The 1,153,433-nt window shown below is 43.5% G+C and overlaps 3 protein-coding genes, 2 long non-coding RNA genes and 2 pseudogenes across 13 annotated transcripts; 3 read left to right on the top strand and 4 right to left on the bottom strand.

Moving 5' to 3' along the window:
* Positions 1 to 201,111: 201,111 nt before the first annotated feature.
* SRBD1 (S1 RNA binding domain 1) lies at positions 201,112 to 437,154 on the bottom strand. 2 transcript variants are annotated; one of them, XM_082427667.1, is made up of 21 exons: positions 429,303 to 437,154; positions 424,082 to 424,161; positions 423,116 to 423,293; positions 416,402 to 416,788; positions 407,737 to 407,903; positions 404,904 to 405,021; positions 401,170 to 401,308; positions 397,962 to 398,058; positions 396,523 to 396,658; positions 382,687 to 382,790; positions 378,602 to 378,709; positions 374,968 to 375,125; positions 371,057 to 371,147; positions 370,214 to 370,321; positions 311,769 to 311,860; positions 302,494 to 302,576; positions 235,618 to 235,724; positions 234,359 to 234,535; positions 231,092 to 231,274; positions 205,324 to 205,508; positions 201,112 to 202,007 (listed from the first exon to the last, which is right to left on the bottom strand). In XM_082427667.1, the coding sequence occupies exons 1-21, from the start codon at positions 429,351 to 429,353 to the stop codon at positions 201,718 to 201,720; spliced, it is 3,039 nt and encodes a 1,012-aa protein (XP_082283793.1). In that variant the 5' UTR covers positions 429,354 to 437,154; the 3' UTR covers positions 201,112 to 201,717. The 2 variants fall into 2 exon arrangements, with proteins under 2 accessions (XP_082283793.1, XP_082283794.1); XM_082427668.1 differs by having other exon boundaries at positions 429,175 to 429,306.
* On the top strand, positions 311,871 to 331,856 carry LOC309644255 (peptidyl-prolyl cis-trans isomerase FKBP1A pseudogene; annotated as a pseudogene). The gene has a single exon. The product of its transcript is annotated as a peptidyl-prolyl cis-trans isomerase FKBP1A pseudogene (transcript).
* Positions 437,155 to 458,847: 21,693 nt separating the features above from the next.
* Positions 458,848 to 1,062,042, top strand: PRKCE (protein kinase C epsilon). 4 transcript variants are annotated; one of them, XM_082427721.1, is made up of 16 exons: positions 458,848 to 459,016; positions 460,101 to 460,641; positions 645,201 to 645,264; positions 775,683 to 775,842; positions 777,916 to 777,950; positions 779,296 to 779,381; positions 782,368 to 782,497; positions 801,467 to 801,609; positions 804,007 to 804,103; positions 806,904 to 807,103; positions 809,641 to 809,814; positions 883,097 to 883,251; positions 932,663 to 932,801; positions 938,128 to 938,316; positions 942,146 to 942,292; positions 1,061,884 to 1,062,042. In XM_082427721.1, the coding sequence occupies exons 2-16, from the start codon at positions 460,294 to 460,296 to the stop codon at positions 1,062,034 to 1,062,036; spliced, it is 2,220 nt and encodes a 739-aa protein (XP_082283847.1). In that variant the 5' UTR covers positions 458,848 to 459,016; positions 460,101 to 460,293; the 3' UTR covers positions 1,062,037 to 1,062,042. The 4 variants fall into 4 exon arrangements, with proteins under 4 accessions (XP_082283847.1, XP_082283846.1, XP_082283849.1 ...); XM_082427720.1 differs by lacking the exon at positions 458,848 to 459,016 and adding an exon at positions 459,378 to 459,899; XM_082427723.1 differs by lacking the exons at positions 458,848 to 459,016; positions 1,061,884 to 1,062,042 and adding exons at positions 947,978 to 948,007; positions 965,092 to 965,153 and having other exon boundaries at positions 459,381 to 460,641.
* On the bottom strand, positions 464,305 to 545,590 carry LOC309644296. Its single transcript, XR_014254359.1, has 2 exons — positions 543,508 to 545,590; positions 464,305 to 477,158 (listed from the first exon to the last, which is right to left on the bottom strand). It is a non-coding gene; the product is annotated as an uncharacterized lncRNA (long non-coding RNA).
* LOC309644224 (pleckstrin homology domain-containing family F member 2 pseudogene) lies at positions 793,489 to 801,447 on the bottom strand (annotated as a pseudogene). The gene has a single exon. The product of its transcript is annotated as a pleckstrin homology domain-containing family F member 2 pseudogene (transcript).
* LOC309644269 lies at positions 1,040,073 to 1,056,727 on the bottom strand. Of its 2 annotated transcripts, XR_014254333.1 has the most exons (3): positions 1,044,828 to 1,056,727; positions 1,041,374 to 1,041,493; positions 1,040,073 to 1,040,205 (listed from the first exon to the last, which is right to left on the bottom strand). It is a non-coding gene; the product is annotated as an uncharacterized lncRNA (long non-coding RNA). The 2 variants fall into 2 exon arrangements; XR_014254332.1 differs by having other exon boundaries at positions 1,041,374 to 1,056,727.
* Positions 1,062,043 to 1,064,452: 2,410 nt separating the features above from the next.
* EPAS1 (endothelial PAS domain protein 1) lies at positions 1,064,453 to 1,153,187 on the top strand. Of its 2 annotated transcripts, XM_082427706.1 has the most exons (16): positions 1,064,454 to 1,065,008; positions 1,112,986 to 1,113,176; positions 1,121,707 to 1,121,858; positions 1,122,245 to 1,122,329; positions 1,125,737 to 1,125,855; positions 1,125,955 to 1,126,160; positions 1,136,228 to 1,136,334; positions 1,142,427 to 1,142,574; positions 1,143,206 to 1,143,420; positions 1,144,527 to 1,144,726; positions 1,145,271 to 1,145,381; positions 1,146,816 to 1,147,297; positions 1,148,228 to 1,148,354; positions 1,148,569 to 1,148,686; positions 1,148,928 to 1,149,101; positions 1,150,895 to 1,153,187. In XM_082427706.1, the coding sequence occupies exons 1-16, from the start codon at positions 1,064,983 to 1,064,985 to the stop codon at positions 1,151,044 to 1,151,046; spliced, it is 2,613 nt and encodes an 870-aa protein (XP_082283832.1). In that variant the 5' UTR covers positions 1,064,454 to 1,064,982; the 3' UTR covers positions 1,151,047 to 1,153,187. The 2 variants fall into 2 exon arrangements, with proteins under 2 accessions (XP_082283833.1, XP_082283832.1); XM_082427707.1 differs by lacking the exons at positions 1,148,228 to 1,148,354; positions 1,148,569 to 1,148,686; positions 1,148,928 to 1,149,101; positions 1,150,895 to 1,153,187 and adding an exon at positions 1,147,592 to 1,148,172 and having other exon boundaries at positions 1,064,453 to 1,065,008.
* Positions 1,153,188 to 1,153,433: the final 246 nt, after the last annotated feature.

The raw sequence follows: 1,153,433 nt of genomic DNA, 5'->3' as shown, positions 1-1,153,433 counted from the left end.
TTCCTTAACGCACCCAGGGCAGCATGGCGTAGGAAGTAAGAGTTCCGTAGACCTGGACTGTATCCTCAACCTTGATGTCACTAGGTTTCTGACTTGGGGTAAGTTATTTTACCTCATGGTGGCTTGGTTTTATCAGCTGCAAGGTGAGCGATATTTACCTCACTGGCTGGTGTGAGGCTTGAGTGAAATGATATGTGTAATGCAACTAGTACAGCGCCTGACGTGTAGGCAGCGTGTGATAAACAGTATTTACTGTTGTTATTTTTGAATTGCCATTTGATGAGACCACTTCCACTTGCTGTTAATCAGCAAGGCTTCCCCTCCCCATTGTCCAGCTTCTACGAAGAGAAGGGGACCCCCCTCCATGTCTCCTGTCATCACACCACCCACTTCTCCAACTTGCCTGCCCTAGTCCCCCAGTGGAAAGGAGGGCAGGCAGGTGTCCAGTTGGGTGTGGCTCAAAGTGGCCCTTCACCTTTGTGAAATTTCTTTCACATCTCAGCTTTAATTTAAACATTTTGGCCAATTTTGTGTTTTACTCCATGAAATGTGTTAATAGATTGTCTTATACATTTGTTCCCCCATCGTCTACGAGTAACACCGAGGCTTCGAGAAGACAAGCGTTCACCCTGAACACATGAAGACTCTCAAACCAACATGATTTCTGCCTCTGGGCACATCAGCAGATCGGGGGCGGTGGGGGAGGCCCAGGTTAGACCATCACGGATAACTTCACGAAGAGGCCTTCACAGAGGCCTGAGCTGGCCGAACAGGGCTTGGACATGAGGAAAGAGGGAAGAAGGTAACGAGCAAAGGTCTGGAGGTAGAGAATACAAATGAAACTCTCAAAGAACCACAAAGAAACTTTGTTCCAGAAACCAGGAACCAGGGTTCTTTCTTAAATGAAAGTCACTAATCTTTGTGTCTCGTTCCAGTAAAACCTGACCCCACAGGAGCCAGATCTGCCGTCCCAAGGCCATCAGTCACCTTCAGCAGCCACGAGGTCTCTTCTCACTCTCCTCCCTCACTCCCTACACATTTGCCATCTGGACAGGAGGCCCCATGCAAGCATGGCTGGCGCCAGGCCTTGCTCACATGCCTCCCTCAGGACTTACAGTCATTAAGAAAGTTCTCATAATGAGCACTTTCATTAAGAAAGTTCTCATAATGAGCACTTTGGCCTCAAAGCACCAGCCTTCCCTGCCCCTCTCACAGCCAGCCTTCAGGTTCCGCCCTCCCCTGTCCCAGGCCTGGCACCTTCTCATGGTGGGAATGGTCCTGGATTCCCTCCCTCTCCCCTTCTTTCTCTGTGCAGCTTCCTTCCTGGAAGTGTTAACAAGGGCTGAAGGCCAGTGGGGTGTGAATCATGGTGCTCAGTCAGTTCTGCTACACAAAGCACGAGCTGCCTCAGCACGCGGAGCTAACTTGCTTTTTATCACCAGAACACTCCCATTTTTCTCTCCAGTGTTAGCCAGCTTCCTCCAGCTTCAAGGGGAGACATCACAGAAGCAGAGCAAGGTACATTCAATTGGGGGATTGAACAGTGGCCCCCTCCCACTGGCACATTCGCCACCAAGGAAGAAGGTCCAAAAAAAGCTGCCTTGGGACTCCCTGGTACAGGATGGTGCCCCTTGGAGCTCACCGGGTCCTAAGAGTTATTTCATGAGGTTTATTCGGCATCTTGAAATGACAATCCGTGCCTCTGGGGCCTGGCTGCAAGGAAGATGAGGCAAGTGGACTTCTTTTTCTGTATCCAAATCAGGCAGGTGTGTCCCTGCAGATGGGTTCTGTCTCTTCACTTGTTGAGCATATTATAGGTATCAGTGACTACTTGGATGAAAGATTTATTGGTTTCCAGCCAACATGTTTTTAGATGTTTAGTCCTTTTCCACACAGAAACCAACATGGGGAACATCAGCATAGGAAGACTCTTTAATTTGAAGAGACAGAAGCTGTTAAAGGGCAGCACACCATGGCATGATGGCCTTGGCAGGAGGAGGAAATCTCGAAAACAAGCTTAGGCTTTTTAATCCAAATTCGAACCCAGCTCCTCAGCTGTAAAAAGGGGATGATGCTGCCTAAATAACTGGTACACTGTGAAACAATTTAGCCAGAACAGACACTCGGCAAAGGGTTTAATACATCGTAAATCCCAACCGTGATCATTTACTTCTTCCTCTCTTTGGTCATCACATTCAAGCTGGTACGGTGGATCCTTTGGAAGAGAAAGACGTGTACATTTTAGACAGTGGAAGTCAACTTCTGAAATCCATTCTTTCTAGATGTGGCTCTGATGGCAAATACAAAGAGTTCACTGGAGAATCGGGACGTATCGTGAACACTGGATGCTCTGCCTCTCGAGGCTGTGGAAGAGGCTCCTCGTGGTCCCCGCACCAACCCGTGCCCGGGTGTCTCAGCAGTCATGAGATTCCCGGCTGGACAGAACCTGAGTGCTGATACCATGGAGGCCTTTCTTGGGCTTTGACTTTCTTTGTCTCACTCTGGCCTGCTAAGCTCTGGCACAGTGCCTGAGCTTAAAGTCAACAGGTGGCCAAGAGTGGCTTCAAAAGTCTCCTTAGGGCTTTGGGAAGGGACTTGGAGATGCTTGAAAGAGGTACAGCAGAGCAGACCCCACGGAATCACTGCCTTTTGTCAGTTAGGTGAGTCATGGTGGATGGCACCAAGGTGCCTTGTGTCCCCTCCTCTGGGCTTGTCCCCTGCTTGAGGCCTTCTGACCCTGGACAGCAAGTCTCAGCTCTTCCGATCCTTTCTCCACGCTGGTCAAGGCTAGATGCTGCCCTGACAGAGTCAGGAGCCTCCAACCACATGGGTGTGATGACCTGACCACAGCTCCGACACGGTGTACTTTCCCAGGCTAAACTGGATAGCATTTGTTCAGTACCTGTTTAGCTTAGACAACCCCACTGAACTTCAAGAACAAGTCAAAAGACCAATGAAGTTTTTGCAAAACGTGTTTTGCTTGTTTGTTTTTGTTTTGTTTTACTGCTGCAATGAGAGGGCAAGAACCAAACCTCAAACCTTTCTGTGTGAGGTTACCTTTATTTAAATCACACCTGTTTTCCAGGAAGCTAGTAAATAAACAGAATGCGTCCCAGAGGTAGGCGCGGAGGAATAATGATGTGAAAAGTCAAAGTGATCTGCCCGATCACACGGCACGGGCACACCAAGGGGAAGGAGAGGCTACTCTGGGACTTTTAGTTTTCTAAACCTCTAGTTTACAATTCTCTCTGGCAGTGGTCTGTATTTTTTGTTTAAAACTTTTCCAAATTTGCTCTCCAAATTTCAGCTCAAGACAAGGCTGTACTGGTCTTGGAGGTGAAGCTCAGCCATGTCAACTGAAAGGCTTCCCGCTGTCAGGTTCTCCCTGGCTGGCCCCTAAGGCCCTTGCTTCTGGCTTCCCACTGCAGCTGTGGTGCCACCATCAGCCGGAGTGTCCCCAGCCACATGTTCTCTGCTTCTGCTCCTGTTCCCAGATGGCCAGGATGGCGGGAGCACATGTTACGGCCACACATGTTGGACGGAGCCAGGTTTCCATCTTCAGTTTGCTTCTTAATGCTGCTCATGCCCTATTATTCATTACTGTTTGACTTTCTACCCCATTTCCTGCCTGCCTCCAATTTCCAAGCCTTCCCACTCTTACATCACCTCCATCTCCAGCCCCACTCTCAGCACATGATCTCATCGGTTCCTTCCTCAAGAGGCTGCCAGTACTCTCACCCCCACCCTTGCCTTTATCTCTGGCTCATCACCCCTCCTTCTTGCTGCTTTCTAAAGTCAATCCCTCCACCCCTTTCTGCTCCCGCCTGCCCCGATCGTGCTCCATCAGAGAGACCCCTCTCTGATATCTTTTCAATCTCTCCCTTCTTACTAATTCCTCATTAAATATTGTTCAAGGGCCCATCGCCACCCCCCCCCCCAAATCTTTCCTTTCACATTATCACTGTGAAATTTCTTTAAATTCACTCTTGCTGCCTCTACTTCCCACCCCCTTTTTACTTAGACTGTCGTCCCAGAGGTAACCACTGTCCTCTTTATTGCTTTATTGAACCCAAACAGCCCAGAATCTCCCCTGCTGGGGCCTCCTTGAAGCATCAGAAATGTGTTCCAGCTCTTCTCAAAACTCTCCTCCCTTTTCCTCTTGGCTCTTCTCCTACTCCCCTTCTGTCCCCTCTTGTCCGTTGCATTGGCACCTCTCAATGTGGATGTTCCTATCCTATTTTGGTCCATTTCTCCCTCTACTGTCCCTTGGATATTGCCTCATGAAAGTCACTGCCAAGAATTCCAGCTCCGCATATCCAACTGGAACGGATGTTTTTTTCTCTCCCTCCCCCCAAACCACTTCTCTCAGAGTTCTGTCTCTGTCATGGCCGTGGGCATCCTCCCAGGCACCCCGAAAATAGCAAACGACTCGCTGGTGCTTCCCTTGCTCCCATCACATCTCGTGGTTGACCTCTGCAGGGTCCCCAGCACCCGTTCCCCCTCTCCAGGAACACCGCCAGTGTCTTGCAGCCCTCCTCCTCTCTGACCTGGGCTACTGAAATAGCCTTTGGTCCCCCTGCCTCCACCGTCTTCCCTCCTCAGCCTGCTCTTTTTTATGGCTCACAGGGTCTATCAAGAACACACAGATGGGGTCACATCACCACTCGCTCACCCACGCACCCCCTTCTCAAGGCTCCAACATCTTTAAGAGGCGACTGTGGTTTGCAAAATAAAGCATGGCTTCTGTAGCCTGCTGACCACAGCTCTCAATATGGCCCCAGACCAACTTCAATTCCATTTCCCACCACCCTTTTCACCCCCTACCGACACCCCCCCCACAGCCCACAGACACTTGTCTTATTCTCCTTTCATTTGAGACCACTTACCATTCTCTAGATACAACTTTTACTTTCATACCTCCATGTTATGCCGTGTCTTTCATGCTTATGCTGGTTCCTTACCCTGGAACATCATTCCTTTTGAAATCCTCCCCATCTTTTCAGTCTCATCTCCTCCATGAAGCTTTCTCTTCTTCCTCCTGGCACAGCTCACTGCTTCCTCCCCTGAAGTCACATAGCTTTTTTTTTGTTTGTATCTCCATTACAGCACTTGACAGACCTAGCAACATGGTTTGCACACAGTGAGAATTTACCCTCTGCCGAATGCACGAGGGAACGAATGAGTAAAGCGTTCCAGTGCTGTACGGGGTAGGAAGTATAATCACTCGAGTGGTAGAGGACAATGCTCTCACAGTATCTACACCTTAGTTTCATCAGGATCCCAGCTCAGACTCAGCCAAGGCCCACGGGAACAGCCCTCCAGCTTCACTTCCTCACTACCTTTCCATTCTTCCTTCTGGGCCATGGGCCTCTCCTCTGCACCTTTACCCTGGATTATATTAAGTCTCTACCTCTTCCATAAGTCTGCTGGCAGTCGTTTTATCAAGGGACTTTCTACTTCTTCACAGGGCCACCGTGAAGGTGTCTGCTGGCTATGACACCAGTCACCCCACTGCTTTGCCCTCACTCCTTCCAAGAGTTCCCCTCCTGCTGTTCAGATGCTGGTAAACTTGGATGCTTTTTCTTTCACCCTCTCATCTCAATGATGCCCATCACTGACATCGTAGTGAAGATCTGAGTCCCTATGTTTCCCTGCCAAAGGCTTCTGCAGTGAAGCCTCTTAGGAAGTGCAAGTTTTGTACCCTATTGGAGGCAATTCGCACCTTTGGAAAGGGGCAGGGGAGCTCTGAGATGTTGAGATCCCTCCTCATGCTCCTGAAATCTGCAAGCAGCCATCTCCTCTATCTTCCACTGCAGTAAATTCAGGGAGGCCAGGACCACACAGAAGCCCTTCCCCTGAACAGTGTCCTAGCACGCGGCAAGGTGAAGCCATGCTGGGGTGGGACAGCTTGTAATTCTGGCCTGCCCCGAGGGTGAGTCAGCATTCCTACAGTCGGGCCCTGCCTGGCTCCTCTCCCCCCCCCCCCCCCCCCCCATCTGGAGGGAAGATGCCAGCAGCACACCTTGTGGGCAGCCCCTGAGCCAAAGACCCCGTGGCTCTCCATCTGCGCATGCCCCACACGGCAGCGGGCCTGGTACCTCCTTCCCGGCGTTTGACGAGGGGGCCTAGGAGGGTCCAGAGCAGCAGCCGCCGCCCTGGGAAGCCGTCCCTCTAGTGGTCAGATGAAACACCGACCTTCCAGGGAAGGGACAGGGCCTCGGGTCGTGAGTCCATCGCCTGTACCTGCACGGGCCTGAGCGCGCTGAAGGCTCCCATCCCCAGGCGGTGGGTGTAAACGGAGCCAGCCCAGGCCACCGCCGCCATCCAGGTTTCCCTGCACGAACCCTCCTACAAGCACAAGGCTGGAGGGCCGCCTCCTCTGCCATGGCTTGAAATGGTTTGCACCGACGGAGTCCAGAGATGTAATAACCGGTCTCTATTTTCTATGAGAAGATTTATTCAAAAATAAATTTAGCTAAGGGGAAAAAGTTAAAAAAAAAAAAGGAAAACAGAGGGACAGATTTTCTTGTTGACCGGCTGCCAGGGATTGAAACGTTGAGGCAGCGAGGAGACAGCTGTAACATTTCACGGTGTAAAGTCAGCGAATTTCCACCGGCCCGCCTGCCAGAGACCACAAAATGGTTTCAAACAACGGCTCGCTTCATGCTATTTGTGTGTGTGTGTGTGTGTGTGTGTGCGCGTGCGTGTGTGTGCGAGTCCGCGTGTGTTTGAGAAAAAGGCGAGGGTGGGAGCGGGGGTGGGGTGGGCAGAGAGGGAGCTAAAAAGTGTCCTCCCGCGGCCGGCCGAGTGGACAGGGGCGCGGGAGCCGATTAATGAAAATGTTTCGCTGGCACGAGGGGTTAGGTTGCCCCACTGCAAAATTGCTTGCAGATTTGAAAACAGCATGTTTCATTTCAAACTCATTCTCTTGCCATACATTAGCACTTGTCAATGTAACCATTAAGCACAGGCAGTGCAGAAATTTAATTACAAAACCATTTATTTTATTGAAAGAAAAATAAACCCAAGCTACCTCAAATGCATTAGGTAGGTTCAAAACATGTTCAGCTGATAACACCCAAGGGTAGGGAGGCTGCTGCAGGAATAAATGCGTCTTTCATGTGCGGTGGGGACTCGATATTAGAAACAGCTGCCTATAGGTCGCTCTTTATTTAAGTTCAATTATGAATTAAAAAACACTGATTTAATGAAGGGACTTTTTATATCTGAAGTTACTCAGCTGTGGTATGCATTCTTCTCGTCCCATTTTTGCCTCCCCTTTTGGGCGTTTGAATTAAAAATGTTAATTAGGCGAATGGAACTTTTTATTGAATGGGTCTCCCTCCTCCCCACCCCCATCTCAGGCTTGTCTTTTGTTCTCCTAATCGTGGAAGAACGCAAGGTCTGTGGTATTAAAGGAAGTCACAAAAATGTGCTAAACACATCAAAAAGTCTCCAATCTGTGTCTTATTTATGTCTTCTTCCCGTCTCCCCCATGTGTGTCTTCTGTACTGTTGGAAAGCCGGCAGCGTACGGCTCTCTGGTGAAATAATAGATTTGGGTCAAGCCGTGGGCTGATGTCATGCTGGAGACGGCCTCTCTTAGCACTAATGAGCTGCCAATAACGCGTCTGTTTTACTATTCTGCTGGAAAGGGGAAAAAAGAGTTATAACCTTAGCGGTTTGGACTGATTTGTCAATTTAAAGTGCTGCTTTTTTTTTTTTTTTCTTTCCTGTCTGAGATATCTACCCACAATTTCTTACAGACATCTCCCGCAGTCCACTCAGAGGAGGAATCTGGAAAGGGAAGATTTTTTTTTTTTTCTTTCCCTAGTGAGAATACGAATCTCTAAAATTTCAAGGAGGCATCATTTGTCTGGCAGGAAGTGGGGAGCAGGATGTAGATCCCACAGAGGGGGCTCTGGGACTGAAAGTTCAGTTTTAGCTCTTGGAACTAAACTTTTGCACGGTAGCGGACCTGTGACACTGAGACAGCGATGGGTTTACATGTGTCATTGTTTCCCAGGGTGAGACCTAAGGAGGACGTCCTGGCCTGTTTCAGAAGGGCCTCCAGACCTCCCTTGCCTCTTGCAGGACCACTGTTGATGCTCTTTGGGGGGGATGGGCATCTTTGTCCAAACTGCGCTGAAACCTGCCAGGAGCAAAGCCTGAGCAGGCATGCTGTCCTGGCGTCTTGGAAATTATACCCGCTCCCTCACCCGGATGGGCACCTCTCCTCAGACCCAAATGCTCTGCTCTGTTCTTAACACGTGCTCTCCATGCCAAATACCTAGGGAGCCTCAGGCAAGAAAAACATTCAGAAATAGAGAAACTCACCACTCCAGGTAGCAAAACTTTTACCAGTAGATTTAGATAATCACTTGTTTGGGAAGGAGGAAAGGGGGCAGAAGAAAACAGGATGAGGAAGTTGGAGGTGGGTGGGGGCAGGTGTTTGTGTCCTACTTTAATATTCTGAGAGAATTGGAATCTAAATTGAGGCCTGTAAATCAAGGAAGCCCCAGAGTAGAGTGGACCTCCATCCTGTTATCACATGTGCACCCAGCAGAGAAAATAGCAAAACACTACAAACATTCGCTGACGGGGTCAAGAAGGTGATGCCCCATTCTGACCCAGCCAAGGAGAGATGCTCATATTCCATGGCTGTGTGTGAGAAAGAACAAGGAGGAAAAGGGAGATGATGGGGAGGGAGGGCTGATTGGCTAATGCACTGTTACTGAAAGAATTTCCACTGGGAATATGTGCTGCAGACTTTCTGAACATCACATCACACTCAATAAAAGCACATGCCAACACCACGTGCTCCTGCTTATGTCTCTCCCTGTCCAGTGCTTAGGATGGATGAAGTTGCTTCCGTTGGCTTCCAACTCTTGTTAAGTGTGCAATGTCTAATTAAGTGATGTTTCCTGGCCTGGGTTGTAGGCAGGAGAGTTCCAAAAATGTATCCTAGTTTTAGAAACAGCAATGGTTTTTAAAATGAAGCAACTCAATGGATTCTTCAAGAATGATTTCTTTTCTCTTATTCCTGCTGTCTTTGGGAATAAGAAGCAAACTCCTAGGAAACAGAAGAGGTTTCCTCTCCTAGGAGTTGAGCTGGCAAAGCAGATGGAGCAAGCAAGCTCTTCAAAACCATCCTGTGGCTTAGAAGCAAGAACTGGGGAAAGTGAAATGAGCTTCCATCCACAGTAGCCTTCTGGGCAGTGTGAATGGATAAAGAAAATACGGTGTATATATACACAATGGAATATTATTCAGCCATAAAAAGGAAGGAAGTTCTGCCATTTGCTACACATGGATGAATCTGGAGGGTTTTATGCTAAGTGAAAGAGAAAGACAAATACTGTATGGTATCACTTATATGTGGAATCTAAAAAACAAAAACAAAAAAAACAAACTGATTTCACAGAAACAGAGAATAGAATCATGGTTTCCAGGAGCCGGGGGAGGAGGGAGAAATGCGATAATACAGGTCAAAGGGTACACATCTTCAGTTATAAGAAGAATAAGTTCTCAGGAGCTAATGTACAGCATGGTGACTATAGTTAATAATATGATATTAAATACCTGAAAGTTGCTGAGAGTAGGTCTTAAGCATTCTCACCACAAAAAAAGAGTCAACTGTGTTAACTATGTGAGATGATAGGTATGTTAATTGTCTTGATCTTGATAATCATTCTATAATGTATATGTATATCAAATCATCATTGTATACTTTAAATATATACAATTAAAATTGTCAATTTTTCCTCAAACTAGTTTAAAAATAAATTTTAATAAGGGATAAACTTAAAGTATAATGGTCAATAATAATCATAAATGTGCACTGTGTAAGAACAGAGGCTCAAGACACATGAAGCAAAATATGACAGAATAAAAGAAATAGAAAAATTTACAATTATAACAGGATATTTCAACACTTCTTTCTGCAACTGATAGACCCACCAGACAAAAAATTCAGTAAAGACATAGAGGTTCAGAACAACTTACTGATATTTATATAACCCTACACCCAACAAATGAAGGACATTATTTTCAGCTGTACAAGTTCACCAACAGAGACCACATTTAGGCTAAAAAAAAAAGTCCTAATAAAATGAAAAGATTGAAATAATAGTAGTGTGTATCCTCTAATCACAATGTAATTAAATTAGGAATCAATAAAAATAAGATACCTTGGAAAAACCCAAATATTAGGAAATTAAACACACACTTCTAAACAACCCATGGGCGAAAGAAGAAATCAGAGAGATATAAGAAAATATCTAAAATGTAATGATGGTAACAATACAACAAAACTTGTGAGATGTAGCTAAAGGAGTGCTTAGAGGGAATTTTATGGATTTAAATGCTTATATTCAAAAAGGTCTAAAATCAGTGACTGAAGATTCCACTTGAACCTAAAGTGAACCAAAGTATAGCCTACTGTCCAAATCCATGGATATGGAACCCAAGGAGATGGTGGGCCAACTGTACTAGACCATTTTATATAAGGGACTTGAGCATCCATGAATTTTGGTATCTGAGGGGGTCCTGCAATCGATCCCCTGCAGATATACTGAGGGATGACTGTAGAAGAAACAATAAATATGAGAGTGGAAATGAATGTAATAAGAAGCAGACAAGCAATAAAAATAATCAGCAAACCCCAAAGTAGTCTCTTTGTAAAGAACAAAAAAAGTTTGATAAGTTTTATTAGACTGCTCGAGAAAGAGAGCACAAATTATCAATATCAGAAATGAAAAGGGATTATCACAACAGATCTTAACAGACATTAAAATAATAAAAAGAGAATATCAGAATGTTTTAAAGGAATGTTTAAAGAATGTTTTAAAGAAATTATAGCAATAATTTCTACAAAATAGAGGAAATAAAAAAATTCTTTAAAACTCTAAATCCCTAGCATTTACACAGATGAAACAGAAAAGCTGAATTCTGGGCACAGGTGATTTCACTGGTAAATTCTACCAAACATTCAAAGAAGAAAACAGCTCAAACTTACATAAACTCTTTCAGAAAATAGAGGAGGATGGGGTACAATTCTCAACTTGTTTTATGATGCCATGAAAACTTTAATACTAAAACCTGTCAAATACATATATAAAAGAGGTTAATATCCCTTATGAACATAAATGTAAAAATTCTTAACAAAATATTAGCAGATTAAACCCAACAATATCTAAAAAAGAATAATATGTTATGACCAACTAAGGTTCATCCCAGGAAGGCAAAGTTGATTTAATATTCAAAAATTAATCAATATAATTCACCACATTAACAGGTTAGAGGAGAAAAATAATATGACCACTTTGATAGATGCACAGAAAGCAGACATGAAAAAATGTAGCATGTATTTATGATAAAAACTCTCAGCAATCTAAGGAATAGAGAGGAACTTTTTCAGTATGAGCAAGGGTATAAAGATGAAATATTGAACACTTTCCCAGTAAGTCTGAGAACAGGCAAGGATGTCTACTTTCATAACTTCTGTTCAACATCATACTGGTGATGCCAGCCATTGTAACAAGGCAATAAAAAGAAATAAATGGTTTAAAGATCAAAAAGGAAGAAAAACTCTCTATTTGCAGATGGCATGATTTCTTAGGTAGAAAATTCTAAAGAATCTACAAAACTATTATGGAAACTATAAATGGATTTAACAAGGTTGCATGTTGTAAAGTTAATATACAAATTAATTTTGTTTTTATACACTAACAGCAAACAATTAGCAAATGAAATTGAAAAAAGTTAATTTACAAGAGTGACAAATATACTTAGAAATAAATTTAACAAAAGATATGCGAGACCTATACACTGAAAACTACAGAATATTTCTGAGAGAAATTAAAACATAAATATATGGAGAAATGTACTATGTTCATGAATTAGAAGAATCCATTCCTTGTTGTAAAGATGTTAATTCTTCCCAAATTTATCTATAGATTCAATGCAAAATTCCAGCAACCTTTCTTGTAGCAATTAACAAAGTCAATTATAAAATTTATGTGGAACTAGAACCCACCTAGGATTGCCAAGGTATTTTTTTTTTTTAATTATGCCTTTTTTTTTTAAAAAATCTATATATAGAATTTCATAGTCACTTGAATCTACTGATTTTTTTTTTTTAATTTTATAGCTACTTTATTTATTTATTTTTGGCTGTGTTGGGTCTTCGGTTCGTGCGAGGGCTTTCTCTAGTTGCGGCAAGCGGGGGCCACTCTTCATCGCAGTGCGCGGGCCTTTCACTATCGCAGCCCCTCCCGTTGCGGGGCACAGGCTCCAGACGCGCAAGCTCAGTAGTTGTGGCTCACGGGCCCAGCTGCTCCGTGGCATGTGGGATCTTCCCAGACCAGGGCTCGAACCCGTGTTCCCTGCATTAGCAGGCAGATTCTCAACCACTGCGCCACCAGGGAAGCCCGCCAAGGTATTTTTTATAAAGAAGAACAAAGTCTGTAGTCCTCTACTACCTGGTTTCAAGGTTTGCCATAAAGCTACTGAAATCAAAACAGTGTGGTATTGGCCAAAGGACAGACATGGAGATCAATCGAACAGAATAGAGAGTTCAAAAATAGACCCACAGATATATTGTCAGTGATTTTTCACAAAAGTGCAAAGGCAATTCAAAGGAGAAAGGATAGTCTTTTTGATAAATGGTACTGGAACCATTACACGTCCATAGGTCAAAAAGAAAAAAAAAAGGTAAGAACAGAAAGAAAAAGAAAAGAAAGAACCTCTCTGTACCCTCCACACCTTGTAGCATATTCAAAGCTAAAAATGGATCATAGATCTAAATATAAAACCTTAGATTATATAACGTCTAGAAGGAAAAAAATTTTATGACCTTGGCAAAGATTTCTTAGATACCTCAAAAAAAAATCATAAAAAAGAGAAATTTGATTTTATCCAAATTAAGCAGGAAATAAAGTATTATTTTATTAATAGTTGGAAAATTGAGGCTTGCACCAGGTCCCAAAGGCTAGCAAATGGCAGAGCCTAGAAATGAACTCAGGGCAGTCTGACTCCAGAATCTACATTTTTGTGTTCAGAAACAACTCCATTCACAAGATACAATGCAGAGAGCATAGACTTCAACAGCACAGCTGCGCCTCTGGGCTAATAGGCCAGGACTACATCCCCAGTCCCCACCCTGAACCTGGGGAGGCCTGAGTGCTTGAGCTTTATCAACACTGAACGAGCTTTCAGCAAACCTGGCAATGCTTCATCGCAAAAGAAAAATGTTATGACGGAGGTTAGAACTAGGCTGTCCTCCCTGAAGATTTGGTAGCTCAATCTTACTGACTTGTTATTGCTTAAAACAAGGGCCATCCATGTGACTGGTGTCACCCCAGAGGCTGTGTTGCAGAGAATTCCACCCCTCAGTCAGGGCTTGTACAGGGAGGGGAGGGGAGGGTTTGGGGCTGAAATCCCATTGTGGGCCCTCACTCACTGGACCTGCCCCTGCCTCTTTCTTTCCTGCAGTGCCTAACTCAGGACTAGGCACATGGTAGATTTCAATAAAGATATTGCTTGACAGTGGTCTGGAGATGCCATTATTCACATTAGGGATTTATTTGTAGTTCCAAACTCCAGACTTAGACCATTAGATTATTTTCTCTGTGTTCTATAGAGCGGCACATATAAACCTCTTTAAAGTTCAGACTCAAATCTAGTAGGTCTGGGGTGGGGCCCGAGATGCTGCATTTCTAACAAGCTTCCAAGTACTGATACTGATGCTGCCCATGGACCACACTGAGACTATCAAGGATAGAGAACACAAATGCCAGAAATAGTTTCTCTCTTCCCTTTCAACCAAGAGAGAGTTCAACATGAGTAATCATTTTCCTCCGGGGAGGAAAGGCTCGATTAGTTCATTTCAATTCATTTTGTGCATTCATTTATTTTTAAAGGATGGATTAAGAATATACTATGTTTGTGTCACAGCTACCAGACCAGATGGAGAGCTGTGAGTGCCAGGGCAGGCTCATAGGATGGTGCCCTTCAAACACATTTGGGCATATGTATTTAGAGGCCATACCAGCTTTCCCTGGTGATGGGGGAAATGTAACCCAGCCTCCCTACTGTCTTTCCAACCAGTTGGACTCTGGTTCACACTTGCAAACTCCTTAGAAAAGAAGTGTAGCAACTATCTGCTGAATGCCTCCAAGTGTCTCTTCCAGCCACACTTTCCTTCTTTCCATGAGACAGATCAAAGTGTGTGCTACTTGCCCTCCACTCTCTCTGAGAAGAACCCTGCTAATGTAAGTTTTCCATCTTATTATTTATAATAGCTTGGCATCCTCAGGAAAGGCCTTGACTAAGCCATCTTTTAATTGGTACAATTATATTTCATTCACTTATACTTTCTACTCAGCCCACTGCTGAGAAAACATAGTCTTTGCCTTCATCAAGCTTTCCATCTTCTTAAGGAAAGCAGGCTCACAGCTAAGCAATAAGAGCATGTAGCTGAATCCTGGATCAGGTTGTACCCAATCTGACTGCTGTGTAAGCAGGGACAGGTCACTGTGGCCTGGCGGGGCTTGTGGAAGGCTTCATGGAAAGGGCTGGGCCGGGCCTGAGGGACAGGAACATAATGTGAATCCAGAGAGCATAAACCAAGGCCAGGAAGGAAAATTTGCAGTCTGGACAAATGCACACAGGACCACGCCTGCAGGTCGTTGGAACCCAGCTCCTCTGGGTTTTCAGAGCTTCTCCAGCCCTACGCTCCTCTTACTGGCACCTGGCCAAAAGATCCGCAAACATTTCCATCCTGAATTCAGCCAGGTTGGGATATTTCATTCTACCAAAGAGAGAAGCCAGAGGTTTTGACCTGAATGCAAAGAATGAAAGTGGAAAAACAATGTTTGAATTTTTCTTCAGAAAAAGGAAGCAACCACCAATAATCTGGAAATTCTTAATAGAGTAGCAATTTAGGACAGCAGCTGAAACTGTTTGACAGAGTAGAAAACTGTGTGAGGCACCTTCCCTGAACTGCAATTATGATCCCACTGTTACTAGGAGAAAGAGAGCCGGTGACACAACATTGCCGTCTTAGGTCTTTAAAAATCCACATCTGCCTCCGTTATCTGATGCTACAGCCAAGCCCTGGGCCTTTTCTTCAAAAGCACCACAGTAAAAGCATCCCCATGCATTCTTGCCATTCTTCTGCCTTGCGGCAGGCTTCAGGTCAGAGCAGTTGCAAGATTGGCTTTGTCTGTGGTGTGTTTGTAGAATAAAGTGTTTTAACCGTTTGTCGGAAGGAGGGAGAGATGAAACCAAGATGGCTGGAGCGCTTACACCTGATGGGTCACTCTTGGCAAGAGAAGGGAACTACTGGGTAGCAGGGCAGAGGGAGGCCTAGGGCCCCTTCCTGTCAGCCCCCAGCTCTGTGCAGCTGCCCAGAACCTTGAGCTGGTAAGGTCCCTTCGGAGGGGCAGCTGGGCAATGAGGAAGGCCCAGGTGGTAACGGCGACTGCAGAGAGTCAGAGCACAGCATAGGCAAGTGCCACTGGGGTCACCAGGGATCCTAGGTACCCACTACATGGGACTTCTGCTCAAGGGGGTTTTGAGTACCTTGGCTTCCTGGCCATTCAGATTTAGGGGAGGAAAAACAATGACAGGAACAAAACTGCATCAACCTCCCACAGAGTCCCATAGCATATGGGTATATTACATACCCCCTGACCAGGAATTCAAGGTCTTTAAAATACAGACCCAAACTATCTGCCCAACCTAGCTGCTCCCCTGCACACGCCATGTGCTCCAGCGAGGCCAGGGTTCCCAGTTCTTCACTGCCCCTCCAGCCAGGCACAGCCTTTCCTCCTCTCTCTCCTTTCTTAATCCTACCCATCCTTCAAGATCCATGAAGCTTGCTGATTCTACAGGCCCACAATAAGCTCTTCTTTCTCTAAAACTGGATTGCCCAAACTGCAGACCACGCCAAATTTAGCAACAGCAAAGCACGGACAACTAAAAGCATTGTTTGATTCCAAAGAATTTGTTACCAGAAAATTTCTTTTAAAAGTACTGAAATAATCATCATGGGAAAAATATAAATTTTCTTGTATTTCTTTACTCTTATTTTGTTGTTTATAGTAATGCTTATTTTTTAATTACCTGGAGGGGGACACCCTGTAATCTTTCCCCTAGACCTGAACCATGTCTGTCCCTCTCTGACCACTTCACCCACTGACAGCCTGTCCTGCATATCAGGGTCCCTAATCATTCACGTCTTACATGTGGTTATGTAACTATTTTCTGCCTCACTTTCTAACTAATCAGAATCTCCTTCTGGGCAGGCACTAAGTTTTCAGCATGGTTAAAGGATGTGATGCATGGAAAGCTGTTAGGACAGTGCTTGGCACATTGTAAAAATTCACTACATGTTAGCTATTACTATAGTTGTTATTATTATTATTTTACTTCTTTGTATCACCCTAGAGAAGAGGTTTTTATTTTCTTCAAAGATTAGACATGGGCAACCAACAGGAGCTCAATAAATACTTGTTAAATTACTTTGCAGGGATATAGTGTCTACTAAATTAAAGGGTAGTTAATTAAATTAAACTAAATTAAAGGGTGGATTCAAGAGCCAGCATATCATAATGGTTACAAGCACAGCCTCTGGAGATATAATACTTTGATCCAAATCATGGCACCACAGCTTGAGTTCGATTACTTAATCTTAGGGTCTCTGTTTCCTTGTCTGTAGCGCCTACTTCATAGATTTGTTATAAGAATTAAATGGGTTAACATTTCAACAGTACATCACACTGTGCCTAGAACATTAGTAAGCCCTGTGTCAGTATCTGAAATACAAACATTACCACATAGACATTTACCTTAGAGAAAAAGCTTTCTAAGAAGTACCAAGAAGATTAGTGGTTTTTTTTTTAATCAATTTGAAAGAATAAGTTCCTCTGTTTGCAGATGAGCCACTGGTATGCTAATTACATTAAGTCCCAACTCTTCTTCAAAGCTGATGCAATAGGATCTTTCCTTGGCAGGATCTGACTAATGATTGAAGTATATATCTTTGTAATATTTGTACTCAAACTCTTCTCTCCCTTTGGGGGGGGAGATGCTGTGCTATGCCACCCTGACCCCTCCTCAGGACTGCTGGGAATGCTGCCAGCTGTCAGACCTCCTCCAGAAATCTACCCTCAGCTGGGGAGAGCCCTCAGGGAGGGCCATATCCAATGACTGGTGGGTGTGGAGAATAGAGGCCAGTCCCCCTCACACCAGCTTGCAAAAACTGTGAAGGTCATCCCAGCCCCAGAGTCAGCTGAGGTCTTTGATAAGACTGCCTTTCCTTCTTGCCTTCCACAGGTACTAATCCCAGGAGCTCTCCCTAATAAATGTCCTGCCCACTAATCTCCATCTCAAAGTCCACTTCCAGGGAACCCAGCCTGTATGTAGCACCAGGTAGGACAAATTCATTTATTTTCACTAATTCTGATAAGACCTCTAATTTACAAAGACCTGGATTCCATCTGTAACACAGGTGAGGACACGGTGTAGTTTGTCTGGGACAATCTGTTTGTGCCTTTAATTATGAAAAGATTTAATTATTAATAGCAATCACTTGTACTTTAAAAATATTCCCAGTTTGAACAATAAAGTATACCGCCACTCTATCTGTACACAACCTCAGTGTCCCCAGGCCTCACTGCTAGTGTGGAAAATGAGCTCTTATTAACATAGCCTCAATTCCCCTGGTGTGGAGCTCCTCTTAAATATAACTTTGGAACCTCAGCACCCTTGCGAAGCTCTTTCCACTAATCCTCCCCTGCTGCCCAGAACATCTGAGCAACTCTCTGGAGCTCACGCACTCTCAACAGATCAAACTGCCGTTCAGCTCCTACTCTCAACCCTCTTCTGAGGCTGCTACTTGCATCCAGTGCCGACAGCAGCCCTCTCCACTCTCCCCGGGAGTGGTGGCACCCACTGGCACTGCGGCTCCTGGGCATCAGACAGCCTCTGGGTGTTCCAGCATTGCCACAAGGCCCAGATGGCCTGAGGAGGCCCGTGGATGCTCAGCCCTGACCAGGGTTTAAGTATCTATTTCAGTTGTATTTCATATATCTACCCTCCCATGAAATAAGTAACAAAACACATTTCTTTTGTCTGGATCCCACAGCAGGATGGCATGGGCCCCAAATGGGGGCAGTTCATCTCATATTGCCCACAAAGCTCTTTCCCACTCAGAGTCACACAGAGGCCATCAGGGTGGCTGGATCAGGTTGGGGTTGAATAACAGCCTCCGAAATATACCTGGAACCCCTATACCTACCTAACTCTAGTGGCTCAAGTTCTTTTTCCAGAATTTTCCTTACACTCCACATAATTCAGTTGGCACAAGCAGATGTGGAGGAATTGTAATCTAACTCCGCACAAACCAGGTATATATACAGGCAGTCCTCGCTTTGCAGGATAGTGCAGGACCATAAAAATGACTGTGTAAGTTGAAACCCTGCAAAGTGATCTTGATAATCAATGGGGAAAATTACAATTGCTCTGTGACCTTTAGAAAATTTTGTCAAAACGTGAAAAATCTCTTACTGTAAGTTCCAAATGCATTGGGAAATGAAAAATTAGTAAAACTAATATTTACATATTACACTGTAATTTAAAACATTAGAAACATTGAAAATTACAGTGTTTTGTTTTTTTATAAAAAAAACTTATCAAAAGTAGTTTGAACAGTTCTTGCCTTCTTCTTCTCATTATATAACTGGTGTTGTAGAGCAAGCATCTTGTCTATGCCTTGGTGCTTTTTCACACTTCTTTCTAAATTGGTTTGGCTTGCAATATTTCTTGCAATGACATGAAATGTCTATGAGCATTCCTTTAAGGTGAAGTTTTTTCGCTGGCGTCACTTCCTCTGGGACATGTTCATTTTCTTGGAATTTGGGTGCAAAATACACTATATTCACTATATTTTCTTGGAATTTGGGTGCAAATTTCACAAATTTCATCCTTACCTGAGCTAGCATCTTCACCAGTAGCTCAACATCAGTCATCTCATGCTCAATTATGAAATAGTGAAACAAGCCTTTATTGGCAGCAAAAGTTCTTCTTCAGTCTTCTTGTAATTACCTTTTTCTTTTGCTGCGGCAACTTACTTCAATGCTTCGGCCTGAATACTAGCCAGACTAATTAGGATTTTAAAATATTACAGTCTTCAATCCAAAATAGAAAAAAATACTCCGTTTCAACCATAAGTGGCTTTCTGTTTCTAGTGCAATATAAACTAAAAGATGATGAAGTGACTTTATCTTGTTTTTTATACTCATTGGACTTTCCAATATGGTTTGAGACATCACTTCTAGGGCCCCATGTCTCATCCTATCTTTGTTTTGCGGTTGCCATTTCCATATCTTCTATTCACATCCAATTTCACTTCCAGCATTAACACTTTTTGTTTCTTTGTTGTACTTGTATTTTTGTTATCTAACCCTCTATAGATTATCTGTTTTTGTAAGATATCATGTTAGTTTATCACAGGGAGATAAAGAGGCAACATAGCTACATGCACTGCTGTCTGTGCATGAACTGAGTAGCAGATGCATGGCGACCAATCACAGACAGACTTTGAAAGAACTGATGCTATTGCTCACATCATGATGCACATCTGTTGTTTACAAAGTGGTCTGTGACCTGAAGAGTGGGCAGTGAAATTTGTACTCTATGCAATTACAGTCATGTACTATGGTGATGAAAATTTGAACCATTTTGTTGGGGACTGGTATTATTTAACTAAATCACGGTAACTGAAACTTGTGCATATCAGAACCATGAAAAGGAAGGACTATTTTATGAATGTTGTTTATCAAATATTTCTGAGCATATTTCTAGCATGCCATTTCACCCACCTTGTGGTTGGGTGGTTGCATGTGTTTACTTCTGGCTAGTGAATTGTGAGTGGAAGTTACATGTATCACTTTCATGCCAAAGCATTTGATTGCCAGTCAGCACCGGCACAGCCTCTGAGGATATCTGAGAAGGTGGCTGCTCTGTTAGCCTGAGGCCCCTGCTAAGATGTCACAGACACATAGCATAAGCAAGATGTAAGCCTTTGTTTTAAGCCATGGAGATCTTAGGGTTGTTCATTTCTGCAGCATAATAGCCCATCCTGATTGATACAGTATATAATTAGGAGAGAATCTAGGAAAAGGAGGATAGGGAACTGGGCAGAATTCAGAACCCAGAAATTGGCAGCTCATAGTTAAAAAGGCTCCAAACTGGGGAGAGGTTGGGGGATAGAAAAAGAATCAGGGGCATGTACTAAAAACAAATTTAAAATCTTTATATGGTAAAAAATGCACAAATACAGAAAATAGATGTTTAGTTTAATAAATTACTGAAAGGTGAACATTCTTACAACCTTTACTCAAATCAAGAAACAGAACTCTGGCAACCACCCCAGAAGCTCCTGTCTGGGGTGCCCCATCCCACCACAGACCCCACCTTGTCCCCTATCATTACCAATTAACTGCTTTTTATGATAATGACCTCCTTCCATTCTTCATAGCATCGTCACCCATATGTGCCTCCCTCAACACTGTAGTTTAGTTTTACTTTTAAAATATTCTTCTCTCTCTTAATGTACAAATTTCCTGTCTACCTCATTCCCCTTGTGAATTTATCTGCTGATGAATTTATTTGTTATCTACAGTATCTGTGATACTCATGATGTAGCAGCTATCATCACCAAGAAGGGGGAATTTAATCCTCACCAATTTATGCTGCCTCACCCAGAGGATGCACGCAGGTTCAGCTTCATTCCATTTGGAGGAGATCTTAGGAGCTATGAAGGGAAAGAGTTTGGAAAAATCCTTCTTAAAATATTTAGTGGAGCTGGCCAGGCATAGTGACTGGTGACTTCTAAATCGACAGCCTATAATGAAAGTATAGTCCCATTGTGTCCCCTGTGGACGATCTCCTGGCAAGGTTCACTGTTTCCAGGAGGAAATAAATCTGATGGGTGTGAATGTCCAAACCTCAGACTCATTTGAAGTGTGCACATGAGTTTCTACATAACGTTTTGTTGATTTTATTATACTTAACTTCTAAATGTATATTTATGTCTCTACTATAGTACCACACTATTTAAATATTAAAATAAGGAATTTGTATTGTTTCCAAATAAAGTAAAATGTGAAGGTGAAAAAAAGGGATCATTTGCGGATTTTCCCACAGTGCAGATTTTTCGACTTGTGTCCCCTTGGTCTTATCTACGTGTTCCTCTGACCCTTGTAGTTCCTCTAATTGCTAGTTGGAGCTATAGATCGGTCAAATTTGGGTTTGATTATTTTTGGCAAGACGATTTCATAGGTGGTGGTGCATTTGTTTACCAAAATATACATAATTATCTACAAAATAATTTTTTTTTTGTATTATGAACAGCCACTGATGTTCAATTCCAAGATTCGGCCTAGATCCATTCATTTATCTGTGGTTTCAGAATGGTAAAATTCCAATCCAGAAATTCCCTTCTCCTACTATGTGGTTATTTGTGGTACAGTTCAAACCGGGAAAACCAGGGTAAATGCTTGATTTTTTTTTCCCCAGAGATCAAAGCTCTGTCATATCCAGATAAGTTGCTAAGATCTAAATTTCACAAAACTGTCACAAAGGCCAAGATGGCTTCCATTGGCCCAGGCTTCTCTCAGTAAGCTTTTGATCCCCTAAGAAATCTCCCCAGGCTCTGCACATCCATAGTCTCTCTCCCCATCTCTCCACCCCATCAGAGCCCACCTGCGGGGAGAGAAAGTCCTCATTTTCTCCGCCTTAGAAGATAAACTGTGACAATCACCCTTCCTAGAGGTATATGGATTTTAAGCCACATCTTTCAAATATTCTGTCATAATCCTTGTGGAAGTGAAAACAGGTAGCCCTAAGCCCAAACCCAGTTTAGGACTATGTTTTGTTTTGGCTTGCAAGAGTGTTTTTGCTTGTTGAGCTTTTTGGTTTGTTTGTTTTAAGCTGAAAGAGACCATTTGGGTAACGGGCATTTTCTCTCTAGTTAGAGCAGAGCCTACCACCCCGTCTGTTTTATACTTTCCCTGTTTTCTGAGTCCCAAAGGTACTTGTGTTTGCCACCTCTATCTTACAGCAATCTTGTAGACAGGTGTTAGTAACCCATTTTACAGGTGAATGAACAAGAACTGGAGAGGAGATGGGCCTGAGTGAGGCCTAATGGAAATGGGATGGGTAGTGAGTGCTCTGGGAAGCAGACCACATGGGGGAGAATGGGTGGGGGGCCCTCTCCAGCCCTGCTCAAACTAAAACCCACATTCTCTTTTCTTCCCTTTTACAGAGACAGCTCAAGTAAGCATGATAAAATGAGGCCTAAGATAATATTTGGGAGGAGAGTTTATTTTTCTATGGTCTGTTTGCATTAGACCGTCAGGCGAAGAGAGGCAGTTAAAGACTTGTCCCAAATGGCTGGGCTGGAGAAGCACAAATCCAATGTCAATAGATGGAAATACAAGTGTTTGGTTTCATTAAACTTCTTTTTAAAAAACATTTCTTCTTTCCTTTTCCTGAGGCAATCCAAGGGAAAGAGATACATAGCCGGAAAAAGACAGGGAGGAGGAGGGAGCAAGCCGGGGCCAGTGGCGAGCTGGTCCAGAAGACTTGCTCCCCTCTCGGTGTCTCCGCCAGCCCAAGAGGTTGTCAGAACTGACTAGGAGCAGTCACCTGGAGTCATCTGCTGGTCCCAAGGACCGCTGCTGATTGAGGGCAGAGCCAGAGTTCTAGCATTTGCCCAGCCACAAACTTTTTAAAAAATGAGTGAATATGAACAAATTGTCAAATCAGGACCAGCTCTGGGAAAAAACGATTTGAATTCTGTATTCTCCTGTGGCCCCTTTTGGCAACAGCTGTGTCCTTTTTCTCCCTCACCACCTTGCTGGCCCACGGCTACCCCAAGGCAGAGGCCACATCTGTAGAAGCAGAAGAAGGCAGGTAAAGTAGGCAGGATCTAGTCAGCTTGGGTTTTCAGGTTAAAATCCCAGCTCTGACACTTGTTCACTGGGTCATTTTGGGCAAATTCTTTGTGCCTCAGTTTTCCCATCTGTAAAACTGATAAATAATAATACCATGGCTGTTGAAAGAATTAAATGAGGAAACAAATGCTTAGCATGGTGCCTAGCATATAGTAAAGTGTTCAGTGAACATTTATTGTTGTAATTTCATTATTTTTAGAGCTCCCTCTCTCTCTACCTCTGTCCTTGCATTACATTCCACCCCCCAGTAATCCCACTGGATTTGTCAACATAGATAAATGTACCCAGAAGAGTGAAAACACATATTCTCTTGCAGGGTATTTTGCACATTGCCCACCAAGACCCTCTCTCCAGTACATTTCTATACAGCTCCATGAATACCACTTCCTTATCCATATGGCAACACCTGCTTGGGTTGCCCTCTTCATTCACCTCCATCCACTCAAATCTAGTTCAAGGGCCACATTGTAACAATATACTTTCTGTTCCAAGAAAACCAACCCCAAGTTCATATAAGAAGAAAGAAAATGTATTGACTACACAGTTGAAAAGTCCAGGGGATAGGTATGTCTTCAGGCATGGCTTGATTCAGGGTCTTGTATGAAGTCACTAGTACCTGGTGTCATCTCTTGGTCTTGCTTGCTCCAGATTGGCACAACTCTCAGACAGACTCTACATTTGTGGTGGCAAGAGGTTTGCATTGCAAAGTGAACTCCAGGTTCAAGCCCAGTGAGAAAGAGAACTTTCCACTCTCCTAATAGCCCCAGCAGATGTTGCATGTGTTCCTTGGCTGTGATCGGGTCATAAGTCCATCCCTGGACCAATCTTATAATTGGGAGATGGAGGGAGGAATTTGGTGTTCCCACCTGTAACCTAACCTACAGTTCCTGGGCTGATGGGGGTGGGGAGGGGTGCTTCTCAGAAAGAAATCAGGATAGTTTCCAAAATAAGGGAGAATGGACACAGGAGCCAAACCCCTGCAAATGTCCACTACACACACATCTTTTCTAAAACCCATCTCCAACAGTTCTAGCCAATTCTCTTCTCTGAATTCCTGACCTAATTCTTCATAATGTCACTCATGTTGGCAATGTATTTTGCTGTGATCCCTTTGTTGAGAATAAATCTTGCTATATCAGCTACTCTATGAACTGCTTGATGAGAAAACTGTTCCCATGTCCTTCATTTGCCAATGCATCATGTACTGCCTTCTTGTACTGCACTGTTACATTTCTATTACTGATATTGAACTTCCCATATATGTATGTATTACCTTCCTTACAGACTGTAAACTTCCCCATGGAAGGAAATAAGGATACTTCTTTCTATATAATAATTGCTTGATAGATGTTGTTGATTGATCAATAATTGAATGATATTTCTTCTCTTATACCTTCCATTGGTTAAATGTCTAGCAGGTGCTAAATAATAGTCTTAGAATCATAGATTTAGAAGGAATGTTGAATTAGGGCAGGACCTTATAATCTAATGCAGGTCCCTCATTTTATTGTATATGGAGTTAGAACAGGACCCACGGTAACACAGTGATTATACAAGCAAGCGTAGAAAAAAATTTAAATCAAGATCCTTTGAACCACAGTTGGCACTTGTATTTGTTGATTATCTGACTGATTGAAAATTCAATGGTTTTTCCACTGAACTTTTATGTAAGACCAGGAGCAAGCCAAGGATGCCCACTCTCACCACTTCTATTCAACCTAGTATTTGAAGTTCCAGCCAGAGAAACTAGACAAGAAAAAAGAAATAAAAGGCATCCTAATAAGAAAAGAAGAAGTAAAATTATGTTTGCAGATGACATAATCTTATATGTAGAAACTCCTGAAGATTCTACAAAGAAACTCTTAGAGCTGATAAATTTAGTAAAGTTGCAAGGTACAAAGTCAACCTACAAAAATTAGTTGCATTTAAAAAAATCGTTTTATTGTGGAAATAACACTTAACATGAGATCTACCCTCTTAACAAATTGTTAAGTGTACAATACAGTATTGTTGGCCTTAGGTACAACTTTGTACAATAAATCTCTGGAATTATTCATCTTGCTTAACTGAAACTTCATGCCCATTGATTAGTAATTTTCCATTTCACTCTCCCCCTAGCCCCTGGAAACTACCATTCCACTCTTCTGTGAATTTCACTATTTCAGATACTGCATATAAGTGAAATGATGCACTTACCGACTTATCACTTCTGTGACTGACTTATTTCACTTAGCATAATGTCCTTAAGGTTCATCCATGTTGTCACATATTGCATAATTTCCTTCTTTTTAAAGGCTGAATAATATTCCATTGTATGTACAGACCACATTCTCTTTATCCATGCATCGACTTTGATCAAAGCATATTTAGGTTGTTTCCATATCTGGGCTATTGTGAATAGTGCTGCAATGAACACGGGAGTGCAGATATCAACTTGAGATCCTGATTCCATTTCTTTTGGATAAATATCCAGAAGTAGGATTGCTGGATCACATGACCGTTCTATTTTCATTTTTGTGAGAAACCTTCATTCTTTTTTTATAGTGGTTGTACCATTTTGCATTCTCACCAACAGAGTGCAGAAGTTCCAATTTCTCCACATCCTCAACATGTGTTTTTTCACTTTTTTTGATAATAGCCATCCTGACAGGTATGAGGTAATATCTCATTGTGGTTTTTATTTTCTTTTCCCTGATGATTAGTGATGTTAGATACCTTTTCATATACCTGTTGGCCATTTATATGTCTTTTTTGGAGAAATATCTATTCAAGTCTTTTGCCTATTTTTTAAATTGGGTTATTAGGTTTTTTGCTTTTAAGTTGTAGGGGTTCCTTACACATTTTGGATATTAACCCTTAACAGATATATGGTTTGCAAATATTTTCTTCCATTCCATAGGTTACCTTTCACTCTGTTGATTGTTTCACTTGTTATGCATAAGCTTTTTAGCTTGATGAATTCACACTTGTCTATTTTTGTTTTTAATGCCTGTGCTTTTTATGTCATATCCAAGAGACAACTGCCAAGACCAATGTCATGAAGGTTTTCCCTTATGTTTTCTTCTAGGAGTTTCATAGTTTCAGGTCTTACATTTATGTCTTTAATCCACTTTGAGTTGATTTTTGTATATGGTGTAAGATAAGGGTCCAATTTCATTCTTTTGCATGTGGATATCCAGTTTTCCCAACACCATTTGTTGAAGAGACTATCCTTTCCCCACTGCATATTCTTGGCACCTTTGTTGAAGATCAATTGACTGTATATGCATGGATTTATTTCTGAGCTCTCTATTCTCTTCCATTGGTCCATGTATCTATCTTTAGGCCAGTACCATACTGTTTTGATTACTGTAGCTTTGTAATATATTTTGAAATCAGGAAGTAATTGCATCTTGATCCCTAACATCACCAGAAGCTCCAGTCTGCCTACCTGGGCCTGTTGGCTGGAGGCCCAGTGGGAAGACCAGCTAAGTCCAGCACAGGAGACAGGAGTACAGCCCTTAAACAGACAAAACAAACAAACAAAAAACTTATCTGGCTTTTCATTCCTCAGGGACCAGAGATTAAGGCAGAGTATATCCTTAACACGTAAAGGAAATAAATCTATAAAATAAGAGAAATACCAAAGGAGTGTTAAGCCAGTTTAGACACTTCATCCAAAGCCTTTGCCATTACCCGCAATGTAAGCTCCTGTACCTCCGGCAGTAACTCTGTCCCAGGCCCAAGATATCTCTCTGGGCCTTGGCCAGGGGCTTGATCCCAATGCAATTCAAGCTGAGCACTGGGCAAGGCCCATGGTGAGCACTGCTTAACCTGATTCCCAGGTCAAAGGATCCCCAGGGACACCAACTAGCACTCAGCAAGGGGGAGGAGGGCTGGGGAGCCATAGAACTGAAACGGCTCTCCAGTTCTCCTCAATCCTCTTTACCAGACAGTGGGGGCTCCCTAGTTGCCAGACCCAGGGCAAGAACCGGTGATCAGGCCCACATGGTTCTCTGTCCCACAGGAAATCTCCAGATAACTCCAGATAACTACCACCCTGCTCTAAGTTAGGTGACAGTCAATTCTGATGGCACGCTATCACCTGCACCAGCTATACACCCACAGGCCACATCTCTAAGACATTCGATTTCTCAGTGGACAATCAAGGCCAAATCTCTACTCTGGCTTGTGCTATGGAGCCATGGAGCAGTGCCGCCCAGCAGTGAAGGGCACTGCTCTGGAGCCGAACTGTTGGGTTTGTATCCCAGCTCTGTCCCGCTCTCCATGCCTCAGCCTCCCCATCTCTAAGTTGGAGATAATTCCTATCTTGTAGGGTGGTTATGAAGATTCAACGAGGTAATTTAGACAAAGTCTCTCAGAACGGTGCCCGGCACTTGTACTATAAGGTTGGCTGTTATTACCATGCGTCAGGAGCCCACAGAGCTCTCAAAACCACCATTTGAGCTAAAAAATGTCCAGGGTGCAGCTCCCCAGGACTTTGGGGGAAAGCTGAGCCTCTTGCACACGAGGGCCAGAAAGAGATGGCCCTGGATGTTCTCCTTCTCACTCTGTGGCCTGCAGATTAGAGGCCCTCCCAGCCTCCAGCTCCAGGGGGCCATTGGGACCATGCTATTGACTTGGAAGGTCACACCCCATGTTTGCACAATGCGGCCTGGCAGGCCGGATGTGGCCTCCTTTCCCAGCAGGCTCGTGCCAGATGGCTCCATTTCTATGGGGTGCATTTCAGGCCTCCTCACTATTATCAGCGTCTCACTTTCAGCTGCTGGATCAGGGGCAGGATTCTTCCCTTCCTCCCTCTGCCCCATCATTGGGTGTTTGTTTTCACTGGCAGCCTGGATTCCAGAGGTGAGCCACCTCCTGTCCTGGTGAAGGCTTCTCCCAGCCTGATGCTCAGACTCACCCCACATCGCCTCAGTTAGAACCCAACTCTTGCCTCCCAGTCTCAACCCCAAATGAATCTGTCTTGAGTGAGGGGTGGGAGGTGAGGAAGGGGCTAGGTAATAACTATCCAGTCCATGCCACCCACAATTGAAGAAAAAATCTTTCCTGCAGTGATGACTAGCACACCAGGAAAGACAGAAGGGAAGGAGAAGAAAATGGTAGAGAGGGAAGAAGCAAAGATTTACCCTGGAATCATGAACACCGGATTTACAAAATCTGCCATGCTCCCACCCCCCGCTACTCCTTCACTTGTGCAGTGGCCCCTCCTGCTGTGCCCTTTCCCCTCTCCTTCCTGAAGCTGCCCTAGGACATCAGCTGTCACAGTCCTTCCTTCCTGACCATTCCTTCCCAAATGGACGGGGGGCAGGGGCTGTGAGCACTCCCCACCATATCCAGGTCAGCACAACTTCCTTATGTTAGATGAACTCCTCACAACGGGGATGGGGGGCATTTCATCTTTGAATAAACAAACAAACAGAGAATTCTTTCATCAAAGAGCTCCAAAAGAAGCCTGTCAGGGGGAAGGGCCGTTTAGCAGCTGGTCCCTTTCCCTCCCCTCCCAGGTTTTTGTCCTCACTGGCAATGCTCTTTTGTTCTCAGTGCCACCAAGTCACCTGGTCCGCCTTGTTCTGCCCAGGTGTGGGCTGCACCTCCACTGTCCCCCTTTGCAGGACTCAGGCTGGAATTCTCTAAAAATAATCCCAAAGAAAATCAACAAAATGAACAAAGAGAACACAAACAGCTGCAGGACAGATGCACTGACTGAGTGCCGGTACCTAATCCGAAAATGACCAAAGTCTCACCACCCCTGGGCCAGCCAGGCCTGGGTTCCTCCCTGCCCATTCCGTCCCCCACTAGAAAAGACATTCTCAAGTAAAGCTCTTTTGATGCTCTCCTGCCCTTCTCTTCTCTCCACCCTCTAGCCAGGCACAGGGGGTAAGAGAAAGGGCAGGAGGTGTTCAGAGTGCAGCAAACAGCTGGCCTTGTGTCTGAGCTAGGGTCAAAGGGGAGGCGGGCCCCTAAGTCTCTTGGTCACTCAGTGTGGCCTTTGGAGAAGGGAGGTATCCATAGAGGGGGACCTAGGGTGTGGAGGGGAGCTGGTGAAACTAGGCTTGGAGCCAAGGCCAAGGTCTAGATGTTGGGAGCAGGAGCCTGGTTCCACCTCTGCCTTTGTCACTCCGGCCACGTCCCCATCTTTTCTGGGCCTCAGCTTCCCCATTGGTAAAAGCAGTGAGTTTAAGTAGGTGATCTCCAAAGTCACCTACTCACTTCTAGCACTTGGAAATTTTTCAATTTTCCAATTTCAACCACCAGTTCCCCGAGGTAAGAAAACACCAGTCCACTTAGATGGGTCTCATATATGGTACCTTGGTGTAAAGGCATCAACTCCCAACAGCTAACTTCCTGAATGTTGACCAGGTGCCAGAAACAACTGCAGCTACTTTACATGTGTTGACTCATTTCTTCCTCACAAGATCCCTGAGCAGAAAGGCCTAGTCTCCCCATCTCACAAAAGAGAAAACTCATGCACAAAGAGGTTAAGACCATCCCAGGGTGGTAAGTAAAAAGATCGGCTTCAGGCAGTGTGGCTCCAGGGTCTGTGCTCTGATCCCCTAAACTACTTCTTCATAATGTGTGACTATAATATCTATCAGAGGCACAACAGCCAAAAGGTGGAAACAACCCACATGTCCATCAACAGATGAATGGATAAACAAAATGTGGTATATCCACACAATGGAATACTATTATTCCTTAAAGAGGAATGAAATTCTGATATGTGCTACAACATGGATGAACCTTGGAAACATTATGCTAAGTAAAATAAGCCAGACACAACAGGACAAATATTGTATGATCCCACTTACATGAAATATCTGGACTAGACAAATTCACAGAGACAGAGAACAGACTAAAGATTACCAGGGGCTGAGGGGAGGGGAGAATAGGGAGTTATTGCTTAATTGGCACAGAATTTCTGTTTGGGATGATGAAAAGTTCTAGAAATGGATAGTGAAGATTGCTGCACATTATATATGTATTTAATGCCACTGAATTGTACACTTAAAAATGGTTACGATGGTGAATGTTCTATGTTAAAAATTTTTTAAAAATATCTGTAACAGAATAGACACTGCTTATTGAGCACCTGCTATGCCCCTACTGCAGTAGGTGCTTTATGTATCACCTCGTTCAGCCTTTACAACAACCCTGTGCACTAGGCTATGGTGACATTCCACCTAATTTATAGGCAAGGACACCAAGGTTCAGAGAATAAATTCCCCAAGGACTCACAAGCAGTAAGTGGTAGAGCTGATATATAAACCCAGGTAATGCTGACAGCAAACTCAGAGAAGAGGGTAGAGAGAAACTTGAGCAGGCTAGGAACAAGCTGAGACGAACCAGGGTGTGGGGCTTCTCACATCCCTCCTGTGCTGGCCAGGTTCCACAAAACCCACGTTCGTCTTTCTCACATCCCTTTCTGCATTTGTTATGCTTTTTTCCCCCCTGTATTTTAGCCAACTAACGCCTTCCTGCCTCACCCCTCCACATCACCACCTCTGCCTATGTCTGCCCAGGACACCTCCTCAGCACAGCAGGACAACCTGTCAGGATTTGCGGCAGGGAGAGGGCTCAGAGCCCATCAGTGTTTATTCTGTGCTGAGCAAGACAGGGGCCCAGATCTCCACTAAAGGTGACCCCTGAGCAAGCAAATCCCCCCCTCTGGGAGTTCTGCTGGGGCCAGGGGTCCTGGTGGGGCCAGGGGCAGCTGGCTGTTGACTGACTGTCTGCAGAAGAACCTTAGGGAGGCTGTGCAGGTGACTCCATGGGGTGCCAGGCCTTGGTAGGCACCAGTTTATCCCAGTCAGGGCTGCAGGTTTCCTCTGCCTCGTAAATAACAATAACAACAACAAAATATGCACATGCAACTTTGCATTCAGGTCACCCAGGAAAGCCAAGCACACCTAGATCCAGGCCACCACACTCCTGTCCATTTATAGCCTCCTGAGGCATTAGCCTAGCCATGAAGTTCACGTGGAGGCACAAAGCATCCTTCCTCATATGGGAAGGTTCAGGCAAAAGTGCCAGACGCCAAAGGTTGTGACTGTCAGGGTTGGAGGGGATTTTGTGTGCACCCCACGACTTGGTTTCTCTAGCCCGAATCCCCCTAGACATTTCCCTGGCATCCTGCTCCTCCAGGCCCTGCGCCCAGCCAATGACTGTAAATCCCTAGAAGATGTTCACTGATGATCTGGAATCCCTCTCAGGGGACCCTGAACAAATAACACTGACCCAAGAAGTGAAATCCATGGGATTCCAGACCTCAGGCACAGTATGGAGGAAAGATTTTTAAGCAGACGAGTCTTCCCAAATACCCCTTTAATCATGTTCAGTAAGACTGACCCCTACCAGTGGGCAGATTTAAAGAATAGGCTCCCCGCGATAGTGAGAGGCCCGCGCACCGCGATGAAGAGTGCCCCCCACTTGCCACTTGCCGCAACTAGAGAAAGCCCTCGCACAGAAACGAAGACCCAACACAGCCATAAATAAATAAATAAATTAAAAAAAAAAAAAAAAAAAAAGAATAGGCTCCCATGCTCTCGGGAGAGTCAATGTGGCATAACAGAGTGGACTCTGGTGTCAAACTTCCAGAGTCTAACTCCCGATCTGCCACTAACCAGATGGGTGATCTTGAGACAGTTGTGGCTAAATATTCCTTCTTTATAAACTAGAAACAATAATAATGCTTACCTCAGAATATTGAAGAGAACCAAATGGGATGAAGCACATAAACTATTGAGGACAGTGCCTGGCACAAAGGTCCTATTCAATAAATATTAGCTAACATTATTATGCAAACAGATATTGGTAGTCAATTGTGGCATCTTTGCCCCTGAAACCCTGGGAGTCAAAAGACTCCTTCTCAATGCAGCATAGCAGTTAGCTACTACCAACTGGCCAGGGCATTGCATCTAAGACAAGATCTATTTGCAACCATTGCCCGATTTTTTCTCCACTGGGTTTATTGCCCTTCCCCTCTCTGTGAGCTGGGACTCCTCTACTTCTCCACCCTGTCTCCTATTATGCCAATTCTAGGACCACCCTCCTCATAACACGTACATGCACTTTAGATGCAAAACTGATCCCTGATTTCCCCATGCACAATTTTATTTATTTATTTATTTATTTATTTATTTATTTATTTATGCCGCGTCAGGTCTTAGTTGCAGTGGGCAGGTTCTCTAGCTGTGGGGTGTGGGCTCTCTAGTTGTGGCGTGTGGGCTCCAGAGTGCGTGGGCTCTGTAGTTGTGGTGCCCAGGCTTAGTTGCCCTACAGAATGTGGGATCTTAGTTCCCTGACCAGGGATCAAGCCCGCATTCTCTGCTTTGGAAGGCGGATTCTTAATCACTGGACCACCAGGGAAGTCCCTTTCCCATGCACAATTTTAAACAGCTTTATTGAAATATAATTCATAACTATATGATTCACCCATTTAAAGTGTACAATTCAATGGCTTTTAGTATGTACAGAGCTGTACATATATCACCACAGTCAATTTGAGCATATTTTCATTACCCCCCCAAAAAACTCTTACACCTCTTACCCATCACCTCCAAAAATTTCCTTCCCCCATCCTACCAGTCCTAGGCAACCACTAATTACCTTTTGTCTTTATAGATTTGCTTATTGTAGGCACTTCATATAAATAGAATCATATAATATGTGGTCCTTTGTGACTGGCTTCTTTCACTTAGCATAATGTTTTCAAGGTCCATCCACATGGTAGCATGTATCAATACTTTATTTTTATTGCTGAAAAATATTCCATTGTATGAATATAATACATTTTATTTATTTATTATAAATTTGTTTATTTTATTTATTTACTTTTGGCTGCGTTGGGTCTTTGTTGCTGCACGCGGGCTTTCTCTAGTTGAGGTGCGTGGGCTTCTCATTGCAGTGGCTTCTCTTCTTGCGGAGCACGGGCACTAGGCACACGGGCTTCAGTAGTTGTGGCACGCAGGCTCAGTAGTTGTGGCTCGAGGGCTCTAGAGTGCAGGCTCAGTAGCTGTGGTGCATGGGCTTAGCTGCTCCGCAGCATGTGGGATCTTCCCAGACCAGGGCTCGAACCTGTGTCCCCTGCATTGGCAGGCGGATTCTTAACCACTGCACCACCAGGGAAGCCCCATACATTTTATTTATTGACTCATCCATTGGTGGACATTTGGTTTGTTTCCACTACTATGAATAATGCTGCTATGAACATTTACGTTGAAGTTTTTGTGAGGACATATGTTTTCACTTCTTGGATAGATATCTAGGAGTGGAATTGTTGGGTAATATGATAACTCTATGTTTAACCATTTCAGAAACTGCCAGAATGTTTTCCAAACAAGCTGTACCATTTTAAATTTCCACCAGCAGTGTATGAGGGTTTTATTTCTCCACTTCCCCACCAACACTTGTTATCATCTGTATTTTCGATTAAACCTGTCCTAGAGGGTGTAAAATGCTAACTCATTGTGGTTTTGATTTGCATTTCCTGATGGCTAATGATGCTGAACATCTTCTCTCAGGCTTATTGGTCATTTGTATATATTCATTGGAGAAATATCTATTCAGACCCTTTGCCCATTTTTAAATTAGCTTATTTGTCTTTTTTATTATTGAGTTGTAAGAGTTCTTTATATATTCTAAATACAAGTCCCTTATCAGATGTATGATTTGCAAAAATATTCTCCCACTCTGTGGGTCGTTTTTTCATTTTTTTGATGGTATCTTTTGAAGCACAAAAGTTTTAAATTTTGAAGCCATTTTAAGTAAGGTAGGAGTTCAACTTCATTCTTATACATGTGGCTCTCCAGGTGTCCCAGCACCATTTGAAAGACTTTTCTTTCCCCAATTTAATTGTCTTGGCACCCTTGTCAAAGATCAGTTGACCGTAAAGTTGAGGGTTTATTTCTGGACTCTCAATTCCATTCCATTGATCTATTATATTTATCCATATGCCAGTACCACACTGTCTTGATGACTAAGCTTTGTAGTAAGTTTTGAAATCTGGCAGTGTGAATTCTCCAACTCTGTTCCTCATTTTCAAGATTATTTTGACTAATCTGAGTCCCTTGCATTTTCATATGAATTTTAGGATCAGCTTGTCAATTTCTGCAATGAAATCAGCTGGAATTTTGATAGAAATTATGTTGAATCTGTGGATCAATCTGGGGAGTATTGCCATCTTAAAATGTCTTCCAGTCCATAAACATGAGATGAATTTCCATTTATTTAGGTCTTCTTTAATTTCTTCCAACAACGTTTTGTAGTTTTCAGAGTATAAATTTTGTATTTCTTTTGTCAAATTTATTTCTAAGTACTTTATTATTTTGACACTATTGTAAGTGGAATTGTTTTTAATTTCAGTTTCAGTTTACTCATTTTTACTGTAAAGAAATAAATTGATTTTTGTATATTGATCATGTATCCTGCAACTTTGCTGAACTCACTTATTAGAGATAATAGTTTTTTTTGTGAATTGTTTAGGGTGTTCTCTATATAAATCATGTCATCTGAGAATAGAGATAGTTTTACTTCTTCCTTTCTAATTTTTATGTCTTTTACTTCTTTTCTTGCCTTATTTCCCTGCATAGAACTTCCAGTACAATGTTGTATAGAAGTGACAAGAGTAGACAACCTTGTCTTGTTTTGAATCTTAGGAGAAGAGCTTTAAGTCTTTTACCACTAAGTAGAATGTTAGCTGTGGGGATTTGTAGATGCTCTTAGTCAGATTGAGGAAGTTCCCTTCTATTCCTAGTTTGTTAAATTTTTTTATCATTAAGCAGTGTTGAATTTTGTCTAATGCTTTTTCTCTGTCTATTGAGATGATCATGGAGTTTTTGTCCTTTAATCCATTGATGTGGTGTATTACAATTCATTTTCAGATGTTACACCAACCTTGTGTTCCTGGGGTAAAGCCTACTTGGTCATGGTGTATAATCCTTTTTATACATTGCTAGATTTGATTTGCTAGTATTTTGTTGAGGGTCTTTGTATCTGTACTCGTAATAAGTATTGGTCTGTAGTTTTCTCATGAAATCTTTGTCTGGTTTTGGTATCGTGGTAATACTGGCTTCACAGAATGAGTTGGGAAGTGTTTCCTCCTCTTTTATTTTTGGAAGAGTCTGTGAAGAATTGGTATTATTTAAATGTGTAGTAGAATTCACCAATGAAGTCAGTTTTGGTAGTTTTTGCCTCTCTAGGAATTTATCAATTTCACTAAATTAATATACTGTCATATATTTGTTCATAGTACTACATTTGTTTTATTTCTGGAAAGTCTGTGATGATATCCCTTCTTTAACTTCTGATTTTAGTAAGTTGATTCCTTTCTCTTTTTTTCTTCATCAGTCTAGTTAAAGTCTTGTCAATTTTTTTATCTTTCCAAAGAACCAACTTTTACTTTTGTTGATTTTCTCTATTGTCTTTTTAGCCTCTATTTCATTAGTTTATCCTCTAATATTTACATTTTCTTCTTTCTGTTTTCTTTGTGTTTAGTTTTCTCTTCTTTTCCTAATGCCTTAAGGTGGAGCATCCAGTTATTTGAGATCTTTCTTCTTTTTTAGTGGAAGCATCTACAGCTATAAAACTTCCTCTAAGCATTGCTTTAATACGCTATGTTTCATTTACACTCAAATATCTTCTAGTTTCCCTACGATTTCTTCTTTGATCCATTGGTTTTTCAATAGTATGTTGTTTAATTTCTGCATATTTGTGAATTTCCTAATTTTTTCTATTATTAACTTCCAAGTTCATGCTATTATGATTAGAGAACATACTTTGTATAATTTCAATCCTTTTCAATTTATTGAGCTTTATTTTACAGCCTAGCATATGGTCTATCCTGGAGAATGTTCCATGTGTGCTTAAGAAGAATGTTTATTCTGTTTCCTTTCAGCAAGGTAGTCTATAGATGTCTGTTACCTATACATGGTTTATCTAAGTTCTCATTAGTTCCCATTCTTAGAGTGTCTTTCCCTTTATCTCCATGGTACTAAAGTGTATCCTTTACTCAAAGCATAGAGTAAATCTTACTTCAAATGCTGTGTAAGCTGCTATGGACAATTAAAAATAAGGAAAAACTTATGCATTCATTATTAATGCTGAATAACAAATTACCCCAAAACTTAGTAGCTTTAAACAACAAACATTTGTTATCTCAGATTCTATGGCTCAGGAATCCAGGAGCAGCTTAGCTGGATGGCTCTGAATCAGCATCTCTCATAAGGTAGCAGCCAGACTCTCAGCCAGGGCTACAGTCATCTCAAAGCTTGACTGGGGGAGGATCTGCTTCTGAGATCATTTATGTGGCTATTGGCAGTCCTCAGTTTCTTGCTGGCTGTTGGCTGGAGATTTCAGTTTCTTGCCACATGAGCCACTTGCTTGCTTCTCCCAGAGCAAGTGATCCAAGAGTGGGCCAGAAGGCAAGGAAACACCCAAGATGGAAGCCATAGTCTTTTATAACCTAATCTCAGAAGTGAGATTCTGCCATATGCTATCAGTCACACAGACAAACTCTGTACCAGAGTCTACACAGGATGTAAATACTAGGAGGAAGGGATTATTGGGGGCCATTCTGAAGGTTGGCTGCCAGAGTTTACAAATAATTTGTTTGAAGCAGCATAACACTGATCCCTAAATCTAATAAATGGCACAAAAAAGAAAACTACAGGTCAATCTCACTAATGAATTATTGAGGCAAAATTCATAAATTATTATTATTATTATTTTTTAAACATCTTTATTGGAGTATAATTGCTTTACAATGGTGTGTTAGTTTCTGCTTTATAACGAAGTGAATCAGTTATACATATACATATGTTCCCATATCTCTTCCCTCTCATAAATAAATTATTAACAAACAGATTCATGTGGCACCTTTTAAGAATACCCATATGTAAGTGGGGGTTTATCTTGGGAATGCAAGGATGGTTCAATATTCATAAATCTGTTAATATGATTCACCATATTAAAAGATCCAAGGAGAAAAATTAATCATTTCCATAGATGCTTAAAAGGCATTTGAATAAAATTCAACATTCGTTTCAATTCAACATTCATTTCAATGAATTCAGATTCGTTTCATAAATTCTTAATACAAGAGGGTGTTGGGCTGCACCCCACAGGCCTGCAAGCCCTGTGCTTGCCCAGCCTCAAGACCAAAGAAAGAGCCTGGAGTCAGCGACAGAGACATCAATGGTTTAATGGATGGGGGAGTTTACACGTCAGAAACAAGGTCTTGGAGTGACACCCTACCATGTGGCAGACAGAGGGTAGGACATGGCAGCAGTCTTCTCTCCTGGGGGGAGCAGAAGGTTACCAGTTATAGGCGGAACTGACATCAGGTTGGCTCACAGTTTACCAGGGAAACTAGCAGAGGAGCACGCCCCTCAACGCCCCTTTGATAAGCTATCATGGTGGAGATATTCTGATTTAAAGATTAGAACAATCACTAGCTAGGATGGGGTCAATTATGTAGGAAGGTCAGTCATGTGAGTAGGGTGTAGGTGAAGCAGTCACGGGTCAAGCAGGGGATGTACAGAGAGCAAGAGAACAGCCATCTTGGGTGGCCTGATCATACAGAGGAATAGATGGATTCTTCCTTGGTGTGATAAAATATCTTTCCCAAAAGTTAGCATCTTGCCTAAAGGGAAAACAATAAAAGCAGTTCCATTATAGTTAGGTAAAAAGAAAAGGGTGCCCATTATCATTATTATTTTAAAAGCTCTGGAGAATTATGGCTTTCTCAGGGTATATGCCCAGTAGTGGGATTGCTGGGTCATATGATAGTTTTCTATTTTTAGTTTTTTAAGGAACCTTCATACTGTTCTTCATAGTGGCTGTATCAATTTACATTCCCACCCACAGTGCAAAAGGGTTCCCTTTTCTCCACACCCTCTCCAGCATTTATTGTTTGCAGATTTTTTTGATGATGGCCATTCTGACTGGTGTGAGGTGATACCTCATTGAAGTTTTGATTTGCAGTTCTCTAATGATTAGTGATGTTGAGCGTTCTTTCATGTGATTGTTGGCAATCTGTATATCTTCTTTGGAGAAATGTCTATTTAGGTCTTCTGCCCATTTTTGGATTGGGTTGCTTGTTTTTTGATATTGAGCTGCATGAGCTGCTTGTAAATTTTGGAGATTAATCCTTTGTCAGTTGCTTTGTTTAAAAATATTTTTTCCCATTCTGAGGGTTGTCTTTTTGTCTTGTTTATGGTTTCCTTTGCTGTGCAAAAGCTTTGAAGTTTCATTAGGTCCCATTTGTTTATTTTTGTTTTTATTTCCATTTCTCTAGGAGGTGGGTCAAAAAGGATCTTGCTGTGATTTATGTCATAGAGTGTTCTGCCTATGTTTTCCTCTAGAGTTTTATAGTGTCTGCCCTTGCATTTAGGTCTTTAATCTGTATTGAGGTTATTTTTGTGTATGGTGTTAGGAAGTGTTCTAATTTCATTCTTTTCCATGTAGCTGTCCAGTTTTCCCAGCACCACTTATTTAAGAGGCTGTCTTTTCTCCATTGTATATTCTTGCCTCCTTTGTCTAAGATAAGGTGACCATATGTGCATGGGTGTATCTCTGGGCTTTCTATCCTGTTCCATTGATCTATATTTCTGTTTTTGTGCCAGTTCCATACTGTCTTGATTACTGTAGCTTTGTAGTGTAGTCTGAGGTCAGGGAGCCTGATTCCTCCAGCTCTGTTTTTCTTTCTCAAGATTGGTTTGGCTATTCGGGGTCTTTTGTGTTTCCATACAAATTGTGAAATTTTTTGTCTTAGTTCTGTGAAAAATGCCATTGGTAGTTTGATAGAGATTGCACTGAATCTGTAGATTGCTTTCGGTAATATAGTCATTTTCACAATGTTGATTATTCTAATCCAAGAACATGGTATATCTCTCCCTCTGTTTGTATCATCTTTAATTTCTCTCATCAGCGTTTTATAGTTTTCTGCATACAGTCTTTTGTCTCCTTAGGGAGGCTTATTCCTAGGTATTTTATTCTTTTTGTTGCAATGGTAAATGGGAGTGTTTCCTTAACTTCTCTTTTGGATTTTTCATCATTACTGTATAGGAATGCATATACCCTGAGAAAACCATAATTCAAAAAGAGACATGTACCACAATGTTCATTGCAGCACTATTTACAATAGCCAGGACATGGAACCAAGCTAAATGTCCATCGACAGATGAATGGATAAAGAAGATGTGGCACATATATACAATGGAATATTACTCAGCCATAAAAAGAAATGAATTGACTTATTTGTAGTGAGGTGGATGGGCCTAGAGTCTGTCATACAGAGTGAAGTCAGAAAGAGAAAAACAAATACCGTATGCTAACACATATATATGGAATCTAAAAAAAAATACGGTTCTGACGAACCTAGGGTCAGGACAGGAATAAAGATGCAGACGTAGAGAATGAACTTGAGGACACGGGGAGGGGGAAGGGTAAACTGGGACGAAGTGAGAGAGTAGCATTGACATATATATACACTACCAAATGCAAAATAGATAGCTAGTGGGAAGCAGCTGCACTGCACAGGGAGATCAGTTCGGTGCTTTGTGACCACCTAGAGGGGTGGGATAGGGAGGGTGGGAGGGAGGCGCCAGAGGGAGGGGATATGGAGATATATGTATACGTATAGCTGATTCACTTTGTTATACAGCAGAAACTAACACAAGATTGTAAAGCAATTATACTCCAATAAAGATGTTAAAAAACATAAAAATAAAAATTAAGTCATGGGGAAAAAAAAGAGAAAGCTCTGGAGATAGTAGCCAATAAAATTATGCAACAGAAAGAAGTTGGAGGTGTAAAATTTGAAAATAAGAGGCAAAGTTATCAAGATTTGTAAATGACATGATTGTATATCTTGAAGACCTAAGAGAACCAACTGAGAAACTGCTGCAAACAAGAGAATTTGGTAATGAAGCAGCAATATTTTGTTTATAATAAGAAATATATATTTGGTCTTCATCTCATTTCTGGTATAGAGCTCCTAAAACCTTTAGAATTTTCTAAGTGATTACAGCCATAAAAGTGTCTTTTGTTATGTTACTGAGGTGACTTAGGGCCTCACCTAAGGATGGGGGCTTGTTGCTAGGAGAACCAACCATGTGGATAAGGCACTGAAAATTTCAGTCCCGTACCTGACCTCCAGGGAGAGGAGAGGGGCTGGAGGCTGAATGGATTGCCAATAGCCAACAGTCTAATCAATCATAATTATGTAGTGAAGCTTTGATAAAAACCCAAAAGCACAGAGCCTCCAGGTTGGTGAACACATGGAGATTTGGGGAGACTAGCATGCTCAGAGAGAGCATGGAAGCCCTGCACCCTTGCCCTACACCTTACCCTATGCTCTTCCCTCTGGCTGTTCCTGAGTTATATCCTTTTATAATACACCTGTGAGTTATTAAGTAAAATCTGAGTCTGTGAACCGCTCTAGTAAGCTAATCAAACCTGCGAAGGAGGTTGTGGAAACCTCCCATCTATAACCAGTCAGTTGGAAGTACAGGTGGCAACCTAAACTTGAAACTGGTGTCTGAAGTCCAAGGAAAAGTTCATGGAAACCTCTAATATGTACCCATTAAGATAGAAGCACAGGTAACAAACTGGGCTTGCACTGGCATTTGAAGTTGGGGGGTGGGGGACAGTCTTATAAGACTGAACCCTCAACCTGTGGAATCTGATGCTATCTCCAGGTAGACAGTGTCAGAATTGGGTTGAATTCTCTGACACCCTGCTGGTGTCTGAGAACTGCTTGGTGGTGTGTGGGGAACCCCCCCCACACACACACATAAACACGCACATTGGAATTGGGTCCAAGAATCCAAAAGAGAAGCCAATTACAAAATTAATGTATGGTAAACAATAGCTTTTATACATAAAAGTATCAACCAGTTAGAAGATATAGTGGAAGAAAAGAGTGTATTTTCAGTATCGATTAAAGTATAAAATAGCTGGGAATAACCTTTAAAATGTGCAAGAAATGTATGAAGAAAACTTTAACATACAAAAGGGACTTGAAAAAATGAAAAGGTATACCATAATCTTAGATTGGAAGATTCATCACTGTAAAAATATCAATTCTCCACTCAGTTATTTTCTAAATCTAACACTATCTCAATAAAGATAACCACAGGACTCGTGTGAAACTAGAAAAGCTGATTGTAGAAGTAAACAATCAAGCATAGTTATGAAAATTGGGGACAGGAGAATAAGGAGCAAACTTTGGAGTGAGAATCCAGAAATCAGGGCTCTAGTCCAGCTCTGCCCTCATAAATTGAAGGACCATTCATCACTTCTGTTGGGGTTTCAGTTTCCTCATCAGCAAAGTGAAGCACCCAGGCTCTAGAATGTTCTTTTTTTTTTTTTTTTTAAACACATGAACTTTTTTTTTTTTTATTTTTATTTATTTATTTATTTATTTATGGCTGTGCTGGGTCTTCGTTTCTGTGCGAGGGCTTTCTCCAGTTGCGGCAAGTGGGGGCCACTCTTCATCGCGGTGCACGGGCCTCTCACTATCACGGCTTCTCTTGTTGCGGAGCACAGGCTCCAGACGCACAGGCTCAGTAATTGTGGCTCACGGGCCTAGCTGCTCTGCAGCATGTGGGATCTTCCCAGACCAGGGCTCGAATCCGTGTCCCCTGCATTGGCAGGCAGATTCTCAACCACTGCGCCACCAGGGAAGCCCCAGGCTCTAGAATGTTCTGATTGATTCTGTTATAAGAATACTCAAATACCCCAGACTTGGTTGGAGCTATGTCTATTCTAAACAGGTCCAGGACAACTTGGCTCAGCAAAGCACCTAAGTATGGTAGTTTCTGGGGTACCAGCTTCACCCTATGCTAAAAAGTGTTCCTACTCTTACCTTTACCCACATCCTTTCTCTGGTATGGCTCCCTGGGATTTAGTCAGTTGATTTGACCTGGCCTGTCCCTCCATTACCTTCCCACTGAGGAAGTAAGCAGTGTATTTGGATCTTGGTGTAGCTCCTATTAGATCCTTTCTTAGGAGCCAATTTGAAAAGTAAAAGTAAGAAGATGGGGTGCACAGAGACCCCTCAGAGGGAGGATGAACTACCCAGCGGAAAGAAAAGAGAACACAGAGACACAGAGAACAAACACCGGGCATTTTAGCCCCAGAGAGTCCATTCTGAGAGGATCATTGCCATTGGGCCTGGTAGAGAGAAATGGATGCTCAAACAGAGAGCCCAGAGGAAGGCACAAGACCTATACCCAGACTCAGGTGGAATTAATTGATCAACATCTTCATCTATGAAACAACAAGTGCATAATGGACTGAACTCAGTATTTATTGCCTTGAATAGAGAAGAATAATTTGCACAAGAAGAAAAGAAAAACTTCTCCTCTACCCAGTCAGGAAGGGGAAGAAGAGGCTTGGTTAGGATGTGCTTTCTCCAAAATCCAGAGAAGTCACAGGAGAGGGAGATGGGGGAGGATGGCCAGAGAGCAGTGAGGAAGACTTCACATGAAGAGAGAGAAGGGTAGAGGAATTGGGGAAGAAAGATACTAGCCCAGGATGGCCAAGCCCCATGAAGGTTCTGTGAGTGGGCTGACATAAAGTACATTGAACAACAGGGGGTGGGACGATGCCCCAGTACCAGGTCCAAGCATGGGAGTTTTTGAAGCAACTCTCTGGGAACTAGTATAATTCCCTATGATATAATTGCAGGGCTTCAAAGGAGCTCAGAGTTTGACCACTTCCAAGCATTCTCCATCCACCCTCAGAAATGTAAATCATGCTGTATTATTGCCTGTGGCCAGGCAATGGTTTGAGTTCAGGTCAACTCAAGTAATTGCTAAACTATTACCACGAGTCCAGCCCCACACTAAGGGCATGGTGACCAAAAGGAAGTCAGAGCAGGGTCCTTGCTATTAAGGAGTTTATAGCTGGAAAAACACAAATTCCATATTGGAAAATCATATGATTCATATTACTCACCCAAGTCCCCAGTGAAATGTAAATGGGTGAAAAAGTGAGTGAGGTAAGAGTTCAGAGGGAACAGAGAAAGACAGTGGGCTGGTGGCCAGGGAGAACTTCACAGAAAAGGTGGAACTTGACACCAATATGCATCTGTGAGAATTTAAGATCCCTCTTCCTTCCTCCCTGCCCCAAGCTACAAGGGGTCCAAGCTGGAGCCCAGGAGTGGAAGAAGCAGCTTCTCTTCTGGAAGCTTAGAGGTGACACTCTAAGTGAGAACTTTTTCCTATCCTATCTTTTTCAGTGCTGTTTATTTGAAAAGGGAATAGATTTTCCTGTTCCAACAGCCAAAAACCCAAAAATAAATCAAGAAAGGAATGGCAAGGATGGACCTGGAAATGAAGTTAAAATATCTAGGCTTGGTGAAGACACCATGAAATGGTTTTCTCCTCATAGTGGCTGCTCAACTTATAGGGACGGCGGACCAGATTGCTCTAATGGATCTGGGGACATATTCTTCTCCCTGACAACCCTGCCCACCCCTCTTCCCACACCATTTCCTCCAAAAGCCTTTTGCAGATGGTACCTCTCAGTTCCCAAAACCAGTCTGGAGCAGTGATTAAAAGATCAAAATTCCAGGAATCATTTTTTTCTTCTTGTACACCTTGGCAAATGCTTAAGCTACACTGAGACACAGTGAATCATTTAAGAATGACAATCAAGATGCTGGAGAAAAATTAAGAATTCCACTAGGCATGGGGCCAGTCCTCAAAAAAGTGGTTGTTTGGGAAAAGGTAGGATTCTGTGAAGACACTGGGAACCCTTCCTCCCCATAGGTGCTCAGACCTCCCTCTTGCCTTTCCCCATTTTACAAGGACAGGAATCATTTACATTACTACCAGTTTTCTTCATATTACAGGGTTGTAACATAGCCTGGAAAAAAGAAATAACGAAAGACTCAGGACGTTATTAGATCCACTAACCCTGAAGAGTCCTTTATACAATACCCCACATTCCACTGAAAGGATTCCCAGTGTCCTTTTGCCCATTTTGGTCTTTCAAAATTTTTCCTAACACTCAAGAAGCTCTCCCAGAATGAGGGGAAAAAGACAAAGAGATTAAATCTCTTTGATTAAATCTCTTTGTCTTTAAAAAGACAAAGAGATTTAAACATACAATCGAGTTTAAATAATTATTGTAAATATCATTTCAAAGCATGTAAGGTAAACATCAATTAATTTTTGAAAGAGAGTATAATGTAAAATGTTAATAATAGTAATACATTGTTTCCCCATATCCCAGATCACACAACACACACACACAGAAGATGTGCATAAGAAAGGATAGAAGGAAGTCAAAGAATGAAAATGTCTTCGTGTTACACATGGCTATTTAGCATTTTTTTATTCTTAGCACTGGTATTTAGAAGAAATATGGATTCAAGCACATTTACTGATAGTTTTTATAATTGATAAAACAATCTGTGGTGTGTGTGTATGTGTGTGTGTGTGTGTGTGTGTGTTTATGTGAGAGAGAGAAAGAGAGGGAGAGAGAAAGCACACACAAGAGAGAGCAGCTAGTTCCCTTCCCTTTAATTTGATAGGAGGTCATTTTTCCCCTTAGCTTTACTGAGGTATAACTGACAGATAAAAAGTATATATATTTAAGGTGTACAACTGATGATTTGATATATGTATACATTGTGAAATAATTACTACGTTAAAGCTAATTAACATATCCATCACCTCACGTACTTACCATTTTCTTTTCTTTTTCTGTGTGTGTGTGTGTGTGTGTGTGTGTGTGTGTGTGTGTGTGTGGTGAGAACACTTAGGATCTTCCCTCTTAGCAAATTTCAAGTATAGAGTACGTACAGTCTTATTAACTATCGTCACCATGCTGTACATTAGATCCCCAGAAGTTATGTTGCATAACTGAAACAGTGCCACGTGACCACCATCTTCCCATTTCCCCCATGAGGTCACTTCTAAAGAATCTGTCCTGTGTCCCCACAGTTATCTCAGTTCTTTCACATTTCCCTAGCCCTGCAGGCCTCCATTTCTGGTTTCACGTGCCTTCATATCCAGCTTTGTACATTCTCGAGGGCAAAGGGGAAGGGAGGAGGTATAGGAGGAGAGAAGTGGACAGTGGATGATGCGGCTCTGCTCTGGATACTTTGCCCTCTCCGACATCACAGCCTAAATTGAGCTGAGCTGGGGTTGGGGGCGGGGAGAGGTACACACTATGAAGATACTTCCCAGCCCTTTGTGCTGGGCTGTTTCCAATTTTTTGTTATTATCAGTAACACAGTAGTGAACATCTTTATACATGTTTTAGCTTCAAAACTTGTATTATTTCTGTCCAAGGATATGGAGTGAGACTTCCCCTCTTACCCCCAGAAAGCAACCAGGACTCAACACTAAGACCGAGGAAGTATGAAGTGCCATGCTATGGCAGGCAGCCATGCTATGGTTGGTTCCCAGTGATCGTTGCTTCCTGGTATTCACACCCTTATCTAAAGTGAAGGATATAATTAATAATCATTCTGTAAGTCTAAGTAGAGCCTTTTTGATATAATTTCTAGAAACCCAAGAAAATGAATAAGTGCAATGACATTTATTCAAAGTAAGTTTTCCCAGTTAGTTGATTCTCCATTCTTTGCATTCAGCTAAATAGATGGAGGACCTAATTGAACTGTCAGCTCATAGATCATTAAAAATAATTTTTGATGATAGGTCACCATGTGATTTTGGTATACAACTGGGAAAGAGTTCAAAAATTGCTATAATAAAACTCTTTCTATTCCCACCATATTTCTGTGAACACATTTTCTCAGCATGTATATCTACAAGAAAGGAAAATGGGAATAGAACTGAAGCTAAACACTGTCTTAGTCTAACAATAAATAACACTTATCCATGGATATAGGAGCAAACAAAAAAGAAAGCCTTCCCATGTCATGAAGAGATACATTTACAATAACAATGTATTTTTGTTATTTATTAAAATTTGTATTACATTTATGGTATTTTGATCAATTGTATAATAAAATTATTTTAATGCATAATCTAGAAAAGTTTTTTTAACATTTAGAGGTTATAGTCACAGGAGTTTTTTTAATGTTAACTTTAATATATACACACATTTTAATTTTTTTATACACACATTTTTATTGCAGAGAGTATGATAAGCATAAAAAGATATTAGAAAAAAATTCTATGGGAGAAATGGAATAAAACTGCAGATTCAAAAAGAAATAGAAACAATATAAGATTTCTGATGGTAAAAAAAAGCTTGTTCATGTACTTTTAAAACAAGTGATGGTGAATATCAAACTGCTATGGTATTTATATTTCTTTGGATACACATAAAAAGAGTAATGTTTCAGTTTTATAACTGTCACATTTCCAGTATGCCAGAAATTGCACCCTTTTGAGATTACTTTTTAAATTTGTGATGAAAATATTTAGCTGTCAATGCGCTCATGCTGCCGCTCAGACGTGGCTTAGCTCTTCCCCTTATCTGGAACATTCTTTCCTTCCTAGCCAGGACTGCATGGGTACGGAGGGCCTAGGACAGGCGCACACAGTGCGGGTGGGGTGCCTCAGGCTGCACTGTCTGCATTGCAGCTTTCCAGGGCTGTCCTGAACCCACCATTCTCCAAGAGCCAAGCAGAGGCACATCACACAGCTTACCTTAGGGATTATGCCCTCTGAGCTGAGGATAGCAACAGGCCCTGCTCACACAAATAAAGGGTCCCCAGGATTTTCAGGGCACAAACCCCTCCATTGTCCTCTGCCCTAATTAGTGATGCTTGGCTTCCTATGGGGAAGTGGGCTGAGGGGCCTGGGCTCCATACCAGCCATCCACCATCCACTGTACAGCTTATGCCTCCTCCCAGCAAGCCCTGGGTAAGCACTCTGGAGACAGAAAGGGAGGACTGAGCACCCAGGCTGATGGAGGAGACAGTCTCTACACAGAGGTGGAGAGGGGACATCAGAATCCCTGCCCCCTTGTCCTCAGCCTAAAAGAGGGACTTTATGCTCTTAATTTTTTTCTTTATGCTCATAATTCAATATAATTGATGATTTAAAGGGTCCAGGGCCTGAAATAGTCACAATGTACCTTTAGGACCAGCAACAACAGAAGATAACTACCTATATAATAGCAAGGGCATCAAACTCTTTGGGAAAGGCAATCTGGGAAGGCTGCCTGGAGGAAGTGAGATATTTGAACTAGTTTTTAAAGGAGATTTGAGTCTAAGCAACAATTCCATTATTAATTGCCTCCTGGAATGCTCTCTCTGTGGTGAGGAGTTATAACATTGAAAATGCCAGAGATCAGCTAAAGACAGATTAGGCGAATTTTGGAGGAAAGGGGTGAGGGAGGGTGGAGTGGGAGGAGAGAAAAACAAAAGGAAACAATCCTATTTCAAATCCAATAACATTGCCCTACTTCATTTCATTACCAGAGATGAACGAAGATTACAGATGACATTATAAGTTGAAATGTGATCCCCTGGGAAAGAGTATCAGCTACCTCAGTAACTATAGATCTGCTCCCTGCCTGCAGAGAGCTCCAAGAACTAACGGGCAGTATCCCCTTCCACTGAGGTCCATGAGGTTTTAGTTGTAAAGAGCATAGCCCAGCACAGCTCTGAGACTTGTTGGGTTGCCCTGGCCTGGGGCCTTGGTCAATAAACCCATAGGAGCTGTGCCCCGCTGCAGCTCAGGGGAATGGCCAAGGGGGATAGTCTTGGGAGAGGAGGACACAGAGCAGTGGGTACCTACCAACTTTCCAACCCAATATGGCCACTCTCTTCCAGGCACTCTTGGCTCCAGGATAACAAAGCTGTTTGCTCTTGCCCCACACCTCCCTGCCCTGTGTTCTCCTGCCTAAGCCACTTCCCTCCTTTATATGTCCTTTATTCTTGTATCCCCATGTCAACCTCCTGCCGTTCCTAAGGCTCCTCCTCTGGAAAGGTTTCTCTGTGTTCCCATCAACCCACCCAGCCCTTTAGCTGAAGACTGCCTGTCATCCTCTGCACTGCAGCCCCTGATCCCCCATCTTGCAATTCTCTCATGAAATGGATCCCTTTCTACCTTGCACTATGGTAATTTAAATGGTCTGGTTTCCCCTTCCAGCCCGGGGCTAGAATTATCAGTCCCTGTTCACTTCAAATCCACAGACATGAGCTGAGCACTTCCTGGGTGCCAGGCACTGAGCAGGGTGCACTAATGAGGGTGGGAGATACGGTTCTGCAGCCAGGCATTTCCATCCCAATAGGAGAGCAGAGGCCAAGCACAGCCCGGGCACCGCCCTTCCTGGCCAGGGTCAACGCTTGTTCTATAACTTCGGCCCAGAGTGTGGCTTAGTTCCAGGTCGTTGGAAGATGGTTTATCTTTAGCCGAATGCAGAACAGCCTGTGACTGGGTTAGGGTCCAGGGAGCAGCGGTTGGAAGGAGGTCCAGCAAATATTGCTCAGCATTCAGGGCATGGGCTTCCGGGAAATGGTGAGAATACCCTTGGTCATCATATTTTCTCTATGTGGAGGCCCAGGAGGGAGTCTGAAGCCAAGATTCCTATGCACCCCAGCTGAGTACAGGGAGAACATTCAGTTCACATCCAACAGGTGGTTTTTTAATGTTCTGAGAAGCTAATGAAAGTTCTGGATGTTCTTTCCAGAAGTGCACAGACTTATGCACCCACTATTTGGCACATAATTTCAGGGGATTCACCTACTCTCAGAAATCTATCCACGAATCCCTGGATCAGTATCTTGGTGAAAACAATGAGTCCTTTAGCGTGGTTGCTGTGGAACAATGGGCAAAACCTATACTCCCTGGGGGAAAATTTGCTCAGTAAACGTTTGTTGAATTAATGATGACCTTGAATTTAAGCAGGCCAAGATCCCCACTTGTGTTCACTGATCACTAATTATTTCTTGTACTGTCTGGTAGAGCCAGCATGAAGTCTTAGCCAGAGCCCACCCGGTGTTCAGGTAGAACAGGCGGCCTCTGCACGGTGGCATGTGGATTCAGGGAATGCCTCACCTCTCAAACGTATCTTCCCCCAACAATCTTCCTTTGGCCGCATCGTGTCTGAAACTCCACCACTGACACAACCATTAACACAACATCCCTTTGAAGCAAGAGGTCGGAGTCAAGAGGTTACTGAAGTCCTTTCGTCCTTCCAGAAGAGCCCAGGGGTTAAGAACAGATGTGTAGAGCTTCTCTTCCTCTTAGCCGTGGGCTCGGCACATGGACTACAGTGCATCATACACACAGACTTCCCGACCTGGGCTCTGCCTCCCTCAGTGGTGATGTTCAGACTGTGAGGAACTGCAGAGACCTTAAGGGCCGTTTCAAAATCAAAACGCCACCTGTATGATCTGACAACACTGAAACACAGAAATATCCTGCAAAATCTTGAGAGTCAGTGAATGAAAACTGCCAAGCACCTTCAGCCTCCAGAAAGTCTACATTTATCCAAGCGGGAAAGGGGTTGGGAAGGATGAGGATGAACATTTACTGGGTATCTGCTATGTGCCGGGTGATTTCCATATATTATCTCATTTAATCTTCACAATATGGGGAAAAGAAAGTATGATTTTCCCCAATGACAAGTGAGGAAACTGAGGCAAACGTGCCCAAAGGTACACAGCTGGTAAAATAAAGAACCCAGATTCAAACTGAGGCTGTCAGTTTTCGGAGCACATGAGCTTCCCACTGTACAATAAATTCGTTTTGTTTCAGGACAGAACACAGATCAGACCTGTGATCACTTCAGCTAAGAAATAATGGAAAATCAGGGGAGATCAGGGCTGCCCTGAAAGACATCAACTTTAAAGTTGGGGGGGGATGAGTCCAAGCCCCACTATTTCCCATGGAACCAGTGCTGGGTTTGTTTCATGATCATGAGAATGAATCACTCTTCTTTATCAATGTACATGCTTTGCAGACCTTAAGATCCTTGTAAAATCTGAAAATATGAAAGATTTTCCATGACAGCCCAAGTCCAAATCTTCCAGAGGCTGGGGAGATGCTATACACACACTTCCACAAGATGCCAGGTTCTGAGAGCCCGAGAGCCCAGCCCAGCAGAGCCCGAGAAGGCTGACCCCTGTGACTCCAGATGACTGTGACCAAGGACTCATTTGCCCATACACTTCACGGTGCAAGGAAATTAGCAACCTGGGAAAATATTCAGTTTTCAACCACATTTATTATTCCAATTATTTTTTAGTTCAAAATATCTTTGTTTTACTTTTATCTCTTTGGCATTTTCTATTGTTTACGTGACCAAGTGTATTTCCCATAAATGTGATAATTATCCTCAAGACAGTCAACATCCAGGAATTCATTTGCAGTCTAAAAAGCACTTTCCTACAAATGCAAATCACAATCATGGGCCATAACCAAGACTTCCTAAGACAGACAGTGCTGAGATAATTTTTTTCTTTGGGAATAAGCAACTTTTGGTGTGTTTATTAACTTTTGTGCCTGGATTTTTCCTCTTCTATTTCTCATGATTTTTTTTTAACTAGGTGATTTTGAATAAATCATTCTCCTACTGATCCCATTAGATAGGGAAATAGGAACCAACCAGGGTATCTACACACAAATAAATATCTTTGCACAGTAATATTAGCAAACTGATGACTTTCGAGGTCTAGTTATCGTGGTTTCTCAGATAAAAACCATTTGGATAACATTAAAGAAAAAAACTCCAAAACTGTTTTTCACTTCATAGAGGGCTCTGCAGAAAATATTTTTGGCACCTCAGGTTGTCTTGTTGTTAATCAGCTCTTATTACAGGGGTTCACACCAGAATAATGTTCCAAAAGCTCTTTATCTCGTGACACGAGCAGAATGACATTTCAAAATCTCATTTTAAAAAGCCATTAGTCACCAGTATAACAAAACACATGCTCTGTACCAATAAAATTTAATGTTCAAATAAAAAATGCTTATTTACATGCATTTTTGTATGGCTCCCGATATAAAAGAAACCATGTTTTCATGAGCTATTTTCCTTAGATGAGTGGACCCTCCCTCCTATTTCTCTGTCTAATGGGAAGCCAGCCCATCTCGTTGTCATCACCCCTGGAGATGAGGCAGAGATCCAAGAGGGGAGGAGCACATTCGGTAGTTATGACTTTGTGATTTGAAGATAAACAATAGCTCTGCCTCCCCACTCCCCGACTCAGTCTGGTAAAAGAACTATTTCTACAGGTGGGTCGTTGTTGCAATGAGCTTCATCACTTCTCTGCCACTAAACCCACCTGTGGTGGACCCTGCAAGAGGTCCCTTCTTTCTGCACCAGCAATAGTCAGTTGCATGTATTATAACAAGAACAGTGACAAAAGGTAGAGTTTCTTTTTTTTTTAAACAGTCCTTTTTTATACCCAATTCCAGAGGATCCATCCATCAACAAAACAACTTGTTAAATTTATTAACTTATACTTCATCCAAGATAACGAAATCTTATGAGATAGGGCAATAGTTCGTTTTACACCACTGTAACTCTATTTGATATCATCTGTGGGTTAAAATTTCCCCTTCAATCTAACTTAAATTTCCTCACTGAAGTTTATGCACTAGCAGTATCTGATTTTTACCTGTGTTACTTGGTTTGATGTATTTCTTACACGCGTTTAGAATTCACGTGGCTTAACATTGTAAACATAATACTAGGTCATTCATAGACTTGTCTTATATGCTTAGCATCCTGGGAAAGGATATCAGAGTTAAGGATGGAGTTTCTTGTAGGTAATATCTTCCTTTTTGGTTCTACAAACAAAAGTAAGTGTTGTGTTAAGGAATATTTTATTTTACTAAGAGGTTAGAATTTTATTCAGTAGCAGGTTAATGATTTATTAGTCTTATTAATGAGATGCCAAAGCCCTAACATTTTAAATTAAGCTTAATAGTAACAGAGAGGGACCAGGAGGACAGAGAAACATGTCCTGGAAACTATTTATTTGTGTGTGTGGAATAAGTACAACCACCATTAATTCTTCCTTCTGCTTACCTGAAAGCCTTGCAAATTCTAGACAATCTACCTCTCTGTCAGAGTTCAGGAAGAGAAAGAAAAAACAAAATGAAGCTGACACAATTTTTTGCCCATGATGTCATTTGCTGTCTTCCAAAGCCTGTGGGTCTGATTTTGATGTCAGGGTGTGTAACTCCACAGTGACAGGCCCAAATGTATTTGAAGAGGGAAATAACCTCTCAGCTCTGCGGCAGTCATTTTCCCCACGAAGAAAAATATAGCCCAGGCTGAAATCACTTAGTGTCAATCAAGGTAACCAGATCACTTCAGCGTTAATAATGAATTTGATCACATGCCTCCACAGAGAGAAAAGTGTGAGATAGCTGAACTCTCCTTGCATGGGATACCCACTGGCTTCTATGTCAGGCCACAGTTCTCCTAGCCCAACTGGGAAGCAAAAGGGTAATTTTATCTGCCATCCACTCTAATTGTAAACTGAGAGAATTATCAGGGTTGCCAGAAAGCGATTTCAGGGCCCTAAGTCCAGGCTGGGTGACTGGTATGCAGAGCAATGCCTGGGATTGTCATTAGGGATGGACTCAGGTTTTTTGTGGGGTCTAAGGCTTATACAAGTTAGGATCTCTCCTTAAGGAAAAGAATACAAAATTACAAAAGCAAAATTAGGAGCAGGGCCTTGGAAGGGGCCCTCTTAAGTTAGAGGTCCTGAAGCTTAAATTCCATTAACATCATGGTAAATCTGCCTCTGGTTGTCATGGAAACCAAAAGAACATTAGCCTCCCGTCTGGGTCCTGGATTTTGGATTGACTGTCTCCAAGGAGGTATATTCTCTCTACTCTTATGTAATCATTTGTACCTTTCTGTGTTTTGTTACATGAAGATGAAGTATATACAATGCTATCATGGGTCCTGGGTCATCCCTTTACCAACCCCTCAGCACACCTCAGATGTAACGCTGTGTTTCTGACTGACACCAATCATCAGTTGGTATGCCCTGGCTGTCCTCTATGATGCCAACTTTTAAAGGTTAAGCACATGTCCCAAATATCCTTAGTTTCTAAGGATATTAGAAATAATATCCTAAATAATCTGCAGTAAAACTTTTAAAATAATCTGCAGTAAATAATCTGCAGTAAAACTAAATAATCTGCAGTAAAACTTTTTAAAAAGAGGATAACGACAAACTCAATCACTAGAGACAAAAATATTGGAACAATGTAATCGAGGAGAACTTTGAAGCAGTCAGTTTTCAGGCAAACCAAAGATTGCCTGTCCTATTTAAGTTCTTACAAGCAAACTAAAGGCATTATTACCACAAATGGGAAAAATCAAATAGTGTTTAATCCCTCAAGTGCAATGTTGGTCCAACATTTCAAAATATTGTTCAATTAATAGACGAGAAGAGAAAAATTATATGATTATCTCAACAGAAGCAGAAAAATTATTTCATGAGATTTAGCACTCATTCCCAAGAAACTCTTAGCAACTTGGAAATAGAAGAAAATTTTCTTTTCTTGAAAAAGAATGTCAACCAGAAGCCTAGAGCAAATATCATTCTAATGATAAAACAGAATTATTTCTATTAATATTAGAGATAAGGATGCTCATAAGTATTTCACGTTGACTTAGAAGTCCCAGCCAATTAACTGACAAGGAAAAGAAATAAGACATAAGGATTTGAAAAGAAGAAACCATCAGTATTTGCAGACAGCATGAAAGTCTAAGAGAGTATGAAGCAAGCTATCACAATTCACAGAGTTCAGTTAGGAGGCCAAGTACCATATTAACATATGCAAGCAATAGATTGCCTCTGTTTCACAATAACTATGACAAAATGTCATGAAAAAAGATCTTATTCACAAAAGCCACAAAACCACAAAACTGCAAAATACCTAAGAATAAACTAAAAATATTCAAGATCTAAATGATAAAATTTTACTAAAGGACATAAAAGAAAAACCACATAAATGGAGAAAATGTTCATGTATCTGGTTGGAAAGACTTGGCATCGTAAAGATGGTCGTTCCCCTCAAATTAATCTATACACTCAGCGAAATCACAATCAAATTCCCAGTGGGATTTTTCAAAGAACTCACAAACTGATTCTAAAATTCTTCTAGAAGAGAAAATGTGAAAGAATATCCAAGGCAAATTTGAAAAAGAAGTTCTAAAAGAGAGAGCATGCTGTTCTAAATTTCTGAAGTAGCCCAACAGAGGCTGGGCTTGAAGATAAGTAAGAAGGAACACTTAGGGCTTCCCTGGTGGCGCAGTGGTTAAGAATCCGCCTGCCAGTGCAGGGGACACGGGTTCGAGCCCTGGTCTGGGAAGATCCCACATGCCGCGGAGCAACTAGGCCCGTGAGCCACAGCTACTGAGCCTGCACGTTTGGAGCCTGTGCTCCGCAACAAGAGAGGCCGCGATAGTGAGAGGCCCGCGCATCGCGATGAAGAGTGGCCCCCGCTCGCCGCAACTGGAGAAAGCCCTCGCACAGAAATGAAGACCCAAAACAGCCAAAAATAAAAATAATAATAAATAAATAATAAATAAATTTTAAAAAAAAGAATGAACTATTGATATAGCCAACAATGTGAATAAATCTCAATATAATAAAGCTACAGTAATCAAGATAATACAAAAAAAAAAAAAAAAAGAAGGAACACTTAGGCGCATAGAGAGTACACGACTTGCATGTCATTGCAACTGACCTTAAAGGATAAGAGATCATATCAAGCAACAGAGCTTAGGGAGGACAGTTTCTTGGATTTACCTTAATTCCACCATAAGATACAGGCTTGAGTGCTTCCCATGGTCAGCCTGCCAGGGGGAAACTGCCAGGTACTGAGAAGTCCCAACCTGTGTTTTCTGGAGCCCATAGATTCCCAGCCACAAATCTCAAAACTCTAGAATGGTTTTACAAAACCACTGGATAAGGTTGGGAAGGCACATTATCCAGACCTATTATCAGGTTCAATTTCTTGCTTTATTGCTATAATGCCATATTGCTGCACCAAGCACAGATTAAATGATAATAACTAGGCATCACAGATGTCTGGTTGACCTAAGACAATACGACAGGCCATGTGTGATGTCTGGTTATTATCACTACTCATCCTAAAGCCCATTTTTTGGTGAACTGCTTCAAAAATGTAGAAGAGCATGGGCTCCCTTCTAGAACTCCTTTCTCAGAATTTCAGGCAGGCATGTGATTTATCTACTAGGAGGAGCTGGGCAGGTCAAGCCTGGCCATTGCCTGTCACAATATCAAAACATAATGTAAAGCTATGGGAAATAAAACATTGTGACATTGGTTTAAAATAGCTCAATAGGACATAAAGGGAAAACTGAGCCGTGAATATATGGTTTTATATATATATCTTATATGATACATGTATTACGTGATAAATGTGACATTTTAAATCAATAGGGAAAGGATAGATTGGCTATTCAAAGAATGATATTGGAGCAACTTTCTGACCATTAGGAGAAATTCATTTACATCACTACTTTTCACTATTCAAAAATATAAATTCCAGAAGGATTAAAGACCTAAACACTATACAAAACTATAAAACCTTAGAAGAAAATCTTAGAGAATGTGACATAGGGAAAGCCTATGCAAAAATATGGAGGAAAAAGTGATTAAATTTAATTTTGTCAAATTTTAAAGTTCTGTCCACAGAAGTCACCATAAACATACTAAAAGGAAAGTAACAGATTACAAAAAGATATTAGCTACACATATAACATAGGATTGGTATTCAAACTATAAGGAATTCACACAAAGACAAATAGCCCAAGAGAAAATGGGTGAAAGATACTAATCAGCAATTCATATAAGACAAACTACAAGTCAATATTAACATAACAAAAAAAAAGTAAAACGATCAGTTTCTCTGCTCACTAGGAATAGATTAAACAGTAGTGCGATACCACTTCCATTTTTTACTTGTGGTTGACAATGCTTTCTGTTTGTATACAGAGAAAGTCTTTATTTTTCCTTCATTTTTGCAAGATACTTTCACTGGGTATAAAATTCTGATTGACAGAGGCTTTTTCCCACCTATAGCACTTTATTTTGGCTGCATTGGGTCTTTGTTGCTGTGCGTGGGCTTTCTCTAGTTGCCGTGAGCAGGGGCTACTCTTCGGTGCAGTGCGCGGGCTTCTCATTGTGGTGGCTTCTCTTGTTGCGGAGCTCGGGCTCTAGGCGCGCAGGCTTCAGTAGTTGTGGCACGCAGGCTTCAGTAGTTGTGGCACGCAGGCTCAGTAGTTGTGGAGCGTGGGCTTAGTTGCTCCATGGCATGTGGGATCTTCCCAGACCAGGGATCGAACCCGTGTCCCCTGCACTGTCAGGTGGATTCTTAACCACTGTGCCACCAGGGAAGCACCCCCACCCATAGCACTTTAAAGATGTCACTCCATCATCTTCTCATAGTTTCTGACAAGAAGTTTGCTGTAATAGTTTATCTTTGTTCCTCAGCATATAATGTCTTTTTTTTTTTCATTGCTTTCAAGCTTTTCTCTTTATCCTTGGCATTCAACAATTTGTATATGACATGCCTAGGTTATTTTGTTTTGTTTTGTATTTATTCTGTTTAGTGTTCTCTGAGCTTTTTAGATCCATGAGTAGTGTTTATAATTAACTTTGGAAAATTCTCAGCCATTATTTCTTTAAGTATTTCTTCTGCCTTTTACCTCTCTTCTCTTTCTGGAATTGTAATTTACATGTATGTTAGACTATTTGATATTTTCCCACAGATTTTGCATTCTCTGTTCTGTTGTGCTTTCTTTTTTCACTCATGTGCATGTGCTTCAGTTTGGGCAATTTCATGAAGATAGATCTTCATGTTCAATGATTCTTTCTTTGGCTGTAACAAGTTTACTAATGAGCCTATTGAAAGCATTCTTCATCTGTTACTGTGTCTTTCATGTGTAGCATTTCCATTTGATTCTTTCTTATCATTTCCATCTCTCTACTGAAATTACCCAAACTATCTGCTATTATGCATTGTCCATCTTTTCCATTAGAACCTTCAACATATAAACCATAGCTATTTTATTTATTTATTTATTTATTTATTTATTTATTTATTTAACCATAGCTATTTTAAATTCTGCTGATGGCTTTGTCTCTCGACAGTGTGTTTTTTCCTTGCTGTTTTGTATGTTTTATAATTTTTTGTTGAAAGCCAGACATCTTGCATGTGACAGTAAAAATTGATGCAAATATTTTTTATGCCTGGAAATGAGCATACCTTTCCCTCTGCTAGGCCTTTGGTATAGGGGTTTGAGTCAGTATATTCAGAAGATGCTCTATGGCAGACACTGTTGGTTGTCTCCCCAACAGTAATCACTTCTTCTTCCTTGCTAAAAAACTCCAACATCGGTCAAGTATTATGTGACAATGCCTTTAGGGAAGATAGGACCTTCCTCCAGTTTCAGAAGATGAATTATGTTTGGTTTAAACTAATCATGGAAATCTGATTTCTCTTTGCCAGTGATTGGTTTAATAGTATGCCTGTGATCCAGTCCACACTAATATTAGTGTGAAGACTTCAGGGAGGAGTCTGGGAAAGATTTTCCCACATGATATAAAAAAGGGATGTGGAAGAGACCTTAACAATTTTCCACCCTCTCTATCTTTCTGCCATGCTGTTTGAAGCTTTGGATGTCATCTTGTGACCATGAAGGGAGAACCAAAGGAATCTTAGAGACATGACTCAAAGCCCTAACATGATTGAACTGTTGAATGAATCAACCCTGGAATCACCTATCTCTGGATTTCATATTGTATGAGAAAATGAAAAGTCTCTATTGCTGGTCTTGTTTCTTACAGGGAAAGCTATCCCAGAGAATCTAATACTTAAAAAGTATTCATTGACAAAATGAACACAAGGCTCAGGGCTAGGCCATTGCTTACCTCCAATAAAGTTCTCGATACTCCTCCACACCTCCTCTCTGCCCCAGCCATCCTGATCTTTGACTGCTTCCGTGACTGTGTTAGATGGTTTACACATGCTGTTCTCTCTGCTGAAACCATCTTCCCCAACATCTTTGCCTAGCTAATTCCTATTCATCCTTTAAGTCTCACTTAGGGCATTGCTTTTTATGAAGGACTCTCTGCCCCCTGAGTATGTTTAAGTGGCCCTCCTATGTTCTTCCATGGTGCTCAGTACCATCCCCTAAATAGTACTTGTCACACTAAATGGTTATTGTTCCTCACTAGACTATAAGCTCTGTAGGGCAGCAACCATGTCTGTCTTATTCACTGCAGCACTCCTGCATGGAGCTCAGGGCCTCACAGGTGGTTAGTCCACAATAAATATTTTTTGAATAAATGAATGAAATCTTACCACCTGGAAAGGAAAATAAGGCACACATATGAAAAAGAAATAAAAATATAAGTCAGGGTATGCTAAGTATCAAATAATCCCCACTAAATTTCAAGGGAGTTGGAGAGAGTATCTGGGAAAAGTTTCCCAGTGGAGGTCGAAGTGAGCTGGACCTTGCAGGAATTGTACCAGAGGGAGGAAGACATTTCTGGCAGAAGTCGAGGTGCCTGAAGTGGGGAGAGAAGCAAGTAAAGCAGCAAGGCTGGATCCAAGGTGTCAAGTGAGGTGAGTGCCAGAGATAACACTGGACCAGATTATAGAGGGTCTTAAAGGGGTTTGAGCTTTATTCTGTAGGCAAAAGGAATGTCTTAAATATTCTGAGTGGAGCAGTGGCATATGCAGAGCCAAGCTTTTGACTATTAAATCTTGAGAGAGTAAGAGGTGGCTTGGAGCAGGTGGGGTGGAGTCAGGAGGACCAATGAGTCAGTCATTGTGATACTCCGAGTGTGAGCAGATGGGGGTATTTGCTTGAGTAATGATTCTGCTCCCATTTTTAACCCATGATTGGGTTAAAAAAAAAGCTGTGATTATACAGCAGATACATATACAGCAGATACAAAAAGTGATTTAAAAAAGACCTGTAGAAAGAACAAGTCAGGCAAAGATTATTCCTCACCATGACCCTACAGACAGGACATCAAGAAGCAGACCCAGGAAAAGAAGGAAAGAAGGTTTCCAGGCTACTTCTTTACCAACAAAAATGAGCTCTTTTTAAGTCATCTGTTTTGGCTGAGGCTAAGAGAAGAAACTTGGTTCATTTTTGCAAATTCCAATGTCATTCATGGTTTGTAGTGTTTTCAACTGCAAGACAATTTTCCTGCTGTCACTAAGAGCTATAACTTTTCTTCAAACTACAAAGTTATGGTCAAAACAATACCGAAGTAGGTGAGTGTGCTTTTCTCTAGAAATGTCTCTTAAGAAGGGGCGTGAGGAGAGATATTCAAGTAAGATTTTTTTTTCCCATAGCACTTTAATTATATAACAGCTTGAAAATTCTTAACACCTTTCATGTGAGGTGATCAAAAGCAATTTTATCGCACTCGTGGTTTTATTTATATGCAGAAAATCTCTTCAGATTTCAGAAGAGAGTTGATATATATTTGCATCAGAGCTACCAACTCATATACCTGACAGCAAGTCATATTTTACCAAAAAATGAAGCCTTAAAATTTTACTGTCATAAGGTTTCCAGTCCCCACGTTGTATCTTAGCCTTCCTGCCAAACTTGCCAAGAGAGAAGGCGCCTTGAACTTTTCTGACCCTATTGTGTCAAACACATCTCTCATGCTTCATACTTTGTCTCAGTTCTTTTCGACAATCAGGTCTGAGATTTAAGAAATTCTCCACAGGAAAAACCTCAAAACAAGGACCGTACCTTCTACACACATCTGGAGCTATATATCAAAACCTGTCCTCACAGGTTAGTTGCCAGCTTCTCCGGACAGAAAGGAAGGGATGTCCATCTTTTGACTAGGAACTGGCTCTCCTAGGTGCCTGCCCTTCCCTCCTTTTCCCTCATGTGAACCCCTTGTCTCCCCTTTAGGAAACTGCTCTCCTTCTAGTGCCCGGAGTCCTTGGACTGTCTGCCTCTGATATCGCAAGCACCCTCATGATAATTCCCCAACAGGGCTCGGCCATCTGTGATCCACCCCTTCAGACCTCAATTTGTGAAGTCAAATTTCTTCACTTCCAAGGAATATGCATATTTTAAAATACTAAGGCCCCACTGAATCTGAATCTGGGGGTGAGGCCCAGACATCAGTTTAAGTTTTAAAGCAGCCCAGGTAACCTGCAGCCCACCTTCAGAACCACTAGGTTAGATGGTCTCCGAAGTTCTATCATCTTTAACATTCCATGATTCTAGGAGGTGCTAATGGTTTACTAGGATATACCACTTCCCTTTTCCTTTCATCAACAGAGACCCTGGAAACATAATGACAAATCCTAGAAAGGCAAATTGTTTCAGTTCAAAGCCCTACATCAATGGCTTTGTAATTGTTGTCTAGAGCTCTGGGGTGAGGTTTAAGGCAAGATGTGGGTGAATGGGAAAAAAGTTGTATCAGCCAGCAGTGTCTGTCAAGAGCAAGAGGAACAGAGCGGCACTCAAGATTTCTCCCAGGCGGTCCTAATCCAAAGAGGAGATTACACAGGAAGAGATCTCAGACATGGATCCAGATCAGTGCTACCCCTTGTTTCAGGTATGTATTGCTGTGTAACAAAACATTTCAAATTGAAGTGGCTCAAAACAACAAGCACGTGCTCGTGATGGTATAACTTGGACTGGGTTTTAGGGAGACATCTTATTGCTTTTCCAAGTGGTGTTAAGGGGCAGGACTTGACTGGGGCTGGAGGAGCCAAGATGACTTCCCATTACATGTCTAGCACCTTGGCTGGGGAGGCTGGAATGGTGGGAGGTTGGCTAGGCCCCCCTCTCCAGCAGGGTAGTCAGATGTCCTTACACGGTGGCTCAAGGCTCTAAGAGAGTGAAAGTAGAAGCTATTGGGCCTCTTCAGAGCCTTTTACAAGGCTCAGAATGGGCACAGCATTGTTTCTGCAGAATTCTGTTGACCAAAGCAAGTCACAAGGCCAGGGGAGGAGAACTACACTCAATCCCTTGATAGGAGGCACAACAGGTGTGTCCAGGGAGGGGAGGAATTGTTGGTGGCATCTTTGCACACAATTTACCATACCCCTTACTCAGCTCATCGAATGGGTCCTATTGTGTGTCTACTGGCCTGAAAACTATATTATAAAGTAGGTAACGAGAGTATGTTGATATTCCTAAGTATCCACCTGTAATTTAAATTGTTTAAATAGTAATATAACCACAGACACATGCATATTATATTCATAAACACATATATTTTCATCACTGCCTTAGCTAATATCTAAATATTGTCAAATATGGTCATCTATTAGATTATTATCTTCACCAGTGACCATCAGGAAGAGATAATGTGGTTGAATTTTAACCTGACAATCCCTTGGAAGGATTGTATTTTGTTGTATTTAAGAATACAAGGGGAAATGGGAAATTAAGACTACAATAGGAAGATAGCTGTTTCCCCCCACAGCACTCTGACCTAAACCCAAACTGGCAGATACACAGTCTCTTGGGTGTCAGTTTCAGGATATGGCACATAGCAACAAGATTAAGAACAGGAAGTGAAACCAGGGGCTTAAAATCTGCTTCTTCTGGGAAATTACAACCCCAGCCCCACTCTGGCCTTCCCCTCTCGCTGCATATCCTTACCTCATCTGTCTCTTTTGGGAGACTGTGTTCACTTACTGAAATCCTTTGTATCCCTTCATACCATATGATCCCAAAGACTTTGGGGGGGATCTCCTTTTATTTTAACTACTCTTCAAATAGACCCTAGCCCTGGGACCACAACTCCAAGCAGAAAGATTTATTACTAGTTGAGTTTCACTTGTTTCCACATTGTAGTTCTATTGGTTAAAATTCCAAGACAACTTTTCGTTATTTAAACAAAAATAAGACTTGGGATATTTTGTAAACCACAAGACAATTCATAAGAAGGCCACAGAGGCATGGTTGACAGACTGCTTGTCCCATGAAGTTTGCTGGAAAAAATACATAAATGATGTCAGACAGAACCACACAGGCTATGCCCAATCATTTACTCAACAAGTATTCACTGAGCACTTAATATGTTCTTGACATGCTGTTAAACACTGAGAAAACAGAGAAAAATAGGACTCTGTTCTGGCTCTAATAGCTGGAGTAGAAGAGAGAGACATATAATCCATTACATCGCACACAATATATTAAGTATCCTAATAATAACAACAACAGAAAATATGTAGCATTTACCATGAATCAGGCATTGTTCTAAATGCTGTAACTTACACTGATCCATTTACTCCTCAGAATAACCCTACAATCTACATTCTCTTATTATCTCCATTTTACAAATGAGGAAGCTGAGACACAGACAGCCTAAAGAATGTGTTCAAGGCAAGCCCCTAGCAGGTGGTAGAGCTGGAACTTAAACCTATATGGTCTGGCTCTAGAGTTTGTTCCTTTCACCAGCACACAGAGAAGACAGCAACTAATTTGTCTGGGGGAGTTGGGAATGGTCCTATGGAGGTAGTGATGCTACCATTTTAAAGGATAGGGGCAGTTCCACAGGGGAAGAAGAGACATTTACAAACTTGAAGACAACCTTGAGGACTGAGGAGAAAGCTGGTGAGGCTGTGGAGATGGGGTGTGATAGGGAGGTGACGGCAGGGCAGGCGGGGGGCGGAGGGGGGGGCGTTGATGGTGACGAGCCCTGTGTACTGTGACCGTGAAGGCAAAGGGTCCATTCGGGGACGGCCGACTTCCCCCCCATCCCCTGTTCAGAGCCTCGCCTTAATTCAGAACCATGTCCTCACAAACAACATGTTGCAATCCGAAAAAGAGAGATGGAAAATAATGGTCAAAGAAATCTCCACGCACAGTTTCATTTTCAGAGTCAACACACATTCTCTTAGCTACACTTCATGTTTTGCAGGTGAGAAAACAGTCGAAGAAACAAGTGTCACCCAGTAAATTCGTCCAAAGCCAGGCCTCAGACCAGGTCTTTGGATTCCTTATTCAGTGCCCTTTCTGTTGTGACCAACACAGTCCGTCCCCATCACTGGACCCCAAAACCTCCAAGGGTCCATTCAGCTAGACCTGGGTCCAGAGGACCACTGTCACACAAAAAGGAGAGCCAATGACATTTAGAATGCTGAGACTCCAGAGGAGGCAGATGCACCCACAGTAAAAATGACATTAGAGTCTCGTCATTATCACAGTCACAGTGTGACCTGCAGGTCTTGGTGTCCTCACCTGTAAAGTAAAGGAAGAGTGTTCGAGATGATTTCCAAAGGGCCCGTCCAGACTTATCTTTCTCTGCCTCCATCACTGTCTACACGTAGCTTCATTATTTTAGTCAACTGCTGTTTTTGGCCATCACTGAGTGTCCAGTTCCACTCAAAACAGAGCTGAGTTGACAGACTGTGCCATTAGAGCTGGAAGTGCAGCGTCTGGGACACAGCCTCAGGCGTGTCTGTATTCCAGCCAAGTTCCTCTCTTCAGTTTAAGCTAACCTTGAAGCGCCCAGCATTTCCATGTCCCACTGTGGGATCTGCTTTGTAGGCTGAAATGAGATACGTGTCTCCCTATTAATATCCTCACACTGTCTGAATGCATTTTAAAAAGCTCACCGTGTTCGGCAACTTGTGGGCCTGTTTTTGTTATTGTTGGTTGGAGTCGTGCATACTTGACTTAAAAGTTAGCACCAAACGCAGCTTTATCTGATCAGGGAAGCATGAAATAGAGAAGGAATGGGTAAATTTCCTTTGCAAAGCAGACACCCCTGGATGCATTTTTCATGCTAGAGATTTGCATCAACTTGAATGAATGGCAGTGGTGGTTCTCACCAGGTGAAGGGAGTGCCAGCGAGGTCAGAGAGAGAACAGTATAGAGTATTGCAAAGATTACAACACAGACTGAGTCTACTGGGCCCAAGGAAAGGGACATGGGGCAATGACCATGTTAACTTGATTCCCTAATCTCCTCCTCTGTTTATGCAGGGCTCTTCGGTTTTCAAAGAGTCTTTATATTCCTTTATTCATTTGATTGCCATAGTACCTAGGAGGTGACCAGGGCATAGGTCATTATCTCCAGTGACAGGAAGCTGAGGTTTGGCAAATGGCCAAGGTTAAATGGAAAGGTTAAATGGAAAGACTAGAACCCAGGTCTCCCAACTCCCTAGTCCAGGGCTCTTTCCTCTGCACCATGATGCCACAACCACTGGGATTCAAACTTGAACTTTTTGAAGGTAGAAACTGCCTTACTCATCAATGTATGCCTCAGGACTTGGCATATACAATCAAGAAATTTTTGTTGAATTTCTTGAACTCTAGTTTGACTAATGAGAGAGACTGGCCTTTATGAACTTACTTAGGTACAGACAGAAAAAGTCAAAGTCATTACAGTACCTGCAGGCTCCTATGTGATCTGATCCCTTTATATTTCTGACCTCATCTCCTTTTACTTCCCCCATTGGTCACTTCACTCTGGCCACTCTGGCCTTCTTGCTGGTCTTTACACATGCCAGACATTAGTCCTGCCTCGGGGCCTTTGCAATGGCTGTTCCCTCGGCCTGGAACACACTTCCCCAGATACCTTCATGGCTAACTTCCTTGCCTCCCTCAAGTCTATGTTCAAACATCACCTTCTCTATAGGCTTGCCCCAAACCGCCTATTTGCACATGTAACTCACCCCCACTCTAGTACTTTCCAATCTCTCTTACCTTGTTCTGTTTTATTCGTTGGCATTTTTTGCCTTCTATCACATTGTACACATTTCTTATTGTTTATGATTATTATTTATCATCTGCTTACACCTACTAGAATATGAACTCCAGGAGGGCAAGGATTCACTGATGTGTATCCCAAGGGCGTAGAACAGTGTCTGACACACAGTAGACTCAATAAATGTTGCTGAATGAATGGGTTTGCAAAGTTACAAACACACTTTTATTTCATAGAGAGGTTTTCTTTCTGGTCTATCCAAGTGTATAAGCATAACTGTGGTATAACCGACCGTTTTTGGTACCGCAGGTTGGTCGGGGAGTAGGGAATCTGTCCCGTTACTTTTGTTGCGGGGGGAGGAGCAGCTGTGGCCTGAATCACCGATCTAGAATCTTCTCCCACTGGGCATGGGCCTTTTGCCTCGAGGTGGGGTCCTTGCAAAGAGGAATAGAGGGGCAGATGGAAAAAACAGGAAGACACATTCCTCATGGTAGATTTTCAGAGGGGCTCTCACATCTCAGAGTCAGTAAGGCATAGCACTGAGAGGGTTGCAGAGAGCACTTCTAGATGTTGAGGAACAGACAGAATGCGGCACCAGATCCACTGACACTGCAGCACAGGAGCCAGGACAGGGATTCAAAGCACACGGGCGGGCACTGAGTTCAATGGGCACACGGCTTCTTCCAGCCCTGGGCCCAGGCCCGCACTGACTAGTGGGGCAGGGGCTGAGGGGCGAGGGCATTTCCAAGCATGCCAAGCCCGGGTACAGGCGAGCTGGAGAGCTGGCTTCAAGCGCCCAGACATCTGTATGGAGCAAGCTGGAGCCTTTGCTGTTGCGGGGCTGCTTGGTCCTGGGCTGGGCACCTGGGCAGGACCCAGGAGAGACTGCAGCTCGGGAAGGAGGCTCATGCTGTGCTCAGGCAGGACGAGCAGCCGCTCGTCTGGAGACCTCAGGACCTCCTACAGCACCGCAGGCCTGGGTCCGGGAACTGGGGTCAAGTGGAGCCAAAGGGGGAGAACTGGGGAGGGGTGTGGAGCAGCCCCAGCTGTGAGAGAGGGAGGGGAGCAGGGCAGGGCCAAGCGGGGCTGACCCAGGTGCGAAAGGCTTCTTCTCAGAGACGACCGCCTCTTTATTCACCAAGGCCTCGTGGAGAGAGACTGCATGGGCTTTCAGAGTCAGGGTCAACGCCAGTGTCACCGTTTTTTAAAGCTGGGCAAGTTGTTACCATGTCAAAGCTTCACTTTCCTCACTCTCTTTCCTCACAGGAGTGCTGAAATAACCAACAGAGAGCGAGCGCTCAGACAGCCTGTGTACTTCACGGGCACACTGAGGGGCCCCCCTCGGGAAGCAGCAGCGGCCTCTGATCTTTCTACCACGGCCCCAGCCCAGGCAGGTTGCAGGAGCGGAGCCTGCTGCGGCCTCCACCCCACTTCCCATCCCCCACCCCCTGCCCAGCCAAGAGATGGTTTATTTGAACTAAGAATTTAAATGTAAATATGCAACATCCCTTCTCCTCTCCCTCCACGCAGTGGGAGAGAGCGTGCGTCCACCTCTGTCAGCTGCAGCAAGAGTGCCCTGTGTGCAGAGATCCTATCTACACCAAAAAGAGCAGAAATATTAGACACGGCTAAATAAGAAAACACAGATTATTGCTGGAGACCCCTAAGGCCTACTTTGTCTGTGCAATAGTTTGTTTTACTTTTCACAGAATTTATTTTGGCTGCAGCCAGATTGATGGTGATTATATCTGAAATCCCTCCCACATATCTGTCACATAAACACTTCGTTTAATTCAGGTCTGTAAAAGCTACAGGCCAACAGGGAGCCGGGTTTTCCAATTAATTAGCAGATGCTAACACTGGGCATCTTGTCACATGGTCCGACGGCTCAGAGGCTGAGGGTCCAAGAGGGGATGGCACGCGGCCCTGGCCCCTTTCTCAGGGGTTTGATCCCTTGGGCCAATAAAGGAAAACCGAGGAAAAGATGGAGGAGGAGGAAGGTCGCTCGCTGTCTGGCCTGGCTGAGGAGCAGGATTCCAGGCTACAGAGTGGGCCAAAGTCGTCCATCTGGGCACAGCCAGAGGAGGAGGGGGATTCGTAGGCGTTTTGAAGTGGATACAAAATAAACCCCAGGCTTCCTCGGACTTTCTGTCGACAGAATCGCCGGATCCGACACCTTCTGAGAAGGAGAAGGGCCTTAGGGGCCCGCGGCTGGGGAGGGAGGCCCTGCTCAGGCAGCCGGGGAGGGACATGGAGCCTGGAGCCTTGGCAGCAACGGCTCTGACTCCCCGAGACCCCCAAACCGCCTGCTCCCCAGTGGCTGCTCAGGCCCTGCGGTACCCGGCAGGATTTCCTTCTGTCTGATGGGAGCGTGCCCCTAACAGGCCGCATATGCCCGCCAGCTGTTGCGCTCCTTCTGCCCACAGCTGAGACAAGAAAAGCGTTATTTCCTCCTGGCCTTCTCATCTCCGGGCCTCTCTAACTTCACAGGCCTGCTTCGGGCATCGTTAACTCGGTGCTGCTTCTCAGGGTGAGTCCCTCTTTGCTCAGAAAAGCCCCTTTTTTTTCTCTCCATCCCATTTGCCTTTCCGGTTGACGTGGGGTTCCTCCACTAAGGGGCTGGGAGTATGCAGAACTTCAACAAGGATATTTGGTTTTCAGAGGCTTTATCTGCATCCTTACTGATTTGGAAGAGGCTGTCCCAAGCCTGGGAGAATTCCTGGTAGCCCAAGAACAAACATTTTTTGAGCCTCTGGTCTTTATACAGACCATCTCATTTAATACCAAAAACCCAGCCAAAGACCTATTTTGAACCCCATTTGGCAAATGACGGACCTGAATGGAGAGGGGAAAAGATGAACCGGAGGTAACCCAGCCAAGAAGAGGCTGAAACAGCCCTCAATCCGCGTCTGCCTGAATCCACGTGCTAAAATAATCCAGGGCTTTCCAGAAAGGACACTGGGACGGGAAGCAAGACTTTCCCACTCTTGTCTTTGCCGTGCCACTGTAAGGATGGCCTGAGTCAAGTTCCCAGCCTTCCCTGGGTTTTGTTTCCCTCTGTGTAAAGGAGGGGTGGGTAGCACCTCCCAGGCCCTGCCCTCCAGAGCTGCCTGCCTCGATTCTACCTCCAAATAACCGCAAGAACTGGGCCAACCTCAACTCTCAACCTGCAGAGGGACGGGAGGCCAGAAACCCAGCTCAAGCCATATCCAGTTACTAACCAAACACTCGTCTTTCTTCCCGACTGAAACTGGACAGGCCTGGTGCTTAGGGCTCTTGAATTTTTAACCCTTTCACAGCACCTGGTTTTTTCCCCCCAAAGCACATAAAGTACAAGTCTCAGATTGGTCAGACATTACTCAGCTCAGACCTCACCTGGGGAAAAGATCTGCGGGAGCCTAAGCAGGACACACCATTTTTGACTTAACCAGTCCTAACTGTTCACTTCTGTCCCTTTTTGTAAATGTTACTGTGGAAGTGTGATTCCTATTTCACCCTCCTTCTTAAAACAAAGGGTGCCATTGTTTAGAGGGCCGGAGGAGAGAGGGAGGGGACAGGAGTTGGGGTCAGGGGTCATGTCTTGGTACAGACATGCTGTTCCCTAAGGTGGAGCTGGGGTACGCAGGCTCCTGGGAAATGCCTATCCAATCAGGGCACCCCAAGTCTGCGAGGAACTCCCCATCTAATTACTTCAAAGGGTCATTTAACTCCTTATTCGTCTGAGGTCTCCTCTCGGGACAAGCCTGGGGTTAGAGTTTTGTTCTCCTGCACTGAAATTGACTGGATTCCAAGATTTTTAAATCTCCACTCCCAGGGCCAAAAACAGACAAACAAACAAAACTGAAACAGAACAAAAAGCAACCTCGGGGGACAGTACTGTAGAAACCATGAGGATCCAAATTCCAAAACTCTTGCATTCACCCCAGCATTAAGGATGTGATAGTCACAGCCAGGAAACAAATGCAGAGCCTGAGTGCTGGCCTCCGGGCTCAGAGGCCTAATTGTCAGACTGTGTTTCCAGATGCAAGGTTCCTGCCTTTGGCACGAACGTTTTCTATAACAAACCCACTTTGGGGTCATTTATCAGTGCATAAATACACACCTGGGAGGTGGGGGACAAGCCCCCATTTTTCTGGCTTTATAAATACGGAACTCACATTTCTCCCATTGACATCTGCAAAGGAATGATCGATTAGAGGGCCTTGCACCATGGAGCAATTTCAAATAAACGAGAGTCGGCTGTGCATGCTCCAGCTCTCCACGCCCTACAGAGGAAACAAGCTTTCCCTTCCAGCCTCTTCCTTGTTAGGTGAGCAAAAGTAAAGACCCCAGCTGAGAGGGAGTCCCGCTTCAGGATTCTGACTCAACAAGGTATGGGGAGAAGGGTGCGAACTCTCAGTTCCACGTGCTGCTCAGCAAACCGGGTGGGAACGGGAGGTCCAGAGCTCAGAGCACTCAGGCCTCCAGGACTACCTGGGACCAAAGAGATGGAAGTGGGTGAGACTCACCGCTGGGTGACTTCCCAGCGTCACTAGTTATAGGGACTTAGGACCACCTCTGATTGTGGGCCAAGTTGGTAGTTATTCAAATGGAAAGATTTGAGAAAACCCCTAGCATTGTTGGCTAACCCAAAATATTGTCTGCATCTGATGCCTGCAGTGACACCATTGGAAACCCATTTGTTTGGGTTGACCATGTTACCAGCTTGTAACATGGTGAAGGTGCCCTGGGAGGAGGTGGGAATATACCGGGAGGAGATGGGGGTGGACCTGGAGGAGGTGGAGGTGGGCTGGGAGGAGACAGAAGGGAACTGGAAATTGGTAACAGGAAAAAATGCACCAGAGCCAGTGAGGACTCAGAAGGGGCCCTGGGGTTAGACCTGGACATTAATGGTCACCTTAAAGAAGGCAGCTCCAGTCAGTGTGCGAGGAGGGTTGTAAGGCATGAAGTAGAGGCAGTGTGTATGAAGCTTCTTTTTTCCACGAGTCTGGGACTGAAGGAAAGATGAGAGAGCTTCAACTACTGCTAGATAAGACAACTGAATTAGGGATTTGGGGGCACCTTCTAGACTTTTGGGGTAGTTCACATAATACACTATAAGTGAAAATACCTTCAAAACAGTAGGGGGCCATATGGGTGAGAATTTGGGGTCCTGATTGTTAACTGGTAGGCGTGTTGAATCAGCAGACAGGGGAGACTTGAGCCTCGGCCGGCCAGCCGTGCTGTGCCCTCCACCTCTCTGACCCTCCACAGACTCTCGGGGTTTCTGTCCAGAACTTCAGTGACTGTGGCTTCTCCACTTCCGCCATTATACCCGCCCCAGGAGATGAAGCCTGAGCCTTGAGTGCCTGGGAGGGAAGGGTGTGAGGGAGGATTACTCCAGCCACCCCCTCCTCCTATTAGACCCTCTTTCAACACCAAGCAGGCGTCTGGCACTTGCTGAACCTTTAGAGGGAAAGACCAGCTTGGTGAGGGGAGGGCTAAGTGGAGCCAGTGAATGTCTTGGGAGGAGAATTAAATTACTCCAAAGAGGGCTCTCTTCTTGGAATCCCTGAAAGCTTGTGTGACAATATAATTAAGTAGGAGGCCACAACAGCCTGTCAAATTGGAAGTGTGCCTCCGGCTTGCCTAAGGGGATGGGTGGGTGAGCAGGGCTGGGGGCGTCAGGCCTGCCATCAGCGCAGTAATTCCAGGTATGCACTTCTCTCTGTCAGTTCCTGAGAATCACAGACGAAGTAAACGGAGGCTCTGAGCCTTCAGCAGGTGAGGATGCCAGCTACTCACCGGCTCACTTCAGCCGACAGAGCCACCCACGGGAATTTCTGACACCCCAGCCCCACTTGACCTCTTCTTTCTCCAAGCTCAGCCTCATGGTCACCAACGCTAGTTAGCACTTTAGCTTGTTTTATTTTTTTTGGTGCGTATGCAGGAGCATTGCCCTTGTATCACCACCACGTTTGCTCCTTTGATATGGAGACTGGTGCAGCCAGGAGCGGCTTTGCATCCAGGGCGGAGATGCAGAGAGAAAGAGAAAGAGAAAGAGAAGGAAGGGAGGGCGGGCCCTCAACGGAATAACAAGAGACCTTACTGCTAACTCAATGGCTCAGTTTCCCCACTTGTAACCCCCCACCCCACCCCACCTCGACCTCTTCCCGGTCCACCGGGCCTCATCATGCTGGTCCTCCACCACCATCGCCACACAGCTGTTTCAACCTAACTCAGGGCTCCAAACGGAACAAATCTTTGATTGGAAACCACTGCTGAATAACCAACGGTGGCCTCCGAAGCAAATGTCCTTATCCACTGACCACAGACACTAACACACATACGTAGAGATAAACATATATGTGTTCTGTCTCCCAAGCATTTTAAATAAATGTTACCACAACACCTCAGCTATGTAGACTTTTTTAAAAAATCAATATTGCCTCAAGCTAGCAAATAAGGAAGGAAATCACTGGGAAATGCATTATTCATGAGCTTGCCAGAGTGCTGATGACTGGCAGTGATAAAAGTCCCAGTGTGAGCGAGCTGCAGCCTGATAGCTCCCTATCAAGTCAATCTATCCAGCCTGCTTCCTGTTTTTGGGAGCAGGGATATCAGGCTCTCATCACTTTTCTCGTCTCTCTCATTTAGGAGAGTGGGATCTGTGCACCTGTGGGAAATGAACCTGGCTTTTGCTCCGGTCATGACATGCAGGGAGCAGGATGGAACCAGGCGGAGGAGAGGACCGAACCCCGGCAGGGGGAAACCCTGTTGAGAACTACTTAGAATTCCGTCCTCTGTAGCTCTTCCGCTCACACCTTCCTGTGAGTGATAAAAAATCACTCTCAGCTTTTGAGAATTCTAATCGGCATGAGGAAACAATGAGTGGACATCAGTCAATACAGAGCCCTTGCCCAATGAAATTATGGGAAAGGCTCTCAGAAGCCTGAGCACAGGGCTGGTTAGGAATGGCTTGGCTGCCTCATCAGTTAGCTTTCCTAGCAGAGACAGGCCACCAAGCCTGGAGAATGGAGGATGAGGAGACAGGAAGGGCTCGTGGGGCAGGGAATCCTTGGGACTTATTCACAGATCCTCTGCTGGCCCATCGAGTTGCCTTGGGCAAGACACTCCACTCCACCTGGGCTTCTGAGCACCTCCCCACCATTAAAGTAAAAAGTCAGGAACGCCACAGTGTCAGGAAAAGCAAATCAATTCCTTCTGAAGTGTTGCATGAGCTTGAGTGGAGAGAGAGGGAAAATTGAGGAGTAAGAAAAAATTTGTTGTATTCAAATGAAATTTCAAACGATTAACACAGACTCATGCATAACTTATGTGCACCTGAGAAATGCGTTATGTAAATGAACACAGTTCCAAAGAGCACTAGTTCACACATGATCACACATGCAGTGGGCGTGAATCCCAGAACAATAAGCACTGTGCCCGTAGAAGACACAGAGAGCACTGGAAGAGGGAGATGATGGGTCATTTCCAGCCCTGCTGAATCAGCTACAATCATTTTCGTTAAGCCTCTGGAGGAAAGTAAGAGTCAGCTGTCTGAAGCAGTTTGTTACAGGCCCCCACTCCACTCCTTGCCAGAACTCCTGGCAGGCAGGGCGACTGGTACTTCTAGACAGCAGGGTCCAAGTCAGAGATCAACGGATGCAGGTGCAAAGGACGGGGTGGAGGGCAGGGGCAGGGTCCAAGGACCCAGTCCTCCAGCTGCCCAGGTGCCAAGCAGAGGGGAACAGAAGCAGTGTCATCCCCTTTCAGTCCTGGCCGAACCGGTCTCCTGGGCAGGCAGGCAGGGTGAGCCAGAACCGGTGCCAGGCGGAGCCCAGGCAGCAATGCGCAGCTGAAGGCAATGAGGGCATTACTCAGCACAAGCAATGAAACCCCCGTTAGAAAAATCACACCATTTTTCACAGGAAGAAGTCTGAGTTACAGATTTTTTTCTTCTTTATGTTACATTGGTATTTGCGTGTGCATACAGGGCTTTGAAGGAGGTTAACAAAGATAGACGAGTAGCAATTTCGTTGGTCCCACTTTACCAAATAGAGAAGAATCATCATTTATACTCACATGGTCGACTGTATTCAAGCACATGTTCCTAAATTGTGTGACAGCTGTGCTTTTAATTGAGCTACCTTTCCTCCTGCAACTTTATTTGTGCCACAGCAGTTACCTGAAGGAAATGCTTGCAGGAATCTCTGGACAGAACTATCATGATACCCACCAGGAAGTGGAAAGAATAGCTGAGGAGCAGAGAGCTTTCGCCAAGCTCGCGCACTGTACTCTCAGAAGACACATGTCCTTCAGCCTCTTGCCCAGATGTGGCACCTAAGTGCCAGAGCCCAGGAGCAAAAAGCGCCAACAGCAGAACCACATTACCACTGACAGCCAAGGAAGGGCTGTGGAAACAGTTCTGTGTGTTTGCTTTCTGGGTCATGAATCTGGGTTCATTTAGTGTAGGGACTGGGAGAAAAATACACAACAACAACACAAAACCCCTCTCCTTTTCTTCATAGTCCCAGAGTGTATCCTCGTGTTACAAAATAACATAGAATAATAGGACTTGGTATTAAAAGTCACCCTAAGAATCATTAGTCCGGTGTTTTCAAAACCGGGGTTTCCCAGAACATTTTTTCTAAGAGATGTTAACAGGTAGGCTGTATAAAAAGTATCCCACAGTCAATTAGTTTGGGAAATATTTAATACTCTCCCCATATATTCACAATGCACATTGAAATATTGAAGGCACTGAGAAGTACCGTAGTAGGTAAATCTTCGTTTTAATTTACTGAGCATCTGCAAATTTATCTAAGGATGGGACAATTTTCCCTTCAGTATAGCTAATAATATACTATGGGATAATATTATTTTGGTTAAACATATATCTGTCTTCCCTCTCTCCACCCCCCAGATGAAGCCCTCAGAATACCTGCTTGAATAAGGCAGCTTGTCATATATGATTGATTCCTTTAATGGCCCCAGTTTTTCACCCTTCCCTGTATCCATATCTTTCGCCACATAATTTTGCAGTTCCTTCCATAAAAGAGGAGGAGTATATTCCCCACTCCTGACGCTGAGTTGGATCATATGACTTGGTTTGGCCAATAGAAATGACTGTGTGACAGTTCCCAGCCTGTAGGATTCAAGGGGTTGTATGATTCCTCTTGCTTTCTTTCACCTGTGCCATTGCCACTAGAACATGCCTGGGCTAGCCTGCTGAGGTTGAAAGACATGTGGAGCAGAGCTGAGTCACCTCATTTGCCCCAGACAAGGCCAGCCTAGATCAGCCAATAGCCAGTCAACCACAAGACAGGTGGCTGAGCCCAGCCAAGAACAGCAGAAGTGCCTGGCCGACTCCCAGCTGACCCCAGAGGGATGAGCAATATGCACTTACTGTTGCATGCCACTGAGGTTTTGTGGTTGCCTGTCATTCATCATGCAGCATTATTGAAACAATAGATAATTGGTGCAGTATAGAAGAAAGTACATGGGCTTTGGAGTCAGTTATATTTATATCCAAATCCTAGCCCCACTCTCTTTCAGCTGTGTGAACCTGAGCAAGCCACACAACATCTCTTAGCTTTAGCTTCCTTGTCTATGAAACAAAGATAACATCAGAGCACCATTATCAGGACCAACAGAGATAACATATGAAAGCAACTAAAATAGTGTCTGGCACATGATAGGTGATCAGTAAATGGTGCTTCCTTTGCCTGGAATTCTTTAACTGGACCCACAGAACTTTCACCTAAGGCTGAGTACTTTGGTGTCTTCATGCATAGATTTGAACAGTCTGGAATCAGAACGCATCAGGATTCCCAGGCATAGAGGCCACCCTGATGTACCTACTGTTTAGCAGCCACTGCATCACTTAGTGATACAGCAAAAACTTCTTTCCAGTATTTCAATTTCTATATCAATAGTCTTCTACATCCTTTTCAAAGGTCACAGAGTAACCCATAGAGTGAGTACATCATCATTTATTTTGCCATTTGGGATGTTTCCATCATTTTTCACCACTAAATAAGGAGTAAATGTGTATTAAATACCAAGATAGATGAAGTCATGTAATTATAAAATAGCACATAATGAACAAAAGAAGAGCAAAAAGAAGACAAAGTCTTTAAAACTGACATTCAGAATAATGGCCCTGTGTCGTCAATGAACACTTAACATCTCTGCAACATTTCTGTTGAAGAAGAGGCACAGGTAATATATTCTTGAAAACTGTCTGTCCTGAATGGATAAAATAAAAGCTTTGCTGTCTGCAGGAAAAAGCCACAGTTGTCTGAGAAATGTCACTTCTGAGGTGCACCAAAACCAGATAACTCAAATTTGCCTGCAGATTCTTAGACAGAAAAAAGATGAAGCCCAACCTTTTCAAATGTCAAGGGTTCCAACTGGTGAGATTTGGCTGTTAAAACCATCATGCTCTCCACCCTTGTGAACCTATATTTATTCCTGGTCCTCTCAGTACGTAAGACAAACAAGAGCAGCAGCATCTGCCTTTCTCCGAAGCCCTTTGTGAGCTCACAGGCCCCTGAAAATGCCATTCTCCCCCTCCCTAAGCCTTCCAGGGGAAACAGCAGGTACCTCTGAAAACAGCCATGGCCAACTGGTCACCATTAGCTGATCGCTCGCTCCTGGAGGAAGTCATCCCGGCCTACAGCGGAAGTCCATTTCCAGTGATTACCACTAGACAAACGGCTTTTAAATTACACCCTAAAAGGCTAACAGGCCATTTGTCTTTTTCAGTAATGGCACAGAAATACTGTACTACTGCCTCCCCAGCCCTGCAAAGGGGCTCTGACTTGCAAGGGGGAGTGTGGGTGGGTGGATAGGAAAGGGGTCCAGGAGACAGAAACACCTGACGTGGGGGGCGTGGGGTGGGATTTGATTCAGAAAACCTGGCGGCTTTTCTAGAGCCAAATGGGGGCGCACGCACTGGCTAGACCTCGGAGAAGGCAAAGCTGAGGTGGTTTTCCCTGGCAGGTGTCTAAGGTTAACAAAGAGAACTGGAGCTGAGCTTCTGGAATGGGAAAGGTGGGTGAGTACGAGGAGAACTGGAGCAGGGAGAGAGAAACCAGACAACGCCTGTGACCGCGGCTCGACCAGCAGGCTAGAGCTGGGACTTTATCCTCAAACACGCAACCCCAGGAGCATGGACTTCCCAAGGAAGCGGCCAGATGCTCGGACTCTGAGCTCAGCCTCTGGGCTTCCGGCCTTGCCCCTTACTACCCTTGGGACATCTTAAAAGCCGGGAACTGCTACCTCCACCAGGCCAGGCGTTAACTCTGTGACATGTTATGAATAGGGAAACATTAAAGAAAGAATTCCGGCATTCCTCCTCCATGCTCTAAAGCCTTTGTTTACCTTATTAGCCCAGGCCTGTCAGTTCCCCCGCAAGCTGACAGGTCTGGAGGGTGAAGGAAGCTGTCACCGCATGGTTTCCACGCTGACAGTCTGTCTCGCCTTCGTTTCAGCACATAGCCTGCCTCGAGGCACCAAGTCACGCTACATCTTTCAGATCGTGGCCTCCCGGGGGCATGGCGAGACCAGAGCCCCCCGTCTGGAGCCCAGAGAATCACACAGAGGGGCCTCTGGGCCAAGAACAAAAAGCTGCCAGCTTTCAGGGATGGAGTTATCATCATCTCACATGCCTGGCTCCCCCCCTTCCCAGGGAGGAGATGCCACTTCTGTGGGACTTTCTCCCTCCCGCTTTCTGCAAGACACCTGAAACGCCCCCTTCGTGGAAGCAATCACTGCCTGTTTAAGATACTCCACATACTAACCTCATGTCCCTCAAACTGGAGTTTCACACTCTTAGATATGCTCACCATACAAAGAGTAAGCATCACTTATGTTTAGGAGAGTTGATTTTATAACGATAAAGAGTTTGTGGGGGAACCACTATTTCTAGATTGGAACAAACACAAACATTAAGAAATAAAATGCATATTTTATGTGCATTTTTAAAGATAACACGAAAGTCCAAGATATTTCGTTCTTATGGAATGGAGTTAAGCCCCTAGATTACTTGGATTTACATTTCCACTCTTCTCTGATATTAGGGATGCTTTGGTGAAAAGTTTAAGAACCACTTAACTAGCATGACAAATTACAAAATAGTTCCCAGTATCCAGTTTCCAGCAAGTCTACAGAATATGTCTGTCTCAAGTTCTTCATTTATAGCAATAATAAAAAAAATAGTATTCATATGCCAAGCGCTATTCTAAGCACTTTATATGAATTATCTTCTTTAAATATGGCCACCAACCAATGAAACAAGGACTATTATAACTGTTCAAAGAGGTTAAGTGATATGTCCAAGGTCATGAAGCTTCAAAGTGGTGGGACCAGGATTTAAACCCAGTCAATATGACACCAGACCTTCCTTTCTTAGCCATTCACCCACACAGACTATAAAATGAAGGGCCTGGATCGAGTGATCTCAAATGTCTCTTTCAGCTTTGCATTCCCAGGGCTAAAGTACAAGAAATACGATCAAATAAAAAGAAACCCTTTCTTATAAAGACAAATCCAAGACAGTCAGGGCATCCTTAGTTTGGTCTCCTCCACTTTTGGTAGGTGGGAATTTCGAGGTGGCTTCACTACTAGAATCAATTCAGGCAAAATGGAATCTGAGAAAGCTTCTTGGAGGAAGCCCTCGGAGTGGGCTCGGAGAGCAAGGACCCTAGGGGCTTTCCAAAGCATACACAGTGCCAACATGTGTAGAATGGGGGTGGTTGCTTAGTAGCTGCACTTGCCTAGAAAGCAAATGGAGAAGACGACAGTCAAGTGACAAACGTGTGATGTGAAAGGAGCTGCACGGCTGAAGAGTGGGCTCAAGAGGAAAGCCTATCTGTCTGTGGGCTCCTAAGGGCTCTGAGCAAAATGGCTCTGAAGGACAGGGACACCTGGTGCCCAAACCCCACCTTCCTTCCCCTTCCAAATGGCCTTCTGGTCCTGTTCTTATAAAAAGCACAGTAAAGGCAGGTTTATTCCACCGAGTCAAGGAAAGAAGCAGACAGCCATGAAAGAGGTCCAGGGGAAGAGGACACAAAGGGAGGGGAGCCTCAGTGAGAAGGTGTGTGTGGGGGAGGGGAGGCCCCACCAGTCTCATGGCCCATCAAATGCTGGGGAACGGCAGTGGGGCCATGGGCTCAATACTGGAGAACATGGAGCTTTTATTAGATTTTATTGACCTGAAGGCTCTCTTTACCCATCTGTCTCTAAACGCCGCCCCCCCTCCTCCCCCAAACAGTCCAGAGCTTCAATGCCTCCCCCCTCCTCCCCCAAAATACTTGGCTCAAGATAACGCTTCCAAAGAACCTGGCACCATGTGGCCAAGGATGCAACGCAGGGGAGATTTCAAAATGTTGAACTCTTGGTACAGCTTGGGTATCAACCGACCAGAACAGGGTTCTCACCAGATAACTTCGTGTTAAGTCCCTTCTGCCATTCAGCTTTCTAACCTTCAGTGACGTCTCCCCACGTGGGGCAGGCAGTCATCCTTATAATTAGCTGCTGTGGATTTCCCCCAGTGGCAGCACCTGCCTCTCCGCCCCAAATCCCTCTTCATACCCACATACTTCCCTCAAGTCCTGGGCTCTCTCCGGCAAAGACCATTAAAGCACACGACCCGCACATCATTCATTCTAACCTCCAGGTTGTCACCCACCCTCTCCCCCTGGAAAGTGCGCTCTCCTCCCCTTCACTGGCCACACGCCCCCGGCCCGAGCTCTGCCGATGGCCTCCTGACTCCAAGAACGCTTCCCTCCAATCCACCCGTGTGGTTAGCCTCTCTTCCAGGACACTTTAGTCTGACTTGGCATTTGACGTTAGGAAGCTCCGCTCTTGAGTGAACACTGCCCTACCATGTTCATTTGACTGCTTCATCCATGAGTTCTGCCGCCCCACCAAGGTTGTACGCTCCTTGAGGGCGGGGAGCAGGCTTCAGTCTCCTCTTGTAACCCCATGGTGCCCAGGGCAGGACTGAGCGCTCTGCAGGTGTGTAGCAACCACCAAGCAATCCAAACTGACTCATGCCTGGATCTGAGTCCTGGCCCTGACACTGGCAGTCACCTCCGTTTGGGGGCCTCTATAAACTCAAAGGTTGGACTGTGGTTCCCAATGCTGGCATCACGTTAGAGTCACCTGGGGACTTGGAAAAAGTCTCACTAGCCAGGACCTACCCCAGGTCTTCTGTTTGAATAGTGTTGGGTGGGAACAGACATTAGCTTTTGTACATTTTTAAAGCGTTCCAGGTGATTCCAAGGTGCAGCCAAAACTGAGAACCACTGGATGAGATCATCACAGTCCTGTGCACCCTGTGCTTCCACGAACTGAACTGAATTGGACGGTATTCCAGGTGAGGTCATCCCTGAGAGAGGGTTAGCTTGAAAGCTCTTCCTGACTGACAGGCAGGGAGAGGCCGCCGGTGAGGCTGTAGTAATAGCTGCTGTCAGAGCTCACGGGAGGCTCATCACCTACGCCCACGGCAGGTCCTCCCCTGGGGCTGTTCTTAGGTGATGCTTACTCCAAAGGACCCTTAGAGGCTAAATGAAAGGGTTAAGGCCTCCCCCACATCTGCCCTCCCTCCCCCTCCCTACGTGCTCTTTAGAGTGTCAGGAAAAGTTCAAGATTGCTGCTGGCAGGTGTGCCAGAACTCTTGCCTGAACATATTGGATTATAAAATATGTGGATGTGACAAGCATATCTGACAGGTCCGTTTGCTTCATACTAAGATGATGTTTAGAAGAAAGACATGTTTTTGCACCGCTGTGGTTTAGAGTTTTTTGGTTGTTTTGTGTGTTTCCCAAGTGTTTTCATTCTTTCCTCCTTCTTGAAATACGGTCCTGACTTTGAGTTGTGACATCTATTAAAAACTAAGATAATGAGAAAGCGAAACCCATGGGAGTACATTAAATGCCACTTAGGAAAGTTGATTCCAGATCCTTTTCAAAGCCAAATCTTGGACACCAAATCACGCTCAATCACAGACCTTCATTTTTTCCTTGGATAGAAAAGTCTTTTTGTAACTCTCCTTCATTGTGGGGCTGCATAAATGGGGCATATTCATATTCTCTCTGACCCTCCCTCCCTCCTTCCTTCACTCTCTCACTTGTTGAAACAAGCACAGTAATTGCATTACCAGATTTCCAGGATTAACTTTTCATTCAAGGAAAAGAGCTCAGTTTGAGCGTGTATCTGTAATTAGAGGTGGTAGGGTAATTAGCTGCACACAGCTAGATTGTGTCTACAAGGAACCTAGAAGACAGGTCTGTTTGTTCTGTTTCATCAAACAATTTAATCAAACAGTGAGTGCCTTGCTCACAGGCCTCACAGAACAAATATTTGCTGATTGATTAGTTCATCAAACAACTGGTCAATTCAGTTAAACCAGCTCTTTGCTGTCCAGTAAGCCAAGGAAAGAAAAATAATTGACCTAAGTCTTTCACTTTTTAAATGGCTGCTTTGCTGCCTTATAGAAACAACGGCAGAACAGCACATGGTAAAGGTGTTGAAATCCACTTCTTTCTTTCCTTTTAATGTCTTTCCAAAATAAATAGCATTTAAAAATTAATAGGCTACAAAATGAAAATCTACAAAAGACACTCATCACTTTGTCTACCCGAAGGCCCCTTCCCTGAGCAGCCTGTCTCCTTGGGGTCAAGGTGTGTCCCATCATTGAGAGGCTCTTAAGTCAGCGCATCCCTCCAGCAGAGCAGGACTGACCCGTGGAGACAGCCTCTCAAGTGCCAGGAGAAGGTGCAGCACATCACTGGGGATTTTGCTGCGGACATGATGCCAACATCTAGATGCACAAGGAACACCCAGACCGGGCCCTGGTGTCCTGCCCACCTCACAGAGAAACCTCTGCTTTCTGTGTTGCTATTAGCAGATGGTAATGACTGGCTAGAAGCCCTGCTTGGCCCTGCTCTGCTGGTAGAAATTCCTGGTGGGGAGTGAAGTGTTTCAACACACTTAATTTTCCATTCTGGACCAACTGACCAGAGGAGATTTGTCTCTGTTGGGCCCAGAAGAAAGAACTTTGCCCCACAGCAAGGCAAGGCTCCAGCTGTGCACAGAGTTGCCTGGCCAGAGAGGCTCTCTGCTGAGGCTGAGGAATGGCAGGGAGGCTGCTTTCCATGAAAAGCAATTTAAAGTGACATGATGTTAAAGGCCAAGCGTCCAAAAAAGGCAAACAGCCCCTCACTTGTGAGTGATCCCCTGAGTCCGGCCACATTTTTTAAAAATCCATCTCACAAATTGTTCAGTGTTTAACTTGAAGTCCATTTGTTAATTTGGTAAACACTGGCATGATATTGACAGTATGACTCTAATCCAGGCAGGAAGGAAGTATCAAGTGTCAGATGACTCCAGCCCCCTTTCCAGTCCCTCCTCACCTGAGGGTCAGGGAGGGGGTAGTGACAGTTCAGACAGCAGGTGGAAGAGCAGGGGAGACAGGGGCTCCTTAACCCTCCGTGTGCCAAAGCACTCTCACTTGGGGTGGAGGGTGGAACCTGCAGAGCTTCCCTCTCTTTTAGCAGTATAGAGCAGTTTACCATTCATAAAACACTTCTCACAGTTCCTGACTAATTCAATCTTCTGGCCTGTCCTATGAGACCAGCTGTGATCAGGGTTAATTTTTAAATTAACTTGGCTGGGCCACAGGGCCCAGCTATTTGGTCAAACATTATTCTGGATGTTTCTGTGAAGGTGTTTTTTTGGATGAGATTAACGTTTAAATCAGTGGACTTAGAGTGAGCAGATTACTCTCCATGATGTGGTGAGCCTCATCCAATCAGCTGAAGGCCTGAATGTAGAACAAAGTCTGACCATCCCTGAGCAAGAAGGAATTCTGCCAGTTGACTGCCTTTGGACTTGATCAGCAACTCTTCTCTGGGTCTCCAGCCTGCTGGCCTACCCTGCAGATTTTGGACTTGCCAAGCCTCTATAATCACATGAACCAATTCTGTAAAATCAGCCTCTCTCTCCTCTCTCAGAAATATATATATTTCTGTTGGTTCTGTTTCTCTGGAGGACCCTGTCTAATACACCAGAAGTGTTATCAACCCCATTTTATGGATGAGGAAACAGCTTCAGTGAGAACAGAAACCAAAATCAGGCCACTGCAATGTAAATTGGTCACAGAGACAGGTGTTGGGTCTACGTTCTAACATGATGACTTCGCCATTTAGTAACATAAAAACCCAGGGCTGGAAAAGAACCCAAGAGTCGGGCTTTAGGCCCTGCCATCAGACAGGCATATGTCTTGATCATATCACTTCTATTCTTGAAGATTTCCAGGCATGTAATCCCACTCCTCACCTCCATGACCCATTGCTTCTTCCTCCACTGCCAACTGGAATGACCTTCTCTCCTAATTTAAACTCATTTTCTTTGGTGATATCACCCACACAGGAGAAAAGTACTGCTTATAAAGTTTCTAGCAGGAGCCCTCCATGAACTAAAAGACAACTTTAAATAGCATGTGGCACAAAGCTAAGAACACAGCAGATGCACACAATAAACAAACAATTGTGTTTGTGGTATCCTACAAAGGTGATCTAGGCTTTGTAAACTATAAGGCAAACATACAAATGGAAAGTATTGTCATCATTAATGTTCCAGGTTGCAGGACCGGATGAAGTTGAGAGAACACTCAGTTTCTCAGGTATAAGAAGCAGATCATAAAAGCTTCTGGTTCAAGGCTGAGACTACTCCATGCTAAAAATTAGTTTAAGTGAGATGATATGAGATTTAACACTCTAAACTTAACTAAATAAATTCTGGACCCCTGGCTTAGACCCTCTCCAAACCCTCCAAATCCTCTCCTTTCTTTTTATTTATGTATTTATTTATTTATTTTTGGCTGCGTTGGGTCTTTGTTGCTATGCATGGACTTTCTCTAGTTGTGGCGAGCAGGGGCTACTCTTTGTTGCAGTACGCGGGCTTCTCATTGCGATGGCTTCTCTTGTTGCAGAGCACGGGCTCTAGGCGCGCGGGCTTTTAGTAGTTGTGTCACCTGGGCTTAGTAGTGGTGGCTCGCGGGCTCTAGAGCGCAGGCTCAGTAGTTGGGGCGCATGGGCTTAGTTGCTCCGTGCGGCCTATGGGATCTTCCCGGACCAGGGCTCGAACCCATGCCCCCTGCATTGGCAGGCGGATTCTTAACCACTGCGCCACCAGGGAAGTCCTCCTCTCCTTTCTTCATAGGAAAATAAATAGGTGCCCCTTCTTTTATTAAAGAGAACTGTTTTGGTCGCAAGAAATGGAAACCATCTTACATTAACTTAAATACACAAGTGTAGGTCTCACAGACCCTGAAGGCAAGAGCAACTAAACCTAAGGAGGGGATTGGAATCAGAAAATGGAAAGCCATGGAGAACCCGGGGGCTACTCCTTCTTCCTCTCACAGTGACTCCATTCTTGTCTCTCTGCTAACTCAGTCCACATAGTGGGGAAAAGCCTCCTTCCTGGTCCAAAATTTATAATGTCTTCTTTGTTCAAAAGTCTAGCCAAGAATGAAATCTCTTGGTCCTTATTCCAGATTCTTGGGTAAGGAATTTTGACTGTCCACGTTTAAGCCAGATGTTCACCCCTTATCCAGCTGACTGTGGCAGGGGTCTGGGGTCAGTTAGTACCTCCCATGTGGCTGGCAGAGGACCTATGACTATACACCCTTGTGATCCAGGACCATAGGATGGAGACAGGAAAGTCACCCCCTAAATTGTCAACCATACCAGTGTTTCTCAAAGTTGTTCTGCATCCAAACCACCTGGAAAGCTTAGAAAAAACACAGATTCTGCAAGCCTACTCTAGCTCAGAGACCTTGGACCAATAGCTTCCAGCTGCCAGCAGCATTGTCTACTTTCCCCAGAATGTTCTAGGAAGGGGAAAGGATAATCAGTACATTTAAAAATAGCCTCTTCCCCTTTTCCCACCCCACCCAAATGATTCTGTGCAACTGTCTGAAACCCCTTTCTGGGGAAAGCACTGTAAAATATCATCAGGCAATGCAGAGTAAGAGATGGGGAATAATAATCTAATAACCCTGTATCAGCCTTTCACCTTGTGTCAAGTGCTTCCCCACTTACTAAGTGCTTCCTGCCAGCTGGTCATTGAGCGAAGCTGTTTAATAAATATGGCCTCTTTCCATCTTCACAACAATCCCACAAGGTACATGCTTTTTATTCTCATTTGACAGACGAGAAAAGTGAAGCTCAGAGAGGTTAAGGGACTTGCCCAAGGCCACTTAGCTAGTCAGTGACAGAACCACTTGTATGCTTGTCTCCCTCAGTTCCATGAGGCCAGGGATGATATGTCATTGCTTTTGCCCCTCCCAGTATCCATCTGCAGCACCTGGTGCCTGACATAGGACAGTTGCTCAGTACTGTTTATGGGGCAAATGTAAAATAAATGAATGGCAGCCTGACGGTCTTCAGCGAGCCCATTCCATGTATTCCTACCAGAGCTCCCCACCCCTCTGGTTATTGCACCTTGGCAGGTCTTGGTGGGTTATAAGTCGACTGAGATACATAACCTCTCAGCTGCTGGGGCAGCCAGAGCCCTTGGACCAGTAGCTTCCTCTGGCTGGAAGCAGCCTTGTCTACTTTCCTTAGAATGTCCAACAATATTCTGTTCTACGGGTGGTATGATTTGAGAAAGTGTGGGAAGTACAGCACAGTCTCATTTAAAGAGTAAATATATGTCCTGCTAATTAAAAACTTGGAAGGTGGGCTGTGAACCCACCCCAACCCTTTCGAGTTATCCTGAGACATTTATTAGAGAATTGTTCTGGGACTTCCCTGGCAGTCCAGCAGTTGAGACTCCGTGCTCCCAATGCAGGGGGACCGGGTTTGATCCCTGGTCAGGGAACTAGATCCTGCATGCCGCAACTAAAGATCCTGCAAGTCATGATGAAGATCCCGCGCGCCGCAACTAAGACCCAGAGCAGCCAAATAAATAAATAAATATTTTAAAAAGAAAAAAAAACCCACGTTGGCTCATCTTTAAAAAAAGAAAATTGTTCTGCATCCTCTCTCTCGGGGAAGTCCTGGATGACAGCCCTCATGAGCCAGCAGCCTGCTCCCTTCCAGCAAGAGCACCCAAGGGCTCCAGAGTTAAACTCAGACCTTAATGAAAGGCCGGCAGCATCTGGCATTCTTCACGTGAAACCCAGAGGCCCCCAGCTGGATGCCAGGACTCCGAAACGCCTTTCCTGCCAGGGGATTATGTTCATTTGCACAGGATCTGAGACAGAAATTCCAAAGAGATGATACTGGAAACCAAAGGCCTATATCGTATTAATAATACAGACAGGAAGACTCCCTTGGCAGCTGGTAGCAAACATATTACATAAAGAAGGGGCCCTGGTCCCTACCCCAGCCCCAGCAAGCCAGCCAGGTCATTTCAGATTACGAATAGACACAATTAAAACTTACTATGTCTATTAGAGACGTCGTCTCTGTTTAGCTATTAGGTTTACGCACTTACATGCTAATTTCTGAGTCAGAGAATCAGAGATCTCTCCAGATGAGGTATCCACCACAGCTCAGCAGGCTGCAAAAATCAAGCTGTACTTACCTTTCATTGGATCCTCCGTGCCCGTGTCTGGGTGCAGCTGCAGCAAAGAGCAGAGGCCAGAGTCGGTGGAAGGCTGGGTTACAAGGCACAGCAAGGAGAGCATCAGCTCTGCATTCAGAGGCCTTGGGTCGGAGGCCTGTCTCGGCCACTCACCAGCTGGGTGACTGTGAAAGAGAGAGAACCCACATTTTTAATTGACGATTTTAAACTTCAGCCAGCCCAGGCACCCTCAGCTCTCACCTATCCCAAACCCTGATTCCAGTTCCCAAATTCCTATACCCACCACTTCTTCAGTCAGCAAGCAAGCTAGCTAAGCGGAGGTCAAAAGCAGACAATCACACCTTTAAATGGTATGGGTTCAAACATACACAGACAGCCGTTCAGCTTTCTCATCTATAAAATGAGAATGCTAATAATCCCTGCCTGGGTTCTGAACCCTTATGGGTTCATATTCTTGCTCGGGATCATTAGTTGTATAACTTTATTTAACCTCTCCTGGCCTCGGTTTCCTCATCCATAAAAGGGAGATTGGCCTGTGGAGAGGGGTCATGAGATTGGTATATTTCTGCTTTTGTAAACCACCACTTTTTCATTCGGAACACTTAGATTATATTGGTTTGTAAGAGCTCTTTATATATTATAAACTTTAGCCCTTCCTCATTAATACCATATTTTTTGCTTAGTTTATCTTTTATTTATGACATATAAAGTGCTTAGCATGGTGATTATGACATTGGCAGCAATTTTATTACTGAGAAATGGTTTCTAAGTGGAAAGTTCTAGAACAAGGTGAGCTATCATTACTTTTTTATTACCAACAAGGGCAAGGCTGGACCCAAAGAAAAGGAGCTCCACCTTCCTGGAGAACTGAAGCCAATTTGAGCCAGCTGGAAGCAAGCGGTGCTATGGAGACAAACGTGACTGCCTAGGGCTATGCTAGAGACCTGAGGTCCTCAGGTGAGAAAGACAAATGTTGAGAGGAACCAAGATCCCGAAAATGAAGGGCTTTCCTGGAATCAGATTACATCCCATCACCACCCACAACATATACACACACACACATCATATATCAGACATCACATGTATACACACACATCACCCACGTCACACACACATACACATAACCCCCCCTCACACACACATCACACACATTCATACTCATGACAAAAACATACATTTCACACCCGTATCTCACACACACACACACACACACACACACACACACACGAGAGCAGGAGAAAGGGTCATAAGAAAGACTGCCCTGCATCATACCTATGGAGAAAACCAAGAGAGCAGCTCGCCTGAGGAGCCGGCACTGGCCGGGACAGAAACCAGGCTGAGAAAGTGCCTTTGTGTGAACAAAGGTCACGGCTGCTTAGCAAGAGGAGCTTCTGGGAGCAAAAGGAAGACAGTCATCAGTGTGCCTGTGTGAAGACCTTGCAGGACCTACACTTTCTATGATCCTCAAAGCAGCCCTCGGAGGTGTCCGGGACAGGAATTTACAGGCCCTTTCACAGAAGGGGAAACTGAGGCTTAGAAGGTCCATGTTTTATTTTAAAACAGTTCACAAATATCAGAACCAGGGCCAGGATCTGGGTCTTTTGATTCCTATTCAAAGTCATTCATTCAACAAATATTTACTGAGACCCTACCTTGGGCCTGGCTTTAAGTTGTGGGTTTGTTTTAACACCTGGTTATAGAAGCTTTCTGAGTTCTTCAAGCCTTTCCATGTTGGCCTAATGCACCCTAGGATTCCCAGAATCAGAGTCTCAGGCTGCAAGGACCCTTGGAAAGGACTCTGGCCAGACTGGCATGTCTCAGGGTTTTGCAAATATTCCTATATCATATGCCTAAGAAAACAGAACATTGTTCTGTTTGCCAAACAGCTGGACTGTGGTAGCTCTAATAAAGACCAAGCTCAGGGGCCAAGCAGAATCCTCCAGTTTATTTAATAGCATAAGAGGTTTGCAAGTCTAGGAAATACCTCTGGTTTCACCGCCCTGGTTGAAAAGCCTTTTACATTCTAGTTCCTGCTGACTCAGCAAGATGAACATGGCTTGGGTTTGGGCTGGAGGGGAGGAAGATACCTTTGTCCCTAACCCCAGTTCATTGGCTTGCCAAAGCGGCCCCGTGGGCTCCGTCTCACTTCATTCTCCCAGCAGCAAGCTCCTCCACCACCACCTGCACTGTTCATGGGTCTGAGCAGTGATGAGACCACAGAGACCCAAAGCATGCCCAGGATGAGCTGCCACATGGAACTCACAGCTCTCTTGGCCCCTCCCTCCTCCCCGGTACCTCTCCCTCAAGAACCGCTCCCCTTTCAGGAAAGTCTAATCAGCCAGCGGCCAGATCCGTGGTAACTGAGCTCAGACACTGGATCGAATGTCCGGTGGGCCCCCACCATAAACTGCAGGTCACATAATTCAACTTGATCCCTCACTCCATCCTACACTTTATATGCTTCGGGGGACACGGCGGCTGATGGTGAGAGAGATAAGTCCCTGCGATGGGGCTGCAAGATGAGGGATTGCTCTCAAATGGAAAAGTTACTTCAGATCCAAAGAGGAGCAACTGGCTCAAGACCTTGCAGCGGGGGGGCGGGGGGGGGGGGGAGGGCCACCCTGGGGAAGCCCAACCCCAGTCCCTGTTTTCCACTCTGACCCCCCATCGGGAATACTCGACCCTCCTCCTTACTCATGCTCCAGGCAACCTCAGAACCCTGTTGGGAGGTTTTGGAAGCCCCATTTTCTCATCTGTAACATGGGAAGGAGAAAATCTGCTGAGAAAATGAGATAAAATAGCAATGCACATCAGTCCTAGGAGGAAGAAACTTTGAACTGGGCAAGAAGGTTATTTTCCATCCACATGACCTGGTAACCACAGAGCAAATGCTTCATTTTGTTCACCAGCAGTGACATGGTTGAGTGGGAATAATGGCGGCACTTGGTTTTTCACCAAAGGCCTATGCAGTTGATATGTAAGAAGACAAAGTCCTCCACAGGGCCTCAGAAAGGGGCTCGGACTCCCTCTTTCTGTTTTCACAGATCCAGTGCCCCCAGACCCCAGGAAACCAGAAACAAAGGAGCAAGTGGGCCAGGCCCTCCTTATCTCCATCTGCTCACACTCTCCCAGCTCGGGAATCAGGCAGGAGGCCCATCCTCCCAGCGGAGGCCTCGTACCTTTTGCTGCTGTGTACCCCGGGGTGCAATCACCCCTTTTGCTGCTGTATACCCCGGGGTGCCATCCCCCCAGCACACTTGAGTCTGGGCTTTTCATGTGCGCAAATCTCTCTCATAACAGTCATGGCCGGACAGGCCCAATGGTAGGGCCGCTGTGCAACAATGTTTAGACACATTGCTAAATATTTCCAGCTGCCCAGAGGGCCCCTGTACTATATGAGGTGAGACTGTGACGTTTCACCGCACAGGCGAGGACAGCCAAAGGGCATCCCCTCGACTTTTCTCTACTGTCCTCCATTTGATGAAAGACTTGTGGTTAAACCTTTATCTTCCATAAACATTTAAAATGCGGTTACCTTGATTTCCATGTCTCATTTTCGTTTTATTAAAAAAATGGGTTCCTTGCAGTAAAACATCTGATACTGTGGATGTTCTGCAGAAAACAGATGTTTCTCCATGTAATAGACGTTGGCGGGCCTCCGCATGCCCACCAGGCCTCACACTACCACTCAGATGCACGCACCCACACATGTGTCTCGTGAAAGGCCGGGCATGGCTGGGTCCCACAAGGGACCCTGAGGCCACAAGGCCGCAAGGCTTGAGTCCCCACAGCCATGGCACCCTGGAGCCAAGAGGCCAGAGAGGTAACATGACCTGGGGCTGTCACTGGAGGGCTCACTGCCTCTGAATTCCTGCTCCCTCTCTCTGCCTCTAAGGGGACAGGGGCAGAAGCGTCAAACCAAGCAGGCACAATCTTTCTCAAGGGCACACAAAGCACCCTTGCCAGCTCTATCCCTCAGGCGCTGGGGCGGACTGGCTCACTCATTTCCCCAGGAATTTTCTCCCCATCCCCTCTGGAGATTCGCCTGGAACTGGCTGAGACAGCTGAGGCTTGCTTCCTTCCCAGGGATAGTGGCACCTTCATGGACCCTGAAAAATTAAGGGTTATCAAGACCCAAAAGAATTAGCTTCCTGCTATGGAATGTCTCAGGTACTCAGAAAGCTGTTTCTGGGCAACAGGGGACTGTCACGCTGGAGGGGGGCTCCACCACCCACATGGCCCTACCCACAGGACAGTGTCCTAGAACTTGCCCAGCAGTGGGGTGGCTGGGTTCCCTTTCAACCTGCCTCTCCTTCTCCCATGACCCTAGCAGCATCACTTCCCCTCTCTGTACCTCAGGATCACTTAAGGAAGCTGGACTTTCCTCTCTCTGAGCTCCTGTAGTTCCTACAAGCTGAAACTCTGAGCCAATGATTCTGTGAAATTATTTCCCTAGAATTATATTTATAATTCCAAGTAAGATTTGTGGATGCTTACAGAAGTGTACACAAATTTAAAAAAGAGAGAGAGAGAGAGAGGATGATGATGATGATGATATTACAGCAAATGACTAAAAAACAAGGGTAGAAAAAATAAGATGAATCCTGGTTGCTACACAAAATCTTCGCTAAGGAGAACTGTAAAGTTGGGTCTGGGCTTCCCAGATGCAGAGCAGCGAGGATAATACTGTCAGTTACAAGAAGTACGGTGTCACTGAGGTGAAAAAAACAAACCATTACTCAGAAGAATCACAGATATTCTCGGGAGTGAGACCTCAAAGCAATTTCTCACAGGGAATTTTGAGGTGTGTAGTAAACCAGTGCTTTTCACCTTGAAAAACAAAAACAAATGGATAACTCTTTTTTTCAAACTAAAATTTATTTTCAAAATGCAAAGAAATAAAATAGACAAAAGAATTGCTCTCGCTGAAGGGAGGACAAGGGCTCCATGCTCTGTGCAGGATGCCAAAGTAACCCACAACCTCGCTCCCCAAACAGCTCAGTTGGACTGACCAGGCACTGCATGAGTCACTGTTTCCAAACCCTGCCAGAAGGTAGGAGTCCCCTGGAGGGCTTGCTAAGCACATAGAGCCCACAGCCCCACAGCAAACCGACTGCATCAGAATCTTGGAGGGAAGGGAGACAGGGTATGATCTGCGGCTCCTGGTGATCTATGTTCAGCAAGCTTTAGAAACACTGCCATAAACCAATACCACAACAGTCTGGCTCAACTAGACAGTAAAAGCTCCTTAGAATGGCGAGCCCCATCCCTGGGAATGTGGCATTCTTTGTAAGGCAAGGCCCCAGCGGGGTAAGAGTACATGGAGTAAGCTGCCAGGGCCACAGACTGTGCTGATCTGGGAGGAGGTAGAGAATTTCTCTGCTCCCTCTCTGGTAGCACCGCCCACACCTCCACAGCAGCTGCCCCTTCCATACTGCTCTTCCCTGCTCTCAAGGTGAAGCAATCTTGCTGTCCTCTCCTCAGAGACACGCAAATATCATGGCAACAATAACAGGCAGAGCAGGCGACAAGGCTTCCCTTCTGTGCAGCAGAAGTTGGAGAAGCACAAACCTCAGGTGACCTGATGGGCTGTGGACATGTGCTCCACCTTCCTACTCCAGCTCACCCTCCATAAGCCAGGTCGGGCTCCCACAGACTTTGCTGTCATCAGGGCACCCAGCTTCCATGGCCAATGGAAAGTCCTTCCATGACTTTCCATTGGCCATGACTTCTGCATATGGAATTATATCATGGCGGTTTAGAGCTTGGGCTCTGGAGCCGTATCAGGTTCAAACTCTGATGTTCTCACTTTTGACTGGTGTGTCCTGGGCGAGTTCCTGCCTACTCAGCGCCCAAGTTTCCTCATCTGTAAAATGAGGGTGTCCACTAGGCAGAATATGCTAGCTTGTTTTGCAGTAGCAAACAACCCCAAAATTTCAATGGATTAAAACAACAAAGGCTTATTTTTTATGCAAGCAAAGTTGGCGATGGCTCCAGAGACCTCCCAAGGCACTTGCCCCCCTATGTGGAAGCTCAACAATCCAGGCTATTTCAACCATGTGCCACTGCTGTCTACCACAGGCTTCCACGATTAGAATGGGACTCTGGAGGGCCTCGCAGAGACTTTTAAATGCTTCAACCCAGAAGTGATGCACGTCACTTCCCCTCACCAATCACTGGTCAAAACTAGTCACATGGCCCTGTCTCCAGCAAGGGTATGGGGAAGCATAGTCAAGCTGGTGCCTAGGAGAAGAGAAGCAGCCACGAGGGAGCACTAACCATGGTGGCAATGCATAATGGGGGGCTGGTAATTATGCGATCCACGTAAATCTTCAGCACAGTTTCTGGCACACAGAAACGTTTTAATAAATGTTCAACATCATTATTATCATCATAGCCTTCCAAAGCCTTGCCTTCTCCTCCGTTCTGGTCCTGACCAGTGTTCTAAGGAGCAGTGGCCCATTTCCTAGCTTGCAAATTCTTTTACCCTCCAGGCTTGGAATTTTGTAGCTTTTCCTTTCCATTAAGCCCAGTATTAATCATGAGATTTACATCAGCCATCATAAGAACTCTGGATGTTACTACAGCAAGAGGCCAAGGATGATTTATCATCCAATACATACACACAGCACACACATACTTGTTAACATGCGCATATTACAGAGGTCGTTGATTAATGTTTCATCAGCACTATCATCATCAGTGAATACAGCTGGTTCAAGATCAAGGCGCAGGCGGGGTCACCAGATGCAGAGGGAAGAGCATTCCTGGGAAATGAATCAGAAGCCTGGGTTCTGAAACCTACGTGTCCACATCTGTGAAATGGGGCTAATGTTCCTGCCAAGCTCACGAGGTTGTTGATAGGACCCAGCAAGAGCAAGAAGCCTAGTCCCCTGTGAAGTGTCATCCAAATGCAGGCCACAGTATTCCCTGACAGGTGCCAAGTACCGTGGTGCCTCAGAAAAAAACTCGTCAGCAGAGTCCTTTGAAGATCTCAAATGCTTCTTTTCTATCTCCCAGGGTTTCTCTCCCCAGAGATCTCTGTCCCCCACTAATTCTTATTCCCTTGATAACCAACTCACCATCAGATTGCATAGCCCAGTATCTTCCTCCCTCCAGACTTACGGGGGGTGGGGGGGAGGTCAGATTGTATTGGGGAGTGTGTGCAGGTTCCCAGGGCTTTTCCTACCAGAGCGCCGAGCTCTGGGGAACAGCTTACTGCTGCTCTAATCGTAACGAGGCTCACGCCACCATTACACAACTTTAGTACCAACTTTTATGCGGGCATCTGGGGATGTGTGTGCTTATGAGCAATCTGTAATGAAAAAAAGACCGACCTGCAGCAGGCTGGGAGAAGAGGGGCCCAGAGCACCAGGCAGGGCAGGCCCCATCACAGAGGCCGCCCCAGGCTCTGGGGACAGGGCTGCTGCCCTGGGACATTTAAGGCACTATTTGATCTCTTGTTAAGTCCCACATGGCTTCAATTTCCACGTGCTCTGAAAGAGAATGGAATTAGAGTCAACAGATCCATCGTGTCTTTCATAAAGATGTGTTCTTAATCAAGGAGATGGAGGAGGGAAGGAAACTCACATTCCTGGAAGGCCTACTATGTGCCAGGACCATGCCAAGAGCTTTGTTTCTATGCATTATCTCATATGAGCCTCACAGTAACCCACTGAGGTAGGATTTGTTATTAACCTTTGTGGTAGTTTGCAGAAAAACCCCGAAAAACCCACAGTATTTTGAGGCGGAGTCTGTTTCTCCATCCTTTGAATCTGGTACTGGCTATCTTCTTGCTTGGGCCAGTGTGTCTGCATTAGCAAACACAACGCAAGCAGGGGCTTGAAAAGGGCCTGTGTGTCAGACTTGCCTTCTCTCGCTGCTTCGAACCATTTCACTGCTATGTGAACAAGCACAAGCTAGCCTCCTGGAGGATGAGAGACCACATGGGGCATGACGCCAGCTGGGACCACAAACATAGGAGTGAGGCCATCCTAGCCCATCCAGCCACAGCTGAGGCAGCCCAGACCTGAAGAACACCCAGCCAGCCTAGAGAATCACAGGAAATACTAAATCCTTCTTATCATAACCCACCCTGTTTTCGGGGACTTTGTTGTTCAGTAAGAGTTGCCTGATACATCCTTTGTTACAGATGAGGAGTCTGAGGCTCAGAAAGCTCAAGTCCATTCTCCAAGATTCCTTAACTGGTTAAATGGCAGAGAGGGATTAGAACCCCAGGCTTATATTCAGTGCGCTGAATTGCCATGGTTCCCCTACAGCATGCTGGCATGTGGAGTGGGACTCCTGAGAGCAAGTTCTCCTGAGAGGTGCTAACTCCCCCCCACAGCCATTGCCACCATTCCCCTCGGAGGAAAGCTGGAAAACCTCCAGTGCTCTGGAGACTTTCCGCCTAGGTGGGCTTCACAGCTTACAAAAGGCACAGCACAGACCTGAAAACTTTTCTCTAGATGGCGTTTTCATAAATAGAGTCTAATTTTTCCATTGCTTCTTATTTAAGAATTGCTCCATCCTTCTGTCTAAAGAATCATCAAAAGACTGGGGTAGCCCTTGCAAGTTCTCTATTCCTCTGGCTCAGAAACCCTCGCCTCTGGTCACGTGTGAGTGGTTTGAAGACAAACCTTTTTGTGTGTGTTTTTTGTTATGATAAAATATACACAACATAAAATTTTACTATTGTAACCGTTTTTAAGTGTACAAGTCAGTGGTGGTAGATACCTTCATAATCTTGTGCACCATCACCACCATCCATCTCCACAGCTCTTTTCATCTTATAAAACTGAAACTCGGCACCCATTAAACAGCATTTCCCCCATTCCCTCCTCTCCCAGCCCCTGACACCATTCTACCTTCTCTATGATTTTGATGACTCTAGGTACCTCATGTAAGTGGAATCATGCAGTATTTGTCTTTGTGTGACTGGCTTATTTCACTTAGTACAACATCCTCAAGGTTCATCCATGTTGTAGCATATGTTAGAATTTCCTTCCTTTTTAAGGCTGAATAATATTCAATTGTACACTTATCCATCCATCTGTCAGTGGACACTTGGGTTGCTCTCACATCTTAGCTACTGTGAATAATGCTGTTATGAATATGGGTGTACAAACATCCAGAAGATAAACCATCGAGTGTATCTGGTAATCTCCTTGTTCAATAGTTATACTAAGGGGAGTCATTTTGGATGTTTGAATTTATGCCCTGAGGACACCACCTTCCTATCCCAACATCATGTTCCAAGGAGGGCTTGCTTCAATATGGACATACCAGGATCAGGGAGCCCCAGTTATAAGTCCTCTGTGCCCCCAAAGTCAGTTAACTGAGAATAAATCTCCCCAGCAAAATCCTACTGTGCTTGTTAGTCTGTTCTTGGGCTAACCTGTGTACCTCATAGCGCAGCTGAAGGATCACATACTAGTTCTGGGTCCTAGGGGCAGGGCAGCCCTCCTTCCTGATGCAGAATTGGTTTTAAGTAGAATTTTGAAATAGCCACTGTTATATTTTAGCACTTCTGGGGCTCCTTGTCAGGTCCCTGCCTTCCCTACTTTGGAATGAGCCCTCTACCACCTCCTACCTTCCCAGCATCAGTGTGCTCCGCACCCTAGAATAATCTCTCCTCTCCTCCTCTTCTCTCTCCCCCTATTCCTCTCCCCTCCATTCCCCTCTCCTCATCACGTAGATGGGCCAGAGCTGGTGGGCCTTCTTTGGCTGTCCCTATTTTGTTCATTTTAACTATGTCTCTTCCTCCATTTAGAATCCCACAGATCATCTAGAAGCACCAGTGCTGTTTCACCGGTCTCTCACCTGGAAACGGTAGTGGAGAATCTGCTGGTAGCTGCACCAACTAGTTCAGTAACAACATAAACTGGATTCTAATCAATCTGGAATTTCATATGTAAACTCTCACATCTGTGGTGAGGAAGGAGGTTGAGTTTGGGATCCTTCGCAACTTAAAAGCTAAAGTCTGAACCTGTTTAAAAATAAAATGCGTAGAAGACATCTTTTGATATGATTTATGGGATACTGTATGGAACCTGGAATTTATTCTTGAAAGCAATTGTGTGCAGAGAAATTAGCAGACACTAATTGTTTTCAAGAGAAAATTGCATCTCATTACAAACTATTGGATTTTTTTTTTTTTTTTAAATGACCTCCTTCCCTGCAGTGAAAACATCTGGATTCCCAGGGGCATGGGCAAAGCCAGAGCCTCTTCCAGCCCAAGATAGGTTTTGCCAGTTGCTGGAGCTCTGAGTGAGAAAGGTCACAGGACAGGGAAGCGTGGGATTTTGTTGTTGTTGGTGGTGGTGGTTTTTTTGCATGGCAAGTTAAATCTAGTATGGGGCCATCAGTAGCATGGAATTGTTTAAAATCTCAGCTTCAAACCCAAACTCCACGTGGCACTCAAGGCTCTCTAAAATCAATCCAGCTCCTCGGCAACCTGAAAAACCTGTCTTCTGTCTTGGGCTGGAAGAGGCTCTCCACAGAGCTGCTTCCTGAGTGCAGCGCTGACGACAGAAGGAAAAATGCCTTTCCAAGGTTGTGGCAATCGATGTGTTCCACGGCCAAGAAAGAAAATTTTAAGAATGGTCACTCATTAAGTAATCACCAAGAATGACTCAGGCACCCATGATTTGCTCACAGTACACTAGCAGCTAGTTATCAAGATACTGCCTATGTAAACATATCAGTTTGAGCACAGCAGCCAAATGTTTCCCAACAACTAGTAAGGAGCCAAAGCTTGATCATGTCACGTCTGAGTGAGCTGATACACATTTTTATTTTTCAGATGGTCCTTTTCCCAAAGGTAGAAGACGACTGCCTGGGAATGTTGTGTGGAACAATGTTTTTTCAGACCATTTTAGTCATAGAATCCTTTCTTCAAACTGAAATTTCACGTGGAAGCCCTGGATTTAAAACCCAAGGCCTACAGGACGGGCCCCTTCCTTTTTGGTTCCTTAGGGGCCCATTTTTGGCTCCTTCTTGGGAAGGGGGCTGGGGGGTTGGAAGGCTGTGCCCTGCTGTTTCTACAAGCAGATGCTCCACGTGACCTGGTAGTCCAAAGAGAGGGCCCTCCATGCCCGTCAAAACCATAGGAAAGTAGTTGCCCTCAACCTACTCTGGACCCCTCCTTCCCTGCCTTCTCCTGGCTGAATCTCCACTGACTTTTCTGAAGGTCCAAAGCTGTTCTTTTCTGATGAAATCAGTCCACTGATCCAAAGCTATAAAAAGCCAGGCAGTGCAGTGAAGGATGGGGTGGGCAATACAATCCTGAGCCTCGTGTTTCACACTTTCTTCTCTGCATCACACAAGGGACCACACCTCACTGCCTGGGCCTTCAGAAAGGGTGATGAGGATGCTTCCTCCTTCCCTGGCTCTCCTCTTCTCCCCTCACTTCCTTTAACCCTTTCTTCCCCAGAGGGTGGCAACCCTAACCATCTCCATCCTTTCCCCGCCAGCCCCACCCTTCCCCATTCATGTATCAGTTTCTAACCCCTAAAGTCCCTCCCCATATCTTGCAAATGTCACAGCCTTCAGCAGCATCCTCTGACTGTCCTGGGGCCTCTTCCCAGCCCAGTATCTGCTGCTCTATGGAGTGACTCTGGTCTTAAGGTTTTCCCACAACGTGGGGGCAGGATGGACAGTGGAGACGTCCTTTCCTGGATGCAACTGTCTTCTCAACAATAACTCACCATCATGAGGATCAATTCCCTAAAACAATAGCAGCAACAACAACAAAACACTTCGGCTGGTCTTCAAGAGAGAGTTATACTTCTCCTTTAATGCAACTTTGACTTATCTGGGGAGAGTTAATAACCCTGGCCATGAATAGCACTATGCCCAAATCTCTTCCTGTAACACCTAGGATTCTTCCTTTGTCACAGAACACAGAGAGGGGAGGAGTTGTTTTGTCTGTCTGTTTTAACTAGATAAAAGCAAGAGTTGGTCTTATTAAAATGGTGAATGGGTGGTAGAAATCCCTGCCCCTTGAACCCTCCATTTCTCTGCTGGCAGACCCCCTGAATACGGTTGCCAAATTTAGCAAATAAAAATATGGGATACCCAGTTAAATTTGAATTTTAGATAAACAATGAATAATTTTTAGTATAATTATGTTCCAAATACTGCATGGGACAACCCTAACCCTGAGACAGCCCCAAGGAGCACTGACTGAACCCACTGTGTGGGAAATGTTGGCTTCAGTTAGGGGATCACAACAGTTGACCTCCAAGAGTCCTTCATCCCAAGGACTCTGTGATTTCTTATATACCAACACACTAAGAGTGGGGGGTACACAGAACATGGGTCCTTGTTCTTGGCAGCAGAAGGGCCCCTCCTTCCTGAGTCTCAGCTCCCACCTAGGGCCCTGACTGTGGTAATGTCTCCTTCAGCTCAGGGGCCTCAAACTCTGCCCCTCGCTCTTTCCTCAGCCCCCAGACGGTCTCCATTTAGCATTTCCAAGTGACCACCAACATTTGGTAATGGGCTCTGGCTCTGCCTCCCGTGTCTGCCTGACCTGCCTTCAAGGCTGGGACCGCCTCACTCATTCTCTACAACTATCACCCGACACTTGTGATGAGTAGCATTTGGCCAAGAGCTTGGCTGGGATATCAAGTCTCCCTCCAGAGCAGCACAGACCAATCTTTCCTTACAGCAGGAGGGCCTGAGGTACCCAGAATGAGAATCCTTGTCAGGAAAGTAAATGAGGGTGTCCCTTCTTAAAAACAAGGAGCCAAGATCACCATATGAGAGACAGAACTGTGTTTAGTTTGGCTAAAGTCAGGTCTAATGGAGAATGTGTGTGATAACTACCTCCAGGCTTGGCTAGGGGATACAGATCGAAGAGGAAAGAGGAGCTGGGCAGGGGACTCACAGAATCAGAAGATAACGGAGGAGGGGAAACACAGTCCGAAATGCAGGAATGTACCCAGCCCTGGTTCACTGGATATGTTGAAGCAGGCTTACAGATAAAAAGATAAAGATGCTGTCAATAATGCTAGAGTCATCCTCCAACAACCTCAACTTTCTCTCAAACTGAAAAGAAAAAAAGAAAAAGAAAACAAAAAAAGAGAGAGAGAGAGAAACCACCTCCATTTCTGTCTCCTTTTAAAATGGAGGAGGATCAGAGGAATCATACTCCCTGACTTCAGACTATACTGCAAAGCTACAGTAATCAAGACAATATGGTACTGGCACAAAAACAGAAACATAGATCAACGGAACAAGATAGAAAGCCCAGAGATAAACCCACACACCTATGGTCAATTAATCTATGACAAAGGAGGCAAGGATATACAATGGAGAAAAGACAGTCTCTTCAATAAGCAGTGCTGGGAAAACTGGACAGCTACATGTAAAAGAATGGAATTACAACACTCCCTAACACTATACACAAAAATAAACTCCAAATGGATTCGAGACCTAAATGTAAGACCAGACACTATAAAACTCTTAGAGGAAAACATAGGAAGAACACTCTTTGACATAAATCACAGCAAGATCTTTTTTGATCCACCTCCTAGCGTAATGGAAATAAAAACAAAAATAAACAAATGGGACCTAATGAAACTTCAAAGCTTTTGCACAGCAAAGGAAATCATAAAGACGAAAAGACAACCCTCAGAATGGGAGAAAATATTTGCAAACGAATCAACAGACAAAGGATTAATCTCCAAAATATATAAACAGCTCATGCAGCTCAATATTAAAGAAACCAACAACCCAATCCAAAAATGGGCAGAAGACCTAAATAGACATTTCTCCAAAGAAGACATACAGATGGCCAAGAAGCACATGAAAAGATGCTCAACATCACTAATTATCAGAGAAATGCAAATCAAAACTACAATGAGGTATCACCTCACACCAGTTAGAATGGGCATCATCAGAAAATCTACAAACAACAAATGCTGGAAAGGGTGTGGAAAAAAGGGAACCCTCTTGCACTGTTGGTGGGAATGTAAATTGCTACAGCCACTATGGAGAACAGTACGGAGGTTCCTTAAAAAACTAAAAATAGAATTACCATATGACCCAGCAATCCCACTACTGGGCATATACCCTGAGAAAAACATAATTCAAAAAGAAACATGCACCCCAATGTTCACTGAAGCACTGTTTACAATAGCCAGGTCATGGAAGCAACCTAAATGCCCATCGACAGATGAATGGATAAAGAAGATGTGGTACATATATACAATGGAATATTACTCAGCCATAAAAAGGAATGAAATTGGGTCATTTGTTGAGACGTGGATGGATCTAGAGACTGTCATACAGAGTGAAGTAAGTCAGAAAGAGAAAAACAAACATCGTATATTAACACATGTATGTGGAACCTAGAAAAATGGTACAGATGAACCGGTTTGCAGGACAGAAGTTGAGACACAGATGTAGAGAACAAACGTATGGACACCAAGGGGGGAAAGCCGCAGGGGGGTAGGGATGGTGGTTTGATGAATTGGGCGATTGGGATTGACATGTATACATTGATGTGTATAAAATTGATGACTAATAACATGCTGTATAAAAAAATACATAAAATAAAATTCAAAAATTAAAAAAAAAAATGGAGGAGGATAATGCCTAGTGGAGGCACACAGCCTCCACCCAGAATAATCAACACATGAACTGACAAGTGAATGGACAAATACATGAAGGTAGCTGCTCAGTTAGAACTCCCTCTACATTCGGAACCAGAATATCTTGGTTCAGATCCCAGCTCTGCTACTACTTATTCCACGGCCTTGAGCAACCGCTTGATCGCTCCAAAGCCTCAGTTTTCTCATCTAAAAACTGGCATTAATAACTCTATCAACTTCACCAGACAACAGTAAGGATCAAAGGAGGTGACATATCAGAAAGGGCTTATAAACTCTAAAGCAATTTCCAAATTGATACCACAAAATGCAATCCCTACCTTTAAGCAGCTTACAATCTAGGCCTGTACTGTCCAATATGGTAGCCACTAGGCACGTGTGGCTACTGAGCACTTGAAATGTGACTGATGAAAATTTACACAGGCTGCAAGTATATAATACACACTAGGGAGTGTGTGTGTTTTAATACAAAAAAAGAATGTCAAAATATCTCATTACTATGTTTTATATTAAACGCATGATGAAATGGTACTATTTTTATACATTGAACTAAATTAAATGGCAGTAGCTTATTAGTACACAAATGGTGGCCAACCAATGTGTCTTGAAATGTAAACTAATGTGTCTCCTGGGCCTCTGCTGATCAGAAGAGCAAACATAAATATTTTGAACTCTAAGTGACCTTCAGGACTATCCAATACAACACCTTATTTTTTTCAAATGAAGAATCTGAGGTCCAGAGAGGGTTGAGACTTAACCAAGACCACACAGCCCATGAACGACCCAGTGTATTTTCCATTAGACCACAGTGCAGTTTTTAGAGCTTTTCAAACCTTTTTTTAATAAAGATTGCCTAAAATCAAGTCACATGATAATTCTGGGAAATAACAACATATCCACAGCTGGCAGATGAAAAAACTGAGGCCCTGAATGACTAAACACACACAATTAGTGGCATCTTTGAGGCCAGCACCCTTTCACCCCAGGCTCTCCCTCCCACCCCAGGCTCCCTCTCCAGGTCCAGAAGATGGTGCAATAATATGTAGCATCCTCTTCCCTGGTGCCTCCACCACCTCAGGTTCAGGACACGCCCATGAGCATTCTTCAGCCTAATTAAATAATGGAACCACACTGATCCTTTCTTCCAAGGTCCAGGGGCACTGTTTCCTCTCCACCCCAGTTCTGCTTGGGAATGTTGACTTTGGATAACGGCACCAAATACACTCTGACTGCAATTTCCAAATCAGAAACAGCCTCCAAATCTTTATTCAGCAGAGAGTAAAAGATCTCAGAAGGGCTGAGCCTGTTTAGGCCACGAGAGCCTAGAAGCTCTTCTGCCCACAGAGCCTCCGGGGACAAACAGGTCATTACAAGTCAGCTCAAATCCACAAATGGGTACCTGCTGCATGTCCTGGAATTCAGAGATGACTAAAACAAAGCTAGCACCTCTTAGTCATTCCTGGTCCAACAGAGGAGATTCATACAAATGGTCAGTTGGACTCTGAGGCAGAAAGCCATGGGTGCCGTACTTTGGGGGCCCAGAAATTAAGGAGCCTCAGGTTCAGGTAGGCTTCCTGGAGCAGGGGGGTCTGACCAAAGTCTTAGAGGATGAGAAGGACATCATAGGCCAAGAAGGGACAGATAAACCTTCCAGGTAGAGACAGCAGAGATTCAAGAAAACTTTAGTCTTTGAGGACACGTGACACTGGGCTGGCTGTTCCTTTCTGGCACTCTCCAAGGTGACCGTGAGCCAAGCTTCTGCAGCAGCAATATTAATAGTACCTCCTCGCCTCTCGGGGATGCTTCATGGACAATCTCATTGCATACTCACAAACACCCCAGAAAGCAGGCAGGGCAAATGTCACATATCCATTCTCCAGATCAGGGAAGACTCGGGGAGATTAGTGCCCTGACTGGCTTCACATAGCAATTAAGGGACAGAGCCCAGGCATCACCAAGCGTTTCTGGGTCCTCCACCTCTGATCTTGCTTCCATACAGTTCAGCAGCTGAGAATTGCATAGCTCCAAGGTTTCCCCCAACCTCCCTTGTCTTAAAGGCAACTTAGTTATTGCCAAGTACCACTTATGGGGCACTTTGCATAAATGGCCTTGCCCCTGCGCTGTTTTCTCAAGGTTTGTGTCTTATCTCCCAAGGTGCTTCTTTTATCTCTCACAACATCTAGAAGGCGCTCAGGAGACTCATAGATTCATGGATTGGTAGGCCTAGTGCAGAGATGATGTCAAAAAGGAAAGGGCATGTTAAAAGTATTTTAAATATTATTACTACCTAAATTCATAGACACTTTCTTTGGAGGTCTTTAAAACACAGGGCTAGCCTCTCTAATTATGCCCTATCTCCATGCCCGTCATGTACCTACAAACGTCTCCTTAATCACATTCAAGCTATCTACTTGCCTCCCTGATATTTTGACTTTCCAGACTGCTAGATAAACACCAATCCATTTAACATCTATATCTTGGGCACCAATGCACAGGTGCGTGTGTGTGTGTGACATAAGGGGAGGAAGGTGTGGTAGGGAGATGCATAGCCGTGCCCAGTCCACTAAGCCGCATGTGGCTATTGAGCACTTGGATTGTGGCCAGTCTAAATGAAGACATGCTGTGAGCGTAAGATCCACACTGGATTTCAATGATTTAGTGCAGAAAAACAAAGAATGTAAGATAGCTCATTAATATTGAATACACATCGAAAAGATAATATTTTAGATATAATGGATTAAATAAAATATACTATTAAAATTAACTTCACTCGTTTCTTTTTACTCTTGTTAATGTGGCTACTAGAAAGTGTTAAGATACACGTGTGGCTCACGTTATATTTCTATTGGACATTACCAACCTTTAGAGGGGGTCTAACCCGGGAAGGGAACAGACTTGTGAACAAGCCACGCAAGTAGGACCCGGAGTGTGGGGAGTGGCGTCTCCCTCAAAACCTTAGTCTTATGGGTCTTAATTTCTTTATCCATTTTCTCCATATTTGGTCCTTTAATTTGTCCAACCCAGTAACTATTTATATCTCCCATTCCTCCAACCGATTCAAACACATGCAGTTCAGAATGCAAGTCAAAGGCATCCTCCACCCACACCTGCCCACCACACATGCCTCTTGTCTGATTCCCTTTTCTTTTTATTGCTGATTTTGCCCAACTGCTGCCTTATCAGCCACAGCACAAAGAACCCGGCACAGGGTAGTCCCTCAACAAGGACGTGAATGTGGGGCTGAAAAATGGGTAAGTGAATGTACGAAGTGCATAATGCAGATACGTGTGCGTGCGTGTACACAAACACACACAGAGTCTTGTTTGTGTTTCTTGTTTCATACACACATCTTGTGTCTTTAGCTAGCTGTAAGACTTCTGCCTTAGGACTTTACTTAAGCTTTAGCCATATTGTTTTTATGCTACTCAATACATTCTTGTTGGCTAATTAATTCTTTTCTTTTCCTAAAGCCAAGGAGAAATCACTTTCTTCATAAAGTCTCTATCGTCTCCTTCCACATTGCTCTTCCTCCTGATTCCCACTGACAGCCTATTCTATACTGTGTGACAATTATGTCTTGTGTTTTCTTTTTGTTTCATGAATGAATCCTGCACTCCCTTTGGTCTTCCCTCTACCCACACTCCCAGTGAACTGTAAACTTCTTTGAAGCCTGAAACTATGTTCTCTTAAAGCTCTAGCACAGAGCTTAGCCCATGGTAATTGTTCAATAAAGACTTGCTGGTTGGTTGATTGGGGGGATATGCCTATAAGAGTCTTGTGATATTGTGATTTATAATAGGAAACATACAGGCATACCTCAGAGATATTGTGGGATCAGTTCCAGACCACCACAATAAGTTGAATATCACAATAAAGTGAGTCAAATGTTTTGATTTCCTAGTGCACATAAAAGTTATATTTACACTATACTGTAGTCTAAGTGTGCAATAGCATTATGTCTAAAAAAATGTACATACTTTAGTTAAAAAATACTTGATTGCCAAAAAATGCTAACCATCATCTGAGCCTTCATTGAGTTGTAATCTTTTCGCTGGTGGAGGTTTTGCCTCAACATTGACTGATCTGGGTGTGGTTGCTGAAGGCTGGGTGGCTGTAGCAACTTCTTAAAATAAGACAGCAACGAAGTTTGTCGCATCAATTGACTCTTCCTTTCCTGAATGATGTCTCTGTAGCAGGCAATACTGTTTGACAGCATTTTAGTCACAGTAGAACTTCTTTCAACTAAGTTTATCAACTAAGTTTACAACACAACCTAAATCCTTGTTGTCATTTCAACAATCTTCATAGCGTCTTCACCAGGAGTAGATGCCATCTCCAGAAACCGTTTTCTTTGCTCATCCGTAAGAAGCAATTCATCATTAAAGTCTTACCATGAGACTGCAGCAATTCAGTTACATCTTCAGGCCCCACTTCTAATTTTGCTGTTTCCACCACATCTGCAGTTACTTCCATCACTAAAGTCTTAAACCCCTCAAAGTCGTCCATGAGGGTTGGAATTAACTTCTTCCAAACTCCTGTTAATGTTGATATTTTGACCTCTTCCCATGAATCACAAATGTTCTTTATGGCATCAAAAATGGTGAATCCTTTCAGAAGGTTTTCAATTTACTTTGCCCAGATTCCTAAGAATAATTACTATCCATAGCCTTATGAAATGTATTTCTTAAATAATAAGACTTGAAAGTCAAAATTACTCCTCAATCCATGGGCTGCAGAATGGACGCTGTATTAGCAGGCATGAAAACGACATGAATCTCATTGTACATCTCCATCAGAGCTCTTGGGTGACCAGGTGCATTGTCAATGAGCAGTCATATTTTGAAAGGAATCTTTTTTTCTGAGAGTAGGTCTCAACGGTGGGCTTAAAATATTCAGTAAACCATGTTGTAAATAGACGTGCTGTCATCCAGGCTTTGCTCTTCCGTCCATAAAGCACAGGCAGAGTAGATTTAGCATACTTCTTAAGGGCTCCAGGCGTCTTTGAATGGTAAATGAGCATTGGTTTTAACTTAAAGTGACCAGTGGCATTGGCTCTTCACGACAGAGTTAGATTGTCTTTCGAAGATTTGAAGCCAGGCCTTGACTTCTCCTCTCTATGAAAGTCCTAGATGACATCTTCTTCCAGTATAAGGCTGATTCGTCTACATTGAATATCTCTTGTTTAGCGTAGCCACCTTCATTGATTATCTTATCTAGATCTTCTGGATAACTTGCTGCAGCTTCTCCATCAGCACTTGCTGCTTCACCTTGCACTTTTAGGTTATAGAGACGGCCTCTTTCCTGAAGCCTCATAAAGCAAACTCGGCTGGCTTCAAACTTTTCTTCTGCAGCTTCCTCGCCTCTCTCAGCCTTCAAAGAATTGAAGAGAGTTATGCCTCACACTGGATTAAGCTTTGGCTTAAAGGGGTGTTGTGGCTGGTTTAATCTTCTATCCAAACGACTAAAACTTTCTCCATATCAGCAGTAAGGCTGTTTTGCTTTCTTATCATTTATGTGTTTACTGGAGTAGCACTTTTCATTTCTTTCAAGAACTTCTCTTTTCATTCAGAACTTTGTTGTTTGGTGCAAGAGGCCTGGCTTTTGGCCTATCTTGGCTTTTGACATGCCTTTCTCACTAACCTGAATCACTTCTAGCTTTTGATTTAAAGTGAGAGACGTACAAACTCTTCCTTTCACTTGAACACTTACATGCCATTGTAAGGTTATCAATTGGCCTAATTTCAATATCATTGTGTCTCAGGGAATAGGGAGGTCCAAGGAGACGGAGAAACATGGGGGAGCAGTCAAAATACAACATTTATTAAGTTCAACATCTTATATGGGTGCAGTTCATGGCTTCCCAAAATAATTACAATAGTAACATCAAAGATCACTGATCACAGACCACCATGACAAATTAATAATAATGAAAAAGTTTGAAATATTGTGAGAATTACCAAAATGTGATACAGTGACACAAAGTGAGCAAAATCCTTTTGGAAAAATGGCACCAACAGACTTGCTCAATGCAGGTTTGACACAAACCTTCGATTTGTAAAAAGGGCAATATCTGTGAAGCACAATAAAGCGAAGTGCAATAAAACAAGGTATACCTGTATATTTGGTCTTGTCCCCTTTCCTGGTACAGAGGTTGGAAAACCCTTGGAATTTCCTAAGAGGTGAGAGCTAGGAAGGTGTCTTTTGTTCCATGAACGATGTGGCTTTTGGAAAGCCCTTAGGTCAACTAAGGATGGGGGTGCTGGTTGCCAGAAAAACCAACCATGTGATTAGAGGGTGGAACTTTCTATTTCACCCCTGACCTCCTGGGAAGGGGGAGGGGAAGAGCTGGAGATTGAGTTCAATCAGCAACAGTCAATGATTTAATCATTCACGCCTCTGTAACAGCAGCCTCCACAAAAACCTAAAAGGATGGGTTCGGATAGCTCCAGGTTGGAGAACATACAGAGGAAATTCGGGGAGAGTGGTCCACCCAGATAGAGCATGGAAGCGCTGTGCCCCTTCCCACATACCCTGCCCTATGCATCTCTTCCATCTGGCTGTTCCTGAGTTACATCCTTTTATAATCAACCAGCAATCCAATAAGTAAAATGTTCCTCTGAATTCTGTAAGCCTCCCTAGCAAATTAATCAACCCCGAGGAGGAGGTCATAGGCTCCAAACTCTAGCCAGTTGATCAGAGCACAGGTGACAACCTAGACTCGCAATCACCTCTGAAGTGTTTATGTGTTGAGGGGCATTGGAGACAGTCCTGTAGGACTGAGCCCTTAACCTGTGGGATCTAACTCTATTTCTAGGTAGTGTCAGAATTGAATTAATTGTCAATTTGAGTTAACAGACACACATCGGAGGACTTCAAAGGAGATGTATTTTGTAAGCTTGGTGCCTGGATTTCTTATCCCTTCTCTCTACCCCTAGCATTCACCTATGTCCATTAAAAGTAAAAATAAGCCAAATAGAAATTACTTCAAAGGGTGAGGCTCCCTCCCCCCAACACACACCCGGGGCTCCATGCACTGCCTGTCAATGGGTTTCTCCTTGCTAAGAATTCTCTTCACGAATGAATCAATTGGTCTGCTCAGAAACCAATCACAGTAAGGTCATTTAACCTGGGGCTCCAGAAAGAAGCCTCCAACCAGGAACTTCTGCAAAAACAGGTGCTGATTAAGAACTCCCTAATCTGTATCAGCTCTTGCACTGACAAGGATGGCTGTGAGTGGCCCCAGCAAGGGCAGGGACGGCAGGCGGGCCTCTGAGCAGTGGGGAGTTCCCGGCAGGGAGGACAGGAGACCTCAGAACGAACACGACACCATGCTCTTTACACACACAAAGCTCCTAGAAACAGCCCACACATGCCAAAGTTTGGTCCCTCATGTCCACCAAGCCAGCAGACCAGGGCACAATCTCAGAAGACCCCACCTCCTGTGGCCTAGAGGCTGTCCCTGGGTCCTGCCCTCTGGCTTCCCAAGGCTCCTCTTATAGTCGGAGACCTCAGGGCCGGTCAACAGCGAGACACTGGGTGAGGGCTGGTTGGAAGGGGAGGAGGGGGCCCTGCTTCTGCAGTTGTATCTGGCCTCTTGACCTTCTTTATCACAAGGCCATTCCTGTTATCCTAACTCTCTTGAATTTCCATGGGGCTATGGGTGCCTTGCCCACAGAGTGACAGCCCCATGGCATCAACCAAAGAACATGTTTGGAATAGGAGAGAGACTAGGCTTTGGCCCACAGGTGCTCCCTGGGCCACCAGTAGACCATTGCTGGGAACGCTCAGTGAAGCCGGCCATAGCCCTGAAATCAGGCCTAGGTTCTCCAACCTTCTTTAAGGGAGCATCAGATCCCTTACCCAGCATCTCAGATCCTACAGGGCCTAGACCCTACGGGCCCGAGACAACAGTGCTCCTCTAAGTTACACCCCACCTATCTCCGGGACCCCTCTCTCTTGGCCCCAGTAATGCCTTCTAGACTGAAATAACCAGGTTCATCAAATGTCACAGGGGATGAGCCTTAGAGCTGTCTTTTTCTAAGAGGTCTCTATACCCAGATCTGGAACCCCTGATGTAGTTTTGAGGGTTTTGAGGGCTCACCCCTGACTCACTTTTAATTTTACCCAGGCCCTTAGAAGACTTCACAGCATGGGTATTAACTCATTAGGAAACTTGAAGGCTATGATCAGCTCCAGACTTTGCTGGCATTTGTGGGGGTTGCTATGGCTGTCCCAGAAGATGGTGGAGCCACCACCAGGGACCCCAACAGAGGCATGCGTGACAGCTTATTCACCATCCACTCACCTCCCCTCTGTGCTGTGAGGGGGATGGGTCTTCAGGCTCTCCAGGAAGGCCAACCCCTAAAGCTGCTGTGATGTTTGGGATCCCCCAGAGCTGACCTTGGCGTTCTTAGGGGCCATCCTCCTTCACTATTGCAAGGGTCTCTTAAAGCCCTGGTGTATGAGAGAGGGCCCTGCACTCAGGAGAGAAGGGAGCCAGGAGCAAGGGGAGGAAAGGGAGAAAAAGGCCAAGCATCTCCCAAGCCCAGGCACCAGGCTTGGTAATTTGCGCCCACTATGCCCTCAGCAGCACTCAGGAGAGCACCTCTCCCCTCTCTGGAGACCCCACTGGCTCTGCGGGAATACTCCTGGTTGTGCTGTGTACACAGTGGGTAGGCTGCAGTGGCAAAGGCAGGTTTGAGCTCACAGCCTCGATTCAAAAGGGCCATCCACATTCCAAACTCGGCAAGACTCTGAACAAATTTCTGAACAGCTCTGGGGCAGCTGAGGTTGGGAAATTATAAGTGTACCCACACTGAAAACCTGCATGATATATGGAAACATTCTGATCACCAGAACTTACACAGGCCTTGGCTTGTTGTGCGGGTGCCATGATGCTTCAGAATTTCTTACCAAGGCTCTGTGCTTAGTTCTTCTTGGGGCTAAAGCGAGGCTCTTAGGCCCAGGGAATTGCACATAACCCGTGGGTATGGGTATCCCCCGTGGACATCACTGCCATGTAGAAAAGCTGAGAATCACTGGACTGGACTGCACGCAATGCTCTGAGAGCAGCAGAGCGTATCTTGTATCCAGCACCCTCCACAGGGCCAGCCACACGGTAAGTGCTCAACGAAGACCTGCTGATTATAATGCATCAGTCTCTAAATGGATTTGCTAGTGACCTCAGTATAGGGGATCCACAAACAGGCCTCTCCTGGCCACGAGAGGGACCACACTGCACCCCCATGCTCCCCTTCCCAGGGAACAGGCTGAGTCAACAGAGCAGGGCAGGCAATAATATGGGTGATGGGAGATCTAGAATTAGGGCAAGTTGGAGGTCTGGAGGTCGGCATCCAGCATGACCTGGAAAGCTGCTGAGCCCATGAAGAGACCCAGGCAACCACGGCGCCAGCATCACAGATGACTGGCAGGCAAAGCAGGCATGGGGACCTTTCTGGAAGCACCACTAGGATCCCAGGGAGGGCTCGGTAGGGAGCCCAGAGCAAGCTTCAACTCCAGATGAATTGGGCCCTGAGTGAGGGGGGGCAGGGCGGAGACTGAAGCTCCAGGGGCTGAGAGGAGCCTCAGAAAGGATGGCCTGCGGCCGAGCTGCTCGTCCAGAGCCCCTGAGTTGCAGCAGCGCGAGCCCCGGCATCCAGGTAAGCCTGAGCGGGAGGCTCTGCTCCTGGCCCCCGCAGGAAGGTGACAGGGACGCGGCATCAGGGCCTCTGCAAATCATTTCAATAGTCGAAGCCAAAGAACCACACTAACTGACCCCAAGAGAGGCCAGAAAGTAAACACACCACCTGTGACCTGCGCCTTCAAGGAGAACCCTGAGAAAGCCCCGGCCGGGCCAGCCTCACATGCACCGTCTCACCATCCCACAGCCCGACATCCCCCTCAAGCTCCTCATTTCCTTCAGGCGACCGCTTCAGCCCATGCTCTTTGAGTGTGTGTGCTCCTGGATGTGTGCACACACCTACCTCAGGCGTTACAGGAGCAAGGGTTTATGTTCTCCACTGTCCTCACAGGCATTTCTATCGAAGTTACATCTTCCTCAACCTTTACTGCAGGTGAAAGAAATGCATAAATGGGCAGATGGAATGACTGACATGCTCAGGATATATGAGGGACATTAAAGGCACTGCTAGGATCTGACGACAGCTGCCAAGAATCTGTTCCATAATCATAAATGAGATAAGCGCAAAGCCATGAAGGTGACAGAAAAATCCCAGTGCGGGCCAGGGCAGGTGTTTCCCTGCTGCAGTTAATGACCCTGGGGGAGTTTGCTGCAGACCCAGAACATGTGCAGGTGCCCCTGGCCCCGGGCTCGGAGGGCCGGGGAGCCTCAGGGTGGGTCACTCATTCTTGATGTCCGTTCTTACCTGCATTTTCCCGGCTGGGGCCCCTGCCTGGGAAGTATGGCCTCCTGGCATTCATCTGTGGGAACCTCTGCCAGCCTCCGAGACTCCCAGGCTCAGCCGGACCCTCTTCCTCCTGGGAGGGAATCAGCCTTAGCTCCTCCGCTCCAGGTCTCCGGGCCCCCCCACAGTGCTTTTGCATAGTAGGGCCTTTCCTGGTTTCGCTGCAGGGCACACGCTGCTCACGCAGGCAAATCTTTCACTGGGCTCTTATTAGCTACACCCGGAGATACCTCAACGAACAAGGTGTACCTACTGCCTCTACTGTTCTTTACTTTCAAACGCTTCCTCCCTTCCTTCCAAAAGTACTCTGTTCTGACACTGGCAAGCAACTTCATATGATGGATACACCGCACTCTGTCATCCCTACAGAGACCCTCAAGGAGCGAGTCAGCCTGAGAGAAGCTGTGAAGCCCACAGAGCTTAACTCAGGCTGCTCAGCATGTCTGTCCTTCTCTCCCTCCACTCCTCTCACCCCACCCACACCCAGGGCTCTCCAGCCTCTGGGGTCTCACACAATTGGAGAACTCAGAGGCATGGGGAAGGCACGAGGAGCAAGTGGGGAGGGCTGCGGTTTCAGCACTCAGCCTGAAGGCAGATTCCAAGCAGTGGAGGCTTCAGGGATGGGCCTTCTCTCCAGGCGCTCCACAGCTGAGGCCGGACAGGGAACCCACTGAGAGCTGTCAGGGAATTCAGCCCACCCCCTCTCCCCAGCATTATAGGCTAGTCAGACTGAGGCGATGCGGGTCCCTCAGCCTGCCAGGAGGCGATGGGGAATGGGGAGGCTCTGGGACCTAGGGCAGACCCGCCTAAATGTCCTCACCTTTTACCACCCCCCCTCCTCAGAGAGAACTCCAGTTCCTAGGCTCTCATGGCCATGTGGACCAAGCTAAGAGTCAGGGGAAATGACATCCCCATGTTCTAAGGCCCCTCATTGAACCGGGGTGTCATGGTTTGGTTTGGAGCTCTCCCCTAAGCTCCCAGATAAACATAGGTGGAGAGTCCACAGGCACCAGTTCACAGGAGGAAGGGGCTTTAATGGTGGGAAGCTCTGGGCCAAGGGTCTTCTGGGAAATCCAGGGGGAGGCAGGAAAGGCTCCCAAGGCTTTTGGCTTTTCTATCTCAAATGCTACCTGCACTCACCCCAGGATGGCCCTCCTGCTGCCATGATGCTAAGCCCACCCAGATGATTCTCACTTCACCCCAATTCAACACAACCCTGTCTACCCCACTCATTTGCTGCATAGCCTCCAAGATCTGTCTGCTTTCTAAGCCTGTTTCCTCATCAGTAAAATGGTGAAGATAGTAGCAGTGCTTCCTTCAGGGCTATGAGGATTACATTTCATGTGATGCACCTGGAGCAGTGGCTGACACACAGCAATTACTCACTTAACGTCAGCTGCTGTGTTTGGTGTTACAGCTGACCCTTGAACAACATGGGTTTGAACAGTACCGGCCCACTTATACGTAGATTTTTTTCAATTGTAAATAGTACAGTACTGCACCATCTGGGCTTGGCTGAATCTGAGGATGCAGAACTGAGGATATGAATACGGAGGGCCTACTATAAGTTATATGTGGATTTTCCTCTGTGTGGAGGGCCAGTACGCCTAACCCTCAAGTTCAAGGGTCAACTGTATTAGTATTATCATCGTTATTCTCCCTGGGTGAGCTCTGGGTTCTCCACTGACAGTTACCTTTCATGTGCAATCTTGGGCCTTATGGGCCTGGAGCCGGTGGGGAGAGGGAGCTGGGACCACGGAGCACTACTTATTGCTATTGTTCGCACCGCCGCCAACTCCTTTCCACTGAGCACCCACTCCATGCTGGCGATGGCATCTAGACAGGACTTCCCAGATGTTAGTGTGGAGATCTTGCTAAAGCACAAAACACTGGGCCACGCCCTCAGAGTTTTTGTTTAAACTTGCATTTCTCCCTGGTTCCCAGGTGATGCCAATGCTGCTGGTCCGGGGACCGCACTTTGAGAACCCCTGCTCTAGGATGCTGGAGGCATCCGCTTTGTCATTGCTGTGCCCCCGGCACAGTTCTCAGCACAAAGTAGGTGTTCAGTTACCACCCGATGCTTTGTTTGTGCCTTGCCTACTCTGTGATCAGCTAGCACACTGCCTCCTGGCTTGGGGCAGCCGGACCCTCGTTTGAGAAGCATGCGATCTGACTACTCAAGCAGCAGGGAGACCACTCAGTGCTGAACCTCCTCAGAGAGCCTCCAACAGAACTGGAGGCCAGCCCACACCCGCTGGCGAAGCTTCTCACCCTGCCACACCCAGCACAGGCTCCCCACAGCTGTCTGTCACAAGTAATCCGTGACATGTCCCGCATTATTAACTGTCCCCGAGACAGAACGGAGCTGAGGTGAAAGGCAGATAGTGAGAATGGGGAAGGCAGGCACCCTGATGCCAGCAACAGCAGTTCTCAGCCTTTCAATAACCCACCAAACTCTTCTAGGCTTTTTTTTTCTTCTCCTTACTTTTTTCTTTCCCTCCTTCTTCCTCCTTTTCCTCCTCTTCTTCCTGCTCCTCTGCCTCTTCTTCTTCTTTTTATATACAGTTAAATGACAGGGGTTAGGGGTGCCAACCCCAGCACAGTCAAAAATCCATGTGTAACTTATAAGTTAACCCTCTGGACCCACAGTTCTGCATCCATAGATTCAACCAACCACAGATCGTGTAGTACTGTAGCATTTACTGAAAAGAATTTGCATGTAGGTGGAACCGCACAGTTCAAACTTGTGTAGTTCAAGGTTAACTGTGCTTTTTATTGGTTCCCAGTTTTTCACTTTTATCTTCTAAAATGTCTCTGACCATGACAAGGCACCCCCATGACCAATGATGAGATTTAGGAGTTCCTCACTGAGAAACAGGTTTAACAGACCTTGGAGGATGTAACGCCTTCCAGTCTGCTGCCTCCATCACATCTGCCTAAATCTTCCTTTGTAACATGACTCCATCCTGCATCCCAAACATTAGGCTCCCATGAGCCTCCACCCACCACATTCCCCATGAACTCATCTCATTTTTGTGATCATGGTAGACTCTTGCTCTGTCTCCAGGGAGGTCTACATCATTCTCCTTGTTGGAGCAAGTCCTCAGGAGAAAATGCCAGTGCAGCAGAATAGAACCGTGTCACCTACTCTCTTCTTGGGAAACAAAGTGAGGAAAAGGAGGGCCAGATGAAGACAGGTGGATGAGGTGATGGAGAAGCAGTTTCTGCTGAGGGTCAGAAGGTTGACGGGGAAAGCCTGGGGTGGGGCCGAAGTGGAGTGGCTGCCAAGGGCACCTCAGATGAGCTTCTGCAGGGCCCCTGGGGATGAGTGTGAGAGCCTAGCAAGCAGGAACTACACAAAGTCTGCGTGGTCCCAAATCCCCCACCAGAATTAACCAAGAGAACAGGCCTGCACTGTGCTGTGAGCCCATGGCGGGTGGAGGTACACGGAGCAGGGCAGTCCCTCTTCCCCTGACTCCAGGGCTGGGCTCCTGGGACCCCGCAGGGAAAGTGCCCTCTCAGAGCAGTCAGTGATGGCCTTCTGGGCGTAAGCATAAGGCGGTCCAAGGGTCCGCTCTGAAGGACAATACACGAGATTATGTGAGTTCTAATGGGGTTTTGTTTTTTTCTTAGACACGGCACGTATGGTCCAATAACCTGGACATTTTTCTGCTTTTTTTTTACCCTAAATTAAAGGGTTTGGGGCTTTGTGGGCCACACTGCATTCCTATGGTTAATGAGAACCACAGATGTGTCGTTGTCAGTTTGGGTTGAATCCCCCGTGGACCAGTTCGTGCTTTGCGCCACCCCCCAGCACCTGTAGGGATTTCTGCCCACAGTGGGGCTGAGTGGTGCTCACCAGTCTACTCTTGTGGGTTCAGATAACAGCAGTGGGGAAGGAGATTGGCTATGGGGAAGGAGAGGCTGAAACTCAGAGCTGCTGAACAGCCCCGCAGGGCCGTGGGCACCTGTTATACAGGTAAGATTTGGCAGGCCATGCCGGGCTGCAGTAGGACATTAAAAACAGTGTGGCTCAACTCTCTTTTCAATCAAGAAAATGCATTTTTGTTTGTTGTTGTTGTTGTTTTGTTTTGTTTTTTTCTGATCCTTCTTTCAGGAAAATGGAAAAGAGAAGGGAAAACAAACGAAAACATAAAACAATGTTCTCTTAAGCTTGACAGTGGCCAGAGCTTTTGATAATTCAACTGCAAGTTTACAAATTGTTCCCATTTGGGTGGTTTCACTGAGCAGCAGATAATAAGCGGTGGCTTCTCTGCATCTACTTATGGTACCAGCAACAAGTAATAGCATTTCTGCGATTGTTCACCATCGTAGGACCCTTGACATTAATCAACTCCATGCTCTGGCTCCCAGCAGGGAGAGCTCAACTCGAAATCACTCCAGGTTACAGACAACACACTCCAAGGAGCTGCCACCTGCACAGCCTCAAACTTCGCAGCAAACATCTGAGAGACGGGTGAGAGACCCGTCATACAAGCCAGTGTGAGAGGCAGAGACTGAAAGACTGAAACCAGACGGAGTCCCGGTAGTCCCTGGCCAGGGCTGGGCTGGGCATCAGATTCACTGGGGGCTGTTTCCAAAAGGTGCAAGCCCAGGCCCCGCCCCCAGAGGTTCCTTTTATAGGTCTGACCCAAGGCATCTGTATTCTGCAAAAGCAGCTCAGTGATTCTGGTGTGTACCCAAGGTCACCATACACAGCTGAACAGTACATGACAGCCCTGTGGGCCCTCTAGCTCTAACCACTGGATTCGACCCAGCAAGGCAGCCAGCTTCCATGCAGAAACGTGCTGGGACAGGATGAAGAAGGTTGGCAGGGTGACCCTTTGCTAGCAGCAGAAAGCCCTTGTCATTCCGATCCTGAAGAGGCTGGGTGGAACAGTGTCAGGCCACACCGCCCAGAAACAGCTTAAACTACTGACTCATGGCCTATCAATCAGTCAGCAGGGTCCTGCCCAGGAATGACTGGCCCAGAGGATATGGGCTTTTGAACTCTTTAGAGGAAAACTAGAAAAGAATTTCTTGGTTTAAAACAAAATGCGAGGCTCAAAATGTAATGTGCCAAAACTTAGGGGAAAAGATCAAAAAACCCTGCTGCCTGTTCCCGATAACCAGCTAAAACTCTCCAGTGAAGTTGACTGCTTTGGTGGTTAAAAGCACGATGCTTGTGCCAGGCTGCTGGGTTCAAATCCCAGCACAATCACTTACTGTGTGACCTTGCACAAGTTTCTCTCTCTCTCTCTTTGAGCTTCAATTTCCCCATCGGGTTGTTATGAAGATTAAGTGAGATAATATTCATGAAGTGCTTAGGACGGGGCAGGCCCAGAGCGCTGCGTAAGCGTTAATTACTGTTGTCACCGGGTGCAACGTTCTCACGACCGCTTCCAGTCATTCTTAGGCACCAAGCCCCCAAAAATGAAGATCTGAGGAGACATCCCAGTGCTCCTGAGGGCAGCAGCAAGATGAAGCTCTCCCCTCTTCCAGCCTTTTGGAGAGACGGGTCTTGGAGAGAGACTGGGTTAGGAAGTATTTAGATGGACTGGTTGAGTAAACTGTGATACATTCAGATGATGGGATGTGATGTGACTGACACAAATAATGGCGAGTGCGTAGGAACACACAAGGAAGACCTGTGTGATCCAGTGCTGAGTGGAATAACCAGGTAACAGAACAGAATGGCCCGTTTCTGTTAAAAGCATATACATGCAACATGTATGAATCATACTTCACAAGCTCAGATATGCAAGAAGTATCACGTGTCATTACTTAAATCAACTCAAATCTGACTTCAGGTTTTACCCTGTGGGCTGGCAGGCAATTCACTCTTGGCATCGCTGAGGTTTCTTCCCCTACCCAGCACCACACGAGAATCCAACGTGCTAACGCGGTGCCCAGAAAACAGAGGCTGGCCTCTAGCCCCCCGTCCCTTGGCCACGGTCAAGCCCACGGGTTCCTTGCAGGTAGATGGCTGTCCATGAGATGGGGATGTGTGGAGGTGCACCTTTAGCAAGGCTGGGAGCTCAGGCGCCTTTAACCTGTCCCCTGGGGCAGTCATGTCCCTCAGGTGTCCTGTCCCCTCTTCAGGTGCTGCCAGGACAGCTCGGGTTCCCTGCAACTTGGGGCCCACCAGTCTACATCCCTGACCAGGGCCAGGTGCTGTCTTGTCCCTTCTCCCAACCCCCTGCACACACCTGCCATAATACGGGGCCGGAGGGAGCTTGGGCTTTCCTGAGAGACGGAAAGAGGGGCAACTCTTGCTTCTTCCTCTACCAGAGGCTCCCCAGGCTAGGAATGCATGGGCTTAGAATAGGGAGGCAAGGGGCCAGGGAGAACCCACGCCAATTAGGAGCCCAGGACATCACTTAACTACATGTTCGTATGTGCACACGTGGGTACGGACAAGTCTGTGTGTGGGAGCCCAAATGTAGTATCTCTAGGGGAGGGCAGATTATGGGTGATTGGAATTTTCTCCTTTTAATTTCTCTGTACTTTCTACAATTAATATGAATTATTTGTATCAAAAATTATGAAGTTTGACAGAAGCGTTTCGTAAGGAAGCTAGGACTTGTTTAGAAGCCTGAATGACAAGTTTCTGAAATAGGGGGAACTTAAAAGCTGGGGCAATGGAAGCAGCCTTCTGTGCAAAGTGAATATCGTCTGAGTGATTTTACCGCTAGGGCATGCTCTGAGCATTAAGTTCTTGTCCCATGTAAATAACTACATGGTGTTAAGAGGCACACTCAGAGCTCTGGGTGGACAAGTCAAGAGCTACTCCCTGCCCCACAATCCCCTCCACCAGGAGCCAGCTTTCCCGAGTGCGTGGACGGGGCTGTGCCTGCTGATGCCGAGCAGTGTGTGTGTGCGTGTGTGTGTGTGTGTGTGTGTGGTGTGTGTGTGGGGGTGTGTGTGTGGGGGGGTGGGTGTGAGTGTGTGTGGTGTGTGTGTGGGGGGGGGTGTGGTGTGTGGGGTGTGGGGGGTGTGTGTGTGGTGTGTGTGTGTGTGGGGTGTGTGTGGGGTGTGTGTGTGGGTGTGTGTGTGGTGTGTATGTGGGGGTGTGTGTGTGAGTGTGTGGGGGGTGTGGGTGTGTGTGTGTGGGGGTGTGTATGTGTATGTGTGTGTGTGAGTGTGTGTGTGTGTGTGGTGTGGTGTGTGTGGGGTGTGTGTGAGTGTGTGTGGTGTGTGTGTGTGGGTGGTGTGTGGGTGTGTGGTGTGTGTGTGTGTGTGAGTGTGTGGGGGGTGTGTGGGGGGTGTGGGTGTGTGTGTGTGTGAGTGTGTGTGTGTATGAGTGTGTGTGTGAGTGTGTGTGGGTGTGTGTGGGTGTGTGTGGGGGGTGTGTGTGGTGTGAGTGTGTGTGTATGAGTGTGTGTGTGTGAGTGTGTGTGGGTGTGTGTGTGGGGGTGTGGGTGTGGTGTGTGTGGGTGTGTGTGTGGTGGGGGTGTGTGTGTATGAGTGTGTGTGTGTGAGTGTGTGTGTGTGAGTGTGTGTGTGAGTGTGTGTGTGTGAGTGTGGGGGTGTGTATGTGTATGAGTGTGTGTGTGTGGTGTGTGTGGTGTGTGTGTGTGTGTGTGTGTATGAGTGTGTGGGGGTGTGTGTGAGTGTGTAGGTGTGGGTGTGAATTTTCCATGCTGCCTCCTTCCCTGAGTCCTCGGTCATTGCATCCTTCTCTGAGCTGCAGCAGCACCTCCAGATGTGTTTATGTGTTTCACCACCTCCCGTCCCACAAGCCTTCTCGGGGCCACAGAACAAAGGAGAGGAGCAAGAGGGGCTGGGTGTCACTCATTCCGGTTCTGCTGATCCGGGGAGCCTGGCTTATTTGTTTTGGTGAGCTGGCCAGCTGCAAGCTGTTTGGTTTGGGGCTACAGGATTAGGACTGTTTTCCTTTCTGAGTTTGGTGCAGTCAGGGGTGAGAAGAAGGATCCCAGGTTGAGGACAGCCAGGGTCTGGCCTCTCAGCTCTGGTTTCTCAGTGCTGCTGCTGGGGATCCGGCTCCCGCAACAAGTGTGAGGGCGCTGCCTTTCAGGGAGGGGCAGCTCCCTGGACAGGGCAGCTGGTTGTCACCCAGGCCACAGGGGCTAGCTCCCCTAGCTCCTGGAAGAAAGCCCCTGGTCGGGGGGGCGTCTAGGTAAAATACAGAGGAAACAGGCAGCGCCACAGCCCCTCTCTCAGCCTCGGGGCTCCCCCTCTCAGGCCTGTCAAAGGCTGTTTCCCCCTCCCCCTCCCAGCAGATTCTCAGCATCCCCAGGATAAGCGGTGTTTGGGGTCCTCAAAGACCCTTTGATCTTTAGACCCTCAAATCCATTAGAGTTCCAGGCCATAAATATTGTGCTACTACCCCTGTCACCAGCCCTCTAGAGTGACAATGCCTATGTTTTTAATTCTGGCTTAGATAACAATGCCTAGGTTGTATTTAATGATTCCCATGTCTGAGCTTTTTCCCCTAACTTGATTAGAACTTCTTTAAGGTAGACACCGTTTTCCCACAGGCCAAAGCATAGGGCAAAAAAGGACCGGGCACCTAAAACACACTCGTTGAATTACTAACCTGGATGGGCAGATGGATAGGTGTACAGACAGACAGATGGACAGATAGATGGATGGCAGACATCCTTCATGGAAATCTTCCCATAGCAGAAACAGTTTTTATGTGCATTTATCCAACAAATATTTATTGTGCACTAACTACATGCCAGCCATTGTTTTAGGCCATTGAGATTCATCAGTGAACACAAATACAAAAAAACCTCTGCCTTCCTGGAACTTATATTCTATCAGGAGGAGATCTATAAACAATAAACACTTAAAATCAAGTAATTTCATAGTATGTCAGAAAGTGATAACTACTATGGAAACTAAGTAGAACAGGATGAGGAGGGTTGGGATTTGAGTAGAGGCAGTTGTACTATAAACAGGAGTCAGAGTAGGTCTCACTGAGATGGTGACATCTGAGCAAAAATTTGAGGGACGTGAAGGAGTGAGTCATGTGGCTATTTGGGGAAGGAGCATTCCAGGAGAGTGAACAGACAGTTTGTAAAACGGAGCATCCTAGGTGTGTCTGAGGAACTGCCATGAGGTCAGTAGGCTGGAGTGGAGTAAATAAGAAGGATAGTAGGAGAGAGTTGAGAGAGGTAGAGTTGAGACAGTTGGCAGATTCTGCAGGACCACAGAGAAATGGGGAACCATTGAAAGGTTTTGAGAAGAGCAATGACATGACCTGATGACATGATTTGATTTAAATTTTGGAAGACTCCCTCTAGTTGCTGTTTTGAGAACAGATTGCAAGGAAACAAAGGTGGGAGCAATTAGGAGGCTATTATAGTAATCCAGGTGAGAAACGATAGTCTCCAACCAGGGTGGTAGCCATAAATGTGGCAAGACTAAGCAATTGAAGGATGGAGTTGGCATCAAGTGAGATGGAGATGGCTGTGGGTAGAGCAGGTTTATGAGGCAGGGGTGGGCATAGGGCAGACCAGGAGAGCATGCTGAACTTAAGATATCATCCAAGTAGACATCCAAATAGATATCTGAAGGCCGGAGGTATAAACTGAAATTTGGACATCAACAGTAATATATGATGTGCAAAGCCATGAGATCACCAACAATATTAATGTAGATAAAGGAGAGAAGAGTACCAAGGACTGAGCTCTGAGGTATATCAACATTAAAAGATCAAGGAGATGAGGAGGAACCAGCAAAGGAGACCAAGAGGGAGCAACCTGCAAGACAGGAGGAAAACAAAGAGAATGTACTGTTCTGCAAGTCAAGGGAAGAATATGTAACAAGGAGGAAAAGTGATCAACTTGTGTTAAATGCAGCTGATCAACTAAGTGGTAAAGACACACCTGACAACTGAACTCGGCAATAAGAAGGCTGTCAAGAGTAGCCTGTTGAGTACTGGGGGGCAAAGGCTGACTGGAGTGTGTTTAAGACAGAATGGGAGGAATCCACACATTTATGGTCAACTGACCTTCAACAAGCATGCCATGAACACACAATGGGGAAAAGATAGTCTCTTCAATAACTGAATATCCACAGGCAGAAGAATGAACTTGGATCCTTATCTCATACCATATACAAAAATTAACTCAAAATGGATTAAAGACTTACATGTAAGACCTGAAACTGTAAAACTACTAGAAGAAAACCTACGGGGAAGGCTTCTTGACATTGCTCTTGGCAATAATTTTTTGGTTATGACACCAAAATCACAGGCAACAAAGGCAAAAACAAACAAGTGGAACTATATCAAACTAAGCTTCTGTACAGAATGAAAAGGAAACCTATGGAATGGTAGAAAAAAACTGCAAACCACATATCTGATAAGGTGTTAATATCTAAAATATATAAGGAACTCCTACAACTCAATTTTTTTAAAAGGTGATTTTAAAATGGGCAAAGGACCTGAATAGACATTTTTCAAAAGAAGATATACAAATGACCAACAGGTACATGGAAAGATACTAAACATCATTAATCATCAGGGAAGTGTTATTCAAAACCACAATGACATATCACCTCATACCTGTTAGAACAGCTATTATCAAAAAGACAAATATAACACGTGTTGGTGAGGATGTAGAAAAAAAGGGAAACTTTGTGCACTGTTGGTGGGAATGTAAATTGGTACAGCCACTATGGAAAATAGTATTAAAGTTCCTCAAAAAATTAAAAATAGAACTACCAGGTGACCCAGCAACCCCACTTCTGGGTATATATCCAAAGGAAATGAAATCAGTATCTCAAAGAGATATCTCACGTTTATTACAGCATCATTCACAATAGTCAAGATATGGAAACACCCTAAATGTCCACCGAAGGACAAATGGATAAAGAAAATGTGATATATATATATCACAATGGTATATTATTCAGCCTTACAAAATGAAGGAAATCCTCTCATTTGTGAAAACATGGAGGACGTTATGCCAAGTGAAACAAAACAGAAACAGAAAGACAAAATACTACATGATCTCATTTATATGTGGAATGTAAAAGGGTCATACTCATATAAGCAGAAAGTAGAATGGTGGTTGCCAGGAGCAAGGAGGATGGGAGGGGGAAATGAGATGTTGGTCAAAGGGTACAAAATTTCAGTTATGCAACATGAATGAGTTGTGTATAGCATGGTGATGAGAGTTAACGGTACCATATTGTATACTTGAAAGCTACTAAGAGGATAGATCTTAAAGTTAGATCTTAAAGTTAAACCTTAAATTAAATCTTAAAGTTAAATCTTCTCAACACACACCCACATATACACAATGGTAACTATGTAGAGGTGATGGATAAGTTATAGAGCTTGATTGTGGTGATCTTTTCACAATATATCAAAATTATCAAAACATCAAATATATCAGAACAGCATATCAACTGTATCAAAACATCAAGATGTACTCCTTAAATATATACAATTTTTATATGTCCATGATATCTCAAAAAAGTTGTTTTCAAGAAACAACTAATTGGAGACGTGAGTACAGACAACTTTCTGGAGAAGTTCTGCTGTGAATGGGGAGCAAATCAAAAGTTGCAGAAGTGGGTTCAAAAGAAGGATTTTATAAAATGGGAGAAACAGTCACATGCCTGCATGCTGATGAAAATGATTCAGGAGAACATGAACAACTGAAGATGGAGGAGAGAAGTGGGCAATATGGCCAGAGCAATATCCTTGAGTAGGTGAGCAGGGACGGGATCTGGTGCCCAGGTGGAAAGACTGGCTCTAGAGAGGTGCATGGAGAGGTCATCAAGTTACAGCCAAGGAAACAGAGGATATGAGGGAAGACGGAGGCAGGCAGGGAGATGTGGTGGAGTCCGTGGAAGTTCTCTTCTGATGACTTCACCTTTGTCATAAAGAGGGAAACAAGGTCATATGGGAAGAGGGCGTTAGGGATCTGGAGAAAGAGGTGACAGTGTAAAGTCGTCATCCAGGATAATGGCAGAGTGAGTGGACCAGGAGAGTAGAGGGGGATGTCCTGGAAGCAGCTGAAGGCCACCTCGAAAATTGTGGGCATAAATTTAAAGTGACACCAAGTCAGCATGGTTGTATTATTTTTCCCTAAAGCAGCATGGAGTAAATGGGGAGTTGGATTTAACCTTGATTGTGGTTTACAGTACAATAAAATGAGAGGGGCAAGGGAGTGATTATAATGACTGACCAGGAATTAAAGTTGTATTCTAGAAAGAAGGGTTTCCATTTTAGTAACTGGGAACATGTGAGGTCTTTCACTTTGCCAAGAGTGAGCTGTGGATGGAAAAAGGCTGAGACTCACTGCCCTGGAGCCATCACTAACGCAGTGACTCCCTGAGGATTTAATGGAGGTGACCTGCCTTCCGAATTCGCCCTCATGATTGTCTTGCCAAGAGGTGTGATATAGCACAGGGGTTGGCAGTAGAACAAGGAAGTAAGGGGTTGTCATATTTGTACTAAACTTGCTCTTAGGCTGCCTGTGGGGCACCCCATTCACCCCAAGACACAGTCCTCTCTGGGCCATCAGCAAGCTTGGCCTTACCAGGAATGGGTTCAGCAGTCACCTCTGACCTCAGCCAGGTCTCTCAGCTCCTCCAACTGGGTCAAAGTACCTCTACCATGCAGCTGCCTTTCCCTATCCCTGCCATATTTGTTAGTCCCAAGATAGCAGCTCTATCTCAATTCATGTCCTCTGAATTTTCAGGGATTTCTGAATCTCTGCTCCCGGCTTATATGACCAAGTCCTTGGCTGTTCTGCCCTCCATTCTTCCCCACCCAACCGGCCCCATCAGACATGCAGACTAGACCTCTGCACACCCACCTCACCAGACAGGCTCATTCTTACCTACTCAGAGGAAAGTTTGTTGGCTCAGCCTCACCCACCCATTGGCAGACAATCAATGTCTAGGCCTATTTCCAGAATCATGACGACAATAATAATAACAACAGTAGTTAACTACCACAGTGTAACTACTGAGAAAACAAGAACCTGATCTACTTTGCTCACTGCTATGTTCATGTTCTCAGAATCCAGACAGAGCCTTACAATAGTAGGTACTCAGTAAATATCTGAGGAATAAAAGAATAAATGAGTAGCATCTACCCAGTGCACATAAAGCCCCAAGGATGGCACTACATCGTCTTCACACGCGATCTTATTTTAATCCTCCCAGCAACCTCCTTCAATGCAGGAGATGATACTGTACTAATTTTATGAAGGCGGAAAACTAAGATGCTAAGGGGTCATATAGCTAATAAATGCCAGAAACAGAATTAGGACCCAGTTCTATCTTCTAACCCACTACCTTATATGGATCCAACCCAATGAGTCCCCAAAGTCACCCTGGTCCTCCCCACCCCTCCCCTCAAAGGACAGAACAAAAGGCTGCAATTGAGAGCACCCAGGCCAGAACCCTCACCAGTCAAGCCACATCTCGTGATTCATGGCATAAGAATGGCGAACCCCTGGCTCTCAGAAATGTCCTTGTTTCCCCAACCCCAGCTCTGGGACGCCAGGCTCCAATGATGGCCCAGCACCTTCAGGAAGCTCTGCCCAGGGATACCAGATGACCGTCCAGAGCTCTGGCCAAGGACCCCAGAAATTCCTCCCACTGGTGACCACCCTTAGTCCTTTCCCTCCACAGCCAGCCCCATTGTGCATTCCAGGCCGGTATCTCAGATATGAGGTGGGACTTCAGTAATTTGGCAGTCCAGATGCCTGAAACAGATGCAAAGAATACAAGGTGTCCCCATTCTCTCTTCATTTATAGAGAACTTCCAAGTTTTAGATGGGTATATGGCTACCCAGCTTGTCATGACCATACAACTAACTTCTATACAATAGGATAACACCAGAAGTAATAGGTGCTTTCACTAGATCAGTGATTCCCAACCAGGAGTGATTTTCTCCCCCCTCCCCAGACATTTCTGGTTGTCAGTACTGGTAGGTGCTGCTGGTATCGAGGGGGTAGAGGCCAGGAATGCTGCTAAACATCCTACAATACACAAAACGGTACCCGCAAAAAATGATTATCTGGTCCAAAATGTCAGCAGAGTCAAGGTTGAGAAATTCTATTCTAGATCATGCCCTTAAAAGGAATGTACATGACCTTCTCCACTCCCTTCTTCCTTTCCTCCAGGCTATGAGTTGAGGAAAATTGGAGCAATGTCCTTGGACCTAGAAATAGAAACCAGAAGCTTGGAGATGGCAGAGCCACCATGGCAGCCTACCTCCATTACTACCACGAAAAAGAAATAGCCTCTTTTGTTTAAGCCATTGTATTTTGGGGGTCCTTTTGTTATAGCAGCTTAGCCCATACCCTAACTGATACAATGGATTTTAAGAGGGCAGTGACCCAGACCGTCTGAAATGACTTCCACAGTCATTTAGGGCCAGACTGTGTCCTTTGGCCCATACTCCCAGACCACTATCTGGTGCTTGCCTGAGATGGTTTCTAATCCCAGGATAAGCAGGATTTCAATTTAGTATAATTTCATGTAATTCCGTTTCTGCCATTCCCCACACCCCCCATCGCCTTTCTTGCTGTAATACCCTGTAGTAAGCAGAATAACACCTCCCTAAACATGTCTATGTCCTAATCTCCAAAACCTGTGAATGTTATGTTACAAAGCACAGGGAAATTAAGGTTGCTAATCAGCTAAGGAGGGTATCCTGGATTTTTCAGGTGAGTGCAATGTTATCACAAAGGTCCTTAAAGTAAAAAGGGGAGGCAGAGAGGCAAAGATGGAGTGATGCAGTGTGGGAAGGACTCCACTGCCCACCGCTGGCTTTGAAGATGAAGCGGGGGCCACAAGCCACGGAATGTGGCAGCCTCTAGAAGCTGGACTAGGCAAGGAAATGGATTCTCCCCTAGAGCCTCCAGAAGGAACACAGCCCTACTGATATTTGATTTTAGCCCAAAGAGACCCACGTAGGACATCTTACCTCCAGAACTGTAAGATAAGAAATTTATGTTGTTTTAAGCACCAAGTGTGTGAGAGTTTATTAAGCAGCCACTGGAAACAAATATTCACCTTTCTTCCTTTCTCCTTCTTCCCTCTCTTTCTTTCCAGTCTAGCTTCTACTTAATCTCTATGAGAGTCTGAGCCAGTGTGGCAAACAGACCAAGGCCCAAGCTGGTCAACTTCTGGGGCCTCCCAGAAAGCTCTTAAGAGCAGGATAGAATGAACACCTGGGAGAAGAGTCTGGTCATGCTAACCCAGGGCATGGTCTGGGTTCAGCAATTCATGGATTCAGGACTAATTCCCTTTATGACTTGCTTTCAGAAACATACATTTCATCTGCACCCAAGATCCTGCAGTAAGTAGCCCAGTTGTACTCTTTATGAAATCCAGGTTATCACTGGATTATCTGCAGTTCCAAAGGTGTCTCTGCCCAAAGCCAGGGACCACTAAGTGACAGTCATACTAACTGGAGGTGGAATTACCCAACCCTCTAATTCCAAAGTGTTTAGCTTTGGAGCACAAAAAGTTAAACACCTTCTTGCAACACATAGTAAACATGTCAGTGTGTTTAACATGTTAACCATCCTCTGTTCTCCTGCCCAAGTGTTTAGAAAAGAAACAGGTTATGATGTTTAACTAGTGAATGGATACATGTGCTCATAGCAGCTAACACTTTTTAAACACTTGTGGATGCTTAAAATTATGATGTGTTTAAGATTTGAACACATTTGCTTTTCTACACTCTTAATCCAATGAGTGTTGGCTACACTTTTTTTTTCCCGAACAGCAAGGGTTTGTCCACCTTGCAAAGGCCAGTGTGCAATAAGTTCCTAGAGCTGTAAATTGCATTGTTGTTGGTGTTTTTGTTTGGGGGAGTTTTGTGTTTTTGTTTGTTTTTTAACATTTTCTTTCATACATGGACCCCCTCACCAGGAGAGTGTAAATGATAGTCATTCTTTGGAGGATGTCTGGAGTCCTATTCTATTAGAGAATCTAAAGGAATTTAGTGGAATCAACGGGGAAGCTTGACCAATTTCACTATAATTTCAGAAAATAAAAACCAAAGAGGCTCCAGGTCCTGCCCAGGCCACAAAGAAGTGTGTGGAGGGCCTGGGGGTTAAGCCAGACCTCCAGGTGCCACCTGGGGCTCTACTTGTCTTCTCCACCGAGCCTGTCCAAACCAGCAGCTGGAAAAGGCATTAAATCCTCCGGCTCCCTTCCAAGTGTGGGCTCACAGTACGTAATCGTGGAGAGGGTTGTCTGGGGTGGTTGTCGGTCTGCTTTCCTCTGTTGCACTGTGACCTCTCCACCCGAGGCCTCCATCCTTTCTTGCTTGATGTCTCCGGTGATCTCCCCAGCCACTCGTGTCCACCCATTTCTCCATACCCCACTTCCCACCACAGCCCCTGCTGGACGTGGCCTTTAAATGGCCCCTCAGACACCCTGCCCTGACCAGCCTTGTTTCTTGCCAGTGTCTCTCTCCCTCTCTATGCTTCAGCCACTCTGGCCTTTTCATCCTCGCTACTTCCTGCCCCAGGGCCTTTAAATATTCCCTTCCATGATGAAAGCCATTCTTTTCTAGGTCCTCTTCAACTAGATAACTGTTTTAAACAGCAGTGTCTCAGGAAAGGTCTACCCCACTACCCACAGCCCCTCAAGTCTAGGCAGACACCCCTTCTCTATGCCATCCCAGCACTCTTTGTCCCTCTAGCATGTAATTACCATGTACTTAGTTTTGCCTTCCCCCATTGGTCTAAGCCTCCCATGAGGGCAGGGTCTGCCACTGTCTTTTCACCAGTGTATCACCAGCACCCAAGGCCAGACACAAAGTCAGCGCCTAATGAATATCTGTCGAATGGCCAATGGGACTTCTGGCTCTTCAGCCAATCTTGGGGTCAAGGAAAGAAAGATTGCATTGTGAGTCGGGGGATGTGAGCATAGTTTCTGACCTGGTGCAAGCTACTTAATTTCTTTGATTCTCAGCCTGTCTGCACGCTGGATGGGGTATCCGCTCAATTCAGCAAATGTTTTTGGACCTGGCACAATGTTTAAGGACCCTGCCAGGCTCTCTTGGTGCCTGCAGAGATGAAAACCACAAGGGGCTGGCCTTCCTTGCCCTCAAAGAGCTTGTAGTTTACTGTGCAAGATTAGACTTCTACATTAAATAACCACAATAAAAGGCAAATTTGATAAAGTTTCAAGATAATTTGAAAGGACTAGGGAAAGCATAGAAGAACCCACTTGTAAGTGACAGACTAAGAAGGCCTTGTGGAGTAAAGAACATTTGGGCAAACTTATGAACAAGTAGGACTCCAACAGGCCAAAAGGTGGGGGAAATAAGAGGGAGTCTTCTAATCACATCAGTGACATTAAAGGCCCAGAGATGGAGAAGCCTGGGACATGCTTCAGGAATGTCTAGGATCCAGCTTGGCTGCCATGTAAGACACAGAACAGGAAGTGAACCTGGAGAGGTAGATTGGAGTCATGCATAGTAAGAGATCTTGAAATGCCGCTCAGGGGTTTGGAATAAATTCATAAGGCAGTAGGGAGTGCTGGAGGGCTGTGAGCAGGGGAGTGACCAGTGAGAGCTACACTGAGGGTGGTTAATCCAGCTGCAAGAACTGGGCCGGGATGATCACTTGGGAGGCAACTACAATTGTTCAGGAGAGAAGGGAGAAGGCAGATGGCAGTGAGAAAGGCAGTGAGAGAAGGCAGCTGAAATCGGAGGCCAAAGATACCAAAGATAGAAGCAGAGGGGTTTAGGAGCTGATTGGATATGCAGTCAAGGGAGAGAGTGAAACCCAACAAGGATGTCAGGGTTTCAAGCCTGGACCATCAGGAACATGACGCTGCAATGAACAAAAACAAAACACAGGAGTAAGAGAGGTAGGTGGGGATCAGACAGCATGTTTCAGAAATGTTCACTGTGAGTCCCTGATGAAGCTGCCTGGTAAAAACACTGCAGGCAGTGAGAAATGCAGGGCTTGAAACTGGAATGTGGATTAATACCTTCCCAGCCTGGCCACAGGGCTACTGGGAAAATCAAAAGAGATGGTGGGACAGAAGGCACTTTGGGACGTACAAGTCACTCTGGATGTGTAAGGCATGATGGTTTGTATTTTTATTACCGGTACAAAATACATCTCTAAATATCTCATAAGTAAAGATGGGGAAACTACGTCTGGTCTCTCTCTCTCTCCCTGGAGATTAGAAACCTAAAATTGTTCCCTGAGTGTTAAAATCCACCCATAAAGAAGCAGCCTGGAGGTCCTTGAAAAAGACATAATGGGTTCAGGGCCAGCAGATAGCGGGAAAGGGGTTGAGTTATCCTTGGGGACATGGGAAGGGAGAGCACGAGGCACCACTGGCCTTACCCACCCAGGCACTATCTAGGGATGCAGGGGCAGGAGCATTTCTACTTCCTTGTAAGACTTATCCCAGGCAGCACATGGTTCTCAGACCTAAGTATTCAATCAATCCATCAATGTTACTGATACCCGGATTCTGTCACCAGCAAACCTCATTAACAATTCCCAGGAAATAGAATCTGGGGAATAAAAAAAAGTCTGACCTTCTTTTCCTTTCCGTTGTGCTTAGTCTAGTTTCACTTGTTCACAGGGTGCTGTGGACAGAGGCCTTGACCCCGGCGCTTCAGAATGGAGCTCCCGGTGCAACGTGGCTGCGCTGACACCTCAGCTGGGGGACCGCGTGCAGAAGCTGCGCGGGACACTCAATTCAAGATGGCGGCGGTGGGCCGTGAGCAGAGATCCCGTGACCGGCACTGGAGCGCGAGCGTGCGCAGCACAGCTCCGCCCACCCCGGAAGAACTCGGCCCCTCCCCTCCCTGCTGCCGAGATCCCTATAAAGCAGCCCCGCCCACAGCCTGATGGGAGAGCCTGTGCTTTAGAGGTCTGTGCTCTCGAGGTCCCCAGCCCCCGGCGGGGGGCCTGTTAGGATCGGGGACGCACAGCAGGAGGTGAGTGGCGGGCGAGCAAGCGAGCGAAGCTTCACCTGCTGCTCCCCACGCTCGCGTTACCGCCTGAACCCCTCCCCCACCCCACCTCCGGTCCGTGGAAAAATTGTCTTCCATGAAACCGGTCCCTGGTGCCAAAAAAGGTTGGGGACCGCTGCTCCAGAGCATGAGCTCGCACCTCTCCATCCTCTGATCAAAGAATAAAGTTTCCCTTTGCTTCTGAACTGAGCTTGGTCTCATTCTATTGGCTCAAATGACACCAGGCAGGAGGACCTTTGTCTGGGTCCGACTGGAAAGGGTCCGTAATAATTCTGTTCCTGGAGATTCAGATTTAATTTGGGGTATGGCCTGGATATTGAGGGTTTTTTTAAAGTTCTCTAAATAATTCCAACGTGTAGCCAAGTTTGAAATATATTGCTTAGTGCCTTAAGTGATCTCAAATTGTACAAACAACCTTCTCATTTCAACCTGACCTCTCCTGTGATTTGCCAACAGGGAAAGAATATGTGAGCCGAAGACCTGGGCAGCTTAAACCTCACACCCATCAGAAGGGCAATTATCAAAAAGACAGCAAATAATAAGTATTGGCAAGGATGTAGAGAAAAGGGAAGCTTTGAACACTATTGGTGGGACTGCAAATTGGTGCAGCCACTATGAAGATTCCTCAAAAAATGAAAAATAGAACTACCACACAATCCACTCCTCAATATTTGTCCAAAGAAAATTAAAACACTAATTTGAAAATATATGTGCACCTCTATGCTCACTGCAGCATTATTCACAATAGCTAAGATATGGAAGCAACCTAAGTGCCCACTGATAGATAAATGGATAAAGAAGATGTGGCACACTATATACAATGGAATATTACTCAGTCATAAAAAAGGATGAAATCTTGCCATTTGTGACAACATGGATGGACCTAGAGGGTATTATGCTAAGTGAAATAAGTCAGACAGAGAAAGAAAAACACCATATAATTTCACTTACATGTGGAATCTAAAAAACAAAACAAATGAACAAACATAAAACAGAAACAAAGTCATAGATACAGAGAACAAACAGGTGGTTGCCAGAGGGGTGAGGGGTGAGGGCAGGAAAGAAATAGGTGAGGGAGATTAAGAGGTACAAACTTCCAGTTGCAAAATAAATGAGTTGTGGGTATGAAATGTACAGTGTGGGGCATATAGTCAATAACTGTGTAATATCTTGGTGTGGTGACAGATGGTAACTAGACTTAATCATGGTGATTGTTTTGAAATGTATAGGAATACTGATTCACTATATTGCGTGCCAGGAGCTAACATAGTGTTGTAGGTTAATTATACTTTAAAAACCAACCAAACAAACAAACAAACTCATAGAAAAAGAGATCAGATTTGTGGTTACCAGAGGTAGGGGGTGGGGAGAGAGGGAATTAGATGAAGGCAGTCAAAGATACAAATTTCCAGTTATAAGATATTTAAGCACTAGGGATGTAATGTACAACATGATAAATATAATTAACACTGCTGTTCGTTATGTATGAAAGTTGTAAAGAGAGTAAATCCTGAAAGTTCTCATCATAAGGAAAAAATTTGTTTTTCTATTTCTTTAATGTTCTATCTGTATGAGATAATGGGTGTTCACTAAATTGACTGTGGTGATCATTTCACGATGTATGTAAGTCAAATCATTATGTTGTACCTTAAACTTATACAGTGCTATATACTAATCATATCTCAATAAAACTGTAAGAAAAATTTTAAGTAAGGTTCGGAAAATTTTTTAAAAATCAGTATAGAATTATTTCAGACCTTGAGTGAGCCATAACATTTTTTTTTCTGCTTGTCTCTTTTATTTATTTAATTTTTTTTAACACCTGTATTGGAGTATAATTGCTTTACATTGTTGTGTTAGTTGCTGCTGTATAACAAAGTGAATCAGCTATACGTATACATATATCCCCATCTTGATGGCTTTGGAGCAGTCTCTCATTTCCCAGTTTTCTCATCACTTGCAAATGGGTAGCGTTAGCCCCTCACACTCACTGAAGTCTGAGGCAACCTCCAGATAGAATTATAAACCTGTGTTCAAAATATGATTTAAATGTCTTTCTCCCTGGGCTTTCCATTTTTTTTCCCGTGATTCCTTTGGAGTCTGGGGGTGGAAGGCTGGTTCTCTGCAGGTGGTCTCCCAGAGAGGGAGACAGCCTTCTGTAGAGCCCTGTGGTTCCTCTGCAGTTTTCTGAGCCAGGGAACTTCTTGGGAGGTATATTAAAATGTTTAAATTTTAGATAATACAATAAATCACTCACCTCCTGAGGACAGTACTACTCGTTGCATGATTCAGTGTCAGAATTTCAGCTGATGATGCCTGCTGGCTTCAGGTAACTGTCTGCTGGCTGGTCCCCGGACTGGTCAGGAGGCCCAAATTCATGGCACCCAATTGCAAATGTGAGTCACAAAGCACTTGATAGACATGGAGTTAGAGCAGCAGAGACCGTTTCTCCTTGCCTCTGGCATGCACAACCTGGTAGACTTTACTAGTATCTACTAATCACCAGCTCTCATCCCCTTTCTGGCAGCAGGAAGGCTACACGCCTCAAGCCCCATAGATCAGGGCAGAGCTGTATGCTGTGAGAGGGACTCCCAGCCTGAGGCAGGGAACAGCCCATGCATGGTTTTCGCTCTCTTCCTCTGTCTCGTTGATTAAGGAGGCCGCGTTTCAGACACAGGGCCCTCATGGGTCCCTGAGCTGTCATCCGGAGGACATTTGCTTTCCAGAGTCATTGGGACTGGTGTGAGTGAGAAGTAAATTGTGTGTGTTAAAACACTGATACCAGAAGATTGCATATGGAAATGTGACCCATACCCCAGTTTTCATTTATTTCAGTGACATTTTAGCTCCTATAATAGATTGGTGACTATATTAATTTCCTATTGCTGTTAAAACAAATGCCACAAACTTGGTCGCTTAAAGCAATACAAATTTATTATTTTACAGTTTGAGAGGTCAGAAGCCCAGAATCAGTCTTACTGGGCTAAAATCAAGGTGTTGACAGGGTTGGTTCCTTCTGGAGGCTTTAGGGGAGAATCCTGTCCTTGCCTTTTCAAGCTTCTGGAAGCTACCTGCATTCTTTGGCTCATGGCCCCTTTCTCCATCCTCAAAGCCATCCTTTCTCTCTCTCTGATCTCTGCTTCTGTATTCACATCTCCTTCTATTACGCTGACCCTCCTGCCTCCCCCTTATAAGGGCCTTTGTGATTACACTGGGCCCCGCCAGATAATCCAGGATAATCTCCCATCTCAAAATTCTTAACCAAACCACATCTGCAAAATCCCTTTTACAATGTAAAGCAAACATGTTCACAGGTTCAGGGGAATACATCGTGGACATCTTTAGCGGGGAATTGTTCAGCCTTCCACAGCGACCCATGCATTTGCTAATCTGACTGATCCTCCCACTCTGGTGGGATTTGGCTGGGAGCCAGATGGCCTTCCCCAGGCAGTACTCTTCCATTATCACCAAAAGCCATACATCTCTTCTTTTGAGATTCATAAGGTTCCATGTAGCATTGATTATGGGGAAATATTCCAAATGAAGATAAACTGTATGCACCAAGGTGTTTGTGAAGCATTCTAGATTTTGTTATTAAAAAAATTAGAAACACCTACATGTGCAGCAATAGGGGAACGTGCAAGGAAATTCTAGAGCAACCCATGTTTAAATTCTGTGCAGCCATTATAAACGTTTAGGACAAATTTTAATAACTGAAATTCTTTATAATAATTTTTAAAGCAAGTTGCACATTTATATAATCTTAATTCTGAGAAAAACATATGTAGAAGAGAAATGTATACACCAAAATATCAACAATGCTTTTTATTTGTTTTCCTAGAGGTCATGCATGACTTTTATTTTCTTCTTTACACTTTCATTTTTTTTTTTTTTTTTCATGTCCACACAGGATTAGGATTACTTTTGTAATCAGAAAGCTCTGTTGGTGATAAGAGCAGATACCCAGACTGGACAAGAGTGACCTGGCAGTCGTGGAGAATCACTGTTTATGAGGAAAGGCGCTTCATCTTCTCTCTGTAAGCACTTGAGGATTTGTGGCAGGGTGATTCCTGCTTCCACGTGTGCTCAGACCCTTGAGTGTCCCTTCTTTTGGGGCATTTGCCCTGAGGGAGCAGCTAGGACTTCTGCAGAAGGCATAGGGACCCACTGGGCCATCCTGAACAATGAGGTCCAAGGTTAGAGATATCAGATTGCTGGTTACCTACAGGCTTCTGTTCAGCTCACCAAGGAGATGATCAGAAGAAGGTCTTCAGTGTGAGTATGAAAAAGTGCACCATCTTCCTAGGTGGCCAGAGCCAAGGAGAAACAAACAAACTCAAGCCACAGCTCCAGGGCATAGAAGCAGTGCGGGTCTGAGACCTCATCATCCCTAATGTCAAAATGGATGTCAGCCCATGTGGCATTGTCACCTCCCTGGTGGGGACATGTCCTTCCTAAAAGACCAAGGCGGGTGGAGTGGGTGAGGAACTGAGGCAGATAAGCAAGCCACCTGCATTGCAGATGTGATCTGAGTGCAAGGACACCAAAATGCTCTCTGCTTTTCAACTTTCTCTTGCTCCTGCAGACTCTACAGTCTCCCATTAAGGTTTCTGTTTCTTTGGAGTAATCAGTTTCCTCTTGTAAGTACCTATGCCCAAGCCAGGTGGCTGCTTTTGTTCCTCCGGCCTCCCTCCCTCCTCATCCCTTTGCCCATTCCCCATGTATCTTTGGTCTTTATTTCAGCTCCTCGTTAATGGCTCTCCCTACTCAGCCCAATCCCCGGGACCCCTTCCATACACCATCCTTGAGGGAAGTTAATCCACTCATCACCAAACACCTCAGGAGGACTGAATCCACAGCTGCTTCCCAAGAGGAAGGGGGCAAGGCACAAGAAAACTCTGGGCGTGGGTGAGGATGATTTCCGCTCTGTGCTCATGGATACGGGGGCCGCCATGGTGCTCGGCCAGCTTCCCCATCCTTTACCTTCTTCCTCCAGGTCCTGATCCAAAGTCCACTCTCAAGGACGCTGCCTGTCTCAGACTATGAGCTCCTTAAGAACAGAGAGATGGGGCCACTCCCAGCACAGGGCCAGACATAACTAGCCGATTAAAGGTGACCAAGAAAGGGGAGGGAGACAAGGGAGGAGGGAAGGCGGGGGGAGGGAGGAGCGTGCCCCTTTATCCTAGTCCCACGCCTTGGTTCATGCTGAAACCTAAGGAGGCTGTCCCTCCACCACTCCAGCCTGAGTCGCCCTCCCGCTCCCCCGGCCTCGCCATCACTTAGCAGAGACTTCGGTCAGCCTGACTCCGCCTGCCGGCGCTGCGGCTGTGCACTGCCTGTGCAACAGTCCTGAGTCCACACCTCCACTGTGAGCTGCTCCTCGCGGGGACTCACAGGCCCTCGCTGCAGCCTTGATTGATCGGGTGATGGGGTGCCCAAGGGCTGAGACGCCCTGGTGGTTCTTGCCGAGGAAAGGGGAGTCCAGGGCACATTCCAGCCCTGTCAGCGCTGACTCAGCCCGAGTGGTGTAAAATCTCACGCCCGGAGCCCCGGGAGCTCCCGGTGCCAGCTGCAATTTTATTGGTGGTCTGTGACTTCAAAGGCCTCTCCCCCTGCGTGGCTGAGCCGGGAGGGCTGTGGAGCAGGAGGCCTTGTGCCCAGGGCACTGGGGAACTCCTCTGGACCTGGACCCAGCCTCTCCCCAGCCTGCCTTGTCACTTCCTTCTGCCTTCATTAAAAACCACTTTCCCAGCTCACTCTGTGACCACAGAGCAGATGGAGAGGAGCGCCTTGTTTAGGAGACTGCTTTCATGGACCTGTGTGTCCCAGTTTGCAGGCAAAACACTTGTGACCAAACATCTATTCAATGCCCCAGCATTTGTTTTTTTTTAAAAGATATCTGCACAAGATTTTCTCTTTTTTTTTAAAAATTAATTAATTAATTAATTAATTTTTATATTTATTTTTGGCTGTGTTGGGTCTTCGTTTCTGTGCGAGGGCTTCCTCTAGTTGCGGCAAGTGGGGGCCACTCTTCATCGCGGTGCGTGGGCCTCTCACTATCACGGCCTCTCTTGTTGCGGAGCACAGGCTCCAGACACGCAGGCTCAGTAGTTGTGGCTCACGGGCCCAGTTGCTCCATGGCATGTGGGATCTTCCCGGACCAGGGCTCGAACCCGTGTCCCCTGCATTGGCAGGCAGATTCTCAACCACTGCACCACCAGGGAAGCCCACCCCAGCATTTTTTCCTATAGAAACCCCTGCAGTGGCAAGACAGCTGGCTGGGCTGTGGTCTGGGTGACATGGGCTCCGACTTGACATCTCTGTGCCTTACCTCATCTATAAAGGGAAGTGACGCCCAGATCCGGCTGCCTGCCTCACCATGCTCGGAGGCTTAGAAGAGGTCAAGTGTGGGAGAGGAGGATAAAATCTCTCAGTGAAAAGTAGTGCTCACTCCACACTGCCGGCGTCCTTCTCTGGCAGGCCCGAAACTCAATCAAGTGTTTAAGACACACTCTGAGTTTGAATCGCAACTCTGACATTTCCCAGCTGTGTTACCTTGGGAGAGTTACCCAACATCTCTGTGCTTCAGTTTCCTCATGGGGATTAGTTAACACTGGGGAAACACTTGACTAGTCCCTGGCACCCAGTAGGTGCTAGAACAGTGTTTGCTGTAATTATCATCACCACACATAAACCTCATCTTGCTTGTTTATTCCACATGAATAGGTGCATCTGCCAGCGAGATGACAAGTTTCCAGCATTCTTTCCTTCTCCCCACGACACACACGGACACACAGGCACACCCCCAGCCTGGTATGGTAGCAAGAGCAGCCCAGGGGTCAGATCCTGCTCTGCCATCTGCTTGCTAAACGAGCTTGGGTAAATCATTACAACCCTGCAAAACCAGCTTACTCATTGATAAAGACAAGCCAAGAATAACCTGCTTCACACAGTAGTGGAGAATTTACATGAAATTTAAGGAAAGCTACCGGTAAGTATCAGTGAAGCTCAGTGTCTAGCCTGTAGAAAACGTTTAGTGAACCTTCTAGTCTCAGGGCTGGACACACCATAGCTCAATAAACACTTGCTGGCCTGAGGTCAGTTCTGCACAAGATGTGTTAAATTGGAGGTGATGTGAAGTCACCAGCCTCACACCCCCATCACAGGCCACACCTTCCACGGCAGCCCCACACTCAGAAAGACTGAGAGGAGTGAACCCCTTAAGGGCAAGGACTGCATCTTCTCCTTCACACTTGCCGGCAGCTGGTCCAGCTCGGTACAAACAATGCGAGACACACCCCCGCAGAAGTGACCCTGGCTGTCTGAAATCCTGTCCAGAAGAAAATTATTGAGAGAAAGCTGAAGAAGGAAAAGCTGCCCTGAAACATACCCAGAATCTTGCTGGAGATGGAAACTAACAGGGATGGAAACATGACAGCAACAAAATACAGACAGTTTTGAAGTCTGCCCACCTGGGAGTCAAGCCACATTGAAAATCAATAAGGCATCAAGGCCGGGAGCACGGAGAGCTGACTGGATACCTGCTTATGCCTCCTTTAAAGCAAGGAAACCTTTGAAGTTGCAGACGACCAATAAAAATACAGCTGGCGTTTACAGCTTCAACTCCTCCTGCCTTTGCTTTTCACCAAGTACCTCAAGCTGCAGCCAGAGTTGCCTCGGGCTGGAATGTTGACCCAGGACCACAGGGCCCATGCCGTTGACAAGGACAATGTCTCCTGGCATGAACTGGCCAGGGATTGGTGATTAACTGTGGGCCTGCTGGCACCTTTCCAGGACAACTCTGGCTTGTGTTCTGGCCACCAGACGCAGTGGCTGAGATCCCCCAAAATACTTTAGTAAGGTGAGCTCTGTCGGGAGCAGTCTAAGTCAAGGCCAAGTTGAACCACAGGGAAGCTCTCGTTTGCATGGGATACCTCCACTTGATTTAGTGTGCTTTCCATCCACTGGCTCTTTCTGTACTCTCTTTGGAAGGCCTGTAACACCAGAAGGATACCTGCAGGAATGACGTCCCCCACCTCAGAAGATGGAGCAATCCAAACAGAACAGGTTTAAGCGAATAGTGAAAAAGGCAACAAAAGTTATAATGAAAGGGCCCTAGAACCCAGTTTCCAGCCCAATGCTGATCGCTTAGGATGCTGAAGTTGGAGGCTCTTCTCATTTCCCTCATTTTTCTGCTTAGCACCCATAGGAAGCTCCATGACCTCACTCTTCTTTCAATAAGCACGTAACAGGCTCAGGGCTCATGGTCCAGCCAAGGAGACAGAACTTAGAGACAGAAGACCTCCAACAAAAAAGCGATAAAGGAGTCTTTGAATGGAAGATATTGTACCATACGACGTACATGGGCAATGTCAGGCTTAATGACCAAGCTGAGCTAATGTCAATAAACAGAGAACTATTAGGAAATTCATTAATCAAGGCCTTGTTTATACTCCTATTTGTCAACCAAATTATTTGTTTGACTTGTGGCCTCCCTGGTTTATTACGGTCATTTCTGTCATCAGAAGAGCTGGGCTGCTGGAATTTCACACATAGGCAGGGCCTGCACTGTCTTCAGTATGCTGTCTTGGTCACCCTTTCCAAGAACCAGAGACCTCATCAGGGGCCAAGGTCTGTCTTCAGTTAACAAATAACCGCTCTTTGGAATCCAGTGGCTCACTGGACCTGAATTAATTGATTTGCTAATCACTGTTTCCTGTTTCCAGAAGCTGACCTCTGGAGCACACTCGTGCTCTTGGGGGAATGTCATCGGGAAGAAACTCGAGGCTGAAAAGCAACAGCAGGGTTGAGGGAGACTAGCAGCTCTCTGAGGACACCTGAAGTCCCGCCCGAGCTGGATTTGGTCTTTAAAAGGTCATCTCTCACTCCTCCCGTCGCCCCCGTACGTTTCCTTCCCGCTCACTTGGCTCATACCCGTCCCCACCCCGCTCCACAGCCCAGAGGTCAAGCTCCTCTATGAAAGCCTCCCCCTGACCACGGAAGCCAGAAAGGATTTGTCCCACCTCTGGCTTTCAAACTACTCAGTCCCAATGATTGCCTCTGCTCTGCTCTGTTGGCACTGTTTATACCCAGCTTTGCAACTAGTGGGTAAGTTCTTTGAGGGCAAGCCAACCTTAGGGGTCTCACAGCTTTGCATCCTTTCTCTTTGGCCCCTCTACTGACACACACACACACACACACACACACTCACACACACACAATGCTGGACCAACAGAGGATTCTCTGCTCAGTGCAAATGTAACTTTCATTAGGGGTTTTGCTTCTCCCGGGATCCTAAAGTACCCCTGTTTAAGGCCTTGCCCATAAGCAAATAAAGAATGATAATCACCTTGGCAACCACCTTCTCTGCTTTCATCTCCTAAGTTGAACTAATTTGGGGGGTTTCCACCTTCTTTGAGCCAGTGCTTCCTGTTTAGGAAATAAATGTCAAATGATTTCACCACTCAGAGTGATGATTGCAGTGGATTTCTGGGTAGCAAGCAGGCAGGGGGAGACCCCTTCCTAAAAAGTAGACATCCTTTATTACTTTGAAGGGAAAAGGGTGAAGGGCCTTGAGGGGAGTGGGATGAAGGGTCAGATTTCTCCATAATGACTCGGAGTAATATCTCCCCTCAGCAGCCACCCTATGAATTTTGACACATTTCAAAAAGCAGGAGTCTGGAAAAAGCAGTCAGAATCTCTTACCTTCTGCAAAAAGCTACTGTGCAGTCTGTTCCTTTGTAGTTTGGGTTTAAAAAAAAAAAAAATCAAACCATCTTGGAAAAATCAAAAAGCAGATGCACTCATAATTGAAGTTGGCAAGGGCAACAGAAACCTTGTTATAGGTGTTACAGGCCCTCGCACCCCAATTAACCTGGCGGGGGGGCGGCTCAGGGGCTGTGGGTTTCTCTGCACAGATGTCCGAGGGGAGAGGCCCTAGTGGGCAGGAGATTGAGGTGCTCTGAGACCCTTCTGGAAACTCAGGGTCCAGGACCCTCGTCCAGTCCTGATGTGGAATCACTCTCCGGCCTTCGGAGAGCCATGTCCAGGGGAGTCCTGGCCCAGGGCTGGCCCTGGAGAAGCGTGGGCCGCAGCAAGGCCGCAGCCCACCCGAGAGTGAGCCGGGGAGCGCCCACAGCCATGACCCGGGGCCGAATTTTACTACCCACCATTTACCATTCTGACGGGAAAACAAATTTAAAACACCTGGACATTTACGTCTCTGATGGGTCGAGTTGCACTGTTCCATTATATTAAATAATGCAGGCGGTGCGCTTCAAAGGCCGCCATCTCCGGGAGGCCGCTGGGCACAGCCTGGGTGAGAGCGCGGCCTGGGCCGCAGGTGGGAGGGCAGCCTTGGGAAGAGCCGTGCGTGGGTTCAGAGGTGGAGGCTCACGGTGAGCCCCGGGTTCTCACCTGTGACACGGCCCCTGCCGGCCACACCCTGCCCCCGACGCGCCACTGCCCCAGACTTCCCAGCAAAATGGGATTTACTCCATTTGCTCAGGTCACAGAGCTCTAAAGGGCAGGGTGGGCACTGAGTGGAGACGAGGTTTGGGTTGACAGGGAATATCAGAAAGCTAAGACTGGATGGCGAGAGCGGCTCAGAAGCAGCTGGGGAAGACGTCTAGGATGCGCTGGGGACTTGGGGCCCAACAGACCTCTTCAAGGCTGGGTCAGCCAAGAGCAGCAGTGCGGTGGGGGCGGGCATGGGGGCTTCAGCAGCCTGGGACCCTCCAGAAAGCAGGCCTCAGCACTGACGCTGCCGTGGGCAGGGGTCCAGGCCGGGGCCAGGGCTTCCCCCGGGCTCAGGAGGTGAGGACCAACTGCCCAGCAGCTGGGCAGGTGCTTGGAGACTGAAACCAACAGACTGGTTCAGGGGCTCACACGAGGTCCACCTTGGAAACTTCCAGAAAATACCAGAGGAGGGGTGAGGGTGAGCGTTGACATGTTCTGGCCCTGAGGTGAGGGCTGTGCAGTTTCTCAGCGTTTGTGCTCCTTCTGTGAAATGGCGGGAACACCTCCTGGTCCCTCTACCTCGCAGCCCGACTGGGAGGACCAGAAAGAAAGTTTTCTGAAGGCGCATTGGAAGCTTAAGATGATGCAAATGAGCTCATATTAATGCAGCTGGGAAATGGGAGCCTGGGGAATGTCTCATAGCCACGGCAGCAGGAGGAGAAAGGCTGGGAGAAGGGGCTCTTGCTCCAGCCTCTTTGCCGTCCAGGCCCCGTCCTTCAGGGCCCGCTCCCCTCCTCTCTATATCTCCTCCGAGCACCTCTGCCAAGTTGTGGCTCTTTCCCGGTCTCTGGTGCTCTCCCCAGCCACGGCACCAGGGTGTAGAGAAAACACCAAGACGTCTCTTCTTTGTGCAGCGAAAAGGTTTGCTAGAACAGGTTTGCTCTTTGGTTTCACAGCCGTTATGTGGATAATAAGTCACCAATCAGTCCATACACAAGTGAAGCAGAGCACTTAGGAAGGTGCCTGCCTCAGACCAGGGCTTCAGAGGCCTGAATCCCAGACCTGGATCTGCCTGCATCTAACCGTGGCCTCAGGTGAACACGTACTTCACCTCCTCGGTCTTGTCACTTTGCAAGTGAGGGCACGGGGCTGCAATCCTTGAAGCCATCCCATCCCCTTCTGTGGTTCTTGACCTCGGCGGCACATTTGAGTCATCCGAGGAACTTTGGAACAGAACCATTGCCTGGGCTCAACTCCCAGAAGTCCAGAAGTTTGGATGTAATTGGGCTGGGGTGGAACCCCAGGGAACTGCACTGTGTGGGCGCGGCTCGGAAAGCCTGTGCTAGTCGCTGTGAGGATTTTATTAAGCAACTGTCCAGTCTACATGGAGTGGCCTGGGGCCAGAACCTGGAAACGTTAAGAGGGAGGCCCTGGGAATTTCATTTCCCCTCCTGGAATAAAAAGCTTAAGAACTAAAAAGCTCTGAAGGTGCTACTGTGGTCTCTTTTCAAATGATGGCACTAAAGTCTAGGCCACCAGTTGTCCTATATAGGTCTGCTATATAAGAAGTGGGCCGAGTCATGGCCTCGGTGTTGGTTGAGTTCATTGGCCACAAACACTCCATTGAACTATCTTCAGGGGGTCTCCTGGGCAGGAGGGGTTTGTAGCTGGAGGGGTCTATAGCTGGAGAGGCCTCCCCTGCTGTATCCAAACCCCCAAGTTGGAGGGGGCCCTTTGAACCCCCATGTTCCCCCAGCATCCCTGATCTGTACGTGTGATCAGTCATCCCTCTAGGCCTCGGGGGAAGCAGAGAGCTTTGAGCTGGTTTGCCCCACCCACTGTGCAAAGTCTGTTGTGAGCAGACATATGAGAGAGAGACCGCAGAAAGTCACTCCTCTATGGACCAGAAGGGGAAGGGCTTGGGGAGCAGAGAAAAGTTCTCCATCAGAGGCTTTAAAAGAAATTCTCTAGTAACCCTTTCAAGGATACCAAATGGCAGATGTTGGAGCTCAAAGAGGCCTCCAAGGAGCACCTACCTGAGGCAGGAAAGGGGCTTATCCCCCTGTTAGCTCTGCCGTAAAAACCCAGAGGAAGGGCTGATGATGTGTCATCCATTGGCCTGCTCTAATGAAATAGGGTCATTTCTAATTAACCAGACTCCACATAAATGGGTGCAACTGACATGCTTGGAAAGATTTCCTTTCTTAAGTAATAAAATTAATACTTTCCCTTGATTGCATGCTTGATTCCAATGTGCTTGCACAGAACAACACTTCACTACCCCTTTAGATGAGTGAGGCAGGTATTAATGTCACTGTTTTACAGATTAGGCACCTAGTGTAAGTAATGACAGGGCAAAAACGTTCTGCAAACCAGGTCTCCTGAGTATCTGCCATGGTCTCATCTCTACCCCATGTCGCTGTTAAACAGTTCTCTCTCCAGCTACAATCAAGCTTATACCATTTGTTTGTTCAGGAATTTTATCTTTAATTTAAGGGCATATGTTGTGTCCCCAGTTATATCATAAAGATGTAAAGCATGATACGAAATTCTGTTTGATGTTCCCAACTTTGAAAAAAGTGCGTATGTGTATGTAGCTCACATAGGATAAAATAACCGAAATAAGATACATCAAAATATTAACCATGGTTATCTATGGACAATGAGAATGTGGTTGACTTTTTTCATTTTGCCTTTCTCTATATTTTAAGACCTTTAAAATAAGCATGTGTTAATTTTGAGATTTTTGAAACAAGGTATTTTAAAAATAGAGTTTTGCTTCAGCAAACTGTGCAAGAGTAAGCTTCAGCTCAGCCCCACCTGTGTCATTTTGAATTTAAAACTGGTACCTGTGCAGTTGGGAATGACAATCACCAAGGGAGGGCTTGTGGCTTAGCACCCCAAGCAAAGCCTCCCATTAATGGCTGTTAGCCATTGCAATGGCCAATTTCTCAGGCATCACTCCAATTAGGATCTTCTTCACGGCTTACAACACCAGCCCTCTGACTTCAGACAGGGAGCATCTGTGGCACAGCTGGAGCAGCAGGGTTGGAAAATCAATCACTGCCCAACAACTGTGCGACTGATGGCCCATCAATCAGAAACATAAGGCGGTCGCTCCATTTATAAAACGCATACATTCTCTTGCGAATCTGCAAATGCAATAAGCAGCCCCAGCACTTCAGCGCTGGAGAAACGGCAGCACCACTCACTTTTGACTGGATGATCACAGATCGGCATCACCAGTGAAGCACGACTGACACTCCAAGCCCCTGCTGTCCTCAGGGACCCTGAGTCTTCCTGATACCCACACTCAGGGCTGGCTTTGAGATTTTCATTGGCCCTGAAAGCAAGTCATGCTGTAACTCTGTGGGAATGCATCAGTACTTGAAGAATTTCTTTGAGACTTTCTAAAATGGTCATTTCCTCCTTCCTTCCTATTCTCTTTTCCTTCCCTTCCCCTTTCTTTCGTTCTTTCTAACCTCCATACGTTAAAGGAGAAATGTCTTTTCCCTAGATTATGGTCAGGTGATGACCAGATCTCTGGGACTTCAACACTCACCATGTGAACATATATATATATATATGTTCTGAATAAAAAAGAACTCATATACAAGTCTGTCCGCTTGTAGAAGCACCAAAGCTACCTCTCTTCCCCCCAGTGACATCCTGATGCTGTCAGGTGATATCTCCTTCACTAGCCTCTGGAGGAAGTCATTGCGCTTTGGTTAATGGAGTAGAAAGATAGCCCAGTCAATATCTCTGGTCCCTACCAGGATCACTTAAAGTGTTCCTCTTCGAATAATAATAATGACAACGAACATTGTATGCTGCTGTGTGATTTATAGATGATCTCATTTGACCCTGAAAGTCTTGTAAAATAGGCATTGTCATTACCAATACAGATGAAGATGCTGAAAGGCAACTAAGGGGAAGAATATTTAATGAGTGTCTGTCAGTGATGTGCCTGGCACCATGCTCAGCACTTTTCAAATGTGAGATCATGTATTCCTCAGGACAACCCTGAAGAATGTGGCATGTACGTATTATTAGCCCCATGTTACAGATAAGTTATTAAGGCTCGAAAAGGAAAAACAATCAGAGAGATTGTAAGACATACCAAGGTTACATGTCACATGACGAGGTGAACTAGGATTTCTGACTCCAAATCCTCAAAACGTTCCGACTACAGTTTTGTGAACTAAAGTATGGTAGGGATGTTGTTCTTTAAGTCATATGAGCTTTCCTGGTTGATTGACGGCCTGGAGCTCAGGAATTCTTTTTAGGAGCAGAGTGCTGGACCAGGGAAACCCCAGAATGGCCCAGCCTGAAGTCCAAACTCACCCTGAGAATAGTTCCCTGTGACCTACCCTAGTCCAACTCAGCCCTGAGGCTGGCACTTGGGGTTCTGGGGACATCCTGACTTGCATATGTTACGTCAGGCCATCTCCTCTCGGTCCCTGCCCAGACCCCAGAACTGCAGGCTCTCCTTGCTCCCAAGAGGATGCTTCCTGAAGCCCCAGGATCCTCCACCTGCACCGGTTTGGGGAAAGAAAGGTTGAGCTGCCTTTGCCCACAGCTGTGGGCGCCTTTCTTTCCCTCTGTGAGCCCGGAACACATGCCACGGGCAGGAGGCAGTGCTGCTGGGCCCCATTCCCCTTCTGAGAAACGTAATGGTATTACTACAGGGTCAGGAAACTGCAGGCAGCAGAACCAGACTGCCAAACCACGGCATGCCTCGGGGTGAGCTATGAAACAGCGACGCAGGCAGTGCACCGGGAACCTGGCTGGGTTAATGGCGTTCAGAAATAATAATTGTAGCGAGCAGTTATTGAGCATTGACATGTGCCAGGTGGAAGGGTGATTGAACTTTTCTGTACGGTTCCCAGGGAAGGCATGAGGCCCACTGGGAAGAAGGTAAAGGGAGACAGATTTCAGGTTGTAAAGGGGAGAACACAGCTACGCAGGGATTCAAAGGGCCGCCTTGCTGGGCTGTGGTTCCTCGTCACTCGAGTTGTTCAGATGCAGTGTGGACAATCCCTTGCTGTGATGTTGGAGACGGAATCACGGCATAGGGGAGCACAGGGTAAGGGCTGAGGATTTGTAACGTCCCTTCCAGTGATGAGGTTTCTATGATTCCGCTTCCATGTTTTAGCCATGTGCCTCCTCTTTACCATCCTTCAGCCCAAGCACTTGCTGATATTCTCCACCTCTTCTGGGCAAATGCCGTATCCCCGAGGCTCCTGGAGGGGTGGGGACATGAGACCTCCTTTCCCTATGTCTCCCCACAAAGGTTCAAGACCACGCCCCACAGCTTTGCACCAACGTGGCATTAATTAGTTCATACGTGGAGGCCTTCCTGTTCTCCAAATCATAGCAACGTTAGATAAAATAGGAGATGGGGAAGTTACAAAGACCTAGTCCCAATAGCTCAAAACCAGATAAACAGCTCTGAGGACCTGAGATCAAGTAGAAAGACAAGCGAGCAAGCAGGCGGCAGCTCAGCTCTTGCAGGATAATGAGGGCATAGGTGCTCTAAAGAGGCAAGAGACGGATCCAGACTCATGGTCTGAGACCAGGGGTTGGGATGCGGCTTCCCTGCCTGGGAAATGAAGCAGGAGATAGCTCTGAGCGCTGCTTGAGGCTCTGCTTTACCTGGAGGGGCAGGGGACATGGTGCGGCCTTGCATACGGACAGGGGCCCAGCTGCCCACTGGCTCAAGACAGGAGAGCTGAGCAACACCAGGCCTGGGTCGAGACAGGATTCCTGGGACACTGTGTGAGGACCCTGCAAAACTGCTAAGCAGAGGAGGAAGTGCGAAGAAGGAGATAAAGAGCAAAACTGGATTTCAAATGAGCTCACAAACAAAATCCCGCGAACCTCAGAAAAAGAGCCTGACAGATCAACAATCAGGAAATGACTTTAATCCAAATGACATGAAAATAAAAGAGAAGTCTGAGAACAAGTTTAGAATAAGTAGGTTTAGGGAAAGGCGGTAAAAGAAGTAAAGAAAGAAAAGGCGGGGCTTCCCTGGTGGCGCAGCGGTTGAGAGTCTGCCTGCCGATGCAGGGGACACGGGTTCGAGCCCTGGTCTGGGAGGATCCCACGTGCCGCGGAGCAACTGGGCCTGTGAGCCGCAACTGCTGAGCCTGCGCGTCTGGAGCCTGTGCTCCGCAGCGGGAGAGGCCGCGATGGTGAGAGGACCGCGCAATGCGATGAAGAGTGGCCCCCGCTCGCCGCCACTGGAGAAGGCCCTCGCACGGAAACGAAGACCCAACACAGCCAAAAATAAAAATAAATAAATTTATTAAAAAAAAAAAAAAAAAAGAAAGAAAAAGCAATTATATTTTTAAAATTGTGAAACAAAGAAGAAATAAATTAAGACAGAGAGAGAGAGGAAAATAAACAAAATGATAATCTTGGAAATAAAAATATAGTTGATGAAATAAAAAAATGTAAATTCCCCATGGGATACAGTTAAAGAGAGAACTAATAAATTAGAAGATAGTACCAAGGTATTTAGTCAGAATGCAGCATAGAGAGAAACAGAAATTCTACATATGTATTATATATAATGCATACATACATACATGCTGTTTAAGAGACATGGAGCATAGACTGAGAGGCTCAAACATATATTTAATAGAAGCACCAAAAAACAAGAATAGAAGGAATAAGAGAAGGAATAGTCAAAGACATGATGCTGGGTATTTCCCAAAATTGAAGAGATACAACTCCTCAGATTGAAAGTCATCACCAAGTACAGATCAGGATCAAGAAAAACACCTTGACCCATCATCATGAAACTGCAGATCCTCAAGGAGAAGAGGAAAATCATCAGAAGCTCCTGGAGCCTGCCCCGTTAGAGCTCAGAGAAGGCACACTCAGGGAAGCTGGGGCCTGGGAGTGGTAACTTCTCCTTCCCTGTCTCTAGAACAAGGAACCAGCTGGGCCCCCAACACCAGGAGGGAGACGCCACCCTCAGGATCGGTGGTCCAGCCTGGTATGCAGGGAAGCACCCACACACGCGCCGTGCCAGGGAAAGGGAGTCTGTTGGGTTCCTCCTGTGCTTCCCGACAAGTTCTTTATAAGAACTCTCAGAGTCACAGTTAGCCCTTTCTGGCATTTTCAATGAACATGGAATCCAGAACTTCTCTCTGTCGCTGAAATGATGTTTCTTTCCTGGTTCCCAAAGAAATGGGCCTTTTGGAAGGCATCGGATTCCTTCCCTTGTTTTTGCCAATTGCTATTTTTCTTTACTTTGTAACTTTCAGTTTTTCCCACAGTATGTCATGCTGGAAAAAAATGTGGAACTGGGGCTTTCACATGTCTGAGACAGAGAGCAAACTCCTGTTGGACAAAAATCTCCAACCTGGAGCCCCCAAGCCTGAGTCAAACTTTCCACCGACTCAAGATCTCTACTTGCAATTTGAGAGGCAAAATTAAGTTGTAATATTCCAGCAAATAGCTATAGCCACTCAGAATGCTACTCCTGGCTCTTTGGCTGCATCACAAACCAATGCAGAGGCAAACTGAATTACCTGTCAGGAACTAAATAAAAGGTTTGCTTCATCTAATACTCCCAGCGCGCAGGACAGCTATGAAAACAAGCCTGATGCTCAATCAATCTGCTGTTTACAGAGGCCCAAAGAGGAGCTGAGACACACAAGTGGGCTGCTTGAAGGTTCTGGAAGTTTAAATATTCTTTAATGCATTTGTCTACCATTCCCTCTTCCTCAGCTAGACTCAAAGAAACCACTGCTAACTCCCAAGAGCTCTTAAACCCTTCCTTAAAAATATCCCATAATAATCTTTCCTTTCAGATGTCCAAAATGGCTAGTAAGGAAGCCCCACCCCATTAGCTTATCCACACCAGAAAGCTCATCTCTCCCCGAGAAAAGCCTGTTTTCTGGGGTCCGCTGCCTATTCATCAAGACCTCCAGGCTGTCCGTTATCCCCGCCAGCATCGGCCATCAGTTGAGTCACAATAGAAAGAAACTTTTGGCACCCGGAGACTTTGGTGAGCTAGGCTAAGTTCACATCCGTTGTGCTAAACCTCAGTTTCCCCAACTGCAACATGGAGAAAACTGCCCCATCTACTCTACTCCCAGGGTTGTAGCAAGCCTACTATGTGTGATGATGCGTGAAAACCAGGGCCAAACTAAGGAGGTGTTACGATTGCTGATTCAAATGGATATTAATTACTGCCTGGAGTCGGAGGGCCAGAGGGCAGGGGAGGAGGAGTGTCCCTCTTCACAGAAGTCGGACATGGAGGCTGTGGGCAGCACGCTGAGAACAGAGGGAAGGGGCGGGGCTGGACCAGCACAGAGCAGGGCCCTGCGGTATGAACTGGGCGGAGACGGCCAGCTCTCAGCGCCACCAGGACTCTCCTCTAAGGCTTAGCAGAAAGCCGAGTCAGCCCACCCCCTGCTGTCTCAGGGGGGACTCTGAAAAGGTAGCCAAGTAGCAGCTGGTTGGAAATGAAGGGCAAAATCGGGACTGGGGAGCAAAGTTTCTATTTTTAAAAAGCTTTTCTCCCTTGGGCCAAAAGTCAGCAGCGTCAGTTGGTAGGGATGGACTCTACATTGTCGTGTCTCTAGGACATGTTACTTAATGTCTCTGAGCTTCGGCTTCCTTCTCTATAAAATAGATTCGCAACCAGTAAATAACTTTCTAAAGTGAAAATCATTATGGAAGCCATTATTGCACCTTTATGGTTTCTGCCCCTTTTCCCCTAGGATCCTGGAGGACTTTAAGGAATGAAATGGGTTCAAGTGTCCTCACTCTGGCCTTCGGAAGGATGTGAACGAAAGGGAAGCCTGGAACCGCACCAGAGGGCAGTACAGCCTGGGTCAGGCTCCTCAACGCCAGGTCACTGGGCCAAGTGGGCACATTTGTCAACGTAAATGTGAATGGTGTGATGCCCTGAGGCTTTGCCTGCTTGCTTTGTGCTTGGTGTGAATGTCCTAGACTTATAAGGGATGGATCAGAGTGGATTCTCCCCATCTGCCCCCAGATCCTGACACCCAGGCCCTACCCCTGCCTCTAGCAGGGCTCCCGGGACCAGAGGGGCTTCGTGCCCTTTCTCCAGACCCCTTCCCCATGCTTCACTCCCTGTCTTGTTGAGTTCCCAGACAAGTGCTGACACAGCTGGGCCAGGACCAAAGTCTGTGACTCACCACCTCTGCTGGCCCTTCTGTCACTGGAGGAGCCCCTGGGCTCTATCCGCAGTCCCCCCTCCCCGCCGCTGCCCTCTCTGCCTCTCACAGGTCAGGCTAGAGTGCATCTCCTCCAGGAACGGCTTCTCAACCTCTGTGACCTCCAGAGAGCCTTCCTTCACCCGTGCCCCTGCAGCCCTCACTGTGCTGGCTCCCAGTACAAAGCAAGCAGGCAAAGCCTCAGGGCAACTCTTCAGCTGTCACACGCTACTTGAAGTAACTCAGGAGAGAGGGAGGCTCGGGCCAGCCCCACAGGTCTGCAGCCAGGCCTCCCTCCCCATCCCCACCTCCTGACAGGGGATTGGGGTAGATGGACGGTACTGGAAGCCCCACGGGCCACCAAAGCAACGTCTTATCCCCAAAGGCCTAGAAGGGGCTGAGAGCAGTCTCACTCCTGACCTGGCCAAACTCAGGGAGGCCCAGGCTGCCCCAGCACAGCTGCCCTTTTGGTTAATGATGGAATAGATAATGGCTTTTAGAGATCCTCTGATTCCTTTTTCCAAGAGCAGGGAAAAGAAAGATGCTCCCTGCCACATCTTTAACGATCCATTATCAGAAGGCACTGCATTTTAAATTTCTCTCTGTGGTGTTTTCTTTTCTTTTTTTCTCCCCCCTAAGCAGTGCTAATAAAATCTCTAACCCACGTGGCAGCCCCACTGCTCATCAACTATTAGCTGCCCTCAGGCTGCACCAGTCTGTTTATATTATAAATACAGGCTGAAATATGCTGCTTGCTCAGTGCAGGCTCCTTGGGGGCCGGTGGCAGAGCAAGGCCAGCCCCTCCCTCCTCCCTCTCACCCCAGTTGGGGGAGGGATGGCCCAACAGAGGCCTTGCCTGAAGCTAGCTCCTTTGGACATTAACAAACCACTACAAGGATCTACGATCCATCCCTGGAATCCTGGTTTAATTATTTAGGAAGAGTGCTTTTGCTCCCCCCAAGCTGTGCCGCTCCCCAGAGCCTGAGGAATCATTGTTCAATGCTTATTACCGCCGCGGGCCCCCGCGCACAGTGTGCCAGAGACCTCATTTCAATATTTACCACTTAGATCACTTAAGGGCTGTCAGCTTTAATAACATTTTATCAATTGGATACTTATATTATTCACAGCTTCATAAAAATAACAAGACCTGCCTTGGCATTTCAATCATAGTCGGGCTAATTTCAGTGACTGCTCAGGGATTTCGTTTTTATTAACGTTTAGATCCAACATGACTGCTTCTCTTCCTGGATGCATAGTGCATGAGGTGGCTGAGTAGGCAGGCATTGGGGAGCGAGCTGCACGGACCTCTGTCCTGGGTGTGTGGTCAGCGAAGGGCGCCGACACATCCCCAGGCCAGGCTGAGATGGCGCCCTTCCCAGTTATGTGACTTGTACGTGGCGGGTGCGGTGGCTCAGGGCTCTGTCGGTGGGAAACCCTCTGCTCGCCCTTGACGATCGGGCCCCCAACTTCACCTCCTTCCTTCCTGTTCCTAGGCTGCGGCCGCTGGGAACTGTCCCCTGAGCTCCAGAGGCAGCATTCTCTTCCATGGGGCTCAGCCTGGAAAGCCTCTGCTCTGTCCTCCGCCTGCAGAACCCCTACGCAGCCTTCCAGGCTCACCTCCAAGGTCACCTCCGCCCGGAAGCCTGCCCTGCTTTCATGGTGGCTGCTCAGAGCGTGCCTGTGAGCGAATGGCGCCTCCTGGCCCTTCTGGTCACTTCCTGCAGATTCCCCCCTCTTCTGGTGCCTCAAGCACCGGAGTTCGGGCCTTTTCTAAAGTCACCATCACTCTCCCTTCTGGTATCCTGAAGGAGTGTGGCACTTTCCTTGACTTTTCCTGCATTTTGCTGAGAAAAAATTTTTTGCAAACCCCTTCTGGTCTCCAAGGCGTTTGCTATTGCTCGTAACTGCAGGGCAACACCAGGACTGCTGTTCATTGTTCAGACCCCAGAGATGTGACCCTTTCAGAGGAAATGCCACCTCATTCAGTGGCTGCCCCATCCTCAGTACTCTTGGCTCCAGCTCTAACTCCCTTTCTTGCTGCCCCCAGGGCCCCTGGCCCCTCTTCAGCCCTGGGCCTGCAGGTGTACTGCCTGCTGCAGCCTCCCAACTGGCCTCACCTGCTCCCCTTGACCCCTCCAGCCCATTCTCCTCACAGAGACCACAGTCCTTTCATGTCAATCTCCTGATTAAAGCCCCTTCATGGGTTTTTACTGCTCTCAGAACCAAATCCAATCTTCACTTTTGCACTGTCCCTACCTTGGCTCACGGGCCTCACCGCCCAGCCCCTCATCCAGCTCACAGTTCTCTGGCGGCTGCTCTTTCAGAGACGCGACCCACCAAGCCCTCCTCTCCCTCAGAGCCTTGCAATGTCGGCACCCCTGGAAGGCCCTTCCCACCGCTCCTCACATGGCCAACGGTTGTGTCCACTTCCTGTCATCTAAGAGAGACCAGCCCTGACGCCTGGCTTCTCCTTCCAGCCCGTCATCCTCTATCTTGGTCCCCTTTGCTGCCTCCGTGGGACTGATCACAACGTGCAATTATTATTATTTTTTTTTATAGTAATCTATTTATTTATTTATTTTTATATTTATTTTTGGCTGTATTGGGTCTTTGTTTCTGTGCGAGAGCTTTCTCTAGTTGTGGCAAGCGGGGGCCACTCTTCATCGCGGTGCACAGGCCTCTCACTATCGTGGCCTCTCTTGTTGCGGAGCACAGGCTCCAGACGCGCAGGCTCAGTAATTGTGGCTCATGGACCCAGTTGCTCCGTGGCATGTGGGATCTTCCCGGACCAGGGCTCGAACCCGTGTCCCCTGCATTGGCAGGCAGATTCTCAACCACTGCGCCACCAGGGAAGCCCCCCCGTGCAATTATTTTTAACTTCTTTGTTGATTTGTTTTGCTCCAGGAACTCGGAGACTGTAACTGGCTGTTCAGTAAAAATGCGGTGACTGGATGAATTTATCCATTCCGTTCTTCCCTCGCCTTGGTGAGAATCCCTCACACTCAGCAGCCTTCCCTCTCACATCACCTTGGGTACACAGATGAGTAGGTAAAGGGGATCATATGCATATGAGCCGTTCCTGTTGCTGGGAAATGCCCAGACCAACCCACAGATAGCGTGCACAGTTGGTAGGGGCACGGGCTCTGGAGGCAGCCTGTGTCCACTTGTCAGATGTGTGCCTTTGGGCAAGTTCCTTAATCTCTCTGTGCCTCAGTCTGTTCATTTGTAACTTAGGCTTAGTGATACGTCATAGGGTCACTATCAGGATTAATATATGTAAAGTCCTTAGAACTGTGCCTGGCACACAGTAAGCGCTCTGTACGTGCCAACCACTATTACTGTAGGTTTAGAGTGGCCTTCTGCATTTCCTACTGTGAAAAGTTGTCCCCTCTCCCTTGCATACACACACCACCACTGCTCTCTTGGCTGGCTGGATGTCATTCACTGTTGAGCCCAGGGAGGCCCTTTCAGTGAAGCCGTGACTCCCTCACTTTTCAGGATGGGGAAGGAGGAGGCGGGTGAATACTTGCTGCTGGCTGACCAAGCAGATCTCACACCTGGGGAGACAGGCTTTCTTGCAAGAAGATGCTTCTTGTTCTTGTCTACCGCACGAAGATAGACTCTCTGGATCCCCCAAGAAAAAGCCTGTTCTTTGTGACGGAGACTTACGGGAAGTCAGTTTCTTGCAAGTACTCCCAAGAAAGGGTTGTCACATCTGCAGGCCCCATGGGGCAACCAGTGTCCCTGGAGAGACAGGGAAGGGGAAGCCTGGGCCGGCTTCTCTGGTCCGCCCCCCAGGAAGAGCAAAGCTTGGCCTGCCACTCATCTCCAGGGCAGCCGGAGTTCTCCAGACACACACAGATGTTCCAGAGCTGCCAGGCTCCATTTGTGCCCCATAAACTATACTGATTCTACCGGTCAATTTCTCTATTGCTTGAAGCTTCTATTTCTGTTAGAAAGACATTAAGTGCCTCCCAGGTGGCAGGGCTGGAGGGCTTCCGGCCTCTCTGGGGCAGTGCGTGCGTGCGTGTGTGTGTGTGTGTGTGTGTGTGTGTGTGTGTGTGTGTGTGTGTGTGTGTGTGGAGCTACATGGAGTAAGACCTGTCCCTTTTGACACTCTGATTTGCCTGGGTTCTGTCCTCCCAAGTGTTCTAAATTGCAGGTGAAATCGCCCTGACAGAACTTCCCACTGACAGACAGTGTCTTTTGTTACAGACGGAGGTGTTGATCCTTCTCTAATCAACAGCTTAATTAGGTCTGCTGAGATGAAAGAGTTATTTTTACTTGGGGAGCAAATATTTATAGACAACCCTCTCCCCGGCCCCTGCACTGGAGGTGTTATCAACTTGAGGACTAAATCAAATAAAAATTATAAAACTCATTTCTCCACTCTACTAAAATACTGGCAAACTCAGACAGAACTCTCCAGACTTTGAGCTGCCTACAGAGCAGTTTCATTCGTGGCCGGACAGCCCAGCAGACATTGTGGCGCACGGTGGGCATGTGGGAAGCAATTGTTGAATTTTGAGAGTGGAGAGCCTGCTCGATGGCTTTCTTCTCTAGCAGGAATCAGCAGCGCACTGTGGTTGAGTCAGACAGACCTGGAATTGAATCCTAGCAGCCTGGTCACTCAGCTGTATGACCTTGGGCAAGTTGTTTACCATCTCTAGGTCTCTATGGCTGTTAATCGGGACAGTAATAATACCTAATTTATAGGGTTGTAACCCTGAAAGCCTGTAGCACGGTTTTTGGCACACAGAAGCAACGTTAGCGTTGGCTGCTAAGAGCAGAGATGGTGGCAGTAAAGGCAGAGGTGACAATTAAGCCTCAGAGCCTCTGATCCCATAGGAAGGTCTCCTGGGCAGCTTTTAAGCCATCTCGTTTCACAGACTTCTCAGTTCTGTTAAGAATGTATTAGGCTCCCTCATGAGGGAAGTGGAAATTAAAACCACAATGAGGGGCTTCCCTGGTGGCACAGTGGTTGAGAATCTGCCTGCCAATGCAGGGGACACGGGTTCGAGCCCTGGTCTGGGAGGATCCCACATGCCGCAGAGCGACTGGGCCCGTGAGCCACAATTACTGAGCCTGAGCGTCTGGAGCCTGTGCTCCACAACAAGAGAGGCCGCGATAGTGACAGGCCCACGCACCGCGATGAGGAGTGGCCCCCGCTTGCCGCAACTGGAGAAAGCCCTCGCACAGAAACGAAGACCCAACACAGCCATAAATATAAATAAATAAATAAAATTTAAAAAAAAATTCAAGTTAACTCATAAAAAAAAAAAACCACAATGAGATACCACTTCATACCCACTAGGGTGGCTATATTCAAAAAAACAGAAAATAACAAGTGTTGGCTACAATGTAGAAAAAATGGACCCCTCATACATGGCTGGTGAGTATGCTTGACGGTGCAGCCGCTGTGGAAAACAGCTCGGCGTTCCTCAAAAGGTTAGACATACTGTCACCAAATGATCCAGCAATTTCACTCCTGGATATATACCCCAAAGAACTGAAAACAGAGATTCACACAGATACTTGAATGCCAATGTTCACAGCATCATTATTCACAAGAGCCAAGAAGTGGAAACTACTCAAATATCTATCACCTGATGAACTGAAAAACAAAAGGAGATATGTCCATACAATGGAATATTATTCAGCCATAAAAAGAATGAAATTTAATACATGCTACAACATGAACCTTAAAAACATTATGCTAAGTGAAAGAAGCCAGACACAAAAGGCTGTGTATCGTATGATTGCATTTATAAGAAATATCCAGAATAGGGAACTCTATAGAGATAGAGAGTAGATTAGTGGTTGCTATGGCTACCCACCTCCACCTCCCCCCATATAGCTGAGGGGTATAGGGAGAGACTGCTAGGGGGTACAGTGTTTCTTTATGGGGTGATGGGAACATTCTGGAATTGGTGATGATGGTTGCACATCATAGTATATACTAAAGACCACTGAATTGTACAGTTTAAAGTAGTGAATTTCATACGATGTGAGCTATATCTCAACAAAAAAATAAGATTAAAAGAAAGAGACTGTATTGGGCCCCCAGTGGTCTCACTTCCAACACATCCACAATGACTGTTTTCAAAGTGAAGCCTCTACAGTAGAAAACCTTTACTAACACTTTACAATTTGCAAATCACCTTATGCCAGCCATGAAAATAGGCATTATTATCACTATTATACAGATGTGGAAACTGAAATTCAGAAACATGAAGCAACTTGGCACAGATGAATAGTATGTAGAAAAGATGGAACTGGAACTCAAGCCTTCAAACTCCAACACCCTCTATTCTCCCTACTGATGAAACACAGTGTGACCAACGGTGCTCTCAGATCTTCCCAACGGTGAGCTGCTTCCCAACAGTCTGGATTACCGAGGACTTCAGCCTTCCGCCTCATCTACAGGGGCAGCATTCCTGACTCTATCTGTGCCGGGCCCCCAGAGTACAAACTCCGCAGGTCTGAAAGCCTCGCAGAGGACCTGCGAAACAGGTCACCCAATTCCCATTCTACCCAGGCAAAGAGTCTGTCACTTATCCAGCTGCCAGGTGCTCCCCCAAATGTCCCGCTGCTTTTGACATTGACTGAGCACAAGCCAACAAGAGGCGGTAAGGAAGTCCCTGTTTACGGTTATTTCTGTCTCCTTCCTGCCCCATGTAAGCCCCACTCCATTTGGAAGAAGGCTTCTCTCGAAGTTCAGAGGCTTTTAGGTACAGAGGTGAATCAGGTGTTGGGAGCATCCAATCAGCAGGTCAAGAAGAAAAGGACAGATGTGAAGGAGCTGAGGAGAGTGAGGAGGGCTTTCCATTCCACACTACTGGGATGGGGAGTGAGCGAAAGGGAGGAAGGGGAAACCAAGGAATAAGAGTGGAGCAAAAAGGACAGAGATGAGGCTGGAATAGCAGAAGGAACCAGATGTAAAGGGCCGTGGCCACCAGGATAAGGAGGAGGCCACTCCAACAGGCAGTGGGGAGCCATTGGAACTTCTTGAGTAGCAGGCTGACATGAGAGTTTACAAGTCTCCACGGTATAAACTGTCCATATGGAAAAGCGATTAAAAAGAAAAACACCTGCTTGGGGGGCCTTAAATGGAGTTTCTGTGGGTGGCAAGAAAGGCTTTAATAACCAAGTTGAAGGTTGCTTCGGGAGCGGTAGGACTAATGGAGTATAAAACTTTTGAACAAAACCCCTAGCTATGAGATGCTGGAGAAAGGTCATGAAATCTCAATGCCCACTTCTTCATTTGATCCCCCAGTACCTCACTGGAATAGACAACGACTTCCTTCAGAACCGGTCAGATTCAATAGGTGCAAAGAGGCCTTATCACTTTTTTCTGTAGTCACAACAAATCATTTCTTCTTAAGGGTGAAAGTGACCTTGAAGTGACCTTGAAGTCACTGACACTTCCATGTGAGGCCGAAGTTCCAAAGTCACATCCTTGCTAAACCGTGGTCCAGCCTCTGGCTGCACACCCGCAGTGACAGGGCTGTCACTGTCTATTAGGTGACCCTCTCTAGCTTTAGAAATGTCTGGCTTTTAGAAACTATTTCTTCTGATAAAGTCAAAACCTGACTTCCTGTGGGCTCCTCTCATTGACCTCAATCCACCTCTTAGGGCCATTCAGAAACTCATTTGCTCATTGTTCCACACGACGGCCCTTCAATATTTTAAGCCATCTATTATACCCTCAGCATCTACTCGATGAGTCTTCTCTTTGTATTTCTTATATGACACTGATTTGAAGCTCTAAGCCTTAGTTAGTTCGCTCTTTTTTCTTTTCTTACAGTTTACTTTTTAGGGAAGGAAAAATTCATATTTTGCATTTCTTCTGAGAAACTTCTGAACTTCCTTTCCATGGGTCAGCATTGCATCAAAAACTTTAGAGTTTAGGCATGGCTTTATCTCCTCTTCATTCAGCAAGTGCTACATCTTGGGGCAAGGCCATGCATTGGTGACAGCAACCGTGGGACCTGCAACCAGACCTGTCAGCTGGGGTACAGCAGGTTCTGAGAGGAAGTAAAGTACAGCAGCAGAATGTGACATCTAAAGAGCATGGAAACAAACAGCAGCAGTCATCAAGGAGTCAGTCTGACAGTGAGGGTCTCAAGGAAGATGTCCCCATAGATCCAGGGATGGACATTCAGGAACAAGTGATACCCCAAGAGCCAGGCAGACAGTCTGCACTTGGGAAGTTTTGCAGCAAGTGGCCAAGCCTCAGGCCCAGGGCCCTAGTCTTAAGGAGACTGGTATTCCGTGAAGGCCATCAGGACACAGGTACAGAGAACTGAGCCCCAGACATGGGTCTGGGTGAGGGGCTTGGTCTTGGCCAGGTGGCATGCCAGCTCGGACTCACTGGTAGCGAGCCCTGGGGCACCATGTTGAACAAGATTCTGGTTCCCCTCCGCTTGTCCAGCCTCATCTCTGCCCTTTTTGCTCCAGGCCGGCTGGGCTCCTCAGGAGTCCCTCTACACGCTCACCATATTCTCCACTCTATTCCTTGTTTCCCCTTCCTCCCTTTCTCTCACTCCCCGTCCCAACAATCTGGAATGGAACGCCCTCCTCACTAGCTCTCCTCAGCTTCACATCCAGCTTTTCTTCTTGACCCAGATAACTGGATGCTGACACCTGATTCATCTAGATTCTAAGATTCTGAGACTGCTTCCAGAAAAGTTTCATGATTGTTTGCCAATGTCACTTCAGGCATAGGAGGGGAGGGTGGTGGCATTTCCAAACTAGCCACAAGGTCAGTTGCTAGACCTGGGGCCAGGGTAGAATGGGAAGAGCATCAAATGGTACTTGACGCTGTTGGACCAGAGCTGCTTCAATCCCTCCTGCCGAAGGATGGGAGCCAGAGAGCACGCTGCAACATGGCTGAGCCTGTACGGGTCTGGGGAGAGAGAGTCTGCCAAGGCTGGGAGGGCAGGCAGGCCTTCCGGCCACAATCTTCAGGCCCCCAACATGAGGCTCTCTGGCTGTATAAATCTCCCAAGTTGTGCTGATACTTTTCTCAGTTTATGTGGTAAAGTTGGGCAATCAGAAAAGCACTCTGCAGAAGCAACTTTCACAGTGAACAAAACAAGAATTCCATCTGTTTTAGGTAAAAAAATAAATAAATAAAATGGAGCATGGGGTGGAGAAGAGAGATAAAATGAGGGTCGAAATAGTAATATAGAGAAATAGACTTCTAGCATAGTAACTGGCAAAATATTTGTGACTTCTTTATGTATATTTAAAAGTTTCATATCACTACTTGGAAGGTAATCCTGTATGTGAAACCTGTAATAGAAACTGGCTGGGTTTTCTCTGAATGACTTTATTGTAAAACATCTACATTCTTAATGAGGCACAGGAAAGTCAGAGGAGGCCACCAGGATGGACCATGGCAAAGGAGGAAGGGTGGGGTATCCTGAGATGTTTGGAGCCTGTCAGGACATTTGAGTAGGATTTTATGCAAATCCAATCAGCTCCAAAATCAAATCACAATTATTTAACCCATTATCACTGGTCCAGAATAATGCCAGACACATTATTCTTACCAGTCCTCACCCTGTCAAGATGAGGAAAAAAATACGAGTGTTTACTTTGATTATTATGCATCCTGTTATGAGGCCCACCGTCGCTAAGTGTATGCAGCACCTTTAACTAAAGAAACTAATTGCAAGCCACTTTCAATATCTCTTGTTTTTTAATTTAATGCCCTCGGAGAGATATAATTGGGCTGGAGGGAAGAATTTTCACTGAAGTCATGAATCTGCTATATAAATACAAACAAGAAAGAAAGCTAATACAGTAAGGGAATATGGGATTAATTTTGAAATTGTCTGATTAGTGGATTGCTGCCCATCAATAATTGCCTTATATTTTCCCAAGGCCCTCTCTTTATTAGAGTCTGGCACCGCATCTGCCCACAGTCTGTCAATCAGCCTGTGCAGCTGGGAGGGTCTGCAGAGAGACCACAATTGGAAGCCTGCTGGGGCGCCTTGTTAGACAAAGCAATATATCCCAGACGTGAAAACGCTGCCATCTCGACTCGGCTGCTAACGTCCTTACACTCAATCCCCCCATGTTGGAGAAGGGGCTCATGTGACTAGGTCTGATTTTTTAAAAAGGAAAAGAAAAAAGTTGCAATCGTTTCTTTACATGTATTTTACAGGCCTGGGCTCTGCTAGAGTTTGAGGTCACAAACGCCTTCCCCCTCCCAGGGGCTGAGTCGCCGGTAATGTAGTTAAAAAGAGCTTTGCAACAGCTGGAATTTCTAAAGCAACATCGGCATCATGGGGGACAACCAAACATGCTTCATACATTTAAAAATTATGAAAGATTATCACAAGGGTTACGAGCAAGTGTGCAGATGGTGGGTTTCTAACTTAATTAATGCTTAAAATCTGGAATGTTCCCCAAGCTCTCAGAACCTTTCCCATCTATCCTCTCCAGGCCTGATGTTCCCAAGTCCTTAAAGACTCTTGATCAGAGAAAGCTGAGGAGGGTCTGTTGACTGAACTCGCCATAAACATCTTTTCAAACCACACAGACACACACACAAAGTTGCAGCCTGGCTAATGATATGTTTATGCCATGTCCATTTCCAGAAATATTTATGTCTCTCTATCTTGCCAGCAATCAGTCAAAATATACAAAAATGGATTTGCATGTAAAGATGCTTCATTTGAAAGACAGAATATGATGATAATAGGACAAAGATGGCTCAGAGCATGCTCTTTTTTTTTTGTTTTTTTCTTATCATCTACTGTTTTCCTTTTCTGTTTGGTAAACTGAGCATTTGTTTTAAATTGCGATTTTGTTCTTGTGAGGTAGGAAATAAAACGATCCTGGAGCCAAGACCCCTACAGCACCCAGAAGGGTTTATTAGCTATTGAAGTGCAATTTCCTCTCAATGTCCAGGTCCCCACTCTGCCCTGTGGCCAAGACTAGCCTTGTCGCCATCTTCCACTGGGCACCGTGGACATTTGTGTCTGCCCCTCGCCACGTCGACAGCCTGCTAGGCTCAGGGGCCGAGGTCTGGAGGACAGAGCTTGACTCCCTCCAGTCTTGTGTGACAGGAACATGGCCGGTACACTGAACGACTGGCTTCGTGCAGAAACCTTAGAAACACATCAATACCCCTTCCCGTTATGTTCCATTTGGGTCCCAGCCCTGGAGTTGCTCACACCTCCCTCCTTCATGGTTGTGTCTCCCACTCTGAAAGACTAATAAGGGTAGGGCTCACTGGTGTTGCTGCTTGGACGGCCAAAAATAACACCTCAGTGGTGCTTAGTGCCCCGGGCACACTGTCCTGTGGATTAGCAAGACCAGGGCCACTCTGAAAATGTCCATCTCCTTCTGTTAGGTGGGAATGCAAATACTTACAGCAGAGTTGTGAGAGTTAAGCCAATAGAATGGAAGCACTTTTTAAGCTGTAGTCTAGAGCTTTCTGCCAAAGTAAGGGCTATTTTGCTATTAACAATGCGAGCCTTTAATGACTGCTTGTACAGTGGCAGGGAGGCAGCCATCTTGGCGCTTTGCTTTGCTCTGGAGGAGCCGCCAGCTTAGGCCACGGGGACTCCGGGCTTGGTGCACACCGGCAAGCTTCCCCGGTACCGGATGTGGCCCTGGGGATGGCAGAGTGTCTTCCCCACCTCCGCTTCTCTTTTCCAGTCTGCTGCCCCTCTGATATTGGACCTCTTCTCACTCCACCTTGAAGGAAATCACAACTTCTTTCCCTTATGAATTACAACTCTCAGTAGAACAAAGCAGTGGCAGGCGAAGTCCTCCTTCCAGGTTTTCAATTGGCTTTAAGGACCACCATAGTGGTACCTGCTACTCCCCAAATGCACCCACCCCTCCTCCCAGGTTGATCTCGTTGCCCCTGAGGAAGACTCGGTCTTTCATTTGTTCACCTTCTTTCCTCGCCTGTGATACTTCCCTTCTGTCCTTCGCTGTCCCAAGCCCACCCCTCTTGAAAGCCCATCCTCACCTCACGGCTTCCAACTTCATCTCCCTCCACTTTTTCTGACCACACCAGCCCTTGCCATCTCCTCCTCCCTGACTCTTGCGGCATTTGTGATTGGTAGTTGCCACTGGACGATGATTGGTGGGTGTGTTCCTTTCACATGTGTTGAGACTCTCCTATGTGCTCAACACTGTGCCAGAGCAGATCCACACCAGAATATACACCTTGATGTCATGTCTCATGTGATGTTTGTGACTTTCAACTGCCTGGCTTGATTTTAAGCTCCTGGAGAGCAGGAACCATATCTTATTCTGTATTTTGCAAATGTTCATAGTTATCTGTCAATAAACATTAAGTAAGTGACTCAGGGGTAACCAGGTGCTGGAGAGGTTCAAAGGGTGAGGTTGAACCACAGAGAAAACAAGCTCTTGAAAATCAAAATGTTGGTGCCCCAGTCAAAACAGCAATGTCCCTTGCCTCATAGATGGCCTGCCCCATAGTCCTCAAACACATAGCATGACAGATAAAATTAAAAAGTCACAACATATTCATATCCTCTCTCTAAAACAAAAAAATTAACTCTGTGGTTCAAACGCAAAATGGAAAGACAGTACCATAAGTGGGCCGAAACCACTGGTTTGCTGATTCTCCATTCAGAGGCAGGCTCCCCGCTTGCAAAGGAGGCCAAACAGCTGCTTGAGACCTAGGGCTCCTGCCAGGAGGAGGCCACCAGAACCTGGGCCAGAGCTAAATGCATGAGATACCCAAGGTCACTGTGGGACAGGAGCCTTAGTCACCAATATATAAGGCTTAGTTCTGGACTAGGAGGCCCAGGAAACCAGATGGAGACTTCCACAAAACTGCTAGAACAGGGCAGTGAGCTCAGGGGTAGCTCTTCCCCCTCATCCAAATTTATGAGTGTTGGAGTACCCCATGCTCAGCCCTTGGACCTCTTCTCTTCTCCATCTACACTCACTCTCTGAGTAACTCTGTCCTCTCCCACAGCCCTAATATTATCAAGGTGCTGAGGATGCCTGTATATACAACTCGACTCAACCTCTTCCTGGGCTCCAGTTACTCGGATGTCTCATAAGTATCCCAAAGTTCCCATGTCCAGAACACACCTCTAGATTCCTGTCCCAACCAGCTCTGCCCCGACCTCTCCCCTTCTCAGTAGATAGCATGGCCATTTACCCAGCTGCTCAGGCCCAAAACCTAGGGGTCATTTTTTTTTTTTTAATTAATTAATTAATTTATTTATTTTTGGCTGTGTTGGGTCTTTCGTTTCTGTGCGAGGGCTTTCTCTAATTGCGGCAAGCAGGGGCCACTCTTCATCGCGGTGCACGGGCTTCTCACTATCGCGGCCTCTCTTGTTGCGGAGCACAGGCTCCAGACGCGCAGGCTCAGTAGTTGTGGCTCACGGGCCTAGTTGCTCCGTGGCATGTGGGATCTTCCCAGACCAGGGCTCGAACCCGTGTCCCCTGCATTGGCAGGCAGATTCTCAACCACTGAGCCACCAGGGAAGCCCTAGGGGTCATTTTTGAGTTCTTGTTTTCCTTCACACCTGACATGCAATCCCTCAGCAAGGTCTGTTGGCTTTATCTTCAAAAGAGATCCTGAGTTTGATGGCTTCTCACGACCGCGACCCCTTGAACAGTACACAAGGCCAGCCAGCACCTCTTGCCAGACTGCTGCAGCTGTCCAGCTGGTCTTCTCGCTGCCATCTTGTTCCCTACTCTCTGTGCTCCACGGAGCAGTCACAGTGACATTTTAAAATCATAAATCAAACCATGTCAGCCCACTACCCCAAACCCTCTCCTGGCTTTCCCTTATACTTAAAATAAGATCCAAAATCCCTGTCTGATGTGGCCTCATTTCCTACTCAGCCCTTCCTGCATACTGGGCTCCAGACACATGGGCTTCTTGCTCTTCCTTGAACCCATCATCCTGTTTCCTGCCCTAGGATCTTCCCACCTCCTTGGTGTTCTTCTTCAGGATCTTTGGATAGTTCCCTGCCCCGATGCACCCCAGCCTTCACCCAAATGTCACCTTCCAAAGAACGTCTATCCTGTCTACAATGCCTAGCTCCCACATCCTTGTCACTCTTTATCCCCCTTCCTGCTTCATTAGTCTTCACATTAACTGCCTGAAACTATGTATTTTTTTAAAAATGTCTTCTTTTTATTTGTGGCTGTGTTGGGTCTTCATTGCGTGGGCTTTCTCCAGTTGTGGCGAGTGGGGGCTACTCTTCGTTGCGGTGTGCGGGCTTCTCATTGCGGTGGCTTCTCTTGTTGGTGGAGCACGGGCTCTAGGTGTGCGGGCTTCAGCAGTTGTGGCACGCGGGCTCCGTAGTTGTGGCGCATGAGCTTAGCTGCTCCACAGCATGTGGGATCTTCCCGGACCAGGGCTCGAACCCGTGTCCCCTGCATTGGCAGGTGGATTCTTAACCACTGCGCCACCAGGGAAGTCCCTAAAACTATGTATTTTGTTGTTGTTGTTGACCTCTCCCCCATACAAGATCCATGATGACAGGGACTTTGCTGCTCTTGTTCACTGTTACCTTTCCCGTGCCTGAACTGTACTTGACACATTAAAGGCACTCAGTGAATACCTGTTACGCGAGTAAATTAGTGAATGGGTAAATAAGTAAGCAATAAGCTAAGACGACGTTAGTATCCTCATTATCATGTACACGTGACTCTCATGGAGCAATTTTTTAAAAACTGGGTTTGTTTGTGGGGGAAAAACGGTCCCCCAAAGAAAGAAAAACACTGGGGCTGATGATAGGACAGCATAGATCATAAAGAGAACCTCTAGCTCCCCTAATAAAGCAAAACCCAGACAGCACAAGTCTGGAAAAGGATGTCATGGGGAGGTGTGGCTGGACCCCGCCCCCCCCGCCCGCCCCAGGAGCTCTGAAGCATTACTGCTTTCATCCCAGCTTTCATTTCTCAAAGCAGAGCTAAGACCAGGCTGGAACATCTGAACAAGATGTCACCAAAGGTCCAGGGAGACTGAGGAAAGGCTTGGGTATAAAGTGAGGGGGGCACCAGGAGTTGTGAGGGCCACAGAAAGGGAAGAAAGAGCTCCAGATAGGACATTTCACTCAGGGCCAGGCTCACTTACAGGATGGGCCACTTTGGAAAAGATAACGTAAGCTTCGGGTGGCAGAAGAAGGTCTTAGAAATGGACGTGGGAATGTGCTTATACTTTTACTTGTTCACTTCAGTCTCCCTCACCACACACGCAAGATGGAAGATATAATCCCATTTTTTTTACAGGCAAACACTGTGCTTGGGGGCAGGAGTTGAAATTAGGTCTGCATGACCAGAAAGCTTTTTGAAACACCTTGGATCACCATTCCATTAGGACCCATTGAGCCAAGGTCCCTTCTCCAGCTGGCACCTAAAGAACATCGCACGAGTCTGCTCACATTCCACAGTCTTTAAGAGTCTACAAACATGTGTGCTGGCTTGTTTTAAAACAGATGCTATCGGGAGTTCCCTGGTGGCGCAGTGGTTAAGAATCTGCCTGCCAATGCAGGGGACACGGGTTTGAGCCCTGGTCAGGGAAGATCCCACATGCCGTGGACCAACTAAGCCCGCGAGCTGCAACTACTGAGCTTAAGTGCCACAACTGCTGAAGCCCTCGCACCTAGAGCCCGTGCTCTGCAACAAGAGAAGCCACCACAATGAGAAGCCCACGCACTGCAACGAAGAGTAGCCCCTGCTCACCGCAACTAGAGAAAGCCTGCGTGCAGAAACAAAGACCCAACACAGCCAAAAATAAATAAATAAAATAAATAAATTTAAAAATAAAACAAATGCTATCACGCTGATTCCCCAATGATTCTCACACCAAAACGGGCTGGGGGTGGCGGGAGGAAGGGTAGGGGTTGCACAGGGGAAGGAAAGCTCTGAAGCAAAGCTACTCCCTAACCACAGGCCAAAACCTTGCTAGAAACATGACCGATGATGTGATAAGAGGGTGCCCTACCATACTAAATGCAAAACAGGAATTGCAAGGTGCATGTAAAGGACTAGGTAACGGGTTGCATATTAAGAACACAGTTTCCATTTAGTCACTTGGAACAGAACAATCTGCAGCATTAAAGGAGAGGAAAATTTGGCAGGGCTCACTGTGAGGAGGCATGAGTGGGGAGAGAATTCCGAAAAGAGATCCTAACTTAATCAATCACTTGAAGCAGGAGACCAAAAGCTGCCTTCGGAAATAGATCAAAAGAGTTGTACCGGCCCAGGAGTGCACACACCATATCAATCTCTGGCCCAAGTGTGCGAGCCTCCAGGCATCACCTCGGAAGCGTGCCCAGAGCAGCCTGGTTTTATTTGTAAATGCACAGGAAGGGTCTGAAACAATCCCAGAGCAAGGCTGGTGGGGCAGCAGCCAGGTGGAGTAGGAGTCAGGACCAACTGGAAATTCCCTCAGGTTTACTTTCCTACTGATCTCATTCCCGTGGAACATACACTAAATCCATCCTTAACCTGACAAATTAGTGGGGCCCCATCTAAGACATGGGAAAGGGCCTGAGGCAAGAAAGACAGGCCAGGCCTGGCTTGCACCAAGGACAGAGGACCTGCCTCTTTGGCCTATACCTTCATGAGCTGTACTCCAGTAACTGAGGCCGTTGCTGTCGCCCATCTCAGAGCTCCAGACTGGGCCCAGAGGCCAGCCTTGGCTCACCTAACATTCTGCACAGATAAGCAACCAGACAGGTACCGTTTTGTTTACACAAAAGGGATTAACTATGCACTTTGTTGTCCATCTTGCTTTTCTTGAGGCCCGAAGGCTACAAGGTATGTCATGAATTGAGGACCCAGGTGAAGAAAGACTGATGGAGTGTTACACTGTAAGGTGAACTGTAGTTTATCTAGTCCCGTGCTGACGGACATTTAGGTTGTTCCCTCACCCCAGTTTTTTTTTTCCTATTACAAATAATGCTGCAGTGAACATCCTTGTAACACAACTCAGTGAACTCTTGCAGGTATATCTGTAGGGTAAATTCCTAGCTCAGCGACTGAACTTTAAGCTCCTTCAGAATAGGAAAATGGATTAATCATCTTTCTTGCTCCTTTGCCTAGCATAGTCACAAAATTCTGTGTATAGTACGGACTCAATAAATATTTGTTAACATGAGTTAATGAAAAAGATACAATCTATACCCTGAATTACAAAGCCCTAAGCATGAAACAGATAACAGAACAAAATGGTTTTGAACACAGTGATAAGTGGAATGATCTGGACCAGGTAAAACTGCTACAGGAATTCCAAATGGAAGGTGTAGAATCTCAGATTTTTACCCTTTCCTACACCTGAATTTTATATACCATTGCTAATTAATGTCTTGTTCTAACACGCCAGTTATGGATAGGCCAGCTCTGCCTTCTTCCTCTTAGAGATAACAGGAAGAAGAGAAAGATCCCGGTCAGAACTTGCTCCCTTTGCTGAGATTTTTGGGAGACATCTAGAACAGCATTTCCTCATTAGGCCTGATTTTGGAACACAATTTCCCAGTGACCTGAGTGGCTCCATATGTTTATCAAAGATGGAAAAAAACTGCTATAATTTGGAATTTTATATTTTCCCCTCAAAATTAATTTTTTTCAGAGCTACCTAAGGATATACTCAACCAATAACCAGAAGTTTCTAAATTCATACTGTATTACAGACATGAGGATCCCAGGGGTCTCAGTGGGATTTGGGACAGCTGTTTTTGACTTTGAAGCTAGCTGCTATTTCATTAAGATGATGTCATCATTATTTCATCAGCCTCTCGTTCAACACTGTGAGGATTTATTATCACCACTTTACAGGCTGGGAAACTGAGGCACAGAGAAGTTAAGTACTTGCCACCCCATACTTCCTAACAAGCAGAACTGATCTCGGATCTGGGTCTTCAAGTCTACTCTCTTGCCTTTGCTTCCAGGAGCAGTTCTATGACAAAGCTTCAGCTACCGGCCCACACTTGCACCTCTCCTTTCAGGACCCTGGGAGGGGCCCTCACATTGTGTTTATACGGTCACATATTTTCGTAACATTTGCAGAAGCAAGATCTTGAACTGTAGTTAAAAACCACTGTCTCTTTTCATTCTGACTTTCCTCTCTGACTCATTCACCTAGTGTTGGGTGGCCTCTGAGTAGTGGAGGGATCTGGCTAAAGGGAAGTTGAGTTGGGCTATGTTTAGTTTGAGTTTGGTCAGAGATGTGGTTCACAATCACTTTTATGTCGAGTTAAATTATTGCTGGCTGTCCTTGTGCAAAACAAAACCAACCAAACAAAACCCTTAATTTTACTAAAATAATATACGCACATGGTAACAGATCAAATAGTACAGGGGGCTTAGAGACAAGTTGGATGGTACCACAAGACTTACAACAAAATAAGTTCTCCCCACCTCTCTAACTACCTTCATTTATTTTAGCAATTTCTTTTGACAATATCACCATATTTTTAAACAATATCCTAATATTTCAATATTCTAAGTCAAAAAACTGGTGGACATGTAAATTTTCCTTACAAAAATTATTTTAAAGAAATTTTGTTTTTGTATAGGAAACTATCTAAATTTGGTTTTGTATATTATAAATGGTAAATATTGTAGTAAACCTTATAATATTTTTATAATACTTTCTTCATTTATCAATATTAGACATTATCTATTGATTTCCTGTCATTAGGTAAAGCTATAGCTCTCTCAAACCTATTCACTTCCTCTCTCCCATTTTCTTTTTATAGTTCTGCTTTAATTTTTGGTTATATCAATAGAGTTTACAGTTTATATGACAGGGATAATATTTTTACAAATATTAAATCAGTACATTGTATTTTTCCACTTAAATAATTATTTCCAACAGAAAAGCAGGCTTATGTTTACCAAAAAGACAAGTACAGGAATGTTCATAGGAAAATTATTCGTAATAGTCTCCTACTAAAACTTATCCAAATGCCTATCAACAGCAGAGAAGATAAAAAAATTGTGATACACTCATATGTGTACTGAACATATATGATAATAAATGAACTACTGTTGCATGCGACAACATGAATGAATCTTAAAAACATAATATTAAGCAAAAGAAATCAGACACGATAGTACTATATGAATCAATTACATAATATATCAACAACAGACAACACTAAAATAGTTAGAAATAAGTATAGTGGTTGCCCTGGAGTGACTGTAAGGAGGTGAGAAGAGGCTTCTGAGTGCTAGTAATGTCCTATTTCTTGATCTGGGTCCTTTTAATATGGGCATATTATATATTCATTTTGTGAAAATTCAACAGTATATATACTTAAAATTTCTGTATTTTTCTATACATGTTTTACTTCCATAAAAAAGTTTATTTTAAAATATCATAATAAAAAAGATATTTTATACCTCTATTATTAAATATCTATTGATTTCCCAGCTTTTAAAGATTTTGTTATACTTACCCTAACATCTGTGTCTTTATCCCTTCTCCTCCCAACTTTTGTTACTTTATTTTTTACAGTATCTTGGTTTAGAATATATTCTCTTCTGTAATCAAAAAAGCTCACATTTGTTTTCATTTTAGTTCTATAATTAAAATAGATTTAATGCTTACCACCAGGTTATTTTATTGTAGTTTTGTCAGTTTTCTCTTAGGTAACTGAAGTGCATGCTCTTATTCATCAAAAAGGACAATAAACAATACACCCTCTACCATGTTCTTGCATATTCAAAACAGTTTGCTGGTTGCTTTAGTATAGTAATGGGATAATAGTTTGGCTGGGAATAAAATTCTTTAGAAAAGTATATTCATACTGCCTTTTAGTCACTCTGAGGCTTGTCTGATTTCACTTCCATTAATTACTCTATTTTTTTTTCTTGCTTTCCCAAAGAATTCTTTGAGGTTCAATAATTTTACAACACTATATCTCTAGGTTGACCATTCTGGCTCAGTTTTTCCTGGATGCTCCATTTCCATATAAAGATTCATACCCTTATTTTAGTTCAGGAAAGTTTTCATAAAGTATATCTTTATACATTTGTCCTTTATACGTTTGTCCTGTCCATTATTTCTGTTGCCTTCTTTGAAGACCTTACATTGAACTCCTTGGCTTGTCTACCGTAACTATTATTTCTCCTTTAAGCCTCTACTCATTCATTTGCTTTCACTTCATTGTGCAATCTTTTCTCATTTCTACTCTCTCTGTTAGTCTTAAATGAAGAATGCATACCCCTGGGCAAAGACTTCCTAAGGAATATGCAAGTATATATATAGTTTTAACAGCATCAATTTCCATGTTCTCAATTTCCATATATACTCTTTCCAAAAAATTGATCTGCCAGAAAATATACCTGAGGAGGTGTTTTGTGAGTTCTTTTTTCCCATTAACCCTTTCACAATCTCCTTCAGTCAAGGCATCATAAACCCTCAATAGGGCTTCATGTCTTTCCTCCTCTTGTATACATTTATGTTAAGCTTGAAGCAAGGCATTAGAAACTGAGCACTTTGCCTCAATTGGCATGTTCTGAATTCATTGTAGCATTAAGCAGCAGGAGAAATGACAATTTTTGTTTACTAATTTCACCTCTTTTACCCCATAACTATTGTCAAGAATGCACTGCCTCAGGACTTCCCTGGTGGCGCAGTGGATAAGACTCTGCAGTCCCAATGCAGGGGGCCCGGGTTTGGTCCCTGGTCAGGGAACTAGATCCCACATGCATGCTGCACCTAAGAGTTCACATGCCACAACTAAGGAGCCCACCTGCTGCAACTAAGATCTGGCTCGACCAAATAAATAAATAAATATTAAAAAAAAAAAAAAGAATATTGCTTCTAAGGAAGAAGCTTGTGAGAGCACACAAGAGACAAATTTATGAAAAGCTCTGGCTCTTATCTATCTTATCTACACCCATTAATCTACGAATTTTAGTACTAACATTTCTTTAAAATTTTATTTATTTATTTTATTTTTTGGGTTGTGCCGTGTGTTAGTTGTGGCACGCAGGATCTTTCGTTGCACGCCTGGGCTCTTTGTTGTGGTGCGTGGGCTTCTCTCTAGCTGTGGTGTGCAGGTTTTTTCTCTCTAGTTGAGGCACGCGAGCTCAGTAGTTGTGGCACACGGGCTTAGCTGCCCCGTGGCATGTGGGATCTTAGTTCCCCGACCAGGGATCGAACCCACGTCCCCTGCATTGGAAGGTGGATTCTTTACCACTGGACCACCAGGGAAGTCCCAACGTTTATTTTTAAATGATGTATCAATCTGCCACAAATCACTCTTTCTGAATTTCCACCATTCTTGGTGATGGAATTGGGAGAGTATTCTCATTCAAGGCATGGATCGTGCCTTGGTCCATCTCAGATGCATTTCTGCATGATTTTTGGGAGGAGGAAGTGAAGCACTCCACACTAACTTCCAATGCTTCCAGCAGATTAGTGCAACATCTGGAAATGAAATATACATCTAAGTTGGGGTTTTATATTTTCTTGAACACTTATGCAGACTGGTAGGGGAAACATTTTCATTACTTTTGCCAAAAGATGGTGGGATGCTATGAACTAATATTTATTTTTTACTTGGGCATATGTCTCCTCTCACTGCAACTAGTCAACTACCTGCTGATAAATTATTCTTTTTCACCATGTAGTTATTAGATTTATATTATTATATATAATATATTTTATATTTACTTTAATTTTTATACTCCTATTACATTATAACAGGAATGGTATAGATTCTACTGTAAATAATACATATAGCAACAATGATTAATAAACTTTTCATAAGTCCCCCACTAACTGATGGTCTAACACTTTCCTTTTGCTATTACTGTCCACAAAGTAGTTTAAATTGCATTCTTAAAAACAGACAAGTAAGAGAATGAAATGACAAATCATACTGGGAGAAATATTTGTAAGACATGTCTGATAAAGGACAGCCATCCAAAATAAACAAAGAACTCTTAAAACTCTACAAGAAAACGACAATCCATTAAAAAATGGGCCAAAGACCTTAACAGACACCTCGCCAAAGACAATATACACATAGCAAATAAACGTATGAAGAGATGCTCCACATAATATGCCATTAGGGAAATGCAAATTAAAACAGTGAAATACCACACTACACACCTATTAGAATGGCCCAAATCCAGAACACTAACAACACAAAGTGCTGGCCAGGACACTAACAATACCAAATGCTGGCAACAGGAACTCATTTACTGCTGATGGAAATACAAAATGTCACAGCTCTTTCGAAGATATTTAGTTAGGTGGTTTCTTACAAAACTAAACATACTCTTGCCATGAAGTACAGCAATCTCACTCCTTAGTCTTTCCCTAAAAAAGCTGAAAACTTATGTCTACACAAAAACCTAAACATGGATATTTATAGCATATTTATTCACAATCGCCAAAATTTGGAAGCAACCAAGATGGTCCTTTAGTAGGTGAATGGATAAATAAACATCCAGTCAATGGTATATTATTCAGCACAAAAGAGATGGGTTATCAAGCCATGAAAAGACATGGGGTGGGACTTCCCTGGTGGTCCAGTAGTTAAGACTCTATGCTTCCACTGCAGGGGGCGCAGGTTTGATCCCTGGTTGGGGAACTAAGAACCCACATGATGCGCAGCACGGCCAAAAAAAAAAAAAAAAAACCAAACCAAAACAAAAAAACTTGCAGCCTGAGAGAAAAGACATGGGGTAAACTTAAACGCATATTAGTAACGGAAAGAAGCCAATCTAAAAAGACTACTTACTATGTGTTTCCAACTCTATCGCATTCTAGAAAAGGTAAAACTATGGAGACAATAAAATGATCAGTGGTTGCGAGGGATTAGAGGGGAGGGAGAGATGAACTGACATAGCGCAGAGGATTTTTAGGGCAGTGAAACTACTCTGTATGATACTATAATGGTGGATACATGTCATTACACATTTGTCCAAACCCACAGAATATACAAGCCAAGAGTGCACCCTAATGTAAACTACGGACTTTGGGTGATAATGATGTGTCAATGTAGGTTCAACAATTGTAACAAATGTACCACTTTGGTGGGGGATGTTGATAATGGGGGACCTTACGCATGTGTGAGAGCAGGGGATACATGGGAACTCTCCTTACCTTCTGCTCAATTTTGCTGAGAACTTCTTAAGTAATAAAGTCTATTAAAAAAAAATAGAACATCTACCGCTGTACAGGTGTAGGATAAAATGTTCCCAAAACATAAACTAGAACATAATATCTTGAACTTTATAAAACCAAGTTTATTTAATTAGGGATAATTCCTCCTCAGATTTTGATGTGCTTTTCTAATAATATCAAACACGTAATTATAAACATGCTCCTTTTCAATCATTAAATAAATTACTAACTTATCTCTAACAACTGTCAAGTATCCAACTCTGTCCATCTGTCTTCCCATTTTAAGACACTTTAGGATATTCTAGAAAACTGAAATTCAGCATGATTATACTTTGTTCACAAAGGATTTATAATTTCCAATTTAAAAAAATCTGTTTAACAAATTTAAGCTATAAAAATGAAATTTATCTAAAACTAACAAGAATAAGTAATAGAAATTTTAAGTCTTGGAAAGGCTTTTTTGGGCAAAATTATAAGAAATTGAGAAAAAGAATGACTTTAAAGATTTAGGAAAAAAAAGTTTTTGCAAATTGGGTGGTTTCTAATTCCTGGGTTTCAACAAAATTGCGGGAGGATCTAATCAAGTTGTCAGTGATGGATCATTAAAAATAATTTTTGAAGATGACTTAAAATTTTTGATTTTGGCATATCACTTGAAGGAATTTCCAAGCCCTGGATGATATTTTTAAAAATAAAACTCCTTTTACCTCCATCTAGTTATTTATGTAAACATGGGTTCTCGGCTCTGATATCTAAAAAAACTAAAAGGAGGAACAGAATTGACGCTAAGCCTGTCTCATTCTGAAAATGTCATACTTGAATATTTACCTATAGTTACATGAACTAACAGAGAAATGCCTCACCAATATCATTAAGTGATAACTTTCTAATAACTTTTATTAATATTTAGGAGACTTAAGGATATAGGAATTTACAACAAATTAAAAAATGTTTATTGAGGTATAATTGACATACTAGTTTCGGGTGTTACAACATAATGATTTGATATTTGTATATACTGCAAAATGATCACCACATAAGTCTTGTTAACATATATGATTTTTGTTGCAGAGAACTATGATAGGGTAATCAATAAAAATTTTTTTAAACAATGATATTGCACTGGGATATAATTATATGGAAGAAATGGAAAAAAATAGAAGTTCAAGGTAAAAAGAAATGGTAATATTTGACTACTAAAAAGAACTTATTCGTGTATTTTGGTGCACGTCAAGGCATTGTAATATTTAGATCTGAATGGATAATTTAAAAGAGTTATGTATGCAGCTCTTGGGTTGTAGTTTGCTGAATCTTGGTCTACACCTAAGAAAGTGATAGAGAAAATGTAAATAATGCAGATGAAACTTACAAATATGTCATGTCTGTAGCCATTACACGGTGAATAGCAAATAAAAAAACCCCAAAATAAAAAAAACCAAACTATTCTTCTAATATTCAAAAACTATTATCCAACTCAGCAAAGATGTCACACATGCCTACTGATGAATGAATGAAACGCCAACATATGTCTTCATTATTTCACTTTCATCTTACTTGTTAACATCAACAAAAATATTATTCAACATCCGTGTTGGAACTACACTTGTGGAGCTAGCTGTTAAACACTCAGCAGCAGCATGCACTATACTGGACTTAAACGTGTGATTCTTTATTTAGTTCATCTCCTTTTGTTTCTAAAAACCAAATTTTGTCTTGGGGAAATTTCTATCACCAGCCTACCCATTTTCCTCTTGTTATTGTGCACCAAGGATTTAGGTCTTACATTTCAGGATAAGTCCCTGAACTCTGAGAAACACACTTGGTAGTCTGTTCTGAAACCTGCAGGCACGAATCCTCTGCTTCTCTCTGCATGCTCCCCTGCTTGAGCACCACAGCTTTTGTTTTGTTTTTGTTTCATCCAGACTGAGTAATCTCTGCCCAGTTGTTAAGACTCTGTGCTTCCACTGCAGGGGGCACGGGTTCGATCCCTGGTCGAGGAACCAAGGTCCCACATGCCATGTGGCATGGCCAAAATAAATAAATAAATAAATAAATAAAGTAATTATTGATGTATTAGGGTTTACATCTACCATCTTACTATTTGTTTTATATTTGTCTCATCGGTTCTGTGCTCTTTCACTCTTCTTTCTTGCATTTTAAAAAGAGATTAATCAAATAATTATCACTCCATTTCCCTTTTGATTAGCTAACTACTTTTGCATTATTTCGCTATTCTTTTCATGGTTACCTTAGAGATTAGAACATGCATCTTGATTTACTAGAATCTAACATAAATTTTTATTTTCACCAATGCAAGGGCCATAGAACACTTTAATTTCCTTTTCTCTCCTCCTGCCTTTTGTACTTGGTACTATCATTGTCGTGAATTTTATTTCTACATACTTTAAGCACCTCAAGATAATATTATAAATGTTTTATATTGTCAGTATGTTAATATATTTATCCACATATTTTTATGGTTTCAATATCAGGGTAATGCTGTCCTCATAGAATGAGTTGGGATGTATCCCCCTCTTCAGTATTCTGGAAATGTAAGTGTAGAATAGGTATAATTTCTTTATTAAATGTTTGGTTACGTTCGCCAGTGAAGCAATCTAGGCCTGGAGTTTTCTTTGTAGGAAGGCTTTAAACCATAAATTCAATCTCTTTAATAGATAAAGCATAATTCAAGTTATCTATTTCTTCTTGAGTGAGCTTTGGTAGTTTGTGCTTTTCAAGGAATTTGTCTATTTCATCTAAGTTGTTGAACTGATTGGCATAAAGTTAATCTTTTACTCTTTTATCATTTTTAATATGAATAGACTCTATAGTTATATTACTGCTCTTATTCCTGATAATGGTAACTTGTATTTTATTGTTGTTTTTGTTTTTCTGATCAGTCTGGGTAGAAGTTTATCCTTTTTTCCCTCAAAGAGTCAGTTTCTGGTTTCACTGACTTTGTTTTTCTGTTTTCTAATTCATTGATTTTTGCTCTTGTGTACTACTTTCTTTCTTCTGCTTATTTTCATTTGCTCTTCTTTTTTTTAAATTTATTAAGGTGGAAGCTGACATCATTGACAAGACTTAAAGGGCAAGGATCCCAAAGAGAAGAGTGGTATATTCTGTAAAAATTTCCTTTCAATGAATTTGCTGATCTTAAGTGGCTCAGGTACAACAGGGAAAGGACCAAAGCAAAGAGCGTCAGCTAAGAACCTGGGAAGTCAATCAGAACTTTTGGCAATCTCTCAGGCTGGGTGACAGAAATTATAGAGATCAGAACCCACCAACGAGGAAGGACCCTCGTATACATCCCAGACTTCCAGTTAAGACTCTGGAAGAGTAACACTGTAGGTATATGGCTCAGTTGGAAATAGAACAGTATGCACAAAAGACTGAAACCCACGTTCAACTGAGCTCATCCCAGACTGGTTTAATGTGATCTGTCCCTACACTAACTGCCTGCTAAATGGCAGGTAAATCTTCTCTGGAAGAAAAAAACATTAGCCAGGGCCTCAATTTATATCTACAATTTTCATACATGATGTCTGTCATTCAATCAAAGAATTACCAGATATGCCATCTGTCAGTTCAAATGTGTTATACACGGTGTTTGTGGCCTTGGCTGACTATTAAAAAATTAAAAATAGAACTACTATATGATCCAGATATTTCAATTCGGGGTATTTATCTGAAGGAAATGAAAACAGTAACTCAAAAAGATATCTGTAACCCCATGTCTATTGCAGTGTTGTTTGAATAGAAATAACTGAAGTGTCCATTGATGAATGAATGGATAAAGAAAATGTGGTATGTTTATATGTATATGGAATATTATTGAGCCATAAAAAAAGAAACTCTTGCCATTTGCAACAATATGGATGAACTTTGAGGGCATAATGCCCTCAAAGTGAAATAAGACAGACAAAGAAAGACAAATACTGTATGATCTCACTTATATGTGGAATCTAAAAACAAAAACAAAAAAACCGAGCTCATAGATACAGAGAATAGATTGGTGATTACCAGAGGCAATGGGTGGGGAGTGGGCAAAATGGGTAAAGGTGGTCAAAAGGTACAAACTTCCAGTTAGAAAATAAATAAGTCTTGGGGATGTAATGTACAGCATGGTGACTATAGCTAATAATGTATTGTACATTTGAAGGTTGCTAAGGCAGTAGATCTTAAAAGTTCTCATCACAAGGAAAAAAAACTGTAACTATGTGTGGTGATATACGTTAACTAGACTTAGTGTGATGATCATTTTGCAATATATACAAATATCGAATCATTATGTTGTACAACTGAAACTTATATGTTATATGTCAATTATCTCTGAATTAAGAAAAAAAAGAAAGTAACTAGTCCCATTGGACCCCAGAAAGGTTATCTTCATGAAGAAAGTAGATTTTATTAAAAGGTAGTATGGTGAAGAAAATTAATGTTTTAAAGTTATGGTGAATGTACATATTGTATATATCATAAATAACCTTTATATAATGTATATATTGAAAAGAAAAAAGGAAGGTAATTAAAAGGCTGGGCGGGGTACTGTACAAGAAATGTGAAGCAACTAAAATACAGTATATTTTTTTTCCTCAGAGTATAAAAAAGAATTCATTTGACATGAGACTTGGAACATTCTCCTTCAAGAGTTAGTGATACAGGATTATGTTTCCTTCTCTGAGGCTCCAATAATACTATTTTACTCCACGGTTCACGATATTTACACAGTCCATAATAATTTAACCAATTTCTATTTTTTCCATTTTTAGAATAGGTTACAGACAAAAAAAAGTACACTTAATTATACTTACAAAGAAGAATATAAATGCCATAAATCTTAGTGTCGTAAAAATAATGGAATACTAGCAGATGTTGCAGGGCAACATAGAGAACAGAGAAAAGAAAAAAAGAGAAAGAAAGGAGAAGGAACTGCAGATATGTTTATTTTCTTAGTTACAAAGTGGTGAATCAAAATACATACAGTCTAAAGTTGATGGGCAAGAAATAGAAGTTTAAATATGTTTGAAAAATAACCAAAAATAGATCGAAAAATAACCAAAAGAACTAAATTAATAATAAAATGAGCAGTCTCTCATTTTAAGATGGAAAAATAAAGAAATCTCTGACTCTGTTATGGACTGAATGTGTGTTTCCCCCCAGAACTCATGTTGAAACCCTACCCTCCAATGTGATGGTATTAGGAGGTAGGGCTTTTGGGAGGTAAATTAGGGTTAGAAGAGGTCATGCAAGTGGAGCCCTCATGAATGCAATTACTCTTGTAAGTATCATGAGACAGCTTGCTTCCTATCTCAGCCTTTCACCATGTGAAGACACAACAAGAAGACAGCAGTCTGTAACCCAGAAAAGGGCCCTCACTAGAACCCAACCATGCTGGCACCCTGATCTCAAACTTCCAGCCTCCAGAACTGTGAGAAATAAATTTCTGTTGTTTATAAGCCATCCAATGTATGGCATTTGTTACAGCAGCTGGAGTTGACTAAGACTGAATCTGCTTGCTAAAACCAATCTGAAACAATAAGAATAAAAATGGAATAAAAACTCCATTTAGGAGGAAATCAGGTAACACTTATGACCTAAATTTTAATATTTATAAAGAAGGGCTGCTGCCAAGTGCAGTGAAAATTTGACCAGAGAAAGGACTCCAAAAGACGATACCTACGGTTGCAGAGCTCGAGTAGAGTATACAGTTTTGCAAGGTAGTAGTATAACTTGAGGAGAAAAATCCAGTTCCTTGTTTGAAAAAAAAAGCCTGAGGTTTGCAAACTGGCTCTAGAATTCTCTATAATCCCTTTTGAAACCACACAGACATGACATTCTGCAAAAAAATTTTTAAGATAATAGAGAAGCTAAGGTTAATGGGTGGCCCTGACGCTACCAATTCTAGTCAATTAAAATTTTGTAAAGTTTGAATATACACTCACACTCACAATATACTCCACTAGACCTTGCATATGCAGGGCGTTGTTTTAAGTTAGGACAAAGCCTTGTTGGTCCAGAGGTTGTTCAAAGCCTCTTACACCTCTCTCACATTTTCCATCCCCATGTAACTGGTCCAGAAAGGACTCTGTGTGCAAAAAAGAGAACAACCAATAAACGAACCAGGAATGGTTTCACGACCCTATGAATGTATTTAAAAATACTGAATGATACACTATAAGTGGTAAATTATATTGTATGTGAATTATATTTCAATAAAACTTTTAAAAGAAGGAACCAGGAGACAAAATCACTGCAGGAAAAAGGCAAAGGAGAAAACAAAACAAATTCAGCACTCATCAGAAAAAAATTTATTGTGGAATAGCTGAAAACTGTGACCAAAAAATTTCTTATGGATTCAAATAATTCACTGAAAAAGTGGACTCCATGAATCAAGAGTCCAAAGCACAGATAAAAGGACTGAAGTAAGAAATGATAAGACAACAAAGGATAAGATAAAATTGACTTGAATGAACCCAGGAAAGATGTAGAAAAGTAATGACATACAGAAATGGAAATTGCAGAAAGAAGAATACATGTTGTTGAAAACAAGCTAAAGAAATGGAGGACAGGCTCAACAAAACTGAGCAAAAGAAGAGAAAAAAGAAAAGAAAAGAATTTTAAAGAGTTATAGGGAAAAAATATACATGGAAGACAGATGGGATATTCAGTTATGCATTCAGAAGACAGAACAATCTCAAGCACACAAAAAATATTCAAAGTGTAATTCAAGAAAATTCTTCTGAAATATAAGACTTGAATCTGTACATTTAAACAGGTACACCATCTTCCAAAAAGAATCAACAAAGGTTAATCAGCACTAGAACATATCCTAATAAAGTTACTGGACTTCAAAGATATATCTTTCAGACAGAAAATCAAATCACCTCAAGGGGAAGAGGTAGAAATCAAGCTGCTTCATACTTCTCTGAAGCAACATTCAACATTGTAGCAATTTACTGCCTTCAAAATTCTCAGGGATCCTATGACCCAAGAATTTTAGTTTCAGTCAAAGTATAGTTTAAGCATAAAGGCAACGTGCAGATGATTTCAAACATATAAATCCTCAAAGAACATAGTTCCTACAAATCTTTCTTTAAAAAACTACCAAAAAATAGCTTCTGTCAATTGAAAGACAAATGGAAAAGGTAAATAATTAAGTATCCAATTCAGTAAGTTAGAAAAAAAACAACACAGTAATCTTAAGAACAAAAGAAAGGAGATACTAGTAAAGATAAAGCAACAATTAAAGAATAGAAAACTATACAACAGGGCTTCCCTGGTGGCACAGTGGTTGAGAGTCTGCCTGCTAATGCAGGGGACACGGGTTCGGGCCCTGCTCTGGGAGGATCCCACGTGCCACGGAGCGACTGGGCCCGTGGGCCATGGCTACTGGGCCTGCGTGTCTGGAGCCTGTGCTCCACAACAAGAGAGGCCGCGATGGTGAGAGGCCTGCGCACTGCGATGAGGAGTGGCCCCCACTTGCCGCAACTAAAGAAAGTCCTCGCACAGAAACGAAGACCCAACACAGCCATAAATAATAAATAAATAAATAAAGGGAAAAAGATGATTTAATTAAAAAAAAAACTACACAACAAATAAACATATCTCCAGAATGTTCTTAAACAAAAGCCAAAAAGGTAAAAATTTAGCAAAGCTGGATAAACAATATAAATAAAGAAGCACATATATAAATATGAAAAATGAGTATAGAAAAATAAGCATAGATACTTAAAAAATTTTTTAAATTATAAGAGAATATATTGTTCAGCTTTATGCAAATACATAGTTAGGGAAATATAAACTATTAAAACTGACCCCAGTGGGCTTCCCAGGTGGCACAGTGGTTAGGAATCCACCTGCCAATGCAGGGGACATGGGTTTGAGCCCTGGCCTGGGAAGATCCCACATGCCGTGGAGCAACTAGGCCCATGTGCCACAACTACTGAGCCTACGCTGTAGAGCTTGAGAGCCACAACTACTGAAGCCCGTGCACCTAGAGCCCGTGCTCCGCAACAAGAGAAGCCACCGCAATGAGAAGCCTGCGCACCACAACGAAGAGTAGCCCCCGCTTGCCACAACTAGAGAAAACCCGTGAGCAGCAACAAAGACCCAACACAGCCAAAAAAAACCCAAAAAACAAAAAACTGATCCCAGTAAAAGAAGAAAGTTACAAATAGGTCAATTTGTAGAAAATTTTATAAGTGAATTCTATCAAATCTTTACGGAACGTGTAACTTTAATATTATTTAATGGTTCCAGAGTACTAAAAGGAAAGTTTCCAAAATCTTTTCATCAATTCAACGTAATACTGACATGGTTTGATCCCTAAACATTGTAAATAAAACATTAGCCAATAGACTCTAGTAGCATATAAATCAAATATATATCATGATGAAGGAAGACTCAAATCAATGATGCAAAGATGGCACAATATTAAGGAATCTACTATATAATACAACTTAAATATATATCAAAAGAGAAATACTACATGAACATTTCTATAGATGCTGAAAAGGTATCTAATAGCATTCAATATCCCTTTTGATTAAAAAAATGCTATTAATAAAATAGTAATAGACAGTTTCTTAACATGAAAAAATACATATATCATTTCAAATGCCAAAAACTATACAGTGAAACACTGAGTTGCATTAAATCAGAAACAAAATAAGAATGCACATTATTACCAGTTTTATTTAACTTGGGCCAATACTAGTCAATGTCATTAGAGAAGAAAAGGGAAGATTACAAGGGAAAGGAAAGAAAAAGGAAGAAAACATTACTATTTGCAGGTGAGATAATATTATGACAGAAAATCAACTTTAAAAATCATCACTACAAGAATAAGATAATTTAGTAAGGTGGCTGATAGTAAAATTAAAACACAATCAATAGTTATCCAATATATGAACAATTACCTAGAAAATATTCAATTTATAAAAACAAGAACTATGATGGAATACCTAGGAATAAAAATACAAGATTCACATGAAGAAAACTTGGAAACACTTTGAAAGGTCATTAAAAAAGACCTGAATAAATAGTAAGACATTCTTAGATGATGGAAAATGACGGCAATCCTCTCTAAATAAATATATAAATCGAACTTCCTCAAGAAAAATACCAACATTATTATTTTGGGAATAAAGAGAGAAAGGACTAATGATGGAGGACTAGCCCTACCAGATACTGAAAAAAAGGATAAACATTATAGTAATGAAAACAGTTTGGTACCAGCACACGAACAGAAAGATCTGGGACAGAACAGATATCCCGGAAACCGATGTAGATAAATACTGGGATTAGTTTCTGATAGAGTTGGCATTTCAAATCAGTGGGGTAAAATGATATATTTAATAAACAGTATTAGGATAAGAGGGTAGCCATCTGGAAAATATGAAATTGGATTCTGTCTTTCACCTACACCAAACTAACTTCTAAATAGAGTATTAAAAAAAATAACATAAAGGTAACAGAAATGATATATCTGACTTCATAAAAATTTTGATTTTCTTTATGGCAAAAAATTCCAATTATATTTTTCATTTCCAAACATTCATTTAGTTCTTTTATCAGACCTACTTGATCAATTAAAAAAATTCTCTTTCTCCTTATTCAAATGGTTTATGTGTTCAACCTCTTCTTTCATTTAAATATTCTATTTATTTTATAATCTGTGTCTAATAATATCGATATGTGGAGGCTCTGTTTTTTACCTGCTGTCTCTTATCACACTGGTTTGTTTCTTATTTTTGTTTGGTTTGGTTTTAAATTTTTGACTGTGATATCATATTCCTTGAACTTTTCTCAGAGAATTCTCCTTCGGAGAAGACTTGCATTCACTTCTGCAGGGGCACAATGTTAAATGATTTTGAGACCACTCAGTAGTATGAAATCAGCAGTGCTAATCAGCATTTTTTCTAATTCTCACTTTGATTGCTTCTTTGATTGATGGGTTATTTTTAAACTTCCAAATATTTGCTATTATTATTTTTTGCTACCCTCGATTATCTCCATGAGCATTCAGCAAGTGAACCTTTATCACTATGACCTTATTCAGGTCTTGGTTACCTCTCCCTTGTACTGGAACAATCACTCTGTATGATCTATAGCACCAATGTTGTCTCTGCACTTAGGGGAGAATGCTCTTTATTGTGTGTGTGTGTGTGTGTGTGTGTTTCAACTGTATGTAGTGGCATGTCTAATCCAGATCTTACGAAATTATTCCAGAGGAAAATTCACAGACAAAACCTCCTAACGAGGATATCAGTGATGAATTAAATCACCTGGCTTCACCTGAAAAAATGGAGCCCATTGAATGGAGGCAATCAAACATGCCTCCTCTGAGGACACATAATTGATTTGTTTAATTTCTGAAAGGTCATCTGCCCTGGGAAAGGGAAGGGGAATTCAGCATTATCTTCCACGGTCTGTAACCTTATCCCTGACAGCTGCAGGGACACGTGCATGGGGAAGAATCTCTCCTTCTCCTCCTTCCCCCCTCCTGCCTTGCATTCATACATAGCTGTGTGGCAATTTTCTTTTATCACCATGGCCTGAATGGGTTTTATTTGCTAGGCATCATATTCTCCACAGAGGCTTCCCATGGGAAAGTCTCTCTTTCTGAGGCCCCTCAAATCACCAGACCAGGCATTTTTTCCCATCTTGGGTTCATTCTTGGATGGACCTCAGTACATCAACAAGTTTTGATGAGTGTACCTATCCATGCCCAACTCTGAGTCAGTGCCTATTCACACTGTCTTAGACATTCCCAGCTCCAGAAGGCAAAATACAAGGCAATAGAGCCCAAATCGAGCCAAAGCCAGGCTCCCATGAACTTGTACTTTGATGGCTGCAACCGCCTCCTAACTTATATCCCTGATTTCTATCCCTCGTACCACCCCAATGCGTTTATACGTGTCTGCCAGAACAACTGTCCTCAAATTTAACTGTACATATTTAAATGACCACCATCCCCTTTCCTCCAACAAAAATCTTCAGAGGATCCTCTTTGCTTAGAAAATAAGGTACAAATGAAGAGAACCAGGAATGATGGATAAAGAGGTTAATATAACAAGCTCTATAAATAGAGTTTCTTGCTTTCCTCTTGCTGTCCTTTCTTTTATCAGCTTCTTTAATAGACATAAAATTATATAAAGTAATAATTATACTTATGTATTGCTAGGTTTGTAACATATATAGGTGTAACAATAATATAATATGATATAACAAGTACAAAAAGGGGGAGAGAGAATAGAGTTATATAGGAGTAATGTTTCTGTCTCACGGGGAGTAAGTTTCTATAAATCCAAAGTAGATTCTGATCAGGTGTATCTGGTAAGCATAGAGAAACAATAAGAAAATAGCTCCAAAGACATCACAAGTAAAGAAAACTACAGACCAACATCTGTTATGAATACAGATGCAAAAATCCTCAACAAAACACAAGCAAACCAAATCCAAGAATATATAAAAAGGAGAATACACTGTGTAAGTTTGCTAGGGCTGCTATAACAAAGCACCACAAACTGGGGGGCTTAAGGAACAGTTCTGAAGGCTAAAAGTCTGAGATTAATGTGTTGGCAGGATTGGTTCCTTCTGAGGAATCTGCTCCAGGTCTCTCTCCTACCTTCTGATAGTTCCACGGTTTGTGGCAGTGTAACTCAAATTTTCAATTGACATTCTCCCTGTGTGCATGTCTGTGTCCAAATCTCTCCTTTTTATAAGGACATCAGTCACATTAGATTAGGGTCCACTGTAATTCAGTATGACCTCATCTTTAATTACATCTTTAGTGATCCTTTTTGCAAATATGGTCATATTCTGTGCTACTGGGAGTTAGGACTTCAACATATACATTTTTCCAGAGACACAATTCAACCTATAACATACACCATGACCAAGTGAAATTTATCCCAGGAATGTAAGATTGGTTTAACATTTGAAAATTAATTAATGTAATACACCACATTAATAGAATTCAACACCCTTCAGGATAAAAATATTAAAGAACTAGGAATACAAGGGAACTTCATCAATCTGATAAAAGGCAAATACAAAACCCTCACAACTAAATCATACTTAATGATAAAGCACTGAATACTTCCTTTCTCCTTAAGATCAGGAACAAGACAAGAATTCCACTGTCACTACTTTTATTCAACACTGTACTGGAGGTTCTAATCAGAATAATCAGGCAAGAAAATTAGATAAAAGGAATTCAGATTGAAAAGGAAGTAAACTATCTGCATTCACAGATGGCATGATCTTACAACAGACAATCCTAATGAATTCACTAAAAAAACGATTAAAAGTAATAAATGAGTTCAGCAAGTTTGCAAAATACAAATCAATATAAAAAATCAATTGTATTTCTATACACTTGCAGCAAACATTCAGAGAATGAATACGTACAAGAAAACAATTCCATTTATTATTGCATCAAAAAGAATAAAATACTTAGGAATAAATTTAACAAAAGAAGTACAAAACTTAAACTCTGAAAACAACAAAACATTGTTGAAAGAAATTAAAGAAGACCTAAATAAATGGAAAGACGTCTCTCCCACGTTTTATGGATTAGAAGACTCAATACTGCTAAAATGGCAATACTTCCCAAATTGATCTACAGATTTGATACAATCCCTATCAAAATCTCAGCTGATTTCTTTACAAAATTGACAGGCAGATCTTAAAATACTTATGCAAACACAACAGATCCAGAATAGCCAAAAAAATCTTTGAAAAAGAACAGAGTTGGAAGACTCACATAACACAATTTCAAAATTGCTACAAAGCTGAAGTACTCAAGACTGTATGGTACTGGCATAAGCAAAGACATAAAGATCAATGAAATAGAATTTACCTATACGTCTATAGAATAGAACCCATGTGTCTATGGTCAACTGATTACTGATAAGAGTGCCAAGATAATTAAATGGGGAAAGAACTGTCTTTACAACAAACAGTGCTAGGATAACTGGATATTCACATTCTAAAGAATCAGCTGGACCTCTACCTCAATCCATATACAAATTAAATCAAAATGGATCAAAGACCTAAATGTAAGAGCTAAAACTACTAAACTCTTAGAAGAAAACACAGGTATAAATCTTTATGACCTTTGGTTAGGCAGTGGTTTCTTAAATATGACACCAAAAGCACAAGCAATCAGAGGAAAAAAATAAATTGGACATCATAACAATTAAAAATTTTGTTCTTCAAAGGACATTATCAAGAAAAGTTTTTAAAAAGTCCAGAGAATAGGATAAAGTTTTTATAAATCATAAATCTGATAGAAGACTTATATTGAGAATACATAAGGAACTCCTACAATATAGAAAAAATAACCTAATTAAAAAGTGATCAAACAGTCTGAACAGACAATTCTTCAAAGAAGATATACAAATGGCTAATAAGCACATGAAGAGATGTTCAATATTATTATCCAGGAGGAAAATGCAAATTAAAACCACATTGTGAAACCACCTCACACCCACTAGGATAGCTATAATAAAAAATACTGATAAATAAGAAGTGTTGATGAGGATGAAGAAAAACTGTAACCCTTATACACTGCTGGTGAGGATGTAAAATGGTACAGCCACTTTGGAAAACATGCTGGCAGTTCCTCAAAAGGTTAAACACAGAGTTACCATTTGGCTCAGCAATTCCACTCTTAGGTATATACACAAGGGAAATAACAACATATGCCTACATGAAAACTTGTACATGAATATTCATGGCAGAATAATTCATAATAGCCAAAAAGTAGAAAATAATCCAAATGTCCTTCAACTAATGAATGGATAAAAAAAATGTCGTATATCCATACAGCAAAATATCATTCAGCAATAAAAAGAAATGAAGTGGGGGGGCCTTCAAGATGGCAGAGGAGTAAGACGTGGAGATCACCATCCTCACCAGAAATACATCAAAAATACATCTACATGTGGAACAACTCCTGCAGAACACCTACTGAATGCTGACAGAAGACCTCAGACTTCCCAAAAGGCAAGAAAATCCCCACGTACCTGGGTAGGGAGAAAGAAAAAAGAAAAAACACAAAAGAATAGGGACAGGACCTGCACCTCTGGGAGGGAGCTGTGAAGGAGGAAAAGTTTCCACACACTAGGAAGCCCCTTCACTGGTGGAGACGGGGGGTGGGCAGGGGGGAAACTTTGGAGCCACTGAGGAGAGTGCAGCAACAGGGGTGCAGAGGGCAAAGTGGAGAGATTCCCGCACAGAGGATCGGTGCCGACCAGCACTCACCAGCGTGAAAGGCTTGTCTGCAGGGCTGGGAGCTGAGGCTCTGGCTTGGAGGTCAGATCCCAGGGAGAGGACTGGGGTTGGCTGTGTGAAGACAGTCAGAAGGGGGCTAGTGCGCCACAGCTAGCTGGGAGGAAGTCCAGGAAACAGTCTGGACCTGCCAAAGAGGCAAGAGACCACAGTTTCAGGGTGCGCGAGAAGAGGGGATTCCTTTCCCGTGTGCCCACAGAACGCAGAGCACCACCTAAGCGAGCTCCAGAGACAGGTGCGAGCTGTGGCTATCAGCTTGGACTCCAGAGATGGGCATGAAATGCTAATGCTACTGCTGCTGTCACCAAGAATCCTATGTGCAACCACAGGTCACTACCCACAACACCGCACCCCCCACCACCGGGAGCCTGTGCAGCCCGCCACTGCCAGGATCCCATGATCCAGGGACAACTTCCCTGGAAGAACACACAGCATGCCTCAGGCTGTTGCAACGTCATGCTGGCCTCTGCCGCCACAGGCTCGCCCCACATTCCAATTATAACTACCGTACACCCTCCTTTCCCCTGGCCTGAGTGAGCAAGAGCGCCCTAATCAGCTGCTGCTTTAAGCCCCTCCTGTCTGGGCAGGGCACAGATGCCCGAGGGGGACCTACATGCAGAGATGGGGCCAAAATCAAAGCTGAACCCCAGAAGCTGTGCGAACAAAGAAGAGAAAAGGAAATCTCTCCGTGTGGCCTCAGGAGCGGCAGATTAAATCCCCACAATCAACTTCACGTACCCTGCATCTGTGGAATACCTGAATAGACAACGAATCGCCCCAAAATCGAGGTGGTGGACTATGGGAGCAACTGTAGACTTGCGGTTTGCTGTCTGCTACTGATTTGTTTATGATTTTTATGTTTATCTTAGTTTAGTTTTTAGCGCTTGTTATCATTGGTGGAATTGTTTATTGGTTTGGTTGCTCTCTTCTTTTTTTAAATTATTTTTAAAATTTTAATTATTTTATTTTAATTTATTTTTCTTTCTTTTTTTCTCCCTTTTCTCCTGAGCCGTGTGGCTGACAGAGTCTTGGTCTCTGGCCCTGGTGTCGGGCCTGAGCCTCTGAGGTGGGAGAGCTGAGTTCAGGACATTGGACCACCACAGACCTCCGAACCCCTCGTAACATCAATTGGCGAGAGCTCTCCCAGAGATCTCCATCTCGACGCTAAGACCCAGCTCCACCCAACGGCCAGCAAGCTCCAGTGCTGGATGCCCCATGCCAAACAACTAGCAAGACAGGTACACAATCCCATCCATTAGCAGAGAGGCTGCCTAAAATCATAATAAGGTCACAGACAGCCCATAACACACAACCAGATGTGGCCCTGCCCACCAGAAAGACAAGATCCAGCCCAACCCACCAGAACACAGGCATCAGTCCCCTCCACAAGGAAGCTTACACAAGCCACTGAACCAACCTCACCCACTGGGGGCAGATACCAAAAACAACGGGAACTACAACTCTGCAGCCTGCGAAAAGGGGACCCCAAACACAGTAAGTTAAACAAAATGAGAAGACAGAGAAATATGCAGCAGATGAAAGAGCAAGATAAAAACCCACCTGACCAAACAAATGAAGAGGAAATAGGCAGTCTACCTGATAAAGAATTCAGAGTAATGATAGTAAAGATGACCTAAAATCTTGGAAACAGAATGGAGAAAATACAAGAAACGTTTAACAACAACCTAGAAGAGCTAAACAGCAAACAAACAATGATGAACAACACAATAAATGAAATTAAAAATTCTCTAGAAGGAATCAACAGCAGAATAACTGAGGCAGAAGAACAGATACATGACCTGCAAGATAAAATAGTGGAAATAACTACCACAGAGCAGAATAAAGAAAAAAGAATGAAAATAATTGAGGACCTCTGGGACAACATTAAACGTGCCAATGTTCAAATTATAGGGGTCCCAGAAGAAGAAGAGAAAAAAAAGGGTCTGAGAAAATATTTGAAGAGATTATAGGTGAAAACTTCCCTAACATGGGAAAGGAAATAGTCAATCAAGTCCGGGAAGCACAGAGAGTCCCATACAGGATAAACCCAAGGAGAAACAAGCCAAGACACATACTAATCAAACTAACGAAAATTAGGTACAAAGAAAAAATATTAAAAGCAGCAAGGGAAAAACAACAAATAACATACAAGGGAATCTCCATAAGGTTAACAGCTGATCTTTCAGCAGAAACTCTACAAGCCAGAAGGGAGTGGCAGAATATACTTAAATTGATGAAAGGGAAAAACCTACAACCAAGATTACTCTACCCAGCAAGGATCCCATTCAGATTCGATGGAGAAATTAAAACCTTTACAGACAAGCAAAAGTTGAGAGAATTCAGCACAACCAAACCAGTTTTAAAACAAATGCTAAAGGAACTTCTCTAGGCAGGAAACACAAGAGAAGGAAAAGACCTACAATAACAAACCAAAAACAATTAAGAAAATGGTAATAGGAACATACATATCAATAATTACCTTCAATGTAAATGGATTAAATGCTCCAACCAAAAGACACAGACTGGCTGAATGGATACAATAACAAGACCCGTATATATGCTGTCTACAAGAGACCCACTTCAGACCTAGGGACACATACAGACTGAAAGTGAGGGGATGGAAAAAGATATTCCATGTAAATGGAAATGAAAAGAAAGCTGGAGTAGCAATTCTCATACCAGATAAAAATGACTTTAAAATAAAGACTATTACAAGAGACAAAGAAGGACACTACATAATGATCAAGGGATCAATCCAAGAAGAAGATATAAGAATTGTAAATATTTATGCACCCAACATAGAAGCACTTCAGTACATAAGGCAAATGCTAACAGCCACAAAAGGGGAAATCGACAGTAACACAATCATAGTAGGGGACTTTAACACCTCACTTTAACCAGTGGACAGATCATCCAAAATGAAAATAAATAAGGAAACACAAGCTTTAAATGACACATTAGACAAGATGGACTTAATTGATATTTATAGGACATTCCATCCAAAAACAACAGAATACACTTTCTTCTCAAGTGCTCATGGAACATTCTCCAGGATAGATCATATCTGGGGTCACAAATCAAGCCTTGGTAAATTTAAGAAAGTTGAAATGGTATCAAGTATCTTTTCTGACCACAATGCTATGAGACTACATATCAATTACAGGAAAAAAACTGTAAAAAATACATACACATGGAGGCTAAGTCATATGCTCCTAAATAACCAAGAAATCACTGAAGAAATCAAAGAGGAAATCAAAAAATACCTAGAAACAAATGACAATGAAAACACGACGACCCAAAAACTATGGGATGCAGCAAAAGCAGTTCTAAGAGGGAAGTTTATAGCAATACAATCCTACCTCAAGTAGCAAGAAAAACCTCAAATAAACAACCTAACCTTACACCGAGAGCATTAGAGAAAGAAGAACAAAAAATCCCCAAAGTTAGCAGAAGGAAAAATATCATAAAGATCAGATCAGAAATAAATGAAAAAGATATGAAGGAAACAATAGCAAGGATCAATAAAACTAAAAGCTGGTTCTTTGAGAGGATAAACAAAATTGATAAACCCTTAGCCAGACTCATCAAAAAAAAAAAAAAAGGGAGAAGACTCAAATCAACAGAATTAGAAATGAAAAAGAAGTTACAACTGACACTGCAGAAATACAAAGGATCATGAGAGATTACTATAAGCAACTATATGCCAATAAAATGGACAACCTGGAAGAAATGGACAAATTCTTAGAAAAGCACAACCTTCCAAGACTGAACCCGGAAGAAACTGAAAATATAAACAGACCAATCACAAGCAATGGTATTGAAACTGTGATGAAAAATCTTCCAACAAACAAAAGCCCAGGACCAGATGGCTTCACAGGCGAATTCTATCAAACATTTAGAGAAAAGCTAACACCTATCTTTCTCAAACTCTTCCACAATATGGAAGAGGGAGGAACACTCCCAAACTCATTCTATGAGGCCACCATCACCCTGATACCAAAACCAGACAAAGATGTCACAAAAGAAGAAAACTATAGGCCAAGATCACTGATGAACATAGATGCAAAAATCCTCAACAAAAAACTAGCAAACAGAATCCAACAGCACATTAAATGGATCACACACCATGATCAACTGGGGTTTATTCCAGGAATGCAAGGATTCTTCAATATACAAAAATCAATCAATGTGATACACGATATTAACAAATTGAAGGATAGAAACCATATGATCATCTCAATAGATGCAGAAAAAGCTTTTGACAAAATTCAACACCCATTTGTGATAAAAACTCTCCAAAAAGTAGGCATAGAGGGAACCTCCCTCAACATAATAAAGGCCATACATGACAAACCCACAGGCAACATCATTCTCAATGGTGAAAATCTGAAACCATTTCCTCTAAGATCAGGAACAAGACAAGGTTGCCCACTATTATTCAACATAGTTTTGGAAGTTTTAGCCATGGCAATCAGAGAAGAAAAAGAAATAAAAGGAATCCAAATCACAAAAGAAGTAAAGCTGTCACTATTTGCAGATGACATGATACCATACATAGAGAATCCTAAAGATGCTACCAGAAAACTACTAGAGCTAATCAACGAATTTGGTAAAGTAGCAGGATACAAAATTAATGCACAGAAAGCTCTTGCATTCCTATGCACTAATGACGAAAAGTCTGAAAGAGGAATTAAGGAAACACTCCCATTTACCACTGCAACAAAAAGAATAAAATATCTAGGAATAAACCTACCTAAGGAGACAAAAGACCTGTATGCACAAAACTATAAGGCACTGATGAAAGAAATTAAAGATGATACAAACAGATGGAGAGATATACCATGTTCTTGGATTGGAAGAATCAACATGGTGAAAATGACTATACTATCCAAAGCAATCTACAGATTCAAGGCAATCCATATCAAACTACCAATGGCATTTTTCACAGAACTAGAACAAAAAATTTCACAATTTGTATGGAAACATAAAAGACTCCGAATAGCCAAAGCAATCTTGAGAAAGAAAAACAGAGCTGGAGGAATCAGGCTCCTGGACTTCAGATTATACTACAAAGCTACAGTAATCAAGACAGTATGGTACTGGCATAAAAACAGAAATATAGGTCAATGGAACAGGATAGAAAGCCCAGAGATATACCCACGCACATATGGTCACCTTATCTTTGATAAAGGAGGCAAGAATATACAATGGAGAAAAGACAGCCTCTTCAATAAGTGGTGCTGGGAAAACTGGAGAGCTACATGGAAAAGAATGAAATTAGAACACTTCCTAACACCATACACAAAAATAAACTCCAAATGGATTAAAGACCTAAATGTAAGGTCAGACACTATAAAACTCTTAGAGGAAAACATAGGCAGAACACTCTATGACATAAATCACAGCAAGATCCTTTTGAACCACCTCCTAGAGAAATGGAAATAAAAACAAAAATAAACAAATGGGACCTAATGAAACCTAAAAGCTTTTGCACAGCAAAGGAAACCATAAACAAGACAAAAGACAACCCTCAGAATGGGAGAAAATATTTGCAAACGAAGCAACTGACAAAGGATTAATCTCCAAAATATGCAAACAGCTCATGCAGCTCAATATCAAAAAAACAAACAACCCAATCTAAAAATGGGCAGAAGACCTAAATAGACATTTCTCTAAAGATATACAGATTGCCAACAATGACGTGAAAGGATGCTCAACATCACTAATCATTAGAGAAATGCAAATCAAAACTACAATGAGTTATCACCTCACAACAGTCAGAATGGCCATCACAAAAATCTACAGACAATAAATGCTGGAGAGGGTGTGGAGAAAAGGGAACCGTCTTATACTGTTGGTGGGAATGTAAATTGATACAGCCACTATGGAGAACAGTATGAACGTTCCTTAAAAAATTAAAAATAGAACTACCATATGACCCAGCAATCCCAATACTGGGCATATACCCTGAGAAAACTATAATTAAAAAAGAGATATGTACCACAATGTTCACTGCAGCACTATTTACAATAGCCAGGACATGGAAGGAACCTAAGTGTCCACTGACAGATGAATGGATAAAGAAGATGTGGCACGTATATACAATGGAATATTACTCAGTCATAAAAAGAAACAAAATTGAGTTATTTGTAGTGAGATGGATGGACCTAGAGTCTGTCATACAGAGTGAAGTAAGTCAGAAAGAGAAAAACAAATACCGTATGCTAACACACATATATGGACTCTAAGAAAAAAAAAAATGGTTCTGAAGAACCTAGGGGTAGGACAGGAATAAAGACGCAGAAGTAGAGAATGGACTTGAGGACACGGGGAGGGGGAAGGGTAAGTTGGGACTAAGTGAGAGAGTAACATTGACATATATACACTACCAAGTGTAAAATAGATAGCTAGTGGGAAGCAGCCACACAGCACAGGGAGATCAGCTCCATGCTTTGTGACCACCTAGAGGGGTGGGATAGGGAGGGTGGGAGGGAGGCGCAAGAGGGAGGGGATATGGGGATATATGTAAACGTTTAGCTGATTCACTTTGTTATAAAGCAGAAACTAACACAACATTGTAAAGCAATTATACTCCAATAAAGATGTTAAAAAAAAAAAAAGAAATGAAGTACTGATACATGCTACAACATGGATGAACTTTGAAAACAGTATCCTAGGTGAAAGAAGCCAGTCACAAAAGACCACATATTATATTATCCCAATTACATGAAATGTCCAGAAGCGGCAAATCCATACAGACAGAAAGTAGATCAGTGGCTGCCTAGTGCTGAAGGTGTGGAGCAACTACTAATGGGTACAGGGTTTCTTCTTGGGGTAATGAAAATAAATTCTAAAATTTATTGTGGTGATGGTTGCAGAATTCTGTGAATATACTCAAAATCATTGATTTGTACCCTTTAAATGGTGAATTATATTTCAATTAAGCTGTTACCAAAACCAAAACCCAAAAAAGAGCAAGGTGAAGTTTCCCGAGACAAATTTTCGATTGCAGACTATTTTCCTTGGTCCTGGCTCTATTCACTGGGGCCAGCAGCTTTTATTAGTGAAGACTTGGCCAAAGCCCAAAGGAACTCTTCATCTGTGCTTTGCCTTGAGCAATTTATTTTTAAATAACCGTTGTCAAATTAGACATACACAGTCTGGTTTTGCATATCCTCTCCTATGGTTTTTGATGTTTTTATCTTGGGGATGGGGTGGGGCATCAAGGGTATGTTTTCCTCTTTAAAAGATGTGATGGGTTAAGGGCCAATTAATTGTCAGTTTTAGTTTTCTTGGTCCCTGACTCACATCCATTTTCAACTCCAACAGCTTCCAGTATCAATCACACAGGAGCCAAACTCTCCATGAGGCAGAGAGATCTCCCCACTGCTCTGAATTCCTAATTTTTTCTTGAATGGATCTGTGGCCTCTGCTCAGTGTTCTTAGAGATCTAGGTGGGAGGGAAGTAATCTAAGGGAAGCTTGTAAACAATGAAGAAACAGGTTTTTTTAGCACCTAGGTTACCTGGTGCTGCTATAAATTGTGAAGCCAGGGCTGGGGAGGTTCTGGGGCTGGCTTGCTTGAGAGCTGGTTGGGGAGCCTGGGTTAGAATTGAGTTCCACAAGTACCGGACAGGAGCAAGGGATAAGAGGGGGAAAAGAGGGAGACGGTGAGTTCATGAGGTAGTGAATCATGTAAGCTAAGTTAGTTTGGAGGAATCGCAGTCCTAGTGCTCCAGAGGCTGTACTGGACCTGTTTATGAGGCTCCCAGATTCACTCGCCTCCTCCTCAGCCAGAAACTCCATAGGAAGCACTGTTTGCAGTGGTTCATACACTTATCATGGAACACATTAAGGTAGATATGGGGGTACTGATATGGCAAGATGTGCATGCCATATTGTAAAAAACAAAATATATATATATATAATCTGACCCTGATTTTTAAAAAAGTCTTCATATATGAAGGAGTGTATATATAGAAAAAGGATGAGGATATACATAAATTATAAAAGGTGACTACTTCTCAAATGACAAGGGACTTTTCCAACTTTTATATTTCATTATTTATACTTTTTATAATATATGTATTTTCAATGAGGAAAAAAAATATATATATATTTATAATAAAATGACCAAAAATAACTTCAGATGTTTCTTGTGGGTGTTACTACAGGTAAAGTGACAGTATATCTTACTTAGTTGTTTTGGTTATTGAAGTAGCAAATTATACCAAATTAGACTCAATTGGCCTTTTGAGTTTTAGCTCCACGGAATCATTTTAACCCTGTGAAGCAAAGAATCTGAACAAGCGTTAGGTTTGACTTTCACTGGTGCCACATTCTCTTTCATTGCCAAGAGACTTAAACCTGGGAAGGAGACGGGCGGATGTCAAATGATCAAAGAACCAGCCACTGGGATGGGAGAAAGGCAACAACCAAAGTCTTGCTCCCTTGAGGAAATTTCCCAAGTTATTGTAGACCTGGTCATAGGAGGTGGAAAGTTTGTCAGAAGTGGGCCGCTTTCAGTAGCAGGCTGTCATTCTTCCATTACTTGACTGCTTTTGCAAAAAAAAATACTGCAACAAATCTGGAGACTTATACTTGGCCTAATTGCTTGGATAAAACAAGACTTGAAACTTGAGACAAAACAAAGCTGGGCTATTCCAATGCTTTTTTCTCCCCTCCCTCACCCCATCTCTCCCTTTACCACTGTATCTTTAACTTTAGATTTTTCTGTAGGATTGAGCTACATAACATTTCAGACCTGTCACATTAGATGAGCTATATATAGTTGTGACAAATTCTCTGCTACCTGAGAGGTTTCCCTGTAGTATTTAGATTAATAATTTATTTTCTTTCTTCAGGGTTAGACTTTTTTCTTTAAAAAATATTTAGTGGGGGGATACTGCAATCCTTATTTAGATTCTTGATATGAGGTAAGAGAATAGCAAATCTTTTCTGGGGGTGGTTTTTAAATTAATTTCTAAAAAGGTAATTTTTAGTACTGACAGGACAAGAGTCTGCTTATCCCACTCTCCCTCTAAATAATAAATGCAGCCATCATGCACAGAATCATCCTCACCATGTAAAATGAGTGAGTGGGAAGAAATCTGTATCTTTCTTCCTGTGGAACGGACTGCTTTGGCAATGAGCCCAGTCATTCAGGAGTTCTCCATGATCTGTTATTTAAATCCAAACTCATTATAACTGCTTTTAGGCAGGAAGCCAAAATAAAAAGATCAACTAAATATATTTTTGGTTTTTCCATCCTGTCCTTTCTTTCCATCTCCAATTTTAACACAAGTGCTAACTCTGAGGTCAGGGTTAGATGTACAGACACCCTCAACACAAGCACTCCATTAATCCAAAACCAAGCATTCCAAAAGGGTCTTGTGGCTTCAAATGAGATGGGATGACACTATATTCTGAAGTAGATAGCAGCCAGGTTTAACTCCAAAATGCCCATGATATTTAACTTAAGATATTCTTTGCTGCAGCTTAAATTCTAACTCCTCTAGGCTACAGACATCACCAAGATACCATATTCATCTTTCATCCCCAGCACCTGGCACAGGGTCTCATAGGAGGTGTCCAACAAATGTCTTCTGAATGGAACTTTTAGGTCTATAGGCCCATGTTCCCTCTATTTTTTCTTGTGTGCCAAAAACATGGCTATTTAGTCAGTTCTCAAAGCCCTTCTATGTTTGTTTGTAGTTCTTTTAAAATTTTATTTATGTTTAATTCATCTGGAACTAATTTTTGTGTTAGTGTGGCAATATGATTTTGCCCCAATCTGGAATACCACTTTTAACATATATTAAATTCCCATTGATTTAAAATTCTCTGCTTATTCCACTCTTCTGTTTATCTATTCCTGTGCTAGTACGACACTATTTAAATGATAGAAGCTTTTGTGTATACTTTAATATCTTACAGGACAAATTCCCCCATATCATCCACCTCAATTATTCCTTTAAGATATTGATGTGACCTTTTTCACACTCTTCCAAATAACTTTAATTTTTAATTTAAGTTTAAATAAACAAACAAACATACAAACAAAAAGCAAAGTTGATTGAAATGATGATTGAAATTTTGGCAAAAGTAGATACACCTACATCTATATCTGTATCTATCCATATCTATCTATCTATCTAGATATGATAATTTTTGGAGGACTGATTTTTCTACAATATCATGTCTTCCAGTCCAGGAACACAGTATACTTTAACATATTCTGCTTTTATTTCATATTCAATAGTAAAGTTTTATAATTTTTCTTCATATTAATCTTGCACATTGCTTATTAGATTATTTTTAGATTTTTAAATCAATCAATCAATTAATTTTTGGCTGCATTGGGTCTTCATTGCGGTGCGCGGGCATCTCATTGTGGTGGCTTCTCTTGTTGCGGAGCACGGGCTCTAGGCACGTGGGCTTCAGTAGTTGTGGCACACAGGCTCAGTAGTTGTGGCTCACAGGCTCTAGAGCGCAGGCTCAGTAGTTGTGGCGCACGGGCTTAGTTGCTCCGCGGCATGTGGGATCCTCCCGGACCAGGGCTCGAACCCGTGTCCCCTGCATTGGCAGGCGGATTCTTAACCACTGCGTCACCAGGGAAGCCCTATTTTACATATTTTATAGTGTGGTGTTGTAATATATAGGAACCATTTATTCCATCATATCGTCTAACATGATTAAGGAAAACTGGATTTTTCTGAACACTTATTTTATATTTAACCATTTTATTGAACTCCTTTATTAGCTATTTATTCATCCAATCAATCAACATTCGGTGAGTACCTATCACATGCCAGGCATTTTTATATGTAGAGGGGGTAGGGTACAGCACAAATGTATATCAGGGAATACATTTTTCTGTAAACCTCCATTCGCCCCCAGTAGCTGAAATGAATATATGAAGCTCTTGTTTTTCTCACATATTGTGAAGTCCAGAGTAGGCAGTTAGCACAAGGCTGCTTTAGTGCCTCCACAATGCCAAGATGGATTCAGAAACTTTCTGTCTTTCTGTTCAGCAGTTGCTATCTAGTGCTGGAGATGCACTGTTTGCCCTCCAGCACTTCCACATTCTACTTGCACTCCAAGCAGGAAGGAGGGCCAGGGCAAAGGATAAGAAAAGCATAATAGTTGAGCCTGACCCCCCAACTCTTTCTAGCCTTCCTAGAACCTCCCCATGGCTTTTGCCTACACTCTCTAGCCAGAGCTATATCACATGGCCACATCCACATCCACTAGTCACATTATTGCTCCCTTCAAGTGAGAATTCCCTTAGTAAGGAAGAAGGGGAGAATTCTGAATATACATCTAGGAGACTGTGCCACAACAAGACAAAATTCCTGCCCCTACAGAGACGGTCAAAGAATTTATAGCTGAGTGCCTTAGATTTCCAACAACCCAGCTCTTGGATCTCTCTCTGCTCCGTATTATTTCTGCTCATTCCATTGGTGATCTTAAACAGTCTCATGGCTGTAAGTACAGTTATATGCTGCTGACTACCAATTCACGTCTCCAGCCCAGCCTTCTCTCCTGAACTTCAGACTGAAATAGTCAACTGTCTACCTGTCATTTCCAATCAGACGTCTAATGAATATCTCAAATTTAACCTGTCCAAAATGAACTTCTTCACCAAAACTTCCCTCCTATCTTAGTAGATAACAATTTCATCCTTCTGGTTCCTTAGGTCAAAAACCATCCTAGACTCCTGTGTGTCTCACATCTTACATCCAATACACCAGGAAACCCTGTTTGACTATACCTTTACCTTTGAACTGTATCCAGAATCCCACCACTTCTCACCTTTTCTAACACTAACATTCTGGTCCAAGTCACCATTACTTTATATCTGCATTACTGTGACAGTCTCCAAAAATCCTTGCACATATAGATAATCCTGAATTCTCAGTTCTTTCACTTCCTCTTCTCTAATGAGCTTATCCTTGTGCCCCTACCATGCCCTACCCATTGTTACAAAACCACTCCCAAAACTGTAATTTCAGAGTTAATAAGCATCCAACTTTTGACAACCACTCTTTCCCATCCATTATACCCTCTATTAATTCCCACTATAACAATTGCTCCATCAGGACCTAAAATCCATCAATCCTATTCTTTCTCACTGCTCCTCACCCTCCCCTCATATTCTTACTTTTCTTCTTATTGGGCTTAAATTCCACGTTCAGTAATTTCATTGTTCACATGCCTTCAACTTCCTTGCCCTTCTTTCTATTGTATTCACTTGGCAAACTCCCAAACCTTATTAGATCTATCTCTCCATCTAATCTGGACCTGTACCACATAGTTGATGTGGATGAAGAAATATATAACCAAGCTGACTGATCTTACATTCAATTGATCACTAACCTGGTAGAACATTTAACACGGCCTGGAAATCATACTCTGTTTCCCTAGGTTTTTCACTTTTTTCTTACCTTTTCTTTTCTTCTCGAACTTTCAATTCCTTTTTGCTCTGATCTTCGGTCTCAGTCTTCTTTTATATTTCAATAAGAAAAACAGAGGCAATACAAAGAGACCTTCCATGACCACCCATCATCTATCTTCCTTCCTGCATCTGTGCCCACATATTCAATCTTCTTTCTTTTAATATGGATGAACTCTTTGTATCCCTCTCTTAGACCAATCACTTGTGCACTAGATTCTATCCAATCTCCTCCACTCAGTGATCTCATTCCGGTAATTCTCCTCTTTGTCTCCTGTATCAAATTTTCCTGAATCCTTTCCATTTGCATATATTATTATTTCTTCTGTCTTTAAAATAAATACAAAAACTCTCCCTGGACTCCATTTCCCCCTTCCAGCCACTCTTTTATTTCTCTTTTTCCTTTACAGCACAACTCCCTGAAAAAATTACCTATATTCAGTATTTCCAATCTAACTCCTCTTACTCTCTCTTAAACCCACTCCAATGAGGCTCTCACCTCCACCATTTATCAGAAAAAACTCTTGTTAAGGTCAATAAAACATGTGTTCCAGTTAAATTCCGGTCATTTTTTCATATCTCAGTTAAACCCCAATGAAACATTTTCTGACTTTTCTGAAAAAGTCAATCCATCTATTATATGCTGTCACCATTATATTGCTTATCATGCTTGTAATTTTATACTTTTATATGATTTTTTGATTAATGATTTTTTCTTCCTCAATAAACTTCAAGCTCCATAAGGGCAGGGATAATCTCTATTTCTCTATCATAATTGTATGGTCAGTGTTTAGCACAATGCCTGGCACAAAGGAGACCACTAACACAATCTGGAAAAATGAATGCTTTTTTATCATCATCCCCATTTTAAACTTGGGAAATGGAGGCCCAGAGAAGCAGAGGTACCAGCTCAAAGGCACACTGTAGATTATTGGTAGAACAGGGACTAGAACTAGTTGAACGTACTGACCACCAAGCACCATGCTGCGTTCTGGGGTTACAAGATAAGTGCCTCTCTTCACCCAGCCTACACCTTACAGAGCACCACCATGTTTGGGCTGAACAGGACAAATCATGCAACCCAGTGCAATATCAAGTCCTCTTTGTGTCCCCAAGGGTTTAGCTACCAGGTCAACAGAGCTGCTTCATACTGTCGACTGCTCTGTTCCTGTATTCAAAGTGCCCAGGAAGAAGGCCTTTTCCCCCAAAGCATTTGTCTGACTATGTATGGTGGTGGACGTTAACCAGACTCCTTGTGGTGATCATTTTGCAATATATACAAATATCAGATCATTATGTTGAATACCTGAAAATAATATAATGTCATATGCCAATTATACTTCAATTTTTAAAAAAAGCATTTGCTTGAAATTCCATTGCATGCTTCAGAATAAAACTCTTCAAGTGCATATCACTCGTCACTGATCTACAAACTAGGAACTGGGAGGAGTGAACGGGAAGGTCAACTTAAAGTTACAACATTAAGATCCGTTGTCAGTTGAAGACCAGTAGGAGAGAAAAAGCATTTCAGAAATGAAATCATCAGGCAAACAGGAGTTGAGTTATACAACTTTTAAGGAACCCACTTATTAAAAATATCTATGTATACTGGTTGGACGGCTGCATATTTCAAGAAAAATAAACCACCAGTCAGAACTGTCAATAAACACAGTCCGATTTACCACTTTGTAAGGGACTGTTACTATTAAGGTGATCATATGATTTATTATCCAAAATGGGGCACTTTGGACATAAAAAGTGGCACTATTAAAAATTATGCCAGGACAATGAGTGTTTTACCAGGACTGACTGTCCCAGGCAAACAAGCAGGATGGGTCGCCCTCTTTAGCAACCATCCACTCGTTACACATGAAGAAAACCAGGCACTCATTCAGTCATGCAAATGACTCCACCAGGGAAATGAACCACAGCAGCCAGAATGGACAAGATACCCGTCCAGTGTGGGCTCTGTTTAAATCATTTTTACCCTGTATGGTCATGCTAATATTTACCATCTCCACTGAATAAAAACAGAGTTAAGAGGACTGGCTTCATCTACTTGTTTTTCTTGCCCCTTCACACCTGATCTGTATTGAATCTTTAGGTGGGCCATTTCTATCCCCATCTGGAGTTTGATCTTAATGCTTAAGAAAGAATATGCCTTTCTGTGATAAGTCAAACAGAAAGTCATTCTTCAAATTAATAGAGGCTTCCCTTTTCCCCAAAGGCACAGTTAGTTGGCTTATATGAAAGTTGTATGAATATGTGCCACATCTTCTTTAATCAAGATTGACTCTTAGATCATTCACTGAATCAACATAGCAAAAACAAGATCACTAGCCACAAAATTTTATTGTAGGGAATAATACATATATCCTTCTGAGAAATAGTTCGAGCTATTCACTTGATGGTTATGAACACATCAGGATCTGTTTTATTGGGATATCTCTGGTTTGCCTGGCAAAGGAAAATCATGAGTCAAGTCCAAAAGGCCTGATTTTTTAAAAATATCTATAAAAAGAAAGGATTAAGTACTGCCAGCCCTACTGTCAAGAAACATTGTACAATTTAAATCAAGAAGATAGTTCCATACAAATCCAGCAAGGCATGTTGGCAAGTAGAAGTGAAACAATCTATTATACAAAATGCAAAAGGAGTCAAAGATGAGTTATAAAAAATAAAATTTTGGTCAGAAAATCATTACTACATAAAGCCAAATAAAGATGTCTATTAGTTGCTTTTTTTAAGGGGAAAAGAAATCAAACCGTTAGCTCTCTATTTATCCAGAAGGAATAATAAGGAAAGTGTTCGGAAAATACTTCTGATATTAAGTGAATTCTTTCTCATCTGCTATCTAGAGCTCACAAACATCTGACTTATTCTTGTCAAACTGTAGAAATGAGGGAATAAAAATCAGTGTTTGGCCACCAGTGGCACACTCACAACACCCGAATGAGGTCCAGAGTAATCCTAGATCGGGGAATGTCAATGTTGAGTACTTGGACTTCCACTCTTTCTCCAGGGCCCAGCCCAAGACTCCTTCTCTTCTTCGTCTTAGAAAGTTTTGCTTCTGTTACATTTCGTATGGGAATCAGCCCTGATCTCCCCACTCCTATATCCACAAAAATTCCAAACAGGGTGGCATTCTCGACTTTGCCTGTAAGAACTGTCCCAACCTGCAGGTCTTCCAAGCAGACTATGCTTCTCTTGAAATCAGGTTTATCGAAATCTACAAGGAAAGGGGAAAAAAGACAGTTTGTGTAAATAATAAAGCACTGTTAGACACAACATAGATTAGTGAGTAAGTATGGACTATGTATCGATTGTGTGCCCAGACCAGTATTAAGCCTTGAGGGGGGATGTAAAAGGAGCTGAAGATACAGGCCTGCCTTCAGAGAAAAGGCATCCTAGTTGGAGAAACAGCATGTGCCAAGTAGAAACAATTCAAGAAAATTTACTCAGACACCTCCTTCTCCTCAAATTCTATCTTGCTAGCACGTAAACATTAACACTATATATAAGGACTAAAATTTTAGATTAGAGAGTCTTATTTTCTTCTTTATGAGGAGGTGATGAGAAAGTATATTTGTTCAATGAATATGCAAGGCTAAGTCACAAACACTGAGAAAATAAGACCCTCGGAGATAGAAGATTGGGAGTTTTTCCCCCAGTACCTGAATTCTCAAACTTTTTAAAGGGGGTAGAACATACATAAATATTTAGTCAAACGTGGATGAAATTTAAATGGTCTTCTCACTTCTCTCCATAAATTTTGAGCTCAAGGATCAATTCCTATCCACTTTGAATATATTTATCCAATCAAAATTTATGGATTCTTGATTATGTATTGCTCAGAAACCCAGATCAGCTCCTCATCTCCTTTCTCCTCTTTCAATTCAATTCATACAACATTTCTTAACCCCTATTATTACCTCCTGGCCAGGCACTCTGCTGGGTGCTTGAGAGACAAAGATGAAGCATAGATCTCTGTTCTCAAGTCCCTTACAGCCCTCTTCCCTTGTTCGCTCCAGTACATTTCTCTGTTCATTAACACTGCACACCCAAAGGTAGGCACAAAGCCGGCCAAGGAATCATTATGGCTTTAGTTAAAACAAAACAAAAACAACAACAAATGTTTTATGGTGGAGAAGGTTACAACTCACAATTTAAAGGGGGCTTTTGGATTATCTGTGGATTCCATTTACCCATTTACCCATGCTCCTCTTGGCCCCCTTTCCTAGGATTACTGAATGTTGATTCTAATAACAAAGAACACATTCTATGCTCCAATCTCCATTTACTAAGACCTCATTTTCCCCTCCGCCCATTCCATTTCCTTTTCCTCCACAGCTGTTGCCTTTATCCTGATTACTTGTTGAAGCTATCCTTTACATTTGTATTAACAACTGGTCACCTCTTGGTTCCCCTCCCCCAGCCCAACCATACTGAAATCAAGGTTTTAAAAAAATTCACCTTTTGCCTTTAAAACAAAACAAAAACCCTCTTTAAACCTGAAATCTCATTTTCTTCATAAAAAAGCAATATGTTAACACTGGAATTGATTGTGTAGAATTCCATCTGATGCTGCAGCAGTGAATTCCAAAAACAAAAAACCCACTGAATGCGCCATTACACTGGGCAAGGACTGTGTCAAAGCAAAGTGAAACTAAGTTGTTGATCAGGGTCAGAGGTAGGGTGGTCTCTGAGGCCCCATAGGCATTGTTTTTATGCTTAGAAACTTTTTTTTCCCCTTCTTTCTTACAGAGGTCCAGCTGCTACAGATTCCCCAAGGGTTCCTGATCAGCTGCTTAGTTTAATTTTGCATGGAAAATCAGAGTCAAGAACTACTTAACATGTTTCTGAAGACAGCCTGGGCCACTGAGAAATCAGAAATCCTCCATGTACCAGGCAAACTTTAACACTTTGATTGCCAAGACTACATATTCACTCCTCTGTCATCTGGATGCCTCTGATGAACTCAATTATGGAAACTAGCAACCAGAGTGTTAATAAAATAGAATTGATTATGTCACTGGGAAAACAGAAGACAGGATGAGTATGAAGAAAGAATGAGGCAAGAAAGGAAATAATTTTGAGAAAATGGAGAAAAGAAAAGAGATGTAGCATAAATACTGTAATACAGAAACATCCAAAATACTATCTGCCTCTTCAAAAGTAAGACTGTCTGCCTTCCTTCCTGGGGATGTTTTTAGTATTAAAACGAAAGTTCTCAGACATCTAGGAAACTGTGACTTACTCTAGGGCAAAAGTTTGTTTCAGAGAGATTTATTTGAAATTTCACTTGTCACAGTGATAAACACTGCAGTAACTGGTAAGCTCAGTTGAGAGCCCAGGTGCATCTGTTTCTGCTCAACCAGGTAAGGACCAACTTAGCTGTTGGTTGTTTAACTGAACTATATAATTTGAGTATTGATCTTTGCTCTGAGTCTACAGTGTAACTGGGATAATGGAGCAATCAACACCAAGACCGAAAAATAAGATGGACAAGAAAAGCCAGTACAGAGAATATTTGCCAACCCTCTAATGTAGTGGTTCTAGGCATAGCACCCTCAAATCCCACCATGCTTGAAAACCACTGCTCACTTAGTATTCCTGCTAGATAACACCTAGGTGGAATTCACACATAAGAATACCTGCAAAGGGAGATGGATTTGTCTACTGAAATATTCACTTTGGATGGACCACACAGAGGCTTCTACTCCTGCATTTCTGGCATAGGTCTTACTGTATGTTTCATTTTATTTTTCTCCAACCTTAAAATTAATTTCAAACTTACACAAAAGTTGAGAGAATGGTACATTGAGCTTGCTGGGTAAGCACAAATTCCCTTAAACCTTTTCAAAGAAACCGCCTCAACACAGCCTAACCCAGAATGAAAAGAGCCAAGCCCTAACATGGTATCATAAAACTGGTGTGAGACAAGCACAGATTCATTTAAATCTAAGGGCTTCCTGTTCAAATTTCCTTGGGAAGTAGGTCATTTGATACCTTAATTCCTTCTCACTGGGTCATTGCTCTCAACAACTATGGCTGTTATACTTCCCTCACCATCTACCTGTGCTGAAAGCTGCGAGACTTTTAGTTAGAAGGAAAATCAACAGAGAGATAGTATCTTATTTGTTCAATGTGTTCATTGACATAGAATCCAGGAACTTGGAAGGCTGTAATTTAGGGAGAAGATTCACTTTAGTTTGTGAATCGAATGCTTTACCTTGGACTTCTGACTCTTACGAGGTAAAAACAGTTTACAAAAGGATCATGAAGAATGTGTGCCTCCATGCACATGCCAGCACATGCATGATGCACTTAGTCTAGTGTGATGGGAAATAAGCCTGGGACAAGGGTTCTGGAGACCTGGCTTTTAGCTTCGGCTTTGGATACTAACTAGCTGCAATGACTTTGAAGGAAGGTCACTACGCTTTAGTTTTCTCATGGATAGAATGGGAGAATGGAGAATCCAATGGCTTAGGATTATTGTGAGCTATGCAAGTGAAAGGTGCTGTTATTCAAGTTCAGTTGTTTACCTGTTCGAAAGTCAAAGCTCTCAGGCTGGCTGAGACCATCTATGATGACCTGTAAGGTGTGTACTGTTGTTTGCAATCTTTCTGCAGTTTTCTCTATTCCTTCTCTGTCAAGGAATGAATTTATTTTTTGTTGCATTTCAGGCTTGCCAATCTCACACAGTGTCCCTCCAACAAATGATAAAAACCTGCAGAGGAAAAAAAAAACCCAACACTTATTAATAATATTACTTATTTTCCAATCTCCTTACACAGGTCACTCCTTATTCATCTCAGATCCATATATCAATCAATCAATTGGTCTTTATTGAAAATCTACTATGTGTCCCATGCCATGATAGATGATGTGTCTTGGGGAAAAAAAGGGAGGGGATAACTTTAGGTTTTTGTGCCATTTTCCAATGAATCACCTGCTCAGAATCAGCACCAGAAACGTCTTACAGTGCAATGTTCATTAGAGTTTAGTGTCATATATATTTTCTAAATAAGGATACCTATATTTGCTTCATGTTTCCCAAAATTTCAGTTAGGAAAACTTACTTGAATTTAAATTATCTATTAGGCAAACAATAAATTGATGCTATCAAAATCTGGCAAAACATCCAACAAGCATTGCCAGCTTTTGACAAATAAATCACTCTACTCATATGCCAGATCATTGCTCTTTACTTCTGTGTACCCATGATGACAGCGTTACCTGTGCAAGCATACACTCAACCTAATAATTCTCAAATTCCATCAACAGTCAAGCCTCACATGGACTAAATAATATCAAGTACATTAAGCATTCAGAGTCAACAGAAAAAATATGAGGGGATTATCAAAAAGAAAAAGTAACTTTCTTCCAAAATGGAAGCATTGCAAGCAAGACCTCAATTGTATAATCTTAAGATGAATATTACTTTATATTCTTTACATATTATATAGCTGCAATATTTATAAAATAAAAACATTTGTCTTTCTCAATTTCCCTTTGCTATGTTTACCATTTCCCTTGCTTGTACAGCTGCCTCTCAATTACTTAGCTTTGGAGTTCAGTAATAAGTTAATTAAGAAAAAAACAATTATAGGGTTAAGCTGAATTTCCCTTCAATCTCATCTGAATATTAGGTTGTAGCTTACTTTCTTGATATTCCTTGGCTGGGTATTTTTCTACATCAAGTTCCATTTCCTATGATTAACGGCTCTTAAAAAATGTCAACACAGTAATCAGACAGATAGTGATACTAATGCCCTCAAATCCTTTCCTCTAAAGATGTCTCTGGAATACAAACAGGGGAAAAGGAAACGGAGGCTTGTCTATGATCAGAATTGAGAGGTATCCCATTTGTCAGGTTGCTGCATGATCACAAAAGGAATGCTTGTGATTTTCAGTCTTTTCTTACATTGTTGTGTTCAACTAGAAAAGGCCTCTTCAGTGATAATCTGGTAGTGATAATCTGTTATCTGTTGGAGAAAGCTCTCTCAACTCTCATTTAGCCAGGGGCATCTCTTTGGGTTCGAACGTGCAATCCTCCTACCTTTCCAAAGCCGTATTTTAAGTCAAAAACAGATTCACCAAAATCCAACTTATTTTCTTGAATATATTTTGGTTAAGGGTTTAATGAAAGACCAAGGAGTTGTTGCTTGGGCTCCCTTTTTTAAATGAGCTTCCATCCCAACTGGTGGCCAGTGAGATACACACTTTATCTCTGTGTGTCCACGGCTTCCCTGGCCCACGGAGAGGCAGCGGTATCTGTTAGTGCTGATGGATGAGCAGTAGCACATAAGGGCCCTAGTGATGGGGAACAGCTGCTAAAGTTCTGACTGATGGGGCAGATGACACATGACAACCTCTGCCCACAGCCAACTTCCTTGCACAACTTTTTAAATAAGACAGGCCCTGCTGAGCAGATTTCCCTGGTATTTACCCTCTTGGCTTGACTGGTCTGCAACTGGCTATTTAGCAGAACATCTTTCAAATCCCCAAGATTCTGGCTTACAATCAACTGATAAAATGCCAAAAAAGTATATTCATGAATTGAAAATCTATAATAACCTTGAATAGCATTTTATAACTAATAAAAGTAACTAAAAAGCAGAAACTTCCCAAAGCAATGTACAAGTCTTGGTCTCAATAACAAAAACACTGGCTCAAGAGGCTACTTGGAGTCATAAGGTTTTGTGTGTGTATGTGTGTGCGTGTGTGTGTGTGTGTGTAACTAACTGCTACTAAAGTCACTTCCATATAAAGAATTCTGTTTATAGTGGTTACAGATGTACAAAGAATATTGGTTTGTTTAACCTGGGTGCATATTTCATATATCATTTTCATCCTCACACACACAAGTCTGAGGGCAATGGTAACTGAAATCAATAAAAAAGCACCAAATTGTGTTCCTAGCTAATGCTTCAGTATTGATCAACCCTATTTTTAAATGACTATGGAACAAAGTCAGATGCTTTTTTATTTTGAAAACTTTCTTAAAGTTACAACAGGGTTGCAGAAAAAGGAAAACAGGAAACAAAAGGGGAGAGGGACTATAAAATGAACTGGGAATAGCTTGAGTTTGACCTCTCCATTATTGGATTTCAAATATATTCAACTGTAAATGATAGGAAACAATGTTTTTTGCTCAGTAGCCACTCAATAAACATGCGTTCTTTAAATAACGTAAGAATAATTTATTCTACATTATTCTGAATTTTTACTCTAGAATCGAGTGTGATAAGGAATGTCCAATACACAGTTTCATTTTAGAATTGAGTATAAGAAATACTCAATACAAAGTACTTTCTGGCTCAAAAGTACCATATAAAAACACACTGTATTTTATGTGAACGTAAGACATGTTCTGAAAAAACAGTGCTTGATAGATGTTCTCATTTAATCCTCACAATAATCCTGAAAGGTAGGTATCACATCATACAGAAAGGGAAAATTGATGTTTAGGGAGGTTAAATAACTTGCCCAAGGCCACACAGCTCTTTTCACTAACTGGAGTTTCATGCTATGCATATCAGTGTGTGTCTGTTTATAACCGCAGTTACATCAAAATTAAAGTGCTGTATTTGGTTAAGATATAAAACAATACTTTGGGTAACATTTCACCAACACAATTTAATGGCAGATTAGTTTTAAACATTAGACAGTTAACACTGATAAATCCCACAGAGAATTTATTATATATATGCGTTTAAGTAGACAATTCTCTCAAAAGTCCATACGTTATTAAAATCATAGTCTCATTTTCTCCACTGTCTCTGAAAGGCTTTTTCAGTTTGCTGAGGACTGCTGTCTGACCTGCTGTTTTTATTTAATATGTAATTTCATCCATCTTACTTAAAGTAAGAAAGTAGCATAAATGCAACAAATAAGCACATCATGTTCTTTCAGCACACATCTGCACAAAGTTAAAATACAGACCTTGCAGCAGAAAGACTGCTTGTTTTTCAAACAGAATGCTATATAACCTAAAATCGCTGATATTTTTAACAGAAACTTGTTACAAATTCAAGTTTTCCCCCTCAAAAAATAAGAAAAGTCTTTGTAATATTTTTCCTGAAGAATAAGAAATTCTCAAGATTCATAAGACTTCAGATATAGACATTCAGTTTTATGTAATCATTTCCAGCATGGAGAAAAAAATTTAGGAGCCCAGGACTCATTACACTAAAGCAACATGATACCCCACAGAGAACAGAAGAACCATGGTGATGCAACTCCATCACTTTAAAAACAACTTAATATTAACATGTGCTTTGTGGGCTAAACACACCAGATTTAAGACTCTGCAAAGAACCATGTTGCAAGGGCAAAGTACTTCTAGTTGTCTATCCACTCAGGACACTTTTAAAAGAGACTTTTATACTTTATTTTTATCCATTAGTTTTACTGTTTTAAAGTAATCACGTCAATAAACCAATAAATGCAAGAGCACAGTCATTTCAGAAAAAGTAGTTACAGATAAAGCAGGTCATTATTTGCAATACAGGCAGACATTCAATGATTTAAAAGAGAGCTTACACTCTAAGAGCTAAGCTGGCCTTCTTAACTGTGATTATAGAGGAAGAGGTGGGACACAAAAGTTCGGCAATAATTTGTTATACCAAAAACCACAGATTCTATATATATTTAAAAATTTACTGCTTTTAATAATAAAGACTAAATATAAATTCCAACGTGCCAAAGGAGGGAAACCTGCTACCCCTTTACACTATCTACCAGGAGCTGAAATTCACCCAGGTGAGCGTGTAGCAGCACACTTTAGTTTCGCTTAAAGGAGTGTGACTTTACCACATCTGCTGTTTCAGCAGTCAAATCAAAGGGGTGGCAGTGTGAACTGCACTTTAATCATCATCAAAGAATCTTTTCCAATTTCTAACCTCTTTGTTAAACCGAGAAACTGAACTGGGCCAGAATCCTTAAAAATCTTCGCTGGTGCAAAATCCACAATAGTAAATTCAAGTAGAGTGCATTTACAGAGAGGACCACAGAACAACCGACTGTGCTTAATTAGAAGCTAGTAGGTACCTAGTGAAGGTGATACTGAAATGGCTTTTGCTAGCATATCATCAGCCATGGAAAGTTATAGCAAGTAATTTTTCATAAGAACTTAACAGCTTTTGAAAACTTACATACTGCAGATAAACTTTTAAAAAATGTAACCCTTTCAGAAAGGGTTAACAAGGTTGTTCTGAAAGCCCTTACAGACTTTGACCTGAAAGTATAGTTTTAAATGGTATGCAGCTATCTGGGTGACAGGCGGGCACTTTCAGTGTCATTGCTTGGAAACATTCGGAGTGTCTTTGGAGCACCTCCTGCATCTAAACACACTCTTGGATCTATGAGCAGCAGAAAAAAACAAGAAGAACCAAAAAGGAGAAGCTGCCATAGATTAAGGAATGCAGTTTGTCTTCCAAAAGACTTGGTTTATAAGCATCAGACTTTACCTGCTTCTAACTTTGAAGAACTTAGTAAATGTTTCCTCCTTTTTCAAAAGTCTGTTACATTGATACGTGCACAGAAACTGGATACTCGATGCATGTTGCATTAATTGTATGTAGGAGAACAAACATATTCTTAGAAAGCTGTTTTATTTTATTTTAGCAATTTAGTACAGGGAATTGACTTCATAAAAAAAAAAAGCCAGTTAAAATGTGATATCCTCTAAAAGTGTGAGATTAAGGATGATCTTCTCTTGAGAAATAGTTGAAGAAGACGTTGCTTATATAGTTACATCAAACAAAATATGTAAGATCAGTGAAATAATAACCAATGCCACAAAGAATAAGCAGCATCGATTTGTATGTAGCTTTTCCTATTTCAGAACCACTTACTAGGTATGATATACTGTGTGATTATGATATAATTAAAGCTATAATTTAAAAAACCAAATGTGTGTGTGTATATATATATATATATACACACACACACTCCAAATGAGTGTGAGTATATAAAAATGGGAAAGCATCACGTATTGAAATGTTGTGATTATTGCTCTAAAGATTTCTAAAATCTTATCTTAGAAATTGCCTTAGAAATAAATTTACAAGTGACAAAGGAAAATCAGTTTTATTACACTTGTTAAAACAATAATCCCCGTTAAAAAAACACAGAAAAACCCCAAACAACCCAATTACTCAGTGTGATCATCCTCTTTCCATTGAGTCTGGGTTGTTTTAAACATGCTCATACTTATACACACAGACACACACAACATCCTCAAATGATAAAGATTTGCTAAAATCAAGGCTCTGCAAAGGAATGTGACAAAATGCTAAAATGAATTAAAAATAATTTAGAAAAGTGTTCAGCTTTCTTCAATAAGTATTTATTTACTGTGGAAGAAGACTCTATGAAAGATGGTAACAGAGCTTTTGCCTTGAATAAACTTATTCTAATTTAAGTACTGACAGTATATTGGAATAATCTTCCACTTATATCTGCTCTTTTAGAGGTAGGATTTTATATGCAGACAAATAGATATTTTGAAAGTGCTCAATAAAGATTTAATTCTCTCAACAATTTATTGTGGATATAAATTTGCAGATAAGGAAATCTAAACTCAGATAGATTAAGTGACCTGCCCAAAGTCACATAGCTGAGACCACAAGGTTGTAGCTAAGGTAAAAGTCATGTATCACATCTTCATTAGCATTGCTTACCTCTTAACTCTGGCAGATTTTCAATGTAGACAGAAGATTTAGATCCCAGATAAAATCTGGCACCCAGGACCACTGCCTGGGAGCAATTTATTATTATTTTTTAAACCAAATTCAAAAGGAAAAAGTTTGGCTCTTTTTGAGTTACCAAATAAGAGTTATACAAAATTAAGTTAGTGGTTTCAAAGGCTGCAGACTCTCTACAGCTCAAAAACACTGTGTTCAGAATTCATGTAATTTAATTTACTGTCTGTAAAGCCATAACGTGGATTAGTGCCTGTGCATATTTGAAAGAGGAGGGCAAATAAAAAAGTAGTATTCAAAAACATACCGGCTAGTGATAGCAGAGCTGAAATTAAACAGCTCTGGCACTACTAGGTGGTAAAGCCCATGTACTGGAATAAAGAACTTTCTTCCTCGGGAAATAGCCTTTTTACTATGAATTCCATCCTGTCAAGGAATCCTCCTTTTAAGAAATTGGAAAATGCATTTCCATAAATCTCCCCAGTTGTCCTCTGAATGCGCAGAGCCATTTTTATTCCATTTAAAGAGTGGGCAATTGAGGTCAAAGTGATTTGCTTATGGTCACACAGAGAGTCAGAAGACAGGCTAAGATTAAAATCCATAGCTAGAGTGGGGACAGGAAGGGGAGAAGGGAGATAATGGGAGACTAAATCAATACCCTACTGACTTTCAGGCTCCAGACTGAGTGATCTAAACCTGAAGAAGAGAAGAGAAGGAGAAGGGCAAATACTTTGGAGACTGGAAGAGACTGAAGCAAGCACAACTTAATGGCTGGTCGGCAACTCCCTCTCACTTCTGCTCCACTGGGTACTACAAGGCTACTCCAGATACTCAGGTGAGAAACCAGTGTTTTCTTCAATTCCAGGACCCAGTGTTAACATTAATTAACAATGTTAAATTATATTATAATTTAATTATATCTGGCTCACATGGTAAAACATTTTTTTTCCTCAGAAACTAACAGCTGTAAATCAATCCCCCCCACCCACCACCTTTTCTTTTACGTTAGCTTGACAGCCCCTTCTCAATCACAACAAAAATAATAGCAATGACTATAGCAATAACAATGGTTTACTCTCTCCCAGGTGCTAAGAATTCTATGTATATTAATTCATGCAATCCCATGAGATAGGTACTATTATTATCCTCATTTAACAGATACGGAAATGAGGTACAGGGAGGTTGAATAACTTTCCCAGATCAAATAGGCATGATCTGAACCCTCAGCAGTCTGGCACTGCACTGCCTCCACAGCAAGCTGTGGGAAGTTAGGTACCATCTCAGATTCTTAAACCTCCTATTTACCTCTACTAGCCTTGCCCAAAACTTCATGCAGCGTGTGTTAGAACAGTGTGTAAGACATCAGATATGACAATCAGTTCCTAAGTATCCCACATCCTGGTCATCTGATTCTCAAGTGGGTAGAATCTCTTTCATCATCTTTTTCTTTTGTGAAAGCACTTTCAAAAATATGATGAATGTTATTTCCTGGGAATTATAGTAAGCTGTTTGGGTTTTAAACTATAATATTAACAAGAAAAAAACAAACACCAAAAATCACTTTTAGTAATCTGTCCTTTTATCATCTTTAGGTTTGGTCTCTCTTTTATGATGCTATGTCTCTTTATGAAAAGGCAATCTAATATTGTCTAATCATAGTTCCATAGAAGAAGTTAATGTGCAGTAACTAACTGATACACATCCTAAGACATCACTTATCAAAAGCCAGAAAAGATTCTGCCTTAATTTTCATGTCCGAATGCTGCCAACTCTGGTGAGGCAAGTCCAGAAAAATTTAAGATCTTTCAAATTTGCAAATAACTTTTTAGGTCTCTTTATCAAATCTTCATTTATTTTATAGCATTTGTAGCTGGGTTTCTTTTCAGGAAAGTTTCCCACAGAGAAACATGTTTTTATCATTGTAGAAATTAGTTGGCACGTGAATGCAGAATAAAGCTGTGGTGAATTTTAGATGTGGGAGGTGTGCTAGACATACACATTAGACTGACTTACCCCTCAGAAAAATTACAAATCACCACAAGTCATGGGCCTTCTGAGTTGCTCACAGTCAAAACTATGAATACCAATGCTCTACTGCTGCCATTTTGTTTTGTTTTTTTTAAACAAAAACAACCTCAACTCCCTGTATTACAGCTGCTTATTAGCTAGAAGGCTTCTCTTCTTGCTGGGCAGAAAGCTAAAGCTGGGAAGAATGTGATAAAACCTCTGAAAGCAATGCTAAAAAAAAAAAGAGTTCAGAGGTGCTCAATCCTTGAACAGGAATGGGAAAGAAACAGAGATTGAGATCTGCTCAGTCATTAAAGGTCTTCAGTATGGGCCACCAGTCACTGTCTGGTTTGACTTATGTTAGCTCCATGGCAGAGAGCAAGGCAGGACCTCCGAAGGGACTCTCCACCCCCTTGGCTCCCAACTGCTTTTAGCCCAGAAGCACCAGTTGGGATCCATGTATTCATTTATCTAAACACAGAATCCTTGTTGGGTTAATTCTACTTTTGTGGGTTTTCTCCCCACCAGCTTCATTGAGATATAATTGACACATAACATTGTATAAGTTTAAGGTGTACAACCTGTTGATCTGATACACTTAACAACTGCAAAATGATTACCACCACAGCATTAGCTTAACACCCCCATCCGGTCACATAATTACCATTTCTTTTTTGGAGGTGAAACATTTAAGATCTACTCTCTTAGCAACTTTCAAGTATATAATAGAATATTATTAGCTATAATCACCATGCTGTACATTAGATCTCCAGAACTTATCCATCTTATAATTGGAAGTTTGTACTGTTTGAGCAACTTCTGGTCTTAAAAACCAGACACAAGTTTTTTCTGTAAATTAAGAATAAACAGGGCTTCCCTGGTGGCGCAGTGGTTGAGAGTCTGCCTGCCAATGCAGGGGACACGGGTTCGAGCCCTGGTCTGGGAAGATCCCACATGCCGCGAAGCAAATGGGCCCGTGAGCCACAATTGCTGAGACTGCGCGTCTGGAGCCTGTGCTCCGCAACGGGAGGGGCCGCGATGGTGGGAGGCCCGCGCACCGCGATGAGGGGTGGCCCCCGCTTGCCACAGCTAGAGAGAGTTCTCGCACGGAAACGAAGATCCAACACAGTCATAAATAAAAAAAAAAAAAAAAAAAAAAAAACAGAATAAACAGTGCTTGGCTTTTGTACAGAAGAGCTCCTGTCCCCAAGAAAATATTTTGTGAGGTTATATGACTACTCCTGTTCCAGACCTGAATTTTAAGTTAATGGTTATTTACTCTCTGAAAACATACTTTTCCACATTGATCTAAGGGTCAGAAATAGGTATATCCTCAGTAATAAAGGAAATATCACATTACTATTAGAATAGTGCAGATACTGATATAAATCATCCCTTGAAATACAACTTCCCTAGTCCATCATTTTGGTGCTGCATGTCATATTCCTGCTACACAGGCTGTTAACCACTTCTAGAAACTAACCTTTTAAAAATTTTCCCTGATGGCCAAAAATAGAAATAACAATTAAATACTAGCTAAAGCTTTATTAAAATGAGTGCCGAGTAACAATCTTAACATTAAATTTCCTGGCATTTCTCAAGTTAAATCAAGAACATAACAACTTTCAAGCTTAACTATCTGGAGTGAATCAAATTCTTAATGCAGCAGATTCTTTGGGAGAGTGCCAGGTCTCACTGTGACATGTACCAATCATCATAATCTGCAGCACAAAGCACTACCTCCTGGTACCTCGTTCAAGCAAAAGGGGAAATCGGACACTTGCCTTTGGCTCTCTTGATCTACCAGAATGGCAGGACAAAACCAGAGGAGGCGTTGGGGGTGGCAACCCCCGCACAGGCTGCTGGCGATTTCACTCAGGGCCCGCAGAGCCAGCACGATGAAATCACTCACACATGGAGACACTGTGGCAATTTCTGGAGGACGGCAGAAAATGGGAAATAATCCTCTGTCATGGTCTGTCTCTGTTTTCTAGTCTGTAAAATCTAGGAAAGCCCAGCCTCTGGACACGATACTCTGTGGAGGCTTGGGATTTAACTTGGGGAGGTCCTAAAATCCCTTCAATCCACAAAAGATTCTCAAAGAGGCACTTACTCAACACAATGGCAGAAAGGATGATCGAGAGGTTCTATCAACAGTTTTGCTTACACAACTGCATTGAACTCAGCCAGTTTAGACTACAGAAAAAAAAAATTTAAATTGGGATAAAGCTAGACACTTCATTTTGCTCTATTAAAATTGTCAATTCCTGGGCTTCCCTGGTGGCTCAGTGGTTAAGAATCCACCTGCCAACGCAGGGGACACGGGTCTGGAAAGATCCCACATGCCACAGAGCAACAAAGCCCATGTGCCACAACTACTGTCTGGGCTCTAGAGCCCGCGAACCACAACTAATGAGCCCGCATGCCACAACTACTGAAGCCCGTGCGCCTAGAGCCCATGCTCCGCAACAAGAGAAGCCACCGCAATGAGAAGCCCGTGCACCGCAACGAAGAGTAGTCCCACTCGCCGCAACTAGAGAAAGCCCGTGCACAGCAACAAAGACCCGACGCAGCCAAAAATAAATAAAATTTAAAAAATAAATAAATTTATAATAAACAAAAATAAAATTGTCAATCGCTAAGTAGTTCTGTTTTCTCAGTCTTCTCCTATGTAGTCATCTTTCATTCTTTATTTCTATCATTTATTCTTTCATTAAACAAATAATGCCATATCAGTCTGTGTCCTAAAGCCATGAGACTAGAAGACACCACTGGGGAGTGGTGATCAAAGTTTAGTTCTTAAACTTCTCTCTTCCCCCATTCCCCTCCTTTACAATGAGTTTCCACTTCATCCTCCAGTGTCTCTGGCATTCATATAATTTTTGTCATTCATATCCACAATTACTGTCTTTCATACCCTTCATTCAATCTGTCAGCAAATCATATTGACTCTTCTTTAAAAATATACCTAGAAAAAAAAATATACCTAGAATCTGATAACTTCTTACCAACTCTTTTATCATTTTAGTCTCAGTCATCAACATCTTTCACCTGGATTATTGCACTTAGTCTAACTTGTCTCCCTGTTTCTACCACTACTCCTTATAGTCCCCCTAATACAGCAAACAACAGGATCCTTTTAACATGTAAGTCAGAGCATGTCACTCTTCAGCATAAAACCTTGCGGTGGCTCCTGATTCTGGCTCAGAATTAAGGCCAAGTCCCTATAATAGCCTCCCAATGCCCTTTTCACCTGATCTCCTATTTTTCTCTCCTTGCTCACTCTGCATTAGCCTCACTGGCTTCCTTGCTATTCCTTGATCATGCCAGACCTGCTCCCACCTTAGGGCCTTTACACTGTCTGGTCCCTCTTCCTGGAACACTCTTCCCCCAGATATCTGCACAGCTAACTCATTTACTTCCATCAAGACTTTGCTCAAATGTCACCTTGTCAGTTAGGTCTACCCTGACCACCCTACTTAAATTTGCAAGCCCTTATCCATAACCCTGGTAATCCTGATCCCCATTACTCTGCTCTTTTTCCCACTGATCTTATCACCTTTATCAACTATACAATTTATTTATTATGCTGGTTGTATACCATCTGTCTCCTTGAGAGCTGGGATCTTTGAACGTACTCCAAGATTGTAGAACAGTACCTGGAATACAGCAGGTACTCACTCAGAAGGTATATGTTTAATGAATGAATGAACAATCTGTTAACTCCAGCCTTGATTAATGGAAAGACAGTAGTGCCATTAACTATTCATCATGGGATAAGAGAGGAAGACCAAGCCTTTTTGTTTGTCTGTCTTGTTTTTATATGGGGCCGGTGAGGAGGATTAGTGGGAGGAAAAGAGGGAGTTATAAAGGGAGGGAAAAAGGAGGATACAAGTTTTAGTTTTAGATATATTGAGTTGGAGTTGCTAAGATATTCATGAGAAAATCTCTCACAGGTAAATGGAAAAGGAGAGCTAGAGCTTAGGAGAAAGGCCTGGACTAGAGATATTGAAATGTAGGATTGGAATTAGCAGTGGAGGGGTGAGAGATAAAGATAGTCATGTGAGTGGATGCAGTCATTCAGGGGAAAATATAGAATAAAAGAAGAAGGTGACTAAGGTAAAAACTTGAAGAATATCTACATTTAGAGGGCCAGAGGAAGAAGTCAGAGAAGACAGAATGTGAAAACAGTCATGGAAGAAGATCAGTAAGTTGATGGTGTCAAATGTTGCAGAATGGGTAAGTGGTTTAAGGACAGAAAGAGGCCACTGATTTTGACAATCAGGAGGTCATTAGTTGAGAGAATAATTCCAGAAGAGTGGTAATGATAGAAGCCAATCTATAAAGGCTGGAAGAAAGCAAACAGTAAAAATTAGAGGCAGATAATTCTGAGAAGTCTGGCAATGAGAAAAAGGAGCACTGAGAGAGAAGTTCTAGGAGGAAGTAAGATAAAAAGTGGTTGCTGCTTTTAGCTTTTAGGAAGTGAAGAATGGGAGACCAGAGCAACAATATGTCTCTGGGGCAAAACAAAAGGGATAAATTATGGAGACATTAAAGATACAAGAGACAGTCATAACATTTTACAAAGTTAAAAGACCTTATTCACTTGGCTGTCACCCTAACACTACCCCACACCAACTTTTAGAGGTGAGGCAACTACGACTCAGAGAGACCAAGAGAATGCCAAGGTCAAGTGTCCTGAGCGACAACCAGTCAGAAGTGAGAATGGGAAGAGAAGCAGAATCAAGTGATGGAAGGGTAGCTTGGGGAAGTGTGGGACAGAATGAGTAAAGATATGGAGACAATTATAAGGAATTTTAATTTTCAATTTTTTCAGTGAAGTAGAATGTAAAGTAATCAGCTAAATGTGAGAAGATCCTGAAACAAGTAAGAGATTGAGAACAGAAAGGGTTCCTGAAACAAGTAAGAGATTGAGAACAGAAAGGGTTCAAAGGACTATTGAAATAAAACCTACCTGTAGCAATAGTAGGTTTCTTAATCCCATGTTCCCCTTATATCTTCTATAATATGGAGTTTCTTATTGTTTTTAAACTGACATTTACTAAAGACCTCAAATTATCCCTTTTACTCTTTCTCTCTTATGTAAAAACATCTCCTGGCAGACGTGAGTACAAGTCTAGGGTGAGTACGCTACTCCTGCTCTTCACCCTCCTTGTCTTTTAAAATGAGAAGATACCAAATGTGGTCACTATCAACCTGCTTATTTTGAAATGTACATGTCTCATTCTAAAAAAGCATAATGAAAGGAATTCTTTTCAGTGCAATACTCAGGAAACATCATACCTGCAGCAGAACAGCATAAAGTTCTACATACTCTATGTGAAGAATCCATTTCTTACAGATCCCTTAATAAAATAAATAGGCAAAGTTTCCTTTATTGGAGGAGGTAATGTTTTCTCCAGAAGAAAGAGAGAGTCTAATTTCAGCCATGTGATGATAGAGAATAACAGTCAAAGCTAGCATATTACAGATATTCTGGGGTTTTTTTCCTTTAGAAGCACACAAAACACAAGCCTTGTTACATTTCTGTGCTGAACACAGACTGTCTTTAAGGGTATGATTCCCTTAAATCTGAAAGACCATTATTATTACATTTAAATCTGGCTCCAAACTAGCTTTTTAATTGTGAGCTCAGGCTTTGGAGTGTCACAGATCTGGTTCAAATCTTGGTTCCACCAGCTGACTTATCTTAGGCAATCTACTTCACCCATCAGAGACTTTGTATACCTAAAGAACTGGGAATATTAATAGTACTAACCTCGTTAAGATTGTTGTGGGGTTTAAACAAAATGATGCTTCTAAAGTGCCTGGTAATGAGGAAATATTCAATGAATGTTTGTTTTTATTGGACTATTAACTAATCCTCAAATCTGACCTGAGCTATATTTTCTGGTCTCCAACCCTTTAAACATCTTTTTTCCTCTTTCTACTGGCTGAAAGACCTAGCCCAAATGTCACCTCCTGCAAGAAACCTTATAAGAAACTCCTACCTGGAAATGAGATCTTTCTCCTGTGAACAACTTTGTGCTTTGCAAAGGACCCTTATTAATTATTGACCTCTACTGTGGTTATTTGTGAATAAGTTTCATCCTCCCTATTTTGGTAGGCTCCTTAGGACCATAAATCACCTCTATTCATTTTTATATTCTTCAGGCCCCACCACAGTGCTTTGTACATTTGAAGTGATGAATGAAATCATCAGCAATAAAATTCACAGAGTAAAAAATGAAACCATAAAGAACATGAAAAAAATATGGGGAACACTGAATTGATCTTAGAAATCAGGTATCTTAAGAGAAGATCAATTTGCATAAAAGCAAGAAAAAGAATAGTAGGTTTACTTCATAAAAATTAAACATTCATATTTCAAAAACATAATAGCATTATAAGCAGATAGAAAATTAAATAAACTAGAAAAAATTCAGCCCATACAACACTTTAATATTTAATAGAGAATCCCTACATGTAAATAAAACTTTTAAGTAATATAAATAATAAAAGTAGTCAAAAAAAAAAGTAGACTTTTAAAAAACCACTAAATGACTAACTTAGGTTACAAAATACCATGATCTCAGTTTTCTAAAATATGAATGTGAGAGAGAATATCATAAACACAAAAGTAAAAAGACTTAACGGCTTCACATTTTGTTGTATTTCTGGGAGTGACATCATGGTAGGGTAGCATTAAAGCTATTTATGTTCCTACTGCTTTTCTAATACAACTAAAAATGAAATTTACTGCAATGGAACTTACTTTTACAGAACTGAAGTCAAACCAGTGATGACCTAATCACATCCATCGTGGGCTTTTCTTCCCCAGGAAGACACTTTTTTAACACTATATGAAAGTTTGAACTACCTATATGTCTCTACTAAGTATACTTGAAAGCCAGAAAAGACTATCACAGTTCCAAAGTGGATAATGGGGATGGTAAGCAAAATTAGATACATTACCAGTTTGTCTCCAGATTTTAAAGGTCAGGAGTTGAACTTCACGTAGAGAAATTTCCCATGAAAAAGTCCTCAAGTACCCTGCTTCTGAGAGACAAGCCTACTCCCAAAGGAAGCATAGCGAAGGGTGAAGTCACTGGTAGGGCTTTTATGCTCCACATGCAGAAACTAGCCCATGTGAAAACTGGTAGGGAAGTCGTGTCTGACAGGAGAAACTCAAGATTTCTCAGGCTTGAACACTGCTGGTGGCATTGCAAATCAGTATGTTACTTGGAAATGAATATTAAGAGCCACATAAACTTTCAAACCCTTTGGAAGAGTAATTCCACTTCTAGGAATCCATCATAAGGAACCCCTACTAGTACTACTATTACTAAACTACAGTTCAATCACTTGATGGAATATTATTTAGCCTTTTAAAAAGGGATATGCAGAAACCAAAAATTTGTGCTTATATTAGAAAGCAAATAGAAAAACTTATAAACCACATTAGAACTACATCATAGAAACAAACAAAAATTAAAAAAAGACACTGGCTTTGCACAAAGCAAAATGCTAATTTAGTGCCCATGGAGATGTCAATTGTTGCAAGAAGTCTATAAATCCATGTGTACATATGCCTCTTCTCAAACAACAAACACTAAAAATACAATTACTATAATATGAGACCACAATTTTATTTAATATTAAAAAAATGAGAACCACGTGCTAGGATTAAGAATGGAACAAGGATGCCCATTCTCACCACTCTTATTCAACATAGTACTGAAAGTCCTGGCCATTGTAATAGGCAAGAAAAAGATATAAAAAGCATGAAGGTTAAAAAAGAAGTAGAAAAGCTTTCATCTATTTGCTGATAACATAATTGTTTATATAGGGAAATTTAAAGAATCTACAAACACATACTAAGAACTAGTAAGTGAATTTAGCAAGGCCACAGGATACAAGGTTACTATAAAAAAACAACTGTGTTTTTACATATTAGCAGCAAACAATTAGCAACAAGTTAACAAAAATTCCATTTACAATAGTGCTGAAAAGAATAAAATACATTTAATAAAACATATGCAAGACCTCTACACTAGAAACTAAAAAACATTGTTGAGAGAAATGACAGAAGATCTAAATAAAAGGAAAGAAAATAAGTTCATGATGAAAAGACTAAATAAATATTATGAAGACATCAACTGTTCCTAAATTCACCTATAGACTCAATGTAATCCCAATCATAACCCCACCAGGTTTTGTTTTTTTTAATGTAAATTGACAAGTTCATTCTAAAATTTATAGGAAAAACAAATCATCTAGACTATTCAGAGCAATATTAAAAAAACAAAGTTGGAGGACTGACGCTCCCTGACTTAGAAACTTAGCATAAAACTACAGTAATAAAGATACTGTGGTATTGACAAACAGATCAATGAAACAGAATAGAGAGCCAGAAATAGACCCACACTTACACAGTCATTTGACTTTCAACAAAGGTACAAAACAATGGGTAAAGGAAAGTTGTGTTGTTGCTATTGTTTTTCAAACTGGTGCTGGAATAACTAAATGTTCATAATGAAGAAAGAAAATGAACCTTGACCCCTACTTCAAATCATATACAAAATGTAACTTCAGATATATCACTGACCTAAATGTGAAAGTTAAAACCATCAAGCTTGGGTTTCCCTGGTGGCACAGTAGTTAGGAATCCCCCTGCCAGTGCAGAGGACATGGGTTCGAGCCCTGGTCCAGGAAGATCCCACATGCCGCGGAGCAGCTGGGCCCGGGTGCCACAACTACTGAGCCTGCGCTCTAGAGCCCTTGAGCCACAACTACTGAAGACTGCATGACTGGGCCTGAGCTCCGCAGCAGGAGAAGCCACCGCAACGAGAAGCCTGTGCGCCACAACTGGAGAAGGCCTGTGCGCAGCAACGAAGACCCAATGCAGCCAAAAATAAATAAATAAAATAAATTTATATAAAAAAACCCCAAAATTAAAACCACCAAGCTTTAAGAAGAAAACACTGAGGAAAGATTCATGACTTGAGGTAGACAAAAGTTTCTTAGGACAAAGAAAGCAGTAACTTCATATAAAAGAAAAAAATGGATAAATTAGACATCATCAAAGTTAAAAACTTCTGCACATCAAAAGATGTTAATAAGAAAATAAAGATGTAAGCCACAAACTAGGACAAAATATTTGTGGAACATATATTTGACAAAGGACTAATATGCAGAATATGTTTTTAGGGGGCAGAGTCAAGATGGCGGTGTGAGAAGATGCCAAGTTAGCGTCTTCTCCCCACTAGGGCACCTGCCAGCCACTGGTGAGGGACCCTGACACCCAAGGAGATGGGAGGAGCCCCCAAGTGAACTGGTAGGACGTGGGGGACAGAGCGGGGAGGAGAAGTGGAGGCCAGACAGGATCAGCGCCCCTGAGGCCAGGGAGATCAGGAGAGGTAAGCAGTAGGGACCCTCCGGAGGAGCAGGAGAGGAGCTGAGGGTGACTGCCCATCCCACTCAGGCCCGGGGAGCCTGCTGAGCTCCCAGGCTGGTCCCCTGTCCTCCAAGGCACCCCCACCTCCCTGGCCGCATTGGTCTTGGGGGCATACGAAGGAGGCCAAGGGGAGTTCAGGACAGGCAGGCAGGAGGGACCCTCCAGGAGGAGTGGGAGAGGAGCAGAGGGTGTTTGCCCTGCCCACTAGGGCCCTGGGAGCCTGCTGAGCTCCCAGGCCGGTCCCCTGCCCTCCAAGGCCCCCCTAACCCCTGGCCACATTGGTCCTGGGGGCATAGGAAGGACGCCAACGGGAGGACAGGAGAGGCAGGTGGGAGGGGCCCTCCAGGACTGGAGGAGCAGGAGAGGAGAGGAGGAGCAGGAATGCCCCGCCCATTCGAGACCAGGAAGCCTGCTGGGCTCCCAGGTGAGGTCCCCCGCCCTCTGAGATGAGGGGTGGGGGGACACGCCTGGGCCCCTTCTGTTCCTTGAGCCTAAGCCCCACCCCCCACAGCCCCCAGGGCCTTTTCCAGCCCTGTGGGTCCTAAGCATAGGCCCCACCCACCACCCAAACCTTGCCCTTGCTTAGGCCCTGCCCTCCACAACCAAGGCCTTTCCCCTTGCCTTTTTTTTTTTCTCTTTTCCCTCCTTCTCTTTTTTACTATTGTGGTACTGTTGTACCTTCCGGTTGTTGATTCACCTATATTTTTATTTTTATATTCTTTCTAACATATCTGTTAGTTTCCTAGCCTAATTTTATTTTTTACTTTGTTATTGTTCTCTCTCTCTTTTTTTTTTTGCCACTGCATGCTGCTTGCAGGATCTTGCTTCATGAGGCGGGGGTCGGGCCAAAGCTCCTGTGGTGGGAGCTCCGTGTTGGAACCACTGGACTAACAGAGAACCTCAGATCCCAGGGAATATTCCCTGGAGTGAGGTCTCACGGAGGTCCTCATCTCAGCACCAAGACCCAGCTCTACCCAACAGCCACCAAATTCCAGTGTTGGAAGCCTCAGGCCAAATAACCACTAAGACAGGAATACAATTCCACTCATAAAAAAAAAAAAAAATGAGACAGCAAAAAAAATATGTCACAGATGAAGGAGCAAGGTAAAAACCTACAAGACCAAATAAATGAAGAGGAAATAGGCAATCTACCTGAAAAAGAATTCAGAGAAATGAGAGTAAAGATGATCCAGAATCCTGGAAACAGAATGGAAGCATGGATTGAGAAAATACAAAAAATGTTTAACAAAGATCTAAAGAACTAAAGAACAAACAAACAGAGATGAACAACACAATAACTGAAATGAAAAATACACTAGAAGGAATCAATAACAGAATAACTGAGGCAGAAGAATGAATAAGTGAGCTGGAAGACAAAATGGTGGAAATAACTGCCGAGGAGCAGAATAAAGAAAAAAGATGAAAAGAATTGAAGACAATCTCAGAGACCTCTGAGACAACGCTAAATGCACCACATTTGAATTACAGGGGTCCCAGAAGAAGAAGAGAAAAAGAAAGGGTCTGAGAAAATATTTGAAGAGATTACAGTCAAAAGCTTCCCTAACATGGGAAAGGAAATAGTCACTCAAGTCCAGGAAGCACAGAGAGTCCCATACAGGATAAACTCTAGGAAAAACAAACCAAGACACATATTAATCAAACTAACAAAAATTAAATTCAAGGGAAAAACAAACAAAAAAAACATACAAAGGAGTCCCCACAAGGTTATCAGCTGATATTTCAGCAGAAACTCTGCAGGCCAGAAGGGAGTTGCAGGACATACTTAAAGTGATGAAAGAGAAAAACATACAACCAAGATTACTCTATCCAGCAAGGATCTCATTCAGATGCAAGGGAGAAATCAAAAGCTTTTCAAACAAGGAAAAGCTAAGAGAATTCAGCACCACCAAACCAGCCTTACAACAAATGCTAAAGCAACTTCTCTAGGCGGGAAACGCAAGAGAAGAAAAAGACCCACAAAAACAAACCCGAAACAATTAAGAAAATGGTAATAGGAACATACATATCAATAATAACCTTGAATGTAAATGGATTAAATGCCCCAACCAAAAGACACAGACTGGCTGAACAGATACAAAAACAAGACGCATATATATGTTGTCTACAAAAGACCCACTTCAGACCTAGGGACACATACAGACTGAAAGTGAAAGGATGGAAAATGATATTCCATGCAAATGGAAATCAAAAGAAAGCTGGAGTAGCAATATTCATATCAGACAAAATAAACTTAAAAATAAAGACTATTACAAGAGATAAGGAGGGACACTACATAATGATCAAAGGATCAATCCAAGAAGAAGATATAACAATTAAAAATGTTTATGCACCCAACATAGGAGCACCTCAATACATAAGGCAAATGTTAACAACCATGAAAGGAGAAATTGACAGTAACACAGTAATAGTAGGGGACTTTTAACACGCCACTTACACCAATGGACAGATCATCCAAACAAAAAATAAATAAGGAAACACAAGCTTTAAATGACACAATAGACCAGGTAGATTTAATTGATACTTATAAAACATTCCACCGAAAAGTGGCAGAATACCCTTTCTTCTGAAGTGCACATGGAACATTCTCCAGGATAGATCACATCTTGGGTCACAAATCAAGCCTTGGAAAATTTAAGAAAACTGAATTCTTATCAAGCATCTTTTCTGACCACAACGCTATGAGACTGGAAATCAATTACAGGAAGAAGATTTGTATAAAACACAAATACATGGAGGCTAAACATGTGCTACTAAATAACCAAGAGATCCCTGAAGAAATCAAAGAAGAAATTAAAAAATGTCTAGAAACAAATGACAACAAAAACATGATGACCCAAAACCTATGGGATGCAGCAAAAGCAGTTCTAACAGGGAAGTTTATAGCAATTCAATCTCACCTCAAGAAACAAGAAAAATCGCAAATAAACAATCTAAGCCAACACTGAAAACAACGAGAGAAAGAAGAACAAAGAAAACCCAAAGTAAGTAGAAGGAAAGAAATCATAAAAATCAGAGCAGAAATAAATGAAATAGAAACTAAGAAAACAATAGCAAATAACAATAAAACTACAAGCTGGTTCTTTGAGAAGATAAACAAAATTGATAAACCCTTAGCCAGACCCATCAAAAAAAAAAGGGAGAGGATGCAAATCAATAAAATTAGAAATGAAAAAGGAGAGATCACAACTGACACCGCAGAAACACAAAGGATTATAAGAGACTACTACAAAAAACTATATACCAATAAAATGGACAACCAAGAAGAAATGGACAAATTCTTGGAAAGGTACAATTTTCCAAGACTGAACCAGGAAGCATTAGAAAATATAAACAGACCCGTCACAAGTAATGAAATTGAAACCATAATTAAAAATCTTCCAACAAACAGAAGTCCAGGACCAGATGGCTTCACAGGAGGTGAATTCTACCAAACATTTAGAGAAGAGCTAACACCCATCCTTCTCAAGCTCTTCCAAAAAATTGCAGAGGGAGAAACACTCCCAAATTCATTCTATGAAGCCACCATCACCCTGATACCAAAACCAGAAAAAGATATTACAAAAAAAGAAAATTATAGACCAATATCACTGATGAACATAGATGCAAAAATCCTCAACAAAATACTAACAAACAGAATCCAACAACACATTAAAAGAATCATACACCATGATCAAGTGGGATTTATCCCAGGTATGCAAGGATTCTTCAATATATGCAAATCAAACAATGTGATACACTACATTAACAAATTAAGGAATAAAAACCATATGATCATCTCAACAGATGCAGAAAAAGCTTTTTGACAAAATTCAACACTCATTTACGATAAAAACTCTCCAGAAAATGGGCATAGAGGGAACCTACCTCAACATAATAAAGGCCATATATGAGAAACTCACAGCAAGCATCATACTCAATGGTGAAAAACTGAAAGCATTTCCACTAAGATCAGGAACAAGACAAGGATGACCACTCTTGCCACTCTTATTCAACATAGTTTTGGAAGTCCTAGCCACGGCAATCAGAGAAGAAAAAGAAATACAAATTGGAAAAGAAGTAAAAGTGTCACCATTTGTGGATGACATGATACTATACATAGAAAATCCTAAAGATGCCACCAGAAAACTACTAGAATTAAACAATGAATTTGGTAAGGTTGTAGGACACAAAATTAATGCACAGAAATCTCTGGCTTTCCTATACACCAACAATGAAAAATCAGAAAAAGAAATTAAGGAAACAATCCCATTTACCATAGCAACAAAAATAATAAAGCATCTAGGAAAAAACTTGCCTGTGGAGGCGAAAGACTTGTACTCAGAAAACTATAAAACACTGATGAATGAAATCAAAGATGACATAAACAGATGGAGAAATATACTATGTTCTGGATTGGAAGAATCAATATTGTGAAAATGATTATACTACCCAAAGCAATCTACAGATTCAATGCAATCCCTATCAAACTACCAATGGCATTCTTCACAGAATTGGAACAAAAAATTTTGCAATTCATATGGAAACATAAAAGACCCCGAATAACCAAAGCAATCTTGAGAAAGAAAAACGGAGTTGGAAGAATCAGGCTCCCCAACTTCAAAATATACCACAAAGCTACAGTAATCAAGACAGTATGGTACTGGCAGAAAAACAGAAATATAGATCAATGGAACAGGATAGAAAGCCCAGAGATAAACCCATGCACATATGGTCACCTAATTTATGACAAAGGAGGCAAGAACATACAATGGAGAAAAGACATCTTCTTCAATACGTGGTGCTGGGAAAACTGGACAGCTACATGTAAAGAATGAAATTAGAACACTTCTTAACACCATACACAAAAATAAACTCCAAATGGATTAAAGACCTAAATGTAAGACCAGACACTGTAAAACTCTTAGAGGAAAAATAGGAAATACACTCTTTGACATAAACCACAGCAAGATCTTTTTTGACCCACCTCCTAGAGTTACAGAAATAAAAACAAAAATAAACAAATGGGACTTAATTAAACTTAAAAGCTTTTGCACAGCAAAGGAAACCATAAACAAGACAAAAAGACAACCCTCAGAATGGGAGAAAATATTTGCAAATGAAACAACAAACAAAGGATTAATCTCCAAAATATATAAACAGCTCATGAAGCTCGATATCAAAAAAAACAAACAGTCCAATTAAAAATGGGCAGAAGACCTAAACAGACATTTCACCAAGGAAGACATACAGATGGCCAAGAGGCACATGAAAAGATGGGTCAACATCACTAATTATTAGAGAAATGCAAATCAAAACTACAATGAGGTATCACCTCATGCCATTCAGAATGGCTATTATCAAGAAATCTAGAAACGATAAATGCTGGAAAGGGTGTGGTGAAAAGGAAACCCTCCTGCACTGTTAGTGGGAATGTAAATTGATACAACCACTATGGAAAACAGTACGGAGGTTCCTTAAAAAACTAAAAATAGAATTACCATATGATCCAGCAATCCCATTACTGGGCATATACCCTGAGAAAACCATAAATCAAAAAGAGACATGTACCACAATATTCATTGCAGCACTATTTACAATAGCCAGGACACGGAACCAAGCTAAATGTCCATCGACAGATGAATGGATAAAGAAGATGTGCACATATATACAATGGAATATTACTCAGCCATAAAAAGAAATGAAATTGAGTTACTTTTAGTGAGGTGGATGGACCTAGAGTCTGTCATACAGAGTGAACTAAGTCAGAAAGAGAAAAACAAATACCGTATTCTAACGCATATATATGGAATCTAAAAAAAAAAAAAATGGTACTGATGAACCTAGTTGCAGGGCAGGAATAAAGATGTAGACATACAGAATGGACTTGAGGACACAGGGTGGGAGGGGGAAGCTGGGGTGAAGTGTGAGTAGCATCGACATACACTACCGAATGTAAAATAGCTAGCAGGAAGCAGCAGCATAGCACAGGGAGATCAGCTCGGTGCTTTGAGATGACCTAGAGGGGTGGGATAGGGAGGATGGGAGGGAGCTCAAGAGGGAGGGGATATGGGGATATATGTATGCATATGGCTGATTCACTTTGGTGTACAACAGAAACTAACAGTATTGTGAAGCAATTATACTCCAATAAAGATCTATTAAAAAAGAAAAAGAATATGTTTTTAACATTCCCACAACTCAATAATAAAAAAGGTAAACAACTCAATTAGAAAATGGCTAAATGATATGAACAGATAGTTCACAAAAGAAGCTACACAAATGGCTAATAAGCACATGAAAAAGTGCTCACTGTCACCAGGGAAATGCAAATTAAAACCACAAAGAGATACTACCACATACACACATATACTAGAATGGCTAAAATTAAAAAGACTAACATCAAATGATGGCAAAGCAAACTCTTAGCATTGTTGGTGAAGTGTAAAATGGTACAACTACACTGGATTGTAGTCTGGAAGTTTCTAAGAAAACTAAACACTCACCTGATTTATGGCCCAGCAAATCCTCTCCTAAGTAATTTTCCAAGATAAATGAAAAAAAATGTCAACAACAACAAAAAATTATACAAGACTGTTCATAGCAGCTTTACTCATAATAACCTAAAACTGGAATAACCAAAAAACTGGAAATAGGCAAGCTTCCTTCAATAAGGAGAATAAACTATGGTATAGTTATACAACGGCATATTATTCAGCAATAAAAATATTTACCCATGTTACAACATGAATTAAAAATAAACATGTTGAAAGAAGCTTTATACAAAAGAGTACACTGTGTGATATCATTTACATGAAGTTCAAGAAGAGGCAAACTAATCTTTGGCTGAAGAAATGAGAACATATGGTTAGTGCTGAGAGGATAGGCAGGGATTTTCCAGGAAGAGGTACAAGGGAATGCTCTAGGATGATGGCAATGTTTTTTATCTTGATAGAGGTTTGGGTTACACAGATGTAGGTATTTATTTGCCAAAATTCAGCTCTTGAACACTTATAATTAAAATGTACATGAATTTTACTTCAAAAGAAAAAAAATTAGGAATTATTGAGTTCTAGTTAATGATATACATGCCAAAGTATTAGCTGACAGTGTGTTGATGTCTGCAATTTTCTTTAAAATATATATAAAAAAAGAGATGGACTCATTGACAAATAGATGGGTAGATAAGTGGAAAAACAGGCATAGTAAAATGTAAATGATAAAATCTGGATGTGGGTATACAGGAATTCACTGCAAAATTTTTTTTCAACTTTTCCCTATGTTAAATTTTTTCATAATAAAATGTTGGGAGAAAAACAGATACGACTGCTTTTGATGTTGACAGAATATTATTTTTTACTTCCTTTTTTATTTTCTAAGTTTTCTATAATGTGCAGTAGTCTTTACGATCTTAAACATTTTTAAAAGAAATTACAATTATATTTCTTAAAATAATCAAATATAAATTATTTTTAAAACAAGTTAAAAATCTTACTTTAGATTCAATGAAAATTAAAATACCACTATTTTTAAACTCACTGTCATTTAATTCACTAAAAGTCTTAAAATATTTAGTTATGTAGGAAGTCACGTTTTTGAACTAATTAATTTTGAACTAATCAAATGTGGTATCAAAGTTTTCTCTTTTAATGTCTAATATTAAACTTTCCCTTGTACTCAAACCTCCCCCTGTGTTAATTAATGCATGCTCATTAAAAGTACATCATTTCTTAAACTCTATAATAACTAAGCAGGGCAACATTTCTTAAGAAATCTGAGAGTAGGCTGTTTACTAAAGGGCTTTATCTTTAGATAAGCACAAGCTTCAAGCCAGGTGCTAGTCATTTGTGTCTTGTTAATTTCCAAAACAAACAGAGGAGAGTGCCATGCTATTTCCATTACACACACTTCACCATTAGGACCAGGGTTTATGAGCTTGACATTGTTCCAGGAATAATGGTTTCATTCCTCACTGAAATAAAATAATGTGCCACATAACTCAGCAATGTGGAACTTCTGAAAAATGTTGTCATGTTAAACATGGTCATATTTTTAAAGTCTCCATTATGCCAAAACAAAGGCCATTTGCTGTAGAGAACTCACTCTGGGCACAGAAAACTCTTACATGGGCCTCAGACTTACCTCATCGCTATGTCATATGATTCCGGGTGAATACAAGTTTGGTCCAAAGGATTTGGCTTTAGTACAGCATTCACTGCAGTTTTGCTCTTCTTCTTGCCTTGCTTCTCATTTGTGACTTCAACACCTGCTGAAGATGCCACAGCAACTCCCTGCATTTTGCCTGCAGATTCAGTTTGCTGACGACTGTAACCATTCAAAACAACATATGGGGTGGGGCGGGGGAGGGTTAGGGGGTGGGCAGAAAAGAGTCTTTAATTAAAAATGTGCTTATTTCTCTGCCATACAAATATACACAAACAGCAACCAGATTCTGACCATTCACTTCACAGAAATTACCACTTAGTTTAAACACTGTTAATAGGGTTTTCTGTTACTTAAAGCCAAAAACATTCTTAAGTGATTCTGTCTGTATAACTGGCATTCTAGGAGAGAACAGAGAGAAATGGAGGAAAATTAATTAAATAAGGAGGAGAAGGTGATTTCTCAGAGGTGAAGAAAAAGCTCCCCAAAGGAATCTACTGAGTATAAAATAGAATGAATGGGAAAAAAATGAAAAAGACATTTTGACATATTATGGGGAAACTTTAGAATATAATTTTTAAAATTAAGAGAGAAAAATAAAACAGATTATTGAAAGGAACTAGAATCAAACTGGCATCAGTTTTCTCACTGACAAACATCAGATGCCAGAACACAGTGGAATAATATTTTAAAAGTCTGAGACAAAATGATTTTGACTCTAGAATCATATACCTAGCCAAAGTAGCATTCAAATTAAAATCATTTTCAGACATGTAAGGACTGAAGTACAACCCATATAATACACCCTCTCTGAAAAGAGCTTAAGTATATACTCCAGCAAAAACAATGAATTCACGAAAAATGATACTGTGGGCTACAAGAAACAGTGATGAGCACAGAAACCATTAAAAAATTATTAGGTTAAATAACTGCTCATGAATAATGTAGAAAATATATTAAAAGGACACAGTCTGAAACTAAAATCCCAGATCATCTCACCATAGCACATAGTGTTGAAGGGAGGAAGACTGGTAAAGAGAACTAAGGTTCTAGTCTTCTCCAGGAGGAGGACAGAGAAACCTATTAACTCCAGAGACCAATCCAAATCAAATTTAAAGATAATCACCAGAAGAATAAAAGTAAGATATGCAAGCTGAAATCACTAAGAGGAGATAAAGATGAGTAAGGAAGACAAGAAGAGAAACAGGGAGAAAACGTGTTAACTGATAAATCCAACAAACTGCATGAAAGGAAAAGAATCAGAAGGCATGAAGAGAAAATATAAAATAAGAGGGAAGATCAAGTCCAAACACATCAATAAATATAATATATGTGAATGTATTAATAAGACTGAGCAAACCTAGAAAATCTATTTGTTTATAAGAGTCATAAAAAATTGAATGTCATAGAAAGTTTGAAAATAAAAAATACCAAGCATATTCTGAAAAGGCAGATATAGCAACAATGCCAGCAAACAAAACAGATTTCAAAGTAAAAAACATTCAATGAGATAGCAAGAGTCATTCTGAATAACAGTATGACCTATCAAGTAGATATAATAGTCATGAATCTTCAAGTCCTTCATTACCAGTTGAAAAAATTTAAGGCTTTAAAACAACCCAAATGTTCATCAACAGGGCACTGATTAGATTAAATTATAGTCCATCTATAAATTACTGTGCAGGTATTATATATAAATGATAATTTATATATAATGATATAAATATATAAATCAATATGTAATATTTGGAAAGAGAGCCAAGATATATTACTGAAACTAATAAAACAAGTTTCAAATAGTTGTATAGCATGACTCCTTCTGTATGCATTTAAAAATAACAAATACATTATTAATTTACATAAATTTATTTTCAGGAAGCAATATATAAGAAATTATTTTGAAGTGACAAGTTGAGGTGCCCTTTTCATTTTATTCTTTTTTATACTGTTTGAATTTTCTAACCAAGTGTTAGAAAAAAACAAAAAGTAAGAAATCCAATTTTTTTTGCTTCTGGGTTTGGTGGTCTACTTAGAAAGAACTTCCACTACTCCAGCGGTCTGCAAAATTTACCCATGTTTTTTTCTGGTACTTTTACAGTTTTACTTTTTCCATTTAAGTGTATGATCCATCTGGAATTTATTTGGGTATAAGGTATGGGTTAGGACTGTAGCTTCTCCTACACATACAAAATTCCAGTTGTCATAATGCTACTTACTGGATAATTAATCAATTTTTCCAACTATTTGAAATATCATCTTTATCATAAACTAAATTCCCTCTGGGTTTGATGTATTTCAGACTCTATTCTGTTCTACCTGTTTCTACATCAAAACCAAACTGCTTAATTACTATGGCTTTATAATAAATTCTACTATCCAGTGGGGCTGGTTTTTCCTTAGTCTTTTCCAGGAAAAAAAAAATATTACTATAACTTTGTCAAAAGAAAAAAATACACATGAATGAATCAGGTAGTCCCAAAGAAGCAAATACATAAAAGCCATTCTTTCATGATTACAAAATGCTAAGAAGCTTACCAAATTTCTTTGCATTTGTGCTACAGGATTAGAAAGCAAGGATTTAGCTCTTAATCGACACATCTGATAATCAATGCTTTGGCCAGTTTTCAGTGAGGAAGGAGCAGGGAAACCCAACTATGCTTAGGGTAAAAGCTGTCAGTATGAAGTGGTCTTTGCGAAGTCCTCTTTGTTATACCTCATCTTATACCAGTCCTTCCTACTTGTGGTGCTCCAATCACACTGGCCTTAGTTTCATTTCCTGAATACACCAAAGTTGGTCCTGCCTTAGGATGTTGCACATGTACTGTCTGCTCTGCCTGGAATGCCCTTCTTCTGATCCCTGTGTGACTGGCTCCTTCATTTCATTCAAAACTCGGCTCAAATATCTTTTCAATGAATAACTCATATAAAGCAGTTTATTGCTCCCCAAAGGCAGTGTCATATTGCTTTGTTTTAATTTTTATAACACTTATTACATCTGAAACTATTTATTTTTACTAGTTTATTTATTGTCTGTCTCATACATTAAAATTTAACTCCATGAGGCCAGGGAATTTGTTGATTTGCTCACTGCTGTATTCCCAGTACCTAGCAAAGATTAGACAGTTGACACATATTGAATGAAGGAATGAACAAATAGACAGCTAGGATTTATGCCAGTGAGAAGGATGGGTAACAGAAAGAGAGGAGGTTGATAATAGAACAGACAGTGTACACTTCAATAATGACCTGCAAAATGTTCGAATATAATCCTGGTTGACTCTGATGAAACCAGCACACTGTTGGAAAGATTTTGGACCTAGCCCTTTCACTTTCTTCAGCTGTTCTCGGTTGATGAATGGCCCATTTTTCTCGCGCCATTCAATAATATTTTTGGCTCGGTTGGCATTGAGTCCAGCAATATGCCTAAAAAAATAAACAAAATGAGTAATGTGGCCAATGTAATTGTTCTAAGAGTACTGAAAGAAAAGATCTCATCTGAAAAGACAATGATATAAAACATTTGCATCATAAAAGCAACTGCAATTACATCTTGTCATATGTCTCTACACTATTCACATTCCCTGTGTTTCTGAATCAAGTAATAATTCTGCCTATTCCTGGTTAGCTTACAAAGTGAGTTAGCAGTAGAAGTTACAATAGCTACAGCTGCATTGTACTATTCTATTTTTTTGATCAGCCCGTTCTCATTAGTAAAGCCTTGAACTACAGAAAGATACTTATTCATGATATAAAAACTCTATCATTACGTAGTCGGCTTGGTGTTAATTAGAGAATCTTAATTTTATTACAGAATTCCATACATGGCATTATGGAATGTTTGTCGCTCTGGTGGAAAAGCAACACCTTACAATGCAAGGGATATTTTCTGCTATTCCAATTTCAAAGCAGAAAGATCCAGATTTTTTCCAGAGGTCCAGAATTTCATGCTGCATCAGCAGAGTTGTATAATAAATGCAAGACTAGGAACAAAAAAGCAATTCTTCTATAGCCACAGGGGAAAAAAAAAGAACATATAAGACATGATTACAGTACAATGAAGATTTAGAGATGTGACTTGTGGAATCAAGGTAAAAATATGGTAACCATACCTTGAACCATCAGGATTTATCTTTTGGTGACTGCCAGCTTTGACAGATGTAAGCAAGAGACTGAACTAGTGAAAAATATCTACTCTCCTGTGGTGGGAAACAGCTCTTTTCCATGTTAACCTAATTTAAATTCTATTAGCGACATTAATGCACTCGATAGTTACCATATGTTCTTCACATTAGATTTCCAGTATTAAAAATAACATGAATTGTTATAATTCTTTTCTTAAATGATGCCTTCCCCTCTGACTGATTACCTAAAGCAATGTATGAACTCATAGATTTTCTATACTTGACAACTTTATACACGTGTCCCCTTGCTCTAGCTGAGTTTGAACTGGATAGCCAGTAAAACTCAAGATTCTGTGATGTTCAGCCACAGACTTCTTGTCTCACCTTAACAAAACTTCTGAACAGATGTTAATATCCACTCCCACAAAGCTGACACATTCTTCTACAACACTATCCAGTGTTGCCTTGAGTAGAGTCTGAGACACATCGTGCTGAAAAGACAAAGATCAAATATGAATCAAAAGTAAAGAACATGCAAAAAACCACATTCACAAAAAGACAGACAAGATGAAAAGGCAGAGGGCTATGTACCAGATGAAGGAATAAGATATAACCCCAGAAAAACAACTAAATGAAGTGGAGGTAGGCAACCTTCCAGAAAAAGAATTCAGAATAATGACAGTGAAGATGATCCAGACCTTGGAAAAAGAATGGAGGCAAAGATCGAGAAGATGCAAGAAATGTTTAACAAAGACCTAGAAGAATTAAAGAACAAACAAACAGAGATGAACAATATAATAACTGAAATGAAAACTACACTAGAAGGAATCAATAGCAGAATAACTGAGGCAGAACGGATAAGTGACCTGGAAGACAGAATGGTGGAATTCACTGCTGTGGAACAGAATAAACAAAAAAGAAGGAAAAGAAATGAAGACAGCCTAAGACACCTCTGGGACAACATTAAACGCAACAACATTCGCATTATAGGGGACCCAGAAGGAGAAGAGAGAAAGGACCAGAGAAAATATTTGAAGAGATTATAGTCGAAAAGTTCCCTAATGTGGGAAAGGAAATAGCCACCTAAGTCCAGGAAGCACAGAGAGTCCCATACAGGATAAACCCAAGGAGAAACACACCGAGACACATAGTAATCAAATTGGCAAAAATTAAAGACAAAGAAAAATTATTGAAAGCAGCAAGGGAAGAACGACAAGTAACATACAAGGGAACTCCCATAAGGTTAACAGCTGATTTCACAGCAGAAATTCTACAAGCCAGAAGGGAGTGGTATGATATACTTAAAGTGATGAAAGGGAAGAACCTACAACCAAGATTACTGTACCCAGCAAGGATCTCATTCAGATTCGATGGAGAAATCAAAAGCTTTACAGACAAGCAAAAGCTAAGAGAATTCAGCACCACCAAACCAGCTCTACAACAAATGCTAAAGGAACTTCTCTAAGTGGGAAACACAAGGGAAGAAAAGGACCTATGAAACCAAACCCAAAACAATTAAGAAAATGGTCATAGGAACATACATATCGATAATTACCTTAAACGTGAATGGATTAAATGCTCCAACCAAAAGACGTAGGCTTGCTGAATGGATACAAAAACAAGACCCATCTATATGCTGTCTACAAGAGACCCACTTCAGACCTAGGGACACATACAGACTGAAAGTGAGGGGATGGAAAAAGATATTCCATGTAAATGGAAATGAAGAGAAAGCTGGAGTAGCAATTCTCATACCAGACAAAATTGACTTTAAAATAAAGACTATTACAAGAGACAAAGAAGGACACTACATAATGATCAAGGGATCAATCCAAGAAGATATAAGAATTGTAAATACTTATGCACCCAACATAGAAGCACCTCAATACATAAGGCAAATGCTAACAGCCACAAAAGCGGAAATTGACAGTAACACAATAATAGTAGGGGACTTTAACACCTCACTTTAACCAGTGGACAGATCATCCAAAATGAAAACAAATAAAGAAACAGAAGCTGTAAATGACACCAAAGACCAGATAGATTTAATTGATATTTATAGGACATTCCATCCAAAAACAGCAGATTACACTTTCTTCTCAAGTGAGCACGGAACATTCTCCTGGACAGATCACATCTTGGGTCACAAATCAAGCCTCAGTAAATTTAAGAAAACTGAAATCATATCAAGCATCTTTTCTGACCACAATGCTATGAGATTAGAAATCAATTAAAGGGAAAAAAACGTAAAAAGCACAAACACATGGAGGCTAAACAATACGTTACTAAATAACCAAGACATCACTGAAGAAATCAAAGAGGAAATCAAAAAATATCTAGAGACAAATGACAATGAAAACATGATGATCCAAAACCTATGGGATGCAGCAAAAGCAGTTCTAAGAGGGAAGTTTATAGCTATACAAGCCTGCCTCAAGAAACAAGAAAAATCTCAAATAAACAATCTTACACTACACTAAGGTTAGTGTAATCTTACACTAACCTTACACCTAAAAGAACTAGAGAAAGAAGAACAAACAAAACCCAAAGTTAGCAGAAGGAAAGAAATCATAAAGATCAGATCAGAAATAAATGAAATAGAAACAAAGAAAACAATTGCAAAGATCAATAAAACTAAAAGCTGGTTCTTTGAGAAGATAAACAAAACTGATAAACCATTAGCCAGACTCATCAAGAAAAAGAGGGAGAGGAATCAAACCAATAAAATTAGAAATGAAAAAGGAGAAGTTACAGCAGACACCGCAGAAATACAAAGCATCCTAAAAGACTACTACAAGCAACTCTATGCCAATAAAATGGACAACCTGGAAGAAATGGACAAATTCTTAGAAAGGTATAACCTTCCAAGACTGAACCAGGAAGAAATAGAAAATATGAACAGATCAATCACAAGTAATGAAATTGAAACTGTGATTTAAAATCTTCCAACAAACAAAAGTCCAGGACCAGATGGCTTCACAGGTGAATTCTATGAAATATTTAGAGAAGAGCTAACACCCATCCTTCTCAAAATCTTCAAAAAATTGTGGAGGAAGGAACACTCCCAAACTCATTCTATGAGGCCACCATCACCCTGATACCAAAACCAGACAAAGATACTACAAGAAAAGAAAATTACAGACCAATATCACTGATGAATATAGATGCAAAAATCTTCAACAAAATACTTGCAAACAGAATCCAACAACACATTAAAAGGATCATACACCATGATCAAGTGGGATTTATCCCAGGGATGCAAGGATTCTTCAATATACGCAAATCAATCAATGTGATACACCATATTAACAAACTGAAGAATAAAAACCATATGATCATCTCAATAGATGCAGAAAAAGCTTTTGACAAAATTCAACACTCATTTATGATAAAAACTCTCCAGAAAGTGGGCATAGAGGGAACCTACCTCAACATAGTAAAGGCCATATACGACAAACCCACAGCAAACATCATTCTCAATGGTGAAAAACTGAAAGCATTTCCTCTAAGATCAGGAACAAGACAAGGATGTCCACCCTCACCAATATTATTCAACATAGTTTTGGAAGTCCTAGCCACAGCAATCAGAGAAGAAAAAGAAATAAAAGGAATACAAATCAGAAAAGAAGAAGTAAAACTCTCACTGTTTGCAGATGACATGATACTATACATAGAGAATGCTAAAGATGCCACCAGAAAACTACTAGAGCTAATCAATGAATTTGGCAAAGTTGCAGGATACAAAATTAATGCACAGAAATCTCTTGCATTCCTACACACTAATGATGAAAAATCTGAAAGAGAAATTAAGGAAACACTCCCATTTACCACTGCAACAAAAAGAATAAAATACCTAGGAATAAACCTACCTAGGGAGACAAAAGACCTGTATGCAGAAAACTGTAAGACACTGATGAAAGAAATTAAAGATGATACCAACAGATGGAGAGATATACCATGTTCTTGGATTGGAAGAATCAATATTGTGAAAATGACTGTAGTACCCAAAGCAATCTACAGATTCAATGCAATCCCTATCAAATTACCAATGGCATTTTTTACGGAACTAGAACACAAAATCTTAAAATTTGTATGGAGACACAAAAGATCCCAAATAGCCAAAGTGGTCTTGAGGGAAAAAAATGGAGCTGGAAGAATCAGACTCCCTGACTTCAGACTATACTACAAAGCTACAGTAATCAAGACAATGTGGTACTGGCACAAAAACAGAAACATAGATCAACGGAACAAGATAGAAAGCCCAGAGATAAACCCACACACCTATGGTCAACTAATCTATGACAAAGGAGGCAAGGATATACAATGGAGAAAAGACAGTCTCTTCAATAAGTGGTGCTGGGAAAACTGGATAGCTACATGTAAAAGAATGGAATTACTCCCTAACACTATACACAAAAATAAACTCCAAATGGACTGGAGACCTAAATGTAAGACCGGACACTATAAAACTCTTAGAGGAAAACACAGGAAGAACACTCTTTGACATAAATCACAGCAAGATCTTTTTTGATCCACCTCCTAGAGTAATGGAAATAAAAACAAAAATAAACAAATGGGACCTAATGAAACTTCAAAGCTTTTGCACAGCAAAGGAAACCATAAACAAGACGAAAGGACAACCCTCAGAATGGGAGAAAATATTTGCAAACAAATCAACGGATAAAGGATTAATCTCCAAAATATATAAACAGCTCATTCAGCTCAATATTAAAGAAACCAACAACCCAATCCAAAAATGGGCAGAAGACCTAAATAGACATTTCTCCAAAGAAGACATACAGATGGCCAAGAAGCACATGAAAAGATGCTCAACATCACTAGTTATTAGAGAAATGCAAATCAAAACTACAATGAGGTATCACCTCACACCAGTTAGAATGGGCATCATCAGAAAAATCTACAAACAACAAATGCTGCAGAGGGTGGAGAAAAGGGAACCCTCTTGCACTGTTGGTGGGAATGTAAATTGATACAGCCACTATGGAGAACAGTATGGAGGTTCCATAAAAAACTAAAAATAGAATTACCATATGATCCAGCAATCCCACTACTGGGCATATACCCAGAGAAGATCATAATCCAAAAAGACACATGCACCCCTATGCTCATTGCAGCACTATTTACAATAGCCAGGACATGGAAGCAACCTAAATGCCCATCGACAGATGAATGGATAAAGAAGATGTGGTACATGTATACAATGGAATATTACTCAGCCATAAAAAGGAACAAAATTGGGTCATTTGTTGAGACGTGGATGGATCTAGAGACTGTAATACAGAGTGAAGTAAGTCAGAAAGAGAAAAACAAATATCGTATATTAACGCATATATGTGGAACCTAGAAAAATGGTATAGATGAACCGGTTTGCAGGGCAGAAGTTGAGACACAGGTGTAGAGAACAAACGTATGGACACCAAGGGGGAAAAGCGGCGGAGGTGGGGTGGGGGTGGGGGTGGGGGTGGGGGTGTGACGAATTGGGAGATTGGGATTGACATGTATACACTGATGTGTATAAAACTGAAGACTAATAAGGACCTGCTGTATAAAAAAATAAATAAAATAAAAATCAAAAATTAAAAAAAAAACAACAAAGTTATGTTACACTGCCAAAAAGAAAAAAAGTAAAGAACATGCAGTTCTTGGACTAGTCCCTTTGCCTATACTACTGGTAGCAGGCTGAGACACAGCAAAGTAAATTTCTTCATTTCTTTTAGACACATTGTTAGCCAATGTAATTGAGCGGAACTTAAGGAATCTGTTCTTACTCTCTAAATTACTCATACACTTGACTCAAATATAACAGCACCAGTATTTTTCCCTTTTGTGAAATTCTGCCAGAGTAGGGGTTCTCAAACTATAGCTTGCCATCAAAATCACCTGCAGGGTTTGTTAAAATACAGCTTGCTGGGCCCCACATCCAGAGTCTTTGATTCAGTGGGTCTGAGGTGGGGCCTGAGAATTTGCATTCTAAGAAGCTCCCCGGTAGTGTTGTTGCTGTTGGTTCTGGGAGCACACTTTGAGCCATTCTGTTCACTATCATTCACGCACTGCTTTGTAGTCTTATCTTCACTTGCATATGTATTCTGACCCTTAGTTGTTCTTAAGAGGAGAGAGTGAATTATAATAGGAAGCAGAACACGAATACTCAGTAAATTTGACAGTAAACCAAACTCTCATATTTCATGAAACTGAAGATACTATTGCTTATAAGAAGCACCATTATTTTATATACCACTAAGAAAGAAGATATACTACCAATTAAACCATGACACAATGCTTTCTTGTTACTCAGAATTTTTGTTTTATAAAAATTAAAAGAACTCTTTTAGACTTATTTAGAAAGTTTTAAAATCATATATCATGCATAGACAAAAAGGAAAATATAAGCAATTTAATCTGATTAAGGTATTCCTAAAATTCTTCACATTAAACATCCAACTTTTCTGTATCACTTTTTAAAGTCAGAGTCATAGATGTCCAAATTCTTCCACCCATTTTATCTTTTATGCTACTGAGCACCTAGATAATGCAGCATTTCTTAAAAGAGTAATACTCTATAGTTTCTGAGATTTTCTTTCAAGCTGTCAGATGCTCATTCTGTAGTCCTACCTTAATCTCAACACAAGAGATTTTAGACAGAAACAAAACTCCTACTTTTTCTTAAAGGTCCTTAAATGTTTCATTGTGCAATAGTTTATTGACTAGAACAGTGAAGAGTCTGCAGTTCAGCCATGTCTCCAGGACTCACAATCAAATTCACGCAGACGCTACACCATGATTTGCCACAGGGCCAACAGCAACCAGAGGACATCATTAATTGGAAGATGCATCCTACTATCAGAGTGTTAAAATGTGAGAAAATATGCATATTAGAATTGATGAACTGCAGTATCTGAATGACTATTTGTTGGTTAATTGAAGCCAGATTACCACAGTGAATGGTTCAAAACACTTGATGTTACTCACAATTCTAAAATTAAAGATCCTCCGTTAATGTTCCCAGACATGAAACTGTAGTTCAGCTTTCTTCTCCTCTCCATATGTCTTAAGGAATCAAGGATAGGTTTGATAACCTTAAACTCTTAGGAAGACAATATAGTAAATAGACTCTCTAGGTATTGTGATTACACTATTATCATTTAATAACAGCTGAAGTTTTTGATCTGCCAGACTGTTTTTGTTTTTCAGATATAACCTAGTTGGTAACTACTCAGACCACAGCTTAAAAATATAGACACAATTATAAAAAGCTAATAAGCAAATATAATCATGAAAAATATCATAAAGTAAAACCCAAGACCTTGCTAAGAACCTGATTATTCATGAGCCACAGCTTTTAAGAAGCTGAATAGTCTTTTCTGTGTCTAAGTAGATGAGAATCAGCAAAATGAAAAGGGGACTTTACAAAATGAGAGGGTGGAAGATGGGTGACAATATAGAGGCAAGTACAATGAAAGTAACAAGAAAAAATATTTGAGGAAAGAGACATAACTTTAGCCAAATAGGAAAAACTAAGAGTAATAGTTAGGGGTCGCTAGAATAAATGCAAACAACTCCACATACTTCCAAACACACCAGATGCTTAGGATATCTAAATGAGTAGCAGTCCCTATAGCAGACAGTCTTCGTTGCCTATCCTACCTCTAGTCTCCAACCCCCTTTTCCTCCTTCCAAACAGAAGCCTGATTGTGTGTCATGCATCCACTCAACCTCTGTAAGGCCATATGCTTTAGGGAAGCTGGCCCTATTTCCAGCAGATGATAATGACCAGTTAAAACCAATGGTTTTCAAACTGAGGGTTGTGACCAATTAGTGGGTCATAAAGTTAATTTGGTGGCTTGCCATGCAGCACTAAAAAAAAATCAATAAAGAAATAGAATAGACCACATCAAGCCTGTTGCACATATCCTTAACATGGAATGAACAGTGTAATAAAAAAATGCAGCCAACTGAGACTATCATGTGAGAAGAATACATAAACTGGCCAGGAACATGTGTTTTGTTCACTGATGTCTCATTTGATCTTTTGATAAATGATGGTCCCTTTGACCACAGATTGATAGAGAGGTTAAAGAGTAACTTTACAGAGTTAAGAAGCAAAGTATTTTAAAAAGTAAGTCAGAAAGAGAAAAACAAATATTGTATGTATGAACGCATATATGTGGAATCTAGAAAAATGGTATAGATGATCTTATTTGCAAAGCAGAAAGAGAGAAACAGATGTAGAGAACAAATGTATGGATACCAATGGGGAAAGGGGGGTGGGTGGGAGGAACTGGGAGATTAGGATTGACACATACATACTACTGATACTATGTATAAAATAGATAACTAGGGAGGACCTTCAAGATGGCAGAGGAGTAAGACATGGAGATCACCTTCCTCCCCACATATACATCAAAAATACATCTACATGTGGAACAACTCCTACAGAACACCTACTGAATGCTGGCAGAAGACCTCAGACTTCCCAAAAGGCAAGAAACTCCCCACGTAGCTGGGTAGCGCAAAAATAAAAAGAAAAAACAGAGACAAAAGAACAGGGACGGGACCTGTACCTCTGGGAGGGAACTATGAAGGAGGAAAAGTTTCCACACACCAGGAAGCCCCTTCACTGGCGGAGACAGGGAGTGGCGAGGGGGAAGCTTCGGAGCCATGGAGGAGAGTGCAGCAACAGGGGTGCGGAGGGCAAAGCGGAGATATTCCCGCACAGAGGACTGGTGCCAACCAGCACTCACCAGCCTGAGAGGCTTGTCTGCTCACCTGCTGGATTGGGTGGGGGCTGGGAGCTGAGGCTCTGGCTTCGGAGGTCAGACCCCAGGGAGAGGACTGGGGTTGGCTGTGTGAACACAGCCCGAAGTGGGGGGCTAGTGCACCACAGCTAGCTGGGAGGGAGTCCAGGAAAAAGTCTGGAACTGCCTAAGAGGCAAGAGACCATTGTTTCAGGGTGCGCGAGGAGAGGAGATTCAGAGCATCGCCTAAACAAGCTTCGAAGATGGGCACAAGCTACGGCTATCAGCGCGGACACCAGAGAAGGGCATGAAACTCTAACTCTGCTGCTACAGCCACCAAGAATCCTGTGTGCAAGCACAGGTCACTATGCACAACTCCCCTCGTGGAAGGCCATTCATCCCGCCACTGCCAGGGTCCTGTGATCGAAAGACAACTTCCCCGGGAAAATACACGGCACACCCCAGGCTGTTTCAATGTCACACTGGCCTCCGCCGCCGCAGGCTCACCCAGCATTCCGTACCCCTCCTTCCCCCGGGCCTAAGTGAGCCAGAGCCCCCTAATCAGCTGCTCCTTTAACCCCCTCCTGTCTGTGCAAAGAACAGACACCAGATGGCAACCTACATGCAGAGGCGGGGCCGAATCCAAAGCTGAACCCCAGAAGCTGTGCCAACAAAGAAGAGAAAGGGAAATTTCTCCGTACAGCCTCAGGAGCAGCAGGTTAAATCTCCACAATCAATTTGATGTACCCTGCATCTGTGGAATACCTGAATAGAAAACGAATCATCCCAAAATTAAGGCAGTGGACTTTGGGAGCAACTATAGACTTGGGGTTTGCTGTATGCGACTGACTAGTTTCTGATTTTTATGTTTATCTTAGTTTAGTTTTTGGCGCTTGTTATCATTGGTGGATTTGTTTAACTGGTTTGGTTGCTCTCTTCTCCTTTTTTCTTTTATTACTATTTTTATTTTAATAATACATTAAAAATTCTTTAATTTAATAACTTTAATTAATTAATTTATTTATTCTTTCTTTTTTTCTCCCTTTTATTCTGAGCCGTGTGGCTGACAGGGTCTTGGTGCTCTGGCCGGGTGTCAGGCCTGAGCCTCTGAGGTATGAGAGCCAAGTTCAGGACACTGGTCCACCAGAGACCTCCAGGCCCCACATAATATCAATTGGCGAGAGGTCTCCCAGAGATCTCCATCTCAACACTAAGACTCAGGTGCACTCAACGATGAGAAAGCTCCACTGCTGGATGCCCCATGCCAAACAACTAGCAAGACAGGAACATAACCCCACCCATTAGCAGAGAGGCTGCATAAAATCATAATAAGTTCACAGACACCCCAAAACATACCACCGGATGTGATCCTGCCCACCAGAAAGACAAGATCCAGTCTCGTCCACCAGAACACAGGCACCAGTCCTCTCCACCAGGAAGGCTACATAACCCATTGAACCAACCTTACCCACTGGGGGCAGACACCAAAAACAACAGGAACTACGAACCTGGAGCCTGCAAAAAGGAGACCCCAAACACAGTAAGTTAAGCAAAATGAGAAGACAGAGAAATATGCAGCAGATGAAGGAGCAAGGTAGAAACGCACTAGACCAAAAAAATGAAGAGGAAATAGGCAGTCTACCTGAAAAAGAATTCAGAGTAGCTATAGTAAAGATGATCCAAAATCTTGGAAATAGAATGGAGAAAATACAAGAAATGTTTAACAAGGACCTAGAAGAGCTAAAGGGCAAACAAACAATGATGAATAACACAATAAATGAAATTTAAAATTCTCTAGAAGGAATGAATAGCAGAATAACAGGCAGAAGAATGGATAAGTGACCTGGAAGATAAAATAGCGGAAAAAGCTACCACAGAGCAAAATAAAGAAAAAAGAATGAAAAGAATTGAGGACAGTATCAGAGACCTCTGGGACAACATTAAACACACCAACATTCACATTATAGGACTCCCAGAAGAAGAAGAGAAAAAAAAAGGGAGTGAGAAAATATTTGAAGAGATTATAGTTGAAAACCTCCCTAACATGGGAAAGGAAATAGTAAATCAAGTCCAGGAAGCACAAAGAGTCCCATACAGTGACATATATACACTAATAGGTATAAAATGGATAACTAATAAGAACTTGCTGTGTAAAAAAATAAATAAAATTCTAAAATTAAAAAAAAAAGCAGCAAGGGAAAAGCAACAAATAACATACAAGGGGATCCCTATAAGGTTAACAGCTGATCTTTCAGCAGAAATTCTACAAGCCAGAAGGGAGTGGCAGAACATATTTAAATTGATGAAAGGGAAAAACCTATAACCAAGATTAGTCTAACCAGCAAGGATCTCATTCAGATTCAACGGAGAAATTAAAACCTTTACAGAGAAGCAAAAGCTGAGAGAATTCAGCACCACCAAAGCAGCTTTAAAACAAATTCTAAAGGAACTTCTCTAGGCAGGAAACACAAGAAAAGGAAAAGAACTACAAAAACAAACCCAAAACAATTCAGAAAATGGTAATAGGAACATACATATCAATAATTACCTTCAATGTAAATGGATTAACTGCCCCAACGAGAAGACACAGACTGGCTGAATGGATACAATAACAAGACCCATATATATGCTGTCTACAAGAGACCCACTTCAGATCTAGGGGCACATACAGACTGAAAGTGAGGGGATGGAAAAAGATACTCCATGCAAATGGAAATGAAAAGAAAGCTGGAATAGCAATTCTCCTATCAGACAAAATTGCTTTAAAATAAAGACTGTTATAAGAGACAAAGAAGGACACTACATAATGATCAAGGGATCAATCCAAGAAGATATAACAATTGTAAATATTTATGCACCCAACATAGGAGCACCTCAATACATAAGGCAAATGCTAACAGCCATAAAAGGGGAAATTGACAGTAACACAACCATAGTAGGCAACATTAACACCCCACTTTCACCAACGGACAGATCATCCAAAATGAAAATAAATAAGGAAACACAAGCTTTAAATGATACATTAAACAAGATGGACTTAATTGATATTTATAGGACATTCCATCCAAAAACAGATTACACTTTCTTCTCAAGTGCTTATGGAACATTCTCCAGGATAGATCATATCTTGGGTCACAAATCAGGCCTTGGTAAATTTAAGAAAGTTGAAATCATATCAAGTATCTTTTCCAACCACAACGCTATGAGACTAGATATCAATTACAGGAAAAAAACTGTATAAAATACAAACATATGGAGGCTAAACCATATGCTACTAAATAACCAAGAAATCACTGAAGAAATCAAAGAGGAAATCAAAAAATACCTAGAAATAAATGACAATGAAAACACGACGACCCAAAACCTATGGGATGCAGCAAAAGCAGTTCTAAGAGGGAAGTTTATAGCAATACAATCCTACCTCAAGTAACAAGAAAAACCTCAAATAAACAACCTAACCTTACACCGAAAGCAATTAGAGAAAGAAGAACCAAAAAACCCCAAAGTTAGCAGAAGGAAAGAAATCATAAAGATCAGATCAGAAATAAATGAAAATGAAATGAAGGAATCAATAGCAAAGATCAATAAAACTAAAAGCTGGTTCTTTGAGAGGATAAACAAAATCGATAAACCCTTAGCCAGACTCATCAAAAAAAAAAAGGGAGAAGACTCAAAACAACAGAATTAGAAATGAAAAAGAAGTTACAACTGACACTGCAGAAATACAAAGGATCATGAGAGATTACTACAAGCAACTATATGCCAATAAAATGGACAACCTGGAAGAAATGGACACATACTTAGAAAAGCACAACCTTCCAAGACTGAACCCGGAAGAAATAGAAAATATAAACAGACCAATCACAAGCAATGATATTGAAACTGTGATGAAAAATCTTCCAACAAACAAAAGCCCAGGACCAGATGGCTTCACAGGCGAATTCTATCAAACATTTAGAGAAAAGCTAACACCTATCTTTCTCAAACTCTTCCACAATATGGAAGAGGGAGGAACACTCCCAAACTCATTCTACGAGGCCACCATCACCCTGATACCAAAACCAGACAAAGATGTCACAAAAGAAGAAAACTATAGGCCAAGATCACTGATGAACATAGATGCAAAAATCCTCAACAAAATACTACAAACAGAATCCAACAGCACATTAAACGGATCATACACCATGATCAAGTGGGGTTTATCCCAGGAATGCAAGGATTCTTCAATATGTGCAAATCAATCAATGTGATACACCATATTAACAAATTGAAGGATAAAAACCATATGATCATCTCAATAGATGCAGAAAAAGCTTTCGACAAAATTCAACACCCATTTGTGATAAAAAACTCTCCAGAAAATAGGCATAGAGGGAACTTACCTCAACATAATAAAGGACATATATGACAAACCCACAGCCAACATCATTCTCATTGGTGAAAAAGTGAAACCATTTCCTCTAAGATCAGGAACAAGACAAGGTTGCCCACTCCTACCACCATTATTCAACATAGTTTTGGAAGTTTTAGCCATGGCAATCAGAGAAGAAAAAGAAAAGGAATCCAAATCGGAAAAGAAGAAGTAAAACTGTCACTGTTTGCAGATGACATGATACTATACATAGAGAATCCTAAAGATGCTACCAGATGACTACTAGAGCTAATCAGTGAATTTGGTAAAGTAGGATACAAAATTAATGCACAGAAACCTCTTGCATTCCTATACACTAATGATGAAAAATCTGAAAGAGAAATTAAGGAAACACTCCGATTTACCACTGCAAGAAAAAGAATAAAATACCTAGGAATAAACCTACCTAAGGAGACAAAAGACCTGTATGCAGAAAACTATAAGATACTGATGAAAGAAATTAAAGATGATACAAACAGATGCAGAAATATACCATGTTCTTGGATTAGAAGAATCAAGGATGTGAAAATGATTATACTACCCAAAGCAATTTGCAGATTCAAAGCAATCCTTATCAAACTACCATTTTTCACAGAACTAGAACCAAAAAAATTTCACAATTTGCACAGAAACACAAAAGACCCTGAATAGCCAAAGCAATCTTGAGAAAGAAAAACAGAACTGGAGGAATCAGGTTCCCTGACCTTAGACTATACTACAAAGCTACAGTAATCAAGACAGTATGGTACTGGCACAAAAACAGAAATATAGCTCAATGGAACAGGATAGAAAGCCCAGAGATAAACCCATGCACATATGGTCATATTATCTTTGATAAAGGAGGCAAGAGTATACAATGGAGAAAAGACAGACTCTTCAATAAGTGGTGCTGGGAAAACTGGACTGCCACATGTAAAAGAATGAAATTAGAACACTTCCTAACACCATACACAAAAATAAACTCAAAATGGATTAAAGACCTAAATGTAAGGCCAAACACTCTAAAACTCTTAGAGGAAAACATAGGCAGAACACTCTATGACATAAATCACAGCAAGATCCTTTTTGATCCACCTCCTAGAGAAATGGAAATAAAAACAAAAATAAACAAATGGGACCTAATGAAACTTAAAAGTTTTTGCACAGCAAAGGAAACCATAAACAAGACAAAAGACAACCCTCAGAATGGGAGAAAGTATTTGCAAACGAAGTAACTGACAAAGGATTAATCTCCAAAATATACAAACAGCTCATGCATCTCAATATCAAAAAAACAAACAACCCAATTCAAAAATGGGCAGAAGACCTAAATAAACATTTCTCCAAAGAAGATATACAGATTGCCACAAAACACATGAAAGGATGCTCAACATCACTAATCATTAGAGAAATGTAAATCAAAACTACAATGAGTTATCACCTCACATTGGTCAGAATGGCCATCATCAAAAAAATCTACAAAAAATAAATGCTGGAGAGGGTGTGGAGAAAAGGGAACCCTCCTACACTGCTGGTGGGAATGTAAATTGATACAGCCACTATGGAGAACAGTATGGAGGTTCCTTGAAAAACTAAAAATAGAACTACCATATGACCCAGCAATCCCACTACTGGGCATATACCCTGAGAAAACCATAATTCAAAAAGAGACATGTACCACAATGTTCACTGCAGCACTGTTTACAATAGCCAGGACATGGAAGCAACCTAAGTGTCCATCGACAGATGAATGGATAAGGAAGATGTGGCACATATATACGATGGAATATTACTCAGCCATAAAAGGAAAAGAAATTGAGTTATTTGTAGTGAGGTGGATAGACCTAGAGTCTGTCATACAGAGTGAAGTAAGTCAGAAAGAGAAAAACAAGTGCTGCATGCTAACACATATATATGGAATCTAAAAAAAAAAATGATTCTGAAGAACCTAGGGGCAGGACAAGAATATAGATGTAGAAGTAGAGAATGGACTTGAGGACACAGGGAGGGGGAAGGGTAAGTTGGGACGAAGTGAGAGAGTAGCATTGACAGGTATACACTACCAAATGTAAAACAGATAGCTAGTGGGAAGCAGCCGCACACCACAGGGAGACCAGCTCGGTGCTTTGTGACCACCTAGAGGGGTGGGATAGGGAGGGTAGGATGGAGACACAAGAGGGAGGGGATATGGGGATAAATGTATACGTATAGCTGATTCACTTTGTTATACAGTAGAAACTAACACACCATTGTAAAGCACTATACTCCAATAAAAATTAATTTAAAAAAATTTTTGAGAAGTTTATCATCTATTGGCAAAATGCTTTCTTTAAACCAGATTTAGTTAAAAACTTTCAGTGTATTTTTCAGAAAGGAAGCTATTGAGTATAACTTTTTTCAAATTATCAGCAATTGTAATATTTAAACTGAGTTAGTACAAGTTGTCTTTAGAGTGAATCTTTTAAACTTTGAAGAAAAAAATAATAAAGCAAGCTCAACCACTAGATTTAGAAGTATTAATAGCAACAAAATTGAGAGGAAATGTTGACTCCATCACCAATCTTTGATTTGATTTGAACCACATTTTAAATAGGAAAAAACAGACAAGCAAACGATTATTTTTTATATCTTTATTGGAGTATAATTGCTTTACAATGTTGTGTTAGTTTGTGCTGTACAATAAAATGAATCAGCTATATGTATACATACATCCCCACATCCTCTCCCTCTTGAGCCTCCCTCCTGCCCTCCCTGTCCCACCCCTCTAGGTTGTCACAAAGCACCGAGCTGATCTCCCTGTGCTATGCAGCAGCTTCCCACTTAGCCATCCATTTCACATTTGGTAGTGTATATATGTCAATGCTACTCTCTCACTTCGTCCCAGCTTCCCCTTTCCCCCCATGTCCTAAAGTCTCTTCTCTATGTCTGCGTTTTTATTCCTGCCCTGCCACTAGGTTCATAAGTACTGTTTTTTTATATTCCATATATATGCGTTAGCATAAGGTATTTGTTTTTCTCTTCCTGACTTACTTCACTCTGTATGACAGACTCTAGGTCCATCCACCTCTGTACAAATAACTCAGTTTCATTCCTTTTTATGGCTGAGTAATATTCCATTGTATAAATGTGCCACATCTTCTTTATCCATTCATCTGTCGATGGACACTTAGGTTGCTTCCATGTCCTGGCTATTGTAAATAGTGCTGCAGTGAACATTGTGGTACATGTCTCTTTTTGAATTATGGTTTTCTCAGGGTATATGCCCAGTAGTGGGATTGCTGGGTCATATGGTAGTTCTATTTTTAGTTTTTCAAGGAACCTCCATACTGTTCTCCATAGTGGCTGTATCAATTTACATTCCCACCAGCAGTGTAGGAGGGTTCCCTTTTCTCCACACCCTCTCCAGCATTTATTGTTTCTAGATTTTTTGATGATGGCCATTCTGACTGGTATGAGGTGATACCTCTTTGTGGTTTTGATTTACATTTCTCTAATGATTAGTGATGTTGAGCATCCTTTCATGTGTTTTGTGGCAATCTGTATATCTTCTTTGGAGAAATGTTTATTTAGGTCTTCTGCCCATTTTTGAATTGGGTTGTTTGTTTTTTTGATATTGAGCTGCATGAGCTGTTTGTATATTTTGGAGATTAATCCTTTGTCAGTTGCTTCGTTTGCAAATATTTTCTCCCATTCTGAGGGTTGTCTTTTTGTCTTGTTTATGGTTTCCTTTGCTGTGCAAAAGCTTTGAAGTTTCATTAGGTCCCATTTGTTTATTTTTGTTTTTATTTCCATTTCTCTAGGAGGTGGGTCAAAAAGGATCTTGCTGTGATTTATGGCATAGAGTGTTCTGCCTATGAAGAAAGTTGATTTTAAAAATGATTTTACAAACACACAAAACAATAAAAATAACAGACCCCAGATGTATTGTCATTTATGATGTTCTTATAGGTGACAGTTTAAAACCTTCAAAATTAAAAACCAAAGAAAAACATCCCCACAAGAATGGCTAAAATGAAAAATATGAAAAATACCAAGTATTGATAAGGGTGTGAAGCAGCTGGAATGCTCAAAATATCATCATGATAAATGCATGTTAGGTCAGATATGCAAGGCTAGGCAGTTGTATGGGGGATTTATTTTGTATGGTTTAAATATAACTTCACATAAAACTGAATTAAATATATGTACACAATGTAAAAATGCATTATTGTTCAATATAAATTAAACTAGGTAACTGCAAAGGAATAAAAAATGAAAATTCCTAGAAACAAAGAAATTGCCAAAACTAACTCAAGAAGAAATAAGAAAATCTTAACAGACCTATCAAAAGTCTCCCAGAAAAGAGAAGTCTAGGACTGGATAGCTTCATTAATGAAGTCTACCACATATTTAAAGAAGAATTAACACTAATCCTTCTCAAGCTCTTCCAGAAAAATAAATGAGGAGGGAACATCTCTTAACTCATTCTGTGAGGTCAGCATTACTCTGATATCAAAGCCAAACAAAGATACCACCAGAAAAGAAAGCTATAGACCAATATTCCTTATGAATATACGGGCAAAAATCTTCAACAAAATACTAGCAAACCAAATCCAACAATGTATTGAAAGAATTAAACACCATGACATAGAATACATATCATGCATTCAGTGGATATAAACTCAAGAACTAGATACATATTTTTTTCAGTTGAAAAACAATTTCTGTCGGCATTTTATAACTTAATTTTGAAATACCTTCAAATTTAGAAAAAACCTGCAATAGTAGTATAAAGCATTTCCTTATAGCCTTCCTTCAAATAAATACAACAGTGTGTATTTCCCAATAACAAGGACATTGTATTACATACCATTGTATGATAAATAAAATCAGGTAAGTTATCATGAATGTAATATTATATAATGCATAGGCCATACTTGAATTTCATCAATTGTCCCAATTCTACTTAACAGCAGTTTCTTCCCAGTCCAGAATTCAATCCAGGGTCACACATTGCATTTAGTTGTATCTCTTTATACTCTGTGCTAGGCAGCTTCCAAGATGCTTCCCAATGATCCCCAACTCCTGGTTTTCATGCATTTGTATATCCTGTCTCCTTGAGTGTAGAATTCACTGATGATTCTTGCATGTATCAATTATTATTAAGATTATTTTACTACTCACAATTAATTACCTATTTGTGTGAAAAAGTATTTATCTTGACTCAGTCAAAATTTAGAATAGGCTCAGTAGTGTACCATGCAGTCTTACTGTCCTCATGTGTTCTGGACTGGAACAAATTCATGAATAGCTTATACTATATATTAAGTCTTTCCAAATTTTTGTATTTGAGGGTTTAAAAACCTTATATTTAAATATAAATAAAATACTCTTTAAGTTTATCATAGGTAGTAAGGATAAGTATTATATTGAGAAGCTTTTACTGTGAATTATGTTTAACTGTATAGAGAGACATGTACATATACACAAATATATGTGTGATGAGTATCTTGATCATGGTATAAAATGTATTTCCTACTGTGTGTCATGATCAAAGGTATGAAAAATAATGGTATAAGCTAATCATAGTGGTCCCATTTCATTTATTCAATTAGGGCAAATGAAACGTGAGGGTAAATCTGATGGGGCCTTCAGAAAGAGACTTCACTCTCATAAATATAGACCCTTATGAAGAGCTGGTCTTTTCTTCTTTTCATTCAAGTACAACTCCTGCAGCCAAAGTAAGCATTATATTATGTGATTGGGACCAGCTTGAGGACAAAGCTGACTCAATGAGTATGACAGGTGGCACACATGGAAAGACTTTGGTTCCTCTTTCCTGAAATCCTGTATTGACAAGTTCTGGACTCACCCTTCCTCTGACCTTCTAGTAATGAAATTTCCTTATTGTTTAATAAAGAATAATAAATTTCCTTATCATTCAACCCACTCGCAGTTGGGATCTCTGATGTTTTTCTAACTGAAACAGTCATTTTATTTAGGGGCTTGAAGTCCAGTGGGAAGACTAAAGCAACAAAAACAACTAACAATAACCATACTACCAAAGCCCTTGAGATTTTACTGTCAGGCACTGTTATAAGTCTTCTATAATATTACCTAATTTAATCCTCAAAAGAATTATAAGATGTATGTGTATGATTTCATGCATCTTCATATATAAGAATTTATTCTAAGGAAATAGCAAGACAAATGTGCAAAGGTGTGTGTGTATGTGTGTGTGTACAATCTAAAAATTCACCCAGAAGGTACTGGTACAAATAAATTATGGAACAACCACAACATGAACTATTATGAAGTCATTAAAAAACAAAAGGCAGAACAGCTATTTTACCAAAATGCCCTGTAAGAAAAACGATCCAAGATAACAACATATTGAGTTGAAATACTTTTTAAGTCCTCTACCAGCTAGACTCATGTAAGAAAAATTTCTGCTGTCATGTATAATCCTGCATTTTGCCTACATTCTTCTCCAACTTTTTGCTTAGAAAAGCACTAAAGAGTTAATAGTATTTTCTAAAAGTAAAAATCATATATGTTTAGGGGAGGGAATACTGAACAAAGTTCCATATTGTCCTCATAATAATGTTTCTGACATTAAAGTAGCGGCATTGATTTTGTTATTCTAAAAACATTTTCTAAGCAACTATTATGTACCAGACACTGTGCTAGTTGTGCTCGGTGTTGAAAGTACAGGAAAAAGCATATGAATTTCATGTCTTCAAGAAGCTCAGTTTACATTTGCTGAAAGCTGGGCTGTGATACATCATTCTACTGGCAGTCATGAGTATAAGAGGCAAGAGGACCCCAGGACTGATTGTGCTAACTGTCAAAGACTTGATGCCAGGAAAGATGAATTGTTCCATTTTTTAAAAGTAACCTAACTCTGAATTTCAGGGCAAGTTATTTGAATTTTATAAACAGACTGTTCGAATTCAAGGAAACATTATTTGGGCCATTAGATTTTTACCTAAAATTTATGAGATTTTTAAAAAGGAATATAAGAAGTCATTTATGCTAGTCAGCTTTTTTGAGGTCAGAATCCACATTGTTATTATTGTTCTACCACAAACTTCTAAAGAATTGCTGATCCAAACTGCTCTTTTTTTTTGGTCCTGAGCACTAAAATTATCTCACAATTAGTTTTAAAAATCCTTCCAGATGAAACATTGTCTATGGACTATAGCAACAAAATTTCACTTTGCATATTCCATATAAATTTTAGGTTTATTCCCAAGTGGTTTTCTGATGCAATATTCTTGAGTATTTTCTTTAGCAATTATCACTCACTCATGTCCCTTCCTACCCCTTACTATTGCCAAAATATAAAACGCAGTTGGAAACTGAAGATGCAAAAAAGCTTTACAGGAAAAGTCTAGCCAATTTCAAATAAGACAAGTTTATTTCCTCATCTTACATCTACTTTTCTTTGATTGACATGTGACAGTTTAAAAGAGTCACCCAGAGGTGTGTGGGTTGAATGACCCATGAAAAACAGGACTGACAGAAGAATGGAAAACATTTGAGAAAACAGAATATGTATGCTTAAGAGTAGCTCCTCCTCCACATCTTCAAATCCAGCATACGAGGTCATTATATAGTCCCTTTAAAGATTAAGACAACATTCAGTACCATAGAAATACTGTATTTAACACAATTTTCTAAAAGTAAAAATCACATATGTTTAGGGGAGGGAATATTAAACAAAGTTCCATATTTTCCTCATAATAATATCTTTCTAAAAACATATGTGTCCTAACTCTACTGGATCATACATATTTACATGTAACAGACAAACATTCTTGAAAAAAGTCTGGAAAAAGAAAAAATATTTCTTCATAAGCACAGTGTTTTAAAAACAAATTCCTTTAACACTAGCAGAACATTTTTGTTTTTTATATGAATAAACTATAGGTACAATGAACAGCTCATTGTGCCTATGGGGCTCTGGGATTAAGATGGCAAAGGGCATTTCAGCACTCGAGGTACTTTTCTGAAAGATGTGGAAACATAGATTAAAGTACGGCCAGTGGTCATAACAGGTAAAAACAACATAGGAAGAGGTTCTCTTTGTAAATCCTCCTCCTCTGATAAAGCAGATGAAGGGTATGCTGAAGAATCCTTTATTGCTAACTCAGTATTCAGGCGCCCAGTTGGCATTAACTTATACCATTTAATGTAAATCAATTTATTCAGGCTAACTTGACAGAAAGATCCCTAGGACAATGATTGTCTTCTCTGTTCTGCAGAAGACAAATGGAAGCTATTCTTTAAAAAATGAACCTTCCACCCTGACTCTGGGGCTAGAGTAGCTCCACTCCTAAGGCACAGATCTTCTGGGTCTCAAAGGAGTCCCCACTGTTGTTCAGTGAGGTCTCCCCACTCTGGATGACCAGAATTTCTGTTTCCAGGACACTGTATAACCTCTGGAATCTCCATTCAGCACAAAACTTCAGCAGTTTTTATGCGCTGGCATTATGGAGTCTTGGCCTACAAATGTGCACCTTAATATCTTGTCAAAGACCTATTTGAAAAAAACAAACAAGTCTTCTACTTTTAGCTATGACGGAGTAATTGGTACCAGAGTACTTTTCCCACCATGAACAACTATGAAACTGGGTGAAATATATTTGGTGACTAATTTTAGATGTTAGACAACTGGCAGTGCAGGACTATGATTCTAGGGAGAGGGGAACCACATAAGTTGAGCCTCCACAATTGCCCACAATCTCTTTCTGAAGAGACTTTATAGACTGTGGCACAGGGAGGTGGCAGAAGCAGATCACAGCAGTTTTACTGAGCTGGGGAAGCAGAGACTAGAGTTCAAGATTGCTGAAGTGACTGGAATTTTAAGAGTAGTATACCAGAGGGAATGGAGCTCTGAAGAGCAGAACTCCAGAAATCTGTATGAGGCCCCTAATGTATTTAGCTAAATACTAAGCTACATATACCCAGGACACCAGGACAAGACTCTACAAACCAGGCAAAAAACAGCTGTCTGGAAGTTTGAGGCTATACAGAGATTCCTGTGATTACAGAGCTGGGAGACATAGGATGTTCTACCAGTCACAGTGGGGAGACCTCACTGATCACCCAGATACTCTGTTGATACCTCAGAAAGGCCAGGGCTTAGAAGTGGGGTTACTCTAGTCCTAGAGTAAGGGCTACTCTACACCCATCCTAACAAACTTTATAAAACAATCCTTTCCAGACTGGTTCACTGGTATACTTTACCAAACATTTAAGGGAAAAAAATCATACCAATTCTCTACAATCTTTTCCAGAAGATAAAAGCAGCTTTATTCATAATTGCCAAAACTTAGAAGCAACCAAGATGTTCTTCAGCAGGTGAATGAATGAATAACTGTGGTACAACCAGACAATGGAATGTTATTCAATACTAAAAAGAAATGTGCTTTTAAGCCATAGAAAGACATAGAGGAACCTTAAATAATATTATTACTATATGAAAAGAAGCCAATCTAAAAAGGCTGTGTATGTATGATTCCAACTCTGTCACATTCTGGAAAAGGCAAAACTATGCAGGCAATAAAAAGATCAGTGGTTGCCTGGGGTCAGAGAGGAGGGAGGAAGGGATTAGCATAGCTCAGAGTATCCTTAGGGTAGCAAAACTGTTCTGTAGGATACTATAATGGTGGATCCATATCATTATACATTTGTCAAAATCCATAGACTGTCCAACACCAAGAATAAACCTTAATATAACTATGAACTTTGGGTGATAATGATGTGTCAATATAGGTTCACTGAATGTAACAAATGTATCACTCCAGTGTGGGATGCTGATAGTGGGGGAGATTGTGCATACGTGGGGATGAGGGGTAATGGAAACTCTGTCTTTCCACTAAATTTTGTTGTAAACCTAAAAACTGTTCTTAAAAAAAGTTTACAGTTTATTTAAAATGACATAATAATCCTTACAAGATTCAATCTGATCTGATAATAAACTAACTGATTGCCAGAACAAAATTCAACACTCTAAAAGAAGACAAAACTTGCACTCCCAAGAACATAACATCCACAATGTCCACCATATAATAAAAAATAACTAGGCACAGAAAGAAGCAGACAAATATGACCCATAACAGAGTGAAAGTGAAGAACAGTCAGTGAATAGGAACCAATGTAGGATAACCCAGATATTGAAAATAGCAGACAAGAACTTTAAAGCACTTAAAGGAAAACAAGGTCATAAATGAATAGATGGGAAACAGCAGCAGAGAAATGGAAGCTATAATAAATAAACAAATGGAAATTCCAGATCTGATAATATAGTATCTGAAATGAAAAATTTACTGGAAGGGTTTAACAGCAGCTTAGAGATGAGTAGAAGAAAGGGTCAGTGAACATGAAGAGAGAGCCAACAGAAATTATCCTTTCTAAAGAACAGCGATAAAACAGAGAGGGGGGAAAAAAGCAGAGCCATAGTGACCTGTGAGACAATATCAAAATATCTAAATATGTGTAATCAGAGGAGAGAGAATAGGGTAGAAAAATATTTGAAGAAGTAGTGGCTAAAATTTCCTCAATATTTTGAAAAACATAATGTAGAGATCCAAGAAGCTCAGTGAATTCCAAAAAGGATAAATACAAAGAAAACCACACTTAGGAATATTAGAGTCAAACTGCTGGAAAACAAAGATAAGGAGAAAATCATGAAAGCAGGCAGAGAGAAAGAACACATTGCATATGGAGGAACAACAATATGAGAAATGGCTAACTTCTTATCTGAAACAACAGCGGTCAAGAGACAATGAAATGACATCTTTAAATGTTGCATTAAAAAACAAAAATAAAACAAACAACCTGTTAACCCCAAATCCTGCATCTTTCAAAGATGAAGGAAAAATAAAGACATTTTCAGGTAAATGAGAACTCCCAGCCAACAGACCAACACTACAAAAAATGTTAGAGAAAATTCTTCAGGCTAAAGAAAATTGATACCAGATGGTAAATGGTAAGTATGTGGATAAATATGTGACTATGCACATGTGTATGTGTGTGTATATGTATCCTAATTTTACTTAAAAGACATATGACCGTTTAAAGCAAAAATTATAGCACTATACTTTGGGATTTATATATATGAAAACAATCACACAAAGAATGGAGGGTAGTGAGGTGGTATAATATTAACTCAGACTGTGAAAAGGTAAGACTATAAATTGTAATCCCTAGAGTAACCACTAAAAAAAAAAAAAAAAAAAAAAAAGCATGAAAGTCTAGGTGAAAAGTCCATAGAAGAATTAAAATGGAAAGCTAAAAATTATTTAATTTTTTTTTTGCCAAAATAAGGCAGAAAAGAAAAAACACAGGCTAGAAAAGCAGATGGGGCAAATAAGAAAAGAAACAACAAAATTGTAGACCTTAATTCAACTATGTTAATACTTATATGAGATGTTAATGACATAAATGCTTCAATTAAAAGGCAAAGATTGTCAATCAAGATATAACTATATACTGTCCCAAAGAGACACAGTAAATACAAATAGGTTACAATTAAAAGAATGGAAAAAAATGTATCACGCAAACATTAAGACTACAAAGACTAAAGCAGCTATATTAGTATCAAACAAAACAGAAAATGTGTTTTACCTAATCACTTCAAGAGCTTCAAAACACTTGCAGCAATTCAACTGCTAAATGTTTACCTAAGGGAAAATTGTATAATATGGCCCTCCCAAATCTTATACAAGGATGTCTATAGCATTTTTATTCATTAATAGTCAAAAACTAGGAACAGCCTAGGTGGCCATCAATAGGAGAAAGGATTTTAAAATGTGTATTTTCATATAATGGAATACTATTCTACAACAAAAAAGAACAAATTGCTGATACATACAAAAACATGGATGAATTGAAAGAACTTGGGTGCAATGGGATACAAATTGTATACTGTCATTTATGCAAAATTCTAGAAAAGACAAAACTAATGTGTGCTGAAAAAAATCAGAACGGTGCTCTGTGTGTGGGAAGGGGCAGGAGTGAACTTTTCTGGGATGACAGAAATGCTCTACATCTTCACAGATGTGGGTTATGCATTTGTCAACACTCATTGCAGTGTATCACTCTGCTCTTTTCTGTATGTAAATGATAACTTAAAAAAAACTATAAATAAACAAAAATCCAACCTAAGTTTCTGAACTAGAAACTAATTAGACCAGATAATCATTTTAGGAGGGACTGGAGATACCTTAACTATAGATCTCTCTCAGGATTCGTAACTCTAGAGCAGGTACCTGGGGTTTTTGTTCTTTGGAATCTGATAGAAGAGGTCCTCCCCAGGTGGCTCACCTCCTGAACCCAAAAGGTAATGCTTTTCTATATACAGTAATTTTCAAAGCCAGAATCATTCTCAGCATAGCTTTAGTAGACCACATGGGAACTTAGTTAATGAAAAAAAGCATGCAGTTAAATGGCTCAAGCATGCTAGTTAGCTGCTTGTTTGGCTATCACGCCATAATTATTAACATAAGATACTGATCCTGCCTTAAGAAGTTTCCCATGATGACTAAAATTTAAACAAAATGTATACTTCTTTATGAATCACGAAGCTAAAAAATGAGTCTTTTCATATGCAATCATAATAGCCCAGTGTTTAAATTTTAATCTAGTCAGGCTTTCATTCCGTCTTCTAGTAGGTGCTCCTATGTCCCCTAGTGGATACAGGTCGACATGGTGGAAGAAAGATATGGGCAATACTGGCTAAGTAAAGGTCCATAAATCCTAAATGTCTGCCTTGCCCACAGACTTTTCCAAACCAGTGCCTCACACCATCTAATTTACTGTAAAGAAAAACATTAACACATCTAACTTAAGCCACACTTATCTGTCCCATGTGTGGTCATGTACAGGGCCTGGGCTAAAACAGAATCCTGGCTTATGACATATGCACGAACAAATGCATACCAATTAGCTAGACATTTTGACCTAACATAATACAAAGGAGTCAACATTTCCACTGTAAATCTCCATTTTTATAGATTTATAGCTTAGTCATAAACATGGGCTTGAGAAAAATTTAGGGTGCAAAGATTAGCCACAAGAGGGAAATTTCCCTTCTAATAAATTAAAACATGGTGTGTAGAAAGTCTGATCTGCAACTATTGTTTGTATGGTACATATGTGAGAGAGGGAGAGAAATCCTTCTGCACAGAAATTCTGACAGCCTGGTGTTTAAACTGTTTGGGGGTGAGGGACAGGGGTTAGCGTTAAAAGGAGGTACTAATGCAAAGTAATAAAAAAGGTTTTCTCCTGCCCAAATGGTAGAAACTAGGTTCCTTGTTAATATTTAATTAATAAGGTCTAAAGATACATTTTCTCTCCCCAAATACACATACATATACTCATTCGTGGCCACACATGCCGCCAGATATGAATTGGCTTCCGGTCCATTAATATTACAGACGGTAAATTTTCCCCAATCACACCTGAGGCTGACACCACCAGCACAGGATCCACATCAGTGTGTTTCCATGGGGGTAGAAGGTTAATATGGTAAGGTAAGGTTCCCTTTTGTTTGCAAGTCCCTTGCCTCTACACGACTATGACAACAGAGAGCCCAGGGCTCCATGGAACGTGAAATGATTACTCTACGCCTAGCCTCCTGCACTGGTGGGAGTGAAGACAGGGATCCAAAACTCTGCCCCCCACACCACTCTTAACCCCACTGCCTATTTTATTTTTTTATCCATAGTACTTATTATCATCTCCTTCACACAGGTTTGTTGTGTGTATAAGTTAATAAACATTTATGTGTTGTTCATTGCTGTATCTTAGCACATAGTAGGCACTCACTACTGTTTTAATGTGTACTTCCTTGAAAACTGGTTTAATTGAGGATCTCTCTGTGAGTTTTCTGGCCATTTAGACTTTTCTCTGCATTCCCACTTCTTAACACCATGCTTCTTAACACATGGTAGGTACTCAATAAATTACAACTTAATTGGATAAAGGGAGGAACACCAGGGGCAAATTTCTAGCAGTTTTGCTTTTGGATTCTTCTTGCTGAAGTTGGGAATTTGGTTTAAGAAAAAAGAGTTACCGTAAAATAAAAAGAGATATTAGTGACATGGAATTGCTTGAGGGCATTACAACAATACAATTTAAATTCATATTACAGAAAAACTTTTTTTAGCAGGAATCAATCAACAGCAAGCTTAGAAGGTGATATTTTAAAATGAACATCTAAGATGCTCAAACATAACATGTTAAGACTGACCATGGCCACAGGCTCTCTCACTCCAAGCCACCAAATCCTCTGGCAAATAGTTTCTGGTAGGTTTCTAGGTCAATAAAGAGTCCTATTAACTCAGACCTTACTCACAGACTAATCACTGATGCTCCTAATTAGAAAAGCTTAAGTATTTATTTTCCTGGGAATTGAATTAAACTTAAGCTTCTGTCATTTTGAACATGAGCTAAAGTAAAAGCATCCTGTCATATAATAAAAGAAGACCAAAGAAGCTGAAAGATTTGGACTCAGAATGCAAAGAAACCCTTAGGAAGAAAGTCCTGACTCACCAGCTCCCACGTCAAGACTTGTGAGACTCATTTATGGGAATCCATTTATTTACCATAGACAATCTCATAGTCAACATGATTAGAAACTGATTAGGCACCTCTAGCAGAAAGGTCAAAAAGCATACCTAGATACATACCTTGATACAACTAATGGGTTTGGGGAAGAAAATACTTTTTGATATGAAAATGTTGCATTAATACATAATCTTTTCTTTAAAGCTCAGTGTAGTATAATGACTCATTTCCCCAAAATATCTGTATGAGTCATGGCAGAATTGGGCAAAATCAAACCCATTTGACCCACAGAGTAACTAGGCCATGAACAAGGGTTAGGTCATAAAGTTAAAGAAAATACAAATTAGAGAATTCTAAAATTTGGAAGTGGGAGACAGATGTTCCTAACTCCTCTTTACCAAGGAAAGAATTCTAGGGCATAAGAATTAAACACTGATCCTTATAGGATCAGCTATGCAAGCAAGACCAGAGTGCAAATAATTCATCTTATTCATTCCTCAAACCACCAAGGGGAATATTCTGATGGAGTAAATCTCAGTTTAGAACTGACAGTTTATTTTAAATAAATTGGGTTTTAAAGTGAATTAGCAACTTATTTCCATTTTAGTATGAAAGGTTTTTTTTTTCTTTCTGATATTGAGAAGAAATGGGAGGGAAAGGTGGTCTAGCTGTCTTCTTTACGTGCCTCCCTTTTATAATGTTCTAACGAAACTTCTTTCCTTCTCTTTGAGGCAGGAGTGTCTTTTGTCCGTAAGAGTAGGTTTGTAATAAATACCTGCTGTGTGTTTTTTTTTTTTTTTTTTTTTTTTTTAAATTTATTTATTTATTTATTTTTGGCTGTGCTGGGTCTCAGTTTCTGTGCGAGGGCTTCCTCCAGCTGCGGCAAGTGGGGTCCACTCTTCATCGGGGTGCGCGGGCCTCTCACTGTCGCGGCCTCTCTTGTTGCGGAGCACAGGCTCCAGACGCGCAGGCTCAGCAATTGTGGCTCACGGGCCTAGTTGTTCCGCGGCATGTGGGATCCTCCCAGACCAGGGCTCGAACCCGTGTCCCCTGCATTGGCAGGCAGACTCTCAACCACTGCGCCACCAGGGAAGCCCAATACCTGCTGTTTTGAATGGAAAACTTCACAATCAACCAAAGTCCCCCATTCCAATGGGAAGAAGTAGTAAGCTTCACTCTCTTTAAAAGTCACTTTGACCCAGGTTACACTTAAGAAAACCAACACTTTATCATTAATTACTGTAGCAGACAGACCCTGAGGTGACCTCCGTGATATTCACCTCCTCTTGTTCACTCGTTGTGTAATCCCCTCACCTTGAGTGTGAGCAAGACCTGTGACATGCTTCTAAGCTGTGGAATATGGCAGCGGTGATAGGCTGTCACTCCAGTGATTAGGTTACATTATAGAGGAAAGGTGATTCTCCTAATGTCTTGATGAAATAAGCAGTCATGCTGAAGAAGCCCATGTGGAAAGGAACTGTGAGTGACCTCTAGAACCTGACAGCGGGCTACAGTCAGCAGCTAGTAAAAAGCTGGGGCTCTCAGTCACTCAGCCAGGCAATGAATTCTGCCAACACCGTGAATGAGCTTAGAAGTGCCCTGAATAGACTCAAAGCAAGCAAATAAAAAATAAACTTTCTATAAGAATTCATTCATTCATCCATTCATTCAATAAACATTACAAATGTTTACTGAGTGTCTACTTTGTACCTGGCCTTGTTCTAATTAATGAGAGTACAGCAGCAAACAGATAGCATATATCATTAAATAAACAAATAAAAATTATAACTTGTGATAAATGCTATACAGGAAATAAATAGAGTAACATGATAGTCCAAGGAGTTAAAGGTGGCTACCTGGGTGACTGGAAATTTACTCTTTAAAGAAATATATTAAAACTGACACTTGAGGAATGAGAAGAAGCCAGTCATGGAAAGAGCCAGAGAGATTATTCTAGGATGAAAAATAACAAGTGCAAAGGCCCTGAGGTGGGAACAAACTACAGTGTTCATGAAAGGAGGGCAGTGTGGCCAGAACACAATGAGGACGGCAAAACCGGTCAGAAATAAGGCTGGAGAAGCAGACAAGGATCGTATAGGTCCCATGGCAAGGAGTTAGAATTTTATTCTAACTACAATGAGAACAGAGACAGGATCTGACACACATTTTCAAAAAAGCATGCTACAGAACATGGATTGAAAAAAGGCAAAAGTGGAAACAGGGAGTCCTGGTAAGAGACTTTTCAGTGTATCCAGAGGGAGATGGCGGTTGTCTAGAGTCAGGTGGCTGGGGTGGAAAGAGGTAGATGAAGTTAATATTGGGGGTGAGAAAGCAAAAAAAGGGAGACTCAAGGATTTTAATAAAAGTGATTTTTAAAAAATGAGAACAGGTTTGTAGCTTTACTATTTGGGTGGATGACGATGCCATTATAGAAACAGGGTAAGATGAAAGAAAAACAGGTTAGTGGTTTTCGTTTCAAATTTGGAGGAGGCAGGGAGGTTCGTAGAGGGACGACAAGAGTTCTTTGCTAGACACATTAAGTTTGAGAGGTCTACTAGACCTCCAAATTGAGAGCTCCGGTTGGTGGGTGGATATATGAAGTTTGGAGTTCAGGGGAGAGATCTGTGGTGAAGCATTCTAAGTATAAACTGTCTAGCACGCAAATGGGAGGAACATAATAAACATAGAAAACCTTGAGAGGGAGGCAGAGTGTAGGGAGAGGATCTGGCAACATCAAGGAACAGAAGTGGAAATGTGCATGTTGTAAATAGCTAAATAAACAAAAACCTTTTGCAGTTCCTATATGCAAATAATTCTGAAATTCATCTTTAAAAAAGAAGAGGAGGTGGTACTAAACAACTACCTACTTGTTTTATAAGAAATGCTGCCTCCAGAATCCCTTTTTTTTTTTTTTTTTTTTTTTTAATTTATTTAGTTGGCTGTGCCAGGTCTTAGTTGCAGCATATGAACTCTTAGTCGTGGCACGTGGGATCTAGTTCCCTGACCAGGGATCGAACCCCGGTAGCCTGCATTGGGAAAGAGGAGTCCCAGCCACTGGACCACCAGGGAAGCCCCCAGAATCCTTTTTAATGTACATGTAGTAATTTTCATTGGGTGAGGTATGTAATCTTTAATGACAGGTACTTCATAAGTAAATGTCTGTGAAAGGGTTGAATTTTCATAATTTGGTACAGTTGTTATTACCACAAGGGAGCCAAATACAAAGTGTTACAGAGAAGCTATACTAAGCTGTCAAAGTTCTTCAAAATCCTTGTACAAGAAAACCCATTTTATAGTAATAACACCAGAAAATATTTATATTGGGTACTAATAATATGTATCGGGAATTTTACAATGCTAACTTAATTCATCCTCACAACCCTGTGGTTGTTATTATTGTTACATTATTATTTCCATTTTACAGAAGAGGAAACAGGCACAGAGAGGTTAAGTAAGTTGCCCAATGTCACATTGCTAGGGTATAGTTGAATGCAAAGGGTCTATCTCTTGAGCTGGAGCTCTAAACACCATGCCCCCCTGTTTCGCATAAGTATATCAGTTGATCTAGCAATGCAAATTCCAGCTCTCTTACTTGGGTTGCAAAAAAACCCCACTGACTTCAGCTATTTTATTTTTTAAGGGAAAGTTCTGTATCAATCAGGAATACATTTTTTTGCTAATAAGATATTTTCTCTTCATTCATAAGGCTTATCATGATGAAAAATGTTCTGACAAAATAGACATGTTTTAAAAATTCTGTATCACATTGTTCTTATTACAAATCTTATATAAATGGTAACAGTGTCTATGCATAACAGAAAAAAAAGGAGATTTCTGAAGAAACATGGCAACTTGCTTTGACAGGACACTAGTCTTTTCTATCATGAAACTATAATTTACTCCTTTTCACTTTCCCTCTAATTTTTCTATCCTTCTGTCACTAAGAAGGATCCACTGCAGCATTTTACTTGACAGACTGAAAATAATTATGATTTGCCACCTAACCAGCTCAGCTATGAATGACAGATGCAAATCTCTCTCAAAGAAAACTATGAGACATTTCCATTCTTGCTAGGTTCCTTCACAGTAGCAGCACAGTAAGTATAGAGGTTGGGACATAAGTATGCACAAGTCAGAGCCAGAGGAAAAGGAGTATGTTCCAGCCACTGGCAGTTTTCCTTCTTTCTCCTGGGTAACGATATTAGTCCTGATCAGGTTCCACTTTTGATTGTAAACAACTGCATTTTTAAAAATGGAAAAAGAAAAGATTTTATGATTACCCACCTCCCTTCTGTTGGCAAACAGTGCAGGAGAAAAGAATGACGTCCAAAGGTCTTCCATTGGAATCTCAAAATTTTAGAACTGGAAAGGTTTATAAGAGATCATATATAGTATAACCTATCAATTCACAGATGAGAAAATCTAAACCCAGATGAACTTTATCTGTTAATATCCCTTCTACCACGAAAAATAACTACAACCTGAGTTTCCTCAGTTTGGTGTTTCTATAGCCACGTTTCAAAAGACAACAAATTTTCCTTTATTCAGCAAACACCTGAGGACACACAAAAAAGCAAAGTTGAAAGCTACTAATAGAAACACAGTATGATAAAGTACCATGGTTCCCAAATATCAGTTCATGACAAAGTTTTCAGTGGTCAACAACAAAACGAGAAAAAGAACAATGTGAAAGTTTTTCAACAAGATCAATTTATTCAATCTAAGCAACTGTCCTTTACTATAGAATTATGACTTTCCTACTGTTTTGGTACTAAAATAGTCCGTTCCCTTTTCCTTGTTTGTGATAAGGAAAAAATTTGGAAACATGTCAGTTCTCCACAACTCTACTACATTAGTTATCTACTGCTGTGTAACAAATTACTCCCAAATCTAGCAGCTTAAAGCAACAAACTTTTATTATCTCACACAGTTTCTGAGGGTCAGGACCCCAGGAGCAGCTTAGCTAGGTAGTTCTGACTCTCAATGAGAGTTCGTGATGTGGTTACAGTCAAGATGTCAGCTGGGGCTGAAATCATCTGAAGACCTGAGTGGGTTGAAGGATCCGTTCCTAAGATGCTCATTCACGTCATTGTTGGCAGAAGGCCTGAGTTCCTCATATGCTGTTGGCCAGAGGCCTCAATTCCTCTCCATATGAGTATCTACCAGGGCTGCTCATGACATGGAAGTTGGCTTCCCCCACAGGAAGTGATCCAAGAGAATGAAAGCATCCAAGACAGAACTACAGTGTCTTTTATAACAGTCTCAGGAGTGATATACCATTCCTTCTGCCATATCCTACAGTCACAAAGACCAGTACAACGCAGGAAGAGACTACACCAGAGTGTCAGTACCAAGAGGCAGGGATTATAGAGGGCCATCTTGGAGACAGGCTACCAGAACCACAGATGTTTTAAAAAATTATTTTATCAGGCCCTGAAATCAAAAGTATAGCAACTGTCTGGAGTAGAAAGGACATGAAAGTTAAAAGATCAGGGACATCCCTGGTGGCGCAGTGGTTAAGAATCCACCTGCCAGTGCAGGGGACACGGGTTTGAGCCCAGGTCCGGGAGGATCCCACATGCCGCGGAGCAACTAAGCCCGTGTGCCACACCTACTGAGCCTACGCTCTAGAGCCCGTGAGCCACAACTACTGAATCCCACACGCCTAGAGCCCATGCTCCGCAGCAAGAGAAGCCACCGCAATGAGAAGCCCACGCACCTCAGTGAAGAGTAGCCCCCGCTCGCCATAACTAGAGAAAGCCCGTGTGCAGCAATGCAGACCCAACACAGCCAAAAATAAATAAAATAAATTTATATTAAAAAAAAGTTAAAAGATCATTGCTCTAGTTGTAAGTAAAACACTAGCTAGTGATGGATAAATCACCTAATTTTTCAGACTTCAGTTTCCTTAGACACTAGGGGGTTTGGGTTTGACAGTCCTTAGATAACTTTCAGCGCTAACAGACTACAATTCTACACTAGGAATGATGATGATGATGATGATGATGATGACGACGATGACGACGACAACGACAAAGACTATGACAAACTTGATAACTTGCCCAAAGTCAGTAGGCTAGTAAATGGTAAAGCCAAAATTTGAACTCAGGCAGCTGGACTGCAGAGCCTATGCTATCCTAACCTTAGGAAACAAATGAGAATGAAAGGTAAAGAGGAAGACCAAGCAAGTCACATAACATCTTGCTGCCTTACTCTCATCAACTGTAAAAAGGAGAGGGTAATATCATCCTATCCCTATTAAGTACTTCATAAACACTAATTAACTATTTTATTATTATTGACTTAGGATAATGTAATGTAACAGCCCACTCTAAAAAACCTGTCTTCAAATCAACTTGTAATAAAATAATGCTTCTTGTAATGTGAAATTTCCATTGTAAAACCATCATGCTTACTATATTGTATGGTATCACTTCCAGACGACTTTGGTAAAGAACACCGACAGTCAGGAAACCTTTTGTGCAGGCTTAGAATGGAGGTGGCGTGGTGGTAATTTTTAATCTTAGTATTTTTCTTTCCTGTACATTCCTTTCTTCTTTTTCCTAACCTAAGAACTACTTTTAATTTCACAGGGAAACTTTATAATAGCTTAGTTTTTAATTAATCCTTTTTTTCCAGTTAATATGTTTTTTGAGAAAAATATCAAATGTTATGCAAATAAGTGGACCAAACACCATACTATAATGGTTTAAAGTTCTTTATCTGTCTCTTTTGGTTAAAATAATAATAATAATATACATATGCTAACTGGAATCATATTGAGAATAATTTCAGTTATGTTTTTTCTGTATTTCCTTTGTCCTTCTCAGTTCCCCAAATACTAATGCTCTTCTACACCAGAAACAGAAACCACTGGGGGAACTCCTTTGGTACCAGTAAGAAACAAGGAAAATCTATGACTCTGTGATTGTTTCGTGTTCAGTAAAGGCAGCCTTCTGGCATGAAAGCGAGGCCAGAAGTCAGCTAGAAAAAACGAAGTGAAATTTCTCAGAAACCTTGCCAGGGGATGAACATGAAAAATGGGGGCAAAATAACACTGTCAAAGTTGCTCTCCATTTTAGGAACTCAAGGAAGACAAGAGGCATCTCAGGAATAGTAGACAATGTTTCCCTTGCTTTTAACTAAGATAGCAGGAAAAAGCATTTAAGGTTTCAGGCATTCAAGAGTGACAACTGTCTTTCAGTTAGTTGGAAAGAACTTGAAAAAAACAGTTGTTGGAATAAATGGAATGTGCCTTGGCTTCTGTGGTCAAAATTTCTGAGACTCAGCTGAAACAAGATTCTGGCTTAAGACTTATATGGTTTTCATCACCCTATAAACATTAACATTATTGATGCAGATCCGTCGCTTGAAATATTTTACCCATATCCTCTACTGCAAGGAATTTTCTTTTTACCCATTCATCTCTAGTGAACAAATTTGTGGCACTTACAAATTTAAAAGGCTGTCAGAATCTAATAATGAAATCTTGGGGGAAGCCATGTGGGGGGCACAGATCAGAAAGAACCAAAATTAATTTCAGAGGATTTACTACACAGGTTAGGGGTCACAATGAGGTGAGTTTCTCTGTACAATGTGAAATCTACAGAAGCAATACCTTCCTAGAAGTAAAGAAAAAGTAGAAAAGGAATTAGTGCTAGTCAAGCCAATGCATGAAGCTAGAAACACATTACAGAAACCAATGCATGGATGGCATAGAAAACCATATGTTGTCAGTGACTTAAATCCATGCCTGGGCCCATGCTTGTTTTAATAATGGCTATTACTAAAAGTCAGACATACTTTTCAATTATTGATAACTCACCTAGGAAACTTTTCCAATCTCAACAGGGATTGAATTTAAAGGCTTGAGTTCTACAACTTTTCCCCAGGAAAGTGTAACAAAAATGGAAAGGTAGTTCAAAAAGAAACAAGGCCAGGGCTTTCTTCCTTTCCTAAGCCTCTGTGATGTACCTGCTATTATAGAAAGTTCAACAGCTAAAAGAACGTTTTCCTCAAGGTGTCTTTCGGCAGAAGGAGGAAGTTGCAAGCTGATGCATTCATGCTGGGGACCCAGTTGAGGGGGACTTACGAGTTGTCCTAAGTCAGGCAGAACCTCTAGAGAAGCTCTGTCCTGGGATATGTCAGAGATCACATTGTATAAAACCTGGAGTGTTAATTCAAAGTTAGACTATAAAACAGTTGCCTTCTGAGAGAGGTAAGAGTTAACATGCCATAGACTGATTCCCAGCAGGCTGACTTCACACAAAAGGAGATGGCCTTCAGCACAGAGTGTCATGGAAGGAGTAGTCCAGTGCTTAAGACAAACCTGATAGAAGGTTGGGCTGGTGAATCAGGCCACTACTTCAAAATGTCCCCAGTGCTGGAAATGCAAGTCCTGAGCACCCAGTCCTCTTTATCATTCCAGGGATTTGTCCCCCAACCACAAATGCCAGCTAGCATAACAAGAGTGAAGACAAAAGCTCTGCTACACTATAACACGACTGAGTCTCCCCAGGCCCTATTTATACAAGAGGAGGAAATGATCCTTGCCTACTCCTTAAACCTAAAATCTCACAGCCTAGGGACTGGGAATCCTTTTCTTGAGTCTGAGTTTTCAAATGTGTGGTCTGGTCCTTTGAAATTCTTGTGTACAGTCCTCAAATGCAAGAGGCTAGGAGGCAATAGTTGCTTCAAAGCTCTGGTGAGTACGCTGGTCAGGTCATTAAGGCTTGTTTGCTGCACACCTGTTTTAGTTTGACAGGGCTACCGAAAAAAATTGTCAAAAACTGCGTGGCTTAAACAAACAGAAGTTTATTCTCTCACGGTTGTGGAGCATAGAGGTCCAAAATCAAGATGCTGGCAGCTGGTTCCCTCTGGAAACTCTGAGGGACAATCTATTCCATGCCTCTCTCCTAGCTTCCAGCGTTGCCGGCAACGTTTGGCATTCCTTGGCTTGCAGCTGCATCACTTCACATTCTATCTCCACCTCCACATGGTGTTCTCTCTGTGTGCCTGTTTTCTCTGTTTACAAGGACCCCAGTCGTTGGATTAGGGCCCACCCCAACCCAGTATGACCTCATCTTAACTAATTATACCTACAAGGACCCTATTTCCAAATAAGGCCACATTCTGAAGTCCTGGGTAGACATGAATTTTGAGACGCTACTCAACCCAGTACACCTCCAAATTCACCAAAAGCAGCATCCAAAATATTTATACCATCTTTCCAGCCAAATATTTACTTCTTCTTCTCTCACCAAAAAAGAAAAAATTGTAGGGTTCTTCACTAAAGAAACTAAAAAGTTTGCTCCAAGGAAAAAGTCTTCTGAAATGTGGCGTCTACACATTCCTCAGTTTAAGAATAGCTACCTCCCCTCAAGAGATCATGATAAAGCAAAACCTGCTAATAAAACAAACTCTACCTGCATATAGCAAAGTTCCATTCAGTTCTATCCTTACACAGGAAGAGATCACCAAGGTTCTCCCAAGAAACTGAAAAAGTCTCTGTCCTAAGAGATATCAAGGTAACAAACAGAAAAATAAATGACCAAAAAAAAAAGCAGGAGAAATGGGGATAGAGGGGAAAATCTCTTTGGTTTGTATTCTTAGGAAAATCAAAGAAAATATTATAGCTAAAAAAAAAAAAAAAAAGAGCAAAAAATAATATAATATTACATAAAAAGGGAATTAGAGATCAAGAAAACATTTTTTAGAAATTAAAAATGATTATCAAAATGAAATATTTAAAATAAAATGACTAGAAGATAAAATTGAGGGCTCCACCAGAGCAACGACAATGACAAAAATCAAGAGCTGAAAATTTTAGAAAAGAGAGACAGAGAGGTTCCATCTAAGAGGTCCCATTCCTACCTTAATAGAATTAGAGAAAACAAAGGACAAGAAATCAAATACAGAACACAAGATATTTTCCCAGAGTAGAAGGACATCTTCAGAATATAAAGGTACAAGAAGCATCCAGCCCAAAGAATGGAAAAAGACACGCACCCATGCTTAAAAAGGAAGATGCAAAAAACAGGTCACTCTCAAAGAAATCAGACTCAGATCACCACCAATACCACCAGATGATAGAAGACAAAGAATGGATGCAATATAATCTCTGAAGAAAAATAATCTCAACCACCTAAAATTATACACCCTGTGAAAATATTATTCAAGTGTAAGAATAAAACACCTTTTCGACATGCACAAACTCAGAACATTTACCTCTTACACACCTCTAAACAGTTACCCATCGGTGGTAGGATTTTACTTACTGCTTTGTCTTCTAACTTTCCACGTACTACTAGTATAATAAGTGTATTCATATCAAAGTATTTATAAGGTTATAAATTATGATAAAATTATCATCAAGATATTTATAAATGTATTTGTTATATTTATTATAAAAGTATTTGCCTAATGAACACCCTTTCCCTAAAGAGTTTAAAGCAGAGGTTACTTTTGCGATTTTCTTCCTTTTCCCATCACTCGTAAATAATTTTTAAATGGCACATCACGTTTCCTAAATGGGATTCAGATATGAAAGTTAAGTGACTTAACCCTCATGAGATTATTACACATTCTGGAGGGCATATATTTTTTGTTCCATATAGAAACCAATTTTCTACCTCTAATCAGAATCCCCCACGTTGGTTTCTTTTGTCAAAAGAAAACCAAAGGGTAAAACAAAACATATTTAAGATATTAGGCATTAGGCATATAGTACTATGAAAGGTGTATATCAAAGTATTTAACAGAGAGCTTTGTTTTTATAAACTTAGATGGTTATTGTAGGGGTTATGTTATGTTCCTGAATATGTTATGTAACAGAAACTGAGTATATCAGAATTAACATATTTGAAGTCAACATAATTTTATGAGAAATAGGTATACTATTCCTTAGTATAAAGAAGAACGTTTATACCAAGTTTCCATGGTATACACCAGTATTTCCTCCCTATATCTTAACACATAATGTACAATTACAAACTAAAAATAAATTAACATGGTTTATTGTTTAATAAAGTATCAAGAATAATACTAAAAACCCTTTCTCCTTTTGTTTGTGACACGCATCATCAAGAATGGCAATTGTTACTGTAGAGTCCTCTCCTCAATAATATAAGCAGGATGGTTAAAGATTTGCAGTGATGCTAAAGTATAATCATTATGCATACAACTTAACTATTAATGGCACTGACTTTGAATCCAAGTAGACTTAGCTTCAAATCTTGCCTCTATTACTAGCAGATTCTTAACCTCTTTGAGTTTCAGTTGTTTCATCAATAAGATTGGTGGGGGGGGGGGGGAATTCCCTGGTGGCGCAGTGGTTAAAAATCCGCCTGCCAATGCAGGGGACATGGGTTCGAGCCCTGGTCTTGGAAGATCCCACATGCTGCGGAGCAACTAAGCCTGTGCGCCACAACTACGGAGCCTGCACCCTAGAGCCTGCGAGCCACAACTACTGAGCCCGCGCCACAACTACCGAAGCCCGCGCACCCTAGAAACTGTGCTCTGCAACAAGGGAAGCCACCGCAATGAGAAGCCTGCGCACCACAACGAAGAGTAGCCCCCACTCGCCACAACTAGAGAAAACCCGTGTGCAGAAACGAAGAACCAACACAGCCAAAAATAAATACATAAATAAAAAAGATGGGGGAGAAATCGCACCCAGCCTTGTAGAACGGTGAAGATTAGATTACATGATTAAGTTTTATTATAAGACTGGCACATACTAAGGGCTCAACAAATGGTAACTTATGATCAACATCATCACCCCTACCACTATTATCACGTGCTGGGTGAGCAAAACCGAAAACAAAACCCAAGCACTGAAGTGGACCTTCTACTATTGACAGAAGAATTCAGCACTAGGCACAAAGCTGTACAAATAAAAACATCTGCATCTCCGAGGCCTGAGAGGTTACATAAATGTATGAATCAGGCCAGGAATGAGACAGAGATGGGTAGGGGCTGGTGGCACACTGGAGAGGATTGTGCCCTCTCCTAAAGGCATCCAAACTTAAATTATTTTAAAATTCCAGGGACTTCCCTGGTGGTCCAGTGACTAAGACTCCACGCTCCCAATGCAGTGGACCCAGGTTCGTTACCTGGTCGGGGAACTAGATCCCACATGCCGCGACTAAGAGTTTGCATGCCACAACGAAGATCCCGCGTGCTGCAACTAAGAACCAGTGAGGCCAAGTAAATAAATAAATAAATAAATATATATGTATATTTAAAGTTCTTTAAAAAAAGGTAAAATAAAATTCCAGTGCTAGCCAAGCAAAATCCTCTGCTGGTGGAATATGGCTCATAGGTGATTGTTTCTCACCTCGTGAACTACGACCATTATTCAACCCCTTAAGCTGCCCTGAAGGAAATTAGAAAACAGGATTCCTAGATTCCAATGTGTCACTACTATTTTTTTCTAAGTTTCTCATTTAATAAACCTGTTTTTCTTCCAGTGAATAAAAGTTACATGTTTTAATTATAGCAAATTAGGAAAGTGCACAGGTGCATAAAGGAGAAGAAAATAATATACGCAATCTTATCATTCAGAGCAACTCAACTTTTAGGGACTTTTCCTTCAACTTTTCCTAGGCATATTCTTCTTCCATAATACAAGTACAAATCCAGCTTTTTGACTATTTGAAAATTTTAGTTAAGATTCTTTGGAAACAACATTAAACGATTGTAGATGATTCAATTATATAGACACACTTTAGTTAATCCAGTCTTTTTTTTTTAATTGAACATTTTCTTTTTCTTTCTCAGTTCAGTTTTTATAGGTAATACTATAAGAATATGTTTATGCATAAAATTTTAAATTAACTTGCTTCCTTGGGATACAATCCCCAAAAAAGAATTGTTCAAAACAAAAAAGGGCAGTTTAAGGTCCTTTATACATAGTGTCAATCTGTACACTGAAATAGTTACAAAGGATGACATTCCCTCAAAAGGACAGAGGAATGCCTTTTTGGCTACCTGTTCACCAACTATGGGTCTATGGGTATTCTTAACACTTATGTCAAATTAAGATTCCAAAACTGTTCCTTTCACATCATCAAAACAGGGGAAAAGAATTTAAACTCTTATTTAAAAAGTGATTCTGAAATTAATGCCACTATGACTTCAAAGTTATATTATTTAACTAATAATGTGTTATAATGTATTGATCCTCTGAAATCCTCTATATTAATACAAATGGATATGGTATGATTTTATTTCAATTATCTAAGTTATTGGGGAGCAAAACCAGGGTGAGATATTGAAATTTAGGGATAATATCAAAATTATTATTTTAGCCAATAATTTCAACCAATATCAACCCTGAATTTCTCTCTGTTTCAGAGCTATAAGTTAAAACACTGAATCTTACAACAATATTCTCAGAGGGCATACTGTCCAGCGCTAGCTCACACTCTTGTGTATATGCTACAGAATGTAGTCTATCTACCTAAAGTAAAGCAGCAGCAACATGCCAGCTACAGTTAATACAAACTGCATAATCATCCTGAGTCAGCTATTTAAATTAAACGTGCAGGGGTGTGAGCTGAGATGGTGAAGATCAAAGCTTTATAAAAGTGATCAGGATCTATAGTGATTACCTGTCTCAGCTCCCTGTCCTAAGACAGGTGAAACCAGGTATCACGTATAGATATTCAGGGTTAATAGCTCCACATAGCACAACAAGTAGTGCCCCAAAATCTGGAAGTGAAACCAGAGTTTTCCATTTCCCAACAGATAGCATGAGACACAAAAAACCCACAGGCCAAGGATACTAAATTTTCTTATTTATCTCATAAGACTGTTATATGAAAATCAAATACAGTAACAGCTAGGCATTTGAAAAACTAAAAATCATTACTATTAGATGTTAATAAATTATTGCATTTTGAAGCACTAATTATCAGTTAACTATAGTAAGAAGATACTGAATTCAAAGTTCCTTAAAGGCGGGAATCATGTATTTTGTGACTCCTACGGTTTATAGTATATTGCCCTTGAAATTGAAGGTATAATTATTTTTTAGATAAATTAATAAATAATATTAATAAACTATGTTTGTATAGTATATGCAAAATGTTTTTCAAAATATTTTCACATAATGAATGAATCTATAGGTCCTTGTAGCAACATGTTTACAAACATGTTAGATCCTCTACACTGGGAGAAACAATAGCAATATTCCTAAATTTTTTGTGCTCTGTAACATTAATTGAAAAATAAGTTCTTCTCAATTAGCATCATAAAGTAAAGCACTGTCCTAGTCCATTAGATGTTCAAGGGAGGGAACAAGGGAATGACTGTATATGTCAATTAAAGCAATTACAGAACAGAAAGATGTTGGGATGAATATCCATCAAGTTAGTTTTAGAACACATAAGAAGCATCAGAGTTTTGGAGGGGGAAAAAAAGGCAAAAGTGCCCTATCTTGGCTGAGTAGCACTATTAAATTCAGATGCAGGGTTCTATTTAGCTTGGACAGGTCCCAGCCACAGAACAAAGTCAGTCTGTCTTAGTACCATAACTGAATTCTACAAGTTAACAGCTTTTCATGAAAAGCTGCCATTTCAAAATGTCAATCAAATCTGAGCATAAGTGGGAACTCCTGCAGAAATAACCAGCTGCAGGTTTGAAAAACATTTTTCACTGAAAGTGGAAACACAAAAGATGTTTGAATGGGATCTCTTTTCATTCCTGTAACAGTAGACGGCCATTTTCACAACATCAAGGACAGAAAACAGAGGACAAAATTGCAAATAATGTCTTGAAAGGGCTATTTGCAGGGGTGATGACTGATTCAAGTTACAAATGACAGAATTATTGGCAAATGGGAACTCATTAATATGAAATTGTTTGTTTCTCATTAACTGATCACAGTCTCAGACTATTCTTTTAATTGCCCTTGAATGATTATGCCATACAGAATGAAATGTAGCCTCAAGTTTTGACATTTATTTCAACTTCTTTATAGAAATTGATGAGGGTATCACCTGACTTTATGGGGGGAAAATCCACCAATTATAGTTTATGAACAAATAAAAAAGAAACATTATTTCACTTTTCAGAATGTCAAAGATAATAAACATACTATGCATTAATATTGCACCTTTCTTCCCAGAAAAATTCCCTTATAAGCATGATGTAATAAAGTGAAACTAAATAACAGAGTAGTAAATATGATATACTATGAGAGTTTATATAGAAAGGAGATAGGACTTACTCAGGGAGATGCACATTAGAAAATAACTCTACAGAAGGTCTGCCACCATGCTAGACCTCCAGAGGCATAAGACAGCGTGAAGATTAATCAGAAAATAACTTTAAAAAATTGTTCCACAACTTGAAGAAAGTGACACAACACAAATACCCTCCCATTTTCTTTTTCACATCACACATTTCAACAAATCGTTTTTTAAATTTGTTGGAAGCTAACAGGAGAATTCAAGTTCATAGAAAAGACGACTCCTCTCAATAGCAATGCAACGGTCTGCGCAGTAGAGATGATATCAATGTTGATTTTCTTTTACAGAAATGAAAGGTAAAATCAAAACTAGTTTAAAAGGCACTACCCATACCATAAGGTTCTATTCGAATTTTGGGGGCTCCCACAGTTGACCAATTTTTATCTATTCGTAAGATTTAGAGAACTTGTTTGAGTCTTGCTTATTTATTGTACCCCATATTATTGTCACTTAAATATGAAAACAAAAAAGCAGTATTTGGAAATTAGACTTCCCAACCCCAAATAAATGCTACACACTGTTCAAACCAAAAAGTGCTTTCATATGGTATGGGGTGATTCAGGGACACTAGAATCTGTCTTCCTTTACTTCATAAAAAAGTTCATTTCTCTCATTTTCAGAAATTTGGACTTTTCTGTGTTTTGTTGACACAAAAGTTAACACACATCTATCCCAAATGCAGATTTATTTAATTTTCGTAGGTATGGTCTCATTAACATACTTATCTCTAGCCCAAATTGTGATTCCTTGGTTTCACTCACCTTTGTATACCTGAGAATTTCTCTTGGGCTCAGACTCAACAACAGCAAAGCCTTCAAATAAACATCTAACAATATTTGTATATAAAATTAAGCAGAGATATTATAAATCTCACTAATCTCTCTTAATCTTTCCAAAAGAGCTACACTCATGTTCAGCTATATACTACACACATTCTCCATTATAAAGAGAAAATATGTCCTCTTTATCTGAATTTGAGTAAATGATTCCGTTTTAACATATGTTTCCAAATATGTGATAGTTAAGCCTTGGCACAATAGTACCTTTTGCTTTACTTTAAGAACTTTTTCACTTAGTACTACAGCATCCATAGGTCTTCCTAAGAGAACATCCAATATTTAGTTCCGAATGCTTTTAATTCTTGTGTTCAAACAGCTGTATGAGGTTGTACAGCTTGTTAAAAAAAAAAAAAAAATTGTTGGGCGGGGGGTGGGCATGAGTTGGTAACCAGTTGTCACCCAAAGACAACAGTTACTTTTATTGGGGTATTACAAATGCAAATGGTTAATGTGGTATAAACTGTACACTAGATTTTAGTTAGAATGTCTAAAGCTATTACACAAGGCATTCATCTGCGTTCCCTGTTTATGGGAATGAAATATGTAGTCATTTGAAGTCCACAATATGTATATTGTGTTTGTAATAACTGCAGATTTTACAAGCACATTATTCTTTCCATTAGGATTAAAACCTCACCGAATAGCAATTTGTGAAAGAATTCTAGCAGGGCCCCGAGCCCAGAACTCTGACCTCTGATGAGATGCTTGGCAGCAACAAACTCCGGGTCTAGGCAAAACATCTGGTTTGAGTTAGACTTCCTGAAAAAATAGCCCCTGTACTGGGTAAACTGGTATTCACTCAGCTTTGTATATATACTTTGACTGACTTCAACACTGCTATAGGAAAAAAGAGAGAAACAGAGAGAGAGAGAGAGACAGAGAGAAAGAGAGAGACAGAGAGACAGAGAGACAGAGAGACAGAGAGACAGAAAGACAGAGAAAGACAGAGAAAGACAGAGAGAGAAAAGAATGCTTGTCAATCGTGACAGATTCCTTGCTGGCCTCTCTAGAATGAAGTTCTCTTATTAGCTAGAACAGTCTTTCTTTCCATATTCCTTGAGTATTTTCCCCCACATTATAGCATAATAGAATGTAAGATAACTTCAAAGTAAGTCCAGACTTTTTATTAGCAAACACAACAATACATTACTTTTCTTTTAATCACTCCAGAGGAGGAATCACTGGTTAATTTTGATTTCATTCTGTTTACATATATGAGGGAAAAAGATAAAACAGTAATGTTTTGAGGGTTCCTAAGAATTTGGTACATACTAAAACTCCAAAAAATTAAATAGCTTCTAACTAGTGTACCTTTCTTTTAAATGATAAACTTACTGTAGTAAATGTTTATTGAGAAGAGGTTCTTTGAGTTTTTGCAAATTTAATAAAAACCTCAATTCAAAAATGATTCTTCTAATATATATACTAGAGAAAAAATGTTCTGGATTAATATGGAAACATGAAACAACAATTTGGAGACAGGTCATTATTTAAAGGTTCTCCTGCCCATTTTCACATTCTGATTAGCAGGTTTAGTAAGACAAATGTGGAAATCCACTCACCGCAATTAACAGTTCATTTAAACTCATCATAAAAGGGCCATTAAATTGTTTCACATTTTTTATACAGACACACCATCTTCTGAAGCACGGTTCTTAAACATCAGACTGAAAATGGCCCCAAACTATGAATGGTGCTAAAAAAGAAAAGGCCAGCATCTAGGTGAGCTGTTTTTTATAGCCAAAGGTTAACGTTTGGACCTAACAGAAACATAAAAGCAGGATATTCCAACGCAGTACCCCTTACCTTGACTGTGATTTGATTTGAGTTTCTAGTAAAAGCAAAAATATAACCCAATTTATCCCATTGTCAATGTGCAAGATTAAGGTCATATGGGATAATGATTCGGAACATGATTTCAACTTTGAAGGACCTGGGAGAGTTCTGTCATTCTCAGATGGTTGGTAAATTGCCATTTTACCTTTCTATATATCACCTTAGTTTAATTATTACCTTTGTGAATAGAAGTACAAACTAATTTAAATTTGGTCTTTTGAGAGAATAGTGCGGAACAGAATACGAATTAATAGCTGTACATTTCTTTAGGTACAAATTTACTTTTCTGCCCAGTGGCATTGCTAGGGACCCTACTGAATCTTTCTTCAACATGTATCAGCAGTCTGCAAACTCCACTTTTACCTGACTTCAGGGAGCTATTTGGGAATAACCAAGATTATTTACGCCCTGCTTAAAGATTAAAAATAAAATCTTATTGACCAAACTCAAACCAGAGTCTGCTCGAAGTTCCTCAGAACCTCATGAGACACATGCACTTGTGTCTACTTGCCACAAACAGCATGGTTTTTTAATGTATATCACAACTATTATTCAGCAAATTATAAACTTTGTACTATCTCCACATTATACAATTTTAAAAAATTCATATTTCCACCATCAAGTCTTATCGTTTCTATTATAATCAGAATCAACAAAATAATCATGGAAAATAAAAAATTTTGCTTCTCCAAATTCTGTTTCTTGAATCCATAATTTACATATATTTTAACATAAAATGTTCCTTTGCCAGCTTTGAGCAAAATACCATGTAGCCTAAGTTCAGCACTTCTTTTCTCCACACCCTTGCAGCCTTCTTTTGTACACATACCATACACGCAACCCCTCTACATTCCTTAGCTCACTATGAACTGAAATGTTTCTCTAAGATATTCATTTTGACACAAAATAAAAGGTAAAAAAGAACAATGTGACCAACTTCTCATTTAAATGTAATTTTTGAGAGAATATATTGTGAAATAAAATGCAGATTGATAATAGCAACTTTCTGTAAACACACATTTACTTTTCCACTCAAAACAAGGATAAACTAAAGCTGTAGTGTTCATTTCAGAAAGAAGGCAGAGGCATTTTTAAAAACTGTGTAAGAATGCATGCAGAATTATCATACATATTTATACATAATCACACTGCAGGTATATGGTAATAGACTTAGGGATAGTTTTTAAAAATAACCATTGCCTGGGATGCCTACATAAATTATATTTGAAAGCCTGCTTTCCCTTAAACCTGACTGTGAAACAATCCATATTTGAGTCAGAGCACAAACATAAATGTACATGACTTGACACCTGTAGTTTTTTCATTTTGTCTGATGATGATAAAAAAGAAAATTATTATCATAATTCTGAAGGCCACTCAGACAGAGAAACCCTCCAAAGTACAGGGAAGAGGACTCCTCTGTCATCCTCCTTATGACAGAAGTAGCAAGTAAAACACTTTCTGCCTGATACAGCTTTGGAATATATGTAGTTCAATCCTGAGAGTACAGATCCAAAAACTGAGTATGACAATGAATAGTAACAAAAAATAATGGTGGTGATTTTGTATTCTGGTAGTACTTTTATACTGGAATTAAACAGCAAATTTTCTTTCCAAAAGGCATAAAGAGCATTTCACTGCTAACTCCCCGCATTTTTTAAAGCTATGGCCACAAAGACACATTTATAAAATAAGCCCCCACTTGTTAAAACTGTAACACTGCCACCATCACTAGAGTTTCACCTTAGTGACTTAAATAAATATAAATAAAGTAATAAACACTATATGTTTTATACAGTTCTATGAACCAGCAAAAAAAAAAAAAAAAAAAATCACCTTACAAAATAACCTCCTGGCAAATGCAAAAGAAAAGCTAAATTTGGTTTGCCCATATTTTCTGAGTTCCCAGAATATAAGAAGCAGCTTAGGGGAAACCTAACTTATTTAACTGAAAGACTTTTACCTATTTCATTTTCCACATTTGCCTTTCTGGAAAGCAAGGGGAAAAAAGTATTAAACAGGAAAGGATGAAAGAAGTAGAGAAGAGCAATCAGTGTAATAAAAAATATCTGGGGGTTTAAAACTAGATATCTTTCATAGTCTAGGTTTTAAGATGACCTTGATGGAAATCTTTCTACTGACTGGGGTTAAATATTGAAAATAAGCTCTATAAGAATCAGACATGATGGCTTGCTATCCTAAGTGGTCAAAATGTTCAGCAAGTAAGTTACTCGCTTTGCTTCCTCATCAATTAAGTGATGGTAAAACTCTTCATGCTACTGCTGTCAGATGGCTGTCAAGTAAACTGTTTCATTCAGAATTGAGGAATAAAAATTTTAATGGCTACTGTCATATGAACAACTTTAAAAAATATATAATTTCATACTTGTTAATATACTAATGGAGATTTTGTAAAGTTTGAATATAATTTTCAAGTCATCACCTGTATAATAGCAATAACAACAACACTTATTTTAAATAACTCCAAATTATATACAGTTGAGTAAATTTTAATTTGTTTTCCTTTAAGGTCTTCTAAAGTTGAGGCCAGCATGCTAAAGAAAAATATTAAACTATCTATAACCCTGTGTCAACATATGATGCTACTGGGAATGGTAAGTGAATTAATTTTCCAAGGAAAATTAATTACTTATGACTTACAGTTGTAAAAGCAAACAACGTAACTCTGGATTAGGGCACATTTAATTTCTGTTTGCAGTAGCGATTAAATTAATTTCATATAATTCATGGTATGTAATGGAAAGCAGAACAAAAATGAAATTCTAGACAATGACTGACACAGAAAAATGTATATATTTATGAAGCTGATCCAAAAATAAAGGTCATGGGTATTAATCACTGGATACTAAAACAGTAATTTTAATAGTTCTATAATAATGGATTTTTAGCATAGTTTTTGAGAAAGCTTCACCGGAAAAAGTCTAACACAGAGAAACAAGATAAAAAACTGTAATAATAGCCTGTAACATCTCCTAAATTTCTCCCTTCCCTCCTTAAAAGGCAGCTGGAATAAGAATTTGCACATCTTTTATTTATAACAATAATTTTTGTCCACATAGATTTTGGGCAGCTAAAATTAAATATACCATTAAATAATTTGGGGATGAAGTTCTTAAAATTACAACTAAATTCTCTTCCCCTGACACCCAAATAGTAAGGTACTTCTAAAATGGATCATCTGTGATTCATTTGATCGAATTATGTACCTGAGTACTACTAAGACAACAGATTTTGGCTAATAGGGCCCTAAGAATATATGCACAGCTGCACATATAAAAATATTCATCTTTATACCCCACCACATCCTACCTGTTCCAGTTAAGCCGGACATAACCTTTTAATTTTGGACTCCAACTTCATGGTATAGTTCATGTGTTAAGATAAAGGAATTAAGTCTTGCCCTGATACTAATTGTAATTAAATAGTTTAAAGTAGCTATTGGAAAATGAAATGTCATTCTCATGGTATATTAAAACACACATGCAAATTCAGAACATTTCATATTCTGGTAATAATCTTAAGTACTGACCACTAGCCACCTGGTGAAATCATTGTTAGTCAAATTCCCACTGACATTTGGGATCATCTGGCTACGAGAGATCAAGCATTTTGACACATTCTTTTAAAGTAAACTATTTCTATGATTTATGCTTTTAGAAAAAAGTATATGTGGATTTCTAATGAAAAATAGAGCATAAACACATGCAAATAGAAATAAAAACTATACATATATACATATACTTTTCTCAAAATTTTACTTTTTACCAATTTTAAAGTATTCCCTTTCGTAGTCACACCGTCTATAACAAAAAAGCACTCTTCCCACACTACTTTATCTTTAAAAATACATATTTATATAGAGAAAGACTATCATTTATGTAATGCCTTTGAGATCAAAGAGAAAAAATTACTAAAAATATTCTAAATTCCATTTTAATCTTAAACCTATCAAAGGAAGAAGAAATTGTGACATTACTTTGGAGTTTATGAAAATAAAAATTCGTGGCACCGTAGTTTTTAAAGGGATTTTTTTTTGAAGTAACCGCACTGTGAAAAGATTCATTAAGAGAGAAACTTTTCCATTCCTAGAGAAGCTGCGATTTAATCATGATTAGAAACCCTTTTTGCTCTATTTTGAAGAATAAAACTAAATGAAGCAATAGAAACCTCACCTTTCTGGCTTGTTTTCTTAAAACCCAGGGTTACTCTTATTTCAAAATGGACCTCACTCAGCATAATCCAGATTGAAAGGGGTTTGTTTATAAAATGTCCTCGATAGGTTCTCTTTAGGGTAAGAGGCACATTCAGCTTTTTTTTTTTTTTCAGCTAGTAAAGCTACCCAGGAGGCTGAAACATCACCTTGGACTCTCAGAGAACTTAACTTTCCTTTCATTCTTGGCTTCGACACTGGAACAGGGTTGTAAGAAGACAGAAAAAGAAGGAACAAAAGAACAAAACCATGTCCTTCCACACCAAAAAAAAATCTATCCTGCTGCCCACATCAGTGCTGCCTAACTACACTCAGGAAAAGAGAACAAAGGAAAGAAAGGAAAGAAAAAGAAAAAGGAAAAGAATAAAGAAAAAAGAAGGAAAGGAAGGAAGGAAAAAAGGGGAAAGAAGGAAGGAAGGAAAGGAGGAAGGAAGGAAGAGAGACAATGAGAGAACACAGAACCCTTTTCTGATTGGCAATAGTCTAGAAGACAGGGAAATTACACTGAAACTCCCTCATTAGAAAACACACACAAGACACCCTCTACATTCCCTCAAGCCTGAAATGAATTTCAGAAACCTCTTCAGGCATCTTTCTTTTATTACAACCCACATTCATATTTCAGTAGAATCACTACAGGGGAATCACTAATTTTTTATCTAAACTATGACGTTTTGGCAAATGCTATATAACCAACTATAAATCTACAACAAGCCTCAAATACTAAAGACTTGGTAATTATATGATGAGAAACAGCTTGATTATGGGCGAGGCAAGGCAGGCTGTCAACAAACAAACAGCTGTTTCTTATTGACAATCCATAACCAGATCATGCATCCCAACCAAGTGAGGAGTTTGTTTCTGCTGTTGCTGTTGTGTTTGTTTTCGACTGTTCTACCCTCTTCCCCTCCCACCTCCAAAATACTGAGTCAATTTAAACATCAGATGTGAACCACAACAGAAGAATCAGATATGCAAGGATAACAAGTAAAGTACTACAGACTTACAAAACATTCTCTAGGTAATAACTAACAGAAGTTTAAAGTGTACTTTCTAATTCAACTTCAAATGCCTATCTTTCCCTGTGCAACACGTCCTGTCATTACTATTTATATGAGGCATCTCAGGCAATGGGCCTGTTTCCTCATTCCTGGATTATGAGCACAGCAATGCCGCCACTCTGATCCTTTGTTCTGGAAGTTTTCCTTGCAGATTCTTCCGTCCTCCCTTTTCGCAGAAGGCAATGAACATGCTTATACCTGCTAGTGTGAACTAAATGACCTCTAAGGTCCCTTGTGACTTGAAATTAAATGATTCTAGGAATACTTGAGAAGCTTAGCATATGAATAAATAATAGAAATAAATAGAACCTTAACACAAAGGTTTAAAAAAAACCCCACCAACATAAATGGAATCTGTTTATTTGATGGTTCCATCATATGAAATAAAATGCACCTTCGGGCATTTTCATATATATGTGAAATATATATATTCCTTTTAACATTCAGAAACCATACAGATAACCTTATTTTATTTTCCAACAAGGCATGAAGAAGTAAAATTAGTTTCCCAAGGTCACAAAGCAAATGCAGCTAAACCAAAACAAGACCACAGCTCCCTTTGGTGCACTGGGGCTTTGTGTTCCATTTCACTGAACCACACGGAAATGAGGAAAGGACCAGTGAGAACGTTTATACAATTTCAGTTTAAGGTAAGTTCCCTTTAAACACACCCTGAATTATAACTACCCAACTGCAAGGGGGGGCATATGTCAAAGAGCATAGTTATGCGCCCTAGGTATGACTAACCAAGTATTTTAATCTAGAATCCAAATTTCCTTTGCAAACTTAATGATAAATACAGAATTTCTCTACAAGAAGATATCTCCTGTCTCAGTCTCAACTACAGTGTTCCATTTTATTTAAAACCACGTCCTTACCATCTAGCAAATTGGGCTGGATGTCTTCTGTGTTCTGCTGCCATAGTGGGGTCTATGTTCAGTTAGGAGCATGCCCATAAATTTGTTTTTTGGAAAGCTCCTAAAGTTACTTAAATTTATCAACACACATCTGAGTAGGTTTCAAATCACAAACGAGGGCAGAATCACTTTTTAGAAAAGTCTGGTTGTATTTCACACCATATGAATAGAGGGGACCTGAGTAAGGGACTAAGGAACAGACTACCTCTGCAAAAAGCAGCTCATAGGAGGGTAGAAGGGAGACAAAGAAAGAGACACATAAGCAAGAGAACACAGCAGGAGAAAATGCTGAGGAAGGCAGAGAAGAATGGAGGGCATATTTGGAATCAGACTTCTCCATTATCCATGCTTCTAAAATAACTGTTATGTTCCACATTGGTTTGAGATGGACATTCAGGAGGTGAAGGAAGAGTCACAGACTTTTTAAAGCCAATCCCCAAGAATAATTTTTAAATTTCAATCTTTTAAAAAGTAACCAAACCATGATGAAGACAAATCCGCATGGTGTCAAACGTAACGTCTCTTGGAATGTCCAAAACATGGTTTCATTCTACTAGTAAGGATACCTGAAAGTTTGAGAAGCCCAACCGATGTCATTAAAATTAAGTCTTGCCTACAATCCAATTCCTTCTAAAGTTAAATTCTTACCATAGTCTGTGACCATGGATGGTCATAACTAATCACCGTGGCTGAATCATTCTCAAAGTGGACAAGTTCTCACCAGGACTGACAGCATGTGATGACTAAATAACAACATAACCAGGGGTGCCAGTGTCCCCTCCCAGTCCACCCTGTTTACATAAACCACAGGCCTGGACCTCCCTCCTCTACACTGTCTCTAAACTATACAAATAATGTTTCTCCTGGCCTTTGCCAACTCGCTGGGGAAGCGCTATGAGGGAATGACATAATTTTTAGAGCAAATTTAGGGCTCTGAAGAGATATGTGGTGTGTCGCTCCAAAGAAGCAGAGAGAAAATATAAAACTGATTGTCATCCTTACTTTCATAGAGCCTTGTAATATGCCAGGTATAAAATGCTTTAATGAATTCTTATCAGTTAAGACTGATAGATTTCTGAGTCCTTCTGTTTGTAAGTGGTTGATACTTGGCACATCTGGAAAACGAAGGGGTCTGTCAAAAATATTGCCAGGAAGATGATCTATTTTCCATCAGGTTCACATCACCAGATGACGCTGGATATGGCACAACTCCAGAGAAAACAACCTTATCTTGGTCTCTCAGTGGCTGTTGTTATGAGTATACAAGTGCTTTATAACCCTACAAGCTCATCAGGTGGATGCCTGTTCTGTTCATTTCCTTCTAGAGTGTGTGTACTTCTAGGTGGCATGACATCCTCACCTTCTCCCATAATCACCCCCCACTTCCAAACAAACATTTGTCAGAGACTATTTTACCTAAGATTGATTTTCTTTTCTACTACAGCATTTGTTTATAAATGCATCCAACAAAAGGGAAGAACAACAGGTGCCTCACTTTTTCTTAACTCATATCTGATACCAGATAGTTATCCTCATTGGTGGAGGGGTCAGCAGATTGATTTATTTATGGAGTCCTCCTCTGACGTATATGTGGGCTACCTGGAAACCATAAAGATGTTACCCACTTCCCTAATGCCCTAACACATGAGCCCCCTTCTTTTTTCCCCCCTACTTAACTTGCAGGACTATTTAGATCATTCACATTCATTAAATACCCAAAATAAAATAAAGGAAAAAATTTCAAGTTTAAAATTGGACAAAAACCTTACAGGGAAAAAAAGGAAGAAACCATTTTGTAGATAAACTTCATGCTCTGGTGTTGAAAGTTAAGGTCCACAAATCAAAAAGCAGTCATTTCTACAGAGCTAGGCTTTTCCACCGCTCTCTCAGTGAATCACGCTGTGGTTAGCTGAAAGTGCTGTTCACATAATAAATTAACCACCTCATTTCCTTCATCACCAAAATATACATAGCACCCCCATACAGATTTGTTTTAATAAAAGTAATAAAGCAAGCCCAGAGGTTATGGCTGTTATGACATAATCACACCTCTGAGATTTAAAAACACTCACTTGCACATCATGCCTCAAAAAGTCTTTGTAATCCCCCCTCCAACGAAATCTAACTGCACTCATACTCTCTGGCCCCATTTATTCCAAATAAATAATGAACAAAAGCCTTGTATATGGCAGGAGAAAATTCTCCCTTTCAATTAAACATTTGAAAAGAAAATACATCTTTTTTAATAATACTGTACAATAAACAGCTTGGGTAGCCTGATCTAGATTATTAAAGAAAATATATCACCAGAGGGAATTCCCTGGTGGCACAGTGGTTAAGAGTCCACCTGCCAATGCAGGGGACACAGATTCGAGCCCTGGTCCAGGAAGATCCCACATGCCATGGAGCAACTAAGCCCATGCACCACAACTACTGAGCCTGCGCTCTAGAGCCCACGAGCCACAACTACTGAAGCCCATGCGCCGAGAGCCTGTGCTCCGCAACAAGAGACGCCACCGCAATGAGAAGGCCGTGCACGGCAATGAAGAGTAGCCCCCGCTCACCACAACTAGATAAAGCCCGGGCGCAGCAATGAAAACCCAACGCAGCCAAAAATAAATAAATAAATACATTTATTTAAAAAAAAAAAAAAGAAAGAAAATACATCACCAGAGTTAACAGTGCAGAAAGAAGGCAGCCAACTAGCCTATCTCACCCAAAACCAAAGATATCTTCTAAAGTTAGTTGTTCAAAAAGAAAAACAACCCGTGTTTATTTCTGTGGAAGTGAGAAACAATCTTCATTCTATACAAATCCAGGCAAATTAGTTTTTCTTACCTGTAATGCGATTTAAAATTATTGAGAAAAACCCAGGGAAAAAGACCTCTCATCGATATAATTTTTCCTCAATACAGACTCTTCTCCTTAGAATTCCTTTCCATGATCACCAGAAGAAAGACATTGTAACACAATTGTCCACAGCATAAGAGATTTGCTGGACAAATGTGCCATGAGTGAACTCATACCATAATTGGACAAGGCCAGTTTTCCTGTCTCTGCACCACATTACAATCACTTTGCAGGCAGTTCATTTCTGACCTAAATCTATCAAACTCACAGTCCTTTCTATAGGATCATGCATTTAATGCATATTATTACTATGATAATGATGAAGCCTTCCCCTTGAATTTAAAATATAATATAATCTTACTAGTAATTAAATTTATCTGTGCTATTCTTAAAGCTCACGATCAACACCTACCTCCAACACACATATTTAGAGGAATGAGTTGATCAACATTCCTGAACAATATCAGATATACAGAACATAGTTTTTAAATTCTCGGAAGTGGCCTTCCTAATATTTACACATTTTATTTCTCTTCCCAATCGCTATAATTATCTAGCACAATCTTACATTTGAGTTTTCAATAATTCTTTCTAATATGAACATTATTATGTTATACAGATAGTAGTTTTTTGCACCGAGTAAAGAATTACATCTCAGGTTCTCTCTTTAGTATGCCAAACAATTATCCACACATAATTATATACAAATATTCAGCAAAATAAATAGTAATATCTATATGAATGCCAGAATTAAACATTTTTGCAATAATCGTATTTTTAGTCTATAGACTATCCATCCACGTGCAACCAGTATCAGACTTAACCAGTATACTAAAAACCTCCTTAGAGCTCTGTGGAGAACAAAGATGAAATTTTAAAGAATTTCCATAAGCTTACATTTTAATAGATAATTTCACTTTAAAGGAAAGAGTCTATTCTGATGAATTCCATGGCAACAAAGATTTTTCTTTGATAAGGATATTATACTGTATTAATCATAGACCCTTAGAAATACTGATTTACTAATTTAATCACAATCAAAGAACATTCCTATATAAGCGCTCCCTCTGATCTGTCCCGGTAAGAATTATTTCCATAGGGAAAAGCATGTGTGTTGTCGGGGAGAAAGAAATGAAGAGATACGTGCTATGAAGACTAGTTCTTTCATCCCCAGCAATCCTTTACTTTCCACAGCCATTTTCACTCCACATGGCTATTCTAATGTTCTCTGCTCTTAAGTTCTCACTTTTCCCGAAAAGAGATTCATTAAAAAAAATACTAGTAACCAACATTTCAAGTTTACCAAAATTTTTAAGTGAGAGGGTATAAAATTTTATGGTGCGTTCACAACAGAGTGAAAAATATAATAAATGAACAACTATACTGATTATCTACCATTCGTTCATTCATTCGGCAAATACAATACTTACTGAGTATCTATGTGTGCCAGGTCCTGGGAGCTGTGGATAGGGGTGGAAACACCTTGTCCTCATGTGAGAGTTTACATTCCATTAGAGGAGAGACAGTAAACAAAAGAATACTATGATTTCAGAAACTTTAAAACTAGCGGCTGTTTTTTTGGGGTGGGGGATGAGGCGTTTAAAACACTAGGCTCCCACTTCAAAGAGAAAATAAAACTCTCCAGGTAGAGGAGCAACCCCTCCCAATCCTGCTCTCTTCCACTTCTTCCCAGCCACCCACCACCCCAGGAGCTTCTCTCTTCTGAACTCTTGTCCATTTCCTTCCTTAGCCTATTTCTTAGGTAAGCTGTGGGTGTCATCTCCTCAGGCATCTAGCTTCCTCTCTCTCTAGCATCTTCAACTTCTCCCTCTCTGTTTCTACTTCCTTCCTATAAACATTTAAACACATTTAAATCCTGACCTCCTTTGAAAACTCTCTCCTTTAAAGATCTGTATATACCTGTCTCTAAGTGCTCACCTTTCATTCAGTCCTCCATCTACTTCTGACTTCTGCCTCCACTACTCCAATGAAATTATTCTTGTTAGGGTCACCATCAACATTAAAAAAAAAAACAACATGAAAGACACATTTTCAATTCTTATCCTACCTTTATTTTTTTCAGTGTTTTACAATATTGATTTTTGCTTCTCAAGCTCTCATCCCCCTTAGATACTGGCATGTCCTGATTTTCCTTCTACATTACAAATACTGTAATGTGAATTCAAAACACCTGGAAATCTTGTTAAAATCAGATTCTGATTCAACCGGTCTGGGGTACGGTCCAAGAGGCTTTCAGTAGGGTCTCTTGCTACTCAAAGTATAATCCTCAGACAAACAGCACTGGTATCACCTGGGAGTTTATTAGAAATGCAGAATCTCATGCCCCACCTTAGACCAACTGAATCAAAATCTTCATTTTAACAAGACCTCATGAAGGGTTTTTTTTACTGTACATTCAAGCTTGAGAAGCATTAGAGACCAGTGGTTCTCAAACCTTAGCCATTAAAACACAGATTCCAGTGCCCCACCCACAGAATTTGTGATCCTATATGTCTGGGAAGGGGGTGTAAGAATTTGCATTTCTAACAAGTTCTCAGATGATATTGATGCTGCTGGTCCAGGGACTGTACTTTAAGAAGCAATGGTTCTCAACTCTGCCCGTACATTAGAATCACCTGTGGAATTTTAAAAAGTTTGTTGATGTCTAGGGCCCACCCCAGACCAATTAAACTAAAATATCTGGGGAGGTGGTGTAGGCTAGGATTTTTAAAAGCTCCCTTGCCTAATCTTAAGGTTTCTAATTTAGGTAATTTAGGAGTGTGTTGGTTGGGGGGGGGGGTAGTGGTGAAAAGAAAATAGTATAGGATGAATGCTAGTCATATTATGGTAACATTATTATAACACATTATACTATAACCCCTTAAACATCTGTTCTACCCAACTCTGCCCTGTAAATAAACACTAGAAGTTATAACGGTCTACAGGTTTGTCCTAGGCCATGTCTCTGAAATAACCATTTCAGGTAATGGAGCAAAGCAAATAATATTTAATTATTAAAATTCACAGAGAAGAATCCAATATTTGTGAAATGAAAAAATATAAAGATAGTGTTAAAACTCTGCATTAAAGAGTATTTGACTTGCTGCAAAATTAGTCTTAAAGATGAAAATTTGAAAGAATATTATGAAGAGAAATGTAACCTAGTATTAAAAGTATTTTTTCATTTTTACTGGAAAATGAAAATAGCTTTATTATTTTTCTGGTTACATAAATCCTCACAGTAAAATACACACACACACACACACACACACACACACACACACACACAAACGTATAAGGCAGAAATTAAAACCAACTGAAAGCCAAAGTTCCTGAGATAAAACACATTTATCATTTGACCCAGCTTTCTTGCATCTTTTTATAAAATTTGACTTACTTAACAAAAAAGTTATAAAGTATAAAGGATACCATGTACCCACCAAACAGTCTAAGAAATACAATATAGAGTTGAAACTCCTGTTGTACCCCTCCCAGTTCCCGTTCCCCTCCCATCTCATGCCTCACTCAAGGTAACCACTACCTTAGATTCCAGTACTTATTTCTATATTCTTACTTTGTACATTGGTATTCATAAATAGTACATAGTATTATTTTTCATATTTTAAATTTTTATACCAATCATAAAATACTATACATATTCTGCAACTTGCTTTCTCTCTTAATATTGTATCTTATGAGGTTTATCCATATTAATATAGGTAGCTCTAATTGGGTCATCTTTGCTCCTATGTAATATTCTACCATCTGAGTATACTACAGTTTTATTTTCCTGTTTTCCAGATGAGGGACATACTGTTTCCAAATTTTTACTACTATAAACAGTGCTTCAGTGAATTTCTTGTACATGTCTTCTTGTGCACATGAGAGAGAGTTTTTCAAGGCTATGAATATCTAGCAACGAAATTAAGTTGAAGAGAATCCCAGTCTCTCACTTTACTAGTTTCCAGTTGCTCTCCAAAGAGGTTGTGCCAGTTTATACTTCTACAAATAATGTGTAAGATTCCCAATGCTCCACATTGTTGCTAACATCCAAATTCTCAGACTAACTTTTGACAACCTGAAAGATTTCCCATCGTGGCTTTAGTTTGCATTTCCCCAACTATTAATCAGAGTGATAATTTTTTTCACATTTTTATTTTGCGTGTGTGTCTCCTCTTCTGTCAATTGCCTGTTCACATCCCTTGCTATTTTTCTGTGGAATTGTTTTTTTCTCTTAATTTATAGCAGATCTTTATAAATTATGGATCCTTTGTAGGTTTTATGTGATGCAAATACCTTCTCCCTGTCTGTGGATTTTCTATGTACTGTTTTCTGATTCAGAGATGTTTTAGATTCTAATGCAGAACTTAAAAATCTTTTCCTTTATGGTAGGTAGTACCTTTAGTGTCATGTGTAATTTTTTTTCATTCATTCATGATAAACCTAGTTTAAAATACTGTGAAAATACTTTAAAGTTTTAGAAATCCTAAAAGTGATTTTTGTGCCGATGTATGAAACCAGAAGGTGAACTTAAGTAGAAACGGAAATTGATCTAGTTTCATTGTCCAAGGTCAATGACATACAAGGAGTAAGTAAACAAAAGACAAAGGAAATTAGCTATTTCATTGTTAATAATTTAAGGTATTATTGGTAAAAGGTTTTTCAAACCACACCAACATTTCACATTTCTTTTAAAGATAAGTAATGGTGTTATACTAGGGTGTGTGTATATGTACATGGCTTATTACATCGTCAGTGATTTCTAAGAACCTGAGAAAACTATAGTTAATACCTCAACATAGGAAGCATAATTCAACCAGAAGTGAAAAAACATACCCAGAAAAGACATTTTAAAACTTTAAATTTAGTAATAACCAGGAAATTCTAATATATGAGTTCATGCTCCCAGTCAAGGTTAATTACTTGTTTTTGTTCAATTATAGAAACAGCTCAGTTATGGTCAAAAATAAATGAAATGGGCTTCCCTGGTGGCGCAGTGGTTGAGAATCTGCCTGCCAATGCAGGGGACACGGGTTCGAGCCCTGGTCTGGGAAGATCCCACATGCCGCGGAGCGACTAGGCCCGTGAGCCACAATTACTGAGCCTGCGCGTCTGGAGCCTGTGCTCCGCAACAAGAGAGGCCGCGATAGTGAGAGGCCCGTGCACCGCGATGAAGAGTGGCCCCCACTTGCCGCAACTAGAGAAAGCCCTCGCACAGAAACGAAGACCCAACACAGCCATAAATAAATAAATAAATAAATAAAATAAAATAAAATAATAATAGCAGTTAACATTTATAGAGCACTTTAAAATAAATAAATAAATAAATAAGTAAGTAAATAAATAAATAAATGAAATACCTAAATTGCAAGGCTAAGTTTGAATTTCATGCATAAATACCTGGTAAATCAGGGATTCAAGTACAGCCCGTATCCTGGGATTTACAGTTAAGGGACAAGATTGTAAAAACGTTTGTCAAGGAACTCGTCTATGTGAATACTGCCCAATTTCTAGAACAACTTCCTCTATGTTTCTTTCACCTTTGCGTTTTATCGATTTCAAAATATTGCTTTAGTATAGGGGGCAAAATCCAGGTAAAGTCATCTAAGTGGATATACATGGGACAGACTCTTTTCTATATCCCACTCTACAATAACACATAATTAAAGGATTAAAATGTTTAAAAAGATTTGGACAAACAATACAGGACAGATGAGAATCCTTATTACCCTTTATATACCTAAACTAAAACATTTCATGATCCCTACAATATTAACTATAAAATAGGTTTTAACAGAGTAATGTCACCACTGAAGAGTTGGGTTATTTTGGTTTTGTTTAGTTTTTATCCAGAACTGATCCCACAGAGGGGGTGGGGAAGTAAAATACAAATTCCCACCTTTGAGGTTTTACGATGAAAAACTGCAGCTGGGAAGATGATTTTCCTTTTACAGTGACTCCTCATTATACATAATAATGAGGAATAAAGATGGCCTGGATATAGAAAATCCACTAAGGGTTCCAGAAACTCATTTTAGAAAACGATTTCACTCTCTAATATCATCAAATGATCTAACAGAGAGGCACAAAGGAGGAAAGGGGACTGCCCTGTCTTTCCTACTTTACCGTGCATGCTCATTAACAAATACAGGTGTAAATGAGCATGGAAGTATCTAAAACACAGTCCAAAGAAGAAATAAATAGCAAGTAAATCCAACTTACTCAAGTTGTACTCTCAGGATATGACAAGGCCAAGCTAAACCATCATTCCCCATGTCCCACAGAACTCAACAGAGCCAACCCTGCATCATCCTGCTCTCACCCTGGAGTGTTTTCTTGGGAGTAACACCAAGCCACTTTCCAGCAAAGTCTTTAGGGGTCAGTTAGGGATATGCTGTCATTCGACCACACTGGCTGCCTCTCACTCCAGAAATAATGACAGGCATGTGTTTTTGAAATCAGCCCTCCCCATTTTCTAAGACAAGGACTGGAGTGCTGCCTTGAGCATTTTAGCTGTTATTAAACCAAAAGTATTTTAGTTTCTATTGAAATAATATTATAGCTTCTATTATTTCATCTATTTAACATTCTTTGAACAGCTTTCATTTTTAAAATCAGCACTGTTTGGCTACTCATAATTTAAATCAGAATAAATATAAGTATTAAATTTATACTAAAAGCACTTAAAGGTCCCAACTAAAAAGAAATCCAGCCCCACTCTGGTTGTACCGGAAGTCTATTGTATCAAGGTTTAAAATTAAGTGGCCCATCGGCTGGGAAATGGAAACAGATATTTGTTTTACAGCACATTTTTCCTAATACATAATCACTATAAGAAATTTGAAAAAAAGTAAAAAAAAAAAAAAAAGGAAAGGAAAAGAAAAAAGATTCCCTAATCACACCAACAAAGATATAAATATGTCACCAGCCAGTTACCTTTTTCTTCAATGTAAATGCACATCTCTAGTTCTAAAACACAAATTGGTTTAATTCTGTATCAACAACTTTATTGCAATTTAAAAGTATGTCAAGAGCAATTTCTCATGTCATTAAATCGGCCTTGAAAGCCTAAATTTTTAATGGTTGTATAAATATTTCAACCGGTGGATATACCATAACTCATTTAACTATTTTCCTTTTGTAGCTGCTTCCAACATTTTGCTGTAACAGCAAACTTGTATGTGAATTTTAGAAATAGTTCTTATTACTGCCTGAGAAGAGACTCCTAAAGGAAGAACTACCAGGTCAAAGGGATGCCTTTTCTTAAAGTGCATCTTGATTGGTATTAACTATTTGCTAGAAATAACAATTTACACTTCCACCAGCAGTGTTTGTGAATGCTCATTTCACTGTACCCTTCTTACTTGCACAGATATTTATCATTTTATTACAACTTTACTCGATTGTTAGGTTGAAATAATAACCCCTTGTCTAATTTGGGTTTGTTTGATAAAGAGAGAAATTTATATTTCATCCATGGTGAATGGTATGTAGAGGCTCTTTGTAAATGTTTTGTAAATGTTTTATATAAACCAATATATAAATGTATACAAATCAACAAGAAAATACCAAACTCTAATAATAAAATGTGTACTAGTTACATGTACATGTACATTTGTGGCCAATAACTTCCCTACTTCATCATCTGGCTTTAAACTTACGTTACATAGCACAGCAAATCCACTCTTAGGTATATATTCAAGAGAAATGAAAACATACATCATAAAAACTTATACACAGTTTTACTATACATCCATATATCTCTAGATAAAAAGCCAATAGACTAGTTTTGGATGGATCCACTGAACAATGTTAGCTCACCTAAGAACTGAATATCTAATGGTAATTTCTTGTTGCTCATTAACCAATACCTATTTAAAAATAAAATGCTAAATCTACGCCCCCAAAATAAAATAAATAAAAATAAAATAAAAACTTGTACACAAATGTTCATAGTAGCATTATTCATAATAGCCCCAAAATGGAAATAACCCAAACTTCCATGAACTGATAAATGGATAAACAAAATGTGGTATATATATACAATGAGATACTATCACCCATAAAAAGGAATGAAGTTCTGATACATGCTACACTATGGATGAACCTTGAAAACATTATGCTAAAGGAAAGAAGCCAGTCACAAAAGGCCACATATTGTATAATTTCATTTATATGACAGATCCAGAATAGATAAATCAATAGAAACAGAAAATAAATTAGTAGTTGCCCTAGGGCTGGGGAAGAAGGGAGAGCTGGAGAGTGACTGCTAATGGTTTCTTTTTGGGGTGATGAAAATGTTCAAAAATTAAGGGTAACAGTTTCACAACCCTATGAATATACTAAAAACCTTTGACTTGTTCACTTTAAGTGGGTGGATTTATTCATGTATGTATGGTTTGTGATTATATCTCAATAAAGCTGTTTTTAAAATGTATGTGTTGCTATGTTGTGGTCTATAAAGCTCCTACCAAAAAAGTGGACTTGTCTCTTACTCTAATTTTTAGAAGTGTTTAATACTGCATATTTTTTGAAGCTATGTTGTTAGCATTCTATAATGCTCAGGGCAATTATACCTTCTTAGGATACTCTATCTGTAATTAATATAAAATATCCCTCTTTGACCTGTTTAATGCATTTTGCCTTAAATTCTATTTCATCTCATGTTAACATTGCTGATTTTTTCATTCGTGTGGAATATTTTTCTTCAAATTTCAAATATCAAGGTTGCTTTTTTCTTTAGAAGTACCTCTTGCACATATACATCTTAGTGCTATATTTTATTTTTAAAAGTCTGAGATTCTATTCATAGGGGAATTTACCTATTACTATACTTTCACCTTTACCTATTACTATACTTATTCCTCTCATCATATACTTTTTTAATTTACTATACTTTCTTATTTTCTTTTCTCTGCCTTTGGTTGGAATGATAAACTTTAGTTTTTACTCTCATGATTTATATTAAATGTCCTATTTGTGGTTATTATCCATATATTTCAGATTATGTTTTTCTAAAAAATTGTAGAGTTAATCTATATCTGAATCTTTTTCCTGAGAAAGAATCCTAATACTTCATCACTTCTTTTTCTTATACCCTCTCATGTTGAGTTGATCTGATCCAGACTAATATATTTAAAAATGAACATTATCGTTAAAAAACTATGAGACTCAACAATACAGATACACTTTACTGGATACGTGTGTATTGTAAAGCTCTCCACTGTTTCCTTACCTTGATCTTGTTTCCTCACAGCATGCCTTTCCCTTCTTCGGACCTCCATTCCCCCTCCCCACCCCATCCCCCACCCCCACCCCACCCCACCCCCACCCTCCGACACTTTAGGCAGGAGTAATTCCATAAATAATTCTTTCAAAGAAGGTCTGTAACAACCAGAGAAGGTGAATCATTATAGATCCAAAAATGCTTTTATTTTCCTCTCACATTGAATTGCTGGTTTGCCTGAATATAGAATTATAGGTTCAAAATAAAATTTTTCTCACAACTTCAAAACTACTGCATTTCTATCTTCTATTACTTGTTTTTTTTACCAATAATAGTACTGATGTCAACTTGATTCTTTCCTTTGTAGATAAACTATGTTTGCTCTCTGGAAGCTTTTAGTTAGTTCCTCCGTATTACTAGCATTCTGAAATTTCACAGGAAGGCATCTGAGTGTAGGTCTTTTGTTACTCTTTTATGCAGTATTCATTAGGCCTTTTCAAAAGACTTGTCCTGTCAACTGGAGAAATTTCATTCTATTATTTCTGTGATTATAACTCCCCTTCACTCATTGTTTATTTGAACCTTCTGTTAGATGAATGTTGAAGCTTTAGAAGGAGCTCTACATCATATGACTTTTTGTTCATGCTTCCCACCTTTTTCAGTTTAAGACTGCACTCTAAGGAATCTCTTAGCTCAATCTTCCAATTCATTAATTTGCTTTTAGCTGTGTTCACTCTATTTCACCCGTTTATGTGTTTTTTTTTTAATCTTAACAATCATATTTTAAAATTCTTAGATCGGTTTAATTTCATTCTATCCCATATTTGTTTCAGAAATGCAATAACCACTTATCTCTCTGTGAATGTTAATTTAACTTATTTCAGAGTCTGTTGCCTGTTCATTGTTTCTTTGGGTGTTATTTTTTTAAGTTTGGTGCCTCATTTTTCTATCATAGGTTTTCCTCAAACATTTAGTGATTCTTGGCATCAAGATCGTTTCAGAGTCCCTCTTTGTCTGTGTATGCTGTTTCTGTTCAGCACCATGTGCCTCGAGTGATAATGTGGGATATGATGCCAGGTGTCATGTACATGTCAGGAGTTTGTCCTGCCAGGAAGAGACTCCTTGAGCTTCCTGACAATCAAAAGCTACTTAAGGGATCACCCAGCCTCTCTGGCCTCTGTGTTATACTCAGTGCTTTAGCTAGGATTCACAGAATATTGAGGGAGGGGGGTCACCACAGGCTTAGCTGCTCTATACACATCTGCTTATCTAATCCTGCAGGTCCCCTCCCCACTACTTAAATATGACTCTGCTTTCAGAACCCTACTGATCTATATATTTTCGGGTGTGGCTCCACCATGTTTCATTTTTCTGTGGATGTGATTCTTCAGGCTTAATATCTTTCAAGAATTCCTGAAATTTCTACCCACTGATGGGACTCTTTCTTATTTTTCCCGGACTATTATCAATTGATTCATATAAGTGAGTGTTTACATAGGTACAGATATATATGCACAACTTTTCTGTCATCTTACGGAATTTGGAGTTGTGGATATGCCAGTGGTGGTGGTAATGTAGTTAGAATATCATGAGCTCTGCCTACCATTTTGATCATTTTCTTAGTGTCATTATTTGCTAAATAGTCTGTACTCCAATGTTAATATGGCCATATCTCTTAATCTCAGACTTGTATATCCAACTCCTAGTTTCCTGTATTTCTTACAGGCACCACAGATTTAACGTGTTCGAAACTGAATTGCTAACCTTATCCTCACCAAATCTGCTCCACTCAGGCATCCTCAGGACCTTTGGAGCAAATTCTTCACAACTCCTTTTCCCTCACTATCACCAAGTAGTCCCTAAAAATAGATTTAACTTCTTTCCATTTCTACTGCCATTAACTTTGTCCAAGCCACCATTATCTTTCACCTGGAGTAGTCCGAGTCAACATTTAAAAATACAAATCAGATCACGGCATTCCTCTGCTTAAAACTCTTCCTTTACTTCTCATTGCTGTTGGAATGAATTCCAAACTGTTTTCACGTTAAATGCTATCTCAGAATCCAAATCTGGAGACTAGGTCCCTGCTATTTACTTAAAGACCACTTTGATGCCAATAGGTTATTAGCCTCCTGGGTTCTATAAGTTTGACTTTCTCTTTCCTTTGTTCTACTAAGGAACTGAGGTATTCCATAACTTCCATAACTTCACCTTGAATTAATATAACTATAATTTCTCTTAACTATGATGCCTATATCATAAAACTGCTATAAGAGGTATACTCTTTAGTTACTAGGCATTTTATCTATCTGTAGCTAGATCAGTCCCTTTAGGAACCATCCTCGCCAGTGAACAAGTCCAGTTAAAGGTTTGGATGCCTCTTGGTCTAACTTGCTCTAAAATGGGAAAACTCCAGTTAAGTCCCAATATATGACCGGTTAGTCCAGGCTTTGACAGTGGGAGCCTGGGTAAAAATCCTAACTACTCTAGGACACAGCTTCTTTTCCTGTCAGATGAGCAGGGTAGGGTTGTATGATCTCAAAGGTCTCTTCCATTTCTAGTGGCCACAGATTCCGTGACCTCATATAATATTTCCTTAGAGAAAGTATAGTACCTATCACTCAAATCTCATGAAAATTATATAGAGGGTAATATTCTATTTCAGGCTTAAGAAGAACTTTCATCAAAGAGAAAATAATTCAACTTGAGGTTTCTGGAGACCACTTAAGCCAACATGGATTCATTTTGCCAAGATTTAGTGCTGCTCTCAATTGCCTAAGGAACACAATCTCAAGAACTGGAGATACAGCAGCAACACCAAGAAGCACTATTACTACTATTACTACTACACAGTAACAAAAATGAAAGGTTTTAGCTCATACTGGGAAATGACCAAAAACTAACTATAATAATCAAATAGGAATGAAAACAGGAAAAAAAATCACAGTAGGTACCAAAGGTTTCTTCCTGAAAGATCAATAAAGATCAATAGTTCATACTGGTTTACAAAAAGAGCCAACATACCCCCCTTTCTCCACACCCCTTCCATTTTTATAGCGACGTTAAAAGGAGAGGCTCTTCAGATTAAGTTACTAGTCGTATCTAGAGTTTTAATAGTCTTTAAAGTGATTATAGTCTATTATAAGCTTTGATCAAAATCATAAAGACCAGGAAAAAAAAAATTCTCTCCTTCCTGAATAATTTATAATACCTAACTACCTTCCCACGAACTGTATAAACCTTTGAAAATGGGAACTTATTCCCACTGACAATTACTATGCCAAGTTTGAGTACTGTCTCTGTATTGATGGATTTCACAAATTAAATGATCCACACTGCTTTACCTGATACATTCCAACTCCAATGTGCTTCGGCTCAATTTTCACTAGCTCAGCTAATGGATCTTGTACACGCCTTGCTATGGAAACTGAAAAAACAGAATCAGAAAACAAGTATGGCTTAATGTGAAAAGCAGTATGCAGATAATTACTATTTTAGTTCCTCATAATGCATAGTTATCCCTCGTTATTCCTCCCCCCAAGGAGGCCAACAATTTAACCAAGTTTCAGAGTTCCTTTTTTTTTCCACACAAAAAGTGAATGCAAAATTTCAGGATTAATTATGTCACCAGAACTCCTAGGTGTTCCTGAGCACGAACACATTGAAAGGGTTATACATTTGGAAAAACAAATAAAACACTTAGTTGCTATATTTATACAATTACCTGTTCGTTCTTTAAATATAGTATAGTAGGGCACCTCACACTTTAAAGAACAAGTAGATATTTGTTTTACTTTTAAATAATCCTGCATTGCTATAAACATGATACACATTTGTACATTAAATATGCTTATTAGGACTAGATCCTGATAAAGATGAGTAAATGATAGAATCATATCTTATTGCAATCAGAGATCAAGTTAGTTGACTAGTGAATACTCTTGAATCACCTTGAATATGATTGCAAGATCAGTCTGAGAAGTGATCTGAGTCCCAACTGCTTGTTCCTAACAGTCCTAATTACGTCCCTTTCTTGACCATCACTTTCCATTTTTAAGAGACTTGAGAGTTAACTTTAAACATCCTTTGTGTCATGATTTTTATTTAGTCATCATATATTATCATCTTTTTAAAAGCCGTATGTTATTAACAAAATCTTATAACTTATTTAGCTTATAAGATAGATTTAGTTAGAGAAAAGAAATTTAGTTGCATTGAGTGTTTACAAATGAACAGCTTTTATTTTCTAAACACATGAAAGCTAGTCAGTGTCACCTACTCATACAGAAGGTTGGATGAAATATAAATTCATTAAGTAAAAACATTAAGGCCATTAAAGGAAACCCCATGCCTGTTTTCGTGTTAAACTATTCAAGGTCTGGTAAAAGAAGCCACTTCTTAGAAGTAACTATCAGATTCTCCAGTCACTGATTTGTGCCACCTCTCATCAGAGATAAGATCTACTGTGAACATCAAGTTCACTGCACATTCAAGTCTTTTTCATATCTTTTATTATTACTGCCAACAGACAGTGACAATGGCAGCTTGCAAAGCAAGCTTAGAGAGCAATAAGCTGATGTTTTACAATCTGCCTATTTCTCCCACAGAAGAGATGGGGATTCCAAGGCCTTCACATACACCTTTCTCATCAAATCTCATAAAAAGTTAATTAGTGCAAGCATGCCAGGTTATAGGAGAAATGGTTTCCTTTAATAACCACATTTATAGTCATATGAAAACATATGCCACCAGAGAAATACCTGATATCCTCTAAAACCAAATACAGTCAGGCCTCCATATCTGTGGGCTTCACATTCACAGATTCAACCAACTATGGATCAAAAATATTTGAAAAAAAAATTCCATAAAGTTCCAAAAAGGAAAACTTGAATTTGATGCTCTCACCGACTATTTATATTGCACTTACAACTATTTACATAGCATTTACATTGTATTAGGTATTATAAGTAATCTAGAGATGATTCAAAGTATATTGGAGGATGTGCATAGGTTATATGCAAATACTATGCTATTTTATGTAAGGGACTTGAGCATCCTTGGATTTTGGTATCTGAGACGGGTCCTGAAACCAATCTCCTGTGGATACCAAGGGACAACTCAACTGTATTATTTCCTTATTCTAGCCTTTACATATATTATACAATAAGAGTGATTTTCAAACACATACATACATTGCCAAAATATTTTCGGATTAAAAAAACAACCCACAACAGTAGACCAAGTTAAGGTAATAGGCATCAGAACGTTTGCTGTGTAGGAAGGCAATATTAGAAATTCAATAACAATATATCAATAATAGGTAAATCTCTCAAATCTACACCTTCAGGAAAACCCACATTATGAAAACCTAAACTTAGAAATTGTGTGAGTAGATCCCATATTTTAACATTTCTGAAATACACAAAAGGATTTTAAACTATTTTCTACTGGATTCCCTCCTAACATTTCACTGCCAGTGTAGCCTTTGTTCATCCTAATATTGCTAAATATTAGCAACAATGGATTAAAAATGATGGCTTCTAGATGACATATTCTACAATAAGTCCCAATGGCTTCTGGAGTTACAGTGTACCCCGTAAACAACCCCCGACATAGATCTAATATTTCTAGAATTGGCATTTCACTTTCAGATGCTGTTCATTCTGTGTAGCATAGAAACCCAAGCACGGAAGAGATGGGAGGCAGGAGGAGGGAGAGAGATGAACATTGTTTAAAGTAGAATTCGAAAAGTAGTATGCTCAGGCTTTGGAGAAAAGATGGTGTTGTTTTCCTGCTGGCAGGATAATCAAGAGAAGGGTTATGCAATAAACAGTAATAATGATCAGGCTGACAACAGATTTCTGAAAGTAAGAGACAGATAAGTAGTTCAGGCAAAAGGAGTTTAATAGATTGCTGATAAAAAAAAAAGAAGAGGGAGTAAGAATCATGGCCCGAAACTTGGGGCACATTCATATTTTGAGACAGAAAAGAGAAGGAGGAAATGGTGAAAGAGGCAGAGAAGGAATGGTGAGGAAAGTATAGCAAAAGAAGTCAAAAAGACTTCTGGAACATGTTAAACATAGAGCTACCCTATGTCCCTATGTCCCCAAGTTTTTACTCCTAGGTACATACTCAAAAGAAATAAAAACATCGGTCTACATAAAATCTTGTACATGGATGTTCACAGCAGCATTATTCATAATAGCCACAAAGGTGAAAACAACCCAAATATCCAACAACTGATAAATGGATGAATACAATGTGGTATACCTGTACAATGGTAAATTATTTGGCAATACAAAGGAATGGAGTACTGATATATGCTACAGCACGAGTGAACTTTGAAAACACTATGCTAAGTGAAAGAAGCCAGCCAATCACAAAAGACCTCATATTGTCATGGTTCCATTTATATGAAATATCCAGAATAGGCAAATCCATATAGACAGAAGGTAGATTAGTGTTTTCCAGGGATTGGAAAGAAGAGGGGAAGGGGGACCGATTGCTAATGGGTATGGGGTTTCTAGGGGCAATGAAAATATTCTAAAATTGGATAGTGGCAACAGTTACACAACTCTGACTATACTAAAAAATGATGACATATACTTTAAAAGGGTAAACTGTATGCTATGTAAACTATATCTCAATGAAGTTGTTATGTATTTTTTAAATGCAGTATGTCCAAATGTATGGCAAATATTGACTATTTTGCCCACATGTAACATCAACATTTCTCTGTATCACTGCGACTATTTACCACTGTTTAGGAAGTTCTACTTAACGCAATTGGAAGAGAAAAGAAAGAAGGTATAATTACTCAAAAGACAGAAACTAGATTATTTATTATTACTTGCAGATGATGACTGTCTACTTAGAAAACCCAAGCAAGTCAACTGAAAAAATATCAGAACTAACAAGATTTCAATCAGTTGGTTGGTTTCAAGACACCCAGAAAAAAACTGATGCTCCACCATATGCCATCAACAACCAATAAGAAAATATCATGAAGGAGAATCTATTCACTGTCTCTGTGTGTGTGTGTGTTTGTGTGTGTGTGTGTGTGTGTGTGTGTATTGCGGGTGAGTAAGAAAAATACAATGTGCATAACCTGGATGAAGGTATAAATTTAATGGAATTTCACTGTATTTCTACAGAGTTTGAAAAATATTAGTTAAATGGCTCTAAAGTTTATACAGAAAGAAAGAAATGCATAGGACAAGTGCAATGAAAAAGATTAAGGCAAGTCATATTATAAGCCACAGTAATTGAAAGAGTCTTGCGTTGTAGCAGACTAGACAGACCAAGGAAAAAGGGAAAAAAGTACATATAGGAATTTCATTTTTTGTTTGTGTTTTTTTTTTACATGGAATTTCGTTTTTAATAAATGGTAATTTGTTAAACGGTAATGAAACATATTGTGTAAAGGAAGACAGTAAAAAGCAGGGAAAAGCAGGGAAAAGGAGCTTCGACTGAGTGAAGATTATCATCCTAAAAGGTAAGCAACCAGAGCTACAGCCATATGCAGTAGCACTGAAAACAACATTTCCCCCTCATTCATAAGGCATGTTATATCCAAAGGACAAAAGGGGTTCTACTGGTTTTGGTCTTCAGTTCCATGAAATACATAGAATCTTAAAGCTTCTAGAGCAAATAAATGTATTGCTTAAAAGACTGTACTAAACTGTGTTCTCTTTAAAATTTGCCTTACTCTGTTATCTGAGAATATCAAAGTGGAAATCTTTATTTTTAAAGTCCAATACTCACTTCTTTTTTATACTTCCTCTTGCCATCAGACAACAAAAAGAGGAATCCCCATGCTGTCTTATTTCATTCAACAACTCCTAATTAGAATTTTTTTCACTAAAAAGCTTATTAAAATATAGTTTTAATGCTCTTAATGCAAATTTATTATAATCTTGATCCTCTAATTAGTAAATACATTTTTCAATAAGGAGCTGACAAATCTGTTGACCTGATATAAATACTCTATATCTTGATTGCAGTGGTTGTGGTTACCTGACTAGCACAAGCTTTTCAAAATTCATAGATGGTGTACCTAAAAAAGGTGAATTTTACTTTATGCAAATAGACCCTTAAATTTGAAAGAAATATCTTTTCTCTAAGGATATCAAACTTTTTCTTTATTTTTTTTCTTTCTGTATAGTCTCTACTTCTTCCATGTAGTGTACCCCACCTCCCACCCCATATTTTGGCATCTGTCTTTAATAGCATAAGTTTTCCTTACATGTTAAGTGACCCTAGACTTTCCATCAGGGGTAGGGTACTAAAAAGCTGACTGTTAAGTGCTTTGCTCAAAGGTGAGGTTTGTCAACTGTGGGCTTCACTATAGGGTGATTTGGCCATTTCTTTGTGAAATCTCTGATCTCAGTTTCTTTAGGTGTGTTCTCTTGTGTTCTAGCCAGAATCCCCTAGTCTCCCACATGGAAGATTTAGTCCTCTCTAAGGTACCTACAACAGCATGTCAATAATTATTTAATCTTTCTTTTTTTTAGTAGGTATTCCCACTCTCACTTATAACCCATGTCCTCCAGTGTAGAAACCTTCGGTTTAACCCTCTCTAGAGAACAATTCTCCAGTCTTCTGCAAAAGTGGAAGAAGGACAGTTACTCAACTGTGTGGAATGGGAGGTCTAATTCATTTCTTCTTTTTTTACTGATGTGAAATTCACATAACATAAACTTAACCATTTTAAGGTGTACCGTTCAGTGGTATTTAGTATACTTAAAACACTGTGCAAACCACCACCTCTATCAAGTTCCAAAACAGTTTCATCACCCCCAAAGGAAACCCTGTACACATTAAGCAGTCCCTCTTCATTGTCCCCTCCTCCCAGCCCCTGGCAACCACCAATCAGCTCTCTGTGTCTGCAGATTTGCCTATTCTGGACATTTCACATATATATGCAATCATACAATATGTGACCTTTTGTGTTTAGCTTCTTTCACTTAGCATGTTTTCAAGGTTCATCCATGTTGTAGCACGTATCATTACTTCATTCTTTCTTATGGCTGAAAATACTCTTCCATCGTATGGATAGACCACATTTTGTTTATCTATTCACCTGCTGATAGACATTTGGGTTGTTTCCAGTTTTGGGCTATTGTGAATAGTGCTGCTATGAGCATCTGTGTACAAGTATTTGCTGAGTACCTGTTTTCAATTCTTTTGAGTATATACCAAGGAGTGGGATTGCTGGGTTATATGATATTCTATGTTTAACTTGATCTCACTGCTTTTTAAACAGACTTTCAATCAATCCTCCTATTTTAGACCCATTCTCAGCCCTCCCAAGATACTTCTAAAGGTGCTTAGTGCATTTCCTGAGTCTTTAGGGTTTCTACGATCTATTTCAGGTTAGCTCTGTTTTCTACAATGCTGTCTCGGTATTCCACTTTCTCAAGTTGGCTAGATCTCATCCGGTTTCCAGCTTCAAAACTATTGTTGCCGTTATCTCCTCTCCCATTCTCCTTGTCCTAGTAAGTTTATGCCTTCATTCTATCAAGTTACTGTCATTTTAATGAGATTTCAGAAGAGAGTGAAGGAGTAACAGGTATATTTAATCTTCATTTTAAATCAGAAATCCATAATAAACGTTTTAATACCAACTATCTACTATTCTATCCATCCAATTTAAACTGTCTCAGTACAATGAACTTATTATGAAGGGAATGTAAGCATATATAAGGATAACTTCTGTTTTCAATAAGCTGATAAACTGGTCAAGAAGATGTAGCAAGATAAAGGTCATTTTCTTACATATGTTTAACACTTGTATGAATGTTGAGGTTCCGTTATATTTGATACGGTAAACTTATGGAGGGTTGAAAGGTAAAACCCACACCCACAGATAGGTCAGGTCTCAGATGAAGTATGAAGTCATCCCAGGCATCAATCACTAGGAAAGAGAAAGATTCCTAGTGAGAAAACAGGAACTGAAATGGAAGTGGGGCCTAGAAAGCCAAGAGTGGAGACTCTCAGTTAATTTCAATATTTGCTTCCAGGACCAGACTTTGAAGACTCAGAATGTCTAGGTAGGTGTTTTGAGTTGATATGGGTCAAACATAGTCACTGCCAATGTGGAAACAAGCTAAGACAAAGAAAAATGGCACACCTGCAGTGAATCACAAACTGAAGACACAGCTAGGTTTTGAAATCAGAGTAATTAGGAGTATATACCAATTCCCCTTTTTATTATTTCCTATTTTCATAGCATCTTGTTAGAATGTTGTGATCTTGTTCCCTTATAATACTGTGGCAGTTATGCACCCACATGGGCCAGTGGTGAAGAGGAAATAGCAGCCCCCTTAGCAAAGGGAAGTCTGAGGGACTGCCACCTCCTATATAATATTTTTCTAATGCCCTGTTGGATGATTACCTTTCAGTGCCAACTTGGGAGGCTCTGAATTTTACTTTTTATAAAGAAAAGTATCCCTTTATTACAGAAGTTACGTACATAAATATTATGTTCACACTTACTTGGCTATGCGGCCTCTTTAAGCCTTGGTTTCCTCATCTGTAAAGTGCGAATAATAAATGACTAATAGGGCAATTGTGAGGATTAAATAAAATAATACTGGTAATGTATTTACCACAATGTTTCATATATATTAAGTGCTTAAAAAAGATTAGTGTTAGCAGCTCCCTACTCCTCCTATTATTATTATTACTACTGTTATTACAAGGCAAGTACCAAAAGAGAACATGGCAAGGAGGCAGAGACCACAATGAGTTGATGTGACAGGGAAAAGCTTCACTGAAGAAGCAAGATTTTGAGCTGGGATCTGAGTTTGAAAAGATGACCATTTTAGGGGACTTCCCTGGTAGTCCAGTGGTAAAGAATCTGCCTTCCAATGCAGGGGACGTGGGTTCGATCCCCGGTTGGGGAACTAAGATCCCACATGCCTTGGGGCAACTAAGCCCTCGCGCCTCAACTAGAGAGCCCGCGTGCCACAAACTACAGAGCCCAAGTGCCACAGCTAGAGAGAGAAAACCCACACACCACAACTAGAGAGAAGCCTGCGTGCCACAACGAAGACCCGAAGCAACCAAAGAAATTAAAAGAAAATAAATAAATAAAATAAATAAATATTTAAAAAAGAAAAAAGAAAAGATGATCATGTTAGTCAGGGGACTGTGTCATGGAATGAACAACTGAAGAGAAACTACAAGTTCTTTTGGATCAAAAAAGAAGTTTTTAACTTTAGATTAATGCAAAAATTTTCAAATACATATCACCAGGTGTAGATTTCAAGAACAGTCAATGAAATTTGATGAGAATATTTAAGGAAAAAAAATTAAACAAAAAGTCTATTTCCCCTAATTTGGAATTTCCCCAAACTGGGGGATTAAGAGATACAAACTACTATGTATAAAATAGATAAACAACAAGGATATATTGTATAGCAATGGGAATTATAGCCATTATCTTATAAGAAGTTATAATGGAGTATAATCTGTAAAAATACTGGATCACAATGCTGTGCACGTGAAACTAATATAATATTGTAAATCAACTATACATCCATTAAAAAAAATAATAATAAAGCAGTAAACACACATACACAAGACATTTCTAACAAAGTAGTCTAAATATCCACCTATTACACAGAAAAATGCTCTGACCAGATCTATATTTTGCTTGTGATACCAATTATTGTCATTAGATGTACCAAAATATCTTTTTTTAAAATAAATTTATTTATTTATTTATTTTTGGTTGCATTGGGTCTCTGTTGCTGTGCGCAGGCTTTCTTTTTAGATGCAGCAAGCGGGGGCTACTCTTCATTGCGGTACTCTTCGTTGCAGGCTTCTCATTGCAGTGGCTTCTCTTGTTGCGGAGCACGGGCTCTAGGCACGCGGGCTTCAGCAGTTGTGGCATGCAGGCTCTAGAGCGCAGGCTCAGTACTTGTGGAGCATGGGCTTAGCTACTCCGCAGCATGTGGGATCTTCCCGGACCAGGGCTCGAACCCGTGTCCCTTGCATTGGTAGGCGTATTCTCAACCACTGTGCCACCAGGAAGCCCTCAAAATATCTTTAATTTCTTCACACACAAGATTTAAACTATTCCACATCACAGAAATCAAAGCAATTTTATACAACTAATATCAAATCAGGCTGATTTAAACAATACAGTAATGACAATTCCTATTAGCAAGGCAAGAGAAACCGGTCATTTAACAAATATTTAGCTATAGCCTGAAAGTCTGTGCATGTTTATACATTTGCACTTTAAATATTTTATGTTAATATATTACTTTCCTCCAACAAAAAGCTGTAATAAGTAATATTTTGCAATAATAATAAGAGAACTGAATATTTTATTGTTTTTACTATTAACTCTCTAGCATTTAATTTTACTAAATATGTTTTGGGCTAATTTTTCACCATACTCTAGAATACTATGCAGTGTTCTTTAAAAGCAGTATTCTTCCACTTCTTTTCCATAATTCCCAGTACTATTCCAATCAAACACTTTCTTTCTAACATGACTGCAATATATCTTCTAAAATTTCTTGGATATTTAAATATTTTGCTTGCTACAAATACAAATCCAAAATATGAAAATCACACGCTTTAGTGATCATCCACAGTTTCTTACCTGCACTTCTCAAATTAGGGTCCAGTCCTGGCATCTCTTTATTAGCTTCAGGGCTGACACTGTAGACTGATGCTCCTGCTTCACTGACGATACTGAAAAGAAAGAAAAGGGGAATATCATTTTCCAAACTTTCTACCTACCCAAAGAAAATAAATGAATGAGACTAGGTATTATAAGAAAAGAAAACTGCAGGGCAAAGCACTCTCTTTATATTTCAATGGTACCTATACTATTTAATTTTACATTAACATAAAGTGATTAAGCAATGCTTGTTTTCTACACATAGGAAATACACAGGCTTAAATCCATAATGAATTCATTCAGTCATTTTCTGTTTAAATGAACACAATGGATACTCCTCCATGATGCCAACATCAAAATTTTCAGAATACTTAGCTCCTCTTGTGTTTATAATCCATTATTGACTGACATTTATGACTCCCTTCTGAATTAATCATTCTAAAGCATCTTGGGAAGCACAGACATGTGTGTGGATATGTGCATATGCGGATATACACAAAAAACCATTGCCATAAACACTGCCATTATTATTACTTGGTTATAATTAACAACCACAATGTGAAAAGGAAGGGGATCAGACAGGATCCCACTTCTTTTCAGGAGGGTCTGAAATCATCCTTTTGGTGAACTTGAAACATACCACTTCAGGCAGGTGTTAAACCACTTCATTTCATCATTTCTTTAATCAAAGCATCACACATATCATCCTGTTCCTTTCTTCTTTGGCTCCATATACTTTACAATCCACAATGGCAGCACTCTCTTACAGATGACGGTTGTATAGTGGTTGACATTTGTACAGTTTACCAAACATTTTAAAATTAGAGGCTTTCTTTATGACATTATACGTAAAGAAACATCATCTACTTTAAGTATTTACAATACCTTTGGTTCTCTACCATGTGACCATCTAGATGTCACAATTCAAAAGCAGAAACATGTTAGTGCTAATTTTTAATCCACTCTTAGAAACCTCTCCCATTCTCTGCTCTTCAGTAGTTACTTCAAGTGTGAGACAAGTTGAGCAGATAACTTTTAACATATTGCCCCACTGTAACAACTCAACACTGATAAGTAAAATGTGAAACGGTTAGTTTGCTACTCCAAAGAGTTCTTTGAAGAACTCTTGATTGAACTTTGACAACAATTATAAACCACAGAGACTTGAGAAGATTATTTGGGGGCAACGAGAAGATTTATATCTTTTGCAACCAAGATCTACTAACCCAAACTTCATAATAGGGAAAATGAACACTCTGCAATTGAAAAGCAAGGCTGCTCATCCTCTTCCTCATCAACAGCATCATCAGGATACAATAAGAGGTGCATATTATATACAAAGCACAAAACCAACCCCTTTATGAAACTTAGGATAAATAAGAATAGTCAGCCATCAGCCATGGAAAATTTGGTTTCAAACACAAATGAACAACACTCAGCCTAACAAATTTTTTTCTAAAAAACCAGAGTATCTGTGAAGTGCAGAGAAAAGAATATTTTAAAAAATCTTACCACAAATCTATTTTCTGTCATTGCCAGAAGCCTCCAAAATTATCTCTATTTGAGCAAAGGAACTTAAATGGTAAATAAAAATTCCCATTAACTGTGGGCTTCAGCAGTTGGGTACCTGAGAATTTGCTGGGTGATTCACTGTCTCTTGGATGTTATAATTCTCAAAAGACTGAGGGGAACTGTTGCAAAGAAAAACACTCAGATAATAAATATTCCTCCAAATACCATATTGCCACTTCTTTTAAACAGAGGAATACAAAACAGATGTGACACGCTGCACCCAAAGATTTTAGATTAACATTAATATTAAATCAATACAAAATGCAGTAAATTTCATATGCTTCAGTTACTAGACAGCATGGGTCCAATAAACTGTTCAGTACTATGCGCAGATCAGAATGCTTAAATAATCTAAATGAAGAGAAAAAGCTAAACACTGATTACTTCAATATAAAACATATAAGGATATAAGAAGTATAAGTGGCAAGAGTTAAATGAAAGAAATCAAGCTGGGAGTGGTGATGATTTTTTCCAGGAGAAGCTGCTAAGAACAAAAGTTATAACCTTCCCCCCCTTCCTTTTTTTCTTTCCTATTTAGAGTTCAAGGATAGGCATTAAGTAGAAAGTATGCTAGATTTTACAAGGCACTTTCTGTTTATTAGGAAGTTTCCCAATAAACTATTATAAGATTATTCCAATTATCTCTAGTATATTTTGAGGAAAGCAAAAGTAAACGTTGTACAAAATACAGATATCTAACATTTAATACGTATTATATGTCACAAAACAAATTTCACTCAGGTGTAAACTAATTTGGCTCATAATCTTAGCAATTTGAGTATTTTATTTACTTTGCCATAAAGCAGACAAGACTCAGTAAAATTTATAATTTTGGGGGAATTTAACTGACACAGTTCTAACTGAACTCAAAGGTTTTGAGATTATTACAGTACTTGAAGCCCTTTCAAACTGTTTGTTTAGACAAATGCCTAAATAGATACATATGGTATATCAAACTTTAAAAATATGAAAGTACACTTCAGAAGCTACCACTGGACTTAACGTTTTACCAGATCTATGTGTTAATGTGCTAATTCTCTAGAATTAAACTGATAATTTTTAAAGCACTTTATCTAATTCAGCACTTTTCTAGAGTCTTTCTAGGTTTTTTAATTTGAAAATATATACATATAAACCACACACTCATAACCTAAAAAACAAGTGAAATGCCCACAATATAGATGCATTTACTTTTAAATTCATTAAAAAAATTTTAACAAAAACTCTCCAAGTTAAAAATGCCAATTTTTGTTACCTCAAGTAAAATTCAATGCTGTTACATAAATCTGATCATTTATCAATATAACGTACTTTATTTTTTAAACAAATATATGTTTAAACCACAGAATTTATATCTCCACAGTTTATAAGTCTCTTCTACCAAGATAAATTGTATGTTGATGAATCTTTTAAAACCACGTTTGCAAGTACTTTTCTTACAGTGCCTATTCATTCTGACAGTAAAAGAATGGCAATTTCTTTTGCCAAACTGAGATGGGAGAATTTTTTTCATGAGAGAGGAAAACTAGTTGTTTGTTTTTTTTTAAGTTATTGGGCTAATAGTTTTCACATTCATTTACAAGATTGCTTGAATCCTCTGTATGAGTCCCCTCCCCCTTCTTATTTCCCAAATATGAAAATAGCTTTTTTGTTTTTCTTATTTTAAAATAAATTGCATGCTTCCTATGTTAACAAGAAAATTCAATTCAAAGTTAACCTACTTAAATGAAAACACAATTAATATTTAGTAAGCTATCAAAAATCAGCCAGGATATATTTGCTTAAACTAATAAAAACTGATGTTTTTCATTTTTTATAAAAGTATACTAGAATTGCTTAAGTGTTACCAATATCTAGAAGCTTCCTTTTCCTTCTGCCCACCAAAAAAAATAGGTACTAAAAAGCCGATACTAAATGCACAGCTCATTTCACTAAAGTTTTAAAAATAATTTATCTAAAAAGAGTTCTTCCAAATTTTCAGGCTGAGAAACATTCATATGAAGAGAGGGTAGGTAAATGACCTAAGTTTCTCAACAAGTAACAGAAAATGCTATAAAAAGTTAATCAACACAGATCTTAATTCTTTGCTTTGCATATGAGAACCTGTTTTGAAGTATGAAAGGATAGCTGTTTGTATTTTGGGGATAGGAGACAAGGCCAAAAACCAAACCACCATAAATAAAAGGGGCTCTAGGATTTAATGTTTAAAGGATACTTATTTCTAAAAAAAAATTCAAAGCAATTTTAAATTCCTTTATTTAGTGATGAATTGTCATTTCAGGGAGCCTCAAATGAGCAATACCTAGTCACTTTAAAAAATAACGTGGGAATTCCCTGGCAGTCTAGTGGTTAGGACTCCACGCTTCCAGTGCAGGGGGCACGAGTTCGATCCCTGGTTGGGGAACTAAGATCCCGCAAGCCATGTGCACAGCCAAAAAAAAATTTTTTTTAATTAAAAATAAATAAAAACTAAGGTAATCTGGTGATGATAAGGATGCAGGGAAACAAATAAAATTCTATACTATTAAAGATATTTAAACTGTAAAACTCTTTTGGATGGTAATTTGAAAATATAGATCAAAAGTCACAAGAATATGCATTCTTTCTGAACTGGCTATTATATTTTTAAGAATTTATATGAAGGAAATTTTAATTTACACAAAAAATTAAACAGCGTTATTCATCACAGCATAGCTCCGACCAAAAGAAACTGAAACCAAAATGCCTATCATTAAAGAGTTCTTTAATGAAAACCTATACTGTCATTAAAAATTACTGTTGTAATGTATTAAGTGGAAAGGCTGGTTATAAAACTAAGACATGAGACCAACTTTGATATTTTTAAAATATAGGTATATACAAAAGAAAAAAAGGTTTATGTTAATATTAATAGTACTTAACTATGAGTTATTCCTTTAAAAGAATTCTTATTTCTTTAAAATTTTCTGCAATAACTATAATATTTATTTGTAAAAAGAAAAAGTTTAAAACTTAAGTTTCAAATGACCATTATTTACCTGGCCAGGAGATCCAATATTGCATAATAGCCAACAATTTTTTTTTTTTTTACCAAACTTTCTTTTAAAGTTATCAAAGTTATTTTGAACTTAAATGTGGGTAAATATATCATTTGTTAGTAATAACTTCCAACATGACTCCTAGGAGACCTCAAATAATAATATTTTATGATATTGTTTTATAACATGAAAGAAAGGTCAAGAATAACTCTAGATTTGTACATACAGGTCATATAAGAAGCAAATGCACAATGAAAAATTTTATAAGAAAGTACATATAATATACATTTTTAAGTTGTACTTAGTCCTTGGCCTGTGAATCCAACTCCCATGTTATTCTTCATGAACACCACGGCACAATCAATTCACTACCCACAACAGAAAAGGTGTGAGGTGACACAGTTGTATACCAGGAAAGTAGTGTGTGTGGGAAAAAAAAAAAACACTAAAGGCAAAATATGGTGAAAAAGAAAAAGAGCAGAAATACACCACCTCAAGATTTCAATGGCACCAAATTTACATGTAGGTATGTAACACTAGCACCATCTGGTGGAAGACCAGTTAGAAGCCATTCTCCAGCTATCACAGTTTTTTAAAAAAAATTCTAAGCTATCTTTCAAAGAACGAGCATTTTCCAAAGAGAACGAGTCTAGCAATGGTACAGTAATTACACAGAGGACCCATAACAAGCCTGTGAGAACTTAAAATGTCTACCAAACAGAGGGTGAGTATATCCCGGGATCGACATCTTATCGCATCCACAGAGCAGTATTTCAACAATACAGAATTCCCTTGGCTACTTTTCCTTCAGTGTCTCATACCACATCAGATGAACACTTTCTAGCCACAAAAGAAACCTAAAAAGGACAAACCCAAATTGGCAACTACCAAACAGAACTGTAATTTGGAATTTGGGGTTCCTCAAAGTAACAGCTACCAACTCTTCTGGGCCATAAACATAACAATAGTATTCATTCCACATGAGAATCTGATTCTGGTTTATGTTCACAATGATGCTGAGCTGCTACGATGTACCACAATGTGTCAAAATATTGCACTTAAATCACTTTTACTGCTGTCAGTGGGCCACTCAATTTCACAACATCACTGGTACCTTCAAATGCCATCAAGGGGAAAGCCAATCAACAAACTGAAGGACAAAGATGGACAGCTTCTCTCTATTTGTAGGTTGAGTCCCTCTGCTGAGGTAGAAGCAGTTTCTGACAAAGAATGGAACCAGAATGGAATTGTCGGTCTCCACCACTCTCCAGGGTAAGCATTCCTTTTATTTTCTTTCTCCCTTCCCTTCACTGTCTTCTGTTTTCCTTTTAAAAACAAAAATCCCTCCTTTATTTTTTTCCCCCATCTATGTTTGAGTCCAACATGAAGTTGTTACAAGTACTGCACAATACCACTAAAGGGAGCTCAAGGAAAAAAGTCACAGGAGCAACCAACCACAAGGCCTGATGCCTAAGTGGTGTTAGACTAGGCACAAGGACAAGGGCCCCACTGAACCAAGACACGAAAAGCAGGCTTGAAGAGCAGAACACTGGGACTTCCCTGGTGGCACAGTGGTTGAGAGTCTGCCAGCCAATGCAGAGGACACGGGTTCGAGCCCTGGTCCGGGAGGATCTCACATGCCCCGGAGCAGCTGAGACCGTGTACCACGGCTGCTGAGTCTGCACTCTGGAGCCCGTGAGAAACAACTGCTGAAGCCCGTGCACCTGGAGCCTGTGCTACGCAATGGGAGAGGCCACCGCAATGTGAGGCGCGCACACCGCGGGGAGGAGTGGCCCCTGCTCGCTGCAGCTGGAGAGGACCCACGTGCAGCAGTGAAGACCCAACGCAGCCAAAAAAATAAAATTAATTTAAAAAATAAAGGAGCTGAACACTAACTGTGAAAGAGTCTGTTGTTTGCAGCAGTACTGTAAACATTCCACGTTCGCTACGAACAAGTTCCCAAAAACTAAGAGGGCAAGGAAGAAATACTGATCTAATTTTTGTGCTTTTGTCAACATTTTGAAATGTCTTGATTTAAAGAACATGATGTCAACCTACCTGCCATCCCTACTGCCCCAAACATACCACAAAGTATGCTTCTTCTGATTCTTGCAGTTAACTCCAAAACTCAAATTTTTAGGTACTCAGCTTGTATTTACTCATAGAATAACATATTATCTGTGTTTGTTTATTCTTGTTCAAATGCAACTCTACATTTAGATATAAATCTAAGAGTATGAATTGCAGAGTTTTCTAACTAAGGGAGAAGTTTATTTTTTTCTTTTCTATCCCTCCTATTTTTTTTTTTAAGCTTAAGTACATCTATAGGAATTTATCCACTAATAAATAAGTGGAATTCAGAGTGCTACGGCATAGACTTTTCAGAATGAAACTTATTGCAAGGTATTTTATTCCTTTATTATCCATCCAATAACAGAAGTCAGAATCAGAATTACTAATTTGAGGGTTATAATATTCTAATATTTTGCTAATAATAAGTGCTGAATAATAAAATGTGAATTATTAAAAGTTTTAAGAAAGAACAAAAAAGAAAGGAGAGAAGCAAAGGGAAAAAGACAATGAGAAATAAAATAATTAAAGAGAGAGGCAGAACCCAAGATACACTTTGCCAGCAACTAACAGCCCAGTTCTTTTTACCTACAGTTGAATAATTGAATAAAGTTTTGGAAATAACAATGGTTTGTGCTACATTCCCTAATATTCTTCCAAATGCTACTGCTAAAAATCTCAGTGAACTCCACTAATAAATCACGTACATTTTATCAGTTTTCACATCCTGTTACTCACTCCTCTTTTTCTCCCTTGTCTGATGTTTGTTTTTGCCTCCCACCCCCCATCCTGCCAACCTCTACTTTCCTCTGACGTGAACTTATACCTCTGCAGAAGTCATCACCGCCCGCTCCCCACCCCGACCCCACTTAAGGGACCCTATCTACAAACTTCACTTAACACATTCACCAACCAGCAGTCTCCAGTTTGAATCATCAGGCTCTTTTCTGGGGCAGCCTCAAACTTTAGAATTTCTTTTGGCCACCCAGATAATGCTAGGGGAAAAAAAAAAACCAAACAAACTCTGAAAGCACAGGCCAAATGTAAGATGACGACTCTAGATCAACCACTTTTTCTAATCGTGGTTTTCAAAAGTACACTGAACAGATGGAGGGAGAGAATGAGTTGTTCAGTTCAGCTGGCTGCTCCATTTACTTCTTTATCTATGGTCAGATCTTTACTTTCTTGGGATCACTGCACATTTCTGGCTCTGCTATATTACACTGTGTAAATATTTAGGAGAAATAATTCCTTTCTAGGATCTAAACTTCCACTGTCGTTATGGCAAATGAACCTGTTTATGCTATGTTCGTTAAGTAACAGCAAGCCTAAAAGAACACAGGAATTTACTAATATATGTGGTACACAAACATCACAATCATAAAGCTTCTCATAGGGGCATATCAAGAACATGAAAGGCCAGTTTATTTTTACTCCCATTGCCCTGTAATTTTCTTTAACTCTACTACAACAGTCCTTAATTCAAACCTTTCCTACAGTTACAGTAACAGGGTAGATTGAATGCACATAAGCTGTACCAAAACTACTCACATCTCCATTTAACCTTCCTTGATTCTCAAGTGGTTATCAAACTTAAGCCTACATCAGAATCTGCTGGAGGTTGTTAAAACACAGATTGCCAGGCTCCATCCCCAGAGCTTCTGCTTCACTGGCGCTGAGCATTTGCATTTCTAACCAGTTCACTGGTGATGCTGATGCTGCTGGGACCATATAGGTTTTAAAGTCTTATTAAGTTATAACTTACATTTCATAAAGTTCACCCATCTTAAGCATACAATTCAATGACTTTTAGCAAATGTTGTACAATCATCACCAAAATCCAGTTTCAGAACATTTCCATCCCAAAAAGATCCTTTGTGCCCATTTGCAGTCCTCATTCCCATCTCCAACCCTAGGTATCCACTAATTTACTTTTTGTCTCTATACGTTCACCTGCCTGGACATGTCATATAAATGGAATCATAAAATATGTGGTCTTTTCTGTCTGGCTTCTTCACTTAGCATAATGTTTTTGAGATTCATTCATGCTATAGTATCAGTACTTCTTTTTTATTGCTGAATAGTATTCCACTGTTCTAGAAATACCACATTTTGTTTATCCATTCACCAGTTGATAGAATTTGGGGTTGGTCCAAGTTTTCTGGTATTATGAATAATGCTGCTATAAACATTCATTTACAAATATTTGTGTAGACTTATGTTTCATTTCTCTTGGATAGATTCCCAGGAGTGGAAATGCTGGGTTGTAAATTCATGTCTAATTTTTTAAGAAACTGCCTAAGTACAACGAATAAGGGCTCCAGTTTGTTCATTTCCTTGACAATACTTGCTGTTGCCTTTTTGACAACTATTCTAGTGGTTATGAAGTGGTATGTACTTCTGGCTTATTTTACATTTTTAAATCATTGATGATGTGAACATTTATTCAATGCCTTTGTTGGCCTTTCCTAATCTTCTTTAGTAGAATATCTGTTCAAATCTTTGCCCATTTTTATTTGGCTTGTCTCCTTATTACTGACTTACAAGTGTTTTTATGTATCCTAAATACAAGTCCTGCATCAGATACATGATTTGCAAATATTTTCTCCAAATTTTTGGTTTGTCCTTTCATTTTCCTAATGGTCTTTTGAAACATAAAAGTTTTAAATACTGATGAAGTCTAGGACTACACTTTTGAGAGCCAGTGTTTTAAAGCCTCAGGTGGGGCATGCGGCGGCGCGCGAGTGCGGAGCCGTTGCGCAATGGGATAAAGTAGAGGGGCGGCGCCGCCGCCAGGCCCACTCTCTGTCCACTCCACACGTCGCGCCGCCCAGCGTCCGCCGCCTCCTCCACCATGGCAGTGGAGGGGGGAGACGATCTTCCCCAGAGACGGGCACACCTTCCCCAAGCACGGCCAGACCTGCGTGGTGCACTACACCTGGATGCTTCAAGATGGAAAGAAATTCGATTCCTCTAGGGACAGAAACAAGCCCTTTAAGTTTGTGCTGGGCAAGAAGGAGGTGATCTGAGGCTGGGAAGAAAGGGTTGCCCAGATGAGCGTGAGTCAGAGAGCCAAACTGACTGTCTCCCCAGACTATGCATACGGTGCCGCTGGGCACCCAGGCGTCATCCCACCAAATGCCACTCTCATCTTTGACGTGGAGCTTCTAAAACTGGAATGACAGGAACGGCCTCCTCCCTGAGCTTCCCGTTCTTGGATGTGCCATGGAAGGATCGGGCGCCTCCAGATGCGCACAGCGAGTCCATATGGAGCTTTTCCTGAAATTCCACTACACTCTTTGTATAAGCATCTTCCTTGGCTGAATGTGTTCTGTCACCAGCTTTGCTCTTCCCCTTTCTCCTGGTATGTATGTTGAGCTGAACTACATTACATAAACCTCGAGTTACTCATTTTAGTTTGTTTTCGTTTTGGGGTGAAGACTGAGTTTCAGTCCTTTGGATCTAGGTTTCCAGTTAAGTACTAGTCAAGTGTTAACAGCACAAGTAATGGGTTGACTTCAGAATAGGAACTGGTGTGTGGGGTGCAAGAATCTTTTTTATTTTATTTTGGATGAAAGTTTTATCTATTATATATATATATATTAAACATTCTTGCTGCTGCGCTGCAGAGCCATAGCTGATTTGAGGTGCTCTTGAGGGCCGAATTATTCTCCAAGTTGAGAGATGTCCTCAGGTTGAATGAAAAGCCTGACCCCAAACTAAAGTGGCCTCCACTGCCCCACCCCACCCTCCCCTTAACCCTCTGCCTTTTGAAAGCGGATCATTTTCACTGAGATGTTGGACACGACAGGGTCTGTCCCTGGGCTAGCAGGGACCTCTGAAGTCTTCTTCATGGCCTGGCTTTTCTTTTTCTTTCCATCCTGTGGTTTTTCTAATGGATATTCAGGACTTTCGTAATCTCATAGCTATCCAAGCTCCACTTCCTAAATTTTAAGAACTTTAATCAAAAGTTAAATTGAAGGCGCTGTTTGTAGACACTTAACACCCATGAAAGCCCAGCCATCATGACAAATCTTTGAGTGTTGTCTTAAGAAAATGATGCTGGTCATCATAGCTTCAGCATCTCCTGTTTTTTGATGCTCAGCTCCCCCTGCTGATCTCAGAGTTTCCTGGCTTCTCCCTCTCACCCCTCTGCTGTCCTGTGTAGTGATGTGGTGAGAGAAACTGCTGCCTACTCCCCTACCTCCACACTACACATGAGTTTCAAGTTTTATTATTGCAATAAAAGTGCTTTATGTGGGCTTTTCTCAACAACAACAAAAATGCCTCAAAAATTCAAAAGAAATAGTAAACCCTTGAAAAATGTGAAAGCTTAGTGGTTTCCATCTGCATAAGTAATATGTAAATGTCACGCATGGTATCTGCTTTTCTGTTTTGTTTTGTTTTAGCAAAGCCTATCATAACTACCATCCTAAACATATTTACTCTTTTTATGAGAGAGGGAAAAGAGAACTTGCAACTAACTGGCTTTAATACATTATGGAATGAATAAATTCAGCTGCAGGTGGGCCTACCTGGGAACACTGGGTGGCATGCTGGCATTAAAGAACATGGACCTCTGTGTCAGCATTTTCAGAAGCACGGGTCAGTCCATGGCTTTTGACACCGTTCTTAAGAATATAAGAAATATGTCCACCTTACAAACTAATGGGAATAAAGATAAATGGTGCACCATAGAAGATATTATAGAAAAAGAGCATATTACCTGAAAGATACATTTGATTTATTTTGATATTTTTGTCTATTTTTATTAGTCTTCACGTCAGGGCATTTTAAAACAATTCATATACCAGTACAGCCCTTTCTTTGTTGAAAATTTACTGTACCTTAAGTGAAGAGGAGCCAAAGATGGCAGCTAAAATTCAAATCTTGTCTAGGACCATAACTTGCAAATGTATAAAACATACTTCAGGAAAATATAGGATATGTTTGATTCAGGTATAAGCAATATTAAGATGATTCATTTCCAGGGTGAAACCCAAATTACTACACGTTTACCTCTTGATGATTATCCATGTCCACAAATCATAACAAAACAAATCATAAGAAAAAGAAGCTTATATGAACACTATTTCTATAACCATGAGCTAAGATACAGATTTTGTGATTTTTATGGAAAAACTGTAACAATAAGAAGGATCCAGTTAAAAGATAAAGAAAACCCATTTAAATTTGCAACAACAATCCTTCTTTATATAATTCAAGTCAACCTAGGACCCAAAGCAAGAAGTTTTGTATACTGAAGAATTCCCATGCTTCTGCTATGAAATGTTTTCAAATATTTATGTTTTAATTCATGGACCCTGCTCATAACATAAAAGCCGTTAGTCCTCATTGCCTTTCAGTTGCTGGAGATGGATTTTATTATTCTACTAGTCTTCATAAATTACAATGCAAGGAAGAAGCCTGTTGGCCAAAACTCATTCTCCTTTTTTCACTGAGCCACTCAAAGCCACTTAAGAAGTTGTCCAAAGAGATGTCAGAGAATACAGTTTCACAAGTGATCCACAGCCTCTCAACATGGTCTGGCTCCTAATAAAACTTACAGGGCATCTCATCCAACCTTTTTACATTTTTTGCAATTCAAAATAACTAAAGTTATTGGAACATCTTTCCCAAATTACACACAATTAAGCTATCATCATCTCTGTTATGTTACTGGCCCTGAGAGCCAAGATAAAGATCAAGATATAAGAAATAAAGGAAAGCGTTTACTCAAGAGCATACAGCCAATTATAATTTATCCATAAGATTGAAAGGTAAGAATAAGCAAAATAATGTTAATAGTTTTTTAAGCCTTCATTTTATAACAGTGTTCAAGTCCCTTCTTCAACCAGTTAGATACCAGTTACTAGGAGGAACAAACTCAGCAGGTTACACTACTTTTCCTGTCCTTATTTAGCAATCAGTCCTCTGGTCTTAGAACACTAAGGCTCAATGAAAAAAAAAAAAGGAAGAAGCAGCAGCAAGGACCTCAAGCAGGAGGTCTTACTCCTGGCCATTTAAAATTTAACAGTCATCAGTTTGTGTATCTGTATGACAATATGATCATAACAGAAGCCCATCCTCCAAAATCTGCAATTTCCTAGTGAGGTTCTTGATAACAATAAGGTGCAAGGAGAACTGCACCCCCTGCCCCCAACTCTTACCATTTATCCCATAAAATCCAAAAAAATAATCACTAAAACCTTTGCTTATACTAACAGCAAATTAGTATCATGCCAAATAGGTACAAAGGTGAATAAGAACACATAAACAAACACCTTTGACTCTTCTGTACAAAATCGGTGTGCCTCTCTCCAAACTAACAGAACTATACCACTTCAGCAATTCATCCATTTATGAACAAACGCCCTCAGCCTATTCCTGAGAAAGGGAAGAATGATCAGTTATATCTGTCTTCATCTTGTCTGAAAACCTTGACATTTTTCAGCAAGTAAAGGTTCCAAATGGCAGGTGTCAGAATGCCTTAGCCTCACATGTGGTGCTGGAAGGCAGGAAAAGCAGCAGCAGTATGTGGTCATGTCAGAGCCACAGAGAAGCTGCCTAGAGAGCACATTCTGAAAAGAGCAAACCTCAGACTTGGTTAAATCAATCTACTGCCAGATGCCACTCTCAGAAAAAGCTGCAGTGAGAAACATTCTCAAAGCTGCCCAGAGAAACATCCAACTCAGAGCTCTCACAAAAGGGAAAATAGCTGAGTGCAATGGCACCTGTCCATATCCTGTCTGATAATTTGGTCAAACTGGCTCAATGCAGAGATGAAAACTTGCCATAGAATTCTTTGCTTAGTCTACAAGTGAGTATTATTTCCTCAGGGTCATTTTCAGTTAATCTGAAGTAAATAATAAGAATCTCCTGCACTTCCATAATATCTATAGCTTTCTAAAAGTGCTTTAAGATCTACTAACTCCTATAAGGAAGTCAGGATCATAAGTACCCTGGTTCATTTTACCTGTGGGGTTAGAAAGAACCAAAGAGGTAAATAAAATTAAATCAAGATCATCTGAAACTAAGACTCAAAAAGGAAAAACTGGTCTCTGTACTGTTAGGCCAGGCTTCTTTCTACTTAGATGCCTACCCTCTGCCCACTTCTCGCCTCCCAATCATCTTTTCACAGGTTTTCCCAATTATTTAGAAAGCTTTGGAGCTTTTTGAAAGTTGTTTGTGAAGGTCAATCAATAAGCATTTTTGCTCCCAGAGGTTAACATAATTGGCATGATGGTCTACTTTATTTCTCCTCAGATTTGAGTCTATGAAAAAGTAATGATTTCTGAGGAAAACTCAAAGCAGGAGATGCCGAAGAAGCGTAAGAACAAGTTATTGTTTTAGGGAGGAGCATTCACTGTCAAGTCATCTGGTTAGATACATCAGAAACTAAACAAATCAGGATTCATTCAGATAAACAGTACATAGTTAATGATATAACCATCCATGGAAAAGAACATTCAGTATCATTTAGGTTTTTATACTCTATTGACAAAGGGATCCCTGGGCCAAGGATTGATACCTCAAAACACCTGATTTCCTCTCATACCTCAAAAGACAAAGCACAAACAAGAGCCAGGACTTCCTTGAAGTTAACAGTATTTTAAAATAAAATAGTGTCAAAATGAGGACATTTGGAAGCATCCAGAACTAGCATGATCTTCCAATTATTGCACAAAGAAATTGGATTCTTCCTTAACATTTTACTCCCTGTGGCTACACCACTGAAATGTATTAATTTGCCACACAATTGTGCATATTTTCAAACTAAAACAATTCACTGGAGTCTGCATTGTCTTGTCTTGCCTTCTAAGCACCTAGAAGGTACTGTTCTTCAACTCTGTGCAGTTGGCTCAAGTAATTTCTCATCTTTGTATTTTCAGATCTTATTCTAAGGCCAATTAACATATACAGCACAGAAAGGATCAAAGTAAATACTAATTAACACAGACCCACATTCAGATAAGGACTAAGAGTATTCTCACATACATATTCTACAGTTTGAAAATCAAATGTATTAAATAAAATTATTAAATAAACGGAAATTTCCTAAATTAGTTTCTTATTCACCATTTAGTCTGCAAGTTTCTATTTCTATAAAACAAGTCATTTTGATATGATCATTTTCCATGTCTGCTGTCTTTTTTCTACACACTTTGCTAACTTAATTGATTCCAGGCTTCCCAGCATCTCATGCTTTTCTGTTTTACTCACTGAAATAGAGGGATTTGTTTTTTTCATTAACATGGATAAAAACCAATTTGTGTTCATGTTTGGAGTAAAGATGAGTGTTGGTAAAAACAAAGTGTGATGCTGTTGTCAAGGAATGTTTATTGCTCAAAATCATGCAAATGATAAACAGACACATGAAATGGACAAGCTTTGTGCTGGCATCAGATTTAGTATACATTTCAACTGAAATAAAAGCAGAACTAGGACAAGCCAGAAACAGATAGCTCATAATTTTCAATGTCACTGTAAAGAGTCATACTAAGTCATCATTTTTTTTCATTCCACAAAAAAGCAAGAGTACAAGCTAGGGCACTTAAACGTTAGTTGGTTAATGACATTCACCGCAACCTCTTTAATTAAGCCCATGCTTATTAAAAGTCACTGAACATTCTCTAAAACTTAAAATCTTCTAATATCTCTTTTGGTATCCCTGGCAATTTTAAATCTTAATTGTTGGGCCTTATTTTGGGCAAACGTATTTTATCTCAACAATGCTAAGATGAAATCACAAGTGGGGGGAAAAAGATCCCAAAACTAACAAATGAAAAAACATCATCTCCTGGTCTAATCTTACCTAAAAGTAATGACATCTCCCCTATCCCTTCATAAAGTTTCCTGCCCCAAATTCTTAAAACCTGGCCAGTAGATATTTATACAATTTTTAAAACACAATATACTACAGAAAGTTAGAAGGTTGTTCGGATACTTAGTCATGCTGTAGCTTGAAGGTATAAACTCTTGAAAATTAAAAACAAATATAAAGATAACACAAATAAGAAGAAAGCTAAACCTGTGTTCTTGAGATTCCCAAAGGTAAGAAAGGAAAAGAAAGTTATAGCAGTCACTTAATATGTACTTAACACCATGTGTAAAGAAAATCTGCGATATAATCTGATCCTGAAGAATTTAAACTACAGACTTCCTGGTTCCCCAGTGCTAGCAATCACATCCAACAGTAACTGTGCACAATGGCTGAAAGAACTTTTTAAATTATTTCATTTCCCCTAAGTTTGTTTTAAGTATGAAGTCTCCATTCCAAAGTAAATTTTAAATGATTTGATGTTGTTCTGAAAATACATTTTATATCAAAGGGCTCTAGTGAATTTTTCCTGTTAATTTCTAGTGTAGTAACTCAAACTTAGGACAATTAGAAGTAAAATTACAATCTCTAAAGTAATATGTTTCACATCACACACCTGGTATCATATTCCAACATCATTTTCATCTGAAAGTTAAAAAAAACAAAAACAAAAAGATGTTAGAATACAAACTCCAGTGTACATGTGTTAATGTAACATTGACTTTTTATTCCTAGAGGAAAACTGAATAGTGGTGCTTCTTCTTTATGAGAAATTATAAACAGTGAATTGCTAGATGTCATAAGTGATTTTACTAAAAATAGATATAAAAGTGATTTAAATCATAAGTCTTTATGAAACAAAACAAATTATTTATAGTCATAGGCATTCTTAACAATGATATGAAAGATGTTTTCCTTCTTTTTCCCTTATTTAAATGGGAGGGAAAAAAAAAAAGAAGAGAGAAAGGGAGGGAGGGAAGGCAAGGGAAGGGAAGGGAAACAGATAAATGTTTTCAGGAAAGAGTGAGCAAGTGCACACATACACATATATGACTGGCAAATCTATTAAAACATTTTTTTCACTAAATTATGTAGGATACAAAGTAATAATGACTTGTAAAGAAGTAACAGAACATAACCAATCAACCCTAAGCAGTCTACTTCTCCAAATCATCTGCCCACCCCAATCTTAGGGGGATACACTGGTAGTGAAATGAATGCATTTTCCTCACCTGGAATAAATCACTACCATCATGAGCAAGTTTGAGAGTATCCATTTCTAACCTTATCTATTGGTTAAAAAACAAAACCTCACATATTAGAAACACACACACAAAGAAGAAACTAAAAAGCACTCTTTTCTGTTCTTTCACCTATTTCCCAGGCATAGAAACCAGGCTTCTGTCAGCAGATATTTTTCAAACACATGCTTCGGTTTCAATTTGGCCCTTAAATATTCTCCAAAATACTTGGAGAAACGCAGGTTTCTAAGATAATTTTTCAGAAATAAATTAGCATGCATGCTTATGTATTGTGTAAGCACTCTATATTTTCTTCAACCTTTAACTTCTCTATTTAAAAATGTAAATTTTCCATTATATAGAAAGAGATACACACCAAATAACTTGTACTGAAATTAGTCTCTTCCACCATTTTCAAATGCCATGGGGAAAATTTTTAAAGCAAATAATACTTCTGAGTTAGAAAGATGTAGATTATAACATAATTAAAGAAAAGAGGCCAAAAAATTTACACATTTTATACCTAAATTTATTGTCCTTATGGAACACTGTTTTTGTCACAAAGATTAGTATTTACTGCATTAGCCCCACATCCTAACATCTACAGAAAAAATTCTTTCAACCGTGTAGGAGTATTTTAGGTGAAGCTCCTATGAAAACACCTGCCAAGGAGCTTGAGCTATCGTATTAAATGGATCACAGGGTTTACAAAGTGCTGCAGACGTTCAAAGGCATTCCCTGCACTGAGTATCACAATCATAGCAAGAGGAGACTTTAGGCACATGCCTAAGTTGTTTCCCTGAATTGTTTCTTGTCAAATTAAAATGTCAAAAATTAGTCTATCAAATGCCGTCCCTGAGGAATCTAGCTCAACCCAAAGAGCAGCTACCAATTAGTAAAGTCGGGTGTTTTAATGGGGAAAATTTTTCTTTTTCTATTGATATCTGAAATTAGCAGGGCCCCCAAAGAAAAGTTTCATCTCAGCAGTTAGTTTAAGTGCTACTGATAGCTATAATCACATGCAGGCTGCAATTCCTTTTGAAAGGCTTTTCAAATGAACAAATACAAAGAAAAAAGAGAAACACGAGTGTTTTCACAGTGAATGACTGCCTAGGATTACAGAGTAATAAAAAGCCAAGGTTAGAGATCCAGATATACATGAGTATTGTGAACTAACAAAACAAAGTCAAATGAAATCCTTGCTCACTTTTTTGACAAGGTCAGTGCACCCATCCCTTAGCACAATATACGACTGAATTTTGGGTTGTAGAAGGTGCTTCAGGAAAATAAAATCCACCACAAATCATTTAATATTCTCTATTAAAATCCTCCAAGAAAAACATTTCCTGTTCACTTGGTTTTTTACCAAAAGCTGCCTATCTCTCAGAGGCTGCCTTGTTGAAGTGTTCATTTGTTAGCAGCATAAGTGTGCAGAGGTAATAGATGTTCTTTGGCAGCCAAATCATACTGCATTTTTTTTTACCTGATAGTCCAGATGAATTTATACAGTGCAACGTTTTTAATCTAACCCACAGAACTGTGAGCCATGTTCATGTACTAGAAAGAGCTATTGGTTGTCCATGAACTTCCCCACAAAGGTCCTAAAACTTGATTTCAAAGGACAGAAATACAAGCAACAAGACAAACTCACAGAATAAGACTGTTTACATGAGACGTGTACTTAAGTTGCCTAGGCTTACAGTTTGGCAAAAATCATTATATGACCTGTGGCTACTGAAGTAATCAAAAGTTTCAATTGCAACTGTGGCAAGGGACATTAAAAGCAAAAATTCAACGATATGTGTACACTCCCATGTATACAGTCCTTTTGCACTTTTCACAAAAAGCCTCTTTGATTTGAATTATCAAACATTTCCCAATATTGTTGCCTTTTAAAGTCTCCATTCCCAAACACTAAGTTTCTTGGCTTTGTGGCTCAAGCGATGGCAAACAGATCATTTCCTGTTCCCTCCACTTACTTCATCACCAACAAGACTTCTAGAATCCAGTTATGTTAAGAATTATTTTCAACAGCCACCTTCAATTTCAAATGTTTGACATGATCACAGATTTCCAATGCTAATCCCCTTTCAAGATGAAATACCCAGGCTAGGGCCCTTTAAGACACACAGCATGGCTATTTTCTTGGCTTTGCCCTATCCTGCAAAGCTGCTGAAATACATTTGAATCCCTTCTCTCCTCCCCCATCACTACCAACCATCTCTTAAGCAAAGTAATACGCAGACCCACATGCTTTTGTCAAGACCTAAGTCTTGAACAAAGCAGTTTTCATGGTTAAAACATTTTCCTAAGTATGCCTCTAAACCTGAAAGCTATTTAAAGAAAGGAAAAGAAACTTTTCATGTAATTGACTCTCATTTTCCCAAGTTCGCTGCCTATAGACTATACTTCCTTAGTTTACATATATTTGCATGACCTGAGTATATTTAATTTCCAGATCCTTATTGCTAACCACAATTCTGGACTTAGAAACTTTCAGTCTTGTCTATTCAGGAAGAATGCCCATCCCTTAACCCAATGTAAAGAAAACCTGAATCTATAAAGAATAATATTATCAACAAACTAAATTATACTTATCCGTTGAGGAGAGATTTTTAAATTTCAAAGAATAATACAATTTTCTGGCACACCAAATTCAGGCATTTATACCAAGAGCACATATCCAAGTCTTTACTATTTCCAAATGACAACCAATTGGGGCTTTGAACAAAAAAACCATGATTCTGCTTCACGTGTAGGTGGACTTATTAAAATCTTTTCTTAACCTGAATTTTCATAAGTCAAATTCCATTTTAACTGCATTTTAAATGCAACAAGAGAGCTCACGAGCTAAAGGAACTACAAAGCGAACTCCTTACAGTACAAAGAACACTGGTGAAGCAACTGATCATCCTTTCAATTACGAGCTTTTAACTTGTGATTTTGTGTTTAGAATTTGCATAGTGAATAATACTTTTCTTTAAGCCTGTACCGCACCTATGTTAATCATGGAAACATGGACCTCTATGTTCTACTGTTAGAGGAAAGATAGGTCTATCCCCTTAACGTACATCTAGTTTATGTTCCCAAGGGAACTGGGAAGAGTTAAAAACGTCATTCTGAGAAGGACCAAGCAAGAATACAATAACCACTCACAAATTACCCTTGGAGTACACTCCTCAGCTAACAGGAAGCAAAATCAGAAAGTAAAGGGAATCAGGATATGTCACCCCAAAATATGCCACTTTGACAGAATAATTATTTTAAGCTGAAGGAATCTGAGAAATGGCAAGTACAGGAAGGACTCGCTTCCCTTTCTACCCTGAGGCAGGTCGTGAGACTCGTGTGAGAGGTGTCCTTATACGTGCAGGGGAGGAGCACCCTTTCCTCCAAAGATGGGGGGCACTGAGAGGAATCTGAAAGCACACGCTTGCTGTTTCCCCCAGTTTACTGCCCTTAGCTCATATCCTTTATGTCTCCTATCATGATTTCCCACAACTTTCTACTCTTCATCAAACCTAGAATAAAAACACTCAGGCTTAACCGTTTCTCTGGATCTTCACTTCCTTATTAAAGGCTCCTGTGCCATGTAAAACATAAGTAAATAAATTTATATGCTTTTCTCTGTTAATTTGTCTTTGTTAGTTTAATTTTCAGGTCCAGCCAGGGACCTCAAGAGAGTCAAGGAAGAGTTTTTTCTCCCCTACAAACCCAAGAAATCAAGCTCCACCTTCAAACTCTTTCCTTCCTGGTCATGCCACTATTATTCTATATCATTTAACCCATTGCTCCAGCAAGGTCACACCCCCAGGATAGCATACTAGAAGTGGTGGAGAGATCTTCTCTTTCTTACTCCACTTTCTTCATCATATAAAACTACGTTAGGCCAAAGGGAATCCCTAAGTGATTATTTCCTGTCACCTGCTGAGATTTCAGGCTCATCTGGGTGCTGATGAGAACATGTGACCAGTCTGCAGTCTAGTTACATAACAAGGGCGGCTTACCCCCGGAGAGTTCTACTCCTCCAGAATGCTCCCTTTAAAAAAAACCTTACCAGTTAATAAAGTAGTTAATTAGTTTCAACTTAGCATTGAGACAAATTTAGTTCATGCTGAATTTGAAAACATTTAAAAGTTGAAGAAGGTGGAAAATTCAAAAGGGGTGTTGCGTTTCACTACCTTTACAAAAACTATCTAAAAGAGTTTTAGGGCCCACAAAGAACAAAATATGGCTCGCTTGATCACGCAGCCTCAAGTCCCTTCTGGAACACGGGTTGTGAGACTAGATCTTTGAGGGTATTCTACCTCCAATACTACATCATGTATGACTTAGGAAAATTCCTTAATGCTAAAAAACAGATGAAAATGGATTAATCTGAATATAAACTCAGTTTTGTTAAGACGTTTTTTGCTATTTTCTCCACCATCTCCAAATGAACAATCAAAAGTAAAAGGTAAAATTAAGAATGTTAAAAATAGGCAAGCTTATTTCCTTAAGCCAAACTTTCTGGAAACACCTACCATATTTAAACAATAGAGAGGTGCAAAGCACATGTGCTGGAAATAGCATGAGATTTAAGATCAGGTAACCTGGACTTGAGTCCCCATTCCACTGATTCTTTCATTCATATCAACCTGCAATTCAGGTTCCAAACCTGTAAAATGTGAATAATACAACCAGGGGTTTACTATGAGAGATAAATAAGAGGTGTAAAGGCACTTGATAAGCAGTAGTAAATACATGGGACATTATTACAAAGAATTCTGAATCAAAGAATTTATTAAAATCTACTTTGGGACCTCCCTGGCAGTCCCATGGTGGAGATTCCCCACTTCCACTGCAGGGGGCATGGGTTCGAACTCTGGTTGGGGAACTACGATCCCACATGCCGCGCAGCACACACACACAAAAAATCTACTTTTATTCAACTCTACAAAAAGTACATCATGATTTAAGTTAGAAATACGTAATATAACACAAAGTGATTTACTATAAAGTAAAAATAGGAGTTTTCCCAAGTAAAACTCCTAAAGTCAATATTTGAAGGCAAGGTTCCTGAGTTGTTTTTCTGGTTTGTTTGTTTTTTTTAATTTTATTTATTTATTTTTGGCTGCACTGGGTCTTCATTGCTGCGCGCGGGCTTTCTCTAGTTTGCGGCGCGTGGGCTTTCTCCAGCTGCGGCAAGTGGGGGCTACACTTCGTTGGCAGTGCGCGTGCCTCTCACTGCAGTGGCCTCTCTTGCTGCGGAGCATGGGCCCTAGGCGCATGTGCTTCAGCAGTTGTGGCACACGGGCTCAGTAGTTGTGGCACGTGGGCTCTAGAGCGCAGGCTCAGTACTTGTGGTGCATGGGCTTAATTGCTCCACCACACGTGGGATCTTCCCGGACCAGGGCTCAAACCCGTGTCCCCTGCATTGGCAGGCGGATTCTTAACCACTGCACCTCCAGGGAAGCCCGGTTCCTGAGTTTTGAGGGGAGTAACTCCCCCCCCGCCCCATTTTTTTTCTTTATGAAAAACAAACTATTTTAAATTCTTACTGAGAGTTTTAATTCCTGTAACTTAATTCTTCACAAATTCCCAGTTTATGAAATCACATTCTATGAGTCAGTGACCTACTGATAAAAGCACAGAAGCCAGGATAATTTATTGTGGAGAGGTAGCAGGCAGGATAACCAGCAGTACTAAATAATACAAATATAACTTCACAAGTTAATGGGTATGAATCTCAACAAAAATAAATATGAGAAATAAAATTTATCTGGCAACTCACCTATGAAAGAAAAGGAAAAACGATTACTTTACTGCCACACGTTATTTCCGAAAGTGCAAAAACACCATTCAAAAACACATCCCAACACAGACAATTTAATTATGACTTAGTTTAGCTAACTTTCAAGGTAAAATTAGGTAGCAAAATAATTTTCTCACATGCTTACACAATCCATGACTGAAATGAAAACATATACATGTCACACTTCTGGACCCTTCTCAGCAAGAATAAAATGGAATGGGGGAGGGAAGGTGTTGGGACTATCTGACACCTACAGGCTCCATCACTATCAAAATCAATGAAGAGTCTGACTCTGGTTTTCCAGAGAAAATATTTATTTTTATCATAGTCTCTCTGGAACAAATGCCTTTCGAAGTGTTCAAATTCTCATTTAAACTGCTTTAAAAATTATTAATCACTTACACCTTATATAAACAACTTTCTTATAACTTCAAATTTTATAGCACGAACAGTTTTCAAGGCATTTTCAACCAAAACTCTAAGTCTGTCTTAGATTATGAACAGCTACGACAAACCACATTTTTTATCAAATATCCTTATTCAGTCCTTTAATCACTGTATGTCACTCTTTAATTTTAAAAGGAATTTCTCAATCTCATGAGAAAACATATCACTAAACAATATGACACGTGGAAACAAACAGTGCTTCAAGCTCAAGAACAGTAAATTCAGTGAGAATCTGGGAACAAGAGAGTAGATGAAATTTTATCCTACTGGACATAAAGTGTAAAACCCCTTCAGGTTGAAAGAAGACATTATTAGCCATAATAATATAATAATATAATGAGTGTTAGAATTTACAGGGTCAGACACTGTTGTGCTACATACATATTAATGTCTTTCATCTTCATAACCACCCTGTTATCATCCCATATAACAACTGAGGAAACCTAGGTACAGAGAGTTTAGCTAATGTGCTGAAGGTTATGCAACTAGTAAGGGCAGAGTTACCATATGAGCACAGGTAGTCCTGACTCAAGAGCCCATATTCTTAACCACTATTTTGAGCTATTTATTATACTCAGCACAGTACAGACCTCATTAAACTTCATAATCCTGAGAGGCAGGTATTATTATTCTCATTTTACTAAGTAGAAAACTGAAGCTCAGAGAGATTAAGAAACTTGTCCAAAGTCAGACAGCTAGCAAGAGGCAGAGCTGAGGTTCAAACCCAGGACTGTAGGACTCTGAAGTCTATGCTCTCATACTTAGCACTGTACACACCACCTACTAAGGAGGCAGTGACTACATGACCACCACAACCCTTCACCAATCACTGTGATACTTCTACTCCTATAGCTCACCCAACTACTGCCATAAAAGGGTAAGTATAAAAACTAAAATAAATCATGTGAAGAAGGAAAATGAGCAGCCGAGAAAGACCTGAAACATCACTTAAGTACTGTGATATTTCTAAGTCAACTCTATATTCAGAAAAACCATCATCACCAATTTTTTTAAATATGTCATCAAGAGGCAGAACATAAAATCTCCTTTCCATAATCACTGTGCATGCTAGTTGATTTGCTCCATGATGAGTCCCAGAGACACACTACAGGGAATCCCTGGGTGTAACTGTGATGTTTTTTAGCAAACCCTGTCTTGTCCTTTTTGTTGCCTACCTTTTCCTCCATTCAAAAAACACTTTAATCAAGTACTCAGCCTTGACTCTAAACACAGGGAAAAGGAAAGGGAGAGATCTAATAAGTTCACTTGAAAGTGCCAGAACTTACTGTGTTCAATTAGAAAAAAAATGATTTGAGATATACTACTAAATATACAGATGGTACCAAGAGTTAAAATAAGAATCTTTTACACTTAGGAAGGGAGCAAATTAGACACTATACATATAAACAAAACTATAAGGCAGAACACTACTTTTCTTCAAAAATAAGTACTAGGGGTAACTAGTACTTGGAGTTGTTTTCACAGATGGAAGCCGTGTGCTTAATAATAACCCGGGAAAGAAAAATCCATATTCTATAAAAGAACCATAAAATATGCACATGCAATAAAATAGCATTCAGCAGTCCTTAAAAAATGATATTATCTATAACACATAAAAGAGTGGGGAAAAAGATAGGTATTCATTAATGTTAAATTATATAACATACACAACACAGATATATTTGGACTCATGTTCACCAAAATAATGATTGTGACCTTTGGGAGTACAGATAATTTTCTACACTGCTCTTTAGACTACTCTATACTGTTTGAACTGCTTATAGGAGTACATATTTACACAAAAACAATAAAAGTATTCTTAATTTGTCAGTACTTACTGTACACATAGAGAAGACACATTACAAATTCACAAAATATATAGTTAAAAACCAAACAAAAGCACTACAAGAAAGGAAAACAACAGACCAGTATCTCTCCTGTACATAGATACAAATGTCCTGAACAAAATATTAGCAAATCAAATCTAACAATGTATAAAAAGAATTATACAGCATGAGTAGGATTTATCCTAGGAATGCAAGACTGCTTAAACATTCAAAAATCAATTAATATAGTCCATCATATCAACAAGCTATATAAGTCACATCATCATAGCAATAGATGCAAAAAAGCATTTGACAAAATCCAATACTCATTCATGATAAAAAGTCTCAGTAAACTAGGAATAGAAGGAAACTTCCTCAACTTGATAAAGACTATCTACAAAAAAAACTACAGCTAATATTATACTTACTGGTGAGACACTAAAGCTTTCCCACTAAGATTAGGAACAAGACAGGGATGTTCCCTCTCACCACTCCTTTTCAACATCACACTGGAAATTCTATCTTACACAACATGACAAGAAAAGAAAATAAAAGGTATACAGGGTGGGAAGGAAGAAATAAAATTGACTTTGTTCACAGATGACATGATTTTCTATGTAGAAAATCTGAAAGAATCAGCAAAAAAATTCCTGGAACATATAAGCAATTATAGCAAGGTTGCAGGATACAAGGTTAATGTACAAAAGTCAATCACTTTCCTATAAACTAGCAATGAACAAGTTAAATTTGAAATTAAAAACACAATACCATGGCAGGGAGTTAGGATCAAGATGGCAGAGTAGCAAGACACTGAGCTCACCCCCCCATCCCACTCCCCACCCCACCCATGAACACTCAAAACTACAACTACAGGGAATTGCCTGGTGGTCCCATGGTTAGGACTCCATGCTTTCACTGCTGAGGGTGCGGATTCAATCCTTGGTTGGGAACTAAGATCCCCGCAAGACATGTGGCATGGCCAAAAACAAAAACAAAAAAACAAAACAAAACAAAACAAAAAACAAACCTACAACTACATATAAAGCAACTCGCACTTAAAATGACCTGGAGACTGGCAGAACAGCTCTTCTACAACCAAGGCTATAAAGAAAGAACCACACAGAGTCTGGTAAGAGGTGAGGAAAAACGATCTAGTCGGGACCCACACCCCTAGCAGGTGACCCAGAAGAGGGGGGAATATCACAGGCTCAAGGATCCTCCCTGAGGAGCGAGGTGTTCAAGCCACATATTAAGCACCCCAGCCCTGGGGTCCTACACCAGGAAAACAAACCCCCTTAGCTGGTTTGAAAACCAGTGGAGCTTCCTGAACAGCTGTAAGAAACCAAGACTCTACTCTTAAAGAGTGCTCACACTGACGTTCTTGTTCCCAGTCCTAGCACAGAGGCAGCAGATTGAAAACTGCCTGGTGCTCTGGTCAGCTTGCCAAGATGGCCCCAGAGTCCGTACTGGGCTCCTGTTCCTGACCCTCCTGTTCTGATGCTGCTCCCCCGTAAGGCAGAGGCTACCATTGCCAACAGTAGTGCACACACTTGGAGGGAATGGAGCTGGCTTGGGCCACAGACCTGCCTATGACCAGGGCAGAGGCAGTAACTGCTGGTGTGCCTTGCCATGTGCAAGCACATACTTGGGAAGGAGCAGAACCAGTTCAGTAGTGCAGCTCCAACCCTTCCAGCCCCAACCCAGCCTCTAACCAAGGTGCACACACTGGGGGAAAAAGTTGAAACAGCTCAGAAGTACAGGTCCAAGCCCTCGGGCCCTGGACACTCCCAACTGAGGCGGCATCACAGGCGGGAGAAATTCAAATCCCCTCAGGGCTCCAGGCCCAGCCCGCTGGGCCTGAATCCACCCCCATTTGGGCAGTGACGGTCACTGAGCACAGGGGAAGCCCTGACTTGCACCTAGCTCTGACTCTAGCTCCTCCAACTCTAGCCCTACCTCCCACCAAGGTGGTGGCTGCCAGCACATCGGAGGGGAAGATGCAGCTCGTGCTCACTTCAGATCTAGCTCTCACACCAAAGCCACAGGGCACATATATCCTGCAGAGGAAAACTCCCTCACAAGGACACACCTTCAAGACCTGGCTAGGTAACTGTTTCACCTAATTTCACAGAGTCAGAGAAAGATAAACAAAATGAGAAGAGAGAGGAATATGTTTCAAATAAAAGAAGAAAAAAATACCCTAATGAAACAGAGATAAATAATTCACATGATACAGAGTTCAAAGCAACAGTAATAAGAATGGTAACTGAACTGGGGAAAAGAATAGATGGACACAATGAGAATTTTAACAAAGAACTAGAAAACATAAAAAAGAAATAGACAGAGCTGAAGAATACAATAACTGAAATGAAAAATACACTAAAGGGAATTAACAGCAGATTAGGTGATACAGAAGAACACATAAGGTATCCGAAAGATAGAATAATGGAAATCACCCAATCAGAACAGCAAAAAAGAAAAACTTTAAAAAATGAGAATAGTTTAAGAAATCTCTAGGACAACATCAAGCATACTAACATTCGCATTATACGGTCCCAGGAGAAGAAAGAAAAAGGTAGAAAACGTATTTCGTAAAATTATGGCTGAAAATTTCACAAACCTGAAGAAGGGAACAGATATCCAGGTACAGGAAGCACAGAGTCTCAAACAAGATGAATCCAGAGACCCACACCAAGACAGATCATAATTAAAATGTCAAAAGTTAAAGAGAATTCTAAAAGCAGCAAGAAAAGAACGAGTTATATACAAGAGAATATTGCAGCTATCAGCTGATTTTCAGCAGAAACTTTGCAGGCCAGAAGGGAGTAGCATGATATATTCAAAGTGATGAAACGAAAAAACCTGACAATCTAGCATAGTCTATGCAGTTATCATTCAGTGGGATGTAAAGTCCCCCACTATTATTGTATTATTGTCAATTTCTCCCTTTCTGTTAACATATGCTTTATATATTTAGGTGCTCCTATGTTAGGTGCATATATGTTTATGAATGCTATATCTTCTTCTTGTATTGATCCCTTTATCTTTATATAATGCCCTTCTTTGTTTCTTATTATAGACTATGTTTTAAAGTCTACTTTGGGGACTTCCCCGGTGGTCCAGTGGTGAAGAATCCGCCTTCCAATGCAGGGGACACAGGTTCGATCCCTGGTCGGGGAGCTAAGATCCCATATGCTGCGGGGTGATTAGGCCCACGTGCCACAACTACTGAGCTTGTGCGCCTCAACTAGAGAGCCCGCGTGCTGCAAACTACAGAGCCCACACGCTCTGGAGCCCACCACAACTAGAGGGAGAAAACCTGCATGCCACAACTAGAGAGAAGCCCTCGCGCCACAACGAAGAGCCCGTGTGCCACAACTAAGACCCGACGCAGCCAAAAAAAAAATAAAGAAAAATTGTAAAAAATAAAGAAAATAAATTAAAAAAAAATAAAGTCACTTTGTCTGATATGAGTATTGCTACAACAGCTTTCTTTTTGTTTCCATTTGCATTGAATATCATTTTCCATCTTCTCACTTTCAATCTGTGTGTCTTTAGCTCTGAAAGGAGTCTCTTGTAGGCTACATATAGATGGGTCTTTTTTTAATCCAATCTGCCACCCTAGTCTTTTTTTTTTTAAAACATCTTTATTGGAGTATAATTGCTTTACAATGGTGTGTTAGTTTCTGCTTTATAACAAAGTGAATCAGCTATACATATACATATATCCCCACATCTCCTCTCTCTTGGGTCTCCCTCCCATCCTCCCTATCCCACCCCTCTAGGTGGTCACAAAGCACCGAGCTGATCTCCCTGTGCTATGTGGCTGCTTCCCACTAGCTATCTATTTTACATTTGGTAGTGTATATATGTCCATGCCACTCTCTCACTTCATCCCAGCTTACCCTTCCCCCTCACCCTAGTCTTTTGATTGGACAGATTCACAGACACAGAGAACATGCTAGTGGTTAGCAGGGGTGAGAGGGGGAGGGGGAAAAGGCAAAACAGGGGATGGGGATTAAGAGGTAAAAACTACTAGGTATAAAATGAACTTCAAGGAGGTAACGTACAAGAGAATATAGCCAATATTTTATAATTTTAAATGAAGTATAATCTATAAAAATATTGAATCATTATATTGTACACGTGAAAATATTGTAATTCAACTATACTTCAACAATATATAGATAGATAGATAGATTTTAAAAAAATACTATTTACATTATCATCCAAAAATGAAATACTTAGGTATAAATTTAACAATACATGCATAAAATCTATGTACTAGTGAGTAAAACTACAACACTCTGGGGACTTCCCTGGTGGCACAGTGGTTAAGAATCGCCTGCCAATGCAGGGGACACGGGTTCGAGCCCTGGTCCAGGAAGATCCCACATGCCATGGGGCAACTAAGCCTGTGCACCACAACTACTGAGCCTGTGCTCTAGAGCCCGTGAGCCACAACTTCTGAGCCCACATGCCACAACTACTAAAGCCCGCGCGCCTAGAGCCCGTGCTCCACAACAAGAGAAGCCACCTCAATAAGAAGCCCGCACACCGCAACGAAGAGTAGCTCCCGCTCGCTGCAACTAGAGAAAGCCCGCAGATAGCAAAGAAGACCCAATGCAGCCAAAAATAAATAAATAAAATTTATAAAAAAAAAGAAAACTATAACACTGATGAACTAAATAAAGGGGGAGATATTCCATGCTCATGGATAAGAAGACTCAATATTGTCAAGGTGTCAGTTCTTCCCAAAGATCTATAGATTCAATACAATCTCAATCAAAATCCCAGCAAGTTATTTTATGGATATGGACAATCTACAGTTTACAGTTGACCCTTGAACAACATGGGTTTGAATTGCACAGGTCCACTTATACACAGATTTTTTTCAATAAATATATTGGAAAATTTTTTGGAGATTTGCAACAATTAAAAAAACTCACAGTTGAACTGCATAGCCTAAAAATTAAGAAAAAGTTAGATATGTCATGAATGCATAAAATATATGTAGATACTAGTCTATTTTATCATTTATTATCATAAAATATATACAAATCTATCATGAAAAGTTAAAATTTATCAAAACTTACTCACACAAACACTTAGGACTGTATTCCTGGTGCTATCCTGGTCAAGAGAAATGTAAACAAATGTAAAGATGCAGCATTAAATCAGAACTGTATATAATTAATTGCAGTACATACTGTACTACTGTAATAATTCCATAGCCACCTCCTGTTGCTACTGCGCTAAGCTCAAGTGTTGCAAGTATCTGCTTAAAACACTGTGTGATGCTAACCATCTCTGTTTGAGCAGTTCATTTCTCTAGTAAATTGCATATCACAATAAAAAGTGATCTCTTGTGGTTCTCACATATTTTTCATTCTATTTAGTGCAATACTGTAAACCTTGAATAACACCATGGGACCCACATGAAGTACCACTAGTGATGACGGAAGTGCTCCCGAGAAGCAGAGAAGTCATGATGTTATAAGAAAAAGTTGAATTACTTGATATGTACCATAGATTGAGGTCTGCAACTATGGTTGCCCACCACTTCAAAACAAATGAGTCTAGCATAAGGACCAATGTAAAAAAAGAAAAGGAAATTTGTGAAGCCATCAATGCAGCCATGCCAGCAGGCACAAAAACCTTATGCTTTTTGCAGAATACCTTTCTTTCTCATATTGAAAATGTAGCTTTTATGTTGATGCAGGATTGCTATAAGAAAGGTATACCTATAGACTCTAAAATGATTTGAGAAAAAAATGAAGTCATTATATGACAACTTTACACAAAAGGAAGTTGAAAGACAGAATTTAATGCCAGCAAAGGATGGTTTAATAATTTTAGAAAGAGGTTTGACTTTAAAAATGTCAAGATAACAGGAGAAATAGCTTCTGCTGACCAAGAAGCAGCAGACAAGTTCCCAGAAGCCATTAAGAAAATTATTAAGGAGAAAGGATATCTGCCTGAACAGATTTTTAATACAGACCAAAATGCCCTATTCTGGGGAGAAAATGCCACAAAGGACATTTATTAGTAAGGAAGAGAGACAAGGACCAGGATTTAAGGCAGAAAGGGATAGGCTAACTCTACTGCTCTGTGCAACAAAACTGCACTTATCTATAAAGCTGCTAACCCCTGAGCCTTGAAGGGAAAAGATAAACACCCGCTGCCAGTCTTCTGGTTGTACAAGAAGAGGGCCTAGACAACAAGCACCCTTTTTCTGAATTGATTCCATGGATGCTTTGTCCCTGAGGTCAGGAAGTACCCTGCCAGTAAGGGACTGCCTTTTACAGTTCTTTTGATATTGGACAATGCCTCTGGCAACCCAGAACCCCACCAGTGCGACACCAAATGTTTCAAAGTGGTCTACTTGCCCCCAAACACAACATCTCTAATTCAGCCTCTAGACCAGGGGGTCCATAAGGACCTTTAAGGCTCACTACACGCTGTACTCTATGGAAAGGATTGTCAACACTATGGACGAGATCCCCAATAGAAAGAACATCATGAAAATCTAGAAGATGACACCACTGAAGATGACTATGTTACAGAAAAATCCATGAAAGCCATTAAGCCCGAAACGATAAATTCCTGCTGGAGAAAACTGTGTCCTGATGTTGTGCATGACTTCACAGGATTTACAACAGAGCCAATCAAGGACATCATGAAAGAGATTGTGGATATGGCAAAAAAAAGGTTGGGGATGAAGGGTTTCAAGATATGGATCTTGGATAAATTCAAGAGAAAACAGACACCATACCAGAGGAATTAACAGAAGGCTTGATGGAGGTGAGTGCTTCCAACCCAGTGCCAGACAACAAGGAAGAAGATGTAGAAGCAGCAGCACCAGAAAACTAATTGACATTATACAATCTGACATAAGGGTTCCGATTATTCAACACTGCTTCTGACTTCTTTTACAACATGGACCTTCTATGATACAGGCTCTGAAACTAAAGCAAACAGTGGAAGAGGGACTGGTGCCATATAGCAACATTTTTAGAGAAATGAAAAAGCAAAAGGCAGAAATTACAATGTATTTCTGTAAAGTTACACTGAGTGTGCCTGCCTCTCCTGCCTCCCCTTCCATCTCTTCCACCTCTTCAGCCTCTGCCACCCCTGAGACAGCAAGACCAGCCCCTCCTCTTCCTCCTCAGCCTACTCAACATGAAGACAATGAGGCTGAAGACATTTACGATGATCCACTTCCTCTTAATAAATAGTAAATAATCATTATGCCATACAGTTAATAAACTTATCTGTTGTGTATGTGTGTCTGTGTGAAAATACAGTAACTGTACAGCAAAACTGTTTGAGACATTTTTGTGTCGTCATCATCATCACCACCTAAGAAATCACTGTGTATAACATTGTGCACAAGACTTGTACTGAAGTGGATAGCCTAGCCTTACATAGGCATAAAGTGAGTGATACTTAGTATAAAATTAATAATGTGTTAGTTTTCTTACCTTGCTTTCAAAGAATTTCATTATTGCACAGTGTGCCTCTCTTTCTCCTAACTGGAGAAACTGTGTATCAGCCTACCATTACAGGTAAGTGGTATTAAAAAAAAAAAAATGTGTTTCTGATACTGTATTACAAATATGACTGTAATACTGTATGCCACAAACATTTTATAGCGATTCATTCATTAGTGTATAGGCTAGGCCATCATGAAGCAATCTTATCAATTACACTAGGCTACCATAAAGCAATCACGTTGCTACTTCTTCATTATCAATGCTTGAATCATTATATCTATAAATATGAATTTCTTTTTTACATTACCTTTTCGCTTTTGATGTCTAGTGTTAGTAATACTAACTGTATAACATCTACAGTGTTTTATATCATATAAGACAATATTGATGTAGGTACTGACGGATGATTCATCTTAGAAAGAGATGACATAAACGTATAGTATCAATAAATATAGTACAGTACTGTAAATGCACTTTCTCTTCCTTATGATTTCCTTAACATTTTCTTTTCGCTAGCTTACTCTATTGTAAGAATACAGTATACAATACATATAACACAAAATATGTGTCAACTGACTGTTTATGTTAAGGCTTCTGGTCAAAAGTAGGCTATTAATAGTTAAGTTTTGAGGGAGTCAAAAGTTATACATGGAGTTTCCACTTCATGGGGGGGGTTGGCATCCCTAACCCCTACGTTATTCCTGGGTTAAGTGCTTATAGAGAGGCAAAGACCCAGAACAGCCCACATAACACTGAAAGAAAAGAACAAAGTTGGAAGGCTGACATTACATGACTTCAAGACTGACTATAAAGACAGTGGGTATTAGTGAAGAATAGACAAATAGATCAATGGAACACAATAGAGAGCTCAGATATAGAACCACATAACATAGACAACTGACCTTTGACAAGGAACAGAGGCAATACAATGGAGCAAAGATAGTCTTTTCAACAAACGGTGCTAGAAAAACTGGACTTCCACATGTAAAAAAGTGAACCTAGACACAGACCCTACACCCTTACAAAAATTAACTCAAAGTATATCACAGACCTAAATATAAAATATATAATTATAAAACTCCTACAAGATAACATAGGAAAGATGACCTTGGGTGTGGAAATGACTTACAGTATTTGGATACAACACCAAAGGCATGATCCATGAAAAAAACAATTGATAAGCTGGACTTCATTAAAATTAAAAACTTCTGCTCTGCGAAAACTGACGTCAAGAGAATGAGAAGACAAGGTCCAGACTGAGAGAAAATATTTGCAAAAACTATCTGATAAAGAACTTGTGCTTCCAAGGGCCCAGGTGGCCATTTGCGTTTACAAGGTTATCTTTGGTTAAGTTTGATTTTCACTGTGCTCTCCCTCCCTTCCATTCTACTCTCTTTTATTTCCTTAAATACATTCAACATGTCAACTGCATGTTTGTTGGTTCAAAAGTAAATTTGTTACTTCTGCTAACTCAGGCACATATATTATGTGATTTTTTTTTTAAAGCATGTATTAATTTTCTCTGGAATTTTAACTCCAGAAAAATCTTTGATGTCTGAGTTTAACATGGTTTCCCTTCAGAGAGGATGGAATTTGCCTTTGCCACACAGTAGTGGAGTACTCTTCAAAACACTTAATCATTTAATCCCTGCAACAATCTTATAAAGTTGCTCTTCGTGTTTAAAAAAGATGTATCTAAAACATGAGACACAGAAAAGACAAAAGTAAAAGAATGGAAAATTACATCCCAGGAAATTACTAATCAAAAGAAAGCATTTCCAGATGTCAGTCAAGGAGGGCCCAAAAGCAGTCAGCAGTGGGCAGTGCAGAATGAGGAGCAGCAGGTTCTGTGGCCCCAGTGGTACTTCTGTGCTATTGCTGGGTTCAGTCAGGCCCATGCCTGCAGAAGTATATCTGTTCAAGTTATGAATCTGGTTTGATTGAAGAGCATCTTGAAGAGATACCCCTGGCAGCCCAGGATACCTTGTGAGAAAGTAGATTCACAACTGTTCACACTGCCAAAGAGCAGTTTGCTTTTGGCATCTTTGATGACAGCTTCAAGATCTCCACATTCACCACCAGGATGCAGGCAAAAAGCTGCAAAGAGCTTGAGAAGCAGTGGAAGAGAGCACCAGTTCCAGGATATATAACTAACTCTTACAACTCAATAACAAAAGACAGACAAGCCTATTAAAATGAATAAAGGGCCTGAACAGACATTTCTCCAAAGAAGATGTACAAACAGCCAATAAGCACATGAAAAGATGCTCAACATCATTAGTCATTATGGAAATGCAAATCAAAATCACAATGAGATACCGCATCACAACTACTAGGATTGCAATCATAAAAAAAAAAACAGGGAAAATAATAAGTGTTAACAAGAATGTGGAGAAACAGGAACCCTTGTGCATTGCTGGTAGGAATGATATATGATACAACATGGATGGACCTTGAAAATATTATGCTCAAGAAAGAAGCCAGACAGAGAAGGACAAGTATTATGTGAGTCCACTTATTTAAGGTACTTAGAATAGGCAAATTCATAGAGACAAAAGGAGAAAGAGGTTACTAGGGGTGGGCAGAAAGGTGGTAGGGCAAATTATTATTTAATGGGTACAAAGTTTGGGTTGGGTATGATGAAAAAGTTTTGCATACAGATGGATGGTAGCAATTGTTACACAACATTGCAAATATATTTAATACTACTGAATGGCACACTTATGAATAATTAAAATGATAAATAACATGTATACTTTACTACAGTAAAAAAAAAAGTTAAAGCAGCGCTGGTGATAAACAAACAAATAAATAAAAACTAAAAGGACAGAAATAACACAAAGTACGTTCTACAACCAAAATGGAATAAAATTAGAAATGAGAAAGAAATTTGGGAAATTCACAAATATAGGGAAATTGAACAATACACTCAACTAATTGGTCAAAGAAAAAAATCAAAAATGGAAATTAGAAAGTATTCTGAGTGAAAATAAAGACAAAACATACCAAACGTTATGGAATATAGCTGAAGGATTGCTTAGAGGAAGAATTACAGCTCTAAATGCCTATATTAAAAAAAAGAAAGATTGCAAATAAAAAGACTTATATGTCCACGTAAGACACTGGAAAAAGAAGAGCAAACTAAATCTAAAACAAGCAGAAGGAAGAACATAATAAAGATGAGAACATAAGTTAATGAAATAGAGAACAGAAAAACAATACAGAAATTCAATGAAATAAAAAGTTGGTTCTTAGAAAATATCAACAAAATTAACAAACTGTTAGCTATACTGATCAAGAAAAAAAGAGATGAATTAAATTACTAAAATTAGAAATGTAAAGAGGACATTACTACCACCTTTATAAAAATGACCTTAAAGGAATAATAAGAAAAATACCAATAAATTAGATAACTTAGATTAAATGGACAAATTCCTGAAAAGACAAAAACTACTGAAAATGACTCAAGAAGAAAGTAGACTATCTGAATAGACCAGTAACAAATAAAGATGTTGAGCCAGTAATCAAAAAACTGCCCACAAAGAAAAACCAGGACCAGATGGCTTTATGACTGAATTCTACCAAACATTAAAAAAAAAAAAAAAAAAATTAACACCAATTCCTCACAAACTCTTCCACATAGAAGGAGGAACACTTCCCAACTCATTCAATGGGGCCAGTATTACCCTGATACCAAAACCAGACTAAGACAGCACAAGAAAACTACAGATTGATATCTCTTATGAATATGGATGTAAAAATTCTCAACAAAATACTAGCAAACCAAATCTAGCAACATATTAAAAAGAATTATACACCAAGACCAAGTGGGACTTACCCCAAGAATGCAAGATTGGTTCAACATCCAAAAATCAATTAATGCAATATATCTTATTAACAGAATAAAAAACAGAATTCATATGATCACCTCAATAGACACAGAAAAGGCATTCCACAAAATCTAACATCCTTTCATGATAAAAACACTAAAAAAATGAGGATAAGAAGGGAACTTCCTCAACTAGATAAAGGGCATGTTTAAAAAAAAAAAAACGAAAACATCATAGCTAACATCATAGTTAATGGTGAAAGACTGGATGCTTTTCCTTAAGAATAGGAACAAGATAAGGATTCTACCCTGGCCACTTCTATTCAACACTGTATTGGAGGTTCTAGCTAGGGCAATTAGGCAAAAGTAAAATAAAATAAAATTCATTCAGACTGGAAAGGAAAAAATAAAACTATCTCTATTTATAGACAACATGATCTTATATAGAGAAGATCTTAAGGAATACACTAAAAAACTGTTAGAACTAATTAACATGTTCAGCAAGGTTGTAAGATAGAAGATTACAAAAATCAGGTGTATTTCTATACACTTGAAATGAACAATCCAAAAGTGAAATAAGACAATTCCATTTATAGTAGCATCAAGAAGAATAAAATATCTAGCAATAAATTTAACAAAAGAAGTATAAAGCTTTTTACTCTGAAAACTGTAAAACACTGTTGAAAGAAATTAAAGAAGATCTAAACAAATGGAAACACCTCACATGTTCCATGGATTGCAAGACTTATTGTTTAAAAAATAATAACAATCTCCAATAATCTCCAAATTGATCTACTCATTCAATAATCCCTATCAGAATCTCAGCTGACTGCTTTGTAGAAACTGACAAACTGATCTAAAATTCATATGGAATTGCAAGGGATCCTGAATAGCCCAAACAACCTTGAAAAAGAAGAACAAAGCAGAGGACTCACACTTCCTGATTTCAAAACTTACTATAAAGCAATGATAATCAAGATAGTGTGATAAGTGGCACTAGGATAGACAAACAGATCAATGAAATAGAATCCACATATAAACTTACACTTCTTTGGTCAACTGATTTCGTTAAGGGTGCAAGATCATCCAATGGGGAAAAAATAGTCTTTTTAATGAATGTCACAGGCACAGCTGGATAGCCACATGCAAAAAACTGAAAATGGACTCTTACCTTACAGCATATACAAAAATTAACTCAAAATGGATGAAAGACCTGAATGTAAGAGCTAAAACTATAAAACTCTTAGAAGAAAACATATGAGTAAATCTTCATGACCTTGGTTCTGGCAAAGGATTCTTACATACGATGACCTCAAAACATGAGGAACCAAAGGAAAAAAAAAAAGATAAACTGGATTCAGCAAGATTTAAAACTTTTGTGCTTTAAATGTGATCATCAAGAAAGTAAAAAAGACAATCCACAGTATGGAAGAACGTATTTGCAAATCATCCATCTGATAAGGGACTTGTATCCAAAATTTATAAAGAACTCTTAAAACTCAGTAATAAAAAGACAAATAATCTAAAAAAAAAATTAGCAAGGGATCTGAATAGGTATGTATTCAAGGAATTTATACAAATGGCCACTATATATATGAAAAGATGCTGGACGCCATTAGTCATCAAAGAAATTCAAACTGAATCCACAAGGACATCACGTCATACCCACTAGAATGTCTATAAATCAAAAAGTCAAATAATAAGTGTGGTGAGGATGTGAAGTCAGAACCCTCATACACTGCTGTTAGGAATGTAAAACAGTACCAACACTTTGGAAAACAGTCTGCAGTGCCTCAGCCAATTAGACATAAGAGTCACCACAGCAATTCCCCACATGTCCACACAAAAACTTGTACATGAATGTTTACAGCAGCATTATTCATAATAGCCAGAGTATAAATAACCCAAATGTCCATCAACTGATAAATGGATAAACAAACTGTGGTATATCCATATGATGGAATATTATTCAGCCATAAAAAAATAACATTCTGATACATGCTACAACATGGATGAACCTTGAAAACATTATACTAAGTGAAAGAAGACAGTTACAAAAGACCATATATGCTATGATTTCATTAATATGGAATGTTCAAAACAGAGATATCTATAGGAACAAAAAGTAGATTAATGGTTGCTTAGAGCTGGGAGGAGGGGGATGGGGAGTGATAGCTATAGGAACAGAGTTCTTTTTGAGATGATGAAATGTTTTAAAATTGATGGTGGCAATCACTGCACATATCTGTAAATATACTAAAAATCACTGAATTGTACATTTCAAATGGATAAAGTGCATGGTATGTGAATTATATCTCAATAAAGGTGGTATTTAAACAAAATAAGTGAATTAAGGCTTCCAAAAACAACAAACAAAACTAATAAGAACCCAAATGTCCATCAACTCTAAAATAGAAAAATACTGTATAATTATGGAATGCAACACTAAAAAGTAATGAATCACAGTTATATATGTATATATATCAAAATGAACGAGTCTATGAAATAATCTTGAGTAAGAAAGAAAAAACTACTCACAGAAGAATACATGCAGTAGGATTCTATTTCTATAAAGGAGCCATCATGAAAAATAGGAAGGGAATTATTAACACAGAGTTCAGTAGAGTGACTATTTCTGGCAGGGGAGACAGGAGATGTGTTGAAGGAGGGACAGACAGGGGGGCTTCAAAAGTACTGATAATGTTGTATGTCTTAAAAGCTGAATGGTGAGGACACAATATATAATTGTTTAAATTATACATTTTCTTTTGTTTGTAAGGTATATTTAAAAAAAAATTTTTTAATGTACTGATAACATTTGGTTCTAACCTGGAAAACACACCTTTTATTTTTTGTATCCTCCACAGCCCTTACAGGAGTACGTGATGCCCAAAAGAATTACGTATGCACATAAATATATATACGGACTCTCCACATACATATGTGCAGGTAGAGGGAGGGGTTAACCAGTTTTAAATCAATTCACACTTTTGAGTACCAGCATAGGCAAAACACTGAACAAGGTACTCTTCTAAAAGCACGGACAACAATGCCTCCCTAGACACAAGGAATTTTCCAGATAACAGTTACACAGTAGCAACAGTACAAAGAACACTATATTTTAAGTGTCATAGTAGAAGTACATAGAAAGTTTTATGAGGATACAAAGGAAGACAAGATTAATTCCAACTGCAGGCACCTAGAAGAGTTTCATGGAGGATGTGGCACCTCAGACAGGCCCTGAAGTATAGGTAAGATTGTAATAGGCAGAGGATGAGGAAAGGGTATTTCATTTTTTTAGTAGTTATAATAAAAATAGTAGCAGCTAATATTTATTAATTGCATACTATGTGCCAAGTATTATTCTAAGTATTTTAAAATGTATTACCCCATTTAATCTTAACCAAAATCCTATGGTAGATAACTATTATTATCTCCACTTTGGAGATGAAGAGACAGAGTGATTAAATAACTTGTCATTGTGGCAGTAAGAAATCAAGCTGTAATTTGAATCTGGCTCCACAGCCTGTTCTTTCAACTACAAAAGAGGTAGAAAAAAGAAAACCACACATGTTCAAAGAACAAATATTCCAATTTACCTGGCATATAACAATTATTGATAACTGAGGATACTTGGTAAGAGGAGAAAGGGCACTTAAGTGGAATCCACTGAAAACAAGAACCAAAATATCATTGTAAATAAAGGAGCAGATCAGGGGAGAACTTAAATGAGACTACCTTGCAAAATAAAATATTGAAAATGGATATATTTTAGCTTACATTTAATAAAATATAGACTTATAAATTATAACTGTGCTAATTCTTATAATGAATCAACTGTTGATTATAAGATTAAATTACATGATTCCTTAATGAATGGCATCAATGGCATACCAAAAAGATAACTATGTAGACTTGGATTACAGATGTTTGAATGATGAATATCATGTCTTGGGTTGAAAGGAAGTATAAGAGATTATATTGGAAAAGTAGCTTGAGGCCAGCTCATGAAAGGCTTAAGCCTTAACCCTCAAAGGGAGAAGACTAGCAAACAGGAGACAATGAAAGAAAGAAATAGGAGAAACATTCCAGAGGGAGAATTGACAGGACTTGCTGACAGTTTGAATGGAGTATATAGCAGAAAAAGAAATAAAAAATTACCAATTTTGGGCCCAAGGAATTGCTAGCTCATCAGCGAAGGAGGGGCTTAAAAAAGAACAAAATCACATGAAGAAAACTGGGATTGGGAGCCAAAGCAAGGAGTTAAGTTTGGTTGAAACAGTGGGATACTCAGGAGACTGGCAGCAAGCCACTGAAATTTGAGTCCAGATCTCTGGAGAGAACCTGAAACTAAGGATGTAGATTTAGAACCCAGAGATGCAAAAGATGAAGTCCCAGAAGTGGATGGAGAAATTATCAAGGAAAAGAAGATACAGGAAGATAAAGAGAAGAGAAGATAAAGGGAATGAAGAAAATATTTGGGTGCTGTCTAAGAGCAAAGAAGGATGCATAGAAAGGATGACTAGCAGAAGTTGAAGTAAGATCATTCAAAAGCAGTGGGAGAAATATCAGTATACGAAACTGAGAAGGAGTCCAGATGAGCTCGACCGAAGAGTAAATGAAATATTTCACTTCTATGTAGTAACAAAAAAAGGATGCTGTGCATACACCAGATTTTGGAGACAAACTCCCCCTCAAGATATTAAATTCAACAGAACAGATACAGTTTACATTTTTCCACTTAACAAAAACCTGTCACTTCTCACTAAGGAAAGGTAGTCAGAAGGAAGACAGAAAGGAAAAAAAAAAAAAAAGCAGTAGGAAAATGAAAGAGTGGAAGAAATCAAACCTGAAAAATCTAAGATACTTCAAAAGTCCAACATGTTCCTGAGAGAGTCTCAGATCAGTTTTCTCTATCCACTTCTCATACCTGCCTGCCAAAAACCATGAATTAGAAAAATGTCGAGTCCCAAATTGAAAAATTTGAGCAGAGGTCCTTAACATCCTTCCAGTCTTTCTGCACCCAACAAAATTTTATTAAAATAGAAAAAAGACCAATTTCTTCATAGAAATTTTAATTATTACTCTTCCCACCAAAGTCTAAACCACCTAAAGGCAGCATTTTATATTTAGAACCAGAAATAGAATCTCCCAAAAGGCTTAAGAGGTAGGGCTCCCCTAACAAAGGAGTGGAGAAAAGAAAGAAAACAGGTATCGGGGTTCTTCTTATATAACCAGTGAATTTTAATTCAAAATAAACCTAGGACCTGGAAGAGAAGGAAATCATTGAATCCTAGAAATTAGATGTGGCTTGAATAGAAATGAACATCCTTAAAGTATTTCTTGTTACACATTGAAGACATTATAGAGGCTTCTGCACATCTGTATCTTTCCTCAAAGCTTTTGCATTTTGGTCACACCAACATCTGAATTCTGAGCCACAGACATCCACATTATGTTACTAAGTGTCGCTTAAAATAGCAAGTAGAATATGACAATGACAATGATGGCAGCATCATGATTTAAACCATGGAACTATCTGAATTTAAACCTGTTGGGAGTTGGGAGTGTAGTCTAACTTCTTGTGGCCCCTTCTGCGGTTTATGAAAATTATGTTGAAAGGAAAAATAAAAATACTTCGAAGAATAGTAGGAGTTTTGGGTAAATGAGATAACTAAGTAAACATAAGAATCAGTCAAAAATATACTGATCAACTGCTAAGCTGGTGACTCGCAAGCTCAAACTGCTTATCACTAAGTAACTAATAAATGTCACTTACAACCCTTCACTATGTTGACTCTTATCAATCAAACTTTACATTAATTTATAGTTAAAAAGTTTCAGTATCATGCAATAATATTGAATAATAATAAATGCAATAGTAGGGCCAAATCATGTGCTTTTAACTATACTAGTCCTAAATTAGATAGGATACACAAAACTCAAAAAAAAAAAAAAGTCAAAGCATGAGTCACTATGTCAACCAAAAGACTCCACAACTCTGCCTCAGAAAAGCTAAAATCCTTGCAAAAGAAGATCCTGATGACTTTTTTAGGCAGTGTCATGCTTCACTGTCTCCCGATTCCCTATGACTCTGATGAGTCATGTCAAATTATTAAAGGAACATATCTTATATGCAAAAGAAGATGCTGTTAACTGTGAAGGGGGGATGGGTAAGGGGTTGAAGAAAATTGTGGCATGAATGGAAATCTATACATCTTCCAGCTTTCATTCTACTACCCATTTCCTAATTTCCATCTCTCTCAACCCCAGAGGCCAGTCTTTCTAATGCCAGGGGTGATCCATATATGGCTTATGGCAATGGCAGCAGGCTCTGGATTTCCTATATCAACAAATGGACAAGATGTACCTCTCCCACCTCCTTCCTTAATCACAGACTCAAATGCCATGTAAACTAAATACACTGCTCACTTCCGACATATACTAAGTAAACTATCTCCCTTCAGGAGACCTCTGTAGCTCATTCTATGTTGACAGTCTGTCTCAAATATCTGCTTTCCTTAAAAAGAAAAGGCCATTACCAAACTCCTCTGTGTCAACTGTAGTGTTGGTTTCTTATACTTTATAGGCCAAACACTTTAGTTCAATAAATCACCAAGACCAGGTCTGGGTTATAATTTATTTTCCCACCATATATGAAAAAAAAGTTAAGCATGTAAATGCAAACAAAATTAAAGAATATCAGGAGAATATGCTATTTTTAAAGCATTTTAATACTACAAAAATACATTTTAACAGATACTAATTACAAAAAAAGTTTTTATTACAATAGATTTTAAAAGACTTCCACAAGTCAAGGTTATGTTAATAAGTTGAAAATAAAGTATAAATATGAAAACAAGTAAATTTCATTCTATAAGACATTCTGCAATTTATATTCTTCACTATTCTGATTAAGATAGTTCTATGGTAAAGATGATAGGAACAGATCCACAGACAATGCTTGTGATTATCTAAAAAGCAAAAATGGTTTTAAATATTTTTTCTTAAGTAAGAGGAACATCCAACAAATATTTGTGAAACAAAGAAGGAATCAGTTTCAAAACTGAGCTATAAGAAGTTCTACCCCATATATTCAGCCTAGAACAGAGATAATAAATAGCCTCTAAAACAGGCGTTTACAGGAAAATAAATATTCCACAATATATATGGCAAACCTCCTCTGAGTCCTGTTTCCTTTGTTCTTCTTAGGACTCAGTTTCCCACATTACTATGTTTAAAAGCTTTTTCTCAATTGGCTCAGTAAAGAATAAACAGGCTGTGAAATTAAACTAATTAAACAATCTCTGAATAAGATACTGACACTGCCTTTTATTCTTGCTTTCACAGAGGTCTAATGAATTCTCTTTGGTCACCCTCTTCGGTCTTCTTATAACCCAGATGAGTGCCTCATCACTCTGATCATAAGCACCACATTGGACTAAACACTTCCCAGCCCAAAGAAAAACACAAAAACAAGCCATCGTGGGAGGAGCACAGGTGAAAAAGAATATGTCCTTAACTTTTCATTTACTCTCTTCTCTAGCTAACCATTGCCACCCAACCACCACCACCACTGCCACCGTAAGGCACCCCCTCAAGACTGGAAACAACTGCTTTAAATTTCTTTTAGTGCAGCAAGCGATAGCTTGTAAAAGGATGCAAACCAGCTGAAACATTTGACAGACAGTGTTAAATACCAGGGAATTCCTATCAACCATTTTACTTTAAAAGGTACTTTGATGTTGGCTATCTTTCATGTACCTCTTTCATGGCACATTAATAAAGAAAACGGAGCTGAAGTAAATCAAGTCCCAAGGTCACATCTAGAATTACAGCACTGTAGGTACCTGATGAAATACGGATTAATGCTGCATGAGTAGTGAATAAATAAAAGCTCTTCTACCCACCAATCAGGCAAGTTTTACAAGTGCTTCTGAACTTTATTCTGCAACTAGACCTGAGACATCTTTAATCCCCTATGCCCCTGAAACCTAATTATCATAATGTGAACCCAAATGTTAGGGTCCCTTCAAAATGCAAGTGCTGTGAAGCGGAAAAGTAATGGGAATTAAGCTGGGTGTAACCTTAGAAATGTACGGATGTGGGGAACTTGAAAGTGGTATTTCAATAAGTTAGGAGAGCGTAACACAAAGATTTAGCCACATAAAATACATGAGAATCAAAAGGTGCCCCCCTCAAAAAAAAAAACAAAAACATATGAAACACAAATAAGGTGGATTCAAAAACTATTTACAAATACCAATTTCTGGCCCCAGAATCTTCAAGTTCTACATAACCAAATGAAAAAGATGTCAACAACAAAGAATTCTAGCAGTTTTGCATTGTTCTAATGCAACTGAACTATGAAACAGAACCACAGTGACTCTGCACAACCCAAACAATTCTCATAAGGAAAAAAATTTTAATGTTCCCAAATAATCAACTGAATACAGTGCTGGCCAAAGGTGAGGGAGAAAAGCAAGCTGTTTAATGCCAAAGAAAAGAGAAAAATATGAATCAGAATAGGCCAAAGAGTTGACAATCTCAAGGCAAAACTCATTCCGTTAGTAATTTGTTGATAATGCATTTACACATCTAATTTATTCTAGGAACTATGATCAAAAAAAGAGGTAAAATTACATAATACGAATACATTCTTCTTGTATTCACTATGCATCTGTGTTCACTATAACACAGAATTCAGCATAAATCAGGACTGAATTGGGCTCTAATCACAGAGATGGTCACTTACAGTTCCAAAATATCTACACTACAACCCTATAATATGGTTGCTAACTTCACCAAATACACGATTTTTTGAAAGATCAATGTATAATTATTTCACCTACCTATTTATAAGCATTAGAATCTTAAAAATGATTTTTTCTACTCAACGATGTGTCTATGACAAAACAGCATCTATCTTATGCACGTACTTTAAGAAAAACAGAACTATGTTATTTGTATTTTCATATGTATATATGAAATTGGTGAACTCCACTCTACTTTCAAGATCACAGTAAAATGTTAGTTTAGAGGAGGATCTAAGAATATAAGACTGTACATACACAAACTGATATGGATGGAGAAAAAATATAAAACAATTGCTCAAAATAAGGCAGTGCTCCTTCCATTTCTAAAGGTTATCAAAAACACTCATAACATTCCAAAGTTCATCAGTTCTTACATTAATGTTGAACATATTTAATATACATTTTTGGTTCTGTTATAGCAAATACACTTGTCTAAACAGAACATCTGTTTTGGTTACAATGCATTGTATCTTTGGCAAGAACTTATAATAAAACTAACAAAAACAACCAAGAATCTTTATTGGATCTGGCAACAAAAGCAGATTTGTAACCAAAAACCTTAAGACGTGAAATGACCATCACTGGGCTCTAGGCCAGTTCTAATCTAAGTCAATAAACAAAGATCTGCAAGAGTTAAGGGGGGGGAGAGGGAGGCTGGGGTAATTCCTGCAGATACTTAAGTTGGACTTGGAGATGCAGAAACACATGGGTTACAAACTGCTAAAACATATTTTATTTTGATCAAAAACTGTCAAACTGAATCCGAATCCAAATAGTATTTTAAAACCACACACACACAAACCATAATTATTCATTCCTTACGTCTCCTTTCCAACATACCTCACTGAAATGGTCTACTTATACAGGTATATTTTAAAAAATATTCTGGCCCTTTCAACAAAATGAACATAAATTATACTGGTTGTAAAACAATTTTATTTTTAAATTTACTTAATGTCACAAACATCCCAGAAAGTAAGCCTTATAAACAAGAGTCTAGTGTTTATAATAGTCAAAGAAATGGAGGAAGGATTATCAGTAGGTGAAAGAAAACAAAGTCCTAGAATATCACAGCACATTTTCTCAAGCCATCGCTGTAGAAAGAAGTGAGACAAATACTATAACACCTTAACTTGTCATTAAGCATAATAATCAAACTAATATCCAAAAACAATTTAGGCTGTCCCAGTTCTAAAGCTAATTCACCTTGTCCTACACATCTCTTCCACCTAAATGTTCATCTGTATCCTGTATAGTATCATTTTATAATAAACCACTTAAGTAAGTAAATGGTGTTCCTGGGTTCTTTGAGCCATTCTAGCAAATTAATAGAAATTAATCGATTGGGAACTCCAATCTATAGCCAGTTAGTTGGTCAGAAGTCCAGGTGACAACCTGGGCTTGGGACTGGCATCTGAAGTGTAGGGGGTGGAGGTGGAGTTAACAGTCCTGTGGGAATGAGCCCTTAACCTGTGGAATCTGATGTTATTTCTAGGTAGATAGTATAAGAACTGAATTGAATGGTAGGACACCCAGCTGGTGTCAGAGCACTGCTTGTTATATATGGGAGACTATACATAGGGGGACGCCACACACACACTTTGAAATTGGGTCAAGGAACCCAAAAGAATTGACAATAAGAAATACCCTCTACATGTCAACCCAGTACACAATACATGTATGTAACTAAAACAAATATTCATGAAATAATACTTAGCCTTACTATATGAAATGAACTCTATTTTCTATTCTTTTCTATTGAATTTTTTTTTAATGCTGTTGGGACCCACTACATTGCCTTCACCTTCCACCAATGGATTGCAACCTACAATTTGAAAAACATGGCCCTAGAGAGCTCATGTGACATGGAAAAGATGAGGATAATAAGGACATGAATCTGGATGATGTAGATAAATGAGGTTATAAATTCATCACACTTTACTTCAGCCTGGGTGGTTTCCTTAAAATATATCTCATATACCATACCACACAAATAGAATTCCTATCACTAAAAGAAAAGAATATTTGTTATATCTATATCTACCAAAAAATGTCACTTCTTGTCCCTCTCTATCCCCTTACCTTGCTTTTAATTCTCTATATAGAATTTATCACTAACTGACATAGTATATACACACACACACACACACACACACACACACACACACACACATCTTTTCATCTGTTTTCCTCACTAGAATAAAGGCTTCAAGAAGGCAGGCACCTTGTCTGTCCTGTTCACTGCTCTTACTCCCAGCACATAGTATTGTGCCTGCCATACAGTTTGGTACTAACAGTACTTTGCTGATTGTAGGAGAGCACATGGGATGGTTTTGTTCTGGCTAAAGTCCCAAAAGCCTGTTTTGCTAACGTGAGCAATCCTCCAACTTCGTCCTATAAAATGGGTACGTGTTTGAGGAGAGGGACAGGAGGGAGTTAGAGCTGAAAGAGACAATTTCTTTAAGAAGATAGCTGGAATGCTGTGGCATTTCTCCGGCTGCCCCAATACCTCATGTGAAAGTGTCCCACTCACCCCATGCCAAGTGATGGGGCTTCACTGGGACCAATATGTGAACATAAGAAAGAGAATAAAGGTAAGAACAAGCATAGGAGAGAAAGAGAATGAAAAAGGGGAGAGCTGCACTAAGGATAAGTTGCTGTTCCCCCTTTGAGAGTAGGCAAGGATGTATGAACCAATCAGGCCTGCAGGAGGAAGTGGGAGGTAGCTTGAAAGAGATTCTGTCCAAGAGGACTGAGTAGCAAAGGGATCCAGAGAAGAGCAGCCTGTCTGAAGCCTGGATCTGAAGAAGGAGAGTCATAACCAGTCAGCCAGAGAAGATATCTGCCAAGTCACACGGCTGGCAGTTCAAGGATGCTGTTGGTGAAAATCTCAGAAAACAAAAACAAAAGTTTTTCAAAAGCAGCCCATGGAAGAATGAATCAGCAATGGTAAATGGGCCACCGAGAGGACTCTATCCTTAGACTGCAGCTGTCCCCACTTTTAAGACTATGCTCCTTTTCCCTATTCTCAACTCTGAGGACTAAACTTGGAGAAAATTCAGCTAGTGAATTGGGGGGAAGAGAAAAATAACAAGAAGGGAAGAAAGAGGAAGCTAAACAAGCCCCCTGCAAAGCCCTACAGTAAAGTAGTATTTCCCAGAAGGACATGGAATTTAATTTATCTCATGTTGGAGCTTTGATTATTACACTAGAGAAGATATTTTGATTGCTAAAATGAGACTGTTCTAATGACTAAAAGGAAATGAAGAAGCTGAGATCTCTCCATTATTTCAGCCAAGGATGAAAAGAACTACTCCAAACATGATTATGGAGTAGGATAGAAATTAAGTTTTCTTCTTGTACCTTACTGAGTCTACCTCAGTCAATTAATCATTTACATGTGATAAATATTTGTCAAATAAATGAATACATAAGTAAAATAACTAGAATAAAATATAATATTAATAGCATTCTCAGAGTGGTGAATTACAAATTATTTTTATTTTCCTTTTTGTATTTTCCTAGATTTTTCAAAACTCTTTTGAGCATGCTTAAAAGAAAAAAAAGAGACTATTAAATTGACAGAGAAAAATGTCATGCACATGTTTCACAGGCATTCATACCCAGAGGAACCAAGTAAAAGAAACAAGTAATTCCTAATTCACAAGTATAAACTGAGGGAATCCTTGGCAGTACAATGGTTAGGGCTTGGAGCTTTCACTGCCACAAGCCAAGCAGTGCGGCCAAAAAAAAAAAAAAAAAAGTGTAAATCAAAATTATTTAAAATGATCATCTTCTAATTTTCCCTTATGGTTTATGTCTCTGCTGTCTGAAAATGCCAAATTTTAAATTTAAAGTAGACTAAAAGTAGAAAATCAAGTATTGATCTTGTTGCCAGTAATAGGGACGATTGGCTACCTGGATCAACAGTGTACTGAAAACAACTAAACATACTAGATATAATACATCTTCTTAGATGTATCAGTGAGTTGGCAAGAAAAAAAAATACTCAAGCTAAAAAATAAGAAGAACATGGGAACCTTGATTTCTGAAGCTGACCTTCACCTGAGGGCATTGCTGAGCCAGGTGAATTTTATGGCCTCAGAGAGCTTCACAGAACTAGAGGATTAGAAGACAAAACCCAGGGTCCACCTAAGATCATAGTAACAAATGATTCCCCCAACTCCCCTCCCACATATAAAGCTGATATCCCAAAGGGTTAAACCTGCAGTACAAGGGTCAAAGTATACCCTGTACCCTAACTCCAGGATATTGCAATGAAAATGGACTATCTCAAACCTTGTCACAGGAGGAATCTCTGATGAGAATATGGAACCATAAGCCATCTCTCTCGTTTGCAGCCTAAATTCACATGATCTGGGTGGCCAGGAAAAAATTCAAGCTGAGAATTTAAGTGATCACAAACTGGTAGTGTCTACAGGAGCCTGGCAGAAGCAAATGCAAATCCACTTTCAAGCAACTCACAGTCAATCCAGGCCTCCATGAATTCCCACAGACAAAGTTCCGTGAAAATAAGGAGTTTTCAGTAAAAATTAACTGAACAGGATAGGAAAGAAAGCAGAACCAGCAGTAACAACAGATAGCTGAAACAGAATTAAAGGGATTTTAGATATTAGAATTATCACAGTCTGCAAAATAATAATGCTTAGTATGACTAAGGAAATAAAAGATAGGTTTAAAAATGTATTCAGGAACAAGTAAAAAACTGTAAGAATGATCAAGCAGATTTGAAAAATATAAAGTTTCTAGATATAAAAAATATAACTGAAATTAAAAATTAAATGGATGATGTCAGTTTTCTACAAATTAAATTATAGAGTCAACTTAATTCTAATCAAAATCCCAGCAGGCCCATTAGAAGAAACTGAAAAGCTGATTCTACAATTTATGTAGAAGTGCTATGGACCTAGAATAGCCAAAACAATTTTGAAAAAGAAGAACAAAATTGAAGGACTACACTATCTAATTTCATCACTTATTAAGCTACACAAATCAGCACTGAGTAGTATTAAAGATACAAAGATTAGTGTAAAGACATACAGCTCAATTAAACAGAATAGACTCCAGAAGTAGAGCCATACATATATGAGCAGTTGATTTTCAACAAAAATGCCAAGGCAATTCAATGGGGAAAGGAAAAATCTTTCAACAAATGGTACTGGAATAATCCATAGCCATATAGAAAAAAAGAACTGCTTATCATATATAAAAATTAACTTTAAATGGATCACAGACCTAAATAAATTTAAAGCTGTAAAACTTCTAAAACAAAACACAGAGGAAAATCACAGTGACCTTAGTTTTTCCAAACATTACTTACACAGGACAAAAGGCAAGAATATATAAAACAAATTGATAAACCGGACTTCATCAAAATTTAAAATGTTTGCTTCTCCAAAGACCATGTTAAAAAATGAAAAGGTAAGCTTCAGACTGGGAGAAAATGTTTACAAAACATGTATTTAACAAAGGAGTTGTATTCAGAATAAATATAAAATACTCTTACTCAATAATAGGAAGAAAAACAATCCAATTTTTTTTTTAATGGGAAGAAGATCTGGACAGATACTACAAAGAAAATACATGGATGACAAATAAGCAAATAAAGGTGCTCAACATCATTTATTGCTAAGGATGTTGCTTAAAACTACAATGAAATATCACTACACATCCACTAAGATAGCTAAATTTAAAAGACTGGCCATACCAAGCAGATGGATGAGAATATGGGGAAGCCGGAACTCTGATACACTGCTGGTGGGAATGCAAAATGGTAAAACCACCTTGGAAAACAGTTTGGCAGTTTCTTAAGTTAAACATACACCTACCATACAACATAGCCATTCCACTCATACTTATGTACCCAACATAAATGAAAGCATATGTCCATGCAAAGACTTGAACAAGAATGTTCATACAGCTTTATTTGTAATAGCCAAAAACTGGCAACAATCCAAATATCCATCAACAGGTAAATGAACAAACTAATTATGATTTAACCATACAACAGAATACTCAGTAACAAAAAGAACAAACTATGGCATATATAACATCATGGATGAACCTCAAAATAATTACACTGTGTGAATATATACTGTATGATTCCAATTATATACAAGTCTAGATGATGCAAGCTAATCTATAGCTACATAAAGCAAATCAGAGGTTGCCTGGGAGATAGAGGGGTCAGGGAAGGCAGGATGGATTATAAAGGAACACAAGGAAATTTGGGGGCTAATGGGTATGTTCATTATCTTAATTGTGGTGATAGTTTCATGGGAGAACACATATGTCAAAACTTAGGAAACTGAAAACTTTAAATATGTGCAGTTTATTATATGCCAATTATCTTTCAAGCTGAAAAACTAACAAATAGGACTTCTAGAAGTAAAAAATATAACTTCTAGAAATAAAAAATTCAATGGATGGGTCTGAAAGCTAAAGAAAAAGCTAGTGAATTGGAGAAAAGATCTGAAGAAATCAACCACAAAGCAGCCCAGAGAAACAAGAAACGGAAAATGAAAAGAGGGAGGTTAAAAGGCATGGAGGATAGAGTGAGAAGCCTGAATAGATATTATTAGAATTTCAGAGGGAGAACAGAGAGAAAAAATGGGACTGAGGTAATATTTGAAAAATGATGGCTGAGATTTTGAAGAACGAAAAGATATCACTCTACCGATTCAAGAATCCCAATAAATTTTAAGTAGAATAAATAAAGAAAGCAGTATAAATGCTACCTAATAGCAAAAAGGAACAATAAACAATTTGATATTTTATTTCTTATCAACATAGCTATACTCTTCTGATTGAGTTGTCAATGACAAATTTGGAAACAGAAATGCCCTTTCTCCTTAGCTCATTACAAATACCATACTAAACATGCCTATAAATAAATACTGAAATTATGGTCAATAAGTCTGTACTGATAGGTTTAAAACTAAAGATACATCAAAGATTGGAAATAATCCAGCTGTCAAACAACAGGAGATGTCAAAAATATGGTATAACCAAACGAGAATTAAGGTAGGGAAAAGGGAGAGAAGAAGGAGAAAAATGAGGGAAGGAGAAAGGAAACAGGAAAGGAGAGGAGCGGAGGAAAAGGAAGGGAAGAAATCAGGTGTCTCTGCTGTTTACAAAACACCAGAGTTGGCAGAAAAGAGAGGCCTTAAGAAAGAATGGGGGAAATCTGCACCCATTCCTTGTTCAAAACTACCCTCAGGTTATCTAACAGCCTTCTATCCTCTGTTTCTGTTATCTAAGCTGATTGAAGTTCTCTCATTAATTTTTCGTTTCTTGGAGAATAAAGCTTCAAAGCAGCCATACAAGTAACTGAGGATAATGAGGTTTTGTGGTTTCAAAACAAAAAGTCAGCAGACATAAAGTTTCAAGAATAATACAAAACTCAAAAGCCATAAAGAAAAAGACAGACAAATCTGAGAAAATAATATTTTAAATTCGATATGAAATACAGCTCAAATTGTAAACACAAAAACAGGGGAAATGATTAGCAAAATTTGCAAAAAGTATGACAGATTAATCATTACTATAGACATTTACAAATCTGAACAAGATAAGCAATTATGAACAAGATGAAAAACGTCTAAAAGACAAAAAATATGGGCAAAGGACTTCCCTGGTGGTTCAGCGGTAAAGAATCTGCTGCAGGGGATGCGGGTTCGATCCCTGGTCAGGGAACTAAGATCCCACATGCCGTGGGGCAACTAAGCCCGCATACCACAACTAGTGAGCCAGTGCACCTGAACCAGAGAGCCGGTGTGCTGCAAACCACAGAGCCCACGCACTCTGGAGCCTGCGTGCCACAACTAGAGAGAAGCCCAGTGCCTCAATGAAAGATCCCATGTGGCGCAACTTAGACCCGACACAGCCAATAAATAAATAAATAAATAAATTAATTAATTAATTAAATGGGCAAAGGACACAAACAAGCCACCCATACATACACAAAAAATCCAGAAATGGCCAATAAATATATAAAAAGATATTTGACTTCATTACTAATAACAATAATAATGTGCTGTTCTAAGTGCTTTATACTATATATAAACTCATTTAACCTTCAATGATAACTCTGTAGGATGCGTACTATTATTATTCCACTTTATGCATGATGAAACTGAAATACAGACAGGTTTATTGGTATGAGAAGATGATAATATATTAAGTAGGGAAAAGGTTATAAACCATGTACAGTGTGAGTTCCTTTTTATAATACACACACACACGCACACAAGAATAATCTAGAAATATGCTCTAAAATATAAATAACAGTTTAGATAATAGAATATCCTGTCACTTATCTATATTTTCCAATCAATCTATGATAATAAATATTATTATCTTTAAAGAAATGTATGTTTTTAAAATTTTAATCAAAAGATTCTCATTAGCTACACTATTACGCAGTTTTCACAAATGAGTTAACCCTTTGAAGATCAATCTATTCCCTACAATTAAGTTATACTCTGAAAGGTATGTCAAGTTATCTCAAGCAACAGAGCTATGATTCCTTAAATTATATCTTCTGAGCTTCCCTTGTGGCGCAGTGGTTAAGAACCCGCCTGCCAATGCAGGGGACATGGGTTTGAGCCCTAGTCCAGGAAGATCCCACATGCCGTGGAGCAACTAAGCCTGTGCACCACAACTACTGAGTCTGCACTCTACAGTCTGCAAGCCACAACTACTGAGCCCGCGTGCCACAGCTACTGAAGCCCGTGCACCTAGAGCCCGTGCTCCACAACAAGAGAAGCCACCGCAATGAGAAGCCCGCACACTGCAACGAAGAGTAGCCCCCGCTCGCCACAACTAGAGAAAGGCCGCGCACAGCAACAAAGACCCAATGCAACCAAAAATAATAATAAATTAATTGATTAAAAAAAATTATATCTTCCTTCTGTTAAATGGTTGGTATGCTTCTGAAAATAAAAGAAGAAAGAGGTCCAGTGTGTACTCCACAGATGTCCAAAACCAACGTTTTTTTCCTAATAGGGTCTGGCTACCTGCTTAACCTTCACTGGCCAAGCCCCTTGGTATACACCTAACCTCAAATATTACAACTCCAATCCTCCACTACAGCTCCCCTTCCCTTTCCTCATTCTGTCGTCACATACCACACCTTCTCAGTTCATTCCATTTTCTAATTCTTTCACTATCCTAATGAATAAGGTCATTCGGAAGCAAAATTAATTTCTCTTATTTTCTATATTTGCCTGCTCAAAGTCATTCGTATATTGAAGCTTTTAGAGTAGAAACATTAAGCACGGGGTCTGAATTAACAGCACAAAATTTTATTTTCCATATTCTGCTCCCAGGTTTTGAGGGGTTTCATGTATCTGTGATTCTCCAGAATGTACATAATGCGTGATTTCTAGCAATGTTTCCACTATCAGCATGAATCTTGCCAATCATGGTTTCAAATATAAGACAGCAAGTATTAGAGATTACTTATAATTCTTTCATAGTTCATTAATAAATATATAACTCTAACCATACAATACTTTTATTTCAGAAATCATCATTTATCTTTGGCAAAATATAAGTCTATAATCCATCAAATGCAAATTTCTATATCAATGAAAAAATACAGAAAACAGTACATCATAGGTTTACCAAAGCATTAAGCAGAGGGGAAATTTTCCATAATTGTTGCAGACATTAATTCCTGTCTATAGCCTTGAAAAGACTTATCTGATTAAAAATAGTTTTATTGTTAATATTTGACAATTCAAATTAGTAAATATTTATTGAGATGCATCTATAAGTACAGAAATATGCATGTGAAGGAGGCAGAGATAAGTAAAACATAGTACCCTGATTTAAGAAGGTATCAATGTAGGAGAAACCAGATACAGTGCATATAAACACAAATGTCTCATAAGGAGCTAGCCATTTCTATATTTCAATAAATTTTACCACTGCTACACAAAAGAAAACACTATTTTTTACCAAGGAAAAACGGATTTAAAAAAAAAAAGAGAGAAGAAAATAATCAAGTGTGACATTTTAAAATGAATGGGAACAAATATTCAGATACTCAAAAAATAAAGTGACCGCCTACTATGGGCCAGAGGATTTTAAAGAACAGATCATTCTAGCACATACTTAAAACAAATGACACATATAATACTGTAGAATTTCTTTTCACAAACACTTGCAACTTTAAACATGTGTGACAAACTAAGATCTAGCATAGTTATATTCTACAACTTAATCCATTTTTTTTTTCTCCTTTGGTAACTGAGATTTGAAGCTCTGGATGACTTCCTCCATAGGAGATATAAGTATCAGAGTTTATAAGGTATTTTAAGAGAAATGATTGAGAGAGAAGTTGGATGGATGGGTCAGGATGCATGGGGTTTACAAGTGAGAAGATAAATCATGGTGTATGTTAACCTATGGCAAGTAGGTCAGGGCAAAAGGTGTTAGAAGGAATAGATAAGAAGGAATGTGCTGGTGGATGTGTCAAGAAAAGGTTTTCCAGGATAAGTAGAATTACAGGAATGCCTATCAGATTATCTGTTTAAGAGTGTTAAAAATGACTGCTAGAGAAAGCATGGACATTTCAACTTTAGTTTGCGATGTAATTTCAAGCCATTAGATGAGAAAATATGGTTTCTTCATAAAGGCATGTTGAACTGGCAAAATGATAACAAAATGAAATTGAACAGCTGATTTCCTAAAGCACACACTGTAACTTCTGATTAAGTATTTGTATCATTGAGGATTTCAAAAGCACATAATAAAATACTAGCAAATATATTCCAAAAGTACATTAAAAGAATAATACACTATGACAAAGAAAAGTTCAACTCAGAACTGCAGAGATGGTTCAATTGCAGGAAATCTACTACTTTTATGATTCAGCATATTGATCAAAAGAGGATAAAAAAAGCTCTTTAGAGAAAAATTATTATGGTAAAATTCTGAAAAAGCATTAATGTTACCTTTTATTCTTGATTTTTAAAGTATAATAAAATAGGAATCAGTATTTTTAAAACACTCATAAATAAAGACTATTTCCTTTAAAAGATTTAAAAAAAAATATACAAAAGGCAGTATCTTACTTAAGGGAAACACTAGAAGCATTCTAATAAAAGTAAAGGAGGAAAAAAAAAATCCACTATCACTACTACTATTTAATAGCCTTTCAAAGATACTGCATGACACCTTTAAAGAGAAGAAAATAAAAAGGTATAAAACTAGAAAAAGAACTGATAAATTCATCATCTTTTGCAGATGGTATGACCATATCATATCTCTTGAAATCCAAGAAAATGAACTGAAAAACTAATTATAACAATGAAAGAATTCTGTACTATGGTTGGGGAACCAAATTAACATTAAAAAAGGGCTCCTTCATAGAGATATAAAGTAACGTAGTAAAGTAATTCTTTTTTTTTTTTTTCTGAAACATTTATATTAACATATTTCCATACAAATAACCCAATGAAAGTTTAGTATTAGTTGTTTTGTTTGTTTTTTTATACTGCAGGTTCTTATTAGGCATCAATTTTATACACATCAGTGTATACATGTCAATCCCAATCGCCCAATTCAGCACACACAAACACAAAAAGAGAGAAATACAAAAGAAAGTTTTAATATTGAATATGAAAAATAATTATAAAGAAAACTTCAAAATGTTACTGAAAGCAAAAGCATTCCCCATTTTAATGATGGAAAGAGAAACTCAGAGAGGCAGAGTAAGTCTTCCAAACTTGCATAACTAGTAAATGGTGACAACAAAAGATGAACCCAGATTTGTCTGGCTCCAAAGCTCATCCTCTTTCTACTACCATATACTGCTGCAAGTTCAAGAAAGAGAGCCTCTGTAAGCAAATTCAGATGAAATCCAACAAGTCTTCACTATTTAATGTTTTTAATAATTTGAAAGTTCTATTTATAATTACTATAAATGTATCCAAGATATTTATATCCAATTAATGTGAACAAGTTAAAAAGAAATCAAAGAAGTTGCCTGAAATAAACTGTATTAGCTATGTCAGGTCCTTGTGGTAGGTTCTCAAAAGGACTGGGTACATGTGTGCAATTCCCAGAATAGAGAAGATCCACAGTATTTCCTAGACCAAACTGAATAAGAAGGAGAGGGAAAAAAGCTGAGCCAAACTATTCAACCTGATCCTTTCCTGAACCATGATCCCATGGCACCTACAGTTTGTCCCTGACCTTCTAATCCCCTTTGGTTACTCTACGTCTGTTTTTCTAAATTCTTGATTATACTCTTGACACACGGAATATTACACTAAATACAAGACCCCTCTCTTTTGGCCTATCTGAATGGATCCTAGAATTCTTCTTCCTGTGTTGGCTTTTGGTTTTGTTTTGTTGATCCTGATCCCATACTTATCAGTTGACTATACTTAGTTATTACATTTCTCAAAAAGCAGTGGGAGATGGCTCTTACATGCTCTACCTTAGATATCATCTATTATAACTATCTTCTCTCCTAGAATTAAACCCTTTAGGATTTAGCATTCTACCACACTTTGGAAAAGGTAAAGGTGGCTATTTGAGGTTCAAAGGGAAAGTAAGGAAACAATGGTGGATGACAGCAAAACTACTACAGATCTAGGAGCAGGACTAAAGAAATGGGTCATGCTAATACAAAGTTATTTAGAAGTCAACTGTATGCCTATACAAAATGAAAGCGTGTGATGAAGAGACTAACAAGAAAGGAACATCAGAAATGCTTAAAAAAAAAAAAAAAAGAGGGCTTCCCTGGTGGCGCAGTGGTTGAGAATCTGCCTGCCAATGCAGGGGACACGGGTTCGAGCCCTGGTCTGGGAAGATCCCACATGCCACAGAGCAACTAAGCCCGTGCACCACAACTACTGAGCCTGCGCGTCTGGAGCCTGTGCTCCGCAACAAGAGAGGCCGCGATAGTGAGAGGCCCACGCACCGTGATGAAGAGTGGCCCCCGCTTGCTGCAACTAGAGGAAGCCCTCGCACAGAAACGAAGACCCAACACAGCCAAAAAATAAATAAATAAATTAAATTAAATTAAAAAAAAAAAAGAAACACTTTTAATTTGTAATACTTACCTTGGCTCTCAGTTCTGAAGGCCAATGATTCATAGTCATCAAAACTTTGGGAGAAGAAGGCTGTTATCAACGGTCTATAGCTGCTAGACCTATACACCATTCTACTTATTAGTCACTACTTAGCTAGAGCCATCACACAAAGTACTGCCTGGAAAATCCCATGAATTCAAGTAAGCCCTAACTTGCTGCATCTGTGAGTGGTTTCAGGATACTGAAATGCCAATTTCTCCAAGAGGCAGACACTTTACATTGTCCTGCAAAGCTCCTACGAATAGGAAGAGGTGATATGAGGGCAAACAAGAAGTACATCTTAAAAAGACAAGGGAGAATTTATCACAGAAGGAACTTCAGAAGTTCCTTTGCCTCTCAAAGAAAACAAACATTCCTAACATCCTTACCAGTAAACGATGTCCAGTGGTGCAAAGTAGTTTTTCATTATCAGGTCAGCAAAGTAAGCTTCTGTTTCCCGGCAGGCAGTTCCATTTCCAATCACCACTGTGCTGCAGCTTCAAGGAGAAACAGAATGAGAAACTGGATGAGATCAAGGCATGCTTCTAAATCAATCCGGAGAAAATGGACAGAATGCACGAACAGTATTATATGATGCTCTTATTCTCTCATATATCCAAGCAATCTCTCCACTATCTCACAGGGGCCACGCAGACTTATGTAGAATAAAAGACACTGTTCCTGTACTTGGTATTATAGGAGGCAGTGGAGAAATGTCTTATGGTCACACAATCTCAAGAATAGTCAGCTTTCTTCCCATCTAGAAGGAATGAAATTTAGACATGAATAAGTAAACTCTGGAACATTCTAAGCCATAATAAAGAATTATGACTGAATTATGTAATATGTTTTCAAGTAATTTTTGAAGCTTCTCTAACTACTGCCACATCCATTCCTCAGATCCATGAAAAAGAAAGAAAGAAAGAAAGAGAGAGGGGGAGGGAGAGGGGAAGAAAGAAAGAGAGAGAGAAGGCCCAAACTGAAGAATTAAAACCTCACTTTTGGTCATATTACCACCTTTGTTTAGCGAAGGTGGCAGAGGAAGGGAGTAGCATTCCTCCAGAGTCTCCAAATGTACAGTTCTCCAGCAATTTGCCCCAGCATTGTTTTACATGGTTCCTTTTCTAACACCAAGGCACTTCCTTTAATCCCTCCCTCCAAATTAGGGACTTCAAAGATATCTCTGATTGGCTGAGCCACTGAAATACTCAAAAGGTTACTTATTTTCATACTTGAAATTCAGCAAAAGCCTCTTTATTTTCTCTGCCTCTCGGAAGCCTTGTCCACAATGCAAGTATACCACGTCAGTATGAAGTATCTGACCTTAGGAAAAAATGAAAAGAAAAGGCCATTTTGTAAGAAATTACGAAACATAACACACCACTGATTTGATTAAGCAAGTTGAAACTGAAAAAGGAACTGGTTCATCTTTTAAAATGCAGTCTGAATCTTTCATATTCCTTAATCAGATTCCCCCTTAAGCATTCTGAAATTTTGTTACCTCCAAAGTTATTAGAACTCTATTTTGGTATACAAAAATCATTATCAACTAGATAATATGCCATGATACCTAAAAGAGAAATGATTTTTAATAACACTTAACATCAAAAATAGTAAAAGCTGGGACTTCCCTGGTGGCGCAGAGGTTAAGAATCTGCCTGCCAATGCAGGGGACAGGGGTTCGAGCCCTGGTCCAGGAAGATCCCACATACCACAGAGCAACTAAGCCCATGCACCACAACTACTGACCCTGTGCTCTAGAGCCCGTGAGCCACAACTACTGAGCCCGCGTGCCACAACTACAGAAGCTCACGCACCTAGAGCCTGTGCTCGGCAACAAGAGAAGCCACCACAATGAGAAGCCTGCGCACCGCAACGAAGAGTAGCCCCCCAAAGAGTAGCCCCCACTCGCCGCAACTAGAGAAAGCCAGAAAACCTGCAGGCAGCAACGAAGACCCAATGCAGCCAAAAAATAAATAAAATTTTTAAAAAAAAATAGTAAAAGCTAACAGTTACTGAATATTTACTGTATATCAGTGAGTGTTGTAATACTATTCTATTTCTTCCTTTGGGTTGTAGATATGTAAATCTCTTTACCTTATGTAATTTTTTTCAGCTGCATACTTATGAACTGTGGGCTTTTCTGTACTATATTTCAGCCAGAAATATATTTTAAAATTTGAGGGTAACTCCTAAAGAATAGAAATAATGAGCCAGGTGACCAAATTAGGAAGTTAGGAAAAGGACGACAGAATAACCTCAAAGAAAGTGGAAGGAAGAAAATAATAAAGTTAAAAAAGCAGAAATTAATGAAATAGAAAAAAACCCCATATAACAGAGAGGACCAATGAAGCTTAAAATTTTAAATCACCTGTTAAGAAAAATACATACTTTTAGCTATACCAATCAAGTAAAAGAAAGGATGACACAAATAAATTATATTAGAAATGAAAAGGGAGTATAACTAGAGATTCAGCACCAATTTACAAGATACAGAGAGATTATTATAAACAACTTGATGTTAATTTAGATTAAATGATGAAATGGATAAATTCTTGGAAAAGTCTTACCAAAACAGACTGAAAATACATATGCATGTATGTATGTATGTGTGCATAAAATTTTAAAAAGAACCATTCTATAAACAATACAAATACAGTAAAGGATAAAAGCCATATGATAGCTCAATAGATGCAGGAAAAAACACTGACAAAATATACTTCCCATCTATTGTAAAAATGCACAGCATGAAAACAGAGCAACTTAGGACAGCAAAATCAAAAGCCCATGACTGTATTTATAAAAACAAGTATCCCCACAAAATGCAAAAGGTGGGCAGGTGGGAACAATGCACCAATAACCACCAAGACCAATGTACATCAGCATTTCTGTGGGAGGAGGCACAGAGAAACAATGGAGTATCTCATGGATCTGAGATTGGAGGAAGCCTCAAAATGTCAGAAGGTACTTCCCTGGAAATCAAAACTGGCCCGTTTGAGAATAGAAAGTAAAACTGGAAAAGACCTTTGCATACTCTACTCTAATTTATAGGTCAGTACAAAGGTTGCACAGTAAGTTCAGAAAGGACTGGAAAACTCTGATCTCTGAACTCTTGAAATTAACAAGTAGAACATTCTTTTCAAGACAAAACCCCACAGTGAGAAAAAACTGTTGAGCATCATATCCACATTGAGCAAGGTAAGAACAGTATGGACAAAGGGGAAAAAACATCTAGATAAAAGGGAAGAAAGCAATAGGAAAGCAAATTTCACAGAGAGTATAAGGTTATCTCTCTATCCAAACAGATAAAGTTTTTCTTCCCAATAATTTGGAAAAAGTAGAAATGATAGTTCTAGAGATATACAGCTAGCCTTCCATCCTAAAAGCTGAGAAAAACTAATTTTATGTAAAAGTAAGCAACAGAAAAGGATCATAGTCAAATTTCATATAGAATGATTATTTTTCAAATCAGGAAATAAAAAAGACTAGTATGATGTCTACAGAAAGATGTGCCCAAAAACAGAGAAAAACTGTAACCTAATATATAAGAACAAGCTATCAAAAAAAAGATTAGAGAAAATGAGAATAAAATAAATCAGAATTAGAAAATGTCAGAAGTAAGATCAAAGAACTTAGGAATGAATTAAATATGAAAGAAAAAGTTATTCTAGGAATGAAAACTTAAACCAAAAGAAACATAAGAAAAATGTAATCAAAAAAATTAAAAGGTGAAGAAGTTCACCACAGAACTGTAATCTATTTTTTATAAATACCAAATGGAAATTCAAAAACTTAAAAACATAACTTAAATAAATAACTCAATGGATGGATTTAATAGCACATTAGACATAGCAGAATAGAGGATTAATTAACTTAAAGACAATTAATAAAAAGTAAAAGAATTGAAAATAGAAGAGGAAATTGAATGGTCTAAAATACACATAATTAGAATTCCAGAAAGAGATGCAAGAAGGTCTACAAACCTCAAGCAGAATTCATGTCCCCCTCCCTCCAAAACAAACAAATAACACACACACAAACAGCTAAGCATATAAGAAAACTTCTGAAAACCACAAAGAAAAAATCTTAGCAGGCAGAGGAAAAAATTATCACCTTCAAAGCAACAATAATAAGATTTTTGTCTGACTTCTCAACAGAAACTGTAATAGCCAGGAAAAAAAAAAAAAGAAAGAAAGAAATGACATCTTTAAAGCACTGAAAATAACTGCCAATCTTGAATTCTACACCCAGCAAAAATATTTTTCAAAACCGAAGGCAAATCAGAAACATTCAGACAAAAAAACCGAGACAATTTGTCACTAGCTGATCCACATTAAAAAGTAAGAGTAGAGTTTTAGGAAGAAAGAAAGTGATCTCAAATGGAAACACAGAAATGCAGAAAGAAATGAAGATAACAGAAAGGGCAAATAAATGAGTAAACAGGAAAAAAAATACTGACTGGACAAAACAATAAAAATGTCTCGTGGTATTTAAAATATACACAGAATCAGGACTTCCCTGGTGGTCCAGTGGTTAAGAATCCGCCTTCCACTGCAGGGGACGCAGGTTCGATCCCTGGTTGGGGAACTAAGATCCCACACGCCACAGGGCAACTAAGCCCGCGAGCTGCAACTACTAAGCCTGCGCACTCTGGAGCCCGCGTGCCACAACTAGAGAGACGCTCACGCGCAGCAACTAGAGAAGCCCGTGCACCGCAACAAAAAGATCCTGCATGCTGCAACTAAGACCCAATGCAGCCAAATAAATAAATAAATAAATATTTTTAAAAAAACAAAAATAAATAAAATATACACAGAATCAAAATGTATCATATATAAATGCAGTCAGTATAAACAGAAGTTGATGGGGGATAAACAGAGTTATTAAAGTCTGAGCCCAGTTAATCCTCAATACATCCATTGTGACATAGGAAAGGGCATAAATGATAGTAAATGTTGACTGTTTGAGTCAACAAACAGGCCAAACAGGAAGCTTCATCCTGATTCCTATATCCCTTTTTGTGAGAAAACCATCTTCTATTCCTTGAAAATTAGCATTATTTCCAAATCCTCATGAAGTATATGAAGTGAAATTTATGACCAACCAAACAACTTCTATATAAAATGCTGAAAGGTATGCTTACTGGTAGGAGAAATTATAGCTAATTTGCAACCGTGTTTATAACCGGGATCCACTCCCATCAAGGTACGCCCTGGGACAGGGCTTGTTAAAAGGAGCTGACGAAGGTTCCGTCCAAACATCATTACTGATTCTTTCTCTGCATCTGATGTTAGTTTGGCTCTTTAGAAATAGAAAAAGAGAAGAAAAAAGAAAAAGTACTCAGTTTTCATTCATTCAAATTTTCTTCCAGAAAAAGAACACAATTATTCCTCATTGGAGCATTCATTACAACAAAATAACTTAAGATCTTTAGAAACAGAAAAAGAGAAGAAAAAAGATAAAGTATTCAGTTTTCATTCATTCAAATTTTCTTCCAGAAAAAGAACACAATTATTCCTCATTGGAGCATTCATTATAACAAAATAACTTAAGAGAAAAAAAATCACATACAAAATTATATTGAGTCTCTTTTTGCTAAGCTCAGTGATACAGATACCACAAACAATTTTGTGGTATCAAACCTGCTGAGTTTGTCATACCTACACTCCTTCTCTATCTGCTCACCCTTATATAAGAAATCTACATGTATAAGTATCTGTGTATACGAGAGAGACAGGGTGTATAAAGATTTGGACATTACATGGGATGTCAAAGTTTATCAGCTGATTAAAAATATAAACACATAATTAGTGGTCAATTATTGAATCATAAGTAGCCTCCTCCAACAATGCTTAGTTTTACACCCTCACCTATATATATCTCAAGGCCATCTTCTCACTCTATTCCATTCCCCACATCTACCCCCTCGTCACTCTCACAGTGATGTGACATGACCACAGATATTAATACCAGTCCAGAACCCTGCCTCACATAAATAACTTCCCAATTTTATCCAGAGAAGCTATTAAAAGTCTAATTTTCAAACTTTTTCTAGGATAAAAAAATATGTCTATATTGGATTTAAAGGCATTTGGAAACTAAGTTTTACACCATTTGCCTATTTAACAAGCGTTCTTAACATATTATCCCCTGAAACGCAAAAGAATTTATTAAAAGTATGTCTTCTCTATTAGACCAGGTTAAAAAAAAAGTGCATGCCAATGGCCACAAGAACAAAGCAATTCAGGGCACATTTCTATCAGCGTTGAGGTAGAATTATCTACATATCTAAAGGTACATACAGCTAATCAACATTTGTTTTCCTGGCTTAATTCAGCTTCTTACGGCTTTTCTCTCATCTTCTCTAATATTTCACTGTCATTCTCCCTGCATTCAGCCAAGCAACATGAAGATATCATTACAGGTATTTCTAAATATTCACGTTTAACTTTATTTATTGAGTGAGCACTGTACTCAGTCTTATATAAGGTACTGTGATTGATGTAAGAGATACAAAGCTGAAAAAATCCCTACCCTGAAGATCACTGTCTAGTGGAAGAAACAGAAAAATAAACAGACGAGTATAACACACGGTAGGGATAGCTAAGTTAGGAGAACTTTCTAAAAGAGATGTCTTCTCAGGTGAATCAAGAAGGATAAGTAATAGTTAAGCAAACAAAGGCAGGGATAGTAGCTGAAGAGCACTGAGAAAACACTGGGCAACAGAAGCAGCAGATGTCAAAGCTCATGGCTCATTTATAGAAAAAGCAAGTTAACGTCATATGATAAAATAAGAAGAAATACCAAGACAAAGGGCTACAGAGGAAGAAAAAAACAGACCACAAAGGGTTCTTCTAAAGAGCTTGGATTTTATCCTGGAGACAAAGAAGATCCACTGAAGGATTTTAAGTAGAAGAGTATGAAATAATCAGATGGGAATTTAAGGATGGCCATGTGGAATATGTATTAGAAAATACAAGACAGAGATCATCTATGATCCTAGTATAGTAATTCAGACAAGAAATGATGATAACCTGAACTAACCATGGATATACTTTCTCCTAGTAAAGATGGAGATAAAGAGGAGGCAAAATTCAAGATATAATAAAAGATGGCATAATAGACAGCACTTGGTAATACTGATAATGTAGTTTTGATGAAAGAGGTATGTGTGAAAAATGACACAGGGATGAATGATCATGACAGTCATGGAAACAAAAATGCAGAAGTAGACTCTGAATCTTATATAGTCAACTGAATAAAATGGCTGCAAAATAATATAGTCTATTTGATCTCTTTTAATACACACACATGAATGGAGAAAAGTCTAGTTAACAATGGTTATCTCTACGTGGTGAAATTATATGGGTTTTTTTTCCTTTGTGTTTTACTGATTCTTTCAATTTTTCTGCATTTGGACAAATTTCTTTTTAATTAGAGAATTAAAGTAATTTTCTTTAAAAAATAAATCAGTTGAGGGTTTTCTCCCTCAACTGCTGTTCAGGTAATTACAAGTATTTCTATGAAGAGACACATCTGTAGACAACGTCTGCAAACCAACTTATGGAATGAAATAAGATATATTTTTTAACCACAGGCATTTTAGAAAAAGAGGAGGAAAGTGCTCTTGCTTGCCACTGCTAATGGAAGTCGGAGAAGAATTATACATTAAATAATCCCACAGCAAACTGCACAAATTAAATCTCAATGAAATTATTCCACAAGCAGTAAAGCTATTCACATCAAATATATGTAAAAATGTCAAATGTACCACTGGACATTATATGCGACATGAGAAAACAAGATAAAAGGATGAATCAAGAGAATGAATGATTTTGATAAAAAAGAGGTTGGACAAAGGAGCTATATATCTTTTTTATTAGTACCTGCTCACTCCCTACTCTAAATGCCTCCAAAGTCAATGGCCAAGTCCAGTAAAAGAAAAACAGACAAACATAAAGGCTGCTATAAATTCTAGTGAGGCTGAAGAGATGGCTAGAAATCTATAGTTTCCAGGTGACCCTTGCTGAAACACTAAATAAACGGGAATGAAGAAAATCTATAGCACATAGAAAGGAATATATGAAGGCATGGCTGGTGTCTAAACATTGACTACCAAGACAAAGGCTAGAGAGAAGCAGGAAAGAGGGTTTTTGCCTCCCAACATTTCTGTCCATCTCCTCCCCTAAAAACAATTCGGTACCTCACGTCTTTTGCAGTTCTTTGTAACCTTTAGTTCTTCTGCTACTCCATTTAGATGGTCACCTTAATAATCTCCTAATATTTGTTCATCACTGCTGATAATTATTCATTGAAACAACTCCATTTGCTAATATATATTAGCTTTCTCTCATAGTAATACATTCATCATGTACTCCTCTGATTTCCTTATGCTTTTTTTGGCTCTCTTACCTCTAAAACTACTGCCAACTAACTTCTCCATTAACTTCTTAGTTTGTTTCTCCCAAGCCAAATCTCTCATCAATAAAACCATTTGTTTGGCTTGGTTGTCAAATTGCAAGACTAGTATTGCAGAACTGGAAGGGGTACACATTAAGTGGTCAAGATTTGAAAAGTATACCATAAATGTTTTGTGATCTATGCATGTGAATGTCTCTATAGATTGAAATCTATGCTTAAATTTAAGACTTTGTGATTCTGACTCAGTTCTTTGGATTGGTTAATGGATCAACAAATATTTACTACACACTTTAATGGGCCTATTACCATACATAAAAATAAACAGTCCAGAAAGTTAAATAAGACAAGATGCATACCTGAACTCTCTACAAAGGAGAGGATAAATAAGGCGTTTAAAGGAATCATCCAGTGAGTTGTATAAGATCTTCATTAACTCTGGCCTTGCAAAGCCACGTGGTCTCCACCTGCAAAAAAGAAAAGCCTATACTAAAACTGATGTAACAATAATAAGGTCATAAAAGGGCTCCTGGAAGAGCAGAGAGGAAGTGGAAAAGAAAAGGGGGGAAGAAACTTTATTGCATCCAAAGTAACATAATCTGTAAGAAGAGACAGTGATGTCTGAAAATTATTACTATGACATCTGGAGTTCTTATTTTTAAAAACCTGGTAACCATGGTAACACATAAAACTTAAGGGAGGAAAAAACTTTCCTATTCTGGGGAGAGTCCCCAAGGCATTATTAATAATGGTCAAAATTTTTAAGATATAAGAAAGTCACCAAAAAATTACTGAACCACTGCTATAGACTGAATTATGTCCCCTAAAATTAGTATGTTGAAGCCCTAACCCTCAAATCGGATGATATTTGGAGATGGAGCCTTTGGGAGGTAATTAGGTTTAGATGAGGTCATGAGGGTAGGGTCCCCATGATAGGATTAGTGAGTGCCCTTAAAAGAAGAAATAGCAGATACCCCCTTCTCTCTACCCCCACGTCAGGTGAGGACATAATGAGAAGGCTGCTGTCTGCAAGACAAAAAGAGGGTTCTCACCAGAAACCAAATCAGCCTGACCTTGATCTTGGACTTCCAGCCTCCAGAACAAGGAGAAAATAAATTTCTGTTGTTTAAGCCACCTAGTCTATGGTATTTTGTTATGGCAACTGAAGCTAAGACAAGCACTATGTCCTTCTTTTCCCATTTCTTAATCTCTTCCTGAGAGTTAAAGTAGATTGAGCAAAGGAGAAACTCTGTTCTAACCTTTGCCTCTTGTCATCCTTGAGTAGAACTCACTCTATTCCTCAGGTTGTACTGTTCTACTAGGCAGTGTATCTGCATACATACTGATAAATATAAATGCCAGAGAACCCACTGTTAGTAGAAACTGGAGAAAGAACAGTAAGAGAAAAACACAAGCTAAAAAGGACAAACAAATTCAGCCTTACCCCTTTTCTGTGTTCCCTACATCTACAGCATCTCTGCCCGTGTCCTTCAATGGCTCTTGAATAGAAAACATTAATATTTTATCAATGGTTCCTAATAAACCATTAATATACTTTAGGGACACTGTCATCTCCCTTACTTATAATGTGATACACCAAAGGCTACATAATAATAACTAATTGAATCCCTTCCATAGAAGGGTATTATTTGAGTAGAATATAGTTTTGTTTTTTAATTTGAATGAAAGTGCTTTTAGGCAGGACGTACATCCTTCCTTCCATCCAAATCCTTGTTTCTCCCTACTGTCATCTACACCTGAGGGCATGAAACGTAGGGAGAACTAGGATATGAATTAGACAGTTATTATTATTATTATTATTATTATTATTATTTTGTTATGTTACAGGCATACCTTGGAGATACTGTGGGTTTGGTTCCAGACCACCACAATAAAGTGATTATCACAGTAAAGTGAGTCACATGAAGTTTCTGGTTTCCTAGAGCATATAAGAGTTATGTTTACACTATAATGTAGTCTATTAAGTGTGTAATACCATTATGTCTTAGAAAACAATGTACATACCTTAACCAAAAAATAATGCTATTGGAAAAATGGTACCAATAGATACGCACAACACAGGGCTGCCACAAACCTTCAATTTGTAAAAAAAACAAAAAAAAAAAAAACCAATATCTGCGAAGCACAATAAAGCAAAGTGCAATAAAACTTATAGCTGTGTTGTTGTTATTAATTGGGGAAATTCAATGTCAAACAAAGACATCCCAGAAGAAACATCTGAGATGGCTTTAAAAAAATGAATTGTGGTTTACCAAATAAGACAAAGGAATAAAAGCATTCTGGGAAGAAACCATACCATATGTAAAAGCTTAGAGGCATGAAAGAGCATGATAAGCTCGAGTAACTAGAAGCAGATTAGTCATACAAGGGCATAAAGCTGCAGGATCAGGTTGCGGTGTAGATGAGGCTAGAAAATATGGCAGTAGCCAGATTACTGAGGCCCTTATCACCATACTCTGGAGCTTGGCCAGTTAGGAGAGAACATAGCCCTGGGTCATGGGACAATACACTAGGAAAAGAGTCCTTAGAGGCAGGAAGGCCCTAATGGAGTGATTCTTATAATGAATGTATCTGATGTCTGCTGGGGGATCATTCCCTTTAAAGCCAAACCAAGGTTTACACATTGGTTGTAGGAAAAAAATGGAAATCTTTAACATCAGATACCCAATTTCTCTGGAAGCCCCAGTAGCCTTCCTTAAACCTCAAGGTTCTCCTGTGGTGTGACGGCTCACCTCCCTGGAACAGAGTGCTGTGGGTCTATTTTATACCTAAGGATGCCTCAATTATACTCATTCACAGTGACCTTTAGACCACAGACCCAGCTATACTCACTTCCTGCATTACAGAAACTCCTTTTTCTTCCTCACCCCACAGCAATTTCTATCTCTTGACTGGCTTCCTGTGATCTATTCATTTAGCACCCGAAGGGACCTGAAACAGTATAGCGAAGTCACAGACCTTATTACTTCTAAACTTAAAGGAAATACAGTGGGTTTCCCTTACAGGGTATCATCTTAAAACTTGATTCTTCCTCTAATTCAATAGTTAAACACTGCTGAATAAAATTAAGAAGGACCTCACTTTAACTAAATTTCACAATACAAAATACATGCGATGTGCACAATGAAGCATACAAATTAAGACAGAGGCCACAAACTCAAATACCTACGGGGAGTCGGGAAAGTACTGTAAACAAACGAATAAGACCCAGGGCCTATATGTATGTTTTTGACAGAGACATGCTTTATTCACCCATTACAGACAAAGAAATATTCTTCACTCTGGCAAAGAAATATGCTCCCCCCCATTCGGTACCTATAGATAAAGATAGGCTCTCTCCATCTAGCTTTCATTTTCCCACATTTAAAATAGAAATGGATACAGGATATAGTTCCCCTTAAATCTACCACAAGAAAAAAGCAGCACCATTTTAGTGTAGCATTTTCTCAAAGTGATGTGACAGACATTTGGGAACAGAATAATTTACTTTACAAGACTATCCCATGCATTGGCACTAAAAGCTAATTTTAAAAAAGAAAAAAAGCTAGTAGCCAGCCTCAGTCATTCATTCGTTATTCATATAATATCTGATAAATTAAATATTTGATTCAATTATCCTTAATGAACAAAACATTTCAGATATACTATATACAGTATGTTTCTGTTAATTCATTTTTCATAAAAGAAAATATACTCTTTATAAAAGATGCATATGGTACAGGATTACAGTAAAAGTCTCTTTCCCCAGAAATAACCACTATTAATAATTCTTATGTACTTCCCAGATATTTCCTATTTAAACATACACAACATACGTACTTTTTAAATTTAAAAAAAATTTTTTAACATCTTTATTGGAGTATAATTGCTTTACAGTGGTGTGTTAGTTTCTGCTTTATAACAAAGTGAATCAGCTATACATATACATATATCCCCATATCTCCTCCCTCTTGCGTCTCCCTCCCACCTTCCCTATCCCACCCCTCTAGGTGGTCAGCTCCCTGTGCTATGCGGCTGCTTCCCACTAGCTATCTATTTTACATTTGGTAGTGTATATAGGTCCATGCCACTCTCTCACTTTGTCCCAGCTTACCCTTCCCCCTCTCCGTGTCCTCAAGTCCATTCTCTACGTCTGTGTCTTTATTCCTGTCCTGCTCCTAGGTTCGTCAGAACCTTTTTTTTTTTAGATTCCATATATATGTGTTAGCATACGGTACTTGTTTTTCTCTTTCTGACTTACTTCACTCTGTGTGACAGACTCTAGGTCCATCCACCTCACTACAAGACACTATATCCATTGCCTGTCACTGTTTTTTTTTTTTTTAAACACAATGGACATCTTTCCATTATCAGTACATATAGATCTCAATATAGCATTTTAAAAACGAAAAAAAGAATATTCTGTAAAAATCTATAAACAGACCTGTTTTGGATGCACCACCTACAGAACTCATTCTTCACTCCATCAGAAATGTTAACCTTGACCGTCAGTATCTTCAAATTTTCTCCACGGTTAATTGCCAGAATCTGAGTGCAAACATATATGGCAAAGACTGATGATCCACAAAATATATAAATGATCAATTTAACCAGTCAATATTTGTGAAACAAACTGGGTGGTTATCCAGTCTAGAGCTATATCAATTTTGTATTCATTTATTTACCAAGAATGTATTCAAAAATAATCATTTCTTTATATTATTTTCAAGTATTTTCAAAATAAAATACAGGTACAAAGCCTATGATATTCACAGGAAGAGATAGTGTTGATCTAAAAATCTCATTTCAGATTCTACTAATTGAAAGTTTTTGATCACCTAGAGTTAGAAGGATATACTTTTTATATTTGTGAAAAAACATTACTAAGATAAATACAAACATGGAAATTTCTAAGTGGAATATTTAATAACTACTAATTGCTACCATTTATTGAGCACTTACTAATTGTCAGGCCCATCTAAGCACTTTAAATACATTAACTCATTTATCTTCAAAGCCACCAGTGATGTATGTATTAACATCTTACTCTTATATGATAATTTTTCTAAGACTAACTTGTCCTAAATCACAAAGCTAGCAAGTAGCAAAGGAGGAATTTAAATTCAGATTGACCTGTCTCTACTTTTAATTAATATATTAAAAGAACAATTGCTTTAAAACACATTAAAAACACTCCTTAAAGAAAAGCAAACAAACCTAAAGCAAGAAGAAAGGAAATAATAAAGAACAGAGGGAAAATTAATACAATAGAGAATAGAAAAACAACAAAAAATATCAACAAAACCAAAAGTTGGTTCTTGGAAAATATCAACAAAATTGACAAACCTTTCTCTAGGCTGACCAAAGAAAAAAGGGAGACATTCCAATTATCAAAATCAGGAATGAAAGAGGGGCCGTTAATATGAATGCTATAGAAATAAAAAGGATCAAAAGAGAATACTATGAACAACTGTATGCCAAATTAGAATTCCTAAAAAGATACAAACTTCTAAACTAGAATAAAAAAGAAATAGAAAATTCAAAATTATCTATAACAAGTAAAGAGATAGAATTAGTAATTTTAAAATTTCCCACAAGGAAATACCCAGGCTCATATGGCTTCACTGCTGAATTCTACCAAACATTTAAAGAAGAATTAATAGCAATTCTTCACAAACTCTTCCAAAAATACAATAGAAGAAAAAACTTCCTGACTCTACCCTGTTCTTGCAAGAACATTGCAAGAGAAAAGTAAAGACCATTGCCTCTTATGAATATAGGTGTAAAAATTCTCAATAAAATACTAGTAAACTAAACCCAGAAACATATAAAAAGGATTATACACAAGGATCAAAAGGGATTTACTCCAGGAACGCAAGGTTGGTTTAACATCCAAAAAAGAAGTAATACATCATAACTATAGAATAAAAAACAAAAATTACATGATCATTTCAATAGAAGCAGAAAGAATATTTGAGAAAATTCCAGCAGTTGTTCATGATAAAAATACTCAAGAAACTAGGAAGAGAAAGCAAATTCTTCAAAATGATAAAGGGCACATACAAAAACTCCACAGATAACATAATGTTTAATAGTGAAAGACTGGATGCTTTCCCTCTAAGATTACAAGGGTGTCTCCTCTTGCACTTCTATTCAACATTGTACTGGAGGTTCTATCTAGGGAAATTAGGCAAGAAAAAGAAATAAAAGGCCTCTAGATTGAAAAGAAAGAAGTTAAAACTATCTCTATTTGCAGATACTATGATCTTGTATACAGAAAATCCTAAGGAGTCCACTATAAAACTATTAGAACTAATAGAGTTCAGCAAGGTTGCAGGATAATTAATTTCTACACACTAGCAATAAACATCCTAAAAATAATTTTTTAAAATTCCATTTACCATAGCACCAGCACAAATAAAATACTTTCCAATAAATTTAACAAAAGAAGTTCAAAATTATACACTGAGAACTATAAAATATTGTTTTTAAAAAAACTGAAGAAGACCTAAATAAATGGAAAGACATCCCAGGTCAATGGATCAAAAGGCTTAATATTGCTAAATGGCACTAATCCCCAAATTACTTCATAAATTCAATGTGATCCCTATCAAATCCCAGCTAGCCTCTTTGCAGAAATTGACAAACTAATTCTAAGATTCATATAGAAATGCAAGGGACCCAGAATAACTAAGTCAATCTTGTAAAAAAAGAACAAACCTGGAGGACTCCCACTTCTCAATTTCAAAACTTACTACAAAACTACAGTAATCAAGACGGTGTGGTACTGGCATTAAAGATAAACATACAGATGAATGGAATAGAATTTAGAGTCCAGAAATAAATCTATACATCTACAATCAAGTGAATGTCAACAAGGGTGCTAAGAAAATTAAATGGGGAAAATACAGTCTTTTCAACAAGTGATGCTGGTACAATGGATGGCCAAATTCAAAAGTATGAAGTTGGACAGCGTCTTCACACCATACACAAAAATTAGCTCAAAATTGATCATAGACCTTAATATAAAAACCAAACCTATAAAATGCTTAGAAGAAAATACTTGAGAAAATCTTCATAACCTTGAGTTACATAAGGCCTTAGGTAAAACACCACATGCATAATCAACACAAGAAAAAAATAAATAGATTGGATTTCAACAAAATTATAATTTTTATATCTCAAAGGATACCATCAAGAAATTGAAAAGAAAGCACTTAGCACAGGAGAAAAGTTTTGCAAATCATATATCACATAAAGGACTTATATCTAGAACATACAAATATCTCTTATAACTTAACAATAAAAAGACACAACCTAACAAAAATGTGCAAAAGGTCCAAAGAGACATATTTTTCAAAGATAATATAGAAATGTTCAATAAGTACATGAAAAGATGCTCAACATCATTAGTTAGAAGAGAAGTGCAAACCAAAACCATAATGAGAAATCAGTTCATACCAAGATGGCCATAATCAAAAAGATAGACAGGGACTTCTCTCATAGTGCAGTGGTTAAGAATCCACCTGCCAGTGCAGGGGACATGGGTTCAAGTCCTGGTCTAGAAGGATCCCACATGCCACGGAGCAATTAAGCCTGTGTGCCACAACTATTGAGCCTGCGCTCTAGAGCCTACAAGCCACAACTACGGAGCCCGCAAGCCACAACTATGGAGCCCAAGTGCCAAAACTACTGAAACCTGCGTGCCTAGAGCTCGTGCTCCACAACAAAAAGAAGCCACTGCAATGAGAAGCCTGAGCACCACAATGAAGAGTAGCCCCCGCTCGTTGCAACTAGAGAAAGCCCGTGTGCAGCAGCGAAGACCCAATGCAGCCAAAAATAAAACAAATAAATAAAATAAAATTTATATTAAAAAAAAAGATAGACAATAAGTATTGGTGAGGATATAAAGAAACGGAACTCTCATAAACTGCTGGTGGGAAGGTAAAATGGTATAGCCACTCTGGAAAACAGCAACCTTAATTTATGTAAATTCTAAAGGTATTTTCAAGTAAAATGTTAAATATAGAACAAATCCTCGAAGTTTAAAATATTACAGATACTTTAAAAAAATTCTTTAAATATATTTGAGAAATTTCCAAGGTAAACATTGGCAGAAATAAAATAATCACTTAAAAATAAACTTTTAATGCAAGATAAACTTCAGTTTGGGCTGGACAAAATCTTCAATGTCTGCCAGCTCTCTGAAATACTGAAAGGAACACTGAACAGTAAATAAAAGTTCTTCATCCAAGAATTTATCAGTAATAAATTCATTCATGCAGAATACAATATTATAGGGGAAAAAGAGTTATTTAATTCTGATTTATATAAATACATTATTAGGGACTTCCCTGGTGGCACAGTGGTTAAGAATCCGCCTGCCAATGCAGGGGACATGGGTTTGATCCCTGGTCCAGGAAGATCCCACATGCCATGGAACAACTAAGCCCGTGCGCCACAACTACTGAGTCCGCGTGCCACAACTACTGAAGCCCATGCGCCTAGAGTTCGTGCTCCACAACAAAGAGAAGCCACTGCAATGAGAAGCCCATGCACTGCAACAAAGAATAGCCCCCACTAGCCGCAACTAGGGAAAGCCTGCGCGCAGCAACGAAGACCCAATGCAGCCAAAAAAGAAAAAAAAAACCAAATAAATAAAAATATAAATACACTATTATATCAAAATATATTATTGGAGGGTGCTTTTTTTTCCACCATACCTAGTAAAGTCATAGGTCAAACTTTAAAAAATCCTAACATAGAGGATCCATGGTAGAAAAGGGAGTGGAGTAGCAGAAACAGCTTGGGGCAAAAAGTGAGGTTGAAAGTGAATACAGAGTTAAAGCAGAATTACTGTAGATGGCAGCACCGAATGTTAAACAGGTATTGTAAAAGACAAAGAAAGTGAGACATCAGTGAAAGAAGCTCCAAAAAAGAATGGGAAGGCTGAGTTACAAATTCATGTGGTGGAAAGGAGCACATTAAGGACCAGTGTGGAGAAGAAAGAAAACAAGATGCAGCTAGAAGAATTAATTTGGTAGACAGCTATAACAGCTCTTCCCACAGCATTTGGAGAAGGAGTTCCAGGTACCGTTGTTCCTTTACCACTGTCTGTCATCACTCTCCCTCACTTCTGTATTCTGGGATGCTATATGCTGGGCTATCTAGGTGAAAGCTGAAAAACAGAGTCTGGAGTCAGGGACATGAGGCCTTAGCACTATAGGGATTAAAAATCCATCTTTGTGAGCTAGCATATCATCACTCTAGCCTGCAAGATAACTAGAAAGTTCTTCTCAAAACACAGGTCTGTTTTTCAAAACTGACATTCCCAAAACGTTCTACCTTCTCAGGTCTTAGGACTGTCACACTTAGAAGCCTGTGTCAATCACAAACTTAGATTCAACCACAAACTAACTCAGAATGCCACATGTGCTAAACACACTAGTTAAAATGCAGAGACCAAAATGTTTTCAAGCAAATACTAGAAAGACTAAGTTTTAATAGAATAAAAGTATTCATATTTTTCTGAAGTTGCAATAAAATTCAATCAAATAAAGGGAGGCAAAATCCAGTAGCAAAATCATTTCTGCAAAAGGAATTTTAGTATTTTAGTCACTGGTTTTATAAAAAATTCCTTTTCATTAGGCTCTATCAGTAGACAATAGCTAGGTAAGTAAAATTTCACTCTTCTAACAATTTTTCCAATTATCAAAAGTATTCATTTCACCCCATATGATACAGTGTACACAAAAGTAAAAAGAACAACTTAGATATTAGTGAAACACTTCAAAAGTTCAACAGCAGGGACCATGTCATCTACATACCCCAAGCAGGCACCAATACATAATAAGTGTTCAAGAAGTATTTGTAACGTAACTGAAGACTCTTCATGTTATGTTACACACACACACACAGAATAATAACATACCTTTTCATATCTATACCACCGTAAGTTTTTTTTAATTACATTTTTAATGAAGATAACTAAACATTATCAATGAAAAGTGACGCATTCTAGTCTTTTTCATTATCCTCTCCTTATAACAGTAAAATTCAGGAAGGAAGAAAAAATAAATTAAAAAAATGATTCATTGAGGAATTTCAGGTTTAAAGAACACTGGCAGGCCCCTCATTCTAAATCCCCCCCATCCTCCTATAAAACCAATAAAGTGAATAAATAAAACAACACAGGACCCACATCTTCAGCATTTCTAAGAAACAGAGAATTAGATTGGCATCTGATTTCAAAAACAAGCAAACAAAAAAAAACTTGTAAAGTAAGACAACAACAGAGCAACATGTTTGACAAACATAAGGAAAGAAAGTGCAAACAAAAAATATTATACTGGGCTTCCTTGGTGGCACAGTAGTTAAGAATCTGCCTGCCAATGCAGGGGACACAGGTTTGAGCCCTGGTCCGGGAAGATCCCACATGCCATAGAGCAACTAAGCCCGTGTGCCACAACTACTGAGCCTGTGCTCTAGAGCCCGCGAGCCACAACCACTGAAGCCTGTGCACCTAGAGCCTGTGCTCCGCAACAAGAGAAGCCACTGCAATGAGAAGCCCATGCACCACAATGAAGAGTAGCCCCGCTTGCCACAACTAGAGAAAGCCCGCGCGCAGCAACGAAGACCCAATGTAGCCAAAAATAAAATAAAAAATAAATAAATTTTAAAAAAATCATTGGATTATTAAAAATATATATATTTACTGAGCTAAGCTATCCTTCAAGTATCGAGGACATAGGAAACAATTGTGACTGTGTCAAAACTCAGAGAATTACAGGCATATCTCGGAGATATTACAGGTTCAGTTCCAGACTACTACAATAAAACAACATCACAATAAAGCAAGTCATACACATTTTTTGGTTTCCCAGTGCATATAAAGGTTATGTTACAGTATACTTTAGTCTAGGTGTGGAATAACATTATGTCTAAAAAAAAAGATGTACATACCTTAATTTAAAAGTGGCTATCATCAAAAAGAACACAAATAACAAATGTTGGAGAGGATGTGGAGAAAAGGGTACCCTGCACATTGTTGCTGGGAATGTAAATTGGTGCAGCCACTGTGGAAAACAGTTTGGAAGTTCCTCAAAAATCTAAAACTAGGGCTTCCCTGGTGGCACAGTGGTTACGAATCTGCCTGCCAATGCAGGGGACATGGGTTTGAGCCCTGGTCCAGGAAGATCCCGCAAGCCACGGAGCAACTAAGCTCATGAGCCACAACTACTGAGCCTGCCCTCTAGAGCCCGCGAGCCACAACTACTGAACCTGCGTGCCACAACTACTGAAGCCCACGCACCACAACTACTAAAGCCCGCACGCCTAGAGCCTGTGCTCCGCAACAAGAGAAGCCACTGCAATGAGAAGGCTGTGCAACACAACGAAGAGTAGCCCCTGCTCACCGCAACTAGAGAAAGCCCATGCTCAGCAACAAAGACCCAACAGAGCCCAAAATAAATAAATAAATTAATTAATTAAAAAACAAAACAAAACCTAAAACTAGAACTACCATATGACCCAGGATTCCACTCTTGGGTATACACCCAAAACAAAAACACTAATTTGAAAAGATAAATGCACCCCAATGTTCATAGCAGTATTATTTACAATTGACAAGATATGGAAGCAACCTAAGTGTCCATCAACAGAAGAATGGATAAAGAAGATGTGACAGATAGATAGATATCCACACACTGTGGAGTACTATTCAGCCATAAAAAAGAACAAAATTTTGCCATTTGCAACAACATTGATGAACTTGGAGAGTATTATGCTAAGTAAAATAAGTCAGAAAGAGAAAGACAAATACTGTATGATATCACTTATATATGGAATATAAAAAATACAACAAACTAGTGAATATAGCAAAAACAGACTCACAGATATAGAGAACTAGAGTACCAGTGGGGAGAGGGGAAAGAAAGAGGGGCAAAGAGGGTAAGGGGATTCAGAGGTACAAACTATTAATATTATGTATAAAATAAGCTACAAGGATATATTGTACAACACAGGGAATGTAGCAAATATTTTATAATGACTACAAATGGAGTATAACCTTCAAAAATTGTGAATCGCTATATTGTAACCTATAATTTATATAATATTGTACATAAACTATACTTCAATAAAAAATTAAAAATAAATTTTAAAAATTAAAATTAAAAAATACTTCAATGCTAAAAAATCATAGTCATCATCTGAACCTTCAGCAAGCCATAATCTTTTTGCTGGTGGAGGGTCCTGCCTCCGTGTTGACGGCTGCTGACTGATGGGGTGGTGGCTGCTGAGGGCTGGGGTGGCCATGGCAATTTCTTAAAAGAAGACGACAATGAAGTTTGCCACAGCGACTGACTCTTCCTTTCAGGAACAATCTCTCTGTAACATGCAATGCTGATAGCATTTTACTCACAGTAGAACTTCTTTCAAACCTGGAGTCAATCCTCTCAAACCCTGACATTGCTTTATTGACTAAGTTGATGTAACACTCTAAATCACTTGTTGTCATTTGAACAATCTTCACCAGGAGCAGATCCCATCTCACAAAACCTCTTTCTTTGCTCATCCATAAGAAGTAACTCCTCATCAATTAAAGTTTAGTCATGAGATTTCAGCAATTCTTTCACATCTTCAGGCACCAGTTCTAATTCTAGTTCTCTTGCTATTTCCATTACAGCTGCAGTTACTTCCTTTACTGAAGTCTGGAACCCTTAAAAGTCACCCATAAGGATTAGAATCAATTTCTTCCAAACTCCTATTAATATTGATATCATATCTCTTCCCACGAATCACAAGTGGTCTTAATGGCATCTAGAGTGGTGAATCCCTTCTAGAGGTTTTCAATTTACTTTGCCCAAATCCATCAGAGGAATCATTATCTATGGCAGCTATAGCCTTATGAAATGCATTTCTTAAATAATAAGACTTGAAAGTCGAAATGACTCCCTGACCCATGGGCTGCAGAATGGATGTTGTGTTAGCAGGCATGAAAACATTAATCTCATTGTACATCTCCATCAGAGCTCTTGGGTGATCAGGTACATTGTGAATGAGCAGTAATATCTTGAAAGGAATCTTTTTTCCTGAGCAGTAGGTCTCAACTGTGGGCTTAAAATATTCAGCAAACCATGTTGTAAACAGATGTGCTGTTATCCAGGCTTTGTTGTTCCATTTATAGAGCACTGGTAAATGAGCATTGGCTTAAATTTCAAGTCACCAGCTGCATTAGTCCCTAACAAGAAAGACCCTATCCTTTGAAGCTTTGAAGCCTTGAAGCCAGGCATTTTACTCCTCTCTAGCTATGAAAGTCCTAGATGGCATCTTCTTCAAGTATAAGGCTGTTTCGTTTATAATGAAAATCTGTTGTTTACTGTAGCTACCTTCATTAATTATCTTAGTTAGACCTTCTGCATAACATACTGCAGCTTCTACATCAGCACTTGCTGCTTCACCTTGTACTTTTCTTTTTTTTAATAAATATTTATTTATTTACTTACTTACTTACTTATGGCTGTGTTGGGTCTCCATTGCTGTGCACGGGCTTTCTCTAGTTGCGGCGAGTGGGGGCTACTCTTTGTTGCGGTGCGCAGGCTTCTTATTGCGGTGGCTTCTCTTGTTGCAGAGCACAGGCTCTAGGCACGTGGGCTTCAGTAGTTGTGGCTCATGGGCTCTAGAGCGCAGGCTCAGTAGTTGTGGCACACAGGCTTAGTTGCTCCATGGCATGTGGGATCTTCCTGGACCAGGGATCAAACCCATGTCCCCTGCATTGGCAGGCGGATTCTTAACCACTGTGCCACGAGGGAAGTCCCTCACCTTGTACTTTTATGTTATGGAGATGGCTTCTTTCCTTAAACCTCACGAACCAACCTCTGCTAACTTCAAACTTTTCTTCTGCAGCTTCCTTACCTCTCAGCCTTCATAGAACTGAATAGAGTTTGGGCCATGCTCTGGATTAGGCTTTGGCTTAAGGGAGTGTTACAGCTGATTTGATCTTCTATCCAGACCACTGAAACTTTCTCCGTATCAGCAATAAGGCTGTTTCACTTTCTTATCATTTGTGTGTTCACTAGAGTAGCAGTTTTAGTTTCCTTCAAGAACTTATCCTTTGCATTCACAACTTGGCTACCTATTTGGCACAAGAGGCCTAGATTGCAGCCTATCTTGGCTTTTGATGTATCTTCCTCACTAAGCTTAATCATTTCTAGCTTTTGATTTAAAGTGAGAGATGTGCAACTCCTTCTATTCACTGAACACTTAGGGGCCACTGTCGGGTTATTAAATGGCCTAATGTCAATATTATTGTGTCTCAGGGAATAGGGAGGCCCAAGGAGGATAGAGACGGAGGGAACAGCTGGTTGGTGGAGCAATCAGAACACACATTATCAATTAAGTTTGCTGTCTTATATGGGTGCAGTCATGGCACCTCAAAACAATTACAATAGTAACGTCAAAGATCACTGATCACAGATCACCAGAACAAATATAATAATAATGGAAAATTCTGAAATATTGAGAGAATTACCAAAATGTGACACAAGAGACACAAAGTCAGCAAATGCTGTTGGAAAATGGTGCCAACAGACTTGTATGAAACACAGTTGCCACAAACCTTCAATATGTAAAACACACAGATTCTGCATTTATTTGCAGAATAAACACATTTATTCTGCAAAGCACAATAAAGCAAAAAGCACTATGGAATAAGGCACACCTGTACTGTACACATAAAATCTTCTTGAGAAATATGCAACAGCAGAGGCCAGCAAACTATGGCCCATGGACCAAATCCAATCTAACATCTGTTTTCATAAATAAAATTTTATTAAAACACAACCATGCTCATTCATTTATGTATTAGCTGTGACTGCTTTCGTGCTGCAATGGCAGTTGTGTAGTTGCAGGAAGAGGCATCTAGCTCACAAAGTCTAAAATATTTTCTCCCTGGTCCTTTACAGAAAAACTTTGCCAACTCCATACTAGACTAGAGAATAAGCTTCAACCAGCTTAAAAGAAGACTGGAAAATTTTGGCAAAAGGACTAAGGGCAAGCATTTCATATAATTGTAGGACTAAGATTAAAACAAGGGTGAAATCAATTTCCATTAAGAAAATACAGGTTGCAATCCTGATACCAAAGTAGACTTCAAGCTAAAAAACCATTAAACAAGATAAAGAAGGACAGTCCATAAGGTTAAGTCCACATGCTGGTTTTGGAATAGAACAGGGGAATACACACCACACTTTAAAGATGCTGTTAGGTGTGACATGACCAAAGTGGTGGAGTAGGGAATTCCAAAACTCCAAACCTCTACAAAAGCAAAAAACTGGCAAAAACTGCCAGATTCAGCTTTTTCAGAACTCTGGAATCTAATCAAAAACTTACAATAATCAGAGGAACACTTCAAGAAGAAGCTGCAGAATTTTGGTGAAAGAGCACTTTTAACTTACCCACTTACCATCCTCCACTCTGCAGTTCAGCAGTGGCAGTGAAGATAACAGCCTACTTTTCTGGTGCAGTCTGCTAGTACCAGAGGGAGCAATATGGACCTTATTCTCAAAAGTTTGTGATTATGTGTTTCGATCTGTCTCATAGCTCCCTGACGGTTTGGCTCAAGGGCTTGCCTTTGTTTTACTTGTCTCAGAGCTTCCCCAGGAAGCTCCTGGGTGACATTTGTTCAAAGTATTTAAAGGCAATGTGTTAGCTGCAGTTTCAAGGGGTCAGGGATAACACCTGGGGATAAGGGATTACAGTCAGGGCAACCATCAGACAGACCAGAAAAACCTGGGAAGGAAGAGGCTAGTAAAAGAGATAACCAAGAGGAAAGGGGCTTTTTAAAATTTCCGCATATTTTAGGAAACCTAAGAGGTCATGCACGCATTCAGGACTAGACAGACACCTGCTCTGAAAAGACCTGGGAAGACCTTAAGTTTTCGCCTCTGTTTGACCTTTGAGCTCCACACAAAGACAAAGTGAAGGCTAAGGTAGAGTTGTAAACAGCCTTGCTAAGCATTGAAGGATGCCCCAACACAGAGCAAATACGCAGGACCAGGAAAGCTGTTATTTGTTTTGGCTCTAGGAATGAAGGAAACCTCTGTCAAGTAACTAGCTGTCCACTAAGCTAATAGACCAGGGACTTCAGTGGCCAAACATAACAAAGAATACAGACTACAGAAACAGTTTAGAAGTCGCTAAATAAACCGCAAAACCCCACAACAGCAACAACAACAAATGCCGGGGAGGGGGGAGAATCTGATTTTCAGTGTTGCCAACTTATAATATTCAAAATGACAAGTTTTAACAAAAAATTACATGGCAGGCAAAGAAACAAGAAAATATGACCCATTTACAGAAAAAAAGAAATTAACAGAAACCATCTCTGAGGAAGTTCAGACTTTGGCATTACTAGACACACTTTAAACTAACTGTTTTAAATATGCTCAAAGTTAAAGGAAATCACAGAGTCCTAAAGGAAATCATGAGCATGTAATCCCAACAGATACAGAATATCAATAAAGAGCTGGGTATTATAAAAAAAGAACCAAAGAGAAATTCTTGAGCAAAAAAGTACAACGACTGAAATGAAAAATTTACTAGAGGGGTTCAGTATTTGAACAATCAGAAGAAAGAATCAGCAAACTTGAGATATGTCAATTGAGTTTACATAGTCTGAGAAGAATTTAAAAAAAGAAAAAAAGAAATAAACAGAGGCTAAGAGACTTGTGGGATACTCTCAAGCATGCCAACACACATATAATGGGAGACCCAGGAGAAAAGGGCTCAAAGAATATTTGAAGAAATAATGGCCAAAATTTTCCCAAGTTTGATCAGAAACATCTAACTACACAACCAAAAATCACAACAAACTCCAAGAAAAATAAACTCAAAGAGATCCACAGCAAGACAAATTATAATCAAATTGTCAAAAGTCAGAGAATCTTAAATGTAGCAAGAAAATCAAGTGCAATCATCATGTGCAAGGGCTCAGTGAGATTAACAGCTGATTTCTCATAAAAACCATTAAGGCCAGAAGATAGTGGGGTAACATATTCAAAGTGCTGAAAGAAAAAACTGCTAACCAAGAATTCTATATTCAGAAAATCTATGTTTTGCAAGATAAAAAAATTCTGGGGATTGGTTGCACAACAATGTTAAGATACTTAACATTACTAAACTGTACACTTAAAAAGTTAAGATGGTAAAGTTTATGTTATATGTATTTTATCACAATTAAAAATAAATTTTAAAAAATAAGGAGAAATTAAGACCTTCCAGATAAACAAAAACTGAGGGAGTTTACTTTCCCTACCTGAAATGTTACAGAAAGTCCTCCAGGCTGAAATAAAATCTAGATAGTAACTCAAAAGCATACAAAGAAGTAAAGAATACTGGTAAAGGTAGCTACACAGGTAAATACAAAAGCCAGTATTACTGTATTTTTGGTTTGTAAAAAAATTTTTTTCTATATGATTTAAAGCCACATTCCACAATGTAGATATATAACCTATAACTACAATTAGGATAAAAATTAATAAAATGAAATGTGAAATTAAAAGACTGAGGGCTTCCCTGGGGGCGCAGTGGTTGAGAATCTGCCTGCTAATGCAGGGGACACGGGTTCGAGCCCTGGTCTGGGAAGATCCCGCATGCCGCGGACCAACTAGGCCCGTGAGCCACAACTACTGAGCCTGCGCGTCTGGAGCCTGTGCCCCGCAACAAGAGAGGCCACGATAGTGAGAGGCCCGCGCACTGCGATGAAGAGTGGCTCCCGCTCGCTGCAACTAGAGAAAGCCCTCGCACAGAAACGAAGACCCAACACAGCCAAAAATAAATAAATTAATTAATTAATTTAAAAAAAAAAAGACTGAGATATAATGACTACGATTTATATAACTGAGATCTCTCATACTTTATTTATCTTTATTTATTCTAATTCAGTTATCTCTATTTTGTATTTCACATGGAAAAGATCCAGAATTGAGCTCAAATCCAAGCATACTGGGAAGGAAAGTCTAATAAGAAAGATCACCAGCCAGAGAGTCAAGATACCGAAGTGTTATACTGTTAGCACAGCTAATAAGTCTCAGTGTCATTTACTAACTTCTGTGGGTCTTGAGTTCCCCATTTGTCAAATGGGGAGGATATAACAATATTATAAAAATTTATATGAAGGAAGAAAATAGTTGATTGAAAATTCTTTAGTAAATAAAGTAGTAAATCTGAGGTATTATCATTATTACTACTATCAGCATGCATAAGCAGTTTTCTTATTTACCTGATGATGTTGGATGTTTCTTATGTTGCACGAAAAATTTTGGTAGAGCAGAAACTTATCAACATCTTTTTCATTTACTTTTTTTGAGGATACCTTTGCCAGAGATGATTGGATACAAATATATCTATTTTGGCACCTGTTCAGATACACAAATATTCAAACATTAAGTAGTTATTAATATGTGCTTTAGTAAAGAAACACATTATATAGAAAGAAGATTAACAAAAAACTAAATGAGATTTACCAAATGAGATTTTTTTTTAATGATGCTCAACTATAAAAACGTTATTGACCCATCAAAAGGGGACTCCTCGCCTATTCATGCTAGCATAGGTGTTCCAGATCTATTTATATTTCAACCCAATCCTCCCATAAAATGCCTAAATGAGTTCGGATACTATCTGCAGTTATGCGAGAGACTAATAACTCTGGCCTAGATATCATCCTTTTCTAACCACTGAGTTAGGGAGTCAGAACCAATTAAAAGCTAAAAAGAAGGGAAACAAGATGATGTGTCAGGACAGCTTCCAATGACAATTTATGAAATTGAACCAAATTTCAGCAGTATAATTACTTATAAAAACACATTTAAAAACCTGCACAATTCTCCTACTTCAACTCATTCCTGTGAGGGCCACTGAGAAAAAAGAAAAATTCTCTCCCTTACATTAACAAAAACCCTGACAAGCTACAGTAGTCAACCGGTTCATTTTCACCTTTACTCTCCTCTGCACAGCTCACACAGCTAGAGATGTGGAGAGAGAGGAAGAGTAGACCTCTGCCAAACCCTGTCCTCTGATACACAGAAGGAAAGGAAGGACACAGTACCTAAAAATAAGGTTTTTAAAATAATATCTTTTTTTAATGAGGCATAAAATCCATAAGCCCAAGTAGGGTCTAGGTCAAAGGGTTTTACTCTCTTATAAATTGGGACTATGATACTATGGATAAGCTGCTCTCTCCATCAGCTAAAATTCATTTTGAGGTCAGCACTTTTATCCATACCTGATATTAAACATTCTCAAGTTAACCCAACCACTGGTAAACATTATAAAATTAAGTGCATACATCTCAATACGTTTAAAAAGCAATGCCACCCATTCTCAATGGTTATGAATCTCTCTCTAGCATGTATTGCACAATGCAGTGGTTTTAAAACTGTGTTCCTCAGAGGTCTCTGCTGAGATGCTTCAGGGTAAGGAGGATGAACAGGCAGAGTTCCAGGCTCCCTGCCCAGAATTCAATTAAAGCAACTTTACTTTTATCTGTTTTATGTATTCAGGTTCTGTTGTTTGAGCAGAGAGCTGTGCTACTAAAAAAATTTTTTTAATTTTTAGAAGTCTGAAAATAAAGTTTTTAATGAACACTGGAGTTAGCACTAACCATGCGACCCTTAACATCATGAGTCCACAAAGCAGAAAACTCTGAGAGTTACTCACAATTTCCGAATGAAGTCAAGCGTGTCTTTGTCCTTAGCAATCATGTCTGCTAAAATATGCTGCACTCCTGTTTCAATATCCTGGAGTGCTGAAAGCCCTTTAGGAGAAGGGTAAGAGGGAAAACAAAAGCAAGAACTACAGACTGGTTTTTAAATCTATAATTAAATCACAATAAATTTATTCCAGTCAAAATAAAACCTTAAGTTGACAAACTTAAGACAGAAAAGTATCCTCTGTGGTGACCGAAACGGGCAAGAAATCCAAAAAAGAGGGGATATATGTATACATGTAGCTGATTCACTTTGCTGTACAGTGGAAACTAACACAACATTGTAAAGCAACTATACTCCAATAAAAATTAAAAAAACAAACAAACAAAAAGACAGAAAAGTATCATAGTAGTGACTAGCTTCCCTCAGCAACAAAATCAAGTCTCCAAAAACAATAATACAGGACCTTAGCATACCATGTAACCTAGTGGTGAAAAATGCAGCTCTGGAGCCAGCTGCCTGGTCTAATCCTGGCTCCACCATCTACCAAATGCATGACCCTGGGCAAGTTACTTGGTCTCTCTGTGCCTCAGTTTCCTATAAAAATGGAATAATAATAGTATCTACCTCATGAAGTATTTACAAAGATTAAGCATTATAGGATTAAGCATTATAGGTTATAGGAAATATATATTAATAGAGTCATATCTCAAGGTATATTATTTCATTCCAGTTACAAAAATTCTCCTTTGTGAATAATTTTATTAATATCCCTATTTTGGCTTATGAGGCATTTATTCACATTTTCAATGACCTATTTGAATTTCTCAAACCTCAAATGAGCACAAAACAAGAGCCATTATGTGGTTGTTCATCTTCACAGCTGAACTGTCTACCAATGGTACATTAAGTTCTCTCCAAGTGCTTTCAGTTTGCTAATTTACAGCAGTGTGTCTTGTACATTATGGCCCCTGCAATACCAACTTATACACTGAGAGAGATCATTTGCAATGCATTATTTATTTCTTTTGTCTTTATTGTTCTATTTCCATTAAAGCTTCTTTTTTTTTTTCTTCCATTAAAACTTGAATTACACAAGCACTGAGTATCATAAGTATGTTTTTCTGAGGGTATGGTTTTAGTGAGTAACAAGTACAGAAGACAAAGAGGATAGGCGGACAGACAGAGTAATTAATAAAGAGAAAATGCCTTGTTGGCTTGTATTATGATAACTGATCTTAACTAATGATGTAACTGCATTTATTTCAAAGAAATTTAAAGAAAGAAATTTGGCCACTGAAATTAATAGGAATCCTGTTTACATTTTAAGAGAGTTTCCCTATGAGGGAATTTTCAGGAACAAATTACCTCTGAGAGGTGGAAGACTGTATATGTAAAGACTTAGAACAGCTGTGGCGCATAGTAAGCAGTCAGTAGGTGTCTGCTCTTGTGTTAGCTTTCTCACTAGATCAGTCTTTATCCTAGAAAACCACTCACTACGCATTCCAAAAGTACCTCACAGCATCATTACCCGAAGTTTAATGAGAATACCAGGGTGAGAAGTCAGTAGTAAAGATGGAACTTACAATGAGACCAATTAATGAGAGAGACTAGAAAGAGGAAATTATAGATTTTGCAATTATAACAATGGGCTTTTATAAAGCCCACATCATTCAGGGGAATACAATTTGTAAACCTTATGTTATCAAACCTACTTAGTAGGAACTCAGTATGTGTGTGAACTAAGGAAAACTTTGTACCAGAGGAGGTGAAGAGTGGAAGGAAAGAAAATAGACCAGAAGAGAAAAATAAAAACTGACCATAAATCATTATGCATCTAACATTCTGAAAGCTCCAACGTTTGATTCTATTGATAATAAAACATACCATCACTGGGCACAGACAGTTCCCACTGTGGCTAACCTTAATGCTTGGCTATATGGTCTCAGTAAATATTAAAATATTAAAGTTGCAACCATTTGAAAATATAACGAAAAAAATAAAACAAACTTGAATTTTACTCATTTCAACCCATCTCTAAATTCAAATATTTACCAATTTGCTTTTTCTTTTCATTATTGCCCTTTTCAATATAGATATTAGGATGTGTGTATTTGTGTATGAGCAGATATTCATATTTTCACAGACACATACTTAATTTTTTAATTGCAAATTCACATTTGCCAGATTATATAAAATAAACACAGGTTTTGGTATGCTGATTCTCTACAGTTTAGTACATCCTGTAGATTTTGTTGTCAGAGACTGCCCCCTACAGACACTCTCCCAGCCTAAAGGAAGGAAGGCTAAAAGGAACTAGAATGAGAGTAGTAATCACCAGAGCATCAATCTCCCCTTTCAATCCTAGCAGAGCACTCCTTGGAAAAAGCCACTCTTACTCAAAAAGCTCTCACTCCAAGGCTCATTTTGACAATAAAACCAATATACCCTAACATGTATCAGTTGACACTTTCCTTCGGTTCTTCTTAGAAATATCTCTCCCTTACCCCCTTCCTCTCTCATTCTCTCCTGTGCATGCACATACACAAAGTGAAAGGAAGATACACTTAAGAAAAAGACAAACACTTTACTCGTGGAGAGTAGAAGTGTGGAAGTAGGACTTCACTTTACAATCCATATCTGTCCGAATTGTTGAAGTTCTTTTTAAAAAGTAGATATGATTTTTATAATTAAATAAGTTTTTAGAAATAGAATAAAAATTTTAAAAGACAATACAGGAGGATCTTTATAACCTTGGATATAAAGGAAATTCTTTAAAAAGAAAAAGAAGCAATTATCTAAAAAGAAAAGATTAACAAAATTGAAAAGATTAACTATGATAAAACTAAGACCTTCTATTTACCAAAAGACAGCATAAAGAAAGTGAAAAGAGAAGTTACAAGCTGGGAGAAAAGATCTGTAGCACATGTAACTGAGCAAGAATATCTAAAAAATTCTTATAAATTAATAAGAAAAAGTGAAACAACACAATAGAAAAATGAGCAGAAGAGTAGAACAGGCACTTCATCAAAAGAGGAAAGCTGAATGGCTAAGCAGGAGGTATACTGGGATTTGTTTTATTAGAATTATTTACTCTTTATATGCTGTAATATTCTTTTGTATCATCATTACTTAATGAAACAATTTTTTTAACCTAAGTTTTCAAATTAAAAAAGGAAAGACACAGAAACGACCTCTTTATTAAGTAAAGCTGGTACCTTTAACATTGGGCCTAATGTAAGAGAGCAGATTGAGGTCCCCTGGATTTTCAAGCAGTGTCCTGGCTGCTCCTTCTAATCCCAGCTGCTTTGCTCTCTGGGCTTTGGTGCCCTTGCTCCCAGTTTTATATGGTGCTGACTAGGGAAAAAAGTCAGAAAACATACCAAATTATTCAGTTTTAAAAAGCAAAAGTTAAAATTAGGACACAAAATTAGAGGACATGTGAGAATGCTAAAGACATCCTCTTCTCAACCCTTTCCTCTTCCTTCAAAGATTAATGCTACGGGCTTCCCTGGTGGCGCAGTGGTTGAGAATCTGCCTGCCAATGCAGGGGACACGGGTTCGAGCCCTGGTCTGGGAAGATCCCACATGCCGCGTAGCAGCTGGGCTCGTGAGCCACAATTACTGAGCCTGCACGTCTGGAGCCTGTGCTCCGCAACAAGAGAGGCCGCGATAGTGAGAGGCCCGCGCACGGCGATGAAGAGTGGCCCCCGCTTGCCACAACTAGAGAAAGCCCTCGCACAGAAACGAAGACCCAACACAGCCATAAATGAATAAATAAATAAATATTAAAAAAAAAAAAGATTAATACTAACAGAGAATACAAGTTGTATGAAAACAGTTGTTCCTTATCAGACTCTCTACTTTTCTACACACTTAGTTAGCTATCTGCTTGGATTCACTCATCCCACAAACTCAGTGCTTGGACTGCCAGGACTGCAAGTCCTCAACTCAAGCAAGCTCCTCTAAAAGATGTCCTCACACAATGCTTCTATTTCTTAGTCCACGTTCACTCCTCAACCCACTGCCCCCTGGCTTCTCTTTCCACACACCTTGCTGAAAGTGGTATCACAAAGATCCACAATGATCCCCTAATTACCAAATATACATTTTTCAGTCCTTATCTTGCCAAAACTCCCTGCTATATTTAATTACTTAACCATTGATCATTACCTCCTTCTATGACTCTCTTCCTTAATCTTTCATGGGTATCATCGTCTCCTGATTCTCTTCATACTTCTCTGACTATTCTTTCCATGTCTCCTCCTTAGGCTCTCCCTTCCTCCACCCATGCTTCAAAAGTTAGTGTTCCTGGGCTTCCCTGGTGGCGCAGTGGTTGAGAATCTGCCTGCCAATGCAGGGGACACGGGTTCGAGCCCTGGTCTGGGAAGATCCCACATGCCGCGGAGCAACTAAGCCCGTGCACCACAACTACTGAGGCTGCGCGTCTGGAGCCTGTGCTCCGCAACAAGAGAGGCCGCGACAGTGAAAAGCCTGCGCACCGCGATGAAGAGTGGCCCCCGCTCACCGCAAATAGAGAAAGCCCTCGCACAGAAACGAAGACCCAACATAGCCAAAAATAAATAAATAAATTAAAAAAAAAAAAAAGTTAGTGTTCCTCAATGGTCTATCCTGACCTGCTTACCCCATGATCTCTCCTTGAGTGAAATCTTCCATTTTCATGGTTCCAAATACCAATTACATGCTGCAGACACATCTATGTCTACAGCTCAGCACACTCTCCCATAAGCTTATGCTTCTGTTACCTACTCTCATTTTTCCCCACTCGACTGGAAATTCCTTGAAGACAAGGACTATGTATTAGTCATCTTTGTATTGGGTTGGCCAAAAAGGGCCTTCGGTTTTTAAGTAAAAATAAAAGACATTTTTCATTTCACCAAGAACTTTATTGAACAACGTATTCACCCTTTTGTTCTACTACCTTCTGCCATTTTTCAGGCAACTTCATAATTCTATCCTCCCAAAACTTTTTATCTTTTTGAGTAAAGAACTGGTCCAGGTGCCTTTTACAGTCTTCCAGGGAATTGAAATTTTTTCCGTTAAGAGAATTTTGTGAAGACTGAAATAAATGGAAATCCGAAGGTGCCATGTCTGGCGAATATGGAGGATGAATCAGAACTTCCCAGCCAAACTGTAACAGTTTTTGCCTGGTCATCAAAGAAACATGCGGTCTTGCATTGTCCTGATGAAAGATTATGCGTTGTCTGTTGACTAATTCCAGATGCTTTTCGTCGAGTGCTGCTTTCAGTTGGTCTAATTGGGAGCATTACTTGTTGGAATTAATCATTTGATTTTCCAGAAGGAGCTCATAATAGAGGACTCTCTTCCAATCCCACCATATATACATCACCTGCTTTGGATGAAGACCAACCTTTGGTGTGGTTGGTGGTGGTTCATTTCACTTGTCCCACGATCTCTTCCGTTCCACATTGTTGTACAGTATCCACTTTTCATTGCCCGTCACAATTTGTTTTAAAAACAGAACGTTTTGGGCTTCCCTGGTGGCGCAGTGGTTGAGAATCTGCCTGCCAATGCAGGAGACACGGGTTCGAGTCCTGGTCTGGGAAGATCCCACATGCCGCGGAGCGACTAGGCCCATGAGCCACAACTACTGAGCCTGCGCGTCTGGAGCCTGTGCTCCGCAACAAGAGAGGCCACGATACTGAGAGGCCCGCGCACCGCGATGAAGAGTGGCCCCTGCTTGCCGCAACTGGAGAAAGCCCTCGCACGGAGACGAGGACCCAACAGAGCCATAAATTTAAAAAAAATAAAATAAAAAAATTAAAAAAAAAAAAGTTTAAAAACATAACGTTTTCATTACGTTTAAGTAGAGAATCGCATGTGGAAGTGCAGTCAAAAAGGTTTTTTTTGCTTAACTTACGTGGAACCCAAACATCAAAGCAATTAACATAACCAAAGTGGTGCAAATGATTTTCAACGCTTGATTTGGATATTTTGAGTATGTCGGCTATCTCCCGCATGGTATAATGTTGACTGTTCTCAATGAATGCCTCGATTTGATCGCTATCAACTTCAACTGGTCTACCCGACTGTGGAGCATTGTCCAGCGAGAAATTTCTAGCACGAAACTTCACAAACCACTTTTTTTAAAATTTATTTATTTATTTATTTATTTATTTATGGCTGTGTTGGGTCTTCGTTTCTGTGCGAGGGCTTTCTCCAGTTGCGGCAAGCCGGGGCCACTCTTCATCGCGGTGCGTTGGCCTCTCACTATCGCGGCCTCTCTTGTTGCGGAGCACAGGCTCCAGACGCGCAGGCTCAGTAATTGTGGCTCACGGGCCTAGTTGGTCCGTGGCATGTGGGATCTTCCCAGACCAGGGCTCGAACCCGTGTCCCCTGCATTGGCAGGCAGATTCTCAACCACTGCGCCACCTGGGAAGCCCCGCAAACCACTTTTGACACGTTTGATCAGTCACAGCCCCTTCTCCATATGCTGCACAAATCTTTTCTTGCACGAATCTTTTTTTGCATTTCAGTTGCATTTTTACCTTTCTTGAAATAATAAAGCATAATATGTTGAAAATGCTGTTTTCCTTCCATCTTTAATATTAAAATGGCTACTCAAAAATTCACCAATTGTGATAAGTCCTTTTTTTAAATGCACGCTGATATGACAGATGTCACATACAATCTAACAAAATTGTTCTGAATGAAGTTAAAGACAACTAAGTGCTACTAGAGCCATCTTATGGGAAAAACCGATCGAACCTTTTGGCCAACCCAATAAATCCAAGTGCCTATCACAAAAAAGCGCTTAATAGATATTTACTGAATAAAGAATATTTTGTTGAATTAAATAATGATGGTGGCTGATGACTTTAGCTTTTTATTTCCAGCTCTTTAACTATAAGACCCAAATCATAATATACTCAGGTAAGTATTACATTAAAAGATAAAAAGGATTCCTTACCACGTGTTCTAGTTCTTCAAAAGTTTTACAGTTCAGCAAGGCTTTTAACAAGCACTCAGACATCTTCCCCTCCTTCTTAATTTTTTGGATTGTGTTATAAGCCTTCTTTGCAACAGCCCTGAAAATAGAAACTTTTATAATATACAAGACCTATATGTTAAAACTTTCTTTTTGAAGCTATATCAAACTTACAGAAAAGTTGTAGGTGAGGTAAAAAGAACTTTTTTCCCCCTCTGAACCATTTGAGAATAAGTTACCATCATCCCCAAGTACTTTAGTATGTATTTTCTATAAACAAGAATCTTCTCCTATAACCATCAAAAGCAGGTAATTAAAATTGATATTAATATTGATATAATATTGATATATTCTAACCCTCAGATCTCATTTAAGTTTCACCAATTGTTCCTATACATGTCCTTGATAGTGAATTCAGCTAAGAATGGGTTTTATGTAATTGCTATGTGTCTACAGTCTCTTTCAAGCTGAAACAGTATTTCAGTCTCTCCTCGATTTTCAAAACCTTGATACTTTAGAATGTATTATTATTACAGCCTTTCATCCTATTTCGTTACCTGTTACTATTTATAATTTCTGCCTAATAATGGTATTGCTAAAATGATGGGCAAAAGTTAGAGAGACGATAATATAAATTACTAAAAATGATTGATGGAAAAGAAAACTCAATCTACTTATGAAAAAAAAGAAAGGCAGAAGATTATAAGTTAATGAGGAAGAATATGCAGTCCTTAGATCACACCTCTGTGTCTTCTACATTCCTGGTAGCACAAGACTGTTTTCAGAGGCTGAAGCCTACCAGGGTCATTTCGACAAAAGGCCAATGACCTACTGGCTTGCATATAAGGGAGAGGAAAGGCATCTTTAGAGAAAATACAGGAAGTTTCTTACTATCCATAATCATAATCATTTTTTAATTCACTTTTTTAAGTGACCCTCAGTAAGAAATATATTTTACCTTGCAACCCAGTATATACACATATATAATTTCATATTTAATAAACAGTTATATAAACATATGATAGTTTCATGAAACAATATTTACCTTTACCACAGAAGCTGCACTCATATTTTCTATTCTCTATTTCATTTTTGTTAAAGTGGTAATGACCTACTAAATTAGTTTCACTACTCATTTATGAGTAGCAATTAACAGGGTGAAAACCAATGCTCTAGTTATAGAAAAAGCTGAGATCAAGAGAAATAGAGACCATACCTCATTACCAAAAAGAAATCTCTGTACGATATAAAAAGATCTTCTAAGTCCTAGTCAATGCCACCACTTACTTGGAGAAATAGTCCTCTACTAATATTTAATGTATTCCTCTATTAATAGATACCCAGAGAATGAACTCTGTTGCAGCTAAAGTGTGTTTTTAGAGAAAAAGAAAATAATAATATTAATCTTGACATAAAGCTCCTATTTGTCCCCAACCCAATCAAAAATTGGTAGAATACCTTTAATTTTTTTAAGTAAACTGTTCTTGTTTGTGACACTTTCCCCAATTTCAGATCCCAAAACCCTTAAGATTTTCTTCATTACTTTGCCTTCAACCAAACAGAAAGCTTACTTCTGAATTTGCAAATTGCTGGACTTCCAAGATGTGGCCTGCAGATGATTTTGTTTGACCTCAAAATTTTTTTACATAAAAATTCAGATTATCAGTTTTTCAAATATAGGAAGATACAGCAATCTGGGTAGAGAACCCCACATGTTATAATCTGATGGAGATGAGTAGCAGCTGCCCCTCTTAGACAGGACTTGTGATCTCCAGTTTGCGTCCCTTTGTGCTTGATTATACTAGCCTGGCCCTGGGTGATCTGAATCTGAAACCACTTGAATAACTAGTCATTTATATTTCTGGGTTGGCTAATTGATTTTGCCTCTTGATGAAATATAACTTTCCACATATTAGCATTTAAATCTTCCTGGCACTAAAAGAAATTCAACAAAAGGGGTAGAAATGTTAATGAGAGGCAAGTTCCTCCAAAATCAAAGAGGCTTATTAGGCTTGTTCTAAAAATAACCCTTAGCGCTTTTAGAATGGCTTGATGGTAAGATTATATCCAATTTAAATCATATCCTTGTTGAAGAACACACATAGCAACAACACAGCACTTGGCATGTAGGAGACATGCAATAAATAAATGAATGGTAAAGACTGTTTTAATAAACTCTACTGATACAGTTAGTTTTATAGTCTTTATATGCTTATTTCTGAGTTATTACAATAAATCCAGAGGAATAATTTTTTTAAAGAGTGCTTTCCATTCTACAACCATACAAAACTCACAATCCACTAACATTAAATTACCATGCCCTATAAAAGACTAGAAAAAGGAAATATACATATTTCCTACCAAACTCTATACAGCCAAAGAACTCTCCATTTAGGGACTTCACAGTATTAAGAGGACAGTTTTATGTAAGCTATTGAAGATTTAGACGAAAATGTATTTTTCTGAGTTACCTGCTGGTAGTTCTAATTTTGCCATTATGCAAAATCATTTCTGTGAGAGAAGATGACATTCAAACTCATAGGCACAGACTCTTAATGCAAACCACCTTTTGCAGATACATGCCCAAGCTATGCATGAACACACCAGCAGAGGGACTCTGCACACCCCTAAATAAGTAAACTGGAGCTGGCTTCCTCTGTCAGAAGGGGACTATATCCAGATTACAATAAATCAAGAAAACAAAATATTGGAACTGTCGAAATATACTATCACTCACTTCCTCACTGTTTTGCCTCATTGGCTCACACACCCTCTTTCCCCTTACACAAAGCTCATCCCTTCCCAGGTTTCTTACCGTAGCTCCTCTAGAGTTTGTTGAACTTCTCTCAAGGAATCAGCATCAAGGTTATTAATAAGCTCTTTTCGATAACGTATAATGAAGGGAATTGTGTTATCATCATTAAAGAGACGAATAATGTTGGCACAAACCCAAAGTTCAATATCAGTTCTCTCAGATAAAACCTGTAAATTAATATTTAGTGATTTAAAACTCTGAAAATTAAACATCTGTATTATAACATATGGTTTAAAATACAGCAATTAAATAATGTTCTCCAGCCACTTAGAAACAAACTGCTGTGGTTTTAAAAAAAGAAGAAAAGGAAATTGTATGAAATATATATATATATATATATATAGACAATCATAGAATAGTCATTTCACTCATTCAATAAAATCCAATCGAAACCACTCTGCATTACCCGAATTCTACAGGGCTCAAATGAGATATGCATTTTTCATCTCTCAGATTGGCACCAAAGATCAAGGAGATGGTAACTCACTGTGCTGGCATAAGTGATGGGAAAAGGCACTTTCAGCTACTGCTAGTGAGAAAGTACAATGGTAAAACCTCTGGAGGAAGAACAGTTTGGCAATATCTATCAAAATTTACAATGCATAAACTCTATGACCCACCAATTACACTTCTGGAAATTTGTTCTGATATATTCATACCTCTGGAAAATGATATTATTTACAGTGATATTTTTTGAAGAATTTTTTCCAGTATGGTAGAAGTCAGCAAAAAACAGTCTACAATGGGGAATTGGTAAATAAATTATGATATGCCCGTGGAGCAGAATACCACTCAACTTACTCTTATATGAACGGATATGGAATGAATTACAAGAACTTGGAACATGGCTTATTTTGGGGAAAGGTAACTGGTTGGCTTAGAGCTAGGGCAGGAAGATCCTTCTATGTCTTTGGAATTTTGTAGCATTCCCATATACTACATATTCAAAATAATTATTTTTTAAAAAACAAGTCTACAGGTTTCAGCAAAAATGTACATGTAAGCAGAAAAGTTTAGAGAAGTCAGCCTGGAGAAGAGAAAGAATAAAATGCAATTTCAGTAACTGTTCTCAAAACCTAAGCCGATTTTTTTAAAGTAAAGCATGAAAGGCATAAGCTTTATTATTATTTCAATCTTGATGCTCAAGATATGCCAAAAATGTAAGAAAAAATTCAAAAATTATTAAAGCATTAACATGGTCAACTGCTTAACAAAATCAAGTCAATATATAAAATAGACTGAGTTTCAAAACTACAGATGAAATAAATGGCTGAGCTCCAGAGACTACTGAGGATACCCTCATTCCTCTGTGCACTGTATATCCTAAGGCCTACATCTTGTCACCCATTCTGAGAATGCCAGCTTTACGTCTCCAGCCCTAGCTCTCTTCTGCATGAGCTCTGGACTCATTTAGCCAGCTACCTGACCTACCTCTTGAAATCCTATTAGGTATCTCAAACTTTGCATTCACAGAAGTGATTTCCCTCTCAAACTTCTTCCTCTTCCAGTTTTCCCCTTATTATGTCCATTCAAATACCAGTTTAGGCCTGAAAACTAAGAGTCTTCAACTCTTTTGACTCCTTTAACTCTTAAATCTACTCTATCATAAGAATCAATCAACTCTAGTGGCAAAGTATTTCTTTAGTCTATTACTGCTCTTCATTTCTGCCCTATAGCCCAGTCTTGTTCAAGCCAGGATTACTGCAACTGCCTTTTACTATTCTTCTCGCATCCATAGCAATCTCATCTATGTCAATTTCCATAAAACAACAAGAATTATCTTTCCAAAGTCTATATTGGATCATGTCACCTGACTAGTCAAAACCTTTCAATGATTTCCCATAGCATTTAGAATCCAAAGTCCTTACCATGACCCAAAAAACATGGGCCTCCCTCTCCAGCCTCATCTTATCCAGTCTTCCCCTCATTAGAAGCCAGCCCCAATGGGCTGCTCCTAGAACAATGTTCACTTCCTAGAACAATGTTCACTTCCTAGAACAAGCTCAGTTGCTTCCCTCTTCAGAGGCCTTCATGAGGCTGCTCCATCATGCAGAAATGCTCCTCTTGCTTGATATCATCCCTGACCCCTACAAAATCATGTTCATTAGTATTTTCTCTCTCAAACCTGTACCTCTTCCTGTTTCCTATTCCAGTTAACATTATCTCCTACCACAGAAACCTTCGGGGATATTGTGGTTATCTCCCCCAACAATACCTCCCCATTATGTAGCAGCTTTGTGGCTGAAGAACACTTGACCTCAACTCCACCTCCACAGCATTTTGTTCAGTAACCAGTTGTTTTAGAATTACAATAGCCAGAGTTTGGACAGAGAGATGAGTCCAGTGAGCAGGAAGCTCAAGATCTGGCTTAGAACTCTGGACCCAGGTACAATTTCTTCCTCGGGAGAAATATGGTTTATACAAGTAGAATCTTGAAGTTGGATGGCAGTGCTAAGAGAATTGTGGAGAGACTGTTGCAGTGCACTTAGGTAACTCTCCTGTTACCTAAGTCAATAAATCTCCTTTATTGCTTAAGCTAGTTCAAGATAGGTTTTCTCTTATTGCAACCAAAAGTATTCTAATCAATGTCCTCAGTTTCACTGTGTGTTCTCTATCTCGCTCTTCTAATCTGTCACCAAGGAAGCAAACTGAACTTCTAAAATGTCTGTTCTTTCCCCTCAAGCTCCCTTTCTATTATCTTCTTTTATCTAAACCACAGGGCATTTTTTTTGTTCTCTATGCATTCCACCCAACCTTTCTGCATTACTACTGATTATACTTCTAAGACACATTTATAATAAGTCCCTTATTTTTTTCCTCTTTTTCTTCTTTTGAACATAAGCTTCAATGACTCTTTCCTAACTACTAGTAAAAGTCCAACCATTGTAGCATAGTTTTAAAATCCTTTCCCAAGCTTGCTCCCAAATTTCACTGTCCTCACAGAATAAACAATCTAGAACGGAAGATAAAACATTAATATAAATAAGTACAAATAAAACAGAATATGCCAGGGAATAAGTGGTATAACGTTTTCAGAGAAGAGAACGATCTCCCTGGTGTAATCAAGGAAGGCTTGCTGCAGGGGCAGCATTTCAGCCGGCCCTTGAAAGGCCAGAGTCTGAAAGACGGACATAAGACACGAAAATGACCAAAATGGTCATTATTTTGGAACTGAGTGATTGTTAGAACCCATGGGCTCCCACTATCCTAAACTAGTTCAGTGATTGTTAACTAAAAGGGGCCCAAGACAGCTAATATTCCAGACCCGCATCTGAAGTGTACCAGGTCCTGACAAATCCAGAAGCATCATATGTGTTAAGACAGTGTATACTGCTGCTTATGAAAATTTGCTTCTTGAAATTAAGGATAATAAAACTACATACAAGCAGTCACAACTTTGGGGCCTCCAAATCATCCAATTTCTTCTGTCTTAATTTAGTCAAACATTTATTTTAGCTCATATTATATGCCAATAACCATACCAAGCCAGTAATAAACAAAATGTAAAAAACCAAGTCCCTCTTGCCAAGAAGCTTATAACCTAGAAAGAAGAAAGACAGTCAGGTAGACAGTTAAAATACAGTGTGATCTGTACTCTGACAGAAGCATATACAGGCTCTTTGAGAGCACGTGGGAGGAAGAAACATCTACCTCTGCAGAAATGGAAAAGCAACAAGGGAATGAAAGTATCTCAGGCAGCCAAATGAGGGCAGGAATTCTAGGAAGAGAGAAGAACATATCAAAAGCCACTGATGAGGAACCACTGCACATTTTAAAAAATTTCTATGTTCAGTAATGCTAAAATGTACAAGGCATATTGAGATGAGTGAGAAATGGAAAAGTGGATGGAGCTAGATGGTGAATTCTAAAAAAAGTTGGAACTTTATCCTGTACTTAATATCAAGCTACTCAATGACTGATCTGCTCGTTACTTGATTTCAGCTGTTGAGTCAACTCCCCCTGTAAACTCCCTTGACATTTTATGAGTCAATGAGATTTGGCGACTAGAGCAGTGGTTCAAAACATGTGGTTCCCAAACCAGCAGCATAAGCATAATCAGGAAACTTATTAGAAATGTAACTTCTTGAGCCCCACCCCAGATCAACTGAATCAGAACCTCTGGGGTGGGGCCCAGCATCTGTGTTTTAGACAGATGAGGCAAACGCCAAAGAAACAGCTAAGCGTTAGAAGTAGAGATCAAACCTTAGGGATGGGCAGGGAACTACTAAAATTTTTACTTTTAAACTACTACTTATTTCAATTATTACACTTACTACTTTAATAATTTTTATAGTTAACTGGTGAATAGGAATGAGGGTAAAGTAAAAAGGAAGGCAGTCTCGTTATTTTTTTCACCTCTAAGACTTAAATAGACAGACACTTTTTGTGACTGTTGTTGTTTTAAGCTAATACCTGTATAGGGCTTATTATGTTCTACACACTTTTACATATTCAATAGTAACTCATTTTACAGATACAAAAACTGAGACCCAAAGAAGTTAAGTAAATTGCCCAAAGTCCCACAAGCTATATTTCCTTTTCAGAAATTTGATTTGTGTGCAAAAGCAAGATGATTTTCTTCAGGCAAAAGTATCAATACAAATTAATCAATCGCCTTACTTTTCGTCCTGAATCCAACTGCGATGAGACATGGTGCCTTCATACTGTCCTCTACTGTCTAAAACCGCCAACAAAATGGCCTTCTCCGCAAGTGGCCTGAGAATTTCCTGCTTCAAAATCTATATTCCCATCTCCTCAGTTATGAAAGAAAACTGCTGGGTATCAACAGCTAAACTATTGCCTTAATCATCCAGGCAGCATTTTAAAAGAACTAGCATCTAAATTAAATGACACTCAAATGAGTAGATTGAGAGAGAATTTTTTATCCAAAATCAAACCAGCAACTGGACACCTCCCTTCTAAAACAGTTTTGATTACTGCTGCTCTCTTTACCCTTACCTATTCATTTTATTATATCACTTATTTTACCACACACATAAGTTTCCTTAAAGACTGCAAAAGGAAAAACTATGCTGTTAGAAGTCAGAAGAGTGGTTTTAGGCAAGAGGATGGAGGATTGAAAAAGGGTATGAAGGGATTGTAGGGTGCTGGTAATGTTCTGTTTCTTGATCTGAAAGCTTGTTACATGGTTACAATTTTGAACATTCATGAGTTGCATATTTAAGTACAATTTTATATATATATGCATATATGTATACATATATATATTTCAGAAAGTTTTTTTTAAGCCCATAATAAATACCACGAGCTAAGTTATAAAAATAAAAAAGGGCCAATACAATTTCTTTTACTTAATCCCTCCTGGAACACACAGGTTGACCTAAGGGATGGCGCATGCTTATGCGTAGAAGTGCAGTGAGAAAAGCCAACTCAGAGACACCCGCCTCCTTCCTGTCCCTCTTCTTTCCCCTATACTTTCATCCCGTGTTCTTCTTCACCTACATAATCCCACATCATCTTCTTGCAAGAATGGGGAAAATGGCTAATAAAGGGGTTTTTGCTCGCTTTCCCCCCTAATTTAGCAAACATTACTAAGATATTCTATATGGCTGCTCCACGCCCACCCCCCTCAAAGTAAAGACACTACGTAACAACAATCACCACTTGGGAGCATTTAATTTTCTCAAAAACTGCTTGTAGCTAGTCACCTCTTCAAATTCTTACAAAGGTTATGGTACTCACAATATATTTGTGTAATGATAAAATATACTTTAACAAAAACTAGTTTCTAATGGCAACCACACATTTGTGGCTTGGGGGAAGGGCTGAAGTAGGTTGTTTCTCAAGGAGTCTGGTGATCACCAAACCTGATTAGGAAATAGACACAAAGTGTGTTTATATGTAAAGTCTACAAATAAATTAAGTATTGACAATGTAGTTTTCCCTCCCCAAACAAGACAGTGATATTCCTGAAAAAGCTGTGGACTTTCAGAAATGAGAAACACACCTTGAAGGGAAAAAACAGTTAGAGGATCAAAGTGTCATGGTGGGCAGGGTCCAAGGGGAACAGCACACAAAATGAAGGAAATATAAATGACATTTCCCTCATGTTCAATTAGTAATAATAATTCCTATACAATTAATTTCCATTGACTATTTCTTACTAACTAGGAACTTGTTAGGACTTCCCCAAAGAACTTGGACATACATTTCATTTTGTGACAGATAAAATGCATACCACAGGCATTTCACTGACTCTGGTCCTCACTCAAATGTTCAAAGCCTTCCTGATTGTCTGACTTGGCATTGCTGACTCTCGCTCTTCTCAGCCCCTTTCCCCCTAACACCTGCCACTATTCTCAAACATGTTTGGAAGCAGGAATGCAGTGCTAAGATAGAATGATTCTCTCTCCTGCTTATAGAGAATAAAAAGTATAGGACAGGAAGTCCACATACACTAAAAGACTTGTCTGTAAAAGTAACTCAAGGTTAGACAAGGATGACTGTATCTGGTTAAATTTTTTAAGAACCCAAACATGTAAATCGCACCTGAAGTTCCCCAGGCAATTTCCCTAAACCGATCTAGAAAATGCTGCGCATACTAGTTGTCCTCAGGGCGCTCAGCGAGGGCGGCAGCTGAGGCAACCACTTCTCCCAGCTCACAAGCAAGGAGTGCCACATTCTGAGTACAGGCTTGTTGGAGCTGTCAAAAATCACTTTCAATAAGGAGGAGGAGAAAAAATGTTTGGAATTGAAAAGAAAGACAAGCACACCCATATTACCCAAATAATATGGCCAAAGGCCATAATAATAGTCTAGGACCTGAAAACTTGCTTCCATTTGATATTCAAACACCACAACCATGGACACTGCTGCTACCGATTTACAAATGAAGCTTTTACTCCTGGCTGCTCTTCTTCTGCCACTCACCCTCTGGCAGTTGGGAACCTGTTCTCTCCGTACACTTTTCCCCCCTCACAAGCTAAAACTAATGGTAAATGAATTGTGGAGCTGTCATCTTCCACCTTCAGTGAAGAAGCAGGGAAATCTGGTCTGTTGAGAGGAAATAACAACTCAGACAAACAGAGAAGGGGTAAAAATGGGTGATCATGAAACCCCTGAAAGAGAGAAAACTGAGAAAATGACTTCCTCAAGTCCTCAGTTTTCCAATTTTTGGTTCAAGGCCTTTAGGATACTCGATCACACTTTGTCCCTTCCATCTTTGAAAGGGCCCTGGTCCTTGGTAATAAACTATTTTCTTCTTAAGCTCATTAGAAGCAGGTTTCTATTACTTGTAACCAAGAGACAGCTGGCAAAGGTAGGGTCATTTTCATCTCTTTCTCTGTTACACAGATTAGGAGATAGGGGTGTGAAGCAAAGTTTCATAGAATAAGTAGCCCTTGACTTCCTTTTGTAAAACTTATTTCTACAGTTCAAGAGATTTCCTGGGCTTTGAAACCTTCCTCTCTCCCTCCCTCCTGCTCAGGGTCAACTACTAAAGGTAGATCTACGTCAACAGCACAAGTAAGCTTAAAAGTAAAGGAGAAGAGAAGGGAAGTGGGACACGTCCACCTGTCCCTGTAGGTCTGGACTGGAACCAAGGAGTCTGCCTGTTAAGAAAGCCTTCCAGGTGAATCTGATTCAGGCTGCCATGAACCAACCTTTTAAAACAATTCTTTGTAGGCCTAAATGAAAAAAGAAAAAGAAGGCATAGAAAGGAGCTTAATTATACTGTTTCTCCAGGAAACTCTGAACTGTTCAGGAACAAGAATGAGAAGAAAGCTATGAGGCAACATTCCATTCCTTAATAAGTCAGAGAGAAGAAAAAAATCATAATTAAAAATTACTGGTGATGTTCAACTAATAGGTAATAGAAAAGGCAGCATGGATAAAAAGAAGTTCCTCTGAAAAAAAGGTAACACACAGACAATCCCAGACTGAGAAGTAGTATTACCCAGCAGAGGCACCAAGCTCTAGAGCAGTAATTCACAGCAGAGGAAGGAGTACACATCAAATCACCATGGGACAGACAATAAGGAGGGAGGTTATCCCCATTTACACTGAGGGGCACTGCTATGATTAAGTCTGAACCGTTCCCAGAGTGTGTTGGGGCAGACAAAAGGTTGAGAATCACTGTTTAAGAGTCACTCTTCAGGTCTTCTCTACCATCCCCAAAGCCAGCCAAAGAAACTGGGAGAAATCCAATTTCTCCTGTAGTAAGAAATATAATTATGGCAGCTCAAGTTAGAATTTGGATAAAATTTTCCTTTAAGAAATTACTAGGCCTTGTTCATAGTCTATTACAACATTACACTAAGAGTTAAACAGATGTACTAATGGTCAATGACTTAATCACTTGCACTGCTTTTATAGGCAATACAATCCAAGTGCAAAGCAAAAACTTAACAAGGAACTTAGGAGGGCCCAATCTGTTGATGCAATCTGTCTATATAGGACATGTTCACTAGAACACCATGGCGGAGATCTACCTTGCCTGAGGTCACAGCTTTTAGCTAAAGAACTGATGACAATAAGCAATAATACCAAACCACGTACCCAGGAAAGGAACCAGTGGGCAAAGCCTCCAGAGACCACTGGCAAAAGTGAAAAGAGAACTGAAAACTCCCAGCCCTTCCCTAGCCCCATCCCAGTCAAAAAGAAAGGGATCAAACAAATTGGAGTGACAGAAAGAGGCTGCACATACCTGTACTATGTCCCAGTTCATTTCCACCTCCTCCTTAATAATGTTGGCATTTGCTGGAAACCTGACAGGCTGCCCCTGAGGACACATTTCTGTCTTCACTTTCTTCAAAGGGGACTGACTGCATGTGAAGTCGTCTTCAGTCTCCTCCTTCTTGCACCCACCTTCCCACGTGGCGCTTGTGGACGGTGTCTCTGTGCTGTTACTCCCGCTCTCTAAGCTGCTGGCTTTGTTGGTTTCTTCATCAGCTTTCAGCTTTTTGGTCCTCCGAGCTGAAGGTGACTGAGCTGAATTTTTCCGTTTCATCTTTGCTGTTTTCAGAGTCTGCACAGTCTCCAATTTATTTTTTCTGTCTTCCAAATCAACATCAGCAATAGGCACAGAGCTATTCTATCAAATCATGAAGAGATCACACAAGAATTAGATGATAAAAACCAATGGCTCTGGAATATTATTCAGCAATGAAAAGGCACAAATTGTAGACATACACAATAATTTGGAAGAATCTCAAGGAAATTATGTTGACTGGAGGGAAAACGCCAATCTCAAAAAGTTACATACTATATGATTGTATTTATACAATATTCCTGAAAAAATTAGTGGTTATTGGGGGTCAGAGATGGGGGTGGAGGTTGGGAGGGAGGTGGGTATGACAATAAAAGGGCAATACTAGGGATCCTTGTGATAGGACTGTCCTGTGTGGTGGACACACAGACCTACACATATTGTAAAATTGCATAGAACTAAATATACACATATACATACACACATATAAATGAATACAAATAAAACTGGAGAAATCTAAATAAGATCAGTGGATTTTATCAATGTCAATATCCTGGCTGTGATATTTAACTATAGTTTTACATGATGTGACCATAGGGGGAAATGTGATAAAGGGTACATGATATCTCTGTATTATTTTTCACAACTGCAGGTGAAGGTTTAATTTTTTTAAATAAGTGGAGAATAGGTGTACACCTGGCAGAAAAACCAAGATTTAAAACTTGCAATCAAAAGTCAACACTTTGGAGGGAGAAGAGTAACACTCACAGGTTCATAAAACTCAACATGCTACACCTGCCACCAGTTTATGCAGAAAGAGAACAGAAAACATGGCAGGACAGCAGGGTAGTACCAGGCATTTTTCCTTAGTAAGAGGTTGCACAGCAGTACATGCAGGTGTCCAAGGGCTACTCTCTGCACCACCCACCCCTCCCCCCAGGTGACAACTCAGGTGTGAAGCAATGACATCTGGCACTCATTTTGAGACTAGAGTAGTAAATAAGATATAGACCCTGCCCCATGGAGTTCACAATTTCGCAAGCTAGCCTGTTTTTAGTTACCTAAGTGATGTAGATGGCACAAACTCAAACAAAAGAACTGCTCCCAAACTAAATTTCAGTCAGTATTGAATTTTCTCTCCTATCAGATAATTTTCCATAATTACTGACTACTGAAAATACTGGGAACTATAATAAAGAGCACACCCCCTCCATCCTAATGCCCACCCGTCACCACCTAACCTGGAAATGATATATAATACATTAAATAGCCCTCCAAGTATTACATTTTTAATTGGAACATAATAGATAAGAACAGAGGTATAAAAATAGAATGCCTCCTCAAGTCCATAAGAGTTGATAATAACCTGATCAAATTAATTGACATAGCTGAAGAATGTGTCAATCATACAGAGAGTTGTCAGCCCCAGAGGAACAGAAAAAGGAGAACTGTAGAAAGCAAATAGGATCAGCATTCTAAGTAACATACAAAGAAGAGGAAAGGTTAGCAAACAGATTTTGAGTAATTTGCTCCCGATGGTTAAGACAGCCCTCCTGTGACATGGATACATCAGACTACCTTAGATTCATGCAGTTAAAACATTCAGTTCTCATTGTGACAAGCACAGTACGTTGACCACAGAAGGCATTCAATAAACCCAAATGAATATTTCTCTAATTCTCCTATTCTGAGCCCATGCTCATCAAGTAAATTTCTGATTATTATTTAATTCCCTACTTACTTCAGCCTCCAACGAGAGACAGTGCTAGTCATAAGAATTTAACTCCTTGCGACGGTTATATCAAACTATTAATTATTAAACCAGCACTCTGGTTTTATACACCACTCTTATGAGCATGGTTGATGTAAAAACACCCACGAGAGATATATTGGTTCCTGAAATGCTGACAAAATCATGTTCTTGACTTAGAAACCCAGTTCCATTCCTATCTGTGATTCATGAGCAAGTCACTTAACATCTCTCCCCTTGGCTTTCTGGTCTATAAAATCAGGATAATTACAGCACCTGCCTCAAGGGATTTTTGTGAAGATTAAGTAATATCACGCAAATGCAGTGCTGAACATGTCGCCTGGCTAACGGTAAGCAATCAAAAATCTGCTGTTACCACCAACATTACCATGACTACCACACCCAGACTACCTCTCAGGAGAGGGAAAAGGAAGTAGATGAAGAAATAAAGAAAAAGTAAAATGACTAAAGGTGGGGGGTTTAAAGTAAGAGGAAAAAAAGAAAAGCCAGCAGTCAAAAATTAGACACTTAAAGGTATCTTCTCTGGAGTCTTCAGGCAAAATTTACCTAGGGTTTCTCAGTGTTGTTCATAGACCCCTGAGACCCTTTCAGGGGGTCTGCAAGGTCACAACTATTTTCATAATAATGCCAAGGCACTGTTTGACATTTCACTGATGGTGCAAGAGCAATGGTAGCAAAAAAGCAAGGCAGTGGCACCAAGCTGTACTAGCAATCACTGTTCCCTTCACTGTCACACACTTGCAATAAAACAATGTCAGCTTCACTTAAGAATGAAGCAGTAAAAGTTTTTAATTTTTAAAATTTCAATCCTTGAAAGCACACTTTTTTCATAGTCTGTACTGAAATGTACATAAAGCACAAATGTACACATAAAGCACTTCTGCTGCAGGCCAATGCATACTGACGTGCAGTGGTTGTCTCACAGTAAATCAGTTAGTGAACCAGTATTTTCCAAATGACCAACACATAATGTTACAAAATCATGCACAGGTAAAAGAGCCATTCAACCAACACAGACCAACGGATTTTAATGTAATAGAATATAGTATGGTTACAGATTCCACAATGAAACCTTTTAAACTACCACTTACTGAGTTTTGGTATAGTATAAAATAATATCTACAATTATCTGAAAAGGCTATTAAAACACCATTCCCTTTTCCAAATACACATCTGTGTGGAGGCTGGGATTTCTTTTTTATTTCAAATATCTTCTAGTAAATCAGACATTAAAGACATTTGCAAAAATGTAAAACAACGTCATTCTCATCATTAATTTTTTTGTTGTTTGGGGAAATATATACTTATTTTTCATTAAAACATGTTATTTGCATTAACATATAATAGGATTATTATTAGTTTTAAATTGATGAATATTTTCTCATTTTTAACTTCTAATATGGTAAATATCTACAGATATAACCCACCTAAGCAAAAGTTCCTTGGGGTCCTCAGTAAGTTCTAAAAGTGTAAAGGAGTCCAAAGACCAAAAATTTTGAGAAAAGTGAATCCAAACATGTTTAGATCAAAACACAGATCAAAAATATATGGAAAGGGCTTCCCTGGTGGTGCAGTGGTTGAGAATCCACCTGCCAATGCAGGGGACACAGGTTCGAGCCCTGGTCTGGGAAGAGCCCACATGCTGCGGAGCAACTAAGCCCATGCGCCACAACTACTGAGCCTGCGCCCTAGAGCCCATGAGCCACAACTACTGAAGCTCATGCGCCGAGAGCCCGTGCTCCGCAGCAAGAGAAGCCACTGCAATGAGAAGCCCGCACACCACAACAAAGAGTAGCCTCGCTCGCTGCAACTAGAGAAAGCCTGTGTGCAGCAACGAAGACTCAATGCAGCCAAAAATAAAGTAAATAAATAAACAAACAAAAATATGGAAATAACTCTCCATTTTTAAAGCTTCTAAGACTAAGATTCTACAGCCTTCCTCAGTGACATACTCAAGTTTAATAAGCCATGAAAATATTTTTCCTCCTTATAGTTAACCTGAATCTTTGACACGCTGAAAAATCACAGTTCATTATCTTTTGCCTTCATGGGTTTTTTAAATCACTCTTAACACGTCAAATGGTAATTATGTAGCCTATAACTAAACCCAGAACTCCAGGAAGAATCTGACCATTCTTCTTTTTGCTATCTCTGAAAGTCGTAAACTGTCTAAATCAAAGAAGTGGCTCATTGTAAATATCTTTACCAGTTGAATCAATCAGCAGGCCTTGGCCTTGACCTTGTGTTGTATTGTGTGAGCTTGACAGATAGCTGGAAAGGGATATGGAGTCAAGGGAAGGCTTCTTAAAAGTTAGATGTAAAAGAGCATTTTATACTCTGTAGCAATTGAGGAAGAAAAGTTGACAAGAGAAAAGAAAGGAGATGACAGAGGGAACAGAGACCTTGCACAAGAGTGGATGAGATCTTAAGCCGAAGCGGCGAACCAATCCTTGGTAGGAGGAGTGACATTTCCTCCATGGCAATAGGACAGAAGGTGAACACAAATATAGATAGCTTGGTCGTGAGAAAACTGGAAACTTCATATATTCTCAAATAAATAAAAGGCAATGTCGTCAGCTGAGTGAGAGAACAGAAAGGAATTTAGGAAGTTTAAGAAAAGAGAAAAAGGTGGAAAAACAAACCTGCTGAAGAAAAATAATGAGGTTACCAGCTATTTCTGATGCAATTTTGAGGTCTGAGATTATGAATCTAAAGCAAAACAAATTAGGTCACTGGTGAGACTGCTTCCCGCAATGGCTAGCTGCTCAGTGCAGGCAAGAGAGGCTATGGCTCACCCAGTGCTGGGGTTTAATCAGCCATGTAGGATCGAATAAAAGAAGCGCAAAATGGTGAGACCATTCAATAAGAAGTGATTATGTAATCTAGGCTAGATTAGGTAGGAAAAGAAAAGGGCTGATGGACAGTGACAGAGCCCTACAGTCAAAGAATTAGGTAATGGATCTCAACTCTGGCTGTACATAAAAATCACATGAGGAGCTTTAAGAAAATAATACCACTGGTGCCAAGGCCTACCTCCAGAATTCTTTCCAGATTTAACTGGTTTGGAAAAGGGGCCTAGGCATTGGTATTTTTTTTTTTGCAAGTTCCCTAGGCTGAGAACTACTGATGAGAAGTTGTGACAAATTTGCAAAATTGCGTCAGTAAGGGCACCTGAGCAAGTAAGCTGGAAAAACAGGAAATGGTGAGCTGATGGTACAAAAGTGAGATAGGTGGAAAAGAAATGTCAGCAGTAGCACAGCTTCTGGTCATGACAAGATTCAGGCTGAGCTCACGAGAGGTGTGGTGAAGGCAGAGAAGAAGAAAAAGGCACTGGAGGTGGGGAGGTTAAAGAACCAGGAACACAGGGTATTAGAAGGCTCATCCAAGTGGAGGGGGGTATCACTGAGAATAGTGACAGAAGATGCAGAGAGGAAGATACAAAGCAGGAGCTAAAGTCTTCAAAGAATGAAGAGGAATGGCCAGTGGACTGGCAAATTACAGCAACATGGAGAGGAAGAGACTGAGTAATGATGGATTTTGTCTACAATGTTTGCTAACAATAGATTTTAAAATTATTAAGAGGCTACCAATTCCATCTCCACCCAAAACCAATTCTAGCTCCACCTAATTAGGGTTTTCAATTATTTTGTTCGGTGGTGGTTACACGAGAACAAGATGCCAAACCAATGAAATGAAATAGTCTAACATGCTCCATGTGCTTTGATTGAGCCAGAAAACTTGTGGAATATCTCTTAAGTGAGAGACTTTCCATGTGAATTCTCTTTTTCCCTTTAAAAGAAATATACATATACCAAGCACCATGGGAAGGATCAAGAAGTCACCATGACAAGGGTTCTTAAGCTGTATGCTCTTGAACCATACTTTAAAACTTATGTGTACATTTTACTGAAGAGAAGGTTCATAACTATAATCAAATTCTCAAAGGGTTTGTGACCCCAATACAAAGAACCCCGGAACTAAGAGATATTTCCGAATTAGGCAGTCAAGCTACTCTTAAGTGCAGCTATGCCATGCTTAATGAAAAACCTCCAAATTCTGCCAACAAGTCAATACTTTCTCAGCTGTAGGTAAAGCCTACCCACCCACCCATTAAAAGTGTGTTCAGTGAAAAGCTTGCATGCAAAGATGAAGAAACAGAGGTGCCGGCTGATAGGAGAAAAGATCGATTCAAATGCCCTATTCAAGGGCACAGCAAGGTACAATGTAATGTCCCCTCTATACACAATAAATGAGTCCCTGGGAAGTCAGGCATCCACTGCATATCAAAAGAGTATTCTTTTAAATGAACTAGGGAAGCTTTTATTTAAAGGAATACCACAGTGAATGATTTTGGAAATGCATAATCCTTTCGGTACTGCAACAGAGCCAATAATTTATTGTTGTTGGTTTTTTTAATCCAGATTGGTGTAGCTACAGTGTTTGCTTACAGCAAGATATACATATGTGCCAGTTGATAAATATTCCTTCTGCTCCAACACGGTGGATCTGATGGTAAATACTATTAAGGCCCCTAAAAGAAGGCACCATTGCCCTGCAGTTTTTGCCATTTACTTGCTTTGTCCTAGTCCATGTAAGGAGAAAGTAGCATCACTAATTAGGAAGGCACGGCAGTGTTCCCTCTATCCAGCTAAAGCACCTACCAGCTCTTCCTTAACAGCCACACCTTCTGAGCCATCTTTGGTCTGTAGGGTGTTCTTCTTCACCCGTGGCGCCCTCTTCGGTTTGGATTCCTTGGAAACAGGCAGCTTACGGCTTCTGGGGACTTTCTTTTGGGGCTCCCAGGCACTATCCTCCTTGTCATCTTCAGAGGCAGATGATCTAAAAGTAAAATGACAGGAAAATTTCCAGAAAAAATGAAGCCAAATGTTAAAGGTGAAAAAGAGATATCTGCTTCTTGAAAAAAGAATAAGGTAGAGGTGTTTAATATAAAATGGAGTGATGTGAACACAGAATATGAAGAGATATTGCTAAGAACTGAAACAAGAGAGTTGACCAGAAATACCCTCCAATACATTATAAATCACAGGTCTCCCTCTGTTCTCCTCTCACCTAACCAATACACACACCCATACACTCAAAACATAGGAAATCATGTATTACCTTAAGTAATAAGTGGGTCATGTCACACCATAGTCATAGTGAGGTTTTCCATTTTTAAACAATGTCTAAAGACATTTTTGATTGTCCCAACTGAGGTGGGGAGGCGACACTATTGGCAACTAATGGGTAGAGACCAGGGATGCTACTAAACATCCTACAATGTAAAGAACAGTCCCCGTACCAAAGAATTATCTGGGCAATAGTGCTGAAGTTGAGAAACTGTGCTCTAAAGCAATAAGAAAAACTCCACTGACCTCATGGACCTCATATTCTAGTGTATATATTTTATATTTAGTTGGTCACTTTCTCCTTGTTCAATAGTTTATCACCAACACCTAAACACAGCCTGGGACACAGCATGAGTTCAATAAATATTTGTTACATAAATGAATGAAAAAGACACAGCCTTCTTCAACACAAATGACTTCATAAGTTAGTAAATGACAGAATGCATCTCCTTAAAATACACATCATTCTCCCACCCCATATGAAACCAATATGCTTACAACTCAGAGAGGGAAGAGAATTCATCTTTGGATACCACAGTCTGGACCTTTACTTTTGCTCTTCTTGGCAATGATGACATCTGAAAGAAGAAATACAACATGAAATCAGTATGATTTAAATCACTGATCACTTATTTTGTCTACAAAATGATGTGCCATTCAAAACTAACTCCAATACCTCTGCTGCTAGAAAATGCCATAGGGGGGAAAAATGACAATCATTCACAAGCCTCAACACTTGTTTCCCCTCCTATGTGGCTGCCAATTATAAGGGCAGCTAACAGCCTTCCCATGGTTTCAAAAGCCTGATGAGGATGGGCCATCTCTGGAAACATATATATAAGTTCCTGCAGGGTGAGAATTCTTCATTTTTTAGAATTATATGCTTGCGTATACTGCAAGTATTATTTGATAATTTATCAGACAGCAAATTATAAAGTCCTTTATTAAACTCTATCTCAAAGACAAGAAATACCTTCCTTCTTCTTTATCTTCTTACAGTATAAGTAGAGGCCCATCTACAAAGTTGGCAGTCAAATAAGCGATGCTGACTGACTGAATAAGCAGCCAGGCTATTCCTAAAACAAGATAATCTAGTCCCTTATAATAAAAGCTCACAATTTTTAAGTAAAATAATTAATCACAAATGCCACTAGAAAATATTTCCCAAATTCAAAGGCCCAGCTCTAAAAAAAAAAAAAAAAAAAAAAGGACTCAAATAACCAGAGACATCATACAATACAGGAAGTAAACAAATTTACTTTAGCTGATAAATTTTATTACCTAAAGACTGTATGTCAAACCATAAAAACTACATTAGACTCTGACATGCTTGTAAACCTTTAAACAAGTTCCTAAACCAGTCATATGTTATAATGCCTCCGTTCTAACTTCCACTTGGAGAAGGAACAAACACCTCACAGAAATACCAAAGTGGTTGTCACAAAAGGGAACATGTACCCCTGGCAGCTATAGCTCAACTCAGTCCAGTGGGTGCAGAACTACTGGACAGGAGAGTGCCCAGAGGGAACCAGGACAACAAAAGAAGTAGATAGGATATTTTTCCATCTTTTCCTTCACCGCCTTTTCTGAATTTTATGTTTATCAAGGTCATCATTCCTCAAATAAGTGCTCCTAGATACTGATCATAAAGGAACAGATAATTTGTGATTTCTGTGTTGTACGTATTTTACCACAATGAAACAAAAACAGAAACAGAGGAAATCAGTGTATGATGGGGTGGCATTTCAATCAATTTTATTTATTCATTTATATTTGGTTGCGTTGGGTCTCTGTTGCTGTGCGCAGGCTTTCTCTAGTTGTGGCAAGTGGGGGCTACTCTTCGTTGCGGTGCATGGGCTTCTCGTTGTGGCGCGCAGGCTGCTCATCGCGATGGCTTCTCTTGTTGCAGAGCACGGGCTCTAGGCGCACAGGCTTCAGTAGTTGTGGCATGTGGGCTCAGTAGTTGTGGCTCACGGGCTCTAGAGCGCAGGCTCAGTAATTGTGGTGCACAGGCTTAGTTGCTCTGGGGAATGTGGGATCTTCCCGGACCAGGGATCGAACTGGTGTCCCCTGCATTGGCAGGCAATTCTTAACCACTGTGCCACCAGGGAAGTCCAGAAATGAATTATTGCATAAGTGGTATTAAGACAATCAGCTATCCCTCTGGAGGAAAAGAAGTGTTTAATTCTTGCTGCCACACCATGAACTAAAATATATTCCACACTGACTAATGATTTAAATGTACCAAATAAAACTACAGTACTACAAAAGGCAAAGAAGACTGTTTTGATAATTCTGAGTGGAGGTGGGAGAATTAAGGTTTTCCTAGGCATGACTCGAAATTCCAAAAGCCAAAAAGATTAGCAAATTTTACCATATAAAAATTAAAACCCCAAGTCAGCAGTGGGAGCATTTCAGAACCAAACCAATTTACTCTGCAGTATCCTCCAAAAAAAAAAATCACAGGACATGGTACCTGATACCTTGGAACTAAGGGTAAAGGGAGTCAGGGCTGGGTGTAAGCTGTCTGAAGCAAAGGAATATCTCTAGATGCCCTACTCCACTTCGTGCTATTAACAACTGCCCCAGGAAAAAGTCTGGAGGTTATTCTCTGGAGAAGGTAAAACAAGTCTCTAGACTAGAGGACATGAAGTACAGTTGTGGACATGGGAACCATACAGGCTGAACATTAAACAGAGATTCCCGGCCCCCTTCCCCCACTATGCTCCTAAAAAGGCTGCCAGTCAGATTCCTACCCTCGCGGGAGGAGCATGGGAAGATTCTTCTTTGGAGAATCTGACCAGCCCAAGAATAAAAAGCTGAAGGTGCTAAGCTCCTCGACAAACAACCCAACCAGATCATCCACTCCCATCACCCCCTTCTACGTTATACCTGAATTCAGAACTTTCCCACACAGACCACCATGCACCAATTCTAACTCCACACTTCAGCTTTAACAGAAATGTGTTATAAATAGGAATAGACAAATCCTTGGGAAGCTCATAAAATTTTAATTAACCACTGGAGAAGGCTTTCCTAAAACAAATATTTCCAAATGCTCCTTTATCAGGCACCCTGGAGGCAATGCTGCCATTAAAAGAGGTGAACTTGTCTTTTGACAAGTAGAAAAAAAAATATGAATTTGAAAAAGGAGGTGGGAAAGGAGAATATGCATGAACACGTAGGCCTATTACAGGCAAATCAGTTTTGGAAAGAGTATATACAGAAGGTAAGGTCTTCGAAATTCTTTCTTAAAAACTGTGTACCTATCTAGGTATACTCCCAGGGGTATGTATACTCCCAGGGGTATCCATACTCCAGTTTTACCACCAATGTTCTGGGAACTGTTTGTCCATCTCCAATCCTCCCATGTTCTCTTATTTCCTATCATAGGATTTGTAGATTAACCAAAATTTAATCCATTTCCATGGTTTTAAATACTTGTATCACCTACTTACTAACAAACCTAATACCTCCATCACAAATCTCACCTCTGAGATTCAGATTTACATAATAAACTGCCTGCCTATGAAACTATTTAGATGCTTCACAGTTATCCAAAATTTAACATATCCACAATGGAACTCCTGATAACCATTCCTTGTCCTAAAACCCATTCAGACCTCAGTCTTTCCCATCTTTGTAAATGGCACCACCATCCACCTAAGATGAATGGTTCTTTGCTAAGTCAGAACGCTGGAAAAATTTTAACAGCTTCATTGAGCTATAACTGACATACAATAAATTGTTCGTGTTTAAAGTGTACAGATTTGATAAGTTTTGACATATGTATACTTATCTCCACAATCAAGATACTGAACATAACCATCATCTTCTAAAGTTTCACTTGCTAAACCAAAACCTTGCAAATCTGTTATTTCTTTCATCTCCCACATCCAGTCTGTAAGTAAGTCACATAAATTCTGCCTCCAAAATGTATCTTAAATCTTGATGATCTCCAGTGAGGCCTCAGTCCCAAACGCTTCTCACCTGGAGTACTGTAATAGCCTCTTAACTGGCCTCCCTGCTTCCACTCCTGCTCCTAAAACCCATCCTCCACAAATCCATTCAATCGAACATTTAGAAAATGCTTTAAAACCATTCAATGACTTCCTATTCCATCCTCCACTTAGAGTCAAATCATATTTTTTACCATAGCCTTCTAGAACGCCTTGAAGAAGCGACCACTGCCTACCTTTCTAACCACATTTACCACTCCCTGTAGCTCCTTAGCCATAGTCACAACATTCTTTCAGTCCGTGTAACAAGCGTGATCCTTCCCCACCCCAGGTTCCCTCTGCCGGGAGCACTAGTCCCCCCGCTCATCAATAGGCTGGCTCCTTCTCAGTGCTTAGATCTCAATATTTTAGGCCTAACATGCATTTCTCAGATAAAATATTATTATAGGACCCTATTTATTCCCTTTATACAGTACTATGTAACATAATCTATAATTATCCTTGTTTATTGTCTGCATTCCCCATGTTTACTTCATGGCGGTAAGCACCATAAAGTTTGAAGAAACCACATTTGTCTTTTTCACTTCTGTATCACACGGAGCCTGGCACTTAATAGCTGCTCTATAACTATTTTTAAATGAACATAAGAATATATATACAAAAATAGTCTCTACACAGGAATATACATTTTTTTCTCCAGCACTATTAGGCAACATCACACATGGCACTCATTGCTTTCTTGAAAAAGTGATGGTACAAGAGAACATCCCTATTGTTAGTGGCTTGAGATTTTCACTCCTCCAAGCTCTCTTATCTCTGTGGTATGAAAGCCGACTCAGAATCAATAACTTGGAGGTTGCTATGATGTTACTGAGAGGAGGCACCAAGCCAGGGCAAGTGAAAAGCGGGGGAGGGGCTGGAAAGACCTGCACACACACAAATACTACATTAAAACTGTAAAAACAACAATTAGATAACTTAAAGGAAAACGGGGGGAACAACTTTTTAAGAGGCACCTAAAGAAGTTTCCCTGTGTACTAACAAAAGTCCTTGGAATGTCAGCACAGATCCCTAACTAAGTAATAAAAATAAAATACTAGAGCTGGAAAGAGCCTCAGAAATCAGACAGTCCTGCTATTCTCTTTTATGAATAAGAAGCCTAAGATGCAGTGAAGTGATACGGTTTACTCAAAGGGAAGATCTATGTGGCATAAGGACCAGAACCCAGAGCCCCAAACACAAAGCCTAGGCTCGTTTCCCATTGCACATACATTATATTTATGACATGCTGGCGAATGGGAGGCTCGAGAAGAGTTGCCTGGAGTGTTCCCATTCGTTCCTTTCCTCAACAGTTATTCAGTACCTCCTACGCGCCAGGCACACTACTGAGGATGCAGCTGATTCTGCCAGGGCCATCATCCGATAGTGAAAAGGGCGCTTCCTCCCCCATCTCCGATCATTTGAGGTTTGAAAACAATCTAGGTCTGCCCGGGCTTTCCCACGTCTGCCCCTAAGCGCTAAGAGCTTGTCTGAGAAGACGCGCCAGGTGACAACGCAGCAGGTAGGAGGGGTTTTCGAGGGTACGGTATGAGATACAGACTGCAGACAGTACAATGTAATGAAGCTTCTCACTTTAAAAAGGGATGTTATTTCCCAAATGAGCGCTCAGAACTTTCTTAATGGCCCCAAAAATACCGGAGCCCGGGCGCCGGGCTCCCGCGAGTCCGCAGGAAGACCGCCAAGGCGGACGCTCAGCTCACCTTCCCGCCCGGCGTGTCAGAAGGCCCAGGATTCTGAGTGTGCAACCACATCTTCCGGTTCCCGCCGGAAGTTTTTCAAACGCCGGAAGTCCCGCCTGGCTTTTCCCTGACTCGCCGCACAGGCGCGCAGCTACCGGAGCGGGGTGGAGCCGAGCCAAGCGGAGGCGGAACTAGAGCGAGGATCCCGCGGGACCCGCTCGTCGGCTGGGGGCGGAGCTCCATTTACCCACATCCGGCGGAGGTTGGCGTGAGGTTCTTGCAAAGGTCTACCGCTTCCCTGTTTTTATTTCTTTATCTTCTGTTAATCCGCTTTGCTTGTATTTTCTTCTCTTTTAAGTTTAATCAAGAATGTTTCTGTTTATTGCATTATTTGTAATTTGCAAATGTGGAAAAATGAAAAACAATCAAGCTTTATTCTTTCTAACGTCAGTTTTAAATGTCAGTAATTAACTTCCCTAAGGGTGTTTCCTAAACCCTGAGATAAGGGTTTGCTCTAGGCTTATGGGACTATCCCAGTTTTGCCTTTTCTGTTAAGCCCTCACGCAGCCCCTGAGGTTTATGGGAGAGTTTAGCCCTAGAGTCATTACTGTCTTACGTTGGTCTCTCAGGCAGCTTGGGGGAGGCTCCCATCAAGATGTCGGAATAGAAGGACAGGGGAGATCACCTCCTCTCACAGGTACATCAAAAATACATCTGCATCTGGAACAATTCTCACAGAATACCTGCTGAACGCTGGCAAAATAGCTCAAACACACCAAATCACAAGAAAGATCTCCACATGACCAGGTAGGACAAAAGAAAAAAAAAAAAAGGAATCTCAGGCAGCTTGGTACACTGCCAAGCACACTGATTGGGAAACCCGGTTCTCTCAGGAACTGCCTCGTGCTCTGGGCGAATACTTTATGTCTTTGGATTTGTTTCCACCGCCTACCCCTCCATCTCACTCCTTACCTGATAAGGTACCCCGCACATATTAAGGGTGAATATTCACTGAATTAATTTACTTGAGGCAAATGCAGGTCCCAGTTACCTAACCTTTTGGGGCAAGAATGGAAAAATCCATTTCATTTTTAGATTCTTGAAAAGTGCTGTGTCTTAAGTCCTGATCACCTAGTAACCTAGGTGAGCTATCCTCCATATCCAGCAGTTCCATTTCCCTTCCCACAAAACATAAAAATAGCTCCTGCTTATTACTTTGATGAGGCCAAGTATCTTAACCCCACTTCCATACTCTAAGCCCCACTTTTTTTCACTAACGGAACTTAAAAGCTATTATAAAGGGCTCCCCAACAATTCTTCTCTCACTTTCCCTTTAATATATTTTCTCAAAATCAGTTCTCATTGGAAATGAAAAATGACTTGTTTTTTGGTGTTGTGTTTTTTACAGAGTACATTAAACTCTAAGCGCCAAAGAAATTAGATTGTAAAATTAGGGAAATAAGGCTGCTGTTAGTCTAGATTAGAAATTAGCAAATCAAAACCCCATGGATTCGTCTTAGAAGACTCTAAAGAGCAGCTTTCCATGCTACTGAATCATTTCCAGGAACTCTTATTAAATGCTGAAGAGCTGAGCAAGCTATTGAAATGACCCTTTGGGTGCTACAGATTCACCCACAATGAACATAAATTTTATTGGCTAATTTTTGCAATGGGGAGGAAAACAGGACTCCTTAACCTTATTAAGGTCTCTTCGTCTATATCTAAGATCCTTGGCGATAAGGATCCATTTCTGAGATTGATTAGGGATTTGTTTTTTCTTTCTTGATTTGCAGGCTTATGTTGCGTTTTGCAATGGTTCCAGTAGATCTGGAACTCTCTGCTGCAATCACAGTCTGCTCCACAATTTCTAGTTCTGAAAGAATTCTAGAGAACACATTATAGTTCAGGATATGGGGAAGTGAAACCAGGTCATGATAATCAACAACAACAATTTACAATTTATCGTTCACCTACTTTTGATGTCGAATTGTGCTACATAGGTTTAAGGTACGGGTGGGTCAAGTTTAACCAATATGCTACAAAATCTTTTGACAAAATTCCTGTCCTGAAGGAATTTTCAAACAAGACTGGGGACTAGATACAGCCACAAGAGACAGAGGCCCAGACAAGACAGTCTAGGTTCAAGGGCTAGGTTGTACATGGGAATAGCCACATTACCAGTGAGAACAAGAGTAGGGCCTGGCCAGCGTAGTGTTGGACCTTGATTCCCCTCTCCTCTACCAGGGAGAATTGTCTTTCAACTGGGGAAGAAAAAAGATTACTAAGCTAAAGTAAATAACCTGGTGAGGTTTTAGACATCAGACATCTGGGGAAAATAAAAGCTAGGGCAGTATCCGCCAAAATTAATGTAGGTGGTGACCTACTCCAAAGGCAAGTAAGATTGTCCAGAACATATTTCCCTTGGAATTTTGCAAGAAAGCCACTCCCACTAAAAGATGTCAAGGGAAATTTGTAATCGCTAAGTATAAACCAGACTCCACAGCAAAAACTGCCTTTTCTCTCTAGAACCTTGCCCAGTCTGTTGTTTACCTTTGGATCTTAAGTGCTGAATTCTAAGAAATTCATGGGTTTAGACTCACAGCCTGGAATAGTCTGAACACCAGCCTGAGACTAATGCAGTAGAGTTTGGGAGTAATGAAAACATGTTTTGGATTTTCTTGGAGGTTATTTATTTTATTCCTCCAAAGCAAACAGCTCTTTGTATGCTATTCATTGGTATGTATTACTGTAATAATAATAGTAATAACCTACAGTCATTCCTCATCTACCACGTGCCAGGCGCTAAATTAATGTTTTTACATGTATTTGTGTATTTAACTCATATCAGCTCAGTGAGATGTTGCTATTATCCTCTTTTTATGAAATGAGAAGGCCAAGGTATAGATAAGTTAAATAACTCTTCCAAAGTCACATCAACTATTAAATTGCAGATCTGGGATTCAAACCCAGTGATCTGCCTTACTCCAAATCTAGAACTCTTAAAGACATCCATATACTACCACCAACTTGAAGCAAGTTCTTTTCTTTCTCCATTATGGTGGCCAGTGTAAGACTCGAAATCCTTGAGATGCTCAAGAACCATTGAATCTCTAAATGTACTAAATAAAGTACTATCTACCCACCTAAAACATAGCAAGGCCATTTTCCCTATTGACTTCAAACTAATTTACATTCCATGAGAACAAAAATTTTTAATATAGATGCAACTGTTTCACCCACTAAATTGTAAGATATTTGGATCTAAGTCCGGGAACTAAGTCTTAATCATTTTGGTCTCCCCTTCTCCAATTTCTCCTTCCACCCACACAGTGTCTAATAATACGTTACAAATAATAGGTACTCGATAAAATACTAGACTAGCTCTTGGACCCAAGAATGTGCCTGGAATAAAGAAAAATCCTTCCTTGTACTAGAAAAGTAATCTAAAGCTCCTGCCACACAGAAGGGGGGTTACCATTTGAAAAATCACGTGTACTTTTGGAAATTCAAACATTTTGTCACTTAAGAGTCAATCACTTAGCAAAGGCAAAAAAGTCTGTTTCAGATTAGGGGATGTACAAATTGAAACTGAGCCCTATTTCATAAATGTGTGTGTTACCTCCTGCCCATCCACTTTCCCACTATCAGAAGCTCTCATTCCTAAACAGTAAAACTCATTGTCTTCAATGAGCGTCTCAATAACTCAGCCAGGAATATGGAGGATTTTCTGCAAAATCTAAGACATTGGGAAGCAGAGAGGGGACTGCCTCTGTTTCCCAAATGAGAAAGGGGTTTCTTGTCAAGTGAGGTAGACTAGGCTGGTAGACGAGTTCCCAAACTTAGACTTCCCTGTTGCTCTTTCATTCTGGCTGGGAACAGCAGCATAATTCCGGAGTGCTAGTCTAGTACTGAGGACAATGCTCTAACCCAGAGTGAGTTTGTCAGTCTTTCGTGTAATAGAAAAAAGATTCAAGGGATTAAAATCCTGAGTTTTGAAAAAATATTGAATGGATCTTGAGAAGGCATCAGTTAAGCGTGAGGAAATTAATTGTACAGATTTTTCAAGGAAATGGATATTCATGCATCATTCAAAAGTATTATACACATTTAAATTTATCTTACGTGAAGTAAAATTGTGGGATTTACATATCGAGCTAGAATATAATTTTAATCTTTTGCTGAAAACTGAAATTTGCAGTGTTTTGTCCACTTAATCTTTTACAAATCCTCAAAGTATTTTTGTAATGAATGTAATTAAAAGCAATATTGAGGGGGAAAAAAGTCTGAATCATTGACAAACTACTGTATCTATTGCATGGCCCACTGTTCCACTTATCATCTGCCTGGCAAATTCACTGGCTCAATCACTGGTACTCAATCAGTTGCACTCATGAGCAGACATATTGCAAAATTTTCTCCTGGTGAGTTTCTCATCCTCAAGTAGTGTCCAGGGATCACTTCAAAGGCCTAAAATATCCATTGAATAGCCTGAGATCCAGGCATAGATACCACAGAGAGCTCATTAGGATCCTAATGATGGCATGGCTGGTTGAGTTGCAGAGAAGGAAAGAAAGGCAGTATAGTGGGACCAGATTTATTTTGTTCATCACCACAGGGAGCCATGTCTGAAGACTCTATACATCAGAACTAGTAGTTTGTTTGCAGTACCTTGAGTCCCGTATTCCAGCTTAATAAACTGGAACTATCTGCAAGGTGCTTGTTTGAAACACTCATCCAGAACCCTATAGTCAGAGTTTTAATACTAGGAGCTTCACACACTAACTGAAATTCAAATTTAGAAAAGCATCATGTGTCAAATCAGTCTATGTCCAAGTTTGTGTGTACTTATGTTTTTAAGTCAAGTTTATTGAGTATAATTTACATAGAGTAAAACTCAACTTTTTTATTCTGACAAACACGTACAGGCATGGAACACAACCACAAACAAAATATAAAACATTTCCATCACCTAAGGAAAAAAAAATGCCCCTGTGTAGTCAACCTCCTCCCCGATGCCAGCCCCCTGGCAACCATTCATTGTTCTCTGTCCCAATAATTCCATCTTTTCCAGATTATCATGTAAACAAAATCACACACTATGTAGCCATTTGAGTCTTTTTTTTTTTTCCACTTAGTAGAAGGCATTTTAGATGAATCATGTTGTTGCATGTTTCAGTAGTTTGTTTCTTTCTATTGCCAGTTAGCATTCCATTGTGTGAATGTTTGTTTAGCCATTCTGCAACTGATGGACATTTAGGTGTTTTCTTTCCACTTTTTGGTTCTCGTTAACAATGCTGCTATGAAAACTCACGTACAAGTTTTTGTGTGGACGTGTGTTTTCATTTCTCTTGGTAAATAAATACCTAGGAACAGGATTGCTGAGTCACATGGTGAGTGTTTAGTTTTATAAGAAACTACTAAATTGTTTTCAAAAGTGGCTGTACCATTTTGCATTCCCACCAGCAATGCATGAGAATTGCAAATGCTCTACATCCTCACAAGGACTTGCTATTGTCAGGTTTGTCTATTTGTCTGTTTGTTTGTTTGATTTTTGCCATTTAATAGGTGTGTAGGAGTATCTGATTAGAATTTTAATTTGCATTTCCTTAATGACTAATGTTTAGTTATTTGTCACTCACATATCCTCTTTGATGAAGTGTCTGTTCAAATATTTTGACATTTTTTAGTTGGATTTTTTGATTGTTGAATTATGAGAGTTCTTTATATATTGTGGATACTAGTTCTTTATTAAATATGACACTTGACTTTAAGAGTTGTGAGTTATTACAGGCAGCTGCCATCATAATAGCACACAGAAAAATGATTCCTCCTCTGACTATGAAGAAAACTCTACCACAGCCAAGTGTCCTTCAAGAGATTAGCTAACAGATGGTATCAAAACCACCAACCTTTTTACATGCATGAATTTTCCTGAAACGACCATTCCACAGACAGAAAACATTCTTTGTAGAAAAATGGCCTAACTTCACAGTGAAGGATGATACAAGTATGAGCTTAAAATACCCTAAGCAATTGTCACCCTAAAGGAATGCTTTAAAATTGAGAAAGTGGCATGCACAAGGTTTTAGCAAATAATGTGGAAAGTTAGCTAAACCATAATGTTCATACAGCAGAAGTGGGTATTTTGTTTAGACTGGACCATGACCTGAGTATAAGAAAATCCAAACAGTTTACCAAGAAACTCCTGTTGGATTCTGAAAGTTAGAGAGTTTAGCAGAAGTAGGTGCTGCATATATAAGGGCCTTTCATAACTTTCTGCCGTGAGCTTTTTTTTTTTTTTTAATAAATTTATTTATTTATTTATTTTATTTTTGACTGTGTTGTATCTTCATTGCTGCGCGCGTGCTTTCTCTAGTTGCAGCGAGCAGGGGCTACTCTTCATTGCAGTGAACAGGCTTCTCATTGCAGTGGCTTCTTTTGTTGTGGAGCACAGGCTCTAGGCACGTGGCCTTCAGTAGTTGTGGCTCCCAGGCTCAGTAGTTGTGGCTCTCGGGCTCTAGAGCGCAGGCTCTGTAGTTGTGGCACACGGGCTTAGTTGCTCTGCGGCATGGCATGTGGGATCTTCCCGGACCAGGGCTCGAACCCGTGTCCCCTGCATTGGCAGACGGATTCTTAACCACTGCGCCACCAGGGAAGTCCCTGCCGTGAGCTTTTGTTAGTTAGGAGACCCAGATCTATAATTCCTATAACTTTCAGGCCTGTTTCTAGAAATCATTAGTTAGTACTTCTCAAATTTTAATGCACATAAGAATCACCAGCAGAACTTCTTTTTAAATGCTAATTCCCAGCCCCTAGCACCCAAAATCCCAACTGAATGAGTTTACCATGGCATCTACATGTATATCAGTACACTGGATGATTCTGATGGGGTGTTTATACATTACTGGAAGAACTGGCCTAATTCTTACCATGTACTTGATTTAGAAAACTTAGAGGACTGAGCTGTAGCAGTAGGGTTTCTACAGTGTTTTATGGTGCTTAACCTTCAACGTCACCTTCCAAAAGGTAGACCAGATAGTTCCTGCTAGCCACACTGACTATTTTGGTATAGTTTATTAACTGAAAATAACTTATACTTACAGATTGCTTAATATTTGTAAGATATCATGGTAATTATATACTTTTTTGTTTTGTTTTTAAAGTATTTTTTGAGGCAGATAGATGATCTATTTATCCCCATTTTAAGATGATAAAACTGAAGCTTAGAGCACTCACCCAAATTCACCCAAAATTACAGAGCACTATTAAATAAATGTATCACAAACTAAAGTAGTTTTATGCAAAATAGTTTTATACCTACTTCAACTAAACGCTTATATATTATTTATCTATTGCTGCATAGCACATTACCCTGAAATATTTTTTTCATGCTGTAAATATTTTAAATATCCTCCTGGTAAATAAACTGGATGAACTGGATTCCAGAGAGACTGAGTCTGGTCAAGTAAGAGTGCATATTCAAAGATATATTGAAAATAATGTCCCAACTATTTCATGATATAGCAAAAACTTCCAGTTATAAGACAAATAAGTTCTAGGAATGTAATGTACAACATAATGACTGTAGTAAACAATATTATACTGTATATTTGAAAGTTACTAATAGAGTAGATCTTAAGAGTTATCAGAAGGAAATGTTTTGGGCTTCCCTGGTGGCGCAGTGGTTGAGAATCTGCCTGCCGGTGCAGGGGACACGGGTTCGAGCCCTGGTCTGGGAGGATCCCACATGCCGCGGAGCAACTGGGCCTGGGAGCCACAACTGCTGAGCCTGCGCGTCTGGAGCCTGTGCTCCGCAACAAGAGAGGCCGTGATAGTGAGAGGCCCGCGCACCGCGATGAAGAGTGGCCCCCGCTCGCCGCAATTAGAGAGGGCCCTCGCACAGAAACGAAGACCCAACACAGCCAAATAAATAAATAAATAAATAAATAATTAAAAAAAAAAAAAAAGAAGGAAATGTTTTATGTCAGTTGCATGTTAAATAATCAACCTTATTAAAAAGTAAATTTATGTAAAAGTAAGTCTGTCCTAATTCTAGGAAGTATTGTTTCTGTGCCCCAACACACAAATCACTGAAAATTGTTCATTTTACTGCTGGGCCTTTAAGCTTTCTTCACCTCAAACTGGCCTGTTGATGAGAGGGAACCATAAATGCCAACAAGAATTGATGGTAATCACCCTGGAACCTGTTGTTATCCACATCCAACCAGCACTGGTTGGATCCTATCTATGTCAAACTTGAAAGCTCTGGCCCTGAAAATTCTGCCTCTATTCTGTATTGAACTTTTTGAGTTCTTTTTGGAATAGGCCTGAGATCTCAGCTTGGCCCTACTTGGTAACTATTCTTTGCCATCTGGGATTGCTAGGATTGATTTTGCTTACTTGAGATTTAATACTACTTTTGTGTGTATAAAACATTCAGAGTGGTCTGGGAAGTGGCTACTTCCATTTCTAAATATCATCATCAACAGAAATGAATCAGCAATGCTGTTTTAGTGACACACATAACTGCCAGCATCTTAGAGTCATTCATTGCAGCTGCCTCCTGGTTTATTTAGCAAACACTATGTATGAGCTATCATGGTAACCCAATGGTTGCCAAGTGCTTTGGTGCCAATTAAACTGTTTTGTTTTGTTTTTTTTTTTACTTTTCAAGACGTTTCTCTCCCCACCCACCCTAGATACTGCTACATGATTCTGCTGAAAGTCAATGTCTTATAAAAGAAGAGCATCTGATATATTTATGCTTTACCTTATGGAACAATTTCATCAGTAGAAATGTGAAGGAAGCAATGAGGGGAACAGCTATAGTGAACTTAATTTTAGCTAATAAATATCTGGCTGATGATTTACAAGTAACAGAAAACTTGGGAGAAAGGGACAATGTCAGTTGGAGTTAGTGCCCAGCCAGGCACAATGCTGGACTTGGGTTGAGATTGGGGCACGTGATGGCACAGCCATTACTAAGAACAATCACAAAACCGTGTACAAATCTGCACAGAAGTAGTGGTGTCAGGAGGACTCATGTCCAGTTGCATTTTTTGAATTTGAATTATTGTTCAAATGTTTCATTTATTAACATAATTATGTGATTCAAAATGTGAAGGATACAAAAGGGAATGCAACAGAAATCGTCACCTCTGCTCCCCAGTCACTTTGTTCCCCTCCCTTTGAGCGATCTTTTTTACCAGTTTCTTGCAAATTCTCCTAGAGAAAATTCTTTGCATATGCAATCAAATGAAATAATATACTTTACCAAACCTAGGATCCCATTGATTGCAAGATGTGCCATTATTATGTTTATATATTATTAATATACATATACTATATATATGTATATATACTATATATACTATATATGTATACTATATATAGTATATATACTATATATACTATATATATTATATGGTGTGTTGCATTATATGGTATGTATTATACATATACTATAATTATAGTATGCTATACTACTACAAAAGAAAATTTTTAAGAAGCACTGTCAATTAAACTATGATTCGCCATCTATTATACAATGAATTCTGATTTCAGAGACATCCAAAGTGTGAAAATATGTGCATTTTAGAATCAATGAAGTCTGATTTACATTCTTTTTTTCAAATTTTACACAAAAGATTGTAGCCTATGTTTATGATTCTGTATTATGCTTGCTTCACTCAACAGTACATCCTGGAGCTTATTTCATATCAGTACATAAGGTATTTCCTCCTCCTTTTTTATGTGGGAGAACTGTGAAAAGAGGACTTTAACGAGTATGTTCTATGACAGAAAGTGAAAAAGGAAGGAATAGGACGCTCTTTGGAAAAGATAGTGAATAAACTGCAGATGACTGAAAGAAAAAAACATAATAACCCTTATTTTGCTTGTTTCTTCTCCAAGGATAAAGATATTCAAATTGGAAAGTGTAGGATAGATATCATGAAAAAAGAGCTCAAGTTTGCCATAAGAGAAAAAAAAATAGTAAGATGATGTCTAGATAGTTTATAGGAGTTAAAGCCTCTGAACCCGAACAAATAGAAACCACAGCACTAAAACACACAGACATGACAAAATCATTTGGGGGAATTTTTGTGAAATAATGAAGGAAAGAAGAGGTGACTGAAGATGTGGTAAAAGATTTGTACAAAAGTGAAAATTGTAGGAAATACAGACTAGCAAATTTTCCCATTCATAAGTTTTAAAATACATTATTAAAAATATGGTTTATTAGCCCTTAAAAAGTAAAAATGTCATGCTTATTTTTTAAAATTGAAAAAAAAAGAGGTGATTAAAAGGAACCAGAATAGGTTCACTAGAAATGTTATGCCATGGCTAGGTTGTGGCTATGGTGAGGGGGAAGGAGCTGAAGAGAAGCTTGCTTTGCCAGCAAACTAAACGACTGCCCTGCCAACAGTCAGGGAACATTCCCTTCACTTGTGCTCTGAGTGACACACTACAAAGAACAACAAGGTAAAAAATGGAACTGGATTCAAGTCCTGTCTCAGATGCTACCTACTAACCTTGGAAAAGTCACACATTTTGTTTTTCCTTATCTAAAATAAGGAGACTTCATTTATTGATTCCTAAATTCCTTTCTGTAAATTACATTTTAACTATAATCTGGTTATAACTATATTACATATAACTATATATTATCACTATAATCTAGAAAATTTGAAAGATCAAGAGTTTTTTGATGTAAGCAAAATGTCTGATGTCTTTCATGATATCTTTGTGGAAGTGATGAAGAAATACGGATTAGGTTCCCATCTAGTTCCAATCAGGCTGACATTTCTATGCAACAGGTTGATGAATAAATCAAAAAAAAAACATAAGATTGGGAAAACCACTGTTCAAAATCACCTCAAATTACTGAAAATGTGCCTGAAATCAATAAAAGGAAATTTAGTAAAGTTGATCTTGAACACCTCTACTTTGATTGTAAAAAAAAAAAAAGTCATTTACGATGTGGAGAAATTAGAACCCTCATTCGTTGCTGGTGGAAATGTAAAAATTGGTGCAGACGCTGTGGAAAACACTTTGGTGGCTCCTCAAAAAGTTAAACATAGAGCTGCCATATGACCCAGCAATTCCACCCCTAGATATACACCCATGAGAAATGAAAACGTGTTCATACAAAAACTTGTACATGAACATTCATAGCAGCATTTGTAAGAGCAGAAAAGGGAAACAACCCAACTGTCTATCAGTTGATGATTGGGTGAATAAAATGTAGTATGTCCACACAATGGAATATTATTCAGCCACTAAAAGGAATGAAGTACTGATACATGCTACAATATGGATGAACCTTAAAAACACTATACTCAGTGAAAGAAAACAAACACAAAAGGCCACATATTATATGATTCCATTTATATGAAATGTCCAGACTAGGCAAATCCATAGAGACAAAAAGTAGATTAGTGATTGGCAGGGGGTGTGGTGGGGGGCATTGGGGAATGCCTGCTAATAGGTATGAGGTTTCTTTGGGATAATGAAAGTGTTCTGGAATTAGATTGTGGTGATAGCTATGCAATCTTGTGAATAAACTACATACCAGTGAGTTGTACATTTGAAAATGGTAAATTTTATGGCATGTGAGTTATATCTTAATATAAAAATTAATTTAAAAGTTATTTACAGAAAATCAGTATGAGAGACCAGACTTCTTAGTTTAATAAGGTGAAAACAAAACAGCAATTCTGAGTTGGCTGTGAGCTCTTAATTGAATCAACAGACTGAAATGGCTGCTTAAGAAAGTACGCCATCTTGAGTTTTTTTAACACTTACTGAGAACATATTGAGAATAAGGCCAAGCATTTCCAGGATCATCAGAACAACTCTGTAAGTGGCTGTTATTATCTTCATTTTACAGAAAAGGAATCTGATGTTAAGTGACTTGCCCGAGGTCACCCAACTAGGAAGGGGAGGGCCAAGCTTTGAACCCAGTTTATTTGACTTCGGGAACTATGTACCTGACCACTGCACCATACTTGTGTAAAGAAAAGATTAAAGTCCAGATCAAGGAAGGTGATAGGCTGACAGCCAACTACACTAATCATACTTCATTTTGGCCATCATGGCCAGTTCTGAAAACCACACTGATGGTTTTAGATTATGTCCGCAAGCTCTTTGATGCTGCCCCCTTCAAAAGGTGAAGCCAAACTTCCCTCCTTGAGTGTAGGCTGTGCTTTGTATCTGGCTTCTATAGAATAAGAAGGAAGTAATAGTGTGTAATTCTGATATTAGGACATAAAACATGTTATGGCTTCCCTCTTGCTCTCTCTTTTGGATCACTACCTCTGGAGGAAGCAAACTGCCATATTTCGAGGACGCTCAAGCAGCCCTATGGAGAGTTCCACATGGCGAGGAACTAAGGCCTCCAGGAACTCAGGCCTCCTGCCAAAAACCAGCAATGACTTGCCAAGCATGTGAATGGGCCTTCTTAGAAGCAGATCCTCCTGTTCCAGTCAAGCCTGCAAATGACTGACTCTTGACTGGGACCTCATGGGAGACCCAGAGCCAGAACCACCCACCTAAGCTATTAGAGGATTCCTGACTCTTTCTTTTTGGAATGATGAAAGTGTTCTGGAATTACATTGTAGTGATGGTTGCACAACCTTGTGAATATACTAAAAATCACTGAGTTGTACACTCAGAAATGATATAAAATAATATACAGTTAAAGCATCAACTAAGTTTTAGGGTAATTAGTTTCATGGCAATAGATGACTAATACATAACTTTAAGGGAAACTGAAAAACCTAAGTGTGTCCCAAGAAGGACAACCAGGAGGTCCCTAGGGTTTTAAGCCCTGTCATGTGTGGAATGTACTTGAGGTGTTTTTGTCTGGACCAGGGGAGTCTGATGAGGACCTAGCTTCTGTGTGCAAAAATCTTCCAGCAGGGTGACATCAGCATCAAAACTGAATAAGATGTCCCTCATCGTATCCCACCCCTCAACAGCAACAATTTGGCATCCATCCATGGACAAAAGTGCCTGTGGGAGCTGTGGGATCCAGTGTCACGCCAAGGGGCTGGGAGTAATCTTGCCCACCTGTGCATCAAGTAATAAGCATACAGACCTCAAAGCCATGAACAGGCTCCGCCCTTCCTGACCATGGACTGAGAGCCCCTGGGAAACATTGTCTTAGACAATCACCCGTGGATGAGAGAGGGTTTGTGGAAGTCCAGATTTCCAGTGGAGGTGTTCCAGCACACCGCTGGAGCAAAGAAAATGCAAGTTTGGACACGTTGGAGAGGTTAGTAAAGACTGGAGGAGGTGACTGCTACTTCAGATGCCAAGACAGTGATGGAAAACTTCACAGAACATGAAAAATCAAGGAAACATGACACCACCAAAGGACCACGATAATTTTCTAGTAACTGACCCCGATGACATGGAGATCTATGATTTACCCAACAAAGAATTCAAAATAACTGTTTTAAGGAAACTCAACAAAACTAAGAGCTGTTTTTCTGAAAAGATAAAGAAAATCGACAAACCTATAGCTAGACTAAGAAAAAAAGAAGATTCAAATAAATACAATCAGAAATAAAAGAAGGAACGTTACAATTGATACCATAGAAACAGAAAGAATCTTAAGAGACTACTATGAATAATTATACACCGACAAATTGGACAATCTAGAAGAAATGAATAAATTTCTAGAAACATACAACCTACCAAGACTGAATCATGAGAAAATAGAAAATCTGAGCAAACCAATAATGAGTAAGGAAATTGAATCAGTAATCAAAAACCCCCCAACAAAGGAAAACCAAGGACCAGATGGTATCCCTAGTGAATTCTACCAAACATTTAAAGAAGAATTAACACCAATCTTTGTCAAACTCTTCCAAAAACCTGAAGAGGTAGGAACACTTCCAAACACATTTTATGAGGCCACTCTGATACCAAAGCCAGGTAAGGACACTACGAGGAAAGAAAACTATAGGCCAGTATCCCTGATGTATATAGGTGTAAAAATTCTCAATAAAATATTAACAAACCAAATTCAATAACACATTAAAAAGATCATACACCACGACCAAGTGGGATTTATCCGTGGGATTTAAGAATGGTTCAATGTATGCAAATCAATAAATGTGATACACACATTAAGATAATGAAAGATAAAAATTATGTGATCATCTCAGTAGATGCGGAAAAAGCGTTTGACAAAATACAACCTCCTTTCATGATTAAAAACTCTCAATAAATTGGGTATTGAAGGAATGTACTTCAACATAATAAAGGCCATATGTGACAACCCCACAGCTGACGTTATACTCAAAGGTAAAAGGTTGAAAGCTTTTCCTCTAAGATTAGGAAGTTTGAGGAGCAGGAAGTGGAACCCTATGGGATACAGAGATCTGAGAAAATCTCCCAACCTTTTTTTTTTCTTTTTTAACTTTCTTTCCCATTCTAGCCCCAGGCAAGCCCCAGACATAAAACTACAGTCCTGTGATGGATGGATGACATCTGGGCAGTAATGGCAGTGGCTGCCAGTAGGCACCTAAAACCTAGAGGGAGGGGATTGCTTATCTCTCACAATTGGAATGTGATCCTAAAAATACAGGGAGAATCCCCATTGCTTTTTTTCTCTATATATTATCCTGCCGTTTGGCCCCAGAGGTAGACTCAGTTGCAGGAAGTAAATGGCAGAACTGGGAAATTAAAACTTCGGATTTCTAATCAGAAGACCAGGAAAGGGGAGCCTTGGAAACAAGACAAGAGGCAGCTCAGGAAAGGGATTCTATAAAGTATGTATCAATTTTTGGGCTCACACCTGAGCTGCACATGCATGGCTATGATCCTAAATTCATACCAAAGACTTAAAGAACTGAACTATAGAGGAGAACACCCAGACACATCTCAGACTGGTCACTGGATGGCACTGATGTGCAACAGATCTGAATAGCACAGCAAAGTCTTTGAAAGTTGAACAGACATTGAAATCATAGCTCATAGAAGGCAAATTAGACCCTGCAGCCTGAACTTAACAGGCTTATTGCCTGTTAAACAGACAAACAAAAAGTTGATATTCTCCATGGGATTTAAATGAGACACAGAATCCTTATAATATGATATTTTAAATGTCAATTTAAACATTTAGGATCCAAACCAAAAGTACTCAACTTATGAAGAACCAGGAACAGCTCAATAACTAACAAAGGAAAAGACAATCAACAGACACAAATTTCTAGATAATACAGATGTTGAAATTATCAGACTTTAAAGGAACTGTTATAACCATGCTCCAGTAAGTAAGTGTGAATACTCTTGAAACAAATGGAACGATAAAAAGTCTCAGAAGAAAAATGGAAGCATTGAAAAAGAACCAAATGGAGTTTTTAGAACTGAAAAACTCAATAAGCAAAATTTTAAAATCACTTCAGAGGATCAGTAGCAGAGTGGAAATGACAAAAGAGTCAGTGAACTTGGAGATCGATTAATAGAAATTATCTAGTCTTGAAAGCCATCAAAGAGGAAATCTCAAGGTAAATTAGAAGGTCTTTTGAACTAAATGAAAATGAAAATACACACGTCAATTTATGGGATACAGCTAAAATAATGCTTAGAGGGAAATTTTTAGCACTAAATGCTTAAATTAGAAAATGAGAATAGAAAGCAAACTACAGACTGGTATCCTTCATGAATATAGAAGTGAAAATCCTTAACAAAATATCAACAAATGAAATTTAGCAATATATAAAAAAAAATACATGATGACCAAGACAAGGCTGATTCAGCATTTTAAAATCAGTCTATGTAGTACACTACATTAACAGACTAAAGAAAAAAATTATCATATTAATTGCTGCAGAAAAAGCATTTGACAAATTCCCATTCATTCATGACAAAAAAAAAAAAAAGTCTCATAAAACTAGGAATATAAGGACACATCCTTAACCTAATAAAGTGTATCTACAAAAACCGACCTCTTCCTCAAGATCAGGAAAAAGGCAAGTATGTCCATTCATGTGATCCCTGTTGAGCATTGTACTGGAAGTCTTGGTCAGTGCAATAAGGCAAGAAAAAAAGGAAAGGAAGAAATAAAAGTGTCCCTACTTGCAACTGATATGACTGCTTACATAGGAAGGTCCAAGGAATTTACAAAAAAAGTTTCTAAAACTAATAATTGAGTAGAGCAAGGTTGTAGAATACAAAGCCAACATACAAAAATCAATAGTATTTCTATATACTAGCGATGAACAACTGAAAACTGAATTTTCTAAAATACCATTTATAATAGGCCCCCCAAAATGACACCTAGGTATAAATCTAAGAAAACATGTGTAAGATCTACATGCTAAAAACTATAAAAACTACAAAACACTGATGAAAGAAATCAAAGAAGCCCTAAATAAATAAAGAAAAATACTATGTTCATAAATTAGAACACTCAGATAGTTAAGTGTTAATTCTCCCCTAACTAAAGTTGCCAAATTTAGGAAAAAACATTACAGGCTGCCAAGTTAAATTTGAATTTCAGATAAATAATGAATAATTTTTTGTACAATTATGTCCCATGCAATATTTGGAATGCTATGATGTTAAATAATTTATTTTTATCTTAAATTCAAATTTAACTGAATGTCCTACATATTAATGGCAATTCTACAAGGCCCAATTGATTTTATAGATTTAATGGAATAACAATCAAAATCTCAGCAGGATTTTTGGTAGATAGAAGCAAGCCGATTCTAAAATATATGTGGAAAGGCAAAGAACCTAAAATAACCAAAATAATTTCGAAAAAGAAAAACAAGAGTTCGAGTACTCACATTACTCAATTTCAAAACTTATCCTAAAGCTAAATAATCCAGACAATGTGGTACTGGTGAAAGTTTAGACACATAGATCAATGGAACAAAATAAGATTCTAGAAATAGATCCTCACAAATATGATCTATTCATTTTTTTAAGACAGATTATTTTATTAAGATAAAATTCACATTACATAAAATTCACCATTTTAATCATTTTAAAGTGTACAATTCACTATTGCGATGAAGACCAAACCAGTGGGTGCCAGAGGTTAGGCATGAGGGGCAGAATGTCACCGATGTTAAAATAAGGGAATTTGGTTGGGGGGAGGGGCGGGTGACGGAACTGTTCTGTATTGATTAGGGTGGTGATTGTATAAATCTATACATGCGTTAAAACTCAGAACTGTACACACACATACGTACACATCCAAGTACATGTCACTCTTTGTAAATAAAAAGGGGATGCATATATTGAAGACATTGTGCTCAAATGTTTGAAATACTAAGGATGCACCATCAAAAAAAGTTTGGGATTGGTGTGGGCCCCTCATTTTACAGTTGAGGAGACTGAGGCCAGAAGGCAAATGTAACATAAGCCCAAAAGAATTACAAAGCAGCCACAGGGGTGGATTTTTTCTTGGGAAATATCTCTGATGCCTGTTTCTTACCACAGGCTCAGCCAGGTTTAACTGGGCTTCTGTTTTTCTTCAGGCAGTTTCTAAATTCAGAGTTTTCTGTGAGAGACAGAATCATGGTTATGTGTACAAGTTAAAACAAAATCAGTATGAATGAAAGAAATATATATCCTATTTTACCGAGTATGCAGTCAGCATGAGCCCGGTTCCTGATAGGCAGACCTATGGGGAGATGTTTGCAGGATGCCCGAGGTTGCAAAACAAACAGACAAACAGACAGGTGGACTCTGGGCTACTTGTGTCTTAATCCAGGCTCTGCTACCTACTAGCAGTAGGACCCTGGGTACATCGCTTAGTTTTTCTCCATTTTACTTGCCTCACCTGTAAAATGCACCCTAATTTTATGTACTACTACGAGATTAAAAAAAAATTTCACCAGCCATTATAATATGACATATTACCATGGATTATAAAATGTTAAAATGTGATTTTATTTATTTATTTATTTATTTATTTTTAGGCCACGCTGCGCTGCTTGTGAGATCTTAGTTCCCCAACCAGGGACTGAACCCAGCCCTGGCAGTGAAAGCTCCTAGTCCTAACCACTGGGTTGCCAGGGAATTCCCTAAAATGTGATTTTTAAAAATGTCTTAGAATTGGAGAAATATGGTAATACCTATTTCATTGGGCTGTTTAAATGATTAAAAGAGTTGTTATATGTTAATGCATGGCACACAGCTCTCAACCAGTAGTTGTTAACTGTCATTAGTATTAATGTTGCTACTATTGTTACTATGACTCCTATTACTACTTTAAGAAGTGCAGAGCTGGAGACTAGCTTGCAGTAAATGGTAAACTGCCCCTCCCACTCCACCCTGCCTTCTGCCCCCACTACCCTCTTTGCTGTTGAATTTTCAAGCTCTGGCACAAGCAAACACAGAATGTGGGACGAAACCAGAGGAAAACGTGAGAAACATTTACCACTTCTCCATTCTTGTTAGAGAGAAACCACAATGACACACTCCGGGCTGTGTTGGCAAGGTCAGTTCTTGCATTGGCTTGTGCCCTGGTTCCCACGAGACCAGGGAGTCAGAGTGGGAACTTGAACGAATGGAGCAGGGTTTGTGCCAATCCTGCGCCGAGGGACAGGGGACCGGAGGCCGTGTCCAGGGTGGCAGGAGCATGGACCTTGTCTGCAGTTCTGGGTCTGCTGCCTGCCCACCCTGGAACCTTAGTTAGGCAGGTGGCTTCACGCCATTTCAGTCTGTTTCTTCTCTGAGAGACAGAGATAAATAATTACTACTTTACAGCCACTGAGGGTTCCAGTTGGGTTAAATGGCTGGAAAACTAACCGCAGCTGCAAACGGAAGCTGGTTAGCCACATGACTTGTTTCCTTATTATTTATATTTTTATTCAAGCTCCTTGAATGTTTCCTGCAGTCCTCTATCTTATCGTAGGAAGGAGCAATGTAGAAGGGGTACCCCACACCTGGTCTCAGGGCCATTCTTAGTGGGGTGCTGGGCCCAGGGCAAATCCCTTTGTGTGCTTGGACCCTTCACACCAAAACCCCACTATCCAGCAGCCATGGTTAAAAGGCTATGGGGAGAGTGGGCTGTCAATGCTAGAGATAAAAAGGATTTTTAAAAAATGTGCCTTAGGGTGTGAGTATATAAAGGCATTTCCTAAGACCTACTCAGTGTCAGGCACTGTATACCCATCTGTAGCACAACACCCATTGTTAATCTATAAGGGGGTTGTTACAACACCTTGTTACATTTGAATCAACCAGGGCCCGCTGAGAGGCAGGCAATTTGCCCCAGATCCCAGAACTAAGTCCCTGAGCTTCCAAGCTGGACTCCACTCCACGCTGCACTGCGCTAAAGGGACAGGCCAGCCTGTCCAGGTTGCCCAGGTGACAGTGCTGAGGGCTCTTAATGAGAACCCCTGGTCTGCTAAACACTAGCCAAGGATCCTTTCTTCCTTTCATTTGTTTCATTTAACAAACGTTTGTTGAGAGCGTAGCCTGTCTGTTGAGACCTAGGAGTACCCCAGGGAATCTGACATACAGTCCCTGAACCAGGGAGTTTGCAGAGCAATGGGAAATACCACAGGAAGACCCGGGTTGCATGTGGCCTGAAGCTTAAACATTTGAAAAGCCCCCTTTAGGAAAAAGAATACAAAATTAGGAATATAAAATTAGGAACAGGGCCTTGGAAGGAGCAAGGGAGGGGCCCTGAAATTTAAACTGTATTAGCTTTGCTGTAACTCTGCCTTTGGTGAAAACCAACAAGTAGACCAGCACTAACAACAACATGTATTCAGGGCTGATGGGGGAGCATTTCTCTGGGAAGTGCTGTCTAAGCTGAGACCCACAGGATGGGGCAGGGAGCCCTGGCAGAGGGAATAACTGGGTGCAGGACTCAGGTCAGGAATAGGAGCTGGCGTGGTTTTCAGGGAGTTTAGAGGGAAATGTCCTTTCTCTTTCCTTCACTACACCCCAGGCCTCAGCGACCCTCCCACAGCGCAGGGACCTGAGGGGGCCACAGCCTCGAGGTTAACAGGATGCCATCCCAGGCAGGGCTTCCACCTTTCCTGCAAGCTCCCTGGGGAATCTCAGGTCCCAGAAGAGGGCTCCCATGCTTGGTTCCTGCACCCCACCAACAAAGGCCTGCCTCGCTGGGCCTGGCTTGACTCTCCTGGTTAGCTTGTTTGCATTTGCAAGAATAAAACAATCCAGAAAAGCTTCCTTTGTTAGAAGTTAAGGACAGAAGTGCAACAGGTTCAGAGAAAGAAAAGACAGGAGAAAGAAAAAGCAGACAAAGACTGACTTTTATAAGAAAATCCTTCAGTGAGGTAAGAATTTGAGAGATAGCTATCCTCACCCAGAGGTGGGTGCAGGTAGTGCCCCCCAACCCTCCACCACCACCCCATCCCAGGAAAAGCAATCAGCAGGGTGCCCAGTAGCTCTCAGTTCCTCAGGGGGCAAAGGGCGTGTTTAGCGCCTTCCCTGCTGGACCAGGATGCAAACGTGCCCCAGCCAGCACTCCTTCGTTAACTAACACCCACATCGCCCAGGCCACTTAGGCAGCTGAGGGTGGGTAGAACGGCCTGCACGTCTGAGCCGATGTCTCCGTGCAACCCACCATCTGGAGCAGCAGCCTTTGCCTTGCAGGGCAATGAGGCGTCCTTGGAGACTCAGTTTCCAGGGAAATGGGAAAAGAGCCACCCACCAGTGACTTGATCATACTCAGATAAAGGGGGTAAGGTTGGTCTTGTGGGAGGCCCCATCTAGGGAGCCAGGTTCTGCTCTGGGCCCTGATCCTGTGTCCACTTGAGTCCCTTCCCTTCTCTGAGTTCCAGTTACTCTCATCTGTAAAATGGGGGATGATAATATTTGCTTTGAACTTGTGGTTGAGAAGGGAGTAGTAAAGGAGGGATAGAGGTACACTCTTCCTTAGAAGTTCAAAGTACAGAACAGTGTTCTACATCTGATGCTTGCGCCTGGTGACTCACTTTCACCCCACACTGCACTGCAGCTTCTCCCAGGTCACCTGGAGGGAGGACCTTGACCAAGTTCACTTGTGGGTTGAGAATTTCCCCCCACCAGGAAACAACAGGTGTCTCCCACCACGCCACAACTTTCACCAAAGATAAGGGCAACTTGGCATGTTAATGGGCAGGGACAGGGAGGGGCTGGAAGACGCTGTCCTCTCTAGACACTGTAGCCCAGCACACTGCTTTCTCCTGTTTCTTGACCTTTATCTTGACTCGCACCTGCACCTGTATCTCTCTTCACAACTGTAGAGGCTTTGTAGCTCTTTTTAACACATAAGGTAGGGAAAGAATGAGGATAATGAAGAATGGATCAAATTTGTGCTATAGGTTAACCCAAATGGATCATCCTAATCTCCAGCAAAGGGGAAAGGACCAAGTGGGAAACAGCTCTTTGCTCACCAAAAGCCATGCTCCCCTCACCCTCCTGGCACTTGACCAGACTGTTTCCCTTGCAGTTATATGTGGCCATGTGACTAAGTCCTAGCCAATGGGACGTGAGCAACCTGGCCCATAAATACCTTTCTGACTCCACGATCCTTCATGATCTTTTCTCTTTCTGGATGGGCCCATTGGCTACAATCCCCAGGGTGACTGTGGAAGCCTGAAAGGAACAGGGCCACCCCTCTGACCTATTCTCCTACTCAATACCATTAGGTGAGAAAACATAAATGTCTCTTGTGTTTGAGCTTTTATATATTTGAGGCTGTTATCTCCATTAGAGCAGTTAGCCTACCCTAATTGAAACAGAGCAATATAGCCCACAAGTCCCGCCATCTCCAGGAAGCCCGTGCTGATCTCTTCCTTCTTTGCACCATCTATACCTCTATCAAATGCTACCTTATGTTGCTTTCTGATCACTTCACAGGAATGTAAGCTGAAACTTAAACTAGGGACTCATGTCTTCCTGTTTTATTTTATGCCATGCCTAGCAAAGAGATGCTTAATAGTTTTGGATTAAACCTTTTCTTCCTTCTGTGCATTTAGTGGGAAGTTCCTCCACCAGGAATGTCATTTCTCTTTCTCTCTGATATTCTACACTATGTCCGCGCCGACTTTCCATCTCTCTTTCTTCACGGAGGCTTCCCTTACCACTCTAGGCCATAGTGATCTTTCCTTCCTTCAAAGTGTATGGCACCTATGGTCACTCACCTGACATTTTCATCGAGAAAACATTTGCATTATTGTCTTAGCATTCTGCAGTGTAATTAATGATGCATTTAAGAGATGGGCAGAGGAAGAGAAGAACAAAGGAAACTGGAAAGGAGAAGCCAAGGAGGCAGGGAGAACATTTTAGAGAGCTCAGATGTCATGTAAACCAGGGGAAGAGAGCATTTTAAGGACAGAGGGCAAACAGCATCCCATGCTGCCAAGAGAGTGGCCAGGCGAGGTATTCACTCCAAAACTGGGCTTAGCAGGGTGGAGGTGACTCGTCCCCTCCATGAGAGAGGGCTCAGTGAGCCTCATGGCATGGGCTGAGGAGGGAGTGGATTGTAAGAAAATAGAGAACGTGAGACTAGGTAATGCTTAACTTTAGGGAGGGAGGAGAAGAGGTTTGAGAGGTAGCTGGAGAGAGATGTGTGGTGACGAACATATGTTTTAGGATGGGTGAGACTTACTGATGGGAGAGAATAGTGGAGAGGGAGAGCTTGAAGGTGAGGCGTGAGGGGTGATCAGCAGTGGGGTCCCCGAAACGGAGGGGTGGGTAGTGGATCCAGGGCACAGGTGGGGGCCTAAGTTGGAGGGACCCGCTCCCGTGACAACCGGTGGGATGGAGAAGTGACACTCATCCTTTCTTCCTTCCTAAGTGGTTGTCGGGTTAAGTGGCAAAGTCAGGTCAGCCCCCAGCTGATGGCTTCTGTGTTTTTTTAATAAAAGGAAACCAAGTTATCTGCTGGAATGAGGGGAGCAACCTCTGTGGTGACCCCAATCCTCTGCCATTCCCCGTGCTTCCCATTCTGAATGTGACTTCTCCAGCAGCGTTCCTTGGCCATTTCTCACAACCCTCACCTCAGCTTTGGAAACTGACCAGCCATCTTAAATCAAGAAAAAAGCAGGGTTGGTCTCTGTGGCCCACAGGGAGGCCCTTTGAGTTCTAGGTCCTCAAAAACCTGGACCGCAACTCCTTCATTTCTGTTTTTCCTGGACCCAGCATGGATTTAACTGGCAAACGGATGGCTTATTGCTCTAATGCAATGATAGGAACATAATTCTTCACTTTGAGAAGCCTAGTTGTTAAAAAAAAAAAAAGAAAAAAGACAGAACATTATTCACAGTATTTTCATACCGCAGGTGCTCGCTGACTGCATCTGTCCCCTGCTCCCGATGGGCATGTGGGTAAAGCCAATGGTCCCGTGCCAGGTGGTCTGCCCCTTGACCTCAGCTTTTAAAGAAATCCTAGAGCTCCCAGCGTTTGGAGCCCCAGTCCGCGGACACAAGAGTAAGCAGAGGCGGTCAGAGCGCCGGAAAAACCGGGCTGGGCGCGCTCGCGTCCGCCAGAGGGCGCTGTCGGCTCGCGGAGCCCGGCGCGGCGGCCACAGGCCCCGAGGTGCCCTCGCGACGCCACCCAGCAGCCCCACTGACTTATCACTACAGCCCCTCGTTGCCTTGGAGCGGAGCGAGCCAACCATTGCCAAGGCGCTCATCTGGGCAAGGACGGGAGAGGCTAACAAGATTTGTGACACTCTTTTCAGAGGGCCATCCTTGTGACGAATATTTATAGAGCGCAAACTTGTACCTACCATGTCCAAGGTACTGGGGAGCAGGTATGGAGATGAGTCATATTTCAGAGAAGGGGCAGAGTTAAGACAGGTACCAAATAAGAGACTTATAGCTGACTGGGCAATAAGAAGTGAGGAGGAGGTGGTAGGGGAGTTCAGGGAGGACGATGCAGAGCTTCAGCTGGGGGAATAAGGACCGGGCCCGCGGAAGATGTGGGCCTTAAAGGAGAGAAGGAATTGCCATCCTGCATCACATGTTGGTTGTAACAAAACCTGTGAATTTAACCTGTTCTGGTTTTACATTTGTTATAACTACATGATCCTTATTGGTAACGAGAAGCAATGTTCCCTGCCCTGGAGCCCCAGCTCCTTGATCCTGAAAAGTAAATTAGAAGTAGAAATGGATTAATCAAATGTCCAGAACTTGTTAGAGATCTATAACCTAATCTGAACAGTCAGATCAGTCTTTCTGCTAATTGATAAAATATCCACAGGGAGCCTCGGGAAACAGCTGCTATACTTGGTGCAGGTATCATAAAACCATCTGCCGAAAATACATCTGATTGGTGTTAGGAGAGAAGAGGTAAAAATAGAGAAGTTGAGGAACAATAAAGTCCTTTTGTTTTCAGGAAGACCTCTGTCAATATCATAGTCCCCCAAGAATTACTGTAAGTCTATAATATTGTATTTCACCCAGGCCAGTTAAACTTGAAACCAATACAGTAAAACAAACCTGAACCTTAGATTTACAGAAATTTTGTTTCCAAGGTATTAAAATGGAATTGGAGTTATTATCATTACATGGCATTGCATTGGTTCCAGCATGACAATATAGAAAAAAAGTGAACTTAAACTAGTAAGTGCAAGCATTGGTTTTGACCTCTAAATAGTGTTTTGGTTATTATGATTATTTTTTTAAATTTTCTTGTGTGGCAAGTCAGTTAACCTCTCTAGAACTGAGTTTCCTCATTTAATAGAGGAATGTAATAAGGATTAAGAATATAGGCCAGGTAATCTCTCAAATCCTGCAGAGTGAAACAAACAAGTTTTAGTTCTATTGAGTCCAAATGCCTCCTTAGTGCTGATTTGGTTCTGAAGTCACTTGAAGGACCTGCAGGTCCTGTGAAGTTAGACATATTGAGGGAAGGGGAAGAGGAGCTTAGGTGGTTGCTAGTCTGACACTTGGTAGGATTCTCCAGTCACCGGAAGTCTTCTGTATGCGGTGGCCCAGGGCCACTGGGCGTCAAACGGTCCCACTCTGACTGTGAGAGCTGCGCTCCCTAAATGACTATAGCTCTTTCTGACTGTGCCATTTATCTGCCATTTACTATGTGCTACCTTGAATTATCTCTAGGCACCAGTTATCTGAAGACAGGGTCTAGGGCAGTCTTCAGTGCTATTCACCAAATAGTCCAGGCTCCTCACCTCTGCGGGTAGGAGAACTTCCCAGCCCCCTCATGTCTGGGGAAGGGAGGCCGCGTGACTCGTTCTAGCCAACAACTAGTGAGCAGAAATGGAGGTTAGCACTTCCGGTGGGCTATTGAATTGCCTGAGTAAGACCCTCTAGAGGTTCTTTTGCTCTCTGCCTGTGACCAGCTATGTTCCAGAAAGTGAGAATGACGTGAATGAGTGACAATGATGCTGATATGGAGGCAGACCTGCAGCCAACCCTGCCATGGACTTACAGCAGTGTGAGAAGAGAGCTCTGCTATTTTTAGACCCTGCGATTTGGGGACTGTTTATTAGAGCAGCATGAACTGGCCCATCCCAACTAATAAAGGGTCACTGTGTGTCATCACCTTCATTTCCTCAGTGCTCTAGATGAAATGGCACTCAATACCGACTGCTAAATATATGAATGACTGCCTGAATTGATCTTTCTATCTCCCCCACTGGAGTAGGAATCATCCACGTATCTGTTTGTTCTCCCTAGAGCACCTGCCCCAGTATTCTGAACATAGCAGGTACTCAGTAAAGACGGATGGGTTAATTCATGGATTTAAAAGTCCCAAGATGCAGCCCAACATCAGAGCCAAAGAAGATGTGGTATGTGATACTATTTTCCATATGGCACCTGAGAGAGTGGGGCTCAGGGTCAAGGGAACTGAGGAGGGAGGGGCACCAGGCCCTCTCCTGTCCACATCCACCTTTAAGCTCTATGGGGTTACCTCTGATCCCTCCATCTCTCTGCAGGGTGTGAGTGAAGCTTGGTCTCTGGGTCATTGCAACAGAGTTTAGAGCAGAGACAGGGCCCAAATAAGCAGACATGGCAGGCCAGATATGGGCCAGAAACAGGAGGGTGGGCCTAGGGTGGGGTTAGAATTGGGGTTGGAACTAAGGTGGGGACTGAGCCAGGGCAGGGCCAACAAAACTCTGCAAGGTTTTCTGCTGCTGTGCTCCTGCATATTCCATCACAGGGCCCAGGTGGTTGGACTCTGTTTCACGGAGCATGTGTGGAATGTATGAGAGACCCTGACCAGGCAGACCTTTGCAGAAGCCATTAACATCCTGTAAATGGCAACAACCAGCAGAGCAACACGGCCATGAATCTGAATGCGCTAGTCTAAGGTTCTGGCGCCCCTCCCTGCTTCCTTTTACCCAGTTCAACAATATCCACAGACCGTTTCATTTTTGATCAGATGGAGTGTAAAGCATCCTCAGACTTGGAGCTTCTGTTCCTCTGACATCCTGTGTTTGGGGTGAGTCTTCTGGAGAAAAATTACAGAAGAGAAAAGTATCCATCCCTGAAAAATGGTTTTTTTAAAGTGTTAACTCCAGTTATAATGCTTCTCCACTTTAGAGGGATCATTGTCTCTCAAGGAGGAAGTTCAGACTTCCTTTGCAGGCTCTACAAGGCCTTAATTATTCAGTCCAACCTACCTCACCTCCTCTTACCTCACAGGCCAGGTACACCTGGTCCCTTACTCATCCCAAACAGCCATGCTCTTACCTACCTGTGCTTTATACACTCTGTTCCCGTTGCCTCCAATGCCCTTTCCTCTCCTCTTTGCCTCTGAAGGAATTCCTGTTGAAAAGCCTAGGCCTGCTGGGTGATGCCTTCCCAGGCAGCCCCAGGCAAAGGGTTGATCCTTCTTCCGTGCTCTCCGAGAGGCTGGTGCAGCCCTCCATTGGCTACTATCATACTGCCCTGGGGACTCTTGCTCCATCAGTCTTTTTTCCATGAGCCTTAATTTTAAAAGGAGAAGGTCACCATCCTGATCATTTTTGTCAAATTCTTCTATCACTTTTCTTCCCTCTCCCAAAGATCACAAAACAACTAGGCCATAGTTGGAATCCAAAGGGTGTTTTACTCAGTGTCTATACCCATGGCTGTCCTGTCTTTCAAGACTATACAGGGGCCAAGAAAAGGATGAAATAGGCAATAATTATTGATTGGAATTTTACATTGTAAAACTTCTGCCCTGCAAGGGCTTGTTTTTCTTTTCACATGAAATCTGGAGCAGAGGGTCATTTTAGACCCTCTGCCCCTACTCCTCAGGTAAATTTAAGGGTTTCCCCCTAAAGAGGCTCACATCTGGCATCTCCATGGTGCCCCTGGAGGATACATATTTTCATTCAGCCAAGTTTGAGAGGAGGATGGTGAGAGATTTATTTAGAAATAAGGATGTAATAAGGGCAGGAAATTAGCAATGTTTGTATGTAGACAACCAGCATTCTCCCTTTTTATTTAAATATTTTTCCAACACAAAACAGAAAGTTTGTTTGGCCAAGTTTTTTAGTTACCCCACCTTCCTCCACCCCCAGACAGAAAGACTTGTAATTGAAAGGAAAGGTCACCCTGGGCTTGGCTGCATCTGAGGATTGCAGGCTGATTTATTCACATGGTGTAACAAACATTCTGCTAAGAGGCAGATGCTGCCTTCATGTAACCTTACCCAGGTCCAAGGAAATGGTATTGGAAACTTGTAGCTTATTGGTTTTAACAACGCCTGGTCACTGGGATGGCAACAGACCCTATTTAATATCATTGGGGTTCTTGCCTGGGAAGGTGGTGGGAATATAATATCATGCCAAAAGTTCAAGTTTAGTGTGTCTTTAATTCTAAACGTATTTCCTGTTGAACACACAGAAGAGGAGGGATTCTGACCAATGTCCTTCAATCCTTGTACTTCTCTGTTTGCAGGTAAGATAGGACTCTCCCAGAGAAAGAGTAGAGAGAAGGTATGAAACACTCAAGAATCCCTAACTTCACGAAATCTGTGCCTTTCTCCACTGCTCCAAAGGGCTGGGGCTGGTGTGGGGCAAGTGAAGCCCTCATCTCGGGCACAAGTTTCAGGGGTGCCAATAAACTCAGTAATACAAAGACAATTTTAATGCAATATTTTAAATTATTCAAAATTTGGATATTATGTTCACCCTGGAATTCTACATTCGTTTTGATTTTTTAAAAAAAATATTGCATTAAAATATTATTTGTCTTGATGGCCGAGTTTGTTGGTAGCCCTTCAATTTTGCCTCTTTGTCAGGCATCGTAGTCAGCTCTCTCTAGCTCTTGCTCTGCTTCCAAATGCATTTTTAGAAGATCAAGCCCTATTTGCCATTCTCGCCCATCACATGCCCCACAAAGGGGGAAACATGTTTAATAAGAACAGAATGATGGCAGTAAGAAACAAGGAGGAAAAAGTTCTGATGATCAAAGAAATAAAGTTAAACAGCAACGAGATATCCCACCTGTGCTTTGTCAAACGGACAGATTTTAAAATATGCCTCCAGTTGGTGGGAGTGGCCCTAGAAGGCATAACTTTTATATCTTGACATTTTACATGTGAGCGGTCTCGACTGTCCTTAAGACTGCATGGTAGCTCTCTCTCTACCCTGCTGCTCAATCCAACAGGGTGGGCTTCGAGAAATTACTTATAAATTCAGGAGAGCGCAGTGGCTGCAGGCCTTCGGAGAGGATCTGCCTGGGGCTTTTCTGATCATTTTTGCGACCTGTGTGCTGCACTTGGTATCCTGTTCCAGGGGCCTGCCTTCTTCTTCGTCTTTAAGCCTTTTGAAGCCTTTAAGCCACAGACAATGATAACCTTTTTTCCACTGAGAAAAAGTGATCGAGAGGTGGGTGTCAAATTTTGGCCGACACTAACCAGACTCGAGAGATAAACACTCAGCTTACCACGATTCCTACAAACTCCCTGACTTGACTTGGCACACGGGACAGGGCCGAGGTTTTCTTTTTCCGTTTGCACAACCCCCCGGCTCGCAGGTTGCGGAGATGACCTCTTCCCAGCGCTGTCCTTCTGCTGTTCCAGCCAGGGCCGCGACCGGGACCTCCGCGCTCTCCGCCCCGGCCTCCCAGGTTCGTGTCCCCAGGCGCGAGGCCGTCCCTCGCCGGGCCGCCTTCCCCGTCCTCGGCTCCCCGCGGAGGAAATTCTTCCCCAGCAGCCCAGGGCTCGCCTCACGTGATCAGCCGCCGCCGCGGCTTCCAGCGAGAGTTTAAAGGTTACGGAGGAAATTAGCACGGACACAGCCCCTCGCCCCTCGGAGGACGCACCCCGTTTTCGCGCAGCTGGGACGGCCGCTGTCAGCGCGCTGATCAGAGCCCCCAGAAGGGCACAGGCAAGGTCCAGAGTAAATATGAAGTCACTTCGTAAAATATAAACAAACAAACACACAAACCGAGCCGGGGTGCTACTAAGCTTTCACTTGTCAACAAGTTCTCGCAGCCCGAGAAGTCTGGGACAGACCCCCAAAGGGAGAATGCCTCCAAAGAAAGGGAAGAGAGAATAAATGTTTTAAAGCTCACACGGAGCCTTGCACGCCCCTCCCTTTCCCCCTTCCCCCACCACCGCGGAGCAGAGCGTCTCCGGACAGAATGACAGACAGACCGACCAATACTCCGCAGGCTGCCCTTGCCAGCCATGGTCCGAGGAGGGGTGGGACCGGGGGAGGGTCCCGAGTCCTCGCCGGCTGCGCGACCCCTGCCACTTATCCACCCTCGGCTCTAAAAGACAGTGTTGGCCGCAGAGCCTGGAGAGATGCGCGGCCCGCTCGTCTCCCGGCGGAGACCACAGACCAGGTATCGACAGCCGGCGGGCTCGCACCCCAGCCCCCAAGGCCGCCACTCCACGGGGTCCCGCGCGGGGTCCCGGTCTGGCTCCTCTGCCCGCCACCGCGACCCCGGCAGGCTTGCCCGCTCTCAATCGTCCTCTCCTCGGCTCACTTTTCCCGTATTGCTCCCCCAACCGGCAAAACTTTCTATTTCCCCAAACACAGGAGCGCGCCCGCGCGCGTGCACACACACACACACACATACACACACAAACACACACACACACACACACACACACACTGACGTCTTTTGCGCATTTCCTGCATTAGAGGGAGGGAGACTCGCTCGCACACCGACGGAGGGAGAAGAGACCGAGGGGGAGAGCGGGCGGGCGGGCGGGCGGCGAGCGAGCGGCAGCCGAGAGCTGGGACGCGGGGAGCGCGGCAGGCGGGCGCCGGCGCCCGGGAGGTGGGGCCGCGCGGAGTCGCAGTCCCGTCCCCGCCGCCGCGCTGCGCACCGCTCGGTGCCGGCCTGCGCCCCAAGCCTTAGCGACGGCCACCCCGACTCCCGAGCCCGCGCGGATGTGAGATTCCCGACTCCTGGCGCCTCCCGATCGCCGACTGCGGCGCGGCGCGGCTTCGCCCAGGAGGAGGCGGCCGGGCTGGCCGTGTGGCTTGTGGATTTTTAAAAATTTGGCTCCGAGGAGGACCATTTCCTCTCGACATGCATCCCTCCGGATAGACTGCACATCCCTTGGTCCATCCCCCGCCCCGGGCGGTCAGAGGCAGGCGCTGGGTGTGCGAAGAGGATCCGGGTTGAAATCTGCGCCCCCGGTTCTCGTCCCCGCCCCGTCTCACCGCCCCCTCCCCCTCCCGGAGTCGAAATTTCCCGGGGATTATGTTTCGGAAAGGTAGGTAAGCGCCGGGCGCGGCGCCCGCTTCCCCGCAGCCCGGACCCAGTGAGGCGGCGAGGCGACGACACAGCCCCCGCGGCTTGCAACGGAGCCAGCACCTCATCTCCTCTTCTGGAGGTGCTGTTGTTGGGGGGGGGGAGAGACTTGCTCCAAACACGGACGTCCCCCAGCTCTCCCCCCCTCCCTGTTTTCCGTTAGGAACCCGGCGAGGAAATACATGCACTGGCTGAGAATCGCCCGCGCCAGGGCGCAACGCTACAAGGTGTAGGGAGAGTGTGCGGTGGGGCGAGAGGGGACCCAGGAGTCCCCGTGCTCGGAGCGCCGCGGCGTCGGTTCTTCGTTCCTGCCCTCGGGGCGGACGGAGTGACCCGCCCCACTCCCCGCCCCGACCATGGTAGTGTTCAATGGCCTTCTTAAGATCAAAATCTGCGAGGCCGTGAGCTTGAAGCCCACAGCCTGGTCGCTGCGCCATGCGGTGGGACCCCGGCCGCAGACTTTCCTTCTCGACCCCTACATCGCCCTCAACGTGGACGATTCGCGCATCGGCCAAACGGCCACCAAGCAGAAGACCAACAGCCCGGCCTGGCACGACGAGTTCGTCACCGATGTGTGTAACGGGCGCAAGATCGAGCTGGCCGTCTTCCACGATGCCCCCATCGGCTACGACGACTTCGTGGCCAACTGCACCATCCAGTTTGAGGAGCTGCTGCAGAACGGGAGCCGCCACTTCGAGGACTGGGTGAGTTGGGCGCCTCCTGGTCCAGGAGCCCGGCTCTGGGGTTCCGGGGGAAGACTCTTGGCCTTGGCTTTGGTCGTGGGGCGCGGGGTCTTAGTGCCCTCTGAGGTGTGTGTGTGTATGTCTCAATTACCTTGGGGAAGCACACTCCACTTCGTAGTTGGGAAGAAGTAGGCATTGGGGCGAGGAAGAAGAGACTTGGAAAGAGGGTACGGCCCTCTGCCCCCTCCAGACAGCGGGTGCTACAGGGAGCTCGCAAGCTGGGAGCCCCGAGCCGCCGGTGCTGAAGGCTGGCCGAGAACCCGGCGCCTTCCGCAGGCGCGCGGTGGGCTGGCTGTGTGTGATTGTGTGCCTGGGGGTTCCTCCGTCCTTGGAGAGGCACGTGGAGCCCTAGACTGAAGGCTTCGTGCACGTCCTGGCTTTGTCCTGCGTAGCCTGAGGGACTGTTTTCTCTTTCCCTCCGGGAGGAAGCTAGCTCGTTTCTATTCTGTTGCCTGGCAGTTAGCTCATCTTCTGACATACGGGGAGAAAAATGTCTTCTCCTCTAGTACCCTCCAGGGTCCCAGAAACATCGGCCCAGCTGGTTTTGCCCAATGCATTGCCTATCCATCCGGAACGAGTGTTGTATTCTACAAATGGTTCTGCTAGTGAGTAATTGGAAGTCAATGCTTTGAATCCGACTTCAAGTTATATCATTTCCCTGTTTTGATTTTCAAGACACTGTGCAATGAGATACTAAGTCTGAGACTGAGTTAATTGATTACATCGTCAAAATATTAGGGACTTGGAAACAGGCCTTGTGCACATACTATAAGCCAAATGCATTAAACCTTGGCATTTGGAGAAGCAGGGAGAAGCAACCTTGCTTTAGCTCTTTTTTTGGAGGGAAGGTGTTCAATTAGGAAATGTATTTCTTTATTTTCAGATTTGTTACATGTTTCCACCGAGAGCAGGTGTGGCTCTGGGTATATATGTTTTCAGGGTTCTTTGGTCTACCCAAAAAGAGAGATATCTGATCCTCATGGAGAGATGTTTAATTATTGAAAATGAATAACTTCATGATTGTCCTATGGTCAAAGGTTGCACACGAATCACCTTGGCATATTGCCTTACATATATATACATATACAAATACATATATGTACACCCATATATATACATATATAAATGTATATATATTTTAAGGATATGGAATTTTAGGGGGAAATAGGAAAAAGCCTCTTCCCTTTATGCTCACAGCTGTGATGTAGTCGGCCCGAAACCATGGTTACGGGGCTTACAGGGAAGCTCCAACAAACCACACCAAGTACAGCCCTAGAAGATTGTGGCTTACACTTTGGGAAGCAGGCAAACCTTTATGGAATCCCAAAGAACACAGTGCTATTCCATTCCATTCCAGTTCACCAATGGCCCTTGCCACTGCCTCCCTCCCACCACTGGCGTTCCCATGCATTCCCCATTTCCTCTCCACACTGGCCTCCAGTCCTTTCACTCATGAAAGCGATGCATGTCTGAGGGGGAGCTGAAGGTATAACTAATTTCAAAGCCAGATCTTAACACCGAAAACCTGTGGTTTTCAAGTTGTTGTTGTTGTTGTTGTTTTAGAACGGGAAGGGGAAGAAAAAGCTATGACTCTGGTAGTGAGGAGATGGGGCCTTTTGCCGTGTATTCAGATGAAGGAGTTGGACAGTGAGGCAGAGAGCAGGTAGGGTGAACAGCAGGTCTGCTTTTATCCACATGCAGATGCTGGTTGGAGGGAAAGGAGTCTGAGTGTCTCTGATGATGCTTTGCTGGGGCCCACCCAAATCTTGGGCACATTGGGGCACCATCCCCACTTTGGAGCACGTCCAGTGAAGTGTGCATTGGGCACTAGTCTTGTTTGGCTATCATTCTCTAAGGTACTCAAATTCACTTTGAACTTGACCCTAGAGCAGATCATCTAGTGCACAGGCAAGTTTCACAGACAAGGACGTTGAGTCCCAGAGCATCTAAGTGGATACCTGAGGTCATGTGACAAGCAAAGGGGGCAGAGTTGGAAGGAGGGCCTCCAATAGGAGGGCCACACCTCCTATTGCTCACGGCTCACCCAGTGGAGAACTGGCCCCACTGGCCTCCCAGTCTAATTCTCCTTGCAGAGTCATGTGCTGTGTCCCTGATGTTTTTATTGTACATGATAATTTAAACTGCTTTCAAAATCAGTGTCTCTTTTGCTTTATAGCAAGTGTGAATTAGGTATGACAGGTATTGGATAGATTCAAAAACTTGAGATACAGAAAGGCCAAAGTCACAGGATGAATCAAGTAGTGGAGCTTGTTCTGTTTGCCCATTTGTGGTTGTTTCCACGAGGATTCTTTGGCCACTCTGGTTCTTCCAGACTGAGGGTGAGGATGCAGCAGCAGAGGTGACTGGCCCTTGGAAACAGACAAGTTGCAACTGGGATGGCTAAGGTCACCTTTCCCATCCCCGTCGGCCAGGGGACACCCACAGAATCACACCTTTGGGTAGAATTTCCTAGGCTCTGGCTTCTGTGCTCTTCACCTGACAGTGATGAAGAGATGTGGCTGAGAAATCTGACCTGGAGTAAGGAGATGCAGAGGGCATGCAACAGCCGCTTCTCTCATTGCTGTGGAACATTTCATTCAGCTACATGATGAATTCCCACGTAGTCACTGAGTTCCTGTTTTTTGCTCGGATCCAACCAGGGACGTTTAGCTCTCTGGGTAATCCAGGAGTAAAAGAGACCATGGGTTACTCTCAGGAGGCTCGGTTTCACTAGGGAAATGAATAGATCCATATAGACACTTAAGTAGCAATTATGTTATAAATGAGTGGTACCTTAAGTATGTTACAGGAGTTCCAAAAGGGAGTGTGCTGGGATGGCTGGAAGAATCTGGAGGTTCCTGGAAGGAGGCATGAATTGGGTGTGAAATGATGGGTAACATTTAAAGAGATATTTGTAAGAGGAGACAGTGTTCCATGGGCACGGACACTCTGGAATAAAGGCAGAGGATGCCTGTGGTCAGAGACACATGGCTGAAACTGAGGGTGCCTGTCAGAAAGGACAAAGGCAAATTTGAGGTTTCCCAAATTTAAGACTTTTATCTGAGTACTGCCTGTACTCTTACATATTTACTTAATATTTTTAAACATTGATGCTTTTATTTCCCACTGAAGCCCCAGTATTCAGGAAATCACAGGTTTGGATATTGTAGTTACAATTTTTCTTCATTTATATTAACATAAACATTGGGCCTCTAAAAGAAAAAGAAAAGTTTATCTCAGGTGCCTCTTAAAATCATTAGTGCCACGGGGGCCACCCTCTGGAAACACTGGAGTGGGAGAAAGTTTAGAAAACTGAGGTGGATTCTAGAATGTTTAAAACCAGGCTGAGATCATTATTCTCCAGACCATGAGAGATGTATCAGTTATGATGACAAAAAGGATTGCTTTAAAGAAAGCTTATTACAGAGAGAGGGGAAGATTTCATTTGTACTTGAAGCAGAATCCCATTAAATACTATTGCCATAGCTTGTTTCCCAAGAACTAGATAATGGCGCTACTCAGACTTTGGTGTGCAGAAGAATCACTGGTTGAGGGGCTTAAAAATATAGGTTCTCCTGCCCCACCTTCAGAGCTTTTCATTCTGTAATTTAGGACGAGTGCTAGGAATACTCATTTTTAACAAGATGTCCTGGAGATTCTGACCAGACCATACCTTAAGAAACACTGAATTAGAATAGAAATTGTGGGCAGGAGAAGTCTCCAGATAATTAATGTACCAAGACTTTGTACGTAGAAATGTCCTGAGATTTTTTGAATGGACTTTTATCATTCCTGAAGCAAGATTTATAAGCTTCAGGATTGGGTAGACTAGAAGTATTGGGGTTCCCGTGAGAACCAGAGGCTGAATGAATGCTGGCTGGAGCAGCGCTTGCATTTAGGACAGATGATGGGGGAGCAGGGGGATGGCAGAGAGGGTGGGTGGAGCGTGCCGCTACAGCTGGCTGGTCCTGTCACACTCTGGAGTTTGCTCTTTGTCACCCCAGTAGTCTATATCCTTAGCCTCAGTTCTCTCCTGTTCTCCCCTTCCTGCCTCTGAAGATATCTTTGGTTGGTGTCACTCCCGTGCTTCATCCTGTGGAAGAGGCACTCATAACAGTGCTAATGACAGAAAGTCATTGTCTGAGAGGTGGTTCGGCAGAGCACCTAAGGGCAGAGCGCTGGAGCCTGGCTGCTTGGGCTTGAATCTCACCTCTACCACCGACTACTTTCGAGACCTTTAGGGAGTGATTTAACCTGTTTCTGTTTCTTCTTCTGTAAAAAGTGGGGATAGTACAAGTCCCTACCTCTAATGAAACGGGCTTGTCGTGGGGATAGAAGGACCACATAAAGCGCATAAGCCAATGCCTGGCCCTCAGTCAGGGCTCTGTGAATGTTTAACAACTATAGCTATCATTGTTATGTCCCCCTAAACCTACCATGGGGCTGGCCCTAGAGAGGGTTCTTTCCTGAGTTGATTATTATACAGGACCTAAGGAAGCCAGTTTTTCTTAGCCTCCAAAGTATTTTTCATTCGGGTAGTCTCATTTGGCAAGAAATGGGACTCTAGCGTTTCTGTTTCATTTTTCCAAAGTAGCGCGTTGACAGGGCTTCTCAAAATTATCCCACCCTGCTGACCCTGGGGGATAGGCCGATGCCCCTTTTGGAGAGGTTAGGGTTGGGGGGCTGGCATTCCCCCTGGGCCCCGAAGCCCTTGGGGAGATTCTTACATGCAAAAGCCAAACAGAGGGGCCTAGTGGTTCGGATGGTGGTGCCCTGGGCAGAGCCTGAGGACACGTGTTCCAGTGAAACTACCCTAGCTGAGGCTGTTCTGCTGGTGGCCTGAGCACATGTTGATATACGCTGCCTAAAGGCCCATCTCCTCTGTCTTCAGGACTCTTGTCAGGCAATCTTTCGGAGGATTTCTGAAAACTTCTATTATCATTTAAATAGAGTGAGGTGGGATGGTCTGGAAAGGGGCGCCGAAGCCCTGGGAAGGGTCCACACCCACTTTGTGGGCACCTATGCCTTGAATTCGTCCCCCAGCACCTGAGGTTCCAGATCTCTCCCTGCTCTACTTCCTACCGACTCATATAGTACTTACCATCTAATTAAATATTGCTCCCCATGGTACATAATTACTTATTTAACAACTACCCTAAGAGTTGATTCTTGACCCAGTGCTATCATAGAGAGCTGCTTGACTTTGTGTGCCCGAAGTTAAAGGGCCTCGAGCCTCATGGGCTGTCAGGGCTTGCCTGTCTGTCCTGTTCCTCTTTCTCTGTGTCTTTGACCAGCAGCAGATCTGGTGAATATTTAAGACCATCAGCTCCCTAGCTCCTCAGTGGGCCCCTCACCCTGAATCTGTGAGCTTGAACTTCAGGATGCCTGGATCAGTCACTAGTTGTGTGTCTTTGGGTACGTGACTTAGGCTCTTAAAGTCTGTTTCTTTGTTTGTAAAATGGGAATATAATAGTTCTTACCTCTTAGGGTTGCTGTGAGAAATAAGGGAATCTATGTAAAGTTCTTAGCAAGGGGCCAGGCTACAGTACATTCTAACAATTTTTATTAATATTTGAAGGGTTATGTGCGTGTATTTATAGTTTTAGAATCTTAAATCAGAACATATTGTCCAGTGAAAGATATTTTTCTCTTTGATTTGTGAATGTATTTATATGAGAAGTCTCACATTGTCTAAAAATAAAGTTGATTTAGTTACACTTAACAATTGCCTTTTTGGAAATATTAGAATTACTTGAAATGAGATTGTTTTGGGAAGTCTAAAACTGTGACCACTGGAGTCAAAGGTTAATTATTTATTGAAGCATATGAGTAATTGGAAATAGGAATATTTGGGAGCTGCTGTTTCGGTTTTGCTGTACCCATTTCATCTAGTTTCATGGGTTTAAATACATTCTCAGTGCTGTTGACTCTAAATTCCTAATTCCAGCCCATACCTGCTCTTGAGCCTCAGAACTCATACATGCGACTGCCTTCTTGTCATGGCCATATGATGGTATAAAGGGCATCTCAAACTCAATTATGTCCCAACCTGATGTCCCCCCTCCCCAGTTTAAGCATCTCGTAGTTTTCCCCATCTCAAGAAATGGCAACTCCATCCTTCCAATTGCCCAGGCCATTCTTGACGCCTCTCATTCTCATGCACCCCGCCCTGTATGCAGTCCCTCAGCAACATCTCTTGTCTCTGCCTTCAAAATATGTCCCAAATCTGATCAGCTTTCCATACCTCTGCCGACGCCACTCTGGCCCAAGTCCAAGTCATCTTATGCCTGGATTATTTCAACAGCCTCCTAAGTGGTACCCCCTGCCCCAGCTTCATCAGATCATGTCACTCTGCTCACAAACCTCTCAGGGTAAAAACCCTTATCACCATCTGTAAGACCACCATGGTCAGGCCTCCTGTTATGACCTCTCTGACCCCATGGCCCAGTACTCCTTACCGTTCTGTCCTCTCCCAGTCATATTGACCCACTTGACACCCTTACACTTACTCACTATGTTCCTGCCTCAGTCTTTGCACCTGCTATTCCATCTTTCTAGAGTATTCCTTCCTCAGATATCCTCATGGTTCAAGTCTTTACTCAAATGTTACATTCTCAGTAAGGCCTTTTCTGACAATCCTGTCTAAAATTTTACTCTTCTCCTTGAAACTTTATATGCTCCTTTCCTGCTTTATTTTTGCTTTTTAGCTCTTATCTATCCTATATATTATATAGTTTTCTTATTTGTCTTCATCTCTAGCACCAGAACAGAGGTTCAATAAATGTGGAGGTTTTTGTTCACTGCTCTATTCTTGGTACTCAAAACAATTCCTGGCACACTGTTGCATTAAAGAATGAATTTAGTCAAACAAAGATGTATTCCCCTAGCACCCTCTGTGGTCTAGCACTGTGGTAGATACTGGGGGCTTGATCAAACAAAAGTGGTGTATGGTATCATTCCTGCCTCTGAGGAGTAGGAAGTATAGTTGGGAAGACCAGTAAGATAAGCAGTTGAGTGAATTCCTTAAACGATCTTTCTGTATGGTTGAAAGAAGTAAGGAGAAGGCAGAAGAAAAGGATATTTTATTTTATAAAAATCTATGGGATCCTTGAAGATGTTTTTATGAGAGAATGCTGTATTATTTCCATGAGGCAATTTGCACCAAGCTGAAGCAACTCCATCAAGTCTGAGGTTTCTTTATTTTTTATTTTTTTCCAGCCTACTGAGATATAATTGACAAATAAAAATTATATACATTTAGGGTGTACAGTGTGATGATTTACTACACATATACATTGTAAAAAATTATATATGTGTATATATATACACAGACAGACATATATATATATATTCTTTTTCAGATTCTTTTCCATTACAGGTTATTACAAGATATTGAATATTATTTCCTGTGCTATACAGCAGGTCCTTGTCAAACCGTTTTTAAGGGTGGAAGCTGTCACAAAAAAATAAAGGTTCCAAAAAGTATGGAGTTTCCTCAAAAAACTAAAAATAGAGTTGCCATATGATCCAGCAATCCCACTCCTGGGCATATATCTGGACAAAACTATAATTCAAAAAGATATATGCACCCCTATGTTCATAGCAGCACTGTTCGCAATAGCCAAGACATGGAAACAACCTAAATGTCCATTGGCAGATGAATGGATAAAGAAGATGTGGTACATATATATAACGGAGTACTACAGACATAAAAAGAGAGTGAAATAATGCCATTTGCAGCAACATGGATGGAACTAGAGATTATCATAGTAAGTGAAGTAAGTCAGACAGAGAAAGACAAATACCATGTGATATCACTTATATGTGGAATCTAAAATATGACACAAAAGAACTTATCTATGAAACAGAAACAGACTCACAGACATAGAGAACAGACTTGTGGTTGCCAAGGGGGAGGGGAGGTGGGAGAGGCATGGATTGGGAGTTTGGGATTAGTAGATACAAACTACTATATATAGAATGGATAAACAACAAGGTTCTACTATATAGCACAGGGAACTATATTCAATATCCTGTGATAAACCATAATAGAAAAGGATATGAAAAAGAATGTATATATATGTATAACTGAGTCACTTTGCTGTACAGCAGAAATTAACGCAACATTGTAAATCAACTATACTTCAATAAAATAAATTTAAAATAAAAAAAAATAAAGGCTACAAATGCTGTATAACCATTACGGAGCAAAATGATTGTCTGAGGTTTCTAAAAGAGGGAACTGTATACCCTGTGGGTGCTCAGGGCCCATGCAAGGTGCTGTGATAGGGGGAGAAGGAAAAGGCCCACTTGTCTTCCCTTTGCAGAGTTTAAAACCAAGTTTAAATTCTCATAAGGGCTTTAGATACAACACCCTTTGTAACTGGCAGCAACAAGAAGTGAAATTTTACATTCCAGCACCTGAACTCACAGAGCTCATTGAAGCACACGCAGACAAAGCTTCCAGGGGTTTCACTTAGTTGAAAAGAACTCTGGAGCAGGCCTGCAGTATTTTACATAAATAAACGCTACACTTGGCAAAACATTATATTTCTCTTCAAGTCCCTCCAGGTATATATGGGCTTGTTAAGTAATTACAATCTATTATAATGCTAATTAGCAGGCTGCACCTGTTTGAAATCTAATTTTCTGGCAGAAACCACGCAAAGTGGGCAAAACTCTGCACTGTGCTGGGAGAACGGGAAGGACAGGGACGGACTGTTGTCCTTGTACCTCGCCGACCTCTAAACAGAATGGAAACTCCGGACAGAATAAGATTGTGCTCTGTAGTATCTATTGCCTGGGAGGAGGAGGGGCACAAGCCTGTCACCAGATCCAGGTTCAGGAATGAGGACCTCCCCCCCATCCCCCGTCCTGGTCCCCTCTACCTCACCTTGAAGTCTCAGAGAGTTAGTTTTGAAGCTAGTGAAAAGTCACTTTCATTTGCCAACAAGGAATAAACTCATTGAGCTACTGACCCAGCTTCAAGGTGTAATCAGGTTCAAGAAGGGTTTAGTGGGTGCATCTATGATTAATTATTGACGAAAAAATTGACTTGGAGTTTGCTTATGTCCTTCTTGAATAGATTTGTTTGTTTTCTTCAGACTAGAGCATCTCTTGGTGCCCATTGTCTTTCTGCAGCCAGATGTAAGCATCTTGTTTTCTTTTTTAAAATAAATTCTGTGTTTATTTATATATTAGGAAAAAAAAGACTTTTTTTTTTTACGGCAATCATGGAGTCACAGAAAAATTGAGAAGAGATACAGAGATTTCCCATACACCCCCTATGTACGCATATGCCCCCTCATTATCAGCATCTCCCACCAGAGAGGTACATTTGTTACAACTGATGAACCTATACCATAATCAAAATCACCCACTGTCCATAGTTTACATTAGGGTTCGCTCTTGGTGTTGTACATTCTGTGTTTGGACAAATGTGTAATATATATCCATCATGATAGTATTATATGAAGCAGTTTCACTGCCCTAAAAATTCTCAGATGTAAGCATCTTGTGAGCAGACGTGTCTTCAATGCCAATCAGAGTATGAGCCACTCAGAAGGTGCATGTAACCTACTCACTCATCCGTGGGTTGAGTAAAAGGTTGCCTCTTTGGAGTCTGTCTTGTAGAATCTCAAATAGGCAGCACTCTTTCATCAGACTAACTTAGCTTCTGCCCCTCTTAGAAATTCATCATCCAGTACAGTGCTGAAAAGAAGGATGGTGGAACCCACAAAAGATTCTAACCAGTGGACAAAGAGGAGTCTTCCTTCATTGTTCCAGCCATCCTTTCAGCCATTTAGTGAATATTCATTGAATACCTTATATGCCAGGCACCATGCTAGAAGCTGGTCCCCGATCTCATGGAGTGTATAGTCTAGTAGGAGACACAATATTAATCAAGGAATAACACAAATGTCCTGGTATGTAAAATTACAGCTAAGAAGGAGAGCTCTTCACAAAACTTTCAGAGCCTGGGGACACCTAGACCTCACCTCTTCAGGGTTGGATTGGCTAATACCTTTTTCCTTCCCTGAAAAATTTGTTGAATGGTGAGTCAGGTGACTTCTATTACCAAGTGGCATTGGACCTTAAATTCCACGTCTGTGAAAGCAGGAGTTTGCATAGTCTAGAGGCTTAGGAAGGCCTGTGTGAACAATGATCCTGACTTGGCTGTCTGCATTTGGGGCCTTGACTGTGCTCAACCTAGCACTTGATAGTATTTTATCTTTATTGTTCTCCATGTAGCTAAGTCTTGTCTCTCCTGAGAAACTTCCAGCTTCTGCCTTTTCCCCTCCTCATCCTTCTTTGTTGTTGTGATCAAAATCACAAAGGTATTTTTGAAAGCTCACTTCTTTGCCTAGTGTTCAAGACCCACAAAAATACATTTATTTTTAAAATGGAGCCCTCTCTCTGTATCCTTGAGCCATTCAAAGGATATTCTAAAAACAAACAAACAAGCAAGCAGAATTTCTAGAATGCAGGGTCTGTGAATCCATCTCTCTACCTTCCAGACTGATGATTACCTAAAATGTTTTGGGCAGCTGATCGAATCATCAATCAGCCAGCAAGGATGGAGCATGGGATCAACCAGTATTTGCCAGCATATCTTTCAAAGTATAGGAGCCTTGTAATATTTTCAGGTTGCTGTGATCAAAGAGTTTGGGAAATGTTACAGAGTCAAATGCACATTAGTATATTAAAGACTCCAAGATGGCCTGTAGCAAAGGGACTTGTATAACTCTGTATGTAACCACTTATTTCCAAAATTATTTTGTCATAGAATGCTCTTATTTGTTAAAAATTATTAGCACTATAGAGCTAGTGTTTTGTGCACATATTTTGCAAAATATTATAATTAGAAAAAAGAAGGAATGGACTTTCCTCAAGTGGGTCACTTGGGGATTCAAAGGTAACACCCTTTTATGAAAGTGAACTTGAGGAACTGTGGGATTTCACAGGAGGGGGGGATTACTGTGGGTTCTGATAGTTGGCAGAGGCTTCTTGGTAAGATCTGGAGCCAGTCCTTATAGAAAATGGAATCTGAATAGACAGGGAAGGGAGCCTCTAAGTTGAAAGGAGAGCATAAAGAATATTGGACTGGCAGTTTCTAGCATTTTGGGTTATGAGGGCAGTCAGGAAATCAGTGAGATTAAAGTAAGAATGCATTCCAAAAATAATTGCTTCAGTAAAAAAATACACAAAAAAACCCCCAAGGAATAAGATATCCAAAGAAAGGGAACAGTGAGTAGCATGGGGTATTCATTCATTAATCTATCCATCCATCTAGCCGGCCAGCCAACTAGCCAGCCAACCATTCAACAAATATATATTGAATACTTTCTATGTTCTAGGAATTTTGCTCAGAGCACAGTGTTGAACAAAATCACTCATGATATATTGAACTCTTTATTAGCAAGGAAATCTATCCTGAGGGCTAACCTCAATCTCTCATCCTGTATTTCCAGTTAATTTTCCTTTGTTTATTTCTTGATAGGCCTAATAGAGATGGAGAAAAGCTTTGTAGCATCCTTCATGTAATTGAGTGGTGGCTTGTCCAAATTCATGAACATAAAAAAAATTGTGTGGGCTTTGGAGTCAGTCCATCCTGGGTTGAATTCTGGTTTATCAGTTTTGGCTGCATGATCTTGGGCAAATTATTTAACTTATATCTGTACCAGTCTCTTATCTATAAAGGGGAATAATAGCTGTCCTGTAGAGTTATTGTAATATTAGATGAGAAATGTAAAAGTGCCCAGCTTCTAGCAAGTTTTTAAAAAAATGGTAGTTAATTATTATTGGGAAATATCTGCAATTAATATTTATTACTAGATACAGGTAAAATTGTGCTTTGTCTGAAGATTTTGTTCAGTAATTCCCAGCTAAGGAGTCTTAAGCAAAACCTTTTTCAGTCCCTACTTCCCTCCCTCCCTGAAATGAGCTAGCAACAGGAATTCAGGGTTTGCTAATTCCAAGTGTGCAGAACTAGAATCCCACACTTAACTCTTCTTAGGTGACCCCTTGGGGTGGGAGGTACAGGGAACATAGATGACCTGCCCTTGGGCTCTCTTTGGTCCTGATGGACAGACCTTCCCAACAAATTGCTCCCTCTTGCCTTTTTAAAAAGCACAGACAGTGTTGCATTTTGACCTGAACAACACCTGCATCAGTTTGTGGGCCTAATGTGGTAACTGAGGTTTGAGGGTTTTTTAACAGCCCAGTTTGCTGTGGTCCAGGTGTATGTCCCATTTCTCTGGGCCAAAGCATCTGACTTCATTTCCCTACTATGCGTGTCTTCTGTAAGCCCAGCCTCCGATTCAGTGCATGCCGATCGCTCTGTTGTCCTAGCCCAAATGCTGGCAGCACCCAAAGCCACTCCATTTAGAGAGTAGGACTTTGCTTTTGACCCAGGCACTGGAATTGCTAAGGAGTACCAAGAGTTGAAGAATAGCCAGTCTTTTGAAAAGATTACTGTGTGCTCATAAGGAACTATACATTTACTTGTTAATTTTCTGTTAAGACCCTTGGTCTTCCAGCTCAGATTTCATTTTAGATAATTTATATTGAAATAACAAAAATAAGTGTGGCAGATAGCTCATCTGCCCTTCTTTATGGGTCAGTTCTCAGAAACTGCCTTTTCTTCTCTTCAGTCATAAAAGTCCTTTTCTTCCTTCAAATCCTTCTTCAGACTTCACCCAGGAGCAGCAGGTCTGGTTCTTTTGTAGCTTTATGACTTCGTGAAAATTCACTTAACATCCTCAAACTTTGGTTTCCTAGTTTATGAAAAGCGTTAGTACTATTTTTCATTTTAGAGAAGACTATCTCATTTAAGTTACAGGTGCCTGAGTACTAATTCAGGACGACAGCTTTAGGACTGGTTTTCATATCTTTATTAGTCTGGTTCTCCGGAATCCAGAGGATTTGTGCGAGAGTTGTATGGTAGCACTAAATCCCCTTTCTGGGTGCTCAGAACCAAGGATAGTCTCCTCCCACCCCAGGAGCTTATAGGATAGAGTCCAGCCCCATCATCCTGCCAGACATTCAGGGCCCTGCGTGGCTCGCCCCCTTCCCCGTTTAGCGGATCCCGCATCTTCTGAGCTGGGAACCTCCTCCACGAGGGCTTGTTTCTGTCCTCTGTGCCCAGTGTTTCCTTGTGCTCTGATGCCCCATGTCCATCTTCCTGGGATATTCTTACCACCCAACCAAGTCTCGTCCTTTTTGGGCCATCATTCCTAGAACTCTTCAGGCTACTGCTCTTTTGGCCTTTGGAATCCTGGTGAGGTTTCCCATCTGTGCCCTCCATTTACAAGTATTGCTGTCTGGTGTTGACGACCCCATACCCTCTGTCTCTGTTCTCTCACAGAGGCAGCAAAGGTCTCTGAGAGGAAAAACTCGTGCCATTTTGTGCTAACACTTGGCATATTGCCTTGAACATAATAGATACTTGCTGGGCCAAAAAATTTTAACGTTAAATACAGTAAGATTTACCTAAAAAAAGATGTCCTTTAGATGTTTGTTCTGGGGTGTTCTCCTTCCTTCTATGACAGAAAAGAATGTCATATTTTAAAAATTACACACACACACACATCTGTATGTGCTTTAAAAAAGAAAAAGGCAAGAGAGAGTGCTGATACACAGGGACGATTTTTATCTTTTACTTTTACTTCAACATTTTTTAAAAAATTAATAAACTTTATTTCCTAGAGCAGTTTTAGGTTTACAGAAAAATTGAACAGGCAGTACAGAGAGTCCCATAAACTCCCTCTGTCCCCCCCACCCCAGGTTTCCCCTATTATTTTATATATATTTTGACTTGAAAAAAAGCAGGGGAAAGATGCAACACAGCCACTGCGAATTGAGGCAGGTGGTGTCATGGTTAAATGCAGAGGCTTTGCATTAGAGGGAGGTGGGTTCTAATCCTGGTTGTACCACGGAACCAGCTGTGTGACCTTTTGACAAACTGGGTAACCACTCTGAGCCTTCATTTCTTCATCTGTAAAACAAGGTCAGTAATATCTACCTATTACTATTGTGTTGTTTGGAATAAATAATATAATGCATAGAAAGTGCTTAGAAAAGTGCTTGTCACATGATAATCACTTTAAAATGTTAGCTATTATTATTATTATTCTAATTCTATTGTAAAAAATAAATTGTAGATTATGTGGTTTGGGACTTACGACGTCAGAGTCCATTTGGTTTGATTTTGTATGTCGGAGGGTGACTTGGGCTTGGGGGTTGCTTTTTGTCTGAGGGCCGTGTCTCTGATAGATTGTAGTTCGTGTTGTAATAAGTGACATAGGAAATGACTGTGGTTTGCCGAGTTTGTATTTGCTGTCTGCATCAGGCATTTATAGACCAGCATACATTCACAGAGTGCTGTGTTCACAGTGGCTTGTTTATTCTTTATCAACTCAGCTCCGCTGCTAATGAGCTGTGTGATCTTGGGGAAGAAATGTAACCTCTCTGATCTTCGGTTTCCTCTACTGTAAAATAAGAATAGTCGTATTGGCTCTGCCTACCTCATGGGGTTGAAAGACTCATTTACTATACCTCTGAAAAATGAAATATGTCACACACATGTTAAGCAGCGATGATGAACCACTTTGGGATTTGGGGGAGGGGTGTGGCATTTTCATGTGAAGTTTACAGATGGGAAAATTGAGGATAGAGGTTGTCCCCTGGCAGGGACTAGAGTGGATCTTATCTCCCCAAAGTCCTTGATAAATCTGAGCGGTGAGCAGCATTTGGGTTTCTGAGCCAAACAGTCTGCCTTACCCTCACATTGTTAGGGCTGAGGATTTAAAATTGATCTGCGGGCTTTGTTTCTAGGAAACTGGCGTCTTAGAAGCCCACCCCCACAAGCAAGAGAACATGTCTCTTTCTCTTTGCTTCCTTATCCCTTCTTGGCTCTTTAAATTTTTGTCTTTATCACGGCTTATCATATGACTGGGCACAGACAACCGAACGCCAACTATTTTAAGGGGAAAAGGGGAGGAAGACAGATAAGACAGTGATTCAGAAACGAGCAGGAAAGTGGAGTCATGTGGTCGTCCCCTGTGGGTGGGATGTACAGCAGTTTTTGAGACTGAGAAGGCCTCCTGAGTGCCTGGAGAGTAAATTAGGCCTGTCGTGAATGTGTTTTAAAGCCCTTCCCTGTGCTGGGAGAGATTCAGGACCCAGATGGAGCACACGATCCACAAGTCATGCCCTCCTGCCCTGCTCTGTGCCTGGGGCGTGCTAGGTGCAGTGGAGGCTCCAAAGGAGAGGCCTTGGCGCCTGCCCCCTGGGAATAGGAAAGGGCGAAGCGATGCCCACTTGAAAAGACCGCTCACATCAGTTTCAGAGTGAGAGGAAACTGGGTCTTGTCCTAACCTATTGGTGAAGGTATAAATCAGTGAAGCCTTTTTTTAGAGAGCAGCCTGGCTGGTAGTATCTGTAAAAACCAAAATGTATATAATCAAGATATAATCCAGATAATGTTTATAATTAATTCCATTGTTAGTTATCAATCATATGGATACGTTACACCGATACTATTTGAGATCCAAACCATCGCTTGTCCCTGATGGCTGAAGGGGTGGCCCTGTGGGTGCCCACATACTGTTAAGACTGCCATGTGGCTTCTCTGATGGAATTGGGATTTTAGGCAAGTGAGCATCATTTAACCCTTTCAAATTTAAGTCGATTAAGAACTTTCAGAACTTTTGTCTATTTTTTTGTAGGAGGATCTGTTTTTCTTTTTGATGGGGAAAGACGTGAGAGAAGAGAATAAGGGTACATCTTGTTGAGTTTTTCAAACCATGGGTCAGGGCCCATCCATTGAGGTCATGAGATCAATTAGGTAGCTCTCAAACAGCGATTTTAAATATGGAAGTAGAATAGAACAATGTCAAAATGACCAGAATGCATCACAGGCAGTAAGCGTAAATATTACTTTAGAAAACTTCTGCTTCAGTTTTATGTGAGTATTATTTATATGATGATCTTAATTCTCACTGTGGGTCCCAGTAAAAATTTTTAAAAATTTGAGAAACATTGGCGTAGAACACAATTTCTAATTTAACAGGCTTTTGATGAGTACCAGTAAGAGGGAGATAAGAAAGGAAAGAAGATAGGGTTCCCTGCATTCAGTAAGCTTCCAATTGGACCTCCCTGGTGGCGCAGTGGTTAAGAATCCACCTGCCAATGCAGGGGACAAGGGTTGGATCCCTGATGGGGGAAGATCCCACATGCCGCGGGGCAACTAAGCCCGTGTGCCACAACTACTGAGCCTGCGTGCCACAACTACTGAAGCCTGTGCACCCTAGAGCCCACGTGCCACAACTACTGAGCCCGCATGCTGCAGCTACTGAAGCCCGGGAGCCTAGAGCCCGTGCTCCGCAGCAAGAGAAGCCACCACAATGAGAAACTCACACACTGCAACGAAGACCCAACACAGCCAAAAAAAAAAAAAAAAGTAAGCTTCCAATTTCCTCACCCCCAAAATTCCATAAAGGTGGTGGCTTTTGAAGAATGGGTGGGATAGACTGCCTGAGTCTTCCTTAGTGAACAAGTTCACAACAATGTAGGATGCAAAAGTGACCTGATGAACTGAAATACCTTATGTTCTCCAAGAGCCCCCATCTCCTGACACCCCTGCAAATGGCATTCAGTATCAGATAGTGGTGCATCAGGGTTCATGTGTTGAACTATCCGAAGTTCAAGGTTAGAGAGCTCAGTTCCTGCCCTGTGATGTGTGGTAGGTTTCTCTAGCACTAGCTACACTTCAGCCAGCACAGGATAGTTTTGCACTTTTTCATCAGGAATGTGGTGTCTTTGGAAAATAATGTGTTTTGACCTCACCCCTCATGGCACTGCACAAGGTTAATACATTTATTCAAAAACCTGTACTGTTTCTCTTGATTTTCCCATCAAACTTGTATGGTAGTAAATAGATGTTCTCCCTCTTAATTTGACATTTGAGGACAACAAAACCCAGGGAAGTTAAATGATGAATTGGAGGCTGGGGCAGATGAATGAGGATCTGGGTCTCTTGGTTTTTAGGATGAGGCTATTTACTGCACAGGTAGAGGTATATAGTCTCCCAAACACACTGACCTAGGGGGCCCAGGGCCTGGCCCAGAAGGTATTGATATCAATACCATTATACATTTAATACCTTTATATATTTGTACATTTAAGCTGTATTCAAAAGGCATTCAGATGAATCAAAATTCCTTCCTACTTTTCTCTTTCCCTCCTCTTGCTTCTCTCTCTTTCTCTTAGGAATGATCAGATGGAGGAAAGGTCCATGGAACATTTTCCCAACAGCTGAAATTATGCAAAAACTGCTATTTAATAGGAGATATTCACTTAACCCTTATGTATAGATGGAAAACTCTAAGAGCTCAGAACGTAGGTGATTTGATCAAAGTAAAAACTCCAGTAGAGACAGAGAAAATATGAGAAAACAGGTTTCCTCATTCCTATCAAGGTGATTGGATAGCTATACCACATTGGATCCAACCATCATCCACCTACCAGGCTTCCATCATCCATCATTTTCCATCCATCCCATTTATTGGTCATAAGTTAATGCCAATACCATGTGTCTAGAACTTTTAGTAAGGGAGGTTGATTTATTTATTTATCTTTTCAGTTTACTCTTCAGCTATTGACTGGGGCAGATGATCAGACCACCTTTGGGCTGACAAAAGTTGAAACTTGCCTGTTTGACGAGATGACCATTTGCCTCTCTCTCTGGGGTTGGTCTTTACATGTCAAGGGGATGGTAAAAACCGTGATGAGGGGTAATTTAAAAAAAATAAGTTCGCTTTTTCTTCCCCCGACTTCCAGAATTCTCTAGAATGTCAGGATGCATTGATTTTGTAATTCAGCCTACTGTACTGACAAGATCCTTCCTTTCAAGTTGGAGTTCCCAAAATGTGTTCTGCAGAATAAAAGAAGTTAATAGATCATATACATTCAAAAAAGGAATGCTGTGTCAAGTAGATTTGGCAAACAATGGATTAAATAAAGCAAAGAACTTACTGTAGTACTTTTCAGAGCCTTCAATATGCTGATTTCCGTTAGTCTTCAGGATGGCAATTGAGTGAATAGTGTTCCCAAACTCATCTGGCCATACAGCACTGTTTTGGGGACAGTCCTTATATATCTTGAAGTAGTATCATTTAGGAAGTACTATCTGAGAATCTGGCCTCTACCATATAAAGCAAATACTACATATTTGGGACTGTTGACCAAGGGAGACTGATGTGGTGAACAGGAAGGGATCATTATTAGTTTTTGTTAATCTTTTAGTCATTAAGCCTAAACCTTTGTTTTTAAAAATAGGATCCCAAGTGTTGTTTATAGGCCTCTGACCCTAAAGGGAGAGAAGCTGAGGCTGGACAGTTGTTTTTATATGAAAAAAGGAGTGCAAATAGGGCTCTTATTAGTAGGATTTTCTACATGATATTCTGGTAGTTCATCCTTGTTCTGTCTTTAGCCAGTGACATTATAAAGCAGTCGCCAAGCTAATATTATGGTTCCTGAGATCATTCATGTAGAATTACATGGGCTGAGGTCAGAAGCCCATGGTTCCCCCTCCTTCCTGACTCAGGTCAGGCTGAATAGTATCCAAGTGCAATTTAACTCTTGCTCCTTCTCTTCAGAAATCACTTGCTACTGGGTTATTGCTTCCAATCAAATCTATTGTGGAGGCATGTTTCAATATTTCATTTTCTTGTGTTTATTAGAAAAGATTGGGGGAAAGCTACATGCAAAGATCTGAGTGTGATCGTGGGAGCTGACCTGAAGTTAAAAAAGTGAGGGAGGCAAAGATTGATTTCAGGTTTTCATGTCTTTGAGGGCCCCTCCTAGCCTGGGGCCCAGTCAGGGTTCCTGGGTTCCTCTTGGCTGATAAACTCATTTACATTGGGGTGTCCACACATAATGAGTTATACAGGCTGGAGAGGGAGCAATCCTTCACCCAGAGGGCGATATCTCTACCTCTGGAGTTTTCAGATGTCAGTGATAGGTGAAGATGAGCTTTTTTGGCTGAGAGGAAGCTTTCAAACCAGGTACTGTCCTGTGACCAGGCTATTACTGAGACTATGTCAAGGGCTAGGGTCTTCACATAAACCTTCAGCAGTGGGTCAGGACCCAACTCACCTATACTGAGTGGACATATTTCTAGATTACCTCGCATTGAAATGCTTGTCTCCCTCGTCCGTGAGGGATTAGTGCTTTTCCACTTCAAAGGAAAAACAGGCCATAAATTACTGCGGAATTTTATGGCATTGTCCAAAGCACAGATTGGAAGCCAAGGAAAAACAAAACTCCAGCTTCTTTATGGAAAGTCAAATGTAAAAGAGAGATTGCTTCCTGAAAAGAGGGAGGCACTGCCTAGGGGGAGTGGGGGGATAAGGGACTTGAACTTAGTCTGTAGAAACCCATCTTCTGGTGCCCCTGAGGATTTTATGAGAACTCTGGGCCTCAAACTGATGAACTTGAAGGCAAAGGGAAGCAGGTGGTTGAACTGATTGGAAAGTAGGTGAGAAAAGTGATTATTTTTGGTAGCAAGATTTTTGTGTTTGGATTATGCCTGCTGTAGATCCAGTATCTTAATTTACATTCGCCTCAGCAAGGCAAAGAATTCCCCAGGTCATTCATACACCTGATTCCAATTCAAGGCTTGTTAAATGTTGGCGAAGGAAAGGAAGGGGTGGTGTGGAAGTTTCTGAGGCTGGCTGACCAGGGAGAAAGCAGACAGATCCTGGGGGCTGGACTTCGTCATAAATTACAGACGAACAGAACACTCTAGAACATTGTATGTTGCAAAACAAAGTAGAACCAGCACAAGAAAGCACTTTGTACGCATACGTGAAGCAGTTTCCTTTCTAGAAAATGTTTCCTCAAACTAGGAAGATCCAGCAAGCCCTGTATCATCTGAACCCAAGCCTTCAACTCTTTTCAGCTGTCCTTTTCTGACAGTGGATACACATGATGCTGTAAGTCTTTGCTTTCATGCCTTTATCCCATCTCAGGAGCAGTGGGGGGATTGTGACCGTATGGGGGGAGTAGATACAGTCATTTCACTGTCATTTCTTGTTTCAGAATTGGAGTGAATCTGAATGAATCATAACATTTGCATTTAATATATTCTCCTGGGTATTGGCTAATTTTAAACCGGTCAGACGAGTTTTAAGGTCCATGTGGTTTGGGGAAATTCAGTGGTGCATTTCCTCGTTTGGTCACCCCTTATTTCCCTCCAACTTTGTTCCTTTTCAGCAAGCTGGTCTACTTGGCATGGTTATCTTTGATCATCTGAGTAAGGAGGAGGGGAGACTGGGGAGGGGCTGGGCTGAAGGTCATGCAAGAAGCATTCAGGTCTCTGCTTGTTAGCCAGCACCGCTGGGAATTCCCAGGGGTCTTGGGGAGCTGGCCTTCAGCTTGCAGAGGGCCCCAGGTGGGAGGCCGCCATCCACCAGGAAGCTTCCAGCTAGCAGATGCGGGGCAGGGGAGGGGGCAAAACTCTGATTGTGGAAATGAAAGTATCTCAGCATTTTGCTTCTTTTCCTCCAAGTCACTGCCTCCACTCCAGGCTCTGACATGAGCAGCTTTAGCCTCTCCACGTTGACTTTCTGCCTTGGCTCTATAATCATGGTGGTTAATGGATGCCAGGTGTGTTGGTGTTTTTTTTTTTTTTTTGGGGAAGTTATTTACTACCGGAGTGGGGAGATCTTCTGGGTCATGGGAAGTTCAGGGAGCCCCAAGACAGCGTCACTGGATGGGATCATTACCAGAATCACCCGCAATCTCAGGATGTCTGCCCCCACCTCCCCTTGCTTGTCTGCTGGATGTTCAGCCCTGTCGACGTTTCATAGCTCACCTGAGCAGGTTCCCCCAGTAGCCTGTATTTTGATAATTGTTTGCCTCACAGGGCAAGCATTACAGTGATTGAAGTGTTGCTCTGTGAAGGAGATTTTTTTTTTTTAATTAATTTATTTATTTATGGCTGTGTTGGGTCTTCGTTTCTGTGCGAGGGCTTTCTCTAGTTGTGGCAAGCGGGGGCCACTCTTCATCGCGGTGCGCGGGCCTCTCACTGTCGCGGCCTCTCTTGTTGCAGAGCACAGGCACCAGACGCGCAGGCTCAGTAATTGTGGCTCATGGGCCGAGTTGCTCCGCGGCATGTGGGATCTTCCCAGACCAGGGCTCGAACCTGTGTCCCCTGCATTGGCAGGCAGATTCTCAACCACTGTGCCACCAGGGAAGCCCTGTGAAGGAGATTTTTAAAAACCAAAACAAGTGCAACAAAACCATTTAAAACATTTTAATAATTTCTTAAAGGATGCAGAGCACTTTCCTCGCTTAACACGTGAAGTTCAGAATGACATCAATAAAGACTATATTTTTACATTAAGAGGAGAACTCAGTTCAAGGCTGGAGTGTAGGTAGAGAGAAGGATGGTTCTGCTTGAAGTAAATTGTGACCCACCCACCAAAGGAAAGCCAGGAAGTGGCGCCAGGGGGTGCAGATACCATAACCTTTTCATTCTCTACCGGACACACACATTGTTCCATTGTGATGAAAGATTTGTTGTAATGAAGAGGGTAGTGAAAAGCTCAGTCCAGGTTCTAGGGAGGTTTGGAGCAAAGGCAGCACACGCCCATCCTTCTGTGGTTAGTCACTGCTAGTTGCTGAAGGAGGGAGGTGTCAAGCATCTCCATTCTTTCCTTTGTTCTTCCTCATTTCTAGATCATTCACTCATTCATTCAACAAATCATTAGGGAGCCCCTGCCTTGTGCCAGGCATCAAGCCAGGCCCTAGGGTTATAACTAGGTCATGATAGATATATGCGCCCTGACCTCAGAGGGCTTCCAGTCAGATTGGGGGACAGATAAGCAAATGGGCTATTACATAGTATGGAAGTGCTGTGATGTATGCCACTTAAAAGGGGCCTCGAACTAGGTTGTGGGGCAGGGGGAGGCTTTTGGGAGAAGATGACATTTAAGCAGAGACCTAAAATGAGAAACTAAAAACGTGACTGCAATGTGAAGTGGGGTGGTGGATGGGAGTGGGTTGGAGGTGTGGGCAAGAGTAAGATTTTTTTTGTCAGCTGGCCCCTCCCTCCCCCTCCCTCCCCCTCCATCCCCCTCTCTTCCTGTCTCCCTCCCTCCCTTTCTCCCTCCGTCTCTCCCTTCTTTCCTTAAGAATTAATCCTTGAATCATGAGGAGCTACTTTTCGTGCATAGCAATTTGTGAGTTTGGGCTCTATTCTGGGGGTAACAGGGGAACCAGGTAAAGAGTTTTAAGCTGAGAAATAGCCAGACCAGATTTGAAATTTATCACCCTGGAGAATGGACCAGAGATAGATTTAAAAATTAGGGAACTGTGGTAGTTAGCCCGTTAGAGATGCTGGTGACCTGGAGTGGGAATTGGCAGGGCTGATAGTGTTTGGAGAAGGCAGAGCTGGTGGTGGATTGAACATGGGGATGAGGGTGGCTAGGATCTAGGATGAACCTCACGTTTCTGGCTTGAGCCATGGGGTGGCTCTGGGTGTTCTTTACTGAGATGGGTAATTCAGAGGAATGGGTGTCTTTGTGGGCGCTGGGGTCTTTGATGGCTGCTTTAGATCTGCTTTGGGGAATTTCATCTTGGAATAGATAAGGCTGTTTAAGGTAGTGAACATGAGGACAATTGAAAGGTGAATTAAGTGATAGAAAGTCTGCAGAGATAGTGGGAAGTGAGACGAGCATATCACCAGCTTTTCCTGCCCTCTTCTCTGCCCGCACAGTGTAAATATCAACCTTATTTTACATGAGTCTGAAATATCCTTTTGGACCAAATCAACCAAGTTGGTGGTTCATCCACTGATCCAGGAGAAAAGCTTTGTTTCTTTGTTGTAACAAGGGAATTTTGACTTACCTGGCTTTTCTGCCTTCCTCATGTCTTTCTTTTTGGTTTTCTTGGATTATATGTCTATGTAAATACTTCATATTGAAATTTTGGGCTTTTCTGCTAAACTTTTAATATTCTACCCATGTTCACATGCATTCAGAATATACAGTATAATTCTTTTGAATTATATAGTGCAAAATATTCTTAAAATGTCCTTTTTTTAAATTAAAAAAAATAAAAGAAACCAAAGTTAAGATTTAAAATTTTATTTTGGTATTTGTTACTAGTGTGATGTATAATTTTAGTGAAGGATCAGGTTTTAAAAATCTCTCCAATGTTGTTACATTCTGCAGATTGCAAATGTTTTGCAACAGCTCTTGCCAAATAAAAAATGCATGTGCTAGTTAAGGGCACCAATTGTTTCTAAACTTCTTTCTGATTTTAAGGGCACAGAGTAAGCTTGGGTAAATCAGAGTGTTAAAACAAGTATTAGGTGAGGAAATTTTATAGATGAGAAGTTAGAAGGCAAAAAAGTTTATATTAAGGAAATTTGGAGGGAACTCTTCTTCCAAGATAATTAAATTATTTACCATCCAGAAATTTCTCCTGGAATTATCTGGAAACTTTTTTCATTTCTCTGAGTGTAAGCTGAGGCTCAGTGGACTCAGATTTCACAAATACAATGTATTTTTAAATTCCAGAAGTCATGCATCTGTGGGCATTTGTGAAACTTGGTGCAAATAAAATGAAGAGATACATATTTCAATTGTTTCTGCTTTATTCTCCTTCCATTGTCTCATTAGCAGCAAGATTCATCCTTGATGAAGCCTAGACAAGTGGAAAGTTTCTCATTTTGAAGTTTAGTTGTTTTTTAATTGGTCACGCCAAAGAAAGGCTTACATTGATTTTGAAAGACAAAACATGTCATTGTTTTTTTCACTCATGCCCAACTCCTACATGGCTGACTGGATATTGTTCAAATTTTCCAAAAGAAAAAAAAAAAAGAAAGAAACACCCTTATTTTGGGTCAGAAGCCAGTCATGGAAAATTTCATCCCAAAAGGATAATTTTTCATAAATATGTAAGCAGCAAATGGCAATGTGACTACAATAGACTCTGCCCCTGAACTTCCATAGAAAATCTCATGCTGTAAATACTCAACTTCAGGCACACATATTAGGTCCAAAAGGAAAACACAGTACTGGAAGCCTAATTATGCATTTCCACTGGAACTGAGACTTCTTCTGAGACCTGTAGTGGGGTAGGCACAGGCCCCAACTTCGTTTTTATTCCACATTCATTCATTCATTCATTTTTATAGCATGTCTACTATGCAAAAGGTGGTTTTGCTAGGGAAAACTCTGCCCTCAGCATTTGCAATCCAGTTTGGAAAATAAAGTGCACATATATTAAAATCTAAGTCCATTTGTAATAAGTGCCAAGGATGTGATAGAGACAGGAAGTACTGTAGATCTAAGAAGGTCAAGCTCATGGGTATACGGGCTCTAATAGTTGGGGAAGTCCTCCTAGGAGAAGTGTAACTTGAGTGATAGGTTGAATAGATGGGGTGGATTGAGGCACATGTGCGATACTTACACAACGAAGAGGGTGTGGAGAGCGTGTGATCGCGAAGAGCAGGGAGCCCGGCGCCTGCGGGTGTATGTGGCCCTCTGCTATGGGTTTGTTGATTGACCTGTGTAGACACTCTGCCCTTCCGTCATCTGGGTTCCTGCCAGCTGGGACAGAGAGGCTGGCTCAGCTCAGCCCTTCTGGGTCTTACCCGAGGACTATGCAACGTGAAGGTGAAGTCCTAATAGGGCAAAGGTCATGGGAAGTCTATTTTCCAAATCCAGGCTCTGCCTGTTTCCCGCAATTTTATTCCATGTTATTAGATCTGGGAAGAGGTTTAGCATCTCTCAATGTTAATAGAGGATTTGAGAGAGAGTGTATACTGAGAGAGAGAGAGGCGAAGAGAATCAGAGATGAATAGGTGTGTGTTGGGATGAAGGGTGAGGGTACGGGTTTGAAGCTAACATTCACAGATGTGGTGCTGGCTGTCCTAGAAACAATAAAAGTCACCAGACAAATCATGAGGGGGTAGATTGGTATTGGGACTGTAAATTTCTAGAGGCTGTCAACTTTGTTGAGTTTAAATGGTGAGTGCTAGCCATCACAGGAGGCCTCACTGCAAGATTTGTTCTTTCCAAGTTAGGAGATTCTGGCGTGTTCAGGCTAATAGAATGGACTCTGCATACCCCTCTCTGCCCTCACTGGGAGGGAGAATGGAAAAAGAGGATCATGCTCCTGATATCCCAAATATGAGCTAATACACGGTAGGGATGCTCACCCCAGCCCTGTAGGCTCAAACCTGTTCCTTTGACTGATAGTTTTATGGTACCCAGGGTTAAACATTAAAGTCATGCTGTTTATATGCTCAGGACATGGGGAGCCAAACTGGGAAAGTAAAATAAAGACAAGCTGATAAAGCACAGCCCACTTCTGCCATTAGACCAGAACTCACACACTCTTGGATATATACATACATCTATAACCAAGGCATCTTGCTGTTGAATGATCTTCAGGAGAGCAGAAAAACCTTTGAACAAATGTCCATATTATAGAGACTTGCCAATAGCCTTCTACATTTCAGCTTGTGAAAATAAATGAGAAGGTATGGTTGTCTCAAGGTGCTTATAACAAAAATCTGACTGATACACATAAAGCAGAGCTTTGTCCTAAACACTCTAAAGTTCTTATACATCATATTTGTTCTTCACTCAACAGACATTTATTGACTACTGTGTTCCAGGCACTGTGCTAGAGGTTAGATATTTTAAACCTTAAGTAACTTAGGCATTACAACCTATAAAATGTCATTTAAAGACATAGTGTTTTCTTCCTATACTTACTATAACCACTCTTCATTTTTCTCATGATAGGAAGTGATTGTGATTGAGTATCGAGGGCCACATAGTTATTCTAGACTTTAGCCAGGTGTTTTTTTTAATTTCCATTTAGAAATTGGTCCTGTTATATTTATCTGTAAACCAAATCATAAAGTTTTCAGAGTGACCAGGTAGGAATTTATGTACATAACTAAAGGCCAATCAGATCTGTTTTGATTTTAGTGTTTTTACCTGTGGTTAATGCCCCATTTGACTCCTTGGGCAATTTCATCTGTGTTATTATATTCCAAAATTTGTCTAGTTTTGTTGGTTATCCCTTCCTCGGTCTGGGGGTGAGACCAGGGATACCAGAAGCTAGGGTCATTTCTTGGTGACACAACTGCCAGGCCCACATGAGTGGACAGGAATGGGTAATGCCTATGGGAATCCAAACACTGAGACTGTGAGAGGAATGCACACCCTGTATTTAAATCAGCAAAGGGGCTGGGTTCCCCTTAGTGAATACAGTCAGCAGTCACTACTCCTATAACGTGTATTGTCTGGGTCACTCATTTGGCACTTATTACATCCTGTCTTGGGTTATTAGCAACCGTTGCATGCATCTGTTTTTTCCTCCCCAGCTACACTGCCCCATTGGTGTAGGTACAGGCTTTCCTCCCCATTCAAATTCTTTACCAGCGCTCTTTATGGGGAGCAAACTTGATGATTGTTTTATTATGAAATAGGGGTGTTTGATTCATTAAAATATAAGTATTTTTTTTCAAACAATTATAAATTGACTAATCGAGCCTACTTTTAAAAAACAGATTTATTGAGGCATCTTTGACATAGAATAAACTACATGTGTACAGTTGATAAGTGTACAGTTTGATAAGTTTGGACTCGATAACTTTTTTTTTTTCAAAAAAAATTCAGTAACCAGCGACTTTGTGTAAGTTGCCAATCTAAGAGTGTGAGGTAGGAAGTTTCAAAGTGACACTTGTGTGGTGGTGAGGGGGTGATTTGGCGCCCAGATGACTTTCCAATTGTAGTTTTCTGCCTTGGTGAGTTGAGGTGCTTCTGGCACGCAGTGGACATGTGATAAATCCTGCTCACTGAAGGTCATGTGTGTGTAGTTGTAAAGTCTTCATCTCTGTGCCCTTTAAAAAAGCAGTATTTTATGTCTTTTATTTGTTTATTTTTTAAGGAAGGATAGTTTTTAAAAATTTATTTTTTCCCAGCTATATTGAGGTATCATTGACAAATAAAAACAGATATATTTAAAGCATACAACGTGATGATTTGATATACTTATATATCGTGAAATGATTACCACAATTAAGTTAATTAACATATCTGTCACTTCACGTAGTTACTTTTTTTTTTAATGGAGGATTGTTTATAATGCCCTCAGAAACTTAGGACATTTTATCCTCTTGACAAATCCAGCAATGATTTTACTTCCTGAGTGAAGGGATGCTGGCTGGCCAAGGCTTGGTTGGAAGATTCAGTCAGGAAAGTAGGTGGATATTCTTATCGCTGCAGAATCTCTTACTCTCTGGATCCTTCTTTGATTTTCATAAGGGCTGAGCGAGTCCTGCAAGGGAATTGAGTGTCAGGGCAGGCCAGCTGAGTGTTAATTGATTCTAATTAACACCCCCATAGACTGTAACAATTTTTTTTTTCCCTCCAAGCAGTCAGCCAAGTAGCATTAGGAAAGGTGAGACATCTTTCTTTGGAATCATCCAAGAGGCAAAACTATTTTCAGGCTCTGTCTCTGCAAGTCCTGCCTTTCTCAGGAATAGGCAGGAAGTGAGATAAGGAAAAGAAATACCTGAGGAGACAGGTGCCAGGAAATAGTCACTCTAAACCCAGCTGTGGGCTTAGTACAACAGGAAGAAGATGCTTAAGGTCTTTGCACTCAAGTACCTGCCAGTCGAGTTGGAAAGAATGAGAGATGGGATGTAATCAAGCCTTAATGTTTCATGGGAGCTGGGGAAATGTTTCTTGGGAGCAGTATTTATGGACATTTCAGAAGGCGTTTTCTTACCTTGAACGAGTCATTAGAGCTGGAACTGGATGCTGCTGCCAAAAGGATAAAGTCTAAGAAAACGAACAGTCTGCAGACAGTCCTGAGTGCTCCCTCCCCTTTCAGCCGCACTCAGCGGGGACCCAGTGCCTGCCTGTAGTAGTAGATGCTCCTGTTTTCCCATCCCTTGGCGAGGCATATGGTTTCCATTAATGGGCAGCTAAATTTGCAGCCAATTCTCAATCATTTGTGGTGTTAGGGGGACAGAAATAATGTGGGAAGCTAGAGCCCCAAGTCAACCCAAGGCCTTATTAGTCAGAAATTTCAATCTTCCTTGCCATCCAACACCACAAGCAACTTCAGAGTACAACTGGCTTGGTCCTGGGGGACTTGGGGGTGGGAGGAAGTGAGAAGTTATGCCAGAGCTGGACAAAATTGTGAAGTGAGGTGGGGATATCTTCATTCCCCTCCCCTCCATTCAGTAATGCGATTGTTTTGATAATCACTTCATCAAAACTTGCTCTCAGACACATCTGCTATCAGCCATTTAGACCCCAGTATGACTATAAGCCTGTGGGTTCCCATTTTTAGGAAATTTGCCTTTTGAATTTGGGTCTTCTTGGTGAACCGAAAGGCCTGGGCTTCTGGTGACGGAATCATAAGGAGTTGAGGAATGGGCAGGCCCGATTCTGAGATGACACTAGCGAGGAGAAGGCCTGCCTCATATGCACTCAGAAGAGCACCGCGGGCAAGCTTCACCCTGGGTTTTCGGAGATATGAGCTAGACCCACAGTAGGAAGTACTTTCTGCCTGTGACACAGGGCGCACACATGAGGAGGAATGGAATGATATTTACCTTCCTATGTGCGAGGCACCTGATCCATTTTAATAACCTATGGCTTAATTTAAATAATGTTGACTGGATCTACTAAACTGATTTCACTACCCACAAGTAGCATGTGAGTTACAGGGCCAGGCCAAGCTGCAGTTTTGGGTTTCCTATACCAGGGCGCCTAGTCAGGGGGCTGGTGTGGGCTGAACCTTGACTCTCATTTCTCTTGCCAAGCGGGTGCCCAGACTTGGGGCTGGGTCTTCCAGAAGAAGGGGTGCCTTTTAGAATGTGTACATGGAGTGATCCTTGTGCCCAAGACTTGTATGCATGGGACTTGTGTGCCCCACCCAACACCATTTGTAATTTACAAATAAGATCTCTGTGGCTGGTAGTGTCCTGGCAGTAGGCACTGTGCAGAAGAAAGAGAGGGTAGAAAGTTACAGGTCAGGAGAGACGAGATCCAGAGTGAGAAAGGATGCCTGCTCTGGCTCTGGCACTGGTGAGAGTACAGTTGAGTGGGATTGGTTCCAGCGCCCCACAGATACCAAAATTGGTGGATGCTCAAGTCCCTTATCTAAAATGATGAAGTATTTGAAGTATATAATCTGTGCACATCCTCCTGCATACTTCAAATCTCTCTAGATTACTTGTAATACCTAATACAATGTAAATGATATGTAAATTGTTGTTAATACAATGTAAATGCTATGTGAATAGTTGCCAGCATGCAGCAAGCAAGTTCACGTTTTGCTTTTTGGAACTTTCTGGAATTTTTTTCTCAAATATTTTCTATCCGCGGTTGGTTGAATCCTTAGATGTTGAATTTGCGGATATGGAGGTTCCAACTGTATCTGTTCCCGGCTTCTTCCTCACGTCCCATTCTCTTTGTGGTCAAAACATCAGGAAGGTGCTGAACCACGACAAGGAGAAAAGGGCCCATGTGACACTGGCCACTGCTTCTTAGATTTCTCTGAAGAGAGGAGTTAAATTTCTTTCTGTGATGGAAAAATTGGGAAAGAGCAATAAGGAAAAAATATATGTAATAAAAAATGAAAATAAACAATAAATGCAGCAAATGTCTGTTGAAAACTTTCTCTGTACCAGAGACTGAATCAGACACTACATTGTTTAAATAACTTCTTATAGTCACCATGGATTACAATAAATTCTTTTGAAAAAAGATGAGATTTACCCATCTGCATGAGTGCCCTCATTTGAATTCTATGATTTTTCTTCATTTCTAGCTAGTCACTAGGCATAAATTTCCTGAAAGCAGAAGAGACCCAACTACTGTTATTCAAATAATGACCATTTTGCCAGGAGGGAGTGTCAGGGAGTTAATGAAAGCTAACAAAGCCATTGCCAGGTTTCCTAGGGTAAGAAAAAGTTTTCTTTTCCCCCGTGTTCTTGATTACACCATGGAAAGCATAGAAGACTAACAGGCATTTCTTTTGTGTCACTCAGAGTTTCTCATTCAGCAAATACTTACTGAATATCCACTGTGTTGCAGACACTGAGTAGGCACCTGGCATGAAGCAGGACTAAGAAATCCTTGACCTCAGGGAGCAGGGTTGAGGGGAAGGTAAGGCTTACTCATGAGCAAGAAAGGGCCCTAAGACCCCCTTATATGGGGATCACTAAGGGTCCTACTCAGTGTGTACCAGTTAGGATTAAGTGTGCCTGCATGTGATAGAAAACCTAAATTAACAGTGGCTTAAAGAGACAAAGTTTTATGTTTTCAAGGGTAAGAAGTTTTGATCAGGGCTGATATGGTATTCCAAGATGCTTTCAGGGACCCAGGGTCCATCCAACTTTCCACTTCATCATCCTTAGTGTGTGGTCCTCTCTCACATGGTCCAATGTGGCTGCCAGAGCTCCAGCTCCAATGTGGCTGCCATAGTCATTCTAAGAGAAAGAGAAGAAGGAGGGCATACTTTCTCCCTTTTAAGAAAGGTTGGGAAATATAGTCTTTATTCTAGGCAGTCATATGCACAGCTACAATTCAGGAGGTTTATTACTAAGGAAGAAGGGGAGACTCGATATTAAGGTAAGCAACTAGCAGCCTCTCCCCAAGCATGGGGTACAGGGATGTGGGAAAGCTTTGTAAAGGAGGTGGGATGTGACACAGGCTTTCATGGACTGGGTAGTATTTGGATGAGATTGGCTGACACCCTGTTCACTGTACACTAGACCCGTCCTCTGCTGTGGCAGATGTAATAGAGCTTGCGAAGGTCCTCCTCTGGCAGCTTGTTTGCAACTTGTCCATTGATAGAGCCCTGACCACCCAGTAGTCCCAAGAGTCTGAGTTGTAGCTTAGCATGTTTTGATTATTATTGTTATTTAAAAATTTAAGTACAGGAGATTTTGTAGGTATAACGTAGGAAATCACACCTGGACATTCTTAGAATGGAATCTTAGTTCCTTGTTTTTTGTCATCCACAAAACATACTCCTGACCCTATCAAGCACGGCAAATAAAAGGGAGGGGACAGCAAGCCAAAATCCAGAGAGACCCAGCAGGGGGAGTGTAGTTGGATGGTCCTAGAGAAAAGCTTTTCCTTCTTCATAATTTCCTTGCTTCTGTTTCCCCCACATCCCAGAGTGGAAATCGGCAGTTTGATATTCTCCCTTTTTTTTTTTCTCCTCTAAGCTTCTGCAGAATACAGAGCCAAGCAGGATTACATGGATTGTTAAGGGTCATGCTGCCAACAAAATAAGGATGTCTAATACCACTGCCTGTATTAAACATTGTTCTGTAGGTACTTGCTGAGGCACCTGGACAAGAGAAAGTATACGTGTGGAAAGCAAGAGGTGGAATTATCATTATGTGCACATGATATGCTTATATACTGAATGATATACTATTTATTATAAAAAACCAGAGAGTACAGTAAGGTAGTTTGACACGAAATTAATATACAAAAATAGCTTTAGAGAAAAACAACCAGGTAGAAATAGGAAATAGAGTGGAAGCAAAGACTCCATTCCTAGCAAGGATAAGTGAGAATAATTAAGATGAACTAGTTTTATAGGACATTATATATTTTAAGTGATATTATACATATTTAAGTAGTATAATACTGACACTTGAATAGACAGGAAGATCAGTAGTATAGAACAGAATCCAGAACTAAGACACCGATATATATATGGAAACTTTGTCTTTAGATAAAGGTGGCATTTTATATCAGTAAGGAAAATGATAGATTATTCAATAAATAGTTTGGGACAACTGGATAGCCATCTGGAAGAACAAAAATTGGATCAATACCTCACTTCTTATGCCAACATAAATGCCAGATGGATAAAAATTTAAATATTAAAAGTAGTAGAAGACAGAAGTTTTTAAAAGTCTTGTGGTAACACAGTCTTCCTAGGTATAACACAAACCCTAGAAATCATAAATAAAAAGATTTGTATATTAAATTTCAAAAAACTGAAAAAACCCAGGCCTCATTGAGGCTAGGTCCCTGACAGCTTCATGGACCATCAGAAAGTCAAGAAACAAACAATGAACAGAGAATTATGTATAAAAACCAGGGGCTTCCCTGGTGGCGCAGTGGTTGAGAATCCGCCTGCCAATGCAGAGGACACGGGTTCGAGCCCTGGTCTGGGAAGATCCCACATGCCGCGGAGCAGCTAGGCCCGTGAGCCACAACTACTGAACCTGCGCGTCCGGAGCCTGTGCTCCGCAACAAGAGAGGCCGCAATAGTGAGAGGCCCGCGCACCGCGATGAAGAGCAGCCCCCACTTGCTGCAACTAGAGAAAGCCCTCGCATAGAAACGGAGACCCAACACAGCCAAAAATAAATAAATAAATAAATAAATTTTTAAAAAAAGAAAAAAAACACCAAAGGACTAATATCTGTTATAAAGAGCTCTAATCAATTAATAAAAGATCAGCAACGTAATGGAAAAATGGGGAAAGACAAGAACAGATTATTGACAGAAAAAAGAAATAAAAGTTACTCACATATATAAGAAGATATTCAACCTACAACAGGGTTTGTTTGTTTGTTTGTTTTTAATTATCAGAATGGTAGTTAAAATATTTTTAACTATCAGAATGATAAAAAAATTTATCATTGAGAGTGAAGGGAACCAGACATTCATGCATAATGGGAGCATAAATTGGAGCAACTTCCATGGTGGGTGTTTTGATAATCTTTTATCAAAGTAAAAAGTGCACATTAACTCAATAATTCCACTTCCAGAAATGCTATCCTTCAGAAATATTTATGTGTAAAGATATGTATGAGAAGATTCATTCCCTCATCTCAATGTCTTCATTACTCTGTGTTTCATTCTGCTCATCTGTGAGGTGGGAATAATGATTCTAGTTTCCTGACACTTGAAATGGCTGGTATAAGAACATCTCAGAAACAAGCTAGGCTGCCTGAAAGAAGAAGAAAGGTAGTCTTTAAATTTAGGACATTATTCTGGTGTTTCAGAAAAGCGGTCCCAATTATAAAGCGATTACCTGTGCTTTGAAATACCAGGGCAAAGCCAGCACAGCCATGCTAGGTTTACACCTGCTTCGCTACTCTGGCATCAAGAGTTGTGTTTGGAAGCACTCGAAAGGCCTTTGGAGGCCAGCGTGATGGAATGGCTGGTAGCCTTTTTGGCACAGGGCCTCAAGAGATGGAGCAATGGGTCAAAGCACGCCTCACCACTTGGGGACATCTGGCCCGACCTTCCCGAATGCCTCAAGATGGAAGCTCTCCTAGGGCCGTCTTCCTGGATCCAGCATGTGGAGAGCCCTCAGATTTGACATCACTTTCACACCAACATTAATTTGACACAGATAATGATGCAACCTGTTACACAGCCCATCAGCATAATTATAGGTAAGGAAATTGCTAAGGGAGGTCCCTGAGCAGTTGGAGGCCAGAAGGAAATATTTTCAAGTAATTAATGGGTGGACAGGTGAAAAATTTTATTATTTAAAAAAATAAGAACGTCCTAGAATAAGATGTTATAGCTCATATCTGTCCAGAAAAGGGTATATACTAGAAGAAGTTAAGCTGAAATTCATGGATGCTCAAACTTTGATTTTAATCTCTTTTCTTCTTTAAAATATCATTTTAAAAGTACCTTGTTATATTTCCTTGTTTTTTTTTTCCCTTAACCGCCAAATAAGGCCTAACAAAATAACCATTCTGGGAGTTTATAAACAGCAGAGGCTAGAATTTAGCAAAACAAAGAGAATTTAACTTGGATGAATACATTATGCATAAAAAATAGAGCATCGGTCTGGGCTTTGTTAATGGCAAATGCCTAAACCACCAAATGATTGTGTTGATTTTGTGGGTTTCTTGAAAGAGACCAAGCATTTAGAAACTGTCTGACTTATGTAACACTTCAGCTAGAGCATTGGTTAAAAGTCAAGAAAAATAAGGCACGGGGAACAGGATTTCAAATAGAGCTTCCTATCTGATTGGAAGAATACACTCTAATGATTTGTTATGATCGTTTTATAAATTGCACTGATAGCAAATGCACCTTGGGCCTGGGGTCAAGGGCATTAGCTGAAGAGACTGTCGTATCAGAAGGCTTCTGAAATGCCTGCATGAAGCAAAATTCAAAAGTTGAGCATCAACAACATAAGCGAATTGGTGATGACCTTTTGGGAGCTCATGTTTCAAAGCAGATCTCACTGATGTGGGCAGAACCTAAGAACACAAGGAAAATGAACCAAATGTTGCAGGCACAGATGAGCCATCTGCGTGCTCTGTTTAGAGCAAACCTCATACAAGAAAAACAGGGTGAAAGAAACGTAAATGAGTTAGGGATCATTTCTTTGCTTTTCATGAGGGGAGAGATTTAAGCATAACTTGTAGCATCTTGGGAATAGAATTTGATTTAAAAGAAAATCTAGATCACAGATTCCCTGTTTTAAGCATGTCATATAAATAAAATAAACAGCAGTGACGCCTCATTTACCCGGGGAGTAGATTTCAGGTAACCCTGGGCAACCGGAACAGGATCATGAATACGGAAATGCTGTGGAAGAGCAGCAAGAACTGAAGGGCCAGAGGTCCAGCCTCCAGCCACCCTCAGGCCACTTTCTGGACCTCGGTTTCCTCATTGTTGAAGGTATTAGACAGTTTCAAGGTCTCTCTCCCTGTTAAAAATAAAAAATGTGTCATCAATGCTTTATTTGTGTTTATACATTTATATATGTATAATATTAAAAAAGATTTAATAAATATACTTTGTAAAGAATTCAAACAGTGGGTTTCCCTGGTGGCGCAGTGGTTGAGAATCTGCCTGCCAATGCAGGGGACACGGGTTCGAGCCCTGGTCGGGGAAGATCCCATATGCCGCGGAGCAGCTAGGCCCGTGAGCCACAATTGCTGAGCCTGCGCGTCTGGAGCCTGTGCTCCGCAACAAGAGAGGCCGCGATAATGAGAGGCCCGCGCACCGCGATGAAGAGTGGCCCCCACTTGCCGCAACTAGAGAAAGCCCTCGCACAGAAATGAAGACCCAACACAGCCATAAATAATAAATAAATTAATTAAAAAAAAAAAAGTAGAGGAATTAAAAAAAAAAAAAAAAGAATTCAAACAGTAAAAAGGCAGATGGCGAAAAATGACCTTTCCTCTTATCCCAGACTACCAGCTCCCTGGTTGCAGAGGCAACCATTATACTAGCTCCTTGTATATCCTTCCAAAAATATTCTATAGGCGTATTATGTATATATCTCTTGAGAACGAATGACATAGTTGTCATACACAGTCCTGCTTCTTGTCTTTTTTACTTAACAATTTTGCAAACTTTTTACTTTACAATTTTGGGAATTGTAATTATAGGCTCCATCTACTTTCTTTCTTCCTTTTAAAGACTCTACAGTATGATAATCCATAGTTCAGTCATTAGTTTAACTAATGTCTTGTTGATGAAGAGTCAGTTTATATTCATAGATCTTTCCTTCGACTCCCTAGAGCTCTAAATTCCTATGGCTTTAACATCTTGGTGAAAAGATATCTGAGTAAGAAAAAAAAAAGATAGCTGTTACAAATCACATGTACTGCTCCTCTTGGGCGATAAAAGCCCACCTGTTACCAGTCCTTGACCACAGGTGTGTATGGAGTGAGGCGGCAGATGAAACCCTAGTCCTTACATCAGCGGAGGCCGGAGATAGAGGAAGCATGTTGATTCCCACAGGGTGGGCCTCCTGCACTGTCATTTTTACCCAAGTGAGAACCCCTGTTGACACCTGGGTCATTCATTAGTAAGCGGGTAAATCAGATTTGAGACCAAAACTTCACTGCCTTTTAAAATGATAAATACATGTTAGAGCTTTTGCATTTCAGAAAGTTAAAAGAAGAATTTGGGGTTGCCGAAGAACCTCTCAAAGAGAGGGTTGAGCACGTGGTGTGGGAGCCCAAAGTAAGGGAGTTCACAGTTAGGGAGGTAGAGGGCGGCGTGATTTTCCCTCTGTGTCTAATGACTGAGTGACGAGACTCCTGCACTCTCAGGGTTGGAGAGGGGACAGTGGAAAGGCGATCGTGGACTGTCCGGGTGCTCCCGAGCTGCAGAACAAGTGACAGTGGCAGCGTGGGCCCTGCTCGACTAGCCCCAGGCAGATGAAGTGCCGGCAGAGTGGGGACACAGCACATTTATCTTGGAAAGAATTTTATGTTTAGTATTTACCAAAAAGCTTCAAAGTAGTCATCATGGGAAAAGCCTGAACTTTGTTGGACTTCCTCCTCTTATGGCTTAGTATTTGTTTTATTTAAAATCACACACGTGGGGAACACTGAGTTTTTAGGACTGGGGATCTACACGCTGTAACCAGGCCCGAGAGGGGGCTTCTGGAAACCAGCGAGCCGTGTCCGTCCGTGGCCAGGCTGGGCAGTTCCCCTTTCTAAGCCGGGCAGGGAAGAATGGACCATTTGCATTTGCGGGGCGGGGGGTGGGCATCTTGCCACCCGCCCCCAGACCTGGTTTCCTCACAGGAACAGGGCTGGGCACACCTGCTGCTGCTCTGCTGTGTCTCCAGAGAGGTTGTGGGTTTTCACTGTGACTCATGAGCCTTATTTATGGCTACCACACCAGTGGAGACACACAGACGGAGTGACACAAGCTCAGAGAGTGTTTCCCCTCTTTCCATTCAGAGGTTTTTCTGGAACGCCCCCAGCATGTTGGCTTTCAGTGTTCAAGAAAGAGAGAAGAGAAAAAACTCATTCTTGGGCAAATTCAGCCACCTTCTCCCCACCCTGTTCATTCCCAAAGGCCTTTGGTTCAAGGGTCCACTTGGCTGAATTGCAAGCATTTTGGCGTCAGCATGGACATCTTGATAATTACACTCTGCTTTACTTTGTGTGTGAAGAGAGACGCTGTCCTTTTCAGCCTCCACTCCCCATGCCCCTTTTAGTGAGTCTCGTTTCTGCTGGCTGGTGTTTGAGGTCATTAGCTTAGTGGAACAGGGCCCTGTGCTAATGAGTCCAAGGTCACAGCTTTGCACAGAGGGTAGCCTTGCTCTCCCTTGGAGGACACCCGCAGGCCCCGCCAGCTGCTTTGCCCATGTTTCCATGAGGTATGGGGAGGCCAGGTGAAGAGGGTACAGGTAGCTTAAACTCAGCCCATCTCTTTTTCTTTCTGGACGCAAAACGCAGAGCTGAGGTTCTAGTGATTATGGGTCAGTAATTCTGTCTTAGGAAATTATGGTTTAAGTATGAATATACATTCAAGTTTAAGGGATTAATTTTTAGAAAAATCTGCATTCGTGGCCAGAGTTCCTTGGTGTGCGTGGTTCATTTTTGTTCATGAATTCACCTGGAAGTTAATGAGTTTCAAGGACTCTATGGATACTGAGAGTTCACAAAGAGAAATTAAGATGTAGTTCCCACCTGTGTTAGTTTCCCAGGGCTGCCGGCAGCAAAGTACCACAAACTGGGTGGCTTGCAACAGAAATGTATTCTCTCACCGTTCTGCAAGCTACAAGTCTGAAATCAAGGTGTTGGCTGGCCCATGCTTCCTCTGAAGCCTGGAGGGGAATCCTTCCTCTTCCAGCTTCTGGTAGCCCCAGGCTTTACTCGGCTTGTGTCAGCGGAACTCCAAGCTCTGGCTCTGTCTTTAACATGGCTGTCTCCCTCCCTCTGTCTTCTCTTCTTATAAGGACAACAGTCATTGGATAAAAGGCCCACCCTAATGACCTCATCTTCACCTGATTACATCTGCAAAGGCTCTATTTCCAAATAAGGTCACATTCACAGGTGTGAGGACTTAGAACTTCAACATACCTTTTTGGGGGACACAACTCAACCCCCGACCCCACCTGTCCTTAGGTACCTTCCAATTCATGAGGGAAACTGATGGAAAAGGATGGTGAAATTAGTGCTATAAGAGCCCCAAGCACTGTGTTGTAAGAGTCCAAGGAAGGATACACACACTCCCAATACCAAACATGCACCTATGGCATGATGTGGAATGGTTAAGTTATAAAGGCTCTGTGGAGGAGTTTTCCCAGGCATGTGGCCTTGAAGGATGGGATTTAGTTCTAGAGAAGTAGGCAGTGAAGGGCATTTCAAACTGAGAGTAAGCAGGGACTTCCCTGGTGGCACAGTGGTTAAGACTCTGCACTCCCAATGCAGGGGGCCTGGGTTCGATCCCTGGTCTGGGAACTAGATCCCACATGCATGCTGCAAGTAAGAGTTTGCATGCTGCAACTAAGGAGCTGGTGAGCCGCAACTAAGGAGCCAGCGAGCTGCAACTAAGGAGCCCACATGCTGCAACTAAGGAGCTGGCGAGCCACAACTAAGGAGCCCACCTGCCACAACTAAGGAGCCCACGTGCTACAACTAAGAAGCTGGAGAGCCACAACTAAGACCCGATGCACCCAAATAAATAAATAAATAAACCAAGTGTAAGCAAAGTTATGAAAGCACACTTGGTTAGACCTGGGAAGAAAGATGCCTCCGGCAGAAATGTGAGGGCAGGATTGGAGATCTGGAGACTGGAGGCCAGTTGGGAGATTCTATAGGAGCCCCAGGCAGCTCTGGAGGCCCTGAACTTGGAAATGGTGGTGGGGTGAGAGGTCAGGGACAGATTATGAGGAGTGGGCTGGGAGCCGGGGAGTTGTTGGAAGGTGGCAATGGACAAGTAGGGGAGATGGTCAGGGGAGAGCTGACCCTCAGACTTCTGGTGGGATTGACTGGGAGGAGGGTAATGCCTTTCGACAGGAGGGGGAGCTCAGGAAGAAAGCAAATTTGAAAGGGAAGATAATAAGTTTGTTTGTAAATATGTTGAGTTTGAGGTCATTGTAGCTCTAGGTGTAGAGGCTCAGCACAAATTCTGAAACTTGAGATTAGCACTCTGGAGGAAGTGGTCCAGGTTGGAGGTGAGAATGCCAGCATGCTAGTTGGAATCATGGGAATGGATGAAGTGACCTGGAGAGCGAGGGGACAGAGGCAGAAGAGCAGAGGGGCAAGGCCCAAGCCTTGGGGAATGCCCGGGGGATGGAAGGGGTAAGAGACAGTGCAGGTCGAAAGGCAGGGAGGGAGTGGAGAGTTTAGAGGAGAGAGTACACCCAGCAGGGCTGCAGCGGCCTTGCGTTAGCCGAGAAGACTGGAAACTAAGGAGACTGTCAGAGCTGACAGCTGATGTTCTGTCTGAAGGCTAAATGGGAGAAAAACCTCTCAGTGAAGTGATGGGGGCAGAATCCAAATTGCAAGAGGTTGAGGAGATGAGCGGGAGATGTGGCAGCGAAGGTGGACTGTCATTCTTGAAAAGGAGAGAAGGGTAGACTGTCACTTCTTGGCAGGATGAAGAGAGAAGGCAGGTCACCTGAAGAAGCAGAGTAAAAAGAAGGAATAGTCAGTCAGGAAGATAGAAAAGAGGATCATTAGTTGGTGAACTGAGTTCTGGAAAAGATGGCAGGCTGTGGGATGTGTAGCCGGGAGAGAAGAAGTTTAATTGAGACTCTCAAGGGAATTTTGAGAACAATGTAAGGAGTCATTGTGTGACTGCAGTGTGAACCTTGTGGGGATTTTTAATCCGTGAGGATCATTCTTGTGGGGGGCTCCCTGAAGACTAAAGAATGGACTAGTTGACCTGTGGACACAGAATTTTGTGATTATTGGCCTCTGCTGCGCCCCACTGCCACGGGAACTGAAGGGTCACACCCAGCTCCAGTAACTTCTTCAGAGAGTGTCTAGCTTTGTCATTTTATGGCTGTTTCCCAAACCAAGGGACAGCTCCGCCATCCCAGATAGTCTTTTTCTGACCCAAGAACTAATGTGTCATCTGGGTAAACAAAATTGCTATAGGAGCCTGACCTAGAAATATCCATTTTCCCTCTGTCACCATCCAGAGGAACTACTATGCTTTTCTCCTCACCCTACCTCTCTCTAGATCTGAATTTCTGGATCTGGATCTGGATCTGGATCTGGATCTAGGGAATGGGCAGGAGAGTGGGGGTGGGGTTAGGAAGCCTGGAGTGAGTGACCTCAACCCCTTGCCACGCTTATTTTTACCAAAGGCATCAGTCAGTCCAGCCCTGTGCTAAGTGCTCCCAGATAAAAGAGAGATGGGTTCCCTGCCTTCATGGACTTCCACGGGACTTAGAGCCTGTGCTACGCTAGTAGAGGAGACACGAGTTCCCTGAGAAATGCATGTGTGCTAGTTTTGTGGTTCAGAAAGGAGAAGCAAGGTCGGTGTTGGCTGGAGTGCTTGAGAAAGGCTTCATGGAAGACAAGAGTCTTCCATGTCTGCTGGGACTTTGAATGATGGATCGATTGCATAGATCGGTAAGAAATGCAGTAGCATCCCAGGTTGATGGCCAACATGCTGGAAAGAACGTGGCGTGTCCATGAGACAAGGAAAAGACTGGCCAGACTAGAGGGGACTGTATCTGGGAGTGAATGTGATCGGATAGGAAGGAGGCTGGAGTTTGGAGGGTTTTGAGTATAAGGCTGAAGAGTGTGGACTTTTTCCTGAGAGTGAGTGGGAGCTGCTGAACGTTATAGAGTAGGGGTCACATGGGCAAGTCAGTGTTTTGGAGAAAGAATTGCCTCTCCTGTCTACTTCAGTTTGGCTGTGTAGAGCTAACCGGCTCATGCAAGATGCGTTGGCTGTGTTCCCTGCCCTTGTGGAACTCACCTACAGGAAGGACACTTCCTCCTTCCTGTTTCTCCTCTCTCTGTTAGGAAACATCCCCCGGGAGCTTGGGTTCATTCCTCCAAACTGCAGAATGTAGGTTACTGTAAAGCTTGAGGAGAAAAACCTGTTTTTCAATTTTTCTCTTCTTTTTTTCCCCCCTCAACATTGGTCTTTTGCCCTTAGCCTCTGAGGATCTTGACAACATTCTTAATTGGATTTTTCCTATTCCCACAATGAGTTTTCTGAAACCATCACCACTCCCAGAAGAGAACCCAATCCCGGACTGGAGGTGGAGAGGCCGATTGCGTTTCAGTCTTTCTCACCTTTCCTGCGGGGAGATGGCGTGTGTGTTAGATAAATGCTCCACCACTTAATGAAATAACTGCCCATCACAGAGCTCCTTGAAGAAATCCTAAAATAACAATAATAGAACATGTGCCACGCTTGTGGGAAGCAAGGGCTTTGTGGGGAAGGGGGTAGGGAGCAGAGAAAAGAAACAGATTTTAATGTCAGGCTGACAAGAGATTATACACATCAGTGGTTAAAATAATTACTTTTTAAATTATGAGAAAGGCCTTTTGGGGGGCCCTGTTAAATATCAGCTGCAGTTCCTTGCAGTAGATTTGCTGGGGCCACAAAAGAGACACCTTGCTTTTCCGGATCCCTGTGGGAATTCTGGCAGGAGGCAACGAAGCACACCCCCTCTCCTCCTGCCCTCACGTTTCGGCTTTTGGTTGCAGTGCTCTGTGTGTCTTTGCTCTCCTGAGGGCTTCTTCGATTTCTCCATCTCCCATCTCGGGTTTGCTTCTGCTTCTCCATCTTCTCACTGCTCTCAGGAGAGAAGTCACAGGGCCACAGGGCAGAGGAAGGTGCCACTTGGCATCCTCTTTTCATTTTCTTTGAAAAATGTAAGCCTTTTCTGGAATAAGCAAAAGGTGTGACAGGGACCTGCCAAGACGGTGGGGTGAGTGCAGACCTGAGAACTTGGATCTCAGTTTTCCCACCCAGCTAGAATCTTCTCACAGGAAGCTGAGAATGCTGATGGTCAGATTGTTCCACACGGTCTTTGTGTGATGTTCCAGCATCAGACCTCTCATTACATTTCTAGACTCATCACAGAACTTGAAGAGCTCTAATGCCCTTACCTGTGCAGGTAAGGACCAGGCAGTGATTGCTCAGGACACGGCTTCGTCATGTGACTGATCATGTGACCACAGCTCCCTAGACACAGATCTCCTGCTCTCCCCCTGGAACTCTGAACCCCACTTCCTTTTTTATTCTGAACGTCCGTTCCCCCTTGCCTTCTGTACCTGCCAAAAAGGGCCATGTTTGGTACAGAGCTGAAGGCAAGTCCTTTTATGACCGCTCTTCCATTCATGCCCATGGTGATACTGGGGATTATCCCCTGAGATCAAAGGTGGATTTCACTCTAATACTCAGGAAGATGCCTCCATATAAAATGAAATGCTCTGGTGAAGATGACAAGTGATCACTTTCTCCTTTCAAAGCCAGTGCTCTGCCTGGGAGGGCCTGGGAGGTGGGGAGGGGACTGTCACCCCTGGCCTTGCCCCATCCTCCTGGCTGCCCACATTCTGCTTGGCTCTGGTCCTGAGGATTTTTTTTTTTTTTTTTTTTGAGTTTCGGAAAACTCTGGTCTGGCTCACATTGTTGCCCTCTGTGCCTCCTAATGGTGTTCTGATTATTGGTTTTGGCCAAATATGGGTGTAAATCCATTTTCTTCTTCATTTAACCAGGACAGATAAGGACTTTTACTGTCAAAAACAAAATGAAATACCCAAAGCAAACAGACAAAACCAAACCAAACCAGAGTGGAAATGGCAACCAGAACCTCCCCCCAAATGTGAAGAAATTGGGGCCCAACATAGAAGAGGCTTCCGCTCTTTACTCGTGTGGGCTGGTTGGCACATGTACGGGACATCTCCAGCCCCCTTTTTTCACTCTGGCCCTGGTTACCTCATGCCTTAGGTGGCTTCCTACAGGTGCCAGCTTCACCTGGAGGCCCAAGGACCTCACCTACCTCCATTCCCAGGAGCTGACCGGAAGGAGCTTCCTGTTTCTAAGCCCTGCCCTTCCCTTGAGGGTCCCATTTCCAGGCTGAATGAATTTCCAGACCAGCCCAGCTCACCACCCCAATTCCCAGCGAGATTTTTTGTTGATGAACCAGCACCCAGATATTCCTGCAGGAAGGTAAAATTTGTCCCCAGTTTCTTTAATTGTGTGTGGATTCGCTTTCTACCTTGAAAGAAACTCAGAACATTAAAACTCTTGAGGACTTCATTCTCAGCCAGTGTGAATGGAGTGCAGCCTTTAGACAGAAGAAAGAGACCTGTTTCCAAAGAGCTGTGAGCGTGTGTCATCTCCCTGTAGACTTATTTTCAGTTTCCAGGCATCTGCGATTGGTGTGGACATCAAGCCTGTGCTGGCTTTATCTTCCACAGATGCTCCATTGGGTGCCACATACAAATGTGAGCAGTCCCCACTCATTTTGTGGGCAAGCTTCTGGACAAGAGGTTAAAATAGGAGTTTGTGTGTGATTATCTACTTCATAGATGTACATTAAAGTGCCCAGATTACGGATAGGTGAATTTGATGGAATCTTTTTTCTACCAGAATCCCAAATTGTATTTCGCATCTTATTTTAGTAAAGTTAATGTAATCTGGCTTGATGTAAAACAGAAATCTCCAGTTGGGGGCTAGGAGTGAAGGGAAGGGGCTGTTTTGGGGGAGTGTCACCCCTACCCCCCAAGTCAGCGTGGGGATATGGCTCCCTGGGGGGAGGGTGGGGGAGGTGACAGCCTTGATTTTGCCCAACATCTCTGCTAACGATGCGGTGCTCAAGTAAACAGCACGTTAATGGACTTCCCAGATATGTGAAATTCAGCAGCTGTTGCAAACAGCAGTGAGCACAGGAAAAAAAAAAATATTATAGAGGAAGAGAGAAGGGAAGAGGAAAGAGCGGAAGAGGAGGGGAGGGAGGTCAGCAATGTGAGCAGGAAACAACAAGGATGAGATTCCATCTTTCAAATCCAAGTTCTTGTATCTGGGCATGATTGCAAATGCACGGAGCTTAGGAATCCATCTGGAAAACCCACCAATCTGAGGAAGCCCCCGAGGGCGACCAAGGGCAGCTGTGTGGCCTGGAGTCCTCTGGGTTTCTTCGGATCTGGTTGTGCATGTAGAGGTGAACCGAACAGGCATCATATAGAGAGGCAATAGGTGCTTACACCCCTTTTGAGAGAATGAACATCCATGACCTTCAAAATTCACTATTAGTCTTAGGTTCAGATTTATGTACTGTCCAGGGAGTGGTAACAAATTATGCCTTGTCAGCTAATCACAAGACCCTTTATGAACTGCCCCCAGTTTTATCTTTTTAGCTTCATCTATTTCTATTTTTACTGGATACCCTACACCACAGACAAGTGGTGTGGTTTGCTGTTGCCATAACATCTTATTCTTTGCCTCTGCTTGGAAGCTCTGCCCTACGCCCCCGACCCCCTCCCACCCTCCTCCCTGTCTTACTGGCCTTTGCAGGTAGAGGAGGGGCTTCCCCAAAGCCCCAGAACCCACCCCCTATAGCCCTTTTGCACTTAACTCTGTTGGGGCATTTACCTACCTGCCTTCTCATTATCTGATTCCTTGTCTCTCTCTCTAGCATCTCTAAGATAGGAATAAGATGGACCTCTGTTGTTTTTTTTTCCCCTCTATCAATCCCGTTGTCTTAAATTGTTCCGTTGACACTGTAAGAATTCAGTAAAGGTTGTCTGAGGGAGTGAATGAGTTACGAGTTACAAAGTGAGAGTGAAGGAATGGCCAGATGGCCTTCCTGCGTGGTACCACACAGAGCTCCTCAGGTTCAGGGGCTGCTGATGGGGGCTGAAGGACCAGTCCCCGTGCTGGGTCACTATAGGCGTAGCTCTGCTGTCCTCATCAATGCACAGGCCAAGCTTGCTTTAGCCATGGTGACTGTTTGAAGCTGATCTCAAGGAAACCTGCCATGTTTTTGATGGTCCTGGAGAATTTCTGAAGCATATAGGTGTGTGTGGTGTTCAGGGTTGAGCAGGGTGTTAAAAGTACGAAATTAAATCCTCAGAAAGTGGTGGTTTTGAGGAGACTGTGTGTGGCTGGCAGCCGCCGAGGAAGGTGTGAAGTGGAAACACCCCTTAGGGCCCTGGGAAACTCTAGTGCCAATGTCGCCTCTTGTGTCTAGTGGGGAGTGAAGACATGTGTTTCCCACACTGATGAGGGCTGGATGCAGGGTGCGGGGAGCTGTGGAGTTGAGGGGGTAGCGCTGGGTGAGAGCCCTTTGGTTCTCAGGGATTGCCAGCCATGGGCTGGGCTGGAGTGGGGAGGCAGGCTGGGCCCAGCCTGTGAAGGCAGAAGGCTTAGGTCACAAGGCTAATGACTGCCCTCAACTAACCAGGCTGCTTGGGGCTGAGGATAAACTGGTTAGCTGAGTTTTCTTTCCAAGGACAGAGGACTAAGGTCTGAGCCCCCGCTGAGAGCCGGGAGCTGTGCTAAGAGTCAGGAAGACAGCCGTGAGCAAAGCAGGGAGGTGCTCGAGGTTGGATAGCGGAGAGAGACACCTATCAGATAATCCCAAAACAAATGGAAAATTGCAACAGCGATGAGGGTGATGAGGGAGAGAGAGATGGTGTGCAGAGATCCTGAGGTAGGGATCTTTGACCTGGGGGTTTTGACCTGGTCTGGGAGGTCAGGGAAGGCTCCCTGGGGTCAGGTGCTTGAGCTCCTTGGAGGAGTTGAGCAAAGAGTGGGGGAGAGGAGGTCTGAAGCAGCGGGAGCAGCAGGAGAAGCACAGCACTGTTGATCTTTGATGTCATGGACTCCTTCACGGTGTTTGAGTCTGCGCTTCCACCTGGCTGAGGATAATCTAGGGAATGAAACTGAACATTGCGATGACCAGGACCTTGTAGGACCTTGAGGTCATCACTCTCTCACAGGTGGGTGTTATGAGTTGAATTGTGTCCCCCTCTCCCACTAAAGATATGTTAAATTCCTAACCCAGAATACCTAGGTATTGACCTAGTATCTCAGAATATGACCTTCTTTGGATGTAGGGTCTTTGCAGATGTAATCAACTTACGGTGAGGTCATTAGGGTGGCCTCCAATCCAATATGATTGGTATACTTATATAAAGGGGGAATTTGGACACAAAGACAGACACAGGGAGAAGATGGCTACGTGAGGATGGACGCAGGGGTTGGTATGATGCTGCCACAGCCAAGGAACACCTGGGGCTACCAGAAGCTGGAAGAGGCAAGGAAGGGTTCTCTTTTAGAGGCTTTGGAGAGAACACAGCCTTGCCAACACCTTAATTTCAGACTTCCAGTCTCTAGAATTGCAAGAGAATACATTTCTGTTGTCTTAAGCCACCCAGTTTATGGTTCATTGTTGTGGCAGCCCTAGGAAACTAATACAGCGAGGAAGAAAGGAAAATGAGAGCTTGTGTTGAAGATTAAACATAAGATATTTACACCTAGAACAAGACCTGAAAAATAATATATTCCAGTAACTATTGTTATCTTATTGGGTAAATTCCATTTTGTTTTTCAGGTTTGTGTGTGTGGCTGTGTGTGTGTGTGTGTGTGTGTGTGTGTGTGTGTGTGTATGCATGCACACATACTTTGTGTTTCTTTTTGTAAAAACTGGAAGAACTCAAAAGTTAAATCGGGCTGCCTTATATAGATAGACTATTGATAGCTACGGTAGAGAATCTTTTACTTCCTTATGCTCAAAAAAATGCCCTGGTCAGTCCACCTATGGTAAGATCTCTGGCCCTTTATCAGAGGACAGAGCTTTAAAATGCAGGTGCCCTGGGAAGTAGGTCACAGTGACTTGCAGAGGCACTAGTGGATAAATGATTGATTCCCCACATCTTCTGGGGACAATTTTGATCTAGAGAAGGGAGAACACAGAGCCTACTAGGGCAATAAAGGCCTGAACTACAGAAGAGGCCATTCCAGAAGGGATAACACAGTGAAGAAAGAAAGTTTTGCCCAACTCGTTGTAGGTTAACCCAGGCATGGCCCCAGGTGAAGGCGGAATTCTTCCTATTGGTCCAGGCAGCTTCCCATTCGCATTTACATTCCAGGCTGATAAAGGCCCACCTTTTCCATCGGTGTTTTAGAAAACAGCTGAATTCTTAGACATCAATGGGTCTGGATTATTTCCTTCCTTCCTTGGTATCTGAAATTTAGGACTCACCTAGCAATACAAAATCACAAAGCAAATACAAAGGTGAGTAAACCTGAAATGGGGATTTAGGCTGAATCAACGTGGTTTTGGTAGCTGGCAAGGAGGCCTTGGTGTCAGGTGGCCTGGGGTTCTAGTCCCAGCCCTTGGACAAGCTATTTGCCTTTTGTCAGTGTCAGCGTCCTCATCTGTGAGATAAAGATGATAGTACCTACCACTGCATGCAGTCCTTCCGCTGGTGATCAGATGAGAGCATCAGTAAGTTGCCAAGTCAGTTGTTGCTGTGTTTACTCTGAGCTGTGGGATTTATGCCTCCTGAAGGCTGATCTCTGGGATCTAGTTTTTCTTTTTTCTATTTTTTTTTTCAGTTTTGTTGAGGTATGGTTGACAAAAATTATATATGCAGATATTCTTTGATGTATAATGTGGTTACATCTGATAAACTCGTCGTTAGTTGAAGATATCAAGTCGAAAATACTTTTAATACACCTAACCTATTGACCATTGTAGCTTAGCCTCACCTACCTTAAATGTGCTCAGAACACTTAAATTAGCTTGCAGTTGGGCAAAATCATCTAACACAAAGCCTATTTTGTGTTTCCTCTTGTGATCGCGCGGCTGACTGGGAGCTGCAGCTCGCTGCCCTGCCCAGCATCACGAGAGAGTATATATTGCATATTGGTATCTTGGGAAAAGATCAAAATTCAAAAATCAAAGTACAACTTCTACTGAATGCATGTCAATTTCATACCATCGTAACGTCGAAAAATCCTAAGTCGAACCATCATAAGTCAGGGCCATCTGTATTTAGGTTATGCAACGATTTTTTTAAAGGTGTACAATGTGATGATTTAACATACGTATACATTGTGATCATTGTGAAGTGATTGTGAAATGCTTACTACAATCAAATTAACATATCCGTCACCTCACATAGTTACCATTTTTTTTTTTTTATTGTGAGAACACTTAAGATTTACTCTCTTAGCAAATATCAAGTATACAATACAGTGTTATTAACTATAATCACCATGTTGTACATTAGATCCCCAGAATTTATCCATCTTATAACTGTACCCTTTGACCAGTATCTCCCCATTTCCCCCACCCCACCCCCAGCCCCTGGCAACCACAGTTCAACTCTCTGGTTCTATGAGTTTGACTTTTTTAGATTCCACAAATGAGTGAGATGATACACTATTTGTCTTTCTGTGTCTGGCTTATTTCATTTAACATAATGTCTTCCAGGTTCATCTGTGTTGTCGCAAATGTCAGGATTTCCTTCTTTTTTGTGTCTGAGTAATATTCCATTATATGTATGTCTTCCTTATCCACAGGGGATATGTTCTAAGACCTCCAGTGAATGCCTGAAACTTTGGAGAGTACCAAACCCTATATATACTATGTTTTTTCTATACATACATACCTATGATAAAGTTTAATTTATAAATTAGGCACAGTAAGAGATTAACAACAATAACTAATAATAAAATAGAACAATTATATCAATATACTGTAATAAAATTATATGAATGTGGTCTCTTTCTCAAAATATATTATTGTACAAATGTAATGCTTTTCCCTCTTAACTAAACCACACGCACTATGGCTGTAATTTTTGCAGTTTGAGGTGCGACAGCAAAACTAGCGCACGTTTTTTTTTTCTTCTTCACAATTTCGCACAGATAGAAGATTCATTCTTATCATAGGTCTTAGCAACCTCAGCATATGATTTTTTTTCCTTATTAAGTTGAGAACTTTCACCTTTTCACTTAAAGGAAGTGCTTTACGACTTCTCTTTGGCCTATCTAAATTGCCAGCATCACTACTCTTGCTGGCTTTGGGGCCACTATGAAGTAAAATAAGGGTAACTTGAACATAAGCACTGAGATACCGCAACAGTTAATCTGATAACCAAGGCAGCTACTAAGTGACTAAGGGGCGAGATGTGCTGGCCAAGTGGGCAGGATGGAGCGGGATAGCGTGACATTTCATCACCCTACTCAGAATGGCGTGTGATTGAAAACTTATGAATTGTTTATTTCTGATATTTTCCATTTAATATTTTGGGACCACAGTTGACCACAGGTAACTGAAACTGCAGAAAGTGAAACCGAGGCTAACAGGGGACTACTGTATAGATACCACATTTTTTTCTTTTTTTAAATTGAAATCTAGCTGATGTACAATATTATATGTTACAGGTATACAATATAGTGATTCATAATTTTTAAAAGTTACTCTCCATTTATGGTGATTATAAAATATTAACTATATTCCGCACATTGTACAATATATCCTTGTAGCTTATTTTATACATAATAGTTTGTACTTCTTAATCACCTACCCCTATATTGCCCCTCCCCCCTTCCCTCTCCCCACCGGTAACCACCAGTTTGTTCTCTGTATCTGTGAATCTGCTTCTTTTTTGTTATATTCACTAGTTTGTTGTAATTTTTAGATTCCGCATATCAGTGATATCATACAGTATTTGTCTTTCTCTGTTTGACTTATTTCAGTAAGCATAATACTCTCCAAGTCCATTCATGTTGTTGAAAATGGCAAAATTTCATTCTTTTTTATGGCTGAGTCGTACTCCATTGTATGTATATACCTTTTCGAATCAGTGTTTTAGTTTTTTTTGGATATATACCCAAAAGTGGAATTGCTGGGTCGTTTGGTAGTTCTATTTTTAGTTTTTTGAGAAAGCTCAATACTGTTTTCCACAGTGGCTCCGCCAATTTACATTCCCACCAACAGTGTATGGAGTTCCCTTTTCTCCACATCCTTGTCAACATTTGTCGTTTGTGTTCTTTTTGATGGTAGCCGTTCGATATCTCTTTGTGGTTTTTATTTGCATTTCCTTGATGATTAGTGATGTTGAGCATCTTTTCATGTGCCTGTTGGCCATCTGCATGAACTCTTTGGAAAAACGTCTGTTGAGGTCTTCTGCCCATTTTTTAATCGGGTTGTTTGTTTTTTTGATGTTGAGTTGTATGAGCTGTTTATGTATTTTAGATTTTAACCCCTTATCGGTCATATCATTTCCATGTCATTTTTTAATCCATATCTGTTGATGGGTACTTAGGTAGTTTCCATAGCTTGGCTACTTAAAGCACCTAGTTTTGTACCTGGTTCCGTAGATATTTATTGAATGACTAATGAATGAGATTTAGCCAATGTTCTACAACAGTGGTATCCAAATTATTATTATATTTTAGTAGTAGGAATCCTCCTCTCCTTTTTTCCCTAAATAAAGCTCTAGGGGAATCCCAGCACATACGGTAAATCCAAGAGGAGCTTCTCTTGTTGAACACAGGGCAAGGGCTACCTCTCTTTGTCCCCATTCCCTTTCCTTCACCCTACCTAAGACAACTCCCTAGAAGGAGCAATTTGAAAACCTTATACTGACCATAGGACTGAAAACTCTACTGGAACCAGAAAGGATTTTTGCTTTTTGCTTTTTCAGGAAGTCAGTCCTTACTCCTAACTAAAAATCTTAAAATTTAGCTGTTCTTAGTAAGGGTGGAATGTGTTGGGCTTCAGCTTCTGTGTAATTATTTTTTGCATTCCTGCTGACTGTTGTTATGTTCTCCCTACCTGAGTTAAAGATCACAACACCATTTCCTTTCCTCCTAAGTTTTATTCTCTAGCCTGTAAATGAACAACTCGATTTGAAGCTCCTGGAGGGCAGGGCTCATTTGGAATTTCCTGAGCACCTCCCACTCGCAGGACACACAGAGGCCCTCCGTTCATGTTCATGGAATGATTCTTCTTTGGATTTTCTTTTATTGTCCTAAATAGAAAGCTCCACTTGTGCTTGTAAAGATTCTTTCCTAGAACATTTGTTTTGTCTTTAAAAAGACAATAATTGGGCTTCTGTCACAATCTTTGGAAAACTATCTTTAACTATGCAGCCTGTTCACTTGCAACAAAACATTCATATTCTTTCCTCCATATGCTCACAGAAGATAAAGCTAAAATAGCTCGTGTTACAAGTATTAAAATGACAAACATGTCTCCAAATATCAAATGACTGGAATAGTACAGATTTAAATTCCACCTAGATTGGGAGGCATTATTACTGACAACAGTATTATTCCATCCATTCATCTATCTATCCATCCATCCATCTAACATTCATTGAGCATTTACTTGGGGCAGGCCCAGAGACACATGGGTGATACATATCTGCATAGAAAAAGGCCAAGGAAATCATGGCAGGGAGCAGCATATAATATTTGAGATTATTAACATTTTACCTCCATTTAATTTCTTTCATTGTCTTTAGAATTAAGTATAGGAAGAACAACTCTATGTGCCTCTTCAGTGTAGTATATCTGAAGGACACTACTGGATTACTATGTAGGGGATGGTTTTCTGGCTTGTAGATTGTTCCATTTCATTCTTTCCCCACCCTCTGAATATTCCATAGTACTTTTGGACTATGACCGTCTGTTTTTTTTGTTTGTTTTTTTTTTAGATGGAACTTCAAACATTTAATTACCAAACAGTGTAAGAAGTACAAAAACAAATGCATACGAAGTATGCAAGGTTCAGTGGTAGCACAAGGAAGAAAGTGTCCAAAACTTGAAAAAGAGGTGCCCAGAGAAATTATTACAGAGAAAATATTTTTATTTATTTTATTTATTTATTTATTTAACATCTTTATTGGAGTATAATTGCTTTACAATGTTGTGTTAGTTTCTGCTTTATAACAAAGTGAATCGGCTATACGTATACATATATCCCCATATCCCCTTCCTCTTGCGCCTCCCTCCCACCCTCCCTATCCCACCCTTCTAGGTGGTCACAAAGCACCGAACTGATTTCCCCATGCGATGCAGCTGCTTCCCACTAACTATCTATTTTACATTTGGTAGTGTACATATGTCAATGCTGCTCTCTCACTTCATCCCAGCTTACCCTTCCCCCTCCCCATTCCTCAAGTCCATTCTCTACATCTGCATCTTTATTCTTGTCCTGCCCCTAGGTTCAGCAGAACCTTTTATTTTTATTTTTTAGATTCCATATATATGTGTTAGCATACGGTATTTGTTTTTCTCTTTCTGACTTACTTCACTCTGTATGACAGACTCTAACTCCATCCACCTCATTACAAATACCTCCATTTCATTTCTTTTTATGGCTGAGTAATATTCCATTGTATATATGTGCCACATCTTCTTTATCCATTCATCCGATGATGGACACTTCGGTTGCTTCCATGTCCTGGCTATTGTAAATAGAGCTGCAATGAACATTTTGGTACATGACTCTTTTTGAATTATGGTTTTCTCAGGGTATATGCCCAGTAGTGGGATTGCTGGGTCGTATGGTAGTTCTATTTGTAGTTTTTTAAGGAACCTCCATACTGTTCTCCATAGTGGCTGTATCAATTTACATTCCCACCAACAGTGTAAGAGGGTTCTCTTTTCTCCACACCCTCTCCAGCATTTATTGTTTGTAGAGTTTTTGATGATGGCCATTCTGACCGGTGTGAGGTGATCCCTCATTGTAGTTTTGATTTGCATTTCTCTAATGATTAGTGATGTTGAGCATCCTTTCATGTGTTTGTTGGCAATCTGTATATCTTCTTTGGAGAACTGTCTGTTTAGATCTTATGACCGTCTCTTTTCAGAGACTGGGCGGTTGGGGAGGGACAGGAAAGGAGGGGCAAGTCTTTAGTTTAGATTTTGTTAGCAAATCCTAAAGTGATTTTTCTGTATAAAATGTGACTTGGGGTCTTGCAGTTTTCCTGAGCCTGGCATTCTGGTGTGAAGACATGGCCTTTGCCAGCAGATCCACTTGAAGTACCCACTGGGAAGTACTAGTTCTGCCAATTACAGGCACACCTTGTTTTATTGCACTTTGCTTTATTACACTTCCCAGATTTTTTTTTTTTTAAATTGAAGGTTTGTGGCAACCCTGCATCAAGCAAGTCTATGGGTGACATTTTTCCAACAGTGTTTGCTCACTTCCTGTCTTTGTGGCACATTTTGGTAATTCTCACAATATTTCAAACTTTTTCATTATTATTAGTTTGTTATAGTGATCTGTGATCAGTGATCTTTGATGTTACCGTTGTGATCGTTTTGGGGAGCCATGAACCATGCCCGTATAAGATGGTGAACTTTATCAATAAATGTGTGTGTTCTGACTGCTCCACCGACTGGCTCTTCCCCTGTCTCGCTCCCTCTCCTCAGGCCCCCCTAGTCCCTGAGACACAACAATATTGACATTAGACCAGTTAATAACCCTACAGTGGCCTGTAAGTGTTCAAGTGAAAGGAGAGTTAGTCAGTATGGCAGCCTTCATTATCGTCTTCTTTTAAGAAATTGACACAGCCATTCCAGCCTTCAGGAACCAGACCCTGATCAGTCATCAGCCATCAACATCGAGGTGAGATCCTACACCAGCAAAACGATTATGACTCGCTGAAGGCTCAGATGATATTCAGCATTTTTTTTAGCAATAAAATACTTTAAAATTAAGGTATGTCCATTATTGTTTAGACATAATGCTATGCACACTAAATAGACTACAGTATCATGGAAACATAACTTTCATTTGCGGTGGGAGGCCAAAAAATTCGCGTGACTTGCTTGATTGCAATATTCGCTTTATTGCAATGGTCTGGCACCAAACCTGCAATATCTCTGAGGTCTGCGTGTACTGTCTGGGTATCTCATCCACCTCCTCTGAAGAATGGGCATCGTGGTACCAGTGTTGTAGAAGTTTGGTGAGAATGAGGTGCCCGCTATTGGGTCTGGAAAGTGTGGATACTCAGTAAATGTCAGTCTCTTCCTCCTAATTTGTGAAGATACCAAACAAGATAACAATGTTTTAAGAACCTTGATAACATAGTTCAGTGCCATATTTTAAGATTCTGTTGGAACTCCTGTACTTACCATTAAAGGCTATAAAACTTGGTCCGGGAGGACCAGGGGTCAAGAGGGTGGTCTTGAACTTACCAACTGTGGTGTAATGTGACCTTAAGTCATTCTCAGCCCCTCTTTTGCTCCCATTTTACCATCTGTCAGATGGAAGCTGGGGGGGGGGGTCCCCTCTTAGCCCCAGGGCAGCCGTGTGGCATGTATGAGATAATGGGATCAAGTATTTTGAGAAGTCTAAAGCTTACAAATGCTTGCAATTCACTATCATCACTATTTGGATAGGTCGAAATTAAATTTGAGTTCCTCATTCACTATCACTTTTGGAGGCGTACCTTTTCACACCACATTTAATGCATACTTTGTCCCTGGATCTGTGGGGATTGGCCCCATGTAACCCTAGGGGCCTGAACTATTGCTGTAGTCACAGGACATAATTTTATGTGGGGGGAAGTAGCAGCCTTTCTTTCACCTGCTTGAAACTCTAAGTTGCAGAAAAACTTGGCTCAGACTTTCCAAAATAAATTCACCTTTGAATTGAATCCAGGAGTGGAAAATTTTAGCTGGAAACGATGGCTTGTCAGAAAACATAGGAGTGACTGCAAAGGGGGGCATAGGTCCCCATCAGAGAAGGCTGGGTGTAATTGCAACCATACCATCCCCTGCCCTCCCCTGAGTATAGGTTACAGGCTCCACAGGAGGGGGGGAGGCAGGAAAAGTCTTAAGAACTGTCTGTTTTTTCCACCGTCAGATCAACCTCAAGGCTGTAGCTTCTGGAGTGATGGGTGGGCTCGCTTTCATTTTGTGGCTTTGATAGCATTTGACTCTATAATTATTCCTCTCAGCTGAATATCCCTGAATATCCTTTGACATGATGGTGGTATAGGTGGCTTTACCAGGCATAATTCCTATAATCCATGGAGTGTTAAAAGAAGGTTCTTATTTTCAGATCAAATGCTGCTGACCTGATTAAGCCTCTTGTCTTGCCTTGGAGCAGAGGATAATCAGTTTGTCCAGCGCACTGGCTGGTGGGACGTGAGGGGCTTTTTTAAGATGGTTCTGAGGCTGGGTGCTGAGCCGGCTTGTATACCTATCAGACGTGTCAAGTTAGATGTATGCTTTGCAGCTCTGTGCCTGGCTTTCTATGCTCTGATCACTCTGTCCCACAGGTCATTTTGCAGATAAAGGGATCTCTGGTCCTCCTTGAATTTTCCATTGTTTGAGGACTGGAAACTATTTCTACCAGGGATTTCACCTGAACAGAAACGTGTCCAGATGAAAGCTAGTGGGGGTGGGGTAGAAGGAGAAGAAATGGAAGCCCAGGGATTTGGGGGGTGGGATGGGGAACGATTCTGAGTTGATGCTGGGGTAGAAATGCCACAGGGCTGGCGGGGAGGCTAGGGCTTAACAGCTGCTGTCATAGTTGGCAAGAAAAGTAGGCTATGAAGTGAAATATTACACAGAATCGCTCTAGACTCTCAATGGAAAACTTTTTTCCCCTTCCAACAGAGGAAATAAGTACACGGTAATGGTAATGAGAAAATAAGTCTCTGAAAGTGTCCTGTTTTTCTTCATTCTCCTCTTTCTCTTCTTTTCCCTGAATCCTCTCTGCCCTTGTTTCAGGCCTTACCCAATCTGTCAGCCAGTCTAGAAAGGTATCTGGAAACCTGGGCTCAGCCCTGGCAAGAGTCAGACTGGAATCCAGAATGATCTTTGCTCTTGCTTCTGTTCTGAATGAACAGTTTGCAGGTGTCACAACCTCTACTGTCTTATCCCAGCAGTGTCGTCTCTCCTGTTCATCCCAAGGTAGCATTTTGTGTTGGCTGCAGGAGAGATGGGACCCACCACAGTGAATTAAATTCCAGCAGAAGGAAAATGGGAACCCCTGTCTTCTGTGTGTGAGAGAATCTGAGAACACTGTAGGGGATTCATAGGGAAGAAATACCTTTCATCTGATCAGTGTCTTTTCGTTGCCAAAGTGCTTCCCCATTCTGTACTCTTGTTGAGTAAGAAACTGGCATGTTGGGGTGGTTAAATAACTTGTGGAAGATCCCAAACCAAATAAGTGATGATAGACAGAAACCTGTTTTGCCTTTCATGAGTCAGTTTTCCACTTTTCCTTGGGAACTAGCTCGTTTCCCTCAAGGACTGGGGTCCGCACCAAGTGTAGAAGTCTGTGATTTTTTTTGACTGTGTGTTCCTCGCAGTTCAAAGATACCACACCTGAGTCTGCGAGAGTCGGCTTCTATGCAGTGGAAGTGATCCTCCTGGATCACGGTTCACTGTTTTACATACAGATGTTTCTTGATTAGAGCGTGCATCCCAGAACATACCGGGCCTATGTCTGGCACAGGCTTCTGCCTCAGGACCCATTTCTTAAATGTGGAGGCTGCCACATTGCTTCGACTCACTGAGGCGGAGCCTTTGCCAGATTGTAATTGTTATCAAACATCTGAATTTGCTGGAGAGGCATGAAGGGTGAGTGGATAATAACACCTTATATTCTCTTAGAAAGCGTTATACTTTCCAGAGCCATTTACACATTGATTATCTCATTCTAACTTCAGAACAGCTTTTATTATCTCCATTTGACAGATGGGGAAAAAATGGAGACAGAGAATCTGTCACTTGCCCAAGGTCACAAAGCCAACTAATAGCTGTGCTTGCTTTTTGATCTTTCCCCTCTGTTGGCCCCTTTGGTGGTGGAGGGGCTTTGTCTGTCCCCTGAAGTCAAGGGTGTTCTTAGCGACGTTTTTCCTGGCTCCCTGCTTTGGAGATGCTGCAGTGGGGGAGGGAGAATGCTTCTTCTGTGGCTTCTCATGTCTGTGGGACACAGTTCGTGATGAATATGAAAGAAAATGGAAACAGCTCCTTCTTCCTTCCCACACAGATGAGGCGAGAGTCTGCCTCTGACGTGAGAGCTGGGCATGGGGGCGGGTATGGGGGCAGAGGAGGCTCTGGCTGTCCCCTTCTCCTTGCTTCCCCCCCTGCAAAGTGGATCAGGGAATCCCAGGCATGAAGCTCCAGTGAGTCAGACCGTGGCGTTCCTGCAAGACGGCTGGTGCCTGGCACCCCTGCAGGCCCCAGTCCTCCCCTCCTCCTGTTCAACAGACATGCACGGGGGGCCTTGCTCTGTGACGGGCCACGTGCGAGGAACGTGGGGCTGCCGCACGAGCCGCCACACGGTTCTTGCCCTCGATGGGTTCCCGGTCTGCTACAATCTGTCCCTCTCGCTCCTCCCTGCATGTCATAGCCTGGACATTGAGGGCCATCAGATTCCCTTTAAAGTCACCTGGGCAGAGCAAGTCGCCAACTTAAGCTGGGGCTCCAGTCTAGGACCATCAAGTGCCACAGAGCAAAGGCGTGAGGTCGATGGCAGCAGGTGGCCTTTGTGTCCACCAAAGCCTGTTTCTTCTGTTCCCTGGGCAAACAGCTAGACTACAGCTCCCAGCTTCCCTTATGGGCAGGTGTGGCCAGGTGGCTAAATTCTGGCCAGTGGAAGATGGAAGAAAGGATAAGTGGCTCTTCTAGGCTAGCCCGTAAACCCTCCAGGGCCACGCCCCATGCGCCTTCCACCTCCGTTGGCTTGCATCATTCAGTTGTGGTCATCGTGGGGGCCGTGAGTTGAAGGTGGCAGAGTCACAAGGAGGAAGGAGCCATGGTCTCCACATCCCATGTGGATGGCAGCACACGGTGGGACTTCAATTGCCTTGAGCCACTGAAGATCTGGGGATTTCCCTGCTTCCCTAATAGGCCAGTTTTACCAACAGAGATGCTGGCTTGAGTCAGGAACGTGGAATCAGTCTGCATGAGGCAAGTGAGGTTGTGGAACTTTTTGGGCTGCTTCTTCTAGACTCGTGCCCAGGCCTGGAGCCACCTCCAGTGTGAACATGTAGGAGGTGAGGACTCGCAACCCCACTTCCGAAAGAGGAAAGCGAGCCTGAGGTCTCTAGGGACTGCCAGAGCTTGGTGGCAGGTGCTGGTCTGCAACAGCCTGCGCTGGGGCCAGTGCACGGCCGGCCCTGCCAGCCCGGGGTGGCAGCTGCTTCAGCTATGCCGAGACCTAGATGCTCCAGATCCAACAGCCCTCAGCTCAGCTCTTGCTCCTTTCCCACACCAGCCAGCTACCGTGACCTTGGACAAGACCCTTCTCTGGCCCTCAGCATGATTCTTTTCCTGCCCAGTGGACTGGGCGTGCACTGGATGATTTTGGATATTTCTGAGTGTGAATTTTGAAAGCTTTAGTATAAACTACACCCCAGGAATTTCTAGCATTCTTGGGCCATGCCACCCCATCCTGGATTCCAAGGCCCTGACTCTGCCTTGGGATAGCTGCTGTGGCACGTGGTTGAATAGCACTGCAACTTTCCCTGTGACCTGAAATCAGTAACTTCCAACTTTTAAAAAATCTAAACTCTTAGAAGAAATAGAAACATCTCATCCCCATCCCTGGCCTCCATGAACTTGTACGTGATGGTATCCTCCACCGTGAGACGTGAGATGTCTCATGTTTCCCCCAGCCCATTTATCTTATTTAACAAACATATATATAGCACTGCCTAGGTGTGATGCACTGTTCTCAGAGCTTTCCATTTATTAACTCATTGAATCCCCATAACCTGATGAGGCAGGTACTATTATTATCCTCCTATAACTGGGGAGAAAACTGAGGCCTAGAGAGATGAAAGAACATGGCCAAGTCTCTAAGCCAGTAAGTGATCCAGCTGGGATTTGAACCCAGGGAGTCTGGCTTCAAAGTCCACACCCTTGACCACTGTGATACGCAGCCTCTCATAAGTGCTCCTTCAAAGTCCCACAGAACCTTTAAGATGTCCTCCTGGCGGTTTTGCCCTCCTGCTTCAGAATCACTGCCTTAAATGGTCTGGTCTTAGCTAAACCCTGGTGAATTTTTTAGCTCTGTTTCCTTCGGTAAAATTTCCTGCATGTTTTCCTCCGTAGGAAGCCAGTCCATAGATTAATGATTCCATGGCCAGGCCCCAGGCCAGGACTCCCAGTCCCGAGAAGTGGCAGGAGAAGGCTCTGGACATTGCGGCTCCAGCATGGCCCAGAGTGTGCCTGGGGCCTGGGGCGCTGCTGTCACCAGGATTTACAGCTGTTGCTAACTGACATCTTGTTTTTGCCAAGACCGATCAGTGAAGCCCGGACCTGACTGAGATATCATTGTTTGCCACCCCCCTGCCCCGTTCCCAGTGCCACGGCCTGCAGATCCTCACCCCCAAGGGATCGGAGTGTTTTATTGCCCAGCTGACAGGGTCTGACTTGTATGCCAGGCTGAGCAGGGGTGCTGGGAGAGAGGGGAACTTGCCTTCTCTCTTCTCTGCTCAACACTGGGTAGAAAAACCTATTCCGGCTGCTTGCCCACTCCTCTCAGCATTCAGCCTTCCTCTAGGTTGCTGCTCCTTCTGTTTTTTGTACTTTTAGAATGAAGGGAGAGGAGAGAGCAGTTAAAAGCAGTCACACAGGGTGTTAAAAGCAGACTGCAGGGTGCAGTTTGTAACTCTACCACTTACTAGAATGTGTAACTTTGAGTGAAGTGCTGGTTCTCTCTGTGTCTCGGTTTCTTTACCTGCAAAACAGGCACAAAAAGAGTGCCTACCTCATGGAATCATTGTGAGGACCAAAGTAATAAACAATGACTATAAGGCACTTACCACAGTGCTGGGACATGACAAGCAAGAGGCCATGAATGTGACCAAGAGCCAAGGAAGGGACTGGGGTCAGATTGCCTGGATATAAATCCCAGCTCTGCTACTTACTGCCTGCGTGACCTGGTGTAAGTCACTTAACGTCTCTGTGCCTCAATTTTCTCATCTGTAAAATGGGGATAATTAAAATCCTTATTTTATAGGATTGTTATGAGGATTAAATGGACTAGTGTTTGTAAAGCACTTAGAACAATGCCTGATACCTATCAAACGCTATCTAAATGCTATCTATTTGTTAAATAAAATACATATGTTCTCAATATATGTTGGTCATTATTTTTATTATATTTTCATTATTATTAACAACTTTATCATAGCCCCATAAGGGAGGCAGGACAAATATTATTATTTCACTTTTCAGGTGAAAGGTTAAGTGACAAGGGCAGATCTTCTGCTTAGCTCCCCCACTGTCACTTGCCTGAACAATTACATTTTCTCACTGATCTGTGTCCCCAGGTGCTCCTGTTAACTTCTAGCCAGATCTGTTCGTGCTGTTCTGCTGTTTAACACCTCTGATGGAGGCGGGTCCTGTTGGCCTCTGGAAAATCTCCCCTCCTTAGTGAGACCTGTGAGGCTTTTGGCTAGTTGGCCCTGGCTGATGTCACCAGACATCTGCAGTCCCTTCATGATGTGTCACACCGCCAGGGCCTTGGCACACTGTCCCCTCAGCCTGGAATGGCCCTTTGCTTCTTCTCCACCCAGCGAAGCCCTCCTTCAGGTTGTAGCTCAAATGCCCCCTCCTCCTTGCTCCTACAGCCTCGTCTGGGCTTCTAGCTGCGTGGCTCTAGAATTCCATTGTGCGGTACAGGTTTGTTTAAAAGAGATGGTCAACTCCTCCAGTACACTGCCCTTTCCTTGATGGGCAGGGACCATGCATCATTTATCTTTGTACCGCCCCGCCCCTGCCACATGCCTACCTCCTTGAGGCTGGGAGAGCCTGCGGCACATGGTAAATGCCCAGAGATCTTGAGTGGAAACATAATGATGAGAACTACAGCACTGTTGCCTTGCATCTCCAATGCACATCATGATTTCAAGGCTCTGACACCTTTGCATTTTCATCCTAGTCCTACTCTGGGGTTGACTTACAGCGCTGCCTTCAGTAAGCTAGCTCATCCCCTGGGCCTCAGTTTTTCTACCAGTATATGACCTGCAGTCGCCCTCATATCAAGGATCTTGTAGAAGTGAGTGGATGCTTACTGAAGAATTTGTTTAGGATGGAGCTCTAGACATACGGAGGGCATCACTGTTTTGCACATCTCGCCCTTGGACTTCATGGCCGATCGCCTGGCCAGATGGGAACAGCTACAGGAGAGCCTGGGCGTGGCTGCTAATGTGTGTTTTTCTGTGCCCTACCTAGTTGTGCAGTGTCTGGTGGAAATGGAGAGCTGTAAAGACTCATTATGTCCCGTGTAGCTGCAGGGATAAGTGTTCTTTTCCTGCGTTACTGATCGGGAGGCTGGCCCCCCCGGGGAAACAGCCAGTGCACAGGTGAACCCTGCTGTAAGAAAACTCAGTATCCGAACATCCAAATCCATGCAACACTGGGACATCATTAATGCAATCAGAAATGGTTCTGCATTGAAAGAAAGGATCCATTGGTATTTCCTTAAGCAGGAACCCATGAATGTTTATGGGTTGAAAAATTAAAACCTATGTAATAAAGAGCTTGGTAAGGAAAGGGAAAGGCAGAAGATGCTAAAGCTGTGATATTAGTGACCACTGTTGGGGAATGAGAAGTGAAGATAAAACACCTCCGAGAAAGTGAGTCTCTTTGGAAATAGATGTGGATTTGCATACATTTTGTTTATAGGTATCTGTTTCAGAAGTAGGTCTGTGATTTTAACAGAGGGACCCCATACTATGTTTGCTTACACGAAAGGACTTACTCTATAAAGCATTGGTTTGCAAACTTTTCATTTCTTTAAACAACAAAATGCCTCCTCTCCCTCCACCTTTCTCCCCTGAAAAAGGGGAAGGTACCAACCTAGAGTTATGCTCTTTTAATTTTACCAAGTAAGAATTTAAAAAATAAATTTGCCATCGTAATTATTTCATAAACAGAGCATTTTCATTCAATGATTGGATAAGCATTTATCGAGAGCGTGTGTGCTCCAAATGCTGTGCTAAGTAGTGGCTGTTTAATGGTAAACAAGACAGGAATGGCCCTTGCTCTAATGGGACTTAAGAGTTGGGTGGGGGATTGGCACGAAACAAGCCGATTAATAAGTGCGGGTTCTAAGAAGGGATTTGAAGAAAAACAAGGGGCTAAGATCGAGGTGAGGAGAGGAGGCTGCCTTCCAGTGGCGTGGTCAGGGAAGGCCTCCCCGTGGAAGGGACAACGAAACTGAGGCACAGAGGGAGAGAAGGAGCTGGAGGTGGAAAGGGCGATAAGTGTTCCAGGCAGAGGAAAGTGCGCGTGCAAAGGCTCTGAGATGGGAAAGGACTTGGTGTGTTCAAGATAGAAAATCAAAAAAGTAAGACAAACATATCTCAGAATAAAGGATGGCTCTTTCAATGAAATATATTCAGTGTTATGAAAAACTCAAAACAATGTCTGTCTTTCTGTCTTCCTCCCTCCCTTCCTGCCTCATTTTGCTGTGGCCTAGTAAAAGCTTTTCTTGTCTCACCACTGTTAAGCCTGTTAAAGAGGCGATGTCCTTTCCATGTGGGGAGTGCGGATCATGTGGGGAAGGAGCCTGGGGGATCAAGGTTAGGCTTAACAGATGACCTCCCTGACTCAGTGGATGGGCCTTGAGGCTTCTGAGCCTGTCCTGGAATCTCTTGGCGTTCTTGGAGTGTAATTTCTGTGTCCCTAAAACCAAGGCAGACCTGAGGCATTGCCACTGTCCTGAGGGTATTAGTATCTGTCACATCTGTGAGTAAGCTGGTTACAGCCTCATGGTCTGCGTGTTTGGGTGGCATTGACAACCGCAAGGCAGTTCACCTCTCGGCTTCACGGTCTCCAGCCTTTACAGGTTCCTCCCCAGACTTTGTTGTTTTCCCTGAAACAGGCTGGAATTGTTTCCTAGCAGAAAATGAGATGGGATTTCACAGAGCTTTTCCAAAGGCAAGCGACTCAAAGCTGTGAATTGAGTGAATAAGTCATTCATTCAGTTAAGAAATATTTTTTGAGTGCCGACTGTATGCAGCTGTGTATGTGGCTCCACTGGACTCCCTTGATCTGCACTTTGTCGTCTTTTGCCATGGACTCTCCCCAGTGTATGGGCTGCCAGACGTAAGCTCTGCCAGGAGGAAGCGTCTCTTGATCTTCTGTTCTGACCCCCTCAGCACCTGGTGCCCCTTGACACCCCCAGGTGGAGCTAGTGAATCTTAAATTGTGTCACCCGCCTTCAGATCCTCAGGGAAATCAGTGTCCTTAAGGACATGGTTGGTTTTCTCTCTGACCAGTTCCAGCTCTTCCTCTTGGAGGAAGACCCTCACATCCTGCTTTCATCCATCCACTGTCCCTCATTGTCATGGAGCAATGTCCCTTGCCGAGGAGCGAGGGACTCCTGCTGTCTCTCACAAAGACTTGGCTTCTTCTGGAATTTTCTAGGAGTGTCTGTCTACTGTCTCCATAGAAACAGACTAGTATATTCTAAGGAGTTGGATCTCTTTCAAAAATAAAGTCTGCATGGTGGGGTGCAGATCCCAGCATGAGGGGATGAAGATGGGGTGAAGATGGGGTGAGTGGGGAAAGGGAGGACCATATATGGATGGATTCTGAACACCCCCTCAGAATCCATCCATATATGGATGGATGGATATGGATTTTTTTTTTTCAAATGTCACTTCTTTTTATTTTATTTTTGAATTATTTATTTAATTTTTTGGCTGCGTTGGGTCTTCGCTGCTGCGCGTGGGCTTTCTCTAGTTGCAGTGAGCAGGGGCTACTCTTCATTGCGGTGCACGGACTTCTCATTGTGGTGGCTTCTCTTGTTGCGGAGCACCAGCTCTAGGCATGAGGGCTTCAGTAGTTGTGGCACACGGGCTCAGTAGTTGTGGCGCGTGGGCTTAGCTGCTCTGCAGCATGTGGGATCTTCCCGGACCAGGGATCAAACCCGTGTCCCCTGCATTGGCAGGTGGATTCTTAACCACTGCACCACCAGGGAAGTGCACCACTGCACCATCTCGGGCCTCACAGCTGTAGGAGGAAGGCCTTGTCACCATCTTGCAGAGCAGGAAACTGTGTCTCAGAAGGTAAACCACCTCTCCCGAGATCACTCGGCTTCTCTGTGGTGGAACTAGGCTTTGAGCCTGGTCTATTGGGCTCTGGAGCCCATGCATGTACCACTCTACCATGGTGACTCCTTTCCTGAGCTGAGCGCTCTCACTGGTTCCTGGCGAATAATGGCACTGTATATGTGTGTGTGTGTGTGTGTGTGTGTGTGTGTGTGTGTTGGGAGTGCTCACTTTTTATCAACGTGGCTTAAGCTGTCTTGTTTTTCCTACTTTGAACTCTTGTCTGCTAGTTCAACTTTTCTTCCTTCTTGCCATCTTTCCTCACCACATAAACTGCTTGTCTCTGGTGACTCAGTTATTTCCTCTCGCTCCTATTTTTGGGACAGGATGGGGTCTGATGGTTTGGGACAGGTTGAGCAGTGTTAGCTGAAGGCAAACGAAGTCCATAAAGCCCGTCTTTATTGCCTGTCCTCCCTTTCTGCACTTTGTCCCTGGAGCCTCTCACCTCAAAGCACCCCTGAAGCCCTCCCTCCTGGGGAGAGGTACCCAGGCCTCTCCTCCCAGGGCCGTGCCCCACATTCTCGGCTGAGTCCCACCTGCCCAAATCTGGTTTTCAGTTTTTAAACTGGAAAGTGCCTTTTGAAGCCTGCAAAGCCTCCCTTCCCCTCCCTCCCTCTCTGCACTCATCTCTTACCCACCTTCAGCCGTTACAGAGGCCCAGGCAGAATTAGAATCCTCCGGAAGGGTTGTTTCTCTGGCTTTCAAAGGTCAAGGCCAATGCCGTGGTGATAGTCCAGCTGCCCCAACCTGTTCAAGGTCCTTGAGGGAACGGATGGGGCTCCCACTGTGTCCTCCACCTCCCAGCTCAGGCTGGGCCCAGGTGAGGATGACATAACTGCTTGTGGGAGGAGGAGCTTAATCTTTTCATTTGTCACCCAGAGTGCAGCTTCTCCGGCTTCCAGGTTGTTGGTGTGTCTGTGTCATTGGACAGGGAGGAGAGCTGGGCCTGTGAGTTAAGGAGCAGCACTTAGATACCAGCCACTTGGGAATCTCTCAATCCATCCATCAACGATCTATCTACCTATTCATCATCTGTCTTTTTCTATCCATCTACACAAGGGCACATGTGTGTCAACACAGATACATCCATAGTTTGGAGCATTTTGCTTGCATAAGGAAACCAGCATTGGATTCCCCCTAAAGCATATCTGGTCTTTGTGCATATTTGCAGGTCCCACAGAGCACAGTGTGTCCTTCTGTCTGAGGTCTTTAATCTTTCTCGACTTCAGAAAGAGCATACCGAGGCTTCTTTCCTAATGTCTTGTGTTTTTAGTGGTGATGACAGTGTTCGGTCCACTGAAGTTGTCTGCGACTGACGTTCACATCTTTTGCTTCTTCCCCTGTGACGGGAAAGGAGGCAGCTGAGGGGCTCAGTACCCGCTAGCCTGGCTGCTTCCACTAGCTGGTCATTACTTGTTGAGCAAATGACATTCCAGCTGTGTAAATGGCTTCATGTGTCCGTGAACTAAGTAGGTGGAGGACAGGGCCGAGGACCTGTTATCACAGGGTCACTCTGTGTGTGACTGGCCTTTGTGCCCAGCCCCAGGTTGTATATCTTATGGACATTAAAGGAAAGGCTCCTTCTGTACGGGTGAGCAGAGATGGACCCCCTGCAGAGGCTGACGGCTGGTTGTCAACAGTCCTTTTGGGGTAGCATTCATTGTTTTGGTCAATTTATCAAGATTCTCAACCTTGCAGACCAAGACCATGGGTTTATAGGTTTCCCGACCTCAGCACTGTTGGCATTTCAGACCAGACAACTCTTTATTGTGTAGGCTGTTCCATGCATTATAGCAGGGGTCCCTAACCCCCTGGCTGCGGACCGGTACTGGCCTGTTAGGAACCGGGCCGTACAGTAGGAGGGGAGAGGCAGGCGGGCAAGTGAGCCAAGCTTCATCTGTCGCTCCCCATCGCTCACATTCCCGTCTGAACCATCCACCCCCCCGCCCCCCATCCGCAGAAAAATTGTCTTCCACGAAACTGGTCCCTGGTGCCAAGAAGGTTGGGGACTGCCGCATTATAGGATGTTTAGCACCATCCCTGGCCTCTACCCACTAGATGATAATAATATCTCGTTGCCAGTTGTGACAACTAAATATGTCTCCAGATATTACCAAATGCCCCCCATCCAAGGCAAAACACCCCTAGTTGGGACCCACTAGGTTCGAACATGAGAGAGGCTCCAGGTATTTGGGGAAGCTAATGGTAACCGAGTGTTTGCAACGGATGTATAATGTCGGGGTGTCAGTTCATCCCGTTACAAGGAGAATTGGATGTTAGTCTAAAGTTTGAAAAGAAGGTTTAGCAACAACAGGTGGGGGAGGCCTGAGGCATCAATTCCCACCACAGGATCCCCTCACCTGCGGGCAGTGCTGGGCTGGGCACCGTCATTGTATGCTTTGAGATTTCCCTCTTCCCTCGCTCTCTTTGTTGGTCCCCCCTGCCCCAGCCCCATCTCAGCCTCTTACTTTTTTGAGATTATGTTAAAGTGTTGAATCTGATTGAGATCTATTCTAAGTGATTGACTTTTTAATTTTTATGCTGATTCATGATTGTGTTGATCTTACAGTTTTATTGTTGGAGGGCAAACTGTGTTTCTTATTTTAAAGTTTTTCTTAAGGAGGATATCAGTGGAGTCAAGAGGGCTGAGCCCCCTTTAGGCCATATCCCCAGGGTGTCCTGTAGACCACGGGAAGAACTGTTTGGGCATCTGCCCATCTTTGTTTCCTCCAGCTCTTACCTACTCTCAGGAAAGCAGTGGTGGGCACTGGCACTCGGGAAATGTGTACTGAGTGGATGGATGGATGAACTGATGGTGAGTTGCATTTGAAAGACAGGGTCAGGGTTTTATCTAACAAATATTTCAAGGTGTGATATATCTGAAATACATGTGCACAATACGTCATATATAGTCATTAAACACACGTAGCATGTGGTTATGGCTTGGAAGAAATTTCCTCTCACTCCTTTGCAATCTGGATCAAACAAATCATGGCTCCCCGTAAAACAATTAAAATACTCAGATTGCCTGTCCTGAGTTCACAGAGGGCTTGTTTGCTGAAGTCCCTTCCCAGGGATCACAGTCCAAAGCAGTGGAATCCGAATTCACACAGTAACAGCATTCCTTGGCTGCTTCCTGTCTCTCTCTGACAGAGCTGCAGGCTGCCTGCCAGAGAGTGAGTGAGGGAGTGGGGCCGGAGGGCTGAGAACTGTGATGAGGTGCACTAGGTGAAGGAGACACACCCCCAAAGTTGGGAGTAGCCACTTCCCCACCCCTCTGGGAGTTGAGAGTAAGTGAAGTGATGCACCATCATTTCAGCCTATTGGTTAGTAAGAGAACTAATCACCTGGAATGTTGGAGGAACTGGCATTCCTCCTAGGGATTTGAGGATACCCCGGAGAGCCCCCCAGGAATGGCTTGGGCAGGAACACTGGGGCCCCTCTTCTATGAGTGAGGGAGAAGCTTATGATCCTGAGAGGTACAATATGAGGCACCAGGATGCTGAGAAGATGTTTACGTCTGAGATAGAAATCTGTGGCATTTGGGTGGATGGAGTTTTAGGTATGTCCCTGCCCACTAAATACCAATAATTCATGCTCACTAAAAGCCAGTAGCCCTCTTTTCCCTCCCTTGTTTCCTAGTGTCCCTCTAGGAAGGGCATACTGTACCCCGGTGAGACCCCAACTTTGTGCATTAATGCATGCATCATTCATTCATTCACTTAATAAGTGTGGGTGATAGTTAAGGCCATTTCTGCCTGTCATGGCAACACAGTTGGGAAGAAGACTGATCAGCCTCCTGCACGCCAGCACCTTGCTTGGAGCTCAAGATTGTTACAGTTGTTCGTTCTCAGAAAAATCCTAAGTTATGTGGTGTTGGTAGAGCAGGTAATTGCCTGTGGTTCACAGAAAGTCTGCCTACTCTGAGTTTTAGAAATGAGGAAACAGGCTTTGTAACTCGACCAAGGTCAGCCTGCTAGTTAAGAGGCAGAGCTGGGATTGGGACCCATTTTCACAGTTCCACATTGCCTTGGGAAGCAAGACACACCCTTGGGGGAAGTTAAATAACAACAGGAGTTACATAACCCAGGACAACAATGCAGGGGATCACAGGGCAGAGTGTGATGAAATGCTAGGTGGTATGGAAAAACCAGTTGTCAGGGATATCAGAGGGTGGAATCCTTAGAGGGCTGGGTCATCTGGAAGATTTGAAGGAGAACATGGAGCTTGAACTAGACCCCGAAGGATGGGTAGGGTCTGATGGGCAGAAAGCGTCAGGGTTATTCAGATTTAGTTTCTTAAGAAACAGATGGGATGCGAGCATCTTTCTTATGAACCAGTGGTTCTCAAACTTTTGGGTCTCAAGAGCAAAACTGAAGTGATTTCAATTTAAATATTTTAAAATTACTGAGGACTCCAGAGAATTTTTTGTTTATGTGGGTTATATCTATCAACATTTACCACATTAAGATTAAAACCAATACATTTTAAAACTAATTAATTAAAAAGAAACCCATTTCATGTTAATGTAAGAGCATATTTTTGTGCAATATTAACTACATTTTCCACAACAAAAATCTTAGAAGCATGGCATTGTTTTACAGTTTTGCCAATCTCTTTAATGTCTGGCTTAATGGAAGTCAGCTGGATTCTTCTATCTGCTTCTGCATTGTTGCCATATCACACGTCATGTAGCCCCTGGAAACCCCACTGGACACTCTTGAGAGTATGAGAGTGAAAGAGACCAAAAAGAATGTGTATTTATTATTCTGAAAATAATTTTGACCTTGCAAAACAACTGAAAAAGTCTCAGGGACCCCCAGGTATCCCCGGATCACACTTTGGGAACCACTGCTAGGAATCAGTAGAACTTACAAGTAGGCAGAAGAGGGTGCTGCACTTGGGATGATGGTCTTGGTGAGTCTCCCTTGGGAAAAGGAAGAAGAAAGAAAGCAGATGGGACACCATCCTTTCACTTCCTGGAATGATCGTGTGGTCTGACTCTTGAATCTGAGTGTACTAACCAGGTGTGATTCAGTGCTGGTGACAGATTTGGCCTGTTTCCATTTGCAGTTCTAATCTCACCTTTTGTGTGTAACAAAGGCACCTCATGGTTCTCTTCATAGAAACCCAGGAATACACTGTCGTCAGTTAGAAGCTAAATTCACAGCATTTCTTCTCCATTTCCTAACAGTGGGAAACAAGCAGAGTATGAGAGGCGACTTCTACCCTCTCGGAGCTTTCAGTCCACATGGTTTACACATGTGGTTTTCTACCCCTAGAGATTCTTGGGAGAAAATGCTGTGAATCCTCCCTGTTAAAATATGCAATAGGGGAAGAGAGGCCCCGGTGAGCCCAGAGCCCAGTTCCCATGTGTTTTCCTGATAGTAACTAGAGGGTGCCTGCCTGAGCCCCAGGAATCTTTCAGGGCCTGAGGTTTAAGTGTTAATTTTCAGCACAGATGTGCTTCTGGGCTTCTGTGCTCTAGGTTAAGTGTGTGCTGCTTGTTGCTGTCTTTTGGGAGGGGACCGTCCTTTTTCCTAGCCAGTTTGTCCCGTGGATGGTCATGATTCACCATTCACTTCTGCCCACTGTGGAGTTTCTGCTGCTCAGGATAGCTTACTGGTTTTGAGTTGAACATTCCAACACATGTTCTTTTAATTTCTTCATGCTGTGATGACATGGCCTGTTTTTACATTCTTTTAGGAGATCCTGATTTTAGTTCTTGTTTTGTGAGCGGTTTAAACAGTCTAGAATCTCTAGTTACCACTGCCTGGCTTCAGATCCTGGACAGTGTGCTGGGGTCTCCACTGCCTAGTTTTGCTTCTCAGAATCTATTTTTCTTAAACCAAATATTACTGATTTAACGAATCAGATATGTCCTGGGAGCCTTTGGCTTCTGACAGTGCCTTGTGCTTCAGCCCTCCTGTTTTCCCAGGTGACATGAAAGGCCTTGTAGAGTGGCTGTAGGGCAGTGGAAAAGGAATTGGAACTGGATTCCAGTGCTGACTTTGCTGTGTGTTGGCTGGGTGACCCTGGTTAAGCCACTTAACCTTTCTGAGCCTCACTTTCCTGACGGGAAACAGGAATAAGAGTGCATGAGAAGGCTTAGTATTGTCAAGCTCCATTCAGTTTAAAATTTGGCCTTAGAGTTCTTATTAATAGACCTGCCATTCACTGAGAAAATTTTCTAGGTGAGGATATATTCCCAGATGTGTGTCATAGTACAGTTACTTATCTGCCCAAGGTGAAATTAATTTTCTATGACTGGGCATAGTTGATCTTTATTAGGCCAATGGTGCTATCTTCTCCTGAGAAGAGAATTAGGTGTACATTAAGAACGGTTTACTTACACATTTAAGCCACAGTTATATATTCCGTGTGAGCCAAGTGCCAGGTGAAATGGGAGATAAAATAAAACCCTTTGGAAGTCCTTTCATGAGCACGAGGTGTATTTGGAGGACAGAAAACAAGCAATGGCAGAGTGCTTTGTATGTCCAGTGAATGCTCAGCAGTAAATGTGAGCGGGTGTCCCTAATGGGAGAGACACTGGGTGCAGTATTACCAGTGGAGGCTTCCAGGAGGAGGGGGCAGGGGTGTTGAACTCTGCCTTCAAGGATAAGAGGATTTGGACTGGGAGGGAGGGCATTCCCAGTAGCTTAGAGGATTTGGCCAAGCTTTTGTGCAACATCTGTCATTCCGCCCAGATGTGCTGGCTGTCACTTAAGCCCTGATGATACTGGTTTCCTGCCATTGCAGTGGTCTCTGCTTCTTGGCTCCACGCTTGGGGCATGTATTTTCACACTGTGTCAGAACTCTGGGAAGCCAGGAAGGACACCATTGATGCTGAAGCCCTGACTGGTTTAAACTAGGCTAAGGGAGGGGGAGTATTGTGTAAACACCATGCCTCGCTCTCTGTTTAAGTGTATTTTTTAAAGTGTGACTTCACATCCTTTCTGAAAGCCTTTTGTAGTCCATCAAGGGAGTAAGGTGATGGGTGAGAAGCCATTTATATAAATTAAAGGCACTTTGAGTTTTGGCTTCAAAGGACAAAGAATCAAGGTTAGGGTGAAGAGACATCTCTCCCTCCTGATTTCAGGGGAAACTGTTTTTAACAAGTCCTGAATTGCCTGCTTGGTACCTAGATGGCCAGAAACTTCTCTAGCTGCTGGTCTAGAAAACCCAAGACTAACAATGCAAGCAATGCCCGTTGTGGTTAACCAGCGGCACCCCACACCCTCCTCACCCCTCCCCCAACACTCCCACGCCAGACACACTCACTCACTCTCCACTACGTGTTGTGCACGTAGCTTCCTTTGATGAAGGAAGGTTTCCTGTTAGGTTTTCTCTCTGCTCTCACTTCTTCCCCCATTTCCAACCCTCTCTCCTTTCCCCTGTCCCACCGGGGACCTCCTTCTCTACTATGGTACGATGGTACATGGCCGCCATGATGACTCAGGAGCCGGGGCCCCTTCCTTTAGAGCCTTTTCAATGGTTCAGAATCCTCATCCTGGGCATGTAAAGGGGCTGATATCACATCACTGATACCAGGAGTCCTGGGCTGGTTAAGGGAGGCAGTTAGGGCAGTGGAGGGCATAATGCAGTCCCTTATTGCATTGGTTTGTAAGAGCCTGAGCAAGATATAGTAGAGAGAAAGTGGATGGAAGGCTCCATGAAACCCACCTCCAGCTCAAACACATGCCCCCTTAGCTGGAGTCAGTTGCATCATCTTTATTGTCAAAGAGTATGTTCCCAATTTGGATGGCCTAGGATATACCAGTGCAGATGTGGCGCTAAGCTAGCTGAGGGGCTCCTGCCTGCATCTTCCACCATTGCATCTGTGTTTCTCCCTTTCATTCTCTTTTCTGTCTTTCTTCTCCCCTTCTTATAGCAGTAGCCTGAAGGATATTACTCAGACCCCATAAGGCTATGACCTCTGGCTTACGTGAATTTTTACACAGTATTGGAGGGACATGTATACTCAAGAATGTAGCCATTTTTGAATCTGTACTAGAGATTCTAGGCTGTGCCAGAGGCTTGATCCTCTACGGGGCTTATTTTTCAAGTTTGAGCAGAAAATAGTCCAAGGGACATTGGTAGTATAATTGATCAGACTGCATGCTGACTCTGATGCAGAGTGGGGGCTGAGGGATGCTCTGGTCATCCTTCACAGGGATAAAACTGGTACGTTCACCTCACCCCAAGGAAGATAGACTTGGCAATGGCTTAGAAGTCTACCAAACTGGAGGCAGGGTTCTAGACCCTTCTGGGTTCTTATGAGAGAAACAGATCACTATGGAGAAGATCTTCGGGTCACGGGCATATTTTGCATTTTTTTTAAAGGATATAAGGTCATAATTTTATAGTGCAATGACACTGACAAGCATGGATGCTTTTGAGTCCCTTCATTAACCTTGGATTAGAAAAGAGGAAGAAAATGGGAACCACACATCAGAAGAACAGCACTGGGGGTACAGTAGTGTTGCCAAAGACACCGAGCCTAAATTGCCATTTGGGGCTTAACAGAGCACAACATTTTTAACTGTCAAGAGCTTTCATCACCACCACTTTCTTTTCTGTCTCTTAAGAGACACTTCTCCCAAGAAAAAGAAATCAACTTTGTGTGTATGCCCAACAGATCATAGGAGACAGAGAGTTATTATTTGTAAAATGTTTTAAAAATAAACTTTAACATTCGTGGGCCATGAAAATGATATTCCCCAGATATTCCTGAAAGGAAACCAAATCCCACTGGTGTGAAACGACACATGGAGACTGTTAATGAAAATTTTGAGATGAAGGAAATAGGAATGTGGAAAATGGTGGAAACTTGGGTGCTTTTGAACCAGGAAGAAGTCTCAGGCATTAGTCTAGGGACTGGTAAGAAGGTATTTTAGGGACAGTTGATTACCATGGTTAGTGAGCGCTCTGCTTTGCTTTTAGAGAAGAGGGGTGTTACAACTACCGTCAGGGGAGCAAGGCATGACTTCACTGAGAGACACACAATCTTTGCCTCTGATTGACACGTGGTGTTTTCCCTTGGTTTAAAGATGGAGGCCACTTGCTGAAGAGATTGCCTACTTTTCACAGCTCAGCCTCTTGGACCCAGAGTGTTCGCTTTGAAAGAGCAGCCCCTGTGCTTTTCTGGTTAATATTTCAGGACCATCAGTTCTATGACTTATGTGGGTCTGATGTGTAAATGTACCCCTTTGGGAGAGATGCCCAAAGGGGTGGGGAGATGAGTATTATTAGAGTAATAAGCGTCTGTCTGGAGATTTCTCATTGACTGAGTTTGTCTTAAGGTTTTTTGTTTTGTTTTGTTTTGTTTTTAAATCGTGGTAAGAACACTTAACATGAGGTCTACCCTTTTAACAAAAGCTTTAAGTGCAGGGACTTCCCTGGTGGCACAGTGGTTAAGAATCCACCTGCCAATGCAGGGGACATGGGTTCGAGCCCTGGTCTGGGAAGATCCCACATGCTGTAGAGCAGCTAAGCCCGTGCACCACAGCTACAGAGCCTGCGCTCTAGAGCCCATGCTCCGCAACAAGAGAAGCCACCGCAATAAGAAGCCCATGCATCGCAAAGATAGAGCAGCCCCCTCTCGCCGCATGTAGAGAAAGCCCGCCTGCAGCAATGAAGACCCACTGCAGCCAAAAATAAATAAATAAATAGATTTATTAAAAAAAAAGAAAAAAGAAAGACTTCTACAGATTTCTTTAAAAAAAAATTTAAGTGCACATGCAGTGTTGTTAACTATAGGTACCCGTTGTACAGCAGATCTCTGGAACTCATTCATATTGCATAATTAACACCCTATACCCATTGAACAGCAACTTCCTAATTCCCCTCCCTCCAGGCCCTGGTAGGCACCATTCTATTCTCTGTTTCTATGAGTCTGACCATTTTAGAGACCTCTTATATAAGTGGAATCATGCAGTATTTGTCCTTCTGTGTCTGGATTCTTTTACTTCGTGTACTGACCTCCAGGTTCCTCCACGTGGTCACACATGGTAGAATTTCCTTCTTTTTAAAGGCCAAATACTATTCTGTTGTATGCATATACCACATTTTCTTTAGCCATTCATCTGTCGAGGGAAACGGAGGTTGTTTCCCTGCCGTGGCTGTTGGGAATAATTAAGTTTTCCTTCTTTAGTTCTCACATTCATTTTATGAATGAAGGAAAGACACTTGGAGACATTAAGTGTCATGGTCATAATTATGGAGTATGTCATGGAATATGGAGTAAGAGGGAGGCCTAAGCCTAAAGACAGAGGTCTTCTGAACTCCTGGATTTTCCTCCTACAGCAGGCTGCCATAGGTGATGCAAATTAAGCGTTAGAGACGGCTTCCCACTCCACAGAGGCTTGTCCTACCTTCCACCACAGTCCTTGAAATTCTGCCTTTAGAAAGTCTGCCCTGCAACTGAAACCTTTTTATGACTAGGTTAAAGTACAGATGTCCTAGAGAAGGACCACACCATCTTATCAGTCATTTGAACATCAGTAGAAATGAAATTTATAAGAGTTTTACCTGGGACAGACTGTCATTGAAGGTGAGGAGATAATATAGAGGCTCTGGTCACCCCAGGGCAGACAAGAGGCCCCACATGAGGAGGCTGAGGACAGACATGTCCTAGGAATCTGGGTTTTTCTGTACATGAACCCTGAATGCCAATGTAAGTACATTCTACCCCAACTGATAATGTTAAGGTCTTGGCTAGTTTGAGGCTCTTTGTGTGCTGATATCAACTCACAAGGCAACTGTATGCTTCCGAGTACCTGTCATACAACCAGAAGATTACATACTAAGTAATCAAATATAGTATTATTGGTCATAGCCCATGTTATTTAGGTTTACCACAGTCTATTTTGTTACACGTTTTACAAATAGCTTATTTGGGGCAGTAGTAGTGCTGGTAACAATAATAATACTATTTTTTAAAAATTACTTAATTAATTTGTTTATTTTTAGTTGCATTGGGTCTTCGTTGCTGCGTGCGGGCTTTCTCTAGTTGCGGCGAGCGGGGGCTACTCTTCGTTGCGGTACGCGGGCTTCTCATTGCGGTGGCTTCTCTTGTTGCAGAGCATGGGCTCTAGGCACGCGGGCTTCAGTAGTTGTGGCACGCAGGCTCAGTAGTTGTGGCTCACGGGCTCTAGAGGGCAGGCTCAGTAGTTGGGGCGCATGGGCTTAGTTGCTCTGTGGCATGTGGGATCTTACCGGACCAGGGCTTGGACCCATGTCTGCTGCATTGGCAGGCAGATTCTTAATCACTGAGCCACCAGCGAAGTCCAATAATACTATTTTAGATGTCACTTCCTCCAGGAAGCCTTCAAGGATCCTCCACGTCAGGCTATATGCAGCTTTCTATGTGCTTCTGTGGTATCTTGCCTCGCTTCCCCCAGTCAGTACCTAACACACTATTTGATATTTTCCTGTTTGTTTCTTTTCTTTCTCAAGTAGAATTCCACATCTGGACCACAGAACAAAAAAATGACATGAGTGACTATTTTCTCGATCCTCCCAAGGACGGTACATAACTAGTACAACTAGATGAACAGGAGAGATACTCATTCACTATGATTAATAGATGCCCGAGATCAGAGGTTGGCAACTTTTTGCCACAAAGGGTCAGATAGGAAATGTTTTAAGCTTTGTGGGCTATACAATCTCAGTCAAAACAATTCAGCTCTGCTATTGTAGTGCAAAAGCAACCATAGACAATGCAAATAAATGAATTAATAAATGAATTAATGTTTCAATAAAATTTTATGTCCATGAACAGGCAGTGGCTGGGATTTGGCCCAGGGGCCATAGTTTGCTGACCCCCATGGCTTAGGGCATTAGGGTTTGTTCCTCTCTCAGAGCTTGTTTGAGGAAGTACTAGATTGATGGTGAGCTTGGTGAGGGCAGGGATTCTGGCCACTCACCACCATCTCCCTGGTGGCTCGCCTGTCTCGGTACATAGCAAGTACTCAACAGATACTAGCTCTTATTCATTCATTGAACAAGTATTTATTGAGTGTTTACTATATTCCAACTCCATTCAAGGAGCTTTGGATACATCAGTACAGAAAACCGAGATGCCTGTGTTCACAGAGCTTAAATGGAAGACAAATAATAAACACTAAACGGAGTAAATAGTAAATGATATAGTATGTGACGAGATCATAAAAACTATTGTAAAAAAAGTGCCAAGCAGGGTGAGGGGCACTGGAAGCCCCTGGGTGCTGAGGGAGTGGGCAGGCTGGTGTATGATTAGTCAGTAGTACATGCGGTCAGCACTGGCCTCACTGAGAGGATGGGGTCTGAGCCAAGAGTTGAAGCAGGTCGCGGAGTCGGCCAGGTAGCTGCCTGAAATGCCATTTCTCCTCCCTTCCACATCCCCACATGCCATCCTTCTCTCTTACCCCAGGCAGTTGGTAGGTAGAGCTCAGGGCTTCGGGAGCTGTGGATTCCAGGTGACCCTGCCTGTCACCCTGTGGTCTCTGTCTGCTGAGTCATGATCTGCCCTAGGCCTGCTGAACCTGCCTTCTCAGAACTCCGATTTCACGGCGAGCCAGTGTCTCATGCGATCCAGTGTGTAACTGTTACTGTGTAACAGTTCTTGGGGTGGTCTCAAGAAAACCTCCTTGAAGGCAGGGCCATCCCCTACTTTTTATGGACACATACCATACAACAGACGGCACAGCGCGGAACGTGCCATCGAGGCTGGGTAATCGTGAATTGGTTAAAAAGTGCCCAGTTTAGTTTGTTCGGGTTGGAATTGCAGCCCGATGGACAACATTAAACTGAAATTCGGTTCTGGTCTACAGTCGACCCTCATCTTAGGCAATGAGTGCAATCCTGAAAGGCAGCATGTTCCTCCGGGCAAGTGCACGGTTGCCTGTGTTGCGTGGCTTGGGCATTGGAAGTGAGTGAGTGTCTGGGGAACAGCCCGCTCTGTGGGGCATCTTTGGAGTCTGGCACGTGGGAGAGGAGGGAGGCGCCCAGGTCTGTGCTCCCACCTTCCTGGGAGCAGCAGGACTTTGGCCTGAGCCTTTAGTGTCAAGATAACCCGTGAGCCTCAGCGTAGTGGTGCATGCCGTGGTGCCCGGAGCCCCTACAGGCTTGAAGCATTCACTCCCCCAGCTGCCGGGAGGGATGACTGACGGCTCACAGTCACCACAGTCCCCTCTCTTCCAGGCTGTTGCCTTCAGAGGAGGAGAGCCTTCTGGCCCAAGGTCCACCCCTCCCTGGGGGCAGCCCCTGTGGAATGACCTGCTTCTGGGGAGTCAAAAGACCCTGCCCCCTTACCTCAATGGGACACAACTCTGTAAAGCCATCCTCGCTGCAGAGCACCTCTGAGACTTGGCTAAGACCTTTAAGGCTGCATCACGGTCCATTGGGCCCCATCCCGCTTCCGTCACTCCTCCCACAGGGGTTGATGCTGACAACAGTCCCCAGTAAACCTCCTGCACACAAATCTCCATCTCAGAGTTGCCTCTCCGGGGACCCAACCTGTGACACTAGGCCAGGCCAGCCTCTGGTGGAAGCAGTTGCCGGTGATGTGGGCAGATCCCTGGAGCCATAGGGACAGACATGACTGCCACGCTGTCTGTGGTCCATCACCCTGGGGGGTGTTTTGGGGGTCTATGGTAAGGCTGTCCACCATCGCTGTCCCCACTAGAAGTTGATGTCTTTGAGTTAAATGTGCTCCTTGCTTCAGGCTCTCCTGTGGCTCTATGCATTCCTCAGAGATTGTCACCTCAGTAGGAACAAATATCTCAGAGTGATTTAGTCCCTACTAAGAGTAACCTAATGAAACTGTAAGACATGGGGGCAGTGCAGTCTGGGGCTAAGGACGTAGACTTTGAATGGGGGCTGCTTGGGTTTGCATTTCAGCCCCTTACATATTAGCTTCGGTGACCACAGGCAAGTCCTTTCACCTCTCTGTACCCAGCTTCATCATCTGGAAAACGGGGTTAATGATGGTGCTCACCTCACAGGGTTGTTTTGCAGATTAAGTGAAGTAGTGCCTCTAAAGCAGTTATGGGGGTACATGACACATCCCTGTGTGAGTGTTGGCTCTTGGAAGAGTAATAGGAAGGGAAAGGAGCTCAGGGGAGATGGGAGGAGGCAGAAAAGTAAAATGTTCGCCAAAGAGGAAATAACTCTTAGAACGTGACCATTTTGTGCATTTTGTCTGAAGATGCACATGCAAATGAATGAGGAAGGCAGGCCAGACCCTTATCCTGGGGAGGATGGGAGCAAGGACAGGAGACACTTCTCATAAAAGCCAGGGCTCAGACTCTAGCGTTGGGGGAAGGAGGGAGTGGGGAAGGGAACTAACACTAATTGGGCACCTACTGTGTGCTAGGTGCTGTGCTAAGCCCTTCCATATATTTTCCCATTTATTCCTTACCGTTTCCATTTGACATACATACTTTCATTCCTGTTTCCTAGGTGGGAAACTGAGGTTGTGAGAGATTAAGTTGCTTGCCCCAAATTAGAGAGCTGTTATGTGATAGGCAGGGTTGGAAGGCAGGTCTGTGTGACAATAGGGCCCGTGTTCTTGTGGCTAGATCACACTGCCTAAAAAATTTTGCTTCAGTGCTGTCATGTGCCAGGGCTAGAAGGGCATGAGAAGAAATCAATTGCTTAAGGATAAATCAACCTGTTAGGCAAATCAGATGGAGAAGCCACCTCCTCCAGGAAGCCTTTCCTGAGCTCCCTTGTCCTGGAGCCTGCCCCTTGCTCTGATTTCTCTGATGCTGATGGTATCTCCATCAGCTTTAAAGCTCCTCTCACTTCCTGCCAGGTGTTGTGTTTACCTGAGGAGCCATTCTCAGTCCTGTTACACAGTCCAGTTTCTAGGGAACATAGGAGGCTGAACCTCTTTCCTTCCATTGCCCTGCACATTGCCTGTCCCCTAGCATCCTCCATAGTGTGCGGGAAGTCTCGTGGAAAGAATGAACGAGTAGGAACACTAGACAGTAGTAAGTGACTGGGTCCTGCAGCCTCAGGTGTTTTAGAAATCCGATGGATATAAGGATCATTTTGGAGACGGGGAGTCAGGGGAGACTTCTCTGAGGAGGTGACGCCCAAACCCAGATCCTGGAGAATGGGAACAATTCAGGGATGGGTTGAGCAGAGGAAAGAGGGGCACCATCATTCTGAGGGGGAGCTGTCACCTTTGGGGGAGGGGCAGCTGTCAGTTGTGGGTGCCTCTCCTGCTGTGTGCTGTCAGGGCCGAACCTGGTGACCAGTGTCTCTTCTGCCACACAGGGGGCTGGACGGTTCCCCTGGGGGAGTGTGGATATGCCAGCCTTGCCAACTTGAGACCAAATGTTCCTCCTACACAGCTGTCTTCAAAATGAAATCCTGATGGGAGGTGGGTGAGCAACCGAGCATGAATTACCCCTGGCCCACGTCTTGGCTCGCTTACAGGCTGCCTGCTTGCTTGAGCTTCCTCTCGTCTTTTAGATGAATCAGGAACCCCCAAACACTCCTTATGGAGTCATTCCCCCTCCCCCTCCTTGCCCTGGCAGAATCAAGGCCTGCCAGTCGTGGGACACTCTGTGCTCTTCCTTGGAACACTCATACACATGTTACCTGTCTACCTTTCACACGGGTGGGCCGAGAGGCAGGGCAGGAAGCAGTGTGTCCATCCACACAGCTGGAAACTGAGGCCCCAAGTGGAGGCCCATTTGTCCAAGGCTCATGGCTCCTCTCAGCTGCCTGGCAGAAGGATACTGGTTCTCCTCTGATTTCTCAGCTCCTTTTCTGCCTCTTTCATGGGTGCCTTTCCTTTCATCCCTGACATGTAGATGCGCCCCAGCATCTGCCATTACTGGTCCCCTTCTACCCTGGAGCCATAAGCTGTAGAAAGTCAGGGTTGGAAGAGTCAAGTCCAACCAGGTGCCCTCTGCCGATTCTCCCTACCATCCTCTCTCGAAGGCTCTCTGTGTTCTGCTCGGGGACCTCGTCCACCCCACAGCTCTTCCTCTCTCCTCCCTCTGGGTCCCGAGACTTTCCCCATCTGCTAACTTGTTTGCATTTCCAAATGCTTCTTGGACATCTCAATCGGACATTACCCCAGCATCCCAAATTCAACTAATCCAGCAATGCACTTAAAATCCCTTCCGTAACCTTAGCTTCCCTTCCTGATGGTAACCGCACCTCCATTCTTCTGGTCTCCCTGGCTTGCACCCTTTATATCATTCCTTTCCCTCCTTGTTCTCCCTCAGTACTTCCTGGAAGGTCCTGTCTGTTGGTGCTGACAGCCTCTGGCACCCAAATCTTCCTATGCGCGGTCCTGGTGTGGGCACGTGTCACTTGTTGCCTGGACTCCTGTGGTTTCCTCTAACTGGCCTCCCTGCTGCCAACCTCTCTCATCTCCAGCTCAGCCTACACACTATTACCAGATTTATAGTTTTAATTATGTTAATTAAAATCATTAATTAGCACAGTTTTAATTATGTTATTTTCCTGCTCAAATCTTTCAGGGTTTTCTCTTCGCTTTAGAATTAAATAATGACTTCTTGCCTAGCAACTATAGTCTTCAGTATTCACTCAGTCTTTCTGACTTAATTCCTTCGTACCTGTAGATAAACGACACCTGAAGCAAAGGGCTTATTTGCTGTTTTCTGCATTAGCTGAGTATTTCCTTTGCTTCTGGCCTTCCTACTCTTCTCCACTGTTTGAAATCCCATCCCTTTTCGAATAACATGTCTTCAAGGATCTTATTCTGATTTTCCCAACCAGATGTGTTTTCTCTCTCCTTTGAATTGCCTTCATGATAAAGACTATATCTTATTAAGCCTTATATAACCACAGATCCTAGCCTTGTACCTTGTTCTCAGGAAGTATTGGCTCAACTGTACTGGATTTGGTCATCTTGCAAAGAGCCAGCCTGAGTCTCTAAAAAACTGATGCTGAGAAGTCTTGGATGTTTGGTTGTAATGTGTGGCCTAACAAATGCTTTGCCTTTGGCCTTAGGGTTATTGGGAATTAAGATGTGATAGCTCTTAAAGGTGCAGGATTGGGAATCATGTTTCTAGAGTCTGAAATAGAAGAATTTTAACATCATATATCTGTGTAGTTTACATGGCTCTGTCATAGGTGTTATTTTTTTTATTTTTTTATTTTTTTATTTTATTTTTGGCTGTGTTGGGTCTTCGTTTCTGTGCGAGGGCTTTCTCCAGTTGCGGCGAGCGGGGGCCACTCTTCATCGCGGTGCGCGGGCCTCTCACTATCGCAGCCTCTCTTGTTGCGGAGCACAGGCTCCAGACGCGCAGGCTCGGTAGTTGTGGCTCACAGGCCCAGTTGCTCCGCGGCATGTGGGATCTTCCCAGACCAGGGCTCGAACCCGTGTCCCCTGCATTGGCAGGCAGATTCTCAACCACTGCGCCACCAGGGAAGCCCGGGAAGCCCTCATGTGTTATTTTATGATCCTTCCAACATCTCTGAGCAGTGAGGTTGCTTGTGTATTACTTGGATTAAGCAAATAAAGGGACTGTATCGGTTCAGTCCCGGTCCAGGGATAGATGGAAACAAAGTTGGATCAGGGTACTCACACGTTGGTGTCGTCACATTGCTGTCTTGTCCTTCTAGGCTGCTGTCTTCTGGCTGGCTCTATTCGCAGACAAGTTCTTCCCATGTGGTGGCAGAAATGGCCGCCTGCAGCTCCTGACCTAAGTTCAACTACTGATATTTTAGGAACCCACAGAATGACAAGAGGAGGTATCTTTCTTCATAGCTTCAGCAGTAGTCACTGGGAGGGTCTGTCCCCGAGTTCATCACTGTGGCCAAGGAGATGTGGTGCTCTGATTGGCTGGGTCTGGGCCTCATTGGACACAGAAGGAAATTGTGACTCTCAGAAAGGCTAAGTGACTTACCCAAGATCACAAAGCGAACTGAAGTATGTGTCTTCTGACCACAGTTCATGTTCTTTAAATTAGTCTAAGTTGTTCCCGGGCAGCCAGTGTCTTTCTATGTGTGTGAGCCCTTTTTATTTAGGGGCAGCCCTTAGCTGCAAAGGTGGCAGATTGTATTTTGGGGGTTCCTGCTTTCCTTTGTCTGGACCTTTTGGGGCCTATTTGAGGACTCAGGTAGTGCCCAGTTCCCTCTAATCCTTTTTCTTCCTATCCTCTTTAAAAACCTGATAGTGCGCTTAAAAGTATTATGCCAAATGAAAGAAACCAGACTCAGAATGCTACATACTATATGATCCCGTGTATATGACATTCTGGAAAAGGCGCAACTTCAGGTTTGGAAAACAGATGCCAGGAGTCGGGTAAGGGTAGGGGTAGGGGATTGACTACAAAGGGACATGGGGAAAGTTTTTTGAGGTAATAGACTGTTTTATATCTTGATTGTGGTGGTGTTTACAAGACTGTATATATTTGTCAAAATTCACAGAACCACACACAAAAACGGGTGAATTTTACAGCATGTAAATGATACCTTAATTAAAACAACAACAACAACAAAAACCCCTGATCTTAGATCCTATTCAAGCCTGAGTGACCATGAGGTTTGCGTCTTAATGAGCATCAAAACTTTAGATTGTGATGGACTAAGTAGCTTTGAGATACCACCACAATCTAATAGCAAGAATGAAAAACCACAAAGTATTTGAGTCATTCAAGAATAATTACTCATGGACTTCCCTGGTGGCGCAGTGGTTAAGAATCTGCCTCCCAGTGCAGGGGACACGGGTTTGAGCCCTGGTCTGGGAAGATCCCACATGCCGGAGCAACTAAGCCCGCGTGCCGCAACTACTAAGCCTGCGCTCTAGAGCCTGCAAGCCACAACTACTGAAGCCCGCGAGCCACAACTACTGAAGCCCACACGCCTAGAGCCTGTGCTCTGCAACCAGAGAAGCCACCACAATGAGAAGTCTGCGCACCACAAGGAAGAGTAGCCCCTGCTCGCCGCCACTAGAGAAAGCCCGCGCGCAGCAACGAAGACCCAACGCAGCCAAAAAAAAAAAAAAAAAAAAAATAATTACTCGCATTCCCTGGGAAGGGAATGAGCCCTCCCCGAGCTGAGTGAATCAGTGGCTCTTCTGCTGCCACCGCCATCTGACTGGAACAGGGAGGCTGTGTCCCAGCTCCCCTCCCTTGGGCTGAGTCAGGGGTGGAGGCTTTCTAGGGGATGAGGGGGATCTGGGATTGGTGTAGAGGGCTTAGGGCACAGCATGGGTGACAGAGGCTGGTCAGTTGGGAGGAGAGGGGGAAGTAAGTAAGACCATTCACAGTGTTTAACATCTACCCCCCTCATCCCCCTCCCCGCTGCTCTGCCACCCTGGCCACTCTCTTCGTTCTTTAGGATCCATTTAGATGCCTCCTCCCCTTCCCCACTGCGAGTCCTCCCCACACAGCTTCCCTGTCCTTGGCTCCAGGAGTGTCCCCAGGAGACCGTCTCATGCCAGTCTGTGTCTTCCCTCTTCTCCCAAACTCCTCCCCACTCTCTCTCTTTTAGCTCATCTCATTACAATGGGGGCATTTCACTTTAACATTCCTGTCTGATTATTCCCTTCCGCACCCCCAAACGTTCTGATTTCTCCCTGCCTCATCGCAACTCGGTCTCATCTTAGACCACAGTTGTTCAAAGGTGAGGCGTTACCAGGTGATACTATAGAATATACAAACGACAGATGGTTTCTGAAGTTTTAGTAGCCTTCTGTTCTGTGGAAGTCTCTACTGACAGGGAAATTAGAAACACTTTCAGCTGTAGAAATCTATCACATTTTCTGATTTAAAGCATCTCATTAAATATATATATAAGCTGCAAACATTTTTATTTTTTCTGAAATAATGCTCTTGCCAAAAAAAAAAATAAATGTTGCCTGCCGATTACAAACTAAAATAGAGAAAGCTCTAGTGGTGGAATTGAGGCGTTTGGAAGCTTGTCTCAGCAATCCCAGGTGGGATCCCTTCTATCTCTGCCTGTCAAGGAGTCACTGATTATGGAGGCAGGTTTGTGCTAAGCTGCAGGTAAGAGCAGTGATCAGAGTAGACCTTTATGTGTTCAGCGTCTAAGGGATATATATATATATATATATATATATATATATATATATATATATATATACACACACACACATATATACATATATATATTTATATATTTTTTAGGCGTGAAAGACTCTTATGGAAAAAATTATACAACTTTATTGAACGATGTAAGAGCTATATAAATGGAGAGACGTACCATGCTTTTGAATGGGAAAACATAATAGAAATTCTCCCCAAATGAATCTGATAAGGTCAATAATTCAATTTTTTAATCAAAATCTAAACTAGCATTTTTTACAGCATTAGACAACCTGATTTTAAAATTGACATGGAAGCGTAACGGGCAAGAAGAGCCAAATAATTTCAAAGAACAATATGGGTGAACTCACCCTACCACATACCAAGATCTATACCCTGCTACGTAAAGCAGTAGTTAATTAACTAGTATGGTCATGACCCAGGTAAACATACTAATGGAAAGGTCTGCCTTTTCACCCTTGTTTCCTAACTCCTCTTTGTGTATAGCTACATGCCTGCCACCCTGAACGATACATGCCAACACTCGTGCCTTGGGAATTCCAGTACCATGCCTAAAGGATTTTTTTGATGAGTTGGAAATCAGATAGAAATACATACCCTGGAAACAAGGCTGAAGCCTAGACTCTAGTTGTAATAAAGCTCCTGAGAAACATTTCCTGGCGGTTGTTTATAGTTTGCTTTTAGCTAAATGGGTCTGACACTTTCCCGTTAAGTTACACAAAAATACTCAATCAGTTATAGGGAGTGAGACAGGGGCTTGAGCCCACTGGGGACAAACATCAGGGTCTTTCTGGGGCAGGTAGTGCCAGAAGAATGGGGCCTGGCTTTGGCAGAGAGAGACCAGGGGCTTCTCTGGGGGAAGCCAGCACTGCCCTGGTAGAACGAGGCCTGCTCTCCTGCTCTGACATGGTAGGTCCCCAGCCAGGGTCCACCAATCACGTCGGAGATCTTGCCAGCCCAGCCCAGCAGATGGGCATGTGCATGTTTTGGGCTCGTGCCTGGGCTGGACCGCGTTGCTGACGGGCTGTGGGCTGTGGTCTCGAAAGGCAGGTTCAGGAGGGAGCTCAAAGCTAATACAGCCTGTGCTGGATTAGCCGGGAAGGCTGTCAGCACCATCACCACTGCGGCCAGAGAGTGCAGCAGGGCTCTGCGCCTCCGGCACCATCCTCGAGGTCATAAGATGCGAGGGTCTCCCAGTTAATCCCCCGGAATGCTAGTTACCTGCTCCGCCTCGGACAGCACCGGCGGGTACGCCGTGCTGTAGTGATGTTGGGAAGACAGCCTGTGGTTAGCGTGCAGAGGACTTGTGTGCTCCTGCTTCTGGATGCTCCCCGCCTCCTCTCAGGGATGGAAACAGGTGCCTTAAGACACATATTGGAGCTATAGCAACGATAGACTTGGGCGAGCCTCTGGATCTGCCTCCTTGAAGGAGGTATAGACTCAGGAGCCGGATGGGGTCTGAGAGGCAGGAGGCTGACAGCTCATGCCTGGGGACATAGCCAAGGCTGTCCTGGTCTCAAAGAGGCAGGCTTAGAACATATCCAGGAAAGGGGGTGTAGTTCAACAGCCTGAATATCCTTGGTTTTTTTTTCTCTTTATTAACACTAAAAATTCTAAGAATCGGGGATAAGGAGTCGGCCAAGGGCATCTTGATGGAAGTCCTTCTCCTCTCCTGCTATTTCCTGCCCCTCACAGATGGGTCCAGGAGCCTTCCAGACTAGACTGATGCTTTTCTGCCTTTGAAGTTGCTTCGGAGAAAGCAACCAGGAGAAGCTGACGTCGGAAGTTAGCTCATCCCTTCCTACTGAGCCAATTCTGGTTTATCTTTCAGATCCTGCCCTGCCTGGCTACATCTGTGTACATTTACTTATTCCTCACATCCGTATTGTGGGCGTGGGTATCCCCCCTCCCACTCCCCCACTGCTTCTTTTCAAAACCTTGCCCCAAGCATGAGGTCTTAGATTCTGTTTAGTCCAAATAGTTTGAGCCAACACACCCACATTGGCAGACTCTGCAGAGAGCTTGATTCCGGCCCTGGTCCCTACAGATGTTCTCTCAGCTTCTGGGCCATCAAAATAGGAAGCTGGCCTGGCCAGAGACAGCCTGAGGGCCAGAATGACCTCATCGCTGGGCCCTGGTGAAGGGTGCGGAGACCTGAATGTACAGGAAGGAGCTTGACTCCTGAGAGCTAAGTTGATTGTGGATTTGGCGGTTGTTTTTTCAGATAGTGCATCTAATAAATAATGTATGGGAAAGAGGCAGATAGCCCTAGGTTCAAATCCCAACCATCACAAGCTGGGTAACCTTGAGTTACTTGCTTAATGTTTCTGAGCTTAGTTTCCTCATCTGTAAAATGGGAATAGAGATACAAACTGTGTTGTTTGATATGAGAAAAAAGAGACAATATGATTTGTGAGTCTCATGTGGTGCCCTAGAAACTGTATTTTTCAAAGTTCTCCAGGTGATTTTGATGTGCTTTCTGGTTGAACCAAAAGGAATGAATTGCCCCAGTAGAATTTTAGATATTGCTGTGGGGTGCAGTGTAGTTGGTGCAAAGAGGGGAGGTTTGCAGGGAAAGATGGCCACTTTCTGGGGACTCTGAGATCAACCACTTCTTATAATTGTCCTTGTCTGTTCTTGGGGGTTCTAGAAACCACTCCATTCTGCGTAATCCGCCCCTTCCCGAGGCAATGGAGACAGATGGTGGTGGAAGTGGTGGGGCTGGGACGGGGGAGCCCTGGTACCCAGATGCCCTGTGTCTCACTGTGCTCTGACAGGCCTTCTGCCCCTCTCCCTGCAGTGGCCTCAGAACTTGTGCCTAGAATCACAGCCTTTGAGGCTTCCCTTCCCCATCTGCTCTGGTGTGTTTACCTTTCTCATCCCTGTTTTAAACAACTTTTCTTTCTCATGCCCTACCCACATCACTCACTCTGCCCTGAGGGTATCTGACCTCTGGATCTTGCTGTAATTTGAGGAAGCTTTCTCATTTAAACTGAAAGACATGGAGGTTTTCCTTTTCTGTGTTTATGGTCTGTATAGATAACCTCCCCCAAACAGAAGTGGGTATGGCATTAAGAAAATTTTAATCTCACTTCTAATCCCAGTCAGTTTATTTCTGGTGGTTAATGGGATGCCTGGGGGATGGAGAGTTGGCTCTGACCAGCCTGATTAGTTTGTCTCCCAGGGAGATCATGGATGTGGACCAGCCCCTTAGAGCATCCCCAATATCTGAACAGTGGTGAGATGGGGAAACCAGAACAATATCGGTGTTCTTTCTGAGAATCAGAGTTTAAGTTTCTGTATTTTGGTTTGTTTGGGTCGGCATCTAATTTTTTTCCACCTTGTTTCAACTCTCTGTAGCCCTGAGTCACTGGGCTAATTTAAATGGATGGTCTAAGAGGTCATTATACATCAAGCCACAAACCTGTGGACTTTTACCGTACTATGATGTTTTTTCTCTTTAGTAAATTAATGTCAATTATTGTGTGCCCACGTGTGATAGTTAAGAGAAACCAGGCAGTGGAACTGAAGGAAATTAGGCAGCAATCCTAAGTATGCCTGTCTCTCATTTCTGAGAAATTCTCTTTTTCCACTCTTTCTTTCTTTCAAGCATCTATTTGTATTTGTAGGGAAGACTATCAGCTATATCCAGTTCCAAGGCTTCAAATACATCTTATATACTGATGGTTCTTAAATTTTTACGTCCGTCCAAACCTCCCCTCTAAGACTCATGTATCCACCTGCCTGGGCATCAAATAGTCTTCTCACACTTCCAATGTCCAAACCTGAGGTCCTGGCTTTCCTCCCCAAAACTGCTCCTTCCGCAGTCTTTCCCATCCTCTGTGTCAAGAAGAGGGAGTGCCTGGCAGGTAGTCAGTGCTCAATAAATATTTATAGAACAAAGAACAAGAAAATGAAGAGTTCATACCTTTGTGCTTGGAGTCAGGAATGGATGGCTCCATTCCGAACTCTGCTGCTAATGAAATGTGTGTCACCAGAGGAGTCGCTCACCTCCCTACCTCAGTTTCTATCCCACTAAAATGGGGATAATATTACTATCTGTAGTGGAAGTACCAGGACATAATGAGAGAGTGGTGCTGGGTAAATGCAAGACATTATACTATACACCTTCCCCAGAGCATTCAGTGCCCCCCCTTTTTCCTGCAGCATCACGTGGACATTTAACCCAGCTTTTCTTCAAGACTGCTTTACACATCTCTATCAAAACCTGTCTACCCAAATGATTTCTCAACAGGCTTCTTCTCTCCAAGATGACAGATTTTCACATTGCTCCTCTCCCAATCCCAGGCCTGGAATGCCCTCCTCTATCTCCCAAGACCTTCTAGACTCTTCCTACCTTTCAAGGCTTTAGTTCCCACCACCTGAGTCCCCCTGACTCTGCAGCTGCACTGATTACTTGCTTCTCTGATTTCTCCAGTACTGACCCACATTGGATGGTACCCTGCCTCATTCTGCATATGTTTATCTTCTTTCCTCAGAGATTGTAACCCTTGAGGCCAGGACAATTTGTTTCTCATTCTCTTTCATCCCTATAGTATATAGCATGAAACAACTATGCACTTTTATTTTTTATTTTTGACAAATTTTTTTTAAATGTGGTAAAATGCACATAGTATAAAATTTACCATCTTAACCATTTTTAAGTGTAATGTTCAGTGGTATTAAGTACATTCACATTGTTGTGCAACCGTCATCAACCTCCATCTTTATTATTCTTTTCATTGTAAAACTGAAACTCTCTACCTGTTAAACAACAACTCCCCATTCTCCCTTGTCCCCAGACCCCGACAACCACCATTATACTTTCCACCTTTATGATTTTTGACTACTTTAAGTATCTCATATAAATGGAATCATACAATTAATGTCTTTTTGTGGCTGGCTTATTTCACTTAGCATAACGTCCTCAAGGTTCATCCGTGTTGTAGCATGTGTCAGAATGTCCTTCCCTTTTTAAGGCTGAATAATAGTTCATTGTATGTATATACAACATTGAGTTTATCCATTCATTTATCAAAGGATACTTGGGTTGCTTCCACCTTTTGGCTCTTGTGAATAATGCTGCTGTGAGCATGGGTGTACAAATATCTCTTAGAGACTCTGCTTTCAGTTCTTCTGTGTATAGACCCAGCGGCCGAATCGCTGGCTCATATGTTTAACTTTTTGAGGAGCCACCATACTGTTTTCCATAGCGGCTGCACCATTTTACATTCCTACCAGCAGTGCACAAGGGTTCCAGTTTCTCCACATCCTTGCTAATACTTTGCTAATACTTTGTTTTGATAGTAGCCACCATTTACATTTTCCTAAGGATTAGAGATATTGAGTACCTTTTCATGTGCTTATTGACCATTTGCCTATCTTCTTTGGAGAAATATCTGTTCACGTACTTTACCCATTTTTTAATCAGGTGGTTTCTTTTTTTGCTTGTTGGGTTGTAAGAAGAGTTCTTTATATATTCTGGATATTAACCCCTTATCCGATATATGATTTGCAACAACTGGGTAATTTTGACTGGGAACTCATTGCTAACCATTCACACAGTATTATAGGAGTCTGCATTTGAAGGTCCTGAAATGCCAGCTGGCAGGTAATTTGAAAGGCCTTTTTTGACCTGTGGATACACGCCAGGCATTTTCCATACGCGCTCTCAGAGAAAACTCACAACAATCCTGTAAGGTATGCAAGATCACTTTAATTTTACAGATGAAGAGACTGAGGCTCAGAGAGGTCAAATAATTTACTCAAGGTCCTCCAGCCTAGTAAATGGCATCAGCGGGAGGTGAAGCCATGCCTGCCTGCCTCCGCTCACCTCCTGGGCCTTCGGGCTGCGCGTGAGAGCGTGCAAGCGAGCTTCACACATGTGTTGCTCATCACTCTCATTCTCTGGATTTCATTAAAGAAACCCCTGTGCCTGGCAAGCAAGCCACCGCCAGCACCCCTGACTCTGCAAAATGTGATCCCTCCCTGCATTTGGATCTCCGCCTGACTCAAATACCTGGTGTTCCTTTACCCAGTCTTCACTGGGAGGGCAGATACTCTGGCTTTTCCGATCTGTTATCTCCACTGTCCTGCTTCTAGCTTAGGACTTCTCAGAGCTGCTCACACGCATTAATCAATTGGATTCAACAGGAAGTTAGTGCTGGGCAGAGGAGGCTTTGTGCTGGGATAGGGGGATGGGAAGACAGTCCCACCCTGAAGGATTAGACACCCCAGAGGCTGGACTGCGCGGCAAATGCAACTCTAGAGCAAAGAGAGATGTGCCTTTGAAAGCCAAGTAAACGGTGTAGTGCAGACTGTCAGGGCACCAAAACAGGGAGGGAACAGGATTTTAATGTGTTCCTGAATCATCTTCCCTGACCCACTGTGGGTGTGTGCTCAGAAAAGCCAACCTGCTCAATGTCAGGCTGAACAAAATATATTCAGGAAGGAAATATGCTACAAACAAATTACACAGTGTAGTCCAAAGCTAAGAGATGCCGTCTTTGGATTATGCATTTTTCTAGCTCCCTGGGCTTCGTGTTTCATTGGGATTGAATGTCTACCCCGGAGTGTCGTTGGCATGTGGCTCAAAGCTTATGGGATGCAGTTCTGCTACAGGACATAGACCAACCACTTAGATGAACACCAGACAGAAACTAAGGCAAGTCATTATAGAGAGGGTTTCACCAGCCTCCAAGAGGGATTCCACAGTTCCAGATATGGAATGGCATTCATAAGATGTGAATTGCATATTTTAGCACTTATAAAATTATAACCCACATTATGAGCACTTAACTACTTTATGAATGCAATCTCACTTATTTTTTGTAAAAATCCTATGAAGTACAGGTACTATTATTAGTGAGGCAGAGTGAATTCTCCTGAGTCTCACAACTGGTAGATGATGGAACCCAGACTTGAACATGATTCTGCTTCATTTCTCAAGTCTTTGCTTTCAAATGCTGCACGAAACCACCTCTCCATCACATGTGCTACCAGAAGATAGGACATCAGTTGAAAAAAGGAAGTCAATAGAAATGCCTCTTACCTTTGTCCACACTTAGCATCCTTCCAGAGATATTTGTAGGGATCAAAAACCATGTACAAGAATGAGGAATTCTGGGGGGAGAACATCTACTCTGTATTAAAGGAAAACTTACTTGTCTGCAGCCTGAGTTCTTTCAGCATGGCTGATTTCTCTTGGCTCTTAAGTAGTGAACAATATACCAACTTCAACAATCCCCTTGTCCTTATACCCCAAGGGTTTTTCTTTCCTGTTAGGTTTTTTTTTTTTTTAACTGTGATAAAATACATACAATATACAATATATCAATAATGACATTTGGTAAATTCACAGTTTTGTGCAACCATCACCACTATCTAGTTCCAGAATATTTTCATTACCCCGAAAAGGAAGCCCTGTACCTATTAAGCAGTCACTCCCTATTCCTCCCTCTTCCAGCTCCTAGCAAACATTAATCTGCCTTGTATCTCTATAGATTTGCTGATTCTAGATATTTCATATAAATGGAAACCTATAGTATGTGGCCTTGTGTGTGTCCTGTCAATTTTATCACTCATGGTTCCTCCTTTCCATACCAACATTTGCAGCCCCACTGCTCTAGTGGGGAGCTGTGTCCCAAGGTGGGTACAGCTTCAGGATCAGAGTGATCGAGCTGGGCAAGTTATATGACTTTGAGCTGGTCAAGGTTGTTGGAGGATTAAGTGAAATGATGTAAAGCTCCTTGTTCTTGACCTTAGGCAAGTTACTTAACACTTCTTTCCCCCAGTTTTCTTTCCCTATAAGATGAAGATATAATAATATCTACATCATGGGGCTCTTCTGAGGATTAAATGAGGAAATACATGGAAGTATGTAGAAGGACGCTTGCATATGGGAATGGCTTCATATGTGTTAGTATCACGTGCTTGGTTGGTGGCATGAGTTAGACGAGGCCTGACATCATACACTGGAATAATAATGGAGGCCCCTCAGTGGCCTGTCTGCCTGCAGACCCAGCCTGAACGTTGTCACCAGAGCCACGCTGGTCACTCACTCTTCATTTCAGGAAACTTCCAAGACTCTCTACTACCTGGAGAGTTCAGATTCCTTAGCTTTGTGTTTAAGACCCTCTGCATCTTACTTCTTTCCTTTCTGGTTTCTCTTCCCATCCTTTTCCCCGTGAACCCTTTCCCTGCCACCATGCTGGACCGCCCTTGGTTCACAAGGGCCCCCTGGGCTTTCCATTCTCTGTGCCTTTGTTCCTACTCTTCCCTCTGCTGGGAATGCCCTTCCACTCATCATCATCTGGCTATGCTCCTTTCTTCCCCTCAGTTCTTTCATCCATCATAATTGTATGTACATCATAGGGTTGTTCTGAAATCATCTGACATAATATCAGTACATGACCAAGATGACATGTGGTACATAATAATGTTAACTGAGATAAAAAGCACACGTGTGTGGGAGACATCTGGTAATTGTTCAGGATGTGTTAATTATCTTCGTATCATATCATTACATCATTCTATGAGGACTGTTTGTACACACCTGCTTTCCCAGCTAGACTGCACATTCCTTGAGAATAAGGCCATATCTTATGTTTATAACCCCATGGGTGTCTAGATGGAAGCCTGCATATAGAGTTTCCATAATCATGTATTAAATTGAATTAAAATGAGAGATCTCCGTGGTTCTTCCCAACCCCTGTTTTCTTTAGGGGAAGAAATCAGTTGTCAATGAAGTCAGAGCCAGTTGTGGAAACAGGCTGAGTTTGTCCCTTTTGACCTTTCAGGCTCCCAAACTACACCCTGGCACCCAGTGTTCCCATGTTGCCACTGGGTTCCCAGCGACCCTCTCACAGGGCTGCCCTAGCCAGGCCCCCTTTTCCTGATTTAGGCCTTTCCCTCCTTCCTTCCACACTTCAGAATGTACCCATTCTGTGTCCCAGCATTTCTCCAGGTTTGTGATAGGTAAATGGCTAATTAGTCTGACACTGATCAACGCCACCTTGCTGAAGAGGGGCCAACAGTGCCACAAATTAACGGTGTGACCTTTAGCAAACCCCTTCATCATTCTGACCCCAAAGTACTTTCAGGTGCTGTTTCTGGAGATTCCTCCAGGAAGGAGGCCTGCCCCGCTGTGCTTTTGTTTACTCTCTTCCCTGTGTGGAATACTTCCTTCATGGAGACTTCCGGTTTGTTATCACTGCCCTTGATTCTCCCTTCTTCATGACTCCGTGTGTGTGTGTATGTGTGTATATCCACACTTATACATGAATACAGTCAGCTCTTTGTATCGACGCGTTCTGCATCTGCGTATTCAGCTACTATGTTTACAATCGGCAATTGGTTGAATCTACCCATGCGAAATCTGCCAATACAGAGGGCCGACTATACTAGGCCATTTTATATAAGGGACTTGAGCATCTGTGGTTTTGATACCCGCTGGGGTCCTGGAAACAGTCCCCTGCAGACACTGAGGGACAACTGTATATATATATATATATATATATATATATATATATATATATATATATATATATATATATATATATATATATATATGTGTGTGTGTGTGTGTGTGTGTATGTATATATGTGTATATATGTGTGTGTGTATATATATGTATATATGTGTATATATATGTGTGTGTGTATATATATATGTATATATATGTGTATGTATATATATATATGAAATCTTCACTTGACATCACGTACTGATTTAGTTCCCAAACAGTTCCTCTTGTTTCTCTAATCAGATGTGAGTCAGATCTCTGAAGGAAGGCCTTTGGCTTCTTCTATTCTCTGGTCTTCCATGGCATTCAGCACCAGGTTGCACAGACAGAATAGGATTAATACATACCTGATGAATTTAATTAACTTTAAAAAAAATTAACGAAGCAACATGTGTGTACCTTACAAGTTTTTGAAAATACAAAAAAGAAAAAAATTACCTGTAATCTCACTTCTAGTGCTACCACTACTAACATTAAAACAAGTTAATATTGTATGTAATAAATAATATAATTAATGACTGCTTGTTATGTGCTAAGCCCTTTGCTGACTATCCATCTGATTTAACTCATGCATTCCCACTGTGAGGCAGGTGTTATTATTATCCCCATTTTATAGACTAGGAACCTCCTGAGGCACAAAGAAGTTAACTTATTTAAGGTCACAAGGCTTATAAGTAGGGGAGCTAAGTTTGAAACACAAGCAGTTTGACTTTAGGGTCTCTACTCACCTTCCCCCCGCCCCATACCCTTTGAGATGTCCCCTCCCCCATGTTTAACAGAACAAATCAGCACTGGGACTCAGGGAAGCTGGATTTTCTTTCCTCTGTGCACTCACTGGTTGTAAGACATTAGGACGATCACTTTTTGCCTCTCTGGGCCTCAGTTTCCTCACCTATAAATCGGGGAACTGGCCTCAGCAATCTCTGTTATTCAGCTAGAACACTCTGTGATTTTATGAATTAAACATTGCAGCAGGGACTTGCTTTGGTGTGTGTCCTTCCCCACCTCCTCATCGCTGCACCTGCAGGCATGTTATCTTCCATCCAGTCGGGTCACCCTGACCCAGGTACCTCCCCCCACTTCTGTGTGCCTGCAGAAGCCTCCAGCTGGCCCCTATGCTGTCAGTGGGGTTTGCCCAGCGGTTGGGATTTAGCGGGTTATGTAAGCCATTTACGATCCATTTTAATAGAGTGTGCACCCTTTGAACTGCAGATGGGGCGCCTGCTGTTTATGGGGCTTCCTGGAGCATGGACTTAGGGGGAGGCTCCTCAGGGTTTATGGGGCTTCCCAGGGCGCAGGCATTTAATGGGGGCTGTGCCGTTTTCTTCCTCTTCCACTACCAGCTTTCTGGCCCTGGCAGTGGCTGTAGAGCGGGGTTTGTCTGAGCAGGAGTGTGTGTGTTTACACCACTGCTGTGTATACAACAGGCTCAGAGTAAAGTCTGGCCCACCTAGCGCCACAGGTTAAAGAGTATCAGAATCACCCAAAGGCTTGTTAAAGCACAGGTTGCTGGAATTTTTGATTCAGGAGGTCTGGGGTGGAGCCTGATAATTTGCATTTCTAACAAGTTTCCAGGTGATGCTTAAGCTGCTACTCCTGGGACCACACCTTGGCAACCAACTGTACCGGGGAATTGAAGCTTTACATTTCTTTAAGTACTAAACTGAAACGAAAATATTTCTGTCCATGTTTTTAGGTAAACATCCTTCAGTTGTATCCATAGTATACTGAAAAAAGTAATCGAATATCTTCTTGATATCGATAGTCATAATTATGATTATTCATTATTGTGGTTGGCTGTCATTTGGGATGTCCTAGACCCTCTGGAGGTTGGCCCAGGCTATTTGAGTTGCTGGTTTGCATCTGACATCTTTTTGACTCTTCCCTTGAGGTCAGGTGGTCATGCTGGCTGGTGTGCCTGTAGCATTCTTCCCTGCCTGGAGCTTTTTTTTTTTTTTAAAAACTTTCTTATTAAAACATCTGCCCTTTAAAAGTCAGGAGAGTAGAACAATGAACTCCCATATACCCATCATCTAGATTTTTAACATTTTTGCTTCATCTTTTTTTGTGGAAGTATTCTAAAGTCAATCCCAGACATCATAACATTCCCCTCTCAAATATTTCCAACTACATCTCTAAAAAATAAAGACATTTCTTGCACAACCACAAGACCATTATCACAACTCACAGACCCAATAGGAAGCCCTCAGTATCATCTAACGCTCAAACCATATTCAGATTTTCCCCAGTTGTTCAAAAAACTCCAGTTGAATCAGGATGCAAAAAAGGTCTATGTCCGCATTGCCTTTGACTGTTAGTACCTTTCCCTTCGAATTTGCTATTTTGGGGGGTCAGGGGATCTGCGGGGAGTTGGGGATAGATAGTTGCTCCTAGTTACCGAAAGCTGAGGAAGTGTGTCTAAAGTAGGGAAAGCTGGTTTTGAGTTAGGCTTTGTGAGAAGAGCGCAGTTCTCTTGCAGGGGCTTAGAGACGTCTCTGTCTTAGAAACAGATGCTCTTTAACTTTCTTCTCTTTTCTTTGATCTTCAGAGGCAAGGAGGCCAGGCGTGTGACTTCCAGCTCCGTGAATTGCTTTCATGTGGGAATATGTATCTGTTAGAAGATGTTTATAAAGCAGCTAAGTTGCCCGGGGTCGGCAACGGAGTCTTTGGCCCCAAGGCCTCTTGGCTGTGGGTGTTCTCGAGTGTCTGGGATGTGTGTTTTATTCTCCACGGGCTTTCCTTTCTCCCTCTGTTAATAATCCAGCCTCCATCCAGGCTTTGCGGGGGGAAGAATTCGTTGGAGCTGCAGGCTGTGGGAGCTCGCACACACACCTAGTTCCCTTGGGTGGCCTGGTTTCTTGCCAGAGGTATGAGGAATAAATATTGATGTGCTGTGGCTGGCCCCCCTGCATCCCTGCTTCCATGCTCATCCTTCACGTCGGTGTTTCAAACATGTTACAGGCTTCTAATTTAACTTCCGCATCGAAATCAAAGGTCCCTCGCTGCAGTTTAAATGCCACAGTGTACCCGTGGCTGGGGCTGACGTGGATTGGAAAGCAGAGCTGTTCTGCATCACGCAGCATCCGCTGTACTGCCATATGGGCCACAGCCTGGTGCTAAGAGGGGCTGCCAACTTCAAGCTGGGCTGAGGATGGAATCATGAGGCTGCCGGGAGGGGAGGGCCCTTCTGGACAGGGACCTGATTGTCGGTGGCTTCCGGGGGCTCTGGACCACTGGTTCAAGGTTCGGGACCAAGCAGCAACAGTATGCATGGAGCTGCCCTAGATGACCCACAAGGAGGGCCTGGAGGAGAGGGGAGAGAGCTTGGCTCATGGCCTCATTTCAGCCCCTGTGCTGCCTCCCCGACCCCCTGACAGCCCCCTTTGTGCATCTGTTGTGGTCCCCAGTGTGCTTCATCAGGGCACCAACCACACCGGATTATAAAGGGCTATTGCCTTATTCTTACCCTCCTCTGGACAGGAAGATCCTCAGGGGCAGTGATGTTCACCGTCTTGCTGTTCGGCACACAGTGGCACTCAATAAATGTGCAGCAAACACATTACTGCAGCCCAGGAAATGGAGAGAAGGGAGGGGTCTTTGTGGTGAGTTAGGTGACGCACACAGTACAAAAGCAAGTCAGAGATGGTCCTGAATATCATAGTACATCTAACCTGCCCAAGACATGGGGCTTCATTCTAACGTGACTGCTCCTGGCTGCCATCTTGCTGAGAAACCCTTAACCATGTCCTGTTCCTCACCTTTTCCTGCCTGGCACACCCGCACGATATTTGGCTCAAATGTCTTATGGCCGTTACCAGGCTGCTTAGAAATATTTCAGTTGTAACTATGTCTTATCCATGATCTGTACTTTACGGTGCATGAGGGTGGCATTTATGCTTGGTTTCTCTTTTCATCCTCCTTAGCCTTGACACTGTGGTTTAGACATACTAAATCTAGTTGCCCAATGACATGCAAGGCTGTGTTTTGGGAGTGCTAAAGAAATGGCTCAGACGGAGGCTTCTTTTGAGTTAGGGGAGGGAGAGCTCCCTGGGCGCTGGAGTCATCAGGAGAACCCTCCTATAGGGAGTTGGAACTGACTGGCACATGGAGAATTGGGGAAGGTGGAGAGGAGCAGGAGAAGGAGAAGGAGAGAGAGCAGGTTCGGTGCTGGGAAGATCAGGGGAGGCTTTGAATCTCCATGGCTGGGTGTAATGAAAAGGGGTGGCTAACTAGCTTGAAACCACCGAGTTCTGGGTGTTTACCAGACACACAGTGAACTGCCAAGAACTATATAGACTGACCACAGGGAAGGGTGGCTACAAAATTTTTAAAACATGATGCTCACTCCAAGCTCCTGGTGAGACTGATGGGGATGAGTCAGGTTGAAGCCGAGATAAACATTCACTTATCAGATGGAGAGCCACCCTATTATCTAAGTTCTTGGATTTTGAAAAAAGCGTGGACCCAAACACCAGATAATGGAGCAGGATGGAAGAAGAGGATAAAGGGGCTCTTGCCCCAGGGCTTTGGTGGTTTAGCTGGAAAAGAAATACTGAGATGGGTGGGAGACGATGGAAAGAAGCAAAGTTTCAGGCTTAGAAAAGTGGTGATTGTACAATTGCTTTGGAAAACAATTTGGCAGTTTGGCAGTTTCTTAAAAAGCTAAACATAAACCTACCATGTGATTCAGCCACTCCACTCCTAGGTGTTTACCCAAGAGAAATGAAAGCATATGTCCATACAAGGTCTTGTACAGGAACGTTCATAGCAGCTTTGTAATAGCCCCAAACCGGAAACAACTCAAATGTCCGTCAAGAGCTGAATGGATAAACAAGATTGTGGTATGTCCGTACAATGGACTACTATTGCGAAATAAAGAGGAAGAAATGGCTGAATCTCAAAATAATTATACTGGATGGAAAGAGCCAGATTTAAAAAAATACATATGATGATTCCATTCATATAAAAGTCTTGAAAATGCAAACTTATCTATAGTGACAGAAAGTAAAACGGCAGAAGGGGCAGGAGGAGGATATCACAGAGACGGATGAGGAAACTTTTGGGACTGCAGGATATGTTCATTGTCTTGATTATAGTGATGGTTTTACAGGTGTATATATATGTCAAAACTTATCAAAGTTTACTCTTTAAAGGTGTTCAATTTATTGTCTGTTAATTATACCGCAGTAAAGCTGCTACAAATAAAGTGGTGATTGAGAGTTTCATTTCAGTTCAATCAAACAAGTCATAATTGCAAACTTACCCATTCCTGAACTAGAATTGTTTCATTTCAGTGGACATGAGAAGAGAAAGAATGGACAATTTCAAGGAGGTTAGGATGGCAAGGAAGAGCCAGTGTTAAAACTGAGCACAATGAAGGCAAGCCTCGATGGAAGCTAGTACTGGCGAAAACAAAAGGAACTGCCTTCGAGAATTGGTCAGGGAAAGCTCCTGGTGGGTGTAGGATCCAAGATGGACTTCATTGAATGAAGAGAATGTCAAAAGCACAGAGGTGCCAAATGAGGAGGCCTAAAAGATAGAATCCACAAGCTGTGTTGAATTACAAAGAAGAGGCCATACAAGGAAGGCCAATGGTGCAGTTTGAGAAGGGCTAATATCAAGAAGTAGGGCTGCATGGGCTGGTAGCCGAGGGCCCAGGGGATGTATGCAGACTGCCTGGCTGTGTGTCTTGGATGCACACACTTAGAAGCTGGGCACCATTTTGGCAAATTACCTAACTTCTCTGAGCCTCAGTTTTCTCATCTGAGAGATAGTCCAGATCTCATAGGATTACAGTGAACATGAAACAAATTAATGTACAAAAAGTATTTAGAACCATGCCTGGCATATATTAAGTGCTCAATAAACGTTATTGCTGCTGCTGTTATCCTTATCATCATTATTATCATTATCTGCTATTGGGCAGGACCTTGAATGCTAACCTTTTGCAACTGACTTCTTTCACTTAGTATGTTGTTTTTGAGGTTCATTTATGCTGTTGCATGTATCAAGAGAGCTTTGTTCCTTTTTATGGTTGAATACTATTCCACTGTATTGCGTATGACACATTTTGTTTATCATTTCATCAGTGATAGACGGTGGAGTTGTTTCCACCTTTGGGCTATTATGAATAATAACTGCTGTGAACATTTACATACAAGTTTTTGTTCCCCTCCTTTTCTTTAAAGCTCGTACTTTTTGAGACTTAAGCATGTTCTGCCTCCCACATGTTTGAAATGACAAAGTGAATTCAGTCATTTAAAGGTAACTTTGAAAATAACAAACAGAGACCTACTGTACAGCACAGGGAACTATAGTCAATATTTTGTAATTACCTGTAAGGGAAAAGAATCTGAAAAAGAACACATAAATGTATATATATATATATATATATATATATATATATATATATATATGTCACTGTGTTCTACACTTGAAACTAACACGATATTGTAAATCAACTATACTTCAATAAAAAAGGTAAACAAACCTAATTTGGATACTTTAATTTTAGACAGCTTAAAATACACTAGTTCAAAATTTAGAGGAAATTATTTTTCTAATTAAAAAAAACTTCATGTGAAATATGCAACAAAATTGAATTTCTAATAAAATATGAAGAAATTAAGAAAATTAAAATATTTGCATAACTATAAGGGAGAAGATTCACATACAAATAATACTGAAACTAATTTGTATAGATAGTGGTTTCTGGCTGTTATTAGTTCAAGGTATGTTCTTGATGGACTAGAGTTGAGTAAATTAAGCAAGGCACATATTGCTACCTTAAATTTTCTTTATAATATCCTAGCAATGAAACGAGTCAAAGAAGCATGTATGTTTCTAGATGTTGCACTATGAAATGGTAAAAATCTTCGTATCAGTAATATAAAATTATATAATTAAATTAAATATTTTTGAAATAGTTTCTGTGAAGTGTTAATTTTTCAAGTGTTATCCCCATTACAGTGTTTGAACATAAAAACTTACAGAATTATTCCAAGTATTGCCTCATAACTTTATAAACAATTTCAGAGCAGTTTTTCCAAATTGAAGTTTTTAAAGCAAATAAGCATATTTAAGCACTAAAAAAATAATTAATAAATAAGGGAACTTTGTGATTTTCCAAACTTTCTCCTTTTCCCACTGGGCACGGTGCCCTCTCCTGCTCACGCCTCACAGTGAGTCCCAGCTCTAGACACATGCAGGAAATGAATATGCCAGAGCAAGGCAGCATCAGTTGGTGCCACATGAGAGGTATGTGGGGTCATCGGTTTACTCTGTCAGGAGCTGTTCCGTTTTGAAGGGGAGAGGACTCCGGGTTCTGTGCGGAAGGAACGCGTTAGGCGGAGGGGGCGTGGAGGCTGGGAGAGGCGCTGACACATGTGTCAGAAGAGGGGCCAGCCAGATGGCTCAGATTTATCCGTGTCAGGACCGGGCCGGGAAGGAGCCCAGGCTGGCTGGGCGCTGCCTGGAGGCTTCCACGCCGCTCGGCCCTTGGGAGGCTGGGCCTCTGCCCTCGCACCTGAGCTCCCTGGGGAAGCAGGGGCGGCAGCGGCTGGGAGACGCCTGTTGTTCCTCAAGTTCAGCAATTAGCGCACTCTCTTTCAGGGCAGACCTCCTCTTCGCTGTAATCTGAAATGTCAGTTATTACACTTGTTTGATTTAAGTATAGAAGCGCCTCGGTTATGCTCTCAGGAGTAAGACAGAAATAGCTAGTCAGCGTGGGTGAGTAATCTGCTAAAAGCATTCACAGGGATCATCCTTGCCATGGCATCATGTACTGTTCAAAGTTTGAGTGAATGTCAGGCATTCGGCATTTACGGTTGGGGGAGGGGAGGTGGAAGATCTTAGGGAAATCCTGGGTTAAATCCCTCAGAGTTTCTGTACTGGGTGATCCATCAAGCACTTAATATCCTTTTAGTCCCCAGTGTGTGAGTGGGGTTGGATTTTATGGGAGGTACTAAAAAGTGCAGGACGCAGCCCTTGGGCCCTAGCTTAGGTGCCAGTTAAGAGGACCAGCACTTGTGCACAGGTGAGAGGCTGCATCTGAAAGCACTGCATGCGAGGGGCAGTAGGAGCTGTTAGCGTCCGGGCAGGAAGGGATCCTGTGGGCTGGGTAGTCAGAGAATGTTTCCTGGAGGAAGCAGCACGTGAAAGGTGAAAATATTAGGGACAGAATGTTTTGCTTTAACTTGATCCTCACCCTGCCTTTGTCTACTAAGGGTGGAAGCACCTTATACAAGAAAGTTAACAAACATAAATAGCAAATTGAGGCCACAAAAAAGAAAGAAGTGGCTAATCTAGTGGCTCTGATGGCGCCCTGAATTTGGTTTTGAGCAGCCCGGCCAGAATGAAAACCAGATTAATTACATAGCTCTCTTGATCAGAAAGGGGAAAATCTACCAGCTCCTGAGGGGAGGCAAAATTCTTCCTGGCACATTTTTCCGAAATCATTTTCTCATGTAGGAGGTTATACAAAAGACACAGGGGCGTAACGGACATTGATCCATCAGCAGCAAAAACCTTTATGAATATGGAGGATTGAATGCCAAGGTGTGACCCGATGAAGGTAATCAGGCCAGTGGCTAAGCTGGCAAGATCCAGTTATGTGGCTTTGGGGGCTCTGACTTGATGCAAAATGCACTGAGAATCATTCGCTGGAAGAGTAGACAGAGGAGAAATCCTGACGGAGCCTTTCTAGTGGAAATTCAGAGGGGAAACCTCCTTGGTCCTGGTGAGATTATACCCAGGAAAGGATGTGGATCCTGTCTCCCTGGGTTCCCACTGTCCGGCATATAATTATCCTGTCTGGGGATCAGATCTGGTGCTGAGTGTCCTGGCGGCCAGGGACACAAAAGGAAACACACGTCTGATTCCAGAGTCTGGAGCTGTTCTTGTCTCTGTTACCAGCACCCCTTAGTACACTATCCCTTGGTCTATGTTAATTGAGGCCGTAAAGCACTGGCTGTTGTCTCTGACAATTTCTCAAGCAGTTTGAAGTCTAGAAAGGGTAGTTTTACTTAAAAAAAATGAATCCAAGATAAGCACGAGTACAGAAGAGATTACATGCTAGTAGGTTGGCTTTGTAACTATTCCTACTATCACTATCTGCCATTTGTTGAGTGTTTACTCTGTCCCAAGCACTTTACCTGCATTCTCTTTATATCATCCTCAGAACAGTTTCCTGAGGTGTGTGCTGTTATTATCTCCATTTTATTGGAGAGACTGGGGCTTGTGGAGATCTAGATATACTCTTAAGCCTCCAGTTTGAGGAAGATTCCAGCTGGCCTCACTTTGGGATCTTGTGGGTTGAGTCTTGGCTGCCTGACCAATCCCTGGCCGTGGATCTCCTCCTCTCCCATATCGTGCCTGGCAGAGGTTTTCTGTTTCAAGCTTGTCCGGGGTATCCTGCTAGTCCCTGGCCTTTTGTGTGAGATAAGCACTTCCCCATCTGACCTCAAAGGTTCTTCTTCTGGGCCTCATGCTGCCACGTCTGTCCCTAGAGTCACACCCTTTCTCATCCTTTATGCTTGAACCAGTTCTGTCTGTGTCCCATCAGTCCCTTCCAAGAATCATAAAAGCAGTGTCCAGGTCTCCTTGTTTTTACAGCCTGTGTTCCAGCAAATTCCTGCTACCCATCAGGGGTACCGCGGATCAGGGACTGAGGGAGGGTGAAGCCTGGCTCTTGGTTCCATTCCACCACTTCACCTGGGTTCCCCTGGTTGGCTCTCTGCTCAGCCACTCTCCAGGGGCGTAGCTGCCATGTGTCAGTGCCATTGTCTCATATCAAAAATACTTGAAAACTGCATTAAGATTTGCACTCTCATCAATGGAGGAGGAAGGCATTTTGTTAAGCTGTCTTCCTTCTTTCTTCCTTCCTTCCTTCCTTCCTTCGTTCCTTCCTCCTTCCTTCCTTCCTTCCTCCTTCCTTCCTCCTTCCTTCCTCCCTCCCTCCCTCCCTCCCTCCCCTCCCTCCCCTCCCTCCCTCCCTCCCTCCCTCCCTCCCTCCCTCCCTTCTTTCTTTCTTTCTTTCTTTCTTTCTTTCTTTCTTTCTTTCCTTCTTTCTTTCTTTCTTTCTTTCTTTCTTTCTTTCTTTCTTTCTTTCTTTCTTTCTTTCTTCCTTTCTTCTTTCTTTCTTTTTCTTTCTCTGCCTTGGGTCTTAGTTGCAGCACGCAGGATCTTCATCGTGGCATGCGGAGTCTTTCGTTACAGTGCGCGAGCTTCTCTCTACTTGTGGCGCGCGGGGCTCCAGAGCACGCTTGCTCAGTAGTTGCGGTGCATGGGCTTAGTCACCCCGTGGCATGTGGGATCTTAGTTCCCCAACCAGGGATCAAACCCGTGTCCCTTGTACTGGAAGGCGAATTCTCAACCACTGGACCACCAGGAAAGTCCCAAGCTGTCTTACTTCTGAAAGATTTGGGATTCTTGCTGTCTTTGGACCCCAGGATCAGTGTGCATTTATTTCTGTAGGAAGAGATTGTGTATCTGGGGATGATGGCAAATTGGTCCCTCTGTGTTGGGAAAGCTGGTGACCAGCTGAGTAACTCGGGTTTAGGCTGAAATTCCTGCCTTCGCCCCTGTTCAGTCTCTCTTCGGCTCCCATTGACCTCTGTCACTGGGAACAGGATGAGATGAACTGGGTGGCCTCAGATGCACGTCTTCAGAGGCTCAGAGGGAACCTTTTGGAACACCAGGACTCTTTTATTCTTTGAAGCTTTTTTTTTTTTTTTTTTTTTTTTATAGCTACTTTATCTATTTATTTATTTTTATTTTTGGCTGTGTTGGGTCTTCGGTTCGTGCGAGGGCTTTCTCTAGTTACGGCAAGCGGGGGCCACTCTTCATCGCGGTGCGGGGACCGCTCTTCATCGCGGTGCGCGGGCCTTTCACTATCGCGGCCCCTCCCGTTGCGGGGCACAGGCTCCAGACGCGCAGGCTCAGTAGCCGTGGCTCACGGGCCCAGCTGCTCCGTGGCATGTGGGATCTTCCCAGACCAGGGCTCGAACCCGTGTCCCCTGCATTAGCAGGCAGATTCTCAACCACTGCGCCACCAGGGAAGCCCTCTTTGAAGCTTTTGAAGGACAGTATTTTCAATGGGATCCACTTGGCCTCCTGTGTTTGGCTGTCTCTGGAAGGGCTGGCCTGGGAAGGCAAAGAAGGGGGCTGTCTAAAAGATATACTGTATGGTAGAGTCACTTCGTTAAATTTGGAGAACATATCAGTTGACTATCCAAGTCCAAATAACCACCATTTGTATATTGGTCAGTCTTTCATATAAAGTTGCATTTCCATGAAAAAAATAAATAAAAGATACATTGTAAGCAGCTCTCACCTGGGACTCTACACCTGAAAGTGCACTGATGGCTTAATTTCTCCATCACCACAATAGCTGCCATTTATTGAGTGCTCACTAAGTGCTTCAAGGGTATTACTTGTTTAATCTGCACAGCAACCTAACACATACCTGTTAGCCCATTTTACAGATGAGAAAATAGCAGGACCAGAATGGGAAGACCCTGTGCTATAGGAGGCCCTCAGGTTGTAAGGCCCAGAGTGGTCCAATAGCCCTTTGAGGTGGTTCCCTCTTTGGCCCCTGGAGATCTTGGTTGTGCTTTGGCTTGGGCGTGTGGATGGGAGAGGTGTTTCCTCCTCAGATGAGGAACCCTTGCAGTACAAAACAGCAGAGACCTGTCTGGTAGAAGCTTATGCCAAAGGGTAAGGGCTGAAATGATTTCATATCATCCTTCATCCCCATCATCCAAACCCAGACCCAGTGCTACACAGCCAAGTGGGGGAAATGTCAAGTCTTCGACCATGTCCCATCTCTCTCCCCTGATGTCCTCTGGAGATGACCTCAGCCCTCATTGACTTCCCTTCTTCTCTGAAAGTCCCAGCATTTGGATTCCGTAATATCCAGTCTAGGGCTTGATTCTCCAGCCTCCCTTGGTAGCAACCCCTCACACTGCCTCAGTCATTGCCCAACCCCCAGCCCCAGTCCCTTTTGCTGCCCTCTGGCCTAGACTCAGTGAGCCCCAGAGTCAGGAAGGACCTAAGGGGCATGTAGTTTAATCTACTCATTTCATCAGTGAGCAGAAAGTGTCTCTTTCATGGCAGAGGGAAGAATTATACCCCCTTGTTGAAGGAATCCCAAACTGAAGTGAACAGATTGGGAGCTTTGTGTATTGTTTGTTTTGGTGGATGCTTTCCTGCATGCCTGGGATTTCTCCGCTTAGATCTGAAATCCTTTTACTGAATTAACCCCATTCTCCCCATACCCCTCCATCCTGCTTATGTTCTAGGCTGGTTCTGATTTTTAGTATCACATCACAGACTCTCAGAGCTGGAAGGAATCTTTGAGGTCATGAAGTGCGATCCCTTCAGAGCAAATGCTTTAGATGACCATTTACAGTGTTCTCCTCATTCTCAAGAAAGGCTTGTGGGCACCCACCGCTAGACTGAGGTCAGTGCTTCAGTTATAATACCCCAGGAGTTCTTATTACTGGTGACTCTTTGGAGGAACCAAGAGTACTTCCACACCAAGAATAGTCATCTTTTATCTTTTTAAAAAAATGCTGATTTTCTTATTCTGAGTTTCTTAAAGCAAAGCCCACCTGTAGGCATGTCAATGGGTGAAACTATTGACTCACTTAAGTTACACTTGTGCGGTACCAGATGGATGAAATTTTAATCTGCTTGAGGAAATTCAAGTACATGTTTTACTAAGAGCCTGTAAATGGAGGTAGAAGATTTTAGTTCAAAGAAAGAAATGAGTATAGTTGACAATTACAGCCAAAATAGGACCTTACTTGAGGGATAATTAAGTGATGAACTAATTAATCTGCTAACCGGCTTCTGTTGTCACTAGGGTTTACTCGTTAGGCTTGATCTGTATGTACACGCGTGCGTGGAAGTTAATATCTGCAGCTCAAAGAGTGTATAGTGTGACGGTCAGGGCCCTTAAACCCAACAGAGAAATTCAGATCTGAGGCTGAGTGAAAGAGGTGAGCGACAGCAAGTTTAAACTCTCCAAATTTTTCTTTATCCATTTTCTGAAAACCTATAAAAGTTGAGAACAATTCAGCTGTTCATTTAGTAAGCCCACCTAGAAGTAAATTCAATTATTATGTCCATGCCAGAGGCTAAAGGAAGGAGTTACTATTACCTTTGGAGTGGAAAGAAATTGCCATCTGAGGGAGATGAATTAGCCTACATTAAAAAAAAAAAGTTGAAATCATATAGCAAAAATATGTATAATTCGTCCCTTTATTCTTTGTGGTCTTACCCTTATATCTCACAGAATGGGTTGATTTGAATGCTTCAGAGACAGAGGGACCTCTGGCATCTCTTGGTTCTCTTTGCCATCAGGAGTAGACATGCTGAAGGACCTGGACCCCACTTGATCCACCAGCCTTCCTCCCTGTGGCCTTGACCTGGGCCAATTCTAGATGTCAGATCCTCAAAACCCACCCGCTGACATGGACCTTGCTCTCAGCAAATCTTCAAGCCTGGATGGAGGAAATGTTTTCCCCTTAACATGTTGTTAAGCCATGTATAACTTACTGAGAAATTTAGCCATGTGCTTCTAATTAATTTGCACCTAATTCTTCAGTGGGTTTTTTTCTCTTCATTTTTTTAAAAGAAGAAGTCACATGATGAATAAGCCTGGAGATTAAGCTCTCTGAAGAGGTTTCATTGACAACAAAAACAGTATGTTTATAGAAAGATACAACTAATGGCCAAGGGCTATGGAATAGGCAGGTTGGGTTCTCAGGTGTGACCTGTGGATGGAGTTCTGAGAAGATGCTCCATTTGCATCAAAGTCACAGGGTACCCACCTCCAAACTGGCCTCATTCTCAAACTCTGCTCCTTCCTTACAGGACAGCTATGCTGTGTAGCAATACCTTTTGTGGTTTGCTGCCAAAGTCTTCATTCAGTACCTAGTATTTCTCCCCACAGTGCTGTGGTCATCCTCCTCTACTTCTTTCTTCCTCCTCCTCTCTTTCCCTTTCATTTGGAGGAAAGGGCTTGTGAAAAGAGATCAAATATCTTGGCTGAAGTTTTGATGGTGATGGAAGTAATAGAACTCTGGAGCATTGACCCCCCACACCCCAGGCCCACAGATGAGACCACCCAGCAGGATCCCGGGCTGCCCCCAGAGCTGCTTCCCAGAACTGGGCTGTTGGCAGAGTTTGCCTTTCAGAACTCAGAGCATTACTGCACAGAAGGGGATTTCCCCTTTTTCCTGCCACCCTCCTCCCTCCCACTTCCAGCCAGAAGAGCCAGTCTCGACCAAGTTTAGGAAAAGGGAATTACATTGAGTCAATGTAGGTAGCTGAAATAACCAAGAACCTTATTGCAGTGAACTTGCAAGTACGGAGGTTGGTTCCAACCTGACATCACCACCCACCCCCGCCCCACCCCCCAACCACCTACTTCCAGACGGCAGCTAGAAAACTTAAAAGAAATAATGGAGATGGGAGAGATTCTCTCAGGACTCTGGCAAGCATAGCATTACCCTCTGGCAGGTACCCAAGTTTATCCGTGTTTATGGGGATTTGCAGTGTTGAACTGCGGTGGATAGAAGTGTGTAGTTCTGCAGGCTCCATAGTCAATTAAATTTCCTGCTCATCCCCAAGCTTTGGGCCAAGATAATCAACTGGGAGAAGGAGAAGAGGAGGTTGTTTATTAATCTGAAGGATTTACACCAATGTACTATTACCTTTTTGGTTCAGGGTGCTGTGTAGATCTTTGTCGATTCTGAAAGAATTGAGAGGCCATTCTAGCACTTCCTCACTTGAGTAAGAGAGAAAGCCCTGTGGCCACTTGCAGGTTGGTTCTATTCTCTTCTTTTTCTCCAGCCTGCAGACCTTCTAGTTTACTTTGAATAAAATCAGAGAAATTCCTAGAGAATTAATGGAGATACAGAGAGAGGCAGAGAAGAGGTGTTGAGAGAAGTTTGATAAACAAATCACAGTAAGACCAAAAAAAAAAAGAGCCTGGGGTGTAACTGTTTAACCCCAGTTATAATGAATCTTAAAGATGGAATTTCAGACCCTGGGATGGGCTGATGGATGGAGGGTATTTTTTGAACAGCATATCCTGAGCCTCTTACATCATGCTTCATAGAGGTGCCTCTTCCACTTACATTCAAGTTCCTAGCAGTGGGACAAAAAAAAAAAGGTCTGACTTCGTGAGTAAATTTGTGAAAATGGCATACCCCTGACCTACTTTGGTCTTTATGTTTACCTCCCTCGGAGATGTACTATTTACTTGAATGGAATCTGCACAAATAATCACAAAAATAAGATGAAGGCAACAGTTTTCTCAAATACTTCCCTGCAGGAAGGAGGGTGGAATTAGCCCTCCTCACTCAAGACACTGATGCTCTTTGTAATTGTTTTTTTAAAAAAAAAAAAAAGAACAAGGAAATAAAATGTCTGTACCACATTGTCTCCTTTTTTTTTTTTTTTGCAATAAAACTTTATTTACAAAAGCAGGTGGGGGGCAGGGTTTGGCCCACGGGGCCCTGTTTGTTTTTTTATATTTGTTTTTTATGTTGGCTGTCCATCTCTTCTGTGAGCACACAAGTGCCACACATTGTCTCCTTTTAATCAGCCTCTTAATGGGCCATTTTAAGCACTTTCAGAATTTGGAAGAGTGCTGATGTCAGGAATATGTATCATCTCAGCATCCTTGTTGTGTTTATCCAAAAGTCTTGATCTTCCTGCCTCTTCTCATTCTGAGGGCATGTATGTAGAAACAGAGTATGTCATCAATCAAATTCCTATTACAGAGAGAGTTTATACAGGAAGACTCTGGCATAGTCTTTGTAATACTGAGGGCTATACATAACTAACAGAAGAATTTTCTAATCCAGCACACTTAAACTACTGGAGCATACTTTTTCTCTAATCATTGCCCTCAGGTTCTATTAAGGATCAAAGAAGCTGCCTTACAGAGAATTTGCCTTCACTCTCAACAGAAGTTCTATTGACTTGCTGGCTATCTGGCATGGGCATCCGCTGGGAAGGATCCGTGAGTTGGATTCCTTACTGGATGATTTTACTGGAGGAAGACTTAGGGCTTTATTTTAGGAGTTAAGGAACTCTCTAACCCTACCCTTCCAGCTGTCACAGGTGTTTGCCTCCCGGAGCTTGGTGAAGTAGAATCACCGAGGGATAGGAAACGTTTGTGGGAATAGTAGATTCAAGCAGAAATAACCTAAAGTGCAAAATTTAGCCTGATACCAAGCAGAGGAGTTAAAACTCTGAGAGCTGAGCCTCCAGAAGCTTTCTGGAGAGGGGCTGTTCCTTGACAGCAGTGCCAGTGCCCTGGTGAGAAGCAAAAATACTGGCCAGGCCTTGTGGATAGTTACCCAAGCCCAGATGTCCGAGATCATGGAAAAGGAACTCTGAGGGAATGAGCTTTTCACACCCTTTTCACTCAGATGTTTTCTGATAGGTAGAAACCACCTCTGAGGACGTTTCACAATTTTGTTAATAGAAAAAAGTCAAAACAAGGACAGAACCTCCAAAAGCCATTACATTGCTAAATGTACATTGTGGGAGTGCTTTTCTCCTTGGTCCTACCCTGGCCTGGTTCTAATTAGCTATAGAGACATCCGATTAACTCCAAATGACATGGTCTATGTGTGAGTCCCATGGGGATGGGTTCTGGAAGGAGCCATATCGCATTTCATTAGCTGGCTCCCTTCTTGCAGGCGCGATCCAATTTGGTCGAGAAATGAAAGACATTTCAGCATTTCCTTCCCTCTTTTCCTTCCACAAAAAGTTAAGCAACTGATAGTTGGCCAGAGGGATAGGAGGATAGGGGAGAGTTTGAATGGGGACAGTCAGGGTTGGGAGATAATAATAGATAATTCTTTTCCTTCTTACCTGGAGCCCCAACTGAATAATGCTCCCAACAGATGGGCAGGAGAATGGATATTGAGCAGTGATGCTGTCTTCCCTCTGTTTTTCCAAATCCTCTGTGTCCTTCACATGCCAAGACGAAGGAAAGCCCACCCTAACTTTCAGTTATCTGTCCCTTCTCTAAATAGCAGCAGCAATTATGGTCTTCACCACAAAATTTAACACAAATTTTACGCCCACTGACACTGTTTCTCATATTCAAATGGTGTGTGTCCGCCTCGCAGTAGGTTATTGGTGGCCTGGAACTGATTGGACATCTTTACATGACCACGTTGCCAGGACAGGGCTTAGCCACCGATAGTTATCGATCATCTGATTGTCCTCCTTCGGACACATTCGTCTTGTCAAGCCCTGGTTTCAGTGTTTAGCAGATTGTGGGCCATTTTGGCAGCAGAGCCGTGGGGCAAGATTTAAGTTATTTGTTCCCATTTATCAGTGAACTGGGCAATCCGTCCACATTTACAATTCCCTAATCAGATTAGCTCCGTTTTAATCATCTGGAGTCTGGCTGGGTTTGTTCTGTGTAGGAGCCAGCAAGGCCCAACTGTTGCGCTGACTTCCTTTGTCGCTCCTGAGGAAGGTCTTTTTATCCTCGCTCACCTTGCGCCTTCAAAACTATGAGTCAAACTGCTTTTCGAGGAGCTTTTTTTCTCCTTCCTCCTCATGGGTACTTTTTAGCTGCCATTTTCTCTTCTACCCCTTTTGTTAGGTTTTTTGACTGCACAGTCATGCTGCCTCTCCTTTAGCTTGACTGGAAGGAGTGTGTGTGTGTCTGTGTGTGTGTCTGTGTGTGTGTCCATCTGCATTTGTGTATGTGTCTGTGTGGGTTTGTGTGGGTACCCGTGCACACATATGTATATGTATATGTGTGTATATCTGCACACACCTATGGGTACACACGTGTGTGTTTCGGTGTGTGTATCTAAGTGTTGTGTGTGCACACAGTCACGCACATTTGCTGGTGAATAGCCCCTACCTGACTGACATGGCAAGTGAGTAGGATCTAGGGCCCCAACAAAGTGAACAAAATCACTTTTTTCCCTCAGAGACTGTAGTTTATTCCTCACTGACATTAAGTTTGTTTAACCAGTGGTACAGAATTGTGGAGGGATTCTGTTTCCTGAGTTTGTAAGTTATTTTCTTTTCTCTGGGCTTAAGCCAGCTTGCCTTTAGCGTGAAATTTGTATACGGTGCTCATGTATTTTGGTGTGCTTTGCTAGCTGGGGTCATACCTAGGGTCTAGGATCAATCAGATATAGATTAACCTGTGGATGGTTAGCTTTTGCTCAGTGCATACTTGTCTCCAAACCCTCATGTTCCAGCGCCCTGGATAAAACCGTAGGAGGAAAAGGGAGGGACAGATGGACAGATGCATGGACACAACCCCAGTCTCCATGGTTCCTTGCTCTTGCCAGGGTGCAGCAGGCGTGTGCCTACCCCGTATTCAGTCACTCAAGCACACCCTCACTCCTGGATGCCTGGGTAAATAGTCACGCAGGGTCACCACCAAGGATTTGCAATTCTGCAAGAGGTAGGGCTAGGAAACCCTCTCCTCTTGCGCTCACGGGTCTCCTCTCCCCTTTCCTAGGTGGTTCTTATATCGGGGACACCGAGCATTGGCTTGGGGGTGAGCTCCTACCCGCTCTCAGGGACCGCCCTCCCGGTGGGCGATGTTCAGCTGCCCCCCACGCCCCTCGCCCTGTGGAATTGCTTGCTTCTCTTCCCTAGGGTCAAGCGCTGAGCAGTCAGGCACAAGCTGGAATTACTATCCAGATGCATCTGGAAGGTGGAAATTCTGCTTGCTCTGTCTGGAAAACACAACCCTGGCTGTGGCTTTTTTATTTTAGGGACATAATGTCGCTCTTCTGTTTCCAAAGTATGAGTATTGCCCAAGCCTTTTATGTTCGTGAAGATTGTGGTGTCTGAGTCCTGTTTGCAGTCACAGAGATGGTAACATTAGAGGTAGAGTCTGAGATGTCAGGTGCATGGCATCCCTTCTGCAGTGCTGTTGGGGCCAGCAGGAGTATGAATTTCTGTTTTCTCAGCAGCCTGGATATCGCTTTAGCTTTATACCTTCACAGGAGGACCAGGCTGGCACAGCCGTGGTCCCGCCCCCAAGCCCCCAAAAACAGGTGGTGGCCGTTGTGATTATCTTTACTTCATAGGTGGATGATGAAATTGAGAGAGTGAGAAGCCCAGGGGCCGAGATGCCAGCCCTCTCACTGCACCCTCTCTCTTGAACTGTGGGTTGCCAGAACCGGCCCCATTGGCAGCCGATTATTTCTTCCTTCCTAAAAATCCAGGCTGCTTCTGGCCATGTGGAGACAATGAAATCCTCAACCATGGTTGAAAAAGACCAACCAAATCCAAACAAACAAGGGCTTTTTTTTTTTTTTTACACTTTTCTTAGGAAGTCATTAAGGAATTATTGAGCTGATTAATGTGAGTGGAAAATATTTAAGTTTGGTCATTGTTTAGGCTGGCCAGTTTGGCTGCATTAGGAATGGACTTTTGGAAACCACTGTACTGTTCTCTCCAGGCGTCCACTTAGCTCTGGAGTACTCCGGGACTGGATCAGGCCACCCCCAAACTCAGGGATGAGGAGGGGCTGCCACAGTGTTTAGGGGGACCCTGGGTGAACAGGGAGCTTGGGGGTGGGAGAGGATGGTCATTTCAGGCTTCCCCAGGCTGACATTCTTTCTTGTCCTGTGTTGGCCAAGATGGAGATGCCCTAGAAGATTTGGAAGCTAAAGGGAAGACAAAGGGAAGGACTTAGGAAGAAGGCAAAGCAAAAGGGAACAAGCGTGATCTGTTTATATAGGGCTTGCATTAAGCAGATCCTTTTCCTGGCAGAAGCTGCAGCTCGCGGTGGGCTGGGGAAGAGCCTCGCAGACGACCAACGAGAGGTTGCTTCTCCCCAGTGCCTCCCTGCCGAGCGAGCCCGCGGAGACGGGGAACCTGGCGGCCCCAGGTTGACCTCTCCCCACAGCTGCCGCCTCCTCTGAGGCACGATGCCGCCGCCGGTGCTCTGCCGCCCAGGGTTCTCCTCCTCCTGCGAGCAGCCCTTTGTGACGTGGATTGAATCCTGGCCATCTTACCCTTCCTCCCCCTTTGTCTTCTGTCAGAACTTTCGTTCCGCTTTTGCACTTGCCTGAGACACAGGGGAAGTGGGGTGGTTCTAACTGGGGTGATTCTGGAAGTGGGTGTGGGGGGGGAGCTGCCCACCACCAGGGGCAGGCAGGGTGTGCCCCTTCCTCTTCTGGATGCCCCCAGCCCCTTTCTGCCATTGCTGGAAGCCTTTTCCGAGGGTTCCAAATCTTGCATAGGCTGCCAGGGGTGGAGAGAAGAGAGTAGAGCTAGAACCATGTGTGTATCTCCAGCTGCCTGGCTGGGATGCTCAGTCATTGCCATTAGGGCCCAACCACTGCCCCTACCCTCTGGAAGCACGCGGTAGATGGGTGGAAGGGGCAGGAAGGGAGGGCAACCCCTCCTTGTATCATTTCGTTCTCCCAGCAGCTCTTGGAAATGTCTCCATTTGACAGAAGGGAAAACTGAGGCCCAGAGAGACTGAGTGGCTTCTTTGACCAGGTTAAGCAGTAGAGTCAGAATTAGCCCCTAGACATGCTGGTGCCTAATTTAGTGTTTTTGCATAAAGCTGGAGAGCAAAGGAAAAACAAGGGCAGTAAAAGTAACTGAGGGAGAAAGGGAAACAGAGAGTTATAGGACAGAGAAAAGGGAGCTGGTGGAACCGAGGGAATGTTAGGACTCTCCTAAGTTAGTGAGCGATGTTCTGTCTACCTGCAAGAGTCGCAGCGAGAAGGAAATGCAGTAGACACATCTGCCAGTAAATGCAGATTTTGTTCACTTGCCCTCTTATTTCTTGATCACTTTCACTAATCAGTTTAAAAAAAAAAGCTTACTGATCATCTTCTGGTCACTCTGCCTGGCCCTGAGCCCTCTGGGGACACTTGAGATTGAGGAGAGACAGGCTGTTCCCTCAGTAAGCTTGCAGCCTATGCTGGACCATCATGCTTGGAAGCGCTAAGTAGTGTAGCAAAAGGTTGTTGATGGAGAAACGTGAGTTGAGCATCTGCTGTGTGATCGGCTCCATTGAGGACCAAGCCATGGGTTCTGAGGAACAGAATCTGAGTGGGAAAGGCGGTCAGGGAGGCCGTCTCAGGGGAGAGGAGCCTGAGCTAGAGAATGGGGCTCCTCCCGCTCTCATGGGGAAAGGCGCTGGAGAATGTAAAGTGGGCAGTGCTGGCGCCACACCCCAGACAGTGCTCTGCACCTGTGACAGCCTATCCAGTGACCTATTTGCTGGGTGTTCAGAATCGAGCTTGCTTGAATGGGGTGATGATGGCAGGTGGCCGGTGAGACGTCTGGGCTGGATATAAAGCCCTTCTGAAAGCACGGAGCTTTGTCGTTCCCGGGAAGGCAAGAGCCCTGCCCAGTGGTCTCCTCCTGGCTCCTCTGTCCCTTCCCCTTCAGGTTACCTTGGGCACTGGCTGACTGGCCCCTGGAAGGGGTTTTCTTTCCAGGCTATGAGTCCAAGAAACTGCCTTAGCACCTGTGACCCGCAGCCCTCCAACACTGCCCTTTGATGGACGAGCCAGCCAGAGAGGCTGTGTCACTGTCCCCAGGATGCCCCCAGGAGAGGGGCCCCCAGGCTGCAGGAGGGTGGGGCGAGGTGGGAGTGGGGAGCATAGGAGACCCAGATCCAGGCTTGCTCCTGGCCAGCTGTGTGGCTTAGGTGGAGATGACGATGATGAAGGTAGCAATAGTCACCACTACTTGTGCCCAGACTGTGTAGAACATCACAGACACAACTCGTCTGATCTTCCCAATGGCTGTGTAAAGGGGGTGCTGTCTTTACCCTCTTCCTGCAGACGAGGAAGTGGAAGCTCACGGAACTCATGGGCACTGGGAAGCAGAGTTGAGATTCAAGCCCACTCTTCCTGACTCCCGAGATGCTGCCCTAATGATTGGGGCATACTGCCCCCTTAGCTACTACCCCGGGCCTCTCTTTTCTCTCAAGATGAGGACTTGAATGAACTGACTACTTGGACCCCTCTGGGCACCATCATTCTAGAATTTTAGGGAAGGGTGTCCGCAAGGACACTGTAAAGGCGTTGGCCTTGGGAACGACGGTCCTTCCGCAGTGATGGGGAGGAGACCCAAGTTGCTGAGACCGTTTGCCCCACGGCAGCCTAGGGCCAATGTCTCAGCTCTTTCTCCGCTGGCCGCCCTGAGCACACCTGCCCTGCTGGGAGCACTTGGTGACTCTAGGGGCTGTTTTACGTAGAGCCGCCCATCCCTGGAGGAGGTGCATTGCGGTGGGACGGCTGAGGCTCCCCCCGTCGCGGGCTGGGTCCTTAGCACCATCCCCGCTGAGCGCGCTGCTCACCAGTCGGAGCTGTCTGCCGCCGTCGTCCCACAGCTGCCGCTGACCGCCACATCAGGTTAGAAATAGAAACTCCCCGCTGGGCCCCCAGCCCTCCCCTCCCGCTGCTGCCGCTCATCTGGGGGGCCCCCCGTGCTGCCTTAGTTGGTGAGGCCTCTCTCGGGGGAGCAGGGGGCTGGAGGAAGCCAGGGATGTGTCAGCCTGGGAGCTCCAGGGCCAGCCCCACTGGGATGACCAGCCTGTGGTCCGGCCCTGCGATGGGCTCACAACGTCCAGGCCTCCCCTCTCTCAGCAGCTGCTTCTCAAGCTCCGGGAAGGTGATTTGACGCTGGCCTGGCAGGGTGGCTCACCCTGCCACCTGCGGCTTCCAGCCTTCTGCTGTGGAGGGCCTCCCTGAGTACGTGTTGAACTTGACTTATGAACACAGGACCAGGCAGAACCCCAGCAGGGCTTACAAAGGCAACCTCGGCACAGCCTCAGGGGTTGAGTGCTGCATTTTGGTTGTTTTTCACCGAATCCCTTTCCTCCCCATCTCTCCTGTCTTCTCTCCATTGTGCCAAAGCACTCTGTGCCCCCTTCTCCCCCCGCGTGGTTATCTGCCTCGGGAGCGCTGAATGTTAGGAATCAGGCGTGGATTTCTGTGTGACCCTTCAGAGCAGGGCGGGGGGAGGAGTGGCGTTCTGCCCAGGGGTTGTTCTGAAGCCGCAGGCCTCTGGGGAGACAGACAGGCCTTGGCCTCTGGGACCATCTTCCCTCCATCCCTGACTCCTGACAGCTGATCCAAGCCAGGAGGCCTGGCCACCCTGACTTTGACCCCTTCCTGGAGAGGCCAGCCCAGGCTGCATCCCTGGAGCCAGCACACACCCTTCCCCCTGTGCCTCTGAGCAGCGGCCCTGCTCCCCCCATTCCCTAGGCTGTCTCCAAGTCCAGGGTATCAGCTGACCCGAGGAAGCACAGTGACACCGTCCCAGCAGGGTGTGGTGAAGGAAGTTGTTTTCATTCATGGTAAACAGGGTAGTAAAACAACAATAGCAGTGTAGATGCTTCGCAGTTATTTACCAGTGGATTCATCTGCATTCTGGATAATCCACGGCTTTCTCTTCCCAGGGTGGGATTGGTTCCTAGGGGGGATTAGCAATAAGGAAGGAACTAAGGTTTATTGAGACTGTACTATGTGCCAGGCATTGTGACAGGCACTTTACCCACGCTTGTTCTTGTCATTGTCCCCTAAACCTCATTTGTCCCTGTTTTATCCTGTTTGCTCAGGAAGAACTAAGCCTCATGGACTTTAAATAAGTCACTCAGGGTCACATGGTTAAAAAGTGTCCTAGCCGGGCTCCTGACAGGTCTGCCTTTCTCCAGGGGTTATGTCTTCCTACCCTGAGTGTGCAGGTGTGTGTGTGGGCAGACACACGGAAAGATGGACTCCATAAGGCCCCCTCCCCACATCCCCATCCTCATGCTTCATGCAGTATATTTGAGGCTCATGAAGTCCTCCCACCAGCAAGAATTTATTCATCCCACCATGAGTTTCCAGGGCCATTTTAAATCGAGGTGGCCCCAGACATTTCCAGATAGTTGTTGTTTTCCACTTATTTTTATACCTCCCTGGAATATGGAAAGGGAGTGCCGAGACCATTACAGATTGGGAAATTGAGGGTCAAAGAAGGAAAGAAATCCAGGACCTGACCCCTCCTTTGCATTTCCACCCCCTGTTCTGAGCCTCCACCATCTCCTGCCAGGAGCATTGCAGTGGCCTCCTCATTGGTCTCTCTGCATCTACTCTTGCTCCGTCCCCACTGCCCCAGCCAACACGGTCTTCAGGTTACGTTATTCCTCTGCTTGGATTCCCACAATGGGTCTTCGTCGTGGTGAAAACCAAAATCCTTCTAACAGCCTACATGGCCCTGCATGCTCTGCACCCCCATTCCTACCTCTCTGATTTCATTTTATATTTTTCTCTCCCAACTCATTCCACTGGCCTTTGTGCTGTTCCTAGAACGGACGAGGCACTTTCCAGTCTATACTGGCCATTCTCTCTGCCTGGATCACTTCTGATATCTGAACCTCTCCCTTCAAGTCTTGCTCCAATGACCCAGCCATGAAGCGGTCCTGAATCCCCTACTTAAAACCACCACGCCCTTCCCCATCCTGATCCTCCTTACCCTGCTTTATCTATTTTTTTTGTCCAGAGTACTTATCACACTCTAAAATGTCATACAATTTACTTTCCTTACTGGTAGTATGTAGACTCTCCTAGGACAGCGATTTCTTTCCCTCTTCTGTTCATTGATATAATCCAAGCATCTAGAACAGTGCCTGGCACACAGTAGGCACTTTAATAAATGTTTGATGAATGAATGAAATCACATATCAGGTTAGTGAGGGACTCATGACTAGAACCTGGTGTTTTACTCCCTAGATAAGGATTCCCCCCAAGTGTTTGTGTTAGAACAATTATATATATATATATATTCACACACACACACACGTATATATATATTTACGATAAAACTTAACATGGGCATAGAAAGCAGAAGAGCATCAACATGTACTGTGCATGAGATATGTGCCAGGTACCGTGTATGCATTATCTCACATGTCTGCCCTTCTTTCCCGGGAGGAAAGTGACACTCAAGGAAGATAAATGATGTGCCCATGACCGCAGCTACTCAGAGATACAGCTGGGTTTAACCTCAGATCTGTCTGGCCTCAGAGCCTCTTTCCTATTCTTCCCTGGAGAAAACAGCACTGATAAGCTAGCTGTTTGGCCCTCACGTTCCTGCCAGCTGCGCAGAGAACCAGACTTGATGCTGAGCCCACATGTCTGGGTCCTGCTCCCCTCCCCCAGTTTCCTGTGGGCTGGTCTCTGTCTTGCTCTTCCTTTCCTGGGAGGTCTTGGGTGGCCAGGACCACATTCATATGCAGTCCTGGTCGTCATGCAGACCTCGTCGTCAGGTCCTGATGCTTGGCCATGTATCAGCTAAAGTAAGCCAGGAGGTTGCAAAAAAGCCATGGCAGAGTTTGGCTACTCACTGAAGGACATGTTGGTGGCTGATATCCAGGGCCCGGGCACCACTGCAGCCCTCCCCTCCTCTCCAGCCAAGCTGAGTTGTAGGTTCCCGTGAAGGGAGCCTGCAGGGAAGTGTGATCCAGACCAACTTGCGACTTGCGTTCTTGTCCCCCTGCAGGCTCCTCCCCAGTCCTCCAGGCTGGGGTTCCGAGCTTCTGAGAACCGACATGGAACAGGTTTGAAAGCCACCCAGGGTGAGCATACACCTGTCTATTTTAGAGGGACTCACCATCCAGATCATGTTGGGGGCCGAGGAAGATACAGTGAGAGGTGAATTCATTCCTTTCGCTCAAGAAGTTTCTGTTCTACTCATGGAGATTAGATATACATACTATATAAAATAATTAACATTACAAATCCACGAATCAGGAACGTAAATGAGCTAAGTGCTATGGATTTTTTTTTTTTTTTCAAGAAGGACATGAAGCCTTTATTAAACTTTTCCACTCAACCTGCGGTTTGAGAGGCCCAATAGCGGGGCCCAGCTGACTGACCAGGCCCCTTGAGCCCCACAGGCCTCCTGCATGGAAGGGCAGTTTTGAGGGACAACATAATGCACAGAAGAGGGGTGTTTCTTCAATTGGTAGTTTGGAAGTGAAAAGCACTATATAACCTGTAACTATAACGTATTCTTAAAAATGGAAAGATAGAAGTGTGGAAATGTGGCAAATAGAGAGTTAATCCCCATGTAATGTGGGTGCACATGTAACTGTAGGTTTTTGTGACAGAGGTAGCGTCATCTTTGAACATGAAGGGCCAGGATACACCAAGCTAGGCCTTGAGTTATAGTAGCGTATAGTCATTGGAAGTAGGTATCCCTTTTGCCCAGAATGGCCAGGAAAAAAATCCTGTTGGCTACCGAGAGGGTGATAATTAGGAACATTGAGTGCACCTTTCAGAACATTGAGTTCCAATGAAGTGAAGGCTTTGGAAGTTTCCACGGAGACAGGAACGCTTCACTTAGGCTTTGTGTGGTAATTTAAGGGCATTTCATCCCTGCGTGCTCTCAGGTACCAAGGGACCCAAGCTGCTTCTTTTCCCTCAGCCTCAGATCTTCGTGGACTGTAGGGGAAAGTTTGAAGGGTTATAACAGAGACCAGTAGGATTGAACTAGTTCTTGGAGTGTTTGGATTTCATTTACCACTGGAGTGTTATAGAATTATAATTCTGCCTTCCAATATTTTAATTAGACAATGGATTCAGCACTTATTGTGGGAGTGAAGAGTGAAGCTTCTGAGAAGAGACGGTCTGATGGAGACTCCACCCCTGCTTAAGGCCCGGTTCCAACTTTCCCCACTCAGCCCTTCTTCTAGAAGACATTGTTTCTTGGCCACCAGCTCCACCATACTTAGATTCTTCTTGTTTTCTCAGCCATTCCTTTGGCGTTTTCCCTGAGGTCAGGGATCAGACATTATACAAGGCATTCGTCCTCACACACCCTCAATAAATGCGGCTGACTTGAGAGGAATGGAAACTGCCGTTGCCCACTGAGGAGAATGAATAACCAGGAACTTGCAGATTAGAGGACAAAGAACGACTTTTCTCAGGGCATCTGAAACTAACCAAGCCTAGAATCTCATCCACATAATCTGGCCGGATTTTCCTTAGGGGACTTGAATCTTAACTCCAGCACCAGGCTTGGTATTTTCCAGTAGGTGGTCTGCTTGCAAACTTATTTGCTTTGCCTCAAGCCCTGCCTGTGAGAACTATTAATTCAGATGATCTAATCAAAACCACACATGAGGCTTTAATGATGCTACTCCTCATCCTCCGCCCTACCCCCACCCCCACTACACTCTGATTTTGTTTAAAGAAGTCCAAGGATGGTTGAGTGCCTTGCAGAAAACTGCCAGAGGAGGCCAGCCTCACGTGGCTGGACATCCCCACTGGCCTTTTTTCATAGATGACTGATTCTGGTTCTTTTCTGGACCAGAACTCTCCAAGCAAACTCCTCCCAAGAGCCTAGAATGTTAACCTTCTCTGCTGATTATCTCGCCTATGAGAAGGATCCCAGCCGTAATATGATATTGTTCATTGCGTTAGAAATGTATTAGAAATTAAAATGTAGAAATTAGAAATTAAAATTTCATTTTATTATTTCATTTTATAAGCAGCCCTTAGGAGCAGCGTGGCCTCAGGAGAAGAGTGCAGGTCTTGTGACCTGATGGGGTACCAGGGGCCTCTGGATGCTGTAGACTTACTCTGTTTCTTGATCTGGGCACCGGTCACACAGGTGCTGTCACCTTGCGTGCTTTTCTGTAAATATATTCCACTTCAATCCAAAGTTAAGAAGAAGAGAAAATAAGCAAGAAAATCACAAACACAAATTTAGGGTAGCACTCCCTTGGGGTGGGGGAAGGCAGGGAGGTGGTATTGGAGAGCCGTGCACGGGCAGCTTCAAGCCTCCATTCCAGTGTTTGGTTTGGATTTTAGGTTCCTTAGAATTCTTCTCCATAACTCACACATATAAATATCCTTTTATAGATATCAAGTATTAAATAATAAGCTACATGGGGGTATAGAAAAAAGATCTTGTGGGTTCTGTGGTCAAACTGACCAGGTTTGAATCTTGTCTTGCCACTTACGGGCTGTGGGGGGTCTTGAATGAATAGCAAAAGTTCCCAGACTCTCAGTTTGCTCATCTGCAAAATGGGGATTGCAATCCACAACCAATAATTCAGTTGACATTTGGGGTATGTATTACAAAGCGAAGTACAGAGTGTTATGAGAGCATAAAACAGTGGGACCTAACCTAGTTGAAGGCGGATGGGGTGGGAGTGGGGTGTTCAGGGAAAATTTCCTTGAGAAGGCAATGTTTGAGCTGGGTGTTGATAGAGGGCTAGTTTTTATGTTTTCTTTTGTTTATTTATTTATTTATTTATTATTTTTGGCTGTGTTGGGTCTTTGTTGCTGCGTGCGGGCTTTCTCTAGTTGCGGCGAAGGGGGGCTACTCTTCGTTGCGGTGCGCGAGCTTCTCACTGTGGTGGCTTCTCTTGTTGCGGAGCACGGGCTCTAGGAGTGAGGGCTTCAGTTGTTGCAAGGGCTAGTTTTAAGTACACAGAGTCAGTACCTGGGTTTCTCTCTCATACTCATACACTAGCTATGTCCTATGGCAAGTGGGAGATAAGTGTTCCAGAGAATCGTGGAACCTCAGAGCCACAGTGGATTTCAGAGAACAATACATAACCCACCGTCTCCCACCCTCACTTCCTCGATTTTACCAATGAAGAAAACGAAGCCCAAGAGATAATGTGACTTGCCCAGGCCTCTCAGCTGATGAACAGCAGGACCTGGAGTGGAACACACACCGCATTTGCCCCTGTCATGTGCCAGACATAGTGCCAGTGCTTTACATTCTTGATATTTAATCTTCATTAACATCTCTATGTACTGTCAGTGATATTATCTCTTGCTTACAGATGAGGAAACTGATGGCCCAGAGATGTTAAGTACTCCCTCAAGGTCACACAGCTAGCTCAGGAGAGTCAGGATTTGAACCCAACCTGACTGCAGATGCCCCACATTCCTAATTACCACCCTGCACTTCCTCCTACCAGAACCTCGATTTGCAGTATTTCTGCTAAACCATGACATTTTCCCTGCTCTCACGGAACTACAGTCTTTTTGGAGAGAAAAGGTGTCTTCAATACAGCACAGATGAGAAAGCCCAGCTGGGGGAAGGGTCGGCTTTGGAAGTAGCCTGTCAGTTCACCTCTTGGGATTAATTTTCTTCATTGGGAACATTGAGGAAGAGTGAGGGTGGGTGATATAATGCTCTCTGAAGTCCATTGGCTGGTAGGTCACTGGCTGGACTTCAGACCAGTGGCTGATGACTGTCAACTAGCAGAGGAGTTCAGACTTGGTCTTGAGGCACTAGGGTGCCAGTGTGAGGTTCTGGGCAGTGGGACCTGAAGAAGGAAAACCGGAGAGGGCTTTATCTTCCAACTATGTTTCTCTGGAGACTGATCTCCCAAGAGGACATGCCTGGCTGCTTAGGTCCACAGAGTTTGTGCTCCCAGGAGTCCCTGACAGGGGGGACTCATTGTCATTGGTCGCATTCATGTTCCTCTTCAGATGAGGAAGGTTGAGTCATGGTTTGGACTTCTAGCAAGTTCTCACTCTCAACTGGAGTTCCCTCTTTGCGATGGTACCTCCACTTTCACTCAACATGCCCTGCACTGCCCCTCCCCTCCCCCTCCCCCCATTATTCCCGACATTCCTACCCACCCCTACAGAGAGACTAAGGGATCCTGGATGGGGTTTCATCATTGGTACTGATGGATGTTCTTCTAAGTCGGTGCATTTTCTTCTGCTAACCTCTATCTTAGTATTATGGGGAAATTAATAGAAATGTTCTCCTTTGTATCAGTATCAGAAGAATGTTTTCCCCTTCGGATGGCCCTCCTCTCTATTTGCATAATGGCAAGAAAACGCTACTGCCACCTAGTGGGAGTTCAGAGTGTGACCTTCAGAGCTCCTCCTCCTGACCCCAGCACATAATTTCTATTATTAAAATTTAAACTAAGGAGCAGTTCTGAGTACAGTGTTCTTCCCAGTGTATGGATTCAAGTGGATTTCAGGTCCCCTTCCCATTCTCTTAAAACTTGCAGCTGCAAGTCTCAGAGGGGTTGTTTTGTGTATACCAGACAGAGCCTTTGAAATAGGTACAGGGAGCTTGATCTACTTTCCCGTGGCTAATCTTTACAGCAGTCCAGTGAGGTAGGTACCTGTATCCCCACTTACAAACAAGGAAATCAAGGCTCAGGAAGGTTAAGTAACTTAACTCAACTGTGTAGTAGGCCTCCTAGGTAGTATGCGGATTACGGCTTGTTTTCCTCTAAAAGTGTACTATCCAGACACAGTGGCAAAGTGTTGTCAGGTCCTGGCCATCTTGTGGAGGGAGAGGCCCTTGTGCCCTGAGGTAGTCCAGCAGGGCTTCCTGGATGGAGGAGGTGGGTCTGGAGCTGGGATTTGGAAGTCTGAATGGGAGGAAAACGTTTGGTGAATGAGGGCACAGAAGTAGCACAGGAATGGGGCTGTCTGTGAGTAAGGAATATTAGCTAGTCTAGAGCTGAGCCTCATGGCATGGATGGAGGTCCAGGATGCAGAGCTCTCGAGAGCTAGGCTGGGGACTCCAGGGAGTCACTGTGTCTACTCCCACACTGCCTTTGTAAATTGAGAAGTGGGACATGCTTGATGGAAGAAATTGAAATAATGCAGAAGTATGTAAAGTAAAAAATGAATACCTCCCTCCAGTTCTATCCTCCCGCCAAAACAGGATTGATAAAAGTTTGCTGTATGTGCTTCCAGAAGATTTCCTATGTCTGTAAACTTATATAGATATATATGCCCATTCATATATACATAAATTAATACACGCATTCATAGTATGAGTTATTTTAAATAGGATTATTTTAGCTACAAGTTTTAAATTTTATAAAAACTCTATATTATGGTCATCTTTTAGCTTTTTAAATAGTCTTTTACTATGGAAGATTTTAAACATATATAAAAATAAAACAGTATAATAAATCCACTCTAACGGCCTCAATATTTGTCAGTGTATGGCCAATCTTGTTTTACCTCTACCTGTCTCCATAGGTTCCTCCCAACTGGTTTATTTTAAAGAATGTTCCAGACATCAAACATTTCATCTGTAAATATGTCTATATCTATCTCAAAAGACAAGAACACTTTAAAAATAACCAAAATGCCACTATCTCATTGAAGAAAGCATGAACTCCTTTATATCATCAAATATCTAGTCAGTGTTCAAATTTTTCCAATTGTCTTATAAACTTCCATTTTAGCAGTTGATGTGTTTGAATCATGATTCAAATAAGATCCATATATTGCATTTGGTTGATGCTTTTTAAGTCTCTTTTCATTCATAGATTTCTATTCTCTCCTTTTCCTTTTTTGGTTTTTGCCTGTATTTGTTGAAGAAATGAGTCATGTGCCCTGTAGTTTCCCACATTCCGAATTTTGCTGATTGTATCCCCATTGTGTCTTTTAACCTGTTCCTCTGTTCCTATATTTCTTATAATCAGGTGGTTAGTTAGAGGAGCTGGAGCAGGATCAGATTTGATTTCTTGGCAAAAAGGTTGGAGCTCCTTAGGTAGGGGAATGAGGTGACCAGGAGCAAGAGTGGTGGCTTTAGGAAAGAAAGGGACCCTTCATGGACCTCCCAAAGTCACCCCCTTGATTTGCTCTTCCTAGGTGCAGGTAGGAGACAAAGGGCAGGGGTGCCCCCAAACCTCTGTAGGGTTGGCTTCTGGGATGCTCATTTGCTGGGGCGGGGCGTGGTTTGCATCTCATCAGCACCTTCCGGGGGGCATCTGGGGCCATCAGATCCCATCATCTGACCAGCAACTGGCTCTCATGACAAGTGGAAGCCTATGGCTTCCCCCTCCTGTGGTTTTGCCCTGGCTTTCTTCCCTTCTTCCCATAAGCAGTAGATCTCCACTTAAAACACGCACACACCCACACACCCCCCCCCCACACACACACACACACCACCATAAAAATGCTGTTCTTTCCTCTTCTCAACCCATTCATCCAGTTGACACTGCTGACCCACTGAGGACAGCTTAACTGCCTCAGCTCAGAGTTAGGAAAAATCTGGACAGTGTTTACAGACACTGTCCGTGCTCTTGAAATGCTTTACACATTGTATCACAAACTCCTGCAGAAGAATCGCTTAATTTAGAAATTAAATGACAATCTCTAAATCCTCCTTCCCACCTCATCCCCAGAAGCCCGTCTTCAGCCACATTTTTCTTCAGTGATCATTCTGAGCTTTCCGATACCTTTGATTAGCTTCCCCTCCCCACACCATGGAAATAAACTGCATTTCTTTTTTTTTTTAGTTAATTAATTAATTTATTTTTGTCTGTGTTGGGTCTTCGTTTCTGTGCGAGGGCTTTCTCCAGTTGTGGCAAGCTGGGGCCACTCTTCATCACGGTGCACGGGCCTCTCACTGTCGTGGCCTCTCCCGTTGCGGAGCACAGGCTCCAGACGCGCAGGCTCAGTAATTGTGGCTCACGGGCTTAGTTGCTCCGCGGCATATGGGATCCTCCCAGACCAGGGTTCGAACCCGTGTCCCTTGCATTGGCAGACAGATTCTCAACCACTGCGCCACCAGGGAAGCCCTAAACTGCATTTCTTAAAGACAGTTTGTTTGCTAGTATCATGTCAGCTTCCACGCTGACATGATATTAAAGCAAATAAACTTGATAACTTAATTTTCTATGTAGTCTTATCTCAGTAAAATGTATGCTTTTCTTTGGGCCTTCTGAAATATTAAAGATAGTTTCTCATCATCACTTTCCAGAGCTCCTAGGAGTCGGGGGTACCAGAGGATGGGGTTACTTTTCTTAGAAACTGGATTCATCAACCTCCTTGCTGGAGGGGACCACAGGAAATAAGCTGGTGCGGGATTCTGCCTGATCCATCCCCTCCCCTGCCCCTTCACTTAAAAAAATATATTATCTGAATCGTAGATGGATTATATCATCTCTCAGAATCAATAGGTAATAAGTAGAGGTGAGGTTTGGGCCTAGTCTTTGGTTATGTCTGTTTGAGCTTTATCAAAATCCTTATATTTTTTATGATTTACCCACAAGGTAAAGTCCATAATGAAGGACATCCTTCATATGTGCAGTTTGTGAATTGGGGATTATTCCTTCTAAAATATGACATATAAACTCTTTTGAGCTGAGTTAAGGGAGGGATGCTTTCTTGACTAAGTTACCAATGCTTCACCAGGGCTCTTCTTATTGTCCTTTTGTTCACATCCTTCTTCTGACTCTGGCCTAGCAAGTACTCAGAGGCTCAGCTGCCCGCTTCCTAGGAATCCATGCTGATTTGGGGGACTGTATGTACATCCTTGCATGGAGGCAGTGTGGTTTAATGAAACAAACCCAAGACAGACTTAGGTTCACATCCTACTTGGTAGCAATGTGGTGTTTGAGCAAGTCACTTAGGTTATGATCCTCAGTTTCTTTCTCTCTGAAATGGGCTGACAACCCCAATCCCAGGACTGGCATGGCCATTCCAGACTGTACATCTCCAGCCCTTGGTAAATACCACATGCTTAATAAATGGTCACCATTGTAACCGTGGAGAGGCAGAGTTGAATCCAGCCTTCAGGGAAGCAGGGAGGAGAGAGATCTAAGATAGAAGGCCAGTGTTTTCAGGATAATGTATGCTTTTGTCTGACCCTGAGATTTGGAAAAGATGGTTGTTTTTTATGAACTACCCCCTTTTCTTCCTCACAAGCTAAAAACTGTATCGAGATAATCAGCTCTCTGTCATAAAGCCTCTTGAGTTTTTTTTGTTTGTTTGTTTGACTGATTTTATATACACATATACGTGTACACACACACACACACACACACACACACACACACACACAGCAAGTGGGGAAACTCAGCAAACCTCCACCTGCAAGTTGGCATGTGATTTCTGGCAAGTTGTTAGCCATGGTTTCCCCATGTCCGAATCCAGAAAGCAAACTGGGTCGGAAACAGTTCATAAGAAACATGCCCTCAATTGACCTACTCAGGTACTTCCTCTTTATTATTTCATTACTTTTTGTCCCAGAGAATTTTGCTCTTACAGTTTCAAGATAATCAATTTATTTTCATGCGCCTTCCCCATCCAAATTGGATTACAGATATAAATAGCCATGTGCTAGCCCTGGGCCAGGCCAGCCTGTGCTCCCAGGCTGGTGCTTGGCAGCCTGGGTCCTTGGGCAGCCTGGGCTGTTTGTTTATTTTCAAATGAAGCTCTAAGTGCTGGAATGACTCCCCCCTCCTTCACACACAGCCATGTCAACACCGCCTTTGTTCTCTGGTTGCGGAGGACAAATGCTTGGGGTTTTTATTGGTTGTGGTAAGAATGCCGGTTCCCTTGGCATCATCCTGCTGGTTGGTGTCCTGTGGTGTTAGCCTTTTCATTTAAAACATTTTCGGAATCATTCTATGCATTTGTGCACACATACAGCCCCACCCACCCAAGGCTGTACCCTGAAGTTTACCTTACTGTTGGTTTTCCTTCCAGGAACAGAAAAACACCATGGTGTAATGTTATAAGGAAAACAGGACAAGGTCCCAGGTCAGGAACTGTGGTTTCCTTTGCTGGGGTTCAGCTTTGCCCTCATTGGGAATCTACTTTTCTCTGCATTTTTTTTACTTCGTGCCACCTTTGGTTGTATGCAAGTAGTTTTCTTATTGTTTAATCCCACCTCCAGGGACAGAGGTAGAATTAACTAGAACTCAAGTTAGGCTCTGCGTGCCAGCCAGGAACACCATTTTCCTTGGTCTTCTAGGTGTGAGGATGTTCAGTATCCCAACTTGGTCTCTGTTCACAGGTGGTATGTCTCTTGGCGTGGTCCAGAACCACTGGCATTAGAATCTTCCGGGAGCTGGGGAAGGTACAGACTCTTGAGCCCTATTCCAGACTTGTTAAATCTGAAATTTCTAAGAGTGGGGTCCAGGAATCCGTGATAGGAAATTCACAGAAACAGTGTTGGTCTGTATATAAAATCATTGAAGATACTGGGGCTGCCACCATTTCTTCCTTTCTTTCTCTTTAGGGCTATGACTTTGAACCTGTAGGTAGTCACTCATACATTCATCCATAGGTACTCCTCTATCTCCAGTATCTTTTCATTGATGCCAAGATAATTCTGTGCTTGCCCTCAAGGAGATCAGGATCTAGTTGAAGAGATAAAGTGTGTTCCGTATTATAAGTAACAATAGAAGGCAAGGAAGGCTAAGTGCAAATGTGTAGTGTAAACTTGATTTTAAAGGAGAGGAGAGGTGCTGGCCTTGGGCGGGACCCTGAGGAAGGACAGCGCAGGGCAGGCGGTAGGTGGGAAAGCAGTCCCTCAGAGGGAGCCGCGTGAGCAGTGGTCCACTTTGGGGATGAGGGGCACGTGTGGATGGGGAGGGGCACAGAACCTGACCAAAGAAGGAGGAAGAATGGGGCTGGTTGTGAAGGAATGCAAGTCTAGGAGAAGACTTTTTATGGGGAGCTTAAAAGATAATCAGATTAATTGGGATTTAGGGGAGAAGATTTGGCAAATCAACGATATAATCAGCATCATGTTGGGATTTGCCAAGTCAGAATCCAATTTCCTAATTTGGCATCGTCCCCTTTCATTAGTTCAGGGTGCCCCGAATTGTAGGTCTCATGCCATTGGAGTCTCTGAAGAAGACTGTAAGTAAAGTTATGGACAGGGTGTTCCATAACTGAAAAAATTATTCTTATCATGAAAAATTTCAAGCACGTACAAAAGTATGACATTATCATAACTTTTATTTAACAATGAAAAAACCATCACCTCGTGAGCCAATAACATGAAGTTCAAGAACAGAAAAAACTAGTCTATGAAGATAGAAATGAAAATGGTGGTGGCCTCTGGTCGTCAGGAGAGGTTGCAGGGGAAGGGGCATGAGAGACCTTTCTAGGATAATGATAATGTTTTTTGTCTTGAGTGGGGCATCGGTGACACAGGCGTATCCATTTGTGAAACTCAGCGAACTGTACACTTAAGACCTGGGCATTGCACGACATATAATTCTACCTCCAAAAAAATTTTTTTTTTCTTTTCTCCCAGTTTTCTTTCAGTCCTTCTGATCCTATCAAGGAGGAACTCTCAGGTTGGGGCCAGAGTATCAGTAATATGTCTCTAATACTTATCTCCCTTTTAAAACAAGAGTAGAAGGCCTCAGAAGAATATTGTTTTTATTGCATTAAAAAATAATTGCTTATGATCACTGATACTAACTTTCCTAAGTAGTAGTATAATGTTTGTTCTTCAAAAATAAAATTACTTAAGAAGAGAGCTAAGTGGCAAGGCTATAGAGTGAAAACTGTAGGTGGGAGGTGACTGGCAGACATCCGAGGACCCTCGGTGGAATGGGGAGACACCCTGTAGGGCAGATGAGAAGGTCTTACTGGAAAGTGCTCTCTTCTTACAGTGTCACTCAGACGTTACTCGCTGAGCTTGGTTTTGCTTTCTGAACTCCTGGTGACAATTCGCCGCAGAACCGGCAGCGTGGAGAGACGGCCGTCAGGGTTAGCCCCCTGTGAGGCCTAGAGGAAACAGCAGATGTCAGTGGTTCCACCGGAAGCAAAACTCTGACCTCCACCCCATGGGCAGCGCCTGGTCGCTGGGAGGCTTGGCTGCGCTGTCTACTGGAATGAGACAGAGAGGAACCTGCCCTGAGCCCTCTCCCTGCTCACTTGTGACTGTGGCCGGTGCCTTCTAGGGCTCTGCTGCAGGAACAGGAGCAGGTTACGGCCAGGCTGCCTCGACGCTGCCCAAGGGCTGAGAGTCTCACAGACCTGCTGGCTCATCGTGGGGCCGAATAGATACCCCTTTTCTCCAGGGAGCCGAGGCCTTGCAGTGACACCCGCTGGGATCTTTGTTTGAAATAAATAACGTACAGGGAAGGTGGGTTGCGCTCCTCCAGTGAGTTATTTACGCCCAGTGCTGCCCCTGTCCTCTGGTTTCTGGGGAGCCCGGGCTCTCCTGGACAGCTGCCCAATGTCTCTGTGAATACGGTAGAATTCATCCCGCACCTCTGGGGGCGGGAGGGGGGTTACAGTGAAGAGACAGTTCAAGTGACAGATGCTGTTTAACCACCTTCCATGGGGTTCCTAGAAAACTGTGACATGAGCAAAGTTTGTGTCCCTGCCCCGTCTTCCGTCTGTACACCGTCAACACACCCCACTCTTTCTGGCTGCTCCTCGTATCTCCTTTCAGCCATTTTATCTTTAGATTCCATCTGCACGCAATTTACTTCACTGCAATAAGACCAGGTAGACCTGAAGGGGTTGCTCCCGGGGACGGGATAGCACAAATGGTGATCTTGGGTCCTGGAGGTTCAGTGGGAAGGCAGAGTATTTTGTGTGAGAAGTCGGAGGCGGTGGGCGAGGTGGCAAGTGTCTAAGTTCGTTATCAATAGCAGCGAACCTTCCTGGGGGGTTACCACGTGCCAGGTGGGCTCTAAGTGTTTTCTGCGCCCTCTAGGCCACCTAATCCTCCAACAACCCAGCACGGAAGCCGCTGCCATTACCGCTGCTTTACAGATGTGGAAACCGAGGGCTCAGACAGCTTAAGTCAGTTGCACGAAACGGCATGGTAATAGTAGAGCAGGATTCAAACCCAGGCAGTCTGGTTCCTGGGCCTTACAGGTAACCGTGAAGCCAATGTTTCTCAAACTCGTCCAATTATAGGAATCACTTGAGGCTTTGGTTCACGTGATGGAACCCAGATGGTTCCATCAGGAACTAGGATCCCATGGGTTTAGAAACCTACACATCCATTAGAGGCCCTTAGTGAATTACCTGCTGGTGGGTTTAGGAAATTCTGCACCAGGCCATTTGAAAGTGAGGTGCTGTCCCCTCAGCTGGGAGGAGTCAGGCTGTGGTTGTAGGCTTTGCTGGGAGCAGAGCTGCTGGCAGGTGGCTTCCTGACGTCTGTGTTAGCTGGGAACAGAGCCTGGACTTAGGAGGTTGGTCAAAATGAAGTTCCAGGTAAAAGACCTCAATTGGCAGACATAGATGGGTTTGGGGATGGATTTGGGGAACAAATAGAGAGCCTAACAAGATAAAATGTAAGAAGGGGGTTCTCACCTGTACCAGAATAGCAGCTGCTGGGGGGCTCCACACTAGCCATTAACACTGGGCAATATTGGCTGTAGAGCCGGACTTAGCCTGTAGGGGGGGTCTGGGGTGGGGGACCTGGTAAGTCCTTGCCAAATGGTTTCCTAATGGCGTTTCATGGAATTTTGATGGGAGGGAGAAGTAACAAGACTTCAGCTACTAAGAGCCCTTCAACCAGGGGTGTCCCATTTTATCTTTGTAATATATTTGGGTTCCGTATAAGATTTCATCTGCAGAGGGGAAAATGTGAAAACAAGGGCCTTACAATACAAACAGTGGTCGGGATTCAGGTATTATCCCAGGGCTTTGCATTTAAAAGAATTGTCTAGATGGTGGTTAGTGTGGCCTCCAGGGAGAACGTTCTTAGCAAGGAATTGCAGGCCTGGAGACCCTGTGCGTTGGAGATCCATTTAATGGGAGGCCCAGCTAGAGCAATCGGGTTCTACCAGCCAAGAAGGATGCCCTGGGACTTAGCTGTACCTGATCTTAGGTTGTCAGTGAGAGCTCAGAAGACTGTGTCTGTGCCCTGGTACCTGGAAATCCTGAGGGTCAGAAGCATCCATTACCATTTCCCCCTCTCCGGCCTCACTTTCTCCTGAATCTGATAGGGAGGCGGATTTCTTCTTGGTCAAGCTGAAGCTTTTCCTGCTAAAATGTCTGCTACAGAAGTCTGTGGCTACCTGGGAGCCTCAGGAAATGAGTCATTGTGGGTGGCAGCAATTTCCAAAGAGCTCAAGATTCATCCCTTTCATCACCCTGGCTGTTTATTATTACTATTTTTGAGAGAAATCATCATATATATTTCAGCTTCCATAACCACTTTATCATGAGCATAATTTAACTTGTACTGAGTGACTCTGGACTATTCTTAGGATTATCAGTGATGTGGCACCTTGATGTCCACAGTGTCCTTTCATTAAAGAACCCTGACTTTCATGCTTTTTTTTGTGCTGTGTCTACTGATTTCAGTTTTTCTGTCTCTTCCCTATTAGCACTCACTTCTCACTGCAGTCAGGGGACCTGCTTCTAATAGTCTCTCCTCTTTTCTACCTGCCCCCTCTATCACTTTTAATTTGCGTGATTCTAATCTGCTGTTGGTTTAGAAACCAGATAAATGATCTTGTTTCAACGGTGTATGAAATGAAATGAACAAGCTCCCCATGAGGGCCCGAGGGACACTCAGCCTGAAAGATGTACGTGGGCATCATGACATCAAATTCAGTTGTTCACTCAGATGCCTTTATTACTTGCTTCCTATTTAAGGTAGGCAAAGTAGTGCTGTTCTTTGGATTTTTAGATCTGAAAAAAGGTCTGAAGATAAATTTCCTGAGTTCTTCTCCACCTTCATGTGTTTGAGGATAAGTGAATCAGAGACGTGCAGTGACTTAGACCAGTGGTCCTCAACCCTGGCTGAATTCTCAAATAATTTTCAAATATCAGGGCTCAGCCCCATCCCAGACTTATTAAGTCAGGATCATTGGAGGGGATGAGTCCCAAACATTGATGTTTTAAAAAATATTCTGCAGATTCTAATATGCAACCCAGACGGAGAACCACTGATTTAAATCCCTGCAAAAGCATCACACCAAAGACCTGTGTTCCTTTAAGACAGGGCTGCACAGGAGAACCATGTGGAGGAGGTAGGAACAGTTTGATGGCGCCCCTGCTGCCAGGTGCTTCTAATGAGCAGTCGGGGTTGAGAACCACACTGCTTTAAGATATTTTGCCTGCAATATTGCTCTTTATAAGTCTGTGTTTTCTGAAGGGCTTGGTTATCTTTTTTTTTTTTAATATATCAGCGTCTTTCTGGAGACAATGACAACCTTTGTCTTTAGATTAGCTTTACAAATTGAACACCCAAACGGTAGCATTTGCTCATGTTGGAGTGATAGGAAGGAAAGGAGAACTTTGATCAAACACCTGGGATGCCACAAATTTGTCTCTGATCTTGAGAGTGGAAATCCCAAGCGCAGCCATGAATTACAGATCTGGCAGGGCTCCCAAATCGTTTGTGGAAGGATCAGCTTTTGTGATGGCCGCCTGGACAGATGGCTGTGTGTAACTAGCTCTTCCGTGTTTTCTCACCTGCATGTTTGTATTTGCAAAAATGCACATATCCATAAGGGATGCCAAAGAGATAAATCAATGCAACAAAATTCTCCAGTGTTGCATGAGAGCAGTGACTTAAACCGAGCTCCGGGGGAAGAATCATGAGAATCTGTGTCGAGGAGGCCAGAATGTGAGAAAACTGGCAGGATGCGCTGAGAAAAAAACACACACGTGTGTGTTCCAATCTCACTGTTTTTGATGCTCAAATTCACTGTTAGGGCTTGTGATATATTTAGCCTTGTTATCAGAGCATAGAGCAGGTTTTCAAGGCTTGTAGGATGTATCTATTAAAATAACCTATGTGACTGAGCAGCTTCTCACTATAACATTGTTGTTCCACTGAAACACAATGAGAGGAAATGGGGCTCCAGGAAATGGCCGTTATATCAGGGAATCCAAAGCAGCACAGGGCCACTCCAGTATTTACACACGTTCTGGCCATTGTGCTTGCAACCTTGGGTAACCCTCTACTTTTTTCTGCTCCTTTTTAATCTTCTGCAGACTTTGAAGGCTATCACTCTTAAGGAGGGATGTACTAAGCTCTGGGCATTGGGAAAGTTGATTTGTGAACACACTTTGTATCTCTTTCTCTGCCTTCCTTGGAAGATTTCAAGGTTGTTGATTTTCTAACCAAGCAGCTGACAGTATAACTTTGTGGTCCTGAAGGTGTGGTGACGGTGGTGGTTGGGGGATGGGGGTGGAGGATGGGGCACAGCCCCAGGAGACCTGTGGCCTGTACTCGATTCTAGACCTCTATAAAAGCATCTTGGCCTGCTGAGGAGGCCAGGTCCACCTCCCTCCCCTTTTGTCGTCTACAGCCAGCTCACTTTGGTGACAAGAGGAGGTTTAGAAATTGGCTTGTAGAGGTGCCCATGACCTATATGGGCTTGCCGGGGATAGGTCATGGTGGCCTACACTCTCCTGGCCCCCAGCCCCCCATTCCCACCTGATCAGCTCCCTCTGTCCATTTTAGATATTGGACTTTCTGATAAAGAGGATCCTGCTATTAAAAGACTGAAATCCACTACTTGGAATAACTCACCCTAGAGATGGAAAAGACCCCAGGAGCTGTAAGTCTGGCTCTGAGGCTTCCAATGGGGGAAAGGCCACAGCCGAGCAGGTGGAGGAACCAGTCCAGAGCCCTTTGCCCAGCGGAGCCCATATAGCAGCCCCTCAGCCCAGTCCTGTACCCAAGAGGTCTTGCTTCCTTCTTTCAGGCACCCCTTTGTGCCAATTGGATCCACATACACTGTACGTTTTTTTTTAACTTTTTATTTTATATTGGAGTATAGCCGATTAACAATGCTGTGATAGTTTCAGGTGCACAGCAAAGCGATTGCGACTCAGCCATACATATCCATGTATCCTTTCTCCCCCAAACTCCCCTCCCATCCAGGCTGCCACATAGCATTGAGCAGAGTTCCCTGTGCTATACGGTAGGTCCTTGTTGGTCAGCCTTTTTAAATATAGTAGTGACACATACACTGTACTTTTATAATGCCCTAATTTGTTTCCATATCCTTTCTTTCTTTAATCTCTTTCTTGAAGAATGGAGTCAGTTAAGTAACCAAGTAGAAACCCAGTAAATACCTGCTGAATTGAATCCTGATAGCTAATTTGACCCCCCCATCTTATGGGTAGCTTCACAAAGCAGTTGTACTTTCCTTAAAGACAGCCTGGTCTTGATGTGGGGTTACTGTGCTCAGATCTGCCCTTGCTGATATTAAAGCAGTACTGAAGCTCAGATACTCACGGCCAGCTCCAACTCCAGCAGAGCACCGTGGTTGATAGCATAGACTCCGCCACCAGCTGTGTGGATGGGAATCCTGGCTCTAGTACAAGCCCAGTGCGGGACCTCTCTGGATCTCGGTTTTCTCATCCATAAAATGAGGATAATTGTGCCTACCTTGTAGGGTGTTGTAGATGACCACATGGGGTTCAGTTGACACATAGTAAGGGCTCAATAAATCTTAACTGTTATTGTCACTAGCACTTCCCATCACTATCCTAAACACAAAGCTAGAGAAATAGCCCCTCCCGCCTCTTCACCTCTATTCAGCTTATTCCTCCAGCTCTAAGACACCAGAGAGTGTGGTGGCTGAGTGCGACTTCGGGCGCCAGACTGCTCAGGTTCATGTCCACTCCTACCACTCACTGACTGACCTGGGGCAATTTACTTCACCTCTCTGTGCCTAGGGTCTCTCACCTGGAAAATGGGGTTATCCTCCAATAATCCTATATTTGTTTTTAGGATTGAATGAGATAATGCTTATTAATGTATCCATCCATCTATCATAAGAACTGATAAATGGTAGGTGGTATAATCCATTTATTTACCTTCCCTTTTTCCAGAATAGATTTAAAACAGGGCACAGAAGAGGTACTCAATAAACAAAACGTACTGGAAAACTCTGATGACTGTGAGAGAGCTGTGAAGGATCCTTCCTATTTGTTGCGTTTGGGTGAATGGTGAAGATGTACCGCTTTGAATCCCACTGGTTCTTGGTCTGTTTCCTGGGCTTCTGCTCTTCTTTCTCGCTTGTTCTCTTTCTTCTGCTGCTAGCCCGTGTTCTGTGTTTGGTTAGACAGTTCTGGGGGAGGGAAGCAAGCTGAGAGAGGAAGAAGGAAGAAGAAATTGTATCTAGACTTCCCCAAGCCTTGCTCTTTGGAAACCCTGAGAGCGCTCAGGTGTTCTGTCTCTTGTTTCTCTGCCACAGAATTCCTGAGCGATAGCTTCGGGCTGTATTCCTCCAGCAGTGTGAGGTTTGTGTCAAAAAGCAACTTCTAAACAGCCTCCTCGGCTTCCTGATTTTTCTCTCTAATGCTTTCGCTTTTACTTCTGAATAAGCATATGTTGGGTAACTAGCCAGTGCCAGGTGTGGGGCTCTATTTCCACAGCCCTGATCAACGCCAACCTCCGTGCTTTGGTGAGGCCATCCGGAACCATCAATAATAGGAACAATTGTTTAAATTTCCCCACAGATACCGTTGGCCTTCGGTATCCGCGGGTTCGGTGTCTGCGAGTTCCGCATCGCGGATTCAACCAACCGTCGATGAACATAGCACAAGATCTGTGGTTGGTTGAATCTGCGGATGTGGAACCCGTGGATGTGCAACCTGAGGATACAGAGGGCCGATTATGGGGTTTGAGCATGCGTGGATTTTGATATCCACTGGGCGAGGCAGGGGTTGCGTCCTGGGACCAATTCCCTGGCGGATACCGAGGGACTCCTGTAGGTTTAGGTCCAGGATCTGGGCTCAGCCAGAACCTGTGCAGGTGCCTGTGATGGATGAGGACAGGGTCTCACATCAACACATGAACGGTCTTGCTAAACAGCCAGGTAAAAAGGGCGCTGAGTCATGACTGTGCAAACTGTTGGTTTTTTGCTTGCTTCAGATTGGTTGTGGTTATTGGTGCATAACAGAAGCTAATAGATTTAGATAAAACTCAGAGTAATCCCACAGCCCAGTGCCTGAATCCCAAAGAACATAAGATTCTGATGGTCACTGAAACATTGCCTCATTATTGAAGGGCAGCAGCTCTGGGACTCTGGCTGGAGACTCAGGGCCGCAGATGTTTCAGCCTGTTGCAAATGGAATTGTTGAGCAGTCAATGCAGAACGCTTCCTCGGGAGGGTGGCGTCACTGATTTATGAATTATGACCCTTTTAAACTCTCTGCTTGCCTTCTCAGATATCGACGTTTTAAAAAGTGATTTCTCCTGTGGATCCTTTTCAAAAACACACAGGGCCCAAGATTAGCGCTTATGCCAGAATAAATGGAGTGGGGCTCTCTGGGCTGATGTTTCCTTTGAATAATGAATTATTCAGGGAGAGGTTTTTGTTTTTGAAAATGGCAAATGCATTGCCAGGCCAGACAGGAAAGGGTTGCACTCAGGGTTGTGTTTCTTCTTATCTTTTAGGGAAGGGTTAATCAGCCTGAATGAATCTAGAAGCTCATCTTCCCAGCTCCTGCCTTATTCTAGCACAGTCCCCGGTGCAAAACTTTTCTGCGGTTCAAAGTGACCGGGGAAGAAACTCGGCGTCGCTGTTGCTAGAAATCTTAGGAGGAGCGTGACAATCACCCAACAAGGCCACCCCTGGGGCGGGGAGAAGTGTGACTGGTCTCTGATCGTTCACAGCTTTGTTCTTTTCCTTCTGAGGGTCTCTGACTTCCTGTCTTCCTTACATGGTGCCAATTTTGGGTGGTTGAAGTGCCATCGTTCTCCACTTCTAATCATTTGCAATCGTAATCATAACTAGAGCCATCGTGTACTGGTCACCTGCTATGTGCTTGGTCAGTGTGCTGGGTGGTACGGTGTCAGTCAATTCTCATGGAACCATATGGCGGAGGGGCTGTGAGTCCCCCATTTCTTTTTTAGCAGAACCTCAAAGAAGTAGAAATTTCAAGATCACAGAGGCAATGAGAGCAGAACAATTCAGATCCAGTTTTTGTTGTTGGTTTGTTGTTGCTTTCCAAACTCTCTTCTTTATTCTCTGTGCCACCCACCCTTCCCTCGCTGCTGCCAGGTCGAGGGGCCGATTTCCACCTTCCTGAGGAGGTGAGGCCAGCCTCTCTTCCTCTCCTCCATGTCCCACCCCACTGGGGTTTCCAGAGACTGCAGCACCCATGCTCATGAGCCAGCCAGGAGCCCGGGCTCAGAGTTCCCGGTCCTGCTCCGGCAGGTGTGTCTGCCTCAGGGACCTGAGGTTGCACCTGGAGCTTCTACTCTTGAGACATCTTGTGGCACAGGTGCTTTCCGACCTCGGGCTTCTTAACTCCTGCCTTCAACGTCTTCCCCTTCTGTACACCCATGCTCTCCCTCGAACCTTGAATGGTTGAACGTTTTCAATTTACTCAGCCTGTGATCTGCTGCTTGGTTGCACCAGATTCCCTGCCTGGCCCGAAGATCATAGTCAGCTACTTCAAAACCATACACCCTGGCTCCCTGGGCTCTGATTCCCTCCCTAGGGGCTTTCTGGCAATAGGCCTCTATGCTCTGAGCCCTTTCTCTCTTCATTGCCTGCCAACCCCACCCAGGGGACTAGGAGCCGAGCAGAGCTGGGCAGTGCCATTGGATTCCATGCATTTGTCCACTGCAGATGTATGCCTTTTTTTTTTTTTTTTTTTTTGCATGCTCTCTACTGAGGCGTGACAGTACTTTAAAATTTTTTCTTATTACAAACAATTTCAGGCATTCAGGAAAGTTGAAAAGAAAAGGAAACACAGGTCATTTTCTCTAAGGAATTCTCCCATCCTCGTCTCCCTTCACTCTAGCCTTACTTGCATTTCTTTGAATGCCGTAATGCTTCGTACTGCTGTGCCTTTGCCCATGCTATTCCTTCAGTGTGGAATGCCCTTCCCTGTTCTACTTGCCTGAGTCCAGCTAGTTCTCTGACATCTTTTCCAGGATCCCCACCCCAACCCCTGCTTCAGGTTAGTTGTCCCTCTTCTATGTTCACAAAACGTCCAGGTGGAGTTAGTGTAATGTGCTTGATAACACAGACCACGGAGCCAGGCTGCCTGGATTCAAATCCTAGCTTGCTTACTAGCTGGAACCTTGGGCAGTTACTTAATTCTGTATGCTTCAGTGTCCTTGTGTGTAAACAAGGTGACAATAATAATTTCTATTGCTTAGAGATGTAATGAGCATTAAATGTTACTATATGTTATGCACTGAGAGCAATGCCTGGTACATAGTAAGTGCCACATACGTAAGGGTTGGCTATTACTGATTTCTTATGATACCATTTAGTATTTACCAAACTGATATTATCAATAACCTTGAACCTGAGAAGAGGCACTGCCTTAACTTGGGCAGTCTAACGCCAGGCAAGTCAACTTAACCTTTCTGACCTTAGCTTTTCCATCTGCTAGACGGGGTCACTATAATATCTACTTCACTGGGTAGCTGGTGAGATGACATGAGTAAATAGAGGTAAAGTGTTGAGAACAGTGCCTGGTGTGTCGTGATCAATAGGGTGAGCCATCGTTATTAGTTATCGGGCATTTCGCTCAGGCTCAGGTCAAGAATTGTAGAGCTGGAAAGGTCATGAGTTGTTTTTTTTTTAAACTTTACAAATAAAGATAACAAAGTAGCTTAAAAAAAATCATTCAAGGTCACATAGCTCTATTTGCTATTTATTTGAGATATAACAATGCAGGAGAGTATGTGCCTAGGAGGGTCCAAGGTGTTTCAGAGAATGCAGACTTGAAAGGAGGGGAGAGAGGAGGGAGTGGAGTGTGTGATAGTTTCACACTGCCTATTACCTCCTCTGTGTAACAGGTCCAGCGAGTATTCTTAGCCTATTGTCCACGTGGAGAAACTGCCCCCAAACCCACTCTAGCCGACGTCACACAGCTGGCCACTTGCGGAGTTCAAGATCTTGTCACCTTACTCCTTTGGCCACATGGCTCAGTCTTCTTTGAGCCAAACCCAGACCAAAGACAGCTGGCTGGGTGGGTTTGGGAGCAGAGCCATGGATCCCCACGTCCTTACTGGAGTGGTTCAGCTCTCCATGACTGGCGTGACAGCGCATCCCAGCATGCCCTGGACAGTCCCGGTTTACACCTGTGGACCGAGTAAAATGGTGCACAGCAGACCTATTGACTCTCACAAGTGTCCTTTCCAGAGCTTGGGGGCCACCTCTTATGCCTTAGTTTGTAATCTTCTGGGAACAGGGCTGAAATCACTGTTCTCCTCAATTTATTCCCTGTGCAAATCAGTTGAGCCCACTGATGCTGTGGAAGGTGGTGGAGCCCCTCAGAGAGACTGAGCACTTGAGCAGGCCCTGCACCAGGTCCTTTTGGAGGGTCTCACCTGCTAGGGCAGAGGCCTATTGGAACGGACAGCTGAGACTCCATACACTCAGGAAGGGCTGCCTTACACTTCATCATTTTGTTTTGTTCTAAGTCCCATCTTTTTGAACTGGGACTGCCTTGGCACCTTTGGTGTTATGCTTTTAGGGTAAATGCTGCCGTGCTTTGTCTCGGTAAAGGCCGAGGGGGTCTAGGCCTCCTCACGGGGCCCTGGTATTCAGCTGGATTTTAGTTAGAAGGAGAATGCAAATTGCCAGGGCTTACTGAGCCCCTGGATTTGCCAAAAAACAGGGATGTAGCCTTGTTCCCATTTCCTCATCTTATATTCCTGTGAAGAATTCTTGGGAATGCATAACTCATAAACCTGGGAACCAGCTCCTTGGTATCCTTGGAGAGGCCAAGTTTAATGAGGTTCCCAGGGCTACCTCTTTAAGTACTTTGTCCCAGCTGGATCTCAAGGAGCAACAGAGTCATTTGTGCAAATGAAGTGCACGGCTGAAACTATTGTTGCTTTGGATTAGGCTAAATGAGATTGTAAGAGGCAGATGGGAAACATGAATAAAGAATTAAAGAATATGAAAGGGAAATTTACATTATGGAACATATAATAAGAGCTAGGTTTTACCATGTCCATTTTATAGATGTGGAAACTGAGGCTCCCAGAAGTTAAGTCATCTAGCTAGTAAGTACGGAGCAGTGATTTGAACTTGAAAGTCCACGCTCTTACCACTGAGACACGCTGCTTCCTGCTTAGGCTCATATACGTGCTGCCCCCAACATTCATGGGACGTGGTGTAGGTGCTAACTGAATACCATGTATCTGAATATTGAAACAAATTAACTGTTAAATATGTGCTAGCTTCCTAGCTTGACAAATATATCTTCAGAATAACAAAATTTTAAAACATGTAAAGCCAGCTCCGTTTTTCTTTCTCAAGATTGCTTTGGCTATTCGGGGTCTTTTGTGTTTCCATACAAATTGTAAAATTTTGTTCTAATTCTGTGAAGAATGTCATTGGTAGTTTGATAGGGATTGCAATGAATCTGTGGATTGCTTGGGGTAGTATAGTCATTTTCACAACATTGATTCTTCCAATCCAAGAACATGGTATATTTCTCCATCTGTTTATGTCATCTTTGATTTCTTTCATCAGTGTTTTATAGTTTTCTGAGCACAAGACTTTTGCCTCCTTAGGTAGGTTTATTCCTAGGTGTTTTATTCTTTTTGTTGCGATGGTAAATGGGATTGTTTCCTTAATTTCTCTTTCTGATTTTTCGTTAAAGACATAGACATAGAGAGTGGACTTGAGGACACAGGGTGGGGAGTGGGAAGCTGGGGCAAAGTGAGAGTAGCATCGACATATATACACTATCAAATGTAAAATAGATAGCTAGTGGGAAGCAGCCACATAGCACAGGGAGATCAGCTCGGTGCTTTGTGACCACCTAGAGGGGTGGGATACGGAGGGTGGGAGGGAGCTCAAGAGGGAGGGGATATGGGGACATATGTATGCATATGGCTGATTCCCTTTGTTGTACAACAGAAACTAACACAGTATTGTGAAGCAATTATACTCCAATAACGATCTATTTTAAAAAATGTGTAAAGCCAGAGTTTTATATGATTGAAAGTTATTAGCAAAATGTTAAGTTCAACTTGCACATTTGATGGGAATATTTGTCTCCCTAATTTTCATTGTTTTGATCAGTAGTTAAGTCTTGCATCTTTACTAAATCAAGAATCTGTAATATTCTGTTTCAAATTATAGGTAGGCCATGCTCAACAGAAGTCTCTTTTCTTTCAGTGTTTGCAGTTCTAAAAAATGTAACATTTTCCTTCATTATAGATTTTCTATTCTTTTTTTCTTTTCTATTTTTTCTTTTCTCTGAGCTCCACTTTCTTTTCTGTTTCTATTGTGATCTCATATCCTCGGTGATCTAAATAATTGCACAATAAATTATAATTATATTCAAGGTATAAAAATTGAATATATTTTTAATCAAATATGTAAGTTGGAATAAATAAATATAAAAATTAAAAAATTAAATTGTTTTCAAAAAATTATTTTTCTTCTACAATATTCAAAATTATCCATGAAATTAAAAGGCAAAAATATATAATTTAATGAATATTAAATTTTAATTAAAATTACTTAAAGCTAAAATTTTAATTTAACTTGAAAAATTAATTAAATCTCATTAGATGTTTTTATAAAAATAAAACTATTCACAGCTTTAGGATTCTAATCCATTTAGTTGTCAATATACAGAGTCAGTATCACTTTTCTCTTGCTATGTCTAGACCTAAGTCTACACACATTTAAGAGTAATGTGAATCGATATTGCAAAATGTTCCTCAGCTGCCATTGCAACCACCAATGCCACACGAATTCATGAGTATCTCTGGAACAAGGAATTGGGACACAAAGAGAAGCAAGAAAGTGATTTTTTTTAAAAATTTATTTATTTTATTTATTTATCTTTGGCTGCGGTGGGTCTGTTGCTGTGCGCGGGCTTTCTCTAGTTGTGGCGAGCGAGGGCTACTCTTCGTTGCGGTGCACGGGGTTCTCATTGCGGTGGCTTCTCTTGTTGCAGAGCACGGGCTCTAGGCGCACAGGCTTCAGTAGTTGTGGCTTGTGGGCTTCAGGAGCTGTGGCTCGTGGGCTCTGGAGCACAGGCTCAGTAGTTGTGGCGCACGGGCTTAGTTGCTCTGTGGCATGTGGGATCTTCCCGGACCAGGGCTCGAACCTGTGTCCCCTGCATTGGCAGGCGGATTCTTAACCACTGCGCCACCAGGGAAGCCCAAAAGTGATTTCTTGACACTGATGAAAAATATACTTGGTTATGCAAGACTCTGTTGCATTCAGTCATGTGGTACGAAAGGAAGACTTGTTCAGACTAATTAGTTTGCTGCTTCTCTGACTTTAGATCCCTCAAATCTCCCTACACGCCAAAGCCAGGTTGGTCTCCACTGTCTGAAGCAGCACCACACACACATCTTCCTGGCATTTGGATAGTCGTCTTTGGTTTTGAGGACCTGGGACAGGAAATGTGGGGAAACATGTCCCTGGGGCCTGAATTATGTTGATCCGAGAGAGAGGTTTAGGGTAATGTGTCGCGCTGGCTCTGTACTGTGCATTGGCTCCTTGGCAACAGAAACACCATGTGCTTTTTTAATAAATTAAACTTTTTTGTATGTTGTGATACGCATGGCTTTCTAAGCAGGGCCGGGCCAGGACCGGGCCAGGGCTGTCCAGCAGAGGCAGGGTTGGGAGCTGGCATTGCATCTTTGGGCTGCGGCTGAGGGAGGTAAGCCCTTAGCATCTGGATATCTGGACTTCTCATCCACGAGGCGAGGAGAGCTGGAGTGGGGTACTGCCCCCCTGGTGGCCCTGGGGAGGGGGAGGACAGGTTTGTGGGTAGTTCCCTCTAGGCTGGCCAAGCTGGCAGGGATTTCCTACCTGGTTCGCTCGGCTGTATAACATTGAGTAGATGAAAATACAGTTACAGGAGGTGGGGTGGGGGTGGGTGCAGAAGAGGCAGCAAATGCATGAAGCAGTTCTGTAAACTCTGCTCAGTCCAGTGACAGGCCACTAGGTGAGGTGGGGTAGGGTGCCCTCAAGAGACAGGAAGGAACAGAATAGGCAAAGGTGAGCACTATGGGATGTCAGCTTTGAGAACGTGGGGAATCCCGGCCTGAATCACATTGCCCAGGCAGGAGCCCTTCCCTACAGCCCCACCCTAGGCCGGCCACTCCAGAGAGCAGCAGTCAGGTCACCTGTGTCTCTGGCCATGATCTCATGCCAGGCCTGGGGTGACCAGACCCCCAGCAGACCCGCAGGCCCTGGCAGGTACTAAAGGAGGTTTTAATAGACAGTTGGCTACAGGCTCTGGCAACAGGCACTGAGAACCCGGTCTTAGACTCAGGTTCAAGGGCAGCCTCCGTGCCCCGGAAGGACTAAGGACTAGAGAAAAGGACAAGAGAGAGCCACGATTTGGCAGAATGCCTTAAGCCTCGTGGGGAGTTTTAACCTATGGAGTTCGAGGCAGAAGAACAAAATAAAACTCCCATCATTAAAACTGGGGAAGGAGGGTGGAACAGGACTAGTAAAGCTGGCTTCCCTCCTTCCTTCTACAAATATTCATGATTTGTCTCCCGTGCACAGCGCATTATGCTAGGCACTCACACACAAGTATGAGTGAGCCAGGGTCCCAGCTCCTCCCCACCAGGTGATTCAAATCCCCCCTAAGAGGTAGGCAGAAGAGATCATGACAGTACACGGACACCAGCGCAGCCACAAAGGAAATGGATTGCTGACCTGTGTCAGAAAAGATTCCTCAGCAAGTTTCAGAGATGGATAAGAATTAGCCGGTAAAGGGATTTCAGGAAGAGGGAACAGCGCGAGCAAAAGCAGAGAGGTGAGTGACAACGCTGGAGTGTTCTGGGTACACCTGGTAGGGTGTACCAGGTTTGATGGAGGGTGGTTGGAGGGGAGGCTGGAGAAGGTCAGCCACACCTGGGGGCCCGGCTTGCTAGGCTTGGGTGCCTCCTTGGTGGTCTCAGAGGCCATGATGGAAGGATTTGAAGCTGAAGAGTGGCCATTTGTAGTGCCTCATTAGAGATTGGATCTTGAAATGAATTTATCAGGGATGCATTTAGAGAGGAGAAGACCAGAGGAGGGAACCAATTTGAGGGCTGTCTAGAATCCAGGCGAAAGGTGGCATGAACAGGACTGGGGCATGTTAATTGGAATGGAGTGGGCAGACTGGAGAAATATTTAGGAGAATCCACAGGACTTAGTGATGAGTGTTAGGGGTGGTGGAGGGGAGATGAGGGGTACAGTTTGGAAGCTGGTGGAGACGGGTCTGTGGAAGGCCTGGGGCGCACAGTGAGAGTGGAGGTTCTGGGGGAAAGGAAGTGAGGTCCCAGGGAAGATGTCCTTCCCTGATGTCTCCTGGCAGTCACCAGGCAAGCTGCCTTGCCCGAGGGAGGGAGGGAAGCCACTATGGGTCTGAGGATGGTGCCCAGAACTGGTCAGGAAACCGAGTCAGGGTCCCAGCTTTGCTGCATGTACCAGCCCTGGGACTGGGGCCAATCTTGCACCTCTCCTCCTTTCCTTTTCTGGAAAATGTGGATAATAATACCTACCATCTAGGTTCAGGTTTAAAAGCATTACGGTGTTTCACTGAGTCTAAGATGCAGTTTTGTGCCTTTGGGCATCTATGAATTCCAGATACATCTTACAAATGTCTGTTATACTTTAATTGGCAGCATTTTTTGCTTTCTTAATGATAGATAAAATAATGGTTTATCTTAAAAGTGATGGTGTCTGAGATTAGATGGACTGCTGTCATTAATGTGAGCGTGTTTCGAAAATCTCAACAGAGTAAGACTATTATAGGGCCCTTGACAGCCTACCTCCCACTGAAGATGAGGCTGTCTTCTGGCTTAATCTTCACAAACAAATTAAACTGGATTAAGGCACAATTCTAAACAAAGGCAGTAAACCCTCCAGGGAAGCTGGAACACTTCAGAACACTCCACTGGGCCCCCTTTCATGGCAGCGGATTTGATAGCTCTCTAAAAGCAGAAAGGTTTGTGAATACATAGGGGCTTTCCTTTTGTTCCTTCCATAAAAATCCAGTTTAGGGACTTCCCTGGTGGCATAGTAGTTAAGAATCCTCCTGCCAGTGCAGGGGACACGGGTTCGATCCCTGGTCCAGGAAGATCCCACATGCTGCAGAGCAACTAAGCCCGTGAGCCACAACTACTGAGCCCATGCACCACAACTACTGAAGCCCGTGCGCCACAACTACTGAAGCCCGCGCGCCTAGAGCCCGTGCTCTGCAACAAGAGAAGCCTCCACAATGAGAAGTCTGCGTACTGCAACGAAGAGTAGCCCCCGCTCACCGCAACTAGAGAAAGCCTGCGGGCAACAACGAAGACCCAATGCAACCAAAAATAAATAAATAAAAAATAAATAAATTTATATAAAAAAAAAAGATCCAGTTCAGTGGTTCTCAAACTTCAAGGTGAATTAAGATCCTTGGACACAGAAACATAAGCATAAACAATATACATACTCCATGGTGTGGGTGATTTAAGACTTTCTAGGACAATTTTGACTATTACTTCAATTTGGTTAGTCCCTGACTTGAAAACACAACTGGCATCTGTATACGATGGATGCAGTATCACTCTTATCACCTGTTTATTGAGGAAGGCTCAACTGTTAGATGAACTGTAGTCCAACTAGAGTGGAAGTCAATTAATTTTATGAAAAAGATTACAAAATGCAGATATGTAGACAGAGATGCATATTTTTTAAAGTAAAAAGTAAAATGTGGCTTAAAAGTTGGAACCTAATTTCTAAACAATATGCCAAAGCTACTTTGATGAAAAATTCAAAATTTAAAATGTCAGACAGTGGTGGATCTCCGAGAAATCATGTTAATCACCACTACATGTCCTGGAGCAAAAGGGGAGTGTTTAGAAGCAAGAGAACAAGATTTGGTGTATGCCCAGGTGTTGGAATTGTACAAGATGATGTGGTCCCTTAGCTGTGACAATTTTGCGTTGCAAAATAAGACAAGAACAAGAATGTTGGACAGTGCTTCGGGGTCTGTGTGGGGTTATAGGAGCTGGTACTAACCCTGAAATCATCAAGTTTCAGTTTGTCCTCCCCACTGGGATTTCACCCCCTGGGCAGTGTCAGCTGCCTTTGGCCATGGGTTACCATCAGAAGGTGGCCTGTGGCTATGCTTTTCCCACTGGCGTTGTCACAGAGAGAAGGGTTCCCTAGAACCCCTTTGGTCCTGCGTGTCACATTTGACTTAAGAGAGTGGTCATTGGGAGGCTTTTAACCTTAATCCCTCTCTGCTTCCAGCTGTAAACTGGCCTTTAATATTTGTTGATGGCTTGGATTTGGACAGTCCTGGACTTGTCACCATCCTTAGCAGTTATGAGTGCTGGCTCAGCCACTGTGGGCTACACTGAATAAATGTTTGGTAAATTGTTTCTGAAATGTTTTAGTAACAGAGTGCTTCCCCCCAAAATATGGTATACACTATAAATTTACTTTCAAACAATGTATTATGGTTTTTTGGAGGGTAGTCCCATAAAACAGTCTATCTAAACTTGCAGAGATTCTGCAGAGAGAATGTTATTTAAATGGGCAGAGCTAGAAGTCAGGATTCCCAGGTCCTCATCCTCACCCCATCCTGGGAGAAGGACCTTTGGTCACAAGTTTGAGCCTAGCGTCAGATTCACTGTCTTGCGGGAACCCATATCTCCCTTCCTGGACAGGGGGTCCCGGGGTGCTGTCTGTGGCTGATTCATCTTTGTTTCCGCTGCCATAGCGTTCAGTTCAATGTCTTGCCTGCCATGAGCGCTTAGTGTATGACCCACATGCGAGATTTATGAAGGTGCAGCAAGGTACAGCAAGCTTAACGCAGTGTAGCTGAAGCCGAGAGTTGTTAGGGAAAATAGTGGAGTGGGTCTCAACCCTGGCTAAGCGTCAGCATGATCTGGAGCAGCATTAAAACATACAGATGCCCAGGCCCCACCCCAGACCTGCTGAACCGAATCTGGAGGAGAGGACCTGGGCATGTAGTGTCCAGGTAGTTGCAGGTTATTCTAATGGTCTTCCAGGGCTTTGTCCTGATTAGGAATAACTTCTCCTACTCTGAGTTGCTGAAGGCTGTGGGTAGGGGAAGGACCAAGCCCTGGGAAAACCTAAAGCTCTATGGGCTTTGGAGTTGGCCAGCTCCTCGCGGAGACCAATGCTATGGGGAGGGAACATGGTTCCCCTTGGAAAGCAATTCAGCTCTCGGATTGAGAGAGAAAAGATGGCTCTCCTGCTTTCTCCTCCACCCAGTGACTATGGAGACCCAGGGACTTAAGCCTCTGGCAGGAGACTCCACTATGTTGACGTCGGAAATCAGAGATTAGGGCAAGCTAGCACAGGAAGGCCGACCAGGAATCAAATTTGATTGTTTCATAAGACGTCTCCATTTGTTTGCTTCTTTGGGAGATTTTGTATTAAGCCTTTAAATTCTCTGTTCATTTAACTTCATCAACTGTTTTTTGAGCACTTAGTGTATGTTCCCAGTTCTGCTGCCTAAATCCTTCTAGAATGAGGTTAGATATTTGGAAGCAAAGGAGAAGGGAATACAAAAGACAAGTCAAAGACCCAATAATTAGACTAGCTAAGCCATAAATATCTCTTTTTCCTTTTCAGATACTGTTCTGAGCATTAATTTATCCAATCTTTATAGGAACCCTATGAGTTAGACACTATGTTTATGATCCCTATTTTATAGATGAGAAAATGGAGGCACAGAGAGGGTAAGTAACTTGTCCAAGATCACACAGTTGGATTCAAATCCAGGCTAGCCACATGGTTGTAAGCACTTAACCACTGTACATAGGGCCTCTTAAGGAATTTAGAACTTGGTGAAGAGAAGTTACACAATTAGGGATGAATCCTCCTTTCTTGGCTGCGTTCAGCGCTCATGCCCACTCACCCAGCCCACCATGATGTGTTTACCTGTGTCTGCCCTTTCCTCGTCTGTCTCCCTGGGCCATGACTTCTGGAGGACAGGACTGGGTCTTACAAGAACAGGTCTTGGCAATTAAAGATCCTCAAAGAACTTTCGCTTATCGAGAGCTTGTGCTGAGTATTTGCATGCATTATCTCCTTGCTCCTATCACAATGCTCCTGTGTCACACGGAAAGAAATGACCTTTCAAGAAGCCAAGGAACTTGCCCAAGGTTGCACAGCCATCCAGCGTGTCCCTGCCCATGCCCTTGGGCTCCCATGTCCCACTCAGTCAGTGTTTGCTGAATTGAGCTCAAGGGCTTTTAGCAGCCCCAGGGGACAGGAGGAGGTGAGGCTGGGGCTCTCATCCCAGGCTTCAAGGAGAAAGTTCATACTCCACATGTACATCACTGAGAAAGTAGATTCTAGAAGGGTTTTGCTCTGGGGATCCTGGCCAAGTCATCAACCAAACGAGCTCATGTGTGTGAGAAAGCTTGTGGACTGAAGAGCACCTTACACATACACGGCGTTATTATTCCACGATTGGCACGTCAGCAGCACTGCGCCCCGCACCCCTCCCTTGGCTCAAGCATGTCTATCTCTCCCTCAGCTCATGTTCATTTCCACCTCCTGCTGCACCTCTGTGAGCAGTGGATACAGGAGATATAGGCTGGCTAGAGCAGGACTCAGGAGATCCCATTGTCTTCTATCACTGGATCCTCCCATTCATTCATTTATTAAATTATGGTAAAATGCACATAATATAAAATTTACCCTCTTGGACTTCCCTGGTGGTGCAGTGGTTAAGAATCTGCCTGCCGGTTAAGAATCTGCCTGCCAATGCAGGGGACACAGGTTCGAGCCCTGGTCCGCGAAGATCCCACATGCCGCGGAGCAACTAAGCCCATGTGCCACAACTACTGAGCCTGCACTCTAGAGCCCACGAGCCACAACTACTGAGCCCAAATGCCACAACTACTGAAGCCCGCGTGCCTAGAGCCCGTGCTCCGCAACAAGATAAGCTGCCGCAATGAGAAGCCCGCGCACCGCAACGAAGAGTAGCCCCCGCTCGCCGCAACTAGAGAAAGCCCACGAGCAGCAAAGACCCAACGCAGCCAAAAATAAATAAAATTTAAAAAAAAATTTACCATCTTAACCATCTTTAAGCATACAGTTCAGCGGCATTAAGTACATTCACATTGTTGTGCACCCATCACCACCATCATCTTCAGAACTCTTCATTCTCCCCAACTAAAACTCTGCACTCATTAAACACTGACTCCCATCCCCCCTCCCTCCAGCCCCTGGCAACCACCATTCTGCTTTCCAGCTCTATGAATTTGACTACTCTAGGTATCTCGTATAATTGGAATCACACCATATTTCTCCTTTTGTGACTGGCTTATTTGACTCAGATGACTTGATTCTGTCCCCTCAGCTGTTCTCAGGTTGAGTGAAGGTGAGGGAGGACCCGAGGTGGGTGAGAAGGAGAGGGTGCCAGGAGAGACCATGTGTGTGTCAGGGGCCTAAGGAAAGGGACTGAGGAAGCCTTGAAACCCCAGGGGCCTGTGCAGAGGGGTGAGGGCCTGACACTCAGAACTTCTGAGACGCTGGTTTCAAAGTTGAGTCCCTGCGGACGTTTTGCCCGGAGAGCCACTGTAGACAGTTCTCACTGAGGTTGACAAGAAGGGGCTGAAACAGCATCCAAGAGCTCTCCACAGGTCTGGGTGGATGGAGCAGGACAGGCCACAGGGTGCAGGCCTGGCACAGGCTGGGGAGCAGGTAGACCTTGGTTTTGCATACTGGCTCTGTCTTTCATCAGATGTGATTTTTTTTTTTTTTTTTTTGGCCCCGTGGCTTGTAGGATCTCAGTTCCACAACCAGGGATTGAAGCTGGGCCATGGCACTGAGGGCCCGGAATCCTAACTGCTGGGCCACCAGGGAACTCCCATATTAGATATTGTGATCTTGAGCAAGCCACTTAACTGGTCTCAGCCTTAGTTTTTTCATCTGTAAAATGGGGACGATAATCCCTACCTTGCAATAATGTACGTAAAGCGTGAAGTACTGTGTGCGGCATGTAGGCGTTCACAAATAGTAACACTGGAATGATCCCAGCTGGGCTTCTCACACTCGCTCGGCATTTTTAAAGAAGGTGAACTCTTCACCTGGACAGTGTTTTCTGGTTTCTGCTGGTGACCCAGAATCATGACTGCTAATTTCTCTTTAAAACAATGTGTTTCACACAGAAATGAGAAGTGGGAGTGTGGTAGAGGTGGTAGGTAGTGGTTGACATCTAGTGATCCTATGTCTACAAAAACAGACAATAGCAAAGGGCAGAAAGCTATTCATAGAAATGGAAAAGAGCAGGATACAAATTAAACAAAGCACCACTCCCGTTCCATCTCTCCCCTGGGGAAAGGTCTCCGGGAGCTTGCAGCTGCTCAGCATTCGTGGCCCTCTACAGTCTGGTGCAGTGGCTCTCACAGTGTGGCCCCCGGCCCAGCAGCACCAGCACCAGCATCACCTGGGAACTTGTTAGAAATGCAGATTCTGAAGTTCCACCCGAGACATCCTGAATCAGAAACCCTAGGGGTGGAGCCCAGCAAGCTGTGCTTTAACAAGCCCCCTAGTGACACACAAGTTTGAGGACCACTGCTCCAGCCGCGCCCCTCCCCCCAGCCCGCATTTCTGCTTTCTCTCGCCTGCTGTTTAACACAAACTCTCTGGTCCAGCCAGACTAGTCTCCCTTTTGAAAATACAAGGGACATTTCTACTCTCACTCCCTTGCTGTGCCACTCCCTGCACCTGGAATGTTCTTTCTTTTACTTAACTGGGATCTTATCTATCCTGCAAGGCTGCCCTCAGAACTCAGCTCACCCAGAGTACTCTGAGCCACGCCAGCCTGTAGTGGTCACTCCCTCTCTGATCATCTGTAACCCTTAGCACCCTACCTACTCACCTCGGCTTTTCTCGCTGGTTAACTTCTCTGGAGGTTGGTCTTGTCCCAAACTTGAGTTGTAGGTGGCTGGCTGGCAAGGAGTGAGACTTCCAGTTCTTTCTTTCCCCTTCAGCATTCAATGTGTGTTTTACCCTGATGAGCACCGGTGGTAGACACTCAAAATATACCTACTTGATCAATGACATTTGTAGGTTTAGAAGTTTGAGAAAAGGAACTGTAGAAAATTGTCAGGGGAATACTGTTCCTGTCATCTTTGATGGTACATCGCGATCAGCATTAACCAGCACAAGAAACTGTTATTCCCTGCACGCCCGGCTTTTCGCATGATTAGAGGAAACTCAACACAACAGGTGTTGCTAGAGAGCTGATTAAACAATTATCACCCCTCCCTGGCTTCCTGTTTGTGTACGGTCTAGAGAACGAAGTCACCAATTCCACCAGCCCTTCCTCTACCACTGAGCTAGCTGCCAGGGAGCTGCCAGGACTGGAGCCCCCCGCCCCGCTGCCTGGGGTTGGGGGTGGGCGCGAGGATTGTCTCTGCACCTGGCCCTGCTCAGCTGAAGATGCTCTCGAGGCTGCAGAGACTGTGTGTTGCTGAAAGAAGTATATACTTTTAGGCCTGGGAATCATCTAGTCCAGTCTTAGCTGAGGAATCTGAGACCCAGTGAAGGAGAGCTAATTAGGAGCAGAGCTGAAAGGGATGATTCTTCCCTGATCCTAGCTTAGTGCTTTTGCTCCAACTGTACTCTGGATTGGCACGTGTAGAACTATAGTTTGGGGTCTCTTTATATATCCTGCCCCCTACCCACTGGCAGGCCAATATTCCTAAGTCATGACTGTACCCTGCCTCAGTCTACCCAGAATCTAGCACCGGTGGTACTCATCCATTCAGGTGACTTGTTCCCTCTGTGACCTTGTGGGTATGAGATTGTGAGTGAACTCATCGCAGGCCAGGACCTCGGTCTGGGTGCATCCTGGACTGATGGGAAGGGCTGAGACGCCCCCCACCCCCTATCCTGAAACTCTACAGGCCTTCACATAGGTCCCTATAGTTTTCTGATCTAAATCTTCTCAGGAATAAGATGGGGTCTAAATCAATGTTTGTGTTAGAACCTGGACAATTGAGAAACTTGTGCTGATTTGTTACCCTGTAGCAGGAATAGTAATTAAATGTCATTCATGACTCTTTTTGATACTAATGACCACTTAGAATGTGACCTGAAGAAGCATTTTGAGTAAGGGCTCTGGGGGGATTGATTAATGATGTCTGCCAAGAACAGTCTAAAGGAGAATTTGCAGCTGCATAAAGATGAAATCGTGACATATTCTATTAGTAAAAATTTCTCTTGGAAGTCATTTCACTGTTAGGTTTCACTGTAACAGAAAACTCCAAATAACAGTCACTTAAACAAGACAGACGTGTTTTTCTTACACATAAAAGTCTAGATGAAGTCCAAGGTGGGTGAGGTGCTCCCAGGTCTCAGGCACCCGGGCTCCTTCCGTCTAGGGTGGTCTCAACCTTATTGTCCAAGATGGAACCATCTGTGTTCCAAGCAGCAGGATGGAGAAAAGCGTTATTAAAGGATAATGTTTTTAAAGGTAAAATCATAACTGTCATACAAATGTAAAAATAAACACATTGTAAAGATGTTATTTAACTCAATTAATGAGGGAACTAGTAAGATGTCATTGTTGGTTCAAAGGAGAGCTGAACACATACACATATAAAGGCCACCAAGAATGCTGAAGTGAACTTAGATGCAAAATGGATCAATATTCACTGCGATATCAACTTCATCTCCACTGACATAATTTGCATTTTTATGAATGGGGCCCATTTGTATTAATGACAGTATTTGACCACTCACAGAGTTGTAAAGTAGCTCAAAGCCAACCAAAGTCTGATATAATGCAGAAGTGGGCCCTAGACAGGACACCAGTAATTATTTTTGTTCATTTCACAATGTTTCCTGGCAAGATAAAGATGAAGCAAGTACAGGGGGTACATTTGCTTTCTCTCAAGGGAAGTTCCTAAAAATTGCCACATATGTATTTGCTTACATCCATGGCCAGAATTTAGTCACGTGGCCACACCTAGTTGCAAGGGAGGTTGGGAAATGTGGCTTTTATAAAATTCTCTCATATGGAAGAAGGGGAACCCCGATATTGGGGAGACCCAGCAGCCTCTGCCTCAGCCATTATCTATGGTTGTTGCATCATTTTTCTCAATAGCAAACAGTTGGAAGCAACTAAAGGTCCATCAGATAATTTGTGGTACATCCACACAATGGAATATTATGTAGCCATTAAAAGGAGGGAGCTGTATAAGTACAGATGTAAAGATCTCCAAGATAGACTGTTCAGTGAAAAAACACATACAGAAAAGTGTGCATAAGTCTACAATTTTAGTTGGAAAAAAAATGTATGGATATGCTTGTAAATACTTAGATTCTCATTGAAAAGAATAAGAGAAGGGAGTAGCAGTTTCTGGGTGACTGGGGACCAGAGAAAAAAGGGAGTCTGACTTTTCATTATAATTGTTTTTTGGTACTTTCTGAACCTGAGCAATGTTCATGTATTATCTATTGTCAATAAAATAAAAGTCACCATCATGTATGGCTTGAAGGAAAATTGGAGTTGGTCTGAAGCTGGGAGGGGGTAAGGTTTCTAAATTGTTACAGTAGGTCATCCGAGTATGGAAAGAAGAGGGAGGCTTGGAGAAGAAGAAGATGGGCCCTTGAATAAAAAGCCATGATAGAGAGTCTTTTCACTGCACACCCTTTTGTGATTCTTGAATTTTGAACCACTTGGATTTAATATTATTTTAAAATGTTGATGCTATCTAAAAATATTGGAAAAAAAGTTTAAATCTTTTGACTCCCATCAGCACTAATTTAAATAAAAATTTGAAATTATGGTAGCTATTACAGCTATCTCCACACCTCTGCACATCCTCTCCTATTTATCTCTATCTTGATCTCTATCTCTATACCCATCCCCATCCATATCCATATATTCCTATCTGGGGGGTTCCACTACAGAGCAAATCCCCTGTCAGTGTTTGTAGTCATCTCTTCCTAAGGTGGGAAGAAGAGTGAACCAAGAGATAGGAAGCCTGGGTTTTAGCCTTAGCCTCAGCCTCAACCCAGAAAAGCTGTGTAACTTTGGATGAGTCACGCCACCTCTCTGGGTAAAGGTTCTGCCTCATCAGAAGAAGCTTACACACACTTGTTCTACTTACGTTACAGGAACATTCTCAGATTTGTGTTTGGGGGAGAGGTGATCTGTTGGCGCTTGTAAAAAATGTAAAGCATTGTTCAAGTGCAAAGGACTATTATTACCCACTGACAGAAGAAGCCACGGATCTCAGATCTCAGATAGGAAATTCAATCGTAGGCAGCAGAGAGGCTGTCTGAAACATGAAGCCGAAGAGTGAACTGAGGAACTGTCTGCCAGTAAGACTAGTATTTATGGAGCACTGGTGTGTGTCAGCCCTGTGTCAAGGACAGCAGGGGGTGGGGCAGTGGAGTGTGATGGTGAAGAGCGCCAACTCCAGGACTGCTGGCTCCCCTCCCACCTGCTGGGTGACCTCAGGCTGGTGACTTAGCCTCTCTGTGCCTCAGTGTCCTGTACAATCGGGGTAATATTAGTGCCCACCGCATAGGCTCATTTTGAGGATTAAATGAGTTAACAGATGTATGAAAACACATAACAAACATGCCTGGCACACGGTCAATGCTATGAAATGCTGTGCCTCAGCAGGTGATGGTCATGAAATGTGCTATTGATTTGTAAAGTAGCCAGCGCAGGGCCTGAAGCCCATGGGTGGCCTCACGGTAAGTGTGGTGGTGGGAGTGAAGACACAGAAGTGTTAATAGCATTGTTCTCTGCTCTTGTGTGACTTACAGTCTAGTGGAGGAAAGAATCCTGTGAAACAACGCACACTAGCAAAATAACAGTATTCCAGGTGAGTATTTTAGTGTCCAGCGGGCATATTAGAGTCATGAAGCTTTGTCAGGTTAACAAGGAGGGTTTACTTAACTCTCTTAAGGAGAGTTTTTAGCTTGGTTGCAAAAAACACGAAGGGCAATTAGAAGAAAATGGCTATTGGAAATTCCATTTCTGGGTTTCCTGGCCCCGCTCGCAGCCCAGGAATGAGCCTCGTTGGGGATGGAGTTAATAAGCTCTTGGCGTCTAGTTCCAGGCTGCAAAACTTCAGGGAATTTGGCATTATCTCATCCAGTGTGCTGACCACCAGCCAGGAGGCCACTGCACCTTCCTGAGGCGTCTCTCTGAGGTCCTGGGCTGGGCTCACAGGCTTCCCTCTGCCAGGGCCTTAGGGCTGGCCAGTCACGGGTCATTTTTTAAAAGGGCCTAAAAGTGACCCCCGGCTGCACGAGCAGGAAGGGGCTCTTGGGGTTAATGGCTGGAGGGGTGCAGATGGCTCTCGCTGGCGACTCTGGCAAGAAGCAGATGCAGGTGCTAATGAGGACAGGGTTTGTCCCTGAGCAGAGAGGAGGGGGAGGGGCAGTTTCATTCTTTCCTTCCCTGTGCCCAGCCCCCAGCAAAATGCATGTGGGACATGAAGGGACCTCAGGAGCCACCGCTGCCCTTTTACAGAGGAGAAAATTGGGGCTCAGGGAGGTGCGAAGAGGTCACCCAGAAACTTGGGCCAAAGCAGGCCCAGCGCTCCGGCCCTCAGAGTCCCAGTCTGGGCGGGGAGCGGGTGGGGAAGCAGGCAGAGCAGGGACCAGATGATGGCCAGTCAGGAGTTTTCCTCTGCAAATAGAAATAACCCTGTAGGGTGTGTGTCAGGAATCTTTGAGATGGTGTAAAGTACCTGATATGGCTCTCGCCAACTACATGCCCCAGAATGTCTGCATTCGTTCTCTACTGTTAGGGCATAAATACAGCTGAGTTTAGCTGCCTACTTGTGAAATCTAAACCTCCAAGAGCAAGTACAGTAACTCAAAAATGAGTATAGTTTCTGTGAATCCAACACGAACCATTTCAATTGACACTTATCAGGGAACAGAGCCCCCATGGTAAGCAGAATAATCAGAAAAGGCCCGTCCCGGCCCCCCACCCCCAGGAGATTAATTTGAGAAAAAAATGAGATGTGAGTGCAGGTTGGAGTGAGTAGAGGGTAACCACCCCCCCAGTCATTGTGATGAGGCTTGTGGTGGCCAGGAACCTGGGCGTGACTTTACCACCAGGTTGAGAAGAATCTTGAAGTCAGAGCTGGAGACTGGAAATGGCAAACTGGTTGGGTCTGATCAAATTCAGCCCACCAGGAAGGATGCGGAGCCCACAGACCTGAGTAACCCGGCGGTCCCTGTCCCCCTGCCCTGCAGCCAGGGACTGTCAGGTGACTTTGCAGAAGTGCTCCCTGCAAGGAAGCCAGCCTTTCCAGGGGACAGCTGGGGAGGTCAGAGCCCTGCCTCTTTCCAGATCTCCAGTTTCATTCCTGGCACCACTGCTGGGGTCCGGGCTCACTCCTCCTCCAGTGGGATTTTAGGAATCTTTCATGCTGAAAACCGGGAAGGCAAATAAAACTCATGGAGAAAATATGTAGCTGTATGTGCAAAAGGAGGGATGGATAGTTCCGCATCCCCACCAGTTTGAAAGGAAATGTGCAGCCCCAATTCTCCTGGGGTCTGGGCTGCTCGAGGGTGCAAGCCAAGCATCTCGATTCTTTCAGGCCTCAGGCACATTCAGGAGGGGCTTAGGCGCCAAGAATATTTGGTGCAGCAGAGTTGCTGAAATGTCCTAGCCCTGGACAGTGTCTTGCAGGGCACTTTACACTCTCTGGAGGGAGGAGTGGAGAGGAGGAGGGGGAGGAGGGAGGAGAGAGAAGGCGGGAGGGAAGAAGTGGGAGGGAAGAGGGAGGAGAGTTTTCGTAGCACCTCAGCTACAAGCTGCACTTGTCCGAATGGCCCCTAAGGAGGAGAAGAGACCCAAGAAGGGGTGTGGGGACGCCCTCCCACGTCCCAGGCTTGGAGGCTGTGGCAATAGGATTTTTCCGCATATGAACCTACAAGGGCATTGGGTTAGGTTTTAACTTCCTTTCGGCTCTAAAGCTCCATGCTCCTAGTTTGAAATGGCTCCAGTCGCACCCATTTAGAGCAGGGGATCACAGGTCTGTGTTTCCACCCTGCGTCATAGAATCAAGCATCCCCCTCTCCCCCAGAGGAGAATTACCCAGTGGTATAATTTAGTTCCCAAGCCAGAACCTCATTACCATTTAAGAAGGCACTAATCTCATAAGAGGATTATGCAGGAAATTTGATACAGAAGTCCTCACGCCCACCCCCGCCTTCTCTTCTCTTCGGTGGTCAAGAATATGACTTTTTTTTTTTTTTTTAACAATGTTCAACAAGAAATGTGTTTGGTCAAGTGCTGGTTCTAGAACCAAAGGAAAGCAGTGTGTTCTTTGAGGTGTGACCATAGCAGGCGGGCTGTGATTCCAGGAGTTTTGAATCCTCTGCCCCAGAGCGCAGGTGGAGTCTTCCCAGACTCCCCAAGAGGTCCATCCTCTCCCTTAACCGAGTCTTACTGGATACTGTTCTTACTTTGCATTTCATTGCCTCCTTTCAGCTTTCAAACCTTGGATGCTCTGTCATTTTCTTCCTGGGTTCCCTCCACTGGCCAAAGATCACATCCTTATCAGTCATTTCAGAGGGGAGGTGGCCTAAGTGAAAATCCCTCAGGCAATTGGAAGTAACCCAGAGTTCAGCCAGAGCCTCCAGCCCCTGTGCAGGGAGAGCGTTTTATTGATAGAATATTCCAGCAAATATACCACTTTCTCTATTTTATGTATAAGAAAGAACTAGGCGATGTGGCTGAGGGGTGACATGGAGTCGGAGTAGGAAATCAGCTCTCCTGGTTGTTACTACTAGTAGAACTTGTGCCTCTGCTTCCTGTTAGATGATCTTGGATAAATCATCCTCAAGTTTTGATTTCTCCTCTGAAAAATGGCAGTGATGGTATCCGCCCCACCAATCCAGTGCCTGCGCTGGCATGATGGATGTGAAGGCTTATAGTCCAAGTGAGATAAGGGTGTTAACATGAGCACCTCCATGAATCTGGCAGTTAAGGCAAGACACATCCCAGGTGGAGATGGGTCTCTCATTTAACCATTTTCTCTTGGTCCGTGAGGAGTACTGAAAAGACACGTCTTGATTTATATTTGTATTTATTCATCTGCTTGCCTATTATCACAACTACTGAAATTTCTACTACTGTCATCGCCTGGCACCGTGTAATACAGAGGTTTGCTGTGTGACCTTCCCCCGTGAATGTACGACCTCAGGATTCTGCTTTAAAGGCCCCATTTACCTCTTCCCTGAGTCCCAGACCGACTTGTGAATGGGGAAGGACAGTTTGTCCTTAATGACCAGGCTGAATGGAATTTGTGCTCTCTCCCTTGGACTGTGGTAAGGTTTAATGTTTTGGGGGTGCCCTCTGGACCTAGGAAGTCATTCAGTGATTTGTCTTGGGGATGAGACCAGGTGCACTTTGTCCAGGATGTAGAACACAGGTGGATAACTCGGGACCTCATTATCCCTCACACCTAGAGGCGTACTTGACTTTCTGTGTCAACTAGACAGAAGCAATGCCGCGCTGGCCAGACTCCAAACTTCTTGTGAACCTTCTGGCTTCTGTTTGTTTTGTTTTGTTTTCAATTAATCTTTCTTTCCTTATCCTTAGGTTCCTGCCATTTTATTATTATAATTATTTTTCAAGTGCCAGGACTTTGTTTTTGGGATGCTCTTGCTTTCTCTTCTGTCCTCTCCTCCACACCCCTTCTCCCGTCCCTGGCCCCTCCGCATACTGTACTCCGTCCCCATCCGCATCCATCAGATGCCCCTTCCCTGCCTTCTGGTTCCCCCCATGCCTCCTTGGTCTTCCTGTCAGCCTCCATTTCCTTCTCCCTAAGTGTTAGAGGGTGAACTGGCCCAAGGTGTGAACCAGGGGGTAAGTGTAATTCCCTTCAGAATTGTTGCACTTTAAAAGAGAATGTTTTAGAGAACGAAATAATGATACTACTTAGTGTTGATGAAAATGTAAGAATTTATTCATACACTGCAAGCGAAAGTGTAATTTACAAAATCTTTCAGGAGGGCAATATGGCAAAAAATATCAAGGACTTTAAAAACATGCATTTCTCTTGACCCAGCAATTCCACTTCTAGGTAAGAGTGATCATAGATAGGTATAAAGGGTGTTCTTTTTAGTGTTGCTTAAATTATTGAAAAGCTAGAAAATAAATATCCCAAATAGGAGTATGTTGTAGATACTCAGAATTGGTCAAGTTAAACAATTGATTAAAACTTGGCTCATCCATACTATGGAAGAGTGTGTAATCATGACAGTAGAAAACATAATGAATAAAATACAAAGATTTTCAATATATATTAAGTGGCAAAGTTTGCAGGTCATATCTTATGTTTGGTTTGGTGACTCAGTGGACTCTGCCTGGGTTTGAACCCAGGCTCTGCCACTTACAAGCTGTGTGACCTTGGACATGTTTCTTAACTTCTCTGAGTTTCAGTTTCCTCATCTGTAAAATAAAGGATGAACAGTACCTACTCGGGGATTGTTGAGAGGATTATATGACTAAAAACATGTAAAGTGGTTAATTCCGTACCTGGCACACAATAAGTATTCAATACGTTAGCTATTATTATTAAAAAATCACTCATGCACACATATACATACACACACAAACAGCTATGAAAGGCTGGAAGGAATATATTGCAAATTATCTACGGGTAGTGAGATTATGGTAAATTTTTTTTCTGTTTTATTTCTCTTTTTTACAGTTACTACTGTGAACTTTTGTAATAACAGAACTACTAAAATCCTTAGGGGCATAGAAAGTGGGGGAAAAATGATTGTTCTGTAAGGAAATTACTCAAGTGACAGAATGTCTGCAGGGAGTGTGTGTGAGTCTCTGTGTGTGTGTGTTTTGGGTAGGAATATGCCCCAGGGGAGAGACAGGCCTCCCTCTGGCACTCCTCTCCACCACCAGCTGCAACACTATCCTTTCGAATAATAGCAGTAGCTAACTTCTTATTGGGGGTTGCAGGTCACGTGCAATAGGGCTTTACAGTTTGCCAAGTACCAACTTTCAAATATCTTATCTTTTAAATTCCTCAAATAACCCTCAAACTCTGCTGATCCTGAGGCTTAACTGGGTTTAGTGGCCTCTCTGACACCACCCTTAACAGAGGAGAAGCCAGGAATGGAGCCCTGTGTCTTAAGGCAAGGGCAGTGTTTGCTCTACCTGCCTGCAGAGAGCCGGGAAGAGCAGGGCCAGCTCCCCGCCTGCTTTCAGGGTTCTGGGCAAGCAAGAGGCAGGGTTTCATCCAGCTGTGTTAGGAATCAGGAGAGGCTCAGTCTCCTTGGAATTTCTCCTTGTTAACCCTGGAGTCCTGCAGAATTTAAATCAGTTTGGTCTTTCAAGTATGAAAGGAGAAAAGAAGGTCAGGCATTGATTTGGTGACTTTCTTCCTTTGGGTGCAGTAGGAATTTCACAATCATTTTGCATAAGCAGTCGGTCCATAAGGTAACCTTGATTATCTGTCACATAGAAATGGAGGTTCTGTTTTTATTTTTTGGCATTCATAGGACATGTTTTTGTTACATCAAAGCGGTCATTCCAAATATTTGGGATTGAAGGCGTAAACAAAAATCAATCCTGTGACTTGTAGATTTCTATCTCTTTGGCTTCAGAAGATGGATAGATAGTCTGGCTGCCCCACACCCCCTTCTGGATTTGAACATTGACTTTCATCTGAGCCATAAGAATAACATTTACGAGATCAACACCCCAACGGAAGTTTTAGCAAAGAAAGAATAAACTACCCTGAGTCTCAGTCACCATAACAGATGTTTTGCTCAGGAAGGACAGGACTGATGGGCAAGTCTCAGAAACTATGTTATTAAATGAGGACATCTAAAGGGTTCATCTTACACTTTGGGGTTCAACCCTTACCTCTGATTTCATCCTCAGTTTTTCCCATCTGCCTTATCTCCTTCCCAGGCCGGCTCTTGGGGCCCACGGGTTGAATTCGGAAGAACAAAAGACTCAGCGAGCCTGTGGCTTTGGTGGAGGCTGACCACTGCAGTTTTAAGATGAGGAGGCGGAGACCTGTTTTTGATCTTTTTAATGCCTTGCTTTCTCCTCTGCCCTGCTTCAGCACTCACCACACGTTTCCAAAACACGTATAATGATAAAAACCTGTATAAGCATTATTGTATTTGCCACCAAGCGGATCCAGTAGCTCACAAGAAATGTGGGGTGTTGGCTGAGGAGAGGAAGCACGTGAGATCAGTTCACCGTGATGGTTTGAATGCTTGAATGGATATTTAATGTTTGAGATATAGGAGGTGAAAAAAAGAGGTAGAAAAAAAAGGATTTGGAACGTAGTCTCCAGTGACAGGAAAATCTGTGTTGAGGGTGAGGCATTTGCTTTTGTGCCTAAATAAAGCAAAGGAGAGGAATTAATAATAATAACCACAATGATGCTGATGACGATGATAATAATAATAAATATTTACTCTGTCAGGCATAGTTTCTATGCATTTTATATAAATTAACAACAACGCTATGAGGTAGGTAATGTTGTTATCCCCAGTCTGCAGATTGAGAGTGAGGAATAATTGACTTGCCCAAGGTCACACTGCTATTAAATGGAGCTGGTGCCCAGGAAGTCTGGCTCCCAAGTCCACTTCCTGCACCATGTGCTATGGCTTTACTTCTTAAGAACTCACCTGGCTCAGAATGCTGCCTTTCCTCTGGGGCGGTCAGGGAGAACACCACTCTCGTGAGTCCAGATCTAGAGTTGATCCAAGGGGACACACTGTCAGTTACAGCCATGGAGCTGAGTGGCCATTCTGTCCCTCCAAGCCTGGGGTTTCAGGGATGATTCTCTTCTTCCAGCTCGTTCTCTGCCAGGCTGGCTGGTCGTCAGCATGTGGTTTTTCCTGTTCCTGGACTGGGGATGAGAGTCCAGGTGATGGAAAGGCAGCACACACATAGTACGGATGGGATGTGGGAGGTTGGAGGATGGAGGTTAGTTCTGGATGACACCGTATAGCAAGGTGGTTTGTGAAATTGCTCTCCACAGAGGCTCGAGAGTCACCAGCGAAAGCTTTGAAACCCATGTTGGTGAGCTGGGGAGTGTGGAATATAAAGCAAGTCATACTTCATTTCGCCTATAAAGCTTCAGACCTAGCTTTCTGGGTGAATGAAGAACAATGGTAAGACTGCAGAGAAGCAACAACACAAGGAAATAATTGCATCAAGATGGGTGTGGGCCGTGTCATTGCACAGCCCACTGCCTTTGTAATGTATGGATCTGGGGTGGCTGCTTCTTTGAAAAGTAATGGGGAGTTTAATGGGGGTTGGAAGTGATCACTGGTCTGGGGAATGCAGATGGAAGTTGGATGCAGCACTTTTACAGGACTGAGATGAGCTCAGCAGCAAAATAAAGGAGGATGTTTTCACGGGGTTGGACCCAAGGAGTGAATCTTCGATGGGATTTTCCAGCTGAATGTAATGGAAACGTCACGGAGTCTCAGTTTTTCTGGGTGTTACATCATTTAACAAACAAGGGTTTATTGAGCACTTTTCAGCAGTGTTCCATGTGCTCCCGGTGGGGACAGGGGACTCTCCAGGGATGAGCTACAAGGATATAGGAGAAAAAAAAAAAAAAAGGATATAGGAGAGGACCTGCCTTTGAGGGACCCCAGTGTTGAGAGGGGAAGCAGATTCAGGTGGAGATAGCCCTGAAGGTTTAGGTAGATCTTATTTGGGCTTTTGATGAGGGGTGGTTTGGAAGGGACAAAGTGTGCTGAGGAAGAGAGAGTGGGATGCGAAAGGCCTGGTACAGTAGGACAGCAATATGGCTGAAACATAAGGGGGTGGGAGAAAGAGCTGGAAATTCCAGTTGGGGCCCAGTTTTAAAGAATGTTAAATGCCAGCAAGAGAAGTTGTGACTTGCGGCAGTAGGAATTACAGAGTTGAAGATTTTAACTTTGTTATTTGGAAGTGAGTTTCCTAGAGGGCCTTCTATCCTTAAGTCTTGATTCAGAACCCAAAGGCCTTTGACGTTTTCAAACTGATAGCTTCATTCTCTTCATTTGTTGAGTTCTCGATTATTCTAAACATTCTGGTTTATGCATGATTGTGGCAGATCTCTTCCCTGCCCCTGTGGGAGTTTACAGTTGAGGCAATTAAGCTCCGAGAGATTGTCCCGGGTCATGTGGACCTTAGTGGCAGAGGCCAGGGTGAGAAACTTGGCCTTCGGGCCCTTCTCCCCCATGACGACGAACTGAAATCCTATGAGGTCTAGCTCCCTCCCCTACAGAGAGCCTGTTTAGGCCTGGTGACAGATCATCTTACACAAGACTGCATAGAGCCAGCGTCTCTGAGCCTCAAGGGTTGGGGGAGCCAAGCTCAGGGTAGGGAAACGGGGGAGCCTCTGGTTCAGAACTTCTAAGGCTAGTCTGGGATAATTCACCCCTTCAAGCTCCCCATCTCCCCCAGCCCATACCCTGTGGTCACCTCATAGGCTGTAGTAGACACACTACCTTTTTGTGCTATTTAGAAACTGGTTGACATATGGACAGGAGGTGTAGCATTTAAAAATTATTGTTTGTGTCTAGAGTCAGTTTACTCAACATCGAACACCTAGAAGTTGAAGGAATTATCTCTCCTAAGTTACAGATGCTAAAGGAAAAGATGGAACACCACAGCCTGGAGTGGAAGCAAGCAACAGATAAATGTTTATTGAAGAGCTCCTTTGTGGGCTGCTCTACTAGGTCCTAGAAGCTGAGGGATAGGGGTGGGGGTTAGGGAAGAAGGAATACAGGGCAAAGGTGATGCCCCTGAAAAAGTACCTTTGGGGACTGGTAATATAGGTGAGAAGAGAGTTCCTGACAACCTAAATGATGCTCCATGCCAAAGGAGTGGCTCAGAAGGGCACAGGAGGAGCCTGGAGGAGGCAGGCTGGGTCCCAGGAAGGAACACATTGGAGCGCAGGGTAAGGCACGTGTTGGGGGGCTTGGGCAGGATGGTAGCTACGTGAGCCTGGCTGCAGCACCAGGCATCTGTGGTGGCAAATAAGGAATAAGAGGAACACGGCACAGCGTAGAGGAAGTGGGCTGCCATGTTGAGGAACTGAATGTCATCCTATGGGCAGAGGGAAGTTTTGGTGAAAGAGGCATCATTATGATAACTGTATTGTACATCAATGGGTTGGGTTTCCAGAAGGGTGGATTAGTGCTGAGAATAAGGAAGATCTAGGAGCTACTGGGTGGATTCTATTCAATATGAGGACTGGCACCAGGGGTGAGCATGGAGCCAAAGTGTAGGCACAGAAGCTTATGAAGAAAGTTTTGGGGCTCAGTGACTGATGAGATAGGAGGGGCAGAGTGTGGGAGGACCTGGAGACGGCTCCAAGTGAAGGGCCTGGGAGAACAGGCTGCAAAATGTTCGGGCGCTTGTCCAGCGCTCTCTCTTTCCCAGTTCTTTGTATATATCGTCTCAGAGGTTATTGTGTTAAGTCAGCATATATCAGTTATTGTGTATATGAAATACGTGTATATACAAAGGCACAGGGAGACAGGAAAGCTTATGTTCCTGTCATCTCCAGAGAGGAGAAGAGTAATTTTGTAGTTTGGGGAAGGCCCATGGCATTTTAAGAGCAGCTGGTTTCCAGAGGATGAAACTTGGGCCAACCCTGGAGAGAAGCGCTGTGGCTCTTGGGAAAAATGAGAAGGCAGCCCAAATCATGCACCCACGAGTGGCCCCAGTAGATAAGGTTGTAAGCAGGTGCAAGCCTGCTGGAGCTCCCCCCTCCTGCCTGCACAGTTGGGGTTGCCTGTGGATGAGTTTGTTGTTGGAAGTAGAGGATAACCGCTAGGGATCCCCAACTCTGCACGGCTACTTTCTTCCTTTTTTCCTGGGGATGGATGCCCTGTATGTACTCTGAGCAGTAGAGAGCTTTATGCCACTGGGCTTTGCACCTTCAACCTGGTTAACTCAGGTGGCTTGGCCATTGAGGTGGCGGTAGGGGTGCAGCTGGGGCTACTGTGGGTAAGAGATACAAATCGATGTCATTCACTGAATGAGTTGCATAATTAAGGGTTAAATCTTTCTCATAAGACTGACTTTTCTCTTTCGATTAGGAGTGTTTGCTTTATAACCTTCTCTCTCAGTGAGGAGAGTTGCTTCTTTTAATTTTGGCAATGATTCCCTTATGCAAAACATAAACTCATGTTAATAATTATCCTTATCCCCTTTAAGAAGTCCTATGATTGATAGTTAGTGGCCCAAACAAAATGTAACATCAGGTAAGTGAAGTTCCTCTTGAGTCTTCTGATTGGGTCCTGGTAGTCACTTCCCTGTAACTGACGCCTGTTCCCCCCACCCCACCCCAGCTGCCCAGGTGCCAGGCCGGGCCTGGGGAGACAAAGACCCATGGGAAACTGTCCCAGAGGAGCCCAGGCTCCCGCTGAGGTGGCTCCCCGTTGTCAAGCCCGGCGCCCCAGGTGACGGCGAAGAGTGAGGTGAGCTCCATTAGGGCTCTGAGCATTAGAGTGAATTCCCAGGACGGTGATTCTTAAGGCTTGAGAAGCTGGCCGGACAACCACATCCTTCCCACTGCCTTAAGCAACACCCCTGGGACTGCCAGGTTTTTCAGCAGTAACTTTGATCCTCTGCTCTCTCTGGATGAAAAGAAGTTGGAATTTGTTGGAAAATATTTCACACCAAATGGCTGAGCCATTGAAATCACTTTCTCAGGAAGGCTCTGGCAAGCTTTGGGTCCCTTAAGTTAGGAAACCTGTGATTCGCCCTTAGGTTTGTGAATTAAAGACTCAGAGTAACTTGACTTGCGAGAAGCAAGTGGTGGATTTTCTCATATTTGACTAATTGGGTGCTAGGGTCTATGTTACGCTCCAGGAGATTTACCCACAGTGACAAAGTCGTCGGGGGAGGGGTAGCAAGGCAGCCATGAGTGGGCCCTGGCGGCACCTCCCCACCCACCCCGCCATCCCCCAGCTGCTTGGTTTGATGCTCCCTGCAGGCTTCCGAGGGGAGCGTCTTCCATCCTTCTGTGACAGAGAACTTCAGGTTTTCCATCCCTTCCTCTGGCTGCATTTTGCTTATTTCCCAGGCTGTCCTCTGAGCCCAGTTCCACCTCCGAGGGCTTGCCGGCAGCCGCAGAGGCATCTGAGATGTGTGTGCTCTGGGCAGCTGTTTCTGTTCTTGTGCTGGTGGAGGTTTTGTACGGTAGATACCAGCCAGAGGGTCACAGGCCGAGGGGTGCATGAGGGCAGGGTGTCTGGCTTGGGCTGACATGGCCCAAGCTTTGCACTCCCAGAGCATATATGCCCATCGGATCGCTGGCTTTCCCTGGGCACCGCCGGGAGGTTGGCAGGCTTACTTCATACTCTGGAGGCTACCACAGCCTCCGTCCCGGCAGAAGGCTGACTTTGCACCCTGGCTCACTACCGGGGCACAGCCTAGTGTGGTCATATGCAAGCTTACTGGGTTTAGTGGTGGTGAGGTAATCTCCAGGCAATCAAAGCAAATCAGGGATAATTTGCAGGCTTCAGCAGGACAGTCACTTTGTTAACACAATTAGTTCCATTAATCTTTCCTAATCATCTAAGGTAAACAGATGGCTTTTGAAGTCAGGGAAAACATCTCTATGAAGAAAGGAAAGGATGAAGTGATCAACTCCTTTTTTCTTCAAAGCACTTATCATTGTGAATCCTGACTAAAAAAAAAAAAAGCCACCACCTACTATATGTGCATGAGAGGATCAGGGAAAGGACTTGGGGAGTCTCTTCAGAGGGGCATGAGAAGGGCCAAATGGACAGCTGTGGCTTGGGTTTTTTCATCCCATGTCCCCCGTGGGGCATTGGCTTAGACTGGTTGGAACAGGAGGTGGGAAAGGCTTGGGTTACGTGAGGTACCGCGCTCCCCAGTTAAGGTCTTTAAGAAAGGCTAAGATGAGCTGTGGGACATCGGTCCAGTTGGGGTATAGAAGTTGTCCACTTTCTCCCTCCCTTCCTCTTTCCCTCTTTTCTTCCCTCCTCCTTCTCCTCTTCCTCTTCTTTATCTCTTACTATGGAAAATTTCAAACACCTACGGAAGTAAACCGAGTAGAATGATGGATTCCTGTGTATCTACCACCTAGTTTCAACAGTGATCATGACCAACGACCAGTTTTCCAGTTGATGATATTTAATTATCACCACCCCCTGCCTCTCTGGAGATTTTTCTTTTTCATTGTATGTCGCTCATCTGTTTATGAGTGATAGGGCTCCTGGAATTTCTGGTAGAGATTTCTTGTCTCTTCTTTTTTTTCTTCCTTAGCGGTCGAATGGGCCAACAATTTAGGTTGATACGGAGGTTTTCTGATCCTAGGAAGCTGCATCCAGGGCAGGAGAAGTGGATGAGGGAGGTCGGGTCGTGGGGCCTGGGAAGACAACAGAACCTGGGTCCATTTGGTGGTCTAGAGGGATGGGTGAGTGAAATATCTTTTCATTTTTATTTTTAACTGTTGACAAGGCCACTTATCTGCAGCCAAGCTGCCCACCGTGGAGCACATTTATCCACAGGAATGAACATAGGAATAATAGCTTCCATAAGAGCAGCTACCTTAGCCTCACCTTTACCTGGCTGAGGTTCTAAATCCTCTCAACCCTTTCCTGTGTCTTCCCTTAGAACGCACAAAGGATCCTCTATGGGAATCTTGTGCCTCTGTAGTCTAAGAGGGCACCTTGGACGGGGGTTCAGGCACCCAGCCTCTTGCTCCATTGTTTTCTTGCAACGGACCTGGGACTTGGGGTGCCCCACCGCAGCCCCCCTGCCATTACGTCCTGACTGAATTTAGAGTTGGTGTGTTTAATGGTGGGGGGAGGGATACTCAATCTGGTAGAGCAGCAGCAGCGGACAGACAGGCTTCCCAGAAACAGGAAATGCCTTTATGCGAACCTAAAGCATTATTTCAGTTTTTCTACAGTTTTTTTTTCTCACCACACAAACCCCACCTTGCAGCAGATACAGCCAGTTAGTTCAGTGGTGCATGAAGTCAGCGTCACATCAGGCTTAACAAAAACTACTCTGTGTGGGGGTGTGTGTGTGTGTGTTGAGGGGGGACAGGTAGAGCGGTTTTCTGCCTTCTCTTTTGAAGACATAGAGAAAGCTAAAAAAACAAGGCTTTTATCATCCCCAAGTCTGGGATGAGTGTGCATGTTTGGTGGTGGTGGTTTGGAGGGAGGAAGGTGGGAAGTCAAAGCAGACTCCACCCAGGGCGGTTGAGGTTGGACCTCTGTATCGAGGTCTTTCTGACATCAGGGCAGGTCCCTCTGGTCTTCCCAGTCTCTATGTGTCCTCCTGGCTCAAACTACAGATCCACATCCCTTATCCAAAAACCCCCAAGGCCAGATTTATTTAGTAATTCAGACTTTTTTGTATTCTTGAACAGCGGTCCCCAATCTTTTTGGCACCAGGGACCAGTTTCGTGGAAGATAATTTTTCCGCAGACCGGGGCAGGGCAGTGGTGGTTCAGGCGGTAAAGCGAGCGATGGTTCAGGCGGTGATGAGGGCGATGGGGAGCGATGGGGAGCGGCAGATGAAGCCTCGCTCACTCCCCCGCCGCCCACCTCCTGCTGTGCGGCCCGGTTCCTAACAGGCTGCGGACAGGTAGCGGTCCGCGGCCCAGGGGTTGGGGACCCCTGTTCTAGAAGGTTATTCTGTATATTACTGAATACATAACATCTCCAGCAGATTCTGGGGCAGTCCTTTATGAGGAAACAAATTAATATTTTTATAACCCAATTGTATGACTATTTACACTAAGTGGAATAAATGGAGACAATACATAGCCATGTGTCAGCTTGGGTCAGGTTTTGTGGCCAAAGGATTTTGACCCAAACTTCAAAAAAAGTCCAGGTTTTAGAGCATTTTGGATGTCAGTGTTGTGGGTCAGGGGTTTCGGATCTGTACTGTCTCTCTGCTAGTGACTTCCGAATTCAGATCTTAAGCTTGGACCTTTCCCCTGCCCTTGGCTGTCTCAGAGGTTTCTCCAACCGTACCTGTCCAAACCCTGCTCTGGGTGCCCCACGCCCGCCCTGCCCCCCTCCCAGTCCTCTCCTGCTCAGCCAAGGACAGCTTCATGTTTTGCTCAGGCTCCAAATCTCCACGCTAGCCTCGAGCCCTCTCATTATCTTATACACTGCATCCAATCCACCGGCAATCCTTTCAGCTCCACCTTCAAAATATATTCTGAAACTGACCACTTCGCATCACCTCCACTATCCCATCCCTTCCTAGCCATCATCATCTCCCCTGGATTATTATGATAGCTTCCAACTCTCACCTGGATTATCACGATAGCCTCGTAAGTGGTCTTCCTGCTTCCTCACTTGCCCCTAAAATTTATTCTCCACACAGTAGCCAGACTGATCCTGTCAAAGTGTAAGTCACAGCACGTCACTTCTATGCTCAAACTCACCTCTGGCTTCCCATCTCGCTCAGCGCCAAAGTCCAGTCCTTACCGTGTTCCACCTCTGTGACCTTGTCACCAGTGACCTCCATCACTCTGCTCCTGCCACTCCATCTCCTACCCTGGCAAAGGTCAAGTCCTCTCCCACCTCCCCGCCTTTGCACTTGCCCTTCCCTCTGCTTGTTACGATCCTGGTGTCCTCCCAGAAATCCGCAGGCCTGACTCCTTGAGTATCAAGAAGGCTTTCCTTGATGATCTTAGATAAATGAACCCTCAGTCACCAAACCCAAACTTTGAAATTTGCCTTTTGACAAACAAGACATGAAATACTCTAAAGGGAAACCAACAAAAGGTTCAACACGTTAGAAAAGATCTATTAACTAAAACTTGGTTCCAGTTACGTCTACAATGAACAGAGCATTGACTATTCTAAGGATAGACTTGAAAGATTTAAACTTTATTTTCCTTTGATGCCTCTGAAAGGCCAAGGACGTTTTTTGTGCTTGGACTTTTTTTGTGCTTTCTTCTATTTATTTCAAGCCCTGACTTCATTAATTAATGATTATAGATAGCCCTAAACTATCCTCACAAAGTAGATGGAATTCATAGAATCCCTCCCATATGGTCTGTATATAACATGACATACTTGTGATTTGTCTTTTCTGTGCTTGTCCAAAATATATGGAAATCTGATGTACACAAGAGAAAGCCACAAATTCAGAACTATTCTGACATTCAGAGCTTGGACAATTTTCTGATCCCCTTTGCTATGTGCTTCAGGAAATATCTTCCCTTCTAGTTCAGTTATTGGTGGGGTTTCAGCACATGTAAATCTGATTTGTGAGTCCAGCTTCATTAGCCTGTTCATTTTACAATGCCTGCAACTTCATAAAGGTGTAGAAACCAAGCAAAGAATTATAAGGAGAGTTGCCCATTTTCAGAGAATAGATGGTCCCTGCTTTCATATATTACTTGTACCTGAAAACCTATGTATTCATTTATCTATAGGAAAAACCCAGTTGAACATTCACACATGCTCATTAGGTTACATGTTAAGGTAGGCTTTGTCCCATAAAGCTGGAAATTATGTCAGACTTTTTATTTATATCTTTACTATTTTGATACAAAATCTAAAAGTTTTAAAAATTTAATGTTTTCCTTCAAAATTCAACAGAGTCAACTGATGAACATCTAATTGAGGGTAAGATTTTGCTGATGTTGACCTGCCTAATAAATTCCATTTTCCTCTATATTACATGTTTGAGACCTATGCTTGGTTTTCTTAGAACCAGCATTTTAAATTTTTTATAAATTAAAAAAATTATATGCCTTATAGGACACTGAGGACAAATGGGAGAATATATTCCAAAGAACTCTTGTAAAAACAAAGATGGTGACACTGCATGGCTAGGTGAGAGCACAGTATGGTTATGTCATAGCAGAAATGTTTCCTCATTACCTGATTGACAAAGTCTATGTTGTTATGGAAGTTTATCACATACAAGGTAGTTTAGAGGTTAACCGTGTATAAGGTCTAAAAATGTGGGCCACACCACCCCACAAAAATTGAGGAAGAGCATCGTACAGAGAAGGAAATTTGATCAAAGCAAAGGATTTTTAAATGAGTGTGTTCTATTTGGTTGAGCTATTGAAGCTTCTCTTAAGATGTTCTACCTGTATTCAACTGAGGAATATGCCTGGCTACTAACCCCTCATAACTGGTGATTAGGATTGAGTAGTGCTGTGAACCATTTGACCAGAAAATTACACTTTTAAAGAAGTAAGTAAATTTAACATAATTTGTCCCATTTTTAACTTGCACCTTAAAGAATTCTGCAGTGAAAATCGGGACAACTGAGTATCTTTTTTTTTTTTTTTTTCAGCTATGGTTAATTTACTGAGATGCCTGAGTGGGTTGCTTGACCTCACTGTGCTTCAGTTTCCTTACCTGTAAATGAGGGGACTGAGCCACATAATGTCCTTCAAGCAACAAGTTTATTGTTTGATTTTTTTTTTTATCACAAAAGTTATAATAGAAAGTAGAAGATTTAAAAGACAGTTTAGAAAAACTATGGATATGCACAAAGAAAAAAATCACATTATTTTACTCTCCTGTAGATAACTGGTTTTTTCCTTTGTATATGTACCTACTTACACACATTTTATTTTTTAAAAATTGGATCATAGTAATATATTCCTTTATAATCTCATTTTTCCTCCACTTTTAATACCATATTTTGAATATCTTTCCATGCCATTAAATATAATTCTGCAAGATTTTTTTTGTGATGGCATGGTATCTAATGATTCGAATATGCTACAATTTATTTAAATAGTTTGCTATTATTGGACAATTAGTTTCTAATTTTACGCGATTCAAAATGTTGTAATAATGATCTCTGTATTTAAATCTTTTTGCACATGTGTGATTTGGGATAAATTCCCAGAAATGGAATTGCTAGGTCAAAGGATTTTTGTTATATAATGCCAAACCACCCTACAAATTTTGTGCCAATTTATACTTCATTACCAGTGTGTAAGGGGGCCTATTTCTCCTCCACTCTCACCAGCCCTGGATAATATCATTTAAGATGATGAGTTTTTGGAATTTTCATTCAAGGTGGTCTAGGAACAAATACGTTTATTGCTTTGCCTACTCAAGATCCCATTTAGATAACAGAAAAGGAAAAAGGTCGGGGGGGGATACAATTTTATAACTAGTAAGTAAGCAGAAGGATGCCATCATTAAGCTATTTCAGTGAATTTCTGGGAAAAGAAAGGAGAGGGCAGGGTGGAAACTCCGGAGCAGAATAAAAGTACAAAGGAGCCACAGCCCAGAACATGTGCGGGGGACTACCGGAGCCTAGCCCAGAGCCAGCTGTTCTGCAGGACCCTTAAGGAGCTCTGGGCATGGAAACTGTAGTCACCCCAGAGGCAGGAGTGAGATGTGCAGCTGAAAGCAAGTGACTATTTGAAAGTCTGTATGTGGCATGTGTAGTGAGTATACTCACTATTCTCACTGCTGAAGGACCTGGAGCCAGACCCTGACCCCCAGGGTCAGAAATTGGAAGGTTCTTTTAAAAAGCAATGGAATAATGGTTTGGGGAGAGCTATCATAGATGGTGGGGACCCCTGCTATCATGGCCAGCTCCCACTCTGTAACCCTGTGTTCACAGAAATAGGTTGTGTCCATAAAACAAAAAAAGAAAAGGATGCTGTGAGGAGAAAGAAGCTGCAGAAAATAAGAAGGTGCTTCTGGAATCTTAACATACTATTGTCAGAAATAAAAGTTCAGTGGAAGGGTTGTAAGATATAGTCAAAGAAATTTAGAATATGGACTAAAAGGAGAAAAGAGATGGAAATATATATAACAAATAGTAAGAGACATAGGGATTAATTCTACTGGTCCAATAGCCAAATAATGGGAGTTTCATACAGAAAATGAAGAGGCCAATAGCAAAGGACAAATTAGAAGAATATCTCCCACAAATGCAGTGAATCAAAAGAACAAGTACAGTGAATCAAAGAAAGATACCCTGAGACATATCATGTTGGAATTTCAGAACGCTGAGGATAAAAAAGATGCTAAAACTTCTAGAGAGTGAAAACAAAACAAAGTCACATACTAAACAACAGTAACCAGGCTGACATCAGAGTCCATGGGCAATATTGATGTTAGAAGAAAGTTCTTCTGATAGGTAATGATTTTTCTTTTTTTTAACCTAGAATTCTATATCCAGCCAAACTATCAATCATGTGTGAGGACAAGCATTCAAGGTCTTAGAAAGCTAACTTTCTATGCACTCTTAATCAGTATTTCAATCAGAATGTACTTTACTGGCAAAAACAAGGGAATAACCCAGAACAAGGAAGATGATGGATTCCAGAAACAGTGACTATTTCCAGCAGAGCAGTGAAAATAAGTCACGGTACTACAGCTGTGCAGGAGACCAGAGAGTAGTCAGCCCAGATTAGGGAAAAGTGGACAGTGAGGGTCTCCAGAAGGACAGACCCTGAGAGAAGGGAACCCAGGGGAAACTTGAGGATCTGAGAAAGACAATTGGTACAGTGGAAAAAAAAAAAAAAAAAAAGAATCCATTCGAATTTGGTGCTAGGTATATTCTCCATTGAGTGGTAGATGAGTTGTCACATTGGACCTGTGGAAAAGAAAGTATATGTGATATCATTTACAAAGTTATATTATTAAGTAAACACTATTAATTCATCCTCAGATTTTGGAACCAGCATATACACAAAGCATGGAACTCAACTACAATTAGAAAAAAAGTCAGTTTTGCCAATGTTGATAGTATAACAGTAAAAATGCAGAGGGTGGGGAGGGCAGGAAGCACTCACGTCCTCCAGTTAGAATGTGTAGGGTCAAGGGATATTGTCTATAGTTGATGGAACAAGAAATTGACTTTAGATTGCTTTATTTTTTTTGCAGTTGAAAAGAAGAATAGAGAAGGAACTGAGAATTGCGATGTGTAATTATTTTGTGAAGGGAGGAAAGTGGAGTGAGGTGGTGAGTGAATTAAATCCTCATCTCTCACAGCAGCAGGGCAAGAGTGAATGTCTAAAACAAGAAATCAGGAAATTGAGGTGTAAACGTTTTATTTAGGGACATGGCAGTGATGACCAGAAAAACCCAAATAGAAGTTATTAAAATTGGCTCCCTCTGGGGAGTATAGGGCAAGAGACTGCTGCCTCTCATTGTAAGTTTTGATTTTTAAAAACTGAACACATCATGATACTTAATTTTGTTTATATATTAATAAACAAATAACACAAGGATACATAGCCCCAAAGAAACTTTGGCTAAATTATTAGGCAAAAGAAAAAAATTCTTACCCTTGTTTAAATTTGTATTTCTTTGCTTATTTGAACCAAGTGATTTCAAAGTTGCTTATGACTGTTAGCTTCCATGCTTCTGTGATTTTTATAAAACTCTTCCTCATTGGACATGTTTCCAACTATACGATGCAAAGCAGTGGCAAATAGGACTTGCTATACAGAAAATCCCAATACAGCAATATTTCCAAGAGGGCATTTACTCCCTGAAGCTGGGCGTCCTACCCTGTGTTTGTGTCTCATAGTCTGAGCCTCCCAGCTGTTTTGCTGTGGGATTAGTGTTCCTTCAACTATGAGCTCCAGGAGGACAATGAAAAAGCTTTACTTTCATTGTTCTTGTGCCCAAGAAGTGACTCCACCATCACGCACACAGCATGGACTCCTTGAACAGCTCACGATGTGTTCTTTCCGCAGGATCTCCTTGAGTCCGTGCCCTTGGCTGGGTCCAAGGTAACCGGAGCATCGGGTTGGGAGTCGGAGAGCCCTGCCTTAATTCAGGCTGCTCTTCTTTGAGCTGTGAGAATGTGGGCAAGCCACTCAAATCCATGAGCCTCTGTTCTCTCATTCCTGAAATGGTTCAGATAAGGATATGGCCTCCCTCACTCAGATAACGCATGTAAAGTGCTCAATAAAGGGTGTTTATTAGAGTTGTGATTATTATTGTGAATAAAAAAGTCTCCATGAGGAGCTCAAAGTGCTGAATAACAATTATAATGTCTTAGGTTTTGAAGGGAGTCAGGAACTGAATGTCTTTGTGAGCAGCTGTTGGTGAAAGGTCCTGCTAGGTTGTGATATAACAGAGACAGAAAAGTTCCTGGTCTGGAGATAATTTTTCTGGTTGCACAATCTTGAGCTCCCGACTGAGCTCGGCTCTGTTCCACGTGGATCCATTCAGTTCCACTTGGAGTCTCTACTGATTCCCTGCCATGCGCCCAGCTGTGGATCAAGAACTGTGGAAACCTCCCCACCAAGGGACACGTGGCTCTTCCCAAGAGGGGCTCACAGTCTAGGCGGGAAATAACCCTAATGACTTGACAGCTGACATTTAGAGGATGCTAGCCGTGTGCTAGGCATGGCTCCAAGTGCTTCACCCTCTCATTTGATCCTCCCAACATTCTGAAGCAGGTGCCACTGACATTCTCAATGTGTAGATGAGGAAATCGAAGCAAGGGCCACACAGCTTGTGACAGGCAGAGCTGGGGTTTGGACCCAGGTAGGTTAGCTTCAGAGCCTTGACTCTCAATCGCCACAATTGGCTTAGTGTAAAAAATAGGAAACGTGGAATAAAACACATGGATAAAAGTGCACCCAGTGACAGAGAGCACTGCAAAGCAAAATGCAAAGTGCGCATGGGTACTGGGTATTTTTCACTTCAGAACACTGAGGGTAAGTGGCTACATTTCCTGCTGTTTGCACTCAGCATCTCCTCGTGGGAGTCAGTGGGAGTACAGTCATGTACTGCCATTTCCCTGAAAGAAGAGAGGAAAACGAAAACGACACCATGACCAGGCAATGCTTTGTAAGCCATTGCACACTCTTGACATTAGGTTTGGCACTTCTGGATGTTTTCTCAGCTCAGAAAAGCATCTGCGTACACAGACTTATTTGTTTTTAGCCACCTCTGTCATCAGAGGGAGCCAGCTCTCTGGGTCTATTCTGCGCCTGTTGAAAAGAGGAAGCAGGTACTAGCTTGAGTTTACTCCATTTGTGGCCTGTGGGGAGCTGGGATCTGTAAGGTAGGCATCTGGTCCAGCCAACGGGACTTTCATGTGGAGATGATGGCTGCTGCTCGGTGGGTGTCTGGGACCTGGGTACCGGGGATGGACAGGCAATGTGTCAGCCAATTTTGAGGGGCGTTTCTTTAAGAAGTGTCTGGGAACCGAAGCAAGCTGCTCTCTGGGGGACTGGGTTAGAAATAGGTAGTGAAAAAAGGTGTTGACAAATATTGTGACAAGTTCACTCAAGGACACGATTTTAAAAATCAAATGGTTCAAAAGAGCATAGAGTGAAGAATAATGCCCCTTTCCTGATTTCTCACCCCTCGATCCTCTAGTTTCCATCTCTTGAGGCAACCCCTCCTGTTGATTAAGACTCCTTCTAGAGATAATCTATGCCAAACAAGTGTGACAGTGTGTGTGTGTGTCTGTGTGTGTTTACCCACATGCACACCCATTTTATTCACATGATAGCCTAGAATAAGAAACACATTACACCATACTTTTTTCCCACTTAATATATCCCAGAGATAGTTTCATATAAGTCAGTACATTTAGATCTTTTTATTCTTTTTTTAGGGCTTGCATAGAGATCTACCAAACGGTGTCCCATAATTTATTTAAGCTGTCTCCTATTCATGGATATTTAGGTCCTTGAGGTTGTTAAAAGCCATTCTAGAGCATTTGGCCTAATTTTTTTTGTTTTGCATATGAGGAAATTGAGATCCACACACAGAAAGGTTTAAATAATTCAGCAGGGAACCTACACTTTGGATGTGTTTTTCTTGCTATTACCGTATTTTGATCACAGAAGACAAGAGAAGGTGGGTTTGAGTGTGTTTTGCACACGTGGGTGGGTGTGTGAATGTGTGCCTACACAGGTAGGTGTACATTATGTTGGGTGACAGATGTGTTCTTGAAAAACTCTGAATGAACCCTTTTATTTTTAAAAATGGAATATGAAATCTTAAATGCCCTGAGGGTGGGAAGATGATTTGTTATTTAAAGGAAAATTGTAGAGCAATCCTTATGTGAAATGATGACTTCTTTTTTTCCTTTTTCAAAAGCGACTTTATTGAGGTATAATTTACAGGCAAAAAAAAGAATGCATCCATTTTAAGTGTGTGGCTTGATTCAGTTTAACAAACGTATACATTCATGTCACCACCACCCAATCAACATACAGAAGACTTTCATCTTCCCCAAAAGTCCTTCTGTGCCTCTTTTCTTTTTTATTGAATATATACTTTACTACTGTAAAATACAATACTCAAAATCATTCAATCATCCCCTGTGCCTCTTTGAATCCATTCCCCATGTCCACCTCCAGGAGATCACCGATACGCTTTCTGTCACGATAGATTCGTTTTGCCTGTTCTGGAACATTATGTAAGTGGAATCGTAATCTCTTGCGTTTGGCTTCTTTCCCATAGCATTCGTTTTGTTGCATGTACCAGGAGTTCATTCTTTACTGCTGAGTAAAAGTCTGTCATATGGATACAGCATGGTTTGCTTATTCATTTATCTGTTCTTGGACATTTGGGTTGTTTCCAGTATTTGGCTGTTATGAATGAAGCTGCTAGGAACACTTCTGCACAGGTTGATGGCTTCCCAAGTAAATCATCTCCATAATTCAGTTGTGCAGGTCCAGTTTAAAATCGGGCCATTCGTCCATTGAGCCAACATGTATAAATATGTATTAAATCCCTTCCATGTGCTGGACAGACAGGGTTCTGCCCTTCAGGGCAGAACGAAAGCCCACATAACGTCTTTGCACTACCATGGAAGGCATATGAGAAAGGAGCAATCCTCCTCTCCTCCTGTTTTATGAAAGTAAGTGCTATTCGAAGCCTGTGAACTGAGTGGAGCTCTTAAAATATTTAATTATATGTGCACCCTCTGCTTTTTAACTAGCCAGTGCACTCTACCAATAGATCTAGTAGCAACTCCTCAAATGAAGAGTCTTTAGTGTAATTGGTGGCTAGCTCCAAAATCACCACCCAGCAGCTGCTCAAGAGCTGCCCATCATAGCGCCTGCACGTTTTGTGCTTTCCAAAAGCAGCAGCTGGGGCTGCTTGAAGATCTCTTGCTCTGTCTGGCTTGCCTCTTCCATGCCAGGCACCTCTGGGGACAGTACGTGCCTGAGAGGCCTCCAGGGGAAAATAGCCAGCAATCCAGGGGGTGCAGACCTTGGGAAGCGGGTCCTCTGCCTTGGGAAAGAAGCTCTGAGTCTTCTCTCTTCTTCTCCTTCCCACCTCCTCCTCCTTCACTCCCCACCCTCCTCCAGGAAAAAAAAGAAACAGCCTATTATCTAGGACTTAATGGGTGCAACATGGGCAGTGCAGCCTCTTTTCCTCCTTCTCCTCCGTTCTGGAGTCATTCTTTTCTGACCGTCCCCCCACCTCCCTTTTGCTTCTTTCTAGGCCCTGGTGCCTGACAACAGATGGAAAAGGAAGTGAAGCTCAAATTGGGTCTGTGTGACCCTCGTGGGCTGTTCTGAGGAGAGGTTTGCCTAGAGGTCCCCAGTGAAAGTTGAGCCTATGGTCAGGAGGAAGCTTGACTATGAATTTCTTGCCTCCTTTGTCTCAAACTCTATTACCCCCAAACACAGGCACACAGACACCTATGGGTCACAGTGACACACAGCGGTGACAGCTAAGCAGGCTGCATGGCTGGGGTGCTAGTCCAGTGGTCAGGGTTCTTGCTGGACAGGTGTGGTGTGCTGGGAGGAGTATAGGATTCTGAGAGTCAGGAGCTGAGGGTGCAAGTTATGACTCTGCCTCTTACCTCTGGCTGTTCAGCTCCGGAGGACTTGTCCTCAGAGATTACCGTGTGAACGGTGCCCCTGCAGTTGTGCCGTGTGTGTGCTCTCACTAGCCCTGCTTATCTTCCTTAACCTCAGTTTTCTGGTACATACAATGTTGCTAATAATACTTGTTACCTTACAGGTTAATTGTGAGGAATCAATGAAATAATGCTTGTGAAGGACTTTGTGAATGCTCAGGCACCACCCCAAAAAGTGCCTGTGTGTCTTTTTGCTTTTCAGAGATGGCTTTTTCCTGGTTTCTGTGGTTTGGGCTCTTTCCCCATTGCTTTGTACCTAACTCGCAGGAATGGAGCTCTTGTTTATGCCCAGACCTTCCCCAAGGGCTCTGGGGGGTGGGGTGGGGGGGGGAAAGGGTGGGCAAGATGTTCAACGCGTTGCTCTGACTTAAACCGGCCTGGCTGGGGAGCCAGTTGCACCTGAGAAGGAGAATGAACCCACGGAGGACAGCCAGAGGCTTAGAGTTATGAGAACCCTGAGACTGAGTTGTCAGAGAAGGCTTTGTGGGGCTTGAGATGGGAGCTCCCGCTGTCAGAGTCACCTCTCCTGTGTGCTCCAGGCAGCAGCGCTGCGTGGGAATCCGGCTGCAAGCTCTCTGTACCCCAGTTTTTCTATCTGAAAAGTAGGGAATATGTATTGCTGGCCTCCCAGGAGATTAGATGAACTAATGCAGGTGAAACCTCAGTACAGTGTCCCAGGCCTAGCAGGTGCTCAGACAATACATGGTCATCCTCAGCTTCTCCTCTCGTCATCACCTCATGACCCTCTGATGACCAGGGCTATAGCCTTTTTTCCCACTGGGTTTCTTCCAGGGCTGGGTGAGAAATTCTCACCTTAGTTCTACATCTGATATTCACAGCACTGTAAAATCATCAGATGTCCTGAAATAATATGTAATAACATCAATCTGGGGCAAGAAAATGCTTTTTGGTGGGTGGGAAGTTTCATAGAGTGGAAAGAACATCACATCGGATTAAGTAACAGATTTGAAGACTTGGCTTTTTAATAACAATAGCAGCAACAATTACCGAGTGTTCTGTGCCAGGCACCATGCTATGCACTGTACGTAGATTTTCACATTTTACAGTGTGACACCCCCAGTGTCACAGGACCTGTTATTAGCTCCATTTCACTGAGGAGCATTCTGAGTCTTAGAGAAGATAGTTGCTTGCTTCAAGCCAGAGAGCCAGTAAGTTCACTGTTAACCACCATATACTGAGTAACTCCTAAGTGCCAAGTGCTTTGCCTGTGTGTCTCATGGAATTGTTACAATAACCTGTTTCACAGATGAAGAGACAGAGGTTGAAGTTCAGGGAGAATAAATAATTGCCTTACCTGTAAGTGACAAAACTGGGATTCAGTCCTGGTGTGACTCCAAAGGCTGTGTTTGTCTCCCCCATGGTTCTACTGCCTTGCTTCTGGCCTCAGCTGGAGGTTGAAAGAGAATCATAGTCAAAAACAGAGATAGTATCTGGGAAAGTGCATCAAATAAAGGTATGAGGTTCAAGGAGATTTGATAAAGGGGGTTGCATCTGGGAGAATTGGGAGGAACCTGAAGTCCGGGAGAAGGAGCTGAGAAGAAACCCTGGGAATGGTTGGGAGGAGGGAGGAGGCCTGCTTTTATGTAGTGCCAGCTGCCTGGTGGTGATGCGAGCTATCAGCTTGCAGTGGTTGTGCAGGGCCGGGCACCGACATTGCTTCATTATCCGGGCCACATAATTGTGAACAGAATTGTGATTAAGTTAATTTGGCCATGAAGTTACAAGGCATGCCACCCCCTTTTGTACCTGATAACCTCTCTAGTCATCCACGTTGAAGTCCCACCACCCTGCATGGATTCTCAGAGCCTCCTTACTTGGCTGGCTGGCGCTCAGCCAGTGCTCTGCGGCCATCTGCCCAGGCTGCAAAGCTCTTTGTTGCTCTTGGCATGTTTAATAGCTTAATTTCTATTTTTCTGTTTGAAAATGCAGTTCATCGGCACTGAGGCAGCAGAGGGTGCTAAAATGGTTTCTGATTGCTATCTTGAATGTTAATATCCTAATACATTTTATCATCAATGACCTGTCCCCCGCCACGAGTTCTCACTCCCCTTTTGCAAAGAAAGGCACGCTGCCTGCCTTCCGATAGGCCTCGCGGCCCATCTCATTCCTTTGCTGCCTCCCTCCCTGCTTTTCTCAGATACCATTGTACTTTGCCAATGAAATCCACAGTCGTGGGAAATCTTTGGCTTGGAGGATATGAGAAAGTGTTTCATTTTGCCGGCGGGGTTTAATAGGGATGACCTAATCTCTAAGAGGCATACATTATTTAAATTCCATGCTTTTGGACAAGGGGGCCCCTGATACTTTTGAACTGTGGCAGGGGCAGGATTCTGGTTGGGCTCTGTTGTTTTTCCTGTTTGTAATACAGTGCAGGGGCCAGGTTATGCTTGTGGCACGGGACAGTATTAGTGGTGAGGGTGGTGGAGAACATTTTCTTTACCCAGAAACCTGAAATCGTGGACTCTTTGGCATCACCAGTGTGTTATTTGGTTCTCATCTGGATCCCAAGCTCAAGATCCCAAACCCAGGTGAGCGGTCCCTGTGGGGCTACCTGAGAGCTCCCTGCCCTCCCTCACTCTCTGCCCTGACAGAGTACCTGCAATATCACAGGGACCTCACCTGGGGGGCATTGAAGACCCGTGTTGGTGGAACTATAATTTTGAGGGAAACCATAAGCACTCTCAACCACTAAGAGGCTGAGTCTGGAAATAAAGTGAGGCTCACGAATGGCTCAGGGAATCTGGATTAGGAGTGGAGTGAGATGTCGGGGGGAGGGACACAGAGAGCATCCGTTCAAGGTGAGTTTTTACCTCATAGGGAGTATATGGTACTCCTGGTATAGCAGCCTCTTCTTCCCCTCTTGCCTCATTGGAACATCATTTTAGTACAGATCACCTGCCTTCCTTCCTTCCTAAGGAAGGGGCTTGCAGGAGTGAATAATCCCAGAATAGGCTCTGGGACACAGAACATTTTCCCACCTCCACAAAGGTTTATTGGGTGTCTCCTGACCAACAGACAGTACACTAAACACTAGGGATGCAAATAGGGTTGTCATAGTCTCTGTCTAGCCGAGGAGAGAGACATACTGGAGCCACAGTTGAGATATGTATGTGTACTACAAGAACACAAGGGAGGGTAGTTAATTCTGACTCGGAATATCTGGAAAGGCTTCAGAGAGGAGGCAATAACTGACCTTGACCTTGGAGGAGCAGGAGGTGTTCACCAGGCTAACTCTTCCCAAGCAGTACTTGTTAAATGTGTGCCTGCTTCTTGCTGAGGACCATGGAAACGAAAGGGAGGGGCTCGTGGCTCCTGCCCTCAAGAAACTCACAGCTTGTTGAGGAGACCAGCCTGGCACATCTGAGCCAATTGGAGCTCTGCACAGACAGATGGGACTGTGGAGGCGGGGTTGGGTACAGGGGTACTCAGTGATCCGGGGTCTCCAGAGTCGCTACTCTCTCAGGGAGAACATGGTCTCTGTGAGGACAGTGCAGACCTTGGAAGGGTGTCGACTGCAAGCGGCCCAGCCCCTCTGGCTCTCCTCGTCATCCTGCTTCTGTATTGGGCCAGTAGCTTGCTGGATTGGGAGGTGGGGAGGGAGGGCACGAGGGTGGGTAGAGAAGGTTGGTGGTGAGAATTTAGCGACATCGGCTCTCTCCTTACAACCCTGGTAGAGTCCGGGGTTTGCAACACGCATGCGCCAGCATACCCCGAGCATGGTGGCCCTTCAGTCCCCCACAAGCACCACTCACATGCCCAGCCTTTGCTTATTCTGTTGCTTCCACCTGGAATGCTTTCCCTTTCTTGCCTTCGTGAAGTCTTCCCAGGCTGCTCTTTTACACTGATTTCAGGTTCACCAGATACTTTTTATCAGTTATTCTCTGTCCCTCATCATTAAGCTGGGTTCAGCATTGTTCTGTTTTTTGTTTTTTGTTTTTAGACTCCCCAGTGAGATTGTAAACACCTTGAGAGTGGGAATAATGTCTTATGCTTTTCTTATCTCCCGTGAGCAATTTGTGTAGTATAAAGAACAGGGGCTTCTGTAGACAGTCTTGGCATTGAATCTCAGCATTGCCATTTACCTTGGAACTTTGAGCTCAGTTTCCTTATTTGTGAAACGGGGTTTAACACAGGGTTTCTCGACCTTGACACTGTTGGCATTTGGGGCTGGATAATCCTTTGTTGTGGGGACTGTCCTGTCTGCTGTAGGATGTTTAGCACATCCTTGATCTCCACCCATTAGATGCCAGTAGCACCACTCCCTCTCCAATCGTAACAATCAAAAACGTCTCCAGATACTTTCGTGTCCTCCAAAACGTTCCTTATGTCAGGTGTCCCCATTGTAGTTCCTCATGTCAGATTTCCCTTGTGCAGCAAAATTGCTTCCAGTTGGGAACCACTGGGACGACACTACCTGTTGGATATGCATCAGACCTCATTGTTACTGCATCCGGAACATAGTAGACATTCCACAGATGCTGATTCTCCTTCATCCCTCATTCACCCAGCACTCGGCGTGTTGCAGATTCATGGATTGAATGGAGCTGTGACTCTAGGTTTTAGCAGTTTGGGGTGGAAATGCCATGAACTCTCGGGTTGCCCCTACAATGCACTAACAGAGTCACTGTCATTTTCTTAATTGCAGATTGATCTGGAGCCAGAAGGAAGAGTGTATGTGATCATTGATCTCTCGGGGTCATCGGGTGAAGGTAGGAGAGTGTGAGCTCTCGTCATTGTTCTTGTCCATCGACCCTTTTGTCTTTTGGTCTCTCCCTTCCCTCCTTGGCTGAGACATATTACAGTGACATTTAATTAATTGGCACCCTTTAAAGGAAAAGGTTATTTTGAAGATGCTTACGCCTGTGTACCAAAAGGGACCAGCCATCTGTTAGCTTTGGTGGAGCAGAGGGAAGATTTTCGACTTACGGAGTGAGGCCAGTAAAGCAGGCGTTCCTGCGCGCGGCTGCCCAGGCAGGCTTCGGTGGGGTGGCTGCTCTCCCCGGGGGTGCGCGTGGGGTCAGTGTGTGTGTGTGGTGGCCAGGAAGTAACACCAGTTGGTCTCACGGTATTCAGAAATGAAACAAATGAGGTGTCAAATTTCAGAATCAGAAATGTTACTTCCATAAAGAGGGATAAATGAGGAGTTTGGGATTAACATATACACACTACTATATATAATAGATAACCAACAAGGACCTACTGTATAGCACAGGGAACTATACTCAGTATCTTGTAATAATCTATAAGGTAAAAAGAATTTATATGTATATATACATATATATATGTATATATACATATATATATTTGTATATATACATTTTTTTAATGTATATGTGTGTGTGTGTATAACGGAATCAAAAAAATAAAAATAAAGAAGTGTTACTTCTCTTTACCAGTTCTTTACCCAGGCAAAAGCTCTGCTCTTAAAGAGAAATAATGGGGTGAGCATATCTGCTCCCCACTAGCTGATTAAGTAAGGTATAAGTGTTCTCTGATCGTTGGATTTTCCTTCTTTCTTCTTCTTACACCCTCTTCTCTCCATCCTGTCTTTGCTTACTTACTACCTTTCAAGGCTTGCCTTGTGGTGAGGGCTGAGCAGTCGGGGTAGAAGGGAAGACTGGACGATAAAACCTTCTCCACGTGGAAACAGGGAGATGGCGGCAGACTTGGGCTCTAGAGAGGTTGGGAATTAGGACTAAAGTTTAGTTACTGGGACCATCTTTCTTCTCCTCTTCTCTTTGTGGGCAGGGGACAGAACAGTTGGCTTTAATGTCATGGCAGAAAGATGGGACGAGCCAGGCGGGTTCTTCTTGGCAATGAGAAAAAATGGGGATTAGAGGTTGTGGCCCAAAGGGAAAGGCACAGCTCCTGGCTGGGAGATTTGGGCCTTTTACAGCATCTCCCCAGAATACTGGGGATTATAAGCACAACCCCACAGTTTTGGGGATGAAGCTCTTGTTTGTTTCTATAATGGAGGAGGGACTATATAAGCAAATTTAAATGAGCTGGTCAAATGATGCACTTGACAGTGGGGCCTGATGACTTTCATTTAACTAATTTAATCACCTGATTTCAACAGGTGTTCAGAATAATTCAATAATTGTGTGTATATGGAGCTCATGATAGAATTCAGTCCTCTCTTAATAGATCTCAATTATTTGGCATAGGTTTAAAACTTTAAACATCCTTCCAAAATTGGTCTCTTAACATTTTCTGCTCTTTATTGCAATTACATTTTGGCGTTTCCAACTTTCCCTCTCTACTCTCAGCTCTGAACAGCCCAGAATAGAAACTATTGTAGAAGATTTGGAGATTTAACAATATTTAGTATGAATTATTCAAGATGTACAAAAGGGCCTAAAGTATAATAAAATAGGTACCAGTGTACCCGCCACCCAGATTAAGAAATAAAGCATCCAGTAATGTAAAGCCTTGCCTTACTTTTAACACAGCGTGTGATCCCAAATTTACCAGACTTCACAATATTACAGTGATCTCCTGATTGTTGATACTGGTGAAACATTTGCTGAGCAAAATCAATCCCCCTTTTTCCTCACATAATGTATATGCAACAGGATAATTAACTAAATATGTATTCCCTGTGCCAAGATGCTGGGCAATCAATGGGAGGCTTGGATTATTTTTTTCTTTGAAAAGATTAACGACTTGCAAAATTATAAAAGACATCCTTTTTTACATTAGAGGGAAAGGATATGGACAAATGAATGAATAAATAAATCAGAGGCAATTGATTTTTTTCTTCTTGCTTCTACAGCTTATTGCATGTGAATGACCAAAGCAGTTTTCATTGGACTGAACTCTTAGCCTATTTTTTTTTATCTCTTTCATCTAAAGAAAATAGAGTTTACTTCAGAAATGCTGACACATGCCAGACTCTGTAAAGTGTTAGCCTGTGTTGCTCTGAAGAAAAGAAGTTTTTCTGCTTTTTCTTAACTGCTGTTTCTGGATTTGGAATTCTTTCTCTGGGTAGTGGGAAGGACTTCCAGTAACCTCTTCCTAGAAGCTGACCTTGGTGTGTTCTGTTTGTGTTCTACACATCTGTTCTCCCACTCCTGCTGCTGGGACTGTGAGGGCTCCTGGCCCAGAGGTGGCTTTGTTTTTGGAAGGATTGAGAGGGTGAGAAGAGGAATGGGAGAATGAGTAGCCACAACATTTGCTACCTGGATTGCATGGGAAGGGTCCAGGGCAAAACACGGTTGTCACACCCAGACTATGGACATTCACTGATTCTTATTTAGGTCCCTTTCTTTAGTGAAAATTCCTAACTCTATATTCTGAGAAAGGGTGAAAAAGAGAATTGAAATGAGGCACAGCTGACATTTTCACCGCTCTATTATTCTGCCATCAAGCATCCCTTCAGCTCACCTATTTCAAGTGCTCCAGTCAGTCCCATCAATGGAAAAAAAAGATATTCGTAGCAATTGCACAAACTTTACACCACATGCAAATACCAAAGAGCCCAGAGAAAGATATGGGGGTGAGACTGTGTGAATACACCCCCTTCTTCTGGGATGTGCTAAAGGATTCTTTTTTCTTGCTTACGCACTGTAGAAAGCCTGGATGTTTACGTCTGCTAGAGCTGGAGTTAATGTGCTTTCTAACTATTTAATAAAATTCCATTGCTTTCATGTCCTGTGCAGTTCATCATAATGGGATTTGACTGGTGTGTGCTTTAGCTAAACCAGGCAACCTAACCCCAGGTGTAAGGGGTCAGGCTGGATGACAGTTAAGGTCATTTCTGGTCATGCAATTTTGATCGTCGGTATAATTTGAATAGACATCTATCAGAGCTCAAGGCTGAAGGCTGGCTAATATCTGTAGCCAGTAGAAGGGACTGACAGGTACAGTGCCAGGAACTTTACCTATGTTATCCCATGTAGTAAACCTTCTTAGGATGTTTTGTGTGTTGCTCCAGCCTCGGGTGCCTCTTAGTGTTTGCTTTAAGTAATGACCATGGGGCTTCCTCGTAAACATGGCACTACAGGATCACCAGATACTTAAATCAGAGCATAATTAGCCCAGGCAACAGAAGCATAAACAACAATGGATGTAGTTCTCAATTGTGCAAATTATTATTTCCTGTTGTGGACATTAGTTAATATTTCTTCCTTTTTTGTGATGTAATTTGTATATTACTTCTGTTCTTCATAGTAATGTGACAGTGAACCATCATTTGCAGGCTCCCAGAGGAGGGGCAGTCAGGGTCTGACCCAGGGATTTCTAGGCTCCTCTTCCCCCATCTTCCATCCAGGTGTCGTGTTCACCCAGGAGAGTTTTTCAGAGTCTTACACAACAATAGAAAGAACAAGAAGTGGGCCTCAGTGGTATGTTTGGGTCCCCAAACTGTTTCTCCAATAAAATGCCAAAGATACAAAATAATTGGAATGGTTTTTGCAGCACGTCCATCACAAATACTGTGGTTAGATCAGGTTGTGGAATGAGTGAGTGCATATTGTGGAAGCAGAAGATGAAGAGGTGGGCTCAGGATCCAGCCCTCTGCCCTTCCTTCTATAACCACAGGCTTCAGAAAGCACTCAGTATCCTCTCTGGGAGCGGCAGCAGAGAGAAGAAAGAGAGAGCCTTAGGAGTCCGTCAGTCCTGAATGTAAATCCTGGCTCCGGTGCCTACCAGTTTAGAGCTTCAGATTTCTCACCCATCAATGGGGATAATGGGATGTATGGTAGGTACTGTGATAGGACTGCTGTAAGGACAGTGCCCTCACATAAAGGTGATGCTCAGTAAATATCCTAAAGGCCCTGGAGACCTGAGGGCAGGGAGGTGAGCAACGTTCTAACCCAGTGCCAAGGAGCAGCAGGCAGGGTATCCAGGGAAGCAGTTTGAGGGCAGGTTTCTGACTCTGGGGTGTGGCATATGCAAAAGGTCCAAGAACAGAGCAAGGTGACAAAGAGGCAATTCATAGAATAATATCTATATCCGGCAGGGGCTATGAGATTGCTTTTTGCAGAGTTCAGACCTTCCCATAATTTTGCCCCATTTTCTGTCTTTCTCTTTCTTCCCAACCCTTCCCCCATTGAAGTATTTCCCAGAAGAACATTCTTTAGCTTGTCTGTGTCCTGTGGCCCTTAATGTTAGAAATGTCTCCGTGTCAGAGCCTGGGCTTGTGCCCTCTCTTCTCAGTGCAGACAGAACATGTTGTCCTTACACTCTCATCGGTCCTGGGTAAAAGCCCTGCATATATTTGAAGACAGTTATTAAATCTCTCTTCTTCAGGTTGAATCAATCAAACCCCTTAACCTTTCTGAAGAGAGAGTTTAGAAATCTTATCTCATCTTTGCAGCTCTCTTCTGGACTTTTTTTTCAAGTTGCACAGACAGGTAGACATGATCAAACCTGCTTTGCTTCATTCTAAAATGATAATGTGTGTATAGCAAGTATTACCCCCCTGGTGGGAGATGGTGACTTTGAGAGGTCAAGTGATGTGCCTGAGGCCAAACAGTTGATTACAAGGCCCTGCTGGGTCCAGACCCCAGGCTATGATCCAGGGCCCTGCCTGGATCATGGCCCTAATTATGGCCCCAATAATGAGTTTGCCAACAAAGACCTCCTCACTGCTTTTAACATTTTAGTTCTTTTCTTCAGGAAGCTTTTTACAGAAATAGGAAGGTAAAGTTTATAGCTTTGAATCCAAAGATGACCCAGAAAGTCCCTTTCATAAATAAGCAGATCTCTTTTCCACTCTCTTTGAAATGAAAACTTCCATGGTCCCAGTTCAGGACTGGTCAGCTCCTTCTCAGGCTCTCTGTAAGGTGGATCCATAACTAAGTCTTGGTCGGACTCATCCCAGCAGGTTAGTAATCTTTCTTACCTGTGTCCATGGCAAGCATTAGAGCACTGCCTCCAGGGTTGAAATAGAGAGGTAGGCCTTCCTCTTGACCCTCTGCCACTGGTAGTTTCTATCCAGATAACATCTTTCAGATTCTGGAGTCCCACTGAAGCTTCAGTTCATAAGAATTCTAGCCTTTTCCTTAGAATTTCTGCATCATTTAATCCAATGCCTTCTGATGATCATATAATTAAGAAGAACCATTCATTCAAATGAAAAGTCGTCACTAATGCACTTTAGCAAATGTGCCCAGTTTGGTGCCCATGCTGAATTGGGGGACAGGGAAGTGGAAAATGAGAGATGGCATTTTCAAGAACACATGGCCCTTGACTTCAAGGAGCTTGCAATTCAATTAGGAATCCTAGACTTACCTGAAGGACAAAAGCATTAGGGAACAAGGCAAGGCAATATCACATTGAGTGCCTAATTTGGTGTTACCAGGAGTTCTCCAAATGGGAATAAATTGAAGCCAGAATAACCCAGGGAAATTCAAGAAAGAGGCAGGGCTCGGGCTGAAAAGGAAAAGTTAGGTAGACCAGATTGACAGGGAAGAAGCAGGGAGGCCATTCTTTTTTTTTTTTTTTTTTTTTAATACTTATTTATTTGGCTACACCGGGTCATAGTGACTGCACAAGGGATCTTCATTGCCACATGTGGGCTCCTAGTTGTGGCATGTGGGACCTAGTTCCCTGACCAGGGATCTAACCCGGGCCTCCTGCATCAGGAGCGCAGAGTCTTAACCACTGGACCACCAGGAAAGTCCCAGGGAAGCCATTCTGAGTAGAGGGGATCATGCCATCATTATCAAAGACAGCTTTGAAGCTCTTATTTTTAGGTAAGTCTGGAGAGACACGATAACTTAAATAGATGCAATTTGTGTTCTCAAGGAGCTTCCAAACAAAGACAGTCATCAATGTGGCAGACAGATACTTTCAAACAAGAAAATGAAATACCTTAAATGATTAAGCTGTATTTGAAGACAAGGTAGTTCTTTTTGGGTGTGTCTTCATGGTCAAGGTTTCTCACTCACCTTGGTCACAGGGAGAAGGGATGTTCTAGGTCAAGTCTGGGACATTGAGTAGAGCACATTTTATAAGCATGGGACTTAAGTGATTAGGTCAAGCCTGGTACAGGCATCCCTTTATATCTTTTCTGCACTCTCTTGTTTCTCCCTCAGCAGTCTTATGGAGTCCCATGGTAAGCCCTCCACCACCCTCAACCTTCTCCTCCTCTCCAGACTATCTAGCTAGTGTCCCAGCATCAAGCCCTGACACTCCCACCCTTTTCAAGTTCTGTCCAGTCTCTAATGAGAAACATTGCTTGACATGTTAAAGGGAGCCCTTACCCTCCCAAATCAGGGATTTCAAAGTCAGGCACTTGCTCCAAGGAGCTGATGCGTCTGCCTCCTGTGAGGTGCCTCAGGCAATAAGACGGTGGTCCTGTTCACCCCACGGGGTCCCCAGACATCCATGGACAAGTTGGATTCTCCAGTAGCATGTGGGGAACAGAAACAGCCTCAGCATTTGATAAGGGTGGAAATAACAAAAGTCAGATGTTCAAAAACATTGATCTTGCAATGTGTACCCCGCATTCCCCCCACCCAGCATCACTACTTGCCGTCGATACTCAGACTCAGGGAGTGGGCCTCTTTTTTCCAGATTTTTGTCTCCATCCTTTGTCCTGATAGAATAAATGCTTGTTCCTGGAAGTGGCCATATGCACCAGATGAGATAGGGGGAGTCTGCTTGAAAGCAATGAGTAGTGAACCCCCATCAAGAGGTTTATAATGTCACAGAGACAATGCTAAAATGCTTGATGAGAAATAAGCCAAGAAACCCTCATTTCCTTCCAGATAGGCTCGAGGTGCACGGCAGTTCCTCTGAAATGAATCATCCACAGTTAACAACACCAAATGCCAACCATCAGCAGATGAAAAACAGAATTGAATCCTGAGTGTTTGGAGAGCAGAGCCCTTTAGGATCACTACCAAAGCCTCCTTCCTCTCGGCCATTATGGGAGCGTAGATGTGCATTTTCTATTGACTTGTGTGCCTGTTTTACTAATGAAGTAATTGAAGGAGGAATACTCACGTTGAAGAAATAAGCTTATAGAGAGGGTGGGTTTATAATAGATCCTTAGTCAAGAAGTGAGCCCCATGTTTCCTGGCGTGGCCTCCAATTCTGTCTCTGTTGTCTTGCTATACATCATTTCTGTGTCTTATAAAGAAGATCGTTTCAGGAAATTCATGTTTGCAGCTCAGATCGTGCTGGGTCAAAGTGGCTTATAATTTAATTGTTTACTGTTGTTGATGTCCATGTGATTTGGCTTAAAACAAAAGGGTATTTCCATTCATCTAACCTAATTTAGAGAGTTGTCTTTCAGGACCAATTACTTTATTCTTTTATCCAGTTGAAATTGGCCAGTGCTGACAGTTTTATTGATTTTCCTTATTACCTAGCTTCGTTGAAACATTCACATTTTCACAATCAAGTGCATTCACCATCTTATTCAAGCTGCTAACACTGGGGCTTTTATTTTCCTCCTTTATTATAAATCTTTGGTGTGAGCTTGTCGGGGCCTATGAGGGTGTGTGCTTTTGCCCATATACATAGAGCTGAGAACGAACGTCTGTGAATCTCCTATTCTAGCTCCCCTTCGTCCTCATTGTCCCTCATTGGGGTCATCATTTATTTACTTATCTAAGAAGTACTAGGCCCTGGGAGTATAGAGTTAATGAAGATGGTCCCTGCTCTAGGGCATCTGTACTCTTACAGAAGGAGGCAGGCACTAGACCAGTAAAGCGCAGCAATGTGTTTTATCAGTTGGGTAGCTGTTGGGAGAACAGGGTGCAGTGGGACCGCCACGGAGACTGCTCTTTCTAGAGTAGCAGTCAGTAAATGACAAGCACTGATACTTCCTTCCACGTGCTCTCATCAGCTCCATGGCAACCCTGAAAGGCAGGTAATAACTGTTATCCTCTTTTCTTGGTTGAGGAGACAGAGCCGCTGCCCACTGAAGGTGCATCCAATCAGAAGATAAAATAAAGGCAGAGTAGGACTTGATTTATCAAAATGTGAACTTTTCAGGAATACATCTGATTTATAAATTAATTTATTCAACATAGAGCTATTGGGCACCTTTGCCAGTTACTCTTCTCAGTACTAGGGGCACAGAAGTGAACAGTGAAAATGGAAATTCCTGTCCTTAGGCGCCTTCCATTCTAGTGGACATGCTTGCCTGTGTGTCAGCTGTCTCTTCAAGATACATCACACACTGGGAACAACAGTTGTCTCTGGGGAAGGGAAAGGGTGAATTTAGAAAGGAGGAAACCTTTCTTGTCAATGCCGATAATCTTGGTTTTCTTTCCCATTGATGTGTATGAGCTGCTAAAACGATTACTTAGAAAATTTGAAACAAAATGAATTAGGTGGAAATGTGACCATTCCCATACATACGGAGACCGTGACTTGCCCATGGCCAGAGGTTATGACAGGTTTCAGAAGACCCAGGCAGAGAGGAATGACCGGCTTAATCCACAGCATGAACGTCTAAGGGCAGGGAGCTCAGAAATAACGCACATGGCCCACTTCATGTCCTCCGTCGCTCAAGACACCTCTGATTTGGAGTGGGAAATACTGAAATTCAGGATTCCCTCCAATAGTGCCTGTCACCGAGGACTGAATGCTCCCAACATGGAGAGGCAGGTGCGCTAGGTAGCCAGACTCCATGGAGCGAGTGATGGATGAACGACGCACACAGAGCGTTCACTCCAGGGAGCCGCTGGCCTCTGCATGCCCAGTCCTGCTGCTGAGAGGCTGCACCCCTCTGGATGGACAATCCCACGTGGGTGTTTTTACTAGTGCCAGGCAGCACTCTCCAGCGTTTAGGGTCAGCTGCTCCTGTCCCAAGCTTGGCCATCTCCACACACTGAGAGGCTTAACTAGCTGGGGTCCCTTCTGCCCAGCTAAGTAGGGCGCACTGGCTGTCAGTGGGTTATTCCTACTCTCCAGACACTCAAGTTTGCCTGTTTCCTGACACTGAGAATAATGGTGATGTTTAGTTCAGAGAGCTGTTGTCTGCAGCAGAAACCCATGGTCTCGACTATTAGCCAGGTATAACTTCTTTGGGAACTGTCAGGAAGAATGAAGTCAGGGGAAGTTAAGTTTGCTTTCAGGTGTATCTGTGTGTTATTGGGACTAGGATTTCGTAGACACCTGGATTTTAGCTTTTGTTCCACAGTTAGTTAATTACTGAATGTACCGATTGATTCAACAGATGTATCTGGAGAGTCTGTTGCCTGCCCGGCACCATGCAAGAGCTGGAGAAACAAAGATGTAAAAAACATAGGCCTTGCCCTTGAGGAGCTCCCAAGCTAGGGCACGTTGGGCAACAAGTCATCTGTTCCACTTGGACCTCTGTGGCCTCCTTGGTACACAGAGAGGGAGGTGGGACTAACGGTCCCTTGGCTCTCTGCGGTGCTGAGTTAAAACCAAGAGAAGTTTGCATAGGGCTGGGCACCTGGAAGGAGGAAGGGAGAGAGAACAAAAATTTTAAGCCAAATCTCTCTGCAGAGATTATTTTATTTAAGCGTAAATGGATCTGCCATTTTATCAGCCCTATTTTACAGATGGGAAAACTGAGGCTTAAAGAGTTTTAAGAATGTGAATCACCCGGATCCTGTGAAGATGCAGATTCCAACTCAGTGGGCCTGGGATGGGGCCTGAGGGGGACAACACTTTGAGGAGTGAGAGACTCTTAAGACCTGTGATTTCCCCTCTGAACCAGTTTCTATGGGATTGAAAATTAAGAGGGAAATCTGCTTTCTCTCTTCCCCAACTTCCAATCATTTAGTCTTTCTCAAAGTCAAGAATTTTGAATCCCTTTTTGTTTAGTATCCTTCCCCCCACCTTCTCCTTTCTTCTGGAAAAGGGCTAGGAAGGCACTTGGCATATTCTTAGGGAGGTAGGAAATGTCCAGGCCCTGGTGTTCCAGTCCCGTCTTTAATCATCTGCAGAAGGTCAAAATGGATAGCATCAGTGTTCTTCAGCTAGGAGAACAGGCACCAGTTTATGCCAGGAAACCAAAAAGCAACCAGTCAGGGTATTGGATTTTTTTGTTTTTGTGTTTGTTTTTCTATAAATACCCTCAAGTATTGAGTGGTGCTTGAATTTGATTCCACTGTGCTAATTTTCTCCTGGTTCCTGGGGCTTTAATTAAAATAACTCACCCAGGGACCTTGCTAAAACTTACCTCTACGTGATCCTCCTCTGAGGTAGGCAAGTTGCACCTGCCTTTAATGGATGGGGAAACGCAGGGGGAGTTCTGGGTTAGGTGCTGGGTACACAGTAGGGGCATAATTTTTAACTTGTCGCATAAATGAATGCGTGACTAAATGAAATAACAGAAGTGTCACTATAAAAGGAAATTATAGAGGTAAACAAGATGTTGGGACTGATGTTGCTTTGGATAACCCGTTGTTTCATATTCCAGTGTACAGTCAGTTTCGCGGGTGGGCGTGGACCTGCATGATTACTTTCTGTGCCTGGTACTTATTAGGGGCTTTCTGAGGCCACCTCAGGGTCTCCACACGCACCAAGTCCCCTATTATAATATCCTGTCCCCTTCTTGTTAATTCAACTTCTTCTCTGTTCTTTCAGAATTTGATTTCAAGTTTGTCTCCTCCTGGGGGCCTTCCCACGCCGGCCCACCCACCCCAGCATGCTGGTTCACACACTGTGCTCCCACACTCCTCTGTGTCTTTCTGTACAAGCATGTACTCAGATATTTACATTGTGTCTATAACTAGAGTCCTGGTTGTACCCTGCCTACCCCAGTGAGCCACAAGTTATTCAAGGGCAGAGCCTTCTAGAACATGGGCTTCGAGCTGAGAGCTGGCCCAGTGCACATGAGGCTCCCAGCTGGTCTCGTGATATAGCCGCGCTGAGCTCAGGGTGCTGTCCTGCCATTCGGACTACACAAAGCCAGACTGGGAACAAGGGCCATCTCTGTAGTTGGGGCCTCTTTGTCCACTGGAGAGCCAGACAACCCCAAGCCATTGTGGGCCTGGCTATCATGACGGCACCGACAAAATCCATGGGAGTCCTGATATCACAGGGCCTTGTAGTGCTGGGCACAAGGCCCCCAGTTAGTTACACTGAATTCAGCACAAGCAGCCTTCTGATGAAGTGTAGTGGGAGCAACCTCTTTACTGAAATCAGAAGCTTGGATTCTGTTCCTGGCCCTGCTTCTAACCGGCCGGTTGAAGGTGAACAAATGATTGTTTCTGGCCCTCAGCTGGATTGCATCAAAGGCATTAAGATGCTATGATTCAGTGAATGCTCAGGATTTTGGATTCTCAGATTTAAGACTCTCTGAATGCAGGTGTGAGCCAATGAGAAGGTTTCCTAATCTCTCTTTATACTTATCATGAGGGAGCCAGACTCAGTTATTCCTCACCAAAGCACAGGACCCTGAGTAGTGGGTGAGGCATGGTGGGTATCTTAAGAACTTAAAGTGTTGCCAAGACAAATAGTGAGAGAACTTATCCTGTGGCTCCTTAGGGCAGCTCTGGGACCAGAGGGGTAGAAGTTATAGGGAGGCAACTTTAAGCTTAGTTTAGTAACTACTCGTTAGCAGTTAAGTACATCTGAGCAGTAAGTAGGGAGCTTTCCATCTCTGCAGGTATTCAGATACTGAACGAGCGTTTTAAAAAATTGTAGAAAAGATTCCTCTTCTAATAGTCTTTTGTAAGATGTGAATATCTGTAAATAACAACTTCCATAAGTATCTACAAATGGAGGATAAGGTAACTGTTTATCTTATTTGAAAAAAATCCAAGGTCTGCATGGAAAAAAAGGTAGAGAAAAAGAGTGTATGAAATAATGGGAAAAGGGAATCAGTTGGATCACAGCATCTATTTACAGAATAGTTCTATTTCTTGAAAATTTAGTCAAAAATGGAAGTGTTGAAGCTTGAGTCTTATTTCCAAAGATCTAGGGAAGGATTCTATTTGAGTGGACCCCAAATTGTGTGAACCCCTCCTGGAAGCCTTTTTTTAAGTGGAATAATCTCTTGTAACACCAATCTCGCTCCTTAATTCTCTCTCACATGGGGATGCACGTGGAGTTCAATTAAAGAGTGGTCCATTGGTTGAGCAGGCCCATGTAGGGGAAGGAAACGGGGCAACAGAGGTCCCTGACTCGAGGGAAAACATCATTTTGTCATGCTTGTCCATGTCTGCTGGGAGGTAAGGATTTTCTCCTTAAACTTATGAGGGTATTGCATGGAAGCTACAGAAGTAGGAAGAAACTGAGGTTTCTTTGCTTCTTAGCCTCTTGCCCCGAGAAAGGGTTTGATTTTGGGTAGATAGCTTCTCACTATGGTGGGTGATGATGGCCATGAACAGGGTAAACTATTTACTGCCTATGTGAGGTGGAGGTACCAGGAAGGTAGTTGACACCCTGCCCCCAACCATTGACCTACCTTTTATCTAATGCTTGAAATTACCTTCAGAGCTTTCACACTGTTGTTGTTTTTTGATGCCATTACGTAGTTAATTCCTCCTTCCCTCAAAAAAACAAAAACAAGAACAAACAAAAAAACAAACCAAACCCAAAGAACAAACCCTTGTAGAAAGATGAAATTCTGTCTTTTTAACCTCCTCATGCATGAAGTACCAGCAGCCAGGTTTGCAGTCCCCTAATTTTGTGCATGTTGCTTTCTAAAAAAACATGTCTGAAGGGCAAAGGAGTGAAAGTTTGAATAACTGAGTTAAATGTTACAATGGGAGATTCCATTCCCAGGAAATGAAAGTATCTTACAGAATCCTCTCATCATGTCTCATTGTGTAGACACAATTTTTAGTAATATTTCCAGCATCTTTTTTTTCTTTTTTTTCTCATTTGGTCATACAGGTGGCGTGTCAACCTGCTTAAGTGCTAGGAGGATCCAGCTGAGGCTAAATAGGGGCCTTTGCAGCCCCCTGAGGACCCTTTGCTGATTTGCTCTGTTCTCTAAAGGAGAAAAGATGCATCTTATCACAGGGGCCAATATTTTCACTTTTTTCCTTACCCATCATTTTTATTTAACAAAAAAGGGCAGGAGCAATAAAATATTCAACAAATGCACAAGCGCTTTCTTTAGACTCTAAACTCTGAGAAGGCCAGGACTGTGTCTATTTTGGTCTCTGCTGGACTTTCTTGGCCTTAGTGCCAGCGTACAGCAGTGCTTAGGACATATTTGTTCCAGGGATTAATGAGTGACCACTGTCCAGGTGAACGTGGCGAAGGTGTGGAGGCGGCACCGGGGCTTGGCAGGCAGAGAGCACTGCTGTGAAATGTCATTGCTGGCTGGTGGTGAGTGTCCCTGTTTGGCCTTGTGTGTTGTTTGAAGGCGAAAAGTATGAAAGTCAAGAACTGCCTGTAATAGGTGGGTTTGGGGTCACCAGGGCCGTCGGCAGTGCGCCTGGAGCCTGGAAGACAGACTTCACCTGCTTAATTACAGATGGCCATCTAGCTACTCGACCTCTCCCTGGCTGTAATTATGGCCCTTGTAGCCACTATACTGCCAGGCCAACTAGAATCACCTAGCGCTGCCTAGAGAGGGACCTATTTTGCTTTTATTTTTAATTTTTTAAAACAGAAATCAAACCAGTGTCCTTTGGATTTAACACTCACTTCCTATACTGCATGAGGCCTTCACCAGGCTTCCTTGCCTTGGAAAACCAACAAATGATAATTCTTTTGTTTGACTTAAGGAAAAAATACCCTCGGTGATTTGTTTCCCTTGAATCAATCTGTCCTTTGGGATTAATTTAAATCAGCCTTACCTTCCCCCCCTCCCGCTAGTCATATGTACCTATGAGCCAGATTAAGAAAAAACGTTTCTGGCACCTTTGCAGCCTCCGGGGCCCTTCACTGACCTTGTCTTTGCCTTTTCTTCCCCAAAGGTAACTACTTTCCTGAATTTTGTGTTAAATTATTTTTTTTTGCATTTCTTTATGATTTTACCACCTATATGCACGTTTTCTTAAATAATATATTGTTTTGTCTTACCTACTTTTTAGCTTTTTTAAGAGTACCATCCTATATAAATTCTTTGATTCATCCATATTGATGTGTGACTGTAGTTCATATTATTCCATTTATTAATATATCAAAATTCATTTATCCATTTTCCTATTCATGGACATCTGGGTTATTTTCACGTTTTTGCTATTAGGGACAATACTGTATTCTGGGGCACACTTGCACCTATAGTTTTCTACATTATTTACTTAGGTGTGGAACTGATGTTTCAAAAGGTCTTTGCATGTCCAACGTTACTAAGTAATGATAAATTATTTACTAGGTAATGATAAATTGTTTTCCAAAGTGACTATACCAGTGGATGCTACCACCAGACATAAATGTACTTTAGTTTGCAGTTTCCTGTTACTTTATATCCTCACCAATACTTTAAAACAGACTTTTAAATTTCTGCCAGCGTGGTGGGTGGTGTGTCATTATACTTTTAATTTGTATTTCTCTGATTATTAGTGAAATTGAGACTCTTTTCATGTATCTACAGGTTTTTGATCTTTCCTGAAAAATATCTGTTCATTCCTTTGGTGCATTTTTCTGTTATGCTTTTGGTCTTATTGCTTCAGAGGCAGTTATATTTGTTGCAAACATCTCCCCCTAATTTGTAGCTAATCTTTTCACTTTCTCTACAGCCAACTGATAAATAGAACTCCAAAGAATGAAACTTGGTGGACCTTGAACAAGTCATTTTTCACGTCTGGGCTTCTGTTTCTGCTTGGGTAAATGAGCACACTGATGCATCCCACCCAACAGTGAGTGATGGCAAAATGGGTTGATATGCAGGAAGGCACATTTTGAAAGTAAAACACCAAATACGTATATAGAAAGTCTAGTTTTCTTTCTACATTATCATACTGCCGCCATTTTTATACTAAAACATACTCTTTGGGACTATTTTTTGTTTTCGAGCTGCTTTTTTTAATAGCACTTGGTGCTTTTTAAAAATTGTTTGTTCACTTATTTGTTTGTCCCTCTAGCATGTAAGTCCCAAAGGGCAAGAATTTTATCTTACTTGTTTATCACTGCATCCCTAGCAACTTGGAATAGTGCTTGGCACATAGTAGGTGCTCAAAAAATATTTGTTCAATGAATGACTAAGCCAATGGTGTTAGTAGTAGTCATGATACCATTGCTATGTAATCATCCAAATGCTGTTTTTAGGATTTGCTCCCTGTTCAAATAACTTTCAAAATGATGCAGTGTATTGTTCAGTGTATCTCTGGCCTTTTCCTTTCCAGAGAGGGTGGGTGGAGCCAGAGGAAGGGAATTGTGCCCTAGGGAATCTGAGAGCTCAGTTTTTAGACTTGTAGCTGGGGCCCCCTGATGGGCTGGCACTCCTCTGAGGGCAGATTTCTAGGGTGAGACCAGAATTTCCCAGGCTATTTTTTTTTTTTTTTTTTTCTCCTTCTGCATGGTCTCTGTCAAATTTGCTGCTTTTTCAAACCCAGTTGGCTTTTGCTTTGTTGCTATGGAAACCGGAGCTGGTAGTTTGGGGGAAATATGTGTGCACGTGAGTGCTGGGGGAGGGGCGTGTTGTGGAAGTGGAGGAGAACCAGAGCTGGGTGGTGGCCATGGACATGGAGTAAGTGAGGACAGCAGGAAGAGACAGAAGTCTCTGGGAAGGCCCCGCCCACTTGGGCAGTGACTCTCTTCAGAGAGCTTTTGATTTCGAATGGTGCACACTTGGGGAACAGGCATCTCTTTGTAGATCTGCGGGGCTCCCCTGGCTCCAGTCCAGCCCTTCAGTGGAACATCTGGAAAGCCTTGGTCCCTCCCCATGCCAGAGCCGCTGAGCCCTGGAGACAGCGATCAATGACCTCTTCTTGGCTGCTCCTTAACCCGTGTCCCAGACAAGCGTTTTTTTTGGGAACCAGTGAGTAACGCAGATCTTTGATGCCAAGGCTTGTGGGCTGCTGCAGGAAGACTTTCACTTTTGCTAAAAGGGCGGGAGCAGAGAAAGGGTCTGTGTAGGGAAAGCAATGAGGATTTGGCTTTTCAGGAAATCAGAGCCTAAGCAGGGAGCCCTGCTTCCTGCTCACTGGTTTTCTGGCTGAGAAAACAGCAAGCTGAGCTATTGCCTAATGTTAATGCTCCTTCAAGCTGGGGCTGATATTAAGGTTGGGGGTGGGCTTGAGGCTGGAGACTAATTTGGTTCTCACCTCCGCAGGCAATCCTTGAAACCCCTGGGAGATAATTCTGAAAAAGCACAGGGTGATTTTTATTTTATGCATATAATTTATCACACACTGGGTTGTGCTGAAAACAGTGAAAAGATTTTATGATATATAATAGATTGGGATAAATATGCCATGTGATTACCTGTCCTGCAGTAATGTTTTATAACCCATGTGTTAGGTTGCACATTTAATATTTATCATAAAAAATACATGTATACACAATAGAAAAAACATAGGAAGAGTAGAAATGCCCTTAACCTATCCCTCAATAAATGGCCTCGTCCTACTTGAGGTCAGGTGCCCAAGATCAGTTTACCTTCAGTGTCATTAAAATAAGAGTTCTTGTTTTTCTTGCATATGGTAGGTATTCAGTAAGTGCCACTTGAACTGTTGATAGGAATACAATTAGTTTCCCTTGACCCAGAAATTCTGCTGCAGGTTTATCCCACTGGCAAACCTGCTGAGGTGATGTAAAGACAAATCACCAGATTTGAAACAGAAAAATGTAGAAAACAAGGTAAATGTCTATAGCTAAGGAGCATTTTGTACCTCCCTATAATGGAATAATAAGCAACTTATAAATTTTTAAGGCTGATTTGTATATATTAATGGGGAAATATGTTCAAAATAAATGGTTAAATTAATAAAGTTGGAATAGTGTGTGTAATGTCATTTGTGCAAAAAGAAACACACATACATACACACACACTAGCTTGTGTACACAAAAACTTTTATCTCTGAAAAGTGGGAAGGCAGACCAAAGGACTTTTGCTTTCCTCCCATGTCCTTTGAACTCATTGATCTTTTTCCCTTGAGCTTATAAATATTTTAAATCTGTTCTTCTGAATTCCTCATTATATTGCCTCCTAGTATACATGACTACCTTTCCCCCAACAATTTGCTCCTGCCTCTCCCTTCCGGGCCTCAGCACCTGCATAACACCTCCTGGACCCTCCCTGGTGTGGTTTGTTCTCCTTTCTGAAGCCCCACAGAACTCCCTGGTCATACAACTCAGCAATGCATTAGGCCTCTCTGAGGTCGTTCTCTTCCTTATTTGGTGGTGTCGACTACCGGACAACCAGACAGTACCGTCGTACTGGATATGAGACGGCATCAGGTACTAACCACCTGTGCAGTCTGAGAGGCAGGGGTCTCTTTGCCTGGCTCTTTTGGCTTCCCGTGTCCCTGGAACTGGAGTCTGAGTCACTGACTTTACGGCCCATTTCCAAGGGCTGCCGGGCTAGGAAACCTATGTCTAGGTCATCCCACAGGTGATGTAAATAAGGGTGCAAGGCCCAGGGCTTTGGGTGCTGCGGTAAGGGCAGGTAGCTCATTTACCAAAGTTAACTCTGTTCTACCCGCCCACCCCGCCCCCGCAAGGCTGTGTGTGCGCATGCGCTGCCCCCGTCCTCACGCACGTAAGTGCACGTTCACACGCACATGTACGTGCACGTTCACACGCACACGTGAGCTCGTGATGACCTGTGCGGCCGCTCCTGGGCTCCTAGCTCGACCGATGCTACATCGGCGCTGGAAACTCAGGTACCTTCCTGCCCTAGATTGAGTGTTCTGGCTGAGAACCATTTTGAAACACAGCCTTCCTGGTTCTCTGTTCTTGGTCCCTGGTGCCAAAGGCTCCACAGCCCCGCTCTCCCCAGTTTGCTGGGACCCTGCGGGGGGGAAGGGAGTGGTTCGGGACAGAATGTGGTGTTTGAGTGGCTGTAGGGTTGTGGGAAGGGGCAGCCAGACTCCCAGTTTGTCCTGTTATTGTGGGTTTGGGGTTCTGGGAAGGAGGGTAAACCGAGCTAGGCTCCCCATGGCCTGACATACCATTAGCATTGGGCCTAGATCCTACTGCCAATTTTGTTTAAAAAACTCGACTCTTTAGGAAAACGGAGGGTCTCAGGGCCACCCACCATATTGCCTACTAATGTGGCTCTTGCTATTTCCTACCTGAAGACAGGACCCCTGAAAGAGCTGCGTTCTGTTTTCCCGGCCTGCTTTCCAGGTCACAGTAGGCGTCCTTAGCATCAGACCCCTTGGCCTAGGGACCTTGACTCCTCTGACATTGCATAAAAGGTTTTCTGTATATTCTGGACACGCATTTTAAGAGCAGAAAGTTTATAGCTTTGCTCCAGTTTCAGAAGAATTCAGGACCTCAAAAACCTTAACGGTAATTGCTTTGGAAAATGGTCTCGGGTCCTACCATGCCACCCAGGTGTAACCTTTCTTCTTGTTTCTGCCCCCTCCGACCCCCCCAAATATTTAGGAATGAAATACTTGACACAATAGACTGTTCTTAGCAATTATTTTTCACTTAAAAGAAATGTAAAATGTTGTAATAGAAATATTTCTAAAATGTAAACTTGGTTGCCTCCTTAAGGAGAATGTACTGAACACAGCTGACGTGTTTAGTATTTTGGACATTTTTATGAACATCAGTTGTTAGCCTGTAGTTTTCTGAGGACCCCAGGTGGCTTTGTTTTTAATTCTTCCCCACCACTCCTACTTACTTGTCCTGTGTCATGGGTTATAAAGAGAGATCTTAATTGATGTGTAATTGTTTGCGTGGGAGCCTGAGGGTGGCTTCAGTTTCTCTTTGGAAGTGAATTGCTGTGCTTATAATCACTACTTCCTGCTTGGGCAATATGGAGTTATGTTCTAGACGCCAAAGTAGTGGGTCTCAAACTTGAGCGTGCATCAGTGTTACCAGAAGGGCTGGTTAACGTACACACAGCCTGCCGGGCCCCACCCCCAGAGTTTCTGATTCTGTAGGTCTGGGGTGAGGCCCAAGAATTTGCATTCCTAACAAGTTCTGCTCTTTGAGAACGACTCTTATAAAATAGCCTTTCTCAAATTGAATGTGCACACAAGTCACCTGGGGAACCTGGGCAGAACTTAAATTCTGATGCAGAAGGTCTGGGGTGGGCCCCGAGATTCTGCCTTTCTAACTGGCTCCCAGATGATGCTGGTAATGCTGATCTGCGGATCCTGCTCTCTATAGAAAGACTTTAAAGCAGTGGTTCTCCATTCTGACCACACATTCAAATCACGTGAAGAGCTTGTGGAAAAATGATGGAGGAGGAGGAGGGAAAGAAAAAAAAGTTATGTCTCCAAACAGAAAAACCTGAATTTCTGGGGGTGGAGCCTGAGCGTGGGTCCAGCTGCCCAGGTGATTGGATGTGCACTCAAGGTTGAGAACCTTGTTCTTAAGGCAGTGAAGTTGCTGAAAGTCTGTCCTGTAATTAAATGGAGTGTCACAGTATTAAATATTTGATTGACTAATCACTGGCCTCTGACTGTGGTTTCACATTTGAATCATCTGGAAAGCTTTAAAAGATATTGATACATGGATGAAATAATATGTCTGGGATTTGCTTCCAAATAACATGGTGGGAAGAGAAATGGGTGAGAGTATCGATCTGTACTATCCAATATGTAGCCATCAGCCACCTGTGGCTATTTAAATCGAAATTAATTAAACTTTTTTAAAAACTGAAAATGCAGTTCCTCCGGGACCCCAGGCACATTTCAAGTGCTCATTAGTCACATGTGGCTAGCAGCTATATTGGACGACATGGATATGGAACATTTCCATTGCTGCAGAAAATTCTATTGGGCAGCACTGGTATATGAAACGAGATTGACCAGGAGTTGATAATTATTGAAGCTGGGTGACTGGGTACCTGCAGGTTCATTCTCCTTTCTTGTCTACTTTTATATATCTTTACTTTTTTTTGGTAAAATGTTTTAAAAAGATGCTCAGGCATTAGGAGTGGGGGCCCGGACATCAGTGGGGTTTTGGCGGCTCCCCAGGTGATTCCAAGGTTCAGCCAGGGTTGAACCCCTGACCCTGGGCTAATTGAACAGGTGGGCTTAAGAATGATCAGAGCCAGCTGTGTTCCTGACCTGCATAGCCTTCACTCCATTGTTTGGTACCTTTTTTTCCTCTCTCTCTTCTGGTTAATGAGGGTGGAAAGAGATTTGTCCTGCTTGCCTCTCAGACGTAGTAAGATCTGGAGGGAAAAGGGTTGAAAAGGCTTCGAAAAATGTCAAGCGCTGAATACACTAAGAGGTTTTATGCTTTTCCTTGTTCCAGGTCTTAACCACAGTGAGGCCTTAGAGTAGGGTTGCCAGATAATGCAAAGAAAATTACAGGAGACCCAGTTCAATTTGAATTTTAGCTAAACTACAAATACCTTTTAAATTCTTTAATATGTTCCGTGCAATATTTGGGACATACATATACTAAACACTTATTTGTATTTTATCTGGAAACTGTATGTTGGCACCTCTTTGCGCCCACAGTGGGTAGAGGCCCGGAGGTTTTCATTTGTAGCTGCACATCCATGAGGCTACTGCCTTCATTTAGGGGATTTTTCTGTTAACCATCATTGTGAAGGAACGCATTTCTAAACCTCTGATTTGAGATCAGGTTAACAGAGTTGGAGAGTTTGCTTTTAAAATTCAGTGTAGGACTGCCCATTTATTTAGATATTCTTTGATTTCTTTTATCAGAGGTTTGTAGTTTTCCTCATGCAGATCATGTGCCTGTGCGGGCTTTTGTGTGTGTGTGCGCTAATGTGTTTTTAAGTTCAAACTCAAATTGTTCATGGCTAGTATATAGATAAACAACTGACTTTTGTATATTAACCTTGTATTCTACAACCTTGCTCCAATTGCTTATTAGTTCCAGGATTTTTTTTTGTCAATTATTTGGGATCAGCAGTTGCCAGAGGTTTGGGTTGTGGGAGGGGAAGGAGGGAGGGAAGGAGGGATGAATAGGTAGAGCATAGGGGATTTTTAGGGCAGTGAAATTATTCTTTACAGTAATGATGGACACGTGTCATGATATATTTGTCAAAATCCATAGAACGTATGATCCAGAGTGAATCCTGATGTAAACTATGGATGTTAATGTATGAATATTGGTTCATCAATTGTAACAAACATACCACACTAATACAAGATGTAAATAACAGAGGAAACTGTGTTTGTGGAGGGGCAAGGGGTATTTGGGAACTTTGTACTTCCTGATCAATTTTTCTATAAACCTAAAGCTGCTCTAAAATAGTGTATTAATTTAAAAAACACTGATAGAGGGCTTTGGTGAAATGAAGATGCCCAGGTTGGTCGGCACATTTTGAGTCTTCCCTCAGATGAGAGAATGACTTGCCTGATTATTTGATCATGTGATGAACCTGGGTGTTCCTTAGTTTCTTTCTCGGTGTTCAGGCTAAACACGCCGTGCTTTTTCCTCTGTGTCTTTGGGGCCTTGAATAGATCTGAGCTTCTGTAAAGTGGTAGCCTGTTTCTAGAATAAGAATGACGTAGATTCAGGTAATGGTTACAACACTCAAAAAATAAAATGCCACGTTAGCAACCATGTCACAATGAGAGTGGCTCTGAAGGGGTGGGAAGGAGTGGAAGCCTCCGTTTCCTCATCTGGGAAATGGGGATGATAATTCTCTACCCCTCTCCTTGGGCTCTGGTGATTAAATGAGGGAAAGCATGTTAAATGCTGGGTGCCTAGTGAGAGTCAGTGATTACAAAGACCCGAGATCTTTGAAGAGGATGAACCTGGGGACCAATGGCACTTAGGAGGAGCAGGCTTCCCAGAAGACAGTGAGGGAATGCTCTGTCCCCAGAATCATTTGGGCATACATTGGGGCCTGGCTGTCAGGGGCATCGTGGAAGGGACTTCTCAGAGAGTGGCACGCTCCAGGGGCCTCCAGATGCTTCTTGTCTTCACAGAATCCGGGATGTCCTGTTCCTTCAGAGGGACTGTGGTTGGGTGTGGAACGATCAAGCAGTCACCTCAGTTAACCACCGAGATGGGAAGAGACCCTCTTTCCCCCACCTCCAAGTAGCTGGCCTGGCCTGTTGGCCTCACCCCTGTCCCTGGAGAGGAGAACCTCATTTGTGTATGGCTCTGGCTTTGAGAGCATTTTATACCCTCCCTGGTGGGACAGATGGAAGGTCCGGCAGGTCGACACATGCACCTGCATCTGGGACCCAGGATCTTTGTCCAGAGGTGCATTTACATGGATAAAACCCTTTACCTGTGAGACCTGTGGTTAGAGAATCCAGCACGGGGGGAAAAAACTGTCAATAATTGCTCTGTTGCTTTGTGCTTCTTCTCTTGATAGAAATTAAAGAGTGTTTTCTCAGCAGCAAGGGTGATAAAACCATCTCAGAGGAGGAGCTAGTTTTTCCCTGACTCCTTGAGAGCAGATGATTTAGAGGCATCTCTATAGGAGATTAAATGGAATTCAGGTAAACAGCTGAAGGCTTTACATGGGATTGAGTTTTTTAAAAAGCCCTCGTAGAAGGTATTTTGCTTTGCAGAGATGAGGGTGCGAAGTAGTGGCTTTGGAAGGCAGGTCAGTGGTGAAGAGCAGACTTTTCCACACTCCCCTGCAGAGACAGTGCCCAGAGATGGGACACAGGCCTCTTTCACACCTGTTGGAGTCATCCCCTTAGACGCTGAGATGTTTGTTGTCTGGGTCTGGTGACCAAGTGGAGAAGGGGCAACCGGAGGACCTCGGACCAGCCAGACAGTGACCCACAGAACTCCTCCCTTGTTCCACAAATGTACTGAACTCCTGTGTGCCAGGTACTGGGGCAGACACTGGGGCTGTCACGTGGACAAAAGGCACAGAAATCTCTGCCCTCGTGGCCCTTACCTTCTGCTGGAGGAGACAGATCACAGACAAGATAGGTAACTGTTACATCACCGTAACTGCTAGGGAGAAAAAGTTAAGCAGGAAAGGGGGATATGAACTGTAGGGAGGGAGGACCCTGAGATGTTAGGGGACCAGGGAGACCTTTGGGGAAAGTCCTGAAAGAAATGAGGGAATGAGCCATGCAGGGATGAAAGAAGAACATTCTGGGCAGAGAAAACAGCAAGTGCAAAGACCTTGCAGGCAAGGAAACGTGACTGGAGCTGAGAAGATAGGGAGGCAAAGGGCAGAAAGCAGGTCAGAGAGGCGGTAGGGAGCTGGCTCGGGTGTGCGGGGCACGGGGCTTTGCAGGTCACAGGCAGGACCCTGGCCTTTGCTCTCAAGAAAGGCGGGGCCCCCGGAGGATTCTGAGCAGAGGAGTGGCCCATCTGGGTTTTAGGAGGATCATTCAGGCCACGGCGTAAGAGCGGACGGCGGAGGGGCCTATTAGGAGCCGCTGCCATGAGCCAGGCCGGTGATGAGATGGCAGTGGCCTGGATAGCGGTGGTGGGATAATAAGAAGAAGTTGGATTTTGGATATATTTGAGCAGGTAAGTTGAGAGCTGTATTGATATGTTCACAGTGAGTTGTGAGATAAAGGGAGAAATCAAGGATGACTTCAAGATCTTTGGTCTAAGCAATTGGAAGGATGGAGTTGCCATTAACTGACGGGGTAAGACTGTGAGGGGTGGGGGCCTGTTTTGGGGCTCCGTCCTGATCAGGTTAAATTTGAGATGTCTGGGAGGTGTTGAGGGCAGATGTTAAGTAGGCAGCTGGATGTATGGCTCTGGCGTTCAGGGGAGAGGTCCAGGCTGGAGACATAAATTGAAGAGTCCTGAGCATGTAGGTAGGCTAGAGAGCTTTGAGTCTGGAGGAGAGCATGGCACCTGGGAGCTGGAAGGGTCCTTAGTAGCTGCCTGGTTCAAACTGGTCATCTTCTCAAGGGAAACTCAATCACCTGCAAGTTAAGGATTATACCCAGGGCTATACCTTGAGTCGGTGGAAAATCTGGCTTAGAACCTGGGTCTGCTAAGGCCTACCCAGCTACACCTCTTTACGGGGTTTTTGGCTGGAGCTGTTAGAGCTGGCAGTGATTGCTGGAGTCTGGGTGACAGGAGGCAGCCCTCCCACATATGACACACTCCGCTGTCCTCATGTGGGACGGCCACTCCTCAGTCTTCCAGCCTAAGCTCTAGAGTGCTGCTCAGGGATGGTGCTGCCCGTGAGCTGTCTGCTGCTGGCGGTGACAGATGAGACCAGAAATTGATGGGAAGCATTAGAAACTCGTGACAATTCAACATCGCCACAACATCCAAGGGTGACACCGGTGGACTCACCTTGTCAAACAGGGTGGGGACAGGTTTGGGTGTTGCTGATCTCCGGTGATAACTTGTTCGTGGTACGGGCTGCCTATTAGTTGTGCATAGTAGGACCGTGTGTTAGATTGCAAACAAATAAGTAAGAAACACAGGTCTGTCACCCCAGGTAGTTTGAGAAGCTCAGCCCCAGCATGATGCCTGCTGAGGAAAACAGTAAATGCTTGTTAGATGTATGTTCAGAATCTTGTGCTCCTTTTACTGTTGTCTGAGGCTCAGGTTGTATCTTTTGCCAAACGATGAAGTCAGCAGATTACCTTTGCCCTCGAGGCATCTCAGATTTCTCCTCTCTCCTCCTGGAGGGCCTGTGGCTGCACCATAACCATCTCCCTGGAGACAGCATGCTTCTCAGCTCAGTGTTCATCAGTCTTTCTCGAGAGCAGTTCTCCCAACGACACAAGCACTGTGCACTTGCTTCTAAAATCTGACCACTAATTGAGAAGGAACTAACCACACTGACCACCACTGGGGCTTGGGGGGTCACATTAGGAACACTGAGAGGGGCAGGTGGCGGGTGACCCCAGCATTGTGCACTAAGGCATGCGTGTAACCCACAAGAACTGAGTCTCTCATCTTGGCATTTCAAGGGAGGAGATATATTTTGGCTTCAGTCTAGAGGGAGGCACTGAGCTATTGTAGAAAGAATAGGAGTTTTGGAGGGAGATAGACCTCGGACAGCCGACATTGTTAACCTTTCTGCGTTTCATCCTTCCCTCCCTAGAAATGGGGCAATAATCTGCAGGTCAGAGCAATGTTGGGAGGTTAGATGAAATAGTGGTGTAAGGTGCCTAGTAGAGGAACTGGTGCTAAAGAGATTGTCAGTGAAAGTTCTATCAAGTCACACCATGGGGATAATTTCCTCCTTAGGATCCAGACTTGCTCCAGTCTTCCATCTCTCAGACTCCTCACCCTGGGACCCTCCTTTCCCTGTCCCTCCCTTCCCTGCCTTGTCTGCCTATAGGATCTGTGGTCCATATGCTGGATCCCAAGTTGCTGGACAGGCTGCCATGTAGGATATTCACCCACAACTCCACAGGGCTCCATTCCTGCTGGTGACCAAAGGAGGAGGCTGTAGGGGCTTCGGTGATTGCCTTGGCTCACCCCGAACTTGTACCTGTCCTCTCATCTCCTACTCTGCTATCTTCAAGGCTGAATGAAGGAGGAGGCTCTTCAGCCTAGAGCGGGCTGCCAGCGATGGGATAGGTCCTCCCTCCAGTTGGGCAAAGCCTCCCAGAGCTGTCTTTCCCACTGGTCACTTGCCTCTGAGATGGTTGCCAATTACCACTTTTTCAGGGCTCCCTGCCTCCTTCCTCCTAACTCTCTGATTTGGGTCTTTGGAAGAGTCACATTGGGCAGGGCATGGCCGTGGGGTGTGTCGGACATCAAGCTTGGGGGCCTCACTTGTTTTATTCTTATTAAAGTGCCATTTAGGGTAACCCTTGCCTTCAGGTTCTAAATTCCCGGTGATTAATATACAGCTGATGGCTTATCGTTCCCAAAGCTGCATCCCACTGTTTACAGAGAGGGAGGGTTCCTGCTTTCTGCTCACTGCTGGCTCTGGATCTCAGAGATTTCAGAATATGCCACTGAAGAGATGGTAACTGGGAATATTTGGGAATTAAGTGCCTCATTCTATTTGTATGGTTCTGGCCTCTTTTAATTTGGGGATATAGCTTAAATCTATTTGGCCTATGTTTCAAGCAGGTAAGAGTGTCCTGTTTTTCTTATTTCATTGAGAGGAAATATATACAGATATGTGAATTAATTATGAAATATATGTGTGTATATATATATGCATATGTGTATGGAGAGGGAGAGAGTACATCTCAAACAGGTGCACCTGGTCTCCCTGAATCCCCTTAGATGCTGCAAGATCGAGCATGTGGGTGACATAGGCATGAGGGACAGGAGTGCACAGGCCTTCAACCAGCTCCTCCAGGTGAGACTCAGAGCAGAAATGGTACAGCAGAATCTGGGAGGAAAGAATAAGCAAATGCAGATTTCCTTGTCTGTTAAAAGAGAAAGTCGTACATTTAAGTCCAAGGTTCAGCCATCAATATTTGTGGTAAAATTCAGCATATCTAATTCCATGTCTTAGCATTTTCATCCGTTGCCTCGAGGTGCTATGATTTAAAGCCTACTGATTCAATGTCCACAGCTGTGTTGAAGACTCTTCAATTTGGGGGTCAGTTCTGGTGTCACATACTAAGGAGGATGTTGGCATAACAGAGCCCAGCTCCGGAGGAACAAGGAGAGGGGTCCAGAGGCTCTGATGGAGGAGGGTCGATAGAAGAGACACCTTGCACGTATCAAGCCCCTCAAGTCAGTCATTTCCATGGGAAGGGTGGTTATATAGATAAAAGTTCAGTGTGTTCTGCATAGATCAGGGAAACAGAGTAAAGACCAGTGGGGTAAAAATGTAAGGTCACGATAAAGACTTCCCACAGTTAAATTGGCTGCTTTGTGGAGGTGGTGAGCTCCCATCACCCTGAGCGTTCATGCAGATGTCGGCTTACTTTCTGCCTAAGATGGATTCCAGCAATGCCTGGGAGGTTGGACTAAATGAGTTTGTAAACTCGTCATAGACTTTTTAGAAAATGAATGATATATCTTCCTAGTTAAAAGTGCTGAGGTTTTTGTATTTCCCCACAGTGCTAGGGAGATACCCAGTCCTTAGAAAATGCTAAATAAATAACTGTTTACTGGTTAACAGTACAGTGAGCAGATTTTGGAATTTCAAAATTAAGCTGATTTTTGAAGAGTTTGATAACAGTGGTGGCAGTAACCTTCTATGGGTGCTGAAAAATCCACCTCTGCCTCCCAGAATTTGGTGTTTCCATCTGGGGAGTAGGGAATAAGAATCCATGCTTCTTGTACATCACTGAGTATGTTGACTGTGGCTCTGAAATCAACAGTGGTCTAAGTGGTCTCCCTTCTTCCAATGTCCCTCTTATTTCATCTTACACAGCCTTGCCTGAGTGGCTTTAAATGCAGATCTCATCAAATTACTCTCCAGTTTAAAATCCTTTAGCAGTTCCCTATCATCTGCAAAATATAAATGTTAATTCCTTTTCAGAATACAAACCGTCTATCATCTGGCCCCTGTGGTTCTTTTCAGGTCATCTTCAGCTTATCCTCATCTCCAAATTCACGCTTCAGCCACATCATTTCCCAAATAGACCAAGTTGCTGTTTATTATCTGTGCTTAAGTCTAGTTATTGTATTGCAGTTTGAGGTCATAAATGGTGCCCCTGTACCTCTTCTAATACTTTTCAACCATTTAGGATACATTCTGTGATTCTCTTTTGGCTTGCTCCTGTGTGGATTGGCCAAGACTAGCCCTTCAGACTTGCTTCAGGCCATATTTCCTTTAATCTCTACACCTTAACCATACTGACCTTCTATCATTTATGCTTTCCTACTACTGGACCTTCACAGATGCTGTTACTTCTACCTGGAAAACTGTTCTTGGCCAGGTTGACAGCTTCTCGTTCCTTATCGTTTACTTTGTCTCTTGTACACAGCATACCACTGGATGTTTAAAAATCCAGTCTGACAGTCTTTGTCTTTTAACTAAATAAGTAGTCTACTTACATTTAATGTAATTACTGATATATTTGGATTTAAATCTAACATTTTATTCCTTCTACATGTGCCCTGATCTGCATTTGTTTCTTTCCTTTCTTGATTTTTTTTGGACTGGATTTTTTTTTTAAATTTTATTTTATTTTTGGCTGCATTGGGTCTTTGTTGCTGCTCACGGGCTTTCTCTAGTTACAGCAAGCAGGGCTACTCTTTGTTGCGGTGTGCGGGCCTCTCATGTGGTAGCTTCTCTTGTTGCGGAACACGGGCTCTAGGCACACGGGCTTCAGTAATTGTAGCACGTGGGCTCAGTAGTTGCGGCTCACGGGCTCCAGAGCGCAGGCTCAGCAGCTATGGCACACGGGCCCAGCGGCTCCGCAGCATGTGGGATCATCCCGGACCAGGGCTCGAACCCATGTGCCCTGCATTGGCAGGTGGGCTCTCAACCACTGCGCTACCAGGTAAGCCCTGGACTAAATTTTTTAAAAAAATGTGTTTTCCCCATTTACTACTTTGGAAAATGTGTATTCTCTTGCTTTTTTTTTTTTTTTTTTTTTTAGTATTAGTTTTTTTTCTTTAAATTTTTGAATTTTATTTTACTTATTTTTTTATGCAGCAGGTTCTTATTAGTCATCAGTTTTATACACATCAGTGTATACATGTCAATCCCAGTCTCCCAATTCATCACACCACCACCCGCCCCCCGCCACTTTCCCCCCTTGGTGTCCATACATTTGTTCTCTACATCTGTGTCTCTATTTCTGCCCAGCAAACCGGTTCATCTGTACCATTTTTCTAGGTTCCATATATATGCGTTAATATACGATATCTGTTTTTCTCTTTCTGACTTACTTCACTCTGTATGATAGTCTCTAGATCCATCCACATCTCTACAAATGACCCAATTTCGTTCCTTTTTATGGCTGAGTAATATTCCATTGTATATATGTACCACATCTTCTTTACCCATTCGTCTGTTGATGGGCATTTAGGTTGCCTCCATAACCTGGCTATTGTAAATAGTGCTGCAATGAACGTTGGGGTGCAAGTGTCTTTTTGAATTATGGTTTTCTCTGGGTATATGCCCAGTAGTGGGATTGCTGTATCATATGGTAATTCTATTTTTAGTTTAAGGAACCTCCATACTGCTCTCCATAGTGGCTGTATCAGTTTACATTCCCACCAACAGTGCAAGAGGGTTCCCTTTTCTCCACACCCTCTCCAGCATTTGTTGTTTGTAGATTTTCTGATGATGCCCATTCTAACTGGTGTGAGGTGATACCTCATTGTAGTTTTGATTTACATTTCTCTAATAATTAGTGATGTTGAGCAGCTTTTCATGTGCTTCTTGGCCATCTGTATGTCTTCTTTGGAGAAATGTCTATTTAGGTCTTCTGCCCATTTTTGGATTGGGTTGTTGGTTTCTTTAATATTGAGCTGCATGAGCTGTTTATATATTTTGGAGATTAATCCTTTGTCCATTGATTCGTTTGCAAATATTTTCTCCCATTCTGAGGGTTGTCTTTTCATCTTGTTTATGGTTTCCTTTGCTGTGCAAAAGCTTTTAAGTTTCATTAGGTCCCATTTGTTTATTTTTGTTTTTATTTCCATTACTCTAGGAGGTGGGTCAAAAAAGATCTTGCTGTGATTTATGTCAAAGAGTGTTCTTCCTGTTTTCCTCTAAGAGTTTTATAGTGTCCAGTCTTACATTTAGGTCTCTAATCCATTTTGAGTTTATTTTTGTGTATGGTATTAGGGAGTGTTCTAATTTCATTCTTTTACATGTAGCTGTCCAGTTTTCCCAGCACCACTTTTTGAAGAGACTGTCTTTTATCCATTGTATATCCTTGCCTCCTTTGTCATAGATTAGTTGACCATAGGTGTGTGGGTTTATCTCTGGACTTTCTATCTTGTTCCATTGATCTGTGTTTCTGTTTTTGTACCAGTACCATATTGTCTTGATTACTGTAGCTTTGTAGTATAGTCTGAAGTCAGGGAGTCTGATTCCTCCAGCTCCATTTTTTTCCCGCAAGACTGCTTTGGGTATTTGGGGTCTTTTGTGTCTCCATACAAATTTTAAGATTTTTTGTTCTAGTTCTGTAAAAAATGCCATTGGTAATTTGATAGGGATTGCATTGAATCTGTAGATTGCTTTGGGTAGTATAGTCATTTTCACAGTATTGATTCTTCCAATCCAAGAACTTGGTATATCTCTCCATCTGTTGCTATCATCTTTAATTTCTTTCATCAGTGTCTTATAGTTTTCTGCATACAGGTCTTTTGTCTCCCTAGGTAAGTTTATTCCTAGGTATTTTATTCTTTTTGTTGCAGTGGTAAATGGGAGTGTTTCCTTAATTTCTCTTTCAGATTTTTCATCATTAGTGTATAGGAATGCAAGAGATTTCTGTGCATTAATTTTGTATCCTGCAACTTTACCAAATTCGTTGATTAGCTCTAGTAGTTTTCTGGTTGCATTTTTAGGATTCTCTATGTATAGTATCATGTCATCTGCAAACAGTGACAGTTTTACTTCTTCTTTTCCAATTTGTATTCCTTTTATTTCTTTTTCTTCTCTGATTGCCATGGCTAGGACTTCCAAAACTATGTTGAATAATAGTGGTGAGAGTGGACATCCTTGTCTCGTTCCTGATCTTAGAGGAAATGCTTTCAGTTTTTCACCATTGAGAATGATGTTTGTTGTGGGTTTGCTGTATATGGCCTTTATTATGTTGAGGTAGGTTCCCTCTATGCCCACTTTCTGGAGAGTTTTTATCATAAATGGGTGTTGAATTTTTATTTATTTATTTATTTAGTTAGTTAGGTAGTTAGGTAGTTAGTTATTTATTTATGGCTGTGTTGGGTCTTCGTTTCTGTGCGAGGGCTTTCTCCAGTTGCGGCAAGCGGGGGCCACTCTTCATCGCAGTGCACGGGCCTTTCACCATTGCGGCCTCTCTTGTTGCGGAGCACAGGCTCCAGATGCGCAGGCTCAGCAATTGTGGCTCACGGGCCTAGTCGCTCCACGGCACATGGGATCTTCCCAGACCAGGGCTCGAACCCGCGTCCCCTGCATTGGCAGGCAGATTCTCAACCACTGCGCCACCAGGGAAGCCCATAGGTGTTGAATTTTGTCAAAAGCTTTTTCTGCATCTATTGAGATGATCATATGTTTTTTTTCTTCAGTTTGTTAATATGGTGTACCACATTGATTGATTTGTGTATATTGAAGAATCCTTGCATCCCTGGGATAAATCCCACTTGATCGTGGTGTATGATCCTTTTAATGTGTTGTTGGATTCTGTTTGCTAGTATTTTGTTGAGGATTTTTGCATCTATATTCATCAGTGATATTGGTCTGTAATTTTCTTTTTCTGTAGTATCTTTGTCTGGTTTTGGTATCAGGGTGATGGTGGCCTCATAGAATGAGTTTGGGAGTGTTCCTTCCTCTGCAATTTTTTTGGAAGAGTTTGAGAAGGATGGGTGTTAGCTCTTCTCTAAATGTTTGATAGAATTCACCTGTGAAGCCATCTGGTCCTGGACTTTTGTTTGTTGGAAGATTTTTAATCACAGTTTCAATTTCATTACTTGTGATTGGTGTGTTCAGACTTTCTATTTCTTCCTGGTTCAGTGTTGGAAGGTTATACCTTTCTAAGAATTTGTCCATTTCTTCTAGGTTGTCCGTTTTATGGGTATAGAGTTGCTTGTAGTAGTCTCTTAGGATGCTTTGGATTTCTGCCGTGTCTATTGTAACTTCTCCTTTTTCATTTCTAATTTTATTGATTTGAGTCCTCTCTCTCTTTTTCTTGATGAGACTGGCTAATAGTTTATCAATTTTGTTTATCTTCTCAAAGAACCAGCTTTTAGTTTTATTGATCTTTGCTATTGTTTTCTTTGTTTCTATTTCATTTATTTCTGCTCTGATCTTTATGATTTCTTTCCTTTTGCTAACTTTGGGTTTTGTTTGTTCTTCTTTCTCTAGTTCCTTTAGGTGTAAGGTTAGATTGTTTATTTGAGATTTTTCTTGTTTCTTGAGGTAGGCTTGTATAGCTGTAAACTTCCCTCTTAAAACTGCTTTTGCTGCATGCCATAGGTTTTGGATCGTCGTGTTTTCATTGTCATTTGTCTCTAGGTATTTTTTGATTTCCTCTTTGATTTCTTCAGTGATCTCTTGGTTATTTAGTAATGTATTGTTTAGCCTCCATGTGTTTGTGTTTTTTACGTTTTTTTCCCTGTAATTCATTTCTAATCTCATAGCGTTGTGGTCAGAAAAGATGCTTGATATGATTTCAATTTTCTTAAATTTACTGAGGCTTGATTTGTGACCCAAGATGTGATCTATCCTGGAGAATGTTCCGTGTGCACTTGAGAAGAAAGTGTAATCTGCTGTTTTTGAATGGAATGTCATATAAATATCAATTAAATCTATCTGGTCTCTTGTGTCATTTAAAGCTTCTGTTTCCTTATTTATTTTCATTTTGGATGATCTGTCCATTGGTGTAAGTGAGGTGTTAAAGTCCCCCACTATTATTGTGTTACTGTCGATTTCCTCTTTTATAGCTGTTAGCAGTTGCCTTATGTATTGAGGTGCTCCTATGTTGGGTGCATATATATTTATAATTGTTATATCTTCTTCTTGGATTGATCCCTTGATCATTATGTAGTGTCCTTCCTTGTCTCTTGTTACATTCTTTATTTTAAAGTGTGTTTTATCTGATATGAGTCATGCTGCTCCAGCTTTCTTTTCATTTCCATTTACATGGAATATCTTTTTCCATTCCCTCACTTTCAGTCTGTATGTGTCCCTAGGTCTGAAGTGGGTCTCTTGTAGACAGCATATAGATGGGTCTTGTTTTTGTATCCATTCAGCAAGCCTGTGTCTTTTGGTGGGAGCATTTAATCCATTCACGTTTAAGGTAATTATTGATATGTATGTTCTTTTGACCATTTTCTTAATTGTTTTGGGTTTGTTTTCGTAGGTCCTTTACTTCTCTTGTGTTTCCCACTTAGACAAGTTCCTTTAGCATTTGTTGTAGAGCTGGTTTGGTGGTGCTGAATTCTTTTAGCTTTTGCTTGTCTGTAAAGATTTTGATTTCTCCATTGAATCTGTATGAGATCCTTGCCAGGTAGAGTAATCTTGGTTGTAGGTTCCTCTCTTTCATCAGTTTAAGTATATCATGCCACTCCCTTCTGGCTTGTAGAGTTTCTGCTGAGAAATCGGCTGTTAACCTTATGGGAGTTCCCTTGTATGTTATTTGTCATTTTTCCCTTGCTGCTTTCAATAATTTTTCTTTGTCTTTAATTTTTGCCAATTTGATTACTATGTGTCTTGGCATGTTTCTCCTTGGGTTTATCCTGTATGGGACTTGCTGCACTTTCTGGACTTGGGTGGCTATTTCCTTTCCCATGTTAGGGAAGTTTTTGACTATAATCTCCTCAAATATTTTCTCGGGTCCTTTCTCTCTCTCTTCTCCTTCTGGGACCCCTATAATGCGAATGTTGTTGTGTTTAATGTTGTCCCAGAGGTCTCTTAGGCTGTCTTCATTTCTTTTCCTTTTTTTTTCTTTATTCTGTTCTGCAGCAGTGAATTCCACCATTCTGTCTTCCAGGTCACTTATCCGTTCTTCTGCCTCAGTTATTCTGCTATTGATTCCTTCTAGTGTAGTTTTCATTTCAGTTATTGTATTGTTCATCTCTGTTTGTTCTTTAATTCTTCTAGGTCTTTGTTAAACATTTCTTGCATCTTCTCGATCTTTGCCTCCATTCTTTTTCCGAGGTCCTGGATCATCTTCACTGTCATTATTCTGAATTCTTTTTCTGGAAGGTTGCCTATCTCCACTTCATTTAGTTGTTTTTCTGGGGTTTTATCTTGTTCCTTCATCTGGTACATAGCCCTCTGCCTTTTCATCTTGTGTATCTTCCTGTGAATGTGGTTTTTGTTCCACAGGCTGCAGGATTGTAGTTCTTCTTGCTTCTGCTGTCTGCCCTCTGGTGGATGAGGCTATCTAAGAGGCTTGTGTAAGTTTCCTGATGGGAGGGACTGGTGGTGGGTAGAGCTGACTGTTGCTGTGGTGGGCAGAGCTCAGTAAAACTTTAATCCACTTGACTGCTGATGGATGGGGCTGGGTTCCCTCCGTTTGGGTCGTTTGGCCTGAGGCAAGCCAACACTGGAGCCTACCTGGGCTCTTTGGTGGGGCTAATGACAGATTCTGGGAGGGCTTACGCCAAGGAGTATGTCCCAGAACTTCTGCTGCCAGTGTCCTTGTCCCCACAGTGAGCCACAGCCACCCCCCGCCTCTGCAGGAGACCCTCCAACACTAGCAGGTAGGTCTGGTTCAGTCTCCCCTGGGGTCACTGCTCCTTCCCTTGGGTCCCGATGCGCACATTACTTTGTGCGTGCCCTCCAAGAGTGGAGTTTCTGTTTCCCCCAGTCCTGTCGAAGTCCTGCAATCAAATCCCACTAGGCTTCAGTGTCTGATTCTCTAGGAATTCCTCCTCCCGTTGCCGGACTCCCAGGTTGGGAAGCCTGACGTGGGGCTCAGAACCTTCACTCCAGTGGGTGGACTTCTGTGGTATAAGTGTTCTCCAGTCTGTGAGTCACCCACCCAGCAGGTATGGGATTTGATTTTACTGTGATTGCGCCCCTCTACCGTCTCATTGTGGCTTCTCCTTTGTCTTTGGATGTGGGGTATCGTTTTTGGTGAGTTCCAGTGTCTTCCTGTCGATGATTGTCTAGCAGCTAGTTGTGATTCTGGTGTTCTCACAAGAGGGAGTGAGAGCACTTCCTTCTACTCCGCCATCTTGGTTCCTCTTCTGTATTCTCTTTCTATTCTTTTAGTGATTACCTTGGAAATTACCACTTAAATATATTTATGCCTACTTATGCCTACTTATCAAGTTTTAACGTTAATCAAACTTTTATACTCTTTCTGGATAATATAAGGACCTTAGAATAACTAATTATATTTAGTTTCCCCATGCTCATCTTACATACTAGTGTTGATGAAAATTTTAATTATATTGAGGGACACTCTATAAAACATTATATTTGTTTTATGCAGCTAATTTTTATATTGATATATCCATATATTTACCACTTTCTTTGCCCTTCATTCTTTCCTATGCTTTAGACCTACCATTTTGGATAATTTTCTTCTACCTAAAGTACATCCTTTGTAAATTCCCTTGCATTTCACATTCAGTGTGCTGATCTTTTATTTGTTTGAAAATATTGTCAGTCACCTTTATTTTTGAATGATTTTGTTGTTGCTATATAGAATGCTAGGTAGGGAGTTATTTTCTTTCAGCATATTAAAGGTATTTCACTATCTTGGGTTGTTGTCATTGAGAAGTCATCTGCCAGTCTGTTGCTCTTTTGAAGGTAATATTTTTTTAAAAAATATATATATATATATATATATTTATTTATTTATTTATTTTTGGCTGCATTGGGTCTTCGTTGCTGCACGCAGGCTTTCTCTAGTTGCGGCGAGCAGGGGCTACTCTTCTTAGCAGTGTACGGGCTTCTCATTGTGGTGGCTTGTTGTGGAGCATGGGCTCTAGGCGCATGGGCTTCAGTAGTTGTGGCACGTGGGCTTCAGTAGTTGTGGCTTACAAGCTCTAGAGCACAGGCTCAGTAGTTGTGGTGCACGGGCTTAGTTGCTCCGCAGCATATGGGATCTTCCCAGGCCAGGGCTCGAACCCATGTCCCCTGCATTGGCAGGCAGATTCTTAACCACTGCACCACCAGGGAAGCCTGGTAATATGTTTTTTGTTTCTCAGGACCCCTTTAAGATTTTTCTCCTTGTCTTTGATGGTGTACATTTTCATAGCAATGTGTCTAGGTTTGGCTTTTTATTTTTCCTTCTCAGACTCCAGTGGACTTTTAAACTTACATATTATTATCTTTCAAAAGTTCTGGAAAATTATCAGTCATGTCTCTTTAGATATTATCTCTGCCCCATCCTTTTTTCCTCTTTCTGGGATCCTGATTACATATACTCCATTCTCTCACTCTTTCTTCTACATCTTCTATCTTCTCTGCTGTATTTTCCATCTTTTTGTCTTTTCATGGTACACTCTAGATGGTTTCTTTTGACTGTTCAAGTCTCTCGCCAGTTGTATCTAATTTAATATTAAACTCTTCTTGAGTTTTTAAATTTTGGTATTGTGTTTTTTAATTTCCAGAATTTCTATTTGGTTTTTTAAAAAATCTTCTAGGTCACTACGTTTACTGTTCCTGTCAGATATTTTCAAACTTCTCCTTTTTTAAAAACATTTGACATTATAAGCATCATTTACAGTGTGATAATTTCAGTACTTGAAGGTTTTGTAGTTCTGTCCTTAATATGCTTTTTCAGGTGGTTCTTGCACATGGTACCTTCTTTCCTTGCGGACTTGATTATCTTGGGTTCATTGTGCTGAAATTTTTATTTGTGACTTGTTATGAAAGTACTTCCTCCAGTGTTTGCTTCTGCGGCTGCCTAGTATCCAGATCCAACTTAAGCCAAATTTAGGGCTTGAATCTCTGTCTTAGTCCATCCAGGCTGCTATTTCTGTCTTAGTCTGTTTGGGCTGCTATAACAAAATATCATAGACTGGGTGGCTTATAAACAACAGAAATTTATTTTCTTACAGTCCTGGAGGCTGGGAAGTCAAAGATCAGGGTGCTAGCAGATTCAGTGTCTGTTGAGGGCCTGCGTCTTGGTTATTTTGCTGTGTTCTCACATGGTAGAAAAGGCAAGGTATCTTTCTGAGATCTCTTTTATAAAGGCACTAATCTCATCCATGATGTTTCCGCCATCATGACCGAATCACCTCCCAAAGTCCTCACCTCCAAATACCATCACACTGGCATTAGGATTTAACATTTGAATTTTGATGGGAGTGGTGGGCAGCATAAACATGAAGTCTGTAACTGTCTCCCAAGTCACAGATCTATATAAGGGTTTATTTCCAGTCTACCCTTATGCTAAGGCTTGGGACCTTTTGTGTCCTAGCATATTGAGAGGAGGGTCTCTCATTTGGATCTCTTCTTTGAGCATGCCCTAATCTTTTATTTTTGTCCTCCTGATCTTGAAAAATCTTCCAAATTTTAATTTTCTAGGATTGGCAAATGCCCCGAGGGCAAAAGTGCCTCCCTGGGTTCCTATTTTTCTTCCATTTCCCTAGTTCTTCACTACTATTTTGTCTATACTTTGATACTTTAGAGAAGAATTTAACAATTTTATCCAGCAATTTTTCTGGGCTATTTTTAGTGGTACAGTTGGCTCAAATAATGTAGTCTGATTGCGAGAAACTGGAGGTCTCGCTTTGAATGCCACTTCTTCAGTCGAGACTTGGCTGAGCCCAGTCTTAATTAAGACTCCTTGTTATACACTTTCATAACCCTGTTTTTTTCCTTCATGACATTTATCTCAATTTATACCTTTATGATTAAAGATTCTGTTTACTGCCTCGATGGCTATGTGAGGTCAGGAAGTATATGTGGACCAGTGCCTAGCATAGTGGCTAGTTCTCACTAAGGGCACAATCAATATCTGGTCCCTCAAAAGATAAATGCAGCAGAGTATTTGTTGATAAGTAGGTGCCTGGCAAGATGCAAAGGACTAGGGTGGTTTGAATGCAGTTTTGCAAAGAAGCACAAATTGTCCCATTTTTATAGATCAGTAAGTGAGAAATAGATATTAAGGGCTTGCAACAGCTCTTTCAAGATTTCAGGGTGCTTTTTGCCTTCAGGGACTGCAGCTGACATCTTATTGCGCTCACCTTCCCGTGCTCTGTGCCGTATCTTTCGGAAGAAGCAGAACCGTGGAATTAAGGCAATCATATATAAGAACGTGCTGTGTTTTAACTTTGCGCTGTACATTCTGAAAAACCGAGGATGAGGCCAGTGTTGTGAACTAGGTGTAAACGCTAAAAAATATCTAGGTGTGCCCATTTTAAATTGACAATTTCCAGGCCTTCTTACTAATTTTTGATAATATATAGTACAGATAACCTTTAAGTACCTAAGTCAGAAATTTATGAGTGTAATAAATTTTTGTTGCAATTTAAAAGTCTTTTAGTCACAGTGCTTAGTAGGTCCTCAGTAAATGTGCATTAATAATAATAGCCAACTCAGCGCTTACTGCATTCCTATAATTATTTTAGCCATGTTATGTAAAGTGATTCATTTAATCATTTCAGCAGCACTATATGGTGGGTCCTGTTATCATCCCCATTTTTACAGATGAGGACACTGAGGCCCAGGGTGATGGAGTAACTAGGTCACACAGAGAGAGGAAGAGCCAAGATTTGAGCACAGCTGTCCTGGCTTCTGATGTCTGTGTTCTTAATCTTACGCTCTACTGTTACAAGGAGCAAGATTGAGTGATAAGTGGCTTTTCCAGGCTACCCAGGGCTACGTGCAGCTGTGCAGGTTGACCAGAAGCTTGGTGTTAGCTGGCAGACCTCTGGGTATAGGGAGCTCCGTGCGTCGTTCTACCACAGCCTCTGTAGGGACTGTTCCCTGCCTGCTGCTGGATTTATGAATTATTTCCAGAAAGCTGATATGCCAGATCTGACTGGCTAAGGGGAAAGGCGTTTCTGTGGAAAGAGAAAAAAGCCAAACATATGGAAATATTTTTTAAAGCTCAGAGATGACATTGCCCTATTACAGCTGTTTCTTCTCTTTGGTGACTTGTCTCACCTACTTCCTTGCTATTTCATGGTGACGTAATTAATAATATATGGAGAGCAGGTTCTGAATTTAGGGGAGAGGCTGTCCTGTTGGTACACCTCCTTGTAGAAGCTGTGAAGGGGCGCCTGTGGGTTAATGTGACACCCTTGCCCGATGCTCTCAGTCACACAGTGGTCTGAGGCGGTGACCTCTTGGGGGTTGCTTCGTGGGTCAGTTATCCTGTGCTGTTGGGTCAGCTGCTGGGATTGAAGAATATGAAGAGGTGTTAGGGACTGGCCTTCAAGGACTCTGGGGAAATGATGTTTGGAAAGTTATCACTGCAGTATAAGGTGTTGATTGGTCTCTTCGCAGATGCTTTTCCCTCGATATTTGGAGGGCATTTTTCTTTTCTGAATTACCCAGAGAATTGGCCTAATTCTCAATGACTCCCTCACCCTGAGGACGTGTCCACAAGTGGAGGAGAAGGCTGAAGAAGGAAGTGAATAGAAAGAGCCTGCCTGACGAGCTGGAATTTCTGATCCCGCCTGCCCCTTTGGGCCTGCGCCGAACTTTTCTTTTTAAATATTCACGTGGCCCCTCTGAGTCTGCCCATTCCAGGACAGCTCTGGCTTCTGTCCCTGCCGCCAGCCGGATGACCCTGTGTGAGCACAGGCAGGCTCCATTCTGAAGGACTTGGAAGTTGTTAATAGAGCGGCCACTTCTCAGAAGTGTAAAGGTTTGCTGTTGGTTCACCTGGCAAAGCTGGACTAAAGCCACACTCTACAGCAGTGTGTGGTGGTGACCAGTCACTGCTGAGACAGTTGGCTCTCTGGGCCTTAAATCTCAGTGGGGTTTAAAACAAAAGTCCTCACATATTCAGATCCACGTCTTAGCACTGTTTTTAGGTATTCGCTCTCCAGCCAGCGTCGCATGTGTCCACTGCCTTTGAGCCCTGCCATGTGAGGGCTGCCCTAAACAGACTGGTCCTGAATAGAGCCAAGTATGGATTCTGATTTTGTAGAGATTAACTGGTCATTGAGTTTGCATTGATTGAAGGCAGCAGAGCATTCCAGACAGGACTCTGAGGGCCCTGCAGGGGTGCCTCTTGGCCGGCCGCCTCCGGGATGTGGGTGAGTGCCCGAGGCCTGATACCCCACCCCATGGCCAGAGCCTAAGGCCCTGTGGGAGCCAGGCCTGTGTGGAAGGCTCCTGGGGCCAGGTGCTAGGGCTGCCTCTGCCATTCGGATCAACTCCTCCTCCCGGCTCGGCCTTGTGGGGTGTTGATTTTTTTGGGGGTTGGGAGGAGTTAAATTCATACTCTCTCTTTTCTCGCATTTATAGTTATTCTCGCGCAGGTGCTGAAAGTGAGCCCTCACAGCCACAGTGCCACTCCACCACCCCTGGGCGGATGGCGTCAGAAGGCTCCTTAGGAAGGAGTTGCCCTCCTCCTTGCTGGAAGGGCAGGCTGGACCAACAAGTCCATTTTGCACAACCAGTGTGGGAACGGGGTGGGGTCACAGTACAGGCGGCAGGGGGTGGGCGGGAGAAGTCCCTTCCCTTACACCCCACACCAGCCCTGGGAGGTACCCAGGCTCAAGCTCTGGGGAAAGGGCCTGGGAATCTTTCCTTGAAGTCGCTTCCCTAATTGTCAGTGCTCTGCAGAACTGAGGGTTTTTTTTGTTTTTTTTGTTTTTTTAATCTTTTCTGCAGAGCAGCTTGGAATCCTTGAGGCTGCTCCAGGCCTTCTGGGGCACGGGAGCTGTGTTCTGGCAACTGCCCTTAGAGTGGGTGGCTCCGTGGACTGCCCGTCGGCCCTTGTTCCCGCCACACAGTTTCTAGTACACATGTTTTTGCAAATTGTCACAAATCAAGACCATTGTGAACATCTGGAGGCCTGAAACCAGCACTGTTTTAGGTGGAGGAGACAGCTGAAGAGGTGGCCTGGAATAGCAGCCCAGGAAGTGGAGTGAGAGGGTTTCTGGGTTCAAGTCCTGTGTGTCACTGGGCAGGTTACTTGTCCTTTCTGATTTCAGTATCCTCTTTGGTAACATAGAATACTGTTTACTCATTTGTTGAAAGGATGCCTATGATAGTGTCTCCATGTTATTGATGGGTGAATCAAGACCCAGAAGTGACCTGACCAAGGTTCACAGTGTAAAGACAGGATAGTGGTGAGGAAGGAGGCCTGAGATCAATTCCAGGTGCCCTCAGTACAGCCCCTGTGGCCCCAGGCAGGACATTTAGCCTCCAAAACCTCTGTTTTGTAGAGGTAAAATGGGAGTAGTGTCTCCAGAGTGTCTTATCTTGACGCCTATGACAACGTTACAGGAATAAAGGGAGGCAGTCTATGCCTTATAAACTGTAAGGAATTTTATAGCTGCAGAACAGTTCCATCATTACAGCTTCTTGGTGATGAGCAGGGCTGACACTGAGCTCTTCAAAGTTCCTGGCCTGTGGGCTCTTGAAGTGATGTGTTCATGGCTAGATTTTCTAATTAATAAAAGTAATATTCATGGTAAAAAGTCTACTAGGACAGACGGGTGTAGAGTGAAAGACACCCTTCCCTCTATCAGTTCTACTCCCCAGAGATGACTTCTGTTTACTTCTTGTGTAACCTTCCAGTAATTACCTAGACACATGGATACACACAGATGTGTACATATATAAGTATATATGCTGCATGTAATCGATTATATATGGGTCATAATTTTTTTCACCAAAAGCCCAAATGGTGAAGATCCAGGTAGTTTCTAGTATTTCGGTTATTAGATGCAATGGCAGAGTGAGCAGAGACACACTTCCACCTTGGTGCCCTGGATTTAAAACAAACGGTGAAAGCAGTGCCTAGCGGCTTGAGGCTTTCAGAATGGTCTCTCTTGCACTTGGCAGAATCTCTCCCCAAAAAGAATTATGTTGTTAATTCTGTGGTTTTCCACTACTCCACCCAGTTAAATTTAATCACACCATGTGACTTCCAGATAAAATGATGTGTGTGTCTGGAGGGAAGGGACCTGAGAAAGCTTCCCTTTTTTTAGATCCTAGAGAATACAGCAAAGCTCTCTTCCAAAGACCCTGCTTTCAGAGCCCTCCTGCCTGGGATGTTTTTATTTGCAGCTCACTCTTTACTGTCCTTGGAGGAAGCTGTTGTCATTAATCGGGTTGCAGAGGGTGGCTATGTATTTTTTAAAATATGTCTTCCTACACACAAAAAAAGCCCAGCCAACTTTATTTTAAAAAGCAGCTAATCTACATGAATTCATACATCCCTTTGATAATGCTGTTTGGGCAGTGCATCATCAAACCATAACCAGATTTCTTTGCCTGTTGTTGATGACAAATGGGGTCTAGTTCTCTAGTTAAAGCAAACACTTCAGACACCCTAAAGGGCATATTTTGGGGTTAGAGCAGCTCCTCGGATTTCATGTTGCAGTGTGAAATGGTTTTTCTTACGGTTAAAAAAAATCTGCAGATTTGTGGGGTTTGGGTGCTTTTTTATGTTGCTGTTTTCCCAAAATGTTATGCATCAGACAGTTTAGAAAGCTAAATCTTCTATTTTAAATGCAGTAGGGAGTCTTAAAGGAATCCTGTGGAGTTAAATGTTTTGTTCTGTTTTGTTTTAATGAGGGCTTTTTGGTCCTATAAACCCAAGAATCAGGTATGGAAGGGATGTTGGGCCCAGCCCTCTTGAGGGCCTGAGTCCTTCCCTCAGGACTCCCAGATCAGTGGCCTCTCCCTCCTCCTCTTAATCAAAAGGCCTGCTTGGGCTCTTGCCACAGACCCAGCTCTTGCTGACAGGTGTAACACCCTTACATTGCCTGGCTCATGGGCTTTGGGCCCCACGTGCTGGCTGTCTTCTGTTTTGGGCTCTGAAATGCATGGTGAGTTGATTGCAGAGCTGTCCTCAGCCCCGGGAGCTCTGGCTGTTGGTGACTCCAATTCCCCTCCTGTCACTTGTCCCAATTCCTAACCCCCTCCCCCTCCCCCTCTGCACACTGAGAGCTCCGAGCTCCTCCCTTTGGTCTGGCTGCTGCCTGCTTTCCTGCCTATTTAGACTGTTTCTTCCTGAGAACCCCTGCCTTGTGGCTGTCTGTTAGCTTAGAGCGGCGCTTACAGATTGTGTCAAGAGGATTTGCTTCCAGGGGACATGGCATTTTAAGGCTAGCAGTGAAACAAACCTGCCATATTGATTTTCTGTTGTGTCAAAAACTGAAGAAACAGGAGTGATGCCTGCTTAAAAACAAAAACAAACAAACAGCAGCAGCAACAACAAAAACTCAGAACTATGTGGGTACAGGAGATCTTCCAGCCATCTTGTATGACGGCACAAAAGGACAACTGACGTGAAAACAATAACCTTGCAATGAGTCTTGAGAATCCTGTTGAAGTGAAATGATTTTTTTTGAAACCTTTCCAGTGCTTGGCTATAATCTAAAGGAAGTATTGCACTTCCAGTGCTCTGATTTTTTAATGAAGCTCATAAAACTGTCTCTAAATGTGAGACTGTCATACAGAGTGAAGTAAGTCAGAAAGAGAAAAACAAATATCGTATATTAATGCATGTATGTGGAACCTAGAAAAATGGTACAGATGAACCGGTTTGCAGGGCAGAAATAGAGACCCAGATGTAGAGAACAAACGTATGGACACCAAAGGGGGAAAGCGGCGGGGGGGTGGAGGTGGTGGTGGGATGAATTGGGAGATCAGGATTGACATGTATACACTAATATGTATAAAACAGATAAGTAATAAGAACCTGCTGTATAAAAAAATAAAATTTAAAAAATAGAATCTTATTACAAATAACACACTGAGGTCTGTCATTTTCAAAGGGTTTTTCACATTTGATAAAACCGTATTTTAAATAATCTTCATTAAAAAAAAACTGTCTCTAAATGTAATGTGCTAAAAAGTTATATGTATTAAATTTAGCAAGTTTTTTAAGAGTATGGAAAGAAAGGCCTTCTTTTCTTGGTTATGATTTCTGAATGCTAGTGATAATATTAGTCAGTCATAGTAATGCTATCCTTTTACTAGAACACTCTTTCCCCAAAGGCCTTCAAGGTCTACCCTCCTCCCTCCCATGAGGTAAATGATGTCACTGTCCCCACTTGGAAGAACAGGTCTGCAACTCAGAGTTTAAGTGACATGGGTTGGAATTAGAACCCAGGCATGTTGTTCCTTCCTGTAAACCCTTCTGTTTGGGTTTTACATGGTTTCTTTGTATAGGTGCTGCTCCAGAAGGAGTTGGGCATCATTACTGCTTGGGAGGCACACATCTATGTTGACCTGACCCAAGATGCATGCTTGGCTGCCGAAAGCCAGCTTTGTAAGTTTCCAGCGTTTGGCTGCAGTCTGCCGTACGGGAGGCTCCCCACCTGGATGGAGTATGGGCAGTGACTCAGTTTGGAATCCCACAGCCATCAAGGTGAGACTGAGAGGTTCGATCATCCTTGCTGAAACACCACTTGAGCTGGAGTGTTGGTCAGGATTCAGTCGAAGAAAGCAGAATCCACTCGAGCAAAATTCAGGAGGAAGGGATTCATTGTAGGATATGAAATGGCTTGAAGGCTTATGGAGAGTTCTGAAGACACAACTCTCTAGCGGAGGTTTCAGGAATGAGTGTCTCAAAGCCACGCTAAGGAACTGGAGCACCCAGGAAGCTGCTGCTGCTTCCACGATCATCAAGCAGCTTCTCCACAACCACATGGGGATGGCCATGATGGAGAGGCTCCCATGATCAGAACCATGCCACGCCGCTATGATCCAGGCCTGCAAACAGGTGTCTTGGTCCTGCCTCCTGGCAGCCATGGAGCTGGCACCTGGATGCTGGCACCTTGGCTAAAACTGTCACAGAAGAATCGAGTGCCTCCTGGACTTTGCTTGATGAGGAAAGAGCAGCAACTGCACAAGTATGATCTCTGCCTCAGTTTTCTTTCCAAATTTCACAAAAGTACATCTGGTTGGCCAAACCTAACTCACACTTGGAACCTTCGCTGTAAGACATCTGGGAGATGTGGTTTTAGCTCTTCACCCCTGCAGGGCAGGTGGACACACTAGAAATTCTTGGAAACAAATCCGTCGTATCCCCTAGGCCCGATGGTTAGTAGAAACGGACCTTGATTTCCAGAGTCAGCTGAAGAGTACAGAACTGAGGTTATAGCTAGAGCATGGAATGGTTGGGAATCTTTTTGGGGTTGTGTGTCGATGACCCCAGATAATAGGCAGCAAAGAGTTAAGAGTAGCAAAAGGCCATGGGTTTGCTCTCTGGCTTCTGCTTAGCTTCTTTGGGATGGTTAAGCTATAGTTGCAGCATCCCAAGGGGGAGTTCTAGAGAACTCAGCTCTCACTGGATGTTATTAGGGGAAACTATATGATAAAAATATACGATACATGTCTTAATTGCAGTCTTTACTATGCTGATATATGTGACTTTCCAGATGGGGATGCAGCATGCAGGGGTTCCTCAAATTTATCTGGCCACAGGAAAGCCCCACTTTTAAAAGCTGCAGAAGTACTGTTTCCCAATATACGTGAGAAATGCTATTTCAAAGCGGAAGCCAAGGAGCACCTTGGAGGAAAGGTTTGTTTTATTTCCAAGGAATTGACCTTTTCAGTGACCTCGATCGGGCACATTTACCATTGAAATGATAGGATTTTCTATACTGAGGATAGCACTCTGCCCTTCAAGAAGGACTAAAAAAGAAGAGACACTGCCCAGTGAAATGAGCCTGTGCGGACAGAGGGTTCTCTTAGGAACCCACATGGCATGAGAGTCATCCTTAGGGACCTCTAAGGAGGTAGCTTTGTAATCACTAGTAGAAGTTACAACAGTAACAAGGTATTAATCAGTTGTTGACCATATCTCATGTGTTGATCTGTTATAGAAGCAGATGGTGTTACAGAAAAGGAACTGTGTTTAGCTCAAGGAAAACAAGGGCAGCAGGATAGGGAATTCATTCTCTGGTGAGAGTGTCCTGAGTGGAGGAGGGGACAGTGGGGGTGTGAGTGCAGGAGACTTCTGTGTGAGTGACAACCACAGCGGAGCAGAGCATGAAATGCATGAGGACAGGAGAAGGCAGAACCCTGCTTGGAAAGATTTGCAGCCATGACGGCAAAGGCCTAGAGATAGCGATGAGAATCGAACCAGTAGTCAGTAATCACTTTCCAAAAATCAGGTGCTGCAGAGGAAGGCAAGAGAAGACACCTTCAGAGATGAACTTAGATCATATAGTGCATCGTTCATTGATTTTATTTTATTTTTTTAATTTTATTGGACTATAGTGGATTTACTATGTTGTGTTAGTTTCAGGTGTACAGCAAAGTGACTCAGTTATACATATGTCCACTCTTTTTTGGATTCTTTTCCCATATAGGCCGTGAGAGTATGGAGTAGAGTTCCCTGTGCTGTACAGGAGGTCCTTATTAGTTATCTATACGTTCATTGATTTTAATTTTCTACCTTAACCATCTAACAAAGAGTTTGTGGCATGTGTGTGTCATTCTCAAGCAAATCTTTTTGAAGTTTGAGTTTAAGCACTGAAACAGAGCACTGGCCGTTTGAAAAAGCACTCAAATCTGGGTGTGTTCCTCTGTGTCTCAACACTAGGAACGCAATCAGACGTGCCTTAAGTGGATTTATGTGCAGCCTTCCTGGGAACCAGGAAATGGGAGTTAGACGATTAAATTAGTTTGCTGAAAGGTGGGAGTTATGTCTGTACAGAATCACAAGCATGTTTCTGACTCCCTAAGTTTTCCTATGTTCTGACTGAGTGAACCTGAAGTTACGGGCTGGTTACCAGGGTCCTGTGTATACAAAGGCATCTCATGGTGTCGACTGCTTCTCCTCCTCCAGTTCCCGTCCAGAGTAGGATGGGGGTGGGAAGGGCAGGAGCCGTGCAGTGGAGGGTATCACTACCCCTCCCGCCTGCTGTGTTCTTTGGACTCAAATCCCTCTGTGCTGATTACCTCATTGAAGCGCCTTTTGTTTTTCTCTGTAATCACTTTATTAAATGGAGGTTTTACATTATTACTAAATCCCAGCTTTTCCTAAAAACATGGCGTTTGGTGCTTACTGTCTATCCTAAGCAATTATCACACAGTCACCAGAGATTTCAGTCCCCTCTCCATTTGTTCTAAGGTTCTCAGGGATAGTCTTAAATGGCTATAAAAACTAAATTTTTGATAGTTATTATTCAGTCTTTTAAAGCTTTAATTATGGGAAATTTCAGTATCAAAAGTAGAGAGAATAGTGTAATAAATTCCCATGTCCATATTCCTAGCTTAAGAGTTATGTGCTCATGCCTGGCCAGCCTTGTTTCCTCTCCCCCATTATTTTGAAACGAAAAAAAATCATAAAAATATTTTTGTTATTCTACCCTGATTTCTCTACTCTGTTTCTCAGTATTTTTATATAATTTTCTAAACATTGCAGCAATAAGGACTTTTAACTTTTTCAGATTTTGCCTTGAATATGTAAATGTAATCCAGATGGATCTGCAGGCATAAACAGAGTGGCTCCCCTGCACAGGGTGCTGTGCTAGGTGTGGGAACGGGTCAGGTTTTGTTGGATGGCGTGGGAGTGAGGCAGCAGATGTGCCCACACTCAGGAGAAGCTGTGGGCTCTGCTCTGATAACCCTTGCAGTCCAGTTGGTCCTTGGGATGCAGGCTGACTGAGCGAGCACAGGTTAGGTGCCCAATGAGCATCTCTGTTCAGATGTGCTAGGGTGGCTCAGCAGAGCAAGGGGCTGTGTGGTCTGGGAATTTGGGGATGAAGATTTTGAGGAGAGGCACAGAGCATGGATTGGGTTGGATATTGCTATCAGCACGATTCTGACTACAGGAATTTGTTGGGAGCCCACTGGGCGACTAAATTAGGAATAGTCAGACTGAAGCGTGGCTGCCAGACCACAGGAAGCTCAGCCCAAGTTGTACCACAAGAGCTCTTTGGCTCCATCACCATGTCTGAGGCTGGCCAATGCTGCCGGATGCCTCCTCTAGGGTTGCATCCTAAACTGTCCCTATGTCTTTGTCACCCCTCAAGTTTCAAAGTCCCGATGAGACCGTCTGATTGGTGGAGTAGGTCACACACCAGAACGGTGGCTGCCCGGGGTCGGGGCTGGGGGAGACAGGAACAGGTATTTGTCACCTTTAGCTTCTCTAGAAGACATGGGCTCTGCCTTCCAGCAAGAAGCATGCAGTGAGGGGTCTTCCCAGACATAAAGGGGTTTTAGATCATAAGCACCCAAAAAGATAAGGGTCCACTCTGAACATCCCCGTCATCTTAGACTATTTTCCTCTCCATTGTTTTCAGCACAGACAAGGTCTTCGTTTTCCTTAAAAAAGCGGTTTGCGTCTGTTGCTCCCGGTTTCCCATCCCCATGGCAACTGCGAGTGCCCAGGTGCCCCAGAGCATCTCCTGTGCAGTTTTCCTGCTTCTAGTCGCTCCCACCTCCACTCCTGCCTACACGGTGCTGCCGCCACTGCTTTCATCTCCACCAAAACAGCACGGCAGCTCAAAACATCTTTGATATCCTCCTGTTGCCTGGAAGACAAAGGCTAACTTTTTACATTGGCCCTGCCTTCCACTAGTTGACACCTGGTCTCCATTTTCAGCCTTATCTGTCATTCCAGAAACCCTCGTCTCTGGCTAAGCAGGTCCCCAGGCACACGCTGTGCCTCGCCAGCTCCGTGCATTGCTCATCGGTAGCTCTGTTGCTTGGGGGCCCTCCCCTCTCCTAACCTTGTTCTGCTCACATTCTGCTGACCTCCCTGGAGAGAGGTGACTGCTTCCTTTCACTCCTGTGGCACATGTGTGCCTTGCTCTGAGGCCCTTTTGGCCCTGGCATCTGTCTGTGTAGACCTGTGAGCTTGCTGTGCAGCCTGCTGCATGTCTGTGTGTTTCTCTCCTGTGCCAGCACAGGGCTGGGCATACAGGAGCTCACTAGATATTTGAGGTTTCCTTTTTTCATAGAAGGAGAGAACAGGGGGGAAATTAGAAATAGGGACGGTTAAATGCAAAACACAGAGGTAGAAATGCTGAAGTCAGAAGTTGAGGTCAGCAGGCTGAGGACTTGAGGACGGAGGCAAGCCGGAGTGGGAGGCGAGTTTGGGAAGATGGAGTGGTTGGTTAGGTATTTGCTCTGTGGTGTAAACCGGATGGAGACACTTCGGTTCTATGCTCCCAGGTGTACGAGTGCTCACCTGGTTTAAAAGGATGGTCTGGAGGTGGCCAGCAGTCAAACAGCAAGGATTTCTGGAGACTCGAGCGCGTGTCTGTGTAAATAGCAGTAAGAGTGGCAGGTGCTGGAGCAGCCTTGGCTGCTGATGGGATATGGATTTCCCGGCACACACTGATGGCAGGTGGATTGTCCTCACAGCTTGCACCCGCGTGGCACTTTGATGTGTATCCTTGTGCGCTTTGCAGGAAGAGGGAGCAGAAATGTGTAACAGTCAGGGATGCACCCCCTGGGGTTGCTCCTGACTGAGGACTTCTCTAGGGCAGCATCCCCAGACGGCTCAGGGCATCACTGTGCAAGTCAGCCTGGGCCTCCTGCCCATTATCCCGTCAGCCTTGTTCAGCTGTTCAGAGAAATGTTGCAAGGGGCCCCCGATTTGGGCCTACTGTTTGCCTCTCTGCAGGGTTCACAGAACCCTGAAGGCCATGTCTACAGATTCAAGTACAAAAGAATGAGAAGGGAGAGTTGGGAAGGGTTGGGGCACCTGGAGAGTGTTCAGCTGGACAGTTTGGCGGAAACAAAGAAGGAAGTGATCTGTGCCTTGAGAGACTGTGTGGAGAGTTGGTGATAGGAGGGAACGCCCCATGAAGATGACCACTGTCTGGCAGGGTCAGCGTGCTGGGGACTCTCAGGAAAGGCTGGTCGTCAGGGTCAGTCTCTCTCCCCGTCATCACAGTCTGGCTCACGTCCTGCTCAGAGCCTCCCTAAGTGCCATCTCCTCCCACTGCAGGGGCCACTCCTGTTGGGACACTCATCGATCCTGCTGCAAACACTCGCTTGAATTGTAGGTTGCTTTTCTATTGAACAGCTAGGCTGGAGCTCTGAGCCCGGGGCTGGTTTGTTCTGTATAGACCCTAGGGCCCTCAGCACTGCCCTGAGCAGCAGTGGGAGACCACCAGAGGGGCTGGGGCTCTAGGGCCATAATCCTTCCTCCCTGCTTCTCGGTGAAGGACTTCCAACCTAAGTCTGCGCATTTGTAAAATAGATAAAAACATATCTCAGATTAAAGAGGTAACGTGTGTGATGTCCCCGGACATAGCTGGCACTCAGCGTCCAGCAAACACAGTCTGGATGACCACCCTCCCATATCCTGCAGCCCATACATGTTGCCACACAGGATCGGTATGTTACAGTTGTTTCATCAATACATGTCTGTAGATTAAAGGTGATGAGAGTTGTCGTGATACCAGTTGTGAAGGTCTCCTTTAGAGCTCAGCTTTTAACCTGCAAGCATTCAGAACTAGAACTGCTGAGGGGAATCCTGGAACTTGTCTTACTGCGAGTGATTAAAGAAAAAGGTTGTTTGATAAAGGAAGATTAAGGCAACTAATTGCTGAGCAATGAATGTCTGGCTAATGCCAGATAGAGACATCTTAAGAGAGGGGAAGTTAAGCATCCAATAAAGGGAACAATAAAAATGAATAAGGGAAACTTAAGGGGAAAAATAGATGAATGCCTTGGAGTGAGAAAGTGTTATAGTAACACCCAAGGATCTTCTAAGGGGAGGCAGCCTGCCAGTATGTCGGGGAGGGCAGATTTCTGCAAGTTACTCAGAGCATCTGAGCTGAAGTTTCCTTAACCCTAGAATGGGAGTAATAATGCCATTTCACAGAGTTGACGTGAAAATGAGATTAAAAAAATTTTTAATCAAGTTTTATTGAAATATGTACATATAATAAAATTTACCAATTTTAAGTGTAAATTTGATGAGTTTTGACAAATGTATACAATCATTTAGTCACCACAACAATCATGATGTTGACATTGCCATCATCCTCAAAGTTCCCTTATGCCCCTTGGCAGTCAGTTCCCTCATTTCACCTCTGGCCACTGGCAATCAGTTATCTGCTTTATGAATCTAAAGCTTTACATTTTCTAGGATTTCATAAAAATGGCATCGTAGACAACATATTCTCTTGTGGCTGGCTTCCTTATGAAGTTATAAGAGTCATTCTCGTTGCACGTAGTCTGCTCCATTTGGTGAAGACGGGATTTGACAGCGTATGTGAAACACTCGCCGTGTTGCCTGGCACACAGGAGTCCCCTTCCATTTCCCTCTAAAAAAAAAAATGTTCATTTTAAAAGTGAGCTCATCAGTGTCATCTATCCTTCTATCTCTACCTGGGTAAACTAGGGACTTAGACAGAGGTGCTTGTTGAGGACATTAGTTGTAAGGGTTTGGCCGCAGGCTGAGGAGAATGTCTGCTGAGAAATGAAATTTTTTCCAGGACAAATGGTGTTGATCAGATACGTTTTCACCAGTTGATTTCTGTTTTTTCACTCATGGTCACTAGGTGTGCTCCCCTGGAACACAGACAGCCACAGTAACAGTAGCTCCTAGCAAGGGTGAGCCTGGTGCCGGTAATACTAACTCTGGGAAATTTCAAACAATAGAAGAGGGACTTTCTCTTTAAAAAAAAAAAAAAAAAAAAGCTGTTGCTCTACAGAGGTCTGGCTGTCACTTTGCACCCTGATGTCATTTGGCTGGACCCTAGACCGTGGGGATAAATGGTACAGCCAACTAAGGCAGGACAGCCGTGTGATGATTTTAGAAGGACTAACAGGACACCAGGAAAAGCCTAATTCATTCTTTACTTCTCTAGTTTGGCTAGGGGAAAAAAATGCTTTTCTGAGTTTATGCAAAGTGATCATGTTTTATTCATCATTTGGTCGAAGTCACTCTTGAGGCATGCAGGGTTGATGATGTCAGCTTTTCCATCTCAGCCGAGTCAAATTTGAGCCCTTCGGCATCTGTGTTAGGGGCTGGGGAAACCAAGCAGAAGAGGGCATGGTGCCATCCCAGTGTATTAGGAAAGCAAGAATCATCTCAGCAAGGTGAGATCTGCTCAGGTGTAGAGGAAGTGCTGTGGGACCACAGAGGGAGGAGACACGAATACAGAAGGGTGAGGGGCACGGGCTGGGGGTTCCAGAGGAGCTGGTGTTTGGGCTGTGGTTGCGGCTCACTGAGGAAGGTGGAGGAGGGCGCTTCAGGCAGAGTCCCAGCTCTTTACGATTCCTGTCCTGGACGTGCCTAAACCAGGGCGGTCATCCACGAAGGAGCATGTGTTACCTTGGTGTTGCCCTTGCACGGTGGGTGTGGGAGGATCTGGGTTCTGGTTCTCACCTTCGACCTGGCTCTGTTACCTTGTCCAAGTCGCTTAACCTCTTTCAGGGGCACATGTTCTTTGTAGGTTGGTTCAGTGGTCCTAGTCATCCCCAACCTGCCTATAGGTGGTCTGTATAGGCTCCAGGGGAAGAAATTTGAAGTCCTGGGCTTTAAGTGGCCATGGCTAAGAGAGAGCTCTTTGTTTCATCCCCTCTCCTGGAAGTTTCATCTCCCAGTCCTCCTACAAGGATGATATGACCACCTGAATGCCTGGTTTTCCCTTTCAGCCTTTTTTCTGCATTTCCCTTACTTGGCTTTTTTTTTTTTTTTTATAAATTTATTTATTTATTAATTTATTGGCTGTGTTGGGTCTTCGTTGTTGTGCGCGGGCTTTCTCTAGTTGCGGCGAGCAGGGGCTTGCAGAGCACGGGCTCTAGGCACACAGGTTTCAGTAGTTGCAGCACACGGGCTCAGTAGTTGTGGCTCACGGGCTCTAGAGCACAGGCTCAGTAGTTGTGGCACACGGGCTCAGTTGCTCCACGGCATGTGGGATCCTCCCAGGCCAGGACTCAAACCCGTGTCTCCTGCATTAGCAGGCGGATTCTTAACCACTGCGCCACCAGGGAAGTCCCCCTTCCTTGGCTTTTTATAGATTGGATTTACCTATTTGAATCAGGTAATTAGTTTTGTTTTTTTGTAAATAGCATAATGTAAATATTTTCCTTTTTAAGACAAGAGACAATTTTGAGTCAATATACCCCCATCAAAGGAGTGAAGTACACAAATACTTTTATTTGAATGGATTATAGAGAAAATATATGCAGTTGGTAAATAATCCTGAGATAAAATATATACGTGTTCCTAAAACCCAGTGGTAACCTGCTTGTGATTCAGAGCTTCATGTGCAACTTTTAAAATCAGGGGTGTATGAGGAAAAAATAATGACCATTAATAACTGGATTGGTGGTTTCATTAAATATAATATGTCCTTTGAAATAGCTAAACTTGTATTAAGTATGCACTCAAATAGAGAACTGTCCACTCTTTAGTTCAAGAAGAAGTATAGGCATTAGTGTCTGGCTTATCCATCTATCCGTCCTTCCATCCCCTAGGCTCTATTTCATGGAAGGTGATACCTTCAGACCATTTGTAGGACATTGCTTTTCCTCATAACACAGCTCGTGATTTGCTGTTCAAGGCAGTGTGCCAGTGGGTCTGATGAATCAAGGCTCCTCTTTTTAGTCAGGCTGCCCATTTTGGTCCATGCTCACAGAAATAAATCATTTGATGGTTTTTATTTTATATTTTTATTTTTAAAAACCTGAGAAAAGTTTACATAGGTCAAACGGATGAATGAATAGCTAGTGTTACAGAAGATAACGCAATTGAGGGTCGTTAGAGGATAAATGGCATTTTTGCCCAAGATAACTGCCAAATGTCGAGTGGTGTACAGATGATGGTGCCACATTTTCTGCAACTGCATTTGGTGCCTTTCATGGCAAAGCTGATCTGTCTTCTCTCTTGGGTAGTCAGGCTGAAGAAGGAGGAGTCAAAGTCAGTTCAGTGGTGACTTAGATGGAGGGAACGTTGCAATATGGTGTATGGTTTGAGAGGAAAGCTTCCCCAGCCACCCAAATATCTTTTTTTTGGTCTGCCAGCTGCCAGAAACTCCATCACTGGAGATTCAATTCTTTGAGTTAAGAATTGGCTTTTAATTGGCTGGCCAGAGTTTGGTGAGAGGGACACCCTGATAAACTGTTGGGAAGATATAAATTTTCCCAGTCTTTGGTATAATTTGTCAGTGTGTATGGCACTCATTTAAGAAGTATATACCTTTTCTTATCCAGCAGTTCCACGTTTATCAATTTATGCTAAGGACACAGCCAACAAGCACACAAAAAGCACATGGACAGTTTCCCACGGCAGCCTTGTTAATGATAAAGACAACTGACAATAGCCTAAATCACTTATTTAAAAAAAAAAAGGATTGCTTAAATATATTTTGATATACTTAATAAAATACTATGTGGCTATTCCAAATACTGTTGTAATTTTAACTTTAATGACTTGAAATAGAGTTCAGTATTGCTAAATGGCAAAAAGCAGATTCTAAGTAATATGAGCTCATTTTTGTAAGAAAAATAAACAGCACCAAAAAACACACACAAGTAGGAAACATGAGAAGTTATATCAAAATGATAAAATTAGTTATCTGGATGAGAATGAGTAATTTAAAAATTTTGTCTTTGTTTTTATCTATATTTAAAATTTTAGTAAAATAAGCATAGATTAATAGTATAAAAAAGTTTTTTTAAAGGTAAACCTTCTTAAAGTATGTATATTTCCTAAGTGATGGAAAACTGTATTAGGTACCTGTTGATGCAGAACAAATTACCCCTGAAATTTAGCTGCTTTATATAATAAACATTAGCTTGCAGTTTTTGTGGGTCAGGAATTCCAGAGGAGCTTAACTTTGTGGTTCTGGCTCAAGGACTCTCATGAGGCTGCAGTCAGTCTTCTGTCTGGTAGTAAAGTCCTCCAAAGGTTTCACTGGAGTTGCAGGATCCACTTCCAGAATGATTCTCTCATATGGCTGTTGGCAGGGGGCCTCAGTCTTGCTATGTGAGTCTGTTCATAGCGGTACTTGAGTGTCCTTACAACATGGCAGCTGGCTTCCTCCACAGAGAGTGATTGGAGAGAGCAAGGATGAAGCCACAGTGGCTCTTATGACCTAGTCTCTGAAATCACGCATCATCACTTCACCTTTTTTATTCCTTAGAGGCAAGATACTAAGTCCAGCCCGTGCTCAAAGGGAGGGGAATTAAGCTCCACCTCTTGAAGAGAGGAACATGAAAGAATTTGTAGACATATATTCATACAATCACAAACATGAAGTCATTTGCAATCATTAACACATCAGCATGGTTAGGATCTATCCACTAGGAGCTGTCTTTCCTCTCAGTGGGTAATTGAGAAGAGTCCTAAAGGGGTGAGAGTTTTGGTTTTGAGATTAATATGTGTTTGGTAATGTTTAAGGAACAGAAAGCCACTCACCAAAAGAGGACTGGGTTTTTCGAGCCTAGAGACTTGGTTCTACCACACATTGCTCGCATACCTTCGGTAAATCAGGTGTCTACTCGGTTTCTCCTATTAGGTTGTGCTGGGGGTCAAATAAACTAATGCAGTTGAGAGCCCTATGGAAACTGTAAAGCAGTAAAAGAAGCTGGCTCTTGCTGACACTATTACCCCCACTATTGTTATTGTTGGAAAGGGGTACCCGTGTGAGAGTCAGGGAAGAGTGGGACACAGACATGGATTAGGGAGTAGAGAAATGGAATTGAAAACCATTCTAGCCAGATGAGTATTTCCTAGGGCTGGAGAAGGCCTATCTCAACCATGAACTCACATGAGGCCATGACAGTTATAGGGATTTCTGTGAAGGAGTGCTGTGTTGGGTCCTTACAGAACACAAAACCTAGTCCATGAGAAAGGCGACTACCAGGGTAGAATGTGTCAAGAAGACACCATTCTCCAGTCTCTGGGATCAGAAAGTCCTCACTCTTCTTAGATTGGTGTCATGCATTCATTCATTGTTTCAGGAACTATGTATTCATTCCCAGCTGGGTGCCAAGCCCTGTGCTAAGGGCCAGGGAGATACAGTTAAACTGGCCACAGCTTTTTCTCCCCAGCATCCAAATCCGGCCGGAAAGGCTGATGTGCAAACATTTTGAAAAGTTGAAGACTGAGCCTTGGCTGGTGGCCTCATTCCCCAAGCCTGGATTTGAGTTTCAGGAAATAGTTTTCTCAGATGGCCTTATTCTTTCAGAGGTCACATAGCTCTGAAAATTTTGTCTTTGGAGATTAAACCCTTTTCCCTCCACTGATGTTTATAGGCTCTTGGAGTGTTGGGCAAAGATAAAGCCAGGCAATTGCATTCAGATGGCTGTAATTTCCACTCCTCCTTCCTTCCAAGTCTTAATGGCCAACACCACACAGTTTCCAAAGGCCCTTTCATGCTCTTCCAGAAATGGCAGGGCCTGTAGTTAGTGCTGCACAGAGCAGCTCCTGCCTGAGATTCCGCTTGCTGTCAGCTGGGGCTCTCTGCAGAAAAGGTTGACACCAGTATGGTGAGAAAGCTACCCAGTAGTTGGTTCTCTTTTCTTTTACTTGCTTATATTTCTACTGGGAGGTACTCTAAATATTCAGAAATAATCCTTGTTCTGTGAGCCTAGGCTGAACTGTGAAAGGTAAATTATTTTTATTTAGCTGTTCATGACTTCTGACTGTACCTTAGGTGGTAAACCAAGTCAAAGTTTTTTCTCATTAGAACCATTAATCTATAACAGACCTAACTGGGAACTGTTGCTTCAGATAAATTCAATTAGCAAAAACAAAAACAAAAAACAAAAAAACAAATCCCAAAACAAAAAACAAGCCAGAAAATAACAAATGTTGATGAGAATGTGGAGAAATTGGAACCCCTTGTGCACTGTTGGCAGGAATGTAAAATGGTGCAGCCATTATGGAAAACAATATGGCGGTTCCTCAAAAAATTAAACATAGAATTACCATATGACTCAGAAATTCTGCTCTTGGGTGTATACTCCAAAAAACTGAAAGCAGGGACTCAAACAAATATTTGTACACCAGTGTTCAGTGCAATATTATTCATGATAGCCAAAAGGTGGAAACAACTCAAATGCCCATTGATAGATGAATGGATTAACAAAATGTGGTACATCCATACAATGGAATTCTGACACATGCTATAACATGGCCAAATCTTGTATGATTCCACTTATATGAGGTCCTAGAGTAGTCAAATTCATACGGACAGAAAGTAGAATAGTGGTTGCTAGGGGATGGGGGAGGTGAGGTTGAAGGGGTTAGCGTTTAATGGTACAGAGTTTCAGTTTGGGAATATGAAATGGATGGTGGTGATAGTTGCACTGCCATCACCAGTCCTGAATGAGGCTCTGGGGATACAACATTGAGCCACGCAGAGGACCTGACTGCAAGGAGATCTTTTAGATTATTTTCTACTGATGGGGGATGGACGATAAACATTTAAAGCATGAGGAAGGTAATACAGGTACTATAAGGACTTTGAGAAACATAAAATCAGGAGTGAATGTGGTAGAGAGCTGTCTCGTACTTGTGTGTGGGGTGGGGGTGGGGGGGGCTTCAGCTCGGGTTGGCCCCGGGAAGGACTCTGAAGAGTTGATATTTGGGCTAAGTCCTGAATGATGAGAAATGATTTGATCAAACTACTGAATATATCTGGACCCCATTTTACCTGAAATTTCATTGAGATTTCTGAGATACAGAAATGGCTACAAAATCCAAAATTTACTATGAATTGTGCTTGCAAAACAAGAGTGTCTGTGTTGCTATTCCTAATTGATTGCTTGAGGATTGAGATGGGGACAAAGAAGGCATTAGCAGTCTAGAATGTTACAGTGTTTCTTACCAAATACCACGTGCTCAGACCTGGCAGTGTTTTCACCCAGGAAATGTGTTAGCTGGTTCACATATTATTCCAGGAACTGAATCCAATGAAGTTTGCCATGGGCCTTCTTGGAAAGCCTTTTATGCTTTTTAGAAAATCATTGATTTACAAAAATCAGTTTATTACTGATATTTTTATCACTTGTTATCATTCAAAAGGAGATAAGTCTATTTCACCTTGGAAACCAGGGCTATTTATTTAAAGCTTTGAGTGTGGAGTTTGAAATTTTTTGTATAATTTATATACAAATTATGGCTTGAGATGGAAAGAAATATGCTTCTGGGACAATGAAGTGTGTGCACAGTTGATTTGTATGATGTGTTTAGATTACCGATTATGTATTTTAGAGACTCCCCTGTTGTTGCCCAGATTTTTCTTTTTAAATCAGAGTCTCAGCGTAAAAGATGAGAACTCCATGAAGACTATGGAAATGCAGTGGAATTGTTAGAAATCTGCATTGCACAGGCCTTGATTCATGATGGAGCTCACAGCGCAATGTCTGTAAAACCCTGAAGCCCTGCCAGGCACATTAAATAAAAGAGTCCTGTGACTTCACTGCTGGAGAGTAGGTCATTTTGCAATCTGTTCTTTTTTTATCAGAGTACATGGCCATCTTTGCCTTAGGATAGTGAAATGGTATTTCCCCGGACGGAAGAATTGAAATCATTTGAATTTCAAAGCTGCAGATCCTATCATATTTGGGAATTTTGACCTATAAACTAATTGGGGAATTATTTGACCCTCATGGAAATCTCTGGTCTTCGCAGGTCTTTCCCTCCTCCACTGGTTTGGGTTGGAGTTAGGGTGTCTGCTGGGGGGTGGTGACTGATGCGAGGGGGCACACAGTGCATGGCTCAGAAGGCAACTCTGAGGTTAAGCTTTTCACCTTTCCTGGCGCACAAGAGAAGCCAGCTCGTGACTCTTTTAGGAAAACCATCCCTTGTTTCTGAAACCTGTAACGATTAGAACACGGGGGCATGAAGAGACATACTTCTGTCAAAAAGCATTTACCAAAGGCCTACTGGATGCCCGGCCCGTCTTGCAATAAGGGGCTATGGTGAAGCAGGAAAAGTGTCACCCCAAGTAGCTTCAAGCCTGGTTGAGGAGCCAACATGTAAAGAATCAGAAAACAATAGCTAAAGAATCAAATCAACATACTTGGATTAATGTCCTGAGGGCATGGGATGTGTGAATTGGTGTGCTGGGAATAATTGCTGAATGAAAAGAAGGAAGTGGTCAGTGTGGCTGGAGAGGCCAGGAGGTCAGGGAGGCTTCATGGAACAGGTGGAGCTTGGGTGGGCCTTGAAGGAAGATGGTGACAGAAGGGGTCTTGGATCAGGGACAGGAACACTTCTAAAGAACCCAGAGCCCCAGACCTAAACTAGGGCATAGAAAGAAATACTATCTAAAGGGTTAGTTTTGTTTGAAAAACATTCACCTGTTTCTAGCATCCCAGTTGTTATCTGTAGGGTTAAGAGGCATTAGATGGGGGCAGTGGCAGCCCGTGTGCTCTGTGGTCGAGTAAGTTTGGATCGTGCTGGAATAAGCAGCTCACAGTTTCCCCTGCAAGACTCCTCAGGCCTTTCGTACACTGATGTTCACAGTGACTTTCCCAGATGGGCATAGACAGCGTGCAGTTTCCTGCTTGTTCAACCACAGAACCATGTTTTTTCCAGGAGGATCCTGTGGGAATAGAGTTCCAAAAAGTATAATTGAGTTGGGGAAATGCTAGCCTAAATAATTTTATTTCAATGTGTTTTTTAGTGCAAGTCACTAGCAATAGAGCCATGTTTTCAGTGGTCTGAAAGCCCAAGGGGATTGATTGGAAGGAAGTTAGAGGGACTTCATTTAAAGAAACCAGTGAATGTGAGTGGTCCTCCAGGAGAGCTCAGACTGGAGTAAAATACCCTGGGGCCATCTTAATTCAGAAGTTATTCCTCAGTATATTGAGACACTTAACATTGGCTTTAAAAAAAATACTATTTTTGTTAATATCCTTCCTTCTCTTGAAATACGGGGAAGGATTTTGCATCAACAGTACAGCCTCACCATGGGGACAGAACCCTGGGTCACAGCAGGTGGGGCCGTTAGTGAAGGTACAACTCAGAGCCGGCAGGACTGGAGTTGCAGAAAAAAATACAGGCTGCCCAGTCACACTGAACTTCACATCAACTCTGCATCATTTTCAATATTAACTATGTCCCAGATAGTGCACTGGACATACTAAGACAAAGTATTCATTGTTTATCTGAAATTGAAATTTAACTGGACATCATGTGCTTTTGTTTTCTAAATCTGACACCCTTGCACAGAATGCTTGGGAAACCTAGACATGTGGACCAGAAAGTGACTTAAAATGTAAAGGCAAGGTAGCACGGATCTATTACGAGTTCTTGAGAGCCTGGGTCCTTCTCCTGGGAGATGGGTCACTACATCCTCAAGTTCCCTCTCCACTCCCATTCACTTTTATTACATCTCCCTCAGTTTGGGAGAGTTTATATACGAGAGGCTGCAACCTGGATGGTATTTTATTTGGCTCACACACTTTTTTTTTTTTTTTTTTTTTTTAAATAAATTTATTTAAAGAAAAAAACCAAGAGAAAAGGACTTTCAAAAACCCCTATGGGTATCGATGTTCCATATGTGAGCGGGTTTAAAGGAAAATATTAATTACAGGTGTGGGGAAAACGGAAAATGTAAAAAATCATTGGCACACGTTTGTGAAATGTCACCTGTCCACTTTACAGACTGAGAAACAGAGGTCACACACTTTTAAAAACAAACAAATGTAAGGTCCAAAACTTCACCTTTGGGTAAAAAAAGGCACAGATTTTCAGCTTCTTTGGAAAATGCAAAAAGCATATAGTTTCATTGAAGGAAGCCAGTTGTATCTGAACCTAGAAATCTTGAACCCAGAAGGACTACAAATTCCCTGCCTGCAGTGAACACAGTGAGGGCTGGCCCAGTGTAGTCCAGGGCAAATGTCAGGGTGGGGGAGAAGAGAAGAAGATAGGGTTTCTGAATACCCCACCCTCCAGGTTTGGAATTTAAAATGTAATTGAGGACACCGAATAACCTCACATGTGAAAATAAAGCAATGGTTTAAAAATGTATCTTTGTATTGACTCGAGATGAGAGTTTTGCAAGGGAGAGATGGGCTTGTTTGGGGTACGGGAGGTTCCGGGTGTTCTTTCCCTGCCAAGAGGTGAAATGTCTTAGCTCCACACTCGGTGATGATTACTAAGTGGCCAGGGCTTACCAGCGGGCTCTGCTCAGGGATCTCATAGGGAGGAAAAAGAATCAAGCTAATCTCTTTGTGGAAAAAGTCTCCCTGTGTCCTGCTGGGGGGCTGGACCGCCCGTCCCATCTGCATTCTTCTTTTCAATGACTCACCCCTCTCCTCTCTGCCCCAGAAGCTCACCTTTCCCCCAGCCCTGCACGGGACATGCTCCTGAGAGCAGGGACTTGGGGGGAGCATGGGGGCAGCCCCTGTGCTGTGAATGTGTCCGCCGGTCCTGGCAGAGGAGTCAGGGTGCTGGGGAGCTGGGCCGTGGGGGCTGTGTTTGAGAGCAGGGCTTGGCGCTTCTGCTGACCGTTGTACAGACACTGGCAGGGACTCTAAGGTGCCTCTGCGGGCATTGTGGCACAGAGGATCACTGGCTGCCACCAAAGTAAATCACACCACGGGTGCTTGCTGTATCCTATGGCAACAGTAGCTCCTTGTTAATTCAGTGATGCTGGAGGCAGGCAGTATTACAGGCTACTTCACATTGGCTGGGCAAAACCAATGTGAGCCCAGGTCATGAGCATCCTTGATTTATGGCCAAGCCCCAGGAACCTCTTTGCTTCCTCTCCAACATCCCTGCTACCCCTACCCCCAGCTCCCCAGTTTTGGAATTTGGTAGTGGGAGGAGAGGGAAGCTCCAATAAAATGTTATTCCAGAGGTCAAGCAGAACCCTGAATAATGAGTCCATTAAACTCCACAATCAATATCCAGCTTCTAAACATTATGTATATTGATGAGCTTATTGCTAGGAGACTAGTGCTGAGGGACTTGGAATCCATTTTACTGGGACCAAATTGGTTGTTGATGGGCTATAGTAGACTGTGACTTTAATAATCAGCTAAAAACATCCTGCCATCCAGTAAAACACAGCTTCAGCACATCAGAGACCTCGTGTACTTTCCTGAAAGCCAGGCAGAGCAGGGCTTTCACTGGGCCCTGCATCATGGCCCTGCGGGCTCTTCCTAAGGGACAGATGGGCTGACCAGGGCCCTGCTGAAGCCTCCACTGGTGCTGGGATGAACAGAGGGAGACAGGCAGGGAGGGTGGAGGCAAGGGGGTAAGCCTTTCAGCTGTGATATGAAAACACGATGTGTGCTTCATGAAGGGTGCGTGAGGACTGGCTCTTGGCCCTTGTGGTCAGTGCACACACATGCCGACCTGAACTGCTGACCCAGCTCTGTTCTCGGGACACACAGGTCACAAACTGAGTGAGCTGTGGTTCCCACAGTGGGAAAGAGTTCCCTTTACGGTCTTTTTATCCAAGAGGCTCAGTAGGAGGAAGGCTGTGTTTGTGTGCAGTATGGTGTTCGAGTGTGTGTGTACGCACGGGTGTGTGCAGGGGGGTTGCTTTCAGTGAAGCACTTCAGCCTTCCTTCCCCACCCACACTTCCCAGGTATGGAGCATGACATGGTTTCCCGGAACACACTGGAATCTAATATAAATTCTCCTCTTAATTAGCTGGGCCAGAGCTGGTCAGATGGTCACTAAGGCCAAGTTGAAGTCTCGAGCTCCTGGCCTGTCGGGCATCTCCTGCTCCTTTGGACTTCTGCTGGGTATAGAGATGCTGAGTTTGGGGGTCTAGTGCTGTGCATAGGGCATAGCCTGGGCCAGGACACTGTCAAGTTTTGGAGAACAGGTTTCTGGAGGCAGGAAGTTGCAGGTAATTAGGTTAGTTAAGCCCTTACAGCTCTCCAGCTGGGGAACTGCTCTGAGATACTCTGGAGATTTAAAATTGTGCATTTACTAAAACAAAGCCCAAACATCCACAGTTAAACCAAGGTGAGCCCCTTCTCCCTGTTGTGCTGTGCACTTCTCTGCTCAGTTTGAGTCGGGGGAGGGTTCTAGGGTTTCCCACGTTCTCTCTGAATATCTTTCATCTGATTCTGAACACAGGCCTGGCTGGTGTGACCCCGGGTCATTCCTCAGTCTTACCCTCTGCCGGGGCGTGGTGGGCAGCTGCCTCTGCCTCAGCAGGGTGCTGTGTTCCTCCACATGTCCCCTGGTTAAGGGGCAGCGGGAGCAGGGGCCGTGATCTGTTGCTGCTGGCCCACCGCCCTCTGTCAGGCAGGAGCTCTGGGTGTCAGTGTTCCAGCAGCTTCTGAGATGCCTGGCTGGGTGTGCAAGGCGTGCTGAGGCCAGGGCTGGGGGAATGGGGTGGGGGAAGGGAGCAGCACTGTTGGAGATTGGTTCCCCCGCTTGGCTGGGCCAGTGTTCGGCAGGGGGTCTGCCTGGAGGGCTGCACTGGGCTTCTCATCAGTCCAGGCCCAGAGGACCTGGTGGCGGTCCTGGGTGGATGAGGGCGCACAGATGGCATCCCTCTCACGCCCCCTGTGGGCACTGTGCTGGGTGGTGCCCCTGGTCAGCTCCAGAACCAGGGAGGGGAGGGGTAGGTGTGGCGAAGAGGGGAGAAAGGCAGTCAGAGGGGCCCCGAGTGCATTAAATTGCTGAAGAGCAAAGGTTAAAACCCTTGAAGTGATTGGATCAGCAATGGAGGAGGAAGCCCGAGAGAAGAAAATTGAGTCTTAAGTATCACGGAGCATCTGACTGGGAGTGAAAGGGTTTTAAGTTGGCAAAAGGGAGAAATGAATTGGCCCCTGTTGAGCTACTTTCAGGAATTAGAGGCAGACCAACTGGATATTGAGGAAACATTTGAATGTACTGGATTATGTTTGGTTTCAGAGGCTAAGAATGTCTGAGGCCCTTCTGTGTTTTCTGAAGAGCTTCTGGGGTTACTCTCCTGCAGAATTAGGAAAAAAATCAGACTGGACTGGATTTATCCCTGGCGGGAAGGTAACCACGGTAGAATGCATTTCCCGCTTGTCCTACTAGACTTTCCCTGCTGTGCAGGTGGCACTAGAGGGTGTGGCTGACTCTTGTCATGCACACGCCTTGTGTTTTCCCCCAAAGCCAGTCTGCATGGCCTTGATTGCATCACGAACTGTTCTATCCTAGAGAAGGAGCAGCGGCCTAGAGCAAGTGGGAAGCTTGGTTCCGAGGCCCAGATCTGCCCTGGGCCTGCTCCCAAGGCTGAGCAGAGCAGATCTGAGCCTGCTTGCGTCCCGGCATCGCACTGGCACTTCCCCACTTGGGTGACCATCAGCAAACTCCTTGCCTCTCTGGGTCCCTGGGCCTCATCCTAAACTGGGCACACCGGTAGTATCTGCTTCTAGCCTTGTGCCGATTAGATGGGTTAGGATTTATAGAGTGCTGAGAACAGTGCCTGGCATCTATATTAATAAAGAAAACATTGTCCAAAATGATCTCATGTCTCTCCCAGTTTTCACTTCTGTAATTCTGTTTCATCTTCTAATCTCTAAGGTGTGATTATCACCTTATTTTGGAGATAGGAAAAGCACAAGGAGACTTTGGGTACATTTTCTGAGTGCAGGTGGTTGGTTAATGGATGGAAAACCAAGAACTGGGTTCAGAAGGGGAAGGAATTGCATTAGAGTTGAGGGGCCCCGACTGTTCTCCATTCCCCAGTCTTGTCATTGGCCCTAGGGGCCCGCTTCTCAGGCACAGGATGAAGATGATAAAGCAAGTCCTAGGCATTGGGAAGAAACAGTGCTGAGGAGGCAGCCGGGCCCCTGGCCATGGGAGGAGGCAGCCGGGCCCCTGGCCATGGGAGGAGGCTGGCAGGCCAGTTGCTGCACAGCCTGGAGGAAGGAGGGAAGGGGAGGGCTCCAGGGTCTCGGTGTGAAAGCTCAGAGCACAGCCTACTTCTGAGTGCTAAGGAAGTGTGACCGGAAGTGGCCACTCCAGCCACTCATGCCCTTTGGACAAAGGCCTAGCATCTGGAAAGACACATTTCCCACAGTGCCAAAGGGGCCGACCCACAGGTTGTCCTGAGTGGAGAGGAGGAGAAAGCTGTCATCTGAAGGGGCCCATCTAGCCTATCGGTTTCTTGCTAGAAACCGGCATGGCCTGCGTGGGGCTCCTGCTCCGTACCAGACGATCGGGATGCAGGGGCTACAGTAACTCATCAGGATTAAGGCAGATGGTAAAAGTTCACCACATACCCAAGCAAGGAGTCTCACCCCTGCCACCGCCACCCCACTCCCTGGCTCTCGGGTACCAGAGCAGCGTTTCCTCAAATGTTAACTGCACAGGAGTATGCATCGCGCTACCATGCAGATTCTGACTCAGTGGGTATGGGTATGGCCGCCGATTCTGTGTGTCTACCCGGCTGCCAGTCTTGCTGAGGCTGCTGTTCAGGGACCTCGTCGAGAAGTGAGGATCTAGAGGGCACGCTGCCTGGCCTGGGTGTCTTTCCATCAAGAGCCCTCCCTCCTGTGCACGCGCTCTATTTTCCTCCTCACGCTCACAGGTTTCTCAACACCAGCCAGATGGGAACAAGCCTGAGTGAGGCTAATGAGGTCCCACCGGGGCAAAGTGGAGAACCTCTCTGAGGTGTTGCTTTCCCCGAGAGGAAAGGACTACTCTCCAGGGTTGGCAAAACCCTGGCGAGAGGGGAGCAGGCAGGCTGTGCCCCCCTCCTCCTTCCTCCGAGCCTTGCAGTCATCTGTTCAGGCAGCTTTCTACTTAGCACTCTGATTTCTGTGTCCAATCGATTGGCCACTCTTTGTGCCACGTAAAAATGCATGACTGAGTTTTGACCTTGAAGCCAGCCAGCCAGCCATGCAGGCTTCTGTCTTTCACTGTCTTTGAACTTAGAGAAAGATGAGGGAAGAAAAACGGCAAATTGTTTTGCCAAAATAATGTTGTCATTAGTAATACAACCTCTTTGCATTAAATCCTGTAATTATTAATAGTATGATAATACCACTCTCTTCCATTTGTAGATTATGTTTTACAAAGCACGTTCACAGTCATTATCTTATTTGATACTCAAACTGCCTTTATGAGATGAAAGGAGATTATCGTCTTCAGGAAACTGAGGCTCAGATTGGTTTAGGAGCTTGCCAAAGGTCATAGGGCAGTGGCTAACAGAACTGGGATGCGTGCACATCTTATTAGAGTGATATTGACAGTTCCATAGACTTGCCGACGCTGCGGGTCATAATTTGCCTCATCCCAAACACTGTGATTCCATACCAAGGAAGACTGTTAAGGTGTGGTCAACCCGTAGCTGAGTGTTTAGGACTGTTCCTGAAATGATGTTGGCCATATTGTTCCTAAAGTGCGTAGCTGAGAATGCTCTGAAGTTTAAGAAGTGTTAAAATAGCAACTAAAGCCAACAAAATCAGCAAAAACAAACAAATAAAACCATAGGGAAATAAGCTAGAAAATGTGTTTTAAATTATTCAGCCTCTCCCTTCCTCTCTTCCTCTACACACACACACACACACACACATACACACACACACTCCCTCTCTCTCTCTGTCTCTCTCTGCTCTGCTTAGTGTTAGCTTTCCTGGCAGGGTTAACCTTCCACAGTGAAGCATTTAGAAAAGCCATCCAGGCAGAGATCAGTCGTGCAGTGCTTGTTGAAGTCGTTCCTGGAACGTCCCCTCCGGGTCACCATACCTGTGTCCTTCCTTCGGACAGGCATTCCAAGCCACTGCCCGTGACAAGGTAGGCCAAACACATGGACAACCACAACTTAATTTCCCCCAAACCTTCTTTAGGTCCTTATTCCACAGGCTGCTTAGGGTTGCCATGGAGACCGTCTGCTGCCTCCTCCCTCAGACAGAGCCGGAATCTCATTTCTGCTTATGTGCAAGGTAGAAGCGACAGAGCGGCATTTCTGTAAATGGCCCTTTCCAGTAAACTCCCCCCACCGCCTCCACCCAGCCAAGTGCCCAAGAATGTGTGAGCAGGGCACCCAAACTCACGCTGCAGGGTACTTAAAAAACAAAGCAAAACAAAACACCTGAGAATAATCACTTCTAAGTTCCATGTGTAGTTAATGATTCTAGGAATGCCACTGCTAAGTTGCTGTTTAAAAAAAAAAATGTCACCACGCACAACGGGAGCCTCCCCACAAAACAGTCTCTGAAGGCCATTGTCACCATGGACCGGTTGTTCTGGAGTCCAGAGGGGGCTGCGTGCTTAGTCCTGGACCGGGAGCAACTGGGAAGTGGGAGGAGGCGGTGGTGAGGAATCTGGAGAGCGCTGAAATGGGGCCCGAACATGCCTTTCCGTTTCTAGCGCTGCCTTGGGGCTCAGGCCACTCAGTGGGCAGGGGCACGGGGGCACCGGGCGCAGAGGCAGGCTGCGGGTCAGATCCTGACTCTCACTTACCAGCTCAGGGTCTTCGGGTGAGTTTCTTAATATTTTAGAGCCCCAGCTTCTTTTTCCTTCCTCAGGAAGGCGGTCACGAGCATCACGTGACCTGGTGTGTGTTGAAGAGCCCAGCACGAAGCAGGTCCTCGGTGGACGCTAGTTCAGTCTTATCCTTCCCACCCGTAGAGGAGGGTGGGGCAGGGGCGGAGGGGTGGGCAGGGAGGTCCCGAGGCTGGGCGACAGCACAGCCAGGGCTTGGGGACCGGAGCTGTGGGTGTGGAAGGGGCAGTGAGCAGTCCCGGCAGATGCTGGGCAGAGACCCACCGCGAATTCCCGGCCCAGCAGCAGCCCACGTGGCGTGGGGGCCTGTGAGGAGTGTGTGCTGAGGGCAGCTTGTCGAGGTCACGGCTCTCGGTGGGGTGGGGAGGGAATGGGGACTGAGGCAAGAAGCGATGCCCATCACAGAATGAAAACCGGAACTGCTGTGCATGGGTGGATGATTTCAGTGTTGTTGAGCTGGGCCGATCGCTGTGGGCTGCTCACGTGTGTGCGCCGCGGTTCAGACTTAAGGAAGGGCTTGTGTCTTCCGCCTCAGTGTCCCAAGAGGTACTGACCATTGGCATTTTCCGCCTAAAGCAGTTTTCTTTACAACTTGCCCTGGACCGGAATCCAGGGAAAATGCTTCTCAATCAACATTAAGAAGATATGGGTCATTTAAGACCAACAAACAAGAAAAAGCTGTGTCTTTTCCTATAAACGCCTTCCCCAGCCCCACCACTATGCCCCTCTCCCCAACATTTCTGAAAACACGAATTGCTGAGGAAATGGGCTGCGGCGTGGACGACGCCTGCCCAGCACCAGAGGATGAGTGTTCTGCTTTCCAGAGGCGCTGCGTTGTGCCCCCGGAGCATGGTGGTCTCTCGGGATGACAGGTCAGTGAATCCCAAATGTGGCCTGAGCAGCTGTGACTCTCCATCTCCAGGAGGCCATGCCCCTGGGCTGCACATGGTCTCATTTCCCCTAAACCCTGGAGACCGTATGAGAAACTGCTTTGCAAGAGTGTTCTTTGCAAGCCCTGCGTGGAGGCAGAGGGTGGATTGATGAGATGAGCACTCAGAGTGTCTGTCAGTCTCAGTTTCCTGAGACTTCAGGAACCCTCCAGGCCAAAGGATAACTGGACCGCTCATGTTGTCTGGCTTCCAGGACTGGAGACAGTGTGGTGCAGTGGTTACAGGTGGGGGTGTTGACAAAGAAACTAGAGAAAAAGAGAGAATCTTTAGTTTGCCGGGGAGCCAGGGGAATCCTGCTCAAACCTTTTGGTAACTGAGTTCAAGGGAGTGAGTGTGTTTTGGGTTCTTTCTCTCTCCACCAGAGCAGCTTCCTGGGTGGGGGGATATATTGGTGGTAGTATTAGAATAATACCGGTAATAAAAGCAAGCATTTTCCAAAGTACTTTCGTAGTCTCGATGGATCTTTACGGTACTCTGAAAGATAGGCAGGGAGGGTGTGATCCTGGATCAGAGAGCAGATGAGAGGTCAGTGTCCTGCTGGGACCCACACAACTAGTCTGTGACAGATGGAGGACCTATAATCCATGCCTCCGCAGCTGCAGTGGCATTGCCCTCGGAGTGAGCTCCAGGTGTGGCAGGATAAGGGAAGAAGTAGGAAAGACATCACACATGGCCGTCACCCTGTGTCTACTCTGCTTCAGGTGTGTGGAGCAGGGGCTCTGCCTTGGGAGTGTAGCCTCCTGCCTGGTGGGTGGAGGGCCACATGCTGCAGGACCCTGATTGTGGAGGGTGAGTCTAAGCCATCGTCAGGGAGAAGGCGTCTGACAGCTCCCAGCAGTGGGGATAATTCAGGAGGCTGCTAGGAGCCTCTCTGGGGACAGTGAGAGACAGGCTTTGCAGGTGGCATGGAGTGGCCTCAGAAATGTACCTTAGAAGCATCTCTTGGCAGAAACCACCACATGGAGCAGCCGGGACCCCTTCTTGGCCTCTGGCTTCAGCCAGATGGAACTTGAAGGCTTCTAACACAGAGTAGATTTCAAAGGGAAAGCTTTGAAGAGAAAAGAGTCTGTGAGATGAAGGGTTTGGAAATGACAGAATAGGTTAACTTAGCTCAGAAATCTGGAAAGGGGCCATGTGGAGATTGGCAGTCTGCTTCCTGGAAGCCTCCTGGGGGTCACTGACCGACCCATGCCAGAGCCTAGAATGAGTGTCCTGCTGAAGTTCAAGCCCACACTTCACTGGGCCACTCTGGGGACACAGCAGTAACATGACGGCATTGTTGAAAATGTGTGGGATTTGGTGCTTAGGAACCGCTTTCCTTAATGAGGCAGCTAGACAAGTACCCTCATCATAGGTGTCTTGTCTGACCCATGGGTTCATGGAGAAGAAGTAAGACAGAGCCTGTGAATGGTTTGTGTAAGGAGAAGGCACAGTCAGACACCAAGGAGGCACTGCTGAGAAGTGGCTACTTTTATTCAGTGAGGCAAGAAGTCTTGGCTCCTGGTCCAGACTCTGCTCAGTGGCACACTGGGGTTCTGATGTTCCTTGGATTCGATGATTCTCACTGAGAGCTGCTTAAAGTCTTTGACGACCAGCCTAATCTCATCAGCCCCAGTTTTCAGGACTTGTGGCTGAAAGACCTACTTCAGGATCAGTAGACTAGTTTCTCTGTCTACCTGTCCATTTTCTCACTCACTCACTCACTCAACAACTCTAATATATTGAGCACAGCCCTAGACTTCTGGGGCTATAACCTGCAGACATTGCCCCTGCCGCCCAGGTGCTTCGTGTATAGTCAAGGAGAGGAGCCAGATGTATAAAGGTTATAGTGTAATACTATGTATCTCTGTCATGATGATTCCATGACTTTCCTGATAATGCCAGCCAGCCAAAACTTGAGTGTCTATTCCTCAAGTGCTAGAGAAACAGGGATTCTTCCCTCTACCCCATTTTTAAAAAAATTTATTTATTTAATTTATTTATTTTTGGCTGCGTTGGGTCTTCGTTGCTGCGCACGGGCTTTCTCTAGCTGCGGCGAGCGGGGGCTACTCTTTGTTGCGGTGCGTGGGCTTCTCATTGCGGTGGCTTCTCTTGTTGCAGAGCATGGGCTCTAGGCGCGCGGGCTTTGGTAGTTGTGGCACGCGGGCTCAGTAGTTGTGGCTCGTGGGCTCAGTAGTTGTGGCTCATGGGCTCTAGGGCGCAGGCTCAGTAGTTGTGGTGCACGGGCTTAGTTGCTCTGCGGCATGTGGGATCTTCCCGGACCAGGGCTCGAACCCGTGTCCCCTGCCTTGGCAGGCAGATTCTCAACCACTGAGCCACCAGGGAAGCCCTCTACCCCATTTTTTTTGATGCAGAATTTGTGGAGGTTTAATTTGTGGCCTACAAACTTAATGGAGTCTAGTACTTTTCTTCCTGGGTAGAAACCATTAACAATGTCAAGAGCTGTTAGTGGATGCAGTTTTTTTTTTGTTTTTTTTTTTTAATTAATTTATTTATTTATTGGCTGTGTTGGGTCTTCGTTTCTGTGCGAGGGCGTTCTCTAGTTGCGGCAAGCGGGGGCCACTCTTCATCGCGGTGCACGGGCCTCTCACTATCGTGGCCTCTCTTGTTGGGGAGCACAGGCTCCAGATGCGCAGGCTCAGTAGTTTTGGCTCATGGGCCTAGTTGCTCCACGGCATGTGGGATCCTCCCAGACCAGGGCTCGAACCCGTGTCCCCTGCATTAGCAGGCAGACTCTCAACTGCTGCACCACCAGGGAAGCCCCATGGATGCAGTTTTCTCTGCATGTGTAGCAAAGTGTAATTCACATTCTGGTCCTGAAATAACTTATTGGTGACTTAAGTTACAAATATGCATATGGTATCATGCTAGGTGCTGTGAGGGCATTAAGGCATTTACTATATAATTATTAGGGAGATAATAAATCCATGTGTGAATTCAAAAATTAATGGTGCAAGCCTGGTGGAGGGTAAATGACAGAAGGCCTAGAATAGCTAATAAGATGGGTGGATGGTAGGTCCTTGGGCTGCCTATGGGAATACAAGGGGAAGTGACAAGTTCTGTTTGGACACACAGAGTGTTGGATATGCCTTGGGGACATCATAACCAGAGGGCTGGGGGATCTCTGGGCCTGGAGCTGGGAGGAGTGTTCTGTGCTGTAGATCTCAATTTGGGGATTAACATTCAGAGGATACAATGCCATGATGGTCAAGGAAGTATGTGTAGAAAGAATATGACAGAAACCCAAGCTAAGGACACAGCCTGAGGAAGCTCCAAGTGCATGGAACAGACAGAGGGAGACTGACCAGAGGAGCAGGTGTGAGATGCTGGAGTGCAGTGGAGGCTGGTCCCCAAACCAAAGAGCATTTTGAGAACAAAGGGGGTTGTTAACAGTCTCGTATTCAAGAGGGATCAAAATGAGCTGCAGCATCTGTTGGATCCTGGCGTCCTTGGGGAGAGCGGTCTCAAGGGGGAGTCAAGGGCAGAGGCCAGAGTGCACTAGAAAAGAGGGGCAGTGAAGGAGTGGAAAGTGTAGGAAGACCCCACTTTTAGGACTGTAAGGGCAGGAGAGAGCATGGGTGAGAGCTTTCAGTATCCCTCCCCAACCCCCAGCCCAAAGGTGGGGGTTATTTTCTGTTTACAGAGGAGACTGATTTCAGGATGTGAAATAATTTGCCCTTACCTACATTACTATTATGAACAGAAACTTCCCTCCACCCCAATAAAGGTTATTATTAAAAATGTTTCCAAAACATTTACAAAAAAGAAAGTGGCAAAGTGGGGATTCAAATCCTAATATACCTGGCTCTGAAGTCTAAGTGTTTGCTACTCAGAGTGTAGCCTGGGGGCCGGTAACATGGGCATCACCTGGGACCTGGTTAGAAATGCACATTCTCATATCCCACCCAGACCTACTCAGACTGCATCTTAACAAGATTCAGGTAATGCACATGCACATTGAAGTGTGAGAGGCACCGCTCTGGGCTTTCCGCTCTACCATGTTTTAGTAATCCAGGTATCAGGTAAGGAGGACATGAATTATCAAGTTGACATAAAAGCAGAGCAAAGGGGGGGAGACGCATGCAACTTCCTCCTTTCCCTGAGTGGCACAAGACATCTACATGTCCTCAGCTGACCTTCTAAAGCTCATCTTCACCATGAAGGGCATCCACTGGCCCCTAAGGCTTTCCATAGAGCCTGGGAGGGGCCTGCTTCACCATAGGATGATGGAGCACATTGGGCTTTGAGTAAGCTTTGCTACATTTTAATTAACAGTCATTTTCTCCAAATAATAATGCAGATGCAAAAGAAGCGAAACACCCTTTCAATCGCTAGCATAATTAAGCTGCATAGATTAGTCTGATCTTTGCTCCCTCTCCAAGGGAAGATAACTCACATGCATGGAGATTTGCTCAGATGTTTTGCTTCTCAAGGATTCAGTAACTGCCTACCTGGGATGTTTTTTAATTACAGCAGTCTGCTCTTTGAATACTTGTTTTTGAATGAGTGCTCCCTTCAAGGTTCTGTTTGGTCCCTTCTCTCCTGTACCTAAAACAACCAAACCACATGCCAAACTCCAAGAGAATCTAAACCCATGATTCCTTCTTCCTGTGGGCACACTTTCTTTTTCTCACCTTTACTTTTTGTTTCTTGGAGGTTATGTAGTTCAGTGTTTTCATGAGTTGGTTGTGAAATGAATTTAGTGAGTCTCAACCAATGTTTTAAAAAAATATACAAAATGAAATAGAACATATCAAAGTGCATCACCTGCAGTAGGGGCACCAAATGTTTTGTGAAACTTCTGTTTCAGTTATGTAAATGTGCATATCCTGAGTTTCAGTGCAAAGATGGTTTCCATCCTACGGGTCACTGTCAAAAAGTTATGAGAGCCACTGATCCATTTCAGTGGTTCCCTATTTATAGAATCATTGAAATCATAGAATGTTTTTCAATTACCTATTTCCAGGCCAATTTCCACCCTTTGGTTTCAGTAATCTGTATTTGAAAGCATTCCCAGAGATTCCAACCATCAACCATGTTTAAGATCTGCTGGTGTGGTTCAAACTCCCACCCCAAGGAGGATTCCCTTTAATATTATTTCTGGCAGGTGACACTCAAGCCTCTGGGTGCCAGCATTCTCTCCCTGTTCACACCAAGCATACGTATGAGGAGCCTAATTTGTGAGCACGCTTCCCTGAAGAACAGCACGCAGCCCCGGCCTTGTGGGATGTGCCTTCTCGTTAGAAACTTCTGGGGACTGATCCAAACCCAGCTTGCCCGCAGCTTTTATTCTTGCAGGCTCCAGTGGTCAATCCCCTGGAGTTCTACAGAGCACATCTGTCATGTCCTCCACACTGACAGCCCTTCAGAGACTAAAGAGCAGCTTTTATTTTCTCCTACAGCTTCCTTTTCTCAAGCGAAGTAATTCTAGGGTCTTAAAGCGTCCTTTATCGGTTACAGTAGCAGTACTCTTCCTCATCCTACTTTAGCATCTCTGAACTACTCTTTTGTCGAAAGGAGAACACAGTTCACTGAATACAGTGTAAACAGCGCTGTGAGCCAGGAGTTCCACTTCTGTTAGAACCAGTGATGTGACCCTGGACAAGCCACCTCGTCTCTCTGGTCCTGGGTTTCCTCATTTGTCTAGTGAGGCTGCTTGGCTGAGTGACCCACTTTACAAAGTTCTGGTTTTAGCATTAACTGGGAGGAGGATAAATGGCTCTCAACAGAAAATATGATTCTCATTTCATGTTAAAGTCAACAAGCCATAATCAGATTAGGAATTTTTTGAGAGTCCATAGGGTCTTTCATTGATGGCAGTTTAATCAAGTGTTGCTTTTATTGGCTTGTCACACATGGGAAGGAATGAATACCACGCATAGCTCTCCAGAAGCACCCAGCTCTTAGGGATTACACATGCACACCCAATAGAGAACCCTTTCTTGGGCTTCCCTCCTCAAATTTCTATTTTCCCTTATGATCAGCCCCTGAAAAAGTATCCTTTTGCTAGAATTTACCATAGTGTGTTTTAGACTGAAGAGATTATTGTTCTTACCTTACCTTGAAGTCTTATGCAAAATAATTTAAAGTAATGGAAGACTAGGGCATGCTGTCCTTTCAGCCCAATGAGAGTCTTCATTTTTTGTTTTATTTTGTTTTAGCAATAATTAGATTTAAAAAAATATGTCCAGCCAGTGCATCTGTTGTTGTTGGCCTCTAAGCACATCTTAGGGATCCAGGGCATGAATTTGCAAGAAGGAAGGTTTTAAATATTAATAAGATTGGGAATTGGCTCTTCTGTATGAGCATTTTAGAATTCACTGAAGCTCTGGTGAACCCTGAAGAACTCAGCTCCTCCTCATTAGAGAGTGAGGTTCCCTGGGGGCCTTTCTAGGAGCAAGTGTTTTCTACCTGACACGTGAACAAAGGACAAATGAAAGGCGTTTGAGCCTCCTAGAGGTGGATGTAGATGTTCAAGCCTCCCCCAGGTTTTACTAAACCCACACGAGCTCTTCCGTGTTTGCTGATTAGCTCGGCAGAGGGTGGTGCTGGTGGGGCTAAGTCATGGCCTTGTTTTGGTGTCACTCAGTTACATGTGACCTTGGTCTCAAGAGGGAAATGGCAAGAGATGTGGGTGGACGGCGGGCTATGTCCCACGCCCACCCCCGTGGTGACTTCTGCAGCACCTGCACCCTCTTAGAACGAAATTGACATCAGCCAGGAAAAAGTAGGGACGATTTTCTGAATTTGTCTGAGGGAGCTTACCACTTACGGTGAAAAGAGGGCAGAATTTGGAGGGTATGGTTCTGGGGCTCATGTGAGAAGAGATGGTTTTATTGAGAAGGAGCTCTGTGGACACAGAGAACGACCGATGTGGTATCTGGTGGGTTTTGTGTTGGTCTTGTCTGTCGCTACTTATTTTTTCTTTAAAGTTATCTAGGATGCGGAGTTCTTAGGACAGGAGAGAGCAATAGCTTTCTTTGTATTGAGGAAATTTCTTACTTTAGAAAGGTAAGTCTGTAGGAATAATGTTTTATCTGGGCAATTTTCACATCCTCTCACATTGAGGGTTTCTTTAGCCAAATAGAGAATCTTAGATGCTCTGTTCTTTTAAAGGAGCATCATATCCAAACACAGTAGAGACTCATTACAGAGTGTCTGTTATTCATAAATTTACTTAATATTGCAGATAAAACTTCATATGCTAGCTGTAGAAGAGGTAGGTGGAGCATTTCGTTCCCCACCGTGAGTGGGAAGTTTGTAAGGATGGCTTTAGCTTTATCTCTTAATGTCTAGTCTCTAACAAGACTTCTCTGACTCTTTTTCAAAATTGTAACTCGTTTATTTTTAGTGAGGCTCTGATCGTTGTACCAGACAGTGCTTATCAACAGCACACATTCGAGATTAAGCCTCTCCTATTCAGCTAACATTGTGCAAGGACAGTGGAGGAAAACAGGACCAGAATCAAGAAGCACCTGGACTTGTTAAAGGGTCAAGGTAAAGGTAGCTGTTACCGTTGGTGTTATTAAGGCCTGTGCTTGCAAAACACAGGCTTAAATGACAGCTATAAAAGACCACATAGGATTAAAGACCCGACAAGGGTTGAGACAATAAGTGCAATTGGAGGAGAGAAAAGTCACCGTATAAATTATTTTTAGGTTTCTATAGTTCCTTTAAAACCAGATGATTCAAATTCAGCTCAGGTCCCTGAAGCTTTCATGGTTGTGTACAGTAAACCAATCTGCCCACCAGCTGGAAAGTCAAGGCACTTGTAGGAATTACTTTCTGTGGGCCACGTTTATTGCTGGCTTGAGTCCTCCATGGTGGGCAAGCGAAGGCTGGGGGGAGAGGTGAGGCACACAGGAGCATGGTAGGGGGCCCAGGGTGGCAAGGGGGCAGGGCAGGGAAGGCAGAAGCCAAGTCCTCAGAGCCTGGCCTACGTATGAGTCCGTCTGTGTTTGCGGACTATGTCATACAGAACATCTGAGGTTGGAAGTTTTCACAGCTCCTTTCAGGGCCCAAGTTATGTTCCCCTTTCTTGTCAAACAGTCATTGTCTTCAAGGGGAGGCAGAACTGAAAAGCTAAACAACAAGGCAAGATCTATGATGTGAACACACACACACCCCTGAGAGGAAATACTTCAGAATACATAGTGTTGTGTTTGGATGGTAGAGTTTTGAATGATTTTTCTTTCATTCTTGTTCAGTTTGCCAGATTTTCTTTAATAATCTTGTATAGTATTTATGATGAAAAGACTATTAAAAGGTAGCTATTTAAGAGATGTCACAGCAGATGAAAATGAACACCAGAGAGGGTGGCACGCACAGTGCGTGGGCCGAGGCCATTGTGGGCTGAAGCCTGGGAAGGCGTCTGTGGACGGGAAACGCGGGCCGGGGCGGAAAGGGCGGCGGGCGGAGAGCGTAGCAGCTTCAGGGGCGTGGAGGCGCTCGCCTGGGCAGAGCTGGTGGGATATGGCAGCGGCCGGAGTGTCACAGCTGGGCTGGACAGCCACCCAGAGAGCGTGTCCGGAACAGTTAGGCCTGGAGCCAGCCCATTTGGGTTTGATAAGGCGGTTTATGTAAATGAAGGGTGTTATACGGAAACAGCTGGTTTCACTTTAGTTTAACTGAAAACAAGAGAACATCAGGGTTGGGGAGACGAGAGGGGGGAGGTGGGTGGACAGAGGGGAGAAGAGACGATGAGCTGGGCTCGTGGGATGAGGCAGTGCAGGCAGCCTGTCCGGGGAGTGAAGGCAGGCAGACAGGTGTCAGCATCAGTTTAGCTGAGAAGACCAGGCATGGGCAGGCTGAGCCGGGTCCTCCAGGCCCGGCTTGGCCTCAGAGATCCCCTTCCTTGCCAGAGCTTGGGATCTCCAAATTACTTGGCGATGGAGACCACAGGAAAGCCAGTGTTTGTGAAGGTGTCTGCCTTCTACCCTCCAGTCTCACTTGATTTGCTACCTTTCCACTGAGGTGTGTGTTTATGCCTTGTTTCTGGCTTGAATTGGGGGACCCTCCTCCTCTGGGGGAGCCCACGCCTCTCCTCCCTCTTTCCTGGGGTGAGCCGGCACCCAGGGGTGCTCATGGTGTCAGGCTCACACTTTGGATAACGCTGAGAAAATCTGGGGTGGGCAAGGCAGAAGACAAAGGCCATGGAAGAGTAAGGAGGCAGCCCAAGAGAACACAGATTGTTGTCAGGAACTGCCTTTTTAAAAAAAAAATCCAGGCCTTCTGTGGCTGTAGGGCGAGGGCCCGAGAAAAGCACGAAGTAAACAGCCTGCGGACACTTGTCACAGCCTGTGTGGGGTCCTTCTGACAAATGAGAGCAGAGGAAATAAATGAAAGAACCTCTCCAAAAGAGGTAAACAAACACGTGTGTGACGTCTTCACTGTTCAGGCGAGCACTAGTGAGACCTTTAGGTATGGAAAGGAGGCGGGTGGTTGGGTGGAGGGAGGACTCAGGAACTGGCTCCACTCATCCTGACCCTGCCCGTTGCTGAGTGACCTCGGGCTGGCCGGCGCATCTCCTCCTCCTCGTTTCCACATGCAGGCACGGTGGGCCCGGCCAGTGCAGATACAGCCCTGCCCTCCTAATCTCCTGTAGCCCCAAGGCTGGTAGGACAAGAACTTGTAGCCCCCCCCTGGAAGGTAAGGACACAGCTTCACTCTTTGACAGTCAAGCAGGGGCAGAGCAATCTCACAATCAAGCTTCTCTTTGACAAGAGAAAAACTTTGCTCCTAAGATCTCATGGAGGGGAGAGTAAAGTGACATTAGCTTGAGGCTAAAAATTTAGAAGATGAGTATACACTAAGGCCTCAGCTTGAGACTTTCTAACTGTCCAATAATTAACTAAATGGCAGAATGTAAAATGGGCAGCTGTTTTGGAAAACATTCTCAAACGATTACACATAGAGTTACCGTGTGACCCAGCAATTCCACGTCCAGGTATATTCCCAAGAGAAATGAGAACATATGTTCACACAAAAACTTGTAATGTTTACAGTAGCATTCTTCATAATGGTCAAAAAACAGAGATGATTCAAATGCCCAACAACTGTTGAGCAGATAAATAAAATGTGGAATATTCATACAAGGGACTCTTATGGAGCTGTAGAAAAGAATGAAGTACTGATACGTACAACACCATAGATGAACCTTGAGAATATTGTGTGTGAATAAAAGAAACCAGACACATAAGACCATGCGTTGTATGATTTGGCTTATATGAAACGTCCCAAATAAGGAGGACTATAGAGACAGAAAGCAGATTTGTGGTTGTCTAGGCTGGAGGTGGGGAATTGGAGGGTTGGGTGTGATAGTTAAAAGGTAGGTTTCTTTTTGAGGTGAGGAAAGTGTTCTAATATGGACTGTGGTTATGGTTGCACGTATCTGTCAATACACCAAAAAAAAAAACCAAAACCCACCGAATTGTGCAGTTAAAATGAATGAACTCATGGTATGTGAATTATAGTTGGCTCTTCATGTGGGGGTGCAATGGGGTTCTGTATCTTCAGACTCAACCAAGCAATTGGAAATTCCATCCGCAACTGGTTGAATACACAGGTGCAGGAACTCCCTGGATATGGTGGACCAACCGTACTACACCATTTTACATAAGGGACTTGGACATCCATGGATTTTGGTATCTGTGGCAGGTCCTGGTACCAATCCTACATGAATACAGAGAGACAAATGTATATCTCAAAGTTGTTTTTTAAAAAAATCAACCAAATGGCCCTGCGTCCATCCTACTCCTTCTGTCCTGCCCCCACTCCCCCTCCCCTACCCCATGCACATGCCTGTAATTAGGCTTTTCCAGCCACCAGCCAGGCTCTCAGCTCTTCCCTGCTGAGCTGAGGAGACAAGAGGCTCGCTCACTATAAGACATAAGTGCAATGCAAGGAAGTCTACAGGTAGCCCAGCCCTAAAAAATTTAACCTAAAAATATTGTCACACAATAGATGGATTGGGCAGAGGTCTTCAGTGAACCAAAGGAGACTGAAGAATATGGCTAAAGAGTCGGGAGGGGGTACTTTACACTGCAGAGCCCCGAGTAGAATTCCTGAAGTTCTTGTGGAGACTTGGTACCCAGGAGAAATGTATGCAGAGTTGGAGCTGCTGAAATTCTTACAGCTTCTGAGAGGAACTATGGCCAAGGATTATAGAAAATAAAAATGAATAAGGTACAGTGTCATAAAAAGGGTTAACAGGGTCCTCTTAAAATAAAAGATGGGGAAAATGGTGATGGTTTGACATTAATTGAGCACTTATTCCATGTCAGGCACGGTTTTATAAGTTTTGTGTGTATTAGCGTATTTGTTCCTCACAACAAGCCAATGAGTTATTTGCTATTACTATCCCCATTTTCTAGATTAGGAAGTTCAGTCACAAGTAGTTGGGTCACTTGCCCAAGGTCATACAGCTGGTAAGTGGTAGAACTGGAGGAAATTGCCAGGGTGGTCCTAGTGGCCAGAGCCCCTGGGCCCACTGTGAGCAGCTTCATTCAGTTACCTCTATGTGCTGATCAAACATTATCACTTTTCACACACCCCATTCTGTAACAAGGGTGGAGTTACAGAACGCCAGAGCCCTTCTGTGAGACCTTTGAGGGGAGACCTAGGGTTGTCTTCATTTTGATCTCTCCTCCTGGTGTGATGCCTGCCGGCTCATAGAAAGGGCTCAATACATATTTATTGCCTTGGACTGAGTTAATTTGGATGTATAATAAATGGAGGCAGTTAACTGATTTCTACATTGTTTTTGATATTTGGTTTAGTAGTGGGCATAGAATTATCATTATAAAAATATTTATCCATATATGCCCTTATATAGAGGAAATGACTAAGGTTCAAATGAGATTACAGGGGGCAGGTGCTCCGAGATCTCAAAAACAAACCCTTTCTGCATCGGGGACTTCTTCCTCCTTGGGACTTGATTTTCTTAAGGATACCCCATGGTGTGAATGTGGTTGCTAATGAGCTGATGTCCCTCTGGGAGGTCAAGTTGAAAGATCTGGGGTGGAGATGGCATGAGTGTTTCTCTGTTGACATCAGTTTGAGGTTGACTCTGATCCTGGGGGATTGCTGTGGCCTGGAGAATTAAAATCCATGGAACTGGTTCAGGACACACCAGTTAAGACCTACTACAAAGGCGCTGTCCCCAAGGAACCCTCTGGATTGGTGTGAATTGCTTTTCCTATACTTTCCATTGCCCAGCTTTCAGGCAAGAGGTGACTAAACTGGGCAGTATGAAAAGGAGAGTCCCGTCTCTTGGTTCCCTTGTCCTGCAGCTCTGCCCTGCACCGGTTTACTGTTTTGCATTGTTTGATGCGTTGGTCTCTCTCTATCCAGTTTAGCCCCTTCCTAGGATATCAGTGTATTAATACACCGGCCCCATAGACAGGCAAAACTTCTTCCAGACACACAGTTTTCTCCTCTGATCAACAACCCGGGGACGAGCAGGGCAAGTACTATTATCCTTCTTTTATGGATGAGGCTTGGGAAGTACTTTTTTCCAGTTCCAGAGCTGGTTAGTGGAGGTCACTAGCCAGCCCATGTATCCTAGGTCCGAAATCGCCACGTGCTCTCTGATCCTAGATTCTTGTTTCTGTCTCTCACAGCATCTGGGAAAGCTTGAGCTCCATAAAAATCTGTCAGATCATGACTTCAAGAATCTCTGTTAGCTTTCCTATTATATTTAGCGTGATTCATTGGGAAAGATAGACTAGAGGTCCCCAAATTCAAATTTCTGAAGCCAAGCTCCCTCATATTGGTTTTTTGTTTTGTTTTTGGCTGCTCCGCGTGGCATGCTGGATCTTAGTTCCCTGACCAGGAATCAAACCCGTGCCCCCTGCAGTGGAAGCACAGAGTCCTAACCACTGGCCCACCAGGGAATTAAGCCAAGTCTCCTTGCACCCTCAAGGGGCATAGCATCTAGAGAGGGAGAGAGGGGAGTAAGAGGTTAAGTGCAAGGAGATGCTTCAGGCCTCCCCCGAGGGGGTTAACTGCCTTCCCTGTGCCTCATTTTGAATTCCTCCTTTAACTTCTGGACAACCTGCCACCCACTCCGTTCCCACTGACTGTCTTCATTAAACCCTTCCTCCTGCCCTACCCCAAACCCACGTGGCTGGTCTCTGCCTGGGGGCCACCGGCTCAGATCTGTGCTTCCCACCAGGCCAGAGCCGCTCTTTAATAGAAATACACGGGCTGATCCTCCAGCTTGTGTCGCTAAGCACTGGCTTTTGGTTGCCTGGAGATTATCATGGAGTCGAGACCGCAGATGGAAATGTGTGTCTCATTCTGCGCTGGGATGTGCTTGGACGCCTAAGAACCACCAAACCTTTCTTTTGCAGCTCTGATTTTACATTAAATCCCTGGAACTTGAGGATACATCCTTCACATGTTAGTCACTGGAAATAATAAGTGCACAAAAGATCATGTTCTGATACCCCTGGGTTTATAGGGATCGGCAATTCTTCAGGATATAAGAGGGGAGAGTGAGATAATAACACATGTCTTCTGTAAAGCAGGATAAAGGGAAGAAACAGAAACTGAGCCTTTGTGCTTATAATGGAGGGGAAGAAAACAGTGCTTTTGAATTTTCCTCAAAGTCACTATTTATTTGTAGGGGGAGCAATAATTAGAGGAGTAGGCCTCACTGAGTGGAGAGCATTTCAGAAAGTTCCTGTGGGAGAGACTTTGGCACTACAAATCTTTTAGAAAATGCAGAAATTAGAGGTCCCTGGACCCCTGGGCTGATGCTGTGACACATTTACCTTTTCTTGAGGTATTGGCAACTTTCAGATCCAGAGATAGGAGTGCTGGATGATATGGCAGGATTTAACCTGTCGTTCCGCCAGAATGTGTGTGTGTGTGTGTGTGTGTGTGTGTGTGTGTGTGCGTGCACGCGTGCCCAGAACAGTGTCCAGGAGGAGCCACTGACAGCCCCGAGGCTCACAGAGCAGGGTCTGGAGGTTTGGGGAGGAGATGCCACAGGGGGTTGGTAGGATCTGTGACTCTGGCCTGCAATTTGTCCATTTGACACTGGCCTTGGAGGTAGAGCAGCTGAAGCCCAGGGAGTCCTCCAGTTTCCATCAGCCAGCCAAGTGTGTTCATCACCTCTATGTGTTCCCAGCCCCATTTCAGATGCGGTGGCAGATACAGGAGCACAAGACACGTGATTTCTGCCCCCAGACTAGTTGAGAAGACACACGTGAAACCAATGTGTGACGGTGTATAATTAAGCACTGACTTTTGTAGCAAAGACTTTGCAGGTAGGAACACAGCAGGGAGCTTGCCCTCAGGATTCCAGGGATTCTGGAGGCTCCATGGGAGGTAGGGCTGGAGCTGGCCCTGGAGGATGCATTTCTATGAGCAGAGGGGATGGAGGGAGGAAATTCCAGGCAGGAGGGGCTTGGTAACCAAAGGTGCAGTGGTTGGAGTGAGCTTGAAATGTAGTAGGAATGTGTGGGAACGAGCTCACCTGAGCCGAATATTCTCAGGGGCAGCCGACGATGCGGGGAGAGAGAGTTACGGGAAGCTTTGAGAAGAGTGGCGTAAATAAATCAACATTTCAACATGCGTTTGCTATGTCCTGGCTCCTTGAGGTGCTGGGGCAGGGGACGTGGGTGTGAGCACTCCCTGCGCAAGCCTTGATTCCCCATAAACAAATGGACCCAACCCACTGGGCCACATTCTCCCTTCTCTCCTGGGACTTAAGCCTGCAGAAACTTCCACAGGAGCCTCTCCTGTAGGTGGGAAACAGGCGGTGGAATTGACTTTCACGCCTGGCTATTCAGTTGCTAAGTAATTGGTTTCTTGATCGTTGTAACAAAGGGAAACAAAGGTAAAGCAAATATGTCCACTGCCAGAAGAAAGAAATCCTCGTGCCAAATTTGAGGCTTTACCAGACCAGTTGTTTCTGAACAGGAAGGTGAAGGACTGAAGGCAGGGGAGACATTAAGAAAAGTGTGATTGCTGGGGTCAGTGAAGCATTCTTCACTGTAGTGGGTGTTCTATGGAGGCAGGATGGCAGAGAGGCTGGGAGTGCAGCCTCCCTCTCCAGACTGGATCGGGGCTTTGCCACTTCCCAGCAGCAGGGGCCCTTGGGCTGATTATTCAACTCACCAGGGAAAATACCAGTACCCACCTCCCTGCTTCATGGAGTTGTTGTAATCCTTACAGGGTTGAATACACATATAAAGGGTTTGAAAGAGTGCTTGGCAAATAGTATGTGCTCAAGTAAATGTTAGTAAGAGATGCAGTTTTATTACTGGCCTCAAACACAACGCTGAGAAAGACGGGTGTTTCATTCTGTGTTGGTTGCAGCAAAGAGTTCCACAGAAATTGATTGATGGGAGAAACGAGGCTGAATGCAGAACGTGGATTGAGCACAGATATGATGGAGGGCATAGGCCAGTGACCAAAGCCAGGCCTGACCCGGGCTGTGCAGAAACCAGCAGAGCCCTGGATGCCTCAGAGAGCTGGGATGTGGGCAGCTCTGAGCGCAGAGGACAAGGGACCAGCCTGAGGGCCCGTGGCAGCCAGGGCTGAGCAGCCAGAGTTCTTGGGTAGCCCAGTGAAGGGAAACTGAGGAACATTGAAGAGGATCAGGGCACACGAGGGTGGGCAGGGTGTCTTAAAGGTATCCAGTCCTGCCTCAAGGGTAAGCTTGCTAAAATCTTCAAGTAGAGAGAACTATCTGGAGCCTGATACCAGGCAACCAGGACCTGAGGACTATTCTTTAAGATGTCAAGTTTCTCATTTTTGACACATATGACTTGTACTGAAGGGTGGGGCTTTTCTCCTATCCTTTCTTACAGGCAAATTGTCCTGATAACTTACTTCACCTGACCTTGCTAAGCATCCTGCCTTTCTATCATCAGTTATTATCAGCAAGTATTTACTGTGTCCCTAGGATACATCCAGCTAGCATTGAACCCAAGGAAGAATTTTGGAGCCCAAGTTCAGGGAGCTCACAGGCTGGTCAAGGATCACTTAGACGGAGGTTACTTTCCTCAAGAGCTAAGATCTGTGTGTTGATGAGAGAAAGCTGTTGTCAATCATTGAGGGCTAGGAAAGCCTGAGCCGACTTCCAGCAAAGGTGGGACTTGGGCATGGACGTCAGGGTCTTCATAAGCAGACAGAATGATGGGGTAGACACTCCTGGCCCCCAAGTAGGGGTACCATGAGAGTGGGATTCAGTGGGGGAGGGGTGGTCAAGGCTAATTTTAAGTGGGTAGAATCAGATTAGGAGAAATTCAGTAGGCAGTGCCTCTGTGCCATCCACTTTGGGTTGGGAATTTCTAGAAGAGCATTTTGCCAGTTTCTCCTACATCTCAGGAAACTGGGGATTTGAATCTCACAGACTGGTACAGTATAAATAACTCAGAAATTTTGAGAAATGACAGGGTTGGCAGGCATAAATTTTCAGTCGGCTGCTCAGCAGCTGTGTGTGCTGGGGCTTGCAATGATATGCATGGGAACTTGGTTGGCTAATTTTGAATTCTCCTTTCTCCAGAGCCTGGCCAAGGATGTTTAGGGAAGAGGGGTTATCCTCCTTGCTTCAGGGCAACTGCCATCCATAAGCACTTTCTTCAAAGAAAAGCCTGACACAAATTTCCATTACACAGCAAGTCAGGAAGGAGCTAGTGAATTCAATGAGTTAAATGAGTACTTACATCCTAAGGATCCTTTGTGTGTCATGATGATGGTGATGGTGGTGGTGGTAGTTGCAGTGATGTTGGTGGCAGCAATGGTGGTAGCAGTAGTGATCATGATGGTAGTGGTGGTGGTGATGGTGGTAGCAGTATTGATGGTGGTGGTGGTGATAATGATAGTAATGATGATAATGGTGGTGATTATGGAGGTGATGGTGATAGTCATGATGGTGGTGGTGGTGATGATTATGATGGCAGTTGTGGGAGTGGTGGTGGGAACGGTGGTGACAGTGATGGGATGAAGCAGTGGAGACCTTATACTTACATAGTTACGGCAGATTATGTAGCTCTTCTATACAGGTAATTTTACTTGAGCCTAAAGCAAAACTGTGAGGTAGGCAGAACAGGTATTGTTATTGCCAACTGAAAGACGCAGGCTGGGATTCAGAGAATTTGTAAGCCAGGGTTGTTGTTTTGTTTGTTTGTTTTACGTCACTGTGTCTCTTGCCAGTGAGTGTCAGATGAGTAGCATTGACAGTCATAGATAGAAGTGTTCAGACAAAGAAGGGCTCCTGTGGGCCAGAGCCACCAGAAAGGGTTTCTGGAACTAGAATTTGAGCTTAGAAGTTTTGGCTGAAACGTAGGACACAGGAAGAGTCGAAGGTGTTAGAATGTATATATGTGCATGTGTGAGTGTGTGTGTTGGGGGCAGGGGGGTTGTCAGAGAAAAGGGAGATTAGAAAGTAGAGATACAATCTGTGAACTTACAAATCGTGTTGGATTTCTCTGGAATTGGAACCCAGAGAAGAGAAGGAAGTTAATATTTATTGAACACTGCTCAAATGTGCCAGGTCCTGTGCTTTTTATATACCTTTTAAAAATGTGTCCTTTTATATATATTACCTAATTTAATCCTCACAACCTCCCTGTGAAGCAGATACTGTTGTCTCCACTTTATACAGTTGAAAACTGACGCATAAACAAAATAAATACCTTCCTCAAAGTCACCTAGAAAAACCACACGAATCCAGGCCTTGGGTCATAACTTTCCACCAGAGATGCTGAGTGTGGGGTGTAGCTGCTGGCCCGAAAGTCCGCAGCCTGGGGTGTGTTAGTGATTCTGCAGCCAGGTTGAGGGGCGTTGGAGACGGGGTTTCGTCTCCAGAACTGCAAATCAGCAGGAGGTCACCTCTATCTCATAGAGGCTGGTACTCTTTCCTGCGGTGGATTTGAATATCTGTCTTCCCATTAAATAGGTAAACATATAACTGCTAACTGCTGGTGTAGGCTGAGGAAGAATACAGCTTTATTTTTCTTTAGCTCTGGAAAGACTTTTCTGTAGTGACTTTGGACAGTCTTTGAGATATCCAAGGTTTCATTCAGGTGTGCACCTTCCATAGTAACTGTTGCCCATTACATGTCCTGGGAGGAGAAGGAGATGGATGGATGGGCTGAAAGATCCCAGTGGACGTGGACTTAGCTTTGATGAGCCCAGGACCTGGGGAAGGCTGTCTGGCTTTTGTATGTTCTTTGGGGACACTAAGGTCATACCCCAGCGCTACACCCCTTGACTTCTAGGGCTCCCTCTCTCCTCCTCTCTAGGCTCTGGTTTCTAGAGGAACTTGTCCTGTGCTGTGACCTCTGGGAGGAGGTGGCTTAGCCCCCGTGCCCTCTGCAAATTTTACTCGGGGTGTGTAATCATGGATTACAGGTCAGACTCATGACAATAATGCTTTACATCTCAATATAACCTTTTACTTTTCTGGACATGTTTATTGTTCCATTTTAGTCCTCCCACACCCCGTGTATAGAAGTGATGTGGATATTTTTAACACAAGGATGCCGGCCGACTCCGAGAGAGGTGAAGTGCTTTCCCTGGGACGGCAAGAGTTGACGGCAGGGATGGGGCGAGTGCAGGGTTTTCATAGTCCCGCTTCACGCTCTTTCCCGCCTCCCAGCGACAGTGCTGATGAGCTTTTATTTTTCCTAGAAAGCCCTGCAACTCGTGCATAGTTACACGCGCAGCCAGCGTTAGAGGATTCTTTTGCAGCTGATAGAGCCCTCGGCGCATTTGGGACCTGTGGCCGGCCTCCTCAGGCCTGGCTCAGGCGCATCAGGGGCCTCCCGGTGGGAGTCCGGCCCTACCTGTCTGAGCCCTGCTTCTTCGTGCTTGCAGGGCGGAGCAGCCCTTCCTAATGTGTTACCGTTCAGTTCAGAATTGTGCGTTCTTGCTGCTTTCCCCTTTTAGAAGGGCTGGATTTAGCCCTGGCATGCCAAATACAAACCCTCACTTCATCTCGAGAGCTCTTTCCATCCACCCCTCCTCGAGCAGGCTATTTACAGACTTGTCATCCCACCATGCGGGTCAATCCACCAGTGAAATGAAAGGAAGGAGAGGCCCCAAGCCAATGAATTCGGGCAGATGAGCCTTATATAACACGTGCTAAAAATATGTAGCTAATTGGAATGGAAAAGTGAAAAATGAGTTGCGCTTAAGCCTTAGTCTGAGACACCAAAGAGTGATGGGGAAGCAGTTTCTCCCAGCGGAAGATGCCCATGTATAAATCATTTTACTCTGTGCGTACTCTCCTTTTTGTGGCTTTTCAACCGTGTTCAGTTCCCACTCATCCCCCCATGAGACTGAATTCGGGCAGCAGAAACCAAGACTAAGGGAGCATCAAAGAAAAGATGGAGAGAGCTTCTGCCCCTTCAGAGCAGGAGGAGGAGGCGGTGTCTAGGGGTGTGGCCAGATGTCAAGATGGTAAATAGAGCTCCCACTTCTGACAGCTTCCAAAACCAAACACTCAGAAGACTCAAATTATCAAAGGATTCTTTCTGCTCTGGAAATTAACATTAGGGATTTTTCTAAAACTGAAGAAGATAACTGTTTTATTCCAGTTCCATCCCCATCTGCACCTCCCTGCCCCCCAGGTCCTCACTCTGTCAATTATCTCCTCTCCTTCTCTTGGCATCTCTAATTGCTTTTTCTCCTGGCTTCCCCTCTGCCTACAACATGCTCTGTCCTCCCTTATTGTGCTATATTGTGTGTGATTAATGATTAGGCTCTGCATTTCCTATAGAGCAAGAGCACCCTGAGGGCAGGGCCTTGGTCTGGCTCAGGGCCTAGTACAATGCCTGGTCCAAAGTGAGCACCAAATCCTTGCCTGTTGAATAAATCAATCATTCAATGGATCAGTGAATGGGCAAACCAAAGGGGATGTGTTATGATTTCCGAAAAATATAGTGTGAAAGATATGAACCCTGTTCTTCTTATTCAGATCTGATGCTGGTCTCCTTGACAGTCAGATGACACTTCATCTAGCTCATCCGTCACCTGATGACTGTTCTGTGTGACACCCCACAATGAGGACACGAGGACTCTAAAGATAGCTGAACAAGATGTAGTGTTTGGAGAGCATATGGGTTGATTAAAGATTTGGAGGTGACCTGGTACTACTGATCAGTTTTAAAATGAGAAAATGGAGACCTAGGCTGTTCAGAAAATTTGGCCAAAATGACATGGTTAGTGAGTGGCAGTTCCAGGCCAGTGCCTGCTGGCTCATGTTGGCTGCTTAATAAATCTTACAAACAAGCACAGGGTAAGTCTTTGGAACCCAAGTTCAGAGCCTTCCACGGACACCACTGTGCCCCTCACGGGGGAGAACGGAAACATCCATTGATCCGTGATGCTGGGCCGCCCTCCCCCACACACAGGTAGCTCCAGGGAAGGCTCTCGCTGCCCACCTTTCAATTTGAATGCCTGTCTTTGCTCTGCGGAGGGCATAGCAGTTACTCTGTAATGAACCTTGCTGCCTTGTCATTGGGAGCCCATCGCCATCACTCACGTGATTTATTCCACCTAGAATCTACTTCATCCGTCTTTGGCTGACTCAGAAATTTGTGCCTGCCTAGAGCTGAGTCACGTTGATGAGACGTCCACTCCACAGCCTTCCGTTGCTGGGGTGTCCTGGGCAGCCCTGCTTTGCTCTTCCTATGGCTTGGGGTTCAGGTCTTCCTTGGACTCCATGAGATGGGTCTTCCCAGTAAATTCCCCTTTGCGCTGAAGCAGCTTCTTTTAGTCTCTGTTACTTGCAAATGAAAGAAGCTGAGCTGATCTAACATTGGAGTAGGAAGGAAGCAGAGCATCCAATTCCTCACTTTTCAGGTAGGAGAACACTGAGGTCCAAAGAGGGGAGTTTGGTGGTCCCACATCTCAAAGGCAGAGGATGGCAGAGACTGGACAGGATCTCAGTCCCTGGGTTCCCCACCCACTGTCCACAGTGTCCCCTCTGAGAATCACAGCAGGGCTGTGGGATCCCAACACCTGCTCCTCCAACAGTAGGAGGCTCTCAGCGGGTGCTGGGTCAGGGAAAGGAAAGGGCCTTGATGGAGGGAGACCTGGGGAAGAGACTTGTAACACTTAAGTGTAGCATGGGGTACATGTTTGTACTTAGAAATTTATAAGGCTTTTTATAACCAACCCCTGCCCTAACTGGGGTATCAAATTATTCACGAGTCATGGGCCTTAAGACTAGAACTGTGAAATTAATAAAGAGGCATCTGGTTCATGGAAAAAAATGTGTGGGTGCAAAAGGGTTCCAGGGGATAGGGCAGAAAGGCGTGATGTGCAGTCCCCCAACCCTGGGAGCCGGCTTCCAGAAGATTTGAGGAAATGAAGCATGAAGAAGGATCTAGATTCCACCTTCTTTTCTGCTTAAGATCAGAAGTCTACACAGGCTTTAGGAGAAGACAACTGCCGTACTTGCCTGTGTGCTGCTGGGCACGTAAATGTGTCCCGGATCCCCCATTTCCTCAGCTTTATCTCATGTAATTTATCTCATCCTTACACCAGTCTGATGAGGTCACTACTATCCTCACTTGGAGGTTGCAAAGCACAGGCCAGGGATATTATATACACCTGCCCAAGATCTGTCATGCTTCAAAGCCAAAGCTCTTCCTTTATTATGAAGTTGCCCCGGATACATAGTCTAATATTTCTAAGTCCCCACATTAGCTGACAACACATTTAATATTTACTATATCATTGTCATGTAATTCTAGTATTGTATATTATTACTGAACAAGTGGTTTTGATTCTTATGGCATGCCTGGCCCTGTGCTAGGTTCTGGTTTATACTAGAGAAATAGCACCAGAGTCCCTGCTTTCAGGGAGCTTATAGTTAAGGTGAATACCCATCAGACCTTTACATAACAAAACAACGCACCATGTGATTGGATGCCAAGATGAATGACATAGGTGGTAAATGCCCTAACGGCACCTTCTGGTGCCATCAGCTCGTTGATCTGAATTTTCCCCACTCCTAAATGACTCCCTGATGGTGAATTACGTTCTAGTTGAAGCCAGGTGCTTTATATTTCGCTCCACCAATGTTCCATTAGGGCTTGACTTCCCCACACTCTTGTGTCCTAAATAGTCCATAATTGAATGCGTTATTATATGCAATGCTGCATATGACTGACTTTCCTATTTTATGTCAACTTTTAAATTAAAGTGACATATACACACAGAGAAATCCATAGCATATAAGTGTACAGCTCAGTGAATTTTCACAAAGCAAATACACCGTGTGATCAGCATCAAGATGAAGAAAGAGAACATGACCAGCCTCCTGCATGCCGCCTTCCTGTCCCTGTCCCCCTCTCCCGCCATCTTGACTTCCAAGGGCATGGAATAGTTTTCCTTGGTTTTGAACTTTAAATAGATGGATTCATATGATATACAGTTAACCCTTGAACAACATGGGTTTGCACTTCACGGGTCCACTTGTACGTTTTTTTTTGGGTTTTTTCCCCAATAAATACTACAGTACTACCAATCTGCAGTTAGTTAAATTTGTGGATGCGGAACCATGGACACAGAGGGATGACTATGGGTCTTGAGCATCCTCAGATTTTGCTATCCGCCTGGGCTCCTGGAACCAGCCGCCTCTGCGGATACTGAGGGATGACTGTATACTCTTTTGTATCTGGTTTCTTTCATTCAACATTCTGTTGATGAGATTCATCTGTGTTGTTGTGTGTAGTTTGTTTTCATTCTCATTGCTGTGGAATTGTGGGAATATCTATCCATTCTACCATTGACAGACACGTGGTTATTTCCAGTTTAGAGGTAGTACAAATGATGTTGCTATGAACATTCCAGTTCGCATCTTTTGGTGAACAAATGTACGTGGTGGTGGTGCACACATACCTAGGAATGGGATTGCTGAGTCATGAGGTGGCCACTGTTCGGCTTCAGTAGATTCTGTCTGTGTCCCAAAATGGCTGTACTGATTTACTGTCCCACCAACTGTGTGTGAAGAGTTCCAGTTGCTCCACAGCTCTGCCAAAACTTGGTATTGTTCATCTCTGATCCACTTTCAGCTGTTCTAGTGGGTGCGTTTCATTGTAATTTTTCTCCTTTTATTATTGTGGAAAAATATGCATAACAGACTTACCATTTTTAAGGTACGGTTCAGTGTCATTAAGTACATTCACATTTTTGTGCCATCATCACCACCATCTACCTCCGGAACTTTTTTTGGTTTTCCAAATTGACACTTTGTACCCATTAAACACTAACTCCCCATTTCCCCTCCCTTCACGGCTGACACCCACCAGTCTACTTTCTCTCTATGAATTTGACTACTCTAGGTGCCTCATATAAGTAGAATTGTGCAGTGTTTATTCTTTTGTTACTGGTTTATCTCACTTGTATAATGTATTCAAGACTCATCCATGTTATAGCATGTGCCAGAAATTCCTTTCTTTTTAAGGCTGAATGATATTCCATGATATGTATGTACCACATTCTATTGATCTGTTCATCTTTTGATTGCATTCTGATTTTAATTTGCATTTGTCTAATAACTTTGCATTTCTCTTGAGCACCTCTTATTTGATCAGTAGCTGTTTGGGCAGAAGACTTAAGCAGGCATTTCTAAAGGATGATATCCATTTTCCTATTGGATTGTCTGCCTTTTTCTTACTGATTTGTAGGAGAACTTTACATATTCCACATCCGAGTCTTTGCTGAATATATGAATTGCAAGTCCTTCCTTCTAATCTGTGGCTTGCCTTTTCACTCCTTAAGAATATAGTTTGATAAATAGAAGTTCTCAATGAATGTAGTCCAGTGTATCCATTTTTTTTTCTTTATGGCTAGCATTTTTGTGTGTGTTCTACTTAAGAAAGTGTTGCCTACCTGAAGGTCATGGTATATCCACCTTTGTTTTCTTCCAAAAACCTTATTGTTTTCACTTTCATCTAATGTGTCCGCTTTTTCAATTAGGAGTAGTTTTCAATCCTAGGGAAACTGGGGTTCGCAGTGCAAGCCTAGGATGTGGGCAGCACTATAGTGAAACCACATTAATTTGGGCAAGTGGTAACTGGCTCAGGTGATTGGTAGAACCCTACATGGGTGCAGGTGTTCCTTGCTTGGGCATCAGATTTGTTTTCTGAAGAGTTACATGTAAATTCTCTCTAGCAATTTTGGCCATATCATAAAGGTCAAGTCTGCAGCTTTTCAGACATTTCCACCAAAGTTTAGGAGGTATTCTCCTACCCATCTCTGCTTTACAGACTTGCTAGACTCACTGTACCTCCCATTCCTTCTGACCCCCAGGAGCACACTTGAGAACTCTCATCTGCGGCGCAGCAGCCTGCTCTCTAGAACTCCCTGCACTTCTGTCTCCATCATTTTAGTTGTATATTTGTCAAAAGTCACTTGTTTGTTGTTCTTCTTGTAATTACATAATTTTGGTCTAATCTCATTTAATGTATGAAGTAGGAGCACGGAAAGAAAATGTTTCTATGAAAACTAAGTTGAATGTGTTGGAAAGAGTCACTGAAGATAAACTGCTAATAAAATCGCTGTTGAATTATGTGCAAGAGGGAAAACAATAGAATCCTAAAAGGGGGAGGGGGCCAGATAATAAAGCTCTAAAAAGATTCTCAATTCATATTGTTCATATTATCTTTAAGTTTTTGCTCCACTATAAAGAAATCAAAATTAGAAATGGTAGATACTCCATTATCCAGGAGAGAGAGTGCAGAACGCGAAACAGGGAGCATCCTTTCAAGAAAAGTCTTTGGCTTTGTTACTGGCCCATGGGTGTGCATATTTTCAGATAAATGTTTGAAGTTTGGATGGATGCTGTCAGTTAAAATACTTAAAGTATATAGATGTCTTATTTTTACATGAGTCTCTGCTTTAATTGACTCTTTGTTAACTAAGCGCTGTTCCTTTCGTCATAGATAAGAGGGTGGAGGGGTAGGAATCCCTCCCCTCCCGCGGCCATCCTTAAGCTAGGAACTTATGTGAAGTACTGTTTTGTCTTTAAAAAAAAAAAAAAAAAAAGTATTAATACTTCACAATTTGCATTTTACTCCATGTTTAAAAACAAAATAAAAATAAGCATTTTTCTTTTTCAAAATCTTCAAATAAAACCACAGCTCAGCTGAGTTCTTCCGTGGTAGGAGTTTGGGGATTCAAGTCGCCTTCTAATGTATCTGCTGGATCAGTGCCATTGGAATCCATGGTGATTTTTCTGGCATCACCATGCCCGTGCCCTGCAGTCCTGGGATGCGGGCTTGCCCGTGCCATGCGGTGCCTGGTGAAGCTGGGCGTCGGGGCCACTGTCCTGCCCTCGGGATGTGGACACATGTGTATGCGGCAGTGAGGATGCTGATCTCTGTGGGTGCGGGAGCCCCTCCATTCCAGAAGCTCGATAATGCACTGTCTGGGGGCCAGTCTGCTGTCCTGCCTCTCAGGCTGGATTCGCTCCCCTGTGAGCAGAGCTGGCAGGCACAGAGGGCGAGCATGCCTCTCACGCCAAGGACACCATGTGACACACTGAAAAACAGTCTGTTGCTCCGCTCCCCCACCCCCCACTCCCAACCCCCGCCCTCCAAGGCTCCCCTTTGGCGTGTATTCATCTGCTCCCTCCGGTGGCAGGGTAGGTGGTTATTTTACCGGTAAATTTCATTTATTAGTTCCATTCTCCTCCACCCCACCCCGCCCCCCTCCCCGGGTGTAATAACGGGTAACCGGTGCCCCAGGCCACGGTGCTGGGAAAGTGCTTAGGAAGCGAGGGGAAACCTGTTGGGCCGGCGCCCACACAGTTCTGAAACACCCGGGGCAGTCAACCTGAGTCACTGCCGCCAAGGCAGGAATCATCCAGTAGCGCTTCTCCGCTCACCGACGTCGTCCTCCTCCTCCAACGTTGTTTCTGACTTTTCCGGAGAGAAAGCCTGCGGGAAGCCCAGATCAAGGCGTTGACTCGCGCGCCCCCGTGTGGCCATGGTGGGCGGGTTTGGAAAATGCGGCCAGGTTTTCCTTTCCCCACGACCGGAGAAGGCAGCGGGCAGCCTGCGACCCGTGCACACACCTTACAAAAGCAGACATTTTGCATAATCTTTGATTGCTTATTTCTATTATATTTTTCCAAAATTTATTCAGCCGTTTAAATTATAATGGTTAATTTAGTGAATATGTTGATTCTTATGAAAAATTATGTGATTTTATTATAATCATAACTTGGTCATAGTAGTGTCAAGGTGAGCTTTTTTTTTTTTAAAGAGTTTTTTTATTGCTCTTATTTCTTAACAGTTAAGCATCCTCAGGTCTTATTCAACTCGAGTTACAAGGCATGGCTTTTGGAGCCCGCAGATTTTCTGTAGCTGTAGGCAACACCCCCTCCCAATTCTGGGAGACTTCCCCCAACCCACAGCCTATTACTGGTGCATGTTTTTATTAAAAAGGGACAAGAACAAAAGCTATAGCTCTGCCTGTCCCTTTTACACTTTCAGGCTATAATAAATCAGCAGGTGTTCGCACCTGCTAGGACCGAGCTATCGAATCTCCAGCACTGAGACCAGGGCCTAGTATGGATACAAGGCTCCCAGTGCTTGGATTTTGAGTTCCACAGAGTTCTGGACCTTCTTTTATGGATCCTTCGGGCAGTGATGACGAGAGAGGAGATGTGCTCCCCAAGGGATGAGCAATGTGATCCTCTTTGGGAAGAAAAGATTCAAATTCCATCCATTTAAAAAATCTGCTTCTTTAAAAATTTTCCCATTGTGTGTAGTTTTATAATGGTACTTCAGTAAAAATACCTGTGTGTGTGTTGGGGGGATGGTTAGCAGATGCTGTTGGTGCCCCAGCATGGCTGTATTCCTAGACCTACCACTGAGGTCATCTGCAGAATACCCTGTGACTTCCCATGTCTCTCCGCCTGAGGTGACCTAAGCCACGATGTTTATGGGGCTAAAACCTGATGGGCCCCCGTTGTAGGTCGTTTGATTTTAGGAAAATTCCTCTTAGGTCTACATCATTATTCCAATAATAGCTACCATTCTTGAGTGCCTACTGTGTGCCTGATACTTTATAATGAGTGCGTTGTAAAGGTCACACTAACTTTGGAAGCAGATGTTATTAACCTTTATTTAGAGATGAGGAGACGAAGACTTAGCAAATGGCTGTGGGATTTGGAGCAGAACCCAGGTCTCGCTAGACCCTGTTCTCTCCCCCCTTGCTGGCTTCTCCATGGTGACAGCAAGCTCCATTCATGCCCCTCTGAGGGCTCCAGTCCCCAGATCCCCACTGTCTCTCTCCCCTTCCAGCTCTACTCTCTCTCCTCCTCACCAGCCCCCCTCACCCTGTTCCTCTCGCATCCTCAGGAGCCAGTGTGGCCCCAGAAGTAAAGAATTGGAACCTCACACTATTACCATCTGTTCAGGAAGAAATGGGAGCTCTCCCTGCCTCAGGGCAGGCTGAGAGGGCAATTTTCAGTCCCTTGGAGAGGCTGTGCAAATGTAGAAGCCAGTGTAGATGGCTTGGCTGAAAGGGGTGCTATCTGGCAATTCAGTGCATCTTATGGGCTTTGAGAACAAGGTTGAGGAGTTTATCCTCCAAGGAAGAACACAGTTGAGAGGGAGAGGTGGTGCTATTCGTGATGACTCCGGGAAAACAGGTGAATCCCAGGACTCTCCTGGGTGAACCAGAACCTATGTTTTCCCTTCCTGCTCTATACCTGTCCTGTATTTCTCACGCTGCTTTTATGATCGGCCTCTGGGTCCCTTTTAACATTTTGGTACTTACTCTTCTCGCCATCATCAATCCTTACAACAGCCGTTTATTCAGGGAGCAAACTTGTTCTGGCCTCCAGTTTTTGTTCTTTTCTAACTTATAGACCCCTTCTCTTTTGCCTAAGCTTTGCCTTTTCCTGATTATTTGACTGTAAATTCGTTGTATCATGCCTTATTCAGCAACTTTTGGAACAGAAGGAACAGACGTACAAATTTGCTTAAACTGAGTAAGCGTATATTTACGAAATTGTGACACTTTTCTTTCTCACTCATTTATTACAATCTCAAAAATATCCGCCCCATTCATGGTACATGACATTGTAAACCCCCGGGGGCAGAGGCTGGTCCTCTTGCCCAGTTAGGCGTGGTGGGCACCGCATGGGCCCTAGCGCTTGTAGCGCTGCCTGGGTGCTGGGAGTTCCGTGGCTGAGTCAGCACTCAGGAATCCAGCGCAGCAGGTTAGTTCCCTCCTGGCTCCAACCCCAGCGAGATCCAGCCCAGAGCACCCCGCCAGAGTGGAGGAGGTGCTGGCTTGTCACTTACCAAGTTATTTCTTCTCCTGGAAAAGGTGAAAAAAAAAAAAAACAACAACAAACGAAAGCAGACCCCTGTATACATCGTACTCCTCTGAGCCTCCTTCCTGCGGTTACTGTGAGTCCATAGTGAAATAATCGGTATCAGTGTGCCTGCAGAAAGAGAAATTGGATAGAAGTGTGAAATACTATTATTAAACATCCTAAGAGCTTATCTTGGTAGCGCCCCAATAGTGACAGACAGGAGACGGGCTTGTGTGAAGTCAGCACCACTGCCTTCCTCAGGGGTCACCATTTACATTCCCTAATAAGCAGCCCTACTATCAGGTGGTCAGGCCCTGGAGCTGACCTTTTTGCTGCTCTATCATCATTTTATATCCCACTGTCCTGGAGAGTAGAATCTGGGCACTCTCTTTCACTAGATTACTAAGGCTTTCAAAGAGACATTTCCAATTCCATGTCATTAAGAGAAAATGCAATGACTTAAAAAAAAAAAAAACTGTTTTCCTTAAGTGATTCCAGCGCCAGTTAGCTAATGCAGTGTTAAGTCATGCTTGCTGTAAATTGTTGCGGGAATCTGCTGTCATTTCTGAGATGTGGGTGTAACCCATCCCCTCACCATGCTGGGCTGGCAAGTACATTCAGAAAACAGGCGCACACACACGCCCTCGCCCCGTACAACCTTAAAGAGTCTCCTTGCTTGGTTGACTTCGTGTTTTAGAACTCATCTCTGCATCTTCCTGGGTGCTTCCTTTTGTCCCTCACTTACTGGCTTCTAGAAAGTAGCATCAGCAATGCAAATTGGCGGTTGTCCTCATGTGCAAAGGAGCCCATTTCCAGCCTGGCATTTGCTTTGAATAATGCAGTGCTAACCCTCAGCAAGGGGTGTGTGTGTGTGTGTGTGTGTGTGTGTGTGTGTGTGTGTGTGCGCCTAAGAAAGGGGTGAGAAGCTGGACTAGGGGCCATTATAGTTTAGAGGCGTGGCCTCCAATGTAGAACTTGCATATGGTGTGGGTTAGGCCAGATGAGCCACTAGGAAATGGGAAACAAACAATTGTCCTTCCATTTGTATCTATTACCTAAGAAACAAGAAAATGATTTCATTTTAACATTTAATATATGGATTGCCAGGGCTACATGTTTATAATTGATAAGAAAATTAACTTATATGTCAAAAGATTTTACTGATACTTGCAGCCAAAAATACTTGGAGACCTTTGGCTTAGTCGATCCAAATAGGTCCAAGGAATGGAAGAAGCAGAGAGCATGTTAATCAGAGCAAGAGCGAAGGTGATTACTTGTGTTCAGGGTCATGTACACACACTTGTGCATGCACACTCATGCACTCACAAGCTATACACACAGCTTGCATGTGCACACTCACGCATGTGCTCACACCCACATGATTATATTGACACACACATCACTCATACTTACTGCACCCACTTACCACATGTGTATCACAGATACACACCTACCTTCACTCACTCCTGCACACACTCACTCCCACTTACATTCATTCACAAACACAAACTCCCATGCTCCCCCCCAACTCTCACACTCACATACACACACATACACCACATGCTGTCAAACACAATGCACCTTTTGCTTAATAAACTTAATAGACACCTATTCCCAAGGGGAAGCAGCACGGTTAATCCCTTGGAGACACGCTAGTGGCCACTTGCTGCCTGACTTAACTCATTCTGATGGTTGGCATCAGACCTGAGCCTCAGGAAGTCAGTGTCCAGCACGCACATGCTGAAGCTTAGCAACCGGGACATCTTCTGCATATTCAACACCATCAGTGTAGTCATCTGTAGATCAGGTGACATGAGGGCAGGTGAGAGGGAAAGACACGGTCTCTAGACTTAAAAGACACTTAATATCTGGATTGGGAGATTATACAGACCTATGTCAACTAGGCACTGACAGGTGTTTAGACTGAGAAGCAGTTAAGAGGAAGGAGGGACAGGAGGTCAGTGGGAGGGGTTTGAAGAAAAAGCAGAACTCCTGCTGGGCATTGAGGGATGAATGGTTGAATTAAAAAGGGAGAGGGAAGGGAAGATTCAGCCGGCACAGTTCTATCTGTTGAGGGGCTGAGGATCAGGGGAGCTTAAGTCACTTATTCTGAAGTGAGTAGCCCCCTGGTCATTGGGCAGTTCAAGCGTGCACTGGAGGAGCCTAGAGGGATTTCAAGTGATGGAAAGTTATTGAGCTAGACACCCTTTAAGGTTCACTTGAGCCCTGGGATTTTATGATGACATGACAGTCTTTCCTGGCTGGCTCTGGCTAAGAAGGTGATAAATTCACTGATTATGGGGAGGTCGTCCTTTGGGATAAAAGACCCCTGTTGCTGGAGAGGTTTACCTCTTCTATGCTGATTGAAACAGGAGGTCCAGGCAAAAGGCTGCTGTGGTTAGCTGGAAGTTCTGTCTGAGTGGGGTCCGTCTTTCCAAACAGTTATCAAAGCAAACTCTTAGAAACCAAACCTGATTGCTGTTCGGAATTTATTTCTTCTTGGGGCATAACACCCCTGGCCTGGTCCATGGAATGTGAGCCATCTTGCTTAGAGAGAGAAGTGTAGGAATCAGGCATGAAAAGCAAATATTTTTTACTTGTCATGTTCATCTGAGGCAGATTAATACGATTCTATTTCTACCTGTTAAATATTGACGGAATGAATTGTTGTACTAGTTAAGTTCCAAAGACACCAATTAAGGAAACATTTCGGCCAAAGACAACGCCTTTCTGGGTGTACCCTGAGATGCCTGGAAAAGATTTACATGTGGGAAGGGATAATTACCATGATAACATCATTTGGTTGATGGCATCCAAATTGTATATAGGCAACATTTCCTTCTTAGAATCCATTTAGGTGATATAACTGAGCCCATCTTGTGTACATTTCATGCATGTGTCATGTACAGAGGAACAGCCCTTGTGATGTGAAAAGTCCCAATAGCTCTCAGGAGGGGACTGGCAGGGACTGGCACAGGCCGTGCACTTAGTGAATTGTGTTGGCCTGATGATCAGGTCCTCATAGGAAAGCTTAGAACATGAATGGATTACGAATTCTCTTCTTCCCTGTGCTTTGTTACAGAAGCACACTGTTTTCTGATTCTACAATTAATTCCTGGGCAAGCCATTTAATCTCCTTGAGGTTCAGTTTTTTGACAATAAAATGCATTGTATGTATTATAATACACATGTAATTAAATGAGTATATGGATGTCAAAACTCTCTAAACTTTAGTCTTACAGATTATTTAAATAATAAATACCATATGTGCTTACAGGAAAGGACTGAATAACACGGAGGAATGCTTTAGGGAGTAAAGTAAAAGTTGCCTGACCTCTCGCATCCCCTCCCCGGAAGTCAGCTGCTGTCCCTTTCTTTTTTTATTTATTTGTTTATTTATTTATGGCTTGTGTTGGGTCTTCGTTTCTGTGCGAGGGCTTTCTCTAGTTGCGGCGAGCGGGGGCCACTCTTCATCGCGGTGCGCGGACCTCTCACTGTCGTGGCCTCTCTTGTTGCGGAGCACAGGCTCCAGACGCGCAGGCTCAGTAATTGTGGCTCACGGGCCTAGCTGCTCCGCGGCATGTGCGATCTTCCCAGACCAGGGCTCGAACCCGTGTCCCCTGCATTGGCAGGCAGACCCTCAACCACTGCGCCACCAGGGAAGCCCCCTTTCTTTTATATATGTCAAAGTGCTACACAGATACATGTGACTACGATTTATTTCAGGTAATCTTTCAACTTTTATAGTGTTTTGTAAATTGACAAATCATTTTAGCCAAAGAGAATGATTACATCTTGTGAGCTAGGACATAGCAACGAAGATTCAGGAGGATTTAAGAGCTCATTATAGGTAATTTTCTACTTGTCTACTTTTATTATAGGAGGCAGATTCCTTTGTTAAAGGACATCATTCAGTTTCCCCTAAACCTAACACTCCTTCATTTATTCCTCCATTTAAAAAAGGGATTTCTGCACTTACCATGTACAAAGCACTTAACCAGCCTATGAAAGATTAAAAGGACCATAACCATCTCAGCCAGGAGATAGGAGTTGCACGCTGGTAACTATATATAGTACCGGGATGTGTGTGTAAAGAGGGGTGTGGGTAGAGGGCCACAGGAATTGTCCACGGACCCCTCTAGCCAGGGGCTTCCTGGGAGGAGGTGACATTTGACCTGGGTCTTGCAGGTGAGTTAGAATTAAGACATACAAGATGAGAACTAGTTCCTCTGCAAAACTTGAAATCTTCGAGATTACACAGACCAGAATTTCTTCTTTCCAGATTCCTTTTTTCTTTCTGAAATGTTTTTGAATTCCACTGCCCCAAATGCCCTTGAGGAGGACACAGTAATATAAAGTTCTCACCAGATGACACCACGGTATAAAAATGTGTCAGCTGAGTTACACTATCTTTCCTGGGTCCTCCTTATGAAGAGTCCCCATTTGCAGAACGAACCAGACAACTGCAGGGGAGGCTGTGTCTGTGTTGAGTAAACAAGGGAGAATTTGGAGTCCCCATGCAGTGAAACTGCCTTATCTAGATCATCAACACAGAATTAAGTTGCTAGAGCCAGAAAAGACACAGATGAGAGTTCGGTCCACAAAAGCATTGTTTTACAGGGTTTGGAGACTGAGGCACAGAGCTGTGATGTGATTTACCCCAAGACAGTTAGATGGGGAGGAGATGGCTGAGTCAGGTGTGGGAAGGAACCTGGGTGTCATGAGTCAGTTCCAGTGCTCAGCCATCATGGTCCTCCCACAGGGCCATTGCTTGTAGATTCTTGCCTGGATTCATTGATACCACAGCCTTTAGAATTGAATCACCTAGTTGGTGACTCAGTTCTACCACCCATTCTGCTTCACTAGTTCCACTTACTCCGTTTAGGCTTCTCGGTGCCGCTTTTGTTCTGCACCTTATGGATTGCTGCAGGCATCAGGCTGTAGGGGAAGGTCCCTGTCTTCCCGGTGGGCGTTCCTGATGCGTGAGCTGTGCGTGGAACGCCTTCAAGCCGGTACAGAAAAGACAGCTCAGCTTGGGATGCTGGCTGCACTGGTGTATACGTTTGTCAGAACTCATTGACTTGACACTTGCGATCTCCGCCTTCTACTTTCTGTAAATGAATATTTAATTTAAAAAAAACAACAACAACATTCAAATGACTTCACTTGTAAATCCTTGAGTATCTCGGTGGGTAAATTCCACCTACCTTCAGAACCACTTTGCGGTGGTTACAGAGGTGTCACTCAGTAAAGTGGGGGCTCTTGTCTTCTGCTCCCAGCCATCCCTTTCACTGACCTTTTCCTCTCCGGGAATGGTTTTTCCATTTCCTGCTCCTCTTCCAACCCTCCACCTACCTCCCATGGGCCTCCAGCTGCCATAGGTTGGTCCCATCAGGCAGGGAAAGGACTGCCACACCAGAGCACTAAGAGTAGGGTGTGTTCTGGGAGGACTTTAGTCTCAGAGGAGGACCTAAGAGGGCCACACTGCACAGCTGGCACTGGTTGAGCACGTACTGTGTGCCAGGCCCTGTGCTCGAGAGGAAAGAATGACTTGCTCACAGTAGAGGGTCGGGCACTGGTGAGGAAGACCCTTTGGTGAAGGGCTTTTTCACCTCCTTCAGTGAGACCACGTGAATAGCCACCTATATCTAGCGGTATGGCCAACATTGGATGGCCGTGATGCCAAACCCAAAAATGGACTGGATTCAGTGCTCTGCATGTATAAGTCGTTAATGAACACAAAACAACTAGGGCTGCCATTAACCGCCCCCCCCCCCACCCATCTGCAAGGCCAGGATTTATTGTGAAGTTGACAGAGGCCCTCCCAGGGTATAGGATGTTGGCTGAATATCAACCAAGGTGACCAGAGTTTGCGGACCCATTCTGCAAAGGAGCCCCGAGGAGCCCTGTGTCTCTCAAACCCCTGCCCTCCACCGGGCTCCCTGCCCTCGGGACCCTTGATCAGATCATCCGTGGCTGTGAGTCATGCATCATCACCCTGTGACTGGCCGTGCAGTAGGGCCACTTGGCCTATTTGTCTTCTGGATCACTTCACCTGAATCTATTTTCCATTTAAATTTTATAGATATGAAATGAGTTATAAGCGACCCAAGTCAGAACATTGGGACATGCTGGCTCAGCTCTTCCCAGGGTTTGCAGGGAAAGCAGGGACAGCTGACACATCTGTCCGCTTGAGCGGAGAGAAGGCGAGGGCCTGGAGAACAGAGCTGTCTAATCCCAAAGACGTCAGCCTCGAGCTCTTGTTCAAAGAAGGTCAGCGATGGTGAGAGATGGGGAGAGTCACCCTGCCAGCTCACTGCCCCTTAATCTTTTTGAGATCCATGCCAGCACCCTGGGAAATAGCCAGTTACAGTTGTAAGAGGTTCTTATTGGAGTGCCGTGGAGGAAGAGATGGATTAAAGGTCGGCAGAACCAGACTGTGATAAAGGTACCAACATGATTTGCGGGGTTAATCCTCCCCTGCTTGCCTCGTGGAGTTTCCCAGGCGAGAAAGTCTGGATGAAGGGGGGGGTGTGACCACCCTCTTGAGTAGTTCAGAATGCTGCCCCAGTGCAAACCTTGGCTCTCACCGTCCTCCAAGGGGGCAACTCCTACACACCATGGGTTGAAGAGTGAACTTGTTTTGGCTTTGCAGTGGCTTGGTGCTCCAGAAACTGCTGTCTGCTGTGGATTAGCAAATCGTCACCGCCACCCTCAGAACTGCAGGGGTAGACTTTGGAATCAGACTTGGGTTCAAAGCCTGCTTTGTCACTTCCTGTTGTATCACTGTTGTACCTCTGTAAATTTTAGTCTTCTTGTCTGTAAAATTAGGGTAGTGAGGGTACTTTCCTTGTAAGTGGTTGTGAGGATTACTGATAATATACATTAAACCACCTGTCACCATGCTGGGTGCATAGCAAGTAATCAGTGGTGCCTGCTGTTATGACAGTGATTGAATCCTTTCCTCCCTCCTAGGCCCTTGAGTTGCATGGCTTCTGTAATCCTTAAGTCAAGTTCAGTCTCTAGGACCCAGGGGGCAGCGTCCTCTTCACTCTGCCTCCTCTGGTGCTTCTCTGGCCGCAAACTCCTGGCTGAGTAGCCCCAGCTCTGCCTTGACCAGGCTTTCTGTAGCGGGGAGCTGCTCTGACCCCACAGCCAGGTCCATGCTCTGGCCTCCTGCTCAGTGTCCCAGGACTTTCCATGCATCTGGGCCTGCCCTTGAGCCCAGTGACATGCTTGGGCCCCTCCTTCAGTGGCTGGATCTCCCCGGGCAGCTGGTCGCCTGTAGGCCCCTCTGCCTCTCCTCTGCCCTGCACTCTCTTTCCCAGCTCCCGCCTGTCCAGCCCTTCCTACTTGTGCTGACACCCCTGCCCGCCCCCCCGCCCCCGTTGCTTCCTTTTCTCTCTACCGGACTGCACTAGTTGTCAACTCTGCCCCCCTAGAGACTCTGGTCCCTGGATCCAGCCCCTCCAGTCTGGCCTGTCCTACCCATCAGCCAAGTCCCAGTTATGACCCAGTAGACCTAGACTCTATGAGACATTCACTACCCTGAGGTCATCATTCAGCCACCAAAAGTAATTCATGTTAGAATAGGGTAGACAGAAAACGCTCCGAACCTCTCTCCATCACATAAAGTTCTTATTGCTATTGTAAAGATAGTACCACATAAATGAAGTGTGGTATATCCGTTCAATGGAACATTATTCAGCAATAAAGAGAAATGAAGTACTGATACATGCTACAATGTGGATGAACCTTGAAAATATTATGCTAAGTGAAAGCAGCCAGACACAAAAGGCCACATACTGTATGATTCCATTTATACGACACGTCTAGCATAGGCAAATCCATAGAGACAGAAGGTACGTTGGTGATTGCCAGGGACAGAGGGAGGGAAATGGGAGATGCCTGCTAAAGCGTATGGGGGTTTCTTTTTGGTGTGATGAACATGTTCTAAGATTGTTTGTGGAGATGGTTGGACATCTGTGAATATACGAAAGACCACTGATGACACACTCTAAGTGGGTCAGTGGTACAGTGACCCATGATATTGGGACGTTATGTCCCAATAAAGCTGTTACCAAAAAAAGATAGTTAAGGAATGAATGTATCAACATGTTAAAAGATTAAAATAATGTTTATAATAATACAATGCTAACACAACTGTTTTAATTTTTACCTATCTTCTGATCTTCGGCTACTTGAAAACACCTTTTTATGTGGTTATAGCCTCAATGTACTCTTTTCACTGTTCTTTTTAGCAAACATTTGTCCATTTTGTTACTTAGTCTTTATAATTATCATTTGTATTCTATCAGTTTGATATCTCATTTAATTATTTTCCAGTTGGTAGGCATTCATGGCTCCAGATTTTTTGTGCTAGTGGTGATTACGATAGACAGTGTTTCTGTTCTGTAGAACTAAAAAATGTCTTTAGGATTATTTCTTTGGAGATGGACTATTCAGTCAACATTCCTTGCAATGAAATTTATGTTCCTTTTCTAGTCTATTTTACCCAATAAAGTTTGGAGATGTAAAAATGCCTGAGAAGCAGGAGGAAGTCAGAGCACAATGGACATGTGAGGTCAGCAGTGTTCTCGTTAAGCAGTAATAAAACTCCCTCTCCCACCCCCATCCTAGACAGTGTTCAGGCATTGCTCAGTATAAGTGTCTATTGTCTACATGTTAGACCCTGGCTACTAACTACAGCTGTGGTTAGGTGAAAAAGCAGGAATAATTTAGTGGCAATCTCACAACCCCTAGTTAGCAAATATAAAAATGTAATATTTGCTTCAGATCTTTTTCATTGTTTGTTAAAGACATGAAATACAGTTGGAATTCCCTTGAGAAGGGATTTCTACTCTTTCCCCAGAGGTAACCACTGGGCTGAAGTTGGTGTTTAGCCTATTCATGTGTGTGCATGTGTGTATATTTATATATATATATATATATATATATGTATATATATATATGTATATATAGAATATATAAAACATGTGTGTCCATAAATGTTTTGTGAATTTGATTTTATATAAATGGTAACATTCTGTACATTTTCTTTCGTAACTTGTTTTATTAAGGAAACGTGTTTTGAAGATTTGTCTCTGTCAACATAGGACATCTAGTACACTCATTGTAACTACTAGATGATATTCCTTGTACGACAATATCACAGTTTTTATCCATTCACTTGTTGGTAGACATTCAAGTTGTTTTTAGGTTTTTTTTTTTTTTAAACTACCACAGTGTTCCAGTGAACATCGTTGTGTGAATCTCTTTGGGTGTATGTATGCAGATTTCCCTAGGGTATGTACTTAGGATAGAACTGCTGGGTTGTAGGCTATGTACATTCTCAGCTTAGCTCATTAGTGCCAGATTGTTCTTCAGCCTCGTTATATTAGTTCACACCCTCTTGGGACAGTATATAAGAGTTTGCTTCTTTACATCCTCATCAAAACTTAGGAATGTCAGATTTTTAATTTTTACCAACCAATAAGTATAACGTGGCACTCATTATTGTTTTAATCTGCATTTCCCTGATTACCTGTAAGGTTGAGGACCCTGTTAGGATTATTGGCCAACTGTATGTCCACTGAGAAGAAACTGTGCATATCCTTTGCTAATATTTCTTTTGGATTATTGGTCATCTTCTTATTGATGGTAGGAGTTTTTGATACATACTGAACTACCAAATCTGAGTCTATTATGTGTGGCAGATGTCTTCTCATAGTGTCTCTGGCTTGTCCTTATAATTTATTTCTGGTGTCTTCTGCTGTGCAGTTTTACATTTTAATATCATATTTTTAGTTTGTGCATTTTGCATTCTGATGAATAAATACTTCTCTATCTAAATGACAGAAATATTTTTGTATTTTTTAAGTAAAAGTTTGAGTGTTTTGCTTTTTACACTTGGATCTAGTTTTTTTTTTTTTTTTTTTTCTTTTTCCATTTTGACAACCTGTGGACCTAGGTTCAGGTTGTGATCATTCCCTGTTTTCTCCACTGATCCTCCTGCTTTAGATCTCTGTTCTATTCCTTTGGTCTGTCTGTCCATCTCTGAGCCAACACACATTGTTTTAATTGCTCTAGCTATGAAACAAATCTTGGTACCTGTAGAGCATGCTCCCATTCTTTATTCTTATTTGTCAATTTTTTTTTGCAATTTTTGGCCATTTTTCTTTTGTGAATTTTAGGATCAGCTTCTCAAATCCCATGAAAGACCTTTTGGGATTTAAATGCATTAATTTTTGACATACTGATTTAAAAAGTGATTATAGATCTATTCAGGTTTTTAATTTCTTCCTGTGTTAAATTTATGAAGCAAAACACTTGCCTAAAATAAATTCTTGGAAAATATTTTCCTAATTAGCATCCTGGGGAACACAACAAAGATGGCTTTCTGTGAATGCAATTTTGATCAAAGACTGAAGCTATCTTCAGCTAAGTTGGGTTTTGCCTTTACTAAAATCAATATACTTACCCAAAACGAATGCTTAGTTTTAACACTAGTCATAAACACACATCACTGCTTTATAGATCAGATAATTTATTACCCCGTAGTGAACATCAGCCAACCTCTGATCTTTAGATGAGTGCGTTTGACTTTCATATTTTCTTATGAAAAGCTTTATCTTGAAATTTGCCGGCAGAATTTCAGTTACACTCACTGAGAGTTAATGTATTTCTGCTTCTCACTTTCTAATTTCGAGGGTAGCTGTTAAAGATGTCACAGCTCATTTGCATGGGGAACTCTGGCTGGGTGAGGAGAAATTAGCTTTCAAGGTCATCACTGGGCTTTCTCTTGACTCTACCCCAGTTTCCCCAGGGACTACCAGATGCCTGGTTTGATGATGCCCCAGGCCAAGTGTCTTCATAAGCAACGGAGTAAAAGAGATTACTGCAAGCACATAGAGGGCAGAGAGGGATGGGTGCTGAGGGAGTGGGATGCAGGTCAGCACGGTGTCTGCCCTGTCTCCGTGGTTCAAAATCCTGTTGGCCTCAAGGTGACAGGTGTTCGTGGATGAGTAGCAGCTGGAGGGCAAGTGGGAGGACTGGCTTTCCTTGAGTACCTCTGAGAACTCGGCTCCCTTAATTAAATGTCCTCAGACTACCAGGCTCATTTCTTTGGTCTCTCTTTGCCCACTGGGTGGCCCTGGTTGTCTGCCTGGGACCATGTTCACTTGGCCACCATGACAGAAAGCCCCAAACGGTGTCCTTGCACTTCTCCTGGTATCATCTATCCCTGGTCGCGATTGTGAATTATTCTCCAATCCTTCCACAACTAGTACTTGGGGTCCGGACAATCACTGTAACCAGTGTTCTTCAAACACTGCCATGTCATCTGTGCTGTGTTGGTGGCACTAGATGCCCTGGGGAGCTGATTGAAATTACAGATTTTTAAGCTTCACTCAGTGGGGTTAGGGAGTGGTTCAGGAGTCTGTGGCTGCACCAACTTCACAGGTCACTCAAATAAGCATCCAGGTTTTGGGAACCACTGCTCTGTACAATTTTAACCTAGGACTCTAGGAAGGAACCAGGTCATCTAGGAAACAGCTTCATAAAGACTGTTCAGTGACTAATGTTTCCAGTCACAGTCATTTCTTTACATATGTCCCTCTGCCTTGCAAGTCTTTGGGCTTCCATAAATCCCCCTTAACCCTGACTTCTGCACTCAAACTAGGTGATATTTATGTGTACATGATCTCCACACCTCCTCTGGGCCCAGAAGGATAGCCTTTTGTCATGGGACCCCACTTTGATGTTAACCACAAGAATTGTGCTTTGCTGCTGTTAGGTTTAAAGGTGCTGCTCTCACCAGGGCCAGGCTAGAGCATGCAGCACCTAATGCAACGGGGATCCCCAACTGAGCTAATACAGCCCTGTGCTGGGGGCAGATGTTGCAAAGGCTGATGAGTACTTTTGTGCAGTGTACAACCTGCACGACCGCACACAGCTTGGTTCTCCCACACCTCATCCTCTGAGTAAAGCACTAATAGAGTGGTTCTAGGACTGTAAAATTTGACAACCTTGGATTATCCAGACTCTTCAAAGAAGCCTAAAATTCTAAAATGCCAGAGCTGAAAAGGACTTTAGAGATCACCTATTCCAATATTTCTGACACACAAATAAATAAGCTAAAGCCCAGAAAAGGAAAGGGACCCCCTCAACGGCACACAACTAGCCGGTGGTGAGCAGAAGGACCTCGGACCCCAACCCATAATGATTCAGCTCATTTCATTGCACCATGTGGCTCCTGGGCCTTTGTAAGCACAGGCAAGTCATCATTGTTCTGTTCTGTGTATGTAAGTGGCTCAACACAAAGAAGCGCAGTAGAGTTTAAACCAATAAAACACCCCTCCTTTTGCTGCAGATATTCTGAAGGAACATGAACTACAGCAGAATTTATTATAACGTACCCCAAACCCCTTAAGGGTTCAAATTAAGGGAACATAAAACAACCTCTATTTTACATTGAAATTGCTATGTTAAAATTTAGTTTTACCAAACAGTTGAATTAAGGTACAATTATTAGCATTACCCCCCAAATTGTCACTCTTCAAAAGCACTCACCACAAGGCTCCCTTATATAGCACTTAATGTACATTTAAAATAGAATTTGATTGATGGAAATTCCATTGACACACAGCTTTCTAGGAACACAACTTTTGTAGAAAAAGTAAGAACACTGAGTGCTGTGTTTAAGCCCTGCCCCACGACGCAAAGGTTCTGTTAGACAACCAGTTCCTGCTTCAAGGAGCTTATGAACTAACAGGACAAAACACAGTAACCAAATAAACCTACAGATTACAGAATGAGAATTTGTTTTACTTGGGAAGCTGAGTTCACCCTTAAAGGTGGAGGAAGGTCAAGTCAGCTGCCTTTGTTTTTTTTTTGACATTTTTGAGTGATGTTTGAGATGATGAAATTCTCAAATAATTGAGAGCTCCAAAATAACCCTCCACCACCTGTCCTCAAACTTTAGCCTTTGCATTCAATTGCCTAGACGATACTCAGCTCTGATGCCTCTTCTTCCCCTTTGCTGTGGGGTCCAAGCTAATGTCTACTGAACACTCAAGTGATGTTGGTAAAACACACCTGGAGAATCTCAGAAGCAGAAGGGACTTGAAAACACACAGCTATCCATGTAATATGGAGGAAGCTGAGGCCAAGGCAAGAGAAATGGCTCACCTCGGGGTCACATATATGATTAGTGTCAGATCCAAGACTTTATCTTCCATCACCAGGCTCTCAGTCCTGGGCAATTTAAAATTGTCCCTCCCTCCTGTACTCTCCTTCCCTCTCCCTGAATACCAACTCCCTTTCCTTCTCCCTCTCTTTCCCTCTTGGACTACCTCCCCTGCAATATCCATTTCTGAGTCATGCCCCAAGACATTGAACCTAAACCCTCGTTCAGTGTCACTGGCAGCTGCTGAGTCAGAAGCCGCTGGCTTGATCAATGCTAATGTCCCCCTGGGCCTCTCCTGATTTCTAATGGCCCCACCATTAAAAATGTGGGTGCTTCTCCACACTGGCTGCACATTATAATCTCCTGGTGGGCTTTAAAGTACTGGTGCCTGGGCTTCACCCACAGAGATTGTGAGTCAGTTGTCTGGGGTGGGCCGCGGGCACCAGCAAATCTCGGGACTCTCCAGGTGAGTCTAATGCGCAGGCAGGATCAAGGGCGCGTGTCATGCAGTATTAGGTCTAGTTATTTTTGTGCACCTGCTGACCCTCATTTGCCAGTTGATGTGGGGGCAGCACACTTAAGGAGGTGAATGGATTCACCAAAGCTGTATAGTTTCCTAACAAGGCACAGAAGCTGTACCACCCCTCCCCTGCAATCTTACCTAGTTCCTTTGCCTATTTAGAAAAATTAAAAGGACATATTGAAATGCCACTTTCTATAACTCTTTTGGTTTGGGCAATAAAACAAATCTCTTGGCTGTGGAAATGCTCTTATCACCAGATGAAGGGCAGGGAGAAGAAGAACACAGGCTTCTTTTGGGCCACGGAGCCCAGATCTGGTTCACCAGTGGATCTCAATTTTGACTCCAGGTTAAGATCACCTGGGAAACGTTTAAAAATTCCCTGTGGAGGGCCAGCCCCTTTTAAATGGGAGTCTCTGAGGGTAGGGCCAAGGCCTCCGTGTGTTTTAAAGCTTAAAGTCCCCAGGGTCTCTCGCTGGGAGAACATAGGAAGAAGCTAATCCTAAACCAGGGCTTCTCCAAGGTGGTGAAACCCCAGAAGAGTGCAGATCTGGGTGTGCAGCTTTCAGTGCCCTCTCCTGGGGGTGAAGTGCATTCCCCACAGTCCCTCCTTCAGCCTCTGGAAGAGCCAGGCTCAGTTCTGGGCACAGCAGGCGCTCTGGGGTGGACGTGGACCTGCAGGGTTCTCCTGTCAGTGGTGCTGCTCTCCCTTTTGAACCTACATATCCTTCACACGACTGTTTGCTCGACGGCCAGTCAAGTCCCTAGTCTCAGTCACCTGCTCTCAGGAGATGCTTCCTGGCTGACCCAGTAGTTCTGCTCCTAGAAGCTTCTATCAGAGATTCACAAGATGTGGGAGCTGCAGACTCCCTGGGAACACTGCTTTTGAGACTGTCTCAGCATTTACTATTTGTAGACTTTTTGATGATGGCCGTTCTGAAATATTACTTATAGGTGGAGCCCAAAAAGTAATTCAAATGAATCTATATACAAAAGAGTAACAGACTCAGATGTAGAAAACAAATTTATGGTTGCCAGAGGGGAGAGGGAGGGAGAGATTAGGAGAGTGGGATTAAAAGATACTGTATATCAAATAGATAAGCAACAAGGATTTGCTGTATAGCACAGGGAATTATACCCAATATCTTGTAATTACCTATAATGGAATATAATGTGCTCCAAAAAATCACTGTACTTTATACCTGAAACTAACATAATATTGTAAATCAATGATACTTCAATTAAAAAAGAATGCCTCTGGAGTCTCCCTCCCTGGGGCCCCCTGGGGCTGTCTTGATGGAGGGATGGTTCAGAGCACTGATGGATTAAAGAAGTCTCTGTTGCTCCTCTTTTCTCTGGGGCTATTTCCTATCTCTCAGTCCAGAATTCTCTGATAATTCTGGTGACCCACAGGACCATAGATAGTCTCGGGCAGTCCGTGATTCTTAAAGTGCACACCCTTGATGGCCCAGCGGCATCAGCGTCACCAGTGAGCTTATTAGAAATGCACGTTCTCAGGTCCCAACCCAGAGCTCCTGAATAGAAACCCAGGTGGGGCCCAGCAACCTGTGCTTTAACAAACCTCCAGGGATTCTGATGCAGGCTAAAGTTTGAGAACCACTGGCCTAGTGGTTTTGTTTTGTATTCACTGGTATAGTAGCACGTGCATGTCTATTTTATTTTGTCTACCTGGTCGTAATACCTAAACACGAACCTTTAGGCTATAACTAGAAAGGGCTGGCCTTTGGCAAAATTATCAGCTTGGACAGTGATCTCGTCAACTTTCCAGGCCTTTTCAATGCTCCCTTCCACTTTGAAGGGGGCCTTAGAGGGGCGCGGGATCTTTGTGCGGCTCCAGTGATTCTGGGCAGGGAAGAAAACAGTTCTCAAACTCATCCACACACATGACTATGATATTATTGAATGGAGTCTGTATATCCAAACGAAGTGAAGGCTGATGGCTTCCTTATTGCTAGAAATTCAATACAGAGTCAAAAGAGTTTAAATGCCAGCTGGAAAATTTCTGAAGAAAAAATAATTTCTTTATCAATATTGCATTTTCCATTTATTATTTACCATAAACTAAGCAAAGGATAAATAATGAAATGTAACATGAGATTCGGAATACAATGGCAATAACCCAGCATGATGTTCTTCTTGCATCACTGTTCTGCAGGATTAAAAGACTAATTAAATTGGCCTATCTAAGTTAAACATAAGCATGCATGAAAATTGGAAACATCTGTAGAGGGGGTCTATTAGCTCAAGATGCTTGGCCAAAGACTTCTAGAAGAAAAAAAAATAAATGTATAGAATTTATTTGATTATTGTTTAAAAAAAAAGAAAATAACCCAACCCTCATTTTAATGTGACATCAGGAAATGAATCTAATATAGTGGAAACAATTACACATCAAGAAATGCATGTACTTACTGTGCTATTGTGGATCCTTTAGGGATTGTTAAATTGCTTAGTACCAGGGATGGCTTTTATTTTGTGAAAAGACATTTTAATCACCTTGTATGCAAGGAAAAAATCTACAAAGATTTTGAACCATGAGCAGATGAATTGCAATATGTTTAATACCACATTGCATCTCTTACCTACTGTGGTTGATATTTCATTCAGTTGATGGTTTGAATTAGGCAATGGAGGTGCCGGGGTGAGGTTGGGGAGATGGACACGAGAAATCTTAAGGGCTTCCTCTTCTAAAGTAACTAGCAGTGTAGTTACAATAGGAAACAATAGGAAAACCACTTCAAGCACACAAAGTGTATAATGAATGTTTAATGGATGAATATCAAATTGAATAGTGAAGACTCCAAGTCCTAAGGTGCTTCAAAGAGGAGGAGATCCCTGCTCTGGTAGGGAAAGTTTCATGGAAGGTTTAGATCTTAAAGGATGGGAAAGATTGAGATTCGGAGAGGGGAGAAAGCTGTGTCCTAGACAGGATAGCTGATGTAATTAGAAGCTTGGAGGGAGGATTAAATTGACTTCTGTGAGGGGGCAGTCGGGCGATCCACCTGGTTAGGGTGGTGAGAGGGGGGAAGGCAGAACGAAAAGCCCACGTATTAAAGGCAGAAGCAGACAGTGGAGGGGACCCTGTTTATACCAGATACCCCTGCTTTCTCTGGACTCATGTTTACAGCCTATTCTGCTCACCTGAGATCTTAGTTGTAAAACCTGTTTAGGCAGATGTTCACTCTAAACCGTCCTCAGGGCAGTTCTTTGTATCTTTAGTAGCTTTTGACACAGAGTTGAGGCTATAGTAGGTCCTCCCTATTATTTTTTTTTCCCTTTTTTTAGGAAAAAAAATTAAGGTATCATGTAGATACAGCAACATTCACTTGTTTTAGCATACAGTTTTGTGAGTTTTGACAAATACATACAGTCAGGTAGCCTCTGCTACGATCAAAATATAGAATAGTTTCACCACCTTCCAAAATTCTCCCATTATCTTTCCCTGTCATAGTCAAACCCTTTGCTCTCCCCCAAGCCCTGGCAACCACTGATTCTTTTTCAGTGCCTAAAGTATTGCCTTTTCTACAGTGTCATTCACATGGAATTATACCGTATGTAACCCATTGAGCTTAGCTTTTTTTTTTTTTTTTCATTTAGCGTGGTACGTTTAAGATTCATCCATGTTGATGATTGTATCAGTAATTTGTTCCTTCCTTTGCTAAGTAGAATTCCACCGTATGGATGTACACCAGTTTGTTTACCTGTCCCCCAGTTGAGGGACCTTTGGATTATTTCCAGTTTTTGATGATTACAAATAAAGCTGCTATGGATATTTGCATATAGGTTTTCATGTGAATATAAGTTTTCATTTCATTTGAGTAAATACCTAGGGATGGGATTGCTGGATCGTGCATGGTAAGCGTGTGTTTGGTTTTATAAGAAACTGCAAACTGTTTTCCTAAGTGGAGAAACTATTTTGTTTTTCCACCAGCAATGAAAGTTCCAATTACTCTGCATCCTCACCAGCACTTGATATTTTCAAGCTTTATGTTAATACTATTGTTGTTGTTATTTTAATGTTAGTCATTCTAACAAATGTAGTGGTTTCACTGTGGTTTTAATTTTCATTTTCCTAAAAGTGATGTTCAGCATCTTTTTATGATTAATTGCCATCCATATATCTTTTTTGGTGAGCTGACTTTCAAATATTTAGCCCATTTTTTAAAATTTGGGTTGTTTCCTTATTACTGGGTTTTGAGAGTTCTGTATATTCTAGATATCTGCTTTACCAGCTATGTATTTTGCAGATATTTTCCCCATTTGGGGACTTATCTTTTCATTCTATTAACAATGTCTTTTGAACAGCAGTTATTAATCTTGATGTTCAATTTATCAATCTTTTATGAATTATACTTTTAGTGTCATAGCTAATAAAGCTTTGCCTAACCTTGTGGTCACAAAGATTTTTTTCCAACGTTTTTCTCCAGATGTTTTATAGTTTTAGGTTTCACATTTTTTTCTGTCATTTATTCTGAGTTAATTTTTGTACAATATGCAAGGTATGAAACTGTGCTTATTTTTTGCATGTGGATATTCAATTATTCCAGCATCATTTGTTGAAAAGACTGTAATTTCTCCTTTGAATTGCCTTTCTACCTTATTGAAAATCAGTTGAAACTATATGTGTAGACTAATCTCTGGACTCTGTTCTGGTCCATTGATTTATTTGTCTATTTTTTGTTGTAATGGCAGAAGTGATGGTCTTTCCAGCTTTTTCTACATCCTAAGCAAGGCCCTAAATTCTTTTGAATAAATAAATGTATCACTTTTAGGTGATTCCGATAAGGGATAATGTGGTCTAGACTGTTCTTAGAATTTGGTCCTGGACCAGCAGCATTAGGATCACCTGCCAACTTATTAGAAATGAAATTCTCAGCCCCTCCCCAAACTTGCTGAATCAGAAACTCTGGGGATGGGGCCAGCAGTATGTTTCAAGAAGTTCTCCAAGCAATTCTGGTGCATGTTGGAGTTTGAGACTTTAAGGAGGTGAATTTAGGTTATTTAGAAGAAAACAGTGATGGAACTATGTTAATGGACTTAATTTGGGTTCTTCTGTTTTCTAATTCAGATTTTTTTTTTTTTTTTTTTTTTTTTAGCTGTGTTGGGTCTTTGTTGCTGCACATGGGCTTTCTCTAGTTGCAGCGAGTGGGGGCTACTCTTAGTTGTGGTGCACTGGCTTCTTATTCAGTGACTTCTCTTGTTGCAGAGCACTGGCTCTAGGCGTGCAGGCTTCAGTAGTTGTGGCACACAGGCTCAGTAGTTGTGACTTGCGGGCTCTAGAGCGCAGGCTCAGTAGTTGTGGCGCCCGGGCTTAGTTGCTCCGCAGCATGTGGGATCTTCCCAGACCAGAGCTCGAACCCGTGTCTCCTGCATTGGCAGGCGGATTCTTAACCACTGCACCGCCAGGGAAGACTCTCTAATTCAGATTTGATAAGAAACTGTGGCCGTTGTCTGACAATGGCCATTGACTGTGGCTTTATCTGAAAGAGAGAAGAACCTTTTTTTCATTCCTTCTGGCTTTTTATTCTGAGCTCCCTTGCCATCACACTCCCAACAGGAAATGAGATGTCCCCTTGAGGAGTGAGAAGCCATTTCTGATACCTAGATAGATTTTCAAGTGGGGCATCAATGTGAGAGAGAGCCAAGTTGGGGGCTCTAATGGGTGTACATTTCAGGTTGATAGGTTGAGAATCAACCAGAAGTTCTGGTTAATGATTTGTCAAGTTTCAGGTCGCTCTCACCCAGAAATCAACTGGCGTCCTCTTGGGCAGCAAATAAGGGGGAAGAATATTGTGCGAGCTTATTAAAAAAACCCCAAGCTTCCCTAGTGCAAGAACAAAATTGTTGTCCTGTTCTACCCACCAGCAGTAGATGCATTAAGATCTCTCCTTTCCAGTAGATCATTTGGGCCAGACTGCTCACCAGAGTGGCCAGAGCAGCTCCAGAATAAAGGAGGGATGCCTTGCCTTCTTCAACACTGCAGTCTTTTTTTCTCAGGAAGGTGATTTGAAAGAATAAAAGATATAATGTCATATCGTCATTTTAGTACTTCTACCTTACACACACACACACACACACACACACACTTGCTATTTTAGCTTCTCACTTCTAAATTTTTTGTAGCCTCAGGAGTGAAGAGGGGACTGATGTGGAAAAGAGAATACGCTTTCCTTCTTGACCCCGTGTTCCTGCCGACCTCAAGCTGGCTTGAGGCAGGTTTAGGGAACACCTTGACCTAAAGCTTTCTTCCTTGCTTGGCTCGAGCAGATAGAAACTTTTTGTTCCAGGAGGTTGTTGCCTATGTGATGAGTATATCTGCTCCTGCATCATACCTCACGTCTCCTCCTGCCTTTCACAATTCTGTAGGAGACGCCTGGAAGCAGTACAGATCGGCTGAAAGCAGGGGCTCTGATCGTATTCCTGTCACTCCCCTGAGCTCCCTGGCATGTGTGCTGTGTGATGAGAGTCTGTCGTCTCTATGAATTTTCATTTTCTGTTACTTCGCCAGCCGCCTGTTTTCCAAAACAACTTTCAGAATTTCTCATCAAACCCTACATTCACTTAAAAGAAATGGGTCTCTCTCCTTCCAATCTGCTATTAATTTTTCACATAGCTTTTTCATTTACAGCATTGGAGAAAGAAAGTTCATTTAAAAAAAAAATCTATAAACCACCGTTAGAATAACAGAAACAGCATGCTTGAATTTTCTTGAGTGTTTTTTTCCAGTTTCTATATAAGAAGAAAGGGGAGAAAAATGTCCATTTTATTTTCTTTACTATGTGTAGCATGGTGGGGAAACCATGAACTTGTGAACTTTGGAGCAAGACAGTCCTTGGTACAAAATCAGGCTCTACCACTTAATAACGATGCACCCCTGGGTTAGTTATCGAGATTTTCTTAGCCCCAGTTTCCTCATTTGCATAGTGGAGAGAATAATACTGATCTTGTAGGATCCTTTCAAGAAGCAGAGAAAATATGTTTTAATCACACACCGTACGGTATATGGTACCTATTATTTCTATTATTAGATTTGTTTACAAATGGATTTTGTCTTTTGCTTTAGACTGTAAAATTTCCAAAGTTTATCTCCTAACACCACTCTCCCTGCAGGTTCTACATGGTTTTTCTAGCTTCCCAGTACAACCTCCCCAAAAAGGATCTGAAATTCATTCATACTAAACTCATAATGGCCCTCCCACAGGATCTGTGTTTTAACAGGGCTTTAAGCCTCAAGCTTGAAGGATAAAGCTGACACAGTGGAGCTGAAAGTAACAGGGATCATTTGGTTTTCAGGACACCAGTACCTCCGAATTCCCAGCTCTCAGGAGCCAGGTCAGCCTAACTCACTTTTACATAGGCGCTAGGATCCATGTGATAGTGGTTCTAATATAATCTTTCCTCTCAGTATTTATTTTCCTTTGTCCCTCCCCATAGGCAGGATAAATGTGTAACACAAAGGCCTGGTACCTAGCATCCCGGAGGCACTCAGTAAATATTGGTTGAGTTGAATGAACAGTTCTCACAGTTAAAACATTTTCCTTCTGATGTTTACCCTAAGTCTCTCCTGCTTGGTTTATATATTACCTCCTGAATTAGATATCTATTGCTGAGTAACAGATTATCCCAAATTTAGTAGCTTAAGACAATAAGAAATTGGTATTATTCCTTACAGTTTCTGTGGGTCAGGAATTCAGGAGTAGCTTTAGCTGGATGGCTCTGGCCTGTGGTCTCTCGTGAGGGTGCAGTCAAGATGTTGGCCGGGGCTGTGGCTGACCAAGGGCTCAGATGGGGCTGGAGGATCCGATTCCAGGATGGCTGACACACCTGACTCAGGAGTCAGTGTTGACTGGCAGGAGGTTTCAGTTTCCCACCGAATGGACCTCTCCGTAGGGCTGTTTGCGTGTCCTCAGAACATGGCAGCTGGCTTTCCAAGAGTGATCCAAGAAAGAGCAAGGCGGAAGCTGCAATGTCTTTTATGACCTAGCCTCAGAAGTCACACTCTGTCATTTCTGCAAAATCTTTTTGGTCACACGAGTCAGCAGGGCATCTCTAGTCATTGTAGGAGGGGCCTACATTGAAGGTGTTAATACCAGGAGGTAGGGATCCCTGGGAGTCATTGTGGAGACTGGCCACCATTACCTCTCATTCAACCCTTTCTTTTTTCTCCCAGAAAATGAAGTTTCTTTTCAAGGCTTTCCTCTAGGTAGATTTCAGTTCTCTCCTCCTAGGCATCTCACGACCTATTAGGGGTAGCCAGACTCACTAGCACTGCAGAGATGTGCTTTGGCCAGGGCCAGTGCTAAAACATCACTAGGGATTCTTGAACTCTTAAGACTGTGGTAGACCTTAACTGCAGCTTAACCTTTGTTGTCTAGTCCCAGTTAATGCTTAAGTCAAGACCTACTGAAAGGGTGGGCAGGTGACTGCACTGTATTCAGGGCCCAGATTTCCAGTTTAGGAAAGTGCCATCTTCTGTAAGTAAAGACACAGCTCTGGGGCTGCCCTGAGGGAGTAAGGTATAGGATGGGAGTTGGGTTTTTAGGAGAGAAGTTGGGTAATATTTGGCCATAACTACTTCTTCCCCAGAGCCCTGGTGACCAAGAATGGATACGTGCAAGAAGTTTGCTGAGATTCAAGGCAGGGCCTGTGGCCGGTAATATTTTCCCTCTGGACAGAGATAACTTACTCATTTGGGGAATTGATCTCCATTTGTACTTCATTAGCACTAAGACCTAAGCTAACTGGATCTCCCTTAAGCATCTATGGCTTCAGAATATTTTCTTAGGTTCATTAAACTGCAAAGAAAAAAAGGTTTTCCCCTCCCCCACCCCCATCTTTTGTTCTTGATGTTTTTCATTTTCTGTGTATGGGAGTTTATAGATATGAGACCCCAAATTTAGCAGATGTCTCTGTTGTTTTGTAGAGCTATTAGAAATACATTTTTCTCCTCACATAGTGACTGTTCTTTCCCCAACATTCTCCTGTCTCTCTAGAAGACATCTCATGGAGAGATAGGAGTTTCTGAGGCCCTAAGAAGCAATCCTGGAAATTCATTAGTTTTTCCAGACTGCAGTGTTCCCTGGAAAGAGGTGTCAGCATCGGGTGGGTGGGACACATTGCGTGTGTGTGTGTGTGTGTGTGTGTGTGTAGTTAGAGCCTGTGTGCCTTGAAGGAGCACAGGGTTGGATTCTGGATTGCTTTGCTTTCAGTTATTGAAAGCATTATTGTTTTTGACCTCGTTATCCCTCTCTCTACATGCAGAATTCTGGTCATAGTCTCCATGGAACATAAAACTTTTCAGAAAAAGTTTAACTTAAGCAGGTTTTTGAAGCCAAGGGAAAAGATGTAAGTTCCACGGGCACTATGGCCATGATGGCTGTATCTGTAGGGAACTGGGGCTTGTTCACCTATGTTAAGCTTCCCAAGGAAAGTCCATCCTCCCAATACCCTGCCCTAGAAACTGGCTAGACCTGGGTTACTTGGAGGGACAATGGAAGGAAGGTGAGCTCACTTCGTGGTCCAAGGGATGGGGAGAATAGATTGTGTGACTTAAGACAAATCCATCTGCTTTCTGGAAAGGTGTGGAGTTCACTTGGCCAATGACCAGCCTGGACTTTGTGACTTAGTAATCATCTTTACTTCTTTTAATCTTCTTTCTCCATCTCCTTTGTCTTACGAGTCTTTCATTGCCTATTTTTTTGTTGTTGTTTTGTTTTTATCTTCTGATTCCCTGAAACTATTCTTCTTTCCTAGTTAGCCTGATAAATACCCATCTGGCCAACTTCCTGGGAACCCTGCTCAGGACTTCAGATCTCTCTGGGAAAGGCTATGGTTTTTCTTTTTAATTTTAACTTTAAAATATTAGTGACAGTACAAAACTGCCTTAGCAAACAGAGGAGTTTGGGGAAAATAAAGAGTGAGTTCATTGTGGTATTTTGGGAAATTGTGCAGGCAGTTAATTTTGAGAAGGTCTCTGGAGCCTGGTGTGACGAGGTAAGGGGACCACTTGGGCATTAGAGGGTGTGATTTTTAGGTCACTGTACTTGAACCTTTCCAAATCCTGCCTGCCGCTGACTGGATGATGTCGAACGGCTGATAGCAACAACACTGATGGGTGTGGGTTTTTCAGTAAATAATCCCATAACCTTTTTTGGCTGGGCTACCTTGTCATTAAAAGGCTTATGATATATTTGAAAAGGGGGGTGTCAACCTTCACTTGGCATTGACGCCCCCCCCCCCCCCCCCCGCCGCCCATGACCACCAGCTAGCACCTGGGAATGGACAGATGCTCTGCTGAGACTTCTGCCACTGCTTTCCCACAGGCATTTTTTAATAGAGCATTTTAGAAACATGAACCACAGACATGACCTCATGGACATGAGCTCCACAGGGCTCAGGTGCCCAGGAATTCAGCAGCAGCTAAGTTTCCTGTGATGTGAATCATAGGACCATCGCTGGCACCAGTGAGGTCTCTGGCCCCGCCCTTGGCTGGTGCTGCACTTGGCTGATTTCCCTGGATGAGAAGGCTCTTTGAGCATTTAGCAGGTCTGCCTGGAGGGGTTTTGCTCTGCGGTTTTTCTCCTGGCAAGTAGTGACTTTTCCTGGGTACCAGAAGCATGTAGTAGTTCCAATGTGACTGCAGTGTGTAATTTTGAATGGATGGAGGAGGGAGGGAATGAATAAATGCGGACAGGCAGGAGCCAAGGAGACTTCCTGCTTAAGTGTGATCACTGTTCTCCAGTGGTTCTCCATGTCCCCATGTGCTTTGCATCAGAGCCTGGGTGGTGGGATTGGGGGGCCGCCCGCCCCCTTTCTCCCTGGGATGCTCTCCCTCAGTGACCATCCCATTGTCCTGCCACCACTGGGTTTGACCTTAGTTTACCCTAGCGCTACTCTCCCTACCCTGTCAAGTGTCCAGATTTTTCACGTTTTTTTTTTTCCCCCAACAAAGCACAAACTAGCTTAAGCTTTATTTTAAATAAGTGGACAGAGCATACACCCTGCCCTGAACACAAAACAGGTCATTCAGAAAGTAAAGATGAGAAAGAAGAAAATGGTTTACATTAAATTTGAGATGCTAATCTTGAAATGCCACCAGTGCTCTTCTGATTAGATTACACACAGAATAACACATGCAGACAATTCCAAACCTCTCCTCCTAGACATTTCTGCTTCACATTGTGTGGCTCTTTGGGAAGACATAGATAGCACAGACTAATCTCTCTCGTGGAATTAATTGCTGTTTCCTCTTTCCTGTTTTGAACAGAAATTTTCTTTATTGTGTGAGTACAACATGTAGAACATAGTCTTCGGCACCACATAAATATTTACTTAATCATTAAAACTCACTGTCATGTAACATTGATTTCAACTTGAAAATATTATAATCCATCTTCCTCATGGAAAATAAAATGAAAAGGCACTGCTCCTTTGATTTTCAGTACCTAGTTTTGTTTTCTTTTGTTTCCGTGATCTTGCATTTTTAACAGTAAGTCCATAAAGTTAAACCAGAGATTTACTGAGAGGGAAAATTAAGTAAACTCCTCAGAGACTGAGTGGGAAAAATTCCATTTAGTCTCTGTCAGGAGCTCCTCCCCACACCCCAGTCATAATCACTGTTGTCTGGACTTTGATGGTAATTCCTTGCTTTGTTAGTGGAGACTTATCTATTAAGGACCGAATCCAAAGTATTTGAGAAGAATAATTTAGAGAGTGGCTATGGCCCTTCCATTGTGGCCAAGAGTCTGTGCTCAGAGCCCTGCCTTCCAGCCAGTATCCACATAATAAACATGTTTTAGGATGTACAGTTTTTTACCCTTCAGAAAGTCTCAATGTGTATTTCTCCTTATGCTCTTCGAGGGTATTTATCCTTCTCTCTTTCTTATTTTATTCAAATATACACTATACACATGTTTCCTGGTTTTCTTTTTCTACTTATTGTTTATAGGTGGACTTAGCATATCTGCTTTTTGAATCCACTGCATTAAATTTTACTATGTGGGTGTGTTATGAATTAATCAGTCCCCTTTAGCTTTCTTTTCTAAGTCTCTAGATGAGAGCAGGATGAATGTGTGGAGAGGTGGGTGGGCAGCAGCCGGGAAGGGACTTCCATACACACAGTTGGGTACCAGGGATCTAGGCTATTCCGCCATCCTTGGGAGGTGTGGATGGACGGGCCGGGGTGAGAATTCCTGAACTGACCTTCACTGTTAGCTGTGTGACCTTGAACAAATCAGTTATTAACGTCTTGGGGCCTTGGTTTCTTCATTTGTAAGTCAAGAAGAATACCACCTCATGATATTGGAGGGTGTGTGTAAGTTGCTTTCATATGTAATAATACCTCATGTATATGTAATAATATCTCATGTATCTGTAATAGTACCTCATAGATGTGTAACAGTACCTCGTATATAGAATAATACCTCATAGATGTAAGATGCTTAGAATGGTGCTTAGCACATGCCCATACATGCTAGCTGTTATTTTTCAGCTTCAGAATTATCCAAGATTTGACAGTTATTTAGACAAAAATACCGGGATGGTTGAGTTGTTTTTTTTGTGTTGTGAAATAACCTGCCTTGAAGACTGTATTCACTCTTTGCTTGGGTTCCAAGACAAGCCGTCCGAGGACGTTCCCAGCCTTTTCTCGAACTAGTCACATTTCTTACTGCGTTTGTCCTAGAGCTGAGTCAGTGCTCCTTGCCCAGCCCAGTCTTCCCGAGAGTTCTCCAAGTCTGAAGATGGAGTCTGCTTCTCCAGAGCCTCTGATGGATGGGGTTGGGGAAGGCCATGACGACTCTCTCTTTTATTCACAGCGGCAGAGGTGGACCATCTGGAGGCAGCTGGACCCCAGCAGGGGTAGGTTTTGCTGGGCAGGGGATGAGGCAGTTTCACTCCCTCTCAGTAAGGAGGTGCCGTGTTGGCACCTGGGGGAGAGAATGTGCCAGCTTGGTGTTTAGGCAGAGCCATTGCACTAGCTCTTCTTGATGGATAAGAAAACAGAAGCCCAAAGAGGTTAAATGACTTGTTCTAGGATATAAAGCAAGTTTGGGGCAAAGGCAAAATTTGTCCAGTCTCCCAGCACCTATTATAACCATACTGGTAGAAAGAGAAGGTCAAAAGAGGGAGGTCAGAAAAAATAAGACCACCCATGACATACTTGCTTGTGGAAAAGACCCCTGTGTGCCCTGAACATCAAGAGTAGGTGACCTTCCTGCAGTGAGGAATGACACTGGTGCCCAGAGGTGGCCGGTCATGCATATTGGTCCTTCTGACTGGTCCAGGCTCCCAGGTCAAGGGTCTTGGGCAAGCTTGATCCTTGGGTTTGGCAGTCCTTGTTACACATACCCGGGGAGGAAGTTCTGGCATCTGGGAGTTCGTCAGCGTTAGCCTATTAGAAATTCCCTGCTGGATATTCTTTAACTGTAAGGCATTCCAAGAGCACTGAGGTTAAGGGTGCCCATGACCTTGTGTGGGGGATTGTGTTCATTCCTGTCAGCTCAGCCCCCTTTTTGTGCAGGAGGACATGAGATGAGGTGAGGGAGGTGATGATGAAGCAGTGAGACCTTCAGTAATCAGACTGGCCAGAAGAGGTGGCATAGGGTTTGGTGCCAGGGGCTGCCTCTCCCTGTGTCTGTGAGTGTCCCTCTGGTCTAGACTGAGAAGTCTCAGCCAAAGGAAAAGAGGCCGGCTGAGATTGATCAACAGAACAATAACTGCGAGGTGTGGGTTCTTTGTGCTTCTCCTGCCACTTGCCTGCAACCTGTCATAGATTCTTTTGAGCACTGGGGCTGTAAGATAACTATTGGTGTAGAAGCCCCTAGGAGTTTGAGCTTATAGGCAAATCAAACCAAGCAGAAAACATTCCTGGAATGTTGTTAGAGATTGGAATTGCTGAGGATCTCACAGCTGCTTCATAGGGTGTCTGCTTAGCTTTATGCCTTTGTGAATTCTTGTCATTGTATCTGACCGGCCAAGATCTTCATTTCCACAGAAAGTTTCACAAGAGTTATCCAACTTTGCGTTGGCCTCTCCCTGACTTGAGTCACCCCTTCTACTGTGTGGTAGATGCAGCCATAAAACAAAGGATCTGTGTAGGGCAGGAAGGGCCATCTGGGAGGAAAGCCAGCATTGGTTTTGCCTCATGGGCTGTGGCAAATGAAACGTTGCCCCAGGTGGGTGTGACTGAGTGCATCCAGTGACGGCAAAGAGCATCCTTCAGAGCAAGTCACAGATGTAGGGGCAGGTGGGGTGACTCTTCACTCAGTTCAGAACCACAGGCAATTGGGGAAGCCGATAAAATGTATATTGTCTCTCCTGATGTCCATGCCAACATCTGGTGCCCTTTCCTCCTCATTCATGCCATGCAGCCCCCCACTCCTGCAAGACGAGGGACCCTTCCATTACCTAATGCTTTAGGCAGAAAGAACTGCTTTTAAAAGTCATTAAAGAGCATTAGAGAACATTTTTTCAAATATACAAATACATAATCCCATCATCCTCGTGTAACATAATTCTTACTTTCATGTTACCTTCAACCTGCAAATGTGTTTTACGTAGGGTTGTGTTTCTGTGCCTTCTGTTTCCCCATGTTCCTACATAGTCTTTCCCTACCATTTTTAAATTGCTATAGATGTAATATAATTCATTAGACCATTCTCCTAATGTGAGACAATCAAGTTATTTCTATTTGATGGCCGATGAGATATGCCATGGGGAACATCTATAAGTTATAAGTGTATAGCTTTTAGTTTCTGTTTAATTATTGACTTGGCAATTCCTTAGGAATTAAAGCTTAATCAGAGGTTATGAATCTGTTTGTGATGTTTGCTATGTACTGTAATATTGCTTCTGAAAATATTATGTGACATTGCCTCTAGCAGTGAATGAATAAATCAGTTTCACAGCAGCCTTCCAAATAGCTGATAATACCATTTTAAAACAAATTTGTTTCTTTATTAGGCATTAAACGGTATGTCAGTGGTATGTCTAGACTGCTCTGCTTTGCATTTTAAGAATTCCTAGTAAGAGTGAATATATTTCTCCTCCTATAAATTTTATGTTCATGTCATTTACACATTTATCTATAGATAAAGATCTTGATGAATATATTTGTTTTTTTGTGTTTTTTAATACATTTTTTTCATTTTATTTATTTATTTTTGGCTGCGTTGGGTCTTTGTTGCTGCGCACGGGCTTTCTCTAGTTACGGTGAGCAGGGGCTACTCTTCATTGCGGTGCGCAGGCTTCTCATTGCGGTGGCTTCTCTTATTGTGGAGCATGGGCTCTAGGCACGTGGGCTTTCAGTAGTTGTGGCTCGCAGGCTCTCAAGTGCAGGCTCAGTAGTTGTGGCGCATGGGCTTAGTTGCTCCACGGCATGTGGGACCTTCCCGGACCAGGAATCAAACCCGTGTCCCCCGCGTTGGCAGGCGGATTCTTAATCACTGTGCCACCAGGGAAGTCCTTTGATGAATATATTTGGATTTGTTGATACGTAGATCTCTATGGTATGCTTGCCATTGAATTGGAAACTAATCAAAAGGGAACAAACAAATCCAAGTTGTAGAATGTTCCATAAGACAATATCCTATATTTTTCATAAATGTATCATAAAAAGGAAAAATGTCAAGAAAATTGTTCTAGATTAGGAGATTAAAGAGACATGGCAACAAATGCCATGCATGAACTCTAATTAGCTCCTGGATTAAACTTTTAAAAACAACAGCAACGATAAAGGACATTTTGGGGACAATCAGGGAGATTTGAATATGAACTGTATATTGGATAGTTATGTCAATGTTAAATTTCTTGACTTTGATACTGTGATTATGTAGGAGAATGTCTTTGTTCTTAGGAGATAAAGGCTGATGTATTTAGGGGTGAAGTGTTGCTTCAAATGGTTCGGCAAAACTATGCATCTGTCTATCATGTATTTCATATTATGCAATAATATATTGTAATTAATATAATTATAATCATGTCATAATATATCATAATGATATTATGTTAATGGCATACATATATTAATATATTATGCTATATTATATGTAAGTTTATAGTATATAAATTATGCATGATGTATTTGATATATATGTTAATTGATATTATACACACAAATATATATATGTATTTATAAATCTTTTACCCCCACACCATGCACTCTCTTACCCACGCGTGAGTGTGCCTGCCCACACACACACACAGTGCGTTACTCCCTTCCCCGTGGAAGCTGCATTTTATTTTATTTATTTATTTATTTTTTTATTTTATTTTTATTTTTTAACATCTTTATTGAAGTATAATTGCTTTACAATGGTGTGTTAGTTTCTGCTTTATAACAAAGTGAATCAGTTATACATATACATATGTTCCCATATCTCTTCCCTCTTGCGTCTCCCTCCCACCCTCCCTATCCCACCCCTCTAGGTGGTCACAAAGCACCGAGCTGATCTCCCTGTGCTATGTGGCTGCTTCCCACTAGCTATCTATTTTACATTTGGTAGTGTATATATGTCCATGACACTCTCTCACCCTGTCACATCTCACCCCTCCCCCTCCCCATATCTTCAAGTCCATTCTTTAGTAGGTCTGTGTCTTTGTTCCCATCTTGCCACTAGGTTCTTCATGACCTTTTTTTTTTTTCTTTTTTTTCCTTAGATTCCATATATATGTGTTAGCATACTGTATTTGTTTTTGTCTTTCTGACTTACTTCACTCTGTATGACAGACTCTAACTCCATCCACCTCATTACAAATACCTCCATTTCATTTCTTTTTATGGCTGAGTAATATTCCATTGTATATATGTGCCACATCTTCTTTATCCATTCATCCGATGATGGACACTTAGGTTGGGAAGCTGCATTTTAATAGAGACCCTTCACATCAGTGGGAAATGCTGAAGGCATCCATTGCTAGCAGTGACTCCAGGCCCAGCAGGGAGGTTCTCTGGGGCTGCGGAACCTCATGGCCCCCCATGCAGAGGTGTGTGGAATGGGGGTGTTTTCATCAGCCAGGGGCCCCACCCCCTTTCTCCTGCAGCTTTGTGTGCAGGCCTCCTTGGAGCATGAAGTTTACCTGTGTTCTTCCTCTCCTGTAGCCTTTTGTCTCCCCACATCGTGGATGCAGAATCTGACTTTTAAAAGGCAGTGTGCATATGCTTTGGGGCAGGGTAATGGAACCCTTTGGGGAAGTTAGATCAGAGAGACCCCACCTTAGCAGGAGCTGTCCTTGGCTCTCTATCTACCCTGCGCCCAAGACTCCCCGAGCCCCCACCCTCTGCAGGCTTGAAGCAGCTTCTCCCCCGGTGTCAGTGCACCCCACCAAGAGGTCTTCAAAAGTAAATGGAATTAGATTAATTGGTTGCTGCATTTATCTATTAAATCAGTGTAAACAGTTTAGAATGTTCAGTTTGGTTGCTGTGGTCATTTCTCTAAAAGGTTGAGAAATAAGGCCCTCAGGGAGCCCTATAACCAACCCCTGTTATAGCAGCACTCCCTTGAGAAGACTAGATTGAACTCATCACCATTTTAACTGAAAACACAATTTCCAGGATCAAAATGACTCACAAATCTGAGAGATTCGTAAATCAAATTGCATCTTAAACACATTAGGGCTTACTGTTGACATATATTCCACGGTGAATCCTTCTTTGAAAGAATTTGAAGGGTGCCTTGTACAAAGAGAATCCACATCCCCTGACCTGAGCTGCCCAGGGCTGAGTTTTGGGGTTTGGATTTTTGTAGATCAGGTTTGTAGCAAGTAAGGGCTATTGAAAAGATTTGTTTTTTTTAAATACCACATTTTTTCCAGCTTAAAAATAGAATAGTCTAAATATACTGAAAAGTATGAAGGAGAAAGTCACCTCTAATTGTACAGTTGAGTGATGATTGTCATATTTTTGCATGCGTGTGTGTGTGTGTGTGTAGATGTCTCTAGTTAGAACTGGGATCTTCCTGTGAGAATTTGCTCAGCTGGGTCTCACCCCCTAGGTTGTGGCCAAGTAGGAGGTGGTGGGCTTTCTATACCCAGAGGTAGTCGGTGTCAGAGACTTTTTGAAACAATAAGCACCGGTTAAAAAGGAAACCCAGGCAGGGTGGGGGCTGTGAAGCAGGAGGTCCACAGGCAGACCCCCATCTGGGTCATCAGGGGCAGTGCTGAGGATGCAGCCTGGGAGCGCAGAGGGCGGCCTCCAGTCGATGGCCCTGCCTGTTTGCTTGCAGGCTGCGTCCCTCTAAAAGCACTCGCTAGGCGTTTGTTCCCCGTTGTTCTTGCCTTTTTCCTCCTTCAGTTTGATTTTCTCTCCACCCCTACCCTCTCTGGATTGACAAGATGCCCTTGGATTAAACAGATGTTTGGCTCACACACATGACCTCCGCTGCAGGGAACCTTATTGTCAAAGAGGTCCAGGAGGAGCAAAGCTTGTTCCCCTGAGGACTGACGCTGTTACGCTGGAGTGTTGGGCACTGGCTGGTGCAGGGGGGATTTGGGGGGCACAGAGCCTTCCCAGTGCATTTTCTGTTGTGCCATGCAGGTGACCTTCCAGGGCATACTTGAGAGTGACAGGAGCTTGGTAGGAGACCCACAGCCTGCATCCTCTGCCCTCGGGAAAGCCACAGGCAGCTCAGCTCTTCCTTAACGAGAGCCACCCCATGAGAGCTCTGGGGACTTACTGTAGGGAGAGTGGGCTGTCCCTCAGAGCAGCATGTGGCCGGTGGAACCTTGACATCTCCCTCTCTGGGTTAGAATCTGGGCTTCACCACTAGACAGCTGTATTAACAGAAACAGGTTACTTGAACTCTTCATTCCTCAGCTTGCACACCTGCAAAAGGGGGGTAATAGCAGTACCCCTCAGGTGGGGTTGTTGTGATGACACGTGTCATGCATTTAGCATAGCACCTGCCGGAGTGTAAGCCCTCGACAGACATTAGCCGTTATCATCACTGTCTTAGTCTCCTCAGGCTGCCGTAACAAGGTACCATAGACTGGGAGGCTTAGATAGCAGATAGTTATTTCTCACAGTTCTGGAGGCTGGAAGTGCGAGATCAAGATGCCAGCATGGTTGGGTTCTGGTGAGGACTCTCTTCCTGGCTGGTTGACGGCCACCTTCTCACTGTGTCCTCACATGGCAGAGAGTGAGCCAGCTCAGGTCTTTTCCTTTTTAAATATTTATTTATTTATTTATTATTCATTTAGTTTGGCTGCGCCGGGTCTTAGTTGCGGCATGTGGACTCTTAGTTGCGGCATGCGGACTCTTAGTTGCGGCATGTGGACTCTTAGTTGTGGCATACATGCAGGATCTAGTTCCCTGACCAGGGATCAAACTGGGACCCCTGCATTGGGAGCGCGGAGTATTACCCGCTGGACCACCAGGGAAGTCCCACTTTTCCTTTTCTTATAATGGTATTAATCCCATCATGGGGGCCCCACCCTCATGCCTGCATCTAAACCTAATTACCCCCCAAAGGCACCCCCTCCAAATGCTATCGCATTGGGGTTCAGGGCTTTAACATATGAATGGGGAGGGGAGGGCAGGGGTGGCACAAACATTCAGTCCATAACAGTATGATTATTTTTGTTGTCCCTTTGCAGGGTGTTCTTAGGTTTGGGACAGTCTTCCAAGGGGAGGGAGGGAAGAAATGAGGAAGCTCTTTTTGTCTCCAGTAGGGTCTTCAAGCCCATGGTGGTGGTTCTTGAGCCTTCTGGAAACTGTCTGCTTTCACAGTGTTTTATTTCCCTCTCCTTTTAACCTTTGGGGAAAGGCTCTTTATTGTCCTAGTCTAGGTAAGAGGGAGAAGGAAGAAAAGTCAAGTTTATTAGGCAGCTGGGCGTGGAGGGAAGTCACACCACTGACTCCAGGCCACGCCCGTTGGTGTTATCCCCACTGACAAAGGACAGTGCCCGCAGAGGCTCTGGGTCAGGAACACCAGCAGTCCAAGGTCACGCTGCTCAGAAGTTTCAGTGAGATTTGAACCCTGAGCCTTCTGACCCTGCACCCTTGCAACTTGTAGCTGGTGTGGGGAGGAGTGGAGCGGCCACACCTGGAGCAGGATCGGGGTTGGGATGGATGCTGAGTGCAGCTGTCATGGCAAAGTGCACAGTCTGGGCCTTCCCGTCACGTGGTGCTTGCTCGCTGGAGCTGAGCAGTGAAGCACCTCAGGCCCCTGAGTCCCTCTACCAGTGGAGGCTGCCCCCACGCCCCCTTCTACCTCCATATCCCCGAGGCTGCAGTAGCGCTCCTGCAGGAGGTTATTTCAAGGGACGCTAATCCAGACTGTGTTTTCTCCTGTGCTCTTATCCTTCCCCAGCCCCCAAAGACAATGAAGAACGCGTGTTCCGGGAGCGCATGCGGCCCAGGAAGCGGCAGGGGGCTGTCAGGCGCAGGGTCCACCAGGTCAACGGCCACAAGTTCATGGCTACCTACCTTCGGCAGCCCACCTACTGTTCCCACTGCAGGGATTTTATCTGGTAAGGCCCTCTTTCCTGGAAACCTCTAGTTATGCTTTCTTGGCGATGAGAGGTGGGGGGAATGGGTCAGGAGATTAGAAACTTTATGTAAAAAATGCTGATGTGCTTTATTTCTTTTTCTGACTACAGAAGACTTTTCTGGAAGGCTGAGTGGTGCTTGGGGGGATAGATGGAAAGAAGAAACTATGGTTCCTGGTGCCTCTATACTTAGGATCATATCATACATCATATTTAAGGAGTTAAGATTTTATAACCAATAATGGTATTGTGGTTTGCTTTTTTAAAAAATCCTTATCTTTTAGAGAGACAAGCTGAATTATTTACAAATGAAATGATAGGATGTCTCAGATTTGTTCAGGAAAAAAATAAGCTGGAAGGAGGGGTGTGAGGGGCCAGGGGTAGAGATGAAACAAGGCTGGCCATGTATTGATCGTTGTTGGAGCTGGGTGATGGGTACATGAGGGTCCACTATATTCATCTTTCTATTTTAATATACATTTGAATTTTTCCATAATAAGCTTAAAATATTTGATTGCCAATATTTATAATACAAAGCAGTTCTTAGTAACTGTCATAACACTGGTGCTGATAGGATGCTAAGATTTCAGAGGAGGGAGAGAGGAGCTGGAGTGCTCCTGGGAAGGCTTCCTGGAGGAGGTGGCATTTCTCCTTTCATGATGACTAGGATTTTGATAGGCAGAGATAGGTAAGTAGTAGACCTTTGGCGGAGGTGGAGAAACATAAGGAACACTGGCCTTGGGGATAAGCAGGGAACTTTTGATGAATACCTACCATGTGCCAGGGTCTCTCTTTGGCTCTGGAAATCTCTAATTAACTCTTCCCAGCATCCTATGGGCTATGTATTATGAACCCCATTCCACTAACAACAGTACTGAGGCTCAGAAACGAGACCACTCTACGGCCCTCCAGCTAGGAAGTGTCAGAGGCCTGATTCCACCCCTGGTGAGCACGACTAGTAGCTCATGCTCAGTCTTCCTGGCAACCTCTCTGAAACTGATGTGGAGTTTGCCAACACACTGGGATCCTGCAGGGGAGAGTGAACAAGGCCACACTGCAACATGAACCCAGAAGGGGGACATTCGAATTGCACTGAGGACCCCCTGGATTCCCATGGTATCTAGGAAAGCCTCATCTCATCCTCATGGTGTTCTAGAACTAATCATAGAGGTTGGCGTGGACATCTGAGGTGACACAGCTTAGAGCAAAGTCAACCTGACTGAAACAGAAATAATGCCCCACTCCACCCGCAGACATGTCTCATTCCTGGGGCTGACAACCATCTGACCTCCATCTCTGTATTTTGATCAAGAATAGGGGGAACAGGTTCTGAAAGCTTAGTCTTAGAGACTCAGGTCTTCTCTAACCCGTGGCCAGCACCACTGAACTCTAGGTTTCCTTAGCTGCAGCCCTAGTGACTTCTGGCTCCTTTCACTGGGCTGGGCACTGCAGGGAGCTGACCACTTGGTGGTGGTGCCCTGAGGACAGGGCTCAGGCCAGGCGGGTTGGATTGTTCTGTGTCCAGGCTGACCCTAAACCTGCCCTAGGGTACCCTACTCTGGCCATGGAAGGACTCTCTGATGTTGACCTTCACATGGTAGATCGAGCTCCCAGTCCTGGCCACAGACTGCCCCGTAACCCTTGGCTGCTTCTGTAATGCTCAGGGACTGTGCCTGCCAGCGACAGCCCTCCACGATTATCCATGAAGAAGGACACACTCGACGACTTGAGGCCTGTGGAAAGCAAGCGGAGTCTTCGTGGCTTTCCAGAGCACAGCTGGGCCCCTGGAATGGTTGTTTGTATAGGAAACTGAGCCCTGACACTGACCAAACCTTGCACCCATTCCAAGAGCTAGGGCTGCCCTCAGTGGCCTTCAGAGAGAGTCATTTTAAGGCACGCTGCAACTGGGAGTGAGATCACTACCCCACTGCTGGTGGACTCCAGTGTGCCTGATGCATTGTGGGCAGCGACTAGAATGATGGCACTGGGGTGGCTTTGCGTGGCTTTTGACCTACTGAAATTCATTTTCTTAAAGGGCCGTATTCTTCTTTTCAGGGGTGTCATAGGAAAGCAGGGATACCAATGTCAAGGTAAGAGGGTATTGTATGAAGTAAATCCTTGGGGCCCACAGGTCGATCCAGATCACCACTGCTCGTGGGAGGCGGGTGCTGGGTTGGATGACATCCAGAGCTCTGTAGGCTGGGCATGCTTACGCTCTCTCCCCACAAAGCAAGTCCCTGATTTTCCTTTGTCCCTGCCTGGCCATCTCTCCCCCATAACTGTGTGGGAGCAGATGTGCAGGACCACCATCTGCAGGTGTCCCAGGGGTCTCAGCCTTGTTTTGTAGCCTTTCTGGTGCACCTTCTTCTTTCCCCGTGAAATGTAAAACTTCAGTAAGATGCCCATTAGAGGCCGCCTGTGTCCTGAGCCGGGTTCTGTGTGTTCTGTCAGCTCCCTCACTCTCCCACTCCCTGAAGAAGCTCCCTCGCCTGCTTGTTTTATTCAGTATCACTAATGGTCCTTGCTGGTTCTCTTTTTTGTCTCTTCAGTGCCATCATTAGCTCTTAAACATTTAACAGTCACTTGAAAGTATGGGAGGGTTTGTATTTTTCCCCAGTTAACTGACTACAGATGTAAGGTTAAGTTGTCCAGAACTGGATGGTGGGTATGTGATGAGGTCATGTTGAGGTTTCTCTGTGGTTGGAGCTGGGAGACCATCCCGTCTCCTCGCCCAGCCACTGGTTGACTTGGGTCTCACCCCTGGGGGACTGGGGTAGCTTCTGTGGGACATGGCTGTGTCTTGGGGGTAGCATGTACGCAGTTACACACGTGACACTTCTTAGGTTACTTACAGCCACCTGCTGCCCAAACTGGCCCATGACACTAAAGACAGAGCTATAGGCCACTTCTTGGGGAAGTATTACATTAAATGAAATTTTTTGTTTGGCACAGAAGGGCACAACCAGATCAAGAAGCTTGAGCACTTCTGTGCCACAAAACATCCATTTGCCTGCTGCCGGCCGGCCTGCCTGTCACCCCAGCCAACCCTGGTGGGACCCTGAATGGAGCACATTCAGAGCGGCAGTTCCCTGGGTAGACAGTGCTTCACGGCTGGGCCATTGTTCCCTGACCTTGGCATAGAGAAACAAGAAAATTGATTGATACTCCTGGAACTAGAGAAAACTGCTGATGTCCTTTGGATATAAATGGTCCATTCTTCTCCAGAGCATTTAGGAAACCCTAATGGCTCTGATGGCAGAGTGCTTTAAAATGACTGCATAAAGGGCTTCAGGTAGGGCATTACATTAAGACTCGGCTACAGAGACAGAAGGGCACGGCTCCCCTCGCTCCTCTGCAGAGACCTAATCGAATCTCAGGTTGGAACCTTTCTTCCCCTACTTGTCGCTCAGTCCTCTCGTGTTTTGCTCTTTGCAGTTTGCACTTGCGTGGTCCACAAGCGATGCCATGAGCTCATAATTACGAAGTGCGCTGGATTAAAGAAACAGGAAACTCCCGACGAGGTAAATATTTATAACATTGAAATTCTGGGCTTTCTTCACCGCCATCCCCACCTTCCACTGCCTCCTCTGTGGTCCCCAAGAGAAACCTTATCTCTTTGAGGTCCCGCTGCTGTCTTTGTTGTGTTGATCAAAAATGAAGGGAGTTGTCCACAGTCTTCCGATATGAGGTACAGCCTACGGAATGAGTGCGGCTCAGAGTCGGGTTTAGGTGTGTGAATAGGATGCCAAGAGCTGTGTTATCCCCAAATGAAAGCCCACAAGGAAAATGTGAGTTATTTTATGTCATTATCTCATCGGAACAGTGAAGGGGCTCACTGACATGTCAAGGGATCCACACGGTTCATAAATAGTAAGAGACACAACACGCAAGCAGGAACCTTATCTTTATGAGGTGATGGGGGAATGGAGTGGGATTAGCAAATCTAAGAAACACTTAGGAGCCTGAAAGAACCGCAATAATAACAATAATAGCTGACATTCATTGGGTACTTGCCTTGCCCTGATTTAAGCACTTTATCGTATATTATTTAAAGTCGTAACAGCCTTAACGAGATCCATGTTGTTATTACCTTCACTTTCCAACAGAGAGAATAGGAGCATAGAGAGGTCAAATTAACTTGCCCCAAACCTCACAGCCCAGTATGTGAAAAAGCCACGTTCAAATCCAGCTAGTCAGTTCCGGAGTCTGAGCCCTTGACCACTATGTTCTCTTAATCTTAGAAACTAATGTTAGATTGACTGTTAGAGAAGTTGTTAGGGGTAAGGAAGAGAGAAAATTCGACTTGAAGCCAGGTTTCTCCTAACTGAGTGATTAGGAGAAGAGCGGATCCACTAACAGATGTAAAAACCTTTTGGGGAAGATGACAGGTGTGAATCTAAGTAGAGAAGTTATCTGTGTTCATGACAATTGATTTCAAAGACATGATTTTAGTTCTCGGTGAAATAAATAAATACTGTATAATCATAGGCCATTAGATTTGGCAGTCAGAGAGGCCTTGGGTGGATTTATAATCAACTGGGTTTATAATCAAATGGGTTTATACTTTGGCTTCTAAAAGGAGTTGCTTATAGAGATCTTCTACCTGCTTCTTAAAAATAATTCAACCAAGTGACATCTCAACATCCAAAGCATTTTCCATCTTTTATCTCCTTTTGATTTCACACCATCTCTGGAAATCAGGAAGGGACGAGGCTTAGATTGAGTGTCCCATGTCCCTGGAGGGCAGACAGCACAAAGCACCGAAATTATTTACAGAGGTTCTACTGACAGGGTAGAAATTGCAAGTCACGGTCACCCGGGTCTCCTGGCTCCTGGTCTAGGATCATAACCCGAAGTATGTTGTTACCCTCATTAGTTTAAGTAAATGAAAGAAAAAGATGATTAGCTTGGCTGTCTGTCTGTCTTCCTTCTTATGGACATTTTATTGAGCGTTTATTGAGCACTTCCTGTATGCCAGATAATTGTTCCATGTCCCAGTGAAATAAAGAGGAATACATGATTCCTGCTTTCAAGGATCTCATAAGTCTCAGTAAGTTAAAAAAAAAAAAAACTCGTAAATCTTATCAAGTGCGAACATCTACAGGTTTATTTATATTCACAAATAGGCACACCTATGCTACAGATCTACGGAGGGGTGGGCACGATTGTTTTCAGTAAATCTGGGATGCTGGTACTGGGGTAAGTGTGCAGTAGGCGGCCGATGCACCTCAAGCAGGGCTCAGTAAGATGCTGGTGCAGCGGCAGGATGAGCCACTCCTTGCTGCTGGGTGATAAGGAGGTTGTTATGAAGCTGAGTGACCCTGAGGGTGTGTGTGCACATACCTCGGAGTTTGTGTTCACGTTCACGTCCGTGCCCAGCTCTCACCCCGCCGTGAGGGCTTTTCCCTCACGGGGCAGCAGTGAGCCAAGGACAGCTCCTCTGCTGTGTGCTGTCCCTAATGCCTGGAGTAGCAAGAGTGATGCTCTCTCGAGCCCAGGGGCTCTCAGGTGATGGTGCCCTGCTGTCCTGAGAGGGGCAGATTTTGTTCGTGTGGCTGCTCCACCAGAGATGTAGGTGGAGAGCATCTCTTAGAGGGCAGAGGGAGACCCCTGCTGACCTCTTGCTTCAGTTAATGTTTCCCACCTCTTCCACCCCCAGCGTCTCATGGACCCCACAATCCTGTCATATTAGGTGGGTTGGGGGGTGCCATCCTTATTTGCCAGATAAGGAATCCAAAGCCCCGAGAAGTCAGGAAACTTGCCTGAGACCTCACAGGGGGCTGGTGGCAGACCCAGGCCTGCAGATCAGATGCCTAGACTCTTCTCCCCCATCCTCTGCCCTTCCGTCTTGCCCCCTTCTCTTCACTCCTTTTAAATAATAAGTGGCAGCATAGTGATTAAAAAGCCTGGGCCCTGAATTCAGACCCACAGCCTCAAATCCTGGCTCTGCCACGCAGCCGCTTGCAGGCACATCTCTTAATCTCCCTGTTCCTTAATTTCCTCATTTGTAGACTCGTGCCTACCCCATAGGGTGCTGGTGAGGTTTAACTGAGCTGGTGGTGCCTGGCCCGTGGTCAGCACCGACGCCTTAGCGCCCTTAGTGGTCACCACTCCGTGTTAGCCATCTCCATCGTGATGGTTGTTTGTCCTAACTGATGACCTACAGTTTCCACGGCTGTGCTGGGTTCTTGGGTGTTCACAGAATCCCACATCCACCATCAAGCTGCAGAAAGACTCTGCCTAGCTAGGCTTTGGTGCTCAAGCAGCATTAAAAGCACATAATGACAATTCTTTAAGGTCAAAATGTGAGGTACAGGTTGAGTGCTGCGTGCCATGGGAGTTGGAGGTCTGGAGTCCCGGAGGGGACTGATGGGGGAGCAGAGTCCAGCAGAGCAGCAGAGAGAGTGGGATAAGGGTCCCAGCAGGGAGGTTCTCTTCACCTCCTTCCCAGGGCAGCTTTCAGAGCAAGGAGCTTAGCGGTGACCTTGTGTTTTGCCGTCCCTGCAGGTGGGCTCCCAGCGGTTCAGTGTCAACATGCCCCACAAGTTCGGGATCCACAACTACAAGGTTCCCACCTTCTGCGACCACTGCGGCTCCTTGCTCTGGGGCCTCTTGCGGCAGGGTTTGCAGTGCAAAGGTAAGGCGCTGGTCCTGGCCTCCTCCCCCCGCACCTGCGCCCCGATGTCCCTCCTCTTAAAGAATCTTTTCGTAGCCTTGAGAGTGCGTTCCAGGCCTGGCCAGAGGACTGAGCCCAAGCCCTCACTAAGCCCTTATTAGTAACTCCGAGCATTTGTTAAGCAGTCTCTGTGCAGAGGCCATTCAAGGGACTCTGTAGAGGGAACCAGAAGAAGGAAGGCATGGCTCCATCTTTTAAGATAGTGAACAAGCTGGGGAGACAAGATGAGTCTATGAAAGTGCAGAAGAAATTTAAGGAAAAAATACATTAGAGTAGAAGGGAAGAAAAGTTTTCGGAGTTAGGCCCTGAAATAAGTCATAGAGATTTTTCTGTCACCATCTGTGGTTCAGAGCTTACTCTTGGAAGGAACCCTGCTAAAGCACTGTCACATCTTATTGATCCTTTGTAGGCCTGTGATAGATGTTATATTATGCCCATGGCCCCCGTGAGGAAACAGGCTCAGAGACTAAGTAATTTGATCATGTCATGTAGCTTGTGAGCAGAAGTAGGGTTTGAACCTTGACTTCTGAGTCTTGAGTTTCTTCCTCTGTTTCCTGCTGGCCTGCTTGTGAATTGATTTCTGCTCAAATGAGTGTGCTAATTGACACAGGTAATGGCATGTAATATGGGGAGGTGGGGACATACCCTAGGGGCCTGGATAGAGTGTCCAGTTTCACAAGCTGGTCCCAACCTGCTCAGAGTTGGACAACCATGAACTATTGGGCAGGAATGTCTCATGGACATTATTTAAAAACAGTGTTTTATTATTTTAAATTTTAAAGTTAATTTAAAAATGAAAAACATATTAAATTTTATGAAATTATTTTATGTTATAAAAACACTATTTTATTATTAGTGAATGTATTATTGATAAATATCTATTGTGGAAAAATTGGAGAAAGAGGTACAGTGTAAGAAAGAAAGCTGAAGCCATGAACCAATTGGTCATTGAAGGGATCCCAATGAGAAATTATGAGGACTGGAAATAAGGTACTGGCTGTAGTGGGAATAGAGAAGGAAACGAACTTAAGAGGTATCGAGGAGTGATTTATTGTCTGTAGTGACGAGATCCAACTGGGAGGATGGCGACACTACTCGCTGAGACAGGGAGCACATGAGGGAGGGCAGGGCTGGAGGCAGTGATGGTGGAGTTGAGTTGGGGGCATGTTAACTTTGAGGTGCCTGTGGGAAGTTTACATGGAGCTGTCTGACTGTTGGACATTCTCATCAAAACTCAGAGGAGAAGTCTAGACTGAGCATTTAGATTTGGGATTTGTCAATGTCTAAGTAGTAGTTAAACCTATAAAGTAGATGTTATCCCCAGGATAAGTACCTTGAGTGTGAAGAAAGAAGAAAACAACTTGGGAATCTGGGGGGTGCGGTGGGTCACCAGCATCCTAGGATGAGCGTACAAAGGAACTGGGAGGGAAAGACCTCAGAGGTAGGAGGAAAAGTAGCAAGGAATGGCCTCATGGAAGCCAAGAAAGTAGAGAGTATTTTTTTAAAAATTTGAAGAAGGAAATGATGGATAGTGCCAAATGGTTCCAAGAAGTTATTTAAAGTAAGAAGTAGAACATGGGAAAATAGAACTACCATATGATCCAGCAATTCCACTTCTGGGTATTTTCCTGAAGAAAATAGAAATACTAATTTGAAAAGATACATGCACCCCTGTGTTCATTGCAGCATTATTTACAATAGCCAAGATATGGAAGCAACCTAAGTGTCCATTGATAGATGAATGGATAAAGAAGAGGTGGTGTGTACACACACACACACACACACACACACACACACACACACACACACACACACACACACACACACACACACACACACACACACACACAATGGAATAGTACTCAGCCATAAAAATTAATTAAATCTTGCCATTTGCAACAACATGGATAGACCTAGAGGGTATTATGCTAAGTTAGATGAGTCAGAGAAAAACAAGCACTGTATGATTTCACTTATATGTGGAATCTATAAAACATCAAATGAACAAACACAAAACAGAAACATAGATACAGAGAACAAACAGGTGGTTGATGGTGGGGGAGGGGGGGATGAGTGAAATAGGTAAGGGAGATTGAGGTAAAAACTTCCAGTTACAAAATAAGTGAGCCAGTCACAAGGATGAAATGTACAGCATGGGGCATAGACTCAATAATACTGGAGTATCCTTGTATGGTGACAGATGGTAACTAGACTTATTGTGGTACTCATTTTGTAACGTATAGAAATATTGAATCACTATTCAATATTCACTGGAACTAACATAGTGTTGTAGGTCAATTATGCTTCAATAAAAATTAAAAAAAAAAAAATTCGAACATGGGGTCGGATTTAACAACAAGGAGGTCACTAGTGCCCTCAGCAAGAGCTGTCTTGGTGGGGCAGTGGGGATGGATGCCCAAGTGCAGAGGCTGAAGTGAGAATGGAGGGTAAAGTATTTTCAGGTTATTTTATATAATCAGGAAAAAGACAGTGGAAATGGTGAGCCAGGAGAGACAGGGGACCATTGACAGAACAGGGACAGAGAGATGGATACCCCTTCTCCCAGTGGAGGGAAAGCCTCAAGGCCAGGCCAGGGTACAGATATGTGTCCTATGTTGGGGAAGGGAGTCCAGGAGGAGGTGATTGGGCAGAGTGATCATTTAAGTTGTGAATCTTTTGAGGGCATTGCAAATAAAAATAAGTGCCCTTATTTCTGAAACAGGAGATCCTGTTCAAAGTTGAGGTGAGAAGTGGGGGTGGTGTAGAAGGCGTGAGCAGGGTTGGAAACAGCTGTCGCGGGAAGTGAGGACGACCTGCCCCAGGACAGGAGGAAGTGCTGGCTGCTGACACATCTCGTGTCCTGTGTGAGCTTCCCAGACATTCACATTTCCCTTTCTAGAATTCTAGCACATGACCTGAAAGAAACAGGGCCTACCCGAAATCCTTTTTGCCATTACGTGACATTAAAACAAAGGAAGAGAAAGAAAAAAATGCAGCAGGAATCTCAAATGTTTTCAGAGGAGTGCTGCATTTTTGGAAAGTTGAGTGGGGTTGCTGGGAAGCAGAGTGCCTGCTTTGGATGGGACTCTGATGAAGCCATGTCTGGTTTTTAGTAAATCTATTAATTATTGATCTATCTAGAGAATCTAAATGAAGATTCGTCATATCGTAAATATTGATATCTTAAGAAAGCAGCCCAGATGCCCAGACGCAGCAACTAGGGCTGTGGGTCCCTGGATGACCCCGGGAGAAGGCAGGGCCCACCCAGGGACAGTGTATTCAGCTCTGTTTTGGCAGGAAACACTCTCAAGCCTGCTCAAGTAAAGGATGGGGTGAACGAGGCTGCCTAGAGCAAGGATTCCTGTTCACTGGAGCCCAGGGGAACGTGAGGGGGTCAGGCCACACAGAGACAAGAGGGTAAAGGCTGTTTAGAATTTAGGGCCCCCAGCAAAAGTTCACAGATCTTCCCTGTCCTTTTCCTCTGCTACCATGACTTGGCCACTTCCTCCTTGCTCCTTTCCTACTCTTGCTGCTCCTTTCTCTCTCTCTCAATTAATAGACTTTATTATTTTTAGAGTAGTTTTGGATTCACAGCAAAACTGAACTGAAGGTACAGAGATTTCCCATATACCCCCTGACCCCACATACACTGAGCCTCCGCCACCATCAACATCTCCACCAGAGTGATACATTTCTTACAGTCGCTGAACTTACATTGACACATCATAATCACCCAATGTCCATAATTTACATTAATTTCACTCTTGGTGTCGGATACTCTATGGGTTTTGACAAATGTATGATGACACGTATCATACGGAGTGGTTTCACTGCCCGCCCCCCCCCCCCAATCCCCTGTGCTTCTCGCTTTTGATCCTTTTTCAACCTCAAGTCTTTCTGCCCCTGCAGGCCCCTTACCCTGTGGAGAGGTTGATGACCAGAAGAGGCCAGGAAGGGCCAGGGCAGGGGCCCCTCGTGTCTGGGTCTAAGCCGGGTTCCGCTCCTATGATTGCTAAGAAAAGGAAATCAAGACTTAGTTACCTGCCCGGGGTCCCAGGGCAAGTCTCCATGGAGCTGGAGTTAAACCCAGGCAGCGGGCTCCTGCCCTGGCTCTGACCCGTGCTCCACACCCTCTCTGGCTCGGGGAGACTCCGTCAGATCCTCACCTCTGCTGGATCAGGCTGGCTTGGCCTCCTGGGCTGGAGCCCCCATCCCCTGGTCGTGGTGGGACACCAGCCACTTGGCCTGCTGGTCTTTGGCTTCAGCTTTGTTGCCCGTCCCGCTCCTGGCGATAATCGGTTTAGGTATTTTTAATGAAACCAGTCTCTCTCAAGCCTGGGTCTATAGGGAAGGATCCATGAGACTGTCCTGGTCACTCTCCCTTCAGCCTAAAATTGCCTGAGCCACATGGGTTCAAGTGTGGTGCATATACTCTTTCAGGGATCGTCTCTCTGTCAGCCAGGGAGAGGGAACATAATTACCCCCGTTTTACCGGTGGAGAATGAAGAACAATGTGCACAAGGGGATACAACAAGGGGCCCGTGGGACACACCTCTGTCCTCTGGGCTGCCACCTCCCTCCCACGGCCCAGAGGGGACAGATGCTTGGAGGATGCTCACGGGCTGTTTTCGGTAACTGAGTCCTTAATCAGGGCAGAAAAACACCAGCACTAAGTGATAAGGCAAAATATTTCATCCCTGTCCTTGTTTGTTTGTTTGTTTTGTTTTTGTTTTTAGCTGTGCCACGTGGCTTGCGGGATCTTAGTTCCCCGACCAGGGATTGAACCTGCGCCCTCGGCAGTGAAAGCACGGAGTCCTAACTACTGGACTGCCAGGGAATTCCCTCCTGTCTTTTGTCTTATGATTTGAGTGCTGTCACAGTCTCTGTGTCTCTCTCCAGGCTCGCTGAGGGTCTGTCTGAGCCCTCAGCCACTATTAGTCCAGAAATTAGCTTCAAACATTCAAATATTAGCGTCACTGAGGCATTTGAACCCTTTTTGTTCTTTTCTTTATTTGAACTGTGCTGCTTCCCCAACCTGACCACCTGCACAGTGAACCCCCTAGGGTCCTTTTGCACCTGTGTTTTGTTTTTCCCTTAACTCATGGAGTTATTTCCCTGTGGAGGTAAAGACTCCCAATACCTTACGATTTTTGTTTCCTTCTCTAAAGAAGATGTGGTGTTCTCACCTGTCCTGTGGGTCACCGCCCACTTCTCTTCTGCCCATGAGCTCACACTCATGTCTCCAGCACAGCTGCCCTGAAGTCATCAGGCACCGAGGGGCAATTTAACAGAAAGCCAGACCTCTTTACACAATTTACGGTGTGCCCTGCAGGGCCCTGCGGCAGCCCTGGTTTTCCCGTCCACATCTGCGGTGGGCTCCCTGCTCCGTCCTGTCCCCTCTGACTGCAGCTCTGTACCGAGGTGGAGGATAGGTACAGCTGGGAAAATTCTGACCTGGAAATTCCTGAAGAATCTCCTTCCTGGCTGCCTGACTCTCTCTCAGATCCTATCCTAGGAACAGCTGTGATCCGAGCCTGCTTATTTTTTGACAACTAGGTTCCTTGTCATATCTTCAACTTTTATTTGTATTTTTAGAATTAAAAAAAAAAACACAAGGACTTCCCTGGCAGTCCGGTGGTTAAGACTCCACGCTTCCATGGCAGGGGCCATGGGTTCAATCCCTGCTCGGGGAACTAAGATCCCTCATGCCGCGCAGCATGGCCAAAAGACAAACAAACAAACAAAGCCACAAATAATACATAAATAATTCTCACTAGAAAAGATTCAAGCAAGACTTAAGTCTTAAGCATATGTATAAAAAATATTAAAGTCCTTTGTGTTCTTTTTCCACGTCCATCCCCAGCCTTAACTGCTACTAACAATTTGCTATGGATCCTTTCAAGCCTTTCTGTGTGCATTTGTTGCATGAATACTTATATACACACATATACACTGTAATAGGCATCTATTGGTGCATAACAAATTATCCCAAAACCTAGTGGCTTAAAACAACCAATATTTATTACCTCAGAGTTTCTCTGGGTTAAAAATCTGAATGCAGCTTAGTTGAGTGCTTCTGACTTAGGTTTTCTCATGAGTTTGCATCAAGCTGACAGGTGGGGCTTTGGTCTCATCTGAAGGTTCAACTGGAAGAGAATCCCTTCCAAGCTCACTCATGTTGCTGTTGGCTAGAGACATAAGTTCTTTGCCACATGGGCCTCTCCATAGGGCAACTTACAGCATGGAAGCTGGTTTCCTTCAGAGCAAGCAACTAAGAAAGCAAGAGGGGATGCCCAAAACAGAAGCCATACTGTTCTGTAACCTAATCTCAAAAATGACATCCCATCACTTTTGACATTTTCTGTTCGTTAAGAGAGAATCACTACGTCCAGCCCCCCATTTAATGGGAGGGAATGGTGTGAAGGGTCAGATACCAGAAGGTGGAGATTTATTATAAGCCAACTTAGAAGCCACCCACCCCCCTTCCCACCATACACACACACACAGAAATATGATCACCTTCTCTGGGAGGTCTACCCTTTTAAAAACTGAAGCTCCCATCTCTTAACTTCCTTCACCTTCCTCTGCTTTTTTTTCGTCTTTACAACAATTGTCACCTTCTAATAACTTAAATTACCTATATTTTATGTTTATTTCTTTCTCTCCTAATCAGAATGTAAGGTCCATGAGGGCAGAGGTTTTTTTGGTCTATTTTGTTCTCTGCTGTTTCCCCAGCATCTAGAACAGTGCTGGACACATTAGCATTCAACAAATGTTTGTTAATTAAATGCTATATGCATTGTTCTGTAATTTGCTTTTCCTACAAGTCAGCGTATATAAGGTTACATCATTCTTTTTACTGGCTGCTTAATATTCCACATCATGGGCCATTCCATACATTATTTAAAGCTTACCTTCTTGATGGACATTTACTTGTTTCTGTGTCCTCACCATTTAATGCTGCTGCAGACATCCTCATATATGCATCTTCATGCATTTGTATGAATAATTATGAAGAAATGCTTGTAGAAGTCCTGTAGTAACTTCAAGCCCTATCTTTTGTGGTTGAACCACATAAGGAGGGAATTACATAAGGACACTTTTCGTCTGTTTGTTGCTTGTTTGTTTTTACATAAGTCATGTTCACTGAATGCTTCACCTTCTTGTGCCTTGACGTTTAATTTTGCATGATCAGAAAATGCCTATGTAGTGACTTTAGGATTTCAGTTACCTGTTATCTGCTGGGGTCTGGTCATTTTTGCCGCCTATGTGTTAACTAATTTCCACAGAGTTAGAATACACTGAAAAGCATGGCATCCTGGTTTGTGCAAGGCATCAGGGAGAACTTGGAGATAAAACATTACTTTAGTTTTCTAGAAACTTGCCCTCTACTTGGGCATTAAAACATAAGTTAAATATAGACAATAATTCAAGCAGTGAATCAGAAATACGTGTGAGCAGTTCAAGGGCAAGAGAGGCCAACAGGAACTTGGTCAGGACAGGCTTTCTGGGGGGGATGGGGCTTGAGCTACACCTTGAGGGAGGAGAAGGACCTGGAAAGGAGGGCAAGGGAAGATGTTCTAGGTAGGTAACGAGTTATACCTAGAGGGCAGGGGAGGAAGAAGCAGTTCCCTGCTCAGCACTGAAATGCCACAGGAGTCTCCTTGGTTGATTCTGAATCCTTGCAGTAGCAGCTGGCAATGCCTGGGGATCATGACAAATACCCCGCATCATGAGTGGAAGGTCAGTGGGAGACTCAGTCAGAGTTTTCGTCTGAGGAATGCCAGGTAGCAGACAGTTGGCCAGTCATTGCTTCTGGAAAGCTTTGAATGATGGTTCCAGTGCCCAGTCTCTATCTGGCGACAGTTGGTGCCCAGTGTGACCCCCAAGGAGCTCCCCTCTAACCTCCTGTTCTCATCTTCTGCCCAGGACTCTGCATCAGTCACTCTCCCGCCCCTGCCAACCTCCATGGCACAAGCACACAATTTCCTGTTCAAAATTGTGTGTGCTCTGCCTCTGAGTATGGCATGGCTGACTGTAATCTGTTACGAAATCAAACCACTGCCCTGGCTTACCCTCTAGGGCCAAATAACCCTCATGTAGAGAGATTTCTGCAGGACACATAGGCCTGCCCATCTCCCTTTGTCATTGTTCTGACAATGTCATCCGCTTGCTTTGGGAGAAACCCCAACAGCCTGACTCGCCCCATTGCAACCCTCGCTTTAATCTCAGCTATGAAAAGGGTGGAAACATGGAAACCAAAATGAAGGTCAGAGTGCTCGAGCCCCCATCTGTCCTGAGGATGACACTGCTGCTGCAGTACCCCCAGCACAGAGTAGGAGCTCTGTGCTGTAGGAACAAATATAGGAACAAATATAGGAACAAATATGTGATGAAAGTAGGAACAAATATGTGATGAAAAACTGGGTAGTAGTACTATAATGATCCTCCTTTTAGAAGAGCCCCAGCAAGGCAGCTCTGTTTCTTCCCAGTGCACTTCATCCGGGTGGAACAGTTGAAAATGAACAACATGAAGCTGCCTGGAAAGGGAAGCCTTAGGGGCAGCCTCGGGCTATGAGGGGGTTGGGAGCCTTGCCACCGGGCCTGGGTGCTCACCAGTCGGGATGGGGCAGAGGAGTGCAGAAGGGGTGATTTGGCTGGTTTGTCTGCCCCAAACGTTTCCCCTTACTTTTGATTCCAACTGGCACATCCACTTTCTCTTACTGATCTGCAGCCTCTGGGTGTCACCTTACAGCTTCCAGGAGCCCCACTGTGGCTGCCTAAATTATGTCAAGTTCCCCTCCCTCAGCCAACTTTGCCCTCTTGTTTAAAGACTTTTCAAAGCACTTTCAAAGTTGCTTTTTCATTTGGTCAATTTTAACTGACATGTTATTGGATTTTTTTTTTTAACTTAACCTATTGGGACAACTACACAGTTCTCCTAGGGAAATAACAGAATTTTTTAAAAAATGAAAAAGTCTCTGAAGACCGATCGTATCTTGCTGACCAGCCAACCTGAGCTAATTGTTTCATTAGGATGGACAGGTCTGGCGTTACAACACCAGGGGGCACCAGTGACTAAATCACCTAGATAAACTGCCCTTGCTAAGAAATTCTCTCTCTTCATTTGGTTGCTTCATTCTTGTCCTTTCTATCACCTCAAGAAGAGACAGAAGACAACTTGCATGAAGTTGGTGGGCAGGTGCAGGTGAGGTGGGCTGTGTGTCCAAGGGTAGCTGTTGCTAAGGGTAGTGGGACAGAGGATTCAGAGTTGAGTGCTGTTGCCTGGAGTCTGGGAGGCTCTGAGGATTTTCAGGCATTGTTAGTAATAACTCAGTTAATGGATTTGTCACCATGACCAGGCTGTGGTGGAGCTTTCTCGTTTGTTTATATTGTCTGAGAAAGCTCCCCTCCCATCAGCGCACATGCTCCCCCATCCCCACACCCCTGCCTTTGGTTCTGTGGGCATCTTCAGCTCCATAATTCATTTGAACTCTTCAAGCCTGGGTTGGGAAGGAGGGGGAGTGGAGTCTGCACTGTCCCTCCCTCTAGGTCAGGGACCAGGCCCTGAAACTGTGTGTGTGTGTGTGTTTTAATAGACTTTAACTTTTAGAGCAGTTTTAGGTTCACAGCAAAATTGAGGAGCAAGTACAGAGATTTCCAATATACCCTCCTATCCCCAGCCACGGACAGCCTCCCTCACTATCAAGTCCCCACCAGAGTGATACATTTGTTACAATCAGTGAACTTAAATTGATACATCATTATCCCTCAGTTTACATTAGGGTTCCCTCTTGGTGTAGGACATACTGTGGGTTTGGACAAATGTACAGTGTGTTGTATCCACCATTATAGTATCATACGGTTAGTTTCACTGCCCTAAAAATCCTCTGTGCTTTGGCTGTTCATCCCTGCCTCCCCTCAACCCCTGGCAATCACTGATCTTTTTACTGTCTCTGTGGTTCTGCTTTTCCAGAAAGTCATATAGTTGGAATCATACAATATATATAGTCTTTTCAGATTGCCTTCTTTCACTTAGTAATGTTCATAAGTTTCCTCCATGTCTTTCATGGGTTAATAACTAATGTATTTTTAGTGCTGAATAATACTCCATTGTATGAATTTACCACAGTTTATTTAGCCGTTCACCTACTAAAGGACATCTTAGTTGTTTCCAAGTTTTCATAATTATGTATAAAACTGCTGTAGACATCCGTGTGCTGGTTTTTGTGTAGACATACATTTTCAGCTAATTTGGGTAAATGCCAGGAGTGTGATTGCTGGATTGTAAGCTAAGAGTATGTTTAGTTTTGTAAGAAACTACCAAACTGTCTTCCATAGTGGAAGACATTTTTCATTCCCACTAGGAATGAATGAGAATTCCTGTTGCTCCATATCCTCACCAGCATTTGGTGTTGTCAGTGTTTTAGATTTTGACCATTCTAAAACGTGTGTAGTGGTATCTTGTTTTAATTTGCAATTCCCTAATGACATATGATGTGGAGCATCTTCTCATATGCTTGTATGCTATCTGTATATCTTCTTTGGTGAGGTTTCTGCTCAAATCTTTTGCCTATTTTTTAATTGGGTTGTTCATTTTCTTACTGTTGTGTTTTAAGGGTTCTTGCATATTTTGGATAAGCTTTTATCAGATAAGTCTTGTGCAAATATTTTCTCCCAGTCTGTGGCTTATCTTCTCATTCTCTTGACAGTGTCTTTTGCAGAGCAAAAAATTTTAATTTTAATGAAGTCCAGCTTATCAATTATTTCTTTCATTAATCATGCCTTTGGTGTTATATTTAAAAAGTCATTGCCATATCCAAGGGCACCTAGATTTCCTCCTATGTTATCTTCTAGGAGTTTCATAGTTTTGAGTTTTATATTTAGGTTTATGACCCATTTAGAGTTAATTTTTGTGAAGGGTGTAAAATCTGTGTCTAGGTTCATTTTTTTTTTTTTTTTTGCATTGGATGTCCAGTTGTTCCAGCACCATTTGTTGAAAAGACTATCTTTGCTCCTTTGTATTGCCTTTGCTCCTTTGTCGAAAATCAGTTGTATGTTTATGGAGGTCTATTTCTGGGTTCTCTATTCTGTGCCATTGATCTGTTTGTCTGTTCTTTCACCAGTACACACTGCCTTGATTACTATAGCTTTACAGTAAATCTTGAAGTCAGGTAGTGTTGGTTGTCCAACACTTCTTCAATATTGTGTTGGCTATTCTGGGTCTTTTGCATCTCCATGTGAACTTTAGAATCAGTTTGTCAGTCTCCACAAAATAATTTCCTGGGATTTTGATTGAGATTTCAGTGAATCTATAGATCACACTGAGAAGAACTGTCCTCCTTACAACATTGAGACTTCCTACCCATGAACATGGAATATCTTTACATGTATTTAGATCTGTTTTTGTTTCTTTCATCAGTTTTGTAGTTTTCCTCATAGTCTTGTACATATTTTCTTAGATTTATACCTAAGTATTTCATTTTTTAGGTGCTAATGCAAATGATATCATGTTCTTAATTTTAAATTCCTCTTAATCATTATTGATAAATAGGAAAGTGATTGGCTTTGTATAGTAGCCTTGTATCCTACAACATTGCTATAATCACTTATTAGTTCCAGTTTTTTGGTCAGTTCTTTCAGATTTTCTGATAGATAATCATGTCATCTGCAAACAAAGACAGTTTTATTTCTTCCTTTCTAAGCACTATACCTTTTACCTCCTTTTCTTGTCTTATTGCATTAGCTAGTACTTCCAATGCAATATTGAAAAGGAGTGGTGAGAGGGGACATCCGTGCCTTGTTCTTGGAACTAGAAAGCTTCTGGTTTCTTACCATTAAGCGTGATGTTAGTTGTAGGTTTTTGTTCTTTATCAAGTTAAGGCAGTTCCCCTCTATTTCTTTGTTGCTGAGAGATTTTATTATGAATGGGTGTTGGATTTTGTCAAATGCTTTTTTTTTTTTTTGCATTGATTGATAGCCTTTGTGATTTTTCTTCTTTAGCCTGTTGATGTGATGGATTACATTAACTGATTTTCAAATATTGAACTAGCCTTGCATACCTGAGATAAATCACACTTTGTCATGATATATATTTCTTTTTATACATTGTTGGATTCAATTTGGTAGTATTTTCTTGAGGATTTCTACATCTATATTTGTGAGAGATATTGGTCTGCAGTTGTCTTTTCTTGTAATGGCTTTGTTGGTTTTGGTGTTAGGGTAATGCTGGTCTCATAAAAGGAGTTAGGAAATGTTTCCTTTGCTTCCATCTTCTAGAAGATATTGTAGAGGATTGGTATAATTTCTTCCTTAAGTGTGTGGTCCTGGAATTCACTAGTGAACCTATCTGAGCCTGGTACTATCTGTCTTGGAAGGCTATTAGTTACTGATTTTATTTCTTTAATAGATATAGATCTTTTACACTGTATTACATGTGTGAGTTTTGGCAGATTGTATCTTTCAAGGATGCTTTTGCTGCATCCTGCTAATTATGAAAAGTTGTATTTTCATTTTCAATCAGTTCAAAATATTTTAGAATTTCTCATGAGATTTCTTCTTTGACCCATGTGTTACTTAGCAGTATGTTATTTAATTTCCAAGTATTTGGGAATTTTTCCAAATATGTTTCTTTTATCGATTTCTGATTTAATTCCACTGTGGTCTGAGAACAGATATTGTATGACTTCTATTATTTTAAAATTGTTAAGATGTGTTTTATGCCTCAGATTGTGCTCTGTCTTGGTAAATGTTCCATGTGAGCTTGAGAAGAATGTGTGTTCTGCTGTTGTTGGATGAGGCAGTCAATAAATATCCAGTTGATTAATGTGACTGTTGACTTCAACTATGTCCTTACTGATTTTCTGCCTTCTGTATCTGTCCATTTCTGATAGAGGGGTGTTAAAGTCTTTAACCATAATAGTTGGTTCATCTATTTCTCCTTGCAGTTTGCTGTTTTTGCCTTACGTATTTTGGTGCTCTGTTGTTAGGTGCATACACATTAAGGATTTTAATGTCTTCTTGGAGAATTGACCCCTTTATCATTGTGCCCTTTGATGTCTCTGATAACTTTCCTTGCTCTGAAGTCTGCCCTGTCAGAAATTAATATAGCTACTCCTGCTTTCTTTTGATTAGTGTTAACATCGTATATCTTTCTCCATAACTTTATAATCTATATGTGTCTTATATTTGAAGTGTGTTTCTTGGAGATGATATGTACTGGGTCTTGTTTTGTGATCCATTCTGACAATCCCTGTATTCTAATTGGTGTATTTAGACCATTGACATTTAAATTGATTATCAGCATAGTTGGATTAATGACTACCTTTTTTGCTCTTGTCTTCCATTTGATGCCCTTGTTCTCTGTTCCTATTTTTGTCTTCAACATTCTTTCCACCTTTTGTGGTTTTAATTGAACATTTTATATGATTCCATTTTCTCTCTTTTCTTAGCATATCAGTTCTTCTCCTCCTCCCCCTTCCTCTCCCCCTCATCCCCATCCCCCTCATCCCCCTCCTCAACCCCTCCTCCTCCTCCTCCTCTTTTCTTATTTTAGTGCTTACCCTAGAGTTTGCAATATACATTTACAACTAATCCAAGTCCACTTTCAAACAACACTCTAATACTTCATAGGTAGTGCAAGTACCTTATAATAACAAAATACTCCTAGTTCCTCTGTCCCACTCCTTATATTGTTGTAGTCATTCATTTCACTTATACGTAAGCATATATTTTCTATACATATATATAAGCATAATAATTGAAAACATTGTCTCTATTATTATTTTGAAAAATTGTTATCTGTTAGATCAAGTAAGAATTTAAAAACTAAATGTTTTATTTTAGTGTCACTTATTCCTTCTCTGATGCTCTTCCTTTCTTTATGTAGATCAGTTTTTGACTGATATCATTTTCCTTCTTTCTGAAGAACTATTTTTTTTTAAGTTGTAAAATATTTTTTATTGTAAAAACAGAGTCAATAGAGGTTGACAACATAAATGTTATCTCAGAACATTTCCCCTTGGTTCCTGAATTTGCTAGGTTCCTATGTACCAGCAAGTCTCCATTAGCACTTCTCAGATTTCATGGTCCTTTTTGGATATGTTTATTGATTATATGTAAATATTGCTTAGAAACAGAAGTCCATATGATATTTAAACAAACAAACAAAACCTGTCGTGCCTTTCTTTCACATTTCCTACAGGGAGATCTATATATCTCAGGTGCTTTCACAATTTAAAAGTAAAGTTAGTGCCTTAACCAAACCAAAGAATCCTCCATCACAAGTTATTAAATCGAACCTCTCATGACATTTGCAATATATCCAGATTTAAAGATTTTAAAACAAAAGAATTTAGAATTAAAAACAAACTTCAGACTGATTTTTCATATTTGAAAGACTACAGTTATTTACAGCATACAAATGGAGAGAGTAGTGCAAAATGCATCAAGTTTTATATGATAAATATACTTTCAACCTAATGGCTGCTTCAAAAGCAGAGTGAAAAATTACCTCTTCTTAAAAGCAATCTAGACTGACTCAATAAAGTTCACAATTTAGAAAGATCAATTGTTACTCTATTTCCATAGATTGCAAAATGATTTCAGAAACAGATTCAACATACAATTGTTTTACAAAAATAGAAATATTGTTTGGGACTTACAAAACTTTATAAAATATAACACTATATTTGTAAATTCAAGATAGTTGCACACTGAAATAGAAAATACTTCCAGAAATATGAAGTCTAGTCAAACTTAACTGGTCTCTCCTAACCATTCTCATACATTATTTCTTCCAAATCTTCAACCTAAGTAGATCCGTGCTCCAGCATGAGATTTTTTTTAAAGAGATTGGTTAATTTCAAGAAGTTGTATAAGATTTTTCATTCTAGAAATAATGTTAAAGCAGATGAATTTACACCTAAAAATATGTCTTATTAAAAGTAGAAATAATGCAATGACAATTTGTATTTGATAAATTTCAAACCGAATTCCTCAGAATGACAATTATAATTTGGTACCTACAAAAAGTAAAAATACACAGTAATCACAACTATTTTATGGAAAAATATTTATTCATATGGAATAAAGAACCTCTAAATTTAGTTATTTGTAGCTGTCAAATGAGAAGTATTTTCTAATTACACCCATTTATAACATTCATTTTACACCTCAAAGAGCACCAGTGTATTTTTAAAACAAACTAAAAAGTGAGACGGTAGGGGCTTATTACATGCAACAGTGCTATTATGATAAGGCACCACCTGCTATATGAAAAAGCCAAACAAAGTATTTCCAAAGCATGTATTTCTGTAACTGGTGTCTTAACCTTTATATAGGATGGTTAGAAAAAAGCTAATAACATTATTAGCTAACCACGTCATACTCCTTTTCCATCATTCTTTGCTTTTAGTTTTTCCATATTACAGAACATATAATAAACAACAGTATAGTACGTGATATGTTAAATAAACATCTTTTCCCAACCATTCAAGAAAATAGTGTAGAATTAAAACAAGAATAAGAAACCAAAAAATTTTCTGATATATTCGCAATAGTCTATCCCTATAGAAGAATAGGGAGCTGGGTGAGGTGAGGAGAGAGTGGCAGCAGCAGTTGGGGTTGGGGATTGGTAAAAGGACCTATTTTCTATAGAATATATTGAGGCACATAGGTTAAAAGTTTCTCAGGCAAATTCACGGCTAGAGCAAAATTGACAGAAAGCTCAGGATTTTACATTCCCCCCAGAGCTGATTTCTCAGATAGTCACATCCGATTAAATATTTCAAAATATGCCTTTAGTCACTGCTATCATCATCATCATCATCATCATCATCATCATCATCAGATACATCATTTAAAGGAGACTTCAATGACTGACTATAAGAGTCCGATCTAGTAGGCTGGCACCTGGCCATGTCCCCAGTAGAAAGCAGGTCATAGTAGAAGTCACAAATCCTCACAGGCTTAGAGGACTGGCTGGGAAGAAGAAGTCTCTTTTCAGAGCAGGGCCCACAGACAACAGAACCACATTTGCGGCAGTGGTGACGACGATTAACAGGTGTGAATTTTGCTCTCTGACAGCGCATACATACAGTTGCCTCAGAGTCAGGAACCCAGACAGCAGCATGTTCATTACCGGGTGTCTTCCCACTTTGGGAGAGCAAATCAGTAACACGTTTACTTATGTGATTCATCCATTCTGATTTCTCAGTGGCAGTGGCAGAATAAACTGCAAATGATTTAGTTGGTGTCTTGATCAGCCATCCATTCCTCAAGTCTCCCTCATCTTTGATAGAATCAATTGTGACATTTTCCAGGGGAATACTATGTTATTTGTTATATTTTTTCTTCTGGATGACAATATTGCCATATACAAGAATATCATTAAATAAGAAAAACTGCCTTGCTTTAGGCTTTTTTCTGCACAACTTAGTCAATACTCCTTCTCCAATAAGAACCCGTCCAGGTATAGTTAAGGGTTGGCCAGCAGCTCCAAAACAGTTTTCTACTATATTTTTACATCTAGTATTTGCTTCACTGTTTGCCAAGCGATCCACCATCTTTTGCTAATAGCCTCCAAACTTGGGAACTCCACACTCCAGAGGCCCTCCTTTCCACATGCTGCCTCTCCCCTTCTGCCTGAAGAACTTCTTTTAACATTTCTTGCAAGGCAGGTCTATTGGCAACAAATTCCTTCAATTTTTATTTGTCTGAGAAAGTCTTTATTTCTCCTTCACTTTTGAAGGATAATTTCACAGGCTACAGAATTCTGCAATTTTTTTTTCCCTCTCAGTACTTTAAATATTTCACTGTACTCTCTTCTTGCTTATGTGGTTTCTGAGAAGAAGTCAGATGTAATTCTTATCTTTGCTTCTCTGTAGGTAAGGTGTTATTTCCTTCTGGTTTCTTTCAGGATTATTTTTCTTTATCTTTGATTTTATGCAGCTTGTATATGATATGCCTAGGTGTAGTTTGTTATTGGTTTTGATTTTTGTCATTTATCCTGCTTGGTGTTCTCTAAGCTTACTGGGTCTGTGGTTTGGTGTCTGACTTTAATTTGAGGGCACTCTCAGTCATTTTTGCTTCAAATATTTCTTTTGTTCATTTTTCCCTTTTTTCTCCTTCTAGTATTCCAATAGACATATGTTACACCTTTTGTAATCATTCCACATTTCTTAGATATTCTTTTCCTTTTTTTTCAGTATGTTTCCCTTGCTTTTCTGTTTTGGAAGTTTCTATTTACATATCCTCAGGCTCAGAGATTCTTTTCTCAGTTATGTCCATTCTACTAATGGGCCCATCAGTGACCTTCTTCGTTTCTGTTACAGTGTTTTTGAGTTCCAGCATTTCCTTCTGAGTCTTTCTTAGAATTTCCATCTCTCTGCTTGCCCATCTGTTCTTACATGCTGTCTACTTTATTGATTAGAGCCTGTAACATATCAATCATAGTTGTTGTAAATTCCTGGTCTGGTTATTCTAACATCCCTGCCATGTCTCAGTCTGGTTCTGCTGCTTGCCCTGTCTCTTCAAACTGTTTTTTGCCGTTTAGTATGCCTTGTAATTTTTTTTTTTTTTTTTCTGATCGTCAGACATGATGTGTTGGGTAACAGGAACTGCAATAAAAGGCCTTTAGTAACATGGTGCTAAGGTGTTGGGGGAGGGGAAGCATTCTGTAGTCCTATGATTAGATCTTAGTCTTTCTGTGAGCCTGTGCCTCTGAACTATGAGCCTTAGACATGTTTCTCAGGGTCCCCCCCCACCTCCACCTATGTGGGACAGGATAGCTAGCATGGACTGGAGTTGGGTATTTCCCTTCCCCCATGTTGCTTAGGATCTGATAAAACTACAATAGTTCAGTCTGTGGCGAAATCGCTTCTCCTGAGAGTAGGCCTTGTTAAGCACAGGGTGCTCTGGTATGTTTCAAAATCCTTTCCCTCTCCCCCTGTCATAAGCAGGAGGGAATTTTTCTCCAGTATTCACTGTGAGAAACCTGGTCAGACAACTAGAGGTAAAGCTCCCCCAAGTGCGGGGACCCCTATGACGGGGTCAGCCTAGAGTCTTTGACTCTCAGACCTGTCCACTCTGGGACCCCAGCAGTTCGCCAATTTCAGTGCCAGCTTCCCTACCCTGCGCTGGTTTCCACGGGGCTGCAGCTCGGGAGTTTCTGCTCCACTAAGTTGTGATTCATATAGTTACCTGTCTGCCTCTCCCTCAGGGCAGCGGTTTGCCCTGTGACCTTACTTCTCTGATAAATCTTAAGAAGAGTTGTTGATTTTCCAGTTTGTTCAGCTTTTTACTCATTAGGGCAGACCAACAACTTCCAAGCTCCTTACGTGCTGGACTGGAAACCGAGACAGTTTACGTCTTCTTCGCCTTTGATGTCCTACACCAAGGACAACGAAGTGATGTGGACAAAACAAAGACATCCAAGCATGGCCTTTGTGCCTTTGAACCCAGATTTTGGATTTGAAAGGGGCCTTGGAGGTCACCTCATTCAGTCTCCTTGTTTTCAGATGAGCATCTTGATAGGCTGTACTGTGGGCATTCCTCTCTCGGGAATATTCCCACATTTCAGCAGAGTAATAGAGTGAACTGAGTACGGGGGACCCATTTGGGTTCAACATCCAAATGAACTTTCTTCAGAGAAACCAATTAAGTTCTACGGTCAGTGTTCTACTCCCTGAAAGGAAATTTCAGTGTGATTTTTATTTATCCATAAACTGGTTATCTCCGTATGGTGGTTTGATGGATGATTTTAGTTCTGTGTGAGGGGATGGTGGGTGATCTTTCATTTTTCTTTTTTTGTCTTTCTCCATTTTCCAAATTCTAACGAATGAACATGTGTTCCTTTTACAAGCAGCACAAAATAAGGTAATGTTTTAGGCTGTGACCATTTGGAAGCCTCGCCTCTGTGCTTCATTACAGTCTGCAAGATGAACGTTCACCGGCGCTGCGAGACCAACGTGGCCCCCAACTGTGGCGTGGACGCCAGGGGCATTGCCAAAGTGCTGGCCGACCTGGGCGTCACTCCAGACAAAATCACCAATAGTGGCCAGAGGAGGAAAAAGGTAACTGGCTCTTTGGTGGTGTTTCTGGAGCTCTTTGTGAGCCAGCATCTCTGTGTTGGCTTCCCGAGTGTCACTTGGAGCGAAGTTCTGAGACTGCTGGGTTTGAGACACTGGACTTGAAGCAGCACGTGCTTCAAGAAAAAAGAAAAGGTCAGGCAGGTAACATGAAAGTCTCCTTCGGTTCCAGAGGTGGGGAAAAGCTAAGCAAGTCTCAAGTGTGGTGTTTCTTAGGGGAACATCAGCTTCAAAATGAGGACTCTGGAATTCCCTCCAGAAGAGACTCAACTCTAGACAGGGAAATAGACTGATCTGCCTCCAGGACTGGCATGAAAGCAATGTCAGTGCTCAGACTTTGCCTCTGGTATCACTTTAATGAGGATAAATGGATGAAGAGCTGGAACCACATTCTTTTCTAGGGAGCAAGCCAAGAAGATTTGTGATAGTGCCAGCACTCGGCTGCCCGAGGAATATTGTTATGTCCCGCGACATGAAACATCTGGGCCTGTCTTTGGAGACCAAAGCCCTGTCTCTATCCATGTGACATTCTGAATGTCAGTAGGAAGAGATCCATTTGCTAAAATGTTATTTTGGTAAGTCAGGGCCCACAGATGTAAATAGAGCTAAAGGTATCCGTAGCATTTTGTTTGAAGGCCCTTCTTAGCCTTGGCTCCTAGCCTAGAAAATGTAAGAATTCTCTGAAAGACTAAGTTATGAGAAAATTGGAACCATGTTAACTGGGCAAGAAATCCTGGTGGGGGTGGGTGGCCCTTGTTGCCCAGTATCAGGCATTTTTTTTTTTTTTACTAGAAAACAAGCCTGACTCTGGGGCCTCTCCAACTTGACTCCTAAATGTTGTCCCTGAATTTTCCCTTGAAATACCTTCTGAAGGGCATTTTAGAAGCTGCCCACGCCTTTTCCCTGCTGCCTCTCAGAGGAGCCTTTTCCCTTGAATGGGAAGGTTTGGGTTGTTTCCATCTTCTTAGACTGCTTCTTCCTTACCTTTCAATAAACAAAGCAGTTTTTTAAGGATTGGAGAAAAAAACATTCTCTTCTCTGGTTAACTGTGAGATTTTGTGCTTCTGGGGGCTCTTCTCAGCTCTGTCAGTCCAACTGGTGGAAACAGGACTTCAGTTATTGACCCAAGACATTGGAGTTGCAAGCAGAATGTCAGCACCCAGAATGCTGGGGCCCCACCGAGGAGGCGGGTTAGACGAACACCCTGCGATGACAGTGTTGAACACACACATTTATGAGCTCCACAGAGAGCCCTGCTCAGGGGACGTGATATGGTTTCTTGCTAGAAGCAAACTGAGGCAGAATCCTTATTGTCCTGAAACATTTCAGAGAAAACTCAGTACCTGCCCCCTCCCCTGTATTTACATGGGCCATAATGGCAGTAGCCAGGCATTGTCTATCTGTCCTGGATTTGGGAGATCCTGGAGGTAAGAAGCCAACATGGAGAAATTTAGGAAGGAACAAAGTCAAAGACTAAAGGACTTCAGTCCTGATATTTTTATTGCTTTGATGCTTCTAATGCAAAAGCTGGAAAAAGTCAAGTGAACCAAATAGTAGCTCAAGTTAGTACAAGAGGATGGGAGACAAGTGCCCTTGGCCAGAAGCTTAAAGGGCTTTTTTGCAGGAGCATCAGGCTTGCTAGAGCTTTGGTTCCCTTCACATTGCCCCTTGCAAGTAGTCCATCATTCAGAAAGAACGTGTGTGCACAGCAGGTAGATCAAGAGTAAAAGGGAGCAGAAGGGCTTGCAATCTCTGAGTCTAAACCTCTGACTTAAATGGGAACTTAAAATGGATATGCCAGCATCTATGCCAGGAAGTAGACTTCACTGGGGGTGTCCTGCTAAAATTTGCCAATTGCCGACAAATACCGATACGCCTGAAGATGTTTATTGAGCTTCTGTTATGTGTATCACTCTGTGCAATCACCAGGGGCAATACAAATACTAGATAGGGTCTTACTTTCAAAGAACCTACAGTCTACCTGAGTAGAGAGCCCCAAACTAAATAAAGCTGAACAAGGTAATGAGTAAATGGCAAGCGGCTGTTAGAGGCAAGTGTCAAGTCGCTCTGGATGAGGTAACTTGCATTTCTTGGGTAGGCAGAGGAGGTTTCATGGAAGGGGTAAGGTTGGGCTTTGCTTGGAAAGGTCAGCTGTATTTGGATAGAATAAAAATCAAGCAAACTGACATCTCTTGTGTTCTTCGCTTTAACTGGCAAATGAAACCTTGAGTCTCTGCCTTCAAATTGTCAATTCAGCAACTGCTACTGTGCGCCAGGGACTCCTAGGGCCCCTGGCATCGTTTCTTGATGCTTTTGACCTCAGGGAAACTCCCCACACTCCCTTCTGATCCCTCTCTCCCCTCGTTCTCTCCCTCTCTCTAGCTCATTGCTGGTGCTGAGTCCCCACAGCCTGCTTCTGGAAGCTCACCGTCTGAGGAAGATCGATCCAAGTCGGCCCCCACCTCCCCTTGTGACCAAGGTGAGACTCTCAGATTTGCTTCTTTACCTCTGAGCTCTGTCCTTGGAAGGACGAGGGAGCCCGAGGCCTCTTCATCCAAGAATGGCCTTGTGAGCAGAAACAGCCAGCAGCCCTGGAGCATCTCCAGATGACCTTTCCCGGCTGACTCCTTAGCTGTGCTTTCCCTCTACAAGGCTTTCTTGAGGGTGAGGTACTAAATGGCTGTGCCAGCCTGAAATCCACCCCCCCCAGGCAGAGTGAGAGAGAGAGAGCTGGGGTGCTGTGGTTCTTTCTTTTCTTTTGCCTCTCCCTGTTTCCACGTTCAGGAGAGGGAGAAGCCCTTCTCTTACCCCGCTGCCCAGCGTCTGCTCCCAGGCCTGTCAGCACTGCTCAGTTGAGTCTGACTTCCTTCCTCCCTGACTCTCATCATGGTACCCGAAACCTGAGAACAGGGCAGGAGTCGGGGGATGGGTGGGGATAGGAAGGTGAAGCTGGCGAAGAGTCTGGGAGAAGCAGTGGGGAGGAAGCCAGCTCTAGGACTGAATCCCCTCTAGAGCTCAGCTCAGGACATTTCCTTCCCTGTCAGAAGGTGCTGAAAGTCATCAAAGGTTTCTGAATTCTACAGGCATCCAAGGATGCCGAGGCTGAGGAGGGACTTACACGTTTAAGACCTTCCCCTCTGGTGACCACAACCAGATCTCACTGGGAAGGGATTTTTGCATCGGCAGAACATTCACAATCATTAATGAATCATAACAGTAGTGCCTTGATGTTCTGTAGCCCCTTTTCTTTCGTCTTCCTTATCCTAATTTTATGCTCACGCCAACTCTCTTGTCCATGCTCCCTTACTGTCCCCAGGTTACAGGGTGGGAAGTGGAAGGCAGAGAGTTGAAAAGGTTTGTCCAAAGGTCAGGAACTAAGTCAGTGGTAAGGGTGAGACTGCGCCCCTCCTGGCACAGGGACCCCGTTCTCAGAATCCATGCCATCGAACCCCCCCTGGGGGTCATCACTGTGACCCAGCCCTTCTTACCTAGGAGTAAATAAAACAGCTGCAAGGGGGTGTGCCAGTCCTGAGGCCACAAAATAATTGGTCTGAGTCCCTCTTCATGCTGCTCTGGTATACTTTCTGCATCTTTATACTCTGCTTCATTTCAAAAGAGGTTTGACCCATCTGTTAGTAAGCTGATGGTACTCTGGGGCCTCCAAGCAAGCAGGTACTATCCCGGCCCAGTGTGGGTATTTTCATGTTTCCCTTTTTAAATGCTGAGAGCTCCTTTGAGAGCTTCAAGGAGACAGGGTCATCTGGTAAAGAGACCCCAAGTAAGGGATGAGGTGCCCGGGTTCCTAGGCCTGGTCCCTGCCCAGAGTGCTGTCCAGCCTTGGCAGGACAGCGTGCCCCTCAAGACCTCTCTTTGGCCCCAGTCAGTGCAAGTACGGCATTCCCCAGCAGTGTTGTGAGCACAAAGGGACGTGAAAACCCTCTTAGCAAGACATGGCATTATTGCAGAGCAGAAATAAGGCGCTATTCCTCTTCCCTCTGTTGTAAGAACACATAGAAAGACATTGTCTTCAAGTGTTAATATCCCCAAGCATCCAAGTTCTGTCTTCCAAAATCCATTTATTAACTTGCCTTGGAAGTTATGCTGAGAAGCTCTGTGCTGAGACCAAAAGTTATACTTAGTTAAGAGTAAGAGATAGAAAACTGCAGAATTGGCGTGGGCATATCTGTAGACTCGGAAGCTGTCTTCACCCCTCCCCTCTACCCTGTCCCGACACATCTCAGAGGAGTCAAACTCCAGATCTAAGGAAGATCTCCAGGTTCCTGGAGTGAGCTCTCATGGGCCTCAGTCCTTCTGAAAAGAAGCCAAAGTTGTCTTTATGTCAAGCAGCACGTGGTCACTAATGCGTGATTCTGATTCCCAAGGGTCAGTAGTTTGTGTTCCCCTCCTGTGATCCCAGTTATTCACGAGCATCTTTTAAAAATGGGTTATGCTTAAGATGCCCATTTCTACACAGAGGAGTGTACGTCTTGGTGAATATATAGCTAACAATAAAGCTTCCTCAAATAGAAAAGGTCAAAGGATCATCCAGCCTTATCATCCCCAGGTAATTCAGGTCACATATTCTGGAGGGGCACAAGGCTGTATCATAGTTGTGAAATTGTACTGAGGAATCCCTGTCCCGTCCAAGATAAATTTGCAGCATGTCACTCTTGGGAAGCAGTTCTTTTGGTAATGATAAGCCCATTGCTCATTTTGTTAAATAACCTTGTGTAAGATGGGTGTTTAGAATAAACCCAGCAACAAGGCCAAATAAAGTCCCTTAGAAGGTAAAGGCTTCTTAGTCCCAGCTATTGAAATAATCACCTCACCAATAATTACTGTAACAATTGTTCTTCATTAGTCATTGTTCTAATTTTCAAAGGAAACTTGAAGGGTACCTGTTGCCTTTGGGACTCTGCGAGGTTCCAGAGAAGGCCAGGATTCCTGCATTACACCTAGAATAATGGAATAAACAGGCTACTGGCTGAAGGGGGCTTTCAGAGAGGTGGCCTGGTCCCAGAGTAAAAGGAAGATCTGAAGGAGCTGGTTGGCGGGGACGGCCTCCTCTTTGCATGCCTAGGCCTTGCTCTACGTTAGGTGCCAAGGAAAGTGTGCAGAGCAAATGAAGGCACGTAAAGGGATGCCCCACTGGGTCTGCTGCTATGAAGAACCAGAAAGAGGGTTGAGAGCTCATGGGGGTAAATTCTGAGTATTAAATCCTAATGGGAAGGGCTCGTGAGGTATGCACTAATGCAGTATCTTGTCACCCTTGGCCCTAGAAATAAAAGAACTTGAAAACAACATCCGGAAAGCCTTGTCATTTGACAACCGAGGGGAGGAGCACAGGGCAGCAGCATCCACCGACGGCCAGCTGGCGAGCCCGGGCGAGAATGGTGAAGTCCGGCAAGGCCAGGCCAAGCGCTTGGGCCTGGATGAGTTCAACTTCATCAAGGTGTTGGGCAAAGGCAGCTTCGGCAAGGTCTGTGACATGCAGGGGCAGGGCTGCTGGTCTGATCCAAGATTAAGTGATGAACATTTCAGCCTAGTCTGATTATATTTTCCTTCCTTGTTGAGTGCAAATGGCCTGAGGCCAAGCAGACAGGAGCCAGGGTTCTGCTGCTAACTAGCTGTGGGACTTCAGTGTAGTCATTCCACCTCTCTGGGATTTAGTTTTTCTCGTTTGTCAAATGGGGATAGGAATCACGTGAGAGAGTGGGGGAGAAAGCACTTGGAACGGTTTAAATTGCATTACGTGTGCTTGGCATGCCATTATCGATAATAGTAACGATAGCTTTCTTCCCTTCAGAGATCCGTCTGAAATTCTGGTTTTAATTCATCATGAAGACTTTGGAAATGAACTCTAGAATCTCTGCCCTCAGTGAACTTGGGGCTCAAAGGAAATCTTAGCATGTATTACTTTGGAAATATAATGTTATTCAACTGACTTTTCTGCCCCTGACTAAATGTCTTGTTTATCCTCTGCACCTGGCAAGAGATTGAGCACAACTGTCTCATGTCTTGAATGAGGGGCCACTGCCCTCGGTTCCATTCTCCCTCTCCTGCTCACCCCGAGCCCGACACAGCGATGTGGGGCGTGGGTGCAGTGTGTGCCCGCTAAAGCATTTGCAGTGATCAGCCAGCATTCTGAAGGTGGGGTGAGATGGAAAAATAATCCCGGTTTATTTTAGAAAGAAGATGGAAGGGCAGAGAGCCTAGGAAGCTGGTTAACACTTCAGTTCAGACCCCTGATTATTCCTGCTCTTCACAAAGCCATGCCTGGGGGTCGATGGGAGTCATCTTTCTAGGACCTCCCAGAGCAGAGCGCCGGAGCTCTGGGGCCCAGGTGCCTGGCTCTGGGAGCTCCCAGGGGTCCCATGCCCTCACACATCCTGGACTTTTGCAGGCTGAGCTGCAGACCTGCTCCACTTCTCTCCGAAGGGAGCGGCTCTCTGGAACCCCCAGGCTATGAGACCCGGTTCTTAACCCATCTCACCTGCCCCATCTCATCCTGAGATCGCAGTGGCAGGAAAGGAACTGGGATTGGCTTAAATGGCAAAAGCTGAAGCAATCACAATTCTTTGGAGACTGGTTGAATAAGAAACAGACCCCAGTCCTCTGAGGAGGCATAACTCTGGGATGTGAGCAGGACCTGGTTTAATTTTAAGCAAGATTCAAGGGGAAAGAAGCAGGCTCAGAGTTTCCAGGTTTCCATAGGGTATAAGCAGGATGGGAACTCTGATGACTCCAGAGCATTTAGGTTGCTTCTTCAGAGAAATTGCAGCCAAAGTTTGAGCCAGTTTTAAAGAGTTTGTATTATATGTCGCGACAAAGGTCTTCAGGGTAACATCCTGAACACCCTCGTGAAGCCTCTGAGTTACTGTTCTTTAGCTCTACTAGAATACTGTACTTAGGAGTTATTTAATGGGAGAAAGTCTTGTCACATTTATAGGGAAATGAGTGCAAAAATATCAAATGATAGGAAACTTTAAGAAAATAGAACTGTTAATTTGCTCTCTAGGGAAGGAATCACATTCCCAGCTTTAAAGGTATAGAGGAAACCATAAAGGTAAACAAGGGCAGATTCGACTACATAAGATAGGGGACCCTGTTCAATAGAAAAAGATAACAGAAAATCATAAAACAGTCTTAGAAAAAACATTTGCAGAAAGTAAAGTGGTAGTAACTTTATATACCAAGCTCATACAGATGTGTAAGAAAATAGATAACTAGACGGAGGAAATTGACAAATAATTCACACAAAAAATAAATATAATTAGAAAACAAATATTTTTAGTTTCATTACAAGTTAAAACAGCATTGAGGTAACATTTCACACCCATGACATGAGCAAAAATATTTTTTAAGTGAAAGCACCCACTGTTGGTAAATTTGCATGAAACTAAAGCACTTCTACATTGCTAGTGGCAGATTATATTGTACATCCTCTTTGAAAGTCAGTTAGGAAATGTGCAAAATATTTGACTCTATAATCCACTTCTAAGGCTTTCCATCTTAAAACTGTGGTATAAAAGAAAGAAAAAATTATATGTATAAAAACGCTTGATGCAGTTTATTTATATAATACTTAATAATTAGATGTAACTCTAGTGTCTAATATGAGGTAAATGGTTAAACTGTTACTGATATACTTGAATTGAGTATCAGCAACCATGATATGGTGGAGACCATGTAGAGAAATGCTTATGAAATAATGTTCAGTTAAAAACAAACTATTTGCTGTACTCTAATTGCAAGTATGACAAATTATATGAACATATGAGTAATTATTTAATAGATGTGCATTGAACTTTTCTTTGCCTGCACACTGTTAGAGATTAAAAATAAATAAATTGTAGTAGCTGTATTAGGATGGGTAGTCTTTACATTTTAAATACTATTATGCTATTTAAAATTAAAGAAAAAAAGGAGTTAGTTTTTAAAGCATTTGATGTTGACTTGGGTTTCTTTTGCTTCCCTACAAGTATAGACTTACGGGGTGGTTTTGGTTGATTACAGGTCATGTTGGCGGAGCTCAAAGGCAAAGATGAAGTATATGCTGTGAAGGTCCTGAAGAAGGATGTCATCCTTCAGGATGATGATGTAGACTGCACAATGACAGAGAAGAGGATTTTGGCTCTGGCGCGGAAACACCCGTACCTAACCCAACTCTATTGCTGCTTCCAGACCAAGGTATGTTTCAGAAGAAGCTGGTGGACCTCCGTCTTGGGGTTGTGCTGTAGGACACTATGGTATCTTGACTGTGAGATAAAAAAATCAATCATAGATCCCCTACATTCTTTTCTCAAAGACCTTGTAAAGTGGAATGGATTTTACCCTTGAAAAGATCAAGGTATATTTGAACAGTATTCTCTTTTTTAAGGGCAAGGGATTTTCCATTCAAGGTTGTGCTTGTGAAGGGATGAGAGGGCGATAGAAGTCTTTGCGAATGTAGCTGGACAAAGCCGAATGACTAACCCCGGTGTTTGCTCCTTGGAGAAAACAACAGGCATGGTTAGTCCTTTCTCAGCTCCTAACTTTCTGTCACTAGGCAAATCCCTTAAGTTCTTTATGGCCTTCAGATCAAATGAAAAAAGAGTAAAGGCTACCCGAACCACATCTAACCTGTGTAATGTCATTTGAGGTAAAGGATGTGAACAAGTGCTTAAAATGCCATCGTAGGGAATTCCCTGGCGGTCCAGTGGTTAGGATTCGATGCTTTCACTGCCGGCCCGGGTTCGATGTCTGGTCTGGGAACTAAGATCCCGCAAGCGATGTGGCATGCCAAAAAAAAAAAAAAAAAAAAAATAGGATGCCATCGTGAACCACAAATATAAGGTAGCATTTTAAAACTACCAAGTAGGTGCCTGGGGACCAGAAGGTGGCAGTAAAGAAATGAAAATAATCTGTAAGTACATTATGGAGTCTGACCGATGAATATCCTTAACTCATTTGTTACTTATTCTTAGTAAAGAAGAGAAATGCCAACATTCTTCATGAAGCTCTTTTATTACCCCATTTTGGGGAATAAAATGAGTGAAAGTCTTTCAGGATGCCTTAAGGATTTGTAGCCCTTGGCTCCTTGAGGAGGCAAAGGCAGCCTCACCTGAAACACTTACCCGTATCCATCTGGAGCCCAGACAGTGACGGGTTCCACCTTGGACAGATGATTCCTTGCTCCTTGGCATACTCTCACCACCATGTCATTGCGAATGCCAGTCTTTCCACTTGGAATTCAACAATTACTCATTTGGTCATTTGGCCAATTTTTATTTTATTATATTTTATTGAATCCTTTCCATGTGCCCAGTGTTGTGCCACGTGCTGGAGAGAGAGTGGTGAGCAAGGCCCAGTCCCCGACCTCGGGGAATTTACAGTCTCTTTGGTACACTATTTCCCAAAGGGTATTTCTCTGAACCTTCCTCACTTGAGAAACTTTTCAGAATAAAAGGGACGAAGTGAGAGAGTAGCATGGACATATATACACTACCAAATGTAAAATAGATAGCTAGTGGGAAGCAGCTGCATCACACAGGGAGATCAGCTCGGTGCTTTGTGTCCGCCTAGAGGGCTGGGATAGGGAGAGTGGGAGGGAGACACAAGAGGGAGGAGATATGGGGATATATGTATACGTATAGCTGATTCACTTTGTTATACGGCAGAAACTAACAACATGGTAACTCAATTATACTCCAATAAAGATGTTAAAAGAAAAAAAAAAAAGAATGAAAGACTCTGTGGCCCATAATTTGGGACACTGCAGTCTTGACCTCTCTTAGAGTGTCTCAACATACATTTGCTTGTCAAAGTTGCTGAGGAGACCTGCAATGGAAAAATACATATATTACCTTTACTTAATCTACTATTTCCCAATGATGTGATCCCAAGCTTTACCTCACTGTCACTACCCATTCCAAACACTGATCTAATGAAATTTTTCCTAACCCTCTGAAATCTCTCAGGAGAATATGAAATATCTCCTGAAAATCTGGAAATCCCTTTTCTGAACAAGTATAGCACTTAACACACATCCAAAACAAGGACAGCTAGTATGTATTGCCTGATATTTGTGGGTCCGTGCATGTGTGTGTATGTGTACACGCGCAGAATCCAGTGTGATAATAGAGGGTCAGTCACGAGGTCAGCTTTCCTCTTTTCTCCACATGAGCATGATCCTGGATTAATGAGAAATGTACCCTATATCTCTTTATCTTCCATGGTACCTGTCAGAGGGCCTCACAACCGGTAGGTTGTCACTTTCAGAATTGGAGGGTTGGAAGATTTTTTTTTTAATTCTCTCTTCTAGTCTTCTTTTTGCACCAGTGAGAAAGTCAGATTTCAGAGAAGTAAGTCTTTTGCCCACAGATACTTGGTATTGGCCAAGTCGAACTTACTGTCTCATCTCTGCGACTCCCAGTCCAGTGGGAACTTGCTCTGGCATCACGTTATATCCCCTCTGTGGGGAGACCCCCTTCTTCCCCTGCGTCTAGCAGCTGTGCCATCTCTTTCACCCACTGAGCTGGTTTCCTAGGCAGGGATCCACACGAGCTTGCTTTCTTTGGACACGTGGCCAAGAGGTCTGACATCCCAGGAGGGATCCAGTCCGGTTGTAGGGACCCTGTGAACCCCCGTACGTGGTGGACCTGGAGAGCCAGAGCGGAGGCTCTGCTTCCCTGCCCTCTTGGTGAATGAGTGAGGGAGCAGGAACGATGTCCTCAGCGTCAGCAGTGTTCTCTTCTGTGCGATTAGAATAGGCTGAGAGTCCTCATTGTGTGGCTGCTCTTGGAGCACAAGATGGCATCGTACAACACCATGAGTTTCCTTTACGGCAGAACAGTGACCAAAGTGACGTGGAGATCGGTATCTGGGTGGCAGAGGGTGAGGTTGGGGAGAGAAGGAACTCTCCTCTGAAGTTCAGAGATTTGCTAACTCTTTTCTCAGGCCAGTGTCAGGTAGCGACAGTTACAGGAGCAAGTCCCAGACCACCGTTGCTCAGTAGAACATGGCACATCTCGCTTTACATGACAGGTGTATGCTCATCTAATTTTTCTAAAGCAAATCATATTTTAACCTCGCCGAAGGACCTCTGCTTACTAGAAAGGAATCTTATGAGGAATCATCTTGTAACCCCCCAGCTTAACCATCAGAAAATGTGGCTTTTCCTATGGCAACCAGTCATCATGTTTTTAAAAAGGAGCTGTTGTTCACCTGACTCTGAGGTAGGTGCTGGGTATGGAGTTATCAGCAAAAAGGAAGGTGATTCTCAAGTGGAAGAGTTTACTCAATAAGGGATGGGGCTTAAAAGTTTTTACACAGCAAAGGAAAACATAAACAAGATGAAAAGACAACCCTCAGAATGGGAGAAAATAGTTGCAAACGAAGCAACTGACAAAGGATTACTCTCCAAAATTTACAAGCAGCTCATGCAGCTCAATATCAAAAAAACAAACAACCCAATCCAAAAATGGGCAGAAGACCTAAATAGACATTTCTCCAAAGAAGATATACAGATTGCCAACAAACGCATGAAAGGATGCTCAACATCACTAATCATTAGAGAAATGCAAATCAAAACTACAATGAGGTATCACCTCACACCAGTCAGAATGGCCATCATCAAAAAATCTACAAACAAATGCTGGAGAGGGTGTGGAGAAAAGGGAACCCTCTTGCACTGTTGGTGGGAATGTAAATTGATACAGCCACTATGGAGAACAGTATGGAGGTTCCTTAAAAAACTAAAAACAGAACTACCATACGACCCAGCAATCCCACTACTGGGCATATACCCTGAGAAAACCATAATTCCAAAAGAGTCATGTACCACAGTGTTCATTGCAGCTCTATTTACAATAGCCAGGACATGGAAGCAACCTAAGTGTCCATTGACAGATGAATGGATAAATAAGATGTTGCACATATATACAATGGAATATTACTCAGCCATAAAAAGAAACGAAATTAAGTTATTTGTTGGATGGACCTAGAGTCTGTCATACAGAGTGAAGTAAGTCAGAAAGAGAAAAACAAATACCATATGCTAACACATATATATGGAATCTAAAAAAAAAAAAAAAAATGGCTCTGAAAAACCTAGGGGCAGGACATGAATAAAGATGCAGACATAGAGAATGGACTTGAGGACACAGGGAGGGGGAAGGGTAAGCTGGGACGAAGTGAGAGAGTGGCATGGACTTATATACACTACCAAATGTAAAATAGATAGCTAGTGGGAAGCAGCCGCATGACATAGGGAGACCAGCTCGGTGCGATGCAAGAGGGAGGAGATATGGGGATGTATGTATATGTATAGCTGATTCACTTTGTTATACAGCAGAAACTAACACACCATTGTAAAGCAATTATACTCCAATAAGGATGTTAAAAAAAGAAACTACTAGTCGAATTTTGATGTAAAATAAATAAATAAGGGATGGGGGTGGGGAGTTATACTAACTTCCATAGCAAACAGCCTTGAGACGGTACATTCTGGGTGGAGGTGTTCGAGCTGGGAGGACTCAGAGGAGGGGGTGCGCTTTAGAGTCTGGAGGTGGGGAAAGAGCTCAATCTAGGCTCTGCAGAGTGGGGAGGACTGGGACAGGACTTGGGTGGGAATGGGAGCCGAGTTCAGTGGCCATAGTTCAGTCCAGCTTTAGTTTCACTTTTCCTGAAAAGAAAGGACAGTGTTTCTGAGCCACCGTTAAGCCTGGTTTTGACTAAGACTCTAATACATGATTAAGGAACACAAGACCTGCTTGCAATCCTATTAAGATTTCTTTCATTCTTGTTTGATTATGACACAGAGAGCAGCAATAATGTTAAGTCAGGTTTGATTATTTTTAGATGGGCCTTTATTCGGTATGTAGAAGAAACAGCCCCTACGGAAGCATTCCTTTGAGAAGTTCCTGAGGGATTGCACATGGCTTCCGGGCACACACTACACAGATTGCCTGACAGGACTTGGAAGTGTGTGAGGTCCCATGTCTGGTATGGTGACCAATGGCAATGATTGTGTAAGCCTACTGGCGCCAATCGTGACGTCAGGTCATGAGTTAGGTCTGGTTACCACAGCCCACTGAATGACCAAGTTACAGTTAAAGAAGGATGTGGCCTTTTCTGTGCCAAGCCCACCTGCCCTTGACTTCTGTACTCTGATCATTCTCCATGGGATCTAGAAGGAAAAAGCAAATGAAATGGCTCCAGTGCTTGTGAGAAAAGGCAGAAAGCCCCCCAAATTAAGCCAATAACTTCAATTTCAATCAAATTCACACCAGTATGTTTGACTTGAGTTCCCACTATGCTGTGTGCTCTTTGGAATGCTGGAATCACCTGAAACAACTAGAGAAATCTACAAAACTATATTTGACTAAATAGCAAACATATGGTATGAAAAGGGGGGCGAAGGGACTTCCCACTCCAGCAGAGATGGAGTAGTCTCATTTCTCTCAGGCCCTCCCTCTTACAACAAAAAAAACCCTGGGCATAATTCTTATTTTATAAAGGCATTATGCTCATCAAGACTGACATAGCCATAAAGAATTATAGACATTGTACTATCTGTTGATATGGATGAGAAACTAAAATTTTCATATTTTAAACTGATTTTTTAATGGATAATGTTAAATTAACAGCACATTTAATTTTTCCATACACAAAATAATTTTTTCTTGGTTAAAAAAAAGTATGGCCGGTAATTAATTCAATGAATATACTAGTATTTATTGGGCATCTGTTATATGCTAGACACTGCTAGGTTCTGGGGCTACAAAGCTCAAAACATACCAGTTCTGAACGCATGGAGATTGCTGTTTAGTGGGGAGATAGACATGCAATGAGTGATATTCTACAGCACTGTAACTCTTCTAGTGGAGCCCTGTAGGTGATTCATTTGAAGCTCTGCAGAAGGCAGTTGGGAAGGCTTCCTGGAAGAGGTGGCACCTAACTTGGGCCTTGAAGCGCGGGCAGCATTTGGAAAAGGATAAAGGCAAAGAGATGCTGATGAAGCCTAGAACTTATCTCCAACTCTCATTTTCACTGTTATTTTTCCAACACTGGAACTCCCACCTCAGTCTGTGTCCTGCTTCTTCCAAGGAAATGTCAACGGCTAAACAACCACAGGGAAGGAGAAGAAGAAAGGGAGGAGGGTATTTGGAAAATAAAGAGGGAGCTTCCTGCGTCTGCAAGATCAGATGTTGAGTGGTAGAGAGGGGAGATAATACTGGGAGCCTGCTTCTTTGGGCTCTAAAAGTTATGGGCTGCTCAACCTCAGGGCTTAGGGGGAGGCGTGATTTCAGGAATTGCCTCTTCTGGCTTCCCACTCATCCACGGAAGGCTGGGGATGGGAGAGCCACTGAGTGGTAGGTTTGTTTTTGCTTTTGTTTTTCTAGTTATAAGAAATAAAATTCTCAGGCATTTTGAGCTGCTGCATGTGATCCCCATTGTGAAATCATCCCTTCCAACTAAACCCGACTTGAATAAATTCATCTGTGATTTTTCCTCTTTAAAAATATGAGTCTCTACCTAATTGTCCTCATCCCCCACTCTTTGGCATTTCCTGCCAGGCCTGGGAAGACAACTCCTGGAGGGCTTGGTCAGTGTGAGTCGCTAAGAAGGAAACAGAGGGTGAACTAGAGAATCTCCCTTGGCCAACCTCCCTCGCTGCCCTGGGGGAAATGCAGGATGGAAAAATCCTTAAAAAGCAACCGGAGACATTTTTCAAATGAGTTTTAATAAGCTGTGTGAGCAGGGAGTGAAAACTGCTGGGAAAGGAGTGTTGACTATGCAGGGGGAAAACTGTGGTTTCAAGGAACTTGGACATTCTTGTGACTGTCAATTCTGAAGAGCAGCAAACACGAAAGCAAAAACAGAGTAAAAATTAGGGCACTGGTAGATTTTTTTTTTAAAAAAAGAGGTGACTGTGTCAGATTAAATCTAAAAAATCTGAGAATGAAGTATGGGTCTCTTTTGTACTAGAGCACACCATCTGAGGCAGCATGGTGTCTGAGGGGTTGGAGGGGCTTTGACTGGATTTGACGAGTGCCTCACGAGCGTAGACTGAGACGTTCAACACCGTGAGATGGTATGTGGGTCAGGCAGCCACCTGGGAATCGATATGCTTGCTAGTAAAAGAGATAGTCTCCGTAGTTTTCTAACAGATTTCAGTGAAATGAGATCTATGGTAGAGGATACAGGCTTACCGTTGGCAGAAGCCGTTGTCAAAGTGATGAGACTCCAGCAGACTCTATCTCCTTACTTCCAAAGACCATCCTGCCCTAGAGCAAGCCGGTCAGCAGAGCCACTGCTTTTAATCAGCCAAGAAGACATCTTCAGCAAGGGCCTGCAGCGTGCAAATCACCGCGAGGCTTTACAAGACTTTTATGATAGGACCTCTGTCAAAGTAGTGGTTATAATCACTATTCACTTGAGGAGGATGGGCTGAGGCCTGTGGAGGGCTGGTGGGGATTGAGTTGGGGGGTGGGTTGGTAGGGAGAGAGAGAAAAAGAGTATGTGAATGAGTGTGTGTGTGGTGGGGAGGGGCGTGTCTATGTGCAGACCTACCAGGGGTGCCCAACCCAGTTGGAGAGAGGAGATCACGCAGACCTACCAGGGGTGCCCAACCCAGTTGGAGAGAGGAGATCACGGTTTTCATAAGCAAGCAAGGCTTCACAGAGGTGGAGGACCAGGTCTAGAAGCATAACAGGATGCATTCTGCATGATGAAAGGAAAAGTTACAGAGTTAATTACTGCTCATGTGCCCCCTGGGGGGCAGAGAGAGGGGTGTGTGTGTGTGTGTGTGTGTGTGTGTGTGTGTGTGTGTGTGTGTGTGTGTGTGTGTGTGTGTGTGTGTGTGTGTGTGTGTGTGTGTGTTGGCTCTTAATCTAAGGTGCTGCTGCCCCAGGAAACTTCTTTGCCTCCAAGGAAACCTTGCATTTGAATAGGACAGTTACTTTTACAAATGCCTTCATTTCATTTAGATCAGCCTTCCCACACGTTCCTAAAGATGTCTCTGTGAGACAAGTAAGGTCACTCCCTTCTATGGATGAGAAAACCGAGGCCCAGAGAGGTCTTACAGCTTGTCTGTAATGGAACCCAGCTTGGAAGCAAGGTGTGCTGAAGGTCTTTGTTGTTCACAGGATGCTCTTCTGTCTCCAACACCTCCCTCTTGTCCAAGTTCTCTACTTCACATGTTCTTACCCCCAGCCTCTCTCTCCCCAGTCCGCATTTGCTGTCACACACGAGAAAGGGTCTGAGTGACAGCTCTGTTTTACCTGGATTCAGTGAGATTGAAATTTTTAAAAAATTAATGCCCCTTAAGCTGGTGAGAGTAGCAAGATCTTTCAGCCTGTTTCTGGAAACTTTTCTGTTTTCTGAAAGTGCAAGAGAGGAGAGAGGAGAAAGGGGGCATGGGCATAGGGATTATATCCAAAATGGGCTGGAGCAGGACGAGGCCCTCACACCTGTCCATTCAGCCACTGTTTATTGACCATCTACTATGTACCCAGTGTACTGTGCCATGGGCATCATGGGACACCATGCTACCTGACAGCAATTTAATGGTGAACTCATTGCTTTGTTTGCCTTCAGAAACTGTTGGCCTTGGCCTTTAAAAAATAATAATAATATTTTTTTAATCACAAAGAATATTTGTTAATTGTAGAAAATATGGAAAATTCAGAAAAGGGCAAAAAGAATTATTCTAATGACTACTACTAACATTTTGATGTGTATATTTCCAGTTTAAAAATATGTATCTGTTTATACATATATATTTTAAAAATTGATATCATACTTTCAACTGTTTCACCAAAGATATATTGTAGCTATTTCTGTTGTCACTAAGTGTTCTTTAACCAAATGATTTCTAAGGTTCACAGTATCCGAGGGCCTCCTGTAGAGAAATCCTGAGTTTGAGGGTTGCGGGTCTCCAGTAAATGCTTGGCTTCCCATGGAGCTGATGTTAGCAGTAAGTGAACCAGAAAGCACTGCCCAGTGTTGCGCAGAGATACCATTTGCCTCTATGCAGCAGAACAGCCTCTTTCTGTTTTTGTTTCTCTCTTTCTGTAACATAAACTTGAGTACAGCTTGTAAATATTCTGACATTGGCATCTTGTAGAACAAGAGTTAAATTCCTTTGACATCATGTACGTGTATATATGTTTGTTTAGTAGATGTTTTTTCACCAGTGTGGAGTATATTTACCTGTCCTCCTAAACGATTTGCTTATTCTGCTAAGCTGTAGTTTCTGAATTAGGTTTTGTGGAGGTGCCTCAGGAGTTGCTGTGTGTGTGTGCACATGTACAAACACACACACACATCTGGGCAAACAGACCCTGTGTGTGCCATGAAGAGAGGACTTCCACACTCTTCTTTCTAGCCACCCAGAGTAGTCCCCACCTTCAGCTGCTTCTCGTGTTAGTATTCCAAGTAAGACGTCATTTGAAGAAAGGATTTTACTTTGGGAAAAAAAAGTTTAAAGCCACTGCAACTTCCGCTGACAGTTTGGAGTAAGTCTTGATGGTTTTAACCTACCTATGTATAATCGGATATATATACGCAGATGTCATTTCTTGAAGGTTTCCGTTAGAAATGTCCTTCCATTATTAAAATGGGCACATTCCTGAGACTTAGGTAGAGATAGAATTTTGGAAGCAGATTCAAAACTTAACATTTCTCCTATTCTCTGTGAGTGCTGTCTCTAGTTCGGTTGGCTCATTAATAGAAACCACTTCGGCTCGCTGAGAAAGGTTTTCCACCATAGAGAGAGTAAGGTAGAGAGAATATAGCTGGGTTATAACATTACTCTGATGACAAGCAATTTGATCGTGAGAATCTGCTCTGTACCAGAACCTTATTAGGTGCCACTGGGAGATAGTCAGAACTGGGACTCTTATGTGCAAGAACAGATGATATAACATACATAAAACAGTAACTTAGAATAAAGGTGGTATGTGATAAAGAGGAAGGAAAGACTTATGGAGCGCCTGTTAAGTGGCAAGCCTGGTGCAAGGACCAATTTCTTTAATCTTACCCAAATCCCATGGTGTATAGGTATTGTCCTTTCTCTGGGCAGAGGAAGAAGCTGAGACTAGGGGAGGCTTTACAACTTGGCCAGGGTCACACAGATAGTTTATTGGTGGGATTCAGATCAACCATCCCCACACTCGCCTCCTATGGGAGAGAAGGACCACTGTGAATGAGGAATGTGTGCTGGGTGGGGGAGTTTGGGGGGATGATGTCACTGCAGGAGAGGGGGAGGAGCAGGGCACAGCAAGTCTGAGGGAGGGAGGAGTTTGACCCCCAAATTTAGGGGGAGTGATGACATGTACCAGAAAAGCAGGCTTACATTGGGAAGGCATGAGAAAGACCACTTTGTAAGGAGAGTCTGGCTAAGCCGTGGAGTTCTTAAAATTTCAGACAAGGAGTTTGGACTTATCCTGGAAGTAACAGATTCCTTGAAGGTGTTACAGGAAGTGATGACTTAGGAAGCATAGTGTGGCAGCTCTGTGTGGTTTGGATTAAAGGGGAAAATAAAAAGCCAGGCTATCTGTGTGGAGGGTATTTCAACGGCCTGCAAGTCTGGAGGTGGTGGGGGAAGAATTTCTGAAGGAAGAATTGCTGTAGACCGTTCTGTTTCCCCTCTGCATCTGGGAAGGCGGGCCTGCCCGAGAAGGAAGTAGAGCACTGCATTTAATCCTCTGGAAAATATCAATCGTACAACCCCGAGCTGATTAGAAACAAGAACTGCGGTTGCGGCCAGTTGGGTTAAGTGACCTGCACACTTCTACGGTGTCATTTGCCCACAGTCAATGGGTACATAATGATCGAATTTAAATTAAAAGTTTCAGCTTGAAATCTAAAACCAGAGGTCCAAGTTACGTAACCTGTTCTTGGAACAAAGCCAGTTTCCTCATTGGTTAACATCAGACCTCCCATCTCCCCCCAGTGCCATCTATTCGATTTCAGGATTTACCTTGTTTTTTATTGTGTCTATTTTTAGATCCTAGTTGAATTTGATAGTGGACTGGTGTTGTTTTCTATGTGGGGCATTTTGTAGAGAAGCTTCTACCCAGTCTGTTGAGATTATTCAGCTTAAGCAATGGGCTTTCCTCATATAACCTGAACTTTTTCTTCCAATGGTCTCAGATACTTCTGATAACTCTGCTGGCCCTTGGTTCTTTGGCTTTGAAGATTTTGCCAAGGGGCGGGTATGTCCCATTTGGCTACTTGTGTTCATGTGTGCCCTCTTCATTGGTAAGGAACACGGGATCCAGGAAAGAGGGCACTGTGACGCAAGAAACTCTGCTTCTAGCTCTGGCTTCTGCCACAGATGCTTGGCTGAGACATTTCTCTGTGCATTGATTTCCTCACTCATAATAAAAGATGAGGGAGGGCACAGAGAGGGGAGTTAGACGACATGATCTATAAGATTCCTAAATCTGATTCTAAATATCTGTGAAAATGCAGCATTGGGAACTATACGTGGGACCATTGCAGACTGACTTGTTGCTGATGCATGAGTGAGAAAAGAACAGTGATAAGATCACATGAAAAGTGCTTCTGTTTAGTGTTCATTTTTCAAAGCTCAATTCAGAAAATGATCCCACCTCAAGCAATGCCTTTATGTTCACAAGACTGTCATTCTACATTACGGTTCCAAATTCAAACACACTTTGAATGACTGATGGTCATGCATCAGGAGGCCTACCGGGAGGTATTATAGTTGTCTTACTAAAGCACAGCACAGTTTCTAGCACACAGCAGGCACAATAAATTTTAGCTTCTGTCTTATCCAGTTAACAGTTTCAGTATGCTTTATATAAATACTCCAACCCTGCCCCCAAGCTGGACTGAGAGCTTTGCCATGTTTCTGTTAGCCTATAGGGATGACCTTTTCTGACCAGCTGGCCAAACATTCATGAAACAAAATTGAGAAACCATTGTTGGTAGGTTTGAACCCCCAGGTACACTAGCTTCATAAAGAGAAAATATATATTACCTAACCCCTAACCTGAGCCCAGATGTCCTTAACTACAGCTATGACCCAACCTCTTAACCTGTCTAGTCATCTCACAAGTATATCAGGAGGGCATCAAGCTAAAGATTACCAAGAGCCATCTCTTCTCCTGGAAGAAATCTATGCCCAACCAGAAGATGAATGCCTTATTATATCATTTTTGTTTCTTAATTACAAAATCGATTCTTAAATCTTAATTATAAAATCTAGTGAATTTAGAAGTGTGAGTAGTTAATGTGAAGAACATGACTTTGATTTTGTGTCCCTAGGAGTCCGGTAGCTTGTCCTTCTGACTGCCTGACCCATAGATTGAACTGGGGCCAGTACAAGTGGGTCACCATGACATTGGCTTCTGCACGGTTCCTCTGAATGATTTTTTTCATCCACAAGATTCCGGTGAATTCTTGCTGGACCCTTTGTCTCCTTGTTGTCACTGGTGGGGGGGTTGGTCATATTTAGGACTGACTCCCCAACGTGAGAAGAAAAGGTTTCTGGTTCCAGTAAAGAACATCTTAGAACTGCCCCCTTGGTGGTTTGTCTTTGGAGGCTGCTGTCCTAAGCCAAGAAATGAGAGAGACATGGGTCATCCAGGTGGGCTACTCATCAGCTACCATTTCAGGGTCATCCTTGGCTCAATAATAACAACCAGAACAAAAACGTATACAGTACGTATTAAATGCCAGGTTTAATGTCAAGCATTTTACATGTATTAACTCATTTAATCTTCACATCAACCTTCTAGTAGGACTATTATCCCAAAGAGAGGTCACACAGCTGGAAGTGGCAGATCCTGGATTCAAACCCAGGTAGTTGGCTTCCAGAAACTTCATTTTGTCTGAGTGCCCAGGGGAGATTAGGCTTCTGAGGATTAATGAACACAAATCAAAATCTCAAGAGACCAAGGTGTAAATAAAACAATAAAATGGCAGTTGGTTAATTTATAGTGGGGTGACCAGATACTTAACGCCTGTTACCCAGGGTCCCTGGAATAACCCTTTGGGGATATTATTTTAGGCAATCCAGATTGTATTAGGAAAGCAATAGAAGGAGAAACAGACGCTCTTCTTCCTGTTATGAGGACGTTTTTTTCCAGAGGCAATGGGAAGTTGAACCATCCACTTTTGACCCCATCAGAGCATTTTATTTTACCATGACATTCCAGGGAGAATGCCAGGAGGGATCACAGACAAAAAGAATTCTCTTAGTTGACCCCTGTAGTGTGGTAAGAGGTACAAATTAACTCCTTTGTTGGGTCAATAGGATATTCACTTGGAATTCAGCAGCAGTATGTAATCCATTTTGTCTGGAACACTTGTGTGCAGGTTGCTAGGGAACTAAGCTCATTACCTGGCCCTGCCTCTTAGAGCTGAAGCCTCCTGGCTCTACAGCTTGGTTTGAACCTGACTGACTGATAGTGAATGACATGGGTGGTGATGGGGACTGTGGCCTTACCTCATCCTCCAAAAGGTGCAGTCCAGTAAGGGTCTGAGGATGGGAGTGGTTGGAGAAGCTGATGTCTTTGTTCTCGATGTTTCTTCCACCATTTATCCAACCCATGCCAGTTTTGTTTTCAGCTAATAACTAAATTCAACCTCCTTTATCAAACCCTAATTTATGAACGTTTTCTAGGTGCACCAGTGTTAACACTAAAACCACACAAATGCAACCAAATGAAACACGTTGCCATCCATGTTGAAATACTTCCATAGTCTAATTCACCCAGAGTTTTGTTCTTTGCGGGGAGTTGATTAGAGATGTGGGAAGTATTTCTTGATGTATATAAATTGAAAGGGAATGTAACAAAGAAGTACAAGTAGGTCCACTAGAAGAAAACTTGAAAATAAAATCTGGCTTTCAAAAATAATAATTATAAATGTAGGTGTGGTGGTTCACCTTGCAAAAGCCAACTCCTTTTATAAAATGTTCATAAAAGAATTCACCACTTTGGGTTGGCAAGACCCATTTGGATTGCCAGGTGGGGTGGCTGAGGGGTAGACGTATTAGGCAGAGTAACAAACCTGAAGTGTTAAAAACAGCAGCAGGAGAGGAGCAGTACAGGGAGAGGAAGACACAGGGAACACATCCCATCTATCAGGGAGGAAGTGCTCTGCTTTAGTAAACAGTCAACAACCAGTATTTTCCCAGAACCTGGTATGTCTTCAGCTTCGTGGCAGGGATGGAAAAAGACACAGCCTTTATCCCAAGAACTTCTAGTTTATCTAGGGAGGTAAGACTAGCACAGTTGAGCCAGAAAATGAAATATGATTCTGTGTAAAAACGAGTGGCGCAGAAATTAGCTTAGAAAGTTAGAGGAAGAAGCGCTGTGGGTGGGCGGGAGGAGTAAGCATACTCCTACAGCTGGGAGGGGCACTCTCCTCTCACATACGAAGAACGTTGTCACAGGACTAAGAACCCTGGGTCCCATCTATCCTAGGGGAGTACAGTGGTGAGAGCCCATTAGAATCTATGGGATTGGCACAGTGCGGTCCCGTCACTGTGTGACATTGTGTGACAAACCCTGACTGAGACAGCTCTGCATGTTGATGTAGTTCAGTTCCTCCCATCCAGCTGCCCACCCAGTGCTGATCTCTGCAGCTTTAAACCACAGCAGCCTATGTGGGGGGGAGGGGGAATCAGCCCATCGCCATGGGAACTAAAGAGAGCCCAGTGTCCTAGGCACTGGGTAAACACAGGAAGTCAGTATCTTGCGGATGCCACAGGCAGGAACAAACCAGGTCCTTCCAAAAACTTAAAATGATATATGGCTGCTTCCAGCTCAAAAACCTTGCATCTACATCTCCTGAAAGGCAGATTCTATTTAGCTCTTTGAGCTACTTGTTAATTCCTGGATCTTGAAGACACTAAGTTCAGCACAAAATGCAGACATTCAGATGCTCCTTCCTCCTCTTTAGGAAATCGTACTAACAGTTTGCAGGACTATGAGAGTAAAAATTCCACTTGATCCAAATAGGTATTTTTGTGGGAGGGAAAAATACAAAGTTAGAGGGCTTTGTGAAAATCTATACAAGTTGTTCAAAGGTTATGGTAGTGATGCGAAATTTAAAATCCTAATTCCATAAAAAGGGACATTTAGATTTCATAGGTAAGGAAGGACAAGAATAGGAGTGTGAGCTGTTGGACAAAACTGGAGAGAAACATAGAAGACTGTGCAAAAAATATTAGGAATATGGTGCTTGTGGGAAAATGTCTCCTTTTGGAAGATGGTGATCATTTGGAAGGTTTGAATGCATTTCTTCGATCTTTAAATCTACCAAAAATGTCACTTTGATGTAAGGAAATATTTTCATCCAAAAGTTGAGGAACTGGCCACAGCTTACCGAAATGTGGCAGACAGTTCACATCCAAGGGAAAAGAATGACCCAGTTCAGTTGTTGTGTCATGGTATTTTAGGGAGAATGTTTCAAGGATGTTTTTTAAGGGCACTTTTAAAAGAGAAAGAGTGAGACCCTTAAGAACTGAGACCTCATCCAGAAGGGCTGGTGATTAAAAAGGAGGAAACACAGACCAAAAGTGCAAGTCAGTCCAAGAAAGAGCTGTGCAGCATAACTGCATTTACATAGAGTCCCCAAACAGGAAATGCTAAACAATATATTGTTTAGAGATAAACATGTAGGTGATGAAACTATAAAGAAAAACAAGGCAGTGATTACCTTGGTGGTTACCCCTACCTCTGGGCGGGGAGTGGGGGACAGGATGCAATCAGAGAGGGTTAAAGAAGCTTTTGAGGACCAGCAGCCATCTCTTTTTTGTCAAGATGCATATGGCTAAAAGGAAGTTTGTTTTGATTATTCTTTAAAATATATATCTTACATATTCTTCTGTAGGCATATTATGTAATGAAAAGGGGGAGAGGAGAACAAGATCATGAAAGTATCCTAACTGCCATAGACATTAGCATTTTAAGTGATGATATCCCATCAAAAAAAACCCCAAAATTCTCACTGTAGTAAAAACTGAGCTTGAGGACAATGTCTGCATATCATTATTTTGCCACTAAAGTCTTGATTTTCCTGTTGTCTTTGGCAGTGAGGTCTGTCTCAAGGACAGGAAGTGTGGCCACTGGTCCCATGGTCTGTTTAGCTGGAAGGATAAAGCATAGGACCCATCCCCTTGCCAAGACCAAGGCCAAGAGGGAGCTGAAGTCTAGGGGTTATCCACAGAGGCGCTGGCCCATCTTCTGCCCAGCCTGGGTCCTCCCGTTCACAGGTTGCGAATTCTTAAGGAGTAACCCCACTCAGCCTCACCCTTTCAGCACGCAGCTCTGACTAGGGAAGAAATCTTTCCTACTCTCCACTACTTCAGTGTTTCTCAACATTTTAAAATCCTGTCTTATAGCCAAGAAGATGTCGTCAAACATTTTTTTTGGTGACTTTCATTATGAAAACCATAGACATCTTTTCATTTTCCATCTACAAAATTATATTATAAATTAACCGCTTTTAAGCCATATGCATACATGTTCTCTCCAGATCCTGACATATCCTCTGTGGGGGACATGCCCCTTCCTGTGCCTCCCTCCCCCCTCCCCCATACCACAGGTTGAAAATAGCTTTCCTTGCTGCCATCACCAGCAGCAAACATTTATAGAATGTTTTCTATAAGCCCAAAATAATAGCAGCTGACATTTTTACAGCATTTACAATGGACCGTTTGCAAAGCTCTTGACACATATTGATGATATCATCCTTGCAAGGGCCTTACGGGGTAGGCGTATCCTGAGGCACAGGGAGGTAGAATGCCTTGTCACAGTCACACAGCTAATAAGTAGTAGAACTGGGATCTGAACCCAGGCAGTGTCCACTGTGTTCTCCTAGTGCTCCCTATTCTGTGCCGCCTCACATAACATGCTACCCACTTTGCAGGTGTGATTGACTTACCACATCTCTTACAGTTTTATTATCCCCCCATTTTATGGATAAGCCTACCGAGGTTTGGAATTTCATTTCACGAAGCGAAGCGTTGGAGATGGGACCAAGGAAGATCTCCTTTGTTCATCCCCTGCCCCACTCCTTCATACACACAGCCCCACACACCAACCCCCCTTCACCTCCCCGTGAAATGGAAAGTCTTCCCTTTCCCCCAATCCCAGGGTGAGTGGCCCCTGCAGCGGGAGGAAAGAGCAGACCCCGGAGTGAGAGGGTGAGCAAGCCCGTTCATGTGTTACTAATTGCTTAAACATCATGGAAAGGAGTTTGTCTTACTGTGGGGTTTTTTTTGGTGGGAAAGCTTTTCGTACAATGCTGGCTGACTCCTGAGCCTTAAAGTAAACAACTACGTCATCCTGTACAGAGAGAGTCAGGAAAAAGGAAGCTGTAAGAAAATATCAAACTCCTCCAGCTCGCTCTCTCTCTTTTTTAAAAATATAAGTGGAGGAAATGAGGTTTAGGGGGATTTGCTGGGGTCCGTGTAACAGAAGGCTCTGTGAATAACAGCCCCCTTTCCAAGCTGCATATTTGAGTAAACGCTTTCTTCTCAACGCCCTCGCTGTGATGTAAGGAAGAAAGTACACCCAGAAAGCATGGCCAAAAGACTCTCTAAACCCATTAGAAAGTTAAGCTACCTCCCAACAGGGAGTGGTGAAAAGTCCTCACTTGCAAAACTGCTAGGTGGCTGAGTGGGGTGATAGAGCTGACAGCTGTTTGTGGTCCTTGAATCCTGGGGGTGGAACATGTATGATTATCTCTGTCTCCATTGTCTAAGAACATGGACAAAATTCTAGGCATCCCCCTGCACTGAGAATACAGCACTGCAGAACCTTCCAGATAAGGATACAGTCAGAAACACAGCAGACTTGCTGAGAAAACACCAGTGCCCCAGCCATAAATCACCTTGTCCAATGTCTGCATCCTTTAAATCCACGCTAGGACTTTCTGGAGGGCCTTCCTGGTTGCCTGACTTTAGCTTTTCATGTCAACCCAGAATCGCTCAGAGCGGTGGTACTTGGCTGTGGGGGTGACCAGAAGCGCAGAAGATGCAATTATCCAAATCACCTGTGGGCTTTTCCAACCATGCACCCACCCCAAAGGTTCTGAAGTGCTATCCATCCTCTTCCATCGGTGTTACTTCTGAAAAGCAATTGCATCTTTCAGAGGTGATTGAGGGATGTAGAAGATATAAAGCTGCTGCCTTTAGGATTGCCGGAATGAATGTCTCCTAGAGTTGCTGCTATAGTAATGCTTTCCTATAGCAAACTGTAACTATGTCCCAGCAAAAAGGGATTACCCACTTAAATGAATTTGCCCTTTTCCCCCTCCAATCCACCACTTGTTTCTCCTGGTCCCGCATGATGTGGGACAGTCCCTCTCTTCCTGACCTGCCCCCCCGCAAACCCTAGGATCCTTGCCATCTTTGTCATCCATAGAATAAGTACGTTTCTTTACCCTAAGAGTAGTAGTTTTCATTCTGTGTTTCCTTTTCCGCTAGGTGGGAACTTCTCTGGGGTGTGTATCTTGCACTTGCCCTAGCATTCATTACCTGTAGGGCTGGGGTCCCCAACCCCCAGTCCATGGACTGGACCCTTAGGAACTGGTCCTCACAGCAGGAGGTGAGCAGCGGGAGAGTAAACAAAGCTTCATCTGCCACTCCCCATCGCTCCCATTACCGCCTGAACCCTTGCCCCACCCCCGTTGGTCCATGGAAAAATTGTCTTCCGCGAAACCGGTCCCTGGTGCCAAAAAGGTTGGGAACCACTGCTGTAGGGCCTCTTAGTTTTATACAGCTTTCTTGTGAGTGATGTAGCCAGCTCCATGTGTGTAAGGATAAATATTTAAATGGGCTTCCCTTAAATGCTATTTTGGGTAGTAACAGGAGCAACAGATTATAGTGGAATAACTGATTTTTATTTGAAATGAACCGCTCCTCGAAGGAGTTTTACAAATACAGCAAAAGAGCTTGCCCACTTTTGCCACCCTCTTCTGAGACTTTGGACACTGCCCACGGCCTGTAAAATACAATGTCATTTGTCCGCTCTCCACCTGCCCTCTTCAATTTCACTGCCCCCTTTCTGGATACTGCCAGGCAGATCCCTGCCTTCCTGCCTGTCCCCCTCGCCTGGGATGACGCAGCCCCGCTTCTCTGATTATCCACGTCTCCCGCTGCTGCTCTCATGTCCCCCCTCTTCTGTGAATCCTTGGGTTCGTTCGAACCCCTTTAGTGTTTATTAATGACTTTTCTCACTTGGCACCCAGAATATACAGCATGACTAGCTGTTAGATTTGTATGCACCAATGACTTATCTCCCCAAGCCAACTATAAACATCCAAAGGCCGACACAAACTTTTCTACCTGTCTGTGCCCTTCCCGTGTGTGTGCATGCGTGCGTGCATGTGTAGGCATGTATAGGAGAAGCCCACTTACTTATGGAGAGTAAGTGCTCAGTAAAAGCATCCTATGGCGGGTATGGTAGTGAGAACTAGTGTGATTATACCCAGCAGGAATCGTTTGGGGAATTAAAATCAGCTGATTTAACAGTGACTGTCTTGCAGCTAATCCATCATTCTCCCTCTTTCAGCATATGGCTGTAGAATCCTGAATAGGATTCTATTCTATTCTAGCCACAGTGATCCTCACAGCTCCTACTGATTGATTGCAATTAGCATGGGAGAGAATCCAAACCTTTTTTTTTTTTTTTTTTAACTGCTTCTCACCTTAAACACACTCATCTGTCAGCCCCTTAGAGAGAATCTCACTTTGAACAGGCGTTTAGTTTTCAGAGACCTATTACTTTGTCTGGTTTTTAGAAAACTTACAGCAGATATTAAGACTGCTCATGAATCTTGGTTTCCTCCTCCACAAAGTGGAAGTACAGTTGGTCCTCTGCATCCTTGGGTTCCACATCCACGGATTCAGGCAACCACGGATGGAAAATATTCGGAAAAAAGTTCCAAAAAGCAAAACTTGAATTTGCTACGCCAGCAACTATTTCCATAGCATTTACATTCTATTAGGTATCATAAGTAATCTAGAGATGATTTAAAGTATGCAGGAGGATGTGTGTAGCTCATGTGCAAATACTTCACCATTTTATATAAGGAACTTGAGCATCCACAGATTTTGGTGTCCACGGGGGCCCTGGAGCCAGTCCCCTTTGGACACCGAGGGATGACTGTAGCAGCGCTGCCCTCAGAGGGGCTTCCCTGAGAATTCAGTGATAACTTGCACGGCCTTTAGCAGAGTGCCTGGCAGGTAGCATGCACGCAACTCTTAAATTGCTTTCTGGAGTCCTTTGTACGTCATGGCCTCACTTTATCTTCACAGAACCTATGAGACGGACAGGGTGCTAGCGTATTTTCCTTTGATAGATGAGGAGACAGGCACAGATCAGTGAAAGGACTTGCTCGGGGCCTGTGATTCATGAAGAGCTGGGACTGGATCTGAGGGCTTTCCCTGCCCGCTCCAGTGCTCCTCCTCCTGGCAGCATTCGTTGTGGGGTGGCGGGAGAGAGGGCGGCCTTCGCCTGTGGAAGGAACCCCAGCCCCTGGCTTCTGCTGAGGAAGCTACCATCCGTCTTTTAAAGTGGGCGTGAGGGGCTTCCCTGGTGGCGCAGTGGTTGAGAATCTGCCTGCCAATGCAGGGGACACGGGTTCGAGCCCTGGTCTGGGAAGATCCCACATGCCACGGAGCAACTGGGCTCGTGAGCCACAACTACTGAGCTTGCGCGTCTGGAGCCTGTGCTCCGCAACAACAGAGGCCACGATAGTGAGAGGCCCGCGCACCGCGATGAGGAGTGGCCCCCACTCGCCGCAACTAGAGAAAGCCCTCGCACAGAAACGAAGACCCAACACAGCAAAAATAAATAAATTAATTAATTTAAAAAATAATAATAATAAAAAAAAATAAAGTGGGCGTGAGTGTGTCGGCAGGACTTGCCGTCATTATGGTCAGGCTGCCTCCTCACCCCCAGCCTTCCGGAACCTTCCCCTCTGCTTGCGGCCAGCAGTAGGATTTGTGAAAGGTTAAAATACTGTGTATTTGTCTTACATCCTAGTTATCCCAGAAAGTTCCAGGATGACTTGGGAGATTTTATGGGCTCGGCTGAAAAATGCTCAGGCAGTGATAGGCCTTGATGCTTGGAGGCGGGCTGGCTAAGCAAGGGGTGATTTAGGAAAAGCCCTGTAACCCTAGAAGCTCCTAATCCGGAGGCTGAGAGAAAGGGATGAAGCGTCTTAATCCTCTCCGTAGTCTCCTCATTACTCTCACCAGTCATGGGTAAAGTTTCTCTCCTGAGGTGTGTGCTTTTCGGGATATTAATGAAATTTCAGGTTTCCCAGCTCAGGCTTCCACATCTGCGGTCTGCCAGTGTTTTCATCAGTGAGAAAGGAACTCTTTGCCAAGAATTCGTCATGTACTGGAAACAGGAAAGTATGGAAAATGAAGCATTTATCATCAGTGCTGCTGCTAAAGGTCACGGTTTCATTTATAGAACTGGAGCCATCCAGCTGGAAGAGAAAGGTCCATTCTTGTGTGCAGACAGCATGAAGGGTGTAGAAGCACGGATCGGATGGTCTCCACTCATGATGCGATGGCGAGAGGTCAACATGTATTTACAAAGATCAGCCGTTTCTGGGAGGATTAGAGAGGAGGAAAGGTGAACCAAACATTAGTTATGGACTTAGATCATTTTCAGCAACAGGAATGACAGCACATCACCACGTGGGCATTTGGGGGCAAGAGAGAGGTCAGGGAGCCATTGCTCCCCATCTCTTTCACTAGGCAGGATCCTGGGAAGTCCCCCCCAAGTGGGAGATCTCCTTGGTCTCCACAGCAGAACCCCACGTTCTGTGTTATGATCGCCATCAGACATGGATCTTGCTGTCTGAGTGAATGAGTGCATCACCCTTATGGCAGGGTTCTCAGTACTAGTGTGCATTGCGTCTCCCAAGGAGCTGGTTAAATGGCAAATGGTAGGTCCCACCTCTGGAGATTCAGATTCAGTAGGACCCTGATTAGCATTTTTTAATGCAAGGTGGGTGCTGGCAGCACTTTGAGAAACACTGCCTGATAGTGGCATCGTTACCTCCTTTTGGAGACAGCTGGCTTTAAAATTAATCACCAAGTGACTGCCCTAGGCAGTGTCCTAGGCCTGCTGGGATTTGCAAAAGATTCATATGCTATGAGCCTTATTCTTAAGAAGAGTATATTAGGAGTGGAGTGGGAAGCGCAGGATTTGCCAGAATCAGGTGCCAGGACATTGTTGGGGTACCAAGAGGGCTGGAGAGTCAGGGCCCGCTGGGAGGGGTGGTGGGGCTCCACTGGGCCTGGGGTATTGCAGGGTTTGCACTGATGGCTCAGAGGGGAAAGAGAGCATTTCTGATGAGGGGCTCCCAGTGTGTAGGCAGCCTTGAGCTTGATACTTCACCAGCCTGAAAACCTATGTCTCGGTTTCGAGAAAGTCATAGGCTTAGCAGGCGTTTGGCCAAGGCTCCTTGAAATCTGGTGTTAATGAACCTGGAACAGGCACCAAGTCTGAGCAGTGGCCCAGCCCACCATCAGCAGGTGAGGACTTAGCCCAGACCATGCTGGAAATGACAAACAACACTGGGCTTTTGGAGATTTTGCTCAGAAATAGAGGGTATCTGGGGTCACCATAGACTGTGGTGTTTGAGAGTTCAGAACCTCAGTATTTATACCTTGATGTTGCTTATAAAATGTGTTCCAAATTTCAAAGCGCTCAATTCTCCATGATCCTGAGGTGGGACTTAGGGGACTGTCACCTCCTTTAATGGGTAAGAAAACAGGTGGGGTGTTCTTGAAATTCTCACAGAGATATGGGGTGGAATTGAGTCTCTTGTACAGGCCCTGTGACCCCCAGCTAAGATTATCCTGCTGCCCATACTGAGAAAGGTTGCATGAGAGGACCAGAGCTCTTAGAGTCATTTTTAAAGCTCTGTCTCTTTAAAAAAATATTTCTTCTCTTATTGGTCTTCAAGTCTCTTTCTTTGCAAATAGCTTCGTGATCTGTGACCCCCCCCACTTCCTTCTAAACAAGTCTAATTTCTTCTTCCTTTTATCTCCCTACGACTGTTACTCTATAGTACTATGTCCCCTGTGCTTCTTTATATGGTAATTATGTCTGTGATGGTATTTCCCATCACACTAGACTATAAAAACCTTGAGGCAAGGAGTTAGATAGTAGTCACACTTTTTTTCTTTTTCCTCTGCTTTGGCTCTTAGGATCATAATGGATAAAAATGCTTGTTTGCACTTAGTAGCCCCTCAGTGTGAACTTACTGATTGATTTCAGTCTACCTAATCATAAGAATTACAATGGTTATATTGATTGATTCAGTTATCTATGGCTGTGCAACAGACCACCTCAAAACTTAGTGGCTTAAAACAACAATAAATTATGTCTCCTTGTTCTGTGGACCAGGAACTCAGGAAACTGGGCTGGGTGGTTTTTTTGCTCCATGTGTCATCAGCCCGTGTCCCGCGCTTGGCTGCATTCACTTGGTGGCTGGGCGGGGCGGGGTGGGGCTGGGCTGGGCTGGGCTGGGCTGGGCTGGGCTGGGCTGGGCTGGGCTGGAAAGTGCCAGGTGCCTTCACCCACATATTTGGTGCTCTCCACATGAGGTCTTATCCTTTGGTGGCTGGCTGAGCCCAAGCTTCTTTCCAGCATGGTGGTTGGCTGCCCCCAAGAGCACAAAAGCAGAGGCGACCAGACCTCTTAAAAGTTAGACCCAGAACTGGCATAGTTACCATCACTTCTGTGCATTCAGTTGGCCACAGCAAGCCACAAGGCCAGCCCAGGCTCAAGCGGAGGGAAGCAGACTCTACCTTTTGATGGGAGGAGCATATGCTCATCAGGAAAAGGGGGAACTGATGGGCCATCTTTGGAGACCACCTACCACAGTCATAAGGGCAGCTGATATTGAGCTTTCACTGTTGTCAGGCACTGATCATTTAATCCTCACACAGTTCTATGAAGAAGGTGCTATTACCATTTCCTTTTTATATATGAAGAACCCGAGGCTTGGAAAAAACTAAGTAACTTTCCCAAAGTGACACAGCTCACCTTTGAGAGGAGTGGACTTGAGACAAGGTTGTCTAACTTAGAACCCCTTCTTGGCAAAGAGACAACCTCGATGGAACTTGTAGACAAGCTCTGAATTCTTTTACGTGCATGGTTTCGCATTACTTGCTGTGGGAAGTCAAAAAGTATAAGCCATATCTGGGAAACAAGGCTGAAACATACAAGATAAGTAGAGACACATATGCCAATAAGTAATGATGTGTTAAGTCGGATGGGCCAGGCAGTAAATGATGGAGGAGTTTGGAAAAAGAGGAAGTGCAGATACCGTGAAGGAGGTGGGGAGACTGGTCCTTTGGATGAGCTGCTGCTTCATTAGGAATGTTGGGTGGGGCTAGGAAATAGCGTGAGCCCCAGCAGGGAGGCTGGAAGAGGCTGGTGCTCACAGACGAATCCGGCAGATGGAGAATAGCCTGGGTCTTGACTCCAAGGAGCTGGGAGAGCTGACCGAGGAGTTCAGACTCCCCGAGGCAGCCTAGAAGGGCCCTTTATAGATGGATCCTCAGATTTTACGGCTGGAGAGGATCCTTCCAGGCTGTTCCTTGACAGCCAGGACTATGACTTGTCCATTTCTGCCGACCCTAGAGGAGCCCAGTGCCAGGCAGAGAAGTAGCCTCAGTTAATGTACATAAAAAGAGTGACGTCAGAGGTCTTCTATCCAACTTCCACGTTCAGAGATGGGGAAATCCAGGTTGACCCCTGATCTCAGGGCTCACGAGCAGAGAGTGCTCACAGCCTCCGTCAGCCAGCCTTCCAGGTCCCCGCCCACCAGCAGGCCTGCCCACACCTCAGGTCACGAGACCACACTTGAGGGCTTGTTTGGTACTTCTGTAGAAACATCAGAATTGAAGCGGAGCTGAAAGCCCGGGGACTTCCCTGTGGCCCTAAGGACCTGAGCTCCTTTCTCACAGAGAACGAACGAGGTCCAGATCTCCTGGGTAGCAGGAAGCACAGAGGTACCAAGTACCAGGGCTTGGTACAACTGGTCCATGCCTCTCACTGAGGCTCCCTTCAGAAAGATGCAGACTAACCTGAAAAGTTCCCCATTGACCTCTCAGGGCTGCCAGCCAGGAATTCATCCTTGAACCAAGTGTCGAATGCGTGACTCTCCTGTTCTCTTGTGAGCACGAGCCCAACCTGGCTGCAAGATTGTAATGTTGGAGACAGTGTGATAACAGGACGCCTGGTCCTTCCTAGTCCCTGCCTGCTTCACTCCCCTCCCCCAGTACCTCCCTTCTTCAGACCAAGGCGTGCCCTCCCAGCCTTGAGGAAGGAGCATGTGAAATGAATAGACCAATAGGGGTCTGAACCCAAGGACAGAATAATATTGTCATTTATAACAAGTATCTGTTGAGCATTTATGCTCATATATATATAAACGGTAAATGGTAAATGTAAATTACATATATATGGTATGTCTGTATACGATATATACCATATGTATATGACAAATACACACAGGACATACAGCCCAACACTATGCTAAGCAAAAGGGCTATAATAATATAGAGATATTCATTCAACACCTGTTTCTCATGTGTCTGCTACATACAAGGCACTGTTCTAAGTGTTGGCGATCCAGCAGTGAACAAAACAGCTGGAAATCTGTGCTCTCATAGAACATATTCAAGTAGGGGGAAAAGGGCAATAAACAGATTAAAAAGTCCATGATGTCAGGTGGTGTTAAGACAAAACAAGGGACAAAAGCAAGGGAAGATGAAAGTGGAGTTCTGGGAAAGGGCATTTGTTCATTTGTTGTAATCTGGGGTATTCACAGAAGCCTTTCTGATAAATTACAGTAACATTTGAGCAGGGCCATTAAAGTGTGAGCCATTTACCTAGGGGACGAGTATTCTAAACAGAGGGAGCAGCCAGTGCAAAGGCCCTGGGGCAGGAGTGTGCCTGGCACACTCTGAAGAACACTGAGGAGGCCAGCATGGCTGGAGCAGAGTGAGCTAAGGACAGGATAGGAGGAGATGGGTCAGAGGGGAGGCACCCTGATCATCCTAAAAAAGAAAGAACATAGTCTCATAAAAACTTGGGTAATGGGACAAGGCGGGATGTGGTAAGCGCAGACTAAGGGACCCTGTCGATTTTAAAACAGAGGAGAGAGCATCCTCTCTGGGCTGGGGAGTGGTCAGGGAAGGCCCCCTGCAAGAACTAGGACTCAAACTGACCAGAGGAAGGACAGTGCAGCCAGGTAAAGGCTGAGGATGTTCCTGGCAGGAGAAACGTGAAGGATGCTCTGAGTAGAGTTTGCATAGGGGCCTGGTGAAGGTAAAGCGGAACATAGAGGTGGAGGCTGTGTTTAGAGGGCCTTGGATGGCGGACAGGAAACTTGTGAAAAATCAATAGAAGCCTGCCTGTCCCACGTTCCGTCCTACCAAGCAGGCAGCTTGGCCCAGGCCAGTGGAGATGCCGGCTCTTAAAATCTTCCCAAACCCTGCCCCGGCCCAGGCCCATCGCCCTGCCTCGGGTTCATCCCTTCTGTGCTGACTCAGACTTTCCTGTATCCCTTCCAGTGATGACTGTGGCTCTGCCAGGGGCACAAACCAGGTCCCCTCCCAACCACAGACACCCTCTGCAGACATAAATCTTTGAGGTCTGGAATTCTCTTTCCATCTTGCTGGAACCACTGGATTCCCACACGCAGAGGGTGGGCAGCTATTCTTATGAAAAGTATTGCTCAGTTTCTGGACTAAAAAGGCATGTGAGAGCTGAAGATAAGGATCCCCAACTCCAAGTCAGGCTTATCTGCAAGCAAACCCTGAGACTTACCTCTTTCTTTCCATCAGTAATGCCCTGTGTGTGAGAAAAGCAGGGAGGCGTTGTTGCCATATGACATGGCAAAAAGGGATTAGCCGCTAATGCCATTTGGTTTAGAGATGCATTGTTACATAAAATACTCTGGAGGAGTTCAAATGTCCCCCAAGCTAATGCTTACATCCCCAGGTTGGTAACACTATAGCTGAGTATTGTTTTACTTGCCATTTTTCAAAAGAGGGAGGAAAAATACACAAGCCATTATTCAGCCTAGTAATAATAATTTTGAAGGAAACAACCACAACTCCCAAACCTTACTTCTGTGGGCAGGATGTGGAGAGGCTGTTGCTCCTTCCTAGGCCACCTTTCAACCTACAGAAACTGCTCTGGGTTACAGTCAGATTACAGGGAGTTTTAGGAGGCTTTTGGGAGTTAGAGAGTCTTAAAGATGGCAGCCTAGCTCTAGCAAAGAGGATGATCCCTGACTTCAAAGCCAGACACGCGTGACCTCTCTTTTTGGTTGACTCTGAGCGAATTGTTGAAACTCCTTAAACCTTAGTGTTCTCATCTTAAAAAAAAAAGTGGGCAGGTGTTAGCTAACGCTGTGGAGGTAATCATTTTGCAGTGTGTAAGTGTATCAGATCAACAGGTTGTATGCAATGTGTTGTGTCAATTATTATCTCAATAAAGCTGGGGGAAAAAATGGGGATAGGGTGATAATGACCACCTCGTAGAGTTGTTTCAAGGTTTGGATGTGCAAAAGTCTACAAAAGTGCCTAACACAGTGACTAAATAATACCAGTTTCCTTCTTTCCTGGCTGGCATCAGCTGGGGAATCAAGAAGGAGGGCAGTTGGGTGTGGTACTGAGTGGCTGGAGGCCCTTCCTCTATATTTATCTTCTTTTTAAGCCAATTATACTCCTGGTATAATTTTGAGAAAAAAAAATTTAAGAGGCTACATAGCATTTAAAAGTCTTTAAAAAACAAACAAACAAACATACTGGCAACAGTTGCCAAATTATTGAAGTTCCCAGACAAGGGAGCAAATGTTGGGTCTTGGCAAACTGGGATGGGGAATTTCTGAGTGTGATTTTTGAATAAAGAAATCTAAACTGGGAGGGTGGGGTGGAAGTTTCCCCAGATCTTATCATTGTACAATGAAGAGTTGTATAAAACCTGTTTGTCCCCACCGCATGTTTACTTACCAATGGGCACGATATCTTGCAGGCCAGAAGTTCAAACTACTGTTAGCTCCCAAGTGTTGTGTGAACTTCAAATGAACCGGCCTCAGAAGTGGCTCGAAAAATGCTCTGACCCACAAATGTTCCCGCCTCCTACACGTTCCCCAATACTTGCCACAGTCCTGGGGGATCCGGTGTTAAATAATCTGGAAAGATGAGATGAAGGCATGGTGATAACTCTCTCCCTCCCCAATGCAGACTCTCACTCTCAACACTTTTTCCAGATACTTCCTTGGGAGTACAGTTCTTGTTCCATTACATCAAGCTTCTAGGCTTAGCCATACTTTATAATGAAAAGCTCTGCCAACTCCAGTGAATTGACAAAAATAGATGATTTATTTGGATTCATTTCGTAAATGCGGGTTTAGTTTTTGAATTTTCATGCTTTTTGCTGTAGCAACTATGAATGTATTCAAGTTGGGACCTAGGTCTTACTAATCAACATTTGAAGTGTCAGCATTATTCCGGGCTTCTGGTACAGATTCAGAAAATGTCTTCCAGGTGCAGTTTATCTAGTTCCTTAGGCATCATATCTACTGTTAACATGCGGTTTAGTGGTAGTAAGATCATGGCCTTGGCTTAAATCCCATCTCTATTTTAACTGGCTGTGTGATTTTGGTCAAGCGACTTAACTTCTCTGTGCTTCATTTTCTTCATCAGCAACATGACGATAACAGTAACTAATAAAGCTACTTTTGAGGATTCAGTAAATGAGTCATGTGGAGTCTTTAGTAAACTACACGACACATACAATAAATGAGTCATGTGGAGTCTTTAGTAAACTACACAACACATACAATAAATGAGTCATGTGGAGTCTTTAGTAAACTACACGACACATACAATTTGCTGTGGTATTTATGACTCTTCTCTTCAAATTTACCATTTCTCTCCTGCCTTATACCAGTTTCTCTGCACTTCTCACACCTTCCTCTGTGAGAGTAGTAGTTACAGGGAGCTTGGAAACCAGTTGTCAGCTCTGCTGCCATTTTCTTTTCACAATTGCACTTGCCTCATCAGAGCCTCAGGTCCCCACAATGATGTTCCTAAAATCTGTTGCTAAATCAACAACAGTCTTATTAGTCACAGTGAATAAAAAGATGGGAACAGGAGAACTGAGATCTCCAAATCCTGCCATTGTGCTTGCAGCACTTCTTAGAAGCTAATAAACATAAGGATGTCCCAAGGGGACTCTTTTCTAAGTCCCAATCTTACCCCAACCAAGGTACCCACCAACACAGAAATGACACGCATGCTCTCCTCAGACTGCTTACCTGGTACGTAGGAAAAAAGGCCTTCTCCTCAAATAAACCTCGACCTCGGCTGTCCCCTTTATCTCTACTGACCGTGTTTCTCTGGCTGCATGATGGGTTCATGTTATTAATTTAAAAAAAAAAGAAAAAAGGATAAATAAAACCAACTTGGCTCCCAGGGTCTAAGTTGAATCACTGGATTAGTTCAGCCTTCCTCTTCCAGAAGACTGCTCTGGCTAGTATTCTTTCAAGTATCTCTTTTCTTATATATTGTTTATTCAAGAAATAGTTAAGGATGACAATGCTGACAGTTGCGATAAGGCTGCCTCGATGAGGCCCCGAGTCTCAGCTTGCTGGTTCCCTCTGTGGCTCATGCTCACCACTGATTCAGGAGGAGGATGTTTGGGGTCCTGCCACCGTCTCCTCTCGTTGGGATTCTCTGTGGGTCTCCATGGCAATCAAGACTTATTCATCCTCCACTCGAATTGGTTCTGCTTCCGGGCTGTTATGCTTCCAGGCCTGTGCTGTTTCTAGAATTGCCATTTTTTAGCTACCGAAGGTAGGACATTTGATCTGGGCTGATACCTCAGGAAAGTTTGACTTCTCAGCCATGGCTGGAAGCTCCCTGAAGGCAGTTCCTGTGTCTTGGGCATCTGAGCTGTACACAGGGTCTGGCTTCCGGTGGGTACCCACAGAATGTTAACTAAATTGAACTGAACTGGGCCTCGAAGGATGACGAGGATTTAGCTGGAAGGACTGGAGAGCTAGAGGTATTCCAGGGAGAATTTTCTACGGGAAAGAAGAGACAGGTGGGAAGCAGGAATTACCAGGGGGTGAACGGCAATTTAGTTACATATGAGAGTGATTGGAGGGCAGGCTGATGGCTGTGTGCTTTGAATACCTTAGAACAGTGTTGCCTATTCTGGCTTCAGGTTAGAATCACATGGGCTACTTTAAAGACATTCACCCTCCTGGCCTCACCCTAGTTCAGTTAAAACTGAATCCCTGTGGGTGGGAGCTGGGGAGGTTGAGAACCACTGACTTAGGGCTTCTAGGGACACTTTACAGACTGTGTTGAGAGTCCCACACCAGGAGTCCCCTTTTACTATAAATTGCCAACAGTCTTGGGGAAATGGCAGAATCTGCCTCTAAGTCTTCCAAACTGGAGTTTAGAATTTTAGAGTGATCTAGAAAGAATTGTGTAAAAAAATCAGTGAAAGAGATCTGTTGACGACATGGCAGAATTATCAATAAGGACTAGTAAAAATCAGGGTGGGCAGTGCTACAGACTTCTGAAGACTTCACTACCCCTACTTTCCCTTAATTGTAACCCTTGCACTCTGAACATTGCTAATTTCCTGAACGCTTGCAAACTGATGAATCTCAATTTTAAGTGTAGTTCAGATTTCACCCTATATCTAAGTCACATCAAAAGTCGCTATATGTATCAAGAAAGAGAAGTTTGTGAGTCAGTTAAGGTGCTGTTTATATTTCCAGTATTCAAAGTAAATCATTCCATTTAACTGTTGTATCCTGACTTTCTAAAAATCATTTCTGTTCATGAGTAACATAAGTGACACAAGGTGTTCATTTCCTAAATAGGTTTAGGTTTTGCAGGTGTTCAAGTTCACAGCAAGAACGCAGTCTCAAGTGTGTCTCATATTGGTACCAGTCATTGAGCCATAGGACTTAAACTAGCAAATAATCACCCTTGATTGTGGAGTCCTGGGTATGCCCATGCCCTATGTAAGAATTTTAAAGCAGTATTAAAACAAAACAAAATGCTTCTCATGGAAGGACCCATTCATCTGTCTTTCCTTCTGTAAGTCATCACCTGATGCTTGGGCTTTCATTAAGTCACATACACTTAATACAGCATACATACCCCTTTGGGAACATATTGGGTGTTAAAAGGAGAAAATCACATATGCGTATTTCTCCCTACACCTGTCCGAACTCTGGTCATATCCCTGCTGGCTTCTAGAAGAAAGGCTGAAAACTTTACAGTGCAGAAAGTTGTAGCATTTGTAGGAGCTATAGGAATCTCAGCACATAATCTTGGACAAGCAAATATTGGCCTGAGTAACCATGAAGCCAGCGACTTTGGGTTTGTTTACCAAACTAACTGCCAAGTCACAAATAAGAGCTTTTTTGGCTTAATGAGGAATGAACAACATGGTACTGAAGTGTTTCCTTGTGAAACCTTTCCATATGCATCATAGCAAAGTAGAGATCAGAGTACATTACATTGTTTAGTTAAATGCAAAATTCTTTGAGCTGGAGGAATTTCCCCTAAAACTGCACCACACTGCCAACAATCTAATGTTGGAAAAGCCAGGTTCCATTTTTAATATTTTAGCTTGAATACTCTTATTTTCTCACTAAAGACATTATAGGACATTGAGCTTTTCTGTGGTTGATTGTTAGTTATCAAAATGTATGACTTCTATATCACAGGTTGTAATATAGTTTGATTTGACAGTCCCCTTTCCAGGAATCCCATTTTTATTTTTTGTTGTATTTTTTTTTTTAATGTATGAGCTATTGCCAAACTCCAAAAGCTGACTGCTAGGAATACCAGCCAGTTAATATTAACATTATTGAAAATAGTAGGTTAATGTGAAAAAGAGAGTCAAAATTGATAAATCTGCTGTTTATTAAGGACCTGTACCTGCTGGTCTTTATAGTGTGTGCAGCTCATTGATTTCTCCAGCTAAGAAGGATGGTGGCTTCCACAGCTGACCTACATTCTGTCTCTGTGAGTTCCCCCTTCCTGTTCACTTTTTCCCTGTACTGTCCTAGTTCCCAAAACATAATCTTGCCCCCTTTTATTCTTATTGAGGTGAGGAACAGAGTTTTTCCCATTTGTTTGCTACCTAGATGAGTTGGGGTTTTTTCAGAAGGAACAAGAAGGGAAAACAAACAGACACAGGAGAGGTTAGAGTCCAAGATTCTGTTCCAAATTTAAATAAGGTCAAGGTCTAGCCACAGAGTGGAATGGCCAGCCAGGCTTAAGAGGTGCGTATGCCACCCTGTGGTTCTTTTCCCTTTGCCTCTGGAGGAACCAGGGCCAGAGGCCCCCTTTAAAGCCCATGGTATGTCCCCCTCTTGGTCCTTCTATTTAACTTCAACCAGTGACATGAGCCCTGAGCAGTATACTGTTAAGTAACCAATGGGAGGAGAAATCTCCTCCAGGCCTTCTCTGTGGTAGTCTTCTATCCATCTTACAAAATCCCAGAGGCGAGGGGCAAGGGCTCACTCCTAGTTCTCCCAGGTTAACCAGTCTGGTTACTCCAGCCTGACTCTGGGCCTCTTCATATATATCCTTATTCATAGGCACTGCCCTGGTCAGCGTTTTGATTTTCAGACATCACTCTACTGATGCTGTTGTTTTGTACGTAGGATTTTTAATAGAAGGAGAACACAGTAGAGTGTCACAAACTATATTGTCCTCTCTGTAGCTCCTGCCTTTTCAAGCCTTTTCAAATTGTGGTTTCCTGAGAGACTCTCTTTGTTTTATAATTTCATTCTAAACTCACAAGACAACTGCCCATCCAAATTAAACATTTGAAGTAGGAAAACTTCGTGGGGCCTTCAGAAAAACACTTCTTGAAAGGTGTTGTGTAAATATGGGATTATTACACCTCCTTGTGCCAAAATCATGTCAAATAAAAGTTTCAGATCTGTCCTTTTACTGACCTAAAGCCCTCTTTCATCACAATTATGTCCTTAATCTGTTCTAGGATTACTGCCATAATCTTATCGCTCTAATTATAGCCCCCCAAAATGTGAAATACGTTATATAGCTCAGAGCTTGTTTGGACTTCTTATAGACGTGCTTATATGGCAAGAAAAACAACTTTCAGTCCAACAATGGAGAGGAGGAGTCATACACGTGGTCGTTATTCCTATTTGTTTCTTTTTTTAAGTAATATTAGAAATGCCTGGTTGATATCTTTTTGTAACATATTACATTAAAAAATTTTAACTCGGGGCAGTTATGTAGTACACTCCTAGAGATGTGTGAGTCTGAAAGCAGTTGCTGCCTCTAAGGTATTATGGTAAATAATCTACCAGACGATGAGGGCACTCACCTGTCTGGACAGTGGGGGGCAGGAAGAAGAGTTTGGGTGGATAGGTTGGGACCAGACAATGGAGGGGCCATAGATCCCACTGTGAGAAAAGGCTGCCTCATTGGATGACACCGGGCAAAGCAGGAATGTGTTTGACCCACTTTCTTCCCCTGGCTGGAGGAGCAGATGTGAACCCATCAGTGGGTCCAGAGCTCCATCTCTGAGTGGTCGCCCCACAGCTGTGTGTCTTCATGGGTGTATGGCACCATGTAATGGTTTTGTCATTCTCGTGTAGTGGTTCCAGCATCTTTCCTCACAAAATACTCAGGTCAATGGCTCTACCAATTCTTCCCCCGCCCCTCCAGCATCTGCTGGTCCCTAGACTGTTTTTACATGTCAAAGAAGGCTAGCAATGGCCTTAGGTGATCTCACATGATGCTACGGGGCTTTGATTCCAGAGTGACAGCTTAATTTTTGACTGGAGCCATTCCGTATACTAAATACTATTGTATTAAGCTGTGACATGGTCCCTTTTCTGATGCCAGCCAGTGCTCAGAATTTTCTCTTCATGTTCTTGCTCTGGAGCTGAGGGGGTTGCTGATTTAGCATGTGGTTATTCAATTTGGGGTTTATATCATTCAATATTTTCAGTGCAAAGTCCTGTAGAAACCTGGAACTCCCAGCAGCTCCTGAAAGCAATAAGAATGCCATAGGGTCACCATACACAAAGCTTTTGCTTATGCTCATTTAATTATAGGTGGTTGGCAAATAAATAAATTAAGGCGAGTGACCTGTGGACCTGCTCATGCTCAGGGGTTTTCAGCTCCTCCCTGCCTCTCAAGCAGGGGGGATCGCCTCAGGAGGAGGGCATCGCTCTACGCTGAGTGATTCTAGTGTATGTTAGATCCTGTGCTTGTATCTGATTATCCTATTGTGTACTTTATTGTATATGTTGTATATTTGTACTCACATTTTATTTTACAGAATAGTATACACAAAACCATATATCCTGTACTCTACAGGCAAGTTAAAGTAGTATTTTTCAAACTCCAGGTCATATTTGACTAGTGGGTCATGAAATTCACTTAGTGTGTCTCTATGAGCATTTCTTCTTTAGTGAAATAGAATAGGATAGAAAATATGAGAGTGTACCTGTGTTTTCTACATGGAGTAAAGATAAGGGTTATCTTGGGAAACTTAATTTCAGTCACCTGTTTGTATGTGTACGTGGGTTTTGGCCTACTGTGTGGGGCCCTGGCCAGGGGAACTGAGTCAGCAGGTGAGAGACCAAAATAGCATCCCTAGAGGGCAAAGACAACTCCCGGAAAAAGGCCTGAATCCCAGAGGATCCCCCCCACCCCAACCCCAGTCACGGGAAGATGGTGTCTGATATTCAGTGAAATGCCTCCCCTTCTTCCAGAGAGATCAGTGCCCGCCCCCTCACCCAGCAAGCAATGGCTGGGATGCCTTCCTAGTGGAAGTTCTGGGGTGAGGGCCATGGGGCAGACCCTATTCCTAAAGGATCAGCTGCCATCCTTTGTTCCAAGCAAACCGGCTGCTCAAAGGTCAGCCAATCAGCCAGACTCTGTCTCCAGGCTGGCTTGGCATTCTCCAGCAATCCGGTGTGGGTCTGGACCTTGTCTGGCCTCCAGGGCTAGACATGACTCTTCCCAGCAATACGTTGTGATACCTAGCTCCACGGGGCAGTGTTTCTCAAAGAATAGCCCAGAGAACTTTAGCTTCACATGAATGTCACCTGCTAAAGCAGAACCTCTGGGCTGAGTCCCAGGTGATTTTTTTAAATTAATTAATTAATTTATTAATTTATTTATTTGGTTGCGTTGGGTCTTCATTGCTGCACACGGGCTTTCTCTAGTTGCATTGAGTGGGGGCTACTCTTCGTCGCGGTGCACAGGCTTCTCATTGCTTTGGCTTCTCGTGTTGCGGAGCTCAGGCTTTAGGCACGCGGGCTTCAGTAGTTGTGGCACATGGACTCAGTAGTTGTGGCTCGCGGGCTTAGTTGCTCCGCGGCATGTGGGATCTTCCTGGACCAGGGGTCAAACCCGTGTCCCCTGCATTGGCAGGCGGATTCCTAACCACTGCGCCACCAGGGAAGTCCCAGTCCCAAGTGATTTTAACAAGCCTTCCAGAAGATTCTTCTACACATTAAAGTTTGAGAATCTCAGCTTTAGGGTTTCTTTGATATACACATCACATTGAAAGATGGAAAAACTTAAGCTTGGAGGGTGTGTTATATTTTAATTTTTTGGTATGGTTTAATTTGGGATTATTCTTCTTGGTCAGGGTTTTTACATAACTGTTTGAAAACTTAAAAGGGGGTGAAAAAGTCAACTGTTTATCTACAGCAGCAGCAGGATAGCACTGCTCTAAATGCCTACATCTTGGGCAAGACCCCTTCAGGAATCCTCTTGAAAATACCCTCTGATAAACAAGGAATTGGATGGGATTTAAGAGGTATTCCACATTCTCTGTTTATTTCTATAATGAGTGAACATTGTTGGAAGAGCCCTATTTCCATTTTCGTCTGTCAGTTAACAGCTCTTAAAAGCCCGTCGTGGTTCTGACACTGAGACTTCTGCCTCTTTCCTCAGCTCAGCATGGAAGGGCTTTTCTCAGCCTTGTTCTCTGTCGCTTCTCCTGCAGTGAATTCTTCTTAGGTCAGGAGAGATGTATCTGATATCCAAGGACTATTTGAGGGAGAGATTCTGTGGCCTTTTGTTTTTTTTTGCCTGGAGACCCAGCCTTCCTGGCTGTATCTATCCCTAGTTAGAGAAGTTTAAAGGCACAGGATTAAGAGGAGGCTGGGCCAGGCAAGCCAACGGATCTCCCTGAGCTGGACCATGTCTGATAACACTTCGCTGAACTGTTTTCTAAAAACTCATCAGAGAAAGAGTACAGAAATCTCATCTCCAGTTGGCCAAGGGAACCCAGGGCACTTGGACTTGACAAGATCTCGTTAGGGGCTGATAAATACAAGTTTACCTGGTGATGCAGGTGCTCTTTTATAGAGTGACGAGGACTAGTGGCTGGAACAAGAAGAAGACACAACACATGTCTCGGAAGACGTGGTCTTGGGAAGTCACCTCCCCTTCTGCAAGCCCCGGAGCTCACAGTGCTGTTATCACCAACACAAGGAGGGCTTTTGCTGGCTACATCCTGGATAACTTACTGAGTCAGAGATTGCCATAGAGCTCAGGCCATTAATCCCATTTTAGATGTTAAATGTTGGAGAAGCTGTGCATTTCAAAACATTGAAGTGGCTTAGGACAGACTCAGCAATGTCTGTTGTTTCACTTGTTTAGAGCTTCAAATCAAAGCAGTTCCCTTTCTCTCCTCCTCTTATTTACTTAATTAACTTATTTATTTTTTAACAACTTTATTGGAGTATAATTCCTTTACAATGGTGTGTTAGTTTCTGCTGTATAACAAAGTGAATCAGCTATACATATATCCCCATATCTCCTCCCTCTTGCGTCTCCCTCCCACCCCCCCATCCCACCCCTCTAGATGGTCACAAAGCACCGAGCTGATCTCCCTGTGCTATGTGGCTGCTTCCCACTGGCTATCTGTTTTACATTTGGTAGTGTATATATGTCCATGCCACTCTCTCACTTCGTCCCAGCTTACCCTTCCCCCTCCCCACGTCCTCAGGTCCATTCTCTACGTCTTCATCTTTATTCGTGTCCTGCCCCTAGGTTCTTCAGAACCATTTTTTTTTTTTTAGATTCCATATATATGTGTTAGCATGTGGTATTTGTTTTTCTCTTTCTGACTTACTTCATTCTGTATGACAGACTCTAGGTCCATCCACCTCACTACAAATAACTCAATTTTGTTTCTTTTTATGGCTGAGTAATAGTCCATTGTATATATGTGCCACATCTTCTTTATCCATTCATCTGTCGATGGAAACTTAGGTTGCTTCCATGTCCTGGCTATTGTAAATAGAGCTGCAGTCAACATTGTGGTACATGACTCTTTTTTTTTTTTTTTTAAACATCTTTATTGGAGTATAATTCCTTTACAATGGTGTGTTAGTTTCTGCTTTATAACAGTGAATCAGTTATATATATACATATATCCCCATATCTCTTCCTTCTTGCATCTCCCTCCCTCCTACCCTCCCTATCCCACCCCTCTAGGTGGTCACAAAGCACCGAGCTGATCTCCCTGTGCTATGCGGCTGCTTCCCACTAGCTATCTATTTTACATTTGGTAGTGTATATATGTCCATGCCACTCTCTCACCCTGTCACATCTCACCCCTCCCCCTCCCCATAGCCTCAAGTCCATTCTTTAGTAGGTCTGTGTCTTTATTCCCGTCTTGCCACTAGGTTCTTCATGGCCTTTTTTTTTTTTTTCCTTAGATTCCATATATATGTGTTAGCATACTGTATTTGTTTTTCTCTTTCTGACTTACTTCACTCTGTATGACAGACTCTAACTCCATCCACCTCACTACAAATACCTCCATTTCATTTCTTTTTATGGCTGAGTAATATTCCATTGGATATATGTGCCACATCTTCTTTATCCATTCATCTGATGATGGACACTTAGGTTGCTTCCATGTCCTGGCTATTGTAAATAGAGCTGCAGTGAACATTTTGGTACATGACTCTTTTGGAATTATGGTTTTCTCAGGGTATATGCCCAGTAGTGGGATTGCTGGGTCGTATGGTAGTTCTGTTTTTAGTTTTTTGAGGAACCTCCATACTGTTCTCCATAGTGGCTGTATCAATTTACATTCCCACCAACAGTGCAAGAGGGTTCCCTTTTCTCCAAACCCTGTCCAGCATTTATTGTTTGTAGATTTTTTGATGATGGCCATTCTGACTGGTGTGAGGTGATACCTCATTCTAGTTTTCATTTGCATTTCTCTAATGATTAGTGATGTTGAGCATCCTTTCATGTATTTGTTGGCAATCTGTATATCTTCTTTGGAGAAAGTCTGTTTAAGTCTTCTGCCCATTTTTGGATTGGGTTGTATTTTTTTTTTTTTTTGATATTGAGCTGCATGAGCTGCTTGTAAATTTTGGAGAGTAATCCTTTGTCAGTTGCTTCCTTTGCAAATATGTTCTCCCATTCTGAGGGTTGTCTTTCTGTCTTGTTTATGGTTTCCTTTGCTGTGCAAAAGCTTTTCAAGTTTCATTAGGTCCCATTTGTTTATTTTTGTTTTTATTTCCATTTCTCTAGGAGGTGGGTCAAAAAGGATCTTGCTGTGATTTATGTCATGGAGTGTTTTGCCTGTGTTTTCCTCTAAGAGTTTTATAGTGTCTGGCCTTGCGTTTAGGTCTTTAATCCATTTTGAGTTTATTTTTGTGTATGGTGTTAGGGAGTGTTCTAATTTCATTCTTTTACATGTAGCTGTCCAGTTTTCCCAGCACTACTTACTGAAGAGGCTGTCTTTTCTCCGTTGTATATTCTTGCCTCCTTTATCAAAGATAGAGTGACCATATGTGCGTGGGTTTATCTCTGGGCTTTCTATGTTGTTCCATTGATCTATATTTCTGTTTTTGTGCCAGTCCCATACTGTCTTGATTACTGTAGCTTTGTAGTATAGTCTGAAGTCAGGAACCCTGATTCCTCCAGCTCTGTTTTTCTTTCTCAAGATTGCTTTGGCTATTCGAGGTCTTTTGTGTTTCCATGCAAATTGTGAAATTTTTTGTTCTAGTTCTGTGAAAAATGCCATTGGTAGTTTGATAGGGATTGCACTGAATCTGTAGATTGCTTTGGGTAGTAGAGTCATTTTCACAATGTTGATTTTTCCGATCCAAGAACATGGTATATCTCTCCATCTGTTTGTATTGTCTTTAATTTCTTTCATCAGTGTCTTATAGTTTTCCGAATACAGGTCTTTTGCCTCCTTACGTAAGTTTATTCCTAGGTATTTTATTTTTTTGTTGCAGTGGTAAATGGGAGTGTTTCCTTAATTTCTCTTTCACATTTTTCATCATTAGTGTATAGGAATGCAAGACATTTCTGTGCATTAATTTTGTATCCTGATACTTTACCAAATTCATTGATTAGCTCTAGTAGTTTTCTGGTAGCATCTTTAGGATTCTCTGTGTATAGTATCATGTCATCTGCAAACAATGACAGGTTTACTTCTTTTCTGATTTGGATTCCTTTTATTTCTTGGTCTTCTCTGATTGCCATGGCTAAAACTTCCAGAACTATGTTGAATAATAGTGGTGAGAGTAGGCAACGTTGTCTTGTTCCTGATCTTAGTGGAAATGGTTTCAGCTTTTCACCATTAAGAACGATGTTGGCTGTGGGTTTGTCATATATGGCCTTTATTATGTGGGGTAAGTTCCCTCTATGCCTACTTTCTGGAGGATTGTTTATCATAAATGGGTGTTGAATTTTGTTGAAAGCTTTTTCTGCATCTGTTGAGATGATAATATGGTTTTTCTACTTCAGTTTGTTAATATGGTGTATCACATTGATTGATTTGCATATATTGAAGAATCGTTGCATTCCTGGGATAAACCCCACTTGATCATGGTGTATGATCCTTTGAATGTGCTGTTGGATTCTGTTTGCTAGTATTTTGTTGAGGATTTTCACATCTGTGTTCATCAGTGATATTGGCCTGTAGTTTTCTTTTTTTGTGGCATCTTTGTCTGGTTTTGGTATCAGGGTGATGGTGGTTTATGTTCCTGTTACCATTTTCTTAATTGTTTTGGGTTTGTTATTGTAGGTCTTTTCCTTCTCTTGTGTTTCCTGCCTAGAGAAGTTCCTTTAGCCTTTGTTGTAAAGCTGGTTTGATGGTGCTGAATTCTCTTAGCTTTTGCTTGTCTCTAAAGGTTTTAATTTCTCCGTCGAATCTGAATGAGATCCTTGCTGGGTAGAGCAATCTTGGTTGTAGGTTTTTCCCTTTCATCACTTTCAATATGTCCTGCCACTCCCTTCTGGCTTGCCGAGTTTCTGCTGAAAGATCAGCTGTTAACCTTATGGAGATTCCCTTGTATGTTATGTGTTGCTTTTCCCTTGCTGCTTTTAATATTTTTTCTTTGTATTTAATTTTTGATAGTTTGATTAATACATGTCTTGGCATGTTTCTCCTTGGATTTATCCTGTATGGGACTCTCTGTGCTTCCTGGACTTGATTGACTATTTCCTTACCCACATTAGGGAAGTTTTCAACTATAATCTCTTCAGATATTTCCTCCATCCCTTTTTTTTTTTTCTCTTCTTCTCAGGGACCCCTATAATTTGAATGTTGGTGTGTTTTATGTTGTCCCAGAGGTCTCTGAGATTGTCCTCAATTCTTTTCATTCTTTCTTCTTTCTTCTGCTCTGCCGTAGTTATTTCCACTATTTTATCTTCCAAACCACTTATCCGTTCTTCTGCCTCAGTTATTCTGCTATTGATTCCTTCTACAGAATTTTTAATTTCATGTATTGTGTGGTTCATCATTATTTGTTTGCTCTGTAGTTCTTCTAGGTCCTTGTTAAATGTTTCTTGTATTTTCTGCATTGTATTTCCAAGATTTTGGGTCATCTTTACTATCATTACTCTGAATTCTTTTTCAGGTAGACTGCCTATTTCCTCTTCACTTGTTTGGTCTGGTGGGTTTTTACCTTGCTCCTTCATCTGCTGTGTATTTCTCTCTCTTCTCATTTTGCTTAACTTACTGTGTTTGGGGTCTCCGTTCCACAGGCTGCAGGTTTGTAGTTCCTCTTGTTTTTGGTGTCTGCTCCCAGTGAGTAAGGTTGGTTCAGTGGGTTGTGTAGGCTTCCTGGTAGAGGGGACTGGTGCCTGTGTTCTGGTGGATGAGGCTGGATCTTGTCTTTCTGGTGGGCAGGACCACGTCCGGTGGTGTGTTTTGGGGTGTATGTGAACTTATTATGATCTTAGGCAGCCTCTCTCCTAATGGGTGGGTTTGTGTACCTGTCTTGCTAGTTGTTTGGCATAGGGTGTCCAGCACTGTAGCTTGCTGGTCGTTGAGTGGAGCTGGCTCTTAGGGTTGAGATGGAGGTCTCTGGGAGAGCTTTCACCATTTGATATTATGTGAGGCAGGGAGGTCTCTGGTGGACCAATGTCCTGAACTCAGCTCTCCCATGTCAGAGGCTCAAGCCTGACACCCGGCCAGAGTACCAAGACCCTGTCAGCCACACAGCTCAGAAGAAAAGGGAGAAAAAGAAAGAAATGAAGGAAGGAAGGAAGGAAGGAGGGAGGGAGGGAGGGAGAATAAAATAAAGTTATTAAAATAGAAAAAAATTATTAAAAATAAAGAAATAAGTAATAAAAAAAGAGAGAGAAAGAAAGAAGAGAGCAACCAAACCAAAAACCAAATCCACCAGTGATAAAAGAGCTAAAAACTATACTAAAAAAACCAAAACAAAACAGACAGTCAGAACCCTAGGACAGATGGCAAAAGTAAAGCTATACAGACAAAATCACCCAGAGAAGCATACACATACACATACACACTCACAAAAAGAGAAAAAGGAAAAAATATATATATATATATATAAATATTAAAAAAAGGGAGAGAGCAACCAAATCAGTAAACAAATCTACCAGTGATAATAAGCTGTAAATACTAAACTAAGATAAACATAAAACCAGAAACAAATTAGATGGAGAAAGCAAACCCCAAGTCTACAGTTGCTCCCAAAGTCCACCACCTCAATTTTGGGATGATTCGTTGTCTATTCAGGTATTCCACAGATACAGCATACATCAAGTTGATTGTGGAGATTTGATCCACTGCTCCTGAGGCTGCTGGCAGAAATTTCCCTTTCTGTTCTTTGTTCACACAGCTCCTGGGGTTCAGCTTTGGATTTGGCCCTGCCTCTGCGTGTAGGTCGCCTGAGGGTGTTTTTTGGGAAGTCTGAGGTCTTCTGCCAGTGTTCAGTAGGTGTTCTGTAGGAGTTGTTCTACATGTAGATGTAGTTTTGATGTATTTGTGGGGCGGAAGGTGATCTCCACGTCTTACTTCTCCGCCATCTTGAAGGTGCCTCCTAAAATAGAGGCCAGGTCAGCCCTTCCTCAGAAGACCTTTTGGGTCCTGCATCCTGGGCTCCTTGGTTCCCCTTGGCCTGGCTCTTCTTCATTCTCATGAGTTCACAGCATGGAGCCAGGCAAGCTTTCTACTTCAGTGATTTCAGAAATCGGGTGGATTGTTCTTTGTCTCAGAAAGAATTCATTTTGAAGATGCTGATGGCCTCAGCTCTGGCTGGTGGCCAGCTTCAGGAAGTGTGGTTCACAAGCCCTCAAGGACTGTGCATACTCCACATTCCTTGGGTAATGCAATTCTGGACCCAAATCGATTCCAGAAGTCTGATCTTCCAAGAGGGGCCAATGCTCTGCTCACTTATTTTTGAGTGAGAATGCTGGATGACTCAAAAGCAAAAACTTGGGGGAAAATTTTTTTCTAAATTAATTCATTTATTTATTTTTGGCTGCATTGGGTCTTTGTTGCTATGCGTGGGCTTTCCCTAGTTGCGGTGAGTGGGGGCTACTCTTTGTTGTGGTGTGCGGGCCTTTCATTGCAGTGGCTTCTCCTGTTGCGGGGCACAGGCACTAGGTGCGGGCTTCAGTAGTTGTGTCACGCGGGCTCGGTAGTTGTGGCTCGCGGGCTCTAGAGCACAGGCTCAGTAGCTGTGGCACACAGGCTTAGTTGCTCCACGGCATGTGGGATCTTCCCAGACCAGGGCTCGAACCTGTGTCCCCTGCATTGGCAGGCGGATTCTTAACCACTGCGCCACCAGGGAAGTCCCGGACATTCTTTTAAGAGAGAGGCTATCTTGGCCTAAAAAAAAAAATCCCATCAAAGCATCTCCATTTTGATTTCTGACCTTTGACCTGCATACAGGATGTTTTCTCTCAAGTACCAAACAAATCCTAGAAAACTGAACATGATTTTAAAATATAATTCTCTCTCTTGGTTTCACCCAGACTAGGTGGGTGGCTCATTAAATGTAAAAAGTGCTTTGAAAATTAGGAGGCCAACATATGTATGTTAACTATTATCAACAGTCATGAAATCAGTGTCTCTTAATTTAAGTCATTTTTCTCCACAATGGGCCAGAATTCCACAGATAAGCCCAACTGCCCACTACAGCAGGGTTTACTGACTTGCTTTAAGGGCACATGGGGAAAACAAGGAAGAGGAAGATTAAGTTCTGTGTTCTGTTCTTTTTCTGATTAGCTGTAGGCCCTTAGGGCAGCTACATGATGATTATTTTGAGCCTCAGTTCCCTCATCTGTGAAATGGGTTCAACATTCCTTGCCTACTCCATTCAAGGCTGTCCTGAGGCTTAAACAGCAGCATTTTGAAAAGTCCTAAGGGTATTCGTAAAATGGAAAATTCCCACCTTGTGTTTTTTTTGTATTTTATATTCTCCCATCCACTTTTCACTTCCTCACCTTCAATAGGGACCCACGTGGGGATGACTGCACTATGTCCCACCAGTACCCCTCTGCCTGCACCTCTCACCAAACAGCTGGCTTTCTGAGCAAGGGGCACAGAGGGGTGGGCAGGTTTGCCCAGTGTAGACATCTGCCCAGTTGTCCTTGATCCCTTTTTTTCCTAACACTTGGCCTTTCTCCAGGGAGAGGCAGGTGATCGGCTCTGCATGGGGATTTTGGTGGCAGTGAAGGAAACCAGTGTCTGACAGGTGAGCTTTTCCTTTTGGTAGGAAATGCGTTGTGCTTTGAATACAAAAGAGTCTTCTCCACCTGGACAAATTCTGCCCATCCTGCAAGACCCAACTCGATGTGACTCTTGCCCTCTTCCTCCTCCTTCCCAGAGAGAATGCACTCTCCCTTTTCACACCTCCCCATGGCAAAGACCAGAGTGTAGTAGTTGGCTGTGGGTCATATAACTCTCCAGTGACGCAGGATGTCTGACTTTGGTAGGGGGAATTCAACAGAGTTTCTAAAAGCAATTTGATTGGCTCGTCCCTGCTATCTGCATTACCAAGGCTTTCCTTGGAGTCCCCTGATAGAGATTATTGACCTTTATAGTCAGAGTCGGACGGGCAGAAGGATGAGACAAGCCTCTTTCTTTCTCCTTCTGAACTGACCTTGGGGCAGGGTTGTCTGTCCAAGCCTGTCCTTGCTGGAGTTTTACTGACCCCATCCCTTGCCCTACTTAGTGGTCTCCAGGACCCTCAGGGTTTCTGCTTAGAAGCTTCGCAGGCAGTCACTAGGCTTAGAGTGTGATGGAAGCCCCCACTCCTGGATCATGCTGCTGTGCTTTCTTTCCAGCCCTGACAGTGCACACAGCCCAGCCCTCTCTCAGGCCTCCAGATCCTTTAAGCCTCTGTTGACTTAAAGTGGTCCGAGACAGGGTGAGATGGGAGAGCATGCAGCAGATTGGGGGGCAGAACCTTTTACACACACATTCTGCAATGAACTGTGAGCCCAGATCAGACTTTGAGGAGCCAGGCCAGTTTAAGCCTGAATGGCTCCCAAGAAGCCCTCTGGTCAAGGAGGAGCATCTGTGAGTTTTATGCCTGCTGCAGGGAATACCTTCTGGTCTCCTTGTCACTGTGGGAAAGCACTTACCTGATTCCTTGTAGGTCACCAAGGGTGGAGGGGCCTCACCTCTGCTTTTCTATGAATTCTTGTAAGCCCCACCTGTTCTAGAATGTCTGTCTTGATCTCCCTTCATTGGTTTCCCTCTGCCCAATTCCTCATTCCTTTTGCCAACTTAGTTCTTGAGGATGTAGCATTTTATGTTCTGTGACTTCTAATTCTCCATCCTGCCTAGAAGACCCTTGGGGCAAAGACCAGGCCCTTGTGTCTGCTGACTCCAGCACACACTGGCTCCTGAGTGCCTGCCATGAGAGGGCCCTGAAGCACAGTCCTCGGGGCCAGCACTGGAGGCCGGAGGGTAAAAACCAAGCCGCACCTGATAGGGAAGTGCCAAGCCCTTGCAGGGGCTCTCAGGGCCTGGCGTTTCCTCCGTTGGCCTCCCAGTGCTCCCTCCGCCGTCCTGTTCCTGGGATGGCTCAGGTGAGCTCACGGCCTGGGGTGCACAGTCCCAAATCCACAAAGCCACTTCCCTTCAATCGTGTTTACCTTTCACAAGAAAAGAGCCGAAGCAGGAAAGCTTAACAGAAACACTACCACCAAGACTCCGGCACTGGTCATTTCTTATGAGCCTTTTGTGACTGTCAAGTTTATGAAATTTAAGTCACCAGTCTTCCTTCTAATCCCCAAGCCGTGAGAAGCTGTCTGAGCATTTGTTTGCCATCCCTGCATGCCTGTCCCGGGGCACACCTAGGCTCTGGTGTTCTGCCCGTCAAAAGGTGTCTAATTTCTGTAATCACCTCTGAGTTTAATGGCTTTCAACCACATGGGTTGCAGCCAAGAGAAAACATCATTTCTAGTCATTTGGTTTCTTTCCTGTCTTCCCCACCTCCTGTCTCTCTCCTTGCCCCTCCCTCGTGAGCTGGTGGATTATAAAATGTTAGGTGTGACCTTGGGGGTAGGAAAGAACAAAGGTTTCAGTTTCCCCCTCCCTCCTGCTCCCCCAGCAAGGGCTCCTTGATGAGGTTCCAAAGGTAACGGGGTGATCTCAGGACACAGCCACCAGGGCCCGGAAAGAACATAACTTGGTATATATTTAATTTTTTTTTTTCCAGCAATGTCCCAGGGGTTATTGGGGGGCTCACCGGCACATTTTGGGTGTGTCTTCTCCCATTTCTCTTTTTGTCAAAGCCTCACTCTTCTCCAGGAAAACAACACAACACAACACAGTGATTTATGCCCGCCACGGGCGGCAGCATCCTCTGTGCGTCATCCAAGAAGTCCCATGAAGGCCCTGATTCTTAATGATCCTCTTCTCCCCTCCCTGCACTTCTAGCCTGTGCCCACTGGAGAGGAAGGGGGAGAACAGCTGGTGTGCCATGCCGGGGGGTTGGATGCCGTTGTCTGTGGCAAGCCCACGAATAAGTGCTGAGATGACCTCAAGTCCTCCCACAAGAGCTACGCTGGTGTCAGCTTCTCTTTGCTACTGCAGTTCTCAAGACACATTCAGCTCATGTCATTTGACGCTCAGATCTGACCTTCCCAACCAGGGTACTGAGAACGGATTAGAGGCAGGCTGTGATGCGGCTCCTCCTGTCAGCTCTGGGGATAGCCCTGGGGCAGCCCGGGGTGGTGGGACCCTGGGCTGGTGGTTCCTGGTAGCAGGGATCTGTCTGCATTCCTCAGTGTATCACACACGTGCTATCACTTTCTCTCTCAGCTGTGATCATAATGGTTGGGAAACCACGAGCAGGGCAGAATCTTTATCTCACTTTTCCAGATGAGGAAACAGAGGTTCAGAGAAGTTATGTAGCCCGTGTCATAGCCGATCCCCTGAGTATGCGGCACTATCCTTGCTATTCTTCTCACCAGCCATGGATTTTAAGATGGCTCTCATATTTGAAGTCACGCTACATATCAGTTTCCTAGGGGCTGTTCTGTCTCTTTAGTGCTTTACCATTTGCAGGCATTATGGTCTGTATTTTTTTTTTTTTTTAAGGCATCACCAGAGTAAAGTGAGACACAAATACTCAGGGATGATTTCCAGTGTACGGAGAGAGGGAGGAGAGAAGCTATGTAATCTAAGGTTGTATCACTGTCAGCATGATCCCCTCTTTCCTCTGGTTGTTGAGTATATCTAAGGTTTGAGCCTCTTTTCTTAAGGCAGTGTGTGCAAATAACATGATCCTGTATGTAGAAAATATTAATGAACACATACACACAAACACACACGCAAAGGACCTACTAGAACTAATAATAAATGAGTAGAGGAGGGCCACAGGATGTGAGATCAATATACAAAAATCAGTTGTATTTCTATATACTAGCAATGAGCAATCCAAAAGTGAAATTAAGAAAATAGTTCCATTCACAGTGACATCAGAAAGAATTAAATGCTTAGGAATAAATTTAACCAAAGGAGCTGGGGACTTACATACTAAAAAATACAAAACATTGTTGAGAGAAATTAAGGAAGATCTAAATAAATGGAGAAACAGTTCATGTTTATGGATTAAAAGACTCAGCATCATTAAAATGGCATGTCTCCCCAAGTTGGTTTACATATTCAATGCAATTCTACCAAAATCTCATTAGGTTTCTTTGCAGACATTAACAATCTGAACTTAAAATTCATATGGAAGTTCAAAGGACTCAAAAAGGCCAAAGGAATCTGGAAAAAGAAGAACAAAATTGGAGGATACACATTTCCTGATTTCAAAACTTCCTCTAAAGCTACAGTAACCAAAACAGTATGGTGCTAGCATAAAAATACACAGATCAATGCAACAGAATTGAGAGCCCAGAAATAAACCTTTACATTTATGGCTAATTGATTTTCCACAATAGTGACAAGACCATTGAATGAGGAAAAGATGGTCTTTCCAATAAATGATGAACATTTAGATTCTTTTCCCACACCATACACTAAAATTAACTCAAAGTGGACCTAAAAACAAGAGCTTGTCATACAACTTCCTGTGAAGTTAAAAGGCTGAGAATGTCAAAGGCTGGGAGCACCAGCAGAAGAGGTATCAGTAAGATTATCTTTTTGTCAAGAACTTCAGTGATTTCAAAGAAATAACTGCGTGTGAGAGAAAAAAACAGTGAAAACGTGGTGAGAAATCCTGCTCTGAGGAGGAAGCATCCTTCTGTCACTGTTCAGACTCCATTAGTCATTTGCAGCCTAAGAAATTTGGGCTCAATAAGGGACCTTACTATGTTATAAGGAAGCTTACTTTTTAATATAAAATAGCTACTTTTTATTTCAAATTCTTCTTATTTCCTATGTGTAGCTTCCCCCCACCCCCACCCCAATCTCCTGGTGACATAGGAAAAGAGTTGCCATCATCTTCATTTTAGCTAACGTTTCTCTCATGCTTGCCATGTGCCATGCTCTGCTCCCAGCACTTTACAAATTACTAAGACACTGGATTCTCACAACAGCCCTAGGAGGTGGATCCTGCTCTCACTGCTACTTTACAGATGAGGAAATTGAGGCCAAAGTGGTTTTGTGACTTGCAGCTAGCAAGACGCAGAGCTGGGAGACAGATTCTGGCAGCGTGATTACAGGACTGACCGTTCCACGCCTAGTGCCGCCTCTTATCACTTGTGTTTGATAATTGAGGAAACTGCAGTGCAGGGACATTAAGTGATTATGCAGGGTTGAACAGCAAGTTCTGTGTCATTTTGTCTAGTGTTTTGCTTCTGCATCATGTGCTCACCTAGTCCCCCACTAAGAACACACAGCCCTCATAGGTAAGGTGTTTAGTAGAGAAGAATTACAAGAGAATGAAAATCTTCATTCATTCCTTCATCCCTTAGTGCAACTCCTATCCCAGTTTAGAATCTCTGCAATTTCAACCATGCACAGAATCCTGGGGTTCAAAGACTTCTCTTAGAAATCCCCTAGTTCGGTCTCTCTATCAGGGCTAAAAATTCATCAACAGCTCTTCTGTAGCTTCTGCTTGTGTATTTTCTGCAATAGGAAATTCACTACCTTGTAACTGTCAGTTATTTGATGTACCTACTAGCTAGAAAATTCTCCTTTTTGGGCACTGGTCGGTATTGGCGTTGCTGTGACTTGCATTCTTAACCTTGGTTTTGCCCTCTGGAACAATGCTCAGTATGTCTAATTTTTACATGTCAGGGCTTTGTCGTTAAAAGCAGGACTCAGGAGTCCGATTGCCTGGGTTTGAATCCTGGCTCTGCCACAAACATGCTCTGTAACCTTAGGCCTTAGTTTCTTCATCTGTAAAATGGGAACAGGCTATTTAGAGGAGGTGTCAGTTAATCCACATCAACAGGAGCTCAGTAGCTGCTCACTGTTACCATAGTTGGAAACAGTAATTACATTCTATCTCAGTCTTACTTCTTCACTATTAGTATCCCTGGTTCTTCAAATATCTGTCCCAAAAAAACAGAAGCCAGAACCGAGCTCAGTAACCCCTGACCCATCTGACCACGCCTGCTTGTGAGTAGAGCACATAGTACTTTTTAGATGGGGTTTATTTGTCCTAATGAAGCCTTCTGATAAAGCTGTTCGTTTCATGTGTATTACCTGGAGGGATTGTGTGCTGCCTTCCTCAAACCCTCTCTTCTTTCCTTTCTTAAAAGGTATTGTGTTAAGATAGAAATTGGCAGCAATTAGTGAATTTAGGTGTTTCCAGATTTTAGATCCTTTCCTTTTGAATCACTATTCATTAGAAACTTTACTATGCATTATGAGTAACTATCTCTTTATCTAAAATTAAATATTGGATACTAGTCAAGTGTGGAGTTAGATTTTGTCCTCATCATACCATGCTTCCAGTGGGTGGTGGCAGAGCTGAAATCACCTTCTCCCATTCTTCTTTTTTTTTTTTAAATTAATTAATTAATTTATTTATTTTTGGCTGTGTTGGGTCTTCGTTTCTGTGCGAGGGCTTCCTCTAGTTGCGGCGAGTGGGGGCCACTCTTCATCGCGGTGCGCGGGCCTCTCACTGTCGCGGCCTCTCCCGTTGTGGAGCACAGCCTCCAGACGCGCAGGCTCAGTAGTTGTGGCTTACGGGCCCAGTTGCTCCGCGGCATGTGGAATCCTCCCAGACCAGGGCTCGAACCCGTGTCCCCTGCATTGGCAGGCGGATTCTCAACCACTGTGCCACCAGGGAAGCCCCACCTTCTCCCATTCTTAAAGGTGGCTTTCAAACTTTTCATTTTTAGTGCTGGAATCCATGGTTCTAATAATAATGAGAAATAGTTCTAATACTAATACGAAAACCCAAGTATATAAAACACATGGAAGCATTTCTGCTCTGACTGAAAGATGGGACTTGGAGCTGTTTTGATTGCTTTTGCTGCAAGAGATCACCTCAAAACTTAGAGGCTCAGCCGGTTGGTTCTGGTGCAGGGCAGTCAGAGGGTGGTTGGAACAGTGAGGGTGGCAGGGAGCTGAAGTCCCTGGGGGCAAGCTGTCGTGAGGATCAGAAGAGCAACAGCTTATGAAAAGATCTGAGTGTGAATATCTGCGTTAGGAGTATTCACAGTGCTCTTCTTACAGTGGCCGATACAGAGGAGAGGCAGAAGTCCACTCAGCAGCCTACTGGCAGATGAAATGCAACAGTTAGATTCAGACCTCAAGAGTTACCTCCTAACCTAGTTCCCTTTCTTCTGCTCCCCCTTTGCCCTCACTTTTGGGCTTTCAACATTAAAATAGTGAGTGAATTCATGGATTTCTCAGTGTTTTGCAGTTCCAGCTAGAAGGAACCTCAGAGACCGTGTAGTTCAATTCCTGTGAGGTTCAGTGGCCTTCTGCAGCTCACACAGACAGGAGACGTGGCTGGAGGGAGGGCCACGGTTTGCAGCTTCTGTAGGGAGCAGCTGACTTTAGCTTTCTCTTCTGACAGGAGGCAAATGTCCTGAGCCAAGTGGCCTGCAGCAGGTCAGGACGAGAGGAGGAGCCTCTGGAAAGCTGGACCAGGACTGGCTGGGGTCCAGGTGCTCATTGTGTGGGGATGAAATGAAATGTTTCCAGAGGAACTAGCTCATTGTTTAGGATGCTAAATATTTATTTGATCCATCCAAACTTTAACTGAAGAAGCCAAAGGTTCTGAATTTTAAGTCCCACAAACCCAGCTTGGAGGGAACAGGGAAGAGGAGGTGAGAGTTGTTTCCAGTCAGAAAATTGTGGGAAAGATGTTAATGCAGGACACGACAGTGTCCAGGTGTCTGCTCGTCACCTGGTGAGAGGGGACTTGGCCTCCCACCAAGCAGGACAGACCGAGGTGCTGCCAGTTTTCCAGATGTTACAACAGTTTAACCACCTGCCATGGGTTCAGTCACATGGAATGATCCTTCATTCTATTACTTGAAATGATACCTTTAAATGAAATAAAATAGTATCAATGCCTATTTTCTTTCACTTTAATTGTTTTCCTTTGGCCTCTAAAGTTCTCTTCTGCAACTTTGTGGGCATAGTGGCCTCAGTCCATAGATCATTCCATCAACCAGGGCGATCCTTGTCACCTCGGCTCCTTCAAGTAAGCCTGGCTGTAAGTGATAGGTTAGTTCTTATAAATCAAAAGACCCAGAATCTGATTCAGGAAAAAAAAAAGCCATTTTCAAGACCATTGGGATTCATCTTGCTTCTGCAGGGATTAGTGATTTTGCTAATGGTTCCCAGCCAGTGGGAGAGGCATTTCATCATCTTGGTTATCCCCTGCTATGCCTGTGCATCTTCTCCAAGCCCAGGGCCTGGTTTGGGCCATCTGCTCACCACTTGTAATGTGATCCTTTAAGACAGTATCTGAATTATTTCTTTTAAATAAACTAAAATTCAAGAGATGTTGGACCTTTTAGAGATTAGCCAGCAAGAGTGTTTCTTATTGCTGACTTGACATTTTGGTATTGCTTTATGCTAAGGTCATGTGTTTGCACTATTATCACGTATACGGTAAAAATGGAAACCAAACAAAATTAAAAACTTTAAAGGACTAAGAAAAAATAGGCATTGAATTAATTGAACATGAATTATTCTGTATTTTAACTTCAGAGCATATTTTTGTCTTTGAATTGTGTGCTGTTAAATGTTGGGAGAAGAATGGTTTTGCTGTGTATCTTTTCTCTAAAGAACATACTGCATACTTCAATTTAGGAATGCATTTTCAGCTCCCCCAACACCCCCCCACCCCGACCAAGAACTGAGCTTAGCAAAATGAATGACTGAGGAAGCAAGTTCACATACAATCATTACACATAAGATCAGACAGCCCTTCCCTTCCATGTCCACTGCCTGGACAGTCCAAGAACCTGCGTGACTCTGTCCAAGGTTTCATGATACCTGCTGTGAATGAGATTTTGGGTGGGCAAAGCAGCAGAGGGTAAAGTCTGAGAGCTCTACTGCTCCTAGGCAGCCCACAGACACACACAGACAGAGCCGGCATCCAGAGGGAAGTGGGCAAGAGCAGAGAAGGCAAACAGCACCCACTCTGTGCAGCACAAGCTGCATAGAGCAGTCCTTCCCTCCAGTGCTGCCGAGTTACAGGGGGCCAGTGGGAACAGGGCTCCAGGAAAGTTCTATATGCTTCTAAGATGTTCAACCCTGCTCACATCGAAGTGACCATCTCAGTGACCAAAAGAATACTCTGTCTAGTCCTGTCAATCTTACGGTCAGATTTTTTTTTTTCTTTAATTGTATCCTATTCGTTCTAATTTTTTCTATATTCTTTTTTAGCATTATTCTCTGGTGCAGAGAACCAGTTCTCTCTGGTACATTGTTCTGCTGAGGCCAGTGTCCCAGAGCGGTGGTTTCGGGCTGTTTACAGTAAGGGAATGACACCTGCAGAGCAGTGCACTCTGTAAAATTATACAAGGGGAAGCCCCTTTTATTCAAGGGAGCCGTGGGACTTGGCTGCCTGGCAGCTGGCCCCCAGTGCACCTCCTTGGCATGTAAGATCCCTGGAGGAGAGTTTTCAATCCCCTCTTTTAGTTGTTGGGGGAAATCGGGACTGGCAGAGTTTCCTGGAGATTAGCATCACACTTGCTTTCCTGAGTGTGATGCTTTCAGCATCTTCTCCTTCATGCATAAGCGAAATATTTCTCACTCTCCTACTAGGTATAAAGCGCTGCGTCAGATGCTGGTGACATGGAAATGAGTAAGTTAGACATGGCCCCTACCCTGTTGCGGAGGGCAGGGTTTTAGACTGTCAGGAACGGAATCTGCCGCAGTGCGCAGGCTGGTCAGTACGCCCTGGTGACCGGTCATGCTGTGCGTGCTCCCTGGGCCGATGTGTCTTACCCGATCTGGTCGCCTCCTCAAGCGAAGTGTTCCCCCCATCAGGAAGCCATGAGAGGCCCAGCATGCCAAGAAAGTCCTGCTGTGATTCTAAAACTATCCCGGGGAAGTAGGGACTGCACACAAACTATGGGGACTAAGAGGTAAATAGGAGAATTGGGCAGAATGAGGGCTGAGGTTCTCTGTAATGTAATACCATTCCGTTTTCTTTATTTTGGATTGACTAACCCCTCCCCCTGCCCCCACTTTACTACCCCTATTCTTTTAACTAGGGGTTGAAAGATAAAAATTCAGCTTATTAATGAAGGTTTTCCTATATTGAGAACAATAACACACAATAACCTTCAAACATGTGTCTCACTTAACTAAGTATATTCTTGGAAATCAGAAAGCAGAGGAGTAAAGCTGATCATTTTTTTCCTGTAGGATCCAGTTGCCGAGTAGCTTGCAGTTAACATCTTTTGCCACTAGAGGGTGATCACAGTCGGAAAAGTAGAGCTGAGATGGTCAATATTGAACCAGGGAATATTGACGAAATAGCAACTGGTTAGTTATTACGTTTGATGGATACAGGGCTAGAAAGAGCAGCCTGAAGACCTAAAGTGCTTTTGGCTTAGCTGGATGAGAGAATTTGTGATATTCCAGGAGAAGAGATTTTGAAATTGCTATATACTTTTTTTTTATGAGCAAGATCCTGAAGTTAAGCAGAAAAGAATGGACAAAAAGTCAGGGGCAGAGCTGTGCTATTCTTTTAAAAATAGATACATAGAAGCATGTGTTTGTTTGTTCCTACTTGGTGTTTTTGTTTTACTTCTAAATTGAGAACAGCTGAAATAATTTCTGAATTGTTCTGGACTTTTGAGCCCAGACTCCCAGACGGTTTCTGTGGTCTGGGCCTTCAAAAACCCACCTGATGAGAGATGAAGCTCATCTTTGGAAAAAGCTATTTGAGGCTCTGTGAAGCAGCCCAAGCTTGTTTGTTTTCCCCTGCATTTGAAAATGGAAGTCAAGCATGCTCCCAGGACAGAGGATTCTACCATTGTGACCATCTTAAAAGGGGCAGGAAAGGATTTGCAGTTTTGCCAGATAGAGCAGTAACAGTCTCCGTTCTTTGTGCTGTAATAATCCTTACTGGTGACTTCTAAATTGGAGTAGCAGTTTCCTATCAAATTCATTTGAGAAGCGAATTGTTCAATAACTCGGGAAGAGCGTAGAAGATTCATTTCTGATGACTTTACAGAATCCTAGTTCCTCCCTGACCCTGAGAGTTGTCGACTGTAATGTGGTTTAGTCCTCAAATTTGCCAATTTTTGATGAATATAAGAATGGTTAACTGCCTTTAAGATATAGTGTTATTCCTTTGACACCCCAAAATCATCTAAATATATTTATAAATGAAGTTCACATGAATTTCAGTTAATGATGTATTTCTTAATACTGGCTGATAGGTAACCCCAAGTTAATCAGATTTCCTTGCACTGATGGTTTCTTTAAAACATGGTATTACATGATAATGGAAAGGACAGTCTTGGCAACAAATGCTTAAACCATAGCCCAAGGGATTTAGATTATCATCAGCAGCCTGCAGCAGAAGCAAAGTCTTACTGAATGCTATCTCTTTTCTAGATTAGATAGAAAGAAGAATTGGGGAGATACAAGGAAACATTTTCTGAGACTGGTTATACTCTGATTTGGGTGACGGTACAAACTATGGGAATTGGAAAGTACCTCATTGGTCAAAAACTGGTAGCACATAAACTACTACAGGTGGCAAAATTATTATTTTTTTTAACTCCCTTGGGCTCTTCCTTTGGGCTCCTTAGTTAGTAGTATAACTACTGTGGGGGGATTGAAGGGGAGGCCTGTTGTTGCTGACAGCAAGCGTATGCTTTCTGCAGATGTGGCTCTTCGTTTTTAACCAGAGTATGGAGGAGAAAATATTGACTTGCTAACTTGCAAAACCATGCTCTTAACTTATTTTACCCTTGCGCGTTCTTCGCCCTTCAAAATATTTAAATTCTTCCCCACTTCAGAGCTAGGATCATAGAGTGTCTGATAATAATTCTCCAAGCTTCTTGTATTCAGACGGGTAAAGGAGTGGGGGGTTGATGTAGTTCCTGGCTTATTCAAACCTAAAAGCCTACTATTAAGAGGGGAAGAGAAAAGGGGGAAGCAACTGTTTAAGACCTGCACCTTGAAAGAATGCTGTTTGTCTAGTCTCCCCAGAGCAGGGAATGTGTCTGTGGGTGAACTAAACAACTCCTCCAAGAATCTCAGTGAGAAGCAGTGTTTTGGGTTTGTCATAGTTTCTCGCATACTCTGGAAATAACGAAAGCAGACATCATTTCATGCACAGACTTTCTCTGATACCACCAACAGGCCTTCCATGCTACGGTCTGTGCAGTTAAGCTTCACAATCAAAACAAAAAAAAAGAAGCACACCCGTTTTGGTGAATAATTTGTTATTCTTCCCATCTGAATAGCCAGCGGTTATTTGTGTGTGAGGACCACAGTTCAGATAAGATCTGTTGTAACTGTAGTAATCTGGAGAAATTGCTGTTCAGATTTTAGCAGAATCCCTTTTACCTTCTTATTCTAGAATTAGCTACCTCTGACCGGCCTTGGCATTATCTTAATGATCAAGATCTGATGTCACTGGAGGTTAGAAACACATACAAAAAAGAAAATTTAAATATTTTCCAATTGGAAAATTATCCTGAAGTATTTGTGTTATATTTCCAAGCCATAAATGATCACAGGTGCTTTGAGTCATGTTGCCGATTCCAGGAAAGTGTTTGCGCAAGTTTAGAAAATAGAACAGACCAGTTGATTCATGCTTTAGCTGATGGCATTGTCCCCTGGGGAGCTAAGGCACCCTTGCCTTATGCACAAGGGGCTGGTGGAATGCTGCTGTTTAATTTGTCTTAACTCTCTCTTCTGGGGCTGTATTGCACAGCACCACTGCCCTCACCCCCCAACCCATTTATAAAGATCCAGCAGCAACCCTCCAGAGATTACTATTTCACAGGCATTCCAAAGGGCTGGCTGCCAATAGCTCAGCCATTTTAATCTTTTCATTTCCCTTGAGAGAATATAGGAGTAACAGGCTGTGACCTAGGGGAAGAATGTGCAAGTGGTAAGGGGCTTCACGGGTCTTCAGGGAGATGAGATAGCCCAGTGCAATATGGGGTGAGGGGGAAGCGTTTGTAAATTTCCTTTCTTGTGTTTTGTTGTTTCCCCTCTTTTTCTGCCAGCACGCCCATCTGAGTGTCGGCTTGGCTTAAGTCACCCCAAAGGAAGTGTTGAAGTAATAAGAGTCACCTACCTTTATTCAGATCTTGCTTTCCTGCTCTTCCTTTCTTTTCCCAAAAATTTATGAATGAAGGTTGATAAGGCGAGGTTGAAGTGGCCAAGGCTGTAGGTTGCATCTTGATAGTCTGGTCTCTGGGAAAGAGGGCAGGGAACCATCTACTCCAATTGAAAATCCTAGGCTTATATTCATTTAACAACTTTATGTTACCCAGTACATGTTGTTCAAATAAATTGTGAAAATAAGTTATTTCTAGTGCTCAGGACATAGTCTGTGAACTGATCTGTCTGTATCTCTTGTAAATTTTCCATTTGGATGATTAGAGCAAGGCAGAAGTTTCTCGCTGTGCTGTTAGGCTACAGGCAACTGTTGCCACTGGCTGACCCTGGGTTGTAAGTACGTGGGAACTTGGTCGAGGGCTTCACAGAGAAGAGGAGAGTTAGTCCTGGTGAGGTCTGCCTTTGGGTTAGTGGGGAGCTCTTGCTAATGATTCTTTTGTCAGTGCTTCTGTTTTAACCAAGTTGGCAGAGTTTTATCTTATCCAAACAGATGCATAGCAAAAGAAAACTAATTTGGGCAATTAGAATTGGTGGTAAACCTGAAATATATGGAATGTGTTCAAAAAAATGACAGGAGTTAGAACTGCTCAGATTGTCGCCAGGTAGTGGTTCCTCAGAACCTTCCCTGATAAAAAGATAAGGGTAATTTGAATTAGCACACTGGCCAAATAGATGGGTGCTGTTGATGTACTTAAAAATGTGTGTTCTTAAATTAATTATAAAGGTTTGTACATTTGAGCATTTGACTTGGCTATCAATCGGCTAAGCAATGTATTTCTTTATAAAGATATATTTCCAGTTTGCTCCTGTTCAAGCTATCACAATCTCATATTTGAACAAATGCCAGACTGATGAAGTGTACTAGATAGTGAGTTCTTGTCCATCAAAATATTTTGGTGCAGTGGTTTCATGAGCAAAGCATGGTATTAAAGTATTGGTTTAGAGCCCTGAGAAGCAGTTTCGGCCATGCCTGGGAGGCAGAGGTGAAAGGGTATCTCTCAGCCCAAGGCAGTGAGCTGTGTGCTGTTTTAAAGTCATGCTCATCTCATCTACATATTCAGATACTCAGGTGTAGGCCCAGCCGACATGGTACAAAATGAAACCACATGTATAATTTCAAGGGTAGACAACGTCTTGTAGTTTGGAGAGAGAGAGGGAGAATGAGCAGTTTACGGGTTGGACTGTCTCGCATCTAGTAGGTGCTCAAAAAATATCTGCCAGAGATTGATTGCCTTTTATGAAATGAATGAACCAAACTTCCAGTTAGTTTAGCAGAGCCTGGAAGCCCAAAGTTGCAGGATTGCCCATCCTTATGGAGCCAGTTCACTTCGTAATAGTTTCTTAGCTCTCCTCCCACGTTGCAAACCAAGAATCTGACGCAACACAGAGGAACAGTAAAAGTCATGTGAATCTGGAAATATACCCCTTTTCCAGGCATTTGTTAGAGTTTCCTGGCATTGGATTGTTTGTAAGTCAGTATTGCAAGAGAATGCACATTTTTTACATAATACTGTGGTTGAAAGTAGGGTTTCCTCACCAGCTCACTGATTATTTCACTAAGTAAGGAATTAGTCAGAAGGCAATTGAAAAATCTTTTGTTTTCGTCGTCCATGTGAGACTCTGATGGTTTGCCTGTACTTTACACCATTGGTGGGTAGATTCCCCAGTGGAATTCTTAAAAGTAGAGTCATGAATGGGTATAAACCTAAGCTGGTTTGTATCCAGGAGGAAGAGAAGTAGTCCATTTGGGTGAGCCACTCAAGTAATCAACCATCTAATTTCTGAGCATGCCTGCTCTGTTAGATCCAATAAAGGATTCAGAAAGAGACCTCAGGGGCCACTCTGAGAACCAAGACCATGAAACAGTGTTGAATTGGCTTGTCTAGAGTAATGATACTCACCCATCTTAGTAATTTAGACAACCTTACCTAAGTCGAACCAAAATTATATTAACTATATTGATCGGTAAGTCTAATTAATCAGTCATTATTAATTGCTTGACTATTATATGCAAAGGTATAATGCCTGCTCTCAAGGACTGAGAAAGTTCAGTTGAAGAAGTGGGGTAAAAATAAATAACACTGAGTTAAATAAACCTCTCTGTCCTAACAATGTAAGCCAATGGTATAAGGTTATAATGTACAGGGTGTGATTAATCATCACATGGCTGGTTTAGGTACTGCCATGAATTCACAGGAGGAAGAGTTTTCTCAATATTGTTTTCATTGGAAAAGGCACCACCAAGGAGGAAGAGAATAGGAAGTGTTTGATAGGTGGAGAGGAGGGACCTGGAGCAGAGTTGCCAGGATGGTTCGGAAGTGACCAAGAGCAAGGAGTGGTTGCTATATGAAGAGAAATCAACTCAAGTAGGAAGTCGTGAGATAGACTGAAATTTAGATTACCACCAGACTGGGGGCGGTTCTAATCTGAACTACTCAAAGTGGGATCCTAGACTAGCAGCATTGCATCACCTGGGAGCTTGTTGGGACGAAGCTCATTCCTCATTCTGGGAAATGCGGAATCTCACGTCCCAACCTAGACCTTACAGACTCAGTATTTTGGGGCCCAGGAATCTGTGTTTTTTAAAAAGTGTCCAGTTGACTCTTATGCATGCTAAAGTTTGAAAAGCACTACTGCTGGTAATTTGGGTTTGGTTCCAAGTGACTGAAGGCTCTTAAGTGGAGAAGTAGCATGTTTTTCAGTGAGGCAACAAATTAGAGCATTTGGGATACTGTCTTTTACATGGAAGCCTCTTTAGAACTCTCACTTACAATTCTCCCTTACCTACAGCTCACCACCTACAGGGTGAAATCTCTCCAAATTGCCAGTCATGTAACTGGTAAAGTTAAGGTCATATAACTGTTCTTTGGAGTGGTTTCTGAAGGCTAAGGGTAGGTCTTGTCTGGGTAACGGTGTGATATGCATCTGTGGTATGTTTCTATAAGCAGAGATTTTTTTTTAAGTGTGTGCTTTGCAAGAACTATATGAATCAGCAACAATAACAAATACATATGGTGCTTTACAGTTTAAAACATAATATTCGTTCATATATTTTCTGACCATTTAAAAAATTAGTTTCCACTACTTTGAAATCAGTTCATTTATCTGGCATTTATCAGGAAATTCAGATTTCCATGTTACAAAGGTAGTATGACCTCTTGTCAACCAGTAAACCTTTTTGATGGAAAATTTTTTCCAGACTATATCATTGTATTATCACTAATACCAATAGAATTACTGTTGTAATAATAGAATCAGCACATATTTTTAAGTCTTGGTAGAAAGAGTTTTGAATGTTATTTTAGTTTTACTTGGTGACTTTGGTATAATAACACCTTCAGGGCTATAAGAAGTTAGGACTGCTGTTCCTACTTTAAACAGCCCCAGATTGGCAATTTTTTGGTCAATTCTAGCATTCTCCTTTATCTTTATTTCCCACCTTACTGCTCCAATAAGCTAGGAAGAATGGAGTTTTCTTAAGGTTAAAATTCTAACCTTAATTTTGCCTGAAGTATCACAAAGTAGCCCTTGGCCCGTGGACTTGAGAGTGGTGTTAGCTTCTGTTGTCATGGATAATATGGCTCTTGGCACCAGTGTTTTCTCTCCCCCACTCAGGGGACATTTTTCCACTTACAGTTTCACAGTGGTGGTCCAGATGGTGGAATTTGCCAAAGAGCAGACCACTGTATAAAAGACATGACGTTGTATTCACCTAGATTCTGTGTTGACTCTAAAGAGGGTCAAGAGTCCCAGAGAGAGGAACAAATCCCTGTCATGCTGCTTCAAAAAGCACCAGAATTTGTGTCCTAGAGATTCAAGACCACCTCTACAAATACAGCCTGAGCAGAGGTTTAATGTGCAGACGTGAACACAGAGTCTCTAACCTTAGCCCCAAGCACCATTATTTTTGATACATAAAATGTGAACTCTGTTGTCAGCTGTATTGAATGATGCTGAGGGTGACGGAAAGAGCCCTGGCTTTGGGGCAGACAGATCTGGGTTCAAATTCTACCTGTACTACTTACCAGTAGCCTCAGGCAAGTCAGCTTACTCCTCTGAGCCACTGTTTCCTTGTGGAAAATGGGGATATTAACACCTGCTTTCAAGATTGTTGCATCAGTGGAAAAGTAGCTCATACTTCACAGGTAGTAGGTGCTCAATAAATTATAGCCATTGTCAGTTTCCACTTGTTAATTGTGTCCTCACATTAACCTTAGATTATAATTTTCTAAGAAAAAACAAAAACGCCGAGATAGAGATGGTTTGCTTCAAACAGCTAGACCTCCTCACCATTCCCAAAGTCTACCAAATGCATCCCATCTCTGTGACTTCATGGTTCTCCTACACCTGGAAGACCCAGACTCTCCTCGTTTTGATTCCCTTCCACCTCTAAGTCCCAGCTCTTCCATGGAGCTTTCCTTCACTATTTCTTCATCATAAATCCACAAATAATAAAATACCCTCCTGTGGTGTCAACTCTTATTTCATTGGAGCTTCTCATTCCTCCAACTAGACTGTAGCCTTTTTGAAAGCCCTCTATAAATACAAACTAATGGACTGATTTGAAATGTGTTCATCACTGAGCCATATGAAGCCACTGAATGGAGGCTTGTGAATGAAAAATTGAAACTAATATTTTCCTGAGCAGTTTTTTGGGGGCCAGGCACCTACGATAAGGATAATCTATTATAATTTTCCAAGAAGTAGCTACTATCAAATCTTGATTTTACAGATGGGGAAACCAACACCCCTGATTGTCCAGTTCACACAGCCAGAGAGTAGCTGAGCTAGGATTTGAACACAAGCAGTCTGGGTCCAGAGGCTGAGTTTGGACCACTACACCATGCAGGTGAGGATATGGATGGGGAAAGCTATCAGAACATTCGAAAACATCCACTGACAGAGTTCTACAAACGGGGACCGACTACAGTCAAGTTATGAACATTTCATTTGAGGTTCTCCAAGTCTTTTTTCTCATTCGTGTCATTAACAAGTCCATTTAGATCATGGATTTCTACATTTAGAGAAACCAGCCTCCCCTCGGAATTGCCGGCCCTCGGTTTGTATCAGAGCCCTGACTTGGTCCTGAAACTCACTTGCTTTGTCTATTTCACCACCTTTTTCAGGTCATTAAGAACAAAAGGTTTGTGAACAGATTAAACACAGGCTGTTTTTGTTCTGCTTCTACAAACACCTACACCTGCTGAATGTAGACTGCATAGTGTTGATTGGAGTCTGTACTCATGGATTTTTTTAAAAAACAACACATGCCGGAATCCAGCCGAGGTTAAACAGTTCCTTGGAGAGGACACTGTGCTATTACACCAAATACTTACAAGTTTATCTCACCACACTGCCTGGGGTTCAGAGTAAACCTGGATGGAAGTATGGAGATCAAAGAATTTAATAATGAAAAACCTCTATTCATGCTCTATCTGTCATCAAATGAAAGTATTAGTGAAGTGGTATGGAAATCCTCTTCAGCTTGCCTGCAACCACCAGCCATGCCACTTAAGATTTAAAACAATGTGATCAAGTGTTCAGAATCCACAAGATTGAGTTGTATGCATACGTTAGTGTATTATTTCCAAGTTGCCAATTTCCCCCAGATTAGCACATTTTCATTTCGGCTTTATTAAAGGAGTCAGAACATGAAAGGGAATTTAGCACAGTGGAGACATCAGCAGAGCTTTCTTGCCATCATGGTGTGGTTCATTTGGTTTGGGGCAGCCACGCATATGAATCCAACAAGGTGTCTATAGGACTACAAGTCAAGCCAAGTGGGACTGATAAAAAGGAAAAGACAAAGAATACAATAATGTGGTGAAACCACAGCTCTCTAACCGCGGGTGGGAATTTCAGGCCCTTGATTTGTTTTCATATGGCCCCGCAGTTGCAAAACCACGGTACAGCATGGTATCAGCTACACATAAGAGCTTTATTATGGCATTAGTGGAGTGGCTTGGATGAGCCCAGCATGGTATGAAGCATTGTAGGGATGCAGCCAGATGCAGGAGACATGGCCCTGGTCACTCCAGGAGATACCTCCTGTTGTGGAAAGCCATGTTTTTTCTGAGAGTACACCTTGTCTGTCAGAGTCCTGGGCTGAAGGAAAGCTAGAAACCACTGGTCCAAGAATTTACACTTTGGTTGGACTTACCAACACATGAAATTCTCACAAAAAGACTCAGAACCAAATGCAATGAAATCACCAAATCTTGATGTCAGAAGCCAGGACAGTTGTCCAGTCCAGTGGTTCCCAAACTTCACGGAGCATTTGGAGCTACCTGGGGAATTTAAAACGAAGTGAACATTCCCAGGGCCCAGCCAGAGTTGGAAGCTCTGATCAGAGGGCCTGGAAATCTGTATGCTGTAAAATGCTCCCAAGGGATTCTGTGACTCAGCCAGCTCATCTGGCCCATCCCCTCAATGAACAAAGAGGGTTTCTGTTAACAACCCTGCCAAGTGATAATCCATCCAAGGCTGGCATCCTCAGGTTGGAAGGAATTCACTGCAAGAACAAGGCAGCAGGATCCAGATAGAAGGCTGGAGTTCTTTAAAGTCTTTCCTAGACTTTGATAAAAGGGGCCTCAGTTTATCTTCTACCCACTGGTCTTAGTTAATCTGCAATAACACAGATTGTCTTTACCAACATGGCAGTCCTGCAGTTGATTACCAACATGGCAATACTTCAGATGTTTGAAGAGAGTTCCTCTTCAGTTTGTTCCTTTGTTTGATAGCTAATTCATTTGTTCATTCATTCATTCAGCTCGGACTCTCAGCATCCTCTAAGAGTGGGTTTCTTGAGGCTGACCATTGCCACTTCCTTCATCCGCTTCTTATAGGTCTCGGCTTCTCCACACCCTCCTGTTGGCCATCCTCTGTAAGAACTCTAGTTTGTCAGCATCAAATATGGTGCCCAGAATCGGATACCACACTGACCATGTGGTATGACCAGCTGAGTCCAACTGCTACAGGAGCAGTTGCTACCTGTGTCCTGCTTCTACTAAAGAGTGCTATAAGAATAACCAAGAGCTCAAACTGGTGCAGACAGAAAGCTCCGGAGCAGATCAGGAAGGGAAAAGGTCAGTGTTGACTGATTCGGGCGTGAGCCAGGTCCTAGTGAATGGGTAAGCTTTGGAATGGAAGAGAGTGCCGTGCTTCCAGCATTCCAAGTGGAGAAATAATGTTTCATTGGAAAGCCAGATATTTGCTGCATAGACCACAGTGTGCATCTGTTATCCGGTCTGCAGGCTAAACAGAGGTTCTCACCACATCACTGCCCCCTACATGTAGGATCAGCTCTGACTGCTACACCAAGCCAGGAGATGTGAGGGGCAGCTTTCTTTTCTTCTCTGTACGGTGGGCTCAACCTAAATATTTCCATCTAAGCAGGTTATGTTTCCTTCCCACAACTGAAGAGAAATAGTGATGTACCTTCTCTCTTTAGGGTCAGCTACCTGGTATTTGCTTATGTTTAAAACTGTCACAAGAGCTTTGTATATTCTTTGGGAAGACCAGGAAAGGTAAGAAAAGAGGAACTATTGTGACGTTGACAGCTGGATGTAAAGTTAACTGAACGGTTGTTTCATATGTGTAAAATCAGAAGAACATTTCCTTGATTACTTTTCACTGAATAGACTGGTCATTTTAACATTGATGTGGGTACATTCTAATCCCTGGATTGGTTAGCAGGATTTCATTCTAAATCGAATTAAGCAAGCAAGCAAGCAAGCAAAGAAACAAAAAACAATGAGAGAGAAAACAGCAACAACAATTGCAGCTGTAACACAGTTCATGGCTGGCCTGACCCAGGACTGTAGGCTTTATTTACAACAGTAGGTGCGTTAGCCTCCTGGAAATCAGACCTCAAGTGTGACCTCTGTAGGGGCTTCTTTTTGTGTTGGGCACGGGAAATAAGAAGGTGACATCTGAAGTTTCTGGAATCAGAGTAGCAGCTACATGGGCTGCTTCCATTCTGCCTGGGGTCCATCTCTAGCATCTGAGCTGGAGACCAGAGATACTCATTTAGTTCTTCTTTACCAGCTAGACATGTACCAAGCCTAGATAAGATGGGGATACACAAGAAAGGGGAGTCTTGAGGCCCACTTGTTGGGCCTTACATCCTGCTGGAGACACAGGAAGTATTGGCGGGACAGTCAGAGTTTGATGCAGTCACACACTGGATTGAGAGGGAAAGCCTGAGCTCATGAAAAGAGTGTTGGTAAAGGACAAGACTACCACATGGGCCTTGGCTGGATGGGGAAATGGGCTTAGAACAAGAATACTTTCATTCCTTTGCTTAAAAACACTTACAAGGAACATTCATTCAGTTCTTAACTTTGGCTTCAGACAGCTGACTGCTGCTGACAGTGGTGACAGTGTTTTCTTTCTGTTTAAATTAACTCTTGGTTTCATCAAAGACAGATTTGGCCTGTGTCACCATCTTGCCCAGAACGGGCAGACCAGATTCTCAGTGGGCAACAGGCACACTGCAGAGCGTGAAGCGTCTACAAGATGGCCAGGCTGCTAAGTTGGGCAGACGAGTGAGGGGCAAGGTTCCTGATGCCTTGCTGCTTTCCTGGAGTCCAGGTCAACAGCCAGGGACAGAGGACAGTAGCCAGAAGCCACACCCCAGGAGTGGCACTTGATGGAGAAAGCAGCCAGTGGGTGAACAACCAGGACGAAGCCTGGTGCTGTGAGGTGATGCTGACGCTGTGGTGATGCAGTGGAATAAAAGAAGGAGCCTCAGCAAAACCGCACCGTTGCACATTCCACTGCCATGTTCCCCATCTAAACCCCCTTGGTGCTATCATTTTCAAAGAGAAAACTAACAACAAACCATTATTCCTACTTACCTTTAGATGTTGCTCTTATTCATGGCATGAGGTCACTCTGGTGTCAGCATCATTGAGATGTAGCCTATTTGGGGGCTATTCTTTTTTTTTTTTTTTTTTCCCATAATGGAGACATTCATTTGTATTTTCCTACAGGATGGTAGTTATTATTAGTAGCTCACACTTATTTTTTTTAAATTAATTAATTAATTTATTTATTTTTGCTGTGTTGGGTCTTCGTTTCTGTTTATAGGGCTTTCTCTAGTTGTGGCAAGCGGGGGCCACTCTTCATCGCGGTGCGCGGGCCTCTCACTATCGCGGCCTCTCTTGTTGCGGAGCACAGGCTCCAGACGCGCAGGCTCAGTAGTTGTGGCTCATGGGCCTAGTTGCTCCGCGGCATGTGGGATCTTCCCAGACCAGGACTCAAACCCGTGTCCCCTGCATTAGCAGGCAGATTCTCCACCACTGCGCCACCAGGGAAGCCCTTGGGGGCTATTCTTTATGTCCTATCATATCATGTGATAGAAACTTCTTTTTCCTAAGATGTTGATGACCCTATGAAAGGCAAGTGTTCTCTGACGTATTGAACCAAAGCCTTTCCCCCTTTCCCCTGGCTTTCACACACAGATCAGTGTGCGTGGGGCAGGTTGGCAGCAACTTGAAGTTTTTCCCTGGGCTAAGTGCAGCTCTAATCAGAGGCAGGAAATGTTTATTTTGAGCTTTATCGAGTGAGTCAGTTTAGTACAGCTTTAGGTCACTTTAGACTTGAGGTGTCCTGTGTACTTGCAATAAGCAGAGTTAAAAGCAGTTGGGAACAAATATCAGATGGACATGAATGAAGTTTATACCTTCTCAACCAGCAGACTTTTGTGTGGAACTTTTACTATTTGGCCAATTCTGATTAGGTTAATACTTCCCCCACAAAAAATACTTCTCCCCTTTTACCCAAAGGAGGGTAGACTCTACCATCTGTGACTTATAGAAAATTATTATAAGAAACAGCGATGTGAAAACCCATTCTGTATTCTCCGTTCCACTCTTGGCGTTGATGGAATTGGCCATGGCTGTAGGAATTTGGTTGAGATAAATCTGAATTTGGCAAAGACCACAACAGACTAAGGCCTTGCACAATGGGAGGTGAAAGGGGGGAGAAAGCTGAGAAGGGCTGAGAATGTGTGAACATGAATTTTTTTAAATGACATTTTTTGGGTGATAATTATTAGTGTTATTGCATAAGAAAATTTACATCACTGATCATAATTATTATTCAGATGAGACTCTCATTCTCTGTTAATTGACAGTCTTCAGTGAGAAGAAAAATCCTTCCTTTTTATTATCTACAGCTCTCTTTCACCAAACTTAGTGGAAGGTCTGTGACACCAGTTGAACAAGGCTCTGCCTGTAGTCCACATATGGTACGAGAGCTGGAGAGTCTCATTCATGATTGACTGTTTTTAGTTTATTGTGATGTTGGCTGTTCCGTCTTGGTGGGGAAATAAAATTGAGGTGGTTACGTTTCCCAAAGTGGTTGGATCTTTCCTTTCGTTGGATCCAGGAAGTGTAATAGAGAAGACGGAGGGTTGCTTGTTGGTCTTTCTCAAAGATAATAAAACATTTAACACAGTGGAAATAGGGAAGAGATGGAATAACTTCGAGCAACCTTCCTTCAATCCATCATAAACTCTGCTTTTAGAAGTTTTTTTAAAATCAGCTTTAGTTATGCCATTTTACAACTCAAAAGATCTCTAGAGTTCTTTACTTCCCACCTGTGTTTTCAGAACCATCTGGCCTCACCCCACCATCGAATCTGTCTCGTTCATTCCTATATCCAAGTTTCTTCACTGGCTTACTCTTACCCTCCTCATCCCTACATGCAATGGCCACTTTTGCTTACCTCTGCCCTTCAGGGCTGTGCTTCTAGCTTGCCAGGCTCTCTACTCCTTCCACCTTCTGTTGTTCAAGACCTCAATTGTGGTCTTTCCCTAATTCAGATTTGTCTCAACCAAATTCCTATAGCAATGGCTAGTTCCATCAATACCAGTTGTATTATGGAAAATAAAATACAGAAAGAATTTTCTTATGAGTGTTTCTTATAATGATTTTCTGTAAGTGCTAAGGCCTGGATGACAGACAGTTCTTCTCTAGCAGCCTAAGAAGATAAGGTCCCAGATACATAGGTTTCACAATCTGATTTGATACAGAAGGGTTTAGCACATAATGACAGAGCATTTCGTGTTGCTTTCTGTGGTTTCCTGTGTTCAATTCCTAACTCCCAAAAATCAACGCCATGGCTTGTATCATCTTCCATATCTCCCAGTCACCTACCTCAGGGCAGAGCACCCAGGAAAGACCTGTTGAGTTGATAGGTTAAATGATGGAGACATGGAGAGAAAAGGAGATGCTACAGAGTGTGTGAGGTCAGGCCCCATGATTCCCTTAGATGGTACCTTAGAGAAATCGTTCATCCTGTCATTGGCACATCAAAGGCGGACTGTTCCAAGTCCAGTCTTTTGTTGGGCATTCCTGTGAAATTGATTCAAAAATGATAGAATCTTTGCACATATAAACAGCTAACAAACGATGGAGAATGTGTGTCTAAACAAACCCAATTGGCAGGACATGCCGTGCTGCTGAGAGGAAGCCTCTGGCTATCCATCACACCTTGAAAGATGAACAGGGAGGGCCTAGTTTTCCCTTCAAAGTCAGGAAAGGTTAGCACTCTGGGAAAATGGAGCCCAATGGGAATTTCAAACACATGGCGTGGCCCTTCCGGCTTGTAGGTCATTATTAACTATTCTCACCCTAAATCGCCATGACATATAATCTCTTTCCTAATTTTATTATTTTACTTGCTATCACAAGACCATAGCTTTTCAGACATTCAGGTGTGATTAAGGGAGGAGGAGGTAGAATAAGGCTTTTAAAATCTTTGATTACCTCAGAAAACATATTTGCTTACTTTACAAGGAAGTTGGGGTTTTGTTTTGTTTTGTTTCCTACTGATGCCAAGAGGGGATTAATGAGTAGCTGCTGGGTTTGCCAGCTTTCTTTTGATTTCAGTTTATGTAATTAAGCAGTTCCCAGAATGACTTGAGGTTCTCACTCTGCATCAAAACATGCTTCTCAGATGTGTTAGGTGTGGAGGTCAGAAACAATCCAGACTCACTGGATGGAGGGAGGAGAAGTGAAAAACTTCTCTTGCTTTAAAAACAGTCCCTCCTCTGTCAAAAGGGTTGACCATGCTTTGGGACCATGCATATTGAGCTGTATTGAGTAGAAAACCAAGTTAAAACTGAAGTTCAGATGGGCTAAAGTTAGAATAACTCGAAACGAGGTTAGCAATAGAAATAACATGGGGAAACCAACTCTGGTTTACTGTTGAATTTCCAGCAACCAGGGCCTCATCTGCAGTGGGTATTTAAGACCTCATGCATTTAACAAAGATACACTAGGAACCCACTCTGTGCCAGGCTCCATTCTAGTTGCTGGGGGTACAATGAGGAACTAAACCAATGAGAATCCCTCCCTCAAGATGCTAACATGGAGTGAGTGTTGGATGAGCAGATTTTTATTGAGCACCTCTGAGCTGGTAGTGGTGATGGCGATTGCTGGGAAGTATAAGGTGTGTTCCTCAAGGAACTGACCATCTCACGGGGAGGTGAAGACATCTGTCCACGGAACCAAAGAACTGTTCAAAGCGCTACCAAATATTGGGTGCTGATACAGACAGACCCCCTGAGGGTGAAATGGTCAGAGTGGGCACTCATGGGCACATTCTGCAGGCAGTAGGCCTAGTACAGTAGGCTGACTCATCTTGAAGCCTTTAACTCCCTAAGCAGTAAGAAAGTGCAGATACAAATATCAGAGCAGCCTTTGGTTTCGTTTCTCTCTTATAGCCCCCTAAACTTTTTTAGTTCTTCTCCCCACATGATGCTTGTTTTTAAAGGGAATTATAGCCACTTTTCTTTGGGGTTAGGCTAATTCCCTTAAAAACCAACAGGGCAGAATTACCAATAGTTCCCGCCCTCATGAAGTATACAGACTACTGGTCGAGAAAGACATAAATCAGTGACACAAATCAAAGCCCCACTGGAGAGTGTCGCATGTAATAGGGGGATTTGACCTGGTCAGAAAAGTTAGGGATAGCTTCCTAGAAGAAAAGATGGTTGCACTGAAATCGGAAGGACAAGGAGGGATTAATTAGGTGAAAGGAGAGGGGAAAACACGCCAAGCAGAGGGAGCAGCATGAGCAAAGGCCCTGTGGCAGGAGGGGGTTTGCTGTTGGGGTGGAGGGAACAGCTGAAAGTGCTTCTTACTCAGAAGAATTAGATAGGGCCAGATCACACAGACTGTGAGGCATATTAGGGAGTTTTCTATTTATTCCAAGAGTATCAGGAAACCTTTGAAAGAGTTAGTAGAATGAGGGAAGGAAGGGGGGGATGCATTGTAATCAGATTTTCATTTCAGCAGGGTAACTCTGCCCATAGTGTGATGAGCGTTTGGTGGGGCAGGGCGGGGGAGAGCTGGAATCAACGCAGGGAGCATCAGTAAGAGGCACTTGCAAGAATCTCGACACGAGATGATAACTGCTTGGGCGAGAATGGTGGCCATGATGGTGGTGACAACAGAAAGGCAAATGTAGCAGGTACGGAGGTAATAAGTGCAAAGGTACAAAAGGTAAAAGCAGTAGGGCTTGGTGATGGACATGAGGGATAAAGGAGAGGGAGGTATTGAGAATGACTTTCAGGTTTCTGACTTATACACTTGGCTGGATGGTTAAGCCCTGCCCTGAGACAGGCACCCTGGACGAGGACCAGTTTGCTGGGGGAAGATTATGAAGCAGTTTTGAACATGTTGGGTTTGAGTGCCTTTGAGGCATCAGAGGGAGATGTCAGAAACACAGCTGGGTAAATGGGTCCACAGATTGGAGGAGAGGTCTAGGATGGAGGGAGACGTTTGTGAGTCATAGGTGTCAAGGTGCAGAAGCCACCGTGGGTGTGGATGAGATCACTCAGCGAGTACAGAAAGGAGAGGGCCTAGAACACTGCCTTGTGGGATTCCAACACCTAACTTTAAGTTAGGCTGGAGAGAGGAGAAGCCTACAGAGAAGGCAGAACAAAACCTGCCAGAATCACAGGGAAGAACCAGCTGAAAGCTAAGGGGAGCAAGCGTTTGTTGGGAGATGAGGTGATCAGGGGAAAATACTGCTGAAAGGACAGGGAAAACGAAGACTTGATAATGACTGTATTAACTATCATACTCTAGCTAGAATACTCTAGTAACAGTAGAAACAGACAGTCTTTATGGAGCAACAGTTATGAGCCAGGCACTTTAACATGTAATTTAATCCTCATAAGAACTTTGTAAGGTGGGTCCTATTATCATCCTCATTTTCACAGATGAGAAAACTGAGCACAGAGGGCTGAAGTCATTTGCCTGAGGTCACACAGCCAGTAAGTGATGACATCAGCGTGGGAGCTCTTCTTTCTCACTCCACGGCCCCTATCCTTAAATGCCATGTGTCCAGTGTTGGAGTATAAAAATCAGCCAGGGAGGCAGGATGGGGAGGGGAGATGTTTCCTCTTTAGAAATTTGGATTCTTTCAGACACAGGCAAGGAAATACTCCATTGTTGCTGAAGCCCAAGTCCAAGTTGGTGACCATGGACTGGCATTGCAGCAGCTGTTTCTGACGGTGGTTCAGCTAGATTAGGGCAGCGTTGAATGCATGACGCAGCTGTTCTTGCCACGGGAAAGCCTTGCCCCAAGTGCTCTAGGGCAGTGGTTCTCAAAGTGGGGGTCCCTGGCCAGCAGCATAACATCATCTGGGAACTAAGAGATGCAGATTCTCAGGCTCCAACCCAGACCTTCTGAATCAGAAACTCTGCGGGGCGGGAGGAGTGGGGGAGGAATCCGTGTTCTAAGAGGCCTCTGTGAGATTCTGATGCACAAGTTTGAGAACCTGTGTTCTTGGGAGATCCTTGAAAAGAAGAAAGAGGAAAACTCCAATAACTTATAATCCATGTATCTCACCTTGGCAGAAACCAGATGGAAGAGTGGTTCTCCAGCCTGGCTGCCCACTGGAATCACAGGAGGACCTTTGAAAACTACTGATGCCTGAGTCCCATCCTCAGAAATTCTGGTTTCATTGGATTGGGGTTGGCCTAATCATTTGATTTTTGAAATAAGGATTTGAATGGGGACTAGATGATTAAATGAATGGTTGGCTTCTGAATACTTCTGAGTATAAAATTGTACTTGGGGGAGAAAACAAGGCAGGCTTTGAAGGGGAGGGTCAAGACAAATGGAAGAGAAGCTAGACCTCAGGGCCTTGGTGAATACCAGTAAAGCTTGAATAATTCTGGAGGTTGTGATGGGGGGAGAAGGTAGTCTGAATTCATAAACAATTCTTAAGGATGGACTTATTTTCAAAGAGATGCCAATTATAAAGTAGATATGCCGTCAAGGCTGCTGCATGAATAAAGTGTCATTGTGATTTTTGCTCAGTCTTCATGGAAATGATTCTACTAATTCTGATTGAAAACAATATGCTGACATACTCCTGGCAGCTTCGCTGAGACTGTATCTGTATGTTAAGAATGTACTCTGACCCTCTGGCCTCTCAAACCTCGCTGTTTCCCCTTTGCTCCATGAACCTTCCTCCCCGGCTGACGTAGTCAGTTTACCGGTCCCCAAGCCCTCTCTGTTCCCATGTCCTGGTATTTGTTGATGCCTCCCGCACCTCCTCCTCCTCTAAGGGAGGGCCTAGCTCCTTCTAGAATCCTCCATGGACCCCCCCCCACTTCAGAGAGCTCCCCTTTCTCCTAATCCTTTCAGCACCCAGTGTCTTTAAGGCACTCTGCTCCTATTTTGTTTTCATCATTCTACCCATTTCCCATCTCTGCCCCTGGATCTTAACCACCCCCCCCCCCCCCGCTGCCTCAGGACAGTGATGGTTTATAACTCTTTGCCTCCTGCCTAGCACAGCACCCCACACTCTACGGGCTCCGCAAACTGTAGGCAAGAAACTGTACAAAAGTGAATTTCAGTCCATCTTCTTCCCACCTCATAATGGTGGGCAGATGCGAAGGCACCACCCCTAATGAGGTATGACTGTGGTTTGGCCATTCTTGAGGACAGAATCCATAGGAAGCACGCCAGGGTGGGAATCCCAAAAGGAGCATCCTCCAGAGTGAGACGTGGCCCTCATGGGAGGGGCTCTCACTGTCTCATTAGTCCATGTTGCTTTGTATTAGTTTCCTAGGACTGCCGTAGCAAATCACCACAAACTTCGTGGTTTAAAATAATAGAAATCTGTTCTCTCACAGTTCTGGAGGCCAGACGTCTGAGACCAGTGTCCCTGGGCTGAAGTCAAAGTGTCGGCCAGGCCATGCTCCCTCTAGAGACTCTAGGAGAGATCCTTCCCTGCCTCTTCCAGCCTCTGTTGGCACCGCCCTCCTTGGCTCGTGGCCGCATCACTCTAATCTCCACCTCCCTGGTCACGTTGCTTTCTCCTCCCTTCTCAAATCGCCTCTGCCTCCCTCTTATAAGGACATCTGTGACTGCATTTAGGGCCCACCCTGGTGATCCAAAATAAGGACATTTGTGACTGCATTTAAGACCCACTCTGGTGATCCAAAATAATCTCCTCAACTCAAGATCCTTAATCACAACTGTAAAGTCCTTTTTTACCATCTAAGGTAACATTCACACATTAAGGGATTAGGACATGGATACCTTTGCGGGAGGGGCCATGATATAACCCACCACACATACCAAGGTAACTGGAGCCTGCAAAGGGATAGAGACTTGTCCAAGGTCACACTTCAAGGTCATAACAGAAATTAGACAGAGACCCAGATCTCCTTTCTGTCAATTTTGGGCTTCTCCCACTAGACCAAGCTGACGCCTATGAAAGTAAGACAGAAAGATTTTAGAATAACACTTCGTACCCTAACTCCTTTGTCTTCTCTCTGGAACATGTGCTACTAGGGTTCTTGAGTCCCGGTTCTGTTACTTTGGACTCACAGTACACTTGCTGGCCTGTGTGGGCAGCTGCAGTGGAATTCGCTAAATGGCATTTCCTCCTCTCCTTTCAGGACCGCCTCTTTTTCGTCATGGAGTATGTAAATGGTGGAGACCTCATGTTCCAGATTCAGCGGTCCCGAAAATTCGACGAGCCTCGTTCCCGGTTCTATGCTGCAGAGGTTACGTCAGCCCTCATGTTCCTCCACCAACATGGAGTCATCTACAGGTACCTCTCCTCTCCTCCTCTCTTCCCCAAAAGCGAAAAACTAAAGAGTTTTCCGGATGCTTGGACTGACTTGGCTCCCGCCCCACTGGTCTCTTAGCAACCCGCTTTAGATTAGTTGTTTGTTCCAATTTGCTTACAGAGGGCTTTTTTGGGGGCTGTTTATCACTGTGAATGTTAATATTTGAATGGCCCCAGGAGATCTGACCCACTGTTTGTGCCAGTTTTGATTGAAAGCTTAAGCACAACATTTTAAAGGCTCGGCGCCGAGTAACCTTGGGGTGACCTTCGTTTCTCTCTGCCCCACCCCCTACCCTCTTCCTTGAACATCAGGGCATTCTCTTTACTTTTTCCTTCTGTGCCATGAACTTCCTCCCCTTCCCAACCTCTTGCCACTTCCTGAGTTTGTTTGGCTTAGTTGTCTCCAGTAGATAGAATCGGAGAAGGAGGAGTTCCTTGCGGGTCTCAGGGTTTATGATCTTGTGGGGAGGAGGGGAGGGGAACTAGACAATATCCAACAGGAAGTGACTCTCTACAGATCATCCAGTCCCTTATTACTGCCTTGTCCCCCTTCCAAGAAAACATAGAACGAACACACACACACAAAAATTTTCCAGTAAGAGAGCGAGACTACGCAGGCTGTTCTGTGAGGTCAGGAATTCTGGGAGGAGTAAATATTTATAATTAGCAACAAGGACACTAAAGTTCCTTAAGGTTTTTTCAATGACTGTCAATTTCTTTACTCAGATTTTGCTTCCTCCTTTTTTTTTTTTTTTTAAATTGTGTAGAAGAATAGCTGGCTTGGTTCAACCCAGAACTAATCCCTCACCAGAACTTCACTGACCTGCTCCCGGGAGCAATGCCCTGACTAAATGTTCTCCAAGGGGTTCTGACCAACCCTCACCAGCTTCCTAAAGTCCCTCTGCTCTAAAATAGTCAGTGGCTCCCTATGGCCTGCATAACAAAGCCCATACTTTTTAGCCTGCTTTCCTAGCCCTCCACGACAGGAGTCTATGTATTTGTTTCCTGTTATTGCATAACAAATACCACAAACGCAGTGGCTTAAAACAACACCCATTGATTATCTCACAGTTTCCAGGGGCAGGAGTCCAGGCAAGGCACACCTGGGTTTCTCTGCTGTGATCAAGGTGTCAGCCAGGCTGCATTCTTATCTGAAGTTTGGGCTCCTCTTCCAGGCTTACATGGTTGCGGGCAGAATTCATTTCCTTGCAGCTGGAGCATTCACGTGGCTTCCTCAAGGCCAGCAGGAGAGAAAGTCTTTCCTGCTTTGAGTCTCTAACTTCAGCGAGACCTGGACCCTCTTTGAAACAGATCATTTGATTAGATTGGGCGCAGCCAGGCTAATCTCTCTTTTGTTTAACTCAAAGTCAAATGACTTAGGGACTTTAATTATACATGCAAATCCGTTGGCCCTTGCCCTCTAATGTCATATAATCTCAATAGTGATATCACATCCCTTTTCCACATTGTTTTGGTTGGAGGTAAGTCAGTTTCGCCACCGTATACAAGGGGAGGAGGTATGAGATAATACCAGAGTGTGACACCTTGGGGGTCACCTTAGGTTATGTCTACTACAGCCCAGAACACCTTTCTCCCCTCACTTCCCATGATCTCTTGTTTTGAACCTACCAAAGTTCTTAGCTTTCCTCAAACTCACCTGCCAATTCCCAACTTCCTCATTTTTCTGCCCTCCTCTCCACCTCTTCTGTCCAGCCCAGAAGCCTCATGCAATACTGCCTGCCAGCTCGAAGCCTGGTCCCACCAACCAGAGCAAGTCTCTCCATCCACCACACTTTATTTGCAATTTGGGAATGAATTGCAAGTTGAAACTAATTGCTGCACCTGCGCTCTTCACCTTGTGTTAGGGTCAGGCATCCATGTGGGTCCTTCACTAAGTCACACCCTCTCCTCTAGGGCCATGGCTGCTTCTTTTTAACCCTTCTTATTTTACATCCTCTTCTTATCTTGCACATAGTAAATGGCCAACAAATGACCATTGGCTTCAATTAGTTTAAAACCCTAATCTCTGCCCCCAAAACTGGTTGCAGGCTAGTTAGAGATACCGGGGTGAGATATGTGAAAAGATCACCCATACTACAAGGCAGTGAGTGAACTGATAGGTGCCAGTGACAAGAAGAATTGTCATTCATTGATATATCATTCCCATCCCCTCCCTATTAGAGTGGGTATAATCATCCACAGTTTACCAGCAGGGATTCAGAGACTTCCCTTAAATAATTTGCCCCAGGCCGTAAGTGACAGACTTAGGAAGTGTAACTGATCAGCAAGCTCGTGCTACATATCATGACACTTGTCATGGGGCTCATCAGGTCCAAGTCCACACTCTTTACTAGTCATTCCAGGTACTCCAAAACTTGACTTTTTCTTACATGTCTGGTTTCTTCTCCTTTCTACTTCCCTCATTGAATGCTTCCCTCTCATCACACCTTTGAACACTTTTGTTCTATTGACTTCTATGAGCCATACATGCCCCCTCTCTTTCTCTCCTTCCCATCTCCTTGACCATTTCTCTTCAATCTCTATATCACCTGGCCTGTCCTTCTCCCCTCCACCCCCATCTTCTAAATGCTGGTTTTTCCCACGGCCTTCATCCCCAAATACTCCTCCTGAGCAATTTCAGCATTTGCATGCCTCCAAATGACACCTGTGTGCCCGTGATTTCCATATCACTCTCTCCAGAACCCTGCACAAGATCTCTTTCAAGACAACCTCCAAGGCCTTCTTCCTTCTTCCCTGGCTAGTTTGCAAGAATTTCTTGACTTGACGCACTCACTGCCTCTCGGTTTTCTGCCCTTCTCTCTGTCCACCTCCCTCTTCATTGCTGCCCAGTGTTCTTTCAAAGCACAGGCTGATCGTCACAGGGTCCCCTTCTTAGCATCCTTCAACCCTCATAAGATAAAGCACAGAAAGGGGTGCTTTTTCTACCCAGAGGAGATGTCTTTTTGTGTTTCTTACAAAGACACCATGCGTGCTGACAGGGCCCTCGTGGCCCCCAACGATCTTTTGATCCTTATCCCCCTTCCCCCAACCGTGTATCCCACCCTTAAGGCCCTCCAAATTAGGCCATTCTCCCCCAAATACCCTTCTCTTTCATTTCTCCTAGTCTTTGTCTCCACTGTCCCTGGAATTCCCTTGCTCCTAATCTGTGTCTTGATCAGTGAGTGGCTTCCAGGTCACATCTATGGTCTGACTGCCTTAGAGTCCCTGGTTTAAAAAATAGGTAGATTCCAGAATACTGGACAAGGGGACTAGACAAGGATATAGGTGAGGAAAGAGTGGCCATGAGTTGGTGATCGCTGAAGCTGGGTGATGGGTACATGGGGGTTCACTATTCTGTCTGCTTTTTCGTATGTTTTGAATTTGTCATAATAATCATAATTCTTTTAAAAAGAATAGCAATTCCAGGGTACCATTCCTAGAGCCTTTGATTCAGTAGGTCTGGTGTGGGGTTCAGGAATCTGTACTTTCTTAAAACATTCCTCAGGTGATTTGGGGACCACGGGTCTAGAAAAATTCTGTTCTGCCCTCAGAACTGTGTCAGATTCCCCGGCTCTGGGAGGCCTCCCCTGACCACCCAGCCTGCTGTGGGGGTCACGCCTTCCCTGAGCAACAGCATCTCTCTGGATCAGGCTGGTTCCCTTTGCCAACCTTGTATTTTCACTAAGATACCTATTCTGTGATTGAGAACTCCATGCAAGTGTGCTTACCTGGCTGGCCTAGGATGGTACCCTGCTTGTAGTAGGTGTTCACTAAATACTTGTTCTAGTCTCTAATGCTCCAGAGCCTTCCCATCTAGGGGATTGCTACCTCATACATGTGCACTTTTGAAAGTCTGTGTCGGAAGCATCTGCAACACACACACACACACACAGTTTTTTTTTTTTTTTTTTTTTTGACCCTGAACAGTCCCCCTTCCTTTATCTCTCCCGATTCATAGATGAATGAGGACCATGTGATCTCTCTTTCCCATGCTGCTTTGCTTGAAGCTGCCAGCACACGGGCTATATGGCATGTGTCTCTGCATATTCGCCTCTGGCTGTTCCGAAGCCCAGGTGGAGACCATATTTTGGGTGGTACAGGGGTTTATCTGGGAGATTGGCAAGACCAAATCTTGCAGGAGGAACCTCATTGCTGAAGTTGAGATAGAATTTTCCAGCTTTCCTGCTGGAATTTATACACAAACTAATTAGCAGCTAATTGGCCAGGGTTCAGGAACTAAGGGAAGAAGTCGTTTCCCTGACTGGGGGCTCACACTTGAAGTCGAGCCCAGGCTGACAGGCTCCCTTTCCTCTGGGCCCTCTCTGGTCAGGTTCCCCCCATGGGCGGCACAGGGCACTGTCTCTGTGTCCCCTGCCCAGCATTCCTGAGAATCCTCTGTGTGCTTCAGTGGGAGCAGGCGTTAGCTTACCGTGTGTCCACGCTTCCTAACTATGGCTTTTAAAAAATCTCTTCCCCTCCCTTGCGCACTCACACATACCATGACAGGGGGAGGTTTTCAGGGGTGGACTTTCTTCCGAAAGTTGACTCAGGAAACTTTCTCCTACTCTACATCATGCTCAGAGCTTGTCTGTTTTCCTCTGAGCTGCTCAGTACAGCAGCTGAGTCTCAGAGGATGCTTCTCTGACCATGGGACATGGAAGAGAGACTGTGGGATCCACCTCAGACACAGAGGGCAGCGGGGGTTCCCTGGGAGGAGAACCAGAGGCTTGGCAGACAGGAATGCATCTTCTTCTTTCACAGTCACACGTACTGCGGCAGAGGGTGGTAAAGAACATGGCTTCTGCCACTCTGGCCAAGTGTCTTAACACTAGAAGAATGAATTCCTTCCTTCATTTTTATAAAATTGAATTCCTTTTTTTAAATTATAGAAGTAGTAGTCATAGGAAAAAATCAAAATTTAAACAGCAAAGAAAGGTAAAGTCAGTTTTCTCTTCCCCGACCTCATAGGTACCCAGGACAAAACAGTTGAACAGCTGCTAGAGAATCCTTCAAGAAATCTTGAGCAAGTGACTGACCCTCTTCATGACTGGCTTCCCTGTGGGGTTCGGATAGTACCTGCCTTGTCTCCTTTCTAAAGTAGTTGAGAGTGACCATGGCTAGTCGGACTGTACAGGTAGAAGTGAGGGATATAAAAACAAGTGGGGAATGACAAGGTGTTTTATTTATGTCAAGTATGATTGATGATTAACATTCCTCACTTAAAGCACTAAAATTTGGCCTTTAACCAGCAGGAGAGGAAGTTGTAAGTTTTAAAGCTCTCCTGCTCCTTTAATTCTCCAAGATTTTCAATCTTTAATGAGCCATCATCATCACCCCCCAAAAGTCAGTCCGCCCTGGGTGCCTGTTATGTGTCTGGTGCCAGAACTGAGGGGCAATAAGGGGACAGGAAGAGAGAGAAGGGCATTTCTGCTTTGGCCCCATCTAGATCACTCTGTACTCTAGAGGTGCTTAGAAAAGGCTTTCCTTGTTGATGATAATGTTTATAAAAAGTCAATTAAGAATTAAGAGCAGGGAGCAAAGATTTCGTTTAGACTCAGATAAGCCTGAGTCTGAAATGTCTGGTCCTCTCCAGGGCTGGGGGACAAAGCCCAAAAGGAGGGACTTGGGAGGGATTTCCCTAGAAAGAGCTGAAGACGTACAGAGGTCTCCGGCTGTGCTCTCCAAGCCCAGCCTCCCTGGGAAATGCATACAGAGTTGTGATGTGCGCCGTAGTCTTGCCTTCCTGGTGGTCTAAGGGGATTGTGTGCCTGGTCTGGGGAATGATAGCCTGCCTTGATCCCTGGAAAGCTTTCCTGCCACAGGCAGTTAGGCGTTTCCTGAGTTGATGAAGGTCTCTGGTTAAAGGCTGTGTTAATAACTGGAAAATCTACTGTTTAGAGTCTCATCTTCTTTCAATACATTTCCGATGTAGCTAATGCTCATACATAGCAGGGGAGGAGGAGGAATTGGCGTGATCCCTTCTACTTTCCTTCTCAGTCTTCTTAGGACCTGGCCCTTAGAAAATCACGTGGGGATCTTTGTTCCCACAGAGCGCTGTTCTCAGCCGTCAGCATTCCCCCACCCATTGTAGAAAATGATACCTTAGTGTAAAGCTCCTAAGGACCTAGGGGCTGAGTGTGTAATGAGATGACACCAGTTCCCGTGGCAGGAATCGCAGTGTGAATGTTAGATCAAGGAGGCCCTCAGAGGCTGTCTAGTCCAACTCCATTTTATAGATGCGGAACTTGGAAACCAAAATCGGGTGGTAACTCACTGGAGTTTATGCAGTGAGGTGTTATAAAGCTTAGATGTTATTTTAATCCAAGATATTCACATAGATAAAGATTCAAACAGCTCTACACAGTGCTTAAAGAAATGAGAAGCCATTTTCTGCCCTTCCTCCCCACCAATTTCCCCTTCCACAGAGACAACCACTTAGAATTCTTTTAGCTGACACTTCTGATATGGACCTTTGTATTTCAAAATAACATGTTTCTTTTTGTTTTTGTTTTTTTTAAATTGAAGTATAGTTGATTTCCAGTGTTGTGTTAGTTTCTGGTATACAGCAAAGTGATTCAATTATACATATATATATTTTTTTCATATTTCCCATTATGGTTTATTATAGGATATTGAATATATTTCTCTATGCTGTACAGTAGGACCTTGTTGTTTATCTATTTTAAATATAATAGTTTGTGTCTGCTAATCCCAAACTCCTAATTTATCCCTCCTTCATCCCATTCGCTCTTTGGTAACCATAAATTGGTTTTGTATGTCTGTGAGTCTGTATCTGTTTTGTAAATAAGTTCATTTGTATCATAATTTAGATTGCACATATAAGTGATATCCTATGACATTTGTCTTTCTCTGTCTGGCTTACTTCTCTTAGTATGATAATTTCTAGGTCCATCCATATTGCTGCAAATGGCATCATTTCATTTTTTATGGCTGAGTAGTATTCCATTGATATATATACCACATCCTCTTTATCCATTCATCCGTCGATGGACATTTAGGTTGCTTCCATGTCTTGGCTATTGTAAATAGTGCTGCTTTGAACATTAGGATGCATGTATCTTTTCAAATTAGAGTTTTCTCTGGATATATGCTCAGGAGTGGGATTGGTGGATCATATGGCAACTCTATTTTTAGTTTTTTAACGAACCTCTGTATTGTTTTCCATGGTGGCTGCACCAGTTTATATTCCTACCAACAGTGTAGGAGGGTTCCCTTTTCTCCACACCCTCTCCAGCAGTTGTTATTTGTAGACTTTTTAATGATGGCCATTCTGACCAGTGTGAGGTGATACCTCATTGTACTAAATAACATGTTTTAATGTTATTTTTTAAATTTTATTTTAGATATTATCTAGTGACTTTCCATATGGAAGTGAGAATTTAGTTCTCTTCCCCACCTACTACCTACTCACCACCCCATCACATCCACATAGCCTTCCAAACCTCCCATCTTCTCAACAGACTTTACTGTAATTTTTGTTAAATTAATGTACGTTGTATACATTATTATGACTGTGAAATACTATTTGGAACTAAGCCACTTGATAAGCTATAATTACTTTTCCTTTCCTATACATTTTCTCTGTTTGTTTTCCCTGGAGATAACACAGATGCTCTCCAGATTGTCCACCTCTCCCTTCAGGGTGGCTAGGTGCAATAGGCATTCTATCAATATTCTTGGATAAATTTCTACCAGTGCCTTCTAAACTGCTCCAGTCTGAACAGTTGTCCTCAGTGCCTGCTGCAGAGCTGTCACCCTGGGATCTCCCTTCACTGTTGTCCAGGCGTCTTTGCCTCTTCCATGTGAGAGCTCCTCTCTTATATCACATGTCTCCTCTTTCTTGATACACTTTCTTGATGTGGTGATGTACCTTCTGAGAAAGAGTATGGAAAGTAAATTTTTGAGACCTTCCTTTTATATCTAAAACCATCTTGATTGTACTCTCAAACTTGATAAAGAGTTTGGCTAAGTATAGAATTCTAGATTGAAAACCATTTTCACTCAAAATGTGAAGGTATTGTTCCACTGCCTTCCAACTCCCAGTGTTGCTATTAAGAAGTCCAAAACTATTTTGTTCTTGATCCTTCGTATGGACCTATTTCTTTTTTCTGGAAGCTTGTTAATTACATGTTAATGATGTGGTGTAGACCCATTTTCATCCATTGCACTGGGACTTAGATAAACCTTTTTAATTTAGAAAATCATGTCCTTCAGTTCTGGGAAATGTCTAATTTCTTTAATGATTTCTTCTCTTCTCTTCTCTTTCTGTAACTATCGTTCAGATATTGGAGTAGTCAACTTGGGCATCATTACAATGAATCATCCTATGGGCCACTTATTTGGGAAACTTCTGACTATCAGTATTTTTAGAGTTTTTCTCTTGGAGTCCTCAGATTACCCTGGGAAGACTTTTCCAGAGTCCTGTCTGAAGAGACAGGGCTTGGCAGCCAGGTGAGCCAAATGAAAGAAGAGGGTTGAAGGCCCAGCTCCCAGAATACATATATCCATCCAATTGCCCTATTTTTAGTTCTATACGCTGGTGCCTGCCCTCTCCCCCGTTCCACCCTGGTCCCGGAGACTTTCTGTTTCTCCCCTGCAGAGAATAAATCTCTGAGGTAGAGAAGCGGCTGTGCAGAGTAAGAAGAGAATGTGAGTTTATAATTGCTTTTCAACCAGATCTCTTCACTTTATCTCTTTCTACATCATCCTCATCTCCAGAGATAACGGTTACTGCAAATTCCTGAGCTTTGTTAGAGCAGGAAGTGGGAGATTCTACAGCGTAAATTTGATCATTCTTGACTTTCCCCATTGCTGGTTCAGGATTCAGCTCTTTCTCAGGTCTACTGAGTCATGTCCCACTCACCCCTCTGCTTTCCAGATTCCAAAATTACATCATTGTTCTTTCTTCTCTTGTTCGCCCCCATCTTTGTGTGTTTAGGCCTTTGTGTGTAATTTTGGGACGGAGAGAAAAATAATTTGTAGGTATTTGAGAAGTCAATTTTATATCTAGAAGTCAATAATAATAATAATCATAACAATCATAACAAAAATAATAACCACCACAGCAGTAGCAGCAACAGCAGCGACGATAGCAAGATACTTATTTAGCAGCCAGACTCTATTCTGAGCACTTTGCACCCATTAACTCATTTAATCATCACACAACAGCCCTGTGCGGTAGATACAGCTATTATCCATGGGATTTACGGTATTTCCAAAGAAGGAGATCCTGCCAGATCCCACCCCACTGCCGCCACTGTCAGGTCACCCTGTCCCGTTGCTGCCAGCTGCGGTCTTGCGTGGGAAGCAAAGTTGCATGCTGGAGACACGGTGCTGAATTTGGAGTCGGGGAACTGGGGCTGAATCCAGTGTCTGTCTCATCTTTATTGTGTTTTCCTGGGCAGAATACTTAAACTGTTTGAAGTGTAGTTCCCTCACTGTACCATGGGAATTAGAATGCAAAGCTCCCTGGACTGTGTGGAAAAATACATGAGAAAACATTTGCTGAAGTGCCGAGCGCAATTCTTGGCACCTAGGAAGCTCCATAAATATTGGTTGGATGAATGAGTGGGAGGAGGGTTATGGAGTCAGAGGATGTTATGGGCTGAATTCTGTCCCCTCCAAATTCGTATGTTGAAGTCCTGACTCCTAGTACCTCAGAGTGTGGCTGTATTTGGAGATAGGCCCTTTAAAGAGGTAAGAGGTAAAATAAGGTCACATGGGTGATCCCTAATCCAGTATGACCAGTGTCTTAATAGGACGAGGAGATTAGGACACAGACATGCACAGAGGGAGACCATGAAGACACCAGGAGAAAACCCATTGACAGGCCAAAGAGAAATCTCAGAAGAAACCAGTCCTCCATCTGGGACTTCCAGCCTCCAGAACTGTGAGAAATACATTTCTGTTGCTTAAGTCACCCAGAGTATGGTACTTGGCTATAGCAACCCTAGCAAACTAATATAGAGAACGCACGTTGCAGTCCCAACATTGCCACTTACTAACCGTGTAGCCCTGGGCAAACGACCTAATCTCTCTGAGCCACAGTTTCCTCATCTGTAAAATGGAGCTGATAATAAATATCAAATCAAAATAAGATGGCCAGGCCTGCAGCCTTGTCATAAATTGAAAGCTTTAAATAAGCTAATGGACATAAAAGGACTCTATAAGTTGTTTGGGGCACAGCGAGGTGTGGGGAGGTGCAGACACCCCAGGAACGATGACACCCTGTTGTGGGGAGCAGGGTGGTGGACATGTGAGGCTCTGTCCCCATGCAGGTCAAGGGCCTGTCTAGGGCAGGGCCTAGATCTCAGGGTCAAGCAGTATTCCGGGGAAGGGAGCCTCTCTTTGGCATTATTCCAATACTGTGAGCACGCAGGGACCCTGAGGCAGGGTAAGAGAGTACTGAGAAATGCACCTAACTGTGTCCAATGGGCTGGAACAGCCGGCGGGTGTGCTTGCATAGGAAATCTGCGGAGTCTGACTTCCATGCCTCGGCCTCCTTGACGGAGATCTGCCATCTTCATGAGCTCCCACTCCACCCCCCACCCCCATCCCCCAGTCCCTACATGACCACCTTCAGCAAAAAAGCTGACTTCAAAAATGTGCATTTTGGTAGTGAGAGTCATTTGGTCCCTCTACCATGTTGTATAATTGAAGGGCTTGTCTCCTGATAAAGGAACACTAAGTGTGATCGTGGGGTTTCAGGGGTAGTCACTTTTCTGTGGGTCTAGGTTTACTTAGGTGAGACCATCTTCACCCCAAACTCCTTTCATGCAGTGTCACCTGCCAATGACAGTGTAGGGTGAAGTCGTTGTGACATGATAAAGGGGAGGGGAAGAGAGAGCAGAGCCTGAGCTGGTTGGGATGAAAGCCAAGTTTATATTCTTCTGAGGAAGCCATGTTATTGCCGACCAGATCAGAAGTAGAATGCTGACTCCGTTGACATTGGAGGCTCAGAGCAAACAGGAAGTTTGGAACCAGAGGGAAATTCCTGATTAAATGTGTCTGAGTGTTTCAGCTAATAGTGTGTGTTCAGAGAGAAGATGATCAGGGACCCTGTCATCTACTTTTGTGTCTCTCATTATACCTACCACAGAGCTGAGAACACATTGTAGTGGGTAAGGACTCCTGGCTCAAACTCTGTCTCCACTGCTTATTAGATATGTGATCTTCGGCAAGGGACTTACTTCTCTAACCCTCAGTTTCTTCATCTGTAAAATTACCTCCCTCAAAGAGAGATTGTGAGAATCAAATACATGTTAATATGTGTAAAATCATTACGATTGTGTCACATACAGAGTAAACACTCACTGAATGCTCGCTGCTGCTATTGTCATCATTATTCTATTTCACAAGTGGCTGAGCAGGCAGTTGGTCAGGTTCACTTTGTCCATCGCGAAAAGTTTACCATGAATGTATCTTGCTAGCTGGCAAACTGATGAAAACACCTTGTCAGGTTAGAGTCTCCCAAACAAAGGCTAGTTTGAGGACTTGGGACCTGTCTTATGAAGCAGAATTCGGTATATGTAGCTTTTTTTTTTTTTTTTTTTTTATTTATTTATGGCTGTGTTGGGTCTTCGTTTCTGTGCGAGGGCTTTCTCTAGTTGCGGCAAGTGGGGGCCACTCTTCATCGCGGTGCGCGGGCCTCTCACTATCGCAGCCTCTCTTGTTGCAGAGCACAGGCTCCAGACGCGCAGGCTCAGTAGTTGTGGCTCACGGGCCTAGTCGCTCCGCGGCATGTGGGATCTTCCCAGACCAGGGCTCGAACCCGTGTCCCCTGCATTGGTAGGCAGATTCTCAACCACTGCGCCACCAGGGAAGCCCAGGTATATGTAGCTTTTATGACCATGCAGTGTTCTATAGACAGTAGACATCTTGGAACATGTATTACTGCAATGTGTTCAACAGTAGAGCCTGAATTCTCCTGGGCTTCGTCTTATGATTTTGTTTCTTCAATGCCTTTGGCTAATGATTGAACTGCAAAAAATGGCAACTGTTTTAGCAAACAATGGGCGGCTTTGCCACGTGGTAAGCAGAGTCTGTGTGAACGTCTGAGTGAATCCCGCGGTCTCAGCCCTGGCTGAGTCCAAGATGACTCAGGCTGTTGGGGGCGCTCCTCAGCCCATGGAAGCATTAGGGGCCACAGTTAATTAGCTTTGTTTCTCTCTTTGGTCATGTGGTAACAGGCTGATGGATTAATCCTGGTGGTTGTTGCCACCTTCTCTCTCCTTGCTTCTGGGTCTCTTCTCCCACCATACCTACAGATTAACTATCATAAAATAAGGAGTTGGGGCACTTTCTTGCTCAGAAGTCTGCAGTGACTCCATGTTGTCTCAGGATATTGTCCAGACTCTTCCACCTCTTACCTGAAGCCATCCCCAAGCTGACCCTCTCACTAACTTCTTCTCCAGGTTTTGCACACAGGTCTCTTCCCACCCACCCTGCCTTCCCAAGTGCTTCTCCCACCGGGCTCCTCCCTGGAAGGTGTCCTCATCAACACAGCCACACACACTGTGCATTTATCACCCAGATCCCAACGTCGACTCCTCTCTTTGCCTAGGAATACCATACATTTTCCTAGACTACCAGACCTTCTTTTTCACTTTTTATTTTTTCTAACTTTTTCCCATCCTTTAAGATTCAGCTTCAGTTCATTTTCCCCTGGCCCTTTCAAGCAAAGTTGGTCCTTTCTTCCTCCCGTTAACGCTGCATCTACTCCATTATATTCTAGCATTTCTCACATTGTACTGACAACTGTTTCTTGGTTGAATGATCTTGTAGAGCTTCTGCGGGTTATGCTGAACTTGAGGTTGAATCCGATCGCCCTTGAGTTCATGGCCAACCTACTCAAATGGATCAAGCAAAACACCTCCAGGGAGGTAGGGGGACTTTCTAAATATATTTGGCCACAGGGATGCGCTTTCTAATGGACTTCCTGCTGGACCCACATTTTCCTGGGCTTCCTTTCTGTGCGCACTGCCCCATTCCACGGTCTTTTTGTTCTTCACAGTGTCTGGCTGATGAAGTGCTGCAGTAGAAAGAACGTGGGGCCAGGAATCAGGCCAGAACTCTGATAAAGCTTTGCCTCAGTTGGGTGACCTCAGGCAAATTACTTCTCCTCTCTGGACCTCAGCTCTGTACATGACGGCTGCATTGGAGGATCTGGCTCTGTGAGCCTAAGGTTGTTGGTCTGGGAATCCCTTGAACAGACTCTGAAAATGAATCTCAAAAAATGGCATCTGCAAATGACCTCAGTGAGGCTCCAGAGGTAACTGTATTTAACTGCCTGGTGCCTTCTGGAGAGTTTAGAGGTCCTGGAACATGAGACTTCGTTGGCAGGTGGTCCCATGCTCTGCGCTCTGAATGTCAGATCACCATCTGTGGATCCCCCTCTCCAGTGTATCCACAGTCCCCCCTCTTAATCAAAACAAATGGTTTCTCAAGGGTCTGATGCTGCCAAGTTAAGTGTTTATCCCTGTAGTGAGCAGAGCTTCCTCCAAGGGCCATAACCCACCATATGGGCAAGAGTTCCTGTCTGAGGAGCAGGGCTGTTTGCTTAGAAAGTCGTGGTCCCATCAAGATTGAGAATCTCACTCCCCAGGATTCAGAACCTTCTCTGAAGTAGGAAATCTCTCAGATGAAACTCCCTCCATTGTGGGAGATCTGCTAATGCAAAAGCATTCGTCCAAAAGGGATTTCAGTTTGGGTTTGTACCATTTCTTGAAGAGTACCGCTCTGTTGTTCAGAGAGCTGTGTGTTTAAGCAGATGCTCACTTATTTAGTCAGCAATGACTGTTAAGCCTCCTTGGTGTATCAGGTGTAGGCCTTGGAGATACCACGAAAAGGAAGAGACACATACTCTCTGCCCTCTTGGCACTTAAGTTTGGGTGGGGATGCCAGGCAATAAAATGAACAATAACAATAAAAAACTAATAAGGATGGTGATAGGGAAAGGATAGGGCGCCAGGGAACTACATAGCACAGATACCTCAGCTGGATGGGGAAAATCAAGGAAGGCTTTCTGGGGGAATTGACCTCTCCCAAAGAGGCCCAATGGGGTAAGTAAGAGTTGGCCAGAGGAAGAGGTCATGGGAGAGTGTACCAAGGAGTGGGATCAGGATGTGTGAAGGCTTGGGTAAGTGGGATGCCGAAGGGGTCTGTGGGTCTAAAGAATTTCTACATGCCTGGATCTCAAAGCACAAAGGGAGGCTTGGTGAGCAGTGAGGCTTGAGGGGAGACCACAGACCGCATCCTGAGGGGCCATAGAATGACTGTCCGAAGTCACGTGACTGCACACTGTTGTGCTGTTAGGTTGTGTTATATGTGGGAATTGTGGAAGAAGGGCCTACTATTTAATAGAGTTTTAGAGGTGTGAGTAAACTTGGGGGTCAGCTACTCCAATGCCGTCTTTTATAGATGAATAAATTAGGGAGGTGGTATGACTTGTCCAAGGTCATTCAGTCTCCTGATGATGCAGACAGAACCACTGGTGGGGGCTCTGGTGTTTTTTGATAGTGTGGGCTGATAAACTGACTCCAAATAAACAGAAGCACCTGGTTTGTAGCTGATTTCCATGGTGTAAATATTCCCTCCGGGGGGAAATTTCAAGCTACCCATGTTTCACAATCAGCTCACAAAGCTCCTGAAAATTTAGCAATCTGATCTGTGAGCTGGCACCAAAGGGGGGAAGCTATGCACGTCTCTTCCCAGCTCCATGGTCAGTGACATTTTTTTGGTAGGTTGATGTCAGCCATGGTGGGAGTATTTGTACCATGGAACTCAGCAAATGCTACAGATCAAAGTGTGTTTCCCCTGGAAAACTATTGTTAAATATTTACCAGTACACCACTGTAAAATGAAATCTATAGATTAAGTTGGGCAGTGCTGTTCGGGTCAACTATACCCTTCTTGGTTTTCTGCCTGTTTGATATATCACTGAAAAAGGGCATTTGTGCATTTCTCCTTTCAGTTCAATCGTCTTTTTTCTAACAGTTTTATTCCAATTTAATTCACATACCATACAGTTCATCCGCTGAAAGTGTACAAATCAGTGGCTTTTAGTATATTCGCACAGTTGTGCAATTATCACCAAAATATTTTCATCACTCCAAAAAGAAACTCTATTTCTTTTAACCATCATCCCCCAGTCCTCCCCCACCCTCACTCCCAGCCCTAGGCAACCACTTATCTACTTTCTCTATAGATTTGTCTATTCTGGACATTACATATGCATAGAATTATACAATATGTGGTGTCTTGTAACTGGCTTCTTTTACTTAGCATGTTTTCAAGGTTCATCCATATCGTAGCATTTATCAATGCTTCACATTCCTTTTCATGGCTGAATAATGTTTTGTCGTATGGGTATACCACATTTTGTTTATTCACTCATCAGTTGATGGGCCTTTCTATTGTCCACCTGCTGCTATTAATATTACTGTACAAGTCTTTGAGTGGACATACGCTTTCATTTATGTACCTAGGAGTAGAATTGCTGGGTCAGATGGTTTAACTTTTTGAAGAACTGTCAAGCTGCTTTCCAAAGTGACTGCATCATTTTACATTCCCACCAGCAACCTATGAAGGTTCCAGTTACTCCACATCTTCACCAACACTTGTTATTGTCTGTCCTTTTTGATTATATATCCAAGTGGATGTGATGTATATCTAATTGTGGTTTTGAGTTCTATCAGTTTTTGCCTGTATTTAGACACTCTCTTGTTCGGTACATACCTGTTTAGGATTTTTAGGTCATCTTGAAGAATTGACCCCTTCATCATTATGTAATGTACCTTATTCCTGATAATTTTCCTTACCGTGAAGTCTGCTTTGTCTGAAGTTAATATAGGTAGTCCAGCTTTCTTTTGATTAGTGTCAGCTTGGTATTTCTTTCTCCATCCTTTTACTTTTAATCTATCTAAATCTTTATTATTTAATGTGTGTTTCTTATAGACAAAATATAGTTGGGTCTTGGTTTTTTTTTTTTTGGCTGTGTTGGGTCTTCGTTGCTGCACGCGGGCTTTCTCTAGTTGCATTGAGTAGAGGCTACTCTTTGTTGTGGAGCGCGGGCTTCTCCTTGCGGTGGCTCCTCTCGTTGTGGAGCAGGGGCTGTAGGTGTGCAGACTTCAGTAGTTGTGGCTCTCGGGCTCTAGAACACAGGCTCGGTAGTTGTGGCACACGGGCTTAGTTGTTCCGCGGCATGTGGGATCTTCCCAGACCAGGGCTCGAACCCGTGTCCCCTTCATTGGCAGGCGGATTCTTAACCACTGCGCCATCAGGGAAGCCCTGTTTGTTTCTTAATACACTCTGACAATCTCTGTCTTTTAATTGGTGTATTTAGAGCATTCACATGTAAAGTGATTATTGATAGAGTTGGATCGATATCTACTATTTTTGTAACTACTTTTTCCTCATTATATTTGTTCTTTGTTTCCTCTCCCCCACTTTTTCTGTTGCTTTCTTACTAAAAAAAAAAAAATTGCCAGTTGTAATTGTAAGATGCATCTTAACTTCAAAATTGTTAAAATGTAAAAACAATTTTTTAAAAAGTGTGTTCTAGAATCTATGAACCATGGTCATAGTACCCCGCCCCCCATAAGGAGGTTGTAGAGCTTAAATAGGGCTGTGCATCAAAGTACTTGGTGCACTATTTGGTATGGCAGTGAGCACTAGATATTAACCATTACCATAATTACTATATTAGTCCTACCCAGTTACTCTGTGGACCTCACAGCTGACCTAGACACCCCAGTTCCATCACTGCATCACAGTTGAGAATAATTGCCCTAAATACATAGGCATATGGTTCTGCACTGAGGTTTTTTGTGGTCACTTACTGCAAATATGTTCTCTTGGCCTGTTTGTTCTGTAGTCCACAGTCAAACACAGAACTCTGAGGTCAGACAGCCCCATATTTGAATCCCAGATTCATCACTTACAGATGCATGACCTTGAGAAATTTCTTAACCTCTCTAAGTCTCAGTTTCCTTACTTATAAAATGTATATATTAATACCTTCCTTGCAGAATGTGGTCAGGACATAGCAGGCGCCCAAATCATAGCTATTATTATTGTCAGTTGTCATCCTATCTCTTCCTCTACATAAGATGCTTACTGTGCCTCAGTATCCCTTTTTGAGCTGGAAACTCTAGGCAGGACCTGATGAGTGCATAGAAGAATTTAAACGTTAGCAGGGGAAATGCCTTGAACCATAGGGACCAATCTCTCCAGGTAGATTTGGCAGTGGGGAAAGGGGCTGGGGCTCCTTCCTAGCATGCCTCACATAGGAGGTTCCCTCTTAGCCCTGGAGAGGCTCAGCTTTAAGGCAAAAAGAGGTTCCCGATGGATGCGGGCACAGCAGGGGCAACATGACGGCAGCCACCCTTCTCACATCCATCGTAAGGCAGTGCATCCTGATGGAACGCCGGCTGTGTACTCGTTGGTCCTGGCTGTTGTGGGGACACCAGGTGGGTGACTGTGCTTCATCTCTGCGGTTTTCTCCTCAAGAATATTCTAGATAGTGCTATTTATTCATTTTCCTTTGCTTTCTTAATTTTGTTTCCTGAATCTGCAGTTTGGGTTTAATGGGAATGGATCACCCAGCGCCCTGTCTCTTCACTCCCCAGACACATTTTTAGTGTCTGAACAACACCAGGCTGGGCCTCTGGACCCAGATGAGCAGGAGATGCACAGTGACAGAAGGATCCTATAGTGCTTGGCTCTGTTTCATGGTGGTAGCGGTGTGTTGGACAGCATCAAACTGAACATGGGCAGAGCTAGTCCCGCCTAGAGGAAATTTCTGTGTCTGTCTCGTTTTGTGTGGTCGGGGGACTTTGTTCATGGTTTTTCTGAGTCAAGCCTGCAGCTTTCCCAGAGGCCGGGCATCGCCTGGCTAACATGGCTGGAAACAGTAGTGCCCTTCCAGAGCCCAAGGCTTCTAGAAGGATCTGAAATTCTTAACCTCAAGAGAGATACTTTGCTGTGCTTTATGATTCAGTGAGAATTTTGTGATGTACTGATGTGAGTTTAAAAAAAACAACAGGGTGAATTAGAGCAATTATCTGGATTACCCAAACCAAGAAAAGGGCAGGATTTGGAGAAAAAGGATTTCAGGCCTCAATAATATATATTCGGGAATCCCTTTTTCCAAGATTATATGTTCTAGAAGATCCCAGGAAATCCTGTCCCACTGGGCTGGGCTGCTGAGGAAACTCAGAGACAGTTCCACAAAGCTTCAAGTCTGTCCTGGGTCGACCTCCACATGAATGACACACCTGGAGAATTTCTCCATGCCGTGTCCCACCTGGACCACAGTGGAACTCAAGCCTCAGTCCTAAGCACTGTAAGGTTATATCAATACTTGGTAAGGGGTCAGGGGCATATTATTTCACAAGCTGTCAACTACCCAAAGCAGAACAAAGTTTTCAAGCTGAGTGAGTCACCTTGGACTTTCGCCCCCAACCTTGCAAGCTTCCATTGACAGGTCTGTTTTTAGACTCTGTTTCCCATCCTTTCCAGGTTTCTGTGAGGTAGTGGAGGTATGTGCTGTTTGTGAGAGTCTGAAAACCTAACTTATTTTTTGCACAAAGAAATACACATATCATTAGACCCCAAACACAGTGAAAAACGTCCACCCAGTGTGTCTTGTCCAGAGACTTGAGCTGCTAAGCACATGGCTAGAAGAATAAGCTGAGGGGTGTAAGGAATCCAGAAGCCCCACTTTCCTGCAGATGTCATGGAATTCTCCAGTGGGGACCCTTTATTGTCAAAGGCATACAACATGGTACCAGCCATCAATGAGAAATATATCTTTGCAGGCATGAAGCCAGATTTGGGAGCTATCTATATGTGCATCAGTGCCTGCTTCAAAGCTACTGGGTTCTATTTGTGTGTTTGTCTGAATTATAAATCAGTGTTTTTGATGGAAGCAAGATACAGAGTTATGTTTAGAACCCTCTTGGAATCAGGCACAGGCTCCTTTACCCCTCTGTAATTAGTACCCCATCACAGAGGGTACGCTGGGGAATGCAGCTCAGAGAGAGTTTTCCCATCGTTTGCCTTCTTTTCTTTTATCTTTGCATATAAGTTTTCATCTTTGCTTTTCTTTTCAATATAAGACAAACAAAATTCCTTACTATTAGGAACCAAAGGCCTAAAGTTGCAGAAAGAGAGAACTTGCTTTATAATATTGCAGGGGCAGGGGGATTGGGGTGAGAGTTCCCCAAAAGATGAATGAGTATTTATTTGTACAGTGGCTTATGGGATTTCAGACTGTGGGTAGGGACGTAGTGCTTGCTCAGTCTCAAAATGTTTCACTTGTGTTAGTCTTGTCTCCCAATTTAAATTGTTAGCCCTTGGGGGTCTGGGAACATGACCTCTCCTCCTCTTGGGTCCTCCAAGGTGCCCAGCATTGGGCTGTATATGAGGTAAGCCTACTTCAGGGAGGATATCCCTGTTTGGCAGGTGGGCACATTCCTGCAGATGGAGAATGTCAAATGAGAGTTGCCTTTTAGAACTTCTCAGAGAACAGTGTATGCACATGGATATGAACTGCTTGGCAGCTACAACCTACAGGAAAAGTCTTGGATTCTAATCTAAAACATCCAGAGTGATAAGCAATTCAGTAACTGTTGCCTGTATGCTTTCATCCTAGTTTCAGATAAAATAAGATGATGATGAAAAATGTGAAAGGAGATTGGTGAGCTGCTGGTGACCCAGTGCTGTTGACACCTTGGAACAATTATGAAATAAGAAGGCTGGGGTATTCTGATGGTGTTCCTCCCACCCCCCACCTCCATTTACCCTTAGCAGAAACCAGTGGAAGAACACAAAAACAGTCCTTCGAAAAGATATATGCACCCCCATATTCATAGCAGCATTATCTACCATAGCCCAGATATGGAAGCAACCTAAGTGTCCATCAACAGATGAAAGGATAAAGAAGATGGGGTATATGTATACAATGGAATACTACTCAGCTATAGAAAATAATGAAATTCTGCCATTGGCAACCACATGGATGGACCTGGAGGGTATTATACTTAGTGAAATAAGTCAGACAGAGAAGGACAAATACTTTGTGTTACCGCTTATATATGGAATCTAAAAAGTAAAACAAACGAATTAATATAACAGAAAAGAAACCATGTGAGCCATTTAATTGATGGGATTTGGTCTGTGCTGATAACGATCCTAAAACCACAGCCTTCACGTGCCTACTAGCCAAGTTTATGGTCCATGCGTTTGTCCCCACTCTGCCCTGTGGTTGGCCAGCAACAATAATTTAACCATCACAAATAATAATTTAATAAACACAAACATCCTACAGTGAAATTAGAGGAAGGAGAAAGAGTAGCAAAAAGAGGACATACTTCGGTAGTTAGATTTGGAGAGGGGAAAACGAAACCATGGGTAGCAGAAAGACCTTTTGCTTGGAGAATCTAAAGAATTTTGTGGTGGTTTTTCTTGCTATTGCTTAAAAGGAAGCCATCAGTAAAGAAAATTATAGGTCAAATTTCATAGAAGAAGGAACATGAAACAAAGGATTTTATCTTTATTAGCTAAGAACCCAATTTAATGTTTGAAGGAAAGTGAGAAAAAAAAACAAAAACAAAAACCAACAATGGACTATCCAAAAGGGCTATAGAATCCTGCCAAATTAGCTCTTCCAGAAAACATGTGAGGACTTCAGGGGCTGGGAGTTTCTCAATTCTGCCATAAGGAAATAGACTGACTTTTTTTTTTTTTTAAGCAAACACAGCAGAGTTTACACATCCAAATGAGTATTATCATCTCCTTTACAAGAGTGCTCCTGGGAGACTTTATTCTCAAGGCAAAAATACGGCTTTTCCTTTGAATATTTTTGTACTCCTCTCTAGATTTTACTTTGAATAGCCTCTTTTGTGTCTAATCATCCTGCTTTGGAGATAAATCTGGTTTCTGAACATCGTTTTGTACCAAAAATAATGTGTGCCTATGATGGAAAAGCCCTGATTTCTCTGAGTGGCTGTGAAATGATGGATTCTGAAAGACATTCTACATATGGTCCAGGAAGCAAGTGGGCAGAGGCAGCAGCCTCAGTCCTTTCCACAATAACCTCCAGGGAACCCGACATGCAGCAGCATGGCTGGGTGGTTACACACCTGTGGGCCAGACACACCTGGGGTGATGGGATCCTGGCTCTGCATGCTGGCCAGTTCTTCTTCCCTTCTGACCTTCAATGTCCTCATTTAAATCCTGGGCTAACGTATGATTGTTGTGACTATTAAATGAGGTAATGCTTGAAAAACACATAGGAAAGGCTTAGTAATTGTTTATTGTTATTATATTCCCTTATAATACCTTAATGTGGAGCCAAGTACATGGTAGGTAATCACTAAATATTAGTCGATTGGTTGCAAGGTTGATTCTGAATATGTCAGGTTTTGACTTGAAAGTACAATTGTACTTGAAGTGTGGGGTCGTCTGAGGTAACTGCAGAAAGGCTAGGAAAACACTTCTAATCCTTAATCCCATAAAACTATTCCAGAATGGCCTTTATTTACCTCGAAGGTCCATCCCAGTTCTAATAGTCTATGAAATTGACTATTACATCAGATAATGGAATTAATATGAACAATAAGAAAAAGTGCTAAGTAGCACAGACAATTGAAGAATAAACTGTCAGAGAGTCAAGTAACTTTATAGGTACAGCTTAGGGGGAAATATCTTGAAAAACCAACTTAGGACACTTTAGTGGAATTGTCAACGGGAAAGACTCCTCTGTGGCCTCGTCACTTAAGACGATGAAGTAATTTGTTTAACCTGGGCCTGAGAGGCATTGCCAAGAAGAAAACTTACCTGAAATTCCACAAACAAAGGAGAGTGAGCCCTTGGGGAGTTGTGGGACAGGGTGGGGAAAGAGAGAGTGCCCAAGGTTGGCCAAAGAGCTTGTCACCTTTTTACAATGATCTCAAGTTGGTAAAGAAGGTTTTCGCAGCTTTTCAGAAGATTTGAAAGAGAGAATAGATACTGGCAGCTGTGAAAACACTGTGTTGACTGCAAAACCCAGTGTGTGTATGGTATTATAAGCAAGATATTAAAATTAGGCAGGGGGAGGCAGAGACACAGTAGAGTATCCCATTCATGGGACGCCTTGAAGTAACAAAAAAGAAAAATGGCGATGAGGTGGTTTAATTATTACTGCATTATAACTGACTTCACTACGGAAGCTCCTAATGCGATCTTGTAACCAGAGAAGACAAATCAGGGAGAAATTGACTTAAAGCCAAAGAGATGCAAGGTGAGGCATATGGATGAAGACCTTCTTGCCCTTCTTGAAGATAAAACATAAAAATGAAGATCCTAGTGATGGACAAGAGTGATGGACCTGGAGGTTCAGGCATTGACCTGTCCAAAGGTAGGCCTGGAACATGGGCCCCAGGGAGCCCGGGAACTTCTGAGAAAGCAGATTTTTGACCCAAGACCCTCTGATTTTAACAACCTGATCGAATCCCAGCCTGGGATGGATGCTTCTTGGGATGCTAGAAACTACCTGGGATAGGACTGGAGGAGGAGAGTGAATGAGATTTTCGTTTCACTAGCTCCTTGGACCCATGGAGTCAACACAATAAAATTAGCAGCGTTAAGTAGGCAGATTTGTGGGTTTGGAGGCATAATTGGTCCTGTTTTTCTCTAGTCTTGACCTAAATGGAGTTCACTGGGTATGTAATGGAAAAAAAACAACCAGCTTGATATAAAAATACAGGAAATGCCTGCAATCACTGCTGATTACAGTAGCAGCTTTCCTTCTGTTATTTTTGTGAAGGAGAAAAAAACAGGGTTTGTTAGGTTTGGTTTGGTTTTGCCTTTTTTTTTTTTTTCCCTTTCCTAAACGGTAGAAACAACTTGGCCTATTAGTTCTTTTTAGGGCATTCTTTACTTTAGCTAAATGATGTCATTTAATCTTTATGAATAAGGGGGAGGGCAGGGCAAAGAAGACATTCAAATTCTTATCATAAATACAATTCCTGTAAATATAAAATACATTCAGATGGTTCTAAATATGGTTTATTGGTCCTGGGGGCTCATGTTTTCTGAATTTCCTCCAATTTCTAATCTCTCTAGGCTGAACAGGATGAATTTAGTTTTTTTAGTGTAGTGCCTGGTTTTGCAGTGTGACTTACATTAGTGCTAGGAGAGGTAATACTGTTTCCAGCAATTTCTTTTCCTAGAAACCATCACTTTTTAGCAAATTGAAGACTACTGCAATGAGACCTTCTGAGCCAATGGACTAAGAGACACACAATATTCCAGGAGCAGAGAGACAGCTAGATTCTCACTAACCAGGAGCTAGCAAGCAACATCCCACCCAGTCTGTTAGTGGAATTCAGTTAACATATCTTAATTTTGGCTTTAAGATTCTCAATTTCTGTGGCTGGAAATTGGATCGAACAGGAGAAATCTGTAGTTACAGTGTGTTTTATAATGCTACCAGGGAATTTGTGGGTTCCCCTGGCTTTCATTTGGGGGTACCCTAGGATTTTGCAGATGAGAAACTCACGGGGGCACTGCCCAGGAGCTGCTGTGATTCGCGGGTAGGACCATGAGGCTCCTTTGTTCCAGAGGCTCCAAGAGGTGTTGTCATTCTAGACAACAGAGTTATGAAACTCAGTTCCTTAGCATGGTGCTCAGGCAACAAGGAGGATTTGGCTTTTACACAGCAGCCCTGTTTAGGAGGAAAAGCCCTGACCTCAGGCTGGGAACACTGTCATTGGCCATAGTTTCTTCACCTCTGATGAGATTAGAGCAGCTGATCCCTGCTGCTCCTCTGGCACAGTGGTTCTCAGCTGGTGCTTCTGCCTCCAGGGGACATTTGACAATGTCTGGAGTCATTTTTGGTTGTTGCAGCTGGGGAGGGGGCACTGCTGCTGGCATCTAGTGGCTGGAGGCCGAGGGCGCTGCTAAACATCCTGCCATGCACAGGGCTGTCAGTAGCACGAGGATGATAAACCTGCCCCGGAGTTCTATGATTATGCAACTCTAAGGCTTGGAGAGGTCAGGAGTTAACAGGACCCTTGTTTTGGCTGGTAAGGTTTATGCTGCTTAAGTGGGGTACAGCCAGAATTGCAGGCTTTTCAGACCCTGAAGAAAGCAGATCAGGCTTTTTGAACCCTTTTGAAGACAGAGGAAGGCATTTCCTCTCCCTTTTCTCCACTCAACAAGGTTCTACAATTTAACTTCTTAGACTGTACTGGCTTTTCTTTCAAAGGGTACCACCCATGTTTGAAAAACCAAAGGTTGTTGGGTTGGGGTTTTTTTTGTTGTTTTTTTGGTTTTTGGTAAATGTTAAATCAAGAAAGATATTTAATCTATTCATATTATAAAAACTAGAATAGTCTAAATATGATCTTTTCTTATTAATGCATTAAAATCAGTTTCCCACCTCTGTGATTCTTCTGCATGTTTCACATGAACATGTGGCAATATCCGTTTCCAAACTAAATCCACTCCTCTCCACATAAATTTTATTTCAAAAACAAATTTTTTCAAAAGTCATTTTACCATCACAACTCAATCTAACCAGAGCACCTTCATGTTACCCCACCCTTTCAGTGTCTTTTATGGGGAAGTTTATGCCAGTAATGGTTTGGTGTTCTTGGGATTAAAAGGATTAAGAATACACAGGCAGACAATTTTCATTTCCACTTCGGTGCACCCATCGTAAAGTAGACATTGCCTTGTTTATGGCTCTTGGGACCAGACTGTCTTGAACATTTTATGTCATGAGATCAGACTGAGGAGGCACCCTCCCCGTGCCCTGGGACGGGCCTCACCCTGCACACTGAGAGAAGTCTCCTGGGTCTGTTCTCTCTGACACCAGGGTGCCCAGGGCATGCACTCCCTGACTTTGACACGCATAGGTGGATGCCTGCAAATACCTGCCCAGTCTGTACAGCATAGCACAGTGGGCTCTGAGATGGTATGGGTGCCCACAGGGAATTTACAGGACCTGGAAGGGTACTGGGCTTGTAGGGGATGGCTAGAAAATTTGTCCAATTTGTCGATGGGAAATTCTGGGATGATGGTCAGGCTTATCAATTTCAGTATGAGGCTCATATGACACTAGGTGTTCGGCACATGTCAGTAGGCACATTCAGACTGAAGACAGACCAGCATGCAGTTTCTGAACACTTACCCCCATGGCCTCATACACCTAAATACATACCAGAAATGACACTCGTGAATGCCTCGGAACAGGAGTTAGGATCTGATCATGGAGGAAAGAGCACAATTCTTTCCGGTCAGTCAGCTCATTCACTGAATAGGCCTCTCCCGAACTGGGTTTGTGGGTAGCTTAAAAAGAGCAAAGTAGACTACAGGAAACATCATTTATGCCTGTCCCCCCTTTTTTTCCCTCTTTTTTTCTCCCTCCCTCCCTCCCTCCCTCTTTGCCTCCTTTCCTCCCTTTCTTCCTTCCTCTCTGCTTCCCTTCCTTCCTTTCTATTTCTTTTTTCGTGGTGAGGTATAATAGGCCCACAGTTCTCAGATGTTAACAGATTTTTACATGAATGTACATCTGTGTAACCCAGACTGAGATAGAGACTGTTTCTAGCATCCCAGCAGGCTGATGCCCCTTCAGTCAGTACCACCCCCCGCCCCAGGGGTAAGCACCTTTCTGACCATAAATAAGTTTTATATTTAGGTCTCTTTAAAACTGACCTTAGTGCTGAAATACCCTAAATAGCCCTCATTGTATCCCTCTGACCTTGCCCAAGTCTGGGTTGGTATGTGAAGCTCCTCACTTTGAAAATTATTAATAATAACTATTGAGGAGTTAAATTGTGCCTGGCAATAAGTGTTTTTCCATCTGTTCTTTCATTTAACCCCTGGGAACACAGCCTGTGAGGTAGACAGTATTGTCCCCATTTTACAGATGAAGAAACTGAGACTTCAAGTTGTAACAGGAAGCAAGAAGTTTCCAGAACCAGGAAGTAGGGGAGCAACATTGGAACCTTGCTGTATCTGATACCATAGTCTGTATTCTTTAGCACTGTGCCAACAAGCGTTCGCTTCTGTTATACTTAGAAAAGCTAGCAAAGCCGAATTATTTTTCCTATAAAATTGAGTTCAATATTCCCTAGTAAAGCTGGAGAAGAGATTCTAGAAAACTTTGCCAGACCACCTTGCCGTTGGTTATTGTGGCAATATTTACTGCACAGTGGTCAGAGTCTGAAACCTCTCTCTGTAATGTATGTTTAAATTCAAGAAATAAGTTTACTCAAGTTCACTAGCAAAAATGTGCAAATACAAGGAAAGGAAAAGCTTTACAGAGGAAAGTACTCGAGCCCCCACTCCCCTTTTTTTGTCAACACACTGCTCAAAGGAAACTCAGAGTAAAAAGATAAGCAAGTCACACACTTTAATGTCTTAAACTATTACCTCCAGTTGTGGAACAGTTACTGGGAAGTAGTGAGACTAGAATAAGGTTCAGTGAGATAATGAGGATAAAAGAATTGGGGGGCGGTCAAAAGGCAAGGAATTACTTCTCTTGGGGGAATAAAATGATTTCTCTCGTTTACTGTTTAGGATCCTGAAGAGTTCTGGGTTTTTTTTGTTTTTTTTTTTTCAGTTATCTATTTTATATTTAGTAGTGTGTATATATATATTTTTTTCCACAACTCACACACACACACTGTATTTTATTTTTACAAGAGATAAACTGACACCAAGCATTGTAAATGGATGACCACAACAAAAGCAACAATGATTGCAATTACCAAACACGAAACACACTCATACTATGTCATAATATTGACATTCAGTCCAATAATCCTCTACTGTAACAGCTCCTTTACTTTGCAGTGAATATTGATTTGTATATTTTTTGCCTCTGATTCCTTGTGAGATTTTTTTTTTAATTCAAGAGTTCTGTTTTGTATCACATAGATCCAAAGCAAATGTATTGGTTTTTACATTACATTGTATTTTAGTTCTTCTTCAGCCCTCTTAGGTTGTAAGGATTAGTGCCTTTCCAAGCACAGAATAATCAAGTTCCCAACAATGAATGAAGAGACCAATGTTTATGAGGTACATGCTGATGGAAGGGGAAGCAAGCTCAAGGCATGGCTGAGTCCAAGCAACTGGCAGTAGTCAAGCGATTTCGTCAAGTCTTCCCAGTTTGAAAAGTGATTTTAAATGTTTGCTTGTATATGAAGAAACGTTAGTTAGCATCAAGCAGTGGACACTATTCTTATTTCTAATTAAAATGGAATTGCTGCCTTCTGAGATATCATAAGGAGTATGAATAAATAACCTTCTAGGGAGAATTTCCTCTTAAGGAATAGTTCCAATCTAATCAGCTGATATTAATAGAGTCAAGTCCCTCCTCCTCTATGAAACCTTATTTGATCAGTACCCATGACACTAGCCTATAATTCCATGTTCACTCCCCAACTGGAAATCCCTACTTGTGTCAAAAAAAATTGACCATGTAAATAAATCCACAGCTCTACATTTATGTTAGGGCCTCTGAGTAGAGCAAAGAGGTCATATTCATAGGACCCAGTACCTCACTCATTGATATAACTTTGACACACTATAAACTCTTTAAGGACTGGGAACAAGTCTTACATCTCTCTGATCTTCCACTATATCTAACAAAGATCTTTACGTAGTCCATGTGGTAAATGATAAGGATGGTTGTGTTGCATGTTTATATAATGTTAGGTGACCCTGAACAATTAAAAATATTTCTCTACTAGCAGCCTCCACATAATTGGTAAATATGGTGAGTCTTGAAAAGAACTCCTTACACACAGTTAAGTCTTTTCTGGAGAAAGGGATGTCACACTTGGATTCTCTCACTGGGGCACAAATAAGATACTTCGGTAATTATTTGTCTTGCCTACTTTAGCCACTGATTGCCCAGTACTTTCTCCCTGTAGCAATTTCTCGAATTCTTCACTGCCATGCTTTAGTTATATATGTGTACACAAACTTTAGAAAACTGGAATTTAATTGATTCGCATTTATATTTATCTAAATGTTGGTAAAAATGTCTTTGGAAAGAGTAGTTGGGAAAATGAATTGATGGCCTGTACCACAGTTCACACATTCCATAGAACTCAGTGATCCAAATTCTAATAGAAAGGAAAAATAGGCATGGTCCCCATTATGGGGTTGACAAAGAGGATTGTTTGGTTTCTGATGTACTGTGCTCCTCTAAAAAGTTTTTTGGAACCAGCCAATAAGTGAACAGAACAGTGACTTTTGGTGAACATTTTTAGGTAGCAATGACTGAGTTTAAAATAAAAGTTTGAGTTTATGGGAATCAATTTATCTGGAACAGAGGAATCTTTTCTGAAGTTGGTAAATCGTACCAGAGTTTGGATCTTACCATGCAGGGCTTAAAGAGGGTGGGGTGGGGGGCAGAATGTCAATTTCCTGGATGTGGTTAACTATGTATCGTCAGGAGGGAAATGAATTTGTCATTGACTTCATCTAGCCAAATACAACTAACTGATGGAATTTTTCCACTTTTTAGTGTATTGGAATAATTCCCTTCTCCTAAGTTCACCCACGCCAATAAATACGTACCTTAAAAAAAAAAAATTAACAGTGCGAGAATATTTAGTAGGTATGTAAGTAATCACCCTCTGAGAAAAACAAATGTTTCAGCCTATGACAGTGAGTCATTCCTAATTCACATTAGGATTAAATAAGCATGAAAATCAAAGTCCATTCTGTACATAATTACTGCCATAACAAAATGGAGTGTGAATCAAAATCAAGTTGTACGTGTCTCCATTGTATCTAAGTGAAGTACTTGTTTAAAATGATTAAAACTTATTTAAGGCAAGTTAATCTGTGCAAACAGCAGGGCAGACGTAAGCAACAGGGTTGGGGCCGCCACGCCAGGGTACTAATAGCCCAGCAGGTTGGCTCTCATAGTGTGGGGTTAGGCGGTGTTCTTTTAGCCACAGCCGTCCAAGCTGTGGCACAGGCAATACTAAGTTTCCAGAAGAAAATTACTTCATGGATCTTTCCTTAGTAAGTACTCCAAGGTGCTGGCTGTCTAGGAAGCTGACCCCCTTCAGCCCACAGTGCTCTCTCCGGGTCTCCTCTGAGTGCCTCTGTTCATTCTTAAGAAGTCAGCCATCAGACATTTACGAAGTGCCTACTACATCGCAGGCACTGTGCAGGGTCCTGCACGGATGAAGTGGTGAACTTGACTGGGTCCCTTTGTCCCCTCCTAGTGCCCAGTGGGGGAGACAGACAAACAGGCATTCACGTTTCATTGTCACGAATACTGTGGCAGGGGAGGTCCAGATACCTTGGCACCTCTTAGGAACCTAAGAGGTGAACCTAACTGGAGGAGCCCATGAAAGCTAATTGGAGGAGTGAACCTAATTGGAGGAGCCCATGAAAGCTTCTTGAAGGAAGTGATGGGCGGTGACCAGTGAGGAGTGGGGAAGTGTTACAGGCAGAGAAAACAGTTTCTGCAAAAACCTAAACGTGAACACTCAATATTTATACCTTTTACTTCATGTTTCTTGATACTTAAATCTATATTTCCCATTTTAGTGTCAGATTAGAAGCTTTTTTTCCCAGTGGAAACTCTTTCTTTAGTGCCCTCGGGTCTCCCGCACAGAAGCTGCCACGGAACCTGGTGTTTGGTAAGAGTTTGACAAATGTGAGCTCCCTTCCCTCTTGCCTGGAGCACTCACACTGGAGGCTGAATACTGCTGCCACAGCCTCTTGCGGGAGCTGGTGGGGAGGAGCGGGAAGAGCAGAGAGGCCGGCAGGCCCTGGACCAGGGAGAGGGCACCACTGAGGACAGACAGGGGTGAGGTGAGGAAAGCTCCAGACGGTGAAGACATGCCTCACTCATTTACAGTTTTCTTTCTTTTTTTTTTGAATTTTTGAATTTTATTTTATTTATTTTTTTATACAGCAGGTTCTTATTAGTAATCTATTTATACATATTAGTGTATATATGTCAATCCCAGTCTCCCAACTCATCACAGTTTTCTTAAGGCCCAGCATTAATAGACTTACCCTAGATGAGCTCCTTTGAAATATGGGTGCTGTCATTGAGCTTTAAAAACTAGAGTCCATTTGTGTTATTTTAAGCCTCCAGACCCTTAGCCTAGGAGTTGAAGGGCAAAGTATGGAAAAAGCAAGGGTTCAGGGCCAGAAAGCCTAGAGATTGGGGCCTTCCCAGTAGCTCTGCTGCTGCTTCAGTTTTGATTCTTTATTTAGCTTTCCAGTTTGTTCAGTTCAAACTCATTGATCCTTGCCCTTAAACAGTTCATCATTGATATTTTCTTCCCATATTGCTAATCTAGTAACCCTAGATTCTTAATCTCTTAATACAGTGTCCCGCACGATGATTCCTCTAGGTTTTAATAATATCCCTTATTTTGAACTTCGAGGAGAAACAGCTGTATAGACTTTTTTTTTTTTTTTTAAGGAAGAGAGCTTCTGGGTCATGTCAACATATACCGCGTAGCTATTATTTGCCCCGACCTTCTCTTAGAGCATGGAGACCAATGCATTTGGCATTGCTTGTCCTCACTGCTCTTCTCAGTGTTGGTCTCTGCTCCCAACCAGTGCTGTGCACAGAGTAGGTGGTCAACAGGCAACTGTGAATGTATGGTGGCCGGCAGGGCCTCTCTCCTCTCAAAATACACTGGCCTAGCTCCTGAGCTAGTTCCAAGTTTGTAAGCCTTTGACAACGAGCAGCTGTCATCACGGGCAGCCTGTGTGAGTGAGGGGTTTTTAGATTGGCCTGGGACTGGGAGGGTTAGTCAGGGGTCTTAGTAATAAGCATAGCTCTGGCTAACTCGTACAGAAAAGGAATTTGCTGGACAGAGAAGAGGTAGGTCACAGATCCAACAGGCAAGCTAGAAAATCAAGGGGAAAATGGACAGAGCCATGCCTCTTAGACATGACCACGGCGCACCCCAGCATGGGCAGCTCACAGTTCCTTCACCTTTGTGCCCTTGCCTCAGACAGAAGTCACAGGAGTATCCTGTGTGATACTCCTGTGTGAGTGTCCCATGTCCTTCCACAATTCCCACCCCAGGCTCCCTGCCCATTCACCCATAACAAGTCAGCTACAGTGGCGAATTAAGACAGAATCTGAGCCACAAGAGCACAGCCTCCGTCCTACAATTCCTATTTCTATGTCCTCATTCTGCTTTCCCCTTCTGTTCGTGGCGGTGGTGCTTTGCCACTGTGTTGCTCCCTTACAGTGTCACTTAAAATGTAGTCAGCCTAAAAAAAAAACCAGCAGACATTCGAATCTGTGTGGCAGCCAGTCATTTTTTTGGTCAGTGAGAGAGGAATAAGAAACTAGTGGTTTGAATGATCAGGTTTGGAAATTGCTCTTGAAGGGGAATTGGAACTAATATTAGTCAAGCACCCACCCTGTGCCAGGAACTGTAATGAATTCTTTACGTACGATCTCATTTAAGCATGACAGTAAGCCTTTGAAATGAGTTACTGTTATCCCCATTTTACAGGCGAGGGGCCTGAGGCTCAGTGAGGATCACTCACTGTCCTCACATATTGTTGATAATAAGTCAGAGCCAGAGTAATCTTCAAACTCACATCTGTGAGACATCACAGTCTCTCCTGCTCGGTCTCCAGTTCTCTGCCTTACTAATCCTTACGTGGTATCACAGAGAGTCCCTGTTTTGGTGAATGTCCCCTAATCCTTATGTCACTGGTCTTTAACCAGTTTTCCAAGGGCCCCAAATCTAGATCATTGGTAGACCATTAAAAATAAGATTGACAAGCCAATGGAATGTCATTATTGGGAAGTCAGGGCTGGATGACCACACACGCAAAGACCTTCTGGTCTGGAAATCTGGGTGGGTGATCCTGAAGTGAGAGCATGAGAGAATGACCAGGCTCTCTGGTTTACTGACTTCTCCTGGCACGTGCACTGGAACAGGCAGTATAGACCTGGGGAGGATGTGGACAGTGGAGCGGATGTGGCTCCTTCTTCGGGGAGCTTACAGCTTCTCAGGAGCTCCTTTAGTGCAGGTGGTCTCCACCAGCCAGTGGAGACACATGTGGTTAGGAGCTTGCTCTGCAAGGTGCAAGTCTTGGTTCCCACCCCCACCTTGCTTCTAGGCAAGATATTTACCCTCTATAAGCCTCAGTTTTGTCATCCATAAAATGGGAGTGATGGTAGTCCCATTTCAGAGAATTTGGAAGAGAATTAAATAAGATCATCCACGTGAGGTACAGCCTGGTGTCTTTAGGGTTTTCTCCTGGCTCCACCTGTAGATGGCAGAAGCCAAGTCTTAGAATTCTGTCCCTTGAAAGTCATTTCACAAAGGCCCAGGCACTTAGAAGGTGCTCAATAAATACTTGTCACTTAATGGAAAAAAAACAAGGACATGGACCAGAGTTCATCCCAGCCTAAATGCTCATAGCACTTTCATTTCTTAACATACTATTTATTGTTATGTTAATTGATTGTCAATTTCCACATCAGAATGTAAGCTCCATGAGGGCAGGGCAGGGAATTTGTTTCCTCCATGCCAAGAACAGTACATGTGACACAGCAGTTGGTCAGTAAATATTTGAATGCCTGAACAAATGGTCTTTTCTATGAAAGGGAAATAAGCTGGCTAGAAACCTGTGGGCAGCCTCTGCCCTGGAACCTCCTGAGCCCTGGGCTGACCATCCCACTGTCCCACAGGGACTCCAGCCATCCTTGCGTTCTTGCTGGAGACCATCCATGGGAAGCGGCCTGTGCCTGCCTCTCGCCCCAGCTCCAGCCAACTCACCTGTGGGGCCCAGGGCAGAGCTTTCCAGATTGGCAGCTGCTTAGTTTGATGTTGTAAGACTCACTGAGAATTGCTGCCATTTGGATTTATGATTTTAATTGTTTTATAGTTTACACTTGTGCCCTGCAGTAATTTTCCTTTAAATCAGAATATTTACGTTTCAAAAAAGAGCTGATGTGGTTCTGGGTATATATACATATATCTTAACAGCTAATCTCTGGCAATAAAAACTGACAGTTATCAACAGATTAGGAAATTAGCATTCGTTTAATTAACTTCTATTTGAAGCTGTTAGTGCATGAAGATAGTGATTTTTTTTTTTTAGCCTGATAAGATGACAGATTTTGCATTTGTATACTCTGAAGGTTCAAGAGTAATTTTTGTTTCTATCCCTGTTTAGCATAAACCAGTAGGTAAAAATAAGTTGCAAAATTGGGAGGCGACCAATAACTCCAAATATAGTCTAAGAAGTCACACAGACTTCTACTGATTTTATGTAAAGCATATGCTATATGTACATATATTATACTATATATGCATATAATATATAGAATATAAATACATATATCCAAATAATCATACCAAATATTCGTCATATATGTTAAACTAGAAGCTTTATCATAGACATAACTTTATTGCATGTGTGTATATAAGCAACACATGACTCCCAACATCTCTCTCTATATATGGTATGTATTAATCCTACTGAATATTTATTATATATATGTACAGTTGACCCTTGAACAACACAGCGGTTAGGGGAGCCAGCCTTCCATGCAAAAATCCATGTATAACTTACAGTCAGCCCTTCGCACCCACGGATTCAACCAACCATGGAGTGTGTAGTACTGTAGTACATATTTATTGGGAAAGAATCCATGTTTAAGTGGACCCATGCACTTCAGACCCATGTTGTTCAAGGGCCAATTGTACTTTATTATATATACCTTATTATATACACAATAAAGTATCTAATATGATTAATATATGAGAGAAAGAGATTGAGAGTTATATGTTGCCTGGGCTCGTTCTCATGCTACATGTTAACTACTTTTGGCATACATACTTCATTATATATATATTTATATGTGTAAATATATATCTATAATCACTGCAGGGCAACACATAACTCTCAATATCTCTCTATATATCTATGTCTCTCTATATATTAATTTGATATTCTCTATACTAACCATAATATTGATATATGTTTTATTACATATATAATAAAGTACATATACAATAATATATACTGATGTATGCATGTAATAAAGTATATAACGTGACTAATATGACATAGAAATGTACATATAAGGAGAGATGTTGAGAGTTATATATTGCCTGGGCACATCCTACAGCACATTAGCCACCTTTTTAGTTTTCGCTAAAGTTTCCATTTTTGCCACAGCACTTGCTAAAAAAAAAATTCACAAATCTTGATTTCTTTATTGCAGAATAGAGTATTTGGAGGACTTGTTTGTCATAGATCTGAATCCCCAACACATTGCACATTCCTGTGTTTAATTTGGTCAAAGCACTTGCATTCTGTTTGAGAACTCTTCCTCTCCCAGACCTCGTCACTGTCTCCACTGGGTTGACCTCATTCATTGGCCCACTGGCTGACCCCACGCACTGGCTTCATTAAAAAACCCATTAAAATATGTACCCTGTGTAGGTAGAAATTGCTACTTGTCATGGATCCTCAGGGTACCTCAAGAATAGAAAGCTATAACTGCTAAATCTGAGGGTCTGCTGTGCTCTGTGTGTGTACCCCATGCCCTCAGTACACTTCCATGACCTTGACTGTAATTGAAAGAGACTTTGTTCAAAAGCCAGGTATCACTTTTTCCCAAGGCAGAGATGGACCAACCTTTTATAAGTACCTCCCTCCATTGAATGTAACTTACTACTATTCCATCCACAGCTATGGCCAAACAACCTGCTCTACTGTGAGGATACATTCTGCTAGTGATTGCCAGCCAAGTCAGGGAATAAGCAGCACTCTGAATTTCAGCTGATTGACATCAGGAAAATCCAAATCCTGCTCCAAGAAGGGTCCTAGGGTTAAAAAAAAAAGCAGCTGACTCAAGCTGGACTCAGAAGCAAGGATAAGGGGGTGGCCACTAGGAGAGCCCTGGAGGGGACCTCGGCCCCCTCCAGGCAGGATTTGAGAAGTGGTATTGAGGCTGTGCCCCTGCTCCATCTCCTCCACCAACTCTCCAGAGTCTTCTGACCAGTCTATGCAGGTTCCTGGGGGGAAGTTGCATATCAAGCCATAAATGCCTATCTTAGCTTAATGACATTGAACAGATTTGCAAGTCATTCAGAAGGGCTTGTAGTTTGGGGGAGAGTGATTTTTAAAGGGAAGGGAGTAAAGAAATATCCTGAGTACAGTTGCCCCTTCAGATGGAGCAGTAGGTAGGGAGTGCCAGGGAGGGCAGCCAGAAGGCAGTGGGCCTGGTGGAGCGGAGAGAGGGACCCGGGAAGCTGGGCTGTTGTTGAGGTGGGGCGCCAGTGCACCCACTCACCCGGAGGGGGAGGAGGAGGAGGAGGGGAAGCTGCTAGGTCCTTCTTGGTTGGAGACTGGAAGGCTTCTGGAAAACATGGAGCTCCAGTGGGTTTTCTCTGAATGGGGATTCTTCCTACGTGGAGACTAGACCGTCTTATACAAAGACATGTCTCCCAGTGTCACTTGAAGAATTACTGCTTTATTTTTTCCCCTGAATGGAATTCTGGAAATTCCTTCTCTTTTTCCCATTGACAGGTGTGACATTTTCTTTTCTTTACTAAAGCTGTTCACTGGGCCAGCCCTGGTACATGATACCTCTGTCGATCTGGCAAGTCGTTTCTTTTTTCTTTTTTTTTTAAAGATCAGATTTATAGAGAGAATGTTTTGCTTATTTCTTTTAAATTTTATTTATTTATTTATTTATGGCTGTGTCGGGTCTTCGTTTCTGTGCGAGGGCTTTCTCCAGTTGTGGCAAGTGGGGGCCACTCTTCATCGCAGTGCGCGGGCCTCTCACTATCGCAGCCTCTCTTGTTGCGGAGCACAGGCTCCAGACGCGCAGGCTCAGTAATTGTGGCTCACGGGCCCAGCTGCTCCGCGGCATGTGGGATCTTCCGGGACCAGGGCTCGAACCCGTGTCCCCTGCATTGGCAGGTGGATTCTTAACCACTGCGCCACCAGGGAAGCCCCTCAAGTCATTTCTTGAAATGTAAAATTTATTATTATTATTATCACTACTATTATTATTATTTCTAAATTGGAATCACAAATCATAAAGAGAAAATATCAGTAAATATAAATAAAGCCAAGTGACTCTACCTCCTGGGCCTCAGTTGGATAAAAAGAACTCTGAGCTACTGAATCACCAAACTTGAGACCCCTCAGCAGCATGGCAGTGACTGGCCATGCCCTTTGGTTGAGGTTGTCCCTCCTCCTTGGGCCTCCTGGACATCCAGGCTCGTGAGTTTCCTCTCTGGTGGTTTCGTTGAAAGTCCCACCCATTAAACGTTGGGCTTGCTCACAGACCAGTCTTAGCTTTCTTCTCTTCTCACACTACACTATCTATCTTCTCAGAAAATCCCACCCACACTCATTATTTCTCCAGCCCAAACCTTCATATATCATCACCTGGCCATCATGTGCAGTTAGATGTCGCCAAGGCATCTAAGACTCAGCATATGCAAATTGAACTACTGGTCAATCCCTGCCCTCACTCCACAACCTGGACCTCACCAGTACATAGTAGGTGCCCCGTAAATATTTATCAAGTGGAGCATTGGAGGTGCTCTTAGCTCTAATCGTCTTTGTTTCATAAACTCCACCAGATGTGTCCTCCCTGATGAGAGAGAGGAAGATTTCACAGGTCCTTGCCTCATCCTCATGGACCTGTGCATCCCATTCGACCTGAGCCGACGAACACATGTGTGGCATGAACACACCGTGTACCTGTCCCTAGTGACATGTGTGCCTACACGCACGCGCATTCACATCTCTGATCAGCTGAAAAGCGCCACTCGGTCTCAAAGCAAATACCTTCCGTAGCCAAATTAAACAAATATAAATGTACAACTTCTTTTTTTAAGAATAATAAAATCTGTTTTCTGTCCTTTTAGAGGTCAGTCCATTTTCAGCTCCCTGGCCTTGCCGGAGGCCTCTGATATCCTCCAAGTAACTTGGGTGACCCCCGCTTTGCAGGAAGACGTGCTTTCCCTACATCCCCCTCAACTTGTCAGGGTTACATTTGCGTTTCCTCAGCTCTTTATCTGGGCTGGGCTGACCTGCAAGGGGCTGACCACTCTCTTAGCACGTGGCTTCTTGCGTGGCTGCACACGGAAGCCCTACGCTTACTGGTTCTGGCAGCTTCTCGTACTGACAAAGGAGCTTGAGGAGTAGTGTTCTGGCCTTCCTGTCCGGGAATTCTGGGCCCTGCCTAGGGTTCCATAGTCCACTTCCGCCAGGCTCCAGGCACGCCCCCAGAAAGGTTACTCTTGGTCCTTTAGCTGGAGTGGCCCTTTCTGTGATGACAGAGTGCTGGCTGCGTTCTGAGCTGCAAATCGCTGGGCCCAAAAAAGGCGAGACCGGCAGCCCTTGCCTTCTAAGGACAGTGGTGGTGTCCTGTTTGTCCTTCTGGTGTAGAACTTACCATCCCAAGTATTCCGGACTCATTCATGTTCACTTCTCCCTTGAGGACAGGGACCCTTCCTTGAGGACAGGGACTGCGTCCTCTGTCAGTATCCTCCTAGCACCAAAGCAGACCCTGCGTGGCAACTCAGTAAGTATTGTGGAGCATTATGTAGTAGGGCCAAGTAGGCAACGGATGTATTAGGAGTTGTAGTCATGCCGTTAACTAGACTGTCATTAGAACGGACTTAATACAGATCCTGCTCGTTAGCTCATCCAGGCACTCAGCAAACATTGAGTGCCAGGTGCTTTGCAGGGCTCTGGGGACCGAGATGCAAACACAAAGACGTAGTTCTCATGGAGCTCATGTGAGGGAAGCCGTAAACCCAAGGGCATAAACAAGCAAAGTGATTACAAATTGTGAGCACTGCTGCAAAGGAAATGACCACGTTTACTGAGAATACAGGAAGGGTCGGGGGCTGGTGGGGGTGGGACACTTTAGACAGAGTGGCCAAGAAAGGCGTCTCTGAGGAAAGGAAATGGAGGCAGAGACTCAGATGGCAAGGAGTCTGTTTTCCAGGGAAAGGGAACAGCGATGTGGCAAAGGTCTCAAGGCAGGAAAGTGCTCCATGAGCTTGAGGAACTGTCAGACACCCCTGTGGCTGGACAAAGGGGAAGGTGACTCCAGATGAGATGGGGAAGGGCCAGCCCCAGGGCCAGAGTAAGGCACTCGGATGCTACTCTGACTGCCGTGGAAGTTGCTGGGGTCAAAAAGGGGTTCTTCCTGAGTATAACCAGCGATTGGACTGGAAGGTGCAAGAGAGCATCAGATTCAGCTGCCTCTGATGGTTTTGGCGTTAGTTTTAATATTTTTTAATAATAATATATTTTAGTAGTTCCGTACATTACCTGAAAATAAGGTCATCTGGCTGGAGGGGCCATGATCCACAAATTCACTTCTCTACTCACTCCTTCCTTCATCCCTTTGACCAACAGGTATTAAGCTAGGATGCTTCAGGCACCGGGGGGATTCCCAGGCCCTGCCGTTGTGGAAGGCGTGGGCCGTTGTGGAAGACAGATACTCCCAGTGGGGCCTAGACGTTTGCCAAGACATTGAGGCAGGAGACAGCCTCACACATCTGGGAGCCACCCACAGGCCCCAGGTTTGGATTGTGAGGGAGTGGGGTGAGGGATGAGGCTAAAAGGCCAGGCTGGTGGAGACCACACAGGGTCTTGCGCACCATGTTAGGAAGCGAGTTCATGGGGCGCCCTGGAAGAATGCAAGCAGGAGGAGAGCGTCATCTGATTTACATTTTGTATAAAAATGCCTGCTGGCAAAGGTTTGCTCCAAAGTGGAAAGGGAAACATTTGGTGTCCAACAGCTAGGACTGCGAGTTCAAGCTTCATGTGCTCCAGCTGCCTTGGCTTCCCAGGATCTTAGACGAGAAGGATCCTTGGGGATTAATTTATCCAGCCATCGTATCTCATATTTGAAGACAGTAAAGCTCAGAAAAGCAGCTTGCTTGAGGTCGCCATTGTCCTTGGTCCTGGTCTGTACACTGAATCCCAAATAGCCATTTCGAAGCCAAGTTGATTGATGACCTGGAGAGGAATGAGGGGACTAGGTGTAAGTATCATGGTCAGGGCAGCCCATCCTACTTGCTGGGGACACAAGTCAAGGCCTATTTCCCATCAGTGGAGGTCAGGATATTATCCATGAGTATTAAGGATAAGGATTTGCTTTAATTACTGTGGGTTAAAGAAAAAAAAGTAATTGGAAAATCATGCTATCAGATAAGTGATCCTGCAGTGATTCCAAGTCTTAATGCCCAGGTACAGCCGCAGGCTATGTATTTCGGCTGTGAACAGGGATGCTCTTTCACACCTCAGGTTTTCAGCTGTCAGTGTGGTAGCTTAAAGTCTGCTGTCTTCAGACAAGGGGTCATCTGTTTGGTCAAAACAGCAGTGTCTAGCTTATCAGTTGCATCTTGTAATCATGTTGCTGTGAGTCAAAAGCAACCACCCTCCAAGAGCAACAGTTGTGTTCCCAATCCCACAAAAGGGCAAAAACGTGCTACAGTGTTTTTTTTTTTCCTCCCCAAGCAACATAGCAAAGTGATTAAGAACATGGGAGCTGATGTCAGGCAGCACCGACTCTGTCACTCGCCACCTGTGTGTTCTGGACCAGGTCAATGACCCCTGAGACCGTCTTTAAAATGGAGATAATAATAGTCTTACCAGATTCATAGGCTATTTGTGAGATTAAATGAGATAATGCATATAAAAGATTTACCCCTGAGCCTGGCATGCAAAAGCATTTGAAAAAGAAAAATGGTGGTTATGATTTTGTTCCTAAATGATTGAGCTTTTCCTATGAAAAGACTTGGAGAAAGATTTCTCTGCAGACTGGCCCAGAGCGAAATACTATCGTCAACTCTCAGGTATCAGCACTGATATGGAGAATTTTTTAATCATTTACCTTGGTTCTGAAAGCAAATTATGCTTTTCTATTTGATGGAGAGGCAGGAGGTACACTCTCCTAGGCTTCTCGCTTGCCATCCCGTCTGGCGTAGGGTCGTACTTGAGTGACATGGCCTTCCTGGGAGTGATGGGAGGTGGCTGCCACAGAGAAAGCTGGGAGAAAGGATGATGGTTCGTCACCAGCATTGGTCACCATCTTGAGGGGAGTCTGACTGCAATGAAGGGGCAAATGGTCTTTCTCTTGAACATATTGTTAAATTTATGAAAGTGTTTGACATCATCTGCCAGAAGAGCCTGGATTCCCATCTGATTAACCACAGTCATTTGCAAGTCTCCACTACTTGTCCAAAAAACAAGCAGAGTTTCTTCATAACCTCCCCCGAGGGCCTGCTCTCTGGTGATCCAAATACTTGGCATCCCGAGAAGTAATCTTTCTCATCTCTTATCTTCAAGTAAATGAAAGAATTTGCTGTCGTTTCTGTGGCACTCAGGCCTGAGCTTTGTGGAATTAGCCTGCCGGTGGGGTGAGCATACCAGGAAGTGAGGGCATTAAAGAAAAAAATGGAGCCAGGGTGAAGGAGACAGGAGCATATGGATCTCTTCCTTTAGGGCAAGTTTACAAGTCAAGCAAAACAAAATTTTTTTCACTTTTTTCTTGTGTGTGAAGGGTCTCACGGGTGCCACCCCTTTGCTGACTGCTCTGTGGTTTACAGAAGAGTTTTCTGGCCCTTATTCTCGGGGAATCTACTGTCAAATTGAGACACTATAATTTTACAAGTGGCAAAGGATGAATTTTCAGCTGAGATGGCTGAGGTGCTATGGGAGGAATGGAGGACTTCACCCAACTTCTGAAGTGCAGGCCCCAGCTCACCTCCCTAGGCTTTATTTCCCTCCAAGCTCTTCATCTGTAAATTGGGGATGGTGCTACTCATTGCCAGGGCTGTGTGGTAAGAGAGATAAGGCGTGTGATAGCCTTAAGGTGTGTAAGCCTGGAGCTTAGGGACAGGTTACAGCTGCGAACCACAGCAACCCTTCAGGCCCCACTCCCAGCATGGCGATCCAGGTCCTGAGAAGTTTGCTAACTAAGGGTCTGGAAGCTGTCACATCAATCCTGATTAGAAACACCTGTATTGCCCCACCCCCCCCTACTCCCTACCTCCCACCCCTTGTTTTCTCCCCTGGGGCTCTAAGTGTTCCCATCAGGTGTCATTCCCCCAGGCCCAGTGGAAAGGAATCTGTGATTTTTCTCACTGGACTAGACTGAAGGTTTCAGTCTCTCTCTCTGTCTGTCTGTTTCATTTAAGTATCAGTCATCACTTTCTTTCATATGTTACAGTTGCATATGCTTTCTCTTTTTCATCCCACAGTGTCTCTCTCAGTGGCTCATACACAATAAGAGGTAATAAGTATTTTTCAAAAATTCTAGTGACTTGCCATCACGTGGCAGGTGTATTTTAAGAAATGACTGTTAGAGATCCCTGGAGAGGACAGAATTTCTGGGGTAACTGCCATGTCTCAGGCACTGTGCTAGAGCTTTCATGTCGGTTACATCAGTCAATCGTGGCAGTATTCTTCCCATTTTACAGATAAGAAAACTGAGTCCCAACGATACTTTGGACCAGCCGAACATCATCCAGCTTGAAAGTAGCCAAGTTAGGATTCAGATTCAGAACTGCCTCACTGCCTATCAGGAAGAGACAAGTTGGGGGACCCCCACCCCCCGCCAGCATCTCAGATCAAAACATGGAGGCACCTACAGCATCTTAGACATAACCATTAGGTGCATAGATAGCCGTGGGGGACAGGGGTGTACAATTCTTAGAAGACAAAATATGTATTTCAAATTGTCGTGGATACATTTCTAGAGAGAGCAATAGCTGATTCCATGTCATATTAGAAGTAAACTTTTGTTAAAAGTAAAAGTGTAATCTGATCTACTGCAGATTTCGGCCCATCTGTAACAGATGTCCCTGATACGAAGACCTTCTTTACACCTCACTTATCCTCAGGACAAGACCATTTCTTCCCCAGCTCACAACAAACTCACTTTAGGGATCTTTGCTTTCACTCACAGATCCCTTTCCCATTTTCCAACCCAATAAAGTAGTGCAGTTGGTCATAGAAGAAAAGCATTTTTTTTTTCCCTCCTTAAAACCAACTGCAAGGTCTCACCCCTACCCCGATAGGTTTTATAGAATTTTTTTTTTAAAGGTATGTTGTTTAGGGAGTTTCTTTTCTTGGTGCCTTTTGAGTTTCTGGAAGATATCTGTGCTCCTGCCCCAAGGGAGCCTTGGTCATACCATCCTGCATCTAAATCAATCCTTCCTTGTCAGCCACTGTGACCTCTTGGCCTCTGTATTCCCCTTGTCACCACGAAGCCTTCCTTATCCAGCCCAAAGGAATTTGGGTCCAATCAGCAGATGGAGATTCCCAGCTCACGGGCCTTACATTTGGTGTAAGGTGATCACGGGCAGCTGTGTGGAGTCAGCTCAGCGCTGCTTCTTACCAGCCCTGTGACCTTGGGCAAGTGACTTGCCTTGCCTTGGGCAAGTGAGCCTCCATTTCTTCATACATTTAAAAAGCTGGTTGATGATAGCAGATGTCGGCAGGGGTGGTGTGGTCAGGGTTCTTGTCTCCTAGGATAAAGTGGCAGAGGATACTGTAGGCAGATGCACCCTTTCCTGATAGCCAGAGCATGGCTCCCAAATCCCTGTTTGGCTTAATGATCTGGGTTAGGCCGTCTTGGAGCTTTGATCACTGTTAAGACTTAAATCAGAGAAGTAGTTGTCCGCCAGAGGTCCTGCAAAGAGACGTTTGGCAATGTCTGGAGCCATTTCTGGTTGTCACAGCTTGGTTGGGGGTTGCTAAGAGCATCTAGTGTGTGGAGACCAGCGATGCTACTAAACATCCTACAGTGCACAGGAGAGCTCCCCACAACAGAGAGGTATCCAGCCCAAGTGCCAGTCCAGCTCCAGTGTGCTGAGGGTGAGAAGCCCTGGACCAGAGGGACAGTGCATGACCTGCTCCTTACCCACTTCTCTCCAGCCCACACACAGCCCATTGGGACATCTGGCAGCTCGGGGAGTCAGGGAGGTTCCATGGAAGTTCTCACAATCCTCAGCCTACTGGAGAAGTACAGTAAGAAGTCTTCGATCCAGGTGCCATGTGACAGGGGGCTATATAATAAAGGTATTCTGCCTGAGGAAGAAATTCTGGGAGCCCCACCCCCTAAGATCAGGGACTACCAAAGGTGCTCACTCCCACCATTATTCTTTAGCATTGTTCTCAAGGTTCTAGTCAACACAATCAGACAGAAGAAATAAGTTAGAAATATAATCACTGAAAAGGAGGAGGTAAAAATGATCACTAATTACAGATGATTTGGAAAATCCAGGAGAATCAACTGGAAAAACTCCTTTACAAAAATAAAGATCATTCAGTGTAGCAGCAGGGCACAGAATGGTTAGCAGAAATCAATAGTTAGTACAAACATGTGTAACCTGATAGAAGATATAATGGAAGAAAAGATCCTATTTACAATAGGAATGTGAAATATAAAATAATAACTTGGATTATTTAGAAGTAGATTCAGTTGCAGTTAACATATAAAACCCAGACAACGGTGCTTTAAATAAAATACAAGTTTTTCTTTTTCATATGAATGTTATCTGGAAGTATAGGTAGTCCATTCCTGGGGCGTGGTCCTTATCTTTATGGTCGAAGGTGGCTGCTAGGACTCCAGGCATTACATCCTCATTCAAGCAATAGGATAGAAGAAGGAAAGAAGAAGAAGTGTAAGGCTCCTCCTTTCAAGGAGACTTCCACACATCTGATTGGCTAGAACTTAGTCACTTAACTATGCCCAGCTCTAAAGAAGGCTTTGAATTCTAGTTTATAGCTGCATCACTGTGTGCGTGGCTTAAAAGAAATCAACATTCTCTCACTAAGGAAGAAAGTGAGAATGAATATTGGGACAACCGGCAGGCTGCCATGAAATATAACAAAAGTGTATTACAAGATCTATAGGAGAGAACTTTAAAATGCTCCTATAGGACACAGGCAAGATTTGAACAAATGGAAAAACAAACAGTGTTATTGAATAGGAAGACTCAACATCATAGAAAGATCAATTCTCCTTGAGTTAATGTATAACTTTAAACACGTTTCCAATAAAAAACATCACTAGGAATTTTTTTTTTAACTACACAGATGATTCTAAAGTTCGTATGGAAAAGTAAATACACAAGAGTAGCCAGGAAATTTTGAAAAAGAAGAAGGGGACCAGTCCTGCTGGCTATTAAAACATATTTTAAACCTACAATAATTTAAAAAGTATGGTACATATCAATGTTATAGAGTGAAGGGTACAGAAATAAATCCAAATATATATGGACATTTAATACCAGTATTTATTAAAGGTGGTATTTCAATCAATGAGGAAAAGATGAACTATTTAACATATTGGATTGGGGCAACTTACTAGAAGTCTGGAAACAAAGTTGGATCTATACTTCACACCTTTTATCAGGACAAATTCCAATTATATCAAAGACTTATGTTTATAAAATGAAAGCATAAAAGTACTAGTGAGAAACCTTGGGAGAATGCTTTTATAACTTTGAAATGGGTAAAACAAAGACTTTCAAATGAAAACATAAACTCCAAAAACCATAAAGTTAAACGTCAGTTCAGTTACATCAAAAGAAATAAGATTGGCCTGGCAAAAACCAGCATAAGCAATGTCAAAAGTCAAAGAGTAAACTGGGACAAGCATTTGCAATTCTTAGCCCACACAAAGGTTGTTTCCTAATATAGAAAGAACTCCTAACAATCAATAAAAAACAAACACCACCAAAGGAAAATAGGTAACAGTTCACAGAAAAAAAAAAAAAAAAGATCACTTTTAAATATAGGAAAAATGCCCAAACTTACAGAGAAACCTAGGGATATACTGAAATACTGTTTTTACCTATCAGACTACCAGAAACTTGGTAGCACACCATGGTAGCAAGCAGGGACTATCATATATGCTTATGGAAATGTAAACTGTTCAACCTCTAAGGAGGGCAGTTTGACAACATTCATCAAAATCCACATTTTTTACTACTTGACTCAGAAATTTCTAAGATATGTGTACAGTTACTTTCATATACACACAAGATGTCACATGTACAAACTTAATCACAGCAGCACTATTTATAATAGCACAATATTAGAAGCACCTTAAATGGCCCCCCCCAAAATATGGTGGCGTATCATACAGCCATAAAAATGAATTAGTAGACTCTTCATGTGCCAAGACAGAAAGATCTCCAATATAGCCAATATATAAGTAGAAAATATAAGGTATGAATGAGTGCATATAACAAGCTCCCATTCAGTTAAAAGGGAGGAAATGAATGTACATTCACATTTTTTTTTAATAAATTTATTTATTTTATTTATTTATTTTTGGCTGTATTGGGTCTCCGTTGCTGCGCACGGGCTTTCTTAGTTGCGGCGAGAGGGGGCTACTCTTCGTTGTGGTGCGCGGGCTTCTCATTGCAGTGGCTTCTCTCGTTGTGGAGCATGGGCTCTAGGCACACGAGCTTCAGTAGTTGTGGCACGCGGGCTCAGTAGTTGTGGCTCGTGGGCTCTAGAGCGCAGTCTCAGTAGTTGTGGTGCACGGGCTTAGTTGCTCCGCGGCATGTGGGATCTTCCCGGACCAGGGCTCGAACCCGTGTCCCCTTCATTGGCAGGCGGATTCTTAACCACTGCGCCACCAGGGAAGCCCCACATTTTCTTATTTACGTATAAAGTGTGACCAAGAGGGTACACAAGGAATGAGTAAAAAGCAATTGCCTGTAGGGGGAGAAAGGGGTGTCTGGGGAACAGAGGCAGGAGGGAGAATATTTCCTGTAGGCCCTTTACACTTTGGACTTTATGAACACATGAATGTATTAACCTATTGAAAAAGATTGAATAAAACTATTAATAGATCAACTTAATAAATAAAGGCTAGTTACATTGGCTCAAAGGGAAAGGGATGTTGCTGTATCTGTTTCCATTATTAAAAAAAAAAAAAAAAAGGAAAAAAACCCTACTCCTTAAAAAATGTCCCAGTCCTCAGAAGTGCCCTGGCCTTGTATTTGGGGACTGAGTAGAGAGGGATTGACGTCTAGGCAGGAGCCCCTCTTTGCAAAACTGTCAGTCCACGAGTTTGACAGGTACCTACTGTGTGCACAACCATGACCCGAGTGCCAGGGGAACTTTCTCTCAAAAAGAAAAGTCCAGTCACCCTGCCCTGCAAGCTGGGCTTCAGAGCAGGGAAGGCTGGGAAATGATTGTTCCCGACCCTGCTTCCCAGGGAGGTTTAGGGACCCCTAGGGAAGAGACAACACTAAAAGCCAAGAGGTAGAGAAATCTTAGGGCAGGAATGGGAGCTAGAAAGGCAGGGGTCCTGGCACAGCAGTGCTGGTAGGAGAAGGCGAGGGAAATCATGAGGGGACCACCACTCTCAGCCAGCTGTGCAGCGAGCAGAACTTTGGGGGTACCACCTTCTTTCTGTAGGCTCCATCCCCTCTCCCTTGCAGGAAAGGGCATTCTCTCTCCTCTCTCTTTCTCCACCTGAGCAAGCATGGCCCTGGGCTTCCCTGAGTGCTCCCATCCCCTGAAACCCCACTCAGGAACTCACTTAGAGCCCGGGACAAGACAAATTTGGTCTCTGTGGTATGAGTAGTTTTCTTTTTAATGAGACTGAAGACCCCCAGAGAAATAAAGTTCCAGTAGCAGCCTTTCTGGCCCCCAGGGGTCTTTCAAGCTGTGATAATCTTTCCTGTTACAAAAGGAAAGGAACATAAATCACTCTTCCTTGGGACTTGGTTTCCCATGGGGAGTTGGAGTTTAGATAAATACAGGCAGTGGAGGGGTATTCCAAGGAAGACGTCAGGCATCATAGACAGGACAGTGGGAAGAAATGCTTTGGCCTGGGGCCTCCCTTCGCCACAGCAGAGGGGCAGCTGCTGCCAAACATGCTCGGCCCTGGTGGCCGCCCTGGGCCTTCAGCAGGAGTGACTTCTCTCTCCAGGGAGCAGAGGGGCAGGGAGCCCAGGGACGGTGTGCACCTGGGCCAGGGCAGGCAGAGAAGAGCGGGAGGTGGGGAGAAACTAGGTGGTCCACCTTCTCTTGCTCTGAGTAGGAGCTCCCCGAGCAGAAGGAAAGGCTGAGCCTGATGGGCCGGAAACACTGAGTCGCAATTTTCAGCACAAGGGCAAGGTTCGGGTTGGCTCAGAATCTTCTGAACCTATTCCATTCATACAAATGAGAACGAGTCCTTCCTATGACATAACAAAGGCTTTAAAAGAGAGTGCTTGAGCGATGGCATGCGGGGTCCTTTATATATTCGGGGTTGGTGGCTGGCACTGAAAGTCGTCCACCACTGAGAAGGCAGGAAGGCAGGGGAGTGTAGTGCACAGAGGCGGCGGTGCCAGCCTCCAGAGCCAGGGACCTGAGTTCAGGTCACAGTCCCACCAGCACCCTGTCACCTTCCAGAAGTCACTTGCCCTCTTCCAGTCTCCCTGTGCTTGTTTCTGCCGCCGTCGTGCAGAGTGTGCTCTTCCTCACTCTCAGGGTTGTTCAGAGTACGAATGTGGTTTGTAGACTACCAGGTGCTTTCCGCGGGCTGTGGTTACTGTTAGCGTGGGTGTTGCCATGGTGATCATGGTGGGCAAGGGTAGGTCTTGGAAAGGCAACTCTATAGACTGGAGAGCGTGTAAGGGGCCCTAACTCAGCAGGGCCGTGGGTCAGCCTCTCAACCACTCAAACGTTTGCAGGACACCCTGCTCCCTCTCAGTTTCCTCGTGAAGGAAGCGGGTGTTAGGGTATTAAAGACCGGCTACTTTCACACACCTCATCACAGTAACCCTTCACGCCAGCACATGGGGTTACAGACCAGCAAGATGACTGCACCAGGACCACACCCCAGTAGTGACTGCAACCCAGGCCGCCTGCACCCGAGTCATGTTCCCCTCACTGCTCCCCCCGCACACCAACCAGAGCGGAGCCTTGACCACACACGGTGGCCAGGGTGGGGACTCGGGGAGCCCTGGTCCCAAGGGCTCGGGCGCACTCTTCTTTCTGTAGCTCCCAAGCATTTGCTTAGAGCAGCACATTTTATGTGCTTTCTCTTTTCTCAAGAAGTCCCAGCTGTGTGAGGAAATGGGGCCACGGGTGCAAGACAGGCTGGCCTTAGAGTGCTTCCTGCCCCACCTTTGCACTCAGGCCTGGATTCCTGACGGTGGCCGGAGTTCAAGTCCAGACGCCAGCAGGCTTGTGAGAAAGGCCCCTCTTGCTCCGTGTGCCGGGGAGTCGGCCTTCTTTGCAAGACCCCCCCACCCCAGAGTGACTACTGAGAGAGACCCAGGGTGAGGACCTCCATCGAGATCTTTATATGGGACAGGTCTGGAATTTGCAGACTTGGTAGGGGAATTCTTATCCAGAACCCTAGATTCTATATGAGATCTTAGGGGAAACCCAAACTGTAAAATAGGCCACATGGAAGCTGCACTGGCTGAGGCCTGAGAACCACCCAGCTCTATGGGGCCTGGTTATTGCAACCAATGGGCCTTCCTTCCTGCACCCAGACCCTTCCCCTGCTTGGCCTGCTTGCCCCTAAGAGACTGATCTTGCAAATGCGTCGTGCACGCTCCTGCAGGCTGGGGCTTCAGTTACCCTCAGCCCCTCAGCATGAATTTCAGACCCCTCTTCCTGGCGTTCTGGGCTCTTCATGTTTGGTTTCAACATGTCTGTCTTGCCTCACCATTTACTGGGACTCAGTTCTCTGGTCTCTTCACTGCCTTTTGCATGTACTGTGTTGGCCTTCCCCTCCCTCCCACCTTTCCTCTTCATGCTCTGTCCAAACCTTACCACCTAGCCAAGCTTCTCTTGAGAGTCAGTTTCCTGGGAGCCCTCCCTGCCTGCACCAGCCATCAATGGTCTCCCTCCCCGACTCCCCCCAAAACACAATAGCTCACATAGTCAGTGCCCTATAAAGTAGCATCTGGTTCTTATGTGGTTTATCTGCTTCATTGGTGCCAATATGTGTCAGTCTTGTCCCACCACCTGATCCCCATGATTAACTCATAAAGGGAGGGGCATAAGTTCCTTCTTTCTCTCTTATCAAGATCTGAATAATATGAATTTCAGCATATAGTAGGGCTTCAATAAATAGCTGCCGACTTCTTTAAACCAAAGCAGTGTTAAGACATTCCTGAGGTTACAGAAGCTCCTCCCTCAGGCTGGAATGAATGGGGGGCACTTTTGGGGGTTGGCCATTGTGGGCAAGAGCCCTGGACTGGGGTTGGTTGTTGGCAGATCAAGCCTCCTTGAAGACTTTCCTTTCTGTAGCAGATTTCCCTGAGATGTGCATACCTCTCCACCTCAAAAAGGTCATATTGGGATGAGTGAAGCATTAACCATGTGGTTCTGGCCCATCTTATAGGGATTTGAAACTGGACAACATCCTTCTGGATGCAGAAGGTCATTGCAAGCTGGCCGACTTCGGAATGTGCAAGGAAGGGATTCTGAATGGTGTGACGACCACCACGTTCTGCGGGACTCCTGACTACATTGCTCCCGAGGTAAGACCGTGGACAAAGGGCCACCTCCTCCTGTTGCCAGGGCGGAGGCCTGAGTCCATCCCCATACGCCAGGGTCATCTAGCAGTGCTGGGGAAGGCTCTGGAAAACCAGAATGGATTCCAGGGAGGAGGGAGAAAAGGAAAGGTAAAAGGCTTGCCGATTTCTCCATAAGGAAGTGGTGGTGATGGGGAGATAATGGTGAACTGAGAGTAACAGGCCATTCCCCAAAGCTGGCCAGGCCCTCACATCCTCTCATCCCAGTCCAGAACTACCAGCGAAACTAGGACCAAGAGACATTTGTTGACTTGTATGATTGCTTTCAATTTTTAATAACCAGAATAACGGAGAGCCATTGATAAAGGCAGTGATTAGCTTTATCAGCTATAATTTGCCTACAGTGGAACCAAGAAGTAGTTGCCATTTCTAGTGCAGCAGTGATTCCGCATAGCAGGCACAGATTGAACAGGAAGAGGAGAGTGCCTGGGCCTCATTTTAATAGAGATCAGAGATGTTCATGGTAAGCCTCGCCAGTAGGTTGCCTTTCATGGGAGTTGCTTGGGTGTTTTGTTCATCATAAAGTGTTTGTTTGCCTTCAGCTTCTGCAGGTCGGTCTTGCCTAGACTGAGAGATATCTAGTGTGGTATGATTCAAGTTTAAGACACAGTCTGTCATAGATACTTAATGAAAATGGTCCTGAGTGTTCTGACACATGTGAGATGAGCAGGAAGTACCAATCCCCTTTAAGCATTGTCCGTGGTGGGTAGGGGTTAGCACAACCAGTTTTCATTTCCTTCCAGTGGGCATTGTTTGAGCACCTGCTAGACACAAAGCGATGTGGGGATGAAGAATTGACTAAGACCCTGGTGGCTCTCCTAAAATGACTTTGTGTCTAAAGAGAGTGACAGATAAGTAAACAATGAATTAAGCAGAATAAATAGGTACACAACACAAGACAGTAACCTCAGGGATCAGGGAGGGTTTCTTAGAGCACCTGGTGGATGAATTGAGTTGTAGAGAATCAGCAGGATTTCCTTTGGTGGTATGGAGTAGGGAGCATTCCTGAAAACAGCAGGAAGGACTGGAGTGGGCGTGGGGCAGGCAAGGAGGCTCAGTATCCCTGGGCTCTGAATCCTTTAAGGCAGGGCTATGTTTCTAATCTGGGTACTCCCAAGCTCCGGCACACTAGTCAATCTCTTAGTAATGGTTTGTTGAATGAATAAATGAATGAGAACTTGTGATACTCCAACATGAGCAAAGACCAGGGGATGAGAACATTCTTGGCCTTTTTTAGAAAGGAAGATAGTGTGGCTAGAACAGAGGATTTCTTAGTGCTCTTAGTAATGAACAAGATTAAGAAAAAGGACCAAGGAAAGTGGCCTTTACTCTGTAGGATCTGTGGACCCACTGAGGGTTTCCTAGTAGAAGGAGGGTCATCATCAGACCTGTCCCAGAAAGAAGACAGGCAACAGCAGTGTAGATCAGAAGCCAGAGGGCCAGGGAAGGATGGTTGAGAGTCTTTCCCCAGCCCAGACAAGACACAGGGAGGCCTGAGGAGGGTCATAGAGTAAGGATGGTAACAGGTAAATTCTCACTGGAACCTCCATCTTCTAAAAGATCTGAAGAATAGAGATTTCAGTCTGTCTCTACTAGTATGTTCTCTTAGCAGGGACACTAGGAATTTAACCTCCAAGGAGAAATCATTGAAAGTAAGAGCTCTCGATTGAGACTTGCTTTTTCCACCACCTTCCTCATTCACTCTTTATCATCAGAATGCTTGGTTCTAGGCCCTCTGTGAATTGATGCCAGAGTCAAAGGGTTGACAGCCCAGTGTACTAGTCAAGGACCCAGCCCAAGATAAACATTCACTTTATGATGAACAAAACACCCACACAACTTTCCCAAAAGGCAAACCATTGGTGAAACTCACAATGAATAACTCTGGTCTCTGTTTAGAGTGGGCCCTAGACACTCTTCCTTCCCATTCTACACTTGTGCCAACTCTGCAGCATCGCCACTCCACGCGAAATGAAATCCCTGGTCTTACTGTAGGCAAATTACAGCTGATAAGGGTATCGCTACCTTTATCAAAGGGTCATTGGGAAGGTTAAATGAAATTATATCGCTAAAGCATTTAGCACAGTGCCTGGCGCACAGGAAGTGCTGGGTCAGTGGCGGCTCCATCACAGTCATCATGGTCGTTGGGTTGTGCAGTGGGGTGGGAAAAGCACAGGCCTGAGAGTTGAGATCCCAGGCCAGACTTAACCACTAATGCCCCCATGTGATCTTGACCAAGTGGCAAAATGTTTTTGACCCTCAGGTTCCTCATCTTTCAAATGGAAAAATAATTCCTGCCCTACCCACCTCTTCAAGCTATTTTGAGAATCTAATGAGATTAGAGCATGGAAATGCTTCAGAAAGCATAAGCCTGTATTCAGATAGGAGGGGTTGTGAGACACCTGGCTAACCCCGAAACCAGAGACACGTTCTGAGGCATTAGCTCTGCCCTGGGGCTTCTCTTCACACGGTGTGCCCTTGGCTGACCTCCATGGCACCCCCCTCTCCTTTCTCCATGCCCAGCCCCCGCTCCCCATCAAATGGCGGCCAGCCCTGGGTAGTGCCTGGCGTCATCAGGCCCAATGCCTGCTCTTCTACCCCAGCTCTGACCCATCAAGGGGTTGGCTGCTGCACCAGGTGCCCTCCCATGGCACGTGAAGCCTTGCCGTTCTCACCAGCGCCATCCGTGACAAGGTGATTAGGAAACAGATAATTAGGGCCAAGCCTAAGGGGAATTTTAGAAAAGATGCCACCCAAAATAGGAAGGCTCTGGAGGGGCCTGGGGAAGGGTGGGCAGGGCTGCTCTGTGGTTTACCCAGCGCCATCCTGTCTGAGCACACACAGGGCCACCTGGAGGCCACCTCCCCACCACACCGAGGAGGCACAGAACCCAGCTGTGCCACTCCCCAAGGCTGGAGGGTGGCTTCCTTAGCACCAAGGCCCTCAGAACCCAGGAGAGAAGGGGGCATGCCCAGGAAGATACACACGGTGGGCACACCTGGCAGCCAGTCTCCCTGAGTGTTGGAACTGGGCTGGTCACAGGGGTAGATTCAGAAAAATGTAGAGTCCCTACCCTCTGGTGGCTTATGGATGCCCTGGGGAGACAGCTGACCATGAAAAAAGTAGCTCAACTGCTGGTAGTATGTGGAAAGTGCCTGCCAGATCTTAGGGCAAGGGTCTTAGGGTGTCAGAGGAGAGGAGAAAAGCTGGAGAAATCCAGGAAAGCTTTCTGGAGGAGATGGGTGATAACCATGACCTTGAAGGTGGTACCACGGTGAGCCAGGCTGGGCCGCTGGGTCTTTCAAGGTTGAGGGAGTCTTGGGCTTTGGCTTTCCCTTTGCCTTTGGAACAGAGCAGAGTTACTGGCTCCTCAGTGGAGCCTATAGCTCTGACCTTACAGATACCCTGTGCTGACCACTGGGCTGAGACCAAAGGTCCTAACCAAGCAGCTTTACCAGCCCCAAATAATTTAAAGTTGGCTGCATTTGCTCACATTCCTTTTCATTCTAAATTCTGAAGAGTCCTAAAATGTGCATGTTTTTACTGTTTTCAAAATGTAAAGATGGGTAGAAACCCATCTTTTGATTTAATCCCAAGCAATCTACAACCTCTAGAAGGGCATTTTGAGTAGACCCGAGACAGTCTAGATACTTGGGTTCAGCCTTCTCTTCCATCTTGGAATCTGAGAACTGAGCTGGAGCCTTGTTCTGTAACAAGTTAACGGAGAAGTTACCTGCCTGGGGTGTCCTGCAGGCTGGAGTGGCCCTTGCCATTCTGTGGGGAGAGTCCTCAAAATACACCCCCCTTGGGTACATGCACTCCAGCCGTGCTTCTCCTCCACAGCCTTCACCTTTTGGAGTTCTTTATAGAATGACAGTGCTGAGAGCAGCCAGAGACGTCCTCCCACCCACCCGCCTGTCTCTGGGCAGTACCGTGCCTAGTCCTTCTCTGACTGAGCATTAGTTCTGCTCTGAGCCAAACACAGATCAATGACCTGCTACATTCTATATAAACGTGGAGACCAAACCTTATAGAAGAAAAACTGGATTTAGTACCACCTTCTAATTATACAGAGTTTTGTATTTTGCAGTAGGTTTTCAAAATCTTCCACCTTAATTAATCTTGTGAGGTTAAGCTGAGAATCTGAGCCTCATCTGATAAATGAGGAAGTCAAGTGACTGGCTTGAGATCACCCAGAAATCTAATGCCAAACTTGGAGTGAAACTGGATGCAACCTTGTTGATCTTCCATATCCTTCCAGCACGTGGCCAGCACTGAAGAAAAATTGGGATGGGGCAGTTACTTGCTTTTCAAAATTTCTGCAGCTTCTTGACTCAGAATAGAATTCCTCTTGTGCACTGACATTCTGATTCTGTTTGTAAAACTGCAGTCCTTACACACCATTCTGCAGGAAGCCGATGGTGTTGAGTATTCAGCATCATGTCATACGTGCGTGTAACCTAAGTGACTTTGACTCCACACACTTGGTCAGAGGGAGAAAAGAGAGAGAGGCAGAGAACATAGATAAGAAAAATGGCCACCGTCGAAGATAAAATGCACCAGACAACCGAGGAGAGGATTTGATTCGAGCTCTTGGAATAGGGAGAATGTTTATGGAACACCTCAAATAAAAAGAAGGGGGTCTGGGGCTTTATAGAGGCAAGAAAACAAGGATTCATCAGCGAGCCGTAGGCAAGTCATGGGTCTTTTCTCAGAATATGAAAGAGCATAGTGGTCCTTTATGATTAGAACACAAATGGGTGGGGAGATTTATTAACTCTAGTTTCTTTTCCAAGAGCACAGGCCTCCGTAAATTCAGCATTGTCACCATTTAAAGAGGACTAAGATTCTGCTCACCCTTCCACTCAGTGAGCCGTGCCCTGGGCTGAGCGTGCAATGGGAGACCCAAATTTGCTGCACGCACTCACTCACCCCGATTTTAGTGTCAAAAATGTGCACAGCTTTTTACATGGCTCTCAATTCAAGTCAGGAACTTCATCTGGTGCTCAGGCAAAGAAGCAGCAATTTGTTCCCCCTGGAAGACAGACTGTGGGTATTGGTTTTGGAAAGCTGGCCCCCAACATGGTACCTCCCAAACTCAATTGTCACTCAACTTGCTGATTTAGAACCTAATTTTATGTAAGGCAGCTCCGCCCTACAGAGGAGCAAGCTGGAAATAGAGACGCGCGTCTTCCCACGGGCGCTTGTGGCACAGGTGTAGCCACAGAGGGCAGCCTTCGCTGGACCCTGACATTGCCCGCCTCCCAAACAGATCCTGCAGGAGTTGGAGTACGGCCCCTCGGTGGACTGGTGGGCCCTGGGGGTGCTGATGTACGAGATGATGGCTGGTCAGCCCCCCTTCGAGGCCGACAACGAGGATGATCTGTTTGAGTCCATCCTCCATGACGACGTGCTCTACCCGGTCTGGCTCAGCAAGGAGGCCGTCAGCATCCTGAAAGCAGTGAGTCACTGGCCCTCACCCACTTTCTGGTCCCCTGGCTTTCCCACCTCTCTCTCTCCCCGCCCACTTCTCCTTTCTCTCTCTCTCTCTCTGTCCCACCTCTGCTCACTGCTGAACAGAAGGGGCGGAGGGCAGTCACCGCTGGGAGCTCAGGCCCACTGCACCCGCTCCTGCCAGAAATGGGGTCTGGGACAAATTACTATTCTTGTGGGAAAGGGACACCATGTCTTTGTTTCCCGAGGAAGGCTCCATGCACCTGGGCCCTCCAGTGCTGTAGAGGGGGCAGAGCCAACCCCTGCTGCACTGGGGTCACCCCTGCTGCTTGCACTCTGGGGGCTGGACCCTCCTTCCTTACCTGCCACCCATGGCCTGTCTTCCTCCGGGGCCTGCAGTGGGGGAGGGAAGGGAGGCATTGTGCACCTGTGTCCGCGACAGCATTGCTGATCAAAAAAGATGTGTCCACTTAAGATCCCTGTGGCCCCGCTGGATTCAGATGTAATAGAGAGACTGCCCGCCCCCCCCCACCCCCGCCAACAAATAATCCCTCACAGGTGACAATGCTTAGTACTTGCCCAGCACACCCGTTGCTGCATCGTAAGACACTTGTACTGTGGCAAGTAAGTGAAGTTACCTGTCCCCCTTGGAATGCTGGGGGAGCTGAGGTGCACGGAAGGTAAGCAGACCAGCTTACCTGGGAAGGGTCACCCCGCTGGGCTGAGGCCATGACAGCCCAGGAATCTTGACTTCCAGTCCTGGCTCCTTTCACCCATCAGAATGCCCCAAAGTTCAGAGTCGGCATGCCTCAGTCACAGAATTTGCCATATCCAAATACCTGCTGTACCGTGATTTAGTTTTCTTGTTTTTTCAATCAAGTCCCCAAATCTACCTAATTATATGTATTTTATAAAGAAATGTTATGTAACTATCATAAATGGAAAGAGTATCACTTGTCATAATTAATTAACATAAATTATCCAATGAAAATGGTAAAAATGACCTAAAATCATTTCACAGGTATCTGGCAGGGGACATGTATCATATTTTGGAAAATGCCACAGCAAAACATGTTGCTTCTTTCTGAAGTTCATTTTTTCCTTACTCTTCCCTTCTTTCCCTCACATCATTTCTTTCCTCCCTTCTGCATCTATTTCTCTTTTCCTCCCTCCCTCCTTCCCATTCACTGATTCAATGAACGACCATTTGTTGAGTGTTTCCAGTGTGTGGGGCATTGTGCTAGAATGCTGAGTAAGCACTGGTGAGTGTAACAGCTGTCATCCCTGCCTCGTGGAGCTTGTGATCCAGCGGGAGAAGGTGGGCAATAAATAAAAAACACATCCATATGTGGTCACAATTGGGATAAGAGCAGTGAAGGAAGCAAACAGAGTATGCTCATTCACTCATTCATTTATTCAACACGTATTTATTGGGCATCTAGGATGTGCCAGATACTATACCAGGTACTGGCTAAGGAAAAACCTGCAGCACCCGAGGCAGCCAGAACACCCCCAGCAGAGCTGGTCACTCACCCTGGGCCCTGAACCCCAGCCTGACACACTTTCCTGTGAGCCCCCTGCCGGCACCCCAGGTGGGCCCTTTCATTATGGATGACCTAGAGCAGTGGTCTTCAACTAGGGGTGACTTTGTCCCCCATCATCTCCCAGAGACATTCGGCAACGTCTGGAGATGTTTTTAGTTGTCACAACTTGGAGGGGAGGGGTGCTATTGGCATCTAGGAGGTGAAGCCCAGGGACGCTGCTAGACATCCCGCACTGCACAGGACAGCCCCCAAACAAAGAAGTGTCCAGTCCAAAATGTCATCAGCACAGAGGCTGAGAAACTTTGGCCTACAGAGATTCAGAAGAGGTCGTGCCTGTGTCAGCTGGTTGGTGAGGGTGAAGTCTCTGGGAAAAGAGAAGAGCCTCTGGCTCGGGGTCAGCTTCCTGAGACGCTAAAACCTGCATGTTTATCCGTAGCCCTGATACTTCCCCTCCCAGAAGTGGGAGGACAGGAAGAGCTGAGGAAGCAAGGAGAAGTCTTCTACTCCCTTGGCCTTGGAACACTTCACTTCCTCACATTGTCACCTGATTCTAGGGCCAGGCCAGGTTTTCCATGACTCTGGCCACTGATCTGTGTCTCTGAGGGCTGCTGCCTACATGCAGAACTCTCCAGAAAGCCATCTGCACCAGAGAGTTATGCAGTGCACAACCTGTGCAACAGTAAGTGGCAGTCCTGCTGCCTCCCTTCCTCAGCACTGTGTCCTGAGGCCCAGCCTTCAACCCGCTGTTCACTCATCTCAGTGTACTGAGTGCACAGTGGGAGCCAGGCCCTGAGCCAGATGCTGGGAAGAAAGAACTGATTCCTATATCATAGAGCTCACCAAGGAGAAGAGATGTTTAGACAAATTATAATTTAAATAAATGAGAAGCATGGGGTCTTAGATGTCCACAGAGTGAATCTGGGGAGGCTTCACAGAGGAGGCAGCATTTTGACTGGTTCTTAGAGAATAGTTAGGGGCTAGAGAGGGGCCTTGGACCAGGCAAGTAAAGGATGCAGAAGGTGAGCGAGAGAGACTGGCTACAGACTGAGTAGTTTGTGTGTGCCAAACTAAGGGGTATTGACTTTATCCTGTGGGCGATAGGAATCAGGGGTGTGTAAGCAGGAGTGACCTCTGCCAGCTGTTCGATTAGAAGGATGAAGTGTGTTGGCACCATTCCTAACCCCTCACTCTCTCGTCCATGGCTCCCCTGCCTTTCAGGGGTGCCAGGCAGGAGGCAAGAGGAGGTTCCTACTGCCCAGGAGAACCTCCCTTGCTGATGAAGCCTAAAATGCTATCATTATAGATTTATCCCTTTGCATTATAATTTGTCCTCTTAGGTTCCTTTGTTTAAGTCTAAACTCTCAGCTTTCACCCCATGCAGTATAATACTCAGTCTCTGACACACATGTACACCCACACACACACACCCCTACCTTTATTCTGGGTGGCTATCAGAAATATTTCCACCTGCCAGCACCGATTTGTTTCAAGGTTATGTTACTATACATCTGCTCAATGAAATTAACATTTGCCATCAGGACTGACTCATTTAACAGGAATAATCATTTCACCTGGGTTTGTGAGATCACAAGACACCCAAAAAGTACAAAACACATCAATGTGTTTTTTACAGACAAGCATTGAGAAGCAGTAAGCCTTTCTTTTTCTTGTTTTTTATCTGTTAATCTATGTGGGGTTTTGTGCTAGAGATTACAAAGTCAAACTTTTTTAAGAAGTAGGAGGGCCTAGGTCCAGGAAAAGGAAAGAGGAGGAGGTGCCTTTGATAATTGACCTTAGCATGAATATCTGATCTTCTTTCCTTCCCTCAAAAAGGATTGCTGACCTCTCAGTATGAGTTTATCAGACCTCAGTCTCCCTGATGAGAAGACTTGAGAATCTGAGGGGGAATCAGAGGGTTAGAAAGAGTCTGAGTTCCTAATCCTGACTTGATACCTTGCTGCCTGTTTGACCTTGGCCAAGTTAATTAACTTCTTTGTGCCTCAACTACCTCACTTATAAAGTAGGGACCATGATAGTACCTCAGAGGGTCACGCTGGATGAAATGAATCAATGCGTGTATATGTAATACTATGTGTAGAACAGTGGCTGGCGCACAGTAAGTTCTGTGTAAGAATTAAAGAGCGCCCTGAGGGGCAGAGCCCCCGAAAATGTAGAAAATGGGTTTGGGAGGTGATGCTAAAGGTTCTGCCTTGGCTGAGTTCCGTGTTCCCCTCACCGCCTGTGCCTGCCGGGCCTTTGTCACTGATTCCGTCTCTCTCCTCATCCCCGCAGTTCATGACCAAGAACCCTCACAAGCGCCTGGGCTGTGTGGCGGCACAGAACGGCGAGGATGCCATCAAGCAGCACCCGTTCTTCAAGGAGATCGACTGGCTGCTCCTGGAGCAGAAGAAGATCAAGCCGCCCTTCAAACCTCGAATTGTAAGTGGGCCCTGAGCTCGTTCCACGGCGCGGGCGGGCCTGCCTCCCGTGCGCAGAGATGGGGGTCTGGGCACATTTTACAGCCAAGATGACAAGGGCAGGAGGTCGCCAAGAGGCCCCCTAAAAGAGAGTCTCCTTGGCCCTGGGAGTTTACTGTCGAAACCACATAACCGATAGCGGTAACCAAGGTGATGATTTATATGGGACACAGAAGAACCTTTTGTACTTCAATCAAATTTTATTTATCTTGATCAAAAATTATACATGATACTGGTTTTCCATGTGTGGTAGCAATATATAAGGTTTCCTTATAGATAAGCTTTTTTTTTAATGAGTCAATTTAAAGAAAAGTATTAAGTAACTAATTGTCGCAGTCATTCTGTGGAGCGAGCACAGAGCGTGAAGCTGAGACTCAGAGATGGCCATTTGAGGAAGACTGTCCCCAGGGCTGCCCATGGGTGCTGGCTCTATAAGATGCTGTTTCTTTAGGCCACATCTCTGCCCTCTCTGATCCGCTCTCCCTTCTGCCTTCTCTCCAGCCTCAGCACACACTCCTTCCAGGTTCTTGGGCCTGTTGTGCTCATGCCAGTCGGAGGAGGGTGCAGTAAAGGGTGTTTGACGCTCAGAGGTTGGAAAAAAGAATAGCCTGTCGATTCCAGGCTTAACTCAGAGACTGTGTCGTGGCAGTGACCTTCTGCTGGAAGGGGAGAGGGTCGGCGGTGCTCTCCTTAAAATTAGAGAGAGAGGGTGGGTGTGGGTGTGCATACGTATGCATGTGTGTGTGTGTGTGTGTGTGTGTGTGTGTGAGGGGGGAAATTCTTAGCTCTGTTGGATCCTAGCCCAAGGAGGCCGTCATTTAGACTGAAACTTTGGGTAGCCAGCTGGGTAGCGTCCTGGGGGCAAGGGAGGGTGTGTAACATAGGAGGTTATAGGGCAGAGCCCCAGAGTCGTGGGGCTGGGGTCTCGGGCAGGGAAGACCTGAGATTATCCAGTCGGCCCTCAGTCACCCCACATTCCGTCAGAGGACCCCTTCTTCCTCACTTCCAAGTACAGAAAAGACCCTCCTGTGCTTTGGGAATCATCAGGAAATCTACTATATTCTAAGACATTTTCTAGGGGGCAGTGGTTGAGAGTGAAATGTTTCATGCTGTGGGTAACTCTCAGCTGAAGGGTGTGGTCCGGGCCTCAGCCAGATGACAGCGTGGCAGGTGGACGGTCCCTAGACACTCAGTCCTGTCTCCATTCCTCGTTTGCTTCCTTCTTGGGTTTTTATGATTTTCACTGGCTGGCACACAGCCTGGACCAGGCTAAATTCAAGTTTACCTTCTTTCTTTGTTAGCATCACCCACAGTTCTGGGGCCTGTCGTGCCAAAAGCCCGTGCTGTGGGCTCGGGACAGGGCTCACTGCGTGTGCCAGCCTGCCTGAAGGCCGCCCCACCCCACCCCGAGGGTCTCTGAAGGTGGCCTTTAAGGACAAGATGAGCCGACAGAGTTCCCCAGACAAAGTGAGGGAAAGCAGGAGGCCAGAGGCCAAGCAGGGGAGGAGAAACTGAAGACTCAGATCTGAAGGTGAAATGTTATTTTAGGTTCAATCTAACTTAATCAACCCAAAGAAAATTAAGAAGTAGAACTGAGTAAGGAATCCGGGCCCAACAAACAGGAACCTGGGACGAGAGCAGGGACCAGTCGGCCAGTGCAGGTCTGCAAGATGACTTGAACTCCAGTCTAGACACCAGCTCAACAAAAGGACTGGACACGAGCCTTGTGGGGGGAGGGGGAGGACTGGAGGAGCAGCTTTCTCCTGGGGATGCAGCCTGGAGGGGACAAGCGCCAGGGGACCATCAGCAAAGTGTGTGAAGGGAAAAGGGGGCCTGGGTGGGGCAGAGGCAGGCAGGGAGTCTTTGCCGAGAGACCACAGGGAAGCAAGGAATTCGGGAAGCTCTTTGTGATAAAAGGCGCAAGGAAGCTCTAAAGGATGGATTCACAGAGAAGGGTCTCTCACTGGGGTAGAATAGTGGCAGATCGTCACTCAGATCCAGTGGAGGTGATTCCTCTGAGATGGCCAAAGACCCGAGTAGCTCTGGTCTCCAGGAGCTCTTCCCAAAGCCCTAGCAATGCCAGGGGCTCCTCAGTGGGGCTTCCACCCTCCAGTCTGAACTCTGAGCCCAGTGAAAATGCAGACCTGAGCGGAGTGACACTTTGAGCAGTCCCTGGCTTCCCTGGAGTAAGGCGAGGGCAGGAAGGACAAGTGTGAGATTTCTGCGGACCTGCAGGATGGGCAAGGAACCAGACAGAGGAAGGGGGAGGGATGAAGCGTGAACCAGGAGGCCGAGCAGGTGACCCAGTCCGCTACCATAGAGCTGCCCCTGGCCAGGGGTGCAGGTGCTCCTGCGGTCAGGGGGTGACGGCCCCCCAGGAACCAGCAGTAGAAGCCCATCCTGTGGGTCAGGTGGGACTACCTCTCTACCTAGAGCACAAGGGCCCTGCGCTTCCCTTCCCAGGGCCTCTCGAGGGTCCCCAGCCTGGGACCAGAGGGCAGGACACTGCTTGCTTCCTTCGCTGAGGGGCTCAAGTAGGCTTCCAGGGGCCGTCCAGGAGCTCCCACCAAGTTCAAAACTGCCTTAGCGTTCCTAAAGACTGAGTTCATCATTGCCTTGGAAATCATCCTCTGTGCATGTTCCTGCTCGCCCCACACAGACCTCCAGAGTCATCCTCAACACTGCTGGGGGTCAGGGGAGAGGGCGTTTATTTGGTTGGTTTGAATTCAGTTTGGAGGAGAGAATTAGAACATCCAAAGGAAGGGTAAGAAGGGAAACTTTGTGTGTATGTGTGTGTACAAGAGGTGTTTCTGGTCACATTTGGAGCTGAGTAATGTTGATCCTTACTGAGTTCTCGGCTATAGGTCATTCAAGAAGTATTCAGGTTATTTAGATCTCTGATCACAATTATATCCTTGGGACTAGAGATTTCTCTCCAGAGAAATACTAAAATCGGAAAAGAAAAGAATAGTCTTCATCCAGTTAGCAGGTTGGAAAGGTGTCCCAAATCTGTCCTTTAAATGAAAACGTGTTTCTGAAAAATGTTCATGGCACCACCCTGAGTCATCTGTGGGCTTGTGTACAACAGAAATAGACTTTACGTTGAATTAAAGCCCACTGCAGTGGCGGACATACTGTGTTTCTCATCTCTAAAAGCCCTGTAAGGCCAATGTGAAAACTCACACAGGCGTTTATAAGCCATCACCCCCACTAACCACCTCAGGACTCACCACGGGGGTGAGGGACCTGCCCGGCTCAGATGCCAGTGGTGAGCACGGCTCTGTGCTCCAAAAGCAGGGTCAGCCTCACCCCCAGACAGAATAGATGGCCACACACTAGAGGTCATTGGAGAGACACTGGGAAGCCGAGGTATGTCTCCACGGAAGTCATCTTCTGTTCACGGGGCAGGGAGTTCCAACACAGGACAGGCTTCCCGTGGGCTTCAGGTATCACATGACTTGAGGACACATCAGATGCCTTCCGAGGAGAGCAGCGGAAGAAAGGTTTTGTCGGAGAGAGGAAAGAAAACTGGTTTGGAGCCTGACATTGGGGACAAGTGGCCAAGATGGTGGGTCGCAAGCAGCCAGGGATGGTGTGAGTTTCTTAGATCTTAGGGACAGACTCCGAGTCAAAGGAAAGCCACTGTGAGAAGGAAGGGGACAAGTCTGTGAGCGAGCTTCTCCAGCCCTGCACCTTGGTGGTGGCCTGGAGCAGACACTGGGCATGAGTTTTAGCAGCAAGGGAAGCGATGCACAGACTCCCCTATCTCATCGGGCTGAAGATCCCCAGGGCGTTCGGTCAAGGTCCTGGGGCTCGTGAGGGAACTCCAGGGCTCCTCTTGCTCCCTCCCCATGCCCCGCTGATGCCACACCAGGATACCACTGGTCCCCAGGATCCTGCTGAATAGCTGCTGTCCACTCCTCAGCTGGCCCTACTGAATCTGAGCACCCTGGGGGGCATCCTGCCTGTCTGATTCAGGAAGGAGTTGGTTTTGTCTGGCTGGGGGGAGACTGGGTGAGGTCATGTCATCCAGTCTAGGAGTTATGAAGAGACAAGACGTAGTGGCCTGTTTTCCACAGCTCCTGACCGTCCCCAGTCCCCCGCACAGACGGAGCGCCTCCACAGCTGGTGGGCACAGCAAGCCTGCACTCTGCCCAGGCTGGCTCAGCTGGAGGCTGGGGTCCCTGGATCACCCCCACAGGGGCTGAGGATGTGGCAGGAGAACAGCTCCCAGGCCTGGTTTCCATCGCCTCTGCAGGAAGCCTCGCCCCTCTAAAGATATCACCCAGGAGACTGTCCAGATTTCGTAGCTGGAATTTGGCCTCTGGGCAGGTTCCATCCCATACTTCAATTGGCTGCTGTCCCCTCCAGGCCTTCGCCTGCTTGAGATGTTTGCTGAGCTGAGATTTCTGCTCCCTGGCGCCTGAGCCTCCGTGTCTAACCACTGCCCTGACTCGCCCGCTGTCAGTATTCCACTGGGTTTCCTGCCTTCAGCTTTTCATCCCTTTGCACTAACCCCACCCCAGGGCATTTTTCAGTGGCTTTTGCTTCTGCGTGGAGATTTCCTTCTCATCTTTCCTCCCAGCTATCTTATCTTGTATATTCTCCCTCCTCCACTTTCCTTTTTATGCTCCTGTCCACCCTTTATCCACCCACATACTCGACTGATGTTGCACAAGCAATGTGCCATCAACACCAAACCAGAGACTTGGTGCCATCATGCGCTCAAATCAATTTTCTGGGGGTGGCTTGCTTCAGAGCAAGGGCATACAGCAGTGAACGGGTGGGGGAATAGGAAAGCCAGCGAGGCTGGATCCATGGCTTTTGATGCTGGAAAAAGTCGCCAAGCATAGAATTCACTGGTCTATCCCACTGGGGATTTGGTTCCAAAATGGCGGCATCGGGCTTCCCTGGTGGCGCAGTGGTTGAGAATCTGCCTGCCAATGCAGGGGACACGGGTTCGAGCCCTGGTCTGGGAAGATCCCACATGCCGCAGAGCAACTAGGCCCGTGAGCCACAACTACTGAGCCTGCGCGTCTGGAGCCTGTGCTCCACAACAAGAGAGGCCGCAATAGTGAGAGGCCCGCGCACCGCGATGAAGAGTGGCCCCCGCTTGCCGCAACTAGAGAAAGCCCTAGCACAGAAACGAAGACCCAACATAGTAATCAATCAATCAATAAATCTTTAAAAAAAAAAATTTAAAAAAAAAGCCTGTGCCTTTAAAAACCATATTAAGATGGTTTTAAAAAAAAAAAAAAAAAAAAACCAAAATGGCGGCATCATTTGCTGCCGTTAAAAGTAGCCCATTTAGCTTTTGTGTTGCCATTGGGCTTGCCTTCCTTGGGGACTGTAGGGGAGAGAAGTGATGTGTTTGGTGTGGTTGAAGGGCATCATCCAACCCTGTAGATCTTGGAGGTATTTTGCTCACTCCTAGCTTCTCTCCTGCACACACCTCCCCCACCCCAAACGCATTAGGCTCTGAGATTATGGCTCCTGGGGCTTCGGCGCTGGAATGGGGGGGAAGCCAGCAGAGGAGGGAGAGGTCTGCCTCCCCAGCAGCCTAGCTGTCCTCAGTGAAAGCCAAAGATAATGAGGGAAATGCCAGCCAAGTAAACTTCTCTTTGTGTACGTGTTCTCTCTTTTCAAGTTTGCTTCAGTGTGAATGTCCCTCTTTAAGGTAAGGCCTCCAGAGTGGGGAGTCTTTCCAGGTAGGTGAGCCCTCAGAACGGGTGACATGGAGGCCCCTTTCAACCTCATGATCTGTTCCATCCAGCCATCCACACTGCATGGCGGGACCCCCAAGGGAGGCCTTTCCTGCATGCTCCTGCATGACTGGGCTGTGCTGAGAGAAAACTGGGAAGTGGGCCTGAGACCCTCACACCCTCACCAACTCAGCGGCTGGAGGAGGAGCCCTGCCGAACAGGCAGCCCCTTCCCCTAAAGGCAGCCCACTAGCCCAGGGACCTCCTGAAAGCGTGAACCATGAAGACAGAGCCCCGGGGACCATGAGAGGCTGTCCTCATCTTCCACCTGGCAGAGCAGGAATGGGGCCCAGTCGGTCCCTGCAGACATGTGAGGACATCCCGCTGGCCTGTGTCCATGCCAGAGTGAGAGCCCTTAGCCTCCGAGAGGCTGCAGGGTCCCGCCAAGAGCCAGGATGTTGGACCGGGGCTGGAGGGCATGGGAAAAGTCCAGGAACCTGTTTTTAGTAGTTGGCCCAGGTGATGGCATGGAAAAGTGGACAGGGCACTCGCTTTCACCCCAGAGAGACTTGGGTAGGAATAAAATTGCTGTCACAGGATAGTCGTGTGAACCTGGGAATTCACTTCCAGCCTCCTAGAGCCGCGACCTCCTTATGTGTAAAATGGGGTTGAGAATACCCGCTCACAGAATTACTACAGGGTTAGTTTACAAACCTCAGATGCTTTGCATACTACAGATTCTCAATAAATTTTAGTTCCTGTCTCTCCATTCATCACCCCCAACCCAGCTTGTTGAAGCCCCTCTCCCTCTTATCCCAAGACTCCAAGAATCAAGAGTTAAGGATTGCAGGAGGTGGTGTGGTATTTGGAGGCTGGGGTGTGGAATCAGGTGCAGCCAGGTTCCGACTGGGGCTGTAGGATCTTGGGAAAGTCACCTCATCTCTCTGAGCCTCAGTCTGCTGATCCATAGAATGGGGATGATAAAATCTACCACGCTGGATTGCTGTGAGGAGAGGAAAAGCTAATGATGTGAGATGATTAGGAGAGCCCTTCATACACAGTGAGTGCTGGGGATGGCGCTGATGCTGATAGTGATGGAGACAGTGGGGGTCTAAGCTGAGGGAGGCCAGTCTGGACAATATTTCTGTCCCAAAGGGGTGGAGGGGCCAGGAGTTCAGATGAGGGATGACACCCTGTGCTCAGGGGAGCAGCCATCCATTACAGGGCAGAAAGGCAGAGACTGGCAGAGAACACAGTTCAGACTCTGCCCTAGAGCCTCCTGGGGCTTAATTCTGGCACAGCCACTGGTCTGAGCTGGGGGAGTACTAGAAAGGAGGTGCTGCAAGACAGTTACTCACCGCAGATGCCAATATTCCCAGTCTTTTGCCCCTTGGAAGACCCCCAAGGTTCCCCAACTTTTTTTCTGTGAACTTGCTCACCAGCTTTACTCTTCTTGCCTTTGGTCTCGACAGTGTTTTTGCTGAGCATGGCTGTGTGACTCTCAGTGCCCCAGCCCTGAAATGGTAGCAGTCACAGCTTCCCAAGTATTTCTAAGCTAAACAGCCTCAGTGGGGCGTCTTTGACTCTACACAAGAGATTTCTCCATCAGGGAATTCTGACTGCAGGAGCGTCCCTGTGGCCAAGGGCTGGAGGGCCCACCTGTGATTCACTTTGGTCCTCCCAGCACCCACCCCAGGGGAGGGATCTGAGCCCTAGGCTGGGCATTTCCATAAGCTCCAAAGTTTTTATTTATGACTTACTAGCTGTGAGGTTGGGATTCGCCTTCATGGATTCACCAAACTAGTGTATATTGAATTTAATCTCCTCCCTGCCCCATCAACACTTAAGGTAACACACACATCCTACCTGGGAACATGGGACCTACTAGGCTGTGCCTGATTGAAAGTGGGGAGAGCAGGAGCCATCAGAGAAGGTTCTCGAGAGTTGCTGGATCTTGGCAGAGAAAGCCAGGAAGGGTTAGGAAGAGAGAACTACACGGAACAAGGCATGAAAGGGAAAAGGGAAAGGCAGGATTCAGATCAGCTCTTTTTAATGGGTATTTAGTGAGCATGTGCTCTGTGCCTTCTGGGAAGCCCTGGAGGGGAAGGTAAACAGAAGAAAAGAATCCCCTACGAACACAAACACGTTCACATCACCGTGTGACGTGAGGAGCTTAGATGGCAGGAGGAGATACTGAACACGGAATACTTGAGGAATACCAGGCAATAGGATAAAATTCAGGATTTGACTTTGGGAGGGGAGTCTTGAGGTTTGCCTGTCGAGGTTAGAGGACAGAACGGGAGAGATGGCACGAAGAAGATGGCCTCCCCAGTCAGGCCTCTGTGGGTCACAGGAGCCACTTCCCACCCGAGGTCTCATAGAAGATCTTGTCCAGGAGGGCCATGTAGCTGGATGAGCAGTGCCCTCCTGCCTGTCTCTGCAGAGAAGGCTACAGGGTGGTCCTGCAGCCAGGGGGGCGGGCATAGTGGTCAGAGGCTGGATAATGTGCGTCAAAGTAAAAGCAGATAGAATCTCAAGCTTTTCCCATGGAGGGGCTCCGTCCTCCAGCCCTCAAGCCAGCATTTGCTCTTTGAAGGGTGTAGGCACCAAGGGACATTTTGCCAGCTGACAGGGTTCTCCCGTCCACACCAGCCTACAAGTCCAGGACCTTGAATCTCCAGGGCTGCATCTGTCATAGCGGAGAGAAGCTCTTGGAAACCCAGTTTTGCATCTTGGGGGATCAGTGCCCTGTTTACTTCCCATTGTTTGTGCTGGGATAAGGGGTGATAACAGAATTGGATTTGGCCTCAGCTGGATGCTCAAACGTTATTCTAGAGTTCCAGGGTCTAGCAAACACACATTGGGTTTGTGAAGCTTCATTAAGCTTGTTCATCAACCTCAGTCTCTTCAAAGAGAGAGGACCTGGCTCACGGGCCTGCATCTTTTCGAGCCTGCATGTTATTTGGGCTCCTCTGTTCTGAGACCTACTCCACCCCCAAAGGGGTTTTCTTGAGCACAGAGCTTGGATGTCAGTGGAGTATTTCAGGTGTGTGAGCCCAGCTAGGTGTGGAGGAGGGTCCAGAATGACGGGGACAGTGAAATAAGATCATTGCCTGAAGTGGGGAGATGGGCAGATAAGACTGGAGTGGGGATTGTCAGCTGAGATGACTTAGAAAATAAACCAGACCTTGACTGGGAGCTTCAGCCGCGCCTTCCTTCTCCCCGCGAGCAACTGGCACCTCCCCTAGTGTTGGAAACGACAGGATTGATGGTCCTCCCGGGGAGGTGTGGCAGATTCAGGCGACAGGTACCCAAGTACCTAGGATGTGGGTGTTCCACTGAATGATGCAGAATACCCTCGCCCCAGAACAGGAGATTTCAGAACTTAGCCCTGACTCTGTATCACAGGCAGTGAGCTGAGAGGAAAACACTGGACGGGGCTGGGTCCAGGTCCCTGCTGTGAGAGTCTGTGAAACCCTGAACAAGGCACTGAATCTCTCTGCTCCTTTCCTGTAAGGTGAGGGACTTGCATTGTCCCTAAGATTTCTCCCAGCCCCAGGCACTCTGTGTAAATGTGCTCCATGAGGGCAGGGATGTGTGCAGGTTTTGAATCAACTTTATTATAGTAACATTTACAGAGCTGAAAAGTTACCTGTTTAAAGTGTCCATTTTGATGCATTTTAACAAACCTATGTAACCACCGGCTCATGAATGTAAAGAACATCTCTGTACCCAAGCAGTTCCCAGGTGTCTCTGCCCCCGGCAGCCCCTGATCTGCTTTCTGTCCCTGGAAAGGAGATTTCTCTTTCCTAGAGCTTCACGTATATGGTGTCATGTTGTATGCACTCTTTTGTGTCTGGCTTCTTTCACTCAGCATCATGTGTTTGAGACTTATATTTTTAACTTTTTATTATGGAAAATTTCAAGCATGTACAAAAGTAGCGAGAAAAGTGGAATCCCCATGTGCCCATCACCCAACTGCAAAGACTACTAGCGAGCTCTGCTTAATGTGTTAGGGGAGGGATCTGTGTCTGTTTCGTTCACAGCTGCGTCCTCAGCAAAAACTCCTGGCACATAGTAGTAATTCATATATCTGTGTGGAATGAATGAATGAATTCTGTAGATCTACAGTGTTTTTCCAGAGAATGTTTCTCTCTTAGTTCCATCTCAAAATTCTCTTCTCACCTTTTATGGCCCAAGATCTATCCCAGTATGTGCCTGGGAATTTGGGGTGATAAGATCCTGCATTAGGGAACCTGAAATTGTTGAATGGTAAGAGAAGGTGGGTGACCTCATCGTGATTTGAGAGGCATCTATTAGACTGTTTACGGTTCCCGTTTCAAAGCCAGTAGGCAGAGCAACAATAAATCCCAGGCCAAGAGAGCTTGATCTCCATCCAGGACATGTTCATAAATACGGGGCGGGGGGTTGGAGTGGGGGATTGTTGAGTGCAGGATCAGGGCTTTTGCCAGGACTGATTGGAAAGTTTCTTCTTTGAGTACCCAAAAGCATCCCTAGAGTAGCTAAACTCAACAGCTGTCAACAATGACACTGCTTTGAAAAGTCGATGATAAATGAAAAAGGGCCCCCCCGGTTAGAGGCAGAGCGGGGCTGGCTTTGCCACTGTGTATCTGCCCACTTTCAGCGGGAACAGCCACGGGTCCCGCTGCTGCACATCCCACCGCATGGGGCCAGCTCGCTGCAGAGCCTGGCACAGGGGCTCAGGCCTTGGGCAGGCCACAGCAGGCAGGGTGCTGTCTCCTCCTAAGGCTTTTTATTCCTGCATATTGACATGGTATTTTCTACACATTTTCAGCTCCAGACACCCCTGCTGGGTGCCCCTTTACCCTACTTCCAGGTCTACCCATCAGTGGGTTGTAAAATCAGTTTAGTGGGTCAGGTGCAGAAAACATTTTTAATGAAGACTAGGATAGGGTAGAACTGGGTAGGGTAGAGAAGAAGAGAAAAGGAAAGAAAAGAACAAAGTAGAGAGACTAGAACATAGACTGCGTCACATCTGGTAAGGGTAAAGTGTAGCAAGCTGCATCTTTTCTTGGGGCTGGTGGAATGAGGTGATGTCCACTAGGTCATATATAACATGTATTTCTTACTCTTGGTCATAATGAAGAATTTCGAAGGGCTGTATTCCCCTTCACCCCTCATGTCTAAGAAATGACCCCAAAGGGCCTAGTGGGGATGGCGGCCTCATGCATTGTGAGGGACGCAGGGCAGAAGGCAGTTGTTCGCTTGTTGGCTGATTGGTTGGTTGCTTGGTTGGTCGGTTGGTTGGTTTTTAACGCAGCAGCTGTGCTATTGGCGGAAGCCAGTGGCTGGCCACCTGGGCTGGGCTCAGCGCTTCAGCCCTTTTGCACAGGTGACTGCCTTGACGGCTTTCAGTGGGAGGCAGGACGGTACACACCGGGGGCCGGGCCCAGGGTCAGAACAGGCTGAATCCAGTCCTGGCTCCACCCTGGGCGGGCCCACCTTGGGCCAGCTGCTTGCTAGTCTTTGCAGTGGGAATTAAGGTAACTGTGAGGTTAAATGCATCAGGCAGGTCTCCATCCCTGAGCTTTATTATGTTGTCCACACGGAGGGACTGAGCCGTGCCGCTGCTGGAAGTACACGGCAGGCCCCCGAGCAGAGCCTCTAGCCTGTGCAGGAGACAGTTACTGAGTAAGTCACTTTTTAGCCCCAGTTACAAGGAGGGCCGGGAAAGAGAGGCACAGGGCGATCAAGGTATGTGAGGGGGACCAGCCTGGGTTCGGGATGGTTCCCCAGGAAGGGGCATTTCTTTCCCACACAGCAGTTCCAGACCCTTCTTATTAGCAGCAGGATGGAGGCCTTGTGGCCTCAGGAACGGTTTCCGAGCTCCTTTGCAGCATTTGAGAGGGAAACGGGCACTCCTTTCCTCTCATGTCTTGTCTTGGAGGGGGCGGGCTCCCCTGTATGAGAAGAGCTCTTGCTCTGGGCCGTCACCTGGGGACTCAGCAGGGTCTACTTAGTTAAGGCCCGGCTGTGAGCTGGGTACTGCGAGTGACAGAAGATGCAGGTGGCCCCGAGATGCTACTTGCCTTGCCAGGGAGCCAAGATTCTTGGGGCACTTGGAGACACCTCTAGGCCATTTAAAACTCCAAACTGAACGTCGTCAAGGGCCAGTGAGTGCTGTACAGACTATGAGGATGTGTCCTTAACCACACGGCCCAAAATGAATCTTGGCTGAAATGTATGCTCTATACTTTTTTACCAAGTTTTAACAGCAGATAGTCACAGCCAAAGGTGTGTCCACGTGTGGACCTGGGCAGGCCTGGGAGGGTTGCAGGAGGCAGGTGTCAGCACCGCCCTTCAGAACTGCCCAGAAATGTCTCCTTCCCTAAAAGGAATGAAGAAATGCTGTGTCTGTGAGGCTAAAGCCACGAGACAAGTGGTTCCACCTGGTCTTGAAATAGCCTTAGACAGAGAGCCTGCGTCCGGGGGACTTTTCCCAACCATTTTCACAGGGACCCTTCAGCCTTCCCATGGAGCACCACACGGGCCAAAGGCAACGCCCCATGTTGGGGGCCTCCATGGTACGAGGGACTTGAGCAAAAGGGGACATTTCCGGCCCTGAGACTGCTTCTCAGGGCTTTCTGCTCTCTGTGGATTCCTCAGAGTTACTGTACCACAGGGAATTTCAGGCCTTGTTTGAGGGGAAACTTTGAAATCTGTGATTCTTAACTTAGCAGTGAAGTTGCCACCCCTTCCAGAATCTGCTGCGGTGAACTCTCTCCAGGAAAACCCAAAAGTGCCCATACATACAACACACTGGATTGTATTTCATGAGGTTCCCGGAAGCCCTGAAGTCCCTCGTCTTGTACAGGGGTTGGCAAACTCTGACCCACTGGCCAGATCCAACCCACTGCCTCTTCTTGTGCAGCCCTCAGACTAAGAATGGGTTTTACATTTATCTTCAGTGGTTGAGGAAGAATGGTGACACTTGACCATTATAAGAAGTTCGAATATCTGTGTCCATAAATGAAGTGTTACTGGGATACAGCCACTCGCAGTCACTGACACTTTGTCTAGGGCTGCTTCGTGCTACACAGCAGAGGGGAGTGGTTGTGACAGAGACCCCATGGCCCACAAAGCCTAAAATATTTACTAGCTGGCCTTTCACAGAAAACGTGCCATCCATGCTCTAAGAGTGGGAACCCAGGTCAAGAAGTCTTGTTTGAAATATTTTAGTTTTACTTAAAATGATTGAGCCATGGAATATACAGGTAGAAGCAGCTTTGGAAATCCCCTCAACAAGCTCCCCACTTTATCAAGGACCACATTCCCTGCTTCTGTGGGAGCAGGGGATACAGGGAGTTGTATCTTGGGTTCCCCTTTCAAGCTTCTATAGGTTTCTAAGCTGGCCCTGCCTTCCAAATGAACCTTCAGGTAGAAGCACCAAAATTTTGTTTAAAAAGCACCATAACAAATGTTCCATGTTTGGTAACAGCTTCTTTATAACGGGGATACCTGCCCTCCCCTGTAAAGGCGATCCCAGAGGGCTGAGTCTATAGACCCCTATAAACCACTGATGTACAGACAAATTGTAGTTGGCTGAACTCCTTTGATCACTGAAGTATTTCTAGGTGTGAGGGAGGAGCAACTCCCAAATCCAAAGGAACTCTTCAAATGGAATTTGTAAAAATGTGGATTTTTTAATAGTCTGGGAAACAATTACGAGGGGACAAGGAGAGAGGGGGAATAGTTGAATTCCATCAAGCAGTGGATTTGACAGAATTCAGCTGTTGTTGGTTGTTCAGAATGCCTGTTGGTCTGAGGGACTTAGCCCATTTAAAAAATACATTTACATATGCAGACTGCCTCAGGAGTGAAGCGGTTTTCCCTCAGACATGGTTTAGATGAGGCGGTGGACCAGATTCTGGGGGAGGGGGCATTCGACCTGAGGCTTGGGTGGCTCCCCATCTCTGTATGCTAGCAGCAGAGGCCAGCCTGCTGCCATGATTCTCTCCTGTGGACCAGGGAATGACCAGGAACCAAGTGGCTTCCCATTTTTACATGTCATGAAGCTAATCATTTGTGCCTAAAAAGCAAATGGGTCTTGATTTTCTTTTTCCCTAAAAGGTGGAAACAGCTTTACTAAACAGAGGTCACAAACTGGAGGACTGTGCAACCCATTCAACCAGGCTGCTCTATTTTTAATTGAATTAGTTGGCAAAAATTAGGAGCTCTAACATGAAAATGTGTCTGGGGTATTTGTTGGGAATTCAGAAGACCTAGGAACCCTGCCTGGGTCTGTGTTCCTGAAGGAGCACATCAGCTGCTGAGGCATGCACTGCCCACTTTGCCCCCAGCTCTACAGCTCCCTGTGGACACACACACACCCTCTGGCTCATTACAGAGAAAAGAAGAAATGATGTCATAGCCAGCACTGCTAAAAGTAAAATTCATCTTCTGTCTTCCTTTTTGTTTTTCTTATCTTGCTTTATTCCAGAAAGTTTAAAGATAGCCCACTAGGATATACAAAGCACATACTGTAAATGTAATGGCAGTGAAAATGAGGAAAGACAAACAAGGTTAGGAAGGCAATAAAAGGATCAGGAATGTCCTCTTGGGTGGGTCACAATTCTGGCTCTTAGCTTTTAAGAGAAGACTGGTTAGTCCTAGTATTTGGAGTACACAGGAGATGAAAGCACACAGGTTACCCCGGTAATACAGTGATTATTCTGTGAACTGAGATCAGGGATCATCCCAAAGACAATGCTCTTTGTTCTGACCATACTGTTGTGATCAATACTGACAAAGAAGCAATACTAATAACTTACATTTACTCTCTGCTGTGTAATGTTCTCATCACTTAAATGTATTATTTCACTTAATCCTTATAACAAGTATATGGGGAGGACTACTAATATCCCCATATTACAGATGAGGAAACTGAGGCACAAGAGAGAATTCATGATTTGCCCAAGGCCACAAAGTTTAGCGTGCATGCTAAACCACTAGGCTACGCTGCCTCTCAGAGGGCGACATCTAAAGAAACCAGTGTGGTTTGCCAGTGAGCTCTTGGGTATCCTGATTTTATAAAGACTGATATAAAATAACTAAGGAATGGCATGAAATTCAGAAGGAATACCAGTATATTGTGTGGTCCCTTTGAAACTGCTAAGAAAAAGAAGGAAGAAAGAGATCCATTGCTCCTTTACACAGAGGGACTCAACAAGGCTGCACATCAGAATCACTCACAGAGCTATAAAAAAAATACAGAGGTCTGGGCCCCACCCCTGGACATTCCAGTTCACGAGGTGTGGGTTGAGGCCCAGGTGTCCATATAGATGCATGTTTGTTTCTGATGCACAGGCAGGATGGAGAACCACTGACTGAAAACAATGACAAATAGCAAGGCTGTTATTTTGCCTCTAACTTTTCCCCAAAGAGAAATGTCTTCAAAGTACAAAGATTAGGGCAAAAACCACGCTTGGGTGAACTGAAACCCAAGAGAAGTGAATTAATGAATTGTATCTAATGAAGTCACCTGGGAGCTATAACTCACCCAGGCCAGATCCTGGAGCAGTTACACTGAGTCTCTGGGGTGGGTGTAGCGTCACTCTCATTTAAAGTTCCATGGTGGTTCTGTTGTGCAGCCGAGTTTGAAAGCCGCCGTGCCAGACCCAGGTGAGTTATCTCTCAGGTCAGTGAAGAATCAGCCATGCCCACCATTTGGTCGTTTGGATTTGATGGGATAGAGCAGTGGTTCCAAGTGACGGGACATGGGCAAACGGTCTCCCAGTATTCAGAAAGAGGGAAAATGAGGTTTGGGGTACTCTGAGATGGATGTGATTATAGCAAGTTTCTAGAAGGTTTTATGAGAAGATAGTTTGTGGACACTTAGGGGAAGATGGTAATTGCTTGGAGCCACTTAACTTCACCTCTAGACTAATAGATGAGAGAAATGCTGCAGGCATTGTGTATCTTTATTCCAGCAAAACAATTGAAAGTCTCGGATAGCATCCTCCTGAACAAGATGGAAAAAGTGACCATGGCTGGTTGATTCACAGTGGATTTAACACCCATACCCCCAAACTGTGCTGGTACGACTGGGTAGGTCAGCTTTGTGAGAGAGCTCTTTGCAGAGGGCAGGTCAGAGGGCTCTGAGCCTGAACTTCCCTTATACAGTATTTTTATATGCATCTAGTTAAAGAGATGGGAGGCATGCCAATCAAATTTTAGGATGACAAAAATCTGAAGAATATGGCAGAAAAGGTGGATGACAGAGTTAAAATGGCATTCATGTAGTACTTTAGAGTTTACGTGAGGTTTACTTATATGCTCTCATGCAATCCTCAGCAAGCTAGGTAGATTTATTATCCCCACTTTCTTGGTAAATAAACAGATTCAGAGAGGTAAATTACAGAATCATTATTTATGGTAATCTTAACAACCTAGAAATAAGTACCACCATAAGAAGAAATCAAGGTTAAGTGTCAGAGGTTACATCTGGATGCAAAAAATCCATTTCAGAAGATGGGGGTTTGTATTAGTTTCCTAGGACTACCATAAAGTTCCACACGCCGGGTGGCCTACAACAACAGAGATGTATTGTCTCTCAGTTCTGGATGCGAAAGTCTTTGATCAGGGCACCTGCAGAGCCGCGCTCCCCCTGAAACCCGTAGGGGAGGAATCCTTCCTTGCCTCTTTCAGCTTCTGGTGGCACCAGATGTCCCTTGGCTTGTGGTGGCATCACTCTGCTCTTCATGTGGGTTCTCCCTGTGTCTCTTCATCAGGTCCTCCCCCTGTGCGTGCCTGCCTCTGTGTCCAAATTTCCCCTTCTTATAAGGTCACCAGTCATACTGGATAGGCCCCACCCTGATGACCTTACATCTGCAAAGACCTTATTTCCAAATAAGGCTGAGGTGCTGGTGGTTAGGATTTCAACATAGCTTTTGGGGGAGACACAGTTCAACACATAACAAGGTTAAATTGGATTGATAAAACTGTAAGAGCGTCACTGTTTTATCACAGTTACCTCAGAAATGATAAAACATTGACACCATCTTAGACATTGATTTAATTTGAGAGTTTCCACCAAGTAGAGGGTCATACCACTTCCCTTGGCATTGCTCAGACCACGGAGTCAGGAATCGAGCTGTCAGTTCTGGCCACCACATTCTAAGAAGGAAATGGATTAAAAAATGGTAGGGCACCACCATGGCAAGATAGGTGCTGTGAAAGCTTCCACTGGCAGCCTAGACAAACCCTCTATGTGTCTCGCTCTGTTTTCTATAAGGAAAATCCAAAAGTATGATCAATTCATGGATAACAAAATTTAAAAAGGGGGAAAGGGATAGAAGAATATGTTGAGAGACATTTCTAGGCAAATGATAGTTGACTTGAATTTCTGTTCCAAGCCTCGTTTTTGTCAGGCAAAACACTATGCAGTTATACGTTTCTCATTTCATTTAACTTCATGGGTGAGCATGTGTGTATAAGCATATGCACATGTACTTTGTCAATATATGGGTATAATGAATATATGTGTATATGTAAAGATCCAGTTAATTGATGTTAAGCAAGCATTCTAATTATTTAAATTCTCACTTTTTCTTTGAAGATATTTAAAAGAAGAAAGAGCTTAGATAAGAATATTGACATTTCAGAGCTAAGAGGAATCTTGAGTTTGACTGTTGCGGCGAATAAAAGGATTTTGAGCAAATGAATATTAAAGGATTGCTGTGTGCCCTGCTTTGCAGTAGGTACCTTGAGGGATACGAGAGGAAAATGTGACACACATAAAAACATGACAAGGAGGGAGCAAATGCATGTTCCAGGAAGTGCCGTGGGGGACTGCAGGGGAGGGTGAGATGGAGGGAGGCTGGAGTCAGGGAGACTCAAGAGGGAGGTGGAACCTGAAAGCTGGATTTTTAGAGACCACGTGAAGACAGCATGTCTCCCCAGAAAGTTATGGTCACACACATGGGTCCGGGGACCCTGGCTTGTGGTCACTCTACTGCCTATTCCCTTGCTGTCACGCCAGGCACAGATGAAGAGGTGATCTGGGACCAGCACGGTGACTACAGCCCCGTGCCCCGGCCTGTAAGACCAGGGAGTTTTCTCGGTGCTTTAGAATAAAGTCATCTGTTGATCTCGTAATCAGATGAAGACAGAAGCAGAAATCGCTGGCTCCTCTGAAAGCTTGTATTTATGACTTCAGTTCAGTGAGGGCTATGAAAGAATTGCGCCAGCCAGACAGGAAGCGAGCATTGAGGCAGCCTGCCCATGTCCGCACTGGGGTCCAAACACTGCCACAGCCAGCTGAGCCTCCAGCCCTCAGTGGCCTCAGGGCGATTTAAAAGGCAGGTCCCCTACCTTTGCCTCTCAAATGCAGTTTCTCAGAGGCATCTGGAGTGACCTGTAACTCTGTTTCCATAAGTTCTACCTCACTCCCCCGCTGCAGATGCCAGAAGTGTGCCCTCCCCCCAGGGTCAGCCCCAGACCTCTCAAATCCAAGACCTTACTTCTCAATGAAGCCAAAGGGAAGAGGAATGTTGTTTTCCCCTGACACCAACTGCAAATACCCACCAAGTCCGTAAACTTCTCTTAGCCCATCTGTCTTGGTAGAATTTGCCCAAACCCTGGTTCATCCTCTTTCTTTCTCAGACCAGCAGTCAAGGAACCCTAGTGGCCCAGGCTGACCACTGCAGGGAGAGGAAACCCCATTAACCAGACCTAAGCCTGCCTGTCTCTCAGGGCTCTGTGGGGCAGCCATGGGCTGGGGTGCCCTGCTCCAGACTCTTTGTGAGTCGGACCTCAACCTTCTCCAAACAAAAACACTCTCTGGCACAAGAGTGCCACAGGTTCTGAACCCAGATCACTTCAGTGGCTCTAGATAAAGCAGCAGCAGGAGACATGCATTCAGTTATTTTTTTCCTCTGATATTTCTTGAGCACTCTCTATGTGCCAGGCAGTGCGCCATCCCGCGGATGGAATGGCGAGTTCAACCCAGTCCCTGCCCCCAGGAGCGCACAGATTAGTTGCAAAAGGAGGCGGACACCCAGGGTGGTAAGTGCCGTGATGAGAGTTAGGAGAGGTGATAGAACCCCCATAAGAGGCCTGGAGGGACAGAGAAGGCTTCCTGAAAGCAGGGCATCTGAGCCAAGATGGGAAAGGTGAGCAGAAGTCAGCTCGGTGATGAAGACATGGGGCAGAAGGCAAGGAGGGGAGCGGGTGCTCCAGGCCGAGGACTAGCTGAGCGAAGGCTCGGATGCAGGAGGAAGCCAGCGAGTCCAGAGGACTTCATGGTTCCCCCGGGCCCAGGAGATGAAGCTGGGCAAGTGGGCAGGGACGAGATCCCAGAGGGCCTTAGAAGTGGGTAAGAAACGGGCTTTTTCCAAGAGCAGTAAGCCACCTTTGGAAGAATCTCAGTGGCTGGAGGAAGCACGGGATGTTCAGGCAGGCCCTGGCTCAGCACTAGCTCAGGATTTGAAAGCATCCAGAGAACTGTGAGCTCAGGCCCTGCCCTCACGAAGCTCATGGCACCTGTGGGCAGATCACGTGGGCTGTGCTGGGGAACACAGCCAAGAAGAGAGTGAGGCATGCCCACAGCACACGGTGCTAAGAGTCGGAGGCAGGGTAGGATCTCACATTTATTGGGTGCCCATTGTGTGTTGGGGTCTGCACGGAGGCACCTCACATCTGGCATCTCATTTAGTCCTCAAGGCAATCTGTAGGGTACCTGTGAACACCCCCATTTTACAGATGAGAAGACCAAGGCTCAAAGAGGTTACCTTCACAGTGTCATCTCACCAGGAAGGGGGACGGTACCAGGATGGGAGGTCAGCCAGTGCTCTTTCTCCTCCTGCATGCAGCCTTCCTTCTGTGTGGGTCGGAGGACGTGGGAAGGACTTAATGGAGGAGATAAGGTGCGAAGAGTTAGAAGGCTGTTCCACTGTCCCAGTGTCACCTCTCAGGCTGTGCGGTGGGGGCTGAGAGTCAGGCATTTAGATATTAGGAGAGGCACATGGGGTGACTAAAGATCCAGCTAAACAGGGAGTGTCTCTAGGGGTTTGCCCACCAGAACCTTGGAGTGGAGTCTCGTGCCAGCTCTGTAAGGGAGACAGCGGCTTTCCAAAGAGTAAAACCAGTGAGTAAAGGATAAAATCCCCAGTCCTCTCTAAATATGCGGATGCTATGCTGCCTACATGCAATTAACAGGGGATGGGGTTTCTCAGAAATACTTGCTTTGGAAAACTCCCCAAGCCTCTAAGGTTAATTAATAGTCAGGAATTGTTAGTTATTTGAATTGGGAATGAGTTACTGACATGCACCTAAGCTGTCTCCAGGGGAACTAGGGCCTGGGCCAGGTTGCATAAGGGTTGCATGAGCCAAGTGTGTTCTGTAGAGCTCTTGAAGAATGGCACACTCGCTCCAATGCCACAGATGATTCTGGGACCACTGGAAAGCCCAGAGCTGAGCTAGATTGCTACCCAAGCCAGCCAGCCATGGAGCTAGAGGCCCTCTGGGAATGACGTCCCTAACTGTATTGACTGAGCCAGATTCCCTGGTAAGCAGTCAGCAAGTTGGGACATTCAGACATCCTGTGGAATCTAGCTCCGTCACTATGCTCATTTGACCTCAGGAAAGGAAACCAGTTTCCATGACTAATGGACGCTAATGATTGAAAGGTGAAGCACAAGTAGTTAAACAGGGGAGCCGATGCCAGAGTGTTTACAGATTTCCCGAGGTTCTCTATACACTGACTCCCCTCCCCCATTAGTGACCAGTGAGAGGGAGCCAGGAAGGAGGTGGTCCCGCCCCTGAAAGTACCTGGGCACAGCCCACCATTGGTGGTGTTACCAATTGAGTTTCCCTCCTGCCCTATTCCTTGCCAATCTTCTTCACCAACTCCCGCCCCTCCTGCCCCTGCTCCCCCTCTGCTCCTGCCCCCACTGAGGGTGCCCCTTGGTCGCCTTCTGGAATGATACTCAGTGCTTCCCAAGTCTCAAAGTCTTGCTGCCACCTTCTCCCATCCTGCTGCTCCGCCAGCACCACGCGCCCACACTCTGTAAACCCTCTTCAATCAAAGTGAACCCACCCCTCCTTCGGTAGGGATCTTCAGAAGAGGCGTCACCACACCCTTTCCCCAGCCACCTGCCCTCCCGTGTCCCTCGTGCGTCACTTGGGTTTGGGCTTTGTGGCTCTCCTCTGGAGTCCCTCTCCCCGAGGGCCCCCCTTTTCCTCGTGCTCTGTACACACTGGAGATGGAGACGTGTCATCCTCTTGCCTGCGGCCAGCCCTCCTGTAGAAAAGACTAAGCCACTCCTCAGTTTTCCCATGTCAAGGGGCGACACACACATCCTGCTGCGGCAAGTCCTGTTTCCATCCCTTGGGCTTTTCTGTGTCCCCCTTTTGTCTCCCCTCCAAGGTCTCTGAGACCTACTGAACTATGCAGCTCAAGGCCAGAGAGAAGACTCCAAGCAGGACTGATGGGCGCTGAAAGATGGGAAAGACTAGCTCATCTCCGCTCTGTGCTGTCCATCTGATTCAGATCTCAATCTGGGGAAGTTCGAAAACAGACTCCCCTGCCGAGCTCACCTCACCATGTCACCACTCTCTCCCCAACCCACAGACCTCTCCCACCATGCTGGCTTACCAGCAAGTTGTTCTGGCTTTGCTTCAGCCTAGTGGTTTGACCTAAATGTCTCCTGTTTGAATTTGACTCTTGCCGTGTCTTGCCACGTCTCCAGTACCCAGCTTTCCAGCCGTTCTACACCACGGGAGGCATCATGCTGAGAGCTGGATTTGAGTCTGGCTCTGCTCTGAACTCACTGGGTGACTCTGGGCAAGTCACCAAACCTCTGTGAGCCACGGTTTCCACATCTGTAAAATCAGGATAATAACACCTGCCTGTTCCAAGGATCAGTGAGCAAATGAACGTGAAGATGCTGTAAACTGTAAAGCAGCACTTCCCAAACCATGTTCTGCAGAACTTTGCTCCCATCTTCTTAACCATCTTCCTCTCTGCCAAGGTGCCTTCCTCCCATCTCTACCAACATGCTTGTAACTCATCCTTCAAGTCTCAGCCGGGCCCTGACTACTCCATGAAAGTTTTTCTAATGATGGCAGTGTGTTCTAGACAGGAATACTGATTCCCGATTCAGCAGTGGAGCCCCAAAGGCAGAGAGCATTATTCATACTTCCTGATTTTCTCCAAAACTCAGGATGTGTTTGATTGCTGCCCTCCACCCTCCACAGACCATAAGCCCAGTTTTGGTAACCTGAACCTCCGGCTGGGTATGGGTCTTTCTGAGCTGGGAAGTCAGTGGTGGGCTTGCTGATGTATTCACTCATTCAGTAGATGCTTAGTGCAGGGGACTGCTGGGGACCCAAGGCTGAGTCAGACAAGGCTCCTGCCTTTAAGGAGCTCATGGTCAGGACAAAAGCATTAACAGTTCACTGCAAGTCAGTGTCTTGAGTGTAATAATAGAAATAACGTGGGAACACAAAATAGCAGGTGAGGATCAAGGCAGGTTTCCCAGAAGATGGTCCCACCCCCCCATCCCATGCATCCTCCTACTTATAGAGAAGACGACATCTGGAGCAGACATGGCAAGGTAATGGGGATTTACCTTTATGGAAGAAAGACCACTGGAGACCTTGTGGGAGGGAGATTCAAGTTCATTTCCTGGATCACAGGAAGGGAGGTCTCAGTGGAGCCAGAGGGTTAGGGCAGATGCTGGAAGGGGGAGTGTCCGGAACACACACACACACACACACGCACACACACACCCGACCCCACACACACAGTCTATGGGAATCCCACTTCCCTGCTTTTCCATCATACCTCTCACCCCGTCTTCCTTCTCACCTGGACTCATTCTTCCTCTCCAAGTCCTCCATCACCTCCCGGTCCTGGGGCCATTCATCGTTACCTCATTGGAACAGCTCGATGTCTGCTCTCAGTAGCTAGAGGTCTGCTTTGGCAAGAGGCTGGTCAGCGCGATGCCCACTCCCTGCGGGGGGCCCTGGGGAGGAAGGTCAGCCTGGAGTCAGTGCTTTCTCTTATCTTCCCACAGAAAACCAAAAGAGACGTCAATAATTTTGACCAAGACTTTACCCGGGAAGAGCCGGTACTCACGCTCGTGGACGAAGCGATTGTGAAGCAGATCAACCAGGAGGAATTCAAAGGCTTCTCCTACTTTGGTGAAGACCTGATGCCCTGAGAAGCCGCTCCAGGTGGAGTTTGGTGATGCTGCAAGCAGGGGCGCCAGGAAGATTCCTATTTTCCCGTCGGACGGTCTTGAACTACTTCTCCTCCCCGGAGCCCCAGTCCCTTGTCCACCCTCTATTTATTGCATTCCCTCGCCCCAGGCCAGCTCCTCCCTCTTCCCACCTGGTGACCAGAAGGCACTCTTGGTTCTTGTCTCACCAGTAATGCAGAATCGTGTGGCGTCAGCAGTTCACTGGACCCACTGCCGAGTCTGGTCTGTTGGCAAGCCTGGCTTCTTCACTCCACGGGGGCTTCTGGCAGGGAAGCAACTTCAGGTCTTTTACTGAAAAGAAAAGGAAAAAAAAAAAAAAAAAAAAAAGCTAACGAGACTCTGGCTCTGCTCGTGGACGCAGAGTCCTGACAACTCTTGCTTCTCATCCCTCCGGTCTCCCCGCCTGCCACCCTCTGCCATTCTATCCAGAAGAAGAGACTGGTGCTTCTTCAGCCCAAAGATGGGCGCCCTCAAGGCATGCCCAGGAAGGAGAGAGGCTGGGAGATGCCCGGGTTGGCTCCCTGTGTTGGTTTGCTCTGGAATGGCTAATTCTCGCTTGCTTTGGTTTTAGCTTTGGGGCATGCCAAAGTTGTGTAAGCATGTGTCTTGTGGAAGAAATCGCTCTCCGTAGAAGAAGAAATTTGATTTTGAACTCTGTTAACATTTGAAAAATAGATTATCAAATTTGCTTTCTAATTGGCCAAAAGATATAAATTCCAGTGTTAATACAGGTAGATATTAAAGGGCTAATAAATCATCGTCCAAGGTTTATGCTCTGAATGCTTTCGTGGCACGTGGGGCTCCGTGAATTGAGAGGAAAGGAAACTAGCAGTGCTCTATGTTATTCAAGTTCTGCCTGAACTCCAAGGCCACCGCAGAGATGGCCAAGGCCCTGGGGTCCTAGCAAAACTCGCCTCCCAAATTCTCTTTCCAGTTTCGTCCTAAGTCCCCAGCATCAACTCTATTTATTTTCTGCAGCAGTGTGTAATTTTTGCGCACTTCTACCAAATGGTAGTACTACTGTGTTGTGGTTTTTAAACATTAAACGTGTAAAGTTAAATATGAAATATCTGCTTTTGGAACAAGCAGAGTGAGGCTAAACGTGGGTTATGCAGAGGGTATCAGGAGATTGAAGAGCGACTTATTTGAAAACTGACAGGGTGGCAAGATGCGCTCGGAGTTTTGTTTCTGTGTGACATGCAATGGTAACTCATGTGGACACTATTTAATGGATGTGACATTACCTCCTGTAGATATGCTAACAGTGTTAACATTCTTTGATTTCCAAGGGTTCTCTGTGGCTTTGTGTACATGTTTCCTGGAGGTCGTTTGATTATCTATTTTACTGAACTGATTTAGCAGGGAATGGAATCCATTCCAACTGTTGCACGTGGATTTCCCAGCTGCCCCTAAATATATATACTTGTGAGTGGCAAAGTGGCACTAATGAAGCTTTTTGCCTTTTGTACATTTGAGATTTTTGTATATAGTGTTTGCTGCAAGGCCTGTGGAATTAATTCATTGAATTTAGAGGTATCAACTGCTGCATGTTCAGGCATATTATAAAACTTTAGTCTATGAAAGAATAATTATAATAATGTCCAGGTGCAATACTCTCTGAGTGTATTGGTTCAAGTTACCGAGAGATAAGGTGTGTTTCCTTCTTTCTTTTTTCTTCTCGGGGGGGAGGGGTGTTCTTTGTATTGTTGATTTCATTTTGGTTTATTTTAAAAGATGTAAACTCACATATAGTTCTCCTGCGCTCTGTTATGCCCTGATAGAGATGGGAAAGAGAAAGGAATGTTCTGGATGGTGGTTTCAAAGTTTTGACAGTGACTAGCTGGGGCCCATTAGCTGGTGTCCATATTTGTATCTGGCTGGTCACGTAGCCTTGGTTACTAGTGATGCCATTCAGTTCTCTTTTGTTTTGATTTTTTAAAAACTCAGGTGTAATTATTAACTGTTCTTATGATAATTTCAAATATTATGCTCTATCAATTTGTGTGTTTGGCATACCAGTGAAGAGATGAAGAACAGTAGATTAATTGATCTTCGGTAACTTGACATACTGGGGAGAGACTGTCTTCTGGAGTTGAGGACAAGCACAGAAACATCTTCATGGTGGCATCATCTCATTTTTTTAGGAAGACATGACAATACTGCCCATCTTACTCATGCATCACCACTGCTCTCTGTTTTCTCCTCTGCTTCCTTCACCCTGATGGACTTTGAAACACCAAGCAAACTCTAACTATAATGCCAACTGGCCTTGTCCAAGGTATTCCCATGTCAGCAGGGGTTGGGCCTTCCTAAAGGACAACTGGCATTTTTGTTGGGAAGTCAAACAATAATACATTCCACCAGGCAGCTCCAGGCAATCACTCAGCGGGTTGCCTGGCCCAGAGATGCCCCCTTCCAGCCCCCAAAGCTGGGCTCGCTGGGATGCCTCCTGTTTGGGGCTGGAGCTCATCAAGTTCTCACACAGGCAGATTCAAATCCCACGTAGTCTATAGAATAAGGCTTGTGTGTTCCGTGAGTAGTCATTGTTTCATTTCAGCTTTCACAAGAGTTTGGAAGCAGCCACACTGTTTCATTTCTGCCAGTTCTTTCTAATCTTTCCAGCTCGCTCACTCACTCTCTCTTTTTTTTTTTCTTTTAAGAAAAAAAAGGGGGGGACGGGAGTGCAAAAAAATGCCAAAAAAATATATGAAGGATAGCTGTTCTCCTGTGTTCTCTCATAATGGACTTTGTGAAGTGGAAACATTTTTTTTTTTTCCTCCAAAGGTGAAAAAGCAATGCATTCTTGCTTTAAAAAAAAAAAAAAAAGAAGGCTAAAAAATTACCTCTTTTTAAATTATGTGCAAAATAAGTCTGGCTAAATATAAAATGTATTCAATTTTAGGGATTTTTTTTTTTGTATTGTGATGCTTTATTTGTACATTTTTTCCCTTTCTGGATGTAATTTTAATCTCTTGCCATTCATTAGTGTTATTTCATTGTAAACATTATTGTGCCAAATGTACTGTATTCAAAAGGATGTGAATGTGTATTGTTTCAGAACCTAATAAATACAGTGACGTTAAATCTTATTTCTCAGTCCTGATGAACATTTTTATCTCCTTGGTGAGTGTCAAGGTGGCACTAATGAAGCTCACTGCCTTTTAGACATTAGGGATTCCAAATTCCCAAACCTAGACGTGGTTTCAGCTTTTCTCTTACCCTTTGAAGATGCACAAAGGATGCAAATGACCATATTGGCAATGCCCAATGCCCACCCCCGCCTGGCCTCTGTGTTTCGGGGACTGCCAGCCAGAGGCGCGGAGGGCGCCTGAGCGGACTGGATGTGGCTCTGGGCTGTCTGGGTGTGGAGCTGCCCTGGAGTGCCAGCAGTTGGGCAAGCAACACCAGGAGCACTTGGTTTTCATCTTTCTAGAGAAGCAAATGCTGGATCTCCTTGCAACCCATTCAAGCCTCTTCAGGACTCAGTTTCTGACCGGCTGCTCAGAACTTTAGGCCTTGGGAGTCCTAGAAACCCCTGCGAGGCTGGGAGCCCCTTGGAGGCTGGGCCTGGAGCGCAGGCTAGCCAGTGGGGCTCCATGCTTGGCTTGCACCCTCCCCGCCACTCAACCAGCGTTCATGGCCATCACAGTGACTCTGAGCTCTCCAGGTTCCTCCTTCACGCTGGGGCTCCTTTCTCACACTCCACTCATGTTGCACTGCCCCTGCTAGGCTCCTCCTCTTCTTTCTCCAGCGTAGAATTTTCAAGAATGTTTGAAACTCAAAAGGATGCTCTAGAGTACACCAGAAATTTCAAGTAACCGGAACTCCCTGTTTCTTAAGAGCTGTGGGCACGACTGCAGTTTTACGATTTGTCATCCTCAGGCCATCCTAAGGAGATGGACTAACTTATCACCCTTTCAGCCCTCACAATCACTTCAAAAGCCCTCCCATGACTTTGCTATATCATCCTGAAGGTACTCGCCTCTCAGTCCCCTCTCCCACCCCCACCAGCAACATCGCCTGCCTACCTGGAGATGTAAGCATGGACCTCCAGACCCACTCCAAGAAGAAGGTTGTATTTATCTATTTTTCTCCCTGATTCAGGCGGCTGTTTCTAAGTAAGTGACCATCCCAGGAGAAGCAAGCTTCCCACCAGTGTGTCTGAGTTTAAATAAAAAGAGAACTGAATTAAAAGATGCTGTTCTTAGGAGGTCAGAAGACATCTCCAAGCATTTCACTGAATGAAATATGACCAGTCTACACCTCCCTTGCCTAGTGGTCCAGAAGAGACAGCTCCAAAGTCCTGGAGATGAGGAAATCCATCCTCCCAAAATCTGTGTGCTCCACAAATCACACAGAAGCCATAAGAAAGGTCAGTTGCTGATCAAAGTCCCTGGTTTGGAACCTCTTCCCTCAATCCCAGCCATGTTCTGGGAGAGGAAGCCAAGCACTGCCATGCCTATTGCAGGAAAGCCATGGCCACTGGTCCCTGACAAGGGTTGTTAGGTGGCTCCGGAGCTACTTGAGGAAAGCCTGTCTGTGTGGCTTTGCCCCCGAACTGAGAAACGGCAGGTCTAACAGATTTCTTGCAGAGGGAATCTATGGGAAGATTGGTCCTTCTCTATTTCCTTGTACCTGAGTACAGTCCAGTGCTTGGATTACTAGGAGCCTGAAGATCTCCATGCAATAAAATTACTGAACCACAGAGCATGTGTCGTCACAATGCTTACGGTGGCAGAGAGATGGAGTGAAAAGAAAGCATAGAAGCCACATCATGAAGTCTGTTTTTCACTTTGAAGGTCTTTAGCCTAGACAATGATACAACTTGTGTGGTATGTCTTAAGCTAGACCTGAAGGATGATCACCTGTCCTAATCAGGAATACACCCTCCAGGGATGGACCACTGACTGAATAAATAGACAGTGTTTATTCAGAAGGTACTACAAGTGCTTCAGCTCTCTTAACTCCCATCACTCCTGGGGGTTTTGTTATTAGCATAAAGAATGCTAGAAAAGGATTCTTAAGGAAACCGGTAGCTTGTTAATTAGCATAAAGGATGTCAGAAAGGTGACATTAATGATGTTTGAGATTAGTAGATTGGCAAAGATATTTTAAGACAAATCTCCATATTAAAAAAAAAAAACAGGATATAAGAAATAGAGAGTCTTCAATTTCCCTAGTAATCAGGGAGATGCAAATTTAAATCAAACTGCAATACCACTTCACACCCACCAGAATGACTAAATCAAAAAGGCAGACTTATCAAGGTTTACTAAGGATGTGGAACAACCAGAACTTTCAGTGTCTCAGGTTTGGGTATAAAGTGGTACAACTACTTTGGAAAACTTTGGCAGTATCTACTAAAGCTAAATATGTATACCCTTGATGCAACAGAAAATTTATCCAGTGAATAAATGAATTTTGCGATGTTATACAATAGAACAGTAGGTAGACATGAGAATGAATGATTTACAGCTACACACAACATCATAGATGAACCTCACAGCACAGTATTGAGTTTAAGAAGCCAGGCACAGTACAGACTGTGTGATTCCATTTACATAAAATACAAAATAGACAATCCGTGCTGCTAGAAATCAGTCTAGTGGTTGCCCTTGGGGGAGGAGAGGCCATGACTAGGAGGGGGCGTGAAAGGGCTTCTGGAGAGCTGCTTTAGTTTTGTTTTCTGAACTGGCAAACAGGTATGTTTACTTTGTGATAAATCACTGAGCCGTCCCCTTACGATCTGCGCACTTTTCTGTGTATGTATTGTATGTCAGTAAAAAAGTTTCCCCCCCAAATCTAGAATGCCCTTGGTCTGTCACCCTTAGGGCTGGCACCCAGGCTGGATCTGTAAGCTGCCTGCGTCTCCCTGCTGTCCGGGAGGCATCTTGGTTGTCTTACTCCCATACACAGCCTGATCCTATGGCTGGAATAGAGTGGCATTTGCCTTGGGTGGACCTTTCCTGCGAGACACTATTGGAAACATCCAAACAGACAGCTGGAACTTCATGGAGCTTTCAGAGTGGCCCCAAGACTCTTCAGGGCCTGCTTGCTAATAAAATGTCTACATATCTCTGAATGTGGTCTGTGAGGTCATTAGGGGGCAGCTAGGCTTCCCCTTTGGCAGCTACTGAGATCTACCCCAAAGAGCCCAGGGTGTGCATCACAAAATTGGCTTAGGCAGTCCACAACAAGCAAGGTTTGGTTCCATTGCTTTCACCTTGGGCAGGTAACTACCTTTCTAAACCTGTTTCCACGTTTATAAAATGGTGATAACAAGACTGAATTTTCAAAGACCTGTTCTGAAATGTCAGTGAGATAAAAGTCTCCAAAGCGCTGTGCCTAGTACTGTTGCCTTTGCAGGAAAAAAAAAAAAACGGGGCTTGAGAGGATGGTCATGTCCCAGGTCTTGGATGAGCCCCTGGGATGGGCCACCAAGTAAGGGTCAAGAATTCAAGAGCGAGTCATAGTGGTAAGGTGAAAGCAGGTTTATTTAGAGAGATACACATTCCACAGACAGAATGTGGTCCGTCTCAGAAAGTGAGAGTGGCCCCGAAATATGGGGTTAGTTTTATGGGCTGGGTAATTTCATAGGCTAATGAGTGGGAGGATTATTCCAACTATTTTGGGGAAGGGAGTAGGGATTTCTAGGAACTGGGCCACTGCCCACTTTTTGCCTTTTATGGTCGGCCTCGGAACTGTCATGGCACCTGGGGGGTGTCATTTAGCATATGCTAATGCATTACAGTGAGCATGTAATGAGGCTCAAGGTCTGCAGGAAGTCGAACCTTCAGCCATCTTGGACCTACTTGATTCTAACCAGTTTATGTCGTGTCCTCAATGGCTTTGTGGTTCTTTTCAAGGTTGTGCCCTGATCCCTCCCCTCCTGTCTCATTGCTACTATTCCTCCTCCTCCCCACATCCTTCTCATCTTTCAGTGCCCTCTCACCACTGCCTCTTCCAGGAAGCCTACCTGGATAACGCAAACCTGACCCCTTTCTCTGGACTTCCCTGGCCTCATCTGCAGGGCTTTGTCCCTTGCGTCTGCCTTACGCTGCTCTTCTGTGTCAGGCCCGGTCTCGTCTCCTGCTGTAAGTTTGAGAGTGGGGACCTTGTCTTTGTAGTTTGTGCTCCCTTGCTGCCCCAGAGAGGGTCCTTCATGGCGTGGGGTGTGTCAGGTGGCCCAGGAGTGCTGAGGGGCAGGACGCTGGGATGATGAGGGGAACACAAGTCAGAGAGAAAAAAGAAAGGTGGCTCTTGTCTATACCAGGTCTCTCTTCCCAGGATGCAGGCTGTGCTCTGATCGAGAAGGGCAGTGCTGTAGTAACCCTCACATCATTTCTCAGCAGGGGATTGTCAAGGTCCCAGAATCCTTTAAAGTAGTGTGATGGTCTCTGCAGGTGGTACAATCTCTGAGAGGCCCAGCCCTCCTCTTGCGTAAAGACCCCCTTGCCTTTGTGTAGGATGGGGGAGTTCAGCTTTCACTGCCTACTCTTTCTCAGGGTCAGGTAGACACTGCCTGAGGGTTGAGATCAGACCAGCCTCAGTTCTAGGACCCAAATGCTGAGTAAACAATTGCAGACCTCACTGCTTCTCAGGCTTTCTGCACTTTGGAGCAGCTACCCTCTTTGGCTGTCGTGAGAGGCTCTGAAAGGGCCCTTTCTGGGCACCAATTGTAGATTTTCATCCTTCATGCTTCCTTCTTTAGGTTATTAATCATTTAAGTGTAACATGTATTATCTTCTTTGTTCCAGACATTGTGCTAAGTACTTCACGTAAGTCATCTATTTAAACCTCACAAAAAAGCACATGGAATAGATATTCTAGTTATCCCCATTATATAGATGAGGAAACTGAGGCTCAGAAATTATATAACTTATTTAGTCCTTACAACTCCAGGAAACTGTTGTATTATTATGCCCATTCTACAATAAAATCAGTTGCCCAAATTCTCAGACCCAGTAGAAGCTGTTTGGACAGGACATAGTATTTACACACAGGACAGATGACAGAACTATTCATTCACTCATTTATTCAATAAATTTATTCCACAAATGTTCATAAAGTTCCTACTACATGCCAGCCATTCATCTAGACATCACTAAACAGAAATCTGCATCCTTACAGAGCTTATGTGGGGGTGGGTTATTGACAGACAATAAGCAAGAAACATGACCATTAATGTGAATTATATAATGTGTTAGAAGATCCAGGCCACCCCTAAGATTTGAAGCAAAGGTACACATGGAGGTCCAGACCAGAGGGCTGAATATTTTTGGTTATAAATCAAGCTATTGTTAAATAAAATATGCTCTAGACTTGTCCCTTGACAAAGACACCATCCTAACAACGTGGAAGGCCAGGTGTGAATTTGGAGAGCAGGAGGAGAGTGGGAGGAGAGAACGAGGGGGGAGAGGGACTCGTAAAGGAGGAGAAAGACCCGGAGGGAGGAGTGGGCAGTGGCTCACTGCCCTGGCAACGTGAGTCCGTGACTCTGTGTCCCCAGCCGTGTCAGCCGCTCTAAGGAGGTCCCACTCCTGAAGACCCATCCTAGTCGGCACTGTTCACTAAGAGGCAACAGTAGTGACCCACAACGCAGCATATGCACTCAGAGCAAGTGGGGGACTGGGTAGTTCCCCCCCTTGTAGCCCTCCCATTTAGCCAAGGCCAATTCCTCCCCCGGAGCTCAGCCCCACCGTAGAGGTGGGATCAGAGGGCCTTTTTCTGGTCAATACCTCCTTCAAAATTGTGGTCCATGCTCATGTCCTTCTTTAAATGGCCCTGCTTTGCATTCCACCCATCGCAGCTGTGCTTGGGGGTGTTTAAACTGTCTCTCATGTGGATATTGGGGTGAGGTGAGGGCTCCTGGGTGATCTCTGGCAGGAGAAGAAGAACAGATAGAGTCCAGCCTGGTGAGGATAAATGCTGCCACAGGCAAGGGGGCTGGGGCTAAGCAGGAGAGTCTGTTCTCCCAAATCACCAAATCACTAGGCAACAGGCAGTTAAAGAAGCGAGGAGAGCGGGGTGATTGCTAGAGACCAGGATATGCCTGCAGGGGTAGAAGGGAGGGGAGGCAGGGGCCTGGGGAGGAGCCAACAGCAGCTGCTAGGAGAACTATTTTGGCAGAAGTGGAGCTGATTAGATTGCTTGGGAACAGATGTGCCCCTATTCTCTTGCCCGGGTACCCCTCTGCCCTCTGTGCTCCATTGGAGGGAAGGAGACTGGCTGCCGATGTGCCTTCCCTGGGCCAGCTGGGCACCATTCCACTGGGGAGGTGGTCATTATTAGGTCCCCCGTTTGGGAAGTGAGGGTTCTGAGGCACAGCAAAGTCAGGAAATTCTCCAAGCCATGCAGGCAGCCCCTGGCAGATCCAGGACGAAGCCTGTGATTTATATCTGCATCTAGCTGGGGCCAAAGACTTTGCTCTTCCCACTGGGCTCTTGGTCGTTGTCCCAACACGGGTCCTGCGTGCTTTTGGCTTCCCTCTTCTGAAGAAATTCCACCTCCTTGTGAAATGATACGATTGTTTGATGGCATTAGACTGTGTTGCTCTCTCTAAAGACTATGGACGTGAGCACTAAGGAAGGTGCGGCTGGGAAATCGGGCAGAGGCATGTGGGGACTCTTGTTACTCTCCTTTCCCACCCTTTTCCCTGTGCCACCTCCTAGCAGGGCCCTGAGAGCTGGTCCTCAAGCCCAGCAAAGCCTACATCCTCTACCCTCAGACACCCCTCCCACCACCAAAAAAAGAAACCATCCCTGTGGACTGTTCTAAGCAGGAAGCCGAGTTTTCAGTTCACTGGAAAACAGGAAATGCCTCCAAGGGTCTGAAGTCTTTTTAGTCCCTGCGCCCTCCATGCAGGGTCTGCATCCCAGGCCAGCTGCTGAGGATGACGCCCTAGAAGCAAGGTCATCCCAACCCCCAGCACCGACAGGGTGATCCTTGGTGCCACTCAAAAGCCCTCTCTACTGTTGGAGCCAGAGCTGACGTCATCCGCTGCTCAGGACACTGGACCTTCTGGACCAGGCAAGAGGGCTCGGGATTCCAGGGATGCAGCGCGAAGCACCACAGAGGCTCGTTAGCTTTGCAAGGAGCAGATTCTGACCATGGACGGAGCTCTCACCCCAGCCAAAGGCTGACCGCTGATCCCCGCCAGATGGATCTCTAAACCCTGTCAGAGACTGGCTGACCCCCAACAAAGCCTGACTTCCTAGCCCTCTCCTATAGTTGACTACCCCATCCTGGCCCTAGACTGACCCTCTAACCTTGACCTTGTCAGAAGCTAACCTTTAATACTAGCCACAGCAAAGCTTTCTAACCCTGGGCACAGACCAAACTCAAGTGCTTGCCAGCCTCCTCCTCCATTCACAGTCATCACTGAGCTTCTGTGGAGTTCCATGTGCTGCGAGCCCAGCACAGTCCTCAGTCCTACAGCCTGGGGGAGGAGGTGGGCCCCACACAAGCTTTAATCAGATTGTGAGCTGGGGGGAAGGGTAAGCAGAGGCTTGTCTGACACCCCGGCACTGTCTCCAACTTTGCTGGGTGACCTTGGGTTGGTCACATCACCTCCTGGGTCAGGGTCTTCTGCCTTCCTCTGCAGTGGGCTGGTGTGTCTAGATGGTGTCCAGGATTCCAGTCCTCAATGGCACATGCCAATGGTGGAAGCCTAGACCACCCTAAGCGTCTAGGATGTGAGGCATCATCACTAGGGTTGGTGTTACTCTTGCGAGTAGGAAAGCCAGACTCGGGAAGATATAGGCAATCAGGCACCTTCCCTTCCGCGTGGTAGATGAGGATTCACGGAATCCCTCCTCTGTTTGAACACTGGTTTCCTGCTTCCACTACAGACAGTGGGGCCCTGATTGGACACCATTGGTTCTTCTTCCTGCCTCAGCTTTTCCGTCTGTAAAACGAGTTGTGACACCAGCAGTTTGGGAACTTTGGAGGCAAACAGAGGGGCCTGTATGAACATGTGGTGATTCAGACAGAAGACTTTTCACTGACTGGAAAGCAAAGATTCTGGCTGTCTTTGTGTTAACCTAAATGTTAGAGGAAATAGGATGATTTATGATTAAGATCACCCAGGGCCTGGCACTGATTTGATTTCCCCAAAGGGCACTGGGATGAGGGTGGGCAGAGTGTGGATGGCTGTGGAGGGAACAGACTATTACCTAAAACCTTGTCCCCACCTGCCATCATATCTCGCATGCACCGCCCACTGCCTGAAAGTCTACTGTTATGAAGAAGTAGCAACGTCAAGAACAGGCACTATGTGCACATCACCTGCATATCACCTGTCACTGGCCTACGTCCTTTACCAGCACTCTTCCTTGCATCGGCTGAGAGCAGGACCCTGAAAGAAGAGCAGATACTGACTGGGAAAATCCACCGGAGCAGCTGAAGATAGATAGGTCTAGAGTAGCAGTGCTCCAAGTGAGGTCTGAGGACTCCTGGGGGTCTCTAAGATTTTTTTCAGGGAATGCGTTAGTTATCTCTTGCTGTGTCATAAACTACCCCCAAAACTCAGCAGCTTAAAACAACAAACATTTATCACCTCACAGTATCTCACAGTAAGTCAGGACTTAGCTGGATGCCTCCCCTCGGGGTCTCTCACAGGCTGCCGTCAAGGTGACGGCTGGGGCTGCAGTCTCATCTGACTCACCTCGGGGAGCATTGGCTTCCAAGCTCAAGGCTGTGGTTGTTGGCAAGATTCAGTGAGGAGCTTCCTCACTTGGGGCCTCGGTTCCTCACTGGATTTTGGCCAGAGGCCTCTCTCTGTCCCTTGTCAGGTGGGTCTTCCCATCCTACAGCTTGGAACATGGCAGCTGACTTCTGTCTGAGCAAGGGAGCAAGAGAGGGCCCCCTCTAGACGGAAGCCACAGTCTCTCTGGGACGTAATCTTCAGAGTGTCATGCCATCACTTTTGCCATACCACTTGTACCACTCACTTCCTTGGAGTGAGTCATCAGACCCAGCCTACACCCAAGGGGAGGGGATTACAAAGGGTATGAAGATCAGGCAGTGGGGAACCCTGGGAGACACTTTACAGGCTGCCTGACACAGGGCATCTGCGGGAGTCTTTCTTTCCAGCTACCTACCTCTGGGATACTTGACTTTCTTCCCATGCTTCAACCAAAACACATAAGAGATTTCATGCAGAAGCACATATAAGAATGCAGCTGTCCTGTATTAAGCTCACAGTAAAGAAGCTTGTACAAATAGAAAACAATGCCACTGTAGTGGTAGATATAACCCACATGAATAAAAGCTCGTTGGGGTCCTCATAGTTCTTAAGAGCATAAAAAGGACTTGAGATCAAAAGTTTGAGAACTACAGGTCTGGAAAGACAGAGCTAGGATCCTGCCCAAGGAGGGCCGCCCTGGGTGGGGAGGGGATGGAGGACACACTGTGAGAAGCCTTTCAGCCAAACGCCATCAGAGGCCTGGCTGCCTGGGAAAGGGGTGGTTAAAAAAGAGCAAGTGAGAGGAAGGGCCTACCGTCTAACTTTCACTTTCTTTACTGTTCTGCACGCAATGCATCTCTGAGCGTCTGCCCTTTCTGCGTCTGTGTGCAGAGATAGGTTCCCCATGCACAAACATTAGCTGGCGTGAGCACGTGTGCACAGGTGGATCTGCACGAGCACGTGTAAAAGTTGTCGTGTGCGTGCCCATACCTGTGTGCGTGTGCCTGTTTAAGCAGGGGTGTGCCTGGGGCCCCTGGGGGTGGGCAGGGCCTGGCCAGCAGGCCCAGGGACACCCTGCGAAAGGAGAAGGGGCAGTAGAGGGTTGGGTGGCACGATCACCACCACCGTGGCTGTGTGTCCCTGTAACGCCCTCTGCCCTCAGCCTCTGCTTTCAGCACGACTCTCAAATATTATCATCTTCTATGGGAACTTCCTGATCAGCTTCCTGTTGTTCTTGGACTTTTCTTTTTTAGTTAGTTTTTTTTTTTTAAGTTGTAATTCTTTAATCTGCCTTTTTATTTTGCCTTGGGAGGCACTGTGGTCCCCAGCTACCTCTGAGAGGGGGAGAAAATAACCTGCCAGGGCAGGCCAGGTGCTTGGCTGGAGTTAAAAGTGCCCAGGAGTTGGGACTGGGGAATCAGCTCCTCTTTCCATCAAGATAAACTAATCCTTCTAAACCCCCAGCTGATTTTGTAGATGTTCAGAGTGAGGGGCGGTGGGAGGGAAAGAGGCCTGAAGGGGAGTGGAATCGGCATCCCCAAAATTTGTGTCTTGGGCACCAGGATCATGTTGAGCTGATTATTTTGAGAAACAGAGACATGGGAGAAGTTGTAAAAACAGAGTAGAAGTTACTCTTTGGTAGGGAAATGTATAGGAAATCTCCCTTTGCGAGGGTGTCCACTCTCAGTACTCAGAAGAGAGCCTTTACCAGAGAGAGATTTTCCCACCTGAGAAACTGCAAAGCAGGGCAAACTTAGTTTTCCTTACATTTCCCCTCTCACCTTCCCAGGTTGCCTCCTCCCCCCAAAAAGCCCCAGGCCCCTGTCCCTTTCCTTAGCTCAGGATGGTATATAAGCCTCAACTGTCCGTGCCGTGAGTCTCCTATGTTTGTGGGGCTCCTGTGCGTAGGTACCAGTATAATTAAAGTGTTTTCTTCTCCTGTTAATCTGTCTTACGTCAGTGTCATTCCTAGACCAGTCACAGAAACCTGAAGGGTAGAAGGGAGAATGTTCCCGCCCCTGCAGCCTCGGGGCAGACTTCTCTGGGGGTCAGGGAGGGCCCGGCTAGGGCAGTGCCCCAGGTTTGCAGGGCCCAGTGATTCAGCACTTCTGCCCTCCGCCCGCCTTTCCTGCCACCTCTGAAGCGGCAGAAGGGAGTGCAGCTAGCAAAGAATTCAGACAGCGGCTAGGCCCGGCCTCACCTCTAGGCGGCCCCCTCCCCCAAACGGAGGGGCCTCTGCACAGACTTGCCTGTGCCCTTGCTGGCCCTCTGCTCAAGCCCTTCATTTCCCAGCCACCCGCCACTGAATCAGAGTCTTCTTTCAAGTTGCCTTCAAAAGGCCTTTGGGAAGCCTTCCCTGGCACTCCCAGGCCAAGGGGAGAGCTTTGTCCACAATGCCCCCTCCCCTGGGACCCCTCCTCAGGACTCCCATCACCTGCCCCAGTAGCCAGTCCAGGGGTCGAACCATCCTTGTTCTGACCCTCTGGATTTCCTGTGTGCACCAGTGGGTCTCCATTTGCCTGTGGGCCCTCCCCGGGCCTGCTTCTCCAGCGCAGTCCCCTGGGTTCTGAGCCTATTCCTTTTTTCTCCCCACTTTTCCTCTAGATGCTCCCGAGGGTGGGTCCCAGTCTGGTTTTCTCGCTGTTACTTGCCTGGGCTGTGAGCTGGCACAATTGGTCCTGACTAAGGATTTGTTTTTCTTGTTGTTTACTCTCCCAGTGCGTTGATTCAACAAACTCACCCATATTCAACTGGTAATAGCTGATGTGCTCCCCCCAACCCCCAACAAAGAGATGACCATTTTAGCTGGAGATAAAACCTAACCCAAAGGAATAAATCTGAGTGTGGACTTCCAGGCACCTTGGAGGAGATGGGGGATGGCTTCCTCTTCCACCCCTGCTTAAGGCTGAGGCCAGCTGCAGGAGATCAAAGCCAGATCACTCCACTTTTCTTGCCTGCCTAGAAAGGGAAACCAGTCTCCCCCACCTGCCCGAGAGGCCCCCCTGTAAATGGGAAGTGGCATTGTCGTTTCCAAGTATCATTCAAGTAAAAATGTGGATCCTTGGGCTCCACCCCTCAACCTGTGAAGTCAGATCTGAGGGTGGGGGTTTTAAAGGTGATCTGGTGCACAACCAGGGCTGTGAAACTGTCCTCCTGTGGACAGGGTGCCCTGATTTCTAGCTGAGTGACTGCCATGTTAGGTGCCCCATAAATGCTCGAAGAATTGAGTGAGCGGCAGGGAGAAACTGCAAGGAGCACGGGTTCTGAGCTCTGCCACTTCCTATGGGACACTGGGCAGGTTTCTTGCACAGGCCAAGTAGAGACACACCCCTGCCTCGCAGGGTTGTTGGGAGGGCAGCGATACCAAACGTTCCTAGGATGGTCCCTCACAGGACACAGGGGAGTCCCCAAGAACGGTGTGCAAAGAGAAACCTCTCAGCCTGTCTTCGGGACCTAGGGAGAGCCAGCATCCACCATTTCTAAGTGCCTTTCCTCCCCAGCTTTGGCCTAAGGGGGCTCCTTGGAACTCTTATTTATGTGACCCACCAAGATTGCTCTTCTGGGCCCATCCCAAGCAAGCAGCATTCCTGGAATCTATTGTTTATGAGCAGGGATAAGAGGACAGGACACCACTTGCTGGTTAAACCATCTCCTCTAGAGCTTATCTCTGCCTGGGATGTTCAAAACAGCCAGCCCAGACACTTTTGCCCCTGAGGCTGCTGCCCTCTGAAGCCACCGCAGCCTGAAGAGGTGGTTTGGGCTGTGAGCCTGTGACCCACACCACCTCCAAGAAGTTTCCCTTCCTGCCTACTCTCTCCCTCTGGACCCACTGTGGGGGGGGATCATCCCCCCAAACCAGCTCAACTTCCACCATCCACCTTCATTTGTATTGATAAAGCCCTTATCACCTCAGGCCTCCAAACCCCCAAGCCAAGGAATCAAGAGAGTATTTTAAAATGTCTTCCCTTGGGAAGTCCCTGGCTGTCCAGTGGTTAGGACTCCATGCTTCCACTGCAGGGGGCACGGGTTTGATCTTAGTCGGGGAACTAAGATCCTGCATGCCACACTGTGCGGCCAAATAAATTAAATAATAAATAAGGCATGTTAAAACTATTTTTTCTTTAATTTTTTTTAATGTTTTCTCTTCTGCTAGTCCTCCCCAAGACACTCACTAATCCCTGCTTACCTCAGCCATCACCAGGGTCCTCAAGGGTCTTCCTGCTCTGATTATTCCTGGGCCCAGTTTTATCCAATCCTCTTCTGTTCCTTCCTTCCCAAGCCCGCGCATTGGACCTCCATCACCTCAAACCCACCTTTAGCAAGCTCCACTATGTTTTCAACCTCTTTGTCCCTTCAGGCCCTCCCAGAATTCTGCCTGTCCCCTGCAGCCCTCTCAGGTGGAGACAGGTTTCCACTGGTCTAAAACTGGGGTGGGTGTTTTCCTTGCCCTCCACTGACATTTCCAAGCCTTTTTATTCCTTCCTTCAAAATCCCAGCTCCTGCGACACTGAATCCATCTCACCAATATTGTCTGCCGTCGTTGTCCCTCTGCTGACCTCCCAGCTTCCCCTCATTCACTGAAGACTCTCATTCCTGGCTCACTGTTTCTCATTCCTGCCCTCATTCTAAGAGGCTTTAACATCCATGTGGCACCACATCTAACACGCTGATCTCCCCATTCCCTGCCCCTCTTGGCGCCAACTCCAACTCAGCCACCACCCTCACCCCTATGGTCACCCCATTCCTATTCAACACCGGCAACTACAGCACCTCTGAAACTCAACTACAAGCCTCACACCCTCACCACAACCTTCTAGCCCAAAGTGCACCTACTTTTTTTTTAAATTAATTAATTAATTAATTTATTTATTTATTTATTTATGGCTGTGTTGGGTCTTCGTTTCTGTGCGAAGGCTTTCTCTAGTTGTGGCAAGCGGGGGCCACTCTTCATCGCGGTGCGTGGGCCTCTCATTATCGCGGCCTCTCTTGTTGCGGAGCACAGGCTCCAGATGCTCAGGTTCAGTAATTGTGCCTCACGGGCCCAGCTGCTCCGTGGCATGTGGGATCCTCCCAGACCAGGGCTCGAACCCGTGTCCCCTGCATTGGCAGATTCCCAACCACTGCGCCACCAGGGAAGCCCACACCTACTTTTATATCCCCTCAAGGAGTCTTCGACTTCCAATCCACTGAGCGCATCACTTTTCCACTATCATTCTTTTGTCTTCCCATTCCTTTCTACCTAGCTTAGATTCCATCATCGTTGTACCTTTCAAACACTGTCAGCTTCCTTGGGACTTAGTGTTACTTGTCTGGCAAAATCCCAAACTTGGTTATAAATCCAACAATTTCACTGAGCTTACCCCTGAGCAGCTGAAAATTGGTTGAGAAAAATCACAAACTCTGACTCACAAATTTCTCCTTATGTTCATGACCACAAACACAGTAGGCGTTTAACTCTTCCTGGCAATCCTTGGATGGTTCCCAAATAGGTTTGCTCCCTCACTCTAGAAAATGATTAGTTAATTACCTTCCCCTCTCAACCAAACCCCTGACAACTTCTTCCTACCCCGCCACTTACAGCTGATGACTTTGCCTTTTGCTTCACGGAGAAAATAAAAGCCATTAGTCAAAGAATTCCTTATCTTCCCACCTTCAAATCTACCATGGTAAAGGCAACTAGGACAATTTGTATAGAATTCATTGTAGTGGACAGTCTTGATTTGTCTGGTTTACCAGCAAACCTATAGCTTCCATATTAAATATAATGATTGCTATAGGTTTTTGAAAGCTGTCTCTTTTCATATTACTTTCTAATATTAGTTTGCTATGAGATCTGGTTTGTTTGTCTGTTTTACCAGGAGTGAGTGTTGGATTTCATTAAATATGTTTTCTGTATTGACTGATAGAACTATATGGTATATAGTGACTATAGACAAATGAGTAAGAAATAACTGTAAATCACTGGAATTTGAGGTGTTATTTGTTGCACGGCACTATCACAGCAAAATCTGACTAACGTGCTTGGTAAAATAGATTGGATAGCTTTTCTTCTTTCTCTCTCTCTCTTTTTTTTTTTTTTTTTACTTTTTGGCCACACCCTGCTGTATGTGGGATCTTAATTTCCCAACCAGGGATGGAACCCATGGCCCCTGCAATGGAAGCCCAGAGTCTTAACCACTGGACCACCAGAGAAGTCCCTTTCTTCTCTTTCTATTGTCTGAAACAAATTGTATATTTTCTGTTCTTTGAAACAAAGCTTCCTTATAAAGTCATTTGGGCCTGGTATCTTTTGAGAGAAGGAGGCTTTTGTTACTGATTCACCTTCTTTTAGTCTCATTGGCTTATTTATTTGTCTAAAAAATTTTCTTCATGAATCAATTATTACTATTTATATTGTTCTAGAAATGAATTCAAGTTTTCAATTTTTTTTAGCATTTTTTATTCTTTCTAATATGTGCATTCAATACTATAAATTTCCCTCAAAGCAGTGCTTTCACTGCATCACACAAATTTTGATATCTGGGTTTTCATTTTCATTGAGTTCAAAATATTTTAAACTTTCCCTTGAGATTTCTTCTTTGATTCATGTGCTATTTAAAAGTGTGTTGTTTATTCTGTACGTAATTGGGGATTTTCCAGTTATCTTTCTGTTATTGATTTCTAGTTTAATTCCATTGTGGTTTGAGAGTAGACATTATATGATTGCTATTCTTTTCAATTTGTTAAGTTGTGCTTTATGGTGCAGAATATGGTCTACCTTGGTGAATGTTCCGTGTGAGCTTGAGAAGAATGTGTATTCTGTTGTTGGATAAAGTACTCTATAGAGGTCCATTATATCCAGTTGATTGATGGTGTTGTTGAGTTCAACTATGTCCTACTGATTTTCTGCCTGCTGGCTCTGTCCATTTCTGATAGAGGGGTGTCAAAATCTTCAACTACGACAGTGGATTCTCCCATTTCTCTTTGCCATTCTATTAATTTTTGCCTTACATCATTTGTTGCTCTGTTTTTAGGTGCATGCACGTTAAGGATCGTTATTGTTTTTGGAGAGTTGACCCCTTTATCATTATGTGATGCACTTCTCTATCCCTGATAACTTCCCTTGCTTTGAAGTGTGCTCTCTCTGAATGTAATATAGCTACTCCTGTTCTCTTTTGATTACTGTTAGCAAGGTATATTTTTCTCCAGCCATTTATTATTAATTTGTATGTATCTTTGTATTTTAAATGGGTTTCTTTTGGACAACATATAGTTGATTCATATTTTTTGATCCACTCTGGCAATCTCTGTCTTTTAATTGATGCATTTATATCATTAATGTTCAAAGTGAGTATTGATATAGTTGGATTAATATCTGTCATATTTGTTACTATTTTCTATTTGTTGCCTTTGTTCTTTTTCTCTATTTTTATCTTCTATTCATTTTCTGCCTTCTGTGCTTTTAATTGAGCATTTTATATTATTTTATTTTCTCTCCCTTTTTAGCACACCCTTTTTTGTGTGCATGCTTTTTTTTAGTTGTTGCCCTAGAGTTTGCAATATACATTTACAATTAATCCAATTCCACTTTTAAATAACACTGTACTCCTTCACAGGTAGTATGAGAACCATGTTATAACAAAATAGCCCTATTTTCTCCTTCCCATCCCTTGTATCATTGCTGTTATTCATTTCATTTATGTTTAAGCATACATGAGTAACATATACATTATACATACTATATATAATTTTATTTTGAACAAAGTGTTATCTGTTAGTTCAATTAAGAATGAGAAAAATGTAAGTTTTTCTTTTACTTTCATTTATTCCTTCTTCAGTGCACTTCCTTTCTTTATGTAGGTCAGAGATTCTGACCTATATTCTTTTTCTCTGATATTTACTATGAAAACATGGTCAGGCTCCTGGAAGTAAAATTTACAAAAGTGTGGGATCACCCCATGACTGAGTCCCCCCCGGATTTTTTAACCCTCAAACTTGTCTGCACTGAGACTCTAGCAATTTGTTCGTTACAGTTCACGTTTTCCTACCCCAGCGTTGGGTCTCATTATGTTTCCATTCATGAGTCTCTATTCCAGTAAGCAGACTCCCTGTATTCACTTGTCTGTCCCTCTAATCTGTGGGCAGTGGTTTGCTCTGTGCCCTCACCTCTCTAATGTATCCAACAAGGATTGGTTTGTTGTTAGGATTGAGTGTCAATTTCCAAGCTCCTTACATGCATAACAGGACACCAGAAGTGACAATCTCTATTTTTAAAAGTTTTTTATATAGATGAGGCATTCACAAGGCTTACAAATCAAAAGGTATGAGTTATATAGTAAGACTTCCCCTCTGATGATGAAGTAGATGTCTCCAACCTACCCTCCTGCTGAGAACAGCTGAAGAAGTAAGATAATATTTTTTAAAACTATCTTAGAAACATCAAAGAATTTGACAAATACTAAAGAATTGTTGGGAGACAAGGACAACCCAGAGAGTTAAGACAAGCCACTTTAAGCCATGTTTGCCTTGAGATAATATACCTGGGTAAACAGCTATAAAGACAACCTGAACTCCTAGTTGCCTCATGAAGTCAGGAGAAGGGGACAAAAGTCAGAGCCAAGAGCTTATCAGAAGTTATCAGGAGCTCTGGTTAAAGCACTCCTCACTGTGTCTTCAGGGTAGAATAAACCAGAAATAACTCAGCTCTGGCACCAACTTGCAGCCCTTCTTCCCATTATCTGGAGGTTAGGGTATCTCAAGTCTTTAACTTGGATTAAGGTGGTCCTTGACAGGAGCAACAAGCAAAGATCCATTGTATAGGAGGATAGCATCATTCTAGGAGTAAAACTGTTCCTCAAAATAATTTTTACATACAGTCTACCAGTCTTTGATAAAAAAAAATAATCAGGTGTACAAGGAAACGAGTGAATGAAAACTTACAGAAACAACAGACAACAGAAATAGACCATCCATCTCAAGAAGTCAGGAAAAGAATGGCAAAATAACACAATAAAAGTAGAAGGGAGAAAGAATAAGAATCAGAGCAGGAATTAATGAAATAGAAAACAAACATGCAAAAGAGAAGAGTTAAAAACTTAGAAGTGGAAAGATTAATCTTTGGAAAGAGTAATAAAGATAATAAGCCTCTAGCTAGGCCAATCAAGAACAAAAGAAAAAAGCATACATAACAAATATTATAAATTATAAAGGGCGCATCATTGCATATTCTGTAGACATTATAAAAATAATAAAGTGATACTATGAAAATTTTTTCACTACATTTGAAAATTATACGAACTGAATTCCTAGAAAAATATAGCTTAAAGAAAAATAGAAATTCTGAACAATCATAGAACTATAAAATAAATTGAATCAGCGGTTTAAAATCTTTCCACAGAAGAGACTCCAAACTGTGGATGTCACTGGTGAGTTCTACCTAACATCTAAGGAATGAATAATTGCAATCTTATAGATACGTCTGAAAAACAGGAAGAGTATATACTCTCCATCTTATTTTGTGAGACTAACAAAATCTTGATATCCGAGTAAGATAAACATAGTTGGAAAAAGAAAATTACAGGCCCATCTCACTCAAGAAATACAGATGCAAAAGTCCTGCACAAAATAAAAGCAAGCTGGACCCAGCTGCATATATCAAATAAATATATCAAACAATTTGGGTTATACTAGTAATGTGAGATTGATTTAACCCAGAGTTTTTCAGCCTGGGCACTGTTGCCATTTGGAGCTGGATAATTCTTTGTTGTGGGGAACCAGCCTGTTCATTGTAGAATGTTTAGCAGCATCATTGGCCTGTAGTCACTACATATGAGTAGCACCACCACCCCTATTTCTGACAAGCAAAAATGTCTCCTGTAAAACTGTCCATGGTTGAAAACTAACATTACAAAATCAATCAGTATAATTCATCATGTTAATAATTACAAGCCAAACTCATATAATAATTTTGATAGATGCAGAAAAATGTTTGTTAAAAATAAACATCAGTTATGATAAAATAAAACACCTAACAAGTGAGGCAGGAAAGAGGCAGATACAGCACTTCAAAGACATAGATCTCCTACTTTTTTTTTTAAACAATAAGAAATGTATTGGTTCAGGTAACTGGGAGGCTCAAGGGGTGATATAACATTAGTACTGGCTAGATTCCATGACTCCAGCAGTTCATCAAGACACTGCCTTTCTACTGGCTCTGCTTTGTTCTATTGACTTCATTTTCGAGCAGGCTCTCTCCACACAGTTTGGGGTGGATACCAGCAGCTCCAAGCTTTTACCTTCTGTGGGTTGAGTAATCACTCACTATGTGATAGTTCTAGCAAAGTCCTGGAAATGAGTCTCATTGATCAGGTCTGACTCATCCTTTGAGCTGGAGTCAGGGGAGGGAGAAAGCCCTGCAACCCACAAAAATGGTTCCCCAGAGGAGAAGAGATATTCTTTCATCAGAAGAAGAAATGCTGGACAAGTGAAACAATAGATGTCTAATTTAGAGCCTTTTCAAACTTTATCCCATGAATGAGAACAGCCTAGTTTATGTGGCCAGGAGTTCAGGAGCTGAATGGTTCTAGCTCTGGGTTTCTCGTGGGGATATTGCCTAGGACTGTAGTTTTCTTAAGGTTTGACTATAGCTGGAGAATCTGCTTCCAAGGTGACTCCCTGATAGGATAGGCAAGTTTGTGGTCTTTGTTGGTTGAAGGTTTCAGTTCCTCACCATGTGAGCTTCTCCATAGGGTAGCTTGAGTGTCTTCTTGAGATGACAGCTGGTTTTCACTAAGCAAGTCATCCAAGATACCAAGGAAAAGGCTGAAATGTCTTTCATGACTGGCTTCGGATATCATCCCTCATCACTTCTACAATATCCAGCAGGTCACACAAGTCATCCCTTTCAGTTTTGGAGGGACTAAACAAGAGCATGAATACCAGGAGATGATGATCAATGAGAAGGGGCAAACATAATCAAATAACTAATAGAAGAAAATCCCCTAGATAGGAAGCTCATGAGAGTCTAGATTAAAGGGCTCTTCAAGTTTGTAGCACAATGGATTAAAATAGACCATCTCCAATGCATATCATGAAATTTCAGAATAGTGAACATCAAAGAGAAAATCTCCCAAGATTCTGGAAAGGAAGAAAAAATATGTCACATATAAACATTTAGAATCAGAATGACTTCATAATCCTCAAAAGCAAGTTTGTATGACAAAATATAATAGTGTTTTCAAAATTCTATTAAACTATTTTAAACATAGCATTTTATACCCAAGGCAAACCATCAATCAAGTTTTAATGTAGAATAGAGACATTTTTAGATATTCAAGTTTAAAAAATTGTCTCCCACCCACCCTTTCTCAGAAACTTTGGGAAAACAGAAGATCCAGGAAGCAAGGGATTCAATACAAGGAAAAGGAGAAGGAAATCCCCAAAATGATGGAGAAAGGAATTCCAAGAACAACAGCTGTGTGCCAAGTGCAGAGGGCAAAAAGGACTGACTTAAACAGATCAGAGAACTCAGAATATTGTTCCATGAGAATATTAAATCTATAGAACACAAAATGTGTTTGAACATAATAAGGGATTTACACAACTGGGAGAGAGTTTGAAGTTGAATTTGTCAAAAAGTAAAATAATAGGAAGATAAAGCAAGTATTAATCCCAGAGAAAACAAGACACTATGTAGGAAAAGGTAAAGCAATCAAAGTTTACTTTATGTCTCAGCTGGAACTGGCATTTACAAACTCACAAAAAATGTAAACACAGAATAGTGACCTAACTAAATTATAATGTAACTATTTTGGGAGGACAGAAGAATGAAAAGTGTGATGGGGCAGGCCAGGGGTTAAAAAAGAGCTAAATCCTCATTTTCCATAGTGGGAAATAAACAGATAATATCTAGAACTGAAAAATCAATAAACAGCAGTATAAGAATGTTACTCAGAAATGTGGAAGTAAATAACAAATGAATCAACTAAAGTTGTTTGAAACTAGTTGCTTCTGGGAAGCAGCAATTCATGGAAGGTATGGGGGTAGAGGTGCTAATTTTCATGATAAGCTTTGTATAACTAGTGTAATCTTCCAAATATGTTCATGTAAATTTAATCAAAATAAAACTAAATAGAAAGGATTCTGAGAAGATGGGAGAGTAGGGAGCACCAGGAATCTGTCTCCCCACCTGGACAACAATTGCACTGGCAGAATCTGCCTGATGTAACTATTTTGGAACTCTGGAGTCTGTTGAAGGCATGCAACTTCCAGGAAAAGGTTGAACAGTAAATTACTGTTAATTTCAGTCAAGTTCAACTCTTAGGGCTATTGCAGTGACCCATCCCCGACTCCCAGCCCCGTGGCAGGCAGCAGAACACATATTCCAGGAGAAGCCTGCATGTAGCTTGTGAGAACCAGGGTGAGAAAAAAAGAGTGTGCCCTCCAAACATCAGGGTTCTGTGCCCCATAGCTAACTGCTGCTTCTGATCATAGAAGCGCAGACAAAGAGGCTGCCACCCATTGTCGTTGCATCTCCTCCCACTGTTGCAAGACCCTCTCCCTCCAACTTAAGTTACTTCCAGGAGATTTAAAGGGCTGACATCCTCTTTTGCCTCCCTTCCATTTTTCTCTTTTCCCCTCTTGGGCACCAGAGACATTAAAGACTATGATATTAAAAAGCAACTTTGTAAATGAGGAAAGTTAGAAAGTGACCACACGTGCACAGGGAGAGGTGAAGGCTCAGAAGAGACCTGAGAGGATCTTAAGTTTATACCTCAGGCAGATCCCTGGCACAGAGACAGCCTGCAATTGCTTAAAAAAGAAAAACAACAAACAAAAATAATAATTAAAAGTGGCAAACTCTGGAGAAGGGGATAGAATATGATTTCCAGAGTTATCACATTATTTGATTCAAATGTCCAATTTTCAACAAAAAAAATCACAAGGCATACAAAGAAACAGAAAAGTATAGCCTATTCAAAGGGAAAACATTAAATCAACAGAAACCATCCCTGCAAAAGACCTAAAGGCAGATCTACTAGACAAAGACTTTAAAACAACCAACTTAAAGATACTTAAAGAACCAAAGGGATATTTGAAGAAAGTCAAGAAAACAATATGTGAACAAAATAGAAATATCAATAAAGAGATAGAAAACCTTAAAAGGGTTTTTTAAAATTTGGACTTAGGTGCTGGTCTTGGGATGGAGCTCAGGGCTAGTCTTAGGGTACAAAACGTTTGAGACATTGTTATTGGGGCATAGAATTAGGTTCAGCTCTGGGTATAAGGACCTTAAGGTAAGAGAAGTCTTGGAAGGCTGGTCCTGAGGCACCTGTGCCTGGGTCTCTACCCTTGGAGCTGCTGCTAGAGGTTCCAGGAGATGGGTTGCAGTGCGTGAAGTTGCAGAAGCCACCATAGGTACATTCCCCCATCTGCCGACAGCATGGCTCCCAGAAGTCAGTGACAGGAGACAGCTTGGCATGCACAGTCTGGCTGTTGAACCAATGGTTATTGAGTTCAGCCACTCCCTGAGCTGCGTCCTCCTCATGCCAGAATTTGACATAGACATTGCCCACAAGATGGCCCCTCAGATGGTCACTGAACTCCCTCAGCTTTTATTTATCTGGGAATGTCTTGATTTCTCCTTCACTTTTGAAGGACAGTTTTGCTGGATATAGAGGTCTTGGTTGACAGGAGGAGTGGAAACCCCCTGAATATTCAAAGAGATGCATAAATACAAAAGGGAGAAAAGATAAGACCAAGAGGAAAATAGACAAAGAATATGAATAGACGTTACAGAAAAAAGAAATGTAATCCTCAGTAGACACTTGAAGAAATGCTCCATTTCATTCACAATTAAAGAAATGCAAATTAAAGCAATGCCATGCTGATTTTTGTAGCATATTGGCACAGAATATAAAAAAGTTGTACTCATCATTGGTGAAGGTGGGGGCAGATCAGCAGGAGGTGGGAGTGCAAATTGGGGCAGTATTTGTTGAAGGCTAACTTGGAAATATCTATGAAAATGTATAATGCACCTGCTGTTTGAGCATCACCTCTTCTGGGAGTTTATTCTTCATACATTCGTCGCAAGTACACATTCTGTATTCAAAGGTGTTCATTGGAAATCACACAAATGTCTCTCAGTACAGGACTAGCTAGACAAATAATGATACATCCTTCTCATGGTATCTTAGTCTATTCGGGCTGCTGTAAGAGAATACCATAGCCTGGGTGGCTTATAAGGAACAGAAATTTCTTTTCACAAATTTGGAGGTTGAGCAGTCCAAAATCAAGGCACCGGCAGATTTGGCGTCTGGTGAGAGCTTGCTTCCTGGTTCACAGACAGCTATCTTCTCTCTGGGTCCTCACGTAGCAGAAGGGGTGAGGGAGCTCTCTGGGGGTCTCTTTCATAAGGACACTTGTCCCATTCATCAAGTTTCCACCCTCATGACCTGATCCACCTCACAAAGGCCCCACATCCAAATACCATCACATTGGGGATTAGGTTTCAACATGTGAATTTTGGAGGGACACAAACATTCAGTCCATATAAGCACATGCAATACTCTGCACCATTAAGAAGAGAGACTGCTCTGTATGTGCTCATACCGAAGAGGGCAAGATACTTTAATACAGAAAAAAGTTTCTAGCAGTATTTATAGTGTGAGTCCATTGTGTGACAGATGGAGAGAAGTAATGTTTGTAATGACCTGGCACCTACTTGATGGTCATTAGAAAGTACTTAGCTACCTTCTCTAACATAAGCTGTCAAACTAAACAGCTTTTGATTGTGATTCAAAACAAAATACAAAATTCATTTGATAATGAGGCTCACTTGGCTGCAGAGGTCATGTCTAATCTTGACTTTACATTTTTGTGTGATGTGCAACAGCTTTTTTGTCCTCATTCATCGACTTAATGATGAAATAGAATACATTTGAACTTAAAAAAATAAATTCCTATAACATTCTTATGTGCTTTTAGATGTTTTACCTATTGGGCTTTCTTTTCTTTTTTTTTAACCATGCTTTCTTTAAAAAAAAAAAAAAAAGTATGTAGTTCTTTAGCTAAAAAAAACAAAAAACAAACCCTAGAAAATAATATCCCCCATTTCTTTCCCCAGCTGGCCTGGATTTCCCTGACCCGATAAGACCTCAGCAGATTTATCCTGGACTAGAATTCAGGAGACCTGGGTGCCAATCTTGGCTCAGCTCTTCACTAGCTGTGTGACCTTGAGTAAATCCTTTAGCCTTTCTTAGTTCTTTTTCTCAGCTGTCACATGGGGCACAGTACCTTTCCTATCTACCGCATGGGATTATTTTGAGGTGTAAATGAAATAATAGGCATACAAACTCATAATTTGTAAAGGCTACAAAAGTGAAAGGGCTTTTGTTTTGATAATGAGGGGATCCTCTCAGAGGTTACATATTTCTATTTTCTGGTTTCCCCAGAAGGGAGGCAAGCCTGGGTATTTATTCAATTAACCTTGAGTGCCTTTTCTGGACCAGGCACCATGCCAGGGGCTGGTGATCCAGAGTCGAATGTGATGCAATTCTTGCTCTCAAAGAATTCAGTTTGGTAGAGGATGCAACTAATAATTGCCATAAAATGTGAGAAATGCAATAGAATGGTTATAGATGAAGAGTGGTGGGACAATTCTCTGATTGGGAAGGCATCACTGAAACGGTGACATTTGGGTTGAGTCTTAACGAATGTGTTAGATTTTGCCAGGCGAAGAATTGACTGCTTACCTGGTTGAACCCAGGCAGTGCCCAACCTTGGACCAATTTCTGACCCATCTTTATCAAACTTTCCCTGTGCTGTGTTGTAGTACACATTACTGCCACATTAATCACATTGAATGCCTCACGGTTTACAGAATTCTGAAATGTCGTGGGTATAAAACCAGAGATTATTTGTATGCTCAAAATAGTTGTATAAATCATTAATGAATTCAATATCCTTTTCATACTAATTAGGATTTGTTGGGCTTTTTGGATAACACAGTTAATTACCGGTCGATACTGATAATCACTACCAAGCTGATATTTCATGATTAAATTATTTTCATTTCCTGAAAAAAAAAAAAATCAGAAACTTGCCCTCAACTGCCCGTCCTATTGGAAAATATTTGTGAAAAGATGTTAACCACAGGTGAGGTGTGTCTCCCTCCCAGGAATATATGCATTGGGGTCCAGAGGGTGATATGTGTCCCAACACACAAAGGAATCATAATAATGTTTTAGTTTCACAGCTTCCATTATGGGAAGTACCGACGTACTTTCTATTGGCTGCCAGTTCGTGCAAGATATTTACAAACATTACTTTTCTTCATTGTCACAACAACTCTGTTTTCTCTCTTATTATATGTGAGGGAACAGAATCACCTGGCTAGTTAGTGGCAGAGTCAAATTCAAACTCCGGGCTATGATCTTGCGCGTCCTGTGGCAGCTTGGTTCTCACAGCAATGCTGGGAAATGGGCAAGAAACGAACATTACCCCTCTTTAGGATGGGAAATTGGGACTTGGAAAGCTTTGCTGGGGACCCCCAGCTAGGCTTCCTGACTCTGGCTCCACTGGGGGCTGTTACCTTGCTGTCAGGGTCAAAGCCCTCACAGGCAGTGGAGGAGATCCTTTGGGGTAAGGTTGTCTCCTTGGCGCTTCTCAAATCTCATCTCGGGAAGCAGCTGCCCCCTGGGCCCAGGTGTTAGGTCTGCCCTGGCTGGGCCTGGGACCCTGCTGTTCTGGAAAGTTCTTTGGAAGAAGATACCTTTCCTTGTCTATCTTCACCACGAGGTGGGCTGGGCACTGTCTACCAGAGTCTTCCCCAGGTTAATACTCTTCCTGCCCTTGTTCAAGGAAATGACAGGGACAGTGGAGGAGAGTGAGCCCCTTGGCTTGAGACAGTATTTGGGGTGATAAAGAATAGCTTCCTCTTTGGTGGACCGCTCGGGTTCGTTCACTGAGAATGGACCCTTTGTGGGGTTGCAGAGAGGAGTAACTGGGGAGCTAGAATAGTGCTTAGCCAGGATGAAGTCGCGTCTGAATACACATCACCTCCTGACCTCCTGCGATGCGGTCCTCAGACCCACCGAATCTTTCCTTTCTCTGTCCAGCTGTCTCTCTTGGTCTCTGCCTCTGTCCTCTCTCTCTGTGTATCTCTGTCTGTCTGTCCCGGCTTTCTCTTCCTCGCTCCCTTTTCCCCTCCCTCTCTCCCTCTGTCCTTCTCCCTCCCTTTTCCCTGCCTCCTTCTCTTTCCGTCCACAACCCTTTACCTTGTCTCCCACTTCGCCTGCCTCATGCAGACCTACACACATTTCGGATTCCTTGTTCTCCCTGAAGAGATTCTTTAATCACTTCTGTTAAAAAGTAGGCGAGTTGCACTCTTCAGACGCTAAGAAAAAAAAGTCATCTTAATTTAACCTTTTTTTCGGCCCACTGGCCTGTGGCTAAAGCAAAAATAGGTCTCCCCGCTTCTGGCACATACACCGCCCTCCCCAAGCTGTAAGCCAGCCCAGTTGGCAGATACGCTGCGGAGGCCAGAATCCTGTTACCGAACACACGGCCAGGGCCAGAGCTCCAAGTCTAGTCAGGCCTCCTAGCCAAGGCCGTGCATCAGCCTGAGGCCTGAGGGGGGCGGGGGGCACGGAGGCTCCTGCCCATCTGGCCCTCGGGCTGTGGCAGGTGCTGGTAGCTGCCTCCTTCCCTTCCCCAGTGGGGCTGCAAGAGGCGTTTGGCTGGAGCCCTGCCCCCTCTCAGCTTGTCACCATGCCGGGTGACACCCTGCAGGCCCGGACCAAGCTGTCAGGTTAGTGCCCAGTCTAGCACCGTTAAATTTATTGGACTAACATTTGAATGAGGATTTAGAGTTACATAATGTTCTTACCTCATAACAACCTAGTAGAGGAGGTTTTATTGAGTCCTTATAATGACCAGACTGAGGCTTATACAGGTTAAATTATCCAGTTAGGGATAAAGCCGGTACTTAGGACTGGAATTTCTTGCCCCAGTGTCCCCAGACCAGGTTCCAGAACCTGCACGGGCCACTTCCCCAGGCCTATTTTCCCAGGGGGGGACTGTACCAGGCATGGACACTATCTCTAGTCTCAAGGTTGGCTGCAGGGCAGAAGTTTGCTGGCTGTGGGTGGACATTGGACATGTAGGCTGGAGTGTCCCCAGATGAGTGTGAGGTCCTCTGCAATGCAGGATGTTGCTGGGAGTAGCAAGAAGACGAGAGTGGACTGAGGGCCTGGGACTGGGGCCTCAGACCACCACATTCGGGCATGAACTCCCAGGAATCTGAAAGTTCTCAATTTGAACCTGGTCTTCCAGGTCACCATGAATGTGCATTTGTGGAGTTAGGAGGATAAAATATATCTCACTTAATAGTTTGTTGACTCAGTTTATAACCAAAATATTGAAATTTATGTTAATTGGGCTGTCACTAGACTTATGAGCTCTGGGTCCCGTAAATGTCAGAGGCGGGCCTGGTGAGCGCATTTTAATGTGTTTATTGGTGGCTGGCTGGGATGTCCTCTTTTGTGAAGTTCCTGTTCGAGTCTGTTGCCCACTTTTTTATTGGGTCATCTCAATCACATTTGGATGTCTTTGTGCCTCTACCCTTTGGGAACTCCTTATCTAGACCCAAGAGGAGGGGCAGAGTTCCAAACAGCGTCACTCAGTTTATGGCTTCATCTCATCCCACCTGAGAGGTTGGTCATGCTTTGTGGTTGAAAGTATGCTCGTCACACCTGCCATCTTTCCATGTCCTGATGCAGATCTCCCTCCTGAGCTCCATCTGAATGTCATAAAAAGTCCTGCCACTCAACCCAGTCTCTCTCCCAAACCCATTCCTCCTCATGGTTTCTATACCCAGGGGTCTTTGACTGTTTCCTCTCACCCCCAAACCCCATCTGCCTATCACCAGATCTGATCGATTTCACCTCCATAAGGTCTCTGAAGTCCATGCACGGGGCTCTACCCCACAGCCACCGCCCCGTTCCCCTTCAGGTCCTCCCTCCTGGGCCCAGCGAGAGCCTCCAGACTGCTGTCCCCTCCTCCAGCCCTGCCCTGCTCTATCCCACTCTCCATACTGCTTCCTAAACAGCTCAAAATATATTCCAAGTGCCTCGCTGCCCACAGACTAGAACTCCAGCTTCTCAGCCTGCTCTCCAAGGTGCTTGTTTCATTACGGTGTTTGTTGTAAGGATCAGGTGGCCTCCTGCAACAGGGGTGGGGAGGCGGGTGAGGAGCACAGGGAAATTGGGCAACGCAAACCTCAACCATGTGGCTAGACCTGGCAGAAGCCAGGAAAAGCCACCAAGAAAGACCAAGCTGGACAGCAGGGTCAGGGTCCCCGAGGCTGGAGTACAGTTTAGGGGCTCAGAGCCTGGGCCACCTCATTGCCTCCTCAGCACCTGAGCTCAGCTTGCCACAGAAGGACACGCCCTCTTTCTCTTCCCTCTCAGCCTTCTTCCTTTTACTCTCACCGCAAACCAATAAGCTTTCCTTTTTCTGTCGCTACTTTAACACTCACCACCCCCTGGCACAGGGAAAGGATCTATTGACCCAATCAGTCCCAATATTCCTTGGGCAGAGAGTTCTTGCCAGACCATCTCATGGACAGGACTTGGAGCAGCTACCTAGCCTGATCCAATCAACTGCGAACAGGGAGATGGGGGTCCCAAGGTGAGCTGGTCTCCTCATCCTGGAGTGGACTGGGGGACCTCCTGAGGCTTGGCCTGCCCCATTCATCAGCCAGACCCACCATCTGTAGAGGTTCAGCTATTTGAGATCCCAGTGCGCCCTTCCAACCTTCCTCATCTTTGCTCATGCTGGTCCCCTCACTAGGTACACTCAGCTTTCACGGCTCCGATCCACGCTACCCATCCTTTCTCTCCCTTCTCAGCCTTCTCTAAACCCCTCCAGCTCGAATTGACCCAGTACTGGACCTCTGTTGCTAGTTGCTTATAACATCTTGTTAGCACTGATTTCCTTTTCTGTTACTACTGTGAGTTGTTACCTGTCTGTCTCCCTAATTGGGTTGTAAACACCATGAAAATGAAGATCCTATTATCCATCTTTGTATATAGTCTAAGTGCTTAGTACAGAACATTGCATAGAATAAGCTTCCAGTTAAATACTTTGTTGGAAAAATAAATGAATAAACGGTCTGGATAAGCCAGCATAGCAGATGATTCCCCAATTTTTTTTTCTCCATGATGCATCTTATAAATTTTTTTAAATGCCAAGAACAGATGTTAAAACCCTGAGAGCTCAATCCCCACCCACCACCCCCCCACCACCCCCCCACCCCTGGCAGCATCTCACCCCGCACCAGCTCCTCCTCAGCCAGACCCAGGGTCCTTCCCTCTGTCCCAGCGGGCAGGCTGTGGTGAGGGCAGCGTGGGCCACCCAGGAGCCTGTGTGCTCATGGGCTCTGCATGGAGGGCCTGCCAGGGCAGCCCGGGATGTGGCTGGACCGCTGCTGGGGCCCGGGCGGGCTGGGAGGCGTGGGCAGCACCAGCGTGCTCTCCCTCACGTCCTTGAAGCTTCCCCTGTCCTCTGACTCAGCTCCAGCATCTCAATTCGTGGATGAATGCCCTGGTCCTAGACAGAGAGCCGATTCAGCCCAGCAGGGTTTCTGGAGGGCTCCCAGGAAGGGGAGGCCCAGAAAATGGCCGGGGGGCAGTGAAGTTGGAGTGACGGCCAGTTCACTCCAGCTGCAGTTCTTCTCCGCCCCCACTCCCACCCCACATTCTTCTGGTGCCCTCAACGGTGCTGGGCTCTACGGGGCAAACAGGAGCCTGGAGCAGACCTTGGGAGGCCAGCTTCTAGTGTCCTACACTTCCCAACCCTGTCCCCATCACTTTCCCACATCTGGGTTTGTGTGTGTTCATGTGTGCTTGTGTGTGCATTCTGCCAGCAGATGCGGGTGACATCTCTACTCCAGCGGGGGTCCCTATACCCACTGCAGAGCAAGTTGAGCCCCTTTAGAGCTCAAAGAGCCCCCATATCAAAACTTGGTACCATTTGATAAATTAACATGCAATAAAATGCACATCTCAGTTTGGCCATTTTTGACAAGTTGGTTGCAGCTACCACCCAAATGGTCCAGTATCTCCCCCACATCCCCAGAAAGTTCCCTCACGCCCCTTTCAACACCCTTCTCATTTATGTAACCATAGATCAGCTTTTAAATCTGCATCAGAGGAGATGTCACCAGACTTTGTGTTGTGTGAGTATAGAAACTGCCAAGCAGCACCCAGTTCTGAAGCTAAGGGGCCTCCTCCCACCCTCCTTCCCAGCATCCCCACTCCACACCTGCCCCAGGTGCTGCATGACAGGACAGCGGGATCAACAAACAGTGCAGGGAAAGAACAGAGGATATGGGGGAGGGCCCTGGGTTTACGCGATGTGATTGGGGCAGTCACTCGCTCTTCAGGAGTCTTGGGATCTGTAGCTCTGCACTGGGGATGGTAACGGTCTCCCTCGGCCCCGACATCCCCAGGGCCTCTGGGAGGACTGAAGCCAATTTTGCAGCCAACGTTATAGATGGAGAGAGGGCATCAATCAATTAATTGATTGACCCAATAGCTAGCATGTACTGAACTCTCTTGGGGGCCAGGCATCGTGCTAACAACTTCCTTTAACCCTCAAGTCCGGGGGTGGGTACTACCTTTTATCCCCATTCTACAAACGGGAAAACTGGGGCTCAGAGGAATTAAAAGACTGGCCCCAAGCCAAACAATGAGAACATGATGGAGTTACATTTGCCTGTAGGCAGCCACTCACGGCTCAGGCTCTTGACCCTCTATGCCATTCTTCTTCCCAGATGGCTCCATTAATTGACGAAAATGAGCTATAGCTGACAGTAGTTTGTTAACAGAGATGTGCAATGCAAATGGTGCTTGTTATCATTTCTATCAACAAGTTTTGAGAGCCAGAGAATTAGATGACAGTCCACAGGCCTCACCTCCCACCCCAACCCTAGTTGGTCTGTCCTAATAAATTTCAGAATCACGACTCCTGCCTCTTCTCCTTGGACCCACAGACTATTTCCGCTTCAGAGACAGAAAGTCCTTCTTCACATCTAACTTCAGTCTCGCCTGCTGGAGTATAGCCAACATCAAGTTCACCAGTGGCCTTATACAAACGATGTGCGTGAGGGTGTTCATCAGCTTTCTGCCCCGCAGGGCACCCCGAAGTGCTGAGGCCTGGGGGGGGCAGGTCGCCACAGTCCCGTCCCGGTCCTAAGCACGTGAGTGCTAGGGGATGGAGGAGTGGAAAGGAGGGATCGAGAGAGGGCGTCTGAGCTGCCTCCTTTCTGCTCTTCTCAGCTCCCGCAGAGACCCCTGTGTCTGGCTCTTTCTCCTGGGAATGCTCCACCCACCACAGACTTCACCCCACGTCCTTGTAGCATTTCTGTGAGGCTTGTCACCGGAGAGGTTTGGGAGACAGGAGAGCAGAGGGTCTGGCAGAGCCCTTCAAGAGCGAGGCCTTGCACTGGGGAGCTTAGCTCAGGGATGCAGGCCTGCTAGCTCACCGCTTGACCTTGGTCAGGCCAGGCCTGTCTTCTCTGCTGCCAGGGGAGATAATATTACTGCCTCTCAGGGCTGGGCCGAGGCTCTGATGATACCAAGTCTGGGAAAGGACTTGGCAAAGCAGAAGCTGAAGTTCAGCCCAAGGGATTGTTTGAGGCACATTGTGCTGCAGGGAAGGGTCTGGACTCGCCCAAGAGAGCTCAGGGCCAAGGGTCTGGCTCGCTGACCGCCTTGTAAGCTTCTCATGGACCCCTCTGAGACAGAAGGACAAACGGTCAATCTACCCCTATGCGCCATCCACCCAAACCAAAGGGCCCCCTGCTGTGCTGCCTGTGGCCTGCCTGTGGGCCTCTGTGTTGCCTGTGAGCGCCTGTCTGTGCGCTAGGGTGCAGGCGGAGGCCTCTCTGTGATGGCAGAGGAGGTTCTGGTCAACAGCACAGTTTCCTGGGAGTCTCTGTGTATGTGTCCCTCTGTGCGGGCTCATGTGGATCTGTGTGTGTGTGTACTTCCATGTAACAGAGCATCTATTTTTTAAAAAGCTGTCTAGGATTTTTTGTCTGTTACATGGAAATGGGGTACCTTAGTCTCTAGGCATCTGGAGGCACAAGGATTATGTTGTGAATTGTGGGTGTGGTGTCCACAGGGCTCCAAAGCCACCCATGGCTCCCTATTCCTCAGTGCGAATGTCTTAGCCTGGTGTTCAAGGTCCTCCACGCCTGGCACACAGAGGCCTTTCTGGCACAATCGTCCACACTTACTGGGCACAGACAGGAGAGACTGTGACTTCAGGCTTGTTCCCTCCCCTCCGGGCCTCATTCTCTCAAACGTGAAGTGAGCTGGGAAAGTCATCTACGAACTGTAAAGCATGACACACAAGCAAGGGATTTTTCCCGCAGCTTCCTGGATTTGGGGTGCCTAGCCCACTCTGGGCCTCTCCTCCTCTTGTCCCAATATCCCCACTCCCTGACTGCCTTCCCCGCCTTCTCTGAATAGTCAGGTTCTGCCCATGCTTCCCCGCTCAGCGCTCCTCTGCCTGCAACTCTCCTTCTCTGTTCCTGCGTCTGTGAGGATCCCTGTTTGTAAGTCTGTGTGTGTGTGTGTGTTGTGTGCGCCCCTGTGTGTGCACTTGGGTCTACCCTCTGAATGCACCTTTTGTTCATTCAGCAAGTACGTATTGAACACCTGTCACCTGCCAGGCCTCGCGCTGGGCGCTGGGGATTCAGCTGTGAACAAGGCGGATGCAGGAGCAGTACTAGCGCCCTGGGGATCGGCGCAAACAAGGAAACGCTACCCCTAGCAGGAGGTGCAGTCCCGGGGTGTACGGCTTGCTGAATAAATGATGCTTTTACACAAGGAAAAAGGAGCCTTTTCTTCCTGGTGGACACAGCCCTAAATGAAGGTCCACAGCTTGGGAAGTGGGGACAGGGGCTGGACTTCAGCCCCATGCCACCTCCCTTGGCTAAGCCAGCCACCCTTGGGCATTGAACAAAACGCACATCTCGAGACAGCAGCCCAGGAAAGCCCTTCTTACCCTTGAAGGTAGCACCCAAGCTCCTTCAAGGAGCATCTTGAAGATGTGTGCATCTCTGTACTGCTGGTGTGCACACATGACACCAGTGTGTCCCTCTGTGCAAGTGTCCCTGCTCTGGTGGACCTCTCTGTAGCCACGCCTGGGCATGGGGGGCAATACGTATGTGTGGGTATCAGCCTGTATACGTGTGTACCCGCGGCCCTGACGGCTATTTCCTCACCATCCTGCACGTCTCTCTGTTGGCTTTCTCTGCTTACCTAATTTTTCATCTTCCCCAACTGGACCCCACGCTCTGTGAAGTCTTTCCTCAGCAGAGCAGGGTGGAGCTTAGCCTCAGGAGTGAGTGGACCAATGCTGGGCCCAGCCTTCCTCCTAATCTTCTGCTTCTGTTTTTCCCTTCTCTGGAAGGAAGGGCTGGGCCCCTCTGGTACCAGCATGGGCCAGGGAAAAGGGCACAGCTGTTACATGGAGGGCCTAGGCCCCCTGTGCCTGGGAATCTCTGGGAGACCCCGGGCAGATCCCTAACCCCTCCTGAAGACTTACCCACGTGGAACATGATGGGCTTGTTTGTTCTTTGCTAGATACGTCCTGCCTCTGCATCTTTGCTCAGCCCACTCTCACGGTGTGCTCCCCCATCCTTCAAGACCGAGGGCCACCTGTGCTATAAGTAGTGGCAGCAGCGACCCCCTACAGAGCGCTCACCTGGCACCAACGTGGTAGAAGGGTGGATTGCACACATCGTGGACCTTGGTGTTTAGATGCTTATCATACACACAATCTCATTGAAGTCTCACAATGGTGTAATGAAGTAGGCATTATTAACATCCCAGTTTTTGAGACAAGGAAACCAAAGTTCAGAAATGTCCACGAACCTGCCCAAGGTCACACTGCCTCACTAGCTGAGACAATCAGGATTGGACTCAGCTCTGCCTGCCCCTCAGGCTCCCATGCTCCTAACCTCAGGTCAGCCTCTGACCTCTGCAGCCCACTCTTACTCTCCCTGCTCTGAGCTCCTGGTGTCCTAGTGGGCACAGTGGCCATCTGAATTCATACCCTTAGCTGGTGTCTTAAAAATATATACTTTTCTTTTTTTTTTAACATTGCACCTACCTCCCTGACTAGATTATGTGTCTGAGGGTAGGGACTGTGTCCTTTTATCCCTTTGTTTCCCCAGCTCCTCACACCTACAAGATGATGTTGATGATGATGGTGAGTGATCCCCCCTGCCTGTCTCTGGGCCACAAGGTCACAGTGACGGCTTTGTGTGCTTTCCTCCTTTGTGTGACCTGGAGAAGCTGTGTCCCTTGTAGGAGAGTTTCTTGGTTTGGGAGGAGAAGCTCTGGGCAGTCTGTGCCTCTGGCCTGGGGATCCCAAAGGGCTCCTGCAGCCCTGAGGACAGCGGCGGAGACGGCACCTCCCTCGCTCCCCCTCGAGCCTGCATTCTGGCTAATCCCCCACCCCTGACTCCCCAGGGCCCTGGGCTTTTCAGGCCTGGGTGGGGAGGAAGCCGGTAGGAGGGGGGCCTTCCACCCTGCCTCTGCAGCTCTGGTGCAAAACTATGTGGTCCTTCCAGTATGTTCAGAAATCCCATCCCCACAGAGGCATGGCCTAGGTGGAACTGACGCCCTGCGGGCAGCCTAGCCGGATGGTCTGGACCTGACAGCCGCCTTGGAGGTGCCTGACTGCAGCCACAGGGTCTGGGCTGTGACGTCTCCACTTATGTGAAATCAGAGTCCTACCGTCTAAGAGGGGGGCTATGGGACCATATTCTCCGCAGTTTCATCCAATAACCAAGGGCACAGTAAGCACTTGCCACTGGGGGTAAATCTCTGAGATGCACTTCCTGCTCCATGGGTGGAGGGGCTACATATACCCAGTCTGCTCACACAAGGAAAGGGGTAATACCTTCAGAAAGCAGTGCTGGATACCAGCGGTGCTGTATTACGTTCAGGAGGGAAGATTGTGATGGGGCAGAGGGGTCCCGGAAGGCAGCGCAGTGAGAGGAAGTGGGGATGGCAGTTCGGCAGGGAGAGGCTCAGAGGATCGGGTAGGTTATCCTTGGTGGGGAGGAGCAACACGACCAGGGGGAGGATACTGCACACACTAGTCCGTAACTGGTGGGCTTGACCTCCCCCAACGGCGTGGAGAAGCCACCAGTGCTCAGACTTGACTCCGATGTTGATACTGCCATTTTCTAGATGTGCAAACTTGGGATAGTTACTTCACTTCTCTGAGGCTCCATTTCTTCATCTGTAAAACAGCGATGACAATTCTAACCTCTGAAGGTTGTTGACTTTTTGTTTCATCGTTCTTTGGAGAGAGAGAGTATTCTCAAAGGGAATGTCTATTCGTTCTCTAATTTGAATGAAGTGGAGAACAGTACTGTTTGGATTCCCTGACTTCTATCTATCAAAAAATATTTATTTCCATGAGCTCTGCCCAGTGTTGTGTGTCATAAGGGAAGCAGGGCCTTTGGAATGGTCAGGCCTCCCTAGAGACATGGACATTGGCTCTGGGGAGACAAGATTGTGCCTTGGCACAGTCCAGGGCAGTGTGGACTAACTTCATGGGCCAGACAGCAGGGGCTGCAGCAGCTTGTCAAAGGGGCACCACTGAGGTCTGGATTAGCCAGGAGACACTTGCTGTAGAAGCTGGCACTTGAATAGAACTTTTGGTTGGTTAAGATGTCCAATCATGTTTCATATGGGTGATTTTTCTGATTATCTTTTGATTTTTTTATGTTAGTATATTAGTTATCTATTGCTACCTAACAAACAATGCCAAAACATAGTGGCTTAAGTTCTAGAGTGGCTTAGCTGAGTGGTTCTGGCTCTGAGTTCTCATGAAGTTGGCATGGGCTGCGCTGTAATCTGAAGGCTTGATTGGGCTGGAGGATCCACTTCTAAGTTCACTGCCATGACTATTGGCAGGAGGACTCCGTTCTGCCCTGGCTATTAGCCTGAGGCCTCAGTTCCTTACCACGTGCGTCTTTGAGTGTCCTCACAATGTGGTGGTTGGCTTCCCCCAAAGGGAGTGGGCCAAGAAGGAGAGAGCAAGGAGGAAGCTGCACTGCCATTGACGACCTAGTCTCTGATGTTACACACCATCTCATCCTCTGTTCCTCTTCATTAGAAGCCAGTCAATAGGTACAGCCCACATTTAAGGGGGAAGGGAATTAGACTTCACCTATGGAAGGGAGAAGTATCAGAGAACTTGTGAAAATATTTTAAAGCCATCACAGTTATGGACATTTTTTCTTTCTAACAAGGAAAACGTAAAACATTTGCAAAACCAAAGCGAATGGTATAATGAACCCTTATACACCCATCATCCAGCTGCTGATTGTGAACAATTATGAAACCAGGCCAATATTTTTATCAGGTTTATTGAGGCATATATGACATATGATAAACTGCACATATGTAAAGTGCACAATTCAATAAGTTTTGACATATGTTTACACCCATGGTACCATCACTACAATCAAGCTAATGAGCACATCCCTCATGACCAAAAGTTTCCTTGTGCCCCTTTGTAATCTATTCCTTACCTCTTACCCACCTTACCCCATTGCCAGGCAGCCTTACCCCATCCCCAGGCAACGACTGATCTTCTTCCTGTCATTATAACATAGTTTACATTTCCTAGAATATTACGTGAATGAAACCATAAAGTATATACTCCTCCTTGTTGGATTTTTTCACTCAGCCTAGTTACTTTGAAATCCATCTATGTTGCTGTGTGTATCAATAGTTCATTCTTTTTTATTGCTGAGTAGTATTCCATTGTAGGGAAATGTTATAATTTGTTTATCCATTCACCTGTTGATGTACATTTGCATTGTTTCCAGTCTGGGGCTATTACAAATGAGGCTGCTATGAACATTCATGTACAAGTGTTTGTATATACATCTGATTTCATTTCTCTTGGGTAAATATCTAGTAGTGGAATGACTGAGTTATATGGTAGGATGTGTTTAACATTTTAGAAAACAGCCACACTCTTTTGCAAAGTGGTGTTACTAATTTACATTCCTGCCAGCAGTATATGAGAGTTGGTTATTCTACCTCATCACCAACACTTGATATGATCAGTCTTTTTAATTTTAGGCACACTGAAATTAGTAGTGGCATTTCATTGTGGTTTTAATTTGCATTTCACTAATGACTAATGAAGTGTAACATTTTCATATGCTTATTTGCCATCTATATATTGTCTTTGGTAGAGTGTCTGTTGAAATGTTTTGCCCATTTTTTTTACTGAGTTTTTGGTTGCTTCTTACAGAGTGTTGAGATTTCTGCATAGATTCTGGAAAGAAGTCCCATCTCAGAAATGTGATTTGCAAATAGTTTCTCCCAGTCTGTGGCTTATCTTTTCATACTCTTAAATGTCTTTTAAAGAGAAGTTCTTAATTTTGTTGAAGTCCAGTTTATTCTCCTCCCTCTTTAAAATAGTTTTGTTTTTTTTTTTTAAATAAAAGGGAGCATGTTTTTAGTGTTGTATCTAAAAGATCTTTGCCTACAACAAGGTCATAAAGATTTTCTCCTATGTTTTCTTCTAGAACTTTCATAATAATTTCAGAGTTTACATCGAGGTCTATGATCCATTTTGAGTTAACTTTTGTATTTGGTTCAAGGTACTGGTCAAAGTTTTGTTTTGTATACATATATCCAGTTTTTCCAACACCATTTGTTGAACACTATTCTTTCTCCACCTTTGTCAAAAATCAATCGGCCACATATCTGTGGATTTATTTTTATTTCTGGACTCTATACCATTCATTGATTTATTTGTCTGTCTTTAAACCAATACACACTATATTGATTACTGTAGTTTTATAAGATTTTCCCTGTTTTTTAATTGAGATGTAATTCACATGTTATAATATTCACCTTTTAAAGTATTCAATTCCATGGATTTTATATATTCACAAAGTTGTGCAACTATCACCACTCTCTAATTCCAGAACATTTCATCACCAAAAAAAGAAATTCTATATGCATTAGCAATAACCCTCATCCCTCCCCTTCCCCCCAGGTCCCTAGCAAGCACTGATCTACTTCTGTCTCTACGAATTTATGTCTAATGATATTGTTGCTTCTAACAAATAACCTTTCTTTCCTTCCCCCAACATTAAATAATAGTCCTGAATCCTGCATTCTTCATTTCTTTGTACTCCTTTATAAGAGTCTTGCTGTATCTACATAATTCCTAAAATGCTGTTTTAAAAAATTGTAGCTTTATGAAAAGTCACAATGCATGCAATTTGGGGGGACTCACTTCTTTCACTTGGTATCATGTTGCTGACTTTTATTCATATTGTTGTCTATCTTAAGTTTTTTATTTTAACCCCTATGTGAGAATATACCACAACATAAGCTTCCGCTCTCTGTAGATGGACGTTTGGGTTGTTTCCAAGTTTTTGCTATTGTGAATAGGGCTGCTATGAATACTCTTGCACATGTTTCCTGAGTATTTGTGAGTGAGTGAAAATCTAGGGCATAGGTTATGTTAATTTTCAACTTGAGGAAATAACACGTAAGACTGTTTTTTCAAAATGTTTTCACCAGTGTAAACTCCCACCAGCAATGTACAAGCAAGTGCCTGTGGATACACATACTCCAAAAGTGGTATTGTCAGACTTTTGAAAAAATGTTGCCAGTTGATTAGGTGCAAAATGGTGTTTCATTATGGTCTTGATTTGTGTTTTCCCAATCACCAGTGATGCTGAACATCCCTTTATATGTTTATTGACCATTTATGTTTCCTTTCTATGAAATCCCTGTTCATGTCTCTTGTCCAACTTTCTGTAGGGTTGACTGGGTCCAACATCTTATTTTAAATGATTGTGTTATATATATGAATATATTCTTTTTTTTTTTTTTGGCTACGTTGGGTCTTCGTTGCTGTGCATGGGCTTTCTCTAGTTGTGGCGAGCAGGGGCTACTCTTTGTTGCGGTACACGGACTTATCATTGCGGTGGCTTCTCTTGTTGCAGAGCATGGGCTCTAGGCACACGGGCTTATATTCTTAATCCTAATCCTTGTCAGTTGTGTATATGGCAAATATCCTCTCCCAGCATACAACTTGTCTCTTCACTCTCTTTAGGTGTTCTCTTGAAAAACAGAAATTCTTAATTCTAATATAATCAAATTTATTCATCTTTCATATTTTAGCCAATGCTTTTTGTGTTTTAAGAATCCTTCCCTACTCCAAGGTATAAAACATACTCACATATATTTTCTGCTAAGCATATTAAAGTTTTGTTTTTGACACTTCAGTCCTCAATCCACATGAATTATAAAGAAGGGACTGGATTTAATCTATTCCAATTAGAATACATTTTTTTCCAGTTTCATTTATTTACAAGCCCTCTTTCCCTGTCGGTTGAATGCATGACATCTATCATATACCAGAGTCCCACGCTGCATGGATCTGTTTCTGAGTTCTCTGTTCTATCACATTGGTCAGTCTCCCCAACCCTGGACCACAGGCGAAGTGCACTGTCCTAACCACAATAGCTTCAAAATAAGTCCTGATATCCAGTAAGGTAATTCCCTCCTTGATTATCTTCTTCAAAAAATGCCCTGGCTATTCTTGACCCTATAGTTTTTCAAATAAAATCCAAATAGAATTATTTTCTCAAGTTCCATAAAAATCTCTTAATGGATTTTCAGTGAAATTATATTTAATTTATATGTCACATTGGGAAGAATTGACATCTTCATGATAATCAGCTTTCCTGTCAATAAACGTAGTATTTTTTTCTATTTATTTATGCTCTTTAGATATCTCTTAATAATATTCCCCTGGTCATCAATATCTTTTTTTTAAAACCAGCATTATGTGAGAATCTTCATTTTGACAAATAAGTACACAGTATTTTTTTAAGATTTATTCCTGTGTATTTGATATTCTTTAATGCTATTGTAAATGATACCTTCCCTTCAATTGCATTTTCTAGTTATTTGCTGTTAGTATATAGAAGTGCAACTGATTTTTGAGTATTGCTTTTATATCCAGGCACCTCAGTCAACTTTCTAGGCTTTTGTAATTTTTGTCTTTAATAACCTTAAATCTTGCTGCACTTGGATAGGTTTAAACTTTTCCATTTTTTTCCTATTTGGCCCTCTCTAGATCCTTTTAATCTGAGGTTTCTCAGTTCTTTTGTTGTTTTAAACTTCAGGTTATATATCTCTATTATTTTATAAAGTATTTTCTCTTACCCCTCTTTATTCCTCTCTCTTTCTGATATCTTCTATTATTCATATCTTAGCATTTCCACCTCTAAAATTTTTATCTCCTAACTTTTTTTGCATATTTTCTATTTCTTTCCTTTTTCTGTTTGGGCATTTTTTTTTTCAATTTCATTTTCTAGTTTTGAATTCATTTCTCAGTTGTAACCATCCTGATATTTATCCATCTATTCTGTTCTTTATTTTAAACATTGTATGTTCATGACTAATATTTCTACTTGGTTCTTTTTTTATGAGATCTTTGAATGGCCAGCTATTTTGGCTGGGGTTCATTTTCTCCTAGAGGTATTGGCTTCTATGTCAGGCAATAATTATGGAGGTGGACCAGACCCTAGTCCAGGAAGATTCCAAAAGGTTCAAGGGATGGCTAATGAATAAACCTTAAGGTAGAGAGAGCCTCAGGCACCAGGAAACCACAATTCCCTATCCATAGCTATAGCAGGCCAGGTGCCCAGGGTCCATGATTTTTTTAAGGGCCCACAAAAATATGTTATTTCTAATTTATTTTAATGTAAGGAAAAAAATGAATATAATAATAATGACTACATAATAATGAATCTAGTCTGGATTATATTAATCTTTATAGTAATGTGGTCATCAAATAATTTTTACTATATTTTATGAAGGAAGGATGCCCAGGACCCACTGAAGTCATAATGCAGCTCCATCTCCAACCCATAAAACACAGTCAATCACTGCTTATTCTACAAAACAACTCGCAGATCAAGTCTGGTCTTCATTCTCCCTTCCAGCCCCAGAGAGAGAAGTGCTTTAGGAGGAGACACTCCTTAGAGAGTAATTCACCAGCCCTGGGGGTTGGAAGGAGATGGGATAAGAAAGGAGGCCAGTTGTTCCCCACCTGGTTTTGTCAGCTCCTCTCAAGCCCAGGGCTCCTGCACTGCCCTGATTTCACCTCTGTGGCACCAGGATAGGGACAGGCCCTGTCTGACTCAAAGAAACGGTGGTAGAGAAGCAAGAGCAGACTGCCAACACTTCCCGTTCTGTTTGATCCTCCCAGGGAGTGCTGGAAGCCAGAGTGCTTGTAGCCTCAGGCCAAAGTCACCACCAGACACAACAAATAAAAATAGCTCCTATCATCCCAGGGGTTTCTCACTGTTTTCTATCTCACAGTTCCCCTGGGCTGATCTTGGAGGAAGAGAGCCAGCAGTGGTGCTGCTTAGAGATGCAGTTCTTACTTTGTCACTCAGCTGGCTGAAGAGCATTCAGTGGTTTCCCATTGGGCTTCTGGATTCCCAACTTGACTCGTTTAGGAGAAAGGAGAATTAATTATAACCTCCATGTGTACCCTCTTTCTAGCTCTCCTCTGAGGAGTGTTAGTAACCTGAATGCCTAAAGTGGAGAACTGCTGATTTAGCAGCATAGAGAAGCGGGCGGAGGTGCTATGCATTCGTGGGTCGTGTGCACCGCTTGTCTTTCTCCATCCAGCTGGGTAGGCAAGTTGGCTTAGTAGATTTGGCCATATCTTACTCCACAAACCTGGCCGATATACTCCCCTTTGTCCTTGGTTTCCTCCATACAGTCCCAGAAGAAGACAGAAGTTGGTGAGCTTACAAGCTTTGGATTTGGGCCTAGAGGGAAGCAGGAAGTCTTTTTCAGCTTAGAGTCTAAGCTTCATGCTTCAGCCCAGCTTTTGTTCAAGATCTGCACTGGTACAGCTAGTAATTGTCATTTTGATTCCTGTTTGGCTCCTGTTCCTTCCATTGGGAACTTTCTGGGGCTGAGAGGAAGAGAGAAGAAATGATCAGCAGAGTAGGATTCTGACTTTCCAGAATTCCTGACCACAGTGTCATCAAATGCCAATAGCACCTCTTTGCTCTTGATGGCGAAAGTTGACCAGCCCCTCTGTGAACCTGCTCGTGCCCTACCATGGCTGTCTGCTCGCCATTTTGCCTTGCCCGGTGGTGTTCCTGACATACTGGTCCTATTGAGTATCCCCCAAATTTAGCATGGTGCCTGGCACTTGGTATGTATGTGTGTGTGTGTGTGTATATATATATATATATATATATATATATATATATATAAAATATGTGGAATGGATAAAGTTAAACATGTATTGTCACCCCCATTTCCTAGATGTAACTCAGAGAAGATAAGTAATTTACCCAAAGTCACACAGTTCTCTATGACATCAGGTTAGCTTGATTCCCGGTCCCTCCTCCTCTCCACAGGGCCGGGCAGAGAGCCGCCTCCCTTGGCATGGCCCCATTTGCATCCCAAGGGGGAAACTCGGGCTCATGGAGATTACATGCCCAGTGCTGACAGCTTGCTCAGTTCATCCACTTATCTGCCATCTATCTTCCTCACTAGTGGAGATACTGTGGGCATAGTTCTTCTTAAATTAAGCATGAGATTAAATCATTTAAAGTCTTTTTACCTGTCCATTTCCCCAGGGCAGTTCTTTATGAAGTGATTTCTCACATTTTCCGAGTGACTCAGTTAGTTTGATTGGTGATGTGCCAGGAAAAGGTTGAGAAAGAGGAGAGAGAGAAAGTGAGCTCAGAAAGGACGACCGGGTAGCTGGAAAGGAGAGCTCGGTACACGAGGTATGAGGAGAGAGAGAGTATGCAAGCCTACAGTGAAGGCCCTCTGCCCCCAGAGAGCCCCTGGGAGCTAGCCAAAGTGCCCTCATTAGAAAGTATGCCCTTTCTGAGCTTTTCCCTTTTGAGCGCTGATTTCCCCCAAGAGAAAAAGCAGCTGCCCTTTGCTAGTGCAGGAGGGCCTCAGGGCATAAGGCAGGTCCTGAGTTCCCAGAGTCCTGGGAAGCAAGCTGGAAAGGCCTAGAAAGGAGAGGGAGGGTGAAGGTAACACCAGAGGCTGGACTGCATCCAGCGTAGAGTGTTAAGGAGGCTGGACCCCTGTGAGGGAGAAAACCTCCCTAGGGTAGGATTCAAGGCCTGAGATAGTGACAGGGCCTAAAGAACCAAAAAATGGTCAAGGTCTCACCACCACTGCTATCAAAACTTTGAGAAACTCCACAGTAAGAGTGAGGAGAATTTGTGAAAAGAGGCAAGTGGATTGGGAATGGAGGCACTGAGCTGGCTGTCACTCTACTCTCTGGCCTCCGAGTTCCCACGGGGCAGATGATGTGTTGGTCTGATTGCTCTCTGGGCAGGGTCTTCTGCCTGGGTTGGCGTTTCCTGATGATGACTGATTTGACCCCGAACGACATCCGTCACACCACTGTGTATGGATCATACACAGGGTTCTTGAGGCCCAGACTCTGCCAGGAACCTCAGTGTAGGCAAAACATCTTCTTTTACACCTCAGACTTTGGAGTAGGCTGGCCACACAGGCAACCCAATAAGATCAAGATCATTGGCCTTGAATCAGGACCCCTGAGCCCTAATACCAGCTTCCTCTGTGACTTTGGTCAAGTCTCTAATGTTTCTGGGCTTCAACTGTAAAATGAGGAAAATAATATTTACCCTTGTAACCTCAAGGAGGTTGAGAGATTTGAATGGCATATGACTGTGAAGGGACTTGGAAGAATATAAAGAGCAAGGCATTACGATCAATACTGATATTGCTCTACAGCTATGAAGAGGAGACTATAATACCTCAGAAGAAAGGACACAAAAGGTGTTTTGTTTATATTAATTTAAAAATATATCATTTCCTTTAAAGAAAGTGATCATTCCAGACTAGCCATACAAGGTGCTGGTCAGAAATACTGTCCCCTACAGGGAAGCCTAGGTATTCATCCTGAGAGACTCCCATCTACAGGGTCATCAGGCTTGGTGCCATGTGACATTCCTTTTGGCTATAGCCAAAAGGACAAGAAATAAGTGTAGGCAACCCTAGGCTGGCAAAGTAGTAAGTATGAAATTTCTGCCCCACAGTGGTGTGATCTACTGGATGCTGACTGAGTGATCCACAACACATGCAGGTCTATCCCTCATCTTTAAAATCTTCCCTCCACCTCACAACCCTGTTCAGCCATGGCCTCATTCTTCTGTTCTCCTTTATTTCAAAATGCCTTGAAAGAGTTGTCTAAACTTGCTGTCTCCTGTGAGGAGGAGATCTTCTCCTCTCATCAAAGTGGGTATAGAGTGTACATATCTCAACATAATAAAGGCCATTTATGACAAACCCACAGCTAACCTCATACGCAATGGTGAGAAGCTGAAAGCTTTTCCTTCAAAATCAGGAACAAGACAAACACGCCCACTCTTGCCACTTCTGTTTAACATAATATTGGAAGTCCTAGCCACAAGAATCAGATAAGAAAAAGAAATGAAAGGCATCCAAATTGGAAAGGAAGAAGTAAAACTGTAACTATTTGCAGATGATATGATACTATATATAGAAAACCCTAAAGTTTCCACCAAAAAAAAAAAAAAAAATCTGTTAGAGGGAGGGACCTTCAAGATGGCAGAGGAGTAAGACATGGAGGTCACCTTTCTCCCCACAGATACATCAGAAATACATCTACATGTGGAACAACTCCTACAGAACACCTACTGAACGCTGGCAGAAGACCTCAGACTTCCCAAAAGGCAAGAAACTCCCCCACGTACCTGGGTAGGGCAAAAGAAAAAGGAAAAAACAGAGACAAAAGAATAGGGATGGGACCTGCACCTCTGGGAGGGAGCTGTGAAGGAGGAAAAGTTTCCACACACTAGGAAGCCCTGTCACTGGCGGAGGTGGGGGGTGGGCGGGGGGGGGATGCTTCAGAGCCACGGAGGAGAGCGCAGCAACAGGGGTGCAGAGGGCAAAGCGGAGAGATTCCTGCACAGAGGATTGGTGCCGACCAGCACTCCCCAGCCTGAGAGGCTTGTCTGCTCCCCCGCCGGGGCGGGTGGGGACTGGGAGCTGAGGCTTGGGCTTCGGAGGTCAGATCCCAGGGAGAGGACTGGGGATGTCTGCGTGAACACAGACTGAAGGGGGCTAGTGCGCCACAGCTAGCCGGGAGGGAGTCCAGGAAAAAGTCTGGAACTGCCTAAGAGGCAAGAGACCATTGTTTCGGGGTGCGCGAGGAGAGGGGATTAAGGGCACCATCTAAACGAGCTCCAGAGATGGGTGCAAGCCGCGGCTATCAGTGCGGACCCCAGAGACGGGCATAAAACGCTAAGGCTATTGCTGCAGCCACCAAGAAACCTGTGTGCAAGCACACGTCACTATCCACACCGCCCCTCCCGGGAGCCTGTGCAGCCCGCCACTGCCAGGGTCCCGTGATCCAGGGACAACTTCCCTGGGACAACACACGGCACGCCTCAGGCTGTTGCAAAGTCATGCTGGTCTCTGCCGCCCAAAGGCTCGCCCCGCATTCCATACCCGTCCCTCCCCCCGGGCCTGAGTGAGCCAGAGCCCCCAGATCAGCTGCGCCTTTAACCCCGTCATGTCTGGGCGAAGAACAGATGCCCTCAGGCGACCTACACACAGAGGCGGGGCCAAATCCAAAGCTGAACCCCAGGAGCTGTGCAAACAAAGAAGAGAAAGGGAAATTCTCCCAGCAGCCTCAGGGGCAGCAGATTAAATCTCCACAATCAACTTGATGTATGCCGCACCTCTGGAATACCTGAATAGACAACGAATCATCCCAAAACTGAGGCGGTGGACTTTCTGAGCAACTGTAGACTTGGGATTTGTCCCAAGGTTCTGTCTAGGGTTCTGTCTGTCCGTCTTTTTTTGTTGTTGTTGTTTTGTTTGTTTTGGTTTGGTTTTGGTTCTTTTTGTATAGTTTTTAGCACTTGTTATCATTGGTGGATTTGTTTTCAGGTTTGGTTGCTCTCTTCTTTCTTTTTTTTATTACTTTTATTTTTTTATTTTTAATTTTTAATTTTAATAACTTTATTTATTTTATTTTACTTTTTTCTTTCTTTCTTTTCTTCTTTTTTTTTTTCTCCCTTTTCTTCTGAGCTGTGTGGCTGACAGGGTTTTGGTGCTCTGGCCGGGTGTCAGACCTAAGCCTCTGAGGTGGGAGAGCCGAGTTCAGGACATTGGTCCACCAGAGACGTCCCGGCTCCACGTAATATCAAACGACAAAAGCTCTCCCAAAGAACTCCATCTCAACACTAAGACCCAGCTCCACACAACGACCAGCAAGCTACAGTGCTGGACACCCTATGCCAAACAACTAGCAAGACAGGAACACAACCCCACCCATTAGCAGAGAGGTTGCCTAAAATCATAACATGGTCACAGACACCCCAAAACACACCACTGGATGCGGTCATGCCCACCAGAAAGACAAGATCCAGCCTCATCCACCAGAACACAGGCACCAGTCTCCTCCACCACGAAGCCTACACAACCCACTGAACCAACCTTACCCACTGGGGGCAGACACCAAAAACAACAGGAACTACGAACCTGCAGCCTGTGAAAAGGAGACCCCAAACACAGTAAGTTAAGCAAAATTAAAAGAGAGAGAAATACACAGCAGATGAAGGAGCAAGGTAAAAACCTACAGACCAAACAAATGAAGAGGAAATAGGCAGTCTACCTGAAAAAGAATTCAGAGTAATGATAGTAAATATGATCCAAAATCTTGGAAATAGAATGGAGAAAATACAAGAAACGTTTAACAAGGATCTAGAAGAACTAAAGAGCAAACAAACAATGATGAACAACACAATTCATGAAATTAAAAATTCTCTACAAGGAATCAATAGCAGAATAACTGAAGCAGAAGAACGGATAAGTGACCTGGAAGATAAAATAGTGGAAATAACTACCACAGAGCACAATAAAGAAAAAAGAATGAAAAGAATTGAGTAGTCTCAGAGACCTCTGGGACAACGTTAAACTCACCAACATTCGACTTATAGAGGTCCCAGAAGAAGAAGAGAAAAAGGGACTGAGAAAATATTTGAGGAGATTATAGTTGAAAACTTCCCTAATGTGGGTAAGGAAATAGTCAATCAAGTCCAGGAAGTGCAGAGAATCCCATACAGAATAAATCCAAGGAGAAACACACCAAGACACACATTAATCAAATTATCAAAAATTAAATACAAAGAAAAAATATTAAAAGCAGCAAGGGAAAAGCAACACATAACATACAAGGGAATCCCCATAAGGTTAACAGCTGATCTTTTAGCAGAAACTCTGCAGGCCGGAAGGGAGTGGCAGGACATATTTAAAGTGATGAAAGGGAAAAACCTACAACCAAGATTACTCTACCCAGCAAGGATCTCATTCAGATTCAACGGAGAAATTGAAACCTTTACAGACAACCAAAAGCTAAGAGAATTCAGCACCACCAAACCAGCTTTACAACAAATGCTAAAGGAACTTCTCTAGGCAGGACACAAGAGAAGGAAAAGACCTGCAATAACAAACCCAAAACAATTAAGAAAAGGGTAAAAAGAGCATACATACTGATAACTACGTTAAATGTAAATGGACTAAATGCTCCAACCAAAAGACATAGACTGGCTGAATGGATACAAAAACAAAACCCGTATACATGCTGTCTACGAGAGACCCACTTCAGACCTAGGGACACACACAGACTGAAAGTGAGGGGTTGGAAAAAGATATTCCATGCAAATGGAAATCAAAAGAAAGCTGGAGTAGCAATTCTCATATCAGATAAAATAGACATTAAAATAAAGACTATTACAAGAGACAAAGAAGGACACTCCATAATAATCAAGGGATCAATCCAAGAAGAAGATATAACAATTGTAAATATTTATGCATCCAACATAGGAACACCTCAATACATAAGGCAAAAGCTAACAGCCATAAAAGGGGAAATCAACAGTAACACAATCATAGTAGGGGACATTGACACCCCACTTTCACCAATGAACAGATCATCCAAAATGAAAATAAATAAGGAAACACAAGCTTTAAATGATACATTAAACAAGATGGACTTAATTGATAATTATAGGACATTCCATCCAAAAACAATACAGAATACACTTTCTTCTCAAGTGCTCATGCAACATTCTCCAGGATAGATCATACTGTGGGTCACAAATCAAGCCTGGGTAAATTTAAGAAAATTGAAATCATATCAAGTATCTTTTCCGACCACGACACTATGAGACTAGATATCAATTACAGGAAAACATCTGTAAAACATACAAACACATAGAGGCTAAACAATACACTGCTAAATAACCAAGAGATCACTGAAGAAATCAAAGAGGAAATCAAAAAATACCTAGAAACAAATGACAATGAAAACATGATGACCCAAAACCTATGGGAGGCAGCAAAGCAGTTCTAAGAGGGAAGTTCACAGAAATACAGTCCTACCTCAAGAAACAAAAAACATCTCAAATAAACAACCTAACCTTACACCTAAAGCAATTAGAGAAAGAAGAACAAAAAATCCCAAAGTTAGCAGAAGGAAAGAAATCATAAAGATCAGATCAGAAATAAATGAAAAAGAGATGAAGGAAACGATAGCAAAGATCAATAAAACTAAAAGCTGGTTCTTTGAGAAGATAAACAAAATTGATAAACCATTAGCCAGACTCATCAAGAAAAAAAGGGAGAAGACTCAAATCAATAGAATTAGAAATGAAAAAAGGAGAAGTAACAACTGACACTGCAGAAATACAAAGGATCATGAGAGATTACTACAAGCAACTATGTGCCAATAAAATGGACAACCTGGAAGAAATGGACGAATTCTTAGAAAAGCACAACCTTCCAAGACTGAACCAGGAAGAAATAGAAAACATAAACAGACCAATCACAAGCACTGAAATTTAGACTGTGATTAAAAATCCTCCAGCAAACAAAAGCCCAGGACCAGATGGCTTCACAGGCGAATTCTATCAAACATTTAGAGAAGAACTAACACCTATCCTTCTCAAACTGTTCCAAAACATAGCAGAGGGAAGAATACTCCCCAACTCATTCTACGAGGCCACCATCACCCTGATACCAAAATCAGACAAAGATGTCACAGAAAAAGAAAACTACAGGCCAATATCACTGATGAACATTGATGCAAAAATCCTCAACAAAATACTAGCAAACAGAATCCAACAGCACATTAAAAGGATCATACACCATGATCAAGTGGGGTTTATCCCAGGAATGCAGTGATTCTTCAATGTATGCAAATCAATCAACGTGATACATCATATTAACAAATTGAAGGAGAAAAACCATATGATCATCTCAATAGATGCAGAAAAAGCTTCCGGCAAAATTCAACACCCATTTATCATAAAAACCCTCCAGAAAGTAGGCATAGAGGGAACTTACCTCAACATAATAAAGGCCATATGACAAACCCACAGTCAACATCGTTCTCAATGGTGAAAAGCTGAAACCATTTCCACTAAGATCAGGAACAAGACAAGGTTGCCCACTCTCACCACTATTATTCAACATAGTTTTGGAAGTTTTAGCCACAGCAATCAGAGAAGAACAAGAAATAAAAGGAATCCAAATCAGAAAAGAAGAAGTAAAACTGTCACTGTTTGCAGATGACATGATACTATACATAGAGAATCCTAAAGATGCTACCAGAAAACTACTAGAGCTAATCAATGAATTTGGTAAAGTTGCAGGATAAAAAATTAATGCACAGAAATCTCTTGCATTCCTGTAAACTAATGATGAAAAATCTGAAAGAGAAATTAAGGAAGCACTCCCATTTACCATTGCAACAAAAAGAATAAAATACCTAGGAATAAACCTACCTAAGGAGACAAAAGACCTGTATGCAGAAAACTATGACACTGATTAAAGAAATTAAAGATGATACAAACAGATGGCGAGATATACCATGTTCTTGGATTGGAAGAATCAACATTGTGAAAATGACTATACTACCCAAAGCAATCTACAGATTCAATGCAACCCCTATCAAATTACCAATGGCATTTTTCACAGAACTAGAACAAAAAATTGCACAATTTGTATGGAAACACAAAAGACCCCGAACAGCCAAAGCAATCTTGAGAAAGAAAAATGGAGCTGGAGGAATCAGGCTCCCTGACTTCAGACTATACTACAAAGCTACAGTAATCAAGACAGTATGGTAGTGGCACAAATACAGATCAATGGAACAGGATAGAAAGCCCAGAGATAAACCCACGCACATATGGTCACCTTATCTTTGATAAAGGAGGCAAGAATATACAATGGAGAAAAGACAGCCTCTTCAATAAGTGGTGCTGGGAAAACTGGACAGCTGCATGTAAAAGAATGAAATTAGAACACTTCCTAACACCATAAACAAAAATAAATGCAAAATGGATTAAAGATGTAAATGTAAGGCCTGACACTGTAAAAGTCTTAGAGGAAAACATAGGCAAAACACTCCATGACATAAATCACAGCAAGATCCTTTTTGACCCACCTCCTAGAGAAATGGAAATAAAAACAAAAATAAACAAATGGGACCTAATGAAACTTAAAAGCTTTTGCACAGCAAAGGAAACCATAAACAAGACAAAAAGACAACCCTCAGAATGGGAGGAAATATTTGCAAACAAGCAACTGACAAAGGATTAATCTCCAAAATTTACAAGCATGTCATGCAGCTCAATATCAAAAAAACAAACAACCCAATCCAAAAATGGGCAGAAGACCTAAATAGACATTTCTCCAAAGAAGATATACAGAATGCCAACAAACATATGAAAGGATGTTCAACATCACTCATCATTAGAGAAATGCAAATCAAAACTACAATGAGGTATCACCTCACACTGGTAAGAATGGCCATCATCAAAAAATCTACAAACAGTAAATGCTGGAGAGGGTGTGGAGAAAAGGGAACCGTCTTGCACTGTTGGTGGGAATGTAAATTGATACAGCCACTATGGAGAACAGTATGGAGGTTCCTTAAAAAACTAAAAATATAACTACCATATGACCCAGCAATCCCACTACTGGGCATATACCCTGAGAAAACCATAATTCAGAAAGAGTCATGTACCACAATGTTCATTGCAGCTCTATTTACAACAACCAGGACACAGAAGCAACCTAAGTGTCCTTCGACAGATGAATGGATAAAGAAGATGTGGCACATAGATACAATGGAATATTACTCAGCCATAAAAAGAAACAAAATTGAGTTATTTGTAGTGAGGTGGATGGACCTAGAGACTGTCATACAGAGTGAAGTAAGTCAGAAAGAGAAAAACAATTACCGTATGCTAACACATATATATGGAATCTAAAAACAAAAACAAAAAATGGTTCTGAAGAACCTAGGGTCAGGACACGAATAAGGATGCAGACGTAGAGAATGGACTTGAGGACACTGGGAGGGGGAAGGGTAAGCTGGGATGAAGTGAGAGAGTGGCATGGACATATATACGCTACCAAATGTAAAATAGATAGCTAGTGGGAAGCAGGCACATAACACAGGGAGATTAGCTTGGTGCTTTGTGTCCACCTAGAGGGGTGGGATAGGGAGGGTGGGAGGGAGACGCAAGAGGGAGGAGATATGGAGATGTATGTATATGTACAGCTGATTCACTTTGTTATAAAGCAGAAAGTAACACACCATTGTAAAGCAATTATACTCCAATAAAGATGTTTAAAAAAAAAACTTAGAACCAATAAATGAATTCAGAAAAGTTGCAGGAACAAGATTAATATACAGAAATCTGTTGCTTTTCTATACACTAATAATGAACTACCAGAAAGAGAAAGCAGAAAACAATCCCATTTAAAATCACATCAAAAAGAATAAAATACCTGGAAATAAACTCCTCTCCTTATTTTTTAAACTCATTCCAGTTAGTCTTCTGCTCCCATCCTTCCACTCTCAAAGGAGCCACCAGTGGCCACTATGTTGCAAATTTGATGGTCAATTCTCATCCCCATCTTCCTCTAAGTCCCAACAGCATATGACACAGTTGATCCTTCTTCCTTGAGGTTTTTCTTCTTCTTTTTTTTTTTTTTTTTTTTAAGAAATTCATGTTCTTTTATTTATTTATTTATTTATTTATGACTGTGTTGGGTCTTCGTTTCTGCACGAGGGCTTTCTCTAGTTGTGGTAAGTGGGGACCACTCTTCATCGCAGTGCGCGGGCCTCTCACCATCGCGGCCTCTCTTGTTGCGGAGCACAGGCTCCAGACGCACAGGCTCAGTAATTGTGGCTCACGGGCCCAGTTGCTCCGTGGCATGTGGGATCCTCCCAGACCAGGGCTCGAACCCGTGTCCCCTGCATTGGCAGGCAGACTCTCAACCACTGCGCCACCAGGGAAGCCCGGTATTTCTTCTTTTGATGTCCAAAACCACTCTTTCTTGGTTCTCCTCCAACTTCACTGGCAGCTCCTTCTTGATTTCTTTTGTAGGATCTGCTTCATTTTCTTGATCTTTGAATGTTGAAAGATCCCAGGGCTTAACCCTCAGTGCTTTCTCTTCACCGTCTATACTTGCTCTCCAGCTGAGCTCATTCAGTCCCATAATCAACCATGAGTAAGCTGATCATCCCAAATGTATACTTCAGTCCAGACCTTTCCCCTAAATGCCACTCGTATATTCAATTCCCATCCAAAATATCCACTTGGATGGCATCTCAAACTAAATATGTTGAAAACCACACTCCTGACATTCCCCATGCCCTCTCTTATTTTTCTGCCTTAGCCACCTTATTCTTTCAGTTGCTCAAGTTAAAGCCTTGCAGTCACCCTTGAGTCTTCTCTCTCATTCTGTGCATGTAATTCATCAGCACCTCTTGTCAGCTCTGCCTGACCACTTTGTACCAACGCCACAGCTACCACCCTGAGCCAGGTCACTCAGATACCCGCCACAGCCTCCCTACTGCTCTCCTTGCTCCCCCCCGTCCCCCTCCTCCATTCACAGCAGCCAGAGAGATCCTTTTATAATATGTAGATCATGTTATACATTTGTCAAAACGGGAAGAGTGAGCCCTACTATAAACTATGGACTTGAGTTAATAATGATGTATCAATACTGATTCATCAATTGTCACAAATGTACCACAGTAATATAAACTGTAAACAATAGGGGAAATTTGGGGACGGGATATGTAGGAACCCTGTAATTGGCAATCAAGTTTCCCGTAAACCTAACACTGCTCTAAAAAGTAGTCTATTAAATTTGGGGAGAAAAGTAAATCACATCTGTGCTCTAAACCATCCAGGGGCTGCCACTTCACCTTGGGTGGGCGGGGGGCAGGGGGAGGGTTGGGCAAAACCCCTGCAATAACCCACAAGACAACCCATAATGGGGTCTCTAACCTCCTCCATCAGCCTCTCCTTCACCCCTTCGACGTGCTTCAGTCACAGTGGCCTCTTTGCTCTTCCTCCAATACAGCAAGCACACTTCCCTGCCTCCCCAGCCCAGGGATCAATACCTACTCTTCCCATTGCCTGTAAAGCTCTTCCGCAGCTGTCTTCTTGCTTCACTCCCTTGCTGTCTTCAGATCTCACCTTGAAGTTCACCTTGTCAGAGAAGTCCTCCCTTACTGCTCTGTGAAGCATGGCACCTTCTCTCACTCTCTCTCCCTTTACAGTGCTTTATTCGTCTCTGCACATAGCACCGCCTGACATTCGACACGTATATATGTGTGTGTTACGTGTGTGTGTGTGTAATTTTTTTGTCTTCTTTCACTAAAATGGAAACACCTTGAACACGGGGATTTTGTGTATTTTGCCTACTGTTATATCTCTGGTGCCTAGAAAGAGCCTGGTACAAAATATATATTTAATAAATATTTGTTGAATTAATGAATTAAAAAAGGATTAGAACCAATTAGATTCCTTCCTGGGAATCTTCCCTGGAAAGTCTCAGAAATTCAATACAGCCAGAGGACAGAGAATGGCCCAGTCACCGTAATGATGGAGTCTGACAGAAGGAGCTTCAGCGTGCTTGCTAAGGAGATGGCTAAATGACCATGTCACTACAGCTGTGTTGTATCCTAAACAATGAAATATTTTCCAGCAGATGGTTCAGGCTCCCTGAGACTTGGCTGTTTAGTACATTTGAGGTTGTTTCCTATTAGGTTTTTTGAAAAGCCTAAACATGTCTCCTCTCTTTGCAAATAGAGGACCTAACATACAGAGAGGTATAGACCCATCCTCATGCCAAGTCTAAAAATTCAGTTTTAAGTTTAAAATTATTTGCCTGATTAACTTCTTGACCAACCTCAACTTGTACCAGGTTTCAGGGAATCAAAAACAACCGATGATAATGTTGTCTCAAAATGTTTATGTCACAGGTAACATCTTTTCAAATAAATCTTTCTTTGCATCTCTGATCATAGCCTTTGGCTTTCTTCCTAACAGCAGAATGATTGAGTCTAAGGCTGTGAATCCCAATGATGCCCTAGTGTGAGACAGGTGTTTGGTTTTTTCCCCTTCTTGAATTACTTCTCAGAAAAGAAGGCATCACTTATTGTCAGGTGCTTGTGAATACTTTTATTAGCAGCACTCTTTAAATTACTTTATTTTTAACAGCAAACAGCCATTGGAAAAAGATCCCTAAATCCCGTGCTTCTCAAGCCTGGCTGGAGTCTTAGGGGAGTTTAAGAAAATCCTGATGATCCAATCCCACCTGAGACCCATCATATCAGAATCTTGGGGATGGGGGTGGGGAGGGTGCTGGGCATTGCCCTTTTTAAAAAGCTTCCCAGCTGTTTCTGTGAGCAGCTAGGGCTAAGTGTCTCTGCCCCTGAAATGACCTCAATCCTTGCTCATTTTGTATATTTATAAAAGTCACTGCTCAGAGTCAGCGTCCAAGAAGCTAAAGAAATTTAACTTCGGTTTCGTCATTTTTCTTGGGGTTTTGTCGTCTCTTCTTATCCACCTATTCTCAGGAAACTGGCAAGCTCAGTCACACTGAGGTGTCAATGACTGGTAACAATCAAGTGTTAGTTAGCCTGTAGGCAGGACATCCCTTGCCTTCAACGTGAGCTGGGGGCCTTCTGCCTCCATGCCCCATTCTATCGCTCCAGATAGTAGCTGCCCCCTATAAGACCATCTGGATTCCTGAGAGGCGCTCTAGGCCTTCCAACCAGAAAAACAGGGCATTCCAGGGCCATAACTAGCTCTGGGCCTGGGAGCGGGGCAGTGTCCCTTTAATTTGCTGCTGGAATTGGGCAGCATCTGAGATCAAGACCTTTTGAAATATTTATCTGCTTGTTATTTATCTGGACAGGGTGCGGGGGGGGTGGGGAGCAGAGGTCCTGGGAACTATGCCCAGAGCCAGAGAGAGTACAGGGAAAACTTGCTAAATTTGTTTTAATAACTTTTACTGTACTTTTTTTTAATTATAAAAGTAACAAATGCTTACTAGAGAAAACTTGGAATATGCAACAAAGTATAGAGAAGAAAACAAATAACCCATAATCCCAGAGCCCAGAGCTTTCCAATGTTAAGAGTTTGGCATATATCCATAGAGAACTCTTTTTTAAGAACACACACGTGCACCGTGTGTAATTATATATAGTGTTGCATCCTGTTCTCTTTCCTTAACATTATATCATGAACACATTTCTATGTCATCAAAAATTCTTTTAAGACATGATTTGGAATGGCTCCATAACATTCCCTCATTGGCTGTCTCATAATTTATTTAACTGATTTCCTATTGTTGGATATTTAGGTTATTTCCAAGTTTTCATTTTAATGAAGAATAATGAGACTAGCAACCGTCCACAGATCTGCTCACATTTCTGATAAATTTTTAGTTTTGTTTTGACCAGGAAGTCAACATAGTATAGAGAAAAGCACGCTATTTTTTCTTTTCTTTTTCTTTAATTATTGAAGAAAAATTTGCGTAACATAAAAGTCACCATTTTAACCATTTTAAAGTGTGGAATTCAGTGGCTTTTAGTACATGCACAGTGTTTTGCAACCATCACCACTATCTAATTCCAGAATATTCTCATCACCTTGTACCCATTACTCAGTCACTTCCCATCCCTGCTTCTTCCCAACCTCTACAACCACTAATCTGCTTTCTACCTGTATGGATTAAAGCACACTATCCTTGTACTCAGAAATGCCATGATTCAAAGCCTGATTTACCCACTGACTAGGCTTGTGACTGTAGGGAGGTTACTCACCCTTGTTCAGCCTCAGAATCCTCATATGTAAAAAACTGAGCTCTTGATGACTTAAATGAGATACAATAGGGGAAAGCTCATGGCACACAGTAGATGCTCACTAATTTTAAAAATAAAAATATCACAGCTGAAATGGACTTTTGGAAATAATGTAGTACAACCTATTTATTGTACAGATGAGGAAACCAAGGCCAAGTGGGAGAAAGTAGCTGCATTCAAGCCTATGCTAGTTTGCATGTGCGTTTTGGACTGACAGTGCTCTGCTTTTTGTGAAAAATATAGTCCCCAGTTCCAATAATTACAGACAACCCTCAGGCCCAGAGGCCAGCAGCTTGCAGGGTTCCCCAAGGGTTCCAAAGCTCCTGGCCTCAGACTAGTGTTGAGAACCCAGGCTGTACCATCGTCTCTTTTTCTGTTCCCAAAACACCTGCAAAGATGCTAAATAAACCAAAGATGGTAGTCTCAAAATATCACTCCACATATTAATTATTAGTTACAAGGGGAAAAAGGTAACTTTACAATGGAGAAACCTGGTTGAAACCACCTTAACAACGTGGTCAAGCTTGGCATCACTAAGCATGGGACAAACTGACATCATGTGCCTCCTGATGTGATGTACTGAGAAGGACACAGTGTCATCCATGTGGTATTTTTGCCCAAAATATCTGACCTTCTACTCATAAAGATATATAATCAGGCAAACCCAGAGACCATCTCCAAACAATGGACCTGGGACCCTTCTACACTGCCCTGTCATGGACAAAGGAGGCAGGGGACCCATTGAATAAAGGACACTAAAGATGTGTCTGAGTCTGGATTAGATCATGTATTTTTTTAAAAAAGAGTCACAAAGGATATTATTATGATAATTGGGGAAGTTTGAATATGGACCATATGTTAGATACTATTATATCATGTGTAATTCCTTGAATGTGATGATCATATTATGTTTGCATGAGAATATAGCCTGTTCTTAGGAGATACCTGCTGTAGTATTTAGGGATGAAGGATCATATGTTTGCAACTTATTCTCAAACATCTAGCAAAAAAGAAAGTGTGTATGTATGTGAAGAGAAAGAGAGCGAAATAAAACAAATGTAAAATGCTAGCAATAGGTGGGTCTAGGTGAAGTTGGAATACGGGTATTCATCTTACTCTTCTCTCGACTTTCCTGGATTTAAAATTTTTCAACATAGTAAAGTTGGGAAAAATAAAAATTAAAAAATCATTTAATCTAGCCCGTAAAAAGGTACAAGTGAACTTCGCAGTGTTTTTTAAAAAATTGAGCCAGTACTTAAAAATTGAGGAATTTCACTTAAAATTTTTACTTCCAGTTTCTTTTGAAGAACTATCAAATCTGGTCACACTAAGCCCATATTCTCAACAGGGCAGCAATTGGTGCTGCTGAGTGGTTTCCTTCTACTTTAAAGGGTCTCCCCACTCCAAGGACGCATGCCTAGGCTCTTACGCTCCCTGACATTGACCAGGAAAGCCTTGATGATGGGGAATTTGCACACCCAGGTGTACATGGGGAAGGAAGGGATTCTGGACCAGAAACCCTCAGAAACCTACAGAGCAGGTTGGGTTGCCAACACAGCCAATCAAACCAGGAGGCCCCTAACAGCATGATCGTGGCCCTCCCCCCAGACAGATGATTCATGGAGGATGGGGGCTGAGCCTCCTCTGTCAGACTGGGGGCCCTCTCAGGGCCCTCTCCTCCCCAAGTGAGGGGTTTTCATGAGAGCAGAGACCATAGGCTTCTGCCTTTATGTTATTTCCAGAGAAATAAGGGCATGTAGCCTTGACAGCAGGCACCCAACTAAAATCTCAGCAGGTTAAGATTTTAGGAATCTCAATCACACCAACATCCACAATGACCACTCCTAATAAAATATATTGCTCCAAAGCCTGTGGGCTATTGGTAGCCAACCCATCACCATGGTACCCATCGTCCTGGCCAACCAATCACAGATCAAAGCAGGCTGGGGCAAGAGCAACGCCTCCTGTCCTCACAGAGGATTATGACACTTAATTGGCTAAGATGAATCTAATTAGGGGACACATATACATGCTTCATATGACATCATCATAATAGGATAATGTCCTTGACACTGGTGGAAGAGAAAGAAAATCCCGATGCTGGTCTCAGCTTCGCCAGTGACTCACTCTGCAAGGTTGGGTGAGGCATTTAACCCCTCTGAGCCCTCACATGCCTCATCGATCAATTGCAGATAATTGTCCCTGCCTTGCCTACTTCACAGGGGATGTTGTGATGAGAGAATACTAGGTAGGAAGGTTTTGGAAAATAGGAGTACTGAGATGTATTTATTTACTATTTAGGAAATATTTGTAATTTTTTTCCCCCTAGAGACATTGTCCCCACTCCAAGATCATCCAGTCCTTTTTTTTCCTTTTTTTTTTTTTTTTCCCATTGTCTCTCCTTACTCCAAACGTTTCTTTGCTCCATCCTGGAGTTCCTGAAACTTTCAGGAATGGCTTTCCTTGAAGACTGTAGCCCCAAAACATGTACAGATGAGGCCAGGACACTTGAGCCTCAGGCTTCCACAGGAGCAGGAGTGGGCCTGCCCGTCTTTCCAGCCCATGACTCTGCCATGGACCAGGCACCAAGTGGGAGCATATTACATGTTTGTTGACTGAATGAGTGAGTGACTCAGGGATGTAGGTGGGCCCTGCCTGAGTGGGGGAAGGAAGGAGGCAGGAAAGAACCAGCAGCCACGCTCTACACAGCAGAGGGTAGAGAGGAAGGTTCTGGATTTGGGGCTGAAGGACAGAGAGGCCTTCCACTCTGCTGTGTGGAGAAGCCTCTGGTTTGGGTAGCTTCTATTCTCTCACACCTGCTGACCTGGGAGCCAGCTGAGCAGCATAGAGTGGGTTCATTATGGTCTGTAATCAGGTCATTAAGAAGCCCCTCACCTGCCCTGTGGCCTGATAGGAGGAGCCTCTGCAGCCACCACTCTTGGATTCAGTGGGCGGAATGAAAACAGCTTCACCTTAAAGCCGCTCAATTTCACTCTTCGGGTTTGTTTGAAATTTCTTTGGTGTGGGGAAGACGTGGACAGGAAGAAAGACTCTCAAGCCCGCAAAGCACTCCAGCGACAAGAAAAGAGGTGAGAAACAGATGAGAAAATGAGTGGTCGGCGTGGGGCTCGGGGGTAGCACCAGGCACTGAGGGTGCTGAAAGAGGCTCTCCTAACCCAGCCCCCTCCCCCAGCCCCCGCCCCCTGAGCACATGGGGCTTCCTGCAGCATCAGAGAAGGGGGATAGAGCATTAGATGGTGGTTGTTTTTTTTTTTGGAGTTTGGATAAGCAGACTTTACTAAAATAGAGATAACATAACCTTGATCTTCCATGAGTTCCCCCATATATTTCCTAGTCCCTTCCCCATGATTTCTCATCCTCTGAAGCCCAAATCCCCTTTCCTTTGTTTTTTTTCACACACACACACTGTATTTTATTTTTACAAGAGATAAATAGACTGACACCAAGCATTGTACATGGATGACCACAACAAAAGCAACAATGATTGCAATTACCAAACATGAAACACACTCATACTATGTCATAATATTGACATTCAGTCCAGTAATCCTCCACTGTAACAGCTCCTTTACTTTGCAGTGAAAATTGATTTGTATATTCTTTGCCTCTGAGTCCTTGTGGGATTTTTTTTTTTTTTTAATTCAGACAGAAAGTCACAAAAATTATACTCATCCTCATCAGTTCACTCAGTCCCATGTAATTAATTGTTTTTTTTCATCTTGATCTTTTGTTAGCACTTTTATGAGTTCATCAGTTTTTCATCAGAGTTCTGAAAATGCTTATTCATTCAGTACAGCAGTACAGTCAGTTACCAGAAACCTGTACTTGTCAGAGTCTTTTCCATGAATTTCTTGAAGATGAAACCCTTTTATAGAAACATATTTGCAAAATCATCAGAGTACACCCAGAACTGTCTGTAAATGACAAAAGACTTAAAAATGACCACGGTAAAAGATTTGATGAAAGTTCATAATAATGCAGTTGACAAGAAAATTAGTTATTTCTGAGATATACATTTTAAAGTAATAACTAGGATTATTACTTATAACATTATACCAGAACATATAAGATTTTTAGAAATTTCATGTAATGTCTGAAACATTTATATTAACATATTTCCATACATATTTCCATACAAATACAAATATAAGATTTTTAGAAATTTCATGTAATGTCTGAAACATTTATATTAACATATTTCCATACATATTTCCATACAAATACAAATATAAGATTTTTAGGAATTTCATGTAATGTCTGAAACATTTATATTAACATATTTCCATACAAATAACCCAATGAAAGTTTAGTATTAGTTGTTTTGTTTGTTTTTTTATACTGCAGGTTCTTATTAGGCATCAATTTTATACATATCAGTGTATACATGTCAATCCCAATCGCCCAATTCAGCACACCACCATCCCCACCTCACCGCAGTTTTCCCCCCTTGGTGTCCATATGTCCATTCTCTACATCTGTGTCTCAACTTCTGCCCTGCAAACTGGCTCATCTGTACCATTTTTCTAGGTTCCACATACATGCATTAATATATGATATTTGTTTTTCTCTTTCTGACTTACTTCACTCTGTATGGTGGTTGTTTGAAATGAGCTTTTTTAAGAACCCTTTTTTGCATGTATGTAAGCACACACTTGTGATAAGAGTGATTTTACCTTTAAGCTGCTTTTTCTAAATCCTAATCTTTTCTAAAAATTTTATTGAAATATAGTTGACTTACAATGTTGTGTTAATTTCTGCTGTATAGCAAAGTGACTCCGTTATACATATATATATTATTCTTCATATTCTTTTCAATTATGGTTTTTCACAGGATATTGAATATAGTTCCCTGTGCTCTACAGTAGGACCTTGTTGTTTATCCGTCCTATATATAATAGTTTGCATCTGCTAATCCCAAACTCCCAATACTTCCCTCCCCCACTGCCCTTCCCCCTTGTCAACCACAAGTCTGTTCCCTATGTCTGTGAGTCTGTTTCTGTTTCATAGATATATTCATTTGTGTATTTTAGATTCCACATGTAAGTGTCTAAATCCTAATCTTAAATGCTTCAAAACAAGCAAAGAGTTGGGAAGACGTAGTAGAAAAATGCAGGCTGTGTCGGTATGCATGCAAAATTACAAAATAAGTCCTTTACTCCTCAAATAATTACCATTCCCCCTTCTCCACCTGACCCGCTCTGATGGGATCTCTTCTCTGAGGCAATCCTATATCACCTATTCTGCTCCTCATGTGTGACAAGACTCTCTTTCTTCTTGTATTAGTTATTTCCTTCATGTGACAAGTGTTTATTTATTGAGGACATGCCATGTGCCAGGCACGGGCTAGGGATACATTATGAACAAAGCAGGTATAGAATATAAGCCTTATATGGCTTATATTCTGGTGGAAAAAGACAGGCACGTAAGGAAAGAAAGAAAGCATCCTATTTTTGTAACGTGTCAGATGGTGATGAATACGATGGAGAAACGCAAAGTTGGAAAGGGGAGCAAAAGTGTGTGTGTACGGAGGACAGGGGCTGGGTTGGGGGGCCTCACTGAGGATGGGTTTGAGAAAGCCCTGAGGAGGTTGCAGAGTGAGCCACTTGGCCATCTGGAGAAAGAGTGGTCCAGGCAAAGTCAACTACACGTGCAAAGCCTCCAAAGCAAGAAAGGCCAGCGGAAGCAGTGGGGGCCAGTGTGGCTGGAGTGGAGTGAAGTGGGGTGGGTTAGTGGGAGATGAGGTCAGAGCAGCCATAGGGAACCACATCGTGCAGTGCCCCAGAGGCCATCGTAGGAACATTGGCTTTTATTTTTTTTAGAGGGTGAGTGGCTTGATCGACTCCATTTTAACAGGGTCACTTGTGCTCAGGAGAGACTGTAGTGGGCAGGGGGAGAGATGACAGCAGTTTGGACCAAAGTAGTTGTGTTGTAGCTGGTGAGACAAGGTCAGCTTCTGGATATGTTCCAAAGCAAAGCCCACAAGTCTTTGAACATGGATGTAAAAAAAGGAATGAAGTCAAGGATGACTCCAGCCCTTTAGGACTGAGCAACCGGAAGGGTGGGGTCATAATGAAGTGAGGGGGAAGGCAAGAGGTCTGGTGAGAGTTGGGGAAGAGGAGGAGTTTGGCTTTCGACATTTTGAGTTTGAGATTTCTATTAGACATCCAGGTGGGGATGTCAGGTAGGCAGTTGGATATGTGAGTGCAGTTTTGGGAAGTGGTCCGGGCCAAAGACTTAAATTTGAGAGTCATCAAATTTATATTATATATGTTTGGGTAGGTCCATCAGGGCAAAACCTACATTTTATTAATCTTTGAACCCTCACCTCACCTAGGAGTGGCTTGCCTCCCCATAGTAGAGACTCAGTAAATATTTATAGAATATGTGGATATATTTGTCTGTGAAAGTAAAATCAGGATTAATTGAGTTGTGAAAACAATGGCACCCCCCTTCCATCCTGCACAGATAATGGTAAAAGCCCAAGATCTAGAATGAGCTGATCCAGACATGAGCCCTTGTTCTGCTGCTTGTAACTGGGTAATCTTGGCCAAGTTATTTAACCTCTCCAAGTCAGTTTCTTATTTGTAAAGTGGGGGCAATCCTAATGATTATTTACCTAAAAGGATGGGTTTTTTTTTTTAATTATTTATTTATTTATTTATTCACTTTTGACTGTGTTGGGTCTTCGTTTCTGTGCGAGGGCTTTCTTCAGCTGTGGCAAGTGGGGGTCACTCCTCATCGCGGTGCGCGGGCCTCTCACTATCGCAGCCTCTCCTGTTGCGGAGCACAGGCTCCAGACGCGCAGGCTCAGTAGTTGTGGCTCACGGGCCTAGTTGCTCCGCGGCATGTGGGATCTTCCCAGACCAGGGCTCGAACCCGCGTCCCCTGCATCGGCAGGCAGACTCTCAACCACTGCACCACCAGGGAAGCCCAAAAGGATGGTTTTGAAGCTTAAAAATCATGAGTGTCAAATGTACAAGCACCTTATAGATGGGAGTTAGTTGTGAGAATCAGGCAAGAATTGGTAAAGACGCAATACTGTTTCTTAGGCTTGTTGCTGTCTTCCTGTTTACCTGAAGAACTCTGAGTAGGGGGCCCCAGAAGCTGAGAGTCAGAATGCAGTGGGCTGGTCTCTGCCTGGCCCCATATTCCTCACCGCTAAAGTTCAATTCAGTACCATTAAATTAAAACCTTTATGAGATACCACCACACATTAGAATAAAACAAGACAAAAACAAAAAAATGCAAATACCCATAAACCCTAATAATGCTAAGTGCTGGTAAGAGTTTGGAGCAATTGGAACCCTCATATATTTCTGGTGAGAATGCAGATGGCACAGCCACTTTGGAAAACAGTTTGGCAGTCTTGTATAAAGTTAACCATACACTTATATGATCCAGGAACTCTTTTCCTAGGTATTTACTTAAGAGAAACAAAGACCTATGTTCCCATGAAAACCTGTGTGTAGATGCTTACAGCAGCTTGATTCATAGTTGCCCCAAACTGGAAACAACCCAGATGTCCTGGTGAATGAACAAACTATGGTACATCCATAATATGGATGGAGTACTACTCAGCAACGGAAGGAACAAAGTATTGATTCACACAATAACATGGATGAGCCTTAAATGTATTTTGTAAGTGAAAGAATCCAGAGCCAAGAGGCTCCATATCATGAGTCTGTTTATATGACATTCCAGAAAAGGCAAAATGGTAGGGGCAGAGAACAGGTCAGTGGTTGCCAGAGTTTAGGAGGAGTTGATAACAGGAGTTGATGAGGGAACTTGGAGGTGTTGGGGCTGTTCTGTATCATGTGTTTGTGGTGGTGGATACACTACTCTATGCATTTTTCAAAACCCACAGCAGAGAATGTTATAAAAAGTGAATTTTACAGTATGTAAATTAAGAAAAAAACCCAACCAGGATGTGGGGTGAACTCAAAATGAAATACAAATTGTAACAAATGAATGTAACTGTGTTACAAATGATTAAGGTCACCACACTGAAGGGGGTGGAGAAGAAAAGAGCTAACCCACATAATTCTGGAAAATAGTACTTTGACTGGATATCATAAGGCTAAAGAAAAAATAAACCACACAGATAATGTGGTTAGTCATTTGTTTCTCACAGGGGTCTGCATTAGCAATTCTGAAAATGGATATACTTGGAGTGAACAAATAAGTAAACACATTATAGATAAGGAAAGCCTGTGTTCTCGCTGTCAGAGAAAGAAGTTACAGACAAGGGAGAGCGAAGGCCCAAATGAACTCTGTGGTGTTGGACTGGATTCAGAGGTATCAGCGCAAACGCATGGGTGTTTGTTTTTGTGGTATAATACACATAACATTTACCATTTTAATCTTTTTTAAGTGTAAAATTCAGTGACATTAACTACATTCGTAATGTTGTGCAACCATGACCACTCTCCATTTCCAGAACTTTTCTTCAACCCAAACAGAAACGCTGTAACCATGAAATAATTCTCCATCCCCCCTCCCTCCAGTCCCTGTTAACCTCCATTATACTTTCTGTCTCTATGGATGTGACTGTTCTAGGTACCTCACGTAAGTGGAATCATACAATATTTGTTCTTCTGGGTCTTGTTTATTTCACTTAGCATATTGCTTTCTAGGTTCATCCATGTTGTAGCATTTATCAGAATTTCATTCCTTTTCAAGGCTGAATCATGTTCCATTGTATGTATATATCACATTTTGTTGATCCATTTATTTGTTGATGGCCACTTGTGGTTTTTTTTTTTAAAATATATGTACAGAGAGATAGCTACAGAAATAAACACACCTGGCACCCAGATCTTGTTTTCTAAATACCATTCTCCAATAAAAGGTGCCAGGCGTCTTTGGAGAAGTGGTTGATTCCAGGCCTGGGGGCAGGGAAAATGCAAGATGAGCCTGAAGCATCTTGTGGAGCCAGAGAGCAGGAAAATGCTGTTAAAAGGTTGGGAGCATGTTTAAAAAAAAAAAAAAAAAGGCACAGGAGCCAGCCTGAAGGAGTTCCCAATAGCCAAAGCTGAACAATTTGGGAAATAAAATTAATAATAATAATAATCCTATATTATCACCACATAACTATGCATGAATTCACTCTGATATGGATAAATAATCAAATAAATAGATAAATGGAAGTGAAAAATAGCCCCTCCTTTCAGAAGAATCCAACTAATAAATGTAGAAAGAATGAAGGAAATAGAAAAGTCACCATTAGAACGCCACAGTAATAGTTGTTGAACACAGCTGCTAAAATTAGTGGGCAAAAGTTCCAGGAGAAAGTGGATATTTGCATTATCCCAAAGTATCTATCCCAAGATATTTATCATTTACAAAGGGAAAAATCATAGCTTGACAGTGGGACAACCCAGCAGACACCCCCTAACTAACTTGTCAAAGTGAACATCACCAGGAGTGAGATATATGGACATCATGGAGCCCCTGATAGGTTACAGGGAAAAGAGCATATTGGTATTTCTGCCAAAAATGTATAACCCAATGTAAACATCAAAAGACCTCATATAGACCCAAATTGAGGGAAATTCTACAAAATGTCACCATCATGAAAGACAAAGAAAGACAGAAACTATCTCACTCTGGACCAGGAGATGAAGAAAGCAGGAGGACTAAATGCATTGTGGGGCCCCAGACAAGATCCCAGAACAGAAAAAGCACATTAGTGGAAAAACTAGTGAAAATCCAAATCAAGTCTGTAGTTTGGCTAATGGTCTTGTACCCATGTTGCTATCTTAGTTTTGATACTTGTCCTGTGATTATGTGAAATAGTAACATTAGGAGAAACTGAGAGAAGGGAGTAGCGGAGCTCTCCATACTATTTTTGCAACTTTTCTGAAGTCTAAATTTTTTTCGAAGTAAAATGTTTTCTTAAAAAGAAGGACTGAAAGCTTTCCTGCTCTCTATATGTTTAGGCACATATATACAATGGAATATTACTCAGCCATAAAAAGAAATGAAATTGAGTTATTTCTAGTGAGGTGGATGGACCTAGAGTCTGTCAAACAGAGTAAAGTAAGTCAGAAAGAGAAAAACAAATACCGTATGCTAATGCATATATATGAAATCTAAAAAAAAAAAAAAATGGTACTGATGAACCTAGTTTCAGGGCAGGAATAAAGAGATAGACATAGAAAATGGACTTGAGGACACAGGGTGGGAGGGCGAAGCTGAGAGGAAGTGAGAGTAGCATTGACATACATACACTACCGAATGTAAAATAGTTGGCTGGTGGGAAGCAGCAGCATAGCACAGGGAGGTCAGCTAGATGCTTTGTGTCCACCTAGAGGGGTGGGATAGGGAGGGTGGGAGGGAAGCTCAAGAGGGAGGGGATATGGGGACATGTGTATGCACATGGCTGATTCGCTTTGTTGTGCAACAGAAACTAACAGTATTGTGAAGTAATTATACTCCAATAAAGATCTACTAAAAAATTAAAAAACACAACCCCCCCAAAAAATACATCTAATGCATTAGTAGAATGATATAAATGTATTAATTTATAAATTAATGATGATAGATACATTGGTGGTGTGTGTGCCAACTTATTTACCTGATGGGAGTTCGTGGTTAAAAAGATTTGGGGACCACTGTCCTTCAACCTGAGCAAAAAAGATGGCAGATACCTCGAGTGGTCAAAAGTCACAGAGACAGAAAGCAGAGTGGTGGTTGCTGGGAGGTGGAAGGAGGGGGATGGGGAGTTCGTGTTTAATGGGTTCAGAGGTTCAGTTATGCAAAATGAAAAGCATTCTGGAGATGATGATGATGGTGATGGTTGCACAAAAACCTGAATGAACTTAATGCCACTGAACTGTACACTGAAAAAATGGTTAAGGTGGTACATTTTATGTAGTGTATATTTTACCATAATTAAAACCAAAACAAGGACTGCAGAGTTTATCATTCGGTTCTGCACTTTCTTGCTTCTACATATATCTTGCATGTTAGGCTTTTCTTCCCAACAGGGCTTCATGTGATCTGCATCTGGAACACAGCTTGTTTTGAGAGGCAGAGCCCCGGGACTGGGTATTAGTTCATGCTTAATCCACAGATATGGATGGACAGCTGGGAAAGGTCAGAGTGCAAAAACGAAAATTCTGTTCGCTTGGGGAAAACTATTAACAAGGTTCCATTGAAAGTTATCTTAATCTCCCAGAGACAAGACAAGCCTGCCCTCAGATCTCTGAGGTCTGGTTCCTCGGGGCTCAGGAGTAACCTGGGAGTTGCACACTCGCCCTCCATCTTCCTTCCCCACCTCCCTGAGGGGTCGGCCCAATTATGTGTGTTCCTTGGTTCTGTGGGATCTTCCTACAGGCTTCATGCTCACCCATCTGTATAGGCAAGGTTATGCCATGGTAATAAACAATCCCCAAATCTCAGTGGTTTAAGACATCAGTTGTTTATTTCTTGCTCATTCTGCACGTCTAGCACCGGTTGGCTTGGGCTCTTCTCTGTGTCATGGTCCCTCTGGGATCCAGGATGATACCACTGTCACTATCGGGAACACTGCGGTGACCGTGGGTGCTAGCTCTTACAGCCTTTGCCTGGAAATGACCCAGGTCACTTCTGCTCACATTTCATTGTCTAAAGCATGTGGGATGGCCCAGCATGACTTAAAATCCTCCTGCAGGGAGAACATTAACTATTGGGAAAGAGTAAATTAGTCTACCACACTCACCGAGCCCCCCAGTACTTCCCTCACCACTAGAGGAAGAAATTTGGGGGCTGGAGGGAACTCCATCCCCACCTCCATCCACACCCCACACACGCTGCCCTCTGAAAGAACCCTCAATGCCTCTACCTCCTGCAGTTGAGGCTGCAAAACCCAGTTAGTGGAGTTTGTCTGGGGTTTGGAGTTGGTCCTCTCCATGTCTGTTCATTTCCTATTCCATTCCCCTGCTCCAGGCTGGGTCTGCCCCTAGGGCTGCAAGGGTCCCACCCTCTCCTTCTGAGAGCAGATTCATGGTCATCGATGAGGAGCACATGTGGGTTGCCCACAGGGGCCACGGTGTGACTCATTGGCTTCCCAGAATCTAATCAGCCAACTGGTGCTTGGTGATGCACCAGCCTATTTTCCCCTCTTCCCCTACTGGGAATCAGTGGCTGTAATCCTGGAAGATAAGGAGAATCCCTATCACTTGGTTGCATTTTTAAGGGCAGTAGTACCACTGATTTTTCTTCTCTTTTTTTTCTTTTTGAATAAAGTAATGTAATCTTTATTCAAGATTGCTCCCTTAGCAACAAAGAAAGATGTGGGAGTGTGTAGTGAGTGTGTATCCATGTGTGTGCCTGATATCTGTGACTTAGCTTGATTTCACCTTACGCTAATTTAACAAATTACTCACTTTCTATACAAATTCACAACATTCCTAAAATAACTAATTCCCATTGTGCATTTAAAATACTAATTCTTTTCCAAAAATCTGATTTCCACGCAACTTTTCGGGAGCATTGTTTCATTATAAAGCAAAGCCTTGCTGTGCTGATGTTTCTCAGCAAATTCCTAGAACTAGAGACGATATGGAAATGGAAGGTCTTGGATACAATTGGAATATTTGTGACTCACCCAAAACTTGCTTCCCTTTTGGGAAGGGGGATTTCTGGCAGGGAGGAGACAGATTCATTCATTTGTTTAACAAATATTTGTTTTGCTGAGTGGTTTCTAAGAGCTGAATACACTGATAAGTACTGTAGAAGATTCAAGGAAAGATTAGCACCCTTTACTCCCTGTGGCCCGAAGGTCATATTCATTTGCATGACCTTCTCTGGTGTGTCTTTCTGCTCAAAGAGCAGAAATGGAAACTAAGCCCCAGAGAGGTCAGGCCTCTGGCCCTGCGCCACACGCCCCTGGCTGAAACCACCTCAGGTCCAGCTTCAGACTTACTCTACCAGACAAATCCCTGGGCAGATGTAAGCCGCAGTTGCCGCCCTGGCCCTGTGAACAATCCGTACATACCTCCCCTCAGAAGTCATCCTTAAAAGATACAACTCCCTCTACCAACCCTGTGGCCTGCGGGACCCAGCCCTGGCCCCAAAGGGGCCAAATCAATCTGACACAAGGAGCGTTGAAGCTTGTGGGCTTCTCTATTTGCCTAAGTTAATCCTTTGTTATTGTTTAGCATTAATGTCTTATTAAATCAGGGTGGACCGTAATTGGCCTGTGAGTGCTGGTAAAGGTAACGTCTGCAGAGCCAGGCAGGATCATGTTCTGGGTACAGAAGCCAGCACCTTGGTTTGCCTGGGCATGGTGGCAGCAGTGGTAGCTCAGAGCAGCTGTCAGGACCTGGGAGATCTGGTCAGTCACGCTGTCAGGCAGGTGGGACTGTTGTGATGGAGAGAAGCTGCTGGAAAAGGTCAGTCCCTTCTCAAGGGTGAAAGCACTTGTTGCCCCAAAGGGCAGACAATTCTAATACTCACGGGGGAAGACTAATAATACATTGAGAAATTTCTCTAAACCTGACCTGCCATTTGGTTTCAAGATCTCGTGTGTGGAACAGTTTTACAGAGGGGTAGGTAAGACAACCTTGGCTCCTTGGAGGCTGATGTAAGGCCCCCAGAACTTCTGCAAGGACACTTGGGGAGAAGATTATCTTAGAATGCCAGCGACAGCATGACACAAGCAGAGTTCCAGCCTGGCAGAAAGCAACTGTGGCCTGTGCAGAGGTGCAGGTGCACAGACTTGGGACTTTTCTGGGACTGTTTTTTCTCTCCCTGGGGAATTATTTCTCTAAACATAAACACCGCCACGGTTCATTTGGGATTGTAAGGTGTGCTCTAACTAGCGCGGTCCCCTGCCTCTGGATAGGATGTCATTTATGCTATGTGGGTTTTTTTGTTTATGCTTCCTTGCTTTTCCTTTGATCAGGGCCACCCTTTATCTGCTCACCTTCTTTAGAATGTCCCCCTGAGGAAATGTTGGTCCCTCCTCTGTTTTTTGCACTTTGTTCATGTCTCCATTCCAGACAGCACAGTATGGCAGTGGGGAACATAGAAGGTGGGACCTTGAACACGGGCATGGTGCCTGTTACAAGCGGATGCTCACAAAATGTGGTGGAATTAAATCAAATGCTCTGTCCCTGCCCTGCCCAGGAGACTTACTGGCCTCCCTCAACTCCTTTCCAACTTCCCCAGCCAATTCCTAACCAAAATGCTTTACCCCGCATCTCAACCCTCTTTCCTTGGAAATAAATGACTAGTTCTCTGTACCTTCCTGACTGCTTGCTCCCCACCCATCATCCCTCCCCACAGAGGGGAACTGTGTGAATTGAGAAAAGAATTCAGAAGGAGGGCAGGTAATGGAGCTGACATTTCCCCCCTCTATCTGCTGAGTCTGTATTTCAGAACTTGGGTGGGGAAAACACGGGTGTTGTATATGGACCTCCTCAAGCCCCATCAGGCCCAGAAAGAAAACACCCAGGCCTTTTCAAGAAGTGTCTCATGCCCTAGAGGCATATGGTAAGCTGGGTACCCAGAGCCTAGCACCCCATTTTAAAGAGTAGCTGTTTGGGTCTTTAAATCCCTTCCCTGTTGTTCTATGTCCCTAGGGCCTCCTGACATGTATAGATGCCTGGCTGGGTCCCAGGAGCTTCGGAATGTTGAATTAGACACTGTGCCCTGCCCAGTGTAATTATCCAGCTTAAAGCTGAGTCAGCAGGCAACCCAGATTAAAAACTATGGCTCCTGACTCAGGCCCTCACTCACTGTACCCACAGCCTTCTGAAGGAAATCTCTGAAGTTGGGGGGAGGGGAGGGGAAACAGTGAAGAGCCACCAGGGAGCTGACCTACAGTCTAGGTGAGGCAGGAAGGATGATGAGGTGTTTCAGGAAGGAATTCAGGGCCCCCCAGCACCCATTCTTCCTTCTTAATTGGAGTTTCCCCCTGCCCTGCCCACCCCAATGTAGCTCTCTGCTCTGGCCCAATTCCCTGGAGATCAGGAGTACTGGCCAATACCTCCAGTTCACAGCAAACATTCACTTGAGCTGAATTCTGTGCCCAACCCCTAAAATGGTGACATACGGAGGGCCACCTGAACCCAAAAAATAACGTGTGTTTTAAGGATTTAGGTCAGACTAAATTGTCCATTTTCTGAATTCATTGTGGAGGATTCCTTAGCCTTCTATTGCCCTGAGGAGTTGACACTTGACAACTTTCATGGAGCAGTAGTTGGATGAATATTCCTGTAAAGAAGGGCTGAAATTTCTTTTTTTTTTTTTAATAAATTTATTTATTTTTTAATTTATTTTTGGCTGCGTTGGGTCTTCCTTGCTGTGCGCGGGCTTTCTCTAGTTGCGGTGAGCGGGGGCTACTCTTCGTTGTGGTGCGCAGGCTTCTCATTGTCGTGGCTTCTCTTGTTGTGGAGCACGGACTCTAGGCGCACAGGCTTCAGTAGTTGTGGCACGTGGGCTCAGTAGTTGTGGCTCGCGGGCTCTAGAGCTCAGGCTCAGTAGTTGTGGCGTATGGGCTTAGTTGCTCCGCGGCATGTGGGACCTTCCCAGGCCAGGGCTCGAACCTGTGTCCCTTGCATTGTCAGGCAGATTCTTAACCACTGCGCCAGCAGGGAAGCCCAGAAGGGCTGAAATTTCTGAGCCCAATGTGGGGCCCAAGTTAAATAATTCTAGGAGGTCTATCTTCAACTCTATCTTCAACCAACTCCATGACCCAGCTGAGCAGGAAGTAAACAGCTCTGGGTGATCTTATAGCCCAGTTAACCCCAAACCATCATTTCCATGGCTAGTGGATTGATCACTTAACAATCTTTTGGAATTTCAAAGTAGTCTGGGAACATCATTCACATTGCACAGACCTGTTCAATCGAAGAGTGGGAGACCCTATGGGAGGAGCCAGGGCGTCTAGCCTAGAGAAAGTAACACGCAGTCTATAACTATGGGAAGGGATGCCTTGTGGATAAAGGCCAGATATAGTACACCCCAAAGAGCAGACCTGTGTCTGGTGGATCAGGTAGTGAGCTTCCAGCCACTGGGCAAGTTCAAAGGGAGGCTGCATATGCATCAGTCAGAGGGGGTGTTTATGTACCCATGAGGGTTGGCTACCAAGTCACTTCCCACCTGTTGTGGACTGAATAGTTATGTCCCCCCAGATGCATATGTTGAAGCCCTGACTTGAATGTGATGATATTAGGAGGTGGGGCCTTTGGGAGGTAACTAGGTTTAGAGAGGGTAGAGCTCCCATGATAGGATTAGTGCCATTATAAGAAGAGGAAGAGACACCAGAGCTTCCTCTCTCTGCCATGAAGCAAGAGGGTGGCCATTTACAAGCCAGGAAACGGGCACCCGCCAAGAACTGAATCAGCCAGCACCTTGATCTTAGACTGCCCAGCCTCCAGAAATACGAGAGAGAAATTTCTGTTGTTTAAGCCATACTGTCTATGGGTTTGTGTTATAGCAGCCCAAACTGACTAAGACATCACCAGAGAGTCATTGATTTCATGGAGATTCAAGAGATGGGGGTTGAGTTTACACCAACCTTGAGACCCTGTGAGATGCTCAGAACATTATAAAAAAGCAAGAAAAGATTTCTCGCTTATCTCCTCAAAAACACAGGAAGAAAACTTTCTATGGTTTGTAAACTTTCAATGGATTGTGGATGAATAGGAATCTGCAAATTTTTCATGTATTTTCCTGGGAACTGGAGGGTGCTATTTAGAGGTGCTGGGTTTCACCATATCCGAGGACTCCATGAGCATCCTCATAAATTCCCCACTCACTCAGCAGTGACAGAAATAGACCTGAGTGACCAGATGACATTGGCTGGACCCCTCCTGCAGGAGTCCACCTCTGAGGTGTCATTTTCTGTTCAGCAAACTCCTCCACCCTCTAATTCATGTGGCAACAATTGACCTCTAGCTCAGATGCAGAAAATAAAACATGCAGGAAGCCAAGGAAGTAGGCCTGCCCTTTCAGTGGGAAGAGAAGTTGGTTCCCTGTGTGGGGAGACTTGAAAGATCCTAAGAAAGTGCCTTGGCCTCCCACCCTACCCAGACCTTAACCCCCCCCACCACACACACAGATCTTGTCTTCCCACAAAGCTGTCATGGGTGCCTTGATCTCCCAACTGGTGAAACAGCAGTGCCGAGGCTGGAATCCAGGATATTCATTAATTCAGCAAACCTCCAAATAGTCATCCTGGAAAAGAAAATATGAATCTTGTTGCTCCTCTTCATATTGATTTGATTTTGAATCTTGAGATATTTCAAAGTTACAGAAAAGTAAAAAGAATAATATAACCAGCACCCACATTTTCACCACCTAATTTCATTTAAGCTAAGATTTTTTTCACCTTTGCTTCCAATCATTTTTTTTCTGTAAGGAATAAACATTTCAGATAGAGGCAAGTGCCCTTCTATCCATGCCCCAAGCCTATTCTTACATTTCTGTTCAGTTTATGTAGCTTTCTGTTTATCTAAATAAAAATAATGTAGTTCTAAAATTACAAAAAGACACCGGGACACCGTGCTATTTCCAGGGCTAGGGGCCCCATTTAGGGGGTCCCTGGCGTCTGAGAGAGAGCGGCAGCGCTGTGGAGGCGTGGCCTGCGTGCCCAGCTGCTTGGATGGGTGGCGGGTGCAGTCGACCCCAAGTTCTCTCTCTTTCTCCGGGCGGGATCGGGAGGAGGTCCGGAGGTGAGGCTGCTTCCTCTAAAACCCCGCCCAGGCTTCTGCTGCCGCGGCCTTGCTGCGAGCCTTTGTGCCCGTGCTGGGACCCGCCGGGCCAGCGTTCAGGGGGTGGAGGGGCTTTTCTGGGATGCAAGACTGGGCAGCCTGGCAAGGCGGCCCCGCCGAGGAATCCTTGATTCTCCGAGTGGCACGTTCGCCCCGGGCCCTGCCAAGTGCCCCGCTGGGCGGATGGGGGGGAGTCCGGTGCGGCGCCACGCTGGGGTCCAAACCAGGCCTTGGGGTTTGCCGTGGAAACCCCCCCCCTGGGTGCACTCACTTCTTGGCCCCTTCCTTCCTTACATCTTTCTCCTAATCATCCCAGCTCTTCTTAGTGCCAAGCTCTGTGTTGGGCATCGGGATTACAAAGACAGTTTCTGCTTTCATTCATTCATTCACTCATTCACTGGTTCCGCGTATTGAGCGGCTGCGTGTGCCCGGCACAGTTCTAGGTACTGGGATGCAGACTGGGAACAGAGTTAAGTAAGGATCTTTACCTCCTGGAGTTTGCATTCTAGCAAACAGACAGACAATGAATAATGGATGTGATAAGGAAGTATATTATGCAAGAGATGATAAGGGCTAAGGAAAGAAAGAGTAGAAGGGGTGAGGAAATCAATAATGGGGGGAGGGGCAGCTATCTGGAGGAAGAGCATTCCAGGTGGAGGAAACGGGGCAGTGTGAAGCCCTGAAGTGGGAGTCTGCCTGGGGGAGGGGGAGTTGCACAGAGATGGTTTTCTCCCTCATCCACCTGTGCCTCACCTGGACTCCCAGAGCTCAGCTGGAGGGAAAACAGTCTCCCAGAGGCAGGTCCAAGAACAGGTGGCCATGTCTGTGCTCCAGTGGCTCCCCAGGATCTGCAGAATAACACTGACTCGCCTTGGGATGCCCGCAGGTATCCTCTGGATCTGGACCTTGTTCCCCTCTCCAGTCCCATTTCCGCCCCTGCAGCTTGACCCAGGACTGGTGGTTCCCCGGGTGCACCGTGCTGCTTCAGGCCTGGGCATGTGGCATCTTCTGCAATGTGATCCACTTTCCTCCTACCTGTGTCCACCTGACAAGCCCTTACTCTTCCTTCAAGATTCTATTCAACATCACCTCCTCCATGGAGCCTTTTTTTTTTACTTCCCCTTGAATGTTCCAGCCCCATCCTCTGCTGTGTGACGCCTGGCACAGACCTTGACTGGCAGGTGTCTGGCTGCATTGCAGTTATGGCCCTGTCTCCCTCACTGCTGTGTCCTCAGCCTTCAGCACCTGCCTGGCACGGAGTAGGTGCTCATAAAGCCACGTTGACTGACTGAGCAGTGCTTGGCTGCCTTGGTCCCCTGAGAGGGTCCCAGGGGGCCTAAGTTAAATATACCCTTGGATATTTTCCAGACTGTATTCACAGCTGTGGGCTCCACAGATTTCCTGTGGGTGAGGGACTGGCAGGAGAAAGGCCCTCATTTCAACCACAGAAAATGGCTGGCTGAGGAGTATTGTTGTCCGAGAGAATAGGGGAGGCCGCCCCTCTCCCTGACTCCACCCCTGCCCTGGGTGCCAGTCTGTGGCTGGCTACACAACTCCTGGAAACCCCGGTCAGAAGTGTGCTTCCTCTCCAGCCCCTGGGGACTCTGAGTCCTCTTGGGGCAGCGGCACTTACAAAGGGTGCAGTGGACTGGCTGCCCAGCCACCCCTCAGCCCCCAAGGCCTGCCAGTCTCCCCTTGAATGTCCCTGTCCTTCTCTTCTCCCTCCCACGCCCACAGTCCTAATCCACTCCCCCGTCTTCACACTTGGGCCTGGAATGTCTTCTGGCTCATCGCCTTGTCTCCACCTCCTATCAGTTCCTACCCTCTCCCGCCAGTGTTAGAATCATCTTCAGAAACTTCTGTTTTCCAAGTCACCTCTCACTGTCCAAGGACAAAGTCCGGACACCCAAACCTGGTGTCCTGGGTCCTCTGAAAATTGACCCCAACTCACTTGTGCACACTTTTTCTTCCGCCTCCCCTTCACCGACCTCCTGCCAACAGTCTGCTCGCCGCCCCTCTGCTCAAGTACCTGCCTAGCTCTGTGCCTCACTTGTCTTGAAGGCCCAGCCTCTCCACCCATCCAGTGCTAACAAATCTTTCCATATGTGAAGCCTGCTTAGACAGTCCTGGCTCAACCCAACTCTGAGCCCTGTATCACTTATGCTTACTACCTATAACAGTCATTTAGTAATCAATTAGACAGTCGACCTTGAGAGCTTTGAAGGTCCCGTCAGTCATGCAGTTCTATTCTGACCATGTGTTTTTGCTGTTATTTTCCACAAATTTGTCTTCCTTCTTCACTTTTAGAGTAAGAGACTTGAAGACCAGACCTTGCCTTTGTCAGTCTGTATCTTCTATGATATAGTAGTGCCCGGCACATGGCAGGAGACTCATTACAGGTTTGCTGATGGAAAGTTTCCAGACCCCCATCCCCATGTATGCCTGTCCTCGGTAGTTCCCTGCTCAGCCGCCATACGTTGAGGCTGTCACACATGTGCCTTCTGAAGGGGAGCTGGTAAATACATGCATATTGGGGGATTAGAGACTTAATATATTTGTCCCCCAGAGGGAATCTGCATTGCAGGTGCCCGGAAAGAGCGCTACTGAACCATCATTTAGCTCTAATGATGGAACAGCATTATCGGCGAGGGAGGAATGGTTGGCATGGCAACCTTTCTTGGTGCCATTCAACCAATACCCTTTTCCCCTACCTTCTTTGCCTGGGTGTTCTGCCTGCCAGTTCTAGACTGGGGAGTAGAAAGAGGAGAAAGGAACTATCCATTTACAAGGAAACTCACCTCTCACACCTTTACTCCATGCAAACCTGACCTCCCTAGATGTCATCCCTGAGAAGAGACCTCATGTGTGGGTTGTGTGGGCAGAGGGAAGCAGGTGTCATCCTTGTTCCTCTGTCTCTGGTTCCTCTGTCTCTGGTCATCCTTGTTCCTCTGTCTCTGTCTCTGTTGCTGTGTCTCTGCCTGGAGCTCCTTGCCTGGAAGGAAGAGCTGGGCCAACAGACCACTGGGGAGACAAATGTTACTCGAGTGAAGGAGCACAGGACAGGCTGCCAGTGGCGCATAGAGTGCAGAATGGGAACGATGGGTGTGGGGATAAGGGGAGAGGAAGGGATGAATCTGTATTGATTCAACACCTATTGTGTGCCAGGCACTGTGCTAGTCACATTCACATCTGTTACCTCATCTGATCTTCCCAGCGATCTTGTGAGATAATTGTCATTAGCTGCATTCCCCAACACAGGAGTTTATTTCCTCTCACACCCTTTCTCCATTGTTCTTTTTCCTGTTTTGTTTTTTCTTTTCTGGTCATAAAGTAATTAGTGTTCATTATAGACATGGTATATGAAAATGATAAAAAAGTACAAGAAAAAAAATCATCTGTCATGTAACAACAGATGATTAGCATTTATGTGTGTATATTGCAGTTTTAAAAATTCATTTTAAACATGTGATATAACATGGTATATACAATTTTCTATTTTTTTATTGACCTGTATAACAAATATCTTCATGTCATTAAAATTCTGAAAAAGCATCTATAGTGTCTTCACGATGCCCCATTATATGGATATACAACTAGCTTTTTAACTTTTCCCCAACTGCTGGACATCTGCTTTTCTATCTTTTGAAATTATAAATAATAGTTCAATAACATCTTTGTACCAACATCTTTCTCTGAATTTCTGATTCATTTTTAGGATAGATTTGAAGAAGAGCAGTTATTGAGTCAAACTGTGTAAATGTGATTTTAAATAACAGTTTTATTTTCTGATTTTAAAAGTAACAGTTGTTTATTGTGAAAAATATAGATCGCATAAAGAAAGAAAATAACATCATCCACAACCTTTCAAATTACTATTATAACATTTTGATGTGATTGTTTCTCAGTCTTTTTTCCAATGACATACAACATAAGTGTAAATAAATATAGCTGCATAAAATTGGTATTACACAGTTTATACAATACTATATCTTACTTATGAGTAAGCATTGTATGATAATCATTATATTATTAATTATCTTTGAAAATATTATTTTTAATAGCTGCGCAATTCCACTTTAAGGATGCACCATACAAATTTAAGCATTCTTTTACTCATGGCCATTTAGATTTCTGTTTTCAAAAACTTCCTATTAATAACTCTGGTATGAATATCTGAACATCTGTGAATATTCATCTTTGACCTCATCTCTGATTATATCCTTCAAACAGATTTCTAAAAGTGAAATTACTAGGTCAAAGTGTACCAGCCTGGTCAAAGCAGCTGGTACATATTGCCAAATTGTGTCCCAAAAAGCATTCCTAACAACCAAGCAGAGATTGTCCATCTTCACATGTCTGTCCGTGAAATATTATTTTAGATTAAAACTGCAGTAGCTTTTCATAAGCAAAATGTGCTTCACTTCTTTAATTTTCACTTTTATGATTAATGATATTAAACATGTTTTGAAATGTTTATTAGCTACTCAGTTCATTTTTTTGGAATTATCTGTTCATGACCCCATTCACTTATTGTTTTTGTCTTTGTGTATTTCTTGTTTTAGATGAACTCTTTATATTTTAAGGATATGAATTTTATGCCTATTATATTCATTCATAAAGAATTTTCCAAATAAAGAAGAAAATATGTCCATCTTTACAGATGAGTAAACCCAAATTCAATGAGGAAAGTGAATTATCCAAGGTCACCCAACTGGCAGTGGTCTAGTTGGGATTTGAACACAGGTCTTACTGACTCCAGAACTCTTGATCAGAAAAAAAATAAGAAGAGGAGAGGAAATGGTAACAGTAACTGTGGAAACCTTAGTGGTGGTATTGAGTATGTTCTGTGGGATGAGTAGAAGTCAGCTGTTGGAGAGGTTGGGAACACATATGGAGGAGAAGGAGGAACAAAGCGCTGGGGGACTTGGAAGCCAGGAAGGGGCTTGGCCTGGTGCCAGCTGTGCATCTTTCCATTCATTGCCTCCAAGCTTAGAACATGCTCCTAGCATCCCTTATCCCTTCATAACCCTTCAGAGGGCTCACTCCAGCATTTACCCGTATCATCTCCAAATCCTTGCTCATCCGCACAGCCTTTGGTTTGTCCTCACCTGTATGTTCCCAAGGCTTTGAGAAACTCCTTATTATCTCTCCCAATGATATTTAGAGGTGGGAGGGGCCTTGGAGACAACATCCTCAGCAGAGTCCAGAATCTGAGGACTTCTTTGATTCTCTTTTCTTACCCAGTTACATTTATTCCAACCGACATTTCTACCAATCCTTGCTGATTGGCAGGGAAAGAAAGGGGAAGAGGAGGGAGAAGAAGGAAAAACAGAGAAGATTGGGCTACTGGTCTCCTGAGGATGGGTGCACATGGTCTCCCAACCAGTGTATTAGCTCCTTGTCTTCCACGCAGCTCTCACCACCTCCGCCTTTCTGTTCACCTGGCACAGGGCCTGCTCGGAGACGGGGCTCTCTAAGAGCCTGTGGGTGACTGAAGGGGATCCAGACTCTGCCGAAAGGGTTTCTGCTTTCCTCCCTCCCCCGGGAAGGAACAGACGTAAAAGCAATAAATAAATGTAGTAGTTGAATCTTGCATTCTGGGATCAGACAGATGACCTTTAGAGCGAGGTTAGAAGCAGGGAAGGGGGAGGTGGTATAGGAAGGAGGAAGAGGGGAACCCCTTGTTACTTGCCCACTCCTCTCTCATGGCTCCATCTGGACCCATCCTTAGGGAGTTTGGAAATGCTTAAAATTTTACCTTGGCAGTCAACCGCACTCTGGGAACTGGAAGGAAACTTGAAGATTTTGAAGCCTTTGTGAAAGGAGGGGTGGAAGGGTAGAAAGGCCACCATATCCATGGTGGTGGGGAGAGAATTTTAAAGTTCTGCAGGATCTAGAGAAAAGGATGAAGAGCACCAGAAATTATAAGTATATGGGTAACTTTAACAGAATAATCTTTCAGTTCTTAATTTCTTTAAAAGACAGTTGTCTAAAGCAAAACAAGAATGTATCTTGGGACTTGTAACATCGTCAAGAAATAAAGTACGTGAAAACAGTAGAACAAAGGCTGGGGGAATAGTAAAAGGGAATTATACTGGTTTAAGTTCTTATATGTAATAAATTAAGGATGCATATTGTAATCCCTAGAACAAATACTTCAAGAATAAAATAAAGAGGTTTAGCTAAAAAGCCAAAAAAGAAAGTAAAATTGAATACCAAGTAATAAGTGGTTAACCTAAAAGAGGGCAAGAAAAAGGAACAAGGAACCAAGGGGACAAATAGAAAATAAATGATGGCACTTATTAATTGTAATATTGTCCACAGAGAGAAGAAATTAGATGATCCCTGAGGCTTTCCCAGCTTTCGGTGTCTCTGATTTTAGTTCACACCTCCATGTCAGCATCCAGTCATGGAACTGAGGCATAGTTAGTTAGGGTTACTTATGGCAGAACTGCGATGGGAGTGGGGTTAGCTGGTTCTATAATGGGCCCAACAGGTAGAGGAGACTGTGGTTATGGGTTCGCATTGCAATTAGAGTAGTAAGTTCAGGTGATGACTGGGGCGGGGTGTGGTAAATTTAAAGATGTTACTTCTACCAGGTAGGCCTGGGGTTAAGGCCGATTTAGAGTCTGCTTAGAGTTACTGCTGGATTTGGTTTGTTGTGCAGATCTGTAGGGTGGGAGAGGACATTAGACTGGGTGGGGATGGGCTGATCCAGCAGGGCTCCTGCAGTCTCTCACAGCAGTAATTCACGTTATTCAAGGCATATCCTTTCCCATAGTTAATAACCTCTTTCTCCCAGAACTTTCTCTCTCCAGGACTTTTTCTCTCTTTCTTTTATAAATGCAGTAGAGCATCCATTGATTCAAAAAACCTTTATTACCTGCTGCATATCAGGCCCCATTCTAGGTGCTGGGAGGGCAGCGTGAACAAGACAAAGTCCCTGACTCCAGCAGGCCAATATTCTGATGGTGGGAGACAAGAAAAAAACACAAGTCCAGAGAATAAAACCAGGCCAGTGGGTCAGAGTGGCCTGGAAGTCTGGGAAGATCCTGTGATTGACGATGAGGAGGCAAGCTGTGAAGAACCAAGGGGAAGAAGGGATAGCATGGGCAGAGGTCTGGGGATGGACGGAAGGAAGGCAGCATGGCGTGAGAGGTGGACAAGAAAGGAGCTTGGAGAATACAACCCAGCAGCAGAGAAGTAAGCCTCCTGGGTTGTATTCTACTTCTAATGGAAGCCATGGGAGGCTGGAAACAAGGGAGTGAATGGTCTCCTTTGAGATCTAAAAGACGACTCCGGCTGCTGTGTGAAGAATAGCCTGGAGCAGTGACAAGAGAAAACCAAACAAAAAGAAACAAAGGGCCAAGAGATAGGAGCCCTGGATTCCTCGACATGCTGTGCGTGATGTTGGCTACTTCACTTAGTCTCTCCCCCGTGCTATCTGTCTGTAAAATGCCAATAGTGGTATCTATGCTATTTATGTCATCGTGACATGGAGATGGTGCTAGATCATTTAAAAAGTTACTTTTAAAGAACAAAGGGCTCCACAAAAGCAAAGCCTGTGGTATCTTCTTGGCCCCTCGGTATATTAGACACTCACTAAATTCAACTGATTAGGTGGGGTCTATATAATAGTAACTTGAGTTCATTTTCTCCGTGAACACTGTGGCTTCTGAGACTTCACTGGCACAGGGGCTGGTTAGTTAATTTGGTCCATGGGGCCAAATTCAACTGAGTAACCCCAATGCCAGCCAGATCCTTTCCCTCCATTCCCAGGCCATGACCTGATCAGACCACTTTTAATGGGAAGTTACTAGTCACCACTCGCCCCACTGCTGATGACCTTCCCCACTGCTGAGGCAGCCCCTGTGCAAGGAAACGAGAGCGACACCTGGGACTGATGACTAGCTTGCAGCTGTCTTGCTGCTGAGTTGCTTCATTTTTCCTCCAAGGCACTTTCCCCTTAAGGAGAAGAGGGATAAGAATCTGGTGCTGGCTTCCTCACAGGGGGAAGTAAGATCAACAGAAACCCCTGGGGAAAGGTCAGAGTGTTAGTAGTGTTGTTGCTGCTGCTGCTGCTGAGAAATTACCTCTGTTGTTAGTGGATTGGGAAAGGACCTGTGACACATTGCGAAAAACCTTAGTGCTCCTCCAGCATGTCACCCTTTGCCCAGCCCTGCAGGCTGAGTTTGAATGAAAGGGCATTTAAAAACACACACACACACACACACACACGTGCACAAAGAGAAAAACAAACAAACAAATGCAAGAAGCCAGACTCCATCTGCACATATACTTTGGGTGATAGGTGACTTTTGTGCCTAAGTGTTGTATATGCATTAAAGTTCACTTAATCCTCAAGCATCCTTCCAAGTGGGTATCATCATCCCCATTTTACAGATGAAGAAACTGATATTCAGAAAAGGTAATAAATTTGTCCAAGGCTATCAGGTGAGTTGCAGAGCTGGAAGTCCGCCCAGGTCAGCCTGATTCCAAGGCCTTGTGCGCCCCAGTCCTCAGGCTTACGGTCCTAAAGCATTCAGTGTACCTCTCCATCATTCTTTCCACGAAGGTCAGCACTCCAGACATCCTGGGAACCCCTCAGGTCAGAGATGATGGAGGACAAGCTCAGACCTCTTGGGACTGGTTTGTCATTCAATCCATCAAGAGACAAATAATCAGCCAGCAAACATTAATTGAGGGCCTGGGTGAGAGGTCTGGCAAGGGAGGCAGAAGGTGTGCAAGCCTGAGAATAATTCAAGAGCAAGACACAGCCACGTCTGTGCCCAGTGGAGGGGCAATGCCAGCCACCGAGGAAGGAGCTGACCAGGGGCTGAGGGTGAGGCAGGTCAGATGGATGGAAGAGGGCAGTGCCATGGGCTCAGCTGCCACTGTCGGGAAGCCAGAGGGCCTGATTGCTTCCCTTCCAGGGCCTGGGATCCCTCTGGGGCATAGAAGAAGGCCAAGAAAGGGCCACTGGGGGGGCCCAGCACCCACCTCTCCGCCTTGCTCAAGTGACCCAGGCCCAGACCCTGGACCCATTGTCCATTTTCCCCACAGAGCCATCCTCAGCATTGCCAGCTCCTGGCTGATGACTGGCTGAGTGGCCGAGGCTGCCCAGGGCCTGGATGCAGGAACTGAGCTAGGAGAAGGGATTTCTTTCTGTGTGAGGGGAGGTCCCCGAGGAACAGAGAAACTCAATGGGAAGGACAGGTTCTCACAGAAAGGCTGTGTGGGGACAGCATAGTGCCCTCGAATGTGCGTGGCTGGGCTGATGGCTCCCTGGGGTGACGAGGTGACGGGGTGACGGGCTCAGCTGAGGCGGGAGGCAGGCAGGGAGGCAGAAGAACCTGCCCTTCCTGTCAGGTGGGCCTCCCTGCTGGCTTCCCTCCCTCTCTCTCAACACTATTTTAAAAATGTAACCAGAGGCTTACCTTGTCCCTGCCCATCTGCTGCGGAGGAGGGGAGGGCGTTTACCTAAGCAGCCCTCTGCTAGTGGTTGGGGAGGATGGGCCCCCCCCTCTTGAAGGAGGCTAATTTAGCAACGGCAAAGAGCAGGGGAGAGGGGTCTTTCCTGACTCAACTGATTTAAAATAATCTGATTTTCAATGATATCAAATAAAAACTAAGTGGTGGTTTTTTTTGAATTTTTGAATTTTATTTTATCTATTTTTTATACAGCAGGTTCTTATTAGTTATCTATTTTATACATATTAGTGTGTATATGTCAATCCCAATCTCCCAATTCATCACGCCACCACCCGCTCCCCGCCACTTTACCCCCTTGGTGTCCATACGTTTGTTCTCTACGTCTGTGTCTCTATTTCTGCCCTGCAAACCAGTTCATCTGTACCATTTTTCTAGGTTCCACATATATGCGTTACTATACGATATTTGAAAAACTAAGTTTTTAAATGTACAGAATTTGTAGTGTCCTAGCGTGCAAGATTGAGGTTATTGTTTTTCTGTTGTTTTTTTAACAAAGAATTAAAACACTTTAATTCTGGATGATTCTATTGTTTTAAGTGACAATGTGCTAAATTAATATTAGTTTTACTATTTTTTTATTTCCCTATAATTTACAACTGACAGTAAAAGTGTTTTGAATGTTTTGACAAAAAATTTTAAAGGTGATGGAATGATCATAATTTTTCCATTAATTATTAAGATTTTTTTTGCTTGATTTCAGGTTTCATGATCAATTTTTAGTCTCACACTATCATGCAAAGCAAAGACAATTTATTATTTTTAATTGAAGTACAGTTGATTTACACGTTGTATTAGTTTCAGGTGTACAGCAAAGTGGTTCAGTTATACATACATATGTATCTATTTTTTTCAGATTCTTTTCCCCTATAGGTTATTATAAAATATTGTGTATAGTTCCCTGTGCTATACAGTAGGTCCTTGTCGGTTATCTATTTTACATATAGTAGTGTGTATTTGTTCATCCCAGACTACTAATTTGTCCCTCCCCCCCTTCCCCTTTGGTAACCAAAAGTTTGTTTTCTATGTCTGTGGGTCTATTTCTGTTTTGTATATAAGTTCATTTGCATCTTTTTTTTTAGATTCCACATATAAGTGATATCATATGGTATTTGTCTTTGTCTGGTTTACCTCACTTAATACGATAATCTCCAGGTCCATCCATGTTGCTGCAGATGGCATTAATTCATTCTTTTTATGGCTGAGTAATATTCCATTGTATAAATATACCACATCTTCTTTACCCATTCATCTGTGGATGGACATTTAGGTTGCTTCCATGTCTTAGCTATTGTAAGTAGTGCTGCAATGAACATTGGGGTGCATGTATCTTTTCTTTTTTTAAAAATTTTTATTGGAGTATAGTTGATTTACAATATTATGTTAGTTTCTGCTGTACAGAAAAGTGCATCAGTCATACATATACATATAGCCACTCTTTTTTAGATTCTTTTCCCATAGAGGTCATTACAGAGTATTGAATAGAGTTCCCTGTGCTGTAAGGTAGGTTCTTATTAGTTATCTATTTAGGTTGTTTTCTTTTTAATTGCGGTATAGTTAATTTACAATGTTGTGTTAGTTTCAAGTGTAAAGCAAAGTGATTCAGTTTGGGGTCCATTTGTCCTGACACCTTCTCTTAAACTCCATAGAATCTTCTGGAGAAAAAAGATATATTCATCAGGAAAGAGAAAGGAAGGAGAGGAAAGGAGAAGAAGAAGAAAAGGAACAGGCACAGAAGGCAGGTGGGGGATGGGATTGCCCAGTGCAAGAAATTTAGTGGAAACTTGCAGGGCCCAGGGATTCCCTCTAAATCCACTCTTCCCAGCTCCAGGGATCTCCTCATGCTGCTTCCACCTAAATAAGTCGAGTTGGACTGTGGGGAAGAGTTCAATTTGCCTTTGACCCTATTTAACATCCCCAAGATGCTACGGCCTCCACAGCCACCTGTCTGTACTTCCAGGGATACACATACAGACCAGGGTTCCCTCCCATGTCAGGGCTGTAATAATTGGCTCCTTGTTTAGAGGGGCATACTCAGGAGATTCTAGAATCCACAGGAATTTTGCTCTGATGCTAATGCCTATTGTGCAAAATTTCAGTATAAAGAGGGCATGAAGGTTTTGTAAAAAATTGGGCTGAACAAGAAAGATAAACTGTTCTTCCAAAGCACTGGAAGAAGTTACCTGGTAACCTGAGCCAAGGGCTACCCAGGTCAAGGCATCCACACTCCGTTCCACAGATGCTCCTAGAGTTTGCAGAGAAATACTTACCACCGTACGTTGATGTCATTACTGCCATGATGGCTACCTAATTATTGGGAACAAACGCGTGGTGGGAAAACTGGCATGTTATGGCTAAAAGGTGAGGGTCCCATCCCATTCCTCACCAGCACACGTGTCACTGTCCTCCTCCAAAGGCCCTATGAGGCACTAATTCATGTGTTCTAAGTGCTCTGCAAAACCAGTAATAGCTGATAATCTCAGATGGACAAGAATAACTAAACCTCCTCAAGGGGTCTTTTGTGTTGCTTCCGTATGCCCTGCCCTTTGCTTTGAGAACTGTAGAGAGGACTCAGTCCCTACTCTCAGCCCAGAATGCTCTCCTGCCACTTCTCTTTCTAGCAAATTCCTCATCACCCTTTAAGATCCAGCCAAAATGTCACCTTCTCTGGAAGCTTTCCTTAACATCCCTCACCCCCAACCAGGCAGACAGGATCATTCCCCATTCTGAACTCCCAGAAAAACAGGGTTTTAACTTCTTAGGTGTGGTATTTCATCTGTTTACAAGTTGGTCTCCAGCAGTAGACTGTGAGCTTTAGAGGGGAGGGCCGTGTTTTATTCATCATTCTAAGCTAGGTTTCAACCACATCGATGAGTATGAGCTGGATGCTCAATAAATGCTGAAGCATGGAAGAGTGAATGAATGGATGAGATTAATTAATTAAACAGAGGTTAGAATACACACAGCCAACGAGGATGATGCCTCAAGTGCAATGCAATTTGAAGAGGGAATTTGGAAACTTGCATTTTGTGAACACTATCATTTTATTACGTTTTAAAACTTTTAAAACGCTTTCTACTCTTAACAGGTAAAGTCAGTGTGGAATTGTCTATGGGTCTTTCCAGTACATTTCTAATTCTGGCCTTAATTATTAAACCTCAGGCAGATGAGCTTCTCTTTGTAATGCTCTCGTACACAATGAACTCTGGGCTCTCTGCCTTGGAGTCATTTACTTAGAGCTTTACCATCAGCATATTTCTAGGTCAGAAGGCATCTCTCTATCATAAATTACTATCTGATCAGGAGCCTCTTTAATTTAGCCTAAGATAGAATAATTAAGGGGGCTAATCTGCTATGATATAAAAATAACAATTAAGATAGGGCATGCCAAGCCGCATTGTCTAAAAGCTTTAAAACATCTGTGCTTCCTCTTCCTTCTATTGGGGTAGATCACTGAGCACGTTGATCACAGCTAGGCTTGCAACCCCAGCATTCATGCACCAGAGACTACAATCTTCTGAGTGAGACCAAGAGAAAATCCTCAGAGTTTAAAATCTTAAGTATTTACAGGCACATTCTCAGCATTGCATCCCTGGTTTTCTTCAAAGGGCAAAGACAGAGGTATGCACTAGAGAGAAATGAAACGTTTAAAATGAGGTCTGTATGGAGAACTTATTTCTTGGCTTGGCACCTGGGGAGGTACACGTGCATGTATATGTGTGTACGTGCGAGTGTATTTGGGGGGCATGTTAATGTGTGCTTTAGAAGGTGCCCCTGAAGTTCTCCCCTCTAACACCAACACTACAGAAGGACCCAACTCCAGACCCCAGAATCATGCAGATAGAAAAGGCCTTTTGCACAGCCACTGGAAATCATAAAGGGGCAAAAATTTCCCTCATTCTTTGTGTATTAATATATTTCAAAATCAAACTCCTGCAGCGTCCAGATCCCTTAAATGCCACGTAACTATCCTTCTCAGTTAGCTTAGGTCCAAAGCCTCGGTTGTCTCTTGCTATCTCTAACTACTTCTTGGATCTGCAGGGGGTTTGCTGGGAACACATGATGATGACTTGGAAGGAAAGCCATTTCTGAGGTTGTGAGGCCCTTTCCTCCCATTTTCCTTTTCTGAGATTTAAACCTGGAGAGTGGGCCAGACATAACTATGATCTCTCTGTGTCTAAGCTCCCTCATAGACATTGCTGGTGCTCCGTTGTCTGCCACAGGAGTGCTCTGAGGATGGCAGGAGGACAAGGAGATCAAGAGGATGTGAGGCAAGAAGATGCTGGAGACCAACTCCTGCCAACTCACATTTTAGCAGAGCATCTGCCTAGACAAGATGCCCAGAATGGTTATCTTCCCATGTAGGAAATGGAAGCCCCGAGGATACAGTCTATGGCCTGACCCTAAGCAGCCCAGAGATGGCCTCACATCTCTGCCAGCCTAGGCTAATGGGGCAGAGACCACCATGTAGTTCAGTGATGCGTAGACTATCAAATGGCAGAGCTTAAAGAATTCTAAAGATCCAGCCCTCTCACTTTATTAACTTATTTTATTTATTCATTTTTTTTTTTGGCTGCATTGGGTCTTCGTTGCTACGCACGGGCTTTCTCTAGTTGAGGCGAGCGGGGGCTACTGTTCGTTGAGGTGCGCGGGCTTCTCACTGCGGTGGCTTCTCTTGGTGCGGAGCACGGGCTCTAGGCGTGTGGGCTTCAATAGTTGTGGCACACGGGCTCAATAGTTGTGGCTCATGGGCTCTAGAGCACAGGCTCAGTAGCTGTGGCGCACAGGCTTAGTTGCTCTGCGGCATGTGGGATCTTCCCAGACCAGGGCTCGAACCTTTGTCCCCTGCATTAGCAGGTGGATTCTTAACCACTGAGCTACCAGGGAAGCCCCCCTCTCACTTTAAAGAAAAGGAAACTGAGGCCCAGAGATAGAAAAGGAACTAGTTGTTAAAAGGAAAAGTTGTTCAAGGAACTCATACCAGACTGTCGGTTCCTTGAGGAATGGAATATGTCTCTTTGCTCTTGGTATTACCAGTGCCTAGCAGGGTGCCTGGCATACAGCGAGCAGTCAAGAGATGCTGATCAAGTAAATACTGCATATGAATGAATAAGTGAATGAATGAATGAGTACATCAGCCAAGATTTTTAGCTGCAAGTAACAGAAATGATCTCTAGTTAATCTGAGGAGAAATGGTTCATTAAAAAGTTCTGGGTACCTCACAAAATCTCTGGGAGGGCTGGAGAGCCAGCCTCAGAGGTTCAGCAACCAGAAACAAAGCCTCAAACTGGAACCATAGTTGCCACTGCAGATGACTGTAGTTTGCATGAACTCATGACTCTGGATGCTGATGCCAGCACTGCTAGCATCAAGATGCTGTCACCAAGGTGGCAACCACTTTGCAAGGTGCCTGCTTCCCTCAACCACGAGATTCAAAGTCTGGGCGGATGTGTCTGATTCAAAGAACCTGAGTCTCATGTCCATATCCTGAGTTCCAGGGAGGCCTAGGGCATCTGGCATTTTTACTTTCTATAGTGAAAGGCAGGCTTTGCTTCACAAGGTAAATGAGGAACTCCCCAAACATAGAAAGATGCTAAGGTTTAGATGCCAAGGGGCTAAGAAGAAAGAAGAATGTCCATTACCATGAATGAATTAAGAAAATGTGTGGTGCATTTGGCTAACTCTGGCCTCTGTTTGCCCCGCTTGGCTGACTCTTGCTTTAAGATGTCCCTCCCTCTTGCAGCCTCCCTATCACTTATTTCTGGGAGTCCCTGGAGCATTTTCCACAAGTTCTCTCTGTTGCTGCCATTTTCTTCCTAGCCTTCTACAGCACTTCCTGTGATTTCCATGGTTAAGTCTTCCTTCAAAATTGGGTCAGTACCTTTGCCACTGCCTCCTGGGCCCACTTTCTTTTTCTGGGCCACCTCTTGACTCTCTTCCAGTGAGTCTCCAACATTACTGTGGCTTGTGATGTCATCCACATGCACAGCCTTGAAGGTACCCAAAGACCCCTAAAACAGTTACGTTGAACAAGTGGGATTTGTATGGTACAATTACAAGGTGACATTATTATTTTCTTCCATTAAACTTCTGATGGACTATTTAGTTCCTATTTTGAGTAAAACCTCCTTTAGGTCCGAAGACTTTTCCAGTCACTCTTAAGCAGTAAAAATGGAAATTCCTTTGCTCGTACTAAATAATAGTCTAAGTCCAGTGTAATAATAAAAACTCCAAGCTTCATCCTAAGTTAAAGCTCTGTCCTCCTCAACTCAGACCTCCTTCAGCCTGGAAGCCTGTGTGGACGGAGGATAGATGGTGTCTGTTGCTTGCAACGTAGAATCTTGACTTAATAGATTCATTCGTTTGTCCGTTCATACATTCATGTATTCATTTGGTCAGCATTTACTGAGTGCCCATTTTATGCCAGGTGCCCTGCTAGGTACTGAGGATACTAAGATATTCCTCACCCGGCACATTTACTCCCATCCCCCTACTACCTTACCTTTGTCTCTCTAGTATAGGAGGGAGGAAAAGTAAAGAGTAGGAAAGGTCTTTTTTTTTTTTTAACTAACATGGGTGTAGTTGCCTGTGGCAGCTGTTCTCCTTTCGTCATCTTTGTGTGTTTGCTGGATATTCCCCGATGGTCCCCTCCAATTGCAGCCCTCATGGCTCCTGCAGCTGGCCACTTGTGATCTTCCCAGAGTTTCTTCCTCCAGTGGCACTTCCACTTTCTTCTGCTGAGATCTCCTTGAAGAAGTGCATCTGGACAGTATCCTCCTTAAAATTCTAGATGGTTAAGCCTGTGGATTCCACATCCAATCTGTAAACACTGGGCAAGGTAATAGACCTAGTGATGGCTGCCAGATCCCCCTTCAGAAATGAAGGGCATACTCCCCCAGGTGCTGTTGCCCAAGGTCATACCTCTTCCCCAAGGGCGGCCAGCACCAACGGCTGATCAGTGCAGAGGTATAAAGTCGTGGCCCCTCCAACTCACTGTGGGGCAACTGTGAAGGGCCATTCCAGCTTCAGAGGTTCCTGGGGGCGGGGATTAGATGAGGTCTTTGTTGAGGCTCCACTTCTCCCTCTGCCCAGTTCTGCTTCCTTCCCTTTCCTCCCACAGGTGCTGATTCCAAGACCACTTCCTAGTAAACCTCCCTCTATGCTCACCTCCCCCTCACGCTGGCTTCCAGGGAATCCAACCTGCAACGTGCACCATCGCCGTGATGTAGGTGAGAGGGAGGAACTTCCGAACCCAGCCCTCCCCCTGGCTGCAACAAGCCGCTTCGGCCAGCCTCTCACCCACAGGCAATCCCCTGTGTCCCTCAAGCTCTAGAGGACAGGTATCAATCTCAGCACATGGTCTCCAGGAAGCCCCAGTCACTAGACCTGGAGGGAGCGGTCAGGAGGGTCCTCTTTTCCTCCGCGGTACGGGAAGGGGGAATTCCATGACGTTGACAACTCTACCCTCAAGACCCAACGTCTAGCCCTCATCCATATCAATCCAGGCGCTCCCTTGAGGTAAGCATTGGCTAAAGCATGCAAAACCATCTTCAGAAAGCTCTTTCTCCGGTTCTGTATTTTGGAAGGAAGGGGAGTTGGTTCCTCTTGTCTTGGGGCCTCAGTTGAAACTGAGCTAGAAAAAGTCCCATTTTAACACCCGGTGATAGGCCAAAGCCACACTACAGGAGTGGGGAGGGTGCCTCTGACCCCCATTCTGTGTCATTCTTAGTTATGCAGGCTCCAGGGTAGTGCTGTTTGGCGACCAATATCATCATTTTTAGTGACAGTAGCACCTTCATTTCTGCTTGTGCCTTTTTCTCTCTGAGGTGAGGCTGGTGTGTCCTTTCTATCGGCCGTTCCTCCCACATGTGTGTGATTTTACCACCCTGGCGATGGCACCCACCAGCCTGGCAGATGGGCCAGTCTAGGTGGGGCTTCTCTAGGCCCTAGCTGCTTCCATGGCTGGGACTCTAGATTTTTCTACCTTTTCACTCAGTCTCTCTACCCTCCCACCCTCCATCACCAAATTCTTACAGCACTTATTGTTTAGACTCTATGATTTGTCTCTCAATTCTTGTATTAAAAAAAATTTAAGGGCTTCCCTGGTGGCGCAGTGGTTGAGAATCTGCCTGCCAATGCAGGGGACGCGGGTTCGAGCCCTGGTCTGGGAAGATCCCACATGCCGCAGAGCAGCTGGGCCCGTGAGCCACGGCTGCTGAGCCTGCGCGTCTGGAGCCTGTGCTCCGCAACAAGAGAGGCCGCAATAGTGAGAGGCCCGCGCACCGCGATGAAGAGTGGCTCCCGCTTGCCGCAACTGGACAAAGCCCTCGCACAGAAACGAAGACCCAACACAACCAAAAATAAATAAATAAATAAATAAATAAATAATTTAAAAAAAAAAAATTTAAGAATATATAAATTGTATATATCAATTTAAAAATAGTTTTGGGGAGAAAATGGGAATCATTACTACATTAAAAGATTCTTATTGATTTCAGAAGCCTTGAAAAGTGAGTAAATGTGTGTCTCATTATCTGGAAATGCAGGGTGTGCACAAATAGACTGTCCCCTCCTGGAGGGAAGGGAACCACTGGCTCTTCCTCTTCCACCAGATTGATGCCCTGAAGCAGGATACATGGTAGCCATGGACCAATGACTCCTTTGCTACTAGTTTAAGGACAGCATGATAGACAGACAGGACCTTTCATGGGCAAAACCTCATCCCTAGACCTAGAAATGGAAGCCATTAGTCTCTATGTCATTGATTATCCAGACCTGAGGTGTTGGGGAATCTGTGGTTCTTTAAAACTGGATCCTTCTTATCAATAAGCGCTTAGGAATTCAAGTAGGAAAAAAAGCTTGACCCTTTCCTCCATAAAAATCACAGAACTCTTTTTGAAAGATGACAGATTCTGGATTGGGGGTGTCAAAAGTCACAACATTTAATGTTAGATACGGCATATGTCTGTGTGAACTATCCCATAGCTTTGGCCTGAAGCCAGACACGGGAGGGGTAGGGGATGGTTTTCTGGTTCTGGAGTTCAGTGACGGGAAGTGTGAGGGCAGATTTTTGTAAAGTCACAACTTAAGAGTTGGTTTCGTTTGGAGGGAGTAACATGCAAGTGTTACTTGTTATTTCAAGTGTTATTTCAACAGAGAAAGAGCCCTGGCCTCTGTGATTGCCCTTCCTCCCATCTCTGCTCCCAAGCCTGCAGGCTCTCCCAACCCCCAAACAACTAAATGGCCAGATGAGGGCCAGATGGGTAATCCTTGAGATAACATACCTGGTAGCACAACATACCTGGTAGCACCAGGACTAGTGCGGGGTCTTGCATGACTCTGAGAGCCTCTCTTGCCTCGCCTGAGTTTCAGCCCTGATATATAATAATGCACTGAAAGTTGTAAAATACTAAAGAAATAGCCCAGCCTTCCAATATCTCTTCTCCTGGGAGATCCCACCATTCCAACATAATTTCCAACCACATCCTGGACCATACTGTTACTTTAACGGATTACTGAGGTCTTATTTCTTCCATCTGCACACTGCATCCCAGGTGCCTGCTATCTATCAAGTTTGTAACTTAACTCCTTGTGTCTGTCCCATCCTCCTAGGGGTGTGCTCTATAGAGGAGAGGAAGCTAGAGACCCAGTCTTGTTCCTTGTTAAAACAAGATGGGTGTTTCCCTGCTGCCACAGCCTTTGTCACCAAGCAGTTCGGTCTATAGTTGGGAGAAGGTGGGAAGATTTGCTGGGAGATGGGCAGTTTGCTCCCATTTTAAGCAGCTTGGGTGCTTTGCCTAGCAGTGCCCTCTGCTGCCCTCTGTGGCCAAAACATCAAGGTCTCTAGAGACACTAAATCCTGGGATCCATCTCTCCCTGCCATCATCTTTTAAAGCTTTTCTCCTTTAGTTCTCCATGGGCTTTAAAAAGTAAAATGGGACACTCTAGCCACAAGCCTGCATCTGGTTTACACTCTCAGCTCCTTCCTGCAAAGGTTGTTGAACTGAATCATAGAAGAAATCTTAAGAGGTCATTGGGCCCCTCAGCTCTGCTGGCTCCCATCCTTCTGAGAATTATATAGGCTTTTAGCGAAACTCTCACTGCCAAAATCCCAGATTCTTCAAAGTTACTCACTGGGATTTCCACAAAATCTGCGTGGTTGTTTACTTTAGCTCAGGACCTTTCGCTTAGAGGGCAAAAGTCCCGATTAGAAACATGGGCAGGCTGGCCATGAGAAGGATCTATGTTAATAGGGTTGATGTGTTCTTGACTGACACTTTACCTTTCCACTTTTTTTTTTTTTTAACACCTAAGAAGTTAATTTCATAAGCTCAACCTTGCTAAAATGTTCTCTTTGGTTTGGAGGTGTTGCTTTGTGACTGGCAAGCACAGCTGAGGACTCAGAGGTTTCTCCTTGCTCTGGCAGTGCATGGCCTTCGGCACCTGAAAGCCATCAAAGCACCTGTTTCTTCTCCCACTCCAGTCCCAAGGGAGGTGAGTAAGCTTATTGCTAATTAATAGAGAACTGTGTCTCACAAATTTGAATTCTGCATTAAGACAAGTAAATGTGTCCATTAGGATTGGCTGGCTGGAGAAGCCCTATACAAAATCAACCCATTCCTGAAACCCACTGGCACCAAGAAATGGTTCCCTAGAGGGATTTGCAATTTTTGTTTGAATTTCTTAACTGTCAGGCCTGATATTTGGTTTCAAAGTCTGTGTGCACAGTGCTCAGCAACCCTAGGAAAATGAGAAAATGTGCTTGGTTCCTCAGTTCTCCACTGCTTTTTTCGCCTATCCTTATTCTGCTTTCCAGTGCCTTCCAAAAGCTCCTGAAAAATATCTCCACCCCTCTTACAGGATGCAAGGGAAAAAACACATGTTTATTTTGTATTTTGGTGGTGACACAGACTTATACCAAAAAAATTCTTCTTATGTATATTATTTTTTCTTGACATTTATTTTTGTATTATGGTTAAAAAAAAGCATAAATTTACCACCTTGACCATTTTTTTTTTAATTTATTTTTATTATTTATTTATGTCTGTGTTGGTCTTCGTTTCTGTGCGAGGGCTTTCTCTAGTTGCGGCAAGTGGGGGCCACTCTTCATCACGGTGCGCGGGCCTCTCATTATCGCGGCCTCTCTTGCTGCGGAGCACAGGCTCCAGACGCGCAGGCTCAGTAGCCGTGGCTCACGGGCCCAGTTGCTCTGCGGTATGTGGGATCCTCCCAAACCAGGGCTCGAACCCGCGTCCCCTGAATTGGCAGGCAGACTCTCAACCACTGCGCCACCAGGGAATCCCCCCACCTTGACCATTTTTAAGCATACAGTTCAGTATTGTTAAATACGTTCACATTGTTCATTGTCTAGAACTTTCTCATCTTGCAGAACACAAACTCTATGCCTATTAAACACGAATCCCTCACCCCACCCCCTTCTAGTTTTTTTGTTTGTTTTCTATGAATCTGACTAGTTTAGAAACTTCAAGAGTGGAATCACACGGTGTTTGTCTTTTTGTGACTGGCTTATTTCACTTAGTATAACAGTCCTGAAGGTTCATTACGCAGATTATTTTTATATAAAATGTGGGGAAACTAAGGGGGGAAAAGGAACAGCAAGGCTTAGGGTCTGAGGGTGCCACACATGCTTTCTCTTCTCTTCAACTCATACCTGTGAAGCCTGCAGGGACCTTCTCAAATGAGCTTCAAAGATTAAGAGCCCCTGGTCCCTTCCAGAAATATCCCTGCTGGATCGGCGCCATGTAGGTAGGGAATAGGGTGGGATTCTTGGGAGAGCAGCTCAGCGAAGGACAGAGCAGAGGCTCCCTAGCGGGCGCGGGGCCATAACAGCGCTTAAAGAGCAGCTGGAAAAATCCCTGCGCTCTAACGGCCTGCCCTTGGATCTCTACGATCTCCCCACACCCAACACCTGCAGTCCCTTACCAGGGCTTCAATCGGAACGTGGAAATACACTGGGCAGCCCTGAAATTCTGCGATTTGAGGACACGCTGTCAACTCTTATCCCAAGATCACATTGTAAAGCCAGACTGCCTTCTCCAATTCTGAACCGGCCCGGACCCGCGCGGTGGTGGCCAGGTGTTGGGAGCAGGATGCGGCAAGCCAGACCGCTCGAAGGACCTCCTCTCCCGCAACCCCGCTAGCTCAGCACAACCCAGCAAGCAACCGACGTGCCAGCTGAAGGAAGAGAAGAGCAGAGGCAGCACTAGCTCAATTTCACTGCACTGTTTCCCGCGGACCCAAAGGCGCAGGGGATCGGTCTCCCAGCCTCTCTCTTTCCGGATGGCAAAGCCAGCTGCGTTCCGCCGGAAAAATAAGCGCATCGCCCAGGCCAAGAGCGCAGCCGCTGGGGCCCTCGGAATTACCGTCACCGGGCCCAATGGGACACGCAGCGAGGCGAAGGACGCGGGAGCGCGGCACCGCCGAGCGGCTCTGCGAAGCGCGGGACCCTCGGCGCTCGCGGTTGTGCCCTGATCCCAGGGCAGGGCAGAGGTGGGAGGACGCCGGCGCACGGGAGTACTCTCGCTCCTGCAGCACTCCCGGAGACCGACTCCTCGCTGCCGCCTAGCCCCACTTAAGGTGCGCCTCCCCGGTGCGGAGTCCCTCTTAGCTCCCCGCCACCCCGCAGACCTCATAAACAACTTCTGGAACCGCAGAGGGCGGAAGCCGGGCGGGCGGGCCGCAACCGAGCGGAGCGCGGGGGCAGTGGGGCGGGCCGGGGTCAGGGCAGAGGCTGCGGCCGCGCTTCCCTATTGGCCGGGACGCCGTGGGCTGCCCGGGCGCGCGGCGCGGGCGGGACGGGGCGGGGCGCGTGGGGGCGGGGCCCTCCGGCGCGCGCCCGCCCCCGCCCGCTGCGCCCGCGCCCCTCGCGCCCTCCCCACCCCCCCGCAGGCCGCCGGAGTTTTTAAAGTGGGCTGGCGGCCCCGCGAGCTCGACATTCGCGAGCGGTCCGCCGCACAGCTCCGGCGCCCGTCGCCTCCCGCCCCAGCTTTCCTGAGGCGGCCGTACAATCCTCGGCAGTGTCCTGAGACTGTATGGTCATCTCAGCCTCCGCGTCCGCTCGGCCCCAGACTCTGCGAACTCCCGTCGTTTGAGCCGCTTCTTCTTTTTTGAAAACCCAGAAGAGTGACTCCCGACTCCTTTTCCAAGGAAAAAGGAACCTCGGCCCCCTTCTCACTGCCCTTTTTTTGCGTGTGACAGCCTCCTCCCACTCCTTTCCCCGACCCCGCCTCCGCGTGCAGGTTCCTCCCCGTCACCTTTCTCCACCCCCCTCCCCCGCACCTAGCCAGCCGCCCGCAAACTTCCACCTGACTGTGCGGGTGCTCGGGACCTTTAACACAGGCGCGGGCCTCCAGGAGTGGGCTAGGGCCACAGCGAGGGTAGCGGCGGCAGCCCCCACCGGCCCTGGAGCTCAGGTGTTCGGCGTCTCAAAGGGCCCCCGCGACAATGACAGCTGACAAGGAGAAGAAAAGGTAAACGGGCGTCCGGAGCTGGTCCAGGGTGGGGGGTGGGAGTGGAGGGGCTTCGCGGGACCGGCGCGACCGCGAGCCGCTGGGAGAGGAGCGCGGAGCGGTCTTTGAGGCCGGGGGATAGATTTGGAAAGTTTGGCAGGGGAGGGCAGGTGCCCCGTCTGGGGACGCGCGGCTGCGGCTTCGCGGTTGAGAGTTCTGTGGCCCGAAGGAGTCGGGAATCTGCGCGGGCAGCGAAGCCAGGAGGCCGAGGGAGATGGCCCTAGAGGTCGGAGGTGCTCCCGGGGTACCTTCCAAAATCCATCCCCCCAAGCCCACACCCGCACCAAACCCCCGCGGCCAGCATGTTGAAATGTTTCTTGGTTGACTCGGCTCAGGTCAACTTTCGACTTTCTCACGGCCCGCATGAGGGGCAGCACCCACTCCTCTCTTTTCCTCGGGACCCTTGGGGTTCTTCCAAACGAGCTCTGCCCGTGCTGCTCCCCAAACTGGCAAGGGGCCGGAGGCGGAGCGCGGCGCTGGGAAGGGTCCCGGTAGAGCGGCCAGGACGCAGCAAAGGGCCACACTCCAGGGTTCCAGACCCCACGGAAGATGGGAGAAGCCGCTTTCCTGATGCCGCACCTTGCCTCGGCGGGAGAGTGGGTAGTGGGCCGGGCTGCCTCGCGGAGGCAGGTGTCTTGGTGTGTGGGGAGGGGATGGCGATACCGGGCGCTCCCGGCAGGTCCCGGTGTCTCTCTCCCAAGAGGACAGAGAAGGGCAGCCACGATCTGCTCGCCTGCCCTCTCCAGCCTCTCGGCACTGGTGGAGAGGCAACCCCGGCCAACTCTCACTGCCCTCTCCTGGCGAGGGTGAGAGCGCACGGCGTGGCGCGCAGACGTGGGAACCGCCTTGCCTCCCGCAATCGTGCGTGGCTTGCCGCCTGGCCCCCCTCTCCTGCCAACCTCCATTCGTGCTGCCCCGCGGGCTGGAGCTTTCAGCCCCGTATTCGACGGCGGCTGGCGGGGCTGGTGTGCGGAGAACTGTAATCGAACGCGCGGCCGGCTGAAGGGCCTGAGCCGCGGGAGATCAGCTGCTGGGAGGCTGTGCGGTGGTTCGGGGATGGGGGACCCAGCCGCGATGGGCGGGGGTGACCGGCCTCGAGCTGGGGAGCCTGAAGAGCTCAGTGCTTGGGTCGATTTACTCTTGTTCCGACTTCCACTGTGGGACCGGAGCCAGAAGCCGTGTATCCTCTGGTCGAAAGCGGCGGTTCCCACCTCGGGGCACCGATAAGGATTTGATAAACGGGAGCGAATCGCGCCCGTTCTGGCCGAGCGCCCGGGCCCTTCGCTCCCGGATCGCTGGGGGGAGGGGATTGAGCCCGGCTCCCGGGTTGAGGCCGCAGCTCCCCTCCCGCGTCACGGTGGCGCCCCCAGGTTTGAGACGGCTGAGGGAGTCTTGCCCTGGCCGTTCTGGGCCCTGAGACTGCAGCCGTCGCTCGCCCCCGGGGGCCTCGGAGCAGCCCTGGAGTCCTGTGTCTTTGAAGGGCAGCGATGCAGGGAAGGGACTTTAAGATTCCAACGCATTTTGTTAAACCAGTATAGCCTGCCAATAGTAATGGCTGAACGATTAGAAGACAAAGTTATAGTCAGCTCCTCTGCGCGCGCTAGGCTCTGGAGCCGGCGAGGGAACTTAATTGTGTACATTTTACAACTGTGATGCCTATCGGTGAATGTTGCAATCGCGGAGGTGGGGCCTGATGGTAATCTTGACAGATGTGTGAAGTGTCAGCTTCTCCCGCGCGGCTTTGCGCGGGTCCTGTGCTATTATGTATGTTAATCGTCGCAAGAAACTTGGGAGCAGGGGCAGAACTATTTCGACATACCTGGCTGTAGTGCCTCTTTCGTTAGAGTTAGAGGGAGCCAGAATCGGAGCAGGAAAAAGTTGGGCAATCAGACTCCGAATTATTCGCTAGAGCGGCAGGTTTAAGAACCACTGTGGGGATTGCCTGTGAGATGCCTAGGAGGCCAGAGGCGGTGGCCCCGCGTGTCTGCTTTCTGCGCCTTGCCTTTGGTTTTATGTCGCAGACTGGCAGGGCAAACAGTGTGTCCCTCACCATCCGGAGTCCTAAGAGAGGTTGTCCAATTCCTGTTGGGCTAATTGTTTTGAGACATATTTACTTTTCTAGTCTGGCTCTGTTTGCTGGGGGCATGCTCCTTGCAGGACCAAGGTGTAATTCAAATATGTGAACCAATGCATTGAAAGTTGGTGTGTCATGTAAGTGGCGGTCCTTAGCTTTGCCAGAGTGCCTCACAAGTTCGGTGTGACACCTGCTATGGGGGTTTTCAGATTAGGATTCTGTGTATAGGTTCTTAAGATGTGATTCTTCTGGTTCTGCAGAGCCATTTCTTCCCCAAAATTCCAGATTCATGGAACATTTGCAATGTTCCTTCTAACAACAGTCTTTCAAGAAGTGGGCAGGATTATTTTGTTCCAGAACGTTCATGCATCGATGGAGATGTTAATGTTTAATAAAAAAGAGTTTGCTTTCTAAACGTTGGCTGGCCAACTGGGTTTCAAAGTGTGCTCTTTTAGCGGTGGTGGGAATTCCTAGTGACATCAGAGATGGCCAGAAACGAGCTTGCTAAGGGTGCTGCACTCACTCACTTTCTGCACTCGTCTGTCAGGAGTGAAGTGAAGGTCTCATTAATCAAGGTTCCTGGTTCTGTGAAGAGCTAGAAAGTGTCTGGGCTACTCACTTCCTGATAAAACAATTTCTGAGCCCCTTCCCTGGAAGAGAAAATAGTCTGGAAGTTCTTAGGTACATGGGGATTGGAGAGTGGTTTGGGTAAATATAAGTTGGATCCTTGGATAATCAGGGATCAAAGTCCATTCCCAAAGCCAGACCCAGCTCAGAGCTCCTTTCCAGAAAGCTTCTATTGCTTAGTGTGGGGCCTTTGGTGGGAGGAAGATCAGGGGTAGCAGATCAGAAGTTTTCTATCTCCGGCTCCCCCTGCCAACTGGATGTAGTGGTTCCTCTGCTAAAATAAAATCAAAGCCCACCTTTTTTTCTATTCGGAAGGCAAAAGTATTGCTGGACGGTTTTTCTCAATTTAAATATATTTACTATAAATATTCCTTCAACATTTGATGTCTCTTTCCAATTGCATTACCAGAGTGCAGGTGTGATAAGGAATTGATGGAACACATTATAGTTTCAGGTGAATAAAATTTAATTCACACAGCTTTCATGAAGTTCAAAAGAATGCTATGACTACAGGTTTTTTTCAGCATTGCTGATGGGAAGCTTACAATTATTTTATGCAAGGACTGTTCTCCGGTGGAGCAAATTGCTTTATGAGGCGGAGAACTACCTGTCAGCAGAGACATTCAAGCAGCTACTATTGATAGATTGATTCCTGTATTGAATAAGTTAGCATTTTTACTAGGAGTGAAAACCAGGAGACCAAAACTGTTTAATTCACTTTGAATGTAAATCAGTCAGTCTGTGTCTCTCTCTTTCTCTGTGTGTGTGTGTGTGTGTGTGTGTGTGTGTGTGTGTGTGTGTGTGTGTGTGTGTAGGGTGATCCTCAACTTTCTAGGAATCTATTCTGTAAAATGTTTACAAATAGAAGGAACCAATTCGATAATTCTTAGTGCTCCAGGATTTCAGCCCAATACATTTGAAAATATTTGCTGTCATTAATTATCTCAAGATTTAGGCATTTCTACTTCTCAGGAAATCTCTCCAGTGGTATTGGTCTTTTTTTGTTTGTTTGTATTTTCCTCAGTTCTGTCCCATACCAACATGAGTTTTCATTTTAGCCTAATGAATCTTCCCTATTGTATTTGGTACTGACCATCATTGATAGTTCATAGCAGGCAGGGCTTTTGCCAATATTGTAAAGTTAGCAATGTTTGCTCGCAGGGTCCCCAGTACCCTTTACCCCCACCCTCCCCAGTACCAATGTCTAGTTTCATGATGAAAACCAGCTCTGCTATTCACGATGTAAACCAATAAAGACAACAAATGTGTATTGAACACCCACTCCCTCTTTGGATAAAATGCTGGAGAGATATTAAGAAATAAGGGAATGTGGTCCTGGTCTTCAAGTTGCTTAGTTTGTTTGTGGGGAGGGGAAGGACACACAAGGAAGCTTAACTAAAAATACAGTAGCTGGCAGCTTACCTGTCACTTTTCTGTTGAGATCAAATCGTTTGAAGCTAAAGATAAGAAGTTCTTAATAGCATTTCAATCAGTAACTACACATTTAAGCACAGACAATTATTGAGAAGTATTGTGTGTTGGGGAGTGGGAGAATGGGTTCCTAGTTTTCCCTGGAATCACACAGGGTAGGCCCTGATCACCAGCATAAAGACTGGCTCTGAGGGAGGTCAAACAGGGGGAGTCAGTGTTGAGGGTAATGAGAGTAATGAAAAGTGGGGGGTTCAAGGGTATCCCTGTGGTGTTGTCTGACACCATAGACAGAAGGGCCCCCAAAGCTGAATGTTTACTCTTCTTTGTACACTTGCTTTGGTGAGGGGCATGGAGGGAGGCTCGGGATAGAGATTCTGGTCCTGCTGAGGATAATCGTGGAGATAGCTATGATTCTAGGAAGACCAAGAAGGGAGAGGGAGTTTCTTAATCTGGGCTTTGTGAATGGACTTCAGAGGGGTGGTCCATGAGCCTCTGAAACTGGCTGCTGGTATTATGGATAAAAGCATATTTTTCCCCAAGGGAAGTCAGTTCAGCTCTAATAGGTTTTCCAAAGTTCTGTGATCTGGAGAAGGCAAGCCCTTGCTCTTGGATGTCTGATTTGGCAACTGCCTTACCTTTTAGGATCTTACTGTTCAGGTCTTAGAGAGGTCCTCCATTTCACTGCCAGTGTCCCTCCCTGTCTTGGAGATGGGAGAGGAGGTTGGTGTGTACATCTAGTAAAGATTCTGTAGTGCAGCTTAACCTTACCTGTACCCACCTGTCTGTCCACCCACATGTCTACCCTCAGTAATGGGAGGAAGGGGAACTGAGTGCCCTGCACAGGCTTAGTTCTGGTGTGGTTCATTCTTTTTAGTAATTTTTTAAAATTTGTATTGGAGTACAGTTGCTTTACGATGTTGTGTTAGCTTCTGCTGTACAGCAAAGTGAATCAGCTATACATATATCCCCTCTTTTTTGGATTTCCTTCCCATTTAGGTCATCACAGAATACTGAGTAGAGTTCCCTGTGCTATACAGTAGATTCTCATTAGTTACTTGTCTTATACATAGTAGTGTATATATGTCAATCTCAATCTCCCAGTTCATCCCACCCCTCCCTTCCCCCACCCACCTCCCCCAGTATCCATACATCCATTCCCTATGTCTGTGTCTCTACTTCTGCTTTGCAAATAAGTTCATCTGTATCATTTTTCTAGATTCCACATATAAGTGATATTATACGATATTCATTTTTTTCTTCTGACTTACTTCACTGTGTATGACAGCCTCTAGGTCCATCCATGGCTCTGCAAATTGCACTTTCGTTCCTTTTTAATGACTGAGTAATATTCCATTGTGTACATGTATGGTGTGGTTCATTTTGTTACTGCTTCTTAAAATGGCCATGAAATCTTATCCTCATGTTTTCCATCATCCTCAAACAGTTATTGGAGGTCTTTTTAGGTACTAGGAATGTGGGTGTCCTTAATAGAAATTATATCTACAATAGGACGAAACAAAAAAACTCAAACACTTATTTGTGTAAGCACTGTCCTCAGAACTTTCCATGGGTGAACTCTTTTAATCCTCATGACAACCTGTGAGATAAGCCCTGTCATTATCCCCATTTCACTGATGGGAAAGCCAAAGTATAGAAAGGTGAATTGCCAAAGGTCAAATAGGTAGTATGGGTGGAGCTGGGATTCGAATGGGGCAAAATGCCTCCAGAGCCTGTACTCTTTTTTTTGTTGTTGTTAGTATGTTTTTTAAACTTTTATTTATTTATTTATTTAGTAACATCTTTATTGGAGTATAATTGCTTTACATTGTTGTGTTAGTTTCTGCTGTATAACAAAGTGAATCAGCTATGCGTATACATATATCCCCATATCCCCTCCCTCTTGCGTCTCCCTCACACCCTCCCTATCCCACCTCTCTAGGTGGACACAGAGCACCGAGCTGATTTCCCCAGAGTCTGTACTCTTAACCAGTGATCCACACTGCCTTACCTTACCTAAGATATCTATAAAGTATCTAGTACCATGCCCAACCCATGGAAAGTACTCTATAAATGATAACTGCTTTTGCTGTTGTATTTATAATTATTATAATTACTTTTCTCTTTTGTGACTCATCACTTGTATGGAACCTCACACACAGACAGGGATTGAAGATATGAACGGTCGACTTGGAAGCCCTGGAAACTCTTAACTTTTCATGGGTTTTCCTCCACTGTGGCAGGAGGTGGGTTCTCTACTGCCCCCAAGAAGTTCAAAGCTTTCCACCTCCCACTCTTAACAGTTGGCAAGACTTAAGTAATTCCTGTAACCTTCAGACTCCATTGTGCAGAAGAACCTGTTCGAAGCTCTTCCTCCGTGGCTTCTGGAGAGCCATCTCCAAATCAAGTTGCACAAGACTGCCTCTGGCCCTTTTGATCTTTTGAAATTGTGAGCACAGGAAGGAGAGAATGGACGGGGAAATAAAGAATAGCTATAATCATTGCAATAATAGTATGGTGCGTTTTTATAGAGCCCTTCTCTGATGAGCCCCAAGCTTTCACAGCCATCACACCATTGGCCTCTGCACTGTGAACCTTGAAGGGCTTGTTGAGTTTTCCCAGTGCTGTAAAACACAATTGCATGAACATATCATAACGGAGAGAGAAGCAAACCATATTGGCAATTGCATATCACTGTATGTGTGGTGGCCATGCATGGCGTGCCAGTATCTGCGATTTTCAAGTAGAGGTTGGTGCAGTTTGTCCCCAGTGGTCTGGTCCCGCTATGGAAAGCCACAGAACTGATCTGCAAGTATGAGATCAAGAAGAGTGCCGGGGCCCTGTGAGCTCTCTGGAGCCAAGAAGACAGGTGTGTGGAATGGACCAGAATATTATCTACCTCTAAGTGGTCTTGTTTTTTCCTGAATTCTCAAGAGTACCGGTTTGCTTGACCTCCTTAGACTGTTTCCAGGGGCCAGTTGTACATCAGCAAACTTATAATATGGCATGACCATCAGAACCTTTACATGTTCCCAGGAGGCACATTTTCCCCCCTTCACTTGGAAAAATTCTTCACTTTTAAAGTTACAAGTAACTTCTGTGTGAGATAATGACTCTGGGAAGCAGGTCCTTTTCTCATGTGGAAAGATATTTCAGAAAAGGTGGTTTGTCAGTAAGGAAAATGACCCCGTTAAAAAATATATATTGATTTGCCATGCCCCCATCTGGCGTTTTCCCAATTTTACAAAGCCAAGGAAGTGGATTGTTAGAAATCTCTTCTTATATTCCTCCAGTGACTTTCTGCATCCCATATCCATGGTACCTTTGAATAAAAAAATCAAACCTGAGAGGTTAGTGCTAGGAATCATAACAGATGAGTGATTTTATTGGATGAAGCTGTATAATAAAGCACACGAGTGGGAAAATGACTCCATTTTCTGTACTCACACTTGTAATGTTGGAGGTTAACTAACCCCCATCGCGGTGTTGGCTGCCCACAGATGCTGGGGGTACAGCTGATATGATAGTCTTTTTAGAAGTTCATCAACTCTGTAACAGCTTTAGTTGACTCTTTTGGTCTCGTTTTCAGTCTGAGTCTCCCTGCTCTTGACCTATGACTGGGGAGTCAGTGGCTCACTATGAATAAGGGGACACATGGCCTCAATCTGTGTTCAGAAGCATTTTATAAATCCTTCAAAAATACATTGGTTAAAGTGTATGATTTTTCTTTTTTGGGGGGAATAATCATTTAAATCACTGTGCTGGGTATCTAGTCATACAGTTCTCTCTTTCTGTCCCTCTCTCTCTCTCTCTCTCTCGATGTTGTATTTGTATTAACAAATATGTATATTTTACCCTTGATACAAATTTTTCATTTAGTTACCACTTTGAATAAGATTTGTCCTGACTGCCTCTAGGTAGAGGGCAGGGGGAAGGAAGGGTAACACATTATCCTAATTTTATGTTTGAGAAATTGAGCTGTGAAAAGAAGCAAACCGTGTCACCTGCAGTGAAAGCTAGAACTGGACCCAGGTGTCCTCCTGGGCACCTGTTATAAGCTAATGAAGGAGCATGAGCCCAAAGGGGGTGACTCAAACTTCAGTGCTAACTACTCTCATTACTAATGAGTAATTACAGCAAATATCTACAGGCGTCCTTCCTACCTTTACAGCTTCCTGTTGCTGAAGCACTTTGGAGTATTGAGAAAGATTGTCCTGGAAAATACGTCATACGCAGTTGCAGGAAAGAATGGCTTTATGTGCACACACAAAATCAGTTGCTTGTCTCTGTTTATGAATTCCATGTGGAAACAGCAGAAAATTGTGCCTGTGAGGAGCTCTTCGAGGGCGCATTCTTCAGAACTTCAAAACAAAATTTAAAAAATCAATTCTGGATGGTCAAATATATGGGAAAATGGGACTCTGTGATGTTTCTACAGAGTGTTCTAGAAATAATAGGACCGTGCAAGTAAAGCACAGATCATTTGATAACCACTCTTTTATGAACATATAACCTCTACACTATTTTTCTGAATGAAAATACTCATGTTTAATCGAGTATATCACGGTATATAAAATATACCATGTGGAGAATTCAGGGAGCTAGAAGAATATCATTCACTCTGTGAAGATTCCAGGCTAAACCCCAATAATGCTCCTTCCCTCTATATTTGGTTTAAGAAGCACTCCAGTGAAATTGCTTTCTTCGGTGTTTGTAAACCACCGTAACCTTGTGTTTCTCTCCTGTGTTTCCAAGAGTTCTCAGATACTATTTTAGCATGGCAGCCTTCACTCCAGCACTGGCTGAGGTTGATGAAGCTAATTTTGGTGCCCAGGGTAAAGAGAGAGAGAAGTCATCTCCAGAGCCAAAAGGACTTTCTGGTGCCTGGGTTCAGAGCTGCGTGGTGTTACTAGACACACCACATTTCACCCTTAGAACCTTTATTTGTGTGCTTGCACAACAAATGTTTATCCAGATATTAAGATAAGAAAAGTATGAAGGTCACATTTTGCTGGTGACAAGGGAGCTTCTATAAATGTAACCATATCACCATGCCACAGGAGTCTGTCTTTTCTTCTATACCAGGGATTCAGGGGAATTAGTGGTAGGTGGGGCATGGGAGCCAGCCCCTTCACAGTTTTTTGGCTTCCTTGCCTTCGCTCTGCATGTCCTGGCACAGCCGACACAGCCCCTCCCATTTGGTGAGGTTCTTTGGGGTGGTCAAGAAGTCAGGGGGAAATCCTGGTCCACTGTGTGGCTGCCCCACTTTCTGGTGCTTTCTGATATTCTCTGGAAATTAGCACCCCCGTGCATTTCCCTGCTATCTGACTGGCTGGGAAGCAGCCTGGCTGCTAAAAGAGCTTTCCTAGCCTCTCAGAACAGGTTTGCATGGTGCTGATACTGCCCCTATTTTAGGCAGGGTTGTCATGTCCTTGGAGCACAGAGAGTCTTCAGGGTGGGGAAGGGGTTCCTTTTGTGGATTTGAGTGTTTCTCTTAAAGATCTCCAAGGATTAGCTAGACACACACAAAACCTGAATGAGGACGTGGATCCTTGGTCCAGTTTTCTTCCCAAGGGCAGCCTACACAGCTGTGGGAATTCATCTCGTTGACAATCAGGGACCCCACTCCAGCCCTCTCACCCCATTCCCCATCACCCAGTGTGCTTCCTGACCCCCAGATGTGCCAGTCTCCTTGCTCTGCCGCAAGGGCTGGTTCATTCCACGTCACAGGTCTCCTTCCCACCTCTGCTCCCTCAGCCCAGTCCCTCCATCTAGGATGCTCTCCTGACTTCTCTTTGTACTCGAGTATCTCCTGCTTTCCTAGCATGAGCCCAAGTCCCCCAAGTCCTACAGAACCTTCTGCAGTAGTTCCCACACCAGCACCTCCCCCTCCACTCCTTTCTAGCTCTTGGTGACTTATGCGAGAGAGCCCGCCTGATTATATTTCCTTGTTATCTAATGACATTTCATGTGTTCTTGTCTTTCCAGCAACATTACATGTTGCTCAAGGGCAAGGACGTCTAATTCTCTAATGTGCCTTGTAAACACCGTGCATATTTTGAGTCCCCAAAATCATGCTTAATTAAAAAAAATCATACAATTGCTTTGTCAATATCTCTTGGTTCACTTGGAAAGCCTGGCTCTTGGGCTCTGCTTTTCTTTTTCATGTAGATTTGAGCCCTTTATTTATTTTCCTTTAAAAAAAAAAAAAAAGAAGAAGGAGAGAGGAAAAAGAAAAAAATACCCACAAGACCATAGGCAGGTCTAGTTGATACATGATTTAAATCAAATGCAAACATTAGGCTAGTATTGTGAAGTCAGTGCTTCACTTCAAGATTGCCCAATGCACCAAGGCAAGTACCAGCCAAACAACAAAGTACTTACTTGCTCTAGGTTAAAGTTTAAAAAAGCCAGGTGGGAAAGTGTGTGTAGGGGAGTACCCACTCTCAGTTTAGAAATCATCTTCCTTACGGGGCCTTCCTGATTCGCAGCACATTGGTTACCCCTGCATTTATATGGTCTTCAGTCTGTGTCTTATTACTTGTATGATGCTCTTACGATTTGCTTTTCAGTGTGTATGTGTGTGTATCTGTCCCTGATCACCACATAGGTGGTAAGTCCTTCAGGAGCAGAAACCCAGTTATCTTTTTCTGTTCTTTCTTCCCACAGCCCTCAGAACAGAGGCCCACACTTGGTGCCCAGTAATTGTTTGTAGACTCAGTAATTCGATCTATGTCATGAACTTTGGGCTTAGTGCAGCAGGTTAGAGATTTAGGCAGAAACCTTTGCTCAGATCAACTTACCCATCCTCCTTGGTCACCCACCATGCATGTAGTGAAGTTTGTGTGGATACTGTCATCATCACCGTGTACAAACATTCTAGGTTACCTACTAAATTCAGGTGCCATGCCATGTAGTGAGGTTACAAAGAGGCATTAGAGTCTAGTCCCCTGCACTCAGGAGGCTTAGAGTCTAGTTGGTGAGTCAAGGAATTCCTAAAATGATTTGTTTAAAACAATGCAAGATGGTTTACGTTAATGGTTGTCTAAGCCCCATCTTTACGATGTTGCTATCTTGTTAGGAAGTCAGAACTAGCTCAGATAAAACATTGAGCAACTGTGGAAGATTGATAGTAACTGAGTGCGAATAAGGGTAAACAGATCTTGTGTGTTGTGAATAGTTTCAGGAAAGGAACTGATCAGCATAGATTAGAGGGAGGTTTAATGGAGGAGCATTAAGAGGTAGGTCTTGAAGATTAGGTAGAATTTGGATAGGCAGATGGGTTCGGGGCATTCCAGCGGGGGTGAACAGCTGGAGTAAAATGAGGAGGTAGGAATAATGAGGGTGTACAGGCCAGTGCTGGTGAGCCGGCTCCTTCCAGAGCTGAATCTGGAGCTGTGTTAAAAGATGGGAGATGGGGGACCAAGCCCAGGCTGGTGTTGGGAAGTTGAGGACATCATGATTCCTCTTTGAGTCATGATGTGATGGAATCTTAGGGCTGTCTTGGGGCCACAGGAGCAGTGCCTGCTTCTCTTGGGAGTTATTTGGACTGGGAGCTGCTCAGGGCACATCTGTTATCTTCCAGCTGGCTCTAGTGTAAGCACCAAAGGGTGGTGGGAGGGTGTCATGGTTGTCCTTCATAAGGCTAAGAATGTTCCTCTGTATTGCTTAGGAAATCAGTCATCTGCAAATGTGCCCAAATTACTCTAGAATATATTTCTTTTTGGACTGTACTACTCCTCAGGGTAATAAATGCCTCCCAGTGTCCAGAGTAGGCGGCTGGAAGGGGACAGCTTACTGTGTTCTAAAATAGCTTCCATCGGGCTCTGTGGACGGGTGCAGTGGTGCTCATTCCACGTTCTCATTTTGATGGTGAAGCCTCTGTCCCCTTAATAACGTGATAGGGGCTTTTGTTCTATCCCTTCTTGCCCTTTGTCATTGTAGATTCTAGGTTTTTGAGTCTGATCATTACAGAAAGATAGGACAGGCCCTTCAACGCCCCACTATTTGTAGGGAGAGAGATGGCCATGCTTTTTGTCAGTCTCTACTGATCACTGGGAATTGCATCCCCTGCGTGAAATGGCAGCTGAGCTGTTCCTTGGCTTCTCCTTTCCTGTTGTGTGGCTACACCATTCCCTAAAGCCTGAGCTCTGGTGTTCTTGGACAGATGTAGCCAGAGATAAAAGGAGCCATCTTTCTGGAGTCACCTGGTAGGGTAGCTGGGGGTAGGGTAGTTATACCCACAGCAAGTATAACCTTTCTACTGGAGGTATTTAGAAGCATTTGTGGTCATGGCTGGACACTTGCGAGCAGGGCCTTGGCAGAGATCCTGAATCCCTGAAGAAGTTCCCACACCAGGGCCCAGCAAAGGCCAAGCAAGTCACTTTAGCGCACCCCGTCCAATGGTACTTCGAGGGAGGCGGCTACTCCTGATAGCTCTTGGCTTGGAATTTAATGTCATTGTGACAGTTGCATGTCCCGTCTCTTCTTCCTTTTCCAGCCCCTCAGTAATTCGTAAATGGTTGTCGAACTGGGAAATTGTTCCCCCCCCCAGGGAGGATTGCTTTATTCAGTGGTGTGCTCACATTTCACACCTACTCTGTGCAGGCTGCTGAAATCTGGGCCTGAGCCCAGGAAGGACCCTCTGGAGCCAGGTGGATGGAGGCTTCCTCCCCTGGGACTGCAGGTGGTGGAGAGCCGCAGAGCTCAGTGCAGCCAGCCCAGACACAGGGGCTGTCTGGGGCCTTGGGCAGTCCCTGGGAAGTGGCCTCAGGGATGTCCTGAGAAACCCCATAGGCCAGGAAGTGGTGTTTACCTTAATCTAGCTAGAGCTAGAATCCCAGTCTAGCATCCACCTGCCCACAGCTCCAGGTAGGCTCCCGGAAGGGATAAGAGGGTGATCTAACCCAGCTAATCTGTGACGACACCATTAGGGTAGGAAACCTGTGAACTTACCATGTCTATTCCTCTCTGTTTTTTTTTTTTTTTTTTCTTTTCTCTTCCTTTCCAAAGTAAAAGTACTTTTGAAAATAACAGTTTTGCCTCTGCGAAACTCCTAGCAAACTGTTTGCCCCACCTGGGTCAGTTCGGTGATGGGACCTGGGCACATTTGGTGGTGGTGTAGTCACAGAAGCTTCTGGCCAGCGTTGGGGCTTGAGAAATCCTGGTGACCAGAGCACCCGGGCAGAAAGGAGTCTGAGATGACCATGAACGTTGATTCATTCTTTCCTAAGCCATTCATTTGGGCACATTTGAACCATTTTCCACACTCAGATCAACATAAGCCTTGGGATGCTGGGCCACCTGTAGCTCCTTGTATGGATCCAAATGTTACAAGGGTAATGACGTAACAATTCTCCTGGAGTTAGATTTTCTGGGCCGAGGCAGAGTACATGTTTATTTTGGAAAGGGACAAACTTTCACCCACTTGAATTCCTTTGCCTCCAAAATTAGTGTCAGGGGATTGACCACAGCATTCCATATTTCTTACCCTTTGTTTTGCCAAACAGATTGTAAATGCCCCTAGGGCCACTTTTTACTTCTTTTGTGTCCCTGGCAAAGCCAGCCTCCGTAGGAGGTTCAGAGGAGCTCTCAAAAATCTCTAGGACTCTGAGAGACTGTTCTAGATCTTTTTCAGACTTGTGTGACCTAGGAAGGTAACTTAATCTCTCTCTGTTTCCTATTCCTAAATGGGGGTTAGATACACTAACTGCTTTCTACGAGTACTGTTATTATAAGTTTGAAATGAGCTAGAGTTTCAGTAAAACCATGCATTTTAAGAGCGTACTGCACTTTGAAAATAATTTTTGCAACCATTATCTCAATGGAAAGACCTTTGAAGAGTATAAAGTACAGACCATTAAGGCAGCATTATTAACAAGAAGAGCAATATAACCATTTGGCACATCACTACCTGTTGGAGCGATTTGACTGCAATTGGGAGGGAATCTTAGCAGATGCTGAAAGGAGACGCTAGCTCTCCAGCCTTTAACTGCCGCTACCCACAGCTGCCCCCAGGGTTATGTGCTCTTGCCAATTATGATTTTCAAGTTTGAGTTGTATTTCTCCCATCTCCTGAGATGGGAGGAAATCTGATAACACCAGGAGACCAAGGAAACTTCCAGGACTCCTGAAAAATGGTCTGACTGTGGATGTGCCCCTTTCCATGCCTGGCCTGTTCTCCCCCTCACCTGTGGAGATGAGGGTCCATGGCTGCTGCCATCCTGTTACAAGTGGGGATTTGCCCTTCGATTCAGCACCCCCAGATCTCTAGACCTAAAGAGCTGTATCTGCACCACCTCTGCTCGGGTCCCACTTGTTGCTCAGTTTCTCACAAGTGAAACCTAATTAACTGTGGGCCCCCAAAGGGACTAAGTGCCGGGCCCAAGGTGTTCAAAAGGTCAGGCAGCTTGTTGGGAGATGTAGAAATGAGGGGCACACTGAGGCCTCGAGATGCCTGGGCTTCCTGGTCTTGCTGGTAGTGGGAAGAGGCTTTGGGTGTGAAGAGCTTGGCTCTGCCACATAGTGACCATGAAACTTGACAGGTCACTCCATTCTGGCCTCCGATCTGTCACCTACAGCATCCCTGACATCTCTTGTGCCTGAGCTGGCCCTTCCCTCAGCCCCATCTCGAGGCTGGACAGCTGCTGGGGCCTTAGGGCTCAGCTTAAATATCACCTCCTCAGGGAAGTCTATCCCCACCTCCCTCAGTTAACTGCCAGCCCTCCAACCCTCTTCTCCATTTTTTTTTTTTTTTGAAATACGGCATTCCCCACATGCTGTCATTCACTTGTCTGCTTATTATCTGTTGCTGCTTCCTAGTTTGTAAGCTCCTTGAGGGCGGGGGCCGTGCTGCCTTGCCACCATACCCGCAGCGTTTGGGGCAGTGCTGGGCACCTATGAGATGCTCCTTAAATATTTGTTAAGTGAAATAATTATTCCAGGGTTGCCGGGTCTTTGTCCTCAACCTGGCATTATCATTTCTTGCGTTTGTTCAGTCAGTGCTTAATTTTTTCCCAAAGCTCATGATGTGGGTTAAAGTAGTTGTCATTCTCACCATATAGATGAAACAGGCGAGGCACAAAAATGTGATCGCAAAGTCAGAGAGCAGAAGAGCCCATGGTAGCAGAGCCCTGACCCCAGCCTCTCTCCACTGGCTGGTGCTGTCTCTCTGGGCACGTTATTTTTCTGTCGTGGTGATGTTATTGTTTGTCTTATTTGGCAATGTTTACGCCAGAGGAGTAGGGGCCATTGTGTGTTGGTGGCGACTGGAAATACACAGCAGAGTCCCAGGAGAATGCCACTGTCGGTCCTCACCACAATTAGCAATTGTCGGGCCAGGGGCAGTGACTGGGTGGGAGTTGTTCCCTACGTGGCTGGTTCTGTGTGTTAAAATATCACTGCCTGCTCCTGACAGAGGCAAAAGAGAGTGGGGGGGTGGGGGGGTGGGGGAGTGGGGGTACCTAGTCCTATTTCTGCCCAGTCCTGTCCATCCCACTACTTACATCTAGGGCCTTTCTGCTTGGGAAATGTCCTGTTGTATGTCTAGCAGAATTCCTGTGGCCTGGTGGAAAGGAAACAGGAGTGCTAACCAGCTGGGTGACCTCTGGGCCTCAGTTTCTCCATCTTTAAAATGGGCTAGTAGGTGGGAACCAGTTCCATTGTGAAATGAAGTCCAGGTGGAACCTGGTCCTGACTCCTGTTTCCAGGTGCTTCCTTAGGGAAGGAAGATGGGAGGTTAAAGGTGATCAGTGGGGATTTGGAGAAAGCATCTCCAATTCCCCTGTAATTTCCCCCTCTCCAAGAGGAGGTTCTGTTAAAGTGGAGAGGGGCAGAGACTTGCGAGTCATTACTGGACATGGCATGATGCCAGAGAGCAGGGGCCGGACCCACTTCACTGACAGCAGCAGGACCCCCTCCCCACCCCCCGTTAAGGAGAAAGTGGGTTGAGGTGGGACAGAATGTGTGCTGCCCAGCAGTTTCTACAAAAGGGAGCAGTTGTGTTACCAGGCAGGGCCGTGTCTCATCTCCTAATGCCAGGGAAGAAGGAGGCAGGCTTCTCGGGTGAGTGAGAGCATCCTTAACCAGGAGACCTGGCTCCCCACTCTGATAGCATCATGCTGCAGCCGTCATGCACTCCCTCTGAGCCTCGGTTTCTACAACTGTCAGATGGCTGGTGTAATCCCTGCCCTGCCAGTTGGATTGGGCCTTGGAAAATATAAACTACTGTAAAAGAAGGGGTTATTACTTCTGTGATTCACATATAAATGTGTGTGTGTGTGTGTGTGTGTGTGTGTGTGTGTGTGTGTGTGCATATAAATAAACATATCCAGGGTGCTCAAGGTTGATACTGACATGAGATGATGGACACAAGCTAGCTGAAAGTACTGAGTCCTTCAGTCTGAGGCAGTGAGAGAGAGAACTGAGTTAGAAAGCTGGTGGCCTTGAGAGGAACAGGCCTGGAAATTACTGAATGGAGTCATGTTGTGTTTGGGGGGAGGAGGAGAGCGATGTGGGACAGAGGTGAGTCATGGTGCGTGAGTGCTGGGGAGTCACCTTGAACTTGGGCCAAAAAAGTAGAAATATTGGGACTTGGGTTTATCTGCCTTACATCAGGTACATCAAGTTCTGGATGACCGCCCACTGGCCAGAGACCTGAGGTGGACGGCTCTCCCTTGCCGCCCTGGAGGCTTTCTGCTGGCTTTGGCCCTGCTGAGCAAAGTCCACTTGTTCACTGGAGTTCACACAGACTCCTTGCCAGGCCTGCCCAGAATCCTGTCTCCTCTGACTTCCTGTGCTCTTGCATAATATTTCCTTGCTTCTTGAATGGCTGCCCCCAGTGCGGGGGCAGCTCCCTGACGCTGCTGGACGGAGAGCTGGATGTGGAGGGAGGATAGGGTTGTGCAAACGTCACCCAGGGATGCCTGGGCCTGAGGGAGGAGGGCAGTGCTCCCCAAATGGCTTGGAGGGAGCTTTTAGCATAAGGGTAGTTAGGGAGACTATGCAAGAGTATGTGTGCATACGCACACACCCCCAGACCCTATAAGTTGTCTCTCCTGTAAAATTATTTTTAAAATAGTTGTTTTCTTCTGATTATAAAAAGTATACATGTTCCTGTAAAAAAAAAAGTCATGGTACAGAAAGGCATCAAGATAAAACTAAAAATCACCAAAATTCCACCATCCAGAGATAACCACTGTTAACACTTTGGTGAACATACTTTCTTCTATAGAGTACATGTAATTGCAGAGTATAATCATTACTATATACTGTTGTGGAAAATGCATTTTTCATACAGCAACTTATCAATATTCTCTCTTGCTATCACGGTATATAGATTTAATACAGCTGTATTTAGTTCCACTTATAGATGTATCATAACACAACTCCGATTCATCGACACATCCTGGTTCAGAAAACAAGCTCTAACCAGCCCAGAGATGTTCGCAAACTAAGAAAGCGGCATCTCTTGTATACACCTGACCAATGTGTCACCTCTGGTGTCCCAGAAATAACTACAAATTAAAAGTTTTGTATCCACATAGGCCTTTCTCTAGGCTTAGAGTAATTCACGAGATTAGATAGAAGAGGCTGCGGCGACGAGGGCTGTCAGGGCTGGGTGTCACTTTGGGTAAGATCATCTCCCAGTGTGGCCCATGTGTCTGCTCTGAGCCAGGAGCCACTAGCTAGAAGAACGAGTTTTTCTTCAGTAATGTCGTTCCTGTGCCCAAGATTTCAAATAAGCATCATTTAAAATTTTAATTGGTTATCACCCTCCCCAAATTTTGTGACACAATCCGTATCTTGTAAAAAGCACCCTTCCTTCTTTACACAATAGTGTATTCATGATATTGAAAACTTTAATGCATACACAGTATCATTCAGAGTTGCGACAGAAGATAAAAACAAAAATTTTTTTTAGCTGAGGTAGATGCTATTAATACATTTCTATCCCATACCTGAAAGCTGTATATGTTTAAGAGTTGTGATGAGCTTTTTCTCTTCCTTTGCTGATCCTGGTTGGAAGTGTGGCATTATATTTACAGCAGACTTCAACATAACGATGACTCCTGTTCGTTTGGGAATCTGTTGTCTACACAGCATTTGTTTGTTTCCTATGAATCATTTTTAAACCGGATTGGATATTTCTTTGATTTAATCAGGAGTTTTAGGTATGAGGCTGGGCTCATTGTCTGTGGTTGGAAATTGCTTGTTAGGTTTACTTTTGAGTCAAGACAAATTGTTTCCTAGAGCTCTCTGTTTCAGACATTTCTTCTAAATCAAAACACTTGATACTGCTAGTCAGTTTAAATATATTTACTTAAAATTTTGCAGGCATTGTTTAAAACAAAAATTTGCAACAAAATTTAGCACCAATAAAATCCAAGTATCTTACCCCATTTTGTTGATAGTTGTGTGCTCTCCAGGCAAACAATCTATTATAACAATTTGCATAATTATAGTCTCTCCTTCAATTTATTCACCCAGGATTCCTTTTTTGAGAATTACTGGCTAAACTGTTATTATATCAAATTCTTTGATTGTACTTTTTTGGGATGGGGATAAGAGAGAGAGGAAATAATATAATGTTTGTCTGCCTTGAAACATTTTCGGTATGTGGACATTTAGCAAGTCAATTTTTTAATTGCTCCTTTTCTTGGTCATTACCTGGTTTTGGTGGGGTCTTTGTCATGTGTGCACATTTGGGAAGTGCGGAGGGACAGTAAGATGGAATTGGTCCTCAGAATTATGAAACAGGACTTTGTTGAAGTTGATACTCCTGTACAATGAACATGGAGCAGCCGTTGGCATGGCAACCCCTACGTGGAAAAGTGCACGCCGCTTGCAGATGACTTTTGCAGTACTCAGTGTTAATCTGATAAATGGCTTTTTTAATAGTAGTTTGTGGGCTAATGGAAAGGTCGAAGCAAACCTTCATTAACGGGAAGAAGGATGGGGATTTTGAAGCCTCTGAGTGAACACATCGGAGAGTCACAGCCAAATCTCCATTTTCAGCTGTGTCTCCTTTTCACATCAGATGTGCTCATAACATGGCAAGCCAAAGTAAATTGAGAATACTGTTTGTCTTGAAAGGGTGTTGCTGCCATAATCAGTTTAGATTTTCAAGCATGCAGAGGTTTTAGAGTCCTTTTTATTCAGGACATATACTTTGGTGAGAATTTAAGAGTACTGTAGATGTAGAAGGTTTATATTGTGATGTCTTTTTCCTTTTGTGGCCGTGGAGGGGTGAGAGTGGTTAACTACTCTTTTGTTTATTGTGGTAAAGTATATATAAAATGTAAAATTTACCATTTTAACCATTTTTAAGTGTACCATTCACTGGCATTAAGTATACTCACATTGTTGCACAGCCAACACCACTATCCATCTCAAGAACTTTTCCATCATCCCAAATTGGAAAGTCTATATCCATTAAAAAATAACTCCCATTTCTCCCTCTCCCAAGCTGCTAGTAACCACTACTCTATTTTTCTCTATGAATTTGACTATTTTAGGTACCTCATAAGTGGAATCATACTATATTTGTCCTTTTTTGTCTTGCTTATTTCACTTTTCATAGTGTTTTCAAGTTTCATTCGTGTTGTAGCATGTGTCAGAATTTCATTCCTTTTTAAAAATAGATCTTTATTAGAGTATAATTGCTTCACAATACCGTGTTCGTTTCTGTTGCACGACAAAGCAAATCAGCCATATGCATATACGTGTCCCCATATCCCCTCCCTCTTGAGCCTCCCTCCCATCCTTCCTATCCCACCCCTCTAGATCATTGCAAAGCGCCGAGCTGATCTCCCTGTGCTATGCTGCTGCTTCCGAAAATGGTACTCATTCCTTTATAAGGCTGAATAATATTACATTGTATGTATATACCACATTTGGTTTATTCTTCCATAAATGGAATTTGGTTTGTTTCTACCTTCGGCTGTTGTGAATAATGCTGCTAGGAACGTGGGCATTCAAATATCTGTTTGAGTCCCTGCTTTCAGTTGTTTTGGGTATAGACCTAAGAGTGGAATTGCTGGATCGTGTGGTAATTTTATTTATTTATTTACTTACTTACTTACTTACTTACTTACTTATTACTCACTTACCTGTGCCGAGTCTTAGCTGCTGCATGCAGGTTCCTTGATGCTGCGTGCGGGATCTTCGTCGCGGCATGTGGGATCTTTAGTTGCAGCATGCAAACTCTTAGTTGCGGCATGCGAACTCCTAGTTGCAGCATGTGGGATTCAGTTCCCTGACCAGGGATCAAACCTAGGCCCCCTGCACTGGGAGCACAGAGTCCTAGCCACTGGGCCACCAGGGAAGTCCCAATTTTATGTTTAATTTTTTACAGAACTGCCTTAGTGTCTTCCACAACAGCTGTACCATTTTACCTTCCCACCAGGGTTCCAATTTCTTCACATCTTTGCCATTTTTTCTGTTTTTGTTGTTGTTATTGTTGTTTTCACATGAAAGCCATCCTAGTGGATGTGAAGTGGTATTTCACTGTGGTTCTAATTTGCATTTCCCTAATGATTTGCAGTTTATTTGTCTTTATAAATACGTTGCCACATGCATGATGGCCTGTGGGGATGGAAATCATTGCACCATTGTTTATACCTGTGAGGCAAATGAAACTGTCAGTGCAGTGATGTTTGCTGGGGGTGAGGGGCGGGAGGGAGGGGAGCACCGTGTGATTATTATATCCAGTACTGCCACCTCAGTAGACCTGTTGTCAAAGTTTGTACTGTGGAACAAGTGAAACAATTTTAAAATAGAGGTCTTTGACACCTGAAACTAATAGAAAATTGTAAGTCACTTATACTTCAATAAAAAAAATAGAGAGGGCTTTGGGACTGAAGGAACGGCAACTCTTTGGATGAGGTTTAACTAAGACAAGCCTGCTGTGTATGATCCTTCCTGCTTTAGCGTGTTGTGTAGGCATAAGTCGCCCTCATCCCTGAGAATATCATTGTTGTCATCAGCTCCAGAGACCTGAGCCCATCCTCCTTCCTCTCCGTGGGGAGGAAATCCCCCAGACATCTTGCCACAGGCTTGCTTAGGTCTTTGAACCACCCCACTGTCTAATTTCTCCACCTGAAACAACATGCACACCCCTGCTCTTCCCCACCCCATAGGTTCTTGTGTTGGCAGCTTATATTTTGACAAGAAAGGGAAAGAAATTAGAATTTATTGAGCACCTGTGGTAAGACTGGCACTTTGCTTGACAGTGTGTAGCAGGTGAAAGACCTGACTTCTGTCCTTAAAATAAGTACTGTGGGTCTTATCATTTAGTATGGGATTCTACAGTAAGGGTTCCAAACCCTAGCAGGCATCAGAACCACCTGGAGGGCTCATTAAAACTCAGATTGCTGGGCCTCATCCCCAGAATTTCTTATTCAGGAGGTCTGGGGTGGGGCCTAAGATTCTGCCTTTCCAACAAGTTTCCAGGTGACGTTGATGCTGCTGGCCTGAGGACCACACTTTGAGAACAACTGCTTTACATGGACCCTATGAAATAGAAATTATTTCCATTTACAGATGAAGAGCTGAATTGTGGAGAGGCAAAGTGACTTTTCTCAGATCCTATAGACAGAGTGCCAAAGCCCAGATTTGAAGCTGGGGGCTCTCACTCCAAAGCCTCTGCTCTTCCCGTTATATCAGGAGTGGTAGACACACAGCCCTTGAGCATCCCTCATCTAATCCACCCCTGGGGACAGGCAGTATTAATCGATCACAGGACCTCTGAACCCAGAGGTGGCCTTGGAATCCTTCCTACACTGCTCCTGATAGCCATACCTACCAATCAGTGGGCGCTGAAATGAGTTATTGTACCAACAAATACATCCTCCCTAAAATAGAGACATTACCAAAAAGCAATCTGTTAACATCTAAAGAGAGCCCTAACCTGAGCTCAAGTCTGCTCTGCTTAGGAAGGAAGCGGTTGGTGGATTGGGAGCTATGGGAAGCATAGCTGTCCCAAACTGTGCTGGGACCTCGTGGGTCATCAGCTAGATTCTTCATTCAGCAACCAGGCAGGGCAGGACTAGGGGCCCTTAACCCTTAAGAAGTTCTAAATCTAGATGACGTTAATAAGGCGATTTTTTTTTTAAAGCTGCCATTATTTTTCTAATTTATATCTACTACATGTTATTCTAAAAATTAGTTATTCCATTATTTGGCACTAAGTTCAGTGATGAATAGAAAATAGTGCTCAATAAATACTTAAGAAAGATAAAGTAGGTGCCAGAGGCAACTGTGTCCTCGCCTGATGAAGTCTTTTAACAAATGGACAGCAGAAATAAGTAAGACTGAACAGGATAACACCTTGAATTTACATAGCTTCTCTGACTCCCAAAGTCATCCACAGATTTCTGTCTTCCTTGTGTTTTTATGAAATGAGAGATTGGTAGAAAACTGATTAAACTGGTCAAGGGAATAATTAATTTTTTCCTCTAAAAATTGTGAATTATATGAGGCATCGCCCTTGTTATATCCCTTGCACACTTGTTTATATATTTTCCAAAGGGAGTTAATGGACAACAAAGCAGAGTTTTACAGAGGTCAAGAGTCTTCTAAACTATGTATGTGAGTGACCCATGGAAGCTGATTGTGTCAGGTGTGATTCTCCTGTCTTCTAGAATAATCCATCACTATCTTTCATGTTTCTGCTAGCCCACACAATGTCTGACCCTCATCACCACTAACAACAAATATTTAGTCTGTTGCTAGTGTGTGTACAGGGAGATCTCTTGACTCACCTGCTGTTTTTTAAAAGCAAGGGCAGGATGAATTAAGTTTTTATACGTCTAGAGTGCCCCGCTCTAGACGTATAAAAGTATTTAGCAAGGCCTATGTTAGTACATACTCAACAAATATTCATCATCTGAAAATACTACAGATCTTTTTTAAAAACCTTGGGAAAAAGAAACAGTGTAATTAATGTTCATATGCATACCTGTAAGGCGTGCTTGTGTGTGCATCTATCCTATATATCTGAAACGAGAGGGAGCAGGTGTCTGGGTGTTTGTGTGCGTGTATTTTTCTAAGTGATTTGCATTTCAGATCTGAATTGCGCACATGATGGGCTTGAGAGGAAGATTAGAGATGAGCTTATCTGTGCCAGGGTTGAAAAGTGCATGAATAGGGAAGGTGTATGTTGGAGGTGGGGAAAAATAACCCTGAGAACAAACTGGTCCAGGGCTGTCTCTGGCCAAACCAGGACACAATGACAGGGAGCATTTATATTTATTGCCTTGAAGGGCCTTCCTGGGTTTTGCCTTCTGGATTGTTTTGAGAGGAAAGACTTTATGGTATTTAGCATCCCCACCTTTGTATAGAAAACTCAACTCTCTCTGCACATTCCTAATGCCTGTGTTTCTCTATGAGCACGCTTATAGTCATGCTCTTTTTCTTTCTTTTTTAATGAGACTTCCTGTGTAGCCCAACTGGCAAAAGGAGGAAGGAATATTTCATCCAACAATATGTCCAGAGACAAGAAAACTTTCCAAGATGCTCTATGGGTCTTTGATGAAGCCATTTATGGGATTGGAAGTCAGTCTCATGCAGACACACAAGGATGACTCAACTGGCCACTGAAAGCCATGACCATGGCCATGCAGGTCAAATGAAATAGATTAGTAAGTACAGGTTACTTAATGGTTAAAAAACTTGAACATAGGGCCTCCAGAGGAAAAAAAGAGGTTCCTTCATGATGTCCCCTGTTCTGGCTGAATAGTATACATGCCTTGAGAAATCCACCTTGATTTGGGAATAGCCTATAGATATTGTGCTCAAAAAAAGGAGTGGCATCATCTCTGACCACTCTGGTTGTGATGATGCCTTGTGGTGGGCAAGACTGAGGCTGGTTAGAATGAAAAATGGTCATCTTTGGGCAGCTTCTGGATGACAAGATTTTTCCAGGATAAGTTTTAAAGCCATGTATTAAATCCAGCTACGTAAGTGGGAAACTAACTGCACCTTATAAAAGGCTTTACATGAGAGGCAGAGTCCTCCATTTGGAGCCTATTTTGTTAAATGGCAAGGGTAGGGAAATCCAGAACCCATTAATGTTTCTGCTCTGCCCTGGGAATGTATTTAGCTGGAGCCAGTCTCGCAGTCTGTATGAGCCATACATCTGTCCTGCCTAGTGTGGGTAGAGACTTTAGCTATAGTGTTGGATTGGGGAATTCCCCATTGACAGAGACGTTGCTTAATAGTTTAGGTATGTTCTGTAGCTCGTATAACATTGAAAGAGAAGACAAAAGATCCAGTTAATCCTTAGGGTCAAGTGGACCTTTCCAGATGGAGCAGAGAAGCCCCCTAAGGACAGGCCCCTGGGAAGAACCTACTTTCCTACCAGAAAGCACAGAGAAGACGGCTTCCTTAGACCTGTTTGTCCCAGTGCTCTCCAGTGGGCAGTGCTTCTGGATGTTCTAAGTCAGAGTCTTAAATGATAAAGGGTTTTAAAATAAGCATTGTATTATATTAGAGTATTAATGTTTCTTGACATTTTTAGATAGTTATTTGAGGGGGAGGGTTCTGTTTTGCCCCATCCATTGGAGATGGGAGAGGAGCGTATAAGACAGAGCATAAAGAAAAATTCTGCTAATGTGGGTGTTTCCTTGGGGTGAGGCACTGGAAGAGGCACCAGGGGGGTGCTTCCTTCATGGTAAAAGCCCTAATAGTCTCAATGTAAGAATGTCCCATAGGCAGGTGAAGGATGACACGATTCACTCGGGTGGTGACCTCCTACCAGTTTATCTAAGAATCCAGGTGAATCAGATCAGTAGGGGGTAATTGTGCAGTCACTGGTCACCCTTTCTATTGCTCAGCAAGAGAATTCTGGCCTGTGGGCCAGTGGTATCAGGCAGGCGTTGGAGGAAGATTCCATAACCATCTTCTCTGTTCTGCCATCTGTTACAGAAAAACTCCATCAGGATGTGCACCTTCACTTCCAGAATGTTTTATTTACAGTTAACCATAGCTGCTGCATGGGTGAAAAACTTAAAACTTTATTAGCATGATCATTTTCAGAATTTGTGTTAGGGCCTTTGACTTTTAAGACAAGGACACCAAATATAGAAGAAACAGAAAACAGCTATGTATAAGGTTAATAAAAGCCCCTCACCTCCACCCCATTTAAATCCTGAAGAGAGAAAATAGCTGAGCTGTAGAGATTATTTCCAGCAAAGAAAACTATAATTATGGGGCCCAGTTAGTCTTCATAAGGGGCAGCCTTGGAATAGCATGGATGCTATTTTGAATATTTGAGAAAAGAGTGACATTCAATGTGAAATGGAAATGATTCTGCGCTGCTGGGATTGGGCTAGCTCCCTCCAGGCATCAGTTGCCCCTTGGGATAGCCCAGTTTCCTCTCCTTGGTGGGTTTGGGATACACTTGAATCTAGTAGTCATTGCTGGGACTCCCACAGGCAGCTCCTGGGAGAAGCCGGGGGAGTGGCGAATCTGCTTTTCACATTGGCTTGCAGTCCCAGCTACCTAATATCAAGGGAAACAAGACTTAAGTATGTGGACCAGGATGAAGTCTTCTGTACAGAGTGAAAGAATAAGGGAATAAAAACCATGAATAGGCTGCGGAAAGGAGTGGCTGGGTCACCTGCCTGGGGGGATGAACCTCCCACAGGATGTCATGGCTGTGCAAGAGTTGGGCAACGTTTGGCCAGGGTGGAGAGGCCTTGGCAAAGGCGTTTGCACTCCTAATAGATTCCTATCTCCTCCATGGGGCAAACAAGTATTAAAGTTCTGCACAGCACTTTAGGAGGAAGAAATTGATTGTCTTATCTAGCCTAGCATACTTTATTTGTAGTTTCTTGGAGTTTTATTCAACAAACACCCGCTGTAGCAAAGGCAGTGGGCTGGAGACCCTAGAGCATCAAGAGAAAATGAGGCATTTCTGTTTCTGCCCATAGGAGCTACAGTTTAGTGGGGGCCGGGTGAGGGGAGGACGAGCATACAGGCGATCGCAGCCAAGGCAGGAGATGATGAATGCCGTGACGGGGAAGCGGGGCATGTGGTTTCAGGGCTTCTGCAGAGGAGAAGCGGGATAGATGGTGTTGAGCATAGCCCTGGAGCCAGATAGCCTGCATTCAAGCCCTGGATCTGCCCTTATTTGTTGAGGCATCTGGGATAAGTTCTTTAAACACCCTGTACCTCTGTTCCTTCAACTGCAAAGAGGGAGTCATTATAGTACTGTCAGAGGGTATGTTTTAATGCTCATAAAGTTGGTTTTAGCTCTAAGACTAGAAAGGAGGGCCTGTGCTGACCTTAAGTTAGTGACTGACAACCTCCAGGCCTCAGTTTCCTCATCTGTACATTAAAGGGACTGGGTTGGACTGGATAAATGCTAATATTTTATTTATTCTAAAATTCTATTATTCTGCGATTGTGTGTACATTAAGTGCCTGCTGTGTACCCAGTACTGTGCTAAGCGCGGTGGGAAAGAGAAAAGGTAGAATATGTGCTCCCAGCCCTCAAGAAGCTATAATCTACGTGAGGAGAGGACATTAATATTCAGGATAGTTTTGGAGAAGTAGAGAATATTAGAAATTAAAAACTTGGTCTTATGGGTATGAGAGAATAGAAATAGAGAGCTTAGAGTGGACCAGAATAGTCGAGAGATTTGACAGCAACGATCAGTCCAATATATAGAAATAGAAAGGCTGTAGACAGGAGCTCAGGCTTGTTCACCAAATCCCAGAATTCTGAAGCTTGGAACATTGCATTAATATTTAAGTTAAAGTTGAACTGTAGGGGCTTCCCTGGTGGTGCAGTGGTTAAGAATTCGCCTGCCAATGCAGGGGACACGGGTTCGAGCCCTGGTCTGGGAAGATCCCACATGCTGCAGAGCATCTAAGCCCGTGCACCACAACTACTGAAGCCCGCGCATCTAGAGCCCGTGTGCCACAACAAGAGAAGCCACCGCAATGAGCAGCTCGCGCACCGCAACGAAGAGTAGCCCCAGCTAGCCGCAACTAGAGAAAGCCCATGCAGCAATGAAGACCCAACACAGCCAAAAATTAATTAATTAAAAAAAAAAAAGTTAAACTGTAGAAAAACAACAGTTATCTATTTAGGATTTAGATGGAGTAAGATCTGTAAAACTCCTTGCTTAAAGCAATAATATGGTCTGAAATTATAAAGAGGCACACACTGGTTTTCCTGTATTCCTGGATGGTCATTCTGGTAGAACCTATAGTGTTAATTCACTTGCACGCCTCAGATTTGAACAGCCTGGGCATCCGGCAGTGTTCTCAGCCCCTTCTCGAGAGGGCAGCACACAGAGGTGGCCCTGCAGAGCCCTGCAGCCACAGCTTTGGTAGAGCTTAGTATTCCTCATGCCTCCTTAACAAGGATGAGTTCTGTTCCTAAGGTTCCCCACCCTCCCCCTTAGGGGCTCTAGGCCCTCTCTCTCCAGCAGTGTTTGCACTTAGGTTTTGAGAAACCTGCCTCCTGCAGCCCTACTATCTCATAGTTTCTCAAGGTAGATGTGCAGATTAGACCATTAGTGACCCTGGCCTACACAGGTGACAAGACGCTTAACAATAGTTGGCAGATTGATGCGTGCCAAAAGACTGGTATAGACAGTAAGTTTACCCTGTCTAGGAAACTGGGGACACCTCCTGGAAGGGGTGAGCCAGGGGCTTGAGTGGGCCTTGGAGAATGAGTGGAGGCCAGGTCAAGTTGGCAGATAAGGTGGGTAGAGGCACCAGGTACGTCCATTTCCCCCACCAGTGTCCCCCGCAACTACTCCTTGCTAAACAAACATGGGAGGCAGAAAAGCCAGTTAGGTGTGGGGGAAGGAAGCGAGATAGAAAGGACAGATGAGGCACAAGCATGATCCCCCTGGCCTCAACCAGTCACTGAGAATTCCTGCTCATCACCCAAGCGGTCAGCGATGGCCTGGCTTGATAGGCCAGTTCATGACATCCTGGCTTCAGATGAGCAGACCACAAACCCTCACAGAGCTCTCGGCCAAATTTCCTTCAGAGTAGGGCACCCAGAAATCCTGTGATACATGTCAGCACCCTCTGTGAAGGCAGGAGTATATGTCATATTTGCCATCAAAAACACACCTCCACACAGGCACCCACCAAGGTAGGGAGGACAGATGGGGTCATGGAGGTTCAGAAGGGTGAATGGTGCAGTGACTTGCTGTTATAGCCCTTCGGAGAAAATCGGAGATGAAAATGGTTTGGAACTCGGGTCTGCTTTCTAGGCCAGTTTTCCAAGCACCTTTCTTCTCTCCCAAATTGTACCCTCTCTCATTCTCCCTTTCCCGCTCCTTTACTTTCATAAAAAAGTTATTTTTTCCCAAATAAGCAAGATGGAATCAAACTTTGCAACCTCCAAATGTATGAAATAAACATTATTCCTAATGAGCCTCTGGGAAAGTGCTCACCTTTGAACTTGGCCAAGGATTACGGAGGAAAGAAAATGTCTTAAGAACTTGATAGAGTGTTAGAGCTTCCTGGATTTTTTAAGTCAAGTTACATATTACATTTCTTTTCCTTAATAAGGGCAGTTCCAGAAATCCTTCCTGGATGATTAGACCATGTCCAAAAGCGGAGACCTACACTACTGACGCTGGTTTGGGGATTGTCATCTGGGTGCTAGGCAACAACAGGATGGGAGGCACTGTTTCCAGAATGCTCCTACTTTCCTAGGTCTCAACCCCTACTCTCTGGGTCCTTGCCAGGGAGGAGAGGAGCATGTAGGCTATCCTAGGGTGAGGTAAGGGGAGGCCTGGAACAGAACAGGGAGATGTTCAGGGAACCCAGTAGCTAAAAGGTGATAGGGCCGAGGAGGCCTCCCACTAAGACGAGCTTTTTTTCTGGATACCTTGCCTGTTCATTGGCCTGTGCTCATCTCTATTTCAGTTTCTAAGAAAATAATAAGAGTTCTGTTAAAAAAAAAAACTTTCCTAAGGATAAAACACCACTGGCTATCTCTATAGTCTCTGCCTGCCTCACATGGACTATTAGACATTTTAATTTCCCTAGCTATTCCCTCACAAGCCAAGAAGTTCATCTATAGACATCAAGGTGCATCATTCACAGAAGGACTTATATCCAGTTAGGAATGTGTAACTGCTGAACATATTCTGCTTGAGGTCCCAGAACATTTGTGCTGCCCTGGGTTTGTTGTAACACGTAGAAGATATTTTAATTGTTTCCCTTTTCTTGAAACTTTTCCTCCAAGTTTCCATCTTCATGCTTTTAATCATGACCAATAAGCTCCGTGCTCCCCCATCCCTGTGATGGCATGAACTGCACCGGGCACCCCTAGTCCCACAGAGATCTGCAGTACCAGGGCTTTATAAACACAGCCCAGCAATGTGGATGTCTGTTGCTGACCTGTTACTGCTTCGTGGCAGAGGCTGCCTTTCTCTGCACCCCAGCCCCCAGTCCCTGCGCACGGGGAAGTTTAGTACACAGACCCTGAATTGAAAATACCCCATGAACAGGCTGCCTCCTGTCCTGCACCTGCTTAGTGCAGCTTAGCTTTTAAAATAAGCCATCCTGCAAAGAGCAAGTTCCCTTGGTGGCCTTGGGGTTTGTTGGAGGTTCTCTAGAATCGGCAACTTAGCTGTGACCTCAGAAGCCTTGGCTCTGGCTAGGCAAGGTCTTTGCGCCAAAACAGGCTCAGTGCCCATGGAGATAATCACCTCCTGTAATAACCACACAATCATCTCATTGTCAAAGCACAAGGAATGCAAAAATAGAAGAAATGCCACAACAGGGTTGCCCCATGGTTCAGCTAACCCAGGCTTCTGCTTCTGGCTGAGGGCACCCTGGGACACCTCGGGAGGGACAGTCCCACCCGTTGTTCTGGGTCGGCCCTGATTGGTTAAGGCCCATGCTCCTAACACCTGAGCTGAGCGCCTCTTTATCAGGCCTCACCAGGCCTGATTCTGCACCATCTTCTCGGGAACCGCTTCACCCGCTTTGTCCTGGCTCACTCCTGTTGTCCTTAATATCTCCCTGAGAAGCCCTCTGTAGTCTCCCTTTCTCCTCGCCTTGGTCAGGGCACCCGCTGTGCTCCCAGAGCTCTGGTTACTGCCTTCTGCAGCAACAGTTTCAATCCTACACGTCAGGCATGGTTCTAAGCACACTGCGTGTGTGTAGCACTTATTCCACCCAAGAGCCCAGGAGGCAGGGACTTGGAGAGCAGCTGTTTTACAGGACACCGAGGTTTAGAGAAACCTGAGTGACTTGCCCTGGGCCACAGAGGAAGCATCTGAGCTCCCAAGCCCAGGTGGTCCATCTGGCCCATGCCCTGGCCTGCTTGTCCATCTCCCTCATTAGGCTGTCACCTCATCGTGGGCAGGGACCTGTCTTTCCTTCTGTATCCCCCAGTGCCGAGTGGACACTCAATGAATGTTGACTTAATGAAAGCAACATATCACCAAACATAAATGCCAGATGGGATTTAAATTCCAAAGAGCCAGACTTCTTGCCAAAAGGCTAAAATGCAGAGGAGTACTTGCCCTTTGAGCTCAGTGATGGTGCCTTTTTAGAACCCTGGTTGCTTTAGGTCTTTCTTCTACATGCCGCAGAGTTGGGGGATGTAGTGTGTACAGGACAGATGGGTTTGTCACAATCTCGAAGGCGATCAGAAGTCACTCCAGTGAAACCAGAGCTGCATCTGGCATGTTTTAAATAATTAGGAGAAACAACCAAGCAGGAGCACAGGAAAGAGCATTTCTTAGTTGATTCTGGAGAAATGAACCTTATCCTCCTTCGCACCGGCAGCAGGATTTGCAGTGTCCCAGGCACAGGTGAGAGACAAGTCATGAGAACCACCACCAGGGTTACACAGCGCCCCTCCACTCAGGTCTCCCGTATGGGGGCCAATCTTCTAAATGGTTTAATCGAACCCACTGTGGCCTTTGAGGCTACAGGGACTTTGGGGCTGTTTTTTCCCTGGGCTTAAAGTCTTCCTCTGCTGCTGACTCACATGTTAATTATTGCTTTCCGCAGAGCGGAATTAGCAGCGCTGCCCCACTCGCCCGCCTGGATGTTATACGGCTGTGCGGCCCCCGGCCCTTTCCCGAGCAGTCAGGGGGCCAGCGTCCCAAACACAGAAACCAGCCTTTGCTCTAGAGTCTGTGGGGAAAGGGCTGCTGGGGGCGCTCTGCTTGGCCCAGGATTCTGAGGCTTAACCTCCCAGTCTTTTGACCAAAACCTCCTGAAAAGTGTAGGCAAGAGTTTCAGTTCCCTGTCACCTGTCAGCATTAATGGACAGAACTGGTGTTTCACAGAAATAATACCGACTTATTTTCTCTTTGACTGCTGGGCTGGATAATGAAGTAAAAATGACATTATCTCTAATAAAAGTGATTTGCAGCAATCACTGATAGAATCTCAGTACCAGAGATTTGCCATTAGCAGGTTAGTCAGATAAGGGGAGCAGCTGGGTTCTGTTAACCCCCTCTTGGTCTGGGGGTGTGTGTGTGTGCGCGTGCACGTGTGTGTGCGCGTGTGTGTGTGTGTTAGGGGGTGGGGTTGAGGTTAGGGGACTAGATTTTTAAACATTGACGTTTTAGCTAATGGTTTATTCCAAAGTGTGGGTTATTCTCCAACCCTACTTGCTTACCTTTAGGGTTGTATTGGGTTTTTAAATTGTTTGGTTCGTTTCCCTTAGGATTTTTGTGTTTGGTAGCTCTTTTTCTTTTTCTTTTCTTGGGTTGGCCCATTTTCTCACCTCCATGTTACATCACCGAAGGGGTGGAACCCTGGCCAAGCCCTGGCATCCTCCCTGCCAGAAATCTGACTCCCAGAAGGTCATCTACACATATGACATGAGGGCTTTGGGCAATGGGTGGTATTGGGCAACAGACTGTTCTGTTGTGTCAGGGAGGTGGGGTCAGAGGCAGAAACCTCCCTGGTCTCATCTGGACGGTAGGGGAGAGGAGGGGAAGGGGGGGAGTAGGGAAGGAGGGGGCCACCGCTGTCCACGCTCGTTCACCAGTGTCAGTGAAAGCTGACTGGCATCTGGCTCACTGAACACCCCCTGTGATTGGACAGCAGGCACAGCCAGCAGCTTCGTATGAAAACATCCTTAGGATATGGGGATCTGTTTCCCGGGGACGGCGAGGAGTCATCGGATATTAGGTAACCTGGTGATGAATGCAGCCACCATCACACCTCTTTATTAACCCACTTTCTACCCAGAAAGCAGCAAAGCATTATAACTCTGCAGTCCTAACCCCACTGCTGGGGGAATCACGGCTGGCTTAGCCTTCATCTAGCTCGCCGTGTGTATCTGAAAGAGCTAGACGAAATTGTTATTGTTGGGGTAAGATGCAGTGCCAGCCTCTGTCATACATAAGCAGCTTGAAATGTTGCCTCTGCCCTCAGAGAAGATCCTTGAGATGAGGAATACTAAGGTGACGCTACCTTGCAGTTAAGTGAAACAGCTCAATTCTCCGGGCGTTCAGGGCAGGGGTGAGAGGGGAGATCAATGTGGGCTGGGTAGTGTGATCAGAAAAACCTCTGATGGTGGTGGGCCTATGTTGGTTCTGAAAGTATAGGGTTTGGAATGTAGGAAAGGAAGGATCACATTTCAGATGGGAAAGAAATAGCTGGGTGGCAGGTGGGGAGCTGAGTTATGGGTGGTGGTGTAGAGTGTAGTCTGGCTGGAGCAGGGGGTGTGCTGCAGACTTGTGGCAACTAGGGTTGGAAAGCAAAGCCAGGGCTGGTAGACTTTGAGGGGCATCTAGAGCTTGAACTTCATCGTGAGGGCAGTAGGGGGCCACTCCTCTTTTTTAAACAGGGGAATGACATGCTGAAATGGTTTGGGGGAAAAGGGGGGTGGGCTGGTGTGCTGTTCCTCTTTCTGAGGTCTGATTGGAAGTGTATTCTTCTTGATTAGTGGTCAAGGAGGTGAGGGGCAAGGGGAAACGGCTAGAGGACGGGGACTAAAGTCTGAAAATAAATGCAACACCACTGGAGCCGGAGGAGGCGTGCACTCTTGGTCAAGTTTGTTTTTCGTCCCATGGGTAGTGTTTGAGTTACTATTCAGCAAGAATGCCTTGCTGAGGTCTCTGTGGGCTGAGCCGAGGCTCCAGCTTGTGGTGGCCCAAGGGTTGCTGCCATATTTAGAGCTCTTAACAAAGGGACTTGTTTCCCCTGGCTTTTCTCCCAAGGAAGAGGGGTTCTCATATTTGCTGTCCCATGTGGCAAAAACACAGCCAGCAGAAGAGGGATCCAGGCTGGGTTCTACGCTGCCCACCACCTGGTACCTCAGCCACTAACTAGTCAGTGGGGTAGGCAATTACCTGATCATCAGCTTTATTTCCCAGTTCTTTTGTTGTTGACAGCCCTCCTCTGTGCTTGGCATCTTGTGGTCACTCAGCCATGTGTGTTGAGTGAAGGCATTCTCCCCACTCTGACTTTTCCCATCTTGCGCCCCCCCCTCCAGCCCGTCTCCTGAACACCGGCACCCCTGCTCATTCCCCAGCAGTGTCTTTGTTCTCATTCCTCCTGCCCTCGTGATTGCCCCCCGTACCTGCTCCTCCTTCAAATGCCCCCTCTGGTGCCGGGTTCCCCCCATGTTGTCCAGCCTTGCAGACTTTCTTTGCTCAAACTCCCGTGGCATCCACTGACCACTGGGCCAGTCCTTTGGGACTTGACTCTTCACTTCTCTGCAAGCTCCCTGAGGTCAGGAGTGGTCGTTCCATCTTTCACTCTATTGCTCACAGCCCCAGCACGTGAAAAGAGATTCACAAATATTTGTTGAATGAGTGGAGAGAAAAAGCTATTGCTGGGGGAAAAAAAGCCACAACCCTGTTTCCCAGATTGCTCAATATTATCTTTTGAGAGCGTGATAGTAATATGGGGAAGACTTTTTGGCATTTCCCATGGTTTTTGATGACTTCTCTACCAAAAAATGGAGCGTAGCTTCTTAAATGTGTGTGAACATCTCACTTCACATCATAGTATGACAGGGCAGAAATGGGACAAAGCAAAGGCTTGACACGTGACCATGTAAACAGGCTGAAAATTGTGGTTCTAAAGGAGAGAAAGGGTCTCTGAGTTCTCTCTGGGTTCCTTTCTCTCTCCTTTCATTTTACCTTTGCCTCTGCTTGCTTTCTTCATTCTGTAGACAGGGAGGCTAGAAGGGGTTATGGGATGGGGGGAGGAATGAGAGATCCCATTCAGATCCCACCCTTCTCTTGCTGTTTTGAAATACTTTAAATACCAGGCACCAGAAGTTCTGGCATCCAATTGGGATTAGTAAGGCAGATCCTATGGGTGTTTCACTATTAATATATGATCAGGCATCAGTCCTGATGAAAAAACTAAACAAATGTTGTTTCCTTTGAAATTAAAGCGTCTAAAATAAAGAAGAGAGAACTGACCCTTAAAATCATGTTCAGGGCTTGAGAAGAGTTCCCTCTGACAACTGTCTATTCCAGTTTTGGCTTTTTAAATTTTTTTCAGCCAGAATGTCTGACGATACTGCCAGGGGAATTTCTGCCCCCTCCTTCCTGAATATACCCAGCGCTGGCCCCTGAGGCAGCCCAGTTTTGTTTTCTCATGACACAGTGATTATTTTTGGCACTGCACATATTTTCTCTAATGTTATTACTCCCCCCACCACCCCCCCGAGCCCTTGGTTGCCTTTTGAGGAGCAATTGTTTGGGCAACTCGGTGTAAAGCAGGGGGTTAATTTTAGTTCCGTGTGGTGAGCAGGGGGAGTGGGAGACAGGAGGACTTCTCCTTTGCCTCCTCTGCAGCACCCCAGCCCTGATGAGGGTGACAGCACAGGGGTCCTGTCCCCCTCACCACCGCTCATGAAATAGCCTGCTTTCACCAGCCTCTGGGCTCACCATTCATCCTCTCTGCTGACAAGATTTGAGGGGCTATCTCGAGGTGACGCTGGGGGCTGCACCTCAGGGATGGCATCTTAATGACTTGACTTGGCGGGCGTTAGAACAGCCCCATTCAGAGTGAGTTCACTCCCTGTGCAGTTGGCTCACTCGGCCTCTGTCCATAGATGTTCTCTTGTTCACGCTGCGTGAGGAAATGGAGATTTCCAAGTGGGAAGCAGACTTCCCAGTGCTTTAACTCTTCCCTGAAGGGGAGAGGAGCTGCAGAGAACGAAACACAGTCTAAGCTGACCCAGCTGCAGCTCCCGGGAGAGGAGCAAGGCCCAGGGCTGGGAATGGAGGCCAAGGCACCAGGGATCACCTTTTCTTTCCTCCCTGAGAGGGAAAGGAGAAGAGTAAAGGGCACACTTGAATTGTCCTTACAGTCAAGCAGCAAATATTTACTTAGTTTGTCTGCCCTGGTCCAAGGTCCCATGAAGGATGCATAGAAGTAGAAGATGTTGTGTCTGTGCCCCACCCCGCCAAGGCACCAAGGTACTTACAGTCTAGTTATAGCAGCAGGAGGTTTGCATAGAAAAGCCAGCAAGACCCTTTAATGAGGGCCAGTGAGAAATTTGGGCAGGAAGCACCTTGGAGAAGGGAGTGAAGGTGGCCAGGGAAGTGGCTGGGGGAAGTAGGGCTGGAACTGGCCCCAAGGCATGGAGTTTTAAGAGATAAGAAGGGATGAGATGATAGCGGTGGGGAAGATGTGAAGGGAGAGAGGGACACCAAAGTAGGCCTTAGTGAAATCCCCTAAAGAAATATGAAAAGTTAAGATGCTTCCTGGCAGGAGAGGAGACCTGACTTGTTGGACTTTGGGTGGCTGTGGATGGATAAGGACAGCATCTGGCTAGCACTGACCCAGCCAGACGTTGGTATCTCCCTCATGTCCTTGGTCTCCAGATCTCATGTGTCCCCAGGTCTCTTTCTGTTTAAACTGTGGACACAGACCAGTAGAATCAGCATTATCTAGGGGGTTGTTAGAAATGCAGAACCTTAGGCCCCAGCCCAGACCTACTGAGTCAGAAACTGCATTGTAACAGGATCCTGGGGTGATTCGTGGGCGGAGTCAAGTTTGAGAAGTTCTAGTCTGTGTGACTCCACTGGCAACTGTCAGCAGCGCTAGTTCAGACCCCAACTTTGATTCAAAGAGCTGGGGAAACACACACACACAAACATCTTTGAGTGTCTCTGAACTACAGCTCTTCCCAGATGGAAATCTTTTATTCTAATTAGGAATTGGATTAGAATTTTTATGTCTTCCATTGTTTATTTGGGTTTTTTTGTAATTAATTTATTTTTTGGCTGCATTGGGTCTTCGTTGCTGTGCGCAGGCTTCTCATTGCGGTGGCTACTCTTGTTGTGGAGCACGGGCTCTAGGTGCACGGGCTTCAGTAGTTGTGGCACGCAGACTCTAGAGCGCAGGCTCAGTAGTTGTGGCGCACGGGCTTAGTTGCTCCGCGGCACGTGGGATCTTCCCGGACCAGGGCTCGAACCCATGTCCCCTGCATTGGCAGGCGGATTCTTAACCACTGAGCCACCAGGGAAGTCCTAGATTTTTATGAATGATCTAGAACAGCAAGCGACTTTGAAGAATTCGCAGAACAGAAATCATTTAAGTGGTTTTTATCTAATGTCTCCAGTTTGTACCACTTTGTACTAATTATGCTTTAGAGGACTCCAGAAGAACAGATGATGGGGTCCTTTCCCTCCAGAATAGGTGGTCTAGTGAGGGGGACAATATCTACAGAAGTGAAGTGAGTGAAGAACAACACAGGGCCGGATGGTGCAGCACAGAGTCTCTGAACTGGGATGCGGAGAGGTCAGCACAGGTGAGGCCTTCCTGGAGAAGACGGACGGTGGGAGGTCCTGGAAGATGAGTGCAGTTAGGCCGAGGGATGAAGAGTGTGTCCTCCAGGAACGGTGTGGGGAGGGGAAGAGCGGGTGCTAGGTCTTAGCCACCAAGGGGACACTAAGCTGCTCCCCACTCCCTCTAGAGAAAGTGCTTGCCTCATGCTGGGAAATCCATTTTACATCTGGGGCAGGGCACTTTTTTCTTTAACCTTTTACTGTGCAATTTCTTTGTCAGTTCTCTTAGCTGAAGGCAGTGTTGTAGGAACAGGATGACTGCATAGGCAGAATGGCTTGAGCCAAACCATAGATTGTGCTGTTGGAAGCTTGTGGGATCCAGAGGAAGTAGGCTGCTGACGGATAGAAGCTTTAAGGAACACCCTAAATCAGATCGGGTACCAGCTTGGGTGTGGGGAAACACCCTCATGCCCAGGGAAGTGGCACCAAGGAAAAGAGTCTAGTGAGAGTGAAACTTGTAACCTGTGGTGTCTGTAGATGCTGAGAGCAAAGTAGGAACATTTTTCCTTTGTGAGACAGACATCTCCAAGCAGAGACAAATGATCCCGCTGGGCCTGGTTTGTTGTCATTGTGGGGCTGACCTAGGACAAGAGGGTGACCAGGATGTCCCCTCTGCTGCTTCCCAGACCAAGAGCTCATCAAATTAAGTATCCTTAGAGGGTTTCACCCCCGATACACCCGGCTCAGCTAAACCTTTTGAACTTGCGAGAGGGATCTGCTTATGGGCATGTTGGGGAAGGTTGCCTGATTGCCATCAAGAGTATAGGATTGGGCTTCCCTGGTGGTGCAGTGGTTGAGAATCCGCCTGCCAATGCAGGGGACACGGGTTCGAGCCCTGGTCTGGGAAGATCCCACATGCCGCGGAGCAACTGGGCCCGTGAGCCACAACTACTGAGCCTGCGCGTCTGGAGCCTGTGCTCCGCAACAAGAGAGGCCGCGATAGTGAGAGGCCCACGCACCGTGATGAAGAGTGGCCCCCGCTCGCCGCAACTAGAGAAAGCCCTCGCACAGAAACGAAAACCCAACACAGCCAAAAATAGATAAATAAGTAAATAAATTTATTTTTTTAAAAAGAAGAGTATAAGATTTAGGGTCAAATGGTAGGTTTGAGTGCTAGCTCCATCACTGGGTGACACCAGGCATGTCACTAACATCCTTGGAGTCTGTTTCGTCATGTGTGAAATAGGGACGATACGTGCCTACCTCCCCAGGTTGTTTCAGGATTCAGTCAGAGGCAGTGTGATGAGAGTTCTTTATCAAACGACAAGCACTGCGTGTGGTTCTTTCTTAGCTGTAGCAGCAGCAGCCCTTCAGCATGCTGAGGTTAATTAGTCCCTCAGCTGGAGTCTGCACAGTGGAGGGGTTCGGGCAGTAGCGGGCATCAGAGGCCGGAGAGAACAGTGGGGAGCCAGGCAAATGCTCCTTGTGGACGCGCGCTTTCCTCCCCTCTTCATGGGGGGTCTTCTCTATCAGTAGACATGCTGAGATCGGGGTAGGTGGAAAGAAAACCTTATTTTTACACTGGGGCATGAGGTCCTGCTGACCAACAAGAGTGGCCATCTTCGCAGAACTGGATTCTCCAGGTTCAGTACAGTTGGTCATCTTTCTTCAGACGTTTTAACCTGGACACTGCGTGAGGGGAAGAGGAAGCCTGAGAGAGCCGGTCAGAGGGCAGGGAAAGTTGCTGAGACAGTATGCACACCCCGCTTTCCTTCCCAGGGTATCTCCCTCTGAAGCACTTCTCTGGGGCTCCACATTCAGTAATGGTGGCCATGATCCTGAAGATGCTGTTACCAAATTCATCTCCTCAACTTTCAGAGGTGATCACGGTGAGGAAGCCATGGGGAGCTGGCGGCAAGCTGGACATGTGTCATCTTGTTATAAAAATAAATTAAAAAGCAACACCTGATACAAAGGTAGTTATCATAGTGTTATTTATAACAGCTGGAAATTAGAAACCATTTCTGAACATCTGTCAAGCGCATTGTGATCCACCCATACAATACGATATTGCTGGCTGTTAGGAATATTTTTAAAGAGTTCTCTAAAATGTGATAAAAATTTTAAGTAACAAGCATAAATCCAATGAGAGCTCAGTTTTTTTCTTTATACCTTTCTGTATTTTCAAAATTGCCTGCACTAAATATGCATTACCCTTATTCCACCAAAGCGTTTTTAAAAAGTGATATCTTAAACTAGGTTATGAGATGGTAATGCATAATGAAGGTCTGTTTCCAACTGTGTGACACATCTAGTGCTGCTTGGCAATGGGCTCTCTGTTCACGTGTCCTTGAAAAAGTCAGAGCTCGGGGGTTTGGTTCCAGCTCCACACATTCCCATTACCTTTCTGAGCCTCAATTTTCCTCATCTCTAAAATGGGAATAACGGTACCTGCTCTTTGTATCCTACTGGGCGAGATTTACAGATTAACATATAAAGTGCTTTATAAGGTGTAATGAGTGATACAAATGTAAGGCCGTATTACTCATTAATATGTTGAATAGAGAACCCCGCTAAGGTTTGGGCTTGGTGAAGCTAAGCATAGACACAGATCGTCACTGTCACTCCTGTGCATGCACGCTTTTCCCAGCTGGGCTGGAGACTGCACATGTCCTCAGATGACGTAAGGAGCTGGGTTATCTGGAGCCCCAGATGGGCTATACCTATGGGGCTGCTTGGTAATTGGGTCTGCTGCTCTCTTCCCCAAGGCTGCCTGGGGCCTAGAAGGCCACCAGATAAGCATCTCCAGTGGGCCCCGAGCAGATTTGACCATTAGAGGGCCATGTTGGGTGGGCCCCAGACATTACTGTCAGCTCTGAATGCAGTCCAGGCCAGTCTTCAGGGGCACAGACCACCGGAGTGGGTCAGGGAGCTGGGGGCTTAGCCCCAGGGGAGGGGAGGTGGGGAGGTTGAGAAATGAGACGCTTCCCAGGATTCCTCCTTCAGGGCAGGGCTGAGTGAAAATATCTGTTCTTGTTTTAGCCACTCCAGCCCTCACCTCTTCTTTGTATCCCTTCTTTTAGGGCTTTTGATACACTAGTCTGGAGTATTAGTCTTATCTCTCAGTTGGGCTGTGCTCTCTTTCAGGGCAGAGACCAGACCTCTCACAGAGGTATGCATATTGATGCCTTTCCCCCTTGTGGAGTTCTGTCTGATCTGCCCAGTTTCTCCTGAATTTGCTAATGTAATTTCTTCCATTTTGACTGGCTAACTTTGATGCCCTTTCCTCTCCTATATAATATATAATCTATATAATAGATTCCCCTACGCATCACTACTGTCTTCGGCAAACATCAGAATATCCCAGAAAGCTGGCCAACACCACCCTCTTTTAAAATATTTTGCCACTCCTTTGGAATTGCCTTCAGAGCCAAAGACCATTCTTTTCAATACCTTCAATTGTGGCAAGGCCTTATCTTTGAGGGCATATTTTATTCTTTCAAACAACTGAGACCCATCCACAGCCAAGTCTGGTGACTAAAGGGGGTGGCTACACAGGATAATGTCGTTTGGGGTTTAAAATGATGTATGTTCTATGAAGTATTATGATTGACTTTCTTGTGTGACTCTGAGGTTCTTTCTAAAGGGCCTCCCAGAATACTTAGAGCAGTGGCCGTTTCACCAGAATAAAGTTTGTACCTTCCCCCGAGGTGGCTATTTTGAGGGGTAGCTGCCTTTTATGTGGCCTCGATTCAAGTCTGTCTCCTTATTTTTACCTCCCTCTTTCTGTCAGTTATAGCCTCTGGGACAGTGATGGCCACGTGAGCTCCTAGATAAATAACTGTTTGGTTTACGATGGTGACTCCAAATTTGCTGAGTGTGGACACAGTGCATGGTAGGGGGAGAGATGTGGTTAGGTTTAAGAAGTAGATCTGGGTTTCAGAACTCCAAAGACAGGTGATCACAGGCTCAGAAACCTTTTACTAAGCCCTCCAGGTGATTCTTCTGCAGGCCAAAGTTGAGATCCATTGCTCTGCAAAATTGGGACCAGTACCACTGCATAATTTAAATAAGGATCAGATGAGAATGTTTATGAACTGCACCTAGCCCCAGTGCTCAGTAAATATCAGTTTCCTTTTCCTTCCACCAAAAAAACAAAACAAAACAACACACACAAAAAAACAGCCTTTTTATTTTAAAGCTGACTGCTTTGCAACAGTGGTTCCCAGCCCTGGCTGCCCAGGAGAATCACATGGGAAGCTTCAAAACCCCTTAATAGGCTGCACCACAGGCCTATTAAATAGGACTCTCTGGGGGTAGGTGTAGACCCCAGGCATCAGTTTTTTGAGGCTTCTCTGATGATTGCTGTGAGCAGCCAAGATTGAGAAGCATCAGCTTTGGTTCTGCTCTAATTTATTTATTTACTTAAATTTATTTTATTTATTTATTTATTTTTGACTGTGTTGGGTCTTCGTTGCTGCGCGCAGGCTTTCTCTAGTTGCGGCGAGCGGGGGCTACTCCTCGTTGCGGTGTGTGGGCTTCTCATTGCGGTGGCTTCTCTCGTTGCGGAGCACGGGCTCTAGGCACGCGGGCTTCAGTAGTTGTGGCTCGCAGGCTCTAGAGCACAGGCTCAGTAGCTGTGGCGCACGGGCTTAGTTGCTCCACGGCATGTGGGATCTTCCCAGACCAGGGCTCGAATCTGCGTCCCCTGCGTTGTCAGGTTGATTCTTAACCACTGCGCCACCAGGGAAGTCCTGTTCTTCTCTAATTTAATCCATGAAGCAATCAACCCCTAGGTGTAGGGCAGCCCCTCGTCCTGATCTCTGGGACCTGAAGCTGGCACTTTCCTTCCTTCAGGCAGCCCTCGTGCAGCAGTGGCACAGCCTCAGTGAAGGGTCACAAAAGCCCCCTCCCCATTGCATTTGACCTTCATTTCATCCATTTACAGCCTTCTGCGAATTGGCACCAGCTTAGAATTTCACCACCAGCCAATAGACTGATCCAAGGTGGCTTAATTAGCTTTGGTCTTTCTCCTTAACCTGCTGAAATCCATTCTGCTTCTAAGCCTTTGAACCTTATAGGGAACAGGTGTATTGTTTTGATACCCTGATGGCCCACAGGCATTAGGCATGGGAGCCCTAATCACGCTAAAGATCAGGAGACTATGGCTAATTAAGCAAGCAACCCCATTGGTGCAGTGGGTGACATCTTGGGGGCCGCAAGCCAGGCTGGCCAAGAGCTGATAATGGTTCCATTACTGACGTCAGTAGGGATCCCTAAGCCAGGCTTAGAGCAATAACCCCAAAGTTAAGGAGAAATTTTTAAGATAATGAAGCTCTGGGCAAAGCGGTTTTTCCCTGGTTGAGTTATAGCATGTGCATGCTGAAGCTTTAGGACCGTCAGTTTTGTCTTATCTTTTGATTGGCTGCCTGGTCCCTAAATGGTTTTTTTCCCTTAGTTGGGATCAAGTGTTTCAGAATTTGAGTTTTTAACTTGGGGAGAATACGTATAAATTTGTGTATATGAAATGTCCCCCCAAAATGAGAGAGACCGCTTGTTCTCCACCTGTAGCTTGGAGAGAGACATTCACGCAGGCTGGACCTGCAGCTTTTACGGGGCACTGTGGAGTCACTTCGGATGGCACTGCACCACACGCCCAGCCTTGCGTGACGCAGGCTGCATCCTGCACCGATTCCCCTTCTTCCTACTCACACTCCATTTGAGCTCGGGTGTTGGTTCTTAATCCTACACCTAAGGCTCCAGGTCTTTTTCTGAGGAGAGTGGGTGCTCACTTAAGGGCAGCATCTCCCCCCCCAACCCCACCATGGAGTCTTTATGTCACTGGATCTTTTCCAAATCGTCACCCTTCTCTTCTTCCTGTAGTGTACATGGACATCCAGTTGGTGGGAAGGTGTCTAACACAGCCTGGTCCATGTTGAAGGTAGACAATAAATAGCAATTCCCTTGCTGCCAGGGGAAAACCTTTGATCTTGGACCCAGAAGAACTAGGTTTGAGACAATGTCTTTTAGCAAGTCACTCTACCTCTCTAAATCTCCACTTCTTCATCTATTAAATGGGGATAGGAGTTTCTATCTCTCAGGGGTTTTGTGAGACTCACATGAGATAAAGTGTAAAAAATGTGCTTTCTGCACCCCTCAAACACTGTAAGGTATTGCCACTTGTCCTTCTAAGATCAGCTGGACTCCTGCCTCACTGGGTAGCCTGCCCTGACCTTGTTTGCTGACATCAGCTTGTTTCTTATCTTAACCACCTATCGTGCTTATTGCCTGTGTTTATTTCTCTGGTTCATGGGCATGTTTCAAGTTGTTGGCTCCCCAAACAGACTGTGTACTCCTCGAGAACAAGGAACGTGCACCTCCTCCACAAGGTCCAGAACGGAGCTCAGTAAACACTTCTGGGCCCACCCGAGACACAGTCAACCAGGGCCACATTCATGTGGTGTGTTCCGTATACCACGTATTGTGCAGGAACCCCCTGTGGTCTCAGGAGGACCACCAAGAAAGACAGGAGCAGGGACTTTGTAGAAAGAGCAATTGGAATAAGAAATACATTTCTGAGTCTTTTCTGATGATCCGGAAAACTTAGATAAAATATCTTTTTACAAAAAACCAGAGAATTCTAATATGCCATGTCTAGAATTATCATTAAAAAAAAAATTCTGGTCTATTGCAGTGAATTCTAACACCCATCTAGGGAGAGAAAATAAGGCACAAGTACTTTAGGAAATAAAGCCTCGTTGACCTAAGAAGGGTCAGCTGCATTACCCAACAAACTGATCAAAATCAGCCTGACCAACAAATACACCTGCAGCCCTGAGACAGCATTGACTTGGCAATGAGCAGCTGTAGGGCCAAAGTCTGACTGTGACTAATGCTCAGATTAGCCCGGCAGTGGGATCATTACTATCTGTCTTGAGGGTTTCATTGGTGGAGAGCTTTCTAGTACTTCCAACCCTTCTACCCTCATCTCATTTGATCCTGACAAAGAAGACATGAGATGGCTCCCATTTCAGAGATGAGGCAATCAGGGCACCGAGAATGCATTTTCTTGTTCAACATCAGATAGCTGGATAGTGTGTGGCCAGCATGTTAAAACACCAGTCCTCCTAACTTCCCGTCCCCTGATCCGTTGGCTTGAGAGGCCCAACCTGTGGTAGATGGGGTGAGGAAGTCAACTGGGTGCATCAGTTAGGCCAAGGCAGGTCTCACCTTTACACTTAGCATTAATTATTCTTGTTCTTCCATGTTGCTAATTCAATATGGCAGCATTACACATGTTTGTCTGTTCTTCCCAGAGTCAACGTTAGACAGATATCTCTGGGCTGTGTCAAGGTTAACTAGATAATCCAATTAAAGTCATGCTGGTCCCAGAGCACAACTGCAAAAACAAGGTAGCTAAAGTGGAGCTCAGACTTTTAAACCAAGAGACTGCATGAGATTCTCAACCTTTCTTTTTCTAAATGTTAAAATGTTGCTGTTTCTTTATTTCTTGCTAAAGCCACTATCTCCTACTGTTAAGCAGTAGAAAGAGTATGTATTGGCCTGAGAAGAGATGGGTTCTAGCCCTAGCTCTGCCACTAATTAGCAGAACTGCCCTAAGTAAGTAACTTAACCTGGTCGGGCCTCAGTTTCCAGATCTGTGAAATGGGGACAACAGCAGTGCCTGCCTTGCCCATCTCATATGCAGGGGGTGAGGATGGAATTAGACAGGGAGGCACCCACGTGTCTCAGGACTTCTAAGTGTCTGCTCACTGACTGTACACCCTCCAAGAGCTTACGTAGGCACTTGCTTTGTGACCTTGAGAAGTTACGGATGATGTCTGAGCCTCAGTTCCCACGTGTGTAAATATGCTCACAATACCTACCATAATTGTGTTGTTAAGAGGATTATAATGAGGTAATATACGTAAGGTTCTCGGTGCAGCACCCGACACAAAAGTGGGTGTCAATAAACATTTGTGTGGCCAAGGGAATGTAGTAGGAGCCAAATCTCAAAGGCCATTGGCAGACAGAGCACCGACTCCAGACGGCCTTTTCCTTCCCTGGCTCTTCCTCTCTGTCTGCTCTTCCACTTCAAAGAAGGGGCAATGGCAAAGGAAAGCGCTGTGCATGCAGACATTGATGTAAATGTCACATCGATGTAAATGTGCTGGTATCTCTTTCACCCAGGAGACCTTCTCTAGAGGCCCCTAACGGCTGGTCATGCGTTCATGATGCTTCTGTTGGGGAGCACGACGGTTGTGCTGGAGAGTGGAATCCAGTGTCCTAAAGACGCTGGCTCTCATGACACGCAGGTGTGATGGGTACAGTTGTAGCATCCTGTCCCCTTCCCGCCCTCCCTTCCTGGGCCAGGATGCGTGCAAACCTCGAACAACTGCTTTCGCTCCACAATCAGAGGTCAGGATTAAAATGCAAATGAGAGGGACTAGTATACAAACTGCCACTACAGGCCGGAGCAAGAGCAGAATGATCCTAAGGGCAGGTTCTGAAGGCGTGGGGTGCAGGGACGAGAGTTCTGAGGGCTGGAAGTCAGGCGCAGAGGAGGAAACGGGAGTTGGGTAAAGGAAACAGAAAAGGCAGATAGGACAAGAAAAACAATTTCACTCATTTCACAATTTTTCTGAAGGTTCTTCCTGACCATCAGCAGCTGTTGGAGTTTCCTCCTGCAGTCTGAGTCTATGATGCTTGATCCATCCAAGGAGCTGGTGGTTATGTTTTTCTAAAATGAAGCATGTGGTAAAGTCAAAACAGTGCCTCTGCCCCACATCTTGGCGGTTTGAGAGGCGGCGTGTCAACATTCCGGGAATCCCAAAATACTGAATTTTCAGTCCAGATAACAGGCTGCAAAGCCAAACAAAAGGAGAAGCAGCCCCTGGTTTTGGAAGTCTCAGGAGAGAGGATAGACAGAGCAAGCTGGAGCGGGTTGGGTGAGGCCTTGAGAGCCGTGAACTGCATTGGACACCTTTTTAAAAAAAGAAAGACAAACTTGTTTATTAAACAAGCAATATAGATTTTTTTTTATAGAAACATAAGAAAATACAGAGAAGCACTAAGAAAAAAATTCCTCCTAACCTCACTGACCTGACACTGTAACACTTTTGAGGCTGGGGAGGCAGGACATCATTGATGGAGAAGAGCCTGGATTCTGGGGCCCAGCTGCCTGGTGCAAAGCCCCACTTCCCCATTTACCTGCGGAGAGGCTGCAGGTGAATTACAGCAGTCTCCCCTTATCCACAGTTTCACTTTCTATGGTTTCAGTTCCCCACAGGCAACTCCAGTCTGAATATATTAAATGGAAAATTCTAGAAATAAGCAATTCATAGGTTTTAAGTCTCATGCCATTCTGAATAACATGATGAAGTGTCCCAACATCCCATTCAGGACATGAATCATCCCTTTGTCCAGCGTATTTGTGCTGTATACACTACCTGCCCATTAGTAAAGGAAAAAACATAGTACAGGTAGGGTTCGGTAGTATCCACGGGGTCAGGCAATCCACTGGGAGGCTTGGAATGAATCCCCCGTGGATAAAGGGGGACTACTGTACTTAGTCTCTATGGACCCGTTTCCTCATCTGTAAATTAGGGGTAATAATAACAACTACTTCCAAGGGTAGTTGTGAGAATTAAAGAAGCCAGTGCAGTAGTGCTTAAGACAGTCCCTGGAACATAATAAGTACCATATACATGATAGCTGTAAGAATAACAGTTATTTATTATATTTCTAGACTTTTTCCTATATAAGTGTTATGTATAATACATTTCCATGAAAATAGGATTATACTGTACTCTTTTGTAACATTTTTACTCTCATGATTATCTTTTCATGAATATATTTGTTATTGATATTAGCTAACATTGACTGCTTAGCATTGGGATAGGCCTGGCACTAAAGACTTTACAGAAGTTGAGGGCTTCCCTGGTGGCGCAGTGGTTAAGAATCCACCTGCCAATGCAGGGGGCACAGGCTTGAGCCCTGGTCTGGGAAGATCCCACATGCCGCAGCGCAACTAAACCCGTGCACAACTACTGAGCTTGCGCTCTAGAGCCCGCGAGCCACAACTACTGAGCCTGCGTGCCACAACTACTGAAGCCCACGCACCTAGAGCCCGTGCTCCACCAACAAGAGAAGCCACCGCAATGAGAAGCCGCGCACCGCAACGAAGAGTAGCCCCCGCTCGCCGCAACTAGAGAAAGCCCGCATGCAGCAACGAAGACCCAACACAGCCAAAAATAAATAAATGAAAAATAAATAAATTTATATTAAAAAAAAGATTTTACTGAAGTTATCATATTCAATCCTCACATTAACTCTGTGGGGCAAGTACTGTATTACCACTTTACAGATGAGAAAACTGAGGCTAATCAGGTTAAATAATATAAATGTACAGAGCTGGCGAGTGGCCCTCTGTCCTGCAAGGAGAAGGAAGATGAGGCCTGCTGGTAGCCTGTCCTGGCAGGATTAAAGAGGAATCGTGTTTGTGCTCAGTCCTTTTTAACCCTCAGCAGGTGTGCACGTCGGGACATCAGACTGACAGGTGTCTGGCTGACGGTTCTTGGGCTCTAGTGGCATTTTCGATTTTTACGGTGGAAATCACTCTCTGATACGAAATGGGATCTAAGGTCCAGTACTGGGCTTCATTGTCTCTAAGAGCATTTTATCCAGCAGCAGATCTTCATCTTGTTCTCCAGAGGCTTTGACACAGCCATCTGGGCCATGGCCACAGCTTCCTCACCCTTCCCTCTCCGTCCCTGGGCATTCACCTCAGTCCCCAGATAGCCCTGGACCAGGTCCCAGGCATTGCCAGTGGATTGATTCAATCGGCAAGGCTTTGCTCAAACCCCACCCGTGTGAAGCCCTGTTGTGGTCTCCACGGCATGCAGGAGGGGAAGGCGGCTGAGAAGACACAAGATGCGTGAAGGCAGAACTGACTCCCCGCGGCTCCGGTGACTGGCGTGAGCCCGCGGCAGCTCATCGGGAGGGTCTGGCTGTGCCGTGGGTGGGGAGTCCCGGGGATGTCGTGACCAGGGGTGTGATGGGATGACAGTGACGTGCTAGAGACTAACCCCTGCCTCTTGATGTAGGAGCAGCTCGGAGAGGAGGAAGGAGAAGTCCCGAGATGCTGCCAGGTGCCGGCGGAGCAAGGAGACGGAGGTCTTCTACGAGCTGGCCCACGAGCTGCCCCTGCCTCACAGCGTGAGCTCCCACCTGGACAAGGCCTCCATCATGCGGCTGGCCATCAGCTTCCTGCGTACACACAAGCTCCTGTCCTCAGGTGAGGCTGCGGCCCCCGGGCCCCTTCCCCACGTGTCCTCGCACGCAGGAGGCGCCACTGGGCCAGAGTTGGAAGGCCACTGGCACAGAGGGAAGGTCTTCCTCCCCAGGAACGCCCACTCTGCAAACCTTCCACCCATAGAAACGCTGTCATTGGCGCTTTGTTCTCTTTCGTTGAATGTCTTTCCAGCAGTGGCCTTTGCAGTGAATACAGCCACGGGCTGAAGAGCAAGGGCAGGACCAGCGGAGTGCTTGGAAGCTGAGGGGACAGAGAGGGCTGGGAGAATGAGAGCAGCTTTTGCTGGCTCCCCAGTTCCCGTGCTCTGGCTGTCAGACCCACACTCCAGTCTAGGGTGAAGGAAGCCTTAGGAAGCATCTTAGTGCTTATCCGCCGGCCACTTTCTCCAAAAGCAGAGATGTGCCCATAGGATCTTTCCCTCTTACTAGCCAGGATGCCAGGCAAAGTATTCAGTGTCTCTGCTCTTAGTTTCCTCATCTGTTAAAAGGGGTTAAAATGCTTACTGCATGGGGTGTCTTTAAGCATTAACTGAGAGAACGTCTGTAAAGCACCAGACCCAGCCACGCTACTCACACCGGGGAGCCCCTGACAGGTAATAGTCTCCCCTCAGGACCAACTAATTCTCACCTCCCCTGATAACCTCTGCAAGTCTCAAGTTCACAAAACTTTTTTTTCCCCTCAGAGTTCACCTTCTTCAAAATACCATTTCTTGTTAGTCCTGACCAGAAAGAGGTGGCCTGGGGATTCTGCCAGTGTCAGATCTGATGCGACAGTCCCCTCTAGTCTGCCAGTTTCTTAACAAAACCAGGCAGTGGGCAGTGCCCCTCCGCACCCCACCTGGCTGTGGCACTGCAGGTGGCAGCATCCAAGGTGGTGAGCGGAGGAGGGAGGGCAAGGGAAGGTTCTCTTGTGCTGGCTTTTCAGTGTTCCTGAGTGAGCCGTGTGCCTTGGAGTGCGGTTGACTCTGCCATCCTGTTATGAAGTGGCTATTCTGGGAAAGAAACCCAGAGCAGAGGGAATCCAGTGTGAGGCGGGGAGGCCAGACCGGCATGTGCTATTCTGGGCCCTGGAGCACAGGAAGGATATGGGGGGAAGACTTTCAGAAAGTAGGATGACAGCTCAGTGGGTCCAAGGGTTGGAGGGCTAACCCTGGACTGCAAATCTAAAGAGTCTCAAGAAAGAGCAGACAGGAGGGAGAGAACCCAGGGCGAAGACTTGCTCTATCAATACTTTGAAAGAAACAGTGCAAGGCAATGGCAGACTTGTCATCCTAGATGCTACAGGAAGAGGGAACTATGGGCTGAAGTATAAGAAAGGCTTGGAGATGCCATCGCAGGACACGTGTGTACTTCTTTCCTTTAAAGAAGCTTGTCCTCCAGGACAGGTGAGGGCAGTGTCCGGTAGTGTTGGAATCATCTTTACATCTGCACAGAGTAGGGAGTGGAGGACTTAATGACTAGACGGAGACCCCTTCCCCACACCCAGAAGCATCTCACCTTCCGTGTTACAATACTTGGGATTCTACTCTTAGACACTGATTTCTTTGGGTTCGTCGCTGCTTCCTTCCACCACCACCACCCCTGTTCCTCCACCAGCAGGGAGCCCCGAAAGGAGTAATACATCAATCCTGGGATATCTCTCTGATTGAATTTGGACTTGTAGGATGTTTCCCCTCATTTCACAGATGATGAGAAGTGAGGCACAGCAAAGTTAAGGTTGCTCCAAGTCACACATTTAGCACCTGGAGTTCAAGTCCTTTTGAATCCATGGGAAGAGAGACATGGAGGGCAGGAGCATTCTGCAAACCTGGTCAGGCAAAGATGTCGATGAGGGCTGAGGACTGGGGGAAGGGGAGGGTTCTCCCTTGGAGGAGGAACCAAAGTTAAACAGAGTCACCAGGGGCTAGCCCTGAGCATTGGGGTCTGCAGGAGGTCCTCACACACTCAGTGACTGTTTCTACCCTTGCTCTTGGTGCACGGCCTTGGTTTCCGAGCTCTCCCATGCATAACCGTCCCCCTCAGTGGTTCAGGGTTGGCTTGGACAGGACACATATTGGAGGCTCTGAGCACATCTGCCTGCATGTGTGCTGGCGTGAACCCCTTGTGTGCCAGATATGCCCAGGGAGATAGGACCAGAGTGGCCACAGTGAGACATCAACATGTCCCCTCCCAGGGCGGTTGCAAGTATGGGAGCAAAGTTGCCTGTGCTCTGGCTGGGCTTGGCCCTGGACTGACCAGAGCCCTCAGTGTGTCACTTCTGGTCCTCTCGGTCCCAGGGAAAGAAATGACAGAAAAGGATAAAAAGTGTCCACATTTGGCCATCTGGTCCAGGCGTCCTTGAAGGAGCAGTTCTCATAAAACATGCTTCACCTGGGGGAGGAGGAGATGGGATGGCTTTCTGTACCTTCTCTTCCAGGCTGCTGCCACACATTCTTTAGACCAATTGTTATCGTTTTTAGGAATTGTATGCGAGACAGGATCTTGTTCTTTTTAAATCACATTTTGCTTCTTCAAAACATGCAATGCAGAGAAAAGGAGTTCAGGATTTGTGGACAGTTGGACCTGCCCTGGAACCTCAGTCAGGCTGCCTTCCTTCTCTGCAGCCTTGTGAAAACCTCTTGACTACCTCTGAGCTTTACTTTCTCATCTGCACAAAGAGGATACCAGTACTTACCGTGGACATTGGATATGAAAGCCCTTTTCCTCTTGCCTGCCACATATGGGCTCTCAGTAAGTTATAACTTAAGAGATAAAACTTACTATGAACAAGCAAATTGATTTATAATAAGAGTAGTCTTCTGGAAAAAATGACGTAAATGAAAACCCAGTGTAAACCCTTACTGTCCTCTTACCACCTTCTAGCAATTTCTAGCAAAATGCAGAGTTGCCAAGCTTTCCCAAGTCAAAACAAACCACAGATCCATTATTGAAGCATTTCTAACAAAGGTGAGTGCCGATGTTGGCTCACTTTATGATAGGAAATAGCTGGTTGCATACCTCAGAGTTCAAAAGGCTAAAAAAGACCAGGTTTTGCTTTAGAAAAGTTTCTTCTTTACTTAGTAACACGTTTCCCTTTGATTTTCACAGTAGGCTGTTCTGTGTGGGAATGTTGGAGAGGAAACCTCAACGCTGAGAAATTCAGGCTGGGAGTCTGGGCGGCCGATTGAGATTTGTATCACAGGAAGCAAACTGAAACAATAGCTTTATGATATTAGCTTCCACGCTGGGCCGAGAACAGAACACACTCTGACGGGAACATCAGTGGAAATACCACTTGATTGTCTTAAATCCTCTTTCAAGAGGAGCTCCGCAAACTGTAACCAGATGAGGTTCACTCCTGCATTCGGATGGCCTTAAACACTGGTAGATGTGCAGAGTTGGCTTTTCACTATAAAATTGATTTTTGGCTTCCCCCATACTCATGTGAGGTAAAATCAAATTCATTTTACATGAGAGCTAGAGGTCAATGTGCAGCAAGCTTTCTAAGACAAATGTCAGGTTTATTATTAATTCATTGGCATTTGCTTAGTGAAGACATCAGTCTTAATAAGAGATTATGATTTCCTCGTCTCTAGACTACTAAGGGAAAGACATTAAAATGTGGGACAAGTGATTTTAGTTTTCTGCCGTGACCTTTTCATGCAGGAAAGAGTGAGACCAGAGGGAAAATTGTGGAGGCAGATATGGTTTCTGGTGCCCTGTTAGGTCCCCCGTTCGGACTTCTTTTCCCAGGCTTTCACCTCTACTTTTTTTTTTTTTTTTTACTGTCTCACCCCCTTGCCCCACTCACCCTCCAAACCAAGGCCTTTTTTTGTCCTGTTTGGTGAAGAGCTGAGAGGCTGATTCATGCTAGGATGTTAATGGCTGAGAGCAGCTAATCGTACAATCTCTTCTAGAGATGCTTTGTTCAGATCATTTCCTTAACTTAAACCAAAAAAGTCTGGTCAATCAGCAGGTGTGTACTGACCCCAGCCCAGCGTGACATCTTATGAAGGGTAACACAGAGAGGGTGAGATAGGATAGTAAGTTATGCACAGAATAAAGAAATGAATTTCTAATGGTGGACTTTCAAAGCCCTTTGGGAGGCCTGCAAGGTCAGATAAAACACAGTGCCTTCTGCCAAAGATGTGAGGGTAGCCCAGGCCTACTACCAGGCAATGGTGGAGTTTAAAGGTGGGGCTAATGACCCAGTAAGTGATTCAGAAATAGTTTCCTCATGGCTTGACTGGGTCTGCTTTTGCAGTCAGCACACCCAGGGCCGGGTGTAGTTGTGGGTCTGTGGGCCAGAGGGAAGAATTGGTGTAAAAGGAAAGCCCTTTCGTTGATAACTACCCAGGGACACATCTGCACAGCACATCTGCACCAGGAGGATCACATCAGGGTGGTTCGAAGACCAGTCAAAACACTCCTGGAACTTCTCAGACTAGGAACAGAGGTAAAATAACCCTGGTGAAATAAAAATGCACCCTGACCAGCAGCCCTGGGATGATCTGGTCCCAGAGGCCCGGTCAGGAGCGTTTGCCCTGCCACCCTTCCCGCTCGCCCCAGACACCCAGCTCCTGCTGCCCCTCGGGTCCCGTCCCCCCTCCACCCCCCGCGTGGTGCTGCCTGAAGGAAATGCGCGGTGCTCCGGAAAAAGTGCTCCGAAACCTCAGCCCGCGCATATCCTGGCTGTGGGGAGTCATCAAAGCCTGTTTACCGGGGCTATTTTTAGCATTAAAGAACCTTGTTGTGCTCCTGGGCCCAGCATGCTGCATCTCTGCAGAGTGCCTCTGATCTGCATGACCCACCTCTCTTCTTTGGGGTCAGACCCTGAAGGGTCCTGGGAAGCAAGTAACTGAGACCTGGAGCCCAAGGCAATTTAAAGACCCTGCTGAGGGTTTATGGAGCACCTACTGTGGGTCCCTCTTTATTCGGCACCAAGGGTTTCTTCTGGATTGTTGTGCAGCCTTACGGCGGTTTATCTTTCTCTTCCCCACCAGTCTGTAGATTCCTTGAGGGAAAGGATGCTCTTACACCTGACTTTCCCTAGGACAGGACTGAGCATCTAGTAAGCGTCACCTGTTGACAGATGACCTGACTGATTTCCTGCTTCGTGCCCAGCATGGGGCAGACATGTAGCAGGAGCGCAATATCTACGTAGTGAGTGAGGGAATTTTCTGTGTGCTTAGCACTGAGTCAGAGATTAATGATCCAATCAGAAGATATGCTCCCGAGAAAGAGCAGGGGAAAAGGTAGAGCCGTCTTCAGCCGGATGATGTGCCTGAGCCCCTGGCCCCTCCGGTGAAGGGCTGCATCTGGCCCCGCAGTTTCCACCCTCAGCTCCAAGCTGACAGCACGCTGGCCAGGTTCCGTCCGAAGCCCCCAGGAGGATAGGCAGGTGCTGCGAGAGCACAGCCTTCCACAGAGGAAAGAGGCCTTGCTGTCCCAGGGTTCCTGGGGGCCGGCCTGCTGGCTTCCTGGCCCCCCAGCCGTTGTGACTTCAGTTCCAAGCTGTTCTGTTTCCATTCGTGGGCCCTGTGCACCCCTCTCCCTCCCTCCTGGAGGCCAGCTGGCCAGCTGCTACAGCCAATTTCGCCACCTCCTGGAAGCAAGTGTACTGGGCACGGATGGAAACCAGTTTGGCTGTGGCGGAACTGTTAAAAAACAGGAAATTTTAAGCAGAACTATTTCCTCTGGGCCTAGTTAACCCAAATAGGGTTGTCTTGGGATTACTCCAGATTTTGAAGTCAGTGTTGCCACTGAGATCAAAGACATTGAAGAGAAGAAAATCTCAATAGGCCAGAAATCACAGGGCTGGCCTCTGCTGCCTGGAGAAGGTGCTCACCTCTCTGGTGTGATTTTTAACAGTGCTGAAAACCTCTCCTCACCCATCCCCCAAATAGGTCACCACCTGCCAAACTTGGTTGATTTTCCCGGCATTAGGGTCACTCGTAGGACCTTGAGTTAAGGCAGTGATTCTCCACCTGTGGTCTTAGGGCCACCAGCATCCACATCACGTGAGAACTTGTTAGAAAAGCACATTCTCAGCCCCCAACCTGAGACCTACTGACTCAGGAACTCTGGGCAGGGGGCACATCCAGGGTGGGCACCATGACTGTGTGGTCCTGCACAGAAGGGCCCTGGTATGGTTTAATGTTTCAACAAGAGGCCCCACAGTCTTACTTTGCACTGGGCTCGGAAATCCTTGTTTTAGCAAGTTTTCTTGGTGGTTCTGGTGCACGCTCCAATTTGAAAGCACTGAGTCAAGTCATGGTCTCTCCTGAAGCCCTTGTTTAAATATAGGTGTTAACCCAGAGCGCGAACATTGGCCGAGGCACCACCCACACCTGGAACTGTGGTTCACTATCATCAGTTCAGCTAACCAGTTAGTTGGCAGGCACCCGAAGCAGGGATCAAGTGTGGGTGTGTGTGTGGTAAAAAGGCCATTCCCAGACTGTCTCCCCTCCCATAGGCTAGCCACCTGAATCAGGTTATGAAGAGGAAAGAATGTCCCTCATTTCATTCTACCATTTTAGCAAAACAGAGGGAAGTCACTAGGCTACTACTCTGTACGGCCCAACTCTTGGCTCTAAAGGCTGGCCTGTCCCTAGGCAGCATCAGAGACCTCGGCACATTCACTGATCCTGTGTCCTGAAGGTGGATGGTCCACAGTGGTGCCACTGAGGCCCCTTGGTAGGAACATCTCCTAGTTTGGATTTGTTCTTCTTGAGGAATAACAGCATATGGCCCAGAGCTTAAATTTAGGAGCTCAGGGGGAAAGAGAAAAGAGAACCAAATAAATCCAGTGCCCTTGCAGAAAGGCCCTTGAACCTCATTTCACAGCATCCATGTGTCCCTTGCCAAGTGGCCCATAAATGCATTGCATTTTACATTCCCTAGAACAGTCTCAATTTGAAAGACTCCTTTTTTAGTTAAGTGAATGTTAACTTTTATAGGTGACACATTATTCTCTAATCCTCTTGTTCTGTAAATTAAGGGAGGCATACTTGGCTTGATGTTTGTACTGGATGAATACAAATTTTTATAAGTAAATGTATATTTGGAGTTAAATAATGAGCTAGGAGAAGCAGGGCTGAAATAAAGTCTGTGGTCTGAGCCATAACAGCCAACCGTCTGGGGCCTGAGAGCTTTATTTGTTGGGACAAGAGCTGAGTCTACCTTTTGCAAATAGCAGAGGTATACTTCATAGGCCAGGGCTCCTCAAAGTGGTTGGCTGGGGAGTGGATGCCTTCCCAGGTTGCCCCTGGCAACCACCTCTGCAGCCTGCCACTAGCACAGCAGCCTCCTCATGTGGCTTCACGCCTCTGGTCCTCACTCCAAACCGCGTTGCACACCATTGCCAGATGAATCTCCCCAAAGCAGTGGTCTGAGATGCCACTGCTCCAGGCCACTGGACCCACCTCATGAGGCCAGTCGATAAGTCTGGGAAATGGGCCCTCCTCTTCAGCCAGGTGGACCTGTTCTCCGTCCCTGGAGGGAGCTTTCTCTGGGCTCTGCCACCTCCATGCTTTCCAGTGCCGGCCCAACCCACTAGGCCTAGAAAGCCCTTCTTTCATTTAACAGAGTGAGATCCCTGTTTTTCATGCGTGTCTTCAAATGCACTTCTTTAAACAGTTGTCTCTGACCACCCCAGAGCGACCCCCTCTTCCTATGAACCCTTCAGCACTTACTGTCTATATGCCTCTTGGGTGCCCAATTCTGTCAACCTGAATTTTTTACTTAGATTTGTGTCTCTGTGTGCCACGCAGCCCCCGTCCAGGTTTTGAGCAATCTGAAGGCAGTGACAGTGTCATAGAGGGGCAGAAGGGAGAGAGAATTCATGACAGTTGGTACGTTTTAGGCATTTTACATACGTATTTAATCCTTACAACTCAAAGAGATGGGAATTATTATCTCCATTTAGCTGATGAGGAAACTAATATTCAAAGAGGTTGTGACTTACTCAGAGTCATAATAGCCTAATAGGAGGAATAGTCCAAAGCCTATGAATGGTTGCGAGTGTGGCTTCTGGATTCAGCTGCCTGAGTCCACTAGCTACAACCTTTATAACCTTGGGCAAATGACTTAACCTCTCCAGTCCTCATCTGTAAGATGAGACAAAAAAATAGTACTTGCCCACAGGTGTCTTGAAGATTATATAGCATGCTCAGTGCAGTACCTGATATGCTGTCACTGTTCAACATCCATTAGGGAAAATTATTGTTCTGACTACTCCTGTAACTGCCTTTGCATCTGTGACCACTACTGCTGCCACTGCCACTGGTACCACACGTATGTGGCCACAACAACCGTACTGCCCGCAAAGCTCCTGTCAGGGTGTCCTCTGTGCAGTGGTGTTCATCAAATGCCTGCCGCTTGAGCCTGTGGTGGGCACTTAGATGGTTGGCAGTGTGCGTTTCCAGAAAAATCCACGTAATGCCTTTGAGCCATCCCTGGCAGACATCCGTCCATGCCAGTCACATCTGCTTTAGCACATTGATGCAAGCCGTCCAACCCCTGTCTCTTTCCAGTTTGCTCTGAAAATGAGCCTGAAGCTGAGGCTGACCAGCAGATGGACAACTTGTACCTGAAAGCCTTGGAGGGCTTCATTGCCGTCGTGACCCAAGACGGCGACATGATCTTTCTGTCGGAAAACATCAGCAAGTTCATGGGACTCACACAGGTGACACCCTCCTCTGGCTCTTTCAGAAAGGGAAAACGTTTCCACTTGGGGGTAGAAATTAGTGGAAGGTTCTGATCACATCCCTCCTGAGCTCTCCTTGCATGTGCCCACCCTGCTTCTCTCTGATTTCAAGCCTCAGACCTCAGGAACACACTGAGAACCCCTGGTGGACGGCTCTGCCGACTGGGTTAACAGACCCACCCTTGTGAATCACATCGTCGTGAACTCTGTTACACCGGTGTGTCTGTGGACCTGTGGAGTGGAATATGAGAAGACCTGATTTAGCCTCCTCCCTCTCTCCAAATATGAAAGGGGGCCCAGCTTCCTCTTGGAGACCTCTTCTTCAGTGTTAGAAATAATGAAGCCCAACCTTGTTTTTGAAACAGGTGGAGCTAACAGGACACAGTATCTTTGACTTCACTCATCCCTGTGACCATGAGGAGATCCGTGAGAACCTGAGTCTCAAAAATGGTAACGTATTCTTCATGGCGTTTCTTTCCTTTTCACACCACCTGGGAGGGGATCTGCCTTACCTTTGTCTACACATGTAGGATGGTTGGAGCATGGCCATCATGATCCAGAAAAAACTGACATCCATAAAAAACCCAGCAGAGCCTAGGAGATGAGATCGAGGGCCCTGGAAGGACCTAGTACTCAGAAGGATCTCTTGCTGGCTCTTCCTGGGGCCTGATGTCACACTCCTAGGGCACTCCTTCAGGTTAGGACGCTGTCTCCAGAAGGTTTCATCACCTGAGCATCCAGCATCTCTGCCAAATGACACCACCCAAACCAATCAGCTCATCTGTGCCAAAATGTTCATGGGAACTGTTGTGGTTGTCCCTAAGACAGTTGTGTAACAGACTGCCCCAAACATAGTGGCTTAAACAGTACTTTTATTAGCTCTCATGAGTCTGCGGGTTCTGTGGGTGGTTCTTTTGCCCCGTGTAATGTCAGGAGGCTGGACTTGGTGGGATGACCAGAGGGCTCACCCACACCTCTGGGACCCTGTGGCCGGTAGCTGGAGGCTGGGGCTCGGCTGGGATGCCGGCACGGCTGGACCTCCCTCTCACTCCGTGAGGTATCGGAGCCTCTCCCTCTCCACATGGGGTCTCCAGGGTAGCCAGACTTCTTACACGGCAGCTCAGGGTTCCCCCAAAGTGCAAAAGTAGAAGCTGCCAGGCTCTCCGAAGGCTTAGTCCTGGAACTGGTACAGCACCACTCTGCCCCATCCTGCTGTTAGAGTGAGTTACAGGCCAGCCCCATTCACTGTGGGAGGGAACTACAGGAGGCCCTGAATACTAGGAGATGTGGCTCATTGGGACCACCTTTAGAGACTAGCTACGCCGGGAGCCAAGGAAGGAATCTGGCCTCCTGGTGATAAGAAATGGGACAGGTAGTTTTTGATGGAGAAGAGATTTATAAGGTCTCATGCACTGCACCCTCCCTGTGGGGCCTCCAGCAGATGCCAGTGGATTGAAGGGCCTATACAAGCAGAAAGCACTTTGCAGTGACAATCAGAGCTTGCTGCTTCATCTCTTGTAACTGGGGACAGTCAAGCAAAAGCACAGATGGGCATATTGTCAAGTGGACTGAAGCTTTGAGAAGAAGGAGACTTAATGACTTTCAAGGTCCCTTCTGAACCTCAGAGTCGATCTCTGCCCTGGGCAGATTGTGCCCGAGTCTAGACATCCCCTTTTCTGTCTCTCACCTGTCACTGCCATGGAGTGTGTGCTTGTCCAACCTGAATGACAGAGGCAGTGGTATCAAGCCTGCAAGGTTTTGCTCTTACTACCGCACATGCTGCAAAAGCAGACACTTCATTGGCCCACTTCTACCCTTGTTACAGACAGAGCCTGCAAAGCGCAGGATTACCACCACCTCCACCCACCCCACCACGGCCTCCCTGCCCAGCGCCTCTGCTCTCCCTCCCGAAGGCCACCTGTCTCCGGGCGTACACAGGCTGGGGAGCACTCTGGGCTGTTCACTGTCTTCTCTGTGCCGCTGAGAAACTCTTGTTTGGTTCTGTGAGGAAGGGGCTGCTAGAGCTTCTGAATCCCTTTCTGAAACAGGTGCTGGAACCCCGAGAAAACCAAAAAGTCTCTTTATTTCTTCTCTACTCTGGAAACCCTTGGACCCTTGGGTTCTCAGTCTTAGTTCAACCTCTGACCCTAGTCTCAATCTGATCATGTGACCTGAACCGAGTCACTTCATTGCTCTGTTCCTGGGAGTCTTTCTTTTCAAAGTGACAGTATTGAACCAGGCAAAGTCTAGGACCTTCCAGCTTCCAAGTGCCATGATTCAGCAGGACTCTACTCTGTTGATCCGAGTAGAACTTTAGATCTCTTGGTCTCTGTGTTGAGGACTTGGGATCCAAATCAGTGAATCAGCAAAGCCTTTGAAGGTGCTGACCTGAATGATCTGTAGGCACAGGGTTAGTGCAAGCACCCAGAGAAAGATAAGGCTGGTTGTGGAAGGCTTTGAAGGCCAGGAATTGGGCCTCGATCCTCTTCCTTGTAGACAGAGGGGAGCTGGTGGAAGTTTCGGGGCAGAGGTGGAGTAATCTGGTTGGAGCTGTGTTTAGAAAGATTAACCAAATGGCAGAATGGGGAAAACTCAGAAGTTAACAGGTCTGGAGGCCACGGCCCTAACCCATGTCACAGCCACAAATGAGTCCCTCCAGCCCGCTTCTGAGCACCTGAGCCGGTGCTGGTGCTGTGTCCAGGCCCCAAGATACAGGAATGTCTCATGATGTGCAAACCCCACTTGTGGGAATTAGAATTGTAGGAAGAAACATAATTGCATATGGGAGAGATGGTTTTATAATCATGATGGAGGAATATTCTCTCTTTAAAAAAAAAAAATTCACCATCTGGTCTATTACTTAGTGGGCTCTCGTAGGGATGTTTAAGATAAATTCAAAGGTGCCACAATTCATTCAACACACAGTGATTTGGGGCTGTGTCACCCAAATAAGTCACAGCCCCCTGGGGGTTCAGGTGCAGAAGCTGGTGGCCATGCCAGAGGGAGGGGTGTGATTATTTGAAACAAGGCTCTGGGTTGTTCTGAGATGCTGGGCAGGGGGCAGGAGTGTACCTTGGAAGGTCCAGGATGGCAGAATTTAGACGTGGACAGGGGGGTCAGCTGGCACTTACTGCGTTCATCACTTTTTATTTTTTTTAAACAAAAAGTGGGAGAGGTTCTGAATGGCCAGGCTATTTGGAGACTATAAGGAAGGAAGCAATCTTGTTTGTCTTGGTGATTTATTTAATTCTGGCTGAGAAAGGATATGATCTGTGTTGAGTTAATCCTCAAGGTGAACTTGCTCACCACAGGGGATTTGGACCAGCAGTCTCTCTTGAGCCTTGACCTGTGTCACTTCAGGGAGAAGCAAATGGTGCAGGATCCTGAAGGCAGCCATTACAGGTTGAAACTAGGGCCCTGGAGGGGCAGGACTGAAGAAAAGACACGAGTGTCTAAGGGACATTTCCAACCCAAGAGGCTTATCCCCTTGGAGTAATTGTGGTCTCGCCCAGACTGTCCCTTGGAATTCCGTCTACAGAACCTGGGCCCGCCCCGGGAGAGGTTTGCTGAGATCACGGCCGATGGTCACTCATCACCTGGCCGCTCTGGAGTGCGAGGTGCAGTGGGAGATAACACACTGGAACAGCCCCGACCCTTCAGCAGTGGGAGACAGGCTGGAGATGAGCGAGCCTTGGTCCACAGCCAGGGTGGCACGGAGCATTCAGGGCAGGCTGCGCGTGCTCAGAGAGCCGCTCCTCGGGGAACACACACACACACACGTGTTGCCCTGAAAAACTGCCCCCCCTCTGAATACAAACACGAGACTTCAGCTGGCTCCCCTACCCTTCCCTATCCAGGCTCTGGTTTTGGGAAGAAAAGCAAAGACATGTCCACAGAGCGGGACTTCTTCATGAGGATGAAGTGCACAGTCACCAACAGAGGCCGCACCGTCAACCTCAAGTCGGCCACCTGGAAGGTAGGACGTCAGGCCTGGGTTGGAGTCCCGAGTGCACCCCCCCCCACCCCCGCCCCTGGCTCTCGGCTCCACGTCTGACCCTCCGCGGCTGGTCTCCAGGTCCTGCACTGCACGGGCCAGGTGAAGGTCTACAACAACTGCCCCCCTCACAGCAGTCTCTGCGGCTGCAAGGAGCCGCTGCTGTCCTGCCTCATCATCATGTGTGAGCCCATCCAGCACCCGTCCCACATGGACATCCCCCTGGACAGCAAGACCTTCCTGAGCCGCCACAGCATGGACATGAAGTTCACCTACTGTGACGACAGGTGGGCCTCGCGGGGCGCGCGCGTATGCGTGTGTGCGCGTGTGTGTGTGTGTGTGTGCGCGCCTGTGGTCGGGGTGTGGGTCTGCGGCATTAATGTTGTATTGCTGGGTGCAGGTCACTGTTGCACCCCATCAGTGCCACCAAGGGGTTCCTCATACCATATTGGGCTATCCCCTGTTGTCACAGCAGAGCTGATCTGGGGTGCCGCTGCTGTCGTGGTGGATCGCGGTGGTGTGTACATATTCCTCCACATATGTGTCAGGCTCCTAGGAAATCTCCAGGCCACTCTCCCTCCCCAGGAGACGAGGGTCTAGAGATCTCCATTAGCATCCCCAATTCAGAGGCCAGCTGGGAGCTTTGGTTTCTGGCCTGGAAGCTGCCCTACAGTCGCGTGGCTTCTGTGTGTTCTTTTCAATGAATGAGCTCTTTCCTCGGCCTTTGCTCCTCCTGTGTCACCTCCATTCCAGGTACTGTCCAGTCTACTTTGGAAGGCTTTTCAAGGAAGGGAACTCAGCCAGACCCTAACCCCCAAAGCCAGGCCTGACTGGAGATTCTCTTAGGAGAGAACGTAGTGGTTAAGAGCCTTGATTCAGTGAGACGGCCTAAGTTCCAATCCAATAGGAAGTGTTCAGTGTTAGCTGTGGTCCTCACCCTAAATTGCTTCTTTATTAGAGTAGTTGAAAGAGCACCTAAGGCTGCACATGTAATCCATGTCACTCTAGTTTCAGCTTGAGGAGAGGCTCGAAACAGGTGGGGAAGAGGCTTGGATTGCTGTGGAAGGGGCGGGAGGGATGGCTCTGACTGCCCCCTGCCTGTCCTCTGCCCTCCCCTCTGTGCCTGGGCATTGGGAACATGGGCGGATCGGGAGGTGGAAAGAGGAAGACAGGGAAGGATAGATGCCGTGGGCAGTGGCTGCCATCAGAGAGGGAAGGACAGGCCAGGAGCAGTGGCTGGGCCGGGCAGGCCTGGCTCCAGGAGCTGCCACTGCAGCCTGCTGACTAGTGCATGACCAGAGGTGGCCTTCAGGGATCTCGCCACCTGACCCCAATTTCAGCAGTGTCCAGAGTCACCACGTTTGTCCAGAGTTATAGTTTTTGTGGCAGCTCTTTGCTGCTCCAACCTCTCCCCTCTCACCTTCTAGGGTTTCTCCAGAAACCCTGAGATCTCAGCTTCCCCTTCTCTACAATGCAGATGAGAATACTGTCTGCACCTGTTTCACAGGATCAGTGTACGATGAGATGATGGCTATGGAAGCGCTTTGAAAACCACAAACCCCGTAACTGATGGGAGGCTTTTTGTTCCTGCTGATGTCTTGCTGCCTGTTTTTGCCCTCCCCCAAAGCTAGTCTCCCCACTAAACTCAAGGGGCCAAGACCACTTCTGGAGGCATGTAGAGGCTGGGGGCCTGGAAGAAGGAGAGACCCACCAGCAGGAAACTGCCTCAACTTCCCAGCCAGCAGGAAGCCAAAGACCCCAGGAGAGAGCTCCTGCTCAGTGCCCCCCAGGCCTGCCCACCTTTCTCTCTTCTGCTGGATGTCCCATGGGTGTCTGGATTTCTTCATGGTGCGGCCCTGCTTTCCAGGCTCAGCTGAGTTTCTCTCCCCTGATTCTAGACTGACCTGGTGTTGGCTGGTGCCACTCCACATTTAAGAACTTTTGTAAAAGTGTCCTTGAGTCACTCCTGTCCCCAGAGTGCTGGATTCAAGGCTCTTGGAGGTAGTGCGTAGTTCCAGATGTAGAAAGAAGCGCTCTAACCTCATAGGGAGAAAATGTCACGTGTGAAGACTTGTGTCCTGAAACTTTGACACAGTCAGTGTTTATCATGGCTGTTCAGATTGTCATTTTTGTGATACAAGGATAATTAGAGAGAGAGATTATTCCAAAGGCAGGCACCTGAGAAATCCATGCTGTGTGTAAGGTTATTTCTCAGAGGTAGTCTTTGTATTCCAAGAACCATCCTGGGCAGAAGATACAGTTTTGTTTTTGTTTTAATTATTAATTAATTAATTAATTTTTTTGGCTGTGTTGGATCTTCGTTTCTGTGCGATGGCTTTCTCTAGTTGCGGCAAGCAGGGGCCACTCTTCATCGCGGTGCGTGGGCCTTTCACTGTCACGGCCTCTCTTGTTGCGGGGCACAGGCTCCAGACGCGCAGGCTCAGTAGTTGTGGCTCATGGACCTAGTTGCTCCGTGGCATGTGGGATCTTCCCAGACCAGGGCTCGAACCCGTGTCCCCTGCTTTGGCAGGCAGATTCTCAACCACTGCGCCACCAGGGAAGCCCGAAGATACAGTTTTGTAATGTGCACCCCTCTCCGTAATCTTCTGAGACAAGAGAAATTCTGCCGCGTAGCCCGCGTGTCTCCAGCTTCGAGGTGGGGTGGGGCGGTGCGGTGCTCCGCATGCCTTAGCCTTGGAGTGGCTGGAGCAGTGCAGGCAGTGAAAGCTGCGTGTGAAGCACAGCCCTAATGTGACCCCAGAAGTGCTGGGAAAACCCTACTGTCCTAGAAAATCACTCCTCATCCCTAGGTAACAGAAAAGAAGGATTTTTTTTTTTTTAACTTAAGACTTTGATCCTTGTTAATGTGAAGGGAAAAAAATCCTCTGGAAAGGGTAATTTGAAGTTATCCCTCATTCATTATCTTGTTTTGAATGAAATTCAGGTCATTTCTTGAAAGCATCTAACCTTTGGGTAAAAGGAAGAGGGGACAATAACATGAGCAATTGGGTGCCTAAGAGTGGAGAAGACCCTCTTCCCAGGAAGGGGAGGGGCCCTGCACTGACTTCTTAGTTTGGTTCAGGGCTGGTAGGCAGAGTCAATCCTGGCTTGACGGAACCTGTGATTTAGGGCTTTGTGACTCAGAGTGTGGAGGGTGATATTGCTTATAAGGTTTGCTAGACACATTGCACTTTCAGCAGAATCTTGCCTTTCAAGAAACCTAATTACATGGCCCAAACTCTGAATTCAGAGGTGCTGGAAAGATGGATGCAGAGGCATCTAAAGACACAGAATGCTGTGCCACACAGAAGTTGTGTTTAACGGATTAGCAGATTAGTTAACAAGGGCACAGACATGGCTTAGACAGTTTATAAAGTGACTGTTTTAAGTCCTTAATACCTACGTGTTATTTCTCAATTGCCTTGATGAAGACTAGGATTTTTTGGTTTTGGTAGCTTGTCTTGTTTACACTTTTTGTATTGGGATGGGGAAGGATATACACATATTCATACTCTCTCGCTCTTGCTCTCTCTCTGTCACACACACACACACACACACACACACACACACACACACACACCTCTTCCAAGATCAATGCTTCAAAAACCCACACTTACATATCATAGCAGGGTGGGGTGGGGGGCATTCCATTTTAATCAGGGAATTCACTAGATTTAATGACATCTGGCACACATGAGGGGCTGCGATTTCCCATAAAGGGGATTATTTTCCCAATGGGAAAGTTAGGAAGAATCTGATGAAAATGTAAGGCAAGTAGAACCCACAAAATCACTTTTGAGGCTGTTTGGTACTTTTTCTTAGATGTATTGAGACCATAGACATAAACAAACAAAAAAAGAGAAGGATCATGGAGAAAAAGGGGAGAACAGAGAGGAAAGGAGGGGGAGCGACAAATAAAATAGAAAAGAGTACTCTAATCTTGTGTTTAAGTCTCAGGTTTACAAAATCAACTGAACCTGAAACAACTTATTCTGAAACATCTGAAGTTGAATAAAGGAATGCAGATGATTCAAAATGCATTCATCCTGCTCCTCTTAACAGAGGGTCAGAGGACCATGTCAAGTCCTGTATTAATGATCTGAAACAGCAAATACTGTTAGAAGTGAATTCTATAACAATTTATATGTCAGTCACACTTATGTGTATATACAGTCAATTGCTGTAATAGGGGGAGTAAAGTTGAGTAGCAGGTTTAAAGAAGAATATCCTGATTATCAGTGTAATGGATGATCTCGTCTCCATTTACAATTCAGATAGAGGTGTTATACTCTGTCTCCTAAAATGAGCAGCCAATTAATGAACTGTTATTTATTGAGCATCTGCTATATATCTAACCCAGTGCCAGAGACTAATTATATCAAAGAAGAAAAGAGATGATTCCTGATCTCCAAGAGTTTGGAGTTTGAGACATGAGCAACTTAATGAACCATTCCCCCAAAAGGAAGACAAAAATTGTTCTCAAGTAGTTTAACTTTAAAACGGGGGTGGTTCTGGGACTTCCCTGGTGGTGCAGTGGTTAAGAATCGGCCTACCAATGCAGGGGACACGGGTTTGATCCCTGGTCCGGGAAGATCCCACATGCCGCAGAGCAACCAAGCCCGTGCGCCACAACTACTGAGCCTGTGCTCTAGAGCCTGCGAGCCACAACTACTGAGTCCGTGCGCTGCAACTACTGAGCCCATGCACCGCAACTACTGAAGCCCATGTGCTCTAGGGCCCGTGTTCTGCAACTACTGAGCCCGCGTGCGGCAACTACTGAAGCCCAGGTGCCTAGAGCCCATGCTTCACAACAAGAGAAGCCACCGCAATGAGAAGCCCACGCACCACAACAAAGAGTAGCCCCTGCTCATCGCAACTAGAGAAAGCCCGCATGCGGCAACGAAGACCCAATGCAGCCAAAAAATAAATTAAAATTAAAATAAAAAAAAAATAAAATAAAATGGGGTCGTTCTTACATTCACGTGGAGGCGCCATCTAGTGGAGAAAGAGAATAACTGCGAAAGAAGCCAAACCATCAAGGAGAGTGGGGCAAATCTATAATGCATATAATCCCACTGTGATTTTGTGTGTTTTATGAGTCTTCCTGTATGTTAGAAATAAATTATAAAAGCAAATTATGTGGATGAGAGAAGTATCACTGGGGGAAAAGTTATCATAATAGTAAAATTTTCAAATTAACAAGGAGGGTCCTGTAATTTTTACAGATAAAGAATTTGAGGGCAACCCTGTTTTGTCATTGGGTTAAGGCAGCGTAGGGTGTAATAATATCAGGAGTTACAGTTTGATAAGTTAAGATGCCTGCATTTCAAATTCTGTGGATCAAATCTGCGGTGAATTCTTTTTATACGAAGAAGTTGGTAGTAGTGACAATGATAAAAGTGAGGAGATAGTTGAGGATTGTAAAGAGGCTGTCAATAACATTATAGAGTCATGAGTTATAAAACACATCAAAACACCTGAAAAGCAACAGTATTAAAGTCGGAGAAGAAAATAGACTGACTTCGGGCAAATTAATAGTAAAAGATTATATACTTTCATTGTGTACTGAGATACATTTAACAAATTATTTTACTTTTTTTTAGAGGATAAGTGGCATCTTTAATTCAAAGTGATCTTTCAGACTGATATATTACATGTCATTTTTAGTTTCGTATTTAGTGTATTCTAAATATTTTTGCAGACATACACAGTAGTCTTTCTTTACCTATCTTATGTAAGACGGTATAGTGCGTTTCTTTAAATCCCTGAGTTAGAAGAAACTTTAAATGCTCTCCTTGTGCATCTGTGTCTTCTCCAAATGACGATGTTCTGAAATCAGCCCTAAGAAAGTTTGAACAGATTTATGAGAAGTGCTTGTATATCATCCTGTCTAATCTGCTTGAAATACTCCTTGGAAGAGGCAGCTCTACAAGTCCTCTTTGGAATTTATTTCAAAGTGTAATAGACCTCACAATTCAAAAATTATTCCTCTGCATGATCTGCTTCTCTCCTGCTACAATTCAAGGCAAATTTCCCCTTCCTGCTTGTGGGTTTCAAGGTAATGAAAGGCAGCTGTAGCATTTGGTGGCACTCAGGGTCAGTCCAGGATTGAGCCAGGGCTACCCTCCTATGTATACTATGAATAAGTTCACCCCAACTGTAACACATAACACTGATAGGATGGAAATTCATTATCCATTAACTATGGAGCTGGTTGTATAGATATTCACTTAACCGTGTACTACTGGAGGAAAACACAAGGCAAAAGTATTGTTTAAAGCCAAGAAAATCTGGATAGAAATATATTAAAACAAATGTCATTGAAATCTGTGTTAGTGAATAGTTTGGGTATTATTGGGGAAATGCAGTTTCAAAGCTAAAAGCACATACAGAAACCAAAATGAGGTGAGTCAAGTGTTGCCTAGGAGAGGGCATTGCCAGAAGGCAGGAAGGAAAGAAAGCAGACCTTAATAGAAGGATGGTTTTATTAGCAAATGCATTCTTTGGAAAACAAATAGGTGGTTATGAAGTACTTAAAACTTTTATCCTCTCAAATAGTTTAAATGCTCTCTTAACCGTCCACGATTAGTTTACTGAGTGAATCCTGTACTCGTAGGGAACAGGGGTAAAAACTGCAGCCAGACCTTGTTTGACTCCAGGCTTGGCGTGTGAAGTAGGGAGCTTGCTGCCTCGTCCCTCGTGGGCGGGCGCGTGGTGGAGCCGCCTCAGGCCTGCGCTGCATTCCTTCTGCCTAGGAGGCCACACGGCACTGACACTGCAGCCCAGCCGGAGAGTCCATTTCTTCCTAGCGCTCATCCACAGGTAGTCCATGTTGAAAAGGGCCTCGCAACATTTTTAAGGGTAAAGAGCAATGGACGAGCAGTAACTGTCATTTTACATTGTGAGGCAGACCAGACTCTGAAATCCAGGGCCCAGCTGTCTGACCCACATATTTACTTGGGGCGACACTAACTTCAGATTTTAACCACCTTTTTTTCCTCTCCATTCTCTAGTTTCTTTTTTTCTTTCTTCCTTCTGCCTCTGCCTCCTGGGGCTGCCTGTCAATGTCTGCATTTCTCTCCTCACCTCATCCTTGATCTGGTTCTTTTCCTACTTTATTATTAAACAGGGACCTCTGTGCTTCTCATTTCTGAAGTCTGCTGAATTAAGTCCTTTTCTATTTTCTTCCGCTCTACAAAGAGAACAGCACTACTGAGTTGACTTTTGAAATTTATGGGTGACCCCAAACTGATTTTTTTTTCTCCAGAGAGTCAGGGCCCCTTAATTAGAAAGAACGAAAGAAAAAAAAAAAATAGTTCCCCTGCCCCTGGTGAAGAGAGCAGATGAAATGGTGTTATCACAGCCCAGCTCCGGAGGCTTCCCTGGGACAGCGGGAAATGAGCAGGGAGGGCCCTTGTGTGCCGTGGAGGCCAACCCTATAAACAAACCGGGTTCGTTAGCCTCCCCGCTGGCGTCAGCATGCCTACAGATTGAGGGCAACGACCATTAGCTTTGAGTTGGGGTTTCCTGGTTTTGTGAAGTCTGACCAGTCGAATGTTCTTCAATTGTGTTTGGGGTATGTGTATTTCCCAGTTTTTATAGTCATCTGTTTAAAGGCATGAAGAAGGAGACGTTAAATATTTATTTTAGTTGACAAGATAAATGAAGGCTGCTACTGGGAAGAGAGCTGGCAATTCTGAAATCGAGGTTTGTTTGTCCACTTCCAAAACATGCCCATTGTGTGCCTCTGAATGGATGGTACATTAATTAGATTAAGAAATATTTTATTTGAGGCTGATTATAATAAACATTTACTTTGAGCATTTGAAAAGATTCTAATCTTGAAAGAAAGTGTAATCTCTTCACGGAGTAGAGTCAGATCTTTCCCAGAACAGCCTCATTTTTGAGGGTCTCTAGGAAACTCTAGACCTAGTTCAGGAACAGTAGTTTATCTGGCACATTGGTGAGCCTGTAAATGGCCAGCCCGTTGTCAGCACAGCCCACCGGTGCAAATCTGATTCCCAGGCTAAGGCTGAAAGGCATGAGACCCATCAGAAAAGCTACATGGGTGTAGGAAAGGAAGGGCCAGCACTGTGCGGCCGTCTCCTTGTTCTCCCTGAATCTCCACCTTGGCTAAGGTGCCATGAATGCCAGCCCTGGAGGTAGGCCGCCGAGGAACATGTCTGTTGCTGATGAGTTCAGAGACCTCTCTGCTCAGGGCCAAGTGAGGGGACAGATCCTCCTGGTCTGAGACCAACTGGCTGGTGCAGGTGAGCTGCTGGAATCTCGCTGGAGAAATCTCCGCTGGGCTAAATCAACTGAGACCTAAGCTTCTCAGCTCTGTTGTGTTGCCCGTTGTTTGACAAAGGCTTTAACCCCCAAGTCTCACCTAGGCAGAGAATTTGCCTCTTCTCTGCCCACTTCAACACCAGACACACCTTACGGAATGGAGAAAGGATGGATTGAACATCATGAGGGCTGCGCTGAAGGCTGTGTGTGTGCACCATCATGCACTGAGACAGGTGACCATGCTCTAGGAAGAAAAGTGGACCATTAGTGCCCAGGTTCCTTAGCAGTGCTGGGCTAGACAGGGCTCTGATTGTACCTTAGGCCCCCAAAGACTATCAGTCCATTGGTCGGCTACTCTAGCATTTACTGACCACCCGTTGTAGCGGAGGCCAAAGGAGAATGTGGTCCCTGAGCTCAGGGGTTGGCAGCCTAGGATGTGGAGAGAAGCATACATAACTCCTCGTGACATTGTGTTTGCCTGTTAGGACTCGATGAGAAGGGGAACCTGGAGAAAGCTCCAGGGACAAGGCGAGACCTCGAGCTGGCCCTGTCATCGTCAGGGCTCGGAGAAGAGAAGGCCTCAAGGCTCTGTGGCAAGCATGGGTTTGCCAGGGGTGGGAACTGTGAGGAGAGGGGTCTACCGGGGAGGGGGGACCCGCCATGCTGCCGATCAGCTGCAAATCAGACTGCTTGGAAGATGGAGACAAGACTCTGGGGGCTTAGAAGTTAGGTGGAGTTTATTTACTCTGGATGTGGTTGGTCCTAGGTAAGCTGGAGATGCTTACGTAGAGGGGTGACAGAATGGAAATAATATTTTAGGATGATTTTGTCTGACCTGTTCAAAACCTGTATGGAGCAGGAGAGAGGAGTAGAGACAGGAGACCAAGGAGCCACGGCTTCTGCTTTCCTCTCCACACTGTTCCTCTCTAGCGTGGACAGGTGACAGGGCTGTGCCCCCGGAGTCATGTATTCCAAAATAGAGCTTGTAATGATGAGGATATAGCATCACTTCTTGCTCATGATAGGCTAAGTAAACAAGACAGTGAGCCCGTTAGAAAAAATGTGAGAGAACAAAGATGATGAGAAATAATGTTTAGGTATGACGTGGGAAAGCAGTTAATCTGGTGGTTCTTGGGCATGGCTTTGTTTATTTTAATGATTCCAGCACAGAGCAGAGGGTCCTCAGAGAGTTAAGTGATAATTCATGGTTCTCCACATTTGCTTTTTCTCTGCCCACTTCCCATCTAAGGCAGACACCTTACACGGAAGCTGCCTATTTATCAGAGTGTAACGAAGAGGCACATTTCTAGGACTACGATTTTGTATCTGTTCCTCTCGGCACCTCCTGCCCTCCCTCCTTTCCTTGAGATAGGAAGAACAAGTAGGAGAACCCATGAAGGCAAACCTGATGTCTAGGAGGTATCTGAGGTCACCAGGCAGGACCCGAGGGGAGAAGGTTTAAGCACAGACAGGGCTCTACCTGCCTGGGTCCCTCCTCAATCCGTGGTTAACACACACGCAAAGGCTGCCTCCATGCTTTTCCCAACTTGGGACCACATAATTTTCACTTTTCATTCATATCGCCCTCTACTAGAATAAGCTGGAATAGTCAGGATGTTCCTGTTTTCGTTCTTGCTCTGTCCCCGGACACTTGTGTAGACATCAAGCAAATTGTCTACCCTCTCTGCATCTCTGCTCCCTTGTCTGCAAAAACTCTGGGTGGGGGGCAATGAGAGCCCCTTCCAGTGGTCACTGGAGCAAGGCACATGTGTCTATTTGGGGGTGGGAGGTAGGGAGCCCCTGAACAGGTGCTTTTCCTTCCTCCCCAGACACAATCCAGGAAGGGCAGGAAGAGTGGAGGTTCGGTAGACCCATAGTTGCAGGTTGACCACCATGTTTGTTGTTGTTTTTTTTTTTTTCACTTGGATGAATGGTACGACCGGGATGTTTGGAGTGTGTTTCATTGAATGTGTGCATTTGAATTACCTTCTACATATAGGTCCTTGAGCCCCTGCTCATATTCATATGGTCTTTCTCTTCCCCCTTGCTTTTTAAAAAAATTTAGAATCACAGAACTGGTTGGTTACCACCCTGAAGAGCTGCTTGGCCGCTCAGCCTACGAGTTCTACCATGCACTGGACTCAGAGAACATGACCAAAAGTCACCAGAACTGTAAGTTCCAGGAGTGCCCCATATGTCTGTGGAATCTGGCCTTGAGTGGAGTGTGACTGGTGAGAAAGGAGAAGATCCAGTCGCTTCCTTCACAGAGCCATCATCTTGTGTGGCAGACAAGACTCATGCCCTCAGGATGGTTAGAGAACCAAGGCTGCCACCATCCTGTATGACATGCTCATGCAAATTAGGAAAAGGGCACTTTTGGTAGGGGACACACAAACACACCAAGCCATACAGCCTGGAGAGTGGAAGGTGGGCTGAATCTCAGTCCCTACTTACCACCTCACTGAGCACACTTATGCAGTTAACAGTCTGCTTAACCTTATGGAACAGCCCCGTAGAGTGTAATACAAGACAGCATGTAATCAACTTGGGTTATGCTCTATAAAAACATGTACATCCATTCGAAGAAGAGGGCTGGGAGAGTTCAGGAAAAAAGACAGGGCACTTGAGTTGGACCTTGAAGGATGGGGGAGCATTGGTCTAAACAGAGGTAGAGGTTGCACGATACCAACCTAATAGACGTGTTGAGGTGGGCCCTGGTTTTCCAAGAGCTTGCTTGCTGAATCAAGAGAACTCAGTTGGGGAAGGCTGTCCAGGCAACCCAGTAATGGCGTGTGGAAATTGTGCCTTGCAGCTTGAAAGAAAACCTGAATTATGAAAGGATTCTAGAACAGAGCTGTCCAATAGAACTTTCTACAATGGAAATGTTCTTCATCTGCGTAGTCCATAGGTGACCTATGCTGTATATTAAATATGTCTAGTGCAACTGAGGAACTGAATTTTTAAAACTTAGGTTTTTTGTTTTTTTTTTTTTATAAATTTATTTTATTTATTTATTTTTGGCTGTTTTGGGTCTTTGTTGCTGTGCGCAGGCTTTCTCTAGTTGCAGTGAGCAGGGGCTACTCTTCGTTGCGGTGCACGGGCTTCTCATTGCAGTGGTTTCTCTTGTTGCAGAGCGCGGGCTCTAGATGCGTGGGCTTCAGTAGTTGTGGCACGTGGGCTCAGTAGTTGTGGCTCACGGGCTCTAGAGCGCAGAGCTCAGTAGTTGTGGCACACGGGCTTAGTTGCTCCACGGCATGTGGGATCTTCCCGGACCAGGGCTCGAACCCATGTCCCTTACACTGGCAGGCAGATTCTTAACCACTGCACCACCAGGGAAGCCCTAAAATTTAGTTTTAATTAAATTTAAGTAGCCACACTTGGCTAGTGGCTACCATATTGGACAGGGCAGTTCTAGTGCATTTCAGTTGACTATGTTCCCAATTAAGGCTTCCCATTTGCAGGTGATCGAAGACAATTTTCTTGAATCCGTACAGCCCATCAACATGCAAGGACAATGGGTCTATAACCCTATACCTGGCCTACTGGGGGAAACAGAAATTGATAGGATTGATCCCTGCCCTAAGGGATCTCATTTCTGCGGGAGAAGGAGGGCTGTGGGCTCCGTGGGAGCATGGTGGTTCATACCTTCTGCCTCAGTATCTAGCATAGTGTTTGGTACAGTACAGGCACTAAATGAATGATACACCCAAGGGCAAAAAAAACATATTTGGGAAAGAATGCTTCAAAATAAGTGCCCCCAGTGCAGATCGGGGTGCTGAGAGGACTACAGAAGGATTTAAAATTGGTAAGTCTGAGAAGATTCCTAGTGGCCCTTTTGGTCTTGGACTCCAAGGATTAGCTGTGGCCTTGGAGTGGCAATGAAGAAAATGGAAGTGCATTTATTTGTCCGTTGTTCCTAAATCCATCCATCTATCCCAAGGTTAGGACAGCTGAAGTTCAGATCAGCAGGCCATAAGCTGTATAGAAGCACAGTTAATATTCTCTTAAGGAATGAGATCTCTTTCTAATTGTTTTCTTTGCTTCATCCTCATGGCTTTCGGGTTTGATCCAACACTGCAACAGGGCCCCTAATGATATCTCAAAGAAGTTTCTCATTGTGTTCTCCAGCAAAAAAACAAACAATCCAGCTTCCCCATTCAGGGACCCAGGGATGCGGGAGGGAGGTGGAGGTACTTTTGTGTGCCCATGGATGTGGCCCAGCTCTAGCCTGCCCCAGCTTTGAAACTGTAGGATGTGGCTCCAGCCTCCACTCTGGGATTCCCCATGCTTTTCTGGTCCATGGCGGTTTCAGCTCCCAAAGTCATCCTGGTACTGGGACTCAGGGACCTGGCTCTGGCCCAGCTTACCCACTGATTCCCAGTGCCTGGCTTTCTGGGGCTTCCCTCCTTTAGATGTAAAACTGGGGAAAAGCCTAGCCTTCCTTCTCAGCCAAGGGTGAGTCAAAGTAGAGGACAATAGCAAAAGTTTCTGGAAATTCTTGCAGGACAGTATTGTACTTTACCTTCTGGGGTGGGAAAGTAGAGGAAACTACTGTCAAAGAGAACAAAAATGATGGCTTCTCACTAGGCCTATGAAAAGGATTTTTTTTTTCCCTTCTCTTAGAAAATCTTTGATCCTTAAAAAAGAGCTGGGGTAAAAAATTGTCATATTAGTTTTCTGCTGAATCCAGGGGAAATATGGTGCAGATTTATTGAATCTGTGGTTTTAAGCATTAGGCACACTTAAAGGTAATTCACAAACCAAATGGAAATCACAGGTTCCCTTCTTCCCCTGATGGAGCCAAGTAAAGCAGTTCTGAGCTCAGAGGCCTCTACTCAGCCAGCCTGAATCCAGCAAAGGGAGATCTGCATGGGGTGGAAATTGGGTTAACGCCAGCTAAACAGAAGCATCTATTTCTGTTTCTCTTTCCCTCTCTCCTTTTCTGTCTTTCTCAATCTCTCTCTCTCTCTCTTTGTCCCTCTGACTCTGTCTTTCTTGTTGGGTTTATGCAGATAAAGTTGCACCACAGACCCACACTCATACTGTGGAATAACTGGAGGCCCAGGCTTGAGGCTCATCCAGGTTTACACACCAGCATCCCGAATTTATGCACGTATGTGTGTCTTAGCCTGTGAAAGTTTACCGTTGAAATTACTGGGGAAGCTCAGACCTCAAACCAAATTTAAATAATTGAAAGCCATCATTTCCAAATGGATTAGTAATTTATACATTGTTACCCTCAGAAGGTAAGGGTTTGGGGGAAGGGGGGTTGGTTTCTCTTTGTTGTGTGAGGACATTATGTGCTCTTAGGAAAACAAGATTAAAGGCCATAAAAAGCCTATCTACCAAGTAGCAGGCCCCTCACCAAGGCTGGCATTAATGAGCAGATGATTAGAAAGCTGGCGTAATTATATTCTACTGACAGAGCAGGCCCTCGCCTGCAATCGCTAGAAATGCAGTTAAAAACCTTTGCTCACTGCACTGTTTAATCAAAAAGAATAAGATCCCTGAATCTTGTCTGCATTAAGAATAAGTTAATAAGTTAATGAATAAGTTAACTCCAGGCACTTGAAATTGTGCAAGAATCATGTCTCTCGGGCACGGGAGCCTCAATGGGGTAGATAAAGGGAGATGAGGGAGGACAGAGTTATTTCTTTGGCCAAAGGGTCCATGATGGTTTAGGACAGCAGCAACCACCAATTCAGTCTTCCTATTGAAGTGTCGCCCGGGGGCATGTAGTAGGAGGGCACTGTACTGCGGGCCACAGGCTGTCGAGTAACCCAGACTGTTGTCCTGTGTGATGTAAAGCAGGTCACAATCCCTCTGGCCTTAGTTCCCTCATGTTAAAAAAAGATGGTATCTGTCTTCCCTACAGCACAGGATTTTATTAAAAAGATTAGACAATGACGATATGACCACTTTGGAAAATAACTTGGCCGTATCTTATAAAGGAAACATGTACTTACCCTATGACCCAGCCATTGCACCCCTAGCTGCACTCGCACTGTATGTCCATACAAAGATTTGTACACAAATGTTTATAGCACCTTTATTCATTATAACCAAAAACTGAAAACAATACAAACATCCATTGACAGGTGAATGGATAAATTAGTTATGGTATCTCCATGCAGTGGAATATTACTTAGCAATGAAAAGCAAACCAGGAATACCTACAACAACATGAGGGCTCTGGGAAACATGCTGGGTGAAAAGAAAGCAGACACGAAAGAGCTCTTGTATGATCCCACTTACATGTGAATGGAGAGAAGATCATTTCTATGTATAGCGACAGAAAACAGATCAGTGGCTGCCTGGGACCAGGGGTGGCAATGGGGATTGACTGTCAAGAGGTATAAGATATTTGGGAGGTTGGATGATGGAAAGTTCTATACCTTTGATTGTGGTGACTGTTGCAAGGGTCTATACAGTCGGCAAAACTCATTGATCTGTGCTTAAAATGGGTGCATTTTTTAGTGAAGGTAAATTAAACCTCACCAAAGTTGATTTTTTTTAAATGCAAACAAAACCAAAAAAACTTAGGACCCTTTAATTTGGACTATAAGCCTGTCTACTGTTTCCACTGAGGGGGCCTTTCAGCAAATCAGTCTAAGCCTCAGTTTCTTCAGATGGAAAACAGGAATAATAATAGATACCTCGTGGTGTCACTGTACCGTGAACGAGGTGATGCTGACACTAATCCCGTGGATGCTTTATGTGCCAGGCACCATTCCAGTTCCTTTGCAGAAATGAATTTATCTTACGAGATGGTTTTGAACCCTGCAAAGCACGATACACATGTAAGTTATGTGTAGCACGGTTCCAGTGCTTCCTGTAGCTTGGAGGGGATTGTTAATTTCTGAACAGGGGGAAATGTGCCAAGAAAAACATAAATGTGAAGGATTACAAGCATGGTTAGTACGAACCGAGCTACATTCCTCAACCACACAGTGTGGTGAATGGGGAGTGATTCCCGAGCCTACACGGAAAAGTGGGGAGCTTCGCGACGTTTGCAGAGAGTCTGCATGTTCTCCCACAGGGCCCCTTGTGACATTATCTACAGATGTGTCCTGTAGACGTGACAGGGCCTGGGCACTGTACATGTTAGTAACTTTGGAGCAGAGGGGCTTTTCCTATACAGCATTTGTCAGTGACGTTCAGCCACATTTTTGTACCTGATAAACCAGGCAGGCAGATTTGGTCCTCAGTACAAACAGCTATGGGACACTGCGTACTAATAATTATTATCATTACTGTTATTATCATCAATACCCCATTTTGCAGATGAGGAAAACCGAAACCAAGATTTCCTAATCCTGCCAGCATGCTTCTTTCTCTGTGATTTGGGGGTTTCTGAGACTGGGATTCAGAAGAATGAATTCCCAAGAAAGAAAGTAAATGGGCAGTTCAGAAAGCTATCAGAAATCCTAACATTAGTAAACTTTCATTTAAAGGGACTTGATTCTTTTTTTAATGGGAGCAGATAGAGCATTCTGGACTGGGGAAGAGGACAATCTGGGATGCAGGGCCCTTTCCCCGATGTTTTTATAGAGTAAAGCAAATGTTAAATGAACATTTAGAACATTCTGGAAGAGGAAAGAAGTCATACGCAGGCAGCCTAGCTGGGCAGCTGGCAGGACTCACCAGGGCTTTGACGAGGCTGTGTGTAGAGGCTGGCGGGGGGCTTGCTGCTGCCTTTGCTGTGGGTCACAAACTTGCTGTGGCCCGAAAGGCGGCAGGTCTGACGGATGACCTGGAACAATCGAGGATATCTGGGGGTTTCTTTAAACTGCTTTTATTCACAAGCAGAGTACTGATGGTGGGTCTGCTACCAGTGGCTGCCCGAGGACAGGCGTTCTCCACGCTGCTTGGAAGTACCCTGCCGCCTGTAGTGTGAGGCAGAGGAGGCTCGCCTGTTCCCTGCGTGCCCGTTTGGATCCAGAGGGCACCCCCATGGAGAGGCTTCCTCTCATTGACCTTGGGGGGAAAGGAAGGGCAGGTGCTGCTCCTGGTTTCTGCTCCCAGCTGAGCCAGGGGTGAGCCAACTTGTCAAGGGCTTGGCGATGGCCACTCCCTCACAGCCAGCCTAGGGAAGTCAGTTAACCTCTCTGGTTACTTTCCTCATGTTTAGCATGAAGAGTTGGGCGAGATGCTCTAAGCTCCCGTCCAGCTCATTCTCCCCCATCTTTCCCCTGCACGCTGCCCTCCCCACGGGGTCTCCCTCCCCCGCCTCCTGACCTCAGGCTCCATTTCTCCTCCCCTAGTGTGCACCAAGGGTCAGGTGGTGAGTGGCCAGTACCGGATGCTTGCGAAGCATGGGGGCTACGTGTGGCTGGAGACGCAGGGGACGGTCATCTACAACCCTCGCAACCTGCAGCCCCAGTGCATCATGTGTGTGAACTACGTCCTGAGGTGAGTGTGTGAGGGCCAGGGGGCCACAGGCTGGGGTGCAGGGTGTTCCTGAGACTGAGGACACAGCCTTTCAGAACCCGGCACCACATGGGCGAGCTCTTTTGCAGTGGGCGTCCTGGGAACAGTGGACCACTGGGATTTCCCCTTTACAGGCTTTTTCTGCCCCTTCCCCCTTTGTCATCTGTCATGCCTCTGACCCACGTGGGGAGGCAGCTAGAACACAGCCGTCACTTAAGTGCTTTCTGAATGGGAACCAAGGGAAGAGAACCACGGTTACTTTTTGGGAGAAGATGTAACACCTTTGCTCGGTAGCACCTGGGAAGAAAGCTAGAGAAAGTCGTTGCTGGGGTGAAACAAAAGCAAAAGCCTTCAAGTCTCATGCATACCACGCAGCCCACGTACGATATTAACACAGCATCCAAGACAGATACATACTCAGCAGGTGCTCCCCGCGTCGCTAGCTCCACGACTCCAAACTTCCATTGCACGGTTCTTTACGGAATGCCAACACACCGTCCATACCCATGTTTTTGTCTGAGAGGCTTAGCTATCAGGACTTCCATGTGTCTGGAGAGTAAAAGGGTTTTGCTGGAAAATGTGGACGGTCTGAAGCTCGCTCTTGTCCCACCAGTGAGATTGAGAAGAACGACGTGGTGTTCTCCATGGACCAGACGGAGTCCCCGTTCAAGCCGCACCTGATGACCATGAACAGCATCTTTGACAACAGTGGCAAGGTGGCTGTGTCTGAGAAGAGCAACTTCCTGTTCACCAAGCTGAAGGAGGAGCCTGAGGAGCTGGCCCAACTCGCACCCACGGCAGGAGATGCCATCATTTCTCTGGATTTCGGTGGGTGCTTCTTAGCTGAGCCAGGGCCTGTCGAACCCTCTTGGGGTGGCCTCCCTGGCCACAGCTTTATCTTAGGCAGAGCTGCCATGTGCCTTCCCCGAGTCTTGCTGATCATCCGTTGGTGGCCAGACCCCATGCTGGGCACGTGCACTCACCGCAGCATAAGACCATTCTATTTCTGACCTCGTGAAGCGCTGAGCAGGGGCGGGGGTGGGGTGTTCTGGTCGATCCTCCACCGTGGGGAGGGGGAGCCTGAGACGAGAGAGTGGGGCAGCAAGGGATCTGCTCCGAGGCCATGGGCATCTTTCCACAGGGTGGGCAGATCTCCACCTGCGCCTTGAAGGACAGATTGCTTGTTTAGGCAGAGGCCTGCTAGGTTGAAATCATGTTGGGAGAAATCCTTCCAGAAACGTGGATGGAGAAAAGATTCAGGCCCAGGAGTAAGCCCTCGAATGCACTCTTTAAACATTTGCCTGTCCCACGGGGATGCGAGTCCTGGTGGCCCCAGCGGAGTTTTCAGCTCTTGCCCCGTGCTCTGAACGCGGGAAGCCCCTTTTTCCCCATGTTGCAACCCACGGTCACCCCCCAGCCTTGCTGTGGCCGCTCAAGGAACAGCTCCACCTCCCTGTGCTTGCTCTGGACTGGCTCAGCCCCGTTAGATGTGGTGTTCGTGAGAGGCCACAGGGGAACAGTGATCCCAGAGAATCACAGAGAGCAGCCCTGGGACAAGGAGTCACGCGGCTTCCCAGTTCTGTGGCAGTCATGAGGCAAACTGCCCAGTTTTCCTAACCCCCTCCTCTACGTTCTGGATTGCCCTTCAGGGAAGAGTGGCTCCTCATACATTTAGTCTCTGAAAATTAAAGGCTCCAGGAGGGTGTTCCCATTGAAGGGAGTCTGTACATTGAACCACAGCCCCAGTTGAAGGCCCCTTTGTCCCAGCGAAGCCTCAGCACACGGGGCGCCTAGCCCCAGGCACGCCGCAGGCCCTTTTCGGATCACTGGTGCGCCCTTGTTGCTTCCTCTGCCCTGCGGCGAGCCCCGCGGGTGCGGGTGCGGGTGCGGGCGCGGGTGCTGACGCTGACCAAGCCAGGCCCTTGTCTCCACAGCGAGCCAGAACTTTGAGGAGTCCTCAGCCTATGGCAAGGCCATCCTGCCCCCAGGCCAGCAGTGGGCCGGAGAGCCGAGGAGCCACGGCGCCCACACTGAGGCCGGGAGCCTGCCCGCCTTCACCGTGCCCCAGGCAGCCGCCCCGGGGAGCACCACCCCCAGCGCCGCCAGCAGCAGCAGAAGCAGCAGCTGCTCCACGGTGAGCGCCCCCTGGGGTTGAGGCCATGGAGAGGGTGGGCTGCTGCCGGATGGCCGAGTGGACAGGCCAGACCCAAGTCCTGCCCTCCTCCTACCCAGGTTATACCGGAGCCCCCTAGGGGGGCTGTGACACTTACTTGCCACGCATGAGAGCTGTGTGCCTGCTGTCAGTACCCATCCCCCCCCATCTATGTGATAAGGTCCTTGAAGACAGGGGCCGAGTGGCACACAGCTGTGAGCCCCGAGCTCAGTCCCCATGCGGGGCAGTAACCATCCTGCTGGGGGCACAGAGCCACACAGTGTGCAGAGCCCGGCCAGCCATGCCTCTCTCCTGTCTGCTGTTCAAGACAGCCTCATTTTATGACGAGGAGACTGAACTCAGAGAGGTTCACACAGCTCGTAGGGAGTGGCTTCTTTACGAATTCTTATTCCGTGGAATAGAGTTGAATCTGTGGGTCCAGAAATGTATTTCTCCTTCCACCTTGGACTTCTGGAGAAACCAGTGCCGTAGCCTTGACTTGGTTGCCTTCCTTCCTGGCCCCCAGCCCAGCAGCCCTGGAGACTATTACACATCTCTGGATGATGATCTGAAGATTGAAGCAATCGAAAAGCTCTTTGCCATGGATACAGAGGCGAAAGACCCGTGCAGCACCCAGGTAGGTGGCCGTGGGGAAGATTGGAGTGGTGGGCCAGGCCTACCAGCTGCTGGTGGTGAAGGCTGAAGTCTCTTCTTGCAGCCTCAGCCCTTTGTTGCAAAGACTAGTGGGAATGCTTAGCCAAGGCCACAGTCCCTTAACTGAGTGAGGGTGCAGGGAAACAGAGCCTGTGGTCATCTGCTTCTCCCACTTCTGCCCTCTGCTTTACGCATGTCAAATCCAGCTCTTCTACTTTTAACTCTCGATATATTTATGTCCTACTAACTTGGATATTAATGCTCATGAAAACGAAAACTACAACTGAACCTTTCTTGAAGGTTTATGCTGCATTTAAAAAGCATACCCAGATGTATACGACTTTTATAAGCATAGGGAACAATTATTCCCTTTACAGGCATTTCCATTTTAGGATTCTTTGAAATAACTTATTTTAAATGCATTTTAAAATGACATCTGACAAATTTTTGTTTACACGTAACTTTTCAGAAACATATTACATAAGGCCAAACGTCTGGTAAAACCTGTGTAAACAAACAGGCTAGGGTGTGGGTCACAAAACCCAGAGGAAAATCATTCATCCCCATTTGTCTTAGTCTGGGTTATTCATCCAGATTTCTGCCTTGCCTCGTCAGTTTGTATCTTTGTTCTGCAAAACTTTCCCTATTTCTATCCTGCACGTTCTTCTCTGAACTCCTGTAAGATTTATTACTTAGTATTTGGTTATCACTGGCTGCTTCTGCTCTTTAACCATTTCAGGTGGTTGTAATCAGTTGCATCCTCCCAGTGAGGGCTGAAACATTTGTTTTTCTGCATCTGCCTGTGAGAATTCCCTACGGTGCCCATCATGGTAGTGGGAACCTGAGGGTCCATGTCTGAGTCCTTGTTGATCAGAATGAAGGTCCCACGGGTAGCACTGGGCCATGGTTACCCTATGAGCAGTCCACCGATACACCCTGGGCACGTGAGGTGATGAAGACAAAGCTGCCCTTGGCCCCCTGGGAGCCATCGTGCTCACCGGAGTGGGCAGGGATGGCTTCGTGGAAGAGGTGGTGCCTGCCCAGCGTGTGGGAGTGAAGGCGGAGTTCGGACTGGGAGACAGGAGAGCATTTTGGGCTGGATGGGGGTGGTGACACCAGGGGGTGCATGGAAGGATGCCTGAGTGGAGACTCATATGACTGGGGATTTGTGGCACAGGCTGACCAAGGGAGAAAATGCACGGGAAGCTGCCGGCGCCTGCCGGGAGACCTTGCACACTCAGCGGACACATCTGAGTTTTCTTCTCCTGGGCCCTGAAGGCCTTAGCACTGTCAGGCCGTGCGGGAGGAATGCCTCTGGCAGGGGTGGGGTGGTGAGGACGAGGGGCTAAGATGGAACAGTATCCCTGAGGCAGCGCCAGCTGCTGAGCTGCTTGGCCTGTGGTCTGTGTCTCCTCAGACGGACTTCAATGAGCTGGACCTGGAGACCCTGGCGCCCTACATCCCCATGGACGGGGAGGACTTCCAGCTCAGTCCCATCTGCCCTGAGGAGAGCCTCGTGCCGGAGACACCCCAGTCCACCCCCCAGCACTCCTTCAGTACCATGTCGAACATCTTCCAGCCACTGGCCCCGATGGCCTCTCACAGCCCCTTCCTCCTGGACAAGTATCAGCTGGAAAGCAAGAAGATAGAGCCCGAGCAGCGGCCTGTGTCCTTCATCTTCTTTGACGGCGGGAGCAAGGTGTCCCTGCCGCAGTGCTGTGGCCAGACCTGCACCCCTCTCTCCTCCATGGGGGGCAGATCCAACACACAGTGGCCCCCTGATCCGCCATTACACTTGGGGCCCACGAAGTGGCCCGGTGAAGATCAGCACGTGGAGTCCTTAGGGGCCTCGCCACTGGGGCCCATCACTGCACCCCATCTCTCCATGTTCAAGAAGAGGTAAGTGGCAGAGACCCTTGGCTGCTTCAGCAAAGGCTGTGCTGTACAGGGAGGGGACAGACAGGTGCCCCGAAAGGCCCCCCCGCCCCATCACCAATTCCCACTCCACAGGGGTGTGATACTCCACTCAGCCCTTCTCAGAACTTTGAGAGCTTGGGCTTTAGGGGACTCGCCCCTAGGTAATGTGAAGCCTCGAGTGGGACACGTCTTATCAGGGCTGGAGGACACCACGAGGGGCCTGCGGCCAGGGAGAGAAGGAGCTTGTCCAGGGCCCTGAGCACCAGTTTTATGCAGAGCTCGTGAGCTGAGCCGCGCAGTCCCCATACGCACGCCACGGAGGGACGGGTCCTTGGCTCGGCCGTGGAAGCCTGGTTGAGAAAAAGCGAAAAGATGCCCGTGCCTTCCCCCTGCCGTCGGCTGCCGGGGTCCAGCACACCCTCCCCATCCTGCCTTCCCCCAGCTGCTTCCAGTCTCCCCCCGCCACAAGTCCCTTCCACCCACTGGGAGCTCACCTCAAGCTCCCAGGGCCCATGGATTAGGCTTCCTCGGGGCCCTTGCCTTCTACAGAGCCCCCTCCCTGGTTCTCGGTGGGGAGCAGTCCGGGCAGGGCAGGGGCGACGGGGCAGCAGCAGCCCTCCCAAAGACTGCTGTCACGGAGCTGGGCGGCCGCAAGCCAGGCCAGGCCAGGCGGCTGCCCGGGTACGGGCAGGCACATGTGGAGGGAGGTGCAGGTGCCCTGAACCCTCAGCATCTCACCAGGTAGAGGGCACTGAGGAAGGAAGGAGAGCCCGGGCCTCAGGCCCACCGCCCCTCCTCCAGGACTCTGCCCTTGGGGTCTCAGAGCCGCCACAGCCATGAGTGTTCGTTCTGGGAGGGCCCTGGGTGTGTGGGGCTCCAGACTCCCTCACGCCCATCTCCTGGGCTTGGCAGGTCTGCAAAGGGCTTCGGGCCTCAGGGCCCAGACGTGATGAGCCCGGCCATGGTCGCCCTCTCCAACAAGCTGAAGCTGAAGCGACAGCTGGAGTACGAGGAGCAAGCCTTCCAAGACATGAGTGGGGTGAGCGCCGCCCCTGGGGAGGCCGGGTGGGGGCTGGGGCCGAGCACAGAGATCCAGGCTGGCGCGGAGGGCTCAGAGGGAGATCCAGGCTGGCGCAGAGGGCTCAGAGGGCCTTCCCGGGCGGCCTGTCAGAGTGAGCGCTGCCCGCCCCAGCCTGACGCAGTTTGAGGACCTGGGTCTCCGGCCTCTCCCCTCAACCTCTGCACTTCCACAGGGGGACCCGCCAGGCAGCAGCGCTTCACAGTTGATGTGGAAAAGGATGAAGAGTCTCAGGGGCAGCGGGAGCTGCCCTCTGCTGCCGGACAAGCTGCCGAGCGCAAACGTCCCCAGTGGTGAGCACAGGCCTGGGCCTTCTGGGGCGCTGGGGACTCGGGGCCCACCCTGGCTCCTCACTCCCTCCCCACCTGCCCCTCCGAGCCTTGCTAGGACAGGAGCGTGTCTCCGCCCCACCTTCCCCCTTTCCACTCTGGCCCGGGTGACGCCGTCACAGATCTCTGGGCTCCTTGTGTGAAGGAAGAGGGACGTTGGGGGCGTCTTGGTCTCTCCCCTCACTGTCTGACATTGGCCTTTCAGATGAGTTCATCCGAAATCCCATGAGGGGCGGGAGCCGGCCCCTGAGACACTTAACACCGCCACAGCTGCCATCTGCCGCGAGCCCCGGGGAGACCGCCAAGAGTGGGTTCCCCCCGCATTGTTACACCCCCCAGTATCAGGACTACAGCCTACCAGCGGCTCACAAGGTGTCAGGTGGGTGTGCTCAGGAATGGGGGCACTGTGCCAGGGCCTGCTGTGTTTGGGAGGGTGTGGGCCAGGGGACGGACAAGGCAGCGGCTCTCAGCTCAGCACGAGGATGAACTTGCTCATGAAAGGCAGCTGCCTTGAGAAGGGCGAGCCCTCTTTTCCCCCAAGTACTGCAGCAGGGGCTGGAAGGCCACGTGTCCACAGGGCTCGAGAAGGAACACCTCCACTAACCAGGTGACAGCCGGGGCTTTTCCACCTTAAGAGCCCCCGAGCCTATGCCTCCCTTTTGCTCAGTTCTTCACATTACCGCCTACCGGGGGCATCACTCTGAGCTCAGGCAGGAGCTGAGCTGAGGACGTGCTGCTGGGAGGGGGGCCAGGCTGGTCTGGGAAGAGTCACCCTACTGGACCTTGCTTTCTGGGAGGACTGGCCACCTTAGTCTGTTACCATCTTGTGAAATGTAGATGTTGTCACGGAAAGGTTGCTATTTAAACATGAACATAACTTGTAGTTTGGGTGAAACATGCTGGACCCCTGCCCTAAAAAAGAGTAATTTCCTCAGCAATATGGTTTGGGGCAAACTGCTGCTTCCGAGTCCAGGTTTTAGAGTCACAAGACAGTCCTGGGCTAAAAATTCTGCTCGTTACCAGCTGGAGGATGGAGCAGGCCACACATTTAAACAAGAGGCTTGCATGCAAAGTGTAGAGTTCGTGGATATGTTTGCATTAAGTGGGAGCCAGCATTATTATCCCTGCTGCTGTGCACCCAGGAGTTTCCTTGAGTGGAAACTCATCCTTTTCAGGGGGAAAATAGTATTCTTTTTTAAACTCAGGTCGTTTCTTAGGGTGAGTAAAAGAAGGGGGGATTAGAAAGGGCCGGTGAGCAAGTATCCGTTGCTACTGTGGTGCTGCAGAGAGGCGTGAGACCCGCCCCGTCCACGAGGGAGCGAGGTTGAGTGGGGGAGGCAGGCAGGGGGGCTGGGAGGGGGGCCAGGGATGAGGTGCTGCAGATAAGCCAGGGGAAGGGAGAGCGGGCACCTCGCGTTACTGGGGCCGAGGAAGGGCTTGTGGGGCCGCCTCCAGGAACCTGGGCCTGCTCTTCCCGGAAAGTGGGGTTTTGGGAGTCTCCCCTTCTCCTCCTCCTCAGCAGGAGAGAAAGAGGGGCTGCCAAGGGTGGGGATCCTGAAACTGGAAGTCAGGCCCTTGAAGGACCCGTGTGTGTGTGTGCACACACGTATATATGCATGTGTGTACATTTTGTGTACGTGTGTGTGGTATGAGTGCATGTAAATGTGTGTGTGCAAGCGCGTGCAGGCACCAGCTGGTTCAGAGCTCCCTCTCCATTCGGCCTTTCTTCCGGCTGCCAGTGCACGGTGGGCACAGGTCAGTTGGCAACCCCAAGCCTTGCCCAGGCGCTGGCTCACGCCTCTACCTCCCAGGCCAGGAAGCCTTCGTGGGCGCTCCTTCCATCCAACCTCCCTGTCGCCTGAACATTCCCTGCTGTCTGCACTGCGCACTCTCCCCCCGCCGGGGTCTCAGCCCCTCTCACCTGATGGGATGGAGACGACATGCTTTCTGCTGGGTCCCTGCTCTCTGCATGGGCTGGGTCACTAGGGAAACACAACATTGAAGAAAGTGAAATGAGGGCTGCCCCACCTCTGCCCCCGAGTCACGAATGCTGGAAATGCCCCTTGCTCTCCGAACACGTCTCATCCATGCTGGCCTCTTATGGAATAGGCCACCCTTTTCCAAATGTTTGATTTAGGGTTTTGAAAATAAGGGCACTAACTCTTCTTTCAGGCATGACAAGCCGGCTGCTCGGACCCTCGTTTGAGCCCTACCTGCTGCCGGAATTGACCAGATATGACTGTGAGGTGAACGTTCCTGTCCCAGGAAGCTCCACGCTCCTCCAAGGAGGGGACCTCCTCAGAGCCCTGGACCAGGCCACCTGAGCCAGGGCCACCCACTGACAGGCACCCCTTCCCATGCCGTCCCACCAGCTTCACGGTCTCCGTCTGTTTTTTTGCAACTAGATATTTCTAACACCAACACACTTTTTACAAGATATACTTACCTGGCAAACTTGCCCAGGTCACCAAGTAGTGGCCTTTTTCTGAAGATGCTCACTTTATTATTCATATTTTTGAAATACAATTGTTTTACCTGCTATGTTTTGCTCTGTCAATGGAAATGTTCTTAAATTTTATAAGATTGTTCTTTCCCCAACTTCAGTTACTTCTAATTTATATTATTCACGGGTCTCTCTGTCTCTCTCACACACACACACACACACACACAGACACAAATAATATTCATACTAACAAGTTTGGTGTATGTCTGTTCTCCTTTAGGGAAAGCTTTGGCTTCATTTAACTAAAAGGATTTTGTTGTTGTTGCCAAAGAGAAACAAAATAATTTTGCTTTCTAAGCTTGATTTGTGGCCTCTATCTCTCAGCCCTCCTCCTTTCTTTTGTAAAACTAATCACTGTATTGTAAATTTCAGTCGTCTTTTTTTTTTTTTTTTTTTAAAGCCAACTCTTTGCTCTAATTTTGATACAACTTTTTGGGGGAAAAAAAAAAAAAGAAATGTGAAGGGTGAACTCCATTGTATGTGGTTATCTGTGAAAGTTGCACAGTATGGCTTTTCCTAAACTGGTGTTTTTCCCCTGCATTTGGTGGAGTTTTTTAAATTATTATTCAAAAACATAACTGAGTTTTTTAAAAAGAAAATTTATATCTGGGTTAAGTGTTTATCATATATATGGGTACTTTATAATAGCTAAAAACTTAGAAACGGAAATGGAATCCTGCTTACAAAATCACTTTAAGATCTTTTTTAAGCTGTTAATCTTCTTTTTCCTGGTGTTGCTGACACTGCAGAATTGTACAGAACTCCACGGGCCTGTACTAACCCTGCTCAAGGTCTCCCTCTCTGTTGCCTTTTTGCTTTCGGGACATGCCGTAGGCGTGACACACAGTCCAGAAAGTGGAATCATTATGTGGGAGCATTGCAAGCTGTCTTCTCCTCATTTTCTGTATGTATTATGTATGTATGTATTATTATTATTACTGCCAAGAGGGTCTGACAGCACGTCAGGGGTGGGGGGCAGGGACAAATCTAAGGGAGGGGAAGCTCTTTAAACTCTTCTTCAGGTTTCATTGCCAGCCCTTCAAGTGCACTGAGCTACGTGACTCTAATGGTCTTTCATGGGGCACATTTGGATATTTCCAGAACTACCATGAGATGGTTTAGATGGGAATTCATGAAAGAAAGTGAGGATTTGGAAATGGTAGAGGGACCCAGTCCGCATCCTCCCAGCTCACCACCTTGGAGCCCGTGGAGCTGGACTGAGGGAATGCACAAAGGGGGCTCCTGGTCCTGACCAGCCGCTTCCTCATGCCCCTTCCTCAGCCACGCCATCAGATCGCCCTACATGGCCACGGTGTAGCAGGCAGACCTCCAGGGACAGCCCCTGGCCCTGCTTGAGGTCTGTCTGTCCCCAGAAGTGACGTGTATAGGCAGGAAGCACTGAAAACCGTGTTCTCAGAGCGTCTTGTAACTCACCAGGTAAGAGGGACGATGCCATTTGTTTTCGAAATAGCAATCACGTGAAACTGTTCCGTCATGGGTACAATGAAGAAGTTTCTAGAAACACACAAAGCAAAACACTGCAAGCCAAGAATTTGGTAAGGCTGGATGGACTTACTGCCCAAAACAAAATAAAATTTAAATTTCAAAAGAAAAATTACCTAGTCACTGTGTTGCCAAAAATGATACTTTAGCACCACAGCCCTGCCTCACGTACGGCAGGCGGCAGAACTTGAAGGGTTACTGACATGTAAGTGCTGGTGTTTGTTTGATTTTCTCTGTGTGTTTGCCTCAGCATGAAGGGCATTTTACCCTTGCAGTTTTACTAAAACACTCTGAAAAATATTCCAAACTTCATATTAACTTTATCTATCAACATAATGATTTCGTGAACATTATTATAAATGTCAAATTCCTACTGACAACATTATTACTATACGGGAGCTTAACTTTATAAGGAAATGTATTTTGACACTGCTATCTTATTAAAGTATTCTGATCCTACCACTGCTGGTGGCTCTTGTTTCCTGTGGGTTTATCACGGGCTACACTGATGTAAAGTGAGGTATTTATTAAACAGTTTACAGTTTACAGAAAACGAACATGGGCACTGATCTTTGTGAGACGACTGAGGCCAGCTGATAGGATGAAGGAAGAAAAAGCTAATGTTAAAACTCGGCAACTAAGACCAGGAAGCCATGCTGCATAGTCCATAATTTCTGCGGGCCCCTTTTTCTATGTTCTGTGAGG

This window comes from Balaenoptera physalus, assembly GCF_965194825.1.
Source record: "Balaenoptera physalus genome assembly, chromosome: 15".
NCBI lineage: Eukaryota > Metazoa > Chordata > Mammalia > Artiodactyla > Balaenopteridae > Balaenoptera > Balaenoptera physalus.
This window is presented reverse-complemented; position numbering and strand designations above follow the sequence as displayed.

Bases quoted from the DNA above. Each gene is read 5' to 3' on its own strand.
- SRBD1 (XM_082427667.1), bottom strand. From the start codon at position 429,353: ATGTGGTTGCACACTCAGAATCCTGGGCCTTCTGACACGCCGGGCGGG. The intron at 378,710-382,686 runs GTCTGTTTATAG...TCTTTTTTGCAG, and splicing joins AGGTGGTGCATCCAAAACAG to GTGGAGACCACGTGGCTTTG. The intron at 375,126-378,601 runs GTATGCATCTTG...CTATTTCTAAAG, and splicing joins CTCCTTTGTAGAGAGTTCAG to AGCCAAACTAACATCAGATG.
- PRKCE (XM_082427721.1), top strand. From the start codon at position 460,294: ATGGTAGTGTTCAATGGCCTTCTTAAGATCAAAATCTGCGAGGCCGTG. The intron at 801,610-804,006 runs GTAACTGGCTCT...CCCTCTCTCTAG, and splicing joins GTGGCCAGAGGAGGAAAAAG to CTCATTGCTGGTGCTGAGTC. The intron at 932,802-938,127 runs GTAAGACCGTGG...CCTCCCAAACAG, and splicing joins CTGACTACATTGCTCCCGAG to ATCCTGCAGGAGTTGGAGTA.
- EPAS1 (XM_082427706.1), top strand. From the start codon at position 1,064,983: ATGACAGCTGACAAGGAGAAGAAAAG. The intron at 1,125,856-1,125,954 runs GTAGGACGTCAG...GCTGGTCTCCAG, and splicing joins TCAAGTCGGCCACCTGGAAG to GTCCTGCACTGCACGGGCCA. The intron at 1,145,382-1,146,815 runs GTAGGTGGCCGT...GTGTCTCCTCAG, and splicing joins AAGACCCGTGCAGCACCCAG to ACGGACTTCAATGAGCTGGA.